This window comes from Mauremys reevesii, linkage group 4, assembly GCF_016161935.1.
Source record: "Mauremys reevesii isolate NIE-2019 linkage group 4, ASM1616193v1, whole genome shotgun sequence".
Classification (NCBI taxonomy): Eukaryota; Metazoa; Chordata; order Testudines; family Geoemydidae; genus Mauremys; species Mauremys reevesii.
In genome coordinates this window covers 56,615,788-57,656,103 of record NC_052626.1, presented here as the reverse complement: position 1 = coordinate 57,656,103, position 1,040,316 = coordinate 56,615,788, and the positions used below count along the sequence as shown (strand labels likewise).

Here is a 1,040,316-nt window from a genome sequence, read left to right as displayed (position 1 = left end):
GTGGATGGAGGTTCCACTGGGTACTCATTGGAGCAGGTGTGTTTGTGTGTATAGAAAAGACTAGCTGGGGGGCAGATTCAGAGGCATAGAAAGAAAGCCAAGCAGCAGCTTGGAAGCACAGCATGGCCCTGAGAGAAGCCTAGAGAGAGGTTCTGGGACAGGGTGCTGGCTGAACATAATCCTATATGCTAGAGAGTCCAAATCCCATTAGAAGTCTTTATAAAGGATTGTAAGTTCCCTAACTCATACTATATGAAATATAAATTTTTCATATTCAGGAGAGTTAATGGAGAAAAAAATCTCAATATCCTTCCCTCAGTAGATGGTTTATGACCAACCATCATAACAAGCAATAACATCTCTTCTTCACCTCAGGCCACCAACTAGTAAACCAACCATTAAGTGCAATACTTGAGAAATGCCTTGGATATAACTATTGTGCTAAAAAAGTGAACTTTCATCAGCCTATCAAAAAACTGAGCTTTTATCCAATAAACACATTATAAAACTAGTTCTAACTAAAAGCTGTTGAAAGAGCAGTGTGTTAATCCTTCACTTTGATTGTCTGCCAATGCATAACTTTTCTCTTAATTTAACATTAATCAATACTGTGGTCTTTCTTGGGACCAAACTCCAAAAATGTGCAGCTAATTGTGACAGCCTCTTTTTTTTAAAATTGCCTTTTTTAGTTTAATAGCAATAACAATGAAAGGCATACTATAAAAATACCTCAGCTTCAGATATTCATGGTCATAAATTCTAAAGCAGAGGTAAAGAGTTGCATTTACTGCTTCATAAGGCACAGCATTCCCATGTAGCAGTTATTTCTAAGATACAAAATATTTTCCCTGTTTGATGGCTTATGCATAAGTGTCAGACACAGATTTTTGTAAAGCTCTTCTATGAAGAGAAGAATTCCAAAGAAATGTAGAGGAAATGTTGTTAGAGCAGTGGACTGGGAGTCAGCCAAGGCATTTACCACCACTCTGTGCCTCAGTTTAACCATATAAAGAGCAAAGAAAATAGAGATGGAAAAGAGTAATTAATGGCCAAATCTGCTCTCCTTATTCCCATGAGTAATCACAATAAATTCATTACGACTACTCAGGTGTTCAAGATGAGCAGGATTTGGCTCTTGGTTATCTCATTCTATGTCTGCAAATGCAGGATTGTTCCCTAAATAATATTTGTTAGTGCTTTGTCCTCTCTAGTCCTATTTCAAGTCATGAGGCGTCCTCTACTTTCCTTGGGGGAAAATGGGTATTATAATAACACTTATCTAATTTTCAGGGTGTTATGAGGCCTAATATTTGGAAAGATCTCACTGAGATCTTTGGATAAAAGGTGCTATATTAGTAAATTACATTGTTATAGAATGAGCTCTACCTGTACAATTACATAAATTAATATCTGTATCATAATTAGAGTCTATGAAATTAAACATTTCCAGGCAAAAGTAGTTGCACCCACTGAAAGAAAAGCTAAAATATTTTCCTCACGGTGTGTCACTTTAAAAAGAAGTTAGGTACTTTTCACTGTAAATTGAATGATTCAATATTTATTTAACAAGCATAGAGGGAGGAGTTTGTGGAAAGGGGTGGGAAACGGACCAGCTACTATATATCCCTACAGCTACTTGGGAAGCATAGGATAAGGGGACAGATATCACCAATGACTAGGTCAAGAACATGCCATGAAAAACCTGAGAATTAAGTAGCAGTCAGCTGCTTCCTGAAGTAATTAGTCAATTGTCTGGATTATTTTGATGAGCAAGTATTCAAGTTGAAGTTTAGATTTATTGCTATATAGTCTGTTGTGAAAACTAAGCTTAAAATAAAAAATACAGAAACTAACATATTCACCACTACCCATAGCATCCTACAAATTATCCACATCTAACAGTCCCTACATTACTAATTCCCTATCTGATGGCCTGATCCTGCACCACTGAAGGCAATGGAAAGTTTGCTATAGACTTCAATGAGAGAAGGATTGAGCCCTGAATTTGAGGGAGGTCTTTATTACCTAACCTATAAACACAACAGCATGTTTATCATTAAAAAAAATCTAACATTGTGGCTCAAAACAAATGATGATTTAACTTTATTTCTTTTTTACAGCTGTGAGAATTTTTTCAGACAAAACTCTTTTCATGGTTGAAAAAAGTAAAAAAAATCAGCAGTATCAAAATGGTTCATAATGTATCATAATATAAGAACTAGGGACCACCAAATGAAATTAATGGGCAGCAGGTGTAAAACAAATAAAAGGAAGTTCTTTTTCATACAGTGCACAGTCAACTTGTGGAACTCCTTGCCTGAGGAGGTTGTGAAGGCTAGAACTATAACAGAGTTTAAAAGAGAACTGGATAAATTCATGGAGGTTAAGTCCATTATTGGCTGCTAGCCAGGATGGGTAAGGAATGGTGTCCCTAGCCTCTGTTTGTCAGAGGGTGGTGATGGACAGCAGGAGAGAGATCACTTGATCATTACCTGTTAGGTTCACTCCCTCTGGGGCACCTGGCATTGGCCACTGTCGGTAGACAGGATTTTGGGCTGGATGGACCTTTGGTCTGACCCAGTACGGCCGTTCTTATGTTCTTATGTTCATTTTGACATTTCCAAAATAAAATGTTTCAATTTTGGGGGCTACATTAACTAGAAGATTTAGGCACCATTCACTAGATGGGGTGGTTTCCCCTCTTAAACTAAATAGTCCAGTGGTTAAGGCACTCACCTGGAATGGGGGAGATACAGGTCACTCTAAAGCAGAGACTTGAACCAAGGTCTACTTCTCGCTAGCTACTGACTATTTAGGAGTGGATTTTAATCTCCCCTGTGGAAGCTGTTACACTTTGTATAAATCAATAATGAGCCAGAGAGAGAGAGAAAGGCGGGGAGGAGGGGGGGAGAGCACAAATGACATTGTAGTCTGGTGGTTACGGAATTCACCTGGGGGTGGGAGACACCTGGACTGCAGTCCTTGCCTAATGTTATTTAGCCACTGGACTTTTAGGTCTAAGGTGGGGCACCCATCTCCTCTTTGGTTTTGTGAATGTTGCCTAAATCCCTTTGTTAATTTAGCCCTTTGTTTCCAAATTTCCCATGCTTTTATTAGTAAAATAGTTAAAATTACTCCAAATCAAAACAAAACAATTTGTTCAACCCAAAACAAGTTTCTCCAACTTTTGAGTCACCAAAAATTTAGAAAAAAATTAGTTTCAGGTTGAGCCTATATGAACTTTTATCGATTTTTCTGAATTGCCAGCAAACCAAAAGATCAGTTATTTTCACAGGTCTAATTCTGTTATCATTCTTACTATAACTCTTCTTCGTCAGTAAGTGGCTAGGACAACAGTGACAGGGCCAAATTCTGCTTTCAGCAACACCAATGAAAATCCAGAGTAACTCCGTGAAGTCTGTGGCCCAGAACACTTCCTCCCATGAGTTGCATGGTGGAAGGAGGCTTTGGGGGAGAAATCTTCACAAGCATCCTCTCAAGGAGATCCTCCATTAATCCCACTGCCACTCCTGCTGAAAACACTGCAGGACCTACTCCCAAACCTGGCTGATCCAGGGCATCCCAGGATCTGAGTAGAGGATCTGTGCATCCACATCACCTCTGGCTCAGAGCCTGGCAGCAACCACTGGCTTCCTAAAAGGGCCACCTCCCAACCACAGCTGCTCTGGGGATCCGTAGGGTGAGGTTATCCAGAAAAGATTATACAAGATGGGGTTATATTGTACTATTGGGGATTCTCCACAGGAAAATGAGAATAATGTACACCCACCCTCAAGCTATCCTTGGCCCACCCACTATGGATATTGGACTATAGAGGCTTTGGTGGGATCCAAAGGGAAAGTGCCATGGACTGCCAAGCCTCTCTTTCACAAGGTAGGAGGGAAAATCCACATATAGATGGTCCTTTGCATGTGGGGGCAAAGATGGAGTTATTTAGGATTTAAACTGGAGATACTGAGAGAAGAATTTGGCACACAGAATGTTCAGTTAGGTAATAGGATGGATAAAATCTTTAGGCTCTTGATATTGTATGCAGAATTTCGATTAAGCATTTGGCACTAAAATTTATGTTTATTCAACATAGTTTATAGGTTATATATAGCCCAGCGTTAATTTTTTAAAAGATAAGGTGTGGAGGACATGCCTAGAATTTTCAGAAGAAAAATACTAATTAAAAGTACAATTAACTTAGGACTGATTTGGATTCTCAGGTGAAAAAAAATGTATGTTTGAGCATCTGGGCCAAATTTTGCCATCAGTTAAATCTATTGAACCCTATTGACATTACTGTCCTGAAATCTTTTTGAAACTCTTTATTAGTGACCACAGAAATCCTTGCAATTTGTGGGCCAATCCACAAACCTTTACTTATAGGAATTGCAGAATCAGACTCTAAATCTCAAATGGAATTCTTCACTACCTAGCTAAAAATGGACAGAAATAGGTGTAGTTGTATCACCTTTATACTTGTCTAGTTTTTCTATGAAGCCCCATGGTAGACTACTGTCAGATGCAGACCACTTGACAAGATGGATTAACTGTTCTAGTATGGCAATTCCTATCAAAGTAAAGTCATTACAAGCAGTTGTAGCTCCTATCCAGCTCGGAACACTACATATACACACACTGTATTTAGTCCAAATGTATACCTTTCCTTAAGTTTGATGTATTGATAACTCAGATAATCCAACAAATCTCAGCCTAAGATTTCTCCCCAAACTTTCCCTAGAATATTCCCTGCAGGTGTCCTCTATTCCAGACTCCTTCAGAGAGATATACTCCAACCCATCATATCTTGGTTGATGTTAACAAGATGCTCCTGCTACTGCAACTCAACAGTAGTAACTCGGCATTGTTAGACAGGGTTTTAGCATACATCTGCTTAGAGTTGCTCAGCAGAGGAGCCTTGCATTTCTATGCAGATGCTAGAAACTGCAAACTTGCTAGTCATTTAACTCTATTATTTACTTAGTCTAATCTAAACAAATAATTTTCCAAAGTTAGATTATAAAGTCTAGCCACAGCTTAATTTACATGTTCTAAAAGAAATCTTTGATAATCTTGTCTTAAATCAGCAATTACAGACTGAGGTACCGTGTGCCTCTTATGGTTATTCTTGATTTCTCTGAAGACAGACAGGCAGACGTGACCGGAACAAATTAGTTTAGAACAAAACAAATCCCAACATTTGAAATACAATTTCTTGTAAAATATTAATTTATTTTATGGACGTGTAAATTCATGGATAGGAAAACAATACAAAAAATAAAATGAGAGTCTAGCAATTGAGAAGACTTGATAGTTAACATTCTGTGGTTGCTCCACCCTGTCCTACATAAATGTTAAAATGAACAGTAGCAGGAAGGCTTATATGCTTTTAGAACAATTTCTTCTTGTTTACTATTGAAGTAGGCTAGAGTGACTCATGTCTCTGTGGAAAGTGAGAACCCTGTGCTCACAAAAGGATGTTTTGATACCATCTGAGGAGTTTTTAGTGAATAACAAAACGATACCTCTGCTATTAATTTAAATTAAAAATATTATCACCTATAAAAATGTCACTAAATATATAATTTCTTAGGATTCTCTGTTTCATGCTGATAAACTAGGAGATGAGGTCTGTTTTACTTCAGAACATTTCATGAGGCAGGTATTGTAAACCTAAACAGAGAACATAATAATATTTCTCTCTCAGAAATTTCCAAACTAGATCATTTTCCAAAGATATAAAAATGATATGTAGCCCTTTTGAAAATCCTGCCCTTATGATTTAAGTTTTATTATAAAAACCTCTCAAACTACTTTAATATATATATATGTATATATAAAAACAAACTCATGCTCAGAGTTCCTAACATTTTCCAAAGTACTCAGTGTTGACCTATTTCTGCTCTCACTGAAGTCCATGGGAGTTTTATGATTATCTTAAATGGAGCAGAGTTAAGACAATGCTGAGTGATTTGGAAATATTTCTAAAATTAAATGTTAAAATTTAATTACATCCAAATGTCTTTATGTAGGTATGGTATATTTTAATGTGTAATATAATAATTTTAATATATGGAGATATACCTATCTCATAGAACTGGAAGGGACCCTGAGAGGTCATTGAGTCCAGCCCCCTACCTTTACTAGCAGGACCAAGGAATGATTTTGCCCCAGATCTCTGAATAGCCCCCTCAAGGATTGAACTCACAGGCCTGGGTATAAGAGGCCAATGCTCAAATCACTGAGCAATCCCTCCTCTGGGGAATAAACAGTAAACATTTACTCTGTTTTAAACAAATGTTCTGTTTTGCTCGGCATGTATTTGTTTCAATAAATTATCAGTCAATTGATGAACAGTGCATAATGTAATGGGGGGAGGGATAGCTCAGTGGTTTGAGCATTGGCCTGCTAAACCCAGGGTTGTGAGTTCAATCCTTAAGGAGCCCACTTAGGGATCTGGGGCAAAAATTGGTCCTGCTAGTGAAGGCAGGGGGCTGGACTTGATGACCTTTCAAGGTCCCTTCCAGTTCTAGGAGATTGGTATATCTCCAATTATTACCTTTAACACAGATCCCAGTACATATTTCTCTATTTACACAATAGGATGCCTATTATCTACAAGTATATTAAATGACTGTATTTCATCAAAAGAGATTTATGCACACCATACAGGATTCTATTCCATCCTTTAGCCTTTATGTAGGGCCAAATACTGGTTTCCAAAATCCAGGTAACACCCTTACACAAGGAACAAATGGCCCCCGTGGCTGAATTAGAAGCAACAGTAGAAGAAAACTCTCCTTTCCTGTGAGAATCAAAGGGGAAGTAGAAATCCTCCTTCCTGTGAAAACTTCATAAAATAAACTATCAGGAGGGGGGAAAAAACACCTTTCCCCCACCCACCTAAGGGGAAAGCTGCCAGGAGAGAACACAGGTGCTGGAACTAGGGGTGCTGCCACACCCATTGCCTTAAAGTATTTCCATCATATACAGGGTTTACATTTGGTTCAATGGCAGTCAGCACCCCCACTATAAAAATTGTTCCCTGAGAGAATGAATTTGTCCCTGTGAGAGAGGAAAATAGCTTCACAAAAGAAGAAAAAGCCGTCTGACCTTTCATGAAGGTCATAAGGAAGTGGCAGAGCAAGTACCTATCACAATTTGTGGTGATTACTGGACAGGAGGAATGGCCACCAGAATGGACTGGGGATGTCTGCAGCCATGAGTCAAGGAAATCCTTGGGCTACCATTAGTTGGACTGGCCACTGGGGAGGTGTGACTACATGTAGCCACAAGTTAAGGACGTGGCAACTGCAGGAGGAGTAGCCAGCAGCAGGTGGGGAGTTTGTCACAACACAGTATTCCCACTAAGATTTTTAAATGAATGGAAATACTAATAGCCACATAAAATTATGTGAAATATCAATGTTAGACAAATTGAATGGGAACAGAATGTTGATTCTTTCCCAGAGTTTATTCTCTTTTCCTCTATGGGTTTGGCAGAGATGCTTGTTAAGTCATTAACAGCAGTGTTTGCTACTTCACAATACACCTCAATATGAAAAGGATTTATAGGACTACAGCTGATTATAGTATTATTGTGTTTACAACAAAAGGCAGTAGTTGGACAGTTATGTTTCCTAGAATTTCAGTAAGAGTCTAACTGAAGTTGAATTGTCCTCTTTGGTCATTTTGACCAGTCACTTCTTGTTTAGAAAATAATTTACATCATGGTGCATTTCAGATTCTTAGCTATAATTTTAGCCTTAAAGCCTGTATTTAACATTTCTGAGATGAATTATTGGATGTTTATTTGTAATACAAAACATCCTTTGGATTAGCCAACATTTAAATAGGCAAAACAAGCCTTCCATTGACTTGTATTATTATTAATACAAACTATTTAGACACATGAAATCCAAATGAAATCCTAAGTGAATCAAAATGTTACAAACTGGCCAAGTTTAACAGCTTTCATGACTTCTTTTCAAAACTGGTTGTAGTCATATTTAGCACTGTTTTGATTTCTGTCTTGCACAAATTTAACTTCCTTAGGGATTTTTGCAAATGTCAAAAAATGACAAAAGGAACAGCATTATAGATATGCTGTTCCATCAAGAATTAGCTCGTCAGATATCCCATGTTATGTTCATGTAGTGTTCATCTGATTCTGTCATATGTTTGCTTGTTGTTTTGCACAAGCAGTACACCTAGTTATAGAAGGAGTAGACAAAGTGTGGCCTCTTGGCCAGTGCAGCCATGGAGTTCCATAGTACAGCCTTGGCTAGCCCTCATTTTAAAAGAGGAACATGAAAAGAGAAGGGGGGACATAATTGAGAGAAGTAATAAAGAAGGAAGACTGAGGAGAAAGAAAAAGGAAAGAAAACTAGAAACACTCTGACAGTCAAGAGAAGTAAAAATCACTACCTGTCTTTCAGTAAAACCTTCACAAAACCCTGTAAAAATGATTCCCTGTACTTGTATATTATTCCTATTATTTCATATATTATTGGTGTACATGTTTGTTTCATAATAAAAGCTCATTTCAAAAATGCATTTTAGTATTGATTTTATTGTAATTCAGAACTACTACCTAGAGTGTTACTGTTCTAAACTTTTTATGCTATTGACATTTAGGGTATCTCAATTTATTGACAGTTATTTTTTAATTTGTGATCATCTGTAAATTGTTTAATGAAAATGAATAGACTAGTTGCTTGTGCTTTGAAAATTGAAATCTAATGCTTTGTGGTACCTAAATAATAAAAGCCATTTGTATCAAAATGAAATGCAGGTACAACTGTGAGTTTACTGACCCATTGCCAAAGTGGATATATTTTTAATGCCCTTGGATTGTAAAAAAAAACAAACAAAAAAAACTTCATTGCATTCAGCACATCAAGTTAGGTGGCTGAGTACATCTTTTCTGTACTATAATCAAAAGTATTGACTCTGTTCACAAAGGCAGGGAGAAAAAACACAGTGGTTAAGTGCTAATACAATAAACATCCTAGGTTACAAGATGCAGACAATTATAGTATAATGAAAAGTGGTTGACATAGGATAAAACAAAATAGAAAGCAAAGTAATGCTTTTTAATTATACATATAGAGAGGTAGTATGAAAGCTGCCCTATCTGATAAGGCAAGCAGAGCAGGCAATCCAGTATTGTGCCTCTGACAATAGTAGAGGCTTTAGAGGAAGATGCAAGAAATTAAGTAGTGGACAATTATGGAATCACCTAATCCAGGGGTCAGCAACCTTTCAGCAGTGGTGTGCCGAGTCTTCATTTATTTGCTCTAATTTAAGATTTCGCCTGCCGGTAATACATTTTAACGTTTTTAGAAGGTCTCTTTCTATATGTCTATAATATATAACTAAACTATTGTTGTATGTAAAGTAAATAAAGTTTTTTAAACGTTTAAGAAGCTTCATATAAAATTTAATTAAAATGCAGAACCCCCGGACTGGTGGCCAGGACCCAGGCAGTGTGAGTGCCACTGAAAATCAGCTTGCGTGTCACCTTGGGCGCCCGTGCCATAGGTTGCCTACCCCTGACCTAACCAAAAGAGAAAGGTAAGAGAGATGTAACCAGCCCTGGAACAATGACAACCCCTACCCCTTTTTGCCACTTGAAAAAAATACCACTAATACCTACTTTTTTCTTTCTCTCTCATAAGCCATTTCTGATCCATGACAGAACCTCTAACCCAATTATTTTAGTTGACTATATAATCTTTTGTGAGGGACTGCATCAAAGACTTTTTGGAATTCCAAATATATATCAACCAATCCTCTGTTATTGACTTGTTGACATGCTCAAAGAATTCTAGTAGAACAGTTTTACTTTATATGTGAGTAGTATATGGTTTATGATGACTTAAGCTGTTAAAACCTCCAACCTAGAGGAAAAGGAGTGGGAAAGCCGGGAGCAGCTTCTCCAGAGAGACACTGTTATCAGCAGAGCATTCAGCAAAGCAGTGGAACAAAGGCAGAAGCTCTGCAGGATGTGCCCAACAGAGCTGGGCTCCTCTTGAGAGAGGTGATGAACTGTTTAACCCTGCTTGCTGGGAGCCTTTGGCAAACAGACAAATCTTAGGAAGAAGCTATTTTGAGCCACTGGTTACAGAATGCAGAGCAGAGTGTCTGAGGTAACAATTGTACTAAACTTGTTATGTTAACACAGGTGGAAACAGGGGAGCTGCTACCCTAGAATCAACTCTAACCATGGCAGAACTGCAGACTTCCACCCAGAGAGAGGGGAAGTAATAAAACTTGGCACCTTAGGGGGGTGAACTCAAAAGGGACTGCACAGCGGGTCCAAGGCACTGCTTGCCTTGTAACCATGGCAAGATGATGGGGATAGGAGGCATTGTAGCCTGGTGATCCAGTGAACCACAGGGTTTGATGCTAGACAGAGTACAGGTTCAGGCTTGTCATTGGAAAGAGTGCCCACGGAGAAACTGGGGGAAGAGATCACAGGTACGGGTCACCCCTGAACTATCACAGCAGCTATTTCCTCATTCCACTTTTCAATATGCAGCTCATAAGTTAAGTGTCAATGAAGCCATAATGTGAAACCTAATGGGTCCATTTTTATAACAGAGTAAGGAAAATCTCTCTAAAAGTTTGGGATCCTTGTTGCCTTTCATCATAAAGGGGATTTAAAGTTCCACACACAATAACCAATGTTCTGATTTTCTCAACAGCTTAGTACTGCACATCCATAGACATATACATTTAGTATTCTGGTCTTTACTTCTTATCTATGAGTTCCCTTTCAAAAGATATCCTCCACATATTAACAGCCCAGTTCAAAGAAGCTAAGCCTGTAAAATGTATTTGTTTCCATTAAAGTACCATTAAAGCCAGTTACTGAAAGCAAACAAATAATTGTAAGTTTTTCAAGATTTAAACTATACTTCTACTAAGTTTAGTGACAAGCTTTTTTGAAACTTGAAAGAATACAAAAGCATGGTGCAAATAGATTCACCTTAAAAAGAAATACGTGAATTTGGTTCCCATGAGAGCAATGAACAAACAACACTAGGAGAAAAAAACTCCTTTCAGGAATTTGAGCAAATTATTTTTCTTATTGAAGGCTGAAATGTTGGTCTCTTTGATCAAATGAAAAGTTACCACACAGTTGTCCCTAATAAATTTTGTCTGCAAAAGGTTTGATCCCAAACCAGGTGTCCAAATCAATCATTCTGTTGGTGGTATTTTAATTTTGGCATCTTTTGACAAAAATAAAACACTAGTTAAAGCCTTATTCTGACGAAGGAGCTGTATGTGAAATTGTCTAGTGATATGGGCTCTACAATCTGGGGACTGAACTAGGACTCACAAACCCTTTCATTTACAACCTTGAACAGCTTTAAAACATCAAAGGTAAAAGTACATCAATTTATCTTGTAAGCCACATAATTCAGGCAGGGGGAAGGAGGAAGTGTTTAAATTTCAGTTCTTTACAAGTATTGTATATAAAGCACCATATACAGATTTTTTATTCTTTTCCAACATGAGGGTTAAATCCACATGGAAAAATCCTGTGTTTAGATTGTCTGTAAATCCATGCTGAAGCAAAGGTTAGTTTCCTTGCACCCTGGTATAAATTAGTATACTGTACCTTTATATTTTTATTAAGTGTTTATATTGTAAGAACTTCAAGTGATTTCCTGCAATATACATTACACAAATGTTTATTGTCATTCACAAGAGGGCACCTATCCTATTTGCTGGATAGGTGATCTAAAAACCAAAAACTAAAAGGAAATTCCAGACTGCCCACAAACATGTCAGGAGTCCTGGGAATTTTCCAGCGGACCAATGAAAAAGAAAAAGAAACTGAAGCTGACCAAAAACGGACTTCACAGTTGTTTCATATTGTTTTTGCCTGAACAATCTTTCATCACTTTAATAACCACCAAGCATTCCTTCTATAGGTCAAGAGAATGACGTTCCCCTCAAAAAACCATACAATAAAATGTGAAGCAGAAGACTAAACTAATTGTTTGGGGTTTTTTTAGTGTATACCTAATGATGAGCATCAAGTTTCTGCTGCTGTTGGCTGTGCCACTGACCACAAAGAATTCCACAGTTTCCTTTGGCCGTGGATTTATGCCAGTGCTCTAGGAAAACAGAAATGCTGTTCAGAGTAGAGTAAAGATGCAGCATTATTGGAAAAAAGAAATAATAGCAAATATTTAAGACTTGGAGCTAGTCTAAGATGTACAGAAGCAGGTTGTATGTAAAGGAATTGAATTAGTGAGACGTAATATAACATCCAGGTACAAAACTATCATTTAGAATCAGGGGGTAGCCATATTAGTCTGTATCCACAAAAACAACAGGGAGTCCAGTGGCACCTTAAAGACTAACAGATGTATTTAGGCATAAGCTTTTGGGGGTAAATCTGAAGAAGTGGGTTTTTTACCCATGAAAACTTATGCCCAAATAAATCTGTTAGTCTTTAAGGTGCCACCGGATTCCCTATCATTTAGAAGAAATACTTAATTCAGTAGCACCACAATTTTTAAAATGTATTTGAGAATGACTCTAGCACTCATGAAAATGAAAGATGGGCAGTAGCAGACCAAGGGTAGATCCATAATTCTGGACCTCCATGTTCCAAAGAGGTTTCCACAGTGCAACAGTTCCACCAAGAGTCATTAAACTAGGAAATTATTCAAAGACAACTGCATTAAAAAAACATTAAGGTTGCAAAGTCAAGTACTTAAAAGCTAGAAAATGCTAGAATTAAGGTTGTCTGTGCAACCCCATTATGTGGCATGCATTATGCATTTATTTATGGTACCATTTTAATGTAGGGTTTTTTTTTGTTTGTTTTTTTGTTTGTTGTTTGGGGGGGGGGGGGTTGGTGTGTTCCGTAGATATACATTTTGAACTATAATTTCATCCTAACAATTTTTGCTACCTAATTTCCACATGCACAAATCTCATCTCCCAAAGTTAAACTTAATAAGGCATGGGCAAAAACTTGTACATGCAAAATTGCAGATGCAATTTTACAGACAACTTGAAAAATTGGCCTTCTGTATTATTTTGTAGAGTATTGTAAGGTAATTGCTACTATATTTTAGTACATTTCACTGAAAAAAACATTTTGCAAAAATTCCCTTCAAAAATGGCAAACATTTACAACTTCTTAAGATTTAAATTGACCACTGTAATAATTATATTTGTATTCTTTTACTCTGTATTGTTAGGGTTTGGGGATTAGAGTGGGGAGGGTGTTTGTTTTAAGAATTGTTATATTTGCTATTTATAGTAGGTATTGTTAGAGGGCTTTTTAAAGACAAGACTGATTATAAAGATTGGGGTCATGGATTGGTTGCTGTTGTCAGTATCAAGTATCAGAGGGGTAGCCGTGTTAGTCTGGATCTGTAAAAGCAGCAAAGAATCCTGTGGCACCTTATAGACTAACAGACGTTTTGCAGCATGAGCTTTCGTGGGTGGATACCCACTTCGTCATTGCATCCGACGAAGTGGGTATTCACCCACGAAAGCTCATGCTGCAAAATGTCTGTTAGTCTATAAGGTGCCACAGGATTCTTTACTGTTGTCAGTATATGTATCTCCAGGTTTTAGTTTACACAGAATGTTTATGAACCAATTGCATGTAGTCTACTCATCATGGTCTGCTGCCTCTTATGCCTGCCAGATCCAGTTCAAGGGGCTTTCAGTCCTAATTAGTCTAAATGCTGATTCTGACAAAAACTGGGAAGACTCATGCTAATGATTTCTGGAATAAAACCTAGAACTCCCTAAACCTACATTCAGGCCCAGTGGGGCTAGAAAATTATTAATTAATAATTATTTATTTATTATTCTTATTTATTTTAGTCTGTGGCTTTTCTGAGGATTCCTAGCACTACTAAATTATTTACTGGAGAGAGAATGCTATATATATGTATAAATAATATCTTTGTCTAGTCAAAAATAAACAACTTTTCCTGCTGTTTCATTAGATCCTTCCCAATATAAGATTTAAAAAATAAACCCATGTTTACCCTTATTCATCTGTGTTTCCTGTGCTTATACAATAGCATTAAAATATTCTCCTTGTGGGAGTGTCAGACTGTTATAACAATTCTGAGGCTTCACAGATGTCAGAGAAAAGAAAAATTATTTGTAACTGGAATGTAAGTAGATTGCCAGTACAGAGCCATACTTGTGGGTGCACCTGCACACTCCACATTAGGCTATGGGCTATAGTCCCATTGTTATTTTTTCAACCTAATCACACTCCACTAGCATGAGAAAGAACTTCCTCCTGGGTTCAAATAGTATTTAATGCTCAAAAGGAGTTTCCTTAAAATGCCATATACACTCAAAAAAGAGGGACATAATGATAATATTCACTTCTTTGGAAACAGATACCAAGCAAACTATCTCCATATTTACTGTTATGAAGACAAGTTCAGTGAAACTTTTCCCTCTGCAACCAGGTTGGCCTCTTTGATTACTACCTTTACATCCTGGTCATCTAAAGGACTCCTATGATTCTCATATAGGTTTCCTACTTCTGATATACACAGATAATTTCTTATTACTGGTTATATTTTTGGCTATTTGTTCATTAAATTTCCTCTTTGCTTTCTTTATCTCCATCTTTAAAATTCTCCTTAAAGAATACAAACAAATTGCCAAAATAATATTTTGCTTAAGTTACAGCTGACCCAGGCCACTAGCCAGTTCTGATTTACAAAATTGACATTTTATACTTGATAATGCAAGTGGGAGAGATCCCTTGTTTTCATATGAATAGCAAATAGTCCATATTTAAAATAGTTATCCGCAATCATTTGTGCATTCCTATGCAAGAGTACTTTGCACATGAAGAGTGCTTTTCATCCACAGATTTACAAACACAAATTAACTAAGGGCTCAGTTGTGCTTTTAAAGTGCCAGCTTCCTTTAGGGTGGTACAGAGGTGCTGTACCCTATCCAGAGCTCTAATGGGTAGTAAACCCAAGGTTCCCTTAAGTAGGTGCAATGTGCATTCCCTTCCAAACCCAACCAACTTAAGTGACTGATGTGGAGATAGGAAACAGTATTATGGCCCTCATCTTCCTACCCCTTTTTGGGTGACTACCTGTACTAACCAGGAGCTATCCTTATGCCCAGGACAACCTAAGAGACTGCAATTGTGGCTGGACTCTGCATGACAGCTACTTGAGTGGAAAGGATCCTTAACCCTCTCCACCCACTTGCACAACCACATCAGGCCAGATAAAATCTGCCCTAAACCTCACAAAAACCCTGAAAGGTAATTTGAAAATTTATCAGGCTCATTCAACCAACCACTCAAATGCAGCCACCCATAGGATTGAGCGTGGTAGCTATTTAATGTCAACAGTAGCATTACAATAGTTTAGGGCATCCATTCACAGTTGTGTCTATTTTGGTATAAATAAGGAGCAATATGTAGAATTAATAACCTTTTTAATGTAAATATAATCTGAAAAATTCATCCGTCCTGATTTTTCTCCAGATGGTGAGTCAGTCACATAACATATTAAGGTTATGGCACCAGGCTGTGAGCCTTCTCTTGCTTTTTAAGCATCTACATTCTTGTTACTTATATTGTGGTGGCACCTAAAGAGTTGGGAACCCATTGTGTTAAGTGTTGTGCAAACACATAGGGAGAGAAGGTCCCGGCCCCATAGTTCTTACAATCTAAAATAGAATAAGGAGTTAACATCATAGGGTTAATTTCTCACACACTTTCTTCAATAAATATGTTCAGTAAGCTCACCTACAATAGCATAATGAATACCATATTGCCTGAATGTAAGTATATGCCTGGAAAGTAAATAAGGATCTTTTCTGAGCCTTTGATAGTAAAATCAGCATTACCCGCTTCTCTTAACAATTTTAACTTCCCATAAGCACTTTAAAGTATTCATTAAATATGTTGGCTTTCTTCACAAAATAAAAGCAAAAAAGACCCTAGCTTTCAAGTAAACAGCTTTAAATTCTGCAAAGTGCACATCTGAGTTAGACAGTCTTTCCATAAGTGGAAGGGTGTGAGAGGGGAATGTGAGAGACAGAAACAGGAGAGGAGGGGGCGGGGGGCGAAGATTATAAGAAAATGGGTTTCCTGGTTCTTTTCAATTGTTTTCTAGTCAATGAAGCCACCATGTGGAATGATGCAGAATAACATGCTTAGAACCAGCATAAGTAAACTAGCCTTGGAGTGAGGTTGCTTTGTGTCTTCACAGCAGCAGCACCTATTTTTAGAAGAATCATCTATAAACACTTAAAATGTGTTCAGATTTTTCTGATTTAAATCAATGGATGCCTGATCCCATACAGGACATTTGAGAAACCATAGTTAACAACAGCACTAAATTTGTTGAGGGACAAGAATAAGGCATAGAGGCAAAACCCTTACAAATGGTTTCTACACAGTTTACAATACTCTATGCCAAAGTTCATCAAATTAAACTAACTCTGTGTGAGCCAGTTGTAAACAGATTTAAGTGTGTTCACAAGGGGGTTTGCACTGGTTTAATTAAATCAATTTAAAACCCATCTTTAATTAAACCTGTGTGCTTTGTGTGTGTAGACAAATTAGCCATGAAATTTAGCTCTCTCCATCAATGAAAGGAAAATATAAACCAAAAATCTGTTGTAACCAACACATACTTTTGACGAAAGTAAAATTGTTCCATTAACTGCCAGATTACAAATGTAGAAGGGCAAATTGGACATGGCTGAATGGCATTAAGAGGAGATGGAAATAGAGATTAGCATTAAGTCTAAAAACCAATAACTTAATGTCATTATGAAACAAAACAGATATGTGTTCACCATTGTGGGAACTTGGCAGATAAGTATGTGAGAGCTGAAGTGTTTAGACTTCAAGGTTGAGGCTAGTTTTTATCTGCTGGTAGGCAGTAAATAGGATGATAAGTCAAACAGGTGTTAGGATGATAATTACCCTATGGGGTTACAGCTGCGGCTGTGTAAATTTTGTTAACCAATTAGCAACTGCTTGCTTGCCTGCTTCAAGAGTATAAAGATGTATGCTGGAGAGAAATAAATGACTTTGCTGCCAATCAAACTGACTGAAGAGCTTTGTTCATATACGCCTGCGATGCAACAAATGGTGACCCCGACGTGATTGAATGAGGACAGTGTTGGTGGCCTGAACTGAAAAGAAGAAAAGGAGGCGCACCTGAGTCTCAGTGTCCGCACCTGAGCTCAGCGCACCTGAGTTCAGTGTCGAGGGCATCCAAAAGAGGCGCACCTGAGCTCAGTGTCAGCCCAGAGGTGAGCAGCTAATATGGGAACCACTGCATCAGCGGAAGAAAGGACGGTGCATGAATGTTTGATGACTTTCTGTTCAACCAAGTACAATTTTTGATAAAACTGTTTGGGAAGTCGGTGGCTCAGGGCGATAAGGAGGCCTTCTCCTGAGTCCAGTATGGAATAAGGCGAAGGAGATAGTAGAAACTCTCACGGCCGAGGCAGGAGTGCAGAACGCCTGGAATGCCTTCTGTGTTGCCGGTTGGAGCCAGAGAGTTTTTCGGTGGTGAGGACACGGTGATACCTTTGGCTTTCCCCATGGATGATGTTGCCCCCACTACCCTCCAATGTGGCTATCGGCCCGACATGATTGATCCGCCCGAGCCTATGGAGACAGCGTGTCCACGGGGCCTGGGGTGCCGGGACAGAGGAGGCTCGGGTGGAACATGTGCCATCGAACCCATATCCCGATTTGACTACGTTTACTCAGTTTACTCAGTCTGATGCCTTCTATAAGGAGATGGAGCGCCAGGGTCGACAGCTGCAGCATATATGTGACAAGTTGGACCAATTGGAAGGTCTTCCACCTGGATCATCGCATCTTCACAAGTGCTTGCCTGGCCCCGGGACCCTCCAACTGGGGACCCTCACAGCGCTGGCATGGAGTTTTAAGAGAAGCCATCCTTGAAGGTCTAACACCTGAGGCCTTTCCGGTGATTACGCCAGACCCTCAACACCCTAATCATAGACGGTGGGCCCTTTGGACTGGAAGTTGATCCGTGAGGCACAGAAATCGATCATGGCTTATGGACTAGATAATCCGTATGTACAGTCTATCATTGAACAGGTATTTGCTGGCCAAGCAATGTGTCCGTATGATGCGATTAAGCTAGCTGACATGCTTCTTACACCTACTCAGAAATTGTTGTGGAAAGATGATTGGGCTAAGAGAGTTGACTTGGCTCTTGTCCGCAATTTGGATTTACCGGATGATGATCCTCGCACGTGGCCACTGCTGATATGTTTTGTTGACCCGCATTTGCAAGCCCGCCGATCCCGGATCCTGCAGCAGTCGCAGGAACTGGCTTTGGCTGCCTTTAAAGCGGTGCCCCAGATGGGAAAGCCGAGCCCTCCCTACGCTAAAATTATGCAAGGCCCATCGGAACCGTATTCCACCTTTTGGATCGCCTTCGAGAGGCTATTGATAGATCTCCTAATCTGACGCCAGAGGCCAGAACTGCAGTTGGACTTGATCTTGCAACCCAGAATGCAAATCCCACTTGCATATTAGCCACCTTGCCCAAGACTGCGACCCTGATGGAAATGATTGAGGCATGTGGTAGATGCTTGAGGAGACGGATAAGGCAGCAATTCATGCTAAGGCACAGGCCTCTGCACTGGCGACCGACCGCCAGCCGCCCCTGTTTTGCTGCGGAAAACCCGGCATTTCTGAGCAGCGGGCCTCTGATGTGTTACCTGAAGCTGCAACTGGCGCTTGCACACAATGTGATAAGTTTGGACATCGGATGGAACACCGCTGCCGGGAACGGATCACGGGCGCGATGACACAAGTGCCTCCACCCGCCAACCCGGCTGCCTGGAACACCTCACCGGAGCAACCCGTGGCAGTGCCGGAGTGGATTTGGCCACAGCGGCAGATGTAGTTTTACAGACTGACGAGGTTCAAGTTCTTCCTTCCAACACCGATGGCCCATTAGGATTTGGATTGAGTGCCCTTTTGATTGGCCAACATCGAAACAAGGTATATTTGTTTTGCCTGGCCTTATTGATGCCGACCATACGGGAATATTGGGATAATGGTTTGTCCCCTGTGACTATAACTGCTGGTACACGCCTTGCTCAGTTAATACCTTTCGAGGATGTGGATTGACCGCGGGTCTCGAGGGTTTGGATCCACTGGCCCTCCCCAACCTGCCTTTGCTATGGACATCACTTTGCGCAAGCCCACCCGAACTGCTCGGCTTCAGGGATCCGATGGGCGGCAGATCACTCAGGAAGCTTTTATTGGGGACGCAATGCAGAGTGGGGTAACTGAGGCACCTGGGACGACAGAGGTAGAAGATACTGTGTTTACCTTGGAATCAGCGCCCACTGAAGCGGTTGCAGCTGAGGCCCCCATGCAGAATGATGTAGGAGATGCGCCATCTAACCTAGTATCAGAATGCCCAGGGGCAGTTGTAAATGGGGCCCCTCTACAGAGCGACATGTGTCCTCAAGAACTGCCTGTGTGTGGAAAGGGAGATGAAGAGGAACAAGAGAATTTAGCTGTGCAGCTGGCAGATACTGGCTCACCCATTTTTAGTATTGAAAGCTCTGGGGCTCAAAAAACATTTGTGCCTGTTACAGCTGCAGCAATTGAAGGACAAATCATTGCAGAAATTGTAACATCTATGGAAACCTCAGCTGAAACTTTAAAGCCTTTAGAAGCAGTGCCTGAAAAACTATTTCCTGAACTAGTCCAAGATATTACCACTGCTCATTCGGGATTTGAGGCTGCAAACAGTAGGACTGAAGAAACTGCAACAGTGTCAGTATTAGAGATGACTGCTGCAATAGTGGATGGAATGACTGAGAAAGCAACAAGATGTACACACCCTGAGCCCCTGGAGAACAACTGCTTGTTAGCTGTGCCAGGATCCCGTTTGTTTGATCCTCCCTGAATGATTTAGTTGATTGAGATAATTTTTGCTTTGCCTGAATGTATAGGATGATGTCCTGATAATTTCCCCCGTAGAACTTGAACCACGATGGTGGTGGAACAGAAGAAAAAACACTCACGTTGTTGATATTGCCAAAGTCCAGAAATTCCTGACTGAAAGGGCATTGAGAACTGACCCTGGTTTATGGTGTTATTTAGGCATAAATCTAGGTAATTTGGGAGAATGGCTTTGAATTTATGTGACCCAAAATACCTTTATGTAAAGTGCTTTTGTTAGCCTTTAGTTGTTCACAGAAGATACCAGAAGGGTAGGGGCTAGTTAAGAAGTATACCCTCCTAGCTAAATTGATAGTGGGATAAGTTGGTGTCCATAAAAGGAACGGTTTAGCAAGAGGAAACATGGATCGGGCCCAGGCAGGCACGCAATAGATAGAGAACTTGGAAAGGAAAAAAGGATCGGGCCCAAGCGGGCAGGCAACAGACAACAAGCTTGGAAAACTGGTTGATAACCTTGAGGGTGTAGTTGATAGAGAAGGTAATTAATTACTAGCGAGTAATGTTAGGCAGAGTACAAAGTTAACTCTGTGGTTGCTGGAGGGAATAGCAGTTGAATTTTGTAAAGATGCTAAAGAGAAAAGTTTTTGGTGTTTTTGAAATGTTTGTAAATAAATTTAGGTAAAGAAATTAGTTTGCAATTGTTTGGTTATAAATAATTTTGTTGCATTAGTTGAAGCTTGTATATTGTGCTATGTAATTGTAATTGTATTAGGCTAAGGGTATATAAGTGGTGATTTTTTTTTGGGTTTAAAGGTAGAAGTTAATAGTAAGAACCCTTACGCTGTGAATAGCTTTGAATCTAGAAGTAAGTTAGGATGCAATTGTATTACTGTAAATGATTTAATTGATGATGTAATTTTTTTTTTTTTGCCTGATGGTACTAAGGGTATTTGTATATTGTATGTAATGATTGCTTGCCCAGTAGGGGTAGTTTTGTTTTGTTTTTTAGATATTAAGAAAATTGGTGTTAGCTGCATAGCATTTTATGTACCATGCATTTATTTATAGAGTTAAATTTATGTTGTGTGTTTTATGTTTGTTTGTTTGTTTGTTTGTTTCTGGCCAGAATTGTTTTTTGCGTTTTATGTGGTTTATGTTGTGTTTTTCTCAGTGTCAGTTTGATCGCCTGACATCTGAGGGATGATTTGGTAATAGAAGTTTGCCACAAGTTGGTGTGCTATAGAGAAGGGGGGAATCCTGTAGAATTTACACCATTTATTTGTTGTGCTTTGTTTTTGTTTGGTGTTGTTGGGGTTATGTTAAGAATTGCATGGTTATATAGGTTGGTTTTATAAAGTTTTAATTTTGGTTTGTGATAGATTGTAGTGTTATGATGTTATGAGTTGGGAATGTTTTGCTTATGCCTTTTTATTTATTTTTTTTTTTTTTATTTTTTTATTTTGAGAAAAGGCGGGAGATGTGGGAACTTGGCAGATAAGTATGTGAGAGCTGAAGTGTTTAGACTTCAAGGTTGAGGCTAGTTTTTATCTGCTGGTAGGCAGTAAATAGGATGATAAGTCAAACAGGTGTTAGGATGATAATTACCCTATGGGGTTACAGCTGCGGCTGTGTAAATTTTGTTAACCAATTAGCAACTGCTTGCTTGCCTGCTTCAAGAGTATAAAGATGTATGCTGGAGAGAAATAAATGACTTTGCTGCCAATCAAACTGACTGAAGAGCTTTGTTCATATACGCCTGCGATGCAACACACCATGACCAATATTTCATAACTTTGGAACCAAGAGTGAGCTAACAGTTGCCTCTGAAGAATACCTGAATAATAACAAAACTCATGTCACAGGGTCATTTATTAATAAGGGCAGCTCAAATCACAAAATAAAGTTCCATACAGTAACCCAAATGTTTAGGTTCTTAATCAGTCTCAAGTATCCTTCAGACTGGAGGGGTCTGAGGCTTATTGCCAGTCCTCTATGAGAGTTCAAAAGCTCACACAAAGCAATATCACAAACAATTTCCACACAACCTGGGCTTGATAAAAGGCCCACATCCCTTCCGGATTAGTTCCAGCTCCCTGCCCCTTGTGTAGCCATAGGAGCACTCCCTGAGCCTTCCTCTTTCTTCAGAGTCTCCTCCTCCCACTACCTAGGCCTCTTAGCTTCTGGTCAGTCTCCCTATTTCCAGGGAGGCTTACGGAGCTTTCTGATCTCTGCAGCCTCTCTCTCAGGCCCTTACCCCTTTTTCTTGAGGTTTTTATAGGGAACAAGTGTGGAAGTCCTGGGGGGCCTGTCAGGGGGCAGGGGTGTGGATAGAGGTCAGGGCAGTCAGGGAGTTGGGGGGGGTTGGATAGGCGTGGGAGTCCTGGGGGGCCTGTGGGCACTCAGGGGACAAAGAGAAAGGGGGTAGATGGAGGGCCCCGGGGGGGCAGTTAGGGGTGGGGGGGTCCCAAGATGCGGTGGTCAGGGGATAAGGAGCAGGGGGGGTTGGATGGGTCGGGAGTTCTGAGGGAGGCAGAGGGCAGAAAGTGGGAGGGGTCAGATAGGGGGTAGGGGCCAGGCTGTTTGGGGAGGCACAGCCTTCCCTACCCGGCCCTCCATATCGTTTTGCAACCCCGATGTGGCCCTCAGGCCAAAAAGTTTGCCCACCCCTGCCATAACCTCTAGTCACAGTTGTATTGGAGCTCATTAACTTTGCTGTGCATTGGACAAAGTCTTGCAGGATCAAAGTCATTACAATGACTGAGAATTGTTTTACATGATCTAGCAAATTGTTTAGTGTACTATCATTAGCAGTGGCCAAGGCCAGATACATCAGAGGAGAGTATAGAGCCTGTATATTACCTTTATATATTCAGTTAGTATTAAAATTGGAATTGGAAAATTAAAATTAGTATTGGAACTAATTAAAATTAGTATTGGAAATTTCTTCATGACCCCAGTTGGGGACCAACTTCTTTCCTGAAACATGAGGATTATTAGCCTTCGTAATTTTAGCTAGAGTAACTGTAAATGCTACTCTTATTTATATTATACTACATTTTTATAATCTTACTATTCTGTTAGCCTCAATAACATTCTGCAATAGTAAATTCCAAAGGTTAATTGTACATTTTGTTTAAAACAATTCTAATTATACATTTTAAATCTTGCTTTTTATTTCCTCAAGTACTCTATTGCTCTTGTATTACAGAAAATGTACAAAGGGGAACCTGTCTGTCCTTCTCGGTATCATTCATTATTTATGCTGTTTATCTTTTTCATTAGCCCAATTCTGCTTCTGTTGACTTCAGTGGGAGCAAGGTTGGGCCCCACATCTCATCTTACACTTCTCCTTTCCAAACTGTATAGTTCTAGTCTTTTTAACCTCTCCCGAGCCTCCTTCTCCAGCTCCATGCCACTAATCATTTTTGTTTCCCTTCTAAGAATCTTTTATTATGGCCTCTTTGAAATGAGATGGGAAAGGAAGCTCCACTCAGAGGCTCATGTGGGTATACTAGATATATAAAAAATGAGGAAGAAGGAATGGATGGTTTATAAATCTCTTATTTTCCCTGTTTTGTGCTTAATTATTCAAGCACAGGGAAAAAATTCTCTCAAATTTTTTCCTGGCATTATATTGTTTCTAGCTAGGCTCAGTGTACCATATAAGGATAACTCATTTTCTAGGATAAGGACTCTCTGCAGCACATGTTAGAAAAGGTCCAGTGTGATAAATATGCATCAGGTCCAGATTATGGAAGATTCTGGTGGCTAAAAGTCATCTCAGTTTAATTTTGTAAAGCTTCCTAATATGGTATGTTTGGGCAGTTTAAGTTAATGCATGTAATGTACAGCCAAATCCTGGAGATTACTTAACACACGCTCAGAAAATATTCTGCATATTCATGTACATAAGAGACACAGGGCAGAGGGATAGAATCATTAGCTCCAATATGTCTTAGATAACTGGTACTGAGGGTCACAGGAATGGTAGCAGGCATAGCTTGCTCTTCCTCCCGCCATTAGGGGCTTTGGCTTTGTATATTCATGCCCCGCAATGTGCATTCTCCTTCCATGATCCCCTATGAACAACCTCCGTAAAGATATGCCAGATTCAGCAGTGTGCCGCTGCCCCCTGCATTGACTCTCTACTGACTCCCATCACATGGAAGAAATCTGTCATTTCCACTGCATGCAGACATGCAGTGTTACCCAGGGGTCTTTCAACCCAAAGCTCTTGGTAACTTTTACTCTGTGCGAGGTGGTGTCAGGAAATAAATCAGGGGAGATGCGGCCATCTGACCGATAGATGGCTGGCACAAACAGGACAATACAAGAGTGCTTTCACTTAAAGCTAAACTTACACACATCCGCAACAGGTTAGTAAAACACCCCCAACCCTTGATAATTACCAAAGCTGAGTGTGGTTCTCGACTGACACAGCGGCAGGCTTCCAGTGGTCAAATCTTCTGTCTGCCGGTGGGGACCGCAAGATGTTTCCAGAGGGAGAGTCCAAACAAGTCCAAAAGAGCCCAACTACCTCAAACTTTTTTCTTTTATTTATACACTAGTAATAGAATGACATGTCCCTTAAAGAAAACTTGTTAAGAAAGCAGTTTCAATGGTCAAGCAAGAGGTTCCTTCTGATTATTGATTAACCAGGTGAGGGTTTTTCCAGAGTTTGCAGCCTTGAGGACCCAATAGACATTCCTGGGGCACATCCTGCTCTTCTAAAATGCTTGTATCAGCAACTGCTTTTAGCAATAAGCCATAGTGGTTTCAGGCACTTTACTTGCCAAAATCTCCCCGTACAGCAGAGCTGCTCAGAATTTGCACTTTAATACAGATGTTTATTTCCCTAATTATCGCTCAGTTTTGAAAACAATATATTTGGTTTGCATACGTGCAATTTAAAGAAACAAATTCAACACTACATTTTCAAAACAAAGCAATATTGTGAGAAGGAGGGGCAGAGGGGGGAGTATTTTCCTTATCTTTACAGGCCAGGTCCTCTCTATCTGGTCAGCTTTCCCTCTCACCTCCTCATCTACTCAGTCTTTCCCCTGCTTCTTTTTGTTAATTTAGTAATGCCCTTTTTCATGGTCTCTCTCTGACTTCAAATATCTTCTCAACTCCTATCCATTTCTACCTTGTGTTCTGTGTGCCTTTTCCAACTTGACATCTCCTAGCCCCTTAAGCAAATTACTTCCTCTCCTCTGTCTCTCCCAAAACTGGCTTCCTACATTATCAACAAATCATTTTCTTTCAGTACTTTCCATAAATCTCACCTATCACATTACTAACCTTCCTTTTCCCAGTATTCTTGCTGGCAAGTTAAAGAAGTATGGGCTGGATGAATGGACTATAAGGTGGATAGAAAGCTGGCTAGATCGTCGGGCTCAATGGGTAGTGATCAACGGCTCCATGTCTAGCTGGCAGCCGGTTTCAAGTGGAGTGCCCCAAGGGTCGGTCCTAGGGCCGGTTTTGTTCAATATCTTGATTAATGATCTGGAGGATGGCGTGGACTGCACTCTCAGCAAGTTTGCAGATGACACTAAACTGGGAAGAGTAGTAGATACACTGGAGGGTAGGGATAGGATACAGAGGGACCTAGACAAATTAGAGGACTGGACCAAAAGAAACCTGATGAGGTTCAACAAGGACAAGTTCAGAGCCTGCACTTAGGACGGAAGAATCCCATTCACTGTTACAGACTAGGGACCGAGTGGCTAGGCAGCAGTTCTGCAGAAAAGGACCTAGGGGTTACAGTGGACGAGAAGCTGGATATGAGTCAACAGTGTGCCCTTGTTGCCAAGAAGGCTAATGGCATTTTGGGATGTATAAGTAGGGGCATTGCCAGCAGATCGAGGGATGTGATCATTCCCCTCTATTTGACATTGGTGAGGCCTCATCCGGAGTACTGTGTCCAGTTTTGGGCCCCACACTACAAGAAGGATGTGGAAAAATTGGAAAGAGTCCAGCAGGGGGCAACAAAAATGATTAGGGGGCTGGAGCACATGACTTATGAGGAGAGGCTGAGGGAACTGGGATTGTTTAGTCTGCAGAAGAGAAGAATGAGATGGGATTTGATAACTGCTTTCAACTACCTGAAAGGGGGTTCCAAAGAGGATGGATCTAGACTGTTCTCAGTGGTACCCGATGACAGAACAAGGAGTAATGGTCTCAAGTTGCAGTGGGGGAGGTTTAGGTTGGATATTAGGAAAAACTTTTTCACTCAGAAAGTGGTGAAGCACTGGAATGGGTTACCTAGGGAGGTGGTGGAATCTCCTTCCTTAGAGATTTTTAAGGTCAGGCTTGACAAAGCCCTGGCTGGGATGATTTAGTTGGGAATTGGTCCTGCTTTGAGCAGGGGGTTGGACTAGATGACATCTTGAGGTCCCTTCCAACCCTGATATTCTATGATTCTATGATTCTATGATAATGCTAAAGAAAATAGACTTCCCCCGTCCCTCTAAATATCCTTCTTGTAAAAATATCTTTGATGAACATCAATCTGGGTTTTGCTCAGTACTAGTAACTCTATATTTACAAAACATATACCCTTATTATTTATAGGGCTGTTGATTCATTGCAGTTAACTCACACAATTAACTCAAAAAAATGAATTGTGATTAAAAACATTAATCGCAATTAATCACAGTTTTAATCACACTGTTAAACAATAGAATACCAATTGAAATTTATTAAATATTTGGATGTTTTTCTACATTTTCAAATATATTGATTTCAATCACAATACAGAATACAAAGCATACACTGCTCACTTTATATTAATTTTTATTACAAATATTTGCACTATAAAAATGATAAAAGAAACGGTATTTTTCAGTTCACCTCATAAAAGTACAGTGCAATTTCTTTATCATGAAAGCGCAATTTACAAATGTCGATTTTTTTTTGTTACATAACTGCACTCAGAAACAAAACAATGCAAAACTTTAGAGCCTAGAAGTCCACTCAGTCCTAATTCTCGCTAACATAAACAAGTTTGTTTACGTTTATGGGAGATAAAGCTGCCCACTTCTTATTTACAATGTCTCCAGAAAGTGAGAAAAGGTGTTCACATGGGACTTTTGTAGCCAGCATTGCAAGGTATTTACGTGCCAGATATGGTAAACACAGGGCCGGCTCCAGACACCAGCCTGCCAAGCGCATGCTTGGGGCGGCATGCCACGGGGGGTGCTCTGCCTGTCGCCGAGAGGGCAGCAGGCGGCTCCGGTGGACCTCCTGCAGGCGTGCCTGCGAAGGGTCCGCTGGTCCCGCGGCTCCGGTGGACCTCCTGCAGGCATGCCTGCAGATGCTCCACTGGAGCCGCGGGACCAGAGGACCCTCCGCAGACACATCTGCAGGAGGTCCACCGGAGCCGCGGGACCGGCAACCAGCAGAGCGCCCCCCATGGCATGCTGCCATGCTTGAGGCGGCGCAATTGCTAGAGCCACCCCTGTGTAAACATTCATACTTCATGCTTCAGCCACCATTCCAGAGGACATGCTTCCATGCTGATGACGCTTGTTAAAAAAATAATAAGTTAATTACATTTGTGACTGAACTCCTTGGGGGAGAACTGTGTGTCTCCAGCTCTGTTTTACCTGCATTCTGCCATATATTTCGTGTTAGAGCAGTCTCGGATAATGACCCGGCACATGTTGTTCGTTTTCAGAACACCTTCACCACAGATTTGAAAAAACACAAAGAAGGTACCAATGTGAGATTTCTAAAGATAGCTACAGCACTCGACCCAAGGTTTAAGAATCTGAAGTGCCTTCCAAAATCTGAGAGGGACGAGGTGTAGAGTATGCTTTCAGGAGTCTTAAAAGAGCAATAGATCGATGCGGAAACTACAGAATCCAAACCACCAAAAAAGAAAATCAACCTTCTGCTGGTGGCATCTGACTCCAATGATGAAAATGAACTTGTGTCGGTCTGCACTGCTTTGGATTGTTATCGAGCAGAACCATCATTAGCAGGGGCGTCTCTAACTTTTTTGCCGCCCCAAGCACGGCAGTCAGGCAGCCTTCAGTGGCGCGCCTGTGGGAGGTCCACCAGTCCCACGGCTTCAGTGTACCCTCCACCGAATTGCCGCTGAATCCGCAGGACCGGCGGACGTCCCGCAGGCAAGCCACCGAATCCGCGGGACCGGGGACCTCTCACAGGCAAGCCACCGAAGGCAGTCTGACTGCTGCCTTCGCAGGGACCAGTAGGGCGCCCTCCATGGCTTGCCGCCCCAGGCACGTCCTTGGAGCGCTGGTGCCTGGAGCTGTCACTGATCATTAGTATGGATGCAGGTCCTCTGGAATGGTGGTTGAAGTATCAAGGAACATATGAATCTTTAGCACATCTGTCATGTAAATATCTTGCTACACCAGCTACATCAGTTCCATGCGAACACCTGTTCTCACTTTCAGGTGATATTGTGAACAAGAAGAGGGCAGCATTATCTCCTGCAATGTAAACAAACTTGTTTATCTGAGCAATTGGCTGAACAAGAAATAGGACTGAGTGGACTTGTAGGCAGAGAGAGACCAAGAAAGTTTTACATTGTTTTATTTTTGAATGCAGTTTATTTTTTGTACATAATTCTACATTTGTAAGTTCAACTTTCATGAAGAGATTGCACTACAGTCCTTGTATTAGGCAAATTGAAAATTACTATTTCTTTTGTTTTTTACAGTGCGAATCTTTGTAATTAAGAGTAAATATAAAGTGATCACTGTACACTTTGTATTCTGTGTTATAATTGAAATCAATATATTTGAAAATGTAGACAACATCCAAAAACATTTAAATACATGGTATTCTGTTATTAACAACACGATTAATTGCAATTAATTTTAATCACTTGACAGCCCAAATTATTTATTATTTGTATTCTCCATGATTCCAATGTCCAGAAACAATTTCTAATACAGAAAGAATATATTGGACTGTACTAACTTCTAGATATAGGGACAGTAGAAATAGGGAAGTATTAATGACATTGTACAATGCACTGGTAAGATTTCATCCTGAATACTTTGTACAGTTCTGGTCACCCATGTTCAAGAAATATGAATTCAAAGTAGAACAGGTGTAGAGAAGTGCTACTAGGATGATCAGGGGAATGGACAGCTTACCTAATGAGAGGAGACTAAAATAATTTTGCTTGTTTGCCTAAAAAAGTGAAGGCTGAGAAGGATGTGATTGCTCATCAGAGAGTAAACACAAGGGGAAAGAGCTGTTTAAGCTAAAGAACATTGCTGTCACAAGAGCAAATGGATATAAACTGGCTATAAATAAATTTAGTCTGGAAATTAGAAGGTTTTCAACCATCAGAGAGGTGAGGTTCTGGAAAGGCCTTAAGTAGAAGTAGTGGGGGCAAAAACCTAACTAGTCTTAAACTGGAGCTTGATAAATTTATGAACAGGATTATATGAGGGGTTGTCTACAATACCAGGGGACTGGACTTGATGACCCAAAAGGTCTCTTCCAGCTCTATGTTCCCAGAAAATGCTTCTCATCTATAAAGGTCACTCCCTCACTAATACACCTTATGTGAAAAATAAAATAAACAATGTACAGTGTCGTCAGATTAGTTTACTTCATCCCCGGAGGCAACTTAATACAATGTGAGTGTGAAGAGTCATCTAAAACATTCGAACAAAATAACAAGCTAAATTGATTGTTTAAGCTCTTAGATATCTGAAATAAAAAGATACACATTAATTATGTAGTCTGTAAAAAAATTCACTAGAGTGAACAGTGGGAACACACAGGAATTGTAAAGGGTGTTTTGTCATAAGGAACCGGGTGTTGGCCTCCTATTATGTGAGATTACATCAGCTCCATCAATGTCATCCTTACACGATGACTGAATGAAAGAATTGTCCTAACAGTAAAAAGTAGCTGCTACAATCATTATAATGCTCATGGTAATAATGATGACACTGAGTCTATTAGAAATTGGACCTGAGTGGCATGAATCTTTCTATGAGTATCCTAAGAAAGAAAATGCAGCAATAATCACTGTTAATCAAGATAGACCTACACGTCATATGTAATAGGCAAGGGTCCAGAAAGGCCAAAAGGTTAAAATGCTTTGTTTGAATAATTATAGGATTTGAAGGATTAAGCTGAACTGAAAGATTTAAGGACATAGAAGGATTAACCAAGAAATAAAAAAGAAAGAAACAGAATGAAGCTATGGAAGGGAGGTCAGAAAAGAAATTAAATTCAACAAGACTGTATGTATAAGAAGAATTGATAAAAGCATTTAGAATCAAAGACTTAAGCTGCAGGAAATATTCTTTCCTTCTATTCTGCTGGTTATCCAATACCTGAACATTTTAAAGAAAAATTAGATTTAGGATGATTTCCTTTAAAAAAAAACATTATCAATATGTCACAGAGGCTGAAAGCTCTAAGTAAAAAGGGTAGACATGTCAGTTGACAATGCTTCCATCACCTCCTCAGCTTTCTCAGATCTGAAAGTCTACACTCACTGTGCATCACACTAGCTACCATTAGATATGAAACCCCAGCATGTAATACTGTATGCTGCTGAAATTTGCACCCACTGTTGACTATCACTGGAACCTGTGCATAGAAGTAAAGTGAATCCCAATCTTTACATTATTCTGCTATCCTGGACTTTTTTTAAAAAAATTAAGTTTTCAATAATTGTATTTTTAAGAGAAAATTACTGTAAAAATTAATAATAGTGGGACTTACCTTGTCCTGAAAGGACAATCTGAAGGTTTCAGTGCTGATATATTGCTACTGTAGCAACAGCAGCTTCCATACTTCATATAATATCATCCAAGGAGAATGATGTGATGATCCATATCTCATGAAGTAGGAGACCTGGCATGCTTGAATTTCAGAAGAACAAAAGAAGAACAAAAACAGAGGATATTAAGTTTGAATGACGTCAGGCTTTATTCCGCATCTGTCATTCACTTGAGCATTAATGTCAATAGAGCTATTTAAGAAAGTAATGTTTGAAGGATGAGAGCTGAAATCCCCATGGATGCTGAAAGGAGGTAATTGAAAACATACAAATAAAGTAGCTTTTTTATATTTTTTCTGATCACCTTTAAAAGAAAGAGGGGCTTGAAGGTTCATTGAGGTAATTTACAGAAGTGAGAGGCTAAGGAACAGGACCAAACAAGACAGGAAAGAGCTGACAGGAGGAATCAATTTTTGAAACAGAGAAAGGAAATAAAACAAACAGGAGGTGAGGAATGTAATAAATATGTAAATATATACAAAAACTAGATAAAGGCTTCAAAACATGATGCTAGGGCAGAAGAAGAGAAGAAGAGAATGAGAAAACAGAAAATTTAATTTTAAAGTTGTGGTCAGTGCTATTCTGTTCCTTTTTTCAAAGATTATTTGATATGTTTCACAATTTTAGTTTAACAGATTTATTACCTGTGTTAAACTCTGTTGCAGTTGTGCACATTTAATTTCCAAAATTCAGTGGATCTCTTATGCGAGAGCAGTGAAATTTTTACCACTTTCTGCCTTCTAATTTTTTCGTATCTGGACATATCATAGAAAAACGATTCCAAACCAACACAAGGCTATTGAAAACAGCTGTTCCTCTAATTAATACACTGAACTCTTATCTAATTTTCTTGTTTAAAGTGTCACAATGTCAAACTGATTCATTACAACACAGAAAAAGAAAATCTTTGATCTAGAAAATAAGATTAGATGTCTCAATCACTACTAAGGAGCAGCTGCCCTTATTATTTTAAAAATAATATTTCAACTGTGTCATAATATGACATCTCAGTAACAGCCATGCATAATATGATGTCATATCATGTCAAGTCATGTCATTATGACATAACATGTTATATTATGCATGACTATTGATGTGTCATGAAAGAAAGTAAAAATAATTAAAATTTAAAAAGTGAAAAGAACATAAATTCTTAAATGAAAATTTAATTTTGAAAGGTACATTTTGAAAAAATTCTGAAATAAAATTTCTGAAGTTAAAAAGTTTTGTCACAAAAATGTACAGGAAATTTCATCAAAATCTATATGTCTTTGCAGAAAATTACATTTCTGTCAAAAAATGCATTTTCTGACAGAACACTGCTTCAGCAAAAATGTTCCAGCCAGTTCCTGATGAGGATTGACAGATTCTTTTGAATTTGTCTGCTGTCTTTCATACTGTGGTCCATGACATGGTGCTAGTACATCTCTGGACTATCATCCATCCTGAGAAGAGCAACTAACACGACCAATATATTCTCTAAACCCAGAAAAACAAACTATATGGGGTTGAGGAGGCCTGAAAACACCAAATGCTGCAGAACCTATTCTGCCATAACCCTTCTCAATAATCTTACCAGAAAATAAAGATTCAAGACAGGATGATAATGGGAGACTGTCAATATCAATATTTTTTAATCAAGAATCCAACAATGACTTCTTTAAAAGAAGTTGGCATATTCATTTCCCAAATGGTCGCATTGACAATCAGTTCCAACAATGGTTTTTGGCATCTTCCCAAGAGATCATAGTTCATAATTAGCAACTGCCTGGCATCTCCATGAGCAGCACCAACTAAAACTACAGCAATAACTTTTCAAAAAATTCTAGACACTTGCCCACATTTGGGTCTAAAACTTTTTTTCTGTTTACCATGTTCTTTGTTCTGGCTATTTAGTCCTGAATGAGTTTCCTAGTCATTTTTAATTGATGGAGTATACATAGGTTTTCCATTAGAGTTAATGAGTATTTCTCATCATGGGTCTGATCCTGTGAGAGGCATTCAGCATTCTCAACTCTGACTTCAAATGAAATTGAGGGCTCTCAGCACTTCACAAAGTCAGACCCTATATTGTAAGTCATGCAGTAAAAAAAGGCAGCAAAACATACCTTTACCTTTCTTGAAAAGGAATCTATGTGCCCTGAAATGCTGCAACATTTTTCCTATATTTTGTATAACCTAAATTAAATGTTATAATTAAAGGATCTCTGTCTATTTTAGTTTCTCTTGAAATGGTTATTTAAAACTGCAATTTTATGAGTGGTTTCACTAGTAGCAGTACATGATTTCTTTTCCACATTAAAATAGAATTTTTTGGATACATTGAGGTTTCATCGGAGTAACTCCTTATGTAGAGAACATTAGATTTTTGAGAGCTATTTATATGGGTAATGGAATGGTATAATCTGTGCATTTATTTCAGATTGCAGATTCTCCAAAGACAGTCACACATCAACACAGTACACCTGAGTAATAAATTTTCTAGCTAAATCTCTGATTTGATTTCAAGAAATATAAAATTAAATATAGCCACAGTTTCCTATTGACTGCACATCAGAAGGTGCTATGCTGTGCAAAATCAGACCTTCCACATTCATCTGTAACTTGTTGCTCATTAAACTGGCTGCTTGAGTTAACCCGTTTCACATGATAATAATGGAATAACTTTAAAAGTTTAAGTAAAGTACCTTATACATGAATCATGTTCTCCTTCGAAGATCCACCATCATAACCCCACCATACAAGCCATTAAAATTGGGATATTTGCATTTTTTTAAGAATGGCAGTATACTGAGAGTGTAAGCACCTGCATTCCCACACAAACAACCCTGCACTCTCGTAGAATCAAAATAAAGTACTCTCTCCTGGGGTCTCATTTATTAACAAAAAGGTTCTTTCAAAATTATCCTACATTAAAACTTCAACCTAATTATTTTCCTTGGGATTAGTCACTCCTGCCTAACATATCTCCCTACTTGGAATGGTTTTCAGGCAAACCCTACCATCCTGTTACACTGTGGGAACTCAGGCTATGTCAAATATTTTGTTTGATTTGTATACATTTAATGCTGATATTGAAAGGTGCTTGACTGACAGCCCTAGCAGTTGCAAGGCAAGCTTTCTCCACTTTCTTATCAATGTACTTACATCCAACCTCTAAGGTTCAGAGGAGAGTGTAGTCCTCTTTCCCATTGAATCTTTGATCTTCACCTGCGTGCTAATTCTGATAGCATTTTTGTGATTTGGATACCTGGCCACTAGGAACAGGACTGAGCCTACTACTTTATTCTACATAGGTCACTGAACAGATGGTAACAACATTCTGTCCCTATTAATCTGGGCTAGATTTGACTTGGCAATTTAGAAGTGAAAAGCTTTATCCTATTACCAATCCCCTGAATCATCCTGTCTCCAACCAGGGAGCTAAAGATTAAGTATTTAAGTTCCAGCCCCTCAAATACCTAATTTACTACACATTTCATAGATCTACTACAGTGTATCTCTAAGATAAGGTATATTACATTATTGTCAAAACATGCTATTGCATCTGAACCCTACATCAGGAGAAATAGGAAAGGCAGTCAGGCTGGAAAAATAAGAACATGGGCTGGCATACTGCAGCCTTATACAAATAATTAACAAAGAAAATTTTGCAAAGGATAGAAGAATACCAGTGAAAATGGAAAATACAAGTAGGCTGTTGTGAAAAAAGCAATGTGGAAAAAAGAGGGACACACTAGGACAAGGAAATACAGCTTATTATGAATATAACTATAAGGCAGGAAATAGTAAGACACACACCATCCTAGATTTAAGACTCAAAACAATAATATATTATAACATTGTACATGCACTACATCTGGGTAGAATCTCAACTATAGAAAAATTTGCTTTCTCATTAAACTGAACTGCCACTTTCTCCCTTTTCCTTTTCCTAATATATGTCACACTTGCCTAACTACAGGCTTTTTGCCAGAGAATCAGGCTTTTTGGAGAGTGTTTCCCAGGACCCCAAAACTGTCTCCAAAATCACCACCAAAATCTTAAGCTGTAGCCATACGTACCGCAAGTTATTTGCTGCAGCTGTGAAAATGATGCTAAATATATATTTCAAGCTTGCTATGAAAGAGACATCCCTTGAGTTCTTGAGCTCCTCCATTTCCAGATTCACTTACTTTAATTAAATTCATTATTTTCAAAATAGAAATATACTTGATGTCAATTTTTTCAAGCAGCACAGAGAAACCTCCAGCAAATGCAAGATGGTAGGGAGAGGGATTAAATAAGACAAGGAAAAAAATTGGCTTTTTATTTTTCCCTTTGCTGGTAGGTATGTTTATAGTCCCTTAACTATACATATATTTATTGTATGTGTGTACACCAGTCAGTTATATACAAGGTCTCACTGACCTATGTGGCAAGGAGAAAACTACTATTTTGGGAGGGTGTTTTGCATTTATTAGTTTTTTTTTTTTATTCCTTCTGTGTTTTGTGCAGTTGAATTTATGGTAACTAAATCATAAATCATGACTACATTGTGACATATGCAAAATATTTGATGGTATGGTCTGCAGGTTTGACCAGCACTTTTTCAAAATTACCTGCATAACTCATTCATGGCTCTGCCACTCATAAGTAATGAAATAATCCCAACCACTTGTTGATAAAACTTTTATATCACACTATCACATCTTCTATATCTGCAGTTGTAGTAAATATTACTCTAAAGAAGATATTATAAACCATAGTTTCCACTTATAATACTTTTTTATTTGAAATTTTTTTAGAAATATATAAAGTGTCAATAAACTTTTTGAATTTAAAAAACCCTTTTTCTACATCAAAAATTGAATTTAAAATTGGGCTTTAGAATTTGTGAATTTTTATTAATTTTTTATCAAAAATGTCTCTTTTTCATTTGTCTTCCTTTTTAAAAATAGTAAATATTCAAAATTATATTTTAATTTTGATATACAATTTAAGGGGGGAAAATCCCATGACTGACAAACAATATTAAATGTTATTTTATTTAGACAATTAAAAAAGAAAAGGAAAATAATAAACCAAAAAATCCAATACAATTTCAGTAAATATTGATTACATGAAAAATCAAAACAAAAACATTAAAATGATTTGAAATGTTCTGTAATTCTCTTTCTTCAATCAATTCTCTATATAACCATATAAAATTCCAAATTCACAACGTTCAAAGAACCAAAACCAATTAACAAAAGTGGATTTTTAAAAGAATTTTTAATTGTCTTGTGCTGCTTTTGTCCTGCCTCCTGTACTTTGTATATTATATTTTGTATGTTTTCTATTTAGGTTGTAAGCTCTGTCTCCCTAGTTATCTGCAAAACACCTAGCACGCATTTGAGTACTTTGGTTCCAATTTCGAGCTGTGGTCATGCTGAGCTCAGTGCAGCTTTGGCTGGGATGGAGTGACATCATGGACATATACTACATTTGTGGCTAGTTGATTCCAGGACTGGTCAGGAACCAGTTCAGCCCTCAGCGTAAGCTAGAGCAGCTTTTGGGCAATCTAGAATAAACCGGAGAATACAGCCCATCTAGCCAAATTCCTCTCCCTAGGCCATATCCCAGATGCACCTCCTGTGGGAGGTTTCAGAGGAGTAGCTGTGTTAGTCTGTATCAGCAAAAACAAGGAGGAGTCTTTGTGGCACCTTAGAGACTAACAAATGTATTTGGGCATAAGCTTTCGTGGGCTATAACCCACTTCATCAGATGCGTGGAGTAAAAAATACAGTAGGCAGGTATAAATATACAGCACATGAAAAGATGATAGTTGCCTTACCAAGTGGGGGGTCAGTGCTAATGAGGCCAATTTCAATCAGGGGGCAGTCTCACCTAGTGGTCTGAGAAAGCATCAGTAGTCAGGAGCCAAAGCCAAGGGTCACACTGGACGCCAGGAACTGGGAACCAGAGCTAAGAGTTGAGCCAGATTCAGTACTCAGCTATGGGTTAAATCGGAGGGCAGGAACTTAGCAAGCAGGGTATCAGGCAAGGAGAGGTTCAAGGCAGGGGCAGGACTGTGGCAAGGCTAGGGGCAAAGCAGGAACAAGTTATTGACATGAACTGGGACCGTATAGATCATTGTTGCAACCAAAGTCCTGTAGTGGCACCAAATCTTGTATAAAGGGGTCAAATAGTGTGTCTAAGACCCCTTTATACAAGATTATGGTTTGCTGGTTATGGTTATGCTATCTGTTTATGTGTATCATTTTTGTAGTTGAAGTTATGAATATTGGCTCTATACTGTCCATATTTCAAACTTATGCTATGCTTCTAGGTGACACCCCAGACAAGTTGGTGTCAGCTCTGCCTAGCCTGCTTGATGGCCCATTAAGGACCACAACAAGGAACAGAAATGTGGGGGATGAGGGGGTGCAAGGTGGGATTTAAACAAAAGCTGAGAGGCTCCTGTAATCAGTTGCCTCTAGGAGATGGGTCTTGAAAAACACCCAATATCCCAAGACTCGAGACAAGATTGCAAGAGTTAGCAGTGTCTTTTGGGTGAGAGTGAAGGTTCTGTTTCCTGATTAGTGTAAACATATTAAAAATCAGTAAGGAGAAAACCAATGCAATGGGGACTGAAGATGCACATGAGCACCTGGAAGGAGAATGCAACAGCACTCTTCACCCCACTGCCTGTCTTTACACAGTGCAATAGGGTCCATGTTAAAAGTGTGATTTGCTTATTAATGATATTTACAATATCCTGAACACTGTAGCAGGTAACTGCAAGCTCGCTGTGATGTAACGGTACGTGTTCCTATTGCTGGGCTCATTCAAGAGGCCCTGTTAAGCCTTGGTTAACAGTGGACAATGCTAATTACAGTACGTACATCAAAATAAAATAAAATGAAATGGCCGAGGTGGTGTGCGGGGGAAGTAGGAACAACCGCCTTCTCACTCTGAAGGATGAGGTGACTGTGTTAAGAGTCATGATCAGATTTGTACATGTTACATGATAAGAAGTAGCTCAACTATTCTCCCCTCCCCCTCCCCCTCCCACACACGCACCCCACCTGCCCAAGTGAAAAGCTCCACTGTGATGACCTACCCAGATAGTTCCTGGGTCAGGACTCAGGGAGAACATCTCTTTGGATTTACCTGGAGTACTAACTTCCCATGTGTTCCCAATTTTTTTCAGGGCATTTCTCATTATCTCCCCTTTTTTATTTTACTCCTGAGACCCTCTTCTGCTGGAGTCACTAGAGAATTCTCATGACCTCAAGGTGAGTGAAGGCTAAAGCGGGGGTCACATTAGTAACAAGAGCAGATCAGACCTCCTAAACAATGTTGGACATGGGTCTAGGAGCTGAACTTGAGATGTCAGCTTATATCCCAAGCAATTGCAATTCAGTCTTGTCCAGTGATGCCCAGCAACAGGCCTTCTATACAGAGTGCCTATCCCCCTCCTACTCCCAGTCATTCATGTCCCTTCTAGTTCTACCTCTCCCAGTGCTGCCCACCTGCCATCATGTGGGGATGTTTCCCAAGCAGAAGTTGTTTCCCCTGCATGTCCCCACAGTGCCATTGCTGCATTTTCAGTTGAGAGAGAAGAATCCTCCTCAGCTAGTGTCCCTGGTTCCCCTTTCAGGTGGTGACAAAAGGAAGTCCACTGGCTGGGTTTCCATCTCTCCTCCAGGGGCTCAGACACGCAGTCTGATTTGATGGAATGAAGTTCTCTCTAAATCATGGACGTTTCAACTCCTCCTCGTGCCTTTCATCTGACTAACTCACCTTCTGTACGTTCACTCCACTGGCTACCACGTATCTTCCATCTTTACAACCAGGAGTCCGGCCTCTGCTCCCTGTCCGGGGCTCCAAGAAACCTCCGGATGCCCTAGCTCTGTGCTGTAGAGACTCTGATGTTCTTTCAGAGATTCCTCGTATCGGAAGCTTTTCTCACACATGCCACACTGATATGGCCGCTCCCTGACATGGACCTGCTGGTGTGTCTCTAGCTCAGGCTTCCTTGTGAAGCTTTCCCCAGACTCAGTGCGGTGCTGCAGCCCTTCTTCCAGGTCATTATCCTGATGGCCGAGAGACCCGCCATGGCTTTTAGCAGCAGGGCCACCCTGGTGGGGTCTCTCTTCCACGTGATTTCTTTAGTGCTTCATGAAGCTCAAGGCAGATACGCCTTGTAACTCAACAAAGTATGCAGGGATTTGCCCATGTGACTCCAGACTCCAATTTGCTGTAATTGTAAGGACAAAGAGATGTTCTTACACCTGGAAAAGTCTATAAAAGGCTGATGTCTCATCTCCCTCTTGTCTTCAATCCTGCTTCATAGCTCTGGAGAGACTTTGCTACAAACAGAAGCTCTACACAAAGGACTGATGACCCAACCCAGCTGTGGATGTACTCCAGAGACTTGATTTGAACCTGTAGTTTATTCCATCACTACTACAAGCCTGAACCAAGGACTTTGCCAGTACCGTATGTAATTGATTCCATTTAACCAGTTCTAGCTTTCATCTATATCTTTTTCCTTTTATGAATAAACCTTTAGATTTTAGATTATACAGAACTGGCAACAACATGATTTGTGGGTAAGATCTGATTTGTATATTGACCTGGGTCAGGGGCTTTGTTCTTTGGGATCAAGAGAACCATTTTTTCTTTTACTGGGGTATTGGTTTTCATAACCATTTGTCCCCATAACAAGTGGCACTGGTGGTAATACTGGGAAACAGGAGTGTCTAAGGGAACTGCTAATTCAAATAATGATAAATAATACTAATTTGTGGAGGGGATGCCACAGGACTAAATGCTGTCCCAAAAGGACTTACTGTCTACCCTACACTACAAACTTTTGCTGGCATAGCTATGTCACAAGTTGTGATCCCTGACCAAAATAGTTGTGCTGGCAAAAGCCCCTAGTGTCAATGAAGTTATCCTGGAAAAACTGCACTGTTGCTGGCATAGCTTATTTCACTTATTTGGAATAAGCTAAGCTAAGCTTTCAAAAAACAGCTTTGCCAGCATAAGCTATGATCACACTTTAACAGTATAGCCATTGATCTCCCGACCAGGGAGGCTAGACCCTGGCCCCTTCCCTGCTGTCCCCTCTCCTCCGCAGCCATGCCGCCATGCGGGCAGCACTCTGGGCGGCGGGGCTGCGTGCTCCTGCAGGGCAGCATGGCAGCCGGGCGGTGCAGCTGCCAGACATGCTGCTCTGAGCGGCATGGTAAGGGGGCCAAGAGGGCCAGGGGGTTGGATAAGGGGCGAGGGATCCTGGGGCGCAGTCAGGGGACAGGGAGCAGGGGGGTTGGATAGGGAGTGGGGGCCCGGGAAGGGCCGGTCAGGAGACAAGAAGCAGGGGGGTTGGATGGGTCAGGGGAAGAGGGAGGCAGCTATGGGGTGGGGGCAGGCTGTTTGGGGAGGCACAGCCTTCCCTACCCAGACCTCCATACAGTTTTGCAACCCCGATGTGGCCCTCCGACCGAAAAGTTTGTCCACCCTGCCCTAAGGAGAAGTTATAGTGCTATTACCTCTTTTGACCCCTAGGTGGTGCTGAAAAACAGCTTATCTTCACTAGAGGTATTTGATACTGTACCAGGGTTCAGGAGCAAAAACATTATTAAATTTGGCAGCCCTGACTAAACAAACCAGTTACACTACTATCCTAAAAGCTACATACACGGTCATGTGGCTTTTTTTATTAAATAAAATAATTTGCTACTGCAAAATCTTGATTTATCTGTACATCCAATATCCTGAGTGCTGCTAACCTTTTGTATAGTTATATTTTTTTTCATTTCTGCAACATACATACATTATAATGACAAGTTACTTACTCATCACAACTTATTTTCAGGAAGTTAGAATTGTTTCAAATAAAATTACACTTTGTATTTTGCAGTAATGTACTTAATTCTTCTTCATGTCAGTACAGTCTTTTTTATTTCCAGTTGATGATGGCATTGTTTTGAGATATATTCTAGTAATAATACAAGAGAATATGTTGGTAGTGGGATGAAGTACAAGGTGTATTCAGTATTCATCCACAATGACAATTATTTTTATTGGGGTAGAATTACTGTACAATTATTTCATTTCAACACATATTCCATCATGTTGCTTTTCTACAGTTTTCTTTGTTCTGGCATATGGATATGGAAGCTGTGGAGTTGTTCCCTCAGATTTTAATCTGAAAGAAAAATGTCAAGTACAGTATCTGCCCATAAAAACATGCTGTACTGTTTTCAAAACATGACAAATATAACATTTTTGATACGTGCTATTTAAAAGAAGTATAAAATGTGTAAGGCAGTGTTCTTTAGTAGTCAGAGCACAGCGCTCTGAGCCATGAGCTCTTGAGTCCTATCTGCCATTAGTTCTGCCACTGACCCACTTACCTGCCTCACAGTGGTGTTGTGAAAACTAATAAATTAATAGCTGTACAGTGCTTTGAAGATGTAATGCACTACATACCTGCTAAATCCACAATATTAAATAATCTTTACTGGAGAGATCCATACTTTCCTTTAACAGACATGATTTGAAAAACAGGTTGAACAGGAACAAAGTGAGGTTTTTTTAAAGGAGGAAAAGAGGCTGATGAAAAGCCCAGTAAACTACACGTAGAATTATTAAATAGCAGAGCCACAGCCTTTACCAAAATTATACTGAATAGCAGATCCACCTTATGATTTGTGATGTTCCAGCCAGAAGGAAGCATTAGATGATGAATTACCTTCCCATTCCAGTCTCATTGCACAAGGAGATATATCTGGTAGTTAGTTACACACACACACACACACACACACACACACACACACACACACACACACACACACACACACACACACACACACACACACACACACACACACACACACACACACACACACCCTTCATAATGTTGAGGAGGAGATTGGGCTGGCCTGTAACCTGCAAATTCAGTTCTGTTTCCTCTCAAACTCTTTGTCTTGTCCATTTAGATTGTAAGATCTTCAGGGTAGGGACTGTCTCTTACTATGTGTCAGGCACAAAGGGAATCAGATCTTGGTTGGAGCCTCTAGGTGCTACTGTAATACAAATTAAGAAAATAAAATAAAAATTAATAATCATAATTAATACAATACCACAAGGCCTGATAATTTTCCTGGAAGTCTCTGCAATTTCTCCACGTACTGACACTCCTTTTATATTTTGTTTTGTTTTAATTAGTCACTAGATGTTGATGGGAATCAATTACTGTGTTACAAAAAGAATCCCTCTAGACCAGTGGTTCCCAAAGTGGGGTTCACAGAATGTTACAGGGGGTTCGCCAGAAAAATTTCACTAATGGAGGCCAGAGGACCCTGAGCACTGGAGGCAGCAGGTGGGACCTGGTTGCAGGGCAGACGGCCTGAGCCCCAGGAAGAACGGGGCCAGGCAGTTGGGGCTGGCAGCCTGAACCCTGCCCGTCAGTGGGGGAGCCAGCATCCCGAACCCCAGCGCTCCACATGGGGCTGGCAGCTCAAGCCCCAGAGAGGGTGGGGCCGGGCAGTTTGGGCTGGCAGCCCGAGCCCTGCCCCCGTCAGCAGGGGAGCCAGCAGCCTGAGCCCCAGGAAGAGCAGGGCCAGGCAGTTGGGGTTGGCAGCCCCAGCCCTGCCACCATCAGCAGGGGAGCCGGCAGTAGTTCTGGACTTCCAAGAGCTATGCAGAGCGAAGCAAGCACATCCATCACACTGAGGAACTTAAACTTAAAACCCTGGAAATATTCATTTTTAGGAGGGGGTTCACAAGATTTCACAATTTAGTGAAAGGGGTTTGCGGGCTGTTAAAGTTTGGGAACCACTGCTCTAGACATCACACTGTTTTCTGAGATTCTCTCTACAGCTATTAAAAAAATATACAAGGAAGCATCCCTGCCACCATCATCACTACCAAACATCAAAACTTATTTAGTTGGCTTCTTTTAAAAATGTATTTTGCATCCATGATGTGTTATGGTCACAGTTCAGGACATGGATACCTGCTTGGGCAGATCAGCATCTCCAGATGTGTGTTGTGCAGTCAAATATTACCCAGATATTTTAGAAGGACTTATGGTAATATGATACTTTCCCTTCTTTTGGTACTGGTTTTGCCAATATGGCACCAAATTTCTCAACATAGTACAAAGTAAGTCATTAAAAAAGGACCTGTAATAGTTTTATATATCCACAACTGATGTGCTCTTAATTCGGTAAGAAAAAATTATGCATACATCAAGACAGTTTGCAGGAAGTTTACAGTTCCCCAAGTCACTTGTGAAATGTCATCAGCTTGTGACATTGGATTGCAACGTGAAAGATATTTTACACGTCATCTTGCTTTGCAACATGCCAACACAGTGTCACAAGGTTATTACCGACATTGAACACACTCAGGAAAATGATAAGCCTACCTTGTGTTTAAATGCAAATAGTCTTTGAGTTATTCAAGCATCAAAGGTTCTCAACGTTCTTAAAGCATGAAGATACATTTTTAATTTTCTCATTCAGATAAGGAACATCAAACCTTCTCTATCCAAAAATGGAGAGGGAGCAAGGGACTCGCCGCCGAATTGCCGCCGAAGACCCGGACGTGCCACCCCTCACCGTTGGCCGCCCCAAGCAGCTGCTTGCTGGGCTGGTGCCAGGAGCCGGCCCTGAGTGTAAGGTATGTTGTGGGGATGGTGAGATGTGGGGGGGAGTAGAGATGGGGCGGTGATGAGGCCGTGACTCTGAGGGGCAGAAGTGATTGGGGTCAGGGCCGGTGCAACCATTTAGGCGACCTAGGCGGTCACCAAGGGCGCTGGGATTTGGAGGGCGCCATTTTCTTCGGCAGCAACTGCGGCGGCAGGATCTTCGGCCGCCCCGGTTGCTGCCGGCATTTAAGCGGAGGGAGCTGGGGCAGGGGAGCACGGGAAGGGCCGCCTGCAGCAAGTAAGGCGGGGGGGCGGCATGCAGGGGAACTCCCCGCCCCACCTCACCCCTGCCCCGCCTCCTCCCCGAGCCTGCTGTGGCTGCTTCACTTCTCCCGCCTCCCAGGCTTGCGGTGCCAATCAGCTTAGGTGCCGCAAGCCTGGGAGGCGGGAGAAGTGAAGCAGTGACGGCGTGCTCAGGGTGCTCGTGATCGTAGCAGGGGTGAGCTGGGGCGGGGGAGTGCCTCAGGGTGGAGGGTGGGGAGCTGCCATGGGGGGGCGCCTCAGGGCGGGGATGCGGGGGTGGGGGAGCGCAAGGTGGAAGTTTCGCCTAGGGCGCGAAACATCCTTGTACCTGCCCTGGTTGGGGTGGCAGTGAGAGAAGGGAGAGTTGGGGCAGGGACACTGAAGGGGGAAGCTGGTGAACCTCGCAGGGCTGGGGAAGCAGGGATCGCTGTGGAGGGGTGGTGTGATGGGTTAGTTAGAGGCAGGGCCGGCTCCAGACCCCAGCGCGCCAAGCGCGTGCTTGGGGCGGCATGCCGCGGTGGGCGCTCTGCCTGTCGCTGGGAGGGCGGCAGGCGGCTCCGGTGGACCTCCCGCAGACGTGCCTGCAGAGGGTCTGCTGGTCCCGCGGCTTCGGTGGAGCATCTGCATTTATGCCTGTAGGAGGTCCACCGGAGCCACGGGACCGGCGACCGCCAGAGCTTGGGGCGGCGGAAATCCTAGAGCCGCCCCTGGTTAGAGGCTGGTGACAATGGGGAAGTGAAATCAGGGGACGGGGGAGACCAGTGGGGGCTGGAGCCAGGCAGGGCGAGGGAGGGATGCTGCTTTTCCTGAGGGCTGCCCCGGGCAGGGATGTGGGTTTACACGGGCGCGCTGGTGCGCAGGTAGAGGCTGAGGCTGCCGGGTGACGTGCGCGTGCAGTTCCCCCGGTCGCCAGCAGGGGAGGCGGTTTCGTTGCGCGGTGCCAAGGCCGCCGGGTGGGAAGGGGCAGGCCGCGGGGGCCCGCCCCGGCTCTCTCCGGCCCGGCATGCAGCGCGCCGCAGTTTGAATGGCGCAGGCTCTGCGGAGTGGGCCCCGGCGCTAGGACTGCCCCGGATCAGCGCCGCCTCCTCGGCTCGGCGTGGCCCGGGCAGCGCGGGACCATGAGCAGCGGGTGAGTGGGGACCGCTCCTGGTCACGGCCCTTCCCGCCTTGGGGCTGAGCCCGGGGCCGCTCCCTCTGCCGGGCAGCGCGGAGTCCCGGCCCGCGGCTCAGTCGGGGTCCCTGGCATGGATCGGCCGGGGGCGGGGGCGCCTTTGCGGCGGGGCGCGGCGCGGCGGGGTTGTCCATGGTCATGTGTTAGGCCCCGGCTGGTGCCAGGTGAGATCCCTGGGGGAGGGGCTGATAGGGACTGTCTCTCCAGCCGCATCTCTTCCGGGACAGGTGTTGCTGCTGGCGGGGCGGGGGGGTGCGCGCCTCTCGTGACACTCCTCGCAGCTCGGCCTTTCCCAGGGCGTGGGCTGCCCCCTGGCAGCAGCCCTGCGCCTCTCGTCTCCTACCCGCCCGGTGGGCGACCTGGCCACCTTCCTCTCCTCGCCCGTGCTGTGCCTTTCGTGCGCATTGGCTGCCCCTGGGAAGGAGACGTTACCCGTGCCATTAAGTACATGATCAGCCCCTTCATTTTACCTGGGAGAGTGTCTGTCTTCAAATAGTTGCACTCCCAAATAAGCAAGATCGGGCAGATCTGCGTTTCCTAACAGGATGATGATACAAGCTCCAATTTAAAAAGAGACATGAGAGGTACCAGGACGGCTGAAAAGCATATCCTGAGTTTTGCAGGTATTTACTTTGTTCAGTGGGTGGAATTGATTATTTATTCCTGGGGAAAAAGGAGAAAGTCTTTAGATATCTACAGACTGTTTGTGGCTGAACCGTGCATTGCTTTGCTAAAGGGAGTTTTGGTTTTCTGAGGAAAATACATGACTGTTGTGCTGGAGTCATTAAGTATATTTAGGTTTAATTACTGCTGTCCGAACAAGCTTAGATAAAATCCAAAGAAATGATTTAATTTGTAATATCTATTAACATTTTTAGGACTTCTGAAAAAAATATTTTCTAAAAATAACTTTTCTTCACTGTAATGTATGCTACACTTTTTAGGACTGGCACATTCTTGGTTATAGATGAATTTCCCCTTTCCCCACCCCTTCCCTCTTTCCATTCCTCCTAAACTTCTTGCCTTAAACAGAGAACATGATAGCTATGCTGGGTGTTCCATAGAAAATTAAATGTGATTTCAAAGGGAATTTGTAATTTGTTAGTCGTGTTTGTTAGAATAAATAAAAGCCATTATCAAAACTATTCCATTCAAGATAGTTCTATCCTAGGTCTAAAAAACATTGATATATAGTCTTAAATGTTGTGGATAGGTCTGTTGTACAAAGAATTTTATTGAATTAGTAAAATGAGCATTAGTTTGAATTCCTAAGCTTGTATTTGAGAATTGTAGTTATAATAATCATGCTTGCAGGAGGGCCAGACATGGTGCATCTATGTGTATTTTTTCTACCCAGTTGTCTTGTCTGTGTTACAGCTGAAATCTGACCAGAACAAACCCTGTTGTAACGGAGACAAGCTATCAACGTGGCATTTAATTAGTTTAAAAATAATTAAAAGTCTCTGTCTACCCTTTTGCTAGTAAGGCACTGAATGGTACCTTGCAGCCACCAAGACCTTGTCTTAGTTTAAAACCGCTTGTTGGGGGTGGAAGTTTTTTGGCGGCAGGAGAGCTTACAAAGAGTGGCTACGCTGAGCACCTTTTAGCAAAGCAGCTGTAGTGACAGGGCTATGTTGCTAAAAGCTGCGTAGTGTAGACATAGCCAAACTGTGGCAGGTAAAGTGTAAAAGTATACTAAGGTGAGCCAGAAAGAATTTGAGCAGCAACTTACTAAAGAAGCAAAAAGTAATGGTAAAAAAAATACTTTAAGTACATCAGAAACAGGAAGCATGCCTAACAGACAGTGGGGCCATTACATGACCAAGATGTTAAATGAGCACTTAAGGGAAAATAAGGTCATTGAAGACCAATGTTTAGGTTCTCTGCACTGCAGAGGATGTTGTGTAGATACCCACATCAGAGCTATTCTTGGGCAACAAATCCGAAGTACTCTCCCACACTGATGTGTCAGTAGAAGAGGTTTCAGAACAAATTGATAAAAAGTAATGTCACCAGGACTAGAGGGTATTCTCCCAGGAGTTCTGAAGGAACTCAAATATGAAATTGCGGAACTACTAACTGGTATGTAAAGTATCTCTGAAAGAAGCCTTAGTAGTAGATGACGGGATGGTAGCTAATGTAATGCTGATTTACTTCTTTAAGGACTTCAGAGGTAATCCTGGCAACTGTAGCTGGTGGACCTAACTTCTGTATTGGGCAAATTGGTAGAATCTGTAGTAAAGCACAATTATTAAACTCACAGATGAATATGGTATGTTGGGGAAGATTCAACATGGCTTTTGTAAAGGGAAGCCATGCCTCACCAATCTTTAAAAAAATTTTGAGCGTGTCAGCAGACATGTGGATAAGACTGTTGAACTTGAATTAATATACAAATTAGATACAATTAACTTAGGTTTAAACAGAGCCTGGGAATGGTTGGATCATTACACTAATTGAATCTATTTCCCTATGTTAAGTTCTCCTCACGCCTTCTATGGGTCATCTCGATTATCACTTCAGAGGTTTTTTTTCTCCTGATGATAGCTCATCTCAATTGATTGGACTCTTATAGTTGGTCTGCGTACTTCCACCTTTTCATGTTCTCTGTATGTATAAATATCTTCTGTCTGTGTGTTCCATTCTGTGCATCCAAAGAAGTGAGCTGTAGCCCACGAAAGCTTATGCTGAAATAAATAAGGATGATTCAATTGATACACCTCTACCCCGATATAATGCTGTCCTCGGGAGCCAAAAAATCTTACCACGTTATAGGTGAAACCACGTTATATCGAACTTGCTTTGATCCACCAGAGTGCACAGTCCCTCCGCTCTCCCCCCTCCCCCGGAGCACTGCTTTACCGCGTTATATCCAAATTCATGTCATATCAGGTCGTGTTATATTGGGATAGAGGTGTATAGGGTATTTGGATTTTCAAAAAGCCTTTGACAAGGCTCCTCACCAAAGCCTCTTAAGGAAACGTGGGATAACAGGGAGGGGCCCCTTGTGGATCAGTAACTGGTTTAAAATATAGGAAACAAAGGGTAGGGATAAGTGGTTCATTTCCACAATGGAGAGAGGTAGATAGTAGGATCCCCCAAGATTCTGTACTGGGTCCTGTGCTGTTCAACATACTTCTTTTCTCAGATCATTAATGAGTGAACAGTGAAGTGGCAAAGTTTGCAGATGACACAAAATTATTCAGGATAGTTAAATAAGCAGGTGAAATTTAAAGCTCACCTCATATTTTTGAGGTTAACAAGCACAGATCTGTTATTTTAAATGGATTAATTTAAGTGTATGTAAATCTTTGTGTAGACAGAGCAGTTTGTATTTTCACATATGAGCTGATAGATAGTAATCCAAGACTTGAATACAACATGTCGAAGACAAGGCCCATAAGAGTCTTCAGAAAGCCTAGAACAATAGCTTTGAGAGATCTCAGTGGGGTATTACCGATGCTTACTGGTGATTTTAAATGTTGGTATTATTTCATTATATAAGAAAGGAGAGAGAGGATCACAGATCTGTGCAGTTTACTGTGAGTTGATCTTATATTGGTGCCATGTGTGGGTTGCATATTGGAGAATAGTACCACTTATATTTTTCCTAACCAAGAAAGACCCCAAGAAGCCACTTATATACTCAATCCCCACCATGGAGGAGCTAAGATAAAGGAGCCCGCTAATGCTCAGAACACGTATAGTCACAATCTACTGAGAGTAATTTTTCATTTTGTTTAGTCATAGGGATGGAACTTGTTATGAGAGGGTGCTCACAAACACTGTCGGATTTAGATTGGGCTCCGCTGAAGAAGGATCAAACACAGAATGATCTTGTTTTTCCTGCAGCATCTGCCTTGGCATAGTGTAAGCAGCCACTAAATGAAACTGGCAGCTTACAAAATTGCTTATCAGTATTCTTTTAAGTAGACTGAATCAATCTTAGTTTTAATATTGCTCTTTCTTGTAAACATTGAGGGCCAAGGAGAAATGTGACATTCTTTCTGCTTCATATTTAAAATTAAACCTAAATTCCTGCCTTAATGCAAGTATTCACACTAATAATTTTTAATTAATGTGCATTGAACCCATAAATTATCATATCAAAATGTGCAGTCTTGCAGATAGGCTGATTGAACGTTCTCTCGTCACTGTACTTTCAATATCTCAAGCTTCTAATCTTCTAAACTGGAAGCCTTTAACTACAAATTCCTAAAACTGAGGGAGAAAAATCTCTTAAAATTCCATGTTTAAGGCCACTATTCTCTCTCTAATAAACCAATTAGATATATTGTTCTATATATTGTAAAACAAACCATAGGTTTCTTTCAGTTAGAATACTGGAGACAATCAACAATATGAAGCAATAACTAATATTTTCTCTTGGTTTTGTTAGGTGACCAGTTGCTTGCTATCTAAAATGCCTAAGGGTTTTTAATCTGGAAATATGTACTCATAGATATATTGAGTTGGCTTAAAAGTGTCTCATTTTTTAATACATGTTTGAAAAGATCTGTGTAGCTACTTGAAGCAATGACTGTCTTTCTGTGTGTTGGGAAGGTACCTACAATAGCATGAATTTCCAAACAAACTTTGTTAAATTAGGCCTTGTCTTTGCTAGGAAAAAAGATGTTTCCTAAAACACTGAAAACTACAGATTGCTAGTCTTCTAGAATTTTACCCCTTGTTGGTTACCATGTGGTGAAAAGACATCTTCCTCATCTTCCCCCAATGTGGAATCATCCGGTCACTCAAATATCTTTCCTTGCAATGCAAACACTAAAAAGCAAGGAATTACAGCTGCAGTGATATCTAATACAGTATCGGTCTACAGTACTCCGTTGTACTGAATGCCCTTTTTAAAATGCTGAATTTTAATTCAGGAATACTACTGCAGTCAGTGTATGCACATCAAACAATTTGAAAATAACATTACAGTGCACAGCCTTGGAACACACCATTTAAAGTAATACCAATTATACTGTTAAAATACAATATTGCACTAGGTAGGGGAAGAAGGCAAAGTGGATTACATATTCAATTTATTACCTTAGTAAAATCAGACTACTAAACAAATTTATGCTTAAATGTCTATGTACATTCATAATATCATAAGTGATGCGCTGTGGTGGGATTTTTTTTTTCCTTTTTCACTTTCTTGATGTGTGCGCTGAGGGTGATGATATTGCCAAAAAGACTTAGTGTGAACTTAGTGTCATTGTGGTAGCAGGGTAATGCTTGGAGATTGCTGGGTTGGATGGGACTGTTCCCTTAACTTATGATATTCTTGATTTTTTTTTTTTTTTTTTTTAGTGTTTGTGTTGTGAGGAAATAATCTCAAATAACCTTAACTCAAAGTTAACAAAGCTTTCTGTGACCATTTATACTTTTCTTAATGTTACATGTATATGTGGGGACAGAGGAGCTGTCTGTGGAGCTAGGAAAGTAATCAGATCTCTTCCATTTAAAACTGTGCACCAGACAGAGAAAGATTCAGCCTATGTGCCAGCTTTCTTTGGTGGCGCACAAAGCTTTTTATGTGAAGTTGGGTGAACATGGAAGCCTAAAAAGCCTTGAGTGCTGTCTGGAGAAAGCTTGTTTTTAGACTTTCTATGCCAGGAATGTAATGTTTCACACTGAATAGAATTGTCGTTTCCAAATTGTAGCAAAAAAAAATGTGGTACAGGCTACTTTCTAAGTTCGTTAATGTGGTTAATTTATTAACTCTGTGGCTCTGGTTCTCCACTATGCCAATGGTTCTCAACCTTTCCAGACTACTGTACCCCTTTCAAGAGTCTCATTTGTATTGTGTACCCCAAGTTTCACCTCACTTAAAAACTTACAAAATCAGACAGAAAAATACAAAAGTGTCACAACACATTATTACTGAAAAATTGCTTACTTTCTCATTTTTACCATATAATTATAAAATAAATCAATTGGAATATAAATATTGTGCTTACATTTCAGTGTATAGTATACAGAGCAGTATAAACAAATCATTGTCTATGAAATTTTAGTTTGTACTGACTTTGCCAGTGCTTTTTATGTAGCCTGTTGTAAAACTAGTTAAATATCTAGATGAGCTGATGTACTGCCTGGAAGACCTCTGTGTACCCCTGGCTAAGAAACACTACACTACTGCTGCTAGGGGTTTGGAACGGGTCCCATGTGAGGAGAGATTAAAGAAGCTAGGACTTTTCAGCTTGGAAAAGAGGAGACTAAGGGGGGATATGATAGAGGTATATAAAATCATGAGTGATGTGGAGAAAGTAAATAAGGAAAAGTTATTTACTTGTTCCTATAATACAAGAACTAGGGGCCACCAAATGAAATTAATGGGCATCAGGTTTAAAACAAATAAAAGGAAGTTCTTCTTTGCACAGTCAATTTGTGGAACTCCTTACCTGAGGAGGTTGTGAAGGGTAGGACTATAACAGCGTTTAAAAGAGAACTAAATAATTTCATGGAGGTTAAGTCCGTTAATGGCTATTAGCCAGAATGGGTAAGGAATGGTGTCCCTAGCCTTTGTTTGTCAGAGGGTGGAGATGGATGGAGAAGAGATCACTTGATCATTACCTGTTAGGTTCACTCCCTCTGGAGCACCTGGCATTGGCCACTGTCAGTAGACAGGATACTGGGCTAGATGGACCTTTGGTCTGAACCAGTATGGCTGTTCTTATGTTATGTTCTTAACCTCATCATTGAGGATTTGCAAAAAAGAGAACACTTGGGTGGTATAAAGATGGTTTATTGCAGTGGTTCTCAAACTTTTGTACTAGTGACCCCTTTCACATAGCAAGCCACTGCTTGTAAAAAAAAAAAAAACCCATTATAAATTAGAAACACTTTTTTAATATATATTTAACACTATTATAAATGCTGGAAACAAAGCGGGGTTTGGAGTGGAGGCTGACAGCTTGCGACCCCTCCCCCTATGTAATAACCTCACGACCCCCTCAGGGATCCCAACCCCCCAGTTTGCGAAACCGTGGTTTATTGGCTCTGAGCTGGCCCCTGTTGGAGGCACATCAAGGGAATGGGACATAAAGTACAGTTAACTTCCTGGCTGCTGGAATGTCCCTTGTGGCAGTGGGCAGCCAGATGCATTCAGAGGGGCCATTAGGCTCCTTAAGTTGCACTGGGGGAATGGCTCAGTGCCAAGGTGGGCCAGGATCACAGTGAGGGAATCAAGGCTACAACATGGCCAGCTAATGCTGCTTCAAATGTGTTGGCTTCTATTTAACAGAGCTTTTCAATTGTATTAAGCTAACACAATTGAAAAATACACACTTTGCCTGACAAGGCAGGGCTTTTACCAGTATACTTTCATATTGCGGGAGGCATCCATCACCCCAACCTCCAGCTAAACCTAACTAACTTATAAAAAGTGCACAGACTCTTAAATGGTTAAATGGCAATGCATTGACACTAAGTAAGATCTTGCTTAATTAGTGATACATACTTAGAGCTGGAATGTGTTTAATTGGGGTCAAACTGAAAGATGTAGAAATATGTAGCAGTTAAAATCAGTGACATGCAAAGTGTTGGTTTGGTATATTTCAATAGTTGGCTTAATGTGACTAAAAAGCTTTTAGGATATGTCTTCAGTGCAGTAGAAGACCTGCAGCTGGCCCTGGTCAACTGACTCAGGCTTACGGAACTCAGGCAGCGGGACTAAAAATATCAGTGTAGATATTTAGGCCTGGGCCTGAACATCTTCTATACCACTGTTTTTATCCCCGCAGATAAGACCAAGTTTCAGTGCTGTGGGGTTTTATTACTGTGTAACAGACCCTGAATGCTCCTTAAGACTCAGGCTAATGTATTTGAAGTTGTCTTGGTCTGTACAGTTTCTGTATCAGTATTACTGTCAGCTAGGCATGTGACTCTTTAACTGATATCGTTATATTTGTACATGTAGTGTGGGCATAATTGTGCTGGTATAAAGATGCTTTATATCAGAATAGCTTATTCTCCTTCCTGCATAGACTGTACGAGTATTATTACTACATCACCAATCAGGTGGTACCACTTTAACTACACCCAAGTAGTACAACTTTTGTGTGTAGACAAAGCATGTGTTGTCTGAAACCATACAGTATGGTCAGCTGTGTTAGCCTGCATCTTTAAAAGCGTTGAGGCCTTTTTAGTCATACTAAATAAACTCTGTTGCAAAACATCCCCGGTGTGCCATCAAGACAGAGCCTGAGCTCTCATAACAAGTGTGTAATTTTTTTGAATTCTGTGTTATACTGACCATCAGATCCACAGATGAATAAAAGTTTACACTGGTCTTTGGGCCTAGAAAGGAAAAAAGTAATAATGCCACAGGAGGAAACTAGAATGGCGGAGGCCCATGCAGATATCATTCCGGGTATGTTCAATTTCTCCTTCTTTCACGCTGTTTACTTTTAGACAGATTTTTATGTAATCTCATAAAGACAAAATTTTGCATGTGTTCATCACATAATTGCAGTGGCAAAATGCAGCGTTGTTGAAATGTGGATTGTGTTTCTGCATTGCTAGCTCTACTGGCTTAGAAGGAGGTATCTTTCTCAAGTTGAAGAAGCCAAAATCTATGTCAGTAGAGGCATCAAAGGGAAGGAATACTACCTCTGTAACAAGGCTCATCCTTCCTATAGGGCCCTCTGATAGTGTTCTGTGGGAATCTAGACCCAAGAATGACTGTTGGCTGTGCCATATCCCTGCCCTCTGGCCCATAAGACAGAACAGTGCAAATATCTGCAGAAACTTGTGTAGATTTCTTGTCTAAACTTTGGTGCTCACTCCTGGGGAGATGGCTGTGGTTTGGTGATTGGAGGAGCCCCTCAGAGAGAAACCATGATACTAAGATTTTGCAGGCAAATGGGCAGCAGTGTGCAAGCACTGAGCCTCTTTTTGTGGCCTTTGCCACTAGTAAATTATAAGCAATCTGTTGGTTTAAGGGACTGAACTCCCAGCTTCTTCCACGTTGGGATGTGCGTAAATCTTTGCCCCTAGTAAAAGAGTGAGGTAGGAACTGTGAATTAAAACCAGTGGGGAGTCTTCACTTCCTTATGTAAATAAACTTCTATTATTAGGGCCCTACCAAATTCATGGTCCATTTTGGTCAATTTCATGGTCATAGGAATTTAAAAATCATAAATTTTATGATTTCAACTATTTAAATCTGGAATTTAACGGTGCTGTAATTGTAGGGGTTGTGACCCAAAAGGGAGATGGGGGGGAGGGGCCTGCCTTCAGAGCTGGAGAGCGGGAGCCCAGCTCTGCAGGCAGATCCCGCCAGCAGCAGCACAGAAGTAAGGATGGCATGGTATAGTATTACCATACCATGCCACCCTTACTTCTGTGCTGCTGCCTGCAGAGCTGGGCCCTCAGTAAGCAGCCACCACTCTCCAGCAACCCAGCTCTGAAGGCAGCAGCGCAGGAGCAAGGGTGGCATTGTATATATGGTATTGCCACCCTTACTTCTGCACTGCTGCTGGTACGGTGGTTCCTTCAGAGCTGGGCACCCGGCCAACAGCCACCGCTCTCCGGCAACCCAGCTCTGAAAGCAGCGCAAAAGTGATACCTCTTCCCCCCCCCTCCCCCAACAAATAACCTTGCAGTCCTCCCTGCAACTTTTGGGTCAGGCCCCCCAATTTGAGAATTGCTGGATCCCCCATAAAATCTGTATAGTATAGGATAAAAGCACACGGGGGAGAGACCAGATTTCACAGTCCTTGATGCATTTTTCATGGCCGTGAATTTGGTAGGGCCCTATCTATTATGAAGCAGTTACTAAATTGGAATGTTAAACATAGATCATTAATAACAAAGGACAAATATTCACATTGATATTGTAATTAAATAATGGCATGGAGTGTACTGTTGTCTTTTTTTAAGGTACTTCAAACAACTAGAAAATAAAAGACATGGACTGGCAGGGAATTCTACTCACAGGCAGGCATCAAGTAACTTTAAAAAGGGGCAGCAGGGGGAGGAAAAGCAAGAAAGCATGTAAAAATATTGCACTAGTGTTACTTGCAGGCATAGTCTGTAGCAGACAGTGGTCCTAGGAGGAAGTTTGCCGTCAAATCGGGAAGCTGAAAGGTGTACTATCAACTTCACTTTTTTTTTGGAATTTAAAAAACAAAAAAAAAATACTTTTTGCTCCTCTATTTATAGTGGGATCTCCTCAGTTTTTCTGCCTTGTTAACTTATTATACAAAGTGCTGTCAATTGCACAAAGTAAACAAATAGTTTTTTTTCACTAACCTCTGTTTTAATAATCTTGTTTGTAACAGTAATAAGAGCAACACTTTCAGACAAATATAACTTCAAGTTGAGCATCCCTTTTTAAAAGCACTTAGCACATGCTGACTGAAGTAGGCAATTGACAGCCCATAACCCAAACTCATTTGCGTGAGGAGAAAAAGGATACAACCGTACCTGTTTCTGTGACATAATTACAGGTGAAAGTAATATTACAGAAAAGTGCTCCTTTTCATCCTGGTCAGAGATAAGTAATATCAAAATAACTGCAGTCTGATCTATGAGAGAGCCTGGATCTAGCAGTCAGAGTGCTGGCAAGTATTAACATAAACCCATTTCCCTTTAAAGGCAATTGGCTAGTGTGTGGATTGTCATTTGTCAGCCTTTGAGTCTTTGCCTCCCCTTTATAGCCTCAGCAAAGCTCTTTGCACATACTTAGTTCAGTCATCCACCTGGGTCACCTTCCGTATATGAGCATGTGGTGAGATTCATGACTTAATATATCGAGCTAGTCCCAGATTATAAACAGATCCAGAACATTGAGTAATTCTCTGACTCATAAGTGGCATAGCCACAAAAGGTTGGTAGAAGTCTTGGAAGAATTCTGTTTAGTTTTACACACAAAATAATCATTTGATAGATCACAAAAATAATTGCTGGCTTATAAATAGGCTTGACAGGATTTGATTTAAATGGTTGGTAAATGTCAATTTTACTTGACACGTTGAAATTAGCGAAAAAATAATCCATCAGTAACAGTTGGCAACCACAACCTTCTCTGCACCTTGCATTTGCAGGAATCCAATGTCACCAGCCCCACAGCTGCACAGGGAACTCTCTGCAGTCCTGCTATCACAGCTCTGCTCACCTGTTCTCTGGCAGGGAGTACTTTTTGCTCATGATTTGTGTCAGTGTAAGAGCAGGATTTTATAATGTCCCATGAGAATTAATGTATGATTTGAGTTCATCCTGTCAGCCACCCTTTTTAATAGCAGAAAGGAATGACAGACCAGAACAATCCTTATGACTGATTATGGTCACCCTTTTGTTTTAGGATGAGTTATAATGTCTACTATGGTTTCCTATATGTATTACAAATTAGGCACTCTAGTTAAATATACATTTCTTTGTTTTATGGTTTATTAAGTAAGAGACAGGATCTTGTATTGTATCTATGTTAAGGAGATTAGAGGAATGTTGAGGGCTTGAAACCCCAATGTGAATTGTTTTAGTTATAAGATTTAGCAAGGCTTGATTTACAGTGTATTCTGCTGAATATACAATACTGCTGTCTGCATACCTTTGAAGGTTTCTGTAAGAGATGTTTTTGGACTCTGAAGTGGTCTACACTGACAAAAAATGGGAACCCATAATTCACAATGGATACTTTTTTTTTTTTTTTTTACCAGAGATGCCTGAATCCTGGCTACACTGCATCTTCTACCAGTAGATAATTGTAAGTCCCATTTTTGTCAGGGTGACCAAGCCAGAGTCCTGTACCTTAAGTATGAAACTCTTTCCTCTAGGAATGTCATGCTCTGTATCAAGTGACTTGGACAAATGTTAAATAAGTAGTTAGTATAAAACTCAGCTGACTAGCCCACACGCTAACACCCGAACCAGAGCACTATTCCTGTTGTGAGCAGTCTGATAGAGGGTTTGTCTTTGCTGCGAAGTTAACTCAAGTTATAACTCATATAGCTCTGAGTCTGACTCCATCCACGCAAAAATCTGAAGCTCAAGTGTGGTGCTTTAAACAAGTTAGCTGGCCTGTCATGGGGTACGGATTGAAGCTCAAGTGCTACTACTACTGCCTGCTGTGTGGACAGAGCGGTGATTTTTTTTCAGATTTAGACACACACACACATTTATGATCTATCCTGTTAGAAATGAACATTAATTCAAAAGGCATTTTCTGCAACACCTTAAAAAATATTGTTAGCACTTAATAGGCCAATGGTGTCTCAAATACTCTTAAGACAGTAAAGGAAGCTGACTCATAAGTGTGAAGTAATTGAGCACAGCTGACACATTTTCATGGCCCAAGTCTTTGCAAAAGGCCTAAAAGCTGTAGGTGTGCATCCAAAGAACCAAGAAATCTCCAATAATCAATACCTGTCAAATCAAAATGCAGTTGGGCTCTAACATTATGAATTTTGTCAGTGAAAGATAAGTAACTTTTATTATTAAAGGAGTTTGTTGAGCATTAGTGCAACACACACAAATGATTCAGCAGTGCTAAATTAGGTTGCTGGACCAGTTACCCTTTTGGCAATAAATTAAAAATAGTCATTCTAAGCTTACTTAAAGCCTCCTTGTGCTTTTTTTTTTTGGTAAATCGGAAAGTGAATGATAAGACCAGATGCCCTCGACTGGAATTCTGATCTGTGACAATTTTCAGTTGCTTTTAAACCATGAACTGTGCTCTCCTTAGGGAGTGACAGTCAATGACACTTTTTCATCTAACTCTTATAAAGATTAATGTGGTCGTCAGAGGAGTCTGGCACTTGATTTAATATGGGGGAATCAACAAGAACATCTGTGTTTGCGAACAGATACTATGAATGTTATAGTGGAATGGAAGCTGAGAAATAGAAGAAATGTCTGATTTAAAATAAACTAGGGATGAAGGTTTAATATATTAAGTGCAATGACGCTAAACAATGTAAAATACAAAAAAGCCATGTAATGTGCTCTTAGAGGCTTGTGTTCTATAATAAATTACTAGTATGTCAATATCTGAAGTGATCAAGTCTCATATGGATTTTCAAGGTGACCTGCAGAGTAGTTAAGAGCACAGAGGTGCTAGAACAGGGGAGGCCAAGGGCCGTGGCCCTCCTACTTTTTGCCACGGGCTGGCCCCTTGCCCCTCCTCTCCCCCCTCACCCCCCCAAGATGTGCGTACACACACACACACACACACACACACACCCCTCTAGGCAGGCTGGAAGCCACTGCTGGGCCATGGTAAGAGATATGTGGTCAGCTGTCACGAGCCGCAGACCTCCACCTGCCCTCGGTGGGGGACACGGGCCAGCAGCTGCTCGAGGCCCCCCGGCCAGGTGGTGGGCCCAGGTTCCCTGGCCCGGCTTGGGCAGGGTCTTGGAGAGAAGATGGGAAGAGGCTGGGACCACAGAGGGGGTGGTGCCTCGTGCCCCCACCCCATTTTGAGGAAGAATCCGTTGCCCCTGAAAGAGGACGTGATGTATAAAGAAGGCCCAAAATGACTTATTGCCCACATCACACTAAAAAACTCTCCGGTTTTTAACCCTAGAAATATCTGACGTGTATTGGCTGGCAGTCTTGCATGCACATTAATTCGGCAGTGTGCGTCCGGTGTATATGGCAAGCATCGACTTCTGGAGCGGTGCACTGTGGTTCACCACAGTTCCTGCTGCCCATTGGAATTCTGGGTTGAGCTCCCAATGCCTGATGGGGCCAAAAAATTGTCACAGGTGGTTATGGGTAAATGTCAGTCAATCCTCCCTCCGTGAAAGCAACGGCAGACAATCCTTTCGCGCCCTTTTCCCTGGATTCCCCGAGCAGATGCCGTAGCATGGCAAGCATTCACCGTTCAGCTCACCGCAGCAGTTATGAGCATTGTAAACACCTCGCACATTATCATGCAATTTATGCAGAACCTGAAGCTGAAAAAACAGGCGAGGAGGCAATGGCAGCGCAACGACAGTGATGAGGACATGGACACAGACTTCTCTCAAAGCACGAGCCCCAGCAATGTGGACATCATGGTGTTAATGGGGCAGGTTCATGCAGTGGAACACCGATTCTGGGCCCAGGAAACAAGCACAGACTGGTGGGATCAAATAGTGTTGCAGGTCTGGGATGATTCCCAGTGGCTGTGAAACTTTCGCATGCGTAAGGGCACTTTCATGGAACGTTGTGACTTGCTTTCCCCTGCCCTGAAGCGTAAGAATACCAAGATGAGAGCAGCCCTCACTGTTCACAAGTGAGTGGCGATAGCCTTCTGGAAGCTTGCAACACCAGACAGCTACCGGTCAGTCAGGAATCAATTGGGAGTGGGCAAATCTACTGTGGGGGTTGGTGTCATGCAAGTAGCCAATGCAATCACTGAACTGCTGCTATCAAAGGTAGTGACTCTGGGAAATGTGCAGGTCATAGTGGATGGCTTTGCTGCAATGGGATTCCCTAACTGTGATGGGGCGATAGACGGAACCCATATCTATATCTTGGGACCGGACCACCAAGGCAGCCAGTACATAAACCACAAGGGGTACTTTTCAATGGTGCTGCAAGCACTGGTGGATCACAAGGGATGTTTCACCAACATCAACGTGGGATAGCCAGGAGAGGTTCATGATGCTCGCGTCTTCAGGAACTCTGGTCTGTTTAAATGGCTGCAGGAAGGGATTTACTTCCCAGACCAGAAAATAACTGGAGAGAAGTATTTAAAAAGATACATTTTACAGAACAATGGGTATACTGTTTCACGGTGAACACTATTCACATTACGTAGCACATGTGATTTCGGTACAAGGTGATTTTTTGCATCTTGTATTGAGTTGCTGCGGATTTGGTGTTAGACATCAAACACGCCGGGCAACAGAATTCGGCTTGCAGGCGGCCATGGGAAGCCATAGTCTTTTGGCTTCTGCAACCTTCATAACAGCAACGCCCTCCTTTCCCATACCAAGCAAAGCCCGTTGAATTGTCCATTTAGGGCTGCGGTTTTCGTGTTAACATGCAGTAGCAGAAACCAAACTACCCCCTCCCTTTTCATCTGGGATGACGCTTTAACCCTCCCCCCACCGCACCGCATGGCTGATATCAGGGAAGATCCCTGCTAGCCAAACGTGAACAGCTCAGTGCCGATGCCCCCCCGAACTGCTCGGCTAACTGCGTGGAGGATTTCTTTTCAGCCGCAGGCAAACAGCCCAGTAGGAACAGCCACCTATCAATGTCCCCTTAATTAAATTCAAGTATTTCAACCAGGTTACCATGAACGATATCACTCTCCGGAGGATATCACAGAACGGATGTTGCTTGAATGCCAGCAACCACCGGGACCATATGCTGCCAGGCTTTGTCATGCAGTGATACCAGATTACTTGCTACTAGCATGGCGTGGTAAAGTGTCCTACCATGGAGGATGGAATAAGGCTGCTCTCCCCAGAAACCTTCTGCAAAGGCTTTTAGAGTACCTCCAGGAGAACTTCATGGAGATGTCCCTGGAGGATTTCCGCTCATTCCCAGACACATTAACAGACTTTTCCAGTAGCTGTACTGGTCACAAATGCATCCCAAGTCCTCAGGGCAAATTAATCATTAAAAAACACTTGCTTTTAAACCATGTTTTATATTTACAAAGGTACACTCACCAGAGGTCCCTTCTACGGCTTCATGGTCCGGGATACCGCCTTGGGAGGGTTGGGAGGATATTTCAGTCAGGCTGAGAAAAAGATCCTGGCCGTTGGGAAGAACGATGTGCTGTGTGGCTCATCAACCTTGTTGTCATCCTCCTCCTCCCTCTCCTCATCTTCCCCGTCCGCAAAATCCTCAGGCATGGTGACTGAGAATACCCCATCATCAGTGTCCACGGACAGGGGTGGGGTAGTGGTGGCCTGCAGCTCAGCATAGAACCGGCATGTCTGCGACTCTGGCCCAGAGCGTCCGTTTGATTTTTTGGCTTTCTGATACGCTTGTCTCAGCTCCTTAAGTTTCACGCAACACTGTGTTGAGTCCCTGTTGTGGCCTCTGTCCATCATGGCCTTGGAGATTTTTTTTCAAATGTTTTGGCATTCCGTCTTTTGGAACGGAGTTCTGATAGCATGGATTTGTCTCCCCATACAGTGATCAGATCCAGTATCTCCCATATGGTCCATGCTGGAGCTCTTTTTCGATTCTGGGACTGCATGGTCACCTGTGCTGATCAGCTCTCCACGCTGGGCAAACAGAAAATGAAGTTCAAAAGATCCCGGGGCTTTTCCTGACTACCTGTCCAGTACATCCGAGTTCACATTGCTGTCCAGAGCGGTCACAATGGTGCACTGTGGGATAGCTCCCGGAGGCCAATACCATCAAATTGCATCCACACTAACCCTAATTCGAACTGGCAATGTGGATTTCAGCGCTACTCCCCTCGTCGGGGAGGAGCACAGAAATTGATTTTAAGAGCCCTTTATGTCGACAAAAATGGCTTTGTCGTGTGGATGGGTACAGGGTTAATTTGATTTAATGCTGCTAAATTCAACCTAAACTCATAATGTAGACCAGGCCAGAGAGAGGCAATGTTTGATAAATTCAACTATGTAGAACTTGGCAGTTTGCTTAGTTTAGTGGATACCATCTCTGTTTAAGATCACTTCCTTAGAGTTTTACTGAATAGACTAAGTATGTAAAACTCTGCCCAAGCTGCTTAATTTCTTATATGCTTCAGAACCAAAATCATGGCTGGGATCTGACTACCTCCTGCCCCCAAAATGTGGACTTCCAGTAACCTGCAAGGTAAAGCCACTCATTCTTCTTTCCACTCCTGTACCCTCCCTACCCCAAATTGAAAAGATTTTTCTAAGAATAGATTTCCTGCTGATGCCCCCATTTGACAGCAATGGGAGTGAAACCCTGCTGCGGGCTTCCAGTACCTTATTCTGAGTTCTTATGCCCCAGAATGCATTGCACCAAGAGAAAATCTGAGTACAGTGTAGTGTACAGCAATGAAACCAGCTGGTGGTTAAATGGCAGTTGGGGAGAGGGAAGATGTGGCAGATCCCTGAGCAACTATCTTCCAAAGACATCAAACATTAAAGTATGGCTTCAGGCTGCTGCCCATTACCCCTTCTCTCTGTTCATGATAGCAAAAAACTTAGGTCCCACATGAGGAAAGAGAGGTTGACACGTCATGCAACACTCAATAGGTTTGTGCACCTGGGTTTAGTTCTGCATTGTTAATAAAACTCAACAACTTTAGGTGGGTTTGCGCTTTTATTATGAAAGGTTTGAATAGATGAAATAAGATGAAGCTTTCAGATTTAAGTGTGCTCTCTCCCTGACACTTGCATGTAACTTTCATCAATTTTAATTGATGTTACTGTTTTGAACTAATAAGACTGGGCTGCTCTCTTGTCACAGAGAATATTTAAAAATAATCCAAGTGTCTAGATTCCAAAATGTTGTCTGTGACCCTTCTAAATGATGTATCAAAACATAAAACTAATAATTCTGTACAAGATAACTATAGTAGCAGTGACTTGAGCATCGAACTAGCTACCTCCTGAAGGGTAATGGAATAGTAAGCATTAACTAGAAGGGGTAAAAGTATGGTATTTGGTCACTTTAGATTTAAATTTTAAACATTCCAAAGATCCACACTGAAGGTGGGGAGGGAGGAGGGCAAAGCAGGGGTTATGTGGGTTTGTTTTGAGTTTGTTTGTTTTTTGTTTTTGTTTTTTTCTATTTAATGAATGAGTTGTTCATCATAGAATTAAGACATCATTTGGCTATTGGAACAATTGCACTGTCGAACTGCAATCCGGGTAAACATGTTCTTAGATTAAAGGTGAACTGAATTTCTTCTTTTAAAAGCATAGTTGCAAAAAATGGCTTACTATCTTAATCCAAACCATAATCTTAAAGTTACAATAAATATACTTTAATGGAGAAGCTTGCCATGGCCTGCATGTACAGTTGTGTGCCTTTCTTGTAAAAATTAATGGCAGCATAAACAGAAGAGAGCCTGCATTTCTTATGCTTGTTTTTGAGGCTGTCAGATTTTACAGGAGAACAGAACTTTGAACTTGGATTTTAGTGTGTAAGTAAAAGGGGAATGGATTCTTCAAATATTTTGTTCTAAAATGTATGTATTCATAATTTGTCTATTCATGTCTCTTAATAATTAGGGTCATTAACATTTTTAATGTATTATAAAAGTATTTCAGTTTATATTAACTTGTTTAGTTTTCTTATTATCCATTTGGTACTAATAGTTCTTAAAGAATGGCTGTAGTTATGTAAATACTTCTTAGTTTTGGAATAACTGAAATGTGAGTAGTCCACTTGGGTAATATAGCACCTGAGCAGGACCTGCAAGTAGATATGGTGAAAAGTTAGATGTTTGGAGCATCAACATACTTGTCTTTGTACAGCTATTATTGTAAAATCTTTAATTCTTATCAGATGAGTGTCCTGAAAATTGATTGGTGCTCGTAACAAACTATTATTAAAGCTAAAGTCCCTTAAAAATCCTGACTTAACTTTTGTTTCTAAATTGCATTTTTTTTAACATATAGCTTCAAAAAACATGATTCTCTGCACAGACGTTGTATTCCAAACTTCACATTGGAGCAGTTTTATAACTGTTAAAAGGTCCAGAAAGTGGATTTGATAGCAAGAGATCACTTATAAATATATGATCATCTCAAAAGGAAGATACAGAATTATAATTAAATAAAATTCCCAATAAATGCAATTCAAAAACAATGTCTAAAGTCTGGCAACTGAGAAATGTTCTGTTCATTCAAGATGTACTTATGGATTCTATTGTGGTAATTTATAAACAAAGTGTTAGTGAAGCTCATTCTCTATGTAACACTATTAAAAGTGACAGTTTTTATTGGATGAATGTTTTTTATTTTTGCTTACGTTTTTTCTTTTAAATATTAATCTTCAGCAAATCTTTCAGTATGGAAAGTTGATCCATTATTACTATGAGATGATCAGTTTTTTCTTTTTGACTTTTTCATGGAATGTGACTGCTGAACTGTATTCCCTAACCCAGAGATTTGGCATTGGTTATTACAGGGCTTGCCTACATGGGAACACCCAGGAAAGTGAAATAACTAGGGGTATGAAGTGAATAACAAAGTGAATGAAGCTAAATTGCATTAAAGCCACTTTAATTCTGAGAGTGTTCACATAGTGATTTAATGTGGTCTAACTGATCCACTTCAGATTCACACCCTTAGTTATTTCAGATTAGCTTTCCTGGATATCCCCAGATTATCTTCCTACTTCAATGGCACTGTGATGTCATTGACCAAACTGATATGCTATTGCATCAACAGCTTTCACAGAGCTTGTGTGTTGTTTGTTTTTGTGTTTATTTTTTTAGTGATCAGCATTTAATATAATTATGATTGATTTAAGACTACTTAATTAGGTTTATGCTGTAGGGCATTAATTTCTAACTGTGCCACTGGTTGCTTTCTTATATCTTTAATTTTTTCATATTACATATACATTTACATAACAGGTAATGTAAAAGGCACTACTATTAAACAATATATTTAAATGCAGTATCTAATTATTGCTCATTTTTTATTACACCATTTGTGTGAAAGAGTACTGTCAGGAATAGATTACATACGGAACAAAGATGCTTACGTTCACATCTAACAGTGAAACAAGCAAGTTTTTCCACAGTAAGCAGTAGTCACACCTTACCTCCTGCCCACATATTGTCAGCTGTCATGGGTTTGTAGGCCTCACAGTAGAGGCTAGCCTTAATTTAATGCTAGTGAAAGGTGCCAGACACAGATCTCAATTTATCTCTAGAATGAGTACAGTGCAAATAGTAGAAGTCCAAATTTCACCAGCCTACCTTGCCACAGCATTTCAAACTTCATCTACAGCAGGGGTGGGCAAACTTCTTGGCCCGAGCGCCACATCTGGGTATAGAAATTGTATGGCGGACCATGAATGCTCACGAAATTGGGGTTGGAGTGTGGGAGGGGATGAGGGCTCTGGCTGGGGGTGCAGGCTCTGGGGCGGGGCCAGAAATGAGGAGTTCAGGTTGCAGTGGGGGCTGCAGGCTCTGGGGTGGTGCTAGGGATAAGGGGTTTGGAGTGTAGGAGGGTGCTTTGGGCTGGGACAAGGGGTTCAGAGGGCAGCAGGGGGATCAGGGCCAGAGCATGGGGTTGGGGCGTGGTGGAGTTGTTCAGAGGTGAAGGCTTTAGGCAGCGCTTATCTCAAGCGGCTCCTGGAAGCAGCAGCATGCCACATCTCCCTCTGCCTCCTACATGGAGGCTAGGCCAGACATTTCTGCTGTGTGCTGACCCGTCTGCAGGTGCCTCCCCTGCAGCTCCCATTGGTCGCAGTTCCTGGGGTGGCACTTGGGGCAGGGGCAGCGTGCGGAGCAGAGCCCCCTGGCTGCCCCTAGGCGTAGGAGCCAGAGGGGGGGGGACATGCCGCTGCTTCCAGGAGCCACGCGGAGCGGTCCCTGACCTTGCTCCCCAGCAGGAGCTCAAGGGCCGGATTAAAACGGCTGGTGAGCCTGGTCCGTAGTTTGCCACCCCCTGATCTACAGACTGCCTTCTAAGGGTGAAGGGGGAGAGTAGCCTTCATGAGCTTTCTCTGTTGAAGCTGCTAACAAAGATATTGATTCTAATGTTTTATGAACAAATAACAAACTAATTTCCCATCATATTTTTAATACTTGTTTGTTTAATCATTAGGACTTCAGTTTGTTTAAACAGTAAAGTTCTCCTTATGGGCTGGTATCTAACATACTGTAAGATATTGTAACCTTATGAATGCATTCTTCTGCAGTGGATTTTACGTGTGTAGATAAATACCACATTCTCTGGTTCATGGATTTCTTTGATGTGGTGTCCTATTCATAATAAACTTGTCGTTTTTCAGTAACATTGTATGCAGCAAGTAAAAATGTAAACATCCCTGGTAAGCACTTTCTACAGAACTGTTTGGCTATTGTACTTATTACTGACAAATACTTGCATCTCTCTACAGTTGGCATGTTCTTCTAGGCAATGTATCGGGGGGCGGGGGGGAAGCTATAGGTTTTAAATGAAATGCATTACCCGGTGTCTATTTATAACTTAATGTTGCATGCTAAAAACTAGTAGTGAAAAGATTTTAAAGATCAGTTAACTTGAAACTGTCACCTACCTACCAAATGTGGGTAGGTCTTTGTTATGGGTGACTTACATTTTGACCCTACTTAATTTCCTCCTTCCCTTCCACTCACCCTTCCCACCCCACCCCACCCCCGCATTTTATCTTCCCTCTTGCATAGAGCTTAGATGTTCTTCCTTTCCTTCTGAATCTCGTGCATCCAATTGTTGTCTGTTTTTTCTTTCCTAGTAGAATTGTTTAGATTTTCTTCTAGATGATAGCCCTGTGAGCTAGTAGCAGAAATGATTAACTTGAAATGAAGTTTGAAATCAAATTAACACTTTTTTTTTCATAACATATTAGCCATGCAGTTTTGTTACTTATTGTTGCAAGGTATTTATCGAAAGTTTGTTGTTTTGTATGGCAGCACCAGTCTCCCAAGTGCCTTAGATAAGGTTCCTCCCACTAAATGCTTACAAATAAAGTAGACAAAGGGTGAAACTTCATATGTTCTCCATGACTGCCACCAGTGATAAGACCTCATTTTAATGTCTGCTAAATGATGGCACCCCTAAATTTTGTAACTTACCCAGAATGTTTTGTGGATTTGTGTAGTTATTTTTAATTGTCGTAACAATCTCTAAGATCTGTAGGTAAAAACTGAATTTTTAAAATTCATTGACATTTAAAAATTCAATTCCCTAATTTGTAAATTGTCTTGAAAACTAGGGATTTAGGAGATTATGGCATCTGAAGCCCACAATGTTAGAAAATGGAACCTGTTGCATACCAAGGGTCGTCACATTGATCTCAGAAAAAGGATCTCTCATTCCACTAATAAGAACATGAAGGAGGTAAGTTTTATTTACTTTGTTACTGTTTCCTCAGGTAAACTTATTTACCTAAAACTATAAATTTGATGGTGGTTAATTTAGCTGTAACTTTAAATCGATGCAGAGATTTTTTTTGTCCCAAGATTATAATACATAGTCATAACAAAAAAAGCAGCAAATACAAAACAGCTAGCCAACAAGACACCATTACAAAATCAAAATCTCCCTATGCTGAGAAAGTCAAAAGAAACCAAGCCCCAATGACCTCAGCCCTCTCCAGATGTCTGTATAAAAAGATGGGTTTTGCAACATTAAATTAAGGTCAACAAATTTGTGCTCTTCCCACCAAGATGGGGGAGTGAGTCCAAACCTGAGGGGTCTCGTGGAGATTCCTACCACTGGAGACTCTTATAAAACCAAGAAAGCTCCAGCTTAAACACATCCACTGATCAAGGTAGTATTGCGTGGAAAGAGAACCAGTCTCTTAGATAGGACTTTATAGGTCCAAAACACCTTAAATAAAACCTAGAAGCCAAAAGGTACCAGTGCAAACCATGGAGCTTAAACAAGTTTGCCACCACATTGTACAGTAGCCTCAGCTTCTGAATAGTTCTAAGATGCAGCACTATCTAGGGTTCTGCAGTAGTTCGATCTAGAGATGAGAGGCACTGACAGCAAAGTCAGCATCTGGACCTGCCTGGAAGAAAGCAGTCCTCTGATTACTGCTGCAATTTGATAATCTAAAAGCAGCTGGGAATCTGAACCGACCCCGTGTCAAAAACTTCTATAACAAATTACAACTAGGAGAGTGGGCATCACCTTAGACATCATCTGGCAGTTTTTTTTGCAAACCACCATAATCCTTTGTAGCCTCATCTGGATTGAGTCTCAACAAGTTTCCTGACATCATCTCACCCAAACACTGAGAGATGTTCCACCATGCTCTTCAGGCTGGACACAAAAGGGGAATATCAACTATACTGAAATGAAGAGACTATGAAGATGACTACATGGAAGTTGCAGGATGTACATTAATCTGGAGAGAGTACCTAAAGGTGCTTCATTCATATGAAGTGCCACCTGATAGACGCAATGGAAGAGAATATCTAAGGGTTGGAGATGCAGCTAGAAACTATGGTTGAGTTTTTAAGGGGATTTGAGCAAATGAAAAGGATTAGAGCAGATGATGAAGGGAAGGAGAGAAGAGGCTGAAGGGAAAACAAACACTTGCAGATGCATGCTGGACCATAGAGCTATGAGGGTAGACTGCTGGATGAGGAAAGTGGCCAGTGGAAGTATGTCACTATGAGAACAAGGCAGAGGATCGCCCCGGCCTGGCCTTGCCAGTACTGGTTCAGCGCACTCATGAACCTGACAGCAGCCCCTACCCAAGCGACCGGACCTGCTGTCACAGGACCACAGTCGGCTCTTGCACCCCAACCTCGTGTCGATCTGATCTTGGTACTCTCCAGGCTCACAGGCCCACCCTTTGAGCCACAGGGATCCTGCTCCCTTTCCCACCTGTCATGGAAGGTCACTTTCCTGGTGGCAGTGACATCGGCAAGACGAGTCTCTGAGATTAAAGCCTTGACCTCAGAACCGCCATACACAGTCTTCTACAAGGACAAGGTCCAGTTGAGGCCCCACATGGCCTTCCTGTGAAGGATGGTATCTACTTTCCATATGAACCAGGACATCTTCCTTGCGGTATTTTGTCCTAAGCCACACAAGACCAGTGAGGAGAGGTGGCTGCATGCCCTGAATGTCTGAAGGGCCCTGGCATTTTGCTTAGAGCGTACCAAGCCTTTACATAAATTGACTCAGCTCCTCATTGCCACAGCGGATAGGATGAAGGGCCTTCCGGTGTCCTCACAGAGGATTTCCAACTGGATCGCCTCTTGCATACGGACCTGTTACGATCTGGTGGGGGTCCCGCCACTGCTGATTATCAGAGCCCACTCGACTAGAGCTCAGCCGCCTTCCTGGCACACATCCCTATCCAGGACATTTGTAGAGCCGTGACATGGTCCTCTGTCCACATGCTCATGGCACATTATGCCATCACTCAGCAGGCCAGAGACGACGACGGGTTCAGCAGTGCTGTTTTGCAGTCTACACGTCCATAAAGTCCTACCTGCCTCCAGGGGTACTGCTTGGGATTCACCTAATATGGAATGGACATAAGCAAGCACTTGAAGAAAAGACAGTTACCTTTTCTGTAACTGATGTTCTTCAAGATGTGTTGCTTATGGCTATTCCACACCCTCTCATCCTTGAACCTCCTTCCCTGCTATCGGAGTTTCTGTCAAGAAGGAACTGAGGATGGGGGGAGCCAGCAGCACCCCTTATACCGTGCCATGAGGGTGCCACTGCAGAGGGCGCCAGAGCCAGTCACCTACATATACTGCTATGGGAAAAACTTGCGGCACCAGTGCATGTGGCAAGCACACACACCTAATATGGAATGGACATGAGCAACACATCTCGAAGACCACCAGTTATGGAAAGGGTAACTTTTTTTTTTTAACAAGTGTCATCAGCATGGAAGTATGTCCTCTGGAAGCATGAAGGGGCATACGAATGTTTAGCGTATTTGGCTCGTAAATACCGGCTACAAAACTGCAGAATACCTGTTCTCACTTTCAGGTGACATTGTAAATAAGAAGCGGGCAGCAGTATCTCCCATAAATGTAAACAAACTTGTTTGTCTTAGCAATTGGCTGAATAAGAAGTAGGACTGAGTGGACTTGTAGGCTCTGAAGTTTTACATTGTTTTGTTTTTAAGTGCAGTTATGTAACAAAAAAAATCTACATTTGTAAGTTACACTCTTGCGATAAAGATATTGCACTATAGTACTTGTATGAGGTGAATTGAAAAATACTGTTATTTTACAGTGCAAATATTTGTAATAAAAAATATAAAGTGAGTACTGTACACTTTGTATTCTGTGTTGTAATTTAAATCAATATATTTGAAAATGCTGAAAAACATCCAAAAATATTTAATACATTTCAATTTGTATTCTGTTGTTTAACAGTGCCATTAAAACTGATTAATTTTTTTAATTGCAACTAATTTTTTTGAGTTATTCGCACGAGTTAACTGCAATTAATCAACAGTCCTAGTTCAGAGCACACTCTTGAAACTGGTAATGCATGTCACCAGGATCTACAGGGACTGTTAGTCCATAGCAGGCTAGTGTATGGTATATTGACACCCCAGCTTGCTGCAAACTAATCGTTCATGTAGACAAACCCTAAGTGGATGTTAACATAAATTTTTTAAATTTAAATTGAATATATCCATAACATTCCTGAAGACTTAACATGAGCAATAGGTTTAAATAGAATATTAAAGCAATTGGACAATCTTTATATAGTTTGCAAGTCTTATGAACACAATACCTGTTCATATGAAAATATTAATCTTTATCACTATTGAACCTTTAGCCAGTAGAGATTTTTAAAGAGGATTGAGATTCCAAATACTAAAATAAAGTGGGAGGTCACAAGTTTAATTTTTAAATGAGGAAAATTATTGTCAAGAATGTGATTTTCATTTTAAAGGTTTTTGTAATTAAGATTAGTTATCTCTAAACATTTATATGCCTAATTTTTAAAATCTAAAAATTGTCTAATCTATACAGCAAAATCTTGATTTAGTGTTGAAGGATATTTGCAGTTCCTTTGATTATCTATATTTATTTAATGTATGAATGTTGGTACATGAAGCTGGAATAATCAAGATTATATTGTATACAACCAGCTATAAACTGGTATGTGTTGTCTTTATGCCTCCATCCTTACCCAATCCTGGCAACCAATATATAGAAAAGGTTTGTGGCTCGTAAATTAATTTGATATAGGTGACTCACTAGCAAATTTAGAGAATTTATATTGATCACAATCCACCACCACACTTGTAAAAAGGGAAATTATCTCTGATGTCACAATTCTACTACTCACCAAAGACATCACAATCCAATCTCTGAATAAGATGCTCATATGATAACTGTGGAGGGACAGCTACACCTTTTCAAACCTATGCATCTTTCACAGGTACAAGCCAGTGGAAAAAAGTTAACAAAGGCCACTGCTGTACTCAGTTGGGGGGTGAAAAAATTAGTAAAGCAATAAAACTGGGGGTATTCTGTTAAACCGTGGAATTGTTTTTTAAGCCTTCTTATAATACTGTTTTTTCCATAGGGTAAGAAATCTCCAAAACAGTTGGCTTCTTACACAAACAGGTAGGAGAGCTACTGTTTAGAATCTGGGGGATAGAATCTGAGGGGAAAAGGGGGCAAAACTATCACTTTTTAAAACTGTCTCTTGGATCTTTGTGTTTTAATGTTTTAAAAATACTAACAAAAACAAGAAATTATTTGGGATCCTTGTACATCTATATAAGGTCCTTCAAAAGCTAATAGGAATAGTAGTAGTCAACAACTCCATTGTTGGGGTGGATTTTAAGTTCTTTCCTGGGAGCTTTCTGCCACACCAAAGGGAAAGCCATCAGATTAGTTCCAAAATAGGAACTCTCCTTTGAGGGCATAAATCAACCCTTCAGTTTTGTTGCCTGAATTATTCTCATTCCTGGAATAGAGATGAGCCTTCAGATAAATACAGGGAGGGATATTAACAGAAGTTGTCACTATGCTAATGACCTAATTAAAGTCTTAAAGCTTCAGAAAGAGAGCAAATTACTGTTTTTGGAAAATAAAATCATTTGATTAAAATAATCTCTAGGTTTAAGGCTTAAATCCATTAAAATATCTTAGTGTTTAATGACTGAATTATACATAATATTTTACTTGATTTCTCATGAATATTTTCTCATTACAGAACAACAGTTGGACAAACTGTGACGAGCTCCCCTTTTCTTTTCAAAGTAGTATATTGTAAAAAAAAAGTTCACTGTTATACTTCAAAACCTTGTTACAGAAAAAAACAGTTCCCTAAAGTCAGGGGCCGTGACATGGCAAATAAGGAAAATGAACTGGCTTGTGCAGGTAATCTGCCGGCAAAACTACACGACAGTCATACGCTTTTATTAAATACCAGTGATTCTGGCTCCTCTCAAACACAAGGTCCCTCATCAAAATACAGTGGATTTTTTTCAGAGGTAAGTCAAGTTTTGCAAAAGTTTTTCTTTGAATACAGTTGATGCCAATCACCTCAGTCCATTATTTTCATTTTGGTTTTAAGTTAGCTGCAGATGTTTTTAAAGAGACTGTAATTATTCTTAACTCTTGGACCAATAAAAGAAGTGAATGTTAAAGACAGTGTTTTGGAACTAAATTTCTGCCAGGGAATGAGTGGGTGGGAAGCAGATGAAAACAGTATCCTTCACAGGAGTATTTGACCAAGCCCTGTGAAGACATGCAGTGTTACTTCTTGTAATTGGCTCAGAAGGCCAGATAACATGTATGCCATAATAAATTTTCATGAGTGACCTGAAAGAAAACCATAATTATAATCACTTGAATGCTGCCCTTTTATATTTGTATAGATTCTCTGCACTACTTCCTAGGTGACCATGTATTGAGAGATGTGGGTGATGTAATGCAGTAAATATCTTCCAAAGTCTTTTTCTCTTGTTAATGTCAAAGATGTATTGTAACTAGGTACATAAAATAATGTATACGCTTAAATTACAGTACAGGGACAAGATTTTCTGTAATGAGTTCTTAAATAGGTTCCTAAATCCTTGTTTAGACACCTAAATAAGTACAATGACTTTTTTCAAAATTGCTGGACATCAAGCAGCTCCCATGGAAGTCTGGGAGATTTGCAGGTGCTTGACACCTCTGAATGTCAGGTCACGTCACTTACTTAGATACCTAACTTTAGGCACCCATTTTTTAAAATTATGGAGCAGAGTAATAAATCTATTTGTGCTGCATATTTTTTATTAAAGGGACGCTTTTGAGCTGTTGTTGGTTTTAAAAAAATAATGCTTAGTGTTTTGGACCTCTGCATCTGAAGATTATTTAATTTACCTGTATTACAAAAATGTTAAATTCCTTATAAGATTTGTCACCATTTGTTTAGAAAAACTGTCAGTGTAACAGCTTTTATTGTATTGCAGGAATTCATTGTGCAATAACTAACCAATATTTAAGTTTGAAAACCTTTTTGTTTCTTAAATATAGGTTTCTCAGGACCATGATACTATGGCACAAGTTCTTTTTAGTAGAAACCTGAGACTGAATGTAGCTTTAACCTTCTGGAGAAGAAGAAGTATAAGTGAACTCATAGCCTATTTAGTGAGGTAAACTGAGTGTTCTGTTTTTTAAGTTTATTTTTTTAAATTCCTCTCCAATGCAGTAGCCATCCCAAGGCTGCTGCAGCACTGTAAACTTTCTTAACTTGAAACAACTTGTAATTTAGCTACAATTCCTGATGTTTTAAAGAAATTAATCCTGGTGGAATTACACAGTGTAACATAATCAACTAGTAATCTAACCTATTTTTCCTTAATATCTCTAGGATACAGGATCTTGGAGTAGTAGTAGATTGCCTTCCTGTACTTACCAGCAGGTAAAAAAAAAAAAAAACTTTCAGGAGGAGGTAGTTTGAACAGGGTTCAAATGAATTGATCCAAGTTCATTTTCTTTAACACTACTTTATTTTAGTTTACAGGAAGAAAAACCATATATGTCAGTTGGCTGCTGTGTAGATCTGTTTCCTTTAGTAAAATCACTGCTTAAAAGCAAATATGAAGAGTAAGTATCAAAATGAATCACCATCTTAATTCTTTATATCAGAACCCTCAGAATGGTTCAAAAGAATCATTCCCCACCAGGCTCTTGGTCATGAACTCCTACTCCAATCCAAAGTGAGTAAAGTAGTCTTCATGGGCACTGATAACACTTTTTTCTTCCCATCAGCTCCCCCACAGAAGTATCCCTGCATAGTAGTTGACCCTCCTTCTGTTCACTTCCCCACTGCTTCCATGCAGAAAGCTCTCTGCAGGGATTACTCTTCTGGTGTAAATCCCTATCCGCATTTCCTCCAGGCCCAGTCACCAAGTGGTGCAAAAAATGCAGTTTTTTATTTGTTTTTGTTTTAGCCAAGGGTTCTCCACAGTTGTAGAGGAGGAAGCTGTCTTTGTCCCTGTTTCAAAATTTATTCACAAACACTAAAATCTTGTAGACCCAGCACCAAAGTCTTGATTCCAAGGTATGAGACTCACTGACAGAACATCTTAACATCCTTTTATTATGTGAGCTTGCCTCATCATTTTAGAATAGAAAATACATCAGTGAATTAAAATGTGAAATTATTTTCCTTCATGATTTTCCAATTGTGTTGTGCCACCTTCGAGCATTATTCTATATAATCTTTTAGTTAACCCTCAAGTAAAAGGGAGTCTGTTTACCTCTCCTTTCAGTTGGTGGATATGGCATCCATCTGCACCAAAGGGGGGGTAGGTACATAATATCTAAATATGTTGTTACAGATATGTGATAGTTGGTCTAAACTGGCTCCTAGCTGTCATTAAGAGATGGTGGTCAGAACTGTCTGCACACATGGAAAAAGTAAAAGATGGGTGAGTATGATATCGTGTATTGTCATTCATTACTGTAGTTGTGTAGTTATTCATAAGCTGCGTTAAATTTATTTAGACTGTTTTGTCCCATGATCACAAGGGCTCAGATACATGTTAGTGTATGATAAAATGAAATAAGAGCAAATTGAAAAAGCTTCAGGCAATATATGATAACCTGAAAGTAAAAACTTCACCTCTTCAAGTGATGATCCCTATGTGTATTCCGTACATGGGTATGCGTGAACACCATGTGCCTGTGTCCGGAAACTTTCTCCAAGCAGTGTCCATTGACCCACACATGTGCGGCACATCTCCTCGTGCTCCTGATCAAAGGTATAAGGAGCAGTGCAAGTCAACATCACTCCAGTTCGCTTTTACTGCTGCATGACCTGAGTCGAAACCTGTATTCCTCCTTTTGCTCTTATCCAGATAAGAGAGTTGTCTTTCGCTGTTTTAAATAGTTTTTATACTTAGGATAGTTTAATATAGTTATTTATGGTTGTAATATAGCAAATAGTTTAATATAACCCCTCCCCAGTCGGGGGACTCAACCCCTTTTCACCCAGAGACTATGCCTAGGATCCCAGGCTTCAAGAACTACGTCTCCTGTCTTTGTTCTTTCTCCATCAGTGACGAGCATCAACAGTGCCTATACTGTCTGGAGAAGCACACATCTGTAAGTCCTTCCTGCACAGAACTTAAGAGGCCTTTGATCTCTGTCTCGGCAAGTTCCTGCTGGAAGAGGCAATGAGGCCACAGATGCACTCAGATCCTGGCCAAGGAGACCCTCCAGACCAGCAGCCTCCACAGCCCAGCAGTGCCCCGCTGAGCACAAGCCATGGTGCAGAACTACCAACACTGATGAGTAAGGACAAGTTCCACCACAAGGACAAGAAACACTCTTAAGGGCACAACAGCAGATCACCACAGCAGACAGCTCATAAGAAACTCATTCCCTCCTTGAGCTGTTACAGGTCAGGTGAGATGTCACAAGCAGACCCTGCAGAACCAAAGCCAAAGACCACCCCCGACCCGGCTGGAGGGTAAGACTAAGAAGAAGCAGGATCTCTCAGTACCACCAGTGGCCTCAATACCAGGACACTTAGCATGCCCATCTATTATTGCAGCTCTGGATACTCCATCAGTGCCACTTCGCCACCACACGCACAGAACAGGCCTGACTATGGAACCGGGTTCCCTCCGGAGTCTCCATGGGCACTCTGCAGACTCAGAGATGTTCTTATCTCCAAAGGCAGTGTTCCTGCCATACCTGCAGTCCCCACTCCTCTCAGGCCCATCCATTCTCCAGGACATCCCCACACCAGAGGACAAATGGCTGCTCCTGATGCAGGAAAGGCCCCTTCCATGTTCATCAGACTGGGACCTTCCAGTACCAACGATCTTGCCATTTCCAATGGAACTGTCATCCAACTCTGAGGAATTCCAGGACATAGCCCAGGTAGTTTTGCCTTTGCCTCAGAGGAGCCTGAACAGGCATCTGAGGCACTCCTACCTACCTGGCTAGGACCCCCGAGGGAAGCCTGGTATCACTTCCCCATGGGCCCACCCAGACCAATGGACCGCTTGTTCTGGCCCTACGGGATCCCCTGGGTCCTGTACTACATATTCCCAGCACATTTCAAGTTTCTGGTCATTCCTGTCACACACATCAGCTGGCTCTGTCAGTTTGAGGAGGAAGACGTGGAACCGGTATCGCTGGTTCCAACCAGAGCCGCCTCGTTCCTAGTTGAGGCAGTCATCCCTCTGTCACACTCTCTACCAGATGATCAGCAGTATTATGAACACCTGTAGCGGGTGGCTACCAACTTGCAGATTCTGCTGGAGGAAGTCCAGGACCCTCAACATCATCTCCTGGACATCCGCCAGCCACAGGAACTCTCCAGAGTGGTCCTCCCTATAAATGAGGCTATTCTGGAACCAGCCCGGACAGTGTGACACACTCCAGCGTTATGTGCCTCCACCACGAAAAGAACCGGGGGATGCTACTTTGTGCCAGCTAAAGCAGCTGACTTCCTCTTCACACACCCAGCCCCTAACTCACTAGTTCATACGGTTGCAGAATGAGCCCATCAGCACGCTCCACTGGACAAAGGGTCAAAAAGATTTATTCCTCCTGGGCAGGAAGGCCTTTTCATCGGCAGGTCTGCAATTCCGCATAGTGAACTACCAGGCTGTGCTAGCTAAGTACAACTTCAACACGTATGGCAGGCTGGCAGAGTTTAGGGAGAAGTTCCCTGTGTGGGACCAGGCCCAGTTCCAGGCCCTAGTGGATATGGGGAGACAGGTGGCAAAGGTGACCCTCCAGACAGCAGTGGATACCAGCCAACACTGCTTCCCATTTCTTGGCCACCGGACTAGTGCTGCGCAGAGATTCGTGGCTTCAGTCTCTGATGCTAACCACCTCATTGCCAGTCATCTTCAGGAGCCATCTTCCCTCCCACCCCCCACCCCCATCCATCACAGCTACTCCATAGAGTTTCTTTTGTTCCCACCCATCCCTTCAAGGGATCCCTCCCACTAATTGATTCTTCAGCAGGAAACAGGGTGTGATAGAGAGTTGTCCCACTTAATGCCAAGAAAGGTGATTCTATGCACTGTATTTCTTCATCCTGGAAAAAAAAAAAAAAAGCAGAGGGCAGAGATCAATCCTGGACCTTCATCAGCTAAATACATTAATCAGAAAATGTAATCATGCGGAATTTCAGCTGTCTTCAATAATCTTCTCCCTTCAGGAGGGAGCTTGGTTCAGAGCTCTCTACATGAGATGCACACTTTCATATAGACATCCTTCTGTCTGACATGAAATTCCTTCGTTTCATGTGGGACATCAACACAGTCAGTTCTGCATCCTTCCCTTCAGAATAGTGACAGCACCCATGGGTCTTTATGAAGGTATTTGCGGTCATAGCGGCTCAGATGAGATGCTAGTGTCACGTGCTGTTCCCTTCCCTGGATGATTAGCTCCTAGTGGGACATTTGTGACAACAATTTTTCTCCATGAGCCAATCTCTTCAAAGACTCTTGGCTTCCCTAGGGATCTGTGTGAATGAAGACAAGTCCGTTTTGTCACCCATGCAGACAATAAATTTTATTGGAGACTGGACTTAGTTGCTGCATGGGCCTTTGTCCTGGCAAATTGCTTTACAAGGATGAGCACCCTGATTGCCTACATTTGCAGCAAACCCCACACAATAGTCCGCTAATGCCTCTCTCTTGGGGCACATGGCAGCCTGCACCTACGTGAGGCCCCTCGCAAGACTCCACCTGTGGTGTCTACAGACCTGGCTCCACCTGACCTACAAGTGACCAGGGACCACATCGATTCCAGAGTCACTGTTCCGTTGGATGTTCTGACCTCTCTTGTTTGATGGTCCAATCCATCAAGGTCATGATCGGGATCCCCTTCAACCCTCCCACTCCGAAGGCCACCATCGTGACGGATGCCTCCCTTCCAGGATGGGGTGCCCAACTGGACCACCACATGGTGCAGGTCACGTGGACACTGAGGGAAGCCAGGCTACTAAGGGCAGTCTATCTCTCCTGCAAAGCCTTCCTTTCCCTCATATGCGATCTCCACATACAAATCCTTTCAGACAACATTGCCACCGTGGTCTGAATCAACAAGCAGGGGGCAGGAGGAGGCCAAGTCTCATTCCCTCTGCTCAGAATCGGTCAGACTGTGGAATTGGTGCATCAGAAACCAGGTGACCATACAGGCTGTGTATCTTCCAGGTACCCAGAATTCCCTGGCAGAAGCACTGAGCAGGACTCTCCACAATGGGAACTACACTGACCACCCTCTCCACCTAGGACCTCTGTGTCATATGTGAATCTGAAGCTCCCTAAGTATTGCTTCAGGGGCACCATGGGAAGAGACTCTATGGGAGAAAGAGAACATTGCCTTGAGACAGGCGACCTCCTATATGCTTTCCCTCCTTTTCCCCTGTTACCTCAAGTTCTCAGGAAGGTGTGTCGGGACAAAGCCACCATCATCCCCATAACACTCTACTGTCCCTTACAGTTCTGGTTCACAGACTTCCTGAAGATCTACCCAACCATCATTCACGCTCCGGTTGTTCCTGGATCTTCTCACACAAGACCGGGGCAGGCTCAAAGATCACCTCACAGTCTGGTGTTTGGATGAGCATCTGACATAGACTGTGCATATTCTGCCCGGATCCAGCAGATCCTTAGCCAGAGCAGAAAATTATCCACCGGAATGTGATATCAGGCGAAGTGGTGTCACTTTCTGGAGTTAGCCCACTGATAACCACCATTCCCCAGTAATGGTGACCATCCTGATCATTCTAGATTACCTCCTTGCCCTGGAAACATTGGGCTTAGCTCTCAGGTTGATCCATGTGCACCTGGAGGCACCTAGCACCTTCCTCTCCCTTTTCCCCGAGTGGACAGATACTCCGTCTTTACACACCCTATGATGGTTTGATTCATGAAAGGCCTGCTCAAAATTTCATTGGTCCCACTGAGGTGTGGCTTTGGCAACCTTAACCTCGTCCTCTCAGCTTTCACAAGACCACCTTTCAAACCTTGGGCAACCTGTACCATGACTCACCTTTCCATGAAAGTGGCATTCCTGGTTGGTTGCCATCACTTGAGCCAGAAAGGTCAATGAACTAGCAGCCATGATGGCAGATCCTCCCTAAATGGTCTTCCACAAAGACAAACTTTCATTCTGACTACACCCCAAGGTTGTGTCAGAATTCCATCTCAACCAGTTTATCCATTTCCCTGTATTCTGCCCAAAACCACATGGCTCCCCACAAACAAGAGATTACACTCCCTCAATGTCAGGCAGGCCCTGATGTTCTACCTACAAAGTACTAAACCCTTTCAAAAGTGACCCTCCGGAGATGTTACAGCTCATACTATATGGGCACAGGCCACTTCCTTGGCTTCGTTAGCTGTCGTTCCGTGGCAAAGCCACAACGTGGTGGTCTGTATACACGTCTACAACACACTATGCCCTAGATCACATGGTAGCTATGATCATTGCTCACAGGTCACCCACATGTGGAATACACATAGGGACCATCACTCAAAGAGGAGGAGGTTACTTCTTGTAAGTGGAAGTTCTTTGTGATGTGTGGTCCCTACCTGTATTCCACTACCTGCCTTCCTCCTTCCCCTCTGCTTCGGACTTGACTGCACTGTGGTGAAAGGAGGAACTGGAGTGGTGTCGGCCCGCGGTGCCCCTTATGCCCTTGGTCAGGAACACGAGGAGACATACCGCTTATGTGCGGGTCCATGGACACTGCTTGGAGAAAACTTTTGGACTCAGGCGCATGGCGCACATTCACATCCACATGTAGAATGCAGATAGGGGCCATACATCTTGAACATCCAGTTACAGTAAGTAACCTCCTCTTATGTGTGTTGTGAATCTTACTCCTGCACAATATTGCATGTTCTAATTTACTTTGACTTTTTTAAAAATAAGTTGATTTATTTTTGTGAAGCAAGCAGTGTTCTTCAAAACTTTCCTTTGTAAAGGTTCTCAGTGATTTTATATTGGAGTCAATAAATGCAAAACTCATACAAAAAGTGAAAGTAATACAAAAACTGGTGAACTTCACTTTAAACAATAAGTTCAGAAGTCTACATTCTGCCTTGATTATTGCCACTAATTTGATGTAGAATAACATTCTCTAATACCGAGGCTTCTAAGGGCACATCTACCGTAAAACACTTGTTACCAGAGTGATATTCAGATAAATACAAAGTGCACTTGTGACTGAGTGTCTATTTTTCTCTTCCAGAAATATTCAGATTTTAAAACAACAACTAAGTGGATTGTGGGAACAAGAAAATCATCTGACTCTGGTTCCAGGATATACTGGTAATATAGCTAAGGTAATTTGTTTCCAGTGGTATTCAGTAATCAGTGTAACACTGAATATCCATCTAACTTGACATCAAATTTGTATGCATCCCACAAGTGTTACTGGGTGTAGAATCTTGAAATATTTTTAATTTAACGTTCATATAAATCAGAAAAGTTTGTTTGGAGAAATCTCAAATGTCTGCTTTACAGTTTCATCTATTAGCAGTGACATGGGGATCTAGTTTGGCTTTCCCATAAACATTTTATTAACAAAGGGAAAAAAATGCCTCCCAATTGGGGAGAGAAAGATATGTTGGATTTTTTTTATCTGATACTAGTAAGGCACTTGGATATTATGAGTGCAGTAGAAAAACCTAGATAAGTAGGTAGACCAGGAAAGGAGAGAGATGCTTCTAAATATTGACATACCAATATATGTGTACTGCAAGGTAGAGAATCTTAAATACCTGCTGCATCTTTGGGTTTGGACAAAGAGAGAGGGTAACAAGCTTGATAGTTAAAATGTTTCAGGGCTGGGGAAAGCAGCCCACAGCTTTCTAAAGCAAGCTAAATATCTGCCTTCCCCTACTGCTTGTTCATTGCAACTCTTCACCCTAGTGCAGTGACAGGCCCACTGAGGGGACAAGTGCCTGCGCAGCCAATTCTGCGGGTGCTGCTCTTGGCAGTCAGAGCTGTAAGACCGTGTACTCCTCACACAAACCAATTTGGGACCCACAGGGCTGCACTTAGCCAAAGCCCTCTTCCCAGGAGAGCTCTGACATGGATCCAGTATGGGAAAGGAGGGAGGGTAGGCTCAGCTGCATGATTTGAGCAATGAAGTGAAGGAGAGGTTCCTGAGCCCAAGAAAGAGGGTAAGAGGACAAACGTGCGAGGGGAGTATGTTTGCACTGACTAATATTTAGAAATGCATAGCTGTGAGCTTTTCATATAGTACTTACCCCACCCACCAAACAACTTTTCACTAGCTGCCTGTTCATTGGAGTGGAAAAAATGGAGATGCAGTGACTTTTTACAAAAGAATATGCGTTTTTATTGTGAGGTAGCAGTGTTGGTGTTTGCTTGTAGTCAGGACCCTTTGTAGAATTCATCTGTCATAAAACTGTGTTCCAGAAGCTCATATTTTTTTAAACGTACTCAATGTTTTCAAAATTATCTTGGCAACCATAAAGAACCAGAGCATAAATCAGTTCAGTGTTGTCTTCATGAGTCTGCAGATACCCCTAAAGCTATTGTGTTAGGCTATGAGTTGGAGCCTTGTGAACTCTACAATTTCATGATTAGGGAATTTGCCGTTCTGCTGCATCCAGACTCCTGATATCTTATGTCTTCCTGCCCTGCTGGGACCTGCCTGTAGCTGCACTCCAGCTTTCCCCACAAGGAGTGCATGCTCCCTGCAGTGTTCCATGTAGCCAGGCAGTAGGGGGTCAAGGAAGCAGAACTGGAGTTCAGATTGCAGCCCTGGAGTGGTGGGAGGCAAAAATAAATTTAAGCTGGTCAGTTGAGCTACCTGAAGAGCAGCTCAGTAACCGAAGTCCAGAGATGAGCCATTGAAGCTGGCTACAAACACGCCCCCTTTCTGTGCCACGTGCGGAAAGAAGGAAGTTCTTAGCCCACCTGTACAACACTGGGGAGCAGACACCTAGGGAGTGGAGCCAAGATGCCTGGAGAACATATAGAAAAATATTGTTGAAAATAGTCTAGTAATTTTACATAATGAGTATTTTCAGCTATAGCAACAAAGAATCCTGTGGCACCTTATAGACTAACAGACGTTTTGCAGCATGAGCTTTCGTGGGTGAATACCCACTTCTTCAGATGCAAGTGGTGGAAATTTCCAGGGGCAGGTTTATATATGCAAGCAAGAAGCAAGCTAGAGATAACGAGGTTAGTTCAATCAGGGAGGATGAGGCCCTGTTCTAGCAGTTGAGGTGTGAAAACCAAGGGAGGAGACTACCAAAAGGAGGCCGCCAGACAACTCTCCAACACCAAATTCTACAGGCCACTTCCCTCAGATCCCACTGAGGAATACACTAAGGAACTGAACCATCTACTCAGGACACTCCCTACACTAACACCGGAACAAATCAACATACCCTTAGAGCCCCGACCAGGGCTATTCTATCTACTGCCCAAAATCCACAAACCTGGAAATCCTGGACGCCCCATCATCTCAGGCATTGGAACTCTCTGTTAGTCTATAAGGTGCCACAGGATTCTTTGTTGCTTTTACAGATCCAGACTAACACGGCTACCCCTCTGATTTTCAGCTATGTGCCATAGATGTGAGTGTGCATGGGGGAGAAGGGAAATAAACCACATTGATGTTCCTGTGGAATTTGGTCCAATGTGCTTTTCAGCAGACAGGGTCCTGCCTGTACTTTACTTTGATATACACTTCTACCCCGATATAACACGAATTCAGATATAACGCGGTAAAGCAGCGCTCAGGCAGATCAAAGCAAGTTTGATATAACGCGGTTTCACCTAAAACGTAAAATTTTTGGGCTCCAAAGGACAGCGTTCTATCGAGGTAGAGGTGTAGTCATAAACTGGGGCCTTACTTTTACTTGTTCTGTGTTTGTACAGCACCTTACACAAAGGGCTCCTGGTCCATGACTAGAGCTCTTAGGCACGACTGCAGTGCAAATTACAATATCTTTGTAGTATACTTTGAAATTATTACAATATGCATTGTAATTACCTTATGCATTCTTTATTCCAGCACTGAATTAATGTGACAAACTTTTTTCTTCTTTCTCCTTTTCAGGATGTAGGTGCTTATTTATTACAGCTACACTGAGATGCTTGGAGAACTGAGTGCATATTTGGCTAAATAATCCTTTTAAATATCTGTGGATTTATACACTATTTCCAAAATATCTCTCTTCTAAGAACTGTTGGCAGAAGAGGAATGGACTTTCAAAAACTGTTTAATGAAACCACTAACAAAATCCTAACAATCTACTTCACATTGAAGTGGAAAAATGCCTAATAGGAGCAGCTTTTACTTCAGTGAGGTGAAAGTGTACTATGAAAACTATATGCCTTTTGCTGTATTTGGGATTTGTTCAGTTACTTGGTAAAGTCATTTTAAGTGCTGCTGTGTTTCACTGCGATATTGCATAAAGGAATATAAATTCTACCATCGTGAAGACAAAACTGCAGAACCAGTTATAAGAAACCAACAAGGCCAGTCGCCGCCATAAGAGGGTTTTAAACTGTTTCACAAGGAAAGTTAAAATGTGCAGCTATTTTCCAGTTACGTTGAAAAAACTTTGAAATGTTTTAGTATCTTGTTTTAATCAAAATATTAAAGATGGTTTTTGTTTGCACTATTGAGAAACTGTATACAGCAAGATGCCTTAATTACTAATGTTTGAAAAGCCAATTTATTAAGATACAAAATATATCTATTAGAATCAACAAATCAAGACATGATGAAAAACTGCTATAAAAATCAGGGGTTCACATTGTGTAAAACTCATTTGTGAAGCATTTGCACATTTTTTTAAAAATCAAGTCAATATTTCCACTATATCTGTTTTTTGGAGAATCATCAGATGTATATGACATAACTAGCATATAAAAATAACTGAATTTGTTTGGATAAATGCGTATTGCAAATGTCAACGGACTGGTGAATTTATACAGCTAACACTTTTTTATTGTATGTGGATTTGTAATATATTAATCTTCAGTTCTATATCATTTAAACTACACAGATGAGTAAATGTACTAAATGTTTCTACTGTTTTTCTTTTTGAAGCTCAGATCATTTTACCTGTTTTTTTTCCCCCTAGAACAACTTCTTCCACACTACTTTTTTATTATGGATATTTATATCTACTGCTTTAGCAGTGTTTACAGCCAGAATAGACCTGTATTTTTTCAGATCTAACAACTTGTAGGCTACCTCCTCTAACAAAAGTTAACACATGGCTTTTATAAAATTAGTTGTTAAAAGTCTGTTTTTTCCTGATAAATTCAAGCTACCTTAAATCTAAATGGATCCACAGTGGAACAAATTCAGTAGCACAGTTTACAGCTATATTTTCTCTTACTGATTGTGATATTTTAGTTTAACTGCTCTAACTTAACACTATGGAAAATCTTGGGGTTTTTAGACTGGCAACTTTCTCTTGTATTTTGTGACTAGCGACCATGCTTGTCCAAATGAAATTCTATGAAGTGCCAACTGTGCACTTAAAAGAGAAGCTGAAATGTAGATCTGTAGCATGTACCCAGCCAATGACATTTGTTTTTGAATTAAAAATATTATCGAAGTTGTCTTCGTGTTTAAATCAGCAATTATAATTACTGTAGCTTCATAGGTATGTTTTTGCAACTTAGCACAGAAGGGTCTATTGCCAGACTTTTTTTTTTTCTTCCCCTACATGCGTAGAGGCTCCTCTGCTTTGCAAATGAAACAACTAGAGTATAAATTTTCATTGTGGGAAGCGTAAGGCTCTAGAGTATTACCTCATTTTGAGTTTAACTTGCATGATCATGGTCGCTAACTTCTGAGAGGAGAAAAGTGTCTTCTCAATCTGATGTTGTATCTTTTGTATAGGTAAATACCCTTTAACCCTCCAAAGGCTCTGAACATCTCAACAACACTATCATCCTAAGGAACAAGAGACTTAGAACAGCTCCCAAACTTGAAATTGCTCTAGGACAACTTCAGATATAATTGTGGAAAGTTAAATTTACCTGTTGACATCATCCAATGATCTTGTTCTTATGAGATGTTATTTCTGAAGTAGACCTTAATTGGATTTTCTTCACTAATGAGCTTTTGTAATTTATTCAGATTACTGTAACTAATAGAATTTAAAAAGTTAATTTGAACCAAAGTTCTCCTTTTACTGGAAGAACTGAGTGCCATCTATCTTTAGAGGTTTATCAAGAACTGTAATTCATGCTCATGTAATTTTGAAACCGAATTTCCTGCTAAAACTAGTCACTTTCCAGTGTGTTAACCGGGATTATAGAACGAATACTTAGAGAAGCTGTAAAGTAAAGATGTTCTCATGCACTTTACTGCTCCTCTATTATGCATAAAGATCTTTAAATTCCTTTCTTTTGATTTGTTTTTATGTGCAATTGCTAGAGTTTTGAATCACTCTGCAAGGGTAGTGAGCTCTAAAAGAGATGAAAACTGTCAGGTTTTCTCCTAGATTTGGTGGCAAGAAAGAAAATCATCCATAACCTCCATGAATAGAAGCCTTTCAGAGGCTGACTGGAATAACTATAAGTAAAATGCACATCTTTTAGTCAGTATCCAGCTTGACTATAGTAACAAAGGCATTGGTTCCAAGTGAATGTTGCAGGTGGTCATTGATCTCTCACCAGATTAATTAAGAGGACAGTGGTTGTCTCTTGTATCCCGTGCCAGCAGTAAAGATAAGAGTTGTCTAGAGAACCAACTTGGGCAAATGACTTGTAAACAACGTATACCTTTCCACCAAAAGTTCTGCTTCCGCAGCATTTATAAGGGAGTACAGTATTAAAAATGCAGTGTCTTTCACATCCGTGCCTTATCTGAATGAGTGCATCTCTTAATTTGTGACTGTTAGGGAGCTACTAGACTGTGAAATGAGCAAAATTCTTGGTCACTGGTATCAACATAATTCTAACCAAAGCTTCATTTATCAACCCAGCAATATATATTTTGACTGCTTCAGAACTAGTTAAATGTTCAAAAAAAAGGTGGGGGGGGAGGAGGGTGCAGCTTAGTTGCAAGTTATCAGGATTAGTCTGCTGCCTGCTATTTGCTTTTCACATCTGGCTGGGAATGAGTTGTGTTATGGAATGTATTGTGTGTAATGTCAAATCAAAAAAGTGATACAATGGGTAAAAATGTCAGCATTTGTATAAACTTATAAAATCCTTGTGTAGTGACTGTCTTAATTTATCTATTCAAGAGTCCTTACTGGACCAATGAATAATTCAGTGAGAAAATAAACTTCCCTTTACTCTGTTGCCCTCAGTTGATACTTATTGGTCAACTGCAAGCCTATCATTATTGTGCCATTTCTTTTCCCCCGCCATCTTTTTACTCATAGACTTAAGGTCAGAAGGGACCATTTATGATCATCTAGTCTGACCTCCTCATAGTAGTTACTCAAGGTGCGCTTCAGCTGGCAAAAAGAAATAGCTTTTTCCCTTTCACTTCTTTAATGTTTAAGGCCTTCATATACTTGCTTTAAATACCAGATTCACTGAGGAGAAAACGTGCAAGTGTTGGATTAATGTTTTAGAGCATGTGACAAAAGCATGTACCTACTTGAGGACTGAGGCTCTCACACAGATGTGTTCTTTATATTACATCCCTTGATATGAAATTAATGAGGTCTGAAAAACAAGACCTCACATTGGAGAATGTTCTTTCACTCCAATGTTCACAGAAAGGGCTTGAGGCTATCCTAGGAAGAGTTTTGACATGAATTGCAAAACAGCTTGCTCATTCCCTAAACTGACGATGGAGAAGCCCTTGGGCAAACTTAGAACTATGCAAAAGCAACCTCTCAAAGAACCAATTTAAACTTTGTGTATGAATTCATGTCTAAGTTCTACTAATACTTTGCTGAGGACTGAACATTTTGGCTTTTCCCAAGCTAACAAAGTGGGCACAAAAGAGAGCTTTACTGTATAACTCATTTTGAAGGAGCCAAGGGAACATATCTTTTCCTAAATAGCAATTAAAATAATAAACATCTAGAAGTGGAAAACCCTTACCTCAAAGAGTAGATTCTGTAGCTTACATCTTCCTAATATCATAGGTAAATATTTTTTCTGCAGTTTTGGTATCCCAAAACATAAGACTGATTTCTCCAGGAGTGTGTTTATGAAGTTGAGTGTTTTAACTAGACTGATGCCCCCTTCTGATAGCTCTTTTCCATTCTATAAGCTGTATTCCTATTGATTTGGTATTGCACTATTCAGAAAGAACAAAGGAGTAATGACCAGAAAAGAGTCAATTGCTCTGTTGTGTAGTCATTTACAGCCCAGGACTGCAGCTTTGCTTCACACCACATGTATCTAAAAGAGGCCTACATTTTATTCTGACAACATGAGAGGGTGTCCAAACTCTCAACTCTAATATCAAAGGTAGAAAGTTGGGAGTGTAGTAGCTATGGTACATTTGTTTCTGTATTTTTTATATCCAGTTATTAATAAATACACAGACTAAATATTCTTGTCAAAAATTGACAAGAGAATACAGAAACATACAAACTAGACCACCATTGTAAAACTGCTCCAACTTCTGTATAAGATTTCTTCAAATCTAGCTTAGGTTCTTTACCATGGTGGGGGGAAGCTTTAACAGATGTGAGATGTCTTGGTCAGCTTCCTAGTGAACAGCTATCCACATCATAAAAACTACTTCACAAATTGCACCTTTTTTGGCAGCTTTGGCAAAGAACAAGGACTGAATGGACATGGAGACTAAATTATCTCTCAAACTTAGAAGTTGTTCTAGAATAACAGCTGAGGGTACATTAGCAGAGTACCATAGGAATACTTGGACTGGCAAAGCTCATATGGTCCCTGCTTTTTGGATTAGAAAGATCCTTGTTCTATTCCGTTCTCTATATTACCATAATGCCTAGGAGACCTAGTCATGGCCTACAACTCTATTGTGCTAGGCATTATACAGACACAGAAAAAAGATGGTCCCTGCTCCACCAGAATTTCTCATTTTAAATTAACATGGATCTTTTAAATATACATTTGAGAAGTTTTTGCCATAGTACTTACCACTATTAAATCCCTCCCCAAAAAATCTACATATGATATTCTACAAGATGTTTATTTTAAACAATTAATTATACAAGAATAACTGCTGTTAATTTGAGTGTCTTGTCTCCTCCATCAGAAGCCTTAACCATAGGATGCAAGTTCTGTGACACCACACGATCCATACATGCAACATTCAGCACCCATTTAAAGAAGTTAGTTTGTGCAGTCTGTAAGGATATTGCATTTGTGTGATTTGAGTGGCTAAAAATTGAGGAAATGAAAATCTTACGGAGAAAAAAAAATACTAGAAACAGTAGTTAGAGACCAACTACATTCGTAATTTAGAAATTAATTCCTATAAACCCACAAATATATTTGTAAAATATTCAAATGTTAATTAACCTTGCAGTGGTTATTCAGATCTACTTCTGCACACAGGACTTGAACATTTGAAACAGGGAGGAGTGTTCCTGTGTTTTGGGAATACCTCTGCACACGAGAAATTCGGGAGTTCTAAACCAGTTTCTGACACTGACTTGCTTTGTAGCTTTGTGTACCGTCACTTTTAACCTCTGCCTCATTTTCCTCCCGTGTAAAACAGGACTGTTTGCTAATAGCATGGGGTGTTTGCAAAGATTTAAGTAGGTAATATTTGCAAAGCATTCTGAAGATGAAAATTTCTAATTATCCAGATGAAAAGGGGATTAGCATTTTATTCACAGTAATTCTAGTTTTAAATTGTATTTTTTAATGTGACAATTTTTTTTTGTTGCACTAGCAGCAGTGTTTTTGTAGCTTTTGTGTTTTTAGTAACACCTCTTTATGCAGATACAATGCAGATCACGCAACTGTTCTAATCTGTGCAATTTTGGGTTGTGTCTACTTGGAAGAAATATTTTAAAGATTTCTTACAGTGCACTGGCTCAGCTCAACTGCTAACACTTTAGGCAGCTGTAGGGCAGATGGACCACTGGCTGTTATTACCATTTTAAAACACTTTTTTTTTTTTCCTGCATAGTAAGCAGGGCTTTCATGTACTTTTTCTTTCCAGCAATTCTGTCTTAACTGGGGTTTTTTGTTTTTTTTTTTGGTTGGTTGTTATTTTGCAATAGGCCTGCTTTACATTTTCCTAGTACTTTGTTTCTTTAACACAGTCTTTTAATTGTCTATTTTGGGAAGTGGGAGGGCGAGTTGTTGATTTCTACATGTAAGTGTGATGCATTAGCAAAAAAAGAGTAACTTCAGTACAATCCAAACACCCTGTTCTTTAAAGCTGAGTAGTATAATTTAAGCAATGAGAGATAAGCTGCATGGGTATTGTGCAATAATTAAAGTGAGTCCAAAACTCAAGCTAATGCTATGTTTTAAGTCTTCCACTGTAGGTGTGTGACTATTAGACTAAGCGCACACCCTACTATCTTTTTTTTAATTGCTTACAAGTCATTTTAAAGTATCATGTAACTTAAAAATCTTGACATTTACTCTTTTTAAAAAGTTTAAATTGGTTGCTAGTACTAGATCTGCTCCTGAATACCCTGGCCAATTTTTGTGGGTTTTAAAATGTGTTGTTCTTTTGTATTGCTGTCTGAAAGACCCATATAACCAACTGAGGAATCCAACAAAGAGTTGTCAAATGTGCAAAGTAATCCACTTTCAAAAAAAATCGAACAGAGATTTGTAGGAATTGTAATAGGCTTTAACAACTGGCAGATGTGATTTTTAAGTTGATAATGCCCCTTTAAATGTGTATGTATAAAGTTTATTACAAAAACATAACCAGCAAAAGTGAAACATAGTTTTAGAAAGGGTTGCTGTAATCGCTTAAAGGGTCAGCAGCCTTTCCGAAGTCAATGGGATTTATATGCATGCTGTAGCAGGGCTGGATTTCCAATTAGGCACAGTAGGCACGTGCCTAGGGCCGCCGGTGTTCTAGGGGTTCCTAAAAGTGAGTTAAAAGTGAATACAGTAGAACCTCAGTTACGGACACCTTGGGAATGGAGGTTGTCCATAACTGAAACGTTCTGTAAAGCTGCAGAAGAGGTTACAGACTTCAGCCACATGGGAGGTTGGGGTTGCAGCCATGGGGGGAGGTTGGGGCTTCTGACTCTCTGGGTGCTAGGGCTGCAGGTGGAGGGCTTAGGTCTTCTGCCCTATGGGAGCCCTAGGGCTCAGCACTTTATACCAGGGGGAGCACTAGGGTCAGGGCTTGAGCCCCGCACCTCTGCTCTCTGCTTGGGGTTTTAACTACAGAGCAAGCACTGGGGCTGAAACTGGCATTCCCCTCATAGCTAAAGCCCCGAACCCTGATCCCCTACATGGGGCTGAAGGGAACAGAGCCGTGGGGCTGAAGCGCCAAGCCCCAGCGCTCCCCCACTGTCTAAAGCCCTGAGCCCCAGTGCTCCTGAGGGTCTGAAGGCCAGAGTCCTGACTCCCACCCCCACTCTGCATCTGCAGCCCCAGCCACCAATGGCTGAAGCCCAGTGCAGTAGTTGCCTTTTTTTTTTTTTAATGTTTGGTCTATGCTACTACCTGATTGAGGACTTCTGGTTCCACAGGGGGCCAACTGACCAGTAAGTCCATAACTCTGGTGTTTGCATCTTTGAGGTTCTACTGTATTTAAATTATCATTTATATTTCCTTTAGTTTCATTGTTTATAGAAAACACAAAGGTCAGCTGTAGGCAGAGGGGGCACTGAAGATGCTGTGCCTAGGGGGTGAAAAAGGTGTCAATCTGACTGCTGGAGGTGATGTGCTTGAATTCAAGTGGACTACTAGAGCAATAACGATTGCCTAGTACTACCTATCAGCCTACTAAACGAGCAACACTGATGCCTACTTCAGCAGATGTCACTGCCTCTGCTCATAAGAGAATGTTAGCTACAGTCTTAACTTCCTAGAAGGTAGATGGTATGGGTTAAAAAGGGAAATGATAAGGGACTCCATCACGAATGAGGTGGGAGAGGGCTAATGAAACCCTGTGAGCTGTTGGACTGCTCCAATGAATGAAAAAAAATGAGTGTTACTTTGTCAGATGTTCACTGCACTCTGAATATCTAAATGTGAAGAGGGTATGGAGACCAAGAAAAACCTTAATCAGTTCTTTGCATGTCTGCTGGTAATAAAATTCATGCCAAGGCATTAACAAGCTTAGTTACTGTTAACTCAGGTCTGAGCTACTCTTACACACATTTGTTAAAATATAAAGCTCTGACTTACCCTAAACAGAGAAGAAATTCAGGTTTCACATTTCTAGCTTGAGCCATTGTGAGTTAATAAGTACTGTAGATATGTTAGATTCACCCAGAAATGGAGAGGAGACTTCATATCAACACTGTTAGGAATGGCAAGCATCCATTATGGCTGTTAAAACACTCATTGAATTCTGTAGAATAAACAAAATGTAACTCAGGGAGTTACCAGGTGGGCTGCACTTTAGACCCCTTTTAGTCTCTCTTGAATACATTCTTCGGGTAATCGGCCTGGCTTCCTCCACCTCTCCGTAGGGGCACCCTGTAGTTCAATCTCTCTGGGATTGGATCTGTGGGCTGCAGCCCCCATATTTCTCCACCATCATGTAAACATAAAAGGCCCAACACTATTTGACACCTGCAAGAAAACTTCTCTTTGGGAATCGATACCCAGCAGCCAGATTAAAGAGACTCAAAACAGTTTTATCAAAACAAATGTATTGTTTGTTTACCCAACGGTATATAGCAAGCTGGGACAGGTTTTTTTTAAAAGGCCTATACATCTGTTTCTTACCTACACTTTTATCCTTTCATTGCACACGTTAGGTAAATTGTGCTCACCCCAAACATCCCTACTTTTAGGCTGGGAGTGAGACAACCCCCACAGCAGCCTCTGTGAATGGTCAGAGACTCATCTCCAGCTACTACTGCCTACTCAATTCCCCACTTTCTCCCTAGGCTAGAGAGTATCTCCTTTGAGCCTAGATTTGGGCCAGGTAGGTGCACATTCTCCACTTAATACCCTATTGTTTCATGAAGGAATCTTGGTATTCTTTCTGGTACCATATCTTTGCCATTGTTTTGTTTCCTATTTTATCTCCCCCAGTCACATCCTTTGATTTAACTCCTTGCAGTCAAACAAGATAATATCAAGCAGCTAAAATGATGTGCACATCATGTTCATAAAAAGTAATACAGAGCACTCCTTTATTCTCCACAGTGACTTTTCAGGATTCCATACAATTAACCAGGCCAGTATTTGGAATACTATACTTTTGATAATGTTGTTTTGTTCTTACAGTATCTTAACCTCTACCACAGCTATGTGAGTAAGTCATATGTATGAGCTGATTTTTTTTTTTAAAGAATTGCTAAGCACCCACAGCGTTTATTCACTTAAGTGTAGGGTTATCAGATAGCAACTGTGAAAAAACAGGACAGGGTGTGGGTGGTAATAGGCACCTATGTAAGAAAAAGTCCCCAAAAACGGGACTGTCCCATTAAAAATGGGACATCTGGTCACCTTACTTAAATAAGAATTGGGGATGTTCAGCCCTTTTGACAATCTGGCCTATACTTCTTCCATCACTTACATGTTTGTCTATTTCATATACACTATATATTGTCTATCAGACACACACACTACCTTCAGTAAGATAAAGTTAAGGTTGTAAATTGATACCTACTATTTTCCAAAAACATTATTAGACTGTTGTAGTTACTTTAAAACACAGACATATATGCAAATCAGGAAATATGGAGGTTAACTCAAAAACCTGGAACCCAAAAACTATATCAGTTATGATTCCATCACCAACTTTCATTCACTCTTACCCTTTGCTGCTGTCACCACCTCATCTCACTTTAGGATTTTTAGCTATGTGCCTCAGGTTCTCCGTTATCACAGCAAAAATTCTACATACTGCCTTACAATCCTTATATACTAACTCATGCAAGTAATCCAGTTACCCTCACAAGACAGGACTGGGATCTGATGTAAATGAGAAGGGTGGATGTAGTTCATGTGATATTTGGTAAGAATTGTGCAACATAAGACGCCAGTCTTCCTTTCCTCCAGGCTTACAAGGCAGCCCAAATTCCTCCCACTCCATATTCTTCCACCACTCTGAGCTGGAGCACACCTGCTCAGCTCAGTTCCAAACTTCCAACCAAACCTTGTCATTCACCCAAATAAGAAAAAAAATGCTTTCAGAAGAGGCATTCCTGGTGTCCAGAATGACGCCTTAATATCTCAGAATTCTCACCATATGGCTACAAATCAAAACTCTATCATGTTGATATCTTGTTCTAAAAATGTAAATAACACAAGGCAGTGGTGTGTGTTCATTAGTCATTTTACGTTCTCCTGACATGTATTCCTCATGCGTCAACACTAATCTAGAGGCATGAATACAGCATACTGACAGGATGAATGTTATTCCTGGATGTTTACTTAGGTTGTTTTGTTTTTTTATAAATTGGCTTAACTGAAGAAAAAGGGGTGTGTGTGATACTCTTCAACAATATAGTTGTTGCACAATATTTTTAATTATTAACTAAAAATAATGCCCAGAATTTTGAATACTACTTTCAACTATCTATTTTTCCCCTAGTTACTTAACTCGCTGTGCTGATAATGTCACATTTTGGGGTTCATTGGGTGTTTTTTGACTTACCCACTAATATAATATGGAGGATGTTTTCAGCCCAGACTTCCCTCACCTCATTCCTATCTTTTTACTCCCTGCATCTCCAATCATTCCTTTCACATGTTCTTGTCTTCTCTCAACCATCTGGTCAAGCAACCTAGTGCCAGTGTCCATCAGGAGACCATGCCTGAGACTCTAGCAATCATGAATTTCCACTGATGCAGTCACCATAGCTAGGCCTGGTACTTTGGTAACATATGGCTCTGAAACTATAGCAGTGAAGATAAGTTATCTGAGTACTTCAGATTGTTCTTTCCCATATGCATTACTTAGCATTTGTCTGTGATGAATGTCAGCTGTTGTATTGCCTGTCTACCTTTTTTAGATGCATCTGAAGATTATCAAAAGATTATCTTGATTTGACTAAATAAAGTAATTTTGTATCATTCACAAAATTTGCCAGTTCATTCACAAACACACACCACCACCATCTTCCAGGTAATAACACCAGTCCAATAAAGAGCCTTGAGGCAATCCACTAATAACCACCTTCTATTATGGAAACTGACCATTTATTTCTAGTCTTTGCTTTCCACTCTTTCTGTTTCTAAGCCAAGATAGAACTTTCCCTTTCACTCTGGGAATACTCAATGTCCTTTTAACTTCTTTTGAGGGTCTTTATAAAAGACTTTTTTGAAAGTCCATGTAAACTGTTTTTACCAGTTTTTCTTTATCTACAATTTTGCTGATACCTTCAAACAACTATAATAGGTTGCACACATGATTTTCCTTCACAGAAGCTGTGCTAATTTGTCCTTGTCATATTATATTCACCTAGATGAATTACAAATCTATCTTTAATTTTTTTTCAACTGCTTTATTTGATACTGAAGTAAAGTCTGGTCTGTATTTCCCAGTACAACCTATAGAAACCTTTCTTTAAAAAAGAGATACAGTATTGGTTACTCTCCAGCCCTCCAGTATAGTAGCTGGTTTTAATGATAGATTATATATTTTAATTAGCAGTACAGCCACTTTATTTTTATTTTTTTCAGAACTCTTGCATAAACACCTGATTACTGTAACTGAAATTATCAGTTTGTTCCAACATCTCTTCTTTTGATACCACAGTCTCTGACAGTGCCTCATCTTTTTTACTTGCAAAGAATATCTCTGAAGTAGTTATCTCCCCATCTTTCTGTGGTGAAGACTGATACAAAGTTATCTTTTAGCTTCTCTGCAATGTCCTTATCCTGTTTGAATAATAACTCTTAGCACTTTAGATTTTTTTAAACTACTGTACAAACTAAAAATTAATTCTGACAACACTCTTGAACAATAGATAAGTATTATTAGACTAATTAATTTAACAGCTGGGGAAACCGAAACAAAGAGAATTCAAATGAAGGTCTCATAGAAAGTCTGTGGCAGAACCAGAATTAAAACTCATGAATTCCTGTCCTATATGTAATTAGGCTGCACCATAAATTTACAAAGCAAGACTTTACAACAGACTGGTTTGTGACACTGGAAATTCATTAACAAAACTTAAATTCCAAAAAAGACACTGAAGCTGAGTGCAAATACAAAGTTAGTAGTAACTACCCAGAGTTAAAATTGAAAACTGCTCATTTTGTACAGTCGCCACAAAATGAGCCCTCAGGGGAAAGCTACATTGGTATGTCTGTATAAAGTCAGATACCACTTAATAAAGTTTGAAATAGTGAACAGGGAGGCTCTTGGGCTGAAGTCTCCAAATGCAGATGATCAAACAGATGTTACAGCTCTCAGGACTACCAACCATCTGGAAAATTATTATGAAATTGCAAAAGTTAAATGTGAAATACAGGAGTGAAATCCTGTCCCTATTGAAGTCAATGGTAAAACTCTCACTGACTTTAATGGAACCAGGATTTTACCAGAGGACCAGAAAGAATTTCTTATGGTGAACCAGCTTTCAAGTACATTTATATATAGTGGAAACAAGCAGCTGAAAAAAGAGGAGTTTGAACATGACTCAAGCACTACTCATTTCTAAAACAAAATTTGACAAGCTATTAAAAATATAGAGTGACCCAACTTTACAACAGCTTGAAAGAATAATTCTAGATGGATGGCCAATTGAAAAAGTCCAGGTATCTCCAAGCATAAAATGTTATTGGGGCTTTGGAAATGAAACTGGTGCATATGATGGGATCCTGGAACACTGTATCTTAATACCACCCAACATAAAATCAGAAATGCTAAGATTAATCCACAGTGCCCATCTGGATATTGAGAAATATAAGAACACATCACAAGATGAACAATTCTGGCCAGGTATGTACACGTCAACCACAGATAAAGTATTCAAGGGCAAAATCTGCAATAAATTAGAAGGAACAGAATGCAGAAGGAACCCTTGGTCCAAGTTTGTCACAGATGTCTATCTGAATTAAACAAGACAGATTACTTCTTATTAGAATCATAGATCATAGACTTTAAGGTCAGAAGGGACCATTATGATCATCTAGTCTGACCTCCTTCACAACGCAGGCCACAGAATCTCACCCACCCACTCCTGTATCAAACCTGTGTCTGAGCCATTGAAGTCCTCAAATCATGGTTTAAAGACTTCAGGGTACAGAGAATCTTCCAGCAAGTGACCTGTGCCTCACGCTGCAGAGGAAGGCGAAAACCCCCCAGGGCTTCTGCCAATCTCCCCTGGAGGAAAATTCCTTCCCAACCCCAAATATGGCGATCAGCTAAACCCTGAGCATGTGGGCAATACTCACCAGCCAGACACCCTGGAAAGAATTCTCTGTAGTAACTCAGATCCCACCCCATCTAACATCCCATCAAAAGCCATTGGGCATATTTACTGCTAGTAGTCAAAGACTAATTAATTGCCAAAATTAGGCTAGCCCATTATACCATCCTCTCCATAAACTTATCAAGCTTAGTCTTGAAGCAAGATATGTCTTTTGCCCCCACAACTCCCCTTGGAAGGCTGTTCCAGAACTTCACTCCTCTGATGGATAGAAACCTTCATCTTATTTAAAGTCTAAACTTCCTGATAGCCAGTTTATATCCATTTATTCTTGTGTTCACATTGGTACTGAGCTTAAATAATTCCTCTCCCTTCCTGGTATTTATTCCTCTGATATATTTACAGAGAGCAATCATATCTCCCCTCAGCCTTCTTTTGGTTAGGCTAAACAAGCCAAGCTCTTTGAGTCTCCTTTCATAAGACAGGTTTTCCATTCCTCGGATCATCCTACTAGCCCTTCTCTGAACCTGTTCCAGTTTGAATTCATCCTTCTTAAACATGGGAGACCAGAACTGCACACAGTATTCCAGATGAGGTCTCACCAGTGCCTTGTATAACGGTACTAACACCTCCTTATCTCTAGTGGAAATACCTCGCCTGATGCATCCCAAGACCGCATTAGCTTTTTTCATGGCCATATCACATTGGCGGCTCATAGTCATCCTGTTATCAACCAGTACTCTGAGGTCCTTCTCCTCCTCTGTTACTTCCAACTGATGCCTCCCCATCTTATAACAATAGTTCTTGTTATTAATCCCTAAATGCATGACCTTGCACTTTTCACTTTTAAATTTCATCCTATTACTATTACTCCAATTTACAAGGTCATCCGGATCTTCCTGTATGATATCCCAGTTCTTCTCTGTATTGGCAATACCTCCCAGTTTTGTGTCATCTGCAAACTTTATTAGCACACTCCCACTTTTTGTGCCAAGGTCAATAATAAAAAGATTGGTCCCAAAACCAATCCCTGAGGAACTCCACTAGTAACCTCCCTCCAGCCTGACAATTCACCTTTCAGTATGAGCCATTGTAGTCTCCCCTTTAACCAGTTCCTTATCCACCTTTCAATTTTCATATTGATCTCCATCTTTTCCAATTTAGCTAATAATTCCCCATGTGGAACGGTATCAAATGCCTAACTGAAATCGAGGTAAATTAGATCTACTGCATTTCCTTTGTCTAAAAAATCTGTTGCCTTCTCAAAGAAGGAGATCAGGCTGGTTTGGCACGATCTACCTTTTGTAAAACCATGTTGTATTTTGTCCCAATTACCATTGACCTCAATGTCCTTGACTACTTTTTCCTTCAAATTTTTTTCCAAGACATTGCATACTACATATGTCGAACTGACAGGCCTGGATCACCTTTTTCCCCTCTCTTAAAGATAGGAACTATGTTAGCAATTCTCCAGTCATACGGTACAACCCCTGAGTTTACAGATTCATTAAAAATTCTTGCTAATGGGCTTGCAATTTCATGGGCCAGTTAATAGGTTACTAGTCACACTTTAAATTAAGCTGTTGCCCACTACAACACATTGAGTAATGTAATAATAACACACAGTAAATTAGTTAATTTGCCATTGGATTCCAGATGTATTAATAATAGATAATGGCCCATAATACACAACAGTAGCTCATTTCAGCAATTGTCTTCAACCTACCAGTTCAGGCACACCAAATCAAGCCCTTACTATTCACAGACAAATTGGTTAGCAGAAAAGTCCACATGATAAATTGATTTTTACAAAACCCTGGCGATCCATACTTAGCATTGTTAGACTGTCACAACACACTTCACAATGCCACATTGAGATCAACGGTTCAAAGACTTTATGGCCAGAACGATTAACAAAACCTTAGGGCCAAAATCTAACAAGCTTCTTTAGCCAAAGATAATTCACTTCACAGTAGCTGCAAAAGAACTATACATCAGGAAACTGGGACACAAAATATAACACGGAGACTGTCAATTAGTCCTATTGCAAGGGTTAGATTCCAAGCAGAAAGTGGCTGACAAATTCTCACCACCAGAAGCTAGGTTGTATATCTCACATGTCTAAGAACCTGTCCTACAGGAGGAACAGAAGACATCTAAACAAAGCCAAGGAGAACAATGGGTCTATAGTTCTTGAGGACATCCAGAATGTTACTCACAATGCTTGTGCAGGGACAGAAGTAACTCATGCCCACCCAGTCATTGATACTGAAAAGCTCTAGAAGCAGCGAACATAGGCTCTAGGTGGTAGATTATTCAGTGGACAACCCGAATACTGAAAAAAGTACTGTTTTGCAAACAAGAAAGAGTAACGTGATCAGAGAGCTATTGAAGTGGCTTCATTTGCTCTGTTTTTGCCAGAGATTAAGTTTTCATCTGACAGCATGTGATAAAAGTGACACACTGGCATCCTGGTAAGAGCCTGAACTTTATTTCTTCTCCCCAGTCATATGACATGAGCCAGAATTACATAAGGTGACACGTCTTTCACATGGCAGAAATTAGTTTCCGACTCTGATGGTTACTGTAACAATGTAATTTAGTCCAATAAATAGCCCTTGCTGCTTCTCAGGAAAGTGACTGATCCATAATTCTATTATTGTATTTCTGACTAAACCAAAGTACTGACCGAGTAAAGAATTAAACAGTAGGAGTCACAGTCTAACTTGTAGATGGCACAATTCCACTGACTCCCATTGATTTTAATAGCTTTTGGATTGAGCCTTAATTTACCTTAGAAAACAGGATGAGATTTTGTGCTGCTAGAAGAGAGGTGCAGCACAAAATTTGCAATCCAGGGAGGGGTGGAGTTAATGTGGCTTTAAGCCACTTGTGTACTGCCCAGTTCTAAACTGCTCCTAGGATAGAAGCAGCCCTTGGCATAATTTAGCCTAGGGGTTCTCAACCTTTTTCTTTCTGAGTCCGTCCCTGTGTCTCTGCCCCTCTCCCATGCTATAAAAACTCCATGGCCTGCCAGTGCAACAACTGTTTTTCTGCATATAAAAGCCAGGACCAGCATTAGGGTGTAGCAAGCAGGGCAATTGCCCAGGGCCCCATACTACAGGGGTCCCTACAAAGCCAAGTTGCTCAGGCTTCAGCCCCAAGTAGGAGTGCTGGGAGCCCTGGGCTTTAGCCCCACATTGTGGGCTTCAGCTTTCTGCCCTGGATCCCAGCAAGTCTAACACTGGCCATGCTTGGTGGCCCCCCTGAAACCTGCTCACAGACCCCTAGGGGGCCCCAGGCCCCTGGTTGAGAACTGCTGATTTAGACAACCTTAAGGGGGCGCTCCAAATCACAGCAGCCTGTGACTGGGTGCCTACTTGATGCTGACCTGACTCTATGCAATGTATAGTACTACAGTCCCATATTCAAGATACCCCTGCCAGCCACAGCCCGGACATGCCTCCTAATCCAGGGCTTGCAAAAGGATTTTCAGAAGAGTGACTGGGCCTGTTTTCCTCAGTTCCTTTGCGGGAAAATTCTCCCCTGGCTGAAACTGAGGCTTTTAGAGCCTCTGTAGGCTGGTCTGTCCTATTATGTAGCATACAAGATCTGTAAATGGTTTGAGACCCTCACCCAGGGTTTATAATTGAAACACAGACAAATCTTTTACTAAGAGGTAGCACATGCAACACACCATAATAAAGCAGAAAGGATTGCATTTTAATCATCCTGTTAGGATGTAATATATAGTATTATGGTAAGGCCACCTTGTGGCTAAAGACACAAAAGATGTGTGTTATGTACTTTGAACTTGAATGGAACATAAAATTAACATATCATTTAACATACATATGATCAGATGAAAGTGTCAGATTTTTTATATTTTAGGAAATCCAAATTTTAATAGTGAATATATCAGTCTAGCATTATGTGAATCATCATATGCTGTGTCTGTATGAGCAACAACAGAGCAATGTGTTTACATGTGCAATGCACATGCACTTCCACACACTATGATTTTTTGCTTCATAACTGATGCATGATGCATGATGTATTTATTAAATTGCTGCATGTACAATCACTGTCTCTAACAGAGATAATTCTACAGTAGGTACAGGCACATGGGCTTCTCACTAAAGTAAAAAAAATGTTTAAATCCTTTTTTCAAACGTAGCAAGACACACAATACTATTTCCATGCCATGTTTCCAAATCTATCCATTTTGGCTATAGTGTGGTTAGTATGTGATATGGGGTTGGGTTTTTTTTAAACAGAAGGAATCTATTTTTCCTTTCCCTCACCCATACCTCAAAAACTGCTAAAGGTATTTTGAAGTTGAATATTTCAGAAAATTGTGACCACCTCAGAACAGTCTTAGAATAGAAAGCATTTTGCAATCTTATCTATAGCAATTGCTATTTGTTATGAAGAAAATATTAAAATATTCTCTTTTCTGGTTAAATATAGTTGTTTGTTTCCCAAGTGTGTCCAGTCAGAAGAGGGGAAACACTTCCCTTCCTCAAAAACAGAGATGAAGTTAGAGGAAAAAATGGGAGCTGCTGAGGGAAGGGTAAATGTAGAAGACAAGAATGAAGAATGATCCCACTTTGGGAAGTGGCATCAGACAAGGGAGGGATAAAGAATAGTCCTTTCAGAGAGAAATTACTCCACTCTGAAATTTTTTTATGTGGTGCCTGTGTACTATGGTGATTGATGCATTAGAAATGCAAAGATTTGTTTGACTGATACAGAATTTACAAAGAGTTTAGGACTCTAATGTACCTTTTAGGCATAGCAAAGCACTGGACGTAGGTGTATTTTCACATCCCCAGTGAAGAGCTCCAACAGGCTTTGTATAGTATCTGAAACTGGTACACCTACAGGAGCAAACAGGAGCACAGCCCTGTGCGGCCTTTGCAAAGATGAAGCATGCACTCACTCTGCACCTACATAGGTGCTGGAACTATGGATTCTGGAGGTGCTGCCACACTTGAAGTGCTTTCCATTATACACAGGGTCTAGGGTTTGGTTCAATGGCTCGCTCCTGTGCACCCTGGCAGAAATAAAACTAGCTGGAGGAATCTGGTGTTCAGAAGAGCCAAAAGACTATAACTGTGTCTAGACTCTGATATTAACTTGCTGATCTGCTCCTGTTCTTAATTTAAAAGAATGTTAGTGTTAAATGAACACACATATAGCTGCCAGTAGATGGCACAATGATTTTTCTTAATAATAAGTTTAGAGAAATACTGTTAGTAGGCAACTTTTATTATTTCTTTTCCACTATACCACTACCCCAATATAACGCGACCTGATATAACACGAATTCAGATATAACGCGGTAAAGCAGTGCTCCGGGGGGGGGGGGGCTCCGCACTCCAGCAGATCAAAGCAAATTTGATATAACGCAGTTTCACCTATAATACATTAAGATTTTTTGGCTCCTGAGGACAGCATTATATCGGGGTAGAGGTGTATCTGTGTAAAGACCAGATCTACTTCTAGTAAAGCTGTTTGGGTGTGAGAACTGATGTAAATGAACACCATACCTTTTGTACTTCAGTGTCTAATTCTGGACTCATACCTCTATTCTCCATTTCAGACTTTACATGTTCTTTTAAAATTGCCTGCTTGGAGCGGGGGAAAGAGAGTTGGTGATTTGATGTCTTCACACATCTGATTAGTTCCACAAAAGAAATTACGTATTTTCTGTAGTAAAAAATTGCCTGGTCCAAAACAATGTACAGTATAATGTACAGTGTACATTGCTATTATTACAATATTTGGGCTGTTATTGTAATATACTGTAATATATCTTTAATAAAAGACTTCTTTCCTTCTCCTACTCAACGATTTCCCGATTCCCTTCTTATTAAAGTAACCAACCATTGCTGAAAGTTTCCTTTTTGAAATAATCAATAATTGATGTTTACTGTGAGCTGTTTCCTTCACAATCTAGTCCTCTACCTTGGGAAATAGCTGTATGTGAGCTGCTCAAGAAATTAGATTTTCTACATGAGAGATTTGCCTGCATGCAAAAGTTTTTATCTCCTATATATAAAAAAATCTGTGACTCTTTCAGGGAAATCCAGCAGTAGAATAGGAGATAAGAACAACACTTCTCCAAGGTTAGTGGGGATGACTGCAACTTTAACAGTCAGTAGCTGTCTCATTGAGGATGGTAATTCAAAAGAAAAAACTGTATCAGGAAACGATAAGAGGTAGATACTATAAAACTCCTCTCACTGGTTGTATATACTGATTGTAAATAATTTTGCTGAGGAATCAGAATCAAGGAATCATAAACGATTAGGGTTGGAAGAGACCTCAGGAGGTCATCTAGTCCAACCCCCTGCTCAAAGCAGGACCAACCCCAACTAAATCATCCCAGACAGGGCTGTGTCAAGCTGGGCCTTAAAAACCTCTAAGGATGGAGATTCCACCACCTCCCTAGGTAATCCATTCCAGTGGTTCACCACCCTCCTAGTGAAATAGTTTTTCCTAATATCCAACCTAGACCTCCCCCACTGCAACTTGAGACCATTGCTCCTTGTCCTGTCATCTGTCACCACTGAGAACAGCAGAGCTCCATTGTCTTTGGAACTCCCCTTCAGGTAGCTGAAGGCTGCTATCAAATCGCCCCTCAATCTTTTCTTCTGCAGACTAAATAAGCCCAGTTCCTTCAGCCTCTCCTCGTAAGTCATGTGCCCCAGCCTCCTAATCATTTTCACTGTCCTCCACTGGACTTTCTCCAATTTGGCCAGATTCTTTCTGTAGTGGGGGGCCCAAAACTGGACACAATACTCCAGATGTGGCCTACCCAGTGTCGAATAGAGGGGAATAATCACTTCCCTCAATCTGCTGGCAATGCTCATACTAATGCAGCCCAATATGCTGTTAGGCTTTGTCATAACTATAAAGGGAAGGGAACAGCCCTCCTGTGTACAATACTATAAAATCCCTCCTGGCCAGAGAAACCAAAATCCTTTTACCTGTAAAGGGTTAAGAAGCTCAGGTAACCTGGCTGACACCTGATCCCAAAGGACCAATAAGGAGACAAGATACTTTCAAATCTTGGTGTGGGGAAGGCTTTTGTTTGTGTGCTCTTTGTTTTGGGGTTGTTCGCTCTTGGGACTAAGAGGGACCAGACATCAATCCATGCTCTCCAAATCTTTCTGAATCAGTCTCTCATATTTCAAACTTGTAAGTAACAGCCAGGCAAGGCATGTTAGTTTTATCTTTGTTTTCTCAACTTGTAAATGTTCCTTTTTGCTAAGAGGATTTACCTCTGTTTGCTGTAACTTTGAACTTAAGGCTAGAGGGGGTTCCATGAATCTGATTACCCCGTAAAGTTATTTTCCATCCTGATTTTACAGAGATGATTTTTACCTTTCTTTCTTTAATTAAAAGCCTTCTTTTTAAGAACCTGATTGATTTTTCCTTGTTTTAAGATCCAAGGGGGTTGGATCTGCACTCACCAGGAACTGGTGGGGGAAATAAGTGGGAATGGTTAATTTCTCCTTGTTTTAAGATCCAAGGATTTGGATCTGTGTTCACCAGGAACTTGCTGGAGAAGTCTCTTAAGGCTACTGGGAGGGAGATAGTCTGGGGGGAAGGTAGACAGAGTTTCCCAAATAACTCTTAAAGGATTTAGGTGGTGGCAGTAAAACCAGATCTAAGCTGGTAATTAAGCTTAGAGGTTCTCATGCAGGTCCCTACATCTGTACCGTAGAGTTCAGAGTGGGGAAGGAAACTTGACAGGCTTCTTGGCAACAAGGGCACACTGCTGACTCATATCCAGCTTCTCGTCCACTGTAATTCGCAGGTCCTTTTCTGTAGAACTGCCGCTTAGCCAGTTGGTCCCCAGTCTGTAACAGTGCATGAAATTCTTCTGTCCTAAGTGCAGGACTTTGCACTTGTCCTTGTTGAATCTCATCAGATTTCTTTTAGCCCAATCCTCCAATTTGTCTAGGTCACTCTGGACCCGATCCCTACCCTCCAGCATATCTACCTCTCCCATCAGCTTAGTGTCATCCGCAAACTTGCGGGGGTGCAATCCATCCCATCATTCAGATCATTAATGAAGATGTTGAACAAAACCAGCCCCAGGACAGATCCCTGGGACACTCCACTTGATATCAGCTGCCAACTAGACATTAAGCCATTGATTATTACCCATTGAGCCCGACGATCTAGCCAGCTTTCTATCCACCTTATAGTCCATTCATCGAATCCATACTTTTTTAACTTGCTGGCAAGAATACTGCTAAAAGAAAACCTGCTAAAAGAATACCTGCAAGACAGAATTCTTTGGCCAAATTGCCCTCTACAGTCTCTAGCTTCTTCAACAAATAACAAATGAGGAAGTAGATTTTCAGAGGAGAAACATCATCTGATGGTATCTTTCTCCATGGGCAAAAGATTATGTTATCTCATTACACATCAACAATCAATACTTGTGAAATGATGGAAACAAATTGTAGAGACCCAACAATATCCGTCTAACCTGGAATCTCTCTTGTTTCCAGTCAAGAGGCCTGGGGAGAGGGGATAGGATAGGTATACATATTTTTGTTTTCAGGTGAAAGTGTTTTTTTACCACAAGAAGTATGAGATGACATGGACTCAGAACTGTATTTTAATTATCAAAAAAATCACAGTAACTACCCTTTTCTTGTGGTAGGATTTGAGCATTTAATGGACTGCCACTTTTACTTTCAATTAAGAGCCGATAGTTAACGTTTTCGTTTTTCTTCATATTTCTAGAGTGACTGTACACAAATTTCTATGCAAAAGTATGTCTGATCTGGTTTATCAGTCCTGGGTCTTCATTTCTCATGAATATTCATGACCCAAAAGTGGTTACTTGGATTTCTGTGTCAAACAACTTAGATGCTGTTTCTCGGTATTTGGGAGTCAACTCAAGGAGGGTTAGGCTGTTGGCTGCTTACCCTTTCATAGAGAGGTATTTGGTATTATTGCACTTAAAAGTCTGGAAGTGAATTTAAAAAATAGCTGCTTTATTAAAGATGAATTGCAAGCGACAAATGAAAATTAAGTCCATATTTATGTGGCAAATGTTACTAATAACCAGGTTGCAAAGAACATTCAGCACAGAAATAAATTTTAACTAAGGTTTTTTCTATACTATTTTCCCCCCTGTGAAGGACTCTTCGGACTTCTTGGTTCATTAACAGTATCCCAAAATATATCATTCTATTATAAATAATATGGATTTCATGAACTATAAAGACTATTTTGATGTTGCATTCTGGGATGTCCAAGTGATTAGGGGTATGGAACAGCTTTCCTACAAGGAGAGTTTAAAAAGTCTGGGACTAATAATCTTAGAAAAGAGACAATTGAGGGGAGATATGATAGAGGTCTATAAAATCATGAGTGGTGTAGAGAAAATAAATAAGAAAGTGTTATTTACCCCTTCATATAATACAAGAACCAGGGATCATCCAATGAAATTAATAGGCAGGTTTAAAACAAACTTAAGGAACTATTTCTTTACACAACACACAATCAACCTGTGGAACTCGTTGCCAGGGGATGTTGTGAAGGCCAAAGGTATAATTAAAAAGGAATCAGATAAGTTCAGTGAAGAAAGGTCCACCAGTGACTATTAACCAAAATGGTCAGAGATGCAACCCCATTCTCCAGGTGTCCCTAAACCTGTACCTGCCAGAAGCTGAGACTGAGTGATTGGGTGGATCAATCAATAAAGGACCCTGTTCTGTTCATTCCTTCATAAGCATCTGGCACCGGCCACGGTCAGAAAACACGATACTGGGCTAGATGGACCATTGGTCTGACTCAGTATAGCCATTCTTACGTTTTTATATTTCATTAGTCTCCTCTGCTGTTCAATCTGTGCATTAGACTGCTAGAGGCAAAAATATGGAGATTCGGGTTGCAGTATTGTCAGAATGCTAATATTACATTATTCTAAGCCTCCTGATTATAAACTGTCAGATGATTATCAGACTGTTTAGCTGACAGTTTACTGAATGAGCAACAGCTGGTTGAAAAGACTCAGTCAGACAAGACTGAGGATATACTGGTGAGTTGGAGAAGCCTTTTGAGCAGCTTGTTGGCAGTTTGTGTGTCTGTTATCCAGAGAGCGCATCCCTCACTGATAAGACCAGGGTAGAATTTGGAGGTCGCTCTTGACTGCTTTCAACATAAAGGCCCAGAAAACAGTAATCAAGAGGAGTTACAAACATTTCCAGTTTAATCAGGAAAATTTCATAATTTTTCTCATATGGAAACTCCAACATGGTCATTAATGTCTTTGCAGTGGCCTAGGATGTAACAATGCACTCTTAAGTGGGTTTCTCTTTAAACTGATTCATGGGCTATGACTAATGAAAAATGCAGCTGCACACTTTCTCCTTTGGAGAGAAGGATGGGTGTAAATTTGTGCCAGTTCTCATCAAACTACACTGCCTCCCAATACACTAAAGGATACAAATTAAAGTTATCAGTAATACTTTATAAGGCCCTTCTTTATCTTGGCCTTTATTCCCTCAGCCCAGTGCTTGCTTGACAGTTATAACTGGCTAAAATGATCAGCCCTTATTTCCCAGGTTTGGTCAGCACTGAAGTGCTGGAGAGCTATCTTTTAAGAGTTTATCTGATGGAACAAAGTTGTCAGTCACTGGGATTACTAGTTCTTCCCACTTTTGTCTAAGTGTGCTAAGTTTCTAGAACCCACATCTCATAAACACTGCCTGTAGGACAATTCTGGGAGTCCCAAAATCAGTTGCATTGACCACACTGTGTCATCAGATTTCAAATGATGCTTTAATGAAACATGGTGTTTTCGTAATGTCAGATTTTGTCATTGACAGGTTAATCCTCTTTGAATGACATAATACTTGTATGCAGTGTTGTTGTAGCTGTGATGGTTACAAGATATTAGAGAGACAAGGTGAGTGAGGTAACATTTTATTGGACCAACTTCGATTGATGACAGAGACAAGCTTTTTAGCTTACACAGAGCTCTTCTTCAGGTTTGAAGAAAAAAAATATATCCCAAGAGATAATGCATGTCTAGCCAGAGGCACATGGTGTAATAAATGCTCAAAATATGGACATTTTGCAGTTGTTTACCTCATCAAAGTAGTCAGGTAGTTGATTCATATTACAGACAATCAGGAGCCATTCTTTCTGGGATCTATCATTTGTGATGACAGAGCTTACCTGGGGAGAGAGACTGAATATTCATGGCAAGACTATTTACTTTAAAACTGAGTCAGGAGCTGATGTCACAGTCATCTCAGAAGGGACTTACAACCATCTTCAACCCCTCCCAGAGCTGAAGTCACCTGATGCATCTCTGACTAGCCCTGGAGTTATTCTGATGTGCATTGGCCAGTTCACCACAGAAACAATGTAAAGACAAAAGCTATGCATTCAGAGTATATGTGATGAAAGGACCACAGACCAACATCTTTCTCTGATGCAGCATGACAGCCATGATAGGCCTAGTAAGAAAAGTAAAAGAACTCGATTGACTATTTGGTGATATTGAACTTTTGAAAGGAGATCCAGTACAAATACCGGTAACCTTAAGAGAGAATGCTAAACCATATAGTGTACATACACTTTGCAGGATTCCTATCCCATTACTTCATCAAGTGGAACCTTAGTTAAGGAGACTGGAGTGGATTCCCATAATCAAGAAAATCTCTGAGCCAACAACATGGTGTGCCCCAGTGGTACCACTTATAAAGAACAATGGAAAATATGAATCTGTGTGGATCTTAAAAGACATAATGAAGCAGTTGTGAGAGAGAAATATATCCTCCCAACACCTGAAAACTTCCTCCCCAAAACGAAAGAAGCTACAGTATGCTCCAGACTGGCCGCCTCAAGCAGATACTGGCAAATTCCATTAGCTAAAGAAAATGTTTAAGTGACTCCGTTATGAACACTCTTACAAGAGACGTCACTCAGTTAGACAACTGCCAGGTCTAGAAACGGGTCACTGTGTTCATGTCAAACTCAATGGAGACGAAGGATGGGCCACTTCTCCAGCCGAGAGAAAGAAAAGGAATTCAGTGCCCAGATCAGCCATGATGGAGAGTTCACCAGAAACCATCGACATCCGCGGCGTGTTCAGCCAGAAAGAGGGCAGATGCTGAAGGAGAGAAGTCCGGGGGTCCAGCCTGACCCCAGCCAGGCGACCAAGCGTGATGCAGTACCGCTGTGTAATCGCACAAGCAGCGCGATGCAGAGACCCTTCGCTGACCGCGTGTTACGTACCGAACTTCAGCGACAGCCTGACAGTGCAGACACTGTCAGCGGCTGCGACACAGCACAGACCTGGCGGGGGCGAGGTACTAGCTAGTGGGGTGTGAAAAGCGGGCGGCTATTGCGAGCTTCAGCCGCTAGGTGGCGCTGTCCGTGAAGGACCCTATTTGAGCCACCCTCAGCATGCCCGGCCGAGCTTTAAAAGGGCCTGATGACGACACACGAAGGGTCACATCCACGCTCTCTGACCATCCCTGTGGGGTACAGGAACCCCACCCACCACAAACCCACCTCGCGCCAGTAAATCAACGTCAACACGTCCCCCACGGTAACCGCCGTGGCCAATCGTTTCACCCCTCCAGAGACTATCCTCCGCCACGTGACTCGCAGGCTGGCTTCGTTCTCAACGGCGTTCCTCTGGCGCATGCGCCGTAAGTTTCAGTCTCGGGCAGCCGGTGAATCGGCTGCCCTTTTGTCTGCGCATGCTCTGCGCGGCCGCCCTCTTCCCTCTCCGCACTCTTTTGCGCATGCGTTGACCGCCCTCGCCCTGTTTGGTGCATGCGCTGAGGGAGGCGGCCGCTGCGCTCCCACTTGCTCTAGCTCCGCCCTCGTTACTACCGGGAGCGGCGGCTGCGATGGCGGCCGGGCCGGGCCCGCTCCACTCGGTGCTGCTGTTGCTGGTGGCGTCGGTGCTGCCCGGCGGCTCGTGGGGCTCAGAGGCGGCCGGGGCGGGGGAGTCTCCTGGCGGGCCGGGCCCCGGGGAGCGGTTTAAAATCGAGGGCCGGGCGGTGGTGCCCGGGGTGAAGCCGCAGGACTGGATCGCGGCGGCCCGGGTGCTGGTGGAGGGGGAGGAGCACGTCGGCTTCCTCAAGTGAGCGGCGGAGGGGCGCAGGGAGAGGCCGGGCCGGGGTCAGCAGGGCCGTTAGTCCCCGCCGGGCGGATCGCCCCTCCCGCGGTCTCTGCTGCCCTCTCCCTGGGCTGGCAGCGGGTGACTGACGGGAGCCCCCCGGTGCACACACCGGCGTCGCACCCCTTCGCGGGGAGGGGGCGATATGAGGAGCAGGGGCTGGGCTGACGCTCGCCCGGCTGCTGCCGCAAACACCCCCCCCCCCTCCGTCACGGGTCGCCTTACACCTCCGCACGTCTTACACTTGTCCGGCCTCCGCAGGCTGAGCGCGCCCTGCCGGGCCGCCCTCCCGTCACTCCCGGCTGGTCCTGTTGATGCTTTGGCGGCCTGGCCCGTGGCTGCGCCCCTCACTCAAGTCATACTCCCCCGCCCCCCCCCCCACCTGCCTCCGGTTGATGGTGTAGGGTTCGTCATGAGCGTTGGCTGGCCGGTATTCTTAATCTCCACCCCCACCCCCTGGGGCAGGAAAAACGTACAGAATTATGGGCAGAGCCAGAGCGCATTTCTCACTTGTCCAGCCTTCCCAGTGCCCCATGAGGTCAGATAGGCTGTGCAGGCAAGGGACAAGGGAGCTGCCTTCTGGTGTTCCACAGATGTTGTAATGTAGCTGTCAAAAACAGGGTAGTACAAGTAGTCGGTCACAGTTGCAAAGCTTCCACCAATTTATTTCTGGCAACCTGATTGTGATGTCATCAGTGATTGCATCATTACTTGGTTTTTCTAAAGTCTTATAGTATCTATTGAAATTTATAGTCTGCTCCTTAATGTCCCTGAATGACAACGATCAGGTGACATCACTTTTTTAAAAACAGTCAATTGTAATACTCTCTTGTATATTGAAACATGATGAATATTTTCTTTCCTCAGGACAGATGGAAGTTTTGTGGTTCATGATATACCTTCTGGATCTTATGTAGTAGAAGTTATATCCCCAGCTTATAGGTTTGAACCGGTTCGAGTGGACATAACTTCAAAAGGCAAAATGAGGTGAGCCCTTCAGATTATTTCTGCATCGGTCCATTTAAACAAATTTAATCTGGCTGATAGTGCGGTATTAGTGTTGTGTGAACTCACTGTAGTTAGGACAGGGTTGGTACTTCCATTTTAGATCTTAAGTTTCAGTTGTTTATATCTTTTTTTCAAAAGTTATTTGTAGATGGAAATTTAGCTTCAAAGGCTTAGCTTTATTTTGTTTTTGGTTTTTTTTTTCTCCCTATTCTCACAACTTTAACATGAGTGAACGGAAAAGATTTTGGAAGAGTTTTATTTCCTTTCACCACTTCAATAATTTATTGGGTTGATAGCAGGAAACGTGAAATAAAATCTGCCCCTAAAACCTCTACCTCCTTTCTTTTTTGAGAGGCTTCCAGAGGTCTCCTGAGATTCTTTTCTTTCCATTTTTAGTCTGTATCCCCTTTCTGTCTTGCTTGGTTACTTTCTGTCAGTCAGGAAGATGGTCTCCATCTCTCTGTCCCTGGAATCTCTCTGTGCTATTTTGTTCATTCTCCTTCAGTCAGCCTAAAGTAGTTATTTGAAGAATGCACATCCTTATTCCAGGAATGGAGCAGGTTGCTGTGTTAGTATGGAGAATGAAGGACCATACTTGTTCCTAAATTCTGAAGTGCTCTTACTAGACCATGGCACAGATCCCTGTACTGTTTGTCTGTGCTTGCCTCATCCACAGCAACTTTAGCTGTGTCCTTTGTGTGCATTACAGTAGGGCGGGGGTGGCCCGCCTGAGAAGGAGCCAGAATTTACCAATGTACATTGCTAAAGAGCCACAGTAATATGTCAGCAGCCTCTCATCAGCTTCCCCACTCCCAGCGATCAGCCCCTCCCCCTCCCTACCCATACCTCCCGATCAGCTGTTTCAAGGCATGCTGTGGGGGGGCTGGGGGGAGAGGGAGGAGTGAGGGCATAGCAGGCTCAGGGAATGGGGCAGGAAGGGGTGGAGTGGGGGTGGGGCCCATGGCAGAACCAGGTGTTGAGCAGTGAGCACCCCCCAGCACATTGAAAAGTTGGCACCTGTAGCTCCAGCCCCGGAGTCAGTGCCTATACAAGGAGCCATATATTAACTTCTGAAGAGCCGCTTGTGGTTTCAGAGCCACAGGTTGGCCACCCCTGCAGTAGGGCATCTTAGTACACACTGGCAAGTAAAAGACAAAACTTTTGTCATTCAGAGGTGTTGGAAAAAATAACCCCCCAAAAGACAAAAGTTTGGTGATGACAAGCCCTGGTGTGAACAGCTTGCTCCTGCCGACAAACAGCGGCTACACTGCACACCTTTTAGCAGCACGGCTGTAGCAGCGCGGCTGTGTCGCTAAACGCTGTGTAGTGTAGACATAGCCTAATACACAGCTGTACGTTATTGTACACTATTTGGCAAATCGTACAAAGAAATAGCTGGCCTGTCCAATAAGAGGGATTTATTTGAACTAGTAAGATGAAATAAACGTGTTTAAATTGCACTTTTTCTTTAATTTGTATGCATATGTAGCATCTTTAACTTCACGTGTTAAGTGATCATACGATGGAAAATTCTGTTATAAGTGATAAACACAAGAGGTGTAATAAAAGTGCCTGTGGGAACTGTAATGCTTATTTTTCTGGTTCTGAAAGATTAACATTTCAAATTGAATATTGCATTAACTGAGTTTTTACATTCAATTACTTATATCATAATGTTGTCTGTCTTACTGGAATAACGCCCCATAATAGTTCAAGATTTTGTTACCAAACTTTGAAAACTTAAACCTACAATCTCATTAGATGTCTCATCCTATTAACAACCATGACATATTTTACTTCTAAAAATTTAAAGTATTTTAAAAAAGGAATCCCGAGTTGAGGTGGGGCTATTTGTTTTAGAAGTAATTAGAATCTGTGGTACTCAGACAAAGGCTTAGGTGCAAGTGGCTCTTTTAATGTGTCTCCTGTAGCTCTTTGCATTACATGATACTAAAACACTGTGATTTAATCCAATCAGGATGCTTTTATTATGTTAGTAATCAATTGTAGTTAGTAAAATAATACTTGGTCAATCATTTTGCTGTGAGAATAAAATACATATGATATAATATAAATATTTCCCGTCATACTGTTTCATTTACTATAGTACTATACATTTATATTTAAACAATGAATTCACCCTACTGTGGCTCTTCTGGGTAATGTTGATTGCTAATTTGGCTCCTGAACCGCTGAGGTATGAGTATCACTGAATTAGATTGTTCCAATATTTGTTCCTGTCGAATGCCAGACTTGAAAATGAGCTTTGGTGAATGTAATGCACTTGTTTCCTGGCATGGGGGGGTTAAGCAAACATTTCAGAAATTGTTAACATTGTAATCCATATTTGACCTGATTATGATAATAAGTATAACTGGAAGAACACATTCTTCAGGGTACTCAACAAGCCAAGTTTACCAGTTAGCTGGTTACTGAGATCTCCATAACTGTATTGAAGAAGACCTTGGAGTCACAGCGGAATTTTTTCTGAAGCTTTAATCAAATTGTCTCATGGTAAAGTTAGCTGACTACTCTTTTCTGACCAGCACTAATAAGTTAATGCAAATAGTTCTTCATCAACCACTTCCCAACAAATGGTTATACTGTTTCTGATTCCCCCCCCCCCCTTCCTTCCTCTTACCTGTCTACTTTAAATTTTACATTCTACCATAGTTGATTAGAGGGGATATTATTAGTGGATGGGATGATGAGTATAGCTCAGAGAGTAACATCTGGACAAATGTCTTCTATGGTTCACACTTTCATGTAGCAGCTTGTTAAGTTTGTAGTCTTGTTATAAGCTTTGACTAGAGGGAATATTAAATAAGGATTTGTCAAGTTAGAGGGGAGGGTTTTAAAAATACTTATTTTTTCACTAGAGCAAGATATGTGAATTACATCAAAACTTCAGAAGTAGTCAGGCTGCCATACCCGCTTCAGATGAAATCTTCTGGACCCCCTTCTTACTTCATAAAGAGAGAGTCTTGGGGATGGACAGACTTTCTAATGAACCCTATGGTATGTATAGATGCAGCACACAAATCTATTTGCTGCTGATTTTACCTTAAAGCTTTTTAAGAGTGGATTTAGGGTAGGATCCATTATCATAATCAGTTGGAACGCCAAGCAAAGAAAAAATTAATTCTTGGTACTTGTGGAAATAGAGAAAATACACTATCAGTTTGCAAATCTCAGTAAAACAATCTTGTTTTCAGATATATTGTCGATAGGAAAAGAGGCATCTCTAGAGATGAATGATTACACCAGCCAAACAGCAATTGCAGGCTTATGGTTGTTGAAAAATGCTTATTACTGATAATTGGATGAAGCCAGTGGGGTGGTGATGCAATATTGACTTCAAGTGTCACCTTCTCAGCCAGCAGCAAGATTCTTTTGCGGCTCTTTTCATTAATAAGAGCAGGTATTGCAGCATTAAGCATAACTGTAATTGCAAATAACCAATACAGATGATGAGTTTTCTCAGTAAAATATTAATCTCCTGTTGGATCAAGCGGTCTGCTGTTTTCCCAGTTCAAATCATGAAAGCATTATTTCTTTTCTTTACACTTTTTAAATTAGAATATAAGAGAACATATTAAAATCTAACATGCAGAGAACAAAATCACAATCTAGGGGGAGATTATAGGCAAATATATGAAAATATGATGCATCCTGAACACTGAAGCATTCATTTTTGTATTAAAATAGGTTAAAGGAATGCTATGGCTCTCTAGGTACTAATCTTTTCTTGTCTTGGACAATGTTATAGTTGTAAATGTGATTTATTTTAATTTGATAGCCTTGTTTCTTAAAGAGTCTTCAAATCAGAAGAACCAAAATGCACACTATTCCTCTTAATTTCAGTCCCAAATATAAACAAAGCTGTGTATGTGCACTATGCTCAGGATGCTTAAGTTCTACGTAAATAGAGTTTTAAAAGAATTAAGACTTGGAACAGTCTAAGATGGGAAAATCCATAGCTTAAGTATCTGCATCCATTGCAAAGCACGTGTAACTGCAATATTAAATTTTGTACAACTAATTTGGTGACTAAATAGTGTCTTCAAGTTTCAGAACACACATACTATATACTGTCTTATGTATAAATAAATAAATCTTTAGGGTATTGTGTTATATCCTGGGTTAATCATTATTAGTCTCGCAGGAAAAAGGACAAATCCCAACCAAAATCCTTTTAGATATTTTTAATATCCCAGAGAGTTTCCATGCTTTAGCAGAATAGGAGGGTACTAAGGGAAATACAAGACACGCCCACCATCACACACATGTTGCTGCTTTTGCTCCTCAAGGGATGTTGACTGTAGATTTAAATTTAAGCTAATTAGTGCTGTCTGGATTACTTTTAGGCCTGCAGATCTTTTCATAGGCAAAGTTCTTTCTGAATTATGACAAACAGAACTCGGCAAAAGATGTGCTTCCAGTGTTTCAGGAATCCACTTCTATTTTAAATTCAGTCTGTAAAGAATCTGAGAGCTCAACCACTTTGATGTACTTGGCATGCACTCTAACCTTGCTCTCTAAAGTTTATTTAAATTCTTTGCAGTCCTGCTGAGAATCCTTAATTATGTACTTCCCTAGTGACCTATAATGTGGCAGTGTACATATCAGTACGTCCGATTCTGTGACTATCCTAAAACACTGAAATAACTTTTCAGGAAAATGAAGTCTTTTATTTGCTATAGAACTGCTGATGGGAATGAGCTGTGATTCCGTGAAACTCCATTTTGTTGGGTTTCTCTACCATAGAACAGGTCACGATCCTAATGACACTTTTTCTAGGAGGTGATGAGTTCTAAAAATCTTAAAAATTGTTTCTCTCTTACTTGTTTATTTCTTACCTTCTAACAGTCTCTCAACTACAGTCCGTTTATTAGCCAACTTTTCACTTATGTTAAAAACTTCACGCCAAATGTGAACACACCCCAAAAAAGGTGTAGGTAGGATCCAAGTTGACATCCATCCATCTCTTGGGCTTCCTGCTCAAGTGTACCCGAAAGATTAATCTGATAGAATTTTGGGAAAAAAAACTATAATTTCATTTCAGGTTTTGCCTTTTCAATAAATGACAGGTTTTTTTATAGCCTCCTTTTCCCCACACACCCATCCCTTCAGGTTTGTTTACCTGCCGCGTCCGCAGGTACTGCCTATCGCGGCTCCCACTGGGGGCTGTGGGAAGCAGTGCGGGACAAGGAGTGGGAGCCACAACTGGCCAAACTTGTGGATACGGCAGTAAACAAACCATCCCAGCCCGTCAGGGTGCTTACCTTGGCGAGCTGGGTGCCAAAGGTTGCCAATCCCTGGGCTATATCCACTGGAACTTCCCCATGGTCAGTTGCCTTTAAAATTCATGATGGTTTTTGTTGCCCTCCATGCTCCTAGAGTGCACTGCTTTAGTGTAGCAGTCAGGGTTGAAGGCTTTAACAATATTCCATTTGAAATATTCCATTCTCTGCCAATGAATCACCAAGTCCAGAATTTAAACTGAACTCTCCTACTTGGCCCCTTATAGAACTACTAGATTACTGAGCCAAATCTTCAGTAGTTTTGGAATATGGATTTCCAACTAAGACTGAATCTTCACTCTCAGGTGTTCAGTGTCAGATGCCTTCCTGCTTACTGAAGGCTTTCTTAAAATATTTTGAGCAATGACTCAAACTAAGGAAATGTTCTTTGAATTTCTCTCTAATTTTTAGGTTATGATGATGGTTCTTCCATTACTGATATTTGTATTGCTGCCTAAAGTTGTCAACACCAGTGATCCTGACATGAGACGGGTAAGTATGCTCAGTACGAGTGGATATCAAGATATTAAGTTACAAAAAAGAAACACAAACTGAAAGTTGCCTTATGGGGCGCACTAATAGACAGCTGTCTTCATTCAGTGAAAACTGAGGCCATGTGTACACTTACCGGAGATCAATGCAGCTGCGATGGACATTAGGAAGTTCATCTAATTTCAAGTCTAAAGGTTTCTAACCATTAGAGGAGTGAAGTTCTGGAACAGCCTTGCAAGGGGAGTAATGGGGGCAAAAGATGCATCTGGCTTCAAGACTAAGCTTGATAAGTTTATGGAGGGGATGGTATGATGGGATAGCCTTTTTTTGGCAATTAATTGATCTTTGATTATTAGCAGGTAAGTATGCCCAGTGGTCTGTGATGGGATGTTAGATGGGGTGGGATCTGAGTTACTACAGAGAATTCTTTCCTTGGTGCTGGCTGGTGAGTCTTGCCCACATGCTCAGAGTTTAACTGATTGCCATATTTGGGGTCGGGAAGGAATTTTCCTCCAGGGCAGATTGGCAGAGGTTTTTTGCCTTCCTCTGCAGTGCAGGGCACGGGTCACTTGCTGGAGGCTCCTCTGCACCTTGAGGTCTTTAAACCACGATTTGAGGACTTCAGTAACTCAGACATAGGTTAGGGGCTTGTTACAGGAGTGGGTGGGTGAGAATCTGTGGCCTGCATTGTGCAGGAGGTCAGACTAGATGTTCATAATGGTCCATTCTGACCTTAAAGTCTATGAGTCTATGAGGTCTAGTGAAGACCCGCAAAATCGACCACAGAGCACTCTCCGGTCAAGTAAGGTAAGCTGATGGGAGAGCATTTCCCATTGACGCAGCACGATGTAGACACCGCAGTAAGTCAGCCTAAGCTACGTTGACTCCAGCTACATTATTCATATAGTTGGAGTAGCGTAATGTAGCTCGACTTACCCCAGTAGTGTAGATGAGGCCTGAGTTGCAAATATCATTATTGGGTTCTAGTACAAGTTCTATAAGCCTGCACTTGGGTCAGAACACAGAGTTTAATTTAATTATGTACAGTTATGAATTGTATTATGGTCTGATATTTTCCAGACCTTCTGCAAAAAGCAATTAATGCCCTAATCTCTCTCCACCTAGTTCTCTTGAAAATCTCCTAATTTTTTACTCTTCACTGTTAAAATGAAGTATTAAAGACCCAACAGGGCTTGCTTTTGTATACTATTTATAGAATCCTCTAGGTGTGTTGTGAGGCATAAGACTTAGTGTTCTCTTACCCTCCTGTGCCACCACCAAAAATGTATGGTTTACTGGGCTATTAACTACTCCTAGTGTCACAGTGATGTTATGGTATGGAGCCTTAATGTAGCCACTTATTTTTAAATGATCCTAATTTATTGTCCTTTTACCATGCCAAATAGCGGAAAGCTAGAACAAAATGGAGATTCAAGGTGTTTACTAAATCTTTTCTACTATCTAGAAATGTTAATTGTCTGTCTTTGGGTGGCTGCTTCTTTTGAGATTCAGTTGGTTCCAACTTCTCTTTCTCAGAAACCACTGTCTTTAGTAGTATTTTGCAGGTGTCCAGACCTCTTTAAAGTGATACCTATTAACAGCAAAAATCAGAAGGTGTTTAATGCCTCTGGTTTAACTTTGATAGAAGCTAAAACTTGAAAGTAGACCAACTACCTATGAAATGCTGTTGAAGTAGGTTAAATCCTAGAGGCTGTTTTAGAAAAAAGCCAAAACAGCCAAAAAAAAATAAAAAATACCCCTTTTGTTCTTTATGAAGTGCATGCACTCATCCACTGCTGTGGACAGACAAGCTACTCTCATCTTTTAGTTTTTATTCACTTGGTAATTTGGCTTGTTAATAAAAAATTCAAAGTTGAAAGAATCTTGATTGGCATTGAGATGATCTTGGAGGAATGGGAAAGAGTTAAAATCTAAGAGCTAGAATAAAATGGAAAATGACATTTGCCTTAGGTGTCTATGTATTAAACCCTGCAGTATAAATATAAAACTCATTCACTTATGAAAAAGGAGCTTTTATTACACTCTTCGACAGCTTGTTTTGTTTTCTTTGGGTGAGACTTAATATGTAGCGCTGAGCTAATAGTTGTGCTCATGTATAAGTGTTAAAGATAGGTATAATATCAACAGGCTACCCAGCTAACTTTTGGCTAGCTCTTACATGGAATTATAAAACAATTCTGAATGTTTGCATTGTCTTCCTCTCCCTAATGTTAAGGGTATAATAAAAATATAACTAAAAAGTTATAGAACTTTGGAAAAGTAATTTAACTTATATTAATAAAATACTTCATTTCCTTTTGTAAAAGAAGATAACTATTTTGAAAGACAAACAAAAAGTTTAGCATAAATATCCTGTCTAATGCTATGGTAAGCATAGATGGGTAGATGTCCTCACATTAAGATCCTTTTCTGCACACAGAAAAGGAAGACATTAAGGCAGTGGATTAGAGCTGTAAACTAGCTGTTCAGTAATTGGTAGCTATGTAAGAAATTCTAAAATTTTTTCCTGATGTGCAGAAATACTAGTTTACGAAACATTTGGGCCAAATCGCAAAACTTAAAAATATGTAAAGTCAAAATAGTATTGTGCAGAGGATCAGTGTATCTTAGCTACAGTTAGCTTTGAAAAATTGATAGTTTTTATATAATAAGTATCTGCCCTGTAAGGCTACTTGAGACATGGTTCCCTTGGCTATACTGAGTGCTTTTAGTTTTGTTTTGTTTTTTTAAGTTTCTTTGTGTAGTTTGGGGTTTGGCTGTGGTTGCACAAATAAATTATCTTTATAGTGATGTGCTCACTAGAGAACTAGTGCATAGCAGCACAATCGAGGAAATTGCAAAGCTACTTAATGTGCCTGCTCAACTGATGTTCCAGCAACAGTCTTAAATAGTCAATAGTTTACACTTAGATTGTCTGATTTTTGTGTGCAGGAAATGGAGCAGTCAATGAATATGCTAAATTCCAACCATGAACTGCCCGATGTCTCTGAATTCATGACAAGACTTTTCTCTTCAAAATCTTCCAGCAAGTCTGGCAGTGGGAGCAGTAAAACAGGGAAAAGTGGTGCTGGAAAAAGGAGGTAGTTGTTTCTTCCTCCTGCGCCTGAGTTTGCACAACTGTTTTTGTGTGATATCATCTGTATGGGTCTTGGAAGTTCAAAACACCACTACTGTAAACTTGATCCAACATGAAAATTGATCTGCGACAACTGTTGTGTGTGATGTAGCTTTTTAGCCTATTTAAGCTGTTTTGTACTTGGCAGTAAGCAGAGGAGGACATGGCTTCAATCTTGTATGTGTATAAGGTCAATATTGATGATACTGAATTAACTATATTGCTCTGTAGAAAATGACATTAAAGTAATTAAATTATATGATGTGCTACACATTAATGAATACGTTTTAATCCCTAGACAAAATCTCACTATATGTAACAACAAATTTTGGTTTCAAAGAAAGAGTTCTATTTTTAAAAAATGAGCTTAACATTTTTCTATCCAGTTCTCAAGTGCATAAAGTTTCTCCCTTTTAATGAAATTGAGTCATTTGAGTTTACCGAGGAAAGAACTGGCTCTGCCAGCTAGAAATATTTGAAATGAATATACTATGTATTTTAGTTACTTTATTTTGTATGTACATTTAATAAGATTTGTTTGAGTGGAATAGTAGTTCATGGGTTTTTCCATTTCATTTTACTTATCTAGCAACTGCTACAAAACTTAAACACAAGAGCAGGCAAGCATCCTTTTCCAAAACTGCTCATGACCTCTGTCAAGTTACTTATGGATCTCACAATAGCCATACAGTAAGAAGAATGCAGCTCAGGTCCTTCCGCTTACACTGACCACACTGAATGCCTCATCTCTGAAACATACTTGATTCTTACCAGTTCTCTGACTGTATTTGCTACTAGTTTGTCTAGGAGGCAGACTTGAAGCCAAACACAGGACAAATAATTTTACAAGTACTGTAGCTAGGTTGACTCCCACTTATATCAACTTTTAAAATGGTTTATATCAAACTCCATAATAGAACATGATTGCATTACAAGGTAAATGGAACTGCATGTGGTCATTTATTGGCAACACTCTCCTTTTCTTCATCCTGACTTGCTAAGCTGTTCTAGAATCACTCATTCATTTGGTATGAATGAAATAAGAGAATCTTCTCAAGCTGCTTCGTGTTAAGCAAATTTTAAAAGTGATTTAAATTCAGATGCAGTAAACAGTTGACTATTCTCCACTCTACGAACATTTTGTAGAATTAAAATGATTAGAATACCTGCTTACTTCCATTAGTGGCTCTATCTGTAAATCATTTTTAAGCTTTAATGAAAGAGCTCAACAATTTCTTTCCTTAAAATATCAGTTTCAGTTGCTTATTTCAGTTGCTTTTATAATTCATTTGTTTCTCATTGCCTACTAATGTCATAAGCAGTAGGACCCATATACAATGGTTCTGGTTGTTTGATATCTAAAATGATTATTTAAAATTTGACTACTATACAACTGAAGTAAAATTAATCCTTTCAGGATTAATTTTACTTCAGTTGTATAGTAGTCAAATATCTCTTCTGAGCTTTAATCACCATTTTCCAAACTGCTAGGCCAATTAATGTTTTATAACATACTATATACCTTGACAGGTGCTTTAACATAGCCATACTGAGGCTTAAAGTACTGTGTAACTGAAAATCACTCTTTTCAACCATACTTGGAATAAGAGGAGTGATTAAACATTAAGTTCACTCTTTCCATCTGTCCACACATACATTAAAGTTAGATTTTAATAAATTTGAAACTTAAGCAGCTGCAAGGCAGCATAAAGCGAAAACATCAATTATCTTATTGTGGTAGACCTTTATAGTCTAGGAAACATAAAAGCAAGAAACTAATAAATACTTGTTCAATCTGTATATTTTGACCTGCATCAGAAATTGGCAACCTTTAGCACACAGCCCGTCAGGGAAATCCGCTGGTGGGCCGGGGCAGTTTGTCATCCGCAGGTTTGGCCGATCGCAGCTCCCACTGGTTGCCGTTTGCCGTTCCAGGCCAATGGGGGCTGCGGGAAGTGGCAGCCAGCATATCCCTTGGCCCATGCCACTTCCACCTTCTCAGAGACAAAGGCACCAGACTCCTGTTAGTTGCACTGTTTCAGGCTCAATATAAAAAAACAATAATGCTATTTGGCATGGTTTCCTCCTCATAAGTGAGGGCATCTGTCCCCAGTTCTGATGGTGATATGCAGAGCCATCTTTGGGTTGCTGCTGAGCTAGTCCCAAACACAGAAGTAGCAAATAATGCCTTTTTTTCTGTCTCCAGTTGATCTGGAGATAGCATTGTTTACTGTTTACCTCATGTTTTACTTGGAGCTGGCCATAAAGGTGATCTGACAGAAGCTCATTTCATAGCCAGGGACTGTTTCTCACTCCATACCCCAGAATAATAGCTGCCTTCAGTGAGGCTATTTGAACTAACAGAAAACAGGGTAACCACCTGGCAATAGCAGGACTGTTGGGGTGGAGAGTTAGTGGATATGGTACGTTTTTCTACTGGAGATTATTCTGACATTCTTCAGAACAATTCCACCATCTCATTTATGGATATTCTCAATGACCCTTTTGAAAAGTTGGATGGAAGGAGAGAAGGGAGAGCTGTTAGGGCTCATTCCATCTACTGGACATGCATGTAAGAAAATCTGGATATTACTGTGATGGGTGATTTAGGCACCGATAAAATAATTTTGCCAAAGATGTCACTGGTGATCTTTCTGTTATCTAGATGTGGGGGAGAAATTTTATTTTCAAAACTGAGTTTTACATTTGTGTGTTAAACAATTTGTAATTGTCTCCTACCTGATTTGTAAAATGTGGATGATAATGCATACCTACCTCCCAAGGGTGTTCCGAAGATTAATTACCAATTTTAGTAGAGGAAGGGCAGGCTGAGATTAAGACAGTGGTGAGAAGAGGACTGATATTCAGGAGATAGGGGTTCTTGACATTGCTACAGACTTTCTCTGTCTTTGGGCCAGCCTCTTAATATTTCTGTGTTTCAGATCCACACCTGCAAAATATAGATATTTTTTTCCTTGTCAGAAGTATTGTGAGGATAAATTCATTAATTAATATGAAGTTCTCAATGGAAAAAATATATATATATAATCAGACAACATTTATATTAAACATTTATGTAGCACTTTACACATATCAAGTACTGTACAAACATTAACTAAATCAGCCCTTTACATAGTCACAGGTTGAGATTTCTAAAGCAGTCTAGCCAATTTAAACACAGCCTCCATTAACTGAAGGAACAAAGAGTTCTGTGGCACCTTAGTCTATAAGGTGCCACAGAACTCTTTGCTGCTTTTACAGATTCAGACTAACATGGCCACCCCTCTGATATTTAACTGAAGGAAGATGCTTTGAAAATCTCAACCTCAATGGCTACTGGGCCTGTGATTGCATAAGGATTACATGTAGCAGACTGCTCTTAAAAGCTACAGTGAACTCAATATCCAATTATTTCATGTTGAGTAGGACCTTTTAAGAAGGAAAATGGGGGGTTTCTTAAATTTGTGTAAAAATTTAATGCGTAAATTGTTGCTGGAGCATGCTTAATTTAGAAGTGGTTTTCCAAGAGTGAAGAGAGAGATTAGTAAGTAGAAGCCAAAATATGTTTTTAATAGGGCTGCCGATTAATTGCCATTAACTCGCGTGATTAAAATAATTTAATCACAATTTAAAAATCATGATTAATCGCAGTTTTAATCACAGTTAAATGATAGAATACCAATTGAAATTTATTAAATATTTTGGATGTTTTTCTACATTTTCATATATTGTATTCTGTGTTGTAAGTGAAGTTAGAAGTCCTGCTTCTTATTCAGCCAATCCCTAAGACAAATTTGTTTACATCTACAGGATATAATGCTGCCCTCTTCTTTACAATGTCACCAGAAAGTGAGAATAGGTATTTGCATGGCATTTTGCAAGTTATTTACATGCCAGAGATGCTAAACATTCTTATGTCCCGTCATGCTTCAGCCACCATTCCAGAGGACATGCTTCCATGCTGATGACGCTCGTTTAAAAAAAAAAGTGTTAATTAAATTTGTGACTGAACTCCTTGGAGGAAAATTGTATGTCCCCTGTTCTGTTTTATCTGCATTTTGCCATGTATTTCATGTTATAGCAGTCTCGGATGATGACCCAGCAAATGTTGTTCATTTTAAGAACACTTTGCAGATTTGACAAAATGCAAAGAAGATACCAATGTGACATTTTGAAAGATAGCTACAGCACTCAACCTAAGGTTTAAGAATCTGAAGTGCCTTCCAAAATCTGAGAGGGATGAGGTGTGGAGCATGCTTTCAGAAGTCTTAGAAGAGCAACACTCAGATGCGGAAACTGCAGAACCCAAACCATCAAAAAAGAAAATCAACCTGCTGGTGGCATCTGACTCAGATAATGAAAATGAACATGTGTCAGTCCACACTGCTTTGGATTGTTCTTGAGCAGAACCTGTCGTCAGCATGGACACACGTCCCCTGGAATGGTGGTTGAAGCATGAAGGCACAAATGAATCTTTAATGCATCTGGCATGTAAATATCTTGCGATGCCGGCAAGGACAGTGCCATGAGAATGCCTGTTCTCACTTTCAGGTGACATTATAAACTAGAAGCAGGCAGCAATATCTCCTGCAAATAACAAATTTGTTTGTCTGAGCCAGGGGTACTCAAACTGTGGGTTGGGACCCCATTTTAATGGGGTCGCCAGGGCCAGTATTAGACTCACTGGGACTCGGGGCTTAAGCCAAAGCCCGAGTGCTTTAGCCTGGGGCAACAGGGTTTGGACTGGGCCCCCTCCCCTACTACCCCCGCCAAGGGTCACATAGTAATTTTTGTTGTCAGAACGGGGTCATGGTTCAAGGAAGTTTGAGAATCCCTGGTCTGAGTGATTGGCTGAACATGAAGTAGGACTGAGTGGACTTGTAGGCTTTAAAATTTTACAATGTTTTATTTTTTAATTCAGGTTTTTTTGTACATAAGTCTACATTTGTAAGTAAAAGTTTCATGATAAAGAAAAAGCACTACAGTATTTGTATTAGGTGAATTGAAAAATACTATTTCATTTGTGTTTTTACAGTGCAAATACTTGGGATCAAAAATAAAGTGTGCCCTGTACATTTTGTATTCTGTGCTGTAATTGAAATCAATATATTTGAAAATGTAGAAAACATCCACAAATGTTTAAATAAATGGTATTCTATTATTGTTTAACAGTGTGATTAATCTCAATCAATTTTTTTAATGGCTTGACAGCTCTAGTTTTTAAAGATTGAATCATTCGCAGCTGCCGCTTTCTGTGGTGTTTTTATGTGTGCTTGCATACTGGGACACTATCAACTTAAAAAAAAACAAGTTACGGTTTTGTCTGAAAATTATTTAACAATTTTTTATCAGAAGTAACACCTTCAGTTACTATAACTGAAATATTGAGAAAATTCTTCTGTTTATTCATGTCAGTGAAACCCAACTATAAAATGTCCTGATTCCCTTGTACAGTCAGTTTCCTCTTCTGTTTTTGTGGGATTTTTTAAACAAGAGATCAGAGAAAAGCGTATAAAAAAACAGCAAATGTGATTGTAAAACCACAAAAATAGACTGAGGATGTCTGGCCCATACATAATACCCAAGATTGCTTTTAATTCATTTTGTCTTAGTGGACTGGATTTCAAGTTGATTATGTCCTTTTAATTATCTTCTACAAATTATATATAATGTATGAATCATTTATAAAATATGTATCCTCCACTTTTCAGAATATGTATATATAACTTCGGTGTATTTTATAAGTCTCCGAGGTCCGATTTTTTTCAGAAGGTTAGTAAATAATGTCACTCTACACATACATACACACACACATACAATATATTTTTGGGTTAATTAATAGTCTCCGACGGGCCTCTGTGTGCAAGCCAGGAAAGTGTTTTTTGGAGTGTGTGTTTGTTATTAAATCTGGTGTGCAGTCAGGTGGGAGCCTTGAGTTAAAATGAACTAAATTGCATACAGGCTGCAGTAGTGCTAGAGTTGCTTGTGACTTGATGGAAAAGAACTGGAACTCAGTATATTCACTAGAAATTAAAGGCAGTATCAGCACTTTTAAGGTACTAAAAAGGAGATTTCAGCAAGCAAGTGAATGTCTTGCCTGACCTTGATCTTATTGCTGTGGACACTTTGAAGCCTAATGTGCAAAGGATTTTGAAATGATAAATGAGATTCCTTAACATGTGGTGTGATATTTATCATCCTCAGCAATGTCCCAAGTATTTTGTGATTCTAACAGGTAAAAAAACCCTGCCTGAAAGATAGATAGCAATAAAACATCAATGATGTTGCCTCTCTCCTTCCATTCTCATGTATCTAGGTGGTCCCAAAAGGACTTGTACTGTGACTAGCACTGTTAAGTATACTTGTCAATGAAGTGAAGGAGAGCATGGATCTGGAAATGATTAAATCCATAACTGACAGGTGTAGGGAGCATAGTAAATACAGAAAGAACAATGTGTTTTTGAGCTTCAGGCATACTAATGTGAGGACATTTAATTTTTTTTTAAGTTATTCAAAAATTATATTTTTAGGGGAAATTTTGATTCTTGAGGCTGCTCTTTACTCTAATAGACTATTGAAAGGCAAGAAAATTCAGACTGAGGACACCAAGATGATATAAGGATTTAAGGAAGACAAAGAATATAAAGGGTCACTGATAAATCAGATTTGGCTCAAATTTGGGGATTAAAAAACCTTAGAACAATAAAGTATTCTCATGATTAAAGAAACATTAATTCCTGCAGGAACTAGTTTTGTTTTAACAATATTCACTGACAGTTGGTTACACTGCGTCTGGCCATTGTGCAAGTATGTGTGGGCAAGTCCCATGCATGACCTTGTCACAGTTATAGTTCCTGCACCTGGGAAAGCACATGCACTGTTACCTCTTTGTGTGCCTGGTGGTGCAAAACACCCAAATGGGACAAGGGGGAGGCAGTGGCCATGCCTTCCCTTTTTGTATGGGGTGAGGGTAAGTGGACTGTGGGTAGGACATGAGTAGGACTCAGGAGATCTGGGTTCAATTTCCAGCGTGGCTATTGAGTGATCTTGGGCAAATTGCTTCCCTCCTGTTGCCTCAGTTTCTTCATCTGTAAAGGGGATAACACTACTCACCACCTTTTGGAAAGCATTTTAAGATCTGCTAGTGCAATGCACTGTATACGAGCTAGGTATTGTTATACCATCCTAAAAGGTTGAGACAGTCTCTGCACCTGTCACTCAGAAAAAGATTGTGCCTCAATGCAAGGCTCTGTCTACATGGCACAATTTAGCCCAGTGTTTTCAACCACCCCTGCATCGTCATGCTAGTGCATGCTAATCTGAATGTGACTGTTTAGAAATGCACTTAACCAATGAAAAACCCGCAAGCCTTTTTACATTGTCAAAGCCAAGAGAAATGCAGAATGTAAGTAAACAGCATAAATGGCGAAAAGTTAATTAGATTTTTAAATGTTTTGTTTTAATAATCTAAGATGTTTATAGGGATCTGGGTAAGGATATTTGATTTTAATAAATATTTTTGTAACCTGTCATATTTTAAATCTATTGAGCTTTAAAAAATGACACTTAAAGTGCAGTTCTACTCAGAAAAGTGATTGTAAAAATGGCATTGTAGTATTCCATGTTTATTCTGTCCTTGTGACTCCATCACAGGTATGCTGAGTTTCCAGGTAAAAAGAGGGAGGAGGCGGTTAACTTCCAATGCTGCAAAATTAATCTGGGACCAAAGTCCTATTTCATCATCAGTGTTACTGATTCTGCAGGCCAAATTCTGCCCACCTTTAAACTCTTGTAACACCTTTCTCTTCAAATTATGCCCCGAGTGACACTTGCACAATCCTTTGTTTTCAATATGGTTGTGAAGCTGCAATGACAGAATTTTTCCATGCAGTTGGAACATACTTAATTCTGTTATAGATGCACAAAATAGAATCCAACCCAGCTCATCCCTCTTAAATGTGTTGCCTGTGCACAGCTAACAGTAAAAATCAATAAAAACTTACTTTGCCACGCAGGTAGGCCCAGATAACACTGAAGGCTACACAAAAGGAATAGATTTCAAGTGTCATTTTTTCTTATCATAACTGCACTTTGAACTGAAACTTTAAAGATGAGTGTAGAGAAGATAGGTGACTACAGGTATCAGAAGAGCAACAATATAAAAGGTGGGTGAAATTGTTTATATTGAATGCTACTATGAAAACAAGTAACGGGAGAACATTTAAAGGCACACACTTCACCTAGATACAGACGCTCCCCGCCTTACGTGCCAAAAAAACCAACCCTATTTCTAGCTTATGGAACTTTTTCCATAAGTGCAGATTTGCATAAGTCGGGTTTGCATAATCCAGGGGATGTCTGTATTAGAATACATTTACCTCCTGCAGCCTGAGGGGGTGTCTGAGCTAGAAGGGAAAAGAGAGCTCTGTAGCTTTCAAGGTCTTCCCCACCACAAACACACCTTATGGGAGCTCTGATTCCTTGTGGGTGTGGGATGAGGGACAGTAGTTAGAGGCTGGGCATTCTAGTTGACTGGCTGGTTTGAGGGGTGCAGTGCAAGCTCATTGGCTCTACACACACAAAGAGAGCTCAAATAAGTCCTTTCCCCCAGGTCAGGCACTGTTACATGCCCAGATCAGGTTCCACCCATAGGATTAGAGTAGGACTGGATTTGGGGTCTGCTGTGGCTTTTGTGACAATCACCTTTTAGGTACTAGGAAGGAATTTTCCCCTCACTGCTAGATTGGCTGGCATGAGGTACGTTTTTTGTTTTTTTGGCTTCATAGCAGCCCAGGAAGCTGGTGCAGTAGATTAGGAAGAAAAGTTCAAGCAGTTGCAACCTGGGAGGCGTCCAGTGCAGGTACTCAATCAGTGGTGAGGCCAGTTCCCAGGTAAACCATAACTGGAGGTGGAATAAGGTGGCAGATAGCCCTTACAGAAGCTGGGGAACAGGGTTGGGACTCCTAATGCCTGGTACAGTGAGTAGACAAGCCCTTTTCCACAGCCCCTTAAGACTACAAGAAAGTAGAGGGTTGACAGCTGTGCTCCATCAGGTGGAACATTACGGAAAGAGGAATACTGCCTACTGAGCTGCATTGGTTACCATATTTACCAAAGGTGCTCAGAGAAAGGCTGGCCACACACACAGAGGAATCCAGGCTCCTTACTAGATGTAGTATATTGTGCTAACTGAGCCAAAAGATCCTTTCCTAAATGTAATATCCATGATTGAGATTTTTAAAGGGGCCCAGTGGAGTTAGGCACCCAAATCCCATTGAAAGTCAGTGGGAATTAGATGTGTAATTCCCTTAGGCCCCTTTGGAAACTTCATATGGTAGTTCTATGTTAGCACTGAGATTCTACTGCAGAAGCTACTACTCAATTGATATTTTTAATTTTTCTTACTGCTTGCATACTCATAATGTGTACATGGCTTTCTTTTCCACTTTGATTTGCCCTGCACTTTACACAGATTACAAGGGCCTCATTTGACTTACTCTGACAAACATATTGTTGAGATAGTGCTGGCAAAAAGTAAGTGTATGTATTACTAGCACTTTCAACTCTTTAATTGCATCAACCAACTATTTTTATCACCAGGCACCTCCCTACTGATCAGAGGTCATCTGGCCTGAATGGGACTGGCCAGATTTCTGTGCTTTCTTATTAGCCTTTGAAATTTATGTTATGATAGAAGTTACTTTCTCCAAAGCCCTATTGATCTAGGTACAATAAGAAAAATACAGCAGGATTTTATAGAATCAGCCAAATTTCACTGAAAATACACAGTATAAAAAAATTCAGTGTTTACATTTTCTACTTTTAAAAAATGGAATAAAATGTCTATAGAGCTTTTAAAGCTCTTTATGCAAAATTTTATCCTATGTACCAGTACATGATACCGAAGGTCATATTCTGTTCTCACCCCACCTCCAGCCCTGGATACATGAAACACCCTCTTTAGTAGCACACACAACAAAAGAGAAAAACAACGAGGAACTCTGTCTCTTTCTCCTTTGAACTCAATATTATTAGAAAAAAGGCTAATTGTGTAGAAAATGTACACTATCTTTCCTACTTAGTTTGTTATGAGTATTTTATGATAGGCCAAATATACCCGTTGGAACTCATTTGCTATATTACTATTGTCATGCAATAAATTGTTAATAGATGCATCATTCGTTTTTCCCAGATGATCTTTGTCTTTTCTCAGTTGCACTCTTGTTAGGAAACAATTATAGTTTCAAAGACTAATTGCTAGCATGATTTAAGCACTGTTTTTTTCTTTAAATAGAGTTCATATTACCTGCTTCTTCATGTATATTTAATACCTTGCCTATAGTTTGTGTCTGCATCCTTATACTGCCTAATATTTCTTTCATGTTCCAAGTCAGGAGTTCAAATAAGCTATATAAAGACAGGTATATTGCTACAATAATAGGGTGTTTTACTGAGAATATTAAAACAGTTTATCATCAGAAGTTTGCATATGAAATGATCTCTGTTTCTGCTATAACCTATGTTCCTGTAAGCTGTGAAAGTAACTACCTGCTTTCTTTATTCTTATGAGTACTTGTTTTTAACCAGAAACTTAAATTAATGCTAGATTGTGTGTGTGTGTGTGTGTGTGTGTGTGCGCACATTTCATTTAACTTCTTTACAGTTATACACTGTGGCCCCAAATGCCAGTGCAACAAAAGTACAGCTGTGTTGGATTGTGTCAAAAAATTCTTTGCCCTGATTTGGCAGAGAACAATCAATATTAATTTATTACTAGAAGTGTATTAATATTTCATATTTTTATAGTATCTTCTATCTGAGGAGATCAGTGTGATGCTGCTTCCCAAGCAGATATTTTTCTTCTGGCTTCAATGGTAATCATCATCTCAGCCATTGAACACAGGGTTATGTCATAGAATCATAGAAGATTAGGATTGGAAGAGACCCCAGGAGGTCATCTAGTCCAACCCCCTGCTCAAAGCAGGACCAACCCCCAACTAAATCATCCCAGCCAGGGCTTTGTCAAGCCTGACCTTAAAAACCTCTAAGGATGGTGATTCCACCACCTCCCTAGGTAACCCCATTCCAGTGCTTCACCACCCTCCTAGTGAAATAATGTTTCCTAATATCCAGTTTCCCAATGTCCAATCCAAATGAAGCTTGCAGAAATTGGATTGTGAAAAATTCATACCCTTTCGTTATAGAAAAGCACTATTCTCTCCATATCCTTATGTCCTGTCTTTCAGGTAGCTGCATTTGCAGCACTTTTTCTGCATTAAGAATGGTCAACTGGCAGTCTCCTCCAAGTGATCATCACCCAAGACCCCAAGTATGGCATGAACTCCAGTAGTGAGGTAGGATTACTACTGCCCAACTATTAGGCTGACCCAGCTGAAGTGATTCTGATAAATGAGAGCTGGAGCCACAACAGTCAGATCCAGATATGAACTTTCGTAAAGTTCCAAGTTGTTTGGGTACGCAGTTTTGGTTGATTCTGCTATAGTGACTGGCAACGAAGAGCATTTATTGATTTATGCATAATGCTTTTTTTCTGAGGGGCTCATCTCCATAAGATCTGAGCACCTCACAAACATTAATGCACCAGATTCTAAAACCTCCCTCATGTTTAGGGAACCTTACTCTTCCAACCTCCTTGGAAGACCTTCCTGTGACAGTGTGTCCTCTGTGAGGAAGGCTACACTGAGTTTCTTCCAGATGCTCTCCACACTGCTCCTTCTGATGTTAGCCAGATTGTGCAAGAGAGCTCCCAGCCACTGCTGGTATGGGATGAAAGACTCACACTTAGCCCTGTGTGGCTTTCCCGGAGCAGAACTTTTTAAATTGACCATCAGAGCTGATTAAATAGGATTCAATTAATGGACTGCTTTTCTACTAATAATATATTTAATAAATACTGTTTTGAGGTATTCAGCCAGAGCTACCTACATACTTACCTACCAAATAAAATATTCAATGAATAATGCAATGATTTATCAAATAATTTATTTGACTAATTGTTTTTGGTCTTTTTATCAGTTCTTCTGAACGTCCAGCGCAAAACTGCTGTTATGAAATGGAAGGAATATGTTTTTCATCTCGTTCAGTATATGGTGAAACGCACTCATACTGAGCTCAAACATAGTGAAACTCTGTTTGCAGTGGAAAAGAGACAGAACTCAGAGCTGGACACTCCCATTCCTTTGGGGTGTTCAAGTTATAACTCCAAATCTGGACCAAATCTTCCAAATAGGATTCCGATTTTATAAAGGCTCCAACAAAATATTAATATTTAACAACCTCAGACTTGGATATCTTTGAAATCCAGATACAAATTATCCAGCTGGAGTCCATCTCTAGTTCATAGGGGAACTAGAACAAGTGGAATGAAAGTCCCAAACTCTTTCAGTTTATTGAAAATGCTGATTGTACTTATGGTCATCATGAATCTCAGTAGGACTGTGCACATGAAAAAGCGTTAGAGGATGAGGCCCATTAGCTTATAAAATCTTCAGGTTCAGGGATTGTCTTAATTTGTGTGTGTTGTATGGTGCTGAACATTTGTCAGCACTAAACGTTATCAATAATAATAAAAATATACTTGATAATTAATAGTGAAGCATGCTGGCCCTCATTCAGCAAAGCATGTCACATGCTTAATTTTAAGCATGTGCTTAAGTTCCATTGACTTCATTGAGGCTTAAACATGTATTTAAGTGTTTCAGCTGAATAAGGATGGACTTAAGCACATACTTCATGTTAAATGCATGCTTAAATGCTTTTTGCTGAATTGAGGTCTTTACAACTATATGAGAGTTCCCACTGCATTAGAACTACTCTGGGGCTGAACTGCTGAAGAACCAAAGAAAATAATTGTAATATTTTAGGTTGGGAAACATGTTTTTAGTTCCCATTGCAAGTTTTGGAACATTTCAGAATTAAGATAGAAAAAAGTTGATTTCTTAACATTTGAAATTTCAAATGTTTCCAAGAGAGAAGGGTTTGAGTTTTCTAATTTAGTGTAAAAAATATGTAATTAGGGTTCATCTTACAAATCATTAATGCATGTAAAAGACACCTTTTTTTTCAATGAAACTAGATATATGGATAACATGCTCCAGTAGTTTAATAACCACTTCCTTATAGTGTCAACCAAAGCAAGTTCTTCACACACCACTGTCATCTCAGAAGTTCAAGGCTGAGTAATCACTGCTGTGAGTGGAACATTTTTTCTGTTCTTCTGTCTCATGCAAGCAGTCACAATGCCCCATACAAGTCCTAAAATATAGAAGGAATGAAAAGAAGGCAGCACATGCATTTTCTCTGAAACTCAAAAGATTAGTATAAGTGTGTGAGAGAAAGACAATGTATTTTAAATGGTTGGAATGTGTTTGAGTGAGTGTCCTGTGCCTAGTATTTCTCAAGAATGTGTGTGTTTTTGCAATACCAGCCCTGTTCTTGCCAGGTTCTGTGAGTTTGCACGCAGGCAGAGCCTGACTTCTGCTCACAGCCTGACTTTTGCTAACTTTGCTTTATATTAGCAGGATCTGACCAGGGCCAGCTCCAGGGTTTTTGCCGCCCCAAGCGGCAGGAAAAAAAAAAAAAGCCGTGATCGCGATCGGCAGCAGCTCCACCGCACCGCTTTCTTCTTCTGTGGCAATTTGGCAGCAGGTCCTTCCCTCTGAGAGGGACCAAGGGACTAGCCACCGAATTGCCGCCGAAAAACCGGATGTGCCGCCTCTTCCCCTTGGCCACCCCAAGCACTGCTTGCTGAGCTGGTGCCTAGAGCTGGCCCTGGATCTGACCCTACTTTAGTTCAGGCCTCAGGCCTCATACAGGGCCTCTTATACCAGGCCTCATGTCTCAGGCTTTCCCTTTCTACCACAGAAATGTGGTGTCTAGTCTGATTTTTGAGAAGTCTCCTGATGCTTTGGACCATTCAATTATTGGCTTTTTGTTTTCATGTTTTTATTTCAATGCAAATAAACCCGCATTGTTTTGTGCTGACGTGACATTCATCCCCTCAGCTGACAGATGTTTTGTCGATGCAGCAATAACTGACATGTTTGAGATGTACCTACTAACTTGGGAAAATGTGGTCACAACTAACATTGATTCTGCTTCCTACATGACTAAGTTTGCACGAGAGATTAAATTCAAATCAGAAACCAGAGCTGCTATATATTACCTGTCCTTCTCATGTGATTAACATTGTGCTGTCAGTAATACTGCTACAGAAGAAATTAAAGACATGAAATCTTGCATCGCTGGATTCAGAGCCATTTTTAAGCATTTGCATTTTTAAGGCAAAATGAGTGCAGAGCTGACTGCCAGTTACCATAATCTGCAGGGGAAACGTATGGCGAAAAAACCCAGCTGTTTCCAGAATCCTTCTGACCTCGGAACATGAGAAAACCCTCAAAAATATTCAAAACCTTCAGCACAATGCTCAGCAAGAAATGAGAGACAACCATGGCCAGTAATCTGAACCCTGAAGTGTTTTATGCCAAAGATTCTTTTTGGAATGTAATCCAAGTGTTGCACCCCTTCTTCCAGGTGAATTTGGCAGTAGATTACTAGTGTTATGCCAGTGTTTCAACTCTTTGCCACTAAAGATGAAATTTCAGATCTGAAAGGGGAATTTACTATTTACATGAACATGCCTACTCCTGACAATGTGAAACTGGATGAGCTGGTTTTTTGGAATAGTCAGCAAGACACATTTCCCAACTTCAGCAAAGTGGCACAGCGAGCTTTGACTGTACCTCCTGGATCTATTTCAAAGTTGGACTACCTCCAGGACTCCAAGAGGGTCAACATGAGTGAAGATACTTTGAAGAAAATTATGTGGGTGTATGCAAACCAGGATTTCTGGAAAAACTAACAGCTCTGCGAGAGACAAAAAATATCTTTGTACATAAAAAAAGTCTTAGTTATACTGTAGTAAAATGTTTATTATTAATTTTTTCCTCTGATTTTCCCATTTTTTTAACCTGATTTCATCCCGGTTTTAATGTTTGGAAAATAACCACTGAAAAATTCCCAGAATTTATTTATTTTTACAAATAAAAACTGAAAATGTGGAACATTACTGATACAGCAAAGTGTATGCTTAACTTTCAGTATACACTTTACTCATCATGGAAGTGAGTGAGACTTAAGCATCTGTTCAAAATAAAACAGGTGTTTAAGTGCTATGCTGAATAGGAATGAACTTAAGCGCTTTGTTGCATTGGGTCCTAAATGTACACTGTTCTCCAGCACTGTGTACACTCCCTAATCACAGAGGTTTCAGTTTTAATGGTGGCATTTTAAGCTTGATGGAACTTTGTAGGTTTTTAGTTCAGATGTGCTTGCTTGCAAATGCAATGTGTCAGAGTAAAGTCCACTAGTCCAAGAACACACAATGAAATCATGAAGATGCACTTTTGCTGGCTTTCTGATTTTGAGATAGGGCCAAGCTGTTCACCTGGACTTCAGCAGCAGGCAAAGTACAGTTCCAAAGAATTAGCTCACTGATTGGTGCTCAGCTATTTCTTTCTCAGGCTTCACTTGAAACGAGAGGTAAGCTGTCTGCCTGGTGCTCTTTTCTTTAGTTGTTTTCTGAATAGTTTATAATGCAGAGTTTTCTTTTAGATTTGACTAGGGTGAGTAACAGTTACTAATGTAGGAGTTAGATAACCCAGGGAGGAGGGGAAAATGTGACTATGAAAGTCTTTATTTAACGTATTGAATTCTGACTGCAAGAAACACCTTGTGGTTTTATTTAGGGAAAGCCTGGTTGAAGGGGAGCCCTTTTTGCTTTGTTTATTCAAACCCCAAATCCACAGGTTGCTTTTCTTCACCTGACCTCAGCCTACCTGACATGTCCCTTGAAGCCACAGGTGGGATTTTATACAAATTATAGTCCAAATGTGCTTAAGTGAGCTCTGGTGCCTGAAAATATTCTCAGCAGTTAGTACACCATGCTATCTAATACTGCTTCATGCATAGACAGCAAGTGGAGCTGGTGTATTGCATGTGCTAGCTCTTCCTTCTGTCCCCTAGTACCAGTACAGATCAGGTTCAGGGAATACCGAGCATCAGATCTGATAAATATGAGACGTGCTTTTTAAATTTAAACTTTGTCATTACATTATTTTCTATCTGTTTTTATCACATGCAAAATTGTGTTATGTCACATTGACTGATATGGTGTAAAAGAACAAGATGAGCTGTATTCTAAGTGATAGGATACAGTACTACACATCATAAAAATGATCTGCCAGAAATGCAATGGGACACATTGAGAAAGCAGGGAGTGTGAGAGGTGAAAAGCCTGTTTTGGCACAGACTGGCTCTGTTGAAAGCAGGTGTTTCTGTTTTGCCTTCAAGATATTTTTTCTGCAAGTAAAAAATCATTTAATTTTAAATGTCAGTCTGTGTTATGTTTTTAGTGTGTATCTCTGCAGAGGGATTGACTCAGAAGAAAGATGAATTTGAAAAGTTCAGTGGGATTTATTCTGCTGTTACTCTTTAAATGTGCGGTGTGGACAGGTGCTGAAGAAGCTGTGGTGCTTGCTAATGCCCACCTTCTTCCTCCAGGAGGCTACCAGAGATTGAGTAACAACAATGAGAAAGGTACTCATCAAGAGAGGGAATGGCGGGGGTGTATGCATTATTTTACTTTATAGCCTTTACTATCTTTTTTTTCTATGACACTCACTACCATAATCTTTGCGTACTTCACAAACATTAATAGGCATCTGAAGGTCAAAGGCTGTACTTAGTAATAAATGTTCATAATACTAGTTAGAACTTCTATAATGCCTCTTATTCACAAATCTCCAAATATATTAAAAGTCTAAAACCACTTTACTTACAAAGGGTTTTAATCCCTATCTTTTCCCAGAATGTGTTTTCTTCCAGACGCCTTCTTGGTGTTCAGTTCTTTAGTGTCCCTCTGGTCTGTTGATGGTCTCAACCCTGACAGGCTTCAGTATATTAATTGATCTTTCTCTGAGGAAAGGAAAGACCATAGATGTATGGCCAGTGCAAGGACTGTTAGGAACTTCTATGTGGACAGAAACATGGGGCCCAGATGCTGGGAATTATGTCATCCCCTCAGAACACTATGCAACAGCAGGTGGAGGACTCTGATAATCTGGAGCTAGAGTTTACTGGAAGCCAGATTCTCCTTGTGGGAAAAAGGAAATGCTTTCTGGGAAAAGCCATCTTTGTGAAGTACTCATATTTTGGGTGCCCAAAGCCATCCTTTTGTTTTGTTCTAGAGAGTTGGGCAAAAGGGGGTCTTTTCTGAACTCTCACTTTGAATATTTAGCTGTGGGCAGATTTCTCCTGTTTGGTGTTTGATAAGTCTTTGGAAAACATGGCTTGCCGGAACTATCTCAGCATCTCAGGAATACAGTTCTCCTTTACATAATAACCAATTAAGTTCTATACACCACACCCTATTTCCTATCAATTAGTCTGTCAAAACTCTACACTAAGCACCAACTAAGGACTGAAAAACCCAGTTCTGTAGTAGTCCATTACTGGTGCTCTGTAGGTATTTTTCACAAATATTGTCAACGTATCTCACTGAATATAATATAAATAGTATATAATGTAACTGAGTTCCTTTCAACTTTATTCATAGAATAATAGTATATCTGTGAAGTACTGTCTATTTTAGTTCATGTCTGAGTCACTGGTTAATGGAATAGATATAAAATAATATCCTTCCCTACAAAAAAGGAATTGCTGAGATGTATGTGCATGCTTTTTAGCTAAAAAAAAACAGACATTATGGCTTAGTTTCAGAACTGCTTGCAATCAGCCTGAGTGTAACCAAAGGTTCCTTTGTTGCCTTAACAGAGCCTTATCAGTGATTTACTTAAGACTTATTCACAAAGGATGAAATTCACCCCGCTGCAGCAGGCCAGCCCAAGATCTATGTGCCACTTTTATCCCACCTAAGCCCTTGGCAGCATACAAGTCCCGCTTCAGCTCATAAATTCACAGTGAAGTGAAAAGAAAGATTTTTTCATCTGTTTTCCTGTTATTGGTGTTAAATATTTTGTTAGCTCCCCTCTGATCTGTATCTATAAAATACTGGGAACAAATGGCCACACCTTGACGTAGTTCCATGAATACAACACCAACTAAAATCAATTAACCAAAATCAGTGTCAAGATCTAGCCATTTATAAATGAAAAAAATCTGTTTCTAAAGTGAATTTCTAGGTTTGCTACTTTGTTCTATACTTCTGCATTTGTGAAAGTTGTGCAAATACTCCCTTCATAAACCAACACTGGACATAATCATTAGAATTTAATATAAATGCTCTTTTTTGCCAATTCTACCTGTATTCTTGTCAGTAAAATAGGATTGCATTTCTGCTATAGAGTTTGGGTACTGATTATATTATACAAGAGAGATTTTCAGAGACACAAAGGGTAGCTAAGTACCATACAGTCATTGAAAGACGATGGGAGTTGAGCAAGTAATTTATTTTTTTGCCTTTGAAAATCTCCCTCACCATCTTACGGGCACATTCTGCCCTGACCATCTGCTGTGCGACTTCCATTGATTTTAGTGGGAGTCCCATGTATGGACTGAAGTCAGTATGTGACCATACTATGTCCTTGTCAAATACTGATAGGACAATAATTCATTCATTCTGAAGTTAAAAGGACATAATTTTGAGAGGTTTACAAGTTGAGCAGAGTAAAATGTTAAACATACTTTTCTTTTTCCCCCCATAGAACATGCAAGAGATTGTTTTGAGATTTTTCAGCACTCTAAAGGAAGCACCAAGGATGGTCTTTATGTCATTCAGCCAATGAAAGATCCTATTGTTGCTTACTGTAATATGCAGGATGGTGGGTGGACGGTAATTCAACATATTACAGCCAATAGCACTGTGGACTTCGATAGGATATGGCATGACTACAAGTATGGATTTGGGTCAGTTCATGACAACTACTGGTTAGGGAATGAATATGTGTATCAGTTAACTAACACCTCAAGGCCATATACACTTAGGGTCAAACTCGTAGACTTAAATGCCGAAATCAAATGGGGAGAGTATGAACCGTTCAAAATTGAAGATGAAGAGTCTCAATACAGGATCAGGCTTGGCCTATACAAAGGCAATGCTGCTGATGCCCTGACCCAGGACACAGAAGCTTATCTCCATGATAATCAGAAGTTCACTACAAAAGACAGAGATAATGATAACTATTTTCAGAATTGTGCCAAACTAGAGTACAATGGCATTCCAGGTGGAGGGTGGTGGTATGATTCTTGTGCCGGAGCAAATCTAAACCGCAGGAATGTTATATACTGGCAAAAAGACTGCAATAAGGAACATTTATGCAAGTTTGCCTGGATGATGATTAAGCCCACTGACCATGGCCAGTGTCCTAACAAGGCTTGTCATTGTGAAAAAGATGAATTGTAGATAATATTATTACATTATGAGGTGAGACAATAAAATCAGCTTCTAAAAATCTCTCTTCAAGTGTTTTCTTGATCTCCTGAGTGGATTCCATCAGTTCAATTTTTTCTAGTCTATAGCATAATTACTTTCTGTGATTATTTCTTCTAATTTCAAAGTAAAGATGAGCTCACACTACAAAATTCAGGGACAGACTTTGAACATTCCAAAGTTTTTTCCATGGTTTTGGTTCCACTTATAGCAGTGTTAAAGTCAGGTGAAAATTTCAGAGCTGGATTCAGATTCTGAATCTCTCCCAATGTTCAGGGACATTTAGAGCTGGGAGGGTTGGTACATTCCTCTCTAATTTAGACATCAGCTGATTAGATGTACTCATTTTGGACTCTTCTGGTACCAAATAATAAATGCACTAATAAGTATGAGCAACTATTTCAATTATCACCATTCAGGGCATAGACAGGGAAGAATAAATGATAGATCTGTGTGATATCCTGCCTGAAGACAAAGATTCAGGTTTATTTAGTGTCTTGTTCATTTTGTTAATGATCTTGAGGAGAAAAGTAAACCAGCAAATTCATTAATTCACAGATAGCCTATGTGAATCCTAGATTCATTATGACTAGGGCTGTCAATTAATCATAGTTAACTCATGCAATTAACTCAAAAAATTAATCACGGTTAAAAATTAATTGTGATTAATCGCACTTATAACAATAGAATACCAATTGAAATTTATTAAATATTTTTGGATGTTTTTCTACATTTTCAATATTGATTTCAATTATGACACAGAATACAAAGTGCACAGTGCTCACTTTATATTATTATTTTTATTACAAATATATGCACTGTAAAAATGATAAACAAAAGAACTAGTATCTTTCAGTTCACCTCATAGAAGTACTGAAGTGCAGTCTCTTTATTGTGAAAGCATAGCCTACAAGTCCACTCAGTCCTACTTCTTATTCTGCCAGTCACTCAGACAAACAAGGTTGGTTACAATTTACAGGAGATAATGCTGTCTGCTTCTTAGGCCTGGTCTACACTACGCGTTTAAACCAATTTTAGCAGCATTAAACTGATTTAATGCTGCACCTGTCCACACAATGAGGCCCTTTATATCGATATAAAGGGCTCTTTAAACCGGTTTCTGTACTCCTCCCCGACGAGAGGAGTAGCGCTGAAATCGGTATTACCATATCGGATTAGGGTTAGTGTGGCCGCAAATCGACGGTATTGGCCTCCGGGCGGTATCCCACAGTGCACGATTGTGACCGCTCTGGACAGCAATCTGAACTCAGATGCACTGGCCAGGTAGACAGGAAAAGCCCCGCGAACTTTTGAATTTCATTTCCTGTTTGCCCAGCGTGGAGCTCTGATCAGCACAGGTGGCGATGCAGTCCCAAATCCAAAAAGAGCTCCAGCATGGACTGTACGGGAGATACTGGATCTGATCGCTGTATGGGGAGGCAAATCTGTTCTATCACAGCTCTGTTACAGAAGATGAAATGACAAAGCATTTGAAAAAATCTCCAGGCTATGATAGACAGAGGTCACAGCAGGGACTCAGCACAGTGCTGCGTGAGAAGCATAATACGGAAAGCCAAAGAATCAAATGGACGCTCATGGAGGGAGGGAGGGGGTACTGAGGAATCCAGCTATCCCACAGTCCCTGCAGTCTCCGGAAAGCATTTGCATTCTTGGCTGGGCTCCAAGTGCCTGAAGGGTAAAAAACATTTTCCCGGGTGTTTCAGGGTGTATGTCGTCAATTTACACCCTTCACCTCCCGCCCCCTGAAAGAAAAGGGAAAAAATCGTTTCTCGCCTTTTTTCAATGTCACCCTATGTCTACTGCATGCTGCTGGTAGACGGGGTGCTGGAAAGCTAAACAGCAGCATCCTCTCCCTTCTCCCCGGTGGCAGACGGTACAGTAGGACTGGTATCCGTTCTCGTCATCAGCCCGTGAGTGGTCCTGGCTGGCCTCAGGTGAGGCTGGCCGGGGGCGCCTGGGTAAAAATAGGAATGATTCCCGGTCATTCCCAGTAGATGGTACAGAACGGCTGATAACCGTCCTCATCATAGCAACTGGGGGCTGAGCTTCAGGTCCTCTGGAATGGTGGTTGAAGCATGAAGGGACATATGAATCTTTAGTGCATCTGGCACGTAAATATCTTGCAATGCCAGCTACAACAGTGCCATGTGAACGCCTGTTCTCACTTTCACGTGACATTGTAAACAAGAAGCAGGCAGCATTATCTCCTGCAAATTGTAATCAACCTTATTTGTTTGAGTGATTGGCTGACCAAGAAATAGGACTGAGTGAACTCGTAGACTCTAAAGTTTTACATGGTTTGTTTCTGAATGCAGTTTTTTTGTACATAAATTCAATTTTCATGCTGAAGAGATTGCACTACAGTACTTATAGTAGGTGAATTGAAAAAAACATTTTTTATAGTGCAATTATTTGTAATCAAAAATAAAGTGAGCACTGTACACTTTGTATTCTGTGTTGTAATTGAAATTAATATATTTTAAAATGTAGTAAACATCCAAAAATATTTAAAATAAATGGTATTCTATTGTTGTTTAACAGCGCAATTAATCGCATGATTAATCGTGATTAATTTTTGTAATCACTTGACAGCCCTAATCATGACATGAATCTGCTATAGATCTTCCTAAATATTCAGAATTCAGTCCTGCCACTCTACAAGTTTCGTGCTCAAAAAGCTTGCAAGTTTGGGACTATAGTCATGACTCTCATCTACTGACCACATATAGTACATCCAGTAATGGGACTAGAACCAGGCAGAAATACAGGCCTCTACAAAGTTATTTAAAGAAACAGCTCAACTGCCTTGGCCATAAGAGAGGACTGATATGGAAATGTGCAGATCTGACATACTGTATCCAGTAGAGGGCGGCAGCGTACATATATGTGAGTCAGAATATTTTCTTCTTATGTGAGTATTCATATTTGCATTTGACATATACATGATTGCTCATTTTCATGTGTCTTACAAAGTCACCGTGTGTGTGTGTGTTAGGGCGACTAGACAGTAAGTGTGAAAAATCGGGACGGGGGTGGGGGGTAATAGGAGCCTATATGAGAAAAAGTCCCATAAATCGGGACTGTCCCTATAAAATCAGGACATCTGGTCACCCTAGGGGTGTGTGTGTGTGTATGCAGTTGCTGTGTTTAAAGGTTGCATATCGGTGATCACTGCATACCAGAGGGCAGCCTCAAGCCTTTGCTTTTCATCTGTAGAAAGAGATATTTCAATACTTAAAATTGTGTCTTCCTAAATCTTACCTCACATGGCTTCTCTCCCCTGTTAGTTCTCTCCCCATTCCCTTTTTTATGAGCCCAAATAGGACTAAATATCCAACAAAGGGTATTCTTTTATTTTTATTAAATTAGCCCGAGTTAATGATCTTATCAGCCTTTCCTTTAGAAAGTCCTATATTCTGGGTTTACAACACCTATAAAATTCTCTCCAGGATGAAACTTGGTGATCAGTTTTAAAAAATTGAAAACAAAATGGTAATTTTTGAGTTGTTGCAATACAATGCAAAAAAAAATCTTTACACTGTTACCTATATTTCTGTTTATTTCTGTGTTGTAGTCTTGCTTGATTTTTAAAATGAAATTTTGCAGGGTATTATTCCATTATAGAGACAATGTTAAGGGTGTTGCTTCTCCCCTAATTCATGATATATTTCTAGCCTTTTCTTCACATTACAGTAATGCTTCACTTAAAGTCATCCCAGTTAACGTTGTTTCGTTGTTACATTGCTGATCAATTAGAAAACATGCTTTGGCAGCAGCCTGCTTTGTCTACTGCTTGCAGGAAGAGCAGACTGTTGGAGCTAACTGGTGGGGGCTTGGAACCAGGGTGGACCGGCAGCCCCCCTATCAGCTCCCCACTCCCCTAAGTTCCCTGTGCGGCAGCCGCCCAGCAGGCTATCAATTGCCGGGCAGTTCAGCTGTCCCTCCCCCCACTGCTGTGTGCTGCTCCTGCCCTTTGCCTTGGAGCTGCTCCTGGGAGCCTCCTACTTGCTGTGCAGAGGTGGGGGAAAGAGAGGTGATAATGACAAGATGTCCCCCTTCCCCCCTGCTCCTGCCCCCCCACCCCGCTCCTTTACCTCATCTCCACAGAGCAGGGGGAGGACATGACAGGGCTCAGGACAGATGAAGCTTGCTGGCAGCAGCTGCTGTCTCAACTTGCTGATCTACTTAAAAAGGCAATGTACTTAGAGTGGAGTCAGCGTACTTAATGGGGTAATGCGCATTTCTCTCTCACACACATGGTGCGTGTCTCTGTCTCTCTCTGCCATGCTGTCTCCCCTCCCTCCATTCGTGCTGCCTTGTAGAGTGTGAGGCTACATTAACAACAATGTGTGAACCCTTGAGGCCTTAGCCAAGTGCTAGTTCATCATTTAGCAGTAAGGCATTCCCTGGGAAATATCCCACCCTCTTCCATCCTCTGACTTCACCACCTAAGCCAAGCTTCACAATCATCATTGCTGTGTACAGTATTAAATTGTTTGTTTAAAAAGTATATATATATAGTCTTTGGCGAAAAAAATTTCCTAGAACCTAACCCCCCTATTTACATTAATTCTTATGGGGAAATTGGATTGGCTTAACATCATTTCGCTTAAAGTAGCATTTTTCAGGAACATAACTACAACATTAAGATAATGTTATAATAATATATATCTGGATTTGATTTTTTTTGATGATCATGGATGGATGATGAATTTTTATATCTAAAGTCCTGAAAAAAATTGGTATCTATCTGCAGATTTTTTGCATCGCAGATGAGAGAGATTTTTTTTTTTTTTTTTTCGCAGAGCTCTAAATTATAGCCTATTTTCATTTTGCTAGCTTTGGATGTTTGTACTCTTTTATTTTTTTTTTTAACAGGCATTTCTTCTCTTGTTATGAATATGAAATATAATAGCAGCAAAGAATCCTGTGGCACCTTATAGACTAACAGATGTTTTGCAGCATGAGCTTTCGTGGGTGAATACCCACTTCGTCGGATGCAAGTCAGATCCAGACTAACACGGCTACCCCTCTGATACATGAAATATAATGTTACTGAATGAATATGAAATACGATGTTCTTATCTATAGACATTTGTTCTTTAACAGTTATTAAACTATTTTTAAATTAATCACTTTAAAAAGTATAAAGAAAAGGATTTATCTAACAACATTCTGGAAATTTCCTGTTTTCTTGTGCATATGAATAGATTTGTCTTCACTCAATCCTAGTCTGCATCACCAAAATATCTATATGGCATCTACAGCTTCCTTTGTTAATTTTTATTGTTATTTTATGCACAAAATCAGTGTAATAATTAAAAGATCTTTTGTATTACTTTGGAGTTTTCCATTAAAGATGCTTACTCATTAGAGGTTGGCAACCTTCTGCTTTTCAATTTAAAATGGAATCTTAAAATGGAATTTCTTTAAAATATTAGAAGTGTGATCATAATTTCCATGCATATTAACTTAAAGCAAAGAAATTACAGCACCTTTCGGGGGGGGATCCATAGGGTATAGTTAGAGAGATGAGAAATAGACTGTGAAATGAAGTAGCTAAGCAGTAAGAATTATTTTTCACCATGTACTGCAAAGGAGACCAGGAATTAAAAACACAGGTGGGGTCTGCAGGAGATAGGTTAATGTAATTCACATGCTTATATTGCAGTATCTGATGTTCAAATAAAGGAAGAGAAGTAAGGGGAGGAAAGATGGATTATAGTTGAGTCCTATGTGCATATACACATGCAGAATGGGCCAGGGCAATTTAGGAAGGACAGGAAGGGTGTGGTAGCAGGGGCGGCTCCAGGCACCAGCACGCCAAGCACGTGCCTGGGGCGGCAAGCCACGGGGGGCGCTCTGCCGGTCACCGCGAGGGCGGCAGGCAGTTTGCTTTCGGCGGCTTGCCTGCGGAGGGTCGGCTGGTCCCATGGCTTCAGTGGACCTCCCGCAGGCGTGCTGCCGAATCCGTGGGACCGGGGACCTCCCGCAGGCAAGCCGCCGAGGACAGCCTGCCTGCCGTGCTTGGGGCAGCAAAATACCTAGAGCCGCCCCTGGTGGTAGCTATTAGATATGCTCAGTGGCTGTTTCCAAAGCTGTACATACAGTTTCAATTAAGGGCAAGCATTCTCATAGGTTCCACACATTCACCATTTGTGAACTGGAGCTCAAACGAACACAAGGTTACAAGTATGGGCATTAGAGACAGCACTGTGAACTCAGTGGCTGATTGATGTAGGACCAAGAGATGTGTCTGCTATGAGGGCTGGCTCTCAGTACCTGTACTGCCTTGGAATAGGCTACAGATTCCCTAGCTTGCTAGAAACTGAGGAAACAGTCAGCTTTTCGCTCAGGGACTAGAATTCCTGCTGCCTGTAAGGATCTCTGTATTATTGTTTTGCTGAAAAGAGTCTGAAATGTTTGGTGGGGAACTGTGAGGTTGCCATTCTCCTCTGGCTCTAGAGAATCCAAGTGACACATACACACATGTTTTTGAGGCCAGATTATAGAGACTGAGAAATCATCTCTGAGAAGATTAGTGGGCACCTGTATTTGTGCACCAAAGTATAAAAGTGAATATGTTTTGTCAAAATCATACAATTAAGTGTATGTAACAGCAACAAAGTGGGGAAGTCTGCATAAGGAACAAGAGATTTACTGCCTAATAATTTTCATAGAAATCATAGAAAATAGAATCATAGAAATGTAGGTCTGGAAGGGATCTCCAGAGGTCATCAAGTCCAGCCCCATGTGCTTAATCAAGTATGTCTAGGTGTTTTGTCTAATGTCTTCTTACAAACCTCCATTGGAAGCCTATTTCAGAGTTGAACTACCCTTATATTTAGAAAGCTTTTTTCTAATATCTAACCTAAATCTCCCTTGCTGCAGATTAAGCCCACTATTGCTTGTCCTTCCTTCAGTGGACATGGAAAATAATTGATCACGGTCCTCATTATAAAAGCATTTAATATATTTAAAGATAAACTGAGGGGGAACCTGATAACTTCTTTTCACAAGACTAAACATGCCCAGTTTTTCTATCCTTTTCTCATAGGTCAGCTTTTCTAAACCTTTTATCATTTTTGTTGTTCTCCTCTGGACTCTCTCCACTCTGTCTACATCTTTTTTTTTTTAAAGTATGGTATCCAGAAGTGGACACAGTATTCCAGCTGAGGCCTCACCAATTCTTAGTAAAATGGGACAATTATTTCTCATCTCTTACATATAATACTCCTATTAATTCACTCCAGAATGATATTAGCCTTTTTAGGAACTGCATCATGTTAGCTGATATTCACTTAGTGATCCACTATACTCCCAGATCCTTTTAAGTGGTATTACTGCCTAGCCAGTTATTCCCCATTTTGCAGTTGTGCATTTGCTCTTTCCTTCCTATATGCAGTACTTTTCACATGTCTCTACTGAATTTCATCTTGTTGATTTCATACCAATTCTCCAATTTGTCAAGTTCATTTTGAATTCTAATCCTGTCCTCCAATGTGCTTGCAGCCCCTCTGATCTTGGTGTCATGCACAAATTTTATAAGCATACTCTCCACTCCATTATTCAAGTGATTAATGAAAATAACGAATAGTGCCAGACCCAGGATAGACCCCTGCATGACCACACTAGATACAGCAGCCCAGTTTCACCGTGAACATTCATAACTACTCTTTAAGGGTGGTCTTTCAACCAGTTTTGCGCCCACCTTATAGTAACTTCATCTAGACCACATTTCCCTTGTTTACTTATGAGAATGTCATGTGAAATGCCTCATCTACCTCTTCCTCCTGATTTGGTGGTCTATAGTGGACCTCTACCATGACATCACCCCTGTTATTTTGCCCTTTTATCTTCACCCAGAGAGTTTAATTTGATGTGGCTTTCACCTCCTTCTGGACAGCAGAACAAGTGTATATATTCTTGATGTATAATGCAATACCTGCCTTTTTTCCCCTGCAAACTATACCTCTCTATACCAATATTTCAATCATGAGATTTATCCCACTACATCTCATTGATGCCAAATGGTATGACCTCAAAGATGCTACCTTGTGTGAGCCCATTTGTCTTCCATTCAAAGTTCCCGGGTAATCTAATATTTACAATACTTGTTTGAGGTTGAAGCCTATGCCAGGGATAGCTTCTGTCCCTAATTCTCCACTATGTTCAATCTAGCAGTGGCCACAGATTGAATTTAGTGGATTAGAGAATCCAGCCTTTCTGAGTTTTTGATAACTTCCTGCTCATCTCTTTGTAGGTGGAAATGTGCAATATGAAGTCACCTAAGGACTAATAAGAGACACTAGACTTCAATTAAAATCTGAGAGTGACAATAATGTGAGATGTCACACCATGGCATTATAAAGAGGAATATGAGCAACCAGAATCCTGCCAAAGCAGCAGTGTTTATATGTAAGTAGGCCTTATGTAGACTTTAAGGCCAGAAGGGACCTTCATGATCATCTAGTCTAAACTCCTGCACAATGCAGGCCACAGAACCTCACCCACCCAGTCCAGTAATAGACCTGTTGCCTCTGGCTGAGTTACTGAATTCCTCAGATCATGATATAAAGACTTCAAGTTACAGAGAATCAACCATTTATACTAGTTTAAACCTGCAAGTGACCTGTTCCCTATGCTGCAAAGGAAGGCAACCCCAACTCCCATAAAGTCTTTGCCAATCTGACCTGGGGGGGAATTCCCTCCCAACCCCAAATATTTATATGCTAGTAAGTATTTAGTTAGTACAACCAGTTATCTGAATCCCATTGTATTGATGTGGTTCCTTCATATTACATTTATTGTATAAAGAATAAAAGACACAACACTTGGTAGTGAGGATGGGATTCTAATCCAGGAATACACTGAAGCAGAGAGTAATTGCAGAAACTCAGTAAAAGTACAAAGGAAACTGGAGCCTACAGCCCTTGGGATTCAGATTTAACTGCACATTTGCATAATATTTTAAAGGTTAAAAATGTCTGGTTGGGGAAAATAGACTTCTTTAATATCTTAGTAGAGAACTAGCCTAGTAATATTAAGAGACTGGAACAGTATATAATTACTAATAGTATAACTGATGAAAAAAGATGGTGGTTTTACTGAGTGTGATGAGTATTAAAATGTATAACCCGCTATGTAGCCTAACACAACCTATTAAATCCTCAGACAAAATATTTGCTGAGATTGTTGAAATTCTACAAAATCATCTCTCCTCAAAACTACTGGTGATTGAAGAGTGTTTCTGCTTTTATAAATGGAATAAAAAAGAAAATGTAACAATTTCTGAATACGTACCTGAAGTCTGGAAATTAAAAGAGTATTGCCAGTTTGGAGGGAGTTTAAATGATGAATTAAGGGATCGGTAGAGTGCAGTATGCAGAATGAAGCAATCCAAACCCAGTAATTTACTGAGACTGATTTAACTCTAAAATGTGCGCTAGAAACTGCAGTATCAATAGACACACAAACTGGCACAAATTGAACCATTGCCAGTGACAAATGCCACGGTAAAACACAAAACTGAAAGTGATCCAGTACTGGCTAAAATGTATAATATATAATGAATGGATGGCTTATGCACACAAACAACTTCCAGCTTTCTTTGCTTGAGAAGAACAGTTAAATACGTATATATTAAGGTTGCCTAATGTGTAGTACTAGAGTGGTTATTCCTACAAACCCCAGGCCATATGTATTCCAAGAATTTGATGAAGGCCATTTGGGAATTGTAAAAATGAAAGTCCTTACCAGGAATTTTGTGTGGTGTCCACAGATTGATACACATGTGAAGGAAATGGCAAAACAATGTCAAATTTGTCATCAAATGTATCACATGCTTAAATATGCTCCTTTGAATTCTTGGGAGTCACCGTGGTAATGAATCCACATAGATTATACTGGACCACTTATGGGACATACACTCTTTTTAATTGCAGTAGATGCTCATTCTAAATGGCCTGAAGTATTCTGTATGAATTCAACTAACTCACTGCACACAATGGAAGTGTTAAGATAATTGTTTTCATGGACAGAAGTTTCTGGATAGATTATCAGTATGAACAGAACTCAATTCACCTCAGAAGAATTTCAGCTGTTTAACAAAGAAATTGTATCAAACAGGTTACATCAACTCCATACTCTCCTGGAACAAATGGATTGGAAGATATTTTGGATTTAGAGTTTTGGCTGGCCCATAATATAGATAGGAGCCTTTTGCAAAGTTCAAATCAGAATCTGGGTTCAAACATCAAACTCTGCTGAAGTTTGAGGGTTTGGGGGTATGGGTTTTTGGTTCAGCTCTACTTTCCCACAATAAAAGCACCCAATTTTGTAGTGACTTTTCTCTAGGACAATAACAGCATTTTCCAGAATTATATGGGATTCTTTAATTGTTATCATGGGTTCTCATTTATCAGATTTAAACCACTTACCATGTCTCATTGATGTTTTTACTTTTTGCGTGTATTAGGTAGAAAGCTTCTTCAAGTGTGACTATCCTGAGGAACATTTGTTCTTAGACATATTAAATAAGTTTGACCTGTACAATTAATTTTAAATTGTTATGTACCAAATGTGCCAATTTTCTGGAAAGTGACCAGAATAAGTAATACTGAGATTAAATGTAATTAAAAGTAGCGATGAGGCCTTTTCATGATGCTGAGTTCTATTATACGATCAGAATCTGAATTTTCCCCCAAGTTGAGGATGGAGATGGAAGTGTTTGGAGTAGGAATCTTTTTTGAAGTATATATTCACATCTGGATCCAGAACCATGTGCCCCTTAAATTCACAGCATTCTGATCCAGGTCTCAGTTTGGACCTACCTCTGAATAAAAGAAATGAGAAACAAAAATGACCCCATGGAATAATCTTAAAAAATGTAAGAGAGATTGATCTTTCTTCTACAAAATGTTTAAACCAATCTGTGGATTCCTAAAGCACGGGTATGATTCTCTATTGAATCCTATAGGTTGATTTAAAAATTCTAACGAAAAGATAATTCTCTATCAAATTCTATAGGTTAGTTAGAATAATTTCTGTAGATCTCTTTTGGTTTCATCCTTCTTAAATTCAACAGGATTTTTCCACAAAAGAAGGATTTTTGAGCCCAATCTAGGCCCTGCTGCATCCTGAGTGCCTCCCACAAAAAGGTGAATATATGTCCATTTTAATTAGATACTCTATGCTAGAACTCTGAACATCTTTCAAGTCTGCGTCTTCAAACAGAATGAAATCTACAGAAGAGTCATGACTACTTTATTTGATACTTTTTAGCGGAAAGGGATTGAGAGTATATGGAAAGAGAGAAGAAATTATGACATTTATTTTGAGCAAGGATTAGATCCTCAAAAATATTCATGTGCGATTGGACTGGGGAACATTTACTTAGAGATATAGAAGTTTAACCAAAAAAGACCTCTTCACAAGATCCCTAGTTCATAACCAATTATTAAAATTAATGGTTGTGTAAAGCAGTGGTTCTCAAACTTTTGTACTGATGACCCCTTTCACACAGCAAGCCTCTGAATGTGACCCCACCTTATAAATTAAAAACACTTTTGTTATAGTTAGCACTATTATAAATGCTGGAGGTGAAGCGGGGTTTGGGGTGGAGGCTGACAGCTCACGATGCTCCATGTAATAACCTTGCGACCCCTTAAGGGGTCACGACCCCCCCAGTTTGAGAACCCCTGGTGTAAAAAATCATTAAAAGAACAGGAATCCAGATAATGTAACTTAGTCTATGTTAAGTTTAAAATGGAGCTTTACAGAACTTGAAAACAAGGTATACTTAGCTAATAAATTATGTTTTGTTGAGGTTCATGGTACCATACTACATAACAGGAAAGCATAAACATCCTAGATTTCTTTTATATAATTCCAGGTATTTACAACGTACCTCGCAGTTTGGTAGTGTAATGTCTCAGATGCTAGCAGCATAGTTTGAGCACATATTTCACAATTACATTGAACTGACATAGTTGCATCCATCGCTGTACAATCTACCTTATACATCTATTCAGCACAGAGTCCATAAACATTTACAAAACACTCTTGTTTAACAGAAGCCAAAAAGGGACAACAAAAATATCCCATTTAACTTCAGAAGTAGAAGCCAATGCTTTACTTTAGCAACAACATTGCAGCTAGCAAGAATTCGTACAGACTTATACATTTTGCCTTTACTATAGCTTTTGTCACAGATGTGCGCATTAATATTGTGTTGAATCAAACACACTACTTATGTGTTTGATCCAATGCAAAATAAGATGAACCCACTATAATAGCCACTCACTATACACAGAAAAAGCTCTGGATGGTGACAGAGGTAAATCAATAAAAGGGTCTTTATAAAAACCCATACTTCCCTTTAATAATCATATGCTAAAGTACCAGAAATAACTGGGACAATACAATGTACTTCAAAATCAATCATGTTGAATTCAAAATACATTTTTTCACACATTGCTAGCCTTTCATTGACATATATTTTCCCTCTGAAAATTAGGAATATTAAAAAAATTACTTACACAGTGGTCATTTACATGAATTAATTGGATAGTTATGGAAAAAAACATGTCTTTCATGATAATTACCATTAACTAAATTATATGCCAACTCCACTAAAAACAAACTTTACTGAAAACAATGACAAATTCAGGATAACTAGCACGAAATCTGCTGCATTCTCTCTGCACTGTGCAAGTATTTCATGTCACACTGTATTATAATATTAAGTATTTTGTGAGATGAAATATGGAGATAGGCCCAAATCAAAACTCTAGATCCAAATACCCCTGAAGTTTGATAAAGGCTAGATAGATCTGGATCTGAACCCTGTGACTTGGGCTCATCTCTAGTGCAGTATTTGTAATTCCTTACAGGACCTGTATTTTGTCATCTTTTTATAAACATTTGTTTATTCTCAGTCTTTTCTTATACCCTCTGATTTCTGTTGCCATTTCCTTTGTTTCTTCCTGATTTTTTTGATACTTGATTTTATTACACTGTAGTGAGCCAGATCATTACCCCATTTCAGCAGCTTTGTGCTGCAAGTGGCCTTCATGACAGTGACTCCATCTACATGAGGATTCCTGCCAAACAGAATCCTCCATGCAGCCCAGAACCACAATACCATCTTGAACACCCCACCCCTCCTTTCAGGAGAGGCATTACTGGGGGATCCTTAGGCCCCAGCAAACCTCAGTTTCTGGAACAGCCCCTTGGGGCCTGCACTAACTTGTTCTTGGGCTCAGGGCCTGCACATGCTGGCCCCGGAACCCAGGAGCCACCAATATGGTTAACAGCCACCTTTCCCCCAGCCCAGCAGTTTGACTGGCCCAGAAGATCTGGCCAAAGAGAACATATAAACAAATTAGTTAGGCAATATTTGTAAAGTTCTTTGAAGATCAAAAGTGCTGCATAAGTGCTAAATAATATCAAGATTAATATAGAAACAATCAGAGTTGAGTCACAAAAAATCCTGTTTTCATCTAACAGCAATACCAATTTTCTCAGTATTTTTAATAACTTTATGATATATTGATGACTGCATGATATCAGTTTATATTTTTCCTGTGTTCTGTATATCATTAAACTAAAGGTAGATTTTCTGGTGGGGAGTAGTGAAGTTAAAGAAGAGATTCTGTTTTGCACCATCACTTTGTACTGGTATAGTGACTTTAAAAAAAAACCAACCTTCTGGTATATGAAGAAATACAAATTCAGAAATTTCTGCTAAATAGTTTCCAGGTGATACTAACTTGTATGACAGCCTTGGTATGGGCATTGGGTTCTTAATATACGACATTGTGTTTTACACCAACTATGAGCCCTCCCTTCACTCAGAAAAGTTATCCTACAATAGAACATTTTCTTAGCATTACACTTGCCCTCAACAGATTTGCCCATTTGTGATCCAAAGGATCCCCCAATGCTTTATTTTGGGCACTGCTGTTTTCACCTTTAAAGGTCCTTGTGCCATTTCATCAGGCTATGGAATAGTGTCACAAGGGAAGTAGTGCAAGGTCCATTGTTAGGGATATATAAAACTAGAATAGACAAAACACTAGAAAATACACAGGAAAACAGTCTTGCAACTGCAGGGAGATGGACTGGATGACCTAACAGGTCTATCCATCTCTAATTTCCAGGGGTCTGTGATTCACTCTACTTATTCTCTGGCTGAAAGGGAACACCACAGGCCCCTAAGATGTTGACAGTAATGCAGCTCCATTGAGTGACTGCAGACACTCATAGACAATCATAGCAGCTGCTGCTTTCCTCTTGAACCCATGCACAAGACTGTCATTATGCAAAATGTGGCTTTTCTGTGCAGGAATTTTTGTCCCCAGACATGTAAAGCAACAACTTTGAAAAGAAAGAACTGCAGCCAATTTACGATGCGTGGACAATGTCACTACGTACTTTTTATGTTTTCCTCTCATCATCTACTACAATTATAGCAGTTTGGTATTACCCTGCCAGTACAACTTCTCTTCCATTTTTTTCTTTTTCCATTGACAGAAGAGTAGCATCTTAAAAGTTTTTCTGAAAGTTTTGTTACAGAGAGCATAACAGATAGGGTTAACAGTGCTGTTCACATAGCACAGCCAATATCCAAGGTGCCACAGTGTTAGGGGAATGCAGTCTGCGCAAAATGTGGAGACCAAAACCATTATATTGTAGGGAGTCCAAGTGATGATAAAAGCTAGAAGAATGGCACTTAAAGTCTGGGCAGCTTTGCGCTCCTTTATAAGGACCATTCTTTTCCTTTTAGTGATTTGGTTAGTTAAATTTGGATCCATGCCTTTGATGGAAGGGTCCTTTGATAAAGCAGCAGAGCAAGTAGTTATTTTTACTTTTCGGCAACCATTGTTGGTTTCCTGGGTGCCATCAGCCTTAACCACCAAGTGGAATTTGTAGGCCACACATTTTGGACTTTTTTGCACTTGGCTTTTGGCTGGAGATAGAAAGTATTTCTGGGTCTCAAAATCATTTTCCATAGGGTGGTCTTTGATAAAAACTTCCTTATTCTCCTCCTCATTAAACTCTTCTTTCTTATCTTTGGCTGGACTCTTGTAAGTTACTTGAAAAACTGAATCATTGGCAGGTTTGTCCTCTTCTTCTGAGGATGCGTAGCTGCTGCAGGTGGTTAGCTGGTCTGCCTTAGACCAATCATTACAAGTATTTGGTGTTTGGGGTACTTTTGCAGTGGCTGACGTGCTTCGACTGGATGAAGACCATGAAGCCTGACATCTCTCCCTTTTGGCTAAATTTTGTTGCTTGCAACTAAAACAGGACTTCAGAAGAGCTTTCTGGGGTTTTATCATCTCAAGCTCTGTCACAGACTCAGAGCCTTGAAGTTCAGCAAGGTCCTTGGTACGTTTCTCAGTCTCTTTATAAATACGGCAATATAAAATAGTCATCACTGACACTGGGATGTAGAAAGCAGCAATTGCAGTACCGAAGGTGATAATGGGTTCATACAAAAATTGTATCTGGCATTCTTCAGATGGGACAGTTCGTTCCCCCACAAAATACTGCCAGCATAAGATTGGTGGTGCCCACAAAATAAAGGAAATTAACCAAGCTAGACCAATCATAATGCCAGCCCTTTTGGGTGTGCGCTTAGCCCTGTAGGTTAGAGGTCTTGTGATGGAAAAGTATCGATCAAAACTGATAACTAGCAAGTTCATTACTGAGGCATTGCTAGCTACATAGTCCAATGCTAGCCACAGATCACATGCCAGACTTCCAAGAGACCAATGACCTATTAGTATATAAGATGTGTAAAGATTCATAGAAAATATTCCAATGATGAGGTCTGCACAAGCAAGGCTGAGCAAGTAATAATTGTTAACAGTTTTGAGTTGACTGTTGACTTTGAAAGATATCATTACAAGAATGTTTCCCACTATGGTTATTAGGCTTACAATCGCTGTGACACTGGCAATTGCGATTACTTCCAAAAGGCTATGCCCTTCTAACTGTTTATGGTTAACAGAACTACTGTTTACAATAGTTGAATTTACTTCCATTCTTGTTCGTAGTGTATTATCACCAGGATATTAAGGTCATTGCAGAATGTTTTCTGTACTTGATAATATTTTTTGAAGACACCTGTAAAGAATAAAGGGGAAAAAGAGAGTGCAGTTCATTAAACAGCACTGGACTTTCAACAGACTTATTTAGCACAAAATATCAACATTTTAAGACATTGTATATTTATATAGAATGTTAGAAACAATAAAAATGTTATTTTAATGTTTTAAATAACACAAATTGGTTCAAATGACTGTTTTTGCTGCAAATGGAACATTATAATCAGATTGTTTTCATGCTTTCTTTGCATTTTGATTGCTATTTCCATCATTCTACTAATAAATTACACACACATTTTAGGGAACTTTGCTTTGGTAGCATTCTGAAACAATGCTAAGTGCAGCCAAAATAACTACTGTTTCATAAAGTATTCAGTTTTGTCACCCCTTATCTGCTGAATATTTCAGTAGAGTACAGAACATGTTCTTCGATGCACAGACATTTAAAGATTCACAAAACAATGAGAATAGGGATTCACAGTGTTCCTTTTTGAATGTAGTGCACTATGCATTATAATTGCCAACATTTTAAAAACAAAGTAGGAAGATTCTGTGAAGAAGCCAGTGTTTGGGGAACCATCAGGAGAACTGAGAGTAGGAGTGGGGTTGGTGAGTTGAGGGTATCTGGAGGAGGCAGGAGGGGAAGATGTAGTTAGAGGAGCTTGGGGAGAACACAAGCGGAGTATTGGTGAAAAGAGGTTTGGGGGTGCCAGGGCTTAGATTAAAGAGCTAGATGGAAGGGAGGTTGTGTGGTTGAGAGATTTGGTGAGAGAGAGGAGAGCAGTCACTAGATTTTGGTAGAGATGGGAAGAGGGTTAGACTGCACATAGAAAGGAGATGGCTAGGTTGGAAGGGAGTCAGGAGGACAACTGGTTCTGGTCTGGGCAAGGGAAGACTAAAAGAGGAGTTGCTCTGTATAGCAACTTCTCTGCTCTAAGTAAACAATTAATGGTTCGAGATACTTCACTCCCTGCCTCCTCCTTCCCTCTATTTAAAAGACTAGCAACTCAAGCCAAATATGGGAGAAATAGTATAGAATACTATGGGCTGGCTGGAATAGTGGCTGCAGGGAAGGGCTACACAACTGCCTTGCACCATGGCACTGGCTTGTGGGTCCCCAGCCATTCTGCACTCTATCTGCATATAGTTCAAATACTCAGACTTTATACTGGTGGATTTAATCATAACACATAAATAACTTGTACTAGTAGGTTTGGGGCACGCTGCAAAAATACACAGCAAACTATTACACATTGCCATGTGTTTTATATTCAACAGCAGCAAAGAGTCCTGTGGCACCTTATAGATTTGCAGATGTATTGGAGCATGAGCTTTTGTGGGTGAATACCACATGCATCTGATGAAGTGGATATTCACCCACGAAAGCTCATGCTCCAATACATCTGTAAGTCTATAAGGTGCCACTGGACTCTTTGCTGCTTTTACAGATCCAGATTAACACGGCTACCCCTCTGATACTTGATATTCAACAGCATAATTCTCAGATGAAATACACATTTTCAAAGTGGGGCACAGGTGTTGCATACATATGTTCCATGAAATAACAGTCTGTTGTAACGTTGAAATGCCCTTAATATTTGCATTACTTTGAGCAATTTAGCACCAATACTGCCCATCAATAGCCTGGGGTGGTGTTAAAGTGTATTTTGAGGAGGGGATAAATAAAAATGTTTTTAAAATCTATTTTATACTTTTGAAATAAAACTCCATGGGTAATATTAATTCATGAAATAATGCTCATTGTAGTTAATGGTGTTATTCCAGGGATGAATTTGGTTGCTTGTATTTAGGACACTAGTAAAATTGTTCTGGTTTTGAACTACAAGGAACCTTCTCACCTTGCACAGTCTATACAATGGCCATTCATAATTGTAGTGTCTGTGCTCAACAAGCACTGGGGCTGCTCCTTTTGTGCATCCCTAAGGGCACATAATGCTGCAAAGTGTGGTGGTGGAGAGGGAAAAGGTGCATCCATAGCCCCAACCTCACTCCAGATGTATTGGAGCATGAGCTTTCGTGGGTGAATGCATGCATCAGAGGAAGTGGGTATTCACCCACGAAAGCTCATGCTCCAATACGTCTGTGATTATATTGTGTAGGGGTCACTGTGGTTGCGAGGGGCTTGGTATGGATGTGTTGTGCTGGAATCACTGTGGTTGTGAGGGGTTTGGGTGGTTGTGTTGTGCAGGGCTGCGCTCAGGGTGGTTATTTTTGGGGGGTGTCACTGGTTGCGAGTGGTGGTTGTGTGGTGGCGGGCTTGGCGTGATTGTGTGGTGCGGGGGTCACCATGGTTGTGAGGGCCGCTTGTGCTATGCGGTGTTGCGCACGTGTTGCTGTTGTTGGGAAGGATTTGAGGGGGCCGGAGCGTTGCCCCGTCCCGGTGGGAGCGGACCAGGCGCCTCTCTTTCGGGCCTGCCCGGTGGCTGTTTCCGGAGGCGGGGACCGGCGCGGCACTGGCCAGGCCGGCTCTCGGCCGCACACGCGGCGGGAGGAGAGCAGCTGCCGGGCCATGCAGGCGGAGCGCGGAGGAGGCGGCGGCCGGCCCCGGCGGGGAGGCTGCAGGCAGGGCAGGAGGAGGCCCGGCGGCGGGGACAGAGCAGCGGAAGGCGGCGGGGACGGACCCAGCCGAGGAGGCGGGGGCCGCGGAAGAGGCGGCGCTCATGGGCACGGAGGAGGCGGGGGCCGAGGCAGGCGAGACCCTCGGGGCAGGGGGGCAGCGTCTCCCCTCCCTGCTCGCTACCACAGGCGGGTAAGAGGGAGCAGATACCGCGGCCTAGTCCGCCCCGGGAACGGGCTGCTGCAGCTACCACAGCAGGCAAAGGCCCCGCTCGGCCCCTGCCTGCTGCTCCCTTCCCAGGACGCGCCCTCCTCGCTGACTAGGCGCCGCCGCGCCCCCAGCTGCAGGCTGGGCTGCGAGGGGCCCCTTGCAGAAGGGGAGGCGTAGCACCCCCCTCTCCCCAGCAGCGCTGGGTCTGCAAATTACCCCGGGGCTGGACTCCCCCGAGCGTGTTTTGTGACTGGGAGACTCCGGGGAGGGGACACACTGTGCACCGCCTGAAATGCAGATTTGGATTTCGTGGCGTGAATCCATCTGTAGTGTGACGCTGGAAAGTGCCGCTTTCAAGAACACGTTGGTTTGGCAGAGTGGGAGGAGGGAGGCACCAACTATGCTGGCACCAGTGATTAGCTGCAGAAGCTGCGAGGACGTTGAGCCCTCTCCGGCATATCACACGTCACCCACCCCTTTGACGTATATTCTGCTTATGACGTTGTGCTGTAATTTTGGGATCAATGGTTCAGTATTTCTGGTTCTTATCCTGTGGTTCTTCATCATGCTGTCTGGTTAATCTCCTAGTTAAATTGTGAGTGAGCCCCTGACTACACTAGTATTCTGGTACCATGGGGAGCCAGGTGTAGCTAGAGCATCTGCTTCTATCACGTTTCTGATTACACTCTGAGCCCTTAGATGATGTGATGATTTAAAATGTTGGTGTTAGCTGGCGTATCACCTGTGTTAGGGTCCCACCATTGCTTATGCTGGTATATGGCCTTAACCCCAGGCTTCAATGTACCACACAAATGGATCTTTGTGCAGAATGAGGGCCATAAAGTATAAAATGAAATTCTTGGTTGGTGCCATTACTTAAAATGTATTCACTAATAATTTCATTTGTATACAATATAAACTTCCATGGTGATACATACATAAGAATGACTGGACTTTCTATTTTGAATATTAAGTTTTGTTTTCAACCCTGGGGCATACAAATGTAGGTGGAATAAAAGCACTGTGCAGTACCTGCAATAATTGAGAAAACCAATAGCTTTGGCTTATTTTGTGCTGAATCTTGCAAGAGTACAGACAACATGAAATAGGAGGTAAAGTCCTAAAGCGTTTTGACGTCTACTGCAGAGAATATAACAAAGGTAACTGCCCCATGATAGGGCTTGTCTACAGGGGAAAGCACTTGCAAAATTTATTTAATTCAGTTAGTTGAAGCTATTTGTGTGTGGGAGGTGTGTGAGCGCATGCATGTGTGTGGCTTTTAAATAACAATTTCAACCTTTGTATTATTTCTTTTTGTATTTGTATATTTATATATATATATTCTAGTATTGTTGATTATTTACAGACAGTTTTTCTAACTTTAAAAGGGAACAGTCAACCTAAAATCACATTTCTGTATGAATTTTTTAACCTGATATTTTTGGAAGTAGCCCCTGAAAGTTTACTATAACTAAGAGAACAGAGAGAGTTTCTTAGTTCTCTATTTTCTCAGATTGTTTACTTAGTGTATTTGACAATATTTTCACTATTTTATTGATAGTTATACTTTGTATCAAGTGCACTAGCATGATGACATCACCCTTATCCATGGCTGAGAATATAATGAACAGTGTCTTTTAAGAGCCCAGTAGTCCTCGGTGTCTTCCCCAGGCTCTTTAAGAGAGTGTTTAATAATAAGGCATGGTCTGCACTTAAAAATTAGATTGACCTTGCTGTGTCACTCAGGGCTGTGAAAAATTTCACGCTTTGAGTGCCATAGTTAAGTTGACTGAACCCCAGGTGCAGACACAGCTTCCATCGACCTAACTACCACCTTTTGGAGAGGTGAACTAACTACATGGATGGAAAAAACCCTTCTGTCAATGGAGGAAGCGTCTCCACTACAGCACTGTAGCTGTGCCACTGTAGCGTAGCTGTGGCCTAAGGCTTTGTCTTCAGTAGAGAAATTCAATGTTAACCATGGTGCGTTCTCCTAACACACCTTATATTTGCTCACAGAAGTACTCCCAATGGTGTATGTGTGTGCCAACTGTAGTTTGGATTACACTTACTTCCAGCAAGACTAACCACTGTCAGTATCCTCTATGTTATTCTGTTACGTCAGTGCCAGTGGGACTGAGATGGATCGTGTGATAGCACCAACAGTGCAAACAGTGCTCCCAGAGCTATCCCATAATTTCCCTGTCTATGTGCTTGGAACTGGCAGTTCCCCTTTGGGTACTTTGAAGACCTCGAACCAGGCCTGATCCTTCAACCAGCTCCTGTAGCTCCCTGGGACTTGTGGGGAGGGAAGATCTTGTCCTGTTGGCTCTTAGTTTGCTAGAATCCACAGAAGTACTAGGAATATCTGCCTCCTCCAATCCCTTCTGCTCCTACCAGGTCACTCTAGATGCTCCTTGGGACCCATGGAGGAGCCCTGGGGAGAGAAGACTATACTCTCCATTCCAACCATCCTGGGCCTGGTCAGGCATTTTGGGAGAGCTTTCCTGTTAGGATTAGAACCATTTTAACACAGTAGATCTTGAACCTGAACTACCTGATGTTCCTTAAAAATAATTTCAGACCTGTATTCTTACACAGAGTTTAAAAATACATCACAAAGTCAGAACATAAATTCCTTGCTTAGAAAACTATTGAAGGTAAGCTATTTAATATTTGAATCCCTGAAGTCTCTGTTGTATTATGCCTGCAATTATGGTAAACCTAGGTGAGATCTATTAAGATTATGTCAAATTAAATTGAAGTCAGATTTTTTGGTCTGCTCAGCCTATTTCCATGCAGATGAGAGATGAAATGCAAATAAAATTACAGGCAAACAGAGACTAGCAATTCAGTAAACCTATAATAAAGCACACTTTTATGAACAAAATTGTTTTATATGCTGAGAAACATGTAAAATCTGCTTTTCTAGCAATTAGCATGCAGCATTTAATCACTTGCTATATTATCAGTAATGTCATTAGTCAGCTGGATTGACTTGAAAACTGTTATTTAGTCACAATGTTATGTGCTTTTAACATCTTAATTATTAGAAGATGGAGAACATTAAGCCGCTAGAGTCCGTGCCCTCACTTAATGTTTATATAACCAGCTGTGCCACTTTTGAATTGTGTAAAGGCCCACTAATTCTGTCAAGGTCCAAAATTCGGTTTCCCGTTCTGTGGATATTAGCATTGAAGGGGATAACAAACATTCACAGAGTGCTAATTGTTATGAATATTGGAGCCATTCATACAGTCTGATCTGCATGGCTGGAAAGCTGTACCTGCGAAGGCCTAATGACAACAAACATGAAATAGGAGGCAAAGTCTTAAAGCTTTTTGACATCTACTGCAGAGAATATAACAAAGGTAACTGCCCCACGATAGGGTTTTTCTACAGGGGAAAGCGCTTGCAAAATAAGGAGGGATGTGAATTTCAATGCAACAGCTATTCTGTACTAATCCCCCATGTGGACAGTCTTGTTCTACTTATTTATGAGGGGACACTCAGGAAACTTAAGGTGAATCAAGTAAAGGAGTGACGTCAATAAAGTTAAAGTGCAACTATGTAAAGCACTTCACTTCTGAATGAGAGCAGCCACATGGAGATTTAAGATGCTTTAACTTATGAGCACTGATGTCACACTATTAGTAGATTCATCTTAAGTTTCCTGAGTGTCCCTGTGTAGACATGGCTTTAAGGTTCTCTTTGTTCAGAAGGAGAGTCTACAAGGGGAACTTTTGTGGAATAGCTGATTCTGGGCTATTTCCCCATGTAAGCAGGTCCTTAAACTGTAATGTAAATCTCTAACACTGTTTTGTAATAATGTTTTCCTGTCTGAAATGCAAACAAAAACCATGTTAAAACACGGATGCCCCACACTGTGTCAGTCATTGATTAGGCATGGTTAGTCTCCGGGCTTGTCTACATGGGACATTCAGGAAATTTAAGTCCAGTTAACATATGGTGTGAAGTTAATGCACATAAAGCACATTAAACCTCTCTGTGGATGCTCTAATTGAGAAGTAAAATGGCCTAAGGGCTTGTCTACATTTAAAAGTTAGGGCTTGTCTATACTTACATTTTATAGCACTCTTAACTTGCTGGCTCAGGGTTGTGAAAAATCACCCCTCTGAGCACAGCAAGTCTGAGCGCTTTAAAGCGTTAGTGTAGACAGGCTGTGAGCACTAGGAGCCGCACTCCCAGCTCTTGGAGCTAATCCCTTCATGGAGGTGGATTACGAGGAGCTCTGAGAGAGCTCTCTCCCAGCACTCGCACATGACCACACTTGCATTTCAAAGCGCTGCTGTGGGAGCATTCCCGTGGCAGCGCTTTGAAGTTTCCAGTGTAGACATTGCCATTTTACAGCACTGCAACTTTCTCGCTCTGGGGAGTGAAAAAACACCCCCTTGAGCGCTGCAAGTTTCAGCGCTGTAAAGTGGCAGTGTAGACAGTGCACCAGTGCTGGTAGCCCTGCTCCCAGCGAGTGTAGCTACTCCCCTCAAGGGGGTGGGTTGTTTCTTTTGCAGCATGTTCTCTCCCAGTGCTGGTGCCACAACTACACAGCAACATTAAAGTGCTGTTGCGGTGTGAAAAAACACCCCTCTCAGTGATGCAAGTTTCAGCGCTGTAAAGTGGCAGTGTAGATAATGCTACAGTGCTGGAAGCTGTTCCCCTCGCAGAGGTGGTTTTATTACAGCGCTGGAAGACCTGGGTTTTATTACAGCGCTGGAGCTGTGACTACACAGCCACGTTAAAGCGCTGCCACATACCCTTATTCTGGAATAAGTATCTACACATGGAGTTATTCAGGATTGGGTTTTTTTTTTTTTTTAAAGACAAATCCTTAGTTTGCTGTAGTTTAATCCTCTGAATGAGAGCATCCATGCAGGATTTTAATGCACTTTAATTTATGTGTAATAAGATGAATTAACGAGTTGTAAAGTTAACTTTCCTGAATGGACCTGTGTAGAGAAGCCCTCAGCGTATGTCTGTGTCACAGAGCCTATACCAGCATTGCCAAATTGATATAGCCCCCTATTGTAGACACAACCTACATCAACAGAAGGAGTTTTTCTTTGGGTGTGGGAACACCACTTCCACAAATGATGAGACCTATATTGACAGATATCAGAGGGGTAGCCGTGTTAGTCTGGTTCTGTAAAAGCAGCAAAGAATCCTGTGGCACCTTATAGACTAACAGACGTTTTGCAGCATGAGCTTTCGTGGGTGAATACTCACTTCTTCGGATGCAAGTGGGTATTCACCCACGAAAGCTCATGCTGCAAAACGTCTGTTAGTCTATAAGGTGCCACAGGATTCTTTGCTGCTTTTATATTGACAGAAGCGGTCCTCTGTCAGTATAGCAGTGTTTATTCTGGGTTTTTTGTTGGCATACTATGTCAGTGAGTGGGATGTTTTTTCCACATCCCTGACAAACACAGCCATGCCACAACGTAACTTTTAAGTGTAGATCAAGTCTCAGTGTAGGTTGACCCGCAACAGATGTTTTGTGTTAGTTTCTAGTAAATCTCTGTACCAAAAGCAACTGAGGCTTCATCTAGACCAAAGGTTGTCAACCTTTCAGAAGTGGTGTGCCAGTAATACATTTTAACTCGAATTATTTATTAATTAATAAATTAATACATTTATTCACTCGAATTTAAGGTTTCACGTGCCAGTAATACATTTTAACAGTTTTAGAAGGTCTCTTTCTATAAGTTTATAATATTTAACTAAACAATTGTATGTAAAGTAAATAAGGTTTTTAAAATGTTTAAGAATCCTCATTTAAAATTAAATTAAAATACAGAGCCCCCCGGGGTGGTGGCCAGGACCCAGGCAGTGTGAGTGCCACTGAAAATCAGCTCACATGCCGCCTTCGGCATCGTGCCATAGGTTGCCTACCCCTGGTCTAGACGTAAAGTTTAAATCGATATAGCTACATTGCTCAGGAGTGTGAAAAATCCACAAGCCTGATCGATATAGCTGTGCCAACTTAACCCCAAGTGTAGATGCAGTTAAGTTGGTTGAAGTATGCTTCGATCACTCTAGCTACTGTTGTTAGGGGAGGTGGTGTTCCTACACTGATGGAAAACCCCCTTCCATTCGTGTAGGCTTCAGCCATACTAGAGGGTTATGCCAACACAGCGTGACACAGTCATGCTGGTATTGTCTCCTATGTGTAGACATGGTATTAGAATGGAAACATTTTAACTTTTGAGATCTGGAGTTCAGGATTCTGCTTTTCCCTTGGAAGCTTTGATGGTATCAGAGGCATCAGAGAAGCATGTTTTTTGTCCAGGCTTGCAAGAGAAACTTGCAACTTGAACTCTAGAATAGTAAAGGAGAAAATAACTTTAAAATATTTAGTTTTAAAATACAAATATATTTTGTTAATTTTATGTCTATATATATATATATATATATATATATATATATATATATATATTTGTGTTACCGATTTACATCTCAGCCATTTTTGTGTGTTTTTTTTAAAGTATTTTGATCAGTTTTTCTTTTCTTTTTTTAAAAATGTGATTTATGTATTATCAATGCACCTCTCTGAAGTATCTGGACACTTTATTAAGGAATTGACACAATTGCTGTGTCATTCTTTTAGAAAATAAGCCTAGAATCGCTCAAGTTAGAACACCGTGAGAAACAGTGTGACTAATGTCTGACATTCTTTCTTGGGGAGGGGGAAAAAACGGGGACTGACAACCAAATGGTTGAGACAGGCTCTGGGGCAGTTGGTTTGCCAAATGTCATATTTCATTGCAGGTGTGGGTCATATTGGATAATTCTATGTTGCTTGCTCTTTTAAACCATCTAATTTATGTTAAAAAATAAATGGAACACATTTGCAGTTACTTTTTCCTTTCTGTCTGTAAATTAGGAATTATAGTACATCAAGTACTAATTTTTCTATGAACTCAGCATAATGTTTGTCTCCATTTTTATCCTGTATAAGTCCTTTATCTTAATATTCTAGACAGTTTTGTATTTTATTCCGTGTTCTACCATGAAGTTTTTCTACTTTTATCTTTGTCATAGTCTGCCTATACAGAAAAAAGTAAATCCTTTCTGAAACTCTGAATAAATGATATATAGTTTTCTTTTGATAATTATCTTGACTGGATGCTCCTCAGGCAGCATCAAAAAGCTTTAGGGCTTGCCTTCTATATTTTTTGTCATTACATTTGTAACATAATGTAGTGTGCTTTCTAACTTACATATCTTTTTCTCACTGCTGAGTGACACATCAGACATGTTTTGTGAAGCCTGCTGCTTCAGTGTAGCTGGAAGTACCTGGTCTGTTGTGACTTTGCTTTTCTGGCAGCTAGGGAGAGGTCAGAGTGCATTTTTTATGTTCTGAATGGTGGAAGCTGAATGGATAGATGTGTTGCTTGCTTTCTTACTCCCTTTCCTGTGGTTAGCCTCTTGATGGCATCAAATTCACTTCAGTCTCAAACTGGAACTTCATTATCTCTGTGTATTTTATTTAAAGATATAACATTGGTCTAAATTAATATCTAATGTTATCAGCCTAAGGTAAATCCTGTCTAGTCAATAAAACTTGACTTGAACCTTTTGTAGCTTGATCAATACTTTTTGCTTCACTAACCTTGCAGTCATTGTGAACAGGAGGTGGAGGGTGGCATATGGTATATTTTGCTCTTAGAGTCTTTGTAATAGCCAGAAGGACTGCTCACACAAATAGGAATGCAGAATTGGGCCCATATTAAGTGATGCTTCTATTCAGCAAAAACTCTCAACAGGAATATAAAATATACATACATGAAGTCAGTGGAAGTTGTGCTTGAGTAAGAAATATTGAATAGTTCCCTTCAATATTAATTAAAGAATTTACAAATCATAAAATCGATTTTTATATTAATTTCTGTCTGCAGCATTGCAACTAAACAGATGACTACTCTGTCACAGTTACAGGGCTAACTGCACCTTTGTCCCCTTGCTAGGTGTCTCTGAGTGCACTCCATCAGGTGTCAGGCCTTGTGCCTTTACATTGGGCCATTGGCTACAGATGTTCTTAGTAAATGAGTCTACTAGCTTTGGCACCTATGGCTCTTTCTTTTGGGAGCCTATGACCAGTCATATTGTGACCAAACAGCCTTCTTAAAAGCAAAGTTTTGTTTAATGTTAACGGTTGGACAAAGCATTTAGAGATAAAGGATTTTTAAACAGCAGTCTACACACGTCTATCTTACCTATAGACTTATCTTCAGGGAACGCTAATCTAGGCAGGTGTAAGTTCTTACCTCTGTCAGTCTGAATGGCTCCCCCAAAACAACTTCCCTCCAGAAAGAGAATCTCTTTTTATCCAGCCAGAGATGTCTTGTCCTTGTCTGTTCCTGTTTTTTTCCCTGCTTGTCCACACCAATTTGGAAGGCTGCATAGGAAGTTGAGCCAGTCTCCTCAGAGTGAATGGCTCAGCCATTGTGCTGTAACAGCCCTCAAGCATTTACCATAGGTGGCTTATCTTAAGTCATTGTTTTCCCATTCTGCTTATTTTCCGAACAACCTTTAACCCAATATAGTCATACAGTGAAGATTCCAATAACACGTCAACATACAATATTAATAAATTATTACAGAACTGCTGTAAATCCATCACATAGTCTTTTTCTAATCCAAGTAAGAAAAGTTATTCTCCCCACCGCCCTTTACATCTTTGGTTCTGTCTTAGCACTTCTACTATCTTGTTTCTGCTGTTCTGAACCGTTTTGTCTCTGTATTTCTCCCCGGGTATCTCTGGTAGTTTCTTTTAATTTATAAGCAGATATGCTTAGAGGGCATCCTGAAATTCTGGGAACTTTTAAAGGTGTCCTCATTTAAGTTGCCTATATTTTTAACTCTAAAAGAGGGAAAATTATTTTGAAGGATTTTATATAAACCATTAACACTCTTCAGTTTATATTATAAAGGGGGGCATTATTTGGAAGAAACTGTATATTGATACTTGTTTTAAGTATTTAAGAGAACTTCATTCCAAGACTTCTTACAAGAACTTAACAGCACATTTCATTAGAAAAAATAAGTGTAAGTTGAGAGAATAGAATTAAAGGTCAGAGAATTTTCCATTATACCATTTTTCTGTACTACTCAGCTTAAAATACAGCATTCTGACTGCCAAGAAAACAGCATTAGTCATGAACAGCAGGTGGGGTAGGTACTCTAACCTTTCTGTTTTATGCTGATCATATCCTGTATTTGTGTGCATGACTGCCGTAGTTATTCAGAAATAGGTGATAGTTGACCATTTAAAATAAATAGTGTACAGGTAAGTGCTTCAAAATATAAAAACAATGTGGGAATATATTTCTCATCTCACTTTGTGGTATTTTCCATAGTGTGCAACAGACGAAAATTTGAATGTTCATCTTCAGCTGGATTCTTAGGGACTGTAGCTGCAATCCTTACCACAGGAAAAACTCAGTAGGAATATTACCTGTACAAGGACCAACTTGCTTGCCTTATTCACATGTAGTCATCCCCAGTGAAGTCCATGGAACTATTCAAGTAAGCCAAATGGGATTTTGTCAGTAGTCATGCTAAGGGAACAGAAAACTAACTTTGTAAAATGGTTATCAAAAGTTGTACGTTCTGGTGGTTCAGAAATCTTTATCCCAGAATATTCTAATTTGGCTAAAAATCAGTCTTATTTTTCATCCTGGGAATTTTAAGTGGGTTCATAGTTCTGTGTAAATGGACTGCTAATGTGAGAATGCTTCCATTTCCCATTTCCTCACAAAAGTAAATGAAAGATGGGAACAGTATTATTGCTTTTCAGCCCTACATAATCTAATCATGTTGTTCTTTAGTAGTCCTTAGTAGGACCCCATGAGAAATACTGGAATGAATATTTCTGACTGTTTTAAAAACAGCAAAGTAATTCATGCCTGTATAAATCTATCTTATGGAATGAGGGGCTCCCAGTTTTTCCCCTCCACTTTTATGTGGGGTATTCTTTTGCATTTGTATGTGTGTCTGTCTTCTTATTTATTGCTTTAAAAATGCCACCTGGTATAAGAATGAGGCTGCACTGTTTCTGTTGGGAGACCTCAATAACAGAACCTTGCCAGTGAAATCGGTACATTCAGTGGAGTGTGTGAGAACCTTGCCTCAAGGTTACTGCAGTTCTGCTTCTATTCCTGCCTTTCCCCAGAGGATAGCTATAGAAAGATTCTCTTTAACCCTGGGGTGGCCAGACTTTTTTGATTTGTAGGATTGCACAGGGATGAGAGATTGAGATTCTGGGTCACAACTGTCCCTGAGCTACTTCTCTTATGTTGCGAACATGTTGCATTGCTTTAAGCTTATTCTTACTGCCTGAACATTGTAGCTTTACCCATATTGTCTTTTGGGGATGTATCACTCAGTTACTGCTGCTTTGGGTTCTTCAACTTATTCCTGTCCCTATTAATTCATAGCAACAATGGGAACTCATGGAAGTAACTGAAACTGAAGTGATATTGTACTCCCTTTTTCTTTCTCCTTAACAGCAATCTTTAGCAAGAGTGCAAAAAATAAATGGCCCCTAAGAGGTGGATTAAAAATGAATACATAGAAGTACAATTGTTAGAACTGTGGTCCATAAAGAAAGTTACAGCTTGGGGCTCTGATCCTCAAATGGATCTATGTGGGCAGCATCTTACATGTGAGCGATGGCCTGTTGACTTCTTCGAATGATTACAAGAGGCTGTTCGTATAGAGTCAGTTGCAGGATCAGGGCCTAATTATGCAACAACTTTGATAGTATAGGATTGTGAGACTTTCTGTGGACAATGCAAAATGGTGTTTTGTCAAGGCATTTCTAGTACATTCATCACTAATTTATCACAGCACCAATAAGCTTACATAAAGAATGTATTCTCTACCTTTTCCCTCATTTTACCCCAAGTTCAGTGTGTGTGGATTGTAAAAGTATTTTAATTATATTTTTAGTTTTTTGACTTCAGGGAAATGGTGCTGAGTCACTCTTTAGGGTTCTTTTGGTGGAAAAAGCTTTGTGATGAAGTCAGTCTTGCAAAGAATGCAGTTTTGAACACTATGCTGAAATGAATTGGGAGCCAGATGAAACTGTGGTCTTAAAAAGCATATGTGAAGTAGCCACTCCTCAAAGATAAATGTATGTTGGTTTTTTTTTTTTTAAATTTTAACTAACTCAAGTTACCAAACTTCTTTTTAAAAGCAGAGGTACTTTTTGTTTGAGCACATAGAAAGGCATTTGAATACATCTTCTGTACTTTTTTGTCCTTGAATAGCTGAAAAACCGCTGAACTAAAATGCTGGTTTGCTGATTCCTGATATACCATATCTAGTTTAAGAACAATGGTATAGCTGTTTTATAAACACTGGAGATATTATGATGTATAGTGGAATTGTTCACACCACCCCATAACAATAGTATTGCAAATATTCCTGTAGAATACATTGAGCCAGAGATAGTGATGTGTGTTTTTACAAATGCCCAAGATAGATGGGAACCATCCAGATCATCCTCTAGAGATTTAAACCAGTGGTTCTCAAACTATTGTACTGGTGACCCTTTTCATGTAGCAAGTGAAATTTGTGCGATTCCCCCCTTATAAATTAAAAACACTTGTTTATATATTTAACCCCATTATAAATGCTGGAGGCAAAGCAGGGTTTAGGGTGGAGGTGACAGTTAGTGACTCCCAATGTAATAACCTTACAACCCCCTGAGGGGTCCTGACCCCCAGTTTGAGAACCCCTGATTTAAACAGATTTGGGAACTGGCCTAGCTTGCCAGTAACTTATTTTTCAGTCATTTTCAGGTCATATTTTCTGTAGCTGCAGTGATTCTTCTTGGGGGGGAAAGTATAATAGAACCTCAGAGTTAGGAACACCTCGGGAATGGAGGTCGTTCATAACTCTGAAATGTTCATAACTCTGAACAAAAAGTTATGTTGTTCTTTCAAAAGTTTACAGCTGAACATTGATTTAATTGAGCGTTGAAACTTTACTATGCAGAAGAAAAAATGCAGCTTTTCACTTAATTTAAATGAAACAAGCACAGAAATAGTTTCTTTACATTATCAAATCTTTTTTTAAACTTTCCCCCTTTTTAGTACTTTACATTTAACATAGTAGTGTATTGTGTTTGCCTTTTTTTTTTTAATGTCTCTGCTGCTGGCTGTTTGCATTCTTCTGGTTCCAAATAAGGTGTGTGGTTGATCAGTCAGTTTGTAATTCTGGTGTTCATAACTCTGAGCTTCCATTGCTCTAAAACCTATTCATTATAGTGGACCCCATCCTTCAGTTCGTATTCACATTACTAGTCCCATTTAAGTTCACCTGCTACAGGCATTTTTAAAATAGGGGAGGGGGAAAATAATCTCTCCCCCTTGAAGTCAGTGGGATGTCTCAAAGGAGTAAAAACTCTAGGGTCAGGCTGAGTGTGTGTGTGTGAATGTTGAAGACCATTAATGTTTTGATAGAGCAAAAGATTTCAGGAAGATGAACTTTTTGTTTTCTTCCAACAATCAAGTTGGGACTTGTTTCAAAGTATCTCTTTCTCTATCTTTATATAGAGAATCCCTTAGAACAGGGGTAGGCAACCTATGGCATGGGTGCCGAAGGCGGCACGCGGGCTGATTTTCAGTGGCACTCACCCTGCCCGGGTCCTGGCCACTGGTCCAGGAGGGCTCTGCATTTTAATTTAATTTTAAATGAAGCTTCTTAAACATTTTTAAAACCTTATTTACTTTACATACAACAGTAGCTTAGTTATATATTATAGACTTCTAGAAAGAGACCTTCTAAAAACGTTCAAATGTATTACCGGCGCGCGAAACCTTTACTTAGAGTGAATAACTGAAGATTCGGCACACCGTTTCTGAAAGGTTGCCGACCCCTGACTTAGAACATACTTATTTAGAGAAGATACCTTTTCTCCACTTCAGCACATTCTGGCTCTTGTGAGCCTAAAATGATCAGTCCTGATGTCCAAAATTCATGAGGCAGTCTCCTGGACTTCATACAGCTTTCAGAAATTCCCATACTGTATAACAAAGATTAAAAGCTTTCTGCCTGGTATCTGTCCTTTCAGCTGCCCTTTTTTCTAATTAAACTTCTTTTTTTGCTTTGGTAAATCTCTCTAAAGGTCACAGATGGAGCAAGCAAGTGGAGAGGATTACTCTTTGTTGCAGGGTGATATCTATATCTATATACCTTCATGAAAGAACCTCTCTCAAGGCATTTTTTACTTTCTATAAAACTCATTTGCTTTTTCTTATTTCCCTCATCTTGATAAAAGTCTGTAATGAGAAGAGAGATTGTGCTAGAAGAGAGAGATGTGGTGTTATGTGGGCTAGGTGGCCCATAAAAAGGGAAGTAAATTATTCCTGTTAATGAGAGGCAGTACTTAAAGGTCACTGAGGGAGCCTCACCCATGGATGTCTGAAACTGTACAAATGCCAATAAGAAATGAATGTCAAATAACTATGAACCCCCTCACCACCAATAATGCATTACTGCTCTTCCAAAAATATTTTCTTATCCACTTTTCAGTTTTATAATTGTGGCATGAAATCTCTGTAGATTTAGTTCTCAACAGTACTGTTTGTTGTTTTTATCTGCATCCTAGTGCTACTATGCAAATACAAATGAAAGGCAGTGCAAGGCACAGAGAAACAGCTTAAAGATAGAGAAAAGTCAGGATGTTTTGTCTACAGACCTAATAGACTTAGTCAGGCAAAGGCTGAGAAGAACAAAGCACAAATGCAAGAGGAGGTGCAAACGCCCACGTTAACTTGTCTGAGGTGTCTGATAAAAATTGCAGTTGAATGACTTTTACAAATGGTTAGTTTCTAATGAATAATTAATGATTAATTGGAAGGGAAATGAGCTTATCTACACAATGTGAAACCCTGAAAGGAGGACATATAATGGAGGGTGGTTTAATGTCAGTGAGACAGCAAACTAGATTGATGGTTTCTCCAGAAGTGATTGATTGATTTCTCGCCCTATTGTATCCTTTGTCGCTAAATGCAGACAACATAATTTATGATGCTGAACAATTTTATCAAACAAGATGCACTATTTCTGGTTTCTATATCTCAGAATATATAGTAGGACTATTGTTATGTCTGCCAGCCTACATTAGAAACAACACGTGGCTTACAGAATTGCTGCCACTTTGCTTTTCTTTTTACAAGCAATATCATTGGTGGTGGTGGGTGAGAACTGGGAGGCGGCTATTCCAGGCATAGGAACAGCATGATCCCACTCAGCTGCATGTTGTTGTAATAGGAGATGATGAAGAGCAGTAAGGCAAAAGGACTTGATAGTGCAGGGAAGGTGGGTTGAGTAGGGAAAAATGAGAGCAGAGAGCTAAGTTGTGTAAGATTGTGTTGGAATTAAGGGTACAAAACACTTGATTTTAAGTAGTACAAGGATTCTTGGAGTGGTAGTGAAGTGCTCAGAGCAGGAAGGTTATGTTTGCAGTACACTTTGGGTAGGTTGAAGATAGGAGATAAAGTTGCAGAATGAGAGTTTAGAGAGCTAAGAGAGACTGAGTACCGAACTCTGAGGGACACAGTATATAAGGGGAGTAGGCAACCTAACTACAGATGTTTCTGCCAAGCACTTTCTCTTGTGGCTGCATATCAGAATCCTTGAATATGCCACTACAGCAGCAGAGCATACCATACTATACCGGGAACCTATGGGAGGAGAGTGAGCTTAGCTACTTTTGCGGCAACTTTGGAGTGGGTTGGGAGACAGCAGTGTTTGGGCTTCCCCTCACCAACCAACCCTTAGACTGAGCATGTCACCCCAACAGCCAGTCCCTTTCTCCTCTGGGGCCACTGTATGATGTTGGAGCCTCTGACCTCTGTGGACTGGGATGAGAACCCCCAGAGCAAGGACAAATATAAATAATAATGTGGCCCTTTGGTCCAAGCAGTTAGCCAATATTCTGGGTCTTGCCAGGTTGTTTCCAGTAGGAGAAACTGAAGATATGATTTGGGTATTACTTCAGAGCAAGCCTGTTTATTTACAAAGAATGTATGTAAACTCCTCTTTTCCTGAGCCCAGTAGAAACGGACAATATGAGGCATTTGCCTTGTTCAGAAATCAAAGTCTGTCATTTCAGCAAGTGCTGTGCCCAAAGGAAGCTTTGTCTTTTAGCTTCCTCAGAGGACCACATGACACTGCTGCTTTCTCTGTCTGCTGGCTTTCTTCTTACTTTCTGGTTCTCTGTTTCACTCATACCCCTCCTCCAGCTGAAACCAATAAGTGCTCCAGCCCCAGTGTTTGCATCAATCTCCATGAACCCCTTTGTGCCACATGGCTTAGCTTCTGCTCATACCTTGCAATGTTGACCTGTGCTTCTATTGTTCCAGCTATCACTAAATAAAATGGTATTTAATTGCTCTCTCATTTAGTCTGAATGAAGAGTGACTAGTACTCCCCTCAACTTTTACTAGGTCTGTGGTTGATGGCTGCCATTAACATCTTCCAGCACAGCAATAATAACTGAGAACCAGGAGAGTGAGAGTTCTAGAGTCCCTTTTTCTACTAGCTGGTTTTAATCTTTGCTATTAACAACTCTTATTAAGCTGTGTCTCATCCTGAAGACATGGTATACAAGCTGGGAATAAAGCACAGCTCTCTAAAATGGCATATCCAAATCCATCCATCCCAGAAAGAATCAATTAGATCTGTGTCCTTGGTGACACTGTCTGTAAAATGGGGTTACTCATGACTGGGTAGCCCATTGTTTCCGTGTGTTATACATCCTCTTCTCCTGGCTTGTTTAAAAAGGATAAGGGTGCGTCTACGTTACTGAGTTTTGCCGATGCAAGTTATGTCAGCATATAGCCACCACAATTAGTATATTGCTTATGCATGTGCATACTTGGCTTCTTGTGTTGGTGCTGTGCGTACTTACCAGGAGTGCTTGTATCGATGCAGAGTGCATGATTTTGGCAATGCATGGTGTGGCAGAAATTAGTTACGCAGAGGTGACTGAGAGCAACGGGTCAACTTCTCATAATGCAATGTTCTCCATCCCATGATATTATATCTGTCTCATAATTTTTGCACCTGTATTCAATTTTCCACAAGCCTCTGCTGGACTTGTTACTGTCTGCTATCTCTGACAGGTGAATGGAGCCTGCACAGTTTTGTACTATTGTCATGAGTGTTGCAAGCACAGGATGCACAATCCTCTGGTATTTGCAGACCCTCCAGAAGACCCTGGAGGAACGTGATTTTTTGGAGGATAGATTGCTCTGGGACTTATAGTGTGAATGAATTCTCTGTTATTGGTGGCATTCATGGAGCAGCTGCAGATGGTGAAGCGCCACTTCTGGGCTAAAGAAACAAACACCGACTGGTGGGAGTGCATCATAATGAAGGCTTGGGATGATGAGCAGTGGCTGCAGAACTTTCAGATGCACAAGACCACATTCCTGGCTATGTGTGATGAGCTCGCCCCAGTCATCCAACACAGGGACACCAAACTGGGAACTCCACTGGCAGTGGAGAAGTGAATGGCAAATTGCACTGTGGAAACTTGCACCACTGGATTGCTACCAGTGAGTGGGAAATCATTTTGGAGAGGGAAAATCCACTTTGGGGGGGCTGTTGTCATGCAAGTGTGCAGAGCCATTAATTGTTGCCTGCTATTCAGGACTGTGATTCTTGGCAATGTGCTGGGCATAGTGGATGGCTTTTACAGCTATGGGTTTTCCAAATTCTGGTGTTGCAATAGATGGCACACACATCCATATTTTGGCCCCATTACCTTGACACAAAGTATATCAACAGAAAGGGCTATTTTCCCATGATTATGGAAGTGCTGATGGACCACCAGCGACACTTCACTGACATCGGTGTTGGCTAGTCAGGGAAGGTGCATGACGCTCCTATCTTTAAGAACACAGGACTGTTCAGAAAGCTATAAGCAGGGACCTTCTTTCCTCACTGATGGATTACCACTGGTGGTGATGTTGAAATGCCAATAATGATCCTGGGGGATCCAGCCTATCCTTTATTTCCTGGCTCATGAAGCTTTCAGGCCACCTCAAAAGCAGCAAGGAAAGATGAAACTACAGACTCAGCAGGTGCAGAATGACAGTTCAATGTGCTTTTGGTAGATTGAAAGGGCACTGGTGTTGTTTACTCACTAGATTGGCTCTCAATGTGAAAAATGTCCCAATGGTTATAGCTGCCTGTTGTGTCCTGCATGATATTTGTGAAGCAAAGGGGGAAAACTTGCTGCAGGGGTAGAGGATGGAGGTGGAGCAGCTGTCTAGCTATATGGCTCAGGGAGGTTTTGAAAGAGAACTTTAATAGTGAGCCACAGTAATGCATTGTGGTGTACTGTGCTGTACCTAGCCCTGCTGTTTTGGGGGCCTGTTAGGAATTGTGTGGTGCATGGTACACACATATGACTATAACACTGTCAATGCACTATTAATTTTTGTGGTGCTTGCTGTACGTTTATGATGGTTACACTGTGTTTGTCACTGACCCTGTGTGTTGTGAGTTTACAAGACCCCTACTTTCACTGCCCACAGGCATTACACACAATGTGTTGTAAACTAATGAAAAGAGTTTTATTCAGTAACGAAAATAGCACCTAACAAAATATCTAAAGAACATAATAGCAAATACTTCTTAACTTAAAAAAATGTGGGAACCCTTAATAAATAAACAAGGGAAAATAATGTTGATGTCCATTGTAGCTACACATACATCAGTTGTGGCTCTCAGAGGTCAGTGTAATCAGGGTGGATACAAATCAATGATTATATTTTTTAAATAAAAAAATGGATTTTTTTATTTAAATCATATTTTTTGATAAAATGCTTTTTGAGGGGAAAAAACCTATCTAAAGATAGTTTTGATTAAGATACATTATAGCTCAAATATGGAAAAGCTCATCATGGAATAGGGATTATAAATTCTAATTCTATAGTATGTGACAATATATTCATGTAATGTTTAAGAAAAAATTGTAAATGAGTTCCAGTAGTTCATGGATTAGGGACCTAATCTTATGGGATTCCAGGGGCTTCTGTATAGATTATTTAGGTTAATCTTTCTATCCACCCAATGGGACTCAGTGCTCAGTGTAGAAGATACCATTAGAGATGCTTAGTTTTGCAGTTCTTAAACTGTGGATTTGTGTCTCTAGAGATAACACGCTTGTTAACAGCAAAAATGTTTTAAAATAAATAAATGTCTAGAGGTGAGAAATAACAGACCTCAACCCTATTGTGTCTCTGCAAATTTGTGTACAGAGAGTCAATCCCTTACCTCTCTCTAAAAGTGCAAAGTTTTAAAAAGTTCAATGAATAGAAGACTGTTGTGGGTGGAACAGATCTGGACAAGAAGAAGAAATCTGGAGATAAATGCGAGAAGGGAGGGACAGGGAGTAGAAACAAAAGTGAAACTGTTGGAGCAGCATATTCCAGAAGTCTTGAGGTCTTTCGGAATGTAGCCTTCATTGATTTGAGATCTACCATACCATTCTCTCACTAGAAGTGAAAACATGTAAGGGCAGCAGGCCATAAAAGAGACCCAATTTGGGAATATTTTAATGAAGTTCCTCTACCTGTGGGTAAGACAGGCATGTGTGCAAAATGCAAACAGTGGAACGAAGAAAAGCAAGGCCTGGTTGCCCGAATGAAACAACATCATGAGAAGTGTTCCTTCTCAGGAGGAAGCTGCGTTGAAGATGATGAAAGGAACATGTCTGAACATGCAGGATCTTCAGGTTGGTAAACTTTTTTATTTCACATTTCTTTCTTAAGGACTGCCAGTCTTCCTTCTGGACTATTCTTGAATTCTGGTGTTTGAGCAAAAATATAGTTGTTACTCTATGGTACTATCAATTTAGAGGCAGTTGTGATTAAAAAAAATAAATAGCTGAAATAGGCAGATATTCCTTTTACAATTTCACCTTTAAAGTAGTACTGAGTGTCAGTGAGTGCAATAAGTAATACTAAATGAGCAGTATGGTAATAATGATTAAATAACTGCATTGACTTATTTTGTTTAGGAGAATCCATCCTCAACATACAGGATTCTGAAGACTATCCACCTTCAAGATCACTATCATTTTCTAGAGTCACATGCCAATGGTAGTGTTTCAGTCACATCATGTATGTCACATAGCCACAGTATATCACCTGTAGCAAAAAGAAAAAACCTCATCGTCTAGAAACAACCATAGATAAGTTTGTGATAAGAACCAGCAGATTACAAAAAGAGGTAATTGATGAAAAAATTGCCCGGTTTGTTTATGCAACAAACTCTCCTTTCTGTATGATTGAGAACCCACGTTTCATTAACATGGTACAGTCATTAAGACCAGAATACAGTCCACCCAACAGAGCAGATGTCACATGCAAATTGCTGGATATAGTGTATGAAAGAGAAATTGAACAGTGTGCAAAAGGTCTAGACTAGAGGGTAAAATCGTTAACCTGAGTCTTGATGGGTGGAGCAATGTCCACAATATTCCTGTTGTATGTGCTTATGTGACAACAGAAGAAGGAAATATCTTCCTTACAGAAACAATTGACACATCAGGAAATGCACACACAGCAGAAGACTTACAAGAAGTAGTAGTAAAAGTTCAAAAATTGTAAATGAGTTCCAATAGTTCATGGATTAGGGACCCAATTTTGTTCAGTAGTAGTAAAAGCTATAACAAACTGTGATAAAAAATTCAAATGACTAGTACGCAGTTTGGTCACAGACAATGCTACAAATGTATCCAAGATGAGAAGAAATTTAGAAGAGAGTCCTAAGCTAGTAACATACAGTTGCAGTGCTCATTTGATGCATTTCCTAGCCAAAAACTTCAGTGTTCCAGAAATAAAGGCTAATGTTGTTGAAATTGCAAATACTTCCGTAACAACCACTTTGCAGCAGCTGTTCTGAAAAAAGTGAGAGGAACCAACTAACTCTCCCACAAGACATGTGATGAAATGCAGTAGTGGCCTGTTTTGAACACTATATCAAGAACTGGCCTAATCTGATGACAGTTTGCGAACAAAATCGTAAAAAATAGATGGCACTGTCACAGCTAAAGTTCTCAACATTGGGCTTAAGAGAAATGTTGAACACATACTGAGTACCCTGAAGCCTATTTCTGTAGCCTTGAACAAAATGCAGGGAAGTAGCTGTTTTATTGCTGACGTTGTTGAAATTTGGAAGGAACTGAGTGAGATCTTAAAAAGAGAAATATGCAATGACAAAGTTAAATTACAAGCATTAAAAAAACAAATGGGACAAGCACTATCTGCAGCTCATTTTCTTGCAAATATTCTCAATACTTGGTACCGGGGTCAAACCTTAACTGCTGAAGAAGAGGAGTTGGCTATGACATGGACATCCAGCAATCATCCCTCCATAATGCCAACTATAATAAACTTCAGGGCTAAGGGTGAACCATTCCAGAAATATATGTTTGCTGATGATGTTTTAAAGAAAGTCACACCAGTGAACTGGGGGACATCACTTAAGCACTTGGATTCAGAGACTGTTGAAGTGATAATCTCACTTTTAACAGCAGTAGCTTCTTCTGCTGGTGTAGAAAGAATATTTTCTTCCTTTGGACTAATCCGTTCCAAATTGAGAAATCGTTTGGGATCTGAAAAAACAGGAAAGCTTGTTTTTCTTTTCCAGATTATGAACAACTAGGAAAATGAAGGTGAAGAAGACTGAGTTAGCTGCAGAAGCCAATATTTTAAGTTTCTTATGTTGACCTGGCTGACATAGTCAATTTAATTTTTTTTTAAATTCCAGTTAACTTTAGTTAAAAACAATTTTAACAAAAACAAACCTGATTTTAAAAAACGTGAATGTTTAACTAAACTCAGAAATTCATATACTTGTTTTGTTAAAATATTATATGTTTGCTTTTGAAGAAAAACATCCAGAATACATAACATTGTTGTTTTAGATAAATAAAACAATTTTAATATCTGTCTGGTGATGTTCTCCTCCTAATACAGCATGGCAAGAAAATCCTCCAAATATTCGTGATTAACCTGTTGAATTGGAGATAGTTCACCTCCCAATGACTTCATAAATATCTGCTTCAGTTACCTTTGGTAAATGAATAAAACAAACAATCATTCATTTTCTGATATAGCTGTAAAACTAATCTGAAAAGTTTTCAAAATAAATCACTTTAAAAATGTATAGTTTGTGCCTTCTAAAAATGAAACCTATATCTATCTCTGAGTGTGAAGAATGTGTATTAAGGTTATAACAACCAATAAGAATGCACTTTTATGTAGAAATCCATGATTAAATCGCGTCTTCCTGACTCGTGATTTAAATCAATTTGATTTAAATCAAATCCACCCTGGTGTATATTAAGCTGTGGTTGTCCATGCTTTTCCCCGGAGTGCAGTGGTAGGGGTACACGTGCTGGCATAGTTCTCCATCAACTGCAGTGGCAATCAAGCCCAGGATTGTTGAACCTGGAGGTCCACAAGAGTCTGCAGGATCTGAGTTTGTTGATGGAGAAGGTCCATTATGTCTTGATGCATCTTCTTCTTCTTTTCCTGGGCCTGTCTCCTCTACACTCTTTCCTTCCCCATACAGTCCACAGTGTTCATCCTCCAGGCTCCCTGTTCAGGATCTGATGCAGCACTAGCATGGCCTCTCTTTTCTCCATATCTGTGTCAGTCATTCCACTGGTGTGGAGGGGATACTCCTCAAGGCTGCAGCGGCTGCAGCTAGAGATAAAACACACAGAGGTACCATTTCAGAGTGGTAGCTGTGTTAGTCTGTATCAGCAAAAACAATGAGGAGTACTTGTGGCACCTTAGAGACTATCAAATTTATTTGGGCATAAGCTTTCATGGGCTAAAACCCACTTCATCAGATGCATGGAGTGGAAAATACAGTAGGCAGGTATAAATACACAGATGGGAGTTGCCTTACCAAGTGGGTGGTCAGTGCTAATGAGACAATTCAGTTAAAGTAGAATTAGGCTATTCTCAACAGTAGAATACCAAGGGAGGAAAAATCACTTTTGTAGTGGTAATGAGGCCAATGTAATCAGGGTGGCCCATTTCAAACAGTTGACAAGAAGGTGTGAGTAACACTAGGGGAAAATTAGTATGGGGAAATTAGTTTTTGTAGTGACCTATCCACTCCCATTCTTTATTCAGGCCTAATTTGATGGTGTCCAGTTTGCAAATTAATTCCTGTTCTGCAGTTTCTCGTTGGAGTATGTTTTTGAAGTTTTTTTGTTGAAGAATTGCCACTTTTATGTCTGTTATTGAGTGTCCAGGGAGACTGAAGTCTTCTCCTACTGATTTTTGAGGGTAGGTTGTAGATCCTTGATGATGTGCTGGAGAGGTTTTAGTTGGGGGCTGAAGGTGACGGCTAGTGGCATTCTGTTACTACAGGAAAGGCCCAACAAAGAAAGTAGGTGACTTCTGGGTACCCTTCTGGCTCTGTCAATCTGTTTCTTCACTTCACAAGGTGGGTATTGTAGTTTTTAAGAATGCTTGGTAGAGATCCTGTAGGTATTTGTTTCTGTCTGAGGGATTGGAGCAAATGCGGTTGTATCTTAAAACTTGGCTGTAGACAGTGGATCGTGTGATGTGGTCTGGATGAAAGCTGGAGGCGTGTAGGTAAGTATAGCGGTCAGTAGGTTTCTGGTTATGTGACCATTGCTTATTAGCACTGTAGTGTCCAGGAAGTGGATCTCTTGTGTGGACTGGTCCAGGCTGAGGTTGATGGTGGGGTGGAAATTGTTGAAATCCTGGTGGAATTCTTCAGGGGCCTCTTTCCCAGGGGTCCAGATGATGAAGATGTTATCAATGGTAGCGCAAGTAAAGTAGGGGCGTTAGGGGATGAGAGCTGAGGAAGTGTTGTTCTAACACAGGCATAAAAATGTTGGCATACTGTGAGGCCATGCGGGTACCCATAGCAGTGCCACTGACTTGAAGGTATAAATTGTCCCCAAATCTGAAATAGTTGTGGGGAAGGACAAAGTCCTTTCCCCAAGAGGAAAGATTAAAGAGGCTAGGACTCTTCAGTTTGGAAAAGAGAAGACTAAGGGGGGACATGATAGAGGTATATAAAATCATGAGTGACGTTGAGAAAGTGGATAAGGAAAAGTTATTTACTTATTCACATAATACAAGAACTAGGGGTCACCAAATGAAATTAATAGGCAGCAGGTTTAAAACAAATAAAAGGAAGTTCTTCTTCACAGTCAACTTGTGGAACTCCTTACCTGAGGAGGTTGTGAAGGCTAGGACTATAACAATGTTTAAAAGGGGACTGGATAAATTCATGGTGGCTAAGTCCATAAATGGCTATTAGCCAGGATGGGTAAGAATGGTGTCCCTAGCCTCTGTTCGTCAGAGGATGGAGATGGATGGCAGGAGAGAGATCATTTGATCATTGCCTGTTAGGTTCACTCCCTCAGGGGCACCTGGCATTGGCCACTGTCGGTAGACAGATACTGGGCTAGATGGACCTTTGGTCTGACCCGGTACGGCCTTTCTTATGTTCTTATGTAAGTCACAAAGTTCAGCCACCAGGTTTGCCTTGACATTATTGGGGATACTGTTCCTGACCATTGTCAGTATAGTATGTACAGAAAGTGAAACTTAAGATTCAGAAATCCTCCCCTTGTTCCCCAAAAGTGTTAAACAAGACATGCTTATTGCCATTTCTGTTTCGGATTGCTTGTTTATGGCACCACTAACAGCACCAGCTGTGATGAGTATGACTCACCGGGGTGAGGGAAATGAGGAGGGAATTGCTCAGTTGCATGAAACTAAGAGTAGAGGGCAATGGCACTGAATACTGGCACCATTTTCCACAGGGAATTGTACTTATTCCATGGGAATTTTATTTATATGCTTACCTGAGGTTCCTTCCCCTGCTTCACGCTTGCCTGTGTTCAACTTCAGGGACTCTGGACTGTGGTGGAGTCAAAAACAGGTCCTGGCTTGTGGCACAGTTGCACCTTCCAGTTGCGTGTCCCCCATATTCTTCCTCTTCCTCATGATCGTCGTCCTCCTTGCTGTTCATGGCAGGGGCCTCTGACTCAGGCTCCATGGAGGTATCCATGGTGGGTGTGCAGAATTGTGATGAAGTCTCTGCCAAGTGTGGAATGCAGCTTGGCATCTGATCAGTTTTTGGCCTTTCTGGCCTTCTGGTATGCCTGCCGCAGTTCCCTGGCTTTCAAACAGCGCTGCTGCTAGTCCTTGATGTAGCCCTTCTCCTGCATCTGCCGAGCAATCTGCTTGTAGATGTTGACATTTCTATGGCTGGTTCAGAGCTGTGCTTGCTCAGCCTCTTTTCCCCACAGGCCCAAGAGATCCAATATCTCCTGTCTACTACAGGCAGGAGTGTGTCTAGATCATGTAGCCAGCATGGTCTGCTGGGCAGTTGCACACAACAGTGGAGCGCTGCTAGGTGTGCTTGCTCAGCTGGGCAATCAGGAAAAGGCATTTAAAAAATCTGCAGGAGTTTTAAATGTGTGTGTTGGGGGGAGGCTGAGTGGGTGTTTCCAGTCTGTGTGACCCCCAGGCAGTGGAGTTAACAGTGTTAACTAGAGTGGTTATTGTCAGGTATTGAGAGACATCCGCTGGAGGGCTGTTAGGGTTGACATAGGTAATACAATGTCTACACTTGTGCTGCATTGACCTACGTACATTGACCGTAGCACAATGTAGCTTTGGAAGGTGGTGTTACTATGTCTGTTTAAAGGGGCACCTGCATCGGTAGGAGACAAATTTAAGTGTAGACGTGCACAACTAGGTCAGCTCAAGGTGGCGTACGTTGACCTAACTTGTAGCATAGATCAGGCCTGAGTCTTTTTGTGCTGCCAGGTAATGTAGATAGTCCTGTAGCTCAAGTGGTAGAAGGCTGTGTTGCATTGTTGAAGGTTTTGGTGGTGTTGCATGATAGGGAAGGGATGGTGTTTGTTACAGTTGAACATCATGGAATTTGTTTTTATTGTTTTTCTTTAACAAAAAACAAACAAAAAAATCCCCACCACCTCCTCAGGAAATTACATACAAAATATTGCATGGATAGAAATGTATTTAGGTTGCAAAGTTAAGCTCTCGAAAGTGAGAAAATGCCAGAAATAAGATAGCGTGTTCAATGACAATTCTGCCATTTTGTGGGTATGCATTAAAATATAGTCTTTAGTTTCATGATGACATTAAATCAGGCTACCAGGTTGGGTATAGTTAAGGTTTAGAGCTTGACTCTAAGTGCTCTAAAATCTGTATGATTATACATATTGTCAGTGCCCAGCTATTGACACAGCCTACACAATTCTGTATTGAAATGATATAGACTGGAACTTCAGGGTGCACATGCACCTCTTTCCTTTGATCACACACAGGTGACTCAGGTGCAAATCTCATATCACAAACACACCTCTATCAAACTGCCTCACATGCTGCCTCCACTACTCAGTACAGCTGCACCACCTAACACACTGATTGCAACTGGACTGCACGCAGATAAATCCCCATAGCTCATGCCAGCTCCAGAGGTGCAGAATTAAGATTGCATGGATGTTTAAATTAACTCTGTATTTTCTGGTTTTCAGAAGTTGGAGGTCTACTGAACTAGACATTCTGGAAGGACACGAGCTGTCATTGGGCAACCTTAACTCTAGATGTCTGAGCTTGCATCTAGCTGTATCAAAGTGCAGTTTGTTTAAATGAGTCCAGTTTATCAAGCAATCCGGTTCACTCTGACTCACCCTGTCCTCATTATTTATCAATCCATCAGTCTTTGTGTCATCTGTAGATTTTATGAGCCATTGTTTTATTCTCACTTCTAGATCACTGATAGAAATATTGCATGGTGTCTGGCCTAGAACTAATCTCTGTGTAACCTCACTAGAAACATCCCCTTTGATATTTGTAATTTAAGAACTATTATCTGTTACTTATGTCATGAAAAACCAAAATACAGGAAAACATCCATGCAACCATACATAACTCTGTCCTGTTTGAGCAATGCTGCAAAACACCCATAACACACATACTTGCACTTTTTGCTTCACATTTGTTATTTCTTCCTTTCTTCTCCTTCTCTCTGGGGACCTGCCCCCTAAGTACACCATACCTGAATAACAAAAGCTAGGAAATAAACACATACAGACTTCATTTAATGACAGTTAAGGTTCAGTGGCCTTGTGGTTAAGGTTGTGAACTGCAAATCGGGAGACTGTATTCAATTCCTGCTCTGCCATAGACATCCTTTGGGCTTGGCTACACTTGCAAGTTGCAGCGCTGGTAGAGGCTTTCCAGCGCTGCAATTACACCCTGTCCACACTTGCAGGGCACAACCAGCGCTGCAACTCCCTGGCTGCAGTGCTGGCCGTACACCCAGGTCTGCTTGGGGTATAAGGGTTGCAGCGCTGGTTCTGCAGCGCTGGTCATCAAGTGTGGACACTCACCAGCGCTGTTATTGGCCTCCAGGGTATAAGGAGTATTCCAGAATGCTTTTAACTAAATTATTCCCTTTATTTTGTTATGCAGCCTCTCTTTGTTTTGTTGTCAATTCGGAGCTCCGGGCTCCGTGCACCGCATCGGAGCTGCTTCAAACATAGCTCCTGTTTGCTGTCATTAATCTGTAACTACTGTCAACAATGAAATGAGATAACCCCTGCAGGGGTTGAGTGTTTGCTTTGCTTGAGAGAAACGGGGGGAGGGGGCAGAGGGGGGAAAGAGTATGTTGGATGCAGGCTGTTTGCAGTTAACAGTAAGGGGGTGGGAAAATTTTCTGATTTTGCACAGTGTCGGTTCCAAAAATCCACTCTCTCTCTCTCCCCCCCGCTCCCTGTCACACTGCCCCACACCCCCCTCTTTTGAAAAGCACGTTGCTGCCACTTGAATGCTGGGATAGCTGCCCATAATTCATCACTCCCAACAGCGCTGCAAATGCTACAAATGTGGCCACACTGCAGCGCTGGTAGCTGTGAGTGTGGCCACACACCAGCGCTGGCCCTGCACAGCTGGACGACCAGCGCTGCAACTACCAGCGCTGCAGATTTGTAAGTGTAGCCATACCCTTTGTTTTTTGGGCAAGTCACTGAGTCGCTGTCTTCCTCAGTTCCCTATCTGCAGAATAGGGATAATAGTACTTCCCTCACAGAAATGTTGTGAGGGGAAATACATTAATTATGTGGGTGATGAAGTGATAACTAGAGTGGAGAGGGCTGTAGGACTACCTAAGACAGACTGTATAGGTCAAGACACACCTCACCAACTCAAAATCTTGAAAGCATGGAAATAAAAAAAATCCTGCAATTTTTTTTGCCATTTTCACATTGCATACAATGTGCTTGATAACATATTCCAACCCTCCATGAGGCTTTCATTCCAGAAAATACCCAAAAGCAGTATGCACTCCCAACTACATCAATCTCACATTGTAGTGCCAAATGGCAACCTCAGGAATGTTAATGCAGAATAACTTCCCAAATGTGTAATATAGTCAGATGTGCCTGTCTGCTGATGATAAGAGCATCAGAGGTTACTGCTAAGGTTTTGTACTAGCGTATGATTTTTGTTGAAGGGGGGTGGAGGGTATATATTGCTTTTTGGTGTTTAATAGTGATGGAAGTGAAAGCCTTATAGTGGGGGAGGGATAGCTCAGTGGTTTGAGCATTGGCCTGCTAAACCCAGAGTTGTGAGTTCAATCCTTGAGGGGGCCATTTACTGATTTGGGGATTTAGTTGGGGATTGGTCCTGCTTTGAGCAGGGGATGTTAGACTAGATGACCTCCTGAGGTCCCTTCCAACCCTAATATTCTATGAATGTGTTGTGTTGTAGGCAGTGGGAAAGAATGCAAGACAATTTCCCTTAACTTTTCATACCCATGCTTTTAAGTGTTTGAGTTCATTGAGTGTGTCCTGATGCAACTTTAATTGTAACCAACAGAAGTTTTTGTGTGTTTATAATATACTGTGTGTGAATATCCGTATATATGATAGTTTAGACTTATAATTTCTTTTGACTGAAAAAGAGACAGTTGGATATTAGTTTAAATTGTAGGCAAAAGAATTTTCCTCTGTGAACTAAAACTTCTATTCTCAAGTATTAAAACTTTTGAAAACAGCTGTCAAAAAGGAAGTGACTGACATAAGATGATATATTTTAGAATTATCAATGACTAAGAAGTAAGTGAAAACAAGGACTGAAAAAGGCACAGTGACAAATGTTTTAAACTGAGACTGCATTGAAAGCTTTATTAAAAGAAGATATTAAGTATGGACTGGCCAATACAGGAGTCATTCCTGTCTGTCTGGCTAGCTAGCTAGCTTAGATTGTCAGCTGGTGTTAAAAGAGGTTCGGAGGCTCCACCTTCTCTGCAAGTATCATATGGCATGGGAGTAATAATACTAAGCCAGGAAACCTACAATCCTTTGTGAATGGAAGGCAGAAAACAAAACGGGCTTTCAAAGCTCATAAGCACTACAATGAATTAAGAAAGTCTAGTGTTTTCCTCTTCGTTAAGTGGAGTAAATACATTATTAATGTTTTTTGGAACATCAGGAATCAGAACCTGTTGTAAATAGTTGACTGGTTGAAGTATAGAGTGACAGCAGGCTATTTCATATCATGTGATCTGGTGTGAGTCGATTTTAGATTTTCAGTCACATTCAAAGTCCTTATTATATGTCAGTCTTATTTTTTAGAAAAAGAAGAAAACTTATCAAGCTGGATAAATTCAGGCTGTCACATTAAAGTACAAATAAAAATAAAAGCTTCATATCTTGAAATATGTAAATACAGTATGAGTGATGTTGTCACCAAACATTCTCATTAAGTTTTGGACCCTGGTTCAATCAGAGTGAAATAGGCACATAGGATGGCCTATTAAGAACATAAGGATGGCTATACTGGGTCAGACCAATGGTCCATCTAGTCCTGTATCCTGTCTTCTGACAGTGGCCAATGCCGGGTGCTTCAGAGGGAAAGGTGAGTCTGTGTCATAAGCAACCACTTAAGGGATCTCCAAGATTTACAGTGTAACTTCATTGTAGTTCCATGATGGGTGGTAGATTGAGACAGATTTTGCTGCAGTTGTTTATAGGCTGTGTCTACGGATGTAAGAAAAATGTACTATTTGAAATATTGTGGGTATTTTTTTTTTTACCTTTATAATAGTAAAAGGGAAGGCCAGGTTAGTAACTCTCTCTGATCTTTTTTCATTTTGAAACTGATATAGAAAACTAGTTTCTTAATTTTCATGTATTTATAAAAATATAAATTGTTTAAAAGATATACATGTTCTCTAAATTCAGAAGAAAACTCAGCAGTAGTTTCAAAAAGTAATGTTAAATACCATTTAAAAATAATTCGTAGGAAGCTGCCATATTGATAGATGGAATGTAGGTCTCAGAATTATGATCCCATTTTAAATCCATAACAAAACTGGAGATTTCCAGAGGGTTTTTTTTAAGGCAATGTGGCTGTTGGGCCAAGTAATCTTGCCATCTGTGAAGTCTTCCTTTTACAACCAATGAAATTGTTGTAAGGGCGTTGATTGGTTGTTACCTCTGATATCACAATGGTCTAGGGCTCTTGGAATGGCATAGATACATGCCTTCCTGTAACTATACACCGTATGGGTGTAATATGTAAAGTCAAAGGTCTGAGCACTTAAACATTGGATGGTAACAGACAGAGAATCCCAGTGATGACTGATGTGACTGGTGATAGATACCTTCAACACAAAAAAACTCTTAATCATGCTTGTAGCTGTTTCAGTTGCTTCACTCTGACTCAACAGATATTTTAGGCTTCAGAGTGACACACAGCGTGACAATTCTTGAATCTTCTTATATAGCTGAATATTTCCGAAGTATTTTTCATATACATTAAAGCCTCAAATCCTCTTCCAGATCTTTGACTTAACTGGGTTTTGTGAAGGGTTAGTTCAGTTTTGTGGCTAGGTAAACTTAGTGGGGTAGAGAGTTTTTGGTGGTTTTAAATCTAGACACACACATACCTTTTGGCTGAAATAAGAAGAGACCAGTCTGAAGTTTAGACCTACAACACACAAGCGTACAAAGTTTTACTCACTTTACACACTTACTTGTGTGGGTAAGGACTTGCATGCTGTCAGACATAAATGTATCTTGGATTCTATGTACTGAGGCATTTTTGATTGACAAGATTTCTAAATTTTATTACTTCCATTCCATCAATAAGATAGTTGCAAAAGGTATGGTGCTGTTTAATACATGATTTGGTTTATAAAACAAAAATGTCATTATTGCTTTTTACAGTATAATGACAATTGCAGGTTGCATCAAAGATTAGCCTCATATTCTTTGCACATATTTTCCTCTAAATATGAGTGTAAAGGAGAGATTTTTTTGGGGGGACAGTAACTTGCAGAGATGAGCAGAATCAAAAATAATAATAAAGAGAGGGAATCTCCTTAGAAAATGGTAAGTCTGGGTTATCTTACCTTTGATCTTAACTATACACACTAACAAAATTTATTTTGCTTCCTTGACATTTTGGCAGTCTCTCTATAAATATAAACTTTTTAGATTATTGTTGAAACTGTCAGTGTAGTTTTAAAAAAATATTAAAATAAAGGAACAAAATAAAATATAGACAATTAGACTATGAAACAAGATGACACAAAATCCTAATAGTGTATTTTCCAACATACCTCAGAATATATTTTTATTCCCATTTAAGAATTGCAGCTTTGACAACAGCAGACATTTGACAGGAGCTGGACATCTCTCCAGCATACTTTTGATAATTTATTTTTGAACATATAATACAACATTTGGTTATAACAAGTATTTTAAAATTGATCTTGCACGAATATGTTCAGTACATAGAAACAATCACTAATCTGACTGAAATGATAAAACCCTTGTTTCAATGCACTCATTTTGCAAGGATTTATTCAAACCTGTTGTTTCTAACAAGATTAGGGCTCTTTTTTATATTTACATTTGTTTCTGAATATTTGCAATAAAAGCATACTCTGCTTTCACAAATTACATTGTCAGTTTGGAAGTAACATAACAGCCAAGTCAGTTCGGTTCCATGTGACAATTTATACACTTTATTTAATGAGTGAGTTTACACATTTGCAAATGATTTTAACATAACCATAAACTTTGACTTAATATAAAATCATGTTTGGTTTAGTGTTGGTGAAAGCTATTGGACTGACAAGTCTGGAAAATTAAGTCCTCTTTATCTACAGGACAACATCCAGGCAAGCGTCCCACACTTGGTACCCTGCAGTGTGCTCAACCGTGACTGTGGAGAGAGATGATTTTCTTTAGGGGGATCAGGGATAGTTCATTTTCCACTGCCTATATAGTTCTTGACTTCTATGCTGAATTTTTCAATTAGTGCAAAGTGTGGTGGTGAATTTCTGATAGTTGACCTAGAAGTAAGGTCCAGCAAACTCCCGTCCTAATAGAGGGGCCACCAAACTTCCATAAACTGGGAACAGTTTTTAATCTCTGCTGAGCTGTGCTGGATTCAAACAGGTGAAAAACTCTCTATCCAGCGAGCAATGCCATGAAACATCTAGTGCCCCAATAAGTGCTTATTTAAGAAGGGTGTGTGTGTGTGAGACACACACAACAAAACTGTTAAAAGAACATTAAAGTTGCAAAGTTAAGTGCTCCAGTTAGAAAATACTAGATGTAAGATAATATATGAAATCTTAATTCTGCCCTTTTGCGTTTATGCATTGTAATAATCTTTCACTGCATGATCACATACTATTAATTCTTCACCTGGGTCATCAGCCAGTGCCCTTCAGAGCCACAGCACAGGCTTCTTAACATTTGAACTTCAGGAGTAATTAACTGGTAGCAGAAGTTGGCTGTTATCTTCTATGTGGACCAACCCCTTGATTCACCTTTTGCCAGTGGATTCCTGAACTGTGTGTGAGACAACAATGGAATGCTGAGCGCCAAAATTTGTGGATTCTCTTCCAGTCAGCATAGCCAAACATACAGATTTGGTTCATTTTCTTCTGAAAGGCAGTGAAGTTAATGGAAATTATCTGGATCTGTTACATTAGCGATTTAGGTTCTGTTCCCAGGTAGGAATATAAACCTTGCTCAGCAATATGGGTTGCTGAGAATTAATGAATTAATGGCTTGCTAACTACAAAACCAGTTTCTCCTCTCTTGGTGTTCACACCTCAGCTGCTAGAAGAGGGCCTCATCCTCCCTGATTGAACTAACCTCGTTATCTCTAGCCTGCTTCTTGCTTGCTTATATATACCTACCCCTGGAAATTTCCACTACATGCATCCGACGAAGTGGGTATTCACCCACGAAAGCTCATGCTCCCAAACGTCTGTTAGTCTATAAGGTGCCACAAGACTCTTTGCTGCTTTTACAGATCCAGACTAACACGGCTACCCCTCTGATACTTAACAATATGGGTTGGGAACTGCAAACATTTTAATGGTGGTTTGTGGAAAAAGTGAAACTAGGATTCATGACCTACAGGCATCTAGACCTGTACGATTTCCCCAAGGTCAGTAAGTACTTTATGGGGTAGGATCTCCTCACTTACACTCATTAAAAAAAAAGAATTGAAATTTTACTTGAGAAGCGAGACACTGCCATCAGTTCTGTGAGTAAACTGGTAAACTTGAAAGCAAAAAGTTCAATTTTAGATTTTATGTAACAATGTGAAAATTACTTCAGGCCTGCTGAGTATCTCTCAGTGAGATTACTTGTGTATAAGTGTTTCCAATATTAGAGTGTATATTAAGACAAGATTTATCTAGTGGATTTAATGAATAGAAGATGAGGTTGACAGTTATAGGAATGTGGCTACATAAACTAGCTGTATGTACAATTTTGCCCTAATCCTGCAGGTGCAGGGGTTGGCCTATATGATGTTCATTATAGGATCTAGGCCTTGACTCAGTGTTTTGTTTTTTGCTTAATTATGCATATATGAAAACAACCCTAAAATAGATATCCATAATCCCTGCTGCCCACCTGCCTAGCCATTATCAGTCGGCAATTTCCTGTACAAATCATGGTGGAGGTGATTAGAAATAGGTCAAAATACTTAATTTACTTGTCCATTTGTCACTAAATTACTAAACTATTTTCAACCACACATTGTAAATTGGACCTGTTTCTGGGTTTTCAGTTGTATGTCACATTTTAGTCCAAAGTAGATTTTACTTGACTTATATAAAATCAATCTCTATATTTGTGTGACAATGTCTTCTTGTAAAAATGGGGTTCTAAACATAGGCGCCAACTTTCCCCGGTGCTGGTGGGTGCTCGTGCCCCCTGCCCTGGCTCCGCCCCGACTCCACCCTTTCCCCACCCCTGCCCTGCACCACCTCATTCCAATCCCTTCCCTAAAGTCCCCGCTCCAACTCTGACCCCTCCCTACCCCTATTGGACCCTTTCCCCAAATCCCCGCCCCGGCCCCGCCTCCACCTCTTCCCTGAGCGCGCCGCGTTCTCCCTTTTCCCCGCTCCCTCTCTCCCTCCCTCCCAGCGTTTGCCGTATGAATCAGCTGTTTCGCGGTGCAAGCGCTGGGAGCCAGGGGGAAAAAGCGGGCACGCGGTATGCCCAGGGGAGGAGGCAGAAGCGGAGGTGATCTGGGGCGGGGGATGGGGTGGGAAGCTGTTGGTGGGTGCTAAGCACCCACCAATTTTTCCCCATGGGTGCTCCAGCCCCGGAGCACCCACAGAGTCAGCACCTATGGTTCTAAATAGGTAAGTTACCAGCCTGTTATATCGTCACAGAGGGGTTTTGCGGGGTACCATTATAAAATGTTTTTTCATCTGTGAAAAATGTCTAAAATATGACAACCATATTATGAAATATTTTAGTCATTTACATTTATTTTTTGAAAATCTGTACAAGAAGTGTGAAATGCAGATAACCACTTAATCGCTGTGGTTTTAGGGCTATTTTCTATCCTTGCTTATGCCCCATATTTGCCTTGTATTTATGTGGAGTCTAAATTAGGGATGTAAATAGCAGTTAAAAAAAGTAACCATGTAACCGATTAAAATGTTATCGGTTAAACACTTAACTGGGGAACTTGGGGTGCGGGCAGTGCTGCAGCACCCCCACGTTTTATGTGGGGCTCCGCTGCCCGGGAGCTGGGTATCCTGGTCGGGGACTCCACCGCCCGCCACCGGCCCCCACTGTGACCAGGGGTCCGGCTGCTGGCCCTGTGCCCGGGGGTTCCGCTGCTGGCCCTGTGCTCGTGGTCCCTCCCGGCTGCTGCACCCAGGGTGGGAGCAGAGGCCTGGGCTCTGGCCAGCAGCAGAGTTTAATTGGCTGGCATACCTGTGCAGTCCGTTGGCCACAGTTCCCCATTCCCGGTCAATTGGCACTGCTTGCAGGCAGGAGCAGCACATGGAGACCCCAACCCCCTTTTCCCCTCAGGGGCAGCAGAGGTGTGCTGGCCACTTCCAGGAGCGGCCCCTGAGGGGTCAGGGCAGGTACGGAGTCTGCCTTAGCCCTGCTGCACCGCAGGACATTTAGTGGCCAGAGATTGTGATCGATTGGAAGACCAGTGGATCTCCCAGTCAACTGCTTCTACTGGTTGGTGACCACTGATCTATACAGTGTAAAATTAATACAGGTCTGCTTGAACTACCATCATTCTGAGTGTGCATTCTGTTTTGGCTTCACATATTGTACAGTGCAGATTTGTCCATATTACACAAGTGCCCTTTGCCCTTGTTAGTTTAAAAGTTCATGAATTCTTAATCTGCTTGCAAGACAAAAGGGCAGAATGTATGTCCAGGAGATATAAGTAGGGTAGTTCAAAAGACTAGGATAAGACTTTTGTCTGATTTGTTATAGACAGTGTTATCGTTAAAGGTTACAAATCTACCTGACTTAATTTGTGATTGAGAAAATTAAGTTATTTGAGGGCTGTCTTGTACATTTCTGGATTTAAGGGGAAAATACCTTTTAATGAACACCCTCGTGAAAATGGATTTTTTTTGAGGCTGTGTTGTTACTCATTTTGGGGCAAATCATCCTGATGCAACCCTATTAATCTCAGTATCACTATGCCAGGAATGAATTTGGCGCACTAAATTAAAAGCTTATATGGCTTCCCAAGAGGAATTTAAGTTGCTGTGCTATTAATGTACCTTTTGTGTTTCTATTCATGCTTAGAACAGTTGCTCAATTAATACAAACCAACCTCCCTACTTACCTTCCTTCATAAAAGCTTGTGATTGCCCACTTTATTCCATGAAACATTACAAGTATTAAGATCATAAGCCACTTTCTGTGTTGTTAGTGTTTTAATATTGTTAGTATTATCATAGTGCCTAGGAGCCCTAGTCATAGACCCAGGACCCCAATGTGCTAGGCACTGTAGAAATACAGAAAAGAAATTCAGTCCCTGCCCAAAAGATATTATGGTTGAAGTATAAGATAAGAGACATCAGATGGATACAGATAGATGGGGAAGCACAAGGAAACAGTGAGACAACAATGTATTGTATTTGTATTGAATTTATTGAGACAGATGTTTTTATATTGTAAGTTCTATGGGGCAGCATGTTCTTCATGTAGCAAATTTCACCTATTTTGAATCACTTTCTATAAATAAATGTAAAATTTATAAGCATAGTGCTATATACATAATCAATAGGAATCCAGTTTGTAAACCTTTTGCCTGGGTAACTATATGGCTAACTACATCATGCAATCTAAGTGTGTTTGTGGATGGATAGAATTGTTACCACTGGAAAATCCAGACATACTAACAATGCCTTATAACTGGATGAAATAAAGGGAAAAGGGTTATGGAAACCTGAAACTTTCTGATGGGCATAATATTTAAAGTAGAGTACAGAGCAATTGCAGTGTCAAGGAGAAAAATAGCACATGATGAATGTGGTTGCAAGGAGTTTAAAAGAGGTAATAATTGCACAAAACAGGGAAAGATGATACAGGAGATTAGTATATATGGATAGTGCTGAGAGCAGATAGAGTGAAGTCAGAAGAGGAAAAGCATAAAATCAATTACAGTACTCATATTTTGCAAAAGTTGGAAAAGAAAATGAGGAAAAAGTACTATAGGGTATAAAAGAAGCAAGAGAAGGACAAAATAAAGTATATCAGCAATATAATAGGGAGGAAGAACAGAAATGCCCAGAGAAAGAGAAACTGGAAATATACTCAAGCTATAGTGGAAGAGCGGGGAACATATAAGTACCTAGAAAGACAGATAAAATGCTTCAGTCTTCTCTCAGTAGTATAATATAAAGAGGATTCTAAGAGGGACAGTGACAACTTCTATAGGTTATTGAATACAACTATTTAAAATAATGTATTCCCATTTGGAAGATCTCTTTTTAATTTTCAAAGTTGTATTAAAAAGTCTTGAGTTCACAGTGTTGTTTGAGTGTGAGTGTATGTGTGCACACCAAGTGTGCTATGGCTATGTGCCTGCCCCTTGGTGAGTGGTTGAGTACAGACAGGATGTTATGGATTGCTGTTACATTTTCTCCATTCCTTTTTGCTCATGGATTGAGCCAAAACTCAATACTTAGGCTCCAGTCAAGAGGAGAGTGCTGGTTCCAGGGAATCGTCTAGTTGGAAACCATATTCCATTTATTTTAGGGCCCTCATTCGTAAAGGATAGGTATCAGTATGAGCTTGTCTGTAAGAAAGTGGCTGAACCAAATGTCTGGCACTGTTTTTGCTTTCTTCTCAACCGCCATACCTTTCCCAACTCAGTGTGCAAAATCTGTGTGTGAAGGGGTGTCTGTACCATGGGGAATATGGGAAGAGTTATCCTGCTTTGCTACAAATTGTCCACCGCTGTCTGCCACTTTCACAGGGATTTGCAAAGGAGTAGGTTGGGATCAAAGGTGGGGAATCAGTGACACTAATCTCTTCCAAAAGGGAGCAGGATGATGGGGTCTGAGGGGAAGTGAAAGATGCTCTTGGGCAAGTGGGCTCTGAAATAGCACAAGCTCTTGTGCAGTTGATGAGCCTGAGGCAAGCCTGGCTCATTTTCATCCCCCATGTACGGACCTTTGGAGAGCTTTGTTGACATGGCTTAGTCCTTAAAGGGGCAGGATGTAGTTTTTTTTTGTTTTGTTCAGCTGCCATAACCACTGCCTGTTGAGCATAGCCTAATTTTCTGCTTTATTTCCTGGGATTGCGTGACTAGTGTTTTTTAATACCATTCCTCACCCAATCCCAGCTGCAAAAGTCGCAGAGGCTTCCTCAGGCTATGTCTACACTACACAGTTTTTAGCAGCATGGCTGTGTCACTACAGTGTGTAGTGAAGCCGCTGTTTGTCGGCTCTCCTGCCAACAAAAAACTTCCACCCCCAACTAGCGGCATTTGCTGACAATGTGCTGTTCACACTGGTGCTTGTTGCGGCAAAACGTTTGTCTTTCATGGGGAGGGGGAGGTTAACATCTCTGAAAGACAAAAGTTTTGTCATTCAATTGCCAATATAGACATAGCCCTAGAAAGACTCTTGCTTTGAAACAGGAGTGGCTTAAAGTGCATTTAGTGTCCTGCAGGCTAGTGTCAGGTAGATTTACATCCCAGCTTGCTACGAAGTGTTTGCATACACAACCCCTGTATCTATCTTGGGGATAAATAGTAACATTCTGGGTTGAAGACCAACATCATTGATAAGCTACATATTCATTATAATATTTTTTAACAATTTAAAGGAACACTGTAAACTAAAAAATCACTCTTCTGTCTGAATTTTTCTTCCTATTTTTGTTAAATTAACATGTAAACTTGTTTCTACTGAGATTAGAGAGAGAAATATTTTTTTGTTTTTTCTGTTTTTGTTACGTTGTACATTTGATAACTTTGTGTACATTCATTTAGTTTTCCTATTGTCTGTGTGTGTCTTTAACACAGTAAATGAGGGGGAAAAAAAAAGGGAAATATAACTAAAAAACAGCCCATAAAATTGACTGGGGACTTGGGGGCAAATGTGGTACTGAAACTACTTTAAATTCATTTTTCAAACTGACTAGATGCCAAGCTGATGGTGAGCCTTTAAAGTTGCAGCTATTTGGAGATATTGCTTTAAAAAAGTGTAAAGATAAATTTTTCTGTTTGCTTGCTTAAGGTCACATTATTTAAAAGTTGACCTTTTAAGGTAGTTCTTAGATTTTGTTTTAACTTGTATGATTATTGGATATTCTGTATATTTAGGGGACACATTTAATACTGATGTCTTCTTGCTACCAAGGTTAAAAATAATCTCTCATTTTAATATTATGATGCCAAAGGTAACAACAAAGTCACTCTGAATAGGTAGATGAGAACAAAGTGTGAAGTAGAAAGAAAGAGGTTTATATTTATGGATGTATATCTTAGGTATACTGTACTAATGGAGAAAGGTAGCCACCACATAGAAATAATAAGTAAATCTAGTTTCTAAAGCATCACTGAGCAGAAAAAGGAATATTTAAAAATATATGTATTTGATAAAATCAGCAGTAGTTTTGAAGATAAAAATACACGTTAAAGTAATGTGAATGTTGAATTTGTAAATGTAATTAGTGGCAGAACCTTTTTTAGACCATGCGAATGTATTATTTGTGTATTTTATTGTATGTATTATTACATCTGTGAAGCACTATATTGGAATTGTAAATAGTCTAAATTTATATTTTTTAAAGTTTATCCATTCAAAGGTAAATTTCAGCCTCGTACCTAGAGAATTAGGCTGCACCTCTCCCATTAACACTATGATAATTTTGTGGTTTATTTCTTAAAGCTCAAAATGAAATGTTAACTTCAGTGCGCTGCTTACTTGAGCACTTACTTAGGTATTTAAAGTAGCTGATGGAAAAAGACCCTGAAAAATAGAATCTCATTTGGAGTTATCTCTCTTTTTCAGCTGAAATTAAATCCATTCTAGTTTTCTGGAAACTGGCATGGCTGGAGTAAGAAGCATAGGGTCATCTTTTGATTATGGCTTGTCAGGAACAAATGGTACAGACAGCTCTGTGTATGGTAGCTAATTATGGTGCTAGAGTTGCCTGAGGTGGGTCTGCTTTGTCTGAATTTTGGAAGATTCTTTAATGAAGTGATAAGCAACAATAGTAAAGGCAATTTATATTGGGTGTATTTGGCCAAGGGCCATCAGCCAACCAAAAAATGCAATAATACCTTACTAAAGCATGCCCAGGCATGGTTTTCTATTGAAATATGTCTCCTCATCTTTAAATAGTGGGTATTAGATTGGATTATATATTGGGTATTTCAGCCCAAAACGTTTGCTTGCGCATAGCAAACCACTCAATCTAGAGGAATTGATCAGGTGGCTTCTCCTCAGTTAGCGTGGCAGGTGGACATTGGATCTTTATTTTATTGAAATCATAGCTGTGCACTAGCTCCTAGCAATGCAGATCTGGCACCACATCACCAGAAAAAGAGGTAGTTCCCTAAACTTGTTTTAGAGGTTTTTATTTGATGCTTTGGGATTAAGAGGAGGGAAAAGATAATTTACCAAACGCTCATACAAAATAGTGGAACATGTGTACATAAACATTTCCTGTTATTGGCACCATGGTATATCGCAGTGGCTCTTGACCGCTTCCATGTCATGATTCCATGACCCAAAATTAGAGCTGCCACTTCCTGTTTGTGTGTACAGGCTTTAATATTTTGGGTGGAGGATCCAGAAGATGTTTGTATAAAAGCTAAATGCTGGATGAATCTTACTTATTTATCTCATCATTTAAATGTCACAGGCTGATGATGATGATGATGATGATGATCCTGAATCACAAGAAGAAAAAAAGGATGAACTGAGAGGCTATTCAAAAAGAAAGATAGTTTCCAACTGGAACCGTTACGAAGGTGAAGGTGCTGAGAAAGAGACACAAAATGAAAGCGGAGAATCTCAGAGGGGAACGGACTTCAGTGTTCTGCTTAGCTCAGCAGGTAAGGATGAGAAAATCACATAAAGTATTGGTTATGTATGAGTTGCATTTTTCATCATAACTCTAGCTTTAGCTCTTAGATTTGGTTCTGGAACAGTGCTTGGATCGCTACTTGTATGCACTTGACTAAATCCAGTATTGGGTTTAGGATCACTTAAAATTATTCCAGAAAGAGTTTTCCATGCCTGTTTCATTTGGGGTAGTCAGCATTATGAATTTATTGATGAGCAACTGTGCTAGTGTAGAAGGGTCTGTAAAAGGTTACGCACTATCTGGACGGTTTGAAAAAGCTGTGAAAACTAACATGCAGATTCATTATGCCTAGTATTGCCAGCTATTGGCAGCAGGGACAACTTAGGAATGTTCTACAATAAATACATAAGGACCAAACCTTGTGGTCCTTACTTGCGCTGAAGTCCCATAGAAATCAATAGTTTTGCCTAACTGAGGATTGCAGGATCAGGCCTTGAATTACAAGTTTTATTCATTTTTTTTAACCAGTTACTTTAGTTTGATCACTCAACATTGCAGCAAACACTGTCTAGTTAAAATGAGATCTGTACATCTTATTCCAGAGCTTAATTTGTCTAATCTTCACTCTTCCTTTTGACAAGACCTTGTGGCTACTGTCCTGTTAGCAGGTATCTTAGAATAATAAATCTTATACTCTAGAATACCTGGGCATGATGGAGAGGCAGCTTACCTCTGAGGCTCTGTTCATAGTAGGCTGAAACCATGCTAATGGCCAATTGTGCTAGCCTGGCTTCCTTCACTGGTTTACCTAAAACATATTTCAATGTTGTTGGAACAGGTAGTACTGTTAAGTAACACTGTTATGACATGGTTTTCAGGAAAAAAAAATCTTTCTTTATACTGAGCAGGGAACCATGTTAGTAACAATTGTTGCTAGCATGATTTAGTCTGTGGTGTTGAATGCCTATGAGTTTAGGGTTTAAGTAAAAATTGTAATGTTATTTCATCATTTTTCTTATGTGATAGTATTAAAACTACAGTTAGAAATCTCTCTTTTGTGCTGTGTACTTTTAGAGCTAAACTACAAAGAACTAAGTTTCTAACAACTTGTATTGTTTAAAATTATATTAACATGTTTTTTGGTTTGTGAATTCTCTAAATGGCTGAAATTTAAAATCTGTGTAGTATTCTTTTTAATACTTACCAATTCCTTGTCCTTCATTTTGCATAGACACCAGTTTATTATATAGGGCACGTCACAACTGCTGTTCTGCTGGCGTTGTTGTTGTTTGTTGTTTGTAAAAAGAAACACCAATGAAGCAAATGAAATATTTGCTTTGGGGGAAAAAAAAACCCTTACAAAAGAATGATATGGAGTTCTCAAAGAGATACAAGGGAAAAAGTAGATTGTATTTTGGGCTCATAAGCTTTGATGATCTTTAACTGTAAACTGAATTGCTTATGAAAAATACTCTAGGATTGCTTAAACTGGTTTTTAAATTAAAGTAATGCATTGACATAATGAATATGATCATGTTCTTATAATGCCTTTTTGATTATTAAATTAATTGTATGTTATTGAAAATTATAATTTCAGTATTCCTTGTATGCATTATAAAACGTTCGGTTTTACAGCATGGTAGGAATTCACAAGTTGCCAGTTATATTTGTATTCATAAAGATTGAGAAACCAATGACTAGAAACTGAAGTTGCTTGTTTTGTACCTGTTTTAAAACAAAATAATCTAGTTTCTGACTGGTTTCAGAGTAGCAGCCGTGTTAGTCTGTATCTGCAAAAAGAACCGGAGTACTTTTGGCACCTTAGAGACTAACAAATTTTATGCTCAAATACATTTGTTAGTCTCCAAGGTGCCGCAAGTACTCATCTTCCGGTTTCTGACTGTTTATTGACCATTCACGTACCCCCGAGGGAACACCTTAGATTTTTTTTTAAATCTAATTTAGAGTTTATCATGTTTTATATCCTGTAACCTGTTTTCATTCTGAATTTCTTTATATTTGCTGTGGTATCAGCAAACATTTTTATATACAATTTATATGTAATATTTTTAGTATGTCAGAAGTATTTTTAGTCCCTATTTCTTCTGTTATACTAATTTAGAAAAAACAAACTGTTCCTTTGTAGTCTGGGATGATTATTCCTCTGACCCTCTTGTCAGCACTAGAAAAGTCAGGAAAAAGCTTATCAAGTCCTGTCATTATTTCTATTATTTAAAAAAATTGTTTTTCTACACAGTAGAATTATTATTTGATCCCTAAGTATTCTGCTCCTTGTGAGCTTTTGTTGCTTCTGAGTTATGTGATGAACAAAAAAGTAAATCTGCACCTATCTGCAGTACTGTTTCTATATTTTAATTTAGCAGAGCTAGAATCTTTGTAAAAGCAATAGAATTGTACACAATTGCATAAAGTCTTTGAAAGTATTTTGTTGGTCTAACCAAATTTTGAGGTGCTTGCTAAATGCTGAAGTTGTAAGATTTACTTATTTCTATTTTAATAATGTTAGTGGAAACCCAGATTATTGTAATTGAGAAGTCCTTTCAACTTCCAGGTTGCAATGAGATCTTGTTTGTTCTGGGCAATAGAATTTTTCCCACCTTATCATTTCTGCATTTCAATTATTTCTCTGAGGTAGTACCTACATATATGGGCAGAATGTGGAAAAGTTACCCAAGTGGGTGATAGTTTTGTTGCAGTATACAGGCAGCTATATTTACCTATCAGACATTGCTGTGTCCCTCTAACTTGCTTAACAGTCTCTACTATACAGAGATATGTTTCTCCCTATTCTTTACAGGTAGGTACTAATTTACATTCTCTCCCCATTCTCCCCTTATTTATTCTGACTGGCTCTTGAGCAATTTCTTTGCTCCACTGTGCTCACTTTTCACCGCCTGACAGTACAAACTGAGTGGAGACTGATTGGAAACACTCAGCTGGAGGATTCCATAACATGGTGGAGTCCCCGGTGAGCGTAAAGCTAGTAGAGCTGGCTCCTATATTACCTTCCCCCAGCCCTGAGTCTGTGAACTTTCATGGGTACAGAATAGCAATGCACAAAGCCAGTTGCTGCATATTAAAGCAGTCCTAAGCGTGCTTTATCCTGAGAGGGGCTGAGGTGAGGTGAGGCAGAGAATCAGGATACACTCACTGGGAGTTAGACACACCAGAGAATCGAGACTCCCATCTTTGTACTGAGGAAGTAGAAGAGAAGGCGAAGAAGATTACTTTTCATGGGAAAAGTGCCTTTTCCATTCTGCATGATGATTTACGTTTTTCACTGCCTCCTCATATTAACAAATCCTGTATTTTCTTTGAAAACTTCGGGGGTAATCAAAGTAATTGTTCTTCAAATATGTGTCCACATGGATCCCACTCAGATGTGCATGCACCCCAGTCATGGCAGCAAGACAGAACTTAGCAGTGCCCACCTGCTTGCTTCTGTCAGAGTTAGCTAGTTTAGTACTTAACTTTTTTTTTTTAATTTAGCCTGCTGGCAAAAAATAAAAATAAAATAGAAAACCCCTAGGATCATTGATACTGTGGCATTGATCTCATGGCTGAGGGAAAGTCACCATGCTTCAAGTCCCACCCTTCCGGTGAGCTGGCGGTGTCCTCAAGTGATGGGCCTTCTAAATGCTTTTTCTGCTATTTTTGCTCTGGGCTACACAACATGACCTTTAAGATATAGAGACATCTATCTATTCCTGTTGTTCTGGATTATCTATTATCTTTGAAACATTTAGGACTTTAATTTATCTTGGGTAGGGTTTGTGTAGCCAGGATATCTGGCTGTTGCCCTCCATTTCAACATTTATATATTCCCACATCCTATTATATTAAGTTCTTGAAAGGTCTGATCCATGTATTTTCCCCCCACTGAGGGACTTTTCCCCTCCTGGGAACCTAAATATTGTACTCCTGGCCCTAATAGGTCTCCTCCTTTTGAGCATTTACTATCATGCTCCTTTTACCACCTCTTTATCAAGGAAGCATTTTTGTTACCTCTGCTCAAAGGGTGAGTGTGATTCAGGTGTTAAGGGCAGGACCCTCCCTATACTATTTTCACCATCCTAAATTCTTACCCAAAGTGGTGTCATTTGAATCAATATATATGTTTTCCAGTGTTTTTCTCCAAACCCATTTGATCTCTTTAGAAACAAAACTTCACACGCTCAGTGTCTTGATGGCAGTCCTCTACTCTACTATTTGTTCCATAGAACAAAGCTTCTCCATAAGTCACCTAGACTATTAGTAGCATTTGGTGACAGGTCTAGAGGGCAGGCTAATCCAACTCAGAGACTCCTGAAATGAGTTTCAGATTGCATTAAGATCTCCTCTGAACTAAATAAATTAGCTTTACAGTCTCATATTAAAGCACACTCTACTAGGGCCCAACCACCCTCTTTGTCATGCTTGAGGAACATTTTATATCAGAAATTTGCAGGGCAGCCACTTGGATCTTAGTGAATACTTTTATTCAGCTCTATTTGAGGGTTGCAGCCACTAGATCTGGTGCCCAGTTTGGTAGGGAAGTTCTGCAATTTGTATTTAAATAGGACTCCTGGCACCCACCTCCTAGAGAGAGAACTGTTGGCCAGTAAATTAGAGAGGGGTCCATGTGGACAAATATACAAAGAATGGTAACTTACTTTACATTAACTGTGGTATTTTAAGATGGATCCCATGACCTGTCCTATTTCCTTGCTTACTGCAGAGTCTTTTAGCTTTGGGATACTGCAGCGGTTCTCAAACTGTGGGTCGGGACTGTGCTCTACACTTTAATGCCCTTGGGTGCAGGGGAGTAGGGGTGAGAGGATATGCAGATGTGGCCTCAGTGGATGCTGCTGGCCAAAGACTTTGATCTGGAATGCATGGGGCACATGTGCACCTAGAGTGGGATCCCTGTGGACAAAACATCTTGAATACCCACGTTTACTGTAAGTTAAATAACCATTCTATTTCTCTCACTGCCGTCAGCTTTACAGAGAGCCTTTGACAAGTGGGAGTTAGTGTACATTTTAGCGTAGGTTTGAGATTCTGTATAGTATGAAAATCTCAGAGTATAGTAAACTGTGTGTCAAATTTTGTGGCATGCTTCATAAGTTGAATCACTCAGTAATTTTTTGTGTGATTTGTTTGATTAAATTAGAACTGTATTTCCAAAAGTGAAAAACATCTTTTCTTCTTTGAGACTTGGTGAAGAAATACTTTCAAGTTAGGAATGTTATGTTTAACCATGCAGTCTTTGAGAAAAAAAAATCCTTTTGGACATATAGAAGTGCATTCACAGGTGGATTTTAATTTTGTGTTTTCATCATCAACATACATTGTTATTTCTTCACAAAGCACTTTACCCTCTTCTCTTGAGCTTTAAATGGAGCAATAAGTATGTGAGGGAAAAGCAGCAGAAATTGAGTTATAAAGGAAAAATGTGTTTGTGAATATTCCTTATACACACTTATAAATGGAACAAACAATAATTGAAAGAGTGACTTTTTCTACTTTTTTTATATCTGAATGAGAGAGATTAATTTTTTTAACTATTGTAGCACCTTATCTGAATGATTTTGGTCTGGTCTGAGGTTGGGGTATGGTCTTGGAGGTGAAAGTCTGTTGGTCTTCTGCATCATTATGCTAGCATGTAGCTAATATCTGGAAAAGGAGTGGATCATTAAATATGCTCAGTACAGTGACTGGAAAATTCATTTTAAAATATTGAACCTTTACTTAGAATTAGCAGTGAAATTCTGTTTGTGTTTGCTGTTAATATGAGCTCTTGACTTTGCAGTGAAGATAACATTGTTTGGGTATTGGTGGATGAGTAAAATTATCCATTGCTGGAATAGAAGAAAAATGTGTACTGTTTTATGAAATGAACACTCCTGAAATAGAACAGGAACTCATATAAATAGGTAGGGTTTTTTATGATTAACTCTACTGTCATTCTTAGCACGTCCCTGGATGGCAACATCTGTTTTCTATAATCAGTGTATTAATATATTACATTTATATTTATATAGCACCTTTCATACCAAATGATCCTAAAGTGCTTTATAAGCTATACACCAGGATAAGTACAGCAATTTCAGGGTGCACGGCAGCAGCTGTTTTAATAGCAATCAAGCAACACTAAATAACAGTTAAGGACAAGATGGGAAGAATAACGTAGCCAAATGAAACTGCAGGGGACTAGGATGTAGGGGCTAACACGCTGCATAAAGTACTACAGATTATTTAATGAGCACAAGTGGTGAGCAGGGTGTTGAATTATGTCTCCTGCAAAAGAATGCATCTCCAGCACACACTGTTGTTGCTATGCTGCGGATGTTGGTTTAGAGCTGACTCTGAGGAAAAGACATTGCAGACAGGGGTGCTGGAACAATTTTTATAGTGGGGGTGCCGATGATGGAAACCATGTATTAGGTGTTTGTTATTACTACTTCAAACCAGGGGTGTGGCAGCATCCCCAGTACCCCTAGTTCCAGCACCACTGCTTCCAGACAAAATATATGTATTTTAAATGCCCTGAGGTGCTACAGGGCAACTGAGGAACAAGGGAGATTTGCTTGTCAGTAACTAAACAATAAAAGTGGTAGAGGAAATGTCAACTTCTTTTCTCTTTTATTTCATGGGAAGTAAGAAAATGAAGTTAGGTAGAAGGAGGCATTATTCAGTTTAAGGATGAAAAACATGGCTAGTCTGGCTTTCTGTGTTAAACTTAGAGATGTAATAATTTCATTTAAAAGAATGTAATATGTAGAAAATACAACAAAAAAGGTTAAAGGAATATCTATAAAAGTATACTTTGACCTGCACATACCCACAGCATCAGAATTCTGAAATCAGTAACATTGTTAATTCAGCTATTTTCTTATTAATTCTGTAACATCAAACTTGTCTTTTCCAAGGCTAGGTCTACACTGGGCGGGGGAGTCGACCAAAGATATGCAACTTCAGCTATGCAAATAGCATAACTGAAGTTGGCGTATTTTAGGTTGATTTACCTGGCTGTGAGGACAGCGGCGAGTCGACCGCTGCCGCTCCCCCATTGACTCCGCTTCCGCCTCTCGCCGCGGTGGAGTTCCGGAGTCGACGGCAGAGCGATCGGGGATCAATTTTATCACGTCTACACTAGACGCGATTAAATCGATCCCCAACAGATCGATCACTTTCCGGCGGGTAGTGTAGACATACCCTAAAATGACAGAAGTGCTAGAATTTTTTTAGCATAGTCATGACTATAGCATAAACTTCAGCATGGAAGCTTTGCACATACATTTTCTATTCTTATTTTGCTGCATCTGTAGCCAGCCAATACTCACTCTATGGCAGGAAATGGTCCAGTAGTGGGTGATGTTCTCAGGGGACTTTCCAGTTTAGTGCTCTTCATATATACTAAATATTGCTATGTAAAAACATGTTATTTTGGTGTATCTTGGTTCTAATTTTAACAAGTCAATCTATTGTGATTGACTGCCTGTTATTTTTAGATACCAGTAAGACTGTTATCGGAGGATGGGTTATTAGAACATTCTGGCTAAATCAAAACACCTGGTCCCACATTGTGGAATAATTTGACAAATTGGTGAAAAAGATTGTTGATGAGATATATTTCAAACCTGAGTGTGTTGCTGTCATAAAAAATAGGATGGTGTCATAACTTAAATTGGAGCAGTTTGGTGTTCTAGACCTGATATAACTTAATGAAAAAGTTAAATGTCAACATTTATTAGTTAATTAAATGAGGATTTATGATGAACATTCCCTGTAGATTTGCAAAGGTGTTAATGTTTGTTAAATTCTCTGGTTAAATGATTACTTTTTATGACACATTGCAATTCTGTTCAGGAAATTGAAACAGGAGCCTTTCTCTTATTTATTTGTTTAGAACTCAGTGAAATGATTTTTATAAGGTATGCTATTCTCTGTGATGGACAGTATGTATATTAAGAAAGGCATTTATATCTTTATAAAATATACTGTATTAATTTAATTATTATTGGGCTGCCCTGAAAAACATGTTTTTTCATACAGGTGAAGGGGAACTCTTGGATTTAAATTTTTTAATATTCTTCCAGCCTTGAGTCAAAGCAGTACTTTTGTAATATATTCCTTGGATAGTTAGAAATGGTTTTAGTTTCTATGGTGTTGCTGCTAATATCCTTTTAGACTCCAACAATCTCTTGTCTTGTGCTAATTAAATCCAAACTGAGTGTAAAACTATATCGCTGTAAGGCAAGTTGGCATTACAGCATATAAAAGCCTTCTAATATAGTCAAGCTGTACATTCACTTGCACTGATAATTTGAGTGTTCCTTGTTAAATTTTGTGTGTTGTGTTCCTGTGCACATTCTCTTTAATGATTTATTGTGTGAAAGCTTTTAATATCTGAAGACTCAAAATAAGGTGATGCTATTTTTAGTGGTTTATGGAAAAGACTGATCTTTATTTCTATTGCTGATAATTTTGAATTGGCTTATCTCATTAAAATATTGCTGTTCAGCATTCCAGTATAGCATAATGGATTCAATTCAAAATGCCATAAAATGTTATAGCAGAACTGGAAGGGGCTGGGGAGATGAGAAGCAGAACTTTTTAATGTTGTTAATGCTAGAAGGATCTTGGAACTTATTTTACAATAAGTAACATTATTTATTCCTTTGGACAGCACATGTAAACATATATTGGTGTAATTCTTGTATCACTCTTCTGTTAGTTTCTAGGAATCCTTGGAGCTATTTAATAATATTGGCATTGCTGGGACTAAATGAGCCTACATTTATAAGTCAAAGCAGTACATCAGTTCATTGATTTTTTTTCTTTATCTCTGGATCAATAATCAGAGTTGTAAAACATTCAGATTTTTTTCCTTTTTAGCATTTTCTGATTACCATGTAAGATTCCATTTAGCTATTTTTATTTTCTACAGGTTATTTAAAACTAACTTTAAAATAGTAAGACAACAGTTTTTTCTACCTAGTACTGGCTCCTAGCTGAAATAAACTACAAATCCATTGTGGAGCCTTCAGGGAATATATCTTGAACCAATCTAGTAAAAACTCTGTTCAAGCAGAAGGAACAAAAGAAGTGGAAATGATAGAATAATCTTACTTTGTTAGAAGAATCTTGCCACGTTTTCAGTAACTGCCTTCATTCTAATCTGTCTTAAGTGACCAAATATAGATTTTGATCCTTCATTAGGTTCTTGATGGTGAATAAATGTTTTAGCTAGAGATAAGTGATCAAGTTGCTTATTACTGAGCCAATTAAAATGTTACTATTTGTCTCTTGGGAGCTGAGCCCTTTTCTTTCAAGACAATAGCTACTACTACCACCACAACAACTGAAAAATGCTCCACCGATTTGCCATGCTTTAGTAAGATTATGTCTCCACTGCTGAATGGTAGGTGCTGAGATAGAAAATAGAATTGTGACAATGCAGTGTTTGTGTGTTTTGTTCTGTTTTTAGAGTTGGCTGTGCATAATCCAGCCAAAAGAACTTTAAGAATAAGAAACTGTCAGGTTAAAGAGAAATTGTTTGGTTTTATAACCACCATAGGATTATGTCCAGTAAAATTACTGTTGGCTGCCTTCTCACCATCTGAAAAAACAGACCTTGATTTAAAATAAGATCACATCACTTTTACCAGGAGGCAGGAAGAGCAGCAGCTGCTGCTGGAGCCTAGAGGAGCACTCAGGAATGGCTCCGGCAGAGAGAGATACTGGTGACTCTACCGTCCTGCTCTGGGCGCAGCTCTCCTTTCCCCATCCTGCTCCAGTCACCCCTTCACTCCTAGAATCCTGCTCAGGGGGAGGGAGGTGGAGAGAGCAATGAGCGAGGGTGGAGCAGTGGGTGGCAGAACCTCGAGGGAAAGAAGCGGAGCAGGGGGCGGGGCTTCAGGGGAAGAGGTGCAGTAGGGGGCGGAGTGAGGTTCCTTTGCTCATTGTCCGGTTTTCACAAATTAGAAGGTTGGCCACCCTAATAGGAAAACTTATAACATGAACAGAGAATTGATTTTCTTTATATTTTTCATTAAAAAAATTGCTCAAGCAAAAAAGAATAGAAATGGTAAAGAGAGAAACTGTGTTCTCATGTTGCTCTGGAGTGTAGTTCAAAACCTGTTCATCCTTATGTACACATTATTTCTGCAGTGCTGCCTTATTCATTGTTGGCTTGGGTTATTGGCAATGTACTGTATACTAAGTGCCACAGATATTTATTGTTTTATATGCCTGCTCTTAAAAATTGTTTATGCCCTGAAGAATCAATATGATTTGCTATTTTCGTGCAAGATTTTCCCATTTCCTAATTTTATGCCTTAGTTTTTACTCATGCAGTTCTTCCTATAGATCAGAGAAGTCCTAGAGCAACAGAAGCATTAAACTGGAGAATTCTGATTTCTTACACAAATTAGACAAGCAAGTCTTGGTTAACAATTTTCTGGTAACTTGCCTGAGCATTAAGGCTTAGGCAAGGGAACAGGTGCCATCAGAAAAAGGCTATTTGCTTTAACTTCCTTTTAGTGATACATTTAATATGCTAGGACAATTTATCTTTAAGATGAGTCACAAGAAAACTAAAATTGTTCCATGTCAGTAAAGCAGACTGCGTTAGCTGTAAGACATAGCAACAAAGAGAATCTCACAGAGCACTCAGATATATGAAAAAGAGATTTTTAGCAAAAGGACAGTATTGCCCTGACTTAGAATGCGAATATGCTTCTCTCCCAGTGATCTAAACAGATTCTTTTCTGTATTTTTTTTAAATGCTGGCATAACTTAAATCTATATTGAATTGCATATATTTGATCTTATCTCTCTTCTCTTGAAGTGCCAATATGGTTAGGAAATGCTCTAGACCACTGAAGAACTATTGTTCATCAGCTCCAAGGTCCATATTTCCAACCACAAATGTTAAAAAGTAATGAATCCAAACCCACAACAATAATGAGATTTAAAAAAAAATCACTTTTTTTTGCCGTATTTTGATATTTTTCACCTTTGGGGAAGCCACTTGAGATTGTCTCGAGTTCAAAATTCAACCTTCAATATATGTACAAAACTGAAGACCTCCATGTTTGCCAGTTGGTCTGAACTCCACTTCCTTCCTCCATTTCCCGGGGCATGGGAGTCCAACATTCTATCCTTCTATATCCTCTTCCCTAGCTAGACAGGATAGGCAGCTGCTTCATTCAAATGCTGCCCAGCAGTCTCTTGTCCCACACATTTACTCCTCACCATATTTCCTTTCTTTTCCCTCAGTCTCATCTTCCTCCACACGTTTTCTTTCTCTGTCACTGCACCCCTTTCCCACATAGCCTACTGACTCCTCATTGTTTCCTGTCCTGTTCTCTAACACAGTCCCCCCTTCCTGCTGTTCTCTCTATTCAACTCCCAGCACCTCTAAATGTTGTTGTCCTTTCCCTGGCCATCACATGGTGACTAAGGAGCCACCATCTTCTCTCAGGGTAGCCTGGCTTCTGGGAGATGTTTTCCATCTTTGCTGAGGGCACCCTCGCCTGCAAAGGTCAAATAGTCATGGTGGCTATCTTGCTAAGGGCAGCCAATGGCTTCAGGTACACTGGCAGTCATGGGAGGTGGTGCCCATTTTATATAAAGACAGGACTTCACAAAATGAAAGCAGAAATCTGAAATTCATGAGAACATTTTTTTAAAACAAACCTTGAAAAAATTTCAAGACTTGGCATTACTGTAAGCTGGTTTTCTGCCTCCTCAGTATTGTCTCTCTAACTTCCTGATACCACATAAAAGTATCCTTTTTGTCCTATCAAATAAACTGTCCTTTTTATCACAGTCTAACAATAGGAAATGCCAGATTTTTAAACTACTAGTTGGATTTTCCTTAGAAATGTATTCTTTTTTCTTGCATACAGAAAAGAACACTGTGAATCCATGCACTCACCCTTATTAGAGCAAAAACACCATCACACTATAAGATGACTGTATTGGAATACAGTTATAAGAATTGACATGTGCCATAGACACACCATACTTCCTTTTTTTTTGCTTTAGGATTCCTAGATCCATTACCACTGCAACAACCAGAGTAGGTGAGATCACCTACAGGTCAGTACATTGTGCTGTTCATTTCACAGCAACATTGGTGTCTGAACTTTAAGGAACATAAACCATTAGTAAAAATTGTATATTTATTTATTAAGTAACTGCTGCAAAAGCGCTCAGGGTGCTCAACAACAGTCATAAAAACAATTTCTCATTCATTAATAAAATAACTCTATACCTCAACAAAATTATAGACATTGTGAGAAAACAAAAGCAAAAAGTACAAAACAATAAAACAACAGTGGTAGTAATTCAAAAACATCTCTGGAAAAAATAAGCTTTTAGGTGGGGAGAGGTGAAATGGGCCATATTTCAGAAGTGAGTGAGTTCCATACGATTAGGGCAGACGCGGGCAAACTACAGCCTGCCGGACCATCCTGCTTGGCCCCTGAGTTCCCGGCCAGGGAGCCTAGTCCCTGGCCCCTCCCCTGCTGTCTCCCCTGCCCCGCAGCCATGCCGCCACGGGGGAGGTACTCTGGCCCACTGCTCCCGTTGGGCAGCGTGGAGAGCGCAGCTGGCTCTGGACGGGTGTCCCGGCTGCGAGCTCCTGCTGCTAGTAAGGGGGACGGGGAGCAGGGGGGTTGCGTAAGGGAGCGGGAGGTTCTGGGGGGCAGTCAGGGAGGAGGGGGAGGTTGGATGAGGGGGCGGTCAGGGGATGGGGAACAGGGCGGGTTGGGAGTGGAGTCCCAGGGGCCTTTCGGGGGGATATGGATAGGGGTCTGGAGGGCAGTCAGGGGACAGGGAGCAGGAGGGGTTGGATAAGGGGGTGGGATCCCGGGGGGCAGTTAGGGGTGGGGGGGTCCCGGGAGGGGGTGGCCGAGATGAGGAGCAGAGGGTGGTTGGCAATGGGGTGGGAGTCCTGGGGGCTGTCAGGCGGCGGGGGTGTGGATAGGGGTCGGGGCAGTCAGAGGGCAGGAAGCAGGGGGGTTGAATGGGGGCGGTCAGGGGACAAGGACAGGGGGGGGTTGGATGAGTTGAGGGCTCTGAGGGGGGCAGTCGGGGTGGGAAGTGTGATGCGATGGATAGGGGACGGGGGCCAGGCTGTTTAGGGAGGCACAGCCTTCCCTACCCAGCCCTCCATACAGTTGTGCAACCCCGATGTGGCCCTTGGGCCAAAAAGTTTGCCCACCCCTGCATTGGGGTATAGCAGCAAAAGTTTGATTGCCTACCAATTTCAGATGTTATGGCGGAACCCCTCAGAACAAGCTGGCATCTGAGTGCAAAACCCTGTCAGGTCCCACTGCCTAATAATTGATGTTTAGCTTTGTATGTTTGTCAGGGCAGGGTCAGGGATGTGAATGAAGGGTATTTTCTGGGCAAAAGACAAATTAATGTTGCTACAGAATTTACTAAATTCACCAAATAACTAAGCACATTTGGGACTGTTTTTTGTAGAAGGCAGTCATTTACATAGTAGGCTCTCTTTTGTTCAATCATTTTACATAATCTTTTGTTAGTCACTATTAATTTATGCCTGTTTTTATGTCCTTAATTAGAGATAGGTGTGGAAATTGAGAGTAAGAAGGCAGACAGTAAAGTAGCTTTTTAAAATTAAATTCTGAATGCCAGTTTCCCTCTCCCCCAGCAGTTGTTATGAATGTACTTACCCTATGTTTGTACAATATCTAGCACAATTGGGCCCAGATCTGATTGGTCCTTAGATGCTACCATAACATAAATGATTAATAATAATAAAAGGAAATAATTGAAAGGTTTTGGCAATGCACAGTTATTTTCTGTATACACTAATGATCAGAATTGAGTAATGTGAGATTCATAGAGTAAAAGGATGAAATCCTGGCCCCATTGAAGTAAATTGTGGTAAGCTTTTTCCACTTTTAATCTCCATACCTTTATTATACTGGCTTTTATTCTAAAGCACTCAGTGGCAGATTAGCCATTGGGTCAGTGGGGCCTGTGTCCGGGCCCTCCTCGGAAAAATGGGCACCCCTGTTCCCCGTCCACTCGGTATTCCTGCAGGCAGGGCAGGCAGGACAAGCCCCCACACTCTGACCCAGCTCCTTGGCAGGAGCACTGGGGTGGAGGGTGGAGGAGGAAAAGGTGGAATGGGTGTGGAGGGGCCCCCACTTACTCTGGCCCTGGGCCCCAAACACCCCTAATCTGTCTCTGAAAGCACTTACACGTTACACTTTCTGAATTTTTTTTCCCTTTTGAAGATTCAGTCACCAATATGTTTTTCATTGAATATTGTGCCATGGTTTCAGGGTCTCAGTGGGCCTGATTCTGATCTCACGCTGAGGTAAATCGGGAGTAACTCCACTGAATTCAGTAGAATTACATTGGTGTAAACTGAGCTCCAATTCATTTGCAAATTTAACACCATCAGTTTAGGACTAAACAAAGACTGTGAATGGCTTGCCAATTACAGAACCAGTTTCTCCTCCCTTGGTTTTCACACCTCAGCTGCTGGAACAGGGCCCCATCCTCCCTGATTGATCTAACCTCGTTATCTCTAGCCTGCTTCTTGCTTGCTTATATATACACACCTGCCCCTGGAAATTTCCACTGCTTGCATCCGAAGAAGTGGGTATTCACCCACGAAAGCTCATGCTGCAAAACATCTGTTAGTCTATAAGGTGCCACAGGATTCTTTGCTGCTTCTACAGAACCAGACTAACACGGCTACCCCTCTGATACTTAATTCAAAGATATTAAAAGTAGAGCTATTTATCTTTCCTCCTAAAATCTCTCCTCCTCAGTCCCTTTTTACTCTTGACCACTACAGTTCCTTCATTCACCCTGACTTGACACCCTGATACAAGCTTTGACTTCTTTGTTCTCCACTTCTCTCATTAAGTTCTGTCTCTTCTTCCTTTTACAATATCTCAAAATCCAATCCTTTTCTCAGAGATTAAAATTGTGGTCCATGCCTTGGTCATCTCACATCTTGACTAGTGTTGCCTGCTCCTCCTGTCCTTTCTGCCTCTGACTGTTTACCCCACCCAACCCATCTTCATCTTCTGTTGCTCTGACTCTGTTTCATCTGTCAGCTTGTCTTTTATCCTTTTTCTGAAACAGGTTCAAAATTCTAGTATTCATTTTCAAAGCTCTTCACATGTCTGTCCCACCTACATCTTCGGTGTCATTTTCTCCTATATTCCCATTTCCTCCTTATTTTCTTCTTAGCTCCTGTCCTTAAATTCCCCCTTCTTTCTCTTTTATATTCTGAACTTCGTATTTTTTCATGTTGACCTTGGATCACACACCCTCTGTGTTTCAATTGATGTTCCTCCCTTTCAAATCTCTCCTTAAAACCTACTGCTTCTATTTAGTTAGCCTTCTGATACTGAGCCATTTTTCCACTTTCATCTTTTTTGTAATTATCTGAATTGGAATGCAAGCTTTTCAGGGCAGGGACCTTGTCTTTTATATGTCTAATGTGCTGATGCAGTTAGGGTACTTTATCTGTAATAACATAAATACACATTATCTCTGGTTTTGGCTCTCTGTTTTTAATGTTTTTCTTTGTAAGGTCTATCTTATAATACATGCTTTTCCTGTATCACATTGATTTTTTTCGTCAAGTTAGAAGCTGAGCCCACTGTGGTCCCATCTTGAACAGTATGTCTACACTGCAATTAGGCACCCCCAGCTGATCCATTCCAGCTGACTTGGGCTCGGGCTAAGGGGCTGTTTAAGTGCAATGTAGACATTTGGGCTCAGGCTGCAGCCCGAGCCCTGGGATACTTCCACCATGCAGGGTCCAAGCGCCCAGGCTTCAGCCTGAGCCCGAATGTCTACACCACAGATAAACATCCCCTTAGCCCGAGTCAGCTGGCATGGGCCACCTGCGGGTTTTTAATTGCAGTGTAGATATACTCTTACAGGCCCCAGTAAAAAACAACCTCCACCTCACCATTCTACTCCTAATATTTATGAATGATGGCTGAGTATCAGTAGTGGGAGGTTTGGTTGAAACCTGACTTCTTCCATGCATATAAAGGAGTAAAACTGTAAATAAATAGCTTTTTCCAAATGCCCTTTTCCTGTTAACCCCCCCCCCCCCAGATTCCTCCCCCCTTTATAACCCAAACTGGCTGCACGCCCTGCAGCTGGTTCACTTCCAAACCACGCCAAGGGAACAACTTTATATGCTCATGCTCCACATGTTTCACTTCCTCACCCACGTGTTGTTTCGTGATACCAAGTGATGGGGCTATCTATTACCTGTAGAGAGTGAGGAACCCCGATGGGCCAGCCTCTATTCCACTCTGGTCCCACGGGCCGCCGGGGCTATCAGTTGGCAGCTTCTTCATGGAGCCATGAGCGCGGTTGTGTACCTGGCGTGGTTCACCCCCATCCCTTACGCCTGCCTCTTTAGCAGCATGAGGAAGAACCTGGCACACGCCTATCTAGAATGCACCAGTTTGCAGCCCCTATTATGGCTCCTCCAGAATCTCCTGTTGAGGTTCTGTCTGCATTTTTCCCCACACTAAAGTATATTTGCACACCCTGTCCGTGGCCCCACGAAGTCGTGAGACCTCAGCCGCCTCCTGGCCCTGGCCAAAGTGGCCATCTAAAATACCAGGAGGAGGATGCTGGACAAGGGGGTGCTCTGTGACTATGGGGCCTATTTCTGTTGCTCTCTGATCTCACGCATCCGGGCAGAGTTCCTCTGGGCAGTGTCTGCTGGCTCCCTAAACAGCTTTGAGGAGCAGTGGGCGCTGTATGGGGTTCTCTGCTTGGTGTCCTCCTCTAGATCCCTAGTTCTGAACCTGTGACCTCCACTCCCATCCCTATCATTCCTTAGTTGTCCCCCAAATTCAGTTGGGTCCTGGGTCCAGTGGCTTCTCCTGCAAGGCTGGGGGAGGGGCTTTTAGATGCAGATGGGCACAAGTAGATGGGCCCGCCTGCCTCCCGGAAATTCAATAAGGCCTCAATACAGTAGACAATTGCATTACTTGCAATTAAATTGTGAGAGTTGGCGACACTAGACTAAAGAAACTTTTTAAAAGTAAGAGATTCTGTATAGAAGTGCTTGATTGATAACAAAAGGAAGTGGGAAGAAAATATGATTTGTTTGACTCTGACTCATTTTCATCCGTTACTGGCATATGAATCAGATGACCTTGCTTTGGCAGTGTACACTCACCATCTCAGTACATGAAAGTGTGATGTTTCTGAATTCACTGCTGCTAATGTGGATTGTGAAAACAATAATGTTGTCCTCCACCTCCCACTGCTTCTTTTGAAGACCTTGGTTGAAAGCTTACCGTGACATGCTGTCTTTTATTGCTGAATACCTGTACACTGCTACCCCGATATAATGCGACCCGATATAACATGGGTTCACATACAAGGCGGCAAAGGTCTGACACGCCGCTCTGAGCAGCGTGTTAAGGGTGCCGGGCCAGGCCGGGGCCGAGGGGTTCGATAAGGGGCAGAGGGTCTCGGGGGCGGTCAGGGGCTCCCCCCACCCAGGGTCTGGGGTGCAGGAGCTGTGGGAGGGCACTTTTGGGGGCCCCGCAGTCCCAGAGTGGCCCGGGGGATTAGCGGAAGATGCTTTAGCCAAACATAAGTGGACCACGTTGTATTGGGGTAGAGGTGTACTTGTACTTAACTGTGCTGCAGATTTGAGTTAGGGTTACCCTAAGATAAAGCAGTTATAAAGGCCTGGTCTACACTACGACTTTAGGTCGAATTTAGCAGCGTTACCTCGATTTAAGCCTGGACCTGTCCACAGGATGAAGCCCTTTTTTTTGACTTAAAGGGATCTTTAAATCGATTTCTTTACTCCACCTCCGACGAGGGGATTAGCACTGAAATCGGCCTTGCCGGGTCGAATTTGGCATAGTGTGGATGCAATTCGATGGTATTGGCCTCCGGGAGCTATCCCAGAGTGCTCCATTGTGACCGCTCTGGACAGCGCGCTCAACTCAGATTCACTGGCCAGGTAGACAGGAAAAGGTCCGCGAACTTTTGACTTTCATTTCCTGTTTGGCCAGCATGTTTGCAGAGCTCATCAGCATGATGTGCACATTGCCGGGGCACATTGCCCGGCCCGTACTTTGTGAGAAATCTATGACCATGTCCCTCTCGTCACCACACTGCCGTTGCCTCCTCGCCTGGTTTTGTGCGAAGCAATTGTCTGCCGTTGCTCTGACGGAGGGAGGGGCGACTGACGACATGGCTTACAGGGAATTAAAATCAACAAAAGGGGTGGCTTTTCATCAAGGAAAAACGCAAACAACTGTCACACAGAATGGCTCCCTCAAGGATTGAACTCAAAACCCTGGGTTTATCAGGCCGTTGATTTCACAAAACAAATCAGGTCAATTTCTTGTTTTGATCCTCTCCATCTATTTTTTACATCTTAGGCTGGCAGCAGATGGTGCAGTATGACTGCTAGCCATTGTCATCTCCTGGGTGCTCAGCAGAAGATGCTGCATTACGATTGCTAACCATCATCATCTCCTGGCTGCTCGCCAGAAGATGGTGTAGTATGAGTGCTAGCCATCGTCATCTCCTGGGTGCTCGGTAGAAGATGGGAATGACCTGGCTGAGGCACTCCCATGTCTGCCGAAGCGCCCCTGACCGACCTCACCGAGGTCGGCTAAAAGAACACCCAGGAATATGACGACGATGGCTACCAATCATAATGCACCGTCTGCTGCCAAAAGGCAATGAGCTGCTGCTGTGTAGCAATGCAGTCCCACGTCTGCCAGTGCCCAGGAGACGTACGGTGACGATGAGTTGAGCGGGCTCCATGCTTGCCGTGGTATGGCATCTGCTCAGGTAACCCAGGAAAAAAGGCACAAAATGATTGTCTGCCCTTGTTTTCACGGAGGGAGGGAGGGAGAGGGGGGCCTGACGATATGTACCCAGAACCACCTGCGACACTGTTTTAGAGCATTTTGTGTGGGGACACACACAATCGACTGTATAAAAACGATTTCTAAAAAACCGACTTCTATACATTCAACGTAATTTTGTAGTGTGGACATACCCAAAGTGTAGGCAATTAAGGGAAAAGAAATCCAATTCAAGATGAAGTTGTTTGACATAAAGACATCATTGTAACAACTGAGATTTTTACGTTGTGAAACCAGAGGTTATTATTGATGGTGCCAATAGTAAGGACATTTGGACCTGAGACACGTGGTTAGCTTTCCACTGAGGAAAATGCTGGTAAAATTGAGCTGCCAAAAAGCTAAGTATTATTGGAAGCTAATAGCCCAGTGGTAATAGAAGAGAAATTGATTTGATTTTTATTAGTAAATTTAATGGTAGGGAAATGTGCCAGACTGAGTCCTGAAAACAGAAGTCTTTAGTTTATCTCAAGGAAAGGTTTAGCATAGGCATTGTGTGAAGCCTTCCAGACATAGTCTCACAAGTTCCTGATTTTCCACCTGAGAAAAGTGGCAAAGGTTCAAGGAAGTGTATTGAAATGGATGGACTCTTTCTAGGAGAGGTCCCCAAGAGAGGTGGTGATGGGAAACAGCAGTTCTGCCACCACACTCCTCTCTCATGGAGTTCTATTAGAATCTGTCCCGTCGTGCACCCCCAGGTCGTGGCCACATTTATATGCATCCACCAGAAAATACAGGGAGATTTGATGGATTCTAATGTCAGCAATATGCAGATGCTACACATGTATCTGACCTCCACAATATTGAATAACACCACTGACACCGAACTAAACCAGTTGCTGGCTGAAATCATCACAGATTGAAGGTAATTTTGGCTGAAGCTCAATCTTAGCAAGATGGAAGTTATGCTTGGTAGTCAGAGGAAAAGAGTTCTAAGAGCTTGCAACCATATTGCAGATAGCAGTCTTTGATCAAAAAGGAGGCGCAACTTCACAAGTCAATCTGAAGTGTAGAGTTCTTTTCAATTTCTTACATAGCAGTATGTATGAACAATGCATTTACCCTTTCCAAGTGGCTGGGGCTCTCTGTCCCATCCTTGAAGATTATAGCGTGGCCTCACTAATGTGTGCCTTCATGCCTGGTCTATAGCAATGCAGTCTGTGTGGGCTTGAATTCAGTGCAGATAATGTGGATTGTGAAACCAATAATATCATCCCTGAAATGAATACAATAATGTAGTGCTGAGAAAACTACAGCAGGTACAGAATGCAGCCACTTGCTTCCAGAGAAGCATGGGTTAGCATAAGCACATTTCCTGCACTGACTTCCTGTAGAATATTGTGTTTAAATTTTGAGTAGGTCCTTATTTTCAAGTTCCTATGTGACCTGGGTTCAGGATAACTAAAAGAGAGCCTCTGGGTCCTCAACCCCTATGAATGATTCTAGTTTTCTTGTGAGACACTCTGCTACAACAGTAAATTTCATCTGTGCAAGAGACAGAATCTTTTTGGGAGCTGGCTCAAGGCTGTGAAACTGACTTTCACAGGAATTTACTCTGAGAAATACCTCAACCTCATTGCTTTCCCATTCAAATGCTAAGCATGCTTCTCTGAACTGGTCTTCTGGTGTAGTATAGCAGCACATAGCACATCTCTTTTGGGAGAAAATTCCTCTTGTCCCCAAATGCTCCATGCACACAGTAGTTCCCTTGGGTCAAAAGTTGGAGAGGAGCCACATGTGCAAGGTGCTAGTCATTTTGTTTAATCTGTTTGGAAGGTATTCAGGTACCATTGTGATGGGTATGGTATAAAAATAAGAACAGAATGTGCCTCAGTCCTTTCCTAGAGGAACAAACTTGATGTGGGAGGGGAGAGAGAACAGTTCAGTTTCCATGCCAATAAAGTCTTCTGTCTCTAGTCTGAAAAAGATGTCACGTAGTGCTGTTTTTGCTGGCTTTAGGGTGTGGACACTTAGCCCTGTGAACTGGACCAAGACAATCAGACTGTACCAGATGATGACTGTAGTCATTACTGAGCTGGACTTGATTTGAAGCACTAATCTAGAGGTGAAAAGCTCTTTATCCCATTATCATCGAGTCAGTCTCTACTAATTATGATTCTGGTGAAGGTGATTGTGGTTTGCTTTAGGACTTTTGTACAAGGCTTTAAGAACATAAGAATGGCCATACTGGTTCAGACCAAAGGTACATCTGACAGTGACCAGTGCCAAGTACTTCAGAGGGAATTAACAGAACAGGTAATCATCAAGTGATCCATCCCTGTTACCCATTCCCAGCTTCTGGCAAACAGAAGCTAGCAACATCATCCCTGCCCATCCTGGCTAATAGTCATCAATGGACCTATCCCCCATGAATTTACATAGTTCTTTTTTGAACCCTGTTATGTTGGCCTCCACAACATCCTCTGGCAAGAGTTCCACAGGTTAACTGTGCATTGTGTGAAGAAATAATTTCTTTTGTTTGTTCTAAATCTGCTGCCTATTAATTTCATTCGGTGACCCTTCAATCCTGTGTTATGAGAAGGAATAAATAACACTTCCTTATTTACTTTATCAACACCAGTCATGATTTTATAGACCTCTATCATATCTCCCATTTGTCGTCTCTTTCCCAAGCTGAAAAGTCCCAGTTTTATTAATCTCTCTTCATATGGAAGCTGTTCCATACTCCTAATCATTTTTATTGCCCTTTTCTGAACCTTTTTCAATTTCAGTATATCTTTTTTGAGATGGGGTGACTACATTGGCAGGTAATATTCAAGATGGGGGCATACCATGGATTTATATAGAGGCAACATGATATTTTCTTTCTTATTATCTATCCCTTTTTTAATGATTTCCAATATTCTGTTAACTTTTTTGACTGCCGCTGACATTGAGTGGATGTTTTCAGAGAACTATCCACAATGACTCTAAAATCTTTTTCTATTTCTTTAAAATAACCTCACAGATTTGACTGTGTGATTTCACACCCTTTCATGTCTTTGATTCTTTGTTCAGTTCAGTGAACATTTTTTACTAGATGTTTGTTTTTCTCTTTCTCTGGAAGTCTTTAATATGCAGAAGTAGCAGATGTTTTTGAGTTATTGTTTTTGAAAATAATGAATTTGAATTTGCATAACCCTTCTGCTCTGGATCATGAACTATCTTGATCCTTTCCGTTTTGATAATACAGGCTTTAAGAACTCTTCAGTGATACTACATTTTTAAAGTAACATACAATACATTCATTCTTTATAGATATTTTGTTGCCCTTGCCATGCACTTTTATCAAATTTACATATCTTATTAAAAGCAAACAGCATAGTAAAGTAACAAAGATCCTTTGATTTTCCTTAAATTTAAAAAATAGTTTGAAATAAAGCAGGCATGCAAAGGCATTGATGGATGTAAAAAGTAAGAATTTCAAGTATATATGTCTGATTATGTTTTGATTTTCATTCTCCACAAGTTAGTGTCAGCAAATCAGATTGTAGTTTTAGATGATCAATGTCCAAAGGCATATTATAAAATACATAATAAAAATGATCTTACAACCCTCTTTTATGCAAGTAACCCTTATTTACATCAGTAATCCCATTGAAGTCATTGGAACTATTCACATCACTGAGGTTTGCAGAGTCTGACCCGTTGTTTGAGCTACTAACATATGTTTTAATTATTTATGAAACATTTAGAAGACCTCACCAGTTATAGTCACAGGATTTGGAATAGCATTGTTTCCTGATAAGAACAATACGCCAAGTTAAATGCAAAGGATGTTTGATAGAATGAACCTTTGCAGTCACTTGTGTTGCAACTGTGCATTAAGACAACTTTGGCCTCCCAGCATTTTCCATCAATTGCTAAGAAATATCAGATAATATATTGTATTTCTCTGTCTGATCAGTAGTAAAATAATTTCTGAATTTTAAGCCCTTTAAAGTAAACTTCTCTAGTGCAATGAAAGTTACACCCAGAAGAGAAAATCCAGGCAAGTTTGATGATAAAACTCTGCAGTTTGTCTGATATGTCCTACATATAGGGCATTTTCTGCGATTTGTGATCATGCAGTGAAACGCCCTTGGCGAAAACTTTTGTGCTCACTGAGGTCTACTCCTGTTAACTTCAATGGGTCAGGATTTCACCTGTGGGTTTATTGTAATGTATGCAGAAGAAGAGTTAAAGGAAGCCCTTAAGCTTAAAATCGAATTTCCTGATGTTTGAGTGTAAGTCACAGTCATGGTATTATATCAAAGCAGTATTTGCGTGGAATATATCAAGTTAAAAATAATTTGTATGCTGATTTTTTTAAGCATATTAACTGTAGTAGAAATGGCCAGTACTGTTGAGACAGGGTCAACAAGTGAAATCCAGTAAGAAACAAACTTATCTCACTACTGGACTATTCTTTAGCTCTTCAAGATAGTTTGTAAGCTTCTTGGACAGGGACCATATTTTCTGTGTGCTTGTACAGTATCTCTCACAATGGTACTCTGATCAGTGTTCTCTTTTGTCTTAGCCCCTATGTATGGAACTAATGACTGTCAAAGCCCAGTTTAATAGCTATAGCCTTTTTTTTATGCTAGGAAAATGACCTGTTGCTCACTGCGGGTGTCAGAAATCATTGCTGAATACAGTTTGACTTCCTGTACACACTGGGAAAAAAACATGTTCAGCACTATTTCAGAAATGTTGGTAAAACCTATTTCTGAAATGGTGCTGAACACTATTTGTCCTAATCTCTATTTGCAGCTAAACTATGGGCTTGGCTACACTTGCAGATGTGCAGCGATGGGAGTTACAGCTGTCTTCGTACAGCTGTGTAGGGAAAGCGTTGGAGTGTGGCCACACTGATAGCTACCAGCGCTGCAGTGTGGCCGCATTTGCAGCATTTGCAGCGCTGTTGGGAGTGGTGCATTATGGGCAGCTATCCCAGCGTTCAAGTGGCTGCAACGAGCTTTTCAAAAGAGGGGGGTGGGGTGGAGTGTGACAGGGAGCGTGGGGGAGACAGAGAGAGTGGATTTTTGGAGCTGACACTGTGTGAGCTCCCTGCTTTGCAAGTTCTAAGGACTGGAAGATACACAGCACCAACCTTCAATCATTTTAAAAGTTTGGAACCCTTCCCCCACCCCTCTCTTTTATTCACTAAATGCAAATAGCCTTCAGACCAGATAAGCAGCTGCTCCAAAACGGACTCCCCCCTTCCCCCCCCCCCCCCCGCTGTGTTGCTTCTCTCCTCAAGCAAACACTAGCTGTGAACATTCCAAAAGAATTCCCCTGCCTGCCTCTGCTGGAGCAAACAGGAGCTGTGTTTGTTTTTTAGATAAGCAGCTCCGGGAGCCCGGAGTTCACAACAAAACAGCAGAGTGGCTGAACAGGCATTCTGGGATACCTCCGAATACCTCGGAGGCCAATTACAGCGCTTTTGGTGGCCACACTTGCGGAGCAGCACTGCATCACCAGCGCTGCAATCCTTATACCCCAAGCAGAGCAGGAGTACAGCCAGGGAGATGCAGCGCTGTATGTGCCTTGCAAGTGTGGACGGTGACTAAGTTGCAGCGCTGTAAACCCACCACCAGCGCTGCAACTCTCCAGTGTAGCCAAGCCCTATGTGAGGCTGAACTGGTTGCTGACAACAGGTATTAGCAACAACAAATTTTCCTACTGTAAACAAGATTTATGAATGCAGCCTCTCCGGCTTCCATTCCTTTCCTCTCTTCTGTTAACACCCTTAACTCCCTCTATCCCTTCATTCACACTGTCTTTCTCTTATCATTCATTCCATAGTCCCACATTAATTTTCACCTTCTCTCCTTCACTCATTTGCTTTCCCACCTCCTATTTTCTCCATCCCATACACACCATCCCTACTTTTGCTGAATTTGTGTATGTATGAGAGAATGTGAACAAGAAGGCAAGGGAGAGAAAGAGGAAGTAGCAAAAATCTACTGTTGGAGGAGGAGGAACAAGCTAGTCACTTAGAGGAAGATTATCCACAAATATGAGATAGCTAAATTAGCTTGTGAAAATATAACCTGAAAGCATTAGAATAAAACTTGACTAAAGGCAAAATATTTAACAATATCAAAAGGGCTTGATTGGATTGTGTTCTCTCTTTGTAAGAAAATGTGGCTGTTTATGTATAGTGTGTGCAGTATTCAATAACTTGCTTGTATTTGTTAATTTTATTTTTGATAGTTTTCTTTTTTGTTGTTCATGTTGTTAATAATAGAGAGTTCCTTAACAAATGTTGGGATTGCCTTTTCCCAAACCTTTCTACTTGTAAGTATTTTAATGTACTACTTCTTCCTTCTGCTGCAATGATTGTAAAAGCTGTATACAAGGGTGTATAAGAGCTATAAATCTCCTAGCAATGTTGACAAATTTGTTCAGTAATGGGAAACATGAGAATTTATATTCCATAATTTATCATAAACTAAAAATACGCAAATATCCATGAGGGACATTTTTAGTCTAAAAAATAGCCAGTGAATAACAGCTATGTAGATGCACAGTGATTTTCACCTCATAATTGTTGAATGCCTCAATATGGTGAAGGAGGCTCCAGAAAATAATTTGTTTCTAAATACTTAAAATCATTCCAAATTCTGTTTTCCTGAAGCCAGTTAATTCCATGCTACTGTCAATTTCCAAGATTATAATTCTAAATTGAAAATTAATGCATCCAGCAATAACTAATGAGATTAGTATTTGCTCTACCACAAATGCAACTGGTTGAACAAACTATAATATATGATAGAAAGCTGCTCTAATATGTTTTTTGGAAACTGCATTATTGTGGCATTGAACAGTTACTGCTGAAAATGTTGTTTGTACAGTGAAAAGGGTTCATTTAATTATGAAAGAAAATCATAATAAGTTAAACAGGGTGAATTTAACATGGAATATGTTTTGGTGGCAGTGGTAGAATACTTCCACACTGTCAGTCAGGAAAAGGTGATGTCCACAGAATGACAGCGAGGATGATTTATATAATTTACATGACCATGGGTAATGCAGTTGTTGAACCCCTTACTAAGGAGATTGGGTATAGGCATTTTAGAAACTGATTTTCCCCCTACAGTCTTACCATTTTTTATTTTAATCCTGATAACATGGCATGACTAAATCCATAAGCATTGTTGTACTCTTGCAACAGATGTTTTTAAAAAAATAACATTCATTTATGGTGTTTGTTAGATCTGGTGAAGTGTTCACAGCAAACAGGTTTTTTGGATGCAATGGCTGCACTGTAAATTGGCAAAACTTCTGTGAAATAGTGTCAATTTTGTGGAAAAAAAAATTATAGTATTTCCATCAGGAGGAGTAGGGCAAATTTGAGCAGGTACCAGTGTCACAAGCCTGAGAGCCCAGAACAACCTAGCTTCTATTCCTATCTCAAATCCTGACAGGTTTTAATAATACTTTGGACGTATTATAGTATTCCACAAACAGTTGGCCAGATTCTCCTCTCAGTTACATGGTGTACACCAAGAATAACTTTAATGAAGTCAATAAAATTAAAATGGTCCATAGATTATAAAGACAAAGGGAACCATTGTGACTACCTAGTTTGACTTCCTGACAACACAGGGCATAGGACTTCCCTGAATTAATTCCTGTTTGAACTAGAGCATATCTTTTAGAAAAACATCTACCACAAGCCCTAGCCAGTTGTTCTAATGGTTAATTACTCTCACTGTTAAAAATCTGTGTCTTATTTCTAGTCTAAATGTGTCTAGCTTAAACTCCCAGACATTGGATATTGCCATACCTTTGTCTGCTAGATTGAAGAGCCCTCTATTATCAAATTTCTGTTCCCTGTAAGTGTTTTATACACTGAAATCAAGTCACATCTTAACCTTCTCTATCATAATCAAGATAGATTGAGCTCTTTGACTTTTTCACTATAAGGCATGATTTCCAACCCTTCAATCCTCTTCTCTAAACCTCCTCCAGTTTTTTAACATCTTTCTTGAATTGTGGACACCAGAACTGGATTCACTACTCCAGTAGTGGTCATACCAGTGCCCAAAAGAGAGGTAAAATAATCTCCCTGTTCCTAATCAATATTCACTTGTTTATACATATGCAACTTGATCAGGAATGTCTTATCTTTTCTTGCAGGTCATTGATAAAACTATTATATCGCATAGGGTTCTGAATGGATCCCTGTGGGACTCCTCTAGAAACACAATGATGATTCTCCAGTTACAATTATATTTTGAGATCTATTCATTATCCAGGTTTTAATCCATTTAATATGTGCTGTGCGGATTTTGTAATCATTCTATTTTTTAAATCAAAATGTCATGTGGTACCCTGTGAGATGCCTTACAGAAGTCTGTTTATGACCTGCACTATTACCTTTATCAACCAAATTTATAATCTCATGAAAAAAAATCAAGTTAGTTTGACAAAATCTATTTTCCATAAACCCATGTTGATGGGCATTCATTATATTACCCTCATTTAATTCTTTATTAATTGAGTTTAATGTTAGCCATTCCACTCTTTTCCCTGTGATTGATGTCAGGCTGGAAGACCTGTAACTAACTGGGTCATCTCATTTACCCCTTTTAAATACTGAAACAACACTAGCTCCTTCCTGTCCTCTGGATGTTCCCCAGTGTTCCAAGATTTATTGAAAATAAACATTAAGGGTCCGGATTGCTCCTGAGCCAGTTCTTTTAAACATCTTGGGTGCAAGTTATTTCATCTGGACCTGCTGATTTAAAAATGTCTAACTTTAGTAACTGCTGTTTAACATCATTCAGAGTTACTGTTGGAATGGAAAGATCCTCCTGACATTCTGTTCCAGTTAGCGTTATATTGATGTAAAACTCTTGTGGAAGGAGAATAATTTTGACTAACGACCTCCCTGTGAAATAGGCAAGTAACATTGTTCCATATTTGACAGACTGGGAATTTGAGGCTCAGAGTGGGTAAGTGCCTTGCTCAAAGTGACAGTTTTGAAATCAGGATTATACAGGGCCGGTGCAAGGATGTTTCGCGCCCTAGGTGAAACTTCCACCTTGTGCCCTCCCCTCCCCCGCGTCCCCGCTCTGAGGCTCCCCCCTGCGCAGCTCCCCCCTCCGCCCTAAAGCCCCCCCTGCAGCAGCTCCCCCCCTCCTCCCTGAGGCACCCCCCTTGCTGCAGCTCCCCACCCCCACCCTGCCCTGAGGCACCCCCCCCACCCCAGCTCACCCATGCTCCGCGCACGGGCACGAGCACCCCAAGCAAGCTGTGGCTGCTTTACTTCTCCCGCTTCCCAGGCTTGTGGCACCAATCAGCTTAGGCACCACAAGCCTGGGAGGCGGGAGAAGTGAAGCAGCCACGGCGTGCTCGGGGAGGAGGCGGGGCAGGGGTGAGCTGTGGCGGGGAGTTCCCCTGCGTGCCGTGCCCCCCCCCCACTTGCTGCAGGCGGCCCTCCCTGCGCTCCCCTGCCCCAGCTCCCTCCGCCTATATGCCGGCGGCAACTGGGGCAGCCGAAGATCCGGCTGCCGCGTTCACTGCCGAAGAAAATGGAGCCCCCCAAATCCTAGTGCCCTAGGTGACCGCCCCTAGGTCACCTAAATGGTTGCACCTGCCCTGGGATTATAACCCAGGTTTTCTGATTTCCAGTTCATGCCTAATCCATGAGACTACAATGTGTCCTAGAGCAATGATTTAACATTTGTGACTCCTTTGTAAAATGGTGGTAATGATATTTGCCAGAGGCAAAAGGGAAATAAAAATGTTTTAAGAGTACACTGGCAAGTATGTGTAGCACCCTACCAAATTCACAGCCGTGAAAAACACGTCACAGACCGTGTAATCTGGTCTCTACTGTGAAATCTGGTCTTGTGTGTACTTTTATACATATTTCACAGGGGAAACCAGCATTTCTCAAACTGGGGGTCCCGACTCAAAAAGAGGTTGCAGGGGGGGTTTGCAAGGTTATTGTAGGGGGATCGTGTTATTGCCACCCTTACTTCTGCACTGTCTTCAGTGGTTGGAGAGTGGTGGCTGCTGGCTGAGGGCCCAGCTCTGAAGGCAGCAGCACAGAAGTAAGGGTAACAATACCATACTATGCCATCCTTACTTCTGTGCTGCTGCTGCCAGTCGTGCTGCCTTCCGAGCTGGGCTCCCGGCCAGCAGCTGCTGCTCTCTGGCTACCCAGCTCTGAAGATAGGGCCACTGCCAGCAGCAGCGCAGCAGTAAATGTGGCAATACCATGACCCCCCTACAAAAACCTTATGACCCCTGCCACTACCCCCTTTTGGGTCACAACCCCAACAGTTACACCACCATCACATTTCAGATTTAAATATATGAAATCATGACATTTATGATTTTTAAAATCAAATGCACGGTCAATTTGGTAGGGCCCTAAGTATGTGGATAGATATGTATTATTATCCCGTTTTGCATATGGGGAAATTGAAAGAGAGATTAAGTGATTTTCAGGGTGTCATTGTGACCTTCTTAATAACTGGAGTTCTAATCCTTATTATGCCTGTGATTTCCTGTTTGACCCTCTTATAGGGAAACTGAGGCTATCTGTTAGATTGGCAAAATATTTCCCTACCTCATAGTAATAGGTGTGAGGCCTGGTAAAAATAATGTTTACAGAGTGCAAAGTAAGTGCAGTTTCAGTCAATAAAAGAAATAGCAGAGGTAAGAATAGAATTCAGGATTTTAGGCTTCCATGTTTTTGTTCATTCATCTGTGCCATAAGGTCTCTAGGAAGATGACCCTGTCTCCTCTCAAGTCTTGCAACTTTATATGCAAGGGTTTTTTCCCCTCAGGTTTTGCATGATTCCCTACAAAAAATGTTCACATTTTGTGGGGGGGGAGGGGACCTTTTTTACAGATTTCAGTGAACTGTATTAGTGCTTTTTCTGACAATGTACATCTAGAGTGCAAATTGTTATCATAGTGCTTGAGCACCAGTTACCTCATTACAATAACTCTCTCTGTAGAAATAAATGTATTAAAGTGGCCAGGGGGGAAATGGATAATATATTATGGAAAATCTCTCTATATTGGACTATATAATTCAAGGTTAAATGCACATGTGTGTCTAGTAATTAGAACACAGGATTGGATGGCAATGCTGCTGGGTTCTGTTCCTGCCTCTGCCACAGGCTTACTAAGTGACCTTGGGGCAGCCACTTAGCTGCTCTCAGTCTAAAATGGATATCATACTTAATTACTACAAAAAGGAAATTTTGAGATCTACTCATCTGTAAAGTGTTTTGTGATTCTTGGATAAAGGGCATTCTAGAAGTGCAAAATATTATATTGTTAACGCATTGCTTTCAGTTTAGATACTCTATCATAATAACTCAGAAAACAAATTACAGTTCGTTTTTTTTTCAAGAGACGGTTGTGTTTGCTTCTCATGGCCTTACTCTTTTTATACTGGAACTTGATAGTGGATCGTTAACAATTCAAATGCATTAGTTGAATGACATGCAAGTTTATTTCTGGTGTCTCTGGAGATGAGAGAGAGGCTTCAGCAATTCAGTATCATAATTAAAATTTTAAAGAGGAATAATCCAATGAAATGAAACAGGAGTACTTGTGGCACCTTAGAGACTAACAAATTTATTTCAGCATGAGCTTTCGTGAGCTAAAGCTCACTTCTTCGGATGCATAGAATGGAACACACAGACAGGAGATGTTTGGTGATTTAAAATAAAAATTATTTTAGGTTGTGTGGATAAATAATTTCTGAAATGTCTGTCTGTTCTTTAAATAGGTTTATACATGTACATTACATCTGACTTTATAGTCTGCTTTTACACTTTTCATATTTTCTAAGTCAAAGAACATGAGAAGCTTAGATATGTAAGACTGCATTCAAAGGTCTCTAAAGGGGGACTTTTTGCATAGAATTTTGGAAGCTACATAGAAATCTAAAATTGGCTATTTTTAAGTGTTTTCAGAAGTAGGCTTCCTTTTCTACAAGGAGGGCTTGGTTGCTCATATACTATTTTTTTCTTTTTAAACATGGGTACTATATGCAGGGCTTAAAAATAATTACATGCCCACTCGCCCATGTTTAGTAGTAAACTTTCCAGGGCAAGAACCATCAGCTTCTGCAGAATCAGAGCTTTCATTTAAAACAACAAGGACAATAACATCTAAAATACAAAATGTTTCTAGCCCTTGTGACTGTAAAGATAACCTTTCAAATGTAAACAGTGCATCACTGTCTTCCAGAATCTGTGGACAAATAGCTGCATTGCATCTGCTGTTGCTCAGCGTTTTACCAAGTTGCAGCAGTCTTTGTCAGTGTTACTGCTGTCTCAGGATTCTGAATATGTGCTATGAAAACCAGCAATTAGGTCAATTTCACTTCTATTGCTCAAAGCTTTTCTAAGCAGCAGAAGTAGCATCTGGAGCTATTCATTAGGGAAGAGGGCAGAAATTGGGAGGGGGTAAAGTAGTGCCAATACCCCCAGCAGCAGCAAGAAGGCTGAGGGAGGAGTATAGTAGCAGTATGGTTCTGTTGAACCCCTCTATACCTGCCACAGCAGCTAGGACACCAGAAGAGGGATAGAGTAATACAAATCTCCACCTGCTGTAAGCAGCCAGGAGACTCTGGGATGCTGGGGGTAAAAGAACAAATAGACAGAGTGGGAGGAGCTTCAAATTTATAAGACACTTGCTAGCTAGAGGGTGACATGAAAGATGAATCCCCCAAGCAGGCTTCAGGCTCAGCTCCCTGGTAGGAATTCCAACGGGGTTGGCTTCTCACTTGGCAGTTTCCTCTGTATAGTGAGAACCCACATATTTTTGGCACTTCATTGTATCAGTCTTTGGCTAGTAGGTTTAGTCTTCTGGCAATTAGGTGTTTGGTAGAATTTCCAAGTCCTTTTATGTATGTGAGTGGAAGTTTCTATGATTGGGTGGATGGATGGTTGTTTTATGTTTGATTGGTAGAGGAACAGGTGAGAGAAGGGGAGAAATTATTTGAATAAGATAGAAAAGAAGTAAGGAAAGATGAGAGCAGGAAGAAGAAAGGAGAGCCAACATACTGAGGGGGTCGTGGAGGAAAGGAAGAGAGAAATACAAATGGGGAGAGAAGGAATGGAAGAAACATATATTAAAAGCAATGCAAGAAAAGAGACATTCTCTCTTCTAGGAAAGAAAAGTATGTTGAAACCAGTGAGGAACAGAGGGTAGGATAACAATAAGATATCTGTAGTTAGGTACATTTTAAAAGAAATATTACATAGAAAAATGACTAACAATGTTCCGGTAAAATATAGTGTATATACATAGCACACAACTGTTTTATTGTTTTTAAATTCCGGGGGTGTGACTTTGTTCATGTGGCAGCATTAGTATCCTTCATTATGGCTAGTAAGCTTAGTGTTTGGACTAGTAGATGTTGGGTATATTTTATTTTTCAAACCCTGTCAGATGATAGAATCTCTCAGTGTGATGTGATTCACAGGATATTTTTATGTTGGACCAATGACAATTTCGACTGTGTGCTCTGGCTACCCACGCCCTTTGGCTTATACAGTTGTGATCTGAGTTAAAGCAATTTAGATACAAGATGTTCGTTTTTGTTTTTTTTTTGGTTTTTTTTTGTAGCTCTGTTGAGCCCCTTGTGTTCAACCATTGTATTGTAAATATATACATTATACCTTTTTGCTATTAACACTGTGCTATTACCTCATTGTACTGTAGTTTGCCTTTTATAAAAGGCTGGAATTGACACTACCAGATTTAGCTGAGATACTATTTTTGTAAATGGGGATTTATTTTCCTGTAATAAAATGTCTTTTAAAATTTGATACCGCCATTGTGTAAAATGCTCTTTGCTTTAGTAGATTGACTTAGATAATGAAGTACAGAAAATCTGTTTTGCAAATAGTAACAGAAGCATGGCTTATGAATGTGTTCTTTGCATATATTTTCCTAACTCTTAAATAAAAAGCAATGTGAAGGATTTAAATCTTAGTAAACAATTCCAGGACAAACACAGAGAAGGACATTAATAAGATTATTTGGAAAAAAATAATTATGCAAAAGAGATCAGGTATTTGTACTGTGCAGGAAATTTAACAGGACAAAATATTTACCTGAGAAGGTTTGAACTTATCAGTGTAAAGGTTATACTTAACTGAAAATACTGATTTATTGTCTGTAAAATCATGGTAATAATATTGTGAAGCAAAGGTGCAAAGTAGTATATGAAATAAAAACTTACCTGGAGATATTTGATTGAATCTCATTGATTGAAGCTCATTTGTCTGTGGTCTGTCTGAATATATGGAAAGACACCGACCAGGTAGGAAGCTTTTCTATTTAAGTGCATTCTTCTCCCGTGTCTTGTGATTTCTTTTCCCACAGCATCTTTATTCGTTGCTGCTGCTTTGTTTTGTGGTAGTGGTTGTTTCTAATTTCTTCTCAGACATCCTGAATACTTGATTGGATTCTATATGCAGCATTTTAGGTGATTCTGTTCTTTCAAGTTGCCAGAAAGGGAGCTCCGAACTTCACATCTCTTCAAACAATAGAGGCAGATGAACATACCCCAGATAACTCAGGTGTTCAGTACTTATTAAAAATTGATTAAAAGCTTTAGCATCCAGTAAATCCCATCCGTTTTCTGTAGATGATTCCAACAGTGAAAAGTTCTTGTTTTCCTATAAATTCAGTAGCTTCCACATTGTATGTTGCTTTGAAAAACAATAATACAAGATCAGTGGACTTCAGGTTTTGTCTTAACTTTTCACCCATGCTTCAGCCTCACATTTGTAAGGGATGATGAAGGGTCTGCTCCTCTCTGCTTCTAATGCTTCTGTCAGACACAGATGTGAAACGCTGTTTTTGAACAGAAGAAAAAAAATCCCGAAGGGTGTAGTGTTTTGTCATATCTCGGGACAGTGAGCATGCATGGCATCAATGAGTAGCTGATATGAGCTATGCAAACCTGGCACTGAACTGACAGGATGACGCTTTCATACATAAGAAACCTATTAATTATTTCTTCTGATGGACAGCAGTGTATACTAGAAGGAAAAAAAGCAGCAGATTATAATATTAGGTTTGATAGGTGCTCTCTGTTTGAACAGCTTGTCATCAAGACATGAATCCAGGAAAAGACTGCTGCTTTTGGGTGTGATCAGGTAGAATGGACTGTGGTTGTTTGGACACAGTAAGTGACGTATGTGGGGTAGAGTGACCAGACAGCAAGTGTGAAAAATCGGGAAGGGTGTGGGGGGTAATAGGCGTCTATGTAAGACAAAGCTCCAAGTATCAGGACTGTCCTATAAAATTGGGACATCTGGTCACCCTAGTGTGGGGGTAAAAGCTCCCTTCAGATTAAGGCCTCTTTATTGCTATCTGGAATCAAAGATTAATAATCCAAAAAGAGACATTATAGAAAATTCTGGTTTTGTTTCAGTCTGCTTAATATTTGTGGATCTGGCTATAGTCTTGCGGTTTGTTTTATTTACAACTTTGTTGTGCAGATTCAGCCTACACACTTGCTCTGTGTTTTCTCCATTGAACAAATAATTTTAAAACATTGATTTTCGTATCTTAATTTTTTTTCATTCATTACTGAAGAAGTCACTTGCATGTGAAAAAGATACTGTTTCAGACTTATTACCCATTTTTGTCGGTTGAGACAATGGCTTTCTGACTCACAAATCCTTTTTTTAATTAGGTGTTAATTTCAAACAAATTGTTCTCCTTTTAATGTCAGTTGAATAATTGCTCTCTTAAGATTTAATATGCCTCTTCATACAAATTAAATAATGTATTTTTAAAAATATATTTAACATAGCATAAACCCTCCCATCAAAAAATCTGTCCTTAAAGATTACAGGGTAAAATCTTCATTCCTTGCACCCACGTATTTCCGTTAATGCTAATAGAAAACCTGTACGTGTATTGTGGGGAAAATCTTAATTTAAAGCTTGAAGGGAAGAGGAGTGGGGAAGAGAGATTGCAAAAACAAGCCTGTGTGTATTATCAGTCCATCATATGTATGGGGAACAACTTTCAGAACTTGCTCCAATCCTGCTTCAACTGTATGAGCAAGCTCATTTTCATCCTGCTTGTTAAATTATTAGCTTAACAAATGCATGAGAGCATCTGGCTGGGTCCCTTGGTTCATCCAGTCAGTTAATGATGAATGCAGTTAGTACAAACCCTATGTCCCATTATAAGGCCCTGTCAAGTTCACGTCCATGAAAAACGCGTCATGGACTGTGAAATATGATCTTGTGTGTACTTTTACCCTATACAATACAGATTTCACAGTGTCTCTCAAACTGGGGGTCCCGACTCAAAGAGGGGTTGCAAGGTTATTGTAGGGGGGTCGTATTATTGCCACCCATACTTCTGCGCTGCCTTCAGTGGTCAGAGAGTGGTGGCTGCTGGCCGAGGGCCCAGCTCTGAAGGCAGCAACACCGAAGTAAGGGTAGCAATGCCATCCTTACTTCTGTGCTGCTGCTGATGGTGGCGCTGCCTTCCGAGCTACAAAAATCTTGCAATCCCTGCCACTATCCCCTTTTGGGTCACAACCTCTACAGTTACAACACTGTGAAATTTCAGATTTAAATATCTGAAATAATGAAATTTATGATTTTAAAAATCCTCTGACTGTGAAATTGACCAAAATGCACTGTGAATTTGATAGGGACCTACTCAAGCAATTCATGAAGGCAAGAAAGTTCAAACTCTTAAGCACAAATTTTGTCTGAAATCACTGTAGTGACTGAATCCCTGTTATCTCACTATGAACCATCCAGTATACAGGGGGTGATTAATTCTTGGTCAGACCTGGCTGTCATGTCAACTTTGAGCAGAAGGAAAACCTGGTGAGGTGCTCTGTAATGGTAGGTGATGTCAATCTCCATGTAGCTGTTATTACACTTAAACCATTAATCTGGTCCATTGATCTGCTTTTGGCCATCCGCTGAATGTTGAGCATTGGCACCCTTAAAGAAAAAAAGAAAAACTTATTAAAACCCACTCAATGTGTTCTCCTCATGTTCCACCCTACCTAAAACCGTCATAGACCAAAGTAACAGGGAATTTTCATTGGGTATATTGGGGGCTAGACTCTCCTCGGGTAATAATATCTTGAGGCTGTCTACATGAAAATTAAGCAATGTATGAGCTATACAGTTATTCAGGTTAAGGGGATGACAAACTTTAAAATAAATGTTGCATGAGAAGTAGGGAAGCACTGAAGTTAAAATCACCCTTACGTAAAATTCATAGCTATTGATGGTAAATAATGTGTGCATAAGGCCTCTCATCTTTGGTCCTGTTCAGTTTAAAAATCCAGTTGTTACTCCCTCCCATGTGTTGCTGGAGGCCATGACTAGCTTGTGTGTGAGGGCCACATGTTTAATGCTCTGGAAAACAGGTTTTCCAGGAGTAACTTGTCACTAAAACAATTTTAAGATTAAATGTTATTGATAATTAGAGCTATAAGAGGTTGGGTGAACATTAGTTAATGTCAACAGGAAGGGTGAGAATCTGAAAGAAGAAAAAAACATTTAGATGTGCTCTGTAGGTCTATCCCTTCTTTCTTGTTTCTTTTTCTTTTTTTCCTTTCCCAAATCCTTAAACCTTTACTCACTTCCTCATCCCACTAAAAACAAACAAACAAAAAAATAAATAAATCCCACTCTTAACCTATGACTAAAAGTTGTCATTCTGTTTCTGCAGTTCTGTCTGATTTCATGTTTGGTGCAGCTTAATACTTCAGTGGTGACTTTTTTTGGGGGGGAAGGGATACATTCACCACAATTTAAATCTCTAAAGAACTCCCTGTCTTTCTGTAGCAAATGTTGTAATTGTTTCAGTTCCTTTGTCTTCCAAGAATATCCTCTGCTTGTGTGAACAAAACTATTTCTCTCATTCAATTCTCTATCCCTTCCTTTTGTAGTTTCTAGTTTTGTTGCTGCTATGCAGTAATTAATTATTCACTATTGCAACTGAAATACTTCTGCGCTGTGAATGGAATATGTGTTTATCTAAATTGAATCCAGCTGTAAAATTTTCAGTGATTGATTTAGAATTTTGTACATTGTATTGTTTGTCTATAAGAAACATCAATAAATGTCTTAAAAAATGAAGGAAGTCTTCAAAAATTAAAAGCTTTGTAATCAACCAGATATTAGATTAACGTTAGATCATTTTAGTTTAGTTGTTTTGTATGGGATTAAAGAGCATGAACACTTTATTCTTAGAGGACTTCCTAATGAAAATTTGAAAGGAAAAAGCTACATATGGCTAGTCTATACTACTACACTACATTGGTGCACCTGCATTGGTGTAGCTGTGCTGCTGTAGCGCATCTGGCGAAGCACTCTCCCATCAGCATAATTACTCCACCTGAATGAGAGGCAGAAGCTGTGACACCGCTATAAGTCGATGTGATTTACGTCGCTCAAAGGGTGGCTTTTACATGTACCTTAATGACGTAAGTTCCATCAACTTCAGCGGTAGTGTGGACAAGCCCTTACTCTCAGTGAGAGTGGAAACATCATTCTCCCATATAATAGAATAAGAAAGCACCCCATAAAATGAGTCTTCCCTGTTCTCTGAGAAACATGGATTAGAATAGCCAATAGCCTCTGAATAGAAGCAGATGTACACTTATTTTTAGGTGGAAGGAAGCTGTTGTTTGCAGAGGAAAAGTGTTGGTGTGCCAAGGGAGACTCTCTCTCACTTTGTCAAAATCTTGAGGACTGTCACCTTCTTGAGTTTCTTCTCTGGCTTTGCATATGGCAGTCCAGTTTAAAAATACAAGGAGCTTTCATTTCAAATCCTTTGAGAACTGAGGCAAAATAGTTTGTGATTTTTTCAAGTATATACCTGGTTAAAATTTTACTAATTTGGGAAAATGTTTTAAAATTATTTAATGTTAATTATGGCTTTATGTTATTTGAAGGATTCTGACCTTTGATGCTACAAATATTTGCTGAGAGTTTACCCAATGAGATGGCAAGTGGGGATTTGTGCAGTTAGGATTAAAAAATTCTTTAGAGGAAGTTGGAGAATTTTTATTGGATTAAACTATAAATTGATATAATGATGTTTTAGTAATCCAGTTTTGAATATTTTTATATTCAGTTTAATTGTACGTTAACTATGCATTTTCATTTATATGTTAAAACTGTGACCATCCCTTTTCAGTGACTGATGTGAAAGGTAAGTGGTGAACTTATTGAATGTTTAGGGGGAAAATAATGAATGTTTCACCAATATTTGAATTTCAGGTACATTTGGCTATTTTTAGTAATTTAGTGTTTGTGAGCCTTTGAAACTGGTCTCCATGATTTGGTTAAATACATAGTAGAATATACGTATTCTACTCAGCAATGTAATCCATTCAAGCTTGACTATCAATACAAAATACATTAAAATAATGCATAACTGTCATTTGTTCAATTGTGATATGTGTTGAATATTTTTGGATACCGGATAGAGGCAGTTTCACTAATGTTTTATGAAACCCAAACAAAATTCAAAATTTATAGAATTTTGTATTAACAGATATTGTTTAACCAACTCTGTTTTATATACTTTTTTAGCTGAGAAGATAACCTTGCGCTTATTATTGTCTTGTATTTTAGACAGGGAAAAACATCCAGTAAATCTGACTTGTTTCTTTTTTATTAGGAAAATATTGGACTTCAGTAGTTCATTATAGGGGTATGACAGTGGTGAGATTGCTGCTACAAATTTTTGTAAGATTTCTGGTGTGTGTGTGTGAGCTTCCATTTTAAGCCTGACAATTCTAGTTGCCATAACAACTTGATTATAGCAGAGCATTTGCTGCTGTAGTTAAGGTTGTGTCAGCACTTCCATTATAAGCTGCTGTTTTCAGGAATTTTTAATTCATTCACACTCCTCAGAAAATGGCAGGTAGCATCATGCCTGTCTAACAAATTTTATTTTATGCAAAGCCTTTTTGTTACTTCTTAAAAACATTGAGTAACTGTATGAAGTACAAGATAGGCTTATTGTTCTAAATGTTTTTTTCTTTGTTGCTGTAGAAAAACAACAAAAACTTTGGTTAAAATATTGGCCATTTCCAGTGTGCCTGGGGCCTGAGAGTGAGCAAGTTCGGTTGCTCTTCCACAACCTATACATACATAGATACGTGAGTTTAAGGCCATAAGGGACCATTAGATCAGGGGTTTTCATGACAAATTTTTTGGTGGCTTCAGATTGTGGCCATCAACTCTTGCTAGTGGCCGCTCTGACAAATTTTCCTAAAATACTTAATTAACTTTAGGAAAAAAATATGCACATACACCTTTCCAAAGCATTGCAATTTTTTTTGAAGACTCAATAATAAAAATAATGTACCATTATATTTTGGTGCCCGTCATCCCCCCACTGCCTCCTGGGTTCCCCATTGCCCCCTCCCTCCCACTCCCAGGCCTTGTTGCTTACCCCCCTTGCCCTGAGCTCCTTTCCATGGCCTTGCAGTTCAGGCTCATCCTGCTTCTTGCCTCTTGACCATGGCACCTGATAGGGCCCGCCCTACTGAAGCCCAGAGCTGGAGCCCCAAGGCTGGAGCTGGGGGTGGGGGAAAGGCCTGGAGCCTGGAGCCCATCACCGGAGCCTCACTACCCAAGGTGGCTGAAGCCTAGAGTCCTGCAGCTGAAGCTGGGTGGAGGGAGGCAGGGTTTTAAGCCTTCCCCTGGAGTCCCGTGGCTGAAGCCAGGAGGAAGAGAGGCTGAAGTCAGCCCCTGGACTTCTGCAGTTGAAGCCCTTCCTTGGAACCCCAGGCACTGCACAGAGGGGCTGCTGCTTTACACCCTCCTCTATCTCTAACCAGGAGGCTGTCGTAGACGCAGGAAAAGCCCCTGGTGACCTCATTTGAGAAACACTGCATTAGATCATATAGTCTGATCTTGTGTGCAGCACAGGTTACCCCTGTAATGAGCCAAATCACTTATGTTTGGCTAAAGCATCTTCCAGAAGGACATCCGGTCTGAATTTGGAGACATCAAAAATAGAGACTCCACCACTCCCCTTGGGACATTATTCATTCCACTGGTTAATCACTCTCACTGATAAATTTGTGCCTCATTTCTATTTGAATTTGTTTGGTTTTAACTTCCAGCCATTGGTTCTTGTTCTGACTTTCTCCTCTACATTAGAAAGCCCTCTAGCACTCGTCAGGTCTCCATGTGAAGGTACCTATACACTGTAACCAAATCACCCCTTGATATTTTTTGATTAACTCTCACTGTCAGGCATTTTCTCCAGCCCTCAAATAATTTGTGTCTCTCTCTTCTGCACCTTCTCACATTATTCAATGCCCTTTTTAAAATGTGGACACCAGAATTGGACATAGTATTCCAGTACTGGTCTCTCCAATCACAGAATCATAGAACTGTCCGGCTAAAGTGGACTGAGAGAGGTCATCAAGTCCATTCCCGTGCACCGAGGCAGGACTAAGTATTCTCTAGACCATCCCTCACAGGTATTTGTCCAACTTCTTATTTAAAACCTCCAGTGATAATGATTCCACAGCCTCCCTGGGCAACCTGTTTCAGTGCTTAATAATAACAATACCTGCTTTTTTTTATATCATGCATTTCATCAGTAGATCTCAAAGCTTTTAATATATTTGTCCTCCCGCACACCTGGAAGCCAGGGCAGTGCTATTATCCTTATTTTACAGATGGGGAACTAAGGCACAGAGAGGCCAAGTGACTTGTCAAAAGTCGCACAAAGAGTCTATGGCAGAGCAGGGAATTGAACCCAGGGTCTCCCAAGCTCAGACCAGAACCTTGAACATTGCACCATCCTCCTTCTTCTATTTATCTACCTGTATAGTTGTAAAGGGTTTCCTAATAGCTAACCTCAATCTTTCTTGCTGCAGATTAAGTCCATTACTTCTCATCCTGCTGTCAGTGGACATGGAGAACAATTGATCATTGTTCTTTTTATAACAGCCCTTCACACAATTGAAGCCTGTTTTCAGGTCCCACCTCAGTCTTCTTTTCTCAAGACAAAACATGCCCAGATTTTTAACCTTTCCTCATAGCTCAGTTCTTCTAAACCTTTTATCGTTTTAGTTGCTCTCCTCTGGATTCTTTCCCATTTGTCCATATCTTTCCTGAAGTATGGTACCCAGAACTGGTCACAGTGCTCCAGCTGAGTCGTCACCAGTGCCAAGTAGAAGGGAGAATTAACTCCCTTGTCTTACATTTGACATGCCTGTTAATACATCCCAGAATGATTGTCAAGGTTCCTCCCCCACTCTGAAATTTAGGGTACAGATGTGGGGACCTGCATGGACATTTCTAAGCTTAATTACTAGCTTAGATCTGGTAACACTGCCACCATCCAGAAATTTCAGTGTCTGGATCACTTTCTGTCCCCCCAAAACCTTCCCCTCCCTTGGCAGCCTTGAGAGGCTTTTTCACCAAGTTCCTGGTGAACACTGATCCAACCCCTTGGATCTTAACACAAGGAGAATTTAACCATCCCCCCTCCCTTCCCCCACCAATTCCTGGTGAGTCCAGATCCAATCCCCTTGGATCTTAACACAAGGAAAAAATCAATCAGGTTCTTAAAAATAAAGCTTTTAATTAAAGAAAGAAAGGTAAAAATTATCTCTGTAAAATCAGGATGGAAAATACTTTACAGGGTAATCAGATTCCTATAGCCCAGAGAAACCCCCTCTAGCCTTAGGTTCAAAGTTACAGCAAACAGAGGTAAAATCCTCTCAGCAAAAAAGGAACATTTACAAGTTGAGAAAACAAAATTAAGACTAACACGCCTTGCCTGGCTATTACTTACAAGTTTGAAACATGAGAGACTGATTCAGAAAGATTTGGAGAGCCTGGATTGATGTCTGGTCCCTCTTAGTCCCAAGAGCGAACAACCCCCAAAACAAAGAGCACAAACAAAGACTTCCCCACCCCCCGCCAAGATTTGAAAGTATCTTGTCCCCTTATTGGTCCTCTGGTCAGGTGTCAGCCAGGTTTACTGAGCTTCTTAACCCTTTACAGGTAAAAGGTATTAACCCGTAACTATCTGTTTATGACAATGATATTACACTTTTTTCACAGCCGCATCATGTTGGCACATATTACATTTGTGATCCACTGTACTCTCCAGATCTTTTTCTGCTGCACTCCCACCTAGCGAGGTATTCCTCATTTTGTAGCTGAGCTGTATGCATGGAAATAAGATCCTATATGTACAGATAAAATCACCTCCCTGCTCCTGCTCACTACTCCCCTGTTTATACATGCAACGATTGCATTAGCTCTTTTTGCCTCGGCATTATACTGGGAGCCCATGTTCAGTTGATAGTCTACTATGACCCCTAAATCCTTTTCAGTCACTGCTTTCCAGGTTACAGTCCCCCATTTGGTAGCCATGGGCTGCCTTCCTTGGTCCTAGAAATGTAACTTTTGCATTTATCTATGTTAAGTGACATCATTTTATTATGGGGTTTACACTAGTATTGTGTTTCCTAATGTAAGAAACTGTAAACCAGTTTCCAGCCAGTTTCCAGCCTAATATTATTCCAGTATAATAGAAAAAAACTGTTTCAGTAATTCAAAATTCAAAATTGTTTGTATGTTAGAATCTCTTTGATTAAACCATTATTAAAGCAGCTTAAAATTGTTTTATAGGTTCTTGCATTAGAGAGCCACACGTCTCGTCCCACAAATGTCATTACTTTTTATTTAGGTGACTGTCACCAGCTCTAGACTCAGAAATGATCGTTAATTTAAAACTTTATATATGCTTGGCTAAGGAAAATGTGTGGTGTTTCTTTAAGATTGTACTGTTCAAAACTAAAAAATCCTATTAGCTAGTAGCAACTAATTGACATTCCCAATCCCTTACTTCTCTTTGCTGGCTTCTTTTTGTGGAGTTCTCCTTGTTGAAATCTTTTTTTTTTAATATGTATTAACCTAATATTACATTTTTGTGCTCATAACATTTTACTAACTCCCAATAGTTACAAGTTTTCTATCTGAATCTTTGAAATTCAATACAATACAAAAACCTCCTGTACTCTTTCAAAAACATACTCTTTGAAAAAGCCACATTCAGAAAACGTTCACAAGCTGCATCTGTCTGTCCAGGCTTTTCACAAAGAGCCTGGTTTAGTTTTCCCTGTCATCTAATATTTTGTCAGTGTCTACTTTGTCTCTGACGTATAAACTTGTGGTGCTAAATTAGCTATAGCTCCACAAGATATGGATTTGTGTGGCGTCTCAATCTGAGTGGTTTCCACTACATCCAGAGTTCCATACAAAATTTTATAATAAATGCTTGCAAGATTACATTTGTGGGTTTTTTTAAACTTGGAAATGTAGATGACTATGTTAAGAATTTTAGTTAGATGGATCTTTGCGTTCTTGCTGTCTACAGTTACCAGAAACTGTAGGATTGGGTCTGTGGAAGTATCTTGAGTAGATTATAGAATAGTTTCGTGATTTGAAATTTCAGTGTCACTTAGTTAAGTGCATACGTTTATAGATTAGTTTGTATTTAGGAAGGGACATCTTTAAATTGCAGGGTATTGGGAGAACTATACTTAGAAATCTACACTGGCTCTGAATCTTTTGTTATATAACTGATATTGTTAGATTTTCATTAGTTAAATGAGATTGTTGTAAATTTACTGTCAAATGAGAAGTGGGGTGCAGGACAAAAAGTTTGTCACTTTCTTGTTGGAACAAGAATATAGAAATAATTAGAAGAACTGGATTGTTAGGCTTAGTCTGTTTTGAAAAGTCCAAATTTACAGGTGTGTTTAAGAAATTACCACATTGTAGGAAGTTGGAATAAATCCTGAAATTTTGCAACACAGAAATATTTCAAGGTGAAGTTAAGGTTGAAGGTGCATACATCAGTTATGTGAGTGCATATTATCTGTCAAAACATTTGAGTCAGATAACATTTTTAAAAAGTTTTAGAAAGTTGGGATATACGGTTAAGACTTCATTTCCACAATGACCCAGTCACACTGAAATAACCAAAACCCTTAATGTGCCCCAGAAGAAAAATAATTTAGCTGTAGGCATGAATATCAGTATCCTATTTCACAAAATGGCCATCAAGATGTATAAGAAGAGTGGTTGTAATGCTACAGTACAAGTTGAGATTCATAAACTTATTTTCTTATGCATTTCATTATACATTCAGTGTCCAATTAAAAATCTAAATGACTGGATTTCCTATTCTAACTTTTTGTGTATATAAGTGCAGTCATTTTAAAGAAGAGATATGCTCTATTGTTCTTAGAAGAGTTAAAAGTTAAATGGAATAATCTTGTATTTGTAATTAACATAATTGATACCCTTTTATGGGAGATTTTATTACAACTACACAAAATATCTTTTTTTTTTACATCTCTTTACATACTATTAGCACTCATAAATGCACAGCTACGTCCTACATCCGTGAGGCAATGTTATGATGCCATTTCTCCTTTCATTATTTTTTTTGCCAAAATTATGCAAAATATGTTGCCTCATTATGAGAATACTACATGGTTGCAACAGTACTGCTGCAGAGTTGACTTTGTGATCATCATTTGAGTATGACTGTTGCTTTTTTGTGGAAATGCAAACTTAATACTATATTTCCTAGGTTTCTGTTTTGTAACTCAAATATTCTTGTATAGTAATAGACACTCTCATCATTGAGATGTCCTTGAAAACTTAACTTCCTTGAAAGTTTTTAATGTAGGGATTTCCTGTGTGTGTGTGTGTGTGTTTGTTTTATGGGTTTAAAGTCTTCTGGACAGGAGTCCTGCTCCTTCAAACTTGCTTAGGCCTGATCCAACAGATTCTACCAGGTCCAGTGAGAGTGCCCCTTTGTTTATCTGGCTACATAGTCTCATGCTTGTTACAGTGCCCATCTGTCTTGTGGAAGAGGAGTTGTGATGTTGAAAACCAGGCAATCTTATTCTGCGAATCTCTGAATTTAGGTTCTGAATTTGTGTGTTTTGAAGAGATATTGGGAGGTGCTGCCAATTTCCTAAAGAATGGACTGGGAACCTCCTCCTAGGGCCTACAGGCCTATGCTTCCTGATGTTCTTTAGCCCTCGTCTAGAATGCTGCAGGGAGAGTTGAATTCCCTTCCCACTTTTCCTGCTTCTTTCTAGCCCCTGTGTAGGGGCTTCAAGGAGTGAAGATTCCTATCCCTGCTCCATCTGTTGTTCCCCAACAAACCTCAGTAGACTTTTTTCTGTTTTCTAAGAATCATTTCTGTGTGGGCAAATGAGCCCGATCTTGAGGACTCTGCTGATGAGTGTCACCAGCACAACCAAGCAGTGGTGGTGATCACATCATCATGGAAGTCTGGGGATGACGAGCAGTGGCTGCAGAACTTCGTATGAGAAAAGCACTTTCATGGGACTGTGTGCTGAGTACATTGGATGGCTTTGCACAAATGGGTTTCCTAACTGTGGAGGCGTAGATGGGGGACGATATTCCTATTCTGGCCCTCCCCACCTGGCATTCAGGGCTGGAAAAAGGTGCATGATGCGCGCATCTTCGGGAACAGTGCCTGTTCAGGAAGATGCACAGGCAGGACTTTTTCCCAGACAGGAAGATCACAGTCCATTTGTGGGTGGAAGGGTGAGAGTGAGCATGTGAGACATGGGGAGTCAAGTTCAAGTCTGGAGGCTGCAGCCAGAGAGCAGAGAGAGAGAGAGAGGCCCAGCCACAGGGCTTCAGGATTAGGGGAGCCTTGAGGGGGAGAATTTGAGGCTGAAAGCCAACAGTAATGTTTGCTGCCTGCATGGGAGTGAGTGCACACTTACACTGTTATTCTATTATCCATAATAATAATATCATTTGCAGTGCCTCTTATCTTTTCTATATGCTATAATAAAGACTGTTTTCAAAGCCAAGAATTGTTTTATTGAATTTGCATATGCCATGTCTGTCTTGTTTAATAAAAAATCACACTTTTCAGGTATATATACTGGTGATGGGTGGGGAATGAAGAGGGAGGGGGGGGGTGGTGGTATCATCAGGGGCTGGGGGGGGCGTACAGGTGTTGGAGGCAGCTGGTGGTGTAAGAGCCTGATGCTGGGGAAAGGTGTTGGCTGCTGCATTTCTTTCTTTCTCTCTCCTCTCTCTTTCTCTCTCTTTCTTTTCTTCTCTTCTCTCTTGTAGAAGAACAGAAGAAGTGTCCTCTTTGCTCTTTTCTTTTTTTTTTTTTTTTTTTTTTTTTTGATGATGTGTGATGATGTTGAACCAGCAGGCAGTCAGTCACTGTACACACACACAAACAACAAAACAACACGGGCATTGTATCCACTATATCTCCAGACAGACATGAATTTTTACAGGGAGTTTCTCACTTGCAAGTTCTCACTTGCATTCTTATCCCAAAAGGAAAATGAGATGCAGATGCAGGGTGATCTTTCTCCCCTATCTCTCACTAAAAGTCTCCCCACATTTTTTCACAGACTTAATCTGGAAGATGTTTCTAAGATTCTCCAGTCTTCCCCTTCTGCAAATCTTAGGCTTACCAGGATGCCCTGCTTTGTGAGTCTTAGGAGATTCATGGTGGTCCTCCCCAAGGCTAAGCACTGATGTTAGCAGGCTCCTTGGGGCTTTCCCCACATCCTTTGTAGGTACCTGAGCCCCAAATAAGCCAAAACAAGCCTACAAGGCTTATCGGGATTCATGGGTGGTCTCAAATGGAACTTCTAAGTCTGACAGGGGCACAGTGAGCCTAAAGATTGAGTTAGAGTCCCCCAGTCAGCCTCCTGATGCTTATGCAGAGATGGAAATGAGTATCCTAAGGTCTGAAGGGTTTCACCTCTCACAGACCTTGGTGGTCCATAGAAGAGGGAGAATTGGCTCCTCTTATCTCCTTTCCCTTAAGCCTGCTACTTTCCTCAGATTTTTCCTCTCTCCTTCCCCTCCACTCCAGCCTCACTTAAAGATTTACTATGATCTGCCAGAGGGCTTCCTTCCTGTGGATGTCAGTAGAAGTCTGGAGGCTTTGGGACAGGGGAAGAGATCTAGGAGGTATTTCCCCCTCTTCCTGTGGACCTTGTCAACTGAATGGGAGAACCCTCAGAAAGCCTTAATAGGCTCATTGAAGATCCACCCTTCTTGAGCCTTAGGAGATCTGACAGCTGTAGTAGGTTAGTCATCCCCCAAATGAGCCAAAATCATCAGGGTCATTGGCCTCAAATGAACCAAAATAAACTGAGGTGGGGAGCAGTAAGGGTGATTCATGATGCCTCTTTGAAATCTAAGAGGGGGTAGTTGGTTTCCCAATGAGCTTAAGACTCATGTGGTAGAGGGTAGAGAATCTTCTAACACTCATTGCAGTTTCCTTCTCTGCACACCACAGTGTCTCTGCTGATGACCACAGGATACCTGCAGGTAGTGTGGAAGTCTGAGTGAGAACATGGGTGTTGGGCATGAGATAATAGGAACCTTTCCCTGCCTCTCCTTTTCTGGGTCTTCTGAGGTCTGCAGGAGGGGTAAGTCCCAAGCAAACCTTGGCCAAGAGGCTTGTTACACCCTTCCATCAGATATTGTTGCTTGAAAAATCTCTGTTCTATTGACAAGTCTTTCTAGTGGGCAGGTTATATTTTACTCTCAGATTTTCCACGGAAAAGGGCTAGTAGAGATGTACCTTATTTAAAAAAAAAAAAAAAAAAAAAAAAAAAAGGGGGGGGGGCAGCTTAGGTCTCTAGCAGTCTTCTTGTCTTCTATCCTAAGCTTGCCAGAACTGATGTTCACTAATGAAATTACCAAAGAAAACATCAATAGCTTTGATAATTTGACTCTGATAACTAAAATTTGGACCTGGACATAGACACTCTAAAATGCACGTACACACAGTAAAGTAGGTTTAATCTGCTGTGTTTCTGGGGATCTTTTTGCTACAAACTGAGGGTGGAGGGGGAAGTAAAAGTAGAAGACTTTTGGAACTCTATTTAGCAGATAATATGTTGTAATTGTCATAATTAAGGAAGCCCCGTACTCTAATTGCTTCAAATTTCAAAGAAAAATTCTGTCTCAGCCGCAGATCTAACTTACTGATTTTAAGGCTGTTGTGCATTTTAGGGGGCGAGGGGAAAAATAGGAGGGTCATAATGGATACTCATTTGCACCCATGGCTGTGGAGTGACTGTCTTCGCTTCAAAATGTGAAGAAGCAAAATGACTAGATTATATGGATGTAAGACAGTGACCTAAATAAATGATATTGATTTACAGTTTTACAAGTCACAAGGTTTAATTATGTCAACCCTTTTATGATATGTTGCACTGTTCATTCGTATGTCAGTAAAGATTTCTAGGGCAACTATGAGCCTCCTGTTGAGTACTGAATAATGGGCAAACTAGAATATCTTAATAGAATACCAGTCTGAGTTACACAACATAGTATATTTGAACCTCCAGTAAGAAAGTGGTGTCTCTCTGCCTAACCTGAACTTATTTCTTGTTTAAAACACTCATTCTCTGCTTTTCTTTTTGTGGAAGGAAAATTCCAATGAAAGAGAAGAATCTTGAACCTATAATTCCTGATTAGCAGTTGATGCACCTCCCCAGGGATATATTGTGGATGGATGACCTGACAAATTACTAGATAATTAATTTAAATAAGTGTTAGCTAAGTGTAACTTTTGCTTCCTCTTTCCAGTGGAATAATTATGAAAATATTTGAATTTGTTTCTTAAATATTCTTTGATTTTTATAATTCAAGGAATGTGTTTGTCATTGGAATTTGTGAATTCGTGTTTTCTCTCAGCCTGCATGAGTATCTTTGAAAGGCCTCTTCACATTTTCTTTCTGTTGAGAGAGCCTCTCCTGCAGCATCTTTCTTTAAAATAAAACCAAATAGCATATTGCATACATACAAAACAATCCCCCACCCAATAATATGTCTCACCCTGTCTCTGAGGGGGATGGCCCACTCTTCTGAGGGAGTGGGGAATGCTCATGCTCAGACATGCTGCAGCCTAGCCCCTACTCATGCCTCAGAGCGCCTGTGGGGAGGGTGTCTCAGAGATGATGAGGATTGGGGGTTTTGGCTTCTCTCTTTTTTATTGAGACCCTTCTCTTAATTTAAAGCCCTCTCTAGGATCTAGGGCCTGTCTTGCCTGTATTGCTGCCCTGCATTCCCTCCCTATAGTTGAGATACTGTTGAGCTGCATTTCCAGGATGCTGTGAGTCTGACCGATTACACTTTTGGGATCAGGATGGAATATTTCCCATTGGGGCAACTTACTGGGTATCCAGAATGCTTTTAATCTTCCTTGCAGCATCAAGAGGCACAGTATAGTTTGAAAGGAGTAAGAATAGGAAATGTAATATTAGGATATAATATTGGAATGTTTATTAAACCGTGAATTGAGGACTTCAGTAGCTCAGACATAGGTTAGGGGTTTGATACAGGAATGGGTGGGTGAGATTCTGTGGCCTGCGTTGTGCAGGAGGTCAGACTAGACAATCATAATGGTCCCTTCTGACCTGAAAATCTATGATTCTATGATTTTGATGCAACTTATGACTAATGTCCAGTGCTGATTAAGGCTAAAAGGGCCAGCTCTCAGAGTAAATGAGACCAGGGATATGGCTGATGTATCTTCTTGCCTTTAAGGAAACAAAGAGAGACAAGACTTCACAGATTGAGGAATCCTTGGTACCCTCGTCCTCTTTCAGGGGAAGGGCAAGAGGATTCAAATATAGACTAAGTCCTCAGAGTTAAGCTGAAGGAGGGTCAAACCTGAATTATTGGTTAAATGTTGTGACGCCATTTAACCCTTCACTGAACCCAATTAAGTAGGGAAGTTGTCATCCCTCTCCATTATTACATTAATAAAGTTGAGGCCTGTCACTTAAAACCCATCCCTGTATTTGTGTTTTTTTCACCTGCATGTCCTGATTAAAATTACTTGTTACTTTTACTTGGAACTTTTAGTTTTGCATTGTAAAAAAGCAAATTAGATCTAAATGATTATAATTAGATACTATGAATATTTAGTGACTTAAGCACACTAATCAAGATATTTGACTGCTATTTTATAGAACCGTGTGTGTCAGTCTGCACCCCTATGTTCACCCCTTTTCCAAGATTATTATAAATTTTGTACAAAGTATGCCTTGTGAGGTATCATATGAAAACTCATGATTTGCTGATCTTTCTTGTCCTGAAAAAATATGTGTGGCAACATTGTGTGTAAAGTTAGAAGATTCTACTGTTTGACGTTACTAAGATGTATTCCAAATCTGGGGAAGGAGCAACAAACCAGTTCCTCAGTAACAAAAGGCAAACTGATGCGTAAGCCAGGTGTTAATGAAATCAAATGGACCATCACCTGGTTAAGTGGGCATTCTTTGGCAGGAGAAAGGGTGTGAGAGAGAAATGTACATCTTGGCAAAGAAACAGCTGGAGATTCCTGTCACCACAGACTTCCTGTCTCCTGAACCCCAGCTCGAGATGATTCTCAAAGAAAAGGAAAAGGTATAAGAATGGTGAAGAGACACCCCAAGATATTCCTCCCTTTCTCTCTACCCACAGCAGCCACAACACCTGAGGAACACAGAAACAGCTTTGGACTGGGGAGGGATCCTGGCAGAAAGGAATTCAGATAGTAAGGCTGCTAAAACATGGTGAGAGAGACCTTTGCTTTGAATTCACTCTAGCTTGTTAAGTTAGGTATTAGTTGCATTTACTCATTACTGGTAGTCACTTAAAATCTATTTTTCTGTAGTTAATAAACCTGTTTTATTATTTTATCTAGACCAGCGTGTTTGGATTGAAGTGTTTGGGGAAACTCCATTTCAGATAACAGGATTTGTGCATATCATTTTCTATTAATAAAATGATGGACTTTATATGAGCTTGTGTTGTCCAGGAGACGGCTGCGCAATACAAGATGCACATTTATAGGGGAAAGTCTGGGACTGGGAATTTTCTGGTGTTGCTCTGCAGTGTGATTCAAAAGTGGCTGGCCATAGCACTTATACTGTATAGCTGGGAGTATTTACATGCTGGAGGCTGTGTGAGTGCAGATCAGGAGTGGTTGCTTTCACAACAAAGCAATATAAAAGGCACCCTAGGCTGGAGAATTGAGGGCACACAGCTGTTCAACAGTCCAAATTGTACCATGGGGAATGTCACGGTGTGTAATATGCCCTGTGATATGACAATCATTTCCACTCCTCAGCACTGTCTCCCCAGTCTCCCACATCAAAAAAATTGTATTGTGGATGACAGATTCTTTTCTGTCCAGGAGAATAGGAGAGCTGTTTGTTGCACTAATTAAAGATCATATTTGTCTCCTACACCCTACAAGCTCCTGTTATCTGTAATAACACCTTGATGGATAATCTCAGTTTTGAAGCCAGTGCAAACAAGAAATGCTCAGTACTAATAAGATATATATATCTGTGGCAGGGTGGTCAACCGCTCCTGCCCTGAAGGGTTTAAAGACAGCCCTGGGAGAGGGCTGTGGCGGGGGGGAAAAAGCTGCTATGCTGATTGGGGAAGTAGCTGCAGCTGTGCCACGCCCCAATCAGGCCTCAGCTGGCCCTATATAAGGGGCTGGGAGCCAGGAGCTCAGAAGTTTCTCTGTGTGTGTAGAGGGAGATGAGCCTGGCTTCAGGGAGCTAGAGACAGGATACCTGAATGAAGCAGGGTTGGGGAAAAGCAGAGGAGCTGGGGAGCTCCAGCCAGGAAAGCCCCAGGCTGCGGTCTAGCAGAAGGCAACTAGGTACTGGAGAGGGCAGCCCAGGGGTAATGGCAAAGGCAGCAGATCCAAACCCAACCTTGCCAGTGATGAGTAGGCTGATACTGCAGTCTGCCCTAGGGCGCGGGGGCTAGACGATGACTGGCAGTGGCCTTAAACTGAGGCGAGGTGGGGATAGTGGGTGGGGGTTCTCTGGGAGGGGGAGACCCTGAGGCTGTGAGAGGTTACTGCCAGAGGGGCAGCACCCCAGGGGCACCGGCTCCTGGGAGGGACACGGGCCAGTGGTAAGGCGGATCACCGGCCTGCAGAGGGCGCTCCTGGCTGGAAAAAGAGCTAATTCCCAAGGACAACCAGCAGGAGGCGCTGCAGGGGTGAGTCTGCACCCTTACAATATCCTATTGTGAACCACAGTAACCTCTGATCTGGAGATCTGCTACGGAAAGTATAAAGATACATGAATACTTTGTCAGTTCTGCTGTATTATTGGGTTGAAAATAATGAAAAGCATCTGCTATACATGATTTAGCCACTTGGATTTCAAGTGTGTGCTCCAAATCACTGTAATCCTTTATATAGATTAAACTGATTAGATGTTCAGTATTTATCCATATTACTACTTGTAATTTTAAGACAGTCCATGGAACATATACTCCAAACTTGTATTAAGTAACCTTGAGCTCTTCTTTGAGTAGCTGTAGCTGTATAGTCTATGTGGGTGTGCACACTAGAGCAGGAGAACTTTGCCTGGCAGCATCCACAGAGGCAGTTGCTCAAGCCCTTTTGCCCTAGCCCCTCCCCAAACCGTATAAGGGCAGCACCTCCCTGATCCTCCTCAGTTCCTTCTCACTGCGTGTGGCTAGAGTTAAAGTCTTCAGTGTTTCTTCACCTCACACTTTTTTGTCTCACGTTCTGAGAACTTTTTCTTGTACATAATAGTAACTTAGGTTTAGTTTAGTATTAGCTAGGGTAGTTGGTTGCCCTGTGTGATGTCCTCACCAGGGTTCAAGCATTGTCTGTTGTGTAGGGGGCCATCCTCAAGAGCGACCCCCCACAGACAGTACTTGTTGTGTCTCAGCGAGGGACACATTAAAGAGAGATGCTCCATCTGCAAGTCATTCACAAAGCAGACCCACATGGCAAGGGACTGGTGGTTGAAGCAGCTACTTCTCATCTGATTGATGGTCACCTTCACACCTGGCAAGTGATGCCACTCAATGTTCAGGCTCTGGCGTTTCCCCCCAAGAAGAAAAGGGGCTGTTTGCCCTCCTCTGGTGCGGTGAGGGTAAGGTCCCATAAAACAAATCAGGACCATTTCAAGGCTTAGGGCGACTCTTTCTCCTCTTCTGAGAGGAGTGCTTACCGGCACTGTATTCCCTTCTTCTCATGGGATGGAGCAGGTCTGTCCAACTGCTCTCCAGTATCATACCAAGAGCAGCAAGGGGCTGCACCATCAGCAGTGTCCAGTGAGTCTGGTACTGATGCCAACTGTCTCCACTGCAATGGCATTCCAGGCAGCATCAGACTTGCCTTGCCTCTCAATCCCGGACTCTCCACAAGTTCAGGAATTCTTTGGTGCTTTGGTTTCTATTGGCTCATCCTGTAAGGATCCCAACAAGGGCAGTCAGGGCCAAGGGTCAAAGCAGGGGAAGACCTGAGGCTAGGAGTATGGCTAGGAGTAGTACCAGAGGAGTTTGTAGTCAGTTCCAGGTGAGAGTCCAAGTCAGGTTTCAGGGTCTAGGTCAGGAGGCAAAGTCCAAAACAAGCCCAGGTCAATCCAGGAGTTCAAGAGCATAGAACAGGAATGGTTGGGACAGCTAAGGAAGATCCATGCTGTTGCCTGGACACTTCCTAGAATGCCCCTTGGGTTTATATAAGACAGGGAGCCAATCAGGAGCCATGGACAATGTTGCCTCTCAAACCCTTGAGGTGTAACTTCCCATGGTCTGTGCCCACAGTGGGTCATGGGAAGAGGAGCGCCTCTGGGTAGCAGCCTGGAGATGCTAACTGCCTGGTAGTTCTCCAAGTTTGAATTCTAGACCAGTGGGGCCTTACACATCCTCCGTTGTGCCTTGGCACTTTCTGACCATGTCACAAAGCCACCAGATCTTTCAGGACAGTAGCTCACATCTCCTGGGCTGCAGACTGTGGAGTTGAGGCTGGACCAGGTACTGAAGCCCCGCTTAACTCAGGAGCATCCTTTGGCACCATCATTATCTTGGCGACAGATCCTATCATCACATTCAGTACCGGCCTTGGTGCTGACTCCTCTTCTGGCACCAGGGTGGATGTGTGTCTCATTCAGTTCCGTTGGTGCCAATTCCCCGCTCATCTTCGGCACTGATGCCACTACCTTATTGGGCTTCAGATGAGTCAGACTGGTGGTTTTCCCATCAGGGATGGCTCTCCCATTATCACTACAAAACCTCTGGGTTTCTTCAAGATCCAGGTCAGGGTCGTCCTCCCTCTCTTTTTTGGATTTGTGCCAGAGATTGCCCTCGGATCACTATCAGTGCTCAGATCGGCATTTGTCATGCAGATGGGACAGAGGTTCATGGTCTGGTGCCTACTGGCCACGAATCATAGAACTGGAAGGGACCTTGAGAGGTCATCTAGTCCAGTCCCCGGCACTCATGGCAGGACTAACTATTATCTAGACCACTCCTGACAGTGTTTGTTAAGAGCAGGTTAGACAATCTCCAATGATGGAGATTCCACGACCTCCCTAGGCAATTTATTCCAGTGCTTAACTGCCCTGACAGTTGGGAAGTTTTTAGTTTATGCCTTATCCATAAGCCCATTGCGCCTCCATCTCTGAGGCCCTGCTCTTCAACCTACTCCAGAGCAAGATTGCTGTCCTGACAGTGGCTCCCATGACCACTGTGTCTGTTTTTTTTGGTCCTATGGAGCTCTTCTGATTGGATTCTGTGGTACAAGAACAGGATCTGCTGTTGACCACCTCCTTGTCTGTCCCAGATGATTCTACTGTGACACTATTGACATGAACTGTGATATAGATCATTGTTCTAACCAGGTTCCTGTGGTTGCATCAGGTCTTGTATAGAGACGGTTAAGTGGTGTGTCTATGGAAAGGTGGTAGCTTGCTGGTTATCATGCTGTCTGTATGTGTGTATCATTTTTGTATTTGAAGTTATGAGTATTGGCTATGTACTTGTGTTTCAGTGTGTTTGATTCTAAGTAGCCTCAGTGAAGCATTTGGTCAGCTTCTTGAGAAAGGACTAGTCTCAATAAGTGTCCAATCAAGAAACACTTAACTGACAATGGACTGGGAGACGCCAGTCCACATCTGAGCTTTCCTGGGAACGTTCAAACTAACATGTAAACAATGGCGTTGGCCTGCAAAAAGATGAATCATTCATGGACATGTGACATGCCTGGTGGCTACAGATTCCATCTTGTTGCTGTGATTTGCACAGAAGAACAAAGGGGTTTCTACCCACAAGAGAGAGAATATAAAAGGCCCTGGAAGCCCCTCCATTTTGTCTTCAGCTGGCTCAAGAGATGGCCTCTCCACTCTCAAGAGATGCCTGAGGGAAACTGGAATAAAGGACAGTAACTACAGGGATGTGAGTGATTGCTGGACCCAGACTAGGAAGGAGTTTAGTCTGTGAAAGAAGCTTATTGGAATATCTCTGAAGGTGAGATTTACCTACATTCAGTTTCCTACTTTATTAGGCTCAGACTTGCGTGTTTTTGTTTTCTTTTGGTTGGTAACTTACTTTGTTCTGTCTGTTATTACTTGGAACCACTTAAATCCTACTTCTTATATTTAATAAAATCACTTTTGCTTATTATTGAACACAGAGTTAGTGACTCATACCTGTGGGAGCAAACAGCTGTGCATATCTCTCTATCAGTGTTATAGAAGGCAGACAATTTATGAGTTTACCCTCTATAAGCTTTATACAGAGTAAAATGGATTTATTTGGGGTTTGGATCCCATTGGGAGCTGGGTGTCTGGGTGCTAGAGACAGGAGCACTTGTTAACCTGTTTTCCATTAATTCTGCAGCTTTTGGGGGACGTGGTTCAGACCTGGGTCTGTGTTTGCAGCAGGCTAGCATGTCTGGCTCAACAAGACAGGGTACTGAAGTCCCAAGCTGGCAGGGAAAATGGACTCAGAGGTAGTCTCATCAATTCAGGTGGCAGTCCCAAGGGGGTTTCTGTGACCCAACCCGTCACATCTACTATGCTGGAATCTTCCTCTCCCTTGGCACCTAAGGACTTAAAGGCATATCTGGACCTCTTGAGGCATATGTGTGCTACTCTGTAATGTATAAAGTAAAAGCACACAAAAGACCAGATTTCACGGTCCATGATGTGTTTTTCATGGCCATGAATTTGGTAGGGCCCTACTTATGGTAGTGAAGAGTTCATGAAAACGTGTGCCAAGGCATTTCCATTGCTTGGTCTTTACCAACCAGAACTGTTGTCACCGATGCCTCCTTATAGGTTGGGGAGCATAACTGGAATCACTGAAGGTCCAAGGCCTGTGGTCAAAATGGGAAGCTTCTCTTCAGATCAATGTCCTGGGGCTTCATGCTATCTGCAGTGCTTGTCAGACCTTTCAAGATCACGTATGGGCTCAGCAGTTCTCATATTCTCTGACAATACCACCGCAATGTATTATGTTTACAGGCAGAGGAAAGTACATTCTAATGTGCTTTGTCAGGAATGAGGTTCTGGCAGTTTTGCATCGGGGAAGACATTACCCCCATGGCCTGTAATTTGTCTGGTATTCACAATCAGTTGGTGGATTACCTCAGCAGGAATTTCTTCTTGAGTCGCAAGTCATCTCAGACTGCAGGATGCTGGGCTTCTATCTTTGCAGTTTGGGGCATGCTGGCAATCAACCTGTTTGCCATGAGAGAAAGCAATAAAATCCAGCTGTTTTGCCTGTGAGGGATTCCTTGGCCAATGCTTTTCACCTGAGCTGGAAATTTGTACTATTGTATGCCTTTCCTCTAATTTTCATTATCCCACAGGTCATTGTCAAGCTGAAGCTGAACCCTGACAGGCTCATTCTCATTGTTCCAGTGTGGCAGAGACAGTGTTGATTCTCCAACCCCATGTTATTGATCAGGCCTCCCAAATCCCTTCCTCTTCACCCCATGCTCCTGACTCAGCATGACAGTCAGCTCTTGCATCCAGCACTCAGCTCCCTGTATCTCACAGCAGGGATGCTGCATGGTTAAATGAGGAAGAGAAATGTTGTTTGGAGGCATTCCAGCAGGTCTTGCTTAACGGAAGGAAGCCCTCCACTAGGGTGGCATACAGGTCTGTCTCATCTTACGTTGGGGTTACATTCCGCGGTTAGCGCGTAAAGCGAAAACCCCGTATAGTCAAAATTGCATTGAGTTGAATGGCGGGCGGAATCACCCACACTACAGGAACAGTATTTAAATTGTTGTTTTTCTCTTTTTTTTGTTTTTGTTTTTTTGCCAACTGTGTAAAGCTGAATTCGCTCATGTTAAATGCGCATAAGATGCAACAGACCTGTATTCAGCCAAGTGGAAGCGGTTCTTGTTGTTGTCGATAGCCCTGTCACACCTTCAGTCTTCTACTTAGTTCATTGAGACTCCACATGGCAAGGATTTTGGCGTTTCATCTGCCTATTCATGGGAAGTTGGTGTTTTCAAATCCCATGACAGTGAGGTTCCTGAAAGGCGTCACTTGTCTCCATCCACTGGTTAAAGAGAGAGTCCCTTTGTGAGACCTTAATACTGTTTTAGCAGTTCTTATGTTTGAGCCTTTGGCAAATTCTTCTTTCTCCCTTCTGCATCAGAAAACTGCCTGCTTTGTGGCAATAACATCTGCAATGAGTTACAGGCTTTGATGGCAGAACCTCCTTACATGCAATTTTTCCACAGACAAAGTGACTCTGTGGCTGCACCCTAAGTTTTTAACTAAGATGGTTTCCCAGTTTCATTTGGGCCAAGTTATATGTCTACTGCCATTCTTCCCTAAGCTGCATTCAAACCCCACAGCAGCGTCTCCACACTTTGGATGTCTAGGGTTTTTGCTGGATAAAATTAAAGCTTTCCATTCCTTACTATGTCTGTTTGTTTCATATGCGAACTAAATGAATGGTCAAGCAGTTTCTTCACAGGCAATCTCCAGGTGGATAACTTCCTGTATCATGACCGCGTATGAAGTCGCCCAGGCTACACCTCCTCAAGGGAGTACAAGCTCATTCTATGTGAGCTCAGGTGACGTTAATGGCATTTCTAAATGACATGCCTATATTGGACATTTGCAGGGTGGCCACATAGTCCTCGATATATACTTTTGCAAACCACTATGGCATTATGGCTGCATCCAGATCAGATGCAAACTTTGGGCAGGTAATCCTGCAGTCCTCCTTTAAATAGACTCTGAGCCCCACCTTCTGTAACTGCTGCTTGTGAGTCACCCGTGTAGAGTACTCACAGCTGCATCTATTCAAAGAAGAAAAAAGTTACCTGCCTGTAACTGTTGTTCGAGATGTGATACAGATGTGTATTCCACGACCCATCCTTTGTACCCTCTGCATAGGAGTATGCACTTTTGACATTCGTGGAGAAGGAACTGAGGGGTCAGAGTGACGTCACCCTTATAGAGCCAAGGGAGGGGCTGCGGATGCAGGGTGTGAGCACTTCCCCAATGGGTACTGCTAGGGAAAGTTCTTTGGCTCTGGTGTGTGGGGTGAGTACACCCTCATTGAATACACGTCTGCATCACATCTTGAAGAACAACAGTTTACAGGTAGGTAACCATTTTTAGTATTGCAAAAATCCATCAGTTTGAAGTTGATCTTTCCAAATTCTTCATGGAATATAAGGATGGTATCTTGGGGGAGAAAGATGTTCCAGAAAAAGGGACCTTTTAGCATCACATACACAGGGGTTTGGCTCTTAGCTTTAGCTTTATTTTTGCACTGATAAGTAGCTTTTAAATGACAATGTGTTTTCCAGCTTCTTAACTGAAAAATAGATTTCTTATAAAATATACATTCATGATGACATGTTCTTGGAAAACTTCTTGACCTGTAACTTTGTATAAGGAAGGAAGGGCTTTCTTTATAATCAGCATGAGCTATATATTCCTCAGTACTAAAGCCAAATGTTAGTATTGTTTCGAAGTACCACTAAACATTGTTTTGTTTCTGAAAGATTTTGTTTTTTTTTACTCTAACCAACTACATTTGGAGTTCCGTAAATCTTTTGAAGATCTAGTTTGATTTCATGGGAGTCTTGAGGAATGCATGGTTTTAGTTGTTCTGGCACTGCTAATTATCTAATTGCTTGTAGGCAAGGTGTTGGTGTTTTTACCACCATGTCATCCAACTATGTAAGGTTAAAATACTGGTGACCAGAATAGATTAATCCTAAAGTCATTAGTAGTACCTTTGTAGAAAAAGAGGTAATTTTTTTAAGTGTAAGTGCACTTTATGTGAGGCGTGTGTATGAGAAAAAGCAAACAGGAAGGTGTAGGAGTCAGCATTCCCTCTATATGCTTCATTGGCCAAATTCATCCCTGGTTCAAGTGTGCACAACTCCTGTTTACTTTATTTCAATGGCTATAAGACCTACCACATACACCAATTTGGTCCCATCCAGAATACCAGATTGGGTATAAGTTGCACTCATGTTGAACACATAGTGAATGCCAAATCAGTGTTAAACTGTTGTGCCACACTTAAATACATTTGGAGGCACACATGTAATGTGTAGTTTACACCATTTATATGACTGGTGAATTTGACATTAAGATTTCTAGTTAGACTTCCACAGTGTGGTCTCTATTGACTAAGTCTCAGACCAGTAATAACTGGGATAATAAATTTAGGGCTGGAAACTTTGGCAATTCTAAAACAAGATTATTCTGGAATGGGTTATTGAGTACTAAAGCCATTGTTTCAGAAGGATTAAGAGAATGAGAAGGATTAAATTAGAATTAGGTCTAGGATGAAAGTGAGATGACATAAAGGCTTGTGTGTTAATTGTCTTTACGCATCTTTCCAGTTGTGCATTATTGATATAATTCTTAAGGTACCTTTCTCTTCTGTCACATCTCCTGGAAGTTTTTGTAACAAAAGTTGTAAAAAAAATTCATAGTGATATTATGGGTTGAGTTGTTCAGCTATACATGTTGCTTACACACAACGCTATCTTCCTTTTTTTGGTTCAGCAGTACTACATCCCAGTTGCATACATATAAAACAGATGGCAGTAGTGTAACTTCTGTTCATAAGGGTGGGACACATATAAGTCATTTATCTTCCTATTATTCTCTCAACCCCTTCCGCTCCAAAATGAGCAGCTCTGTTCTAAACATCTGAAAACACCACAGTTATGGTTCCTTCCACAACATTTTGCCTCTTTTCCCCTTTTCATGATATCCTGTAGGAGATGAGAAAGACTAACGAGTCCATTATAAGACACTTATTGTAGTATTTAGTTTATTTTTAAAAAAAGCAAAATAATCAAAATGCGTATCATTTTAGCTTTTTCTTCTGATTATAGCTAATCAGTGAATGCAACAGTCTTTCCCAAATACTTAGAGATCAAAGATGCAAAACCATAGATACACAGACAATGTACTCCTTCCCTTACCCTACTCTCCAATTAATTGTCAGAAAATTATCCGAGCACATCAAAATGTTTTTCAGGAAGGATGTGAAGCTATGTCCCTTCAACCGTAAAACATTTTATATTTCTTATAGATGGAACAACTGCTTTGCGTATCTACAGAACATATCAATACTTGCAGTCTCTTTGATCATATCCAGATTTTCCACAATATCCATCTTCACCTTAATTGCTCATTTCCTTCCGACAGGATGCTTTTCTTTTACTAGTGTTTTAGTGGTTATTTTCAATTACAGCTGGAGGGATGTAAGTGACGGGAAAGTAGTATCCTTGCAGACCAGCTCAGGGGGATGTTCTATACATAGAGCTGAGCTAGGATCAAAGTGCAGAAACATGGGGCAAATGGTTTATTGTGGGGATGAGAGGGCAAGGTTGGCATTATTTGTGGAGTGGAATGAAGAGATCCACAAGAAGCAAGGGATGATGAGCAAGGGAGATCCATTAGGTTGACGTAATCAGGATAATCGGCAAGAAGGAATGTGTATGTTGGGGAGGCCACAGAAATTATAGTAATCAAGATAGAAAATAATGAGGCTGTGAAGAAATTGGCGCACACACATAGGTTTGGCTTGATTGAAACTAATTCAACAAAATTCTGGAAACTATGCACACGTTTGCTTGTACCTGTTTAATAAACAGAAGAAAAATGTTTGGAAACAGTTTGTTTAATGGTTACTTAATTGTTATTAAAATATAATAGAGCTCCCAGGACTACTGATGCAGTTATCCATCCCCTGTTGTCCACTTGCAGCTTCTGGCAGCCATAGGCTAGGGATACAAAGAGCATGGGGTTGCATCCCTGACCATTTTGGCTAATAGCCATTGATGGACCTAGCCTCCATGAACTTATCTAATTATTTTTTGAACTCACTTATCCCCTGGCAATTTTTTGAACTTCACAGCATCCCCTGGCAATGAGTTCCACAGATTGACTGTACATTTTGTGAAGAAGTACTTCCTTTTGTTTGTTTTAAACCTGCTGCCAGTTGATTTAATTGGGTGACCCTAGTTCCCGTGTTATGTGTAGGGCCCTACTGAATTCTCGGCCATGAAAAATGAGTCACGAACCATGAAATCTGATCTCCCGCTGTGAAATCGGGTGGTTTTGTGTTCTTTTACCCTATACTATACAGATTTCACAGGGGAGACTAGCTTTTCTGAAATTGGGGGTCCTGGACCCAAAAGGGAGTTGAAGGAGGGTTGCAAGGTTATTTTAGGAGGGTTGCGGTATTGCTACCCTTCTGCACTGCCTTCAGAACTGGGTGGGAAGACAGCAGCGGCTGTTGGCCAGGGCATCCATCTCTGAAGGCAGCTCCCTGCCAGCAGCAGCACAGATGTAAGGGTGGAAATACCATACCATGCCATCCTTGCTATTGCGTTGCTGCTGGCAGTGGCTCTGCCTTCGGAGCTGGGCTCCTGGCCAGCAGCCACTGCTCTCCAGCTGCCCAGCTCTGAACACAGTGCTGCCGCCAGTAGCAGCGCATAAGTAAGGGTAGCAGTACTGTAACCCCCTCCCCCCCACACAATAACTTTGCGACACCCTCACCACAATTCCTTTTTGGGTCAGGCCCCCTACAATTATAACACTGTGAAATTTCAGATTTAAATAGCTGAAATCATGAGATTTATGATTTCTAAAATCCTTGACTGTGAAATTAACCAAAATGGACTGTGAATTTGGTAGGCCCCTAGTTATGTGAAGGAGTAAGTGATACTTCTCATTCACTTTCTCCACACCATTCATGATTTTATAGACCTCTATCATCTCCCCCCTTAGTCATCTCTTTTCCAAGCTGAAAAGTCCTAGTCTTTTTTTTTTTATATATATAAATCTTGTCTCCTATGGAATCAGTTCCATACCCTTAATTATTTTGGTTGCCCTTCTCTGTACTTTTTTCCATTCCAATATATCTTTTTTGAGATGAGGCAACCAGAACTGTACACTTTTTTAATTAGTTGACTGCCATTACTTGTGTTATAAGCTTATAAATGAAAACTTTAATTAGCAGATCTGAGGGAATATTGCAAAAACATTATAACTATTTAAATGATTTACTTTGATCAATTTGCATTCATTTTCTTTGAACATATTTCTGAGATCAAATTTTATTGGCACAAATCACTGACTACAACTGAGGAACACAATTCTGAATTCTAATTTCTAGTTGGGAATACTTGCAACAAACTGTTTAGTAAAGAACATTCAAAATCATGATTGATTGCTAACATACAAATTTATCCATTTAGAACTTGAGTCCACTGTGACAGTTGCACTTAAAAATAGGAACATTTATTTCTGTTGTTGCATAAGCATAGTCTTTGCTCCCACACTAACAAATTCATTATTTCTAGCTAAATTTGTTGGGCTACATAGTCCACCAATCCATCAGTTCTATGCATTCTCTAATGTGTTCCTTTTACTAACCCAAGTCCATATAACGACAACTTATTTCTGAAAAATCTACATCTGTTTGCATGATTAATATAGGATTGATATAGTAAATTATTGGATGTAGTTTTAATTTTTTTGTTTATAGAAGTTGGTGTTATATTGGGCATCATGGATGAAATGTGTTTTTTGTTGTTGTAAAGATTCGGAAAATTTATATGCATGAGTAATCTGTGTTGGAGATTGTTCTAAAATTAGTGTTTTTATGTAAAAAATAGAGCCTTGAAATTTGCATTGGTTTATTATATTTATGGTCAGAGATCAGGCTGCAAGTTGATCGTTCATGATGAGGGTGGAGGTATGTGGGCATTGAGCTGTAGATGAGGCTGAAAAGTGGAACCGATGAGATGAGTGTATATAAGATGCTAACTGAGTTAACAATTTATTTTCTTGCATTTTGCGTTGGTGAATTGTGTGCAGTCTAGCCACTTTAACTTTTAAGGGCCTGATTATTTTAGAGATGCTGAGCATCCATAACTGGAGCTGAAGTCAGTACGATCTGTTGATGCTCATCCCTTTTGAAAAACTAGTTTGAGGTTTTGAAAATTATTTTCCAGGATTTGGATTCTTTATATCAAAGTTGATAGTCAAATGAATAGTTATCAGTGTTAACTACTGTACGTCTGTAGTGGAAGTCCATTGTCTCCCATACCTAAATAACTTTGTGCCAACTCCTAACTCTTGCAGAGCTGTACTTCTGCCTGAAGTCCCTCATACAGTGCCTCGTTTCCACTCCAACATGCACAACTGGTTTATGCCATACTCCATATACTTCACCCTGTATCTCCATTCCCTATGCTTCCTTATCATATTCCCTGGGCTGGAACCCGGAGTAGAGGATGGGCCTGGGTTCCCCCCTTCCTCCCCGCATGATCTACAGAGATCCCTTTGAGAGGGAAAACAGACTTTGGTCCAGGCAGGAGACCAAATAGTGCCTATGGAGCTCTAAGGAGCAACAGAGACTGTGGGTATTCCACCTTCCCACCTCCCATACCGGCCTGTGATGAAAATAGCTCAATAAGCTGTAACCTTTGGCACCATACTGGGAAAGGGAGGTCACATTGAGGGCCTTAGTGAGCTTCTGAGGCCACTGAATCTGCCAGGAAGTGCAGGACCCACCAATACAGACTTCGAGCTTTGTCACACCATATATAGCTAGATAAAATATTTTGTCCATTGAATTGTATATGAAATTTAATCATTCAAAGCAAATCTGAACACAATCTTAATTTATGCAGTCACTACTGATACCTTCATAATTTTTGTACTTCCAGGAAAATGAATGTTTTGGGTTTTTTATTTTTCTTAAATATAAATAATTTTATCACTTAATTTTGAATTTATAAAGTAGAAAATGCGTAGAGATTTTGAGAAAACAGTATTTATCTTACTACTCTGTGTAGAATTCCTTATAGAGTAAAGATGGGACTCTTCACAGCACATTTGTTCTATCTGACTGAACTACAGTGCTGCTTAACCAGTTTCTTTCCATTCCCCCCCTGCCTCATCCCACTCATGTAAGGACATGCTGCATGGTGTTGAAAGGTTTTTTAACCAATATATGTTTCTCTTAGGTTTTTTTATTGCATTTAATTTTTGTGTAGAAACTATACTATTATAATATATTATTTGTATAATATAGCGCCTGGGACCTAGGCAATGTATAAACACACTTAAGTAAATTTGAAAAAATAAGACATTGCTTGTTTAATTTTTATAACTTAAATTAAAAAAAATTGGTGGATGCAGAATTTCACTTGTCATGTCTATTGGGCCTGATCAGCAGTTCTTTTTCATTTATTCATAATTAGAATGTTGCTTGGCGTGTGCCATTGGTTGATATTCTCCCCTTATGTAATTTATATTGTTACCTAACATTATACTATGATACTGGTAGCTTGAACGAAGAAATGGCTGATGTCATGGCCATCATACAGTTTACCATTCATATTTTTTATTATGCTGTTTCTCTTCATCATTTGTCTTTTCAAGGTTTATATGAAGATTAGATTGTTCTGCTGCATTGTCTTCTTGTTATTAAATCTTTTTTCTGTTAATAAGCTATAATGTAGTGAGCATGATTTAAATTGTACACATAATTATAATAAAGAGTACAAGTATGATAAGTGATCAAATTAAATTAAACTATTTACTAGCCTTCTAGATGATGGTATTATTACTGAATGTTTTTTATTTTGATTATAAAGTGGTAAAGGATCTTTATTAGGAACAAACTGAGCATTTTTTTAATGATAGGCTTCAGAGTATTTGTAAAGTACACTAATTTGTCATGAAAACAGCTATTATGTATGGTACACATCACTGCTCTTGCCATGTTTGTAAGCACACAGATACCTTGGAATGAACATTTTAAAAAATCTATCTAAAGTAATTGCCTGAATGGAACTTTAAAAAAAAGTAGGAAAAAAGTCCAACAACTAATATTTAAATTAGAAAAACATACTTTTTTTTTTAGTTTGATGAATCCAATCTATTGATTCACTTGTATTTGTATTGCACCATAAAATATACATGGTTTCCTGAATGAACAAAGGATGAGGTTCCTCTCCCACAGGACTTACAATATAGGATTCTGAGTAACTTTGCGTATGTGAGTAGTCCTGTTGAATTTATGTTTAAACATTTTGATCTGTGTCATCACTTTTGCTTTTATGATATAGAAAACACATGGAAAATTGAATAATTCACACCAGGTGCACATACAGTATCTTATTACAAGCGCAAACCAGACAAGTGCATTTTGGGAATATTAAGTGCAGGAGTCCTTCTTCATCTATGCTGCTTCTGATTTAGAACTTTATGCTTTTCAGATAGCTGTCAGGATAAAATTCTGAATTACTGCAGATCTGCTGTGAGGAGAGTGATAGTCTGTTTTTCCTTTGAGCAGGGAAAAACAAGTGGCAAAAGATATAGTCCATATGAACTCTTTTTGAACTCTTGACCCCTTTTCTGCACCTTCCAACCAGTATCTACAATTTGTGTATAAGGGAAAGATTGTTAGAACTGTAAATATACTTCTCTTTTCTTTGTCAGGCATGTTTCCTATTGGTTGCCTAGCAACCATTATTTTGCCATACATTCATGTAAGACATTAATTCCTTTTACTACCCTTATGTTTTGTGCTTTTATAGTAATAAATATTCAAAAATCAGATGTTTTATATATCTACACTCATCTAACAAGGGTCAAATGGCTTATACAGTGTCTTCACGGATAGTTGTGAAGTTGTAATTATGTTTATTTTGTATGGCCAAAATAGGATTATCTGCTAACACATAATCCAATGTCTGGATTAGATTATAACAGATGTATAAAAAATGTAGAGATTTTTTTTCCATGTTAATGCTTTGACTTCTACCACTTCATTACTTTGCGAATAAGCTTCTTATTGGAATGATGATAGAATTAAGGTCAGAAGACGCTATTAAGAATAAAAATGTTTTTCCATCTCTGGGACAATTCTCCAATGAAAGTTAATAACTCTGGTCCTGCTGATTTTCAACTCAGATAGAATTATATCTGCATGTGGTTCCTGATAACTTTTTAGGGAAATTCCTGTGGCAAATGCATTTCTTTAACGAGATTCTACTGACTTTCTGGCAACAAATATGTCCTGTTTTGCTATTCATTAATGAAGCAGCCACTCTTCTCATCCTTTCACTGGCAATAATAGTACGTCTGTATGATAAGTGCTAACTAAAATGCTTTATTCATTTGGCAAAAATAACAAGTCTAAAATGCATTTCCCTTTTAAGAAATACATGGTTGTATATGTAGATTTGCATTTGTAAAAACAATGAGGAGTCCTTGTGGCACCTTAGAGACTAACAAATTTATTTGGGCATAAGTTTTCGTGGGATAAAACCCACTTCATCAGATGCATGGAGTGGAAAATACAGTAGGCAGATATAAATACACAGTACATGAAAAGATGGAAGTTGCCTTACCAAGTGGGGGGAGGTCAGTGCTAACGAGCTAATTTAAGGTGGAAGTGGCCTATTCTCAACAGTTGACAAGAAGGGGTGAATACCAAGGGAGGAAAAATCATGTTTGTAGTGCTAATGAGGCCAATGCAATCAAGGTGGCCCATTTCAAACATTTGACAAAAAGGTGTGAGTATCAGCAGAGGGAAATTACTTTTTGTAGTGGTCAGATACACACATTACTGTAGAACAGACAAGTAAGATACCTGTGTCTTTATTGTTTTGTTCTTTGTGTCTCTGTTGTCTTAGAATGGGTCAATAGTTACAGAAAAATAGTGTCATGCTATAAAATATAAACACTATATCTGTAACTACTACCGCTGGACTTACTAGGCTAGTGCATTCCTAGTCAAATCACATTCATATCAGGCATTGATGGTGAAACTCATGTATGCAGGAATGTTGCACTACTTTCCTCTGTAGCTACTTTTATCAGTTTCTGGTAGATGCTGGCTGAAAGGTGACCATCTGTATTGGACCAATCGTCTTATTGCTAGAGGTAGTCTTTAAGAGCCACATGTTGAGAATCTCTGGTTCAGGGCTCTCTAAGGTGCATAAAGGGTTAAGTACACTGCTTGTAATTATTGCCATCCATTCTTCATTTTACAAAAATGTAAAATGCACTCAGATTCTTTAGGAGTTATAATGAAAGAAATTGATTGATTCTAAAGAGTCCTCCTTCCCTTTCCCATCTTCAAAGGGCTTTGAATTATGTGAAAAATGCTACATAAATGCAAAGTATATAGTTGTTAAATTTAATGTAATTAAATTGTAATTCTGTAATAACACTATTTTAGGGATCTGTACGTTGCCCATTGCCATGGCACATAAGTACTTTCAAATAAACTAAATTTGCCTTATAGAGTGAGGGATTAAAAATGCTATTAAAAATATGAACCATCAATACATTTTATGTGTATTTTTTGTGCAAGGCCATATGTTTCATGGCAGTCTTGGAGTTAGGAAAATGTATGATAGTTCATAGATGGAATGGAATGGATAAGTAAGTACAGTTTAAAAAAAGGCCTCAAACTGTAGACACTCAAAATAAAGCTGGTTACATTTAGCATTGTAGGGCCTTTTGTATTCGAAGAACTGTCCAAACATGATTTAATTCTTAATACTTACATAACACAGGTAAGTAGTATTATCCCCATTTTATATATGAGAAAGCTGAGGCACAGGGAAATTAAATGAATTGTTTAACAGTCACATTGCTGGATCATAATTACAACTCAGGAGTTCCTGACTTTCACACTCTTCTTCAGAACAGCAGATCATGTCTTCCTCTTTTGTTAGTTTAAAATTTTCTATTGGTATATGTGTTGAACTATAACTTCTTGGAAGTTTGTTAACTGAATAGTCTGTCAGTGTTGCCATTTTATAGCAGTTTTATCTAGTGACTATGGTTTGTGGATGGATACCTTTTATGTGTCAGATAATGAAAGAGTGATGCTATACTGCGCTTTTTCCTAAAGTCATGTTCATTTATGATTATATGTTCAATCACCTTTTTTACCTGTTTAGAATTAATTTTTAAAAGGCAACAGTGGGTATAAAAACAGTGGATCTTAACATTTTGACCTACCTTATCGTTGCTTAAGAATTCAAATATTTGTTATATCTGTGGTTGTGTGTGTGGGCCCATAAGTGTGTCTACAAATTAAAAAAAACAAAACAAAAAACTGCTGGTGGGACTACTGTGGTTTGATTACTATACATGGTATGCATATATACATATGTGTATGCATAGTTATCAAACCACACTACTCCTGCCAAGAATTTTTAGATTTGTGAATTAACAGGATTTTTAAATGATAGACTGTAACTGCTTCATGATTTAATATTTATTACTTTCTTTTTCATTTTCTTTAAGGCAAAAGTGGTTATTGTGACATGGGTCAGATGTTTTCAAAATAAGGATTTTCTAGTATAGACTATATTGAGATTTTATGACTTTCCTTGTAATAGATATGCTTATTCTTCTGTTCTAGTTCTATTTTTGTAATTTTTTTTAATGTTAAGAGGCATACCAAATTGATGGTAATAGAAAAGAGCATGAGCAAAACCAATTCTGTTTCCAGATACAGTAAATTGTTCAACTTAACTAAGCATATTTTAGGACAGTACCTTATCTAAATGCGATAGAATTACAGAAGTTAGTTGATGATGCTTTCTTTATTTGTAGTTTGTTGTTGGGCCTTGTTCAAGCAGAAGACTTCTGCTTTAGTTACAGGGTCCTAAGAGCTGTGGAATCTGCACAGTACTGTTTGCTAGTTATTTGTGTTGCTTTCCGTTACTTGAGACATCTAAAACTAGATCTGGTAAGACATTCTAAGACAGGGGTCGGCAACCTTTCAGAAGTGGTGTGCCGAGACTTCATTTATTCACTCTAATTTAAGGCTTTGCGTGCCAGTAATACATCTTAACATTTTTAGGGTTTTTTTTATGTCTATAATATATAACTAAACTATTGTTGTATGTAAAGTAAATAAGGTTTTTAAAATGTTTAAGAAGCTTCATTTAAAATTAAATTAAAATGCAGAGCCCCCTGGACCGGTGGCCAGGACCGGGTAGTGCGAGTGCCACTGAAAATCACCTCGCGTGCTGCCTTTGGCACGCGTGCCATAGGTTGCCTACCCCTGTTCTAAGATATACTGCAGGGAGAAATTTTTCACTGGCAAGGTGCTTATATAGATGACCTCAAAGGTCTTTTAGCTCTTGTAATGAAAAAAAGAATTTAGCAAGCCTCCAGTTCCTTCAGGCAGATATTCTCTATTCTCTTTTCTTTGCTTCCTTCTCATGCTTCTTCAGGAACCAAGGGACTGTGTAATTTTGCTAGTGTAGACTATGTACTGCCACTTCCCTCTATTTCACTGATCAGGTAGATCAGTCTAGGTCAGGGGTCAGCAACCTTTCAGAAGTGGTATGCCAAGTCTTCATTTATTCATTCTAATTTAAGGTTTTGTGTGCCAGTAATACATTTTAACGTTTTTAGAAGGTCTCGTTCTATAAGTCAATAATATATAACTAAACTATTGTTGTATGTAAAGTAAATAAGGTTTTTAAAATGTTTAAGAAGCTTCATTTAAAATTAAATTAAAATGCAGAGCCCTCCCGGACCGGTGGCCAGGACCCAGGCAGTGTGAGTGCCACTGAAAATCAGCTCATGTGCCATCTTTGGCATGCGTGCCATAGGTTGCCTACCCCTGGTCTAGGTCAATAAAACCAAGCAACCCTAATTAGGGATTGTATGGTTATGGGAGATTTGTCATAAATAGAAAGGAGTGTCTCCACAGTGAGCAAACTGATTTTCTTGTCATCTTTGTTCTGATTCTTCAGTACAGCATGGCAAATGTGTTTAGAGCCAGTAACGTTTCAAGTTGGAAAAGTGGGTGTGTTTTTAAGCTGAATTTGGCAAGACAAACTTGATTACTACAAAGCTGTCTAAAGTTATGATGTTTCCCTATGATAGACTAGGATAGCTGTTAGACTGCCTTAAAAGAAGGAAAAAAAATCATGTCCAGGACCCTTATAGGCTCTGTCCTGGTTAAAACTATTGCCTCAGTAATACTGGACAACACTGGAAAAAGGGAAGCATGTCTTCTGCAGAGTGAGAGTCCTTTAATGTAAGAAGCTATGCAGTATGGCTGAATGAATATTGCCTACTTTCAATTTTCTACTGGAACCGATATTCAGATTTTAAACAAAAATACTCTGACAGCCATACATGAAGTAACACTGCAAGGTACTATGTTATTTCCTCAATATGTGTTTTCTGTTTTGAGATTGGATATTTTCAGAAAAAGAGAAGAGAGAGTGATAATAACAAGAAGGGTACCCTTAAACACTAGACCAAATACAGAGGTGATTCGGTGGGTCTCTACAAGGAGTCTAGTTGGTGTAACTTAACTTTTTTTTTCTTCTGTGCTCCTTTCAATGCATAACTTCTTAGAATTGCTGAGGAATTTCTTCAGCCTTCTCTTTACTAGGGAAATGTTGTTAGGAAAAAACAAAATAAAATGTCACCATGGTGATTCTAAAGCAGCTTGACTTGATGTTAGTGATACTGAGAGCTGTGTGCACAAGGCTACATACTTAAATTCACCTAAAATATATGTCTGTATATCTCTAACTTTCTCTTCCAAGATAACCTCTTTTTCCCTTTTGAAGTTTGTGTACAGTAGGTGAACTGTACCACCGGTTTAGTGCTCCAGATAATTTTAAAGTTAAGCTTAAAACCTCACTTGTCTAGTATGTATAAAGTATTTATAACTACTTGTGTTAAGAACAAAGGGATTAAGCATCCTTAGAGTAAATTATAGCGACATACATAGAAAAATCATCTTTTTTTTTTATCAGAAACTAGATTTTCTTGTCTCAGTAAGTCCAATTTAAAGCTCTTAAAAATAAAATTTTATACCTCAGGAATAATAAAATCTCCATAATGTAACTTTTTTACCTTTCATATTAGGTAAACTAGTTATTTGTCTGTTTTCTAATCCAAAACTGCTTCTGCATAGGTTCACTGCATAGGTCTGCCAGTGTACCTGAATCCTGACCTTTAACATCCTTGCCTTTCGACTACTAAGCCTCTCTTGAGTAGCAGCTGCCAGCTGTGACAGATAGTGTGGATTATTTTATGATGTTCACAGATGAGGGGTATAGTAAAAACTGAAGAAACCCTGTTGTATAATATGAAAACAAGGGGTTGTTTAATCCCAGTGGATGAAAATGTGGGTTTTTTTTTTAATTTAAATTAAATACAGGTTTATTAAAAACAAACAAACAAACCCAAAACGCTATTTTCTTCTTTGAGTGCTTGTTCATGTCCATTCCATGCTAGGTGTATGGGTGCCACATGCACAGTTGCCGAAGATTTTTCTGGTATAAGTGGAGCTGCCAGCCCCACACCTTCTTGTGCATCCTGTGACAGTTGCTAGAAGGACCCTTTCTTCCTCTGGACAGTGGTTCTGGACTCTTTCTTCATTCATAGTGTTAATAGTTCAGTGTATATAGTTTTTGTGAGTTATGGTAGTATATATAGTTCCTATTGTCAAAGAACTTTTCGCTCCAGTGGCCAGGCATGTGCTGGTCCCCAGGCTTCAAGCCTTGTGCCACCTCTGGCAAACCTGTGCCTGTGAGTGACCTGCACTCAAGTTGCTTAAAATGCTTGGAGGAAACTCACATAAAGGAAAATTGCAAAATCTACTGGGACTTCAGACCCTGCACTAGAAAGAATTGGGACATCAGGCTAAAGGCTATCCTCATGGAAGCTGCCCTCAGACCTGTCTCAGAGCTGAGCCGCTCCGATTTGGCGCCAAGTACTTTGGCATCGGTGCAAGGCACTTCCCTGGCACCGAGCTCTTCCTGGCACCATTCTCCAGCTCCAGTGTGGAGGAAAAAGGACAAAAACCAATGCATTGAGAAAGGGAACTCACTGATGCAGAAGAGAGACAAGCGGGGAGAGCAAGTGAAACCCACGCTGGGCCACTCTTCTACTCCTGGACCCGCGTTGGAACCGTTGACTGCCAAGGGTGTTGAGTCTGGTATGGGGCCCTCCACTGACATCAGGGATCCACCGCAATACCAGTGGATTGCTGGTGCCATTGACCTTGAAGACTTTGCAGGTGGTTAGTGACCTTCTCTCTCTCCTGGTCCCTCCAACCGTAATGGGGAAGCTATCAGCTCTGGTGTCTGGAAACAGGAGGGGACAGGGTGCATTGGGTGCCTTCTTGGCACTGGGTTCCCCTGGCACCATCTGAGGCAAGCCTCACCTGAGTGCAGCGTCCCAGTCTCCAGCATGCCACTGGTCCCTGGAATCCTGGTGCACCCCCTGAATTGCAGCAGACAATTCAGGATTTACCCTTTGAGGGCCAGGGCCTTTTCTCAGACAAAACCGACCCCAGGTTGCAGAGTCTGAAGGACAATCGGGTCATAATGCGCTCGCTGGGTATGCACACGCCGGTGACCCAGTGAAGGTCCTTCCGGCCTCAGCCACACCGCCCTTACAACCAGACTAGGCCACGTCAGGACGCTACCAGACGGCGCGGCAGGTGGAATCGTCGGAGACAGTCTGGCCCTCAGGGAACCCAAAGTCAAGTGCCCCCTAAGCCACCAACGGGGCCTAAACAAAACTTTTGATGGGACGTCCGAGGACAGCCCACCAGTTACCCTGCCGGATTCTTCTCCCTCCTTCTTCAACCGCCTCTCCCATTTCTTCCCTGCCTGGTCCCAGCTGACCTCGGATCGTTGGGTCCTCCGCACGGTGGAAGCGGGATACCACCTCCAGTTTGTTTCACCACCCCCCTCCCACCCTCCCTACCCGTCCCTCTTCATGGACCCCTCTCATGAGCAATTCCTCTTACAAGAGGTCCAGGCGCTCCTAAATCTGGGAGCCATAGAGGAGGTGCCAAAAGACATGAGGGGCAAGTGGTTCTATTCCCGCTACTTTTTAATCCCCAAGGCAAAGGGCGGGCGGTCTCCAGCCGATCCTAGACCTGCGAGAACTCAACAAATTAATGATAAAGCTGAAGTTCCGCATGGTATCCCTGGGGACCATCATCCCATCCCTGGATCCGGGAGACTGGTATGCCGCCCTCGATATGAAGGACGCGTATTTCCACATCGCCATTTATCCACTGCACAGACGGTACCTCCGTTTTGTGGTCAACCACCAACACTTCCAGTTCACGGTGCTTCCCTTTGGTCTTTCTACGGCCCCAAGAGTCTTCACCAAATGCATGGCTGTAGTAGCCGCCTCCCTCCGCCGTCGTCGAGTACACGTCTACCCGTATCTCGATGATTGGCTCATTCGAGGGACTTCCCAGTCACAAGTATCACAGCACCTGTGCATCGTCAAAGAACTCTTCGGGAGCCTAGGCCTCATGATCAACACAGAAAAGTCTACTCTGACACCAGTGCAGAGAATAGACTTCATTGGAGCTGTTCTGGACTCCAATCTGGCCAGGGCCTGCCTTCCTCAGTCACGTTTTCAAACAATGTCTTCAATCATTTGAAGTCATCAATCCTTTCCAACAACGTCGGTGCGCACCTGCCTCAGCATAGTAGGTCACATGGCCTCCTGCACCTTTGTGACCAAGTACGCGAGGCTACACCTCCGTCCCTTCCAAACATGGTTTGCTTCAATATACTGTCCACACAGAGACAGTCTGGATTCGGTACTCACTATCCCCAGGACGGTTCTCGACTCCCTCACTTGGTGGTTGGACCCCTCTCGAGTCTGCGCAGGGATGCCTTTCCACCCACCACAACCTTCGGTGGCCCTAACCACGGACGCATCATCTCTGGGTTGGGGTGCCCACCTCGGGAACCTTCACACTCAAGGCTTCTGGTTGCCCCAGGAGCTGGCCTTGCATATCAACATGAGGGAGCTGAGAGCAGTCCGTCTAGCATGCCAGGTGTTTCGGGGCCATCTCCAAGGCTGTTCTGTATCAGTGTTCACGGACAACACAACGGCCATGTTTTACATAAACAAGCAGGGTGGGGCACGCTCCTCCCTCCTTTGTCAAGAAGCCATCCACCTCTGGGACTTTTGCATAGCCCACTCTATCAATTTGGTAGCGTCTTTTCTCCCAAGAGTCCAGAACACTCTGGCAGATCGACTCAGCAGGTCCTTCCTGTCTCACGAGTGGTCGATCCGTCCGGACGTTATCCATTCCGTTTTCCGAAGGTGGGGCTTTCCCCACATAGACCTCTTTGCCTCCCGAGAGAACAGGAAATGCCAGGTGTTCTGCTCCTACCAAGGACGCTCCCCGGGCTCCCTCTCAGATGCATTCCTGATCCCGTGGAAGAGGCACCTATTTTATGCCTTCCCACCATTTCCGCTCGTTCAGAGAGTCCTACTCAAGCTCCGCAGGGACAGAGCCCACCTGATCCTCATTGCTCCAGCATGGCCAAGGCAGCATTGGTATACCCTGTTGTTTGACCTCGCAGTGGCAGACCCGATTCCCCTGCCACTCTGGCCGGACCTCATAACACAGGACTTCGGCAGGCTTCACCACCCAGACCTGCAATCCCTTCATCTCACAGCATGGCTGCTGCGTGGTTGAGCCAATCTGAGTTGCGTTGCTCTGCCTCGGTACAACAGGTACTCTTGGGAAGTAGGAAGCCTTCCACTAGGATGACATATCTCGCCAAGTGGAAGCGTTTCTCCCACTGGTGTGCTCAGAGTAACTTAGTCCCCGGACAGGTTTCTATCCCTACGGTCCTGGATTACCTCTGGTCCCTGAAAGAGCAGAGCCTGGCGGTCTCTTCTATAAAGGTACATCTGGCAGCTATTTCCGCCTTCCACCCAGGCGAAAGTGGCCGTTCAATTTTTTCTCACCCCATAGTTTCCAGGTTCCTTAAGGGATTGGAACGGTTGTACCCTCAAGTCAGATGCCCAACCCCTACCTGGGATCTAAACCTAGTGCTAGCCAAGCTTATGGGGGCCCCCTTTGAGCCTCTGGCCACCTGCTTGCTGCTGTACCTTTCCCGGAAGACGGCCTTCCTCGTCGCTATCACCTCGGCGAGACGAGTATCCGAGCTTCGGGCCTTGACAGCAGATCCCCTGTATACGGTATTCCACAAGGACAAGGTACAGCTGTGACCACACCCCTCTTTCCTCCCTAAGGTGGTGTCTGCCTTTCATGTCAATCAAGACATCTTCCTCCCAGTCTTTTTCCCGAAGCCGCACTCATCGCGTCGGGAACAACAACTACATACTTTGGATGTCCGTAGGGCTCTTGCTTTTTATATAGAGAGAACCAAATCCTTCCGACTTTCGCCTCAGCTCTTTGTAGCGGTGGCAGACCGCATGAAAGGCATGCCGGTCTCTTCCCAACGGATCTCATCTTGGGTGACGTCCTGCATCCGAACATGCAATTAATTGGCTCACATTCCCGCTAGCCATCTCACCGCCCATTCTACTCGGGCGTAAGTCTCTTCTGCCACTTTCCTGGCCCATGTCCCCATCCAGGAAATATGTCGGGCGGCTACCTGGTCATCGATTCACACCTTTGTCTCACATTATGCATTGGTTCAACAGTCCAGAGACGATGCAGCCTTTGGTTCAGCAGTTTTGCATTCTGCAACATCTCACTCCGACCCCACCGCCTAGGTAAGGCTTGGGAATCACCTAATTGGAATCGATATGAGCAAGCACTCGAAGAAGAAAAGATGGTTACTCACCTTTGTAACTGTTGTTCTTCGAGATGTGTTGCTCGTATCCATTCCAAACCCGCCCTCCTTCCCCACTGTTGGAGTAGCCGGCAAGAAGGAACTGAAGGGCCGTTGGGTCGGCAGGGGTATATATCCGGCGCTATAGCGGTGCCACACCAGGGGGCGACCCAGCCGACCCACCGAGTGTTGCTAGGGTAAAAATCTTCTGACGAGCATGCACGCGGCGTGCACACACCTAATTGGAATGGATATGAGCAACACATCTCGAAGAACAACAGTTACAAAGGTGAGTAACCGTCTTTTCTCTAACCCTCACTTCAAAGAGGGCAGAAAAAAAGTATTATGTGCCAGCAAGCAGGTTTGATCACCTGTACTCGTAACCACACCCCCGCCCTGGGTTCCCTGGTGGTGTCTGCAGCTAACAAAAGGGACAGGCAGGGCTAGTTGAGTGCAACCCTGAAATAGAGACACTAAGAAACTGGACCTTTTCAGAAGAAAGGTTTATTCCATGGGTAGCCTCCAACTTCATGTCGTCAATCAGCAAGCTTTGCTGGGGAGACATGATTTCAATCTATGGGACTCATTGAATTAATTCAAAGACTCCCTGTCTCAAGAGGCGAGACAGGAGTTCGCGGCCTTCTTAGAAGAGGGTAAGAACGTGACCAGGAACACTCTCAAGGCAGCTCTGGGTGCCGTTGGCTTGGCAGCCCAGGCAATGGCCTTCACGGTCATCCTGGCTCCAGTCCTCAGGTCTTTCCCATGATGGTCAACAGTCAATCCAAGACCTCTCATTGAGGGCACCTCCCTTTTCTCAGAGCAGACAGACATGAGACTTTATGGACTGAAGGACTCAAGGGCCATCCTTCGATTCTGTATGATCTGTCTGCCTCCAGAAAACAGAGAGCACTGTACCAGTCACCTTTTAGATTCACTCCCCCTTTCATTTTTGGACCTTCTGTTGCTCTTCAGCCTGACTTGGGCATCTGTAACATCGGACCAATGGATCCTGAGTACAGTATACCCATTAGTTTTTATTCACCCCATTCCTCCCATCCCTGTCCCTCTTCAGGGACCCCTCTCATGAGCAACTCCTTGTCCAGGAGGTGCAATCCCTCTTATGTAGGACAGCTGTGGAGGAAGTTTCTCAAGATTTTGAGAGGGAAAGGGTTTTACTCCTGATATTTCCTAATCCCAAAGGTCAAAGGGGGGCTCTGGCCCATCTTGGACCTGTGTTGCCTCAAAGCAATCTCAAGAAACTGAGTTTCCACATGGTCTCCCAACCTTCATCATTCCCTCCCTGGACCCAGGTGACTAGTATGCTGCCCTCGACTGAAAGGATGCATACTTTCACGTCTGTCTTCTGTGGCCGCAGAAGATTTCCCAGGTTTATTGTGGTTCATCACAACTACCAATTCACTGTCTTTCCCTTTGGCCTATAGGCAGCCCCACAGGTTTTTATGAAGAGTAGGGCAGTTGTAGCAACCTTCTTCAGTCTGTGAGGCATTCAGGTCTACCCATAACTGGACAACTCACTGATCAAAGGTCAGTCGCAGGCTCAAGTGCAAGACAGCATCAGCATGGTCCGAACCACCTTCAGGGCGCTGTGCCTGCTGATAAATGAGCAGAAGTAACTTCTTGTCATAGTTCAGAGAATAGAATTTATTGGGGCAGTGCTCAACTTGACCCAATCCAGGGTCACATCCAGATCATGGCAAACCTGATAGCTAAGGTCATAGCCCACCCAACAATGACAGCTCTAGTGTGCCTCAAGCTAGTGGATCACATGGTAGCTTGCACTTCCATGGTTCAAGACACAAGGCTGCACCCCAGACCCCTCCAGATGTGGCTAGAATCAGTATTCAGTAACTCCTCACTTAAAGTTGTCCCTGTTAATGTTGTTTCGTTGTTACGTTGCTGATCAATTAGGGAACATGCTTGTTTAAAGTTGTGCAATGCTCCCTTATAACATTGTTTGGCAGCCGCCTGCTTTGTTCACTGCTTGCAGGAAGAGCAGCCCATTGCAGCTAGCTGGTGGGAGCTTGGAATCAGGGTGGACTGGCAGCCCTTCATCAGCTCCCTGCTCCCTTGAGTTCCCTGTGTGGCAGCCGCCCAGCAGGCTATCAATTGCCGGCAGTTCAGTTGACCCTCCCCCCGCCATGTGCTGTTCCTGCCCTCTGCCTTGGAGCTGCTCCTGGGAGCCTCCTGCTTGTTGTGCGGGGGAGGGGGGAAAGTGGGACTAATGTCAGGGTGTCCCCCTCCCCTCCTACTCCTGCCCCCTGCTTACCTGTTCTCCATATAGAGCAGGGTGGGGACAGGACATGGCTCAGGATGGAGAGAGCTTGCTGCTGTCTCAACTTCCTGATTTTTTTTTTAAAGGCAATGTACTTAGAGTGGGGTCAGCATATTTAAAGGAGCAACACACACACACACACACACACTCTCTCTCTCTGACTCTGTCTGCCATGCTGTCAGCAGATCCTTCTCTCACCACAGGTGCTCTCTTCACCCAGAGGTATCAGTGTCATCTTCCAAAGGTGAGGGCCTCCCCAGGTGGAGTGGCTCACCACCAGGCAGAACAGAAAATATCATCAGTTCCGTTCGCTGCATGGGCACAGTACAGGCTCTCTTTTAGACACCTTCCTTGTCTCGTGGGCAAAACCGCATACTGTATGCCTTTCCCCCAATCCCCTTGGTTAACAAGATTCTTCTAAAAATCAAATGGGACAAGGCAAGAATTATCCTGATACCACTGACATGGCCACACCAGCATTGGTTCAGCATACTTCTAGATCTCTCAGTGGCAGCTCCACTCTCACTCCTACTCTGCCTTAACTTGACTTCACAAGACCGCGGCTGGTTGCTTCACCCAAACCTTGCCTCCTTGCACCTAACTGACTGGAAGATGCATGGCTGCACCCTGAAGAACAAGCCTGCTTGGAACAGGTTCGACAGGTCTTGTTAGGTAGTAGGTAGCCTTCCACCAGGGCTAGCTACTTGGCCAAGTGGAAACTTTCACTTGTTGGGCCTCTGAACAGGATTGCTCTCCATCTCTGTCTTCTCTTCAGTCTATCTTGGACTGTTTGCTTTACGTAAAGCAGCAGGGTCTCGCACTCTGTCTATTAAAGTTCATTTGGTGAGCATCTCAACATAATAAAAATGTCGTAATTAAGATTCAGAATAAATGTAAGTTAAAAATAATAGAATTGCTTAAATAAATGTTTATAGATGTGGTATATCCTCCTGGTTAGTAAAAAGAAGCAACATATTTAGTGCAAATCAACATTTTAATGGTTGCCAGCCAATGAGAATCAACCTTTCTTTAGAAAAATAACTTAAAAGTACAAATGCAAAACAAGATTAAATCAATGATTTAAATCATGGTCTCCTGCCTGTCCATAGTGTAAATATACTTTAGTAAAGAAAACTGTAAAGACTCAAAATGAATTGACTTAAACTTAATTTTGCAAGAACAATAAGAAGGTTTAGAAACTTCAACACTTCAGTACAGCTGAAATGTACAGCTGAAATTAATTAAAGCTTTGTTCAAAGCTGCTTACTGAGGTCTCAAAGTGCTGCCTCTAGTGGTTTTCACCAGTGCCTGACAGGAAGTGCTGCTTCTGGTAATGCAGGTTCAGCATACTGAAGAACAGGCAGCCTAAAGACAGGTAGGGCTTAAGTGAACATGAGACTGTTTTTTTGTTTGTTTGTTTGTTTTTGTTTTTTTCTTCCCAATTTTTAAGTCTAATTTCAGTCTTGGCAACTAATAACATCAATGGTTCAGTCAACTTTTTAATGAAGTTTTAGAAGCAGGCAGCTTTCATTTTAGTAGTAGTGTGAATTTCAATGTAAGAATTACCTTAATTTTTTAAATGTGATTTCACTGTCAGATAAAGGCCATTTCATCTGTATAGAAACAATAGCTGGTTAGGCTTATCATAGGTGACTATGCCTTAATGACAGCCCATAAAATGCACCTTCTCCTTGCTTCCCTATTATTTTTGAAAGATGTAATTCTGAATATGAGTTGGTATTATCTACAGTCAGCATTTGAGACATCTCTAACTGTCAGATCAATAAAGTTCCTCTGGAATAGATCTAGTTTTCCATTTGCAGGTTTACGGAGCTATCAAAGGCATATTTTAAATACTGAGGTAGAGTGGGTTTAACATTTAAAGCTGTTTTTTTTTCCTGTAATCATTTCATTTTAATAAACCTAATAGGGGAAATAATCAGCACAGCTTCCTACCGTCCCCTTCACAAGCTTAAGAAAAATATAGTTCACTAATTTGTTTACATAATACATTTTGTGAAATAATCTGCCAGACACACCAGTACGAATAGCCTTTTAAATAGTATTAAACATTAGGAGCCGGATTCTGCCCCCTTATTCATGTTGAGTGGTTCCTTACTTTGTGAGTAGTTGCATTGGTTTTAATGGAACTAGTATCGGAGTAGGGTACTACCAGTGTCAACAAAGATGTCCCTAAATTACAGATTGAAATATAAAACTGCCAAGTCACAAACTTTCTGAATTCAGTCTGCAGCTTTATGCACACTTGTGTAAGTTATCTGAACATTAAGCATGCTCTCCTTCGAGTGATTGTGCACATCTATATTTCACTGTAGGCGTATGTGTGCCCAATGTAATCGAATCAGAGAGTTTTATCAGCCATACCAGCAGGCAGCACAAGCACCCCTGCTACCCTTATGTGCTGAGCAAAGGCTACAAAGGGGCATGGTCAACATTGCCCTCCGAGGTCCTTCTTACCACCTGTGGGGGAGCAAGAGTTGGCGTTCCCCGTCACTGTTGAGCTTTCATTAGTCAGCTTTTGAAACAAAGAAATTCTTGTATATAGTTTTAATTAAGTTTAGTAAATTAGTTAATTTAACCTGGAATTTACTATGCAGAAATCCCAAGGTTTTAAACAATATGCCATGTGCAGGACTGTGATCCTTGTTAGAAACAGGCACAAAAGTTGCCTGACTTGCTTAGGTGAGGGACATTTGAGGTACAGATGTCCTATTTAAATTTCCTTTCTGACAAGAATGAAGAACAGATGTATTTCCATATTAAAGTGTATCTTCATGGGAAGGTGATGCATTCCTATTCAAAGCCTGATCTTGATCATGGGAGGATGGAGAGTTTGTCCATGAGGAGTGTCCCCCCTGGTTGCCTCAGCCTCTAAGCTGAAATCTGGTGAAAGGTATCACTCATCTTCCTCTCCTGCAGCCTGCTTGAAGCACTCAAACCATTTTTGTTGTCAGATACCAATAGACCTTCAAGGTCTCATCCTTCACCTCACTGAAAAGGCTCTGAAAAAGTCTAGGTCTGGTAACAAGCACTGACACCCATCTGCACCGTCTGAGGTGGCACTGTCAATTCAAGCTCCAGTGAGACCGTCAAGATGTGTGCCTTTATCCGTCCTGGGGAGATCTTTGACCCTGGAACCATCGGATCCAGCACCTCTGTTGTTAGCAGTCAAGCACTTCACCTTCACTGTTGGTGAATACTGCAGGCTTTCTTTGTGGCAAAAGATCTGTTGTGTGTCCCGATCTCAATAGCTTCCAGTACCTCAGCACCATTGGCACTGCCCACACTGCTTATTGACATAGCACCGATAGTTCCATCCTCATCATCTATGCAGCTTGCTTTAGCTTTGTTGGCACCGTAGATGATGGTGCACCCATCTGCACTCTGTCCGTCTTACCTGCTTCTACCAGCACTATTGGATACATCATCAGTATTGGTACTGTTGAGACAGCATCATGTGTTGCCGGAATTGAGACTTCCACCGATGCCTACTGGCACAGCCCTGTCATTCACTGAGAACAGTTATATATCTTCCTCTTCAGACTCTGACCATGATAGACTCATATCTCTGTCACCATGCAGATCATGCTCTAGAGATACCTGAACCCTAGAGCAAGAACAGAAGTATGAAGATGCCCTGATATGGTGCCCACTGCCAAGGGTAGTACAAAGACTGGACTGTCTTCCTTGGCCTTCTTGGGCCTCTTGGACTACTCCAACAGCATCTAGGCCCCTGCTGGTCACTCAATTCAGGAGAAAGTTGCCTTTCTGTATCTGTAGTAACTCGAGAAGATCCTCCTCCTAATCCACAGCCTCTTTCCTTTTTTGAAGCCCACAGAGGACGAGGTGACTAGAGGAGCCCTCGGATATTCCCGCTCCTCCCCATCCATATTTCTTTCTCTTTCCTGGATGAGCGCATAACTCCAGAGTTCTTGTCACTTCCTCCTAAAGGCTTTAAAATTTGTCAATATCTTATTAGGAGAGCAGCCACATCTCTGAGAATACAGGCAGAACCTGTGCAAGACTATTTGCACAAACTGTTGGATATCTTACAAACTCCTGCTCTGGGATGGGTTGCCCTTGCCATTAATGAAGGCTTTCTGGATCCCATGAAAACCGTTTGGCAGGCACTGGTCTCTATCCGACACACTGCCAAATAAGTGGTCAGACAGTATCAGGTTCCCAAGCAAGAATCTAAATATTTCTTTATCCATCCTATTCCAGACTCTTTCGTGGCCACGGTGGCAAATGTATGTTTGAGGCAGTTCCACCCAAAGACTATCCTGAGAGATATGGAATATAAGAAGTCAGGTCTATATTGCAAACTGTCCGAAGAGTACAGGGATCAGTTTTCAGATATAGTTCTGAAACCTTTCAGGGCTTCTCCCAGACTCTTTATCTTCTTTGCTGAAAGGATTAAGGGAGAACTGATTTCTTCTCAGAGGCTGTCAAAATGGGTTTCTTAGCACCTTAGCTTGTAATGAACCTCCTGGAGTGCATCCCCCACCTGGAGTGACTGCCCAATCCACCAAGGCTCAGTCTACATCTATACCCCTTCTTAAGGACATACTCACCATGGATATTTGCAGGGATGCCACCAGGCAGTCTATTCACATGTTCTCCAAGTATTACATTATCAGACCTGCTTCCAGGGCAGATATGGCCTCTGGCGATGCTGTTCTATGAGCTGTACTGAATCTGCCTCCTTAGCACCCACGTTAAAGTACTGCTTGGGAGTCTCCTAAGATGGAGCTCACATTGGGACTATGACCAAAGAAAACGGGAAGGATACTTACCTGTACAGTAGCTGGAGTTCTTTGAGATGTTTTTTCCCTGTTGGTGCTTTATCACCTAACCTCCTTCCACTCTGCTGCAGTGTCTGACTTCTGAGCTTTGTGGTTGAGAAGGAACTGGAATGGCAGTGGGTCCGCCCCTCCCTATATAACATCACACAGGAGCACAAGGGTGTGTATGGCACAGGTGCAGACCCTAGGACACTGCTAATTAAAAATCTCCGATTAAGAGTGCATGGGATGCACATATCCTGAGGTGGAGCATCCATAGGGACAAAACAGCTAGAAGAACTCCAGTTACTGTTCAGGTAAGTAAGTGTTTTGTTCTAGTACAGTTGCACCCTAAACACCCCAACCAAGATTGTGGCCCCATATTCTGAGGCATTGCACTTACACATAGTGCAAACATTGCTGATCTGAAGAGCTTTCAGTTAACAACTCTATCTTTCTCTGCAAAGATTTATGTTATGTCATTAATATGTAATGTAAACAAGACATTATATGTCATATTTTATTTTTACGGTCATATACTGTTCTTGATCATCTGTAGAGTTAGCAGTGACATCAAGAAATTTTCAGAAAAATATCTGTTCTTAGTAAGTTTTGTAAGGTACAAAAAATCTGACAGCTTCTTGCATCTTTTTTGACTACTCATGGTTCTAGAGATAATGAACTAAAAAGGATGCTGTATGGGGGAGGGGCAGGCAGAAAAAAGGGCAAGGGATCCCCTGCACCAAGGAGTCTGTATTCTAAATGGGTCTCCTATGTGGATCTGAAGTGCTACCTTCAATGATTTAATGGATTTTTTTCATACTGTGCAGGAGGATTTTATGTTCTTTTGTGTATGGAAGAGAATGGGAATACAGCTATGAGATAAGTCTTAATTATTTTCTCAACTGGTGCCAATATTAAGAGAACCATATAAACTTACCAGGTATTAAATAAATTGTCTGATAAGTGTTGGGTTTGTGGGAAATGGAAAACATTATTGTAGGAGGTTACATCCTAAATTATATTTGAAAGGAATAAATACAATGTACAGGCTATAATCCTATATTACTGTAAAATCTTAGGGAAATCAGTAATAAGGTTCATAATAATGGAATAATCAGCCTCAGACATCTAGAAACTTGGTTTGGAGTACTGCAGTGGTTAAGGAATGGGAAGGCATGCATTTCACAATTCAAAAGGCTCTGCTAGCAGTCAGTGTGCATTTCAGTTCTTGAGGTTACCAGAATTCTGTTAATCATAAACTGGGAATACAAAAGTGTAGACTTTAAGAGGGAAAATGAATACTAAAAGTTTACTTCTGTAAAGACACCTTTTAAAGGTGGGATGAGGGGGGAGGGATAGCTCAGCGGTTTCAGCATTGGCCTGCTAAACCCAGGGTTGTGAGTTCAATCCTTGAGGGGGCCACTTAGGGATCTGGGGCAAAAATTGGTCCTGCTAGTGAAGGCAGGGGGCTGGACTTGATGACCTTTCAAGGTCCCTTCCAGTTCTAGGAGATTGGTATATCTCCAATTATTACCTTTATTACCTTTTTAAAGAAAACTACAGCACCACAGGCGGAAAGGATAGGAAAACATTCCTGTGGGAAGCACAGACTATAGTATCACTCTTCCAGAAGGCATTGTAATTAGAGGAGGAGAGAGAGGTAAGGAAATCACAGAACAAACTCTTATTATTCCAGTTCAAGGAGCAGTGAGAGAGAGGTGTAGCATAAGATTTTGATAGAGAAGTAAACCTAAAAGACACAGAAGAGCCATGATTATGCAGCAATAAACATCAGTTCTTATAAACTGTTATGTGTACTTCCTGACCATTGGAGGAAATGAGCAATATATAATCTTCAGATATTTGGCAGACTATTATAATTATCCAATAATCAGGGCCGGCTCCAGACCCCAGCGCGGCAAGCACGCACGTGGGGCGGCCCTTTCCCGGGGGGGCGGCAGGCTGGGCCGGCGGACCTGCCGCAGTCATGCCTGCGGGAGGTCCACCGGAGCCCCGGGACGACCGGACCTGCCGCAGGCATGACTGCGGAGGGGGCGCTCGTCCCGCGGCTCCAGCGGACCTCCCGCAGGCATGACTGCGGACGGTTCGCTGGTCCCGCGGCTCGGCTCAACCTCCCGCAGGCATGCCTGCGGCAGCTCAAGCAGAGCCGCCGGACCTGCGAACCGTCCGCAGCTGCGGGAGGTCCAGCCGAGCTGCGCGACCAGCGGACCCTCTGCAGTCATGCCCGCGGGAGGTCCGCTGCTCCCGCGGCTCCGGGGCGCCTCCCGCGCATGACTGCTTGGGGCGGCCAAAAAGGTAGAGCCGCCCCTGCCAATAATAACCCCCTATTCTGAACTGTTGTGTTGCACTGACTGGAAGTTATAATGGACATATTGAGTATCATATGGCTGATTCTCTTCTTTTTACAGGAGTATAAGAGATACAGCATGTAGAGATTACACAATTTCTTATTTTGTATTCACATGGATTTATATTCAGATAACAGCGGAGTGTTTGAGAAGACCTGACTATCAAAAATCTGAAGCATTTAGACCATCAGGCAGGATGCAAATTGAAAAAGGAAGTGATCCCACACAGCTATCTTTATTAGGACTGTAGTTGTTTATATGTGCTGGCACCTCACATTATTCAGCAATGGAATTATGGAGTAATGATGCAAATTCTATTTATAGGGGAGATGAGAGCACACACTATCAGAAGCTGAAGATGGCAGCTTATTCTTAAGCAACATAGGTGACTGAGGAGTACCCCAAAAATAGGTGGACCATCTTTCATTGTAGAAGGGTACTGTATAGGGCAAGTGGTACTTTTTAAGGTATTGGAAAGCCTCGACATGGGGGAGGTTTAAAAACATTAGGGTCAGTCAGCTGATTGGCATCACAGTCACTATGGCCTTGTGAGCTAGAAATAAATAATTGTTTGCTCTTGTGTTATGTAGTTGTTGTATGAGAGAGCAATTACTGTACCAGTTAAAGAACATTTTCATTGTTACAAAGTTGTGGACTCTGTTCTTTTTTTTTCAGGTGTGGAATTTTGTATTTCATGAGAGTGGAAGTCTTCAGATAACCTGTTTTAGAATGTGTCTTCTTTTTAGAAAGAGTATCTCTGCCAGCCTGCGCACAGCTATGTAGAGCCATTTAGCGATAATTGCTTTCCTGAGTGATCCATGTACATTTTGAAATGGGAAGTTAGAACTGCTAACCCCCATTAAAACACAGATTAATTTCCCACTAAAATGAGATTTTTTTCATCATTCAGTATCATGCTATTTATAAAACTGTTCAGTTATAAAAAAAGGATGCTGTAATTTAATAGACTAGAAAGACTCATCACACTTCATTAAATTTCATAACATGCTCTGTTTTTCTTTGACACACAAATTATAGCACTAGTCACCTTATGTTGTTCTGTTCGAAGTATGTAGGCTTTTGCCTTGTTGCTAGATGCAGATCTGCATCTTAAATTTGATCCATAAAGGTCACACAGAGAATAAAAATGCTTCACTTTTGTATCTTTAAAAATACCCCCAGTACTCTGAAAATTGTGTTAAGCATTCCTTTTAGCCTTTCAGAAAAAAACAATATTGTGGTTTTATTTGTGCAGAATAAACACACGTCTCTTAATCTCTAGGCACCCTGATACAAGTTACATTAAAAAAAAATCATTTTAAGACACTGCTCACGGTAGGGGCGTGTGAAGGCATACCCACTGATGGTATTGTGTCTGAGGGTCTGTTTCATGGCAGAGTTAACTCAGGTGATTGGCACCTGGTTATGGGCACTCAGGTTAGCCTAACCTGGATGTAAGCAGTTTGCATGGCAAAACTACATTTGAGTTACTTGTGTCCTCATTAGTGCTGCTCTCACGTATGTATGCCACTAGGACTTCTGTGGTCATATCCCATGATTATTTATCTTGCAGTAAGCTAAGCTGCTCTGATTCTTTCCCAGTGAATTGTGGGAGAACTTGTCTGTCCTGGGCTTGCAGAGGGAATTGTGGGAGGTACTGGAGTAAGCTGTACTCAAATAGTGTAGTCTGCTTCCTCACAGGAAAGTGGGCAGATTACTAACCAGAGTGAAAGCAGTAGCCAGGCGTTAGTCTATAGTCCCAGATAACCCCAGAATGAAAGCACCACTAAACTCAAGTCAGAGTTTTTTGTGTGGGGATGAGAGAAAGGATTGAATGCAACATGTGAGTAAGAGCCTAGGTTAACTTTGCAGTGAAAACATACCCTTACAGCCTTTCTTCACTGTAGAGTTAATTTGAGTTATAACTCGAGTTGTGCCCACACAGAACCTCTTAACTTGAGTGTGGTGGTGCATTTAACTCCAGATGGTTGGGGGTTCAACTCGTCAGCTGTTTATAGAATCATTTTGTGTAGTTTGAGTGTTTTCTCAGTGTGGCTGCTCTCACTTAAGCTAGGCTACTTGAGAGTACTTAAGTATACATAACTTGAATTAACTCTGCAGTAGAGACATAGTGTTAACTTCGCTTCCGGGATTGTTGGAGTGGACACAGCAGAGACCACTGCTAATCCTTTCACAGGTTGAAATATGCACAACTACTGACTCCAGCTCAGCTTTCTAGTCTAACTTACTGGTGTTCCTAAAGCACCTCTCACCAGAGTATTAGGTGCTATACAAAGGTCATAGAGAGATCTGTCTAGAGGGAGTCCCTTCTTCAGCCTCCTCTTCAAATAAGACTTTGGGTACTGTCTGTTTTTGAGTATGCTGCTGGATTTTATTTTGTTTCTGTACTTGGGGATTACTTTGGAAAATAAATGTCTCCTGGGTTCTTTTAGAGTAAGTGAGTCACAAGATTGCAGGATTCCTGAGAGAGTTTGAGCCTGTTCCAGGATCCAGTAGTGAGTGGGTATAAATGGTACATCACAAAGAATTAACAGCTGATTAAAAATACCTTGGAGTATTTCTAATTACTTCAATTTTCAGTGTTTATCATTTTCACTAAATTGTTCTAGCACTTCTAAATATTATTTATTAATACTGTGATTATTATAGTAGTGCCTAGCAGCAAATGAAAAATGGGGCTGCATTGTGCTAGGCAAGGTACAAACGGAATAATAGACAGTAACATGATACAACTGCAACTTCTGCAAAAACCTAAAATACGAATTTCAAAACAAGTATCCATCTCAGAGTGTAATGTCCACTCACAGCTCTGGGTATATGCTACATAAAAAAAAAAAAAATTAGACCTTGTTTCCAGAGGTGCTGAACTCCCATAAATCCCATTGACTACAGTTGGAGTTGAGGGTGCTCAGCACCTCCAAAAATTGGGTCCCTCTTCTCTATGCATTTTAAATTTTGATCTTTACTAAAAAATTAACTGCTTCACCCTGTGGTCTGCACGTATGTCCATCCAACATGTTTGTTGTTAGTGTGCCAATTGTTATGGTACTGAAGCATCGTGGAGCCTGAACCATTGCCACTCCAATCACAGTCTGCCTTGTAACTACCATTTTGTTTAGGTACACCAGGGTAGTGGAGAGAGAAGAGAGTGAGTTCCACATTCACAGTCATTTGCGGGCAGTAGGATCACAAGGGGGAGATACCGTGTCCCAGTGTGGGTACAAGTGGGCAGAAGAGGGAGCTGATTTAGTCGTAAGTGTGGCATAAGGATGGTTGTTTGTGGGGAGGTGGGGGATCACATATTAAATACAAATTATATGGGGAAAATCAGAGCATTTTATGATTGAAGAGCACTTGAGACAGATGAAGTTTTTAAAAAATGTTTTGCATTGATCCTGCACATGTGAAGTTCTTGTTGAATTGTACTGCAGAATTAGGCCCATTTTAAATTTGCAGTACCTTGAATCTTGAAAATAACATTCTTTTCATTTATCAGTTTCATTTTCTTTCATTTTACAAACATTGATTTTTATCCCTGTTTCAGATGGAGCTTGAAATTAGTTTTTTTTTTCTTTTTTTAATTTTCTTAATCAGTTCTGCAAAATATGGTTTGTTAATTAACTGGTACTGCAGAACCTGTAATGGGAACTTAATTACCACACTTGGTTTATTTCAGGTGTCGAAGAAAAACTCAGTTCTCACTTTTTGTTTGGATGCAGCAAAATCAAATACTTTATTATTTCTCCAGTAATTACCATGGAGGGAGAGAGTGCCATAGGACACAGGGTCCTGGACAGGTCTCTCAACTGGTAAAACAATCACAGCAAGCCTTTATACCTTTTACAGACAATTTCTAGCAATAATACAGACAGTAAAAAACAACAAATACATTTTGTTTATACATAAGCTTTCTGCTATCTCACTAGAAAAACAAGACTGCAAGACTGCACATTGCAAGGTCGTAATAACTTTCACACAATTCACTCTGTCTTACATTATCTTGCTTCCTCACGTCACCAGGGTCACAGTTAACCTAACTCATGCTAACTAACATTCATTAAGATCTCTTTAAAACCTTGTTAATTATTTACTGGCTTCCACACTCCCCCCTTTTGTACTTCTAGTACAACAAACATTTCAAATCCCAATTTGCATCAAACCATGGATATCAGAGTCTACAGCAAATATGTCAATCTTAGGGTTTCCATGGGATGTAATGACAATGCATGATCAGCACGAACATGAAAGGTATTGCTATTCTTACGTTATTTACAACAACAATATATCCCTAAATTAACTAACAACATTACAAATAATAACAATCCTATAGGAATAATATAATGGGGCTGTTGTACAATCGTGAACACAAAGCACAAAACATCATACCTAGTACATAAAGTAAACACTCTATAAGCTGTATGAAAGGTATTCCTTCCAGCTTGATATACATTCTAAAACATGGGAATTTGCCCTTGCAATTCAGAGATTCTTTGAACCTTTGGTAACAATGAAAGCAAATTTTGAAACTGATCAGGCACCATTCTAGTCCAATCAAAATATACCTAAAATCTAAGAGCTACTTGTAACATTCTATCTGCAGGCCAGGAAATGATAGGATTGCCTGCAGCAGTGGTAAGATCAATATGTATATCTTGTAAAGTGGTGTCATTAACGCACACACAGCTATCATTAGCTTGAAAAAGTGGGTGTCCCGTCAGGGTAGTTCCTTGACCTCCACCCCCTCAACAAATATTGTCATAAACAGTGACAACTTCTCCTAGCTTCAGTTTATAGATACACTGAGCTGTGGTGGTTCTAACGGCCAAAATGTCCATTGACTCTCTATTCTTATCCAAAATGTCAGGTGTCATTCTAGGGGTACTGTCTAGAAATCAGTTGGAGATACCAGGTGGTCTAATTTCCCCAGATGTCTCGGTAAACAATTACAGTCCCACAGGCATCCTCCCCATGGACCCAGCAGGATTCGGTATGTGGGAGCCCACACCCACCCTAACTGGTCCATATGCTTGGAAGGAGCACTGTGAATGTCCACACTTCCATCCAGAAAGTGTCCAAGTATGTCTTCATGACCACAGATCAGATGGTACTCCTGACGTCTGTAAGGGCAGTGGGCCAAGTCTAGTCTAGATCCCACTGCAATGCCTTCCCAGCCTCAGTGATATTCAATACCAGCTCTGTCAATAACTTCTGGGTCATAGAACTAAGGGTGGAAATTACATGTAACTCAGCAACTCCAGCCTGTACTGAAGATAGCTGAGCTTCAAAAATAAGACTAGTGGCCTTTTCTAGTTGCCCCAATTTCTTATCATGTTCTTGGCCTGGAAGAATAGTCCAAATGGCTACTACACTATTGGCCAGATGAAATAACCCAGCCCACAGGGATCTGGTCAATTCCCTTTTCGTCCAGAGGAAATAACCCAGGCCTTTTTGTTGTGCTAATCTAATGGTAGCCCCTTGTGAGCAATCTGGGTATGTAGAAAACTGGATAAGGGCAATGTCAGGTAAAATCCAATTAGGGAGGGCAATACATACTGAAGGATTTATCCAGAACACAAGGCGCAGCCTGTAGAATAAACCCCAATTTCCAATTAATACCACAGTCCCAAGCATGGGTCCCACAAATTTCTTCCTGCCAGTATGTAATTCTTTGTTTCTTCACCAGGGTCAGTTCTCAGTGTCCTTTTCAGTCAGGAATTCCTGGACTTTGGCAATGTCAGTGGAGTGAGTGTGTCTTCTGCATTCCCAAAACAATCGAGGTTTAGCATCCTACAGGGGAGAGGTTTCCAGCACATATCACCCTGTAATAGCTGTGCTCTTTTCTAGAAAAGTCTAAAGGCACAGTTGGTCTGTCAGTGGTCAAGGGAGCTTTTTCCCTGCTGTCCAGAAGTACAGTAGAACTAGAAGAAAGAATAGGCTAATCATCAATAGGAAAATTCTTCTGATGTGGAGGGGTCTTTCTTGCAGTGAGAATCCTGGGTCCAAGCAGTCAGTTTGTGGCACTTCACAGCGGTGTCGGTAGTCAGCAGGACTGGGAAAGGGCCTTTCCAGCATGGAGCCAAGGCAGTCTTTCGCTGATGGATCTTTATGTAGACCCAGGCTCCTGGTTCCAACGAGTGGCAAGGTTGTACAGGATCCTTTGGTAGTGCTTCCATCACCTGTGTATAAAAAGACTTAACACATTTCATTAGTGCCTGACAATATTTAAGCATTATGTTATCCAGCAAATGAATGTCCATCTGAGCTGGGGTCAGTGGGGGTGCAGTTGGTAGTCAGCATTGGGTGTCCTGTCAAATTTCATGAGGGCTGAGTCCAGTCGTTCGATTGGGAATGGTTCTCATACACATTAGTGCCAAAGGAAGGGCATCTGGCCACCGTAAGTTCGTTTCAGCACAAATCTGGGCCAGTTTATTCTGTAAAATCCCGTTATGGCGTTCCACTGTCCCAACTGTGGGTGGTGAGGGCAGTGAGTTGCACATAACTCCTTCACAATCGGTCCAGTAAAAATGAATTCCACGATCACTGTTGATACCCACAGGGATGGCAAACGTGGCACAAAATCTTTAAGCATAATGTCACAACAGTCCTGACACCTGCTTTCCTGCAGGAAAAGCTTTAACCCAATTGGTAAATACATCAACTAAAACAAATACATATCCATAACCACAACATGAAGACATCGAAATAAAATCAATCTGAATATCTACAAAGGTCCCCAAGGAGGAGAGTGGGCTGGCCGCTGCACCAATCTCGTGTAATTGCAGCAACCATTTCCACCCCCTTCCCTTGGTAGGCAGCCAAGCGGTGTCCTTGACTGGGGCCAGCGCATGTTAGCCATTCTCTACTTGGCTTTTTTTTCTTCATTTAACCTACAAAGGAAACTTTTACTCTTCAATTATACACCTTTTTCATACCATGAACACATAAACAGTACTGTTATACAGTACAGAAGTATTATCATTCAATGTATGCCACATATACCCTTTCACTAAAATAACCTTATTACAGAACTTTGGAAGAACAAGCCAGGACAAGCACACCCACTTTGAGAAGTTCACTTAATATAACTTCTAGTCCAATAGCTATCCACCATCCCCAGCCCTCTGGCTAAAAGTCTGAGGTAGCCAGAAGGATCCCTCGTACAATATGGGGAGTGGGTTAACTTTTCATGTCCTTGCGTCCAAAGACTGTCAGTATGCAAATTTTAACAACAATTCTCAATTAAAAGATTTGGCCAATGTAGTTTCTTTCCCTTACTGAAGAAAATGTATTAGACTTTAGTATATCACATTTTTCTGATATAACTAAACACTTTGTACTCTAAGTTGAACAAAACAAGTATCTGCATTGCAATGCAACATTTTCGCTTGATGTCAAATCAGACCATCTCATGAAAATATTAAACACAACAATTCTTTGGCAAAACACCACAAAACAAAACATAGAACACACAACATAATTGTGACTGCCAGTAAATCATAGTATGTTGAATGCTGTGTAGCTGGCATTAATGTTCTTTGATTATCTGAAACACAAAACAGAGGTCCACCCCTTCGGGGCAGTTAAATACTTAAAATATACAAATACTCTTGTTGATTCTAGGCAAAACAGAGGAATTACCCCATATTTTCTCGTATGTGCTTCTTAGACAGCCCTGGTTCAGCTGGTTGTGGAAAATGGTTGTGGAAAAACCACAAACTGGTTGTGGAAAATGCCTCTACCTTATCAGTTAGTTAATTTGCATTAACACAGATGCTCTCCGGCTTGCTTTTTATTTCTTTTAACTCCTGCTTTTAAACACTGAAAGAAAACATCACCACTTATAGTGCCTGTAGGGCCTAATACAATGTCATTACATAGCACTGTATACATTCTTCAACTGATTTAACAAAATTGTTCATAGCCAAATGAGTGCAATCTAATAATTTCTTTGCCTGAATTCATTCACAAACATGTCAAAGACACCAAAAAACTGTTCTCTTCAGCTTTTTCACAAAGTTAAAGTGCTGTTCCCCCCAGCAAACACAGAGTCAATTTTTCATTTTCCCTTAAAAATCAATTGCTTTCTCCTTCCAACAGCCACTTTACCAATGCAAATCACCATTCCAAATATCTTTCTGAGTATTTGAAATCCTCATGCTTATATTCACTTACTCCTTCTTTCCACTACACCGTCAAAAGTTTCCAAATCTCTCTGTCTGTGGCCCGCCTGCCTGGGCCCGATCCTTTTTTCCTCACTGAATCGTCCCGTCCATGGACACTAGCTTGTTCCACAACCAGTTCTTAGCTAGGAGGGTGGGCTACGCAACTAGCCCCCACCCTTCTGGTCTTGTCCCCAAAACATTTCTACTCACAAGACTACCTGAGTCCTTCCTAGTAAGGCTTGCCACCTGGGCAAAAATACATGGCCATTCACTTAACACATAATCCAAACCCCTTTGGGGGTCTACCCAGAGACCCACCCATTTGTCTGCTGACACTTAAACAGAAAAGAAAATTACACAAAAAGCAAAGAAAATTACAGTCTAAGCCAAATTTTTCTACTTCTATTATATTGTCCGCTACGGGGGGGCGGGACTGTAAAATTTCAGGACAACCTCAGAGCTTCATCGCACACATGGCTTCCACCCTGAGGAATTACTGACGAGAAGTTCAGTTCCGCTCACACACCTAACGCCCAAATGAACAGAGCAGAAAAACATCAGTAACCGGTTAAACAAAACAGAGCCAAAGCTAAATAGTGCACCAAAACCAAATAGTGTTTCCTTATTCTATTAGAGCTCACCTATAATCATGCTATTCTTAACACAAAACACCAACAGTACCAAACAAAGCAAACATAAACTAACAAGGGTAAAACAGATAGATGGTGTAAATTCTGCAATTGCTCACCAAACTGTGACAAATTCCTATTACTAATTTATCCCTCATGTCAGGTGATCAAACTGACAGAGCATATAATCAAATTTTAAAGCTTCATTAAAATAATAAAACAACAATGGAGAGCGTTGGGAATGCTCCCACATCACTCGGGAAAAATATGAATGCCCCAAGCCTTAAGCCACTTTAATACTTACACATATCCAGACTGGCATGTCTGTGTATAATGTTCAGAGAAGGGAAATAGGTGGACGGGAGATTATCCTGTATACAGCTTGTCCAGCATTTCCAACATGCTGCCACTCTTGGGATGGCTGTTCTTTTACACCCTGGAATCTCCTGCGGCGTCTCTTTCAGAGATTCCAGTTCAGGTCAGCTGCCTGTCCGGCTTCAGGGTTGCAAAAACTGTTGGATCTCACTGAACCGTTAAGCTTTGCAAATGCAATCTCAGTTTCGTAACTTATACTGCTTTTTTGTTTGCCTTTTTTTTTTATTTTCCACAACCAGCTGGGGCTGAAGCAGTTTTACTTAGCACTTAGCATAGTCCACACTAATTCATGACCTTGAAGACAAAACAACTTCTCCCTTATCTCAGGGCTAAGCCGAATTTCAAATTAACCCGTTCCTAGACAAATTGCTCACACTGTAACAGAGGTTTTTCCTTATGATTAAAGCTCCACTGAGATATATGATCTTATCTAGATTGAAGGTACCTTCTAATGGGCATTGTTTAAATGAATTTTCACGCGTATACAAATTCCAATCATTTAAATACCTGCAGGTTTTAGGACCATAATGTACGTACATGTAATATGCTGGGGTACCCTTAGGGGGTAAGGTGGAATATTTAGACAGTCCCTTACCCATTTTCCACTCACACAGGAGAGACTCACAAGGAAAGGGGAGGGAAGATGGGTTCACACACTCCTAGACCCAGGCAGCTTCCTCGCCGGACTATGCCAGGCTGAGTCAGCCCACCGTGGGTCGGATCTCCTAAAGATCCACTAATTACTGGGCTAGCCCGGTAACAGCCACTCACACTGGTGTACACACACACACACCAAGGCCTCTTTTTCTTCCTTTTTCTTTTTCTTTCTTTTTTTTTTTTTAACCCTTTTTCAACCTTTTTATCTCTCTCTTTTTTTTTTTTTTTTTTTTTTAAACCATGATGCATCTTTACCTGGTCCGGACCAATACCATGAGGCGGTATGACAACCCCTCTTGAGGCGGTAAAAACCCCTCAGCACCGGTGCATTCTAATGCATTTACCTATGCATTACCTTATGCATTACCTTATGCATTTCCTTGGCCAACTCAGCAGTTCCCAGTACTGCAATAAACTAACCTTATTGGGGCCTCTCCCCAATACCACTTTGCATCTGATCCTGCTGCACAGTCAATAAGTTCAGATGGCGTGAGCCCAACAGAGAGACAGACGTCCTCACGGACAGTCCTCCTCCGATACCCCAATAGAGATTTCAAAAGGTCTCATACCTCTCATGTGGCGCCATGGGGTTCGAAGGGGAATGATCCGTAGTAGTTGTCTGTGGGTCCGTGGGCGTTGCCATCCCGGACGAGCCCCCAAATTGTCGAAGAAAAACTCAGTTCTCACTTTTTGTTTGGATGCAGCAAAATCAAATACTTTATTATTTCTCCAGTAATTACCATGGAGGGAGAGAGTGCCATAGGACACAGGGTCCTGGACAGGTCTCTCAACTGGTAAAACAATCACAGCAAGCCTTTATACCTTTTACAGACAATTTCTAGCAATAATACAGACAGTAAAAAACAACAAATACATTTTGTTTATACATAAGCTTTCTGCTATCTCACTAGAAAAACAAGACTGCAAGACTGCACATTGCAAGGTCGTAATAACTTTCACACAATTCACTCTGTCTTACATTATCTTGCTTCCTCACGTCACCAGGGTCACAGTTAACCTAACTCATGCTAACTAACATTCATTAAGATCTCTTCAAAACCTTGTTAATTATTTACTGGCTTCCACACAGGTATAAGATAAATAGGGGCTATTCTTAATTTTAAACTACAGTAATGTTTATTTAGAATTCTGAGGCTATATTTCTCATGACCTAAAAACAAAAATATTGAAATATTAAACCTAAAATATTAAACCAATTTTCATAGCTTACAGTATTTAACGTTAAAGAGATGTATCAATTTTAGTGTATCTACAATATTGTAGATAATTCTTTGGGCTATTAAGTAGTATTTGTTTCGCTATATAATTTACACATTTGTGTCAAAGTTCTGTGGCTTGATGCTAATAACTTGCATGTCTTGTGTTCATCTCTTCAACTTTAAATACTGTAAGCTATGAAAATTGGTTGAATAAAACCTTAATTTGTAAGATGATCTTGATACTAAGATTTTTTCCCATCCCATAATATTGTATCTTGATTCTATAGGTGGTTTTGTGCTAGGGATGTGACAAAGCTTAGATTTTAATGTGAATGCCATCATTCTCCTGGTATACCTGTAATAATTAAATGTAAAAATTATTTGCTTTATTTCCCATTCTAAGTAAAAGGAATATCTTATTGTAGTAAACAGCTTTCTTTGACAGTACAGTCATGACAGTATTCTCATGCTTGGCTTTCAAGCTATTAGTGCAAGAGTGGCAGAAACTCTTAAAGCTAAAGAGTCGTATCCTCCCCACACGAGAAGATGGAAAATGTTGACCATGTAGTTTGAGTGGTGCATTCTGTTTTGCCCTCAACTGTCAGTTCCCTTTTTGCTGGTGGTGATTGAGGATCTCTCTCTGGCTGCCACTGAGATTCAGCTGTTTAATAATTAATCCTGAGGTTAATTATTTCAATATTTTTGTTTTTCTTTGATCAGAGTATTTAAATGGACTGACTTTTGAGTCGATGTTTGGTGGCACATCTACTACTGTCAGTTTTGTACGTTTTCTGTTTTATTTTTAGGCAGGTTTCAGTTTCATGAGGTTGCATTGTGTCTACTACAAATATCTGGAGAGAGATCCCTGTGCTATCTTCTGGATGACATACTCTGAGATTTAAAGAGTGTTTTCTACCAGATGGTCTTGGACATATCCTCTATTTTAATTAGTGGGTTTTGGTGATTTTAGCCTCCGCAAATCTAATGTTTATACATACCATTGGATTTCAGAGGTTCTACCATAAATGTGTTTCTGGCTGTAATTATTTGGTCGTTAATTATATTGGCCCATCCAGAATTAGGTGGAAGATGGATCAGTTTTGCAATTTCTTTGGTCATTTGGGTCATACAGGTTATTTTTTTGATTTAATATCCCCTGTTAGTAAGTGCCCTGCACTCTGGGCTTTTAAGGCAAATTTGATGAGATACTTGAAAACTCTTATCTAGCCCAGTTCTAATGTGTTTAACTTTGTGCATGGGAAAGTCTTTTGGGTCATCCACTAACTACTGGCTGATAGATAGATACACCTTGTTCTGTAGACTTCGATGATTGCTTCCCTATGTTGGTGTCTCATAGTGAAGATCTTCTATCCAAGCTCGATATTAGGTATTGTGACAAAGTTCCTCCTCTATCTTGGTGAGTCCTGCGCTTATTGGCGGATTTGTTCGCCTCAGAGATTTACCATGTGGGTCAGGGAACAGTCCAGAGACCGTCCCCTCTGGTAGAACCCACAGTCCAGGTCAATTCCTCCTGTGTCTGATCAGGAGTTGGGAGGTTTGGGGGGAACCCGGGCCTGCCCTCTACTCTGGGTTCCAGCCCAGGGCCCTGTGGACTGCAGCTGTCTAGAGTGCCTCCTGGTACAGCTGCGTGACAGCTTCAACTCCCTGGGCTACTTCCCCATGGCCTCCTCCCAACACCTTCTTTATCCTCACCACAGGACCTTTCTCCTGGTGTCTGATAATGCTTGTACTCCTCAGTACTCCAGCAATATGCCTTCCCACTCTCAGCTCCTAGTGCCTCTTGCTCCCAGCTCCTAGCCTGCACACTACAAACTGAAGTGAGGTCCTTTTTAAACTCAGGTGCCCTGATTAGCCAGCCTGTCCTAATTGATTCAAGCAGTTTCTTCTTAATTGGCTCCAGGTGTCCTAATTAGCCTGCCTGCCTTAATTGGTTTCAGCAACTTCCTGCTTGTTCTGGAACTGCCCCTGTTACCTTACCCAGGGAAAAGGGATCTATTTAATCTGGGACTAATATATCTGCCTTCTAATGCTCTCCTGCATCCATCTGGCCTGACTCTGTCACAATATCCACCCAACTGTTTATTCTTTTGATGCTAGACATGGCAGTGTTGTTATCAAATAAATTATGTTAAAGGACTGTTTGGTTTAATTTCTTATTAATATAAACTAGATAACCTATTCTTAGGACACACTACTCAAGAAAGAGAAGTTTGTGTTGCACATCACAGTGATACTTCAGTTGTAGTCTGATGCATATAGCTATGTGTGCATATTCACAAAGCAGTGTTGCTGGCATTTGTACTTGGGAGGGGATCAAATCCCACTTCACTATCTCAGCTTGTTTTCTGAAGTACAGTAACTCCTTGCTCAACGTTGTAGTTATGTTCCTGAAAAATGCGCCTTTAAGTGAAATGATGTTAAGCTAATCCAATTTCCCCATAAGAATTAATGAAAATAGAGGGGGATTAGGTTCCAGGGAAATTTTTTTCATCAGACAAAAGACTGTGTGTGTGTGTGTGTGTGTGTGTGTGTGTGTGTGTGTGTGTGTGTGTGTGTGTGTTATATACACACACACACACACACACACACACACAGTATACGTTTTAAACAAACAATTTAATACTGTACACAGCGATGATGATTGTGAAGTTTGGTTGTGGTGGTGAAGTCAGAGGGTGGGATATTTCCCAGGGAATGCCTTACTGCTAAATGGTGAACTAGCTTTTGGCTGAGCCTTCAAGGATTAACATGTTGTTAATGTAGCCTCACACTCTACAAGGCAGTACGAATGGAGGGAGGGGAGACTGTCTGCCAGTCTGAGACACACACCCTGTGTGAGACAGAGATGCGCATTGCCCCTTTGAGCACGCTCACACCACTCTTAAGTAAACTGCCTTTTTAAGTAGATCAGCAAGTTGAGACAGCAGCTGCTCCCAGGAAGCTCCCTCCTTCCTGAGCCCTGTTGTGTTGTCCCCCCCCCTCCCTATGGAGATGGGGTAAGTGGGGTGCTGGAGAAAGGGTAAGGGTGATACCCTGACATTAGCCCCCCTTTCTATTCCGCCCCCCCGCACAGCAAGCAGGAGGCTCCCGGGAGCAGCTCCAAGGCAGAGTGCAGGATCAGCACATGGCAGTTTGGGGAGGGACAGCTGAACTGACAGCAATTGATAGCCTCCTGGGCGGCTGCAGCACAGGGAACTTAGGGGAGTGGGGGCTGCCTGTCCACCCTGGTTCCAAGCCTCCACCAGCTAGCTCCAACGGGCTGCTCTTCCTGCAAGAGTGAACAGTGCAGGCAGCTGCCAAACGACGTTATAAGGGAGCATTGTGCAACTTTAAACGAGCACGTTCCTTAATTGATCAGCAACGAAACAACGTTAACCGGGACGACTTTAAGTGAGGAGTTCCTGTAGAGGGATCCAACCTACCTCATCTGTTAAGATTTTGGTTTTATTGGGATGTGGCCTTTCTCAAACTCGGCCCAATTTGAAAGTCTCTTCTTATATAGAACGCTAGCCTCAGGTCTTCTAAAGAGTATTACAGCCTGCATTTTGCAGTTTAAATGTAAGCCTGCTGTTTTTCAGGGATGTGGCTTAGGAAAAGGGAGTCATAGTTGGCACCTGATAGTCTTGATAATGTCCCTTTTAAGAATCAAGTGATTTCCTTGAATATAATGAAACACCCATATACAGAGTTTTTGAAATTCAGAGTAGTGTAGCTTGGTGTGATTAACATTTTTGTTAGTGAGGAAGTTTAAGCTGGAAATCTTGTTTGCATATATGAGACAACTTTTTACTATACTATACTGTAGTATTGTACTATAAATATGCAAATATATTTACGTAACTTATAAAAGAACACGTTTTGACTAGCTGATTATATAAGACCATTCTTTCTTGCAGTGTAGCAGAACTTTTATGTAACTTCAGTTATTTTATTCATTTGAACAAAGACTTTTTTCCCTCATATTCTCTGAGCACTGATGTATTTACTGTTGACCTTGCTGACTTCCTCTGGGCATTGTGCAATTTGTTGTTTTAAAATCCGTCTTTTATTGAATATTCTCACATTCTTAATGTTCTTTGTAGTCAGAGGATATAAAGTACTGCAGTAACATCAGTTTTAATAGTATTGTTACTCTGTCCGGAGTGGCTAATGACTATGAGTGCCTACCTTAGGGCAGACACTCCAAACTGTTGGTAAGTTCTAGAATTAGATTGCACCAACCCAGTGACAAATGTGAACTCCTGGATCACTATAACAGTCACACCATGGAATCACAGATGGTTGCCTTTGACTCTCCAGTACATCTTGCCATCCAAGCAAGCTGGATAAATACATGTGATAAATGGCCACTTCCACCAAAAATCCCACAATATTCAGGTTGCTTTCAGTCCCAAAAGGTCGGTCACTTACCCTATATCAGAGGTTCTCAACCTTTTTGGGTTCAGTACCCATTTGTAAATGTTTTTGGCCTGTCGTAACCCAGTAAATAGTCTGGGGGTGGAGGCCCGGGAGCAGAGCCAGTACTAGGCATTTTACTGTCCTGGGTGAGCAAGAATATTTGCACCCTCCTACCAGAGTGTGTGTGTGTGTTTGTGAGAGAGAGAGAGACATGCCCCCCTGCCCTAATATTCTGGTTGTGCCCCCCAACCCAGACAGGCTGGGTGGCCTGCTGAGGTGAGTCAGGGGGCGGAGGTGGCGTTCTCTCCCCGAGCCCTGCTGCGGTCTGAATCACCCCCATGGCTTTGCACCCTGGGTGGCTGCCACGCTCGCCATGCCCTGATTATGGCCCTGAGCTGGGATGATTTTGGTTGGATCCTGCCCCCTGGGGGGATTGGATCCTGCCCGGCATTCACAGCACAGTGGCAGTTCCTGTGCTGCAGGGCTGGCTGGGCTTGGCTCTCTGCTCCAGGCATTGCATTTTCCAGGGTTGCAGTGCTGTTCAGGTTTGGTCCCACCCACCTGACTTAGCCAAATTTGTGAGAATGGAGTTGTGACCTGGCTCATGAGGTTGCAGTGCCACTTGCTTAACTTTGGCCTACCTGGACTCCCATTGTCATGATGACTGGGCTAAACCTGAGTGGTGCTGGGATCCCAGAGGTTGCTGTGTCTGGAGCAGGTAGGTGAGTCCAGCAACAGGAGCCACTGAAGCTGCCACACAACCCTTTGAAACATTCTGGCGACCCAATTTTGGGTCTCCACCCATGGGTTGAGAACCCCTGCCCTAAATGTTATACCAAAGACAATGCCTATAGCCAATCCTGTAATAAACTATCTAAAGGTTTATTAACTAGGAAAAATAAATGAGAGTTATTTAGAGGTTAAAGCAAGCAAACGTATACAAATGAGTCGCCATCTAAATCCTAGAAGTAACAGAGTTGTAGTGGTCTTTCAAAGTGTCTTTCAGGGCAGACCCAGGAGGTAAACCCTGGGGATCTCTGGCTTCAGGTTGATGTCTCTGACTCTGTGAGAGTTCAGACAGCAAAGAGATTGAAATTTTTCTGTGTCTTCATTTTATTTTCTTCATTCAGCCCCCATGTCCACAGGACAAGCTTCCTTGCACATAGCATTTCCAAGGTCCGATAGGGCCATTAACCAATCCTTTGTATTGCGATGTTCCTTGATAGCTCATCCGATTTTGATCGTTGTTCTGCAGCAACTTACATATATTTTATAAAGAATCTAAACACTAAATACAGTCTTATAAGACTATTACATATTTTGAGCAACACTAACACGTAAGTAAACTGGTCTGGTCTCCAGCTATTAGTTTGTTAATTTTTAGCTAGTGCCTGCCTTGGCAAGAGCTGGCTCCTGGCCTGCCAGCATAACAAAGATAAGAAAATTATTTTAAAATAAGTAAAATAATTTAAGTAAACCACTGCTGTTATAGAGGTGTATTCTCTCTCAAACATGAATTTGCTGTGTGTTTTGAGGTAGGTATGGTAAACCCAGTTATCTAACAACTAGAATTGAAAAGGGAAAAAAGGTTACTTTTAGTATGTAAAATTAGACAACAATCTATTTAAGAAGGATTCAGTGCATCAATCCCATTCTGGCACTAAATGTATATGCATTGAAAATGAAAGCTAAGTCTATTGACTTTATAATTTTAATTGCTACATAATGACACAGCGTATTTTCCCCTAAGCTTCTTTTATAGAATGAAGTTTTTCTTCGAACTAAAAATTAGTGTTAATATAGTGGAGGTACAACTTTACAATACAGGACATTAAAAATATTTTCACAGGATAAACTTTCCAGCAGCAGAATTCATGGTATCACAGGAGTGATTTATACTTTGCTGACCATAGAATCTTCCAGGGCAAAGAAACTAAATGGATATAACCCAGAGAAAACTTGCTAAAAGAGCTATTTTTAGAATCATCTCAAATTTGGGGACTAAAGTGTGTGTTTTTAAAATAAATGATCAATCATCAGAAAGCATTTGAAGGAGAAAGTGAGGTTATGTCCATATACATGTTCCACTGATGTTATGCATGCCCCTCAAGAGCTTGAGATCAGAGTCTTTTTGGCCAGAAGTATCTGTACAGCACCACGGGGTCCCTCCCAGCCCTCATGGTCTTCAGCAAGGGCATATAAAGGTGAAGCACGCTGGCCGCCATTTAGTTCCTTTTGCCACCTCAGGCCTTAGAGATGGAGCCCTGACTGTCTGTGAGACTGCCAACCTTTGTCTGCTAGTTATTTCTCAATAGTTTTATAGTTTAGTTTGGAGCTTAGTTAGTAGGTAGATAGCTGTTTGCCTATTGCAGTCATTAGTACTTTTAGAAATTAATTGCTGACATAATGGCATCATCAAGTTCTCTTGGATTTAAACACCACCCATCATGTGAAGGAACTATCCCAGCCTCGGATGGACACTCAGAGTGCCTCGGTTGTCCAGGAGAATCATACATTCCCAGCAAATGTGCAGTTTGTAAGTCTTTCAATTCTTGTGTCAGGAAAGACAGGGAGGTTCAACTTCAGGTCTTCCTGATGATTAAGTTCTGATTAGACCTGCTTGTGAACCCAGCTTATTAGACCCCAGTGGTGAAAACTGGTGCTACAAACTTACTGTAATTGTGAGCTCAACTGTAAACAGTGAGCGTAAATTCATAAGATGTTACAGTAACCTATAATAACAAACGTTGATGGAAAAAGGTACAAAAGTGAGACCGAAAGACTGAATTAGTCCAAACAAAAACGTCTACTGATATAACTCAAAGACTGTGTTAAGATCTTGGTAAACAAGAAAAGTGTGGAAGCAGAAATCAGTGAACCAAAATTGGTGTGTCAGAAACTAGGCCTAATAGGTGAACAAAATAATAAGACCCACTATTCTGCCCATCACTCCCTTTTTGAGATCCTCAAAAAGAGACTATTTTGGGAAAAGTTGGCTACTGCAATACTAGCTGACTGAAAGACAAGAGAATGGAGCCACCCCTACCATCTCCTGAGAGCCCGACCCTTCTTCATCCTCGGGGGTGGCTCTAAGCATTTTGCCGCCCCACGCACGGCAGGCAGGCTGCCTTCGGCGGCGTGCCTGCGGAGAGTCCGCTGGTCCCGCGGCTTCCTGCGGGAGGTCCTCCGAAGCCGCGGGACCAGCGGACCCTCTGCAGGCAAGCTGCTGAAGGCAGCCTGCCTGCCGCCCTCACGGCGTCGGGAGAGCACCCCCCACGGCTTGCCGCCCCAAGCACGCGCTTGGCGTGCTGGGGCCTGGAGCCGCCCCTGTTCATCCTAATCCCGAGAGATGTCCTGGCCAGACTAGGACAGAGAAAGTGGCTCAGATAACTTCACCAGTTTTACTGGCTTTGGCTGAATCCTGAACGTAACCTGGGATGTGAGACTTTGTCTGCCCCTGTCCTCTGTGTCCTTTTCCTTCCCCAACTTATTTCTTTGCTTTCTTATTTCTCTCCCTTTTCTTTGTGTCTAATAAAAGTCTGGCTTAGATGACCAAGACTGTGTATTTTGCAACACTGCTGTAAGCCTGTGACCAGAAAGAGGCAGCTAAGCAATACTCTAAACAGCCCAGTGCTGGTACAAGTTGACAGGTCATGGAGTGGCTGATAAGGCCATTTGCTGTGCTTGTTTTTTTTAGCGGTGAGGTTGAAAGCGAAAGTCAACACCAGAGACAGAAGCAGATTTTCTATCTTTGCTATTCTTTTCTTTTCCCCTTTTGTGTATGTTTGTCTTGTTTTGCCTTTTTTAGGAAATAGGATCAGACTTCAACAAAAACAGCTCCAACCCATCTCAACTAACTGTCTTAATTCTGGCATTTTCTAACTTTTGAATACTTGACTTTGCGACATTAATAAGGTTCCTTAACATAATTTTGGCGTGTGTCATATTCTAGATTTAAAAAAAAAAACCCAAAATGAAAAAATAAAAATTCCATTATATGCCATCAATGAAACATGGGTCATCAGCAGTGTAGGAACCTGGAGAGCCACTGTGCAGCCCTCTAGCACTTGAGCTAATTGAGTAAATGCTAGCAATAGTAGGTTGTCATCCTCTGTGTGGACCAGCACTAGACGACGATGAGGCACACATTTTGCCAGTGGGTTTCACGTATATTTGCTGACAGCCAAGGAATAGTGAGACTCAGGAATCTTAAATTACATTTCAGGGACTTGTATCTACATCTCCTTGCCTCCTGGCGCCTGATTGGTGTGCACCACACAGGGTTTGGCCAGGGTGTTTACTGTTCTGGTGTCATGTCACCGAAAAGATCATCCGATTGATTGGCAACTTCCGCTCCCACTGGGGATGTGGTAGGATTAAAGACATGAACAGAGGATTGGGCTGACATGAACAGAGGAGTGTGCACACAATATGCCCTCCTTGCTTTGAGGTTATCCTGAGTTTGCATGGAAGAAGGGCATGTTCTGGAACCAGTTGATGCCCCCTTACACTCTTTGGCAGACAGGGAATAGCCACTAGACGTGATTATTGTTCACACGGGTCAAAACGATGTAGGATTTTGTAAAGGGGTTGACTTGATCATCCGGGCAAAGAGGGATTGATGTGGATTCAAAACCTTTTTCCAGGTGTGATTAATTGATCTAAAGTGCTGTAGAGACTGATATAATGGGAAACCATCGAGCCTCTGGGTTGATAAGACCAGAAGGTGCCTGCATAGGGAGGTGGCTAAATTTGTATTCAAGCGGGGATGATCAGTAATTACCCATCAGAAAATATTGCATTGGACACTTGGGTTATTCAGGGACGATGGGGTACACCCCTGTCTAACCAGTGAGCAGATCTATTTTTGGCCATAATTAGGAAGGGAACTGTTAACTACCTGGAACCCAGGTGGGAGTGAGAGGGAGGCATCTATGTTGACTGCTGGTGCCTCCTTGTCACAGGTGTCCAGTGCAAGTACTGTACTAACTTGATTGGAAGAGGGGAAGGAGCAGGAAGAATTCTGGTTCCCAGAGAAATCAGAATTGTAAGTCGACTTGGGGGAAGGTTGGGGCTCCTAATGTCTGATACAGTGAGTAGATAGCCTCCTTCCCTGCGATTCCCCTTTAACCCATATGAGAGGAGAGCAACAGGCTGGGACTAGGTAGGAGGGAGGACAGCTGATGGCAGTCCTCCCCAAGAGATGGAAACAGTTACGGAAAGCATGGTCTTGTACTGTTCAAATTATTGCCTGGTATTTCCGAATTGAGGTTGTGGCCTAATTAAACCAAATCAGTTGCACCTTGTTTTTCTTCCTGTGTCACCAGGAGAGAAACAGCTGGTTCCTTATGCTCTTTTGCTAGTCATTTTCCTGTGAGACAAGGTGGTCCCTTAGAATATGTGTTAACTACTTGTGTTAAACAATCTGTTGCACCTTCTATTTATCTGTGACACCCTGAGTACATTTCCCAGACCTGAAGAAGAGCTCTGTGCAGCTTGAAAGCTTGTCTTTCACCAACAAAAGTTGTTCCAATAAAAGATATTACCTCTCTGATCTTCTTTCTGTAATATCCTCGGACCAACACAGCTACAACACTGTAAATAGTCATGTTCCTGTTTTTTATCCAGCTTCTCTTGTAGAGATGAAAAACCTTTTATATAAATAGGTCAAACACAGAAAGAAACTCATATTATTTGCTTTAGAAAGTTCTGGATTTCCCACAAACTTCAGTTAGTTTTTCAGCTATTGCTCAGTTTTTGTTATAAGAATGATATTAATTTGTAACCTGTGTTCCCCTAGAAGTCCCATTTATATTTTGTGGAACATATAAACAAGCATTTGTCAGTCACCATTCAGTTATTTGTCTTGTCTTGGAAAAGAATTGACCAGATTGCTTTTTGAACAGAAACACTAATTTCTGGGTCTCTTATCTCTCCAAACAACTCTCTATCTTCTAACAGCCGGTTGTCTTTATCACTTAATGAAGTTGGAGGATCAAAGCCAACCAGTACAGCTGGTAGCAGTGGCATTAGCCATAGCATTTTGTGCTAACTTTTCCCCCTATTCCAAGCTTCACTTCCTATGGTTGATGTCTAAATTCCTGCAGGACAATACCCACATTGGTTAATCTTACCCTCAGTCAATTGTAATTTAAAACATTGCAATCCTTTTAGCTGTATTTTGAGTTAGATTGACAGTGTAACTTCAGCTTACACATTGTTAGAAGTTGCTTTGGCAACAGAATTGAGGATGAAGTGATTGTCCTTACTTTCAATTTTCTGGATTCTGTCATCTTCTTTGACCCAACAGTATTTATATGAAATTTATAGTATGCTAAAGTACAATGCTGCACTTTGTCCATAGCGGGTCGTGGCTTAATGACAACAAAATATTTCAAAATAATATTTCCAGATTTTCTCATATTGTGTTCTCCATTTAGATACTAACTTGATCCACTTCATTTTGAAAAGTATATGCTATTCCATATTTTTGTGGGAGTCTTAAAATGTAATTTAGATACAAATAAGAATTTTTATTCATGCAGACCATGTTTTGGTTAATTTAAATAGCATGATTGAAATGTTTGTCAACGATAAGCTAGTTTGAGTCTTTTTTGGGTAAAAAGCTTTTGTTAGTGGAGAATTTGGTTCCTTTAAAAAAAGGGTGGGGGAGGGAGACTACAGTGACATAAAATTGCTTTAATTTTAAAATCAGTAATTTCTTGATTAGGTAAAAAAACAGGAAAAGTAATTGCATGAAATATATGAATGCATTTGTTACAGTACTGGTCCTTGCCCTGTGAAACTCGTACTTCCATTGCCCGAGTGCACATACACATAATGTCTTAATATATAAAAAAGAATACTCTTAATTAAGATATTAGATTAAAATTAATGATAATCAGGTAATATTACTGTATCTTCTCTGGTGAAAAATAATCTGTTAACTGTAGTCTCTTAAATAATGATTCTTAGTATTTATATCAGATAACGTCTATATAAGGTAACTCTTTATCAAATATAAGGATACCTAATCTCATCTCTTCTTTCCCCTTTACTTAGTTTTATTATATTAGAGTAGATGGTAACTGTTATCCTGATGGCAATGGTATTCAGCTGCTTGCTAAGGCTTAGGCCATCTGGTTTAATTCACTCATCCATGATCCTCACCAAAAGCTAACAGTTCTCGACTCTGAATATGAGATTTATCTAACTTGTGTCTTTTTGATTTTCACCCTACTTGATTCTAGGTCCTTATTTTTCCTATTTCTAGCTTGTCCACCCCACACCCCCAAAAATTATACTTACATAATTCACTGCTGAAAGCACTGGGAAGTGTTTGGGGAGAACTAAATCAGCCCTATATTATATAATCATCTATTATGCAACATTGCTAATTCCACTTAACACCTCATTGCTTCAGATATTCTACCCAAATGAGATTTAAAATTTCTAATCTCTGTTCCAGATTAATAGTATTCACCATGGTAATGACAGCTGTTCTGGTCGTGTTCTCTCTGTTTGAGCCCAAATAGGTTTTGGTTACTCTTGTAAACAATATCTCATTAGGATTTATGGTTCCTTTGGCCAACTCCACTGCCAACTCTAATTTCCTGCCTTATTCTTCAGCCACACTACTCTTATGTTCTCCTGCTGCATCTTAATAGCAATACAATATACTGGGCTAAGACACTTCTGTCCATGCCCTGCTGGTCTAGGTTCCAGAAATTCCTTACACTTCAGCACCTTTCTGAGAGTTTATGGATTTCTCTTTTCTTTTGTCAAGTCTGCACGAAATTACCCATACAACAGTGATCTTAACAAAATAAATTTTATTAAAAACAGAGAAAATAGAATTAAAACAGAAGAAACAGTTGGCTTAAGATATCTAGATTTACATTTCTCATTAGCTAAACTGGATAAGGCATTTTCAATTTAATTGCAGATTTAAAAAGAAACACCAATATCTTATCTTCTGAAAACAATCCCTTTCTCTGATGCTTCTGGTCAACTTGTTAAGTTTCTAAATCTGCTTGCATGCCCAGGTATATCTATCCTGGTTGACCTGGGGTAAGTGTCTGGTCCTTTGGTACTGGGAGTAACCTGAATATTCTTGTGATTTTTGGTGTAAGAAACCGTCTATCACAGTGTCAGGCTTGCGTGAGTGGCAAGATAGATCGGAGTACCCAAGGGGAAAGAATGTGTGTGTGTGTGTGTGTGTCTCCCCCTACTAAGTACCTGAAGAATTCACACTTATTACTTGGTTGGTGAAATTTAAGTATAGGACACGCAATCGGTTTTGGGTTCGTGCCCTGTTTCTTGACAGTCTGCCCTCAGGTTAGCACTTATGGCATGAGCTACTCCAGACAGCATGACAGTGACCTTTTTAAAATTTCATTTATTAATTTTTCTTACTGTAAAACAAACGTTATAGAGAAACCCTATGTCCTGTCAAAATTTCCATCAGCCCGTTGATAATTCCTGATACATTTCAGCTGCACATGTTGTTGACTTGATCATCTGTATCTATCCTTTCAAGATCAGTCTATTTTGTACCTCTTAACCCTAGCTCTTGAAGAAAAGAAAGCATACCTTCTTATTTGGGCTGTTTTTTATTTGTGTGATAATTTCATTAATATTCTGAGTACCTTAAGATAGAGAGATCCAATGGTTTTATGTAATCTGTAAATCACCATATATACAATGCAATAAAAATGTATTTTCAAAGCCAGAATGCAATAAAATTAGGGTAGTTAGAATCAGTCACTTATACATTGTTACAACACATACATAATTACAAATAAAAAAATCTTTTGGAGGGGGGAAAGATTATTATACTTACAATTTGATAACTATTTGATAATTTGACAGATCTTTCTCAAAAACTGAATATTTTTTCTCTGCCTTTCAGTTGAGAGACTGGAGTCCGAGAGTGAACTCCATCTAAATTCCCAAAATGCCTCTTTTCTTACATTTTCAGAGAGGTCACAAACTGATCTCCGTCTCAAAAGTTAAGAGTTTTGCATGTATGGAATCTGAAAAACCACTTCAGTGATTCTATTGAAAGTATTGGAAAGAGCTGTTTTGGATGAGCTTCCATTTATGTAATGGAAGCATGCTGGCAGCGAGCCTCCATTACTGTCCTTTTCTGCTAGATGGTGTGACACACATTCCTTGTTTATTTCCTTGGTATAATTTGACTAGAATAGTTGGGTCTGTCCATTCTGCCTAACTGGCTTCCTATACAAAAGTGACAGTATCAGTGTAAACAACGAGGAGTCTGGTGGCACCTTAAAGACTAACTGTTTTATTTGGGCATAAGCTTTCGTGGGTAAAAAACCCACTAAATCTGTTAGTCTTTAAGGTGACACCGGACTCCTTGTTGTTTTTGTGGATACAGACTAACACAGCTACCCCTTCTGATACTTAGTATCAGTGTAGCAACTTAAAGCTTTAAGGAGATTTTTCCAAATGCTGCATGTATTTGTTCAGGGCTCTAAATCAATTATGCGAGATAGAAATGTTGATTACCAAAACAAAAATAGACATCATAGAACCAGTTTATTCCCAAACAGTTGCTTGAATTTAGAAAAAATTTCCTTTTGTGTGAAGTTACCTTTACATTTCACAGTAGGTTTAGCACTGGTGAATCGAACCTGATAGATTATTTTTCTTTCCTGGAGTACAATAAATAGTTGTGGCACAATTTTGAAATAATGTATTGGCTCTGCTTTTAACATCTTCTCTCCGTTTTTCTTAAATTCTATTGTACGTGATTCTGAACATAGATAACCACAAGTGTACCATAAAGTCCCTATGAGAAGTATCTTAAAACATCAAAATGGATCACACTCTTCATTTGTTTGGTTTCTAATCTGTGCCCAGTGGATTTAGTTAAGAGCTACCATATTTTTAATAAATACACAGTGTACTTTAATGATTGTATCAAGTCATCATGTTAGTAATATCTTTTTGGTAATTAGTAGTGGCTAATTTTAAGTGTGTCCTTTTTTCCCTGTGATATTGATGAATTATTTACCTGAGATGCTGTGGTACCTAGTGTAGATGATTCAATATTTCCCTGACAAAAAAAATCCTAAAAGTACAAGAATGCATGTTTTTGTTTACTGAGTACAACAGTTTCTTGTACCTAGTTTCCACTAGCTCTTAGTGTAATCCTACTTTTTTCCCTCAAAAGTGATGGGCTGGTTACGGAGTAGTTTAAAACTTTTTTGTTTTATCAGGAAGGTCAGATCTTCTAAATTCCCATTGCTTTCTCTCTTCTCTTCTATGGATGTTTAACAGACAGTTCTGAGTCACACATCAGCGTTGTCCTTGCACTCGAAATCTAGTGACTAGATTTAGCTTCTGCAGTGAATCATCAGGGATCAGATATAGGTAAGGAAAGTGTAGCTGACTGGTTTGAAACTGTTGATAGCTTTAAAAAATGCACACGTATAAAGCCTAAGTGAGTTTAGATCGTTCAGGTATATTTTTTTTAATTTGTCTTTCAGAAACCCTTTACACCCCTGAAAATATCAAACATTGAATAACTGTATTTTTGTCTGTCTAGAGCATATATCAGCATTGTATAGAAATTAGGAATGGACAAAAACATGCTTGATTAAACTAAGAAGTGAACTAAACTTTTACCCATCTCTTTAACTGAATTATATCTGAACCTTTACATCCTACCCTCTGTTCCTTCACCTTTCGATAGCCGAATCTGGCCTCCTGTTGCATTCTGAGGATTTTCTGTTAGTGATGCTTTCAAATATTCCCAGGAAGCCTCAATTATCTCACTCTAAGGCAGGCCTGCACAACTCATAAAGCGGCAAGGGCCATATTACTCCAAAGAAAACAGCTGAGGCCCGAACCGCCCCGGCCCCGCCCAGCGCCTCCAAGCCCCCCCGAAACATAACACCCCGCCCAGCCCCCCGAAATACTCCTCCCCAGTGCTGCCCAGCCCCCCTGAAATACTTCCCCCCCCCAGCACCGCCCACCCCACGGAAACAAACCCTCCTTCCCCAGCGTTGCCCCACCGAAACAGCGGTATTGAACCTTGGTAATATGTTATAGCGGGCCCCTAAGGTAGTATAATTAAGGTAAAAGAAAAATGTCTTTTTGCTAGAAGTAGAATAAGATCTTCCCCCAACTTTGTAATCAATTGCCCTGTTGAATGAATGAGGTGTGAATGAGGAAGGCCTGGAAGGCAGCACCTCCAGACAGCTGCAACCCTTGGAGAGGGGATGGGAGCCAGACCAGATCAGTAGAACAAGTCAGCCACTGACTCCTCGCTTGCCTCCTCAGCCCCCCACCCTCCCGGCTCGCCTCCTCACCCCCCGCCACTGTCCACCCATCTCTTCAGCCCCCCTCCCTCACCTGCCGCTTGCCTACTCATCCCCCACAGGCCTATTTAAGTGTAATAGTGCTAAGAGGGCTTTTGTATTTCTAAAGAAGAGCTAAGTTTGAATTATGACTATTAGTGTAGAACAGTGGTTCTCAATTAGGGGTCCGGGGCACCCTGGGCAGCCGCGAGCTGATTTTAGGGGGTTCACCAAACATGGCTGGTGTTAGACTCGCTAGGGCTCAGGGCAGAAAGCTGAAGTCCCACCATACAGGACTGCAGCCTGGAGCCCTGAGCTCCAGCACCTGGGGCTGAAGCTGAACCCTGAGCACTTAAGCTATGTCTATACTATGCAGCTTTTAGTGACAGGGCTGTGTCACTACAGCCATGTCGCTAAAGGCATGCACTGTAGCTGCTGTTTGTCAGCTCTCCTGCCCACAAAAACTTCCACCCCCAACGAGCAGCGTTAGCATTGTCGGTGGGAGAGTGCTCCTGCCGACAAAGTGCTGTTCACACCGGCACTTGTTGGGAGCAAACCTTTTGTCTTCTGGGGTGTGGGGGTGTTTTTTTTAAAACCGCTGAAAGACAAAAGTTTTGTCGTTCAGTTGCCAGTGTAGACGTAGCCCTGGTTTCGCGGTGCCCCTTGTGGCATGGGCCCCCAAGCAGTTGTGCTGCTTCCTACCCTGTAATGCCAGCCGTAGCTTTTATACGGAGAAAAACAAGTGTTGTGGTACAGGTGGGCTGTGGGGTTTTTATAGAATGTTGGAGGGGGGATGTTGGGGGTGGAGGCTGAGAAAGAAAAAGGTTGAAAACCCCTGGTGTAGAAAATCTTCGTTAAAATAAAAGAAGAGATTGGCTTGCATTATACTTTATTTGTTTTGGCCAGTTACAAGTGAAAGTCCAAAATGGCTTAAATATCTTGTTGTATGGCTTAAAAATGTTATACAATGTGTGCTGCACGTCTCAGGCCTTCAGTAAATTTTTTACAGATAGTTACAGATAGCATTCATAGGTCTAAAAATAACAAGAAAAAAGTGAAAGCAGGATAATATTTGACAACTTTTTCAGGCTTGGAATTATTTCACAGTTCTGGAAAATTAAAAGGAATGCCTTTGTGATGCTGGTAAACCAGGTGCCAGCTCTTGCCAAAGCTGTAGGTGTCACCTGAGCACTGACAAATTCATAGCTGGAAACCAGACCAGCTCTCTTGTATATTAATACTGTTCAAGATAGGAGTTGTAGTAGTAAGAATGTGTTTAGTGTTTAGACTCTCTGAAATGCTCGTAAGTTGCTGCGTGCATTAATCTTACTTGTAATGTCTGTATCCTATGCTATAAGGTAATATGTAAGTTTTGCTTTATAATTGTAAAAATGTGCCTGCTCTGAACTTATGAAGTGTAGTTGTAGCTGTGTTGGTCTCAGAGAGACAAGCTTGATGAGGTAATACCTTTTATTGGACTAACTTCTGCTGGTGAGAGAGTCAAGGTGGTCCAATAAAAGATATTCCCTCACCCACTTCCTCTGAACTTGTAAACCTAGTTACGAAAAGTGGTTCTCCCATCCATCCGAAGAACTGTCAAGACTGATTGGGCCATTGTGGAACATCACAACACTAAGCCTGGTTTAATGGCCTTCTTACACCCATGAAGGTGCTATCTGTGAGAAAGCACATCCCATCAGCTTGAATTTTGGAAACGAGAAATAAAGATAGCTGACATGAAGATTTTTCATTTCTTTGTTGTTTCAGTGCTTACAAGGGGTGGAGCTAAGAAACAAAAAGCAGAGATCCCCAAGATCAACCTGTGTTAGCCCTAAAAGACATTCAGTGGTGACAGATTACTACATCTCCGTAGTAATACCATTTGTGTGTATATGTTGTCTGCTTTAACCTGTAAATAATTCTTGCATTTCTTTGTCCTAGAGTTAATAAATCCTTAATTAAGTTACTATAGGATTGGCTACCAGCATTGTCTTTGGTGCAAAGACGTCTAAGGTACAAATTGACCTGGGCTAAGTTACTGGTCTCTTGCGACTGGGAGCAACCTGAATTTTTTTGATTTTTTTTTTTTGGTGTAAGTGACCATTTATCACTAAATCCAGTTTGCCTGGGTGGCAAGATAGACTGGAGTGTCCAAGGGGACTGTCTGTGACTCCATGGCAAGACTGTTACAGTGATCCAGGATTTCACATTTGTTACTGGATCGGTGAAATCTAATTACAGAATATATCATCACTTTGAGATGTCTGCCTTGCTTTTTGATAGTCTGCCCTGAAATTGGCACTCTCGGTCGTGAGTCACTACAGACAGTGTGACAGCCATCAACTTGAAATTTAGTCAGCTTTAAATGGGAATTAAAAGTATTTTAATGAGCTACCCTTCTCTCTGAATACCTTTGCTAATTTTTGTAATTTTATAATCACCGTATTCTATTTAAAAAATTTTTATTCTGTTGTTCTGTCAAAGACTCACAGAAATAGAGAAACAAAAGACTCAATCCAATGTCCACTGAAGTCAAGGGATAGGCTCAAGACCTTTCTCACTGACTATCCAGAGGAACAATGAAATTGAATAAAACCAAATTACTGCCAGATATATATATATATAAAGTAAACAAACAGAGAAAAATAAAAATAGTGTTTTTTTCTTTTAATCTCTCAGTTACAGTAATCTTCGATAAGTGTAAAAATAATAGGCAAAAAGATGGGGAATGGTTGCTAAAGATGAATTTAGCAATGATTTATTTGTAAGAGGGCCGGGAAGAAGGAAGGAGAATTTCCCCCCCTCTAAAATATTCATTTCTTCATTCAAAATAAGCAATAACTTCCCAGCCCCTTCTCTCTGTATTTTTCTGCCATTCTGATTAGCATTTGCTAAATATATTATACCGCAGCCTGCAACTTGAGATCTTTATGGGACTCCCTACCACACAGAAATTTCAACTTATAAACCACTTGCTTTGAGGGAAATGCTACTAGATTTTGAAGTTGTTCACACATGAAAATTTTAAAAACATCCTGTCTAGGGGTCAAAATGGTATGAAAAATGAAGGCAGTCCAGACAGAAGTTTAAATCATTTTGAATCCCTAAGGTAATGATTAGCAAATGCACTACCATGAGGATCAGAAACTTTATGAAACCTTAAGTAGTTTGACTTAAAAAATCAGTAGTAGAGCAAATCTTGCTTTATCAACATTGTTGGGTGACTGATGTTGTTTCTGAGAATCCTGATACCTTTTTCTTCACTGTATCAAAGGGCATTTTACAGAAATACCTACAGGTACCATTTTAGCTATATAGGTTTTGTGACCAATGTAGTCTACTGAAAATTCCAGTTTATCCATTTTCACTTAGTATTAAGAGAGGAAATGTTACAAAGGGATAATGTCTGCACGTCCGGCCGATCGCGGTTCCCACTGGCCGCATCACTTCTGGAAGCTCATCCTGATAGAAGTCTTGAAGTATGGTTCTACTCTGGAAAAAATCTTTTGATATTCCTTAGATGTTATTAGGAAGACATTTTGTTATAGTGTACTCCTCTGTGCTATATTCTCCTCTGCTCTATTTACACTCCACTTTCCACTCAGAACTCCCTTCTGTGACTGAAACTCAAGGTCAAACTGCAGGAGCCAGTCCCACGGGATAGAAGTCTAGAGAGCAGCGCCATCGTCTTGCTGGACAGCTCACTTAACCTTGGGAATGTGCTGAATAATTTGGAAGAGTTAGTACCCATGGAATTCTTATTAAGGTCCTGTTCTCCTTTCATTACCTGAGGCATAATGGCAGAGAAACTGAAAAAGAAATTAAAAGTGTACATTTTTTCATACAGTGACAGATGCATGTTCAAGAAAAAGTGTAAAAAGAAACAGCATGTGCTTGAGGGAAAGCTTCTTCATGCCTAATATGTTAGGGAAAATGTTCAATAACAGTTAATACTTGTGAAAATATTATTTCTGTAATGCCGCCAATGTCATTATTTGCTTGTGTTATCTCTACATAAATTATAGATTTTTTTTCCTAAGGTCTATAACTGTTCATTCCAGCTAGGATCAACTCTAGGCACTTTAGGATTGTGCACTCATTCTACTGTCAACTTACTGTGTGAGTGACTTGTTGTCCACATGTCTATAATTACAGATTTCTGTCAGTTATATGGGCTAGATACATTGCAAGGTGTGCTACACAATTGAGAGGAGTTGCAGGCTAGCAGAGAGGTCAGATAATACAAAGGGATGAGAAAACTTGGTCAGAAAATCACGAGAGTTTCTACTTGAAAAACTGCAAGCTAATATCTCTAAGAGAAAAGATAATGGTCAACAGATTAGACCTGAGTTGGCATAGCAGGTAAAAGACCAGTGTAGTTTTGGGTTCATATGCAAAGGCATTGTGTCATGGAGCAGGGAGGGTAAAAGTTACTTTCTACACAGTTCAGGTGTGATCCCCATCTGGAATAGTGTGTCCAGTCCTAGGCAACACACAGCTATAATCTTTCAGGTAATCTGGAGGGAGGTCAATGACAACCGTAGTGATCAGAACTCTGGAAGAACTGACTTACAAGGAAACAGTAAAAAGGCTAAACATAGATCTCTATCTTAGCAAAGATATACCTCAAAAGGGGAGTAGAAGGTAAAACACAAATACAGACATAAACACCAAGTATAGAGAAAAAATATTGAGAATGGCACAAGTGGTATAATTAGGACAAACGGGATGAAATCCTGGATGGGAAATTTTAGGCTGAATATTAGAAAAAAAAATTGACACTACGATAAACTAAGCTGTGGAATAGTCTCTTAAGGAAAGGGGAGCAAGCCCCATCTTTTGGGACATCTAAAACTTGACTAGACAAAACACTAGAAAATATACTGCAGGAAACAATCCTCTGTTAGAAAGAAGATGGATTGGTTGACCTAATAAATCTTTTCTGACTCTAATTTCTATTATTCTATGACTAAATAACTGGACAAATAATTTTACAAAAATCTGGAAGAAAGACCACATATTATTAAGTTAATATATGCGTAAATATATTGAAAGTGCAATGTGCCATCTTTTCAAGTGGATCATAATATAAAAATAGCATAAAGTTAGCCATAAAACATACACACAAATGTTAAGATATGGATGCACTATAATTTTAGCCTTATGTCACTATCATCTAATATATCGTTGTTCTTTAGTCTTTTAAAAAGTGAATTTTGATATTTCTACTGGGATTAATAATATACCAACACAACAGGAGAAAACAAATTTGCTAATCCATATTCAAAAGTGAAGTGCTAGAATATGCATTTTTAATGCTAAATTACCTGAATATGCAAAATTATTAGGAATGTATTGTTCAAAAACTGAGGAGAATAGGTATACAACTATAGAAATAATGCAGAGCAGATGGTATTTCAGTATTCCACAAAATCAGAATCCTCCTCCCTTCTGCATCATCTCCTCACATAGATACATTACTTGTTTTTTTTCATATTGTATTTAGCCTCTCTTTTTCTATTACTAAGGAACAAGATAAACATGAATAAAGTGAGGGCAAGTCTACATTTAAAATGATGAAGTGATGCCGCTGTAGCACTTCATTGAAGATGCTACTATGCCGATGGAAGAACTTCTCTCATCGGCATAGTTAATCCACCCCAGTGAGAGGCAGTAGCTATGTCGACAGGAGAAGTCCTTGCGTTGACATAGTGCTGTCTGTGCCAGGGGTTGGTATAACTGCGGATGTGGATTTTTCACACCCCTGAGCGACGTAGTTTTATGGATGTAAGTTTGTAAAATAGAGTTGTCCTGAGAGAGCTACATGAAATGTGCTAAGAAGTTCTATAGGTTATAGCATTGGGGAGCCTTCTAGTGTCTTCACTGGAATGGAACAAAATCGATGGTCAACACCAGAGAGACAGATATTTTAGGCACTTAAATAAAAAAAAAAACTGCTTTTATTTTTGTGTGTCAGAGGACTCTCAAAGCACCCGAAATAAGCTTCTCCTCAGATGTCACCAGCAAACATGCACATCATGAAATTAGAGTGAAAACTTACCAGTATTTTCTTAGCGTTTGCTGTTGTTGCTATTCAAGAATCTTGTGATTAGTCATGAAATGGGAATGCATAGAGGAATCTTTGGAATGCTATGAGCAGCAGAAGTAAAAAAAAAAATAAAAAAAAAATTGGAGATATACCAATCTCCTAGAACTGGAAGGGACCTTGAAAGGTCATCGAGTCCAGCCCCCTGCCTTCACTAGCAGGACCAATTTTTGCCCCAGATCCCTAAGTGGCCCCCTCAAGGATTGAACTCACAACCCTGGGTTTAGCAGGCCAATGCTCAAACCACTGAGCTATCTGTTATGAAGTAGTAGACTCTGGAATCTATCAGTGAGGAGAGAGACCCTAAAATGGATACTGAGGGGAAGGGCAGAGTAGCAGAAACTTACCACAGCCTCCCTGAGTCTGGGAAGGGGCAGTCACTTTTTTTATTCTTAACCTAGACCAGTGTTTCTCAAACTGGGGTCGCCGCTTGTGTAGGGAAAGCCCCCGGCGAGCTGGGCCGGTTTGTTTACTTGCCCTGTCTGCACGTCCGACCGATCGCGGCTCCCACTGGTTGCATCACTTCTGGAAGCTCATCCTGATAGAAGTCTTGAAGTATGGTTCTACTCTGGAAAAAATGCCAGTGTTTTACTCAACGTATTGCATGTATTTTTTCTTTAGTGAAAAAAGTAAGATTTTACTAAGCTCCACAGAGCCAATACAACTGTGAGAGAGTGGATTCCATTCTGTTCTGGTTTGCGCATTATTAAGAAAATTGTTAGCTAAGTTCCCGTTGCAAGGCCCCTTGATGAACCCTGTTGTCTGCAGATTTTGCCCCTGTTAAGACCTGTGCAACCCCAAAGAGGAGAGTAGGTTGGTACAGCTGTAATTGAGGGCATAATTTGAGGGCTATGAGATTACTTAGGTGCAACTGAGGGCAAGATTTGGCCTGCAGAATCTTTATTACTGGTGATGACGTACAAGTCAGAAAATGCACAGATTGACTTTCTGATGCGTTTACTTGTAAAATGAGCAAATCTGTAAGATACATGATTGGGACACAATAAATATGGAACTCTATACTATAACTTTTTACAAAATAAAATCACTTTATAGAGTAGGACTACACTGTAAAGATATCTTAGCCTTACATAAAAAGATTGAAATTTGAATTTCATAATATGTTCTAAAAAGAACAGAAAACAGATGAGATGAATTGGGCACATCTGTCTTCTAAACGTAAATTTTGTTATGATGATAATACAGGTAAGGCTAAGTTGCTTTCATTTTCAGCTCAGTTTTCTAGAGGTGTATTTTAATTCAAAGTGTGCTAAAACTTGTCATAAAAACTTCTGTTCCTACTTACTCAACCCAATGAGTTTCCCTTTGCTGTTTGAACTTGATAGACAGAGGAACTTATTACCACCTTCCATTAGTTTTTCTTCCCATCCGACTCTACACTCTCTTCAGTCTGGTTTCCCTACTTTCTTCAGTTTTATTTTCTGCTTCAACTCTGTATTTGTGCTCTTAGTTCCTTATGGAGCAGTCGACTGGTGGGATAGGTAGAAAATACTATGGATATGCTCTGCTCAGTTTCCTCATTGACCAATTAGGACAACACTAATGTGTACCCATCCACCTCCTTCTCTTTCTCTACCTCAAGACTGATTGAAGTAGGTCCAGGCTAGGAATCTCCCTCTGGGCAGGCAGAAGGGTCTCATATAGCAAGGCAAGGCCAGTGGCAGCAGACTAGGATGCATAGAATAAAATGTGAAATTACACCTTTAAATTCTGTGTCTACAATTGCAAAATACAAGTGAAAGTGCTAGTCAGTGTATTTTAGCATAAAGCATAACATTAATAGATATATAATTATTAGTGACAGCAAGTGAAATAATCCAGCAATGGACTGCTGCTCTTTTTAGCTCATATAAATGCCCTATATGTAAGGATCAACATGATAGTCAGTTAAGTATTTATTTGTATTTAATGACACAAAATCAGAGGGAGCTTTGAAATCTGATGGCAAATAGCAAATAAAATTTAATGTTGATAAAGTTGATGTAATGCATATTGATTTGCATACAGTAATCACAAGGGCAGAAGGAATGGAACAGGACTTCAAAATGGACCTTGCAGATAAGCTTCCAAACTTTTCCATACTTATCCAAGTGGTAACTCTGAACGTTGCAAGAGTTGCCTTTTACTAATTTTAATCTCTCAGCCTGCTATACAAAAAATTCTTTATATTTTGTCTTTTACATTTATTGTATTATACCTCATCTATTATTTCACTACATTTTAAAACTGAAACTCCTAGCAGGTTGATGTTAACTAGAACAATGTGCTGCATGCTGCAGTGCACCTCATAAATACAGTGCAACGAAGCAGAAATGCAAAACGCCATATCCAGAATATCAAACTACTCTGATATTTTTAGGCCAAAACTTCATTTATTATTCATAAACACTTTGAGATGTCATTCTGTAGGCATTGCATATGGTATCATCTGCATGAAATAGTTAACAGCATTGTAAGAAAGAAAAGAAAACTCCAAAAGGTATTAGTACACATGTGATATTGAATGTTTAAAGTGTATGTGGAACAACAGTATAAACCTACCACCTATGGAGGACCAAGTTCAGGGGATTTTAACATTTACCTTTGGAAGGGACATTTTACTTTGCAGAGCCCCGAATATCCAGCTCCTTACAGATTTAATATGCTCTCCAGAAGCCACAATCTTTACTCTTACAGCCTGCATTACTAGCATGATAATTGCTAAATAATTAATAGATACAGTAGGTCTTGTAAGGAAAAGAGAAAAAAATTATGAACATAAATGTAAATTATGAAAATAACAGTTGTTTGAAGAAAATTAAGCACACAAACACATCTCTTATTACTATGTCCCTGCAGACAGTGCAGTCCAAAGCATGGCTTGGCATATACTCAGTTTTTTACTTTCCTCTTGACTTATTTCAGAATGTACTGATTGTCTTTCCAGAGCTGTTCAGTGTTAGTTGGCCACCATTTTTCCTTCTTACGTTTTACATTGTCCCAGAGTGAATATTTCTTGCTCTTGCCATTTTTGGTGCTATTTTGTGTTTCCAATTGAATGTATGTTGAATGGAATGCAGAAAAAACTAACTGAAATTCATTAGTATTTTATCAAACATTAAGATATTTTTTGACTGTCCGATTGTGTACCTCATGGTAAATGAACTAGCAAAGCCAGAGTAATGAAGAAAACCACACCAGCAAGAGAGATTCAGAACACTCTTGTTGACTGTGAAATTCTACTAATTCAATGACCATCAAAAATGTGTGCTATTAGCAAAAATTAAGATATATTTAAAATAGCTAAAATTGAATAATGAATACTGACTGTCAAACTGTTTTACATTCTCTTGACTTTGCCTATACATATTTGAGAGGGGAGAAGAAAGAGGGTCATCATTTACAAAAAAGTCCCAATGGTTGTTATGTTAGGGTAGCATTGCGGAGGCACAGAAAGCAATGTGGTTTTGCCTTTATTTTTATTAAAACGATGAGTGTTGTCAGAATAAAAGTATCAAACTACTTAAAATAAAGGATCTTTTAAGTTTGCAGAACTGTTTTGCTCTAGGAATACTTTTAAAATATTGGTTTGAAAGCTATAAAAACTTCAGTTTTTTTAAGAAAGGGGAGGATTTAGCTAACCCTTAAAATAATAAAGGATTAACTTACCTACTCACACTGCCAATATAAATATATTGAATGAAAGTCATTGCCATTATTCTTCAGTTTTAAATTACTTGAACTGCACATTTCTTTAGACCTAGATGAATATACTGTATTTTTATATTTGTATGGTAAAGGAAAAGGTTTCATGTGAAAGTTCTGATGTCATTGAGATCTACTGATAAGCACTATATAAAAACTAGGTTTTACTATTATTGTATTGCAAAAAGGTGGCAAGAAAGTTAGTTCAGCTATTTTGTATGAAGAATTCTGAATGTCCATTTAGCAGTCACTTCCGAGTCCAGTTCATGTTTTCAAAATCCAGCAACATACACCCTAAAAACTATCATGAGCAAGTTTAGGCAGTAATGGAGGTAAATGTAATGGTGGCCTATCTACATATCTTATTGCTATGATTGATGGAGCTGCACCTATGGTAGCAATGGTGGAAAACTTTCAGGAAAAAGTCAAGTGGAGACAAGACCATGATATTAATTTCAGTGCCAAGATGTGCAATTTAAATGCTAGCAGGTTTATTAATGATTATTTTGGGGAGGAAAAAAAAGTGTGTTTGCTGCAAAGAACATGGAAGAGGTAAGATACCTGTCCCAAGTACTTAGCGTTGTTAGAGAATAAACAGAAGAAACACAAAATGGACATACTTTTTTTTTATTTCCCAATAAGCATTAGTTATGCTAGATTGGAAGGTAGAGGATTAAATTTGATAGGCTGCAGCGTAAAAGTGTTTGTTTTAGTGGAAATCTGACGGAATGAATGTAAGCTTAATTTACCGGGATAGGAGGGTTAAGCACAATGTTTAAAATGGTGCTCAATATGGTTTATCTTTGGGCACATTTGCAATTTAGACCATGTCACCATTTGTTTGCCTGTACCCCTTTCTGACATCTTTTCTTGTGTAGATTGGCAAGAGAGATGTTAATTGCTGACATGTTCGTAATGCAGCCTCTAAAGCCCTTTCCACAGTAAGTTTGCATCAGAACAGTTTCTGAGAATGATTTAAATTAGTTAGTTTAAGCTCTGTGCAGACTATGTCTCAAACTATATTTGCTTCTGCCTGACATTGTTTAAACAGCACTGCACTAGCCAGTGTGGATGGGAAGGAACCATGTTTAAACAATTTTGAAAAAGAATTGTTAGATTGTGGCCTGGTCCACACTACAAAATTAGATCAATGAAAGTAATCTTGTGTTGACCTATTTGTACCTGTGTTTACACTAAAAGTGTGGAGCCAGGGTCAACACTAGGTAGTGTAGACACTGCAACAAACCCTGTTGCCAACTCTGTCCACACATCTATTCAAGGGACACAATCATAGGACCTAACCACATCAGCCACACCATCAGGGGCTCGTTCACCTGCACATCAACCAATGTGATATATGCCATCATGTGCCAGCAGTGCCCCTCTGCCATGTACATTGGCCAAACCGGACAGTCTCTATGCAAAAGAATAAATGGACACAAATCAGACATCAAGAATTATAACATTCAAAAACCAGTTGGAGAACACTTTAACCTCCCTGGACACTCAATAACAGACTTAAAAGTGGCAGTTCTTCAACAAAAAATGTTCAAAAACAGACTCCAGCGAGAAACTGCAGAACTGGAATTAATTTGCAAACTGGACACCATCAAATTAGGGCTGAATAAAGACTGGGAGTGGATGGGTCACTATAAAAACTAATTTCCCCATGCTAATTTCCCCCTACTGTTACTCGCACCTTCTTGACAACTGTTTGAAATGGGCCACCCTGATTACCACTACAAAAGTGATTTTTCCTCCTGTTGATAATAGCCCACTTTAATTGAATTGTCTCATTAGAACTGACCCCCCACTTGGAAAGGCAACACCCATCTTTTCATGTACGGTGTATATATATCTTCCTACTGTATTTTGCACGCTATGCATCTGATGAAGTGGGTTTTAGCCCATGAAAGCTTATGCCCAAATAAATTTGTTAGTCTTTAAGGTGCCACAAGGACTCCTTGTTTTTGCTGATACAGACTAACACGGCTAGCACTCTGAAACCTGCATGACCTATATCAACCCTCACAGTCCTCCAGCAGCTGTCCCACAATGTCCCAGTCCCTGCGACAGTGACCACTCTTATCACTATTTTAAACTTCACTGCCAGGGGGTCACAGAGACTTGAGGCCACTCATCTCTTCTCCCCTTTTAAAACAGCTGGGTGTTTTGAAATGCCTTTTCCTGATTGCCTACCTTGGCAAGCGCACCTAGTGGCTGTCCCTTGTTGTGTGCAACTGCCCAACGGACAATGCCTGCTCCACTCACTAGATACATTCCTGCCTGGAGTAGAAGAGGTATTGGGAGTCCTGGGCCAGTAGAGGGAAGAGGCTGTGCAAGCATAGGTATGGAACAGCCGTAGAAATGTGAACATCTGTGAACAGATTGCACGGGGGATGCAGGCAAAGGTTTACAACAGGGATCAGTATCAGTGCTGCATGGAAGCAAAGGAACTTCACCTGGCATACCACAAGACCAGGAGAGGCCATCAATAGAGCTGGTACTGAGCTGCAGAGCTGCTGCTTTTACAATGAGCTGCATGCCATACTTAGCATAGACCTCACCAGCACCCTGCAGACCACCGTGAACACCTTGGAGGAGCCTAAGACAGAGACCTTTATCATGAACAATGAGGAGGAGAAGCAAGAGGTGGGAGATATGGATGGAGGCTCCAGCCATGTTGTGATCTATGACCTGTTTGAGATTCGGTCACAGTCTAGCCAGTTTTGCCAGTTGAGCACAGATGAGCCCGATGAAGGGGAAGGGACTTGAGATAAGGGTGCACATGCATTTTTCCTTACAGTGTTTAAATTGTCCATCCCCACTTCAAGAAGACACAGGTACAAACTTTTCAATCCTCTCCCGAAGGTTTCTAGGGATGGCTGCCTCATTTCTTCCTCTGCGGTAAGACATTTTCCCACTGCCCTCTGTGATGACTCAGTTGGCACCATTGCAGTAAATAGGCTAGTGGCATATGGGCCCAGCCAGCATTAGGACTCCAGTAGCAGCTGTGCTTTCAGTGCCTTTGTTACCCTCTAGAGTGAAATATCCACTAAAACCTCCATCGCCTGTGGAAAACAGTGCCAATATTCAGTGTCGTTGGCCTATCCTGTACTCGTACTCATGGACTAGGGACTGAAATTTGTTGTTTCTTCATGCAACTGAAAATCCTGCCCCGCCCTTTCCCCCGGCAGGCCATACTCACCATGGCTGAGGAGTGGTGCTGTGCAGAGGTGCTGCAAAGCTGAAGTGCCAATAAGCATGTCTTACTAAAAGTGTTTATGTGAATAAGAGAAGGGAGATTTGAAACTTTTTTTCCCTTTCCCTTCCTTTTGTGATTGTAAATCCAGTGATACATCTGTCTGTTTTTACTGGCAGCTTCTGCCATTGCATCTTTGACGGATGCTCCCTCCACACCTGTAGAATGCCTGACCTGGATGAGGAAGAGAAAAAAGAGGATGTATTCAGTGAGATCCTGCAAGCCTTTGCTGCACTGGACCGTGAACTAAGGGCCTGGAGGGCCAATGTGTCTGACAGCGTGCAGACAGGAGAAAGGATCAGGAATTGCAGCAAGAAAAGGAGAGGGAGATGCACTAGTATGTAATTGGTCTTCTCAGGTAACAGACCCAAATACTTCAGGCCTTAGTTGACCTACAGGTCCAAAATCCCGGTCTCCTGACCCTTTGAAGTCCTTAGAGAACTCTATAGTAGCAGCTTCCTACACTCCCTAACATACCATGTGGCATCATGGTCTGCATCCTTATCTTTACCACTCTATGCTAGGGAACAGCAAGGAAGACCACAATTTCACATATGCTGACCTGTGAGAACCATGATTTGTGTATGTGCAGCCACAACTCACTACGTTTGTGTACTGAAATGTGCACTGCCTTTCCAGTTTTAAAGTTCCTTTTCCGTTAATTTATATTAAAAGTTTGTATTGCATTACCTGTTGTTTTTTGCACATTGTTATTTGCCTGGTTTTGCCACTCAAATTTCAATTTTTGGAGAATAAAATTATCTTTATTAGTTCACAACACTGATTGTAGAATGCACAGCATCACTCAAGGCATACAGCACTTGTACAGCAAGCACCACGTAATTCATAGGTTCAAGAAGACACATAGTCACATTTACAAATGTACAGCAAGACCTACGCAACTCCTAGCAGCACCCAAATTTCCAGGCCCAGAGAACCTCCAACACAGAACAGTGCTGTGGCTGACCATTGAAGTACTCTTTCAAAGCTTCCCACCATGTTGAGCCTTTGTGCCCTACTGTTCAAAGTGAGCTGACAGCCACTCTACCTCTGCCCTCCACCCTGGTGGCAGCTTTTCCCTTTTTGCTTTACAGATATTATGCACAGTACACAGCAGGCAGATATCACTGGAATATTTTTCTGAGTGAGATCTAATCTTGTGAGGTAAGACCACCAACATCCCTTTAACCTACTAAAAGTACATTCAGCTGTCATTCTGCACCTACTGAGCTGGAAGTTGAATCTTTCCTTGTCAAAGTGTCAAGAGTACCACTTCATAGCCAGGGGAGCAATAGGTAGACTGGGTCCCCCAGAATCATTGTTGGCATTTCAATATTGCCAGCGGTAATCTGCTGGTTGGGAAAGAATGTCCCTGCTTGCAGCTTTCTGAACAGTCCATTGTTCTTAAAGGTGGGAGTGTCATGCACCTTCCTTAACCAGCCTGCACTGATACCTTTGGAGTGTCTGCAGTAATCCTCCAACACTTCTATAATCATAGAAAAGTAGCCTCTTCCATTGATGTTCTCTGTGGCAAGGTTGGCTGGTGCCAAAATAGGGTTATGTATGCAGTCTATTACTCCACCACAGTTCCGGGATCCCCATTGCTGCAACTCCATCCACTATGTCTTGCACATTGCCCACAGTCACAGTTCTGCATAGCAGGAGACGATTAATGGACCTACTCACTTGCATGACAATGGCCCCAGCTTGGATTTTCCTACTCCAAAATGATTTTGCACTGATTGGTATCAGTCCGACATTGCAGACTTCTCGAGTGTGATCGCCACTTGCTTCTCCACTGTCAATGCAGCTCTCATTCTGGTGTCCCTGCGTTTGGAGAGCTGAATTGAGCTCAGCCCCCAAATCCAAAATGTGGACATTTGCATTTGAAAGTTCTGCAGCCACTGCTCTTCATGCCAAGCCTGCATTATGTTGTGATCCCACCAGTGCTCATTTCTTGGGCCCAGAAATAGCGCTGCATCCTCTGCATCTGCTCCATGAACTTCACCAACAACCTTGAATTGTTTCTCACTGTTTCCCTCAGCAAACTTGTCTTCCAATAAATCGTTATGTACCCCATTGTTCCAGTACTTCCTGTGGGTCTGCAAATATAGGAGAATCCTGCATTAGCAACGTTCATTAGAATAGTGCTGAGCTCGGGTTCAATGATTCTGTCAGAGATGGCAGACACCAAAAAGTGCTGTGTTGGTTTATGATATTTTTTTAAAAGGCACAGATTTATAGGATATGGATTGCATTATGGGACAGAGAAAGTTGCATGCTGGGAACTTGTCCCCTGGTTCCCAGAGATTATTGGACAAATCATTTCTGTCCCACAACATGTTGTGAAAAGTTCCCAGAAGTCATTGCAGCAGATGCAATGGTGCACTGCACTTTGTATCGACACAAGCACTCCTGGTGAGCATGCGCAGCACCAATGCAGTCTTTTTTATTATATTTTGGTTAACTTTACCAGCAAGCTGGTTATAAATAAAATAAATAAATAAAAAGTCAGAAACTAGTAACCTTGAAAAAATTCACAATGCTGAACAGTGCCATAAGGCTTTTCTTAAGGAAAAAAGCTAATGTTGAAGGTGACTAGCTTTAACTTAACCAAACATTTAAATGTAATTTACAGAGAAATCAATAACTTGACACTGAAATTCCATTTTATTATTTGTTCAGGAAAGAAGTGAATATTAGAGAAGAATTCAACTTCCTGTCCTTGGAAGGGTAGCTCCATATGAATAGCTATATGGTTTTGTGTGAAGTTTTGAATATATGTTTATTTTGTTCAATACAGATTGTTCCAATACTGTGTATTCATGTTGCAGCTAAGAGCTGTACTAAAGAAACATATAATCAAACTTAATCATGTAAATATTATGTTTCAGCTATACAATTATCCACCATGAAAAAAGGCAGTAACACATGGGGAAGACAGTCTGCTGGAGGTTGTTTATGCAACCTACCATAGCATAAACAGCAAAGAGACCTGTGGCACCTTATAGACTAACAGACGTATTGAAGCATGAACTTTTGTGGGTGAATACATGCATCCGACGAAGAGGGTATTCACCCACGAAAGCTCATGCTCCAATACGTCTGTTAGTCTATAAGGTGCCACAGGACTCTGCTGCTTTTACAGATCCAGACTAACACGGCTACCCCTCTGATACCATAGCATAGCTTAGTCTGATTTTGTTTTCCATTACAGGCATTTTCTTTTTTGCTATAAGCAATATATAAATGTGAAACTTGCCTTATTGACTTATAAGAGGGTTTAGGTACAGAGGAAATTATAGTTATGCAACATATGTCCTTCCTTTTTTCCTCCCCCCCCCTTCCCCACCTTGTCTGGGGTAAACTAATTGAAATAGAATATAGAGCTTATTTTATACAAAAAGGTTCCTTATTTATTAATTTTTGTTTATCAATAAAACTGGTGCATGCAGTACCTAAAAATGGCAGAGGGAGGAGGCATGTGGTATAGTACTTTCTTCCTCTTTTTCTCTCTCAATGGGCCAAGTAAACAATGAGGGCCCAGCTGTAGACGACAAAGCAAATTGTTAAAGATATTGTAGTCTTCCTCAACGTCCTTGATGGCTCTTATATACATACGACTGTACATAGCCAGCCAGAAATTTAAAAATACTGGTGGGCATGTTTTTAGCTTTCATTTTGTTAACCTGGGCAACTGATGTACAGCTTTGAGGGGGGAAACCTAGAAAGATCACTTACTACTGGAAGAAATGAGTTAGAAAATATGCCATGGAAATTTAATTGCACAGTATTTTGAAGCACTGTTAATGGTGCTAGATTTACTGTCTTGGCATGAAAATTTGAGATTTTTAAATGTCTGTTTGAATTATCATCATATATTTTTAAAGGCTTTTATTCTTATATTTTAGATTCTGAAGAAAATCTTCTAAAATTAACTAGGTTTCTATTTCTGATATTGAAAATTGATCAGATTTAAAGTGTGTGTGTGATTCTGGAGTGTGTGTGTGATACTTCTTGCTGTTGCTAGCACCATGCAATAATATCAGGGAATCTGCTTCCAGCACAGTTGTCCCATAATTTGGTTACAAATGTGCTTTCTAGTTTGTAGTGTAGACTGTAAGGATCATTGATAGAGTTACATTTGTAGTGTAGATGGGACCTAAGAACTATTTCAGGTTTGCCAGTATCAAAGTCTGTGATGCATTAAGACATTCCAGTTTCACTGATTGTAGGGAAATACATCCTCCACTTTGATGTGCATATAAACACTCAAAATATTTAATTAATTCCAGAAAAGTACCTGATATAATAGCCTTCTTATCCATGTACAATAACAAGCTTCATCTTGTCTTGTTTAAGATGCAGCTAAATGTATTCTAAACATTTAATTCCATAATGTAATTTTGCAATAAATTTTCTTTTAGTTTCTGTCTCTAAATAACTAATCAAACTAATTTTTCAAACTAATCAGCTAAAAGTGTTGTTCAGAGAGGCACATTGGCTGCTGGTAGTTTTTGAAATCTTATGTCAAGCCGTTGCATAAATATTCTGAAACAGATTTGTATTATATTATTTGCAAACCTGCTAGTGAATGACAAAGCCAGGGACAATATAGGTTGTTTAAAACATATTAGTTATGGTGGCATGTTATTTAGAAATAGCTGTCGGGTCCTTGATAACATATTGACTTTGTAGGATAATTGCAATGTACTGTTCTTAATAATATCTGATTAAAATTAATAGATTCAGATCTCTTAGGGTATGTCTAGACAGTGCAAAAAGAAAACAAAAAAAAACCTGTGGCAGTGAGTCTCTGAGCCAGGGTCAGCTGACTTGGGCTCATGGGGCTTCCTCTGCAGAGTTTAAAGTAGCAGCGTAGACATTTGGGCTCAAGCTACAGCCCAGGCTCTGAGACCCTCCCTCCCCACAGGGTTTTGGAGCCTGGGCTCAAGCCCAAGCACAAATTTTGACACTGTTAGTTTTAGCCCCGCAGAACGTGCTAGTTGACCCTGGCTCTGACACTTGTTGCCATGGGTCTTTTTTTATTGCTGTGTAGATACACCCGTAGAGACTCCTTGATTTTGCTGCATGTAGTTTCACTTGGTAAATATCTGTATTTACTCAATGTATTGCTATACTGGTGGCAAGTCACACAATCACACTGGTAGAAGAAATTTTCAGTCTTAATGAAAGACTTAGTCAAAGTGAAAGATTGCATTAGTGAGAGTGTAGGCTACATTGAAATTTAAACAAAATTTAAAAAGTAGACATTTAAAAAGTAGAAGTTGGTGATATTTGCTGACAGAGCTGCTAAGAAATTGTCCAAAATTATGGCGGGATTGACTCACTGCTTGTGGAAAAATATAAGGAAATGTTCTTCATTGACTGGTCAATTTACAAATATATAAATCATTTACATTGGGCTGCTCTGTAATTTTTGTTTTCTTGCTAATGCCTTTAAATAAGTTTGTGTTTATCTTTTGGATCCTGAGGGCCCATGGGCTCCTCCATTTCTTACTGATAGCAGAGGTAGTTGTTTGTAAGCAAGTTAGTGGGAAGGGAACTAAAGCTGTGCAACTTCATTAATAAATTGTTGTACATTACATTTCTGTACCCTGAGAAATTCACTGACCTCATGGAGGATTTTCTGAATGGCTGCTGTTGAAGTTAATTGAAACCACCATTGTGCGCACACTTTCATTAAGGAGGTGTTAAGAATGTCTGTGGAGATAACTGATTTCTTTTGTGAAACTGAAGGAATCGCTTTGTAACATTTATTCTATAATGATTTTTTTCACCAGTCAGCCTTCTCATGCATAGTATTTCATTCTTTCTAGTCTCCAGCTGACTTCCTTGGTTTTTCCTTTCTAGTATTACCAAACTATTTCCACTCCCCCTCCCCCTTTATTCTGTTCTGTTGTTATTTCTCTTACATTTTTTCCAGTCTTTAACTCTCCTTGGCTGCTTTCCCTATATGCTTCATGACTTTAAAAACTTGTTCATTCCATCATAGCCCCTTATTTTGGGTAAAGCTTTGCATTTGGACATTTAGTGTTCTATATTATCAGAGGTAAAATAAAAATCTTAGAACTTTTTTATTATTTGAAGTATCTCATGGATTTGCCATCATCACGTCTATTATCAATTTAGATGTACAAATAACTTTTTAGAAGAATAAAATATAAATTAAGGAAAATCTAAGACACTTTTTACAGTATTTTAATTATTGGCATGTTTGTATGTAAATGATAACTGTGGATACACTGGTTCATAAAGCACAATGTAGGAAAAATAAGAAGAAATAATAACACACATCTCAGGGTTTTGGTGACATCACAAAGCACTTGATTTTTGTTTTTGCAGTTACCATGATGTTTTCAGAATGTCTTTATATTTGTGACTAGCCATGGAACTTACAGGTACAGGTTCTTTCTCCCCCACCTCTGCTTTGCCCCTTTCCTTCTCCATGTGGGTAACTGCTGCTCCACCCATCACATATTGATGGGTTTACTGCTTTATACCTTATGGGCAATTCTTAATTCTACCCACCTCACAAGCCTTGATTTTCTACCTAAAACTAAAAGATTTTGAGGAGGACCTCTCCTCCATTTCCTCATGGAAAATATCATTGGGTCTTGAATCTTCATGGAAGACCCCAGACACTGCTCTCTCTCCTGCTGTCTGGATCCACACAAACTAGCTCAGATCTCATAGGTATCAGTGGTCTTGCATTCCCTTGAATTAAATCTTAAAAGTTTGTTTTCTTCTGGCTCTTCCCAGCCAAAATCTGACCTCCAAAAGGGAAAAACCTCTAGGAAAAAGAGACTTTAGTGATCTTCATTCTTGGGAGAGTTGGTCAGTTTCTCAAGTGGTCACTTAAGCCATTCATGGAAAATGAGCTCTCCTGATCAGCATCAGATAAATTCAGTGATTCGGGTTGCCAGTGCCTACAAGAAAAAGTTAAGAGGCTGCAAGACTTGATTTACCGGTATTCCACCTTAAAAGTAAGACCTTTTCATCCAGCTCCCTCCAACTTTAAGCCCCTGTTAAAGTGAAGTGGAATAAGAAGAGCAAATGGATTGTTCTGTTATCAGAATCTTAGGAAAAGGTTGTGGACTCTGAATAGTCCAGTCTATAGAGGAAGAGGTCTACTAGCAGTTAATTGGCTTAGATGTTACCCCAACAGCTGTTGAACCAATCAGTCAAATTCTCCTCAGTCTACAACAAAGGCAAATTTTGATCTCAGTGGATTGAGCAGAGGCACTCGGGGATTTTGTGAGCCAGAAGAGTAAGAACTCACTAAAAAGGGGCTTTGAATCTTCCTCCTTTGTCTTATGAGAAATGACCTGTGTAATCTCTGCTTACATCCTCAGTTACCAAAAGTCCAAAGAATTCAGAGGGGATTCTAAGAGGAAGTTCAGATGACCTGGTTCTTGGCCAGGTCTGTCCTCAGCAATACTCTAGCCTGACACAATAAATTACTCATTGTCAGCTTTGAACAGTATAGTATATAGGGGGCATTTTTCTAGTTCCACCAGTCAAGAGGGTCTTCAGCTCCTGCTGGAGATGCCTTAAATTTCAATATTAATTTTTCTAATATGGCTTAGCTCTCTGAGTCTCATGAGCTTTGGCAGTATGCCTGCGGTCTGAAAGTTACTGTATTTCCTCTAGAGTACCAGCAGGAGCTGCAGACAAGCAGCTTGATTTAAAAAAAAAAAAATCAAAGGGGGAACCTTGAATTCCATTCCCAATATATGAGTGATTAAAGAAGGAGAACCCAGTAAGGGACTGATGGAGCAGTGGGTACCCACTTTGGAGAAGATAAAATTATGGGCAAGGAAGTTCATTTTACCTTTTGCTTGTTACGCTTATAATACCTTTGGGCACAGTCATGTCATAGTTCTATAGGGATTACATTGTATTGTGGATTTTTCTGATAATATAAATGTATTCAGATACATGAAGTGCTAAAGATACATATTTACACATATACAAATATCTGTAACCTTTTCTCTCTCTTGTTTTTAATGAAGCAGTATATGAAATATTTCAGACAAAAGACAAATGCTATACAATACTGAGCATCAAATCATTGTTAAAAACATTTGTCAGTTCTTTCCTCCAGTTTAGAGATTCACCTTTTGAACTTTAGGCATTATGTATTATTATTTGACATTTTAAAAACATTTCAAAGGATATTGACAATTTTCTGTTAGACGTTGCAAATTAGTGTGTTATTCATATGAAAAAAATCAGCAGGCTAATACTGTGCAGTTTAATTTGGGTATAAAACATGCATTCTGTTTAAATCATCTCTTTAATTGGATAAATGGCATTTTTAGTGATAGAAAAATCTGCTCTGTTTTAGAGGTCCTGTCATTTCATTTTAAAATTGCAGTTTGTGCCATAATTACTATTAAAACTTATTGTAAAAGATGACAAAGTTAATGTTTCATATTCAATTAAATATGTTTAAGTATATTTGTAAACTGTTGTTTTGAAATATAAATAGTACTTTGTAAGGATTGTAATCTATCATAAATACGCTTTTGTATTTGAAAGGAGCTCAGAGTTATTGTATGATGTTTTATTAGTATTCATAGTGTAAAAGGAAGTTATTTTCAGGCTAAAGGAATTTTTGAAAAGATAATTGGGTAGACCAACATTCTCATTAACCTAATTTGCATTAAATGTGCTTCTGTGAATTGTAGTTATTGCTTTTCCATCTGAAAGGCATGCTTTGTCACTGTATTTAAAAAGCCCAGTTAAAGGGTATATTTCATCTATAGTTTAATTCAGCAATTCTCAGCCTCTGGGTCTCTGTGACCCCCAGAAACAATTGGCAACAGTTGTTTGGGAGTGGGGACTCGCAAGTCCGCTCCTGATCCCAGAGGAGTTTCCTGTTGTAGTGGATTTGTTCAGCTGCTTTGCAATCAACCATTCTCAGAAGTGTAAGGCACCCCATATATCCTGGTGCCACTGTTGTAACTTCTTTGAAGAGCTGTGGAAGCTCTTGCTTCCTTGTGATGAATCATGGGAAATGATGCAAAGGATCTTCGGTGTTTCTGAGGAGGACCAGTTATGAATGGTTATGGTGTCATAGAGATACAAGGTGGCCTTTATTGGACCAACTTCCTTTGATGAAAGAGACAAGCTGTTGAACTTACATAGGGCTCTTCAGGGCTGGGAAAGGTACTCAGGCTAAGTCTATGCTTAAAATGCTCGAGTAGTGCAGCTGCAGCTGTGCCACTGTAGCGCTTCAGTCTGGACACTTACTACAGTGACAAGAAAGGTTTTCTCATCACTGTAGATAATCCACCTCCCTGAGGAGGGGGTGACTAGGTTGACGGAAGAATTCTTCCATCATCCCAGCACTGTCTACACTGAGGGTTAGGTTCATAACCCAGTTAGGTTGGCTTAACTGGGTTATGAATTGTTGTAATGAGCCATAAATCCAGTGTCTTTGAGTCCATGATTTTTAGTGTCTAACAAAACTATGAATTTAAGTTCCCAGGCTCATCTTTTGAAGGTATTGTGCAAGTTTCCTTTGACAATGAGGACTGAAAGGTTTGATGTGGAATGATGCTTTTGTGAAAAGTGTTTGCCTATGGGTGATATGGCATTTTTGTCTTGTATCATTTTTCTGTGTGAGTTTCTTTAAAAGCATACTGATCATCTCTTTTCACCTATGTAGTTGTTATTGGGGCAATTAGTACACTAGATAAGGTACACCACATGTTGTGATAGGCATCCGTAGGACATATGGATCTTGAAATGTGTGCTGTGGGGAGCATTGATCATTGTAGTAGTGGCAATATGTCTGCAGGTTTTAGACCTGTTGCTATGGCAACGTCATCACATTGGTGGTGGTCTGTGGGAATCTTACTTCTGATGATGAGCGTGGTGAGGTTTGGGGGTTGTCTGAAGGTCAGAAGAGTGGGTTTGGGAAAGATTTCTTTCAGGATGTGGTCCCCATCAAATATAGGTTGTAGTTGTTTAACGGTACCCTCTATGGGTTCTATTGTGGAGTGGTTGGTGACAACTAGGAGTGTGCAGTCAGAGGGTTGTTTTTTCCCCCCTGATTTGAAGCAGGTTTTCTCCTGGTATTTGGGATGCTTGTTCCATGATGCGATCTACTTTTCTGGTGGAATGCCCTTGTTTGGTGAAGGTAGTTTTAAGTATGTTGAGGCATTTATCCCTGACTTTCTCCTCAGAGCATATTCTATAGTATCTGATTGCCTAGCTATAGATGATAGATTTATTGGTGTTTTTGGGGTAGTTACTGGATCTGTGAAGATAAGCGTGTTGATCCATGGGTTTCTTGAATATAGTTGCCTATAGGGTTCCATCATTGAAGCTGATCATGGTGTCCAGGAAATTGATACTGGAATGGGAGAATTCTAGAGGGAGTTTGTTGGAATGGTAGTGGTTGTTGACATTGTGGTAGAAGTCTATGAGGGAGTTTAGGTCATCTGTCCAGAGGATGAAAGTATCATTGATGTATCTCAGGTATGTCGTTGGTTTTGTGATACATTTGTCCAGAATTTCTTCCTTGAGGTGGCCTATAAAGAGGTTGGCATATTGGGGAGCCATCCTAGTACCCATGGTTGTTCCCATTGTTTGGACAAAGTATTTGTTGTTGAATGTAAAGTTATTATGGGTGAGGATAAAATGGATGAGTTTGGTGATGTGTTTGGGGTGGATATCTGAGTGTTGTCTATTGTCTTGTAGAAATATGAGGCAGGCAACAATACCATCATTGTGGGGGATTTTGGTATGTAGGGAAGTGACATTTATAGTGGCAAGGATGGTGTTCTAAGGGACGTTGTTAAAATTGTGGAATTTCTGGAGGAAGTCTGTTGTGTCATGGAGGAAACTGGCACTTAGTGTGGTGAGTAGTTTGAGGATGGTTTCTATGAGTCCAGACATTCAGTAAGAGTGCTGTGATCAGATATGATGGGTCTGCCAGGGTTCCCTTGTTTGTGTATCTTTGGAAGCATGTGGGAGGTTCTTGGGATGGGTTCCTTGGGGATGAGGTTGTGGAGTTTCTCTTGGTGTTGTTTGGGGAAGGATTTGATGCTAGCCTTAAATTTGTGGGTGAATTGTGGTAAAAAGTTCTTTGTAGTAGGTGGTGTCACAGAGTTGTTGGTTGGCCTCATTCACGTCATCCTCACAATTGTCAAAATATGAAAGAGAGAACTGCTTGGTTTAATTATTTCCTTTTTCAGCAGAAAATCAACTTTCACAAGTGGCTTAATTGAACATCGCCAATCACAAGCATTCAAAAAATCATGAGATTTGCTTTAAAATTGTGCAATTTTTAAAAAATAAGTTTGGGGTTCTTATTTGCTTTCTAAATTTTGAGCATTTAGGAGTTACTATTATATAGCGTTGTAACGGGGTGGGACTCACCACCTGGCCTCTCCTGCTGGTGACTCCGGGAATTAGCTCTGCCCAGTGGAACGCCCCCTTCTGGTGGTGTCCCATCCGTCATTCTGCCCTCTGTTGCTGTCTCTGGACCCACGTTGCTGCCTGCTCAGCGGTGTCCTCTTCAAGGCCACTGCCCTCCGGCAGGGCCCCTTAGTTCATCTGCACCCCCTTCCGGGGGTCGGTGATCAGCAGTCCTAGACCCCAGCCACCATGTTCAACCGCCCTCTGAGTCCAATCCCTCTTGTCAGGGATCTGGCGTCGTATAATGGCCGCTTCCTACAGCCAATGGCTGGGTGTACTGCAAGGGGTGAAGGGGGGGACCCAGGCCCGCCCTCTACTCTGGGTCCCGGCCCAGGGACCCTCTGGCGTCAGCCTCGCTGTCCTCCTTCTCTCCCCTCATCTGTCTGCTTCCCTGGGCCGCTTCCCCTATGGCCCCTTGCACCCGCTAGGCCCTTCCTTTCAGGGCCTGCAGCCTGGCAGGCTATGGGCTCAAGCTCTCTAGCCTCCTCAAGCCTGGCCAGCACTGCGCTGTCCGCGGTGCTAGTCTCCACCCTTGGAGACTGACCTTCCTCTCTCAAAGGCCTGGGACAGACTGACTGCTCCCTTCCTGAGCAGCCTTTATATATGTCTGAGACTGGCCCTGATTGGCTGTCTCCAAACTGGGCCCTAATTAGCTCTCAATAAGTCCGCCCCACTACAAGCATGAAGACTTGTTTTCTCTTTCCTACCGTACTCTGGCATTGAAAAATTTCTTTTAAAGCTCTATTTCATTGTTAAGCTAAAGGATGTCATCTACTGACTTATCTGTGTGTAGATTCAAATATTTATATCGGTCTTGTAATTCTTTTGCAGACCAGAGCAAATTTTAGCACATTGTGGGTCTTAGCTTAGATATGCTTTCTTAAAGAGGCCTAAATGAAAGTGATATAAAAAAATTAATGTGTATATATGTAGACATTGCAGGTTTTTATTCATCTGGACTTAATGAGTTTACTTTTATTGTGTGGGAGCTTTGGGGGATGCCTGTTGCTTTGTTTAAAATTAAAGTTGCATTTTACTTCCCTTCTACAGGAGATTCTTTTACACAGTTCCGATTTGCCGAAGAAAAAGAATGGGACACAGGAAGCGTAGGCCCTAAACAGGTAATACAGAAGAATTATTATTCAGAGGATTTTTGTAAATGTAAAATGTTTCTGTAATTCCAAACTGGATCCTAATGCTTTTACTTCATATCTTCTCATCAAAATAGACCCCACAAATACAGCTTTGTCTTTATTATGTATTTTGAGTAGTATGGTTAAAAACTTTGTTACAAGCTAAGTACAGTAGTAATGCACTTAGTCCCCCAGTGCAGGCAGCATATATTGTTGTTAGAGCAACACCAATTGTTGATGGATTGTTGTTGTTGATGGATTTTTATTCTGGCAGCAACACCGATTATTCTGTATTCCTTTTGATATGTTTTTCTCTCTTGCTGCACCCTGTTGTGTTTTTTCTCTGCTTCTACTGAGGGGCAGTCAAAGCAGCAGCATGATTTGGTTGTTTGGGTTATTTTGGTGATAAAGGTTGCAAAAAGAAAAAATGAACTGCAAGATTAAAATCCATCCACTTAGATTACTCTGGCCACATTCTAATGCTGTCTTTGCAGTCTCTTCAGACAATTATTAACGTTCCATTTCCATGTTTCAGGTTTACTCAAGAGAGGAGAGATTTAGCATGGTGATTTCAACTTCTTGTGTTGTTCAGTTTGTGTTGTAGTTTTACCCTGTTCATTCTACAACATCATCTGATTGTGACTTCAAACTCCAAATTGACCATATCAATTTATCAGGTTATCAATAAATGGAGTCCATGTGCTGTTGTGGAAAATAACTAGGGAACAGCTGTTCTGGATCTAGAGTACTCATGGATGGGAAACTGGTGGATTTGAATTCAAAATCTGTTCATTCTAAATTGTGGTACCGAGGATGCAGAAATGAGAATTCTTAAATGTTTGTTTGATTTCTGCAGCTCTGCACGTGACCTGCCCAAGCAGCAAGATGGGATTCTTAGACTCGGAGATTTTGTGTTTTCCTTAAGATAGTTGGGGAACTGTCCTTGAACCTTTTCGGAGTCACAAATATGGAGTTGAATTTTAAACATTTGCTAGTTATTTCTTAGGATATTTATAATAATTATGTGCACAGACACAAACGTGTTAAAGGAACACTAAGTTTGCAAAGTCAAGCATTCAAAAGTTAGGGAGATGCCAGAATTAAATTTATGTGTGCAACCTTAATTTGACCCTCTTGTATCATAATGCATATCTACAGTGTTTAATTACATGACCACAAGAACCCCTCCCTCATTCAGTGCACAGGATTCTGCTGCTGAATGAGCAGCTATGCAGTATAAGATGTACATTTCTAACATTGAGGGTAATTATTCATTGAAACATCTTATCAAGGATTGTGGTGGATTCTCCATCACTGGCAACTTTTAACTTAAGGTTGGATGTTATTCTAAATTATATGTACTACAAAATATTTTGGGGGAGTTCTGTGGTCTGTGTTATAGAAGAGGTCAGACTAGATGATCACTATGTTCCCTTCTGGCCTTGGAATGTATGAATATTTTGTTTCATACTCTTTATGCGACATATGATTTTACGCCTTATTTACTGTGTACTATTCGAACCATGTTCTGAATGCAAAATTACTAATTTTCTCATGGGCTTTTCCATTGCTGTAGTATTGAGATGCTTTACAAAGATAAATTGTATTTCTTCTTTGAGTGATTGCTCATGTGTATTCCACAATAGGGGTGCATGCTCACCATGAGCACCGGTGCTGGAAGTTTTCCCCCTAGCAGTACCCATAGGGGAGCGCCCTAGCGACCCCTGGAGTGGCGCCTCCCTGGCGTGATATAAGGGGCGTTGCGCCCTCCCACCACACTCAGTTCCTTCTTGCTGCCAGCGAAGGTGCTTCGGAACTGCTCTGCTCCAGCTTTGCTGTAGCTCGTCCCCAAAACTGCTTGTTCGTTCAGTGTATGGTAACTGTAGTTAGTTAGTTGTTTAGTTAGTTTAGTTTAGCTAGAGTGTCTGGGCCGGGGCATGCCCTGTGCCCTGGGTTTTAAGTCGTGCGACACTTGTAGGCGATCTATGCTAGTGAGTGATCCGCACGCGGACTGTTTGTGTTGTTTGGGGGAACCCATCTCAGCGATCGCTGCAAGATTTGCAAGTCGTTTAAGCCTCAGACCAAGAGAAAAAGATACATTAGGATCCGGGCTATTCTGATGGAGTCGGCGCTGACCCTGGCTCCAGCGTGCCGCTCTGAGTTGGTCGGTCCACAGTTGGTGCGGTCCGCGGCAAACCTTCAGCGCCATCGACTAGTCGGTACTGCTCCCTGTCCCTGGGGCACGCCAAGAAGGCTAGGAAGAGGCCTTCTTCACCGCGGCACCGGAGTAAACCCGGGACAGAGGCTAGACTCATGTTGGGCAGTCCTCGATCCCCACCAGCCTCTAGGCCTCTGACTTAAGTCGAGTGGAGTAGCCTGGCCCATTCGGAGCAGGCCTCCCCGATGTCCGGATGCCCTCCACACTGGAGGCCCTGCAGGTGGCCCAGGATGTTATGTCCATGCCGGTACCAGGAGAACCACTGATGTCAGCCCCGCGCTCCAGAGGCAAGCTGCTGCTGGGATCTCCGCAGTCACCCCTGGCTCAGTACCAGTCTCAGTCGAGGGACCGTTCAGGGAAAAGTCTACATGGATCACCCTTGACACCCACCAGACTGTCTGGTTGGGTTCCGTCTGACTGAGACTCTTGGCACCACTCCGCCTTGAGGAGCAAACACCAATGGGATCAAGGCAGACAACGCCAAAGGTCCTCGTCTCAGAGGGGCTATCGCAGCCTGTCATGGCACGAATGTCGACATGGTTCCTGTTCAGCCTCCCTCTCCAGACCTCCGAGGAAGGAGTTGGTGGGATGTACATCCTCTACACTGTGTCCAGAGACCGACCAGGTGGTGGACCCTCTGGTGCCAATGGACACACAAAGTACTGCGCCAGCCTCCTCACCCTCCCCAGATGAGGCGATTACAGCCCGCAGGAGGCCTTTGTGGCCCACCAAGAACCCTTAAAAAGGGTAGCATCAAGCCTCCACCTCCAAGCAGAGGAGATGGAGGAGCCCTCAGACTCCCTGTTTAATGTACTATCCTCCTCTGCACCGGGCAGGGTGGCCTTGCCTTTCCACGAAAGGGTGGCAAAAATTTCAAATGCCCTGTGGCAAACCCTGGCCTCATTGGCCCCCATCTCTAAGAGAGCGGAAGGCAAGTATTTTGTACCCACACGAATACTTATACACCCACTCTGCTCCTAACTCCCTGGTGGTCGAGTCGGTCAACCACAGGGAATGGCAGAGCCAACCAGCCCCTATTCTGAAAAATAAAGATTCAAGGAGGCTGGACTTATTTGGAAGAAGATTTTATTCATCTTCGAATTTCCAGTTACGGGTGGTGAACCACCAGGGTCTCCTGGGCTGGTATGAGTTCAATCTGTGGGGCTCCCTGCCCAAATTCGAGGACTCTCTCCAGGAGCGCAACAGGAAGGAGTTCAAAGCGCTGGTGGAGGAGAGCACAGTGGCTGACAGGGCAACCCTGCAGGCAGCTTCGGATGCAGCGGACATGGCCGCGTGGTCCATGGCTTCCATGGTGTCCATGAGAAGGGCATCAAGGCTTCTGCTCTCTGGGCTGTTCAGCGAGGCGCAGACCTCTCTGCAAGACCTCCTGTTTGGTGTCAAAGCTCTGTTTGTGGAATAAATGGATACAAAGCTGCATGGCCTGAAAGACTCCTGAACGACTCTCCAGACTCTGTCTCTATGTTCCAGCTCCGGCTAAACCTAAGTTCAAGCCACAGCAGACTCCCACTCAGGCCACCTATTCAAAATACGAGACCGCTTATAAGAAGTTGCAGGACTATAAGAGGCACCCACAGAGGCAGTATCGGCCTGCCCCCCGGCCTGGGTCCTCCAAGGGCAAGCAAGCAGGGAAAAGGCGGTTTTGATGGGACACGCAGGGGCATCCTGCCAGTTCTCATCAGGGATCCAATAATCCCTCAATAAAGCTTCCCTTCTCCAATCGGTTGTGTGTTTTCCTCCCAGAGTGGTTGTGGCCATTGGGTCCTCAACACCATCTCCTGGAGCTACACTCTCCAGTTTAGTTCCTCCCCGCCCAACAACCCCGCATCCCCGTCCCTCTTGGGGAACCCCTCACACAAGGCTCTGCTTGAGCAGGAGGTGGGGTGGCTCCTGGGCCTAGGAGTGGTGGAAGCAGTACCGGGGGAGTTCAGAGGCAAGGGGTACTACTCCCGCAGTTTCCTTATCCCGAAGGCCAAAGCCCATCTTGGACATTATTTTCTCCTTGGTTGTCCCAAATATTCAAGTGTAGCCTGGGCTTAGTGTTTCCTCTTCCTTAGTTGAGGGGGTGAACTTTTAGTTTTGGGCAGGCCTAGACTCACCTGTTCCAGTCGTACAAATAATATATACCTTCCAACTTCTACCACAAAGTAGGTAGGGATTCCACAGATGACAACTTCCTTCACTACACAATCCAGATTCATCCTCAAACACCATCCATCTGTGCACTGAATGAGGCAGGGGACCTGTGGGGAAAAATGGTTAAAAAATGATTAAAAACATACAAGAAGACCAAAATAAGGTTGCACAGGCAACCTTAATTCTGGCTTTTCTTAACTTTTGTGAGTGTTCAACTTTGCAACCTTAACGTTCTTTTAATGTGTTTTTGTGTGTAAAATACCCATACTTTCAGTTCTATCATGTGGTATCATGTTGCCACCCACATGGGTCATCATCAGGGTTGTTAAATCCACCACACAGGCCTCTACCATTAGATCTCTTGAGCTAATGGAGTAACTGATAGCAATAGTGGGTTGCCACTCTCTATGTAGACCAGTTCTAGAAGAGGGGGAGACACATACTTTGCCAGTGGGTTTCACAAATATTTGCTAATAGAAGAATGATGAGACTCAGGAATATTGGGTTCCGTTCTAGGCTCTGGACCAGGAGTTCTAATGGGCACCGACTCTTCTGTCTTGTTCCTACCAAGCCAGAACCCTTCTGCACTGTTCCTACCAAATCTGTCCTTGTCTCAGTTATTCCCTATTCCCGACTCCTCATTTCAATCTTATCTCTTCACCTAGGCAGTCCCAGACTCCACTCCTTGGGCTTCTTGCCCCAGTTCCGGTCTTCTCCCCCTTCCCCCACTCAAAGTCCCTGTCCCTTCCCTCCCATTTCCTCATCAGATCTGTTTATTCCCCCCACCCCCATCCCTTTTCTCCAGTCTTCTGCCCACCGATCTCTACCAGACAGGCCCTCGGTTCCAGTCTTCCTCCCTGGGCGTCTCATCCAATATCAGCCCTCAAACACTTTGCCCCCTTAGTTTCTTGTCCTGGACTGTTTGCTCAGCTTTTCCTAGTTCTCTACATGTATCCCAGCTAGGGTTGCCAGCTCTCTGATTGCAGAAGACCAAACACCCTGCCCCTCCCTCAAGGCCCCGCCCCAGCTCACGCCATCCCCTGTCCCTCCATTGCTTGCTCTCTCCCAACCTCGCTCACTCGCTCATTTTCACCAGGCTGGGACAGGGGGTTGGGGTGCAGGAAGGGTGAGGGCTCCAGCTGGGGGTGCGGGCTCTGGTGATGAGGGGTTTGGGGTGCAGGATGGGGCCAGACATGAGAGTTTCTGGGTGCGGGAGGGGGCTGGGATGAGGGGGGTGAGGGCTCCAGCTGGGGGTTCTGGCTCTGGGGTGGGGCCAGGGATGAGGAGTGTGGGGTACAGGAGGGGGCTCTGGGCTGGGGCAGGGGGTTGGGGTGCAGGCTCCAGGCAATGCTTACCTCAGGCAGCTGCTGGAAGCGGCTGGCATGTCTGGCCTCTAGGGGTCTGCGTGCATTGCCCCGTCCGCAGGCGTCACCCTTGCAGCTCCCATTGGCTGTGGTTCCCGGACAATGGGAGCTGTGGAACTGTCACTTGGGGCTGGGGCAGCTCGCAGAGGCCTTAGCCCCTCCCCTCCTCCGTGCCTAGGAGCCGGAGAGGGGACCTGCCACGGCTTCTGGGAGCAGTGCGGAGCCAGGGCAGTCAGGGAGCCTGCGTTAGCCCTGCTGCACCACCAACCTGACTTTTAACGGCCCAGTCAGTGGTGCTGACCAGAGCCACCAGGATCCCTTTTCGGCCGGGTGTTCCGGTCAAAAACCGGATGCCTGGCAACCCTAATCCCAGCTCCTCATCAGATCTGTCTGTCTGTACAGTATTTACAAGGAATGGCTATAGAATTCTAAATCGGAAAGAAACACTCACAAGAGGACAGAATAAGTGAGAAAAGGCACAAAAATTGCTATAAAATGGTTGGTGCTGTTGCCTGGTATTTGTAGAAAGGAAAAGCTACACATCAGGTCTGAAAATGGTCGAATGAAATGCAACAGTGAAATTAACATGTGTGACCTCTCATTTCATTGTAATTATCAATTGTAGAAAACTCAGTGGATTTTGTCCAAATGTGGACAAAATGGAGGTGATATATTTGATAGTTGCCATTTCTTTTAATGTGCCATTTTAAAATCATGGGTATGTGATAAAATAATTTGCATCTTTTTCATTCTTGCCACTGATAATGGTAAGTTCAGCAGCAAATGTCATTGCTGTTTCTTCCTTTCTTGACCAATTTTTTTTGCTGTTTCATGGCCTTAGCATTCTATGGTGAATTGCTCCTTTGATCCCTTTTTTGTCTCTTGATAGAGTGTCATCTATAGTAAAATATTCCTTTGAAAATTTTAAATTCTTCCTTTTATGCTATTTTGCTTCTCTGTACCACCACCACCATCTTTTCCTTTATCCTTCCTCCCTTCTCTCTTAATCCTTCTTCATTTCATTCACTCCAGTTCTTTGAAAAGCATTATTTACATTTAGCAGTTTTTTTAAAAAATGTTAATTTTTACTTTACAATTTATCAACTCCTGGAGTTATATAAATGTCAAAATTCCCCTTATTCTCCTCCTCCATGCTCTGTGTGGAGACTCCAGTCTCCCCTTAAGTATTTGACAAGAGTGCCAGGTTTTTTGAAGTGCTAGTTCATTGCTGTGTAATAGCGGTGTTGTCCAGTAGATTGCTTAATACTTTATTGAGATCAAAGATCTTTTGAGGCTTTGTGTGCTAAAGAATTTTCTTAGTGATGAGCACTAATGCATTTTGAACGATCACTTAATACTGAAGAATAATAATTATTGGCACCAATCAGGTATGATGCACAATAGGACTTTTCTTACTCCCAGTACTGGAAATCGGACATCAGGATTTAGATATTTGAGGAGCTGTTAATACTACTACATCGAGACACTCTTTTATTGCTTTAGTTATGATTGGTTAAAATCCATAAACAGAGATACAACTCAGGACCCTCTGTTGTCATTAGTTTTAAATAAAAGGAAGTGAGAAATAAGGCCTGCAATAAAATAAAATAAAATAAACGGTCACAAAAGCATTACAATTGACTATAATACCCACCATGTGCATTACAAAACAAAACATTTTGTAAGAGGAAGGTAATTTGGTGTGTTTTCAAATAACTTTCTACCTAAGCATTTGTTTCAACAAGCTTGTAGTGTCTTTTAATGTGTTTGCACATTAGGTTGAAATATAGATATTTTGGTTTTCAAAAATTGTTCTGCATAATATCTTGAAGTTTGTTTTTGTATGGCAGCAGCTTTTAGAAGAATGTCAGTCTTCTGGAAACATTTTTGCAACATTGGTTTTTAAAGTCCTTATGTCCTAGAGATGTGGAATACCAAGTAATCAACTCAGGGATAAACTTTATCCAGGTTTCAGTAAAATTTGACAATGCTTTTAATCATTTGAGATTGCATGTTCTACACATGAATATGTATCAAACACCTTTTGTTCTGGGGGGAGGGAAAGCTCAGTTTGAGCAGTGGCTTGCTAAACCCAGGGTTCTGAGTTCAATTCTTGAGGGGGCCATTTAGGGATCTGGGGCAAAAATCTGTCAGGGACAGTACTTGGTCCTGCTGTGAAGGCAGGGGACTGGATTCAATGACCTTTCCAGTTCTACAAGATAGGTATATCTCCATATTAAATTAAATTAAAATTAATTCGGTATTTTGAATATTCAATTCCTAAGCATATTTTCCCATTAAATAGAATTGTGGTGCTGGCAAGTGACCTTAGCTTAAATTTCTAGGGATCATTGTTAGTTTAATTTTCTTTATGCAAGTTTTCTGTTTGTTTAATTGTATTTCAGCTATCTGCGCTTTACGTGGATTGCCAGTCATTGGTCCAGGCCCTTCAGGAGCTTCCTCTGCATCTCAGGTTGAATGTGGCTGCTGAAATGGTGCAGGTAATGCTCTGGTTGCACATAAAATTACAGAAAGATTTAAATAGTCCAGTAAATATGACTTCAAAAAAAATGAGGTCCAGGATCCTTGAGGTTTGGCACAGGGTAACTACACAGTTGCAGTACTTGTTTCTGTTTTCACTATCCTTAACGTTTTTTAAAAAATGAAACTAATTTGATATATAATCTTTTTTTAAAAATTAACTTCCTGATCTGATATGGCATAATATAAGCGTTATCCAATTTTTATTAAACAAATTTGAGTCAGTTGTCAGAATGTGAACTGCCAATCAAACAGCTGAAGAAAAGGTTACTTATATTCAGGGTATAGAAAATTAGGAAACAGCATTTCAGCAAAATGCTTTCTTCAGGCTATGGAAAACAAAATATCATTCACATAGAGGGAAGAGAACTAATGAGAATCTTGAGTTAAAAACGGCTGTCATGAGGTTACATTTGGAGAGCAGTTTATCAGCAGCTGAAAAAAAAATGACAACAACAAAATCAATCTGCTCTAGAAAGGGAAAGATGTCTGACTTTAATAGGAAAGATTTTCTTTTCTGTGGGGTTGTTCAGACAATTACATAGCTAAATTCTTTTTTACTGTATCTGAAAGCTATATTTGCAGATGTAGAGTATATAAAGGAATCAAATTCTTTATCAAGTAAAGTTCTGTTCTAGCAACCAAAATGCCAAGCCTGGAATTCATTTCTTTTCCCAGTATTCATTATTCCAAGGGGATAAATGTATTAATTAAATAAACTTAATTTATTTTTTTTTCAAACAAAATAAGAGACAATCTGTGCTGTAAATGTCTTTGATTCCTCCTACAATGTGTATGTGCAGATATATAGGGTTATTCAGTGCATATTGTAATATTTAAATTAATTTTTATCTTTCTATTGCCATTGTGCTATCACAGCATAGCCCAATCTCCAAGAAGTTCCAAAGGAGCAAAGAAACTGCCTATAAGTGATTAGGTAAAGAGAGTGGGTATTTCTTGGTTCACGCTGCACTGTTTTGCAAATTTTCTATTTAATATTGTTGTGTTAATCTTTGAAAAATAAAATATAAACTTGTCAAAACCACGTCCACATGCTGGGGTGTGTTACAGATTTGCAGGGTGTGTTTGATGCCCCAGTCTGTACAGTCTCTCGTTAAGTACCCCTGTTATTGGTCAGCCCAAAGGTGAGCTCCACAGCTCTCCAACAAGACTGCGCTTTCTGGCTTCAGCAGTCCTGTTTTTCCCTGTGTGCTCTCCTCTGCAAGTCTTACTGAGTTCAGACTCCTGTTTAAAGATTCCTCACCATTTGGGAAGCAATGAACCCCAGTAAGTATTTGCAGTGACACAGCATAACCTTTTCAGAATGAAATAGCATTTCTTAGTTAACTGGAATATACAGCATCTGAGAACTCCTAGGTTAATCTGAAAAAGTCAAGTTTAAGTCAGAATCCATATTGGCAGAAGCAACTGCACCAATGTGCAATGCTTTCCTGGGACCCCTCTTGGCTTTCCGTCCCTCTGTCAGTCTCTGAGTCTGCCATTTCCTCAGCTCTGAGTGGGCATGTCTACGCTGCAGCTGGGAGCAAGCTTCCCAGCCTGGGTAGACAGACTAATGCTGGCAGGGTTCAAGCTAGCACACTGAAAATAGCAGTGTGGATGCTGAAGCTCTGGCAGAGATTCGGACTAGCCACCTGAGCTCATACCCAGCTCAGAGAGCCTCAGCTGCCACTGGAGCCGCAGCATCCACACTGCTATTTTTAGAGCACTAACTCAAGCCCTGGTAACACTAGTGTTTCTGTGTGAGCTGGGATGCTCACTTCCAGCTGCAGGGTAGACATTTCATGTGTCTCAGGCAGCACCCTTAAAACACAATCTCTCAGCCTTTGTTTTTGTTCCCATGCTGCTTCCACTGCATTCAGCCCATCCTGGGCTACCAATCATTAGAAGTTAATGTTCCAGTCTTTGGGTCTTTCATTCATATATCCATTCAGTGCTTGACTGGTGCATCTGGACAGACTAGCTCTAAGCCCCTGTTCTGGGCAAGCAGTTTCACCGCTATATACACAATGGGTAAACTGAATCACATATATTGGTCATGCACATATTACCAAAAATCCCTCATTCACCAGACAGTGTCACATCGGAGAATGATTCAGCATGTGGTACTTTGGAGGGAAAACCTAAATCAGAGACAGTTGGCTAATTACTGGGCCAAATTCTCCCCTCAGTGACATCCAAGCAATTCCACTAATTTCAGATTGATTCCAGTGGGATTGAATGAGTGTAACTACAGGCATTACTTCCCTCCCTGTATGTACTGAACGCCCCTGTTACTAGCTGCTATTTGGTGTATTCAGCGTTTAGCCTCATAGTTCATTTAAAAAAAAATTGCACAGTTACCGTTACATATAGATAGATATTATTGCACAAGTATTTTCAAATTTATTTTGGTACTAATTTACTTTCCTTGCCGTTTTAAAATCTGTTCCATTGAATTTAATTAAGTGATTTGTATGCGGCAGTCATGAATTATTGTGCTGTCTTTTTAAAATTTCAACTGTAACAATTGAGTTCACTATAATGAAGACTCAAGTTTTTTCTTGTACTCTTAGGCATCAACACCCACAGAACTCCCTCAGATAAAATCTAAAAGTATTGAAGACAGCAAGAAGAGAGTGACTCAGTTACAACCACCTTTGGGTCAAAGTGGAATAGCATCAATCTGTGATCCTGTTAGTGATTCTGTTGTCCATTTGATGCCTTTAAGTAAAGATGGACCTGAAACAAATTCTTCAGAATCCTTTCAGAGAGGCTGTTCTGTGTCACAGCAAGAGGCAGATAATTTGGATGAAGAACTAGATTTACTGCTAAATTTAGATGCTCCTGTTCATGTAGAAAACAACTTTCTGTCAGAAACCTACAACACGACAGCTGAGAGTGATTTGAAAATGAAAAATGGTGAGATTTATATTTTTAACCCCTTTTTAGTTTGTATTGTTCTTTCTATAATGATGCTTTTAGTTAAACTCCTGATTAGTAAACCAGCAATGCTCCGCTAATCATCCCTATATCCCTGACAGCGTATGTCATTGATTTGGAGTTGCGTACTAACACATCTGTTCATTCTCATGCTCCCTGTGAGGTGACCTTTAGAGAGGCACATTTCTTGTTTAGTACTTTGACATTCCAAAACTTACACACTATTGCTTGTGGTTGAAAATCATGATCTAAACTTTACTGGTAGAAATTAAAACTGAACTTTATATGAGTCTTTCATATATAGTATAAGAAGTACATTCCTCTGCCCCAACTTTTTGACTTCTTATAGCATAGTGGAATATGGTGCTTTCCAGTATTAGGCCTTTCAGTACTAGATCATATTCTGGCTCGTAACTTGGCTATGTGGAATAGACACCATTTTTAAATTGGATGAAATGTGATGGACTGAATTGTCTTGCCAGTAGCAACTGGTGATCTTATAACCACCTATAATAGAGCAGGAAGTTGTATTCCTTACTGTATGCTACATAGGAATGATTGCACCAACTATAGCAGAAAAAAATCTACAACGCTAAACTCGGGTCTAGGCAGATAAATAATTTTAGATCTTAAACTGTCTTTTTATTCAGTTCATCTGTAACTTTTTCAGGCTGCTTTAAAAAAATCCCCATAGTGTGTATAATCCTTTAGGACCCTAGGCAATGGATCACTTTGACTGCTTTCAGCCTTCTTTTCTTCAGCGTGTACCTCTCTCTCTTCCCCAAGCAGAATTGTTGGCCTCTGAACATAGACTTACTTCTGGGCTTTGTGCCAGCTTTCTTCTATCCACTTCCCCCAGCTCTGTTGTAGACATTATGTCCCCTGTGTGAATGAAAGGGCAGGACCTAGTATCCAAAAGATGCAGCTCTCTGTGAGATGGGGAGGGGTTTAGTTCCCCACATGAAGGAAAAGGAGCCGGTTAGGACTTGCATGCAGAAATCCTGACCTACTTGTGCCTGACAGTGAACACAGATGCCTCCCTTCTCACTGCTGTAGCACCCCCTCAGCAACCTCCCTAGGCCCCAAGGACCTCCACTCTAGATGAGTTAGTAACCTTAGAAATTGAGTAACATCAGTTGCAAGGGTAGAGCTAATAACGTGGCGGAACAAGATCCTATTACCTACAGGATACTTTTGCATCTCTATCTGAGCTAGAATTGAAAAAATGTCCTGTCAACAGCAAGATACTCAGCAGTAGTTACTATGCTGCTCTTAGATCTAGCAGACCACACAGTGATGTACCTGCCAAAACACATTATGTTTTATAGAAAAATCATTAGGCCGAAAACTGGTATACATAATTGATGAAATGTTTCCACCCTATAATACAGAAAGTGATGTTATGGTGAATAGTTTAATGGAATTTTCATTTTCAAGGACAATGAGTAACATCAGTGAAGAACTTTACTGTAGTCAGCATGCTCATTTTGAACATTTTAAGAGATCAACAGAGCTCTTCTGCAAAGTGGAACCTTAGGTTTCTTAGTTGGCAAAGTTTAAACACGTGATGGCTCACTGTTAGAGAGTTTTCTGTCAATGAAAGATTTCAATACACTTTTGAGTGGCAGTGCTATTACTTTGTTTTTCCCGCAGACTTATTAAAAGGTTATATTTGTGGCGTAACTAAGGGATTTGTTTCTGATTACAGGTTTTAAAATATTTTTTAAACTTTTCTTTCTACTTTTTTTTTTTTTTTTTTAGAAAAATATATTCTTGACTGCTATTATGTCTGATTCCTAAGAGTAATATTAACTAACATTTCCAAAGCGTTAGGACTCAAGAATGGATATAAGCATCCTCAGTAAATTTCACTAAGGCTAAGTACAGTAGAAACTTGCTAATCCACTCCAAAACAATTGGCCATCTCTCCCAAATTCTCAGCAGTAGCCAGGTGCCATATTACTATGATTCCATTATTTTTACAAAATATTTTTCACATAATTTACAAAGAAATATAATTAGGGAGATGAAACTCTCTAGGTAAAGACTGAAGCTAGATGCCTCTTATAAACCCAATTTTCATCATTCCATCTTCACCAAAACCAAACATGCTGTACCTGCATATCTTGACTCAGGATAGACTGTGGAAAGCATAGATGAAGAAAGGTTTTCATATTTTGAAAATTATCCTAATATCTATTGGGCTTATGTAGTCAAATTCCTAACTCCAGTATATTTTATTCTGTTGGTCCCTGTGAGGAGTGGCGGTGCCTGTGGCAACATCTGCACTATGGAGCCTCTGCTGGCATATTCCCCGTGTGGAAATACTACCACCCCGAATGACAAAAGCACTCTTCCATTGACATAGTTATGCTGACAAAACCCCAGCATCGATGCAGCTATGTCTGTTTGGGGTGTGGGTTTGTTTTTTTCCCCCACACTGCTGACCGGCATATATAAATTAAGATAAAGCTTGTCTAAGACTTGATCTACACTTAAAAGTTAAGTGTTGATTTAGTTATATATTAATTGCAGCTTTCCTGTACATACTGAAGTCTGCATGGTCGCTGAATGCTTTAGAAAAGGATGTAGCTGGCAGGATTTTTCTCAGCCTGCAACATTTCTCAAAGAGATGTTTAAATGTTAATTTTTATGCTTTCCACCAAACAATCCAAAAGATGTGAAACTGAACTTGTACTTTACAGCTTCTCTCACACTGGTGATTTTACTGTTTGTTAAACTGTATAGATACCCCTCTAATAATCACAAAAAGCTCCGCTGCCATTACCTCCTGCTGATCTCTCACATAAGAGAAAGTCTGCACTGGACAGGAGACGAGATAGATCTCAGTAGGGGGCGTGGAATCAGAATCAGTTAGAATCTTGTAGACTGGAAACCTAGCTCTGTTAGAAGCTATACGCTCTTCTTTTACGGTGGCCCTAAAACAATCCAGCAAATTAATCAGATGGCAGCCACCTAATGACTGGTCGCTTTACACACCTGCTTTTCTGTGATTTCTCCCAGTTAGCTGACATACACTCTATTTAAATGTCATCCTCTCTTTTTATTCAATCAGGCACTGAAAAGCAAAATGTTAACTTTGTAATATCTCAAAAGTTTCCATAGTGCAAAGGTAAACATCTGCCTTGAACTGTTTCCTGTTTATTTTCTTAGTTCCGCTAGAGTTGGACATAGCTGAAGAAACGAGTTCAGCAGCTGAAGAGCAGAAAACTACAGCTAAAAACGTTACTGAGGAAGAGCTTGAAGATTGGTTAGACAGTATGATCTCCTAAAGGAAAAGAAACCTTCCTGAAGCCCACATGTCGTTGTCATGCAAGTAATTGAAAAATAAATGAACATGGCAGAAGTTAAGTACAAAATATCAGTCTACAAGAACTAGGTGCTTTATCTCAGTGATTTAATATACTGCATGCCGCCTACTTTTATTTCAGCCAATATTTCAAACAACACATTTGGATAAATTCTAAATGAATGTTATTATCCAAGAGTTCTCTAAACAAAAAGGTCTAAAGTTACAGTTGAGTTCATTAAGAAGGATCTTGTAATGAAATTTGGATTTTTAAAAAAACCTGTGCTTATATTGTAAGGTGCAAAATAATACACACTGTCAGAGCATTTGTTTTGATTTGTAGTTGCTATCTATAGTTCCAAAAAATAAAAGTGTTAGTAAATATAGTCGTGTGTTTAACTGTGCATCCTGTGTTGTATCAGCTTTCTATTATGTAATCAGCAAAAAATAAGGCAAAGACAACTCTATTATTATTTATTTGGTTATTGCCGTGGGCATTTAATTTTATTTGAAGAAAAATGCATAAAGGTAGCAGCTTCACTACTTACAGATGACCATAAAGCATTATTTTATTTTGGCCTTTTAACAGCAGCATCTTACCAGCTGTTATTGAAAGAAGTATATGAATACTCTTCAAGTGCAATTTCATACAGTAAAACGGAAAAGCAACACAACTAATTAATAGAACTGTCAATCTAGAACACTAACATAAATAAAAACCTTGCATAGCTATGTCTACAGAGGTTTTAAGGCACTTAATCGATATTTCAAGGTCGATAAAGTGTTTGAAATTTTTTCTTTGACTGCTTAAAGCTTTTCAAGCTGTATCTTGATACATTCACTAGCAAATACCATGGGAAAAATTAGACTGCAGTTAAAATGTTTAATTTCACAATGTGAGTCATAGTCACCTGACATTCAAGTGCTTAAGATTCAGATATTGTGCATTTAAGAAATGATGTATCTTTTAGCCCTTTCAACTATACCACCAAACATTGGGTCAAAAACAGTTACAATTTCAGTCTATGTTTGAATTGGAAAGTTTAAGGTAACTAAGTCTTCAAGGTATAGATTTCCTTTTTTTTTCCAGAAAAAAAATTGAAAGCCAGACTATAAGGCCTGTGTCTTATCTGCTAGGCACAAAAATCCTAAGTGGATGGTTTTAAACAAGTTCACAGTAAAGAGATGGTAAACAAATGTGACCTTTGAATTACACTATAAAAGGTAAGTTTTTAATTTTTATTGGGTTTTACATTTCATTAACACAGTAGCTTCTTTCAGGATAAGTTTATCCAAGTTGATCTTCATATTGTTTACGGAAGCAATCTCCAGCTGGGAAGAAATCCCAGCATCTTTCTTGGTACATTTTCCATACAAATGATTCCTGAAACAGTAAGAGAAAAAAGGTGTTTTAGTTTTAGCATATGTTTATTTTCAGTTATTGCTTTACACAAAATAACCATACTTAGTACTGTCCTTACCATGTACACATATTACCACTGATGGCACATAAGACAACATTATACAACCTTTAGCGCAGGTTTCAACAATAAGTTTATAAAGTTTAACTGTGCAGCTTTCTGTACGTAAATACCCAGGGCATAGTAAAAGAAACTGGGTACTGTATTGTTATAGGGGGAGAGGTGCCTCTTAGGGCTAGTCTACACTACTGCGCTACATTGGCGCAGCTTCTCCGCTGTAACATGTCTGATGAAGATGTGCTATGCCTCTGGAATTTCTGCACCTCAATGGGAGGCAAAATCTGTGGACACTGCTTTCAGTCAATGTGGCTTACCCCGTGCGATGTAAGTTACATCGACTTAAGTGCTAGTGTAGACAAGCCTTCAGTCATGGTCTATGAAAAGTGACACCAATGTCATTAAATCAATTTAGTAATGCCAGTGCAAACCCCATACACGAACAAACTGTTTTTAGCTCATAGGGTAAGTTACATAATCAAGCTAAGCCAATTTAAATGTGTAGTACAACTAGATCAGTTTAGCTACCAGTGGACTTTTCTTTGTTCTGAAACTTCATCATTTTAAATGTACATAAATATTCTTTTAGAAAATCTTGGACACATACCATATAAAATATGCATTTTGCAACTACTTTTTAGTACTGAAAATCAGCCTTCCTAATTAAAAGTTTTGTTTTAAAGTGTACTTTTATTTGTTTAAACAACTTTCTCTTTAAGGATTTTTTTTAAATATCTGTGTCCCATTAATTTTGAACCTGTCAAACTTTGTTTGAATAAATATCCTATTAGTATCTTCAATTATACAAATTTTAAAAATCTGATGGTCTTTGTATTTTCTCCCAGCTCAGACAATTAAACATGAATCAGTTGCACATTAGAACCAATTTCAGATTCTTGGAACAATGCATTTTTTTGAAAAAAGGAAACAATTCTATGGGTCTAAGGCTTTGTAACAGCTTATTATTACAAATTAAATTAATGTACAAACACCACATTGTGAATCAGGGTTGTTACTTGCATATGACACAAAAACACAGATACAAAAAGTATATTTAATAGTATGTACCCCCCACCTTACCACAACCTTAACTCTGCATCCCCTACTGATGGCAGCCTCCCACTACCAGTAGTTTGGTGTGTTGGGAAGGGATAGCTTAGTAGTGTGGTAAAGTCAAGGTTGAAGTTTTATACACAGACCTTGAAGATGAAAATATGACTTTATGCTTCATTTTAGCGTGCTCTGAAAATTCTACTTCATACTCACCTGACCAGTGTGCTCAGTTTCATCCTTATTAATGAGATACATTAGAAAGAAGCTGAAACAAGCACAAGAAGTATTTGTTAATGTGCAAAATCTAACACGGCATTTTATCTCTATAGTTATGTTTCCTGACAAACAGAGATGAAGTGTAAGGGAAACTCCACACTAGGTAACAAAATAGGGTTGAAGTTAGTTGTGAACATGTTATAAAGTTCTTTCGGGGCCAGATTCTGTCGTCTGAGTTCCCTCCCCTCTGCAGTTTTTAGTTCCTGTGATAGTGTTGGTACAGACACTGGATGTGAAATCCCCGTTATCAGTATCAAAAGTAACCCTTGCATCCGAAGAAGTGGGTATTCACCCACGAAAGCTCATGCTGCAAAACGTCTGTTAGTCTATAAGGTGCCACAGGATTCTTTGTTGCTTTTACAGATCCAGACTAACACGGCTACCCCTCTGATAAAAGTAACCTACCTTATCCCAATTTATTATTAGCAAAGACAAAGTTACGGGGTGAAATGATTACAGACTATAAGTAGCTATGGGAAAGATATTTAATAATGGGTTCTTCAGTCTAGCAAAGAAAGGTACAACATACTCCAGTGGGTGGAAGTTGAAGCTAGACAAAATCAGACTGGAAATGCGTCACAGTGAGAGTACTTAACCATTGGAACAATTTACTAAAGGTCATGGAGGATTGTCCATCACTGATAATTGTTAAATCAAGATTGGATGATATGCTCTAGGAATTATTTGGGGGAATTTCTGTGGTCTGTGTTATACAAGAGGTCAGACTAGATGATCACAATGGTTTCTTCCGGCCTTGTAATCTTTGAATTTACTTTGGGCTTTTCTTCACAGTCGTTGTATAACTTGCACCTACCTGGACTTCTGTGCACACGTAAAAATATCTAGCTTGATTTAACTTGAGCTAGCTGGCCCATGAGTGGGCTGTCTGTTGAAGACTGAGGGCTGCTTACACTCAAGCTAGTAATGCAGTAGTGACTCAGCTACTTAGCGTTGCTAATCAAGTCACTCTATACAGTTTGAGTGTTTTGCAGTCTGACTGCTCTCACTTGAACTAAGCTCACTCAAAAGGAGTTAACTTGAGTGTAGGTGACTGGAACTAACACTGCACTGAAGACAAGCCCTATAACAACATTGGTTTTATAATTTGTATCTTAACATACAATCAAGCACTATTGAGGAAATTCTGTGTCTAGCTTGAGTAACTTGCTAGGTACTGAGGGTCACCATGAAAGGAATTAATGCAGAGTATGGGCTAGACACATTAGGGAAAAATTATGCAGATCTTGAGTTACTCTTTTCCCCCGACATCACCCAGCATAGCCTCACAGGGATATCCTGGCCCTGTTGGGCAGGAAGTTAGGCTTAGACACCCTACTCCCACTGAAAATCCCAGCCTTGTTTTCTCTAGGCTTTTTTGAATGAATGGAAATACCCTCCTGATACAGAAAGATCATCAGACTTAATAAAAAGTCAATCCATAGTAAGAAAGAATACAAGCATCCCCATAATTACTCTTGCATAATTAATAACTAGTAATAACAGCATGGGAATAGTGTTTCTTTTTTCAACTCATGACAGAACCTCCCCTCTGCTTCACCAAGAGATAAACAGTGTCTTCAAAGGAACCTTAGCTTTAGGCTAGTTATGTATTTATTATAGCACCAACCAGAGAACTGATGGTTTTGAACATCTTGGAACAACAATTAAGCCTCACTTGTGCATTTTAAACTCTACGGATTATTAGAAGGATACTGTACTATCACTCTGACTTACGTTAATGTCTGTTCCAACTCTGGTGTTATGATTTGAAACCCAATCGTTTTCAGAAATAGGTTGCTTTGGAGTACTGCCAACAAGTTTAATGTTAATGAAAATACCATGTCAAAGCTCTGGTATTTCTGATGCAGTCCTGGACAAGATTTTACACTAGCTATCATATCCCTATCAAGCTATACCTAACCCAGCAGTTTAGCCCCTCTCTACATCAAGAATATCTGAAAGCTGATCATAAGCCTTTCACTCTTCAGAATGATTTGGCTTTATATTCTCTAAGCTTTAACTATGAATTGGTCTCAAACAGTTCTCTGGGACTATGCCTTATCACAGCTAGCCAACACAGCTAGACTGTGTCAAATCACTATGTGATTTGGGCAGAAAAATACCCTGTGTTTGTTCTTTTTGTACATTATTTCAAAATCACTTGTGAAAATACAACACCCAAAGTTTATAAATCAGGTACTCCCAGATAACTTCCCTTCATCTTTCTACTGTAGCCTTGTGCTGTTCCAAAGCAGGCACTCCATGCTTTACTTTTATACTGTGAACAAATATATTGGCCATGTACATGAGACTCCCAGGCATATTGTAAATATGGCCAGAGTAAGATTTAAACTTGGTCATGAATCAGTTACAATGTGTGTATTAATATAATCATTGTTGTACTCCTTGAGAAAATATTTTTAGAGGCAAACAGATTTGACATTTTATATTTATAATGATACAAAGAAATAGTGCAAAAGTTGCATCTAATCTCTACGCTAATGGACATAGAAAAGAGGTGATATACAGTTCCCTCTGAAAGTGGGCAGAAAAATACTCTGTGATCTACCATAGCACCTCCAATGGCAGGGAAATTAAATAGAAGACAATTATTCTGTTCTGTTTGAGAACTGTGTCAAAGCCATGTTCTCCCACCTTAAGAGTTGCCGATGTTTCTTTACTCTGACAACAAAAAAAAACCCAACCAACCACCACCAAAACCCTAATTAGATGAGTTGATTTCAAGATCTGCTTTGCTCTATTTTCTCTGGGCCTGTAAAATCTGTTGTTTTTTGGTATTCACCCACGAAATCTGATGCTGCAAAACATCTGTTAGTCTATAAGGTGCCACAGCATTCTTTGCTGCTTCTACAGAACCAGACTAACACGGCTACCCCTCTGATACTTGTTTTTTGGGTGGTTGGGAAGGTGGTATATGGCCCATATTCTTATTGAGATTTAGGTCTTGTCTATACTTGAAATGCTACAGTGGCATAGCTGTAGCACTGCAATGTAAGCACGACCTCCCTGAGAGGTGGTAGCTAAGTAAATGGAAGAATTCTTACAGCAACCTAGTGCTGTGGGTTACACCATGGGTTAGATCAGTTTAACTACACTGCTGAGAGGTGTGGATTTTTCACACCCATGAGCAACATAGCTGGTTCGACCTCATTTTTAATGCAGACCAGGCCTTACTATCTGCATAAAACCAGAATACAAACAGGTCCTTGTTTATTTGTATGAAGGGAGATTCATTAGCCTCTTTATACAGTTAAGGAAATTGAAAAACTTAGTTGACTATAAACCAGAAATCATTAAGCAATGCTTATGTCAAATCCAGTGATCTAATGCAAGCAAGAGGGTCCAAGTCTGCAATCTGTACATGGGTAAAACTACTGAAGTCAGTGGGAGTTTGTCCAGCCAAAGAAATAAGGTTATTTATTCTTAAGGCAAGTTCTCCTAATATACACAGTCTGCTGCCATGTGAGTACCTAGAATATTCCAATGCACTTTAGGCTCTTGGGGGCATGTACACTCTACATTCGGGTGCCACATGTCAACGCCAGGACCAAGGACTGCCATCTCATGCCATTCAGTTCCTCTCTTGCTGTTGGCACATTTTTTTCCTTCCTACCTTCTCTTCTCTGTGAGCATTTGCTAATGTGGGTAGTAGGGACCAGTCACTTATAAGCCTCTCTTTGGACATTTGGGCCCTAGTAGCTTAAACTACATGCATTGGCTCAACTATTTTGGAAATTGCAGTTATTTGTGAGGCTATTTAGGCTACTCTACTTAATAATTAGCAAAGGCAATTTCAGTGCAGAACTACAGGATCAGACCGATAGTTAATCTATTTCTTAGGACAATCCATCACTCTCACAGATCTTGGGAGACAGGCCAGTCCTTGCTTACAGACAACCCCCAAACCTGAAGCAAATACTCACCAGCAACCAGACACCACACAACAAAAACACTAACCCAGGAACCTATCCTTGCAACAAAGCCTGTTGCCAACTCTGTCCACATATCTATTCAGGGGATACCATCATAGGACCTAATCACATCAGCCACACCATCAGTGTCTCATTCACCTGCAAATCTACCACTGTGATATATGCCATCATGTGCCAGCAGTGCCCCTCTGCCATGTACATTGGCCAACCCGGACAGTCTACGTAAAAGAATAAATGGACACAAATCAGACGTCAAGAATTATAACATTCAAAAACCAACTGGAGAACACTTCAATCTCCCTGGCCACTCGATTACAGACCTAAAAGTCGCAATATTACAACAAAAAAACTTCAAAAACAGACTCCAACGAGAGACTGCTGAATTGGAATTAATTTGCAAATTGGACACCATCAAACTAGGCTTCAATAAAGACTGGGAGTGGATGGGCCATTACACAAAGTAAAACTATTTCCCCATGCTTATCTCCCCAACAGTTCCTTACATCTCCTTGTCAATTGCTGGAAATCGGCCATTTTCATTACCACTACAAACAGCTCTTTTTCTCTCCTGCTGATAATAGCTCACCTTAACTGATCACTCCCCTTATAGTGTGTATGGTAACACCCATTGTTTCATGGTGTGGGTGGGTGTGTGTGTGTAAAATCTTCCTACCGTATTTTCCACTACATGCATCCGATGAAGTGGGCTGTAGCCCACGGAAAGCTTATGCTCAAATAAATTTGTTAGTCTCTAAGGTGCTACAAGTACTCCTGTTCTATTTCTTATAGATTCCTTTCCAATAAATAGCTACTGTTGCTTCTATATGACATTTTATAACCCTAAATTAAAAGATCTCCCTTTTGATGCTGTATCATATTCATCTGCTTCAGAATGGAACCAGCACTGCCTAACTTAACGGGCCAAAAATCATAGTAGCTCCATTCTTGCTAATGGGCTTCTACCTTTACTAACGCTCAGTGAGAAGAGTTATTTTAAGTGGGTCCCACTGTTTTGTTTTTGTTTAAAGGGGGGAGGGGAAGAGCCAGACAGTATCATATGTTTGTTCTTTGTTCTCTGAGATGTTCTTAAATTGTGTGGGCCACAACAGCAGGGCTGTTCAGATGCATGCATTTCAAGCATACTGTTCTTGAACTGAAAGCCTCCAGAGGGTGATCTTCAACTAACATAACATTGGGAATAAACCGTAACAAAAATATACTCACAGATAGTTTGCCAAGTTGTGCTCTTGTAAAGTATGCATTTCAAAACCATGTGGGGTCGTGTCAAAATAGTCATTACCAATCCCACAAATGAAACATTTGGTCTAGAAAGAAAATTAAGATTTTAGCACATTCTTAACACATTAATCTAGGTTCTTATCATTAGTTAAGATATAACATGAAGCAGTACAGAATGTAATATGGTTGCTCTACCTCCATATCTTCTCTCACTTGTTCTTGCTGATCTCTTAATTCACCAAAGGCATCAATAATCAGACCTGTTGTTTTAAATGGAAAGATGTAATGTGTCAAACCTATCAATCAGTATTAATTTTACAAGCTATGGAGTCAGAGAAGTAGCTGTTTTAGACTTCATCAAAAGGACAGCACACCAGATAGCATAGACTCCAGTTGCCTTGGCATGATGGTGCCTGTAGGTAGAACAATCCAAGTTGTGCAGATAGTACAGGATCTAACATTATTTGCATTGCACTTGCTGTAGGAATTCATAATTGAAATGTAAACCTTTATTGCGACAGTTTTGTGGTAATCTCACTTATCTCCGGGCAGGGACTTTATCTCCTCTCCTGACCAGGGGTTTGGGCTTCAGGCTCCCTGCAACGCACCAGTAGGGCTGACATAAAAGTCCAGCATCTGTGCTTTGCTTTCTCTCAAAGCTATGAACAGTGTAGGTCAGCAGTTACAAGTAATCAAACAGCTCTTTTAAAGCAGAGAATATTTATTTTAGGATAAAAGTCTTACAGAGAAAACAATAGAGGGACCTAAAGACATATTTAAGCTTACCAGCACACCTGCTCTGGCCCCCAAATCCCTGATTGATAGGTACCAAAGTCTTTCAAACCCTACTCTAAGAGTTTGCCTCTCTTGAGTGTCAGCTCGGGGCAATTTGTAGCCGAAGGACCCCCTCCATCAGTCAGTTCAAACTCAGCCTTTATACTCAAAAAAAATCTCCAGGCCTCCTGAAACAGGTAAAACCAGTTGCTGCCCCTTTCTTCTTTGAGTAAACTTTCAAAGGCTGGGCTTCTGCACAACCAATCTTGGGATTTTTTGCATTCCTCACCCCCTAGTAATTCCAGCTTCCACCCAATGAGCCAGGAACACACAAATGCATATAAAACGTAAAGGTCTGAGTATTCTATGGGACCATAGTGTCTGGCCCATCTCAGCATTTTGAAGGTTTCATGCTTTCAAGGACTGGCTCAAACATACAGATAACATTCATAATATTAATGACAATAGTCTCAAGGTAGGTCTGTGTTTGTCATAACAAGCACATCTCCCCCACAGCGAAGTCGGCATACCTAGGGTACTAGACCAGCATCCATCGTGCATGGAGGGTGATTATGCCATTGCCCCTAATAATTTCAAACTGCAGCTATTTATATAGTAAAGAGTCTCATAACAAGCCAGCATACACTAGTGATAGCCCTCGGGCATGAAAGCCAAGTGCAGAAGCTGGATTCTTAGCCAAACCTGCTGGGATTGACTCTGTGAAAGGAGGCGACAAGCCTACACCTCTTGTCAGGAGGGAGAGGGTGGTGGGTCTCTGTCCAGAGAGCAGTGGCAACTAGAGGCCTGAGACCAGAGAGGGCATTTCTTGAGCAGACCATGAGGGAGAGGGGGTGCATTAGCCCAGAACTGTGTTATACATAATGCACACATCCCTCAACCTCCCCTGGGGTGCAGCTGGAAGGCTTTGCAGGCCAATAGGTGAAAGAAAAGCCCTTGTTTCTTTAAGGATTTTTCTCCCTCCTCCCCCCCCCCCATCCACCTTTTTCTACCCCATCCTTGTCAGCTTGGAGAGCAGGGTTTCTTGGGTTCAGTGTAAGTCTATTAGTTCAATGGACGACTTATTAACTCCTCCCCCTACCTGAGGTAAATCTTCTTCCCTACTATTTTTTTTGGTGGTGGTGGGTGTTTACTGTGGACATAATGCCAGTCCCAATTTTGGGCACACAAGGAATTTTACCCTGTCAGATTGGTCTTTGGGCCTTTTTACCTTCCTTTCAGCAGCCCAGGGATCAGGTGGGTAGGTTAGGTTTTAAAATTCATGAGGTCACAATAGCAAGTGTCAAGTGCAGGTAATGGCTCAATAGGAGATCTGGTTCCCTGATAAACCAGAATTAAAAGCAGATTAGGAAAAGGCATCTCCTAAAAAGACAGGGAAGGGGGTTGGGATACTAATGTTTGGTACAGTGAGGAGACAGCCCCTTCTTTCTCACCCTCCTAACTCTTGTACAAAAGGGAGGACAGTGTGATCCCAGCAATAGTTCTGGGACCAGGTTAACAGTGTGAAAGTGCGGGGGGAGGGGGGAGTCTTGAGAGCAGCCCCCCACGGTAGCACAGGTTATGGAAGCAAGGATGACCTGCACTGGATAAGTTACTGCCATACTGTACCCAGATGTGTTACTTAAAGTTGCAGTCTAGTTAAACCACATTTCTGGTGTCTTGTCTGGTGCTTGGGACAAAGTATATATTTTATGGGTAAATTACACAATTACTACGTCCAGAATGAATTGCTTTATGAATTGCTATGGCGAATGTAGCAATACTGCTTAAACCAGCTTAGTCAATGCGTGGTTGACATGCACTGCAGAAGTAAAGAGGCTCACTAGACTCCAAGGCTTTTTATTATTGTAAGTGGAAATACCTTGAATGATAGCTAGTAGGATGACAATGACGAAGAAGAAAAACGTGATGTCAAAGACAATTCGATACATTTCATAAGGGTCCCCAGCAGGGTCTTCAATTTCATCCCCAATGCCACCACCAGCTCTCACACCCACATACATGTGGAACAGGTAACACTAGAAAGAAGGGAAAGTTACACTGGTCAAAAAACAGAAGTATTTAAAATGTCCGGTATTGAATAAAGAATGGTTATTTACCCTACGGTAACTGTGGTTCTTTGAAATGTTGTAGACAGCTGTACGTGCTCATATGTGTGAGCTCAGAATCTTTTGCATAGCAGTGTCCGTTGGGGGTCACTGTGCTTCCTCGTGCTCCCATGCCAGGGCATAAAGGGCAGAATGGTCTTGACCCTCCCTCAGTTCCCTGGCAAGTTGAGCCCATGTTAGTTGGGAACTCTGGGGATGGAGGGCAGGTTATGGCATCCACACAGACTACAACATCTTGAAGAACAACAATTACTGTATAGTGAGTAACTGTTCTGTCATCTTCGAGCATGTTTCACAATGGATCCCACTGTAGGGGACTGGTGAGCAATATCCTCTTCAGGATGGTGACGTGCGGTGTCCCAGTTGTATCAGTCAAACAGAGATTGGAGTACTGCTTTACCTAATCTAGCATTGAATGTATCAGCCAAGTCCATTGCATAGTGCTTCAGAAACATGAGCAGATTGCATCAAATAGCAGCCTTACAGATTCTGGCTGTTGGCACATTTTGGGAACAAGAAGGGGATGCTGTTTCAGCCTCATCAAATGAGCCTTGATAGTCAGCGGGAGTGGTATATTTGCCAGCACAGTGTGATATACTGAATTATCCACTTAGCCTCTGAAATAAAATAGCGTAGCCTGTAGAGTGGCCAGCTATCATCATGAAAAGGCATGGGGACAGTTTGAAAGATTTAGTCCTGTTGATGTAGTAATGCAGAGCACAGGATATGTACAGAGTGTGCAGTTTCTTTTCCCCCAGGCATGGAATGTGGCTTAGGGAAGAACACAAGTAAACTGATCATTTGGTTTAAGTTAAATTCAAAACACTACTTGGAGGATGAACTTCCTACAGGTTTCAGAATAACTTTTTGTCCTTGCAAATGAGGTATACAAGGGTTCCACCATGAGGGCATGAGCTTGCTCACTCTTCTGGCTGAGGTGATGGCCACGAGTAAAAGACATTTCAAGGATCAGGTGGTGAATGAATAGGGTGACCGGATGTTCCATTTTTAAAGGGATAGTCCCATTTTTCTGACTTTTTCTTATATAGGCACCTATTACCCCCCCTACCCCATCCCGTTTTTTCACAGTTGCTATCTGGTAACCCTATGAATGAAGCTCAAAGGGGAGCTCCATCAGCTTCAGGATGAAGACGTTGAGATTCCATTTTGGAGTGTGCTCCATTACCGGTGAGTAAGCATGCATCAATCCCTTAAGGAACTTCATTACCACTGGATGTGAGAAAATTAAAAGCCGTACTCTGACATCACTGCCAGATGCACTTTGATTGAGTTATGACTTTCAATTGCAACATGTATCTGGAATCCAAGGTACTGAGGCTTGCTCAGGCACGAGGCCATGTTGGGTCACCCATATGGAAAATCTCTTCCACTTGGAGGTGCAAGTCTGCCTCATGGACTGCTTCCTGGTTTGTGCCAGGATGTCCTGCACAAGTACAGAGTAATCCTTTTCCATGCTGACATCCAGGCTGTCAGTTGTAAAGAAGTTGGGGCTGGATGTAATATTTGTCCCTGGTTCTGTGACAACAAGTCTGGGAGCCTGATTAAGGGCTATGCTGACATGTGTAGCAAGTCTGTCAGCCATACCTGTCTTGGCCAGTAGGGTGCTGAGGATGTTTGGACTAGTTTCTTTGGTGATCATGTTGGGGGGTAGTGGGATTGGTGGAAAAGGTATAGTAATTCTTCATTCCACTGCAGTAGGGACCCCAGGCACAAAAGTTGAGGCACTTCACATTGTCTCTAGTGGCAAACAGGTCTATTACTGGATTTCCTCCTACTGGAGAAATGTCCATTTGGTGATGGACCCCAGCAGAGGCCACTCCTGGTTGATGACAGATTGCTTGCTCAGGAAATTTGCCTAGCTGTTTCTGGTTCCCAGCAGATGCAGGGCTATCAAGGTGCAGCACCAGTTCCACAATTTGATTGCCTCCCTACACAGGGGGAGGGGGAAGAACAAGCACCTCTTTTGTGTTGTCCAAAAACACCTGTACTATCATGTGCCATAGGACCAGGAGTAATGTCATATATGCCAGTCTGATGTCCCGAAGGTCTAAAACACTTATATGTAGCCTCATGGCTTCTGGGGACCATGTCCCTTGTATCTGTAGATGGTCAAAGTGGGCACCCCATCCTGTTCCAGAAGTGTCCATGACTAGCATTCCAGATGGCAACAGGGTCTTGAATGCTGCTCCTTTCTTGAGGTTGGGGTGTAGCCACCATAACAGTTCCCCAAGGAGGCAAGAGGGAATGACAACTGTTTTGCTCTCTTGATGCTATACTGGGGAATAGACTGACCTGAGCCAAAGCTGTAGAGGCCTTCGGTGAAGTCTATCAAATGGTGTCATATATGGATACAGGGCATATGGCCTAATAATGTAAGGCAGGTCCACGTCATCATGAAGAAACATTCAGTTGTCATGTATTAGGCATGATATGGAATTGCACAGAGGCTGAAATGCATGTATTCCTGCTGAAAAGAGAGTCATGTTTTTTCAGTTCCTTGTCCTCTGGCATTCCTTTGATGGAACCTGAGTGACTCTGGTGTAGCGTATGCATAGAACTGCTTGAACCCTTGGGTGGTACTTGGTACCTCTTCTTTACCTGCTTTGAGGTCAGAGTGAACAAGGTCGAGGTGTGCCAGAGACCCTTCACAGGGTCCCTAAAGCCCTTGTTGATAGGTAAGTCAATTCTTGTGGGTGCCATGGAACTTAAGATGTCAAATAGTTCATGGCTATTCTCTTGGATTATGGTTGTTTTGGTATCCAAGGTATCCACAATTCTAGACAAGAGTTCTTGGAGTGTCCAAAAGTCATCCACAGTTGGTGTCAGCACCAGGGTTATAGTCTTCTCAGGAGAGGATGATTACTTGGGTGGAGAGGGAAGTGGAAGTGACTCCCTGGGCTGCTCTGTTGGTTTTCCCTGATGCTCGTTTGTTTCTAGTGAGGGAGGGCCTTCACTATAAATGCTGATAGAAACCAATATATCCTTCTCCTTATGGAGAAGTGACAGGCTGGGACTAAAGGAAGATAGGATGATGGGTCCCAATATGGCCAATAGAGCCATGGTGGTATCTCATATGGATATTGTCCTGGCTGTGCAAGGCCTATCCACTGCCAATGTTTTAGGGAATGAGTGCTGTTAGGATATCCCCCAGGATGTCATTCCAGCTTCCCTGGGGAGGGCTCTCTGCCCAGAAAAGAGTCCTCCTTCTGGGGTGGACACAATGTCCGCTTGGAGCTGTGCTCACAGCAGCACTACATATTGGATGCAGAGTGTTCTGCGCCTCTGTCCCAGTGCTGATGCTGAAGAGGTCAGTACCAAGGAGGTACCCACTGGTGCCGGGATTCCTGATGCTGGTGTTGATTTGCCCGCTTTCTTTGATCTCTTCTTGTCTCTGTCACCAGAGGTATGCCTGGTTGCTGGAGCACTTGCAGAAGAGAGCCACCTTGATTCTGAATGGGACATTGTTTCTTCCCTTGGATCTGAAGCTACCTTTATGGATTGCTCCAAGAGGTGCAGTTTGAGCCTCGCATCCCTTCATTTCCAAGTGTGGGAGGAGAAGGAGCAACAGAAGGAGCATTTATTGGGGATGTGAGCTTCCACGAGGCAGAAGAGACACCCTTCTATGTCTATCAGGGACATCCCACAAAGCGCAGGGTTTAAATCCTCAAGGCTTAGAGTCTGCCATTTTAACAGCCAAGCTACTTTGCCTTGCTGTACAGGGCATTCTCCTGTTTCTCTTCTCTTCTTGTTGTTTTTTTAATCATACAGCTAAAAAGATAATATAGAAATAAAACTAGGAATGAAGAATATTTCTTCACCAAAGTTTGGAAACTTAGCCAAAAGGCTGAGCTGATCAGACACAGTCCAGGTTCTGTCTCACTGCCATGGGTGATAAGAGGAAACTGAGGGAGGGCAGAGGCCACTCTGCTCTCTCTGCCCTCGCATGGGACCATGAGGAGGCACATGACATGGCTATGCAGAAGATTCCAAGCTTGGTTGCACGTGCACCTACAGTGGGTATCCATACTGATGCACACTTGAAGAATATATTTTGTCTTCTGCATAAACACTTTGTTACAATGCTCTCTGCATATTACTTATGTTCTGTATTTCAATAAAGCCTGAGACCAAGTTGTACAAAGAATAAAACATGGAGAATGATGTTACAAAGAAAAAATACTCTGCATATAATGAACTACATCATGATATTCACATTCGAACTTAGTGTTTAGGGAAGTTCACACTAAAATAAAATGATTGGAATGGAATCAGAGTCAATTAGGCACATTCATTTTTTTTCCAACTCAGTGTTCCACAAACATGACTATTTTCAGTGCATTCTTCTTTAGATCCATTTGGTCTACAGCCCTTTTCCTCATGTTAGAAGATGATACGTATTGTATTCTATCAACTGTATGAATTATAATTCAAAATTCTTCAAAGTTTTCTGAGCAGTTAGGGTACACTGTTTTTATCTGTATGCTTTATCTTTTAATTGGATCTAGAAAATTTTAGCAAGAATCCCAATTAAAGTAAAGGAGGTGGACTGTGAGCAAAAAGCAGAGTATGAAATGTTTGCAAAAGACTGGTTAATCCCACAGTGTTCAGATGATCTCTGAGTCTTGGATATTTTCAATATCCAAAAACCAGTTTTAATCTATATATTTTTTAACAATCTGTATAACCTCTGGCCCTAATTCTGACTTCCATGGGAGATTTGTCTGAGTAAAGCTTGCAGGATTTGGTCCTAGATGCAGAAGTTCCCACTTTACCAAAATGTTCACTGTGGGCCCAATTATCAAATTACACATCTAGATGCTCAAACCATAATTTAGGCATATAAAAATAAGCACGTATATGGTCTAATTCCAGGGGACTTTCTGGGAACTCTCTCCTATAAAACAGTTATATTACCCTTTAGCTACCTTCAGCCACACAATATATGTCAAAAATATATTTGAAAAGCCCTAGCCATGTTCTTTAGTCCCAGCAGGCAGCAATATTAGTTCTAAATGAAACATGCATTAATGAAAGTAAATAATATGATAAATCTGATCCTGCAGAACAAACACAATATAGAACTATGCATGGATTTTTAATGCATTTTTATTACTGAGGGAAGATACTGCTATAACCATAGATAAAAATATTAACTTAGAATCATTTTAGTTCATTTAGCAGAGCTGTTTAATATGTAAAGTATGTTGCTAAATATTTTAATTATTCCAACCGTTCATGTATTTCTGAATTTTGTAAATGAGTTTTATTTCAGGTCAGACCTTTGTATTCAGTCCACAAAGGGACCAATTAAAACAATATTGGATGGGACAGAGTTCATTCTTTCCATTATTCACTTACCTGACTTGCATTAAATATTTTATACAGAGGTCAGGAAGAAGAAAAAATACATTCATGCAATATATACTGCACTTCAGGTTTTGGGTCTTTTGTGACCAGCGCTTCTCCTCTGATCCTGTGCCATTCACATTATAAAATTAAAATTTTATTGTGTTCTTTTGTGGTGGTTCTTTGTACAATAAGTAAACTAGAGTGCCCACAGCCACTTCACCCCAGAGTAAATATTTCTGGGATACTTTTGCATTTCCTATGAATAATTTTTACATGGGTGGGGGAAGGAGCCTTGGAGTATTAGCTGTGTCTCCCTCACAATGAAGTCTTCTCACTCTCATGCAATTGCTCTCTTTTTCTCCCCTTCTGGACTGGCTAGGGTCTAAGGAAACTGGAACTATATTTCATTGGACTGGAACTTTAAGTTTACTGCTACTTATTGAGTTGATTTTTCTTCATCGAATCTCTTCTCACTTCAGCACAAATAAAATCAGTTTCACAGATACTCTAACATATACCTGTTCACAGATGTTAATTTCAGCAGCAAGTTCCGTGGTGTGAGGATACCCCATTCATGCCCTCTATACTATGCATATATCTACTATTTTGACCTCACACCATCGGAGGATGCTGAGTGAATTTCCAGATTCTTTGCACTGTTAAGAGTGGCTCAAAGCAGCTTGAGCAGACCCAAAGTGCCAAGTTCTTAATGATAGAAAAACCCTCTTCCCCCCCCCCCCCCCGCCAATTTCATCTAGTGCTTTTGGGATATGTTGAGTATCAGGTTTAAAAACTAGGATGACATTTCTGTTTTAAAAGTGCTAGTGATATTTTACTTACTGTCATCATGTCATCACATTTCATGTCTGGCTCATCTTCATCTTCGCTTTTGTTGTAAAACTTGCGGAAGAAGTTGAACGCCACAACAGTGTAAAGGTAGACTACTACAGCCAACAATCCTACAGTCAGTACAAGCTACACGCCAACAAAATAAATGAAATGGAAGAAAGAAAGAGAGTTTCAGTCAAAGTGGAAGGGCATGATTGATTCCAATCTCTTTCGGGCACTACTGATGAACTAGTCAGTCAGGAGATCTTTTGTGTTCCCAAAAGTATTGAAACTCAACATGCTGTGCCTTTTCTTTTTCAAAAAGAATGAAAGATGATGGTTTTGTTATCCATGGAATCTCTCTCTGTTGCCTGGATCAACGTAGAGTTTCTGAGGCGCCAGATTCTATAATGGGGTGAAATACATCTTAAATTTATACTTTGATGCCTTATTTGGTGGATAAAAGAGCAGCAGGGTGGTTTTAGGAAACACATTATTATATGGTTATTTTTCTGAAATATATGCTTAACAGCAACTTCATATCAGTAATGGGTACATCCAGTATTTGGGATAGTGGTGAAATGCCAGCTGATTTGTGAAACTGGACATGCAGTGAACATATCAAATGGTGTAAAATGTACTTTATTGAATTAACTGATATGGGCTTATTTGAACTGCTTGCTATTTTAGTACTGATATTGTTGCCAATATTCTGTCTAATAAGCTGTGTTATTGATGCCATCTGCTCTAAAATTCCAATAAGACAAAGAGATACAATAGGTGAGTTTCTCTCTTTCATTACTGAACTGCCGAAAACAACAGCATTTCAGGTTTACTTACTCTTAAGCAAATAAAATCCTTTTTGAGCAAGAAAATTCAGCACATAAAGAGCCACTCATATATTAGCCATTGGTAGGGCCTACCAAATGCATGGCCATGAAAAAAAGTCACAGTGTGTGAAAACTGGTCTCTCCCTGTCAAATCTGGTCTTTTGTGTTCTTTTACCCTATACTATATAGATTTCACAGGGGAGACCAGCATTTCTCAAATTGGGGGTCCTGACCCGAAAGGGAGTTGCAGAGAGTTGCAAGGTTATTTTAGGGGAGTCACGGTATTGCTACCCTTACTTCTGCGCTGCCTTCAGAGCTGGGTGGCCAGAAAGCGGGGGCTGTTGGCCAAGCACCCAGCTCTGAAGGTGGTGCCCTGCCAGCAGCAGCGCAGAAGTAAGGGTAACAATACTTTACCATGCCATCCCTACTTCTGCGCTGCCTTTGCCTTCAGAGCTGGGCTCCTGGCCAGCAGCTGCCACTTTCCAGCTGCCCAGCTCTGAAGACAACACTACTGCCAGAAGCAGCACAGAAGTAAGGGTGGTAATACTGCAATCCCCTCCCCCCCCCCCAGTAATTTTGCGACCCGCCCCCCCCCCCCAACTCCTTTTTGGGACAGGACCCCTACAATTACAACACCATGAAATTTCAGATTTAAATAGCTGAAATTATGAAATTTACAATTTTTAAAATCCTATGATGGTGAAATTGACCAAAATGGACCATGAATTTGGTAGGGCCCTACTCGTTGGCTTTGGAGTTGTGGTTTTATAATAGTGTTATGGAAGATTTATATATATTTAAAAAGCACTGTAGAATTGATATTACTATTTAAAATTAGTAAAAAAATCAAGCATTTTAGTTGCTTTTTAAGCAGTTTATGCAGATCATTGGGCATATTTCTAAAAAGTATGTCTCTATTTAAAAATCTGTTCATGTCTGTGCTGAAAGCACCAGTGATGATATCAACAGGGCTAATACTTGCTTGTCAGGGAGGGTAGTCATGGTAGGTTTATTGAAAGTTGCAGCCTTGAATTGAAGCTGTTTCATCAGCACACACAGACTCTGAGTTTCTACACTGAGAAATATCATCTCAATAGAAATCTGGGAAAATATATCAGTCACTGAATTAAAATATTAATAGATAACACACTAGGTGTAGCCAGACTGTCAGAGCTATGGTGGAGTGTAGGGGGGGGGTCAGAGTTAAGGTCTGATTTTTTAGCCGGAAGCAGCAATGATAAGTTTCTTGTGGAGAGTACCGGGTGTCATGCTCTAGCAATTTCCTTTGTCTGATAAAGGAAGGGGCTGCATCTAGATGTCCTCTGCTGAAAGAACTGATCAGGCCAATGCACGGACTTCATGGGAGATAGAAAGATTAAAAGGAAGTTGGGAATCTCAGGGCACTGTTATTCCCCTAAAAAAGAAAGCTGATAGGTAAGGGGTTGTTGTTAGGTATATTAGACAGAAGGTAAACATTCAGTATGAAAGTTACCTCTTTTGAAGCCTTCCTTCCCTACTTAGAGAATCACTTTCTGTTTGACAGAGGCAACACTGCCCTCCCTACTGGAGGAGTATCCCTTGTCATGTGTGTTAGTATCTACTAGATATTGGAAGTAAATCCCAGACATGCAGGGGTGGGAACTGCCTGGGATACGTTCTACTGTGTTTGAGAAGGGATGGCAGGAGGCACTGGGGTGTGCATGTCTGGAGCTAGGGTGGAAGCCAGATAGTGGAAGGGTATATACAGGGAGGAATTTTCCAGGGGTTGCAGTGGGCACCTTAGTGGGTGGGAATATGTGAAGAACTCTCTTAGTCTGGGAAAAGACAGGAAGGAGGGAGATGGTGAGTTGATAAATTACCTGTGCTTATGTTGAGATGGTGGCTAGGAAGCAGGCCAGGTGTCAAAGGAGGAGCTGTGTTATTATAAGGTATCCAAATTGATTTTGGAATCAGATTTGTATGCATCTGAATCCAGCAGGCCACATTTGTGTATAGATTCCAAATTGCAGATTGGTCGCATTTCTAAATGCATTTAGGAATGGCTGTTTCTTTCCTCCCTCTTTTGCAATGTCCAGAGGGCTATGTATTGTATGCAGGAAATTTTTAGCATTTACTGTCCTGTGGGTATAGGATTATAATAAATTATATATTATAATTTTATAGTACTAATAGTGTGCAGGTATTTTGCAGAAGATACAGTAAGGCATATTCCTTGCCCCAAATATTTACCATCTAAATGAAAGCACATTCCAATAGCCACACAATCAACGTAAAGAAATTCTGAATAGAAACTACTGTGTGCAGGAGTTATTTTTTCAAAACTTAAAACTGCCTTCTTAAAACTTTTGGCATTTCTAAATAGCATAGATCATTAAAGTCCATATAAAAGGACTAATTCCCAACAAAATAAGATACCTTTTATTTACCAGCACTATCTTAAAAAATTAACTAAAACCATATCACATTAATAAGTCTCCAGGACCTGATGGTATTCACCCAAGAGTTCTGCAGGAACTCAAATGTGAAATTGCAGGACTACTAACTGTCATCTGTAACCTATCATTTAAATCAGTTTCTGTACCAAATGACTGGAGGATAGCTAATGTGACGCCAATTTTTAAAAAGGACTCCAGAGGTGACTCTGGCAACTACAAGCGAGTAAGCCTCACTTCAGTACTGGGCAAATTGTTTGAAACTATCGTAAAGAACAAAATTGTCAGACACATAGATGAACATAATTTGCTGGAAAATAGTCAACATGTTTTTTTGTAAAGGGATATCATGCCTCACCAATCTACTAGAATTCTTTGAGAGAGTCAACAAGCATGCAGACAAAGGAGATCCAGCAGATATAGTGTATTTAAATTTTCAGAAAGCCTTTGACAAGGTCCCTCACCAAAGGCTCTTAAGCAAAATAAGCAGTCCTGGTGTAAGAGGGAAGATTCTCTCTTGGATTGGTAACTGGTTAAAAGATAGGAAACAGAGGGTAGGAATAAATGGTCGTTTTTCAGAATGAAGAGAGGTAAATAGTGGTGTCCCCCAGGGGTCTGCACTGGGCCCAGTCCTATTTAACATATTCATAAACGATCTGGAAAAAGGGGTAAACAGTGAAGTGGCAAAATTTGCAGATGATACAAAACTACTCAAGATAGTTAAGTCCCAAGCAGACTGCGAAGAGCTACAAAGGGATCTCACAAAACTGGGTGACTGGGCAACAAATGGCAGATGAAATTTAATGTTGATAAATGCAAAGTAATGCACATTGGAAAACATAATCCTAACTATAAATATACAATGATGGGGTCTAAATTAGCTGTTACCACTCAAGAAAGAGATCTTGGAGCCATTGTGGATAGTTCTCTGAAATCATCCACTCAATGTGCAGCGGCAGTCAAAAAAGTGAACAGAATGTTGGGAATCATCAAGAAAGGGATAGCTAGTAAGAAAATAACATATTGCCTCTATATAAATCCATGGTACGCCCACACCTTGAATACTGTGTGCAGATGTGGTCACCCCATCTCAAAAAAGATATAAACCTCTACCCTGATATAACGCGGTCCTCGGGAGCTGAAAACTCTCACCGTGTTATAGGTGAGACCGTGTTACATTGGGGTAGGGAGAGGAACTGCTCCCCGCCCCAGCTCACCTCCGCTCTGCCTCCTCCCTGAGCGTGCTGCCGCCACTCCGCTTCTCCCTCCCTTCCAGGCTTGCCGCACCAATCAGCTGTTTGGCCCAGCAAGCCTGGAATGGGGGGGAGAAGCAGAGCGGCGGCAGCGCCCTCAGAGGAGGAGTCGGAGATAAGCTGGAGCAGGGGGGCAGTTCCTCTGCTCCCCCCCAATTACTTACTGCGGCCCTCCTCGGGCCCCCCCGCCCCAGCTCACCTCCGTTCTGCCTCCCTCCCACTAGCATGCCACAGCTCTGCTTCTCCCCCCTCCCTCCCAGCTGTTTGGTGCGGCAAGCCTGGGAGGGAGGGGGGAGAAGCGGAGCTGAGCAGTGTGCTCATGGGAGGAGGCAGCGGCGGAGTGGAGGTGAGCTGGGGTGGGGAGCAGTTCCTCTGCACCCCCCCTTACTTGCTGCAGCCCCCCTGCCCCAGCTCACCTCTGCTCTGCCTCCGCCTCCTCCCACGAGCACGCTGCTCAGCTCCGCTTCTCCCCCCTCCCTCCCAGGCTTGCTGCATCAAACAGCTGATAGGCGCGGCAAGCCTGGGAGGGAGGGGGGAGAAGCGGAGCTGCCACGCGCTCATGGTAACGCGGGCACAGAGAAACTGCTTGCGGTAACATGAATTCGGATATAACACGGTAAAGCAGCCCCCTCTCCCGGAGCGCTGCTTTACCATGTTATATCCAAATTCACGTTATATAGGACCACATTATTTTGGGGTAGAGGTGTATTGGAATTGGAAAAGGTTCAGAAAAGGGCAACAAAAATGATTCGGAGTATAGAATGGCTTCCGTATGAGGAGAGATTAATAAGACTGGGACTTTTCAGCTTGGAAAAGAGGCAACTAAGGGGGGATATGATAGAGGTCTATAAAATCATGAGTGGCATAGAGAAAGTAAATAAGGAAGTGTTATTTACTCCTCATAATACAAGAACAAGGGGCCACCAAATGAAATTGACAGCAGGTTTAAAACAAACACAAGAAAGTATTTTTTCACACAATGCACTGTCAACCTCTGGAACTCCTTGCCAGAGGGTGTTGTGAAAGCCAATACCGTAATGGGGTTCAAAAGGGAGCTAGATAGATTCATGGAAGATATGTCCATCAGTGCCTATTTGCCAGGATGGGCAGGAATGGTGTCCCTAGCCTCTGTTTGCTAGACGCTGTGATTGGGTGACAGGGCAATGGATCACTTGATGATAACCTGTCTGTTCATTCTCCTTGGGGAATCTGCCATTGGCCACTGTCAGAGGACAAGATACTGGTCTCGATGGACCTTTGGTCTGACCCAGTATGGACGTTCTTATTCTTATTCTGCATTGCAACATTAAAATGTTAAAAGATTTGCATCAAACAAAGAAATAGTGTGTCCAGCCTGACAAACATGTACACCATGTTTTTGAGAATGAGATTTTAAGAAGCAGCTGAATCATATCTCTTGAAACTAGAGGGCTGTGACACTTATATTATGAAAAATATCCGTTAAAGATATGTAACATAATATCTAATAGAAAAGAGTCTCATTGGCTCCACTTTTTGTTCAAAGCACTGGTTTCCAAGGTATATTATAGGACTATTGTTTTTGTTCAGTATAGTTATGAATGGTGTTCATTTTCAGAGTACATATACAGCACTCACCTGTTTGCCATTGTGCGTTACAGAAGACAGAATGGTTCGTAGTGTCTTGAAACCCATAGCAATATCCAGCAAGTGAGCAGCAAAGAAGAAGTTGTTGTAATGGCCAAGGATAGACATAGTTGTGTACCAAGCTAAGTACAAGAAGGACTACAGAAAATGTGAAATGTTAGAGAATATTAACAGTTACTAATATGTTTTACTGGATAGTGTACATCACACACACAAAATGAAACTCTGAACTGTAGGCACTGAGCTAATGGTTTGAGCTTTCCAATCATAAATTAATATGGATTTAGCATCTCCATATTTTTACGCAGAAGAACTGTGTCTTAGTTTCTCTCTCCAGAACAGCTTAATTACTAAAATCAGAATTCCCCCGGCTCTTAACACTATCTTGTTTTGGTTGAGAATATTATACAAAGCTGGAGAGCTCGCTATGCAGTCTGAATTTCTGAAGATCTGATGCTTCTGCAGGGACTGAGACAACTACAAACACAGCATACTCGCTTTGGGGAGAGAGAGTGCCTCATAAACCACTTCATCTGGCTGACTCAGGGAAAGTCTGCACCAGGATTAAAAACCCATGGCTGGCCCAGGTCAGCTGACTCAAGCTCACTGGGCTGGGGTTGCAGGGCTGAAAAATCACTATGTAGATGTTCAGGCTTAGGCTGGAGCCCAAGCTCTGGGACCTTGTGTGAGTGGAGGGTCTCAGAACTTGGGTTCTAGCAATTTTTAGCCACACAGCCCCAAGTCAGCTGACCTGGACTAGCCATGGCCGTGCTGAGGGTCTGTACCCTTTGAGCAGTATTGATCAGATCTGGAGGAGATATATACAGCCCTCATTTGCAAGAGGGAATTTTAAGGTGACTAGGGACCTTTCGAGATGGTTGTGAGAGTTAAGAAAGGATCCTAAATGATCCTACAGGTGGTCTCTGCAGGTCAGGATTAAGATAGAGCAAGTTTTTGCAGACACTGACTGTGCTGTACCTACTCTGAAGATAGAAGGCTTTGGTCTTAAGACTATCAGTCTGGCAACTTACACAACCCCCCAAAGTCAAAATTAATTTGTAAAAAGTTATACGGTAAAAAGCCTCTTAATATTATTCCTTTTAACCCCATCCAATCATTATTATTAATTTCCAAAAATCTTGTATTACAATTATAATGTCTCCTGAATATTGCCCTATGATGTCAAAAGCAAATATTCCCACAGATAATTTAACTTAAAGTTGTTGGGCTAAGGTTAAAGATAGAAAAAGAAAAAGAACAAACATTTTATACTGATTCCATAAGTAGGTAGCTATTAATTTATCAATGTATATGTTACTTTTTGCAGTTCCTTTGGTTACCCACATATGCTTATTTCACCATACCCACGATGACTGCCTTCTTATCTTACCAAATTGTATTTACTTTTTTATTTCTCTTTATTAAAAAAGTGCCCAACTATAGCTTTGAGTGCAAAATACATATTTGCACTTAGAATAAATGAAAGTCTTCTCTAGGATAACATACTTACATTGTCAGTGAAAACAACTCCAAGCTTCCAAATGTGGTACTTTGTATCAATAGAGCTTAACCTATGGAGTATAAATATTTTGAAACTCATAAATGTCAAGTAGTTAACTACAGTTAAACATAAGGAAAGGAGTGTAACACCACAAACACATCTTCACATAATGGCTACTTAAACATTTTTCTTCAGAAAATGTAACTAGGATCTTTCTGGCACTTTATTTGTATTTATTTTTTGTAAGCACTGATATATGCTGGACAATTATTTTAAGACTGATGTGCAGGTCTCTATTTTAGAGAGCATTCTCTACATTTTCAAAACTGTGTTGGGCGTTAGCCACGGAGTTCCAGTAGTCTCAAGAGTTCCAGAGTTTCAGTAAAAGTAATACAGTTCTACTTTGAACGTATAGGCTATATCTACACTGCAGAGTTAAACCGGCTAGTGGCACTCAGGTCTGGGCACCTGGGTAAGCCTACCCCAGGTGTAAGTGTCCCACATCCCCACTTCAAAGACATACCCACATTACTGTGTCCTTGCTCTTTCTGCGCTCACCCAGGTGTGTCTTGGGGCACATCCCATGGTTCTTTGTGCTGAGACATGCTCAGATTCCTTCCCAGTCAACTGTGGCATTTGTGAGATAACTTGTCTGTTCTTTGGGGGGAATTGTGGGAAGGGCACTGGAGGACTATCAACACTTGACTGATTTAGCTTGCATTCTCACTGCAAATTGGGTGGATTCCTGCCTGAGTTAAAGTGGAGCCCAGGTTCAAACCCACACCCCCTGAGCCAGGTCAGCTAGTGCGGGCTTAAAGCTCCTCCAAACCCAGGTCAGAAGTTTTTCTGTATAAATGGTAGTGGGAATTAAGGCTAAAACCTGGATTAGAGTAAGCCCCAGTAAAATGTGTAGTGAAGACATACACATTGAGATTAAAGTGCATGTCAATATGCTTAAATGTTGAAGGTTTGGAATTGTCTGCAGCAACAATAATAAATATGGCACTCGTTAATACACTCCAGAATATTAATCTTTTTCACAACTGCATCACACTGTTGACCCATGTTCAATTTATGATCCACTGTAGCCTCCAGATCCTTTTCAGCTGTACAACTATCTAGCCCAGAGGTGGGCAAACGTTTTGGCCCGAGGGCCACATCTGGGTGAGGAAATTGTATGCAGGGCCATGAATGTAGGGCTGGGGCAAGGGGTTGGGGTGTGGAAGGGAGTGGGGGTGCAGGGCAATGGATTGGGGTGCAGGAGGGGGCTCAGGGCAGGCGGTTGGGGTGCAGAGTGCGGGAGGGGACTCGGGATGGGGTGCAGGAGCTGTCTGGGTGACAGGCTCCGGCACGGCACCGCTTACTTTGAGTGGCTCCGGGGTGTCAGTGGCACGCAGCGGGGCTAAGGCAGGCTTCCTGCCTGTCCTGGGCCCACGCCGCAACCAGAACTGGCCAGCATGTCTACATGTCTGGCAGTGGCTCCTGGGGGGAGGGGTGGGGCAGGTGGCAGGGGTGGGGCAGCTGCCCTCGCCTGTGAGTACCAACCCCAAAGCTCCCATTGGCCATGGTTCCTCATTCCCAACCAATGGGAGCTGCGGGGGGCAGTGCTTGTAGGCGAGGGCAGCGCACGGAGCCCTCTGCCCCCCCACAGGGGTCACAGGGACATGGTGCCTGCCTTAGCCCCACGGGGCTGGCAATCCCGTGGGCTGGATTGAAAGCCCTGACGGGCCAGATCCAGCCCATGGGACATAGTTTGCCCTCCCCTGATCTAGCCAGTTATTCTCCATTTGGTAGCTGTACATTTGATTTTTTCCTTCCTAAGTGAAGGATTTGCACTTGTCTTTATTGAATCTCATCTTTTTTATTTCAGACCAATTCTCTAATTTATCAAGGTCATTTTGAAGTGTAATCTAGTCAATGCAGGAGCTGCAACGAGAACCCAGGATTCTTCCACCGTTCTTTTTACTTTGCTATTAGATCATCACCTATATTATTATAACACAGAGGTACTCAACTCTGAAGAATTTTAGACACCTGCATGTTGTAGAGAAGGCACTAGACTACTTCAGTTCTACATCCCAACATGTGACACTTTCACAGCAATTTCACAGGGGAGGGGAGGATGGCATGACAATTGTTTTGCAGTTCTCTGCACTTCCTTCTTTCTATGCCCCCTTTTTGTGGTTATCAGGATGGATAGGAAAGGATCACTGGCACGCCTATCCTTTTGCCCAGCACTTCCCCACTTGGCCTTGCTGAGGCAGTCTGACACAGAGCTGGTTGAAAGATGGAATTTCTGTTCAGCTGGAAATTCCAAAATTCTGGAAAACATTTGTTTCATTTCACAATGGAAAGCAGAATTTTGAAAGTTTTCTGCAGAAGGGAAATCTGAATAAATTTAGTTTTAAATAATCAAAACATGTCATTTTGGAAATTTCAGAACAGAATTGATTGTGGGAGACCAAACTTTGGGGCTTCTGGTTCACCTGTCTCTCTCAGGGCTTCTAGGCTCCCTGTGAGCCCAGCAGACTGATCAGAAGCCATAGCTGAGTTGGGAGCCTCAGAGCTAGGTCTTCTAGTTCTATAGCAGGGAGCCTAGACACCCTGAGAGCCCTCGGGTTTCCAGGTACCCAGCTCTGTGGCAGGAAGCATGGAAGCCAGGAGCCAAGCCCCAGATCGAGCCAGGATTCCCAGAGCTATCAGGCTCTCAGCTCTGTGGTAGGGCACCTGGCCGCCCTGAAGTGCCCATCCCCAGAGCACTTTCCATGGTAGAGCTGCCCTGGAGCAGTGAACCCTGGAAGCGGGAGTCCCCAACATTCCACCAGGCCAGCTGGCAGGAAACCAGGCAGGTTTTTGATAGGAAGTTGCCTGTAGTTTGTTGGAAGTGAAACCTGCATTACTGGAAAATCTCTGACCAGGTCTGTTCTGTGATTAGTGCTCCCTTCCTTTTGACTGAGACAGGGACCCATGGACTCTTAATAGCCACATGTGCAGTGGAGTGGGAAGGCTGTGCTGGGCCATTATTTTAAGTGGTATATGTAGGTTTTTTAAAAAGCTAGTTTATTTTACCTCATTACTACAAAGAAGCCTTTACCATGTGGATTTTTAGTACTGAGCAAAGTATTGAAAATACACACACTCAACGTATCAAATCTGTTCTTATCTTTAATAACACAGTGTTAGCAACCGATTAAAAGGTCGGCTGCTTTTTTTTTTTTTTTTTAAATCTCCAAATATCATACCATGATACAAGAGACGCCTCCTCTGGTTCAGTCTCTTCCACTGGACTGAAGTCAAGAGCATTTTTGTCCAACCCCAAGAGTTCAGCTATGCGCTCTGCTCCATACAAGTCACCATATTTGTTAATAACCTAAAAGGGGAAAAGATGAGCTGCTGGTCAGGACAAGACACTGGTGTCACATCCTCTTCACTTTACCCCCATTGGTCAAACATGTTAAAACCTCAGTTTTCCAGGATTGGCACTGCAAGAACAGTGAGAACTCAGAGAAAGAGAGAAAAAGCATTTTAAAAAAATGAAAAATAGAAGCATAAAAGGCTATTATCTGAAAGCTTTGGTATAATTTAAAGTAATTTGAGCTGGCATGTTTTTCTTTTTTTAGGGGGATGAGGGGGCTTTGTATCCTAATGATGACAATGGCTGTAAATTAGAACTGCATGGCTGATTGACAGCACAAAGTTATTTAGAATGTATGAGTCTAGGAGTTAAGCCAAAGCACTCTCTCTTCTTCCTCTTCCCCCACCCACATCACAACTGACTAGTCCCAGTAAGATTTACCATAACTATGAGTTCCATGAAATAAAATGCAATTCTCAAATGTTTGTATGCGTATACCACAAAAATAAAGATATTTGAATTAAATACACAGTATATTGTCTTACATTAGCCATAATAATCTAAAGAACCTACCTTCCGTTTTACAAACTTGTCCCAGTAATTGTTAGGAAAGGATCTGCATAGATAAAAAGTTCTCAGGTTATTTAACCCATTGATGGAGGCAAAAAACAAATAAAATTCATGCTCATGGTAGTGTTTTGTTACAATTTGCCTGAAGCACGCTCTGCTCTCAAGCTATGAGCAGAACTACTTTTCATGTCAGTGGGATTTGTGCAAGGACAGTAACTGGCCCTCACGAATTGTAATTCACTGTAACATCAATGTCTCGTCTAGCTTTTTCTCTTTATACCATCCATGTAAATACTTATCAGTAAAATATAAAGGACAGACTGCTGGTTGCTTTCATTTAATGCTCACCATTACCCAATATTGTGTAGACTGCCATAATAACATCTTTCAACACTAAACAAATCCATTTGAAAAATCCTTCCTAGTCCCCACCCGCAACCCAAGATACTTGAGCACAACCCAGCTTTGCATTCTTGGAGAAGATAAAGAAGTTTCTCAATGCAGATGACTCTTTTCAGCATGTTAACTACTGAAGTAGCCGTGATTTCATTTCTATCCAAGGCTGAAAACACAGAAATAGACATTTTTGCGGGGACACGTAGCACCAGAAGTCACAGTGCATTGACTCTATAAATATAAGGATGATGATTTAGGTTATGTTTACACTTAAAGTGGGGTGGGTGATTCCCTGCCCAAGCAGACATACTCACACTAGCCAGGGCTGGCTCCAGGCACCAGCGGAGGAAGCACGTGCCTGGGGTGGCACATGCTAAGGGGCGGCATTCCATCCATTCTTGGGGCGGCACAGTCTGGGCAGCTTTTTTTTTTTTTTTTTTTTTGCTTCAGCAGGCCAGGCACACTAAATAGTAGTGTAGCCACAGGCAGTGGCGAGGGGCCGTACTGCCTAGCCATCCTGAGTACAAACCCATGCGGTCCAGGCAGGTTTGTACTTGGGGCGGCTTGCTCGTGCCATGCCCATATTACCATTGCTACACTATTGTTTTTAATGTGCTGGCTTGATGAGAGCTAGTCCAAGTATGTCTGCTAGAGCCGGGAATCACACCCTCAGCTCCCAAGTGTAGCTGTAGCCTTAGTGGTGATTAGTTGTAATTGTATCCTCTGAAGGTACATCATCATAACTAAGGCCCTACTTAACTTGTGATATTGCGGACATGGAGGGTTCTGCAATATTAGGCTTCCACCACAATTTTGACAGTGGGAGCCCCAGCCACCCAAGGTCTGAGAGTGGGAGTCTGCGTTGTCAGCCCAAGGCGGGCACTGTCTGCCTCAGGCCCCTGCTCTCAGCCCTGGGTGCCTGATTGCGGGGGGGGGGGAGCCCGCTCTCAGCCCCATGCTCCGGCTGTCAGTTCCAGACCCCCACTCTCAGCCCTAGGCAGCCGACAGTGGGAGCCCCTGCTCTTAGCCTCGTGTTCCCAATGGCAGCCCCAGGCCCTGGTCTCAGCCCCAGACTGCTGACAGCAGAAGGCCCCGCTCTCAGGCCAAGGTGGCCGACAGAGGAAAATCACAGGAAAGTAATAATGGACCTCATTACTGCAAATGACAAGGTCCGTTGTTATTTTTCTGCAATTTTACATGGCTTGTCCACAACTCAGCTGCAATTTTTTGACAATCATCCCGTAATTCAAGTAGGGCCTTAATCATAGCACATACCACTGTTGGGTCCAAAATCCCAGCACAAAGGCCAGTTAGAACACTGACAGCTCTAATGTTATGAAACCTCACTCCAGCAGGTGGCTTGCCCTTCAGAACAGCCGTGTCCCTAGTGTCCCCAAAAGATAAGTAATAAGTGAAACTGAAGGTACTGTATATACAAGGGTACACAAATACGGAGTTAGAAAGGTTACAGAATCTTCAGTCACCAAAAGGTGGGTGAAGGATGAATAGTTCTCCTAAAATTGCTTCTCTAACAGATTCCCCACTCTTTGGACGTTATTGAACTCCCCGAGGTCTTTATGAAATAATTTTTTTAAAACAATAAGATACTGCAATAGCCAGTGGGAAATATGTGAATTTTCATCTGTAGCAGAGAAAGATACCTTTCAAAACAATGTCTTTCCTTCATCATCTCTAGTGTCAGGAGAGGCGGAAGTATGGATTGTTACTAGCACCTAATTGACCAAACCATTTATGACCTTTTTAGGGATGGCAGTGGCCAACAGCCCATCATCATCAGAGTCTTGTTCCATAGATCACATAGAATCAGGGATTTTTCTCTGCCTCCCAGTCTGGAATCCCTATATCTGGTAGTATGGTTCATGACAGAGTAGAGGCTGAGAGTTTTGTGTCTTTGTGCACCTGTGTTGTCTGTTACCTGTTTATGGATTCAAGTGTCGCTGCTTGATTTGAAAACTCTAAGACCTTAAAGTACAGGTTGCTTCAGATGCAGTGGGCTGGTTCCATATGACCTGTGTCTTGTCTAGGGATACCTTGAATTGAGCTGCATTTATCAGAGCACCTATTTACTTATTTTATTTCATATGATACATAAAAAGTACATTAAAACATACAGGAGGTGTTGGGTATACTGAGAGAATCATATCTTCAAGTACATTGAGATAACCAATGCTTGAGATCCACTTCACAGCAAGACCAGATTTTATTCAGCTGAAAGTGGTGTTCATCTTTGATTCAACTGGAGTGATGATGTAGCAGGAGGAGTACAGACTGTACAATATGGTCTTTGAGCCCAGCTGACAATGCCTAACTTTTTAGTGCTAATTCTGCTGAGATTGAGGCACTGAATGCCTTAACTGCTTGCTTTCAGGAGTCAAAGAAACAGGTTAGAAGTCAGTGGGTTCCTCGCTCTGCAGTTGGGAGGAGGTGAGGCCATGCTCTCAACATTGGTTTCCAGAGGCAATAGTGTAGTGGGTCAAAGCACTCAAATGCTCACCTTTAGACCCTGTGACGTGTATATAGATATAATTGGCAAATTTGTCATGCTCTGCTCAGAAGTAGTCAGTGTTGTGGTCACATTTATCAGAAGGTGAGATAACTACACTTGGGGCTTTTTTATGTTGCTTCCTCTCAGACACTTCAAATCTCTAGGATGAACTACTGGCAAAAATAAAATATGCACATGAACTGGAGATAGAGAAAAGTCTGAGAATAGGGAGAATAGGGAGGCAAGGAGCCCTGAGGCTTCTTTGCTCTCACAGAACAAAAAACCTGGAGGAGACAGAAGACATCATGATTTTGTGTTTTCTGAAGGTACTGTATATACAAGGGTACACAAATACTGAGTCAAAAGAAGCACCATGAAGAATACTTATGTTAGGAGAATAAGATATTTGCCTGAAAAAATATTGCTCAGCACCCATCCATCTAATAGAGCTGATAGTGCAGTACTGCTGAGATATTGTAGTGAGTTTCTTAATCAATAGAAGTCAAAAATGAACTCTGGTTAGGAACTCAAGGAATATTTCTACAGAGGGCATGTCTGCGTAGCTCCCCTGTTGGAGTAGTGATGGCTCAGAACTTTAGACTAATGAGAGTTCCTGTCTGGCAGTATGGACCCAAGAGTGAGGGATCTGTTGTGGTAGATGTCTTTTAAGAAATAATGTTACACTTTTATAATAATCATCACTTTAAAGAATTTCAGTGGGTTTTCAATCAAAGAAAGATGACAGTACTACTTAAAGAAAATGGGTTGGTTCTTAAACAACATATGACAGGGAAGTTGGTTGGTTTAGAGAACTGGCAATGGCTCACACAGCTCTAGATAACTCATCTGAAATTGGCTTAGTATGATAGTGTCCAAAATTAATAATCTGAAAGCTGTTCACTGATTATGTAAAAGGTTTTATACCAAATCCTACTTGATTAGTCTCCATCTCACACAAGTCACCATTACAATTAACACTAAGGTCCTGTCTGCACTGTTAGCAGTGTGTTGTGCGGCTCATGTAGTTACATGCCGCAGTGCAAAGCAGGTTGTGTCCACATTGCGGTGTGTAGCTATATGCAGCAGTGAAAGGCTCTGGCAGGCGGGAGGCAGTAAGGAAAAGTTCTGGTGATGGGGAGCTGCTGAAGTTTTTCCCCGCTGCCTCCCCCTGCCAGAGCCTGCCCCCACAGCCACAGTTTGTCACTGTGGTGGGGAAAGGCTCTGGCATCAGGGAGGCAGCAGGACATTACACTGCTAAAGGTAGCAGTGTGGATTTGTGAGGCACTGCTTGGGCTTGTAGAGAGCTGTGCAGAGTATATACCCAAAGGTTCTGGTGTGTCTTTACTCATCTAAGCAGTGCTTCACTGTCCATAGTGCTATTTAAACCCAGGCTAGGAGGTGTGCAGTGTATGTACTCTACACATCACTGAAAGTGTAGGCATAGTCTGACTGGCCTTCTTGTTGGCTGTTTCAGTGAAGCCAAGATGCTCCCTCCAGCACAGCATTGGGGTAATTTGGTAAGACAGTGTGGGCAAGCTTGCGTTGGCACTATCATTGCTGTACCGGTTCTGTGAATGCATAATGTATTTCAATCTCTTAATGTATTTTACAGAGATGAAAATCTGACATGTTTCAGGCACAACATTAAACTTTGAAATGAGTTTTCTTTGTAAAATGAGATAGTAAGTAACCAACATCAGTGGCGTCTGTTTGACAAGGGCAAATTATCTGTGGCTTGTCAGAGCCAGTTCTGACTCTAGGTTCCTCCTTCTCACTCACTTACTGGCATGATGACCAATCACTATCCAGAATTTCTCTCTCTGTTGGGTTTCCTCCTCTTGAATCTTCAGTTTCACGCCTTTCAATCTCACAAATCTGTTAGCCTGATCTACCTTCCTAAGGAGGAAAGACTTTTGTTGATGCCTGGTCTTGGAAAGCCCTCACAGGATTAGCCTGTAGATGGGAATATAATTTACCTTTCTGTGATTTGATGAGAGACAGTGCAGACAATGATTTCTGTTTAGTAGCACCATATGAAACACACCAGAGGGCATGAGAATAAGACTTGGAACTGAACTAGAAGGGGGAGGGGATTGCCTAACCTTTCAACTACTCCTTTCTAAAGAACAGTTGCTCATCTAAGCCCTGCTCTCAGCTCTCTGAAGTCAAAGGATGGGTCTGTAGACACCTGCACATTTGGCTTGCAGTGCCTAGTGAGAATGTAGAAAGCACCTTTGCAAAGCTTGTCCACTACCACTTCCTTTCTCTGCCCTAGGAGGTGGCACAGCTGAAGTGGAATCAGTTCTAAGTCTCACTGTACAGGAAATGAGGGCACCTGGACTTGAGGGCAATACTCCTGATGAAGGTCATGGCATATGGGCAGAAGGATTCTTATCCCTTCTGAGAGTATCATCAGTTCCATATGCTAAGATAGCCTTGGCCAGGACAATTAGGATTAAAGGAATCCCATGATGAGCAGTTTTCTTTAGGACTCTCCACAGAAGTTGGAGGGGAGGAAACATGTAACAATGAGAAGTTCAAATGAAATGACAAATGCATCCTGCACTAACATTGCTGGGTCCAGACAACCATTGCCAAAAAAGGAAGCACTTAGCATTGAATTTCGTTATGAACAGTTCTACAATGGACAGTCTCCAGCTCTTGTAGCTGCTGGAAAACTGCTATGGACAACTCTCCTGGGAGAATCTTGGATTAGTATAACTAGCATGCCATACAGTTAAGGAGACCTGGCTCAATAAGATAAGATGGTTACTCACCTTTGTAATTGTTGTTCTTCAAGATGTGTTGCTCATATCCATTCCAATTAGGTGTGCATGCGCTGCGTGCATGATCATTGGAAGATTATTTACCCTAGCAACACTCGGTGGGTCGGCAGAGGCGCCCCCTAGAGTGGCACCCTTATTGCACCGGATATATACCCCAGTTGACCCAGTGCCTCCTCAGTTCCTTCTTGCCGGCTACTCCAACAGAGGGGAAGGAGGGCGGGTTTGGAATGGATATGAGCAACACATCTCAAAGAACAACAGTTACAAAGGTGAGTAACTGTCTTTTCTTCTTCAAGTGCTCATATCGATTCCAATTAGGTGACTCCCAAACCTTACCTAGGCGGTGGGGTCAGACTGAGATGTCGCGGAATGAAGGACCGCTGAACCAAATGCATATTGGGAAGCAAAGGTATGTACTGATGACTAAGTTGCTGCCCTACAAATCTCCTGTATGGGCACATGAGCCAGGAAGGCAGAGGAGGAAGCTTGAGCCTGGGTGGAGTGGGCAGTAAGATGCGTAGTTGGCACGACAGCCAAGTCATAGCATGCACGGATGCAAGATATGATCCAGGACGAGATGCACTGGGTGGAGACTGGGAGGCCCTTCATCTGGTCTGCCACAGCTATGAACAGCTGGGTCGTCCTCCCAAAAGGTTTTGTTTGTTCGATGTAAAAGGCGAGGGCCCTGTGAAAGTCTAGGGAGTGCAGCTATTGTTCTTGTTGAGAAGCATGCAGCTTCGGATAGAAGACTGGAAGAAAGATGTCTTGGTTGACATGGAAGGCAGACACCACCTTAGGAAGGAAGGAAGGAAGGGTGTGGTCACAGCTGTACCTTGTCCTTATGAAACACCATATACAGTGGGTCCAACGTAAGGGTTCTAAGCTCCGACACATGTTTCGCCGAGGTGATAGCGACAAGGAAAGCTGTTTTCCAGGAAAGGTACAGGAGCGAGCAAGTGGCCATCGGCTCAAACGGGGCACCCATGAGTCTGGATAGGACCAGGTTGAGGGGCCGGATGCTGAATTTGCAGGTACAGACATTCCAATCCCTTGAGGAACCTGCTGACCATGGGATTGGAAAAGACCGAGCGCCCATTTTCGCCTGGGTGGAAGGCCGAAAACGCTGCTAGGTGTACTCTGATGGATGAAATTGCTAGGCCCTGCTGTTTCAAGGACAAGAGATAGTCTAAGATGGTAGGCACTGGCGCCTCCAGAGAGGCAGCATTGCTCAGAGCACACCACCAGGAGAAATGCTTCCACTTGGCAAAATACATGGACCTAGCAGAGGGCTTTCTGCTACCCAAAAGTGCCTGCTGCACCGAGCGGGAGCAATGTAGCTCAGATTGAGTTAGCCATGCAGCATCCATGCTGTGAGGTGGAGGGATTGCAGGTCCGGATGACACAGTCGGCCGTGCTCCTGGGTGATCAGGTCCAGCCACAATGGGAGTGGAATTGGTGTGGTCACCGACAGATCAAGGAGAGTGGTATACCAATGCTGCCTGGACCATGCCGGGGCAATCAAGATTAAGCAGCCCCTGTCTCTGCGTAACTTGAGAAGGACCTTGTGGACTAAAGGGAATTGAGGAAAGGCATAGTACAGGCAGTCTTTCCACGGTATCAGGAAGGTGTCCGATAGGGAACCCGGGGAGTGCCCCTGGAGAAAGCAGAACACCTGGCACTTCCGATTCTCGCGAGAGGCGAAAAGGTCCATCTGGGGAAACCCCACTTCCGGAAAACAGAATGAATAACGTCCGGGCGAATCGACCACTCGTGAGCCAGAAAGGATCTGCTGAGGCGATCTGCCAAGGTGTTTTGGACTCCTGGGAGAAACGATTCCACCAGGTCGATCGAGTGGGCTATGCAGAATTCCCACAGGCGAATGGCTTCTTGACAGAGGGGGAAGGATCGTGCTCCCCATTGTTTGTTGATATAAAACATGGCCGTTGTGTTGTCTGTGAAAACTGCAACACAACGGCCCTGAAGGTGCTTGTGGAACACCTGGCACGCCAGGCACACTGCTCTCAGTTCCTGTACGTTGATGTGCAGGGAATCTCTTGTGTGGACCAAAGTCCCTGTATGCGAAGGTCCGTGAGGTGAGCACCCCAACCCAAAGATGATGTGTCCGTGGTCAGGACCAGGGAGGGCTGTGGGGCATGGAATGGCACCCCTTCACATACCGAGCTGGGGTTCAGCCACCAGACCAGGGACATTAAGACTTCCATTGGTACCATGACCACTGTGTCCATATTGTCCTGGTCTGGGTGGTATATGGTTGAGAGCCAGGCCTGAAGTGGACGGAGGCGCAGTCTGGCATGTCTGGTCTTGAAAGTGCAAGATGCCATGTGTCCCAGGAGACGGAGGCACGTGCATGCTGTCGAGGTCGGGAAGCTTTGGAGGCCATGGATAATGCTCGCCATGGACTGGAAGCAGGCGTGCAGTAGGCACACACGGGCGAGTTTTGAATCCAGGACTGCTCCGATGAAGCCTATTCGTTGGGTCAGCTCCAAAGTGGACTTTTTGACATTGAGCAGCAGGCCCAGCTGTCTGAATAAGCTCATGGGGAACTGGACATGAGATTGCACTTGGTCCTTGGAGCGACCCCAAATGAGCCAGTCGTCGAGGTACGGAAACACTTGGAGCCGATGTCAATGGAGTGAGGCAGCTACAACGGCTATACACTTTGTAAAGACCCTTGGTGCCATGGATAGGCCGAAGGGAAGGACGGTAAATTGGAAGTGCTGTTGGTTGACCACAAAGCGAAAGAAACGCCTGTGCAGTGAGTAAATCGCTATGTGGAAGTACACGTCCGTCATGTCAAGGGCGGAGTACCAGTCTCCAGGATCCAGGGAAGGGATAATGATCCCCAGGGAAACCATGTGGAACTTCAACCTTACCATGAATTTGTTGAGTCCACGCAGGTCCAGGATGGACTGTAGCCCCCACTTTGCCTTGGGGATTAGGAAGTAATGGGAGTAAAACCCCCTGCCCCTCAGTTCCCTTGGAACCTCCAGTAAAGCTCCAATAGTTAGGAGCATTTGCACCTCCTGTAGAAGGAGTTGCTCGTGAGCAGGGCCGCCCAGCGGGGGGGGGGGAGTGGGGCAATTTGCCACAGGCTCCAGGCTCCGCAGGGGCCCCCACGAGAATGGCTGAGGCTCCCTCCCCGGCCCCGGCCCAACCCCGCCTCCGTCCCTCTCCCGGAGCCTCAGCACATCCAGCAGCGTCCCTTAACAGCTGCAGCATGGCTCTGGCAGGGCCTGAACCCTGCCCCGCTCAGAGCCACGTGGTAAGGGGCAGGGCTGCGAGCTCCAGCGGGGCCTGCAGCTGTTGAGGGACGGTCCTGGGTGAGGGGGGAGCCGGGGGTAAGGGGCTGTCGAGGGACAGTCCTGGGTGAGGGGGGAGCCGGGGGTAAGGGGCTGGGGCCAGGGGGGCTGGCTAAGGGGCAGGAAGTCCTGGGGACAGTCAGGGTACAGGGAGGGGGCAGTCAGCGGACAGGGAAGGGGGGGGTTGGATCGTGGGCGTTCTGGGGGTCTGTCAGGACTCAGCAGGGGGTGGATAGGGGTCGGGGCAGTCAGGGGACAGGGAATGGGGTTGGATCGTGGGCGTTCCGGTGGTCTGTCAGGACTCAGCGAGGGGTGGATAGGGGTCTGGGCAGTCAGGGGACAGGGAGCAGGGGTGGGGTCCCGGGGTGGTGGTTGGGGGGGTCTCTGGGGGATGGTGAGGGGACAAGGAACAGGATGGGTTGGGGATTCTGAGGGGAGCGGGCAGTCAGGGGGCAGGAAGTGGGTGGGGGTTGGATAGGGGGCAGGGCCAGGCTGTTTGGGAGGCACAGCCTTCCCTACCCTAAAGCTCATTCAGCAGTTTGAGGCTTGCAGAAGAGCCAAGCTGTTAGCTTTTCCATTAGGGCTACCATCCCTTTCACTTCTCAAATGCCAAATTATAGTCTATATTTAATTTCAGTGCCATAGGGAGATTCATGTCAGGGGAGGGTAGCTTCATTTAAAATTAGCCACTGGGGGAGGGATCACATGAGAAGAGCAATATCTACACCACCTACCTCCTTCCCAACCCTACCAAGGGAGACTCCCCTCCCCTGCATTCCCTGAGGCTTCAGAGGGGTTAATTCAGTGGTTCTCAAACTTTTATACTGGTGACCCCTTTCACATAGCAAACCTCTGAGTGCAACCCCCCCTTATAAATTAAAAACACTTTTTTATATATTTAACACTATTATAAATGCTGGAGGCAAAGTGGGGTTTGAGGTGGAGGCTGACAGCTTGCGACCCCCAGTAATAACCTCATGAGGGGTCCTGACCCCCAGTTTGAGAACCTCTGGGTTAATTTAATTTTAGCAGCCTGTGTCCATTCACATGCATGTGCTATTTTGAACATTTCAGTTTTCACAACATAGGCTCATCCCAGATTTTGGAACAAGCTCAAATGCTCATATAGTGGAGTATGTACATAAGCTATACTAAAGACAAACCCACAGTAACCGTCTCCAGTTTGTGAGGGACCCCATGGAGCCAGTCTCTAGGAAACATATAAATGCATGGAGGTTAAGTCCATTAATGGCTATTAGCCAGGATGGGTAAGGAATGGGGTCCCTAGCCTCTGTTTTTCAGAGGGTGGAGATGGATGGCAAGAGAGAGATCATTTGATCATTACCTGTTAGGTTTACTCCCTCTGGGGCACTTGGCATTGGCCATTGTCGGTAGACAGGATACTGGGCTGGATGGACCTTTGGTTTGACCCAGTATGGCTGTTCTTATGTTCTAACCTAAATGAACCCAAAGTTATGGAAACAGATATGAGTCAAGGAAGCCAGCAGAGTATCAGAAACCTGGAAAAATCTCTGACTGGATGGGCTCAGGCGTTTGGTCACAAGCTGAGGTGGTTCAAAAGTTTTGGATTTTTTTTAAGCAGAATTTTTTATTGTTTCTTTAAACAATCAAACACAGCAAGCAGCAAATATTTGGCCACACATTTCTGAAACCCCAAACCATATTCAGGTTTTGGCAGACTAATTTCAGCTTTTCAATTAAAAAAAACACAACAAATTTTGAAGGAAAGCAGACATTGTCCGTGATTTTTTTTCTGCTTTTTAAAAACCCCTAGTTTTCGATCCAGAAAAAGTTTTGACGGAAAATATTTATCCAACCCTTTTAATGAGCTTTAGTGCCTTTTAGCACTAGCTCATGCTGAGAACCAGTGATACCTTGTAAAGAAGTTTTCTCAAAACTGGGTTTGTGCCGAGATGCAGAGGTTTATTTTTCCCAGGGCCGCCTGTGGGTGTGGAGCAAGTGGGGCAACTTGCGCCGGGCCCCACAGGGGCCCCCATGAGAATATAGTATTGTATAGTATTGCGATTTTTTTATGGAAGGGACCCCCGAAATTGCTTTGCCCCAGGCCCCCTGAATCCTCTGGGCGGCCCTGCTCGTGAGAGGGGTCCCTGAAGAGGAACGGGGAAAGAGGGTGGTAGCGGTGGGGGGGACAAAACAAATTGAAGGCGGTATCCACTTTCCACCCTACGTAGGACCCATTGGTCTGACATTATGCAGGACAGGAGAGGCGGTTGGTGAAAGGTGGGGAAGGATCCTGGAAGGAGACTGGTGCTCTGCCCTTGGGCGCACCTTCAAAAGTTTTGCTTGGACCCCGCTGAAGGTTTGGGGGGGCCCTGGTTCTGGCCCGTCTGAGGACCAGACTGTCTCTTCCTACCACCCCGGCCGCATCTTCTAGAGAAGTCCTGTCTCGGCCAGGGATTAGGGTAGGTGCGCTGTGGTTGGGGTCAGAAGGGCCTACATTGCGTCACCGGGATATGCATGCCCAATGAACTCATGATGGCCCGGTTATCCTTCAGACTATGGAGTCAGTCTTGTCAGAAAACAGACCATGGCTATAAAAGGGCAGGTCCTGGATAGTTTGCTGGAGTTCCAGTGGGAGACTGGAGACCTGCAGCCACGAGATGTGGCGCATAGCTATGCCCGAGGCTAGAGTCCTAGCCGCCGAGTCTGCCGCATCTATTGAGGCCTGCAAAGATGTCCTGGCTACTTTCTTGCCCTCCTCCAGTAGGGCCCCGAACTCCTCCCTGGACTCCTGAGCTCTTTGAACTTTCCCATTGAGTTCCAGGTATTATAATTGTAGCGATGCAAGAGAGCCTGCTGGTTAGCCACCCTGAGTTGTAAGCCGCCAGTAGAATAAATCTTGTACCCGAATAAATCCAGGCATTTAGCATCCTTGGATTTAGGAGCGGAAGCTTGTTGGCCATGTCTTTCCCTCTCATTAACGGACTGTACAACAAAGGAGCACGGTTGGGAGTGAATATACAAGTATTCATAGTCTTTGGAGGGGAACAAGTACTTCCTCTCCACCCCCTGGGCAGTAGGAGGAATAGAGGCTGGAGATTGCCAGATTGTATTGGCATTAGCCTGGATGGTCCGAATTAATGGCAAGGCTATACATGTTGGGTTATCGGCAGATAGAATGTCCACTACTGGATCCTCGACCTCTACCACCTCCTCCACCTGGAGGCTCATGTTTTGTGGCACCCTGCAAAGCAACTCTTGGTGTGCACGGAGGTCTATAGGTGCGGGGCCAGAGGAGGACGTACCTGCCACCGCCTTGTCGGACGAAGACGAGGAGGATACTCCAGGGACTAATGGGTCCTGGGGCAAGTCTTGCTGGGGAGGGTCTGGTTGCCCTAGGTCCACCATGCTAGGGGCATGGGCCTCAGCTGAGGGCAGGGCCATTGCCTCCAAACCCCTTCGGGGGAGGGCGACTCACAGTGGCCTCCGGTACCCGGGATTCTGAGTGGGCAGAGCGAGAAGCCCCTGAGGGGACACCTTGGGCCTGATGGTATGCCCAAAGGGTCCAAAAGGACCATTGTGAAGGTTCCTGAACAGGATCCTGCCCCTCGTTGTGCCATTGGCTAGCACCATCCACATCCTGGTCCTGGACATGGTAGCCACTTTCTGCCTCGATGACCTCGAGTTGGGATGGGATGGCTAAGGTGGAGCCGATCGCGCATGCTGGGTCACCCTGTCTTGTGTTGTCACCCTGCACCGCGGAGATGGAGATCGGCGCCATGGTCTCGAGTGGTACTGTGACCTGGATCGGGACCGGCGGTCATATCGGTGCCGGGAGGCAGATCTGGACCTTGACGAAGATCTATGGGCGGAACGGTGCCGGGATCAACTCTGAGTAGACTGGCGCCGGGATTGGTGCTGGGAGCTGGACCGGTACCAACCATACCGGGAAGATGATCTTCGTGAGGCGGAGGGGCGCCATGAGTGCGACTGGCGCCAAGATGGTGATTGATGCCGGGACTGCGAGCGGTGCCGTAGACGAGACCAGTGTCTGGACTGGGACCATGACTGGGATTGGGACTAGGATCGGTGCCGTCCCGTCTCACTCTGCGACGGAGGCGCATCATGGAGGGCTTTCCTTTTGAGGGAACAGCCCATACCAGCGGTACTGAAGGTTGTGACAGTCTCGGCTTGGTGAGCGCAATCAGGTTGCGTGCCGTAGAGAAAGTCTCCGGGGTGGAAGGCAGACCGAGCTCAACCGCGGTACGCACCGGAATCAATGGTGCTGGAGTTGGAGCCTTCGCAGGGCGGGCCAGCACAGGACGCGGCTCCGAGGGAGGCACAGGTGGTGCTGACAACTGCAAAGGAGCAGCAGGTTGTTTGTGCTGATTCTTGGGTCCCGAAGACAGTGAGCTGTGCCGTGCTGGTAGAGGAGCCAGAGACATCTGGTGTTGGGAGTCTTTGCCGGTGCCGGGACATGAAGCTGTTGCTTCTGGTGCCGGAGGCACGCTTCGGACCGACAGGGTTGGTGCCGGGTCTCAACGCGGAGCTGAGGACATCGGGCTAAGTGCCACTTCCATAAGGAGCTGCATCAAGCGAAAGTCCCGCTCCTTTTTAGTCCGAGGCTTGAATGCCTTACAAATGCGGCACTTATCTGATTGATGGGATTCCCCCAGGCACTTCAAACAGGAGTTGTGGGGGTCTCCCATAGGCATTGGCTTAAGGCAGGCCGAGCACGGTTTGAAACCCGGAGACGTAGGCATTAGCCCGGGTACCAGGAGAGAGGGAAGGAGAGAAGCCTCTTACCCTCAATTACTATTTACACTAACAATTACAACTATTAACTACAACTAGAAACTAATAACAGCTACTCTATAAAAACTATCTACAACTATAAATGAGCTAAAAGCTAGGGAAGTGGAGATCAGCTAAGCCATGCTCCACAATTCCAAGGACCTTCACGGGCGGTAAGAAGGAACTGAGGGGTTGCTGGGTCAACTGGGGTATATATCCGGCGCCGTAAGGATGCCACTCCAGGGGGTGCCTCAGCTGACCCACCGAGTGTTGCTAGGGTAAAAATCTTCTGATGAGTGTGCACGGAGAGCGCTCACACCTAATTGAAATCAATATGAGCAAGCACTCGAAGAACCCTTACTTCATGGAAGTCTTAAAGTTCCTTTTCCTCAAGAGTTTGAGGCTGCCTCAGGGAGAGCCTCTTTTCCCTGTGCATGAACTGGTTCTGTCTGTCACAGCCCCAGAGACCAACCATCTCAGCCACTCCCTCTCTCCACAGCTGCTTGAGAGAGAGAGTCTCAGCCCCTGCAGGCTATCTTCCTTCCTCCCTACAGGAAGGCTGGGCAGGCTGGTTTTGTCTGATACAGGCCCAGAAATCTCTTCAGTTGCTGTCTCATTCTACTAGGTAGTGAACATTTTTCACAGTGAAATCAGAAAAACATTTATGCCATCCGTGGGAAAGCATTAATCCATGAGCCATAGTTGAGGTGTTTCGATCCTCTCTCTTTCCCTTTTATTATAGGCTTTTCTGCTCAAGACCTAAATGGCAGCCACATGTAGCTGTGGAGGTTGCCTACCTGCATGTTGCTCCGAGTGAGGCAGGAGTCAAGCTGGAGAAGCAGAAGAGGGAGCCCTAAAGAGCAGGAAAACACTAGATGGTCATCACCCTGCCTGCCAAATTGAGGGATGAAAAGAAACCTAGTGTTTGCGCTATTGTGGACTTAGCCTCAAAAGTGATGTTTTTAAATACTTTGCACTCATCTAGAACCGCACTTATGTTGTTGTTTCTCACAGCTCAGCAAATCTATTAATCCAGAGAAACAAATATCATAAAGCTTAAAATTTTAAAACAAATATTAATAGCAAGAATTAATAAATTTCACATAGTAGTATTTTTCCTGGAAGATCAAAACAACAGCACTACTGCCAATTCTGGGCTATAACACCCGTTACAGAAAATAATCAGAAAATAACACCACCACTTTGCTGTAGGGAACTGATGAATTCAACTCCTACACAAAACTGGTTTGTAACTGGAAAAAAAACACTAAGTTAATTATTTCCCAAGTAGAAGCTTAACCTGTAAACTGAATTCTATTGTTGCTAACATTTTCCTAGAATCATACATCAAAAATATGTTGCTTCTGTGTTTTAATAACTGTATATTAATCAAAGCTGTCATCACAGAGTATTATTCAGCTTGTTGACTCTCATTACATTTTCTAATGTGCAATTATCTACTGACAAAATGAAAGACCATTCTGGATGTAAGTAACAAATTGGCAGGATTCCAGAAGAATATTTTCAAGTAATTTTTTAATTCTAACTTTTTACCTCTCTGTGTCAACACAATATATGGACCAAACTGAAGTCAGTGGAAAACTCCTAGGATTTGGCCTTATGAAAATAAAGCATTAAAAGGCTGCTAATAATTCAGACATTATTCCTAAAATACTAAAATAATTTTGCATAAGAGATGAGCTTCAGGAAATCATGCTTCTTGATGCAAGAGAACAAAACTAGCATACTTAACTTTTAATGAAAAAGCTAGTCATGTTGTTCAATGCAAAAGAAAAGCAGCATTTTAAAGATAATTGAAGAAAATACATACTATGAAAAGACACCATACACTGGCAAACTTATACACAAATAGAAGAATTCAACTACTGTAATAAGGTAATTCTTTATTAGGTCAACACTAGCAGATGCCATGGCATGTTTGTTTAGCTACTACTATGGCACACTGACACTGAATGTATCTTTTGGATGGGATATGGAACTTATGAAGTTAGTCTGAGGCTAGAAAATACTTTGGCTAGAGGAGGTTGCTAATGTGTGTGTTAAGGGTAGAACAGCCTACAACTTCTATCTGGAAGCGTAAATTCCAGCTTGAGCACACATACCTGCTCTAGCTCTGATTGACCTAGTGTGCTAACTGTACAGTAGAGCTGTGGTGCAGGGCCGCCCAGAATGGGAGGCAGGTGGGGCAATTTGCCCCATGCCCCGCAGGGGCCCCCACAAGAGTTTTTTGGGGCCACTGGAGCGGGGTTCTTCACTCGCTCCGGGGCCCCCGGAAAACTCTTGCAGGGCCTGGGCCCTCAGAGCTTCTTCCGCTCCGGGTCTTTGGCAGCAATTCAGCGGCGGTGGGGGGGTCCTTCTGCTCCAGGACCTGCCACCGAAGTGCCCCAAAGACCGGCAGCGGGGGATCCTTCCACCCTGGGACCCGCCACCGAAGTGCCGGGTCTTCGGCAGAAATTCAGCGGCTGTTTTCATTGACAACAATGGCAAGGATGTTGTTGCCAAAGGTTCAAAGGGGGGACCCATTAAATGGGACAACACTCAATTCATGTCCCAGGAAGGTGAAGGATTGGACACAGGTGAGTATGAGTAAGTCCCTTTAAAAATCTGGATATGAAGGGACACAAAATGATAGAATACCCATCCACTGGTGGATGTATCACAGAAATGAATGCTAAATGGACACTTATTGAACTGGGGAAATGATCTGAAGATTTCAGATGCAGCAGGTAGTTTAGTATGTGTCTAATCTTGGTGTTAATTGGTGTTAACTGGCCAGGTTCAGTCCAGACTGAAAACCTTTTCCATTTTACTGCACAAATGGCTTTCGGGGAATCCTTTCTGCTGATCACCAAAATGGCCTGCACATCTCTTCTTATTGCTCAACAAGAGATTATTCACACCATGAGGCAGAGAGTTTGTAGGTTGGGGTGCAGTGACTTGCCTTGATTCTATGACAAGAGATCTTCAACCAGAGGTACAGCTATGAATGATCAAATGGAGAACTGATATAGGTCTGTGTACAAGTACTGCCTTGGTCAGGCTGGTGCACAGAGTACGGGTAGTGCATGTTGCCTACCATGAATCAAAGACACTTTCTGTGGCCAGGATATATTTCCATGTGAAAGTAAGTGTCCTGCAAATCAAGAGCAGCATACCAATCCAGAAGGGATAACAGACACAAGGGTGACCATCATGAACTTGGTTTTCTTGACAAATGTGTTCAGCTTTCTTAAGTCCAGAACACAATGAAATACACCTCTCTTTCTGGGCATCAGGAAGTAGTGGGAATAACAGCCTTTATTTGTCCTACATTGCCTTTTCAGGTAGATGTACCTTAAGGCAGAAGTCCCTTTGCTTTTTCATCATCATCAGAAAGGAGGTGCAAATGGGACATTCATCCCTCACATGTCCCTTTCCTAAACAGATTAGGTTATTTTGTGCCTATTGCTTACAGGGATCACGGCCCTGCATGTGGCACCTTGTTAAATTTTGGCAATTTCTGCATTCTGACCTCCAGCCTCAAAGAATCAGTTAACTATCTAACTATAACTATATGCAGATAAGAGAATTTCTCTTTTTTACCCGCTGGCTAAGAGAAGAGAACCAAATCCCAAGAGTGATAGGAAGTTCCAGCTATTGCCATGGGAGGTAAGAAGGAACTGAGAGGGATGTGGCAGCCGCATCCCTTTATGCTATCAACTCCATGCATGAGGATAGTGAGGGTGCATGTGCTGCTGACAAAAGTCATCGACTTGAGTGTATTGGGCCCACATACACCTACAGGGGAATGAGTATGGGATAATCACTCAAAGGAGAACCAACTTATTCAGTGAATCATTTCAATTATAAACACTGCAAACCACTCAATACTTAGTCTCTATTGTATTTTACAGGTCTATAGCCGTTTGTGCCTTTAAGTCCTTTGAGAGCAGGGACTATGTTAGGCACAGCTGTACTCCACTGGTACAGCAATGGCGTAACAGGGCATAAGTAATATGTAATTATAATGTACAATTTTCTACACATTTTATTTGATGAAAAATTAAAACACTGTGATGGTGTATCTATATATAGCTCTGATGTATCAGTTTGCCACAGAAAGTACATCTACATGAGATGGACCTCTGGAGAACACACATGTAAAAACTATTTGATTTGTGATGTACCCTAGGGGCACTGTCTATGAAAAGTGATTATCAGTAAGGGCTCTATATCATTCTCTTCAGATTAAGCATTATTCTGTTTTCAGTCTACTACACTGAAGAATAATCAGTTTGGCTGCATTAACATGCAAATGGTAATTTGAAATCTCAATATTTTTGAAGTGCCTCATATCTATCTCTTCTAACCAATTCAACACCTTGAACAACGGCGGGGAAAGAAAACCCAGGTGACCTTCTGAACTGAGTGCTGCTCAACGTTGTTACAATCCTTTGGTTTTTTTCCTCTCTCTTGCCTACATTTGTATAATTCATGCACAGAATAGCAAATGAGACTTCTATGGATCACTGTGTGAATCCTACACTCTTTGCTATTATTTATGAACTGGACAGAAAAGTCAGATCTACTTAGATAGTCTGATAATGTTTTTTTATTCCCGGTTTACTTCTCTTGTTATACACTAATTTTGTCTGATGAAGAGGGGAAAAATACCAAGTTATTACATGCATTAAAAAGGAAAGAAGAATAATATAACAAAAAGAGAGGCACAAAAGCCAAACTGTTTTCCCAAGTGATTCATTTGTAAAATTTCTTAGGGAAGAGGCTGAGAGGAGAGACTTACAAAAGCCTTGAAGTTATAAATTAAGCATTGCTATAAATTTAGCCATTAATGAATCAAACCACAGAAAAATACAAAGAGGAAAGGAAAAATACATACCCCTGATATGGTATTTGCTAGGTAAATGGATCTTTAGTAATATCAGACCCCAAAATAGTATCTGCTATTAAATCTTTGTTGAGATATGAGGGAAGATAACCAATTTTTGTGTGTGGACTAGGTGGTATGAGTGTTAGTGAAGTTCCACTGCAAAGTTTGGTGTGCTATACTATTTTTAGATTTTTTTAAACATCTTGTTTTACTTACGGAGTGTTTATGACCAGACGATCCCATTGTCCTTTAATGTCATCCTCTGAGGGCTGTTCTGTAATGTACAGACCATCAAATTCCAACTTCCTGGCAATTTCCTTTTCTCGCTTAAATACAACCAGAGGAACCTTTGGAAAAGGGATATTTAAAATGTTTGTAATGGTTTATACATTTCTTAGAAACAATTAGGTCTCTCTACAGTGTAAAACTAACCCTCAGAACACTACCTAATTTCAAGCCTTGGAACTGGTACATTCTAAGAACAGGGTATTCTGGGCAGTGGTGGGGTTTGGAGGGTAACTCAGCTCAGGGGAATAAAGAATGAGTTCTGATGTTGCTTTTGGGTGAGAATATTATATTTAGGAGTGACCATAAAGGTGTGTAAGGGCTCTTGCAGCAGCATCTTCAGCCACTGAAAGTTGTTTATATAAAAGATAAATGTATTTATACTAAAAGTTAAATGAAACTGAACTTCTGGCAGAAAACAGAAATCAAAGCAAAGTCTAGATGCTGTACTTCACTGTCCTGTCTACAAATCTTGGTGGAAAGCCCCTGGTGCCAGAAAGTCTACTATCGCGTGGTTGCATTGGTGCAGTGTGCTTCCAAACTCCCCTGGGGAGCAAGCCAGCATATCCCCAAAGTTGGTGGTGCTAAATGAGGTAGGTGTGTGGTTATGGTGGTCAAGAATGTATTGATTCAACACATGGCAGCCTCTGTTCAGACAACACTTGCCATCACGCACCAAAAACTCCAAGCAAGAGAAGAGGGGGAGGCACTAACACTTCTCTTCCCTCAGATTAATCCCTGCTAGAATAAAGGGAGAAGTTGACTGCTTTTAACGTGATTGATTAGGCTTTAAACTCTGAATATTTTAAACTAAATTACACTGTATTATGTTTTCCTCACAGCAGTAAGATGCCTACCAGTTCTGTGGAAGCCATTCAGATATGAAGGTGATGGATGCTTATAAGAATCTAGACAAAAATAATCATCTTGATCTCAGCTCTGATATTCATGTGTGTTATGAGGAGTGATTTGTCTACATTTAATTGAAACTGAAGAATTCAAAGTCTCAGAACAGTGACATGGAGTTAGATGTCTACCAAACATGAAATAGTAGCTGGGTTTCAAACATACACACAGCTCACCTTTAGACAGTAGTATCCAATCACACAGACAAAGGAGATGACAGTATGAATAACTGCCAGAGCCCTGAGTGTTGGTGCCATGTAACCTGTACTCTCTTGTAAAACAAAAAACACCACTCCCTCTTCCTCTTCCTCTTCTTCAAAGGAATTCCACAGATCAGAGTCTTCCTCTAACTCATCTAATGGTTCTTCTGTCACCTGGAATGGAGAAATAGACACACACACACACACAAAGCAACAGGAGTAACTTAAGCTTTTTTCTATTCTCTTATAGATCTCACAGATCTCTTTTTGTTCCCTATTTCTATTTTATTTTTTTATGAAGATCATTTTCACTTTACATGAGCACTGAGTCCTAAAGAGTGAAGTTCTTCATCCTTAGAACAAGAGAAGCACAGATACAAGAAGAGTGTAGGCTTCCTACACTACCTTGTCAATGTACCTCACACTTGACATAGAAGGAGCAATTCAGTGGTAGCTCAATTTACAAATCTCCCTATTAGGGCGTGCAATGGCAAAAATGAAAGCAAAAACAATGCAAAGGTAACACCAATGTTTTATTAAATAAATAATTAATGTACTGCTGAGATAGACTGGTATAACAAACTTCAGGGTTTGTTTTGGAATTTACACTATTTATGACTACTAGTCTCAGAGGAAGGGGGCAAAAGCTACGTTGTCGTCACCAATTCACTTGTTGTGCACACATTTTTATTTCACAATCTTCTTTAAAAAGTTTACAAGTCTTGCTACAGCACTTGATTAGCATTTCACACTAATCTCTGGCCAACAAGCTCCTTGTTGCTCTAAACTCTGCCAGGGCCATTGCAAAATTAGCCTCAGAATCAGGGAGCCATAACAGGCTCCCTGAAATCCAAAATTCTCTTTCCTCTCTTATGACCAGTGGAGGCTGGATGCAGCAGAGAAACTGCCCTTCATTTCTAGGTTATCAGTACAGGTCAGTAGTGGCCAAACTGTTACCATTTGATGGCATGTTTGATGACCTATGCAAAATTAACTGAGCAATGTCTTCCACACGCCCCCACCAAGGGTTGGTCAGACCAACAGGGATGAGCCAGTGGCCCAGGAGAGAGAACATAATTGGTGATACAGGGAGCTGGGTCCCTCTTCCTGAGATCTTCTGCTCCCAGTGGCTGGGCTGTGGGGAGTAGGTGGGCTGACTGGCTCTCTCCTCCCATAGCCTGTTTAAATTCTGCCCAGACATTTCTAGGTCCTTTAGTATAGGATCTGAGTTCTTCAGGGTGCTGCTGGTATCGGGTGCTGCTGGTATCAGGGGCAGCTCTGTGTTTTTTGCCGCCCCAAGCACGGCAGTCAGGGAGCCTTTGGCGGCGTTTCTGCGGGAGGTCCGCTGGTCACGTGGATTCGGCGGCGGTTCTGCGGGTGATCTGCCGGTCCCGCGCCTTCGGTGTACCCACCGCCGAATTGGCGCTGAAGCCGCGGGACTGGCGGATCTCCTGCAGAAACGCTGCCGAAGGCTCCCTGACTGCCGACCTCACAACGACTGGCAGGCTGCCCCCTGTGGCTTGCTTCCCCAAGCACGCGCTTGCTGCGCTGCTGCCTGGAGCCGCTCCTGGCTGGTATGACCAATTGCCTATTTTCTTATTAAAAAGGAATTTTTCACGTTTGGCCAAATGGCTGAGTCCTAGTAGGGTTTTTTTTTCCACTTCTGTGCAGTGTCATGGAGGCACAGTTGAGTTGTAAGCAATAGGTCTTCAATGTTCAATCTTAGAAAAGATAAGACCGATTAGTTAGTCACAACTTGAGGCTGGTGTCCAATGCGGATAAAGGCTAAAAGAACCAGCTTCAAGGGATAAATGAGAACCAGAATTTTGCTGGTGTGCCTATAGGACAGGGGTGGGCAAACTATGTGGCCCTTGGGACCGTCCTGCTTGGCCCCCGAACTGCTGACCCGGGAGGCTAGCTGTTGGCCCCTCCCTCGCTGTTCCCCCTCGCCTGCAGCCTCAGCTTGCTCGCTCTACCGGTGGCACAATGCTCTGGGTGGCAGGGCTGTGAGCTCCTGGGGCAGTGCAGCTACAGAGCCCGGCCTGACCCGGTGCTCTGTGCTGCATGGTGGAGGTGGCAGCGTGGCCCAGCTCCAGCCGGGCGGCGCGGCTGTAGCACCGCCAGCCACCGGTGTTCCAGGCAGCGTGGTAAGGGGGCTTGGAGCGGGGGGGGGGGTTGGATAGAGGGCAGGGGAGTTCGGGGTGGTGGTCAAGGGGTGAGGATGGTGGTCAGGAGGGAAACAGGGTTGAATGGAGGCAGGGATCCTGGGGGGGCAGTCAGGAAGGAGGGGGGGTTGCATGGGGCGGCAGGGGGCAGTTAGGGTCAGGGGTTCCGGGGCAGTCAGGGGACAGGGAGAAGGGGTAGTTGGATGGGGCAGGGTTCCTGGGGGGGGGCAGTCAGGAAGGAGAGGAGGAGTTGGATGGGACAATAGGGGTCCGGGGGCAGTCAGGGGACAGGGAGCGGGGTTGTGTGGATAGTGCAGGGGTCTTAGAGGGGCCGTCATGGAACAGTGGGGGTTGGATGGGGCAGGAGTCCCAGGGAGGACAGATAGGAGGTGGGGGCCGGGCCACGACCCCCTCTCCTAACCGGCCCACCATAAAATTTACAAAACCCAATGTGGCCCTCAGGCCAAAAAGTTTGCCCACCCTTGCTATAGGAGAAGAGGAAACCTGACACCTCCATGGACTAATGTCCCCCCTTGATACTCTTAGCTCCATGACTGGGGGAATGCAAGAGGATTCAGAAGTGAGCTGAGTCCTAGGGGTAGACTTAGATGGATCTACCCTGAGGAACCTTACACTGAACCGTTAAATGCCTGGCATATCATGCTGTATCTCAATGTTAAATTAATAAAGTTGCAGCCAGTTGTTTAAAATCCATCCTTTGCATCTGTTATTCATTTGTCTGTACGTCCTCATCAATATAAAACATGTTCCTAGTGGTCAGGTGTCTTCAACACAAAAAATATCTTCACAATAGGCACTAACAACCTTGTTCATTTCAGTGAGAAAACAGACTGGATGATGGGTATGAAGACTGAACTATCGTCTCACACCTAGAAATAGTTGAAGATTAAGACAATGCAGGGGAAACAATGCACTGAAGTCCCTCATTGCTACCCTCTACTTTTTTTTGGTTTTGTTTTATTTTAAAGAGATTTTTAAAATGAATTGTGAATATTTTAATAAAAAAAGAACTAAACACTTTTGAGAAAAAAGCAGCCAATTTTTACAAATAGACAAAACAGAACTATCACACACAAAAGCAAAAATGTTATCTAAGCCAGCTAGAGTACAAGAGACCTTGATATGATTCCTAAATGATTTAGTTACCATTTCCACACTGAAAATCAAGGTGACCAGTATTATGCAAAAAATAGTACTGTTAAAGAAACAGTTATGTGAGTTGAAGTTCCAATTTAGGATTAGATTTTAGAGAAACATTTAAGAAAATTGAAAGTGCTTCAAGAGATTGACAGGTTTTGTTTTGTTGGCTTGGATTTAGACATTCCTTTGTCAGGGTTTGCAATCCAAAACCAATCACATTGTGCCAGTGCACCAGAGCCAAAAGAAAAAAATGACTATAAATAAAAGTTTAACTGATTAGTCTGTTTTCATTGTCCTAAACTGAATAAAATACAGAAGTACCTATGTTAAGTTACTCCAGGTGTGATTAGTAACTCAGGTAAGAACATAATTTTAGATATATTATTTCTAGGCTGGCAGTGTTAATTTTAGTCATTGCATCTAGGGTTTACAATAATGGGTGTCCAGTTTAGATTAACTATGTTAAAACCAGCCTTCAGCCAGCTGCTCTGGAAAATAAGTAGAAAATACTACAAAGAATGAAACACAATAAATAATACTTTACCTTGTAGAATAGCAGTATAAAGTTGATGGCAAATGCAACAAACAGAGCAAGAAATCTTAAGTTGTAGAAATTTCTAGCCAAGTAATGCTGGAAATACAAGGAACATTTAAATAAACAAAATTAGAAGTATTATGGAATCAGAATTGGGGAAGCAGTTAGGAAGTTATTTAAGAGAGTCAAATCTCAACTACGTTCTGCAATGTTCAACAAAACAATTACAGCTATCACGATAGAATCACCAGCTTTGCTCTCTAGAATTTTTCTGATCTTTTCTTTTGTATCTATATATTCATGACAGGGTACCTGTGGCCTTGGGGGAAAACTACAGAGAGGAGCTAGCCAGACTCCAGTTGGTAGAAACCAGTGGTGCTGGAACAATTTGTAAGGTGGGGGTGCTGAGAGCAGGCCCGCTGACAGAGGAGGTGTAAAGGGAGCAACTGCCCAAGGGCTGCTCCCAGAAGCGGCTGGCACGTCCCTGCAGCCCCTGGGGAGGGGGTCTCCACGTGCTGCCCCTGCCCCAAGTGCCGACTCTGCAGCTCCCATTGGCTGAAACTGTGGTCAATGGCAGCTGTGGGCGGGTGCCTGTGGGCAGCAGTGTGCGGAGACCCTCTGGGACCCCTGCCTAGGAGCTGCTGCCAGTGGGGTGTGCCGGTCACTTTCGGGAGCTGCCCGAGGTAAGTGCCAAACCCTCCCTCCCCAAACCCCATCCCCCTGCCCCAGCCTAGAGCCCTCACCCCAACCCAAACTCCCTCCCAGAGCCTGCACGCCCTCCCGCATGCAAACTCCCTCCCACAGCCTGCACCCTGAATTCCCCCTTCACCCAAACTCCCTCCCAGAGCCTGCACTCCATGCCCTCTCCCATACCCCAACCCCCCAGCCTGGTGAAAGTGAGGGAGGGAGGGGGAGAACAAGCAACGGAAGGAGTGTGGGATGGAGTGAGTAGGGGATGGGGCCCCAGAGAAGGGACGGGGTCATGGGCATGGTCTCAAGGAAGGGGCGGGGCAAGGTTCTTTGGGTTTGTGCGATTAGAGAGTCGGCAACCCTACCGGGCGGGCATGTAGAAGCCCTGGCCATTCCAGAAGAGCACACCCAGCAGTGCAGCTGGCAGCTCACTGGGCACCAGCCAGCGCAGGCACAGCTCCGCCCAAATGTCAGGTGGACCGTGTCTGCAGCTTGTGTGTGCGTGGAGGCCCATTAACTATTTTGCCCTGGGCCCTGGAATTGCTGTCGGTGGGCTTGGCTGAGAGCACTGAACCAAACCGTAAACTCTGTATATGATGGAAACCACTTCAAGCCAGGGAGTGTGGCAGGACCCCCAGCACCCCTATTTCCAGCACCTATGGTAGAAACAGAAGCAGCCAAAGCAGGGACCTTTTTCACCTTTGGATATTCCAGTCAAAACTGTAGAATATTCTCTGATTTTCTCTATCCTGCGCTGATTGGCTGTTTGCTCCAAGCTTCCTCCTCCCTTTCTCTTCCAAGTCTCTTCATCTCAGCTTCACTCAACATCTTCCCCCACTTATCCTCTTCTCCCCTGTCATTTCCTGTCCTGCCCTCACTCCCTTTCTCTGCCTTTTTCTTTCCATTTATCAGATCCCCTCCTAAGTAAACTCGCCTCCCAAAAATTAAATAAATGAATAGTAAAACTAACTCGACGTTTTCTGCCATCACACTCTTCACACTGTTTGTGTGTTGTACCCCTTCCCCGACCCTGTGTCCGTCTTGTCTATTTAGATATGAAGTTCTTCAGGGCAGGGATTGTCTACTGTTCTGCATTTGTACAGTGCCTAGCACAATGGAGCTCCATTACTGGTTGGCCCTTAGGCACTACTGTAAAAACATGATCAATATTAATAAATAATTAATTTGTAAAAAACTGACAGTATCTCTTCCTTGTATCTCACGCTCAGCTGTTCTCTGTGTTATTTGACTTGTGATTAACTAAAAGAATGGGAACAAAACTTACCAGCATTTTCGTTTGATAAATTTCCACGACTTTAAAAAAATTAGCCATAACTGCTTCAGGTTTCTCTAGTTTTTGTCCATGCCTTCGTTTCTTTTTCTTGATTTCCTCCTTTCCCAAATGCTCAGATTGTATTTCTTCCTTTGCTTTGTCTTGTTTCTCACCATCTTCCATGCTTGAAGAAAGATTACAGAAATAAAACCAAATAAGTTCCCGCATTGTCTATGCTATGATTAAAACAGTGAGTCCCGATAAAGAGAGGCTGGTTTGAGTGTGAGTTAGTTGCAGAGAAGATGAATGGAAGTGAGTGACTATAAGAAGTGACAGTTAGAGAATACAACCAAGAGTCAAAAAAGTTACCTTACTACTAAGTGAGGTGGAAGAATAGTAATAATCCACTTAGTGAGTTTAGGGGAGATCAATGGAGAAAAGGCAAAAGCAGCTCAAAGTGGGGTTATTAGCACCAAATGCAAAATGTACAATTACTTGCTGCCTAAACAAGTGAAGTATGTATATAACCAGTGCAAGTAAAACTCAAAATTATCAGAGGTTATGTGCAGAATCTTGAGTTCAAAGTTGAACAGAAGATAGAAACATTTATGGATGTGCCACACAGATTCATAGCAGAGTGGTTTCATTTCAACCAAAAAAATCACCATAATAAAAGTAAGGCATCTGTGAGGAATGAAAGGAAAATTTCCTTCAGAAGGACCCACCTTCAGAAGGACATGTAGAAGACGACAATTATCCCTCCTGCACAAAAGAATTCATAAGAACATAAGAATGGCCATACTGGGTCAGACCAATGGTCCATCTAGCCCAGTATCCTGTCTTCTGACAGTGGCCAATACCAGGTGCTTCAGAGGGAGTAAACAGAATAAGTAATTCCCTTTACGGGAAGCAAGTATCAAGACTCACTGTTGTTTTAGAGGCTTCAGTTTTCAGGAACATAAATAGCTGACTGTGTGGTAACAGTGAGAATGGTAAGGAAAATTACCACCAAGGTGTGAGGGGGTTGAAACTTTGAGGCAAGTAGATGGTCAATTATAAAGAAATGGAGAGGAGTTTGTGGTTTGGTATATAGCAGTACCAGTGAAATAAAGAACCATATGAGAGAAGTCTGAGGAGCTACTTACATTATTACTAACAAAGCATCATTCCAGGGCTCCTGCATTAACTTTCTTTGGAATGCCCCAATGATATGCACAGGAGGGCCAGCCATGCAAAGAGGAGAGGTTTATGTTTATTAAGCACTGGGGAACCTTTTTGGAAAGTAGGATTCTATAAAGAAGGCAGGGTCTCCTCCTTAATCAACCAAAAAGGATTTAGACTGCTGGCAATGACAATGAAGATTTGGGGGAGTGAATTTTTAAAACTAGACTTATTAAGCTGCAGGCTTGCAAGTACTGCAAAGTACTTAAGTTGAAAATGAAATATGGTAGTAAATAGCAGAAGTACAAGGGAATCTGTGTATCCAATAGTGAGAGAGAAGCATTTATGTTTTAACTGGAAGGAAGTGCAGGAGAGGAATAAGGAAATAAACTGTAAGCAGAAAGAGGTTAGGTGAATTAAAAATAAAAGCTATAAATGCCTACATAATAATATGAAAAGTCTAAAACCAAGAATAGGTGAGGTGGACTATCTGGTATTGGGGGAATACCTAGATATTTTATCAATGGCATATGATAAGGTACATTACTAGCCTCTGGGTCAGGAGACTGAAATCAGTTAGCTGAAAGAGATTAGGGGGAAAAAAATCTAACAAAACCATTATAATGGGAGATTTGAACAACCTAAATCAGAGGTCGGCAACCTTTCAGAAGTGGTGTGCCGAGTCTTCATTTATTCACTCTAATTTAAGGTTTTGCGTGCCAGTAATACATTTTAACATTTTTAGAAGGTCTCTTTCTATAAGTTTACAATATATAACTGAACTATTGTTGTACATAAAGTAAATAAGATTTTTAAAATGTTTAAGAAGCTTAATTTAAAATTAAATTAAAATGCAGAGCCCCCCGGAGCAGTGGCCAGGACACAGGCAGTGTGCATGCCACTGAAAATCAACTTGTGTGCCACCTTTGGCACGCATGCCATAGGTTGCCTACCCCTGACCTAAATATAAAGCAGTTTAATGTCATAACACAAAATGGTGTAATAAACAAAAGATTCCAGAACTGCTTGTTTTGGAGCATACAAGGGGAGAGACTTTTCGTCTTAATATTGAGAAACATACAGAATTGATTCTTTGGATTCTTAGTACAGAGAAATGCAAAAGAGTTTAAGTGCAGTTGGCAATTACCGGAGAAGTACTGTAACATTGCAAGTAATGTTTATGCTTAAAATCCTTGCACAGGGTTGGAAGTAAGGGCAGACAAGAATACCAAAATAATTCTCTAACAGTGAAATCTAAGAAAGGGCTTTTTTTAAAATGAGGAAATTAGTTAGAAAAGTCTAAAAGGTAACAAGTTAAGAAATTGAAAATCACTGAACCATCATGGAAACTTTAGAGTCAACCCTGTTAAAGTCACTGAAGGTATGTATAGTGCTGAGAAAGAAAACAGCATAGTTAGGTGGCTAGCTATACTAATTTATTTAGGCCTCAAAATTATCCTTTTAAAAAATAAATCTCCAATTCAAATACAACAGGACAAAAACTTAGCAGGTTTGAAGAGGTGTTTGTAGGACTGAAATTAACGGGGCTAAAGTGAGAATTTGAATAATAGACCAAAATATAAAGAAAAATAATAGTACATTGTTTAAATATGCCAGGAACAAGAAAGCTGTGTAAGTGAGTCATCAGATTTGCTAGACCACCTGGTTATAAAAGGAGGCAATCAAAAAGAAGAAAGAAATTGGCAGGACTATCAACCTTAATACTTCAACACAAGCCGACCACACACTTCCTGACCTGCTGCTTGGAAACAAGTGAAGTAAATACCACACTAATGAAAGCTGCCATGTTAAAAATGTTTCTCGGGATTTTAGGAGAAGCAGCTGCAGAGGGTTTTATAAGACTGGGAATAGGCTTATATGGATTGCTGAGAGTGGCACCTGGGACAGGGTCCCTGCTCTGCTGCTCAGTGAAAGTGCTTGTTGTCTCTGAGGAGCTGTGCTGGCTGCCCAAGATACTGGTAAAATGAAGAGTCCAATCAATGCCTGCTCAGGGCTATTTCTGGCCAGCTCATCTAGGAACAGCAAGAAAATAAACAATAGTGTAAAAGTAACTTACTCAGCCTTCTCGGATTCTGCTTTTGTTTCTGTTTCATCTTCTTTTGTTATTTCAGACATCTAAAAACAAAAAGATATTAAAATTGCCATACATTTACTTTTAAATAAATCTTCTCAATTCTACTTAATGCTTTCTAAAAAACAAATAAAACAATCAATTACCACCGTGTTTCATTAACACTGGGTCACTTTCATGTTGTCATAATGCTAAATTTTTTTGCTTCTAAAACAAGTAGCAGACAACATTTCAATAGTGAAAACTTCTATCGTGATTCTTCCTCTAACAGGTTTTCAAGATATATTATTAATACAGTAATTGGTGCAGATGCCTGAATGACTCAAAGTAATAGTCAATGTAATGAGACTGGTGAAGTTACCAAAAAGGAATGGAGATGACTGAGCACAGATCATAGCCTAAAATTAGCTGGAGTACAGTGGTCACCATGAAGAATTTAACAGTTATGACTGGCATGTAAAATTAATGTAACTATGGCTTTGTATAATTTCTATACATAGAATGTGGAATAATGTGGATTATCACAAATATCAGCATGTCAATATCACAAATTCCACGTAATTGTTTAGTTTATAATAGTGGCAACATCTTCCTATTTTGTCAACATAGATTAAAGTAATTATATTCTATAAATGTAATCAAAATTAGCAGAATATATGTATATGTTTTATTTTTGCAATACTTCCCCCTTAAACTATCTATCTATTCCCCCATACCACAGTATCTAACTGCTTCACAATCATTCACGTATTTATCCTCAATCCCCTGTAAGATAAAGATGTGCTATTATCCCCATTTGACATTAATTTTTTAATGCCAAAACACTGTAGGGACTACTACTGTTTACTCAGATTTTTTCCCCCACAAATACTAAAGTATTTCAGTTTGAGGACTTTTCACATTAACTTTTCAATGCCAAAGCACTCAAGTTTTATTAGTGTGAATACTCATGAAAAGCAGTTTTAGATTAAATCAATCATAGAATATCAGGGTTGGAAGGTAGGCCATCTATTCTAACCCCCTGCTCAAAGCAGGACCAATCCCCAGACAGATTTTTGCCCCAGATCTCTAAATGGCTTCCTCAAGGGTTGAACTCACAACCCTGGGTCTAGCAGGCCAATGCTCAAACCACTGAGCTATCCCTCCTCCCTAAAATACTGAATAATTCATTGAAAGCCAATTCTGAACTGTGTATTAGATTGTAAAAATTTCACTTTGAGCTCCATTGATTGGTTATATGTCACATAATATTATTTCTGTTCCCTAACTGAATAACTTACATAATTCACATACATGAGAATTGTAAATTTCATAACTAATACAGAATTAGAAAGTCACAGTTTTGAATGATTGCAATAATTAACAAGTTAGAGCTATGGAGAGAAGAAATGGTTACTTACTGCAACTGTGGTTCTTCGACATGTGATGCAAATGTGTATTCCACTTAAGTGTGTGAGCACCCAGCGCACTGGAGCTGAAGAATTTTGCCTACCAAAATTAGAGGGGTGGTGTTCATGCTTCGTGGCCGAAGCTCCTCCCCGGCTATATGAGGCAGCACCACCCTGATCCCCCTCAGTTCCTGCATACCAAATGCACAGAGATGAGACGCTGAAGCAGTGGATGGAGGGTGAGTTGTGGAATATACTCTCTGCATCACATCTTGAAGAACCACAGTTAACTAAGGAGGACTTACTCAGTATTGATAGTTCTTCGATGTGCCCCGCCTCTAGGTGCTCCACTGTAGCTGTGTCAGTGTCCCTGTGCCTCTCTTCGGAGATTTTTGATAGCAGTGTCCTTTCAGCCTGCATATGCACCCTCCTTGCCTTGTGCTCTGCCTCAAGGCTATCTAGCACTGCACAGATGAACCACCTTCTCTACTACAGAGCCCATTCTTAAAGAACTCCAAAGCAGAGGGTAGGAGGGCAGGTCATGGAGCATCCAGAGTGGGACACCATCTCGAAGAACCATCGCTACCGCACAAGATGAGTAACTCTCTCTCTTTTGTGTGTCCCTATGGGTTCTCCACTGTAGGTGACTCCCTAGCAGGATTCCCTGGGGAGGGTTGTGCTTCTGCATTGAACTTAGTTCTGATGTCCGAACCGTGGAGCTGAAGATCGCATCAGAGGCTGTCGTGTGTAATGGCATAATGTTTTGCGACGGTATGAGCAGATGCCCAGGTTGCTGCCCTGCATATCTCTGTGATGGGGACATTCTTGATGAATGCAATAGAAGTGGAGATGGACCTTGTGCGGCATGTTCATATGCCAGAAGGAGAATAATAGCACTGGTTAGTGAAGTTGGAAACCCAGCTTGAATGTCTTTGAAATGATATTGCAGAGCCCTTGGACCTGTCTGCAATGGCTACGAACAGCTTAGTGGATTTCCTAAATTCTTTTGTCCTGTCCAAGTAGAACCTCAAGGTTCTCCTGACAGTCAGCATATGTAACACAGCCTCTCTGTTGCTGCAGTGAGGCTTTGGGAAGAAGGTCAGAAGGTGAATACGCTGGTGCATATGGAAGGAGGAGGTTACTTTGGGGAGGAGCTTCACATGTGGTCTCAGTGTGATGATGCCTACCAATTACTCTTCAGCCCCTTTCCTCACCCCCTCTCTCAGCTACTGAATATGCTATTCACCCAGAGATTGTCTGTGAAGAGGCTGCTTGCCCCTTAATATGATATGCATATGATACAAATAGGCGAGGTGAAGCACGAAATTATTTAGTCCTGTCCAGATAGAAGGCTAGACAACACCTGACGTCTAATGTATGGAAACACTACTCTTCTAGAGATGAATGTGGCTTAGGAAAGTATACCACCTGGTTCAAATGAAACTGAGAAACCACTTTAGAAAAAAATTTGGATGTGGTCGTAAAGTCACCTTTTCTTTGAAGATTTATGTATAAGGAGGCCTACCCATCAGAGCCTGCAACTCTCACACTTTCCTTGCGGATGTTACTGCTACCAGGAATGCAGTTCCTGGAGTGGAAAGGGACAAAATGCTAGGGGCTTGAACAGAGGTCCGATCACTACTACTAGGACTGAGGAATTGGTTCTTGGACCAGAGGATATAGATGAAAAAGCCCTTTTAAGAATCTTGCTACCATGGGATTGGATCTTCCCTAAATAGAGGGATGAAATGCCACTTTCACAATGAACTAAGTGCAAGTCTTGGTGACTGAAGGTTCAGTAGATACTCCAAGATGTCCTGGATGGAAGCCAGCATCGCTTGAATTCAACGAGCCAATGATCACATAGAAAACTTTTTCCATTTTGGCAAATAGGCCTGATAGAGGACTTTCTACTGTTGCGTAGAGCCTGCTGAACAGCTGCCAAACACTGCTCTTCCTCCTCCATCAGCCATGCAGCAGCCACACCATGAGATGCAGCCAAGTTTCTGAGTCAGTAGGTTGGGATGGAGAGGAAGCAGTATGGAAGGCTGAACTGACAGCGCAGAAGGTCAGGGAATCAGCACTGCCTCGGCCATGTTGGGGCAATAAGGATGATCTTGGCCCAATCCGCTTTCATCTTAAGGATGACCTGTGGGATGATCAGGACTATGAAATGCACAGAAGAGAGCTGACAGCTGAAATGGAAGGTGTCAGACAGGGAGCCCAGACTGAAGCCCCCATTGAGAGCATAACATATGACATTTCCTGTCGTCCCTTGTAACGAAGAGGCCAAGCACCAGAATGCCCCAAGTTGCGAAGATACTCTGGGGAATGCTTGTCTTCAGAGACCACTCAGGACTCAGCAAAAAATTCCTGCTAAGATGGTCCATGAGATGAACCCCAGACAAGTCGTCAGCCATTTGAGTGATACTCTCCTTGATGCAAAACTGTCACAACAGACCATTCTCTTGGCAGACCATCCTGGAGTGTGCTCCTCCTTGCTTGTTCACATAATACATTGCAATGGTATTGTTGGTAAATATGTGAATCGCTGAGCCCCTGTATGGATCTGAAAAGTGTGACATGCATTGTAACTGGCCCGAAGCTCCAGCACGCTGATATGCAGAGAAGACTCCTGCTCTGACCACACACACTGGACTTTCAGTGACCTCAGTCAGATGTACTTCTGACCCTATCAGGGAGGCATCAGTGACAACAGTCCTGGTTGGTAAGGGCTGGATGAAAGGAACACCCTAATAAACATTGTCGAGAAACATCCACCATTGTAAGAGGTCCAGGATCAGTGGAGGAAGACTAACTAATCTGTCTAAGGAGTGAAGAGTCGGACAGTAAAGAGTCTTGAGGCACATTTGGAGGGGTGAAGATGTAACCTTATGAACTGGACCACCAACATGCAAGTGGACATGTGCCTCAAGAGCCTCAGGCAGATTCAAACTGTCATGGAACACTGAGATTGCAGACTGAGGAAGAGGTGGCCAATAGCCTGAAAACAGTCAATTGGCAGAATTGCTCTTGAACTTAGAGTCTACTAGGGCCCCAATGAACTATTTTTTGTGTGGGAACCAAAGTTGACTTCCCGGTGTTTAGGACCCAGCTGTTGGTCGTGACTGAGCCCCAAGCATTGTGGCAATGGAAGGGAGCAATGACTGGAACACTGCTCTGGACCAAGCAGTCCTAATGGGTGCTTGGGGGCTGCTAGGGGAAGGTGTGTGGACTGTCAAAACCCAGAACCTGACTGCTTCCTCCTGTGGAATCTATGCCCCTTTCTGGACTATTTCCAAATCTCAGCAGAGGGAAAGTCTTCCCAAATGTGTGCTGTGAATGATACCACAGTTGTTGCTATTGACCCCGTAGTGATGCCTTCTCACCACCGGTGTATACACCCTTAAGGACTGAAGGGTAGCCCTAGAGTGTTTGAAGGAGTGCAGTCTCGTCTGTTTTATCTGAGAACAGCTCCTTGCCATCGAAAGGCAGATCCTCAGTGGCCTGCTGGACATTGGGAACAGTGCCTGAATTCTGCAGCCAGGAAGATCTCCTCATGGTCACCACAGAGGCCATCACTCTGGCTGAAGTATTTGCAACATACAGAGCAGACTGCAAAGAAGTCTTAGCCACCAAGCAGCCTTTGGTACAAAATACATGAAATTCCTCCACTGAGGCCTCGGGCAGTTGGTCTGTGAATTTAGACATAGCTGTCGAGCAGATAAAGTGGTACTTAAACAGAAGCGCCTGCTGATTAGCAATTCACATCTCCAAGGAAGACGAGGTGTAAATCTTCCTGCCCATCAGGTACATTTGCTTAGAGTCCTTCTCCTTTGGAGTGGACTTAAACCTGTCCTCTCAAGCTATATCATTCACCACAGTCACTACCAAGGAATTTAGGGGCTGGTGGGAATAAAACCCCTCAGATCCCTGTGTGGGAACAAAGTAGTGCTTTTCCAAGTGCTTAGCTGCTGGTGGTATCAAAGCTAGAAAGCTCCAGAGGACCTTAGCAGGTTCAAGGAGCACATCATTAATAAGGAGGGTGACACTCTCAGGGGCCAACAGCTGCAGGATATCCACTAAGTTGTGGGCATTCTCCTGCAGGAACTCCACCTGAACACCCAGGGAAGCAGCCATGCATCGCAATAGGTCCTGGTATGCCTTGAAATCCTCCAGTACTGAAGGGAAAGAAGAACCCAGCACTGCGGAATCGTCCATGGATGAGAATGAGGCAGTTAACTGTGTCAGAGCAGATCCTGCTCCAGGGCTGATGCGCCCCAGGCAGGATGACTCTGGAGACTCCTCAAGGGGAAGATACACCAGTACCTGGACCTGTAGCAGATTGATGGTCACTGCCACAGATCTGGCCAGAGATCCTGGCTTTGAGTGGGACAAAGAGTGGAACTTCTGTGACCAAGGAGCAGCATGAAGGCTACTGGTATGAAGAGGGCATTAGTGGCCAGTAGGCGCCCGGCCAGGGTCCCCTGTCCTGACCACAAGACGAGCGCCAATCCTGATACCTACAGTGATCCATGAATGGCCCTCACTCAGGCAATGGAGAGCAGGAGGAGTAAGATCCTGACTTTGATGCTGAGACGTCCCGGGCTTCAGGGAACAGCATCGGGACCAGCCCTGACGGTGCGAGCAACCAATCTGACTTGTCCTTAGCCCAGAATGATGAGGGGGCTGGCGCCGCCAGTGGAAACAGTACCATTGGTATCGCGTATGCCTCTGTTGCTTCTATTGATGGGAGCGGTGTCGACCCTGAAGTCAGCATCAGTACCAAAGTAACTAAGGCCTGGTCTACACTAGGCGTTTAAACCGGTTTTAGGAGCGTAAAACCGATTTAACGCCACAACCGTCCACACTAGGAGGCACCATATATCGATTTTAATGGCTCTTTAAACCGGTTTCTGTACTCCTCCCTAACGAGAGGAGTAACGCTAGTATCGGTATTAACATATCGGATTAGGGTAAGGGTGGACGCTGATCGACGGTATTGGCCTCCGGGAGCTATCCCACAGTGCAGCAGTGACCGCTCTGGACCGCAATCTGAACTCGGATGCAGTGGTCAGGTAGACAGGAAAAGCCCCGCGAACTTTTGAATATTTCCTGTTTGCCCAGCGTGGAGCTCCGATCAGCACGGGTGGCGATGCAGTCCGAAATCAAAATAAAGAAAGAGCTCCAGCACGGACCATGCGGATGTGATCGCTGTAAGGGCAGGCAAATCCGTTCTATCAGCGCTCCGTTACAGAAGATGAAATTCAGAATCCTTTTTTAAGAATCTCCAGACAGACGCCATAGCAGGGACTCAGCGCACTGCAGCGTGACAAGCGTAACGGAAAGCCAAAGAATCAAATGGACACTCATGGACTGGAGGACTGAAGCTATCCCACAGTTCCTGCAGCCTCCGAAAAGTATTTGCATTCTTGGCTGAGCTCCAAATGCTTCTAGGGTCAAACACAGTGTCCGCGGTGGGTCAGGGCATAGCTTGGCAATCTACTCACCCCCCCCACCCACCCCCAGAAGCGAAAGGGAAAACAATCCTCTGACTCTTTTACATGTCACCCTATCTTTACTGAATGCTGCAGATAGACACGATGCTGCAGCCGTCAACACCAACATCCTCACTCCCCCCCTGCCATGGGTGGCTGATGGTACAAAAGGACTGGTAGCCATGATCATCTTAGTTCCAATTTATGGAAGGGTTTGGATGGTGCAGTATGGCTGGTAACCATCTCTGCTGTCATGCAAAAGCAAAAGCATGCTTCTGTGTAGCGCTGCTGAATCGCCTCTGTGAGCGGCATCTAGTACACATACGGTGAGAGTCACAAAAGGCAAAACAAGCTCCATGATTGCCATACTATGGCATCTGCCAGGGCAATCCAGGGGAAAAAGGCGCGAAATGCTTGTCTGCCGTTGCTTTCCCAGAGGAAGGAGTGACTAACGACATTTACCCAGAACCACCCGCGACAATGATTTTTGCCCCATCAGGCACTGGGATCTCAACCCGGAAGTTCCAAGGGGCGGGGGAGGCTGCGGGAACTATGGGATAGCTAGGGAATAGTTACCCACAGTGCAACGCTCCAGAAGCCGACGCTAGCCTCGGACCGCGGACGCACACCACCGAATTAATGGGCTTAGTGTGGCCGCGCGCAATCGATTTTATAAAATCTGTTTTACAAAACCGGTTTATGCAAATTCGGAATAGTCCCGTAGTGTAGACATACCCTAATAATGCAGAAGCGGAGGGTGGTGACTGCTGCCACAGCAACATTGGCAGCACCGGCGACAGGGATACTGAAGAAGTTCCAGGTGCCAAGGAGGGGTCAAGTCCTGTACCGGCCCCATTTCCACTGAGTGTGGAATGGAAACATCAGGGTGCAGTGCTGACAGACCCATAGGTTTAGCGGCCTGCCCAGCCAATGGGGCTATAAAGGATGCAGCCCTGGCACAGTCCTGGACCAAGGGAAAGGTTGGGACAGACAGGCAGAGGAGGTCCACTGCTGTCTGACACCACTGGCATGGAAGCAGTCGTTAACAGCATCACCCTTGTTGGTACCGGACCTAACGGGCACCCTGGGGCCTAGAGTCAATGTACAGGGTCTCTGCCCTCCCTGTGTGATGCTCAGGAGTGGTTGACAGGACATGTTCCATCCCACGCACCAGCATTAATCCTGTGCTGATGCACACTCCTTCTGGAGGAAGGAGATGAGTCCCCATGGGACCTGGAGCAGCCTCAGTTATTCTTATGCAACCTTTTCCTCGGCACACATCTCTGTATCTTTGGAGAGGTGCCAGCTCCAGGACACGAAGCAGCAAAACCCAAGGGAAACCTGCCATCTGATGAAGGCCTTGGTGCCAAAGGAGGCTGCATGGCCAGTTCAAGCAGATGCTGCTTCAGAAGAAGATCCCTTGCCACGTGAATCTGTTTCATGAACAATCTTCAAATCAACCTCCGTTCCTTGCCATTGGCTTCACCCTAGACACAACAAGCACCACAGGTGGGGATCATTATTGGGGATCGTCCCCCCACATGACAGACAATGTTTAAACCCTGGTGAGGACATCATCAGGGAACACTTAAACTACAACCAATTATTAGTAAGTCTAACACTATACTATGAGTATTAATGAACTACATACAACTAGAAAAAAGTAACTGAAAAGAGGATTGAGAAGTTGAAAACCTCACAGAACTCCGACTCCAGTCATGGGTGCCAAGAAGGAACTGAGAGGGATTGAGGTGGCACTGCATCATGTAGGCAGGGGAGGGGCTACAACCATGAGGCACGAGCGCCCCCGTCCTTCCCACTCCCATGGGTACTGCTAGGCAAAATTCTTTGGCTCCCATGTATTGTGCGCACACACACCTAAGTGGAATATACAGCTGCAACTACTTGAAGAACCAAAAATTTATATTTGATTGGTCACAATTAATGATTCAAACGATCTGCATTAATTCCAAAAGAAATGTGAGAATAATAATTAACAACAAATACATGTAAGAACTTTGCAATCACTTTGGGAATAGAAAGAAAGGCAAAATTTGTTGGAAAAATATATATTACTTGTTCAGGCTTACTAGGGACCTTAATTTCAAAGCAGAGTCACTCTGTTCAATGACCATGTCCTTTAAATACCTCAGTACTAATGTAAATACAACAAACTATCCATATAAAATGACATGAAATTGCTACTATTTTATAAGGAATTTGTTCAAAATGAGATTTGACAATGGAATAGTCATAAGTAAAATTTTTATTTTAAAGAAAGTGTATATAAAACAGACATAAATAAATAAACTGGCCAGTAAATGGAAAATATAATTTGATATGCAGGAGAACATGGTAATACACATTTCATGGGGGCTAAAAGCTTGACAACAGAGTAAATAGTACATTATATAGTCATGTAGTGGCGGTTTATACTGAAAACTCCTAGAAATCATATCAATGCCTTAAAAGGGTTCGGCTAAAACCCATTATAGAAGAGAAATCTTTGAAATGGCCTAATACAAGTAGAGATGGATCTATACTGCAGAGTTTAAAGAACAGGAGTACTCATGGCACCTTAGAGACTAACAAATTTATTTGAGCATAAATTCGTTAGTCTCTAAGGTGCCACAAGTACTCCTGTTCTTTTTGCGGATACAGATGAACACGGCTGCTACTCTGAAAACTGCAGAGTTTAGATATCCTCACAATTTGAAAAGGTATTTGGATCCAGAGTTTTGGTTCAGGCCCATATTTAAATGGAATTACACTCAATTATGTAGGGATTTAGTGAAGTGGAACAAGATAAACTGTTCACATCGGGGAAGGACAATTAAAAATAAAGTAAATATTAAATTAACAGTAAATCAATAAATTCAGGCAAAGCTATTTCAGAGAGTAGGAAACAAAGGACAGTTTATTAAGTGTAATCAATTAAGCAAACAAAATAAATAAGTTAAGGGGATAATCAGGTATAATTATGGATGAAGAGTATTAAGGAGGAGGCTGAAAGGCAATTACAGAATAGGAAGTTAGCAACTAGGTCTGGAAAGAACCTAGGACACTTTGGGTGCTACTACTCTTTTTGTTCTGTGTTTGTAAAGTGCATGGCACAATGGGGTTCTGGTCCAGGACTGAGGTTCCTAGGTGCTAAAGTAATGCAAATAATAAATAGTAATAATACTGTAATCTAAATGAACAACAAAAATAATTATTATTAAGTTAAAACGAGGCAGACATATTGGCCTAAGCTCCTTTCCGGCAAATTATTCTTTGTTATAAGATTTAGATAATAAAATATAAGAAAATGACATTCCCAGAATATGTATCTCATAGGAACAGCAATTGAGTGAGCAAATAAGTTTAGTTATTACTGGAACTTTTAGTAATATAGAATACATTTTTGCTGTAAGGGGCAATAAATTTGTTCCACCTACCTGTGCTTTTCCTTTCCTACGAACAGCGCTTTCCAAAGAGGGAGGGGTATCTGTACCAACTATTTCTGCAACATCACCAAGTCCAGCATCATGACCATGTTTTGAGCCACCTTCTTTTTTTGCATGAATGCCAAAAATATCTGACATTATGTCCGTTTCTCCTTTTTCACCTTTCACAAACTGCACAAATTCAACTCTAATTCCATGCTCAATGCCTTCAACCTTCTCTGCTTCTATGACATCATCATGGATTCCAAACTGTGTTGGGTCAGGCATGTCCCCTAATATTTTGGTAACTTTGATGTTTTTGGCTCCTTCAACCAGGCCACCCCCAAACACAGTACTCCAGAGAATCTGGAAAATCCCCCATACGATGGTGAAGAACAACTGGAATAACCCTACAAATAGCATCCAGAAAAAGGAGAAAAACACTTTCACCAATTCTTTTATAGTCATCTTTCTAACTTTTCTGTACTGTTTCCTAAGGTTCCTTAAAGTGACCATTTTTAAAAAGTGGGCAGCATTCCTCTTCACTGCAACACAGGCCATTGCAAAAGCTGAAGCTGATTCCAGAGATTTTTCTTCTTCCTCATCATCTCCAACTTCCATTACATAATAAGGCTCATCTTCTTCCTCCTCTTCAGGTCGTTCAGCTGAATCTGATTCGGAGATCTGAGATGCTAACTGCATTTCAAAGATTGTGTCCTCACAGAAATTCACAAAGAGCTCCATTTTCTCTTGTTCTCCTCCTTCATTTACAACATCAAATATGAACTGCCTTTTGGATTCTTTCACCTGTGGCTTCTCCCACTGCATTCTACTGGATTCACTGATTTCAAAGTAAACTCTTTCAATTTTCTTGGCTCCACCCATTATTTCAATGCGGCCAAGGTAAGGTTCAAAGTAATTAAGTACACTTGCTGCTGGATCTAGTAAGCACCGAAGGCGTGAATCATTTGGCATGTGCTCTGAAAGGTTAGTTAACAAGACTGCCACATTAAATCCAATGTCTTTGGCTGGCTCATGGAATCTGTCCACAAAATCAACATAATTAAACATGTCATTTTCATCAGCTTCTGCACAGGACAGCAGGAATTCAAGTTCTGACTGTGTGTATTGTTTCTGACCTTCCATTGCTTTCTGGAATTCTTTCTTTGAGATGATGCCTTTACCATCTGGATCATATTCTTTGAAAGCATCTGAGCTGGTTAGGTCTTTCAATTTGAGGAACATGTCGAAGAACTTCAAGATCATTTCTACATTGCTAGATGATTCTACCAGTGTGTCCACCATCTGTTTTCCGATAGTCCCATTTACAACATTACCTACATTATATGTTAAAACAGTAAATTATTTGGATCTATAAAAACATGTAAAAATAAGTTAATTTCATATTTATGTTCAGAAACACTACCAAAAAACACTTTTCCAATTTTATTCTTAAATCTCCATAATTTTCTTGTAAATACGTTTTTCTGCATTGTCTTTGCTCTTTCAACATTACGTGCACCTTATATAATTCTCGTTTAAACATTTTTTAATAAACACTAAATAGCTTTTTGCACTGGCATAATAAAAATGCAATTAAAGAACAATTCTGAAAGATTAATTATTGCATTGTGACAGCTCAGCTTCATAACACTGAAAGTAATAACACATAATTATAAAAAATAGATCTGACCTTCAAGTAGTGACAACAGCATCACAACCATATCCTTCAGGAGATCCAACAATTCCTTAAGTAATTCAATCTGACTGGAATCCTGCAACATAAATGGTGTACACATTTTTTTCTTATAAAGAAAAGATACATTTAACAGGAAGAAACAGCACTTGGGATGGTTATCACATACAGTCCTAGTAAACACAGACGCATCAGGATGGTTCACAGTCATTTCTATTATGATATATTACAATAATCTCATACAATACAATGTGCCCAACTAGAGCAGATGTGTGAGCATTGGGGTATGTTGTAATAAAGTACTGAGGACTACTGAAGTGGAGACTATTAGTGAGGGAGAGTCTTATTAATTTGGCTAATCCATATATGAGAGAATACACATAAAAAATCCATCCCCCCAACATAGCACAATACATTAGGATTCATATTACTAAAACTTTAAAATGTTTACAGAATATACCAGAGTACATTAATTAATATAACAAGACCAATATGGATTTAGGTGCCTAACTTTAGGAAGATAGGCACCCAAGTTTGAAAATTCTGCCCAAGATTCATGGTGGTGAGAAGGATGTTTATATGCAGATCAAAGGGGAAGAGAGTACAAGAAAGGGAGGGGAATGCTGATTGGAAGTGTGAGAAGCATTGCTGCTCCTCTAAAGTGAAGGAAGTGGCTGCTGGCTGTCAGCAGTGGCTCTCTTTTCTCCTGTGTGGGGGATGTACATCTAGGCTGTTCCTGGAGCACCAGCTCCGTTTTTCTCCCAGTTCTCCCCATCCTGTAATTCCTTGTCATCATACCATATATACTTGTATACAAATCAATTTGGTTTATGAGACAATCAAAGCATTTTTATCAATGTTTACATCAAAACTGGGTGGTGGAGGAGCACGAGAGGAGTAGCTTATCCATGGGTGAGGTTACAGATGAGTAACTAAAACTAAATCACAGTTATCAAAATAAATGAACATTTTGTGATCAAGTAATCTTAATTTTTTTTTTATGTTTGCTCAATCACTAAGTGACAAAATTTGGTAATCTGCAGTGGTGAAGTTGCGAAGCTCATATTTTTATTACTAGAAAATGACATGATTATTGACATTATTCAAAAATATAAAAGCATTCGGGCTTTAGAAAACTGTAAAACTATAAAAGCGGCAAAGAGTTCTGTGGCACCTTATAGACTAACAAACATATTGGAGCACGAGCTTTCATGGGTGAATACCCACTTCGTCGGATGCATGTGCTCCAATACATTTGTTAGTCTATAAGGTGCCACAGAACTCTTTGCCGCTTTTACAGATCCAGACTAACACTGCTACCCCTCTGATACTGTAAAACTATGTGTTTTATACCTTTTGGGGTAGCTTGTGTTTGTCAGTGTTAAGTCAGTTTAATTCAACTCCAGGAAGATATAGATACAAAATACAATAAAAATACACTAGTTCATCTTGAAGGTTACACATTGGTAACACAGGGGCTGGTTCGTTAGCTATGTGATTTGTTCTGAACACTATGCAAGAGATCCACATTCAAATGCTGAGTCTCTGGCTCCCTAAAAGCAGGCAAACTCTTTATGTTGTTCTGCAGAAACAACTCAGGCCAATCTAAGAACAATAGTGATGGGTTTCAAAGAGTTCCATCCCACTTTCCTAAACTGGAAGGAAGGCTAATGTGACATGAGAAAGGCGGGAAGTAAACTGCAGAGTAAAACTTGCTGAAAACTGTCTGATGGAAAATTTTCCATTTGAAAATACCAATGTAATTAAACCAAAATGTTCTGCAGGAGCAAGTCAATGCCATTGAAACTTTTGATGAAAATCAGACAAACAAGCTGCCTGGTTCACCTTCCTGGGGTCCCAGATACTACTCCCCCCTGCTTCCCTTGTTACTGGGAAGCTTGGTTTCTCAGAACCCTTGACTCCTCAGCAGCCCACCAGGCAAGCATCTGGACAGACCAAGAAGCTGACAAGCCAAAAAAAAATTCATTTCCCTCCAAATGGTATTTTTCTTGTCTTTTCTTCCTGAGAAAAATTTTGAGTTTTCTTGCAATTCGGAATAATATTTTTTGTGGGGGGGGGGATTGGAAAATCCCATTCCCACACAGCTCTACTGGAGAGGGAGGAAGCTGGTAGGTCATTTTACTCCTGAGGGCATTCTGTGCCAAAAAAATAAAAATTCTGCACACAATATTTTAAAATTCTGAAAGTTTTATTTGTCAATAAATAAATGCAGAGGCTCCAACATGGCATTGAGGAGCTCAGGCCACTGGCTGCACGAAGGTGGGAGATCACCCTGCAGCCCCCCATCCCCACCCATAGGACACAGACTCAGTGGTGAGGCTGCACCCGACCCTGACACAGCATAAGGCCTGAGCCTGCCCCAGCCCCAGAAACACCCTTGGGCCCTGCCTCTCTGTGCACCAAGTGAGGGCAGGCAGGCTCAACAAGGCAGGATCTAAGTGTGAAGGGGATCAGTGTGGGGGGATCCAGGTGTGGGGTGAGAGGATTCTTTGTGGGACAATCTGGGTGCAGGCAGCTCAGTGGGGGGGGGGTCTAGGTGTGGGGGGATCTGGATGCACATAGGCTCATTGTGTGTGGGGGGGGTTCCAGGTGCAGGGGCAATGGGACTCTGCAGGGGAAGGTGGTTGGGGCTCAGTGGAGGGGTCTGCGTGTGGAGGTCTCAGCAAGAGAGTTTGGGTACTGGGGGAGTGGGGCTTGGTGGGGTGGGGGTCTGGGTGCAGCTAGTTGGGGGTCAGTGGCATGGGGGTCTGGATGTGGGGGCTCAGGGTGGTGCAGGGTGTATGGAGCTTGTCAGTGTAGGGGTTTGAGTGCAGGGAGCTTAGTGGGGGGTGGTCTTGGTGCAGGGGTGGGGGTTCTGAGTCAGGGGTCTGGATGCAGGGGAGCGCCAAATACAGGGGTTGAGGTCCAGTGGGGTGGGGTTCAGGTATGGAGGATTCTGGGTGTACGGAGTGAGGCTTGGTGGGGATGTCTGGGTATGGGAGGTCTGGATGCATAGGGATTGGGTGGATGGGGGACCAGCTCTCCATACAGTGACCCCCTCCCCCTGCAGCTGAGGAGCGATGGGGGCAGGAGAGGATACCGAGCTTCCTGCAGCTGGGAGAGGTTTCTGGGTCTGCGTCTGGCACAGTCCCAACCACGCCTTGGTAGGGGAAGAGGAAGTCCTGTCCCCTCCTGCCTCCAGCCCAGCCGGGACTAGCAGCTGTTCCAGGCTCAGGGTAGGAGTCACTGGGTGGGGTGTCCCCAGCCTTGTGGCAATTTACCTCTCTGCCGGCTGCCTGAAACGATGTACCTGCACTGCTCGGGAGTGGTGTATGACTGCTCTTGCAGCTTCCCTTTGTTACCCTGTCAGAAAGTCTTTTTTCTACAGGGAAGCAAAGAAATCAGCGGGGAACATAAATTCTGCTCATGCACAGTGGTACAGAATTCCCGCGTAAGAACCTTTAAAAATAACCTGCATCTATTATCACAATGCAAATTGTAAATATGCTAATCGGTTCTGTTCTTTTTTGACATAGATGCAAATATCTTATCAGTGAAATGAGGATATTACTATTTATTTCTTTAAAACATTTTACTGTATTTTTTTTAAATCTAAAGCAAATGTGATGGATGCCATATAGAAATTTCTATTATACTGAGAGATTTTCATGAGCTTTCTTGTTACATAGCTATTGCTGAAAATGGTAAACATCTTAGAAAACTGTAGAACTTAAATGCACCACTTTTATGTTCTCAACTAATGAAAAGCACCTAATTTCAGAGACAAATCTTTTGAAAAAAGCAAAAACCACCAAATGTTATTTAAAGTGGCTTTGAATAAGGAGCTTCAGACTCATTAACATGGTACTTGTAGGCTGGCCATTAAAAAAAAGTCCCTTAGCCATAAAAGGGCAATTAGGTAATGAATGATGTGTCTAAAGAGATAATTGAAGCACACTGTATGTGGACATATTTAAGAGGTTAGCTGACTCACTTAAGCACAGGAGGAGAATCATAATTCATAGAGCAGAAGGCCCAACAGTTTTTTCTAGGGCTATCATCTAAGTTTAGGGCTGTTACATAATGAAAATAAGAATGCTATACACAACTGAACAGAGATCATACTCTTAATTGACTTATAGCTTTCACTGCACATTTTATTGCATTTTATGCTTATATAGATGCACTATAGATAATTGTGGAACAACTGAAAATACCTTAGAGAGTTTCATTTGCATGTTAGCAAAGACATGAAGGAAGCCAACAACTGCATCCCACAGCCTACTGTGAGCCAGACTCTGCTGGTTACCTATGCAAGGACCCTAAAAATAAAGAAAAACACATATTTTCTTTACGCATCAATTGGGATAAGAAATACTTTTCCTATTTAAGGCTCCTAGTTGAGCAATCCAAGAAGTAAGTACAGTTTTCCATTAAGTTATTCTAAAATGTCTTCCAAAATATAATCACCACATATGTTGTGAATGTTATGCATATAGACAATCACAAAAATATCTATAGATTTTCACATTATGGACCAGATCCACAATTGATGTAATTGAGCATAGCTCAGTTCAAATCAATGAAGATGAAGCTATGTCAATTGCCGACTTACACTAGCTGAGGATCAGGCAGTGTATATGTAAATACATTTGCTGTAAATATTGAAATTTGAACATCCTGTGTCAGGTTTCCATTTACCTGGATATATTCTGTAAGTGAGTTGAAAATCTGTTTGGTAACAGCCAAAGCTTTAGAGAAGTTACGCTGTCCAGATTCATCAATCACGTTTTTTCCTGAATAGTACCAATAGAAGTCACTAATTGATTCCTAAGAACAAATGACAACATATTATATTTTTCCACTCTCATATTATATGTTCAGCAATTACCATACAGTATCACATCAACAGAAATTGAAATGGTAGATAGGATTTCACATTTTTATGTGCTTTTATTTCTAACCACAATAATGTTATACAACTTTGTCCAACTATGTATTCTGCAGTTATCAATACTGAAATGCATTATCACTCAGTTGTTTTACAAAGGCATATCTGACAGTTATGGGCTATTTAAAAATTAAGATAACAAGTGCGTACACTTTAATATTAAAGCTGTTAGTTACAGGTCAACTTCATATACAGGATTACCACACTAGTAATCACAAATGAAATTAAGTCCATCCAAAATATGTGCAGCCATGAGCATGTGCACCAGGTGAGGGAGCAGAGGGTGCAGGCAGCTTCCTGATTCACCCGCACAGGGGTGGGCACAAAGTGATGTTTGTGATACTCCCTGTGCAAAGACTACACAAAGCTAGTGCTGCTCCTCTTGTTAGCTTCACAAAAGTGCAAGGGGAGGGGAATAATTTATTCTTTGTTTTGTCTTTGTCTTTTTTTTTTTTTACCTGAAGACGTAAGAGATAGTCAACAGTACTGATAATAATATTCACTGTTGTAGTGTTGCCCATCTGAGTACGCAGGAAATTCTGAAAATCTGAAATCACAAATAATTTGTGTTTGATAAATATGTATGTATAAGAAACAAAAAAATAGGAGATTATTCCACTATATTAAAGAGGAAAGTTACTCTTATAGCTACTAATTGTGAAAGACCATCTCATATACACTACACTGAAAAGCACTGATGCTTATCAAAGATTCTGGACATTTTATTGAAATATATCATAATTTAAACATATAACAAGAACTTTTTTGTGACTATCTTGCCATCTATCTTTCTATTAATGGTGAGATGCACAAATTCTGGAATGTCATTATGACTGTTATTTAAAGAGTGAAAGTTGATTAGATTGCATGGTTTGTCACATTTTGAAAAACCACTTTAGCTTAGAGTATTGACTGGATTACCTTTAGCAAAAAACAGAAAGTCAATTTGAACAGCATCAATACTAAGGACATCTGTCCTTCCTTTTAAGAGCCTGAATACAATCACTTCCCTGAAAATTCATTCCAGTCTACTTACCATTGTTATGACCTTCACAAAGCAGCTGTAAAAATCTAAACAGATCTCGAGTAAACTCATCATTCTGTAGCACTTTCTCACCTTGAAAATATATAGTACAATGAATGTGATCATTGTTTATTATGAAACATGCAAAACATATATTCTTCAAACAGCATCCTTCAAAATAAGTGATTCTAATAAAAAGCAAATACTGTAAGCTGCTTTAAAGTAATTTTAAATAAATGTACTGAGAGTAATGATAATAAAACAAATTATGAAACAGAAAAAGCAAAAGCCAAAATATTTAGCACTCCAATGCATTCATGGTAAAAACTACTGGACTAAAGTTCTAATAAGTAAATGGTTAGTTGTCAATAAAACCATGCCTTAAATATGAAAGACACTTCTTTAATTAAGCATCAAACTCTTTGTCCAAGCTCAACACGCAACCTGCTGCAGACCATAAAACTAAACCTAAAGGATGTCTGGGAAGATGCAATTAAAGAAGATTTCTTTCTGTATTTGCAACACACAATAGCATCAAAAGCTGTAAACCCAAACGTACCACGCTCACGAACGATGACTGTGGATCAGAGAAAAATAATAAGAATACAGGATAAGCAAATTGTAAGTTACATGATAATTTCCGTTCAAATGTTTACTGCTAGAATTTTAATAAACATTAACCATGTTAAAAAGACTAATCTAATCCTAATTTTAATGGGGCTATCAATAAAGAGAGCAATGCGCTAAAACAGCTCTGAAATTCCAGTTTTAGAAGGAAGCGTAATAAACTCTTTAATTGTTACTTGAATTAAATGGGTTTTATTCATTATACTTACGAGTTCCTTCTTCAGTAACCATTCCAAGGCCTTCTGCTTTATTCTGTCTCTCAAATGCATTCAAGTCAAGAACACTTTTAACAAAGCACAGAAAATTGAGAAAGTTCTGCTGCTGTATGTAACGGCAAAATTAATTTCCTCTATGAACTCTTTGGAAGCCTTGACCCACATGTTTTACCCATTGTGATACACACAGACTTGTATATATAAAGTGAAACATGTTTTAAATAAAAGGGTTTGGAGGGGGATATGGGTCCAGTGTCTGTTTCTGAAAAGATACAGGTTTAAATCTCCTCTTGATATACACCTATTACTACCATTAATATCAAGAGGAGTTACACACCTATATGTAGAAGAGAAAAGGAACACAAAATATTGATTAAATCCTGTCCCAACCCCCCCCCCACCCCAAACGGTCATAATTTGAGTTCACTTTATTTCTCATTTGTATGGTTTCTACCAAACTGTTATCATTTAAAAGGAACCTGTTGAGAGTCTAATTGTCTTGCAAAGTCAAAATGTATTGAAAGATTGATTTCTACTCCTGAGGGCATTCTGCACCAAAAAATTAAAAATTCTGCACACAATATTTTAAAATTCTGCAAATTTTGTCAAAGAAATCAGGAGGCTCCAGCATGGAATTGGGGAGCACAGGCCACTGGCTGCACAGAGGTGGGAGATCACTGTGTAGCTCCCCGCCCCCTCCCCCGGGACAGGGACTCGGTGGTGAGGCTGCACTCAACCCTGACATAGCACAAGGACTGGGTCTGCTTCAGAAACACCACAGGGCCTCAGCAAGGCAGGATCTAAGTGTTCAGGGGCTTAGTGTGGGGGGATCCAGGTGTGGGTTGAGAGAGTTCTGTGTGGGGCAATCTTGGTGCGGGCTGCTCAGTGGTGGATCTGGGTGTGGGAGCTTGTTGGGGGGTTCTGGGTGCAATGGTATGGGACTCTGCAGGGGGGTCCAGATGAAGGTGGTTGGGGCTCAGCAGGGGGTCTGGGTGTGGGGGGGACAGAGCATGGCGGGGGATCTGACTGTGGGGGGCTCAGTGGGGGGTTCAGATACTGGGGGAGTGGGACTCAGTGGGGTGTGGATCCAGCTGCATCTGGTTGGGGCTTGGTGGGGAGGGGATCCAGGTGCGGGTGGCTTGTCGCAATGGTCCAGTTGCAGGGGGAGTGGGGCTCATCAGCGGGGTTCTGAGTGCAGGGTATGTGTGTGAGAGACTCGGCAGGAGAGTCTGGGTATGAGGGGGTCTGGATGCACAGGGTTTGGGTGGATGGGGGAGCAGCTCCCTGTACAGTGATACCTGCCCCTGCAGTGGAGGAATGATAGGTGCAGGAAGCGGGGTGGGGGATTTTCAGAGCTTCCTGCAGCTGGGGAGAAATCTGGGGGTGGTCTGATCTGGCTCTGACCTCCACATCCCAGCCGGGACTAGCAGCTGAGCCCGCCATAGGATAAGAGCCACCAGCCGGGTCTTCCCAAGTCCTGCTCCCTGCCCCACAGTAATTTACCTCTCTGGCGGCTGCCCTGGACACCCGAAACAAACTGCTAGAGAGGGTCGCATGACCACTCTTGTGGCTTCCCTTTGCTTCCCCATCAAAAAGTCATTTTTCTGTGGGGAAGCAAAGAAATCTGTGGGGGACATAAATTCTGTGCATGTGCAATGGCGCGGAATTCCCCCAGGAATAATTTTTATTGCTAATACAGCAAAACTCATTTCCCAGAACAGAAGATGGTAAGCTCTCTCTGTACACTGGTGAAATAATTGTATTTCTCTAATCTGAATACATTTTAAATTTTTTAGCTAGTGTAGTTCATTTAGTTTCACAGTGACACATGCACTTGTTTTTATTCACAGTGATATTATTAAAACCAAAAACTGAAACACTAGCATATTGTTTCCAGTGTCCTTTACATTTTATGGTCTGTCTTCAAATGAACTTTGTTTTTACTATTGCCCAGTAAGACACACATAAGCAACAGGCACTACTGTCATTGCAGATCACCACTGAGCTAAAACCTACTAAATGCTGTATTACTCTTACATGTGCTTGCTAAGAAACACAAGGTCAGCCTACGCTTTCTTTTCTCTTGGAAGAATATTCCACAGATGAACTTACTCTTCTTAAGTGCCTAAGATCCACAAATACAATTCCCTCTAGATCAATTCCCAGCTCAGTTGTCGACTGCTGTAATCCAACCTTCAAAATGCACCAACTCTGAGCAATTAGTCACCAACCTAGATGCTACTAAAGCTGTAACAACATGGTTTGTGCTTTTACCTGCAAGACTGCATTAAGCCAGAGAGACTCTGAAAAAATCCAGCATCCTTCTTCTCTTTAAGGTAATCTAACATTTTCTAGAGGAGAGAGAAATTTAGGAAAAACTATATAAAAATCATCATAATTTGACAATTTGCCAAATTATCATTGTCATATTGACAAAACTGGCCAGTAATATATTTGATCTTGCTCTTATTAAAATGTAGTTTGCTCTAGCTTAATCATATTAGTATGTATCTAACTGTTCAACCAGCAAGACTATTACTCCCCGCATTTTTTGCCATCTAATCTAAAATTAACCAAACTCCTCCTAGCATAAGAACAGTAGTAATAAACTACATTTCTCAAAATAATATGCTTCCTTTACAAAGAGAAGACTTGTAAAAGTTAAATATTGTTACCTGCTGAACTAAGGTATTACCAGCATTTAGAATGGCAATGCCAAGTTTTAATGTTTCAATAACCATGGGGCCCAGTTCACCTGTCAAAACAATCATATAATAATTAAAATCTGTGCTAACATAACTGATTAGATTGGAAAAACAGAACAGAGACTATACCTAATGTAGTTCATAATATGCATTTAATTTTGATTTATTATATACCATGCAATTAGTAAGCTGATATATTTATATAATTGCATATAGGTTTAACATAATTTAAATACTTTTCAGAACTTTACCTTTGCTTGCACTAATCATCTGAAGAACCATCTCAGCAGCTCCGCGATCGTGCAGACGAGCTTGCTGATAAAGAGTTTTCTGCTTTTCCATTTCTTTCTCCTGAGTTTGGAAACAAACACCACAATGAATGCACTATTTGCATGTACATACAGCATGACCAGTATGGCTACAGAGTCAGATTAGCGGCACCTAGGCAGAGCTTGGCTGGACCACAAAATCTGATCCATAAAGCACCAAGTGGCCAGAAGATAGGCTTCTCTCTCAAACTGCTCCATTGTTTAAAGGAGAGTTGGTTATACACAGTGTTTTTACTCTTTAAACCTTCTGTTCCTTAATTCATCTATTCTTCACCTGTACATCTCCTCTACAAGAGGGTGGAAAATATTCAGCAACAAGAAAATTTAAAATAGGCAACACTGTCTGAATCTGAAGGATGGATTTTGTTGACTATAGATCTGTGTGCTTGTGCCAAATGTGATCATCAAAATTAGAAGTGGGCTTTGAGCAGGAGGTTGGACTAGATGACTCCTGAGGTCTCTTCCAACTCTAATCTTCCATGATTCTAAAGTGAAATAAGAACTAACCTTTATGTTTTCTCAGCCCTTAAAATAATCTGAACTTTATTAAAGGTTGGGAAATATCTGATTAAAACCACCTCCCTCTTCCTGCAGAATCTTTACCATTCCTGGATGCCACTTCCTAAACCAGTTCTTCCCCTCATACTGCTGCTTCCTGCCTGTAGTCTGCATGTTCGAATCTCTTTAATGGAGCAGTTTTTACGATCCAAATTATTGTGTATTTTTGTGATTTATTTGTACTGAGTACTTCTATTTCAATTTACTTGTGTTTATTTGTTAGGTATATCCACTGTGTACATAACTAATATTCAAATCAGTTATAATGTTGGTTAAAGCAATAAAGCCTGACTGATTGGTATACTATTACATTTTGATTCAACAATTATATGAAAATTGCTATAAGTGAATTATATGATTTGAAGATGTGCAAAGACTGAGTAGCCCTGAGAAGTTGGATGGTATGCACTGATCATCGCCAAGTGGTCTTAAAAGGAGCTGATGGACAAACAATGTTTTCAAAGATAAGATGTAGTCCAAGATGAGAGAAATATTTGTAGTCTCTGGGAGAATGCCTCTTTAGAGTGCTCAAGAAGAGGAGTGCTTCCATTTAGCTAGGTAACATTTGGTGGTAGAGTTCTTTCTACTGTTACAGAGGATCTCTCATATGGCTGTGGAGCATGAATGTTCTAAGGATGATGCATATCCAAATACCAAGCCCTGAGGTGGAGTGTACACAGATCGGAGTGCTTGAGCTTGCCATTCTCACTGGGTCAGGAGTTCAGGGAACATTGATAGGATGATTGGTGGTCCAGATGACATCCATAGGATTTGGGAAACCAGAACCGGTGGGGCCAGAAGGGGGCGATGAGGATGCCCCATGCTCTGTCCTGCTGGATTGTGTGTAAAACTTGTGACGGGAGTGCTAGTGGATGGAAGGCACAATTGAACTGGTCCAACCAAGGAAGAAGCAGTGTCACTCTGGGAGTGGTGACCTAGTGCTCCTTTGAAGCAATATGTCATGCATTTCCGGTTCACTTGAGAGCTGAACAGATCCCTGGTTGGGGGCCATCACGGAGTGAAAATACTATGCAGTGCCGAGTCATGGAGCTCCCTCTCGTGGTCAATTGCAAAATGTGCTTGCAGATTCCCTCAGCAGACATGTTGCTTCCCTTGAAGGTAGGTTGCCAATAGGGTGATTTGATTGCTGATATGCCAGTTCCAGAGACTGACTGCTTCTGCATATAGGAAGGCAGATCTTGCTCCCCCCTGCTTGTTAATGTAGAAGACAGTCACAGTGTTGTCTGACATTATAAGGACATGGTGAGCGCAGATGAACAGAAGAAAGGACTCACATGGCTTCTGGACTGCTCAAAACTTCAGGATATTGACATGCATCCTGGATTCTCAAGCTGTCCAGGCACAGTGTGCTGTGTGGCTGTTCATGTGGGCTCCCCAATCTAATAGGGATGCATCTGTAATAATGGTCCTGGCCAGATAGGAAGGGGGAAAAGGGATGCCCACGCATACCCAATGAGGATTTGTCCACAATAGTAGCGAAGACAATACCTTGGCCGGAACTGTCACTATGAGGTTCACAGAATGACGGCTTGGAGACTATACTGACCACAGCCAAATTTGAAGGCAATGAAGGTGGAGTCCTGCGAATGGGATGATGTAGGTGCACAAACCCATATAACCTAAGAGGGACAGACATGTCTTGATGGGTAGTCAAAGGTTGCTTGTGACATGAGTTATGATATTGTTCATGGTCTGGAACCTGTCCTTGGGCAGGTACAGTCTTGCAGTGAAAGAATATAAAGTTGCCCTAATGAAATCCAGAGATTGTGTGGGGCTGAGAACAGATTTTTTTTTTTAACATTCATTCTGACTCCCAGTGAAAAGAGGAGGTGTAGCATCCTGGAAGGGGATGCATAGGCTTCCTGGCAGGACTTGGCAACAAGGAACCAGTTGTTGAGATCATGATCTCTGATGTGGGCTGCTACTACTGAGAATATCTTGGCAGGACCAGCCCACAACATTTTGACACCCGAGGTGGGGAGCTCAAATGATGCCCAAACTTTGAAAGGTCTCAATTCTGCCTTCTTCCTGTTCTACTCCTCTCATGGTACTGCTCAGCTACCTACCCCAATAAAGGAAAACTTAAAATGCCTTGTTCATAAATGTTAAGTAACAATTAACTTTCAAACGCCTGAACAGCAAATGTAACTTTTCTTGTCTGCATAGTAAACACTGGCATTTTCATCTGTTTGAATAATCAAAGTGGTGCTTTCCATGCCTTGTTGGTTGTAAAGATTTGAACTGCTTCCTGAAGGTTCACAGTCTGGGCCAGCTCATGCTCTATTGAGATGGTTGCAAGGCCGACCAGCCTCTCCTATGTCATTGTGGAGCAGAGATGTGTTTTTATTAACTTCAACTTGGAGAAGCTGCGTTCTCCACTGGCAACTGTTACAGGAAGTGTTAGAAGTATGTGCAGAGCAACAAAAGCATTTGGAAAGAGGGTGATCATCTTATTTGTGCACATATATTCCAGAACAGCCTTTGGAGTTGATCCTGCTGAAATGTATCTTGAAAAGGCTTTCAGTTCATCATCTAAATCACTCGCATCAATATCGCGCATGTCATCGTGTGTCAACACTATCTCTAGTGCGCTGCATTGCTGGTGTAGGTCTTCTTCAGGTACAGTGAGGAGTTTTGGAATATCATACAACAACCCAAATATACTGCTATGTTCCTTGAGCTGCATGAAACGTTCTTCAACTGCCTGACTGTATTGCACAATCTAGCACCTGGTTAAAGAATTCAACTTTGAATTGTTGTTCAAGGTCTCTTATGGGATTATCCCGTGCCTCGTAATCAAAATATGTCTTCTTCGGTGACTCTTGTATTCTTGAATAGGTGGGAAATTAGCTTCAGTGTGAAGTTCCTCTGCCAACTTCTGTGCACTCTTCAGAACGTTTTGAAATCCCTCATCTGACCAGTAAGACTGTAGGTATGACATTGCTTTGTACAGTTGTTCCATTGCTCCAGATAAATCAAGGTCAACACCTTGGAGTCTCTTACTTACAACATTTATTTCAAACAGTATGTCATGCCACAACGCTAAGCCACACAGAAATGTGAAGTTATGTATGTTTCTGGTGATTCCATTTCCCTCTGCCACTGTTCTCCATTTCCTGTCATAGCATTATCCTCCATAATAGCAACTATGGCATCATCTATCTTCCCAATTTGGTGTTTGATACAGGGCCGCCCAGAGGGAGAGGAAAGTGGGGCAATTTGCTCCAGGCCTTGAGCCCCGCAAGGGCCCTGCAAGCCACTCTGGGTTTTTGGCAGCACTTCGGCGGTGGGCCCTTCACTCACTCCTGGTCTTCGGCAGCAGGTCCTTCAGTGCAGCGGAAGACTCGGGGAGAGTGAAGGACCTGCCGCTGAAGTGCTGCCGAAGCCTTGGAGTGCTGGCCGGTGAGTACAAGCACTGCAAGCGGAGGGGGGAAAAAAAGCTGCAATTGGCGGCACTTAGGTTGCTCTGCCGCCGCCGCTTCATTCTTCGGCGGCGGGTCCTTCCCTCCGAGAGGGACCCACCGCTGAATTGCCGCCGAAGACCCTGAATCCTCTGGGCGCCCTGGTTTGATAGGCTTTATCGCCTCCACTCGACTTTCCCATCATGGTGCACTCAGTGGTTTCAGTGTCAGAGAGGATGTTCCCAGATGTTGCTTCAAAATTTGCCATCGATGAGTTGATGCAGAGAAAAATACACAGATGCTTTGAATTACATTAAAAAATTCAGCAGCCTCACTAGAAGCTGATGCTGCATCACTGACCACCAAGTTCAATGAATGAGAATGGCATGGGACAAAAAAAACCTCGAGGGTTTAATTCTCGGATCTGTGTCTGCACTCCTCTGTTCTTTCCTGTCATGTTGGCACCATTATCGTAGCCCCGACCTCTCATGTCAGCTATCGCAATCAGGGGTGGCTCTAGGAATTCTGCCGCCCCAAGCACGGCAGGGAGGCTGCCTTCTGTGGCTTGCCTGCGGACGGTCCACTGGTCCCGCGGCTTCGGCGGACCCTCCGCAGGCAAGCCGCCAAGGGCAGCCTGCCTGCTGCCCTCGCGGCGCCGCCAGAGCGCCCCCTGCGGCTTGCCGCCCCAAGCACGCGCTTGGTGTGCTGGGGCCTGGAGCCGCCCCTGATCGCAATTCCCGTATCTTCCAGCTTTTTGAGAAGCACATTTGTCATATCAGCTCCTGTAGTATCATCAATGTCAATAAATTCTAGAAAATGCTCTCAGAGTCATCATTGCAGGGACATTTTCACTAGGTTCTGTTGTTGTTACAAAATGCACCATTAAAGTCATTTGCTCCATATGGCTGATGTCAGGTGTGCAGTCCAGAATAACAGAGTAATATCTTGCTGACTTCAGATCTGTCACAATCTTGTTTGACTTTTGTTGCCTACCATGAAGCTAAGAAAGCATTTGTGGGCAGGATGAATGTCTACATGAAAGTACTTGTCTTTCGTATCGAGAGCCATGAACCACATGCCCTTTTCTAAAGATGGAATTATAGCTGTCAATTGGAGCATGTGAAATCTGAGTTTGTGAATGAAGTGGTTGAGATGGCAGAGGTCAAGGATTGGTCTCCAACCATTCTTCTTTTTTGGGTATCAGGAAGTAGCTGGAGTAAAACCTTTTCCTGGTATTGAGAAGGGATGTATTTTATTGCTTGTCGTGGCACTGCCACCTCTTGTTTGAGAATACTCTCATGAGAGTGGTCCCCAAAGGCAAGTGGGGACAGGTTTTTTGGAGTAAGTAGGGATGCAAACTCTACTGTTTAGCCAAAGTGGATGATGTTCAGCACCCACTTGTCCGTTGTTACTGTACTCCAGGTGTTTAAAAGGAGTGCTAAACGACCCCCAAATGGTGTGAGGGGTTGAGGTGTTGGGCTTAATGTTTTGCAGCTCTTAAGATCCTGTCAATAATAACATTGAGCTGGGGGCTGAGATTGAGGAGTTCAGCCTGTTACAGATGGTGTAGGAAAATGGGACTTTTGAACCCTCTGTCTCTTATGTGGTGGTTCATAGGGACTTTGGTGGAAAAACTGCTGAGCCACATATCTAGATTTGAGCGATGGTCGGTGAAACTTCCTCTTGGGGCAAGCATGTATATCCCCAGCGAATGGAGGGTAGCCCTGGAATCCTTCATGGAGGGATTTGTCCATTGAAAAGAGGTTGAACAGGTGTGATTCATCGAAGGGGAAGTCCTCAATGGTAATCTGGACCTCCCTTGGGAACCCTGATGCATGGAGCCATGACTTCATGTGCATGATAATAGCCGTGAATACTCCTTTCATTGCTAGATTAACTGATAAACTATGTAGAATAAATGTATTTGATAGAGAGATTAATGAAATAAGGATGGTTGCATAATGCTCCAAGAGATTAAACTGCTCCAGGTATTAGGGGCAGCATGGAAGACGGCAAAAAGATGACAGTGGGAGAAGGAAACTAAGGGAGTGTTGAGGTGTGAGGTACAGCAGAGTCAACAGAAGGGAAAGTAAGAAGAAATGAAAACAAAATATACCTCAGCTGGCAGAATTTTTTTTTTAAATAATTTTGTCTGATAATGTTTATTTTTTAGCATTTTTTCAATTTTTTTCTATTTACATTTTCACAGTTGCAGGAAACTCTGGGGGAAATCAGACAGACAGAAATCAGACAATAGACAATGAGTTTCAAAATATTAAAGATTTATAACCATTGAAACACAAATTGTCAAAACAGACAAAGTAAATATCTTAAAATCAAACTCTATTAAGTTCTCAAGCAGCATTTTTCATTCTTTACCTATCTGTAAATTTCTGTTATTGTTGATGAAAATATTTTTTCATCAGTTTGTGCATGTGACTTGATGTTTACTGACATTTACAGATAAAAATCTAATCTTTCCAAGCCTAAAAATAGGCAGGAGCAGATTCAGGCAAAGCCTTAAGGGTAACGGATTAGAAATTTGAGCTTGATGCAGATAGCTTGCCAGCCTATTCTATAGCTTTTCTGGTTGCAGAAATTTGTGTTGATACATTGATCTGCTATTATATAAATAATATAGCAAAACTTCTCCATATCCTCCACATGGCTATTGTCATTGCATCTCTCCTATCAGGCTCTTGTTAAAATGATGTTCTGTGCTTTCACTCAGTGTGGAAAGGTAGTTTAAACTCTCACCTCAAATGTCTTCTCTTTTTCTTCATCCTCTTCTTCCTCTTCTTCACTTGGACAGCTCTTTTTACATTAGAACAAGAAATTGCAAATTTATACTGAGTTTGAAACAAACAGTGGTTATTTCTATTACAATTTGTGCTGAGTGAACAAAAAGCAATTAACAGAAACTTTCTAAAACAATTACAGGCATAAGCAGTAAATTAAGCATATTAAAACCTACTCTATGTAAATACTGCAACTTTACTTACAATGCAGCTAGCAAAGAGACTTAGAGAGGGAAAAAACATTAGTAGTTAGAGCATTTTATATATATATATATATATATATATATATATATATATATATATATATATATATATATATATATATATAATGTTTAACACTTGTGCTCCTGAATGCTAAGAAATTGATATTCCTCAAGGCTGAGAGTGCCTTAAAGTATTAGCCCACATGTACAAAAACACAACAAATAAAATGAAGTTGCTATTCCAGGTTGTGGTTTTTTGGTCATAACTCAGTACATTTATCTATAGTATATGCCTTTGATCTCATGTTTTTTTCTCAGATGAAGGTGTAATTATATTTGACCCTGTTATGAATATTGATTTATATTGATTTGTGTCTGTCATGCTGTAAGTACTGATTGCCAAACATTAATGCCATCCAGGGATTAAAGCATGCTGATTTTCTATGACCTATTTCATAATAATAAACATAGTGTTAAAGAGCAAATATTAAGTCCTGTCTCCATCCATACTCTAGGTAAGTTTACACTGAAGTCAATAGCAGTTTTGCCTGAAGAGGGTCTCTAAAATTTTTTATTTTATTAAATCATTTTCTGTTTAAGACAGTGTAGCAGAAGTGGCAAAATTATAATTTTCTGTAGTAGGAAAAGTCCTTTGTTTGGGTCCTGACAACGGGCTAAATTCTGCCATCAATTACACTTGTGCTAATCCAATGAATTAAATTCAACCCCAAGGGCATGTGTAACTCAGGGAAGAACTTGATTCAACATTTCCATAAAAATATGGCTAGAGTACAAACCAGGAACCACTAATATCAAGAGACAAAAGGATAAAAGGATAAAGCATGCAGAAAATATACACAAATAAATTGGAGGTGCATATGCGGGATGGGGAATGGGGCTTGAAATTAAGTATTTACCTTGGCCATCATGGCGGAATAGGCAGTGTACAAAGGATCATCTTCTAGTTTGCTGTAGGGAGAAAAAATGTAATTCAAATAGCTTATTATGTGGGTTTAACATCAGAGATTATTATAATGCTGCCAGAACGCTGGTTTCATTTTCATTAAGGGGAAGGTAAACACTTCATTACCTGCAAACCATGTTGTAAACATATCTCCTAATCTCTCAGTCCATGTGAAATTCTTTGTTAAAACATATTTATTCATATGTATGTGCAGGTGAGTAAGATAGTTATGTATTTTACTGCTGATTAACAGGCAGTGCTGACATGTCTGGAAAAACAGGCTGCAGATAACAGTTATAGCTGTTTCCATTGTCTCATGATTATCTGTGATAAGATTATAGGTAGATTATGTATTCAAAAAACATAGGGAAGAATCTGCAAAACAGTGGAGGAATGCTTTGCTTGTCTGTAATTTTTCTTCTATTAGTAGTCTAATTGCAAATAAGGCAGCAACTGGCATTAACAGGAAATCACACTCTCCCACCAGTGGTATTTTGAACCATTTCCCACATATTGCATGAAGTGTGACAAAAACCTAATATGAACATTTATATATTAGTACCAAACAGCAGTGGGATCATCCTGGTGGCAGGAAAAAAGTATTAGTTTGGGCTCATACGCCTCTGAGAAATTGAGCCTCGCAATGCCTGCATTACATATTCACTAAATTTTATAAATGCCTCTTCTCCTTTAACCCCAAAAAAGTGTTAAAATTTGTGCTAATATAAAGTTTATATAGCGGTTAAACATAAAAAATAAATACATATGGGCAAGTAGAAAACGGAAAAGGAGAGGCAGAACTCTCTACAATACTGAATTGCATTGCTACTAAATCACTTTTGTAATGAAAATGTCTGTTACTGATTCAGTAATGTATGATTTTACTTCTGTTGTGACAATGAATTTACTTTTATGGGGTAATTCTATAATTAGTTAATTGAAAATTGGACTGTGTAGATTGGTCCTGTGTAATTTTGAATGTGGTTCTACTTACCTTCTTTCAGTGAGCGCATTGCGACTGAAATGGAGGATAATCTGATGAAGTGGATCCGGGTGTTTTTCAGTCTCTTCCACCTCCTCCTCATCTTTTTTTGGAGGTGTCTGTACAAAGATTTACATTTAAATATTTTATAAATAAAGCATCACAAACAACAAATTAATACAGAGACAATTGAACTCAGTCAAAAGCATCATAATTTTATTTTGTTTAATTTAAATTCTTTTGCCAATATTCATGATATTCAGCAGTTTACAACATCAGAAACATGTTATTTTGTATGACTATTAAGCATTTACTATCAAATAAAAGTAACATAATCAGGTATTGTAAAGTTAAAGTTTCTCATTTGCAATGTAGTGATTTAGACAGCTACAAACCTTATTCAGCAGAAATTAATATGTAGGTTTCTGTGCCACCAAAGATGAATGAAAGGCCCAGCTGAGTTATTGAGCAGGAAAATCAGCTAGGAAATGGAACCATTTTTACTAATATCCACAGATGCCTCCTGTAAAGAACTGCCAAGGGAGTGAAGACTTTACTGTGATATTTTTTTCTACATCACTATTCTTGAGTCACAAGATCAATGGGATATCTCCTTAACCTTACATGTGGACAAATCATATAGGCTGTTTTGACATTCCTGAGTAGGACTTTTAGAATGTCACCCACCCTGTCTCATTGGGTGAGAAACTTTATCAGGCCTGTGGTATGGTAGACAGCCCTGAAGGATGGGTGGGCATTACAAGTATGGATGCAGCCTTCCTTTTACCTCAGCATGTAGCTACATACATAGTGTCTGTACTTTACCAGCCACCATAAATGTAGACACAGACTGTAGACAGGTTCCTAAGGAGACACATCAAATTTTATTGCTTACTTTCACTAATTTTTTTCTCCACACATAAGTTAGCAATGCATATTTGTGCCGCATAGGCGTCTTTATTTACCTGCACACATTACATGCTTAATGTTAATGTTGTGCCAGATTTACTGCAAATAAGCAGTGAACACTCTGAACTTGATCAAATCAAAACTATTTTTCTCTGGAAGAATCAAAGTCACCCTCCTTAATGAAGGCTATAATGATCTCAAATACATTCCTTCTATCCCAAGCCATTTTAATATTATAGTTAGTAAAAAATCTCAGGCGATTTTTGTTGTTTTTTTCCCCAAATAAAGATATTTGCTTTCTATCTTTCCTCTGGCTCAAAAGCTGGCTGAACCACTTTAGCTCAAAGTTTTAATAAAATTTACCTTCAAGCAGAGACCAAGCATATGAAATATCAGCCCAAAAGGTGACAGTTTTTAGAAAGTTATGAGCAACTGAAAATGAAGTATTAGAATGAAAATATATGCATCCTTAACGGTAGGTATCTGTCTATTGCAGGGCTTCCATCATTGTAATATATGAGCATCCTCCAAGTAAAAAACAATAGCAATTGTGAAGTCTAATAGACTCCATGGAGTTTCTGGCAATTTTTGAGGTAAAAACTCTCAGTGGAGTAGGTTTGGGGGCTTTTTTTTTTTTTTTTTTTTTTGAGTGGGTGTGTTTTGGAGTTGGTAGCAGTTTAGGGTATAAGGAGATGTCAGTATTGTGAATTAAATTCCTATGGTGGAAAATCTTTTTCAGAGAGGAATGTTTTGCAGTGTTTGCAAGTTCCGCAGAGTGGACTTCTTGATCCTGATGCTGCTATGACATGGAAATATTCACCTCTTACCGGTTCCAATTTGCTCCCACTTAATTAGTTACATGATTAATTACGTGGTGATAGGTTTGTAAACAGTATGATCTTTTTAGTAATTTTTGTTTACTTACAACTGAAAATTTGCTATGAAGTAGAAAACATATGAAAGAAAAGGTACAATACTGAGTTTGCCTTACTTTTCTCAAGCAAATCTGTGACAATGAAAAGCCATGGCAGCAAGTGAGTTAATAGGAAGGAAATAAACTAGTACAACACAATGAAGACCAAAGACAGGGGAAATGTACTGCTATCACGTGGGTCTAATCTTGAATGGGAATCCTTGTCTAGTCAAAAGGGCTCCTGCCACTATTCTAAAAAAATGAACAAAGAATCTGACTATGGTTGTCATAGGTGTTGGGATTACCTCTGAGATCTCTTTTTACTTGGCTTTTCAAGAACTCAGTTTGACTCCAGATTTTGTCACTCTATTATTTTTAACACAAGTACACTAAGTTGATTAGACTCAAGAGTAGGAGCAGAACTGTAACTAGACATTGAGCAAACATACTTGTGTAATGCCAACAGACCTCGGCAGGACTGAACTGGGGACCTCTGGAGCTTAGTGCATGAGCCTCTACCACATGAGCTAAAAGCCAACTGGCTGTTAGCTAGGGCTGTAGAGCACACTCATTTAACTCTAAGTGGTCTCGGTGCCTCTAGAAGGGACAGAACACCACACCCAGAAGGTGTAGGGGTTACACTTGCACCCCTTGTCAGGTTTTTTGGGCATTTCTCCAACCCCTTTTTCCACCTCCGCAGCTTTGTGCCCTGGGTGGCTGCCCTGCTCACACTGCACTGGTTACAGCCTGCATAGGAGGTGGATAAAGAGCATAATACACATTCAAACTTACACAGAAAACCTCTTTCTTTATATACATTTATACATTACATTGCATTTACTATGCATTGCATCAGGCATTTTGGGTTTTGCTTGGTTACTTTGTAGGAACCATCCCTGTACAGCATGTTCTGCCCATGTATGACTTACTCTTTACCTCCTCTTATATTTCAGGCTTATCTAGTCCATTATAAATGGTTCCCTGGGTGTTTCCCTGTTATCTTAGCTAATACAAACATTGTCTCTTAGCTTACTGACCCATTTACCTATCTTAGCTGGCATAGACATTCTATTTCCAGCCTGCTGTTCCATTTACCTCCCTAATCCTGTCTCCCAAGAAATGTGGTCTTACCCATGTCTAATTACTCATGTGAAGCCAGACTTACATTCCACTGCCTTTGTTTTGCTTTTTTACATTAGCATTCATTTCATTTGTATTATGTTTCTATAATTTCTTTTTTAAGTTCACTACTGAGCAACACATTTCCAAGACCACAGTAGTTGTAATCATTTGAACCACCATTAATACTGGACTCAAAGTACAAACCAGGGGATGCAAGCTCACCTTGTCTGGTATAGTCCACCATGGTGTAATTCTATATTATAAGCTTGCTTGGCCATTAAAAGATCCTTCTGTAATGTTATTTCTGCTTTTATTTTAATTACATTATAAAAATCGGTACAAAATTTAAAAATCTTTCCATTTATTACCTCAGGAATTTTAGACGTGAAACAGAACATAGGCCGATTAAAATAACATTATCTGGGTCTATAGTGGTCCTCTTCAGCTACCACATAATATTTGCTATTACCAGCACAGGCATTTTTTACTTTACCAGGGTTCTAGCATATAATCTGTACTGTGTAACACTGGTCTACAATTTTTGAGAAGTCGTCTGCTTCAGAGATAAAATGTGCTATTTATTATGTATTTTGATGTGCTGAATTCAAATATGACAATTAAAACAACTGATTGGCTACTGTTTCTAAGACATTTACGTTTTTACATTTTATGTCTATGTATATTGTGTAGATAGTAGAGTTTTAATCATAAATTGTAAACCTAGGTCTTTGCATGTGTTTATGGTTGCTTTACATGATAATATTTCACCTGTCCTGTTTATGTAACACTTTAAAAATCAGAAAAAGGGTTATATAACTAAAATTTATTATGAAACAAAAGGCAAAAAACTATTATGTACATAGTTTAGTCCTATTCAGTGTCTACTCGGCGCTTCTTGGCTTGTCTCTTGTATTCATTAAATGGAGCATCTCTTGTCACTGTCCAGCAGTAGTCTGCAAGCATTGATGGGCTCCATTTGCCCTGATAGCGTTTCTCTATTGTTGCAATGTCCTGGTGAAATCGCTTGCTGTGCTCGTCGCTCACTGCTCCGCAGTTCGGTGGAAAAAAATCTAGATGAGAGTGCAAAAAATGTATCTTTAGTGACATGTTGCAACCAAGGCTTTTGTATGCCTTGAGGAGGTTTTCCACCAACAACCTGTAGTTGTCTGCCTTGTTGTTTCCGAGAAAATGTATTGCCACTAACTGGAAGGCTTTCCATGACGTCTTTTCCTTGCCACGCAATGCATGGTCAAATGCATCATCTCAAAGAAGTTCACGAATCTGAGGACCAACAAAGACACCTTCCTTTATCTTACCTTCACTTAACCTTGGAAATTTTCCACGGAGGTACTTGAAAGCTGCTTGTGTTTTGTCAATGGCCTTGACAAAGTTCTTCATTAGACCCAGCTTGATGTGTAAGGGTGGTAACAAAATCTTCCTTGATTCAACAAGTGGTGGATGCTGAACACTTTTCCTCCCAGGCTCCAATGACTGTCAGAGTGGCCAATCTTTCTTGATGTAGTGGGAATCTCTTGCACGACTATCCCCATTCGCAGAGAAAACCGCAGTACTTTGTATATCCAGTCTGCAGACCAAGCAAGAGAGCAACAACCTTCAAATCGCCACAAAGCTGCCACTGATGTTGGTCATAGTTTATGCACCTCAAAAGTTGTTTCATGTTGTCATAGGTTTCCTTCATATGGACTGCATGACCAACTGGAATTGATGGCAAAACATTGCCATTATGCAGTAAAACAGCTTTAAGACTCGTCTGCGATGAATCAATGAACAGTCTCCACTCATCTGGATCGTGAACCCATGCTGAGGGCTACCATCACACCATCGATGTTGTTGCAGGCTACAAGATCACCTTCCATGAAGAAGAATGGGACAAGATCCTTTTGACGGTCACGGAACATGGAAACCCTAACATCACCTGCCAGAAGATTCCACTGCTGTAGTCTGGAGCCCAACAGCTCTGCCTTACTCTTGGGTAGTTCCAAATCCCTGACAAGGTCATTCAGTTCACCTTGTGTTATGAGGTGTGGTTCAGAGGAGGAGGATGGGAGAAAATGTGGGTCCTGTGACATTGATGGGTCAGGACCAGAAGTTTCATCCTCTTCCTCATCTGACTCAAGTGAGAATGATTCTGGTGCATCAGGAACCGGCAATCCTTCTCCGTGGGGTACTGGGCGTATAGCTGATGGAATGTTTGGATAATGCACAGTCCACTTTTTCTTCTTTGACACACCTTTCCCAACTGGAGGCACCATGCAGAAGTAACAATTGCCTGTATGATCTGTTGGCTCCCTCCAAATCATTGGCACTGCAAAAGGCATAGATTTCCTTTTCCTGTTCAACCACTGGCGAAGATTTGTTGCACAAGTGTTGCAGCATATGTGTGGGGCCCACCTCTTGTCCTGATCTCCAATTTTGCAGCCAAAATAAAGGTGATAGGCTTTCTTAACCATAGTGGTTATACTGCGCTTTTGTGATGCAAAAGTCACTTCACCACAAACATAGCAGAAGTTATCTGCACTGTTCACACAAATACGAGGCATATCTGCTCACTTTCACTAAACAGAAATGTGTCCCTTTGCAAAATCAAACACTGACAAATAAGAGAGCACGACACTGTATGATTTCTAGAGCTGATATAGGGCAATTTGTTCAGCAGAGTGATGTAAGCTTTGTTATGATTGCATCATCCATGACTTCTAGGAATAACATGATGCAATTCATATCATGTATGACGCAATACCAGCTTCAGATTGCATCATTCATTGTTTTGCCTAAAAAGCAAGTACTGTCCAAACCCAGTCATAGATTTATTCATAGATCCAGTCAAAGATGTATTTTAGTCATTTCTGGTTTAAATTGAGATCCCTTCCCTTTATAACTCCCTTATCCTCCGCTATTCCCAAGTCAAGGGTCGTATATACTGACCCAACAGCATAACTTGAAAATTAGAGCCAATCAACAATTTTAAGCATCATTTTCCTTCTCAGTGACCCAGAATTAGTAAAGTTTGATTACATTTATTTCAGAAGCATTTTGCCTGTAGAGCAGTGTAATGTGGAGACTGTCCCCCGACAGTGAACCTAGATGCTGGCAACTCTGTCTGTAAAACATTACACCTGGACCTGTAAGTGTCCCTCAGGGACAAACAGCAGTACAAGTTTGGGGCTTTCCAGACTGTACATTATATTGCAACAATATGTGAGGAGGGAAAACAAATTTCTTCCACACCATATGGGTTTTAGTGGTTTCACATTTAACTTTGTGGTATTGGATCCTTGTTAATTTTCATAGCCTGCCCCAGCTGATGTTACCTCTCTTGTACCAATTTTTTTTACTTTTCTGTGGTGACAAAAGAAGGCAAGCTTTCTTGCGTCTTGTCTTATTTTAGGCCGCTTTTACTTGGTACAGCATGTATCCCCCACATACTACATATGAAATTATTAGAACACATTGACTTAATGCCATACTTTTAAAAAGCAGACTGCACAATTAATAGTTTACAGACACATTCATTGGGAAGGGCCCATTTCCTTCAGAATGGCTGTAAAGGCTTCCGGGGGGCAGGGAGAGAAAGCATATAGTGGGGGTAGCTGTCAACACCTGACTTCCTCTTTGCATTTTTTTTTATTACTAAGGGTTTCCACCAGATGTGACTGCAAGTTATATTGCTACCATCAGGTTTATTTATCAAACCAGGAATTCTCTTCTTTAACACTTTAATTTATTACACCTCCCTTTTCTTTAACATTTTTACTCTAACATTTCCACAACTCCTAACTATTTAGTTCCCTCCGATCCTTCAGCATTAATTTGTGCAAACCTCCTTTTAATGCCTCACTCTTTTCCCTTAAATCACTTACTTATCTTTTAAAGTGACACATATCTCAGCTGAATAATTTCTGTGTCTCTAAACTTACTGTACTTTTTATGTTTTCTGCACTTATTTCTTAAGTTAGGCCAGGTCTACACTAGCACTTACGTTGGCAAAACTTTTTTCTCTCACGGGTGTGAGAAAACACCCTCAAGTGACATAAGTTTTGCTGGCATAAATACTTGTGTGCAACAGCGCTGTGTCAGTGGGAAATGCTCTCCCACTGACCTAGCTACCGCAGCTTGTTGAGCTGGTTTTCTTATGTCGACGGGAGAGCTGTAAGCTAGTAAGTGTAGGCATGACCTTAGTACACTTTACCTGCAAAGCTGCACTCACTAAATACAGTCCTTGAAGGACAGCTGCTTTTAACCTATTTGCATAAATCCAGAGTAACAGACATTGTTTTCTCTCTGACTTTTTAGGGATTTTTTTCTGTTTAGTTTGTTTTCTGCTCTACAACTTTGATTTGCTCTTTATACTTTTGCATTCTTTCCTCAATGTGGCACATTTCATCAGTAAAGTTTTAGCCACCAGAAATAATCCTTGTGAAACTGCTGCCTTGTTTGTCTGTCTCCCTCTCCCCCTCTCTTTCAGATATCAAAAGTAGATACTATTTTTTCCAGGACTGCCAATGGGTCCTATTTTTTTGAAAACTGCAAGGGCATTGAAAAGACCTGTGGTATGCTCAACCATTTATTTATTTATTGCATTTAACAGACTTCTGCTTTTCTCTGCTAAGCATTTTTTTTCTTTTTCATTTAATACTACTCTCTGGAATTCCTTTTCCACTCAGTCCCAGTCTCCTCCTAATACTTCTCTGGTGAGTCCATGTCTAATTATTCATGTCAAGCTAAGCCTACAGTAGACAGGACAGTTACTTATGATTTTCCAAAAATTCAAATCCTTTCCCATTTGCCAGTCCCTTTTAAAAGGTATAATGAGGCTTCTTCTGTGTATGTCAGTGTTAGCTCATGTTGAATTAAGACTTAAACATATCCTCCTTGTGAGATACTGAAGTGGTATCTTCTTTTTCCATGGTCGTTAGACACCAACGAGATAGGCATTTTAGAAATATTAGACAACTGCCTGGCGTTAGGAATTCCATGGAAGAGGAAGACAGAAATGGAGATCTTTCTGAATCAGGATTAGGTGCCAAGATGCAGAAGTTTGCTAATCCTCCACATCCATGATACATGAATGCTGAATTTCTGCTGAATATGGTTACGCATATTTACATTTCATTACAGAATACCAACAATAAAATGGCAAATTTTAATTTGCGTTAAAGCTTAGAATGTTAAAATAAAGTATTATGTAACAACAAAAATTCAAAAAAGGGAAAGTATCAATCACGTTAAGTCTTCAAACAAATAATAATTGAAAACATAGGAACATAGGAATTGCCATACTGACAAAAACAGACCGATGGTCCATCTAGTCCTGTTCTATTTCTGAAAGTAATCAACACCATATACTTCAGTTGAGGGCAAAAACCACCTTTAATATACCTAAATGTGCAATACTATGCCCTGGTGCAAATTTCTTCCTGACCAAAACAGGTGATCAATTTATGCCCTGAAGCATAGGATTTGCTATTTTATAAATTTAAACATATAACTATGCTACACAAAAGTTAAATACATGTTATTATATATATAATATATATATATTGAAGTGGGCACTGATAACTAAGCCCAGTTATTTCAGTACTTACAGCCAAATCTTGAACTAGTTTCTCCTCAAATGAATATTCCTCTGTTTCTATCCAATAGTTCTGATAACCATGGAGGAAGAGGTTAATAGAACGGTGCCTGGGAGGGGGGGTGAAAGTGAGATCAAGAGGGGTAAACAGAAGATAGTATAATAGCTTAGGTGGTTAATGATTAGTAAGGATATGTATTTTGTACAATTTTGATCCTCTGATTGGTCAGTGAAATAATATGCAAACTAAATCAAACATTCAGTGAAAAAACATTTTTCTTCAGACTTTTGAGCATACATGAGGTACACTGAGGGAACATACCAAATACCTCTTAATGCCACCACATTTTCCTGCATATGGGTCTGTTTTCACTGGTATTATTGTGATAGACCCATACTAGGATTGGGATGCCATTGTTTTAGGTGCTATACAAACACATAGAAGACATAGTCCCTACCCCAAAGAAGTTTCAAACGGATACCAGAAAATACATATTATATACAATCTGACCAGCAAACATTGCTGTAGGAACCTTCACTTTGCAAAAAAGAAATTTTAAGTACGCAATATTTATGGTTGCTTTAAGTTCTTTAATTTCCTTGGGTGTTTTTGAAAAAAGGAGGGAGAAAAAAATATCCATGCTTAAAAATGTTAGCATTTAGATGTACAGTACTGGGCTCTGCATTTCTTATCTCAGTGAGGTATGAAGGGATGAGTTTTACATCTGATTGCTGCTATTGTCTGACTAGACAGAGTTTTTTGTAAGGCTGGGTTAAAGAAGTCTCTTCACCATACTTTACACTGTGACCATTGTATCTTGGCATCTGAAATAGGTGATTTCCAAATCAAAGTTTAGTTTGTTTATTTCAAACTAATACAAAATGCAGCATAAACTGTGGTCAGACCCCAATACAGAAAAATCTGTATTTTATTCAAACCCACTTTTTTTTCTTATTCCTCAAATTAAGACAGTGGGTTTTTATGGTGAATTTTCCTGTGTGTATTCATGCAATTTGTCTTTTAGAAGCCTTGGGGAAGTAATTGTTGTGCCTAATCAAGGCGGAAATTTATGTGGGGAGAACATACATGATAATGTCACAAAAAAGAATGGAGTAAAAAAAACTTACTAAGTGCCTACTGAGCATGCTCAGAAGTGATTTTTCAGTCAGTTATTTTTAGTACATTTTGTATTCAACCAAATATTTTCAAATTAGATTGTGGACACACACCATAAAAAGCACTTTTTACAGACCAAGTTTCAAATTTATCTCTTCCTGAATTATGTGCATGAAAAAAAGTGTGACAATACTTCCTTTTAAAGTGGGAAAGATGCATTTTTAAACTTGCATAACTTAATATGCTTGAATGGATTTTTGTCAAACTTTACAAAAAAGTCACTTTTCAGTTGAGAATATGGAAAATATTAGTCCAAAAAGAGGAGGGTTTTTTGTTTGTTGTCCCCCCCCATACATTTACTATCTGAACAAGTGGAAATACAGTCTAAATGAAATAGTACTATAACCTTAACTATAACTTTCACAACTGAATGACTGATATAATGCTGGTGTCTCGCACAGTTGACTAGACAAAGGAAATTTAGTTTTAACTGAAAAGCAACACTAAGTGCAGCTATTAAATCACTTATCTGAATGGTAGGTATGTATGAAATTAACCTAGGTAAAGATTTAGGCTCTGCTAACACTTGTGAATGTGTTTAACTTAATGCCTGTAAGCAATACCACTGAAGTATTTATATATGGTAAGTAATGTAAAAGTGTTGCAGGATTGGGGCCTTAATATAGCCATAGAAATAAGCATACATTTTTATACATTGAAGGAACATAATATATGGTCAAAAATTGATGCATAATTCTTGTTAAAATTGAAGCAATTGTCATGTTGGTCCACTAAGACAGCAAAACTCATCCAGCAACATTTAAGTAACTACTACATCAGGGACTCTGCAGCATAACACTCCTTGACTTTCACCAGTGCCTTTCTCCACAAACATAAATCTCTTCTCAGCTTGTGTTCTTTCAGCTCCAAATGAAATAAAAAATGTGTTGTCCAACACATTTGGTTTAAAAATCCACCGGAAAAATATTGAAAACTGCCTTTCACAAGAATCTAGTGTCTGATCCTAGAAGCACGTAGCACTGGCCACAGTGATTACTATACTAAAGACCCACTAATTTCTCTGGGACAACTCACAGAAGTAAATACTGTTCTTGGAAGTAAGCTTCTGCTGGATATGGCTTTACATTGCATGTTCCATGTTCTATTTAAGACGCAGAATTTTGTTTTTATAGGCACTCCATGTATCCTGTAAAGCAGGGGTTGTTTAATTCATGGAGTTTTTTGTTGGTTTTTCTTTTTATCATAGGTATAGTGCACTAAATGCACTGAGGCTAAAAATCATGTAAATACCATGTACATAAGTTAAGACCAGAGGACATATGTATACACACATAAAATGCTCACTGTTGGGGAATGTAGTATACAAATTATGCATTTCCTATTTCTTTTTGCAATAATGAAATGATTATTTGGATAACCTCCTGTGCTTTATTGCCAGCATTGTTACCATTTAATCATTAAACCTCAATGACTGACCAATCAGAATCCCTTAAAAAATTGTACAAATTCATGTTTTATGACAACATCATATCATGGCTGGGAAAGGAATAAGTGCACGCATAAAGAAGAGGCTCTCCACAGGTTACATTACCGTTAACATGAGTATAAGCCTGTCATACTGAGTTTTTTCATGTACTTTTTCCAGCCAAACACGTTGAAAGGTGCTCAGGAAGAAAGTGCTAATTTTGTGTCTGAAGAAAAGCATATAGGTTTTCATTTAAGAACTAACAATAAAGACACATGTTAAATTCAGTAAAGAATTCTGCATTCGCAAGTTATGTTTGAATAACTGCCATGTACATTCTACTCTGCTGTATCTCTATGCACGTGTATATAAAAAATAAAATAAAAAATGTAAATAAAGTGCATTTCCTTAAACCATCAACTCTAAATATTTAAATATATTCATATGTCACAGAAAATATACTTATTACTTAGAAGGCACTTTTCACCTTCGGCACACTGTACAAACTATAGCTAATTACCAAACAAAGAGCATAGAGAATTAGTATTTCTGAGTTTTGAAAATGTTCACTTTTTGAGAAACAAAAATACAAAAAAAATACAATTACTATTTACTTTGTATTTCAAGCCACTTCTAGGAACAGGAAGCACCTAGAAATCGTAGAGGGAAAATTAAATAATCTCTTTATGATTTCTAGATGTACTATTTTAACAAGTAGTTGCACATCAATAGATGTTTTAAGTTCTGAAACAACATACTGATAAACTTAAAGTAAGACAAATGTTCCATTGAAGAAAATCAGGTTCAAATGTGAGATTAACATGAAAGAATATGGACCCCTACCTAGATTTCCAGATGCTGATCAGAAGAAAGGGTCATAATACACTGGAATCTTTAGTATTTTCTAGGATGCTGGAAAGGCTGCTGCTTTTAACAACTTGCTGGCTTTATGTGTCTAAAACTAATGTCTTACTATTAAATTGGGAATTTACTCTCATCCCAATATAATACAGAAACTAAACTGGTGAAAAACATACTCAGATATGAAGAGCTGCATGCAAAATTGTGGTTCCAAAGGTCTTCGTTGCACAGCACTTGTTATTATTAATCATGTGCCACTTGACAAACTCGCTAGGGTTCAGAGATGTCTTAAAGCCACAATCAATTTAAATGATGGATAGATAGTTATGTATGTATTTATTACCATGACATGACAGCTTTATCTCACTGCCATAATGCTGTGAATTTTCTAGAACCTATATGCTTTATTCTGCACACAGCAATTGAGAAATAACCCTAAAGGCCCCACAATTTTTTTCCCTAGGATCTTGCCTTTTTGGGGTGGATGTCAAAATTCTGACTCACCAAAGCACAGTTTTATCAAAGGTCATCCCTAGAGACTGCAAATAGTAGTACTTGGTCAGATTCACTACTCACAACTAGTGAAAATCAGGAGTAACTTAATCATAAAAATGATGCAAGTCTGAAATGAATCAGGCCCAATATTTCTGGTACAGAGAGTACATTCAGTAAGTTATAGATAATAGATAATAAAAATGCAGAAGTTCACTTCATCCCCCATCTTCTGCATGAGCATTCACCAATATCTCAAAAACTATGCAGGTGTGATTTTTTTCAGGGAAAAATAATATATCCCATTCTTTTTTTACTTAGATATTTCTTCTTTAAGAGGTTATAAGCATATCCCGGGATAAATAAACTAATTTATTAGACCAGAATACGGTTGTCAAGATGTACCTCCAAGAAGTACATCTTCTGAAATGTGCTCTCCTTTTCTCTATCCTCAGAACTTTGGAAAGGATTAGCCACCACTCCCAAACTACTTACTTTGTTTTTACATTATATTTAAGTCTCTCCCATTCTCTTCCCTCTATGGACAACACGTTAGCTTTTTTCTAGCTAGAACTGTGTTAAAGGAAGATTCTCTAGTAAGATGCTACCATGGTTGTCTGGGAAGTGTAGGTAAGCTCTAAGAATACAAAACTCCATGTCATTTTTAGAGCTGGGATGTTTCCTCTTCACTGTGCAATAAACTGTTCATTGGTCTTAATGTGGTAAACCTAACTTCCTTTCCAAATTATAAGTGCAGTTACAAGGCTGCCAACACCAAACATGGAGATACATTTTAATGCATTTTTTAGAGGTAGATGAAATGCATTTTATTAACCATTCTGTGAACACTTTGTGAACAAAGCACATTGACTTTTAAAGATTTCTTTATTCTCGTAGGGAAGAAACAAACTCACTGGTGAAACTGCATTTTATTAGCAGTGCAATGTTTCCCAACTTTGAGGGTAGTATCTCTTTGGAGGCCCTAAACTAGCCTGGGTGGAGGGCACAGAGCGAAGGAAAACCACTGTAGGAATGAAGAAAATTGCATGGTGGTGGGTCTGTCCTTTCACCCCAACGCAAATGTGACCTTGAAGCTGTGGGAAAAGCAGTGGATAGGCCCTAGGAGGGCATGCACCTTTTGTCCCAGCCCCTACAGTGCTCTGAATGCAGCTGGACACAGGAGTAGCTCACATGTGCAGGGTCACAGGCTCAACCAGCAGTCCCTAAGCCTAAATTTCTCTGCTCTGTCACCACAGCTCTCATATAGGTTTTAAAAATATGCACAAACCACCCTCACATAGCTGAAATAACCCAACGCAAGCAGCATGAAGCCTTCATGTGGACGGAAACAGGGAAGGAAAGCCACAGAACAAGACAGTTAAAAATGAAAAACAACTAAAAAAATGTAAGAAATTAGAAGAAGATGAGAATTAATTAAAAAAAGGAGACCAAACAAAGTCAGAAAAGGAAGAAGATAGAAAACGGACAGAAATAGATCAACAGATTGTGGCAACTGTAACAGGGCATGATGTGAGGGACATAAGAGTGGGCTGCACCAGATAAGGACTGGGAAAAGCTGAAATATGGTGTTTGTGAAGTAGTGTACTTCCTGTGGTGTTTTTTCTAGTAGGTAATTCAGCATAAAGCCCCTGTTAGATCACCACGAGGAATGAATGACGTGGGAAAACCAGCTATTTAATGGATATTATCAACAGTCTCTCTATATAGAGATTGCTGGCACATGTACACATCCTTCTAAGCATGCCAAGGCACTAAGGGCTGATCTTTTAAAAAATAAGTTTAAATTCCTTTGGTTTTATTATTCTTATTAAAAATCAGAAAGCGACAGCATCTGCCAACTATAGAAGTTCTGCCAAAGCAACAAACTTTGCTAATGATTTCAAAGGCAGTGTGTGTGTTAAGAAATTCCTGCTCTTCCTTGAAGCGCTTGCTCAACAGTAATTATTCACAAATAAATAAACCTTTAAAGCACCTACCTTGGCAGATTGTACAATGGTGCCATCCTGAAACAAGCGACAACGGCCCTTTTGCGTTGTTTTGACAAGAGTTTGTGCCAAACAGCTTTTTTTGATCTTAATGGTTGCTCGACCTATGGGAAAACACTTCCATCAGTATTTGCAGTACAAATGCTTCAGATTCAGTTAAAATTCATTTGCATGACTGGCAAATAAACTGATTAGTGGATATTACAAAAGCTTCATTTCTTCTTAGAAATGTTGCTTTTCTAATAAAAATCACTTTTTTAATAATTACTTAGGGCCATATACAGTTCTCAATCTGCATATAAAACTCCCACTGATGTCAACAAATCTTACATGTAGTTGAAGGGTAAAATTTCCAAAATGTGACCACTGTGAATAAATAAATTTGCAGGTACAGTCATGCATGTAAACAATTTTTTGCACTATTCCTTTTTCATGAAAATGACAGTTTTTTTTATGGGCAGAATGGAAATCAGGTTCAAATGAATTTTTATATTTAAGTTATATAATTTGAATGAACATGCAAGAGTGTGCAGAAGTTGCTAATACAAGGTATTCCCATGTGTAGAAATGGAGAACAGGTGGAAGTCACTTTGAAAATATGTATATATTAAAAACTTACATGTATGCACACACATCTTTTTAAAATTAAAAAAAGCTGTGTGCTGAATTCCTGCCCTATTGCTTGGGGATTGCTTACAGAATTTTTCAAGGGCAAATAGAAATGTTATGATTGCCTTTCTAAGTAGAACTTTGAAACTTTAGCAGATGACACTTAAAATGTACAATATATAAAATTTAGTTTTAAGCAGAAACTATTCAATAGATACATTTGATGAAGCGATCTAAACATTATTTTACAGTATGTGCTCTCAGGAAAGAACCTCGTGTTCTAATTTAAAGTAAGTACTTTATAGATGTAGTTCTTATCACCTGCTCCAGATGATAGACAGCTGCTGAGATTCTCTGCACCCGTTCCACAGTTTTCTCAGAATTAGTTGGCTCCTCGCTTTTCAAAATGTCCTTGTACAGGTTCAACTGCCATTTCACAGCTGGGTCATCAGACTAAAATCAAGTTATTTCATACTGTATTATACATTTCTCAAATAATAAATGAGTCTTTTTATGTTCCTTAATCTAAAAAAAGCTAATTGAGAGTTTTTAAGCACAGTACATTAGTCCACATAAGAAGAAAGTAAATTCTAGTGTGCAATAGTGTGTCACACCCTAACTGGCCTGTATGGACCCGGCCAACACATAATACAACTTCCCTAATGCATGTTACTACAGTTACCTTTCAAACAGTTCTACATTAACATGCACCAGGGAACTTTTAGAGAGCACTAGCAGGGTCCAAATGGGCCATTTAGTGCATAGAATATTAGTGTGCACCAGAATTTATACCTTTCTGGTGAGGATTAATGCACTGTGTAGACAAGCACTACCTTAATATAATGAACACGACGACTACTACTGATTCACATGGATAAGAAATAGCTAGTCCCATTTCATTCTCGTCATTCAACTCATACTTCCCATTTTTCTTCATTATCTGTAAACATGGCACAAAGGTCCACAAACTACTAGGACAGCTGGACTTAAATTCTGTAAGAAGGCTCCATGCAAGCTACTATAGAATTATGTATGAAAAAGAACAATACCCATAGTAGTGTGAACTGTGTGCTGTCTATTTTGATATTGAAATAAATGTATTTTACATGGCACATATATTTTTTACTTTTCAGTTTTTCACAGATTTTTGTTTTGACAATGCAGAACTGCACTGCACAAGCTGCCATGGGAAAGCTGGGGTTTCAGCAGATCAGTAGGGCACAACTGGGGCTTTTGGGGCTTGGGGAGGTGTGGGAGGCATTTTGGTTTTGTGGAGTAAGCACATAAAATGGATGCTTTTGCTAGAATGACCAGTAGTAAAGTCGCTAAAGTTCAGCTTTAGGTTCTAAAATGAATACCCCCTGGAGAATAAGATGCTTCAAACCTCTTAGCTAGATCAGCTGGCTCTGAAGCCAGACCCAACTGGATGAATAATCAGCTAAATGAAGATACAGTAAGAGATAATGGAACACCACAAAGCAAGAGTATGGACAGCAAGGAGGACAAAAGTACAAATGTTGATTGAAGTAGTAGTCAGGTAGTTGCAGGGCCGCCCAGAGGGGGGGGCAAAGGGGGCAATTTGCCCCGGGCCCCGGGCTCCGCAGGGGCCCCCAAGAGAACAGCGGGGGCTCCCGCCTCCGCCCTTCTCCTGGAGCCTCAGCGTATCAAACGCCGAGTCTCCGCCGGGGCCCCTGAGCCCCGCCCCGCTCAGAGCCGCGTCATCAGGGGGTGGGGCTGGGAGCTCTGGGCTGAGCTCGGCTCCCTCCGCTGGGCCCGGAGCTCCCAGCCCCGCCCCCTCCCCACGCGGCTCTGAGCGGGACGGAGCTCAGGCCCCGCCGGCCACACGCTGCGGCTGTTCCGGCGAGGTGCTGAGACTCCGGGTGAGGAGGGAGCCGGGGGTAAGAGGTTGGGGGCGGGGCGGGAAGCGGGGGCCGCTGCCGAAGCGCAGCCCGGTCTTTGCCGGTAATTCGGCGGCAGGGGGCCCTTCCGTTCCGGGACCCGCGGGGACCCCCGCCGCCGAATTACCGCCGAGACCGGGCTGCACTTCAGCGGCGGGGGGCCCCCGCCGCGGGTCTTCGGGGCACTTCCGCGGCGGGTCCCGGAACGGAAGGGCCCCCCGCCGCCGAAGACCCCGGGCCCCCGGAATCCTCTGGGCGGCCCTGGGTAGTTGTTACAGGTAGTGAAAGGACTATATCTAATCCAGCTAGAAAACTGAATATGGTGCGAGGGAAACACTGAAATGCTTGTACATGAACACAAGGAGTCTGGGCAATAAAATGGAGGAACTGCAACTAGTGGTGCAGAAGGTTTAAGCTGGATAGTAGAAGGATTACAGAAACGGTGGAATAGCACTCATGAGTCATACAGGTATTGAAAGGGATGCGCTGGTTAGGAAAGGTAAGAATAAAGGTAAAGATGGTGGGATAGCACTGTACATCAATGAAGTGATTAACTGTAAAGGAGTAAGAAGTGATAGTATGAACAAAACAGAATCTGTTTGGGTCAAAATCACTTTGGGGCAGGATTGTAAAGTGTTCTATTGGAATTGCATAAGGGTCTGCTATAGATCTCCAGGATCAGACTCAGATATGGATAGTGATCTCTTTAATATTATTAGAGGGATAAACATTATAAGGAATTGTGTCATAATGGGAGACGCTAGCTTCCCAGATATAGTTTGGAGAATAACTACTACTAATACTGGTAGGGCCCAGTTATTCTTGGATAGATAGATGATAGCTTTTTTCATCACACTGTCATCGAACCAAGAAGAGGTAATGCAATTTTAGACTTAGTTTTAGTTAAGTAGAGAGGACATCAGAGCAAAACTGGTTGTAGAAAATAACCTCGGATTGAGTGATTATGAGATGATTCAGTTTAAATTAAATGGAAGTATAATCAAAACCAGATAGTCAACTATGATTTTTGATTTCAAAAGGCCTAGACTTTAGGAAATTAAGGGAATTAGTTAAAGGAGTCAATTGGACTGAAAAGCTCAAAGACTTAAATGTAAACGCTTGGAATTTCTTCATTTCAACTATACACAAACTATCTGAATTTTGCATCCCAAGCAAGGAAAAAAATTGTAGGGAAAAGCTCCAGTCCCAGCTGGATGAATGACCACTCCAAAAAAGTTATTAGGAGTAAGCGGAGAGCCTATAGGCAATGGAAAAAGGGGTTGATCAACAAAAAAAACCCAACCCTAAATCTTGGAAGTTGAAAAATGTAGGAATAAAGTGAGAATTGATAAAAATCAAGTTGAATTAGTTCTTATTAAGGAAATTAAAATAAATAATAAGAGGGTTTTTTTAGTTATATAAATAAAAAGAGACTAAGGAAGGATGAGGCTGGGCTGCTATGCAGTGTGTATGGGAAGGAAATTAAAGATAATGTAGATATGGCCCAAAAACTAAGTGAATACTTTATCCCAGTTTTCACAAAGGATAACAAGGAACATGTGCAAGAAGGCAGGATGGATGATGGAAACGTGTGTGGAAATGGAAATTACCACATCTGAGGTGGAAGAAAAACTTAATGCGCTCAAATCAGGGGGACTGGATAATTTCCATCCAGAATGCTGAAAGAATTGGCATGTATGATTACAAGTCTGTTAGCAAGGATTTTTAATACATCTATTTATTTGGGAATAGTGCAATATGACTGGAGAATAGCTAATGTCGTGCCTATATTTAAGAATGGGGGGAGTGATCCCAGCTCTTCCCAACCCTGCTCCGCCCCAGGCCCCACCCCTTCCTGCAAAACCCTCTTGCCCCCCCACCTCTTCCCACCAAGTTCTGCCCCCTCCCCCAAGCATGGCTTGTCCCCACTCTTCCCCCTCCCCGCTGTGGAACAGCTGATCCACAGCAGATGTGAGGAGAGAGGGAGGGGCTGATCAGTGGGGCTGCTGATGGGTGGGATGTGCTAGGGGGGAGGGAGTGGGGAGCTTGGCTTCTGGTGGGTGCTAAGCATCCACTAATTTTTTTCTGTGTGTCCACCAGCCCTGGAGCACCCACGGAGTCAATGCCTATGCCTAGCGCTCACTTCTGGCTTATGTCTCTAAAAACTCATACCTCAGAGTTTCAGCCAGCCACCTGCAGGGGTAAGAAAGGAATACCCCCCCCCCCCCGCCCAATGTATTATGTATTGTTTTTTTTTTTTTTTAAATCTCCTTCCTCTGAAGCATCAGAGATGGCCATGGCTGGAGATGGGACATTAGACAGGGAGGGCCAAGTCTCTGAGGTGGCCCCAAGCATTCTCTCTCTCAGGTGCCTGACGGTCTCATTCTTGCTTACATGCTCAGTGTCTGATTGCCAGACATGGGGTTGGGAAGGTATTTTCTCCCAGGTCAGATTGGCAGTGAGCTGGGTGTTTTTCGCCTTCCTCTGCATGTGGGTGCGGCATTACCTGGATATATTTTATTTAATTATTTCTCTGCCATTGCAGGCAGGGCCAGCTCTACTGTTTTTGCCATCCCAAGCAGCGCACCAAATTGCTGCCATGGACGGCGGGGGCAGTCCGTGTGCCGTCAGGGCGGCACGCACGTTTCCGTGGCGGCGGCAATTCGGTGGCAGCTTCTGTCTTCAGCCGGAAGACAGAAGCTGCGCTGCTGCAGACAGCTGAACATAACTGCTAATGTGCTAATGGCACACGGACTGCCCCCGCCGCCCACAGCGGCAATTCAGCACGCTGCTTGGGGGCAAAAACACATGGACTGCCGCCCCTTGCAGACTGCCGCCCCAAGCATCTGCTTGGAATGCTGGTGCCTGGAGCGGGCCCTGATTGCAGGGGTCGTGGGCCTGTTCAGCTCGGACAAGAGACAACTGATGGGGTATATGATAGAGGTCTATAAATCATGAATGGTGTGGAGAACGTGAATTTACTCCTTCACATAACACAAGAACCAGGGGTCACCCAATGAAATCACTAGGCAGCTGGTTTAAAAACATAAGGTAGTACTTCACACAACACACAGTCAATCTTTGGAACTCATTGCCAGTGGATGTTGTGAAGGCCAAAAGTATAACTGGGTTCAAAAAAAGAATTAGATAGATTCATGGAGAATAGGTCTATCAATGGCTATTAGCCAAGATGGGCAGGGATGCAACTCCATGCTCTGGGTGTCCCTAAACCTCTGACTGCCAGAAGCTGGGACTGGATGACAGGGCGTGGATCACTTGATAAACTGCCCTGTCCTGTTCACTCCCTCTGAAGCATCTGGCATCAGCCATTGTCAGAAGACAGGGCACTCGGCTAGATGGACCATTGGTCTGATCCAGTATGACCATTCTCATGTTCTTATGCCCACTTAGTTCCTCCTATTCTCTGCCTGTGACAAACAATAGTCTAATCTCTGGTAGGCTGTAATACTTCAGTCTAATTTTGGTTGTTGGGGTTAGTGGGTGGATGCTAAATGGTGTTGGTGGCCTGGGATACACAGGAGGTCAGACAAGATAATCTGATGGTACCTTCTGGCCTTAAACTTTATGACTCTCAAAGCTACTCTTTCAGGCTGTTTACAGACAAGCAAACATAAATGCATCAATTTACACTTTCATATAGAATGTTTTCTTTGAAACAATACAGCTAGAAATACTGGCCTACATTTTTAAAAGTGATTTTGGGTGCCCAATTTGAGATACCTTAAAGGGGGCTGATAATTCCCAAGTGCTGAGCACTTGTTCTTTTAAAGTTTCTTACTTTTAGTACATGAAATCGCGAGTCACTTTTGAAAATATAGGCTGCCACTGATTTAGAAAATGAAAATTTAGTTTTTAGAGCAAAATTTTGTGACACAACATGGGTTTTGTACCCAGGGCCTGATCCAGAGCCCAATGAAGTCAATTGAAAGAGTCTCATTAACTTCAACAGCTTTTAGCCGAGAACCTAATTATGAGGATTTATGTAATACTTGAGACCCTGGTTTTGGTACCATCCTTGCCCATGACCTCTTTCAGGGAGAGTGTTTAAACCAATTTAAGTATCAAGTTACTTAAGCAGTGTAAACTTTACTAAGCTTTTAAAAAGTCTAAACTAGTTAACTTCATCTAAGGCTTTAGATAAAAAAATGAATAATCTGGTTAAAATTAAGGACATAGTTCAATATAAAGTGGAAAAGTATTCAAAGAAAGATAATTTGGGGTGGGGCAGAGGAGAGTCAAGTTAAAAACTGAAATAATTTTGTTTTCATTAACACCAAAAATGAGATGATTTTAAACAATAATAGCTTTAAATCTAAGAAACTGATTTTCTTCAAACATGTTGTGTTTTATAGAACTTATTGAATCCTAAAAGCCAAGCAAAGCTGAAAAAAAGTGATTTGGTAGAAACAAAATTGGACAGAAATGATTTTTAAAATTTTCATTATGGAAATAGGAGTGCAAAACCCATATTTAAAAACGTTAGCCTACACCAATTACATCTCATTTTTAAAAGTTTTTTTTTATATTACCTTTTCCTGCAAATGCAAATTGTTACGTAAATGTTCTTTGACTTCTTCGTCCGTGTCCCTCTGTGGAAAAGACATAAATGTGTTTTATTTCTGTTTAAGATTTATCTTATAAAAACTTTTGTATGAGATAAATCCAGAATATAGAACAGATATTAATTCAGATACTGCAACATAACACATTGGTTTTTTAATTACACAAATTGTTGGGAAGAATATTTGGGGTCAATGTCCAAAGAAAGAACTATTTTAATTGTGGCCATAAACCATAGTCCTAAAAGTACACATATGCAAAAGGTTAGGAGAAACTGTGTGGGAAAATTGGAAATTGTTTATATGCCTCCACACATTTTATGCCCTGCAAATGTGTATTTTGCAGGTATAATTACTCTATCACACACTGACAGAATTAATTTGCAACAAATATTTAGGCATTTATGTTTCAAAGTTTGGTTTCTAAAGTTCAATTTTACTATTTTGAAAATTATTGTAAAATTTAGACTTACATGACTGTATCTAATCTTAGCCAAAGAAATCAGCTCTTGATCTCCAGGAGTGCACATATTCAAACCAATAGGAAGCATCTTTTTAAGTGCAGCTACAATCAAGGACGTCTGTATTGAATACAAATCCCCTCTACGCTTCAATTTCTTTCGCTCTTGGTCTTGTCCTCCAGACTAGAAGTAAAAGATCCGTAGGTAACTGATTACACACAGGTATACTCTCCTTACACACAAAATGATTCCTCACTGTTCACGGTCCAACCAGACTATAGTAACTGACGTAACTATATTTTGAATAGTTAGAAGTAGTAAAATAAAAGTGAACTGTATGGTTTATGTGGAAAATGTAAAAAAAAACCCAAAAAACAACTTCTTGCTATGCAATAATGTGATAGTAATGCTCATTATTTTCATAATACTAACCTAGTTTTGTATGTATGTGCATACATTTAACTATAACACCTGGGTCTTATACACATCTTGAATCAGACAGGCACATGTAACTAAAAACTGATTCATAATTATAATAGACTGCTTGTTTGCATTTTTAAAGAGACAATACAATTCCCATTGCTTAAGTTTTTATTAAGGATTATTCCAGACAAGATTTTCCAAGGTCTTAGTCCTACATACATGGATGGGGCTAATCTGCATTGCTGCTGCCTGAGAAAGATTAAAATCTAAAAGGCACAGAATTCAATTCAGCCAAACAATAAGGAAGTGGTGTAGCTGTAAAACCGGTTTGTGCTGGCTGGGTTGTAGTGTAAGCAATTCTGTAATGCCATCAAACTAAACCATCAGCAGCTTTGGTCACCAAAGGTACTAGAGAAAGGTTGTCCTAGGAAAGAGAAATGAACATAATAGAATAACATTTGATCTGTCTAACCATATTAAACAATGTGAAATTTTATTTAAAATAAAATATTAAAAAAGCATTTCTTCCTTGGATTTAAGATAACAAATCAAAGCTCTTAGCAATAGCATTGTTTATCATAAAACAGACCAATACGGTTAATGAACTTATGGTAAACAACGACAACCACCACCACAACATAAATGGCCCAATCCTGAGTTCCAAATCTAGACTAAACTCGCATTGAACTCAAGGGAAATTTTGCCGGAGATTAGAGCTCAAGATTGGACCTTCAGCATATGAAAAACTACAAAGAGCAGATGCTTGCATTTAACCCTCCACATCCTCTTCCCTCCGTAAATGAAATGCTAATGCCTATTGTGTTCATATTATACTGTACAGTTACATGTAAGGATACAGTACAGGCTATTAAAATACATCATTTGGCAGTCATTATCATGGTTACCATAGATATAATCTACTATAAGAATAGAGGAAAATGGTAGTAATCTATATTCCACTCTGTAGTAAATTTTGGCCAAATCCTGTCTTTCAAATGGAGACCACTGTATATGTATGCAGCGTTACTTAGGCAAAGTGTTTAGCAATTCAGAGGGTACACAAAGTGGATGTGGTTGCCTTTCTTAAGGAACTAGCAGCTGCAAGAGATTATTTTGCCTTAAAGCTTTGCTTTTGGAAGTGCCTTAGAAAAAGTTTTCTATAGTAGCGTTGATGTAATGGCACTACATTTACAATGACATTATTTATACTCTACTTTGACAGCAGACAAACAAATGCCACAATGTATCACTGGGACCCAGTGGCGTCACTATGCCTCTTAAATATGGGAGGCAGCTTAAGAAGAGGAAGCCATACTTTTTTTCTCACCTCTATTCTTGTGAGGGATATTTTTCCCATAAAAGTTTCTTTATTTTCAATTGTAATTGAGACTGCAAGGTGTGTGAGAGTAACAAATGCACTTAAAATCAATACATTTGAAAATGATGAAGAGGTGACCCATTCTGCCTTTGCCACCAGACTTCTGCCTTCCTAAAGTGGCACTGTAGGAAACATTAATTCCTCCTGGTAAATATGCAAGTAGAACTAGGTAGAGAAATTTCAACTATTGGTGACAACAAAACAATGCCTCCGTCTACAGTGATAGATATCTACATAAATAAAACAATGTCTTCACTAGATATGTGTGAGACATGACAAACTGGGTATAGTTTGTCCAAATTGTTTGCAATGTTAAAAGACATTTTTTTCTGTCACTTCTGGGGTGAAATACACCAGTTGTTTAGCAGCACAGGTGGACAATTAACTGTTAACTGCTTAAGGCCTACAGGCTGCTGATGCTAATGGAAACATGTCGATAGATGTCAATGGGAGAAGGACTGGCCAACAGAACTGGAAGAACTGCAAATATAACGATGATGCAAAGGGAATTCATGCAAGCAGAATATAACTGCCAAAGCTGGCCAGGACATTTGTGTAGACATTCATAATTCTTTCAAACTGGTCAGGCTTTTTTCCCCTGGAGGCCGCTCATACCAGTGCTGATAAAGCCCATGTCTATTTACTTGGCAAGGTCTGACAGTATTATTATTATTATGGTTATTGTTAAATATTTATTTATTATCTGTATTATTAGTACCTAGGAGCTCCAGCCTGAGGTCAGATAGTATAAACTACAACTTCACTTCAGAAATGTCATTTGAAAGATGGAAAGGAAGATGAACTAAGCATACATCACTGGGGAATAGGGAATCTCTGAATAGAATAGGTAGGGAAAAAGTGGGTATGGTCCAAGCACCCACCCAGCCACACAATAAGAAGGTGTATTTTTAAAAATTTTTTGGGAGGACTGAATTTACTACATTTCATGAAATCCCGCTAAGCATCATGGGTAGGGAGTACAATGGAGGTTACTCTGGTACAATATTTTACCCTTATATTTGACTTAGAAAGTCACAAACCAAACATGATATGTTTCCTTTGGGTATACTTTGGAAGTGCTCTCCTGATGAGTGATTCAACATATTAAACAAGGTAACTGAAGGCAGAAGGCAGCAGAAGTAGAATGTAATTAATAAGTAGTGTAATGGACTAAATTTTTACATCGAAGGAGCATCTGGGTCTGTTAAGAGGGGGAAATCTGGTGGGCTAATCAAATATGGCCAGTTCTGCAATAAGGAAATTTATCAGGAGTGGAGCCTGTGCCTTCCCTTTGTGACGCCACTGCTATGATCAATGGAAAGAATGCTTAGAGCCTGGCCATCTCTAAAACGAAAACATAAAGACACATCATGCATTTTGACCTGTACCTTTACTTGCATGGCCTGTGTGAAAGAAAAATACAAGGAAAAAAGTAAGTAAAACAGATGAAATGAAGAAAGTTTTACAAGTTAGTAATAAACAGTCTACAGCATCAGAAAAGTAACTAAAACAAGTTTGTAGCTAGAACAACATGAGTCTATGCGTGTATAGTTAAGGTGGTCTTAGTGAAGTAATGTTTTATTACTCATCTTAATTCCTACCAAATAATCTATCTTTTAAATTTATCAGTTGCTGTTTCTCAAACACATGGCATACTGAATAGTTCCAGTAACTGCTGTATCAGATGTGGATACATCCAATAAGTCACAGCATCCATATGCTAAATTCTAGGTTTCCCTAATTTAATATAGGAGGAGTGACTTTGGACTCTGGACACTCCAACAGTGAGGAATATTTCAATCATCAGCAGTATAATTTTCCTTTTATTATTATTATTAAATCAAAACTTGATTGTAACAAAATTATTTTTATGATAAAAGTGAAAAAAAAACCTCCCAGTAAATATGCAACCAGATATAGGATTTTATTTATTAAGGTAGTATTCTTATTTTATAACAAGAAATTCCAAATTTTTTATACAGTGTTACAGAGTGCAAAAGTCATGCCTCATATCTCTTAATTGTATCTCTTAATGAGACACCAGGATTTTATGTATAGAGGAAATTATTTGTTGCCCAAAGTCATATCAGGATGCCATGCAAAATTAACATGATAACATAAATATAAACTATTCATAATTAGCATTAAACACCCATTCCCACCCATCAACAAACTAATTTAATCAACAGTCAGCTGAGGAGTGTTCCTTAGCATGTGAAAACAATGTAATAGAAAACTTTGTCCAGGTTTAAGAAAAGTACTTCACATTAATTTAAGCATCCTCCCTCAATAATTTTTGGTTATCTATGTGTTCTTGTGACACTTTAAGAAGCACAGAGTCTCTCATTTTGGGCCCTGAAGGACTGAGGCTTAGCTGTGATTATATATGTCTTTTTTCCTTACATATGAAATAGTGGGAAACATATTATCATTTCTACAACTCTGAACAACTACAGTAAATTAACCCTTTCAGGTCTTGAACACCTTACTCTGGCAAATGGGAATATCTTCAATGGGAATTTTACCTGAATAAGGCCTTTATACGCTTTGCAGACATGGCATAGTAGACATACGATAAATGATAAGTAAACCAGTGAGGTTAATCCCATTTCATTCACTAGGGATGACTATTACAGTAATCTACTCATGATTTATTTCACACTGCCAAACAACGTAATAATTCATGGAAACATAGTCTCAGAAGCTGAGTAGATTCAAGGAGATGAAGCACTAAACAGCATGAAATTCAAGACTAAATATAAGATTTCTAAACAGCGTGTATAGTAGAAATAGACCTGAACAAAAAGTCTGGATCCAGCCACTCCTGAAGTTTAGGGGTGCATAATAATACAAACCTGGATTCCATGACTGCCTCAGACCTCTACAAAGGACCTATCAAAACACTTTTAAAAAATCAAGATGCAAGTTTTATAATGTGGGCCCATCAGATATGACTTCAGTAGGAGCTGCAGGTACTTAGCAACCTTGAAAATTAAGCTACTTACTAAGGTACCTATATATGGACTTAGACACAACTTTAGGCACCACAGCTTGCAAATTTGCTTCTATCCATATTATACACATATGTATATATTACATACATGCACAGGTGTTATATGTGGGAATTTATATAGATCATGTGTAAAACATGAGATGGAAAACTTATATCTTTATAAAATCTGCTACATTATCAACAAGTCTAAGAAGGATTGGAAAGATAAAACATTAGTGGACTGAAATAAGTTTAAATATTTAACACGTTCTCTACCACAAATCTGTTATTTCAATGCAGTCCAAGTAACCAGTCTCTCTCACACTTGAATATTCTCTAACTTACCATTCCCCTCCGAGCAATCTGCTGCCATTTTTTCAGAAAAGAAAAATTAAAAAACTTGCTCAGCTTTAAATAAATTTATCTTAATAAAGATTAACAAACAAGTATTGCATAGTCGAAATATACAGTGGATACTCAACTTTTGGGTTATAGTATAGCCATCTGTTAGAAATTGTAGATATTAAAACTTTATCCACTACATAGTCTTTCTTTCTTCAGACAGTAAAAAGATACATACATATATATGTATACATCTCCCCTCCCAATTTTTTTCTATTTTATATAAATATACATTACACATAAGTATTATCACATATATTATAGAAAATGAAGCCAGAGTTCTGGGCAGTTAAAGGAGTACAGAATAGAGTTCAGAAATGGGGGGAAGGAGAATTAAGCCACTTTTGTGTTCCCCTGCTTATTGACTGACTGTGCACCAGGCCAAGCCCTGGAATAATTTAGAGGAGCATGAGGGCTGCTCTATCTTGCACTGGTTAGTAATAGCTTAAGGTGCCAAAGCAGCAGGTAGAAGATCTCTGAGGCACAGAGAAACCCCAGCCACACCCATTCTTACCCCAACCCTGTCCTGTACATCAACAGTCAGGAAGTGAGCTGGTGTAGGAACATCTACACTAGCTCCATACCAACAGAGGACCAGCTGCACTGACATTAAGTCCAGCATCTGCCAATAGCATGGTATGAAACAGTCACATCACAGGAGACAATTTGGGCCAATATATCTAACATTTATATTCATAATATTTACTCTGTGTACACATACGTTTATTTATACATGACGATTAATAAATAGTAGATCTAAATTCCAGCACTAAACACAATATGATGAATGATGACACAATAAGGAAGTGGAAAGTTTTGAGCTCCTTGATATCAAAATACTGGTTACATTACGGTGAATGTTAAAATGAGCAGCATTATGAAAAGGAAGTCCTGTTATATAATTTACTCTACTGTTTAGTTATCAACAACAAGAAGAAAATGGCAAACCTTCTAACACAACCAACAAAATTTCAAAACTGATGGAATTTATAATTTTTCCACATTTAAAAAATTTACATCAGTTTCCTATTACAATGTTCACTTATTTTAGTAACAGTACTGAATACATATGAAGTGTGTTAAGAATCATTGTTCATTTCCACCTCTCCTGAATGATGTGTTAAAAACACTTAAAATGGTGCTGCACCTGTATCACATCATGATATTTTACTCATCACAAAACAAATGCCTACCTACATGAATGAATTGCTCTGCTATCACTCCTCCAAATATGGTACCATATAAATACAATTTTTAACCATGGACAGTATAAACCATTATTTATATTCAGACATTTGCAATAACCATTCACAACCCACAGAAACACTATACTCGCATAACTACTTATACTTTTTGATGGAAAGATTCACTGTCACACCTATATATACAAACATGCATACATCTGAGCTTGTGTACAAATGTACATATAAATTATATATATTTTATATAAAAATAAATGAGAGATGGGCAAAACTTTAATCCCAAATCCAAACCTCTACTCATTCTGTGTGGCTATTTATTTGGTTTTGAATTCCTATGACTTTGATCCCGGACTGGAGCCAGCAACAGGTAGTATATATTTTCTGTTTTGCAATTCAGATGTGGCTGAAATTCCCTGAGAAGAACAGTTCTTATGACATTTCCCCTATTCTAGATAGAAGACATTTCATATTATTTCAGTCTTTTGGGATAAAATATCACAGGAACAGTTTAAAGCACTTTGGCAACACCAAAACTAGAGCCTTAATTTGGCTTTAAAACAAAGCCCCAAATCCAATTCTAAACCTAATCTGGAGTGAATGCAGCCCCAATTTTTGACTCCTCAGCTTATTTCTAATATGTATTTTATATACAAACTTATACACGATATATAAATATAATGTATATAGTATGTGTGTGTATGTCTATCTATCTTTCCATCCACACACTTTCCCCTCACATATATGTGGTGATAGCCATGTGATAAACTGCTGAACAGTGTGATAAACTGCATTTACTATGCACTTCTTCCTACCTCACCTACACTGTGACCATTAATTCATCTTCCCATACAGGATTAGTAGCTGCTTTTTAATAAACAGACAAACACAAATCAGCTTCCTACAAAAATGTTTAATTCTTTCCTCCAAATGTAGAATTTCCTCTCTAAATGATACTGGTCTGAGGCCAAGGATTGGCACTTTTTAGTCAGGAACAAGTACAAAGTCTGATATCTTGACAGTCCAAACTTTTCATTGGAGGACACAATTTAGTTTTAGTCCTAGTAGGTCCCAAAATGCTGCATTTTAAATTTATGACATTTTTATGTTTAAGAAAGAAATTACATGGTAATTTACTTTCTGTCTCTTTGTGTCCTCTGACGTTAGACTATCTTAGTTATCATAAGTCCCTGTGGAAAGATATTAAAAATAGTCCCGTGACACTTTCTCAGAGCACTCAGAACTGTAAGTCACCCTGTGTTACCCCTCTGCCTCCACAAGCACTCTCTGCATCTATAAAAGGTGGATTCCCTAGCCATGTGGATTGAGGACAATGAGAACTGACTAAGTGAGAAATTGCCTGAGACCAGCATTGTAATCTGTTAAATTTTAGGTACTAGAAAGTGTGTTTTATTTTTGTTTTTATTTCTAACCACTTTCTGTTTCTATTACTCTTGCTTACCATCACTTAAATATCTTTTCTTTATTAATAAACTTATTTTTCCTTTGACCATACAATCACCTTAGTTCTGTGTATTAAAGTAAAGTGTGGATCCTCAGCTAAACTAACAGGCTGGTGTGTGCATGGAGACAGCAGCATTGGTAATTTCTGTGAGTGTCCAGTGATAGTGGCTAGATACTGCAAGGGAACACTCTTTCAGGGGATTTGGGAACTGGAATTCACTGAATGTTACCAGCAAGGCAAGGTTGAGACTGGCATAGTCTCAAGGAATTTGATGATGAGGCAGCTAGACTGGTGTGGCAGGGGCTGACACACAATCTAATCTCCACCAAAGCTGTCTCTTGCTGAGACAGAGGGGTAAACACAATGGCTTATGCTTCTGATCACCCTGAAAAAGCATCACAAGCCCACATATATTTTTAAAACCTCTCTAGAACATTTTAAAAGAGGTTTTCTGAAGATCTGTGACATATATAAAATACAGTGTGGTGTTTCGTGATTTGAAGGTTTCATCAACACTTGTCTGGAATTAACCTATGCAATTCACTTATGGGTTTGCTGTTGAGTACTGTGACCATCCTCAGCTCATGCCAATGAAACCTTTAAGCCACTCTACCATACATTTTCTCCATCACATATATATCAAAATATATTTTGCAGGCATCACCTTGGTATCTGGGCATGTTACAAAAATGAATAAAGCAGAGATGAATGCTGTCAGTAATAAGCAACAAAGTGATATATAACATATATACTGTATATATACAAAACAGATATATGCAGAGGATGAGCCCATCCTGCTCGGTTTACAGTAAATGGCAAAATACCTACTGATTTCAGGGGAGAGAAATCAGGCTATAAATGTTTCCTTGCATAATTTTCACATAATATTGAACTTGTAATACACTAAAAAGGCCACATTGCTCCTTTTAAGATAAACATTCTTTTGTACATTTAATCTTTCTAATGCTTTTTGCAAATGTATTTAATCGGTTTCCTTCCACGCTTATTCAGCAAACATTTAATCATAAAATGTGATAAGCATAACTAGTTTATGCACAGAAAGTTTCTTCATATTTATCATAAAAAGCAACTGCATTTTTGTGTGCTCTATCAGCAGAGAAGCAGTAATTTGGTTATATTTTCAGAGCTATTCTGACTAAATATAAAACAAAGTGAAAAATATGATTCTGGTTTAATTGATCTTAACATTTTTATTAACTTACTTTAGACATCTTGCTCTTGCTGTCTCCTGTTAAAAATGCCAAATTGTTGATTTCATTCTGAATCACAAAATTTTGTTCTTCTCTCTTGAAGTTCTAAAACAAAAATCACTCAGAAGTTGAAGTCATGAAGATTGTGTGCGCCACAGTTATATATACAAATACAAAACACTGGATGATAAGAAATGAGAAATAGCATCTTACATGTGATTTACACCATAAGATAAAAACCTCCGCTACCATTTGGAAGAGTTCATCAGAATCTGCATCTGGTTTCTTGAGCCAATTTGCTCTGAAAATAAAAACAAGGGACATTTACAATAAGAATTAACTCCACATAAATATTAGTAAGGTATTTGACTAAGTGGTTGTGTTTGTGTTGCTAACTTTGAAGTGAAGTGGCACTCAAACTTTCTAAGTGCTAATGCAGCTTCTCTTTATGTCTATCATGAATCACTGTTCCCTCAGAGTGTACGGGGTTCATTCAACTCTAGAAAGAACCTCTGACTGCACTGGAAGTTGGTTCATGGCCTAAATGATCATGTGCTTTACAAACTGCACGCAAATCACTCATTACAACTAAAGAGAAGTTGAGTATTTCTGATGTAAGCTTTAGGTGTTTTGTTTAAAATAGCTACATGGATTTTACATTCACATAACCTGCCCCGATCATCTTTGCAGCTGATTGGGTACACTGGCTCATGATATTTACTTGTTCACCATCAAAACATCATGCACTGGGTTAAAGATATTTCAAAATCTTTTTCTTCTGTGTACTTTCTTATTTAGACCATTCTCTATTTTTCACCAAAGGTTCTACAAGAAGATTCTGGATCTTCACATGCCAAAACTGGCACTGCAGAAGGAGATCATTTTCAGTGCTCTAAAGAACATTTTTAGTACAAAAGATCAATAAAGAATAGCAATTTCCTTAAGTGCTAGGGTTTTGAAAGTGTCTACATAATAAGACACTGTTTGGTTCATAGATTAATAGGGCTGGGTCTACATGTAAAATTTGGGTCAACCTAGCTACACTGCTTGGGACAGAAAAATCTGTTTGACGTAGTTAGGTTGTCCTAATCCCCTCTGTAGACGCAGCTAGATCGATGGAAAAATTCCACCTATCAGAGAGGTGGATTACTTACATAGACAGAAAACCCCTTCCATCAATGTGGGAAGCATTTACACTACAGCACTACAGTGGCACAGCTACAGTGCTGTAGCCAGAAGGGACCAAGGCCAGAAGGGACCATTTTGATAATCTAGTCCAGGGGTAGGCAACCTATGGCACGCGTGCCGAAGGTGGCACGTGAGCTGATTTTCAGTGGCACTCACACTGCCTGGGTCCTGGCCACTACTCCGGGGGGCTCTGTATTTTAATTTAATTTTAAATGAAGATTCTTAAACATTTTAAAAACCTTATTTACTTTACATACAATTGTTTAGTTATATATTATAAACTTATAGAAAGAGACCTTCTAAAAATGTTAAAATGTATTACTGGCACGCGAAACCTTAAATTAGAGGGAATAAATGAAGACTCGGCACACCACTTCTGAAAGGTTGCCAACCTCTGATCTAGTCTCACTGCCTATATAACACAGGCCATAGAACTGCTCCAGTTCAATCAATCTTTGTTTAAAAATTGCCAGAGATGGAGAATGGTTGGGAGCCTATATGTCTCTATTACCACTGTGGACTGCCCTAGGAGAAACCAGAGACAATAATAAACAAAAGAAAAGTTTATTCTCTGTACTAGAAATAAGTCAGCACAAAAATAATTCATGCCTGAGGTTTATGACTAATATTTTGGAAGTACTCTTTCGGAATATTTCATTCAGAGGATAACTCCCAGGCAGCCAAATTGTCCCTTGGTTTCAAGCATGCAACTCCTCCAAGGGCAGAATCTTACCTTCTGGGATTCCAAACTCAATTTTGTTTTGGGGTTTTAGTTTGCATAAGTGGTGACTGTGCAAATGCAACTGCTTTCCAGGAATTATTTTTTCAGTAGGTCCCTTTTCTAGGGACAACAGTAATATGGCCAGGGGTGGTAGCACTACCTATTAATAAGGTTGCCTAACCCTTTCCATCATTAGACCCTGTTTTCAGTTGCTTATAATAAGGTTGCCAAACTTTAACAGTTCAGGCTGCAATTTTCTATGCTGGGTGTCTGCCTCAGGCTGATTTTTTTTGCCAAGACAAAAATTTCAGACAAAACAGTTCCAGCCATTTCTGAGAATGAGGCTAAGGGAAAATATGTTATTTTGCCCATGTAAAAAAAATCTTTGCTTTGAATAAATCTAATCCCAAATTTTGGAACAGGGATTTGAAAATTGGTAGGGATGAAAATTCAACCAAATTTGGCCAAGTTATAAATCTCTGAAAAATCAGTTTGCACATGCTCAGTAAATACTTATTTCACATTAGCAGTTAAAATCACAGATTCATCTGCAATGGGTATGATCAAGCTTCTCACTGCCCTTAGTGCTGACCAGACTGTGCATGCACCCTCCCCACAAAACAATTCAGCATGCTCCATCTCCTCACAGCCCCGTGTGTTGACCAGACTGTGCACACATCACCTCAGAGAGTAGCCGAGCATTCTCCAGCCCAGGGATACAGGGGCAAAGCCAGACTTTCCTTGTAATGACTGCTTCCAGCTGCCCTGGGCTGGGCTGGGCTGGGGCTGAGCACTGGAACAGAGAGCAGGGAGCCGGTCTCTCTTGTGCTCTTGACCCACCTGCGGGCATCCAGGGAGTGATTTGAATGCAGAGGGGACAAAAGATGGACAAAGCAGGGAGGAAAAAGACTAGGATGAGACTAGGAATCTAGTGAGGCTGGGACTGGAGATGTGGGCAAGAGAAATTGTGATTGGAAATGGCTGGCAAGAACACTTGGACTCACTGGTGGAGAAGGGGTGGCTAGGACTGGGAGGGCAGGGAGTGGAGTCTGCAATAGGGAACTGTGAAGGGGCAAAGGAGGCTGGAACTGGTTGGACAAGCAGAATAGGATAGAGTCAGGGAGAGACTGAGACTGAACAACAGTGAAAGAAACTGGGGATGGGGGCAGACAGGGAGAAATGACTGGGAGCCAGTTGGCTGTGGGGGACAACACTGAGATCAGACAAGAACCATGGTGGAGGAGGAGAATGAGACCGGCTGGACAAGGACACTTGGACTAAGAACCAGTGTGGGGATGCGGGCAGAGATGGAGGAGAGGCAGATCTGACAAGGAGCTGGGGTGCAGGAGAAAACGGAGTCTAGCTCAGCAAAGACACTAGGAAAAAGAGTGGGAGAGGAGGTGCGCGGGGTGTAGATGGGATGAAAAGTCCAGAGAATAAGCATGTGACTGGGAGCCAGTGAGAGGGAGAGGGGGAGATAGGGAGAGGAGAACTGTGACTGGCTGGGCAACAAAACTCAGACTGGGATGAAAAGCCTGAGGAATAAAGACTGGGACTGGGTAAAGAAGAATGGGATTTGGATAAGGAGCCAGGGGAAGAGAAAGGACTGGAACAGGGATAGGTTAGAGGGGACAAAGCAGAAAGGGTAAAGCTTGAGGGTGGGGACAGGTAGAAGAGTCTGTGCCCAGTAGTTCACACTTCCCTCCAGAGTCTGGAATGTAACCCAAGATTCTGGAGTTTCAGCATTTCTCTGATGTCAGGAGAGACAATATCAGTAAAACCCATTGACAATGTTTGTTCCATCCCCCTCTAGTGCTAGTTGACACAGACAATGACAACCTACTACTGCTTTCAGTTCCCCATTGGGTCAAATTGCAGAGATGTGTGCCGTGGATCTTAAAGTTCTAGCCCATGGAGTGTGATGGGATGGAATTTCTGAGTTTTTTTCAGTTTACTTTTTTTAAAAATAGGAAACTATACACACAAAACTACACCAATAGAACACTATTAAGGCTGCAAAGTGAAGCACTCATAGTAAAAGTCAAGTCATACATTATGACAAAATCTTTGATTACATGACATCATATTATTTTTTCCACAGGAACCATGCCTCATTCAGGGCACAGGGTGGACCTGCTCTGGGGATACATTAGGGTTGTGTAGTAAAGAAGGCATTTCTCTGTAACACCCTTGCCTCATTTGTCAAAAAAGTTGGAAGGTGCATTGTGAATTTGGCAAGGGATTGCAAGAAGAGAAAGGACAATCTAATGGTTAATATAGTTGAATGTTGCCCTGGAGAACTGGAGTGCATCCCTGCCTTTGACACAAAGATTCCATGTCATGCTGGGTAAACCACTTAAACTAGATTTTTCACAAGTGGCCACTAACTGTGTGTTCTTCATTTTCTGGGTGTCCAAGTTGAGATCCAAGTTGAGGGTCTATTTTGTACAAGTGCTGAGCACTCACAACTGCAGCAGAAATTAATGGGAATTGTGCTTTGGAAGTGGCATATAATGCTAAATATTCTGAAAAATCCGGTAGCAGTTCTTTCAAGTTTGGAACCCAAAATAATTTAAATTTATAGTAATTTGTACCTCTGCTCCTCATCTGTAAAATGGGAATATAACTATCCCTCTGTGATGTTGCACTGTATATGTTTATGGAAATATACTTATAAATATAAATATAACATAACTGGAACATACTTTATGCTAGACATGCCATGTGGCATATCTTTGCAAAAGTTATGATCTACTGAATATATTAATCCTATTTGTATGCATGTATAATTTTTATATCTGAAGTTATGAGCATTGGCTCTATGCTTATATTTGAAGTGTTTGCTTTAGGAAACACATAAGGGAGGTTTGGCCAACATATTGTGAAGGGGCTATTCAAGTAAATGGGAGTACTTAGCTACAATGGATTTTGGGAGATGCCAATCCACATCTGAGCTTTCCTGGGAACGTTCAAACTAACATGTAAACAATGGCGTTGGCCTGCAAACAATGCTCAGGTGGCTACAAACTCCATCTTGTTGCTGTGATTTTGCACAGAAGAACAAAGGGTTTCCACCCACAAGAGAGAGAATGTAAAAGTCCCTGGAAGCCTCTCCACTTTGTCTTCAGTTGTCTCAAGAGATGGCCTCTCCACCCCAAAGAGATGCCTGAAAGAAACTGGAACAAAGGACTGTAACTAGGGGGTATGAGAGATTGCTGGACCCAGGCCATAAACTACATTTTTGGTCTGAAAAGGATTGTACCTGAGATAACATCTAGGGTGAGAAGTTAGTATTTGTAACTAGATTCTTAGTGTATCAAGTTAGCCTTGCGTATTTTGATTTATTTTACTTAGGGTACGTCTACACTACAAGACTATTTCGAACCAACTTAATTCGAATTTGTGGAATCGACCTTATGAAGTCGAATTTGTGTATCCACACTAAGGACACTAATTCGACTTTGTGAGTCCACACTAACGGGGCCAGCGTCGACTTTGGAAGCGTTGCACTGTGGGAAGCTATCCCACAGTTCCCGCAGTCCCCGCTGCCCATTGGAATGCTGGGAGGAGCCCCCAATGCCTGCTGGGGAAAAAAATGTGTCGAGGGTGGTTTTGGGTAACTGTCGTCATTGAACCGTCAATCACGCCCTCCCTCCCTGAAAGCGCCGGCGGGAAATCTGTTCACGCCATTCTCTGGTCGGTTACAGAGCGGACACCACAGCACTGCGAGCATGGAGCCCGCTGCGATCATCGCTGCACTTATGGCTGTTGTCAACTCCTCGCACCTTATCGTCCACCTCTTCCACAGTCAGCTGCTGAGAAATCGGGCGAGGAGGCTCCGTCAGCGCGGTGAGGAGAGTGGCGCAGACCTCTCAGAAAGCAGGGTACGCCGCGCAGTGGAGATCATGGTGGCAATGGGTCAAGTTCATGGTGTGGAACGGCGATTCTGGGCCCGGGAAACAAGCACGGAATGGTGGGACCACATAGTGCTGCAGATCTGGAATGAATCACAGTGGCTGCGAAACTTCAGGATGCGTAAGGGCACTTTCCTTGAACTCTGTGACTTGCTGGCCCCTGCCCTGAAGCGCCAGGACACCCGGATGTGAGCAGCCCTGACTGTGCAGAAGCGAGTGGCCATAGCCCTCTGGAAACTTGCAACGCCAGACAGCTACCGGTCAGTAGCGAACCACTTTGGCGTTGGCAAATCTACTGTAGGGCTTGCTGTGATTCAAGTAGCCCACGCAATCGTTGAGCAACTGCTCTCAAAGGTAGTGACTCTAGGAAACGTCGAGGTCGTCAGAGATGGCTTTGCCGCGATGGGATTCCCAAACTGCGGTGGGGCTATAGATGGGACTCACATCCCTATCCTGGGACCAGCCCACCTGGCCAGCCACTACATTAACCGAAAGGGCTACTTTTCTATGGTGCTGCAAGCACTGGTGGACCATAGGAGACGTTTTACCAACATCTACGTCGGGTGGCCGGGCAAGGTTCATGACGTGCGTGTGTTCAGGAACTCTGGTCTGTTTAGACGCCTCCAGGCAGGTAGTTTCTTCCCGGACCACAAAATAACGGTTGGGGATGTGCAGATGCCTACAGTGATCCTCGGGGACCCAGCCTACCCGCTAATGCCCTGGCTCATGAAGCCCTATACAGGCGCCTTGGACAGTGAGAAGGAACTCTTCAACTACCGGCTGAGCAAGTGCAGAATGGTGGTGGAGTGTGCTTTCGGACATCTCAAGGGGAGATGGAGGAGCTTACTGACTCGCTCGGATCTCAGCGAAAAAAATATCCCCGTTGTTATTGCAGCTTGCTGTGTGCTCCACAATCTCTGTGAGAGCAAGGGGGAGACCTTTATGGCGGGATGGGAGGTTGAGGCAAATCGCCTGGCTGCTGATTACGCTCAGCCAGACAGCCGTGCCGATAGAAGATCCCAGCGGGAAGCGCTGTGCATCCGGGAGGCTTTGAAAGCTAGGTTCCTCGGAGAGCAGGGTAACCTATGACTGTCCACTTGACTTACAGAGAAGCTGAACCTGAGCCTGTTTCAGTGACTGTTGACTTCGATCTGCGGTTACATACCCCGTTCTCCAGGTTTCCCCCCTTCTAACACACGTTTTAAAATAAAGTTAATTGAACACTGATTATTAACAAAGTGTTCTTTAATTATGAATTCCTGTTCTAGGGTTGAAACATGGACGCAGACTGTGGTGGGTACGGTGTGCACTGATGTACAGACCACTTCTACACTAGAGGAATGACAGGCTCCTGCTCCTACAGCGGTCTCTGGGGGGAGGACGGTTGCGGGTGGGTGTGCAGGAAGGGGTGGGTTTGCAGGAAGGGGTGAGGGGTGCCGTCTTTGGGACGGAGTTTGGATGCAGGCTCTGGGCTGGGGGTTGGGGCGTAGGAAGGGGTGAGGGGTGTGTGGAAAGGGTATGTGTCCGTGGATGAGGGCTCTTGCTGGGGCTCAGGGCATCGGAGAGGCTTGTGGCTAGGGTGGAAGGGCATGGTAAGGGCAGCCTGCCTTGCCATTTGTGGATGGCAGGCGCTAGGACCCTGGGGCAGCATACACCTCACAGACTGACCCGGGGCAGCATACACCTCCCAGACTGACCCTGGTGCCTAGTGACTGCAGTCTGTGTGTGTCCTGCTGTTGATCCTGCCCCCAAGTCTGTACCCTGGTAATGGAGGCTGTCCTATGCGATTAACCCCCCCCCTTCACACAAAGTCTTCTGACAAGAAAAACAGGACGGAAACAGTGAATAACAACAAACTACTTTTAATACTCAACTACACGGTGGGGGGATGAAACTTGGATTTGGGACTGGGTGATCCAGGAAGGGAAGCACTTCTCAAAGTTTATGGCATCAGAGCTGTGTGGTACATGAGCGCTCTGCTGGGGTGCAGTGACAGTTTTCATGGCCCCTAGCGCCCCTCCTTCTTGTTATTTTGGGTGAGGGGGGGACAGGACTTTGTGGCGGGGGATTGCGGTTGCAGATACAGTGCAGGGGGGCTCTCTCCTCCTGCCTGCGGTCCTGCAGAACATCTACAAGGCGCCGGAGCGTGTCCGTTTGCTCCCTCATTAGCCCAAGCAGCGTTTGAGTCGCCTGCTGGTCTTCCTGCCGCCACCTGTCCTCCCGTTCGATGTGTGAGCGCTGGTGCTGACATAGGGTCTCCCTCCACTGTCTCTGCTCGGCCGCCTCGGCTCTGGAGCAGGCCATCGGTTCCGAGAACATGTCATCCCTAGTCTTTTTCTTTCGCCGCCTAATCTGCGCCAGCCTCTGTAAGGGGGATGGCGGGGCAGTTCGTGAAAGAGCCGCAGCTGTGTGATGGGAAAAAGGAAGCGATTTCCTTGAAAAGATACATGTTTGCGAACAGTGAACACAGTCTACTCAGTTTCTGTGAACAAGACCATACAGGGAACCTAGTCTCATGAGCTCTCAGGACAAGTTCGAGATTTCGGAATATGCTTTCAGTGGCTGCGGTCTTGCACCGGAGATCGGACAAGCGGGGCGGTACAGCTGAATCCGTTTATCAGCCAGGCCTGGTAAGCCCTACACTATAGGCTGCTTAACAGTTAATGGGTAGCTGTGCCCTCCCGCAGAAGGCAATCTGGAAAGCATAAAGTCCGACCCTGTTCCAGCCCCTCGCGGCTGTGCCCGGGAAAGATCACTGTATGCTTTTCCTCTGCGGCCTCCAACACGTGCCTGTTGAACGAAGGTCTTTGCTATGCAAAGTAAAAGTCAAGCAGTCACAATAGTAACAGTACACTAATTGCCCTACTTAGATGCAGCAGTCGCCGAACAACATTACCCTGAGGCGGGTCACTCGGAGAGAGAGAGAGAGGATGCTGCGGGAATCCCTGCACAGACCAGGACCGTATGCAGCCATGCTGGTGGAGGCAATGATTCCGCTTTACGTGAGGATGGCCTGGCGCGGAAGAGTGTGCTTCCACAGAGCACCAAATAAGGCACCTCTCCCCAGGAACCTCCTGCGGAGGCTTTTCGAGCACCTCTACGAGACCTTCGTGGAAGTGTCCGAAGAGGATTTCTATTCCATCCCTATATGTGTGGACCTTCTTTTTATATAGTTTTATATGGACAACTTTTTAGCTTTTTTTATATAGTATATATTCCTGTTTTTTAAGAAATAAATGTTTCCATGTTTATAACACTTACCGACTGATCCTTCCCCTGATTCTGAGTCCGTGTTAACGGCCGGGGAGGGTTGGTAGGGGATCTCTGTGAGGGTGATGAAGAGATCCTGGCTGTCGGGGAAAGCGGTATTGTAAGCGCTGTCGCCTGCGTCGTCCTCCACAAACCCTTCCTCATCTTCCCCATCGGCGAACATCGCCGAGGAACTGCCCCTCGACACTATCCCATCCTCAGAGTCCACGGTCACTGGTGGGGCAGTGGTGGCAGACCCACCTAGAATAGCATGCAGTGCCTCGTAGAAGCGGCATGTCTGGGGCTGGGCTCCGGAGCGTCCGTTTGCCGCTCTGACTTTTTGGTAGCCTTGTCTCAGGTCCTTGATTTTCACGCGGCACTGCGTTGTATCCCGGCTGTATCCTCTGAGTGCCATGGCTTTGGAGACCTTCTCGTAGGTCTTTGCATTCCGTTTGTTGGAGCGCAGCTCCGAAAGCACAGACTCATCGCCCCACACAGCGATCAGATCCAGGACTTCCCGGTCTGTCCATGCTGGGGACCTCTTTCTATTCTGGGATTGCATGGACTTCTCTGCTGGAGAGCTCTGCATCGTTGCAGGTGCTGCTGAGCTCGCCCCGATGTCCAACCAGGAATTGAGATTCAAACTGGCCAGACAGGAAAAGGAATTCAAATTTTCCCAGGTCATTTCCTGTGTGGCTGGTCAGAGAATCCAAGCTTGGACTGCTGTCCAGACCGTCAACAGAGTGGTGCACTGTGGGATAGCTCCCGGAGCTACTAAGTTCGATTTGCATCCACACCTAGCCTAATTCGAGATAGCCATGTCGAATTTAGCGCTACTCCCCTCGTCGGGGTGGAGTACCGAATTCGAACTAAAGGGCCCTCTAGGTCGAATTAAACGGCTTCCTGGTGTAGACGGTTGAGCGGTTAATTCGAATTAACGCTGCTAAATTCGATTTAAAGTCCTAGTGTAGACCAGGCCTTAGTAACTTACTTTGTTCTGTCTGTTATTACTTCAAACCACTTAAATCCTACTTTTTATTCTTAATAAAATCACTTTTGTTTATTATTGAACCCAGAGTAAGTAATTAATACCTAGGGGAGCAAACAGCTATGCATCTCTCTCTATCAGTGTTATAGAGGGTGGACAATTTATGAGTTTACCCTGTATAAGTTTTATACAGATTAAAATGGATTTATTCGGGGTTTAAGCCCCCAGAAAGACTGAATCCTGGGTGCTGGGAAAGTCCTTGTTAACTGAGAAGCCCCTGGGCTAAGTGAATGTTTCTGTGAACTGCAGGGGGGGCGTGGCCCATCCTCTTGGTCTGTGCTGGAGCCGACTGGCATGTCTAGCTCAGCAAGACAGGAGTGGAGAGAAGCCTTTTCTGGCAGTGGGGTTTGTACTCAGTGGTATCCCAGCACATCTAGTGACAGTCTTGAGGGAGTTTCTGTGATCAAACCCGTCACCCCCTCACCTCCCAGGAGTGTTATGAACATAAATTATTTAATGTTAGTGAAGAAATCAGATACCATAGTGACAAGACACAGAAAATGTCATAAAGATATTACTAATTCTGTCTTCAGAGCAAGGTTTGAATAGTGTGCACTAAATAAGGCCTGGGGCTACACACTGAACAATGAGGATAAAACAAAATACTGAATAGCTGCTCATTCACGGTGCACCATCCATCCTGTACAATGAGCAAGGCAGGGATTCTGTGGGAAAAATAGTATCCCACCATGCACAAGGGGACCAAAATTAAAGTTGGACAGACAGCCTTAGTTCTTGCATTCCCTGACTTTTGAGTTCTTGACTTTGCAACCTTAATAGTGCCCAACATAATTTTTTATGTAATTTGAAAAAGGGACAGGATTCTCCAAAAGGATCTCTACTTCTATTTACATGTCTTCATCACCATCTTTAAAATTTACTGTGTCTTGTGCAAGTTAAAAACCTTTCAAACTGTCTGTGTGCTAGTGTTCTTAAGCATTTTGCAAGCTAAAGAAAATAGGCTCCTCTCTAGTAAAAGGGGAAAACTATATTCTGCCTTTCACCCCCAACCCAGCAAAGCACTTAAGCATGTGTTTTACTTTAAGCCTATGAGAAATCTCATTGACATCAAAGGGACTGTTCATGTGCTTAAAGTTAAGCAAAAGCTTACGTGTTCCTCTGGATCAGAGACTTACAAGATAAAGCTTCTTAGAACAGGGGACCTTTTATACTTTATAAATAAAGAACCTCTGTCTATATCTGGCCTAATGTAACCATATCCATTTCTGGGCTTCTATGAAGAGTTTCACATTGCACTGATCATACTGTCCCTGAGATTTAATCTTTTTAGCGGAAATCCTTATCAGTAAGGTTTTATTTATGGGGCTGAGATTCTGTACCCTTGAGCTAAATTACTCTTGGCTGTGTCTTTGCTCATTAGATTCTGAATTCTTCAGTTATATTAACCTCTGAATTTAAACTTCTGTTAAATCTACTACACACTTTTCCTGACCTAACTAAATTTAGTAGGACTTGAGGTCAGTAATGTTCTTTTGTTCTATTATTGATTTTTCAGGAGGGCTCTCCGTTCTTTGTGTCAGATGTCAGAGCTATCAGAATTACTATTTGTACACTTTTCAGAACATTAATTAAAACAATTTACAGATCCACGGAGTGCCCTTGACATGACTGGGCTGGAAGGTTCCTATTTATCCTACCTTTTGGTCTTGAAACAATTTGCTTCTCTTAACCTGTTGGAAGAATTAAAAATCTACTTTTAACACACTTCCTATACCTTCACTTTTAGAACTCCATTATGGTAAACCTCATGTGTTTGTACTTGAAGTCTGTGTATTAAGGAAATGGAAAATTTCTTACCAATAATTTCCTTTCTGCTAGCAGCATCTCCCACAATTCTACACTCTCTGGATGGCTCATGAGTCAAGGATCAAATATCAAGTGGAATCATTACCATATCACCATCTTTCTTGGTCTAATGTAGTTATTTTGTTATTTCAGGAATAACTGTTTATAATGTTATGCAAGATTTACAGTTTCGGAATACTCATCTGGTAGCAGGCAGGAGTGGCAGGATTTAGTTGGGTTTGGTCCTGCTTTGAGCAGGGGGTTGGACTAGATGACCTCCTGAGGTCCCTTCCAACCCTGAGATTCTATGATTCTATGACTGTGCCAAAACACTGATCTGCCTCCGTAAACTGCAAAGAGAGGATATATGCTGAGGTGTCCTGTATTGTGGGAGATGCTGCTAACATAAAGGAAATTATTGGTAAGAAATTTTCCAATTTCCATTCTCCAGGCCAGTATCTCCCACAATTCTGGACATCTGGGAAATAGTGAGCAGTTAAAAAGACATAGGAAGAGTTATGAAACAGAAGTTTAGCAGGAAAGAATTACCCCCCTCTTTGTGAGCTTGCTTTCACCTGTATTATTTCTGACCCACTGGCTGAAGTGTATTCCTGCCAAAGGAGGCCACCTCTGCAGGAGATAGAAGGTCCCCCTTGCAGTGCTTAATGAAGGTGTTAGCTATAGACCAAGTGACCATTTTGCAAATTTCCAAAGTGGACACAGGAGGTTGCTAAGAATCTCATGAAGTGCACCTTTATCTCTTCTGGGACACAAGCCTCTGACGATTTTGTAGGCTTCCATAGTACATAGTCTAATCCTCCTAGCAATGGAAGACTTGGAAGCCTTGAGTCCCTGGCATTTCAGGAGGAAGGACACAAATAGGGAACCTGATCTTTTAGCTGATTCTGTATGCTTGAGATAGATTTTCAGTGCTCTTCTGACATCTATGGTACACCACAACTTTTCAGTTGGATGTTGTTTGGTATAGAAAGAAAGAAGCATAACCTCTTAGGAAGCATAGAAGGAGGAATTTACCTTAGGGAAAAAAGAATTCTGGTATCCTGAACACCTCTTTGTCTTTGTGGAACAAGCAGTAAGGCTCCTATATAGATAAGGCTGCCAGCTTTTGCTTACTGGACATGACAGCTACTAAGAAACAAGTCTTAGTGGATAAATAAAAGGCTGACTCTAATGTCACAGGCTCAGTGGGCTGGCTTGTCAAGGCCCTCAAAACTAGTGGTAGGTCCCATTTTGGGAAGAGTGGCCTGAGAGCCAGTCTAGCTAACTGGACTGGTCAAACGTATCTGGCTACCTGTGGATTGTCTTCCAGGGAGCCCAAGGATCCTGCAAATAGCACACTACTAAGAGCCTGACGTGCAATGGCACTGATCTGAAGGCCTCACTCTATGTCTTCTTGGAGAAAGTCCAGAATGGCTGGAATTCCTGGATTTCTGGCATTTGCCCTATGCTCCTGTCACAATATGTTGAATATAGACCAGATAGAGGAGTGTGCTTTTACTGTTGATACACACATATAGGCAAAAAGCAATATCTTAATGACTCTGGAGGACAAACCGAAACTTTCTAGTGATTCCCTCTCAACAGCTAGGTTGTTAGCTGAAGCCATTTTGGGTCTGGATGAAGAAGAGGACCATGTGAGGGGATATCCTGTTTCCACAGAAGCTGGTATGTGGGCTCCAGTGTCAGCTCTATCTTATCTGAGAACCAAGGTCTCCTCAGCCAATGAGGAGTTATCAGCATTACTGTCACCTGTTTTATTTTCTGGACGAACTTCCCCTGTAGGGGAAAGAGAAAGTAGGCCCTGTGGCCAACTCTGCAATAAAGCATCTGTCTTGATGCGTTTGGGGTCTGCCTCCCTTGTGAAGTATTTTGGCCTCTTAGCATTAGTTCATGAACTCTTAGCAGTTCGTGAACAGGTTGGCTGAAGGAAGGTCAAACATCTGAACAATGAGACCAAAAATCTTGTGATTCAGGCACAACTCAGAGTTGTGGACTCTGTGCCTGCTGAACCTTTTGGTTCAGGTCTCCTTTGATGTGGATCGCTCTAAGGCAAAAGAGGAGCTGTCCTGCCCACCTCATTATTTCCATTGCTTACATGTGCAGTGCCAGATTCTTCATTTCCCCCTTAGTTGTTTAAATATGGAAATGACAGTTGTACTGTCTGATTGAACCAGGACATTGTTCTGCCTTAGGGTGGATTAGAACCTTTTCAGAACTAGCTTAACTGCTCTGAGAGGTTTATTCTGTGAGCCTCTTCCTCCTGGCTCCAGAGGCCCTGGGCTGTTTAGGTCTGCAAATGAATTCCCCAGCCCTCCAGGCTCGTGTTGGTTGTGAGGATTAAAGGATCTGGGAGGCAGATGGGCATGCCTTTATGGACACTGTCATGGGCTGACAACGACTGTAAGGAGTTGAACACCTGTGCTGGAAACCGTACTTGATCTTTCATGTTTTCTGGGAAGTGGTCCCAGACTTTTAGTATGAAGACTTGAAGATTTCTGATGCATGATGGTGCCAACAGAGTGATCCCTATGCACAACACCAGGAGTCCTATCAGTTGAATGCTATGGTAGGTCTCTTGCAGCTCTGGACCAAGAAAATAAATTCCTGGATGGAACCAGAGAACTTTTCTTGGTACTGATGATGAAGATGTCCACCTGGAAGAGATTCAACGTCTGAGAGGTGGCTCTGTACTGGACTGCAATGGAGCTCTGATCATGATGTCATCTAGGAAAGGGGACAGGTGAGTTTCCTGCAACCCGAGTCTGGCTATTATCACCAGTAACCTGTTTGTAAGAACGCTAGCCAAATGGAAGTGTTCACTAGTGATAATGTTTCCTGATGGAGATTAACCTCAGAAGTCTGAGGTGGCATGGTCTCATGAGGATATGGAGATATGCAGCTGCTAGAACTACTTAAGTCAAGAAGTCCCCCAAGGACAGGGATAACACCATAAAGGCAAGAGTCTCCATCTGAAACTTCATTTTCTTCATCCACTTGCTGATCCTTTTGAGGTTCTGATACCACCCATACACTTCTATACAATGAAGAATCAGAGAATTAAAAAATATAGAACTGTAGGACTGGAAGGGACTTTGAGAGGTGATCTAGTGCAGTCCCCTGCAGTTAAGTCAGGACTATGTAATAACTAAACCATTCCTGACAAATGTTTGTCTAACCTGTTCTTAAAATTTCCAATAACAGAGATTCCACAGACAATTTGTTCCAGCCCTTAAGTTAGGAAGTTTTTTTTCCTAATGTCCAATCTAAACCACACTTGCTGCAATTTAAGCGCATTGCTTCTTGTCCTATCCTCAGAGGTTATCAAGAACAATTTTCACCCTCCTTCTGTAATAACCCTTTTATGTACTTGAAAACTTATGTCCCCCTCAGTCTTCTCTTCTCCAGACTAAACAAACCCAATGTTTTCAATCTTTCCACACAGGTCATGTTTTCTAGACATTTAATCATTTTTGTTGGTCTTCTCTGGATTTTCTCCAATTTGTCCACATCTTTCTTGAGATGTGGTACCCAGAACTGGATTCAATACTCCAGCTGATTCCTTACCAGCACGGAGCAGAGCAGAAGAATTACTTCTCGTGTCTTGCTTACAACATTCCTGCAAATACATCTCAGAAGGATGTTCACTTCTTTTGCAACAGTTTTACACTGTTGACTCATACTTAGCTTGTGATCCACTACAACCTCCAGATCCCTTTCTGCATTACTCCTTCCTAGGCAGTCATTTCCTATTTTGTATGTGTGCAATTGATTGGTCCTTCCTAAATGGAGTACTTTGCATTTGTCCTTCTTGAATGTCATCCTATTTACTTCAGACCATTTTTCCAGTTTGTCCAGATCATTTTGAATTTTAACCCTATCCTCCAAAGCACCTCCTGCTCCTCCCAGCTTTATATCATTCACAAACTTTATAAGTTTACTCTCTATGCCATTATCTAAATAATTTATGAAGATTTAAGAAGATGGAGCAGAAGTGGAACCAAGAAAATCTTTTTTCTGTTGAAACACTCTGTGACTCCCATATCCAGAAGATGACATATTTCATTCTGGATCAGATTGTGTTTTATGGAGTTGTTGGAGATGGGTAACTGGATGAAGAATGGATGGGGTGCAGCCTGCAGCTTGATGGAGTATCCCTGGCTCATGATTTCCCCAACCCACTCGTCTATTGTCATTGAAAACCAGTCCTCTAGAAAATGGGAAACCCTGCTATTTCAGCTCTGGAGGGAAGCCTATGCAATCTTTGTCAAAGTGGATTTTGCAAGGGCTGAGGTCCCTCTGGACTTTCCCCCTGGACTTTGATTCCATTGTTTTCCATTGGGGAATCTGCCATCCCTTTTCTGGTATCTCTGTGAGGACGAGGAGAAAAAGGAATGCCTCTCTCCCTGAAGGCTGGTCTATATTCCCTTTTGAGGGCACTTGGAGGGGAAGAGAAAGACACTTTAGATTTGCTGCACTGTCAGCCACCACCATATCTAGCCCTTTTCTCCAAAAAGGAGGGAGCCTGTAAACTTGGCCAAGCATAGCACTTGATTAGAGTGAACATCTCACCTTCCAGGGCTGGAGCCATAAGTGGCACCTGGCTACTGAGATGGAGGCCCTGGCATAGGCTGAGAACTTCACTGCATCCCCTGAAGTATCGGCGACAAACACTGTTGCTAGGGAGACTGTCTTTAAAGTGGAGCCAAAATCAGCATGATCTCTGTCTTTAAGGGATTTGAGATCTTCCAGCCATGAAAGAGATGTTCTTGCAAAGCATGTGGCTGCCAGAGATACTGGGAGGGTGGCGGAGGAGGCTTCAAAGCCCTTTCTGAGAGCGGTCTCCATCTTTCTATCCCTGGGGTCATTAATGAAGAACTCCCTTTCTGAGAGAATAACCATATCCTTGGCGAGGGACGCTACAGCTAGATCTTGAGGTCACTGTTGTTAATGTGCTTGCCCTTATCAGGCTTGTTCCATTCAACACTAATCACCTCCACGAAGAAGGACTGAAGAGATATTTCAGCCTCAGGGAAGGATGTTGAGGGGAGAAATTTACTCTGAAACTTACTTGCAGGAGCCTGTCCAGAGCAAGACAGCTCACCTTCCTCAGTGGAGGAGGAGGTCAGAAGACTCATCTCCTAGATTTTTATTTTGCCTCTCCCACCACATTTTAGGATTTTGAACCTTTTCTGTGAACTTTGGGAGTGTAGAATCTCTGCTTCAGCTTTGGTGAGGCCTTTTTGTGGCTTGCTCTCCTTAGGGCCTGCTGAGGTCTGTCTTGGAATCCCCCCACTGGGTCCCATTCCACTGGGAGGTGGGGGGCACTCACTGTCAGAGCCCTTCTGGTCAGCTTGGGAGGGAAGGGAGCTGATTAGAAGCCCTGCTTCTTTCCCCAGAACACTAAGAACCCACTTTAGGGAGAGGGACTTGTGGCCTCACAAGTGTCCCCTCTTTCTGCTCTGGATTTAGCCTCTCAGTTGAATGGTCAGAGTTCTCCTCGCTTTTGGAGCCTCTTCTTGCTCTTCATTGGGGTTCCTGGCCCATTGTTCCCTCATTGCTGTGTCAGCGGGTAGGGCATCCCCCTTGCCCATCTGATTCATAATTGGAGTAGGGTCAGAAGGCTGGGTGTACAATGGGAACAACTTGTCATTGCCAAGCCTGGGAAGGCTGCCTCACACATGGAACACTACTTAGATTTTACCTAGTGCTTGCTTGGCTGCTCTGCTAAGCCTGCAAGGGGCAGAGCAGCCATCAGGGAGATCCTGCAGTGGAATCTCAGGGAGCATTAAACCACCAAAGGGTTAACTGACTCAGGGAGGAGGAGGGACGTTGAGGAAGGAAAACACTGATCCCCACTGCCCCCCAAAAATGGGGCAGAAAAGTTAACACAGAAAGAGTAAGGAAGGGAACAAAAGAAACTGCCACTGTCTGCTGCTGCAGAGGCAGAGTCTGGGAGCATGCAGGAGCAGTGGGGACATGGCCAGACTGTGTGGCGCCAAATGCTGATCAGCCTCCAGAAGGTGCAGGGAGAGGAGAGCAGCGTGGACATCCAGAACTGTAGGGATGCTGGGCTGCAGAAAAGAATGGCTACTTATCTCGGTTACTTACCTTATAGTACTGCAGTTCTCTGAGATATGTTGCACAAATAGATTCTACTCTCGGTACACCTTCACCCCATTTGTGTGAGACCAGATTCTTTTGGCCAACAGTGTTCATCGGGGCCACATCTGCCCCCTAGATGTTCCCATGCCCCTCCACTCAAGAGCATAAAGGGCAGAATGGGCCTAACCATCCCTCAGTGCCCTCACCTACACAGAACCCCGGAGAGGCAGGATTCCATAGTAGCAGGAAAGAAGGGCAGTTTGAGGAATCCATCTGGAAAACATATCTCACAGTACCACTTACTGTACAGTAAGTAAGTGACTGTTCTTTCTTCAAGTGATTGTCCACAGGAATTCTATGCTTGGTGATTGACAAGTGGTGGTCTGTTTGCTTGAAGGTGGGGAGTAGGAATCCTGCTTAAGCACTGATTCCAGATCAGCCATAGCAAAGTGAGCTTCTGATCTGGAAGTCTCTAACGATGTGTCTTGTAAAGGCATGGACTGAGATTTATGTAGCCACCACTACAGATTTTACTCCTTGGGGAATTCTGTGCCAAGAATTAAAAATTCTGTACACATGTTAAAATTCTGCATATTTTATTTGTCAAAATAATATAATCATACCAGTTTCAATTATTTTTGGTAATTTATTTCAAAATACCTGTCAGCAAGTATGTCTGTAACAAAAAAGATTCAGGAAATGTTTGTTTTTTTTGACAAATAGCTTCCTTAATAGGTATATTAATACAGAACTTTGAGTAATAATTCATTTAAACTACAATACAGAAACACATTTCCTGCACCCCTCAGAAGCAGTGCAAAGACTTGGGAAGTCAGGGATAATGGAGGAGCTGAGGCAAAGCGAAGTAATTGCCTGGGAGAGAAGTTGGAGGGTTGTTGGATGTGGGTGGGAGAAGTATGGGGGTTGGGGGGGCACAGGAGAGATTGTTAGGGAGCTGGGAAGCCTCCCATATGCAGACCCTGGCTGACCCCTAGTCTCTCCAATTCAGTCAGACACATCTGCCCCTGTTCCCTTGTGTTCGTGCACCTCCCTTCCCCCTGTCCCCAAGTGTCCCTCAATCCCCACTCAGCCACCTCCTCCCCCCATCCCCATGTGTCCCATCACCCCCACTCCTATTCAGCTCCTGGCTCAATGCTGTCACCCCATTAGGTCCTGTGACCCCACCCCAGTCTCCCCCCACTCCCGACTAGCCATTCTTAATCACAGTTTATGTGACCCCAACAGCCCTGAGTGCCCTGCTCTGTCTGTTCCCACCACATCCCATACTTCTCACTTGGCCCTGCAGGCAGGATGCTGTGAGGAACACAGCCACTGCCCCCTCCTTGAGCCAGCTGCCCTCTGTTCTGGGGCCAAAGCAGCCTCTGGTGGGCGAAAGTATACTTGCAGCCTCTCTCTGGCAGAATCTATTTTCTGTGGGGGACATGAATTTTGTGAGTGCCCAGTGGCACAGAATTCCTCCAGGGGTAAGATTTCAGAAACAAGGAAATTCTTCAAACAGGCAGCAGCAGAGGCTGCCTGAGCTCTAGTGGAATGAACTCTAAAGTGGCAAGGTGGATATAACTTGGCTAGCACTCAACATGTTCCTATGCAGTCGTAGACCCACTTAGATAATGTCTCTGAAGGCATAATGCTTGCCCTTTAACCCTCTCTGAAAAGGGTATAAATAGTCCAGAGTGTTCCTGAATAGTTTTGTCCTGTCAATGTAAAATGACAGTGCCCTAACAATATGTGAAGTTTAGGTTCCCCTGAGGAAGAGTGAGTCTTTGGGGAGAATACTGGGATATAAATTAGTTTACACGGAATTCTGAAAGAACCTTTGGATAAGGCCTGTGTGTGACCATGTCCTTATGAAACAGTATGTAAGGCAACCCGTTATGAAGGCCTGAATCTTCCTTATTCTTTGACCTGCTGTAATGGCCACTAAAAAGGCAGCCTTCATTGTCAGATGGTATAGGTTGCTAAGAGCTCTAATGGGGACACATCAATCCTGCTAGTACTATACGGAGGTGCCAAGGGAGAGAAGGGGATGGGAAACAAAAGGAGAAACACGAATGAGGCCCTTAATGAACTTTACCACTTTAGGGTGGGAAAATACAGTATGGTCTTAGATAAAAGTATAATATGCAGATACTGCTGTTAGATATGGAGCTGACAGAAAGTCTAGATTGTACCATGGCTAGCAGATAGTCCAATATTGCAGAAATGGGTGTTGTGAAGCAAGACAGATGGTGCTGAGATCCCCAAACAGAAGCGAACAGTCAGTCTAGTTGAGGCTTTCCAGCTTTGGAACAGAACATTCTGAACTTCAGCTGAACAGCCTCTTTTGGTGGATGTTATCCAACTAGCACCCAAGCTGTTATATGTAAGGAGGTTGAATCTGGGTGCAGGATCTAACCATTATTCTGCGAGAGTACGTCAGGAAGAGCTGGCAAGGTGTTCAGTGGCTGCACAGAAATGTTAATTAGGTCCAAATACCAGTACTACCCGGCCCGTGCTGAAGCTATCAATCATCAGACCTATGTGTTGCCTCTGAACCATTGTACCATGAGAATTAGTAGAAAGGCATACATAAGTCCCATTGGAAAAAAATGTTTGACACTTGTTGCTCTGTTGTGTGGCAAACAGGTCTATTTCTCGGAATTCCCACTTAAGAAACATGTTCTGGACTTAATATTTGACAGACCATGAGTTATTGTTGAGAAGTGTGTGCTGAGTTGATCTGCCAAAGTATTGTGAAGACTGGGAAGGTATCGAGCAACTGGTGTGATATAATTTGGAATGCACCAACCTCTTTACGCATGTTGTATTTATCATAGAATCATAGAAGATTAGAGTTGGAAGAGACCCCAGGAGATCATCTAGTCCAACCCCCTGCTCAAAGCAGGACCAACCCCAACTAAATCACCCCAGTCAGGGCTTTGTCAAGCCGGGTCTTAAAAACCTCTAAGGAAGGAGATTCCACCACCTCCCTAGGTAACCCATTCCAGTGCTTCACCACCCTCCTAGTAAAAAAGTTTATCCTAATATCCAAACTAGACGTCCCCCACTGCAATTTGAGACCATTGCTCCTTGTTCTGTCATCTGCCACCACTAGCTCCATACTCTCTGAAACCCCCCTTCAGGTAGTTGAAGGCTGCTATCAAATCCCCTCACTCTTCTCTTCTGCAGACTAAATAACTCCAGTTCCCTCAGCCTCTTCTCATACGTCATGTGCCCCAGCCCCCTAATCTCGTTGACCTCTGTTGGACTCTCTCCAATTTGTCTGCATCCTTTCTATAGTGGGCAGCCCAAAACTGGACGCAATACTCCAGATGTGGCCTCCCCAGTGTCGAATAGAGGGGAATAATCACTTACCTCGATCTGCTGGCAATGCTCCTACTAATACAGCCCAATATGCCATTAGCCTTCTTGGCCACAAGGGCACACTGTTGACACATATCCAGCTTCTTGTCCACTGTAATCGGCAGGTTTTTTTTGCAGAACAGCCGCTTATCCAGTTGGTCTCCAGCCTGTAGCAGTGTATGGGATTCTTCCATTCTAAGTGCAGGACTCTGCACTTGTCCTTGTTGACCCTCAGACTTCTTTTGGCCCAATCCTCCAATTTGCCTAGGTCACTCTGGACTCTATCCCTACCTTCCAGCATATTTACCTCTCTCCTCAGCTTAGCGTCATCCATGAACTTGCTGAGGGTGCAATCCATCCCATCATTCAGATCATTAATGAAGATGTTGAACAAACCCGGCCCCAGGACCGATCCCTGGAGTCTTCCGCTTGATACCGGCTGCCAACTAGACATCAAGCCATTGATCACAACCCATTGAACCCGTATCAACCAGCCTCCAAATAATATGTGGCTTATTATCAGGTCCTCCTTTCTAAGTATGACTACTTAAAATGAGATAAGGTGTTTCAATTTGTGCACAAGCTTCAAAAAGAACATCAAGAGGAGATGATGGTCTCATTTCTTCAGGTCCTTCTCTCTGGGTGTAGATTTGGGAGATTCCCTGCTCTTCTAATGTTTTCTGGACAGCAGTCACATTACAAGTAAACCCAGTACTGGGTGGGAATAAAAGTATTCAAATCTCATGGAAGGGATCTGATACCTCCTGTCAGCTCACTTCGATGTGGCAAGGATGGGCATTTGCATATGGCATGGATCTTTTGCAGGCTCCCAGTGTCCTTCATTTATGGCCATCATGAGCCTGCTGGGCATGGAAAAGTGTAAGATGTCCAGGAGTTTGTTTTTTTTTCTTTACCATTTCCATTGGTATATCCAGGGTCTCTGGGACAGCTTGAAGTCCTCCTCTGAGGCAGACATAGAAAGTTTCACTGCCTCATCCAGGGGAGATCACACTGGGGACCAGTAGTTCTTCCTCTTGCACTTGATGCTCTTCTTCGCTTCCATCTTCCTGCCTTTCCAGGACCGCAGGCTGTACTATCTGGCCTGGCTGGGATGACCTATTCTGCTTCTTTGAGGAGGGGGTCTAGCTCTTGAAACAGCAGATGATGCAAGCATTGTAGAATTTGACTGCATACCCTAGGTCAGGGGTTCCCAAACGTGGCCCACGGCTTGTTCAGGGTAAGCCCCTGGTGGGCTGCAAGATGCTTTGTTTACCTGAGCGTCCACAGGTATGGCCACTTGCAGCTCGCAGTGGCCGCAGTTCGCTGTTCCTGGCCAATGGGAGCTGCGGGAAGTGGTTGCTCAGCCAGCACTGCTTCCTGTAGCTCCCATTGGCTGGGAATGGTGAACCACAGCCACTGGGAGCTGCGAGCAGCCATACCTGTGGACGCTCAGGTAAACAAAGCGTCTCACTGCCCGCCAGGGGTTTACCTTGAACAAAGCCATGAACCAAGTTTGGGAACTCCTGCTGTAGGTCATCGCATAGGGCCATGGTTAGTAGGGTTATGAACACTGAGTTGGTATCAGAAGGGATGCTTCCTATGAGTTCCAGGTCTATTTCTGCTACCTCTCAGAATCCTCTCAAAAATCCCTTCCTGGCTTTCTTTGGGCTACCCAAGGGGGGAAATGACTCTCTCCTGTGACTAAATGAAGATGAGGAGAAGGATTTCATTTCCTCCAACGGAGGAGTGTTCTATTGGAAGTGCCTAGTCTCTGACAGGGAGAGGTCAGTACTGGGCAGACCTCTGATAACTCAGAAGCTGGGTGTCTTGGATATCACTATCTTCAATCTCTCAAGAAGAGATGAGTCTGGTAACATGCTCACAGATAAGTGAATTGATACCGAATATAGATTGGGTACCGAAATAGCTGGTACTAAGGTACTGGGTACTGAAGAACGTGGTTCCAAGGTGATCAGAATAGAGGTGCTTCTGATACCAAGACACTTGATGCCAGAGCTCTGGGTACTGACACATCTGGTGTCAAGGTTGGTGCCAAAGGGTCAGTACTGAGAGATATGAGATCCATAGACTGAGAGGTTTTATCATTTAAATAAACAAACAAAAATCACTCTAATATGCAACCTTAAAACAGGCATATCAAAACTTCTGAGTGCTTGACTTTGTAATTACAATAATCTTCTTTTAACACAGTTTTTGCAATATATAAGAACATGAGAACGGCCATACTGGGTCAGACCAAAGGTCCATCTAGCCCAGTATCCTGTCTTCTGACAGGGGCCAATGTCAGGTGCCCGAGGGGGAATGAACAGAACAGGTAATCATCAAGTGATCCATTCCCTGTCGCTCATTCCCAGCTTCTGGCAAAGAGGCTGCCATCCTGCCCATCCTGGTTAATAGCCATTTATGGACTTATCCTCCATCAATTTGTCTAGTTCTTTTTTGAACCCTGTTATAGTCTTGGCCTTCATAACATCCTCTGGTAAAGAGTTCCACAGATTGACTGTGTGTTGTGTGAAGAAATACTTCCTTTTGTTTTAAACCTGCTGCCTATTAATTTCATTTGGTGACCCCAAATACGTGTGTGTGTGTGTGTGTAAGTACAGCCATATTTATATTTGTTCCTGAAAAATAGACTGATTATATACTAATAATGTACAATAATGCAGTGTTCAGACTTTGTAATTTAAAATGGGGAAAGGGGTTAAAGTCTTTTGTGGAATGCTTGAAGAGTACCATCCCCAGTAAATTATTTAGAATACTTGTTGAAATCATGGCCATTTCAAAAATGTTAAAAATGCTTTCCAGAAGATTTCAGAGTCTCAGGTATAATTATCTCTGGTGGAGATGATGTGGCACTATCCATAGAGGGTGACTCCATCAGAGATAAAATAAATTATCTAAATCCTCCCTTTGATTTTAGAGTGGCACATCACTGTCTTTAGCTACTGAGGGATGCTGTATTCCATCTGACATGAACAGTCTGGAAATGCCACTACCATTGACTATTATTACTGTTACGGTCTTAGAAAACATTTTAAAATGCAAAGAAAAAAATAAAGCATATAGATTTTTACATGGGTGAAATTTTAAAATATGTCATTCTAACAATTAAAGACCCATATTATATTCAGAGCTTCAAATCACCATTCTATTAAGTTCATAGCACTCTGTCTTTTTTAACTCTAGATTCAAAATAAATTGATCTGTTGAATTATTAATACTATATTTTCTCACCTGTTGTTGTCTACATAACGTATCAGCATTGGATAGAAGGCATAGAGGTCTCGGCAAAGAACTGCAAACTCATCTAGAATGAGTAGCTCTGCTTCTTGGGTATCACTTTTACTGTCTGCTCTTAGCTGTTCCTCCTCCATTACTATCTTTATGGCTTTCTTCTTTAGTTTCTCCAGGGTTGGAATAAAGTGGGTTTTCAACAGATCAGGCCTGGCTTTGCTGATGATAGGCTGAGCATAAACTGCACATTTAAAAAAAAAAAGCAATTCCCAATTGTTTTAATCTTGTTAATGCTAACACTTTTTATTTCTATAGCACTTTTTCATCCAATGATCTTGGAGCATCTTATACCCACTAATAAAGCATCACAGCAACGTTGTGAGGTAGTTGTTATATAGAGAGGTGCAACCTAGTGATGATAGCATGTAACTGGGAATCTGGAATGCATTAATTATAAACTTAGATTGGTTACCTAATCCAATTATGGCCCTGGGTAAATCACACCTCTCTGAATCAGTCAAAATATCAATTTCTGTAAGATTGGACTGATAACACAAATACTTTCCTGTCAGAAATATTGTGAAGTTCAGTTTGATAGCATCTGTAAATTAATCTGAATATGAAAAAAAAGCTATTGAAGTGCTAAGCGGTATTGTTATTTCATTACTTTCATAGATGGAAACAAAGAGACAGAGAGGATAAACTTGCTCAAGGTCACAGAGCTAATTCATAGAAGAATTAGCAACATAATGCAGGTCTCTTGAGCTCCTAAAAATCATGCTGTAAACACTACTCCCTCCTTAAGTGAATATAGGGCCAGATCCCGTGAGCACTGGGCTTTGTGATCAGTTGGCCAACTAGGGCACCTTGATGTGGCATGGTCATCTGGAACTTAGACTTCTAATTGGATTCTTCAGACCATATTTATTTTATGGCCCCTTAAAAACACAGAAAGTGTGAGGTGCCTTGCTAAGCTATAAGCAATTTGATTCATGTACCTTATCTTCCTATATTCGTGTGTGTGGCACTAGACACATTTTTGATGGCACCACACATATGTAAATAAAACCTTCTGAAAATTCAAAATGCTTCCTCCTATTAATATTTATATTATTTGTAATTACATAATATTCTGAATTCCTTCTTGTTATTAGCTATTAAATACCACTATGTAACAGTAAAGTAAATGGTGGTAAACAAATTAAATACTACTACGCCTATGGTGATAGCAAATAGATGCAATTAGTCTTAAAAAAAATCATGTTTAGTATAGCTACCTGCAATTCTCTTCATCCAAGATGCTTCATCTATTCCCAGGTTGTTGTTGATGATTTTCAGAATGTTTCCCAGAATGATGCTGAGTGGCTCAGAGGTTACCATTGTACAGCAGGGTCCAGCACTTTTAGGCATATTCTCAGACCCTCTTTCCCACCAGTAGGATAAATAGTTGCACAGCATGGGTAAGATAACCTCAATCACGTGGGGCATTTCAGTGTATCTGGCCCCAGACTCTGCTAAATCATTAATTTCCTTCATTAATCCATCTAGCTGAGGGATATCTGGACACATCTCTTCAACTGTATCTGGCATACCTAAAACTGCATATTAGGGTAGAAAACAATAATGTTTAATTTAAGTACAGTATTTGTTGTGTTTTTTCAAGGTCTAAATGTTTTAAAAACAAAGAATTAGGAGTTAAATAAAATAAGTAATTAGGATTGAATCCTGCCCCTTCTGCTGTGCATGGCTGAGACAGGATTTGGGGGTTGGGAATGTGACCTTCCCAAATGCCACATTTTACCGAGGTAGTAATTAGTCATTATATAGTGGCTGTGGAGCTCTCTGCAAGCTAGATGGGATGATTCATACCCCCACAGAGCTAGCTGGTGTCCAGCCCAGCTACATGGGCGAGGTGCAGGACTGAGGATTTAGCCATACTGCTGATCTAGCATGTTATGTTTTCAAAGTGCTGGACAAATAATAATTACTCACAACTCTCCTGTGAGTTAGTATACTATTATCCCCATTTTACAGTTGGGGAAACAGGCAAAGAGAGGTTAAGTGATATGCCCAGTGATTTAGTGTCACAGCTGAGATCAGAAATAACTTGTTCCTAGCTACCAGACTCACTCAGTCTCCTTCACTAGATCATGCTGCCACTCTCCATGAAAAGACGAGATTAGTCAGTTACATTTCAGAGACAGAAACTTGAATTAAATAACAGCTGAATGTAACCAGTGAAAAAAATTAGTTTGTAGCTTAGAAACATGATCTGTATGTGTTTGTCACAGTGCAGTTACCCCTCTCCTGATACTACTATCTACCCAACCCTGATATGGACTCTAAAGAGAGGTTTGATGAGGGAACTTGGATTCCCTGTTCCACCCCATGCATTAATCAGAGATCTGCCCACTTTAACAGCTAATTCCCCAACTGATCATCCAGCCTACTCCACTGCCAGACATGTCAGAACAACTTTCCTGCCCCCACTGCTACTTTTTTTTTTTTATATAGCTCCTAGGTAGGGAAGCTACAGGCAATTGCTTTCATGATGGGTTTGTTTTTGTTTGTTTTGGAAGGGTGGTGGTCTGAAGAGGAGGAAAAGCAATAGGGAATTGATTAAGGTGACCAGACAGCAAATGTGAAAAATCGGGACGGGGGTGGGGGGGGGGGTAATAAGAGCCTATATCAGAAAAAGAGCCAAAAATTGGGACTGTCCCTATAAAATTGGGACATCTGGTCACCCTAGAATTGATGGATTTTTGTGAGAAATGGTCTGGAATTGATTGATTTTATTTTGGCAGACAGCAAATGTCATGTGTATCACTGACTGAGGTGAAGAGAGTCAGAGTGTGCCATGAGAGCCTGTCATGCTGCCAGGGATAATGAGGCCCTTCAAATCATGTGGAACTTATCCTGTTCTGTCAATCTGGCTAGGGATCCACATGGTTGGGGTCAGGGTCCACCACAGGTTCCCAACTACAATGGCACAAAAATACTGATGAAGGCCACAAGATGATTCCTTAATCCTGGATATTAAAAAAAAAAAAAACCTTTGTTTTCTGTTTATAAAGGCAAATCTTTGCCCCCCCTGCCTCCAAAACCTGTTATGCACCGAACAGTGTCAGGCATGTGTGTCTCTACTCAGATTTTGTAGTGCAGATGTGCCCTTAGACTAACCCCTAAGTATAATAGAACACAATTTTATAAAAAGAATCCAGACAAAATGTTCAGAAAAACAGGTAAGGGTAGCTGTGCCAGCCCAGCTTCAACCATCATGTAGCAAGGGCCAAAATAGCAAGCAATGGAAGAGCAAGAGAGTTATTTTCTCAACCACACTTATTTTTCTCATTGTTTAGATTTCTCCCAACTACCTGAAGTGCAGCACATTATATTCTGAAGTACAGTACTTACTGGCTCTCTCTCTGGCAGTTTTTGTGTTGAAGACAGAGAGTGGGTTGTAACTGTTCAGAGAAGGTTCAAGGAATGCTACTGGAATGGCTGCTGCAAGGGATGCTAAGCACTCACCAAGTGCTGGACGCTGCCTGTAAGTGATAGATAATTAATGTGATTTCAAGGGAAAAATCTTTCTTAAAGTTCAGCGCGCATTATACAGAGTTATCAGTTTTTATTCCTATTTTGTTTACCATTTTATCAAATTATGAATTTATTTGCCACTCTTGGGAAATTGGTTGTGTGTTTCTCACATACATATACCTACAGTATATGATAATACACTATAAGAAACAGGAAAATACAGCAGTATGAAAACCTAGTATAAATGGCACTTCACATTAAAAGTGAGAATAAACTGTTCTTCAAGGGTTTGTTGTCCTGAAGAAAAGGATATTTGATTATTATAATTTTCTCTCTTAATAAGTTAAGATTGCAAACCAAGGATTCTGAAATATTTCAGAATAGTATCGTGATACATAGGGTATTTGCTGAATAACACCATCTCCTGATACGTTTCTATAACAGTCTCGATGTACGTTAATGCATACAAGTCAGCTAAGCAGGAGTACAGCCGTTTGGAAGTAAAGTCTGCATTTACACTTGAAAGCAGCACTGGAGAAAGATGTTTTGTGGAGACAGCAAAATGACGCACTGTTGACAAAATGTGCAAATAATAAGTTTCCCTGTGAACAAGATGTTTGTTTGGCTCTTGAGTAGTAAGGGCCCTTATTATCCACCATAGACCATGAAAGGCTTGAGTTACATTACAAAATAAGCCTTACATGTTTGCAGCATAAAAATGGCAAAAAAGACCAGAGATATAGAACATTTTAGCTGTATCTGTAGATTTTTGCTGCCATTTCCTTTATTTAATTTGACTTCAACTCCCTAGTGTTCCTTCCTCAACATACAGATGTGCTCACAGCACAGTCTTGCAGCAGAGAAGATTTATTATTAGCTACTTCAGGTGTGCCATAAGATGACTCTTCTGAAAATATTTAGATACATATTTTTCTCTCGGTATATAAGAGAAAGAGATCAACTTCAAGAAACATTAAAGAATAAGCCAACATTAATGTGAATCACACTATCAAGAGTATTCTATACCCAGGAGTGTAACCACTCAGCCTCTCAGGGCCACAAAAGAGGAATCCTCAGGTTCTCCATCCACATGGTAGCACACTGGGCTAGCACCAAGGACGTCAGCAGACTGGCTAAAGAAATTTATTCCACCTTGTATTAAACTAAAAGTAGGATCATCCAGTACACAGAATTCTGGGACTCTGTCACATTAAGCAAGTGAAATGCTATCAACAAATACAAGTAAGCTGAAGAAACATTTTACAACAGATACTGAATGAAGAAAATTAGCCCATCATCAAACATACATTTGCTTAAATTATAGTGTTTAAGTAAAGAATTTATAAACAACATTTAATTAACAGTGTGCTGGTGATGCAAGGATGAGATTAATTAAAAGTAGCATGGCAGTTTGTTGAAATGACCAGGCATATGGCCCTTCTTGTATTGAGGCCAAGAAACTGGTTTCCAAGACAGACATGTGAAATCAAGCTTAAAGGTTGAAAAATTATCTTTTCTGGAAGCCATCCATAGTCAAAATGAAGCTGTAATAGGTCTGATTACAAAGCATGAAAAAAATCTCTGTCAAATATACCTACAGTATGCATTAGTGTTTAGTGTTCTCTTGTGTTCTCATGCTGGCTTTGCTCTTCTGATGCATGGAGAAAATGCCTACATAACTAACTACATGGACTTCTGACGCTATCACATTTTAAAGATTCAACCTCCAACTACAGATGGACCATGAACTGTGCACACAAATGGCAGCACTTACATAGGCAATGGAAACCACCTTTGTGTGCACAAATACAAGTGAGGTTGAAGCCCCTTTGTAAATCTGATCCTTAATGTTCAACTATCATCAGCAAATTCAGATAAAAACATGATTATCTAACACGAGCATGTACCTACTCCATGTACAAAATCCATATTTCTGTACACAAGTAGGGACTTCTGTGCACAAATCTGGTAATCACATGTGCAAATATTCCTTTGTACAGATTTTGTGGCTGCAATTTAGGTACCCAGAGCTAAGTTTACTTCAGGGTTTGTGACAACTTCTGCTGGAGGGTCCTTAGGCAAAGAAGGGAGCAGAAGTGGCACAATGCATCTGCCCCCTCTTGTATACCAATGACATCATAGGAAACCAAATCAGCCTTACAGTAAGTTTGTAAAATTCTCCATTATATATGGTCATATCTGACTCAGTCATTTCCAGTTTTCAACAGATTCTATATACTTGTTTATTTATTGCTCCTGCAGTATCTGTTTATCTTGAAGACATTTGTTCTCTGTCAGTTTTACTAGCAGCAAAGATCTGAAGATGTCTTTTATCATAATCTATGGGTGCAGAATGTTCAGATTAATGCTGAAATAAAATTTTAAAAACTTAGTGATTACACACTCTACAAATGGGAAGCACTATTTCAACACATGACATTAGGATAAATTGCCTTATAAAATCCCATAACTATAAATATTAAAATATACTGTCTGACTGGCATTTTGTGGACTTTGTGAAATGAAGAGATTACCTAGTCCATTTACTAGTAAATGAGTGTTCATTTCACAAAGCCCATCAGTATCACTACCAGGAATGTGTAAACTGCAAGAAAGCACCTAAGAGCCTTCCCTGAACCTTTACTCATTTTAAAGCCTAAAATGAACTACTTCTGAGATTCTCAAATATATGAATAATACATGTATGGCTACATATAAAATACAAATATACACAGATTTAATTTCTCATCAATTTATATTTAAAGGGCCAATGTAGGCGAGAAGCAGTGAGAAACAATGTTTTAATGCATTCTGTTACTGAAAGACATGGGGCAGGCCATCAACTTCCCAGATTTCTATTGGGTTTCAAGGAATCACGCCTCTCAGAGACTAATGAAGGCCAAGTGGGAAGTATATTTCCTGAATGATCTATATTCTGGCTGCATATTACAAGAGCAAAAAAGTTTTAGTACCCTGCACCTCCCATTTAGCCGCAAAAGAAAAGGAGGGTGGCCACAAACTGCTTGAAACTGTTTGTGACCTCCAGGTTGGGAACCAATGACCTAGAAAAAACAGGTTGTGTCAGCCAACTTATGGGGCTTCCCTCTCATCATCCCAAGATACCCCACAACCAAGCAGGGGGATGAGGAGGACTGGGGTGTATTGTAAGGATGACTCCTCAAACATTTCAAGTGATATTCTAATTAAACATCCCAAATTTTGAACTTAACCTGGACTGTGAACTTTTTAAGATTTGTCAATTACAGGTTAAGACCCTTTTAAAGTACGCATGCAGATACAGGAACTATCCTCTCAAACTCAGTAGTCAGAAGGCCAGAGATGACACTTTAATGGAATAGTGGTCTGAGGAACCTCTGAGGAATTAATGGCACCCAACAATATTTGTAAACATTTCTCTACACATAAAAGACCAAGTAAATAATATTAAAAACCCCACAAAAGGTTCTTCTACATTCACTATTACTTACCTTAATCCATCAACTAATGCTACATTGAATGCCCCCACATGAGAAAAGGTGTCTTGGGAATTGCTCATCTACTGAATGAGCCTTCAATTATCTGACCCCTTCTTACTGAAGCTGACACCCAACATAGACTCTTTAATTCAGGACAAGACAAGACTGGCTAAAGTAAGGTCAGAGCAAGGCTCTTTAAGCAGTTCCACTTGCACCCTTATGTCCATTACAGAGTTAGGTGGAAGATGACTATTGTAAGACCCAGGTTCCAGTCCCTCACTCCAATGAATAGTTATTTATTTAAAAAACTAAAACATCTTTAACAGGAGAAATCTTTCCTGAGAGAGATCCCCAGAAAGCCTCATAGCTCAGTATTCAGGGCACCTCTCCTGGGAGAAGGGAAACCGTCCCCTGCTCCACACTAAGCTGAGCAGGGTACTAAATCCAGGTGTCCTACATCCTGGGAGAGTGATCTAACTCCTGGGCTAAAAGTTATAAGTGTGAGAGTGTAGTGGGGGAGGCTCCCCTACCACCACCAATCCTCCTCCTCTAGCTTGTGAAAGAAAAGGTTTAAATGCTTAACTCCAGGAGAGGATTCACCACTGTGAATCCCAAGCTGCAACAGGTGCCTAAATCCATTGGAGACAGGGGTTTAGGCCACAGATCTTTCCTTAACATTTCCAACTAAGTGAGCTGGCATTTGTGAATCCCATCCTTAGAAGCCTAACTCTCCCCAGTGAACCTGGGTGCTTAATTCATGGCTGTGGATTCCACTGCGTGTCAAGGCACCTAAAATATAGGCACTGCCATGCTTAGCAAGTCCCTTTGTGGATCTAGCCCTTTGCTTACCCGCATTACCAGCCTACCAAATACACTTTCTTTCTTGGCACATAACTAAGAACTTCTGAAAGGTATTGTGACAAATAATAGTAATCAAATTCTGATGTGCCATCTGTAAGTGTTCTGTGTCCTCCTTGAACTGCTATAGAATCTATTGTGACCCTAGAGCTGGAAGCAGCTTCTCTTTTCAGTATCCAAACCACAGCAGAAACTGTGTTGACGTAGGTCAAGGTGTAAGAATGACATACCTCCTATTGCATACCTTGCAATATTAAAGAGAGAAGATTTTAAAAAAATCCCAAGACCACAAAACCAAGCCTCACACACAATGCTCATCAGCAGAACCTTATTCTGAGACTCTACAAAAACACCAAAGCCTATTGTAGCTAGGCAGTTTTATATACTGCAAACTGTATTTACCTTCCTGACCTAGAGAAGTGCTGAATTCTAAAAAGACAAAACCTGTCACCTACAACATAGTTTCTTATTGCTTTTGTAAATGGGAAGATTTGCTTTATCTTCATTACTTGTCTTATTAAATGAAAGATAATTGTGAAAATTACCAGTGGAAGCTTTTTGCTAAATGGAATCTGAGGAGAAATAGTGGAAGGTGGGTTATCTTTTCAAAAAAACATGCAACAATGGTAGAATCAATATATGCATTGTTTAATATTACTGAACAATAGCAGTACCATTAAAACTAAGTCAGGCGAGTCTAATACAGCCACAGCTTTGCTATATTTGTGACCTGACATCAGGGACTTTGACTTACCATCTGCTCTTCTACTGCCCACCAACAGATTGTAGTTTTTTCATTCAAGTTCCATCTAAGAATGTATGAAGTTATGCAAATCTATGTCCCTGATTTATTTGTTATATTTCTCAGTGCAAAAGAAGATGGTAACATTTTTAATGGTTATTATGTAAACAATTGGCAGTAAAAATGATCTCATGTAACTGGAAAACATGAAAAATATTTATGATGGTCTGAGTATTTTATAGAACACTATGTATGTGAGACTATTCTCCTTTGAAGCTTAATGGTGATTGACCTTTTCCAGAGAATTACTTTAGTAACTCTAACATAAGGGGTTATTATAGGATCAACCTACCTTTCTTCTTTTTAAAAAATGCTTGATATTTTTATATTGATTTATCACAGAGTACATACAAATATTCCTGTTTGCCAAGTGAATTCACTGCAATAATAATAACCTATTTCTCTGAGATTTCTGCATCTGTTCTTTTCATCAGTATTTTTTTTGGGGGGGAGGAAGCTTTTCCCTGATGAATGGATGTACAAAAATATATAGAGAAATACAAGAGAAAAAAAACGGTAGAAAAAATCCAGGACAATTTTAAGATAAGGTCACTTAATCACATAGTAAAAGCTTACAGTTGTTTTATTGCTAGGAAAGAAATGGAAAAGCCAGAAACAGAATATGTGTCAATAAAAAATACCCAGATATTCAAGATATATATTTCTGTTTATATCCTTTCCATTCAAATTCAGCTTCTTTGTGATAAAAAACATAATGCATTAATATCAGAAACAGCAACCACAGAACATTTCATAATAAAAAGATTTATGTAGGATTGAAAGTTAGAATCCCAATCATATTTCTCTGTGAAGAAATATTTTTTTAATTTAAACAGGAAAATTGAAATAAAACCAAATGTGAATGCTGAAAATGTAGGATGTTAAATTAACATTCTTAAACAGATGAAAACTTATGACACTTTGTTTCATCTTGCCTACAGAGGAAAAACTGAGTCCATTTACAATAATGAGAGTAATAATAATAATAATAAAATAAAATAAAATAATAGTAAAAAATATTTTAAAGGCAAAAGTAAGGAAAATAATATCCTTAGCATGGAAGCTACTGTGACAAAGCTCCTCCTCTACCTTGGTGGGTCCTGCGCTTATTGGCAGATTTGCTCGCCTCAGAGATCTTCCCTTCTGGTGGAACCCACAGTCTGGGTCAACTCCTCCTGTGTCTGATCAGGAGTTGGGAGGTTTGGGGGGAACCCGGGCCCACCCTCTACTCCGGGTTCCAGCCCAGGGCCCTGTGGATTGCAGCTGTCTATAGTGTCTCCTGTAACAGCTGCATGACAGCTACAACTCCCTGGGCTACTTCCCCATGGCCTGGGTGCTTACCACAGGACCTTCCTCCTGGTGTCTGATAATGCTTGTACTCCTTAGTCCTCCAGCAGCACACCCTCTCAGCTCCTCACACACGCACCACAAACTGAAGTGAGCTCCTTTTTAAACCCAGGTGCCCTGATTAGCCTGCCTTGATTGGCTGCAGGTGATCTAATCAGCCTGTCTGCCTTAATTGGTTCTAGCAGGTTCCTGATTACTCTAGTGCAGCCCCTGCTCTGGTCACTTAGGGAACATAAAACTACTAATTCAGTGACCAGTATATTTGCCCTCTATCAGACTCCTGTACCCCACTGCTCTGGCTCTGTCACACTACTTTAATTACATCATATGACTGTCAGAAAGCATGCATTAAAGCACAAGATTCAAAAGATTATTCAAGCCAAACAGCCATCACTCCCATAAATGAAAATCCGGTTCAAATGAAGCCAATGGAAGGGAGTACAAACTATGCAGATAAAACACAAAATAGAAATTAGAAGGACTAAGAAGGAATTTTAAGAGCAAATAGCCAAGGATAAAAAACTAATTATTTCCATATCTGAGAACCACTAAACCAGAGAATCTATGGGTCCATTGGACTATTAAGAAGTAAAAGGAGCAATTGTACAGAGCAAATTATTTCTCTGAACAAAGGATGATGGGGACATAGGCATCAACTCCATGGATGCTCTGAGGCTGGAACACCCATGGGAAAAAAATAGTGGGCGCTCAGCACCCACTGACAGCCCACGGATCAGCGCCTCCTCCTCCCCACAAGTGCCTCCCACCCGGTACGGATCAGCTGTTCCGCAGTGTGCAGAAGGCACTTGGGAAGAGGGGGAGAAGTGGGGTAGGAAGTGGATGGGGAAGGGGGTGAAATGGGGCAGAGCTGGACTGGGAAGAGGTGGGGTGGTGGTAGCTTGGAGAAAGGCGTAGAGTGGTGGCGGGGTCTGGGGTGGAGCAGGGATTAAGCACACACCAGGAGCTGAGTAAGTTGGGACCTATGGATGGGAAGATAATTAACCAGAAATATTAGAGCCAGAAAATAAAGATGCATAAAGATTAACTGTTAGAGACTGAGGTGTCAAATTTGGAGTTGGTGGAACAAACTTATAAAATAAAAATTAACAAGTCATCAGAACCAGAGGTTGTTTAGGAAGAATCAAAGTAAGGTATAACCCCTCCTCAGTTCTGTTAAGAAGAAATTTGCCATATTATATAATTACAACAGGGTTTCTTGCGAAGCATCTGGTTCTGGCTACAGTCATAAAGAGGATGCTGGACCAGATAGATTACTGATCTGATCAGGTACACCAATGTTTATGTTCTCATAGAAATAGTTCATTTTGTATTATTTCTGTATGTAACTATTATACTAACAAATGTGCCATTATTTTAATAAAAGTAATCTTACTTTTTCTATTTATCATTCCAAACATTTCATTACTTGTACTAAAATCACGTACACTTATTTCAGCGAACTAAGGTCCAGATTTTTAAAGGCATTTAGGTATTGCTCTGCATAGGTTTAGTCTACACTGGGGGGAAGGGGGGATCGATCTAAAATATGCAACTTCAGCTACGAGAATAGCGTAGCTGAAATCGACGTATCTTAGATCGACTTAGATTGACTTACTTCGTGTCCTCGCGGGGTGGGATCAATGGCCGCCCCTCTCTCGTCGACCTCGCTTCTGCCTCTCGCCCTGGTGGAGTTCCAGAGTTGATGGGGAGCGTGTTCGGGGATCGATGCATCGCGTCTAGATGAGACGCGATACATCGATCCCCGATAGAGCGATCACTACCCGCCGATCCGGCGGGTAGCGTAGACATACCCTTATAGTGTTGCAATGCCTAATTGATTTAGGAGTCTAAATATCATTTTCAAAAGGGAATTAGGAACTTAGGAGCCAAAATCCAAGTCTATGGTAGTTAGATTCAGTTAGGCATTTCAATGCTGAGCACAGTAATGCCTAAATATCTTTAAAAATCTGGGCCTAAATCTTCACATTGAAACATCCCTCTTTTGTTAGATGCACAGCAAGCAATATTATCTCTAGTTTCATAAAGGTATTAATCACTTTCATTCAATACCTTTCAACATAGATGTTCTTTCCAGTCCCAAGGGAATATAGGCTACAAAGAATTCTATAACATGAAACTTGCACATCACCCACTGAAAGGGAAAAAAAAAAAAGAGAGAAGAGTTGGCATATTGTCATTACAAATTCATTGAAAAACTACTCTTTAAAAATAGAAAACAATATATTTTTGCTATTTTATACAATCTAACCAAATGCTGATGGAATGCTTATTTATAAAGTATTTTTGGCCTGTCATTATTGTGCTTATATATTATTTATTTTCAGCTTCTCTGATAATTATCCAATGATTTATGCAACTCTCAAAACTTTGCAGACCATTATACACTCTTAAATTTATCAAATATATCTTAAAATTCTCAAATAATCAAATTTCCAAGGATTAATTTCCAATTAAACCAAAGCAGTCTACCTTTGTCATCTGCAGGGACCTGATCCAAAGCATCCTGGACTCACTGAGAATCTTTCCACTTTACTCTCTATCTCCTTTACTCTTTATTCAGATCTTTACTCTCTATATCCTTTATCTCTGAGCCACAATCTCCACGAATGCATAAAAGAAAAAATGGGGATTGCTGATGGACATATTGCAAAACCTCAAGGGAAATACTTAGAGTGAAAGGAACTGTTTACTTTTCCTTGCCACTGACTAGCATTTTTAAAATATACCTGAAAATCCCTATTTCTTATTCAAAATATTTTATTTTTTAATATTTCAAACTAATCAAGCATTCATTTAATAGGCTACTTTCTCTAGTGTAAGGTGAAAACAGTGCCATCTTCTTTTACTACAGAGCTTTGAGCATATCTTCAACTTCTTGCTTATTTTATTCCAACAAAATAAAAGTATCCAACAGAAGTTTCTGCAATACTATATTATCCACACACATTTTTAAAATTAATCTCCATGCTTGGAGAGGTATTGTGCATAAACAATTTTGCTTTTGGCACTTAAAATTTCTTATATTTACATAGGGAATAAAAATAAAAAAAAGCAAATAATCTCTTTAAACAAAACATCTATTTCCAGTAGCCTAACCTGCTCTCAGTTATTCTAGATTTACAGCAATGTAACTCTAATGAAGTCAAATTTTTTACAACAAAAATTCAAGAGTTAATTCCAGGCTTAACAGTGGTAATACGCCAAGGTAACTGAGCACAGACTTTGGTCCAATGAACTCATGCATTCACTATTAAAAGTCTTTTATGTTAGTACAACAGAGTAAATCTTAAAAAACAAATGACAAAAATTAGAATACTTACAAAGTAAATCAACACCAAACTGATGCTGCGCAATATGTTCAAAAATTGATGTCAATATAGGTAACAATGCCACTGTAGTATAGTTGATGTTTTGTGAGACACCTTTAATTTGTGTTCGTGAATGGGTAAATTTCCCAAGTTTAAGATTTTCTAAAGTCTTTTCCAGATCTTCAGCCGCATTTTCAAAGAATGCACGTAATCCAGCTTTAACCAACTCTGAGCCTGATTTCATGACGGTTCTACAAAATAATTTGGAAAAAATCTGAATTAGATTCCACACCTATTGTCAACATATTTTTATAAACAGTGATATATTTACTTGTTGGTTTAGTTTCTTTCTATCTCAAATCAGACTTTGAAGTTACACAGATATGTCTCAGTGGAGTTTTGAATTGTGACTGAAAAAGCTAGTTAAATGAGATATTGTTGTCCCAGGTGCTTTTTACAGATAAAAGACAACTAAGTGTATATCCCCCCAAAGAACTTGAACTTTAAAACCCAGACTTAAAAATTCCTCCAGGATGAGGGGGTGTATTTGTGGAAGCCGAATGGCATTTTACATTCAGTTCATGGAGGTGAAGAAATGGAATGAACATGATGTATATACAGTGGTAGAGACAACAATAAAGCACAAAGAATCACATGCAAATGTTTTCACCAACCCCTTCCTAAACTTTGTAATCCCACAATCCATGACCCTTACTTCAGATGTGACAGAATGGCCTTCTGAGCATGCCTCACCATGCCTTTAATCATCTGGTGTTGGAAAAATTCCTTCAGTGTACAACAGGTACAAGATGCAGGACACCTAATCCTGCTCCCACTTTTATTGGTGCCACAGTAATTTGGTAGCCACTCAGGGTGAGCTGAATGCCTATAACACAGCATCTCCAACTAAGAAGGGCAGGCCACTCATCAGCATTACAGTCCCATCTTCCTATCCCTTTGGGCATATCTTCAACTTCTTGCTCAAATGTCCTGAATGCTGATATCCAGAGTGAGGGCCAATCATAGCAGCCTCTTATTCTGGTCAACAGATGAAGTAACACAGCAGGTTAGTAGCTAAGCTGGGAGTGTTATCCTGACTCCCAATTCACCACCTCTTCCACTAGCTACACTGACTCTCATCAGTCCTAAATGTAACCACTTGCTACTAGAAAAATCACACAAGTTTTGCAAAGAATATGTTAAAACACATTTTTGTGTATTACTTTAAATCAAGCTTTGATAAAGTTTCTGAGAACCACCTTAAATATTCTATAAAAAGCGACAGAGTCCCATGGCACCTTATAGACTAACTGAAGTATTGGAGCATAAGCTTTTGTGGGTGAATACCCACTTCGTCAGACGCATATGGTGAAAATTTCCAGAGGCAGGTATAAATATGCAGGCATCTAGACTATCTAGACTGATTCTTGCCTGCATATTTATACCAGCCTCTGGAAATTTTCACCACATGCGTCTGACGAACTGGGTATTTACCCATGAAAGCTTATGCTCCAATACTTCAGTTAGTCTATAAGGTGCCACGGGACTCTTTGTCGCTTTTTACAGATCCAGACTAACACGGCTACCCCTCTGATACTTAAACATTCTAGATATATAAATGGTAGTTTTTGTTGTTTTTAATAATATCCTGAATTTCTATAATGCTTTTATTTCTTGATCCAGAGTACTTAATTAATTAAGCTTCACAATATGGTTGTGAGGTAAGGAAGAGATGTATGCACCATAAAGAGCAATCTCTTCTACCATACAAGAACACTACAACCAAAGTAGGGTAAGACACAAAAAAGAGTATTGTACCCAATAAACCCATTCAGTAAATGTAGACAGACAGAATGCAATCACGCGTGTTTAGATTTGATAAGGACAATGAGGCTACAGAAGAGTTACTTACCTTAAAGTAACTGGAGTTCTTCAAGATGTGTGCTCCCTAACTGTATTCCACTTGAGTTGTGCATGCACTCTACATACCACTGACAAGAGAATTTTTACTAGCAGTCCATTGGCCTGCGACCCTCTCTCCTCCTTGTGCTTCAATCTGAGGGCATAAGTGGTTGCCATCAGCTCATAACAAAGCAGGATGCTGCCCAAAATCCACTTGGATAGTCTTTGTGAGGTAGTAACTTCCCCTCTCATGTATCTCACAAAGGAAGGAAATAGCCTGGGAGATTTGCAGAAGAATGTCATCCTTCATAGGTAGAAGGCTAAAGTTTATGAATACCTAGAGAGGGGAGCTTCTTTTCCTCTCTGATGGGGTGAGGCTTCAAATAGAAGACAGACAAGTGGATCATCTGGTTCAGATGGAATTCTAAGTTTCCTTTTGTGGTGAATTTGAGGTGTAACCTCAAGAAAACCTTGTTCATATGGAAGACTGTGTAGGGAAGGACAGTCATAAGAGAACACAGCTCACCTCTTCTGGCTGAGGTGACTGTAACCAGAAATGCAACTTTCATAGAAAGATGCATGAATGAACATGAGGCTAAAGGTTCAAATGTGGGGTATTCATCAATGCTGATAGGACACGATTGAGGTCCCATATCAGGTTCAGTTTCAGCACTGGAGAAAAGGTTCAGGACAGACCCTTCAGAAGTCTTGCTCTCATAAGGCAGAATGTCTGCCTACTGGATAGTGGAAAGTGCTAATAGCTGCCAAGCATACTTGCAAGAAGCTGATGGATAACCTTAACTTCTTTAGAGAGAGGAAATAGTTCAGAATAGTAGGGATCTCTGAAGATTTCAGGGGCATCTGACAATGCTGGCACCAGATAGAGAATCTTTTCCATTCTGCTATGTAACATTTCCTTATGGATCTTTCCTACTATCGTCAAGCATGACTTTTCTAGATCCGTCATTCATCCAAATGCCATATTGTTAAATGGAGGGATGCAGGGTTGGAGTGTTAGATCCTGCCTCTATCCTGAGTCAATAGCTGTGTTAATAGCTGAATATGGAAGCACAGATGCAAGGACATCTGGAGAATGCTCAGGAGCCAGAATTGCCTGGTAAACCACGGTGCAATCAATAGCACTGATGTTCCATTTTGCCTGATTTTCCTTAGAACTCAAGGTAAAAGAGGGATGGGTGGAAATGAGTACCTCAGCTATTCTGATCATTGAGCTAGAAATGCATTCCCCCTTTAACTGTGGCCCCAAGCTGCCTAGGTCAGGCACTTCTTGTTCTCTTGAGAGGCAAAGAGATCCCATGATGGGAATTGCCACTGCTGAAAGCACCAATTTGTGTAGTTCCTAGTCATGGTCTCTGGTGACGTCTGCTGAGTCTGTCTACCAATGTATGGTGCAACCACTGCAGAGAAGGTGATCTGGTGACAAATGCACCAGTTCCAGAGGTTGACTATTTCTATGCAAAGGAGGTTGGCCCTTGCTCTCCCTGTTCTGCTGATATAATAAACTGTTGTCATGTTGTATGCCATGACTTGAATGTGCTAGGTTCAAATAATGGAATAATTTTCAGGCTTCATATATTGAATGCAGCTCCTGAAGGATTATGTGCAACTGGGATTCTTGGTGGTCCAGGTACCCTGTTCAATGTGTTTGTTGAGGTGGGCTTCCCATCTTGGTAGGCAGTTATCTGTAATCAGTATTTTTGTGGGTGAAAGAGGGACAAAGGGCACTCCCATGCATACTCTCTCCCTGTTTTCCCATAAGTCAGAACTCTGTGGGGGAGCGTGATGAGATGTTCACCCCATACTTGCCCTGAAACGGTTAATGAAGACAAAGAAAGGGGCTAATTAACCCAGCAGACTATAGCTGAGAGGAAATCAGGTGGGTAAATAATCCTGGGACTGAGTGAGGGAGCCCAGCTGGGGAAGGTTGAGCTAGGCTGGGGTTATGAAGACAGGAAATTGGCAACAGAAAAGGGGGCTGCTGGGAAAGTCTGCAGTCACTCCCTGGGAGAAGGGAGGTGCATTTGGGCTGGCAAACCCAGTGAAAAAGGAAGCCAGAGAGGGAAGACAGGGCTCAGGGAAAGGCAATAAGGTCTAGAAGGGAACAGGCCTTGACTGCTGACTAGAGGGTCCCTGAGCAAGAATCTGGAGTAAAGTGTGGGCCTGGGTTCCTCTGCCAGCCACTGACGGAGTGGCACTATGAATAAGAGAATGGGAAGACTGCCTAGGACTGCTGGTAAGGAAAGACTTTGATACCCCGGAAGGTGAACCCACTTAGTGACTTGGTCAGAGGGCTGAATCACGAAGAGGCTACAGCAACTCATGGAGTGAGAGAGGAGCCACAGACACAAAGAAAGAGGCAGAGGCAGTGGACAGCTCTGGGAAGGGGCATTGACCTCATGAGCTATTCCCCAGAATGACCAGGAGGAGGCACCAACCTAGTGGTGAGTGGAGCACCCTGTCACAGGGAGTGAGATCATTCTGTCCAGATTGTGCTTACTTGGCATGTAGACTTTCATAACCAAGCTGTAGACATCAAAGTCAAAGTTTCGCGATACGTACACAAGGCCATGTACTCTAGGAAGGTGAGACTAGTCTGAATTGCTGTCTGGGGGTACAGCAGGAGCTGAGTGATGAGGTCTTTCATACACTAGAATCTGTCCCGAGGTAGGTAACCTTTGGCTCTGATTGAATGTAGGGGTGCTCCAACAAAGTCTATAGTCTGAGTAGGAGCTAAAACTGATTTTGTTATGTTTACTTGGAACCCTAAGGAGTGTAGTAGTCTCTGCAGGGGCAGGTTTGTCATCCATACTTCTTGATACGATTTCCCTTGGAGCAGGCAGCTGTTGATGTAGGGGAACACTGATGAATCCTCATAATGGGGGGAGGGATAGCTCAGTGGTTTGAGCATTGGCCTGCTAAACCCAGGGTTGTGAGTTCAATCTTTGAGGAGGCCACTTAGGGATCTGGGGCAAAAATTGGTCCTGCTAGTGAAGGCAGGGGGCTGGACTCAATGACCTTTCAAGGTCCCTTCCAGTTCTAGGAGATTGGTATATCTCCAATTATTATTACCTTTTAATGCAGGTGAGCTGCCACTATTGACAACACCTTCACAAATACCCTCGGTGTCATCAAGAGGCTGAAGGGGAGCACTCTGTATTGGTGTATTACTAGGCCTAAGGTGAATCTCAGGAATCTCCTGTGTATGGAGTGGATCACTAGGTGGAAATAAGTGTCTTTTACATCAAGAGCTGTGAAGCAGTCACCGTTGTTTAGCAAGGGAATTATAGAGGCCAGGGTGATCATTCTGAAACTCAGGTGGTGGATGAAGATGTTCAGCTGTCTGAAATTTAGCATAGGCCTCCAGCCCCCTTTCTTCTTGGAAATGAGAAAATGACTTGAGTAAAATCCTTTCCCCCTATGTTGAAGAGGTTCTGGTTCTATGATTTCCAGATGGAACAGAAAGTCTACTTCTTGTCTGAACATCTTCTTGTGAGAGGGGTCTCTAAAGAGGGAGGAGGAAGGATTTTTTTGTGTGGGGAATCAGAAAGAAACTATTGTATAATGGTGGTGATTATCTCCAGAACTCATCTGTCTGATGTTGTATCGTACCATGCCTGGGAAAAATGAGTGAGGCAAATGGTGTGTAGGAGTCTTGAATAGATAAATGTGTCGGGGGACTGATTTGTAGCTGTTGAAAGTCCCATCAAAAGGATTTCTTGGTGGGAGGCTGGCACTAGAAGGAGAATGCAGGGGGTTGTTGTGTTTATTGCACTACATTCTCTGGTGTTTCCTAGGAAGCTTATAGGTCCTTTGATGGCAGAATGGTTGAGGGGCTGGTCATTGTCCATAAGACTGAGTCTTGCGGTATTTCTTCTGTGGTGCTGGAGTACAGCTATCTAGTGAGCAAAAAGTTGCTCTTGAGTCTTTGAGGGATTATAGTGATAAATCTGCATTCTCACTTAAGAGGTTATTTCCCTCAAAAGTCAGATCCTCCACAGTGGAAAGGACTTATTTGGGAAATCTGGAAAACTGGAGCCATGAAGCTCATCTTTTATGACTATGGAAGTTGCCATCAAGCACAAGGCTGTATCTTCTTCATCCACTGAAGACTGGAGGGCCAATCTAGCAACTTTTCTTCATCTATAATTATTTGGAAATAAAATCTATCTTCTTGAGGGAGTTTGTTGTTGAATTTAGAGAACTTATTGTAATTAATAAAATCATGTTTTGATATTAAAGCTTAGTAGTTTGCTATGTGGAACTGTAAGCTTACCAAAGTCAAATGTTCTCCCAAAGAGATCTAAACATTTGGCCTCCTTATCAAGGGGTGCAGATTTGGGATGGTGTTGCTTCTTTCTTTTGGTGATAGCTTGCAGCAGTAAAGAGTTTGGAGTGAGATGTGAGAGTAAGTATTCTGTCCCCTTCAAGGGAATGAAATGTTTCTCCTCCGTTCTCTTTGGAGTGGGAGCACAAATAGCAGACTATCTTGGCACATTCTAATATGGTCTCACTAATTCACAGTGCCATTTTACTGGGACCAGCTCTCTGAAAGATATCTAGGAGTTTATGAGAGTGTTCTGTACTTCCTCCAGGGGAATCTGCAGAATGTTTGCAATTCTCCTCAGGAGGTCCTGGAACTGCTTGTAGTCATCAGGTGGTGATGGTGAGGATGGCATGACCACTTCATCATGAGGACGATAACCTCTCAGGGGTGAGTGATTCTGCCTGATCGGGTTGTTCCTTCTCAGAGGGCTGAGGTTCTTTCCTGTGTGTGGAAGCCTATCTAGGTTCCCAAAGTGAGCTTATTGATTTGGATGTCTCATATACAGATCCCAGGGACCCCAGTAAAGCCAGTACAAAGGGTCATACGGGAAATGAAAGGGTGCCCATGGAGAAGGTACCAATAGTCCAGAGTTAGGTAGTTTGTCCTATGAGAGACGGAAGGGGCCCAAAAGATCTTAGAGACTCCACCAGGGCAGATCCCATGTCTTGAAATTCTCCCACTGATTCTAGACTCAGAGGAAAAAGAAGCTTCTAGATTGATGTGCAAGACTGTTGGTACTGAAGGTTTTATTATAGTTCAACTGGTCAATGGTAATGGTGAGTGGAGAAACTCACCTCCATGGTGAGTGCTGGATCAAACAATATCAGGATTCTAGGTCTGCATAGATAATACGGTTCTATGGTAGAGTTTGTCTAGATCCTGATGCTGGAGAGTGGACTGGGCTTCTTTCCTTTGGAAGTGCAGCTGGTGTCAACTTCAGACAGGAAACAGTCTCCTGTACTGACTCCTCCTCTCTCAGTGTCAGTATTGTCATTGTAGGAGGGTTCTGCTGCCTTCTTTCCCTTACTGGTACCCAGGATGGTCCAGCCACTTTCAGCTAAGGATGGGTTCAGGTCACTTGGTGCTGAGGAATCAGTGCTCCTTGTGAACTCCTGACATCTCTATGCTGGGATACAGTCTCATATGACTTAGAGGGTGACAGAGAGGAGGTCCTCTTTTTGTATGAGGACTTGTAGGGGGATTTTTCAGGTTTCCTGTGAGAGTGTTTGCCCTTACCTTCCTTGTCTCTCTGCTTGAAGAGTCTTTAGCCCTGATTATTCCCAGAGCCAGAGACCACCGTGGCCTCTGTCCAGTGTACTGAGGTGGGAGGGGGAATCTATCGGGCCAGGATCGGACCAAAGCTTCATTGTGCAGTCAATCAAGGATTCTAAGCCTGAACTTATGAGCATGATGGGTTCAACTAGGAAAGGCTCAGCAGATATTGAACTTCAAGGGGATATGAATTCACGGAAGCAACAGAGGCATGTCTCATAGAAGTCACTGACTGGAAAAACCTGGCAGCAGGCTATGCAGAGCTTGAATCCTGGGATCCTGGACAAACTAGGCACCCTGTGCAGGGCAGTGACTGGGTGCAGGGGAAGACCCCAAACTCCTAAAATCTGCTAAACTACTCTAATAAGAAACGATCTAAAACCAGATTTTAAAACTATCTACAACTATGTTTGAACAAGAATGTTAGCGAATACCGAGGACACTGAAGGTTCCATCTCAGACTACAGACGGTAGAAAAGAACTGAAGAGGTGGTTGGTCTGCACTGCTCCTTTTGTCCTCAAATCAGTGCACAAGGAAGGGAGGTGTGTAGGTGGAGATCAATGGACACTTCTAGCAGAAATATCCCAGGCTCAGGAGCATGGTAAGCATGCACACCTTGAGTGGAATACACATAGGGACTATCACTCAAAGAAGAAAAAGCAGACTCCTTGGTTTTATGCTTCATCCAAAAAGTGACATCTCCAGAATCTAACACTACGATAGGACACTGATTCACTACTTACTAAAATCCATAAAAGAAATAATAGATTCAAGCATTTTAACCAGTTGATTGTTTGGTTGGAATGGCAACACCTGAAGATACAGATAGCATGAAGATGAGGTTAGGGGTGACATATAATTAGGAGCAGTGGGTTTTTTTTTAAAAAAAGAATACAATAGCAATAATTGTGGGGACATCCTAATTTACACTAATACATTTATTTGTATATATCACTCAGTTGCTCATTAATATATCCTTGAGTAGATTTCTGTAGGTATTTTATTATAAACTATATATGTCATTAGAAGTAAAGTGATTTATGATCAGAGGATGTCAGACTAAGTTACACTTTAATGTCATTTACTATGCTAATTGCTAGCTTCAAATGTTATTCAATGCACTTCTAGCACCAATTTTTCAGCCTGGTGTAAACTTGCCTCCATTTTTGTGAGAGCAAATAACTGCAAGTGCAATTTCGTAGATGATGCCACTTATATTTCTAAGTGAAGTTCCTGACTGCATTTGCAAATAGGAACATTAGACATCGTAATCACCTAAGTTGAGGTGGATGCAACATATCATCTGAAAAAGTGGAGGACAGTGTCTGAAAAATCTGGACCCTAATATTTACTCTAGAGAGCTAATATCAGCAGGAAATAAAGAATAAATATGTGAAGAAATAACAATCTGCAGAACTGTTCTTTGAAGTGATTCTTGACAACCGTATGATTTGTAGCTGGTACTGTAATAAAGTAAGAACCTGGCCAATTTACCGTGTATCCAGTGTCTGAGCCAAGATGTGCAGACAGCTCACCATTGTAGTAGCATCACTCCCTGTTATAATAAATAAAGAACATATTATTCTGAACAATATATTTTGCTTTTAACAAATATTTCAGTATGTGCAAATGTACAAATTTCATGACTCTTAATTATATATCAAATTCACGTGCGATGGGAAGGCCTACAATGCCCCCTGCTTAAAAGATCTTTTAGAACTAATGGTTTTATTCCCTCCCCCCACTGCCTTCTCTCCTTATTTTCCCCCTTGAGATTGGGAAGAATGAACACAGGGGGAGGGATAGCTCAGTGGTTTGAGCATTGGCATGCTAAACCCAGGATTGTGAGCTCAATCCTTGAGGGGGCCACTTAGGGATCTGGGGCAAAAATTGGTCCTGCTAGTGAAGGCAGGAGCCTGGACTCAATGACCTTTCAAGGTCCCTTCCAGTTCTAGGAGATTGGTATATCTCCAATTATTATAACAGGGTGCATACTTTATTTCAGAAGGTGCCATTTCTGTCCCCTTCATATTGTTTTGTCTTTCCCTTTTGCTGTTCTTTTCCTTTTTGTTTAAAACTTCTTGGATGCCAAGAGCAGCCACTGAGAGGCAGGTGCTGAATGGTTAATGAAAAAATAAAATATGGAGGATAGTCCAATTGTGGGAAAAAATATCTCCATAGAAGGCATCATGTTAAATAAGAGGTGGTATAGGGGCCCTACACATATGCTATATGGCCCCCATCCTGCAAACTCTTATGCATGTGTTTAACTTTATGCACCCAAGTAGCACATTCCATGACCACCACTCCCAAGAGGAGGAGACGGGTGGTGGTGGTCGGGGACTCCCTCCGAAGAGAGATGGGAATCATCCATCTGCTGACCAGACCGGCAGACTCGAGAAGCATACTGCTTGCCTGGAGCTAGAATCCAGGATGTGACGGAGTGTTTGCCGAGACTGATCAAGACCTTGGACTGCTACCTCTTCCTACTTTTCCACATGGGCACCAATGATACTGCCAAGAATGACCTTGAGTAGATCACTGAGGACTATGTGGCTCTGGGAAGAAGGATAAAGGAGTTTGAGGTGCAAGTCGTGTTCTTGTTCATCCTCCCTGTTGAAGAAAAAGGGACTGTCGAATTGTGGAGGTGAATGCGTGGTTATGCAAGTGGTGTCGGAGAGAGGGCTCTGGATTCTTCAACCATGGGATGTTGTTCTGGGAGGAAGGATTGCTAGGAAGAGATGGGATCCACCTAATGAAGAGAGGGGAGAGCATCTTCGCAGGCAGGCTTGCTAACCTGGTGAGGAGGGCTTTAAACTAGGTTTGCCAGGGGATGGTGACCTAAGCCCAGAGGTAAGTGGTGAAGTGGGATACTGGGAGGAAATACAAGGAGGAGGGTACAAGACAGGAAGCCTCCTGATTCATACTGAGAAAGCAGAGCAATCGGCTAGTTATCTTAGGTGCATGTACATAAATGCAAGAAGCCTGGGAAACGAGCAGGAAGAATTGGAAGTCCTGGCACAATCAAGGAACTATGATGTGATTGGAATGACAGAAACTTGGTGGGGAAGTTCACATGACTGGAGCACTGTCATTGGATGGGTATAAACTGTTCAGGAAGGACAGATACGGGAGGAAAGGTGGAGGAGTTGCATTGGACATAAGAGAGCGGTATGATTGCTCAGAGCTCCCGTATGAAACTGGAGAAAAGCCTGTTGAGTGTCTTTGGGTTACGTTTAGGCGAGAGCAACAAGCATGATGTCGTGGTGGGCGTGTGCTATAGACCACCGGATCAGAAGGAGGAGGTAGAAGAGGTTTTCTTCGGACAACTAACTGACGTTTCCAGATCACAGGCCCTGGTTCTAATGTGGGACTTCAACCAGCCTGACATCTGCTGGGAGAGCAATGCACAGACAATCCAGGAAGTTTCTGGAGTGTGTTGGGGACAACTTCCTGGTACAAGTGCTGGAGCAACTGACTAGGGCCGTGCTTCTCTTGGCCTGCTGCTTACAAACAGGGAAGAATTGGTATGGGAAGTAGAAGTGGGTGGCAACCTAGGCAGCAGTGACCATGAAATGGTTGAGTTCAGGATCCTGACAAAAGGAAGAAAGGAGACTAGCAAAATACGGACTCTGGACTTCAGAAAAGCAGACTTTCACTCTTTTAGGGAACTGATGGGCAGGATCCCCTGGGAGGCTAATATGAGGGGGCAAAGAGTCCAGGAGAGCTGGCTGTATTTTAAAGAAGCTTTATTGAGGGCACAGGAACAAACCATCCTGATGTGCAGAAAGAAGAGCAAATATGGCAGGTGACAAGCTTGGCTTAACAGTGAAATCTTCGGTGAGCTTAAACTCAAAAAGGAAGCTTACAAGAAGTGGAAATTTGGAAAGATGACTAGGGAGGAGTATAAAAATATTGCTAGAGCATGCAAGGGTGTAATCAGGAAGGCCAAGGCACATCTGGAGTTGCAGCTAGCAACGGACGTGAAGGGTAACAAGAAAGGTTTCTACAGGTAGGTAAGCAACAAGAAGGTGGTGAGGGAACGTGTGGGACCCTTACTGAATGGAGGAGGCAACATAGTGACAGATGATGTGGAAAAAGCTGAAGTACCAAATGCTTTTTTTGCCTCGGTCTTCACAGACAAGGTCAGCTCCCAGACCGCTGCACTAGGCAACACAGTATGGGGAGGAGGTGAGCAGCCCTCAGTAGTGAAAGAATAGGTTAAGGACTACTTAGAAAAGTTGGACATGCAAAAGTCCATGGGTCCAAATCTAATGCATCCAAGGGTGGTGAGTTGGCTGATGTGATTGCAGAGTCATGGGCCATTATCTTTGAAAATTCATGGCAATCTTGGGAGGTCCTGGACAATTGGAAAAAGGCAAATATAGTGTCCATATTAAAAAAAGGAAAGAAAGAGAACCCAGGGAACTACAGAAAAGTCAGCTGCACTTCAGTCGCCAGCAAAATCATGGAGCAGGTCCTCAAGGAATCCATTTTGAAGCACTTGGAGGAGAGGAAGGTGATCACGAACAGTCAACATGGATTTACCATGGGCAAGTCATGCCTGACCAACCCGATTGCCTTCTATGATGAGATAAGTGGCTCTGTGGATATGGGGAAAGTGGTGAACGTGATATATCTTGATTTTAGCAAAGCTTTTGATACAGTCTCCCACAGTATTCTGCCAGCAAATTAAAGAAATATGGATTGGATGAATGGACTATAAGGTGGATAGAAAGCTGGCTAGATAGGTGGGATCAACGGGTCGCGATCAACGGCTTGATGGCTAGTTGGCATCCAGTATCAAACGGAGTGCCCCAGGTCGGTCCTGGGGCCAGTTTTGTTCAACATCTTTATTAATGATCTGGATGATGGGATTAATTGCACCCTCAGCAAGTACACAGATGACACTAAGCTATGGGGAGAGGTACGCTGGAGGGTAGGGATAAGGTCCAGAGTGACCAAGAAAAATTGGAGGATTGGATCAAAAGAAATCTGATGAAGTTCAACAAGGACAAGTGCAGAGTCCTGCACTTAGGAAGGAAGAATCCCATGCACCGCTACAGGATTGGGACCAACTGGGTAAGCAGCAGTTCTGCAGAAAAGGATTAGAATCTGGATGAGAGTCAGCAGTGTGCCCTTGTTGCCAAGAAGGCCAACGGCATATTGGGCTGTATCAGTAGGAGCATTGCCAGCAGATCGAGAGAAGTGATTATTCCCCTCTATTCGGCACTGGTGAGGCCACACCTGGAGTAGTGCATCCAGTTTTGGTCTCCCCACTACAGAACAGATGTGGACAAACTGGAGAGAGTCCAGCAGAGGGCAACGAAAATGATTAGGGGGCTGGGGCACATGACTTACAAGGAGAGGCTGAGGGAACTGGGGCTATTTAGCCTGCAGAAGAGAAGAGTGTGGGGGGATTTGATAGCAGCCTTCAACTACCTGAAAGGCAATTCCAAAGAGGATGGAACTAGACTGTTCTCAGAGGCGGCAGATGATAGAGTAAGAAGCAATGGTCTCAGGTTTCAGTGGGGCAGGTTTAGGTTGGATATTAGAAAAACTATTTCACTACGAGGGTGGTGAAGCACTGGAATGGGTTACCTAGGGAGGTGGTGGAATCTCCATCCTTAAAGGTTTTAAAGGCCCAGCTTGACAAAGCCTTGGCTGGAATAATTTAGTTGGTGTTAGTCATGCTTTGAGCAGGGGGTTGGACTAGATGGCCTCCTGAGGTCTCTTCCAACCCAAATATTCTATGATTCTATTATTTAATTCAATGGAACTACTCACTGGAGTACAGTTAAGTATGTGCATAAATATTTGCAGGTTTGGGGCCTAAATATACATATTAAACACTTCTGGCCAGGGTGTCAATCCTGCTTTCTTTATGCTGTTTGAAGACATTTTTCTTTGTCTCTTTAATACCTCTAAATTTCTTTTGATTCTATCCGGTAATTATCATACAATCGGGTTTGTTATTTTTATCCACTCTCATTTCCATGCTTTTTGCAATATGAAACAGAAGCACTGTGACACACTGAAATGAGGATAAGGGTTTTCATTAACCACTTTCCATGACACAAGGCACTGTGATAGCTTCTCTTAAAGGATCATGAATCAGTTACAAGATGGTAATTTATAATCTTCAGAACACAGTAAATATTTTTCAGGATAGCTATCTGGTTTCCTTTGCAACACATATACATGCAGAAATTATATCAGAGGTAATAGCCCAACAAATTCAGATACTGAAGATACTATAAATTATATTGAATGAAAAGACATTTAGAAAGATAAATTAGACATTTAGGTCACAATTTGGAAATGGGACCTGCTAGCACTGACTCCTCCACCTATGAGATTTCCACACAGGAACAGGTAGGTGTTCATCCTACTGGATTACATTGCAGGATTAGGACCTTATTAAGCATTTTTTGTGCTGCTTTTTGTAGCAGAAAGAAAGAGAAGAAATTTTGCTTAGTGTGAATACAATTATAATTGGGTCTAAATCCACTTTGAGTCTTGGGCCCATTTCAATACATGGGTCTGAACTTTGTAGCTAGTGATGAGCCTGAGCCACAATTTCCTTTTACTGATATGGAATCATATTCATTATTACATATATTTAGAGACATGTGTCTGTATTAATCACTTTACTCCACACTCCCTGTCCTTTCATTAAGTCTTGTCTCCTCAATTCTATGATAGTGCAAATAATTAATAATATATTTAAATTGTGAGTGGCATGGAACTGCGATCTTACATGCAAAGAACTCTAGAGCTATTTGGAAGTTTTCTGACAAAACTGCCTATTCGAGGAACTGAATAGTTTCACTGAATCTATTAGAGATTGGACAAAACTTTTGTCAAAACACAAGCATTGGAAACCTGCTGGTGGTCCAGAGGCCACATCTCTGCCAGTCCCTAGAGCTCCACCTGGAGCCTGGGCTCACAGGGCTGCTAGGTTTCCCTGCTCTGCCGCAGCAGCCCTGGAAGCCATGACTGGAGCTGGGGCTCTCATGTCTGTTGGACATCTGCAGCAGGGAGCCTGGCAGACCGCAGTCTCAGATTGAGCCAGGGCTCTCAGGGCAGCTAGGCTCCCTACTTCACAGTAGCTCTGCCTGGAAGTTTAGTGAAACTGACATTCTTGTGTTTCACTGCTGCAGTTCAATGCATAGCAGTCATGAAACTGACAAGAATATCAATTTCACACATTTCCTTCTGAGACCACCATGTTTCCAAAACAAAAATTTTGAGGGGTGATAGTGGATATAGTGATTCAGAAGAAATGTTGGTAAAATTTGCTTTTGCTCTAAATTGGAAGGAAATACCTAAATAAAATGCACACACCCTGCCCTGGAGTTTTGGCCACCTATAAATATCTGTGTGTTTCATAAATATTAACATTAATAACAACAATATTGAGGCTTTATATATCAATTTAAGCATCAGAAAACGTAATTTTATTTTTGAATCTTATCTAAATTTCTTTACCTAATTTCTTAGCAGACCATAAGAAAAAAGTGGGTTTATTTCACATAACTCTACAACAAATTAATCTTAATTTATCAAATTCAGCTGACACTAAATATTTTAATTATTAGCATAAAGTAATTTTTTGTGAAAGTTATGAGCAAATGAAAAAGGCAGAGATTCAAATGGAATCTCGATATTAACTCACACTTCACCTGAGGCTACTGACGCCTGTTACACTACTATACTTTATATATTCTAGCAAAGTCTATTTTCAGTTACACATTTGTTGCTCCCATTGACTATACTGGGATTGGAGCATGTGCACCAGAAAGCAGAACTGTATCCAGAAAATGTGAAAAGTTTGAGTTGTTACAGAAATAATGAAGTTAACAGCCATACACCACTTATTTCCCACCACAAATCATATTGCTCATAGGTTATAAGCCTTAGATATATTATAGGAAGCACAAAATGTTATAAATATAACTTCATCAATATCCCTTAATAACTTACCGAAAAGTGAAATCCTATGTCTAACAAGAGCAGCAAGTTTGCAGAATAGGCTAAAGCAGAAAAGAATGCAAAATAGTAGAAGACACAGAGATTAATGTTTTGTTTAGAACATGAGGTAAAGCAATAACGAGAGAATAGCGAGATTACAAGAAGTGAAAGAAAGGTACACAGTAGTTCCCTGAAGGTATATTTTCGATCACATAATGAGAATAAGCAACCAGATACTTTCATCTGGCAATAATATCTTCCAGAATAACTTTTAGTCTAAAAAGCACCTCAAAGATTAAATGTGTTTCCTTTAATTACAATAGTTAGCAGCAACTGTATTTTATATGGCTGAATCTCTCTCTAATGGTTGTAATTTTTCCCTCATGGTGAATAACATATAACAATAACAATAACATTGCATTGTTTTATTTGACATATGAGAACGATAAATGCATGTTAACAAACTTAAGATAATTTAAAATGTTTTCAGAAGATACTGTTTATAAACAGTTTATCTTTTTGTGTTTCCAACAGTCACGATAGGTAAAATTAATGCTGAAATATTAACAGAAAAAAAAAGAGTGGTTCTAGCAAACACTGTCTTACAAGTTTAGTTTCAATCCATAGTAAAGTAATGTAATAAATGAGAGAAAATTCACCTAACATCTAAAGCAGTGTTTTTCAAAGTTCGGGTTGCGACCCAGTACTGGGTTGTGGCCTGTAAGGCAATGGGTCACTCTGGTCAGCACTGCCGGCAGGCACGTTAAAAGTCCCATCACCAGTGTTGCCCAGGTAAGGCAGCCTAGTGCCTACCTGTTCAGATACCGCACTGCTCCCTGGAAGCGGCCAGTAGCAGGTCCAACTTCTAGGCAGGGGGGCCATGGGGCTCTGTGCGCTGCCCCTGCCCCGAGCACTGGCTCTGCACTCTCATTGGCCAGGAAACAGCCATTGGGAGCTGGGGGGCCGTGCCTGAGGGTGAGAGCTATGTGGAGCTGCTTGAGCGCCTCTACCTAGGAGCCTGACCTGCTGCTGGCTGTTTCTGGGGAGCCGCTGACCAGGAGCTGCCAGAGGTAAATCCGCACCCCAATCTTCTGCCCCAGGCCTGAGCCCCCTGAAACCTGGAACCCCTTCCTTCACCCAAAATCCCTCATCCTCAGCCTCACTCCAGAGCCTGCCCCCCAGCCCAGAGCCCTGACTCCTGCCTGCATCCCTGCCCCAACCCTGACCTCCAACCTCCTGCCCAGCCCTGCACCCCCCCCCAACTCAGAGCCCCTCCTGTACCCCAAACCCCTCATCCCTGGCCCCAGTCCAGAGCCCTGACCCCCCTCCCGCACCCCAGCTCCCTGCCCCAGCCCAGAGCCCCTCCCACACCGCAAACCCCTCATCCCCAGCTCCGTTGGCTCATGGGCATCAACAATTTTCTTCAACTGGGCCCCCAGAAAAAAGTTTGAAAACCACTGATCTAAAGGGTAATGGAAACCATAAGCAATAACTAGCATAGGTTTCTAAACAATAAATTTTCTATTTGTAATAGATTTAAAAACTGGAGATAGCTATAAGAAACTGTAATAAATCTATCTAAGGTACTTTTATTGCTCTCCCGTTGCTATAGTATTTAAGCATCTTCTTATCTTTAACATATTTATTCTCACAATACCCTGGTAAGGTAGGAAAGTTGTATTATCCCCATTTTACATATGGGGAATGGAGGTATATAAAAGTGCACAAGGAGGTTAGACAGCTAATTCCCGTTGAACTCACTTAGGTGAATTTGTGAATCCCGCTATGCATCTTTAGGCACCTGGTGTCTCATCCAAGGTCACACAGGAAGTCTGTGGCAGAGCAGGGAATTTAATTTCTGAGTTCTAATCTAGTTCCCTAACTACTGGACCATTCTAGAATGTATTCTTATGTAATATATTTGGAGCTCAGTAAAGCATTTTATATTGTGTCTTGTGAAATTGTATTTGAAAAATTAATTCAAACTGAGTTGGATAAGAACACTGTTGTGTGGGCTGAAAACTGGCTAAAAGACCATAAACAAATTTAATGATAAATGATAAATTAGAGGATTAGAGGTAAAGATAAATCAGTGGACAAATTGGAGAAATGAGATTAGTGGATTCAATGTTTAGGTCTAATCTTATTAAATATCTGAATTAATCATCTGGAAGAGAGAATATACAGCACATTAATGAAATTTATAGCTGACGCTAAACTGGGAACAGTTGTGAACATTAGTCAGGAAAGTGGAATAAAACAAATTAATATAGAGAAAGATTGGAAACTTAGGCAGAAAACAGGAAAATGAAATGCAGCTTGGCAAAAGACAATCTCATACATCCAGGGAAACATAATATGAAATACATACTCAATGACAGGAAAAAAACTGGGACACAGTAATGTGGACAGAGATTCAAGGCTCACAGTGGAGAGTGAATTAAACATTAATTTGCAATGTCAGCTGGTTGCAAACAAGTCTGATGTAGTTTTGTGCTGAGTATGTAAGGACAACATATTAAGAAATAGGGAGGTAACTATTCCTCTTTTTTAAGTTTCTCATGCAAAAAACGGTTACTCACCTTTTAGTAACTGTTGTTCTTCGAGATGTGTTGTTCATGTCCATTCAAAGTAGGTGTGTGCGCGCCGCATGCATGCCAGCCGGAAGATTTTCCCCTAGCAGCGTCCGTAGGGTCAGCCCTGGCGCCCCCTGGAGTGGCGCCACTACGGCACCCAATAAAGGGGCCCGCCGACCCTCCACCCCCCTCAGTTCCTTCTTGCCAGCACTCCGACAGAGGGGCAGGAGGGTGGGTGTTGGAATGGACATGAACAACACATCTCAAAGAACAACAGTTACTAAAAGGTGAGTAACCATTTTTCTTCTTCGAGTGGTTGTTCATGTCCATTCAAAGTAGGTGACTCACAAGCCTAACCTTAGGTGGTGGGGTTGGAGGTCAATGCTGACTGGAGTACTGCACGATCAAAGGCGGCATCAGCCCTAGCCTGGTGCGTGATGGCATAGTGCAACGTGAACGTGTGGATTGAGGACCACGTGGCAGCTCTACAAATCTCCTGAGTTGGGATCTGAGCCAGGGACGCCGCGGAGGAGGCCTGTGCCCTGGTAGAGTGGGCCGTAACCGGAGGAATAGGGGTTTTGGCTATACGATAGCATTCCCGTATGCAGGCCACGATCCACGAAGAGATCCTCTGACAGGAGACCGGGAGCCCCTTCATTCTATCTGCCACCGCAATGAAGAGCTGGGTCGACCATCTAAACGGCTTTTTCCGTTCAACATAAAAGGCTAGGGCCCTGCGGACATCCAGGGAATGCAGCCTCCACTCCTTACCGGAAGAGTATGGCTTTGGATAAAACATCGATAGGAAGATATCTTGTCCCATATGGAATTGGGAGATGACCTTGGGAAGGAAAGTCGGGTGAGATCTAAGTTGGATCTTGTCCTTATAGAAGACAGTGTACGAGGGTTCGGATGTCAGTGCCCTGAGCTCTGATGATACCCTCCTTGCTGAGGTGATCGCTACAAGAAAAGCGACTTTGTATGACAGGTACAGCAGAGAGCATGAAGCCACGGGCTCGAAGGGAGGACCCGTGAGGGCAGAGAGGTAGAGTGGTTCAGGTCCCAGGTTCAGGTCCCAGGTAGGAGCTGATTGACGGACATGCGGAAATAGCCTGTCCATGCCCTTAAGGAAACGACCAACCAGCGGGTTTGCGAACACCGAGGTGCCCCCTTCTCCTGGGTGGAAAGCCAAGATGGCCGCTAAGTGAACTCAAACCAAGGAGAGGGAAAGGCCCAACTGTCTCAGGTGGAGCAGATAGTCTAAGATAACAGGAACTGGGGCCTGCAATGCTTCCTGCCCTCGCCGACCGGACCAGATGGAGAAGTGTTTCCATTTGGCCAGGTAGGTGGCCCTGGTTGAGGGTTTTCTGCTACCGAGCAGCACTTGTCTGACCTGTTGGAAGCATTGCATCTCCACCAGGTTCAACCATGGAGCAACCAGGCTGTGAGGTGGAGAGATTGCAAGTTTGGGTGGCGAAGGCAGCCCTGGTCCTGTGTGATCAGGTCCGGCAGCAGGGGCAGCATTAGGGGCACTCTGGTGGACATGTGCAGGAGCGACGTGTCCCAATGTTGGCGCGGCCATGCCAGTGCTATCAGGATTACATGGGCGTGATCCCTGCGGATCTTGAGAATTACCCTGTGTATCAAGGGAAATGGAGGAAAGGCGTAGAACAGCCCTTCCTTTCACGACAGGAGGAAGGCATCTGACAGAGACCCCGGGCTGTGGCCCCTGAGAGAGCAAAACTGCTGACACTTCCTGTTGCCCTTTGAAGCAAACAGGTCTAACTGGGGACGACCCCAGAGCCGGAAGATTGAGCGTACTACGTCCCGACGAAGGGACCACTCGTGGCCCCAGAAAGAGTGGCTGAGAGCATCCCCCAGGCCGTTCTGTTCCCCTGGGAGGTAGAACGCCATCAGGTGGGTAGCATTCTGAACGCAAAAGTCCCACAGCGCGAGGGCTTCCCTGCACAGGGGAGAGGAGTGTGCACCCCCGTTTGTTGATATAGAAGACCGCTGTTGTGTTGTCCGTGAGGACTGAGACACATCTGCCGGCCAGGTGAGATTGGAAGGTAAGACAAGCCAGGCGAACAGCTCTCAGCTCCCTGACGTTGATATGTAACTTGAGGTCCTCCTGCGACCACAAGCCCTGTGTCCTGAGATCCCCCAAGTGCACTCCCCATCCCTGATCCGAGGCATCCGTCACCAGGGAGAGGGAGGGTTGAGGGGTGGTGAAGGGAACACCCAAGCACACCTTCTGTGGGTCGAGCCACCATTGGAGAGAGCTCAGCACCACCTGGGGAAGGGTCACCACTAAGTCCAGGGGATCCCTGGCCGGGTGGTATACCATTGCTAGCCAGGATTGTAGTGGGCAGAGCCGGAGTCTGGCATGGCTCACCACATAGGTGCACGCCGCCATGTGGCCCAACAGCTTGAGGCAGTTTCTTGCCGTGGTGGTCGGGGAGTGGTGCAGACTAAGAATGATTTCGGACATGGACCAAAACCTGGACTCCAGAAGATGCGCTCTGGTGTGTGTTGAGTCCAGGACCACCCCTATAAATTCTATCCAGGGTGGACTTGGCCTCGTTTAAGAGGAGGCTGAGCTCGAGGAAGGTCCGCCTGATGAAAAGCACCTGAGCTTCCACCTGCTGCTTGGAGCGGCCTTTTATAAGCCAATCATCCAAGTAGGGGAATACCTGGATACCCCACTTGCGTAGAAAGGCCGCCACGACTGCCATGCACTTCGTGAAGACCCTTGGTGCCACCGATAGGCCAAACGGGAGCACTGTGAACTGCAGATGGGCGTCGGCCACGACAAACCTGAGGTACCGACGGTGTCGGGGGATTATGGCAATATGGAAATATGCGTTCTTTAAGTCGAGGGCGGCATACCAATCTCCTGGATCCAAGGAGGGAATGATCGAAGACAGGGAGACCATGCGGAACCTGAGCTTTTTCACAAACTTGTTCAGCCGCTGAAAGTCCAAGATGGGTCTGAGGCCCCCTTTTGCCTTTGGTATTAGAAAATACCAGGAGTAGAAGCCTCTGCCCCTGAGCTCCTGAGGAACTTCCTCCACTGCCCCTGCTATGAGGAGGGACCGCACTTCCTGAATTGGAAGTTACTTGTGAGAGGGGTCCCTGAAGAGGGACGGTGAGGGGGCCTGGTGGGGCTAGGTTGGGGAGAGAGAACTGGACAGAATATCTCCTCTCTACCGTGCGAAGCACCCAACTGTCCGACGTGATTCAGGACCAGGCATGGTAGAAGGGGGACAGACGTGACCGAAAGGTAGGGAAAGAAGGATCCGTAGTCCTGATCGGTAGGCCGTCCTCAACCGTACCATCAAATAGGGGGCCTAGGCCCCGACGACGGCCTCGGTTGGCCGGATGCCTGGCTGGAGGGGTGGTGCTGGTGGCACCTCTGCCCATTCCTGCCCAGTTTGCGCCCAACCTCTGGACAATTCTGAGGCTGGTAAGGGCGCGGGGCCACTTGCGGCCTAAACTTCCTACGTTGGGTTGCCAGGGTATGCAGGCCTAGCGAGCAAAACGTAGCCCTCGAGTCCTTTAGACTATGCAGACGTTTATCTGTTTTGTCCGAAAACAGTGTCTGCCCTTTGAAGGGGAGGTCCTGGATAGTCTGCTGGACCTCATAGGGGAGGCCCAAGACCTGGAGCCAGGCTCCCCGCCTCATGACCAGACCTGTTGCCATGGAGCGTGAGGCCGAGTCTGCTGCATCTAGGGCAGCCTGAAGGGAGGCTTGGGAGATGAGCTTTCTCTCTTCCACCAAGGCCGAAAATTCTGCCCTCGAATCCTGGGGAAGGAGCTCGGTAAACTTCGACATGGCCGAACACATGTTATGGCCATATCGACAGCCTGTATTTTTGTGATTTAGGCCTGCCATGGAGTACACACCTACCAGTAACCACCTTCTGAGCCCTTGGTCTTCCCTTTTGGCTCTTTGTTCTTTGGCATTGCTCCTCCCTTTCCCCTGGCTGGCTGCCCCTACAGTAGTGGGGAAAGGGAAGGGTGTGTGGTGTATGTGCTCATTTGAGGCAACAAAATAAAAAATCTCTGTTTTCTTGGGCAGTAGGGGCCAATGAGGCTGGCGTTTGCCATAAGGTGCGGGACGTGTCCTCTATGGTCTTGATCAATGGTAGGGCCACCCTGGATGGTCCCGATGGAGCCAGGATGTCCACTACCAGATCTATGTCCACCTCAATTTCCTCAGCCTGGATTGCGAGGCTCTGAGCCGCTCGCCTGAAGAGTTGCTGAGGGACCCTAGTGTCTTCCAGGGCCGGTGCTGTGGCCGTGCCCGCGACCGTCTCATCCGGGGAAGAAGAGGAGGAAATCACTTGGATCGGCCCGTCCTCCGGTGCTCCCAGCCCTTCGGGGTCCAGCGGCACACGGTACCGAGGTTGGGGGGCCGGTGTCAGTTCCAAATGTGGCACCGCGGTCGCCAATGAACGGCTTGGCGTGTCTGGTGGCACTTGTTGAGTATGAACCGTGGTCGCCGCCGGTGCCGATGCCTGACTAAGGGTGCTGAAGTTTGATGCGGCACACCCCTGCCCGGCGACGGTGCCAGTGGAGGAGGCAACTGCGCTAGGGCCATCGATGCCGAGGAGACTGAGGCCGACCTGAAGCAAGGACCAAACGCATGGCCCACTGACTGGTGGTAGGCCCAGGGGGTCCAAAACAGCCACTGAGAGGGCGGTTGCCATTGCTGCTGCCACTGAGGTGGGTGCCGCTGGTGGCTCACCCCCGAAGTCCATCTCCTGCTCCGCTACCGGCTGGAGCGATAGGAGTCCGCCTCTGAGTCTGAGTTCTCTGAATAAAAGGACCTGCGGGGGAGCGGCACCCGTCGTCACCGGGGAGTGGCGCAGAGCTGTCTCTCTGGTCCGGTGCCATCCAAGTGGCACGGGACGGAGAGGGAGGTGACAGCATAGCCGGCTTGCCCCTAGACTGTATTGGGGGATGAGCTATGGTCGGCAACTCCCTGCCACAATGCGGGGAGGCCGGTACTGGGAGTCTCAGCAGGTCTGAGGCCGCCTCGAATGCCTCCGGCGTCGAGGGTGGACACACGTCTCCGCTAAGGCCCGCTAAGGATGATGGTTGCTCTGGACTCGACCGTCCTCTCTCCAGTGCGGGAGTCGACAGAGCAGCCGGGGGCTGTAGCCCAGCCTGTCCACTTGTACCAGCGGACGGCGTCGACCTGTGGAGGTCCTGGAGGGGCAATCGCTCCCTCACCGACCTCTTCTTCTTAGTGGGCACCGGGGAGGCCGAGCAGTGCCGCACTGAGGCCGACTTCTTATGACCTGACTCCCTCTGGTGCCGGGTTTTAGAGGATTTGGGCTGGGCCCTAAGTCCTGATGCCGGTTCTGGGGTGCTCCGCACTGACGATGATGTGCTGGGAACTGTGTCGGCCGGCTCCGGGTCCAAAGGTGGCCGCAAAGCAGCCTCCATCAGAAGAACTCTAAGTATTTGTGCTCTGTCTTTGAGAGTTCTGGGATGGAAGCCCCTGCAAATAGTGCACCGGTCCCTTTGGTGGCTCTCCCCGAGGCACCGCAGACAAGCAGAGTGCGGGTCACTCTTTGGCATGAACTTTCCGCAGTCCTTGCAGAGTTTAAACCCGGGAGACCCGGGCATGCCCCGGCGGGGCGACAAGTAGGTGGTTGGGGGGAACCCCCAACAGCAAGAACTATGTACAACTAATCTAGATAGACTAGCTATATACACGAACTATATACACGAGGTTTTTTGGACACTGCTAAACTTGCTATCAGCAAGCGAAGTTCCAGCTAGCCGTCACCGGCAGTAAGAAGGAACCGAGGGGGTGGAGGGTCGGCGGGCCCCTTTATAGGGCACCATAGTGGTGCCACTCCAGGAGGCGCCAGGGCCGACCCTACGGACGCTGCTAGTGGAAAATCTTCCGGCTGGCGTGCACACGGCGCGCACACCTACTTTGAATGTACATGAACAACCACTCGAAGAAGAATTACACTTACAATAGCTTGTTCAGCTTTGAGCACCACTTTGCCAGAAATATATTGATAAACTAGAGGGAGTTCAGAAAAGATCAACCAATATTCTCAATGAGGGGAAGGACTGACTCATTATGAAATTAAGAAAAGGAAAATGTAACTGAACACTAGGAAAAACTTCCTCACAATGAGATCTATAAACCTGCAGAATAGTCTCAGAAGAGAAATGGTGAAAGTACATCACATAGGACTTTCAAAATTGGACTGGACAATGCACAAAAATACAAACTCTTGAACCATGGCCCAGTGCTGGGGCTTTGACAGTGTCTTGGTGAGGGCCGAAACTCTAGTTTTTAATTTTTAGCTCTTGAAAATAAACAAATGAAACTTTACATGGGATTTTCCTTTACACTCCCTTTGTTCTTATTCGAGCTCCAACTACAACCACACATGCATCTAACAGAGCTATGTGGGTCAAACAGGTTTCTTTGTAGTGACTCCTCTCAGCTACGACGACATCAGCAGGAGGGCAGCGAGATGATGTCTCCTCTCAATGGTACCCAGCAAATGCAGAACCACTGGGGAGGGGAGAGCAGGAAGGAAGGGGAGGTGGCAGCATATGGCTGCTTCAGAGCCTTGTTGGCAGGGAGATGGGACAGGGACAGAATATGGAACAAGGGCTCAAAGGGGAATAGACCAGATGAATAGGAAGGAGAAACAGAGGACTTAAGGGGGTATAATGGGAAGGAGTAGAAGAATAGAGGAGGATGTTCCAGGACTCTCTCCAAACAGTTCCCAATGCCCCAGACTTCTACTACCTCCCAATAACATCCTACAAGGATGCCCCAGTCCTCTCTCTCAGTCCCGAATGACCCTCCAGGCTGCCCCAAAGCTCAGTCCATTGAAACGTGTCATGGTAAGTCTATTATAATGATAGGGATAGCTGGGAGCTGTCTCTGTGTTTAGGTTGTCTAACACTTCCCATTATAAAAAGATTCTTGTGACTTTTTTCTGAAAAATTATTGAACAGCTTCCTCATTCCCTGAGCACTGTCCATCCTGTGTACCTGCAACCTAAATTTTGGCAGTCTATCAATGAAACTTAAATAATGTTCTTTTAGTGTAGTTTTTATATCTAATATTTTTATATTTCATTAATGGCTGATAAAAATAAGATCATCATCTGTAGCTTCATTGAAAATGGGGCTGTGAGTTCAATTGCTGTGATAAAATTGGGGCATAATAGTAAAATGTTTGAGTATTACTGCTATAACAGTCTTGCACCTGGCAGAGAGACGGACTAGATGATCTTGCTGGACTTCCTATCGCTAAATTCTGATTCATGTAATGTCTGGCTGAGGAAATGTTCATATTAAACAATTTCACTTTAAGTTTCTTCTTATGTTCCACTTCTGCCTTACTCTGATTACGACAGCTGCTATCCCCCATGCTGCATCTTCTTTCACAAAAGTATTCCACATTGCAAGGCCTGGCTGTATCCTTTCAATGTGTGATACTTTAATCAATATTTTACTTTTGCAGCTGAAGCCCCATGCAAAGCGAAATAAAGAGTTACTTTCTTGCCATGGCTTTAAATCTAGGTATTATGGTATGTCAGGATTTGGACACAAACAATAGAAATATTTAATATGCATATGTAGAGCCTTCAGGCCCAAATCATCAGAGGGATACTGTTAAGTGAACAGGTTGATGTTTAGTGTTTTATAGAATTTTCACATATCACTTTCATCCTCATTTGCAATTTCTCTATTAAGAATAGAAATTATGAGATTAATTTGAAAACATTTTCACTGATATTTTCCAATTTTCGCTAATCATGGAGGTTTCACTGTTGGTTCTATTCTTAAGGCTGAGTTTTATGCTTAAAGCAAGAATTCAACCACTTTGGTACATATGACATATTCAGCTCCTCTCCAAAATTACAGTATTCACTCTGAACACAGAATGAATTTTCTGAGAAATGACAAGTGAATTGGTTAATTAGTTTATGAGTTAAAATAAATGGATCCTTTCAGAAATGAAGCACCCATTGTCTGACAGTTTCTTTATCCTGAATAATCTTAATAATGGAATAAAAGACACTTGAAACTGCTCTTGTAATTAAACTCACCAAAAAAAAACTTGTGAGCAAGCTACATTTGAAGACTTTTTTAGTATTAATGGTAACTTTTTCACATTATTCTTCACAATTAAAAGTTTCTCCTTCAGCAGGGACTAACAAATTATTACAGAGAATTCCACATAGAACTGTGCTCTTTCAAAGCTGCCATCTGTCACTGTTCTCAGTGGGGCTGTGATCATAGCTTGACCACAGTTAGGTAGCCATTTTGAGAAGAATGTCTATTTCCCATTTTTCTTAATGGACACACTGTATCCAAGCAATTTACCTGCTCCACAGCTGGGGCCCTTTGCATGGGTCTGTGCTGCCTTTCACTTCTACAAATCCTACAGTGACTCTAGCCCCTAGCTTTAGTGTTTTGAAAGGTATTTCAACGACATTTGGTTCCAATTACACTGATTTGCAATAGATGAAATTCATCTCAGACCCATACTGAGGCTTGGAGTTGCTGTTGGAAGAGGGGCAGGAAGTTAGACCATGGAAGGGTGGCTTCCAGACACCCTGTGTGAGGCGGAAAGCATCTCCACACCAACCCAGTAGGTATGTGCATAGGGGACATAATATCTATATGTGCATTCTGTGGCTTCAATGTTTCCCTCAAGTGGATGGAGTCAGTAGGCAACTGGGGCTAAGGGAACTGGTCTTGTTTAGTCTTCAGAACAGAACAGTGAGTGGGGATTTGATAGCAGCCTTCAACTACCGGAAGGGCAATTCCAAAGAAGATGGAGCTAGGCTGTTCTCAGTGGTGACAGATGACAGAACGAGGAGCACTGGTTTCAAATTGCAGTAGGGGAGGTCTAGATTGGATATGAGGAAACATTATGTCACTAGAAGGGTAGAGAAGCACTGGAATGGGTTACCTAGCGAGGTGGTGGAATCTCCATCCTTTAAGGTTTTTAAGGCCCGACTTGACAAAGCCCTGGCTGGGATGATTTAGTTGGTGTTGGTCCTGCTTTGAGCAGGGGGTTGGACTAGATGACCTCCTGAGGTCTCTTCCAACCCTAATCTTCTGTGATTATATGATTATATGGGAAGGAAGCAGTGTGCTGGAGACCTGAACTATGCCCTAGTTTGAGATGGATGGATTTTCCTACTCATTTCCCCTACACTTCACCCATATTAGAGCCAACTTTCTTGAGTTCATGTGGATGAAGTAAGTTTCAGCCAGTAAACTTCTAGCTTCTTAGAATTATTGCTACTGTTTAAGTCGGGTTTCTGATAGATAGGAATAAAGCCATGTTACTTTATTTTAAAAAAAAATATTGTGGGATTCATTTTGAAAGGTCCAAAATCCATAATTAAATGTCACCCATACATAGGAACATTTTACACAAGACCTTTCCCATTTTTTATCTTCTTAAGTTTTTTATCTCCTTTCTGATGTTGGCATCCAGAGGATCTTTTGAAAGGGCAAACAAAAGAGCAGGGGAAAGAGCACAAACCATTTTCACTACTAAGGCTATTCAATCATAGCCATTAACTGTAACTGAGGTTTTGGACTGTTTCCTAGATTTGTCCTCTTCACTTTCCACAACAGACACATTTTTAACTTCTTTTAAAATTTACAATTTTAGGGTAGGTCTTCACTAGCAACGTTAAAGTGATGATGCTGTAAAAAAAAAAACCCACCCCTGTTAGGGGAGTAGCTTTTCACACCCCTGAGCAAGAAAGTTTGTGCTGTAAAGTGGCAGTGTAGACAAGGCTTTAGAGCCTGAAGTTCCCTTTTCAGTAACCAAACTGATACAGTAAAAGCAGTAGCAGTGTAAACTTCTTATTTGCCTACACCCTTTTCCAGAGGGTAGAACTCAAAGAGTGAGAGGACAGTCAGTATACATGACTATTCTGAGAGGTGCTGGGGCCCTTAATTCTGACTGCCTTCAGTGGAATCAGAAGGCACTTAGCACCTGGCCTTTCTGCTGACATTTAAGAGTGGTTCCTAGAACCATTTAGTAGTGGTGGTTTTCATGCTGTTTATGAAAGAATGGAATAGGCATACGACCATCTAACAGTCATCCCATGGCACTGATTTTTGGGTCACCAACAAACTTGTCAAAATGCTTGATAATTTTGTAACACTGTTATTGTAAATATATATAATCTCTACCTGATTAATATTTCACATTTTAAAAATGATTAAAAGCAAATTAAGTTAAGTGAATGATTAAAATTAAAAGACAAGAAATAAAGATGAGGAATACTATTTATTTACTTCCAATCTAATAAAGGAAGAATCAGCCATTTATGATCTGTTTGAGGAACCTAACTTTTTGCACTGTTATTTTGCCTTTTTTTACATTAAATTTTTATAATCTGGATACAATCCCACAGAGTTTACCTCAGTCTATTTCAGGGGTCAGCAACCTTTCAGAAGTAGTGTGCTGAGTCTTCATTTATTCACTCTAATTTAAGGTTTCATGTGCCAGTAATACATTTTAATGTTTTTAGAAGGTCTCTTTCTATAAGTCTATAATATATAACTAAACTATTGTTGTATGTAAAGTAAATAAGGTTTTAAAAATGTTTACGAAGCTTCATTTAAAATTAAATTAAAATGCAGAGCCCCCCGGACCGGTGACCAGGACCCGGGCAGTGTGAGTGCCACTGAAAATCAGCTAGCGTGCCGCCTTCGGCACGCGTGCCATAGGTTGCCTTCCCCTGGTCTATTACTTACCTTGCCAACATTTCTTTTTCCTTATTGGAAGCATATCCACTGCTACTGAGTGACTTAATTGGAGAAGACAGGAAGTACAGCAAGTGATTGGTAAAGTACTGGTCAACTAATGGTAGGAGAACCTAGGGAATACAGACACAAAATATACTTTTATCATCTACATACATTGTTAAGTATACCAGACAGCATTCCAGTACAGCACAGTCCTTCACACAGACTTTTCATTTTAGGCTTTATATTACAATTGCATTTTTTAGTTTTAGTCATTAAGATTATAAATGAAAATCTCACATATGACAAATTTACACAAAAGTTAAGCCAAGCAACAAATAGCCTACTCTGAGATGTCAGAGGTATCTTAATGTAAATATATGGGAACCTCTGAAAATAGGGACAGCAGAATATTAACAATACAAGAGATATTGGGATATTATCTCATCAGTTATCTGCTGAGCAAAACCATTAGAATTGCCAGATTGGATCCATCTACTTTACTATGCAGCTCCCAACAATAGCCAGCATCAGTGAGGAAAGTGTACTCTCCATCTCTTTCTATAATATACTTTACTGTCCAATATGTGTTTGCAATGTTGGCTGTAGCCATGTTGGTCCCATGATATCAGGTCTGCTCAAACCTGAAGAAGAGCTCTGTGTAGCTTGAAAGCTTATCTCTTACACCAATGGAAGTTGGTCCAATAAAAGATATTACCTCACCCATCTTATCTGTCCAGTACTTGTCAAAGGCCATGGATCTCCAAGGCAGGTCCATGGGGTTGCAGAGTGAAAGCATTATCCTGCACCCTTATGCTACAAGGTCAGATAAGGGAACTGCATCTAGTTCCCCACAACTAGAGGCCACACCCACTAATTCAGCAGGATCAGATGACAAGCAGCAGACTGCTGATTGGACACCACATAATATAAAGCTTCCTGTTCTTGCCCCACCCTTTGTCTGAGCACCACGTCTTTTTTAGTCATATCGCTGCCCACCCTGAGACCAATCTCCTGCTCCCCAAGTCAGTCTCCTGATATGCCTGTACCCCATCCTGCTAAGCCTGTCCCTGAATTTGCCCAATATCAATACTGACCAGCCTGCCCCTGCGCTCTGCCTGTTCACTGATTGCCATTCTCCCATGGACTGATATCCCAGCAGCTGAACTTGCCTGCACCCTGGATTATGAAACCTTCGAATGACTAGACCATGCATATTGACAACACCTACCAACTATCTGGCTTCAGATATGGTCTCGAGCCCCATGGCCCTGCTTGCTCATAACAAGCATGAAAATATTATCCCAGAGCAAGACATCTCTTCCTTATCCTAAATGACGATGAGTTTATGTCTCAAAGTATGAGGACTGATAGCCCTTGTAACTGCAAATTCAAGTGGACATGCCATTCCTATGCATATAAATATTGAATCCTGTTATAAAATGCATACTAAGCTATTTGCTTGAATAATATCCTGAGGCAGCAAGTTCCAGAAATTACTTATAAGTTCCACAAAAGAATATTACATTTTATCTGTTATAAATATATTGTCTTTTAATTTCATACTATGTCCCTTATCACTTAGCAAAATAATTTCCAGAAAGAGTGCCTTAAAGCAATACCTCTGGAAAGGTCACTTGCACTCTCTGACTCATTACCTACCTATATAAATGGGAAACAGATATTCCATTACATGCATGCAGAGCTGGAACATTGGAGATTCTGTGCTGCTGCTGCTGCATTGCCACTGGAAGCTTAGATGAGGTTCCTACAGGACCACCATGTAAGGGTGGCTTGGAAGGAAGTACCGCATAGCAGGACCTCATAGCCACCAACTTTTCAAACTGCTTAGGGGTGCTCGAACCCCAGCTCTACCCTAGGCCTCGCCCCACTCCACCCTTTCCCCCAAGGTCCCACACCTGCCCCTTCCCACCCCTTCCCGCCCCCCCCTCCATCCCCTCCCGCCCAGTTCTGCCCCCTCCCGGAGTGTGCCATGTCCTCGCTCCTCCCCGCCTCCCTGCACGCCCAGAAACAGTAGTTCGCGGTGGGAGGCACCAGGAGGTGCTGATCCGCAGGGTCTGCTGGTGAACAGGAGGTGTGGGGAGAGCTGGTAGGGAGGCTGCCGATGGATGCTCTGCACCCACCATTTTTTCCCATGGATGCTCTAGGGCATGGAGTCAGCACCTATGAGCCCACTGATTGGCTGGCACCAGTATTTAAATCAGGAAGCCATGAAGGTGAGCTGTCTGAGCAACAACACAGACTGCCTGTCTGTTTCTGCTTCAGACACTGCTTGCAATAGACACTAGACTCTGGCTTCCAACCCTTGTTTGTCCTTTGCTCTTCGACTGCTGTCTGCAACCTGGTACCTAATCCTGCCTGCATACTGATGCCTGACTCGATTTGCCCTCTGGACTGTCTTGGACTCTGACCTCCCTATACCTGACTCAGACTGACTCCTGCTCTGACCATTAGGTCTAACCATCCTTGCCCCAATTGTTACACATACTAAATTCTGTATAATAGCAGGAGTTTGAGTGCATTCCTTGAAATATTAAGTCACTCACTTTGGCAAAGAATTTAATTTCTTGGTCATGTGGCGACTTCTCTGTTTTTCCACTGGTGACAATGGCTTCTGCAAGGATACAATCAACACAAATGTCAATAAGATTGAGCAAAAATCTAATTGTAAATAACTCTGCAGTCCTTTGAAATAGCCTTACACACTTAATTTTGAAGCAGTACAAGTAAAGCAGTATAGACACTCCAGCTGGCAGGTTCAGCAGATGCAACAAGTATTGCATTTGCATTTTTTTTTAGAATAAATAATAATCGGAATCTTGTGGTATATTTTCTCAAAAGCAACGGAAGTTGTCATATGTGCAACTCGGGATAATGGGTTTATTTTTTCATTGTAAAGTTTAAATATTAACCACTTTTATGATGTTCAAAATAAAAACACTTGAGAAACTTACCCAAATGTGCAATGAACTCTTGAGCAGAATCAACATATTTTAGAATCTTCTTCAAAAACTTAAATGCAAACCTCTTTTCCATTGATGATGCATCCAAATCCATATCTTTCAGACCCCTAGTTCAGAAAGGATATTACAAAAATGTTACAAATTATCAGATTACTATGAAGCTTTCCATGACCTTTTTATTGTATTACCTAATCAAGGTACATTTTCATAAATTAAAATCCAGCTTTCATAGCAACACTCTTTCCAAATAGCTATTTCTACAGCAGTAACGGTTTAAAATAAGCCTAAATTTCTCAGAGGGATTTTATCCTTTTCCATTAAAAAGTTTAAAAATCATGCACTTCAATATCATGACTTCAGAGAGCTATGATCATATTTTACAAATCATAGACTATCAGGGTTGGAAGGGACGTCAGGAGGTCATCTAGTCCAAACCCCTGCTCAAAGCAGGACCAATCCCCAGACAGGTTTTTGCCCCAAATTCCTAAGTGGCCCCCTCAAGGATTAAACTCACAAGCCTGGGTTTAGCAGGCCAACGCTCAAACCACTGAGCTCTCCATCCCTCAGAAAGTGTCTTCATTCTGAGCCTGATTCAGTCAGATGCTGGCTACTCAATTTCCACTGATTTCAGTGCATGGTGAAGATGCTGAATATTGCATAGGAAGCAGATAGGGGCCTAAAGTGGGAGTTAGGTGCCTATTATCTAAGTCTGAAATTTAGGTGGCACTGAGATCCTCAAAAACCCTGCTCAACTCTGAAGATGCCTCTAGTGCCTAAATTTGTACCGTAAGTTCCTGCTTCTGAGCATGTGCACAATAAATCATTCTAGACACACAGGTGCCTATGCCCCAGTGGGATCCTCAAACCAGGGGAAGATAGGTGTTCCCCCACCTTTCTCACCTGTGGGGCCTAAGCTGGTAGGTGTCTTCAGAGCAGGCCTAACTCTACACAAAATGGCTGGAGACAAGAAACCCTCCTTGAAACCTTTTGCCCATTGGATAGGATAGCACTAGGCTATGGGATATTCTTTGTGGGTCTCTCACAATCTCGCCTGTTGAAAGTATTTTCTGTGTATTAAAAATTAAACATACATGGGTCTAGAGAGTGAAAAAAGCTCATAGCCAAGTGATTAGGACATTCAGCTGAGTGGCAAGAAACCCCTGTTCAATTCCTTCTTCTCATCAGGCAGAGAGAGGAACTGAACTGAGGTCTAGGTGAATGTACTAACCAGTAGGCTAAAGGGACTCATCTTTCCCTCTGCCTAGCTGGCTTTTGTGGATCCCACTTTTAGGCACCTATCTCCCCATGCATTGTACAGGCAGCCCAAGCCCCTAAACTCAGAGTTCTGGATTCCACTGGGTGCCTAGAGATCTAAATTGTAGGTGCTACAAGACTCGGTGTTGCAAGGCCTAAGTCCTTTTGTGGATTTGAACCTTAAGGGTTTTTTTGCCTTGTGGTACATATTGTTTAAGCCATATCTTTGAGGCATCATTCAGGTTCTCTATTTAAATAAAGACTAATGGGGGAGAGGGGAAAATTTGTATTAAAAAAATAGACAGGAAACTATAACTGTCAAAAGGCCATGCATTGATTTAAGACAAAAACAAATTAGAATATTCTAGTTACAGAGTAAACTTTCCCTCCCTGAAATTTTCATGCATTGTTTGCCTAATTTATTTCCCTCACAGAAGTCATATAGCTCTATCAATTTATGCCTTTGATTTGTTTTTAAGACAGACTTGTATTTACTTTCTTTTATTCTGCTTTACCTCTTTGTTTTTTCTACATTTACTTTGCTTACTACTTTTTCATCATCACTGTATACTTGTTTATTCTCCCTCCACTGTTAAATGCATGACAGTTTATACATTTCCATGTTCTGCTATTTAATTATTTGATTTTGTACAACCAAATAACTCTCTATATATTTGTTCCATCATGTGGTGTATGATTACAGTAACAGTGAGTATCTGGCAGCTATTTATGCCTTATAGGCCTCTTCTGCTTCATGATCTCTCAGTGTACAATGCAAACAAATAAGTTTCCTTATTTTTCCTGAGGCATAGTGAATATACTCTTCTTGACTTTATATTATGTTATGATTGCTAACTGATTACATGTAATTTCCTGGAATATCAAGGACTTGATAGCTTCATTAAATGGCAAAGAATCTTTTATCATAAGAAAAAAGAGAGCAGCTGTCTTCCAAATTCATTTACATGGAATGAAAGCCACTTAACTTTAAAGGAACATAAATTGTTTCTAATACGTACCCTCATAAAGCCTAAGAAATTATTTCTATACATCCTATTTCATAAGAACATAAAAGTCCAGTTTTCTTCAAATGTGTTCATTTGAAGAAAAAGAAGTCAATTGTTAAAGCAAAGGCACATACGTTTATAGAGTACACATACTATGAAACCTAACCAATCCCAATTACAAAGAACGTAGCTCTTTTCACAGTTTAGCCCAACAGTTGTCTGATTGAACTGGAGTAACTGCAAGCAGGGATTTCAAAAGGTATTACCTTTATATATTATATTTTAAAGAAAATATTGGGAAAAGGTTATTATCTATTGGTGAAATTCACCCAGATACAGTATGCTGCCACAAGGCCTTCACACCACGTCAACCTCACATAGGGTTGTGCTGGACTAGCAGCTATCCTCTATGTGCCATCAAAAAGATTTCCATGCTGCCCCATAGGGGGCAGGTCAGGGGGATGACTGAAGATGAATATTTTAGCAAATCCATTGGTGGCACCAATACCCCATCCAATTAGTACAGAGGGGCTTCAATTTCTACTCCTGTACATAGGCTACAAAGTGACTACTCAAAGGAATGGGCGTGCTGTACCAAAGACTTGCAGTTTGGCTTTGGAATTTGATGAATTTAATTCTAGCTGCTCTGATCTCCACTCACAAAGAGCCTAAATATTTGAGTTAAGTGGATTTCATTCAGTAAAAATAAAGGACTACAATTTTTAAGGCCCTATGATATAAACACTTATGCACATGATTTACTTTAGTCATACAAAAATAGTATCATCGTAGCCAATAGGAGTACTCTTGGGAGTCAAGTCACATCAGCTGTGTGTTTATTAGTATTAATTTATTTGAAGCTGAGTCTGTGTTTTCCCTATAGGCATTCATTTTTTGAAGAACAAACTAAATCTATCTACCTCCTCCAAGTTCAGAAGAAAAATGGTTACATACCTGTATTGTAACTGTTGTGCTTTGAGACGTGTTGCACATGGTTATTCCACTTCAGGTATGTGTGCACCCAGCACACTGTAGCTGGAGAGTTTTCCCTAGTGGTACCTGTTGGGGTGGCACAAGTGATGTGCATCTCTTCATGCATTCAGGTGGGGGCATAAAAGACAGAGGTGCCCCAGTACCATCTCAGTTCCTTTGCACTGGAATTGTAATATAATGGACTCTGAAGCACAGTTCAGGAGAGCAGATCATGGAATAGATATGTGCAACACATCTAAAAGAAAAACAGTTACAGGTATAGAACTGTTTTTTCTTCATCATCTGATTGCACATACCTATTCCATTTCCATGACTCCCAAGCAGTTGTCTATGGAGCAGAGCTTGGAGTCTATTGAAAAACAACTGCAGAACTGCCTTCTGAGAATCTACATTGCTTCTGGAAGCCAATGAAATGGCACAGTGCTTGATAAAGATGTGAACTGGAGACCAAGTCACTGCTCTACACATATTTAGTATTGGTATGTTCTTTTAGAATGCTACTAAACTGTCTGTGCACTTGCGGAATGTGCCGTCAGCTTGGAAGGTGGTTTAGAATTTGCAACATCATAACATGTAGAAATTCAGATGATCCAATCAGAAATCTGTTGTGAGGTATCCACTTGCCATTTCATCCTCCCTGTACATGAAAAAATATTTGAGGCAAAGAACGACAGCCAGCGAATGAAGTTATTCCTCACCCTTGTGTGAATGTGGTTGGAAAAAACCCCGTAGGTAAATAGATGGTTAGTTGAAATGGAAATTAGTACCTACCTTAGAAAAAAACTTCAGAGGAGGTCTTAAAGCAACATTATCCTTACAAAAAATAGTATAAAGTTGGTCTGCCAATAATACTTGCAGTTTTCCAACCCTATAATCAGAAATAAATGCCACCAGAAAGGCTACCTTGGGTGATACTGTGGAAGAGGGCAAGAAGCTAAAGGCTGAAAAGGAAGACCCATTAGAGCTGACAATATTAAGTTTAAATCCCAGGGGAAAGTAGTTCTTTAACCTGAGGAAAAAGCCTGGTTATTCCCTTCAAAAAATCTGATTAGCAGAGAGCTGGAAAATATCAAATGACCTTGAAACAGAAGATGAAAAGCTGAAAGTGCAACCAGGTGCACCCTGAGGGAGCTTATCTCTCCGATGTCGCAAATACTCTAGAACATCCTGAACCCTTGCTTCACCAGGAAGAACATTCCACTTGCCTGTCCACAGCAAGAAAAGATTCCCTTTGTGTGGGTAACTCTCTCTGGTGGACAATTTCCTATTGTTCAGTAAAGTTCTGCACAACTAGTGACCATTCCTTCCTCCTCCCTCCCCCCCCCCGCCCCAGTCTAGCCACTCAGCAGCCATGTTGTGAGGCTCTGAAGATTGGATTTAACACAAGGCTGTGATTCTCGAAAAGCAGTCTATATCCTGAGGCAGAATCAAGGGCAGTCATACTGACAACTTCTGGAGGCCTGAAAACTGGTGCTGTTGTGTCCAACTAATATTAGAGCTTGAGCAATTAATATTAGAGAAGCATGATCTTACTTTGTTTTGAGAATTATCTAAGGTATATCAAGGGTATGAGAGGGAAGGCACAGAGATTCATCTTCCACGAACACAGGAACATGTCCCTGATTGAACCCAGGCTCTGACCCACCGTGGAGCAGAATCGATGGCACTACTTCTTTTGCTTTGTAGTGAAAAGATCCACAGTCTGCGTCTCCCAGGTCTGAAAAATCACTCGTACTATATTGATTTTTAGAGACCACTTGCGATCCCTGCTGAAAGACCCACTGAGATGATCCTCCAGAGAAATTTGAATCCCTTGTAGATGAGACACCGGGATTGATATCTTATTCTGAATGCAAAAATTCCGGAGCCTAAAAGCTTCCTAACAGATCTGATCTGGCTCCCCATGTCATAATGCTGTCATATTGTCTGTAAGGATTTGAACAGAGTTTCCCCTTATCTCAAAGATTTTAAGGCCGGAGAAGATCATGATCATCTAGTCTGACTTCCTGCACATCACAGGCCACAGAACCACACCCACCCACACTGGCTGAGTTACTGAAGTCCTCAAATCTTGATTTAAAAAGACTTCAAGTTACAGAGAATCCACCATTTACTCGACTTCAAGCCATCAAGTGACCCATGTCCCACACTGCTGAGGAAGGTGAAAAACCTCCAGGATCTCTGCCAATTTGACCTGGGAAAAAATTCCTTCTTGACCCCCATTATGGTAATCAGTTAGACCGTGAGCACATGGGAGGGAGACCCACCATCCAGACAGCTGGGAACAAATTCTCTATAGTAACTCAGAGCCCTCTCCATCTACTGTCCCATCTCTGGCTGTGGGAGATATTTGCTATAGGCCATATGCCATTGTAATTAACCTCATCATACCATAAACTTATCAAGCTCAATCTTGAAACAAGTTATGGTTTTTACCCCCACTACTCCCTTTGGAAGGCTTTTCCAGAATTTCACTCTTCAGATGGGGTGACGATGCGGTTCTGGCAGGACCCAACTGAGAGTGCCAAATCAGGACCAATTGCTTAAACAGGGCAGTCACAGCCCTAGGCTGGGGTTTTTCCACCTCTAAGGCAAACCAAACCAGCCAGACAAAAGGGATTTCGGTCTCACCCCACTGGCTAACCACAAGTCACACAAGCAATTTCCTTAGACACTCCAGTCTCCCAGTATCACCACCAGTGCACCCGTCCTGGAGATGAATGGTTATGAAAACCAACACCCCAATAAAAGAAAAAGGTTCTCTCGATCCCAAAGGACCAAGCCCCAGACCCAGGTCAATATACACATCAGATCTTACCCACAAATCACGCTGTTGCCAATCCTTTAGAATCTAAAATCTAAAGGTTTATTTACAAAGGGAAAAAGGTAGAAATGAGAGGTAGAATTGGTTAAATTGAATCAATTACATACAGTAATAGCAAAGTTCTTAGTTCAGGCTTGCAGCAGTGATGGAGTAAACTGCAGGTTCAAATCAAGTCTCTGGAGTACATCCCCCGCTGGGATGGGTCCTCAGTCCTTTGTGCAGAGCTTCAGCTTGTAGCAAAGTCCCTCCAGAGGTAAGAAGCAGGGTTGAAGACCAGATGGAGATGATGCATCAGCCTTATATAGGCTTTTCCAGGTGTAAGAACCTCTTTGTTCTTACTGTGGAAAATCACAGCAAAATGGAGTCCATGTGACTGCAGACAAGTCTCTGCATACCTTGCTGAGTCACAAGGCGTGTCTGCCTTCTCTCCATGGGTCAATTGTGTAGCTGATGGTCCTTAATGGGCCATCAAGCAGGCTAAGCAGAGCTAACACCAGCTTGTCTGGGATGCTTCCCCCAGAAGCACAGCACTAACTTGAAATACAGACAGCATAGAGCCAACATTCATAACTTCAACTAAAAATGATACAGACATACAGACAGCATAATTATAACCAGCAACCCATAATTTGGTCTTAGACACCTTAGATGACCCCCTTTATCTAAGATTTGGTGCCACTACAGGACCTTGGTTGCAACCCATGTTCTATATGGTCCCCATTTATATCAATAACGTCACAGATGGTTAGAAACCTTCATCTAATTTCAAGCCTAAACTTGTTGACCCGCCAGGTATATCCATTTGTTCTTGTGCCAACATTGGCTCTTAACTTGAATAACTTCTCTCCATCTCTGGTGTTTGTCCTTCTGTCAGGGACCCAGACTTGCATGCCAAACTAAAGAAGACCAGAGTCATAGGAGGAAGGGGAGGGAGAAGGGCACTCCTTTGCAGATGTTTCATTGGACTTTCCACCAGTTCAAGAAGGATATCAAGGATATCAAGAAGGATATTACTCTTGCAGGTACATGAATCAACCAATCCAGAGGATGTCATATGGACAACTGATGGATTTTTAACCAGTCTTGTAGACACCTTAGGTGTCACCTAGCATGCGGAGTTACATATGTGCAAGAAGCCATGTGTCCCAGAAGCCTTAAACACTTTCTCACTGTTGTTTGCAGGTGAGCCTGGAGCAAGTTGCATAACTCCAGAATTGCTCAGAACCTGGTCTGAGGGAGGCATGCCATGGCTGATGCAGAGTCTAGAAGCACCGAGAATCACTCAATTTTCTGTACAGGATAAAGGATTGACTTCTCTGTTTTTATAATCAGGTGCAGCTGGGCAAGCAGAGTCTGGATTTTCCTGAGGCCTGGAATGCCCCTGAATTAAACAATTGTTTAGGTAGGGGAATATCTGAATGCCAATTCTGTGGAGATAGACAGCTATGATGGCCATGCATTTGGTAAATAGTCTGGGAGCTCATGAGAGGGAGGATAGTATATTGGTAGCGATGGCCCGATACCAGCATGCTAGATGGAGGTGACCTTTTGTTCCCAATGCACTGAGTCAAGCTGTGCAGCCTTTCCTCCCACAGATGGCTCAGTACCGTTTTCTTTTTCACATAGACAAGGGGAAAAGTTCCTCCTCCTTCCTGGCTGTAGTTACCTATTGTCATCTCCCAAGCAGCTATCACACACTTTATCTGGACACTTCCCATCCTTGGATGGGTATCATAGATTTGGCAGTGTACTGCAGATGCCTCAGTGTCCCTGCTTTCAGCTGGAGGTGCCACTACCACCCTGCTCTGTAGTGCCTCTGGTTCCCTGATAATGATGGGCAGAAACCTTATTTCTGGCTCAGTTGCAGCCAGGCTGCTGACGGAGACAGACATGTCCTGCTTACTCCAGCCTGCTGACTCTGCTGCCAAGCCCGGTGATGCCCTGCTCGCTGCGGAACCTGTGTCTGCCGCAGACCTGCCAGGACTGATGCTGGCCACTTACGCGGAGGAGACGGAAGATGTCCCATGGTGCCATGTACACCCTGAGTGGAGGATAGAAAGTCGCCCAGGGACATCCTACTTCAATCTGGCTGTAGCGCTGCCTGAAGCACAGTCGGCGTGTTGCAGCTGGATTCTCCACTGATGCAGTGGCGGACCACTCTGCCAACTATTAGGGCCCTGGGTCAGGACCCAGTGGAGTAGGGTGGGCCAGCCCCCTCCCTGGCACCCTACACCTGCAGTGGCAGCCTCCCCTCACCAGGTCAAGAGGCCTGCATTTATCTGTTGTCTGCCAGAGCTAGGGTGCTTGGCTCCTGGGTTTTTGCTCTGTCCCTGCCTGAAGGGCTCAGATCTTAATTGACTAATGTGTTTGCTCTGCCCCTCTTTAAAGGGTCCAGAGCTCATAGACAGCTGGGTTCACTCTGGCCCCTGCCTAACAGGCCCAGAGCCGGCAGACCACCGTGTCTGCTCTGGCCCCTGCCAAAAGGGCCCAGAGACCACAGACTAAGGTGTTTGCCCGGCCCTGGCTTAAAGGGCTCAGGGACTATAGGTGGTTGGCTGCTCAGCCCCAGTCTACTGGTCCTGGGAGACCCTGCTTTTGCCTAAGGGCCGGAACCAACTGACTAACTGGGGGATCAGCCCTGTTAGACCGGTTGAGACACTAATGCATAACACTGATTCCCCTGATATTTGGCAGCAGTCCTGATGGTGCAGTGAGGCCGTGTGGCCTCCCTCCAACCCAGAGTGGGAGGGACGACTACCACACCACTACACCCTCTCATAGCTTGGAAATGCTATGTGCAAGGGAGCTGGACCGGAAGGCTAAAAGGTAAAAGATAAAACAGGGTCACAAGAAAATTGTTCATCTCTTTGCTGTTTGGATTCTTGCAAGGGCTGGAGCTAAGAAACAAGAAAGCAGAGAACTCTAAGGTCAACCTGAGTTAAGCCCCGAAAAGACCATCCAATGCTGACAGATTATTACATCTCTGTCACTTTTTAGAACCATAGATTGAACTCATTTGTCGCATAATGTTGCCTTCTTGTATCATTAAATAAGTCTTATTTATTTTTCTTAGTTAATAAACCTTTCATTAGTTTATTACAGGATTGGCTACAGGTATTGTCTTAGGTGTGAGATCTAAGGTACAAATTGATCTGGGATAAATGACTGGTATCTTGGGACTGGGAGCAACCTGAATATTATGTGATTTTTGGTGTAAGTGACCATTTATCACTAAGGCCTGGTCTACACTAGGACTTGAATTCGAATTTAGCAGTGTTAATTCAAATTAACCGCGCGCCCGTCCACACCAGGAAGCCATTTCATTCGACATAGAGGGCTCTTTAGTTTGAATTCTGTACTCCTCCCCGACGAGGGGAGTAGCACTAAATTCGACACGGCTATGTCGAATTAGGCTAGGTGTGGATGCAAATCGAACTTAGTAGCTCCGGGAGCTATCCCACACTGCACCACTCTGACGCTCTGGACAGCAGTCCGAGCTTGGATGCTCTGACCAGCCACACAGGAAAAGTCCCAGGAAAATTTGAATTCCTTTTCCTGTCTGGACAGTTAGAATCTCATTTCGTGGTTGGACATCGGGGCGAGCTCAGCAGCACCGGCAGCAATGCAGAGCTCTCCAGCAGAGGAGTTCATGTAATCTCTGAATAGAAAGAGGGACCCAGCATAGACTGACCGGGAAGTCTTGGATCTGATCGGTTTGTGGGGCGAGGAGTCTGTGCTTTCGGAGCTGCGCTCCAAAAAACAGAATGCAAAGACCTACGGGAATGTCTCCAAAGCCATGAGAGACAGAGGATACAGGCGGGATGCAACGCAGCGCCACGTGAAAATCAAGGACCCCAGACAAGGCTACCAAAAAATCAAAGCGGCAAACGGATGCTACGGAGCCTGCCACCACTGCCCCACCAGTGACCGTGGACTCTGACGATGGGACAGTGTCGACGGCCAGTTCCTCGGCGATGTTCGCGGACGGGGAAGATGAAGAAGGGTTTGTGGAGGACGAGGCAGGCGACAGCGCTTACAACGCTGGTTTCCCCGACAGCCAGAATCTCTTCAGCACCCTCACGGAGATCCCCCAATAACCCTCCCCGGCCGTTAACCCGGACCCTGAATCAGGGGAAGGAGTAGTCGGTAAGTGCTTTAAACATGTAAACTTTTATTATTAATGGAACAGGAATCTGAACTATGTGTAAAGGAGGTCTCTCTATATATGGAGATAGAACAGAAATCCTCCTGGGAGATCTCCACGAAGCTCTCCTGGAAGTAATCGAAAAGCCTCCGCAGGAGGTTCCTGGGGAGAGCTGCCTTATTGGGTGCTCCGTGGTAGCACACCTTTCTGCGCCAGGCTTTCATGAGGTACTCAGGGAGCATTGCCTCCCCGAGCACGGCTGCATAGGCCCCTGGTTTGTGCTGGCTTTCACGCAGCATGCGCTCTCTATCTCCTTCAGTGACCCTCCTTAGGGCGATCTCGCTCTGCGACTCCTGCATCTAATTAGGAAAATTACCGTAATGTTACGCCTGGTCCAAAGTATTTTAAAAAAATCTCCGGACAGACGGCGTAGCAGAGAGTCGGCACGCTGCTGCGTGACAAGCGTAACGGAAAGCCAAAGAATCAAATGGACGCTCATGGAGGGAGGGAGGGGGGAGAATGAGGATGCAAGCTATCCCACAGTTCCCGCTGTGTCCGAAAATCATTTGCATTCTTGGCTGAGCTCCAAATGCTTCTAGGGTCAAACACAGTGTCTGCGGTGGTTCAGGGCATAGCTCGTCAATGTACAGCCACCCCTCACCCCCAGAAGGAAAAGGGAAAGAAATAGTCTCTTGACTCTTGTAAATGTCACCCTATGTGTACTGAATGCTGCTGGTAGACGCGATGCTGCGGCACACTACGGTAGCATCCTCGCCCCCACCTCCCCCGCCTCATGGGTGACTGATGGTGCAAAATGACTGGTACCCGTCCTCATCATCAGCCTTGCAATAGATGGTGTAGTGCAATAGGACTGCTACCTGTCCTCGTCATCAGCCCATAAGTAGACGGCCTGCTAACCGTCTTCATCATAGCAACAGGGGGCTGAGCTCCATCAGCCCCTGCCCTTCATGTGTAAAGAAAAGATTCTGTACTGCCTGGACTATCATAGCAGCTGGAGGCTGCCTTACCCTCATTTCATTTCCCTAACAAGTCACTGTTTCTTATTCCTGCATTCCTTATTACTTCAGCATACAAATGGGGGGACATTACAACGGTAGCCCAGGAAGGCTGGAGGAGGAGGGAAGCAACAGGTAGGGTTGTTGCAGGGGAACCCCCTGTGAATGGCACGCAGTTCGTCATTCCTGCGGGATCTGACACAGAGCGGCTGTGCTCTGTAGTTCTCTGATACACTGCAACCCTAGTACAGTTGCCTCATATTCTAGGCGGGACTGTTTCTATTTTTAGATACCATAAAGGAGGGATTGACTCAGGGAGTCATTCCCAGTTTTGTCTTTTGCGCCCCCGGCTGATCTCGGCCAGGGGCACCTATGACAGCAGCAGAAGGTGTAGTGCAATAGGACAGCTACCCGTCATCACCTTGCCAATTTACATTGGCGTGGTTGATGGTGCAATATGGCTGATAACCATCTCTGCTGTCATGCAAAAGCAAATGAATGCTGCTGTGTAGCACTGCTGAATCGCCTCTGTCCGCGGCATCTAGTACACATATGGTGACAGTGACAAAAGGCAAAACAGGCTCCATGGTTGCCACGCTATGGCGTATGCCAGGGCAATCCAGGGAAAACGGGCTCAAAATGATTGTCTGGCGTTGCTTTCCCGGAGGAAAGAATGACTGACTACATTTACCCAGAACCACCCGCGACAATGAAATTTGCACTATCAGGCACTGGGATCTCAACCCAGAAGCGCAAGGGTCGGGGGACACTGCAATGGGGTGGAACAGAGGCAGAGTTTATGCTTTCAGGATTGCCTGCTGCAGGAGTGCGGACGAGATAGGTGCTGTGCATGGTGTTGTTCACAGACACAGACTAGACTGTGTTCATTGTTCGGAAAAATGTATCTTTGCAAGGAATTCACTACCTTTTTCCCCATCACACAGCTTCGACTGTCTCCAGACCTGCCACAGCATCCCCCTCACAGAGGCTGGCAAAGATTAGGCGGTGAAAGAGAAAGACAGTGGACGAGATGATCGCTGAAGTTATGGGGTGCTCCCGAGCCGAGGCGGACCAGGAGAGCCAGTGGAGGGAGACCCTCTCTCTGTACCAGCGCTCACACAGCAAATGGGAGGAGAGGTGGCGTGAGGAAGACAAGCAGGTGACTCAAACGCTGCTTGGACTAATGAGGGAGCAAACAGACACGCTCCGGCGCCTTGTGGATGTTCTGCAGGACCGCAGCCAGGAGGACAGAGCCCCCCCGCAGTGTATCTACAAGTGCCCTCCCCCGCCACAAAGTCCCATACCTCCCGTCACCCAAAGTAACCAGAAGGAGTGGCGCCAGGGGCCGTGAAAACTGTCACTGCACCCCAGCAGAGTGCTCAAGTACCCAAAAGCTCTCATACCCTAATTTTTGAGAATTCCTTCCCTTCCTGACTCACCCTAGCCCCAATCCCAGTTTAATCCCCTGACTGTCTGGTTAATTAACAGCAAAGTATTTTTAATAATTACTATAATAATTTAATAATAATTTCCATCATGCTTTTTTACACAATGCTGCGTTTGAAGGGGTGGGTGGGTGGTTGGGTGGGGAAGGGGGTAGGGTATTGCATAGGACAGTCACCTTTAGCAGGGTACAGAGACGGGGGCAGGATCAGCAGCAGGTCACACACACAGTGCAATCAGTAGGCACCCTGGTCGGTATGGGAGGTGGTTTGCAGGTTCTGTGTGGGTGGGGGGGTACGTGACTTTGTAGCGGGGGAGGGTGGTTACAGATCTCATGCAACGGTCCCTGTCCTGGACCACAGAGCCACGCAGCAGAGGAATCTGTATCCGTCCTCCCCCGCCACAAGGCCCCATAGCTCCCGCACACAGAGTCCCAAAAAGGAGAGATGGCAGGCTCCGTTGAAACAACCAGTCCGGCACTGCAGACCGCTCTGGGAGCAGGAGCCTGTCATTCCTCGAGTTTAGAGGTGGTCTTTACATCACCGCACACCCTACCCAGCACAGTCTGCGTCCCAGTTTCAACCCTTTAATGCAAAGTCATCAATAAAGAAACCTTTGTAAAGTTACAGTGGAACATGTATTTTATTTTTAAACGTGTGTTGGAAGTGGGGGAAGCGGGGTGGACGGGGTATGTAACTGCAGATGCTGGTCAACAGTAACTTGGTAAAGAAACAGGGGCAGGTTCAGCTTCTCTGTAAAGAAACTGAACAGTCACAGGTCACGCTGCTCGCTGGTACTTGAAGAGTTCCTTGTCGCTGTGCAAGGCGCCTGCATAGGGCTTCACGAGCCAGGGCATTAGAGGGTAGGCTGGGTCCCCGAGGATCACTGTAGGCATCTGCACATCCCCAACAGTTATTTTGTGGTCCGGGAAGAAACTAACTTCCTGCATCAGAGGGGTAGCCGTGTTAGTCTGGATCTGTAAAAGCAACAAAGAATCCTGTGGCACCTTATAGACTAACAGACGTTCTGCAGCATGAGCTTTCGTGGGTGAATACCCACTTCTTCAGATGCAAGTGGTGGAAATTTCCAGGGGCAGGTTTATATATGCAAGCAAGAAGCAAGCTAGAGATAACGAGGTTAGTTCAATCAGGGAGGATGAGGCCCTGTTCTAGCAGTTGAGGTGTGAGATGGCAGGCTCCGTTGAAACAACCAGTCCGGCACTGCAGACCGCTCTGGGAGCAGGAGCCTGTCATTCCTCGAGTTTAGAGGTGGTCTTTACATCACCGCACACCCTACCCAGCACAGTCTGCGTCCCAGTTTCAACCCTTTAATGCAAAGTCATCAATAAAGAAACCTTTGTAAAGTTACAGTGGAACATGTATTTTATTTTTAAACGTGTGTTGGAAGTGGGGGAAGCGGGGTGGACGGGGTACTGCTAGAACAGGGCCTCATCCTCCCTGATTGAACTAACAGTCGTCACGCTGCTCGCTGGTACTTGAAGAGTTCCTTGTCGCTGTGCAAGGCGCCTGCATAGGGCTTCACGAGCCAGGGCATTACAGGGTAGGCTGGGTCCCCGAGGATCACTGTAGGCATCTGCACATCCCCAACAGTTATTTTGTGGTCCGGGAAGAAACTAACTTCCTGCAGGCATCTAAAAAGAGCAGAGTTCCTACAAACACGCGCGTCATGAACTTTGCCTGGCCACCGACATTGGTGTTGGTAAAACGTCCCCCATTGTCCACCAGTGCTTGCAGCACCATTGAAAAGTAGCCCTATTTCTCAGCAGCTGACTGTGGAAGAGGTGGACGATAAGGTGCGAGGAGTTGACAACGGCCCTAACTGCAGCGGGCTCCGTTCTCGCAGTGCTGTGGCGCCCGTGCTGTCACTGAGCAGAAAAGTGCACGAACAGATTGCCCGCAGGCGCTTTCAGGGAGGGAGGGAGGGCGTGATTGACGGTTCAATGATGACAGTTACCCAAAACCACCCTCGACGCATTTTTTCCCCCAGCCTGAATTGAGGGAAATCCCAGAATTCCAATGGGCAGCGGGGAGTGCGGGAACTGTGAGATAGCTTCCCACAGTGCACCGCTTCCAAAGTCGACGCTGGCCCCGTTACTGTGGACTCACACAGTCGAATTAGTGTATTTAGTGTGGATACACAAATTTGACTTCATAAGGTCGATTCCACAAATTCGACTTAAGTTGATTCAAAATAGTCTTGTAGTGTAGACATACCCTAAGTCCAGCTTGCCTGGGTGGCAAAATAGACTTGAGAGCCTAAGGGGACTGTATGACTCCAAGGTAAAACTGTTATAGTGATCCAGAAGTTCACATTTGTTACTGGCTTAGTAAAATCTAATTATAGAACGGATCACCAGTTTAGGGTGTCTGCCCTGCTTTTTGACACACTGCCCTGAGGTAGGCACTCATGGTCATGAGCCCCTCCAGACAGCATGACAGTGGTGACTCCCCAACCCACTCCATTTTTCTTATAAACCCCTTAATTTGAATTGCAACTTCAGCATACTTCATATCTCCTTTTTTCTGAATTTCCTCAAACTTCTTTCAGGGATCACTTTAAATTTTTGCAGTAATTCTTTTTTAGGTAACTCTCAATCTTTGTAGTTCTCTCTGTTCATATGGATGAAAGTGACTAAGGCTTTCCCTAGCAGAAGTGGAGCCAGACACCGTACCATGTCTTCTTGCCCCACCTTATTCAATTCACATCCCATTTCAAAAGCATTTAGAAATACGTTAATGTCATCCCCTTCACTAAAGCAAGGAAACAATTTGGAGTCTATGTGGCTCCCCCAGACTAGGCATATGAGGTCTGGCTCCACCTACCAGATCAGTTTTGCTGGCACAATCTCTCCATCTCGAGCTGATGTTGACGCTCCTTCTCTCTCTCTCTCATATCTTGCTGCTTGACCGGGGGCAAGCACCTCTGAGTTGCTGTTTGTCCAGGGGCTACAACAGTGTACACCAGTTACCAAACAGCCTTCACAAAGCAAAGTACATTTATTCTTAGGGCAAAGCATCACACTGAAAACATATAAAAACTACACCAAGTCTTACACGCTTAGTAATAAACATACCAGAAATTGCCTTTCAGTCTTATGGGCCCTACTAGGCCAAAGTGATTCCATCCTTTTAGCAAGATTGGGGCCTCTCATTGGACAGAATGTCCTGTCCATTTTCTCACTAAAAAGGAATGCCCTGAGTCCTTTATATATACACCAAGTTCTTTGTTTGTCTCTTCATCTTTGGAAAATCCATTCTGAACCAGTATGTGCAAACCACCCGTAGTGGTGCTGCTTCTCCAGAGCTGGTTACAATCCTGGGGTAATCACCCCTTATTGTTTTTAGTTCTGTAAGAGCTGTGGTAACTCTTCCCCATAGCAGTAGCAGATTCACACAGCTATGAGGTAGCTGTGGTAGTGCACAGAATGGACTTCCATCTTGAATGGTCCCTGCAAGTTTTCTTCCTTTGCCAAGAGTCAATATGGGAGGGTTTAGGCTTCTTAAATCCCACAAAATTGAATCTTCCAACCTCTTTCATGGTTGGCCTCATGCCCTACTTCCTTCAACGGCAGCTCTATAAACCTTGTATAACGGTACCTTCTTGTGCACATTGGACATGACCCCATTTTTGCAGCTGTCTTGTTTTTAACTGGTGCAAGACTGCAGCTTGGCAGGATCAGCTAATTTGTTTGTGACAAAATCAACCAATGGATGTTAAGAATATGCCATAACTTTTGTTGAAAAAAAAAAAAGTTTGGTTTCCTCTGCTCAGCTGTTTTTAATAACCATTTTTCTGCTCCATATAACAGATATGCCATCACAACTGCATTGAACACTCATCTTACTTTTCGCACAGACATCCTGTCACCAAAACAGAGGCCACTGAAGACACTGAAATCCAGCATGTAACTTCGTTGGACACAGAACCTTCTGCTATCAACTACCAGTCTTCAGGGATCTTACTTCTCCACCATTCAGAAGGAGACTGTCCCTCTCCCAGGTGCTTGGAAAGTCATCACTACTGATAAATGGTGTCTAAGCACCATGGAACTGGGTTGCATGTTCCAGTTCTTTTCTATTCCTTTCCCCTTCCACACCCCTCTTCAGCGACCCCCTCATGTGTCACTTCTTCTTTAAGAAATCCAACCACTTCTTCATGTAGGAGTTGGTATCATTCCATAAAGTAGTTTCTTAATCTTATGTCCCTGGATTTTTGTGTTCTCTTTTTAAAAGATTAGCAACCACAGCACTTGGCTCTATTTTGCCTTGGTGAGGGCCATATTAAATAATGGGTATAAGGATCACTGTACAGGACAGACCCCTTGCAAGTTAGACAGTGCTTAAATCCAAGAGACTTGGACATAACCAAACTGCCCAGTGCCAAGTGAAACAATCACGGAGAAAATAAGAAATAAAATATTCCCAAGTGGGAAACAATAGGTAATTAAACACTAGCATTATAACAACTATTTACAAGAAGAAGAAAAAAGTTTCTTCAGAGGAAAAAAGGAGAACCAGAGCAACAGCTCCTGGAGAGCTCCAACAGTGCAGTGAGAAGGAGCTGAGGGGGTGCTGGGATGGCTTCGCCCATTATTCCTTGGCCTGGACGTACAAGGAAAGGCACAGTGCATGTGCCACAGCGATGGGTACCGCTAAGGAAAACTCTCTTGGCAAGTCCACACCTGAAGTGGAAGACACATGTAAAATCATCTGAAATGGAATAGACATGTGCAATCACTTGAAGAAGAATCCCACTTACCAGACCATTTTAGTTTACAAGAAATACTGAATGCCATGAAATATACAAGGCCTTAAAGGCTCTTTGTCAGGTAATGTCTTATTGAATTTTTACCAAAAGAATATTATTTAACTTATGAGGTTCTTCCCTTCTGGTATAATAATTCATTTTTCAATGGTTTGGCCTCATGCAGTATTGCAAAAATTAATTTATTTAACCGCAGAATAAGTAATTCCCTAGTGTTCATCCTCCCCTCAGATAAAATGATGCATATCATAGTGTCTTTCATAAGTTCTGCCACTTTGCATAAACAAGATATGCAGGGATGCACACCGAAGAGTCCATTTGTCTTACAGATTAAACATAACCCTACAGACAAGTTATAAAAATTCAACTCAAAGAGTTATTTTATGCATATACATTTCTATAGCATTAGGCCACAAAGCCTATTTCCCCATGATCCTTACTGACAACTGCTAGGTGTTAATTTATGAAGTTTTGAGCTGTCTGCATTGTTTGGTTTAGATCGTATTATATTTTGTATTTGTCACGAACTATAAATCTTACCTATTTGTGCTATCCCTAAAATAAAAAGAAAAATAATTTTCTATGTTAAGAAAGGACTGAAATTATAATTTTCTTTTAGTTACAAATAAAATACAAAATGGTAATTATGTTGTTCATAATTAACAGAAAGAGTAGTGAGAGAAAGGAATTAGCAAGAATGAAGGTATTGGTAAGGACATATTTTAAATAAATACACAGCTTACCTAGATACAACAATGCCATTCATTTGAAGGAATTTAAATAGCTCTTGTGCCTTCTCCCGGTCCCGAGATTTCTCCTTGGCTGTCAAGGTGTCATAAGGTACCAGTAAAGGATGACTACCTCCTCCTTTGGAAAATTGAGAGAACTGTAAATTTTTCTATTGTAATGTTATTTTTCAAATATAAAGGGACCTACATAATTTACATTGTTGTACGTTGTCTCCTGTTCTTTCAGACTCCCCCCCCCCATTTTATTTGTGGTTCACCAGATTTTATTCTTACCTTTGCTCTCCAATTCCATTTTCTTCTTTTTGGCCCAAATGTTATGATAGTTTTCTGCCACTACCTCAACCATTCCCTACATCACCACAAAGAAAAGGCAATCCAAAGTTAAAAGATGATAGAATAAAAATTTAGCTAACACTATTCCACATAAATACACTTTAAAAACTGAGTTGAAATACAGAAACCTTGTAGACAAGATATCAACTATTTTATCTCATTAATTAATTTTATGTATATACAAAGCATTAGCCTCAAAAGAGACATTATTTGGGTCTGACCCAGAATAACAATAATTGAAGGGCAAGTTCCGATCCAGAGATATTTTCCAGCATGAATCAATGAGTGCTTAAAATCATTATGTTTACAAACAAATAAATAATATTCATTATGTGTATTACCATAATACCAAGAAACCCTGGTCATTGACCAGCACCCCTTTGTTTTAGGTGCTGTGCAAACACAGAAAAAATACAATCTCTGTGCCAAAAAGCTTAAGTATAAGATAAAAGACAACAGGTGCAAATAGACAGATGGGGGAATACAAGGAAACAATAAAACAATATTGGTCAGCATGACTGACAATGGTTTCAGCACATCAGCAGCCTAAATGTTGTCAAGTTATTGTAAGCATCATGGCAAATGAGAGTTTTAAGGGGGAATCTGAAGGAGGATAATGAGGTAGCTTTGTGGGTGTTTATAGAGAGCTCATCCTAAGCATATGGGGCGGCATGGGAGAAAACACAAAATAACTGTTTGAAAATTTAACAAATGGATTATAGAGGTTGGCCTCACTGGCCAGTCAGAGGTGAGAGTCGACATCTTGATAGTGAATGAGAGGTGATAGGTAGGATGGGGATAGATTGTGAAGACAAGAAGTTACTCACCTTGTGCAGTAACAACGTTTTTTTGAGATGTGTGTCCCTGTGGGTATTCCACTCTAGGTGTCGGTGCATCCCTGTGCCAGAGATCGGGGATTTTTCACAGCAGTACTCGATCGGGGGAAGGGCGTGCACCAGAGCTGTCCCGTGCAGCTGTTGGCGCCTCCTGTAGTGCGTGCATCCCCGACTGTCTGCTCTGTTCCTTCTCTACCACAGAGCTTGGCTGTGTGAACTCTGCAGTAGAGGGGGGGAGGGGGGTAGTGGAGCACCCACAGGGAGCAGTTCACTTCTCCAGGTTAGAACCATACAGGAACCACACTTTGAGATGGAGCTTCGCTGGAGTTGTTAGGCCCTTGTTCTGGGACAGAAGGTCCATCTGTAAGGGCAGCAGTTGTGGAGCACAGACTGCTAGATGTGACAGGTATGGAAACCAAGTCTGTCTGGGCTGTGTGGGAACAATGAGAATGATGTATGCTCTGTCGAGACATATCTTGAAGATGACCCATGGGATCATTGGTATTGTCGGGAAGGTGTACGTGAGCGACGTGTTCCATGGGATGAGGAAGGCATCCCCTAATGATCCCGGTGCCAGGCCTGCCCTGGAGCAAGAGTGGATATTTGTAGTTTGTTGCTGAGGCAAACAAGTCAATTACTGAATGACCCCATTTTTGGAATACTGTGCTGAGAACACGGTCATGGATTTCCCACTTGTGTTCCTGTGAGAAGTGCCTGCTGAGATTATCGGCTGTAGTGTTTTGGCATCCCGGTAGGTATGACGCTGTGATGTTTATATTGTTGAGGATGCACAAATGCCATAAGTTCATGGCTTCTATGCATAGCGAGTGAAACCTGGCTCCCCCTTGACAATTGATGTAAAACATGCATGCCACATTGTTAGTGAGAACGGAGATTGAGGTCTGCCGTATGAGTGGGAGGAAGGGGCGGCATGCATTGTGTACCTCACAGAGTTCCAGGAGATTGATATGTAGTCGGGTTTCCGTCGCGGACCTCTTGCCTTGTACATTGTGGTGACCCAAGTGGGTGCCCCAAGCTATCAGGGAGGCGTCTGTTGTAATAGTCACTGACCGGGGTGTCTTGCTGAAAGGGAATCCCTGAACATACATTCCCTGGTTGTGTCCACCATTGTAGGGAGAGGATAACCCTTGATGGTAGTGTCACGCATCTGTTGAGAGAGTATTTGCTGGGTGCATAGACCGTGCTCAACCAGTGCTGCAGACAACGCATATGGAGTCTGGCATACTTTACGACAGAAGTCATAGCTGCCATATGTCCCAGAATCTGAAGGTATGTCCTCACTGAAGTTTGTGGGCCAATGGTCACTGTGGAAATAAGATTGGTCAATGTAGTGAATCTGTGGTTTGGTAATATTGCCTTGGCTTGTACGGAGTCTAGGTCGGCTCTGATAAACTCCAAGCGCTGAGGCGGTTCCAGGTTAGATTTCTTTTAGTTTATCTGTAGCCCTAGCTGGTGAAACAGGTCTATTGTGGTCTTCAGCATGCATGCCGTTTCTTGTCGATTGGCACCCTTGAGTAGGCAATCGTCTAAATAGGGGAAGGTTATGACTTCTTTGCATCGTAAACCAGCAGTAGGAGGTAGTCTATTTCCTGTTGCAGAAGGTGCTTGTGAGAGGGGCCCCTGAGGAGGGACAGGGAAGAGGGAAGGGTGGGGGGGGATGGTTGTGAAAGGGATGGCGTAGCCAGATTGTATGATCTCCAATACCCATTGATGTGTGGTTATCGCAACCCAGGCATGGTAAAATGGGCGTAGGCGGTGACCAAAGTTGTGGGATGGGGTATCTGTTGGCGCTAGAGGTGTGGGGAGGTTGTGTATACCCTCGACCAATACTTCAAAATTGTGGCTTAGATGTAGATGGATGGTTGAACGAGACCTGGTTCAGTAGAGCACGTCATCTCTGAGCCCGTTGTTTAGGTCTGTTCTGAGCAAAATATCATGGTTGTTGATGGTTAAACCAGGTGTCTCATGACCTCTGGTATGCTGTAAATTGGCAATTGGCATTTGTCAGGCAGTGCGTATATGCCGAGTGTACACAGCACCACTCAGGAGTCCTTCGTGGTACGGAGCATGTTGTCTGTTTGAGACGAGAATAGTTTATCCCTATTGAAGGGAAGGTTCTCCACTTTTAGCGGTAGTTCTTTCAGAATTCCCGAAGTTTGCAACCATGATGCTCTTCTCATAACCACAGCCTTTGCGGTTGTTTGGGCAGCTGTGTCTGCTACATCCATTGAGGCTTGCAATGCTGTGCCGGTATTATCTGACCCTCATTAATAATGGTGTTGAGTTGAGGATGTTTGTGCTCGGGGAGGTCTTCCATGAGCTCTTGTATTTTACTATAGTTAGAGTAGTCATAATTTGCTAGTAGAGCAGAATAGTTGGCAACTCTGAGCAGAAGGGTGGCTGATGAGTAAACTTTACACCCAAAGAGGTCCGGTCTCTGGTGTTCTTTATCTTGTGGTGTGGAGTGGAAATGAGGCTGTTTATTTCGCTGACTGGCAGCCTTTACTACCAGAAAGCAGGCTTGAGAGTGTGAAAACAAAAATTCCATGCCTTTGGCTGGAACGAAGTATTTCCTATCAGACCTTTTGTTGGTGGGTGGTGCCAATGCTGGTGTTTGCCATATGGCCTCCGCAGGCTCCCTTATAGCCTCATCCATGGGGAGGCGAGCTTGGCTGATGACACACTCTGTAAGATTTTTAACAACTTACGTTGTTTCTCCTGCACCTCATGTAAGGCAATTTCTTGGCTGTTTACTACTCTTTGGATGAGTTCTTGGAACTGTTTCAGGTCATCTGGTGCTGTCGTGGTAGACAGCGTCACCGCTTCCCCTGGTGCGGAAGATGAGCACGGGGCAGGTGGTGAATCATCCAGGTCTGCCTGTGATAGTATCTCTTCCTCTTCTATCTCTGTCTCAGGGGGGTCAGAGGTTTCTCTGAGTGTTAAGGATGGATGTACTCTGATTCCTCTTCTGGCTGGGGAAAGGGGGGGCAGGATGTGTGTTCTGGTATGTGGCCCAAGGACCCCATTGTGGCCATTGCATGGGGTAAGGTGATAATGGGTAAGGCCAGTGCTGTGCATTCCAGGGCTGTGAATGCTCAGATGAGGCTTAGGCTTCATAGCGTTCCATGTAGGTCTCATATGTGATGGGGATGAATGTTGAGAGGAGAAGCGGTTGTCAAGCATGTCTACTTCCTCGCCAATATGCATGGAGATTGCTGCAGGAGATGAAGGATAGTGCCGTACTATGTAGCTTGGGGAGCGTTCGGTGCTGAGCAGTGGTGACTGCGGTGCAGAAGAAACTGTTATGTCAGTACAATGTAGGAGTTGCGCTGGTCCCACCTTGGGGTTGCAGTCAACTGTTGGAGTGCTGACTGGTGCCGGATTCAGCTTGTTAGCTGGCATCAAGTCTGGAATTGGTGGCAGCAGCATTGATCATGGTGCCACTGCCTGTGTTGCGCTCTGCACCAGAGTAGTTGGTGCCGTGGAGGAGACTTGACGTCTTGACTCCGGTGCCACGCAATGAGGCTTGGCAGAGGTCTGCTGAGGAATGGTGCCAGAGGAGCCCAGTGCCTCATAAGTGCTCTCTCTGGATGAGTGGAGCACTGAGGGTAAAGACCTCGCTGGGGAAGCAATCTTTTTGTGAGAGTCCCTTGTTGGAGAGGTCGAAGCTCACTCCAAGATAGTTTTGGAAGTAGGAGCCTTATCATCGCTTAGGGATCTCGGTTTATGAGACTCCCCAGAGGACGTCTCTTGTGGAGGTTGGAGGGATTTCTCCATCAGAAGCATTTTCAAACGGAGATCCCTATCACATCTTGCTCTTGACTTTGCTGCAGTGTATACATTTCTGGGAGATATGAGTTTCTCCCAGACAACGGATGCAGGATGCATGGCCATCAGAGACCGGCATCAGTTCACGGCAGCAGTCACATTTTTTAAACCGTGTTGAGCCCGGCATGACTTCAGTTAAGCCTCTCCCCCGCTCTTGATAGATGAAGGTGCGAGTTATTTGAAGTGGTAAACCATAGAGCTATTCTTAAATGGAGAACTAAGTAAAGAGGTTTTTCTTCAACCAAAAAAATATTCTAAGAGGAACTAACAAAACTACGTAACTAAGTATAGACTAACAAGAAGTTCCTATGTAACTTGTAACTTTTTTTCCCAGAAAGAATCAAGGAGAGTACTGCCGTGGAGCTCCGTCTGCAGCTGAGGATGGTTGAGAAGGAACTGAGGGGACGGTCGGGGGTGCGTGCTACAGGAGGTGCCAACAGCTGCACGAGACAACTCCTGTGCGCACCATTCCCCCGACCGAGTACTGCTGCGAAAAATCTCCAATCTCCGGTGCAGGGACACACCGACACCTAGAGTGGAGCACCCACAGGGACACCACTTGAAGAAGAAGCTTATGTTTGATGCAAAAGAGAAGGGGGAGCCTGCAGATGGTGCAAATTGAGGAATGACATGATCAAAGCAATGAGCTAAGAAAATGATCTTTGTAGCAGCATGCTGAGTGGATAGAGTGGCACAACACTGCATTTGTCAAGGCCACAGAAAATTATGTTCCAGTATTCAAGACATGAGACGATGAGACCCCAGACAACAATTATAGCTGCGTGAATGGATAGGAAAGGCCATATCTTAGAGATGTCATGAAGAAAGAATCAGCAAGCTGTAGACACAGCCTGGATGTGGGGACCTCCAGAGACGTCAAATTTAAAGATAATACCCAGGTTAAAAGCCTGAGTGTTAGGCAGGATGGCGGTGCTGTCCACAGTGACTGAGAAAGAAGATGAAGGGAGGGTTTTGGGGGAAAGATTAAGAGATCTGTTTTAGCCATGTTGAGCTTGGGTTGATGGCTCAACAGCCACAAGATGTCAGAGTCTGAGATTTTAGCTTGGGCAGATGGAGACACTCCTAGAGTAAAGATGTAGCTCTGTGAGTATTCAGCACAGAAATGTTAATTAATTTGTGTTTGTGAATAAGATTACCCAGAGCTAAAGGGTAGAGAGAGAAGAGAAAGGGACAAAGGCCAGAGTCCTATAATATCCACTGAAAAGTTGGAGGAGGAATGAGGATTGCCAGAAGAACAAGCTGAAGGAGCGAGGCGGGAGTTAGGAGGAGAACCAGGAGAGGAAAGTCATGGAAGCTGTGATGAGTTGGGGAATTTGTCTCCACAACTTATGAATGTTGTTTGATATCATGAACTCTCTGCATGTATCTTCATCAGACTACAAACTCCACTCTGATTATGGGAGCTAATTGCCTTGTCTGTTATCTTTTTACCTCCATGTTGGGACTGAAATACAGGGCTGACAATAGAGGATTGTTAAATGGGATGATCTTCTATTCAAATATAAACACTTTAGAAAATAAGCTGGCTCCCACTCAGGAGAACTGGTTTGTCCGGGGAGAGGCAACTAGCAATGAGGTCCTGTGTGGATCTGTGATCACCTGAGGAGTCTGATTCCAGAAGTCACCTGACAAAGGTTTTAAAAAGGTTATAAAAGGCCATTTTCACCAGCTCAAGTGGAGGGAGGCTGCTACAGGAGCCTGAAGAGGCTGGGGCTAACTCTGCTTACCTGAACTCAGATGGTCCCCTGTGGACTTCCAAGGGAAGGGTGAGCCAGGATGAGGGGAATGGTATTCACAGTGTTTGTTGTTTTCTAAATGTTTTATGCATCTCTTCTGCTGTTAAGTAAAGAGAACCCTGTGTGTGTTGTGTGTTACATCTATCATGTGTCCTGGGAGAGTTAACCTGTGACTCCAGAGCACACACATAGGTGGAGTTCTGGGAGTTCGGGGGATGGGATTGAGGACATGGGATTCCATTAAGTTGGAAGAGCAGGGTTGTTTAGCTAGGAAGATGACAGAACCAAAGAAGAAAGAACAGATTTGTAATGGAGGGCATCAGCCAGGTCATAGGATTTCTGCCAGAGATGCTCCATTATGCCAACAGACCCTGGTTGGCGGCAGCCAGAATCGAACCTGGGAGCTCTGAAGCTAAATGCATCAGCCTTTACTGCATGAGCTAAAAGCCACATGGCTCTGAGCTAAAACTGTAGCTGACTTTTCAATCTCTACCTGTACTAGGTGCCACTAGAGGGGGACACCAAGCAGGCATGGTTACAGCTCCACAACATGAGAACAGGAGCACAGGAAGCAGATGTTGGGCGTGAATCAGGGTTGAGGGTTGGCAGACCTGGCAATGGGAAAGCTGGGCCAAAAAGTCAAGGGTGAAGGAGAGCAAATCATGGAGAGAATCAACAACCATATCAATGGAAGAAAGGGAAAAGAAAACAGGGATGAGAGAGGTGAGAGCAAATGAGAAGTCATCAATACTGATGGACTGGAGACATGGAGCAGGGAGAGGACTGATGGGTGATGCTGAAAGAGATCGGGTGATCGTCAGAGAGGATGAACTCATCACCAGAGAGATCAGAGATTGGTGAAGAGGAGACTTGAACCAGAGCTGCAGTTCAAAGAGGTGAGAGCAAGGGAATGTGCAACTAAGGGGTTAGATGGGTCATCAACATGGAAGATGAAGTCACCAAGGATGAGTGTCAGAGATTGTGAGAAGAGGAAGAGAGAGACCCAGGAGTCAAAAATCAGAATGAGGAGGATAGATGGGGAAGAATTGAGTGGTAGGTGTCAGCAACATGGAGGGGGAAAGGAGAAGAGTAAGAAGCAATACTGTTTAAAAGAGGAGAAAGAATGCGAAAGGGGAAGGAAAGAGAGTCAGAAGCAGCAGGACTGGGAGAGGAGAAGGCCAACACCCCACCATGATCTGATCCGGGTTGGGGAATGTAAGAGAAGGCACGGGATCTATAGGAGATAAAATATTTATTTGTTTTAAATATTTGTTTATTTTCATTCTGATTCAGAACTGCATTATTTATTTAGTTTTGTAAAAGTGACCCCTTCAATGATCTGGGTGCATGTAATTAAAAACATAACATATAGAAAAGCAGTGTCATTTATAGGCTGTTTTTCCCCCAGTAAACTTGTTTGGAGTAATAATGCAACCTTTATAAGGCATACCTCAATCATATCTCACTCTCTTATTAAATGCCTGGGAAGCTACGTGGGCTTTGGAACATGTCTGGAATATTAATTTTTTCAGGCTCTTTAGAACCAAGACAAGAGACAGGTTCTTAAGACAGGGGGCAGTTACTGAAAATGCTTTGCCTGCAGTCCCCTTAGGGGCTTTACATTATAATATTTTCTAGAAGGCCAGATGATACCACTTAGCATATGAAACACTGTCAGCAGGACAAACAGCAGATGTCTCATTTTGAAATCATGTTAACTGACCCTGCAAAACAGAGAACAAATGCAGTATCTACCTATTTGTATAGGAGGGCGCAACAAGTGCACTCACAGACATGTACATGTACCCATAAAACCCCACATATGTGCATAAAATGGGTAAGTATATACACAGATACACATTTGCAATCACACACGTGCAGGTTTTTGTAGAGACACCAATTACACATTCCTTTGAAGATGTGACCCTACATGTTGATAAGTCACTTCATATTTTTTTCTGCAGAATACACTGAGAATATTAATACATACCTGGAGCTCCCTAGAGAGTACAACATTAGAAAGATCAAGTGGTGTTGGGCTGTATCCATTTCCCTGGAAATATATGGAAGCATTATTGATGTTTTTAAACTATTTACTTCATTTCTACTGTCAACAAAATTAGAATTAAACTATTTAGATTTCTGAAGCCCTTTGGGTAGGAATCATGTTTGCCTTTATATTTTGTACAGAGATGAATGGATGTTTAATGAACAACAGAAGCTATAATACACTTATATTTATTCTTTACATGCTCATTTTGTTCATCAGGCCCCAATGCAGCAAACCGATTAAGAACATGATTATGGTTAAGAGTGAGCAGTCACACTGAAATCAATGGCACTACTCATATGCTTAAAGTTAAGCATGTGCTTAAATGATCTGCTGAATCATATCCATTTTTCTTTACATGATCAGACCCTTATTTACATGGCTGTTTGAAACATTTTTTCTATTTATGTGATTTTATCTAGTGCTGGTAATGTATATTGTGTATTTTCAAAAATGCAATTAAAGGTTATAATATGGATTTATGTAAAATGTAAACAGACTTTTTCAGAGAGAACTTGTTCTTCTTGTAATAGTTCTAACATGACGTACACAAATATATGCACATTACATGATAAGGCTATCAGAGGGTGATTAGCTGCAACAAACAGATAACCTGCCTATCTCCTTGGGCCTTGTCTTGTCCCACTGACCAGACAATGAAAACATTTTCACTGGCTTCAATGATACAGATGCAGGCTCCTTATGAATTTGCCTCCATAAGCTTCTGAGCATGTTCAATTGTATGTGTGATACTGCCACTCTGTGACACACACCACACAGTATGAGTATCTACCCAGGCAAAGGCGAAGAAAATGTAATCAAGGCTTCTCACTAATCTAGGTCATCAGTGAGCTAGAGCATCAGCAAGTGAAATAAACTTTTGGAGATTAATTTCTAAGGTTCTTTATCTGAGAAATGTACACGAAATTTGATGGCAGCCAATTCTACTGTATACAGACAGGCATCTATCAGTCCTATAAAGTAGTATATAAGAAAATACAATAAAAACCCTATTTAAGGAAAAATTGAGATGCAACCCCTAAAGCAAGGTAACACAAAGATCTACAAAATTAAGGGATTAGACTGCAATATTCATGTATTTAATATGGTCCTGGCCCATTTCCAGTTCCCTACCACAAAGTACTAGAAGCCCTTTTGCTTAAAGCAGAGAAAAAAACCTCTCAAAGAGATCACAATCATTAGGTTTCATTAACATTAAACAAAAGATTTTAAATACCCCACCTAGTGCCTCTAGGCTGAATATAAAAAAGGCTCGATTCCGAAGGAAATGGAGGGAGATTGTTTCTGAGGGCATTCGTTCTTTAGAGAGTGCCTTCTCTTTATAGGCTCATCTTTTATTTAGCAGTGCTGCCCACCTGCCTTTGTTATAGGGAATCAGCTTCCAAAGGGATTCAGGTGCTGTCTTTCAAGTTTTCTGAGCCATGCAAGGAACTTCCCTCAGTCCTACCTTCACCTAGAGCTCTGTTGTCCCAGTGATCAGATTGATGCCACCTCCGTTTATTAGGGAAGCTAGGATAGTATGCTTCAGAGCTATAAGGACCCTCCTTTGGGGTCTGAAAGAGTTTGTAATGCCTATCACACTTATTTTTTATTTTGGTCAGCCCTTTCAACACTTTTTAGTTATAATTGTTATTTGCAATTATAAGATATCTATCACTATGGTATGTGACTGTAGATAATATCTATAGTAGTTGTTTTAATGTGTAACTAATTAGGCTTCAGCAAATACAACCATACTAGCCACTTCTAATCACCTACTACAAGCACCCATATATGAAAGGTCCATTCCCTTGTAATAACAGTTTTAACTCAGCTTCCCCAATCTTTTAAAAATAACTATTTCCAAGAACACCCCACAAAGACATGATATAAAATTTATCAAGACACTGTTTCATGAGATACTATGTGTTTTTACAGCATCATGTCTCTGATCTCAGATGGGGCCTCTAGGAGCTGCTACAATACCAACAATGACGGTAATACTAATAAACTAAGTGTGGCAAGTTTCTTTTTAAATGATACAGCGTTATGGTCAATTTGCTGTAAACGAGTGAATTGATTAATTTCTGTGGTTTTAAGCAGTTTTGCCTTACTTGGCTAGACTGTGATATGCTGCGGAGCTTTTCATTTTCACGCTGCTGTACCATTGCTTCTCCTTCCTTGGTCCTTTCTAGACTCCATCCCATGGCTAACATGGTTTTAAGCGATTCTCTAGCAGGCCAACGATAAATTTCCTTTTCCTTTAAAGAAAAACAAATGAGTGGATAATCATATAGTGTTTCACAAGCAACTAGCAAAAGCCTATGGAGAAATATTCCGCCCTCAATTACACCTGGGCAAGCCCAATTAAAATCAACATATGTTGCATAGGTAGAACTGAGAACAGAATTTGGCTCTTTTTTTCCCAAGTAGTTTTAGAAATAGTCATATTGCTTACTTCTTTCCCTTGGGACACTTATTACTAGGACACAGCACAATGCATTAGAAACTAAGCACAGCATACAAGTGAACTTTGAAGCAACAGACAATGGTATTTATATTTTGCAGCTGCTTGCAAACTATTTACTGGTCTTTCTGACCAATCAGGAAAATGTATAGTACTGTACTTCTAACACAAAATATCTACCAATCCAGGGTGCTATTATTGCAATGAAATCTCTACATGGTACACATTTGAGTTTGTCAGCACCAGAGTCCCTTCTTCCACCAACTTTTGATTCACAGATAGTATTAATGTAAAACATAATGGTCTTTTCTCCCCTTGATACAAATAAAGACATCACTAAATTTTATTGGCAGGGAATGTATCTTGCTGTTTTTATGAGAAGTAAAGGTCTTTTGTACCTGAAACATTATGGCATAAAGAAAATTTGAATGTTTCATTATCCATCTCTTAGAAGTAGTTACCATATATCAATAAATACACGATATGGCATGTTTATAAAGTAAACACATTATGTAAGAAGTGATTAAAAATCCTCTACTCAAATGAGAAAGATAAATGATCTCAGAACAACAAATATTAAAATATTTTAATAATAATGCAAATAATAATAATACCTCAGAGTTCGATGGTGCATTTTGTCCAAGGATCTCAAAATGCTTTACAAACCTCAGCTAATTAAGTCTTCAGCACCCATGTGAGTGTAGCAGTCCCCATTTCTCAAATGGGAAAGGTGAGGTAAAGAGGAGGTAATGCTAAGTGACTTGTCCAAAGTCACACAGGCAGTCACTAGAAGAGCATGCAATAGAAACCAACAGTCCTGACTTAGTCCACTACCCTACCCACTAGAAGACTCTCATTCCTGGTCAAGAAACTCACAGAAACAATTCACCTACAAACAATGTTAGAAATGTTTTACCGCAGAGGAGTTTCCCTTTATACCCTCCACACCTTCAGCAGAGTAGTGATCTGCCTTGGCTGAGGAGAGATCTCTATTCAAAGATCTTCAGTCATACCTTTATCTCAGCCACAGGAGGGATAAAAAGGGTTCTCTCCTCCACAAAGGGCTGAGAGCAATACATCCACAATACTCCCAGCATCAGTTGCTCTACTGGATGAGAGAAAGACACTGGGAATCAAATCCAGACTTCTTGCATAGATTACAAAGCAAAAGGTTGATCTAACCTACAATTCTTGTCTTTAACTGAAATACAGTATGATTTGGCTCTCCCCACCTCTTCTCTCTATTTCATGTGCTTGTTAAAAAGGATTAACTAAAATTGTGCTAGAACCATGCTGGTTTATGCTAAAAAGAACTTTAAGCTTTCCTCCATTACCTTTTCAGTTAATGTTTTGAAAGGCCTTATTAATGGATGTGTCTTCATATTTTCATCCAGTGAAACACCATATTTCCATCCACTATTACTCTGAAAACATAAAATATATTTTATTTATACTTTTTTCTTATATGAATAATGTAAATGAGCAGTCGTAAATGAACTAGTCATTTTAATATATGGCATACAGTACTGCACATCTACCTAAACAGCAGTTGTGCATTACACCTGAAAAATGTCTCTATCCAGGGATTCCTAATACAATGTTCCTTCTATATTTTGCAGGCTTACTCCCTAAAACACAGACTTCAGATATTTTCCTTGTGTCATGGCTGGTTATTTTGACCATAAAAGACTCAGTTTTTCCAATTTCTTTCCTTGCCAGAATAAGGGGTTTGAAATTCATACTAGGAATCAAAGGGCTGAACTTGTTACTTATCTCCTATAATATTGACAAATTTAACATAAATTTCATGGAGAACCCAGGAACCTGATTAAGCTTTATTTTTGCCCAAACGAACATTAAAAAAGACAGTGGAATCTGAAATCCCAGATGACAGCTTCAGTAAAACCCTGAAAGGTATTTGTGTACATTTCATGCCACAATTGCAGCCCCCTGTAAATTCCACTCTTGCCAAGCACTGAAATAGACAACCAGCACAAAGATAGGGCACACATGGAGAACTGTGAGGGAATGAAAACACCTAAGAGACCTTTTTTTTTTTTTACACATATATCTAGAAAGGAAGAAGGGGCCTAACTATGCTTTTTAAAACTATAAAGGAGATTGGGCTTCCGAGGTCCACTCTTGGACTTCAAAGCTATTGCAATAGAATCTATTTGACTTTAAGGCTTCCAGCCAACATAAAATAAATCTCAACATCAAAGCTAACTGCAACTGTGTGAGACTGGCATTTCTGTTTAAAGAACAATGCTTCTTTCCTCCCCCTCCCACTCCAAAATAAAAAAAATCAGGACACTGTTTTAAAAGTGTAATTCTCAAATTAATGTAAAAAGTATCTTCCACCAACACTCCAGGAAAGTGCTGCTCTGGTATAATGCACACATAATGAATGGCACGCCTATCATTTTGATAAATTGGATAAATTTCCAGTATTCAACCCTCAGTGTTCTTTAATTTTCCTTCTCTGACAATTGTCAGTTTTATAATAATCCCTACCTTGTCACAGGCCCATTTGTCATGAGAATGTTCAGCATACTTGCTAACAATATACTCCAGTTTTTCAGGAAGAGTAAGGCTACAAACAAAGAGAGCATGGTCATTTAAACATATTTTACTCCAACCAGACATATGAATAAATGGCATAAGAGACACCAATAGTCAAAATGTTTCATCTCAAGAGGTAAACAAGTAATCATGCTTTTTAATTATATTTCCATTTACAAGGAATAACTCAAACCAAAACCAGTGTTATAGTGATATTACTGAGTTTCTTCAAATACTGAACACTGGAGTATTTAAGAACTGTAATAATAAGAAATACATCTGCTAAGCCATGTCTGAAAGATTTTTCTTTTATTCTGTGTGGTTCTTAGTACACCTCTACCTTGATATAATGCTGTCCTCGGGAGCCAAAAAATCTTACCATGTTATAGGTGAAACTGCGTTATATCGAACTTGCTTTGATCCACAGGAGTGAGCAGCCTCCCCCCGCACCCTCTGGAGCACTGCTTTACCACGTTATATCGGGTCGCGTTATATCGGGGTAGAGGTGTACATATACTACTAGGATAAATGTTTCAATGTGATCCACGAGGAGGAAAAAATGTTAACTTTAATGACGCAATAATGTTCAGTTGTTGCATAAAAATTACTAGAAATGTATTTTTGAGAGTGCAACAGTATTACTAGGAACACCATACTTCTCTATTAAATCATTATATATGTCAGCTTATTTACTTTGACATCTGAGACTTATAATTACACAGGACAAATTCACACACAGAGTGAAGATTTTGTCATAACCTGGCATAGACTAATAGCAATGTTGATCTGTGAGATTTTAGTAGCCTTGAGCCATCTCAAGCATAGTTCACCCCTCTAAATCATGAGAGAAGCAAAAGCGAATTATCCAAGTATATAACCAGAGTATTTGGATTTGGCTTTTGTACTCAATGTCTAGATTCATAAAGAGGACTTTGGCATTGCAACACCTCACTCCTAGGTGCCCTGCTGCCCAGTGGAATTCATAGCCCTGAGTTAGGTGCCCCAGCTCTCCATCACTGTCTGGGGAGAGTTAGGAACCTAAGAAGGAGATTTACAGAAGCCAGCAAGCTAAGTGGGGAGCTGCCTGAGCTAGCCAGGAGTAAAATGCAGAGGAAAGGGGAAGAGCCTAGCTCCATAAAGGTGTTTAGGCATTTAAACTCTCATTAATCTGAGGCAGGGCAGTGCTTTCTTTTGAAAAATAACCAAGAGACAGACACCCCCTCCTTGCAATCATAGCCAACAATCCAGCAGTTAAGACACTCAAGATTTGGACAACCTGTTTTTCAAAACCCCACTCTGTCTGATTTGGAGCAGGGACTTGAACCCAGATCTCCACTTCTAGGATGGAGCCCTAACCACCAGTTATTGGGTATCCTAAGAACATATGAATGGCCATACTGGGTCAGACCAAAGGTCCATCTTGCCCAGTTTCCTGTCTTCCAACAGTGACCAATTCCAGGTACTTCAGAGGGAATGAACAGAACAGGTAATCACCAAGTGATCCATGTCCTGTCGCCCATGCCCAGCTTCTGGCAAACAGAGGCTAGGGATACCATCCATACCCATCCTAGGGTAGGGCTCTCACAATCTCGCTTGTTGAAACTCTTCGTCTTTGTTAATTAACCAGTCCTTAGGTTTGAGAGCAAGAGAGAAAGAAAAAAGTGAGAGATTGACTCTACAGCATGCTGGTTAGCACCCTTAGCTGAGATGTGGGAGAGTGAGGTTCAAGTCTCTGCTCCAAGAAATATTTAACTCTTTACATAAAGTGGAACACTCTGAAATGAGCGATTAAGAGAGACCTGTTCCAGAATAGCCAATAGCCTGGGGGGTAGGGCTCTCCCCTGGAAGATGGGCAACCTCCACTCAAGTCCCTATTCCAAATCAGGCAGAGTGGGAATTCAAACATGGTTCTCCCATATCGGTGAGTGCCTTAACCACTGGGATATACAGTCAATCACACACACACACACTTTAACCTAGGGGTAGGCAACCTGTGGCACACGTGCTGAAAGGCAGCATGCAAGCTGAATTTCAATGGCACTCACACTGCCTAGGTCCTGGCCACCGGTCCGGGGGGCTCTGCATTTTAATTTAATTTTAAATGAAGCTTCTTAAATATTTAAAAAACCTTATTTACTTTACATACAACAATAGTTTAGTTATATATTATAGACTTATAGAAAGAGACCTTCTAAAAATGTTAACATGTATTACTGGCATGCAAAACCTTAAATTACAGTGAATAAATGAAAACTCAGCACACCACTTCTGAAAGGCTGCCAACCCCTGCTTTAACCCAATGAATATTTAATTATTTATACGAAGTGGAACACTTCAACAGGAGACACAGAGAGACGCAGCCCAGAGTAGGCTATAGATAGTGGTTAGGGGACTCTCTTGGGAGACCATCCAACCTCAAAATTCTCACCCCCCCTATCTTTTTTGAAGGTTAGGCATGGTCAGAGCACACCTACCAGATCCAGCCCCACAACTGAGATGGGGGAGGAACACCTAGGTTTAAGAATCCTGCCGAAGCTGAGGTGTGAGCTAGGGGTCCAAGCAGCTTAGTGCCAGGAGGTTTAGGCAGTTTTGCACATGCCCACTGGCAGAAACCTAGGTGCCTAGGGAATTTAGGCACCTATGGGACTATGCAGCAGCTGAGCAATGGCTTTGTGAATGTCAGTGGCATTTAAATGTTGGACTTTGGTACCTAAAGAGGCAATTAGGCAGCTACATCCCTTTGTGAATCTAGCCCAGGGGTGGGCAAACTACGGCCTGCGGGCCAATCTGGCCCCTCAGGGCTTTGGATCCAGCCCGCGGTGCCACTGGTACCACGTCCTTGTGGCCTCTGGGTGAGGGAGCCCAGGGCTCTGTGCGTTGCCCTTGCTTCCAGGCACCACTCCCACAGATCCCATTGGCCGGGAACGGGGAACCGCAGCCAATGGGAGCTTCGGGGGAGGTACCTGGAGGCGCGGCAAGGGCAGTGCACGCAGAGCCCTCCGCCCCCCTCCCCCAGGAGCCGCAGCGCTTTCTGGAGCGACGTGGGGCTGGGGACAGGGCAGGCATGTAGGGAGCCTGCCCTGGCTGTGGTGCCTGCTGCTGCCACTCCGGAGCCGCTTGAGGTAAGCAGGGCCGGAGTCCGAACCCCTCCTGTATCCCACCCCCCAACTCCCTGCCCTAAGCCCCGTACCTGCACCTCGCACCCCAACTCCCTGCCCTGAGCCCCGTCATACACTCCACACCCCTCCTCTGCCCCAATCCCTTGCCCTGAGCCCCTTCCTGCACACCGCCCTCCCACACCCCAACCCCCTGCCCTTCATACAATTTCCCCACCCAGATGTGGCCCTTGGCTCAAAAAGTTTGCCCACCCCTGATCTAGCTCCTACTTCACAGGCTTATTGTGAGACTTAGTGTTTACCGAGCAGTTTTGGGCATGTAAAGTGCTATATACATTTTAAATATAAGTTGCAGAGGAGGCATATTTGGTGCCTGACAGGAGGAAGCAAGGTTCCTCACATTAGTTATGGAGGACAGTGGTATCATTTAAGATGATAGTCAATTCTCTTCAACAAAAGGAAAAGAAAGGCATTGGCAGTAAGTGGCACAAGAGACATTTGAAAAACCTGTATGGTTACCATGACTCACTTGACTGTGTTGATAGGTTTCGGATCAAAGTTTCCCTCTGGATCCACTGAAGCCTGCTTTTTCAAAGTTACTCTAATTCTGGTGTCTAAATAATCTGGAGGTAAAGCCCCAGCTATAGCACTTAGACAAGGCAAGGCCATTCGGAAGAGCTCTGGATCATACTTCTGCAGGAGAGATAGGAACTGGTTGGAAAGTTCAATAGAAAAACATGCTAAATGTTAGTGAAAGCAAGACAGCCATATGGAGCAGAACTAGAAGATGCAGTCAAATAATGAAGAATATTTTAAAGTCAAGCGCATAGCAGAAACTCATGCCAGCATAAAGGTGTATACTCCTATGCAGAAACGGATGCATTGTTTAAGGCTTTCTTCAAACTAAATGTTGAATGTTACACAATCCTTTCACATGCACAAGCCTTAAATTGTCCATGGACCTGAAAGACCTACAAACAAACAACGTCATATATTTTCAGAATGTGTCAGCCTGTTCAGGTAAAACTTGACTATCCACAAAAAAATAGCTTTAACATTTATAGAACTTTCAAAACCTTTAGGAAATGAATAGTATTTTGTCATCTCTTCTCCTTCACTCTCCCTAAATACTGTTCTGCTTAAATCACATAGGTCAAAAGAAATTGACTTTTGCCATAGTAAAGGCACTTCATACATTTCCAAACTTGTACCAGCTGGAGCTGAATTAGTACATTCTCTCCTCTAATCCAAATTAGAGAGAACTAGCACTTCACAATTCCCATATAAGAAACCTACCCTCGGCAACCTGATATGATACACATGTAGTGTCTTTTAACTACCTATTCTAAGGCAGTGTGGCCTAGTACACAGAGCACTGGATTAGGGCCCAGGAAACCTTGGTTCTATTCCCAGCTCTGGCCTGCTAGGTGACCCTGAGCAAATCACTGTACATCTCTGTGCATCAGTTATACAAGGGTGATTATCATACTGACCTCATTTGTAAAGTGCTTTGAGATCTACTGATGAAAAGCACTATGTAAGAGCTAGGTATTGTTAATAGTAATCGTTTGTTAGGATAGCCTGGGCATGGCCCCTACTTATAAATTGGTCACTTTCCTGCCATTAGAGCATAGGCACTGTAAACGGGTCGGACTCACCCCCACGACGCCTCCTGCTGGTGACTCTGGGGAATTAGCTCTTTCCAGCCCTGGAGCGCCCTCTGCAGGCCGGTGATCCACCTGTTTAGTACTGGCCCCTGTGTCCCTCCCAGGACCCCCGTGCCCTTTCACATGGGGGGCTGCCCCTTGGCAGTAACCCCTTTTTCTCTGGGTCTCCCCTCCTCAGGGAACCCTCACCCTACTATCCCCACTTCACCTCAGTAGTGGCTACTGCCCAGTCTCTATCTAGCCCACGTTCACTGGGGCAGACTGCAGTATCCAGTACTCATCATTGGCAAAGGGGGTTTGGACCTGCTGCCTTGCCTACCCCTAGGTTGCCCCCTGCAACCCCCAGTACCTCTTAGCCTATAGCTAGGCTGCAGCCTGGGGCTTTCCTAGGCTGGAGCTTCCCCAGCTCCTCAGCCTTTTCCTAGCCCTGCTTCACCCTAGGTACCTTGTCAGCTCTATGCAGCCAGGCCCATCTCTCTCTATAGGCAGAGAGAGACTGTCTGTGCTTCTGGCTTCCCTGCCTTCTTATAAGGCCCTGTTGCTCTGTTTGGGGTGTGGCCCCCAGCTGCAGCCACTTCCCCAATCAACTCAGCCTTGAGAGCCACTGCTCTCAAGCCCTGCCAGGCCACTTTTTAAACCTCTTCATAGCAGGAGCAGGGTCCACCCTGCTACAGGCACCAAATGAGGATGGAATTTAGATAAAAAAAACTTACATTTAGGAAAATTTAGGAACGTATAGGTAAACCTTTTGCAGTGGAAGGGCTTTCATGGTGTCAGTAATGAAAAACAGTGGTGCTATATAATGTTATAAACTTGAATGATTACCCCTGTTGACATTTGGATTCCAAAAAAAAAAAAAAGGTTGAGGAAAAGCTCCTCTGAGGTTCACGGAGAATTCTGACTGTCAATATGACATGGTTGTATTGTAGATGGCACCTTGGGAAACCGAGGAATTGAGGTGCTAAAAGGAGATTTTCCCATGCTTGCTCTACCTGAAAGACTTGCCTAATTCTATGTCGTATACTGAAAAATAGATGGGAGCTAGGTCACAGTAAATATCATCATCAAAGTAGTTCGAGACCATCAACATTTAAAACCTACAGATTTCTGTTTACAGAGAAGAATGCAGGAAGACACTGTAACCTGGCAATTTTAGAGAAATTTCCCATACTTGCACTACTACTACTGACACTACTGGTGGGGTGGGGGCACTACCATAGATTGGACACCAATGTTTGTATCACCATGTCATCTAGACTTATTTGGAACAAGGTTAAGATGACATAATGATGAAGATGCTGGCAGCTGTCTACATTAGGCTTTCCTGCCCTTGCTACCATTGGTGGAGCTGCACTGGTGGTAGTGCAATGGTGGGAAATATCACTAAAATCAATAATGTAAACGCCACCTTAGAGCCTAATATACTGAGTCTATTGTTATCTGAGCACACTCATTTATACAGCATAATGGAGACCTGAGTGAATAATTGGCAGAGATTTTAATCCTAGAACACTGAGACACATCAGGATATCTCAACACTACCACAGAACAAGACTGTACTTCAGGAACTCATCTGCAGAGTACAGGTAGCCTGATTACTTTGACTTCCAATTTGTCAAACTTTGTGGTCAACAGCAAACCTGGATTACTATGAGTCCAACACAGCCCTAATATTATGCCCTCATTGTGATCCTCTTCATATCAGGGAGATACCATTTCTTATTCTACCCTAATCATAGATGGAAGAGCCAAAGTTTTGAGCCCATGCTTTGAAAATGCAATGCAGAAAAATGTTTGCCTTCTAGATTGGGGCTTTTTAGTAGCTGAGTCATGCAGGGTCCAGCAAAACTACAGAAACACATTTTTTTGTCTGGAAAGATAGAAATAACAATACAAGTTTACCATGGGTTTAGTTGTTTATGTCAGTGCTTTATGCAGATTCTGTTACCTCCTGTTAAATCATATACACATTATGACTTCTGCATCCTGATATGTAAACTTGTGAGCCCTCAAATATGCAATGGATTCTGTCCCCCCTTCACAATATGCCTTTCTATACTATATAAATGACAACACCGTGTATGCATCTTCCAGAGGTAGCTTTATTGTAAAATCGCAATAAAATATTTGTAAATGTTAATAATAATAATAGGATGAAGAGTTTGTGATGGAGAGAAATTTACTTAATACAAGGATATTGCTATACTGAACTAAAATGTCCCTAGGCCTATGTTTGTCTGAATAGAGCCCTTGGTGATTAAACATTCATTTTAGAGGGTGGGTGATCAAGCATTCAATCACATATTAATTTGATTAGAAGCATTCGTTGTCAATATCTACCGTATTAAGTGAAAGCAGAGTTAAAACAAGCACTTTTCGTAGTTTGCACCACCGTTATAATTATGCTATCATGGCTATTACAATCTTTAATGTGATTGATCATCATTACCTTATGAGAGAGTGAATCAAAAATTCCCCAGAAAAGTTTCTCAGTTAAATGTAACTCTTCTTCTACTGCAATTCCATAACTCCCCAATCCAGAAGGTAGACAGTAATATTTCCAGCATTGTTCATAATGATTTGTTAAAAGCTATATAGATAAAAAAAATACAATTATGTAAAATCTGTCAATATTTCTTATGAATACTAAAACAAATTGGTTAGTGAGGAGTTGAACCACTGCCATCTACTAGAAAGAATGAGAACTCCTTAAGTGTGTGGTACAGGCATTTTACTGCTAGAATCTAATGGCAATTCACCTTTTTTGCTAGAGCAGTTGGGGCCTGTTCTTTTGAAGCAGGAGTATTTGAGGTCTATTCTGGCAGTTGCTGTAAAGTTCTGAATATCTATGGTGAGCAGCAGGGTGACAAATAGTTCCTAGATTTGTTACAGTGCATACAAATTAGCTCAAATAATAAAATATAAAGGGGGTTAATTAATTAAAATTTCAGAGGGAAAATAAAGGAATTGTATGAGAGTGGATTTTGGCACAGGGGTCTTTTTTCATCTAAATACACATGGGTCTTACTTCTGGTTATTTAGATAAGTTCAACAACTGCAAGCAAAACACATTTGGTGGTCTCAATTTAATTCAAAGTAGACATCAGAAAACATTGCAAAACTGGCCACAATGTATAATTTTCCATTACTAGGCATTTCTGATCAGCGTTGGAAGAGTCCATGGAATAGCAATTGCACTGAAAGTCTGTAATACACTGTCTGGTAGGCGCTAGCATGCATGATTAGTACTGCCCTCTATGGGAAGGGCTATATCAGAACCTGATCTCAAGCACTTATTAGTAGGGCTGGTCAAAACCCAGAAAGTTCCATTGCATGGGAAATTCTGAAATTTAAAAAAAAAAATAATTAAAAATATTACATGTCTGAACAAAACCTTAAAAATTTCAAAGGTTTCTACAGAGTGCGAATTCTGAAATTTCATTTATGAAAAAAAATCAAAACAATGTTTCATTTTCATTTTTCTAAATAAACTGATGAAGCTCCCTGAGCTGCTTGGAAACTCCACCGCCTTGCTTCTAGGCTCCCTGGTTTCCAACAGAAGATTTGACAAAATTGACATGTTCCCTTGTTTCATTCTCTTGTAGGTAGCTCAAAAATGCTCCTTTAAGTCAAATATGTTTTTCTACAGCACTATATTGTGAGTCCTATTCTCTATATCACATGCACACACTTTAACCAAACACATTGTTGGTGTATGTATTCTATGCAGACTTATTAAAAATTATGTATGGGGAGGTAATCCCTAGATTTAAACTACTACTTTCAATATCACACTTATGTAAGCAATGGAAAAGGTGACTGTTTATTGAGCAAAGTCACACAACCAACATATACTATACTGTTCTCACAAGGGAAACATTTGACAATGTACTTGTTTGTTATATTTAATAAAATGTTATCACAATACAAATAATTTCACAGTGGTTAGGATTCTTTTAATGTTGTTACCACCCTGCCCAAAAAAACCCCAAAACCCTGGTGATGACAGGTTATTCTGGAGTATATTTTCTGTTGAATGCACATGTAATAATTAGAGCAATATTTACCTTTAGTGGCATTTTACAGTATTCATTAAGTAAGGGCACATCAAAAACTAGTCGTCGTAATAGCTGCTGTAGCATAGAAGGACGTAAATGGCTGTAATTTAAAAAGAAATTAACCATTTAATAATATACATATATTTCAATGAAATTACAATACCAATTGGAAAAGATGGTTACTCACCTTTGTAACTGTTGTTCTTCAAGATGTGTTGCTCATATCCATTCCAATTAGGTGTACACACGCCATATGCATGATTGTCGGAAGATTTTTACCTTAGCAACACTTGGTGGGTCAGCTGAGGCGCCCCCTGGAGTGGTGCCCTCATGGCGCCGGATATATGTCCCTGCCGACCCAGCGCCCCCTCAGTTCCTTCTTGCCGGCTACTCCAACAGAGGGGAAGGAGGACGCGTTTGGAATGGATATGAGCAACACATCTCGAAGAACAACAGTTACAAAGGTGAGTAATTGTCTTTTCTTCTTCGAGTGCTTGCTCATATCGATTCCAATTAGGTGACTCCCAAGCCTTACCTAGGCAGTGGGGTTGAAGTGAGATGTCGTGGAGTGAAGGACCGCTGAACCAAATGCAGCATCACCCCTGGACTGCTGCACTATTGCATAGTGGGAAGCGAAGGTATGTACTGATGACCAAGTTGCTGCCCAACAGATCTCAGGAGGGCGGAGGACGAAGCTTGAGCCCTAGTAGAGTGGGCAGTAAGGTGCGTAGTTGGCACATCAGCCAAGTCATAGCATGCACAGATGCATGATGTAATCCAGGACGAGATGCGCTGTATGGAGACTGGGAGGCCCTTCATCTGGTCTGCCACCACTACAAACAGCTGGGTTGTCCTCCTAATGGGCTTTGTTCGTTCGATGTAAAAGGGTCCTGCAAACGTCTAGGGAATGCAGCTGTTGCTCTCATCAAGAAGCGTGTGGCTTCAGGTAGAAGACTGGAAGAAAGATGTTTTGATTGACATGGAAGGCAGATACCACTTTAGGAAGGAAGGCAGGGTGTGGTTACAGCTATACCTTGTCCTTATGAAACACCGTATACGGTGGGTCCGACGTGAGGGCTTGAAGTTCCGACATGCGTCTCACCGAGGTGATAGCGACGAGGAAAGCTGTTTTCCAGGAAAGGTACAGAAGCGAGCAAGTGGCCAGTGGCTTGAACGGGGCACCCATGAGCCTGGATAGGACCAGGTTGAGGTCCCACATAGGGGCCGGATGCCGAATTTGTGGGTACAGATGTTCCAGTCCCTTGAGGAACCTTCTGACCATGGGATTGGAGAAAATCAAGTGCCCGTTTTTGCCCAGGTGGAAGGCTGAAATTGCTGCTAGGTGTACTCTGATAGATGAAACTGCTAGGTCTTGCTGTTTCAAGGACAGGAGATAATCTAGGATAGTAGGTACTGGCACCTCCAGAGGGGCAGTATTGCTAAGGGCACACTAGCAGGAGAAATGCTTCCATTTAGCCAGATACGTGGACCTAGTAGAGGGCTTTCTGCTACCCAAGAGAACGTGCTGCACCAAGAGGGAGCAATGCAGCTCAGATTGAGTTAGCCATGCAGCATGCATGCTGTGAAATGGAGGGATTGAGGGTCCGGATGACACAGTTGGCTGTGCTCCTGAGTGATCAAGTCTGGCCACAATGGGAGTGGAATTGGTGTGGTCACCGACAGATCGAGGAGAGTGGTGTACCAATGTTGCCTGGGCCACACCGGGGCTATCAAGATTAAGCAAGCCTTGTCTCTTCGCAATTTGAGAAGGACCTTGTGGACCAATGGGAATGGAGGAAAGGCGTAGAGCAGATGGTCTTTCCACGGCATCAGGAAGGCGTCCAATAGGGAGTGCCCCTGGAGAGAGCAGAACACCTGACACTTCCGATTCTCGCGAGAGGCGAAAAGGTCTATGGGGGGAAACCCCCACTTCCAGAAAACACAATGGATAATGTCCGGGCGAATCGACCACTTGTGAGCCAGGAAGGACCCGCTGAGGCGATCTGCCAAGGTGTTTTGGACTCCCGGGAGAAACGACGCCACCAGGTCGATCAAGTGGGCTATGCAAAATTCCCACAGGCAAATGGCTTCGTGACAGAGGGGGGACGATCACGCTCCCTCTTCCTTGTTGATGTAAAACATGGTTGTTGTGTCGCAGTCTTCACAGACAACACAATGGCCCTGAAGGTGTTTGCGGAACACCTGACACGCCAGGCATACTGCTCTCAGTTCCCGTACGTTGATGTGCAAGGTTCTCTCTTGTGTGGACCAAAGGCCCTGTGTGCAAAGGTCCACAAGGTGAGTGCCCCAGCCCAGAGATGATGCAGCCGTGGTTAGGACTAGGGAGGGCTGTGGGGCCTGGAATGGCATCCCCCCGCATACAAAGTTGGGGTTCAGCCACCAAGTCAGGGAGGTTAAGACTTCCGTTGGTACCGTGAGCACCGTGTCTAAATTGTCTCGGCCTGGATGGTAGACTGATGAGAGACAGGCCTGAAGTGGACAGAGGCGTAATCTGGCATGTCTGGTCACGAAGATGCAAGACGCCATGTGTCCCAAGAGACCGAGGCACATGCATGCAGTCGAGGTAGGGAAGCTTCAGAGGCCATGGATAATGCTCACCATGGACTGGAAGTGGGCATGCGGTAGGCACGCCTGGGCAAGATTTGAATCCAGGACTGCTCCAATGAAGTCTATTCTCTGGGTCAGCTGCAAAGTGGACTTTTCGACATTGAGCAGCAAGCCCAGCTGTCTGAACAAGTTCATGGTGAACTGAACATAGGATTGCACCTGGAGCTTGGATCAACCCCAAATGAGCCAGTTGTTGAGGTACGGAAACACTTGGATCCGATGTTGACGGAGCGAGGCAGCTACGACAGCCATACACTTTGTAAATACCCTTGGTGCGGTGGATAGGCCTGTCTCGGCCAGGGGTTAGGGTAGGTGCACTACGGTTGGGGTCAGAAGGGCCTACGTTGCGTCACCGGGGTATGCATGCCCAATGAGCGCATGATGGCCCAGTTATTCTTCAGACTCTGGAGTCTGGAGTCAGTTTTGTCTGAAAATAACCCCTGGCCATCAAAGGGCAGGTCCTGAATTGTTTGTTGCAGCTCCGGTGGAAGACCGGACACCTGCAGCCACAAGTTATGGTGCATAGCTAAGCCTGAGGCTACAGTCCTTGCCGCCGAGTCTGTCGCATCTATCGAAGCCTGCAAGGATGTCCTGGCTACTTTCTTGCCCTCCTTTAGCAAGGCCCCGAACTCCTCCCTGGACTCCTGAGGAACCAGCTCTTTGAACTTCCCCATCCAGTGCCAGGTATTATAATTATGATGACTCAAGAGGGCCTGCTGGTTAGCCACCCTAAGTTGTAGGCCACCAGTCGAATAGATCTTGTGCTCGAATAAATCCAGGCACCTAGCGTCCTTGAATTTAGGAGCGTGAGCTTGTTGACCATGTCTTTCTCTCTCATTAACGGACTGTACAACAAGGGAGCACGGTTGAGGGTGAATGTACAAGTACTCAGTCTTTGGAGGGGACCAAGTACTTCCTTCTCCACCCCCTTGCAGAGGGAGGAATAAACACCAGAGACTGCCAGATTGTATTGGCATTAGCCTGGATGGTCTGAATAAAGGGCAAGGCTATACGTGTGGGGGCATCAGCAGATAAAATGTCCACCACCGGATCCTCGACCTCCACCATCTCCTCCACCTGGAGGTTCATGTTCTGTGCCACCCTACGAAGGAAATCTTGGTGTGCATGGAGGTCTATAGGTGGTGGGCCAGAGGAGGACATGCCCACCACCTCCTCATCAGGGGAGGACGAGGAGGATACGCCCAGGACTAAAGGGTCCTGGGGCAAGTCTTGCTGGGGGGGAAGAGGTATGGCTGCCCTAGGTCCTCCATGCTAGGGGCATGGGCCTGAGCTGAGGGTAGGACCCTGGGGGGGGGGTGATTGACACTGGCCTCCAGGACCCGAGGTTCTGAGTGGGCAGAAAGAGAAGCTCCTGATGGGACACCTTGGGCCTGATGGTATACCCAAGGGGTCCAAAAGGACCATTGTGGGGGTCCCTGAGCAGGATCCTACCCATCATCATGCCATTGGCTAGCGCATTGTCATGCGTTGTTGGCCCGCGCCGTGGGGACAGAGATCGGCGCCGCGGTCTCAAGCGATACCGCGATCTAGACTGGGACCAACGGTCATATCGGTGCCGGGAGGTAGATCTGGACCTTGATGAGCTACGGGTGGAGCAGCGCCAGGAACGACTCGAGGAGACCAGTGCCAAGAGCTGGACTGGTACCGATCATATTGGGAAGGAAATCTTCTTGAGGTGGAGTGGTGCTGCGAGTATGACCAGCGCCAAGATGGTGATCGGTGCCGGGACTACGAGTGGTGCCGTGGAGGAGACCAGCGCCTCGATCGGGACGGTGACCTGGACTGGCACCGAGATCGGTGCCAATCCTTCTCGCTCTGCGATGGAGGACACATCATGGAGGGCTTCCCTATCGATGGAACAGTCCGCACTGGCGGTACTGAAGTTTGTGATGGTCCTGGCTCGGTGAGTGCAATCAGGTCGCAAGCAGTGGAGAAAGTCTCCGAGGTGGAAGGTAGGCCGAGCTCGACGACAGTGCGCACCGGGGAGCTTATGTGCACTGCACTCAATGGTGCTTGCAGCACCGGAATCGACGATGCCGGAGTTGGGGCCTTTGCGGGGCGGTCCCGGCATGGGACGCTGTTCCAAGGGGTGCACAGGCAGTGCCAGTAACTGTACAGGAGCAGCATGTTGCTTGTGCTGCTTCCTGGCTCCCAGAGACAGTGAGCGGTGCCACACTGGTAATGGTGCCGGAGACGTCCGGTGACGGTAGTCTTTGCCGGTGCTGGGTCAATCCGGTGCCAGAGGCGTGCTTCGGACCAATGGCACTGGGTCTCGGTGTGGGATAGAGGGTGTTGGGCTAAGTGCCGCTTCCATGAGGAGCTGCTTCAAAAGAAAGTCCCGCTCCTTTTTTGTCCGAGGCTTGAATGCCTTACAAATGCGGCACTTATCTGATTGATGAGATTCCCCCAGGCACTTCAGACAGGAGTCATGGGGGTATCCAGTAGGCATCGGCTTGAGGCAGGCCGAGCAGGGTTTGAAGCCCGGAAAGCTAGGCATTGGCCTGGTACCGGGAAGGAGGGATTACTATATACACTCCAATTACTATATACACTATCTACATTATTAACTATATTATTACTATATTAACTACAACTAGAAACTACTAACAACTACACTATAACAACTATCTACAGGTATAAATGAGCAAAGAGCTAGGGAAGTGGAGATCAGCTATGCCATGCTCCACAGTTCCAACGACCGTCACAAGCGGTAAGAAGGAATTGAGGGGGCACTGGTCGGTAGGGATATATATCCAGCGCCTCAACCGACCAACCGAGTGATGCTAGGGTAAAACTCTTCTGACAATTGTGCATGCGGAGCGCGCACACCTAATTGGAAGCGATATGAGCAAGCACTCGAAGATGAATTCAAGTTACTCAGTGAAGGTGATCAGTAAAACAAGGGATCTCACTGTGCCTGGTCCATGCATGGGAGGATATAATGTGGAAAGATACACTACTTCCATCCTCCCTCTCTTATGCACTGTGTAGGGTCTGGGCATAATCTTGCACGACGGACAGAGCTGCATTTTTCAGAGTACTTCAAGGGGGGTGCAACTGGCTACAGTGGAAAAGCTGCTAAACTAAATGAATAGAAGAGTGAGGTATGAGACTACAGGGATATGAAATAGTATTCCAGTGAAAGTGGTGGAAGCTATATAGATTGAAACTGCTCCGGGGAATGTGTTATAATTATCGGAAACAAACCTGAACTGGAAGTGAGATTGACTAAATGATCTAGCATATCTTTTTCATCTTTAATTTCAATGGACCAAATCCTAGAAATCAATTCACAACCTGAGGAAACAGGCTGTCAGCTCAGGAAAATGCACCTTAAAAATCACAGGGATGAGGAGTAAACTTCATAGTCCCTACATTTAAGTACATAGAGCACAGATAAGCTGCTACTGATGGTCCTGGGGAAAAGAAATGTGGCCTGCTGATTCTCACCCCTCCTCAGAGTTTTAGCTTTGTGGATCCATGTACAGTATGGACCAAGTGCTAATGCCAAACTATGCATATTTCATGTTCCAATATGGAGATCAGAGCTGGTTAAAAGAACAGGAAAACTGTTAATGGAAAAGATGGTATAATTTCCCCTCCCCTCATTTTTAGTGATATTTTGAAATATATCACAAATTTTCCCACTAGTTCTAGTGGTGAATGAGGATTAGGCTGTGTGTTGTACAGCGTTAGCAAAGTTCCTCATGTGGGATCCCAGTTTTCTGGCTCTCATCTCTTAATATGGAAATGTGACATTTCCACTGCATTTGAGGCCGTAAGTGGCAGTGATTCTGAAAATATACTGTTCTTGAGATCTCCACTGGCACTTATATTTTCCAAATATTAGAACCATTGACTTTAATTTTTGCTAGTAAGGTCAGATTCTGAGATTGGGAGATGTATGTTTGCTTTCATGTATTACAACCACCTTAAAATACAAGAGAAAAAGTGAGTGGATTTAATATTGACAAATGTACTTCCATTGATTCAAGGAGATTTTCATATTGTACTAGAAAAGCCTGAATATACACAATTCACGTTAGTTTGAGAAGCTTCATCCACAATCAAATGGGCAGGAAGCCCTAGCTGTGTCCAAAGACCAAGGTTTGGGGACATGGAGGAACAATGCAGAAAGACATATTACTTCTGAATCAAACTTAGATTTCATGATATTTGAGTCTAGAAAGCTCTAGGAATAAATGGGAATAACCAGGGCTACATAGCCAATATTTAAAAAAAACAGATGTCTGCTTAGAATTATGAAGGTATTTCTGCTAAATAATGATTTGGTTTAAAACAAAATAATAATAAAAATGGTTACGCTATTCTGTACAACCCTGTGGTTTGTAGCAAAGGCAAATCATGTTGACAGCATGATCCTATAGTATAAAACCAACTGCTTAATATTTTCTTTCTTAAAAATATTTTTATCTTGCTTTCAGATAATTTACTGCATTTCACAATAAACTACACTCCCATTTTATATGATACAAAGAGAAGAAAATTACTGTATTATAATGTACATGCTCAGTTCAATACCTTGTACAAAAGAAAGCAATTTACAAACGTGTATCATACTCACTGGCATATAGCAAGCAAGCATTCTTCAATAGTATCTCGTTGTGCTTTTGTAAGGGACCGTCCCTTGGATAGTCTATATATTGTGTGAAGTGTTGAATCAATCAGAGAGGCATAATGCTCCGTTCCGGAAAAGAGGGGAGCACATCTTGTTAGTAATGGAAGCACAGATGAGCAAATATATCTGTTTAGTGCAAGAGCTGCCTCTGTGGTGCTCAGGGATACCTGTATAAAAGTAGCATATAATTGTTAATCCCATCTGGAATTACATATAGTTAAGTAAGAATGCTCTAAAATAAACACCATGATACATTTCCGAAAGTGTCTAGATATCAATTGTATTTAAATTGTGAATTTATCAGTTTAGTATGTTGGGGAATTTTAATGCCTAAAATATTCTTTAATTGTATTATTGTCTGTCAGTTTGAGAAAACTCCATCTTAGAGTGCTTAGGAAATACTAAAAATCAGGGAAAAGAAATAAGGCTCATCACTCAGACAACCTCCGAACAGTCACACATTTATGCTGGAGAGCAGTTTTAATGTCTGCCTGTACTCTGACCAGCGGTGGCTCCCTGCACAGGTAACACCTGTCAGAAGCAAAGATAATCTGTGGTGATGTATAAGTAATGGCCGTTGCATGATCAGGAGGATTGTGTGCAGTTCACATCCACTAAGCCCTGGACCGAACCCAAGAACATTCCTCCATAATTCTTGTTATGGAGAGTTTGCAGGGTAGCTTTTAATGCCCTGATTTTGGGCCATTAAAATGTTACCTCTCACTCCCCATGGTGTTTTAGGGTTTTCTAAAGGTTGTCTGTGCTAGAATTTAGACCCAAAAGTATAGCTTTTAACTTTACCTAATATTACATTCAAGTAAAGCTAAGACTTGACACTAACAAAAATAAAATAAAGGCACTCCATACTTGACCTGCTGAGGTCATAAATGGCAGCCCAAAGTATGTAACATAATACATGTAGCCTCAGATCTAAGGCCAGGTCTACACTACCCTTTATGTTGGCCAAACTTATGTCACTCAGGGATGTGAAAAAACATCTCCAAGAAACATTAATTTTGCTGGCATAAGCACTTGTGTGCACAGAGCCATGTCGGCAGGAGATGCTCTCCTGCTGATGTAGCTACCACCGCTCGTTGGAGGTGGTTTAATTATGTCATCAGCACAGCATGGCTACACGTGTGATCTTACAACAGCACAGCTGCATTGCTACACCTGTGCCACTGTACGCTTGCTAGTATAGATATGGCCTTAGATACTACATTTATCCTAGACACCACAGAGACCTTTAGATTAGATTAGATTACATAGATCAACTACTTTGGTATAAATGAGAACATCAATGAAGACAGAAATTTAGGACTGGCGTTCAGTTTCTTTCCTCCTTATGTTTTAGCTCATAGTGCCATTTTAAGCATGAGTTAAAAAGTAGTTTACATGTATATAAAACTTTGATTATACATATATACACACCGTACTATAGATCAATGTAGTTTATTACAAAGAAATATGTATGCACTTATACTCTATATAAGCATGTATATATATTACTTTGAACTTCTTTAGAAAGGAAAGACTTGTCTATAAATATAGATTTTAATAAATTCCCTGAAAGTGAATTGTTAATTTGGGATATACTGTATGTATATATGGAATTACACAAAGGACTGTAATGGGGCCAAAAGTATTTGAATCTTTTATGCAATTGCAAAATATTTTTCCTACCCTGTGCTCACCAAAAGAATGCAATTCAGAGAAAAATATGAATAGCCATTTCTGCTGGTTAGCACACACACTGTGGCAAGCTACTGGGTTTCAGCTGCGGTATAACTTCCACTCCACTATTGATATGAGTCAGTGCATTGATGGAAAATTCTTATCAGCCTTCAAGGCTTTTTTAGTCTTAGGCTGGAAAGAAAATTTTTAAAACTAAAACCATATGGTATTAAGAAATGTGCCCCTAGTTACAAGAAGCTTCAACTTTTAAGACTATAATTATTTTTCTGAAAAGCTAAACGCAACATACGGTACAGGTGCATGTATGAAACAAAGCTTTCCTGTAAGCTGAATTATACTTTTCTAAATCCATCCACAAATGGAAAAATATGCATTTGAGTCCAACACAATAGCTACCATTATCTAAATATTAAAAACATTAAGATGAAGGGCCTTGAATATTTTTACTTTGTTTTTCTTATCTCTTTTTGATACTGGCTACATTTTGACTTACTGCTATGGAGCCTCAGTTACAGGGCAATCCTTCAGCCCTTACTTGATCCTTACTCAAATGAACAGTCCTGTTGAAGTCAAGAGGTCTACTCATGTAAGAATTATTCATATGAGTAAGACCTAGCAGAATCAGGCCCCTAATTATACAAGCAGGAAATTCTTTTAATTCTCATTAATTACCCAAAAAGAGTCAGCTATCCAGGCATTGTTATTAACATATGAAACAGAACTATGACCTACATCAGAAATTTAACATCAAGAGCGCTGCTATTTTAATTACTGTAATACTATCATTACTTGTAGTTTATACACTTGGATTTACTATCAAACTCTACACACAGTTTCAATTACACATATGTATTAACAGAAACTAGCAAGATTTTGAAGTTTTTCAGCTAGTCCTTGAACCCATACTTTTCCCTCTGTTCTCTAGTTAGCTCATTACTTTATCCAAGTATACATGTATCTAATTATACCAATATGTTAAATAAGAGGTTTTAATTTATAAAAGTTTTAAATTATTACCTAATATTTTTCTTTTATACCACACTCACATTTTTGGAGGTTTGAATTATTATTTAAAAAAATTGTCAAGTGTAAAATCCTGGCCCCAACTACTACTGAAGTTGGGAGTTTTGCCATTGACTTAAATAGGGCTAGGATTTCACCCAAGGTATATGTACTTGCATTGCAAGAAAAACATTGACTTATGCTTTTAATTTTGCTGGAAAGACTAATAATGGTAAGGAGAAAGCAGAGAAAATTTACACATTTATGTTTCAAGGGTGGGAGAATTCCTATATCAGTTTAACCCTCAGTATAGCCATAACAAAAACTATTTCATGCATTATAAACTAGTAGATATATAAATACAGATCTAGACACTCTCTCTCTCTCTCTCTCTCTCTCTCTCTCTGAGTAGGCCTTGTCCTGATATTCTTAATTAGTTTTTACTCAGCCTTTATTAGTCTAACTGGGTGAACCGTAAGAAAAAATTATCCATGAACATAATGGCAATTCTGGGCATCATACTATTCTCTTCCCTCCTCAGTTATAGTTGCTTATGGGGATACAGAAATAAATCTTTACATTATGGTCATTATGCATGTTAACAAATTAATGATCTACAGAGTGAGTACTGCATTATCTCATTCAGTTCCTCTGAGATTGTATCAACCCTAAAAGACAATCTCAGGGGAAGAACAGTAATGACACCACTGGAAATTAACTGTGTCAGTGACAGTGTTTCATATTCTCAACAACATATTATTCTTAAAAACAACTGAAAACAATGTTAAGGGTCCGATTTCAACATAGATATTTAGAAATAATGAGTTAAATCACTACATTCTAATCTTAAAAAAAAACCAGGAGTACTTGTGGCACCTTAAAGACTAACACATTTATTTAAGCATGAGCTTTCGTGAGCTACAGCTCACTTGAGCTGTAGCTCACAAAAGCTCACGCTTAAATAAATGTGTTAGTCTTTAAGGTGCCACAAGTACTCCTGTTTTTTTTTTGCGGATACAGACTAACACGGCTGCTACTCTGAAACCATTCTAATCTTAGAGTCTCTCCCTATGTTCTACTCCATATGTTGGGCCTGATTCTCAACTGCTTTGAAGTTGTGTACCACAAGTGTAATTTGCTACCAAATCATAACTCTCCACTCAACACCAGTTGTAATTTTTACATCTATTTTACACTTATTTTGTACTAATATTTGACCAAGTTAGGTATAAGACAGTGGAAAATGAGGCTCTTAATGTGTGGCAGTACCATAATGTGTCAGAAAGATGACTACTAGATATGGGTATTATGACTTCTGTGCACAAATAACTATATACAATAGTTTAAATTACTTCTATTTTAGATTAAGTATCACTTTTTGGCCTTTTGGCGAAGATCATGTGTATTTAGATTAAGCAAAATAACAAAAAACAAAGAATAAAAAAGCAGCATCTCCATGGGAAATATAGTGTCTCTTCTATAATAGTCCAAACTGAAAACAAATGGATGCCTGTTTCTGTAGAGAGGAGAGTTCTTATAAATGTAAAGGTTCAGAGACTGATCTTTTGAGAGAATCAAAGGAACTGGATTCATAGTATTTCTGGACTGAATGGTAACAGGAAGTACCAGAAAGCTCATAAGAATGTTTCTCATCATAATATTTCCAGGCCAAAATTGAAAACCTAAGAAATTTGGATAGTTTGCATAAGAAGATTAATGGTGATGGTGGTTGGTGACCAGATTATGAAACTGAAAAACTGAGGCATCTAATATGACTGACACACAAAGAATGCTTTGATTAAGTTGAATAAGATTTGCACAGGGGAATTTGGCAGCTGAGTAAAGAAAGGCTGACCAATCCTCTGTTTCATAATCTCAGGCGATCATCATTGCTCCTTCTTCTTCACCAGTGTAGACTTGACTTTCTTTGCAGTGAATTTGACTCTTATGCAGAGTACCTCCAGCACCTGCATAAGGAGTTAAAGTAATTCTGGGAACCTGAGAAAAAAACATGAGCCTTTCTCTAGTTATTCATAGAAAACAGATTTCTTACCCGTCCCCTGTCTCGAACTAACAGTGTCCTTAAAGGAAAAAGGATAAATTATGTTCTCAGATATGTGAGCAGAGTTCCCAAGCATCTGAAGGTGGTCCGGCCCAGTCTGTCACATTTTTCATATTCTTTACATTCCTAATCCCTTCAGATTCTATTATATGAATTTTCAGTATTGTGGGTGCTGTCTGAGAGCTTTCTAAATGAAACAATTCAGCATATTCATACTAACTGCAATTTATTTTTTAACACATTCTTGCGTTTAAATTTCTGGCTTTTTTGTTACCTTATGAGCTCTTTATACTGTATTTCTTTGGTGCTTTTTCCTCCCCTAATGCTAGGGGACATTTTTGATCAGACATATATACTGTATGTTTATATATCTGTAATTGCATTATTATTGTTTGCTGATATTAGTGAGCATTGTGAGAGGGCTTATTTATTAGTATTGCATAAAAAGAAAAAGTAACTAAAAAGTTATATTTTGTAACTCTGATGTAGCCAGTATCCTCAACCAATGTTCCTTGTTCTCACTAACAAAATACTTACTGTATCCAGAGAGGCAGATGCTCTTAAGTCTTGTAAAAATCCAACCTCCAGTAGGTGGAGGAGGAAGCTTTGGTCCTTAATACCATAGACACGGTCCAAAAACAGCACCATTGGTGCTTTATGGTCAGGACAGAAACTTGCAGACATGTCTGGCTCAGTGACTGTACCATCTAAAAAAAAATTAAATATTTAATTTCTATTTCACACAAAAAATGCAGCTCAGCTCAAAATCTCCTAACAACTTTCCATTTTCAAATCTTCTAAAAAATTCTAATGTATAATAGAAGACAATAAAATTATAGGATAAATTCATCAATGAACTAGGCAGCTGCAACTCCAGGAAGTTCAATGGCGTAGCATGCATACTTGTATCCACAATACAATTGCCTTGTCTCTTGTTCTAAGCAATCAACATGTATAAAGTAATTTTCTTAATATAACAATAAAGAACTATTATGGAGAAAGAGAGACAGACAGACACTGCAGAAAGATTGGTTAGAAATTGTAAAAGGGCAATCAGAATATATTTGTAGAGTCACAGCCCCAGTGCAAAACATATAAAGGCATGCTTGCCCAGTTTTTATAGCCCCCTTTTACCTCCTGTGATGGGAGGGCACGGCGGTCCTAGCCACTGTATAGATGGAATCTGATTGGAGATTATTTGGCATTGATTAAGGAAAGGATGATGACCTGCACTGTACAATTTGTTGTTAGGTACTCCCAGATATTTTCTGTGAATTAACTAAATAATTGCTTCTTGTCTTTCTTCTGGCATGGCCAGACAATGTAGCCAAGGGCTCCCCTAGTGCACGTGGGCACAACTCCATTGATTTAGGTGGAGATGCACTCACACTAGCATTTAATTTAGCCCGAAGTCAATAGAAATTATAGCAACAAAAAACTTCTGTATATCTATTTAAACACTTTTGAAAAGTCTGCACGATGGTAAACTGAAAAGTTACCTTTGTTAACTGTTGATAGCTTTAGTGGTATACTTATAATCCCAACCAAGTCTTCTGTTGGCACAAGAGAACGAAGAATTGACCTGATTCGAATAGCTTCTCCTTTCCCAGTTTGGATAAGCTGTTGAAACATGATCATACATATAAAATAAGATATTTAGTTAATTGAAAAACACTGACAAAACCTCATTGATTGAAATATTAATACTGAGGGTTTTGTTTGTTTTATAAATCACTGTTTACCCCTCCCCTTCCTGCGCGCGCGCGCGCACACACACACACACACACACACACAGAGTATATAAAAGGGAGGTTCCAGTTTTTAATCATTCCACCCTTCTTGCCTGTCCCAATTTAAATGGGATGCAACAGATTTCTGAAAACACACTTTGGCAATGACTACACTGAAATCACAGGGTTCAGGTAGACATACCAAAGCTAGCTTTTATCTCACTAGCTTGGGTACCAAAGCAACAAATCCAGACTTTTAATCATTTTTGTTGCTCTTCTCTGGACTTTCTCCAGTTTGTCCACATCCTTCATGAAATGTGGCACCCAGAACTGGACACAATACTCCAGTTGAAGCCTAATCAGTGCAGAGTAGACTGGAAGAATTACTTTTCATATCTTGCTTACAACACTCCTGCTTATATATCCAGGAATGATGTTTGGGTTTTTTGCAACTGTGTTACACTGTCGACTCATATTTTGCTTGTGATCAACTATGACCCTCCAGAACCCTTTCCACAGTACTCCTTCCTAGGCAGTCATTTCCCATTTTGTGTGTGTGCAACCGATTAGGAGCATAATTACTATAAACTTCCAATGGGAATTGGGTGCCCACTTGCCCTATGTGCCTGTGAAAATCTTCCCCAGAACATTTATTCATATGAACTTATTTTGTGTTTAGGTTAGATATTTAGACTATTCAAAAAACCCAAACTGATTTTCCTCAAACTTTTCAAAACAGTTATCTTTGCCTAAGATCACACAGGGGAAGTTATATGTTCTAAGAAATGGTTGAGAAAGTTATGAGCAAATGAAAAAGAAGGCTAAAATTAAAAAAATAAATCTGAATTTATTTATGGCATTTGCTATAGCAAAACGTACAATGTAATATACATTCATTTACAAATCACCATCTTTTTCCCACCATAGAGATGTTTCCTATCTAGCATCAATATCAGTACAGTTTTGCAAATTATTCATTGCTGTGTGATGAATTAAATGCAGACAAGCTAATCTTTATGTGAGTTGTCACATAATCATTGGTTTGCATTAGCAGCTCCTGCAAGGTATGTTACAGGACAATAAAACTAATGTGGTAAAACCAACTAGCAAGTGGGCAGTTCAGTTGTCAGTAGCTCACAAAGTTTGTTTTTATCGAAGAATAATTAACTCTATTCCTTAAGTGTAGAAATTACAAGTTTTTTAATTTCTCCTACATTCTACTTCTATCCTGAAAACTCACATTTTATTTTCAACTCTGTACAGTTACATTTAATCAAATCTTTAGAGATCAAGAAGAACGTTCAGAGCATCTGTGATTTCTTTTCTACCCTACTTATAAGGCATCAGCATCACCAACTAACTTACCATATTTGGAGAAGCAGTGCTGCCTAGTGGATAGGGCACTGCACTGTAAAACCTGTAAAGTGAAATCCTAATCTTCCTGAAGTCAATGGCAAAACTCCCATTGACTTCAATGGAACCTGGATTTTGGCCCTGGGTTCTATTTCACAACTCTCATACTGACATGCTGTCTGAACTCGGATGAATCACTTCATCTCTGTGTTTCTCTATGTCCCCTTCCACCATTTGTCTCTTATCTAATTAGATATTTCAGGGCAGAAATTACCTTTCAGCTCTGTGCCTCCCTTCCGGATCTCTACACACTATTGTCATACAGATATAATAATGAAGGTCCTTGGGTTCCAGACTACTTACTCAATACATGACCCTAGGCAAGTCATGTAATTTCATTGCATCATAACTAATCCAGCTATAAAACACTGTATAAAACCATGTCCTTCAAAAAACAAACCTCTTATACTTCATCTGAGTTAAGCCGCCTAGATGAGCAGTTTTACACTTATACTCATAATACAAGTCAAGGGAAATACCGTGATTCCTTTATTAGTCCAACACATATGATAATATCCAAAATCTGGGCTGAAGTACTAACAGTTTTAGCAATAAGTATAGTTTTTTATATAATGTGTATTCAGTATAATGTCACTTGAATGGATATAGATATTTGCAGCTCGTATATTTTACCCAACTCCTTTTACTTTTATTTCTGAGCAAGGGAGCAAAGCCACTTACATGCATTTCTGGTGCACAGCGTCCAAGCAAGTCTATCAGAGCTGAATAAAATGACATAATTGCATTGCCCATGTGCACAATCTCTTCTTCCTCCTCTTCTTCAACACTGCTGAAAAGGAACCAAAAACATGTGACTATTTTGGATGACAATGGATAGCCTAAAATAAGGTTGGATTCTTCGTTATAAGGTGACTGTGTAAAACTTTAGCCTAAAGCTCCTGCTGCCTGAAAGCAGTGTTTATTGACCTAATTCTTGTGTCTGGTCACATGTTAATTTCTTCTACACTAAGAAATACATTTATTATTCACTTTTTCTTCAAGTTTTACTGTAGTCTTATTTTATAAGTTAGCCCAGAATAGATAGGAAAAGTCTTTCATGTTTTCTGTTTAAAAATATTTTTCATTAACTCTGTAGCATGTTCCCTGTGTACATTTTATATGAAAAGTCCAATTATAAATTATGTACCCTGTTTCACATCTGAAAGTTCACACTAATACTTATGTATCTAAAATATGTATCAGGTTCTCAAGTTTGCTGGGGAAGGAGGACGGGTTGTGGAATGTATATGAGCAACGCATCTCGAAGAACAAGTTATGGAAAAGGTAATTGTCTTTTCTTCTTCGAGTGCTTGTTCATGTCCATTCCACATTAGGTGACTCCCAAGCAGTACCCCTGGAGGTGGGTAGGGGTCCACAGACATGTAGATTGCAACACAGCTTTGCCGAACTCAGCGTTGTCTCTGGCCTGCTGAGTGATGGCATAATGAGACATGAATGTGTGGACAGAGGACCACGTCGTGGGTCTACAGATGTCCTGGATAGGGATGTACGCCAGGAAGGCAGCTGAAGATGCCTGGGCTCTTGTTGAGTGGGCTCTGACAATCGGCAGTGGCAGAACCCCCACTAGGTCATAACAGATCCTTATGCACAAGGTGATCCAATTGGAAATGCTTTGCGAGGACACCAGAAGGCCCTTCATCCTATCCGCTGTAGTGATGAAGAGCTGAGTTGATTTATGGAAAGGCTTGGTACGTTCTAATTAAAAAGCCAAGGCCCTTCAGATGTCCAGGGAGTGAGGACACCTCTCTTCACTGGACTTGTGTGGTTTGGGACAGAACACTAGGAGGAAGTTGTCCTGGTTCATATGGAAGGTGGACCGCACCTTTGGCAGGAAGGCCGGTTGGGGGCACAGCTGAACCTTGTCTTTGTAGAAGACCATGTACAGTGGTTCTGAGGTCAGGGCTCTAATCTCAGAGACCCGTCTTGCTGATGTCACTGCCACCAGGAACGCAACCTTCCATGACACATGAGAAAGGGAGCAGGAGTCCAGCGGCTCAAAGGGGAGGCCTGTGAGCCTAGAGCGGAACAAGTTAAGATTCCACTGTGGGACAGGAGTCCGCACCTGCAGGAAGAGTCTCTCAAGACCTCTCAAGAATCTGACCGTCATGTCATGGGAGAACGCTACTGTCCTTGGATTGGCGGATGAAAAGTGGAGATGGCTGCGAGATGCACTCTAATGGAAGAGTGTGCCAGGCCCTGGTTCCTCAAATGAAGCAGATAATCTAAGACAGATTGTATGGAAGGAGACCCAGGAAGAAGAGATACCGTGCTCGGATGCCCAGCGGGAAAACCTTGTCCACTTGGTCACATAAGTGAGTCTGATTGAGGGCTTCCTATATCCCAGGTGGACCTGTTAGACCTCCTCAGAACAGGTCCACTCCTCCAGGTTCAGCCACGCAGTATCCACGCCGAGAGCTGGAGGGATGCGAGGTTGGGGTGTAAGAGCCGACCATGGTCCTGTGACAGCAGGTCCAATTGGTTGGGCAGGGGCCAGGGAGGGGTTGCTATCAGGTTCATGTGTGTGCCGAACCAGTGCTGGCACACAGATGCCTCAACCACAAGGGAACTGGGGTCTGGGTGGGAGTATAAGTACTCATGCCCTTTGGGTGGGACAAAGTAATTGCTTTCCATCCTCTTAGAGATAGGGGCCAGGGAAGAGGGAGTCTGCCACAGGGCATCAGTGATTTTGGAAGGGGTAGAACCATCCTGGCAGGAGCCAAGGACATCAAACAGAGAGTCTGAGGGCTCTTTCACTTCCTCTATCTGAAGTCCCAGGTTGGAAGCGACCTTCTTCAAAAGTTCCTGGTGCGCCATGGCATCATCCTGAGGAACTGGGTGCGAGGGCACCATGATAGCCTCATCTGGCGACAATGAGGACGATGCTGGTGCCATGGGAACCTCAACGTCCATTGGTGGTCCAGCCTAGGTCCTCCTGGACCTGTGGGGTATTACCCCCCCCAAAGCCTGGAGCACCGGAGGGGGACGGAATACTGAGGCTCCCAACACTGACCGGGCAGCCTGGGGAGGCTGGGTGAACCCCCAAGGGTTCCACGGGTACCGTGTCCCCGGCCCACTGCACTTGGGGCCATTGGACAGGTTTTGGTGCTGATGATGTGAGCGGCACTGTTGTTATCGGGGCTTGTCCCACAGTCAGGGAATCTTGCTCCATGCTGGAGCTATAAGCATAGCGGTTGGTAGCAGGCAACCAGGATTGGATGGAGTGGTGACTCTTGTCTGACTGGTGCTGGTCGCTGCGTCTTGAAGCCAACCTGTTCGAGCAAGACAGGCATCTTGGTTGGGATCTCTGGGTCGGATGGCATTCGGTGGATTTGCGTCGGACACCCGGCGATCCATGTCTTATGCTACTCGACCGGTACCAGGATGTCAAATGGGACTGGAAGCAACTATGGGTCAGTTACTGGGAAGATCCTCCTGAGTAGGGCGACCTCTTTGTTGGAGATGGGCAATGACAGCTCGGTGATCGGCGGACTCTGATCCCCGATCAGTCCCGTGATCGGTACTGGGCCCTTGGAGATGGTCGGGCTGGTCCTGGAGTTCTTGCCAGGTGGCATGTGCTCAGAGGATCTGCACCAATCTACCGGAAAGGTATGCCTTGAGTCCCTCGATGGGTGCCCCTGTTGTGGGGATTGAAGAGGGCTCCTCTGGGGCGTGATAGTCCTGAGGCGTGATAGCTTCGGGCAGGCGAACACTGGCAGGACATCCCTCTCGATGGGGACAGTACCGCTGAGGTGGGGACACATGCATTGAACCCAACGTGGGTTTTCCCCAAGACTGGGGTACTGCAGGTGGCACTGGGAGCGTCAGGATCTCCTGAGCTGCTTGAAGGGCTTCGGGCATTGACGGCACCTGAAGCTGGCCAGGGCCAGCACTGCTATCTGGAGTCTTAGGCGAAGTATGGGATGGGCTGCACCACTTGACTTGAGCTGGGGTCTGACTTCCTGAAAGGGGCATTGAGCTGCCCGGCACGGGTCTTGGCTCACCCACAGCCCTCTCCTTTCCTTTATGGGAGGTAAGAGATCTTCCCTTCACAGTCTTTTTCGTCTTCTTGACTGGAGCCATGGAGGGAGATCGGTACTGGCTTGTGGACGGCCCCAGCGGAGCACTGTGTATGGAGGCCACAGTGTTCGGTGCAGAGTTGGACTGCTGCTCTGGTGCTGAAATGAGTGCCGACTCCATTAAGTGCACCTTTAGATGGATATTGTGCTCCTTCATCCTAGGTTTGAAGGACTTGCAGATCCGATACTTGTCGCTTATGTATCCGATACTATGTCGCTAAGCACCTTCAGCAGCTGGTATGTGGATCACTGGTGGGCATAGGCCATCCCCTGGCTGAGTCCCATTCAGGACTATGAGAACTTCAAGAACTACTACTAAGGTTAACTAACTGTAACAACTATCTACTACCATACTACAAGTTCTACAGAGTTCGAACGAACAGAGAACGAGACAAGGCTAGCCAAAGAAGCAGATGTTCCAGCATCATCACTGGTGGCAAGAAGGAACTGAGGGTAGGGAGAGCCAGCAGCACCCCTTATACTGCGCCATGCAGGAGTCCCTCCAGAGGGCGCCAGAGCTGGTCCCCTGTGGATACTGCTGAGGCAAGTATGCATACCTAATGTGGAATGGACATGAGCAAGCACTCAAAGAATAATAATTGTTTACTCTTCAATTATGTTATTAGGATGCTGTCTACCATCAATCAAAGAGGAGTTAACTTCTAGTTGATTTGTAAAGTCAAAAACCTACTGCACTTCATGTAAATGTGAGTGGTCATAGACAGGGGTTTGCCGACAGGAGGATTCTGTGACTATGACCAATTCAAAAGTGTACTCTACAGTGTGGTTTAGAAAAATACGTCCATTGCTTTAGACAAAGGGAAAGAAACTTCAAGATGTTTCTTACATTGGGATTTTCAAAGCAGATTAGGGGATTTAGACAAGTATCTTTCAATTTGTTGAACTGCTTTAAAACCTCAGCCTTAATCTTTTCTTTCAGAATTCCAGAAGCAAAAATATTTCTTCTGTATAAAGTATTCAATAATGCATAGATTTTATTGAATCTCTGGGGCAAGGAGTAAAAAGGGGCCAGCTGGGGTCACCTCTCCCCTCCCCCCAAGAACTCTGCAGAGGAGACATCACCTGCACCACTCTTGGGCACTAAGACATAGGAGGTACCTTTCTTTCCTCCTGCCATGTGGCCTTAGGGGAAAAACCTTCTGAGCAGAGTGTGTGCGCTCCAACCTTCTTGTTCCCCACAACCCTCACAATCTCTTCAGCTCAATTTCACACCACATCTGCTCCTCTCCCCTACTCTTCCCTGCCCTGTCCCCTATAGCTCCTTTCCCTTCCATGTTCTCTCTCCCTTCACCTTTCCTTCCATTTGCTGATCTCCTCCTATCTAAACCCACGATAAAAAGCAATCATAGAACTAACATGAAGCTTGCTGTTATCACACTGTTCACTCTCCTTGTGTGTTATTCTACCCTGTCCCCTCTGTGTCTGGCTTATCAATTTACACTGTAAACTCTTTGAGGTAGGGACTGTCTGCCCCTCTGTGTCTATACAGTGCCTAGCACAATGGGGCAAACATGGTTAGTCATTAGGTACTACTGTAGTATACAAGATTAATAATTCAGCTAATGAAACATCAGCATTTGCCAAAAGAGCATATAAATTTACTTACACTTCTCTTATATAGCACTGAGATGGAAGGTCAAGAGTTGGGTTCTCTGAGATCTTAATAGCTCCTTGCATAGCTGCCAGCAAACCATTTCCTCCTTCTCCTCTAAGAGCTGGCCCAAAGCATTCTGGGCGTCGAATAAGGAGCTTGACAACAACACTAGCATTTTCCTCAACACTCTCACCTAAAGACCAACAGGACATGTTAGCCTCTTATATAAAAGCCAATACACTTCTTCTGAAAGGAAACCACTAATTTATGAACAGTTTGGATTTTTCCCTAAATTTTACAGAACATAAAATAATAGAGAGAGAGAGAAACAAACGTTTTTAAAAGGAAAAAATGCTAAATTTACAGCACCAGTGATAAATCTTCTACTTAATCAAAAATCAGTTATTATACACAGAATGACAGTGTAAACTCCCCCAAACTGTCTTGGCCAAAGTTCAACAACCCTAACCTAGAAGACTGACTTCTAGGGTTGCCAGGGGAATTCATTTCCAGAACTACTACTGTCTTTGCCCTCTCTTCTGAGACTGCGAACAAAGGCAGCAATTGTGGTAGCAGCTTCTGAAGTATCTATGCAGGAAAATGACTGAGAACTCATTTCACATAAATAATTAAACCATCACTAGAAGGTAACAAAAATGGTTACTAACCTTCTGTAACTGCTGTTCTTTGAGATGTGTTGCACATGTCCATTCCACTCTTGGCATGTGTGTGGCCTTTGCAGTCATTGGAAACTTTTCCTTCAGTGGTTCTGCCAGGATGGTCGAAACGCCCTCTGCCATTGTGTGTGTAAAAGCTATTCGGTAGCCCCTGCCCCTCCTTATTAATAGTTTTGCAAACAGCCAGTAGGTGGAGGCAGAAGCCTCCAAAAGGCCTCACGTACACAGTACCTTGAACTTTACAATTAATCTTCCTTTTGCTGCCAAAGGCAAAAAGAATCCTGCTCTAAGCCAGTTTGCACTAACCAGATAACAGAAGCACGGGGCTTAACACCCACCAATAAAGTGTTAACACGGCATGGTCTTTGTCTGAAAGTGTATAAAAAGCTTGTAAAACTTGTGTGCAGTAAAGTCTTCTGTATCCATTACAGAGCTCTCCTTTCTTCTGCAAAATAAAGCATTTTTCCTTATCCCTGTCAGGCTGTTATTGGCTCTCAGCTAGGCAGACCCAATATTTCGGTAACAGTTTCTGGCGACTCCAGACGGGACTCTCCTAGCTCGGACATTGGACTCCAGATGGCTGCGGCGAACTGGGAATGGCGCCAACGGGGTGTTTAGTATAATCTAGGCATGGTTCCACTTGATCTTTAGCAACTCTCTGTGTAGGAGTGGAATTGGAGGAAAAGCATAGCAGAGTTGTTCAGTCAGGATAGTAGGAAAGTGTCTGTGATGGAACCTGGACTGCAACCTTGTACGGAACAAAACTGATAGCATTTCCTGTTAGTTTTGTTTGTGAATAGATCTATCTGGGGATTCCCTCACTGCTGGAAAATGCACCTGACCTGATGGAAAATGCACCTGGCTACATCCAGGCAGAAAGATCACTTGTGGTGATTTGTAAACAATCTGCTTAGATGGTCAGGATGCTCACTCTGCACCCCTGAAAGGTAAGAGGGTTCAAGATTGATTTAGTTGGCAGAGCAAAAGTTCAAGAGATGAATGGCCTCTTGACAAAGTGGGGAAGAGCAGGCTCCTCCCTGCCTGTTGAGGTAAAACATTGTCGCTGTGTTGTCTGTGAGAACAAACAGGCTTTTTCCCTGGACATGAGATAGGAAAAACTGGCATCCTAGCGAATAACCCTTAGTTCCATGACATTGATTTGTAGAGACATGTCTTGTGAAGACCATAAACTCTGAGTTTGGAGGGGACCCTGATGAGCACAGATGCATCTGTCACCAATGTCAACGAAGGCTGAGGGTGGACACAGTGAACACCTTCACACACATTGAGCCAGTGAGCTCTATAATCCTCAGAAGGGGATGAGATGTCTCCTGAGGAAACTGCCTCATCGGGGAGGAGGACAATGAAGCCAGCACAGGTTTCTCTCCAGCAGACTTCTCCTGAACCACCACTTCCTGCTCACCACCAGGCCCAGAACCGGACTCAGGGACAGGCAGTGTCTGGTGAGTAGACTCTCTGTGCCTCTCTGAGGAGACAGAGCAGGAATGCCTCATGTATGACTTGGAAACTAGGGGGAATCTTCAGATTCCAAAAGAACCATTGGATGGGTGGTGGGCCCCAGTAACTCCTGGCCATTGCAGTTTGAGGAGCTCGAGGCAACCTCAGGTAATAACACCTGGATAGGGAGTAACATGACTGGCTCCGAGGCTGGGAAACATAGGAATGAATCTCCAATTCAGAGGACTAATCATTCTCTGCTGACCAAGGTGGGGGTGGGGGAAGGAGCTCCAATTATGCTGGAGAATGGTGCAGAGTCAGTAAAGAGTGTAAAGCAGCTAACATTGCAAGCTTCTCCTTTTATGGTACCAACAGGGGCATAAAATCTGAGGCCAAGGAGGTTGCTGCGGTACTGGCGCACCTCTGCCTGCCAGTAACAGGAGCATGGTTTCCAGCACCACCAGGGACACAGGTACTGATAGACTCAGAAGACCTCTAACCGCTGCAAATGCCTCCAGCATGGTCGGGCTCAAGTCATTGTGGTCACAAATGTAGAAGTCACCTCTTCAGGCCCCAGACTCAACAGTGCCTGCCTCAGTGTTGGAGCCAATGATGCTGCTTTCAACGCTATCTGAGATGAGGAGTTCTTGTATTTTGTCTGTATTCTACTCTTATCCCCATGCTTAGAGGATTTGGTTGCCAGCAGCTTTCCTTTCTCGGTGGTCTGTCTAGAGGTCTCATGCCTCTTCTTGGGCACTGGAGAGGGCAAGTGGTGCCAAATCTCAGGCAGCATAAGAGGCACACGCCTAACCAATCCCAAAGCACTTGATGCCAAGTCAAGACTGCTAGCTTCTGATGGAAATCTCAGGGCTGCTCCAGGAGCAAAAACTTCAGCCTCGCTTCTCTGTCTTTAGGCTTTGGCTTAAAGTTCTTGCAAATCTGGCAAGGATTCTGAATATGAGCTTCCCCCAAGCATTTCAAGCAATTTGAGTGTGGTTCACTGTCGGGCACTGGCCCAAAACAAAAGACACAGGGCTTGAAGCATGGTGACCAAGGCATCCCTCAGTACCAAGAAAAAGAAACCCCAGATCTGGGGACTGAAAAAGAACACTAAAAGTAAACTAACAGTTACTAAGTACTAAGCAACTATAAAACAAGATAACTATTCACAAGAGCACTTGCTAAGGCAAACCATGAAATTCCAACAACTATCACAGGTGGTAAGAAGGGACTGAGATGCTCTGGGGAAGTTGGGTCCTTTATATTGGAGTTTAGTGGTGTGCGACAGCAGAGGTGCTCAAGCCACCCTGATGGGTACCACTGAAATAAAAATTTCTGACTACTGTGCATGGGGTGCACGCACACCAAGAATGAAATGCATATGTGCAATCACTCAAAGAAGAATTTTCTGTTCATTGCTGACCAGGGCCAATATTCCAACTGGTGACCTGGATCAATCATAAAATTTAAATACCTGATTACCAGTCCCTGGAAGCATTCACTTAAAGCTTTAGAAAATATACTACAGGGGACAATGCTGCACTGATATAAGGATAAATACTAATTTAACAGGCTCCCTCACATTCAGATTGTATAAAACTCAGTGCAATCCCCGCCCCAATTAAAAGATTAATTGTTTTAAATGGCCAGTGTTTTTCATGAAATAAAGTGATATTATTTCAGTGGTCCAACAGAAATGGAGATTGTTGCTAAACACTGTATTGTCTATGTTCTGGCACAATGAATATCTCCTGTGATCTAGCAACTAAATCTTCTCAGAGTGACTAAGGAATGTCAAATCCACCAAGGATTGATACATCTACCCTCTAGACACGGTAATTTAACTGCAGTAAAAAAGTATCTCAGATTATTTTCAATATATGTTTAGGTAGAGATAAATATGTTTTGCTTGCTATATTAAGGCTTTAAATAGAATCCTTCTCAATTTCAATTTTTTGAAGATTTTTGCTGAAGAATTGCCACTTTGAGGTCTATTATTGAGTGATCAGAGAGAGTGAACCAAAAAAACTTCAAAAACAGATTCCAACATGAAGCTGCAGAATTGGAATTAATTTGCAAACTAGATACCATCAGATTAGGCCTGAATAAAGACTGGGAGTGGTTGGGTCATTACAAAACCTAAACTTAATTTCCCCAATACTAATTTCTCCCTACAGTTACTCACACCTTCTTGTCAACTGTCTATAATGGGCCTCTCTCTTACCATTTCAAAAGTTATTTTTCCTCCCTGGGTATCCTGCTGTTAATTGATTTATCTCGTTAGACTGACCTAACACTTGGTAAAGCACCACCATCTTTTCATGTATTTATACCCGTTCCTGTATTTTTTACTTCATACATCTGATGAAGTGGGTTCTAGCTCACGAAAGATTATGCCCAAATAAATTTGTTAGTCTCCAAGGTGTCACAAGGACACCTCGTTTTTTTTTTTGCTGATACAGACTAACACAGCTACCACTGAAACCGTGTACTTTTGAGACACTTATTGAAATTAGCCTTCAGTGTTTCCTTTTTTATCTTTATGATTTGTCATATCAAGTGATGAAATAAAAAAAATCACCATTGTTTTTAATATCTGAGGGTTAATCTTGAAATCCTTATTTGGACAAAGCTCCCAGTTATAACAATGGTTATTTTGCCTGAGGAAAGACAGAACAAAAACTTCAAGATTGGTCTCCAGGTTTGAATCTGATATCAGTGTGATCAGCAGACCTTTTAAGCTTTAGTAATGCTCCAAGCCCCAACTTGGTATGGCCACTAATAACAGATTTTGGACAATTGGCATGTTGAACTCTTACAGTGCTTACAACTGCACTGGTCCTTTTTGTTCATTTTAACCTCTTGTGTGTTGCATTAAACTTTTCACTAGTATGATTAGTGATCTAATATTATAATAAACAAGATCAACAAAATTATACCTTGTCAGATTTTCATCAATGAGTTTCTTCCCATTGTATAGTTAATGAACATTTAAAATGTGTTAGGAATACTTACATAACATTTAAAAGGCTGAGCCTTTCCCCTCTGCCTCCCCTTGTCAGAGCCTTTCTCCACTTCTGCAGTCTTTCCCTGCTGAGGAGAAGGGCTCCAGCAATGGGGAGCTAACAACGTCTTTTCCCACTGCCTGAGTCTTTCCCTCCGGTGAGGAAGGGCTCCATCAGTGAGGAAGTTGTGGGGCACTACACTGCTAAAAAATAGCAGTGTAGCTGAGAAGCACAGCTTGGGCAAGTAGAGAGCCACGTAGGGCAGAGGCGGCAAACTTTTTGGCCTGAGGGGCCGCATCGGGTTTCCAAAAATGTATGGAGGGCCAGTTAGCGGAGGTTGAGCCTTCCCAAACAGCCAAGTGTGGTCTGTCCCCCGTCCCCTATCCAATCCCTCCTGCTTCTTGCCTCCTGACAGCCCGCCCCAGGACTCCTGCCCCATCCAACCCGCCCCTGTTCCCTGATGCCCCCCTCCCCTCGGAACTCCTGCCTGATCCAACCCACCCTGTTCCCTGACAGCCCCCAGAACCCCTGCCCCTGACTGTCCCCGCCACTCCATCCAACCCCTCTTCTCATTCCTGACTGCCCCCCCGGGGACCCCTCCCCCATACAACCACCCCTTTTCCCTGTCCCCGACCGCCCCCGGAACCCCTGCCCCTGACTTCCCACGCTGCCTGGAGCACCAGTGGCTGGCGGTGCTACAGCCGCACTGCCCAGAGCGTCAGGACAGGCAGCCACACCACCTAGCTGGAGCCAGCCATGCACCACGCAGCACAGAGCACTGGGTCAGGATGGGCTCTGCAGCTGCGCTGCCCCAGGAGCTTACAGCCCCGCCGCCCAGAGCATTGTGGCAAGGCAAGTTGAGGCTGTGGGGTGGAGGGACAGCAGGGGAGGGGCTGGGGGCTAGCCTCCTGGGACAGGAGCTCAGGGGCGGGGCAGGAGGGTCCTGTGGGCTGGATGTGGCCCGTGGGCTGTAGTTTGCCCACCTCTGATGTAGGGTGTGTACTCGGGCATGTCTTTACTCACCTAAACCAGGTCTCCCCCAGTCAATGCTGCTATTCATACCTGTGCTGGGAGAGCTATGTTTATGTACACTACATGCCGCTTAAAGAAGCATGCAGTGTAGACATATTCTCAAGCGCCAACTGCAATCTGTGAACCTCATCAGCAGTCTCAGCCAAGGGTCCGAGAAATGAATGATCATTGAGAAGGAACTACTTTTTCTCTTCTAGAGTTTGTTTCTTCACTTCAAGATTAAGGTACATTGACAGGCAACAGGAAGAAGAGATGACTAAATTCTTCAATATTGTTTATCCAGCATCTTTCACAAACACTAAACTCACACAAAAATATTTAACTGATAGAGAAATGTGTAAAAAAATGAGGTTTTCTTAAAACATTTAAGAAAACATCTCTTGAGATAATCAAGATGCCAAAGATTTAAACTTACTGTTAACAAAGACAGCAAATCTTAAGAACGATAGGTAACGTTCACCCTCTATCGGATTCCATCCAATGTCAGGATATCCTTTAGCTACCAGCATAGGGCAGCTCTGAAGTCCACAAGCAGCCAAGTAGGTGACAACCTGTTAAATATAAGCATTTGTAGTATTGAACATTTGTAATGTTTTAGTTTTGAAATGCATTTCTAATAATGTTATCGATGTTTGAAACAAAATAGAACATCAGAAATAAATTACAAAATATTTTTATATAGCAAATGTTTTGACCTGCCTCTGAGAAACAATGTGGTTATGCTTAACATTGCATCAATTTATTTTTCTAGCTCTTAGTTTTCTATATCAAATAATGAAGAACCTAAAACCTTTTTTATTTTTAAGATGGCCTATTTACATGATCAGAACATCCAGAAAACAATTGACAGTGTTTTAATTTGGGAGGTGAAAAATCAAAGAATCAAGAACTGTGAAAGTCCGATTTTTCCCCCCTATATTAAACAAACTGTAGAGAGAAAGTTAGGAAACAAAAATGTAACAACTTAAGAACTTGTTTTGGATTCCTAGCTCATAGCAAGAGCAAAATTCCTGCCACATCCAAGGTTACCTAATGTGAAACAATGTTGTTAAGCTTTCTGGGTGAAACCCTGATCCTGCCTATGCAATGGAAATGTTAATATTCAAAAGTGCTGAGATTTCATAATCAGACTTTTTTTGGGGAATTATAATAATTAGGGTAAAACTAAATGGAAGTACAAATATTCAAACTCTTCAAAACATTGATCAATACACAATTGAAAAAGTCTAAAGATCCAGCAAGAATTAAATTGGAATTTCTGTAATCTATAGATACCAAATGTAATGTTACTTACCAAGAGAAATGTCAAAAACTACTAGATGAACCTTTGAGAAGAGGTTGGAAGTTAATTTATAGTAAGATGTAGTGAATAGTCTTACCTCCTTCAAAACATGGGCCACAGAATTTTACTATTAACTTCTAATGTGTACCATACTGCAGGATAACTTGAGATGGTAAGGAAGGGAGGGAGGAAAAGAAGGAAAGAGACGCAGTAGTTCTCTCTCCTAGGATTTTTCAAATAGCATATTTATGATAGAAAACCATTGCTTTGAGTATTTTATCCTACTGTAGGGCTCAACCATCAAGATGTGGGCTAATAATTTTCACTATAATCCTCAATTCTAATTAATATATATATTATATATACATACAAAAATATTAAAAGAATGTTAAGGTTGTAAGTCACATACTCAAAAGTTTGGAAAAGACCAAAATTAAGGTTGCCTGTAAAACCTTAATTTGCACTCCCAGTCCCACCCCCAGTTGTTTGCATTATACCATCTTTAATTACATGAACTCATTTTTTTCCCCACAGGACTTCTTCCTCAGTATACAGGATGGACAGTGCTCACCGAATATATAACCAATATTTCATTTTATCTTAATCATGTGTGGCCTTATTTACTGCACACCATTCAAACCATGCATTGAATACACAATTATTAATTTCCTCATGAGTTTTTCTATGGTGCTCATCACTCTAATATCTAAACACTTCACAAATATTAATGAATTTATCACCAGAACACTGCTGTAACAGAAAGCAGTGTTGTTATCCCCATTTTACACATGGGGAACTGAAGCACTGAGGGATTAAGACCAAAATTGTCAAAAATGTCACCTAATTTTGTGTGCCCAAATTGAGACACATAAACCCTAATTTTTCAGAGTACTTGCCAATTTTATAGCATTTTATATGTTCAAAACACAGCTCCAACCGACTTCAGTTACTATTGTGAGCACTCAGCACTTCTGTGCACGTGGACCCAAATGTCTCAAGTTGGGCTACCAGAAAACGAGACACACACAGCAGCCAGAAGAAATTTTGTCTTAAATGACTTGCTCAACATCACATAGGAACTCTATGGCAAAAGCAGGGATAGAATCCAATTCTGTAGGGCAGCATTTGACTGCCTTTATCACTAGACCATCCTTTCTCTTCTTGCAATCTCCTGCATTTTCACTTCACGCCTTCCAACTTTGCAACCAGTGAGACTGGGATCTCATAGACAATGTCATTTATTATACAATCTTGACTGATTCCCAGAAGACGGTCCATCCTCTTTAGCATTTCCTAACTTTTGAGTACTTGACTTTGCACCCTTAATGTTCTTTGCACATATTTTTGCATGTAATTTCCTAATTTTTTTAAAAAGCAAAATGAAGCAACAGAAATTACAGCATGTGGAATCACAGTGATCCCCACATGGGTCATCAGTAGGATTTGGACCTTTCAATCCACAGAACAGTCCTCTGCCACTTGAACTAATACAGTAACTTAATAGCAGTAGGCTATCATCTATGTCAGAGGTTCTCAAACTGTGGTCCGTGGACCACCAGTGGTTTGCGAGTTCCATTCAGGTGGTCCATGTACCCTGGGCGGCCGCACATGAGAGAATGAAGAGCCACCCACCTAATTAGTGGAGCCACGCAGGCATGGCTTCAATAATTAGGTGCCAGGCCCCTGAGAAGATGCACATGTAAGGTGAAGCGGTGGCCTGGGGGGAATAGGAGGTAGGTGGCAGTGGGATGAGAACAGGGGGTGGGGGGAATTTGGGATGTACAGGGCTTCAGTGGCCAGAGAAAGAGGCAATTTTCCCCAGCTCCAGGGCTGTGGCTGCCGGGAAGAAACCCTCCCTCTTTCCAGTCCCAGCTCGGGGGCTGCCACGATGGGGGAGAGAGGGCACATCCATCACATTAGAAAGGTATTAAAATATGAGTTGCATGCTTTTATTTGTAGAACAAAAAATCCCATTAATTATTATTAAGGTTTGTTTTAATATAGTGCTTTTATCCAAAGCGCTTTACAATGGTTGGCTAACAGTACAAACAACATTTGGAAAGATCATTAAGTGGTCCACCGAGACCCTCAGCAATTTTCAAGTGGTCCGCGAAAAAAGAAGTTTGAGAAACACTGATTTATGTGGACCAACCAGTAGAGGGAAATAAGACATTTTGGCAGGCAGTTTCACAGATATTTGCTGACAGCAAGGAATATAAAGACTTAGGAAACCTGGGTCCAATTCCAATTTCTAGAGAAGAATGTGTTCAAGTGGTTATAAACCCTTCTGCCCCTGTGCCCTCACATCACCTGGGATCCTGTCTCCATCCCCTTCTGATCCTATCTATCCCCACCACCTGCCCCACTCCCCCTTTGTTCTTATCCACCCCTCTGGCCTATTCACTCCTCCTCACTGCCATCTAGATCTGCCCCATCCTCTTCCATTCCTCATCCATGCCTACACCCTGACTCCTGTCAGCATTCAATTCCCCTTCTGCTCGTACCCAAAGGCTCAGACTACTGACCTCTTCTCCTCCTGATTCCTCACCAACTATCCACCTCCTGCATCCTTCCGTTCTGTGCCCATGCACCCTCCTTCCCCAGCTTATCTCCCACACCCTCTATCCAACTATCCACTGTTCCTATCCAACCCCCAACTGCCTACTTCCTTCTTCCTTCTCTGCTGTTACCAGCTGCCACATCCCTGCAGCTCTTGTCTCTGTTCTGCTCTGCTCCTATCCACCACCTTGCCACCGGATTCCAGCCCCACCCCTTCTGCTTCTCCACCCCACCTGGTTCCTGTTCCCCTTCCCCTCTGCACCTAGCACCTAACACCCTTCTCCCCACACACACTGCAGCCTTACCCAGGCCATTTGTCTGATTTTAAACTGGACAGTCCTCTTTTTGAGTAGTCCCCCATCCAATACTGAGACAAAACCAGATGCTTATATGTTGGCCAAATTCGGATGAATTTTCACAGGATCAACATATGATAAATCCCTGAGACCAAGGTGATCCCATCACAGCCTACTTTCAAGTCCCTGTTTCAAAGCAAGGAGGCACTAGAGCTTCTCACTTAAATAGCTGAAAGATTATTAATTATTATTATTTTTAACATGGACAAAGCAACATATTTTCCCTAAATCTCATTTGGGAAGCAGCTTGACCATTTCAGCTGAAATTTAAAAAAAAAAAATTAGCTTGAGACATATACCTGTCATGGAAAATTATAACCCAAATAGTTAGCTTTGCAAAGTTATAAGACCTGAAATTAGAGACTTACAATGGGAAGTGTCAAGCAGCCTTTGCTATAGACATAACTTCCTGCATTATCTATAATTTGTTTGTTCTATTGAGTTTCGTACTGAATACACAATGGAATGTAATCACATAATATTTGGGAATTTAATCAGGGGATACTGAAGAAATTAGAAATGTAATCCTAGCATGCTTTAATTTTACTTTAAAAAAGACATTTAGGGTAAGTAAGGATCCAGGCATCAACCAGGGGAAAAGTGTGTTGCTCCAATTTGGGGCAGATTACTGGTGCATGTTGAAGACTTCAAATTCCAAGACAGCTTTTTGGAGCACAAAAACCAATAATGTTTCAAATTTTTAGAATTCCAATATTCAAGTAGATTTCAAATCAGGCAAATCCAGTTCACGCATGCCAATTTAAAACAATACCTATTTTAAAGATCTTTTATTTTACCCTACCCTTAATAACTAATTACATGGCTTTGCTATAAAAAGAACATAGAATTGGAACAGTTAGCCTGCCCTTAATATCATGCTGTCCTTTAACAACTATAAATAAGAGGAGTCAGGAAGATTGCCCCTCTGCCCTACATTACTGCAAGATGAGAAAGGGATTGTTGCAGCGTGATCAAATAATTAATAAACATTTATTGCAAAACCTCAACCTTATTATGGCATGATCTGACTAGAAGGAGACAGAAAGAACATAGAGCAAAATAAATAAATAAAATAAGCTAATAGTAAGCACTTACTTTTTCCAGGTCTGGCTCTTCCAAAGCTAGTGCAAGCTCATTATTGTCCATTACAGAGGCAGCTGCAACATCTAGTGGAGTGGAACCCCTCATAGAAGGAGATGCTGGAGAAAAATATGGTAATATAAAGTAATTAAAATTATTTAGTTTGCACTAATGAAAGTTGTGCAGCAGAGGGCAGCAGTTACACTGTAATCTAGGTCATACTCAAATATATTCATATACAGTATATTTTACAGTCCCAACTCAACAAAGCAAAGCTTAAGTGCTTTACTGAGTAGGGATGGACTTAAGTACATGCTTAAGTTCTGTGCTGATTCAGGACCTATATACACTGCTTTTACTGTTTTAAAGACATGGACAAAGCAGCCTGGGATAACAACTCATAAAAACTGAACTTTAGAGAAATGTAATAGAAGTTATATGTCCTCAGCATAGGGAAAATTTTCATTCTATAACTTTAGAGGGCATGAAGTGCTATCAAAAGATCATCTCAAGTATTTAAAAATGTGTATACCTGGTTGGAACATTGTGTTACTATCACCTACTATTTCTTTATTTTACTCTTAGGTTGGTAATAAGAAAGTCATTTTTTCTTGGGCCACACTAAAATTAAGAACTATGCACTTCCAGGCTTTGGGGGTAGAATATGAAACTTCAAGTCATATGGTTGCACTTCAGGGAAGGATCTTTGCATTACTAACTTTCACACACACACACACACCTTCCTAACCATTCATTAGTTGGCAGACTAAAAGACACCAGCATTATTATAAGGGTTAAATTAAATCTTTAATTTCCAGAAATAACTGTATCAAAGGTAAGGGGCATCAAGTAATATGGTTTTCTTCCTAACTCTTTCATTATGTTTAAATAACCCAGCTTTAGATTCTTCTGTTTGTAATCCAATTCACAGAAGTCTAATGATAGAAAGATAGAAAACTATGTTTTTCATTAACATTAATCCAATAATTGAATTTAAACTTCAAAGAGGTCCTCACAATACCATGCCTCAGCTTGATAAACAAGTCAGACGGCAGTCCTGCGATATTGCAATATCCATGGGAGTTGCTTTCAGCAGTCAAAGTTACATGACATACCAAGCCCAACACTGCTGTTTTCCAGCAAGTAACTTAGATGCTCAAACATGGCCTTTTGGTTTTGGCGGCTGATTCGACAGAAGTAGCACAGGAACCGACAACAGCTTGCCACCATCTTAGGAAAAGCGATCTGCTAAAGAAGAAAATTGACAAAGCAACTAAATATGTTAATTACCAATGCTGCACAGATTCTTCTTCATGTATTCCTAATAAGAAACTTTTATGATAGGACCAATGTAGTCAGTGGCTCTTATATGCATGCCTTAACCCCAGTTAGTCTCGGAGGGCGGGGGGGAAGAAAAAGACTTCCTTGCACCTTTCTCTTAGGTTCATTTTAACAGCACGCCTAAAATGATGATATAAATCATTCTGCAGAGCTTCAGGAAATTGCAAAGGGCTATATAGGAGTGAAAGAAGGTGGTCTATGAACAACCATTTCTGCATCCCAAAGTACTTTACAGACTACAGGGTTTATACATTGTTACTCAGAAAAAAGTATGTTAAAAGTTAGGAAATTCCAGAATTAAGGTTGCCAGTGCAATCTTAGGCCCAGTCTACACCTAAAAATTAGATTGATCTAGTGACATCACTCAGGGCTGTGAAAAATGCAGTGCAATGTAGTTAGGTTGACCTAGCCCCCACTGTAGAAGCAGCTGGGAAAAACTTGCTTTTCTGTCCCCAATGAAATTTTTCCTATTGGCATCAAGACTGTGTTAAAGAATAAATAAATCATTCTGGATCAAAGCCACATGAAAATCTCAGGTGTATTATGCATATACTGTAATTACTGAGGTGAAAACTCTGAAGTACTAATACATCTGGGGTAGTAAAAGCATGAGAACAGTGAGACACAGCTACATCCAACTTACAGGGCAAGTCTGATCAGTACCAGAAACCATTAGCTTCTTTCCCTCTTTCAGCTTAACACATTGATCTTCTACAGCTGTTATACTAAGCAAACAGTTAGATTTTTCAGTGGGCAGGCAGAAAAATACCACACTGATCAGCTAGTCTCCTAAAGTTATGTCTACAACATATTCTGTGGTTCTGGCAGTTAAAACAAATTCTTTTAACATACTGGCAGTTCCACAGGGGCTGTATTGCCGCTGCTGTAAATGGTCATAGTTCCATTGACTTCATGGACCAATGACAATTTACACCAACTGAGGATCTGCCCCACCATCTTGACTACTGTATATTTTGCAATGCATGCACATTGGAATCCATTAACATGTCATCTTTTGAGCATTCTCGGACCTTGATTCTCCTCTCACTTTTGTAAAACCAGCATGAGATCAGAATCAGGTCCTATGTTTGTATGACATACACCTATAAAGCCATGAAATGTGCCCCTCCACAGGCTTGGTTTCCAAAATGGGTAGAATGAGTTTTGTCATAGAGATGGACTAGTAAAAAATAAAGGATGGTCATGTTTCTACTTCTTTGTTTCAGATGCCATAAGGGGTGGGGGGGCTTCCAAATGTCAAATATGGTTTCCAAAAGAGGTGGTGTAAACATATTTACATAATTAATGGGTAGATAACTGGGCAACTACTGTCAAAGCTGACTGGGTGTTATTCAAAATTGTATCTATCTCAGCCACTAGCACTGACATCCAAAAACTAGCTGCATTTTGGAAAACTCTGAGTCCAGCAAAGATCAGACAGAAGCCAACATACTGCACTATCTAACAAATTTCACGGCTTACCTCCCAAAGTCCTCCCACTGAACTTGTTAGCACTGACAAAATCAATGTTTTAACAGTAGTCTGAGACTTTTAGTTTATTAAGATGGCACGTTTTACTCATTGCCTCAAGCTAGTAGAGCATTACTCCCACAACACATGTATGAAGTGCAGTGGTAGCTGTGTTGGTCCTAGGATATTAGTGAGACAAGGTGGGTGAGGTAATATATTTTATTGGACCAACTTCAGTTGGTGAGAGAGACCAACAGAAGTTGGTCCAAAAAAAGATATTACCTCACCCACCTTGTCTCCCACAATACATGGAGGTCCTTATCTGTGACATATCCCCTCCCTCTAGGACTCCTGAATCGATGAATGATTTCTGCATTCTCCTTGCTTGTTTCAAAGATGTAGGGATTATATTTCTCACTATCTTTATTTTTAACACACTTAAAAACCACAGTTCTTACACTCCTGGGCCTTAGATTTTGACTTTTTTCCCTTTCTTTTTATAAAAGGTAAAATAAAAAAACAATTAGTTTGCTCAAAGTTCTCACTACATCCATTAACAATTGTGGTGGACATCAGTGTAAGTCAAGCCTTCAGCTGTGAAGTCTTTGATCACCTTCTAATAACAATTTTGTTTTCCCTCAATTTTCTTTATATCTTTTCATAATTTGTATTATGTATTCCATACAGTGACATACATCATTTTAGGTTTCTTACAATGACGGCCTACCTGCTAAGCAAAATATTGAAAATATTCTTGGGCTACCACTATACTTTTATTTGATTCAGAGCTACAATAAATCAGTGGTTCTCAACCAGGGGTACGCAGAGGTCTTCCAGGGAGTACTCAGTCTAAATCAGTGTTTCTCAATGTGGGGTTTGCAGCTCACAGCGGGATCACGGGACAGGTTTAGGGGGATCGCAAGTGCAGAGTCAGCATTAGGAGGTGGCAAGCAGGGCAACTGCCCTAGGCCCCATGCCACAGGGGGTCCCGCAAAGCTAAGTTACATGCTTCAGCCCTGACACCTGGGGCTTGGGCTTCAGACAAGGCTCACAAGTGAAAAACAGGCTCAAGCATCACAATATTTATATTCCAATTGATTTATTTTATAATTATATGGTAAAATGAGAAAATAAGCAATTTTTCAGTAATAGTGTGCTGTGACACTTTGGTCTTTTTATGTCCGATTTTGTAAGCAAGTAGTTTTTAAGTGAGGTGAAACTTGGGGTATGCAAGACAAATCAGACTCCTGAAAGGGGTACAGTAGTCTGGAAAGGTTGAGAACCACAGCAATAAATCACTGGATTGATGTTCTCTTTAACAAAGGTCTACGTGGGCCATACCTCTCTCTCTCTCTCTCTTTCTCTTTTTCCTCATTCCCAATCAAATTAATCAGTACCTCAATACTGTGGCTAGAGGACTTTGTGCTATTGGAGGTGCTGTCTTTCTAATAGGAAGCAAAGGTAAGGTCCTGACTAGTGTTAGGTGACTAAAACAAACACAAATAAAAATTTAGAAAGCAAATATCCTGAGAATAAAACCTGCAAATTTACTTCATTAGTACTCAAGACCACTTCTCTTTGCATATATTTAGGCAGAAAATTTTTATTTTCAAGAACGTTCACAGAAAAAAATGCCTAAAAAATCTTGGCAAGAATTTGAGTATTTACATTAGAAGTGCACTGTTTGCAGAACAGACTTGTCAATAGTTACAAATACTTGGAGATAATTTGTGAGCAGAAAAGGAGACCCTCTAATTTATAAATCTAATGTCTTTAATTTTATAGATGGGGAAATTGATGCACAGGGAGGGGAAGTGCCTTGCTCAAGGTCACCCAGCAGGCCAGCTGCAGAGCTGGGAATAGAATACAGGTCTTCTGAGTCCCCATCCAGTGCTCTATTCCCTCGGCCACATTGCTTATATGTTTATACATATACACCATAGGCTTGAGTGAAATATTTGCTACCACAAAATTGAAAAAACCAAGACAACACTGCATTACAATAATATTATGGCAGAGACACAATCCTACAAATAGATGGAATTTGGAAATTCAAAATTAAGACTGTTTTAATTAACCCCATCATGCAGCTGCTTTCAGTGTTGGCAATGCAGCCCTTTACCAGTTGTATATGTTTTATGCTTTATCCTGTGTGAGGCTACTTAGTCTACAAGGACATCCAGTTATATACATACATATAAAAATTAGCTTTACATAGTAACAAACCTCCTTAAAGCACTCAGAATGCATTATTCCTAAAGATGGAATTATATGAAAAGAAGATTGTACATTATGATATAGTTTCTCATATCAAATCTAACAGATCATCTTCTATGTTAGTCAGCTTTCTTATATTATCACAAGGAATTACTTTCAATTCTTAACATTAATTCATATCTGATGTCATCCCACTTAGATAAATAATACAGGTGTGCATAGCCCATAAGCAGCACCCTTCTTTCCCTGAAACTGCTTCCTATTACACATCTTAATAGGTTTTTGCTGACGTTCAAGAGATAAAACTAATGATAAAATACTTGGGAAATTACCTGAGATTTATCTCCTCCAAGCACATTTACCATCACTTCCATAACTGTCTCATGCATACCAAGGATTCTCATTAAGTTAGGATGCTGATAAAACACCTTGTTGTTCATTATATCCCTAAATCGGGGGGAAAGTCAATAATGCATTTTTTTTAAAATCATATTTTCATTTAAATTATCAAAACAGATATTTCAGAAATATAGAATGTGTTTTTTTAATGGAAAGCATTATTCATATTTCAAGAGTCATTACAAAATGATCGTTTTCAATTCTGAGTTTTTGTCACAATAGTGGAAATGCTTGACATTTAAACATTAATCATTTATTTGGCATCATTTTTCTTTAATTTGATATGAAATATTATGCATCTAATATGCTGATTCCAACTTGAAACACTGCTTTAAACAATTTTTACTTCTGGTCTCCTTGAAGAAAGGACACATTGTATAATGGTCAAAGCACATGATCGTGAGTAAAGAATTGTGGTTCTATTCTTGCTTCTGCCCCATTCCTCAGTTTCCCCATTTGTAAAATGGAAGTGACAGTTCTTACCTACCTCTGTTTCTGAAGTTTCTATCATTAATGTTTGTAACACTTTGAGGTACTTCAAGGGAAGATGCTACAGGAGTGCAGGACATTTGGAATGCATTTTGTACAGCCGCCTTAAGCGGGGATATTTTAACATTTTTACTTTGAGTCCTCTTCATACATATCCTAGCTCTCACGACCCTTTATAGGACACAGTAGTTTTCCTGGTGCTATAGGAGATGCAATGGCCCATTGGATATTGCTGGCATTTTAGAAAAAAATGGTAAAAAAACCCTGCTTTAGAGGAACATGGAAGATTGGGGAAAGGAGCAGGAAATGATCCACCTCGCCAAAAAAGGGCTACTGGTAACCTCAATTTCCAAAAGGCTTGATCCAGGATCTTTGAAATCAATGGCAAAGCTTCTATAGACTTTAATGGTGCAGGATCAGGGACAAATTGGGAACCACTGTCTTACAATAATCTGCTAGGTACTATATACTGAATTGCTAAATGCAACAACAGAAAGGGCAATTTATTTGCAGAATAAAATAATAAAAATAAATAAAGGAAAACTTTACATCTGTTATAAGGGAAAGAAACACCATGTTCAGCTTGTATCAATTCTTGCCTAATGAAGAGTCTTGGAAGATACTATTTAGAAACCTTAGGACAATCATCTTGCTTTCTTTCTCTCAATAAAATATTTTCATTCAATTGACTCTCTAATTTTTAAAATCTGTAATATTCTTATTTCATTCTTACTTAAAATGTATGTGACCTGTATGCACACACAGTAAGACACATGCATGTAGGACTAAAACAAAAGGCCCAGGCTACAATGAAATATGTCTAAAGTGGCCACTGCAGAGACCAACCAAAATCAGCTGCTTAAGAGAGGTGGTTTTATAATGGAGGTGGATTAGACATGTATTCATTTTGTTAGGAGATGCTCCAGGTCGGTCTCTCAAAAACAATCTTATAAAGGGTTCACTGTCAACACTACCTAGTCTTCCAATTCAAATATGGTCAGTCACTATTACTGAGATGGCTTTTTGGGTTTCAACCTAAAATCTAATGAAGGCTTGCATATTACAAAGATATCAGACAGTCTTTCTTGAGCAATGACTTTTCACTTAAACTTAATAAAATGAAAATAAAATAAAGTGAAGTCAATTTAGAGTTCATGAAAGGTACTGGACTGACACCAATAGAGATATGAATCCTTTACTTATCCACAAGGCTGGTAAAATGTGGGGGATCAGCAGCCAAAGCTTCAGCACAGCATCTGACTAATACTTTTATTAACTGCCACCCTGATCCAGAGGGGCTGTTTTTGATATGAAAACCAAGTTCCGTCTTTATAATATCCTTGGTAGTTTTGGCCTATACATTCAGATTGGCAGCCGAGGAGCCAACTGAAACCAGCAATGACATTCAGATACTACCTGGGTCAGACTAGAGCCAGTGACCTAGAAATGAAAGGCTCTGCATCCCATTACCAAACCCTTACTCATAACTTAAAAAGAAAATGATGTTAATTCCATACCCTAATCCATTAATCATAAGCAATTCCTCTTCTTTTCCCATTCTGACACTGAGAAGGGAGCGAATCTGGCCTAGTGCTGCTAGTAAATTGATTGTATCCTGCACAGAAGCAGCACTAATAGTGTAGGCCTTCCTCAGAGCCTGCAGTAGCTCACCGATGCTGTCATATTGCCTACGAAGTAGGTTGAACATAATCCGGACTAATTCTGGATCTTGGATCTGGTCTTCCTGAGCCCAGCGCACCATAGTCTGGGATATGAGTTCCTTCAAAGTAGCTGAAATAACAAACAAATTATGTAAAACATGAATAACTACTGCAACAATTGTAAAGAAACCCTGCCAAAGCATTAAAGTACTTATTAGTTTGAAACCTCAAATGACTAACAGTGGATGATGAAGCATTCACAACATAATGAGAGAGCATGGGTAGACTAATTTCTCAATATGTCATATAAAGATTTTTTTTAAAATCTAATTCTCTATTCAGAATTTAATTTTAGTACTTTTAAGAAAATTAGTGCTCATGAAAAGTGGCAGGTTGGTAGCAATGAAGAATGAAGCCCTCTACTTAGTCACCAAACTGATACAATGTGGGCAGCAGTGAAATTTCCACATGCTGCCTTATCACAATAACATGGATAACAATAACATCCTTACTGGCAACAAGGTACATTTAAGCGCCATGCCAATTCATCCTTCATTTCCCTGATGAGATTAAACAAATAATTAGGGCTGTCAAACGATTAGAAAAATTAATCACAATTAATCACACTGTTAAACAATAATAGAATGCCGTTGATTTAAATATTTTGGATGTTTTCTACATTTTCAAATATATTGATTTCAATTACAACTCAGAATACAAAGTATACAGTGCTCACTTTATATTTATTTTTATTACAAATATTTGCACTGTAAAGAACGAAAGAAATACCGGTAGTATTTTTCAATTCACCTAATACAAGTACTGTAGTGCAATCTCTATCATGAAAGTTGAACTTACAAATATAGAATTATGTACAAAAAATAACTGCATTCAAAAATAAAACAATGTAAAAGTTTAGAGTCTACAAGTCCACTCAGTCCTATTTCTTGTTCAACCAATCTCTCAGACAAACAAGTTTTTTTACATTTGCAGGAGATAATGCTGCCTGCTTCTTGTTCACAATATCACCTGAAAGTGAGAACAGGTGGTTCACATGGCACTGTTGCAGCCGGCATCGCAAGATATTTACATGCCAGACGTGCTAAAAGATTCATGTCTTTTCATGCTTCATCCACAATTCCAGAGGATATGCGTCCATGTTGATGACAGGTTCTGCTCGGTAACAATCCAACGCAGTGCAGACAGATGCATGTTCATTTTCATAATCTGAGTCAGATGCCACCAGCAGAAGGTTGATTTTCTTTTTTTGGGTGGTTTGGGTTCTGTAGTTTCCGCATCAGAGTGTTGCTCTTTTAAGACTTCTAAAAGCATGCTCCATACCTCATCCCTCTCAGATTTTGGATGGCACTTCAGATTCTTAAACCTTGGGTCGAGTGCTGCAGCTATCTTTAGAAATCTCACATTGATACCTTCTCTTTGTATTTTGTCAAATCTGCAGCGAAAGTGTTCTTAAAATGAACAACATATGCTGAGTCATCATCTGAGACTACTATAACATGAAATGTGGCAGAATGTGGGTAAAACAGAGCAGGAGACATACAATTCTCCCCCAAGGAGTTCAGTCATAAATTTAATTAATGCATTATTTTTTTAAACGAGCATCATCAGCATGGAAACATGTTCTTTAGAATGGCGGCTGAAGCATAACGGGGCATAAGAATGTTTAGCATATCTGGCACGTAAATACCTTGCAATGCTGGCTACAAAAGTGTCATGCAAATGCCTGTTCTCATGTACTGGTGACACTGTAAATAGGAAGCTTTGTAAATGTAAACAAACTTGTTTGTCTTAGCAATTGGCTGAACAAGAAGTAGGACTAAGTGGACTTGTAGGCACAAAAGTTTTATATTGTTTTGTTTTTGCAGTTATGTAATAAAAAAAACTACATTTGTAAGTTGAAGCAGCAAAGAATCCTGTGGCACCTTATAGACTAACAGACGTTTTGCAGCATGAGCTTTTGTGGGTGAATACGAAATTTGTAAGTTGCTTTTTCATGATAAAGAGGTTGCACTACAGTACTTGGATGAGATGAACTAAATATACTATTTTGTTTATCATTTTACAGTGCAAATATTTGTATTCAAAATAATAATATACAGTGAGCAGTGTACACTTTGTATTCTGTGTTGTAATTGAAATCAATATATTTGAAAATGTAGAAAAACATTAAAAAATATTTAATACATTTCAACTGGTATTCTATTGTTTAACAGTGTGATTCATTTTTTTGAGTTAATCACGTGAGTTAACTGCAATTAATTGACAGCCCTAAAAATAATACTAATTGCAATGGTGATTTTTCTAATGTGAACACCTGGTCATTATGGGCTAGATTAGAACTATCAAGTAATTGCACACATGCCACTGAAAGACTATCAGATAGCAGCAATAGTTTGTCAATATCAGCCTTAGCAATTATCATTAAAATTTCTTCTTTATACCTAAAAAGTATTATCCATATATTTCTGCCTTCTCAAAAAGGTTTGTGGCAGTGAACCTGTTATAAGGGGATAATATAGCCCCTTTCATTATTCGATAGCACAACATGATTTCTGTTTGAGGAATATGATCAGATTCTGATCTCACACCAGTGTAATTCCAACAGAATCACAAGGAGATGCTCTACTGTCTGGCATGTTCTAAGATGGAGAAGGAATTCATGAACCAGAAAAAAAAGATTTTTTAAAAGCAATCAACAAAAAGATGTGTTGACCCTGGCACATATGAGAATAGTTTAATTTAAGATCCCTTTTATATAACAGACATTATTTTATTCCTGCAGGGAGTTAATTCCCCACCCCCCATTTTGTTTTTTAAATTGTCTGTATATGTGACCAACTTCCATCTCATAAATTGCCACATGCTAGTTTTGCAAAGTTAGAGGTCTGAAAACAACTCCATGTAAACAATAAGGCAACTATTCTCTCTCACTATGCAGCGTGGTCTCTGCTTGTTTATAGTAAGTTTTTAGCTGAGCAGTGTGGAAAAAAATAAGTTATGGCTCTCCTTTTAATTTATCCTTTGAATGAATGCTAGAGTTTCCTGTGCTGCTTCAGAGATACCATGTACTTTCAACTCATACTGTTATGGGTAATTATGAACTTTTATTAAAATATAGTATGTTTTACAGAACAAGAGCCATGCCCCAGATTTTTAAAGGTATTTAGGCACCCAACTCCCTTTAAATATGTGGCCCACTGCCGGTCTAACACTATGAGCTCTAATCTCAATTCTTATACGGATTCTCTGTGTGGTTTTAGGCAACACAATTAATATCACTTCATTAGGTTACCCACCTGTACAATAAAATTAATATCACCTAACTCAGAGCACTGTTGTGCTGATTTGTTAGTAAGTCAATAAATTTATAGAGAGGTATGAAGATTAAAAGCATTAAGACTAGAGCTGAGCAAATACAGCAAAAATGTGTTCATGATCATTCATACAAATAAAAGCAAGTGCTTTGTTGGTATTTGGGGACTGCCTTTCTTTTATTATTTGCAAAGATTCCAGTAAGCAAGCATTTATTTGCAAGAATGTTCATGGATAGCAAAAGTGTTGCAAGTGCTAACGTGGATAAATATTCCCGAGAGTATTTACACCAAAAGTCCTCTCTCATGGCCATTTTGAAAATCTCTTCTTTATTGTTCACACAACAGATTAGAATTACAGTAGCTCAAAGATAATTCACTGAAAGATAAGGGAATCATCCTTTTTTCATAAAGTTTAGGTCATCCAATAAGGAAACAGACACACTACTATGTGACATAGGTAAGCAATTACACAGAATGAGTAGCTAAAAAAACAAAACAAAACAAGACAAAAAAAACAGTAAAGCATATGCTTGTGATTTTTTCCACACACAATCTACAGTGTACATTTTGTTGCTGAAACATTTCAGGGAATAATAAACAAATCTGTGAAACAAAACAAAAACCTGGTCATAGATAATTCACAAAGGGAAAAGGGGGACTATGTTTATCAAAAACTCTTTGATCCAAGCAATTTGCCCAGCTCTGCTGAGGAAGGAAAACATTTGAAATAAAAGATAGAGTAGCAGTACATGGTATAGTACATGTCAAAGACATTGATTTATTTTAAAATCACTAATAATCTTACAGAGCAAGTATATCCTTGGAAAATTATCTTTGGTATTCAAGTTGACTAATCTCCAGAAAGTCAGCTATGAGGCTTAAACGGCCTCTATGTACATTATAAATAATTGAGGTGGGAGGGAGAAATAATTTTTTTACATGAACTTAAAATTGGTTTATTTCTGAATTCACCAATTAATCTAGTATCCTGTAATAAGCAAATTCTTTATCATCAGGTAGAACAATCTGCAAACGAGCTGTTCTACCCAAAAAAAACCCCAACCAACCAAACAAAAACCCCACAACAACTTTGCACCACTGGTAATTTGTACGGGCTAGCCTTAGGGAACAAAAGAGAGACCTATGAAGCTGTTCAGCCATAGACAGATAGCAATCTTGCAAGCTAATATATCTGACAGACTGGCATACAAGGTCTGGAGTTGCTGAATATACACATACAAGTGTTATCCATAATACCTGAGAATATTAGATATTTGAATATCAAACTATGATTACATTTTATCTTCATTGTTCTTTAATAAGGTTTTAATGTCAATTATTAAAATACCTGTCTCTCCTGGTATACTTTTCAGGAGTCCAGCCAGAATATGACACAAGTATAATATTAATATTTGTGAAAAACTGAAAAAACTCATGGGATTTCTGATCTGGTTGAACTAACACGTTCTGGAGATTTTGAAAAGTCTGCTTCAGTGAGATTTCTAGTCTAATTACCAGTACACAGAGATTTATATGCAAAGAGCTTTGCTAATCACTGATCTATCTATTCCTTTCATCAAGCTTCCCAGTTTAAATGTAGTGTGCTTCATTAGCAATGGTTTATCTGCACTGAAGAAAACAGTAGTTAAGGAAATACAACTAACAGTAGCATTATTCCAGTAAGCATAGCACACAAACCTACATTTTGATAATGTTCTAGAATCAGAGATGCTACAACAAAGCAGTAAAAAGATCTCAAAGTCTATTATATAGACTTTTGGTTTTCCACCCACTATATGTTGGCTCTGTGTTCCCAAAGCTATTCAGTGAAATACACAGAATTTGAAAATAGTAAAGCTTTATAAAAAGGAATGAAAAAGAGACCAAAATTTGGCCTTTATTTACAATGAAAAAAAGTATTTTCTTCACCCATAGCCACATGACTATGAGGAAAGATTGAAAAATGGGCACTTTTTAGTGTTGAGAAAAGAAGACTGATGGAGGGCCCTGATAAGTCTTCAAATATGTTAAGGGCTGTTATAAAGAGGATGGTGATCAATTGTTCACCATATCCACAGAAGGTAGGACAAGTAGTAATGGACTTAATCCTCAGCAAGGGAGATGCAGGTTAGATATTAGGGGAAAAAATCTAGTTAAGTTCTGGAATAGACTTCCAAGGGAAACTGTGGAATTCCCATGATTGGGGGGTTTTAAGAAGAAGCTGGACAAATACCAGTTACAGATTGTCTAGGTATACTTGGTCCTGCCTCAGTGTAGGAGGATGAACCTAATGACCTTTTAAGGTCCCTACCAGCCCTACATTTCTATAATTTTATGAAAACATTTTACAGACTGAATATGAGGCTTATGTGATTGTTGTAACTATAAATGTTTATTTAAACAACGTATGTAATTGTTGTAATAATTATGAATTGTTATATTTACTCAATGTACAAAACATTTAAATAATAAATCATTATATCAATGAGTAAGGCGTTATCATATTTAGTTCTTTTAAACTAGTTTAGTGCCTCTAAGCTAGACCACAAAGGAGGATCTAAATTATGAGAGGCTTTCATTAAAATAGGAGGTGTAAGTTAGGTTATGTGCAAACTTGATGTACACCATGATAGTCATGGCTACATTTGCATCCAATGCCCCACTCAACACAGTGTCCTGAAGAGACACTGTGAAATGGTACTTGACCAAGAACAGAGAAAGCAGATATGAAGCAATGAAATGATATTATTTCTCTCTTGTGGGCAAATAGCTGGATAAACTGTAGCTTGGTTAGATGTCACTGGCAAGGTCAGACAGTGCTCCCTACCAGGTTGGTCTGACAAAAGCGGTATGTTGCATGCATCCCTGTGTGTCACTGCCAACAAAGGCAATTCTTTGTCGTCATAGACAAGGATGTATAGAACGCATTCTTCCCTCCCGCCTCTTGGCTGGGAGTAGAATCTAGGAGTCTGCTGACAGACCAGAGTCCATACCACAGAGCTGAGATTGGAGGGCTGAGGCTGAGTCTCCTCTGCATGCATTTGGTGAATATAAGCCAGAAGCAAGAGGGTCAACAGAAGAGCAACAAGTGTTTGTTGTTTCTCTACCTGTCATACTCATGCACACATTCCCCTTTACCTCCAAGCAAGAAAAGGCACAGAATATGTATTTGCTGCTTCTGAAATTAATGAAGCATTCTCTCCTGCAAACCAGCTCACTTTCTATAAGACCAGCAAACTGCAAGTTTTCTTTCATGAAAAAGGAGACTAACTGCCATGTGTGAGTGTGAGTGTGTGTGAGAGTGTGTGTGAGAGAGAATGAATGGAATTTATAGGTTTACAGAAAGTCAAAAATTATGATACCAACTCTTTAATTAGTGCAAAGCAGAATTTGCTGGTTTACGTAAACCAGTAACATTTTGAAGGATCAGATAAAAGTGGGCACCCCAATTGGCTTGCTTAAGAAATGTTTTAAAAAGGGATGAGAGTAAGTTTAATTTTTGCTGGTAACCCACAGATTTGGTTATATCAACACAGCATGAACAAAAAGGCAGGTACACAAGACCATGTTCCTGTCTGCATACTACATCCCATTTTTAGCATACAACACCTCTTAAATGCAACAGTAAAGAGGTTTAAAAGGACAGAGTTAGCTTGAAAAACATATTTTAAAAGTCTCATTTCCCCTGAATTAAGTTACTAGTGACATCTAAAAATCATTTACATAATACGTATGTAATTCTTCTGTTTTATCACTTATTCGGATATGCTAATTCTTTTGCAGAACAAGAGAGATTGGTATGTACACATCTTGGCACTTGTTGCTGCCTTCCCTCAGCATTCTGCCATCATCCTGCCCATGCACTGCTCTAAAAGTGCACTCTCATTCTATGGGATGGCATATAAGGAGAGCAACTGCTCCAGTTTGTGTGTTAGAGGTGTGACTGTAATAAACAAGCAGGTTATTTTATTATATCACTACTAAATAGCATTTTGCATGGAGGTGGAGCTCCCCTCCTCCCAAATAGCTCCCACATGAAAGTTTAGAAAGGCAACTCCCTGCAACAGAATTTCAGGACAGTAGCCCAGCCCCCGCACCCCTAATGTCATACAGTAATAGGAATGTAGGGTTGGAAGGGACCTCCAGAGGTCAGCTAGCCCAGCCACTTGAACTAAGGCAGGACCACGTACACCGAGACTATCCCTGACAGGTGTTTGTCCAACCTGTTTTTAAAAACTTCCAATGACGGGGATTCCACAACCTCCTTTGGAGGCCTAGTACAGAACTTTAAAGTTGGAAAGTATTTACTAATATTTAACCTAAATCTCCCTTGCTGCAGATTATGCCCATTAGTTCCTGCCCTGCCTTCTGTGGACATGGAGAACAACTATAGGTTGTCACTGTACTATTTATAACAGCTCTTAACACATCTGAAGATTCTTATCAGATCTCCCCATAGTCTTTTCTCAGGACTAAACATGAGCAGTTTTTTTTTAACCTTTCTTCATAGGTCAGGTTTTCTAAACCTTTTATAATTTGCGTTGCTCTCCTGTCGACTCTCTCCAATTTGTCCACATCGTTCCTATAGTGTGGTGACTAGAATATGACACAGCATTCCAGTTGAGGCCTCACCTGTGCTGAGAAGAGCTGGATACGTACCTCCCTATCCTATGTACAACACTCCTGTTAATACATCCCAGAATATTAGCCTTTTTCACAACTGTATCACATTGCTAACTCTTATTCAATCTGTGATCCACTACAATCCCCGTTATCCTCCATGGTTTCCCCACAAGCTGCTCTTACTGATTTTAATTATTTGCATTTATGGATTTTAAAATGATACAAAAGTAAAATCAGAGAAGCTACAAAACTCCCAAACATTTTGTAAAGTCCCAGACTGGTATACCACTGCTCCCCTACAACATGTCCTTATTGATTTCATGTTTTCATTTATGCAACAGAGAAATTCTTCCTGTATTACATGTATACCTCTACCCCGATATAACGCTGTCCTTGGGAGCCAAAAAATCTTATCGCGTTATAGGTGAAACCGCATTATATTGAACTTGCTTTGATCCGCCAGAGTGCGCAGCCCCACCCCCACGGAGCACTGCTTTACTGCGTTATATCCGAATTCGTGTTATATCAGGTCACATTATATTGGGGTAGAGGTGTAATTCTTCACTGTTGTCATTGATGACATAAATAAGAATTCATCTGAAGGAATTTTTGCCATGTCAACATAGTAATCTTTTACAAGTGTGACACAAGGGCTTTTCTATCTTCTAATGATCTCTACACAATATAAACTGCAGTTCAGTGACCAAAATATTCTAGTACTAATCACATAGTTTTATTCCAATATTTTATTCTAGTATATTCTAGTATTGTCACATAATTTTAACATTTGACTACACTGAAGAAATACATCTGCAACAAGACAATTAAAAATCCAATCTACTGACCACAAAAATAATCAGGCTACTTTTAGAAGACAACTTACATTAAACACAGGTTGTAAGAGAATATGAAAAAAATAATAATGTGTATCTTAATGATTAAACTGAATTTATAAATCCTGAATAATTATTTCATTACATGGCATCTTAACTATCTCTATAAATACTCCAGAGGCATTAACTGGTGGCAGCTTATGCTTCAGTGCTGTAAACAAGTATCTTTTCTTGCTTACAAAGTATCCTGGGTTGTTGTAATTTGACTCCTTCCACAAAGCTTTAAATGAGTGATAGACATGTATGAGTGAACACAGCTGCTAAGTCAGTCAGTATATGTGTGAAGCAATAACCCAGATAGCTTATCTGACATTTTGTTAGGGGTACCATTTTCTACGTTTACTGTAGGCTGTTAGCACAAATTCAGAAGGATTAACCTTTAGCATTATAGGGCTGAAGTCCTGAAGACACACATAAGATATTAGAGGCATGACCCAGTAATTTATTATTATTAACAAACACTGATAAGTACAGAGAAGTGTTTTTAATAGTCAACCATTAAAAGTAGAAGCAGCCTTAGGAAGTGATAACATGTTTCTAATTTACAAATATACAGCATCCTATCTGAAAAACTTTTGATAGCTTTAGTGTATTATATGATTTATGACAATACTTGTAGTATTCCCTAGCTGATCTTTAATTACTTTAGAAAGAATTTAAATAGATGTAGAGTATTTAAAGCAACATATTCCTTTAAAATATTTTTTAAAACTATGAGTATTAGTATAAAGATATAAAAAACGGTTACTCACCTTCTCATAACTGTTGTTCTTCGAGATGTGTTGCTCATATCCATTCCAATTAGGTGTGCGCACGCCGCATGCACAGCCGTCGGAAAGTTTATCCCCTAGCAGCACCTGGCGGGTCCGCTATGGAGACCGCTGGAGTGGCGCCTTCATGGCACTCAATACATGACTCTGCTGACCCGGCGCCTCCTCAGTTCCTTCTTGCCAGTTACTCTGACAGAGGGGAAAGTCAGTGTGTTTGGAATGGATATAAGTAACACATCTCGAAGAACAATGGTTATGAGATTCATATCGATTTCAATTAGGTGACTCCCAAGCCTTACCTAGGGAGTGGGGTCGGCGTTATGGAATCACTGATTGGAGCACCCCTCTGCTGAAAACTGCATCATCTCTGGCATGCTGGATGATGGCGTAATGAGAGGTGAAAGTTGCTGCCCTGCAGATTTCTGGTATCAGGACCTGGGCCAGGAGTGCCACTGATGAGGCCTGGGCCCTTGTGGAGTGTGCTCTAGGAGCCGGGACTGGTATTTTGGCCAGCTCATAGCACATGTGGATGCATGACGTGATGCAGGAAGATATTTTTTGAGATGAGACTGGGAATCCTTTCATCTGGTCTGCCACCGCTATGAACAACTGGTTCAATATCCTGAACGGCTTAGTGCGCTCAATGTAGAAAGCTAGTGCTTGCCGAACACCGAGGGAGTGCAGCCTCTGCTCACGGCTACTGGCATGAGGCTTAGGGTAAAAAACAGGCAGGAAAATAGGAAGAAAGGCCGGGTGAGGTCTGAGTTGCACCTTATCCCAGTGGAAAACCATCTGAGGGGGGTCTGAGGTAAGGGCCTTTAACTCAGACACCCTCCTTGCTGATGTAATGGTGACCAGAAAGACTACCTTCCCGCGGTTCAAATGGGGGCCCCATTAGCCTGGAGAGGACCAGGTTAAGGTCTCATGCGGGGCAGGCTGTCTGATCTGCAAACGTATGTGTTCCAGACCCTTGAGGAACCGACCAACCACAGGGTTGACGAAGATGGAGCAATGAGACGCTCCCAGGTGGAAGGTCGAGATAGCAGCGAGGTGTACCTTTACGGAGAACGCTGCCAGGCCTTGCCGTTTCAGGTGCAGAAGGTAATCTAAGATGAGACCTGGAGAGGAGGTATACGATGCTGGTCACACCAAGAAGTAAATCGCTTCCACTTTGCCAGATATGTGGCTCTAGTGGAGGGCTTCCTGCTGCCAAGTAGGACCTCCCTTACTTGTTCTCAGCACAGAACCTCCATGACGTTCAGCCATGATACTCCCAAGCCATGAGGTGGAGGGACTGCAGGTCGGGGTGATGAAGGCAACCATGGTCCTGAGTGATTAGGTCAGGGAGGCGAGGCAACGTGACCGGGGTGTCCACTGACAGTTCTAGGAGTATGGTGTACCAATGTTGTCGAGGCCACACTGGTGCTATTAGAATGATCTCTGCCCCATCCCTGCGGACCTTGAGTAGGACCTTGTGCATGAGAGGAAATGAGGGAAAAAGTGTAGAGCAGGTGGCCTCCCCAGGGTAGCAGGAATGAGTCCATGATTGATCCTGTCTCTGGAAGGAGCAGAACATTGGACACTTCCTGTTGTTCTGGGTGGCAAACAGGTTGACCTGTGGAAACACCCATCTTTGGAAGACAAGGTGTATGACATCCAGTCTGATGGACCACTCATGATTGTGGAAGGACCTGCTGAGATGGTCCGCCAGTGCGTTCTGAACTCCTGGCAGATAGGATGCTTCCAGGTGAATGGAGTGGGCTATGCAGAACTCCCACAGCCGAGGGCTTCCTGGCATAGGGGAGAGGACTGGGCTTCACCCTGTTTCTTGATGTAAAACATGGCAGTGGTGCCCTTCAGAACTGCTACACACCAACCTTGTAGTTGGACCTGAAAGGTCTGGCATGTTAGTCGCACTGCACTCAGTTCCTTGATGTTGACATGGAGGGAGAGCTCATCCTGCGACCAGAGGTCCTGCATTTGGAGGTCTAACAAATGTGCACCCCATCCCAGAGATGACGTGTCCATTGCTAGGCACAAGGAAGGCTGAGGTCTGCTGAAGGGGACTCCTTTGCACAGTCTCCAAGGATTGAGCCACCACTGAAGGGACTCGAGCACATGCCCTGGCACCGTGACCACTGAATTCAAGCTGTTGAATCTCAGGCAATAGGCTGAAGTGAGCCAGGCCTGTAGAGGCCTGAGCCTCAGTCTGGCATGCCAGGTCACGTAAGTGCAGGCTACCATGTGGCTGAGGAGACTTAGGCGACCCCTTGCTGTAGTAGCTGGGTATTGTCTGAGGCCCTGAATGATGTCTGTGATGGCTTGGAAACGGGGCTCTGGCAAAAGTGCTCTTGCCTGAACCGAGTTCAACACCACCCCGATGAATTCTATTCTTTGGGTCGGTTCCAAGGTTGACTTCCTCAAGTTCAGGAGGAGACCCAGTCTCTCAAATGTGGATCTGACCAATCTGATTTGAGACTCCACCTGCCCCCTGGTGCGGCCCCTGAGCAGCCAGTCTTTGAGGTAGGGGTATACTTGCACACGCCTCCAATGGAGGAAAGTGGCCATGATTGACATGCACTTGGTGAATACTCGAGGGGGTTGTTGAGAGGCCGAATGGACGGACCGTGAATTGATAATGCTTGTGGTCAAACACAAAGCTTAGGAATCACCTTTCTGCAGGCTGAATAGCTATACGGAGGTACGTGTCTTTCATGTTGAGGGTGACATGCCAGTCTCCAGGGAGGGACTAATGGTGCCCAGGGAGACAATGCGAAGTTCAACTTTAGTCCTCGCAGATCTAGAATGGGTCTGAGACATCCCTTAGCCTTGGGGATTAGAAGTATTGGGAGTAGAATCCCTTGCCCCTGAGCTCCTGAAGGACCTCCTCCACTGCTCCCAAGGCAAGGAGCACTTTCACCTCCTGGATAAGGAGTTGCTCGTGAGAAGGGTCCCTGAAGAGGGACGGGGAAGGGGGGTGGGAGGGAGGGCAGGAGCAGAAATGGAGAGAGTATCCCAGTTCCATTGTGCAGAGGACCCAGTGGTCCGAAGTTATTTGGGAGCAAGCACGGTAGACGTGATGGTTTATTTGGGCCCTCACCCTTCCCAGATGGGGGGCTGGAAGGCTTTTGTCTGCCAGTCCTGCCCCTTCTCCTATAAAAATCCTGCCTCGGCTGAGGAGGATAGAAGTGTCGCTGCTGCTGCTGAGGCTTGAAATGTTTATGTTGCGTTACCAGGGTGTGCATACCCGAGGATTTCGTGGTACCCCTTGAGTCCTTTAGGCTATGCAGCCTAGAGTCAGTCTGCTCTGCAAACAGACCTACCCCATCCTGCACGGTCTGTTGAACCTTGGGCGGGAGTCCTGAGGCTTGCAGCCATGAGCTAGGCCTCATGACGATACCGGAGGACAAGGTGCACGCCACTGAGTCCGCAACGTCCAATGAGACCTGTATAGAGGTCAGTGCCGCTGCCTTGCCCTTCTCCGCTATCACTCCAAACTCCTCCCTGGACTCAGTAGGCACCAGCTCCTTAAACTTGAGCATTGAGTTCCAGGAGTTGAAGCTGTATCTACTCAGAATTGCCTGCCAGTTGGCAAACCTGAGTTGCATCCCGCCCCATAAAATATACTTTGCGCCCAAATAAATCCAGGCGCTTGGCATCCTTGGACTTAGGTGCTGGGGCTTGTTGTCCCTGCCTCTCCTTCTCGTTTACTGCAGCCACCACCAACAAGCAATGCTGCGGATGTGTGAAGAGGTATTCGTACCTGTAAAGGTGTGCGACCGGGGCTCGACCCTCTGCGAGGGGCGGACGGGAGCCACACCAGCTCGCTACATGACGTCTGGTCCCCCGGCAGTCCTGGGCAACAAACACAAAGCCCGAAGGTGCGGGCACTCTGGCACGGGCCTGAGCAGCAAGGTAGAGTCTGGTCAGTGGGGCTCCTGACCGAAACACACTGACATAGATTCGGGTATGTCTGCAGCCTGACTGGGGTCGGCTACCCCCGGGCTACTTCCAGTCTCCCCCTCAGGGCCTACCTGGTCCGTGGCGTCGGTCCCCAGCCAGTCCACCAGCATGGGCTCCTCGCGGCCTGGGCTTGGTGGCAGGTCCGGCAGTTCCTCAGGGAAGTCCGGCCAGGTGTGCTCCGGCAGCTCCTCCGGGTAGCAGCAGGGGCGAGGAGGCTCCAGTGGCTCCTCCGGATAGAAGGCACGGGGAAGCTCCGGGGGCTCCTCCGGGTAGTGGGTGTGGGGAAGCTCCAGGAGCTCCTCCAGGTAACGGGCGTGGGGAAGCTCCGGCCAGTCTGGGCAGCTGCCCTGGGTCCCTGAGGTTTCCCAGTCGCGACCTCCCTGTGGCACGTCTGCTCCCTGCGGTGGCTGGCCCCCTACTGAGCTCTGCCAGCCGGCCTTTAAACTTCCGGGTCACCGCCTGATCCTTGGAGGGGTGGGCTCGACGCTCCTTGGCCCCGCCCCCTCAGGCTTCTAGCTAGGCGCTCCCTCCACTGGGCAGGAGGGGAGCCACACCGGCTCGCTACAGTACCCATTAGATAGGATGGAATACTTCCTCTCCACACCCTTTGTGGTGGGAGGGATGGAGGCTGGGGCCTGCCAAATGGTCTTAGCATTGGCCTGTATGGTCTTGATGAGGGGTAGAGCCACCCTCAATGGACCTTCTGGGGCCAGGATGTTGACCACTGGGTCCTCTGACTCCACCACCTCCATGCCCATATTTCGCGCCACCCGGCAAAGGAGGTCCTGGTGGGCGCAGCTGTTTATGGGGGGCGGTCCCGAGATGGAGGTGCCTGCAACCGCCTCGTCTGGGGAGGAAGACAAGGAGGCTAATGGTGGAACAGGGTCATCCTGACCTTCTTGGTTTCCAGGGGTCTCCTGTCCTGCCTCTCTGACTGGGCCAAACACACCTGGATCAGGCTCAGGAACTGGGCTTGCTTCCAGGGGAGGACAAGCAAACGGTACCTCCTCAGCACCCCTAGAGGTGGGGCGACTGGTGGAAGCCTCCGGCACTCGTGTTTCAGAGATCGCCAAATGGGAACCTTTAGACTGGGTGCCCTGGGCCTGGTGGTAGACCCACAGGGTCTAAAATGGCCACTGCGCTGGTCCCTGCCACTGTGCAGACTATGGCCCTGACCCCACCTCAGGCCTTCCATGGCCCAACCAATGCTGGCCCTGCTCCAAGTATCTAGACACTGTTTCTGAGTCTGAAGACGGGGTCCAGGATCGTGATGTCCAAGGCAGTGCTGAGCGGAGCTAGAGTGGTGGGTGGCACCACACTGGGAAGTGGTGTCGCAATGCTGGGGAGCGGTGCTGCAATCGGGAGCGGTGCCATGAGCGGGATCTGTGTGGGGTTGCTGATTGGTGCCAGAATGACCGGTGCTGGGAGTAGGACCTGCTGCACGACGGGGATCGACACGAGGATCAGCATCACAAGCAGGAGTGCTGGTGCAACCTGGAGCAGTGCCGCAAGTATGACCAATGCCACAATTGCGAGTGGTGCCAGGACTCCAATCAGTGACAGGACTCCAATTGGTGCCATGATTCCATCAGCAGTGCCGAGGGATGGAACATTGCCAGTTTGCCTCTAGATATTGCAGAACCAGAGGCTTGGCACGAAGGGCCAGGGACTGCGGCGCAGTCATGGCAATGAGGTTCCTCACGGCCTCAAAGGTGTCTGGGGTGGATGGCAATTCCACCTCCTCAATGACCTGGCCCCGGGAGTCCAATGGCACTGGTCTCTACGGTCCCTCCTGGGCTGAAGTCAATGGTGCTGGCTCCAAAGACTTCGGCACTGGGTGCTCCTCTCTAGGACGTGCCCCCATTGGCTGGCTCCAAAGGGATGGATCTCTGAGTCAGAAATCCACTTCTCCCCTGCTTCTGGTGCCACTTCTCCGCTGGGGAATGGGACCAGCGCCGGGTCAATCCTGCTGGTTTTAGCACCAGGGAGTGGCAGTGCTGCTGGTCTCTGCCAGAGTCTTTCTGCAGTGCTCCCTCTACCACCACCGCTGGGACACTGCGCACCAATGAGCTCGGTGCTGGGTCTTGCCGCGCCAATGTAGGTTGTGATCTGAGTGTTGCCTCCATAAGGAGCTGCTTGAGGTGAAAGTCTTGCTCCTTTTTTTGTTCTGGGGCGGAACCCTTTACAAATCTTGCACTTGTCTGCTTGGTGTGCTTCCCTTAGACACTTTAAACAAGTGTTGTGGGGGTCACCCATTGGCATGGGCTGGACTTGCAGGGCTTGTGTCCCTCAGAGAGAACACAGTTGGGATGGAAGGTAACCCCCCCAGCCCAACATCTAACTCACCACTAACTATAATAACTAAGAACTAACTAAAAAGTACAAAGTACAAACAATCCAAATAGCTAGGGAAACATGGAGAACTTGCAAAGCAAGACACCACAGTTCCAACAACCGTCACTCGCGGTAAGAAGGAACTGAGGAGGCGTTGGGTTGGCAGGGTCATATATTGAGTGCCATGAAGGCACCATTCCAGGGGGCTCCAACAGCCGTCTCGAAGGGTGCTGCTAGAGAAAAAAAAACTTTCCCATGACTATGCACGCGGTGCACACACACCTAATTGGAATCAATATGAGCAAGCACTCAAAGAATTTTTCATTCTCACGTACCGTATGCATGAATATGCAAAATTACATTGATCACCTTTAAAATTTCCAATTACTTAAAGCCTGTTCTTACAGAGTACATGTGCTTAACTGAGTAGAGAGTCCACATATCCAGCCAGTCCTTCAGTGAGAGTGCCAATGCCCGAGATGAAGGGGCGTCCAGGATTTCCGGGTTTGTGGATCTTGGGTAGTAGATAGAATAACCCTGGTCGGGGCTCTAAGGGTATGTAGATTTGTTCTGGTGTTAGTGTAGGGAGTATCCTGAGTAGATGGTGCAGTTTCTTAGTTCTCTACTCAGACCCTATGCCACCAGCACTCCCAGCTATCTCCATGACACCACTGATTTCCTGAGGAGACTACAATGCATTGGTGACCTTCCAGAAAACACCATCCTAGCCACCATGGATGTAGAGGCTCTCTACACAAACATCCCACACACAGATGGAATACAAGCTGTCAGGAACAGTATCCCTGATGATGCCACAGCACAACTGGTTGCTGAGCTCTGTGCCTTTATCCTCACACACAACTATTTCAAATTTGATGACAATATATACCTCCAGATCAGTGGCACCGCTATGGGCACCCGCATGGCCCCACAATATGCCAACATTTTTATGGCTGACCTGGGAGAAGGAGACTCTGGAAAAATTTCACCACAATTTCAACAGCTTCCACCTCACCATCAACCTCAGCCTGGACCAATCTACACGGGAGGTCCACTTCCTAGACACCATGGTGCAAATAAGTGATGGTCACATTAACACCACCCTATACTGAAAACCCACCGACCGCTATGCCTACCTTCATGCCTCCAGCTTCCATCCTGGGCACAACACACGATCCATTGTCTACAGCCAAGCACTGAGGTACAACTGAATCTTCTCTAACCCTTCAGACAGAGACCAACACCTACAAAATCTCCACCAAGCATTCTTAAAACTAAAATACCCATACGAGGAAATAAGGAAACAGATCAACAGAGCCAGACGTGTACCCAGAAGCCTCCTACTGCAAGACAAACCCAAGAAAGAAACCAACAGGACTCCACTGGCCATCACATACAGTCCCCAGCTAAAACCCCTCCAACGCATCATCAGGGATCTACAACCCATCCTGGACAATGATCCCACACTTTCACAGGCCTTGGGTGGCAGGCCAGTCCTCGCCCACAGACAACCTGCCAACCTGAAGCATATTCTCACCAGCAACTGCACACCGCACCATAGCAACTCTAGCTCAGGAACCAATCCATGCAACAAACCTCGATGCCAACTCTGCCCACATATCTACACCAGCGACACCATCACAGGACCTAACCAGATCAGCCACACCATCACCAGTTCATTCACCTGCACGTCCACCAATGTAATATATGCCATCATATGCCAGCAATGCCCCTCTGCTATGTACATCGGCCAACCTGGACAGTCTCTATGGAAAAGGATAAATGGACATAAATCAGATATTAGGAATGGCAATATACAAAAACCCATAGGAGAACACTTCAACCTCCCTGGCCATACAATAGCAGATCTTAAGGTGGCCATCCTGCAGCAAAAAAACTTTAGGACCAGACTTCAAAGAGAAACTGCTGAGCTTCAGTTCATCTGCAAATTTGACACCATCAGCTCAGGATTAAACAAAGACTGTGAATGGCTTGCCAACTACAAAACCAGTTTCTCCTCCCTTGGTTTTCACACCTCAGCTGCTAGAAGAGGGCCTCATCCTCCCTGATTGAACTAACCTCGTTATTTCTAGCCTGCTTCTTGCTTGCATATATATACCTGCCCCTGGAAATTTCCACTACATGCATCCGACGAAGTGGGTATTCACGCATGAAAGCTCATGCTCCAAAACATCTGTTAGTCTATAAGGTGCCACAGGACTCTATGCTGCTTTTCGAAATGTTAATAATAGCATTGCTTTTATTGTTATTAAATATTTTAAAAAGAATTGAAGTAAGCAATAGGGAGGAAGGGAAGTTCGTTTAAAACACCAACAGTCTCAAAAAGCTTCTTTGAGGAATAAGAAAAGGAAAAAAAAATATTGAATATAAGTTTGGCATGCACAGATGCAAAGAAAGATGTAAAGTTCTACTTTCCCTCTAGAGGTATAAGCTATGTATTGTATATGTAGCAGCTAAAAATGTTTATCTTTTTAATTATAGAGAGATGCTTTAGCATTGTTATTTTTGGTAACACAGTCATAAATAGCGGAGGAATAACCACCTCCTCCTTAGGCCACATAGGAAACTACCTGGAGCCTATCCTGAAAACAGCTGTTCCTGAAAGTACTCCCTATGACTACAGAATCAGGTCACTACTTCTCTAGTACCACTTTTTTGCAGGGAGTGGGGTGGAGAAAGAGAACAAATCAGCATTTTGTTATGTTTATGCTATAATGCATCGTGGCATTACATAGTAGCCTGAGAGAGTGTTTTCAAGTCAAGCTACCTCTACATAAATACCTCTATATAATGTTCTGATAATGGGGTTCTGGCCAGGGACTTGGGAGATGCAGGTTCAGTTTCCTGCTCTGCCACAGCTTTCTGGGCGTACCTGGGTGAGTCAGTCTGTTTGTGCCTCAGTTCCCCTTCTGTAAAATGGGGATCACAGCACTTGCCTACCTCACAGGGGTGCTGTGAGGATAAATACGTTAAAAGAAGCTAAGACACTACAATGATGGAGCCCACATATGGTGGTGGTGGTGGGGAGAAGAGAATGTCTAAAAAAGGGATACCGGTAAACCAAACAAAAATGCACAAACAAGAAGAATTTCCCCCAATATGTAGTCAAGTATCAGAGGCGTAGCCATGTTAGTAGCAGCAAAGAATCCTGTGGCACCTTATAGACTAACAGATGTTTTGGAGCATGAGCTTTCATGCGTGAATACCCACTTCTTCGGATGCATGTAGTGGAAATTTCCAGGGGCAGGTATATATATGCAAGCAAGAAGCAGGCTAGAAATAACGAGGTTAGTTCAATCAGGGAGGATGAGGCCCTCTTCTAGCAGTTGAGGTGTGAAAACCAAGGGAGGAGAAACTGGTTTTGTAGTTGGCAAGCCATTCACAGTCTTTGTTTAATCCTGAGCTGATGGTGTCAAATTTGCAGATGAACTGGAGCTCAGCAGTTTCTCTTTGAAGTCTGGTCCTAAAGTTTTTTTGCTGCAGGATGGCCACCTTAAGATCTGCTATTGTGTGGCCAGGGAAGTTGAAGTGTTCTCCTACAGGTTTTTGTATATTGCCATTCCTAATGTCTGATTTGTGTCCATTTATCCTTTTCCTTAGAGACTGCCCAGGTTGGCCGATGTACATAGCAGAGGGGCATTGCTGGCATATATTACATTGGTGGATGTGCAGGTGAATGAACCGGTGATGGTGTGGCTGATCTGGTTAGGTCCTGTGATGGTGTTGCTGGTGTAGATATGTGGGCAGAGTTGGCATCGAGGTTTGTTGCATGAATTGGTTCCTGAGCTAGAGTTACTATGGTGCGGTGTGCAGTTGCTGGTGAGAATATGCTTCAGGTTGGCAGGTTGTCTGTGGGCGAGGACTGGCCTGCCACCCAAGGCCTGTGAAAGTGTGGGATCATTGTCCAGGATGGGTTGTAGATCCCTGATGATGCGTTGGAGGGGTTTTAGCTGGGGACTGTATGTGATGGCCAGTGGAGTCCTGTTGGTTTCTTTCTTGGGTTTGTCTTGCAGTAGGAGGCTTCTGGGTACACGTCTGGCTCTGCTGATCTGTTTCCTTATTTCCTCATGTGGGTACTGTAGTCTTGAACACTTCAACCTCCCTGGCCACACAATAGCAGATCTTAAGGTGGCCATCCTGCAGCAAAAAAACTTCAGGACCAGACTTCAAAGAGAAACTGCTGAGCTCCAGTTCATCTGCAAATTTGACACCATCAGCTCAGGATTAAACAAAGACTGTGAATGGCTTGCCAATTACAGAACCAGTTTCTCCTCCCTTGGTTTTCACACCTCAACTGCTAGAACAGGGCCTCATCCTCCCTGATTGATCTAACCTCATTATCTCTAGCTTGCTTCTTGCTTGCTTATATATACCTGCCCCTGGAAATTTCCACTACTTGCATCCGAAGAAGTGGGTATTCACCCACGAAAGCTCATGCTGCAAAACGTCTGTTAGTCTATAAGGTGCCACAGGATTCTTTGCTGCTTCCCCAATATGTAGGAGGAGGAGAGAGGAATTTCACAGATGACATTTCTACTATGAATTTTTAGGAAGAGATTTACAAGGGGAGGGCTAGCTCAGTGGTTTGAGCATTGGTCTGATCAACCCAGGGTTGTGAGCTCAATCCTTGAGGGGGCCATTTAGGGACCTGGGGCAAAAATATATATTAAATGGCAAAAAAACTATGTTAATTGCACAGTGAAGGCTGTTTGGTGGTATGTCATCCCCTTTGAGAGCACTGAACTGAGCAAAACTAAAACTTCTGAAAACCATGAAATGCAGAATTAAGGTTGTCTCCCCTTTCTCACACACACACACCAATTGTGCCTTACCAGCTCTGCTTGAGCAAACTTCTCCAGCCATGTCCTGACCCATTCACTGTGTTCCCCTGTCCAGCTTGGCCCCTCCCCGCTACTGTACCCAGGGTCCCCACAGCAAGCAGGAAATGCATCTCCCTGAAGTCTTCACTCCATGGTAAATAAACATTTCTATTGCTGTTGCTTTCTTCCCTCTGTGGCAAACCCAGGCAAAATGGCTACAAAGGGAGGGGTAGGAATTAGTCCCAGGGGGGTTAAAAGGCTTCTCCCTATCCATTGAGGAGAGACAGCCATGAGAAATTAGGTTCAGCTGGAACAGGGGTTACTAGGGAACTAATTTGGTTCAGCTGGCCCCAATTGCTGGTGACCTTTTTAAACCCTCCCTGGCAGGGAAACAGGGGGGGAGTGAGAGAAGCAGAGAAGCTGCCAGCGAATAGGTGCAGCAAGGCTCTGCCCTCTTCCAGCAAGGGAGACTACACTCTGTCCCCAGAAGGGGAGAAAAACAGCAAAGGACTGACTGAGAGGAGGATCAGCCAGACCCTGCATGACTGGGAAGGCTTTTACTTTGCCCAAGCCTGTGTCTCCAAGGCAAAAAGGGACTGAGTCAGCTGAGGAGAAGCAGGTACTTTGCCACACGTGGTGTCAGAAGTGGGATGTGCTAGTGAGTGTGGCTCTGTGGCAAGCCATCTCAGGGCAAGGTAAATCACAAAAAAAAAAAAAAAAAAAATGGAGGACATAGTGAAGGCATTGTTACAGGCCACTGCGGCCCAGCAAGAGGCTACCAGAGTACAGGTGGCGGCCCAGCAAGAGTCAGTACGTGTCCAAGAGGAGACAAACCAACTGCTGATGAACCAGGTGGCCCAAGATCGAGCCACCCTGAATGAAGTAGTGAACCAGCTGAAAGCCCTGGCCACGCTGACGCACGGGGCCCAGGGGACCCAGCTGCTACGGGCAAGCAACTATTTGCAGAAGATGACTACAGATGACGATATAGAGGCATATCTCCTCGCATTCGAGAGGACGGCACTGCGGGAGGCATGGCCCCAAGACCAGTGGGCAGGCCTCCTGGCCCCATTCCTGTGTGGGGAGGCCCAGAAGGCCTACTTTGACTTGACCACAGAAGCAGCTATGGATTACCCCCAGTTGAAGGCGGAAATCCTGGCGAGGACACGCGTGACACCGGCCATAAGGGCCCAGCGCTTCCATGAGTGGAAATACCAGGTTGACAAAGCACCAAGGTCCCAGCTATTTGATTTGATACACCTCGCCCGGAAGTGGCTCCGCCCCGAGACCAATGGGCCGGAGAAGGTGGTGGAAATCCTGGTATTGGACAGGTACATGAGGGGGTTGCCGCCAGACATACGAGGGTGGGTCTGCCAAAATGATCCCTCCTCTTGTGATGAACTAGTTGCTCTCGTAGAGAGACACTTAACAGCCCAAGAACTTTCTCGGACCACCGAGGAAGGGAGGCACCAGAATCGGAGACCAGTCTCTGCGCCGAGGCCCCGGTTTGCCCTAGTGCCAGGCCGGACAATGGAGGGGAAGAAGGAGGCGGGAGAGCAGCCGGCAGTCCCGGAGAGGCTGGAGGACTGGGGGAGAAAGACTCAGGGGATAAATCCCAGCAGCCCGAAAAATAGGGGGCTGCCCCAAGCGGGATACAGATGCTATGTCTGTGGCGAATTGAGGCATATTGCTGCCCAATGCCCAAATCTAGGAGAGCCTATGCAATGTGAACTGGGAGATATAGGGGGACTATGTGATCTAATAAGTCTGGTTGGCGTTGCGATGGTCCCGCATAGATACACTAGGCCCGTTAAGATGAACGGTATAGAGACCACAGCATTAATTGACGCGGGAAGTGCAATCACATTAGTCTCGGGGAAGCTGGTCAGGCAGGACCAACTATCCCGGGCCAAACGCTCGGGAATATCCTGTGTGCATGGGGATGTCAACTATTATCCAACCATGCCCGTTAGCATAGAAGTTCTCGGAAACCCCACTAAGTTGACGGTGGGAGTAGTTCCGAAACTCCCTTACCCTGTCCTTATCGGACGAGATTTCCCGGGGTTTGATGGCCTACTCCCTGGAGACGAGATAGAAGAAAATAATGACCCTGGGACCCAAGGTGTGGTCCAGATAGATGACCCTTCCCCAGCCTTCCATGAGTTTAGCCAGGATTTGTTCTCCCCGCCGGGGAAGCCCAGGAAGACTCGGAGGGAATGGAGGGCGGATAAAAGGAGGGGGACGAGGATCCTGACCCAGTACCAGAAGTCTACGCTGGCAGGGGAAAGAAGGGGCTTGGCTGACAGCGGGACTGGGTCGGCCATTAACAACCCTATCGTCGGGCCTGGCTCCCCAAGGGCTCTCCCCGAGGGGGAGACAGAGGTAGACCCCCTCAGAATTTGGTCAAATGGGGACCGCACGTGGGGATTTTGGGCAGGATCAGGCCAATGATCCCATATACCACAATATTCATAAGGAAGTAGTCGAGGTAAATAGGGTCCCAGTGGAGGGGAGAGTTAAGGGCCCAGGGCCATATTACATGATTAAGAAAGATCTACTATATAGAGTAGTCCGGGTCCAAGAGCAAGTTATAGAACAACTCTTGGCCCCCCGGAAGCATCAGAGGGCGGTAATGGACCTGGCCCACAGTCATCTGTTCGGGGCCCATCTAGGAGTAGATAAGACCCTTGACCGGATCCTACAGAGGTTTTTTTGGCCTGGCATTTGTACCTCCTGTCCGGAATGCCAAATACATGGGCCCCTGGGACCATACTTAGGGGCCCCTCTGGTACCTCTGCCAATTATCGAGGTTCCATTTGAGCGAATAGCTATGGACATAGTAGGGCCATTAGAGAAATCAGCCCGGGGCCATCAATACATTTTGGTAGTGCTAGATTATGCCACTCGATACCCCGAGGCCATACCCCTACGGAATACCATGTCCAAGACCATAGCCAAAGAATTAGTCCAAATTTTTTCCAGAGTAGGAATACTTAAGGAGATCCTGACGGACCAAGGGACCCCCTTTGTGTCTAAACTGATGAAGGACCTATGTACCATGCTCCACACACGGACCCTTAGAACATCTGTCTACCATCCCCAGACCGACGGCCTTGTTGAACGTTTTAATAGGACATTGAAAAACATGTTGCAGAAAGTGATTAGTCGTGATGGGAAAGACTGGAACGCCCTGCTGCCTTATGTACTGTTTGCTGTGCGGGAGGTCCCTCAGGCTTCCACTGGATTCTCCCCCTTCGAGCTGTTATATGGTTGCCACCCCAGGGGCATACTGGACCTGGCTAAAGAAGACTGGGAAGAACAGCTGAACCTGGGGAGAAACGTTGTGGAACATGTACTTGGGCAGAATAGCCCGAGTCGCTCCCATTGTGCGCGAACACACGGAGAAGGCCCAAGGGGCACAACGGACGTACTACAATCGTCAAGCAAGGACCCGGAAGTTCCAGGTAGGGGACCGGGTGATGGTGCTCATACCCACAGCGGAGAGCAAGCTCCTGGCCAGGTGGCAGGGGCCATATGAGGTAATAGAAACTATAGGAGAAGTCGACTATAAGATCCGACAGCCAGGTCGCCGGAAGCTGGAGCAGATCTACCATATAAATCTGCTGAAACCTTGGAAGGATAGAGAAGCTCCGGTGGTTGCACTGGGGGCACCATCCCCTACAAGCAACCAGCCCGACCTGGTGGGAATATCCTCAGAGTTGACTCCGGAACAACAGTCAGAAGTGATCAGCCTGATCGAATGCAACCAGGATGTGTTCTCGGAAAAACCAGGCAGGACGACTGAGGTTCACCATCACATCTTCACAGAGCCCGGAGTGAAGGTGAACCAAGAGAGAAGAGATTAGGAGAGAGGTCAGGAAGATGCTGGCCTTAGGAGTCATCAAAGAATCTCATAGTCAATGGTCCAGTCCCGTGGTTTTAGTGCCTAAGCCGGACGGCAGTATGAGGTTGTGCAATGACTTCCGCAAGCTGAACGAGGTGTCCCGATTCGATGCATACCCTATACCCAGGATAGATGAGCTGATTGACCGATTGGGAAAGGCACGGTTTATGTCTACCCTTGACCTTACCAAGGGCTATTGGCAGATCCCCCTGGCCAAGGCCGACAAGGAGAAGACGGCCTTTGCAACTCCAGAAGGGCTATATCAGTACACTGTTCTCCCCTTTGGGTTGCATGGGGCTCCCGCTACCTTCCAACGGCTAATGGACAAACTGTTATGACCCCATGGAAAGTACGCGGCAGCCTATCTCGACGACGTCATTATCTATAGCCCCAACTGGGAGACACACCTGGAGAAGGTAGAAGCAGTCCTGGATACTCTGAGGAAGGCAGGACTGACTGCAAATCCCTCCAAATGTTCAATCGGGTTAGCTGAGGCCAAGTACCTTGGGTATATAGTGGGGAGGGGCATGGTGAAGCCCCAACTCAATAAGTTAGAAGCTATACAGAAGTGGCCCCGACCACTCCGGAAAAAACAGGTCAGAGCATTCCTGGGACTAGTGGGGTACTATAGACGGTTCATTCCCCACTTCGCCACCAGGGCATGCCCATTAACAGACCTAACCAAAGCTCGGGGCCCAGACATAGTAAAATGGTCTGCTGCAGCCGAAGCCGCTTTTGCCGATCTGAGGACGGCCCTTTGCACAGACCCCGTACTAGTAGCTCTGGACTGGGGGAAGGAGTTTCTTACAAACGGACGCCTCTGAAGTAGGGCTGGGGGCGGTGCTTTCACAAATGGTCAGAGATGACGAACACCCCATCCTCTTCCTCAGTAGGAAGCTCCTACCTAGGGAACGGAAATACGCCATAGTGGAGAAGGAATGCCTGGCAGTAAAATGGGCCATAGAAAGCCTCTGCTACTATCTACTTGGGCGGAGGTTTACCCTGGTCACGGACCATGCCCCTTTGCAGTGGATGCACCAAAACAAGGACAAAAATGCGAGGGTAACAAGATGGTTTCTGTTGCTTCAACCCTTCCACTTCAAAGTACGACATAGGTCCGGAACCCAACATGGCAATGCAGATGGCCTGTCGAGGGTGCACTGCCTTCCGACCCAAGTAGCCCAACCCCATAGTGTTGAGCAGGGGGGAGTGGGATATGTGGCAAACCCAGGCAAAATGGCTACAAAGGGTGGGGTAGGAATTAGTCCCAGGGGGGTTAAAAGGCTTCTCCCTATCCATTGAGGAGAGACAGCCATGAGAAATTAGGTTCAGCTGGAACAGGGGTTACTAGGGAACTAATTTGGTTCAGCTGGCCCCAATTGCTGGTGACCTTTTTAAACCCTCCCTGGCAGGGAAACAGGGGGGGGGAGTGAGAGAAGCAGAGAAGCTGCCAGCGAATAGGTGCAGCAAGGCTCTGCCCTCTTCCAGCAAGGGAGACTACACTCTGTCCCCAGAAGGGGAGAAAAACAGCAAGGGACTGACTGAGAGGAGGATCAGCCAGACCCTGCGTGACTGGGAAGGCTTTTACTTTGCCCAAGCCTGTGTCTCCAAGGCAAAAAGGGACTGAGTCAGCTGAGGAGAAGCAGGTACTTTGCCACACCTCCTATAACCCAATTCCTGCAGTCCCTGGAGGAAAGGACAACTATAAGTGTTCCTGGTTGCATTCCACAATAGTTGGAGGATGGAAATATGGCAGAGCCAGCAAGAGAAATTACAGACAGCGTTTCTGTTAAAAAAAAAAAACAACCCATAGAGTTTTACATTTGAGAAAAAGACCCTGCAACCGCTGTCAAACAGATGAACCCCATCATCAAAAAACAGTGAGGTGTCAAAGTTCTTTATGTTTCTATGCCATAAAGTTCATTTTCCAGTCTGCTGTAAAAAAGACTGCACGTTTCTCACAGCAGGAAAAAAGTCATAGATAGCATGATTTTCCTGTGTGTCTTGAATTTTTTTCTGCTTCTGTGACTCATACTGCAATGATGGCTACTGCAGCTTCTGTCCTGCAGGGCTGGGCCCAGCTCCTTGCTCTGGTTCCCTTCCCACCGGGGAAGAGATTAGGATTGTGGTGCTGGGATGGAGGATACTGATGCGGGTTGTCAGGCCATTTATAAAAAAATCACAGAGTAGCAACTAAGCCACGACTTTTGCTGAATTTATCTTGACTGCTCTGTGATTTTTGACAAAAAAAGGCCATGACAAATCTGCAGCCCTAGCCATGAACCCTCAGATTTCCCAATTAATGTTCTTCCAACACTTATTATGTATATCTCTCATGCAGTGTTGAGATGCACTGTCTGAGGGTGGATTGCAGAAAGGATGAGGAACAAGGTGGTTGGGGAGCACTGTCAGAGCTGTGGGAGGTAGGGGGTTGGGATACATTGTCAGAGCTGTGGGGCATAGGGGATTGAGGTACACTGGCAGAGCTGTGGGATGCAGGCAAGTTGGGGTGTAATGTCAGAGCTTGGACTTCAGGAAGATTGGGGTGCATTAGCAGAGCTGGAGTGCACTGGCAGGGTTGGGATGCAAGTAGGGTGAGGTACACTGGCAGAGCTGCATGATGCAGAGGGCTTGGGGTACATTGGCAAAACTGGGAGTGCAGGGGGAACTGTGGGGTGCAGGAAGGTTTGGGTGTGCTGCAGGTGCAGGGTAGTTGGGATCCACTGGACAAGCTTGAGGTGCAGGTGTGTTGGGAGTCCAAGGCCAGATCTGGGGTTTTGGGGGCAGGGGAGATCCAGGGGTTTGGGGTGCACTGGCAAAGCAGGGAGGGGTGCCATGCCTGCACCTGAGCCTCCAACCTCAGTCACCTTGCCCCACCATCCATCCCCAATTATCCCCTGCCCCTCATTGCAGCCCTAAGCCCCTCCCCATCCCTCTATCCCCATTCCTCTGCCTCCTAATATCTCTCCTTCCTGAGAAGCATTCACATTTCCTCTCCCCAAAGACTTTGATTACAGTCCCCCCCCCAAATGAAACTGCACCCAGGACTCACAAACTGCAGTAGCCTCTAGCTGCTCAGTTCAAAACTCCTTTTATCTTAGGTGGAAGCTAGTGACTAATGTATCCTTAGCTATGGCACTTACAAATACACAAGCAAGCAGCAGCAGTGTGAAAAACACACCTCTGCTGCGCTGCGCTCTGCTTCTAAGTCTCTAAGCGCCAGCAGCCCAGCCCTGCCGCGCGCAGCGCGCCAGCAGCTCATTATTCCCCAGGGGGAAGTCACACGGACAGGGGAGGGAGAGTTTTCTCCCAGCGCGCGCGGCTGATTACTTGGCTTCAGCGCGCTGCGCTGGCAGCGCTTTGAAATGCAAGTGTCGCCATACCCTATGTTAATTTAAGGGTGAGTGTGATTCATCCAGTCATTAGTACCTCTCAGGCCTTGGCTACACTTACAAATTTGCAGCGCTGCAGCAGGGTGTGAAAACACACCCTCTCCAGTGCTGCAAATTGTGGTGCTGCAAAGCGCCAGTGTGGTCAAAGCCCCAGCGCTGGGAGCGCGGCTCCCAGCGCTGTACGTTATTCCCCACAGGGAGGTGGAGTACCGACAGCGCTGGGAGAGCTTTCTCCCAGCGCTGGCGCTTTGACTACACTTAGAGCTTCAAAGCGCTGCCGTGGCAGCGCTTTGAACTGTAGTGTAGCCAAAGCCTCAGTGTAACAGTACAAGGCAGTAGAAGGAAACTTGGGAGGGGGGAGTTTGGGAGGAGGGGTTGTAACTTAGGAAACGTCTCAAATGACCCCAAATTTGGATCACTAACACTGGACCCCACACCCATGAAGACGAGGTGCTTACGATCTAACATAGCCACAGACAATATAGCTAAAAGTATGCTCTACTACACATTATTATTAGCTTAAGCTCAACAGTAGTGACTTTAATTTTACATGTTCATGTTGTATCACTGTGACATTAGTCAGGGTGCAATCTGGACTGTGAAACAGCTGTGTCCCCTCAATTCTTCAACCTGAGGTGCCTTTTACACTGCTTTACTGTGAGAGCAACCACTCCAGGTCTGACCACACACAGCCTACAGCACGTAAATCACCCCCAGCTATACTGTATGAGTGCCATAGCCAGCCAGCCATGAATCATATTACAGAGCAACACCAGCAAATTCCAAGTTCCAGACTTGTGCCCAGAAATATGCCTCCTGTACTGCCCAGTACCCTCCTGGACTATACAAGCTCATAGAAAGTCTGTCATTTCATTCATAGAAAATGATATGCACAAATCTAGTTATCCCAAATGAAGTTTCCAAAAACTTCAATCTAAACACACTGGTTTAGATAAAACAATAAAAGACGTTTATTAACTACAGAAAGAAAGATTCTAAGTGATTTGAAGTAATGAGGCGTAAAAGTCAGAATTGAATACAAAGAAATAAAACTAATACCTAACTTAATAAGCTAAGTGAATTTAAAGTGAAAAGTTTCAGAGTGGTAGCCGTGTTAGTCCGTATCAGCAAAAAGAATGAGGAGTCCTTGTGGCACCTTAGACACTAGCAAATGTATTTGAGCATAAGCTTTTGTGGGCTAAAACCTACTTCATCAGATGCATGCCATACCAACTGTAATGAGAGTAATTAATTAAGGTTAGCTATTATCAGCAAGAGAAGAACAAACTTTTGTAGTGATAATCACTGATTATTGGCATGGCAACACCCATTTTTTCATGTTCTCTGTGTATATATATCTTCCTACTGTATTTTTCACTGCATGCATCCGATGAAGTGTGTTTTAGCCCACGAAAGTTTATGCTCAAATAAATTTGTTAGTCTCTAAGGTGCCACAAGTACTCCTCGTTCTTAAAGCGAAAAGGTTTCTCTCACCACATGCTTATACCAGTCTGGCTTCATTTCTTACAGCAATGACCTCTCCACCCTAGTTCAATGATGCTTCTTTTGTCTTTCCAGTGTTGTTGATGCCGTGAATACAGATGAGGGGAGAGAAGTGATTTGGGGCCTCTGTTCCTCATTTTTATCTCTCTTCCTCGGCTTTGAGAATCATCTTCAAGCAGTAGCCAGTCTGTTTGCACAGGAACCTCCAGCTGTTCCATTTCCAAGAGGTAAATTTCTTGCTCACATCCTTCTTCAGGCCAAAGAATGGCTGATTAACTAGGTGAGAATCCATTTGATTATACTGACACCTGGCTGAAGTGCTGGTTAGCCTTTTGTCTCTGGGGAAACTGGTTTGAAGCTGTTTCCCAAGACTAAGAATATGCCTTATATAGTAGATATACAATGTTGCCACATATTTTATCAAGACAATAATGTTCAGCAGATTATGAGTTTTCAAATGGTAACTCATAAAGCATACTTTGTACAAAATTTATCATAGTCTTGTAAAAAGGATGAACATAAGGGTACAGACTGTCAATCACGTAACCTTTTGCTTTTAAAAGTTGAATGGACAAGCCCATCAGAACATCTTTTGCATGCTCGCTTCTGCAAGGCAATCTCAGGTATAGAGCAGCTGGCTCTCAATCATAAATAATGCAATGGAGATGGATTCAGAGTTTCAGGTATTAAATTCTACCAGTGTGATTTTTTTAAAGGAACTTCAACTGAATAATCATTCATGAATTAATGAGCAAATTGAGCTCAGTCTGTTCCTGTGGTAAACTCTACTGTTTCTGAAGTAAGATTTAGGAGATTCACAGAGTTTGAAATAAATGGAATAACAAGGAAGGAAAAGGTCAAATCAATGATTAGAAGACTGCACTGAAGCTGGGGTAGGCGTATAAAAAAAGCAAAGGTAGTGTGCACATGCTTGTGCATGTAAAGCACAGAGAACTACACCCACACACACAAACGCACAGGAAACCCAAAAAACCTTTGTAATGAAGAAATTTTGGAAAGTCTGCCAGTGTGATCCGTCTGCAGTTGTTACTTTTTCTTTGAAATCAATGGATAAAGGATGAAGCAAATCCAATAATCTCCCATCGCATCTGCGTCTGAACTGACCCAGTACTCCCCACAAGTAGACCCAGCAACCTCTACTCTAGGTTACCCATGTACCTAGTATAATGCATTTTAAAAAACTTATTTACTTTATATACAACAATAGTTTAGTTATATATTATCAATTTATAGAAAGAGACCTTCTAAAAACGTTAAAATGTATTACTGGCATGCGAAACCTTAAATTAGAGTGAATAAATGAAGACTTGGCACACCACTTCTGAAAGGTTGCCGACCCCTGCTCTAATATTTAGCATAAGTAGTTAAAACTCACTCTGTCTCTCTAATATCCTGGGACAAACAGGGCTACAACTACACTGAATACATATTCTAAGCTAAGGGACCATTCAAGGTGAAGTGGCAGAGGGGTTAATGGGCCACTTCACCTTGAATGATCCCACAGAATATGTTAACCAATTATGCTAAATAATCTGTTCCATTTTGCATTGATCTGTGATACTCTGAGTACCTTTCCCAGACCTGAAGAAAACCTCCATATTGCTCAAAATCTTCTCTCTCTCACCAATGGAAGTTGGTCCAATAAAAGATATTACCTCATCACCCTGTCTCTCAAGGAATGCCATGGTCAGACAGTATGATGAGCACACATGCACACCTGCCGTATCTATGCAAGTCTTAGAATAACTTTAAGTATCTGAGTGCATGAAGTGAGGAAGATGTTTCTGATTTAGCCTCTTCCCCTATTTTAACAATAATTATCTCAATACTCAAATGAAAACAAAAATAAAATGATTTATAGGGCTGTCAATTGCAGTTAATGCATGCAAATTAACTAGATTAAAAATAGTCATGATTAATCTCAGTTTTAATAGCACCATTAAATAATAGAATATCAATTTAATATAAATATTTTTGAATGTTTTTCTACATTCTCATCAGTGATTTAGATAATGGCATAGAGAGTACACTTATTGTTTGCAAACTTTATACCAAGCTAGGAGGGGTTGCAAGTGCTTTGGAGGATAGGATTAAATTCAAAATGATCTGGACAAACTGGAGAAATGGTCTGAAGTACATAGGATGAAATTCAATAAGGACAAATGCAAAGTACTCCATTTAGGAAGGTACAATCAGTTGCACACATACGAAATGGGAAATGACTATCTAGGAAGGAGTACTACGGAAAGGGATCTGGGCATCATAGTGGACCACAAGCTAAATAGGAGTCAACAGTGTAACGTTGTTGCAAAAAAAGCAAACATCCTTCTGTGATGTATTAGCAGGAGTTTTGTAAGCAAGACACGAGAAGTAGTTCTTCTGCTCTATTCTGTGCTGATTAGGCTTGAACCATAGGCACCAACTCCATGGGTGATCCGGGGCTGGAGCACCCACGAGGAAAAATTGGTGGGTGCTCTGCACCCACCGGCAGCTCCCGCCCCATCCCCCTACCCCAGCTCACCTTCACCTCCGCTCCGCCTCCTCTGAGCACGCCACGTCTCTGTTTCTCCCCCAAGCTCCCAGTGCTTGCTGCAGTGAAAGTGGGGGGGTCATCCAATGACATTAATGGACAGCAGGTTTAATACAAATATGAGGAAGCACTTTTGCAAACAATGCACAATTAACCTGTGGAACTTATTGTCATGCTGTGTTGTAATGGTCAAAAGTATAACTGGGCTAAAAAAAGAACAAGATAAGTTCATGGATGATAGGTCCATCAATGGTTATTAGCCAAGAAAGTTAGGGATGCAACGCTATGCCCAGGGTGACCCTAAACCATTGACTACCAGAAGATGGGTGGGGAAGACAGTGGTAGATTACTCCACATCCCCTCTTCTGTACATTCCCCTAAAGATCCAGTACTGGCCACTTTCAGAAACAGGATACTGGGCTAGATAGATCATTGGTTTGATCCAGCATGAAAGTTCTTATGCTCTTGGAACTTTCCTCAGAATACTCTGCATCAGGAAAATCTGGTTGAGCCACATGCCACTGTGGAGCAGAAAGAACTAGAGAGAACTTCAGAAAGTGGGACATTCCCCTGACAGGTCTGGTTCTGCCCTCAAGCTGCAATTAAGCTGAAATACCTAATATAACAGATCACTGAACCTTAGAACAAAGAATACTGTAATGACAATCAAATTTTCATTTTCAGTGCTTTCTTTTATTAAATGTCGGTTATCTTTGAAGTTACCAGTAATATATACAGTACTGTGTGTATGCAATGGCTGTCTCTCTTGGGCCATTATTGAAATATCTCCAGGCAGTCACCAATCACTTAGAGATAACAAGTATGTCATGCATTATTCCTTAAATCAGTTAACCAACTGAATAATAATGTTCCTCAGAAATATCCTTGCAATGAAATGACCAATTATAATATGTAGTAGGGTTTTGTTTGTGGTCAGGAACAGGCTTCATTTATCTAAGAAACCAATATTTTAGAGAACCTTAAAGTGATTCATATGTACGGAAGCATCTATTATGATATAACCATTGGCTGCATTTAGAAGTTATAATGATTGATTGCAGTCAAGAACAGCTGTTTATTTTATTACTTAATTTACAATTCAGGATTATGATTAATTTTCTCCACTTTTTCTCTATGAAAACATATATAATAAACATGTGGCCTGACACTCTGTGAGAAATTGCACTGAAATTAGGTGGGAGTGCTGAGCAGAGCAATTGTGAAATGAGACCATTATTTAGGGGCCTCTTCATTCACTTCATGGTACATGCCACTTTGACAGAAAAGAAAGAAATGGCAGACAGAAGATAAAAAGCATTTTAGCAGGAGCCACTGGGTATCAAATTGGTTTAAGGGTATGATTTTGGGGTATCTGCAGATAACTCCACTTGCTGTTATTGTGGATAAAAATGCTACCATGACGCAGTCCAATTAAGTGACAAAACAAATTAGGTCTACATGGTATTATTTCTCCCAGAATTAACTGTGCTCTATAGCAAAAATATTGCACATAAAATAAGGTCAAGTTTGAATCCCTTTAAAAACCAGAGCCTAAATATTATAAATGTATTCCTGGAAATGGTGGGCTTGCCCTCTACTGCCCCCCTGCTTTCCATGTGTGACTCTACAAAGGTCTGTCTCAGTTCCCCCTTATCTCAGGACCCTTTAATAAACTGCACACAGGCTTTCTCGTGGCTAACTCTATCCCTGCTCGAGGTTCGGTGAATAAAAAACAGTTCAAAACAATCCTCAAACCACAAAATAAAGTGTATCAACATAATACAAAAGCTCACACTCATCTCTGGCATCTTCTGCCAGTCGTGGAGCAATTCTTCTATCCCAATCTGCTCTTCAACAAGCAGCCACCCTAGCCAGGGCTCAGGCTTCCTCAACTTATTCCCTTTAGCTCAAAGAGGTCAGCAGGAAAGCAGCATTGCTGCTTTCCTGGCCCTCCCTTGGTTACTCAAGGTCTGTTACAGGAGCCTCCAGCTCTCTGCAGCCTCTCACATCTCTTCCTCTAGCAGCACCTTTACTTCCCTAGGTTGAGAGAGGTCAGTCTCACTACTGTCTCCCCCTTTGTAAGGCCGAGGTGCCTTCCCTTAAGCTCTATTGGGCAGCAGGTAAATAATCACAGGTTGACTGGCCCCTGCTTCCTCTTCCTGGGGTCAGTCACCCAGCCAACAGTTACATTAGTTAAATTCCTAATATTTACTGTAATATATTTTTTTTAATTTTTGAAAAGGCTCTCTTTTTGTTGACTTGGGAATGGATAACAATAGCAGATGTAATAATTTCAATTATTCTGCTATAGAAAAGAGACATTTTCCATCTCTTTTAGGTCCAACATTTAAACAACGTATTCCATTGCCAAGCTTATCCATTCATTCCTATGCACTGAAGATAATCATAAACAGTTCTATGATCATTTTTTGTTAAAGAATTAGAACTTCATGAAATTCACCTGTAGATTTAAAACTTCTGTAGATTAAAGGTGTCAAGCTTTGCACAGCTCTGTTCATAATACAATATACAAAATGGATACAAAATTTATGTTGCTTGAGCCAAGAGTCACAATCCTAAAGAAATATTGTTAAATGCAGTAATGGTGAGTCTCTTGTTTTTAAAGTTGACTTGCATATAGAATTAAAAACACTTTATTACCTTGAACAAAAGGACTTACTTCACTGTACAGATAAAATGGAGACATTCAAAAAGTTAACAAATGAAAATGTCACCCTCTTTTTTTGAATTAGGTCCTGGGGTAGCTATGCTTGTAATGGCCAACTGGCTCCCAACTCAGGTGAAATGCATGGTGCTGGAAGTTTCATATCAAAAACTGAATCCCGCAGGCTACCCAAATATTTGCAAGGACCCAAGTCTTTGTGGGGAACCAGACTATAAATTGTTTTCCCCCTTGAGTTTCCCTGCTAGAAGAAAGTTTATGAGGTGAATCCCCTCCCGACAAGCCTACTGCCACCAGGAAATATTGTAGGTCAGCTGGATGTTCCAACAGGTCTCTAAGGTAACTGTGATACTACGAGCATGCTGACTTGTCTCATCAAAGCAAGAGACAGACATCTACAAAAAGAATAGATGTTATGAGAGCTACAAGACAAAAAATATTGTCAGTAGCAGAATGTCTTCTCTTTAAAAAATTAAGTTCATTTACAGGTCACCTTTAAGGTAGTTTTCATCAAAGACCTATATTTTCAATTTTTATTTCTTTCTTTAACAATTTTTGATGGCAGTTAGTTTAATTCTAAATTTAGAACTGTAAAATGACTCTACAAAGATGGTAAGTGCTATACAAAATGTTGTATTCTTCAGAGGGATTTCAGGGGTCAGGGGTCTTCAGTCTTTGCCCAGGGGGGAGCCGGGCAGGCAGTGGAGTCCTTCCAGAGGGAGTTCCTTCCATTCCCCCCCCGCAACCCAAAGTGCCCCCAAAGTGCCCCCCCCACCCCCGCGGGGACCCCCACGCAGCCGGCCCCCCGCGCCCCCGGCGGGGCCACACTTTTGGGCGGCACCCCCTCTGGCTCCCCCCCCCACCCCACCCCCCCCCCACCCCCCGCGACCTGGCTGCCCTCTGGGGCGGTCCCGCGGGGTGTAATGGTAGCGGGGGGGGAGAGGGTCCGGAGAGAGGGGGGAGGACCCCCCGACCCCAGCGAAGAAGAGAAGCGTTTTTTCCCCCGCGAAATTTTTTGGGCCCTGGGGGAGTGAAGGACCCCCCCCCAGCCCCCCCCCCCGAAAAGGGGGGGGGGGGCAGGCCCGGGGCCAATTGCCCCACTTGCCCCCCCCTCTGGGCAGCCCTGGTATTCTTTGTCTTTTCTTTCCATGAAGTCATCTTCCCTCTCACATGTGCTGACTTTCTTCTCTATGCTCTCCTTTACTTTGATTAATTTTCCACTATACTACCTTTTCCAGTTCCTCCCTTTGATTCTCATTTTTATTGCCTCCTGTTTTATATCTTTTTTCCTGTCTCTCTAATCCTCGGCTCTGCTATATGATATAACATGCTAGTCTCCTGGTCTCTCAAGCAAAGGCACACAGCACTCCAGGGATCAGAATTCAATACAGTTCACTTTTCTGCCAGCCCCCGCCCCCCACAAAAGACAACAGAGAGAAGCAGAGGGGCAGAGACAACAAAAAAGGGGAAGGGAATAGAGGCAGCACTGGTTCACAATAAAGTTCTCCAAAATAACGGTGTCAAATTTTTTAATATACTTATCTACTGCCTTTCAGCTGCATTTTAACACCAAGGTCTCAAGGGGTAATGTAGTAGCTTCCGCTCAGGTTTATCTTGTTTTTGTGGATTTAGGTCTCAGTCATAACCTTATTTTATGAAGTATGTGAATGGTTTACAAATTCAGGTAAGATGTTTAAGTGGGGTAATGGTAAAAGATATGTTTAGTTTGTTTCTGCTTGCCCTCTTTCTTGATTGTTTCCAACACATACTGTATGCAACAATTGAATGATGAAGAGCATTATTTAATACCAACCTCAAATCCCGGGTATGTCAACTTAGCACCATGCTGGCACCTCAAATATGTCATTGCTGATTTTGCTGCACAATCCAAATATGTGAGACAGCAAGGAGCTGGTTAACCTTATTTTAATCTATAAAATGTCATCAGCACAGTGACACAGCATGAAAGGAGTCTTGATTGAGCAACTGCTTGTATTTGAGAGACTGTAATTCAATTTTGCTACTCAGATGAAGATTGACAGCTACCACAGTTAGCAGTAAAGCTTTCTTTTATCTTGTTTGAGCAGGTCACTCAGAAGTAAAAATAAGATGAAAAATGTGTCCATCCTGACTATGCTCTGAGACAAAGTTCCTCCTCTATCTTGGTGGTTCCTGCGCTTATTGGTGGATTTGTTCGCCTCAGAGATTCACTATGTGGGTCAGGGAACAGCCCAGAGACCTTCCCCTCTGGTAGGGCCCACAATCCAGGTCAATTCCTCCTTTGTCTGATCAGGAGTTGGGAGGTTTGGGGGGAATCCAGGTCCGCCCTCTACTCCGGGTTCCAGCCCAGGGCTCTGTGGACTGCAGCTGTTTAGAGTGCCTCCTGGAACAGCTGCGTGACAGCTACAACTCCCTGGGCTACTTCCCCATGGTCTCCTCCCAACACCTTCTTTATCCTCACCACAGGACCTTTCTCCTGGTGTCTGACAATGCTTGTACTCTTCAATCCTCCAGCAATATGCCTTCCCACTCTCAGCTCCTAGTGCCTCTTGCTCCCAGCTCCTCGCATGCATACTACAAACTGAAGTGAGGTCCTTTTTAAACTCAGCTGCCCTGATTAGCCAGTCTGTCCTAATTGATTCTAGCAGTTTCTTCTTAATTGACTCCAGGTGTCTTAATTAGGCTGCCTGCCTTAATTGGTTCCAGCAAGTTCCTGCTTGTTCTGGAACTGCACCTATTACCTTACCCAGGGAAAAGGGATCTACTTAATCTGGGACTAATATTTATGCCTTCTAACACTCTCCTCTATGCATCTGACCTGACCCTGCCATAGCTCATTAATGCTTAGTTTGATAGAAAGGTCATGAAGTATAACACTGCTGAGCAGAGTTACATGAAAATGTATTGCATAATTTCTACAGAAACAAAGTTGTTGTGTGTTGATAGCATTAGCACAATGGACCAAATTAATTTTTGTGGTAATTCAGAGGATTTCACTGAAGTACACAAGGGAAGAATTTGGCCCAGTTTGTGAACACTACACACAATTATTATGTCTAACTATCTTTAAGTCAAATACAAAAGTTCAGGTAATAGAAATTCTGAGTTATGCACTCATATTCATTTTTCCCTGTAAAGCCTGGAGGCCATAGCCAATGACTGCAAACCATGCTGCTCCCTCTGCTTACAAGAAGATTACCTCCACAAATTGTGTGAAAACTCAGCACAAGAACTTCAACTGAAAGTTACCACTATTAAAATGCTGGTTAGTATGTGCACTCTGAATGACATAACTCTTGAGATTAACTATTCTTAATTAACTCATAACAAGTTTTGATGGATTGGTAGAGACGTTAATCCAAGAAAGAAAAAAACAAACAAGCAAGCCAACAACAAACATGTTCCAATCTATATCACAGTATCACCACCACAAGCCCTGTGGGGAGAAATGAGGTGGAGACCCCCACTTTCTCCACCAACTTCCTGTGGTGAGAAAAATGTAAAAGCCCTCTGCCCAGACAGGACTAAACAAATATTAATAAATAAATAATAGGAGATATACCAATCTCCTAGAACTGGAAGGGACCTTGAAATGTCATTGAGTCCAGCCCCATGCCTTCACTAGCAGGACCAAGTACTGATTTTTGCCCCAGATCCCTAAGTGGCCCCCTCAAGGATTGAATTCACAACCCTGGGTTTAGCAGGCCATGCTCAAACCACTGAGCTATCCCTCCCCCCCAAATATTGAAACAAACACAAAAGGTACCTCTCTTATTTATTATAAACAGGTGGGATGAGCGCTAATTTCCTTTAAAAATTATAGCTATACCAGTGTTTTCTATCTGTTTCTCAGCCCTTGACACTTTTGGCTGGAAAAAATGGTTATTCAGCTTTCATAACTGTTGTTCTTCGAGATGTGTTGCTTATGTCCATTCCATTGTAGGTGTGTGCTTGCCACATGCACCAGTGCCAGAAGTTTTTACCCTTAGTGGTATCTGTAGGGGGCTGGCTCTGGCGCCCTCTGGAGTGGCGCGCATATGCGCCGGTAGAAGGGTGCTGCTGGCTCCCTCCTCCCTCAGTTCCTACTTGCCGGAACTACAACAGAAGGGAAGAAGGGTGGGTCATGGAATGGACATGAGCAACACAACTCAAAGAACAACAGTTACGAGAAGGTAACTGCTTTTTTCTTCTCTGATTCCTCATGTCCATTCCATTTTAGGTGACTCCCAAGCAGTACCTTCGAAGGCGGGTAGGAGTTCACAGATGTGTTGATTACAACACAGCTCTGCCAAATCCAGCATCATCTCTGGCCTGCGGATGATGGCATAATGCCTCATGAAGGTGTGTACCGATGACCATGTCACAGCTCTACAGATGCCCTGGATGGGGACCTGGGCCAGAAACATGCCTGAGCCCTCGTGGAGTGAGCAGTTATTAATGGTGGAGGCACCACCCATGTCAATTTGCGAGCAGTATAGATGCATATAGCAATCCAGGACAAAATCCTCTGAGCTGACCATGATAGGAGAAAGGCATTGGACAACAAGCTGCTGTTGAGGCCTTGCAGAGAGCAGAACTGATGGCATTTTCCCTTCTTCTTGGTAGTGAACAGGTCCACTTGGGGAGCTCTCCACCTGTGGAAGAGCATCCTGACAACCTCCGAATGGAGTGACCACTTGTGGTGAGAGAAGAAGGACCTGCTTAGGCAATCCGCCAGCATATTCCAAACTCCAGGGAGATGGGAGGCTTCCAAGTGGATTGCATGCTGGATACAGAAGTCCCACAGGCAAAGGTCATCCTGGCACAGGGTCGATGACTGGGCTCCCCCTAATCTATTGACATACAAGAATATGGTGGCTGTGTTGTCTCTCAGCAGCTATACCATGTGACCAGACAGATGGGGAAGAAATACCTAGCAAGCTAGGAGAATGGCCCTGAGCTCTGGGACATTTATGTGAAGCAACAACTCTAGCAACCATAGCCCTTAAGTCTTGAGGACACCAACGTACACTCCCCAACCAAGGTCAGATGTATCCGACACTGGGGATGCTGTGGGTCTTGGAGTCGCAAATGGAACACCTTCCATCACCGGGTGTGGGTTGGACTACAACTGTAGGGAGGTAAGTACCTGGGTCAGGATCATGAAGAGTCTGTCTAAGGGGTGTCTGACTGGGGAATAAACCAACAGCCACATTTTAAGGGGCCTTAGCCGCAGTCTCGCATGCTGCGGATCGATGCCTGGAGACCAGCATTCTGTGCCAGGAACTCACAGACTGTTTGCGGGTCTGTGATCCGGGGTGCAGCTCCGGAGGTTGCTGACATGGCCCTAGAGCATGAGAAGGTTGGGATACATTGCCGCAGGGGCGACTTATATAGGGGTGCCATTGAAGGCTTTCCCCTTGAAATGAGTGGAAGGGAGAGGCCCTGGGGCCTCTCCTCCCGGGGTGTGGACGGCATTGGGAGGGAGAGGATGCTGCTTGAAAGGCTTTCGGGGTAGATGTTACCACGTGCCTCTAGGAGGCAAGTCGTGGGGCGACTATGTTCAGCTGGTGAGGCTGCCACCTGACTGGGTTCTGGAGACGGCAAGATAGCCCAAGCCGATCTAGGCTCCAATTCTCCATTAGCCTTGCCCTTATGGATGCCTGGGGAGCAACCCCTTCCCACGTGTTTCTTACACCTTACTGGTGACAGGGATCAGTACAGAGAGGAATTCAGTGCCGCGGGAAGGGAGGCACTTCTTGTCAATGCTGAAGTACTTGGTACTGTGTCTGACTATGCTCGCTCCAAAGACAGTGCCAGCACTGACTCCATGAGGAGCGCACACAGTTTAATGTCTCTTTCCTTCTTGGTCTGGGGCTAGAATCCCTTGCAAATGCAATGCTTCTCGCGAATGTGGGATTCACCCAGACACTTTAAACAATTTAAATTGCTGATTGGCATGGGCTTTTTACAGCGATCACATGGCTTGAAGCCTGGGGAGCGGGGCATGCCCCATCCCTGGGCTAAGTTCCTTGGGGGACTATCAATCACTAAAGTACACTAAAAAATTAAGAACAGTAACTAAAACTATTTACAAAGAAAAAAGTTCAAAGAACCACTGAATGGGAACCACTTGCTAGAGCAAAGGGAGCATTCCAGCACTGACATTGGCAGTAAGAAGGAACTGAAGGAGGGGAGCCAGTGGTGCCCTTATGCTGGTGCATATGCATGCCACTACAGAAGGCACCAGAGCCGGTTCCCTATGGATACCACTGAGGGTAAAAACTTCCAGCACTGGTGCATGTGGCGAGCACACACACCTACAATGGAATGGACATGAGCAAGCACTTGAAGAACATAGGAACTTCCTCATACAAGAAGCTACAGAGTTTTACTTGTGTAAGTGAGCCCTTTCCTCCAAAACAGTTCAATTCAGCTTCTCCATGCACCTTGCCTACTCTGCCAATTCATTAATTCCCTTTAGAGCTGAAAAATCAGTCTCCTAGTGCTCCCTACTTTCTCTGTAGTGCTCCCTACTTTCTCTGATCCAGTCTGGTTGAAAAGTAACCATTATTTTCCGAGGGGGCAACTTCCCAGGCACTACCCCTTCCGCTAGTTTGATCTTCTCCTTAAATATTGCCCCTGTCCATTAAGACATAAAATATCAAGTTTGCAATAGAGAATAAAAGTGATAATAGTGGAGAACATGGCAGCACTGAAGATCTTTTTGATTGACACAGATGCTTTTTTGGTCCAAGATGCTATCGCAGAATGGGTGGAATTTGCCATTATACTGTTAGGAACTAACTTGCTGTATGCTACATAAATCTGACTGAGTCACAAATGAACCATCTGGCTAGGGAGGATTTTAAGGATATGTCAGAGGACACAGTGGATGGAAATGAGAAAATAATGCTGATGGCTTAGAACACTCACTACATGTGAGAAATATTTGTACCATGCTGCTTAGATACAATTTATGCTAGAACTACTCTCTCAAGCTTTGGGTCAGGCAGAAAAAGGGGAAAACTCTCTGATGTGCAGAAAGGAGAGATGACTTGTGTAAAGAAACGCTTCTGGGATCCAAAGAACAATTTTATCTTTGTGAGAGCTTCAACGAGATTTCTTGAAGGAGAGGGCTCTGATTTCTGTTGATCTTCTAATGGAGATTATGGCTAGTAAGAAAAAAGGGTTTTAAGGAAAATAAGATAAAAATATGCATAATGCATAGGTCCAGAAGTGGAAAAATTAGGGCCTGTAAGAGTATGGAGCAATGAACCAGTAAGATTATTTTAGCAACAACATTTTGAATGGACTTAATGGGAAGAAATGGTACAAGCACTGAGGATAGAGAGGAAGAGATTACAGTTGATGAGGTGTGGGGTGAGTAGGGCTTGGACAAGAACTTGGGCAGTGTGGGCAGAAAGGAGAAGTTGGCTCTTGGTAGCGTTGCACTGAAACAAGTGGCAAGAGTTAAACATGACCTGGGTGTGAGGCTCAAAAGAGATGGACGAGTCAAAAATATAGTCAAAATTATGGTGTCAGTGACAGAGATGATGGTGTTGTTCTTCTCTGCAATAGAAAAAGAAGGGGTAGAAGGAGGATTTGGGGGAAGATATCTGGGCCTCCATTTATAGCTGGATATCCTCAAGGAGATGATTACCTGTTTTGTTCATTCCCTCTGTGGCATCTGGCACTGGCCACTGTCGTTAGACAAGATACTGGGCTAGATGGACATTTGGTCTGACCCAGTATGGCCATTCTTATGTTCCACTATTCCTCTCTCAGTTCCTAACAACTAATTTAAAAAAAAAACAGTAACAAAATTGTAGAAGTGGTCTTCCTCAAAAAATTCTCTACCTTTCACCTGTAATTCCATAGCCCCTTGCTCCATTGTGCATGCTGCTGGGCACCAGGGATTGTTCTTTTTAAGGTGCAAGGTATTCCTCCAGCCTCTGGCTCTGCTGCTTTTTCAGTGGATTATATTGCCTTGTCTCTTGTTCTTTTAAATTCAGTCTCTGCACACCTTTCAAACACTTGTGTTAATACTTGCATACATCCTTATAAGAAGAGTATTTCATAGTTTAACTCAACACTGCAAAGTTACAGGAATACATTCCACATATTTTCCCTTGTGGTTGTACCTACAATACTCTGCTGTATGACATGAAAATTAAATAATTTTTCTGATAAATTACAGCAGTTCTTTCCCCCATGTATATTTTGAATAAGATGAAAGGTCAATGAAAAAAGGCAACAAGATTGATGAACTAAAGAGTAAAGTTTTCAGACAGACTGATCATAACAAGACAATATTTTACTCTGGTCTCTGTTTCTGAAGGCATGTGCTGAAGATTTATGGGAATATGGTGCAGGATGAACTATTATATTAAACATTGGAACATTCTTTCACCTCAGGCCAAAGATATATACAGTAAAAGCTTTTTTATCTGGCATGTTGGGACAATGGGGGCGGGGTGCCGGTAAGTGAAAAATTCCAGTTAACTAAGAGGGAAGGAGTTTGGGTGCAAGAGAGGATTCATGACTAGGGGTTGGGGCGCCAGATCCGGGCAGTGCTTACCTTGGGCGGCTCCCCACAAGCGGCGACACGTCCCTGCTGCTCCTAGGTGGAGGTGGAAGCTAGGAGGCTTTGCGTGCTGCCTCTGTGCCCAGGTGTCATCCCAGCAGCTCCCATTGGACGTGGTTCCTGGCCAATGGGACCTGCAGAGCCAGCACTGAGGGCGAGGCAGGGTGGGGGCAGTGCGCAGAGCTGCCTAGCCAAACATCCACCTACGAGCAGCAGGGATGTCGTCACTTGCAGGGAGCCACCTGAAGTGAGTGCCACCACCCGAAGTGAGCGCCGCCCGGATTCAGCACCCCAAATCCCCTCCAGAACCCCAACCTTCTGCTCCGAGCCCCCCTCCCCCAACTCCCTCCCAGAGCCCACACCCCCTCGCCCCAGCCCTGAGCCCCTCTCACACTCTGAGCCCCTGGTGACCATTCCTCCGCCTAGGAGCAACAGGGCCATGTTGCTGCTTCCAGGGAGCCACATGGAGCCAGTTAGGGAGCCTGCTGGCCCCACGCCAACCGGACTATAAACCAGACTTTCAAGGAAGATCAGAAATGTTTAAAGAGCTTTCTGGTTGGTAAAGTGCCAGATAGCACAGCTTTTACTATACACAGAATTTGTACTGAAGTGAAAAACTGATATAAAATGCCTAGATAATAGTGTTCCTATTTCAATAGTCCCAAATACCATGTAAAGGGCTTACAAGAAATTACTACCTGAATTTCAAACGAGGAAAAAAATATATAGACACTTATAATTGTATCTGATGAATATTTGGTGTTTCAGACAAAAAAAGCAGAAAATTTTCAAAAGACAGCAAAACATACCATCATGCATAGCACTCACATAAATAATTCATTGACTTCATTGGGATTACTCATTAGTAATTGTCACAGAAATGGGCCGTGAGTGGTGGAAACACTTATCTTATTCAGGATATTCCATCCCTGCTAAATCCATTCAAATAGTAAAACTCTCCTCATATTCATTTCTTCATGATTTTTTTCTTATCCCCCACTTTACTAGATCAAAAGAGCTGTTTTTACCTTTATACTAAAAAAAGTACTACATATTTTAGCACTAATAATTGTAGATGAAGTGAAATATAAGAACAATGGAAAGATGATTAAGTTTATGTGGTGCTGGTTGCTTTTTATAAAAGAAAATGAGAAAGTTATGGTCAAAAATAAAAAGAGTGACAATCTCAATAAAGTTGGAAAAGAAAAAGAAAAGCCATGGGACAATATTTGAATTATAAGAGAGTTTATTCTCCATTATAAAAGTTTATATACCTATCATTTAATAATTTTAAAACAATGGCTTACATAAAGGGCTAAAATGGCATAAAGGGGCCCTTAAAACCCTGGTTCAAATGATGGGAGGATTCTCCTGGTCCAGGCACTTAGGAAGATAGCCAAAGGCTTACTTCTGAGGACCCATTTGCAAGCTATGGCACATGGGGTGTGCCAGGGATGGGACTGGGGATTGGATAGGTGCCAGGGACAGGATTGCAACACACAATGATGTGAAAATTCCATGTAGCACCATAGCCCATAGGGCAGCCTGGGGAGATGGCTGTAAGTTGGACAGGTCTGAGTGCTGTCTAATCATGCTGTGGATGCTGGAACAACTTAGTGTAAGAATGGCACAAAGGAGTCTCAAAGCTGCCTTAGCCCCCTTTCCTCCTGGCCTGTGAGTTTTGGGCTGAAACACAGAATAGAATATGTAAAACTCTGTGGAAAAGTTTTGTTTTGTCTCCCCCCCTGTGAGTTTTGGGCTGAAACACAGAATAGAATATGTAAAACTCTGTGGAAAAGTTTTGTTTTGTGAAAGACAGGGGAAAGAGATACGTTTTTGTCACAGGAATCATGGCAATGGCAAGCATATTCTCCACCGAGCATGGGAGTAGGCACTGTGGAAAAGTTAAATGTAAGTAAGGTATAAAGTGGAAAATGGTAAGTTTCAGAAAAAATCTGAAGCAGACATGGGTCTAAGGTAAAAAGTTGCAAGTCTAGATCTGGATTTCCCACAATCTGAGTTTTTGTTTTGCTTTGACCCATTACGCAAGTATGAATCCACAAAGTTCAACTCTGGATCTGAATTCTTCCACAGATTCAGATCCATCTCTAATAAAAACTCATTTAATCATGGTTTGGAGCCCAGATGCTTTTTTTAAACTGTCTGAAAACTATTTAAACATACAACTCCCTTCTTCATTCTGCTATATAAAAAAATGTCTTTTATTCATACAAACTTTTATGAGAAAAAATGTTACAGCACTGAAACTTCTGCAGAGCAAGAGAAATACGCAGTACTAGAGGACACTTTCAAAAACTTACTGGGAGACTTCTCTTCCACCTCTGTAGGCTCTTTTTTTTCTGCTTTTGGTGGGCCTTTGATTTTGTATATTAGTGAACGAAGTTTGCCCATCCAGGAAGTGTCTTCATCCATCTCCTCTTCTTCTTCAAGTGGAATACCTAACACATAGTAAACTAATTAGAAACAAACCATATGCCTTCAAGATAAAATTGTTCAACACACATACTTAAAAAAAATCCACAACTTGTACTGCATACGGTTAAGAAATCTGTAGATTAGGAATATTGAAAATAGCTTTTAACCAGCAAATTTCATACAGAAAAAAATATGGTAATCAGCAAACTTCTAGAATGTTAGCTATAGTAGTACCCCTCAAAACAGCAAATGTACTTCAGTTATAGTGTAAATATTACAAATAATCAGATATATAATACTCCTTAGGAACATCAGTAGTTGTTTCCCCTTGCATAACACCACAGATATTGTTTTAGGAAGATTCTACTGCAATTAATGACGATACAAAAGTCCTGTAAGATTTGGCTAGGTTTTAGGGGGAGTTTAACAGTATATTCCTCTGGATGGGATGATTTAAAGGGGTTGGTTTGATGCTTTTATTTATTGGCTGGCTGAGTTTGTTTCTTGTTAAAGGACCCTGAGAGGATCCCAGAGCTTGGGCTCAAGCCCAATCCTGGAAGTCTAACACAGCAATGAAACAGCCCTGCAGCCTGAGCCCCGTGAGCCCGAGTTGGCTGGCACAGACCAGCCGTGGGTGTCTGGACATACTCTCACAGCACCTAGCACTGACCAGATTGTGTCTGAACCATGGTTACAGAGACGCTCCATTCCCTTATAGCTCCTATGTCTGACAGGACTGTGCGTGCATATTCTCCACTGAGCAACTGATATGTTCCCTCCAGAGCAGGGATGGAGGGGTAAAAGTGGTCTTTCCCTATAAGTGATGCTACCAGTTGTTTCATGCTGCGGTGGAGCCGGGCACTTGAACGGAGAGCAGGGAGCCTCTCTCTCCAGCTGGCAACCAGGCAGTGTGGAGGAGAAAGCAGTCTGATTCAAATGCAGAGGAGACGAAATCCAGACAGGGCGGGGAGGAATAGATTAGGACAAGGAATCTGGTAAGAGTGGGACTGGAAGTGAGGACAGAAACTGGGACTCGCTGGGCAAGGAAGCTGCAATCTGGAGGGAGGGAAAGCTGAGACTGGAATCCAGGGTGCAGGGAAGGGGAAAGGGACTGAGAGATCATGAGGGATACAGAGAAGGGGAATTAGGGGTCAGTTGGCTGGAGAGAGGAGCGAGACTCTGAGATCATATTAGGAGCTGAGGTGTCGGGGGAGAACTTGGACTGGCTGCGCAAAGAGACAAGGATCCAGAGAGGGGAGTAGACTGCAGCAAAGAGTAAGGAAGGGGATGGATAAGACTGGACTGGATGAGAAGCCTGAGGAGAGACACTAGGACTGGGAGTCAGTGTGGGGAGGGGAAGACAGACTGGATGAGGAGCTGGGAGAAAGTAACTAGGATTAGCTGGGCAAAGAGACTGGGATTGGATGTGGGGAGGGGGAAAGAGGGAGTAAGAGAACTTGGAGGTGGAGACTAGGCTTGCTTGGCAAGGAGACTGTGGTTAGTATAAAAAGCCTGAGCCTGAATATCCACACCGCAATTAAGCCCAAACCCAGTGAGCCTGAGTCAGCTGGCCAGCCATGGGTGTTTAATTGCAGTGCAGACATAGCCTTAGTGTGCAGGTGGTGGAGGTCCTGGCTTGCACCACCAGAATTGGAGTCCTCTTGGACTATGATTGGAGGGGCTGGGTGGATGCCCATGATGCTCAGCCAGCGCATGGGGTTATTTGAGCCTGAGCCCAGCCTGAGTCAGCTGGCCAGCCATGGGTTGGACTCTTGGACTATGATTGGAGGGGCTGGGTGGATGCCCATGATGCTCAGCCAGCGCATGGGGTTATTCATGTCATGTGGTCCAGAAGGTGACGGCAGCCTTGCCTCCTCCTCCTCCTCTTGTCTTCCTTGAGCAGGTCCTTTGGGAAACAGCTCCCCAGCCAACTCTCACTCCTGGCCCTCCAGAACTTGACTTCAGTCCCCTGCCCTGTGAGCCACCCTGGCCTCCCTGACACACAACCTACATCAGCTGAACAACATCCAGCCAGTCCTTCTCCGAACCATGCCAGGAAAACATCTGTATGCACTTGTGCTTCATACAATTCACTTCCTCGCCCTTGTGTCTTGCCCTGACACCAAGTGGCAGGACCTGGTGCCACCAATCACCTGTTGCCTCTTTCAACACTTGCAGAACCTCTCATTGAGGTTCTAGCTGCACTTCTCCCTGCACCTTCTGATTTTTGCACATCCCATCTGTGGACCCACAAGACCTCCTTCCACCACTGGCCAATACGGCCATCACACCAGGTGGAGGAAGCTAGAAGTAGGGTGCTCTGCAACTATGAGGCCTACATTCAATCCCTTGTATGATCATGCCTCCAAACAGAGTTCCTCTGGCTGGTGTCTACTGCCTCCTCATAGCCTTTGAGGAGCAGTGGGCGCTGTTGGAGTTCTCTGCTTAGTGCCCCCTTCAGATTCTTTGATTTTTGCCTTATGAACTTCACTCCCATCCTTGTTTTTAAATTTGTTGTCTCCACCATTCAGTTGTGGCCCAGGTCCACTGGTACCTCCCTCTGGGTTAAGTGGGAGGGACTTTAGATATGGGCGGGCTTAGGCCAATCACTTCCCGGTACCCACAATACAACTTATGCAACAAATGAAGCAGGTGTCCAACAAGTGAAGCAGAACCTTCACTACACAACCCTGATCCATCCTGAGAGCAGGTCCATTCTGTGAACTAAAGCAAGAGTCCTGTGGAAACAATAGTGTATGCTCATGTAACTAAAGAATATATCATAACACATGCACACAAGGAGGGCAAATTAAGATTGCACAGGCAACTTTAATTCTGACATTTCCTAACTTATGAAGCAAAACAAACAAAAAAGGTATGTCCCCCCCATCCCCCTGTAATATATAATTATGTCTAGCAGGTCAGTCTCCACTTACAGCTGTAAGTCTAATTAATTTTTAGGGTACCCAGAACTACTTCCCTGGTGATTTTTTTGTTATTTAAATTTAATTAATCACCATCATCTCCCTCCTCCTTTTTCTAACACCAGGGCTAGGTAAGGCTGAAAATTTAAATAATACATAATAAAAATGTTCAATTCAACTAAAACATTACAATAGAAATAAACCATGACGCACACTTTAGATACTTTTGGGACTTAGAAACTCCAGGAACAGTCATCCAATACATAACACAACTAAAATAAGTAATTTATCTCTTCAAGATCTTGCTTGCCATGGAAAAGAATCAGAACTAAAACGTATAATGTTCAATCAGTGAAAAAAATAATTAGCCTCTCACCACAGTGAATTAGAAGATCATCGTGAAACTCATATAGCTCATCCCGAATCTCCTCTGGACAGGGACAATCCTCTCTCAGTTGAAAATTTAGCAACATATTAATCTTTTAAGACAAAAATAAACCCAAATATTTAGGACTGCACAGGGGCCTACAGAGAATACAGTAATACAGGCCTACTTTACTGTTAGTTCTTTTGAGAAACAAGTGTAAATAAGTAACATAAAACATGCTTTTGGCAAAAGTAAATATGCCCTTATGGCAATATTTAAGCAATAGTGGCTTAATGATTTTAATTATGATTAGGGTTGTCAAGAGATTAATTAAATTAATCATGCTTGATTGCACTGTTAAACAATAATAGAATACCATTTATTTAAATGTTTTTGGATGTTTTCTACATTTTCAATTATATTGATTTCAATTACAACACAGATACAAAGTGTACAGTGCTCACTTTATATTTATTTTTATTACAAATATTTGCACTGTAAAAACAAAAGAAATTGTATTTATCAATTCACCTAATACAAATACTGTAGTGCAATCTCTATCATGAAAGTTGAATTTACAAATGTAGAATTATGTAAAAAAAACAACTGCATTCAAAAATAAAACAACGTAAAACTTTAAGGTCTACAGTCCATCAGTCCTACTTCTTGTTCAGCCAATTGCTCATGCAAACAATTTTTTTTACATTTGCAGGAGATAATGCTGCCCGCTTCTTGTTTACAACATCACCTGAAAGTGAGAACAGGCATTTGCATGGCATTGTTGTAGCCAGCATCACAAGATAGTTACATATCAGATGAGCTAAAGATTCACATGTCCCTTCATGCTTCAACCACCATTCCAGAAGACGTGTCCATGCTGATGACTGATTCTGCTCAATAACGATCCAAAGCAGTGCGAACCAACACATGTTCATTTTCATCATCTGAGTCATGCCACCAGCAGAAGGTTGATTTTCTTTTTTGGTGGTTTGAGTTCTGTAGTTTCTGCATCAGAGTGTTGTTCTTTTAAGACATCTGAAAGCATGCTCCACACCTCATCCCTCTCAGATTTTGGAAAGCACTTCAGATTCTTAAACCTTGGGTCGAGTGCTGTAGCTATCTTTAGAAATCTGATATTGGAACCTTCTTTGCGTTTTGTCAAATCTGCAGTGAAAGTGTTCTTAAATCAAACAACATATGCTGGGTCGTTATCCGAGATTACCATAACACAAAATACATGGCAGAATGCAAGTAAAACCATGGAGTAGGAGACATACAATTCTCGTCCAAATTTCATTAACACTTTTTTTTTTATTTTTTTTAAAAGAAGCATCATCAGCATGGAAGTTTATCCTCTGGAATGGTGGTCGAAGCATGAAGAGGCATATTAATATTTAGCATATCTGGCAAATAAATACCTTGCATTGCTGGCTACAAAAGTGCCATGCGAACACCTGTTTTCACTTTCAGGTGACATTGTAAATAAGAAGCGGGAGGCATTAGCTCCTATAAATGTAAACAAACTTGTTCCTCTTAGCAACTGGCTGCGCAAGTAGGACTGAGTGGACTTGTAGGCTCTAAAGTTTATATTGTTTTGTTATGAAGTGCAGTTATGTAACAAAGAAAATCTAAATTTGTAAGTTGCACTTTCACGATAAAGAGATTGCACTACAGTACTTGTATGAGGTGATTGAAAAATATTACTTTTGTTTGTCATTTTTACAGTGCAAATATTTGTAATAAAAATAGTATAAAGTGAGCACTATACACTTGGTATTCTGTGTTGTAACTGATATAAATATATTTTAAAATGTAAAAAAAATCAAAAAATATTTAATAAATGTCAGCTGGTATTCTATTGTTGAACAGCACGATTAATTGCAATTCATTTTTAAATTGTGATTAATTTTTTTAAGTTAATCACATGATTTAACTGCAATTAATCAACAGCCCACATTATGATTCATATAAAGAGATTCTCAACAGTAAAGAAAACTTTTAGAGGAGACATTAGCCAATTGTCTTGAAAAAGTAAACAAACATTCCCAAAGCCCCACATAAGTAAAACAGAAAAAACAAACTATCAAAAAAGTATCTCAATAACAAACCTGATGCCTGCTACTTTTTGCATACATCTCTAATGCAGTACACACAAAAATTATGAAGCAAGTTACAGGTAAATTAATTGACTCTGGTGTTTCACAGGTTTCCAACAAATCAGAATATTTTTCTCTCTCTCCTTGAATTCTCCATCCCCACCCAAAAACTGAAGAACTACTTTTAAAAATGGAAAAGTCAGTTGGTTATAAGATAAGTCCATTTTCATGCATACCAATTGTACTTGCAAAGCAACAACTGGCAGGTTCACACAGCTACATTCAGGGGTCTAAGGTCAATATTTTCAAATGTATGTGTGAAAGTTAAGTTCTTAGATACAAATTTAGTCACTTCTATAAAAGTGGCCTGATTTTCAAAAATGTTGACTGCCTGTAGTTCCTCTTAACTTCACCACCTTTAAAAAATTAGGCAGACTAAGTATGGATATAGGATCCTAAATTCGGGAACTCAGGTTTGAAAATTTTGTCTTGTAACATCTTGTGGCAACCTAATAAACTATTTAATATGATGTTCCACCTCTCCTACAGTCAAAATTCTAGTTTAGGAATTAGACAATTCTACCTCTTCCTTTCCACACTTAAAAAACCCTCCTGTCCTTTATTTTACCTGTTCTTGAGGGGGAGAGCGAAACTCCTTTGTCTTCTTGGCAGTCAAAGCAGCAGACATGTTTAACGCTTGCATGAGTTCATTGTACCTATATTTCTGATTATATTGCAGCTTTGACACATAATTATCTGCAAATGATACAATAGCTTCCACCCTGTGTCGCAGCTCACAGTCACAGAAATAATTGAGTAGCTCACACATCTAACATGAAAAAAATAGAGAGTTAAATATCTTAATTGAGAATCTAAACCATAAACTCTAAAATGAAAGAACAACAATGGACACTGCACACTAATCTGAACGGCTCTTCTATTTGCCAGGCAATAAAAATGAGAATAATAAATTTATTTATTTTTTCCACTAACTCTGATTTTTAACAAGTAATAATAAATAATAAATATATACAGATATTGTATTATTATGATCTATAACAATATTTTGCATTTATACACTGCCTTTCATTGGATGCTGTCAAAGTGCTTTATAAATGTTTCTTCTCTCCCATAATGTGCATGTTAAGTACCTTGCATGTGACCATTAGACCCATTTTGCCTACAGAGAAGCAGAGATACAAATAGATTAAGTGATTTGCTCAAGGTCACATAAGTCAATGATGGAGCCAGGGCTAGAACCTGGGAGTTCTGAATTCCAGGTTACTGGCTGCAAACATTAGGCAACATACCCTATCCTTGTTTCATCAATATTACATTAGATATACGTTTACTTTAAAATGGTCACCTGGAGTTTAACAGATTCAGGTAATCTTGTCTGCAGTAAGCCTTTCATTGGCAGTTTAGTTTCCTTTAATGCCTCTTCCCCAGCTTCCACAGCTTTTTCTTCAATCTGTGTAACTTCCTCCTTCTCTGTTTTCTCTTCTGTTTCTTCCTTGTGGTCTCCAAACACATTGGGATCAATAAGGAGTAAAATCTGCTTCACATCATCATCACCAAAAACCCCCATTACAAGTAAAGTTCCTATAAGTTTAAGAACAGGAACAAACTGGAATTCAACTTTCCCTCCAACAGGGTCTCTGATATGAACACCACTATAGTGTACTGCCTCTGTCAGCATGCTTATGGCCTTGGTTTTGAGTATCTCAAGTGGTATCTCTGGACTGGGCTTCTGATGTTCTTCACTGGCCGAAATGAAACAAGGAGTAGAAAAATTAAAACCTGGTTTCAAACAAGTGCTAAGCCCAACTCCTGGTAACCCATGTCTCTTTGATTCATCAGGATACAATTCAATTTTTCTAGTTTCATCTGTAATTGGAATGATAAATTCATTGTTCATCATAAGCTTGGCTTCTTTGGCACGTTCCAAATGAATACTGATAAGTAGATCATAGAATCCGGCGCGTAAGAGTCCAGGTAAATACTGATTATCTATTGTGTAAAATAACTGAGATAGGTCCACATGGCTACAAAGTGCATAAGCAACTCTATTATTACCCAGTGCACAAACTGAGCTATAGAGTTTTAAAGTGTGGTAGTGGAATTGCAGCAAATCCTCTTGTTCACATAGCTCCAATATATCAACACACCTGTTATGGAATACAAAGAAACATGACAGTAAACATCATACATGAGCTTTATTTTATTAAATACATCCACAAACAGACTTTGGGGGGGGGGCGGGAAATAGGGATAATGGTATAATGAGTTAAAGGATAAGGTTTTGATCAGTTCTGCTTTAGACCACACATATTCACTTTAGTACCTAATAATCGCTATGTCCACATCACCTAACCAGCAAGTGACAATTTACTGGTCATAGTAACAATTAGAAGTCCCTAGTAAGGAGAGGACAGATACTGAAATAAAAGGGATATGGCAGGTACATTCTCTAGTATATGGAGAAGCTTCCAGAGCACCTGAGTACCCATTCAATATTAATTTTCAAAAGACAATATTTTACTTAAAGGTCCAAAACACTTCAGTAACATCATTATAAGATACAGTGGTTTTGGAGCCTTCCTGAAGAATACTGTAGTATTTTTTGATAAAGTACACTACGTTTAGCTCTTTTTCTCGAACCAAATTTCACTAAAATTGACCTACCATTTTTGCACAGGCTTCCTTCCATATCTTTTCACTTTTGTTGTTTGATATCTTTATAATGGGCTCAAGTTATGCATATTAGAATATCAAATAAAACAGCCAAAACTACATTATTGTAACTCTGAAGATAAAATTGAACATCCAATACAATTTAGAGGGAGTTTAGCTTTCTAAAATATTATTTCAATCGAGAATATGTAGTTTAATGACTGTAAAACTGAAGTAGAATATTAAAAACTTTTAAAACAACACAAAGAAGCAGAATTACAGCATTTGCATGTAATTTATATTTGTGTTTTGAACTGGGTGAAGATTCAATCCAAAGTATTTTAAAAGGTCTATCTTTATCTTTTAATGAAACAAAATCAGATATTCTCTTAATGGCTGTAAAGGATTTTCTTACCTACAGTAAAGTGATCAAATGGCATCAAAATGATTCAGCTTTTAATATCTATTTGAATCACATATATAATGGATGTTAGTTACAGTAAATGAGATCAGAAATTCTAAATGACTGTCAACGTAATTCAGACTACAGCCTGACTGTACTCCTAGGCATAGAGGACACTCCTCTGAAAGAGGGACCTCAGTCAGCTACCCCTACATATTTCCTTCACAAGAAAACCACTGTAGTTCTCTCCAAATGTACCTGTTCTCCTCTGGAATATGAAGTGCCATCATTTGCAGTGGCTCCAGACACTGCACTACCCACCCATGGCGTTCACTGATACGCTCAGTCTCTACCTTCAGAAAGCTGTTAGGCATTCTGCTCCAGAGAACAGGTGTAATTGTTTGCACATCAAGGCGTGGGGGGCACTGAGGAATGGGATTTCTCTCTTCACTTTTAAAGACTGCTGCTGATAAAGGCATGGTGTTCTGCAATAAATACATTGGAAAATTAAAAAGAAAATATTTTAAATTGTTTACCAACCTCTTATGGCACAAATATTACCATGTGTAATAGTTTAACATACACAAACACACACTCTTAAATATGTGGCTTCTGTATAACAGTAGTTAGCCTTTTGGACCACTGCTGCGCATTATACAGAAGATTTTAGGGAACAATCTGCAGTGACTCAGAGATCTCTTTCTTGGGTGGCTGCAGCTAATTTAGAATCCATTGTTGTATCTGTATAGTTGGGATTATTTTTTTCCAATATGCATTACTTTGCACTTATTAATGTTGAATTTCATCTGCCATTTTGTTGCCCAGTCACCCGTTTTTTTTTTGTTTTTTTTTAAATAATTCTAACTCCTGGTTTGGACTTAACTAGCTTGAATAATTTTGTATCATCTACAAACTTTGCCACTTCACTGTTCACCCCATTTTCCAGATCATTAATGAATATACAGAACAGCACAGATCCCAGTATAGATCCCTGGGGGACCCTGCTGTTCACCTCTTTCCACTGTGAAAACTGACCGATTATTCCAACCCTTTGTTTCCTGTCTTTTAGCTACTGATCCATGAGAGGACCTTCCCTCATTAACCCATGGCTATTTAGTTTCCTTAAGAACCTTTGGTGAGGGACCTCATTAAAGGCTTTCTAAAATCCAAGTACACTATACTCACTGGATCACCCTTATGCACATCCTCAAAGAATTTTAAGAGATTGTTGAGGCATGAGTTTCCTTTACAGAAGTCATGTTGACTCTTCCCCAACCAACCGTGTTTATATGTGTGTCTGAGAATTCTGTTCTTTACTATAGTTTCTACCAATTTGTCCCATACTGAAATTAGGCTCACTGGACTATTTTGATTATTATAATTTGCCCTTGTATAATAGCAAATTTACGTGTTTTGTAAAAGTAATTAAGTTTTAACAATACAAGGATCTCACTACCAGGCTTTTCTGTGAGAGTTACCAGGTTTAAAATAGCAACATTTATTGATAGAAAACAATTAACAATACCTTTAATTTACCAAGTTCAAAATGAAACAAATTTGTGCTCGTAGGTTGTATAAAAACTGCTGGAAATAATTTTGTGGTTGGTTCAACCTGAAAAAATAGATTTATCACAATTAAAAAGGCATCAAGAATCACTTACCAGTTTATGTCACTATATACACTATACTGCAACTTCTACATGTTTATTAAATAATTGTGCACAAGGGATACCGTTGCCCATCAGAGACCAAATTATAGTTTGCCCTATACTGTACTGTACAGTGTACCCCAATCCTTCAAACACTTATGCACATATTTAATGTTAAGCATGTGAGTGTCCCTCATCAAAGTCAAGGGGACCGTTCATGAATTTAAAGGTAAGCATGTAGGTAAAATGCTTGCAGGATCAAGGTATATATGCATTGTGTGTACTATAAAGTCATATGTAATGTCTCAGCTATTCTATGATAAACTGCAGCTCGAGCAGAAGAGGTTATTACAAACAAAAGAAATATCTATTAATATTCTCAATCTGGGAAGGAGCTTTGAAATCAAAATTAGGTAAAATTATTTGAATTTAGGCTTTTTTGTTAGAAAAAAGAGGAATTGGGGGTGAAATTCTGTGCAGGAGAGCTGGCTAAAATGGCTTTAACTCACCTCTCTGACCTCTCAATTCTAGACAGCTTTGTGGGCCAGAGTCACCCCCAATGTATTTTAGACTGCCCTGGAGGCCTATCTAAGTTAAGACCAACACTATGGGCAACAGCATTATCCAGTATCTTTGCAGCACTGTGTGCTGAGGCCCTGACCCCAACATGCCTCTCCCACCCCAGCACTTGCCCTATACCAAGACTTGTGATAGAATCCTTTGAAAGCAGCTTCTTGTGCCAGAGGAATCTTCCCCTGGCAAGATACGGGGATTTTAGAGCGCCCTTATGCCTACTCTGGCCCCTTTATGCTAGGTAAACTCTAATTTGATATGAACTAAATTTCAATGCCATCATTTTGTAAGGGGGAAGAAATGAGGGGAAATGTATCATTTAGCCAGGGTAATGTAAAGTTCTGTTTCATATTAGGATTATCTATAGTGAGTTAGCAATTTCTCATACAAATACCAAAGGCATAAAAGCTATTATAATTTTTGGAGAACTTGGAATTAACTATTTCCAATTAGATATAGCATTTGTGCCTAGCCCTGACTGGTCACAACATATCACACCTTAAAACTGTGACATCGTAATTTACAGAGAAACTTGTGTAGAAATTTTTTTATTACTTAAAAATTTTCTTTTCTTCCATCTCTATATTTAGATTCCTAGTACTTTACACACAGGAAAAAGTACCAATTTATTTTTAAGACCCCTCTAAAAATTTTCTCAAGTATTTTTCTGTAAAGTAAGTGGAAAAACACATGACCATGTGGAATGGGATATAGTTTTATGGTATTTCATTTGGTATGTCCTTCTAATTAATTCACTAATGAGTAAAAAAAACATTTATACCACATCACTGAATATTTCATATAATATGCATGTATACTACACATGGCATGTATGTGCAGTTAGTGTACTAGATACGCTGTGTATCATTGTAAAGTGCCACAAGCTAAAAAGTGTGGCAAACTGCTGAAAGCTGCAGAATTGTGCATTGCAAGTTCTGTAGGTCACTCAGACAATCAATTTTATTCTCAAGAAAAACCACAAGATGCCTTAAATGATCATGCTATCACAACCATAGACTGTAGGTATCCAACACTTCCTAAGCTAATGTATTTTAAGGGAAATATACTCTCAGCATTGGGCTAGATACAACATATATGCATTTTTAGCCCTTGAAAAAAAGCACAATGTGCAATGGTTATACAGCCTGTGATTTATGCAGTCTTTCCCTAAGAAGCAGGAAAACAAGGCATCATAGATTGGAAAGCAACATTTTAATACAACAAAATTGGAAAAATACTGAACATATCCTAGACATTCTTTTGGAAATTGACTAAAGATGGTAAAATTCTTTGCTACTTGCTAGTAGATTGGTTGACCAGATAGATAGATAAATACTTTCTCTTTCTTTCTCTGTTATAATGATTTACTTTTTATTTTCTAATCTTGTATGAAGGTCAGGACATTGTTACTAGCCTCAAATAAAATAAACTACTTTCATAAATCTATATTAAAGATCCCTTTTCTCTTCTCTATGATTTGATATTGGTATGACAATTAATTATAAATGCTTCTATTAAATATATATTATTTTTCATTTCCTCCTTACTATATAAAATATAGAAAAAGGTTTCTGAACTTTATGACAGTATATAATAAATAGGTCTAGAGCCACTCATTATTTTGGTCACTGGGCCTTTGTAAATGAAGATCCAGCATACAAATATTGGTCCTCTGCTCAACTTGAGAAAATAGAAAAATGGAAATGGTTACAACATTAGAATAACAATTATCTCATAGTCTTGTTCATCTGGTTGAAATATCAGAAACTTGTTCAGATGAGGTGACTGAAAAAATTCTCATTTATATTTTATGATTTTCATCCAGAAGTGTTTAAGAAAGAATGACAAAGGCCAAATACAGTTATTTTCATTATTATTTTGAAAATTAGAGTAAAGAATTAAACAATTTGAAATGCACAGTTTAAAAGTTATTGAGACATGATTCATGTGCAGATTTTTAACTCTTTATTGTCTAAGTATTTTCACCGAAAATAAACCTCTATAGGAAGGGCCACACACTGTTTTTTAGTAGACCAGTTTTTGTCACATTCATTAACAAAACAAACAAAAAAAATCTGAAAACCACTCAATATGTTCAAAAGTGTTTTCTAGGAAAAGAAGACTTGAAAAAAAGAGAGAAGTCCTTTCATGATATTCTGTTTTAAATTTAGTACAAAGACCCTGAGTTTTAATGGCTTGCATATAACAGAAGCATCGTTCTGAAAGCTGCCACATCAGGAATAATAACCCTAATGTTATCACCAGGGGCGGCTACAGGCCCCAGCACGTCAAGCGCGTGCTTGGGGCGGCATGCCACGGGGGGCGCTCTGCCGGTTGCCGGCAGGGCGGCAGGCGGCTCCGGTGGACCTCCCGCAGGCGTGCCTGTGGAGGGTCCGGTGGACCGGAGCCGCGGGACCTCCCACAGGCATGCTGGGGGCGGCAAAATGTCTAGAGCCGCCCCTGATAAGTTATCACATTTCCCCGGGAGTTCTTTGCAAAATTAAGAAAACACCTAAATGAACTATCCTTGCATCTAACAAACAAGGAATGCTACAAAAAATAACAGAGCTAATTGTTCTTATGAGAACAATAAATTCCACTTCTTTATTCAGCAGCTGTTACATTGATCTAAAACTGGCCATAAAAATCAGGGATCACACTGCAATAGTTTTCAAAGAAAGTGGCACACAGCATTTAATTTAAATATAGTTTAAAGAGTTCAGGATAATTTTACTTAACACACACTTTTTTTTGGTCTACTCAAGGGTGTGGTTTTTTGGGTTTGTTTTTCTATTTAAAAAAAAAAAAAACAGGTTGCCAAAACTGCTTGAGCTCCATTGCAACAGAAACTCTAGTGCACATGGGTCTCTGGCTCTGGCAACTACTCTCAGTACCTAACCATACTACAAGCAATTCTTATTGACAGAGTGCTGAAAATAGCTGTGACAGGTAGAAAACCACCTCTACACTATGGCTTAAAAATTGGTAAATCTGGTGGAGCCACTCGGTGTTAGAAACATTGATAATTTTTTTGGCAAACAAATAGGCTAGGCTATGGTGTAATAAATTAATTATTTTAATTTAATTTAATTAATAAATATAATTTTAATAATAAAATAATTGTTGTTCATGCCCCGTGAAGCACCGCAGATGGAGGGACAGGCCTTGGGGCCAAGTGTAACCTTTTGGGAATTGCTGGGTGGAGGGTGTGGAAAGAGGCAGATGGGCTGCCTCTGCTCTGGGAGATTCCCAGTGCAGTATATGCTGCTGCTACAGCAGCAACCAGGCCTTGGACTATTCAGAGTTTTTGGCACACTGTCAAAATTAAGCAATAACAATGAAAGCCAGAAATGATTTATGGTGGTTTTCAACACCTTATAACTCATCCAAATTTGAAAAAAATAATAATGGGACAAGAAAATGGCAGGGTTTTTTTCCTGCAAATTTCAAAGGCCTGCTGCAAACAATGGAAGTGTAAGGTTCTCAAAAAGGGATTACAAGAATTGTTTATAATAGAAAATAAAATATAGAGGTCAATACTAGCTCCCCTTATAAAAAAAGTTGTCTGCATACAGCTTTTGTCTTATGTAGGCTATGTTCACTAGAGGGCAACATTGTCAAGCACCATCCAGCAAGCTTTAGTGTTACACATACAAAGTAGCCTGTTCTAATACAGGGACAAATACAATTTTTTCAACTGATCTCATTCCTATCTAAAAAGCATCAAATTCTATGTGGGTACTTTCTAAGTGGAACATCTTTAATGTTATCCACCTATATCTCTTGAAATGTAGATATTGTTTCATATGGACCTAGTATAGACCTGGCCGTGCAAACTCTCCTCACTAGTTTCCCCTACATGTTTAGAACCATCTCCATTTCACACACCCTCAGTGTTGTTTATAGTAAATCATATGAAATGTACATAATGGAAAACAATGTGGAACTGTTCTCCTTAAATCAACCAAAATATTGTGTTACAGTTCCCAATAGCTGGAAAGAACTTGTTCAGTGCCTAGTCCCTTGGCCGACCACAAAGCATCCACCTCCATTTATTCAGCTTGCCCGTTAGCTATTTTGCTACTGGCAGGTTTTACAACTTATTAAAACCTGGAATACAAATTGGTATTGCATCAGTGTGAACACTCCAAAATAATAAAAGGGGGTAACAAAATACCCACAAAATAGAGAAACAGTTAGAAATGATGCTTCAGTCAAGCTACACTCCTCAGTCTATTGCATTTAGTGGCCCAGAAAAGCCTCTTACTCAACTTGTGCCTCTGATTCCTTTAATAGTTTAGTTTTTATTGTTTAATTTATCTTAATTCTTTTTAAGTGAAGGGGGAGGGCGTGTCCAGAAAAATGATAGACAAATTGGCAACACTGGAAAAAGCAGTGTTCTAAGTTATACAGAGAGCAGGTAAACAAAATGGGCAAGAGCACTGCAAGCTTCCAAACAAGCCTACCCCCCTCTAGGGATTGAGAAATAAACATTCAAGCCGATTCATTCACTGCCTTCTCTTCTAAGGCTATCAAAAAGAGGTGTGAGTTAGAAGCAATTTTGATGATGGATTTTATTATATATAGATACTTGTCCAAGCTGGAAGCAGAGTGAGACCCACCAGCTCTTTTCATATACGCATTCAAACAGCTACCAAATAGCAACAATTTTTGTTCACTGCCAGCCAGAGATAGATTCATATTAGTAGTTTATATCCTTTTTTCAGAAGGTTCTGTATGCTATTATCTGTATTGCTAGTGACAGCTTTTTTAGTATATTATGAAAATGACTTACTAACAGGGCCGGCTCCAGACACCAGCGCTCCAAGCGTGTGCTTGGGGCAGCATGCCGCGGGGGGCGCTCTGCTGGTTGCCGGAAGGATGGCAGGCGGCTCCGGTGGACCTCCCGCAGGCACCGACGAACGGCAGGACCGACGAGCGGCAGAACACTCCCCGCGGTGTGCCGCCGTGCTTGGGGCGGCGAAATTGCTAGAGCCGGCCCTGCTTACTAAATAAGGAATTACTTTTTTTTCAAGCAACTAATATAATTTGTAATAGTTCAGTCTGTTAGGCTCCTTTTGCAGAAGAAAGTGAAGTGGACTGCTGGTGCAATATTTCACTGAACATTGTTTTTATTGAAATAAACATCTAGATCTGAAACATGGCCATTTCAGTGATAGACTAAATGTTGGATAGCTTGTTTGGAGATCACGGTGCTTTCTAAAAGTCACAGCAGCCTGATACTGCAAAAGATCCTTGCATAGAAATTCTACTGAAGTCAACCAAGTAGTCCCAAATACAGAGTGGCAAAACCAGGTTTAGAGGAGGGACAATTAATCACCCAGTAATTTCTTGTCTAAAAATTTAGAAGAAGTGATTTGAATGTAAGCAAAATTATACTTTTTAAAGTTTTCACTTCAGCATTTACACTCCATATATAGGTTTGGAAAATAATAAGTCTTCAAAATACTAAAAAGAAAATAAATATTGTCATTATTTTTAAAGTTTAATAACATGGTTCTTTTTAATTTAAATATTTCCTTGCCATTCTACAAACTCAGATGTGACAGTATTGCGTTAGCTACTGCATAAATAAAAGCAAAAAATAAAACTGACCAGTCTAGTTTTACCATCTAAGCTGAAAAAAGGAGCAAAATATTTATGAAGTGAAATTTAAGAGTATACTTAACTAGAGACTGAACTAAACCCAGTCACCAGATCCCCATAGTCCACAGTTCTGGGGGACATACAAAACCTGAACCAAGATGAAAAGTTGTATAGGTCCCTATTCAAATATAGAGTCAAACCAGATACAAACTTTGAGGTTCCTGAACTCTGGATTTGATTTCTGAAGCCAAAGCCTACCTCCACTCTAAATCATTCCTGCTCCTTCTCTTGATATGTTACATATTAAAGAATGATTTTTAAATAAAATTTAATGAAATAAAAAGTATCAAACAAAATATTGGCATATTGGAGAGATGAAAAGTCCAATCAATATTTTTCTAATGTTAGTATCAGTACTATTTCCTCTGTTTAAAAGAATTATTGGAAACAGGAGAAATGTGGCATTACATGAGCAGATTCTTCATTTTATCAACACATTTAGAAAGATCATGATATCAGAAATATGTACTGTTGTCACAGGAAAGTTAGACGTCTGGCGAAGAAAGAAACAATCTTTATAATCTTTGTTAAAGCAGCTAACTTGATAGCAGCTTTTCAGAAAACTAGCTAATACCTGATAACAAGTGCCAAGGTCTTTTCCATTGGCTGTGAATGACAACATTCCAGTACTCAGGTCAACAAGGCATCCAATTTCTAAATCAACATTACTGCGACTTGATCTCTGGGAATTAGCAAATGTGTCTCCACCCCAAACCATGTAGCAGTTACTGCGCTTCACACTGAAAGAAAAATATCAAGAACAATGAAAACTAATAATTTGCTGGATTGTGACTGATTAAATATACAGGGTAAGATGTATATTAAACAATTTTTTTAACCTAATAACTAGAAATTCTGAGGGAGACGTCAGATTTTTTACTGTTTTGTTGTGATAATGAAGAAAGAGCATCTTAAAATATAAAGGAACTTTGTTTTACTGATCAGTGTTTGTACTGACCATTTCTCAAATGAACACAAACTTATACTGCAAAGCCATTTCTCACTTGTCCTGGTGGCTTTACTCACACCCATACCAATGAATCAATATTCACTTGGACATGGTTCAGATTGAAAAGGCCCTCGCTAGTGTTCTTTACAGATTTCAAAAGCATGAATGAATTTCTTACTTTTCTGAATGCCACTCAACTGTGACATGACTGATTTGGAAAGCATGAGTTCACCTGTATAGGTATAACAATGAACAGAGGAGAGCTGGGCAAACTGTTAGTTGAAACAGAATGCCCCCCTCTCGGATTTTAACAGCACCACGTAAAATTTGTTAATTAACAAATATATGATTTAGTGACTAGTTCCACCTAATACTTAGAATTTAAATGAGCATTAGAACACAGTCCATTACTACTTTATTATCCACAAAGATGAATGAAACCAAAGTAAAATTCCATTCCAACAATAGGTAATTAAAAACATTTCTTTAATAAGTGGTATGCAAGTCCCCTACCTTTCATGAACCCTGCCTCTTTCATCACCTAAAGTAACTGTCACTGTGCTATTTTTGTTTAGGTCGAAATTTTCACGGTAGAAGTGGTAGTCAGGTGTTACCCAGCCAACCCAGACAGAAGATGGGTCTTGACCAGCAAATATTCGCACTGAGTAATAGTACTGAAAAGAGAAAAAGTAGTGTCTCAGTGACAGAAAACTGAATTGTATTATGAAGACAAGAATAAGAAATATTCTTAACAAATACAGGAAGAGACCATCACATATACATTGAGAATTTAAAAAAAAAAAAAAAAAAGCACAGCTACATTGCCTATGGTTTTTAAAAGTATGTTTCTGTAAAGCAGCTAAAATAAGCTCTGAAACATGAGAAAATGGTCTGCCCCATACAGAAATACTACAGTTAGTAAAACAGTAGTAGTACTACAATAAAGAAGAAATAATCCACAATAAAGACAGGGTTTAGATATATATTTAGAAACAGAAACATAAACATAGGCACCAAATTTTAAAAATTTGGCCAATGTGGATATACACAAATAAAATCACAGGGATTTTCAACAGACCCTTTTAAAATGAGCATATTACCAGGCACCAAATATTAAGTAATGAAAAGCATAACTGAGCATATTTACTCACTGTTGTAGTGTGAAGAGCAGTTTCTTGGTTCTGTTTTCTGAAGGAAAAAAGCAGCATTGTAGTAATTTGGTAGTTTAAAGCATTAAGTGACAATGTATTTTTTTTTGAATACTTGAAATAAATTGCTCATATGGATTAGTTTCTGTTTGTTGGACACAGACTACAATACTTTCAATGTCAATGGAATGCAACAAGCCTTTCTAGAAAAGATCAAGGAAGGAAGGTGATGCATATATGTTCATTCCCATTGACATGAGGAAGAACTGTAGAGAGAGATATTTACAACAGCCAACCAAAGATAAATGGTCTTTTTCCTTCCCTGAGCATATTTATTGCTGCATTTGCAGTACACATGAACTAAGAGGAGGAGTGGAAATATGAAATGGGATGGGGATTATATAATATAAATTCAAGATTAGAGGGTAAGTAAAAGATTCTGGCCTGGCTTTCAGAGGTGCTGAATCCCTGCAAATCCTGCTGATCTCACTGGGATTTTTGAGTGCTCAGCACGTCTCAAAATCAAGCCAATAAATAACTAGAGCCCTCTTGCTATGTTTCTTGGGTAGATTCTTGTTTAGATACCTAGTGCTCTGCAGCAAATTTTTGTTTTAAGGTTATTTAAACCTTCACATTTAAAATATGGTGCTTTTTTAATAAATAAAGAACATCAGAAACATAAATCCTATAAAATTTGTGTGTGTGGGAGAAAAATGAATGGGAAGTACTATATGTAAAAAACAGAATAATGGAGAATTGTTTTTTAAATTTTGACTTGAAATCTACCACAAGATGATTACATATAAATCTAACCTTTTTTGGAAAGCATCAGCGGATGCACTTGCCACACCAGTGCCATAGTTAAAGGATGAATGGAACTCAATGGGCATGCTCAAGCGGCAATATATCATGTCTGCATTGCTGTTCTGTGTGCCAAATGTCTTGTGGGTCACTTTTAAGCAAGGTGAGCTGTCAAGGGTTCCATCGATTCTTGTTATCTAAAAATCATAAAAAATAATATCAAATTCATTTATAAAACTGAGAAGCACATTATGGAAATTTTGTATTAATTAATGCTGAATTCAACTGACGAAGAATTAACTTATAATGAACAGGTTGCTGTTTAAACTGTTTCATCCTCACATGACAAAGTCAAGTCAAATGTCCAGTAGAGAAAAATCCAAGAAAGACAATTATTATTTGTATTGTTAATCTCTTACACTCATAATTCAAAAGGTTTTTTAGATTCTCCTTTAATTTTAATATAGCATCCCAATGACTTCTATCTTGGTGTATGGCCAGGGTGACAGAACAGGCCCTCAACATAAAAAGGCAGGTAAAAAAGGAAAAGTTAGAAAATATAAATTTGGATTCCAAAATAGTTCTAAATAATCCACAGCTGGCATGCTTTGAGTACCTAAATGACTGTAGTGCACCAGTATGAATGAGTAATGCATACATAAAGAACAATAATGAACATCCACATGGGGTGACAACACTACCATAAATGAAGTGGGAGACAGACAAGGAGATCATCTGGTATTAGCCAACATGGACTTGGTTAAGGCAATCCTAGGATGCATCAGGTGAGATATTTCCAATAGCAATAGAGAAGTGTTACCACCATTATACATGGCAGTAGTGCAATTCTCATCTCCCATGTTTAAGAAAGATGAGTTCAAACTGAAACAGGTGCAGAGAAGAGCTAGTAGGATTATCAGAGGACTGGAGATCCTCATAGACTTTAAGGTCAGAAGGGACCATTATGATCATCTAGTCTGACCTCCTGCACAATGTAGGCCACAGAATCTCACCCATCCACTTCTATAACAAACCCCTAGCCTATGTCTGAGTTATTGAAGTCCCCAAATTGAGGTTTGAAGACGTCAAGCTGCAGAGAATCCTCTCAAAAGTGTGACCCCCCCATGCTGCAGAGGAAGGAAAAAACCTCCAGGGCCTCTCCAATCTGCCTGGAGGAAAATTTTTTCTTCCCCCAAATATGGCGATCAGTTAAACCCTGAGCATGTGGGCAAGACTCACCAGCCAGCACCCAGGAAAGAATTCTCTGTAGTAACTCAGATCCCAACCCATCTAACATCCCATCACAGACCACTTATGAAAGGAGATTTAAGGATCTTAGTTTGCTCAGATTAACAAAACAAAGGATGAAGGGAGATATGATTGCTCTCTACAAATACATCAGAGAGATAAACACAGGGAGGAGGGGTATAATTTAAGTTAAGGGCCAATGTTGGCACAAGAACAAATGGACATAAATTAGCTATCAAGCTATCAATATCAAGTTTAGGCTTGAAATTAGATGAAGGTCTCTAACGATCGGAGAGCAAAATTCTGGAATTGCCTTCCAAGGAGAGTGGGGGTGGGGGGGGTGGCCAAAAAATGTAACTTGTTTTGAGCTTGATAATTCACGTAGGGGATGGTATGATGAGATTGCCTACAATAGTGATCAACGGCTTGATGTCTAGTTGGCAGCCGATATCAAGCAGAGTGCCCCAGGGGTCGGTTCTGGGGCCGGTTTTGTTCAACATCTTAATTAATTATCTGGATGATGGGATTAATTGCACCCTCAGCAAATTCGCAGATGACACTAAGCTGGGGGGAGAGGTAGATATACTGGAGGGTAGGGATAGGGTCCAGAGCGACCCAGACAAATTGAAGGATTGGGCCAAAAGAAATCTGATGAGGTTCAACAAGGATAAGTGCAGAGTCCTGCACTTAGGAAGGAAGAATCCCATACACTGCTACACGCTGGGGACCGACTGGCTAAGCAGCAGTTCTGCAGAAAAGGACCTGGAGATTACAGTGGACGAGAAGCTGGATACAAGTCAGCAGTGTGCCCTTGTTGTCAAGAAGACTAACGGCATATTGGGCTGCATTAGTAGGAGCATTGCTAGCAGATCAAGGGAAGTGATTATTCCCCTTTATTCGGCACTGGTGAGGCCACACCTGGAGTATTGCGTCCAGTTTTCATCCCCCCATTACAGAAGGGATGTGGACAAATTGGAGAGAGTCCAGCAGAGGACAACAAAAAATGATTAGGGGGCTGGGGCACATGATTTATGAGGAGAGGCTTGAGGGAACTGGGGTTGTTTAGTCTACAGAAGAGGAGAATGAGGTGGGATTTGATAGCTGCTTTCAACTACCTGCAAGGGGGTTTCCAAAGAGGATGGAGCTAGGCTGTTCTCAGTGGTGTCAGATGACAGAACAAGAAGTAATGGTCTTAAGTTGCAGCAGGGGAAGTCTAGGCTGGATATTAGGAAACATTATTTCACTAGGAGGGTGGTGAAGCACTGGAATGGGTTACCTAGGGAGGTGATGGAATCTCTATCCTTAGAGGTTTTTAAGGCCCGGCTTGACAAAGCCTTGGCTGCGATGATTTAGTTGGTGTTGATCCTGCTTTGAGCAGGAGGCTGGACTAGATGACCTCCTGAGGTCTCTTCCAACCCTAATATTCTATTATTCTAGTCTATGATAATAGCATATGACCCATCCGTGACTGCTATTAGCAAATATCTCCTATGGCCAGAGATGAGACCCTAAATGGGGAGGGATCTGAGTAACAACAGAGAATTCTTTCCCAGAAGTGTGGTTGGTAGGTCTTGCCCACATGCTCGGGGTCTGATCACCATATTTTGGTTTGTGAAGGAAGTATCCCCTAGGTAAGATTGGCAGAGACTCTGGGGCGTTTTTGCCTTCCTCTGCAGTGTGGGGCACGGGTCACTTGCTGGTTTGAACTAGAATAAATGGTGGCTTCTCTGTAACTTGAAGTATTTACATCAAGATTTGAGGACTTCAGTAACTCAGCCAGAGGTTAGGGGCCTATTATAGGAGTAAGTGGGTGAGGTTCTGAAGCCTGAGATCTATAGGAGATCAGACTACACCATGATGGTCCCTTTTGGCCTTAAAGTCTATGAGTAATAGCTTTATATATTACCTGATGACAGTAAGCATTAGTGAGGATTTAGAGTCTTGGCATGACTAAATCAACTGTTTAGAAACAGGTGTCTTCTTAACATGCAATGTTACCTCAATATGAGCATGATTTTTTGGCACGTTGACAAAAGTTGGTAAGCGTTTGCTAAACCACATAGCAACATCTCGGTTCATGTTGACAGCAAAAGGTTCAAAACCCTCTTGAAGGCCGCACATTGTATAATACTTGAAGGTGCTGGCATTCATTCCAAGGTTCATACGGCCAATCTGAGACAGACCCAGTGAGCAAATTGGGACTAAACCTAAATAAATGATATTACAGAAAACAAAACACAATTTATCTAGAGAACACAAGCATTTATTTTGGATTCTATCCAATGTAAGTTTAACCTCAGTTCATTTAAGAATTAAGAAAGGTTAACATTCAGATACATGAACATGGCTGAAATTCATCTCTGGCATGAGGGCCCATGCAAAGCCACATCATTTCACTTATCCTCCCTTTTAAGGACTTCAGTGGGGCACAATTGCTGCATAGGACTTTGTCTGAGACCTCTGCACCAGGATGAGTTTCATCCTTACTACCACATTTATGTAAACAAGCAGACAGTTATATCTGAAACAAACATGGAAACACATGAACTTCAGAGGCGGATTTACAGTAAAACACAGGGTGCTCTGGCACGGGCCCCTCCAATGACAGGGGGCCCCAGGGCCAGGCAGCTGCAGGGGTAGAAACTTGGTCCCGCCGGCTCCTGCTGCAGGCTCCGCACTCACTGGCAGCCAAGCTCCCCTCTTCCCCGCCTCCTCCCCTGAATGGGGCCACAACATGCTCAGAGTAGGAGGCAGAGAAGAGGCAGGGGCAGGGCCTTGGGGAAGGGGGTGGAATCAGGGCAGGGCGGAGCAAAGGTGGGGCTCCCACACTCTCCCTACACATATCCCCTCCAGCCCCCTGCCGTGAGCCACTCAGGGCAGGGGGCTGGGAGCACACCCACGACCCAACCGCCTGCTCTGACTCCTGCACCTCCTCACATCCCCATCCCCACCCTGAGCACCAAATGGGAGCTCCTCCACCCCCCATTCCCACCTGCACCCCTCACACCAAATGGGAGCTGCCCCAGGTAAGCGCTCCACACCCCAACCCTGAGCCCCCTCCCACACCCTAACTCCTGGCAGACCCTCAACCCCCAGCCCGCTCCAGCACCCTAACTTCCTCCCAGACCTTGCACCCCCTTCACATACACACAGCCACCTGCCCTCCCTGACTCCTGCACCCTCCTCACACACTCCAAGCCCTGATTCCTGCACCCCTCTCACAAACCCACAGCCCCCTGCCCTCCCTAACTCCTGCACCCCCCACGGCCCAAGCCCCCTGCCCACCCTTACTCCTACACCCTCTCCCACATCCCACCTGCACCCCTAGCACCAAACAGTAGCTGCCCCAGGTAAGCGCTCCACACCCCAACCCCAGCCCTGAGCCCCCTCCCACACCCTAACTCCTGGCCAGACCCTGCACCCCAACCCTCAGCCTGCTCCCGCACCCTAACTTCCTCCCAGACCCTGCACCCCCAGCCCTGATCTCCCTCCCACACTCTAAGTCTTGGCCAGACCCCGCACCCCAACATTTTTTAAGCATTCTTATCCAAAGCACTTTACAATAGTTAGTTAACTGTACAAACAATATTTAGAAAGATCATTAAGTGGTCCACCGAGACCCTCAGCAATTTTCAAGTGGTCTGTGGAAAAATAAGTTAGACTACAAAAACAAGGTACCTCACTTTATTTTCACTTACTTCCTATTACTTATAGGAGGAGGATGGAGAAAAAAGAATAAAAAATGGAGGTGGGGGAAGATAAGAGAGAATGTTCTTTTTCTTGGCTGGGTCCCAAGGAGGAGCCCCAAAAATGAAGCTGAGGACACTAACTCTAAATCCATCACTGCTGAACTTGAAGAGGTGGCTTAGGATATGTCTACAAAGGAAGACCCATGGGGGCTTAGGATTTGTCTACTGCAAAGGAAGACCCATGGTGCCAAATCTGAGAGTCAGGCTCACAGGGCTCAGGCTGCAGGGCTAAAAATAGCAGTGTAGATGTTCTTGCTTACGCTGGAGCCTGGACTCTGAAACCCAGGATGGAGGTTGGATCTCAGAGCCCAGGCTCCAGACTGAGTGGGAACATCTACACTGCTATTTTTAACCCCACAGCCCAAGCCCCGTGAGCAAAAGTCAATTGACCTGGGCTCTAAGACTCAGTTGCCACAGGATTTTTTTTTAAGCATAAACATAAATTTTGGGGTCTAATCATCAGGTTTGAAAAACCCAAGTTTGCTTGAACCAGTCATTCAAATACAGGAAGGATCAACTCAGCTTTTAATCATTCTGAAGCAAATAAAACATAGGTTCATACAGCTTACTGAATGGAGATATTTAAGATGCAATATTAGTACTCAAGGCCACATCTGCTCAGTCTGGACATTAAAAATCCCACATCATTTTCTGTAAGAAATTTAGGTCTCACTGGGTGTCCTTGGCCAAAATTTCCCTTCACCCCGATGTGTGGTAGTTGGTTGCCTAGCTCCCACATCTTTGCCCATGTGTGTTTTATTGTCTTGTAAAGTATTCTGAGTGCCCATTCTTCAGGATGGAAAACTTATATACATAAAATTACCACTCACACATCCAAACTTATTTTAGGGAAAAAATCAGCATGAATTTCTATGTGAACAAAAATACAAACTGAATTCAAATGCGTATCAAATATGCAAGAGAATACAATTATCTACACAGCCAAAAAGCAACACAAAGGGCTGGGCCACTAACTTTTTCAAAATCCAAAATAAGAATAGCTGGACTTGATATTTTTCTTAAGAATTTTTTTGTTAAAGGCCTTTCACCCTTTCTCCTTAGGGTCCCAACTTGCTTCTGGTGCACTCGGAGTCAGGCTGAAGACCACTGGGAACCCACCCAGGAACTCAACTCCCTATACATTAGCAGAGCTTTGTTGCCCTTCATGGTCCTAAGTCCTGCAGCACTTTTCTTGTGGACCTTAAAAACTCATAGGAGCATGTAAACTTTAAAAGAATCATGGTTCCCCAAATTAGCAACCTGCCATCTGCTGAGTTTATCAAGCCCATGAGATTCAGAGCCCATGGATCTGGGGAACATATAAATATGAGAAGATCTGTGTGCTCCTACAAAGCTTCTAATGTGCACAGGAGTGCTGTGGTGCTAATGCCGGTCTTAAAAAGGTCTCCATAATGCTTCATAATGCACTTGCTCATATTATTATCACAGCAGTGCCCAAAGGTCCCACGGCTTCCTTGTGCGAGGCACTATACAAGTACATAGGAAGACATGGCTCGTTCCCCCACAGAGTTTACTGAAAACAAGATATAAGAAGCAAGTGTAACAAACAATAGAAGTGAAATGGGGAGGGAAAATGAAGGTAACAATAATAAAAGGGATATACTTCCATAGGCTAATAAAATGCAATTTGATGGCTCTGGATTATATACATTTTTTAAATATAATTATCATTTAAAAAATACCCTATGAAACCATAACCACACGTTCCCTCTACAGAGAAAGTTACCCAGGTGTGGAGTACAAGAGGGCAGAATGTCCATTCACCAAAGCAGGTTCCACTGTATCCAAGTTCACTATTAGAAATTGCACTGTACAGTAAATACCTAAAATAGCCAGCTATGTTAGGTATCAATTTAGTTTTCAGTATATTTAGAATGTATATAAGAGAATATATGTGGTTTTATTTTCTCTCCAGAAACATTTTTAAAAACTAAGCTTGCCTTAAATCACCAATATTCTGATCTACATATAAACCTTATTATTCTTAACAGATCAAAGCCCCAATTAAATTTGTTTGCCTTTTAAAATATTGTATTCATAACTGTTGGTAGAATGGAACAAAATGAAAACTCAAGTTATCAGGAAATTTGGAAAAAGGAGATAAGAAACAAGTATAATACTAAGAGCCTTTTGTAACCTTTGGGTGGGCTAGAGTTCACTTCATTGCCCTTCTCTAGTGCCTAAAAAAACCCAACTCCCATAGAAAAATATCTGGAGACCCAGAATGCAATCTCTAAGGATTTTCAACAAGGATTGCATAGGGTCAACCTCCCCACATTCAAGTCCCAAAAAGAGCTAAAGAAATGAATTTAATTAAATAACTTTATAATATCTTATGATGTAAAATTATTTTTTTAACATAACATGGCTATTTCATACACCACAGACATTATCTTCACATTTATACATAAAACATAAATAAAGAAAACAAATTACAATCTGAACAGTTCAGTCCCCACAGAAACACAGTGAGAAGAAACTGAGTTCCCAAAAGCTTAGGTTGAGTTCACTTGAGTCTCAGTCACAGTCTTTGATCACCAAATCTACTCCCTCTGCTGAGTTAAAAAAGCCACCCAGACAAAAAAACTTCCCTCCACTTGCTTGTAGGAAGCTTCTGTTGGACTCCATGGAGACTCTTCCTCTTCCTCTGCTGAAATCACTGTTAGCCAGCCAAAAACTGATTAACCAACCACTCAGTTAAGTATGTAGATTAAAAAAAACCCTGCTGCAAAATGCTTCAGAGTTAGGGACAACAGCCTGTTTTCTGCTCCTGGCCTCAGCCTCTCCCAACTCATACAGAGCAGGTGGCCCTTTGTAAAACAGCTGCCCTGACTGCTTGCCCTCATGGAGTCTGACAACAGCAACAGAGAACCTACTGGAGCATACCCCAAGCTACCACACCCAATTCCAGAAGCTTCTGGATGTGGAATGCTTAATTTGCCTAGCAACAATGACCCAGAGACAACTCACGCCTACCTCCCCTGCCCATGAGTCTCTTAAAGAGATATCTCCCTATTATGCACATGCGTTACACTGTTGGCTGGCTTTGTAAATCCTTGAGAAAAATGGTTTATTATTGAAATATCAGGCTTACAAGTTCAGGCCTACAAGGCTTTATGCTACATTTTGTAGATACTCATACCCATATTTAGGTCTGATTTTTAAAATATACAATATGTCTTCTTGGTAAGTTATATATAGACACATATTGAGATCCTAAACCTGCAAACACTCAGACACTTGAGAAACTTTACTCACATGAGTAGTCCCATTAAAATCTACATAGACATTTTCCCAATATTGTCATTTCTGATGACCGAATGTTTTCTGTCTCAACATATCTGTATTTGTGTCATTTTAATAGCAATTTCTTTAGAAATAGGCTGCTGACTATTTCATCTCTTCAAGAACAGAGAACATTTGGGGAACCACAACTGAAAACTCTCTCTCCCATTCCAGCAGCAGAAATACTACAGCCATGGAGTCAGAATGAGAGCTAAGGCGAAGGCTGCTGGTGGCTCTCTCATATACTAGAGAGTTTCTTCTGGTGGGAAGAAAGGGGACAGGTGGTTTTGGTGGCTTTTACTCCAAACTCTGGCAGCACTGATCCTCAGTGGGAAGTTGCTGACACACACACTCCCCCCCACCCAGGGTCAATCTATGACTAATATTAGGTAGGTGTGAGGAAATTCAGATAACAGTTACCTCACTCTCACTGATCAATAACTAGCTAAAAAACAGGAAACAAAGGGTAAGAATAAATGGCCAATTTTCAGAATGGAGAGAGATAAATAGCATGTTCCCCAGGGACCTGTACTGGGCTCAGTGCTGTTCAACACATTCATAAATTATCTGGAAAAAGGGGTAAACAGTGAGGTGGCAACGTTTACAGGTGATTACTCAAGATAGTTAAGTCCAAAGCCAACTGCTAAAAGTTACAAATGTATCTCACAAAACTGGATGACTGGGCAACAAAATGGCAAATGAAATTCAGTGTTGATAAATGCAAAGGCCTAAATTAGCTATTACCATTCATGAAAGACATCTTGGAGTCATTGTGGATAATTTTCTGAAAACATCCACTCAATGTGCAGTGGCAGTCAAAAACGCTAACAGAATGTTAGGAACCATGAAGAAAGGGATAGATAAGAAGACACTACATAATAACTATATAAACAGAAAATGCACTCACACCTTGAGATCCTGTTGGATGTAAGATGTTAATAATGACTATCATAATTCATTATTACTTTTTAAATACAGTTTTGTAAATGAGCTCACCATGAGCAGTGTTTGTGGAAAACTACTCACATAATCTGCCTCTTCATGACCAGCTGCCTAACTAATGTGCATTGGTGGTTCAAAGAACGATAACAGATGTAGTCTGTACTAGTAGACAGCCATCTTACAACACATTTTATCAGGTTGATGTGTGGGACTGCCTGAAGGCTTGTTTCAGGGGTACTAGAAATTGTTAAAAGCATTGATGGGAATATTAGACAAGAACAGAGTGGCAGCCTGGGAAACTGAGAACTAAAGGGGACCAAAACTGGTTAAGTTTGTAGCAGTCAGTGATAAAATAACAGGAAGCTAAAAGTTCCCAAAGGGAATTCCAGCAACAGATGAGAAAGAAAGAGAGGGTTTGAAGAGGAGGCACTTTAATATATATACATACACACACACACTGCAGATGTCATGACTACTCTGAGACCAGACTAGTCTGGATTTAAAAATAAATAAATGGAGGATATTAAAGTCTGTAAATGTTACAGAATTAACTGCTGTATCTTTCAGTCAGGCTGTCTAGGGAAATAATCATACTCTTAACACTCCCACTACCCACAAAAATGAGTGATAAATTTTGTAAGTAAATGCAAACATCAAGTGCACTTCATCATCCCAAAAAACTCAGGCCAATTGTACTGAACGTTCCTATGTGAAGGGGCAGGAGGCCCCCAAAAGCCCAGGAAGAGGTTTACAATAATGGAGTGTAGGAACATAGAGCCGATCAGCTCCCTTCCCCCTGCAGTTGGCCAGAGGGAGGTGAAGAGACCCAGCTCTGCATTCTGAGGCATGCACTCTGCTTCTCTCCCTTTTTTCTGGGCTCTCTCTCCCACTGCTGGTCCAATCAATATCCCCATCTGGTGAGACCATGAGAGAAGGGGTGGGCACTTTAAGGATTTCAAAATAGTTTTCTGTGTTTTACTTATGATATCCCTTCTCAATAATCTTCTTCAGCCATAAGCAGCAAGATGCTCTCTCTGCTACCCCTGCCAGCTTTGTTCTCAGATGCCAGGATTGACATTTGGCTTTGGGATGTTAGGATTGGATCAGGCAGGAAACAGGGAAAGGAAACAAGTGGCTGGTGTCCAGCAGCGAGAAAGACTAAAGGGGTTGCAACACCCTTTGTTTGGGGTCCTTCCCAAATGGGGAGCCCGACCAACTGCCCATTCCTCCTGCTCCCCCGGGCAGCTGTGAATAGTTATATGGTGGAATCCCTGTAACTTCACACTGGATCCAGTGAAATGCCTGCTTTATGAGAGACAAGGTGAGTGAGGTAATATCTTTTATTGGGTCAACTTCTAAATAAATAAATAAGGAAGTACATACATACATACAAGATATTATCTCACCCATCTTGTCTCTCTAATATCCTGGGGCCAACACAGCTACAACTATGCTACACTGATTTATGAGAGACAGCCTGTGGGTACACAGCAGCCCTCCCCAGTGGTAAATTAATAAAGTGTGGCCTGCTGCTTAAATCCATCCCTTTGTCTGTCTTCATTCAGCTGCATGTCCTGATCAATTAGGATTGGCTTAATGTCTATTCAAAATCAAAGCTATTTATAGTAGTGATCACAAACTGCAAACCAAAGCAGGCAATTAGTTAACAGAACAGTGTAAAGGTATTTTTTATGATAGAATATACCACAATGTTCACATCCAACATATTATTGTACTAATGTTTGTATGAAGTACGCCTTGTGAGGTATTATTTAAAAACTCATAATTTGCTGATCAATATTATCATGGCAAAATGCACATAGCAGTGTTATATGTGAAATTATAAACATAAGCTGAGACTGTCACTAAAAGTATGTTTTTTAGATAAATCTGTGGAGTGGCCAAACCAGTTCCTCAGAGACAAAGAGAAGGCTGACAAGGCTGATGGACCATTACCTGCTAAGTGGCCATTCTTGGCAGGAAACGAGCAGGGACACAAATCTACATTTTCGCTTAAAAAACCCCACAAACCACCACAACCAGCAGAGAATATCCTTCCACATAGACTCTTGGTCTCCTGGGTCTCAGCTGGAAATGTTTGTCAAAAGGGAGACTGAAAGTATAAAAAAAAGAGGGACAAACACCCCAAGTCACCTCTCTCTTTCTCCCTGCCTGTCCATCACATTCTCTGCACCTGAAAAGACAAAGGAAGCAGCCGTTGCACTCTTGAGGAGGGGTCCTGACCTGACAGTTTGGTTAGAAATCTGCTGAAGCATGGGGTGAGAAAACTTTGCTTTGAATCTAATATAGTTTGTTAAGTTAGGCACTAGTAAGTGTTTTTTCTTTATTTTTCTTGTAACCATTTCTGACTTTTATGCCTCATTACTTGTACTCACTTAAAATCTCTCTCTTTGTAGTTAATAAACTTGTTTTATTGTTTTATCTAATCCAATGTGTTAAAGTTGAAGTGTCTGGGTAACTCCATTTGGGGTAACAAGTTGTATGCATATTATTCACTAAAAGGAATAACAGATTCAATATATTTGTACTGTCTAGGAGTAGGCTGTACAGCAAATACATGTCTGGGAGAAAAACTGGGGCTGGGATTGTGTTGGAGGCACACTGTGGCAATCTTTAAGGCTGGTAAGAGCAAAGGTATGGCTGGCTGGCTGCACCACACACGGATGTAGCTGGGAGTGACTTGCATGCTGGAGGCTGTTTGTGAGCAGTCCAGGTTGGAGGCTACATCAGCAAGGCATTGTAAAGTGCACCCCAGGTCGCAGGGCAGCAGTGACACAGCTACTCATTGGCATGGATTGTTCCTTGGTATGACACAATTTTAATTAGCTTAATATTATCTGTATTAGCTCTCAGAAGGGTGAAACTAAAATCTGTTTCCTTACTGATATTTTACTTTCCTACATCATGCATATGCGATTTGATCAATATGCACAGACCTTCAGTAATGCACTTCTTGACCCCTCCCCGAGCATACCTCTATATATGGAAGCTGATCCTGAAAATCCTTACCACTATGGGTAGTCCTTATTCATGAATAATGGACCTAAGAACCACCACATTATAAGGACTTTACAGATATTTTTAAGCGCTCAAAGTCCATTGAGAGTCTAGCAAGCTGGACTATACATTGATCAAACTTATTTCACTTTTCAGTGAAAAACTAGAATGAAAACGTTAACATTAGTAATGTAATTTGATTGACAATAATCTTCATTGCTTAACATGAAAGTCATAGAGTCATTTTGGAAAATGTTTATCGACCATAAATCTTTGTAAAGAATTTAAAAGAACAAATTGAACATACGGTTGTCCCCAAAATTGCTTTCATTGTACAAGCCCTCACTTGCTACTAAAATGTGTAAGTCTAGTTCTCACTGTCATATAATAAAATATCAAAGTGGTTTAAGTTTATTTTTTCATGTGATATGCCCACTAACCCCTGATATGGGAGTACATTGTTTTCTTTAACATTTTATCTAATTAAGTTTAGTTATTTATCATTGCTGATTTGTAGTTGTTTGTTTTTACCATTATTCCTGGTGAAAAGGATGGTTCAGTACTGCAAGTTGTTTGAAACCCATTTTTCTATTTGCAGATTAGGGCTTGCAGAATCCTTTAACCACAGTGCCCTCTAAAGAATTAATTATCTTTGAATTCAAGTTCAGGCTTTACATTGCAACATAAGACTACTAGCTGATAACTGCCCTTGATCCTCAGGAAACACCAAAAGGACTAGGATTGGGCCATTCAAGCACAAGGAGCCAACACATTCATTTGGCCAACAAAAGACTAGATGGGCAATGGCACTGGATGCAACAGCAAGTAAGTTTCCTCATTGTCTCTCACTCAGGTGAAAGCTCAGAGATGCTCTGTCAGAGCTGGGGGACAAGTATATGAGGAATCCCCAACCATGAAATAGGAAGAGGCAGATTCATCTGCAACAATACAATTTCAGACTTCTCAATTAATTTTAAATCTGTAGTACAACATAATTTTCTCCTAATTTTTCTTATACGCTTGCAGTGTAACTATAAAAACAATAGGATTCAGCTTACCCTTTTCTATTTCAAAGTCAGCAAAGGCAAGTTCTGAACCTTTATTGGTTATAAGCAATTCCCCATTCAGAGTAAAGATCATGGACTTGTCATCTAAGTTTATCATACAACCAACAACATCTCCTGGTTGCCAGTTTCGTCCAAAGAATCCACTGCCTAGATGCCAACGCTGGCCCTGAAAAAGAACAGAGACTCAGAAATAAAAGTACAACACACCCAATTTGCTGCAAGACAGATTCAAAGCAAAGGGGAAAAAAGGGAAGCCAGGACACATTGCCAATCAGTGGACCTATACTGCATATGATAATAAGTTCATAAAATTTTAAATAAGAAAATATATCTTAATAAATATGAATAATTTGTAAATCTAAGATATAGTATTAATGAAATAATTTCATCAGTGGTGGGACTCTACTCTTATTTCTTTGTTTTTATCTACTGCTTTTCATACAGAGATCTCAAAGACATTCACGAACATGAAAGAATTAAGCCCCACAACACGCCTTTGAGGTACTGTAGGCTAGTATCTTCCCTATTTTTATATGGGGACACTGAGGAACACAGACGTTAAATAATTTTCATATAGTGACACAGAACTCTTGTGAATATTAATGTGCTAAGCATCCTTTATGTTTGTTGTGAAGTGACATTTGCCTGAAAAGAACTGCCTTAGCTGAATAAATTGCATTTTATTCATTTTGACTTGAAACAGAGTCCTTTCCATGAATTACATGGAATCCAAGAAGATAAACATAACAGAAATCTGTCTCTGTAGAAGTAGCCACAGTGTGTAGAATCAGAACATATAGAACAGGCTACACAGTGACACTGGAATGTAGCTCAGAGAGTGTAAACATTTACATGAATCTCAGAATTTACAAAGGGTCTGCTCAAGACACTGTCATTACAATGTCACTGTGTAGCCCAGGGATCGGCAACCTATGGCATGTGTGCCAACGGTGGCACACAAACTGATTTTTGATGGCATGTGGCGGCGGGCTGAGCGGCTCAGCCCACTGCCGCTCTGGGGTTCCAGCTGCTGCCCTGTTGCCAGCTGAGGTCCCAGCTGCTGGCCCCACTCAGTGCCTGCTGCTGGCCTGGGGACCCCCAGGCCAGCAGCAGGCTGAGCAGGATGGCGGCTGAGAGGACCCGGCAGCTGGAATCCCAGAGTGGTGGCGGGCTGAGTGGAGCCGGCAGCAGGCTGAGTGGCTCAGTCTGCTGCCAGTCTGGGGTGCCGGCAGCACTCAGCCTGCTGCCGGTCTGGGGTTCTGGCTGCCAGCCCCGCTCAGCCTCCTGCCGGCCTGGGTGAGCAGAACCCCAGACCGGCAGCGGGATGAGCAGGGACAGCAGCCGGGATCCCAGCTGGCAGGAGCTGGCGGACGGAACCCCAGACCAGCAGCAGGCTGATCGTCTCAGCCCACTGCCGATCTGGAGTCCCAGCCACTGGCCCCGCTCAGCCCAGACCGGCAGCGGGCTGAGCAGGGCCTGGGATCCTTGTCTGGGGTTCCAGCCACCAGCCCCGCTCAGCCCGCTGCTGGTCTGGGGTCCAGCTGCTGGCCCTGCTCAGCCTGCTGCCAGTCTGGGGTTCTGCTCACCCAGGCTGGCAGGAGACTGAGCAGGGCCGGCAGCTGGGACCCTGACTGGCAAGGGGCCAGCAGCCGGAACCCCAGACCGAGTGCTGCTGGCACTCCAGACTGGCAGCGGACTGAGCCACTCAGCCCCCTGCCAGCCCCACTCAGCCCGCTGCTGGCTGAGTGAATGGAACCCCAGACCAACAGGGCTGATGGCTGGAACCCCAGACAAGGATCCCAAGCAAGGATCACATTAAATTGATAAGATCTGCATTTTAATTTTATTTTAAATGAAGCTTCTTAAACATTTTAAAAACCTTACTTACTTTAAATACAACAATAGTTTATTTTTATAATATAGACATAGAGAGAGAGAGACCGTCTACAAATGTTAAAATGTATTACTGGCACACGAAACCTTAAATTACAGTGAACTTGGCACACCACTTCTGAAAGGTTGCCGATCCCTGGTGTAGCCTATTCACAACTACAAACAAACTCATTTAAATTAATTTTTGCAAAGAAATTTACTAACTCTGCTGCCTTCAAACACAAATGCTTGGTCATCAGCTCCCAATTCTATGTCCGGCCGGCAGCCTGGCCTTGCCCAGCCAACACGCATATCTCCACCCGTCACAGCTTCAAACTCAAAGTACCACTTTCCAGAAGTCACTGCATAAGACTGTTCTACTCTGAAGAAACGTATCTTGTCAATGCTGACTTTTTCCACAGTTTGGTCAGCTGTGAAAAAGAGAACAAAAAAAAATTAGAATGAAATATTAGAATTGAAAATGCCAATGTTTAAACTTTCCAGCTGTCTCAGTTCTGAAAGAAATAATTATTTATTATGGACATGGCTGAGAATGGTACTAAATTTCTTCTTCATATTTATAATATGGATCTGGAGCACTCTCTTGTTTTGTTCTCTCTCATATGACATGATCTTTGTGTTTGTCGTACAGTTGTAGCTGTGTTGGTCCCAGGATATTAGAGAGACATAGTGGGTAAGGTAACATTTTATTGGACTAACCTCTGTTCGTGAAAGAGACAAGCTTTCACAGTTACACAGAGCTCTTCTTCAGGTCTGGGTGTTTGTATTTTATGTTAAAAATTATTCCTATAGATTTATTTACAAATACGTCTTTAAAACACAAAGACGTATACACACAAGCTTTATAAATTCTTCCTGTAAATATTAATAACAGAGAGACATCAAGCCACGATCAAGCTAAATGATCCACAATTTAGTACAGTATGAAAGCTATACTGGATTACAAATTCTAGTTCTACAACTGAATGATTGTGTAAGAAACTTTGGTGGGAAACATACATATTTCCCAAGGAACAGCCCCAAGCACAAAGCTGCATGGGAGTAGAGACTTCCTACATTTGAGCAAGACTGTTGTTGTAAATTGTACATAATTCTGTGGAGCACATTACTAAACGTTAGCTGATAGCTCCAGCTATGGGAATAATAGGCCTGCTCCTTCTCCCACTGAGTCAATAGAATTTTTTCAAAAGTTCCATTGACTTCAGCGCGCAGTATCAGGACCAATGATATATCTAGGAAACATAAAACTGATCCTGCAACCCTCATAAGTAGTAATTTAGTGTATTTAGAGGAGTTTTTTTGTAAATAAAAATATTTTAGATCAAGCAATAATAATATGATTAGTAAATGTAGATTAAAATAAATTAATCCATTCCACAATTTAAGGTAAAATCCTCCTTCCATTGAAGTAGACAGCAAAACTCCCACTGGACTTTAATGGAGACAGGATTGAGCCTTTAAAAAGCAGTCAGAGAGGTCTTTGAAAGGAAATAAAAATTGGGCTTGTTTATAAAGCATATAAGAAAAATTTTGATTTTTTAGTATGTTTTTTCCTGCTTTTGTTTTTACCCCATCACCCCACCCACATTAAACACATTGTGTTTTTATCCCCACCCATATTAAAATCCAGGCCCGGTCGAGGCTGGAAGACTCTGATTACTGCCAAGCCAGGAAACGGTGGCATCACCAGAGCAAAGAGTGAAAGCGGAACATTTGAGAGCGTAAGGGTACTTTACACAGAATGTTTAACATTCTGGTTTTGTTTGTTGATGTTAATATCTATTTAGTTTATGTGACTAACATTTTGGCTAAAGGAAACCTTTAAGATTCAACATCCTTCCCTTCAATTAAAGTTTTATGGCTTGCAATAAGTATCCCTTAGACCTCCTAGATATCCTATAGAGAAAATAGAGCCCAAATGTGACATTCCTTATAAGTCTAAAGTTTAAAAAAAAAAAAAAAAAAAAAAAGGGCAGGGGGCAGAAAAAAGTCTTTAAAAACAAAATATACACATCTATTTCCTTCTACATTACAAAGCAGCAAAAGAGCACACTTCCAGTGTTTTTGACTGCCTTAGCAGATCATGGAAGAATATAATTTTAAAACAATGACTTCTAAATGAAAAATCAGTAGTACTGCAGGTTTTACAAATCAAAAGCACATGGTGTAAGCCAAATAAGTCTAGGAAGTTCTGATTTTATATAATCAATCAATCATAAGGATTAAATATTTTCAATAAATTTGTTCCTTGTAATTATAGGTTAAAATAATTCACTTGAAAAAATATATTTACTGTGCCACAATACTGAAAAGTTATTATGCAAAACATTTTAGATATAAGCTACTTTCTCAAACAGTGATTTACATATTTTCCCTAACGTATTAAATAGTTCTGTGAAGGAGAGATTACTCACCTGGTGTAGTAACTGGATTTCTTCAAGATATGTCCCCCTATGGATGCTTCACTTCAGGTGTGAATGTGCCCCACTCATCTTTGTTCAAAGATGTTCAGTAGCAGTACCCATTTAGCCCATACAAACATTCCAGATATCCTTGTGCCCTGTACTGAAGCTATACATAACTGTGCAGGTGAACCTCCCTCAATTCCTTCTCTACTGCAAAGTCACACAAGATGAAACTCTGAAGCAGAGGGGAAGGAGGGTGGGTGGTGGAGTGGGATACACATCTCAAAAAACTCTAGTTACTGCAGAAAGTGAATAACCTCTCTTTCTTTGAGTAGTGATCCTCTGGGTGCTCCACTTCAGGTGACTCCCGAGATGTATCCATGAAAGGAGGAGGAAGTTTTAAAGTAGGATCTAACAATGAAGACAGAACTGCAGTGCCAACCACATTGTCTGATCTGGAAGCGTGAACCATGGCATAGTGTTTGGAGAAGGTATGCGCTGAGGTCCAAGTTGTAGCTTTACAAATCTGTTCAACTGGAATATCTTTCAATGGTGCCATAGAAGTAGCCTGGGATTCTGTAGAATGGGCTTGTATGCTAGAAGGAGGTTGAATACTGACAGTACAATAACAAGAGATAATATATCCAGAGATACACCCTGAGAGTCTTTGAGTGAGAACTGTGGGTCCTTTGGTCTTTCTGCAAATAGAACAGTCTGTGAGACTTTCTGAATGGTTTGGTTCTGTCCAGACAGAAAACTAGCACCCTTCTGACAGCCAAGATATGGAGGACCACTTCCTCCCTGGGCAGATGTGACTTTGGGAGGAAAAAAGGAAGGTGAATAACTTGACTAATCTATGGTGTCAAGTATCAGGAGGTAGCTGTGTTAGTCTGTATCCACAAAAACAACAAGGAGTCCGGTGCCACTGGACTCCTTGTTGTTTTTGATTAATATACAATTTGGAAGATACTGTAAGTAAAAATTTAGGAGGTGTCACAACAAAATTTTCCCTGAAGAATACTGTAAAGGGAAGATCTGCCATTAAAGCCCCTATTTCACTGACTCTGAGTGGAAGTGATGGTCACCAAGAAAGGAATCTTCATAGGCAGATGAAGTAGGGACAAGTTATTCAAAGGGAAGTTTCATAAGGCAATTAAGGTCAAGGTTTAAATCCCATATAGGGATTGGCTCTCTAATCTGCAGAATGATTCATCAGCCTCTGGATGAATCTTGCCATCATGGGGTTGGCAAACACTGAGAATCCCTCTAGAGAAGAGTGAAAGGCTGTGCATCTCAACAGAACTCATAGGATTAAAAAATGGTCAGGTCAGGTCAGGTCAGGTCACCGGTGATGAAATCTCTTAGAATCATAGAATCTCAGGGTTGGAAGGGACCTCAGGAGGTCATCTAGTCCAACCCCCTAGCTTTTTTAGGTAATTATTTTGCATAGATATCATCCTGCTGTTTAAGAATACCTGTTGTTCTTCTAATGCGCAGGAAGTCTCTATCCCTGAGAGCCATGAGGAGCCAGGCCTGGAGTCAAAGAATGTTCAGGCTGGGATGAAGAGTCCAACCAGAATTCCAGGATAGCAGATGAGGAATGGTCAGGTGGTGTAATGCTGGACAGGAAGCCTGACAAATCAGGAAAGGGCATCATATTTTTCAGCCAATTTGGTGCAATTAGAATCAGTCTGGCTCTGTTCAGCTGCTTCAAGAGGAGAGGTCTGGATAGATATATATAGAGAAGGCTGTGCCTCCCAAGAGTAAGAAATGCATCTTGTAGAGACTGATGATCCAGTCCTCCCCTCAAGCAGAATTTCTTGCATTTCTTTGTTAGCAGCCATTGCAGAGAAGTCCACCTCTGAGAACTTTCAGGTTAGAAATATGTGTCTAAGAGTGCAAGGGTAGAATTCCCATTCATTATCTTGTGAGAAGTGACTGCACAAATTGTCAGTCATGGTGTTCTGAAAGCCTGGAAGGTAAAGGCTGAGATGAGGATGTGATTGGCTCTACTCCAGTTCCATATGTTGCTTTGATAAAATGAGGGAGGATCTCACCCTCCCTAGCAATTTATGTAAAACATGCAGGCTATGTTGTCCATCAAGATTTTTATAGATTGGCCCCTGACGAATAGAAAAAAAGTGTAGATAGGCATTCCTGACTGCTCTTAATTCCAAGAGGTTGATGCAGAGATAAGCCTCTTGGGCAAATCATTTGACCTGTATGCTGTGTGTGTCTAGGTGCACTCCCCACTCCACAAGAGATGCATCCATAGTTATGGTGACACTTGCCTGTGGATTCAGAAAAGAGTTCAAGTCAATCAAAAGGGAGGTCTTCCATGGTATTTTGGATCTTCATAGAAAAGATGTACAGAGGCAGCTGAGATGCTTTATGTATGACGACAGTGGTGATTGATTGAGCTGAAGGGTACACCTAGGGAGGAGTACACCTAGGGAGGCTTTCAATGAGGTCTTCGCTAAGAGGTGACCTTAGTCTATGATGGCCTTGAACTGGTCTTGATGTCTGTCAGGAAGGTGTGTGGTTGTACTTTGCCATCAGAGCCTGGTAATTTGTGATCCTGAATTCTGCAGAGTTGCAGAAGAGTAGCTCTTGTGAAATCAAGTCACTTTTGTCCTGACTATACAATGTAGACTTTGCATGGTGCTGTCTGCCACACTCATTGAACACTTTCACAACTAAAGAAATTGGTTGTGGGTGGGAGAAAAAAACCTCTGAATTCTTAGGTAGAACATAGTACTTTTTGTCTGCCCATTTACACGTATGGGATGCCATAGCACGAATTTGCCAGATTGTCTTGGGGGGTTCTAGTACAGCCTCATTTAATGGTAACACTACTTCTGCGGAAGCTGTCAAATGTAAGATGTCCATAAGTTAAAGCTCCAACTTAGGCCTCCTCTAAAAGAATTTTGAGTGAATAAGTGATAAGCTTATTCTGTTCCTGAACGTGCTTGAAGTTGTCTGCCAAAATAGGTGATGCAAGCATTACAGCCTCATCTGGCCATGATGATTAGATATTTGTTTGTCCACTCTGGCCCTTTACTCCTCAAAGTTTCCTCCTGATGCTCAGGATACTGAGAAGGAAGGGATAGAACAGGTCATTATAATTTTTTATGCTCCCCATGGGAGTATCTCAGAGCTCTCAAGAATTATTGGCAATAAACAGCCATAGGTCCCAATATGCCCACTGAGGGGGACCACAGGGTGGAAGAGGGGGCATCCACTGCTGATCAAACCAGTGAGATGGGGCACAAGATTGTTTCTTCCTTGGAAATTTCCTTTCTGGGTAGGTGATGGGTAGGTCCATATATGATACTGATTTCTTTAGTGCAAAGCACTTAGAATCTGTGCTGGAGAGATCATGTTTGGTCAGCACCAAGGACACTTTTGGTACTGAAGTATGCTTGGTTCCATTGATCCTGGAAGAACTGGAAGTCTTTGATGAGCTTCCAGTACCAGAAATCTTGGAGCCTCAATGATACTCCCTCTGTGACCTGACATCTTCAGAATGGTCAGTCTCTGAAGTGACTTAGATTTCTTTGAAGAAGGCTCTCTGGTTGTAGAGCTGGAACTCTTCCTCAGAGCCTTTTTTGTTGCCCTTCTCTCACAAAGATCCTAGTGAGCTGGATACAGAGGTGGATAGGGCACTAAGTGCACTCAAAGGCCGTGCTATGGAGGGGGTCCTCTGAGCCCAGATCTAGGCTGGTCTGAGGGCTTGCCCCATCATCAGGAGTCTAAATTTGATTTCCCATTTTTTTTCTAGATCTGCTTTTAAAAGATGTGTAAATTTTATGGTTGTTAGGTACATGGGTGTCTCCCAAACACTGGAGGCACTGAGAATGTCCATTGCTAACTGGAATGGACTCCCAGTATGAGAGGCAGTCCTTGAAGCCTGGGTGTCTTGGTATACCACAGCAACGACAATCCCCAAGGAGAGTCCCTCTGGCATAAGCAAGGGAAGTGGGGAGGGGAGCAAAAATACCTCTTAGTCAAATAAAAAAATTATCAAATCATAAAATTAACTAAATTAAGTAACTACACCAACACTGAGGCTAAATTATAATCTGAAAGCAAACATGCTAGATGCTCAGTCTCTGGCCATAAGAGAGTTCTATATATTCTCGGTGTGGAGCACAAAGATATCATGAGAGTGTGCACAAGATGAACAGGCACTGCTACTGAAAATCTCCAGTCATAAGTGCATGCAACACCTGAAGTGGAGCACCCATAGGGACACTACATGAAGAAGAATTAGTATTTACTAGACATACCTAGTTCTTGGTCTGGTGGCTCAATATTATATCCATAACCAGCAAAAGTCCGAACAGCTTCACGAAGACTGTCTCTATTTGATTTCTTAGTACGTTCATCTAATAATGCATATGGCACCAGTCGGGGATTTCGTTTGTTCTTAAGGTCCTAAAAAGAAGTCATAAGAAAGTATTTAAAGGAAATTGTGTTTTAAACTTCACACAACATGTATGTAATGAGATACAGTCAATATTAACTTATGCTCTTTCTTTTCTGCATAAAATATAGGCTTATAGGCTTAGGAGTCTTCCCACCCCCAGCATAAAAGTCATAGTTACATCATAAATAAAAGGCATTTTTATAAATATAAAAGCTAGTAAATACAATACTTAAACACAAAAGTCAGGAACTGTTACTACACACAAAACAAGAATGAGGGGAATTAAGGAAATATGTCCCTGAGAAATGTTATAATTAACTGAGTAACTATAGTGTTACTAGTTTAAAAGAAAAACAAATCTCTCTCAAGCCCTGATCCTACAATCAGATCCAAGCAGGTGATCCATGGAATCTATGGACCAATTGTATGATCAAAGCCTATTACTGTTTTTCATATATTAGATGTAGTGCATGGTACAATCTATGTTTATATTTTCCTCATATCTAACATCCAACAATGATTCAGAAATAGTACTTTAACTATACTCAAACTAATCAGTTCTACAGCTTTCAAATGTCACTGACAAAGTGGTTCTTACCTGCTGAATGCCATAGGTCCATCCTTGTTTTATTCTGTCTTTTGCCCAGACATTATGTGCATTCTCTGCAAGTTTATCAACTAAAACTTCTTGAGAAGGTAACAATTTCACTTCAGAAAGATCTAGAGGGGCAGGTTTATACCCATTTGACATCATGTAACTATAACCCAATAAAAACAATAGTAAGAGTGAAAATTATTTTGGCAAACTTAAAAACAAACTTATAAAAATACTTTTTTTTCCCCACAGGGATGGAATTCTTAAATTTTCCATATGGCATTTAGTGTGATTTTCTCCTCTGTCTCCATCCCTCACTCCCCATTTATGTGTGGAATCCATTCTAAGTTATGACAAGACCCATGACATGGAAGCTCTGTGAGGCAGACACTAATTTACCACCAATTTGTACAGCACCTAGTTCAATGGGACCCAAATCCTTGCCTGGGTCCTTAAATAGCTGCTATAAAACAAATAACATATTATAAACTGTGCTTTTTAGCAGAAATTTAGATTTATATGTTTATATTTTAAACATTAGAAGATATATTTATAATTTGAACATTTCTGTAATGTTTGACTTGAAGATTAATGGTATTTTTTTAAAAAATCATGTAAGTTGTAGAACAGGGGTAGGCAACCTATGGCACGTGTGCTGAAGACGGCACATGAGAAGTCCTGGGCACCGGTCCGGGGGGCTCTGCATTTTAATTTAATTTTAAATTAAGCTTCTTAAACATTTTAAAAACCTTATTTACTTTACGTACAACAATAGTTTAGTTATATATTATCAACTTATAGAAAGAGACCTTCTAAAAACATTAAAATGTATTACTGGCATGTGAAATCTTAAATTAGAGTAAATAAATGAAGACTCGGCACACCACTTCTGAAAGGTTGCTGACCCCTGTTGTAGAATACAGATTGTATTTCCATTAATATGCTTTCTTTTCAAATACACTAGCATCTAATGATTATATATTTTAATGTCTTCATATATAACTGAGTAAAATAAATAAAACCAAGTATTTTAAGACATCTTCTGAGTTTTCTGTAGAGTATTATGTTTACAATATAGTTTAAATATATCAAAAGGTTTTGAAGACCTTATGTAACGCCGACAGACCCGGTCCTCGGCGGGCACGATCAAACCAGGGGCCTCTGTAGCTTAGTACATGAGCCTCTACAGCAGGGATCGGCAACCTTTGGCACGCAGCTCGCCAGGGTAAGCACTCTATCATACAATCATTTGGAAAAGACCTTTTCAAAGGCAAATGCCTTAAAGGAAACTTGTCCTTGCCTAGAACACTAAAGGCCTGATCTTGAACATATTTATCCCCATGAGTAATCCATATGTGTACATGTTTGCAGGATTGTGTCCCAACTTCCTAAAAGTTACCTCCAACTCTTTAATACTGAAGACGTGTTTATTACTATTTTTAATGCAAAGTACCATACAAAAGGTAAGTATGCTGAGAATACCTAATTAATGCATAATATTGAATTGTGTTTTCCCAGTGTTGCATAATAATCTGAGTATTATCTAGATGTCTTTCTTACACAACTTAATTTTTTCTGGTTATATACGTTGATTTAAATATCAATAGAGGTTAGATTAGTCTTGTCTTTGTACATTTTTGTATATAGTACAATACTTTTACCAAAATGAAAAAGTAAATGGAAAATGGAGACAGTTATATGGAAGAGGAGTATACCCTTTTAAGTACAGAACAGTATCATGTACTATATTTTGCTACATGATAAAATAAACTTTCTATTCTGCGGTTACACAAGGCTAACATCACAAGGTAAAAAGAGTATGCTAGTTCAATATAGTCACTAGTGCATGGCTATTTTCTCACAGCCACTCCACAGGGTGACATAATACAGCAAGATTGGCAGTCAGCAATCATCAGTGGCCAGGTGCTGGAACAAAAATTTGCTGTCGCAAGTCAGCATTCATGTGCCCAGGCAGTCTGTATGTGTGAAACTTTCATAGCACCTAGAGTCAGCATTATCAGCTGAAAATAAATTTCTTAAAATAATGTTTACCAAAACAATTGCAAAGACTATTGTATGTTTAAGTAACACACAAATAATTAATAATTATAATCAATGCATGATAATTATTGTTAAGATACATACTTTTTAGGAAGTTTTACTTTCTTAAGATCTTCCTCAGCTGCTAGATTAGCATGAACAATATGACATCCAAGGGCCAAAAGAGTTCTATAAAGATAAAAAGTTGGTTGTTGTAAAATATAATGAAGTTACAGCTTCTATCAGGTGCTAAAGAAAAATATAGCATTCTCTTAAATTATTTTGTGTTATTAGTAACTCTTCATATTTGAAACACTTCAAATGTACTTCTAATTTAATTCCAGATTTATAGACTTTGGAAAAATGAAGACTTTGATTTAGCAAAAGTCAACAGAAATAGGATTACAAAATGAAATGAAGGACATTAACATCAAAGATAAAAAAAAGAAGTACAAATGAATGTTTTAAAAAATATGGGTCAAATCTTGCTTGTCCTCCTGCAACAAGTAGTCCACTGCAAGTTAGACTCACATGGGACTTTTATCATGAGTAAAGTCAGCAGAATTTAACTCTGTTTTCTCCTCTATATCTCTGCAAATAAATGACCACATTCTGCCCTTTAAATATACACGCAGAACTCCCAGTGAAGTCAACAGGAATTGTATAAATGATTTTGAACAGAATTTGGACCCAATTGTCCATCTGACTTGCACATTTTGGAAACATACAACACATTTAGACAACTTAGACAAGCGTCACTCAAGGATGGTCTAGATAGTACTTAATCCCACCCTGAGTGCAGGGGACTGGACTAGATGACCTCCCAACATCCCTTCCGGTCCTACAATTCTATGATTTTAAAATGGCAGAATCAGTGGAAATATAAAACTTGATTTCTTTTTAATGTTATATTTAAAACTCACTTTAGGGTTTCTGTTGACATTTGTAGGTTATAATTCTTCTCTGTTTCAGGTAATTTTGAGAACTCCACGAGACAAGGGTGTTGTCTTTTATTATCATCCCGTATCTATAATAGAATACCAGAAAATGATATTGCACTGTTACCACACTCAGACTAATTTCAGTACAGCAAAAATAGACTTGTTCCTTGCACAGATAAAGCTTTTACAAACTCTACCATCCATCCTATGATGCCTTATAACAGCTATTCAGAATTATATAAATGAGTCTTTCCATGATCAGTTATGAAGTATGGAACAACACCCTTAACCTCTGAAACACAGTGAAAGATGTAAAATCATAGTTAGTGAATGAAAAGGTAAACAATAGAATAAATACTGCAGTCCTTACTCTATGAAAACTCCTACTGCATGTCTGAGCTAAGCTAATTTGCTATTCTAAATTGAAAAGTAGCTGAAGAATAACTCTTCCTCCTGAGTTAATCTAACCATTTCTGTTCATTATCCTGTGGTGTCAGAGAGATATTGCTTCGTTCTCTCAGCAATATTGACCACTAAAGAATTAGGAGCATGGTGTGAAGATAAAAAACTCTGAGTCCTTGAGAGGTGTATAATATTTCTTGTCAGCCTTTTGCATGTAGGTGGTATGGTGGCTGAGTGTCCCATTCAGCTTTAGCAGATTCCAATAATGCTTCATTAATGGAAGCGCTACATATCTTGAAATCTGAAGAGAGTTTAGTAACTTCAGATGAGATTCCTGGATCACTTCCAGATGGATCTGCAATGCATCAGCTCTTGAAACTGTTTCAAATAATCAGCATAAGAAGGAAGAGAACACAACAACCTCATCAGGGGAAGAAGATGAGATCTTCTCCCCCAGGTGTTGATCATATCTTCTTGCTGTGGCAATTGTTGCTGTGGTAATTCAGGTTTCATACTTTCCGTCTCCTTGCTAAGACATTTATGCATTCTCGTAAACTACTCCTATAAGGATCCCATGGATTCCAAGAATTCCATTGGGGGCCCCATATGTATCAGGAGGGGGACACCAAAGGAACCTCCCCAAGTCTTATAAAGATAATGATGAGAATCTCTCCCATCAACATGCTTAGAATATCACCAATCTGAATAAAATTCTGAAAGGGCAGCCACCAGGGGATATATGGGAGAGAACTGTGTATTTGCTGAGACTCTGAAGAAGATGTTTTTTCAACAGATTCCAATACAAGGGAATGATGCTCCTCTGATACTGAAAGGTCTCTGGGTAATAAAATTCTACCCACACCAGAGAAAGGAAGGGGAGGCATATGCTCTTCCATTCCTGTCTGTACCATGTTCTGATATGGTCAAAGACCGAAATCATACTGTATCATCTGTTTCCATAGATGGTACCGCATGACCCTGCACCAACTGCTTGGTACAAGTCTAATTCAGTATCCTGTGCTTCCTAAGCACCAAAGGGTCCTCAGGAGCAGACTTAGACTTCTACACTCTTTTAAGCAGCACTGAGTAGCCCCACAGTATGCCAAAATTTTGATGGCTGACTTAGAACAACGCTGCCTCAGCTCTTGTCCCCTAATGCCCCTACTTTGCTTGTGCTACACTGATGACATCTTCATCATCTGGATTCATGGAAAAGAGGCCCTTGAGGAATTCCACCAGGATTTCAACAATTTCCACCCCACCATCAACCTCAGCCTGGCACACAAGAGATCCACTTCCTAGACAATACAGTGTAAATAAGCGATGGTCACATAAACACCACCCTATACCGGAAACCTACTGACCGCTATACTTACCTACATGCCTCCATCTTTCATCCAGACCAAGCTCTAAGATACAACTGCATTTGCTCCAATCCCCCAGACAGAGACAAATACCTACAGGATCTCTATCAAACATTCTTAAAACTACAATACCCACCTGATGAAGTGAAAAAACAGATTGACAGAGCAAGAAGGGTACCCAGAAGTCACCTACTACAAGACAGGCACAACAAAGAAAGTTACAGAACGCCACTAGCCATCACCTCCAGTCCCCAAATAAAACCTCTCCAGAGCATCAAGGAACTACAACCTATCCTGAAGGACGATCCATCACTCTCACAGCCCTTGGGAGACAGGCCAGTCCTCGCTTACAGACAGCCCCCCAACCTGAAGCAAATACTCACCAGCAACTACACACCACACAACAAAAACACTAATCCAGGAACCAAACCCTGCAACAAACCCCGGTGCCAACTATGTCCGCATATCTATTCAAGGAACATCATCATAGGACATAACCACATCAGCCAGACCATCAGGGGCTCGTTCACCTGCACATCTACCAATGTGATATATGACATAATGTGCCAGCAATGCCCCTCTGCCATGTACATCAGCCAAACTGGACAGTCTCTACACAAAAGAATAAATGGACACAAACCTGACATCAGGAATTATAACATTCAAAAACCAGTAGGAGAACACTTCAATCTCCCTGGTCACTCAATAACAGACTTAAAAGTGGCAATTCTTCAACAAAAAAGCTTCAAAAACAGAATCAAATGAGAAACTGCAGAACTGGAATTAATTTGCAAACTGGAGACCATCAAATTAGGCCTTAATAAAGATTGGGAGTGGATGGGTCACTACAAAAACTAAATCAATTTGTTAGTCTCTCAGGTGCCACAAGTACTCCTTGTTGTTTTTACAAAAACTAATTTCCCCTTGCTAAATACTTACACCTGTCAACTGTTTGAAATGGGCCACCATTTCATTGGTTTACATTGTTTACATTGGCCTCATTAACACTACAAAAGTGATTTCCACTCCTTCTTGTCAACTGTTGAGAATAGCCTACTTCCAACTTAAATTGAATTGGCTCATTAGCACTGAACCCCCACTTGATAAGGCAACTCCCATCTTTTCATATGCTGAGTATTTATACCTCCCTACTGTATGTTCCACTCCATGCATCTGATGAAGTGGGTTTTAGCCCACGAAAGCTTATGCCCAAATAAATTTGTTAGTCTCTATAGTGCCACAAGGACTCCTCATTGTTTTTACTGAGTAGAACATAGCTCATAACCTATGAGCTCCACACCAATGGTCTGAACACCACAATTCGAGACTGCCACTTTTCCCAGTACCGATGTCTTGGTACCAACGGACTTTAGATCCTCAGATGGACCTTTTTCAGGATGTGAGATGATTTCAACCTCTTTCAAGAATCCAACTCCTCCTGATTTCTTGTCCTATAGGAGGCCTTAACCCTTCTACAGCCCAGTGTATCCCACAATTCTGGACATCAGGATTGTTCTCCTCTATCTGCAGCTCATGGAGGTAGATCGTCATTTTGGCATCACACGTTCTAGCCCTGCCCCCTCTGCTCTCATTTACTCCCAGACTCTCTGCCTCCACAGCAGCAAACAGAGGCAGTTTCTTTTGCTCCTGCCCTTCCCTATTTTATCTTTTCTTTGCTTTTTGGTACTGGGGAGCAGTGTTCTTCCTCCCTGGCATCCCTCCTTTTCCTCCCTGGGTCAGTTAACCCTTTGGAGGGTGAATCCACCCTGAGCCTTTGCTGCAGTGCCTTGATGCTGGTCCTCTGCCCTTCATGGGCAAGGGAGAGTGGCAAAAAAATTGGGATTGAGGGAAAGGGGAAGTACAGGAGAGCCAACTGCCAGCTGAAGTGGAAAGTGTTAGATAGGGAGCCTGGATTGAGGCCCCCGCAAGAGCAGAACAGATGACATTTCCTGTTGGCTTCTCTAGCAAATAGGTTGATCATTGGGATGCCCCAAGTTGTGAAGATGACCCAGAGGACACTTGTCTTCAGGGACCACTCATGACATAAGGAAAAATATCTACTAAGATGACCCCTGAGATGATTCTGAACCCCGGGCAAGTGAATAACATGACCTCAATGCAGAACTACTACATCTCAATTACATCTAGGCAGAGCAACCTGGGGTGTGCTCCTTCTTGTTTGTTCACATAGTACATTGCAGTGGTATTCTTTATAAGTATGTGAACCACTGAATCAATGATATGGTCCCAAAAAGCATAACATGCAGTGTAGATGGCCTGAAGCCTCTGCTCCAACCACAGTCCTGTGTACTTTCAGTGGCCCCCAAGTGCACCCCCCAAGCAATCAGGGAGGTGTTGGTAACAAACAATCTGGTTGGTGAGAGCTGGACAAAGGGAACACCTTGGCAAACATTCTCTGGATACATCCACCACTACAAGTAATCCAGGACCAGTGAAGGAATATGAATCAGTCTATCTAGAAGGTGAAGAGTGAGATGGTAAACCATCCTGAACCACACTGGAAGAGGGTGAAGGTGCAACCTTGCAAACTGGACCCCCTGTGCACAAGTGGCCCAAGAGCCTCAGACATGCCCAAACTGTCATGGAAGGCTGAGAGTGCAGACTGAGGCAAAGGTGGTGAATTGTCTGAAAACAATGGGTCAGCAGAAATGCTTTTGATGTAGTGGAATCTAACAGGGCCCCGCTGAACTCGTTTTTCTGAGTGGGAGCCAAGACTGACTTCCCAGAGTTTAGGATGCGACCAAGACAGTTGAGCAAGCATGGTGATAACATGAGCAAGAACTTCCCCTTTAGATCTGCCCCTCAGTAGCCAGTCATCCAGATACAGGAATATGTGAATTCCCTTCTTCCTGAGATATGCAGTCATAATGAGCATGCATTTCATAAAAATCAGGGGGAAGAACAGAGGCTAAATGGAAGCATAGTGTAGTAAAAGTGATGCTCTGCCATGATGAAAAGAAGGAATTTTCTGTGGCTCAGCAAAATCACCATATGGAAGAAGGTGTCCTGAAGGTCCAGAGCAGCAATCCAGTCATTCTGGGATAATACGGGGCGAATACTCAATAGAGTGACCATTCAGAACCTCATGTACCTGATACATTTGTTGAGGCCAGGAAAGTCAAGAATGGATCTTACTCCTTCCTTGGATTTCGGTATCAGAAAGTACTGGGAATAGAAGTTGTGACCCCAGTGTTCCAGTGTAAACTCCTCCTTCATGGCTCCCAAAGCCAGTAGAGAACAGACTGGCTCGAGGAGCAGTATTTCATGAGAGTGGTCCCGAAGAGGGACACGGAGGGAGGGTGGGGAGGTTTGGAGAGGAACTGGATGGCATAAGCCAATCTTATGGTGCTTAGGACCCAGCTGTTAGTAGTGATTGAGCCCAAAGCAATGACAGGAACAATGCTTTGGATCAATGGGCACATGGAGTATGGTGGGGAAAGCATATGGATTGGCCAAACCCTGAGCCAGACTGCTTCCTCCAATGGGATCTATATCCCTTTCTGGGTTAGTTCTGCTGTCTCGGAGAAGAGAATGGCTGGCAAAATGTATGCTGCAGATGATACTGTTGCTGCTGCTGTTGCTACTGCTGAATGCTGTGGTGGAGCCTCTGCACGGCCAGGGCGTACGCCCCCAAGGTCCACAGGACAACCCTGGAGTCCCTGAAGGAGTGTAGCATCTTGTCAGTCTTTTCCAAGAACAGTGTTTGGCCACTGAATGACAAATCCTCAATAACTTACTGGACATCAGGGGTAATGCCCAAATTTTGCAGCCAGGAAGCCTTCCTCATTTGATTGCAGAGGCCATCACCCTGGCCAAGATGCCTGCAATGTCTAGCGCAGACTACAAGGATATCTTAACCACCAAGCTTTCCTGAGTAACAAATGCCCAAAATTCCTCTTCCAAGACTTCATGCAGCTGGTCTGTGAACTCTGACATCTGACCAGTTAACAAAATTGTACTTGGACAGAAAGGCTTGTTGGTTAGCAATTCATATCTGTAAGGAAGAGGAGGTGTAAATCTTCCTGTCCATGAGGTGCATGGTTTAGAGCCCCTATCCTTGGGGGGTGGACTTAAACCTGTCCTGCTGGGCTCTACCATTCACTGCAGTTACAACTATGGAATTTGGGGCTGGGTGGGAGTAAAACCCTTCAAATTCCTGCATAGGAAAGAAATAGCCCTTTTCCATGCACTTAGCCACAGGCGGCAGTGCGGCACCGAAGCTAGCGTGCTTCAGAAGGCCTTAGGTGGTTCAAGGAGAGCATCGATAGGGAGGGTGACTCTCCCAGGGGAAGATAGTTGCAGGATATTCACTCATTTGTGGGTGTTCTCTTGCAAGAACTCTGCTTGGGTACTGAGGGAAGCAGCTGTATGCCACAAAAGGCCTTGGTATGCATTAAAATCCTCCAGTATTAAAGGGAGGGATGAACCAGGCAGCATGGAATCATCCAGAGATGAAGACAAGGGCGTTAACAGGGCTAAAGCCCAGGACTGATGGACTCAGATGAGATGAGTTTGGAGGCTCCACTGGGAGAATGAGTGCCAGTGCCTGGGTCTGTGGTGGATTCATGGTCACCACGACAGACCTGGTTGGCGATCTTGCCTTTTAGCGTGATGACTAGCAGGACCTCTGTGACTAAGGAGCATCCCACAGATTCCATGGAGGCCACTGGCATGGATAAAGCATTGGTGGCCAGTAGGCACCAGGCAGGGGCCTCTGTCCCAACCCTAAGATGTGCCAATCCCAATACCCATAACAGTCCATCGACAGCCCCTGATGCTGGTCAGGCAATGTAGAGAGGGAGGATGACAACCTTAACTCAGACACCAAGGAGCCTTGGGAACCTGGGGGTAAGGGCAGAGTGAGACCAGATGGACTGAGTCAACGGTCTGACTCATTCATTGCCCAGAACGAAGCAGGAAGTGGCGCTGCCAGTGGAAGCAGTACTGAGCATGTTGGTTCCGGAAGCCCCAAAGCCAGCAGCAGTACTCGAATGTCTTATGGTGCCAATATTGAGTGCGGTGAAAGCTGCCATGGTAATGTTTGCAGTATCGACTGCAGCAGTGCTGAGCTTCCCAATACCAATCCCGGTACTGGCCCTGCTTCCACAGCCTCTGGAAGGGGAACATTGGGGTGCAGTGCCAACAGACTCAAGGGTTCAGCAGCTCAGTCAGTCAACAGGGTTGTAACTGATGCAATCCTGGGCACAGTTCTGGACCAAAGGAGAGGTCAGGACTGAAAGGTGGAGGAGGTCTGTAGCTGCCTGGTATGCTACTGACACGGAAACAGTCAATACCAGCATTGTTGGTACTGGACTCAGCGGATGTCCAGAGGCTGAAATCAGAATCAATGGTGCAGGATTTCTAATCTCCCTACCTGATACCAGGGAAGGGTTAGAGGTACCTGCACCATCCCATGGGCTGGCACCAACTCCAAACCAGTCCGTGCTTTTCCTGGGGGAGACAGAAGAGTCCCTGTGGGACCTCAAGCAGTCTCAAATGATCTTATGCAACCTTTTCCTTGGCAAGGTCAACCAGGAACAGCACTTCTGTTTCTTTGGAACACAAAGCGGCAGCACACTTGGAACCCCAGAGGTGATCTCCGACCTGACAAAAGTCGTAGTGCTGAAGCAGGCTGCATGGCCTATTTGAGCAGCTGCTGCTTTAGACAAAAGGTCCTTGAGTCCGTTTAAATTAATGGAGATATACCTATCTCCTAGAACTGGAAGCAACCCCAAAGGGCCATCGAGTCCAGCCCCCTGCCTTCACTAGCAGGACCAAGTACTGATTTTGCCCCAGATCCCTAAGTGGCCCCCTCAAGGATTGAACTCACAATCCTGGGTTTAGTAGGCTAATGCTCAAACCACTGAGCTATCCCCATTTCTTGGGCAAGCTGCAGATCACACGATGCTCTTTAATGTGTGCCATGCCAAACAGAGCAAGCACTGCATGAGGTAATTGCTCCTGCAGATGAAGGACAATGTTCAAACCCCGGTAAGGGCATCACCAAGGAAAACTAAACCAATGCAACTAACCCTGAGGGTACTACTAACTATATACAACATGAGAAAAAAACTGAACTAGATGAAGTGTTCCGAGGTTAAGACCACACAGAGCTGCAACTCCAGCCATGGATGGTAAGAAGAGACCAGAGAGAGGGTCTGGAATGGAGAACTGGTTGGGGCAGCACTGCCTTATGTACCCAGGGGAGGGACTATGTCCACTTTAGACTTGAATCTGACTAACAGGGAATAATTGGCTGTGAATCTGAAGGATGAAGGCAATCTGGGTGAAAGTGATCATGTAATGATAGATTTCATGATTCTAAAGAAAGGAAGGAGGGAAAGCAGCAAAATAAGGACAAGAGAGCTCAGGAATGTTGGCAGTTTCTCAAGGAGATGATATTAAAGGCACAACTGCAAACTATACCAATGTAAAGAAAATATAGGAAGAATAGTAAGAGGCCAATATGGCTCCATCGGGAGCTCTTTAATTACTTGAAAATCAAAAAGGAATCCTACAAAATATGGAAACAAGACCAAATTGCTAAGGAGGAGTACTGAAGAATAGCACAAACAAAATCAGAAAGGCTGAGGTACAAAATGAGTTACACCTAGCAGGGGATATAAAAGACAGTAAGAAGCGGCTCTTTAAATATATAAGGAGCAACAGTAGATTCTCCACATAGTGGGGAAGGAGAGATAATAGCAAATAACATCAAGAAAACTGAGGTATTTAATGCCTATTCTGTTTCAGTCTTCACTAAAGAGATTAATGTGACCAAATTCTCAACACAACTAATATTAACAACAATAGGGAAAGAACAGGTTAACGAATATTTAGATACATTAGATGTATTCAAGTTGGCAGGGCCTGAAGAAATTCATCCTAGGTTACTTAATGAACTACCTGAAGCAATCTCAGACCCTTTAGTGATTATCTGTAATAACTCATGGAGCATGGTTGAGGTCCCAGAGAACTGGGGAGCATAAGAACAGCCATACTGGGTCAGACCAATAGTCCATCTAGCCCAGTATCCTATCTTCTGGAAGTGGCCAGTGCCAGAAGCTTCAGAGGAATGAATAGAACAAGGCAATTATTGAGTGACCCATATTGGGATTCCCTCCAACACCTTTTTCCAGTTGGCTTCCCAAGAACTCAGTTTGACTCTAAACTTCATCACTTAGGTATTTTTATTTGGCATACAGCAACGCTGAGTTGATCAGATTAAAATGCAAGCGGGGAGGGGGGTAGATGCAGGGTACAACACAGCTCCAAAGTTCCAGATAAACTCTCCCTTTACAACTTTACACATTTTATTGCCTTTACTATACATGCATCACAAATTCTTGGACTGGATTGGTTACTTTGCAGGAACCAACCCCTGTACAGCATGTTCTGTTCACACATTGTCCACATTCAACATTATTCTTTACCTCATCTTTACACTCCTGGTTTCTCTTGTCCATTGTTTTCTTGTTCATAGTAAATGGTTTCCTGGGCATTCCCCCTCTTATTTTAGCTAGCTCAGACATTATCTTTAAGCTTACTGACCCATTTACTTATCTGAGCAAAAACATTCTGTTTTCAGCCCTATTATTTATTTATCTCCTTAACCCTGTCTTCCAAAGAATGAGCCCCCCCACCCTGCCCATACCTTCAATTACTCACGTCAGGCCAGGCCTACCTACATTCCACTGCCTTCCCCCTGCACCCTTTTCTACATAATTCATCCCCTGTCAACCAGTCCCAGCTTCTAACAGTTGGATTTTTAGCGACAGCTGGAGCTGAGGTTGCATCCCTGATCATCTTGGCTAATTGCCATTGATGGACCTATTGTCCAGTTATACCAGGAGGAGGATAGGAGACTCTGGATGTGATTTAATTAATCCACAACTTTATTAACAACTGTCTGGGAGTACCTGGAAGATAAAAGTGTAAACTGCAGGTAACTCCATAATCATTTCAATATCTACCTGGGGGGGCTTTTGTCAGCTTCACCCCTCCCCCCTTTTCATCCTGGTCCCCAGCCAGCTCGCTGTTGGGACCTTACCATTCCCCCCCACCAAATGAGGGTTAAGGTCAGCTATAAAGGAGGAGAGGAGCTGCCTCCCTGCTGTGCCTGTCATAAGAGCCCCAAACACTAGCATTCCCACTCCTTTAGAAACACCTCTTTTAAATCCTTTATCAAACCATTTATTGGATCACTGTTGCCCTTCTCCATAGAGTACCTGCACTGGGCATCCACCCCATGCTTACATAATGAGTTGCAACATCATAGGCTAACTCCCATTCCATGCTAGACCCAACTATGCCCCCGCATTGGTCAATCTGATGGTGAGGGGAAAAATCCTTACTCCCCCACCTCCCTGAGAAAGCAGCAACTAGTGTAGTGCCCACAGCAGATCCTGACCAAACTTGGTATTTTGCCTCTTTCAAGGATGGGTGTTGGTCTGGGTGAAAAGGGGCTTCTTCTGCTTGGTTTGGCACCTGTATACACTCACCCCTCTCTTCCAGTCACCTAGGGGGAACGAGTCAGTGATGTCTGTGCCTCTCTGCCCTTAAAGAGGAATACCCCTTTCCCCCAGCAAGCCAGACAATAGCCCACTGTTTAAGGAGCAGTGTGGTCATCCTCCATCAACTTTATCTACTTCGTTTTTTAATGCAGTTATATTTGTGGCATTCACAACATGTCCTTGCAATGAGTTCCAGAGGGTGGCTGTGCACTCCGTGAAGAAGAAAATTGTCCTTTTGTTTGTTTTAAACAACTGCCTACTAATTTCATTGCGTAATCCCTAATTCTTGTGTTATGTGAAGGGGTAAACTATACTCCTCTATTCATTTTCTCCATACCATTCATGATTTTATAGACTTCTATCATATCCCCCCTCAGTCGTTTCTTTTCCAATCTGAAGAGTCCCTTGTAATCGCTCCTTGTATGGATGCTGTTCCATACCCCCAATCATTTTTGTTACCCTTTTCTGTACTTTTTCCAATTTTAATGTATATTTTTGAGATGGAAAAACCAGAACTGCACACAGTATTCAAGATGTGGGTGTACTAGGGATTTATGTAGTTGCATTATGATATTTTCTGTTTTATCATCTATCCTTTTCCTAATGGTTCCTAGCATGTTTTCCTATCCACAACGACTCCACAATCTCTTTCTTGAGTGGTAAGAGCTAATCTAGACCCCATCATTTTATATAGTTGGGATTATTTTTTCCAACATGCACTACTTTGCACTTAACATTGAATTTCCTCTGTCATTTTGTCACCCAGTCATCCAGTTTTGTGAGATCCATTTGTAACTCTGTGCGGTCACCTTTGGACTTAACTATCTTGAATAATTTTGTATCATCTTCAAACTTTGACACCTCACTGTGTACCCCTTTTTCCAGATCATCTATGGATATGTTGAACAATACAGACCCCAGTTACTGATTCTTGGAGGACTCCACTATTTACCTCTCTCCATTGTGAAAACTGACCATTTATTCCTACTTTTTGTTTCCGATCTTTTAATTGTTACTAATCCATGAAAGGACTTTCCCTCTTATCCCATGACTACTTAGTTTGCTTAATAGCCTTTTGTGAGGGACCTTGCCAAAGGTTTTCTGAAAGCCCATATACTTGTTGGCATCCTCAAAGAATTCTAAAAGATTAGTGAGACATGATTTCCACTTACAAAAGCCATGCTGACTCTTCACTGACATATCATGTTTATCTATGTGTCTGATAATTCTGTTTTTTATTATAGTTTCAATCAATTTTCCTGGTACTGAAGTTGGGTTTACTGGCTTGTAATTACCAGGATCCCCTCAGGAGCCTTTTTAAAATATCAGCATTATGTTAGCTACTTTACAGTCTTCTGGTACAGAGGCTGATTTAAGAAATAGGTTAATATATCACAGTTATTAGTTCTGCAATTACTATCTGGTATTGGTGATTTATTATTGCTTAATTTATCAATTCGTTCCAAAACCACCTCTACTGACACCTCAATCTGGGACAGTTTCTCAGATTCATCACCTAAAAAGAATGGATCAGGTGTGGGAATCTCCCCCATTTCTGCAGTGAAGACCAATGAAAAGAATTTAGATTCTCCACAACAGCCTTGTTTCCCTTGCGTCACCTGTAACACCTCAATTGTCCAGTAGCACCACTGACTATTTGGCAGGCTCCCTGCTTATGATGTACTTTACAAAACTGCTATTTGTTTTTGTCCTTTGCTAGTTCCTCTTTAAATTCTTTCTTGGACTGCTTTATTACACTTATACACTTGACTGGCCAGAGTTTATTTTCCTTCCTATTTTCCTCACTAGGATTTTATTTCCAACTTTTAAAAGATGCCCTTTTCCCCCCTAAATGCCTGGTTTACTCTGCTGTTTAGCCGTGGTGGCATTTTATTGGTCCTCTATGCTTTTTTGGGGGGGATACATTTAATTTGAGCCTCTATTACAGTGTTTTTAAAAAGTCTCCATGTAGTTTGCAAGCATTTCATCCTCAGGTCTGTTTCTTTTAATTTCCATTTAACTAGATCCTCATTTTTCACTAGCTCCCCTTTTTGAAGTTAAATGCTACTGTGGTGGGTTTCTTGGTCACTTCTCCCCCTACAAAGATTTTTCAATTTAATTAAATTATGGCTGCTATTACCAAGAGGTTAACCTATATTCCCCTCTTGCACCAATCCCTGATCAAAGTAGCAGTTATTTACGATGTCTAGTAATTTTATCTCTTCCAGTGGTCGCATGTACCCAGTCAGTATGAGGAAAATTGAAATCCCCCATTATTACTGTGCTTTCTGCTTTTGTAGCCTCTCTAATCTCCCTGATAAATCAGGTCTTTAAAGCTATCTTTGAAAATGGGAAGAGCATCCAAAAGTCAGCCTAACTTCAATAGCTGGAAATATACTGAAACAAATTATTAAACAATCAAGTGGTAAGCATATTGAAGATAATAGGGTTATAAGTAATAGCCAACATGGATGTGTCAAGAACAAATCATGCCAAACCAACCTAATTTCCTTAAAAAAAAAAAGGATTACTGGCCTAGTGGATTGGGGGGGGGGCGGAATTTGTAGACATATTACACCTTGATTTTAGAAAGGCTTTTGACATAGTTCCACATGACAGTCTCAAAAGAAAATTACCATAAAATGGATGCACAACTGATTGATAGACTGTACTCAAAGAATAGTTACCAATGATTCACTGTTAAACTGGGATGATATATCTAATGGGGCCTTATAGGGGTCTGTCCTGGATCTGGTACTATTCAATATCTTCATTTATGACTTGGAAAATAAAGTGGAGAATATGCTTATGAAATCTGTGGATGACACCAAACTGGGAGAGGGTGCTAGTACTTTGGAGAACAGGATTAGAATTCAAAATGGCCTTGACAAATTGGAGAATAGGTCTGATATAAAAAAGATGAAATTCAATAAAGATAAGTGAAAAGTACACCACCTAGGAAGGCAAAATCAAATGTACAACTACAAAATGGGAAATAACTGGCTAGGCAATAGTACTAATTAAAAGGATCTGGGGGTTATACTAGATCACAAATTGAATATGAATCAGCAATGTGATGCAGATGTAAAAAAGATCAATATAATTCTGGGGTGTATTAACAGGAATATTGTATGCAAGACATGGGAAGTAACTGTCCCCACTGCTGAGGTCTCAGGTGGAGCACTCTGTTTAGTTCTGGGTACAACACTTGAAGAAAGATGTGGACAAAGTGGAGAGAGTCCAGAGGAGAACAATAAAAATTATAAAATTTTTAGAAAGCCTAACCTCTGAGGAAAAATTGGGCATGTTTAATCTTAGAAAAGAAAACTGAAGAGAGAACTGAGAACAGTCTTCAAGTACATTAAGGGCTGTTATACAAAGGACAGTGATAAATTGTTCTCCATGTTCACTGAAAGTAAGACAAGAAGTAATGGGCTTAATCTGTAGCAAGGGAGATTTAGGTTAGATATTAGAAAAAACTTTTTAACTTTAAGGATATTTAAGTACTGAACTAGGCTTCCAAGGGAGGTTGTAGAATCCCAGTCAGTGAAAGGTTTCAAGAACAAACTTAACAAACACCTGTCAGCGATGAGCTAAGTATACTTGGTCCTGCTTCAGCACCGAGGACTGGTCCTCTCAAGGTCCCTTCCATCCTACATTTCTATCATTCTGTGATACAGTCTTAATAGTTGGTGGTATTATCAACTTCACATATAATAAGAAGTACTCTCACTTCTTACCTTGCCATAGGTCCAGCCAAGCTCTATTTTATTCATTCCCCATAGTTCATGGATATTTTCAGCTAACTTGTCCCTGATCTTTTCAAGGTGAAGAGGCAAAACAATCTAAGAAGAAAATATTTCAAGATTCAACAAGAGAGAAGAGACTCAGTAATGTCCAACTTTCCTAAAATACTTCAACTATAACAACTGACACCAAGATTATTTAACATATCATTAAATACTGTATTGCACAAACAGTATATTGCTAAGAGAGGATACATGCTGGCCTAAATTTTTTACTGCTCATTTTAAGATTCTGGGTAAGATGAATTTTACACTTCCATTATTGTAAAGTAGACATACCTGAGTGGTGTCTATCGGACAAGGGATGAAGGAAGCTTGGGAGAGGAATTGTGTTGTACCCAGCAAATCCCTAACTCCATCAGAATCTCTCTTATACTCTTTTACTGGTTCCAATTTCATCTTCTCTTTTGGAAGCAAAGCTTCATAGCACGGAGCATACCCAGTGGGAGGCAGGAACTTAAACTCTCCATGACGTCCACCCAGTAGGAAACGAACCCTATGCAATTTTGAATGAAAAAGTGCAACATTTAAATAAGAGCATATATTAACACAGCAAATGGGTCAATTGGAGACAAACTTCAATTTTGGTATCTTTTAAAAAATAGAAATCTATAAAGATTTTGATACACTACTTAAGTGTAAGAAATCCCTAAGAATTTATTAAGCACTATTGTTAGTTGATACTATATATAGTAAAAATATAAGTCTACAAACTAATTAAAATATTTATGCTTTGGTAAATGCAAAACTTGACTATTTAACTCAAATCTCTATTCCCAAATATATCTGTGTCATTCTTTAAATAAATATCTACATTTTGAGTGGGATTTTTAAAAGCAGGTAAGTGATTTAGAAGCACAATTCCAAGCTTCAATAGGACTTGTGCTCCAAAGTCACTTAAGGACTTTTGAAAATCCCACACTAAATTATCAACCTAAGCTTTCCTTTTATCTATGATGAACTGAGTAGTCACAATAACCTTGTGCAACAACTAAACCAACAAAATTACTTCACCGCAAATACCATCATTGTAGGTTTGAGTCATCATCCTCATTGAAGTCTCTATTAACATAAATTGTTCTCCAGTTCTCCTCAGCCATATATTTTTAACGTAAATTTAAGAGTATGGTAATAAATGAAATAAAGGTAGTAAAAGAAAAGCTACCAATGTACATGGTGTGAACTGACCCCACATCAATAAGGACTAAAAGCAATAGCCATCTACTGGCTGCTTGACTGAGTGTCCTGCATGAAATCAGTTAGTGTCTGCAGTTAATTTCATGGTGAACAGGTGTCCACACCATCAAAATACTATAAAAACTGATACTAATTGGCCCATTTGTTTGCAGTGCAAGAAAGAGGCTCGGGGCTGAACAATAGGTATGGAGAATGAACTACATATGCTGTATAACAACTGAAGATTAGTACCAGGGCAATGTGAGCAAGACTATAATAATGTTGCTGATTTGTCTATGCCTCTTTTCGAGATAGAACACTTTTATTTATCTATAGGACTATCAGCCCAGCACCTTTCATGGATATTAAAATTCCTTTAAAAAAAAAAACCAAAACAATGAAACACCTGATTCCCAACTAAGATGAAATATCAAAATAAACCTAAGAAACATTTTCTTAGCTGGAAGATGCATTTCAGCCAAATACATACATGCTCTGTTTCTGAAACCATATAATTCATTGAAATTAGATGTGCGAGTGTGTGTGGGGGGGTGGTGTAGCGAGGCGGTGGGATATCCCACAGCCCCACGGAGGAACAAGCCTCCCCTAGCACCAACGTGGGTGGAGCCAGGGTGTCCTACACCAGCCCCCCAGAGGCCATGGCACAGGACAGGAAGTAGAAAAGCCACGCTGCAAAGCTCAGTTGAAAGCCAGCCACCGGAGAGACCAGATGCCTGTGGCCTAGCTCTGGGTTGGGAAACACCGGCGGGCCGCGGCCGACCTGAGGACTGGCCAAGGCGGCCAACCTGAGGACTGGCTGGGCCAGCCGTGCCTACCCCTCGCCAGCTACCCCAAGGAGCAGCCGAGCCTACCCTTCGCTAGTTACCCAGAGGAACCGATGGTGCTGGAAACCGCCGAGGATGCCAGCCAAACCCAGATACCTTATGAGGGGGAGTCCGGAAGTAGCCCGGGGGCAGCTGACCCTGGTCTGGCCACAGCAGGGCCAGAACCAACGTCAGTGTGTTGCGGTCAGGATCCCCACTGACGCAGCAGCAAGTTTTCTGCCGCTGCTAGGGCACCAGGCTGGGATGCAGTGGAGCAGGTGGGCCTGCGTCCCCCCTGCCACCTCACTCACGGGTGGAAGTCTCCCCTCACACCAGACGCTCAAAAGTCTGAGCTCCTGACTGTGTGTTTGCTGCCCCGCCCTGACCTAGGGCCAGGTCTCATATTGAACTATTGGCTCAGCCCGTGCTTACGGGCCTGAGCTCCTGATTGTGTTTGCTGCCCAGCCCTGACCTAGGGACCAGGGGCTCACATTGAACTATTGGCTCAGCCCCTGCCTAAGGGCCTAAGCTCATGACTGTTTGTTTACTGGCCAGAGTGAACTAGTGCGAGGCGGTGGGGATACCCTACAACCCTGCAGAGGGATGAGCCTCGGCTGAGCCCTTCTACACGTGGACACAGACTTCTTTAGTCAGTTGCACCCTTTTCAATCTCAATTTATAAAGCACAAAAGCATTTTTGTTGTTAAAACATTTGTAACAGCATTATTAATATCACCCTCAATCTTGAGTGTTCAAAAACAATTCCATATACATTGTAATGCTATTGAGTCAAAATCCTTGAGATTAGCCAGTCATTTACTCGATCAGGGGAGGGAAAATTATGGCCCATGGGCCAGATCCAGTCTATCAGGGCTTTGGATCCTGCCAGTGGGATTGCCAGCCCCATGGTGCAGCAGGGCTAAGGCAGGCTCCCTGCCTGCCCTGGCCCCGCGCCACTCCTCGAAGCAACTGGCACCACATCCCTACAGCCCCAGGAAGGAGGGGGCCCTCGCCTGTGGATACAGCCCCCGAAGCTCCCATTGGCTGCGGTTCCCTGTTCCCGGCCAATGGGAGCTGCGGGGGGGCAGTGCCTGCAGGCGAGGGCAGCGCACAGAGCCCTCTGCTCACCCCCACCCCCAGGGGCTGCAGGGACATGGTGCCAGCCACTTCCAGGAGTGGCACAGGGCCAGGGCAGGCAGGCAGGGAGCCTGCCTTAGCCTTGCTATGTGCCGCTCAAAGTAAGTGGCACCGAGCTGTAGCCCGCACCCAGAACCCCTCCTGCACCCCAACCCCTGCCGCACCCCAACCTCCGGCCCTGAGCCCCCTCCCATACTCTGCACCCCCTCCTACACCCTAACCCCCTGTCCTGAGCCCCCCACCCCCTGCCCTGAGCCCCCTCCAGCACTCTGCACCCTCTCCTGCACCCAACCCCCTGCTCTGAGCCCCCTGCCACATCCCGCACCCCTTCTGCATCCCAACCCCCTGCCCTGAGCCATCTCCCGCACCCAACCCTGCCCTGAGCCCCTCCTGCTCTCCAACCCCCTGCCCTGATCCCCCTCCTGCACCCTGCACTCCTGCCCACATCCCAACCCCATGCCCCAGCCCTAAATTAATGGCCCTGCATGCAATTTCCTCACCCAGATGTGGCCCTCAGGCCAAAAAGTTTGCCCACCCCTGTACTAGATTAATAATAAATCCTTCCTAATTGTTTCATTCATGCTTATGTCTATGGACAATGAAAATTTGGATAACAAATCTTACTGTTAACATTACCTCTTAATTTTATACATACCATAAATTCAATGAAACCATCACCCTATTTAAAATGTAGCTGATTATTTTATCACTAATCAAAAACATTGCTGATATAGTAACTGAAGGCTACAAATATTAAGTATTTCTTTATGGGTGGAGCTCTCTACAAAACTCATGCTATTCAGTACAAGGCGATTACATTCTTCACAGATGAATATTTATCTCAGCAACAATCCCTGACAAATTGATCATTATAAAGCTGTAAATAATTAGGTTAATAAGTAACCAGAACCAAGGTTAGTTGACAATAAAAGAAAACAAACTGCAACACTACCACCAATTAATTTTGGAATATTGTGACTGTTATAGATATTTAAGTGTTAGTTTAAAAAAGTTTTGTAATATAGCTAAGATGGTACAGAATTTAACTGTAATTAGAACGAGATGTAATAGCATTAAAAGGCACTAGTTATAATACAAATCATAAGCACTACAAGAGTAATATATAAGAACTAGTCAATATTTTTCATAAATCAAAGCTATTATTCTAAACTCACAGTTTTACCATATAAAATACAATGCAGACTCATCAATCTAAGTTTAACACCTTATTTTCACTTTTATATAGGAATTTTCATATTGGTGAAAAGACAAAAGAGAATGAATAAGAAACGGCAATTTGTTGTACTCAGCTCATGAGGCTCAAACCAACTCCCAGTGAAGTCTGTGGGATTTGGAGCAGATCCTTATTGTAGACATACCTATTTATCTAAGAGCTTTCCTGCTTGTACTTCAGCTTCTCTTGCTTTATCATGCACTATTATCACATGTCTGCATTTAAAGCATCACAATCTTTTGTCACAGAACTATTATTTTGCAAATTCAGTATTATGACTTCACTGAAGGATCACACAAGAGGAAAAAATGGACAGTAAAATTTATTTTAATCTATAGAGATAACTGGTAATTAGGAAAAGAGGAAGGAAAAGTACTATCTATTATTTTAGGCAAATAATCCAATGACTAACAAATAAAGGCAGCTGCAGTGAGTAATTTGTATATTAGTATCAGTGCTACTGGATGACTATTCTAAGTATAAACACTGTCAAGATTCTCAGAGGTTTTATATGGGTCATCTTTTGTAATGGCGTGTGGGGCAGAGAGAAAGAAAGAATATTTTTAAGGAAGTAAATGTTGTCAATTCAGAAGGACTCCAAAAGGGAACAAAATGGATTGACTAAAAGTTCCAAAACTATGATATTGCTACTATTTGCACAATGGCAGGGATTTTACAGACACATAAAAGGATACAATACCTGCCCTAAAGATGTAATAACCTAGGAAGCTCACTGGTGATATGTGACAACAGATACACAGAAAGATTTTGTGGAAAATGTTGAAATTTTCTGATGAGAAAAAATATCCCCCTCTGCCCCCAAGTTTCTGGTTTTCAAAACTTAAGGTTTTTCAATCATGGGGTTCTTCCCCTTCTCTTTTTTTGCTCTTTCCCCCATTTATTCTTTTCTCTCCATGCTGTCACTGAAAAAAGGAAGTACAGAAAGTGAAAGGGTAGAAAAAACCTACTGAAAAACAAAAATATTTCAGATTTTCAGGTTTTTTTTAAATAGAAAAAGTCAGAAAACTTGAACAAGCAAAACATGTCTATAAAAAACTTGAGTTTCACAAAAGGATATTTTTTGTTATAGAAGGTTTGGATGAAAAATTTTTAACCAACTCTAATAAAGTGCTGGGAGCTGTAGAACCACAGGCATACTAACGCCCTCCAGTGTTAGCTAAAACTAGCACTTTCACTTTTCATAGATTCATAGTTTAAAACTAGTCAGGATCATTAGATTATCTAATCGGACCTATTAAGGTACTTTTTTTTTTTACTGATGTTGCATATGCTTTACTGATATCACATAGTCCTAATTTTTAAATCATAATGTTGTGTTGTAGTAAATCAAACATCTTAGACAAGTTTAAGTAAATTATACCTATGAAGTTACCTTTATCAACCAAACTTTTATCTCTCTTTTACTTTTATCCCATGCATATGTGTGAATGGCTTTGTAATGAACTATGGATTATATTATATTATTTTATACCCAACACACTCCTAACCCTTTTCCATGATAGGCCAATCTGGGCAAATTAGAAACAAAAGTGTGACAGGTGCCTGTTCCCATACAATTACAATGACAGAGAGTGAGGCAGATTCAGAAAGAAGAAAAAAACAACAAAGATGTATGAAAAAAGTAATAAGCTGCAGCTGGAGACAGAACAACAACAGTGGAATGAGAACAGAGACTATCCAAAACCTTTCCCCCCCTACAAACCTAAAAATCATTCAAGAATTCACATCTACCAGGTTCCATCCTTTTTTTCTATATAGTGTTTTCACTTCTATGACTTTCTTCTGATTTTGCTGTGCTTCTCTTTTCTTCTCTCTCTCTCTCTTTTTTGTTCCTATTCCTGCATTCCTATTCTCCTCTAGCTTTTTTACTGCTCTTTTCTTCTTTGTTTTTACTTTCACTCTGCTTCTGTTCATTTCAGCTTGCGTGCATCCCCTTTTCCTTCCTATCTGCTTTTATTGAACACATGAAGAATGAGTGCAAGCATCAGAAAATTAGTTATATCTGATGCTGGTATTCCTTCCTTCCAGGTTCATTTACTGCCCTACATTGTTAGCATTAAATCACCATCCTACCTGTATTTAGCAGCCCTTTTGTAATACTGAGGTTAAAGCCTGAAATTGTTTCTCACTCACAGAACTGATCTCTGTGAAGGGAAGGGGGTGAACATCTTTATGGGAAAATTTCCACTAGCACTTTGCTCTTGCTAAAGGGGAGACCACTGTCATCAACATGGCATGTTTCATAAGATCTTCCAACATATTTTCCTTAGTGTAGATATTCCCATTACATTTGCCTATCTCCATTCACTGTAAGTTAATGAAAAATAATTTATGAAGGTGTTTTTTTTTTATTTCTTGGTTTCTCAATTTCTGTTTTTAATTCATTGAGATAGCATAGATAAACAGTGAACAGGATTTCTGATTCTGGCATAATATTACCTACTAATAGTATATTAGAAACAGATAAGCTTCTTGATTTGCAGTTTATTCAAAAGATTAAGTAAATGATTTAGCCAACAGAGAACATAGAACATTGACAAAAATCTTAGAATTGGACAAGTTGGACATATTTTTCTAAAACATATTCCTCAATATCCCAGACAGCTGCGATTACAGCTCTATCCATTATACATGATTTTTCTAGGATGAATGATAAGAATATGTCAAATAGCTAATATTATTCTGTGTTACAGAACAGGTCTGAGAAACAGATTGCCCTGTGGTATCAGGGCATACCACCTGTTCAGCTACTAAACGCACAAGGCACTTATATCTAAACATGTTGACTCTTCATGTCAAAACATCTGGACCCTCTAGTTTCTCAGATCCTCTGAACAGCTGTGATATATATAAATGTGTTAGAAAGCTAATTTTAATTTAGCCTCAGACTTCACTTCGGTCTATCTTAAACAGAGATTAAATGAATCTGAATAAATTTAAAGAAACTGAGTTCTCAAGGCAGTGGTGCTGCTTAAATCCCTTCCTTGATTATCTGAATTCCAACTGTTTTATGTTATTATAGGAGGAGATAGTAGTGCTACCCATAGTTCATGTCGCTCCACACTTCCCATTATAAGACTTTATTTTCAACTGTGTATAACTTGGACACACTATAACCATTCAGGCTGAAATTTTACTTGTCAGGTATCGGCCTCAGGCTGAATTTTGTGTGCATTTCAGCCAAAATGGTTCGGCTGTTTCCACAAATGTTATCAGAGCAAAAGTAAATTTTCCTTTTTACCTGGGAATTTTCTTTAATACCCTCCATGTCCAACAGTCTGTACTGTGGGCATTCCCCATCTCCCTGCTAGTTGGAGGCAGAGAACAGATTGACAGCCAGCCTGGAGCCAGGATCACCCCTCTGTTAAGAGCCAAAAATGACAGCTTCCAAAACCAAAAAATACTAACTGAATATATTGCAATAAGGGCTTCTCCGCACCAACATTTAGCTGGGGAGTGAATCTACTGTGCACTAGTCTGCCGAGGCTAACTGTCCTGTAGACCCTCCGAATGTGAACAGTTCCTTAATGTGCTCTGATTACCCTGTTTGAAACAGGAATAGATCAAAGTACACTCAGGAACTGTTAGGTCACATCAGCAGGTCCACAGGGACAGTTAGATCTTAGCAGGCTAGCTTCAGATAGATTCATCCGCCAGCTTGCTGAGGACTAAATGGCCATGTAGACAAACCCTTAGTCACCTAAATTTAACATGTGAACCTTGTAACAGAGTCTTAGCAACAAACAAATATTCCTTTACACAAGCATGTATTTTCCATTTTAATCTGTGAAAACAGAGGGGGAAAAAAACTATAATTCTAAGAAAAATTAATTCTCCAGGTGGGCCAGACCATCTGAGGGGATTGGAAAGAAAATTCAAAGATAAGTAGTCTGTACTGCAGGATGTGCAAAGCAATACTCACCCCAGGGAAGGGGTGGGGTGGGGAGAGGATTCAGATAATGCACATGGGGACTGGCCCCGGATAAATGCTGTGGCAGAATATTCTGAAGTATGAATATAAACAAACGACACAGGTTTGTGGGGACAAAATAGAAAGGCCATGGCACAAAACGAGATCAAACTAGCTAGAGACATAAAGGGTAACAAGAAAACATTCTACAAATACATTAGAATCAAGAGGACAAACAAGGACAGGGTAGGCCCATTACTCAGTGAGGGGGTGGGGGGAAATAATAACAGAAAATGTGCAAATGGCAGAGGTGCTTAATGATGTCTGTTTTGGTTTTCACCAAGAAAGTTGGTGGTGATTGGACCTCTAACATAGTGAATGTCAGTGAAAATGAGGTAGATCAGAGGCTAAAATAGGAACAGAACAAGTTAAAAATGATTTAGAAGTGTTAGATGTCTTCAAGTCACCAGAGCCTGATGAAATTCATCCTAGAATACTCAAGGAGCTGACTGAGGAGATATCTGAGCCATTTGCAGTTATCTTTGAAAAGTCATGGAAGACGGGAGAGAAAAGGGCAAATATAGTGCCCATCTATAAAAAAGGGAAATAAGGACAACTCAGGGAATTACAGACCAGTCAGCTTAACTTCTGTGTCTGGAAAGATATTGGAGCAAATAATTTGCAAACATCTCTAATATAATAAGGTGATAAGTAACAGTCAGCATGGATTTGTCAAGAACAAATTGTGTCAAACCAACCTGAAAGCTTTCTTTGACAGGGTAACAAGCCTTGTGGATGGGCGGGAAGCAGTAGACGTGATATATCTTGACTTTAGTAAAGCTTTTGATACTGTCTCGCATGACCTTCTCATAAACAAACTAGGGAAATGCAACCTAGATGGAGCTACTATAAGGTGGGTACAAAACTTGTTGGAAAACCGTTCTCAGAGAGTAGTTATCGGTGGTTCACAGTCATGCCGGAAGGGCATAACTAATGGGGTCCTGCCATCATCAGTTCTGGTTCTGATTCTAGTTTGTGGATGATACCAGGCTGGGAGGGATTGCAAGTGCATGGGAGGATAGAATTAAAATTCAAAATGATCTGGACAAACTGGATAAATGGTCTGAAGTAAACAGGATCAAATTCAATAAGGACAAATGCAAAGTACTCCACTTAGGAAGAAACAATCAGCTGCACACATACAAAATGGGAAATGACTGCCTAGGAAGGAATACTGCGGAAAGAGATTTTGGGGTCATAGCGGACCACAAGCTAAATATGAGTCAACAATGTAACTCTGTTGCAAAAAAAAAATTGACATCATTCTGGGATGTATTAGCAGGAGTGTTGTAAGCAAGACACGAGAAGTAATTTTCCCACTCTACTCTGCGCTGATTAGGCCTCAACTGGAGTACTGTGTACAGATCTGGGCACCACATTTCAGGAAAGATGTGGACAAATTAGAGAAAGTCCAGAGAAGCACAACAAAAATGATTAAAGGTCTAGAAAACATGACCTCTGAGGGAAGATTGAAAAAAAATGGGTTTCTTCAGTCTGGAGAAGAGAAGACTGAGGGGACATGATACCAGTTTTCAAGTACATAAAAGGTTGTTACAAGGAGGAGGGAGAAAAATTGTTCTTCTTAACCTCTGAGGATAGGACAAGAAGCAATGGGCTTAAATTGCAGCAAGGGAGGTTTATGTAGGACATTAGGAAAAATTTCCTGACTGTCAGGGTGGTTAAGCACTGGAATAAATTTCCTAGGAAGGTTGTGGAATCTCCATCACTGGAGATTTTTAAGAGCAGGTTAGACAAACACTTGTCAGGGATGGTCTAAATAATACTTAGTCCTGCCATGAGTGCAGGGGACTGGACTAGATGACCTCTCGAGGTCCCTTCCAGTCTGATGATTCTATGATTCTCCCCAAAGCTGAATCTGAAGAAGAAAGGAAATCCACTTTGTAGTGCTTTGTGAGTGTGTTCACTGATGTCCACGTTGCTTCCTTACAGATTGATATGAAGCGCAAGACCTTTCTGCCCAAGAGGTTACTGAACCTCTCAGGGAGTAACATTATCTGGTGAATTCACTCCAAATGCTCTATAGGTTTCAGCAACCTCTGCCTTAATCTACCTTGTAGAGGATTTAGAGGCTTTCTTCCCTTTAACTGTAGAGTGATATAAAATGAAAAGAACTGTGTTCTTGAGATAGATTTAAGTACTTTTCTGACACCTAATTTATGACATTCAATCTCCTTGGGATGCTTAGATTAGGGGAAAAGAACTGTGGAAAATGTATTTATTTTTGGAATAAATGGCAGGTCCAGACAAAGAATTTGTCATTATGAAAAATACATAGATGAGGCTCCATAGAAAATGCTCCAACTTCCAATACCCTCCTATCCAAAGTGACTGTTACTAAGAAAGAAACTTTGAGAGAGAGTAATTAGGCTGAAAAAAATGTAGTTGTTCAAATGGTTGTTTTGTTAAGGTTCCTAGCACCCAATTCAAGCTCCAAGAAGGGAACCCGTATATCACAAGAGGACTGAGTGAGACTGCTCTAAGAATCTTTTGATGTGGTGATAATTACCTGTAATGTAACTGTTGTTCTTTGAGATGGGATGCAGACACGTATTCCATGTAGGTATGTGAGTGCCCAGTGCACCAAAACTGGAGAAGTTTGCCTAAGGTAGCATAAGGGTAGCACCTGCACCCTGTGGCCCTAGCCCCACCCCTGGCTATGTAAAAGTGGTGCTGCTCCAACCACCCTTAGTTCCTTTGCACCCAACATCCAGAGCACAGTCTCTGATGCATAGGGGATGGAGTGGGTTGTGGAATGCACATTGTCATCACATCTCAAAGAACAAGTTACAGTAAAAGTAAGTAACCATTCTTTCCTCTTTGAATAGATGCAGCCGTGTATTTCATGTAGGTGACTCAAACAATACTTGCAGGAGGTGGGCTATTTAACCAAGGACTGCAGGATTGCCTTCCCGAAGTTCACATCTGATCTCGATGCAACAGTGATTTGTAACGTATATAGAGGACCAAGTGGTAGCTCTGCAGATGCCAGTATAGGATCTTCACTTTAGAAATGCCACTGATGTTGCCTGGGCGCTCATGCAATGAGCTTGCAGCCTATGAGGAGGTACAGTCTGATATATGCTGTCATGATATAGGAAGGTATCCACCTGGAGATTGTCTGTGGTGAGACTACTTGCCCCTTCATTTGATCTGCATATGAAACAAACAGACAAGATGAAGAATGGAAAGATTTAGTTCTACCCAGGGAAAAAGCTAAACATTGCCTGATATCTAATGTGTGAAGACACTGCTCATCTTGCGTTGAATGTGACTTAGGGAAAAACTCTGGTAGACATAACTTGGTTCAAGAGAAACAACTTCATATAAAAAATTCAGGGTGCGGCTGCAGGGTTACAGTCTTTGGAAAATTGTGTGTAAGGAGGCTCTGCCATCGAAGCTTGCAACTCGCACACACTCCTTGCAGATGTAATCACAATAAGGAAAGCAGTTTTCTGACATGGAGGGAGAAAGAAGAAGTTGCCAGAGACTTGAACAAGGTCCCATAAGAACTGCTAAGACAGCACTAAGGTCCCACAGCACTAAGGTCCTTTACCAGTGGATGGTTACAAGTGACTCATTTCAAGAACCTCACAAGCATGGAGTTAAAAAAACACTGATTTTTCATGGATGGGTGGATGTAATGCAGAAATCACTGCCAGGTGACTCTCAATGAACCAAGTGCAATATCAGAAGACTGAAGGTGCAACAGATACTCCAAGATGTCCTGAATTCAAGGCATCTCTACTGAGTTGCCAGGAGGCCCGTACAGCCTACTGGTTAGGTGGTTCTCAGCCCCCTACTTGGTTGTGGGCCCTCAGTCTTTAAGGTAAGGGGGGAAGACAAGGGAACCTGGGCCCTCCCTCTTCACCAGGTCCAAGCCCTGGGCTACTTCCTACCAATCTGTTCTGTTAGGAGCATGGCCACTCTAGTCCACTTAATTGGGTGGCCTGCTTCCCACAGGGTCCTCTTGTGGGCCTTGAACAGAACCTCGTCACAATCCCAGGCTGCTTCAGGCAGTCGTCTGCACATTGGGGAGGCCAAACCCCATGAAGTCCCTAGACTTTGCCCCCAGTTTCCTTTGGTACTGGACTCCTCCAGAGTCTTCTGTGGCTGGGGAGACAATGCTTCTTGTCAGGTGGCGGTCTTGGCAGACAGGTTAGTGATCCTTCCCCTCAGTTACAGAGACGGATAGCTCCTGCCCCTTCGCCAGTCAGCCCCAAACTGAGCCAAGCTTTCTTTTTCTCCTCCCTCCAGAACTGGCATTAGCTGGAGGTATAACAGGTTGGGGCTAGCTCAGCCCAGAGGGTCTCTTTAATCCCTGGTGTGCTGGCCAGCTGTTGCTCTGCTTCATCACAGCATCTTTGACTTAACTCCCTGGGCTAGCAACCACATTGAAAACTGGCCAACTGGAAGTGAATAGGCCACTCTGGTGGAGTTTCTACTATTAAGCAAGATTTGCTGGACAGTCTCCGAACATCATTACTCCTCATCGAACCATGAAGCATCCATGCCATGAGACACAAGGAACTGAGCACTGGATGCAAAATCTCACCGGGATGCTGAGTCAGGAGGTTGGGATGAAGAGGAAGAGATCTAGGAGGCTGTCAGGGATTTTGGGGTCTCAACCTGGCAGCATGGAGCAGCCAATCCAAGGCCAGAAGCAGAGCAGAGAATTTCAATTGCTGCGTGGAGTTTGAGAGTGACGAGTGGGTGACTGGCTGGCTGGAAGAACAGCAGTACCACAGAGAGCTCACTGCAGATGGGACTGGCAGCCCAGGGAAGGCTGCTGAAGTCCGGGTGCCTGGCTGGCAAGAAGAGCAGCAGGACCAGTGGAAGGTCAGTGCAGGCAGGCTGAAGCCCAGGGGGACTGAACAGAGAACCTGGTCAGGCCAGCGAGGGTTCCAAGATGGGCCCCGCCGGTCTGGTTGAAGACTGAGCCCAGGGAGACCTGCTGAAACACCACCAGCTGCGGGTACCAAGATGGGCCCCGGCTAGGTGCTTGAAGAAGGCAGTGCCTCTGGCAGCAGCCTTAGAGCTATGGCCCCATACCAGGGCCAAGATAAGAACTTGTACTGTATACTCTGGAAGGGGGGGCAACGTATGTGGCTCGGATGGAGGACTGTGTTGCTGAAGACCCGCCAAGAGAACCATCAGCTGGGGAGGGGAAGTGCAAGTGAGAGGCAGTTGCCACCCCGATATAAGAACTAAAACCAAAATCAGACTCACACCTGTCACACGAACTGCTCCCCACAAAGCCAATCAGGACTTTGGGGAGCCTCCTCTCCCTTGGAGCAGACTGTCTTCAGTGCAAGAAGCTCACATGGCTTCACCTTCCTGGGTCTGACCTTGGAGCATTCAGCATCCACTGACCCTCCGTGAGCTTCCCACAGTGCGTCTGCCCAGGCGGGGTCCTGGGGAAGCCACAGGGTCCTGCACGCAGCCCCACTTCGCAGTCAGACGTGACTCTTAGCCAGCCAGTAAAACAGAGGTTTATTAGATGACAGGAACATGGTCTAAAACAGAGCTTGTAGGTTCAGAGAATGGGACCCCCTCAGCTGGGTCCATTCTGGGGCCCAGCGAGCCAGACAACCCCGTCTGCACTCACTTCCCGTCCCCAGCCAGCTCCCAACTGAAATCCCCTCCAGCCCCTCCTTTCCAGCCTTTCCCAGGCCAGGAGGTCACCTGATCTCTTTGTTCATCTTTAGCCATCCCCTTGCAGTGGGGAAGGGCCCTGGCCATTTGTTGCCAGGAGACAGAGTGTCGGCCATTTATGCACACTGGAGACTTAATAAATGCATAGGGGAAACTGAGGCACCCACACAGAATTCAGAGAAAACATTAAGAATAGTCGCACTTTGTCACAACACCCAATCAACCAACCAAAGAGGGGGCTGCCTGCGAGAGGTGGGTGCTGCCCCATGAAAGAGACTGATTGCAGGCATATTGGTGAGAGAAAAGGGAGCACCAATGAGAGGTGGGTGCCAACCCCGTTACATTATGGTACCAGAAGTGGGATCTTCAGACTATTCTTATCTAAAGGGGGCTAGGTTGGAATTAACTGTTTTACTGTGGCAAGCTTTTAACTGTTTTATTGTGTGAGGCCGGAGGCAGAGGCTGAGACAGAAAGCAGTAAAACAACAAAGCCAGAGGCAGAGGCTGAAAGGAGCCAGAGCCAGAGAAAGCTGTGAAAAACAGGCAAGATTTTAAAGTATTTATTGGGCAGAACCAGAGCCAGACCCTGAGGCCAAAGAGGGCCAGATCCAGAGGCAGAGGTAGCCCAAGAGCCAGAGGCTGAAGAGAGCCAGAGGCAGTCCAGAGTGCTCCTTGACTGTTGGGGGCAAGAACCACTGCTACAAGCCTGTCTGAAGGGGGAAGCATGTGACAGGGTGGACTTGGTCCAGAGGCCCACTGATGGAGGCCTCATAGCCCTGCATCACCCTTCCCCAGAGTAAAGGAGAGAGAAGTCCTCCAGACAGCTTAAAGTGGCTGCAGAGGAGCAGCCAATCAGAGGGGCTGATGGAGTGTGCTCCTCCTGACTGTTCCCACAGAATGGGTCAATTCCATTGAATCAGCATTTTCCAGTGGAAAACTGTTCCTTCTGAACATTTTCAGCCAGCTCTTGTCCATCTCCACTCTAAGCTGGGTATAGAGTAATGTTGGTTCCAGAGGGAGAGTAAAACCCACTCCCACTCCTCGTTTCTTTCCAGGCACTCTGATTATTCTGTTTGGAGAGGCCTGGCAGTTCTCCCATTGACTAAATTTTCATAACATTTGTGAAATCAGCTCCTTGAGAAAAGCCCACAAACAGCTGGTCCTCAGACTTCCTTTATCTCAGGAAAACCTAGCCACTTTTCCTAATTTCTAAATGGATGAATCATCTGTAGCCTGAGCTTTTCTTCCCTAATGTAAGCCCCACTGCTCTTCCTTTCTATTCTGGGTGGGATGTAGGTCACACAACTGTGGGACTCAATTCATTCCAGGCCTACAGAGAGATTCCCACTCTGCAAAGGTGGCCATGCCCTCTGCACCTTGTTCTTTTCCTTCGCTGCTGGTTCCTTTCCTGATTATTCCCTCTAGGCTTGATACTTCTTGCATGTGTTGCAGAACTGCAGGCCAAGCCATTAATCCCTTCTTATTTTAGCTCAGCATAGAGCTTTTACACACCATCACATCCTCTCAATGATTTCCTTACTTGCAGAATGATCCTGATCTCTGAAAGTCAGATTTCATTCTTTCCTACTTGCAAATCAAAACAGTAATAAAGCATAAATTAGGCCCCCAGAGCTTCCTGTGCCTAACGGGTCAGCACAGGTGTAACTGATTGGAAATTTTAGATAATAATTCTGATGATCATTGAAAAGCCAGAATAGAATCCACCTTACTGTCTACTATTCGGTCTTTGTAATGTTAACAATGCTAATCTTAGTAACCTATTTTAGTCACTGAAGTAAACAGACTTAACACTTTAATCAGCTCTCTTAAGAAAGAGAGTACTACTTTTACCCAGTGACTTTTGAGAGTATAATCACACTTGAAAAATATTTTTGGAACTGAGTTTAGGTGTGGTGAAAGATACCAGACAGTTCTGAAGTCAAATGTCTTCATTTTTCTATAAAACACGTGGAGAATGGGCAGTAGAGTATATAAGGTTTCCCATACTGCCTCACTATTGTTCTTCAAGTTCTCTAGTGTGAGAAGGGAGTTTAGTCTTCATGATAATTTATTTTTTACCTCTTTTTGAGATTGCCAACAAAGGTTTCAGTTAATGCCAGTTGTGGTGCTGTGTTTCTGAAGTGGATACTTGTCCACTGATAACTGGACTGAGACCAAACTAACTTCCACTAAGTCACCAAAAAGCCATCAAATGATAATGATTTCAGTCATTGTCAGCCCTGAGACAGATTCAAATCAATCTGGGTAAAGAATGGTGTCCCTAGCCTCTGTTCGGCAGAGGATGGAGATGGATGGCAGGAGAGAGATCACTTGATCATTGCCTGTTAGGTTCACTCCCTCTGGGGCACCTGGCATTGGCCACTGTCGGTAGACAGATACTGGGCTAGATGGACCTTTGGTCTGACCCGGTACGGCCATTCTTATGTTCTTATGTTAATCACCAAGAGATCAAAAGTTCCATGTGCCAATTCCAAACCAAGTAGTCTCTAAACAAATGGATGTATTTTTTCCCTGACTAAAAGTAGTAGAGTATCGAAGCAATAAAATAAAAGAAATCATGTATGTTAAACAATACTCAGCATGACAGCATGGCAAAAAGACCAAAATATTAACAGGAAGAGATCAAGCACTTACTTGACACCTGCAGAGAAGCTCACCACAGGAAAGAAAAGTCCATCGACATTGAAGTTCTCAAACATTCCCTGTACAGGTTGTCCATTAATGCGGAATGAAATACTGGGCACCCCTAAATCCAAGCAGCAGCTAACTACGTCATCAGATGCCAACAAATGCTGATTGACAGATGCTACAGCTCGGGGTACTCGACCTGATGAGAAAGGAGTTAGGGGAGAAAGGCTTTGAACAATTTCCTGTATTTAAGGTGTTAGCAACAGAATTGCAACTATACCGACACAAACATTTTGACAGCCACACAAGCTATTTCAAGTAATTTATTTTCTTTCAAACATGAAGACATAACCTTGTCTTAATCTGCTTTGTGACTGTTTTTGCTTTAAGAGACAGACAATGAGCTACATTCTCCAGACTGATAAGTGGCAGAACAGTGCATGAACTGAGCAAATCACTTGAGACCTTTGAAGCTGTTAGCAAAAAGAATATGATCAGCTCAGGCAATGTGTGCTCATACCATGACCTAACACAAGAGCCTTTGCCTGTATAAAGCTAACAGCGATTGGCAGATAATTTTAATATCTATAGTACTTATGTCTTATTTCAGTTATTCATGAAATATCAGAGTTCCCAATGCATTATAATTAACTTCATTCATGGAAGGGATTAGATATTCATAGGGATAATGAGAGCATCCACAGTTAGAGGATGAAATAAAATTAGAGGGGATATAAACTCTGATACTTCTGAGTAACCACAAAAAATGGTTACTTATCTTCACAATAACTGTTGTTCTTAAAGATGTGTTGCACACACATATACACCATTTCAGGTGTGTGCACATCCACTGTACTTGAGTCGGAGATGTTTAGCTGGCAGTAACTCTTGGGGCAGTGCATGTGCCTTGTGTATCTATGCCCTCAGTTAGAGGCACGAAAAGAGCAAAGTCACCTGACCCCCTCTCATTTCCTTTAAACTAGTATCTCAGTGATGTCAGACACCAAAGGTGGGTTCATGGAAAAATATATGTGCACAACACACCTTGAAAAATAAAAAAATTACTGTACAGGTAAGATACCATTTTTTTCCTCCTTCAATGGTTTGTGCACATACATATTCTACTTCAGGTGATCCCGAGCAGTAATTCTTTAGGTTGTGGGAATTTGAAGTTGTCATAAATAAACAGATCAGGGTTAAGGTCTCTTTTACCTGTAAAGGGTTAACATGCAGTACCTGATGACCACCTGACCAGAGGACCAATCAGAGACAAGATTTTTTCAAATCTCTGTGGAGGGAAGCCTTTGTCTGTGTTCTTTGTTAGAGCTCTTTTTGGATTTAAAAGAGACCAGTCATGTCTCCAAGTTCTCCTGGAGTAGTTTCTACTATGTAATAGTGAGTATTAATTAGAAAGGCGAATTAGTCTTTTGAGTTGCTTTCTATATTTGCAATTGTGTGTTTGCTAAAGGAAATTCTTTATTCCTGTTTGCTGATATTGCTTTTACTGAGAAAGGAAGGAGAGAGGATTCTCTCCAGAACTTAGCAAGGTTACACCCTATGAGTGTCCAGCTTGGACTCATAGAGATTCTGTATTTTCTTTTTATTCTTTAATAAATTCTTTTCTTTTATATTAAGGACTTGTTTGGTCTTTCCTTGGGTGGATTCTCAGGGAAAGAGAAGGGGGAGGTATCCCTCTGTAGTTAGATCCCGGTCTCTCTCCTAGGAAAAGGGAGGGGGGAGGAAGCAGGGGAAATGGTTTATTTCTCCTGGGTGTAAGAACTCCATGGATTTGGGGCTCTTGGAATCCCCTAGGATTTTGGGGAAGGACTGTGTCTCAATCCACATTTCCTGATTGAGTGGTGGCAGCTTACTAGATCTAAACTAGAATTTTAGTTTAGAGGGAAACCAAGTCAGGTCCCCACATTGGAGCCCAACAGTTCCAAGTGGGGGTGAGACCTTTGACATGGTGGCATGCGGGTCCTCACCTTGAAACCCCCCAGTTTCAAGTGAGGGTAGACTCTGACAGAAGTCTTCTTAAATAAAGACAGAAGGACAGATATTACAAAGTCGGCAACAGCTCTGGAAGCTGCGGTCATAGCATAATGTTTAGTAGCATAATGAATACCATGTGGCAGCTCTACAAGTTTCCATGATTGGGATGTTAATTAAAAATGCCACAAGGTGGCCAGATCATAACAAGTCATGGTGCAAAGAGATATCCATTTCTGGATCCTCTGTGCAGAAACTGCCTGACCTCTCATTCTGTTCTGTTTATGATATAAACAGTTTTGGAGATGATCACAGTCCTATCAACATAGAAAGAGTCACATATCTAGTGTGTGAAGTGTCTTCAACCTTATGGTTTTGAGGCTTTGGAAAGAATTTCTGTAGATTAATCAACTGATTCAAATGTAATCCCAATACCACTTTTGTTAGGAAGTTAGGGTGAGGTCTTAAAGGAAATTTATGTTTATAAAAGACCATATATGGAGGTCCCACTATCGAAGCCTTCAGCTCTCCCACTCTTCTAGCATATATTAGCACTAAAAAGAACATCGTCTTTGCAGACAGCTGAAAAAGAGAGCAGGAGGCCAGTATCTTAAACTGTGGTCCTATGAGCCTTATCAATATCAATATCAAGTTAAGATCCCGTGATGTGTTAACAAATAGGAGGATAAACCCCCAGGTAAACCTGTTAAAAATCTTCCAGCCATGGGATGCAAAAAGAGCAAACATCCTTTATGAGAAGGTGCAATGTAAAGATGGCTGCCAAATGAACCTTTATGGAGCTCACACAGAGGCCTGACTCCTTCAAATGCAATGTGTATTCCAAGATACTGTGAACCTGTGTTTTTGATGATGGAGCCAAGTGGCACAGACAGGAAATCTCTTCCATTTTGCAAGATAAGTTACCCTAGTGGAAAATTATCGGCTACTGATGAGAATATTTTGAACCTGTTGAGAGCAGCCCCTCTCCAATGGGTTTAGCCATTCAACATCCATGCTGTAAGGTGGAGACAGAGAGGGATAAGGTGGAGAACTTGGCAGCAATTCAGTGATAGTAGATTGTGTACAAGGGGTAATGTCACTGTAGGCTGGATCAAGAGCATCTGGAGGTCTGAGAACCAGAGCTGTCTTGGCCATACTGGGGCTATAAGAATCATCCTTGCTTATTCTCATTTCATCATTTTTTAAAATCCTCATTTTATTTTAAGATTTAACACAACAAAAAGGCAAACTGGCACATTTGAAGGACTAAAAATATTACATTTTTTCAGCGATACTAACTTGTGTCTCCTAAGTTACCAAGAAGCTTGGTTTAATATACATTTGGCATTAAGGCGGTTAACTAAGATCTTTAGTTAAATGCATTCAAAGCACTAACCACTCCGAAAAGCATCTCTCCCAGTTTATTCCAAGAGTCTTGTGTAAAATCTAAACCACTTTTGCAAGAGGCATATCTACTGCAGTTGTTGCCCTCTACAAATGGAAACACGTCTCATAATTTACATTAAGTATAACTCAGGACAGTTAAGTAGGGATAAAAGTCATTTAACAGTACTTACTAAATATGTTATTTGGTACTTTTTGCCATTTTTTCCATGGAATAATTGATTCAACATGTTTTTCTTGCAGTATTCTAAAGATGGGCAACCCCACCCCAAAATTCCTCACCATTATTTCCACCATCTGAGATAAGTGCATATGACAGAAGCATTAAAAGTAAAGTGGATATGGAAGCATGCGTGTATGTATTTTATATCATATAACACACAAAAACATACATTAATAAAACATTATTAAGCTTGCAAAGCCAAGCACACAAAAGGTCAGAAATGTCAGAATTAAGGTTGTACAGGCAACCCTATTTCAGCCCCCTTGTGAGTTTGCATTATGATACAATCTTTAATTATATGATCACATATTATTTTTCCCCACTTAGCATTCCAAGAGACCTTAGCATTATATAACACTTTTATCTGGAAAAAAGGGTAAACAGGGAGGTGGCAAAATTTACAGATGATACAAAACAACTCAAGATAGTTAGATCCAAAGCAGACTGCGAAGAACTACAAAGGGATCTCAGAAAACTGGATGACTGGGCAAAAAAATGGCACATGAATTTCAGTGTTGATAAATGCAAAGTAATGCATATTGGAAAACATAATCCCAACTACACATATAAAATGACAGAGTCTAAATTAGTTGGTACCACTAAAGAGAGAGATCTTGGCATCATTGTGGACAGTTCTCTGAAAACATCCACTCAATCTGCAGCGGCAGTCAAAAAAAGCCAACAGAATGTTGGGAATCATTAAGAAAAGGACAGACAATGAGACCGAAAATATCATATTGCGTCTATATAAATCCATGATACGGCCACATCTTGAATACTGTGTGCAGATGTGGTTGCCCCATATCAAAAAAAGATCTCTTGGAATTGGAAAAGGTTCTGAAAAGGGCAATACAAATTATTAGGGGTATGGAACAGCTTCCATAGGAGAGATTAATAAGATTGGGACTTTTCAGCTTGGAAAAGAGATGACTAAGGGGGATATGATAGAGATCTATAAAATCATGACTGGTGTGGAGAAAGTAAATAAGGCAGTGTTATTTACTCCGTCTCATAACACAAAAACTAGGGGTCACCAAATGAAATTAATAAACAGCAGATTTAAAACAAACAAAAGGAAGTATTTCTTCACAAAACGCACAGTCAACCTGTGGAGCTCCTTGCCAGAAGTTGTTGTGAAGGCCAAGACAATAACAGGGTTCAAAAAAGAACTAGATACATTCATGGAGGATAGGTCCATCAACAGATATTAGCCAGGATGGGCAGGGATAGTGACCCTAGCCTCTGTCTGCCAGATGCTGGGAATGGGTGACAGGATGGATCACTTGATGATGATAGAAAAACCCATGTGGAAATTAATAATCCTAACTTCTGAGCAGTGTTTGAATAGTGTGCAATAAATAAGGCATGACCCACACACTGAACAAGGAGAACACAAAAGATTTTATAGATGCTCATTAAGTGAGCAGGGTCCATCTTGTATACTGGATGAGGCAGGAGTCCTGTGAAAATGAAATGTGTGATCATGCCATTAAAGACTTTATCACAATGTGCACATACAAGTGGGCCAATTAAGCTTGTACAGGAAACCTTAACTATGGCATTTTCTAACTGTTGAGTGCTTGACTTTGCAAACTGAATATAGTTCTTTTAACATTGCTTTTTTATAACCTAGAAAATTGTGCTGAAAAACCCTAACTGAATAAAACAGAAATTCCACCTTGTGGCATCATAATGAAATACTGTATTACACAGTAAGGTAACATTCACTGATCTTGAATGTTATTAATTTGTGTTGTTTGTTATCCCACACATGATATAATTCAATAATCTGCTACTCTCAGGCACACTAAGGGCCCTATATTGCTGTAGATTTGCATGTCAATGGGAGTTCCATGCATGGATCCAGTGCACTACATGTCCCCATGCAGATAGAAAACTGACTAGGTTAGATAATGACAAGTTGATAAAAACAATGGCCTAGGAATTTGATTCCATTTATAGAGGTAGAATTCCAGAATGATCCAACCTGTGCATTGGAGAGTGGAATCTGGCTCATTGCGAAATAGCATGCAATGGAGTAATGATGACCTGGGAGTAATATTTAGGGATATATTAGTCCTGAATACTAATTTTTTGAAGGTTATTGGTAAGAATAATTGAAAAATATGCCTGAAGAGTACTTACCAGACCACAAATGTAGGCCATCAAAACCATAGGAGTAGAGGTCATCACCAACACCATTGCCACCCCATCCTTCTCCACCTCCAGGATAAGGAGCATAACCTGATGTAGAGGCCCAGCCAACCCGTAGATGAGTGGGTTCTGCCGTCAGAAATGCGTCTACCTGATCGATTATTAGTTCAAAGTACCACTTCTTATACTGTGCAGAGCCCTCAGCAACCCCCAAAAATATGTTTGGCCTCATGCTAGAATAGAAGAGATACATGAGATTGTACATTTTATACTATGTATTCCTGGCTTGTTGCAATACTGGAATATGACACTACACTACACTGTGCAATTATGACACCTGAGTTCAGATGTGGAGACCCATCATAGAATCAGTCTCGACAGACGTTTACATCTGCTTTATGACTTTCTATGTCTGCATAATAAATAACAAATACTACTACTAATAAATAAAAGATAGAGAAAAGTTGTGCCAAATTCTTAGCTGAACTGAATAACAAATAAATCCAGGGTGCTATGCATGGAGGAAAAACATATCCTATAAAAAGAAAAAAAATATTGTTTCTATTTTCCTGACACCAAAAGATGGGGGTTGAGACATGAAGAAATAAAATCCTTGATAAAACAGAAATTATTTTGCAATATGCTTACATACTGTATATTCTTAGGCTGATCCAGGAGTGCCCTGCTTTGGAACAGCCTAAAAGATGTTAGTTTCACTCTCTCTCATGAAAGAGTGATGTTCTCACTCATCATGCACATCGGTGTCCACTCCATAGATAACTGGAATGGGACTCCTCTGAATAATATTACTGAGGAGATGTCAGCTAGAAGTGCCAAAACAATGGAGAGACCTGGATATGAAACCCTCAAGTGCTGCTCCAAAAATCTCAGAAATTTAGGCCAGTTATCATAAGTATGCTCAGTTAATGTCTATCAACTTTTTAATACTAATTTCTTAATTTGAAAATAGTGTACCATTAGCTAGTGTGCATGGAGAATGAAAAGGAACATTGATTACTTTTATGTAATACACAATGTTTGTACTATATTATACTATAATTGTATTGGACTTATTTTTTGCCTTGATCCTTTCTCTCTAAGGGACCTGTTATTTATTTGCAAACTTCACCAATGTGCATACTTGTGACAGGGTGCTGAGCAGGAACTGCTGAGCCAGCCCTCGTCACTCCAGCTCCAATTAAGGGAGGCGAATTGGAGCTGGTTAGACCACCTGGCCCTAATTGGGGAAGCAGAGACAGCTGTGGCCTAATTAGGCTGGGGTTGTATAAAAGCCTCAGGGGAAGGAAGCCACTGGGGAGCAGGAAGAAAGGAAAAAGGAAGGGAGAGGAAGCAGGGTGGTAGCTCTCCCCTCACCCCACACGGTAAAGGGCTACTTGTATGGTGAAAAGGTAGTGGGAGCATGACCTGTAAATAAACTGCACCAGTGGTTACTGAACCCAGGGTCTCTGAGTGACTTTACAACCCAACAAGGGCAGGAGCCAAGAGGGCCCTGCAGCAACCTTGTTACAATACAGCATTGTATTTTGTGTACTTATGGTATTATATAAATAATCCATTTTTCATTCCTTTCAAGTGGGAATTCAACAAGCAATTTCTTTTCCAAGACAGTTTCCAGAACATTTCCTATATTGTTAGTAATGTGAAACTCTTAAAAAACAGTTAACATCTAAAAGTTTCCTAAAGAGTATGTCTTTCAGTGATTGCTAATAAAGACTGAAACAATTTTCCATCACCAGAACAAAACAGAGTATTTTCTTAATTAAAAGTCATACTAAATACTAAAAGCAGCAAAGAGTGCTGTGGCACCTTATAGACTAACAGACGTATTGGAGCATGAGCTTTCTGGGTGAATGCCCACTACGTCTGTTAGTCTATAAGGTGCCACAGGACTCTTTGCTGCTTTTACAGATCCAGACTAACACGGCTACCCCTCTGATACTAAATACTAATGCTTTGTTTATTTGCAAATATAGCAACAAAATAAACATTGCACTATACCTTGTAACATCATTAATCAAACGGGTTTGCAAGAGCAAATCTCTTCGGGGGAGTAGATTGTCGCATATATAGTTCTGATTGGCACGCACTGCAACTCCATTACAGAGACACAGAGAGCAAAGCACATCAAGAACCTAAAACAGATCAGGGTACAGTCAAGTAAATGTAACTGTTTACAATACAATCCTGATCTCAATTTAATTTCCTTTCAAAATATGCAGGAGACAGGAGAAATATAACATGAAAACTTTGGTGATTTTTCTAACATTTTTGGTTAAACAGGAACTGGACATAGCTTGTAATAGTGACAGTTGACATTAAATAAGTTAAAACAAGCACCCATACAATTTTATACCTATATAAAACACTTTAGGTCTGCAAAGATGGAATATGACATAAATCTCACAAGAATAGGTCTTTCTGATTCTACCTGGCCACTGATGTTTACATTCACTTTAAGTTCCCTTTATGCTGCCAGAGAAATGTAAAGGGCCCTTAATGTATGGGTACATCTATGCTGCAAAAAAGGCATATTCTTAACTTGGATTAAAATAGTAGTGAAGACACACCAACTCTCCTTTTAACTCTGCTACATGGCAGCCTAGGGTTGACTTGAGCTGTTAACCCAAGTTAAAAGCTGAGTTGTTGTGTCTTCACTGCTATTTTAATTCAGGTTATGTAATGAGGGTTAGCTAACAATTTACGAACACACATTTTTTGCAGGGTACACATACTCTAAATGAGAATGAGGTACTAAATATTTACAGGATGTGTATATTGCTTACATCCTGTTCATGCAATTGATGACCAAAGTTCCAGGGTGGATTTAAAAAACAATTTTTTCTTTTAAATCAATCATTTTTACAAAATTTACATCAGATTTTTTAATTAATACATTTTTATTTTAAAAAATAAACCTGTTTAAAAGTAAATTTAAAATTATGATAACCTATGTTAAGTTCTACATTTATTATAATCTATTAAAATCATTCAAAATAAAAGCAAAAATATGGTGCATCAAAAAGACCTACTCAAATTTTAATGAGTTAGGGGTGCTTCTCTTTTAATTGCATACAGAAGGGGGGGGAAGCTTCTGAGGTCAACTTAAGCTTTGTAAATAAGTCATGCATTATATTAAATAAGTATCTCTATTTATCCTCAGTCTTTACAATGGATAAATTTGTATATTTTACATTTTTCCAAATGTAAGTACTTTGTGTTTCTGTTGTGTAGTAAAGCTTTTGGCTTAATTACTTTGGTTTCAGTTTAGCTTGCAGGTACAGAGAAAACATTTTCTTAATTTGGGAAAGTTGAGAAATGGATTGGGAGTTGAAAAAACAGGAAAGCTTGTTTTCTTCTTCTAATCAGTGAAGAGGAAAACCAGGTGGGACAGGATGAAATCTACAATCTGAAAATCTCAAAGGACACAGGGCCAGATCTTCATAAGTGTTTAGGCACCTAAAGATACAGAGAGATGCTAGAGGGATTTTCAAAAGTTCATATACAAATTAGGAACCTAACACCCATTGATTTAAATCAATCCATGCTGCATAATTCTCTGACTGCTTGTCAGAACTCACCCCTGAATATCAATATTACTCCAGACAAACAAAGAATGTTTTAAATATATATGGAGATATACCTATCTCATAGAACTGGAAGGGACCCTGAAGGATCATTGAGTCCTACCCCCTGCTTTCACTAGCAGGACCAAGTACTGATTTTGCCCCAGATCCCTAAGTAGCCCCCTCAAGGACTGAACTTACAACCCTGGGTTTATCAGGCCAATGCTCAAACCACTGACTTATCCCCCATGTTTAGATCCAATTAGGTTAATGAGATTTCTTGTTTGATATTTCTTACTACAAGACAGAGTTTCAAATCTAGCAGGCAATTGAAACATTGTTCCCAGAACAACAAAAATTAATTAATTAATTAATTAATTAATAAAAATGTTTAATCGGCCTATGATGCAGAATCGTAGTCATTATAGATGGAAAGGCCATCTAGCCCCTTTTCCTGCCAATGCAGAATTGTTCCCTTTTGTATTTTTAATACTCATTATGATGTCTACATTTAAATGTTCTAACTGAAGGGATTTCTTAAGAGACCATTTCACATTACAGATCTTGCTGACAGGCAGTATTTCCTGATAATCAGCAAAATTTTTCCTTTTCTTAATTTTAAGTGCATACTTCTAGTTATGTCACCTTGTATTTCCTAAATGGAGTTTATAACCTCCTGATATTTTTAGACTATATACTATAATGTAGAAAGCTATACCATATTTAATTCTTATAATCTTTCTCTGTAAAAAGTTCCAGCCCACTAAACATTGTGGTTCCTCTTCTCTAATCATCCTCCAACTTGACAATATCATCCAGATATTAAAGTTCCCAGAACTACATGTAATATTCCAACTGCAGTCACACCAGAGAATTATTCTCTGTTGTGTAATGTGATGCCATTCTTGATACAGCTACAAATTGTGTTGGCCTTTTTTGCTGCCACAGTACATTTCATACCCTTATCTACTTTGCTTCCCACTATTTCTTCAATAATTTCTGGAGTATTATTGCTTTCCAGCTTTCTCTCGCCTACTTCATATAGGTGTTTTAAAATTTTCCCTTCAAATATAGATTTTCCAACTTGAATTTTGTTGTGTTCTGCTCCTATTACTAATATCTCTAGGTCATTTTGGATTATTTCTCTGTGTTCACTGGTGCTCAAAACTCTTCCCAATTTAGCATTATCTGTTAATTTCATTAACATGCTGTACACACTCTGTTGTAGATAATTAAGATATTAAATAAAACCTGATCTACCAAAGATCTCTGCGGTACTTCACTAGACACTTTGTTTACAATCCATGGGACAGTATTAATCTGCAAGACCGATTCAATACATTTTAAGAGTTAGATTTTAGGTGACAGTAAGAACCTTTTAAATGATGTGTATATTTTTTAAAAGGAGCTTTTATTAAATATTCATTTACTTTTTCAGGATAAATTAGTTATGTAGTTGGAAGAAATTTTTCTTAAAATATATTATCTTAATATTCTGATTTCTGCTTTTGTATATTTGAATGTATAAATCATAATATATCATTCCTCATTCTGGGTGGACTTTGCCCGTGTAAATCCAGAATAATTTATTGAATTCTATGGATTTACACTAGTGTAAATGAGATCAGATTATGGCCTTCTGTATCATGTGATCCCTGGTCATGGTAAAAAATTAATTACAAAAGTCTCAGAGCCCAATCCTTGCTCACATGAATAGTCACATGAAAAAGACAATGGAACTTTTTATCTGAATAAGGGCTTGTAGGATTGAGCTCTGCCTTGTTAGATGTATGAAAACAGTAGAGCAAGTCCTTCAGCCGTGAACTTGGACCCCAAGGCTGCAAGTTACTCCACGCAGGTGGACTCATGAACCCATATGGAGTAATTTACAGTCTCAAGATCCTAGATTACATTTACATGTAGCTTTTTACTTATCCTGACACATTATTTGGTTGCCTATCAATATTTATAACAGACACAAATGTGCTGCTCATGCATAGAAAGGATGTTTTGAAGACCCAGTCTCCTACACACACTGATTTATTTTACACAGAAAAGCAATTATAGATCTCACATATTTCATTTTGTTCTTTGCAAAGCAATTTAATATGTATTCTTCACTATGGGTTTTTAAAATATATTTAAGGACACTATGTATCACATAGGTAGCATTATAGAGACTCATTCACTTTTTTCTATAACTTATTCTTGATATTACAAATATGTCTTATATTTCTCAAATCATACCTTATGATTGCGTCCGTGCTTATCCAGCAATGAAATAATAGACTTGATATGTTCCTCTGCTATCAAATTTAAAGCCTCTGGACTTTCAATCAAGATGCAATGTAATACTTCCAAAATACCTATAGGAATGCCACAAAAATCATTTAGATATTAAACAATCTGCAGAACTGAATACAATTTAAGAACATGGGAAAGAAAAAAGAACATCCTAAGGGAAAAATAATCATATCTTCTCTTACTCAGTCTATTCAATATTTCCAGACTAAAAAGAATGAACTCAGCTGGTCCTTAAAGCCTGCTGAAGATATGATATGAATTAAAATGCATCTTGAAACTATAATTTATGATTTTCTTGACATAAATCTTGGTAAAAACACAGAGAAAAAGCAAAATTCGCTTCAGCTAGTCACTGAAGTAAATAGTCTTCCTAACAAACTGTATTTTATTGTAAACTTTTTTAAAACTGATTTTTATGTATACAGTTTTCTTGGTGTTATTTGCTGGGACTGAGCAACAAACAGCACCTCAGCTAATTGCAATTATTTTGGTAGCTGTGGAGTAGTACCACTGTGCAGTACTATGAATCATATGATATCATTAATTAATTTCAGGGTTCTTTGACTGTGATGCTACTAGGAAAATTAAGAAAAAGAAAATTCAAACGAAAAAGTGGAGGAGGGCTGGAACATAAGCCCGGCCATACCGGGTCAGACCAAAGATCCATTTAGCCATTGATGGACCTCTCCTCCATAAACTTATCCAGTTCTTTTTTGAACCCTGTTATAGTCTTGGCCTTCACAACATCCTCTGGCAAGGAGAATGAAAATGATAGGCTAAAAAGGAACAGACTGTTAATCTGAGAGATTTACTTAAAAAAAGAACAGTTTGTTAATTTGAGAGATAGGCTTTAATTTTATTTTCATGCAAGAAAGGCTGTTTTCTGATGCTTACTATTTTTTCAAGCAAAACTTTTCCTTTTTACGGAATGTAATAGAATTATCAATAGCAACACCTTATTTTTATAAAATGGGTCTTACCTGAGGAAGATTCTAGTCTATCCAATTTACTGATTAGCCAATCGAGGTTATTGGAAAACTGGGTGCAGTTATTTCTGTTACCACGAATGAGGGCAGCTGGAAAAAAAAAAGGTTTGATAATATAAGGGCTCAACTAGCATTAGTGTTAACAACCAGTGCTGAATACAAATATGTTAATATAATCTCTAGGATAAACCAAACAAAATGACAATTCTCCATCCTTTGTCCTATGAACCAAATATATTTTAATTTTTTTATTAGTAAGATAACCATCTAGATTTTGTTTGAACCACTTGGCTCAGGAAACTGGTAATGGAATCTAGTTTACTAATCTAAATTCCACCCTGGTCAGTAGGAAACATTGTTACCATTTGATAGCTGTTTAGTAGCCTATCTGAAACTAATTTGATGGTGTTAGTCTAGTTGATTAAGACATCACAGCTGACACTAAAGAACCTTTCCCTCCCATCCTGCTCCTATTTTGTGAGGGGATGTACATACCCAACTGAAATGTTTGAAACATGACATCTTTTAAATGATGAATACACTCTTAAAACAATTTATCTCAGACTCTTAATGTTGTGCATTAGTTGAGGTTTGTTAGTGGTCTATTTGATAAAGCAGAATTCTGATAATAGTGGTACTTAGAAAACAATATTTGCTATATCCGAACACACCATTAGTCCATCAACTGAAGTATCTTTATCTCAAACCCTATATAACCCTCTTCCGTAATCCCATTGTATAATGGGACCCAGGGGAGAGGTTCCATGGAAAAGAGATTATGCCTGGGCTGTACAATCTTCTCCAGAGAATCTATCTGGGGCCAGACATTAGACACTGTGCATACCCCTCCTTAAGCCCACACCCAGCCTACTCAATCCTCCCCACGACCCACCTGGTTTCCCTCTGCCCCCAGTACAGACCCCATACTTGTGGAGAAGCCCATGTAGGGTCCAGATGGGAGGGCATTTAAAATATCATGGAGGCATTTCACCTATCCTTCCACTTGGGGAGGTGGAAATCTGCACACCATGGTCTACTCCATTATTAGTTATACAAACTACCACCCTCCTTAAATTCAGCTATTAACTACAGCACATGACCAAGGGGCCTGTACACTTCTAAAGTTGTCCCCAAATATCTCCAGGAGGGAAAAGACCATGCAACTGCAGGACAGGATCAAGTCCAGGTGAAATAAGTGACTTTTAGCTCCACCTCCTGAGCTAAAGGTGCTATAGAATGGATAATTATTGTTCAGCAGCACAGAACATGCATTGTTTTCTGAATGTAACTGAAATTAACTAACCCTTAATGTTCCCCCTCACAGAACAGCTCACTAATCTGCAAACACACCATCAAGCAAAGATAAAAATAGCCATACTAATTATTGGCCCACTGAAGCAAGTATCAAAGATTTTTATTATAACGTGGATAATTGATATACATTTTTGTTACTTATTACAGTAGAATAGATGAAGACTGCAAGTATTCTTTTTTTAAGAAATACAATTTCATACTAGTTTTTTGGGGGAGAGGCAGATGTACAGCAGTCCCACAGGACTACAAAGAATAAAGAATTTGGGGTAGCTCTTTTCTTCTCTGATTTCTTCTTATTTTCTTTTCTAATTTGTAATATTATGGCTGAATGAAAAGTATGAAAATCCTTACCCTATTGAAGTCAATAGGAAGTTTGCCACTGACTTCATTGGGATCCATACACTTCCACTCCAGCATGAATTTTCTCTTCCTCCAAATTCCATCTGTTCTTTGTTTTCCTGTGCTCTAAATCTTTGGCACAAGCTTACTCATCATTCTGCACCAGAGCTAGCTTTGTTTGTAAAAATGAAATAAAAATGCATCTAAAAGTACACTATACGACAAGTCCTTCTTCTAAAATTCCTTTGTATTTCACTTTCATGTGTCTTAATAGCAAAGTTTAGGTCATCCTGTTATTCTTGTTCCCGCTGATAGCACCCTGTATAGTATGCCCTTGGGTATGCATCCGTCTTCCAACCTACTCAGATAGTCCAGTCAGTGCAGTCGTCTTTGCTTGAACAGACATTGTAAACAAGAAGTTGGCAGCATTATCTCCTGCAAATTGTAACTAAACTTGTTTGTCTGAGCGATTGGCTGAAGTAGTTCTAAGTGAACTTGTAGGCGCGAAAGTTTTACATTGTTTTAGTTTTGAATAGAGTTATTTTTTGTACATAATTCTACATAAGTTCAACTTTCATGACAGAGATTACACTACAATACCTGTATCAGGTGAATTGAAAAATACTATTTCTTTTGTTTTTACAGTGCAAATATTTGTAATAAAAATAAATATAAAGTGAGCACTGTACACTTTGTAGTCTGTGTTGTAATAGAAATCAATATATTGTTTAACAGTGTGATTACTCGTGCAATTAATCACAATTTTTTTATTCACTTGACAGCCCTAGAAAAAACTAAACACCACACCTAGAAAAGTAGAAAAACTTGTGATGCAACACTCAGTGCTTGTGTGGTCTATTTATAAAATGTGTTTATGGTGTCCATGTAGGAGTGAATTATTTTTTTTTCTTCAGGAAAATAAGAGAGAATATTCTCATATGTAAGATAAAGATGGGCCTATACCAATATCCAGGATCTAAAAACCATTGCACTTTGAGGAAGTGTGTTTCTGGTTCCAAACCTTATGGTTTAAAGCAACCTTTAGCAAACAGACCACAGCAACATGAGTCTGTCCATGCTTCCAGAACTAAACCACCCCTGTTTGCCAACAAGTCAGATCTCTCTCTCTCTCCAGAATATTAGCTTGCCCTCTAGTTAACAAACTCTTATAAAAGGGATTGTGCTGGCATCCTTTCATCTGTGCAAGATGGTGGGAATTTCAGCCAATAATGTAGATGATTTGCAATGTTCCATGTGACTGAATAGTCTGATCCAAGATTTGCATGATCTTTGGCAGTTGTTGCAAACGTATGTATCTTGGTTGGGAGCTGCTTGCTTCCTACGTACTCTTTTCTCTTCAGGCTAGCCGGCGTAGCAAGAAATTTACGTGACAGATGCTCTAACGATTCCTATGTCTCTTCATGCTTCAACCACCATTCTAGAGGACATGTGTCCATGCTGATGATAGTTTCTGCTTGATAACAATCAAAAGCAGTGTGGACCGACGCATGTTCATTTTCATTATCCGAGTCAGATGCCACCAGCAGAAGGTTGATTTTCTTTTTTGGTGGTTCGGGTTCTGTAGTTTCCACAACTGAGTGTTGCTCTTTTAAGACTTCTGAAAGCATGCTCCACATTTCGTCCCTCTCAGATTTTGGACAGCATTTCAGATTCTTAAACCTTGAGTTGAGTGCATTAGCTATTTTTAAAAATCTCACATTGGTACCTTCTTTGCGTTTTGTCAAATCTGCTGTGAAAGTGTTCTTAAAATGAACATGTGCTGGGTCATCATCCGAAACTGCTATAACATGAAATATATGGCAGAATGCAGGTAAAACAAATAATGTAGTTCACATGGCAGCATATATCCAACATAAAAGTCTTTTTTCAAGGGATGGGAAAAAAGTTCTTACAGTACAATGGACTGCTTGAGAACTCACCTAGCAATTTGTAAAGGAGATTCAGAATTTCTTTCCATGCTGTTCCACTTTCCTCCCTTGCAACTCCCGCAAAATGAGCTGCACTGTTGTAGACGTTTAAGCGATCGATGCAGTTCAAAACTAGTGCCAGCATTCCCTAAAAAAGGACATAATATAGAGGAAAATATTTGCATATGCCAAAAAATATTCCTTTACATTTTAACACATTTTCTGAGCTACAAGCTTAAAAGCCAATATTGTTTTAAACAAATAGGGAACTATTGTGCTTGAAATTAGAGTTTTTTGAACATGTATTTTTCTGTAAATATCTCTTTTGAGGATAATTCAGCTTTTTTTTTTGTTGGTTTGCCCATTAGAGTTTAATCTAAATGCACATTAAGGAATAAAGAGCACGACAATCTTACAAAGGCCTTCTTTACATTTTCTGTTAATAGAATCCGACTCCCAAATAAACTGCTCTAGAAGCAGAACTTTCCTTTTTTATAAATGAAATCAACTAATTCAAGTCAGTAGCATAGCTAGCGGGGTGCAGAGGAAGCAGCCGCTTCCCCTCAGTACATTTTCAAAAAGCGGCGCCTGCTGGGCCAGCACTGGCAGCAGCACGGCCGGAGAAGCCATGGGGGGTGGGCACGGCAGGCGTGGCTGGGGGCCAGCTCCTCGGCCATCGCACCCCATGCTCAGCGCGGCCCCAACATCGCCGCAGCCACCTCCTGTGGTGGCTCAGGGCTCGGCAGCCAAGCGCTCCCTGCCCCTTGCTAATGTGGCAGGTGGCAAAAGGGCCCCTGTGCCTTTAAGGCCGCCTGGCTGGTGAGCCCCACGTGGAGCGCACCGAGCGCCGGGAGCAGGCCGGGGACAGGCGGCGGTGCAGGACGGAAGGTGAGCGGTGGGGGTCTGGTGCCTTGCACTGGGGGGTCCGGGCGAGGGGCTCCCTGGGGCCGGGCCCGCAGGGCAAGGCTGCAGGCCGCGCTGTCTGGATGGGGGACCCTGGCGCGGCGCAGGAGCCCGGAGCCCGGGGTGGGGGGGACGGGACCCTGCGGGTGGGGCCGAGTGGCGCAGCCTGGCGGGGGACACCTGCAGAGCGCGCTGGGCAGGAGAGACTCTCCAGGGACCGCAGGAGGACGGGCCCCAGGGTTAATCTGGGGGGGAAATGGGAATGTGTCAAAAGCTTTACAGAAGTCAAAATACATCACATCTACTGCTTCCCCCTTTCCCACTAGACCGGTTACCTTGTCAAAGGAGGAAATTAGGTTGGTTTAGCATGATTTGTTCTTGACAAATCCATGTTGGCTATTACATACCAGCTTTTTATCCTTTAGCTTTGAATAAATTGATCGTTTAATAATTTATTCAAATATGTTTCTGAATATGTAAGTTAGGCTGACTGGTCTATAACACCCTAACATAGGTACTGGAACCAGGGGTGCTGAGGTTGCTGCCATACCCCCGGGCTTAAAGTAGTTATAACAACCCAAATACATGGTTTCTGCCTTCAACACCTCCACTATCAAAATTGTTCCAGCACCACTACACCCTACTTCCTCCTTTCCCCCTGTTTTGAAGATTGGTACTCTGTTTCCTCTTCTCCCGTCATTAGGGACCTCACCTGTCCTCCATGAGTTCTTGAAATTCATCACTGAAAGTTAAGATACTGCTTCAGCTAGTAACTTGGGTGAATTTCATCAGACTCCGTCTATATAAATATATCTAACTTATCCAAATATTGTTTAACCTGTCCATTCCTTATTCTGTCATGAGGTCCTTCCCTCTTGTTAATATTAACTGTGTTAAGCATCTGGTCACAATTAATGTTTTTAATGAAGACTGAAGCAATAAAAAGCATTAAACACATGAGCCTTCTCTGTCTCATCTGTTTTTTGCTCTCCTTCCCCATTAAGTACAGAACCTTTACTTTCTTTCATCTTTCTCTTGCTTATAAAGTATTATAGAACCTCTTTTTATTGCTTTTTATGTCCCTTGTAGTTGTAACTCATTTTCATTACTTTATAATAATCATAGACTATCAGGGTTGGAAGGAACCTCAGGAGGTCATTTAGTCCAACCTCCTGCTCAAAGCAGGACCAATCCCCAACTAAATCATCCCAGCCAGGGGCTTTGTCAAGCATGACCTTAAAAACCTCTAAGGAAGGAGAGTCCATTGCAACTTGAGACCATTACTCCTTGTTCTGTCATCTGGTACCACTGAGAACAGTCTAGATCAGGCTCCCACTGGCTGCGGTTCACCATCCTAGGCCAATGGGGGCTGCGGGAAGTGGCACGGGCTGAGGGATGTGCTGGCTGCCACTTCCCACCGCTACCATTAGCCTGGAGTGGCAAACCGCAGAAAGTGGGAGCCGCGATCGGCCGAACCTGCGGACATGGCAGGTAAACAGACTGGCCTGGCCTGCCAGGATGCTTACCCCGTCAAGCCACATGCCAAAGGTTGCCGATCCCTCTTCTAGATCCATCCTCTTTGGAACCCCTTTTCAGGTAGTTGAAATCCCCCCTCATTCTTCTCTTCTGCAGACTAAACAATCCCAGTTCCCTCAGCCTCTCCTCATAAGTCATGCTGACGGTGCAGTCCACACCATCCTCTAGATCATTAATGAAGATATTGAACAAAACCGGCCCCAGGACCGACCCTTGGGGCACTCCGCTTGATACCGGCTGCCAACTAGACATGGAGCCATTGATCACTACCCGTTGAGCCCGACGATCTAGCCAGCTTTCTATCCACCTTATAGTCCATTCATCCAGCCCATACTTCTTTAACTTGCTGGCAAGAATACTGTGGGAGACTAGTATCAGAGGGGTAGCCATGTTAGTCTGGATCTGTAAAAAGCAACAAAAGAGTCCTGTGGCACCTTATAGACTAACAGATGTATTGGTGCATAAGCTTTCGTGGGTGAATACAAAAGTGGGTATTCACCCACAAAAGCTTATGCTCCAATACATCTTTTGGTCTATAAGGTGCCACAGGACTTTTGTAGGAGACTGAATCAAAATCTTTGCTGAAGTCAAGGAATAACATGTTCACTGCTTTCCCCTCATCCACAGAGACAGTTATCTCGTCAGAGAATGCAATTAGGTTAGTCTGGCATGACTTGCCCTTGGTGAATCCATGCTGACTGTTCCTGATCACCTTCCTCTCCTCTTAGTGCTTCAGAATTGATTCCTTGAGGACTTGCTCCATGATTTTTCCAGGGACTGAGATGAGGCTGACTGGCCTGTAGTTCCCCGGATCCTCCTCCTTCCCTTTTTTAAAGATGGGCCTAACAAAGCTAGAATTAAGTAATGTATCCCCTTTCGTAAAACTGGGATTCCTCTGCAGTATAAAGCTCATGTTTCTAACCCTTGGGGGTTGGCAAGCTATCAGACCTTAAACTCATCATTGGTCCAAGACTTAACATACGCCATCTTGGGCCTCTAGTGTAATTGAGGGGGTCGGGGGGGAGAGAATAAGTCACTTTTTTGTGTCAGTATGATTTCGTTAATAATGACACTTGTTTGAAGATGCTCAGAAGAGTGAAATATTAGACTAAATACAAATGGACATGGATGAGTAGACAGTGACCAGGTGAGGCAGTCAAAGGTGCATGCTAACAGCAATGTAGCATATGATTTTACAATTTACTACATATACCCACAGCAAATATGTACATACAAATCCCAGTGTTCATGCCTCTGGAAACGAACATTTTGCTTTCCTATTAATGCTAGTTATAGGATATGCTGATGCAATCTAATAATCTCCCCTCACCTCTTCTTTGAACAAATTTTGTCTGTTTTTGAGTGAGCGAAGTTTGTTTTGCTTATCTTCATGTTCTAGTTCTTCTTCTGGAGGCTGAAAATAAGTAATCAGGTCTTGCAGGGTCTCAAGTACCTCCTCAATAGGCAGGGCAATGGGTGCTGCTGTTCTGTTGTTTCCACTAATAATTGAGAAAGAGAAATTGACAGTATTAATCTCTCTATACAATTTAAGTTACAATATTAATATAGCAACCTATTGGCCTTTTGATATCTAAAGCAGTTCCTTTTATACATATGACCAGAAATGGCTAGAAATAAAATACTTGCTACATGTGCCCCAAGTGTAACATTAGGCAGCAATTAACCTGACTTGTCAGTAACTCATACAACTGTTTATTCAGTGAACAAACAAGCCTGCCTGAAGCTGGATCATGATATTCAGGGAAGTCCGATGGCCTGTAGTATACAGGAGGTGAGAGTAAATGATCACAATGATCTTTTCTGGCCTTAAAATCTATGAATGTTAGTTCCTACATATGTGTAACACGAAGGAGAAGAAAAAAAATGAAAAAGAGAACAGACAAAGTGAGTAAATAAGATGATGTGGGAAAGCAACAAGATAAAGAAAACTGCTATTTATTAATTTTGTAATGGATTCTCTACTAGAGATTGCTCCCATTAAATTGGGATGTAACAAATAGATCAATAGTGGTACAAGGATAGCTGCATATTGCCATATTGTTTTGTATTTTTGCAAAAAAATTAAAGAGACATCTTTCGAAGAGTGTGGAGAAGGGATCAAGTTATATGCAATGTTATATGCGGGGGCTGGGGGCAAGAAGAAGGAAAGAGAAGTAGAAAACACTGCCACTCAGTCTCTCCTCACTCAAATTTGAGTCATCATCACATTTTCCAAGGAGATGATTGTTTCAATTACGATCAGGCAAATACAACAATAAAGCATAGTACTTCCACAGTAGAGCTGATTGGAAAGAAAATTCCCCTTCACAGAAAATTTTAATGAAAATGCAAACCATTTCTTTTTCATCAAAACTGACAGAAAAAACACACATACACTCTCCATGACAATGTTCAATTAAAAGGAAAAAATCCTCAATTTTCTATCAAACAGTTTTGATAGAAAATTGTTGACAAGACCTACTATACACATCGTAAAGCAACTGTGGCTATTTTTCCAACATCTCTTAGAAAAAGAGGAGCAGGAGAAAGAGACAGCAGTATTTTCAGTAATGTTGTTTAGGTCAGAGAGACTGATATTTTCCAGCTCTATTACTATGATTTTCCCCCTCCTTTTGCTGTACAGTTCCCTTGTAAAACTGAATATACTGAACCAGGAGCAAAGGAAATATGCTGTTCCAAATAAATGAAATATGTTCTTCCAAATGTGCTTTGGTTATTGTCAGAGATGGGCCTGAATAAAAATCCAATAACTTAACATGCCCCAAGCTGAGAGAAGTTCAGATCCGGATATAGATCCGGACGTAAAAGCTTTGAAACCATCTCTAGGAATGTTTGTGTTGTCAATTTCCATCTTTGCATTACTTCTCTATGCTAACTCCAGAGTTTTCAAAATAGCATACCAAGATTCTTAATTTCACTCTATTCTTACACATTTCCCCATAGTCATTAGAAATTAATGCACACAGAGTCTGAACTTCCCTTTCACCCTAGAAATCACCTCGACAGAACACAAGACACAGAAGTAGATCAGCAAAAGGAAGACTGTATTTTCACTTCCTTTAAGATACACATGTTACTGGTTATTAAAGCATATTATTCTGGAAGGCTAGTAATACAACAATCAATTTACTCAAGAGGGAAAAAGAACAAGAGAAAAAGCAGAAGTAGCATACTGATTTCACTATGCAACACACCAAAAATATGCCTCCTGATTTAAAAAATGTTTTCAGCTATGACATATATCTAAATATTATAGTAATTTCTATCTTCCAAAAGGGTAACTTCATCTATGCACATACTCTGCTTCTGTATCTGAACTCCAAACTATGATTGGAACAGACAGTTCAGAATGATTCCATTTAAAGTCTCAACCTTTATTGGGCAACTGAAGTCTGATAATACTAATCTAACTTGATACCTGACAGCAATGATTCTAAACAATACTGTAGACCATAATAAACCAGCTAGCTACACCATAGTTGATCAGATCTTTTTTGGCAATATATACTTTTTTTTAAAACCTGATCTAAGACAGCTGAAAAACTTAGGCTAAGTATTCATTTGCATGAATAATGTAAAAGTAAGTTAAAAGTTTTTCATTGAGAAAAGTATTTACTTTGTAGCTACAGTTGATTAAATGCCGGCTTAAATAGTTACCTCTGAGATAGCAACATTGGAGAATGTGACAAATCTGACATCTACTCTGGCTGAATTTGTCAGTTTTGTTCACCGAGGTCCAAGATTTTTATTTATTTATTTATTTATGGTAAGGTGGAGACCCTGTCTGCAACCTACAAATTTAGATGCTTGGTCTTCATGACTGGTAAAATCTAGCAGAAGGGAATTTTGTTCTAATGTTGGCTGAGATTAATATCTCTTTGGGAAAGGAAAATATTACCTTCTCTCACATGTGTGGTACAGCAGTCAGGCCAATTACTGCCCTTTTTTTAAACCACCCTTCATGAAGAAAGTTATGGAGAAGGTTGTGATAGGAACATTCTGGTGTTATGTGAAGATCTCCAATTTCCTTGAGTGCTTTCACATAGGTTTTCAATACAGTTACGGTGCCCAGACAACACAATCTCCTCAGTTGGTGTTCGCCTCCTATCAATGGACAGAAGTCAAATGTCCAAGCAGACTTTCTTAAAACTGTCATCAACCACTGAAGCCACAAGGTTTGTAGACTTTTCTAATGTCATGACAAGGTTAGATGGGGGCAACACTTTAGTGGTTTCGTTCTTTCTTTCTCTCAGAGAGAATCAAATGGTAGTGATGACTCATCTACCCAGAGGGCAGTTGTCTTGTCCTGGTGTCTAGACAAGATCAGAACACAGATGAGACTCAATCCTAAAATGGAGGGATGCTGGCTGGGTAGGAGAAGCATCTTGACACCATGTTAGAGATGGTGTTAACACTATTACTTTGTTAGCAATACATTAGGTTTTGTTAGTTAGTTGCACAGTTTTGAGATGAATGTGGATCCCTGTCCATTCCTCAATTCACAGCTAATATCAGGATCAGCCTGATGTGCTTACCCCCCCCCCCCCACACCACCACCACCAATTTCCCGTTGGTTAAATTGCTACACATGCTTCTCTCTGAAGGAGACATAAATAAAATTATCAACACATACTTGAGATATCCAGGCTGAAATGATCTGTACATAGGAGACACTTGAAGTACAACAGTTACAAAAATGTAGGTAACCATTTTTTCTTCAAGTGTTGCTCATGTTCATTCTATTCTAGGTGTGTGCATGCCCACATGCAGAGTCATCAGAGATTTTTGCCCTAGCGGTATCTGTAGGGTCAGCTGTGATGCCTTCTTGAGTGCTGTGCTCGTGTACTGGTATATTAGGTGCTGCTGGCCCTACACCCTTTTAGTTCTTTCTTGCCAGCAACTCCAACAGAGGAGCAGGAGGGTGGACATTGGAATGGACATGAGCAACACCTCTCGAAGAACAAGTTATGAAAAGGTAGGTAACCATTTTTTTCTCAGAGTGCTTGCTCACGTTGATTCCATTCTAGGTGATTCACAAACAGTATCCTTGGAGTGGGCTTGGAGTTCATGGTCTTGTGGCATGCAACACTGCTCTACCAAAGCCAGCATCATCCCATCCCAGTACATGCATAATGGGATATGAACGTGTGGATGGATGACCTGATGACTGTCCTGCAGATATGCTGGATCAGCACCTGGGCTAGGAAAGCTGCCAAAGAGGCTTTCACCCTGGTTGAATGGGCAGTTCCAATTGCTGGAGGGGGCAACTTTTGCCTGATCATAGCAGCAGCAAATACAGGCAGTGATCCAAGAAGAAATTCTTTGAGCAGACACTAGATAACCTTTCATTCTGTTGGACAACGTGATGAACAATTGTGTTGACTTGTGGAATGGCTTAGTCCTTTCAGTGTAGAAGACTAGAGCCCTCTTAACATCTAGAGAATACAACCTATGCTCCTCCTCCAATTTATGTGGCTTTGGGAAAAAGACAAGTAAGTATATGTCCTGGCCCATATGAAACTGTGTGACCACCTTGACCAACAACCCTGCATGCTGAGATCGAGATGCCACCACACTTGATCCCCGGACCGGACCTTTATTAGCTAGTCATTGAGGTACTGGTAAATTTGAAACCTTAATGCCGCAGGTAAGTGGCCACTGGCACTATGCACTTTGTGAACATCCTTGGGGCTGACAAGACACCAAAGGGCGGTGCCATGAATTGGAAATGGCACTGGCCCAACACAAAAGGAGGAATCGTTGTATCCTGGAAAAATGGAAATATGGAAATATGTATTCTTCAAGTTGAGGGTGGTCAGGGAAACCATGTGGAACTTCAACTTTCTGAGGTGTTTGTTGAGGCGTGTCAGATCCAAGACGGGTCTGAGGACCCCTTTCACTTTCAGGATTAGAAAAAAAAAACAGCAGTAGAATCCTTTCCCCCTCATCTCCAGAGGGACGTTCTCTATTGCCCCCATTCTGAGGAGGTTATCTACTTCCAGGATGAGGAGCTGCTTGTGAGAAGGGTCCCTGAAAAGGGACGGGGACGGGGTGGATGGAGAGTCGGCCAAGAACTGCAGGGTGTAGCCCGAAGATATTATGTCACACACCCAATGGTCTGAGGTCAGCCACAACCAGGCTGACCGGAAGGGGCGCAGGCAGTTGAGGAAAGAGCAGGAAGGTGGATCCTGGGATGTTATTGGAGGACCATCCTTGAGCATGCCCTCAAAATGCCTGTTTCTGCCTTCCTTGGTTCCTGGAAGGGCCAGGCTGAGCAGATGACTGGGAAGACGAAGGGTGTCATCATTTAAATCCCTTGTCTCTGTCCTTTTTCCTATAGGAGTCCCCTAGGACCTGGACGGAGGAGGCAGAACCTAAGAACTATATACAAAGGAGGAGGTAACAAAAACGGCTAACACTCTTGCAGTTCAAGATGAGGCACTCTAACTGTCGCAGGCAGTAAGAAGGAACTCGGAGGGCATAGGGTCGGCAGCACCTAATATACCAGCGCATGAGCATGGCACTCAAGAGGTGCCACAGCCAACTCTACAGATACCCCTAAGGCAAAAATCTCTGGTGACTGTGCATGTGGGCGTGCACACACCTAGAATGGAATCTACATGAGCAAGCACTCAAAGAACAGTCTGATGTTTTAGGATGCAGAATGTGGCCCCACCCACTTAATGGAGTTTGACCACTGGGAGCATAAAACACCTATTCTCCAAACTTTGTAAACGGATGCAGTTCACTTCTGAATAGAATTCAAAGGGTTGATTTTGAGCTACAAAGTCATAAATGGTCTGAGTCCTAGCTACTTAAGGGAATCGCTTCTTCCCCACGTGTAGCTGGGACGAACTCAGATCAGTAAGATGGTTCTGTTAACACTCTCTAAAATATGAGCATTTTGGGGACTGAGTTAAAGCATTTTTTGTGGAAAAGCCTTTACTCTGGAATTCAATTCTCATTGATCCAACAGAGCCTGAAACTTTCCAGACATAGTGCAAAGCTCATCCATTCTCTCAGGTCTCTGTTTCTTGGTGGGAAACAGTCTGCTACATCTGGAAACAACCTATTAAGGGCAGATGATGGTAAACATACCTTTTGAGAAAATTTACAAAATTAATAAAAAGTATATGATGGGGACATGCTATCAGTAAACATAGGGCCAAATGAAAATTGGAATTGGACCCAAATATGAACTTCTAGCACCGTATGGTGTTTGGGTTCATTGTTCAAGTTTGGCTGATTGTAGAGACAGGCCTTAATGGCAAAGATAGGTCCCAGATCTAATTATAAATCTAAAAATAATTAAATTCAAACATTTCAGTATATTTGAAAAGAAGTACATGAAACCCATTATAGATAACGCTGTGCCATATACCTTATGAACTGGCTAAATAAACTGGAAGTATTGCGAATGATTCGAGCAGCCTGGGATTCTTCGTGTTGACACCTTTGTAATGTTAGACCATCATCCATATGTCCTTCTTGGTGTAATATAACCTATGGAATGTAAAAATAAAATCATGTTTGGAGGAAAACGTGCAATTAAAAATACAAAGCCTGTAATTGGGCAAATAAATTGCATTTGGCAGAAACAATATTTCAAATGTAATTTTAATACTTTGCACCTCTTGCTTCAATATTGTGCTAAAATCTGCTACCTAATTTTGAATTATATATAGTACTTGTATAATAGCTGAAATCTACTTTGTCCAGGCAATTCTAATACTGATAATTTGCCTATAACAATAATGCATAATTAATTCCTCAGTCTTTTCTAGCAAGATCACTTAGAAAAGGGTAAGAGAGATTATTAGTAAACCTTTGAGATTCTTTAAACTTCTTTTTAAAGATAGCATAACAAAATTTCAATGTAAAAACAAAAATCTTTCCTTTCTAAGCTCTACCTTGCAGGAAAAGGAGGACTTAATTTACTATTTTAAGAATCATCAGTCTACAGGACTCCTGCATGGAAAAACTATTGACAGGAAAACCAGTTACAGTGATAAACATCTTTAAGACATACTACCCATCAAGGGGAATGATGTTTTGAAAGCATCAGCATGTACCAAAAACTTCTTATGATTCATCTAACCATTCTTACATTGACCTGAGTTCCTGATGGATCACCAAACTAATCACGGTCAGTCCAGGCCTTTCTAGATGGAAGACCTCAAAGAAACACTTAGGAGCTTCAAGAAGTGGTACTGATGTTTTAGTGGGTCTTATCTCTGCCTTTCAACTATTCGCGCACCGTAATAACACAAGATGAGAGAACGCCATGCTGACTTTTGAAGAAGATATAAAGCCCAGGTTCATTTGGAGTCATTCAATTCCATTGCACTTTTTGCCAGAGTAGTATGATTTATCGTCCCAGCTAAATTTTAGCCCCAGTAATTACATTCACACAATCTGAATACCCTTTTCATCTTAAGGGTGGCTGAAATGATTAATATCAGTTTGTTGAGTTTGTAAAGTGATATAGGATCCTTGAGGGTGTTAAATATATATTTAATGCCCCTGTAAACATAACCATTGATGGATGATCACAATGCATCAGTCACTACTAGCTGTAAATAATAATTTTACTCAACAATTGCTAGTATCCGCTGAAATAATTTTGCTTTCAGATATTGAATACCTTGCAAAAAGAATGACACATGGAGGTTACTTAATTCTTTTGGCACCAGTTCCATATCATTAGTCCTTAACACAACATTTTTATTTTCTCATTAGCACAATGTGTTCCAATTGTACAATCTACCATAACAGCTCTAACAATAACTTGGGAAAATGCTGTAGATAAACTATGTTAATTCTAACTCCATTATTCTTAGCAAAATGTACATGGACTTTGAAAAAGAAAAGGGGGGTCCATGTGCCTCAGACTAAAGAAATCACTTAAACGCATCTCTCCCTTATAATGGAACGTCAAGAGTGAGATCTACAATTTTGGGGAATTAAAGAGAATGCCTCAGTACAAGGATTGCCCTTTCTTTTCATCAGCTCAGATTTGAGTATTTCAGTCTGTATTTTAAGTGATATCAGTATTATCTGGATCCCTACCTCTTCACTACACACTTTCTAGTAAATGGAATCATAAAAGGGGAATAGTTTCTACAACCATTATAAGAAGTTTCTAGAACTGCTCCTTGAAATTAAAATGCCAACAGATTTCCTGATCTATGAACTAAGTAAATCTTGTCCTAATCTGCGCCTGTGTTTCTCCAGCAGTAGGTAGGATGCAACGCAAAAAGAAAGCACCATAGATAGATGCTGCATGTTCTATCTTTCATATTCATTTCTTTCCCCTTTTATGTGTGTTTTCTTCATTTTGTATTAAAGGAAACAGGATCAGACTTCAAACAACAAGAGCAAAAACAGCTGAACAGCTGGTGGAGGGGACTTGATCACAAATAAAGAGCATAGTGTTGCACCAGCCTGAAGTGTCCCCGAGTCTCTGAGAAGAGGGGGAGAAGGGCCGAACTGCAGGGGCATGGCATGCACCCCATTAGACTCCTACTATGTTCAATGTGGGTTTTTAAGGCACTCAACACCTCAACATTATCAGGATGAAAGGCAATATGACTCAATCAATCTCTTACATCTTTAATTTCTATGATTTTAGCTTATACTTTTATTTTTTTTAAAACACTTACCTTTCTTTTCAAGGGTCCTAAACGTGGTGCTTTAGCATCCTGTGCTTGATAAGTCAGCCACAATGCACTGGTTACGTGCTGGACAAAACAAATGGAATCACCATACTTTATTTCAGCGACTCCCATACCTTCTATGTCCCGTTTATGAACAGATTCCAGTTTTTCCTTTAGTTTAAAAAAACATAAAACAAAAAAAAAAAAGCAAAGGTATTAGTTTAATCTCAATAGTGCAAAGGCAAACGCCAAAGCCACTAATGTTGATTAAAGCCTATACTAGCCACTTTGCTAACAGATGTAGCTAAAAGTACATCTTTACATAATTTATGCCTTGATGTAACCAAATCAATGGGTTACATTCTATCCTCAGAAAAAATGTTTATTTTAACTCGTTTCATTATAATAATAATTTTTCAGCACAACAACCAAACAATTAAATAAATAAGCCTATAAGTTCAACTTTTATGAGGATTTCCATAAAGCTAGCATTACATGTATGTTAACACCCCCCCCCCAAAAATAGAAAACAATTCTAGTTCACTTTTTATTCAAAGTGAATAAAGCAATGCCCCATCTACTCTGCAGCAGACACTGGTTTCTGAAGTGTTCCTCTGATATTAAGTTCAATTAATTTTCAATGTGATTTTTTAATTTAAAATTGTATATGTAGAGAAAGTTGCTTGGCATTGTGGGATAAGCAAATTAGCTGGTTATTTCCTCTACAGTGATCAGCAATAAATTAGTTCATAATGACAAATTGAGAGTTAGCTCCCATGTGAGATTAATGGGAATTATTCACGTTTCCAACTATTGTATAGTGCTTTTTGGAAACTCAGGCTACCACTAGACCACTTTACATTCAGTTCACAACTGAAAGGTTTTCTTTCCAACCACCATAGTGGGAAACAAGGGGGGGGGGGGGCTGTGTTTGTTTTTTAAATGAAAGTTTGAATGCCAGTGTACAATTCTGGAGCAAGAAGTGGATTCTGTAGCAAATTCTATGACTGCAGATCTCATAGGACCCTGACAGTAAATTAAATAAGGAAACAGAATATTTGGAATGTATTATTTCAGTATGGGCTTTTTTATATGGCAATTTAAGGCACAGAAGCCAGGGTGTGAATGTAAAGAGCAGCAACATGCTGCACACTAACTGGCTGTGTGGATCCTCCTGTTGTACACTAAAAATTTGAAACATTAGTATGTCAAAAGTGCAATACAGAACTTTTAATGAGCAGTAGCAGGGTCCACACAGCAACTTAGTGCATGGGAAGTCAGGGTGTGAATGTTCAATGCACTAGCCTGCTGCATACTAAGTCCCTGAGTAGACAAGCCCTATGATTCCAAATATTTCAGAGCATTGTAAAAAATAGATATAGGTACTATGTATCTAAATAAGTGCTATAGTAGAAATCTATACTCTCTATATAATATTGTTTAACAGTATTACATTTATATGCATTTTGCTTGTTTTATTATTATTCAATAAATGTTTTAACATTTGTTATGGAGGAATATTAACAACTTTCCTCTAGTTACAGATAACATTTATAGTTCAGTTAAGTGGTTGATTCAATGTCATGTGGAAGCCCAATGTGGAAAGAGAGGTTCTGAAAGTTCAACCCCCCAAATGTACAAGGGAGTTCAATAATCAGTTGCTGCATTGACCCGATCCATATATATGGTACACACACTAAGGAAAGAGTTATGAAGAGACTGACAGCATTAATTAAGAAAATTGCTGTTGTGATCATAGATTGAGCTCATTCGTCAACATGATTTATGGTACAGTTCTTAAAATAGATTTTTTTTATACTTGGACTAAACAGATTTAAGATTAAAAGTCCAAATTGCTGATGTTATCTGCAAGATTGCCCCCCCCCATGCTTACTGCATTTCACTAAAAGCATTTCACTCTTTATCAAAAAAGTATTAATACTTCTGTGAATGTAATTGTAGCAAGCAGACAGTGTTGCTGTAGATAGAGTAAGCCAGCAATTCCATCATGCAGCATATTCAGATCTAGAGGCAGAGACCGTGTATTTCCAAAGTCACATTTAGACTCATTGGTACATTAATCACTAGGCTAATTATAAACAATTTTTCATCAATGTTTATTTATTTATGAGGACCCCGCCCCAATCACAAAATATAGATCTGATTTCTGGTGTCAGGCAAAATGGATCCTATGGATCTAACCCAGTAAGAGTGGGGGGCAATCTTGCAGATGACATCAGCAACTTGGATATTTAATTTTATGACATTTAAAAAAAATAATACATGGACTGAGCATTTCTGATATTTACAGTCTTTCTAATGTTACCAGGGTTAGGCCAGTCAATACTTCAGGTACAGACAGACCCACCAATGTTACTAAGATTATGTTTATTATTAATGTTCCAGTGATGCAAGGATGAAGCACAAGGTATTTGTCCTCTCTAAAATTCTGTGACAATACCAACTTAGGCCCCAGGAAATCAAGATGAGTCCTTTACCAAGGCCTAGCTCAGAGTTTCCACATGTTCCCCCTACGGTTAGGCAACAGGCAACCTTCATTCACTATCTCCCCTAATTCTTTCCACAAAGCAGGTCCTTAAACATGAGCTCTACCTAATATCTAGATAGGTATTTATATCTTTTGGGTACGTTGATAAGCCTGACTCATTCTTCTCTGTGCGCCAGAAGTCAGAGCAGAGAAGTTAAGGATGGTGGCAGGCTGGGAAGAGGACTTCACACTGAATTAGAGGTCTCAGAGCTGAGTAAATCAACTGAATGGTTTTGTAAGGGTCCCTGATTTGCTCAAACTCACAATGAGAAAGACAAAGTAAGAACTGCCACACTGGACAATATCAATAGACCATATAGTCTAGTATCACCTCGCTAATAATAGTCAATGTTGGAAACTTTGGGGGAAGACCTAGCCCTCTGTCTACCTCCAAATTCATGCAATTCACATTGCTTAATATATTGCAATGTGTTGTATCCACTGCATGATCACTTAGTCCAGGCCGGACATCAGCTAACCCTTTTCCTCAGTCTGGGAGCTAGAAAGTCAGGAAGAGCTATAGTAACTGTGTTTATCCAGCACCCTGGATTTAAAAAAAATCCCTTTGTGTTTACTGAAGTTAAATCCTGTCTCTTTCTCTTTGTAACATAAACCACATGTCTGTGGTTGGAAGGTTTATTCTGATCCCAGTGCCCAAACAGCCTATGTCCTTGAGTATAACAACAGCACTTGAATTTTTTTATCTTACCTCTTTGAAGTCAAATATTCAGATATTAAAAATAGCTATTAAACATGAAGTGCATTTAATGATGTTTGCCATAACTATGTTAATTCTCTTTTCACTTGCATGGAGCTGCCACATTTCAATGTCAATTTAAGCCTGAATAGATAGCATTGCAATGCCAAGATTAAATGAAATTACCATGTACTCCTTGGGGATGCCATTACAATGTCAAAACCATGGGAAAATGTCAGATCAAGTTTATGGAGATTGTACTATGATGTCCAAATGAGATGAAATTTCATCTCATTTCAGTGCATATTTATGGTGAGGACATTATGACGTTATGAACTTCTAAAGGGAGTATAATACAATGTCACAAATGAAATAAAATAATTTTGGTGCCAATTATTAATGTTAGCTGATAAATTGCTTAATGTTTGCACAGCACTTTGAACAGGCAAAGTACTATAGTACTAACTCTGTGAAGCTTATGCCAAAGGAAACAAAACTACTTCAGTACAAGCTTAAAGAGAGCATGTTATGATGTTGAAATCAAGCTATGTTAATACATTAGCTATCAAAATAAAATATTAAATTAAGTTATACTGAACCTCTAACTGTGCCCTCATTAATGATATTAAGCCACAAAACAAGGTTTTTCTACCTCAAATACACAACTTGAATTTTGGCTTTTTTAGGTCAGTTCTTATTTTAACAGTTGTGACACTATGAAACGCCCCCAGCTGTTTTGTTCCTTGGAGGCTGGCCAGTTTCCCTATGATTTCAGCTAAGCCACTTGGTTCCACTCTCAAGGGAAGAGGGATGTTTTCTAGAAGCTGAAAGGGTAGACAGGTCAGGATTCTTGGCAAAAGCCTGGTCTCTCTTTAAGTATTTATACAGACCCCATCACATGGTAGTGCCTAAGCACTTCCCCCTGCAAGGAACACCCTTCTCTTCCCTCCTCATAACCTGTGCTCAGGTTGCTTCCCTCAGGACAGGAACCAGTCAGGCTGAGTCCAACCAGGAGGTCTGGCTGGTGGCAAAGAAAAAAATCAGCAGTTAACCAAATGGAAGAGTAGGGAGGGAAGGCTGACAGAATGGAGGAGGGTAAGCTGTATGATGCAGTCAGTATACTGGGAGGAGGGGCAAATTCTGTCAAAAATCTGCGGAATAGACCAAGGGAAAGTTGGGTATTCTCTCTTCCCAGAGGGGAGCAGGACCATGAGTGGTGACAGAAGAGAGGCTTGTGTTATGAAGGGAGGGACAGGAATGTGATTGGAGCTATGTTGACTCATCTGTAGTCCTACTGTAAAGAGCAGTAAGGAAAGGTCCTTAGGGTTAAGTTCAACCATCCCTAAAAATGCTTAGGTAGATTAGAGAATAATTAAAATGGTATATTCACCTGTTCCATTTGTCCCTTTATTAACAGTACTTGGCAAAAGTTAAAGTGACTTGACAAAAGTAGAGGCCTGCAGTCCAAGATTATAAAAAGAATAGCCTGATCAAGCCAGCTCACTGAGCCTCTGGGCGCACCTTGTCAATGCCTATTTATTGCTGCTGCTGAATACTTCAATCCTATAGATCCATGTCCCTGAAGTCAGAAAATACAAAGCTTGAAATCTACTTTCTAATTTCTCTTCTACATTAATATAAAGGAAAAAAAGGAAGAGATTCCTTCCATTTTAATTCTGCACGTGAAACGCAGTCTTTAGTTGGTGACAAATATAAAATATATAGTTAATAATGAATATTTGAACATTTGGAAACTATCATATAAAAAGAAATCTAAAATACCTATTTCATTATCTTCTACCAAAAATTAATTAAGCTTTATGATAACTGTTAAACTATTACAGCATCCTAATGCCATTTTAATCCCCAAAGATAGCTACACCCTGGCAGATATGTAGAAATGAAGCCAAATTATATTGTATGAGTCATCTGTTACTTTTAAATGCATTAGAATGTTATTTACTTTGACTCTGATGTTAATAATTTACTTTTATCTTTATATACTTTTAAGAAAATAAAACCTGAAGTATAAAATATGAACTCTGAAATATAAAAAATAAAAATAAGAAACAAAAATATTATTTCCAAATTAATCCTAGTTATTCTATAGTTGTTCTCAGAAAGTCTTATAAATGGCAGCTGAGCTCAGCTTAGCAGAGTATGCCAAGTATTGTGCTAGAATGGGAACATCCCATCTCAAAACAGGATTCCACCCACCAGCTGTAGGGAAACTGTTGCCTCTCCAGTCACAATAGAATATTTCATAGAATCATAGAATCTCAGGGTTGGAAGGGACCTCAGGAGGTCATCTAGTCCAACCCCCTGCTCAAAGCAGGACCAAACCCAACTAAATCATCCCAGCCAGGGCTTTGTCAAGCCTGACCTTAAAAACCTCCAAGGAAGGAGATTCCACCACCTCCCTAGGTAACCCATTCCAGTTCTTCACCACCCTACTAGTGAAAAAGTTTTTCCTAATATCCAACCTAAACCTCCCCCTCTGCAACTTGAGACCATTACTCCTTGTTCTGTCATCTTCTACCACTGAGAACAGTCTAGATCCATCCTCTTTGGAACCCCCTTTCTGGTAGTTGAAAGCAGCTATCAAATCCCCCCTCATTCTTCTCTTCTGCAGGCTAAACAATCCCAGTTCCCTCAGCCTCTCCTCATAAGTCATGTGTTCCAGCCCCCTAATCATTTTTGTTGCCCTCCGCTGGACTCTCTCCAATTTATCCACATCCTTCTTGTAGTGTGGGGCCCAAAACTGGACACAGTACTCCAGATGAGGCCTCACCAGTGCTGAATAGAGGGGAATGATCACTTCCCTCGATCTGCTGGAAATGCCCCTACTTATACATCCCAAAATGCCATTAGCCTTCTTGGCAACAAGGGCACACTGTTGACTCATATTCAGCTTTTCGTCCACCGTAACCCCTAGGTCCTTTTCTGCAGAACTGCTGCCCAGCCATTCGGTCCCTAGTCTGTAGCAGTGCATGGGATTCTTCCGTCCTAAGTGCAGGACTCTGCACTTGTCCTTGTTGAACCTCATCATATTTCTTTTGGCCCAATCCTCTAATTTGTCTAGGTCCCTCTGTATCCTATCCCTACTCTCCAGCGTATCAACCACTCCTCCCAGTTTAGTGTCATCTGCAAACTCGCTAAGGGTGCAGTCCACACCATCCTCCAGATCGTTAATGAAGATACTGAATAAAACCGGCCCCAGCACCGACCCTTGGGGCACCCCACTTGATACCGGCTGCCAACTAGACATGGAACCATTGATCACTACCCGTTGAGCCCGACCATCTAGCCAGTTTTCTATCCACCTTACCGTCCATTCATCCAGCCCAGACTTCTTTAACTTGCTGGCAAGAATACTGTGGGAGACTGTATCAAAAGCTTTGCTAAAGTCCAGAAATAGCACATCCACTGCTTTCCCCTCATCCACAGAGCCGGTTATCTCATCATAGAAGGCAATTAGGTTAGTCAGGCATGACTTGCCCTTGGTGAATCCATGCTGACTGTTCCTGATCACTTTCCCCTCCTTTAAGTGGTTCAGAATTGATTCCTTGAGGACCTGTTCCATGATTTTTCCAGGGACTGAGGTGAGACTGACTGGCCTGTAGTTCCCTGGATCTTCCTTCCTATATTTACCTTAAAACATATAGGCTGACATTTTAAAACGTAGGTGCTCAAAAGTGGGCCCCTAAATCCATATTCAGAACTTAAATAATAGTCTGATTTTAAAACTGCTGGGCACCTGTCATGCCCATTAACTTCAGTGGGAGTTATGAGTGTTCAATACCTCAGAAAAAATTCAGGACAAAGTAGGGCTACAGAAAATGTTGTTAATAATGGCCACAGAAAACAGATAAACTTGGTGGTGTATCTGTCATTAACATCTTTTCAGTCACCTTCACTTAAAGCAGTACAGTTGCCTATGAAATTTGCTCCCAACATTTATATATTAATTTAATTTTTCTACAAGGCCCAGACTTCTTCATCTCTGCTCTATTTCTATATGGAGACATTAAGAAAGAATCTAATATGAATTCAAATTTTAAAAAATTATTCCTAGTATTAGAGATGCTTGTGTAAAAGCAACTGAGTTAGTGGCTCCTAGACCAGGAGGAACGCAGTTCAGAGGACAGAAGCCTAAATAATAACAGTGATGTGAGGCAAGGTTAAGAGAAAAGGATTTATTTATTCAGAAAAAAATAAACTTGAAGGGAAGACATGATACTTGTCTACAAAAAACACAAAGGGGTATTTATAAGGAGCTCAGAAATAATTATTCTTACTTGTCAATAAGTACAGAATAAGAACTAATAGGTAAGGTTACCTCAGTATCTGCAACATTCCCTTGAGCTTCCTCATACTTACTATAGGAAAGACTGTGGATATGGAGGCTAACTTCAAGTATTTACTTATCTAAGGTGATTGTCAAGTGTTCAAAATGCCTCAATCATAGTATTAAAGAATATATGTGGGAAAATACAGGCTAACAGATAGCAGAAACCTCAAGGAGTTATGCAGTGGGTGAAGCTGCCACAGTAAATTGCAGCATTGTCAGTACTGGAAATACGTGAGGCTAGACCACATATCCTGCTGCACTGTTCGACTATGCCGGGAGGAAGACAGGAGGCCCTGGATGTGGTTTTAATTATTGAAACTTATACTTAAATATCTGGGTATACCTAGGAGCTAAAATTATACAGTGCAGGTAATTCCATATACTTGGGGGGCTGCTGTCAGACCTTCCATTTTCCAATCCTGGTCCCACATATCCCAATGCTGGAACCTCCACCCTTCTCATATAAGCATAAGAGGGGATATAAAGAAGGGGGAGGGTTGACTCCCTGCCATACTAGTCATAGAAGCCCCAAACCCCCTTTCTTTGCTCTTTTAAAGGATTCCTCCTTTAAATCATTTACCACTAACATGGTCCCAGAACTGCTCTAGATATAAATATCTCCCACCTTCAGTCAGGTGGAGGAGCGTAGTGTCCCTCCCTTCCCCAACCTGGTCTGGCTGTAGTGCTTCCTGCCTCTTTACCTCCTTACTACCAGCCTGCCAGACAAGTCCTGCCCCTGCAATTAAAGGGGGCAACTCACCTTTGTTTTCCACTGGACAAAGTCCCCCACCACTTGATACGCAGTGCGGGAAATATCATACATGCAATCCACATTGCATAGAGACTACATACCAGAAGGGGCTGGAAAATTACTTAGCCAAATATCCAGTGATCGTAGTAGGACAGGCTAATTCCCTGCTAACCTGTTAGTCTGACTCCATTGGTCAAAAGCACTGTTCTCATGTTTTTTTTAAAAAACAGTATCTGCCTTAATATGACAGCAGCTTTCTGTCTATCAAGGATGGTTTAGGGACGGGGTTCTCAAACTACTATTTTTTTCATAGTTCAGATCACACCTAACAGAGAAATTCCCTCATGCATCTTCATGATCACATAGACCAGTTAGCCTCCCATTTCCAATCACATCATCATTGTGTCAACTACAACAATTGCTTATATTAAAAAGTAATATCAGGAAAGTATTTATGTATTTTTAGCTCTCCTGGGAATAATAAATGTTTGACTTTCTGGAAATCAGTTAATCACACTGCCTACTTCTGTTTTTCCATCTCCTCTCCCCCTCATAACTGTACTGTTTTTCTCAACTGGAAATGAGGAAAAATGCTAGCACCACATGATTAGTTAGCAGCTCACTACAGGTTACAGTTTGAGAACCTGTGGTTTAGAGATTGACCAACTAGGTACTTGGGTTGAAATGCTTCACTTGCGATGCCACTGCTATCTATATGACTACCTAAAGTGAGAACCAGGGCAGAATTTGTCCCAGTGAAATTCATCCTACCATGATATACAGTAAGAATGACTCTCTTAATGAGGTTCCTTCCAACTAAAATGGTTCTATGATCATATCATTACTAGAATAATTGTATCTAAAGATAGTCTGTCATCTTTTTTGCCTGTTAATAATTGTTTCCAGCATACAATAATCTCAATTTGTTCAACATAGTATCAAATTTTTAAGATGCAAAAAACACACTACCATCTTCAACCAGAGTTACTTATTCCTGTATTTGTATTAAAAATCACTGTCAATTGCTTCTTCCTTTAAATAATTCTCTAAGATGCTGGAACCTATTTTGATCTAGCATTTGAGAGTTTCATAATTATTTACCTTTGATGCTCTAAAACAAAAGGAAGTAGATTTTGTGTCTGATTTCCCTCTGTCTAAAAGTGAAAGACCTTGCTCTTCAGTAAGTGCCAAGTACTGTCCTGTTGTAATGTGTCGAAGGCGGAAAGGTTGTCCCCACTTTATGTAACTGCCACTCCAACTAAACAAACAGATAGCAAAGATTAATCTCCAAATTACATGAAAAGAACATTTCCACTTTGAGCTTTAAAAGACCTGCTGAAAATTCTAAAAAACCATCATATTCACAAACAATTCTGCCTAGATCTCATATGTTCAATATTTCTCTGCACCTTTGTATTATTACAGATTTCTTTTTATTAATATTAATGGATGGACTAAAATAAGTCAAGTAGCAGGGAAAAATATTTAAATCAAGCTATACATACCTCTGGATAATCCATAGCAGAAGATCCTATCAAACTCCTAGTAATTTAATGGGAGCTACAAACAACACTAGCCCAAAATTACAGTACCTTATACGAAGGGGTTCCACTCTCCACAAGGATCTTGCACGAACACCAGCTCCTCCTGTTTCATACAATACTCTCCTGGAGACAGATTGAGAAGATCATCTCCTTGCAGTTACTTATAATACAAGGATTTTATAACTTATTACGTTACTGAACACTGTTTTTCCAGCCACGTTAAGTGGAAGTGAATGGAGATCAGATTCCTACTCATCAACTGCACTGTCTATGTAAGAGTTTAAGTTGATCGATAACCATCTGATTTTTTTGTTATTAAATTTGTAGTGACTATAGAACAGTAGCTCTCTTTCCTCACTTACCTCCTTCTTAGGTAAATAATGTTCTAATTTCAAAAACACCAGATCAATTTTATGTCACTTGATTGTTCACAAATATCTCTAATTCATAGAGTTCCCCAATCACACGTATGAATTAATAAGGCTGTATGTACATAGAAGTACAATAGTAAACATAATTACCGATAACTGAACACATTCAGGAGCTGTAACTTACAGCCACCTGGGTAATCAGAATATCAATTTCAGTGTCTGAAATTCATTGCTAGACCAATATCTGAATTTCAAAGATGGTACATATATCTGTACATATTCCTAAATAAAAGTACTGTAATGTACTGTAATTCCAATTATATGTTGTGAGACAGTTATTACAATGCTATCTGTATGAATATTGCATTTTTATTGCTAGAAAGACTCAGCCCTTGCATTTACTAAAGGGAAACACTGCCTAAAAATATGAAAGAAAAATGTTGAATAAATAGCCCTCACAAAAACACTTAATTTAAGGAGTAAAGAAAAATACAATAATCTTAAAAAGACAGACTACCTCAAATGAAAGATAAATATAACACCAATAGCCCCTGTCCAACCATTCAGGAAAAGGTATGAAGTAAACAGTTTGGCTTCATACTATCCCTTGAAGGTCAACTGATTCAGGTTCTGCCAAATCAACAGGGGCAAATGAATTCCCGAGTTAAGTCCCTCCATTCCCTGTCACCAGCCTCTAAGCTCTCAAATATCAGGACTATTATCTTAAAGGCATCAGCTGTTCTCAAATGCGGTGTTGGTGCATGGGGTAAGAGGCAGTCCCTCAGGTAGGTAAAACTAGCCACCTAAGGCTGAAAAGGTAAGTATCAGCACTTCGATTTGCACCTGCGAGTAGAAAAATCAGTGCACTCTTTGGGGGCACTGGTATAAAATGCTTCTTTTCAGACAAGCTGCTGCATTATTCACCAGTTCCATTTTGATTTGCCTATAAGATAGCCCCATGTACAGTATATTGCAGAAATCCAAACTGGAGGTTACACAAACAGTGGGGGTGGTTTACCAATGGTATTATTTTTGGAATTTGATGGTGGTCATTGCTATATTTCCTTTTTTCCATCAATGACTGGGCTCTCAGGCAAGATTTATGCAATTATTACTGTGTGTATACTTATGGTTTATGGAGTAACAAAGCACTGTACTCAAATAGCATTCTGCTGTGCTGGAAGACGACTTATTTAAGGCTTATGCCTTAGTCTTTATCATCTTTATTTTAAGGTACATTTAATTGTTTTTAAAACATCAACAAAATAACGATCGATTAAATATGTTAATTATGAGAGTTCTGAAAGAGGGAGTATGAGAATTAAGGGACTACTCAACATTAATGCTTGATTCATATCAAGTCCTAAGTGTGTCTATCAAAATTTCCAGTTACTGATTCTTTTGTAGCTTTCACACACTTGTGGAAGGTAATCTGTGTGGTTTTCTTTCGTTCTCAATTGGGAGAAGACAACAGGAAAGCGTAAGAAATGCAAGAGTGTAGTCAGTAATTAGTATTTGTTCAAAGGAACACACCAAACTGCAGAAATGTTTCCTTTATTAATATGAATGATTGAAATTATTCCAAAAAAAATCACAGAGCGGTTAAAATTGACAGGCCTAGAATAGTGGAACAAAAAGACCTCATAACGGGTCCACTTGGTTAGAAGATCAAAAATATGAAAAGTTTGACAGTCAAATTCAAATTTGATCCATGTAACATGATTTGGTTTCCATTTTACAAAGTATTGTTTAACAGGGCAGTTCAGACTGGCTTGTTTTAGGAATGTTTATCTTTTAAGGTTACTGACTTCCAGGGTCAAGCCTGGCCTTTACGCTGCAATGGTAAATATTATAACACTTCTGGTGCTTGGATGAAATGACAGGAGTGATGACCAGACAATTGCTTACGCAAACCAAATCTCATTCCATTTACTTTTGCTGAAGACCTGCTCAGCCCTTAAGGGGGGCTGGACTTTTTCTTTATTTACATTTACTTTTCTGTTTTACAATAGAGCATGCAGCAAAGTAGTTTAACTATCCCTAAGTCTACAGAATTCCTGCTCTGACAAACCTGTTAAAATATATAGACTGTGTACAAGTTACATCCCACTGAATATATAATATCTTTTAAACTGAAGTTATATTCAGAAATGTGACTAAATTGGCATTGTGGGAACCACATAATTATTGTATCCTATGGTTTTCACATTGAATCTGTTTACTATTGTTTTTATTTGCCCAACTGTCAGGCCTGCACACTCAACTTGTGATCTTAGTGTGCATTTTCACTTGCAATAAAGATTCTCCAGATCCAATTCTGTCCACAGTCACAGCATTCAAACCAACTCAGATGAAATTTCCAAAAGTGCAACTGAGGACAGAACTTGACCATGCAACTGGAAACTGGTTTATACTACCACTGATTAGGTACAATCTAGAAATCAGTCAAGCTTGTTTTTTTTAGAACAGTGTAGGCTCTGTAGTTCTAAACAAGATAAAAGAGTAGCATAAACTTTTGGCCACTAATAAAAGCAGAAAGGATAGAGAACACCCACATGGATTAAACCTGCTGAGTAAGAAAGTGCCATTTTTACATAATCACTTTTCTGAACATAACTGTTCTTTAAACATAACCTTTCAATTAACAAAAAAAAATCAGAGATGGTAATTTCCCTGATGCTGTCTTCCCAAAGCATTCCTAATAAATCTGAGGCAAAAACCATGTGCTACCATATTAAAAATAATGTGAGCAGTGTGATGAATAGTGTGCTTCAACAGTATCTGTCCCAAGATGCACCTGTATTCTATCTAACCACACAAAGCCAAATCCCCAAAATATTACTTGACCCGTTTTGTGATTTTAACAGCAACATGCAGATATTATTTATGCACTTAATTTGCTTGCATCTTAGGGAAAAGAAAAAAATGAAATCTTCTTTGCTTAATAATGATAGCATTTAACTAGTTCTAATTAGGCTGTGAAGTTCACACATTGAGGTGAATGGGATCTGAGAGGGAACAAGGATCACATTGTGCTGTTGTTTTTTGTTGCTTACCGACGTTTTCTGCAAGATTGGATTATCAGAGAAGTAGCCCTTCTATTATTCTTGACAATGAAAAAAACATACAATTTTCTTTTTAACTGAAATTTTAGAATTTGCAGAATATTGTATAATGTAGTAAAAAAAAAATCTCAAGGATCAGTCATTTTTCCACTGATGCAATCTTTTCTCATCCCTGATGTTCAGTCAGGGGTTTGGTTGTTCCCCGTCACACCCTCACTGTTGTTTGTTTGGGGTTGCGGAGAGGGGGATTTGCTGTGTGTGTTTGAGCAAGGAACTATCAACATCACTGTTGCAGCAACACACAGAGATGCAGCGCTCCTGCATGACAGGCCCCTATGTTCTGATCAGGCAGGAAGAATGTGCACTGGGCTGTCACAAAGGATCAGGGCTTCCCTAGGCTCTACTAGCATACCTTAGCAAATGCCTAGTATCAGGCTCAGAATTTGTCTTCATTCATGCATTGTTTTAAGTCCTCCACCCCAGAATAAACAAAGCTCACACTCCTCAGCGAGGACTCAGTCTTTGCAAAATTTCAAGTTTAACACTTTGGTCACTTTTGCTTAAGACTTAGTAAAAATGGTGGTTAGACTATTTTTACAATTACTGTAACTCCAGAAAGAATGTTATTTAACCCTTCTTCCAAAAGGTTCACCTTCAGACAGAGACTAACCATGGAAAATTTTAGCCCCATAAGTAAATGTTTCAGAGAATTACCAAGCATGTGAAAGCAAGATATATAATAGCAATTGTGTTTGAACCTTTTCTATAGAAAACACAAATACCACCCTCACCTATTTAATGAATATGTAATACACAGAATTATTTTAAAACTGAAATTGCTTTTCTATATTGCAAGACTTTTTCTTCAATAAAACATATGTAAAAGCATGAACGTGTTGTTTGCATATTAGGAGTGAAAACAAGTATGTGTTGCATGAATAGGGAATTCAAATAATTTGGGGTGAAATTCTCAAAATATCCACAAAGCTCTTAGTAATCAGGTCTGTAAGGAGTTGGGGTAATAAACTCCCCTTCTGCCAACATGGGGCAAGCTACAGGACCCCAGTAAAAACGCCTCACAAGGCAGTGTTTCTGTTTTGCTGAAGTAGTGACTACTGCTCCTCCATGTTCCTCAGCAGGCATCTGCAGAAGCAGGATTTGCAGAGGAACTTCCTCCAGTTCTCCTCTTCATGCCATCCAACAAATTCTAAGCTGGTGCAGGGGCTCCTTTTTGGTACACAGTGATCCCAGGCCTTCTTGTCCCCTGCGGCTGCTGCTCTGCTTGTGGCAGGAGAACTGAGTCCTGCCGCGAATGGGCCTTCTGTCACCGTGTGAATTGCACCATTATGAACAGCTGTCTTTGTAGAAGTCTTTTAAAAATTAAATTTCTCTTCCACAAAAGAAAAGACTATCAGAGATGCACATCTTAGACAGCTCTATTAATAGTGACACAGGAATTTCAGGTTGTCTGGAACAGGTTGAGCAAGTGGACTATAATACACAAAACCCTTTTCTACAAGCAATGTACCATGAACCAAAGCGATTTTTTGTCTCTCGTGTAGTTCTTACTAATTAATTTTGCTCACTCTCTTTTTTCCTACATCTGTTCCTATTTTTCAAATGTATTTTGTTTTATAGAATCTATGTGTGACTGTTCTGAACATGCAGCAAAGAATCCTGTGGCACCTTATAGACTAACAGATGTTTTGCAGCATGAGGCAAGAAGCAGGCTAGAGATAACGAGGTTAGATCAATCAGGGAGGATGGGGCCCTGTTCCAGCAGCTGAGGTGTAGGAGAAACTGGTTCTGTAATTCACAAGCCATTCACAGAACCAGTTTCTCCTCCCTTGGTTTTCACACCTCAGCTGCTGGAACAGGGCCCCATCCTCCCTGATTGATCTAACCTCGTTATCTCTAGCCTGCTTCTGCTGCTTATATATACACACTGCCCCTGGAAATTGAACCAGACTAACACGGCTACCCCTCTGATACTGTTCTGAACATAAAGCAGTTTAAACTGGATACTAATGTTTAATTTTTTTCTGAAATCCTGATGATGACAATGCAACTCCAAACCAATCTCAGTACATTACATCACTGCTGTGGGTAAACTTCAAAAACTATTCCAGATGGCATTCCTAGTCAGATGGGAATTTCTCCTGTTCTTGAAATACCAATTTGTAATGAACTGGTCTTGCTTCATTAACATAAATAATAACTTTTCAACTGTAACACTGTATTTATACAGCGTTTTCAGAATGCATATAAAGCTGCCGGTTGAAGCAAGAGCACTGGGGAGTATTAGACACTTGCCAAACATATATTTAAAAATAAAGTGTGAGACAGACACATACACATAATATAAGAAGAAGCCTAATGACTGCACGATTCATTTTCATGTTTTTAGTTGCAACTGACTTCTAGTGAAATAGTAGCAAGTAAATTAGTCCTTGTGATTTCTCTACATACTGAACAAAATTGTGCCATTATTTACACCAGTGCAACCTCACTAACCTCAGTGAGATTGCAAGGGTAGTCAAAGTTTGCCCACTATCAGTACCAGGCATTCAGAAATTGTATAAAAGTTCTGTGCATTCATGAGCACACACACACTTTACAGTTTTATATTTACTCACACAAAGAAAAATACTGAGAAAAAATTTACTGATATATGAAGCTGCACTTCGATTTTCAGGGAAAAAAAGAAAGTGTATAAAAATCCATGCTCACTCACTTCTGCTGTGAATCACTCTGGTCTGTAGATGGGATTGTCAAACACTCATCATGGCCATGAAAAAAACGCACTACATGCCCACCAAGTAGATATCCTGGAGAAGAATCATATTACCTAATTAACTTGTGGAGACATTGATAAAAGCAATAATATTTTGAAGTCCACAGTTAAAATACTGACTAAATCCAGGTTTTACATCAGCAGTGAAATTAAATAAGTATATACAATAATTTGTATGACATCAAATGTATTCCTTTAGTATGATATTGTTTTCAACAAAAAAAGTCTGCATTGAAACTGAAGATGAAAAAAAGAAAATAAGTATCCCAGACATTTAAGAGCTAAATTAGGATTCAGAGATAGGCAACTGGAAATTAAAGCTTCCATAATTACTATTGTTTTGAGAGTGGCATTTTGAAGCAAAAGCATAGTCAAATGCATATTATTATAGTTTTGAGATAGAAGTGAGTTTTCGAAATTATTGAAATTTAATGTCTACTGTACAAAATGTCTTAAGTGAAGCTATCAGCCCATTTTGACATTTATAATGTGTGTCAAAATCAAAACTGCATAGCAATAGAAGGTGATTGAGGCAGAGAAAAACACTTAGCTATTCTGCAGATTTAGATTTTAATGGAGGCTATCTTTCCAACCCATTTAACACAAAGACTGCAGGTCAAATGTAGGCAGTTTGCTGCACAGCAGAAAAGAAGAAACGTGATTAATCAACATCTTACTGTGAACTGTTCTAACGTCACCAGTCAAATCTGTGCTTTTTAGTTTTTTAAAAAGAACACACCTCTAAAGTGGGGGAAAGGTTATAGCAGCAGTTCTCAAACTGTGGGTCGGGACCGCAAAGTGGGTTGTGACTCTGTTTTAATGAAGTCGTCATGGCTTATGTAAGACTTGCTGAGGCCCAGGCTCAGGACCGAAGCCAGAGCTCCACCATCCAGGGCTGAAGCCCTCACTGGTGGGGCTCAGATTACAGGTCCCCCGCCTGGGTCTGTTTGCCAGTGAATCATTGATATCTACTCTGAAAATTATCTTTTAACCAGTTTTGCACCCACCTTCCAGTAATTTCATCTTGTTTGCTTATGAGAGTTTCATTTGGGGCTGTGTCAAAAAAGCCTTACTATCAAGCTATATCACATCTACTGCTTCCCCCCCATCCACTAGGCCACTCGCCCTGTCAGAGAAGGAAATTAGGTTGATTTGGCATGTTCTTGACAAATCCAAGCTGGCTATTCCTTATAAATCTATTGCTTAATAATTTGTTTCAGTTTCTTTCCAGGTAACAAAGTTAGGTTGACTCATCTTTTTGTTCCCTTTTTAACCAGAGGTACAGTTTGCCCTTCTCCAGTCCTCTCAGGCCGCATGAGTTTTCAGATAATTGTTAATGGTTCCAAGATTGTTTCAGCTAGTTCCTTAATTACCCTAGGGTGAATTTCATTAGGCCCTGCTGACGTAAATACATTTTACTTATTTAAATATTCTTTAATCTGTTTTCCCCTATTTTGCCTATGTTCCTTCCTCCTTGTTAATACTGTGTTGAGTATCTGGTCAACATTCACATTTTTAGTGAACCCTGAAGCAAAATAGGCATTAAACACCTCAGCCTTCTTGATGTGATTATTAGCTCTCCTTCCCCGCTATGCAGAATATCTACACTTTCCTTCATCTTCCTCTTGCTCCTAACATATTAAAGAACCTCTACTTCTTGCCTTTTATGTCCTTTGCTAAGTATAACTTATTCTGTACCTTAGCTTTTCTGATTTTGTCCCTACATGATTGTGCTATTCTTCTGTACTCATCCTTAGCCATTCATCCTTGTTTCCACATTTTGTAGGATTCTTTTTTGATTTTCAGGTCATTAAAATGATCCTGATGGAGCCACACTGGCCCTCTTATTATTCTTCCTATGTTTTCTTTGCATCAGGCTAGTTTACAGTTTTGCCTTTAATACTGCCTCCTTAAGAAACTGCCAGCATTCCTGAACTCTTTTCATCCCTTAGATTTTCTTCCTATGGGACCTTACCTACTAGTTCTCTGAGTTTGTTAAAGTCTGCTTTTGTGAAATCCATTCTCCTTATTTTGCTGCTTTCACTCCTTCCTTTTTTTTTGGAATCATGAAATCTATCATTGCATGATCAAGTTTACCCAAATTGCCTTCAACCTTCCGATTTCCAACCAATTCCACCCTGCTGGTTAGATTCAAGTCTAAACAGGCTCGCTCACTGGTTTCTTCCTTCATTTTGCAAAACAAAAAGTTGTCCCCAATACACTCCAAGAACTTATTGGATATTTTGTGTTTTGCCATTTTGTAACTGATGTCTGGGTAGTTTAAGTCCCCCAATTACTACCAAGTCTTGTGTTTTCAATATTTCTATGTTCCAGAAATGCCTAATCCACCTCCTACTCCTTAGTTGGTGGTCTCTACAGTAGACCTCTTCCATGACACCACTTTTATTTTTCCCCCTCTTTTATCTGTATTCAGAAACTTTCAATTGGTCTGCCCCTCATCTCCTTCTGGAACTCAGAATAAGTGTATATATTCTTGATGTATAATGCAACACCTCTTCCCTTCTTCCTGCCTGTCCTTCTTGGACAAGCTATACTCCTTATAGCAGTCATGATATTTATCCCACCGAGTCTATGTCACACCAATTAAGTCACAATTTAGCTTATATACTAATAGTTCCAGTTCGTCCAGTTTATCCCTATACTCCTTATGGCACTCTCCACAGTGTCTGCACCAGGGGAGTTCTTCCTGGACAGATAAGAAGCTTTTAGAGTTCCTATAAGCAGCTCTAGCCTTTTTACCTAACATAAAGAAGCCAGAGAGACCCCATATTTTTGCATTTAAGATGAGGAGGCATTTGCAGATCCCTGTTGCATCAGGATTTGAAAAGATATCTTTGTAAGAAGAATCAATAAGAAAACTCTGGAACACCAGAAAGAAAGCCTTGAATAACTTGATAGTACTGACCCAAAGATAGATTGATGCTACATATGATATACTGATTTCCATATGTAAATGGCCAAGTTTTAAAAATGTGACCTCCGTTTAAGTAGGTGCACCTGCGTGCATGTATATTTTTCTAACACTACTGATAGACAGGTGCTATAGGCTTGCTGTGTATATGCACTCATATGCAAATGACGAATGCAAATTTTCAAACAGGTGAGTTTAAAAGTGCATAATTAAATAACTGGATACATCGGAGGTTTACACAAACATATGGATATTTGCATGTGTAATCCAGATATCCATATTACACTAAAGTATTAGCAAGCCTGATTTATGCTCATACAGAAATGTATGCACACTTTTGTGAACAAAAGATAAACCTAGGACCAGAATCACACTTAGAGATGCAGGTGATTATGCTTGAAAAACTAATGGGCAAAGATGCATACAGAAATAATTGAAGCCATTTTTGAAAATCTGGCCCACATATTCTGATATCAAGTATACTCTTTTCCAAAATACTGGAAAATAACCTTTTTGATAGAAAATTTTTTGCTATAAAAATTAACAGTAGTAATAATATAACAATACTAATAAAGCATTAACTGAGTCATTGAAAGTTAATGGCATATTTTATAATTAGTCCACAACATCCTGTGACAAGGCACCTTCTTGGGCTCACCAGCCTCGTCTGCTTTTTGCCTTGGTGAGACAGGCTTGGGTAAAATAGTCCCTCTTGGTGGCACAGGGGAAGTCTGTTCCTTCTCTCCACCAGTCTTTTTAGCTTGTTTTTCTCCCTTATCGGAGGGAATGCAGCTTCCCTTCCTGGTGAGGCTCGCTGTCTTGCTACTCCTGACCTACTGGTAGCAGGACTCTTTCTCTCTCTCCTCTTTTCCCTCCTCCCCACGGGAGGGTTTGAAAAGGTCTCAGGCAGCCCTTAGTTGGAATCAGCTGATCCTAATTGACCTCAGGAAACTCCCTCTCAGCTGTTCCTAATTGATTCTCTGGTAGCCCCTTCTCAGCTGAACCTGATTGACCTGTAGTTATCCCTCCTCAGTTGATAGGGAGGAGGGCCTTTTAACCCTCTGAGACTGTTTTCTACCCCCCTCCCTTGCACCTGCCTGTCCTGAGTTTATCACAATCCTTACACATAAAGCATAATTTTATGAGATTATTTCCATTCATCTTTTTTTTTAGTACATGCTCTGCCTGCAAAACAGACTCTCTCTAATAGGTGTTAAAACATTCACAAGTTACTCATAGTTCTTCTTGCATTATTACAAATAGACAAAACTCTATCAAAATATTTTTGATGTTTAAGAGTAATGCACAGTTCATCCTCTGGGACTATTAATTGCTTAATTTATTTTAAAAATTAGTATATTCAGTGTTCGTCATCTTAATGACAACAAAAGAAAGTTGCGTCCCATTGTGAGTCTCATCTCTAGTAATTAGATATCTTATATTAAATATATTCTGCATACACAGAACTTTGATAAGTGATTTGGTGTTACAATTTTTCTACATAATTATAGCAATATTCTGAAAATAAGGGTAGTCTTGCCAAAAAGCACTTGTGTTTGAGGGTTTTATCCTACTTAAAAAATTTGGCCTCAAAATGTGATACAGAATGTAACAACTTGAGGACATTTGGTACCCATGAAAGTGAAGACCTAATAGCACTGGCTTGAACAAAGCATAATACAGATAGGGACGCCGCTCAAAATTCTCCCGTCAAGCTAGCTACCACCTCTCAGGAAGGCAGAGTACCTATCTCAATGGGAGAATGCCTCCCATCAGTGTAGGTAGCATCTTCATGGAAGGGCTACTGTGGTACAGTTGCATTGCTGCAGCATTTTAAGTGTAAATATGCCCAATATCTTCTTACATGTCCTGTCACTTCTTTAAACTACAGAACATAAAAATGAAGTAATCTTTCCTGAAATTTCTATGCTGTCTATTTCCCACTTTTCTCCTTCACTTTTGTCTAAGTTTGTTGAAAAGTTCACTTTTCTCTGTGTTTATCTTTCATTCCCCCAATTCCTTTCCCTGTCATACCCAGGCTCTCCAAAACTTGCTGCTGCTTCTTATAATGTTTCTGTCATACCTCTTCTCTTCCCTTACTGCCAAAAACATAGTTCACTTGGTGCTTCTTTCTTACCTACACTATCCTAACATCTTTCCATCCAGTTTCCCGGATTCTTTTCTTTCCAATATGTTTTTCTGCATAATTAAGGTTAATTACCTGTAACCGGTGTGAAAGTAGAAAAAAAGAATAAAGGAAATTTCAATACAGTGTAGTTTGTAAGCAAAAGTCAGACTAGCTGTAACCCTAATAACGCAAAATTTGTAAAAGCAAAAATTGTGTAAGGCAAGTAAAAAAGAACTGTGTAAAAACTTGTGGTGACCTTGTGTTAAATAAGTAAAAAAATGTAGACTGTAGTCTAAATAATTAAAAAAAAAAATCAGAATAATATGTATAAACAAAATGCAGCTGTCGCCCATTATTGTATGTGTAGCAATAAATGAAGCCAAGTCCGTCAGTCTGTTCCAGTGGAGCGCCCCAAGCGGGGGTTTTCCACGTCCTTTTATTATAATGGGTTACATAAATCATCCTATTATGCGCATGTACTAACTCAATCCAACTCCTCGCCCCCTCCCCTGATTGGTGCTCTATGCATTGCGTGTTCCAGTGGTAAACACCTGGTCGGCGCTTAATCAGTGTGTCTCCTGACCGAGTGTGGGGGGGTGGGAACCACTTCAGCCGCTCTAAAGTCGGGGGCGGTCTTCCTACCCCCTTAGTGCTTAAGAAGTGTAAAGTTCCTACAGTATGAAACAAAGGGTATAAATGCTCGCTGTAAATGTTTACCTGTAGAGAGACCTGTTTTGCTCTCTCTCTCTCCATGCAATTGCTAAAAAATAAAGTGTATCTAACTTGCTGCACCCAAACCTAAAAGTAAAAACTCTGTTTTTCTCCAACACCGGCATTCTTTGAGATGAGCCTCTGCTCAGTCCCACTTGTTGGACCAAGGCAACTGCACCACAAGCTTTTGGAGAGCACCATCCATTTGGGGCACTTTCCCCTCCTGGAGGGTTCCAAAGGTATAAAAAAAGTGATTGGCCCCAACTGACCCTCAGTTCTTCCACTAATTCAGGAATTCCTAACCTGAGACTCCTAAAAAGTGGGGAACACAAATACCATGGTCTCATCTCAAAGAACTCCAGTTACTTAATTTCTTCTTTGTCATGAATAGTTAGTAAAGGGTTAAAGCATAGTACCTGGTGGGCACCTGACCTGAGGACCAATCAGGGAAAAGAATTTGAAATTTCTAGGAGGGAACTTTTTCCCTCTGATTCTGTGTCTTTTGTCTTTGGCCGTTTGGAGTTCAAGAGACCAGACGAGTTAATCAAGTCCCTACAAGTTCCACCTTTCTGAACTAATTTCTTCTAGTCAAGATAGTGAGTATTAGAAAGATACTTTGTGTCCTTATCTAATAATCCTATGTTTGCAATTCTGTGTGTTTGTTATTGATTATTCTTAATTCTGCTTGTACTGGTTGTACTGAGAAAGAGAGAGGATTCTCTCCAGAACTTAGCAAGGTTATACCCTATGAGTGTCCAGCTTGGACTCATAGAGATTCTGTATTTTCTTTTTGTTCTCTTAATAAATTCTTTTCTTTTCTTTGGACTTGGTTAATTCCTTCCCTTGGGGAAATTCAGGGGAAGGGGAGGGGGAAGTGGGCTGCTTCCCTGTGTGTAGAGATTCAAGGCGTTTGAATCCAGGTATCTCTCTTCAGAGCAGGCTGGAGAGAGGGAAGAGAGGGGAGGGGGAAGGTTCCTCCTCTGTGAATTGATCTGTGTTCCCAGGGAGTGTCTTTGAAGGGAGACAGGGGGGAAACAGGGGTGTCCCGGCCCACGAAATTGACCGGGTGGTGGCAGCCGAAGGGGAGACCTACCCTAGGATTTTGGGGTGGGGGAAGACATGCTGGTCCTCACTTTGAAACCCCCCAGTTTCAAGTGAGGGTTCAGACCAGGACATTCTTCAAATGGCTTCTGTATATTCCCACCCTTTTAGAAAGCAGTACAAAGCCTAGGAAGGCAGTCTGAGTTCTTCTAGATAAACAAGAACAGCAGGAATGCCAAGGAAGCATCAGCTCTGGCTGCCAGGTCAAGAGTGAATAGAGGTGAATGAACGTCTTGCTCTCTCAAAGCACGTTTTAATGTGGGGATTTTTTTTTGCTGAAAATACATGTACAGCTGCAGTTTCAGTCATGCAATATGGTGTGATGAAGACAGTGTGAGGGCTTGCCTTCAATGCTGCCTTTGTCCTGGATGAAGACTGACATTTCCAGGAGGCTGAAGCTGTCAGGTCATGATAATTGTGAAACATAGTGCATTTTACATGGACAACCTTTGGACCACAAAGGACGGACTCGTTGTGACATACTGGGGCACAATGCAGTCTAGTGGGGGTCTGTGTCACCCCTGCCCTGCAACCATGGGGGCCTTACAATGCTTTGCTGTAGTAGCTCCCAGCTGGGATGCTCACAACAGTCTTCCAGCATGTAAGCCGCACCCTGAGTGTCTGTGCATAACTGCAGCCTGCTAGCCACACCCTGGCTTTCACCAGCCTTGGTTATAACAGGGTGACCCCAATGCATACATTTCTGGGGAAGATCTGGGACTGGGTATGTCCTGTACGATCCAGACCTCTACTGGACAGTCAGAGGAAGGGGTAATCACTACCAGCCAACATGGATTTACCAAGAAACAAATCATGCCAAACCAGTTTGATTTTCTTCTTTGACAGGGTAACTGGTTTGGTGGATAGGGAGAATGCTGTGGACATAATATACCTAGACTTCAGCAAGGCTTTTGACACAGTCCTACATGACATTCTGATAAGTAAGCTGGAGAAATGCAGGCTTGGCAGAACTACCATTACGTTGATACATAATTGGTCAAACAACCGCAGACGAAGAGTAACTATTAATGGAATGATATCAGATCGGATATTACACAGGGATCCGTTCTGGGTCCAGTGTTGTTTAACATATTTATTCAAGATCTGGATGTAGGAATAGAGAGCTTACTAATCAAATTTGCAGATGACGCAAAGCTAAGGGGGTTGCAAACCCTTTGGAAGATGGAGCTAAAATTCAGACGGATCTTGATAAATTGGAGAACTGGGCTATAGACAACAAAATGAAATTCAACAAAGACATATATAAGTGCTACACTTAGGAAGAAAAACCAAATGCACAAATACAGAATGGGGGATAACTGGCTCGGCAGCAGCACTGTTGAGAAGGATCTGGGAGTTGTGGTGGATCACAACCTCAACATGAGTCAGCAATGTGATGCTGTTGTAAAAAACCCACAAAAAACGCAATTTTAAGTTGCATTAACAGAGTCATAACATGCAAATCACAGGAGGTGATAGTACCACTCTACTTAACGCTGGTTAGGCCTCAGCTGGAGTACTGTGTCCAATTTTGGTCACCAACATATAGAAAGGATGTGGAGAAATTGGAAAGGATCCAAAGGTGGGTGACAAAAATGATCAAAGGAATGGAATGCAAGCCATATGTGCAAAGGCTGAAGGAACTGGGTATATTTTCTTTGGAAAAGAGATTAAGGGGGGACATGATAGCTATCTTCAAATACTTGAAAGTCTGACATAAAAAGATGGAGAAAAGTTGTTCTCTCTTGCTACAGAGGGCAGGACATGAGACAATGGATTCAAACTATAGCACAGCAGATTTAGATTGAATCTCAAGAAAAACTTCCTAACTGTAAGAACAGTAGGACAATGGAACAGACTGCTTAAGGAGTTGTAGAAGATCCTTCACTGGAGGCTTCCAAAAGGAGGCTGGATAATCATCTGTCTTGGATGGTTTAGACCCAACAAATCCTGTATCTTGGCAGGGGGTTAGACTAGATGACCTTTGCAGTCCCTTCTATTCCTATGGTTCTAGAAGTCTATGATTTAATGAAATGCCAACAAACAATTCGAGTACACTGTGTGAGATACCAACACACTGTACCTTCTGTGGTTAGAAGGAACTGAGGAGAGTTGGGGCCACTCTTCCTTTTAAACCCTTGGAACCCTCCAGGAAAGCAGAGAGAGGGAGGGGTGAGAAGCCCCAACAGACACTGCTTTCCAGAAGGTTCCAGAAGTTTGGGGTGAACAAGCTTGATCCCACAGACAAGAATATACAGAGGCCACTGAAATAAGAAAATTAAATTACTGTCAAGGCTGAATCCTCACTCTGTCACTCCGAGTGCAGAAGTGGGAGCCCACAAGGATTTTAAAAATTAATACTTGCCACTCCAGGCTTGTATTACACTCCCAAGATTACAGCTTTTCTCTGGCCATGGCTTAGTAAACGCTGCATCCACCCAAATACAAAAACAAAACAACCTTTTGAACCCAGGAAGGAGCACTTGGAATTCCTCTCTGTGGGGTACCCTTAAGCCCTTTCATCCCCACCACTCTGGGGAAGAGCTGAGAAAGAACATAAGAACATAAGAAAGGCCGTACCGGGTCAGACCAAAGGTCCATCTAGCCCAGTATCTGTCTACCGACAGTGGCCAATGCCAGGTGCCCCTGAGGGAGTGAACCTAACAGGCAATGATCAAGTGATCTCTCTCCTGCTATCCATCTCCATCCTCTGACGAACAGAGGCTAGGGACACCATTCTTACCCATCCTGGCTAATAGCCATTTATGGACTTAGCCACCATGAATTTATCCAGTCCCCTTTTAAACATTGTTATAGTCCTAGCCTTCACAACCTCCTCAGGTAAGGAGTTCCACAAGTTGACTGTGTGCTGCGTGAAGAAGAACTTCCTTTTATTTGTTTTAAACCTGCTGCCTATTAATTTCATTTGGTGACCCCTAGTTCTTGTATTATGGGAATAAGTAAATAACTTTTCCTTATCCACTTTCTCAACATCACTCATGATTTTATATACCTCTATCATGTCCCCCCTTAGTCTTCTCTTTTCCAAACTGAAGAGTCCTAGCCTCTTTAATCTTTCCTCATATGGGACCCTCTCTAAACCCCTAATCATTTTAGTTGCTCTTTTCTGAACCTTTTCTAGTGCTAGAATATCTTTTTTGAGGTGAGGAGACCACATCTGTACACAGTATTTGAGATGTGGGCATACCATGGATTTATATAAGGGCAATAATATATTCTCAGTCTTATTCTCTATCCCCTTTTTAATGATTCCTAACATCCTGTTTGCTTTTTTGACCGCCTCTTCACACTGCGTGGACATCTTCAGAGAACTATCCACGATAACTCCAAGATCTTTTTCCTGACTCGTTGTAGCTAAATTAGCCCCCATCATGTTGTATGTATAGTTGGGGTTATTTTCTCCAATGTGCATTACTTTACATTTATCCACATTAAATTTCATTTGCCATTTTGTTGCCCAATCACTTAGTTTTGTGAGATCTTTTTGAAGTTCTTCACAATCTGCTTTGGTCTCAACTATCTTGAGCAGTTTACTATCGTCTGTGAACTTTGCCATGTCACTGTTTACCCCTTTCTCCAGATCATTTATGAATAAATTGAATAGGATTGGTCCCAGGACTGACCCTTGGGGAACACCACTAGTTACCCCTCTCCATTCTGAGAATTTACCATTAATTCCTACCCTTTGTTCCCTGTCCTTTAACCAGTTCTCAATCCATGAAAGGACCTTTCCTTTTATCCCATGACAGCTTAATTTACGTAAGAGCCTTTGGTGAGGGACCTTGTCAAAGGCTTTCTGGAAATCTAAGTACACTATGTCCACCGGATCCCCCTTGTCCACATGTTTGTTGACCCCTTCAAAGAACTCTAATAGATTAGTAAGACACGATTTCCCTTTACAGAAACCATGTTGACTATTGCTCAAGAGTTTATGTTTTTCTATGTGTCTGACAATTTTATTCTTTACTATTGTTTCAACTAATTTGAAAACAATTGTTTCAACTAATAAGAAAACAAAGGAAATTAGCTGTGGCTACCAGCTAATCAAACAACATGCACAAACCTCTTAGGACACCAAAAATCCAATTCTGTTCTTAAAAAAGGCAAATTTTATTAAAAACAAAAAGGGAAAATTACATCTGGAATTTAGGCTTTTGCTAGATTTTAGAAGAGCAATTCCAAAAATCAAGTACCCATAATAGCTTTCTTGGGGGTTCAGCTTAAAGTTTACAAGCAAACAAAAGCATCTGGGGTTAGCACAGAGGAGATCCACAAGCCAAAATACAAAATAAACCTGATTGCGTCTAACTAAACATTCCCTATCCAAATAATTTCCTCTAGGTATGGAAGATGATTTTTCATACCTGGTTCAAGCCTTACACAGCATTGCTGCTCCATCCCTGCAGCCCAGAGAACAACAGACAAAGGGAAAGTTTCTTTCCCAATTTTAAAAAATTATACCTTCCCACGGGCTCTTTTGGTCAGGTGCCCAGTCCTTTTTTTACCTGTAGGTTTGTTAACCCTTAATAGGTAAAGCAAGCAGAGAACAGACCAAGAGGGATTTTACAGCTAACTGGCTGGCTGGGTGTCCAAAGGGAGCTACTCCCATCCCCACTTCATGTATCACACTTACTTTTAAGGCTCTACACAACTCTGCCCCTGCCTAAATCCTTCTTCAGCTCTGCCATCTTCCTAGTTAAATAACTATTTCTCAAATTTAATTCAATCCAATGTCCTCAATCCCAACTACCTTTTTGCCACCTTTGACTCACTCTTCAAATCTTCCCCTTCCTTCTGCCTTCACTTCTGTCTTCTACTTGATCACCGTGGACAACAGTGCCATCCTGCCTGTCACTCAGGCCCATAACCCAGACATCATCTGCAATCTGAACCTCTCTCTCAGTCCTCCCATCTAGATAATGTCTAAATCTTGCCAATTCTTGCAACATATCATCTCTAAAATATGGCCTTCTCTATCCATCCACAAAACTAAACCTCTCACTCCAGATGCTCATCATCTTGCAACATCCTTTTCTCTGGCCTTGATATATGCAATCATGCCCCATTCAGATCCATCCATAATGCTGCTGGAAAGATAATTTTCCTAGCCTATGCTTTCACCACATCAGCCCTCCCTTTGCATCCTTCCTTCTCTGTTGCAAAAAACATAAGATTCTGGACTTTTTTTTTCAACATCTTTCATGGCCTATCATCTGTTATTCAGTATCAAGAAGTTGACTCCTGCCTCCAATCAGCTCATGATGCCACCCTTCATCACCTACCTGTTAAATTTTCCAAACAAGTCATCACCTTAATGCTTCCTTCCATGCTGCCGTTCATGCTTGGGAGGAGCTCCCCAGAAACATCTCAAATCTACCTCACTATCCTCCTTCAAAAACCCCTCCTTAAAACCCCCCTTTGCCATGACGCCTACAAAAAACCTTGACAATGGTTAGACCACTGGTGTACTGAGACCACAGCCTACCATGCTGACCAACATCTCATTGATTCCTTGTACTCCCCCATTGGCCTGCCTGTATCCATCTGTTGTCTCTTGTTGGTTTATACTTTGATAGTAAGCTTGATAGGGTGGGGAACATCTTTTTGTTCTAGGTTTACACAGTGCCTAGCACAATGTGGTCTTGGTTCATAACTAGGGCTCCTGGGCACTATGGTAATACAAATAAATAAATTAAATCAATCTATTAATAATAATAAATCTTTTCTCTCATTGACCCTATCACACCTCCTTTGCTCTGCATATTCATCACACCTTGTTACTCCATTTGTCTTCTCTCACTCAACCCTTCATGCTTTGTACACCTACAATTACATCAACCACTTTACTTCTTACCAATGAGTTTAACTGTTGTGCTACCCATACTTCCCCTCTTGCCCGTCAGTCATCCTTCCTTTCTCTTTTATACTTATTTTCTATGTTTGTGTAATTTAAACTATGAAGTTCATTGGGTCAGGAACTGTCTTTTTTATGTTTAGACTCTGTAAAGTGCCATGAAACGTGATATAATATTCACTTTTAACAATGTTTAACATGACAAACCTTCTTCAGTGCTACTTCCTGAGCATGTAGGATGGACGTTCCAGAGTGTTTGCATAAAGGAGGCATCCACCTGAACATTTCCATTTGACATGGAGAGATGCTGTAACAGAGAGAAAACCATACCCCAGAGGGAGAACCATTAAAAGGATTTGCTATTAAATCTATTTAAATAAAATATTCTTTTCTCAAACAGTGTTCAAAGATAAATATTTTATTGAAAACTTACAATTTCTCAGAAGTCTTTATACAATTTCTTGAAATCAGACACTTGTTTCACAACATACTATTATCAAATCTATTCAATGTTAATAGTAGTAGCAACAGCTTTTATTTCTGCTTAGAATAGGACAATCAAAAGAAGAGAATTTCTAAGATAAACGCCCTTACCAGGTATCTTTCAGAGGACACACTGACCAGGATAAGATCATCGCCAATTCGAACTTTTTCTCCTTCTGATCTCTGTTTAGAAGCAGGATGTATCGTCCACCAGCATGCCTCACCTACAATATACAGAGACGCTTATGCCAATTATTTAGTATATAATAAATATATAATTCTAAGATATGTAAATATCTCATAAAGCTACCTGTACACTAACATACAGTAAAGACTTACCATTTTTATAAGGATAATATTTGTCTTATAGACCCACTGTTTTTTCTCTTTTCTGACAATTCACACCTCCCATTTCCTCCAGTATTGTCAGTCCAGCCTCAATGAACCTGATACTGTAATTGAACATCCCCGCCCCCAACCTCTGAGGGTCATCAAACGTTCAGTTCAGAACCTGCCTCCTCTATGCTTGCTACAACCAGTGAGCTACTGGCTCATTTCCTACATCAGAGTTAACTACTATCAGCCTTTCATACCTTCCCTTGCCTGTTGTCCCACCTTCCACACACCCCTACCTCATTGTATCACTTCAACTGTGAGCTATATACCCACTATACAATTTAATTATACTCTATTTTAAAAGGATGTCTACTATCTGACAACATTGCTATGTTACAAAAGTAGAAATTATGGACCAATTCAATGGACTCTGCTGGTAGTGCTGACCCTACCTGCCCAGGAGAGACAAATTTTAAAATGACCACTCTAGAGCTCTTTCTCCACATACCTTGTGATATTCTGGTTTATTTTAACACAAATAAAACTCTCAGGGAAATTATGCAGCTTGTCCAATGGTTTCACACCCATTAATGCCTGCTTATGGAGAGGTTGTGAGCCAATGAAAAGTGGGAATTATACACAAGTGGAAGAGTCGGCCAAAAATTAAGAGGGCAAAGAGCTGTTTCATTATCTAAGGCAATATATTCTTGAGGGTTGTTTTGCTCCTAACATTTACTCCTAACCTTTAAATCATAATTTTGACATTGCAAAGTCATGAATGAATTCTACAGAAATAATTATGGAGATTATGACATTAGATAAGAGGAGAAGAACTACTCCAAGGAAACAAATATTCTGGGTTTTTCTGTGGTAATATTCTTAATAAGGCTGTCAATTAATCACAGTTAATTCACGTGATTAACTCAAAAAATTAACTGCAATTTAAAAAATTAATCGTGATTAATCGCATTGTTAAACAACAGAATACCAATTGAAATTTATTAAATATTTCTGTATGTTTTTCTACATTTTAATATATGTTGATTTCTATTACAACACAGAATACAAAGTGTGCAGCGCTCACTTTGTATTATTTTTTATTACAAATATTTGCACTGTAAACATGATAAAAGAAATAGTATTGTTCAATTCACCTCATAGAAGTACTGTAGTGCAATCTCTATCGTGAAAGTGTAACTTACAAATGTAGATTTTTTTTGTTACATAACTGCGCTCAAAAACAAAACAATGTAAAACTTTAGAGCCTACAAGTCCACTCAGTCCTACTTCTTGTTCAGCCAATTGCTAAGATAAACAAGTTTGTTTAGATTTACAGGAGATACTGCTGCCTGCTTCTTATTTACAATGTCACCTGAAAGTGAGAACAGGCGTTCACATGGCACTTCTGTAGCTGGCATTGCAAGGTACTTACATGCCAAATGTGCTAAACATTTGTATGCCCCTTACTGCTTCAGCCACCATTCCAGAGGACATGCTTCCTTGCTGATAATGTTTGTTTAAAAAAAATAGTGCATTAATTAAATTTGTGACTGAACTCCTTGAGGGAGAATTGTACATCCCCTGCTCTGTTTTACCCGCATGCTGCCATATATTTCATGTTATAGCAGTCTCGGATGATGACCCCAGCACATTTTCGATTTACGAACACTGTCACTGCAAAAATGCAAAGAAGGTACCAATGTGAGATTTCTACAAATAACTACAGCACTCAACCAAAGAATCTGAAGTGCCATCCAAAATCTGAGAGGGACGAGGTGTGCAGCATGCTTTCAGAAGTCTTAAAAGAGCAACAATCAGATGCAGAACCTACAAAACCCGAACCACCAAAAAAGAAAATCAACCTTCTGCTGGTGGCATCTGACTCAGATGATGAAAATGAACATGCATCCATCCACTCTGCTTTGGATCATTATCAAACAGAACTTGGTATCAGCATGCACACATGTCCTCTGGAATGGTGGTTGAAGCATGAAGGGAAATATGAATCTTTAGTGCATCTGGCAGGTAAATACCTTGCGACGCCAGTTACAACAGTGCCATGTGAACGCCTGTTCTCACTTTCAGGTGACATTGTAAACAAGAAGCAGGAAGCATTATCTCCTGCAAACGTGACCAAACTTGTTTGAGCAATTGGCTGAAATAGGACTGAGTGGACTTATAGGCTCTGAAGTTTTACATTGTTTTATTTTTGAATGCAGTTTTTTTGGTACTTAATTCGACATTTGTATGTTTAACTTTCATGATAAAGAGATTACACTATAGTACATATATTAGGTGAATTGAAAATATTATTTCTTTTGTTTTTTACAGTGCAAATATTTGTAATAATAAATAAATATAAAGTGAGCACTGTACACTTTGTATTCTGTGTTGCAACTGAAATCAATATATTTAAAAATGTAGAAAACATCAAAAAATATTTAAATATGTGGTATTCTATTATTGTTTAATTGTGCAATTATTTTTTTAATCACTTGACAGCCCTAATTCTTAATAAAGAACAAAGGGAAATAAACTCAATTTATAGGAGATATATAAGCAATGGATTCCAAATAGAACGTGTTTCTATAAAGTGTCAGTCATTTGTTTTTAAATATGCAGTGGTCAGGGGCGGCTCTAGGTATTTTGCCGCCCCAAGCATGGCAGGCAGGCTGCCTTCGGCGGCTTGCCTGCGGGAGGTCCCCGGTCCCGCGGATTCGGCGGCATGCCTGTGGGAGGTCCACCGAAGCCGCAGGACCAGCGGACCCTCCGTAGGCATGTTGCTGAAGGCAACCTGCCTGCCGCCCTCGCGGCGACCGGCAGAGTGCCCCCCCCACCCCCCGTGGTTTGCTGCCCCAGGCACGTGCTTGGCATGCTGGTGCCTGGAGCTGCCCCTGGCAGTGGTTTGAGATTTAGTACATGCAAAGTAAAAAGCCCTCTTTTCTGCTGAGATGATTCCACAGTCCAGTTCAATAGAAAAAAGGCATATTTACTCATGAAATGCAGATTTGGTGCAAAAGCACAAAGATGTTATCAAAATACTTAACACATAAAAGCTCCTGTAAAGACTTGTTTTACTTTTTTTTTAATGTGACGTGTGAAAAACCCTTTTTTGTACATTAACAATAAGACAAACACCAAGATAAAGTTGACCCTGCAGTTAGTAAGCAATACACATTACAAAGCCCAGGGGGCACATGAGACACCATTCAAAGTAACTCTGAAAGAGACCACAAAAATACGTGGATTGATTTTCACAGGAGCTTATTATCAAAGAGATAAAAATGCACATATTCTTTACGGCAGCATGCTAAAACAAATGGCAGCCAAACTTGTAAAGTCGCATCCATAATAGTAACTATGTAACAGACGGAAACCAACTACTAACTCCTTTCTGGAGTCTAAAAAGGAGTGAAGGAAAAACACTGTAAACTTCATAGGGTTCAGAGTAGAGGTCATGATGACAGCCAGCCCAGGAGGAAATGTCAAAGATCAGACAGACTCCATGTGAAATGGGGGTATAGTATATACATGACTGTGTCACTCCATCACTACTCCCAGACTTTACTTTTATTATTATTTTAAAGATCAAAAAATGCCATCCATCTGTATCAATGGCTGAGGGGAACGCAATGGGACTGACACTGAAATGGGGACAGTCTCAGAACAAAGGGAGGGACACAAGTGTGAAGGGACAAAAGGTAGGTCCCTCCCCCTGGGACAGGGGGCCTGGTCTTTGGTTTATGGCTGGCAGCTGTTGGTCTGCTTTTTTCTTCTTTTAAAATGGCAGTATCATATTTTAGTTTTCTTTGGTCTTTGAGTCCTGGGAAGTGACTTCAAAAAAGTGGAGGCTAGAAACAAAACAAACATTTAAACTATCACTGTTATTAGCACTACTCCCTCAACATTAGTAATTAGGTTGTCAGGTTTCCATGTTGATTCTCGTAAAGGTGAAAATAGAAAAAAATACAATACCAAAAATCTTCTAATTAACACAATTTAGACAAAAGGAAGATAATTTAAATGAAATGATGTAACTCTTGATGAGATTAGTTAGGATAGTTACTGTTACAATATTTGAAGACAAATAGGTTATTTGTATGTCTATTGCTTTTAATGTCCATGCTCAAAGTCCCAAACCTTTTGATCTTTATTTTTAAATCTAAGATTTGTTTCTCTTGCCTATTTTATCCTGGTTGTATTTTAATGGACTTGTATGGCAAGGGGATACTTACTATGCCCTCCTTTCCCCTCACTTTTCGAGTTTTTTTTTTAATTATGAGATTTTTACAACCTTTGCCTGTTTTTGTTTACTACAGTTACATTATTGTATTATCTGAAGGATGAACTAATAATTTAATGCTAAAATAAAAGTTTTTGTGAATATTAAATATGCTAAAATAGAATTAGAAAATAAGTTCATAAAACTTTATTAATAAAATAATATAGAAATGTGTACTTAGTCCATATTTGCCAGTGTTTTCCAACTTAAGATAAGTCAGTCTTATTTCTTAATGAATAAATAATGGCAGGTTCGCAAGTTTGTAATGCTAATAATGTCCATCACTATCCTAAATGCATTCTTAAGACTAGTACAACTGGCAATTTTTTCTCACAAAATAATACAGAATATTGGCATACCTGCTGCATTTTCTCGTAACCCCACATCAAATGCGAGTTTATCTGTCTGGGATCTTGATGTTGACAAACACGTCAAATACTGCAAAACATGTTGAAATGATTAAAAGCTCCCAAATCAGCAGAATCATTTGAGGCATACATCTCTAATCGAAGATGATCATTGATTCACAAAGCTCAACCTTACCATTAACCTGAATTTAAATATCCCATTGACTGCAATGAGAGTTCAAAATTAGCATCTTGCAGGAATTGCTACATGTAAGATAATGCTCCTCCTGCTAAGTGTAAAGGTACACACATGAACAGGGATTTTGAGACAAGCAGGCTTCCCATGATAGCACTGCTCCTGAGGAAGACATATCAAGCACACCCAAAAGCAACAATGTCTTCTCACTTTAGGCCCTGGCACATGCTCAGACTGTGAGTCCATTCAGAATTGGACCTTAGAGTGGGAAGTCTGAACAGACAGAGCTCAAAAGCTATTGTTGGGAATTCCACCACGGGAGGGGGGGGGGGGAAGGGAAGATACTTCAAACACATCCCTCCTTCCTTCTGCACACTATTGTCCACTATTTGATAAACGCTTGTGTGAGATTCTTTCTTCTCCAATGAAACAATGTGATCCAGAGAGGAAAAAACGCTGAAGCTTCCTAGTTGGTAAGATGCCTTAACAAATGACACAATCAACAAAATCCATAAAAGAGTGCCTCAAAATATTGTCAAAGCATATTTGTGGGTGTGCACTGTGGGAAGTTGGGGAGGGGGGAACCTACTATATAAAATACCCTAGAGAAACTATGTAACTCTGTGGCATAAACTTACTGCTATTCCTAGTGGCAGCAAGTTGCTATTGGCACCCATTGGCATGCAACATTTCAATTAACTGCTAAGCATAGAGAACCCATCGGCAAAAAATGGAGACTTGCAAATACATATCACACTGCAATATTCTCAAATAATGCATTATTACCTAGGACCACCTCCATACCTTCAATGCTGTCATCATGCATGTAGTAGTGCACTACTGCACAACTTTAATAAAGTACCCATCCCTTTTGCCTCTCTAATGGTTGTTCCTACCCATACCTACTGCTGACTTCTACAACCATTTTTGTGCTGTGACTGGATGGCATGCTGCACATCAACTTGCACTGTGCATTTCTATAGTGTGGTGTGTTTTGTGTTTTTTGGCAGATCTTTATCCTTTCCACACATTTTTACCACAAAGGGTGAACATATGTCCCTCACATTCTCTTCTAAGTGTTAACACCTTCATTCCTAAAATACTTTAAAACATATGCAAAACATGCCATTTTAGTAGCTCCTAGACATTGATTATACTAATTTTACAGTTTTTCCTTCCATATGAACTTCCATAATGCTGGAATGAATACATAATAATCCATTTCTTTTCACTCCTTTCTTTAGTTACATCATACTCAGTATATACTAGTGATTTTTGGGTGCCTTAAAGGGACACCTTAAAGGGCCCTGATTTTCACAGTGTGGGTGATTGACACTTTGAGTCACCCAAAATTAGTGGTCGCTTTTGAAGATATTGGCCTCAATGTTCTTGCGCAAAGAGGGAACACTAAATGATTATGTTGCTTCATATATTTGTTTGTTACTTGATCTAAAGTGTTTATTATAACTTGAGTTTATTATTATCAGTTATGGAGAACACGTTATTTTACTGTAGATGTAACATGCTTTTCCAATTGTAAGTGCACTCTGTTATGGAAGTTAATAAGTCACTTACCATTCCACTGAATGAATGCCGAAGTAGTATAGCATGGCCATACAGCAGGGTTCTGTGACCACCTCCTTGAGCTGCCTATAGAAATGACAGAAAGTGTTAACACTCAATAGCAATGCAGGAATTTTGACTGTTTTCATTCATCTGAAGTTACCAATAATTTAAGTATTATACATAGATACTCAAATTGGATTATCTACAAAAGTGCAGATATGCTACACAAGTTTGTACATTCACAATAATGAAGTAGTTACAGCAATAACTATTTTCATTGTAAAAAAATAATATATTTGACCAGACAATTGTGACCTAATTATCACTTTAGTGAGTAAAGTAAAAAAACAAAGTTTTCTACTAATACATTCTGAAATGAAATGAAAAAAGGCATTTCTTACCTTTCTTATAAACTTTTCAGAAGCATTCAGAATAAAAAAAGAATATGTAATTGAAGTCTTAAAAATGATTATCCATACAAATATTTTAGACATGTACATTTTCTTATGTTCCCACGTACTAAATAATCAATGTTCAATGAGACCACATGTTGCTAATAAGGATAAGCATTTGCTAAAATTAGCCTAAGTTAAATATTTATCAGAGGTGATATAGTTATGGTAAGGGTCATTTCATTTTAACTAAATACAATTTGAGAGTGGTCAAGACATACAGAATTGTCAACCCCAAACATTCAAAAATCATTAGTCAGACCCCCCCCAAATTATGAGATTACCTTAAAAATAATGAGATTTTAAAAATAATAGGTTTGGGGTTCTTTATATTTGCCTTTTGGAATTGTAGCATTTACAATTCTCATTTTCAAGCTTTTCTCCACAACCAGGATGGCTTAACACTTTTTTTTTAAATGAAAGCCAAGATTCCAGAATCGGGGGGTTTAAGAAAGGCATCAAACATCATAAGAGTTGACAACAATGGCTATAAAATACAACTAATGAACAACAACAAGCTCTACAGGACTTCCAATCATTTTTTCTCTCTCAGCTTTCTTTCATACACACGCACCCACATAGTTTTTATATTTTATTGAGTTAATCAAAATATGCTGAAAGGATCAAGGCTAATTCTTGATGAATTCTGGTGTTTTCAACTGAAGTATAAAAAGCAGAATATGTCCTGTGTATTTCTTACTGTTACATCCATCTAAAGAAGATGCATACATTTGGTAAAAGCTTATGCTGTGAGTTTGAACATTTCACCATGGCTTATTTTCCATTTAATACTTAGACATTGTTCAGGGACCATTCAAATAGCCTTTAATACACACAAACAAGGTGGCTCTTGAAAATATAATGGTAGAACAAGGCTCATATCTGGTTTACTTTATATTTTCAAAAGTTAATTCTCTTAAGGCCAAATTTCACCATTGGACATGTGTAGAGGAGAGTGGGGGACTAGAGGAGTGGGGTGTTTCTATGGGCTAAAATAGCATCCACTGGCAAAATTTGGCACTAAATAAATTAGCAAGTTTATCGATTAGTCCTTTAAGTTTACATTTCATATGTAACAAAACACTAGCTCTAAAAATGCAAAACTAAAGAAACTCCTTGGGACTTTGTAGCTGGGCACCCACGTTATCTAATGTTGATTCAAAAGACTAAAGGGGAAATCATGTTTATCCAACAGACACATACTAAAAAGCCAAAGGCAATAAAGTTGCGGATGATTCCTTTATTGTAATAACAATAAAATAAGGGTGAGAACAGTTCTGATTTTCTTGCTCTACTAACAAGTCTCAAGTAGAACTCTGCTACAAAACTAACAAAAATAATCTGCACAAAAGATAAACCTTCCCTGCTCGCTAATTAAAGGGGTTTTCTCTTTATTGTATGTACACCCTTTCTTTTATGTTTTGATTGACGTGGAAATGTTGTGGGTTTTTTTGTTTTACTATCAATGAACAAAAGCATCTCCAAATCACATCTGACTTTAAAAAAAAATTGTGCAGTTCTTTTTTCATCTCTGTACCTCAAAATTTAATTTTGAAATGTAAGAGTCAACATTCTGCAGTCAGTTTAAATTATATTGGTCCATGCTCCAGGAACTGTTACAGTATAGTGGTCACTCTCAAAAAGGTTGGCAGTTACCTTAGGCAATCACTTACCACTGCAGATTCATATCATAAACGCAACCTACAGTCTGCTGATGTCAGTGTAAAACAAGGAACCTTTCTTAAATAATGGAAAGGTAACTGCTTTAAAAAAAAAAGATGCCCAACAACCTTACAGTCTTGGAGAAGTCTACCAAAGTTTGTTTTTAAAACATGAATAATAATGATTGGATGGAGCAAGATACTACTGTGGGGAAAAAAAACCCACTCACAAAAAATTGTTATTGCTCTGTGTCTGCCAAAGCAATAATCCAGCTGGCCATCTTAGGCTGGAGTAACTGCCAGAGCTCATTGGCATGAGCTTTTCACAGGAGGTGCTTGATAATCTAAAGAAAAATGATACAGCAGCCCACAGAATTATTTTGCTGTTATTACTACTTATTAGTCCAGCTATGTGACCTGAGAGATCCCCAGGGTGGACCTGGGTTAAGCCCTGAAAAGACATTCAATACTAACAGATTACATCTGTCACCTTTTAGAATCAGAGACTGAACTCACTTGTGCATTTATGTTGCTTGTTTCAACCTGTAAATAACTCATTTATTTTTCCCAGTTAATAAACCTTTAGTTAGTTTATTACAGGATTGGCTACAGGCATTGTGAGATCTAAGGTACAAATTGATCTGGGGTAAATGACTGGCCTCTTGGGACTGGGAGCAACTTGAATATTGTGTGATTGTTGGTGCAAGTGACTATTCATCATTAAATCCAGCTTGCCTGGATGGCAAGATAGACTGGAGAGCCTAAGGGGACTGTCTGATGCCATTGTAAGACTGTTTCAGTGATCTAGGAGTTCACATTTGTTATTGGGTTGGTGAAATTTACTGATAGGACATATCACCAATTTTGGGGGTCTGCCCTGCAGTCTGGCTTTAGGTTGGCACACTCAGTCATGAGCCACTCCAGACAGCATGATAGTGGATTACATGTGGTGAGGGTGGGGTGCAATGCTCAGGAAGGAGACAATGTGCAAAAACACAAGGCACAATATATCACACTGTCACTCCTACTGAAGAAGAGAAGAATCAGAGGGGATATGATTACAGTTTTCAAGTACATAAAAAGTTGTTACAAGGAGGAGGGAGAAAAATTGTTCTCCTTAACCTCTGAGGATAGGACAAGGAGCAATGGACTTAAATTGCACATGGGTGGTTTAGGTTGAACATTGGGAAAAACTTACCTAGGGTGGTTGTGGAATCTCTGTCGGAGATTTTTAAGAGTAAGTTAGGCAAACATCTCCAGCGGTGTAGTGTGGGTGCTGCTAAGGCAGACTCCTTGCCTATCCCGGCTCCACGCCGCTCCTGGAAGTGGCCAGCGCAGTCGCATGGCCAGCGGAGCAGGGGAGTCTCACCGCGCGCTGCTTCTGCCTGCAAGCACCGCCCGTGCAGCTCCTATTGTCTGGGAGAGCTGCAGGACCAGTGCCCAGGCCGGGGGCCAAAGGAGCACATTGGCCCCTTCCGGCAGCAGTGTGGGGCCGGGTAGGCAGGGAGCCTGCATTAGCCTTGCTGTGCCCACTGCCAACCAGGAGCCACCAGAAGTAAGTGCTGCACGGCAAGAGGCGGCACCCCAACCCCCAGCCCTGAGCCCTCTCCTAGAGCCAGCACTCCATATCCCATCCTGCACCCCAACCCCCTGCCCAGTGAAAGTAAGTGAGGATGGGAGAGAGTGAGCAATGGAGAGGTGGGGATGGAGTGAAGGGAGGGGGGCTGTGGGGAAGAGGCGGGGCATCGGGGGAGGGGAAGGGGAAGGGGAAGGGTAGATCATGGGTTCTCCTTAGATTCAAAAAGTTATCTTGGGCATAAAAAGGTTGGAGATCACTGGTTTAGACAGTGGTGAGCTGGAGCCGGTTTGCGCTGGTTCACAAGAACTGGTGGTTAAATTTAGAAACCGGTGTAGAACTGGTTGCTAAAGGGGCAGGTGGATGGACAAACTCCGGCCCGCGGGCCACATCCGGCCCACGGGACCGTCCTGTCCGGCCTGCCTGAGCTCCCAGATGGGGAGGCTCCCCGAGCCCCTCCCCCCCTCGCAGAGCTGCAGCGTGTCGAGCTGCCGGCGCCAGCGCAGCTCTGCAGCTTCTGCTGCTTTGAGCATCATGGTAAGGGGGCCGGGCCGGTCCCTTACCATGCTGCTTACCCCCGCCTCCCTTCTGTCCTGGAGCCTCAGCGCGCTGCATCCAGGAGTGGCCCTTGACAGAGCTAAAGCAGCGTGGTCCAGCGGGACCAGAGCTCCTCCCGCTCAGAGCCGCGTGGTAAGGGGGCAGGGTTGCGAGCTCCAGGCCAACTGGCAGGACCTCAGGCTCCGCTGCAGCGCTGTCCAGGGCCGCTCCTGGACGCGGCATGCTGAGGCTCTGGGAGAGGGAGGTTGGATAAGGGGTAGGGAGTCCCAGGGACAGGGAGCGGGGTTGGATGGGGCAGAGGTTCTGGGGGGCGGTCAGGGGACCGGAAATGGGGGGGGGCTTGGGTCGGCGTGGGAGTTCCAGGGGTCTGTCGGGGTGGTGGTGGATGGGGTCGGGGCAGTCAGGGGACAGGGAACAGGGTGAGTTGGGTAGGGGTGGGGTTCTGGGGGGCAGTTAGGATGGGGGGGTCTCGGGAGGGGGTGGTCAGGGGACAAGGAGCGGGGGTTGATGGGTTGTGGGTTCTGAGGTGGGGCAGCCAGGGGAAGGATGTGGGTTGGGGTCGGATGGGGAGAGGAGAGACAGGCACGTGGGGCTTGTACTCACCGTGCAGTTCCCTACCGGGTCTTCAGTGGTGGGTCCTTCACTCGCTCTGGGTGAAGGACCTGCCACCGAAATGCCCCCAAAAACCCAGAGCAAGTGAAGACCCTGTCGCTGCCGCCAAACTGCTGCTGAGGACCCGGTAGGGAACCGGTTCTTAGGATTTGGGGAGCTCATCACTGGGTCTAGACAATACGTAGTCCTGCCTTGAATGCAGGGAACTGGTCTAGAAGAACTCTCAAGGTCCCTTCCCATCTTATGATTCTATGATGAGATGAGCTGAAGGGGGGACTTAACACATTGAGGGTAAAATTGGAGAAATCTCCAGAGAATGGGATAGGGAATGTGAACTGGTTATCTAGGTCAGGGGTTCTCAACCCTTTTCTTTCTGAGCCCCCCATCCCAACATGCTATAAAAACTCCATGGCCCACCTGTGCCATAGTAACTGGTTTTCTGTATATAAAAGCCAGGGCCAGCATTAAGGAGTAGCAAGTAGGGCAATTGCCCAGGGCCCCATGCCACTGGGTGCTCCACGAAGCTAAGTTGCTCAGGCTTCTACTTCAGACCCGGGTGGCGGGGCTCAGGGCCCCGGGCTTCAGTCCTGCACGGCAGGGCTTAGGCTTTCTGCCCTGAGCCCCAGTGAGTCTAACCCTGGTGCTGCTTGGCGGACTTCCTGAAACCTGCTCACGGCCCTCCAGGGAGGCCCACCCCTGGCTGAGAACCACTGATATAGGGCAACACAAGCTGACTACTGAAGCAGTTTGAGAGGAGTTTTACAGTAGGGCAATTTCTACTCCACTAACTAACCTGAACCTTGAGGCGCCCGCGGAAGTCTTAGCCAGAAAAAGAAAATCAGTTTGGAGACCCTAAGTAAGGAAATCTAGAAAGCTGGGTCCTGGAGCAATCTTTCTCCCCCTAGCAGCTGAAGGCAAGCCCAACATATTGCTTCTGAGAGTGTGGCTGGGATGTAGAGCATGTCTGGTTGGAAGCAGAGAGGCAGCCTTTTTTTCTTTTTAAAATCTCAGCTCAGACCAGCTGTCAGTATTGACTTCCTTCCGTTCCTCTGGTAACATATTCCCAACACCTCCACTTCCCATAAGACATTATCATTGCCAGGATCAGAATTATTGTACTTGCTTAATTGTAAACTGGAGAAGAGAGTATTGGGAGTATACAGCCAGCATCAGTTAGGTGAGGATTCCAGATGTGCAAAGGCTGGCACTGTAAGATGGGAAGAGAGGTAGAGCAGGGCCTGGCATAGCAAGAATGGCTGCAGTGCTTTTTATATGCCACTAGGCACTGGTGTTCCAATGTTGGAGTAACAAATAATAAGAAGAAAAGTGGCTCCAAAACAAGGAGAAAGAATCCACCAGTGGCTCAGGGAGCAGCAGGTTTCACGAGTCAGAATTCCAACTTTGGTAGAAATTATAGTATATTCATTACCATTAAAATGAAGACAAATTCAGCTTTTATTATGATTTTTACACCACCACGTACATGCACAGGCCCTTGCCTAAGCAGCATGTGGTCTAAATAAAACACAACAGCACAAATGACAAACAAAAGTGTATGAGGATGATAGGAAGAATAAATTTGCTACAGAAAGAGATGATGAGATGAACTATTGTATACAGACGTCTTGGTATTCCCTTTTCCCTTTTCAAGCTGTTCATGTAGTTTTGAGATGCGGTGATTCATATGCCACTGTAACAACTGTGTCACAGCATGGGCTATAATCTGTGTCAGATAGTTGGCTGGTTGCGTCATTTAGGCTGTGTGCTGTCTTCAAGTCTGATATGGCTTAAGGTGGTAGAATACTAACATTCATTCAAGTGCTTCTCAATACTTCAAGGTCAGGTGCAAAACAGTTTCTCTCTCCAGCTATTACTGACAAAGCTTTGTTTACTGTTATACTGTTATTTTTATCTTGAAATTGTTCAGATACCTGTGAAAGGTATTTAAAACACCCAGTCAATACCATAAAAATACTGGTTTGGTGCACAAGAAGGATCAATTTGAACATCTCATGTCTGTTCAGCTTCTGTTACTAAAGACTGTAGGTCACGTGTGTATATATAGCCAAAAGGTGCAAATATTTCCTTTGTCTAACCAGTGACTGACCATATGAAATATATTTTTAATCTATTAATTTACAAGGAGACTTTCAGAGTAGCTGCACTGCTGTGTTTATTAGCAAAGCCAACTATAATAGTGAAAATTTTGTAGCCATTTTTTCCAATCCATAAATTACAGTTCCTTTATTAAATATGGGCTTTCTAATTAATATTCTGGTATGGATTGTCCTCCAAGTCTGTATGGTTGGTGGTCCATGTACTGAAGTAAACAAACATATGATGAACTGCTTTATTTTAGACTAAAACATCCCTAACTCTCCTTTTATTTCCCTTCCCAATACTTAGCTTTTCAGATGTCTGTGGTTCTCAATCAACTAATGGCCTAATCTTCTGTGGAGCTGAGCACCTCTAATTTCCATTGTCTTCAATGGAAATTGTAGGTTTTCAGCATCTCCAGAGGTAAGGCCTTAAACTTATAGTTGGATTTTTTGATGTTTTTAAAAATCTAAAAACTTGTTTAAAAAAAAATTGCAATACAGTGGCCTCAGCAGCATCAATCTCAAAAACAGCATCAGAATCTATTTTTCTTCCATTGTGACTGCAGAAAATTAATCATTCTGGTACTATCAGGATAACCCAGAAGGCAGCAATAAACTTTATTATTTGCACAGAGCTGCAAGCCACAATGAATTAAAACAACTCAAACAATAAATTAAAATTGTAAATTTAAAATTGTCAACAGCAATCTACACAAAAAGTAAGTTGTGGAATAAACAAATTTATGAGCATTATTAAAGTGTTTAGATCCCACTTGTGCTGACATTTGCCTCCTTGGAAGGACAACACCACAATAAATAAAGTAATCAGTTATTTCCCAATGGACTAGGACTCTAAAATTAACACAATGTAATGTGTTAGTGCAGCACAGAAACCTTCATCATATCTCTCCATTGACCTGTGGGCAAAACTGCAGATTTTTCAAAATGTGCATGTGAATAATGGTCAAAAAAAGTCGAAGCTGATTTTTTTAAATAAGGTAATAGCCATATACTATCTATAATCTAAATGAGTTATGAAATGAGTAATCTAAATGAGTATTATGAAACAGAACAGATACATAATGCTTTAAAGGTACATGATGTTTGACGAGACAGAGAATAAGAAGATGCTTACCCTAAAGAGCTTACTAACCCAGACACATCCTTCCTTGTGACTCTAACATCCTTACGTTTACCTGAATGCAATCTGTATCAATGTAGCTCCACAACTGGTTAATCAGCTTGATAATAATTAAATTATTATGCAGTGGGTCCACACTGGTATTTTAGGGAAAAGATTATTTTATACAAATATGGTTGAGACATCACTCTTTCAATTTCTAATACTAAATCCAAAGAAAGACACAAATAGACAGGATTTATTTCTATAATTTAAAATATAATGTATAAATCAATTTTTAAATTATTACCTACCCAATATATATATTTTATTGAAAGTACTATGTTTTTAAAAGTGGCCAAAATTGAGCTGCTAAATATGCATGGTCAACTTTCTGGGCATGCAGTTTGAAGCAAGAAATATTGTGAGTCCTCCAGACTTGGATTTGCATAAATACTGTTAATAGTCATAAAAATAAGCTTCTAAACCCAAAACTCCAAGCCTGAAAATGTTTCCATGCAAATTCAGAGGCCATGTTTGAAAAATTTCCCTGACTGCTAAGTATCTAAGAGGAGTTAAATAAAGTAAAGCTAGGGAGGGATTAAATATTTACCCGAGTTACAACATTTGACTGGTTGGAATATATACTTCAAATTTTATTCCAAATAACTGGAAATCAGGGAAAAACACAATAGTTCAAAGTAATAATAGTTCAAAAGGTATTCAAACTTTTCAGTCAAAGGCCAAACATTATTTTAAGGAGGTCAGGAGACAACAATCAATATTTAGGGGCAAATTCTCTCTCCTATTTTGTTCACTTTATGCCACTCCAGTGTTGAAAAGAATGAAAAAATAATCTACTAATCCCCTGCTAGAAGTACCCCAAGCTGGGACACAGGAATCCCTATGCATGAGCTCCGCAGGCTCAGAGTGTTCCAGTTATTCTCAGTGGGTGTATGGCTCTCCGGGGAACTGTTGCTAGCTGGTGCAAGTCAGAACCACCTCTAAAATGTTCTAACTTGAGCTGGGGGAAAATCAGTGCCGCCTTTTGCTAGACACTCCCCTAGGGTCAAGCAAAGGCAGTTGAGCTCCTATCCTGCTCTCCCGGGGGCTCCCACAGAATGGCAGATAATCAGGCAATGGAGCAACTGGATCTGCTCTTCTCCTTTCCATAAGAAGCAACACATAGGGAGAGCAGGTACTCAGAGTGCTCCAGGATCACATCAGAGCTGCTCCTGAAGCTGCAAGCCACGACAGGCAGTTGAGATAGTGGTAGTGACCAACTTTGTTCATACACTTTCATTTGAAAGTGGCATGGTATGACTCAAGAAACACATTTGTAACCAAATACACATTTTCCTTAAGAGAGCCCATGAGGGTCATGGATTGGACACCACTCTACTACACAAAAGAACTAGCTTACATCTGCAATGCAGTATTGAAACCATTTTTTAAAATAATGGCTTTTAGGGGAACTTCAGTACATTAGGGGAAGTTCATTTCAGTAATGTTCGCTTGCTTCAGAAACAGCACATTGAAAATTCTGAGGCCAATGCTGATAATGAGAGAAACAAATTTCATGTGAACCTATCTTCAACACTGGTGGGAGGGATAGCTCAGTGGTTTGAGCATGGGCCTGCTAAACCCAGGGCTGTGAGTTCAATCCCTCAAGGGGGCCACTTAGGAATCTGGGGCAAAGTCAGTACTTGGTCCTGCTAGTAAAGGCAGGGGGCTGGACTCAATGACCTTTCAGGATCCCTTCCAGTTCTATGAGATAGGTATATTCCAAACATTAGGCCAGATCTGAATACCTTTACTCACATGAGCAGTCCCACTGTCTTCAATAGGACTATTCACTGTGGTGATTTCCTGAATTAGACCCACAATCATAGCATCTGTCATATTTTAATAAATCACCACTAATAATACAGAATATATTCCAACAAATCACAAATCGTATTTCTACATGAGATCTACTATCTTTACTATTCTACACAAAATTGTTGAAGTCATCGTTACAACATCAATTGTGTATTAAGTTTTGTTTGAAAATTAAGACACTATGAGCAGAAAAGTAATGGGGTTATATTAAAATCAAATATTAGACCTACAGATTTTATCTATTAGATGCTTAGGCACATACTACTATATTTCAAAAGGATAATGCATAGCCATGAGCACACCAAGTCTGGTTTGTTTTAAGCCAGCTCTGCCATCACAATACTATACACTTCACTATTTATATAGCAGAGAAGAAGCACAGTTTATGAAAAAATAAAAATATATAGATTTGTTACATTCAATAGAATCATCGGTGGGGGCGAGGGCGGATTTAGAACATGTTAGTGTTACTTGACTCCATCACTTCATCTGGATAAAAACTGCAAATGGAATAAATTCAGCTTTCTAATCCACCCTGTGAAACTGGTTTGAATCCTTCTCACTGTAACTGATGCAGTAAGTTTGGCCACATTCACCTCAAGTGACCATCACTCACAAGCATTGCACAAATGATCCATGTCTTCAATTCATAACCAAATAGAGCAAACAGGTTACATTTTCAAAGACTGGCTAAACTCTTCAAACAACCCTTTTCATGAATACTAAAATCATGAAAAAATAAAACTCAAATAAGACATGCTAAACGGAGGCAAAAATCTATATAAAATAGATTTTTGAATTTCAATATTTCTGGTGACAATGGATTTTGGTAGCTAATTGCAACCTCAAAATGCTTGAAAACAAAATGCTTTTTCTATTCAGACATTTAAAATCATAGGCCATAGGATACTGCAGGCTCTTGAATACAGTTATGTATGTTAATGCAGTATTTCAAAGTATATTTTACTCAATCACCTTACAGTTAATAAGTTACTTTTCTTGAAGGCAAAGGCTATCATTACAATCAACTACTGCTTCTGTATATCCACTAAAACACAAGAAAAATTCAAGTGTTTATAGAATATTAGGATGAAAAGCAGTGGTTATTCTTGTTGCAAAACAATACCCAGACTGCATAGCAAGCATATTTAGAATTTTAAAAAAGACTAAATAATTCATCCTTAAAAGACAATTCCACAGAAACAGAAGTTCTATTTTCAGAAAAGTAGGTGGTAGAGAACAAGAGAGAGAAATATTAGTAAGTAGATTAAATGTTATATGTTCTTTCACTTGAAAATGCCTTTACTCATGAGATCGCAAAATGTAAAAAGCTAGCTTGACTTTAAAGTTTTGGGATTTTTCTTAAACAGTGTGATGAATTAGCATTCTTCACTATCATATTTCCAAAGATGCAGTGCCATAGATTTGGCATGTAGGGCCTGATTCTGCCACTCTTGCTTATTTGAGGGACACCATGCTTCGAACATTATCCAATTGATTTAATGGGGCTATAGTGTACTATTTATTTTAAATAAGATGCAGAACTGAACCCGCAGAAAGTAGGTAATTTTTTCACTAGCTTTTTCATTCTTATTATGCACTCCACAGTTATATGTAACTGCAAAACTGTAACTGCATAATAGCATTTTAAGCTGTGTTAGGACTTCTAAGTAACTTGGGTTAAGAGATGCTGCATGCTTCCCTTAGATTTTAATACAATAGTTTGAAAGTTTGATGATTAATTTCTGAACCCTCAGATCAAAGATCTTCAGAAATTTCTAAGATTTCAGAGGTCCTCTATTTAAAATTTTAAAATTATTATTTTAAGAGACAAATAATTCAGCTTGGCTGAGCCCAATATTTTAACTGACTGATTGATCGTTAGCTTGGAGGTGTGTGGGCCCCATCTAAAACCACAAGAAACAATAGGCAGAAAGAATGAAACTGTTCTGATCACTTACAAGTGAAAGGTCTTATTTATTAAAAGTACAACTGAAGTCAGATACATGCAAACTATATGTATATTAAATGAAGAAAGGAAGAACATACCCATTCGGAGAGGTCACTAGGCTAGCAAAGTGAAAAACAAAATAATAAATGAAAATTTAGTTACGCATAGGATTTTGTTGTGGATGTGTTCAAATGTTTTGTTTATATTTTTAAATACGATATAAACATATTGCTGACCTAAAGGTTGGATCTACCATTGTCAGGCATTTTTAAATTGACCCAAATAAACAGTGATATAACATTCAACATCCATTCTCTACTGACACAGTACTGATACCATCAGCAAACTGGCGAGTAAGCTGCATGCTATAGTATAAAATGAGCTGCAAGAAGCTGTAAATCACTGCAATGGTATTGCAGTAGTGTTACATCATAACATTTATAAGGATGTATTCAGCCAAAGAAAATGGTCAGGAAAAAAATTAGCTACCCTTGCTTTTACTATTAAAAAAAAAAGAGAGAGAGAGAGAGAGACAGACAGACAATGGAACAGATTAGTAAACATATTTTACTACTTTTGTTTTATCAGCTTGAACAAAAACTGATTCTTTCCTGCTCTTATTGTGTCACACATACTTTCTCACAAAGACAGTAATTAATTTGATTGTGTTCATGAATGCTATAGCAAAACCGGTGTGATAATCAATTGGCCCAGGTCTTGCTTGTTCTGACACTAGTTTTAAATATAAACCTCTGAGTACTAATCAAAAACTGTATTTTAAATTTACATTATTTTTGTTGTTGCAAACATACCTGCCCACACACATGCACACAATAAATACTACATTGTATAAGAGCTATAGTTAGAGTACACACAATGTTCCTGATCCCAACCCTCAAAAGCAAGGAAAGGTTAAACCATCTAACAGTGCACACCTTCTACACCTCCATCCAGAGAGAGACATCTCACAGCTAGTTCAACCACCATAAATCATAGACAATGTACTACAACCTTACATCTGCCTAAGGAGAAATGTCAGCCTTCTTACAACTCCTCCATACTCATCACCACAAACAGACGAGTCTGCCCCATCCCTCCACCCATTCTGCAGAATTCCAGAATATCATACTTATTCAAGTCTTGGAGAGGGCCTTATGGAAGGCTGACATCCTTACTGCAACAGAGATAAGATGATGGTGCATTGTTTGTGTTGGTCATTGGTGATAAGGTGATGTTGGCTAGTGGTAAGGTGTCAGTCTATGGCTGGAAGAGTAAAGGATATGTACTGTTAGATGGCTTAACTTTTCATTTTCTTGCCTTTGAGGCTGCTGTCCTAATGTGATGTGTGCAGGAACCTTAACCAATATAAAATATGTATGAATTACCCAGGGTCTTCAGCTTGAGAAAGGATTTCCAACCAAGAGTTTCTTGCGCACAGAACAGCATATCCTTAAATGTGCCCAGTAGACATAGGGACTATACTCCTGAGTCAGCTGGTCACTTTCATGAAAACCCTTTGGCAAGAGCCACAGATAACAAATGAATACATAATTTTGCATTACTAGCCAGTGAATACAACATTTGGTTAATATTTTACAGATTTTCTCTATAACCATAAAGGCTAGAAACCTTTTTTTTAAAGCAATACTTAGCTTTTGGAGTATCCATTTGATGTTATAAAAATTGGCAGTAAACAATGTGACAGAAAAAGAAACAGTTATGATGAATATCAATAAATGAAAACTTAGTACAATAATAGTTTTTAAAAGTTGAACTACTCTGCAGATGCTGAAAAAAATTACTACAAGTGACTCAATTTTCCAATCTCTAAACTCAGTAATTAATTTTTAGTGGAGCCCAAAAAATCGTAAGGCTCAAAAAGTAAACGTTTGTAAAGGGCTGATTTCTAATTCATTGTAAGTGAAACTGCTTTAACATATTTACTTGAAAAATCAATCTTGACTCTCAAGGATAGTTTACACCAGCTAAGGGATCTATCATAGCTCCACTAATTTCAATGGACCTATGACAATTTGTTCTAGCTAACAATCTGCCCCACAGATTGTGTATTATCATTTAGGGAAGAATACACTATAGTCTTCATACAAAACACAGTGAATGAATCACTGCTTTAAGTAGAAAGCTGAACCCCAACTTAATTATGGGGCTCCGATGATTAGATAGAGAGACATGAATATACATACAAAATGTCTTGTACATATATACACACAAAATGTCTTGTACATATATACACAAATCCTAATTCAGATACATTTGCATAAAAATATCTCCAGACACATACATTTGGATCTCCTTTTTAACATAATAAAATCCTTCCCATTATAGGTTTGATGCATAAAGAGGTCTGTCCACTTTCCACAGCTTGATAACTCCACCAGTACATTGAAATGAAGCCTACAAAATCTCAGCAAATAAGTATATTTTCTCCTCAAATTTTTACAAAAATCAATCCAGTCAGCTGCCTTTATAGAATCTTTGTAAAAAAAACTTTTAGGCTATAACATTCATTTTATTTAAAAGATGTTTCTCTTTGCAGGTAAAAAAAAATAGGGATGGTCAGAAAACAATTCCATTTCAAATAACATTTCCAAGGTTGTTTTTGTTTTGGATTGGAAAGAAAATGAGATTTTTGAAACTAAGTGAGTGAGAGTGTGAGAGAGAGAGAGAGAGAGAGAGAGAGACACTGTCTGTAGTTTGGTAGTTAGGATCCTGGCTTGGGAGACCCAGGTTCAGATCCGTACCTGATTTGGAATATTCTGGGGTGAAAAACTCTGCTTTGAGTCTACACTACTGTAAATGATTAAACTAACTGAAAACAATTAAAGTTACTGTTTTTCTTCCTCTGAGCAATGCACAGTTGAATTTGTGGTACTAAAGCAGCTTGTTTTTACAGGTGGAGAGATATCGAAAATAGTCCCAATATAAAAAGTTAAAATCTCTAAAACCCTTCTAAAATAGTATTTCTGTCAAATATGTTACACAGGTACAATACATATTGGCTTATTGTGGTGCAAATACTTTATTGGCACTCCTTTTGGTTGACTTGAATAACATAGTCACATCTTCATGAGTAACGAATCCAGCCATCCCAGACTTATTCTGATGAGCCACAACACTTCATACCACATAATCATATATATTCTATATGTATGTGTATATATACATAATTTAGGTCTTCACACACACACACACACGTCCATCATATACACGTATGAACTGCAGTATTTTGCGCTAATAGAACAGTATGAAAAATAATGTGCTTACATATATTACTGATTCTGCAAGCCCTCTGTATATGTATGTCCCAGTAAAGTTACTGTGAGTTCCACACATAAAGGATGCAAGAATAGACTTGTAGAGTGGATACTGACTTTTTAAATTATTATTAATATGTCCTGACTGTTGACCAAGACATTGGGATTATGGATTGTATTTAAAAAAAAAAAATTTTTATTTTTTTTTTTTTATAAAAGAACAGGAATACTTTTAGCACCTGCAAAGAGAACCAATTGGTAAGAAAGTGAATTTGAGGGTCTAAAAGTTTGTTCAAATTACAGGAATGCAAAAATTTACCAGTTTTAAATTTTTGTTTGCGTCTTTGTGACCCCCAAATTACCCTTTATTCCCCCAAAATAAACCTTTGTTGAAAAGGACTTAATACTAAAAGCACTCTGGACATTACATCAAAATTCAACTGAAGTCAATTGGAGGTCAAAGTGAAACTCACCATCATGCTAAGGGCCAGCACTAAGTTAAGTACCTGTACGTTGCACCAAAGTGGTGGAACACAGGCCTTGTGCTGACCCTCTGCAAAGGAGCAAGTTTCAGAAGCATCTGCAGAAACTGAATAACTTTTTAAAACATGTTAATATTTTCTTTGAAACTATAAACTTTTTAAAACATGTTAATATTTTCTTTGAAACTATATAAAATTTTAAATATTTGGGGAATATTTTAACTGTACCCATTTGCTCTGGAATGAAAATCCCACGCAAGGTCTATACTCAAAAATAAATCTTTATAAATGAAATAATATTTTTGGCTATTTCTTCCATATCTCTGATGCTTCTGATCTATTTTGGGTGTCGGTGTTCTTTTTTTTTTCCCTTTGCATTGCTTGCAAATGAAAAAATGCTTGTTATCTAAAACAAAAACGTTTATTTTGTTAATGTGCAATGATGTTAACGTGGCATTTTTGGCAGCTGTTTTAAATTTCCAACCAACCCAATTATTAATTTTGAACCATGGCTATGGTACTTTAATGTGAACATTTTAATATATGCAAATCTGCTGAAACATTGCAGTGACTTCATAGATAGGAAACTTAATAAAATGACCTAAAAATGTATTTAAGGTCTGGTCCAACACACACACTGAAAGAAAGAGGAAGACTCCCATTGAGTTAGTGAGCACTGGGATGGGTCCTTATGCAACAGACTACAGTGGTTCTGTTACTCACACAGTGCTTGGAAACATTTATCCTATTTTAAAAGAGAATATGGCCTCTTGACTATAGATTGGAAACTTCAGTACACAATTACATTATAGCTAATCATAGCTAGAGTTACACATTCATTTTATTGGGAGAAATACGAATCATTGTAACGTAATCAATACTTACGTAGTACTTTGATGCATCCACTTTACAAGTGGATCAAATCTAAATCTGTTTTCAAATGGTCAGTTGTTGCAGGACAATGACTGCACCACAACTAAATGTGGGGCAGAATTTGTGTGGGCTTACCCAAAGGAGGACAGCTGTGCTTTGTGGTTGGGGAAAGGGGAAGGGGGAGGGGGAGAGGAAGAAGGTAAGAAACTGCTGCAAAAGGTGCTCAATGGTCAACTTTGCAGCAATGACTCACCCCCCAGTGCCCCCAGGAATGTACATAAAGGCAGAAAACCTGGGTGGGGCAAATCTCTATATGAAAGCAGCGAGGAAGCCAGCACCCACCCTCCCTCCCCTAGTAGCCAGCAAGTGGAGGTGAATGGCAGGCTGAGTTTGGACCTGCTGTGGGCATTACACTAGTTGACCCTTTTAAAAGGGGGCTGGGAAGGAATTTTTCTCCACACCACCATAATTGGCTTCGGTGGAGTGTGTTTTTTCCGCCTTCCTCGCAGCGGGGGTGAGGATGGACCTTTTCTGGTAAACAGAAAAGGTGGTAGGCCATATGTCGCAACTTATTTTGTAATATTGGGTGGATGTTCAATGCAGGTACTCCATAGGGAGGGCAGCCAGTGACCAGATAAATGGCTGGTACAGAACTTAAAAGGAGGTACTGGATAAAGAAACAGAACAGGGGAGGGGGTTCTGGGACTCCCATGACCGGTACAGCAGGGAGCCACCTCTCCCCCCATTCTCATAGCCCTCCTTAAGCCTCTTACGAGGCTGGTGGATGGTAAGGTTCAAGCCATGGGTTGGCTGGAGGACCTGGATGGAAACAAAGGGGGGCTGGTGAAAGCCCCGGAGAACTGATTTGAATAAGCATGGATTTGCCTGCACTGTACACTTTATCTGCCGGGTAGACATGTATATAATAAATTTGCGGCCTGATTAAAATCCATAACAAATTAACAAGTCTCCTGTCCTTCTTGCGGTATACCCAGACAATAAACAGACCACAGTATAAAAGCCAATTTATAATTCAAAAGAGAAAATTACATTTCTAATTTTTTATTCTTAGCTATTACCATCTTTAGTATAAAAATACACATTTTTTAAAAAGTGTACATTCAAATTTCCAAATAAACTGTGAAAACATTCAAAGGAACAATTATCCTCTATTGTGTCAAACACTCAATTGCTCTACCTCCCAAAGGAGCCATTACAGTCTACCCTCCCCCATCAACCTTCTTTATTTTCCAGGATTATCCCAAGAAAAAGAAGAAGCACTACAAGTACATTTAAACTGTATTAAGTCTATAAAAGCATGAAAAACTGAGTCAGAGGAGGTTTTCATTTTGAAGTAAATTTGGAATAATTCAGCATTTGTACAAACAGGATATTACCCCAAATTAATTTTTTAATTCCCATACACATATGCCCATATTGTGTTAATCTGAAAAACATATAGTTTTCTCCCTCACAGGTCCACTTTTCCTTCTGCCTGATTTGGCAGTGAAATCAAAATTATATGTGTAAGCCCCAGTGCTATGAGGCTTTCAGAAAATAGGAGTCTTCAGGTTCCCCCACAACAGAAAAGGGGAAAATTGAATGGTCATCTAGCTGCGCACAGGTTAATTTGATACATGTAGTTGCCATGTAGTTATGCAAAGTGTAACAGAGCGGTATCATTTTGAGTTTCTTGGTTGGCTTAGATGGGGCATTGAGCCCAAAGCAATTAAATTGAATGTAGAGATTCAGTCTTCCTTTGCTCTGTGCTCCCAGTCCAGTGAGAGAGGTTGAAAGCTAGATTGAGAAACTGATTCAAGCATCCCATCACAGCAGACATCAGCAGCCTGGTGATGATCTGGCTGGGCAGCAGGGCCTATAGTCTACATCAGCAAAGCAAAGCAGTCTATAGCCAGCCTCAGTGGCCCAAAGTAGTCCACAGCAAATAATGCTCAGTACAAGCCAAGAGGAGCCCATTTGCCTGTTTGACTACTACCAGGGCTGAACTGGAGTTGACAGTGAGGCTTAGATAAGAGTTTTGTGGCTCCCAGTATGGCAGCCCATCATACAGACTCTGCTGCAACACAGGCACATTTTAGAGTTTCTATTTAACTCCACAGTATTAATTAATTAAATATTTGTCCTTTCTCCCAATACATTCAGAAGAATGAATGTTACCAGGTAGCCACGATTCTATGTGATTGATGAAAGTAAGGGTGATCAGGAATTTTAGTTTTAAGTTCCTAGAACCCATAAGTGTGACTAAAAATTCTAGGTGGAGACTAGAGCCAAACATTTGTTTATTTTAAAAAGGACCCTAAGCTGTAACCTTAATATCATATTATATGGAACTTGACCCTTTAGGGTTTTTAATACCTTGACAATGATTATACGTGTTTAGTATTAGGAATGGTTCAGAGCTGTGAAGGTGGGATTTGGATCTGAACTTTCCCAACAGCAAGTTCAGACGCAGGGCTTAGGTTTGTTCCATGGTAAAGAAAGGAGCCAGCAGTAAAGTTCAGATCAGCATACACATCACCAAATTCAGAGTAATTGGGATATGGGCTTCAGTTTCACGCCAGTTTTTACTCACACTATCACTTCTATTGCCTAAGAAAGGATTATGATGCCACAAATTCAGTATTATCACTTCACTTCCATATCACAAAAGGAGATAAAGATAGACTGTGAAAGAGCAAACCACAGTTTTTAAACTCAAATAGCTTTTTCAGTAGTAAATAGAGCAAGAGAATACATTTCTAAAGTACATTTATTAGTCTGACATCTGGAAGTTCCTTCAGTATGAAAATCCTCTTTAGCTCATTCTTGTGCCCTGCTATTACAGTGGTCTAACGTTCCACCATGCAACATGTAAGCACAACAGAACTTGCAGCTTTTATTTTTCAAATCTCTTTCATATGTGCATTTACACCAGACTATCAACATTATTAAATATAATTTTGTGGTTTAATACATTTAGAGATGCAGAAACACATAAAAATAATCTGTAATGAAACATTTCCACAGGAGAATTCATGCTCTCTCACCATAACTACAACAAACTCACTGAGAAACAACTCTTTAGTTATAGACATAAAACTACAAAAAGTATATTAACGTTTGAAGTCTAGAATAAATTATGTCACTTTACTTGGTTGATAGATGAATTTAAGAAGCTAACAGTTAACTTTAAAGATTATACACTCTTATTCTGATTTGTGACTGCTGATAGGTTTACAGTGCTACCATGCTGATGACCTCAATTTCAAAGCAACCTTATGAAAACTCATACTCCTTTGGCTGGCAGAAGCTAGGCTCATCCCAATGGTGCACTTCTGCATTGTTCAGCAGCCAATTCTGAACTAGCAGTACAGAAACTGGCCTTTGTAGAGCATGGGTCTATTTTCTTTCATCTACTAAGTACATTAAATGCACCTAGCTTCTCAGTATGAAAACCTGTCTGCATCATAAGGGTGATGGATCAATGGCAACACTAAATAATAGGAATACTTAAGTCCCTGCTACTCCATTCTGAGGCACCCTCTGTTCTAAAGGTCCTTAATTGGGATTAAAAAAAATTAGAAACAGTTTAAAGTTGGATGCCTGGTATCCGTTTTGATGCCAAAATAAAAATAATTTACTTACCCCTTCACTGGCATTTTCCCCTGTGTTGGCCAGCATTTCCTGTAGGGCTCTGACAGAGAGAGACTGCTCCAGCACAAAATTACAGATGCAAAGATCTGGAGGCACATACTGCGAAAGCAAGAACAAGACAAAGGACAAGAATGACATAGCTGGTGAGTTCAAACAAATGTAAAGCACGTATGTGCATACATACACACAAAATAAAAACCATCCATTTTAAGGTGAAAGTATGTTTGTTTTCTAAGAACAGAAGTTTTTGTATAAAAAATTTTATTCCTTCCTTCAAAAGATTTTCTCGCTGAAATTAATTGTTCTTTTTTATTTAGAGCACTGTGCTACTGTTAAAATAAGGGGTCATCAGGCCCAAAAGCAGAAGAGTGTATCTGCAGGATACTTTTTTCTCAGTTATTAAAATATTTAGTCATGACAAATAAATAGAAAACTAAAAGGAAAAATCTGCAATCATAATTTGCTATTCCAGATCTTAAATGTACTTCACATTATAAGAAAAACCTTAACTGTAGCATCAAAAGGTCTGTAGTTATTGAATTATAATTCTTACATTCAATACAAAAGAGTGGAAATATTTTCAATCCACTAATTCTACAACAGGAAAGAGCAGTTATTTACTCTGCAGTAACAGTAGATCTTCAATATGCGTTTTCCACATGTGTACCAACAATGGAAAACATGTCCCATAAACTCATTATAGGAATGTTTTGGTCAGCAGTGTCCATGGGGGCCATACCTGTGCTCTGAATGTCTTCACACCTGCCCATCCAAGGGCATATAGAGTGGAGGCAGGTCATTAAATACATATGAACAACACATCTCAAAGAACCACAATTACTGTAAGGTAAGTAACTGTTATTTCTTCAAGTGATTGCCCAGATATATTACATTCTTGGTGACTCTCAAACAGTGACCTGATGTGTTGGAAGCAGGTAAGACAGTTCTGCCAAAATGGGTATAAGATCTAAATGCCTCCACCAGGGAATAGTGTCTATAAAAGATGTACAGATCCCCAGGTAGTGTCTCTACAAGTTGCAGAGTCAGCCACACCTCTCAAAGAAGCCACAGTTTTCCATTCATCCCAACACCACGTTCTGGGTCTCTGTAATTTCTGCATGATGTCTGAGTGGGACTGAATAAAGATCCAGTGGATAACACACCACCCCCATAAAAAAGGGGGGGGAGAAAGAGAACACACAAGCAAGTCTCTATCCAGAACAGCTTAAAAACTGCGCAGACTAGCAACAAAACAGGCAGAGGCGTGAAAACACAGACTGTCCAGAGAGAACTGCTATGGTGAGTCCAGGCTGCAACAGGGAATGTGGCTAGAAAAGTAAGGGACACTGAAACTTAAGCTAGGGCCCACAGCAATACCAAAATGATCTTAACCCTCACACTAGTGACAGCCAAGAACAAAGTATTCCAAAATCAATACATAAAGACACAACAGACTCTCCTCTGGACAATTTTTGAGTAGGCACCCACTGTAGAAGCCATACATATGGGGAGGAAAAATATTTAGAATGTCTAGAAACAATACCCAACCAGATAAGCACAAGTATAAAGGGATCCAGAGATGGCTATGCTAACATTGAGTAAAGAACAAGAATACAACAGAGGATGAAAGAATCCCACGGTGTGGCAAACCACCTCACTGTAAACAGCTTTATCCAGGAAAGTACAACACAATACATACTGGAAGTGTCTAAGAAGGTGACATTATGCTGCAGTCTGCCAGTCTACATGCACAGGGGCAGCTGTCTTTCAAATGAAGACCAAAAAGACTTTGGAACCACCATGAATCACCATAATCCCCTTGGGAAATTATAAAAAATACTTCAAAACAAACACAGGTATTGATGTAACAGGTCATTCCAGAATCATTTTATAGAAAGTTGAGGTGTTGGTGCTTTCATGACTCAAAAATGAATTGAAAGGCCCTGGAAAGTCCTCATTAGATGTGAAAGGAAAATGCTAGCCACTCTAAAACTCTGAGAAGACTACATCCCAAGATGTCTATGCTGTAGATAGCCTATGCACTGCTCTACTTGATTTTCCAGTAATCACAGCCATAAGCATGGTTATAAGGATAGAACCAGTCATCACGAAGCTAGAACCTGAGATTCCAAAGAGGTCCCAAAAAAGGACTGCGGAAATCAGAGGAAGAATACCACATTAAACTTACACCAAATGCTCCAATATCACCTAGGAGAATCTCCCTTCCTTTACCACGCAGAATGAAAGCAGAGGTCAACCTCATTGAGCAGAGGGGTGTCACTTCCAGAATAGACACTCCAACTGAATGTTATGCAGGCATGGTTGTGATCCCAAAACTAAATGACAAGATTTGGATGGGTGTAGACCTTACCAAGCTCAATGAGAATGTCTGTAGAGAGCAAAACGTACTCCCATATATTGGGCACACCATTTGACAATTACACAAGCAAAAGTTTCAAAATTGGATGCCCCATCTGGGTTTTGACAGATACAACTTGTTGCAGAAGCTGTACTACAATGACTTTCATTGCATTTTTTGGAAGGTTTTGTTTCAATAGAGTACTATGTGGCATATCTTCTGCTCTGGAACACTTCCAGATAAAATTGTCATAATTCCTGGAGGGTCTGGAAGAGGCTCTCTGCCAAATGAATGATATCCTTGTCTACAGATCATCTCAAACCCAACACAACCTACGTCTCTTGAAGGATGCGAGACAGCAGGCCTAACACTTAGGGCACGTATACACTACCTGCCGGATTGGCGGGTAGTGATCGATCCCCGATCACTCTGCCGTCGACTCCGGAACACCACCGCGGCGAGAGGCAGAAGCGGAGTCGACAGGGGAGCGGCAGCGGTTGACTCACAGCTGTCCTCATGGCCAGGTAAATCGACCTAAGATATGCCGACTTCAGCTACGCTATTCGCGTAGCTGAAGTTGCGTATCTTAGGTCGAACACCCTTCCCACTGTCCTCCCCCCCCCCTCCGCAGTGTAGACCTAGCCTTAATGACAGATGTAAATTCTCAAAAACAGAATCAACTGTTTGTCTAAGCTAGATCAAATGGAGCAGGGGTCAAACCAGATTCAGAGTAAGTACAAGTGATTACCCAGATGAAGGCGCCTCAGTGCATCAGTGAAATATGTCAATTTATGGACATAGTAACATACCTAGGAAAATTCCTACCTACCTGGCACAGTAGTCAAAGCCACTACAAGAGCTCATTAGTCCACAGAATTCCTGGAACTAAACAGAATCAGGTATTCAGAAAAATGTAGCAAGATATGAGCATTCCTCCACAGCTGATACGTGCCCAGTGCCCTAATCTCAGACAAACCACAGCAAGAGTGTGAACAGGAGGAGCAGTTTCTGGAAGATTTCACATATGAAGTACATATTGATTTCCTCACCACAGAAAAACATCTGCAAGAAGCAGATGAATTCCTTAGTCAAGGCATGAATCACTGCAAACACTACAAAGAAGGCTGCACAAAATAGACAGAAACTTCTAGGAAATCATACTGGGTGGTTTCCAGGGATCTTGTTATAAAGCAAGGTTTATTGTGAAGAGGTCCAGATTAGGTATCCCTAATGTAGCAGGAAATCCCAGACAGACTGCATGAGGGACACCAATGCATTACAAAATGCAGGAAGGGAGCTAAACAGACAGACAGCTTGGTGGCCTGGGCTGAGCAAACAACTACAGCAGAGAGTTGAGAAATGTGAAATTTGTGCTTGCGTGAAACAAATCCACTGGAACCATTACTATCATCTGCTGTACCAGACAGGCCGTGACAGAAAGTCAGGACTGATCTTTTTTATCTGGATAATACCACCTGTCTTTTGATGACTGATTATGTCTCAAGATTCACTGAAGTTGTCAGGCCACTCAACATCACATCAAGTGCAGCTGTGCAGAGGATAAAATCCATGTTTTGCCTGTTTTAGAATTCTGGAGCAAGACATCTCTAACAATGGTACTCAGTTTTCGTCTGAGACTTACAAGAGGTTTGCAGATACCTACAGTTTCATTTGTGTCAGATCCAGCCCAGTTCCATCAGAGTAATGGTAAAGCACAACATATAGTAAAGAAAATAAAACAGCTTCTTTTTAAATCCTCATATCCTTATCTTGCTCTGTTGCCTTCCCAGTCAACACCTCCAGCAAATGGATGCAGCCGGCAAAACTGTTGATGAGAAGGCAGTTGAAGTCCACTATCACAACCTTCCTTTCCCAACTCGACTCTTGTTGGCCAGACTTCCCAAGATTACAGAAGAAAGATCAATAGAAACCTCATCAGAAGGTGGTCTTTGACAAGTGCCACAGAGTCAAATCCTTGGGAGTACTGAATCTAGGAGATCACATTTGCATGAAAGACTTTCAAGAAAAGGAGATGGCAACAGGAATCCTCCATTGGAACCAATGTCACCTTGTGTCACCTGGGGGACCTCCAATCTACCTACATCACTCCCAAGAAATGGAACCTGCGAACAACACCCCGCCTACCCATATAGAAGCACATGTACCCTCTTGAGACTCTCCCTGCAAGGAGAGATGCAGCAATAAAAAGACAGCCTCCTGCATTTCCTGGAGGAGTACATAAGATCTTGAGAATACAAGGAAGTCAGAGGACTAGTAGTCGAACACCTTAAAAGGAACAGAGTAAGTCACAAAGTTCAGGCAGTCTACCCTGCTCTTCAGAGGGCTATTTGTTGTTTCATGTACAGTTACAGGATAAAGGTTACATTTCATGTACAGCTACAGTATAAAGGTTTTATCACACTTCCCTTTTAGAAAGGGGGATGTGGTGTTAGTTGTGAATGGTTAGCATGGCCACTAAAAGTCACAGAGCAAGAAAAAACAGGAAAGAAAAATCAGTCTTGCCTTCACTCCAGCCACAGCGTGCTGAGTCTCTAATCTATGCAACAAGTACCTTAATCCAGCCCTTTTTCAGCTTCTAAAACCTACTGCAAAACAGTCAAAATCTTCATCGGGAATCCAAAATTTTGGGGGGCATTGTACTGGTTCTTTGTGTTAAGTTCCTTATGCCCCCTCACACTTACATGGCATCCAGAGACAATCTCACCCCTCAAAATATAGTCTTACAAATATTTACCTTCATTAGTGTAAGGTGATGTACAATAACACGTGGTCATATAATTAAAGACTGTCTCATCATGCATATGCCAAAAGGGTGCTGAATTAAGATTACGCAGTCATTTTCTAAATTTTGAGTGCTTGACTTTGCAACCTTAATAATGTTCTTTTAACATTTTTTTGTGTAAAGTTGTAAATATAGATGTGATTACCACCAAATATACAAGCAAATTCGCAGAAGCAGTCTGATGCATTTCTTTCACAGTAACATCACAAAATGGATACTTTTATCCTGATAAAGTAACTGAAAATCAATCGAAAGTGGGATGATGAAAACAAATCTTAAACCCAAACTAATGCATGTGTACAGCATGATGATAGAGGGAAACCGCAATCCTATTTCATTTTCTATTGGACAAGGAAAGTATAAGAAAAAGTATATACAGTGCATCCTTGACAGCAAAAGAGCTTATACACTAGAACAGAAGAGTTCACACAACAGACCCTAGTGCTGTTGACCTTCAGGTCATGCCGTAAAGTTGAAGCATCAATCCTGCAAACATGCACATAAGTAAATTTTATGCAAACGAGTCATCACCATTTATCCTGCACCATCAGGTGCATAAAGCAGAAGTCAAACAGTGCCCATTATCCCTATTCAGGATTGATTTTCCAGATCTTTTATATGCAGATGTAATAATGAGACTTCAGCTATGGAGCATGCCTCTAAGTCAGCTTCTCCATCTCTTGCCCTACAGTCTCCAGCTAAATGTTTTTTTTATTATTATGCACATGATGAAATTCAGTTGGATTAATAATTTTTTTTGAATTTGTATATCTGTAAGTGTGCCAGAGCATATTTCAAACCAAAACGGAAAAAACACTGAAATAAAAATAAGTAATAGATTCAAAAGCTTTAGTAGTGAAATGCAGTATTTTCTATTCCTTTCTGCATATAAACTGTTCTGTTTATTATTATTGAATTAGTTTTTAAGCTCCTTGGGCAGAGAAGTTGTCAGTCACTGTGAAAACTTACAGCATTTATCAGTAGTAAAAAAAAAACAACAAAAAAACACCCAAATATGTCAACCTATTCATTTTTCACCAAGGCCAATATGAAGTCAATGCATGTTGTTTTAAACAGTGCATATTATGTTGCAACATAATTTAGTTTAAAAAGGAAAAACATGCATATAGCTGTGATCAATTTGAATAGTCAGCTAGCGGTTCTGTTGTCAAAAACTCTTGGCAGAGAGAAGCAGGGCAGATGTTTTTAAGTTCCGCAATGTAGAAAACCCTTCTGAGTGTAAACAATAAGTGATTAGCACAGGGGTCGGCAACCTTTCAGCAGTGGTGTGTCGAGTCTTCATTTATTAACTCTGATTTAAGGTTTCATGTGCCAGTAATACATTTGAACATTTTTAGAAGGTCTCTTTCTATAAGTCTGTAATATATAACTAAACTATTGTTGTATGTAAAGTAAATAAGATTTTTAAAATGTTTAAGAAGCTTCATTTAAAATTAAATTAAAATGCAGAGCCCCCCGGACCGGTGGCCAGGACCCAGGCAGTGTGAGTGCCGCTGAAAATCAGCTTGTGTGCCACCTTCAGCATCCGTGCCATAGGTTGCCTACCCCTGGACTACCACTTCTCTAATAGACATCAAACTTTCTCCCAACTGAGTTATCAAAGATCACAAAATCGCATGCCCATTCATCACTTCAAAATGCTTCATTGTAAACCAGAATAAACTAAACAACTCATCTCCTGTCAACATACTTTTTTGGCTGAATGACTCCTTATAGATAGCCGAACATTATGACAATTCCTCTATACCCAACTAAATTATCAGGAACCACAAGTTATATGTGCAACTTCATACATATCGGGTCTCAGAACAACAAAATTGAGATATACAGTATGTTAGACCATTACTATCACAGAGACCAGTATGTATTTTGATATTCGGGCTTAACATTTTCTTTATAAAATAAACATTTTAGCATGAAAATGATAAAAATTAACATTTAACACCTACAAAATTACCATAAATAGCTATAAAATTAAAGGAGAAACCTGGCTTATTGTAGATTGCTTTAAAAACAAAATACAAGACTTGTCAGAAGCCAGTAAGATAAATTAGCGATTTTCTCTCCAGTGACATTACCTCTTTTGTTTTCCATGAACAAGAACACACACAAGAGTTTGGCAACAGATTTTTCATTACTATACCTTAGATTTTAAACACAATAGATATAAATACTGAAATCCTGAAACTGGGATGCAATATCAAAGAAACCTTATCCTTATGAAAGGAAAAATCTGCTGTATAAGGGAGATCAACCACAGGGGCCCTAAAGCCTCAAATAGCAGTTTCATAAGGGCTGGCAGTGCCAGGTTCAGGTCCTAGGCAGGTGTAGGTCTTGATACCGGGGGGCATGTGTGTGTGAAGGTTCTAGCAGTACCCTTTAAGAACCTCACAGTCATAGGGTGAGTAAAGACTGAGCAGTTCTCCACTGGAGGGTGGAAGACATTAGTTGCTGCTAGATGTACATACCATGAGATAATGGATAGACTCTATGGCTTTAGAGACAGAAGATAGTCCAAAATTAGAGAGATATCTCAGCATTCTGTGGATGTATGAGTGATGCTGGCACCAAAGGGAGCGCCACTTTCATTTGTCAGCATAACATTTTCTTGTAAAGATTTTCCTGCTGTTGTGAAAGATGGATTGGACCTCTTCTGAACATGATCTCTTTACGTGTGTTGTCCATCCAAAAATCAGGCTGTGAGACAGAAGGAAGCTAGGTTGGGATAGTTGGTCCTGCCTCACATACTCAAGCAGTAAGTTCAGAATGTATACATGAGGCCATCTGCAGGATGGTGGTGAACCAAAATTGTATCAACCATCAGTGATAGCTGTGTGAACTCTCACTCTGGTTCCCGATAGCCTGGAGACCTGAAGTGAGGAATCTAGGAGCACCAATATGGTCAGTGGGTGGGAGGATATGGACATGGATGGGGTGTCCTTGGAGGGTACCGCTGACCCCAGGTGCAGTAATATGCTGTGCAGGATTGAGAGAGTGCCTAGGAGACTCTAGAGCTCCTATCAGGATTCATCTCATGCCTCTGAACTATAAGAGGCACTGCTGTCTAAGGGTATGTCTACACAGCAGTTAAAAACCCACAGCTGGCCTGTGCCAGCTGACTCAGGCTCATGGAGTCTGTTTAATGTAGTCCTTTGGGCTTGGGCTGCAGCCCAGGCTCTAGGACCTTGAGAGGTGGGAGGGTCCCAGAGCTCAGTCTGCAGCCTGACCCAGAATGTCTACATCACAATTAAACAGCCCCTTAGCCTGAATCAGCTGGCAAAGGCCAGCCACAGGCATCTAATTGCAGTGTAGACATACCCTCAGTCTCCATCTAGTCAGAGGAATATGAATCCTCTAATTCCACCTGCTAAGCCAACAGTACTGTTTGTCTTTTGATTCCAGGACTAGTGGAAGACCAGTGAATAATGCATTGATGGTGTAGGTGCTTCTATGCCACAACTTGTAGACAGAACCAGCATGTAACACCTCATCAGTACAGGAACCTCTATGGATACTATCGATTAGAATCAGTAAATGGTATTTCCCAGCCGAACGGATGGAGGAGAGGGCATCTGTCTCTGGGTGGAACTGACAATGCAGACTTGGGTTGGGCAGAGAGTATTAGTACAACTGAGTCATCTTTCTTGTGGTGTGGTACCATTGATGGAGGTGATCACTGTTTTCTCTTCCTAGGGCACCTCCTTGTGGCTCATCCGGGGATGAGCTCTTGACTGATCTGACAGCCTCTCCCTTCAGTGGCTTGCTCTGTGATCTTTTTGTGAATTCAGGTTACTCCCTCTTCATGACTTGGCCTTCTAGCCAGGTCACTATACCCCTCCCGTCCTGGAGTATCAAAGTCCCACTAGACAAACTGTCTCAGGCAGTTTTCCATTTCATTGACCAGACGATGCCACTTTCCCGGTGGCTGGTGGGGTGACACAGACCTGTCCACTACTCCAGGTTCCAGCATATGGATCTTATGCCCAGTACCCAAGGTCTGCTCAACTTCTGACCTTGTTGCTGTTTCCCTGAGCTCTTTCCCTTTCTTTCTTCCCTATCTTCTGGGACCAACCTGGATTATCACTGGAGCTTCCTCTGAACCTGGTGGCTACTTCATTCCCTCTGGGGTTCTTGCCAAGGATTCCAGAGCTTACTTCCCCCTAAGACAACTCCTCCTCCTTGTCTCTTGCCACGCCCCTCTTCTCTAGGGAGTGACTGCAGAGTTTTTCCACCAAGTGTGACTCTCCCCCAGGTGTGGCCTAAAAGGTTAATTGGCCTGTATCTGAGCAACCTGAACCCTTTCAGGGCTTGTGTAGGGTGAACACCTCATCACACTGTGGTTGATGTGTTGCGAGCCAGAAGGCCCAGGGTTGGACTAGGCCTCATGGAAAGCTCCATCAAGTGTCTACAGAGCCAGAACTCAGGAGACTGTTGAATTCAAGGAGGGAAATAACAACGGACCTTACACTTAGTGGGAATGTGTGATTTCCTGAGACAATACGGACAACTCTCATGGGAATCACTAACTGGGAAAACCCAGTGTTAGGCCAGGCAGGATTTAAAGTTTGGGATCTTGGGCACAGTAGGTGCCCCAAATGGTGGGGGTAACAAGGGAAAGAGAAATAACCCTATATTATACCAACTATTTTAAAACTACCTACCCAACAAAAATTGTTACCGTAAAAACTTAAATTACAGCAGGAATGCTAGCAAAGCTTGTGGACACTGAGGGGTTCCTCCTCCGATCATAAGCAGTAGAAAGGAACCATGCCAACCCTTATGCCTTCAGTTTGGCACAGGAGGAAGCGCAGGTGCAGACCAACGGACACTGCTAGTGAAAAATCTTCCAGTCTCATGCACATGGAGTGCCAGCACACCCACAGTAAAAATTCATAGGGTCCATCTCTCAAAGAAAGGCACAGGATCTCAGCCTCACACTGAACAGTGCAACCTGTAAGGGTCACCTCTTTCTCTGGAAGACTATATAAAGGACATAAATACTGGAGGAAGTAATGGCAGCTAGAGATACAGGTCTTAGTATGGTATAGCCAACAGTTGTTTTTATAGGATTACAAAAGCCAGGGGCGGCTCTAGCTTTTTGGCCGCCCCAAGCAGTCATGCGCGGGAGGCGCCCCGGAGCCGCGGGAGCAGCGGACCTCCCGCGGGCATGACTGCTGGTCCCGTGTGGCTCGGCTGGACCTCCCGCGGCTGCGGGCGGCTCGCGGGTCCGGCGGCTCCGCTTGAGCTGCCGCAGTCATGCCTGCAGGAGGTCCAGCCGAGCCGCGGGACGAGCGCCCCCTCCGCAGTCATGCCTGCGGCAGGTCCAGTCGTCCCGGGGCTCCGGTGGACCTCCCGCAGGCATGACTGCGGCAGGACCGCCAGCCCAGCCCGCTGCCCCCCGGGGCCGCAGGGGACGCCCCCTAGATGTTGCCGCCCTAGGCACCAGCTTGTTTTGCTGGTGCCTAGAGCCGCCCCTGACAAAAGCATACCATAAAAACTCCCTTACTTTCAATATAAACAATTAAAAGGGCCAATCTCCCTTCAAAGCACGTGCGACGGGGTATACTCCCCAAACTGACTCCGAGAAGTAAATTAGGCCCAATTAACTCTCCAGGCTGCACCTGGAGGGGGAGTCAGGGAGCAGGCATTGATTAATTAGACACAAGGCTCAGCTGGGCAGGGATAGACAGGGCCTATATAAGCCCGTAAGCTGGCAACAGAGGCACAGGAAAGCAGGCTGCAATCACTCCCAGGGAGGAGTGTTGGGACTATAGCAGGTAGTCCACAGTTGCTCCCTCGGAGGAGGGAGTTGGGAGCCTGGCAAACCCAAAGAGGGGAGAAGCCAGGAAGGTAGAAGAAGGCTCTGGGGAATAGCAGAATGGAATAACAGTGCAGACCTTGGTGCTAATCGTAGGGCCTCTGAGCTGAGACCCAGAGTAGAGGATGAGCCTAGGTTCCCCTACCAGCCACTGGAGAACATGGCACAGGCCAGGCAGAGGACAGCGGACTGTCTGGAATGGTGTGTCCTGGAAAGACTTTGTTACACGATCCTGGAAGGGAATATATATGGTGACCCGGCCAGAAGGCCAAGTCATGAAGAGAAGGCTTCAGTTCCTGAAGTGAGAAGGTTCTGCAGGATGAGACAACAATGGGGCAAAGAACAGAAGGAGGTGTGGCACTTAGCAGGTGTGGCACCCAGGATGGTCAGGAGGAGGTGGCACCCAGGATGGCCAGGAGGAGGTGCCATCTGTGGTGAGTGAAACTCGTAACAGCATACATGCAACTCCTATTAATATTAAAAGATGAATAAACACATCAAAGGGAGAACAGATGCCAAGATTTAAACCTTAGTGATGTATGCTTTTTTATCTCATCAGAATATAGAGGGAGTTTTGGATTAGGTGTTAAGTAAACAGATTCATATCGTGGGTGCAATTACAATTATGTACTTTTATGAACTTGTGATGTAGCTACCGGACAAATTATTTGCCCCCTGCTTTTGGCTTTTGGGGCCTGAAATGGGAATAAAGGACTGGAGAGACAACACCTATAAGCAGCAGCAATGTTGGGAAATTTCAGGTGGTACCTCTGAACTTGAAAATACATGCCATTTTATTTTAAAGAATATTTAAAAGAGGTGGTGGGAAAGCAATTTATAATAAGCATACTGTGGTAACAAACTGGATAGACTACACTGACCGAGTCTCAATATGTCAAAGAAAATTACAAAGTGGAGAGGAATCTCTCCCCCAAACCCATATGAATTGCTTGGGGTTCCATATACAAGTTCAGAAATATACCTTATATATATGAGGTCCTAGTTAGAGGCTAATCTAGCAAGAGAAAATTTCCATGCAAAACCAAGCTAGACCGTATGGCAGGTTTGATGCAGGAAACCTATACAGTAATAGATGTGCAAAGTAATTTAAAATACACAGGGAACAGAGCTACCTAGAGGGAGTTATATTTTCTCCGAGACTTGAATATTAAGTTTTAACAGTATTTTCAATCAGACCTTCCAAGCAATGCAAATAGTTATCATCTCCAACACTCTGCACACTGGATACACCTTGTTTTTCTGAATGAGGTGTTAAGATAACATTGAACTGGAACTGTTCAAAACAGCTTTGGAGACTGAAGTCTTAGAAGAATTTTATTTATTTTCTTACCCAAATCACTATATTTTAATTTGTGATCAGTGTTTTGAAGCCAATCTGCAACACATCATGGCAGGATGCAGTGAACCAGCGAGCCAGAGCTGATATGAGAGATAGTATGATTAACTTGATATGAGCCATTACAGTAGCTAGAGTAATTGGGGGTGGTGGGAGGAGAGTGGCAGTAGTTAGAGGAGGAAAGAAGATTAAATAAATAATAATAGCAAATGAACCAGATTTTGTTGCATTTAGAAGTACTTAACTTTTTTTTATTCTTAGAACTCAAAATACTTTACAAACATTGTACAGGTGAACACATTTGTAACCACCAAGTAATGGCCATCTCTAAAGAAGAATACAGATTCCACCAGTCCTGGGCCAGTCAAGCACACAACAGCTTTAATAGGACATAGGACAAAACCACCAGAACAACTTTCAAAGGAACCCATACTTGAGTCAGAGGTGCAAGACACATTTCTTCAGTCTCATCAACACTGTGGTAAGTTTTGCATGCTGCACCAAGAGTGACATTGATGGAAATAAAACCTCACAAGGGAGATTAATTTGAATAAGCTTTAGGAAAGTTTTCCCTTAATGAAAGTGTCCCAGCCAGCCAGTCAAGACTGCACTGATCACAAAGAAGGAGAGATGGGACTGAGACAAAGTTCACATCTGGATCTGAGTTTAACAAAGTTGAAACATGTTCATACCCAGGGCTTGTTTGTTTTAGGGTTGGCCTACTATGATTTTGTAGCCAATCATAAAGTTCAGAGCTGGATCTCAGCTTCCACCAGTTTAGGTGGCATTTGGATCTCCATTTGTAATAAGTGGTGTGGCAAGGCACCTCCTTGTCCTGCTGGATTTAGCACTTTCCCCTCTGGCAGCGGGGCAGGGGAGGTCAGCCCCACTCTGGACAGTGTTTGTCTTCCCGCTCTGTATTTTCTTATCAGTATTTTCAAAGTAGAACGGAGGGTAGGCCCAAGAAGTGCTGCTCCAGCAAACAAAAAGAAACCAATTTATAAACACAAAAAGGGGGGAATAAACTTTCCCTACCCCCTCGCTGTGGGGGAGGGGTGGAAGTGTTGTCCTGTTGTAGGCCTCAGGATGTCAGTCCTTCCCCTAAACAGACACTCAGCTTTGGTTGTTTCCCCTGTAGAGAAGAGAGCAGCCTCTCACCCTGGAGAAGCCTATCTCCCTGCTGCCACTAGCCTTACATCAGCTTGTGTCTCCTCCCAATCTCTCACCAGAGCAGGGGCGGCTCCAGACCCCAGCATGCCAAGCGCATGCTTGGGGCGGCATGCCGCGGGGGGTGCTCTGCCGGTCGCCGGGAGGGCGGCAGGTGGCTCTGGTGGACCTTCCGCAGGCGTCCCTGCGGAGGTTCCGCTGGTCCCGCGGCTCCGGTGGACCTCCCGCAGGCGTGCCTGCGGAGGGTCCGCTGGTCCTGCATGGCTTCAGTGGAGCCGCGGGACCAGCGGACCCTCCGCAGGCACGCCTGCGGGAGGTCCACCAGAGCCGCGGGACCAGCGACCGGCAGAGCGCCCCCCGCGGCATGACGCCCTGCTTGGGGCAGCGAAATGTCTAGAGCTGCCCCTGCACCAGAGGATGGATATTTAAAGGTCTCAGGCAACCGTTAATTGGAGTCAGGTATGTCTAACTGACCTGAGGTAACCCCTTTTCAGCCTATAGGAAAAAGGACCTTTATCATTCTAGGACTAACATACCTGTGTTCCACCACTCTATTGCAGTTCCCTTCCGGTTCCCTGCTTTTCACCCTTGGACCTGCACATCCGTCCCTGTTTTTAGCTTTGTTGTTCCTCGTATCTATTTGAGTCCCAGGCTCAGTAGCTCCTCCCCATAGGCTGGGGGAGGGGCCATTAGCTGTGGATGGGCTCACTCCTGCCCACTTCCCGGAACCAGACAGGACCACTCTATTGCAGCTGCCCAGCCTGCCTTTGTCAAGTGCCCATCTCTACATCTTCAACAAAGAAATAAACAGTTACTTGTGATGTATATAATAGTTTCATGAAAAAGTGGTCCAAGGGAAAACAAACTGCTAAGGATAACAAAAATAGCATCTATTACTGTTTTGCGAGCATGGAGCTAGACAGTGAGGGTTGCTGAGGTACAACAAATGCGTCGTGTCTGCTTCTAAATGCACTATGGGCCATTTTTCAGGCTAGGAACAAACTACTGGACAGCATGGAAATGGTAGAGTTTTGCATATAAAGTATATGCCATAGACAAATAATGAGCAGAAAGACTACAATTGCCTCTAAATAAAAAAATCATTATGTGTTACTGGTATTCCTAATATGAGTAGCAGCAGCATACTAGCAGAGATGCAAAAAGAATATTAATAGCTTGAGGAGAGGATAACTACAAAGATGCTGTAATATTTCATGGTCACGTTTCTATGTTATAAACATTTATGAACAACAGTTTCATTTATAAAATGTGGAAGTTTTAGTTTTGCATTTATCATCATAATTGTTTAATTTAATTTGTCTGAACAAATGTCTGCACCAAGGCCAGACTGAAGCTGGATGTGGCCTGGGACAATCAAAGTCATGAGGCTAGGAGGTACAGCTGGAAAAATAGCTAGGGACTGAGAGCGTGAGGGTGGTTTGCTCAATGAAAAGTACATTCAACTGTATCTCAGTTCACCTGCCTAGAAAATACTATGCCGGAAATAGACAGAAACCAGTCCAGAAAGGACAGGGTTTAAATTATTCTTACATTCTAAGACATCACATTCTCCAACCCTCAGAATCTTGCTGTGTGTCTACATACCAAAGTAATGGACTGTTGTTTTTTTGTTGTTGTTTTTTTAACAGGTGAGCATCCAATGATTACAGATTGAAGCTTTTGGCCACAGCTGTCCTGTAACTATTCTCCTCCTCAGCGGACACATTATACCACTTCATGCTCCTTTATTCTTTCATTTCTTCCTGTCTGTCTGGGTTCATATGTTAAACTTCCTTTTTTACATGAAACTGGCTTCCTGAGACTCCTTCATAAAATTATTTTCTCGTACCTCCTGTCTTAACTTGTGGCAGAAATGGGAATAAATGGAAGCTGTGAGCTATATAGTTTGGCCTATGCAGATGCAACTATTTCTAATGTATTGCAGCTAAATTCTGCAGTGGATCACATTAAGAGAAACATAGTTAACTAGCCTCCTCAACTGCTTCTAGATTATGATTTGAATGCAATGCAAGCAGTCTCCTGCATAATAAAATTTCAGACATTGTGCCTAAAGGAAGAATCTTGTAGAAGGTGCGCTATGCTTACCAGTCAAGCTGCTAACCCACAGTCAAAGCTGGTGCCCAGAAGATTATTGATTTAGTGGGTTTACCTTTAACAGATATGAAAATTATTATGTTTTGCCCTTGAGACTGAGGTTTAAATTTATTTGTTACTAGGAATTCAATCCATTTTTCTACAGGGAGAAAAGACATTGGTGCATTGCAAATGTAGGGTTTTTTTTATAATAGGTGTTATTTCTTAAATCAGTTGGCTTCACTGCACTGAAATATTATAGCTTTACATCAGTTTAGAAGCAAAGTACAGCTACAGTGAAATGATATAATATAGTTAGCTCATATTGTCTAATAGTTCTGCTGCTTTGGTTGTTTTCTATAAAAATTCCAGAAATTTTTCACTTCTGGTTAATTATTTTTTCTAAATTTTAAGTGTCAAAACATGTAAGGGATTATATTTATATGCATAACTTCCACCAGTTTGAAATGCAGATGTCCTAAAAATGTTTTGAGTGAGGCAAAGTAGTAATAGAGAAAATACCAGAAGCCCAGATACAGTTAATTCACAATTATTCACCAACACCTTCAGGAAGTACAACAGGTGCTGCACACACCTCCAGGTATTGCTAAGCTATCACAGCAGTGTGATAAGTTAAAATTAACTGCAATTATTATACACTCTTGGAGAATCAATACAGTGCAACAGGAAGAGTTTTGAATAACTTCTAAAGGAATATAGCATCTGATGTGCTTATTGAGTTCTAATGTCTCTTGAGCAGGAGGGCTATTCTATATTACAGTCTTTCTGTCTCAGCATTTTACAAGAAGGATTACTGTAGCAGCTGCTGCCCAGGAGATTAGAGAATTTTCTTTTCTCGTCATTAAGCTACTAAGAAAGTTTTGCTGTGACTCACTCTCTCCTTCCCTTATAGGCTATTTAGATATGTATTCCTCATGATGCATCCAAGGTAGATGTAAATTTAACCATGAAGCTGGTGCTCCTCATTCTGGGAATAAAGAATGAATGTACAATTTTATTTTATTTTTCTGTTCCAGTGGCACAGGAATGGAAAGACATCTGAGCTCATGGCTGGATACTATTTAGTGACACATACTGAAATGAGGGTTCTGCAGCAGAAGGTGTGGGGGGGAGCTTTCTGATTTACTAAAAAGAAAAAAATAATCTGACTTTGAGGACCCATGAAAATCCATGGTCAAGATGGGACCCGTGGGTGAAGAGAAAACTGCAATTTACGGCATACTGTAGTTAGTTCTCCACCCTTGACCATGGGCCATTACTTTTCAGTGGATCAGAAAACTTCCTCACTCATTCTGCTACTATCACATTAAGCATAGTGTCACTGGTTCTAGGATTTCTAAAATGTTTTCATCCTATGTTCTATATGCATCTAAAAACATTATACATATATTGATACACAAATCACTGAATTTTAATTCAATATGCATTTGTGGTGTAAATATTAAAACTGGTCCCAAAATTGATTGAACAGTTTTCCCATCAGAAAATATGGTTTCATCAAAATTGAAATGTTTAGCAGGAATAAGACAATTTCAATGAAATTTTTGCTGGAACCATTTAAAAACTATTCAAAATCAAAATGCAGTATTTTATTTTAACTTTCTTGTTTCATTTCATTCTGACTTTCCCACTGTGTTTCCTTTCACTTTGACTATTACATAATATTATATTTAATATTTTGTATTATAGTATGTTTTCACATTATCAGAATGAAAGTTTTACATTATGAAAACGTTCTGGTAAGGTCATTTTGAGATTGACTTTTCATCAGATTTTGAAATGTAGGAATTTTCTATAGCATGAAAATTCAGTTTTCCAAATCAACCCTAATATACACACATGCACACACACACAAAAGCTGAACTAAAAGCCTCCAGCACTAACAACTTTGCTTTCTCCTCAACTCACCCATTCATAAAAGTCTGGGAAAACAGCAAAGATATGGAGTGAAACTATAGACCTGTGGAATCAATAGGAGTTTTGATACTGATTTTGGGAGTGGACAGGAGGCAGAAAAGAAGGTTGGAAGGAAGAAGAAAATGCTTTCGGAAAAAAATCCTCTCCAGGAAGCTATCTGAGAATTCGTCAGCCCATAGCGCTAAACTGACTTTAACCAGTAAACAATTTCTCATTACATTTTCGCCCCTAAAATAGAATCTACAACTAACAATCAAAAGATAGATTTAAATATACCAGGTATATAAAAGAAACAAGTAGGTATTATTTTTAAAAAAGCTTCACAAAACAAGAAATGAAAAAAACAAACAAGCTTCTGTGCAGTCACTGTGGGGTAGGCTTTGAGTCTATAGGATGTAATAAAAAGCATATGATATAAATCGGTATTGAAAGTCAGACAGTTGAAGGTATGGTAAGTCCCAAGGCTGCAGATCCCTTTCATCTGCTGTATTGCGCAACACTAAAAGAAATTTATTTGCTCATTTAGATAGAAGATGGTGCTTGAAATCTGCTAGTATTCTTCATGACAGAAGAAACAGTCAGTGGATTTTTTTCAGCTATATAATTGGAGAGCAACCTATGTAAGGAGGCCATTATCCCCATTTTACAGATTGTATGACAAACAAAAAGGTAAATGGCCTGATTTCAGACTCCAGACATCCAGTCCTGAGTGTTCACTACAAAACTAGACTGCTTTGTAATCAGCAATTGTTCAAAGCAGGTCAGATATATGGGGATGGCATGAGACACTTTAGACGTTGATATATTATTTAGAAAATAAAAACTATAAAATGAAAATTTCGCTTTTTAAAAAATGCACATACTGTATAAAAAATGTTGACTAAGGCTGAGGATTTCAGTTTCCACTGAAAGTGATCTAGCATGTTTCATAAACAACAACCCATTTTCTTTTCTTAAAAAAAGAAAAGAAAATAAGAATGTGTTTAAAAATGTAATTGCTATTACTGGTCTGTTAAAGTATATACTGAACTTATTTTATTTCCCTCTCTCAATGAATCATCTTTAGGATCTCTTTGTAAAGATGGTGTCCCTGCAAAGCGTCAAGACCAACAGGAATTTTTCATCCTGTGTAATGGTGATGCCATTGTACAAATGTTCTTGGAGGAAAAACAAATAGAAAATAAGACCAACAACCACATAAAGATTTTAGACTACAGTCTTCTAGGGCCCTAAAGCTGCTGTAGTTTCTCTAGGTCCTGTGCAGTTACAGATTCTATTCTTCTTTTTCCTGAGTCCAGGGTGAGTGACTGACACATTGGTGTCCTCAAATCTTGACTGGTGTCCTCAAAGATTGAATGTGTCACCATTGTTAGACATATTATGCTGCATTTTGAATTGCCAATTAATAGATACAAAAATTGATGATGATGATTGATGATGATGATGATAAGAGAGAAAGCCTATGCAGAGTCAGGCACAACTTAAACTCCATAGTAGCATGGAATTCTGAGAGAAGTCTATTATTAAAGCAGGCTAGCAGTTTTAATTGACGCATTTGTGAAAACTATTACAGATCTGTAATACTACCCATGAGGAAAAACATTGTGATTCAACTGCTGGGATGCAAAGAAATGGAAATGAAACAACAGCGTGACTTTTCCCCTTGGGGTTAGAGACCAGGACCTTTCATATTGATCCACTGTGTGCTTAACATGTTCATAATCTCTGGGTTGACAAAGTTTCATTAGGGAAGATTCAGACAGATACAATTCTAAAAACAAAAAGATAAGAAAATAGGAAGAAGGAAGAGATGAGAATTGAGCGCAAATGTGCAACATACTGGAAGAGAAAAAGATGCAAAGGACAATAAGAGGTATTCCTCCACATCATCTTTTCTTTCCCTTAACTCCTTTCTGTTTAATCCATCTTTCCTATTTTCTATCACCATATCTTCTACCCCTACCCCAAACTCTTCTCACTAGCTCTCTCACGCGTCTATCTCTTTTGCCTTTCCTCATACTGTTTCCCTGTTGTCTGTTTTTCATCCACCAACTTTAAACACTTTCAGTTACTGTATCATTCTCTTCCAGGGGCCAGTCATTGTCTGCGGGGCTTCTGATCTGCTGAGCCAGCCTTACAGGAAGCGGCACTTAACAGCAATCACTAAGAGGAGATGGTGTTTCTGGCCGTGCCAGTCCAGTATATTAGGGCAGTAGAGACAGAAGCCGTAGTAGGAAGAAGTTCATTATTAAACTTTGATTAGTAAACAATTCTGGAAGGTGAATTTTCAAGCTACATCATAAATTTCAGTACAGTTACAGTAACAGATTTGAAAGTGGTGAATAACATCTAAAAAACTACAGCATGCCTTGTACTATCCTAAAATTTTGCCTCCTGACTATACAATGTTGTTTCAGCCATGCAACTCCCCTTACCATTAAAAAGGCAGTGGGCAGCAAAAGCTCTGACTTGCCAATATACAAATTTAGCAAATCTCAGTGAACTAGAAAATATTCCCTCAATAGTTTATACTTATATACTATATATTAAAGAGTATACAGTTAAATTTATTCATAGCCATTTGGTAGATTAATATTCATCAATTACCCCAGCTGAGAGCATTTACTGAAGTAATTCTTACTTTAGCTTCTGAAGTTGGTTCCAAAAAGCACAGGCGATTCCCAAGTCCCTCAGCTGCCAAGCAGAACTTTCGTTGTTCTTTCTGAATGTTGGCAACACACTGAAGTACTACTTCATCATCCTGTTAAGAAACACAAGAACTAGTGAGAAAATATAAAATACCTATAAGGTTTGGAGCAATGATATATGAGCTACATTATTACAAGTCTGGGATTTTGCATCTGTTTAAAGTTTGCAGTGGTATTGTATCTGTGAGAGTCCCAGGATATGAGAGAGACATGGTGGGTGAGATAATATCTTTAATTGGACCAACTTCTGTTGGTGAAAAAAGACAAGCTTTCAAGCTTTACAGAGTTCTTCTTTAGGTATTACCTCACCCACTTTGGCCATCTATTTAAAGACAGTCATGCATCCATATTTTCACATGCACAATTAGAACATGAGGGCTTTAATCATATAACAACTTTCTAATCAGGGACCAGGGTAGGCAAAAGTGCAATACATCATGATTGTATGGGGCTAAATTGTTTTGGAAGTTTATTTTTGTTTATTTTAATTTCCTCATCTATAAGTATTTTTATTTGGAATAGGACATAAAGAGTGCTTTGCTAACAGTTTAAAGTGAACTGAGCAAAAGAGAAGAGAAAGGAAAGCAGGTTTCTGTCTAGCAGTAGGTTAAATGAACAACTTTGAATTTGTCCTGATTGTAAGTTATGTAGACTGGGATAATTCTGTCCAAGCTAAAGCTTACTTCCCTGAGCTAACAAGAAAAGAATCCGAGTCCTTTGCCAACATGTCTTTGAGTCTGAGAGACAACTTTGGCCAAAGTTCACTAGAGGAGGAGGCAAGTCTGAGATAATACTTAAATTTCTCAGCTCCATCGACTGCCTGGGTGTGTTGAGGAGGAAGCCCCCTACACTAGGTTCAGGTGATTTTTCCAGACTAATTTTCAATATACTCCTGTGGAAATACCAACATTGCAGGGTAACAGTATTGGAGCAACAGCCAAGAGAGTGCCAAGATTTTTTTCTCCTGGATATTTTTGCAGTATGTTCTATGATAACAATTTTTAAAAAGCCAGCTTTTCCCAACAGTTTTCAATCGCTTAGATAACACACTTTCCCCTATACTTTGGATAGACAATATCTATTGCAATGGTTGGCTAAGGTTGACTTCAAAAACTTCTTCTCTAGCAGCTCAAGATGCATAGTGAGTAGAAAGGGAAAAAATGAAAATCACTTGTTCACAATCTTGGTAAATAAAAGGCACAGGAAGTTAGAACTTCCTAAAGCATTTCTTTGGTGTCAACAGGAAATACTGGATGTAACTGAGTTTGCCTTTACTAATGTACACTGTTGCGTTCTCTGCCACACACAAGTCATTAGCTACATTTGGGGCCCAATCTACAGTCCTTGCTTAAACCATTGACTGCAAGAGAAATGTCACCTGTGACTAAGACTGGTCCAAAGTAATCACAGTTGCAAAAATCACAATGGGCACTTTTAATCAAATGATATGGTTTCCTGGACTATTGCTGTTGATATGCTTCAATCAAAGCCAGGTGACAAGAAGGAACCCCTGCTCCCCCCGCCCATTTAATTTAACAACTGCATATTTAATAACTCCAAAAAGATAGTAAAATATCTGGTGGAAGTAGCAAACCTCACAGGCAGCCATGTACAACAGAGAATTAGAATGATTCTAACCTGGGACCTGAGACACCTGGGCTCAATTCTTGCTCTGTCAGAGACTGCCTGTGTTACCCTAGCCAAATCACAATGTCTCTGTGCCTCAGTTTCCTATATGTAACATGGGAGTAACAGCACTTTCCTTCCTCGCAGGGATGTTTTGAGTTTAACTACATTAAAGATACTGAGATATTATGGTAATGAGGGCCATAGAAGTAGCTAAGACACATAATCAATGTATATTACAAATGACATCTTTGTAAAGGAAAATAAAGTGGTAGCTTTAAGAAGGAGGGACTGGAGATATTCACCACTATACACTCAAACTATTTTTGGGATATCACTGTTGTTCCAAACTACAGCTATAAATGAACTTGGGAGGCAGTGAAAAGGGGCAACTGTTATCTAAACTGTGGATGATACACTAAACAAGGTACTTAGCCAATACCTGAGTTCTTCCACTGCATTAGAAGTTCCCTGGCTATGGTATCACGCATATTCTGGAGTGATTATTATTTGTATTTGTTTAAAAAAAACTAAACAGTTATTTTGCCTTGTTTACCAGTACACTATAGCTACCATCTAGCTGCACAATTTGAAGACACATTAATGCCTCACTTAATTTAAAAATCTTTGAGTGTTACCAATGATCAAAGAGACATTTTATATTTAAAAGGAAGCTTTTAAACCTTCAAAACCCAGGGCCCACAAAGACTCAGTCCTCACAGTACAAATCTCCAAGATAAACAATAGACCAGAAAAGGAGGAAAACCAGTTTTATTTTATTCAAATTTAGCTTTATGTGGACAATTTTACTACCTAATTATCCTATTATGTTTTAGTTTTTTAAATGTTTTAGGAATTATTGTACATCACATTTGGAAAAGAACACTTTATAAATAACCAGAGTTCTGCAAACCCTTACTCACTTCATAACTTAGATGAAAGGTGATATAAGCATGCCAAGATAGCTTAGTTGTGGTTTTCAACCCTTTTAGGATACACCTGCCTACTGGCAAATAATGTAACATATTTTAGCTACTAGGTATTTCACAGTCCATCAAAATATACCATGTAATAAATGCCTACAGGAGAAAAAAAAGGATAAAATAAGAGAAATAGGATGAGTCAGTGTCCCACCTAGCTACAGTGTTACACTGGTGTAAATTATTCTGGTCATGCATTCAGCATGTGGAGATGTTATGCAACAGGTCACTTGCACAGATATGATCAAAAGGCAACATTGCTGCTTCTTTTCAAGTACTGTATGCAGGTAAAATGCTGTATTACCTAAGTAGTAACACAGATAATGACACTACAAAAAAGAAAGAGCTTTTAATCTGGGAGGGACAAAAGGTTTTTGACCTTGGAAATAAAAGGAAGTCACCATTACATTGGGAATACAAAAGCAGAGCATGCTTTCATCTTTTTACCAGATGGCTACTCTCTGCCTTGTTACTATTCTTTTCAGATAATTTCTATGGACATCTCTAACTAAACTACATGGCTGGCTACTATATTTAAGACAGACCATTTGGCAGTTGATGACAGTCCTATAGTTAGTTTTGTATATCACCAGCCACACAGCTTGTTAAGTGATACAGAATGCATGTTCAGCAATTTTCATTTCCAAGTTTTTTTTTTCCATAGAACATATTGTATTGCCCACTGGGAGACAGGCAGCATATTTAAGGCCATATTAATCTTCCTTTTTGTCACAACCCTCTTCTATAATTTCCTCCTTAATGTATTCTTCCCTATATCCTCCAAATTCTTCAGTACAGAGATGGTTGCTGCTTTCTTCAGTTAAAAAAATAAAAAAGCAATCCAGTTTAATAGTCTACTATTCAATAGTCAAAGAGTGTCAGATCAATAACAGAGGTGGACATATATTTCTACCAAAAGTTTGAGAAAGAAAAAGAGAGAGATAAAATGAAAATACAAACATATTTTCAACATTTTTCTTCTGTATACTCCTGTATCAGTCCTCCAACATATGTGCCCTTGAGAGACTCAAAATCAAGCTAACAGAGACTAAAATGTCCCATATCCAGGGTTAGAATAAAATTGAAGTTTGACACAAACTATGTTTATTGCTGGACAATTTTAACTTATTGATAAAATAGAGCCAGAATTGTATTTATTTTATTGTTTTTAAACATTCAACCTGCTGTGTATATTTAGCTTGCATGTGGATTATATCAATATATTACATATACCATATTAGTAGAATACAATATACATATGAATAACAGAGGCATTAATTACAACAACTCCATAGTTAAGATTGTGTGATGCAGTTAAAGTATGGATTTATTCCCACTGATATTAGGAAAACTGAACTATTACCTTCCCAAACTCACACTCCTTGCTTTAAAAAAGCGGCAAAATTTAGTTTGGGAAAGTTATGTGATTCTGTTCAACAAGGTGAAAAAGTGAAAGTAATATTGACTTATTTTGGGACATTTTCACAGGTTTTATATTGTTTCGTTGGGTTCCTGTAGTTAACAATAGAAGTTTGAGGTTGCTAAATTACAAGTATAGATATTGATAATGTCACCAATATAGGTTATGTGCTGCATTAAATATTGACACCATGAATTATTTTTACATTTTTATCTTGCATCCGAAGAAGTGGGTATTCACCCACGAAAGCTCATGCTGCAAAACGTCTGTTAGTCTATAAGGTGCCACAGGATTCTTTGTTATTTTTACATTTTTCACCATATCCTTTTTCACTTATACCACAGCACTTGACAATGAATGGATTTTACTATGGATGACAGAATACTTTTTACTATGATGAAGCTGAGGTATATAGAGTTTTAAGAAGTAAAGCAACTGTGTGTGTGGTTACTGTACCTTTATGGTCTGGAACATTCTGGACTGACAGAATTCCAGAAGACATGTCAGTCAGGTACGGCTCAAATTACAGACTGAACAAAAGAATGAAATGTGCTGCACTGTAGCTTGTAAACAAGGACTCACTGTGCCAACTTGATTGTTCCTATTTTATTTTTTTGTGTGGTTATAGTTATCCAACTAAAATCGCCATAGATAAGGGCATGAATTGGTTATTTGGCCTGGAGACAACAGAAGTCAATATAAAACATAATTATCCAAGGCCTGAGCCAGGATTATTGGGCCCAAGACAAGATGTCAAAGTAGGTCCCAGCCACAGGTAATGACGACTCTCCCTCTCTTCCCTACTACTCCTCACACATCACATCTGGCTGTCCACCAATCTTTTACTTGCAGGGGCTCACCTCCTCTTTGTTTCTGCCCCTTAGTTTTTAATACATCTTCTTGTCCAGCCCAGCACACACACTTTTCATTCCACTTTAATTTGCTTCAGTATTTGACTGGCATGACAAGCTATACAAATGTTGCTAAACTGTAAGAGAGAGAATGTTACTTAGGTCTCTATCTGAGGTCAGTATGACTTGCCCAGGATGGGGTTATAGCCTAAGTTGCCTCTAAGCTGCGCGGCCACACAGCAGCTTATTAAGCGCTGCTCAGGGCTGCATCTGGGACAGATTCCTTTCCCCCAGCCCTGGACCCAACCCAGCCCAGCCACAGATGTGCCATGGCCGGGAGAGATGCACACCCTCCCCCAGCCCCAACCCAGCCCCAGCCCCTGCTGCGGCCATGGGAAAGGAGAGAGCGAGAGCTGGGGGGGAGTCCTCTCATCCCATCACAGCTCTGGGGCAGCCTGCACCCAAACCCCTCATCCCTGGCCCCACCCCAGAGCCCGCACACCAGCCAGAGCCCTCACACCCCCCGACACACACCAACCCTCTGCCCCAGCCCTGAACCGCCTCTCACACTCTGAACCCCTCACCCCTGCCACATGAATTTTTATATATGCACCAATATGGAGGTGATGTGTCACACATCACCTCCATACTGGTGTACATAACAAAATTCATTCAGCAGATGCGTGGGAGAAATTAGAAAGAACACTGGTTATAGCACCGGGAAACAAATTGCCATTGCAATTTCTCTCTTCTTCAGTAAAAGATCACATTCTCATAGAGCTAAATTTGAATGTACATTTCCCATCAGTACTGTCCACTTTATATATAGGTAAACTCCAACTGTGCACCATACTGTCCAGGTTATTTGTCATGCTAATAAAGATGATTTGGAGCAGTGGTTCTCAACCTTTTTAATAATGCAACTTCCTTAAAGCCATACTGGGACCCCATCATGACTATTTTCCACTTTAGGAATATGAGATGGGCATGGTGGTTGCACTCTTCAGCTTAAGATCCCCTGCTTTTGAAGGAAATATTGGTGCACTAGATCTAAAAAGTCTCCTTACAGGAAATTCTCTTATTCTCTTCTGTCACTATAAGAAGCAAAAATTCAGCTTAATTTCCTCATTAGATGGAAGAATTTTTTTTGTATTTAAATACTGAACTCTTTAATCTGTTCCCCGAGTAACAATTTAAACATTCCTATTTAACAATATCTACTTAATAAAAAAGAATCAAACTCATTTAGGTTCTGTTCATGTGCTCACTGGAGTAATAATGCTCTACTTACACTAAAACACACACAACAACAAAGAAAACACTGACACAAAAAACATTTTAACACGGAGTTAGGGTTGCTCTCAGCAAGGGCACCAGAACATTTGTAGAAGTGGGGGAGGGGTCCAATGCCAAAGTGTCCCCACTCTCTTTGCGGATCGCTGCTCTAGCGGTGAGCCCGCTGTCCTCTCATCTGGCACCACAGCAGCACCTGGTGGGTGAAAGTGTAATTGCAGCACCTCCCTAGCAGAATCTATTATTCTGGGGTGGAGGGGAAATCTGCGGGAGACATGATTTCTGTGCTTATGTTTCTTTTGTTAAAAAGTGGGAGGGTCATAGACCTCTGTCTCTCCCCCTCCAAGTTAACACCAAGATAACACCGGTGGCTGTTATCCATTCCTAAATAATATAAACACTAAAAATACAAGAAATCTTGCATTAATATCCTTTCAGAAATAATTTATCCTTTCATATATAGTTATCTTTCCACCACACCTTCCTTGAAGTGAGATTGCTGTGTGCAGTGGCAGGCAAAAATATCTACAAAAATCAATTTTAATGGAACAATGACTGAGTTGCTGAGCAGTGAGTCAGTGATCATACTGAATCAATACATGCATGTTCAGCAGCTACCATTGCTTCTGCTCAATACACCTGTTTTCCAGCACACTCAGGATCTAAATGAAACTGCTACATAATGCTCTTGATTTATGTTGCTGTGGATACTCCATCTGAGGGTTTTGCATTTTCTTGTGGTACAGTACATACAGCCCAGAATTGAGAACCACAGTCTAAAGGTATATAATACATTCGAATCTGTACAGAGGCTGTATTTAATAATGCAACCAGTTTTACATCTTTAGCTTGAAGTAGTGGAGAAAGATAGACACCACTACATTTACTTGGATACTTCAGGTTGCAACATGCAACATGCTCCAACCCGAATCCATGTCTTCAATACTTTTTCTCAAAAATAAGGATGAACAAACCCAAAAATCATTGAACTGCCATTGTAGGTACTTGCTGAGAAATAAAAGGATCGTAGCTACAAAATTATAATAAAAATAAGCTGTTTTTTCAAAGGACTATATAGAATTTTGTTAGCATACTCACACTAACTGTTATGGGAGTCATATCTAAAACTGCTATGCAACTCTTTGAAAATATTTCCTACAACAGCAAGGAGACTGGGCAAGGGACCTAGGAGGGAACCGGAATTGGGAGTGGAGGGCCTTGGAAGCTGGGGGAAAACTAGGATTTGAATGAAGAGCCCAGAAGGGTAGACTGAACCTGGTTGGGCAAGGAGTTAAAATTGGGATGAGGAGCTGGGCAGTGGGAGATGGGGAGGGGGTTAGGATAAGGAGATTGATGAGAAGAGGCAAGGGCAAAAAAGAGGTTGAACTTCTGGGGAACAGAGACAGAACGGTCTGCATCCACTAGAGAATACTCCCTCTAGGAGCCCAGAATGCAATCCAAGATTCCCAAGTCTCACCATTCCTCTGCTGTCAGCAAATATCTGTGAAAACAACTAGCAAAGTCTTTGTCTCACCCCCTCTAATGGCTGGTCCATGTAGAGGATGACAGCCTAGTACTGCTATCAGTCACTCTGTGAGCTAAAGCAGTCTGTGATCTTTGCTGCAGATCAAAAGGTTCCAACCTGTGCTAAATGAGTGCTCGTATCATCCCTCTTTTTATTCTTCCTTTTGTTATCAAGTTTAATTCACTCTTAACTACCTCGATCAATCTGTCCCTGAGGAGATTGTTTCCCCTTCTACTCATGTCGAAGCCATCCAAAGTATACAGCCTCCTCTCCTTACAGAAGGTGGACCAAAGTTCCACAAAACCAAAACCCTCCAGCCTATACCACTTACCTAGCCAGTGGTCCACTTCCAGAATCTTGTGCCTTGTCTTCCTTTACTTGCAGGACAGGAAGGCTCTCATGCTTCCAAGTTCCCTGAAATCATCTATTCTCTGCAAGACAACCCGCTATGCAGTATTATTCATTATTAGTAGAACTATCATCAATCGCTGCCCATTGACTTCAGAAGCCCATCCAATCTTAGAGTGACATCTCGTATCTTCAATCTGGCAAGACAGAACCCTGCCAAGTTGTCTGCTTGTCCTTGCAGAATGTTCTTTTGATTCTTCTGATTATTGAATCCCCAACAAGGATAGGTAAAAGCGGCAAAGAGTTCTGTGGCATCTTATAGACTAACAAACGTATTGGAGCATGAGCTCCACCCACGAAAGCTCATGATCCAATACGTTTGTTAGTCTATAAGGTGCCACAGAACTCTTTGCCACTTTTACAGATCCAGACTAACACAGCTACCCCTCTGATACCCAACAAGGATAGTTGGTCTTCCTTGGATTAATAGAGAACTCTTGGTGAGCAAGCTTGGTTCTCTTACAGGTTGGGCCTAGCTGCCATCCACAGGTATGTCCTGCACATCTCTTCATTCCCTTGAATCAGCTAAATCTTGAAAGGTATCTTCCACTGTTTCCAGGTTGAGCACCTGGTATCGAATGGAATCTTCTAGCTGTGTGAAATTCCTCCTGGTCCTCTTCTCTCTGGTGGCCACAGCCTACCCATCCTCATCTGTCTCCAGCCATGAAGAATGTTCATTGCATTAGAGTAGAAACCTTCTAATCTACATTCAGATAGCTGTGGTTTTCCAGGCATCTTTTTCACTTACAAGAAAAGCTGTCTCATGTCTGAAGAAATTTTACATCCCTCATTCAATTTACATAACTGGAATCCTACTGGATGTATTTAGTTATTTCAGCCAAAGATAAAAAAATCTAGTAATGAAATATTTGTGCCCACAGAAAGTTTAGACACCTTTCATTATTTTTTATACTTTTCCATTTGAAATAATTGAGTCAGCTCAGAATTAAGCACCAACATACAGTCTTTCTATATAAAGCACAACATTTAGAAAGTCCCTATTTTCTCATACAGCTGCAAGTAATTGTTGTTTCAATCTATTCACTAAAAGAGAAATAATGCTGCAATCTAAGTAACAATATATACCAGGAGACAAATCAGAACAGATGGTCCTAACAATGGAACACCTGAGATTGCTTTGCTTTCTTCACTCTACATTACTTTCTCATCATTAAATTCTTTCACAAAAATAAGAAAAGTGTTGACTTGTGTCATTTTTCTACAAGAATGTCAGACATTTCTCTCAGATATAGGAACATAGAAGAAAAATGTCAAGTTAGCAATAAAATGCAATATTTATTCGGGCAAAGTTCAGAAGAGATTATTGTCATATATTTCCCACATACATAGTTACACTTAGGTAACAACTGCATAACAAGCAACTAATTTCATTGCTTTTATGCCCCCAATGAAATTAAAAAATATCAGAATGCCCCCTTAAATAGACTGTTCTCAGTGGTACCAGATGACAGAACAAGGAGTAATGGTCTCAAGTTGCAGTGGGGGAGGTTTAGGTTGGATATTAGGAAAAACTTTTTTACTAGGAAGGTGGTGAAGCACTGCAATGGGTTTCCTAGGGAGGTGGTGGAATCTCCTTCCTTAGAGGTTTTTAAGGTCAGGCTTGACAAAGCCCTGGCTGGGATGATTTAGTTGGGAATTGGTCCTGCTTTGAGCAGGGGGTTGGACTAAATGATCTCCTGAGGTCCCTTCAGCCCTGATATTCTATGAACAGGCCTCAGAAATTAGAGGCAGAACACTGTGTCAGATGTATTTATTTTTATTAATTAAGTTTTTTAAGGCTATCTATAGGTGCCCATCCAGTGGTCCTGGGTACCTCTTCCGCCAGTTATAATTACAACATAAAACTGATAAAGAACTGTCCACATATATATCCACCTCGATCCACACCCACCTCAACTGCCTTCACAAAGAAGAAAAAAAGATGGACATTGTGAATTACTTGGAAGGTTAAATTGATGATCTGACAGACCAACATGGAGGGAGCAAGTTCCAAAATTCCTTGCAGAGAACACCTTGTTAGCAGTTCCCTCTTGTTTATATTGAGGAAGCTCTAGCTGAAGCACTGGGCCAGATTCTCTGCCCTTGCTCCTGCCTCTGTTGCCTGAGTGGCACAGAGGAGCCAGAGTTTCTCAGTAACTGCCAAGTTGATAATTTTGCCAGTTGAAAGGCATTCTGAGCTGGTGGAGCCAACTTTTATGCCAACTACCATTTCCAACCCAGCATTGGTGGTGAAATGGACCTTTGCTCTGCTATACCAAGTCACAGCTGGAGTAGTATCCCTTTAAGAGCCATAGCCAGCTGTTGTAAGTTAGAATGTCCCCTTAAATACAAGTTGGAGCAGCAATAACTAGCCCCCTTGTGTTGAGTAGGTCTTGATGCAAGATATACATAGAAGATATAGAGCGCCAGAGTGTACTAATACAATAACGTAATCTCTTTGACAGCAATGCTTCATGATCTGAAGAGTTAGGGCTGAGAAAGAGGGCATATTTTATATTTCTAATTATTATTTTATTGTGTATATTTTCTGTTTAATTTTAAACACCAAAGAGGCAAAAAACTACCTACATTTCAGTCCATTTCCTCATTAGTAATCCATTTGGGAGCTGGGGTTGAGTTCCCATCCCAGAGAGCAAGGGGGTTCAGAAGCTTACTAAGACAATAGATACACCAAACCCCAACTCCCCAGGTATCTTGCACAGGCCACTGATGATATTTAGCACTTGTATAACACTTTTTACTTCCTATTTGCCCTACATCTGCAGAGTAACCACTGTACAGAGGACCAAATGAGAGTTAAAAATGCCTGGAGGTTCAACTGTCACTAATACAAATAAAGGAAACATAATTTAAACTTTGAGCTCTTTGTGCAAGGTCACTTGCAGTATACTGTTAGACAACATATACGTATATATTAACTTCAGGGCAAAAGACAACAGCTCCAAAATGCAAAATAAATAAATACAAAAATGCTCAGCTAGTGTTTTTGTGTATTAATTTTTGGTATCTAAATACATATTGGCAAAATATATTTTAATGTCTTTTCATTTAGTATAAATGATCATAACAGCAGCCCTCACTAGTTACACTAAAATTTTTAGTACGGAATTTAACGAAAGGCCACATATCTAGTCTTGAAGTATACAACATGTTGACAAAATAAAAATAGGATTCTTAACCTAAATTAAACAACATAGTTTTGTGGATTTTTGCCCAGCAACAAACTATCTCCTAGTTTTTAATATCTGTGTTTTACTATTTGCTGTAGTAAACCTCTGTTTGTATAGTGTTTGCATTATTCCATCTTTAAATCTTCACTTTGGCTTATTTTAGAAAGAACCTAGAAAGCCAAATCTTTTTATGCAAAACTGTAATTACTTTTCAGTACTTTCAAATATGATTAAACACACACTTTGGTTCAATCCTGCCACCTTACAAGAAAGGTGTACAAGAGAGAAGTTTGGGAATATCTCTATGTAGTACCAGGGCAAAAGGATTTATATCACACTTAGGTTTGCTTTACTCTGACTATAAATGAGGACATGGGTGCTCGCTCTTGTTATGCTGTAGTCCAGCCAAGCCTTATACTGTCAGTTTCTACACTTCTTCCCCCTCACAGGGTATTTCCCTTTATGTATTTTGGATTTGTCTTCATAGTCAACCCGCTCAAAACATGCTTGTGAAGATCAACATCTGGAAACTATTATCTGGAGCACCATTATATTTCTATAGAATGAACAGCATTCCAAAGGACAATCAGATTTATTCTCAAAATACATAAAAAGTGTTCCCTGTCACAATAAATATCTATGGGCTCCTGTGGAAAAAAATAGTTTTTAATTACATCATCATGCGCTAACATAATAGAGATGGCTGAAACTCAGGATTCCTGGTTTGCAGGAAATTTTGACATTTAAAAGTTAGTTTTGTTCTGATTTGGACTGAAACTAAAATTTTACAAGATTTTTTTTCCCCTTAATCAGAAATTCAGTGAAATTTTCTTTCATTAAGAAAACACTGACACGTGGTATTTCCAAAATGAAATATGCTCCCCAGGACCCCAGCAACTGGTGACTGAAATTTGACATAATTCTTGTCTATTTTACCATGGCTAGGAACAAGTAGTGAAACAGACAAGAATCATGTCAGTTGCTGTCAGGGGCTACCCGTACTGGCCTACACATCTGGAGGCCCTGGAATACCTGGCCCTCGAATTGTCCGTATGGCAGTTGCTCCACAGCTGCAGACCTGTAAGCCTGCGGTCCCTAGCCCCAGAGCCATCAGTATGGGAGACTGTCCCAGTGCCATGTACCCTAGAAATCCTTGGGTCCCCAGCAATCCAACAGGAAACCATGCAAGTTTTGAACAGAAACCTGACTGTGATTTGACAAATGTTCAAACCCAAGATGTTTCCCTGACACATTTCAGGCTTAACAAATCAGCATTTTCCAGTCATCTCAAATTATATTTTTAATGCAATATTATATATACCGGTACTGTAATAAAGTGCTTTCTGTATTTTTGAGCCTCAGCCATGAATGGTGTTGAAAAAGATTAAATACATTTTTTAAAAAATCAAGAATATGCGAAGAAGATATGCACCTGTTGTGAATGGCTAGACTAATGAACCACCTGTACTCAGATCAGATGATAATTACTGTCGTTAGAAGTTTATGTTTTGTGGACGATATTCTCTGGGTGCTCACATTTGAGACTGACCACATTACAAACCAGTGAATGACAGTGAAAAGCCTACTATTGAATTTCACAATTAGTTTTACTCCAAAAATTTTAAATAACTCAAGATGCTTACAAAACTGCAATCAACGTCACTTCAGACTGATTAATTGTACAAAACAAACATCATGGGATTATCACTTCAGCATAATCTTCTTGGTAAAAGGTAACAAAATCAAATATTTCTCCTTTATGCAACTTTCATTTAAAAAAATATCTAAAAAATAAATAGAAAACTTATCAAAAAACTAAAACCCCAGAACACAATGCAAACAAACCTTTTTGTACTGTTTGCTTTAGATTCAAGTAAAATACCCATTATGAAGCATCGCAAAAGACAACTTTCACAGAGTTTAGTAAGAGTTTATCTACAAAGGGAGTTATTCTGGAATAGCTATTTCTGATTAACTCAGTGTGAGAATGCTCTGGAATAAGAGTGCCGTATTCTTGATTATTTCAGCAGCAAGGAGTCCTGTGGCACCTTATACACTAACAGACGTATTGGAGCATGAGCTTTCGTGGGTGAATACCCCCTTCAGATGCATCCGACGAAGTGGGTATTCACCCACGAAAGCTCATGCTCCAATACGTCTATTACTCTGTAAGGTGCCACAGGACTCCTTGCTGCTTTTACAGATCCAGACTAACACGGCTACCCCTCTGATACTTGATTATTTCAATCCATTTTGGAAGATAATTCAGAATAAAGTACAGTTATTCTGGAACCAGAGCATCCAGTTAATCAGGAATAGTCAATCTACTTTAAATTCACTATTCACCTTATTCCAGATTAACTTTCATATGCAAGCAAGCCCTAAAACCACTCCTCAGATAAATTTATAAACTGCTCAGTATACAGGGCAGAATCGTATCAAGAACACAGATGATAAATTTTGCACAGCCCAATTTATGTCATATTATACAAATTGTACCAATTTATATATTGCAACATTTTGCATATAAACATTAACATCATCTTTAAAAATTCTGTGTGGATTTAATGCTGAGGAAAGGCATCAGCTTGAGGGTACATCCACACAGTGCGCAGCTGTGTGCCTCCCAGCCCAGACTGACAGATCTGTGAGGCTTGTGCTAGCACTCTAAAAATAGCTGTGAAGACATTGCTTTGAAGTTGCGGCTCAGGCTGGAGCTCAGCTCTGAAACCCATTCTCCTTCCTAGGCTTCAGAGCCCAAACTCCAACCTGAACTGCAATAGCTACACAGCTATTTTTAGCCTGGTAGTGCAAGCCCCAGTCTCTCAACCCAGACTGGGAGGCTAGCTGCCGTGGGCTGTGTGGATGTACCTTGAGAGCCTTAGTGAATGAAGTCCTCTTATTTCAGGGAAACCTCTCAAGCTCAATTCTCCCAATATGATTCAACCCAGATCTGGGAAAGACTTTCTCTAAAGATAATAAGATAGTTGAGTCTCCATGGTGATTTACTGAATTGGTCCATTAGTGGGCATAAGGTTATATTACAGATGCAATGATAAAATTAATTATTTGATATTCAGTTATGGTCCCATGCACCTCTCATTTAAGCTCTAAAAACATCTGCACAGCTTTCTCTCTCTCATTTATCTGGCTATTTATTCTCCAATGATGGAAGGGAAAGAGCATATGCCAGAATGAAAGCCATCCTGTGAACCTCTTCCACTATCCCTAAGTCACTTTCACCCCTACACTTCTTTCCTCATGTTTGTATAAGTGCTTGGCAATTCTTAATAAATAAATACAATACCACCAAGTGACCAGTGTAGTGAATTCTCTCAAATGGCAGGAATTCCCCACTCAGCACAACATCCATGCGGGTGCCCATAGTGGTGCCACTGGTCTGCAGGTATATATTGTCATCAAATTTGAAATTGTTGTGTGTGAGGATAATGTCACAGAGCTCAGCAACTAGTTGTGCTGTGGCATCATCAGGGATAGTGTTCCTGACAGCTTGTTCCATCTGTGCGTGGGATGTTTGTGTAAAGAGCCTCTACATCCATGGTGCCTAGGATGGTGTTTTCTGGAAGGTCACCAATGCATTGTAGTTTTCTCAGGAAATCAGTGGTGTCACAGAGATAGCTGGGAGTGCTGGTGGCATAGGGTCTGAGTAGAGTCTCCACATACCCAGACAGTCCTTCAGTGAGAGTGCCAATGCCTGAGATGATGGGACGTCCAGGATTTCTGGGTTTGTGGATCTTGGGTAGTAGACAGAATAACCCCGGTCGGGGCTCTAAGGGTATGTTGATTTGTTCCTGTGTTAGTGTAGGGAGTGTCCTGAGTAGACGGTGCAGTTTCTTAGTGTATTCCTCAGTGGGATCTGAGGGAAGTGGCCTGTAGAATTTGGTATTAGAGAGTTGTCTGGCAGCCTCCTTTTGGTAGTCAGACCTGTTCATGATGACAACAGCACCTCCCTTATCAGCCTCTTTGATTATAATGCTGGGGTGGTTTCTGAGGCTGTGGATGGCATTGCGTTCTGCACGACTTAGGTTATGAGGCAAGCGATGTTGTTTTTCCACAATTTCTGCCTGTGCATGTGGGCGGACGCATTCTATGTATAGGTCCAGACTGTCATTTCGACCCTCAGGAGGATTCCAAGTGAAATACACCCATATAGGAATAACCTGTGCTAGTCCTCTGTAGGAATTTTGGGAAGGCAGAGTTTGTTGAGAATGTAATTCTGATGTAGTTAGATGCAACTAATCCTTCTGCAGTCTTCCCCAGACTTTATCGTTTCCATTCATAACTTTAGATTTCAAGATCTGCAGGGCACGCTTTTTGCTTTTTGTCTGGCACATTTGTCTTACAATAAAGGGCATATACACTCAGCACAATAATTATGGTTAATAAATAAGTTTGTCTCTAACCAATGCTATCAATCCTTAGCACTGAAGTATTGGGCAGGACTACACTTGCACTGCAGCAATGCTTCAGTGAAGATGTTACTATGCTAACAGGAGAGTTTCTCCCATCAGCATGGGCACTCCACCTCCCTAAGAGACGGTAGCTATGTCGAAAGGAGAAGCCCTCTTGTCAACACAGTGCTATTTACACTGGGGGTTAGGTTGGTATAACTGCATTGCCTGGGATGTGGATTTTTCACACCCCCTGAGTCTTGGACAATAAAGATTTGGGGTCTGATTCTTATCACATATATTGGTGCAAACTGGAGTGGTTCCACTGAAGCCAATGGATGAACAACTGGCATAAATCCTGTGTGTGGTCAGAATCAGGTATTTGATGTCTTTTTGAAAATTTCTTGTGGATATGTTAAAGACTATTAAGTAAATGTTAAATGACAATGAATAAGCATATGAAGCATATAAAAGCATATGGAGAGTGTTTTCTCAAAGAATGAGAAAGCTAACTAGTCTATGAATAAGGAAGATATAGTCGATTACACATAGCTAATATCCACCTTCTAATTAATATACCAGCTGTAATAAAACCTGTATGCAAAAGATGCAAGTGTTGATGTCCAAGAACAATGTTGTGTAGGCAGCAGCTCGGCATGGCCTTAAAATAATATAGAAAATAGTTTGATTCTGTCCCTCTCTCTAACTAGTCAGAGTATTTTTTCACTCAATGTGACATATCATTTCTCTCTCTCTGTAGGTGATAAATGACTTAGTTGTAGACCAATTTCACACCTTCTGGCATTAGGCTAATATCATATACAAAATTCGGTGACCCATACATCCTCGGATTTGCAACACTAAAGGAGGAAATAGGACAAGGATGACTCAAGACAGCCAATGTATATTCCAGTTCAATGAATGGGAATAGTCATAGTTTATTAATTTCAGCTTTAAAAATAATATAAAATTATAAAACTTAGCACTACTGTTGCAAGAAAAAAAAGTCTGTAATTTACTTCACTTCCATTACCATGCTGTCTCTCAACAGATATGGTTGATTTGTTCTTGTCATTCTAAAAACATAAGCCCCTCACAATAATTGTTTAAGGGGGGGGGGGACTGTGGTGGTCCCATTTGCCCTAAAAATAAGGTTTTGAAAAAGCAAAGTTTTAAGACACCTTTAGACCAAAAGAAATGTTACCAGGATTTTTTTTATTATTATTACTACATCTGTAGTGATTTAATTCTGTAGGCTGTCTTGTTAAATAACGTGGTATCATTTAATTGGACTTTGACCATATAAGAAAAATAGAGTTTAGAATTAGTTATCATATGTAAAATTTATATGCAGAAATGAAATTCTTTAGTAGTATTAACTTTTTAGTCGATAGTTCTTATTTTTGAGAGTTTGACAACCAGCTTGTATTTGTTTTATTGTATGCTACTCCTTTGAAAATTCATAGGCCATGTTCATCAATTTGTTCAATAATTTTATTGAGGTAAATCTTGAAATTAAAGCTATCTTTAAAAAAATCAATAAAAACACATTCCCATGCAACCTTTGCAATACTGTGCAAGTGCCTGAGAATCTGAAATGAAACTGAGCAATTTGCGAAGAACGTCTAAAAAAGTACATTTGATTTTTTGAATTGTCAGGGTTTTTTTATATATACAGTGGTATTAATCACTGCTCTACAGCCAAAATGCTTCTGAAATAAATGTAGTCAAACTTTACTAATTCTGGGTCAATGAGAACGAAAATGATGCTTAAAATTGTTGATTGGCTCTAGTTTTCAAGTTATGCTATTGGGTCAGTATATACGACCCTTGACTTGGGAATAGCGGAGGATAAGTGAGTTATAAAGGAAAGGGATCTCAATTTAAACCAGAAATGACTAAAATACATCTTTGACTGGATCTATGAATAAATCTATGACTGGGTTTGGACAGTACTTGCTTTTTAGGCAAAACAATGAATGATGCAATCTGAAGCTGGTATTGCGTCATACATGATATGAATTGCATCATGTTATTCCTAGAAGTCATGGATGATGCAATCATAACGAAGCTTACATCACTCTGCTGAACAAATTGCCCTCTATCAGCTCTAGAAATCATACAGTGTCGTGCTCTCTTATTTGTCAGTGTTTGATTTTGCAAAGGGACACATTTCTGTTTAGCCAAAGTGAGCAGAGATGCCTCGTACTTGTGTGAACAGTGCAGATAACTTCTGCTATGTTTGTGGTGAAGTGACTTTTGCATCACAAAAGCGCAGTATAACCACTATGGTTAAGAAAGCCTATCACTTTTATTTTGGCTGCAAAATTGGAGATCAGGACAAGAGGTGGGCCCCACGCATATGCTGCAACACTTGTGCAACAAATTTTCGTCAGTGATTGAACAGGAAAAGGAAATCTATGCCTTTTGCAGTGCCAATGATTTGGAGAGAGCCAACAGATCATACCAGCAATTGTTACTTCTGCATGGTGCCTCCAGTTGGGAAAGGTGTGTCAAAGAAGAAAAAGTGGACTGTGCATTATCCAAACATTCCATCAGCTATACGCCTAGTACCCCACGGAGAAGGACTGCCGGTTCCTGATGCACCAGAATCATTCTCACTTGAGTCAGACGAGGAAGAGGAAGAGGATGAAACTTCTGGTCCTGAACCATCAATGTCACAGGACCCACATTTTCTCCCATCCTCCTCCTCTGAACCACACCTCATAACACAAGGTGAACTGAATGACCTTGTCAAGGATTTGGAACTACCCAAGAGTAAGGCAGAACTGTTGGGCTCCAGACTACAGCAGTGGAATCTCCTGGCAGGTGATGTTAGGGTTTCCATGTTCCGTGACCGTCAAAAGGATCTTGTCCCATTCTTCTTCATGGAAGGTGATCTTGTAGCCTGCAACAACATCGATGGTGTGATGGCAGCCCTCAACATGGTTCACGATCCAGATGAGTGGAGACTGTTCATTGATTCATCGCAGACGAGTCTTAAAGCTGTTTTACTGCATAATGGCAATGTTTTGCCATCAATTCCAGTTGGTCATGCAGTCCATATGAAGGAAACCTATGACAACATGAAACAACTTTTGAGGTGCATAAACTATGACCAACATCAGTGGCAGCTTTGTGGTGATTTGAAGGTTGTTGCTCTCTTGCTTGGTCTGCAGACTGGATACACAAAGTACTGCAGTTTTCTCTGCGAATGGGATAGTCGTGCAAGAGATTCCCACTACATCAAGAAAGATTGGCCACTCCGACAGTCATTGGAGCCTGGGAGGAAAAGTGTTCAGCATCCACCACTTGTTGAATCAAGGAAGATTTTGTTACCACCCTTACACATCAAGCTGGGTCTAATGAAGAACTTTGTCAAGGCCATTGACAAAACACAAGCAGCTTTCGAGTACCTCCGTGGAAAATTTCCAAGGTAAAGTGAAGCTAAGATAAAGGAAGGTGTCTTTGTTGGTCCTCAGATTCGTGAACTTCTTTGAGATGATGCATTTGACCATGCACTGCGTGGCAAGGAAAAGACGGCATGGAAAGCCTTCCAGTTAGTGCAATAAATTTTCTCGGAAACAAGAAGGCAGACAACTACAGGTTGTTGGTGGAAAACCTCCTCAAGGCATACAAAAGCCTTGGTTGCAACATGTCACTAAAGATACATTTTTTGCACTCTCATCTAGATTTTTTTTCACCGAACCGCGGAGCAGTGAGCGACAAGCACGGCGAGCAATTTCACCAGGACATTGCAACAATGGAGAAACGCTATCAATGCTTGCAGACTATTGCTGGACAGTGACAAGAGATGCTCCATTTAATGAATACAAGAGACAAGCCAAGAAGCGCCGAGTAGACACTGAATAGGACTGAACTATGTACATAATAGTTTTTTGCCTTTTGTTTCATAATAAATTTTATTTATATAACCCTTTTGCTGATTTTTAAAGTGTTACATAAACAGGACAGGTGAAATATTATCATGTAACACAACCATAAACACATGAAAAGACCTAGGTTTACAATTTATGATTAAAACTCTACTATCTACACAATATACATAGACATAAAATGTAAAAACCTACATAACTTAAAAACAGTAGCCAATCAGTTGTTTTAATAGTCATATTTGAATTCAGCACATCAAAATACATACTAAAAAGGACATTTTATCACTGAAGCAGACAACTTCTCAAAAATTGTAGACCAGCGTTACTAATGTTGGACTAGATCACACTCCCTCATGATCCAGGTGTAGAAGAACCCTGTTCCACATGAAAGGGGGGATTCAACTGCCTCCACGGTATAGTCCCTCCACTACTACCTGACCTTGACAAGGCAGTACCCTCCACATATCTGGAGTGGCTGCTTAGGGAGGCAGGGACAGAAAGTAACTCTGAGCTGGGGTATAGCCAGGGTTGAGACTTCATCACCCTTTGCATTTGCAGATCTTACTTGCAAAGATCCCGAAGGTGCCATTGCTAATAGTGGGAATGGGTGGGGAGAAGAGGACCTACCATCTACCAGGAAGCTGGGGCCTGAAGCGCTGTGGGGGACATAATTCTTCCTGTGGTCCCTAGAAATCTGTCAGGTTTGGTGCCCAGTCATGCATTCTTTTCTGGAGACTATTCTGCCATCAGTACTCTAATAACACTAAGGGAAAACTCTGTGAGGGATTTCTGCTGGAGATTTCCATCCAGGATCCCCCTCCAGTGGGCTTTAATATGGCCTGCAAAATAGTTAAGAAAAATTGTTTTCAAAACCTATGATTGAAATAAGGCTTTGGGATATAAAAGTTACAAATCAGTATTAGATAAACAGATTAATTTCATGTTTTACCACAGACAATGTCTGGAGACATACAAGATTTCTACTCAATTTCTCATAAGGACTGCCTTAATCCTGTTTCTAATGTGACACTGTAGAAGCAAAATTAATGTGTGAAATTAATGTTGTGCTTTGCTAACTCTTGACTAATTAATAAATTTAATTTAGTACTAATTTTGTATATTAGTAGATTCTAGTGATATACACTTATGAAGAACATGGAGATATCTATAGTAATGTTATGACTGTTTACATACAGTCACAGGCCAGCTGGCCCTTTAAGACTAGCTGGGCTCAGCCTTCCTGTGACCTGGCAACCCAGTGATAATTAGTGACCCCAACTAAAGGTGTTAGGGAGGTTTAATTACAATAACTGACACCAGCTGGGGGAGGAATTCAAGGAGGACCATATAAACAGAGTTGAGCATGCAGAGAGCAAGAGTCAGGAATAGCAGCCAGGAAGTGCTGCTGCTGCTGGCAATAGCCAGGATGAGTAGTTGTGCAGGACTCCCAAGAGAAGCAGCCTGGTAAGCCTTTGAGAGGTGGCCTGAAAGTTTAGAGAGAGACTGCGGAAAAGGTTCCTGGGAAACCACACAATTCTAAAGGGAAAAGAGCTGGAGGAGTAACCAGAAAGGCTGAGGTTTTATATTTGGCTATGGACAAGTGAAGACAGAACCAGGAGGAGGAACTGTTTGTCCGTCCAGCAGGAGGTTAGAAAGAGAACAACAGAGATTGAATATGAATCAACAAAGCACTCAGACCCCAGTAAGTGGGAATTATAACTCACTGAGGGATGGGAAAGAGAGATATGTTTAAGTTATTATATGTTAATAAACTAGACCTCAAGATATGCCTCCAGTCTTCGTCAAGTATCGAAGAGCCCAGGGGAGAAGGGAAAGAGGATAGATGCCACTGAGCCACCTGAGACCAGTAGGGGGTGCTGCAGAACGGGCATATATATTTATATATAGAAATGTGTGGACATGATGGTTGTTGTAGTATGGCTGATTCTATGGAACCCAAAGGTTTAATCCAGCTAGAACTCTCCTCAGATATCCAGAAACCCAGGAGTGACTAACTGAATTACCAAGTGCTTAAATGAACAATACAGTGAATTCACTGTTGAAAGACTATCTCCAGTCCCTGTGATAAACATAAACCAGTATGGCCAGATTAGGAATGCCTGTTCAGAACCTCAGAAGATCTTCAGGTGGGAAGTCTTAAAATGGATAAAAGCCTGATAGCGGAAGGAAAAAATACAGACTGGGGGCCAGACTGTCAAAGAGTCAGAAGTTTCAGAGATAGAGGCTGTCTCACCCAGCCCCAATTCTGGCGCATGGTTGGGTCAAGTGGGACCTACTTTGAATGTCAAGGAAAGGCTAAGTGTAGGTAAAATGATATGCGCATAGGCTTTTTGTTATTTTAACCCTTTGGCTTGTCTGTTTGTTATATCCCTCTGGACCAAAAATAATACTTTTTGCTTTGAAGAAGCCATCCTGAATCACTGCAATTTCATATTGATCAAGCTCCCAGAGAGAAATCTATTTCAGGGACCAAACACTGGAGCAGCTGGAGGTAATGCCATTGGTATACTGGAGGTGCTGTAAACTGATGATCTAGTCTAAAGTGGGGTCAATTTCTGGATTCCACCTAGAAGTATGGGTAACTTGGAAAGGGTACCCACAGAAAGACAGAGGTCACAGGTATAGTTCATCCCTGAGCCATAACAATATTTCATACCTATAAATGATGTAGAACTCATGTACCACTCAATCCATTAGAAATGTAGATTCCCCCCTCAAACTCATTCTTTACTGTGTGTCTATTAAAGTTCCCGATGATATATATTTTTGTGGAAGCCAACATGAAGGGATAATACTTTTTCACAGAGAGATTTGTAACCTTTCAGTATACATACAATATATCAAGATGGCATGATTGAGGAATATATTCACATTCAAGTATCATATGACAATAAGATTAATTACAACTTAACCTAAAGCATATTTATTGATACCAGTTGGTTTACAGCTTCGTTATATATTCAAAACTCAAGCTAGGTTTCAACTTTTAATTAATTTTAGCCCATTTTTAAGCAAATCTGGCCTATTTTATTGTCATATCAAAACTATGTGAAGCTTGCAGTTTCCAGGATTATTTGACAAGGTCTATCCAAATCAGAAGTGCAATGTGAAAATAAAGGGAACAGGATCCACCAAACAAAATGTGAAAAAATGATTTCACATACCTTTGGAAAACAAAAATCACCACATTTCTCTCAACTGTAGTTAGAATAAATGTAATGTTTAGGGCAGCTACCATAAGCCTTGTCCATAATTCCCATTGATCAAAGATTAGCTGCTGGGGCCCCTGAGACTCACCCAAATGTTGATTACTCATCACTGATAGTAAGATATTCAGGGTTAGTACACTTTTTAAAAAATGCTGAAAAAGCCATTTTGTTTTCATTAGACAAATTAAAGAGGGTTAGAGCCTGAAAGTGGAGACATCTCTCCACAGTTCCTCTTTACCAAGCACACAGTGGGGGGAAAAAGTCTATGGTCCCAATCATAGTTTGGGTTCCTAGAACAAGAATTCCTGCACTGGTAGGAGGGAGGGGAACCATACCTCTTCTCTGGATCTGCTTGGGGTGGAGAGGAACACATAAATGGGCTATCTCCATGTCTCCCTGATACTCTTTTCTTAGCACACTGATGATGGAAAGGCAGCAAGTCACTAAAACCCTAGATGAATGGAAGAAACTGGTTCCTAGTCTCTTTTCAAAACAAGATTACAATGTCCCTTACAGGAGTAAGTAGAGGAGTGGGAAGTGTATCTTTAGCTTGAAACTCACTAAGTTTAACCCCTGAATGAGCTCCACCATCCCTTCAAGCCTGACTCCTGCTCCCTATCAGTGAGCCAGGAGCAATTGGTCCCACACTGGTAGTATACATCCCCTGTGCTTCTCCAGGTGTAGTGATCCACCACCCAATTCTCATATGCAGAACAGCAGTCTGGGAAGAGCCTCACATTTCGTGGCAAGGAAAGGAATTGAGTAGAGTGATGGGGAGTCTGCCCCACATTGGCCCATAAGGGGTTAATAGAGCCCTAGGGAGGCTGCACAGGAGGCAGCCAATTAGAGAGGGGCCGCAAGCAGCAGCCAATCAGAGACGGGTTGGCCCATTCAAGAAGGGCTGCAGAGCAGAGCAGTGTTAGTCACTCCCTGGAGCTTGAGGAGGGACGTGGACTGGCTGCCTTGCAGGCTGAAGGCAGCAAGCACCATGGACAGAGCAGTGCTGCAGGCAGAGACACTGGGAGCTAAAGGCAGCTCCTGGCAGGCGGCAGGGATTTGCAGGTTGAGACCCTGAGGCAAGGGCAAAGAGGGTGCTGGAACTATGGGGAAGTGGCCCAGGGAAATCTACTGAGGAGTCGGAGGGGGTGCCGCAAGCAGCAGCCATCTACAGGATCCCTGGGCCGGGACCCAGAGTAGTGGGCGAGCCTGGGTACGCCCCCCCCCCGCATTCCTACTCGCCACTGAGGAAGTGGCTGGACTAAGGGACTGCAACATTCTCCTGGAAGAGGGGAAGCACAGAGTAAGGCACCGCCAAAGGACTGTATCATGAAGAGAACACTGTGGTCTTGAGAGTGACCTGGGCCAAGGAGCAGAAGTAGTGACAGAGGTAAGACATCACTAGAAGAGGGGGCCGCTGGTGAACAGAGCTAATCCCCAGGACAGCCAGCAGGAGATGCCACAGTGGTGAGTCCCACCCCATCACAAGTAGCCATGACAGATGTATGGTGGTGCCTTGGAGGTTCTTCTGCCTTCAGAAGATAACTATGCTTTCATTGTGGTCCTGAAAGTGCCATAAGGTTTTCTATTGGTTTTAGTAATCCATCATAGGATCAGAGATATAAGGTATAAACATATGACTGAAGCCACTGTCTGATAAATGCACAAAGGTAGGGGGCACACACACACACACACACACACACACACACACACACACACACACACAGAGTAAGGTCAACTGAACTGCAGCTTCAGAAAAACAAGAGTTGCATGGCAAATAAATGACTTTGCCTTTATTCCACTGAGACTCTGCAAAGTGTTACAGAAATACAAGTTTCTTGTTTGTATCATATGATGTAATGAAAACATGCAAGGTGAAATGTCTGTCACACAGGGGTGACTACACATGAAAGAGGATCAACTAACAATGCTTAGAATTTAGAAAACAGCAATCAAAACAAAGCAAATGTCTTATCAAGAGTTTCTAACATCTTGCATACTTGCCAACATTGCTTCCAAAAGTAGTACAGATCCTGTGAGGTAGGCGCTAAGACACCACAGGGATGAGCATGGTGTAACTGCTCAGACAGATTAGATCCTGGGTTACTTGCTGATCTGTAATAAAGATCTTCTGATCTAGCATTTCACTCACCATCTAGTCTCTAATGGGAGTTAAGGATTAGCCTTAGTTTAAAATCAGCACCACTAGCACAAAACATACAAGCTCAAGTCACAACTGCTGTGCAAATGGAAAAAGAGGCTTTTATAGCTTCTCCCTAATTTGAGGTGGATCTGTATGTGGCCCAGAGATAAAGCAACCCTCATCTATGGAGTCTACTCCCAGACTACCTCAGGGAAGCCTGAGGGTAAACAGCAGCACAATCACAGTACAGAACAACTTCCATGTTGGAACCCAACAATAATCCTCTACTTCTCCCCAAGAAGCAAAGAAATCCCCAAACATGCTGCCAAAATGTTCTCTTATGCCCGCCACCATCTCCTCAACTCAGGGAAATCCAAGGATGCTTTATCACCAACCCTACAGTATCTTGTTAAAGAGACTTGAAGTGGCTACTCCGCTACAGAGTGGATTCTGTAACATTCAGTGTATCCAATTATACGGAAATCATGTTTGTTAGCTTGTACATTTGATTTTGGGGGGCTGGAGAGATGACAATACAGCAATCAAAGAAATAAAATTACAGCACAGCAACATACTACATTACCTGGATCAATTTCCTACTATTACTATTATAAGAAATGAGTGGTATACCTACATTACTTAACAGAAGACATATTTATGTTGTTACTGAATTGACACAAAAAGCTATCTAATCAACAACTGGAAGCAAGCCTAACTTCTATTCTAGCTTTGCATGCACATAATCCATTAGCTAAGCATGCCTTACACAATAAAAAGCAACTTTAGAAACTATACTGATCCTGAACAGGATTGGAGAACTCTACAAAGAATAAACAGCTCAAATGAAGCATTCCAAATTGAAAGCCATGAATGATTATCATTTTACCAGAGTCTTAAGTAGAGACGATACTGTATCTCCACAGCTCTGTCACAGAATGCCAATCTTTACTTGATATGCTTCTAAGGGAATTCCCCATTTTCAAAACAGGAAATTTCTGTGGACCTAGAGTGGCCACTGTTTACTGTTTACATATCCAGTATAAATACCAATCACATTAGATTCTGGAGATGGCAGGATGAACAGTCTGTGGCTTACTGCAAATGACAGCAGTAAGCCATAGAGCTGATCGTACAATAAGTTTTGTGAATAACTGTGACGAGTTCAGACCACTCTTATTTGTTGTTCGACTATTCTGCCAACTGCTGTTTTATTAGGGAACATGTTTGCAAATCTCAAAAGTTTTTAACATTTAGATCATTCTCACCCTAACTATGAGGCTATAGGGCTAAGGATAGGAGTTTTATACTCTTTCAAATGGAACCCAACACTCACTTTAATTCAAGCCACAGAAGGGCCACAGAGAACAGACTTTACAGTTGTGATATTTTTACATCTAGAGAAGTTCTCTCATGTCATTTTTGAGGTTTTTAAGACTTCCTATTACATCTCACCTGTTAGTAACTAGGCTCTTGACTTTACAGGCAGAGGAATAAAAAAAACCCTGAAATTTCTTAATCTAAATTCTTAAAGTATTCTTCTCTATCGTGCAAGTGCACACAAATTTAGAAGAACTTTCAAGATATGCCTGTACCTAACCTGAGTAACCATGTGATATTATTATCATTGTTTGTCCTGCCTAACCACTCTCCCCTTTTGCTTATTATCCTCATTTGTTACTTCCAATCTGAAAGCTCTTTTGGAGAGGAACTTTGTCTTTTTCTTGTTCTGTAAGAATGCCTTGCACATTTAAGGGAACTGTAAAAATATTAATCAAATATGATGTGATTTTATTTGGACTCACTGCACTTAAAAGTTTTTTGCCCCTTTTTTTTTAAATGGAAGCTCTAAACCCCCATCCAGTTTCAGTTCCAAAAGATTTTCCCTTGATAAGGGGTGACTGAGACTCAGTCTTTGTCTTCCTTACAAAAAAAGGTGCGTTGTTGAGTCAAGTTAACAACCTCGAGGTAAAATCCTAGGGAAAACAAGAAAGACTGTTTATAGTTTTCACATGTGTTTAGGGTTACCCTATGTCCATGTTTGCCTCTTTTTTTTTTTTTGAGGCTTCATCTGTCTGGGTGGATTTTTCAAACAACAGGAAATGTCCAGGATTTTTGCAGAGCAGACGTGGCAGCTAAGAAATAGCCCTGATTTGTGTGCTTCTGGATTGGTCCATTCCCCTGCCCTCCCACACCGGAGTGGAGTCCTACAGGGAGGCTCTGACTGATAGCTGTTACTGTGTCCTGGGCTTGCACTAGCCGCCTTGTCATCGTGACAGGAAGCACCCTCACCTCCAGTGAGTACCCCTGCCGCAGGTACTCTGACCAGCAGCCCCAGCTGTACCCCCTCCACCTACCTCTCCCCCCATCTCCTCCAGCAGTGTCCTCTTTTTGGGAACATTAAATATGGTAACCCTGACATGTGTTCGCAGGACAAGTTAAAAACTAGCCTTTAACTCGATCTGGTAGCGTGTGAAAACTACAGCCTTCCTTGTCTTCCCTAGGATTTCATTTCAAATTAATTAGCTTGAGGTGTTGGGTTTTTTTGTTTGTATTTTTAAGTGTTCTTAAGTGAAGACAAAGCCTCAGAAGGCACTGACTGGTCTGAAATTAGACAAGACAAAGCAATCAGAGTCTAATCAGTCTATTCAACCTGGAGAGCTAGCTTGATGCCTCTCTCTCCTTTGAGGAAAAAAGGAGAAGTGTTGTGAGTTTTTCTGTGAAGACATTTCTTTTGTTAGGGGATGAAGCATGAATAGTAGGGATGTCTGAGATAGTGAGAAAAGAAAGAATTGATGGGGAAGATGCAAGACCAAGAAGGCCATTGAAGGGAAGGTGAGAGAGAACACAAACTATAGAACAATAAGTTTGGGGAACATAAAAAGAGGAGGGAATTTTTTTTTAAAGATATGTAGTTGTCAAAGAAAAAATGAGAAGTGAAAGAGAAGGAAGACAAACACAAAGAAGGGAGGGTATACTTAAAAAACATCATTCAGAAAAAAATATTATTAAATTGTTTCATTAAATAATCCTATAGGAAAGTAAAACATGAAATGGGATAAAATACTTTGAGGAGGGGAAGAGGCATACAGACTGCAGTTTGCTTAGGGAACCAACATACCTAAGGCTGGCCCTTCTCTCTCCATATCAATCAGTTTTTGTGAGCTCCTAAAAGCAGGATTGTCATGAATGTTTCAATCCCACACTGGTTCACAAAAAATGAAAGCAACATATACAGTGAAAGAAAAATGCAACATGTGTGTACATGTTTATTATCCCAGTTAGAGCTAGTTGCAAAAACAATGTTCACAAATATTTGTTCAAATTCCAAACCATTGTTCAGTTTAAATCATATTTCGGGACCTTTAATATTCACTACTCTCAAATATTCCTGCAAAAAATAAGTTTGTTTGTAAAAATGTTTGGAGAATGGCTGTTCTTTATACATATAATCATACTTGTATGCAAACTAGGGTACTCTCAGTTTCTTATTCCTTATTTGTCATTAGTTTTACATTATTTGTCTGTTTAGTAGTTTGATTCATACTAGTAGGTGGCAGAAACAATGCCATATGAACAATTACTCACCACAAAATAACAAGTACAGTAGCTAATAGTCAATGTGAGAAAATGAAATAATTGTAAATTGTTTACCCAAAGTATCTGGTAAATACTAATTAATATCAAATTTGCATAAATCATAAATGGTTCATATATGATTTGCAAACAGAAAAGGCTAAATTCCTAGGATATTTATTCACAATGAATAATTTGACCAGCCTCTAACTCAGGGATCAGCAAACTTTCAGCAGTGGTGAACTGAGTCTTCATGTATACACTCTAATTTAATTCGTGTCCCAGTAATACATTTTAATGTTTTTTAGAAGGTCTCTCTATAAGTCTATAATATATAACCAAACTACTGTTATATGTAACGTAAACAAGGTTTTCAAAATGTTTCAGAAGCTTTATTTAAAATGAAATTAAAATGCAGATTTTATTAGTTTAGTGTGATCCTTGCCCTTGCTTTTCCTTGCTGAGTTTTCCAATGTCTGGTGGCACGTATTTGGATACTTTAAGTTGCACACAGGCTTCTGGGTTATCAGTTGATAACCGGCTGGCAGGAGGTCAGCAGCTGGAACCCCAGATCAGCAGCTGAGGTGAGTGGAGCTGGTAGCTGGTAGGGCTGAGCAGGGCCGGAAGCCTGGACCCTGTCTGGCAGGGGGCCTGCGCTGGAACTCCAACCGGAAGCAAGGCAAATGGGGCTGCGGGGGGGACCCCAGCTGGCAAGGGGCCAGCAGCTGGAACCCCAGAGTGGCAGTGGGCTGAGCAGGTCAGCCCGCCGCCACTCTGGGGATTTGGCAGCCGGCTCCTGCCAGCTGGGGTCTCTGCCCACTGCCAGCCTGGAGGAAGGAACCCCAGGCAGGCAGTGGATGCTGACTGGGACCGGCGGTGGGACCCCAGCTGGCAGGAGCTGGCGGTGGAAACCCCAGAGCAGCGGCGAGCTGAGCGGCTCAGCCCGCCGCCGCTCTGTGGTTTCGGCTGCCAGCTCCTGCCAGCTAGGGTCTCAGCCAGCTGCCAGCCTGGGGTTCCTTTTCCCAGGCCAGCAGTGGGTGCTGAGTGGGACCAGCGGCGGGACCCCAGCTGGCAAGGGGCCAGCAGCGGGAACCCCCAGAGTGGTGGCCGCCTGAGCAACTCAGCCCACCCACGTGCCATCAAAAATCGGCTCGCGTGCAACGTTTGGCACATGTGCCGTAGGTTGCCGACCCCTGCTCTAACTCTACTAAACCTAGCTCCATGGGTTTCCTCAGGAGACAATTTTGGAGAGTTCATTTCAAAATCCATATATCATAGAGATTTTGGAGGATAAAGTTGACATGTTCATGCTTAACACTGTCTGACATCAGGCACTGCATTCTGGGTTGCAGCGCCACTAAAACTTATTAAAAACATCCTATCTACTTCAGGTGCCTCATAAAAACACCCATATCTCTTGTTTTAATAGGTATGTTAACCCAATTCTGCAGTCATTCTCTGCACTGAACTTCCACTAAAGTCAATGAGAATTCTGCATGAAATATGGCAGTCTTGGTCTCAAAGTGGAAAATATTCAACATTGACTTAACAGTACATGTTTCAAGCAAATGAATGCATGTTTGTAGATAAGAACATAAGAATGGCCATAATGGATCCGACCAATGGTTTATCTAGCCCAGTCTCCTGTTTTCTGACAGTGGCCAATGCCAGGTGCTTCCAAGGGAATGAACAGACTAAGGCAACCAAGTAATCCATCCCGTTGTTCAGTCCCAGCATCCGGGACACAACTTATTTTATCAAAGCAACAATATTGATTCACTTCTAGACTCCCTTTATTTTGATTTAGAAAATTATTTTTCACATTGTTTGTTCAAATTGTTTGTTTAGTAAGGAAGAATGTATTTAATCAATCTAAAATGTGACCAACAAAATGGGGTTAATACCTCTCTTTCAAAAAGTGCCATCATTCTTTAATGACCACTGTCATAGGCTGTACCTCTAAGGCACCCTGTGGGGGTGAGGGAAGGCACCTCTCTCCTCCCAAATATCCTTCCCTGGATATAGATGTCACTGTAGAGCCGGTGTGGGGTGTGGTCCTCCACCAGTAAATCTTAGGGAAGATGCTCCCTTCTGTCTGGGTGTAACAGCAGTCCATATGTAAAAAGCAAACAAGTAATACTGCCGCCCACAAAACAGGCCTGGTTCACCCCTCTGTTTCCCACAAGGCAAAAGGTAAATAACTTATGTGAAGGGAATCTGGGTTCCTAACCTCCTGTGTGTCTGAGGGTATGCCTACACTGCAATGTAAGCCCAGGATTTGAACTCAGGCTCAAGTTTAACCCTGCCCCCTTCCATCCACACACACATGCAATAACCCAGAGCTTGGACCTTGGGTCCCAGAACACCACAAGGGTGGAGGGTCTGAGCCTGAGTCAAGCTAGGACCCAGGGTTCATGCCCTATTGCTTTGCAATGTAGACCACCCCAGGCTGAGTAACCTGGGCTCTAAAAAGAGAAACAAACTGAGGATGGTCCCTTTACCTCAGGGATGGGCAAACTTTTTGGCCCGAGGGCCAAATTGGGGTTCCAAAGCTGTATGGAGGGCTGAGTAGGGAAGGCTGTGCCTCCCCAAACAGCCTGGCCCCCGCCCCCTATCTGACCCCTCCCACTTCCCGCCCCCTGGCTGCCTTCCTCAGAACCCCTGACCCATCCAACTCCCCCTGCTCCTTGTCTCCTGACCGCCCCCTCCAGGGACCCCCACACCCTAACCACCCCCATCCAACCCCGTTCCCTGTCCCCTGACTGCCCTGACCCCTATCCACAGCCCCACCCCTGACAGGCCCCGGGACTCCCATGCCTATCCAACCCCCGTTCCCTGTCCCCTGACTGCCCCTGGAACCCCCTCCCCTTATCCAACCTCCCCCCTCCCCGCTTACCATGCCGGTCAGAGCACCAGGACTGGCAGCCACCCCGCCCGGCTGGAGCCAACCACGCTCCCGCGCACTCTAGAGCGCCGGGGCAGGCCAGTAGCTCTCGCAGCCGCACTGCCCAGCAGCTATCTACAGTTTCTGTAATCATATTTTAAGATCCCAACATAGAACTGAATTAAGCCCCTTTATATTATGCAAATATTTTGCTCCAGATATACTAACACAATCACATAATCCAATTAACAACAGGTCATGTAAACATACTTTATGTTTGACTTTCTTCTACTTTAAATGTATTACTAACAAATCTTTTGACAAACAATATGTGTTAACTTATAAAAGCATGTTCAGATAAGACTGCAATATTCTATATCAGAAAACAGCATAAGAGAACACGAACAGATTTTAAATATCCATTCGATTTGAAAAAAAAAATCACTAGCCTTATTTTTAGTACTTATTAAGCATTTTCAAGATTCTTCCTGCAAATTAAGAACTTTCTTGATTCAGTATTAAAATGTCAAAGCCGCCTTTCTCCCATAAGCATATGAATTTCTGCCAATAAACACTGCAAACTGATACTGACGATGACAGCAGAGTTATTTAATGGAAATCCACACACCACCACCTGATGACTCTCAAAAGATTCTATAAATAGAGCTGGGGTTTCCGTTGTCAGTTCACTCCCTTAGTGGTAGCTGGACCAAAGCCTAATCCAAGCTCTGGAACATACTTCCGTATCTTATAACAGGTCACTAGCATGTCAAGCAGTAGGCAAACCATTAGACCATCAGACAGGAAAATGTGAAACATTTTGCATATGACTGTACTTCTTGATGTAAAATTATTTTACACAATTGAACATGATATCCATGATCACCAGGAAAAAAAGGTACAAGAATGTTTTTTCAGAATACATTCATCATTTGATTAAACAAGTCCCTTCTATGCAAGCTTTGTGAATGACAGCAACAGGTGCAGCTGATGTGCAAGAAACATATCTGATGCATACATTTGCAGTAACCTGAGATTTCTTAATGTGTTTCTGTGCCAAATAATTTCCTGCTACTTACTTGACCCTAAAATTGGCCTCTAGAGCTCTGTTACTAATTGCACATATTTCTAGTTTTCCAGTACAGCAGCTTTAGAAAATTAAACATTGAAGACCTGACCACTAGGCTTCTTACTTTGGGAGGACCTCTACTGCAGGTTATAGGATTAGTCATTGATGGATACATACTGATTGTTGTCCGACTTTTTAATATACTCACTGTGAATTTACATTGTTGCTTCTTATTTTAATAGTGCCTTGTAGCCAAAGTGCTGGGTAATGGTAACAAAGGGACAAAACAACAAATGTAACAAACAATTAATACAAAAAGAAAATTGATGTCCCTAATAAAAGCAAAGTACTGGGCATACAAAATATTTAACAAATCATCAGAACTCATGTTAAGAAGATAAAGAAAGAATTTGAGACTATATTTAAAATGATGGAGAGTCAGAAAAACAAACAGAGATAGCAGGTATTCCATAGAGCTGGGGCATATTTGGAGAAAATAGAACAACTGAATTGTGGTAAGAAGAATAGGGAGAAAGTGAACTCATGGAGTGAACAGGATATTAGCAGAAAAGGGTAGGAAGCACTCCTTGGATTAATAGATGTTCATGCTAATGTAGATGGATGAAAAATCAGCAAGTGATGAAAAGAAAGAAGACACGTAAACTGCAAAGCAAAGGGAGAAAAAATAATCAGGCAAGCTACATGATTTGTATCCTACTGAAGTTTTGGAAAAGTGGATTACAGAAGACCAATATAAGCAGGGTGCCAAAACAGAAGCATGAGATCACAATTGCATTTATTATTAATAATAATATAAAAGGGCTCAGGTTTTATAGTGCATGTTCCTTTTTCACAACAACTATGAAAACTAGGACTCTGGGAAATTTTTGGATGGGCAGGTTAAAAACCTAAGATGTTCTGGATATGATCAGTTTTAAATCATATCAAACAGATGCTGTAGGGCCAGAGTAGTTTAATACATTAGTCTTTTGCCACTGGATACCAAGGTTGTAACATAGCTAAAATAGTAAGTGAAATGAGTTCACATTGCAAGAACATTCAAATTTGCATCATTGGCAGTCTGCTCAGGAAAGGCCAAAGACTAAATAGCAAAGGAGTCACAGATTAGGATTTTAGGTAAATTAACAATGTGGGGGTAGTTTAAAGCACCTTTCCACACAATGCCTATGTCTACATAAGCACTATTAGCTTCCCTTGCAGTATGCAATACTTTACCAAACTTTAAAATTGTTCTGATGAAAGTGTAAATATCCCTTACAGATGGATGTGAGAAGAAAATAAAATACAGTAACTCAGACATGATAGTATGCATCTCCCACAAGAAAGGATTTATTAATGGAGAATGGTTTTAAATGCAAGATCAGATATCCATAAAAGATTCATTATAGGAATAAAGCTGAGCTTTCATGATTAAAACTTTGTCTAAGTATAACAAATTACTTCCACTTAATTTCTAGTGAATTATTAAATTTCAGTGGCACAAGCTCTCTTAGTAGTTTTACACCACACATCACCATAGTTTCTGAGAGCTGTAGGTAATAGCTATTTTATGTACTTAAATTGTTCTAATTGCAGGTCCGAAAAATGGTATTAAAGAAAATTCAAATTGAGTCTTGTAGAAATGCACTGAAGTTATGTTTAAGCATTGACGTTATTTCATGCCTTTCAAATCAATCTATGTTTTATCTTTCTTGGGCAATAATCCTCCATGTTGATACTGCATGGTATATATGCCTGCTAGATTACTGTGAATTCTGTGAGGTTTCCTATAGTCAAGACTTTCTCCAGTCACAAGTCATGCTATTCTGAACTAAATTCCTATTATAGTAAAGAATTATTAACTGCATAAATTACTGTAATGGCCATTTACCCTTCACCATCTGTTAAAACTCTCACTTATGAATGACCGCTACGAGAACAGCAGGTGTATTTCAGAAAAGAGATTGCAGAGGGTTTTTTCCCCCAATATACTAAAAACAGTGTCCAATAATCTGTTGTTGAGTGTATTAGTGACATTAGTGCATTAGTGGCCAGTTTACTTTTTGAAAAAAATCTACCGCATACATGAAATAAATACCTTAAAATAACATAAGCACTAGAAATATGAATCCCAGCAACACTCAGAATAGTGAATGAATAAGTGTACTGGAACTCTGAAATTCCTTATGTCCTAAAGAGAATTTTGCACCCTGCAGAAAGAATATTTATATAAACCTTACATTATCTATCTCCATACTTTAGAAAATGTTGTTGAGTGGCTGTGTGCTTTTATAGAATGCATAGATGATGTACATAGGTGCTTTTTGCTTTTTTTGTTTTGTTTTTAACACTAGCGATGCTTTAAAACTTACAAACATACAGACTTTCAGTAACAAACTCAGAAACAGCCAAACAGATTCTAGTTGTCACATTATGAATAAAAAAGTAACATGGAAAATGAACTTTATCTGAAATAGCACGACCATAGCCACCATGAATTTTACTATGTGCCATGAACACCTCTACATAATAATTAGCCTAAGAAGCCACAGTACTTTCAATATGCCTATTTGCAATGGAATTGCCCCAGCTCCACTGAGATGATAGTAAGCTAGATCTTTTTTTTAAAATGCCAGGAAATATTTATTTAAATATTAAAGACTAAGTAAACCAATCCCAACCAAAGGAACAAACAAAAAATGCAATTAAAGCTACCACACCAGTTTGGCGGCATGAAGTAATTAATATTTTTGGGTACTAACTTTGCTAGCTCTGAAGTAAAAGGCAAATTTCTGACTGATTTTAATGGCACTGCTAATCAAACAATAAGAGGCCTGATATTTCACATGCTTATTACTGGGTAGCAATGTTCATCTTTACAACATCTGACTCACTGAAGATATGCACAATAAGCACTAGGAGACAAATTACTCGTTTATTGATCATAGTCATTAGGAGGACTAAAACTGTTATCTTCTGCAAAACTCTCTTTGTTATGTATATTTATACAAAATGTTTATGTATATTCACACATAAAACCCGCATTTGTACTATCTGCCATCAATATGTAAATGTCCTTATTCAAAATTTAAAGTGAAATGAAAACAAAAGTTGACATCAAATATTAAGACAAAAATGACCAATTCTTTTTGCATACAAATTGATGGTGCAAGGCATAATACTGATACAAAGTTTATGTGCATGTCTTTCATCTCCATAAATCACATCTTATCCCAACTCTAAAAGAATAAGGAAAAATGCATTGGTTTAGTTATCATAATTATTTTGTTCTGATTAAAAATACTGTAATAGCCTCTTGTTGTATTTGCCACTGATTCTATCATAAATACAAAGGTTAAAAAAATATTTTATCATTCACTTAGTTGCAAACCTCTTTATAGAGTCCTTGTTCATTTCTGAAGTCTGTACTATCCGTTATCTCGAAATCAACCATCACTTCCACTAATAAATTATGGAGCCAATTCTTAATGAAGTTGTCAATGAAAACAATACACTAAATGAAATGTTATTAAGCAACCATCAGTCTTACTCTAGTAATTTTATCAGTGGACATTTTCCCTCCTGGTTAGATCTCATCTAAGAGAGTCCAAACCCTGTAGCTACACCACACAGCATTTCACATCACTTTAGATGACACAGTGCGCTACCTAATTACGTCTAGCCTTATGAGGCATATGGTATCATGTCAACAAATACCATCATATGCTACTGGGACCTGACAAAACATAAATTTGATATTCCTTCAGCATGGATTATACAGTGTTTGAGTAATCTCAAAAATAATGTTTAGGTAATGGTTATAAGATGCAATTAGTTCATGTTGTACTTGGGGAAAAGCTTCTTTGGTTCTTCCACAAATAGCCACAAAGCTACATTGGCCAGACTGGCATGGCTGGTAAATACATAAACAGACGATGACTCTAATTTGAGATCCAGAAAAACTACCCCTCCTGCCCAAGGGATGTAGAAGCTATTTGATGGTAGGGCTGGATTACTTAAATCCTAAAAGTTGTGCCTGTCTTGAAAAGATACGGGTTCCTTGTTGACTGGGCAAGATCCCTTCTAATTAGGATTTGGGTACTTATCCCTGGCCTGAAGGTGTAAGAGTGTCCTCCAGGCTGGAGCTAAATCCCTGTACTTTAGGAAGGCAATAGTTCCAGTGAATAGGCATCTATTCCTTTAGACTTCAGCCTGCAGAGTTTTTTTTAATCTAGTCACTTTCATCTTTTTGTTCAATTTTTTTCTGGAAGTGAATGCTCCAGAGGGATGTGACAAATAATAACAGGGAATGAGGCAGGTTTGAAGGTCCTTATAGGAGGTTGGGGAAGGGAGAAATTCATAAGAAAGGAAAGATTTGTGTTCAGTATTTAGGGCAATTGGGAGATAAGAAACTGTGAGTGTCGTTGACGGATAGAAAGAGGATGAAATGGACTTTGGAAGGGTCTTATTCAGGCACCAAGCTATAGAAGCTGTGTTCCTTGATGGCCACTTCATAGTGGCTGAAAACTACCACAGACTGTGGATTATATAAGATCTTATCAAAGATGAGGCACCTGACTGGATGTGAAACAGACCTAGCTAGGTGATGCCACAGGAACACTACTGATACCGTTGACTCCTGGCAAGCATACACTGCAGCATGGTATGAAAACAGGTTTGTTAGAAAACTGTGTAATGTATTTTGTTAGTCAAGTTGTATATATGACTAACAAAATACATTACACAGTTTTATATACATATAAATAAATAAAATATATAAATAAAATAATGTTACAGAAATAGTTTAAGAAAATTTTAAAGTATTTTTTGCTTTTAGATGTGTATCAGCTGATGCAGCATTTCAGAAGTTAGCTGAAACAGCTTCACGGTTGTGTTAACCATGAAACCTGGCTTGTGTGTCTTAATTGTAAAAACTTGATCTGTGTAAATACCAGGGTGAACAGTGCGCTAAGCAGGAATTATTAGCTGAAGGCATGCTTCCCATATTCCCAACAAAAACTGACAAGCCAAAACCCAAGGCCACAAAAAACTGATCAGTAAGAAGGATAACAACTAAGATAGGAACTGGATGGAGAGAGGTGTTGACAACAGAGAATAGGGATGGCAGATGTATACAAATACATAAGAACTGCCATATCTGGTGAGACCAATGGTCCATCTAGCCTAGCATCCTGACTCCAGCAGTGGCCAGTACCAGAGCTTCAGGGGAAGTATATGGAACAGGCTTCTTCCAATTCTGGCTTCTTGCAATTAGAGCATGTAGTTGCAGCCCTGACAGTCTTGGCTAATAGCCATTAATGGATAAAAGTAAGTTTTAGCTGGACAAACAAAAATATATTACCTTAGGTAAATCATTGTGATTTATGCGTGTTTAGAATAGATAGGTACACAGACGAGGTAACTGGGTAAATGGAGTCTGCATAAAGCTACGGAACAAGGGACTGACAATAGGAGAGTGGAGAAGACACAGGGGAAAAACATAGCAAAGACCAAAGATGTGAAAAGAGTCGCCCTGTCCCCAGGAGAGGTAATTTGGCCATTTACTTTTATTGCCTTATTTGTTTTTGCAAGTATATATGCTATTCATAGGAGCTAATAGCATTGTCTTAAAAAGTACATAATGAAGGCTACAAGAAACTGTTTAAGCCTAAACTGGAGTCTATCTCCTTTTTCACCCAACAGACTGGACAGAATATACAGCTGTGATTTTCACATCCTATTTCAGGTGTAGAAGCTCTCCCATTCCTAATATAGATCAAGTTTCTCCCTGTGAAGTTTTCAAGTTACTTTGAAGGTAAAAACAAAAAAAATCACTAGGATTCGGAATGAACTGTCTGCACTCACAAAGACTGAGTGATAATCTGAGGAGACAAATAAAGGCTCTTCTGCCTTATTTTTCAAGCCATTATTGCTCACTGAGCGAGCTAACTTCAATTATGTGCGAGCTGGAATCACCTTCTTCTAGACTTGTATAAGCCAGAAAAGAAATACTGGATTCATTATTGTTGGAGGTTGTAATCCTGCAGAGGAGCTATGCTTAAGTAATCTACTGTGGGGTCCCTGCTTCAGAAAAAATGGCTTGATATTAATTATTTCCAGTTATCAGACTGTATCATACCTCCCATTTTTAGTGAAGGTCACTGAGAAGGCATCTCTAATCATTTCATGAATCTTCCGATTTTCTAGATTCTGATCATTTATGTTTTAGAACTATGTTTGGCTTGTAACTGCATTGTGCTGGCTGATTATTTTCTCCTAGCAAAGGATGAAGATAGAGTTCTCCTGCTAGTTTATTAGACCAGCCAGCTACAGTTTTATTAGAAAGCCTGTGATCATTGGCAGGAGTGGATGGAGTTATACCTCATCATCAACTCAAATGTTGGTTTTAGGTAACTGATCGTCCACCCCCAAAGAAATTAGGGTAGCATGAGGATCAATTTTGTCAATTCTCCTATTCAAAATAGGAGTCAGTTAGTAGAGGTAGTATGGAAACAGGGACTTGTAGTGTATTCAGAATGCTGATTTTACTCAGATCAAATCAGACTTGGTGCAGTGACATGAAGAGCCCAATACATTTGTGAAATCAGATAATGATAAGAGCAAGCTGCCTATGGCTGAGTTCAGACAGGACCAAAATGCAGTTAACAGGTTGGAAGAAGTAACTGAAAGAGTTGATGAGAGGAATCTCTGACTCCATGATTGAGGGAGTTATCTCCCATTTTTCATTTATGTTTGAAATCTTGGAATTTTATTAAATCTAGGATTGGCTTTGGAGAACCAAATACAAGCTGTAGCAAAAATTTGTTTCTAATACAGATGTAACTATCCTCATTCTTGCCATCATCATTTTAAGACTAGACTGTTGTAATGTATTTGATGGGGGAGCTGCACATTGGGACCACAACGGAAGCTCCAATTAGTGCAAAAAATAAAAACCAACCACTTGTTGAGTGGTATCATGTAGGGAGAATGTAACCTCAATACTCTGAACTGTGCATGTGCTAGCTCAGTGTGTGTTTCCAGGAGGAATTCAAGGTGTACAAAACTCTGAAGGCCAGTTACCTGATAGACAGTTTCTTTTCCATACTATCATAATGGAAATCAGCAGAGGTTCCCAGGCTGAAGCTCCTGGCTTCACATTCTCTGTGAGGGGTCCTAAACTCTGGAATATACTTCCCTCTTTGGTTTATCAAAGACTGGAATAGTTATCCTTTTGGGCACACTGCAAAGTCCATCTTTTCCTCATAAGTATTTAGATAGGTTAGGGATTTATAGATCTGGAGCTAGAGGCTGAAAATGACTGAAATTAGAGTTTCATGATATGGTTGGGAAAAGTGGCTTTATGTCCTGTCAGAGTGCCTATTAACAGGAAATACTGATTATCTGAAAATGTCATATTTCTAATTGTGTGTTTTAAAAATTTGGGAATTCTACATACGTAGAAAAAAAGGCAAGCTAATAAATGGAGAGCACAAAATCTAACTCTACAGGGTAAGTGTTCAAGACATGTCACATTCAAGGTCTGTAGGCATTTCTCTGTTCACAACACAGGACTGGGCAACTACTGGCCAGTCGCAAAAGAACACATCATACCCACTTTTAAAAATGCAGACCCTCATATCAACAGTTTTAACAGTGCTATAAATACATTTAAGGTAATTGCTTTTAATTATAATTTAAGCCAAATTTATGCCAAACCCAAGGTATTTGCTTCTTCATCATTTCCCACATCAGTGGAACTCTTTTTTTATTCCTCATTCATAATTGATCCCTTCTGCCTGTACTCTATAAAGTAAAAATATGTAACTCCAAATGTGGAACAGAGATAGACTGAAAAAAGCAGAGCTACTCGTATATGTAAATAGGCCTTTTTAACCCCCTGAGAAATGGGACTACTTTCACCACTGGAAAGAGCCTGCATTTTTGTGTTAAGTCAAAACTCAGAAAATGGCAACAATCTCAGCACAATAGGCACATCTGTGAGTTTATAATGATGTGTGAAAACCCCTCGTTTCAGTACTTTTGCCAATTGTTGCAACTATTTCACACAATCTCACGTGTGAACCCACAAGAACTTACTTCAGAATATGGGTGTTATGAACTTCTGTAAAACTAAAGCCAGGGTAAACTGAAATTGAAACCATTACATTTATACATCCTTATTTACCTAACTCCATCACAGCTCACCTGCTCCTTCTAAATTACCCTGCAATGAAGTCATAATGCTGAAGTTGTGAAATAAGTAATTTTCATAGCATCAGCCTGTGAGAGGTAACAGAGAGAAGGCCCTCGCAACCATCGTTAGAATAAAGACAGAGCAGTATGATGAAGTGGACTAGAGGGAAGGAGGCAGAAAAGGATCGGGGAGTTGTGATAGAAAAGAGTCTGTGCAGGAAAGATTAATATGAAATACCCATATTTCAATAATAGTATAAGGAATACAGATAAAATACCAGACAAGTTCATCTCTTTTGGTATACAATAAGTGTTTTTCTCAAAGCTTCTCCAAGCTTGCATCACTGTGTTAAAGCTTTATGGCATATACAAGTTTGTGAATGCACTAAGGGATGTAAACAATTATCAGACTATTCACCCAACAATGAAAGATAAGTTTTCAGAATGGTTTCATATTCTATTTCTTAGAAAATTTTGTTAGCCCTTGAAGCAGCCTTGTTATGAATGAGATGATGTTCTCAGAGATCTCAAAGGCTAGATGTTCAGAATCAATTTTCCTCTCTGACTTATCAGTTCAAGAGGTTTCTGTATTATTTGAAAATTAGCTGGTCTAGTGATTAACTGAATCTATTCACATTTGGCAGGTTAAACCCCTGAGAATCAAGAGGGAGCTTTTCTTGACATCATCATTTCAAAAACAAATTAGTTTGCAACTACAGCTGGCTTCTCTTTTAAAATGAGAGAAGAAATAACATCTCCCTCTGAAATTTCATTTTCCTCTATGTGCTACAACCTTCAGATGCTCCAATGAAAAGAAAAAAACCCAGACTCTATAGATCACAAAACCCAAATGTGACAACAGGCCAAAATTCCATTTTTGCTCCCATTCGTCAACTGGAAAAACAAAAAAAATCTGCTCTGGGGGGTTGGATTCTGATCTGTAACATGCAGCCCCAGGTTTTGTTATTTAAAAGCATGAGGACCTAAACATGTACCCTCTTTTTAGCAATATGGCAATGAGTATGGTGCCCACTGGGACTCCTTGGAATTTAGCCAGACCTCCTGGCTAAGTCTGTATGAATGGTCCACAAAGAACCCAGACAAAATCAGGATTAAGTTGTGCCTCTTTTGAGATCACAAACAGTAGCCCAGGTTCACAAGTATTCATTTCCCTGGTCCTGCATCAGTTAGTGAGTTGCTAGCGGATGTTTTCCATCTCACTTGATCCCAAAGATCATTTTAGGATAGAGGCTTCAGTAGATCTTACCAGAGAACATTTGCTGTGGAGGATCCAAGCACCATTCATTGCCACTTGAAGATCTAGGGAAGGGAGCCAGTTGGACTCAACAGAGAGAGTAGGCATGAAGTTCTGCCATCCAAGATAAGTCCCTCCTGATCTTAGGGCTTTAGAATTTAGGGTGAGGGAGAAGGGAAGAAAAAAGTGTGCCACTACTTTAAAAAAAATCAGATCTATTCAATCTGGAACCACTAACTCTACAATGTATTAATCATAATCAGATGGTTATTTCATGATATCACTGCATGACAGAGTTAAAGTTGTTTGTATACTCTATTGCATTCCCGTATCTTAACAATATTGGATTTCTTTAACCCTGAATTTCCTGGGTTTATAATAATTATTCTGGGAACGATTGCAACTTTCCTGTAATGTAGTCCACCCTTGATTACTGATATGTACTCTCTACCTTTAAATTCGTGTAGGTTTTATCCAGAAATTATATGAAGAAAAATGCCACAATCTGGAAGCCAAAATGCATGAAGAGAAAATCCCCACTTCTGACAGTGCTGGTCTTTTGAAAATTTCACACCTGCGCAAACAATTTTTTTTTTATTGGACAGCATTTGATTTGAAGGATTCAAAGAAAAAATCGGACATAGGTTTGAACACACCATACATGTGTTAACAAAAACTGCCTTCAAAACACAAACGTTAAGTGCAGAGATGGCTGTGCATAAGAACTCTAGATCCACAGTTCCCCACTCTGTACTTTGAGCAAGTACAGATTCTGATCTAAACGTCTAAGATTCTTATAATGGTCCAAATTGGGCTCTTGAATCTGAACATCTCTAAAGTTTGGGAAAGTTTGGATCTGAATCCAAATTTCACCACTCAGGCCCGTCTTTAGGTAAAATGAAACAAAAAGGAACTTTTCTACTACAAGAATATGAAAAAGCTTCTACCAGGCAGAAAACACTTGGAGTTTTTTTGTGGGATGTTCTTTTGTACTAGTACAGAATTTTAAAAATTGTACTAGCTAAACTATTTGGAATGTTTAATTTCAATATACTTTTAGCCTGGCTTCCACAGAAAGCTGAATTCACCTTGGAGCCCATTTAGAATTTGATGTTACATGGCAAATATTGGTATTTCAATCCACTGTGCATGTAAGACAGGGAAGGGAATTTTAGTGCAAGTTGCCTCCAGAAATGCAAAATATTTTTAAGAGACTTATTTTTCTTTTAAACTTCTAGTCAACTTCCTCACAGCAAGGAGTCTGACCTGTCACTGAGAGAGAGTGGGCAGTCCCTGAAGCAAACATCCTCTCTAGGGGTTGCTAACCTGCTCTACATCATAGCCCAGAGAAAAGAATTATAAACATCTGTTGTATCTAATTCTAAGCACTGCAGAGAACTAGTCTGTATAATGCTAAATAATAGTAAATTTTTGTTGATATCATGAACAGCAAACAGGAGAGTGATGTTGCTAAGTGTCAGTATAACATTCAGGAACAAATTGCTTATTCATATTGTATAGTATAATACTGACAGTACAGAGTACTCTGCAAAGGTATACAGTGACATAGCACTGAGCAGGACACTGCAAGCAAGGACAGCCACTGACCATTCATTGCTTTCAGCAAAAATTATAACCATGAGTTGTCAGAGGCAGGTGATTTTAAAATGTTAAAAAAAAATCAACTGACAACGGAGCATGTTCTGCCTGCACTTATGAAAGCAATTATGCTGGTATTAATAGGTACAAGTGGCCTGAAACAAAGCAGGGAAACTGCACAACCTCTTGCGTGCTTTTCCTTCTCAGTAGCCAGAACTGCCCTCTGCCTTTTAAAATTATTTCTGGAGCAGTACAGGGATGGGGAGGAAATATATTAAATCTGTCTGCAGGAAAACAGGATTTAACTTGATATAGTTTATGAAGAAAAGGGAGGGATAGCTCAGTGGTTTGAGCATTAGCCTGCTAAACCCAACGTTGTGAGTTCAATTCTTGAGGGGGCTACTTAGGGATCTCAGGCAAAATCAGTACTTGCTGAAAACAGGGGGCTGGACTCAATGACCTTTCAGGGTCCCTTCCAGCTCTATGAGATAGGTATATCTCCATATATAAGAGAATTAGAAGAAACAAAAACATGAAGTGCAAGTGTCCTCTACTTACTGGAATCAGAAATACTCATCTGTGTATCACAGACCTATACTGCTAATAGCTAGTGGAGATTCTCCTGTAACACAAGCAATGGGGGCCTCTGCTCTTGGAGCAGAAGAATCTGATTTCTCAAGTGGGACATTCTGCATGTCAGCTAAATCAGTCTCCCTGTTGCACTGTAGAGAAAGAGGTTCCATCAAAATGTCCTTACCCTAAGGGAAAGTACACAGGACTGGAAGGCAGTATATCATGAGTAGATATCTCTTGCACAATGATGACTATGAAGTATACAGAAATATAAACAAGGCCCAATACTTTCACCATAGGTGGCAAGCAAATATCAGCTCCCCACCATTTTGCAAATGAGATAACTGAAAAGTTGCAAGGTCATTCTATGCACACCTGGGTATAGAACCCTGGTCTCTAATATGGCAGACCCAAGGCTTATCCACTCCTGTCCCTTCCTAAAGCCCAAAACAGAACCCTAGAAATCCTGGATCCTCAGCATTCTACTGCTGTTTAGCATTTTAGCCGATATCATCTAGTTGTAGAAAGTTTTGTATTCATGCTAAAATGTATAACCATAAACAGGACTCCCAGAATGCTTTGTACTCATGCTAAGCTTTATAGTGGAAATTACTAGGAGGTAAACTGTATATAACCTCTCTTTGTGCACGCAGAACCTGTCAGAAACAATGCCAAATGTGAAAAATGTGCTCGGTATAGGGATTCTCTTTTAAGGACAATTGATACAGCTGGGTTTGTGACTTTCAAAATACATAAGGAAACTTGATAAGAAAAGGGATGAAAGGTTTGTGGTAATGCAGCAGAATCTGTAAATCTTCTATAATAACCCAGTAGGTGGCACCTAAGTGCAAGCAGCCACGTCCTGGAGGATCAATGGCCTAAAGAAACATGAAGCTGAAGGAATCCATGACAGTGGGAGAAACTAGAGGGTGGGCGCTGTCTTGGCTGTAGTGTGGGAGGGAGAGGGGGCTTGGAAGAAGAAAGAAGGACTGTGTTGCTCTAGGTGCAGATGTGTGAGTCGTGGGGACAGGACGTGTGATGGACACTGCTAGACTGGTGCCAGTGGTGAACACTTTGTACTGAGGCTCATGTGTGTCCTGAGGACAGGTGAAGGCCTAGTAAGCAGCAACCCCACCAGGCTGGAGGCACAGACTGAGCAGCCACCAGAGAAGCAGCAACCACACCAGGCTAGCACATCTCAGCTCTATTTGCAGCACCAGAGGGATTAGAGGCCGCAGGAGAGGGTAAAGGGTTTGAGCACCTTTAAAAGTGGGGAAAGAGATTGTGCTATTGTTTCACTGTTGCCGTTGAATTTCCTTAGTTTCTCATCCCTTTTGGCCTGTTTGGTCTATACCCATTCCCTTGCCTAATATTATTTTACATAAATGGTTAATAATTTTTTTTTAATAATTGGAGATATTCCCATCTCCTAGAACTGGAAGGGACCCTGACAGGTCATTGAGTCCAGCCCCCTGCCTTCACTAGCAGGACCAAGTACTGATTTTTGCCCCAGAACCCTGTTGCAACCCTAAAAATGCATGCTCAAACACGGCTTCTTTATAGCCAACTGTCGGTCTATAGCCATTTTTGTTTTAGTAAAAGAACAAGGCAGCCTCCATTTTGGGTCAGGTTCTTGTTCCTCAAAAGACGAAAGTTTAGCCTTGCTCAGTAACACCGTAGTGCCGTGTGCTATATTATAGTGCTAGGTGCAGCCCCTGTGAGCCATATACAGACATGCAAGCTTGTCTCGGACAAAGGAGAAACGTGCCGAGTGCAGCCTCTGCTGACGTAAGGGGCTCCAGCCCGGAACCCGGAAGGTGAAAGAGCTAGGGCCAATCCAGTGCTAATGCAAGTAAAAAGGGAACCAATCAGAAACTGGCACGAGTAAGGGTCCCCAGACAAAACTGTATCCTGTGCCAGAATCGGGAGGAGTCCCCGCGTGTTAGCTGAAAGGCCTGATCACCCTATCAGCCAGGAGCCTCCTCCGATTTTGCTGGCTTGTGTCGTATCGTGTCGTATCAAAATAAAATCACGTCCCACTAACCTGTCATGTACTTGGTGTTCGGGCTGCTGGTCAGCTGCATCTGAAGTGTGGTACGTATTTTGTAACTTCTGCAAATACTTTGCCTTTTGCTACACCCAACCCCCCGCCCTCCTTTTTTCTCTCCTCCTTTTTTCTTCTCTCTGCCTGCTGCTTCACTCCGTGCATGTGCAGAAGTGTTTGCTTTCATTGCCAACCCCCCCTCTTTTTTCGCTTCCCTTTTGTTTTAGTTAGATAACAGTTTTAGTTGATAATTTGTTCTTCCCTTGCCCAAGCTGTAACTCATCCCCGTTACTGATTAAAGAAAATAAACACAGCCACTGTGGCTTTAAATTTAATCCTATTGTGTCCTGTTATTCCTCCCCCATTAAATAGCTACTTGAACCTTATTTGTCCTGGTCAAACCCTAAGTGGCCCCCTCAAGGATTGAACTCATCACCCTGGGTTTAACAAGCTAATGCTCAAACCACTGAGCTATCCCTCTCCCCTTAAATGTGTTTTATCTTTCCAATAAACCAACTCAGTGCTGTGCTTGAGTGTGTATCTATCCCAGTAAAATTATTAATAGAATATCAGGGTTGGATGGGACCTCAGGAGGTCATCTAGTCCAACCCCCTGCTCAAAGCAGGACCAATCCCCAGACAGATTTTTGCCCCAGATCCCTAAATGACCCCCTCAAGGATTGAGCTCACAACCCTGGGGTTAGCAGGCCAATGCTCAAACCTCTGAGCTATCCCCCTTCTGTGAATAACTGGGTTTTGTGTGCCAAGTAAAGGGGGCAAATGCCTGATCTGGAAAGGAATAGGTGCAGGTTCACTACCTTATGACATCACCCAATACCTGTATTCAGCACAAGAGGGAAGAGACGATTTGGCATGCTTCTCTATTGTAACAAGGGGAATAGAAATTTAACCCAAATTCAGCTCATGATTTTGGAACAGAGCCAAGATGTAAGCTATAAGTCAGTTCTCCAGATTGGGGAAAGCATTAACCCTTTCTGTATTGTGCTGATTTATCTATAGTTAAGAAACTGATTGAGCCTGGTTATCTAATATTTTATCCAAGAAAGAATCAGACCCACTGGTTATCAATAAGCAAATACTTGGCTGGCAAAACGTGTGTCATGTCCTGCCACAGTGGCTGGCTGGCTGGCGCACCCACACACACACACACACTCTCACTCCCCCTCCGTCCCCCCCCAGTAGCTGAAGTGGTTGCTGTCTGGGTCAAGGAACTGAAGATCCAACTTTAAAATCCTACTGCTGACTCATGTGGGAGGTCACTGTGGCTGCACATAAGATCACTGTTTTCTTTACTTTTTAAAATTTAACTTGGTTTATTTAATTCATACAGTGGGAAAATATTAAAACAGATTTTAGAGTTAAGAACAGGCTGCAAGTCTATCATGGAAGTCACGGCTAATGGGAGCTGCGGAGCCGGCACTTGGAGTGGGAACAGCGTGCAGAGCTAGGAGCTGAGAGAGGGTCATATCACTGCTTCCAAGGAGCCGCAAGATGCTGGGTAGGGAGCCTGCCAGCTCTGCCCCCCGCCCCTCTCCCCATCACCAGCCAGGGTCCTGATTCGGGCCGTGTGCCCCTGGCACCCCCTACCCCCCCCGAGCACCCAGAGCACCCACCGGGCCACCCTCTCCCCCAAGATTTAATCAGGGGTATATAGTACAAGTCATGGACAGGTCACAGGCCATGAGTTTTTGTTTACTGCCCATGACTTGTCCATTACTTTTACTAAAAAATATCCGTGACTAAAACGTAGCCTTAATTATGGCACAGCACACAACAAAACAGTTGCTTCACATTTCAGTCATTTGTTCTACTTTTTGACTGCTCATGTCACACACTGGTAGGTGTAAGGATGAGAAGTATGTCTGAGTTCAATCCCAGTGTTGCTGTGAAGTTTCAGAATGACCACACTATGCAGTATAGTAACAACCATGCGTTTCCTAGAGTTCCACATGAATATACAATCAAAATGGTGAGGTTGAGAGTATGTTATCAATTAGAGTATTTAAGTACCTTCTCAGATATAAAATACAATGAACGATGATACAAAGTTGACACGTCTTATGAATTAAGCTGCTGTGTGGACACAGCTCACTATGTTGAAAATGGTCAAAAAAGCATGTCACAATGTGTTTTTACTTTTAGTACAGACAAGTTAAGCCTTAGACAAGCCTCTCATTCAAACAAGCTTATCAGTTTTCCTGCATTCAACTGCTAAATTACAGATACATACGCTGTGAAAGTAGCCGTAAATTGTAATATCACTGAGTTTGTTGACATGCTGAAAAATTAAGAAAGGTTTGTAGAGTTGCCAAAAAAAGTGTGCTGAGGCAGTACACACCAAGATAATAATAAACTAATGATAAAGTTTTCCCACCATAACTGGGTTTTCTAGGTTTGATTTTTTGTTGGTGTTTGGCATGGGTTTTTTGGGAAGTTGAGAGTCAAGGAGGAAATTTTTTTAGGAAAACAAAAACATACACAAGGAGAGTACTCCAGAACCTGGGAAAGGCAAAGAGCTTAAGACAACATGCAGTTTACTATGGATATTACTATACAGATCCAATTGATCTGTGAAGCATTTACATACTGCAGCAAGGGACATTATAGAAAACCCAAAAATAATTAGATAGAAAAGGTACAACATATCCTAGGTAATACATATTTACTTCTAGTTGCTTATACAGGTTTTATTACCCGTCCTCCCATATAATTATTTGTGGTTATGGGAACAATTCTGTGGCTTTTCAAAAAAATGGAACCTGCAGACATCCTAAGCACTGAAACTTTCTACCTTTTTGAAATTAAGAAAAACAAACACTTCGTTGAGGCTCAATAAGCTATTCTTAAGGGATTGTGACTTGAATTCCAAAAGCAACTACTTTTCAGCATGGAAAAACGCAATAGGCCTCATTCAAGGCAACAAACATAAAAGCCAGAGCTGAAGTTTTAGAACATAGCCATTTTTGAGTTACTCTAGAACAAAGCAAGCATTTCAAATTGTCTTAACTTTATGATCAGATCAGCCAAAAGTCATTAGAAGTCTCTATGCAACTTTTAAATATTTTCACTACTGATTTGAGACCCCACACATAAGAATTTAGCCGCAAAGGCAAATTATAGAAAGTTAGATGACTGAAAATAAAGGCCAGATTGGAAAAAAGTGCCATTTGAATTTTATTTACAGTGTACCTATCATTAGAAATAGGCAAAAAAAATTGGTCAAAACATTTTTTTGTTGAAAATGCACATTTGACTGGTGCAAAACATTTTGCACATTTTTGTCAATTTCAGTGAATTCTTTCTGTTGGAACAAACAAATTAAAAAATCAGAAATGTTGAAAGGGTTCGTTTAGATATTTTAAAAACTTCTTGTTTCAAATATTCAGGCTAGAATCACATAGCAAAACAGTAACAGCAGTTACCACCCTTATAATCATTAGCCAAGTGGTTAAGGCACCCACCTCTGGGATATAGGAGACCAAGGTTCAAATCCCCACTCTAGAGCAGGGACTGGACACCAGCTGTCTCCTCTTGCAAGTGAGTGTCCTGACCCCCAGGCTACTGGGTCTCTCAATCTTTCCAGTCAAAGCAGTTCCACCTTTGTATAGAAACTTAAATATTCAGTGGAACAAGAACTGGAATCTGGGTCACCCCACCCCACAGCTGAGTGCCCTAAGCACTAGGCTATAGAGGAATTCTGTCTACCTGGCTCAGTGACTACTTGAGTGAATTGTATGACAATCTTTGCTTTCATTTTTAATTTAAGTTTCTAGCCTCTTGGTTGAGATAATATCTTGAAATGTGAAGTGAGTGTACATTAATGCCTCAGAAACCAGAGGGCAAAATTCTTATTTATGATTTTTTTAAAGCTCACAAATCTTTTGGGCCTGACTCATGATTTTTGAATGACTCGGGTTAGCAATATTGGGTAAGAACAAAACAACAGACAAGCCTAACATCCTGTACATAATTATTTCTTTTCCTGAGAACACACATTGAAAACCAGCTCTGTTTTCTATAATTTTTTTCTCCCTTTCCTCTTTAATCAGAATCTAACTGGAATGGAAAGTGCAGATTTACTAACACTGAGGCAAATTCCTCTAGTGGTATAAAATCCATTCATCACTGACATAAAAACATTCTTTTTATAAGAATTACATATCTGAGGCATAAGAAGTTGAAAACAGATCAGTGTAGGCTAAATAATTTTAGCCTGTTTATTATAATAGTTTTATAGCAAAAATTACTTTGTTGGTTATGAGATACCCTGAACAAGTTATGACACTTGTCTAAGCATGATCTCTGTAGTTCCAAACAAACATATTGCTTTGTTACACATTTACATATTTTCTAAATATTATCACTGGAGTGAACATGGCTACTTGACTACAATATGTACAAACTACTCTCACCCCATCCCAAACAAATAGAAACTAGTAATGCGGCAGACAATTTTCATCAATCTCTGTCTTTCTGAATGAGCAGTTGCCCTATCCTGTCACAAAGCTCACAGATATGGAGACGGGGTCCAAACTCATCTCATACATAGGCTTTGTTTTACAGGTAACATAAACAGCATAATGCCCAGAGTCACTGCCACCTCCCTTATATTCTGGTGGTTAACAAAGCATACTTGCCACAACAAGTCAGACGAATTTCAGCAAGTTTTACAAAGAATTTCAACACCTGCTGACAAGATGGCCAACAGAAGAGCCCAAACGCCTTAATTACACCCCCATCCTTTTGTGTTAGTCATTCCACTGGACTGGGCCCGCTCTTTCTGTTTCTTCCTCTCCACTGTATTTTTGCAGGGCACCATCCCCAAATTTTCCTGTACTTTTAAAGTGCCACAACATCCCAGCAGTTGTTGTCAAAATTTGAGGACACCTGTTATTTTTATGACAAAGTTGTGTGCTTGTTTCCCTTTATTCTCCTCTCATTGTGTTTCCCTTTCTTCTCTCCATGTTTCAGTCTCTTCCTGCAACCCTTGCATCAGTTTTTCATTATTCTCCTCTGCCCTTCACCTCCTGTGTCTGTCATCTCACTGACCCCGCCTCTGTGTTTCATTCTCTCTCTGCCAGCTCTCTCCCCACACACCCTGTTGCCTAGGTTTCATTTAATACCAATAATTCAACTGGCTGCTTCCAAAGCATACTGGAATACCAACCATACGAAAGTGGATCCAAAGAACCTAATACAAATCCTATTTCATTGTCCCTAACTATGCATATATTTCTTGAATAAAGGTACAAGTTTAATAATTTCCAGGATTTCTTGGTTTGCCTCCATCTAAGTTTGGAGTAGCTTGTGTGTAATTTACTATGTGCTTGAGGAGTGGAAATGTTTAGAATGAGGAAAATCAAATGTGTGTGTTAAGTAGGCACACACATGAAAAAATTATAAAGAATGTTTGAAAAGAATAAATGATTAAATAAGTCACTGCCACCATAATTCAGCGATATTTTGCACTTTGATTGACAAATGCAGCTATTCAGTTTTCTAACCGGGATTTGTCTTAATATACATTACATAGTATGCCTCCCATAATGACCTTCAAAAGGATTTTCTTAACCATTTAGGCACCCTGAATATACTTAATACAGCAACATTTGTTCATTTCAAGGAAAAAGTCTGTACTTTTATATCTTGACACATTACTGAAAAATAATGGTCTTGTCAAAAAACTTCTCACACTTACAGGATGAAGGAGCATCCCAATATGTCATATTTTTCGTTTAAAATACATTTTTTATAATAATCTGACATTTTTCCACATGCTGACCATTTTTTAGCACCTGTGTTACACTAAACTTTGAGCAGGAACAACTAACAATCTTACACTGTACCATTCTGCAGTAGACAGTGGCCAAATTTCCAAAAACATCTTGTAAATATGCACCCGCAATTTTACATGTGCAAAGCAAATGCAATGTTATGCCCAAATATACACTGCTTGATACATGCACACCAATCAAGGTTGCATGTATTCGGTGTTACAAGTGGGTACTCATCCAGGATTTCAACTGGGACGTCTCTGAAGCTCAGGATGCGCTTCCTCAGCTAGGAAAAATATGTAACCCACACACTTCCTGGGTGTGGTGTTCTGTCCCCTCTTGTAACACCAGCAGACCCCGGTTTTTGGTGGTTGGGATCGAACCTATGATGAGACCAGCCTGGGATAAGGAGCTTGTCCCACCAACATTCCCAGACCCCTGGAAGAAAAACATGCCTATGACAACACACCTAGGACAGAGGGGATATACAAGTGGAAGGTGTCCCTGGTGCCCTGGACATTCCAGTACACTGGGCCGTCCCTAGGGGGGTGCAGGGCCAGATCAGCCCTGCTAGCTTGGGGGCTCCGCTCTGAATCAGCGGCTGGGCAGAGCCCCAGGTCCCAGGCACGCAGAGCTGGCATCCAGGAGCCTGGTGGTTCTGCAGCACCCCCATGCCCCTAGATCCCTTGCCTATGTCTTCTGGGACTGATAGTGCTGGCCAATCTCACCAGCCTGTGTGGCCCCCCAAAGCGCGGGGCCCGGAGTGGTCACCCCAATTCGCCCTACCCAAGGGACGGCTCTGCCAGTACCTGAGCAAGAGATACAGGGGCCTCTCCCAGTGGCGGGGGTGCCCTCAAGGAAACCCTCACCATTCCTAGCCCATGAAGAAGTCCCCTCTGCCCCTGCCATGCCCATTCTCAATAGGTGCGACAGGGTTATAAGGCCAGTAAACAGACTAACTTACAATGTACCTGGGGTGGTTAGTGAAGAAGTGATACACTTAGCTCACAGGCTTGTGGCAGCCATAGTGGGTTTTCTCAGACCCTCTGAGGAGAACACATGCAATTGGTATAATCTTTGCTGGGATGGCAAATTCTTGGCCTAGGGGAGGAGATGTAAGCAGGGTCTGAATGAACTCTCCCCTGACAGCTAGTTGGGGAGGGGGAGAGACTTCAGGAGCAAACTGTATTTATATGAACACACCTATTCTGCATAGGGATCTAGCAGACAGGAGCTGTGTAGCTCCAAGTGATCAGCTTTGGCTGGTGTTGGGTTACAAATCACTTTTTTTAAAATGTAATCCACACACTTCCTGGATGTGGTATTCTGTCCCCTCTAGTGGCACTGAGGCCACTTAGAGATTAATGAGTCTGCTACAGCCTTAGTTAAGAGCCACATAGCTTGAGGCTCATACAGTAGAGACTCATGCATTTAGTTCCAGAAGGCCCAGGTTCAATCCCGCCCACCAACAGCCGGGGTCTGTCATTGTTACATATGCATATAGGTACGCATGCATCTGGCCTTAGCTGGAACACATCAGGGATTTGCACATTTAAGTTCAAGGCATGCAAAAGTGTGCATGCACATCTTTTAAAACACATCTATGATTAGCTGCATAATTTCAGTGTCTGAGTTGATACTCCTTCGAAAATTTGACCTGATAGTTGAATGTAATCTATGAAAGTAAGGGATGGTGGGTGTGTCCATGCATCTGTAAAAAGTTGTTTCTGGTGAGAATGCGAGAGCAAAACTTGTAGCTATTTAACAGCTGCTGTAGTTAAGACTCCACATTCCAGTGACTAAATATGGGTCCCAGATCAGAACTGAAGATGCTTCTCCATCTACTGCCCCATCTCCCTTTCCTCTCAAAGCTCACTGAATACATTCTTTATAATTGCTGTCTAGAGTTCCTCTCCTCCAATTCCATCCTAGATCCTTTCCAATCCAGCTTCCAACCCTTGCATACCACTGAAACCACACTCAGAGACATGACTGACCTCTTCCTAACCAAAGTTCAGAACTAGTACTCACCCTCATCCTCTCTCTAAGCCTGCAAATCCAAGCCATGTCAAAATCTTGTAGATTCTTTCTGCATAACATGCCTAAGATATGGCCTTTCCCTTCCATCCATACAGCTACAATTTTCATCCAAGTTCTCACCTGGTGTCTCAACTACTGCAACATGCTTTTCCCTGGCCTTTATAAATGCAACCTTACCCTGCTCAGATGCATTCATGCTCATATGCTGTTCCCTCATTCAGAGGGCTCATATCCATTCAACACTCTGTCCCCTCATGTTTGGAAGACACTCCTTGTAAACATCCACAAAGCTATCTCATCGTCCTTCAAAACCCACAAACACTCCTTTGCCATGATGCTACAAAAACCTTGTCAACAGTTTTGCTGCTGCTGTGCTAAGAACACTGCATATAATTCTGACCAATATTGTCTAATTATGTCCTTGTACTCCCAAATCTATTGTCTCTTGTCTTATACGTCCGATTATAAGCTCTTTGGGGCAGGGACTTCCTTTTTTGTTCTGTATTTGTGCAATGCCTGACACAATGGGGTCCTGGTCCATGACTAGAACTCCTAGGTGCCATGATAAATAATAAAAGTGGAACCAGTACTCAATATGAAGCAATTATGTGGTATGCAAGTGCAGTGTATGCAGAAAAAAACCCCATGATCGATGCTCCATTCTTTGAATTCTAGCAGTTGTGAGGCAGTAGACAATACACAAATTACCACAGAAATGGTAAATTATACTAGTTTGTTGATGTAGGGGCACCTACAGAGAACAACCTTCAGTGAAGCTTGAATTCCTCTACCATTAATAACAAATAACTAATGTATACAGAGAATTCTAAATGTCATGTATTATTATGCATTGTGCTATTCAGAAGAATACAAAACTCCAAACACAGTGATTACATATTAATTTTAAAACTACATTTTATTCCTCCCAGAAGCTGGACTCAAGAAATTACAAGTTCTTGATTTATATCTCTCGATAGACTGTATTAAGAATGACTATGTATACCTGCTATAATTCAAGCTACTGTGCTGTATATTTTTACAAGACATGTTCCAGGAAGGTGCTGGGCACCCTCAACTCCAAATGACTTTAATGGGAGGTTAGGGTGTTCGGTGCACCCCAGCAAGTGCTCACAGCACTTTGCAAAACTGAGCTCCATATATGGTCCCAAACAATTTCTCTCTTCTAAGTCTGGAGCATAATGGAGATTCTGTCATATCATAGTCTGTTCTCTCATTTTTTCTTTGGTGAAAACTTCTCTCTCTGGACATTTATTATGTATAGGTTATTTCAAATCTATCCAAAAAATGTAAGACCACCAAGTGTGATTGTGTGTACCTGTTATAATTTGAGCTATCAGTGTTTTGTCTATTACTGCTAGCCATTATACTCTGTTGTGTACTAATTGTCCAAAATACTGTATGAGCTGCAGAGTTTTGGGCCATTACTATAGAATAGGCAATATTGGTTTATTAAGGAAGGTGACAGATTCCTTTTTCCTATTTGGTGCTAAGTAAATATTTATAAAGAGCTGGTGTGGAGCCATACCACCGCAGGAGTAACAAGATGCAGGCTACCTACCAGAGTTCCCAGGTGCACACGGGTTGTGCATACTTGGCTATACCCCTTTGTGGGTGGAAGCTTATTTCTCTCCTATAAGGAGTAGAGCTAGAGGAGCTCCTGAGGTTGAGACTCTGCCCAGTCCTTACATGGACTGGCCAAGGGGAAGGCCCCTTATACCTTTCTCCCCACACTGCGCAAGAGAGTGTATCAGAATTTGGACATTAATAACAAATATATTTGAGTCAACACTTGATAGGTGATTCTGCTGGATAAGGAAAACCAAGTAGGCTACTTCTTTTTAATAAAGTAAGAGTTTTCTAATCCTATGTCTACAAATGAGATTTGTACACTTGATTTTCACAACAAGGAAATGAAGTTATGGAGGCTGAGTGGCAGCAAAGCACTAGCTGACCAAGCAAAGATTCTTTAGTATGTATCACCTATAAAACTGTTACATAAAAATTATAAAAAGAAAAATGGTGATTGAGGGCACATGAATCTCATAAAGAAAAAGGTTTTAAAAACTGAATATACTTTGCTAGATTGCAATAGACTGACAATCCCTGCAGCTGAAGGTTGCTGGCTGCATCTTTGATTGGATTAATTGTCAACGCTAAAATATTTGGTTAGTCTGAACACAGACCTAATATTAGGCCCAACTAAATCAGAAGTAAGGTCTGATCTCAACCTCCATGAGGCTTGTCACAATAAGCAACCACAGGACTAGACAAGCATGCTTCCATAGCACACTAAAGTTTGCTACTGAATAATTCAATCAGATGTGGAACCCAGATTTCATACTTTAATTTTAAATGAAGAAATGCTTTACAAACATTAATTCTCACTCTTAAAACCCTTGCAATGTAGGCAAGTCTGATAGACAGAAACGTTATTTTTATAAAGTCACACAGCGAGTTAGTAGCAGAGATAGGAAAAACTGTTTTTTCCCCTGATTCCCAGTTGTACGGTCTAGTCATTATAAAGTGTTCCCTCTCATTCTATAGAAGGCCATTAACAGTAACTTGAACATTGGACAGACCTCTAAACAGAGAAAGAGTACTAGAAACAACATCAAAGTATTGTGCTGTAACCTGCAGGTCAACCCATTCAAAAATCCACATTTTTTTAAAAAGCAAGCATATTACTTTTGTTGCACCAGTTCACATAAAATTCCGCCATTTATAAATGGCATGACGTTCTTCTTAAAAGTTTAGGGGGTTTTAAGACCAAGTTATTGCATGTTAAAGAAAACTGCTGTATATAATAATATATCTATACTTTTGGAGCACTTGGAAACAGCTCTCTTTGAAATTTATAATAAACCCAGTTAGCTTCTAAAAAAATATTTGATATCTAGGATAAGAAGCAGCATGGATTACTTTTAAAAGGTCATTATACTAGAAAAAAATCTATTCTTTAATGAAACAATACATTTTATAGCTTGTCACTTAAGCTTATCATAAATTAAGCCTTTATGGAGCATCGTGGCATATCATGGTTTGATAGTGAAGAATAGTGTTATAGCCAAATTTAACATAAAAACAAATCATAGAAGGTTTGATCATTATCCTTTGCTGGACAGTTGTCAAATTTTCCAGCTCTCAGCTAGAGAGCCCACTCACTGTATGAATGCAAAACACTAATGGATTTTCATTCAGATTGCAAGTGTTGCCGGGATACACAGTAGCCAATGCACTGATACAGTGTCTCTCACTAGCAAATAATTCCAACAGTCCTTTATTAACTATTATTTTTATGAGACATCTAGAGCAGGAAACAGTCTCATCATTATATGTCTATGTAAAAATAAGTATTGCAGTGTCTATTACAGAGATAATAAGCAATCAAAAACACATTAACAGAGCATGGGGGGAAAAGTGTAGAAGCTGGAATGCACAAAGAAGTTGAAATATTTCAAATTCCAAAATCAAGTAAAAGCTACGAAAAACACTAGTGCTGTGCATGGTCCTTCAAAACAACGATAAATTACATTAGTCTGTAAGAAGGTATTAAAATTCTTTATCATAAAGAAAAAGACGTGCTGATATAAAACTGCTATTTGTTGAAAATGTTCAGCATGAACTACAGCTCTCAAAATATATACTGAAGAATATATTTGTATCTATAATGCAGAATATATTGTATGTATAATGTATAACTAGCTCCAGTTAGTACACAGTATAATTTGATAGATGAGAAAGGCTATGTGGTCACTTAGGCAACAGGAAGATGGAAGCAGCAAAGAATCCTGTGGCACCTTATAGACTAACAGATGTTTTGCAGCATGAGCTTTCGTGGGTGAATACCCACTTCTTCGGATGCAAGTGACTGCTTGCATCCGAAGAAGTGGGTATTCACCCACGAAAGCTCATGCTGCAAAACATCTGTTAGTCTATAAGGTGCCACAGGATTCTTTGCTGCTTCTACAGAACCAGACTAACACGGCTACCCCTCTGATAGGAAGATGGAGACACTGTCTAAATTGAAGCTTAATTTAACTACACAAACATTCAAAATCTGTCTAAACCAAATGTTGCTTTGTATGGAGTTCAGATTCTCTCTTTCAAGGTCAAAACAAGCCTCAGGGGAAGAGCCCTTACTGCAAAATAGAATTAGGAAGTTCAGTAAGTATCTACACTTGGGACTGCAGATATCCTTTCACAAGATTGGGATTTTACACATTTAACACTATATGTAGAAAAATGTGTGTAATAATTTTAGATTGAAGTCCATTTGCAGAAATAAAATCCAGGAGTTTTAACACCACAAAAAAAAAAAACAGGATATTAGACCTATTCATAGGTCTGTCACAACACATGACATACCTCAAAAAGTACACTAAATGCTCCAGTAACAACTATGTGCGTGAAATGAGAATCACTATAATCTTGAATGAATTCACACAGAAAAATTATAAAAGGCAAAAACACCACACCACCATATCACCCCTGGGTGAACACCGTTCACAAAACAATCAGTCAATCTATATCTGACCTCTCAAGCCTCATCCTCAAAGAAAACCCACACAACACTTTCAAAAGACGAGCCTGAGAGTTTAAATTCATAACTTTGCTAGACACTAAAAATCATGGATTTAATAAAGACACTGGATTTATGGTTTATTAAAACAATGTGCAACCCACCCTTTTTTCCTCCTGACTGCAGAGGTGTTAACGGGCCACTTCACCTTGAATGCTCTCTTACAACATGGGTTAACTACTTATGCTAAACTACCCATTCCACCTTGCATTTAGGTGTGATGCTCAGTACCTTTCCCAGACCTGAAGAAGAGATCTTTGTAGCTTAAAAGCTTTTCTTTCTTTCACCAACAGAAGCTGGTCCAGTAAGAGACACTACCTCATCCATCTTGTATCTCTAATATCCTGGGACCAAGACAGTTACCACAACACTGCAAAATATCAAAAACATCTTTAAAAGTATTTGCATAATGTCATGTAATCTCTTCCATTACTAGACATATCAAGACAATAATGAAAGGTCAGTACTTTAGCTGTGCTAGCTCCGAGGCTGTTTATGGTTCTGTGACATATATTATGATTTTTTTAATTTAACAGAAAAATCTTCCTTATAGTGAAGTCATGAGATATGCTCCAGGAGGATCACACTTCTATCCTGTAATTAACAGAAGTACTATGCAATGTTTAAGAACTGTGTGTGCATGTGTAGAGAAGACCTATGTGATCATTTAGACACATGTACTTAGCCAAGTCTGTTGACTGCAATAATTTGCAAACACTGCACCTGGGTTGTATATTAATTTGGAGCACAGCATTTGTGGTCCATAACCCCCAGAGTGTGGTACTGTGGTACTGTGTGTAAAGCTAGGAGGTAATTTAGACCTGCGGTAAGTGAGAGTAGTTGCATAAATGACATGCTTAGTTTGCAAGATTCCTTCAGAGAAGTAAAGGTGCACATGTTCGGCAGACCTACTCATGGGGGCCCCAGTATTGCTCCCTTACGGATAAGAGTTTGGGAAACTAGATAATTGGCCATATTATAAATGTGACTATTGTTTCATTATCACAGAAAAAGACCACAGGAATTAGAGATTGGAAACCCCCTATTAATTCACCTGTCCCACTCCTGCCACCATGGAGTGGATCCTTGCAATATATTCTCAAATACTTTGTTCAGTCTTGTTCAGTTTAAATAAATGACAAAAGGGCTTTTTTCCCCATTAGGAGAGTTTTAATAATATAACCTAAATAACCATTGCTGATTTCTAGGTCAGGGGACTATGTTTTTTTCCCCTTCCTTGTTCCCACAATCTGCCACTTTTCTTCATCCTCCTTTAAATCCACTGTCTGAATCTATCACATTGCTACTGACAGCACCTTTATTCCTGTTTGACTTCCTGGTTTCTCTAAAAGCAGCCAATAGTATGAGTAGCTCTTCTTTCTCCAACATTGAAATCAGTAATCCCCCCTGATTTTCATAGAGAAAGCACAACACTGCATGTCTTCCAACATGGACTAACCTGGTTCTTTCAGCAGCAATTCTGTATTCTAGTTAATACTTTTTTATTGATAGAGATGTCGTTTCTTCTAGTTGGAAATCGTTAGTGTCAGCACTCTACACTTCCAGACTGCACCCACTGAGAAAGCATGTGTTTGCACAGAGACCTCAGACCACTCAGGACCTTGAAGGACAACTGCAGCTAAAAGGAGACCAGAAGCAACTGGTGTTGTGTGAAATTAAAAATTCAAGAGAGTTAATTACAGAATAAAATGAAGTAGTAACTAAATTGATCTGAGTAATTAAGGTCAAATTTGACAAAATTGAGGAGTAAGTAAATAAAGGCATTTATAGCACACACAGAGATCTGAAAATGCTAAGCTCTTTGGCATAGGGACTGTCTTTTTGTTCTATGTTTCTAGAGCACCTAGTTAAATGAAATTCTGGTCCATGATTGGGGCTCCTGTGCACTACCATAATACAAATAAATAAATTGCTGTATAAGAAGAGGATGGCAAGCCACCAAAAGTTTCATCTGTGGCTGAAAAAGACTACTGCAGGAAGATTATTTGTATTACCACAACACCTAGGAGCCCTGTTCATGGACAAGGACCCCATTGTGGTAGGCACTGTACCAACACAAAACAGACTGCCTCCAGAAGATTACAATCTACAATAAGACAAGAGACATCAGATGAATAGAGAGAGATGGGGGAGTACAAGTAAACAATAAGACAATATTGGACAGCCCAACAGGGAGTTCTCTGCACACCAACAGCCTAACTGCTGTCAAGTTGCTTGTAGGTATCATGGCAAATTAGAGGTTTTTAGGAAGGATTTAAAATAGGATTTAAAATAGCTTATCTGGGCCAAAATTCCTACATCAGACTTCATCTATCCAGGAAGTAAGATAGTCCCAACATGATTATATTACTCCAGAAGATAATTATACTAGGATACAACGATGGCAACAGCCTAAACACCATTGTATTTGCTGGGCTTTTTGATTAGTGCCAGAAAGGGAAAGGAAAGGTGTTCCATGACAGCAGAATTTTTTAGTGAGAGATCAAGATTTCTGACTCAGAAGATTAAGGAGACTTTGACAAATTAAGTTTGAAGATTCTCCAGATTACGTTTTTTCCTCTTTTATGTGTGAAGTTTACTGAAAGAATGGACAGTTAAGTTGTGAACTAGTTTCAGTTGGGATTCTTAGTGTGGCAGAAGTGGGAGTTAGGGATACAGAGAAGTAGTAAAATAGCTAATATAGAGATGAAGTGTGAAGCCAAAGTCATGGCACACCAAGCCAAAGTCTCAGCTCAAGGAACAAGTGAACAAAAAAGTTTCCCCCCAAATGAAAAGCATTTCTCCCCCTGAAAGGAAGGAAGGAAGGAAGGAAGGAAGGAAAAGAGAGAGAGAGTGAGTGAGTGTTGCCTGCCTTCATATAATAGCTTATCTGGGCCATAACAACTTCACTTTTCTTTTACTAGCTTAGGAAAAATAACATTTTACCATATATATTAAATATTAAAATGGTATTCCTAGGCATCCAAAGTACTCCAAAAAACCCTTCCCACATGAAATAAAAATTAATATCCATCATGTAAGTTAAGTATTTATATATAACTACACAATGAATATTTAGTACAGAAGTATTAATATTTAATTACATAGTAGCCAGCAGAAAGTCCTGTCAGGATCAGTACCGATTGTGCTAAATGTTGTACAAACATGTAAGAAGAACTAAGAATCTCCAAGCTAAAAAGCATTGCTCAGGTTTTTGCTGTTAACCAGGATGTATTTGATTGACTAACGGAGTTGTGGTGGGTTTGGATACATAGGTCTTAAAAGAATATGGGTTGGGGAAGGTAGACAGAACTTTTTTCTCAGTGTGTGGGGCACAACTGGTTATACTCTAGTGCAGTGGTCCCCAACGCGGTGCCCGTGGGCGCCATGGCACCCGTGGGGGCATCTTAATGTGCCCACGCCCTGGACCCCGGGAGAGCACCCGCCGAAATGCTGCCGAATTTCAGCGGCATTTTGGTGGGGACGCCTCTCGATGACGCCGCTTGCCGTCGACAAGTGACGTCATCAAGAGGCGTCGCTGCCGAAATGCCACTGAAATTCGGCGGCATTTCGGCAGGTGTTCCACAGCCGCAGTGGTCCTTCATCTGGCGCCCGCCAGATGAAAAGGTTAGGGACCACTGCTCTAGTGTATGCCCCTGATTTATGGCAATGTAAATGAAAGGAGAATCAGACCATTTATGTCTATTGGGAAAAATGCAGCTAGGTTTCAGCATTAGTCATATGTATGTATATGGTAGTATATGGGCAGTGGGTAGTTAATTAATTTGCTGTTGGCTATATATGAGATGCGTCATTGTCTTACAGTTTATTCTCCTGATTTTCATTTGGATAGGAAACGAGTCTTCTCATAATAGTTTGCAAGCAACTTTGGACACAGACTTTAGCCAAAATTCAGTGGTTTCTTGTTTTGTTTTAAATTTAAACAGTTGAAAATCTATTGAGGTGCACCAGCTTGTAAAACACTGAAAGTGGAATTTTGTATTTAGTGCCATTAACACCTACAGTACTGTATAAATAATAAAAACAATTTATCTTGCAATATAGTATGAAAATTATGCATTTGTCTATAATCCACATTTCTCTGTAGTTTGAAAGAAACCTGGTAAACATTTAAAAAAGCAGATTACAAGTTCAGTGTATTGTTAGTGCTATCTGAATGAAGCATATAGGCTCATTTCAATGTACAGAGAAGATTTCAAGGACTCGGACAAGTTGTCAGTGTTTCAGTATGGCTTCATTATGATGAGTGAGCAATAGACGGGAATAATATAGAGGGACACACAGAAAGACTCCAACATCAGTTCAATCAGATGCCCTTTGCAGATTGCTGGCAGGATACCTGATCGTAAAATAACAGCTATTTAAAGTTACCAAGAATCTATCAGGCTCCAGAATCAAAAGGAGAAAAATTAGACAAATTTCTGCCCTTGGATATGCTCACACAACTCCCATTGAAGTCAATGGAACTTCGCACATGTCTAAAGGTAGAATTTGGGCCAAATGAACAAACATTTTCATACTGGATCAGACCAGTGGTCCATCTAGTCCATCGTTGCTGATGGTGAACAGTACCACCAGATGCTTCAGAACATCCCCTACCCCGCCACATACACACACCCTCCTTCAGTGGGCAATTATGAGATAGCTGTCCCTGAGGAAATTTCCTCCTAATGCCCAGTAATTAGAGAGTTTAGCTTAGATTCCTTCCAAAACTCTCTTCTATTTACTATAACAACTCTGGATATTCTTGTTAGTTAGATAAACATCTAATCCTTTTCTGAATCCTCCTAAGATCTTTACCTCCATAATATCCTGCAGTGGTGAATTTCAAAGACTAGTTTTGCATTATGTGAAAAAAAATGCAGGTCTGAATTTGCCACCTTTCTGTTTCACAAGATGACTCCTGTTCTTTTATTCTGAAATAGGGTGTACAGAAGATCTCACACTACCTTCTCTATATCACTCATTATGGTCCTTTTTATTTAATTATTCTCTAAGGTAAACAGTCCCCAGTTTTTCAGTGCCACTTCATATGAGATTATTTCCATGCCCTTAGTCATTCTTTAGTTGCCAATCTATGAACTCCCACTAAGTGTAATATTATTGTATTTATTTCTGTATGTGTAAGCAACAAAATTCCAAGAGCATACCCTCCCATTCACCATCTTAAGATTGATTTGCTCTTTACATGTTTTTCTGTGCTTGTTCAGGAAGATCATTTAATTAAGAAATGTTCAAAAGGAAGAAAATTCTAGGCTGTAAGACCAATTTTGTTTACATAAACAAGAGCTTCTGTAAAAAATGCTTTAGGGTAGGCTGAATCATTAACACCAGCTAAGAAAGAGCATCCTTCTACAGTGATGAAATTCCTTAAAATCAAGCTGATTTTGGCTACAATGGAGCCAAGACTCCCACAGAAAAATGTACAGTGTTTTAAAGTACTTGGAGGCACAGTCAAATAATTGACACTGCACCACTTGCTGGCTTTATTAGGTCACTTAATTTTTACCTGCAAAGTGGTAGCTCAAGGGAGGTTTTTTAGCAAATGCTTTGGCCAAAGACAAAAATCCTTGTTTTATCATTGACTTGAAGGATAAGCTCTCTGGCTGGGAAATCCTCTCCTGAGAATTTAATTCAGATTTCTTGTGTAATTCATACCTCAACTATTGTAGGAAAATAACCCACTGCTGACAATGGGTGCAACTGAACTGATGATAAACGTAGCTATCTGCAAGTGCAAAAACAACAAACAACATGCTTCACTGGTTCAGCTGCAGCCATTGTCAACAGCAGGTAATTTTCTTTGTATTACAGAAACTTCAGAGCTTATAGTGCAGGGGCGGCCAAAGAGTTTTCAACTGGAACATCCGGTCGAAAAGGGACCCCCACCACGCCCGGTGAAAGTGAGTGAGTGAGGGTGGGGGAAAGCGACAGCAGGAGTGGGGATGGAGTGAGTGGGGTGGGGTCTCGGAGAAAGGATGGGGCAAGGGTGTTTGGTTTTGTGCAATTGGAAAGTTGGCAACCCTAGGCCAAACTGTGGCTCACGAGTCACATGTGGCTCTTTTGCAGTTAAAGTGCGACTCGTGGAGCCCTCAGGCCCTCCCCACAATTTCCACCTACCATGCTGGGAGGTGGGAAAGCTCGGGACCTCTGCCTTGCAGAAGGGTGGTAGGGTAGGGGCTTCTGTCCAGTGGGGAAGAGGGTCTCAGGGCTTCAGCTCTGTGGGGCACACCTGCCGGGGTTTGGGGCTGAAGCCCCAAGCCCTGGCAGACACCTCCCACAGGGCTGAAGCCCTAAGCCCCAGCAGGTATGCCTTGGCTCTTGAACTTCTGAAGATTGTTGTATGCAGCTTGGAGGGTCAGTAAGTTTGGCTACCCAGTTATAGTGCATTTCTGACCAAGAAATTCAGTTGTTATCTTGTCTTCTGCCTTAGCTCTAGTTACAGCATGAAAAAAGTTGTCACCCACCTGCTTCTTCTGCACCCATAAGGCTGAGTTCTAACCAGAGTAGGTGCCAAGCCTTAGCCTTCCAAGGCACATTTCTCTGCCCAGACACTTAGCCTCTCTGAGCCTCTGCTCCCCTTCCGTAAAGCGAGGGCATACTAGCTGGGTTTAGGAAGCAATTTTCACCCATGATGCATTATTGAGCCATTGCTGTATTAGGGAGGTGTATAGCTTTCCCTGAAGCATTTAACATTGGCCATAGAATGTTGGACTAGGCCAGTGACACTCAGACTGAGGGTTGCGAGCTGCAAGTGGGTTTTTAATGTGTCTCCTCTTTGAAGCACATGATATTAAAAAACTGTATAATTTAATTATTAACCAATCAGGGTGCTTTTATGTTATTAACCAATTGTAATTGATAAAATAATTCTTGGTCAGTTATTTTGCTATGAGAAAAAAATATATATATTTCCCTATTATACTGTCTACATATGAATATGTAATACCATAGTAAATGAAACAATGAATTCACACTACTGGGGCTCTTTTGGGTAATGCTGATCGCTAATTTGACTCCTGAAGCATTGAGGTCTGAGTATCACTCGTCTGGACAGATTATTAGTTCTGCGTTCTAGTATATCAGGTGTAGACATTCCATCTAAGGTACTTAGATGGCCCCCATTACCTTTGAACTTTATACACAGACATTTAGAAAATTAATTTCTGGTTTGATACAATCATAGTTTTGGTTAGTAAGCAAATATTCTGAGTGTTCTTCCTTTTCAAAAGTTGTAAACTTTGTTTAGTGTGTTTGCCGTCAAACCAGTAATTAAGAAGCAACAATATATTTTCATCACCTAAATTGCCAGGGTTGATCCTAATAGCTGCCAAGTTTTGTTCAGCTGTGTTGATTTTATACAAAATGTTTAATAAACTTATTTGCATATTTGCAAATAAACTATAAACTTCAGCTTATGGTCAACACAGGTAGATGTGAGTTCTCCAACAGATGGGAACCTAGGATGCTGGGTCAAATGGGCAGGTATTGAGGTGGCTGTCTGGGGTGAGTAGGTGCTTAGGACAGCTGGGGTGTCTGGAATTTTTGAGACTGGCAGGATTGAGGTACTGCAGTGGCCAAGTGCTGTCTCATGAGTACTGGTAGGTGGTGGTGGGTAGCTGGCTGGGGCTTTCTGGGAATAGCCTGGGGCTACTGTAGAATATGCCTTCACCTTCTGTCCCCATCAGCTGCCACTACCACTTAGTGCTTTTGTTGCTATTACTACCACCACTGTCTGCTCTTTCCTTGGTCAGGTCCAACATGAAGAGCAGAGGTACAGATGATGTCTGGCTTTCTGCTGAGGAAGTTACACGGTAGACACCTGGTGGCTGGAGGAACAAATTATAGCTCCTACTCACAGCACAGCTGTAGGTGCACAAAAATCCAGATGTGTTGCCAGAATGCATGACAGGGCAGCCAGGTGCATTACACTTCACCGCCCCACCTTATAACACATGAAAAATCCCACTGAGATCACAAGCCAACCTACAGAATACCCCTATTATCTATCTGGCCATCTTCTGCCTTTGTGATTTCTTCACCAACAGCTGTGGGGATTCCACGTCACCATTTTGAAGCTTTGTGGTCCGTGATTACCATTGGGTCTAGCATCAGATGGAACCAGAAATAAGAAGTGGGGATGGTGCTAAATGGCAAGTTGGGAGTGTGTTACCAGGCCCTTATATAGGTGCAGAAGATGTATAAACTTAAGGCCAGTACTGAGAACAGCTGACTGACTCTTTTTGGGGGAAAACCCTGGTATACAAAAGAAGATTACATTGTATAAAGATCCAAAGACATTCTAATAAAAATAAACCCAATACCAGACTCAAATGCCCTTAAAACTGAATTCAGTGTTTCCTTACCAACAATCTCCATGAATTTCAAATGGCTCCTAGAAGGCCTATTCCTCCTGTGTTGAATCAGCACTTCTAGAAGCTGCAGCTTTTCTCGATAGCAAGGCACTGTTCCACTCAGTGCTTCTTCAGCAGATTAAGCTGTTGAGATCACTGCTTGTGTGAGTGGTATGAGAAGAAATGGGAATAAGGAACATTTGAGAGAGGAGAGGAAGGAAATGAAAGAAGAAAATGGAAATTTTACATTGCCTTCAGATTCTTGTTTTGAAGCATCTGAGTTTAATGGAAACTAAGCTACAAAATTATTCACTACTTGATTGGTTAAAAGAGTATGTATGAAGTTTTGCAGGTAAAACAAATAGTCCCATAAAGTACATTAGTGACATTACTCAGTTGCATTAATATAAGGACACTGTCTTATAGAAAAATGTGAAATCACTTTTGTCACATTAAAGCAAATTTAAAATGATCTTGGGGGTTGTCAATAGCTCAGTGATTTGTAACAGCATACACTGTATTTCAGGACACCAGTTCAAACCCACATTGCCCCAATTAGAAGTGACAAAACTATTAGCATACAAGAGCTCTTTGGTGGCCTCAGTGTAGTTTCTAGAAGACAAGGCCAGAAGTTCTAAACCTCCATGTCTATATTAAGACAACTAAGTCCACATTAGTATCTCAATAAACAGACCTATTTTCAGAGATGCTGAGCTGTTCACTTAGCTGGGAGCTTTGGGACAGATATTGTGGGTGCTCAGCACATCTGAAAATCAGGACATAAATTTAGGTGCATGACATGTCTAAATTTAGACACACTCAGTTTGAAAATTTTGGCCTACATGACTACATAAAAAACCACAACCATAAGTAGCACCCTCGTTGGCAGGCTACGCAGTGAGACTAAGGATTGAATGGGCATGGAGACAAATACCATTCAGATCAGGATCAAGGCACAATGATAGGAAGCTTGTAATGCTGTGTGTGCTATACATTCCATGGCTACACAAAGGGTTTCAGTCTCTAATAGATCTACATTGCAGCTGTACTTGCTCTCCTAACCACCAGGTGGTTGCTGTGGAACCTGCTATGCACTTCACTTGACCCTGATGGCTATTTACTGGCTTGTGCAGTCACCACTGTCCTCCCTTTATTTTTAGCAAGTTCCTTAGAGAACAGATAGGGCAGGTAGATCTACATAAAATGCCATTCACACCCCAGGCTTTGATGTGGACATACTGCGAGTTTGTCTATCTACCACATTTCACATGTATTAAATTCACGTTAACAGTGATGTGAAAAGGAGGAGATTTTTGAAGATGAACTGGTTCCCTTTTTTTCCCTTCTTTAGGATATTGAAGATGGCCTTTCACTCCTTAATGGAAGGAGTGAAGGTGAGAAACTAACAGATATTCTTTCAACTAAGGGTATGGCTACACTTGCAGCTGTACAGCGCTGGGAGTTAAATCTGTCTTCATACAGCTGAGTAGGGAATGTGCTGCAGTCTGGCCACACTGACAGCTGCCAGCGCACTGTCGTGGCCACATTTGCAGCATCTGCAGCGGCATTGGGAGCGGTGCATTATGGGCAGCTATCCCAGCGTTCAAGTGGCTGCAACATGCTTTTCAAAAGTGGGGGTGGGTGGAGTGTGACAGAGAGCGTGGAGGAGAGAGTGTTGATTTTTTGGAGCCGACACACTGTCAGCAGCTGCCTTGCAAGTTCCGACCCCCTCCCCCACCCCTCTCTCAGTCACTGAAAGCAAATAGCCCTCTTTGTTTTTTTCCCCTCACAGACCAGATAAGCAGCTGCTCCGAAACGGACGCCCCCACACACACACGCCCAATGCTCTGCTTCTCTTCTCAAGCCCCTTTCTTCCCCCTCTCTTCAAGCAAACACTAGCTGTGGGCATTCCAAAGGGAGCTCCCTGCCTCTGCTATGTCACAGCAAACAGGAGCTGTGTTTGTTTTTTTGATAAGCAGCTTCGGGAGCCCCAGTTCACAACAAAACAAACAGAGGCATCACAACAAAAGAAAGAGCATAATCTTTACTTAAAATGATTATGGGAAGCTTCCGGAGGTCAGTTACAGAGTACTAAGATTATTCCCTGTTTACACTGGCACCCCAGCGCTGCAGCAGCAGCGCTATTCTCTTTATTCCTCTCGTAGAGGTGGAGTACAGGCAGCGCTGTAGCCAGGGAGATACAGCGCTGTATGTGCCTTGCCAGTGTGGACGGGGAGTGAGTTACAGCGCTATAAAGCCATCACCAGCACTGCAACTCTCAAGTGTAGCCAAGGCCTAAGACTTCATTAGACACTGGCATTAGAGAGGTTTTGACAAAAAGCAAAGGTGTACAGTCTGACTAAAAATATCTTCCCTCTCAATTGCTCAGGCTCGTAATGTCATTTCACTGAGGCCTTGGCTACGCTGGCGCTTTACAGCGCTGCAACTTTCTCGCTCAGGGGTGTGAAAAAACACTCCCCTGAGCACAGCAAGTTACAGCGCTGTAAAGCGCCAGTGTAAACAGTGCCCCAGCACTGGGAGCGCGGCTCCCAGCGCTGCAAGCTAATCCCCATGGGGAGGTGGAGTACCTGCAGCGCACTCGCACTTCAAAGCGCTGCTGCGGGAGTGCTCCCGCGGCAGCGCTGTACAGCTGCAAGTGTAGCCATACCCTAACTCTCCAGTCATCAGAGACTTTCGCAAGGTAGAATACCAGTATCTTATTTTATTTTTTAATCAGGAAAAAAATTGGACAAAAATCCTTCAGGCTTTTCTTTTCTTTCTTTTCTTTTTTTTTTTTTAAAAAGTGCTATTTATTTTCTTTGAAGGACACTTAAAAATAAATTTCAGCAACAAGAAAAACAAGTATCTTGCTGGCATTCTAATCATATTTATATTACTTGTTAATTGATGCCATGTATTGCTGTACTCATGTAATAAATCTTTGTAAATTTACAGTTTATTCACAGGTAGTCATGATTGGTTATACACGGAAAAATTACAAGACTTTTTTATGCTAATAAGGCTCCTAAACCATGATTTTTATACATGCCATTAAGTACACAAATGTTAGTTATTTGCACTGAACTGCACTTTGCCTACATTTAGGATAACGGGCCATTCTATCTCTACATGCGTTTACTGCTGATGGATAAAACAAAGATACTTAATGAAGCTATGAAATCCATACAACAGAAAATGTATTGTTGTTTTCACATTAATGTAAAATGAAAGTGAGGACAACATCTTTCTGTTAATTTTCGTTTTCTGAAAATGTCTATCAATCTTTAGGTTTCATCCTTCCTTGCATTGGTGCTGGGGGTGCTGACACAGCCCCTGCTTGTAGTGATTTCCATTAAATACAGGGTTTACAGTTTGGCTCAATGGCTCTCAGCACCCCTACTATACAGATTGTTCCAGCACCCCTGCTTCCTTGGAGCAGGAACAGAGGCATTTGCAAACCTGTCTGCCAGAAACAGGTAATCAATGGGCTCTCTTCTCTGAAAAATTCCACAGATGTATACTTCAAAACTTTAATATGGTTATAATACATTTGCAGATATTAGGTAAAGTGCTACTCTGAGGCCAGGTCTACACTGCAGACCTATATCAACATAACTACGTTGCTCAAGTGTGTGAAAAATCCACACCCCTGAGCAACGTAGTTATACCAACCTAGACCTCACGTAGACAGCACTCTGTCATTGGGAGGGCTTCTCTCGCTGACATAGCTACCACCTCTCAGGGAGGCGGATCAACTACACCAATGGGATGTCTGCTGTCAGCACAGGAGCATCTTCACTCAAGCGCTGAAGCTGCACTGCTGTAGCACTGTATGTAAATGCAAACCCTGAGAAGTGCCTCTTAAAAATACCGGTCTGTTGTTCTATTATTATTTCAATGATTTCTGTGACTATATAAGCTCAGTATACATGGGGCTGGGTCTTTTTTGTTTTGTTTTTCCTAATTGCCAGAACTGCAAATTCACCTTCCAATTAGAAAGTCATGTTGGGTTCTGCCTCATGCATCGTAATATAGTTAACTATTCTGTTGATGATGCACAAGCCACAATAGAATTCAGATCCCTCTCCCAGAAAAACCTGGGCTAACAGAAGTAGTAAAAACATGTACAAGTCAGTAAAGCAAGCATAAATGGCAACAAACACTCAAAGGGGAGTATGTATATTAATAAGATGCCATTTTTACATAAATACTTTTTAGAGTAGAATTTCACTTTAAACATAGAAGAACATAACACTTTTACTTGAATTCCTAAAATGCTCTATATCAAGGAGAATATTAATCATGATAAATATTAATTTAAATAAAGCAAAGAGACATCGCCTCCCTCTCCCTGTTCCTCTGCCCAACCAGGAAAGATATACCAGGAGGCAGTGATTGGTGGACATACCCTTTTTAGATAAGAAACTAACAGATATGAAATCTTGCTATTCTTTTGAATGAGAGAGGAAAAAGTCAGAAACGGGAGAAAACACACACATATCCTGAAAACACTCCCCCCTTTAATGTTTCTCTATACCCTATTTACTTTGTTCCTTTCCACTTCCCTTTACCACACTTTCCTGGTAACCTCATGTAGTGAACAGAGATCCAACTATATATATATATATATATATATATATATATATATATATATATATATATATATATATATATATATATATATATATATATATATATATATATATATATATATATTGTTTTCTGCTTTCTCTTTTTATCAAAGCATATGCTCTCTTGGTCCATGAAGTTGCCATAATTACACTGAGTGGGGGTACTATTTCCCTATAATGCAGGCGCAACCGGTGATGTGTAGGACTGAGAGCACCTTACCCATCTCAAGTATTCAGAGGGGTAGCCGTGTTAGTCTGGATCTGTAAAAGCAGCAAAGAATCCTGTGGCACCTTATAGACTAACAGACGTTTTGGAGCATGAGCTTTTGTGGGTGAAAACCACTTCGTCATGCATCCGACGAAGTGGGATATAACACGAATCAAGAGCTTTCACCCACGAAAGCTCATGCTCCAAAACGTCTGTTAGTCTATAAGGTGCCACAGGATTCTTTGCTGCTTCTACCCATCTCACTACTTTTAACTGGGACCTATTACTCCACCACCTCTGGAAAGCTACTTATTCCTTTCTATGTATGCTCTGATTGTGCCATTTCTCTTCCAGTGAATTACAGTTCTGGACAGAAAAAATGGCACTGTGAAGTTATGAAACCTGTGAAAACCTTGTCATATCTCTAGTATATTATTTCCAGCAGCACTTTATACTTGTGGATTGCTCTTCTGATAATATTTTAAAAGCATGAAATGACACTTTTTGTTGAAGGTGACAATATTAGGAAGCCACTTCTTTTGCCACAAAATAATAATACAAATTAAATAGGCAGGAAAGGTGAGCTCTACTGGTGCCTGTAAAGCTATCATTTACACGCCACATGAAGCAATTTTCACCTTTGGTGACTTTGCTAATTTAACAGTCCTAAAAAAATTTATATATGGGTGGGGTATGAAGTATTTAGTGCCTTAATCTACAATGCTGCCCATTGTGGTTATTCAAACCTTCATTGTATTTGAACTTACTCTTATAATAAGACACCATGAAGGAAATCAAAAGCATTTATTTGGATTTTTGTCTACACCACTTAAAACACAGCCATAGCCTTAAATAAGCTTAGAGGACCACTTTGCCTTCATTGATGAAGTCATATCAATCACTGGTTTTGAGCACATCCTTTCACTATCTCCCTTTCAACGGCTCCCTTATCTAGCTAAAAGTTTCAGCATACAGCTACAGTATCGGATTTCACTAAAAGGGGTCCCCCTCTGGTTTCTTCTAGCACCACTTTTATTATGCTGGGCTATCACCTCCTCCTAAGCCTTACTAGTCTTATGAGATGGCATCGTCTTTTCCCTATGTCTTGATTAATGTCTGTCAATAAAGAAAATTCATATAGTAATAGCTTTGGATATTCCACAGAGAGCTTCTCAGTTGCCTAAACATCCCTTTTGTTTGATTCCTTGGAATAAGTTCTCTGTTTTGGCACTGTCTTGATCTACAGTAGGCAAGCCCCAATTTTGTATTATGCTTTTGAATCTCACCTGGGTCAAACACTATTTTCTTTCCCGTTTAACCCAGATTGCTCTTGATATAATGAGCCTTTGAAATAAGAGATAGGGCTCCTCCCACTAAGATTAATATTAGTCCCCTGAGTAACCTTTCATTCCTTGTGCTTTCTTTCTGGTTCATATACCCTACAGTTGCTTTATTGCCACTTCTTTGTAGAGATAATCCTAAATTCTGAAACATATATGGAGCCTTTTTTCCTATTTTGTGAATTCATTAAATTGACCTGTGCTCCACTGACCTAGGCCTAAAAGGCTATCATCCATTGTTAACACTTTTCTCTGTCGTAGCCGATGTAAGACCATCAAGCAAAGTGGACTTGTGGTCCAGGGGTTGGCCTGGAACTCAAGAGATCTTGGTTCAAAATCCCAGCTCTGCCACAGATTTTGTGTGAGAGACTTTAGGCAACTATCTTTTGTGCCCTCATCTACAAAATGTAAGCTCTTTGGGACAGGGACCAACCGTCTGTATTTGTTCATGTCTAAGCACACAGAGACCCTGATCTCAGCTGGGGACTGTAGGCATTACAGTAATACAAATAACTTATTTTGTTCTCTTTTATGTGACACCAAAGCTTGGATTGAAGACACCCCAGAAAATATTGTGATTTCTCCAGATTCCTTTGTTCAGACCAGTTATTTACTATGGCCCAGCATTACCCTAGAACATAAAGGCTGTCCATCTGACAACTAGCTTCATGTTAGTGACTTTGAGAGAGGGGAGATAGAAATGAAATCAGCTTAATTACTAGTATTCCTCCCCATCAGTATGAAAAATCTCCACAGTATTTCTGGTGGAGGTATTTCTATTTAAGGTATTCCTACTTTCTAAGATGGCCTCCAATGTTCTTGGTATTAATCCATCTAAATTAGAAATTTCAAATATACTTTCTGGGCCACAAACAGGCTTTTCAATAGATTTGCTTACTCCCACTTTGAAGGTGGAATCTGCCTCCTCGCCAGCCAACTCTGATCCACTGCTATGACAGAAAGACTTGAGGGGAAAAATCAATCTCACCCTGATGTTCCTTTTCACATCCTGACATTTAACATTTCCTTTTTCCATGTAGTTTGTACCAACATCATCTTCAGGGAGGCTGTCTTAATTGCCCAATGCTTTCAGGAAGGTTTGCTTTCACAGATAGAGAGCAAGCAATTATGCAACTTGTAACAAAAAGGCCAGGACTGTGCTCTATTATAATATTTATATTATTGTAGTACCTAGTGTGATGCTTCCTAAAGGTACCCAGGGCTCTGAGGCCTCTCACTACCCCCTGTTCTTAGTGTGGGGAAGCCTTGTCTGTGTTTGCTGAGAATCAGCTCCCCATCTCCACCGGCCACTGGCAAAACAAAGCATTCCCCTCTAGGCCCTGCTGTCTCTTCACAGGTAGTGACAGGCACACTCCAATCTCTGATTGTTTCCCTGGAGTGTCTAGCCCCTGCTCCCCTGGCCACTCACACTATTCACTGATTTGCTGCTCCAGAAGGAACAGTGCATACCCGCTTACCAGTTACACCTTAGATCACCACTTTGTTTAACTCACATCACATGTATATTTACAGTGGAAACAAGTCTACAATTATTTAACAAAGGATAGAGATTATAGCAGTGGTTCTCAACCCATGGACCGCTGGCCGCATGTGGCCCAATTAGTACACAGCTGTGGCCCAGCTCAGCTATGTGCTAAAGACCACGGGCTCCAGGCTGCCGGCTGCCGCCCAGCCCCACCTGGGGGTCCCACACAACAGACTCCAGGGTTGCAGCAGGGTCCGGGGTCAGGATCCTGGCTGCCCCCTGGCCCCGAATGGCATGGGTCAGTGGTCCCCATGCAGCAGGGTCCGGGGTCCCTGCCTTCCATCTGGCACCCAGCTCTCTGCTCCTGGCCCCACTCTGTGGATGGGTCTCTTGGCGGAGGGCTCTGGGCATGGGGTTGGGGGTGGTTAGATGGGGTCACTGTTGTTCTCAACCTGCAGCCCACAATGATAAATAGGTTGAGAACCACTGAATTATAGTAATAGCAAGAAGTAGTACTGGAAAGAAGTGGTTACATATCAAATCATAAGCAGCATTCTAGAACCTTATTTAACTAGATACTTTTATGTCTTACAATGCAACACTCACACAAAGTCTCAGAGCAATTTACAGCCAGGTTGGTTGTGACTCTCTGTTCATGAGGCAAACATACTCTCAGTTTGTGTCTTAGCTGAAGGATAAAATTTTGTCCTCTCTCCTCTTTTTTATACAGTTACAGATGACTGTCTCTCACCCAGGGGCGGCTCTAGAGCCCAGCGGGGCAAGCACCTGCCTGGGGCGGTCCTTTCCCAGGGGGGCGGCAGGCTGCGCCGGTGGACCTGCCGCAGTCATGCCTGCGGGAGGTCCACCGGAGCCCTGGGACGACCGGACCTGCCGCAGGCATGACTGCGGAGGGGGCGCTCGTCCCGCGGCTCGGCTGGACCTCCCGCAGGCATGACTGCGGCAGCTCAACCGGAGCCGCCGGAGCAGCGAACCGCCCGCAGCTGCGGGGAGGTCCAGCTGAGCCGCGCGACCAGCGGATCCTCCGCAGTCATGCCCGCGGCAGTTCCGCTGCTCCCGCGGCTCGGGGGCGCCTCCCGGGCATGATTGCTTGGGGCGGCCAAATTTGTAGAGCTGCCCCTGCTCTCACCCTAGGAAGTCCCCTCTTGAGAGTCTTATCTTGGGGTTTCTTTGTCTTTGTAAAATCTCAGGCCTGCATCTGGCCAGACAGTAAATGTAGCTTGTCTCCATGGATGTTCATTGCTCTATATTGTTCACTGAGTTAGCCCTGAGGCTCACCTCGACTCAGACAACAATCTTAATTCAACAATTTCTGACCCTAATATTTTACATTTCTCAAACTATTTTCTATACAAACAATTTGCAACACTTATGATGACCAGTAGGCTCTTGGCAGAGAACTTACATGCCACTCTTTGGTGAACTATTATACACATACCTGACCCAGGAGAGCCCTGTAAAACTCAATGCACCCCCTGTGCATTCTGCCTGATGGTACCCAAGAGGTCCCTGGGACACACCTAGGAGCCCCAAGTCATGGACCAGGACCCATTTTGCTAGGTGCAATACAAATATAGAACAAAAAGACAGTCCCTGGCGCCAAGAGATGGATACAGACAGACTGATGGGGGGAGTACAAGGAAACAGGGAGTCAGTACTGGTTGGCATAACCAATGGTCTCAGCACACCGGCAGCCTCACCATTGTCAAAGTTTTTTGCAGACATCACAGCAATTTAAGGAGAGTTTTGAAGGAAGATAATGAGGTAGCTTTACAGATGTTTATGGAGACATCCTCACAAGCACAAAGTGCAGCACAGAAAAAAGCACAAAGGTGCTTTTTTGAAAACTGAAAAAAAGTGGGCAATGGAGTCAGGCCTCATGTCAAATGGAGGCAAGAGTAGCTCTTTTGATACCAAGTAAGTCATGGTAGGTAGAGTGGGGATAGGTCATGAAGACAAGTAGCTTATGTTTGATGAGATAGAGGAGTGGAGCCCAGGGAGGGACACACAGAGAGGAGTGACCTGGTTAAAATGACAGGCTAGAAAAGTAATCTTTGCAGCAGCATTATGAATAGATATGAGTGGGGCAAGAGCTTGACCCACGCCAGTTCATCTTTTATATCACTCAGTCCAATTTGAAACTGATAATGCTACATGGCCTCATTCCACTCAGTGTCAGCGGAGAGAGAACAGAATTGAACAGCATGCTAGGCAGCCGACTAACATCCTTGCTGTAGAGTTTGCAACACGTCTTCAGTGGCCCAGTGGAAGCCACTGAAGACAACTGGCATGGCCTGAACAAACAGCTCCAACTGGCCCATAAGGGGGCCAAACTCTTCCAAGATGGGCAAGACCCAAACCAACTGCTCACAAAATAAACAAACAGGTCTGGTCTGTGGGGAACAATTGGGGACGTACCAAGAAGAGGAGCCAGCATTAGTTTAGGAAACCTCGGAACTGACTATGATCACCATTAAACTTGTTTGGGAGCGGGACCTTTGACTCCCAGGAAGCCAGAGCCAGGGCTGCTGAGGAAGCCACCAGGGCTGTAGGGTTGCATTCTGCACCTGCAAAGCGGATACCTGTGCATGCAAGCTCTCTGTAGCTCCCACCAGCTCTGCCAGGGAAAAATAGGACTGAGTGGGGTCCATACCAATAAAGTGGTTGCCTAGCCTTTGTATTCTGGCTGTTCAAACTGTAGACTACAGGGCCATGGGTGGTCATGCCTAGTGGTTGAAACCAAATGCCAGAGCCGGAGGGTAACCAGAGTTATAGGCTGAAGGCACAGCTGAGGACTGAAGTCAGAAGCCATAGGGGAAATGGGTCTGGAGCCAGAGCAGGTATGGAAACCAGGATGGGAACCAGGCAGGGGCAGGGATTGGAAGCAGGCTGGAGCAAGAGTCAAGAAACAGGAGCAAGACAAGTGCAGATACAGACATGGTATGTGTTTAGCAGCTGCTGATCTGCTGTAGGTGCCAGGCTTATAAACAGGACTGCTAAAAACAAGCAGCCAATCAGGTGCTGTGCCTACTTTGTCAGTTCCTAAGCAGTGCAGCCAGTCTTATTGGTTGCCTAGCAGGAAAGTTAGTCTGGAAGCAGGCCAGCAATTGAGTCCAGCCCCTAGTGTCACCATATTTTGTCAATTTTCTCTCGAAAATAAATCAGCAAGGTCCTGTGCAGAGAGATAAATGGAAGCAGGAGGAGGGACGGGTTTGGGGAATGAGTCAAAGGTGGGGAAAAGGTAGCTGGGATTACAGGCATGACATTCTCACATTGGGGAAAGTATAGTTGTTTAGTTAGGAAGATGGCACAACTGAAAGATGTCGTTCTTATATTTATAAATGCATCTTCCAAATAAAAATAAGATTCTTAGTAGGAAAATGTTGCAAGCAATTAGAACATCAGAGTTACAGTATACTGTATCTAGGTCACACAGCCCTAACACTTTGGGCCAAATCCAAACTTTATTATTTTTTTTATTTATTTTTTGCACAGAAAGGTATACTGTACATTGACACTGCAAAAACAGCATTAATATGGAAGATTACATTCTAACCTGTATGCTGCAAAGGGTCTACCATCCTTTGACTATTTCTGCAACGTACAGGAGTGATCTGGGTCAGAAGTGGGGAGGTCAGGTCAGAACACATATATATTCACATAATATTGACCACACCCTTCAATTCCAGGCCCTGCCCTGGATACCACACAATATAACTCTACCGGTTTTGATATCAGGGGCATACTTGCAAAGTAAGGTTCATATTTTAAAGGCTGTCATTGTTGGAGTCAGCACTATTAAGACTGACACTGCATTTTTAATGTGTGCTTTTCACATTATGTTTGTTTTGTCAAAATTAACAGCCTGTGTACATAGAAATCCTAAATGTTAAAAAAAAAAGTTGCTATCAAAGTTGTTAAATGACTTTTGAATTCTGTAAGTAATTGAGGCTGACTGTCACTAATGACATATGCCTGTCTCAAATATGCACTGTGTCTTTTAAGTTTTCCTTATGTTTTTGTATACATGCCATTGCATAGTACAGGGTGAGACACTCCAGGCAGTGCATTTCAGAGTGATTATTTACTTCTTGGGTAGTTGAAGTCATTTGGCCTTAGGCATCTTATATCACCACCTGAGGCATGCTACTATATATTCTAGGCATGTGGTATTTGCATTGCATTTTGCATCCAGTTATTGCTGAAGTTATTTCAAAGCATAGTGTCTACTTGAAATCTCAGGTTTTATATTAGCTCTGCCGCTGCTGCTGAAAAGCTGATTTAAGTCTCAGTGCTAAAGTTCTGATGCTCTTGCAAGTGATTTGTAAAGGAATTTATTTAAGACATTTCAGTTGCATTTCCTTAGGAGTCTCTATTAGAGTTACATAAGAGTCAGATTTATACATTCAGATTCCAAGGCCAGAGGGATCACTGTGATCACCTAGTCTAACCTCCTGTATAGCACAGGCCATAGAACTTCCCCAACATAATTCCTAGAGCAGATCTCTTAAAAAAAAATCCAGTCTTGAATTTACACCTTATTTCCAGTCTGGATTTGTCTACCTTCAAGTTCCAACCATTGGTTCACATTATGCCAGGCTCTTCAATCTATCAGAGATAATTATCAAGTATTTACAGATTGCAGTCAAGTCACCCCCTTACCCTCTTTGTTAAAAAGGAAAATTAAAGTCACACAACATTGCTAGTCAAAAACTGGAAGGACTTTTGTATATCATGAAGTCAAATATGTAAAAGTTTGTGATATTTTAATGATCATTGATAGAGAACAGTGGCTTTAACATGACATGAGTCACAATACTAACAACTAGCTCTTACCTGGCACTTTTCATCAGTATATCTCAAAGCACTTTTACAAACAAGAGCTCCATATCATCCCCATTTTAGAGATGGGAAAACTTAGGCACAGAGAGGTGAAGTGACTTATCCAAGGTTACTCAATATTCCTGTAACAGAACCAGGAATCCAACCCACATCTTCTGAATCCCAGTCCAGTGCTCCATCCTCTAGGCCACACAGCTAATATTTAACTAATAGTATTGTGAAATAAAATTCCCTTTTTATGATGTATGATAGAATGATGTCCTCATAACAGGACTAAATGCCTCATCACAGTAAATGTGTAAGCCCATGCATTTCTAATTTCAGCACTGAAGAACTTTCACCATCAAATAATGGATGGTACCATCAAAAAATAACTGTGGAGAACTCTGCCTCCTTAGTTTTCCTCTGTGGAGAAATTTGCCCTCTTGTTTAGTTAATGACAACAAACAAACAATGCGTGTGGTCACTGTAATTGCTGGTACCACTAAATATTGCATAGCATCCATTCGGAGCACTCTGATTAATATGTATAACCAATTGGTTTTGACAACATTTGTGGTTTGTTATAAAAAACGTTTAAGAGACCAAATAACCAAGCTCAGCCAATATACTGTCTATAGACAAAGCAGTATGGTACAGGAAAGAAAGAAAGAAAATATGTTACATCAATTTTCCGAGGGAACAGGTTTTGCAATACAGGTCTGTCGCATCTTACGCGCATTTAACATGCGCAAATTCAGCTTTACACAGTTGGCAAAAACAAACAAAACAAAACAAAAGAGAAAAATAACAATTTAAATACTGTTCCTGTAGTGCGGGCGATTCCGCCCGCCATTACACTCAATGTAATTTTGACTATACGCGGTTTTCGCTGTACGCGCTGACCGCAGAATGTAACCCCAGCGTAAGATGAGACAGACCGGTATGTTCTGTTCACCATACACTGAAGGTGTGCTCCCCAAATACACCCCCAAAACTTCTCATATTAATAGTATATGAGTTTAAAAGTAAAAAGTACCTTACATGTTACCCAAGACTAAAATTTACCAGTCAGCTTTCACCTTGTTTTCAAACAGCATTTTGAGCTATCTGGGCCATGAAGGCACTCCCTACCTGTACCAGGATAGAACAATTATGTATCTTGCCTTTGACAGTCTTCCTAGCTGCCTATGCCAAATGCTCAGTTGTACTTTTAACAAGGTATTGTGGGACACTTCGCATAAGTGAGCAAGAAGAAGCTTAATACAGTTTAACATAATTACTCAACATATACCATATTAATATCTATTAACATGTGTGTTGGGGGAAGGGGGTAACCTATAAGCATTAGTTAACAGGAGGGCAGGTCAACTGAAGAGTCACTGCCAAGAAAATAGTCCTATTTAAGTTAATCATGGGTGAATTTTTCATGAGGGGTAGCTGCACTCCGGGAAAAAATCTTGAACTCAGGTCCTGGCAGGCGAGTGAGGGGAATAATTTTCGAATAATGTATTTGTAGTTTTTGACTCTATACATGCACTATTAACAACCACAACCATTCCAGAGTCAACCTTCCTCTCTCCAACATAATAATAATAATCATCATCATGCAAGTATCAGAGGGGTAGCTGTGTTAGTCTGGATCTGTAAAAGCAGCAAAGAGTCCTGTGTCACCTTATAGACTAACAGATGTATTAGAGCATGAGCTTCCGTGGGTGAATACCCACTTTGTCGGCATGCATCCGACAAAGTGGGTATTCACCCACGAAAGCTCATGCTCCAAAATGTCTGTTAGTCTATAAGGTGCCACAGGATTCTTTGCATCATCATGCATTGGTTTAAGAACCATTAGACTGAAAAACAACAACAGTGTGGGGTACATTTTATTTGACCTCTTCCAGCCATTAGAGTTCATATTCTCAAGCCTTACTTTGAACCATGAGGGCTACAAATATATTTATTTTAAAAAATGAAAGCTGAGATTTGCATGTAAATTACCAGATTCCAAGAGCTGGTACTTTAAGAAAAACACCAAATATTGTGAATGTTGGCAATACTGACCTTCATTCTTTTAACGATTTGAAACAGTTTGAATCATACAGCTGATGAGTGTTGTGCATCTCCATGGCAAAATTACTTAGGCCTGGTCTTCGCTTAAAAGGTAGGTCAGCATAGCTATAGCACTCAGCAATATGAAAACGTCACACTCAAGAGCTGTAGCTACATTGACTTAACACTCAGCACAGAGATAGTAGGTCGCTGGAAGTATTCTTCCATCAGCATAGCTATTGCCACTCAGAGAGATGGATTAACTACATCAATGGAAAAAGCCATTCTGTTGCTGTCAGCAGTGTACAGCTGCAGTGCCGTATCTGGGCTGCTGTAGCACCATACTGTAGATGTGGCCTTAGTGAGCTAATCTGAATATGATGAAATTCGCTTTACAGTCATGTGATGAGGTCATGCCCGCCCCACACAGGACCTAAAGAGGCAAATTAGTCCAATAACCATAGGTTGCACTATGGGTGCACCTGGAGGAAAGCCAAGGGGTGCCAAGGCCTAATCTGCTGATAAAGTCTGGCTAGGGGAGGAGCTGACCTGGGTTTACAAAGACAGGAAGCTGCAGGGCCGCCCAGAGGATTCAGGGGGCCTGGGGCAAAGCGGGGGAGCTGCGGCGCTTGTACTCACCCAGCGGCAGTCCAGGTCTTCGGTGGCATTTCGGTGGCGTGGGGCCCTTCAGTCGCTCTGTGTCTTCGGCAGCACTGAAGGGCCCCCCCACCACCAAAATTCCGCTGAAGACCCGGAGGGACTGAAGGGCCCCTCGCCGCCAAAGACCCAGACCGCCACCGGGCCAGGGCTTGCGGGGCATTTTGGTGGCGGGGGGCCCTTCAGTCGCTCCACGTCTTTGGCCGCCAAAATGGTGCCGAAGACCCGGACCACCGCCGGGCCAGGGCCCGCGGGGCCACTGTCAGGTCCGGGGCAAATTGCCCCCTCCCCCCCAGGCAGCCCTGGGAAGCTGACAACAGAAAAGGGCTGCTGGGAAATAGTCAGCAACCCCTTCCTGGGAGTAAGAAAGTGTGTTTGAGGCTACAGGGTTGAGTAGCATCAAATTTACTGTCTAGTAGAAAAGCATTTTGGTTTGAGCATTGGCCTGCTAAACCCAGGGTTGTGAGTTCAATCCTTGAGGGGGCCATTTAGGGATCTGGGGCAAAAATCTGTCTGGGGATTGGTCCTGCTTTGAGCAGGGGGTTGGACTAGGTCCTGAGGTCCCTTCCAACCCTGATAGTCTATTATTCTCTTATGTGGACTAGAAGCTGCAGGAAGGGACAATAGGGTCTGAAGGCACAGTTGCCAGGTATAGGGTCTCTGGACTGGAACCTGGAGTGCAGTAGGGGCCTGGGTTCTCCCACTGGGGAAGTGAAACCATCAGGGCAGTGCATATGGATACTGCCTGAGACTGTTGGTGCGGAAGAACTTTGATACCCTGGAAGGGGAAGACTATAGTGACCTGACTAGAGGTCAAGCCAAAAAGACAGAGGGCCTTGACAAACAGGGAACGAGAGAAACACTGCAGCAGGTGCAGTATGCAGCAGAAGGGGACATCAGACCTGAGTGAAGCTTATGGCCAGATGCTGCCACAAGGAGCTGCCCTAGTGATGAGTAGAGAGCACTGTGTAGAGAGCACAGCCTGCCTCATGCATGGATAGCACAGGGAGCTGTTCAAAACTTGGCAGCTGTGACTGTTAGGGGAAATAAAGGGAAGCTAGGTGAGTGCTAGGGAAGTCTGTGTGGAAGGTGAAAGCAGTGGCATGTTTGCAATTGCTGTGGGGTGAATCTGTGCTGGGTGCCTGGGGCTGTCACTGGCACCTGCAGAGTGGCTGCTGTGGTTGCTCCTGGTAAGAGAGCAGGGGTTGTCTGGGGGCATTCAGTGCAGCTGATTGAGGGGAGTGAAACTGATGCCCTTATTGGGTCTTTTACATTGTGCCACTGCTGCCACCGCCGGGCCTTCCTCTGGCTGCAGCTGCCTCTGCCCAAGTGGGGCTAGTTTCAAGCAGCCAGGGGAGAAGCAAGAAAAAACATCCCAACCCCTTGGCTGGTAAGTGCCACAATGGCCTCTAGCAGCCAAAAGGCACAACCGCAGCTCTGCTTGCAGCGTGGCCAAATGTGAGAGACTGAGGCTGAGCTGAAGGGAGGTGTGATAGATCTGCCAAATAGTGTGTGGCAGTGTGTATCATGAGAGGAGAGGAGCGTGACACTTGGCAGCAGTGCAATCAGAGGTAACGGGAAAAAAAGAGAGTTTTCCATAACACCCAAACCTGTAATTTCCTATGGAAAATGCCAGTTCCCAAATCAAACTATTTCAATCCAGTGCTTGGAATTGCTCTTGTGAAATGTTGCTGCAAACTGATGGTTTCTCAAAACTACAGCAAAGCCACCTTGGCAAATAGTCTGGTGGACTATTTGCTCTGCAACTAAAAGTGTTACTATTCTTTTTTTTTTCCCAAATCAAAACTTGTTACAGAATTTTAGACCTTATCAAACAAGAATCTTAATGGGGTATACACCCAGACTTTCACAAGTCTGAATTTGAATCCAAATTTTGCCACTCATTACTTTCTGTGGGAAAAATTCATCTATTGCACATTGTGTGGCACAGATAATGTTTTGAATTTATAATACAAAACATTCCAAGTAAAGATAGGTCCATTCAAGTTAATAGTTATGGGTTACTGTTTGTCACCAACAGGGCGTTATGGTTAAAAAAAGCCACTGGAAACTTGACACGTGCTTGCAATTTCATAAAAAGCAATCACAGACAATGAGCTTTATTGCTATTTTTTGATTATTTTTTGATTAACTGGAAAAATGGATTTTGACAAACTTTTGAAACTCTGAAGTTTTGAAGTTGGCTGAGAGTAACAAGGACATATTTAATCAAACTGACAACTGAACAAAGTCTAGCTCATTCCAGATCATTTAGAACTTTCCTAAAACTAAGTGTTTACAGAAAGTTTATATTAAAGTCTTCAAGACAGTTTCACAAATTTGTGTTTTACGGGGGAAGAGTCCAGGGATAATGCATGCATTTCTTTCCATATTATCCTATGTTTAAAAGATTGTGCATTCAGACTTCTAATAGTATTCAGATTCACTCAAGAACAAGGTTTTTACAACCTGTGACAAAACAAATTATACCAATTATTTATTTATTTAAGATATAGGGGGCAAATTTTCACAAAGGTGACTGTCTTTTTGCTGGCCTAAATTACACTTGCAGTTTTGCATTCACAAAATGGATTCAAGTGTAAAGCTGAGTACATACTCCTGACTACCTCGTTAGCTGCCTGACTTGCATCCACAGAGGAACACACATTCTCAGATTTATTTTGTAGATACAAAAATGCAGGTAGATATTTTGCAGCAGAAATTCTGCACATAAAATGGGAGAGTAGATCTGAGGCTTTTAAAACTTTGCTCCACAAAATCTTGTTACTTATTCCCTAAATTATTAGTCTTGCTAAATCTCCTTAGTAGTTTATTTAGAGTGTTATGGATTACAGAAAGAACATTTTGTTCACTTGACAGTTTTCATGAAAGAACAGGTTAAAGTCATGCAGATAAAGTGAAAAAAGCTGATTAAGTTTAATGAGTAAATAAATTCCAAGTTGTTTTACAGAAGAGATTAAAAAAAAAACCCACACATTTTCAACCTTGTTGCAGACTTTTGTACAAGCATGAATTCTATCAATGTAAATTTATCTTCCCAATTTTGAAATTTAGAAACTGCCCATTTTAATATTTCAAATCTGGCATTTTTGTACTGGCATAAGGCTATGCTCTTACCTTTTCCTCATGTAGTTAAAATAAGCCTGACCAATCCCTTGTTGCAATGTAAAGGCTACAACTTGAACCACAAAAATACTTCCTGCTGCTAGTCCTCCATTCAATTTGCTGATTACTGCATTTCACTGATCTTGCAAACAGTGTATATCAGACTGCAGTTGGTACATAGAACAGCATTGCAGAATCTTCTGTTGGGTATCCAGGCAGAGTAACTCAGTAGTCCCCACTTGCCTCCCAAAAGGGCTTTTAAAAAAAAAAAAGCCCACAAACACAAACCTCCCATTCTTACATCTGACTTTACTAACAAAACCTAGTTCCAAAATAACACTACATGAACACAGCCTAAGGCTTGTCCACTGGTTTGGCTGCTTCCAGAGTACATTTGTTTCATACCAGCCCCATCTACCAGAGAGCTATTCTCTCATCCCTTATTCTGAGGATGAAGTCTAACGAGCCACACCTGTTTCAGTGAGTCAACTATAATTGGTGTGCAATTCCCTGCAGGGTTCCAACATCTGGTCAGCAAAAGTTTTGCAACTCTGTTTGCAGATTAATCTGTGTAGTCATTTTAAACAACACACACTTCATACTGAGAGGATGAACACAAATACTAAGCAGCTGGTCAAACATCAGAGAACCATGTCACTCCATTGGCAGGTACGAAAGACTCACTATCCACCTGCATAAAAACTGTCACACTCCTCTAACTTCTTTAACATGCCTAATATACAAACTCTACTTCACACATTCAAAAATTATTCCTTTTTATACCAACAATCTGTTTGGTCTATATACTAAACTATTACCAGAATCTCTAGAAGCAAATTGTAATATAAATTTTCCATGAAGGAGACTGCACTCAATACTCTGTGAAAACGTTCATTTTACATGGAGTTGTTCTTTGATAGTAATGCATTAAATACTAGTCATCACTCTCTACAATTATGGCAAAAACTAGTACTTTCAAGATGTTCTCTAAGATCTTTATTTCACTTTACAAGAAATTGGGTAAATGTGTTCTATAGGCAAAACCATGAATACTTCAAGAAGCTTCCTCCCTTTCCTTGCAACTTTTTTAAATTTCTCTGTGACAATTCAATCCCTTCCTATCATGAATGCAAGCATCAGCCAGTAATGTAAAAACCCAGCTGTATCAAAATTATTTTTTTTTAAAAAAAGGAATCAAGACTGCTACAAAAGTAAGTCAAAAAAACTAGAACCAAAATGTGAGTCATTTTCCAATGGTAGGATTTTCTGACAATGTGCAATTAAAAAAGAATTAAACGTAATAAGGGAATCAAATTTTAAAGCTACTTAAATTTGAGAGAGAAAAAGCCATTGTGACATTCAAAGTGACAATTTACACTATGTCCTTAACTGTCATTGTTTCCTTTTGTTTTTTAAATAGTCTTGGTTTACATTTTAATTTGGGCATTGCAACTTAGTATTTAATAGTTTCCTCTGACCAAGGTGTGTTTATATGTATTAGACAAAATAATTGCTTGTGCATGGTGTGTTAAAATGTAGTGCAATATCATCCAAGGAGAGTTCAATTACATCCCAAACATACAAAAGAGAAGACAAACTTTTAGATTGTGTTTACAGTTTTGCAACACATCTTGATGCCAATTTTGTTGGATTCAAGTTATGATATTTATAATATGCAAAAGTGGTTTACTTAATAAAAGACCTTTCATTGCTTGAAGTAGAGCAGTCAAAAAGAAAATTGCTGGTGATTTCAGCAAGACTTATGTTACAGTTGCATACTTGCTCAAACTTCTGCTACAGTTATTGGCACAGAGGAGTTAAAGAAATGTGTGACCGGATACTAATAAGAAACTATGTCAATGTAGCCTATGAAATCAATGTGAGTTGAGGATGCTCAGTACTTTATACAAAATGCTTAAATTCTTGCCGAACCCTTATGCTGTACTTCTTAATTTTCAAGGTTTTTCTAAGTAGGTTAAGCTGCTGTTTGGTTTAAATAAACCTGTATCTTCCAAATGTGTTTCAACAGAACTAGTTAATAAAAGCATAAGGAAATGGACATTTGCCTGGTGGCTTTTTTACATAGTCATCTAAGCAAATAAGAGTCTAACAAAGCTAGAGAGGGATAATATGACAGGGCTTAGCATTCTCTGTGCCAGATAAGACCAAATAGTGGTTAGGCTACAGTTCCCCTACTATCATGGTTTCCTGTGCTTATGCCTCTTTCAAAGGGCATTTGGCTTTGTAATTCTTTTTAAATTGGGCCACACTTTTAGTACCTATGGTAAGTCTTCACAAAAGACTTCCATCATTATCCAGTGCCATTTGGGAATATCCATGTTTTATATCAAGGTATAGAAATGAGAGTGGAGGGTAGTCCATAATCTTTAAATTGTGTCCTGTCCTTGATTTTAATGCATTTCTTTATAATCCATGTCAGGTTTTATTATTCCAAACCATAAGTCTTCCCTCACCACCCCCTCATTTTTTTTGAGTCTGTTCCCAATGCACTTGGCAGCATTTGGAGATATGGCCATAGCACTGTCATGGGAACTGAGCAGGAGGCAATATTCACAGCTGGGTTTCAATATGAATCATACCCAGTTAACATGGCAGGGGATTAGTGAGAAGCACTGAGATCCAGTTGATGCCTTCAATGAAATTGTAGGTATGTCATGGACAAGCTCTCATTGTTTGCTCAGGGTGAAAATCACCCCTGTGCAGAGGGTGGGACATAAGTAGTGCGTACACCTTGTATTGGCTCTCTGCACAGGGGGAGGGGAGGAAATTTCATTGTAAGAGTCCTAAGTCAGTATTTATTGCTCAAAACTTCTATTTCAGTCAATAGGACTAGTGACTAAGTTAGTAGCTAAAGGTGGCCCTAAAGAGGGGGAATGACCTGAGCTTGGTCTAGTTGAAACAATTACCATAAGTATCTTATTTATAAATGTATAGCTTTGCTCACGTGCTTGCGCTTTTTCTACAGTGGGTTTGCCAAGTTACCTGTCAAACTTGTTGCCCATTGATCAGGCTAGAAAATGTACACACTGGATGGTGAATAGTTGCTTCTTCCATTGGGAATCAAATCTTAAAGCATGGCTATAGACAATCCTCTTATTTCATCCTGAGGGAATATATTAGATTCATAATATTTTATATACAGATTTAAAATGTTAGATTATTGAAAGTCTAAAATGGGGGGAGGGGGAGAAAGGGGGACTAAAGCTTCACTTGAGGCTAGGCAGCCTTGTGGTTTTTTGACCTGATACAGACTGACCCAATTGGAGTAGACTTGCAAATCTGCATCACATCACTGATTCATCAAGTGCAGTGTCCTGCAGTGGTCAATACTGGAAGGTTAGAAGGAAAGCAAAAGTTGCCATTGAATACAAAGTTGTTTACTGGCAAAAAGAAAAATTCTTCCTGATACCAGGCAGGATATCAGGGGGAGGGGCGGGGTACAGGAGGGGAGAAAGAGTAAGGGTCTCTGGATTTTGGTTTTAGTGATCATTATGTAGATTTCAACACAATGAACTTCTGTGTGATGTTGCTCCATTTCTTTCTTTCATAGGAAGAACTGGAATTATGGTCTATTGTAAATCTGTATTCAAGCACCTTTAAAAGAAGTACAAATTATTTTTTGAAAAGCACTTCAGCGATGAATCAAAACCAAAATTCTACATTCAAACACCCCCTGAATTTTGAAACATTCAAAATCTGAATATGGATTTAGAACCCAATTGTGGCTAATGCTCGTATGTAATTAGTAGGGCTGTCGATTAATTGCAGTTAACTCACGCGATTAACTGAAAAAAATTAATCACTATTTTAATCGCACTGTTAAAACAATAGAATCCCAACTGAAATGTATTAAATATTTTGGATGTTTTTCTATATTTTCAAATATATTTACTTCAATTACAACACAGAATACAAAGTGTATAGTGCTCATTTTATATTATTTTTATTACAAATATTTGTACTGTAAAACTTACAAAAGAAATAGTATTTTTCAATTCACCTCATACAAGTACCATAGTGCAATCTCTTTATCATGAAAGTGCAATTTACAAGTGTAGTTTTTTTTGTTACATAATTGCACTCAAAACAATGTAAAACTTCAGAGCCTACAAGTCCACTCAGTCCTACTTCTTGGACAGCCAACCGTCAACATAAACAAATTTGTTTACATTTACGGGAGATAATGCTGCCCACTTCTTATTTACTTCACCTGAAAGTGAGAACAGGCGTTCATTCACATGGCACTTCTGTAGCTGGCATTGAAAGTTATTTACGTGCCAGATATGCTAAACGTTCATATGCACCTTCATGCGTTAGCTGCCATTCCAGAGGACATGCTTCCATGCTGACAATGATCATTAATAAAATAATGCATTAATTAAATTTGTGACTGAACTCCTTAGGGGAGAATTGTATGCCTCCTGATCTTTTTTACCCACATTCTGCCATATATATCATGTTATAGCAGTCTCGGATGATGACCCAGCACATGTTCATTTTAAGAACACTTTCATTGCAGATTTCACAAAATGCAAAGAAGGTACCAATGTGAGATTTCTAAGGATAGATACAGCACTCAACCCAAGGTTTAAGAATCTGAAGTGCCTTCCAAACTCCAAGAGGAATGAAGAGTGGAGCATGCTTTCAGAAGTCTTAAAAAAGTAATGCTCCAATGCAGAAACTACAGAACCCGAACCACCAAAAAAGGTAATCAACCTTCTGCTGGTGGCATCTGACTCAGATGATGAAAATGAACATGCATTGGTCTGCACTGTTTTGAATTGTTATTGAGTAGGACCCGTCATCAGCACAGACACATCATCTGGAATGGTGGTTGAAGCATGAAGGGACATATGAATCTTTAGTGCATCTGGCATGTAAATATCTTGCAACGCTGGCTATGATAGTACCATTCAAACACCTGTTCTCACTTTCAGGTGACATTGTTAACAAGAAGTGTGCAGCATTATCTCCTGCAAATGTAAACAAACTTGTTTGTCTGAGCAATTGGCTGACCAAGAAGTAGGAATGAGTGGACTTGTAGGCTCTAAAATTTTACATTGTTTTGGTTTTGAGGGCAGGTTTTTTTGTACATAATTCTACATTTGTAAATTAAACTTTCATGATAAAGAGATTGCTCTCCAGTACTTATAATGGGGGAATTAAAAATACTATTTCTTTTGTATTTTTACAGTGCAAATATTTATAATAAAAATAAATAGAGCACTGTACACTTTGTATTCTGTATTGTAATTGAAATCAATATATTTGAAAAATGTAGAAAACATCCAAAAATATTTAAATAGATGACATTCTATTATTGTTTAGCAGCATGAATAATCGCACAATCAATCAAGATTTTTTTTAAATCGCACAATTCTTAAATCCATTTTCAGCCCTAGTAATTAATTAATTTGAAAGTAATTCTTTTCCAAATTCAATACAGATGTTCTGATTTTTTTTCAAAATCCAAAAAAAACAAAAACAAAAAAAACAGAACAAATTTGAAAATTGGTGACATTTCATTTTCTTAACTGATAAATTATTAAATTGAGTAATAAGTTCATACAGTTCTATTTTTACTTTCCCCTGCTATTGGTATAGTATAATATCTAAGTGAGTGTTTGTTTAATTAAGTTATTTTTAGGATGATTCCTTACAACTTTGCTAAACATTGGGCAACTTGTCTATGAAATAGGACATGTTTTAACTACCTACTTGAAGTTCTATTACATGGCATTTATGTTTATTCTTTAATACAATGATTCCTAGGGTCCTTGGAAACCAATTATTCCACACTTAGGTGCTGTGCAAGATTTATTATTTCAGATCATCAATCCATCAATTCCAATATCAGATTCTCTGCCCATGAACCATATCAGATACCTCAGTAGAAGGTGGAACGTTGCAATTATATATTGACTGTACACTGGTGTGTGGATGAGTGGGAGGATGCTTCCTTTATTTTTGTTGTTTGTAGTACCATAGTGCCTGGGAGCCCGAGTCGTGAACCAGGGTCCCATTGTGCTAGATGCTGTACAAACACACAACAGAAAGACAGACTGGACCCAAAGAGTTTACGGTCTAAGTAAGACTGCCTCACTTGGTTTCTGCCCACTAATCTATCTTTCCTCAAGATGAATTATAACATTTCAAATACAGCTGAGAAAATAATTGATTTTTTTTGGTTCATAGGCCAAACTAAAAAATCCAATTAGTTTTGAAGTGAAACTTTTTTTTTTTTTAATTCTTGCTGAAATGAAAGAAAATAATTGTTTGGTCCAAACATCTCAAACGTTCCCCCCGCCCCCCAAAAAAACCAAAAATATTGCCCAGTTCTATTTCCAAGCCATTAACTAGCTTCAAACTGCTGCCCTCTTATTAAATCACATCAAACTGAAAGGTTTCCTCCTTTTCCCCCCCAACCCCGCTGTGAAATTTCCTCAAAGAATTAAACCTGCCTGAAGCCCAAGATTACCGCTGTCTGGATTGACACAATTCAACCCTGGAGCAGTGGCAATTTTCTGTATGTAAGAATTTAACAGCTCTGAAGGCTGATATTTCAGGGTTCTCCAAGGCTAGAAACAGGGGGCTTTACATAGTTTGAGAGGGATGATACTCAGGTTTCCAATGCCTTGAAATGAATTTTAACTAGAAGCAGAAGAGCTGACTGGATGTCTCAATTCCACAGGATTGATGCTATTGCTCCAGCTTTGGAATAGTGTCTAAGAGAAACCCCTGCAGTGTGCCAGCCCCCCCAGGGGTCTCACTCTTCCTCCAGTGTAAATCATGTGGCTTCACTGCCTCCTTAGACTGGATCTCTGAGCCTTCAGAAATCCTGATTCACACAGTGAGCTCTGTTCAGCAAGTCCAACTGAGACAGACTCCTGATGGAGATTTGTACACTCTTCAGGGATTAATGCATCTCACCAAGCATTTCCAGTGACACTCTCACAAAACTCTAGGGTTTATTCATTAATTGGAACACATCTTAGGATGTCCTTAGGATAGTATAGGGAACTGAAAGCTAAAGCATAGTGCATTCAGGTTAGCCCCAAGCCCAGTCAAGATGTAGCGAACCCTTTGGTTCAAGCGTTGTCTTGGTCTGACCTCCTTTGTCAGATTCCAGGGGAGATTCCCCAACTCCTTCCCCACCTCATGCCTCTCCAGTCCTTGGATCTTGAGCTGGGGGTTGTTGTTCAGCTTCTAAGGAGAAGCCCATATCCCTCTGGGTCATTGGTTGCTAGGTGTCAATTTCCTGGCAATTGAATTTGCCATTGTCTTCTCAGATGTTCCACTTATATGGAGACTAAGTCCGTGACACCTAGGCAACACCCACACCTATGTCTCTCACCCCGCCCTGAGAGCAACCAGTCCTTTCCCACCCCTCTAGGTAACAATGCACCATATAGGGGAAACTGAGGCACATACAGGATTCATAAAAATATTACAAAAAATTCCTACCTTGTCACTTCAGATTCCATCAGAAGCATCACTGACATTGCACTAGGGTACATGCTGTGCAATATCAGCACTGGTGAAGTTAGTCATTTGTCATAACCATCCTCCTGCCCACAAAAGGATGTAGTCCTGTTGCAAGGACATTTTCCCATATCAATGAATCAGTATGAGTCATCAATTTCTTGGCTGCTGACCAGCACAGCTGATGCAGTTGGAAACTTCCTTTTGATGACCAGATTAGAAGATTTTATTAGTAGGATTTTGGGTGAGGAATATGTTAAGGGACCTGGAGAGGTAACTCAATGGGTGGGCAGAAATAGGAGCAGCTGCAGCAATACTATTTGGAGGGAGGGATGGTGGGGGAGGGGGGAGATTGAGTAGCTTGGTGCCAAAAACAGATACAACTGGGTGTTGTTTGTGTGGTAGAAACCAAAGGGAAGGAAAAGAAGACTAGAAAGTGGCTGGGTTGGAGGTACAGTAGTGTATACTGATAAAGTCTAACTTTAAAGATACTCTATTTCTGGTGTTTTCTAACAGTTAATGGAAGACAGAAGAGTTGGACTTTATATTCTGTTATTTTATATATATATATATATATATATAAAACTCGACAGAGGAAAAGAGTAATTTGTACAATTGTTAAAAACTGTGGGAACAGGAAAAGCAAGGGGAAATTTAGAAGTGCAAAGTGGAGGAGAGATGGAAAAATACTGCATGTAAAATTTTGTCCATATAAGTTCTTTGGGCAATTTTGTCTTACATTTTTTAGTTAATTTTTCCCCTATGTTTCTTCTCGACTAAACTATCCACTTATGGTTGGTTAGTTTGATGCAAAACAATATAGTCAGGTGACAAGAGACATAATGCCCATGTTAATTCAGAGAGAATATGGGGGAGCCAATTCTATCCCTTTCTCTAGCAGCATAAAAGGGCTATACAGGAGCTAAAGGAGCTAAAGGAGAATTCCACTTAATTTGGTCCTACACTCCTCCCCACCGTCAAAAAGCCTGGCAGAGGGGTTTTGTTGGGGTGGATGCTGAGAGTTGGAGGGAGCACTCTCGTAGCCCTATGTCTGTAACTTCTGGGTCAGCTTGCTGAAATCTTCTGTTATGAGACAGACTGTTGTCAAAGACCTCTCCCTAGTAGTAGAGCACTTCTGAAATTCCTGGTTACATCCCTGCTCAGATATATCAAACTGGTTAGCAAAGTATGAGCAGCCACTCTGTCATATGGTGAATCAAGCCTCTCAGACCAGTGTTAAATATCTGAAAATGGAGACCAGCATGCAGGAGTGAACATAATAATTAGTATGGAATATAAGATATTAAGTGGCTCTGTGGCAGATGGATTGTTTTAATGTTTCATACTTACACTGCAGTATCACCAGGGACGCAGATCTGATAAGACTACATCTGCTAGGCTTATCCAGAAAGAACTCTCTTTACACAACATTAATCAGGAGCAAAGTGTAATGCTACAGTATACTCTTTAAAGCTATGGTTCATTTTTCTAATAATAAACCCTGGCTAGTACCAAGAGTTAGAGAAGATCTAAAGTACAGTACATTGATTCTAAATATTAATTTCTTACAACTAAATCGGATACTCATGCCCATCTCCCTTTCCACACCTGGACAATGGAAATCTAGCACTTGATATTCAAGAGTTTAGGTGGGTAAATGTGCAATGATCTTGACTGTGAGCTGTAATTGTACATCCAAATAATTAGTGAGATACATGAAAGATCACTATTGTGCACAATTACTTCAACTATGTGCAACTGGCTATGCAAATGTGTACAACACGTATCTGTGTAAACTAAAAAAAAAATCAGCCCCAAGTGTTCTGCCTAGGTCGCTGAGTGAAACCCTTAAAAAAAAATTCTCCTCCCATATCTTCTTTTTACAAATAGAAGACTGCTGCACTCACAGTACATTAGATGAAGAAATTTAATTCTCCTACCCATACATTCTTATGTAATGGTTGTATTCTGGTGCATTTTTTCTGCACACTTCTGCAATTATAGCAGTGAGAGAAGCCATAAGGGGAGATAGAGGACAACAGCAACTTGAAGTCAGGAGCAGAATACACAATTAAAAAAATATTGTTAGGGTCATTGTTCTCTGTCCATAGCTAGAATTTATAATAAGTTTGAGGGAAAAATGTGCGTATGCATATACACACACTGTAAGGATCCATGGAAAGCAAGTCAAAGTCACTACACTTGGGAAAGAAGAATCACTAATTTGTGTTGTGATCCACCTGTGATTCATTTGGATGGGGAATGGAAATTATGTCTAGTGGGATGAGGTCCAGAAAAATGCCAATGTATTGTACATTAATGTACCATACACTCACTTATCAATCTTACCCCCCAACATGATTGACTCCGACCTGGAAAATTAGTGTGGCCTATACTCACTAAATGTGAGTATAACTACTTTCATTTTGTTTCCTTCATTGGTCCCCCGTTACAAAATTATTATGCGAGTATTTTGAATGGAGCAACATAAATGCTGTCTGATTCAACACATTACCTCATAGTTGGTTGGTTTGGAAACAAGAAGAGTGAGAAAGAAGTTTAGAAAAAAAATAGAATGGATAAGAGTAACTGGCAATCTCAATCACAGCAGTAAAATCAGTGCTGAGGATAGACTTGACTGACAGTACCTCTCACTCACCAATCCACACTGGCCAACAGAGAGATCTTTCCAACCCATTCAACACATAATAATGATAAATTATTCTGTTTCACATTATTTATACACAGTTTCACAGAAGCACATGGTGCTTTACACACACAAGTGGTTATAATCTGTTACCCCTCCCTGTGGCATGTTACGAACAAAAGGGTATGGGCAGGGGTGGCCTTATGTATTTTGCCGCCCCCAAGCATGGCAGTCAGGCAGCTTTCAGCAGCACGCCTGCGGGAGGTCTGCTGGTAACGCGGATTCAGCAGCATGCCTGTGGGAGGTCCGCCGGTCCCGTGCCTTTGGCGTACCTGCCGCTGAATTGCGGCAAAATCTGCGGGACTGGTGGACCTCCTGCAGGCGTGCCGCCGAAGGCCGCCTGACTGCCGCCCTCACGGCGACCGGCAGGCTGCCCCTCATGGCTTGCCACTCCAGGCACACGCTTGGTGCACTGGTGCCTGGAGCCGCTCTTGGGTATGGGGGAAGGGCTTTGGAGAACAGTGGTAGATTGTGAGATACACTTGTTAGGTATCAGATGTTTGTTTTGCTTGCTCCTTTCACATACAGTAATTTTGTGTGTGTGAGAGACATATCTCCAGAATAAAGGTTGGGGCAAATGTCATTAGCTGAGGACTAATTTAAAGAAGCAATTCCAAATATTATCAAAGGCAACACTAAATAAAGCTCAAAAGATGAAGGTTGTAGCAACTATGTAACTGTACAGACCAAGAGGAAAATATATCTTCATCCTGAATGTATAGTCCATTTTCAAAATATTTAGATAATAGCGGAGGGTGGGGTTGGGGGGAATGAAGAGTTATTGTTAAATTAGTAAATCTAATTATTTATTTCTGTTATTCACATCACAGTAGCACTTAAAGGCCCCAATCAGCTAGGCACTGAACACATACACATAGAACAAAAAGACTGCAAGCTCTTTGGGGCAGGAATAATATATATGAAAAAAGTGGACAAATTTTAGAAATGAATACAGATATCACTTCACCCATTGTTGAAATGCAGCCACTTCTACGTGGGAAGGTTGTGGTCTTAAAATGATAACACAGCTAAACTACAGAATAGATTGTCTGGAAGTGAAGAACACCATATCAAATGAAAACATGGGAGATTCTGCTTTACGAAAGCAAAATGGAATTTTGCTAGACCAACAGGGTTAAAACAGCTGCTCTTTAAATGCCATACGATATTTAAGGCTCACACATGATCTGATCTTCTGTTTTATATGTCATCCTAAAGGAGACACTTCTAGTGCAGTGGCCCCAGCTCCTACGCACTCAGAAAAAAAGACTGTAGGTCCAAAAAATGATAGCCCATTTTCTGATTGAGATGTATGTGTTCAGTAGAAGATTCTATTCTGAAGAAAGTCTGTGGAACATTCAATAGATGATTCCAATCCTGGATGAAAGAGTTTTTGTCTGGGAAAGATTCCAATAGGCCATCCAATTCCACAGAGGAAAAAAAAAGTGCAATGAATAGTTTAATAAGAATTCCTATGCTGTGTACATGCATGAGTATAATGTTCAGGCAATAGAAGGTGTAAATAACGTAAGTTTTTATGGCCCTCATCACTAGTACCAGAGTACCTAATAAAATGATATCATTCCCTGTCAGTAGGCGAGAGCTGGAAAGGGTCTAATAGCAAGTCCCACTTTCTCAAATGGGAAGCAAATTATGTGGAGAGAAGACAGCAGCAGCTGCTGCATTTGTGCCCTGCAAGGAGAACCTGGGACTGCAAAAGGAGTGAGTAAGCACAGTCCTGGCAAATGAAGAGGAGCAGCTTTCTTCCCATATAATGTTTTCTAGCACCAAGGAGAAGAAACACTCCTCTACAGCCTCCCCTCTACCCCCATGTGCTTAGCACTTCATTCTGTCTCAGCTGCAAAGGATCACAAAGGATCACGGGGGGAGGGATAGCTCAGTGGTTTGAGCATTGGCCTGCTAAACCCAGGGTTGTGAGTTCAATCCTTGAGGGGGCCACTTAGGGATCTGGGGCAAAAATTGGTCCTGCTAGTGAAGGCAGGGGGCTGGACTCAATGACCTTTCAAGGTCCCTTCCAGTTCTAGGAGATTGGTATATCTCCAATTATCACAACAGAGTCCCCCTGAACAGTGAGAAAGGGTCACAGCAGCAGTCACTGCCATTTCACATGGCAGACAGCCCAACTCCACAGGGGCAAAGCTCTTCATGTTGTTATTGAGGAAAGGTGTTCTGTGAAGGAAACATCTTAAAGTGAAAAGATGAAGGACACTCAAAGATTTATTGTCAGAAGAGAGCACCTTCTCCCCAAGGCTGAGGTATCCATCAGACACATCTTGGGAAAGAGGCATCCTTCCAAATGGCAGTGGAGTGTGAGGGCAGTTGGGGGGGGCGGGAGACTAATCTTCAGTGAGATTATCTGCCTATGAGAAGTTCATGAAAAAACAATGAAGTGCCAATGACACTTCATCACACCTAACAGTTTACATAAGCAGCAGCAGCCACCACCACCCTCCCAGAAGTGATGTGTGGCAACCATCTATTTTGGGTGGTGAGCATGTCTAGTCTGGAATCTTAGCTTTTTAAAGTTGTATCACTGATGCTGGGGATTCTCTGTTCTTGAAACATTTTCAGCAATGAATGAGGAGTTATAAGGGTGTGGGAGGAGGGAACACACTTGAATCAACAGGATTTTTCTCCTGCCATTTATATTTTAACATATACTACGGTTTTGGTATTGGGTGAAAAAAGGAGTTAAGAAAAAGGACTCTCCCCCACCACCATTAGCAAACTTAATGTGTGAACAGTGCTTGCTTAAAAGCCCAAATTGGTTGCAGTAGGTTTGTATAAAGCCTTAAGGAAGAATGGTGTGAGGGCTGTTTATAGAAAATTACATTGGGTGCAGGCTATTTCACTGATTAACACCTCCTAGCCAAAGAAATCCTTCTTCCTTTTAAAATAAACCTCCTTTAAACTGAGAAAATATCCCAGGACAGTTCTGGAGCTGCCACCCCCACATCTGTTGGTGTCTCCCCTCACAAAAGTGTATTGCTGCCTGTGTTTGTGTTAGAAGAGGGTTACCAGGGGGCATTCTTGCCTGGTTTATTCATCATTTCAGGGCTCTCCCATCTGCAAAGCTTCTGTTAATGTCAGTGAAATCTAACCTATACAGAAGTTTCAGAGGTCAGATATTTGGCATGCAGCATTTAGAAACCCAAGTACAAAGTTGACGGGGACGCTTCAAACATAGACGGATTACAACGGAAATAGGTCTCCCTATACCAAACTGGTACCAGGCAAGCTATTGAGCCGATTTAAGGAAGAACCCTTTGAGGTTGCCCAATGCTATTACAGCTCATATTCTAGCATTATATTTTTACTGACTAAATCAAGCCTCCCACTTTGCAAAGCCAGCATAGAAATAACATTTAATTTTTAATGCAATATAGCAGGAACAGACACAAGAGACAGTAAAACAATCAACAGCACGACCCAGAAAAGCAGATACTTACAGTTCGCAGGAACTGTATTTCATCTTCCCCTCCTTCACCCCCTTCAGCCATGGCTCTTGAGGAGTCAGCTCTGCTAAGACTCTGATTGCCTCCACTGGCAGCTTGCTGTGCTCGTACAGCTCCTCTTCTCCTATCAGTATTAGCATATAGCTAATCCACAGCCATATAGGGAGCCCAGCTAACTCCACTGCACTGCAGACTGTCAGTCAACCCTCTCACTGCCAGAGCCAACTGCGCTGCTTCTCCAGTTCCACGGCAAGCAATTCCTTTTCTTTCTTTCTGTCTCTTTGCCCCCTAGAGAAAAGCCTATTGTTAAGGTATTGCAGAAAACATTCTATGCATCAGTAGTTCTCCCCCCCCCCACTCCTTATCAATGTCTGTCCAGAGTAGCGTTAATGGTGAAGTGTTAATAAAAGCAAAACTCACACTTCCATTTTCAGAGATTAGGGTCTACAGTTCTGCATGTGAACGTAACCAATTCAGCAACTCTGGACCTATTGATTATACATCAAAGGATGGGAATACAGATCACACAGGATGCGATGATTTTGACAATGGATTTTTCAGCCTGTTCACATTAACTTCTATTTAGTGCTTCTCCGCATAAGCAGCTGTGAATCTAATTGGCAAGACGATTTAATGGTCTAACGCCACTATGTGTAATTGTTAATGCTGTCTCTTTCAGTCGGAGTCATGCTATGGACTGCAAAGTTTTCATCTGAAAGTGAAAGTGCACTTGAAACATGTTATTAGTGGCTCATATATATATTTCCGTTAAAAAATGATAAGGTACAATTATGTTAAAAATAAAACTTAAAATAACTTTAAATCCAAGTTAAAGTGAAATGCAAATGAAAAATCTTTAGCATTTATATGTTACTACATCCATAGCAAATGCTGAAATGAGTGGGATAAAACTGGACCACCACTTTCTTGAAGTTTGGTGTGTTCAGGTGTACCAGGTCCAAACTGACCATAAGGCTTCTATGTCCTTAATTCAAAGAAATGTAGCAACCAGCCAGGGAAGAGGGTTCCTGGATAGCAATCTGTCTTTCCCCCACCTCAGGACTAGGTCCCTCAAGGGTTTGCTCTCACTCTCTCTTTACAACGTCCAGGGTATCCAGGAAGAGCAGGGTTTTTGTGGAGAAACAGTTGGTCTCCTGCGCCTATTGAGCAGGCACTTGCCTGAGTAGAGGCAACTCAAAAGCCATGTGCTGACTTGGCCAGGCAAGTGCCTCCGCAAGAGGAGGTACTCAGGTACAGCTGGAGCCCTGATCAGCCCTCCTAGTTCCTATCCAATTCTGACAGTATGAAAATGGTGACTTGGATCCCTTGCAGTCAAATATCTTCTTAAAATATTCAGATGCCAAATACAGCTGATATTTCTGTTGCGCTGGAAATTAGTTATTCAGTTTCAACCACACTTGAAAGAGGGTTGAGACCCACTCCTCCCATTGTTCCATCTCAATGCACAATGGGGAGATGAGAAGAGACACCTCTCCAGGACTCCCAAAAGGTTTCTTAAGGAATCAAAATGTCCATGGGAAAATTCAATGAAAGGAGTGGGCCTACCGTTCAGACCCAAATACATTAAAGCAGGCCACTCAGTGTTCCTCTGAGAAGACAGCAGCAGTGGGAGCCTTGTGTACTGTGTTCTCTCATCTGTCTTTTTACACTGACAGTGGGATTTGGCATACAGTAATGTGTACTTTTGCTATGCTAGGGCAAGTTTTCTGTGGGGTCTTATAGTAAAACATACATGCTACTGTATATGAAAAGAACCTAAACTAGAACAGAGTAATAAACTTTGCAAAATTTATATGATGCATGCTCTTAAACTGTACTAATACATCTTGTTCAGTCGTCACCTGAAAGTAGTGACAGTTGATAAATCTGTTAAAATAAAAATGGATTGCAGCTATTACATTTTAAAAGCATTGGGAATCTTGAGTTAAATCTGGCCCATTTGAAAACTATGGGCATTTTCAAAAAACAGAATATCAAAAACATTATATGCATACAGGGATGTTCAGTACCAAAGTTTGGTTCCAGATAATTACATTGAGAGATTCCACTAGGCACATGAAAGTAACTGACATCACCAGCATGCATATATCTCTGTTTTGTAAAAAAGAGTGGGTACAATTCTAGCCCCACTGAAGTAAATGGGAGTTTTGACACTGACTTCAATGGGCCAGAATTTCACTCTACTTCTAAAACCAACAGATACATTCACTTTAAATATCCTCTTACTTTGATCTGAAAACTCATAGCATTAAACCAGCACACAAAGAACTAACATTCTGCCTAATATCAATTCCCATCAGCAGTTTTGTTTGTTCCTTTTTTGTTAAGGCTCTCCATTTTTCTTTGCCTGGTATTCAGTTTTACAAAGTACTCAACACATTATTTTGAGAAACAATTTACTGCCTCAATTAACAAAAATATTTTGGTTAGATCCATGTTTTTAAAACTGACAAATTAACTGCAATACCACTGTACAGTACTTGTATTCTTTAGTTTTGTTCTGCTTAGTATTATGTCTACATGTTTAATGAGAAATATATTCAGTTGCTATGGTGTAATGAAATTTATAGTCTCCTTAAGAAGCCAAAGCTGTCAATTTTTTTCAGGTTTTCCTAGTTTATGGAGTTGCACTTAATCAGCTAAGTCTCACACAAAACACAATCCCTTTGATTTTTAATTTTGCATTATAATTTTTCTTGCAGTTCAGCTTTACAGATTTATTGAAGCTGTAATTGAAAACAATTTACTTCCAGTTCAGTGAAGTTTTAATAATTCAGTCTCAAATGGCCAGGTGTGCATTTCAGGGAAAGTAGTAAGTATAGGAAGTATAACTACTTTCATTAGGAATGCAAACACTTTGACCATATTGGGCCATATTTATAGTCAGTTGACACAAACTGGGTGAACATAATATACACAATGGTCCTGATTCTGAACAATTGACCTTAGGGGGTTTCTTCACTGGAGTCATTCCCCTTAGTGCATCTTCCAGCAGAATCCTTTCATAGCTGAGACTATGATATCTTAAACAATTGAAAATAAAAATCTTCAGTTCCACAAAAAAAATATAAACCAGCAAAAACAAATCTTCCAAATAAATCCTTCTTTCTGTCATCACCATGGACAGACATGCTGCTATCATGTAGCTCTGCTTATGCTCCAACATCTAGCTCTAGCCTTTTACTAAGAGATTCATGATGACTCTTCACATGAGTTCTTGCTTCTAGCTTGGCTTTTGGCAGGCTTTCTGCTGCTACTGCCAACCAATAAGTCAGAATTTTTATAGTGGCATCAGCCTGGCAATGAGAAACAGTAGTGTGGAGAGTTTGACAACAGGAACTAAATGTCCATGCTGTGGCCACTGGGAAATATCTGGAACCGAACAATTTTTAGTTGTTTGTGTTAGCTTTTTACAAGGCTGGTTTAGACTAATCAACGAGATCAGAAGACTTGTAAAATATATTCCCAAAGCTCATTGGTATGAGTGTGTGCACATGCATGCATATGTTGGCACTTTCAGAAGTGTGTCAGCTTTGGGTGGGTGGTGCCACACTGTTTGTCTCTATAATAACCGAAGCTCAAAAACTGAGTCACAACACACTTTGGATAATAGCTGGTTCCATTAGGCTCTTCCCAGGAAAGCTCTTGCGTACTATATAGGATTTTACTTGTGACCTTCTTTCTAAAACAGTGAGTAAGAGACTGGAAATACTTAACTGATTTTCTCATCCAAATTAAAAGCCTGTCTGCAATGCCTCGGGGTGCATGTTTTCCATTTAATTGTGCTCTTACAGTTGTAAGAGTGAAACACACACCAGTTCAGAAGGCCACAAAAAACCCACACGAAACACTTAAAGATCTCCCTAAAGCCTTTAAGGTGAGTTCTAAGTAGGGTTTAAATGATTTGCAGGCAGTCTGCACTGGGATGAATTTCATGAATAGGATTTCACTCTGCTGGTCACCAAGAGTCAATTGTTTCAATTTTTAAGTGAAAATACATTTATGGGAATCATAGGATGTTGATAATCATTACTGTGGCTCTTAAGTTTAAGAGACTATCACTATGAGGCATGTTTGCCAGACTCAAGGAGTTCAATCGGTTTAGTTTAAGAAAGGGAAGGTTAAGGAGTGACTTGATTACAGTGTGTACATATTTACATGGGCAACAAAAATTTGACAAGGAGTTCTTCAATCTGGCAGACCAAGGTTTAATGAGATCCAGTGACTGGAAGTTGAAGCCAGACAAATTCAACTTGAAATAAGGCGCACATTTTTAACAATGAGGGTAACTGGACACTGGTACAATTTACCTAGGGTTGTGGTGGATTCCCCATCACTGACCATTTTTAAATCAAGATGGGATGTTTTTTCTAAAAGATCTGCTCTATATTGGGAAAGTCAAGTGCTTAATTTGTGCCAGGCCTGAGCCCCAGCACTTCTATGCTTGTTGCATCTGTTACGAAAGTAAAAAATTGCTTGAGCCCCGGCACCTCTTTCATAATAAATTAAGCACTGGAGACTTCCTATGTCCTGTATTATGTAGGAGATCAGATGATCACAATGGTCCTTTCTGATTTTCAAATCTATAAACCAGAATTGCTCTGCAGTAGTTAATCTTTCTTTGGGATATAGTCCGCTGTATCCTGCTCCCATCTCCAACCTGTACAGTAGCATTATGAGAACCATCTACCATTTTTCTTCCCATTTCTAGCAAATGATTCATGTTCAACTCCTACTGAGAGTTATGATCTCCCATAGATGGCAGAAAAAATGCCTTGGACATCAGTAAGTGAAAAGCTTTGCAAATAATAATATCTGTTGCAATAGTAGGAGCATTAATCCATTTTATTTATAATTTCAACAGTCTATGTTCTTCTAAGTTTATACTTCTTACTTTTTTGGGGGGAATAATAGACTGCTGTGTAATTAGAATTATTACAACTTATTCCAGAATAATTATGGGTTTAAATGGACAAGACGAAGGAAACATTTGCCAGCAGGTTCTTAGTTTTCTAGTAATTTAAACAGAGGTATGATTTATCTATAGGCATTTCTAAATCTTAGCTAAAATTTTATGTCTGTTCTCTCCTGTGCTGTCAAAGATTCTATCCTTTTTATGGCTTCAAAACTATCCTGATTTTTCCATCAGGGCTGGTTTTGTTTTGAATACTCAAGACATCTTGTGTGATACAATTATTTTTAACATATTACGGAACTCACTACATACTCATCATCAGTACTACTTTAAGCCCAATCTAACAAGTTGCTAAGTACCCTCAAATGCTACTGCAGTCAATGGGAGGCAAGGCAATAACTCACAGGAGATGCTCAGACCCTAAAAAGGTCCTGGCCACTTTTGCAAGAGGCGGTTGCAGGGTTGGAGAGTTCCATAGGCACTGCATAGACCTTCAATGATATTTTCAAAGTGAGGCAGTTTTAAGGCGGAGAAGGTTTGAAAACAGAGATCACTTTGAGCTTTAGAAGATATGAAAAAATTGTACTGAGCCTAAAATGGGTATTCCATTCAGAATCAACTCCGAAGGGCAAACTAAAGTAGCTCTCTCATTCAAACTTTCAGCTATTTTACGTTTGCGGTTCTGTTTTGAAGTTAGCTTTATTTTCACCCAGTTGGAAATGTAATTATTGGAACTAAAGCTAAAAGTACTTCTAATATCAAAATGAAGTTCTTCAATATGTTTGCATCATCATATGTTCTAAAATAAATGACATGGTATTTAAAATAAAATGAGGTTTTATTCATGAGAATTTATTTTGTTAAATTAGAAATTGCTACAGTTCCATTTTCTTTGCCTGAAGTCCCAATGCTGAAGTCTGTAAGACCCACAGTTCAGTATTCAAGAACAGACTCAGGTTTTTCAGGCTCTCTGCCAGGAAAACATACTTCTTAACTCCCATATATTCACAGCGTGACACATGCTTTTGAAGTCTGTCATACAGTCACATAGCAGCCTAATATTATCTCATGGGAGAAATTGTCTCCATGAGATATTATTAGAGATGAGTTAGAGGTAAGTTTTACAAATTATGGTTGCCTTTCTTGTTTGTTTGTTTTTTTAAAACCTTAGAAAACTCTATGTATCAGAGTTTTCAAACTCAGACCTCTTCCAGTTCCTTTTTGGTGATGGTGTTTTTCTGCACGCTGCAATCCAGATTCTTTACAAAAACCACTTGCTTTCCTATAACTTCCTGATTACAGAGGCTGCAAGTACAAGATGCTATTGTGCAAAATGGAGCTGATCTGCTTTGTCTCTTGAAACAAAACTATCAAATGCTATTTTTCTGTAGTATCTCCCTTCTGGCAAAACGTAAAACGTTATTTATGCTGACCTGCATGGAGAGCTGATTGCCCTGTTAGTTAAAAGAAAAATGCTGCTGTCACTTACCAACACTAAGAAGGATCAGGAAAAGATCTCTGTTGAGCATGCAGGCTGCCTAAACAGCTAAGCTCTCCAGGTTCTGTTGATCAAGTGAAATACAGTTGCTCCAGCTCTGTGCATTTCTATTACTATGGTGGATGGAAACACAGTAAAGAACACTGCAAATGAAGAAAAACACTGAAGATTGTACAATGAAAATAATAAGTAATTATTTGCTATGCTTCCCTTCTTTTTTCCTCTATTTTGACTGATCTCCAAACTTTATGTTAGCTTGCCATCTGGTGGTATAAGAGAGAGAAAACCTTTGGTTGAGTATCAAGCTAGTAAGTACGACAAAAAATATTTTATGTAGGACAGCAGTAATCTGTTTTCCAACTATATTTCAGAATAAAATAGCATAAAATACACTTAAAACTATAGTCCATGGTGCTGTGAACTTGTACATTGCATTTTTGCTTGAGAACAAGCCTGGACTGCTCTCTAGTTCTTTGCTAAACCCAAACCATTTAAATCAGAGTATGAATCATTCATATTTTAATATATTTATTAACAGGTATGATGCTGAAACTTTCCAAGTGGTACTAGAAAAATTGTGTATAGCAAAATTTGTGAAGGTGTCCATTAATTATTTTCTGGTTGCCCAATCTGGGAAACAAAGAGTCAGATTTCCAGAAGTGTTGAGCAGAAGGAAACAATCCCATAGTTAGGACCCTCCTTCCAGATGATGATGTGATATCCTCTCGTTATTAGGAAGAGACAGGTAATAGTTATGGGCGATTTGATCATTAGAAACATAGATAGCTGGATTTGCAATGACTGGTAGAACTGCATGGTTACTTGCCTGCTTGGTGCGAAGGTTGCGGATCTCTCAACACATCTAGATAGACTTATGTGTAGTGCTAGGGAGGAGCCGGAGCTGGGTGGTTGTGGTACATGTAGGTACCAATGACATAGGAAAGGATAGGAGAGAAGTCCTGAAGGCCAAATTTAGGCTGCTAAGTAAGAGATTGAAGTCAAGGACCTCCATGGTAGCAGTCTCCATGGAAGCATGAAATGCTTCCAGTTCCACACACAGGGACAATTAGACAGGCAGAACTGCAGGGTCTCAATGCGTGGATGAGATGATGGTGTAGGGAGGAGGGGTTAAGATTTATAAGGAACTGGGGAAACTTTTGGGAAAGGGGGAGCCTATACAGGAAGGACGGGTTCCACCTAAACCAAAATGGAACCAGATTGCTGGCACTTAAAATTAAAAATGTCATTAAACAGTTTTAAACTAAGGGTTGGGGGAAAGCCAACAGGTGCAGAAGAGCATATAGTTCACACAGAGACATCCCTTAGGGGAGGATCTATTAATGGAGATTCTCTATGTCCTAGTAAGGAGGAGAGGATGGAAGATGATAAAATACAGGTAGGATCTGATGAGAAAGAGTCAAATGAAAAAACGTCCCATTCAATTACATCATGTAATGGCAGACAGGTAAAAAGTGACAAGTTTTTAAAGTGATTATATACCAATGCTAGAAGTCTAAATAATAAGATGGGTGAACTAGATTGTCTTCTATTAAATGCGGATAATGATATAATATGCATCACAGAAACTTGGTGGAATGAGGATAATCAATGGGACACAGTAATACAAGGGTACAAAATATATCGGAAGACAGAACGGGGCATGCTGGTGGGGGGGTGGCACTAAATGAGAAAAAGTGTAGAATCAAATGAAGTACAAATCTTAAATGAACCAAACTGTACAACAGATTTCTATGGATGGTAATTCTATGCTCTAATAAGAATATAGTAGTAGGGATATATTACTGACCACCTGACCAGGATGGTGATAGTGACTGTGAAATTCTCAGGGAGATTAGAGATGCTATTAAAATAAAAAACTCAATAATAATAATGGGGGATTTCAGCTATCCCCATATTGACTAGATACATGTCACCTCAGGATGGGATACAGAGATAAAGTTTCTTGACACATTAAATGACTGCTTCTTGGAGCAGCTAGTCCTGGAACCTACAAGAGGAGAGGCATTTCTTGATTTAGTCCTAAGTGGAGCAGAGGATCTGGTCCAACAGGTGAATATAGCTGGACCCCTTGGTAATAGTGACCATAATATAATTAAATTTAACATCCCTATGGCAAGGAAAACACCACAATGGCCCAACACTAGCATTTAATTTCAGAAAGGGAAAACTACATAAAAAATGAAAAAGTTAGTTAAACAGAAATTTAAAAGGTACAGTGCCAAAAGTGAAATCCCTGCAAGCTGCATGGAAACTTTTAAAAGACACCTTAATAGAGGCTCAACTTAAATGTATACCCCAAATTAAAAAAACGTAGTAAAAGAACCAAAAAAAAATGCCACCGTGGCTAAACAAAGTAAAAGAAGCAGTGAGAGGCAAAAAGGCATCCTTTAAAAAGTGGAAGTTAAATCCTAGTGAGGAAAATAGAAAGGAGCATAAACTCTGGCATATGAAGTGTAAAAATATAATTAGGAAGGCCAAAAAAGAATTTGAAGAATAGCTTGCCAGAGACTAAAAAAAGTAATAGCAAATTTTTGTAAGTACATCAGAAGCAGGAAGCCTGCTAAACCACCACTGGGGCCACTGGACGATCAAGATGCTAAAGGAGCACTCAAGGACAATAAGGCCATTGTGGAGAAACTAAATGAATTCTTTGCATTGGTCTTCCTGGCTGAGGATGTGAGGGAGATTCCCAAACGTGAGCCATTCTTTTTAGGTGACAAATCTGAGGAACTGTCCCAGATTGAGGTGTCATTAGAGGAGGTTTTGGAACAAATTGATAAACTAAACTGTAATAAGTCATCAGGACCAGATGGTATTCACCCAAGAGTTCTGAAGAAACTCAAATGTGAAATTGCAGAACTACTAACTATAGTCTGTAACCTATCATTTTAAATCAGCTTCTGTACCAGATGACTGGAGGATAGCTAATGTGATGCCAATTTTTAAAAAGGGCTCCAGAGGTGATCCTTGCAATTACAGGCCAGTAATCCTGAGTTCAGTACCGGGCAAACTGGTTGAAATTATAGTCAAGAACAAAATTGTCAGACACATATAGGAACATAACTTGTTGGAGAAGAGTCAACATGGTTTTTGTAAAGGGAAATCATGCCTCACCAATCTGCTAGAATTCTTTGAGGGAGTCAACAAGCATGTGGACAAGGGGCATCCAGTGGATATAGTGTACTTAGATTTTCAGAATGCCTTTGACAAGGTCCCTCAGCAAAGGCTCTTAAGCAAATTAAGCTGTCATGGGATAAGAGGGCAGGTCCTCTCATCGATTGGTAACTGGTTAAAAGATAGGAAACAAAGGATACGAATAAATGGTCAGTTTTCAGAATGGAGAGATGTAAACAGTGGTGTCCCCCAGGGGTCTGTACTGGGACCAGTCCTATTCAACATATTCATAAATGATCTGGAGAGAGGGGTAAACAGTGAGGTGGCAAGATTTGCAGATGATACAAAACTATTCAAAATAGTTAAATCCCAGGCAGATTGTGAAGAGCTACAAAAGGATCTCTCAAAACTGTGTGACTAGGCAACAAAATGGCAGATGAAATTCAATGTTGATAAATGCAAAGTAATGCACATTGGAAAACAGAATCCCAACTATACATATAAAATGACGGGGTCTAAATTAGTGGTTACCACTCAAGAAAGATCTTGGAGTCATTGTGGATAGTTCTCTGAAAACCTCCACTCAATGTGCACCGGCAGTCAAAAAAGCAAACAGAATGTTGGGAATCTATCCCTTTCTTAATGATAAGACAGAAACTATCATATTGCCTCTACACCTCTACCCCAATATAACACTGTCCTCGGGAGCCAAAAAATCTTACCGTGTTATAGGTGAAACCACATTATATTGAACTTGCTATGATACGCCAGAGCGCGCAGTCCCCCTCCCCCCGGGTAGCACTGCTTTACCACGTTATATCCAATTTGTGTTATATCGGGTCACGTTATATCGGGGTAGAGATATATATAAATCCCTGGTACACCCACATCTGCGTGCAGATGTGGTCGCTCCACAGATATCCACGTAAGTAAAGTGGATATCTGCATCCATGGATGTAAATTTTGTATCTGCGCAGGGCTCTATGGAGCAGTCACTTCAGAATAACGCTGGAGCTTACAGGGGTGGGGTTAGACACAGTGCAACATGATAGGAGTCAGAACTTTGAGATACTATGGATAAGAGAGAACAAACATTTAATTAATTCTGCTGAGCACCTGTGGGAACGCTGAATTTCCATGATTTATAACTGAACCAAATACTGATGGATATTCATAGGGACAGCAACTATTCCTCTACAAAATTTCAAGTTCCAAATCCAAGCACCTAAAGCACTAGAGCTATTCAAAGTAATTCTTTTATGTTAGTAAAACTAACGTTGACAAAACCGCCTGTTTTTTCACTAGCTTTATTGTTAAGTGTCTGAACTATTTTGACCAAGCTTTCCAAAAATCTCAACCTCTGGTAGATATCAAGTATGAAATTTCAGCCATAGGTAAGAGTTTTATAAAGTTATAAGCAACTGAAAAGATCGACTTAAAATGTAAAGTGATAAGTAACCTTAACAGGCATTCAGTGGGTTGAAATGAGCTCATTAAAACCAGTTAAATCATCATTTTAGAGTGGTACCTACAGCTGCACATTATGAACCACCCAGAGTTTAGGCAAAATATTATGCCACAAACCAGCCAATAGGGAATTGCACTAATTCACTTTTGTGGTAATAAAAGCATAGCTAATCACTTTAAAGTCTGACTGAGACAGAAACAAAATCCAAAGTAGGTTGATTTTCAGTAAAATTCAGTAGGCTGTTGTTAAGCACACAGAGTACTGAAATGAATTAAATGTACAATTATCAAAATATAGCGTGACAGTATTATAAGAGTTAACATGTAATTACAGTTATTTCTATTGGAATTGCCATATAGCTAAAGACAAAATGCCAAGCCCAAATTAACTGGAGCCATGAGAATAATTCACAATGAATAATTTATCTGACAAACTTAGCTTCTTTCTGCTTGCTAAATATCTACAATTTGATCAATCTACTCAAATTCATTTATTCAACTTTTTCCTACCTTACAGATTGACTGTGTTTATGATGTTTATTTCATACTTTATATTCAAGCCAGGATGCTTAATTGTGATTTGTCATTAATATAAAGGCAACACAAGGAGGGTGCAAACATGGCAAGCAAATTCATTACAAATGTGAACAAATATTCACAGAATACTTCAGCATTCACCTATCTTTATAAACAATCTCATGGGGTCATAACTTAGGCCCTGCCTTCACAGAGGACTTGCATTGTGATTGACCATTAAAAGCCCAAGGCACCTTTATTCACTATTTGTTTATCCCACTAACAGAGCAGTAGTTCATCCCAAACATCCCACTATCAGAAAAGCAGTTCAGCTGCACTCAGAAATACTGGCAGAGGGGCGGAGGAAGTTGTGTGTTGATACCAGACACAGAATTTTCTTTTCCTCTGTAGGTTTAATTATTCCTAGTGAAGTAATGTTAGTACCAGGAGAGCTCAGAAGGGAGGAATATGCTGATGTGAATTGAGGGACTAGAGATTGACAAGAACGTGAAGGGCAGGGATTCAGAGACCAATCAATGTGAGCTGTTATATTAATTTAGATGGAATATATAGGCCACAGGTGTTAACATAACCCAGTCACTGTCCAACATTAAAAAGTGTTAACAAGTTTCAGAGCTTAGTACCATGGCAAACACAATTAAAAATCATTTTAATATTTTATTAAAGATAAGAAAAAACAGTTAATGCATTTGAAATGTGAAGCATGAAATAAGGTTTTCATTTTATCAACTTACCTTGTTTCTTTTATCTTTAACTGGAGAGAATTCTTAGAAGGAAAAAATAAAAGTCCAATCCCATTTCATCCTAGATGATGTTTGGGATTCAGCTAGAGCTGGTAGAGGCAGCAATGGCATCTGGGTCCCTCTCTCTGGCCCTATCTGGTCAGGGCATCTCTCAGGATCAGGATGATGAAGGCCCAGGCTCCCAGGAGATGGTGGGGATGGTAGCTGTGAGGATGAAGCAGGGCCGGCTCCAGCTTTTCTGCCGCTACAAGCAGCAAAAAAAAAAAAAAAAAGCGCAGATCGGTGGCACTTTGGCAGCAGCTCAATCGCGCCGCTTAATTCTTCAGCAGCAATTCAGCGGTGGGTCCTTCATTCCCTCTCTTCCTCTTCGGTGGCACTTTGGCGGCAGCTCAAAGAGGAAGAGAGGGACTGAGGGACCTGCCGCCAAATTCCCACCGAAAACCCGGAGATGCCACCCAGATACCAGACGGAATGCTGCCCCTTTTTATTGGCCGCTCCAAGAACCTGCTTCCTTCGCTGGTGCCTGGAGACGGCCCTGGGATGAAGCTCACACCAGTACACAATTTTTTCTCCCTAAAGTCTCTTTCTTTTATGGACCCACAAAGGATGTGATGGGCATAATAGCCCATCCCCTCATTATGTTTTCCACCAATGAGGCCAAGTTTCTGATGCATCAGTTTTGGTTCCACACTTCTTATTTACCAAGCATGATCTTAACAGTCCCTGAATTATATCAGAAGGCCTTTTTGTTTGTACTAATTCAGGCTCTCTCCCTTTTGTAACTTTCCCGTCAACATTTGTTGTCATAGGTCACTGTGACATCTTATCAACTTTCACATACTTTTTACAGTTGAACTCACAATTTAGGTAAATTTGTAGGCCCAATTATCAAAATGGGGCGGGGGGGGGGGGAGGGAAGAGAGAGACACAATAAAGAGTAATGTAAGAAGACAGGCAACAGGGATTAGGAGGAAAACAGCAAATGAGAAGAGTGAAAACTTAACAGAACTACAGAGGAAAACAAAGACAAAAAATATATCCATCAGAAACACAGGCTCTCTTTAAAAAAAAATATATACAACAGATGTAAGTCTGAAGGTTCCCTTTTATGAAGAACATTGCATGAGGTAATGGATTTTGATGATAGTACACCACAGCATTAGTAAAAACTATCTGAAATGCTGCCCAAGAATGGGGGGGGGGGAAATCCTGTCAATTAAAATTGAATGGACTATTGTGCATGGTTGCACATGCGCTTGCTTAGAGTAATAGGATTCTGAACAAGTGTTGACAACCGTGACTCTAAACCAAGATTGTTGACACATAAGTTATAGATGGATAACCATGAAAGAATACAAGTAATAGATTATGTCAGTAGTAAAAAAATACTTATTAATTAGCAACTGAATGTCACAATGGTGCAGCTACAGCATTTTATTCAGTAAAACAGATCATTTAAACATGACAAGTTATATGAATGGAGAGAGTAAACAGCAAGTTCATAGTGACATGTTGAGCACCACTGATCCAAATTATTTTTTAATTGGCAATAACATTCTTAATCTTTTCTAGAATCTGATCCTGAATAGAGTATATGCAAGTAAACTGGAATCACTGGTATAGTAACCTGTCAGACAAAGTGAACTGTATTTAAATGCAGAATGTCTTCAAATGACATTAGGCATTGTTTATAGGCTTAATTTAATGGTTCCTTGGGAAAGACATTACAAAATATATAGTCAACAACTGTAAAGTTTACGTGGAATAAAAAGTTATTTTAAACATTTCTATTTATGATCAAAGGTTGACACCAATTATAAAACTAAAATTGGAAAATTTGGTTCTCAAGTACAATAAAATAAAAGCTATGGAATATGTTTCATATGTTTAGGATTAAATAAAGTGATATCAAATATCTCATATGATCTAAAATCTCATTTAGGGTCTAATTCTGCTAAGCCCCTGCAACTAAGTCTACAGTCATTAGTGTTTCTTGGCATCCAGACCTTTAACTTCATTCTTGGAACGTATACTGGTTAGGCTGTATGCCACACTAACGTAGAAATTATTTCTGAATTCATTAAATATAAAGGAGTAAATAAGGCCATAATAGACTTTACCTTTGCCTTGAATTAGGCATAACTCACACTGACTACCCCTGTAATTTCGAGATGTAGCCATGTACATAACAACCAGAGTACAGACTCAAATAAAACCCGGAATTACAATATACTGTAAATATCAGCCAGTATGATTGATCACACACAGATGTGAACACATTTAAAAATATTTTAACTGTGACACAGAAGTGGATAGTTAGAAGACGCTGGTGGAATACTAGAAAAAATATTCATATACACTAAAAATGTAGTTAAAAACAAAACAAAACACATGAACTCTTTTCTAAGACCATACTGAAGACCGGTGCTGGCTATTCTTCATAATCAAATGAATCAATGATGCTTTCACCTTGTTACATATAGGTAATTGTAGTGAGGCGGTGTGGCTCCCCGCCACCCCAGAGAGGGACAAGCCCTTCTGGACACCAGAGTGGGCGGAGCTAGGGAGGGTCAGGTGGTACCCTGGAAGTACAAACGTTTGACCTCAGAACTCACTGGCGGCACAGCCGCCGTGGAGGCCAGACGCCTCTGGCCTGGCCCACGACTGGCCCTAGGTGCACCCAAGGACTGGCCCGATCTGCCCTTTGCCCGCTACCCAGAGGAGTTGCCGGGCCTGGCCCACACCCACTACCCTGAGGAACCCATGGTGCTGGACCCCGCAGAGGACACCACCGTGACCCAGGTACCACCAGAGGGGGAGGTAGGAAGTAGCCCGGGAGCAGCCGACTCTAGTCTGGCTGCAGCACACCCAGAGCCAATGTCAGTGTGTTGCGGCCAGGATCCCCACTGACACAGCAGCAGGTCTTCTGCCACTGCTAGGGCCCCGGGCTGGGACGCAGAGGAGTGGGAGGGCCTGCGTCCCCCCTGCCACCCAACTCACGGGTGGCAGTCTCTTCCTCACACCAGGTCCTTTGGAGGCCTTGGCTCATTGCTACTGCTCTGCCCTGCCCGAGGGCCTGAGCACCTGACTCATTGTTGCCCCACCCTGACCCAGGGCCTGGGCTTACTGTCCTTATTTCAGTTGCCACAAGGGCTGCTGAGGGAGACTCCCGCAGCCTGACTAATTCCCCCAAGATATCAACAGTGTATAGTGAGGCGGTGTGGCTCCCCGCCACCCCGGAGAGGGACGAGGCCCGCCTAACCTCTTTACAGTAATGAATAAGACCTTTGGGGCTATATACTAAATATCTGAAAGCAAATATTACATCATCTCTTTGTGCCCATGAAAGCAATTATTGTAAAAATTCAACATTGAGGAAATGTATTTTTGCCCATCTACTTCTTTCTTCTAAATGTATTGTGCAATAATTTTTGTCTTACTATGATTTCTTTGGATTATAACTAAAAGTAGTTTAATCGTATCGGAATTTGAGAAATAAATTTATTATACTAATTATCAATGAAACACAGTGGGGGAAAAGTTATTATTCTGTTTGTGTAAAGTCCTGTGATGGATTATGTATTAAAATGTAACATATTCCCCTATTCAAAGGGTGTGATACCTAGTAGTTGACTATGCACACATCTTTTGCAGAGAGAAATGGGCCTTAAGCAAAACCATATCTACATCCAGGGCAAACCCAATTTGGGATTGCTATGGAGAGCTATATAGAAGTACAAAAATAGGGAGCTTCCCTGGAAAATCTGGAAATACCAGCAGCAATCCCTGCACATCAGAATTTTTTTTAAATAAAATATGAATGGCTCACTGGTTTTTAATCTGAAATCTGTATTAAGATACACCACACAAGAAAACCGGGCTTCTCTTAGAATATCAGTAAATGCTCACCGAAACTCAATAAATCCATAGTGTCTCCTAAACTTTATGCATTTCCCATTACATGCCTCTTCAGCCCTATGGTGTTCTTTCCCCTGGTTTTCCCATCTCTTTTTCCCTGCCCCATAACTAACTTTCTTCCCCACCCCCACCTGTCCAGGGTCTTCTCTCTCTGTCTCTCACCCTGTTTACAGCCCTTTAGATCTCCCTCCCACACCCTCCTACCCTATTTGCACAGAGTTGGCTTTTGCTCTGCTCCTTGGGACTCTCCCCTTTTGAGTCTTCATTACCACATCCTTCTCTTACCACACACCCCTCCCTCCCAGGTCATCTGCTCTTCAAACTGCACCTCTATAGCTCTGCAGGCTCCCCAGAAGGTCACAGGCCCTGCTACTCTACCAAGAATGCCCACCTCCTCTGCATCCCCAGCCAGAAGCATCATTCACACACCTCTAACTCTTCCAGCTTCCCACATCACATGCGTGTGCGTGCATGCTCCTCCCCCATCTCACATACCTTGCAGAGCCTCTTCTTAGCCTAGCTGCAGTAATCAGAACCAGATGAGGAGGCACCTAGACACACACAGTGGAATCTACTGCTGATGGCTCACTGAAGAGCTGTGGCTAATATCCCCCTGCTGATGGGTAGCAGGAAGTATACGGTTTAGAGCCTACACAGAGAGGTTGTAGGAATGAGTCAAGGAGGTGGCAGCCCTCTAGCACCTGCCCATGTGTCTCTTAAATGTATCTAAATTCAAGGGATAGTCCTCATTTTACTCTCAAAGTTACCTACATCCTACAGAAATTTAGTATCACCTCACTTCTGTTGCTGAAAACGATTTACATTAGAGACAATGAACTGAGGCTATAAAAAGTCATTTAAATCCACAGCATGAAATTTGACAAAAAAAAATCATTCATGATTCATTTTGGGTCTCTCTCCTATGTTGTGCTGGCCCCTCCATTTGGGCTTGTGGAAGTTGAAAAGCATGCCTCCTCCTAGGACCATAGATCCAAGCCATCTGAACTACAAGTTCAGTTCTAGACTTGAACTTTGTGATTCAGGCACCTCTCCAGCTGAAGCAAGCCTCCAGCTTTATAAGCAGTAGGATTTACCTGCACTAAATTAAAAAAAAAGTGCACTATAATTACAAACAGTCTTACTTTGAGTCTAAACCATAAAGGAATTTATATTCATGGATCATATATTAACTCCTGGAAGGCCTATCCTTGGAGCTATAGGAAGAGACTTTAGAAAAAGTAATTAAAAGATAAAATGAGGGTCTCCACACATCTTTACTTTGTATTTGTTTACAAACATTCCTTTAATACACAGCAGTCTAGCTTACTTATTTTTGCAAGACAGTGAACATTTTCAGTACAGAAATTATGCCTTTATGGCTCTTATTTTTCCTGACCAGAATAATGAGTGGCCCATAACAACTACCTCAAGTCTAGTCACAGACAAAGTGGATGTCTGTTTGTGATCATTACTTGTAGTGATCATTCAGCACTATCAATATAAAACTTTCTTCCACAGAGCTATGTGTTATTGGGGTGGGTGTACACTTGTGAGGCAGCAGCATAAAATTGGATGTGTGAATGGAAACTGTGACAACTATGTGTCCCTGCATACCTATGTGATATCACTGCCTGAATGCCTAGCTAAATCAAAGGAGACTGTACAATGGCTGTTACAAAACCTAGCAGGAAAGGTAAAATATGTACAGACCTTCCAAGGAACTAGAATAACCATGGCTGGGACAATAGTTGGGGTCTTAGCCTACCTAGCTGGCATCTCTTCCCGAGGCTAAGACTTCTTCTTTCATATGTATCACAAGTTAATAGACTATTCAGCCACCTAACCACTACATCAAGGGTAGCACGGTATTGCAGTCCACCCTCCAATCTTTGAATTGTGTACTCTTCTACCATGTTTGACCATCTACATTGCTGCCCTGAAGTCACACTATGAGCAGAGGCAAATTTCTGCATTGTGGCAGCCACTCTGGTCATTCCATTCAGCAAATCTGGTAAACCTAATCTGGTTACATGCCCTACAGTAACTGTAGGGTTTTTGTTTGTATACAGATCCCGCTGCAGCTGCTCACATGCATGGGCTTGCAATCTTTTAAATAGCAGCGCTTGTCAGGACTGCTCATGGGCTCCGTGCGTCCTAATGCTCCCATGGGAGGGTATATGGAGTTACCATGACCCTGCCTCAGTTCCCTCACAATTTAAAACCTGTGTTAGCTGGGCCCCAAAAACAAGGATGAAGGCAGTGTGGAGGACAACAGTGTAGATCGTGCAACAATTACTGTAGGGTAAGCAAGCGCTTCCTCCTCTTCTAGTATGTGACAGTGCAGAACTCACTGTAGGTGACTAGCAAGCAGTACCTCCTGGGAATTGTGGGATGAGGAGTATCAGCAGCATTAGCGGAACAGCAAGTGTAGTACCGCTCTCTCAAATCTGGCATCTGCCCTGATGGCTAAGTCCAATGTATAATGTCTAGGAAAGGTTGGTGAGAGTTATTCCATGTTGCCACTGCAGGGGATGGTTACCCCACTCCTGCCCTGAAGGGCTTAAAATAGCCCTGGGGGAGGGCTGTGGCTGGGAGAAAGCAGCTACTAGGCTGACTGGGGAAGCAGCTGAAGCTGGGCCACGTCCCAATCAGGCCACAGGCGGCCCTATAAGAGGGCTGGGTCCAGAAGCCCGAAACAGTCTCTCTCTAGCTGTAGAGGGAGACGGACCTGGCTGCAGGGACCTGAGTAGAGTACCTGAGTGTAGTAGGAAAGCCCCAGGCTGCAGCCTAGCATAAGGCCAATGGATACTGGGGGTTGCAGAAGGCAGCCCACAGGTAGGCAGAGGTAGCAGGTACAAACCCTCCTTGCCAGTTATGAGTGGCTTATACTGCAGTCTGCCCCAGGGAATGGGGACTAGTTGGTGATTGGCAGTAGCCCACAACTGAGGCAAGGTGGGGATAGAGGGTTAGGGGTTCCCTGGGGAGGGGAGACCCCGAGAATGAGGGGTTACTGCTAAGGGGCAGCACCCCAGATAACAGGGCTCCAGGTCTGAGAGGGACATGGGGCCAAGTGGTAGTGGGACACCGACCTGCAGAGGGCACTCTGGAGGCTGGATGAGCTAATTCCCAAAGACAACCAACAGGAGGCGCTGCAGGGGTGAGTCCTGCACTACTACAGCCACCTTGCAGATTTTGGATATTGGCACATTTCCAAAGCAGACAGAAGAATCTGCTTGAGCTCTGCTTGAGTGAGTCTTGCTAGTGGTGGTAGAAGTACACCAGCCAATTGGTAATCAAGATACTTTGTACTATCCAGTTAGGATTCCTTTGTGATGAAATGGCCTTACATTTAAAATGGACAGCTAAAGCCAGAAATAAATAGGAAGAGAATATAAATGCTACATTGTCAGAATGAAACCAAAATAAGGCTCTGGAAACATCCAACCCCTTTAGCTTCTTGTTTGCTGATATAGAGTGGGGATTCAGAAAGACAGGTCAAACTGATTGATTCAGATGAAACTCTAACACCACCTGTGGGATATTGTTTCACTGCCACCTTGTCCCTATGAAATATTGTGAAGGGAGGGTCAGATATAAGTGCATGGAACTCGCTCAGTCTTCTGGCCAAAGAGAAATTAGAAAGTAGTAGTAGCCTATTATCATGTATGTGAACTAGCCACTGGGGGAAGGGGGGAATGTAGGACATATTTGTGTAAGTCACTGACAAAGTATTTCCTAGACAATAGAATATGATACATGCACACTGCACAGCCAAGCACATAGATATGGCAGATTCATTCTGAAAGGCAACGTAGTTGTGGATGACACTTGGGTTTGTCTTTATTAGAAACAGAGCTATTCCCAGCTCTGTCTGTAATGGTCATGTGTAACCTCTCTGTTACCTCTCTGTTACCTCTGTAACCTCTCTGTAAAATGAGAGGAATGATACTTAAATGCTGCATAAACTAAAGTTATGAGGTCTTGTTGAATAATATATTAATATTTGTATTATCACAGCACTTAGCAGCCCTAATATTGGAGCATTGTGCTAAGCACTGTACAGTTACAGATTTTAAACAAACAAAAAAAACCCCAACAGTTCCTGCCCAAAGAGCTTATAATCTAAGTATAAGACAAGGGGCAACAGACGTATACAGATGAGGGTTTGGGGGAAGTACAAAGAAACAATTATACGATATTGGTCAGTATGATATGCTGTGAAGTACACATGATCATTAATACCTGTAAGATGATGAGTTCAGACTAGAACTCATTGTCTCCTTCTGGTTTACAGAACAGCACTGCACTCCTTCCCATAGGCCGAAGGAGTAACTGTCATTGCTGTGTCTCACCAGCGGCTCAAGATCCCGAGGAGAGAGACTCAATGCAGATGGAATATTCACAGATTTTTGCAGCAAACCTCTAAAAGGTTCTACTGAGCATGCACACCTGGCATTTTTCAGAGCCTTATGACTTGGTCACATCTAGGTGTATTTTTAAAAGACACAGCAAAAGACACCTCTCTGATCCTACAACTACCTCCTGTCCAATTTCAAGTCCCTGCTCCAAAACATTGAGGCAATGAAACTCTTCAAAGAAATAGTTGGGGGAAAATTTAACATGGGGGCGGGGGGAAAAAAACCTACTTACTTTTCCCTAACCTCATTCACAGAAAAACACCTGGGAGTTGTTTTTGCAGAAACTTTCAGAAACATTCAATCCGAAGCAGACAGCATGAATGGAAAATTTCAACCCTAGTAGTTAAAGTTTGGCAAAATTATAAGCAACTGAAAAGAAGAGCATATAAGTGTTCAGCAGCCTTAAAAATGTAGAGTTACTAACAACTCTGTCTGTAATGAACTAGGATAATTCGCTAGTTGTATCTGTGCCACCCTGAAAAGAAATGAAACCCTATCTAAGTCTAAAGCATAGTGATCACTCTGACATCATGAAAGGAGAGAACTGATGGGAAGCAGCAAGCAATAATAAAACAGCTTCCACTAAAAGAAAAAAAAATCTTTGATATTCACTTACAGTTGTGCTGTTTGTCATTAGAAGTCACTGCACCATTTGGGGAGTCCTGGAAAGAAAGCAGACATCTAGTCAAGGACAAAAGATGACAGCCACCTTGATTTGTCTGGAGCTTATTGCTGTTATCCCTAATAAGTGCCCATTGCTTAATGAGGACTGTGGCTCAATATATAATGATAGACCCAAACAGGGACCTACCTTTGTTTCCTTAGCACATTAGGAGCAAAAGCAGCCTAGAGGGTTCCATATTTTGAACATGTCATTACCAATGTTGTCCACTCTTGGAATCTTATCACAAGTCTTGCAATATTTGATGTTTTTTCTGATAGCTCCAGCTCCTGGAATCACGTGATCATCAACTTACTTGTAGGGTTTTTTTTGTTTTGTTTTGTTTTTTTTAGGGAAGGTTCAAGCCCTCCCTGTTGGGAAGAAAAGCTGGAAAACATGAACTCTAAAGATTCAAAACACCAAGACAAATAAAAAGACCCAATTTTTCCCTGAATGTCATGTTTTTTTGATATCTGAACAATGATGTCTGAATGCCTGACTTTGGCAATTCTGCATTACCTTCTCACTAACTTGTTCCTTAGGTCATGTGGCTGTGGTCGCCCTTATCCAGAAGCAGCAGGAGATAGCACTTGGCTTTATAGAAGTCAGTTTATTTTAAATTGCCCCATATCTCCTCAGATGTCTATTACATGTGCTGCTGTTGTGTGGGAGACAGGGTCGGCTCTACTGTTTTCGCCGCCCCAAGCAGTGCGCCACATTGCTGCTGCAGACCGCAGGGGCAGTCCATGTGCCGTTAGGGCAACACACATGTTTCCGTGGCAGCGGCAATTTGGCGGCAGCTTCTGTCTTCAGCCGGAAGACAGAAGCTGCGCTGCCGCGGACAGCTGAACATAGAAGCTGCTGCCGAATGGCCGCTGCCGCGGGAAAGCCTGTGTCGCCCTAACGGCACATGGACTGCCCCCGCCGTCTGAGGCAGCAATTCGGCGAGCTGCTTGGGGGCAAAAACACATGGACTGCCGCCCCTTGCGGATTGCCGCCTGAAGCACCTGCTTGGAATGCTGGTGCCTGGAGCGGCCCTGGTGGGAGAGGGGTTATATTCTCATTGAGCTGTAGTAGAGGCTGCTTTGCTGTACGCACTTTGACTTACTTCTACCAGTAGTAACTTCATAAAAGTATTAAGATTGGGGTATTCTCTAGATCCTCTCCTTACTAGAGCCACTTCTAGGCTGGAGGAAGAAGGCAAGAAAAGCATGAAAACTCTTGCAATGAATCACTGACCCACAGGAGACAGGCTCTCAACTGAGCTGTAGTTCCTGAAGTGTAAAACAGGAGGAGAGAGTGTTCAGCTTAAACAGGGGGAACAATGAGAAGGCTCTCCAAAGTGTGAAATGATAGTGTAAAGTGAACTTGTACTGGGCTAATGGAGCTGCAGGCGGACAGTGCTTTACTTAATTCGATGACAATAATTAACTCTGCAATATACACCACCTCTACAGAAGATCCACCATGAAAAAAATATCACTAAACAAAAACTAGCATTAGAGGTGAACTGGGACATCAAGGAAAAGGAAACTACACAAAAGTGTACTACTGCACGTTAGTTATGTTTGTATATTGCGTAGTATCTTAAAGTTATGTCAAGGTTGCCTAGAACATATGGCTAGGCCCTCCTTTTTTAGTATGTGTATAAATCTAAATACATGCAAGGAATTTTTTAGGAACAATCAGACAAAACATATTTTGCCTGATAAGTCATTCAATGTATACAATATACCCCAAACTAGAATCATATCTCACAAACACTTACCCTTAGGTTTGGTCCCACCCTTAATTTGAACATCATTAACAAGAGATTAATACCCATATCTCTAGAACTGTTTGTAAAGAAGCAAGTCCTTAGTTATGTCATGCTTGGGCAGCAAAGTAAAAAAAACTGATGAATTGTAGTTTAATATGAGACACAACACATACACTTGGAATAGTCTCTCCCTCTCTTGATTGCAAATAAAGGGAATGAATCTACAGTGACTGGCAAGGCCGCCCAGAGGGAGGGGGGGCAAGTGGGGCAACGTGCCCCAGGCTCCGGGCCCAGCAGGGGCCCCCACGAGAGTTTTTCAGGGCCCCTGGAGCAGGGTCCTTCACTCGCTCCCCGGGCCCCGGAAAACTCTCGCGGGGCCCGGGCCCCCAGAGCTTCTTCCGCTCCAGATCTTCAGTGGCGGGGGGTCCTTCTGCTCCGGGGCGGAAGGACCCCCCCGCTGCCGAATTACCGCTGAAGCAGGACCCACCGTCTAAATGCCGGGTCCCGCTTCGGCGATAATTCAATGGCCAGGGGGCCCCGCCGCAGGTCTTCGGGGCACTTTGGCGGCGGGTCCTGGAGCGGAAGAACCCCCGCCGCCAAATTACCGCTGAAGTGGGAGCCCCCCCACCGCCGAAGACCTCAGGCCCCCGGAATCATCTGGGCAGCCCTGGTGACTGGACACTTAGTATCCCACACAAATTACCCTCCTCAGATATAGTCATTCAGGACCAATTGGACCCATACTACCATTTGTATTACTGAGTGATCTCCACCTACACGAGCAGTCTCTGGGAAGCACCATCCCTGAACCTTCATGTGGTCAATAGGTATTAAAAGACTGCATGATGCTTTTGTATACTGTAGAGTTTAACCCAGGAATCCTGATCAAATCCCAAATTAGATACACCAGTTACACTCAACCTATGAAAATCCCCATTGCAATTTGATTAGATACAACACACTTCATATAAGAACATAAGAAAGGCCGTACCGGGTCAGACCAAAGGTCCATCTAGCCCAGTATCTGTCTACCGACAGTAGCCAATGCCAGGTGCCCCTGAGGGAGTGAACCTAACAGGCAATGATCAAGTGATCTCTCTCCTGCCATCCATCTCCATCCTCTGACGAACAGAGGCTAGGGACACCATTCTTACCCATCCTGGCTAATAGCCATTTATGGACTTAGCCACCATGAATTTATCCAGTTCCCTTTTAAACATTGTTATAGTCCTAGCCTTCACAACCTCCTCAGGTAAGGAGTTCCACAAGTTGACTGTGCGCTGCGTGAAGAAGAACTTCCTTTTATTTGTTTTAAACCTGCTGCCTATTAATTTCATTTGGTGACCCCTAGTTCTTGTATTATGGGAATAAGTAAATAACTTTTCCTTATCCACTTTCTCAACATCACTCATGATTTTATATACCTCTATCATGTCCCCCCTTAGTCTTCTCTTTTCCAAACTGAAGAGTCCTAGCCTCTTTAATCTTTCCTCATATGGGACCCTCTCTAAACCCCTAATCATTTTAGTTGCTCTTTTCTGAACCTTTTCTAGTGCTAGAATATCTTTTTTGAGGTGAGGAGACCACATCTGTACACAGTATTTGAGATGTGGGCGTACCATGGATTTATATAAGGGCAATAATATATTCTCAGTCTTATTCTCTATCCCCTTTGTAATGATTCCTAACATCCTGTTTGCTTTTTTGACCACCTCTGCACACTGCGTGGACATCTTCAGAGAACTATCCACGATAACTCCAAGATCTTTTTCCTGACTCGTTGTAGCTAAATTAGCCCCCATCATATTGTATGTATAGTTGGGGTTATTTTTTCCAATGTGCATTACTTTACATTTATCCACATTAAATTTCATTTGCCATTTTGTTGCCCAATCACTTAGTTTTGTGAGATCTTTTTGAAGTTCTTCACAATCTGCTTTGGTCTTAACTATCTTGAGTAGTTTAGTATCATCTGCAAACTTTGCCACCTCACTGTTTACCCCTTTCTCCAGATCATTTATGAATAAATTGAATAGGATTGGTCCTAGGACTGACCCTTGGGGAACACCACTAGTTACCCCTCTCCATTCTGAGAATTTACCATTAATTCCTACCCTTTGTTCCCTGTCCTTTAACCAGTTCTCAATCCATGAAAGGACCTTTCCTTTTATCCCATGACAGCTTAATTTACATAAGAGCCTTTGGTGAGGGACCTTGTCAAAGGCTTTCTGGAAATCTAAGTACACTATGTCCACAGGATCCCCCTTGTCCACATATCTTGTTCTTAACTATACTGTACTAACTGTACTTTTTCTATGCACCATCAAAAAGTAGAAGTTACACCCAAGAGTTGGCAGCTTTTTGGTGGTGGATGAAGTGACTCCTGTGTACGCTTTGAATATTATGATCAGTGTGTATATAATTTTGGTAAATTTGCAAAGCACTGGTTTTCCAACTTTTTGATTATGCAAATCACTTCATAAGAAAGAACTCATCATGGCCCAACTCCCTTCCAAATTCCCAAAAATCTAACACCACTTAGTTCTCAATGTTTTAAATATTTGTGGATCACCAGGAACAGGGGCAGCACCAGCCTCTTCCCAGTGGTGGCAGTCAGGTGGCTAGAAAGAAAAAATTGGTGGTGGCTGGGGGGTGAGGGGCGGCTGCATCCCCTCTTACCACAAGCCTCACCTCTCTCTGTGCCCCTGTCCCTCAGTTAAGAGCCAGCCCTGCCTCCTGCACACCCTCTGGCCCCACCTCTGGCCAGGTCAGAGGCCAGAAGCCAGAGCCAAGCAGCATGGGGCAACTGCTTAGCTGGCTAGTGCTATGGAGCAGACGAACATGGTGCTCCCATCTCCTCTTCCTGCCGCTGCTGTTCGGGCCCCCCCAGGGCTGGGGCTGCAGCTGCTCCTCAGCTCCCCACCACCCTTCGACTGCTCGCAGCCTGTATGACCTGCCTGGGCAGGGGACCTGACTTTGGGGACGGCAAAGCCCTCAGGGAGCAGCGACGGCAGGGGGGCAGGGCTCAGAAGCCCAGGCCAAAGTGGGTCAGTCTGGGCTGCTGTGGGGAGCCTCGGACTCTCCACCTGCCCCGAGCAGCGTGCCCCAGTGGGCAAGGACATGGGCCGGGGGCTGCTCTCAGGCACTTCAGCCCCCGCCCCCGCAAATCTGGGCTTACTTCTGCACTGCTGCTGGCAGGGCTCTGCCTTCAGAGCTGGGCAGCCAGAGAGCAGTGGCTACTGGCGGATTAATTGCTAAGTAATTAGTTGCTAGTAGCTTTAGCAATGACGTGTTTCTAGTATAGCGCTACCTATATTTTACTGTGATTTTTAATTTGGAATTCTAAATTTTTCTTTATTTTTATAGCACAAGCTCATTCTGTTGGATCATGTGACTTCCAGTCTGACTGATTTCCTGGCTTGGTGTCAAAACTTCTTCATTTAGCTAATCCCCATTGGTGGATTGCCTTTCTCAACTGTTATTTTGCCTCTCAATGCAGCCCTTAGTGTTTTTTTGCATGTTACTGCTTGTGTGTAGAACTTGGTTCCCAAATATTCACTAAGGGAGTATACTATCTCATATGAAATCCTCCGCAAAGGCAAAATCGACTAATTTTTACTGGACATAAGAATAGTCATCCTGGGTCAGACCAAAGGTCCATCTAGCCAGTATCCTGTCTTCCAGTGGTGGCCAGTTGATTCAGAGGGAATCAACAGAACAGGCAGTCATCAAATGATCCCATCTCCTGTCATCCACTCCCAGCTTCTGGCAGTCAGAAGCTAGGGACACTCAGAGCATGGGGCTGCATCTCTGATCATCTTGGCTAATACCATTGATGGGCCTATCTCCAAGAACTTCTCTAGTTCTTTTTTCAACCCAGTTATAATTTTGGCCTTCACAACATAATGAACACATGTGTACAACCCCAAGATTGCTTGACAACCAAAAGAATTCAAAACTCATGGGTTCACACTCCCAAGTCATGAAATTTAAAAAAAAAGAAATAAATGATACTGGGTTCTTTTTATGTGCCTTTTTGTTCCAGAGCCTTTAGGGTTCAAGAGGCTCAGATCCATAGGAGGAGCCTAAACACCTGAATGAATCTTGGCCTAGCCTCATACTTTTGATGTTACTATTCCCAAACAATTCATATACCGAAAGCCATATCTACAGTACAAACTTATGTTAACTCAAGTTACATCAGCATCCTGTCATTGCAGTTACTATGTCACTTGTGCACATGCCTACTGGGCTCCTTGTGTTGGTGGTGAGCGTACTCACCAGTAGCACTTGTACTGATTCAGAGTGCAGTCCACCATGGGTATGTATCTCACTATACAACTTGCCACCAGCCACTGTACTGTATTTTGAGAAGTTTGGGCAATATATTCTGGGGCCCAAACGGGTCGCATGGGGTGACTGGGAGCAAAGGATCAACTTCCCATAATGCAAATGTTCACCATCCCACAATGTTATACATATCCCATGATCTTTACACCTTTTTTCCTAAATCCTACAAATCCCACAAACCCCTTCCTCAAAGGGGCACCATTTCAGATTTTTATAGGAGGCGCAATTTTAATCATGATTTCAGGGGCTACTTAGGCACCTGAAAACTCAAGGAGGTTTCTGTGGGTTTGTTTTTTTTGGCACACACGCACACATATAATTTGGAAATTGATAGGAGCACTGTATCTAATTCCTATATAAAGAAAGAAAAAAATACACGCACACACGCCCCAATTACAGCCATATTTTAAAGTTTAAAAGAATCAGGAGATAATACAGCAAAATATTCCCAATCCCAAACCTTGAGATATCAGTTTTAGAGTCTTAATACAGACGTCACAAACACAAGTTTGATACTTTGTATGCTATCTTTAGTAGAGAAATAAAAATAAAACAAAATTGCTTTAAATCTGCGTATTTTCTCCAACACTCTATGATACTGCCATTATCTACTCTATTTTAGTCTATTGTTTTTCATGCCACTAAAAACTTACTTAATTTTAACATACGGGGCAAAAGTTTTTCTTCTCTTAATAACAAAAAATTTATTTTTCCAATTAGTTTGGCATTTATGTTTAGCGATCACAATCATGTACATGATTCACTAATATTTGGTTCCATCTTTACTATTAGTATCAGACTTGGAACCACATTTATTTTCATATGAATTAAGTTATTTTACAGCTATAATTAAAAATACAATTTGAAATAAATGACTTTCATCCGCAGTGTGTAAAGTTGTGTGTTTTTGTTTTTTTTAAACTGGCACTGCTAAGGTGAGAATAAGCTAACCTTACATTCTAGAAGCATGCTATTATTTATTGAATCACTTTAAATAATGAATGACAAAGCACAATATGGTAATAAAAGTAATAAATGATTACTTCCAACCAGGACAAATTATGCATTTTAGAACTCACTACTCAAAGAATTAAATTTAAGCATAAGATAAATAAAATTATGAAATGCACAGAATTTTTTGATTGGTAAGTACTGTAATCCTTAAAATTTTTTGAAAGAATAAAATGTCAGAGTATATGTGCATTGCACATTTTGACAGGAAGTACTAAGCAGTAGCAACACCACCACCACAAGTGTGTGTGAAAGAGACTGTGTGTGTTGGGGGAGGAGGGAGAGAGGAGTGTGGGAGGGAGACTGTGTGTGTAGGAGACTATGTGCACCTGAGTGTGTCAGTCAGTGTGTTGTCTCTTTAAGCCAAGCACTCAGGAGCCTGAAGCTTATTCAGTGCAGCAGCAGTCACAGCTCCCATTCCTGAGCCAGAGGCACCAGCACAGACAGGCTCTCTGTCTCCCCACCCCAGCTCAGCAGAGACCCACTCAGGCATGGCCACCTCTAGCATTGGGTGAGCTTCCCCAGCACCCCACCAGCCATGTATCAGCTTCCCAAAGAAAAGAGCTGGGCATCTGGAAAGTGGTGGCTGCTGGCCTGGTGCCCAGCTCTGGGAAGGGTGGCTATGAGAGGAGCGCTAAGGCAAATTTTGGAGTGGCTATAGCCCCCGCCAGCCCCTTCCCAGTGCCTCCCCTGACCTGGAGTTACTATGTACCACAGGTAGCCCACAGGTTGAAACCATCACTGAAAAGCACTTTTGTACCCTAATATGCTGCCAATATTTTAACAACGGGCTGCCACAAACTTTTCTACGTCTTTCCCTCCTTATAGGTTTGGTAATATGCGATACATCTTTTAGGTCAGTCCCCTATGAACCTTCTTTATCCACAGGTCATGTTCTCACCGGTAAAGTCCACTTAAATCAACTAGGAGCTCTTCTTCCTGACAGCCTTCTCTCACCCACTTAATCCATTCCTGATCATCCTCTTAGATCACTGCAAGCGGGTCAGCTGTTCTGCAGCCATCCAGAGGGCAGCTTCTTCCCTAAAGCTTCACCAGAAGGGAGAAAACCTGGATGATCTTACTTTCTCTCTTCCCATATTCTTTTTTAGGCCCTAACTAGCACAGGAGTGTATGGGGTGAGTTCAAAAGGTAATTCTTCTGCATAGCAGGCAGCCACACCCATATGGAATGGTTCGCTTGCAATTCGTCCTGGAGACTCATTGAACTCTCACTAGTGGCTCCAAAGTGGTGTGAGGGCAGCACCACAACCCAAGACCTAGCTGGCATGCTAATCCTAATGAGGGGGAGCTAGCAGAGACCGCTAGTGAAAGGAAACAGTTGGCCCTTCAAGTGCATGAAGTCTTCTATGGCAAAGCAACTTCCACAGTATAACAGCGGTGGAAATGATTCTGGAGCAAGCTAGCAGATAGCAGTGTTGCAGATGGATTACAATACACTGGTGAACCACAAAGCCAAGGAGACATTGTCAAAACACTTGGTGAATATAAGACCATAGAAACTGAATGAAAAATGGAAAGAAAAAAAAATACATTGACTCAGTTGTCATTCAGAAACCAAAAGGGGGCAAAATTACATGAGAGGAAGAAACCCAAAACACAAGCACAATATACTTGCTATGTAATGATCTCAAAGGATAAGACATTTATCAGAACATGGAATGTAAGAACATTACACCAGGCTGGAGCACTTCCGGTAATGATGCACAAACTGCAAAGATATGAGTGGGAAATCTGTTTATGCAAAATGAGATGAGAAGTCCAAGGAGAATTATAGTATGATGAACACAGGATACTGACACTGGGAGGAAAAGATGGTGGGCACCGGGATGGAGTCACATTTGTGCTAAAGCCAAAGGCAAGCCAGCATTTAACCTAATTATTATATCTCCTCATATGCTGAAGACGAGATTCAGAATCAAATCTGGTACAGTTACAACAGTACAAACATGTATGCCAACTTCAGCAGCACCCAAGGAAGAAACTGATGAATTTTATAATAATTTAAAGAAAGCAATACCAGATGTTTCAAAACAAGACATGTAACTGGTGAAGTGAAATTTTAATGTGAAAGTAGGATCAGGCTGTTTTTCCTGGATTGGAGCAATAGGCAGATTTGGAGTAGGAGAAGAAAATAAAAGAGGAGAAAGGCATAAAATGAGTAGCCTAAATTACACTGTGGTGATAACAAACACACTATTTGAACAAAGAAAGCTGTAGAGGAAGTGGACTTGGATATCACCTGATAGGCAAACAAAGAATATGACACACTTCATACTTGCAAATCAGCATTCGTGTCTTTTCAATTAAAATGTTAGAGATTACCATCTCTCAGAAGTCTTCTGGTAAAACCAGGGAAAATCTGAGTTGATGTTCCTTAAATTTCTTAGGTAAAATAAAAGCAAACTACCCCCTCCCCTTTCTCTCACTTAAAAAGCCCAATTTAAAATAACGTCTTTAGGTCATTTTAGGGGTACACTCTTGCACATCACTGCTAAGGAATGTTCCAATTTATATTTTTTGTTCAGACTCATCTTTAATAAAAGAGCTATAATTAAATGCCTCTAGTAGCCATAGTAAAGATTTTAAAATCAAATGGTAATTGCACATTTTCTCCTCAAATCTAAGATAGGCGTTTTAGGACTATTCGATTGTATTAGTCATTTTGCTGTAAATGAAAACACAACGGATATATATACCTTAATTAATTTCTTTAATAAGATTCTGCTGCTATTAGATTTGAACTCTAGGGAAAGGATAAACCACCAAATACAGATTGTGAATTGCAATTAAGTCTTCAAAATATTCCCAAAATGCAGGTGTGAAGTCTGAGAGAAAGATGATAATGAATGCTCAAATGATTGAAAGATTTTTTTTTCCCATTTAATATAGTGGGGCCCAGCAGTGCCATTACTTTTAAGAGCCTGTCAGCAATTCTAAGGAATTTACAATTTAGCCATTTCCATAAACATATTGTGAAGATTAATCTTGGCATACAATTTTAATTAATGAAAAGTTGTATCAAGGTAGTTCTGGATACACTGCAGTTGGAGAAAAAGAATGCTATTTTCTTGCCTGTAACAAAAGCTTTTTTGTGCCCCTGTAACTTCCCTAAACTTTGGAAATGTTCAGCATCAGGGTTCTGGTTCAGGCTTATTTCTACTAAGAAAAAAAAAAGTATATTCAGTGTCATAATATATATATATATGGAAGGTGTTGCTGATATCCACCAGTTTCTTTTTAAAAAAAATCAAAATTATGGTGGAAGTACTTAAATATCTACTATTTTACTAGTCCTACCACATTATGTCAGAGATCCTCAAAAATCAGTAAAAGCCTGTCAAAAAGGTTAAATATAGACAGTTACCATTTTAATCTCAAGATACAAAACATACCTTAAAAAGGTGGTCTTTTGTGGATGAAAGGTTGACTTTTTCCACATGTAATGAAGAGAGATTAATTAGGCAGTCAATTTCAGTTCACAAATTTCTGTGTGCCTTCTTTGTTTTATATAGTGTGGCTAAATTGTCACCATAAAAAGGAGCAATACTCTGTCAAGCCCTGTGGTTAAGGCACAGGACAGACCAGGAACTAAGAGTTCAATTCCTAGCTCTGGAGACTTCTTCTGTGACCTTGGGCAAGAAAGTTAGTTTCTCTGTGCATCAACTCCCCATATGTAAAATGGCAATGATGATTCCTTTCTCTCAACCTTTGTCTGTGACTAAGATCTTTGGAGGCAAGGACTGTCACTTACTATGAGCATGCACAGTGCCTAACACAACATAGCTTATTTCTTTAGGGCTTCTAGACACTATTTTAATTCAGATAAATATTTTTTTCTGGTCAGTGAATTGATAAAGTAATTAAACCAGGCTGCTACTATACTTTTATACAAAAAGCAATGATTTAGTTTAACATTTTCAAACATCTTTTTTTAAACTCTGTTTGTAGTGTTTTTAGAAACTTTACAACAAATCTGAAAGGAACATGGGTCTGTTTTGTTCACTTCCTTGTTTGTACACCGTATAATATTGGGAAAGTGACATTTCAAAGATAGCACCAGTTTATTATTCCAGATTCACAAAGACGACTCTGAAAGGAGCTAAGCTTTGGGACGCTTTCAGACAGGATAGTCCAGTAAGGATTCTTACACATTATGTAGATTCAATATTTATTAAAATTATGAAGAGGGGAAACAATAAAGTCCCAAGCAAAGTGTACTTACTTCATTTATGTACCACTTGATTTACATCAGCTGAGTCCACCAGGAAAAAAAGAAAGGCTGAAACAGTTTGGATCTCATTCTAGCATCCCCTCTGCCTCCCACCTCCCTTTTGTAGGATACTGGGGAATTCACCAGTTCCTCACAGCTGAATACACTCTGCTGTCCTTCACATTTCTGCAACAAGGGTAGGCATCTGTGGACTTCCCTATAGAAAGAAGTTAACCCTCGCCCTGACATCCTCAGAGGACCTACACAAGCTGTAACAAGATTAAAAAACAACTTTTTGAAAAAATATATTTTGATAATGCAGATTTAAAATATAGCTAACAATTACCCAAAAATGAAAATGACATTCTCTAAATCAACATTCTGCCAACCAGCTATATTTAAAGCAATCTAACCAAGCAATTTTTTGTTAAATTTGAGGGTGTCTTTATCCAACTCTTCCTCTTCAGCATGCAAAATAAAAGGTAGACAGAGGTCTACGTATATATTATCAGAGTAATTCCCCTAAGATTTGGAATTTTCCTCACAATGAAAGCACTTCTCATATTCTCATGGCTATTGTGAAATGAAGAACTTACAATAGTTCAATTTATATTAAATTGAAATCTATTGAACCAGATACTACATAAATAGAAACAGTTTTATTGCTCTCTATCTGGAGAAAAAAAAAAACTTAGAGCTGTGACTCTCTCTCTGTCTGACTCAGTTATGCTGAAATACTCTATAGAACATATGATTTTTTGAAAGTGTAATATATTGGGTCAGGTCAGGCTTTGTAGCCTGGTACTGTAATGGCAGTAGACAGTATCACCTGTGATTGGCCAACTCTGGGTGCTGAGCAGCAGCTAGGTAACTTGGCATACTCCAGGAAAGTGCCAACACCTTCAGACAGATGAGTATCTGAAGAAGGTAGTAGTAACCTTCAATGGAGGTGTAACCATGCCTCAGTGGGCCACAACTGAGAATGCCAAATTCAGGACAAACTGCTGAAAAATAGGGCAGATAGCCACCAGTCTTGGGGTGTAATCCCCCATAGGCTATACCAAACCAGCAACAAAAGTACACTTCTGCTTCACCACACTGGCTAACAAGAAGTCATAAAAGCAGTTTCCTTAGGCATTTCAGTCCTTGTATTACCACCGAAAACACTAGATTTAGAGATGAGTGGTTCTTTAAAACCAATCTCTTCAAATAAAAGGTTCTTCTGATTCCAAAGGACCAGCCACACACCCAGGTCAATATATAACTTAGATCACCCCAAAAAAATCACACTGATACTAATCCTTAAATATCTGAAATCTAAAGGTTTATTTATAAAAAGAAAAAGGTCAGAATTAAAACTAGTTAAAGGAATCAAATACATACAATAATTGCAAAGTTCTTAGTTCAGGCCTGTAGCAGTGATAGAATAAACCACTGGTTTACATCAAGTCTCTGGCTGCTTCCAAATCATTGGAAGGTCCTCAACATTCAACAGCTGCTGCTGATGAGATGATTGATGAGTTCTGTGAACAATTTGAAGAGATACTCACTAAAACACTGAGTAAAGTTATCACCCTTGTAACTGAGGACCTAAATCGGAAAACTGGAGCCAGAAGCTCTCAAAGAAGGAGTGGGAAACAATGGTCTGGGTTCACTAAATGAGAAAGGAGGGTGTATAGTTGAATTCTGTTACTCTAGTCACCTGGTCATTGCTAATGCCATCTTCAACCAACATTGTAAATATCTATATGCATGGAGGTCACCTGATGGTATGGCAAAGAACCAAATCAACTGTATAATGATACAGCAATGCTGGAGACTGAGTGTCCAATAGACAAAGACTTTCCCCAAGCACAGACTGTGGGTCAGACCATTTGATACCATCCAACATAACTGTTGTTGGAAGATACTGGCAAACATGAGGATTCCAAAGTATCTCACTGAACTCATTTCAAGTTTCCATCACCACCAACAGACCACGGTGTGAACAAGAATAGATGACAGTGAGTGGTTTTCCACTGGGCAGGGTGTGAGACAAAAGTATATTTTGTCCCCAAGCCTCTTTAACATATGTGCAAAATGGCACAAGCAATACGTGAGACAAGCCTTGGAAGGTTTTGACAAAGTGGAATGAGTTGGGATATTCATTGGTGGATACCATTTAACTGTCCTCAGATATGCTGCTGACACAATGCTTTTTGCTACAACCACCAATGCAATGCAACAAACGTTGGAGTCTGTATTAATAGTAAGGAATATGGACTATTCCTCAACATGATGAAAACAAAATGCACATATGTTGGCATGACTAACAAACAGGATGGAAGTGGACATCCCATTTAATGGGCAAGATGTAAAGGCAGTAGATTAATTTGATTATCTGGGATCATATATATCCAACGGAGGACACTGTTCCAAAGAAATCAGAAGATGACTAGGGATAGGTGGCTCAGCTATGGCCACCCTTAAGAAAGTGTGAGAAAACTATGGCATCTTGAAATGTATGAAGATGCAACTGGTGAAAAGCCTAATTTTTTTTCCATAGCGATGTATGAAGGTGAATCGTGGGAAGTTAATGCTGCCAACAAGGAAAAAAAATAGGCAAAGCTTTTGAAATGTGCTGCTGAAGAAAACTCTAGTATATTTCCGGGATGGAAAAAAAAAAGAGGAATGTCTATGTTAGAAATATTATTGGAAAGAAGCAGACCCTGATGTCAGAAATCAACAGACACAAACTCATGTAGTTTGGTTACATTAGGCATAGCAATGGAAATAACTGTGAAAAAAGTTATTATGGAAGGAATGGTGGCAGGTCATCGTAGTAGCAGATGACCACTGAGGAGATGGATGTCTGGTGTACAGCACCATACTAAAAGGTCAGCTGCTGAGTGCTCAAAGTTAGCAATGGACCATGAAGGCTTTAGAAATTTATTTTATTATGACACTGATATTCAGACATGAACAAATGGATTTACTTTCCTAGTATATTGGCAAACAGACTGAGTTGAACTGAAAATAGTGACAGTATCAATTCTGAATTTCTTGCTGTTTTCAGATATTCCAGAAAAAGAGAGCCCATATCTTTTGAGTGGATAGTAAATATTCCATGGCATTTTTGTTTCTCTGCCTTTGCCAAAGTTTCCCTCTTCCATGGGTATCCAATGTGCTGCACACCAACTGACTGCCACTCTCCACATCAGTGGTAGCTGAATTTCAGTAGTGCTGCATATGCGTGTGTGATATACTTTGGCATCTTTCAGGATGAAAAGCACTCTTTAAATGTAAGGTAGTATTTTTCACTGTTTTCATCTCTGACTATGTTTAATTATGATCATGAAGACTTTGAATTGCACATTTTAAAAGGAAGAATTTGTCTTTCAGAGATTTTAAGGCCAAAAGGACCATTATGATTATCTCATCCAGTCGATTTCACCCACGGATTATCTAGCTCATCTTGCTCTACTTTATTTCCCCCCCCTTACCTATTTTGCTTTCATTCTTTACAGATGATTGATGCTTTTTGTTAAAATTGCTTTATTCTAAAAACTGAGACCATATGAAAGAGTTTAGTTTATTGTGGTTATTGGGTCATCTTGGCTCTAAAAAGATGACATTCTCGCTGTCTCAGGCCCTACAGTATGTCTACATCATGTCTACAGTAAGAAAATGTAGACATGCTGCACCACCACAAGTGGGGCTGACACCGATGCAGCTTAATCCAGTAACATACCAAAATAAACTGCACCAATATAACTCTTGCTTTACAGCAGTGCAGCATGAGTACATGGGCCAGGGGGAGCACCATTGATTACTATGTCAGTTTGAATTTCCTTTTTACATTGAAGCCAATGGTAAGATTCCCATTGACTTTCACATTCCAAGGACTTCACCCCCAGAGCTCGGAGTGTTAAATTGTATCAGTCTAATCATGACAAATGAAATGTTTACGTGTATGGCCTTGTGAATAGAGCACTGGGCAGGATACAGAAAATCTGGTTCCATTCTTGGGTTCTACCATTGGCCTACTGAGTGACTGTGGGCAAGTCACTTCACTGCTTTGTGCCTCGGTTTCTCCATCTGTAAAATGGGGATGAGACAGTGACCTCTTTTGTAAAGTGCTTTGAGATCTACTAATAAAAGGCATATATGAGATAAATATTATTACCCTTCTCTCTCTCTTTTGCAGCTGCTTCAAAGGACTTATCTAATACAAACATGAATGTTTCAAGAATATTTATGAAATATGTTGGTGCCACCATGTCACCTGTCATGCAGCATGTGCAACTGCACATCCAATGCAAACATTATATAATACACAATTAAAAACAAAAGATACCAAACAAAAAAAATCTGATTTTTTTCCTGATATAGCAGAAGTGCTCATCTACAATGACAAATGTCTTCTGTTTGAGATTTAATGTATTGAAAAATGATATCATTTCTGTTCATATAAAGCTGAAATTAAGGGTCCAATTTCATTGACAGGAGGAAGGCAGACATCTTTTAGCTAGTAGTAGTAGTAGCAGCAGTACAGTAACATCCAGAGGCCCCAGTCAGGATCAGAGTCTCATTGTCCTGGAGGCTGAACAAAAGAGTATTGTAGTGATCATGCATGCAAGGTCAAGCACCCAAAAGTTAGGGGATGCCAGAATTAAGGTTGCCGATGCAGCTTCTCCCATACAGCTCACCATTTCTAGTTTCCATTCCCTAGCAGCTCTCTCAGTCCACTCTCTCCCCTATTCCCCAGGTTCCTTGTCCCAATCTACTCCCTTGCCATCACCACCAGATCTCACTCTTGTCCCTTCTCCATTCAAGTCAGGTCAAATGCTTCTCCATGCTGCCTAGGGATCAGCAAGGAGAGTACTAAGAGCACAGGAGACAGTTTCCCTGCTCTCAGCACTACAGCAGTTCAAAGGCAAGTAGAGTAATTGCAGAAAAAGTATTGATCAGTCCCCACAACCCCAGAATGAAGCATGCTCCATACAGATGGAATCTTCGGAACTTTTATCTCCCAAACAAATCTCTACTGAGCATGTGTGAACTGAGTTTTTCAAAGGCTCATAAATTGGGCAAATGTAAACAGTTTTACCACAGGTACAGCAAAGGTTACATCTGTGACACAAAGACAACCTGTCTGCCAAATCTCCAATGAGCCCTGCTCCAAAGCATGGAGGTGCTAGAGTTTATAAACAAAAATATTGTTTTCTCCACGTTCAAAAAAATTCTTATAATGTTTTTTTTCCTAGCACATGGATGAGCCATTTTTCTTGAAACTTTCTAAAATAACTCAGCCTGAGGCAGACACCAAGCAAGGAAAATATCAGCCCAAAAGGTTAAAGTTTCCCAAGGTTATAAGGAACTGAAAACAAGATTTTATAATCGGAAGTGTCAGGCAATCGTAAATATAGGTGGCATTACCAGAAGTCTATATTTATGGTTATTAATTTGAAATTATTTTTCTCCATTTCTCAGATTATTTCAGCGAGGGCTTCAGCTGACATTGCTACACATGAGTAAACATATTTCAGTTGTGATTCTGTAATGAATGTTGTTAATGAACTCTTACACAGCAATCTGTTTGTTGGCAGAATGTTTACTGGAACAGTGACAGAATGTTGAGGAATGTCAGTAGATAGATATTTTCCCCAGCCCTATCTTGGGCACCTAGCAGGATTTTTCCATCACATTTGTTTTTCTTGCCACTGTTAGTAAGAATTTTTACCCACAGTCATTGCCATCTAGAAATATTTTCTTGAATTTTTTTTCCTCGTTGACTCTCCAATCTCAACTGAAAATCCCTTTTCTCCATTGCCTACAACTTAATTACTCTCTCTGCTATTTAACTATGTAACCATATTAACACAATTAACATAAAATCATGTAATTTTGTATGACAGATCATGCAGCTATGTAGGGGGCAGGATAGAAATGGAAGCCAGCAGTCGCAAGTCATTGACATAAGGTTTTTAAAAAGGCCTGCATAGGAGAAATTAAAAATTAAGCAAATCAAAAAACACACTATAATCTCATTGTTTGGGGGGCGTTTGATTCATGATTTTTTAACTTTTGGGATTGGCAATACTGAGTCTTTGGTTGTGTGCTCCCTAGGCTGTGAGCTTCCCAGAGTCCTAACAAGAGATGGTCATCAGATAATATTGTTCCCAACTAACCCCCCTCCACACACACACACACACACACTCTCTCTCTCTCTCCCCCTACCCCCCCCTGGAGTAAACAGAGCCCTATTCCAGGGACTAGATTCAGAAAATGCTGATGATGCAGAAGAGATCCTGCCCTGAATCCCCAAGGACCAATACACCATGTCCAACTGGCCTTTCCCCCATCCTTTGTTCATCTTTATTTGGACTGAAAGCACCTCTTGGGAGGAGGAAGTTTGTCAGCTTATACTGGTAAGTCTATGAAGCAGCTAGCACAATTTATGACAATATACAAATAAAAAAGATCTGCAAGAGGAACACATCCCCTCATCTCACAATCCCCCTGCATTCTGTAGTGACTGGTAGGACCTTTGATTCCCAGACTACCCTCAACAAAGTATCCTAAAAGTTGTAATCTTGTGGAAAAGAACAAAAGATAAAACACACCAATTAAAAAAAAAAAAAACCAACAAGAAAAAAAAACGAAAAGAAACTTGCAACCACACCTAAACACTCCAAGAGTACTTCCTAGCAGTGCACTAGAAAAACAGATAATCCATACTAACTGTACAGTATAAAAACATAATCTGAACCATACAGATAGGAAGCTCTGTGACATAGACTGAGGAGCTCAAGCTAATTTGAAATAAATATTTATTCAGTTTCAGAGAAGAATGAGTAGCAGCATGGCTGCAGCCAGCTTTAAAGTTGTTGATTATGGAATCAAGCCATGCAATCAGGCAACTCAGCAAGTTTCCATGTCTCCAGCCAGTGGCAGTGAATACTGAAGAAAGGGTAGACGCCACTGGACAGAGTCACTTTGAAATCAGCCCCACAGGCACCTTCTCAACATGTCCTGTCTTCAGCTTTAGGGTCATCATGGTTCATTCTCATCCTCAAGATGCTCATGGGGTACATAATCTGATACACAGACACCAACAGAATAGATATTTACATGTACACCACAGTTTGGATATATGCATATGGGCACATGGATTGAAAAATCTCATGTCATCTTCTAAAAAGTGCACTCAATTTATAAATAGCACTCAATGCTTAAAACACTTCTCAAGTGACTCTTCCAACCAAAATCCCATCAGAATATCAGAATTCATTCACCAAAATCAGCAATAGTGCTTTAACAGATAAACTTCCTGGAAAAACAACTTAAAATGGCTTAGTATTTTATCAGTTTGTTATGACTAAGCTTTGTCTGTACAACAGACCAGATTTAAGTCGTGTTGTTCCTCAAATCAAAAGACAGATAACAGATTATTACTTACAGAGTAAATTATATTCCTAGACCTAAACAATATACAATCCAAAGCTCCAATCCTACCCATTTCTCCATGTGGATACAAGATCTGGGCCTAAAACAAGACACATACACAGAAATAACAAGAGAAAGTAACAGTACAGGTAATGGTGGGAAGGATTAATAGTATAAGTAGGCTTTAAGGAGAGATTTGGAAGAGTAGAGAGGGAGCACTTTGTGGAAAAGATTTACTGTAACTCTTTTACAGGGTAGTTGAATAAAGCTTCCATTCTGTGGGCATCAGTCTGCCATTTTATATTTTTACCACACCCTGCTGTTCAGTAACATTAGTAACTTAGGCCTCATTCCTGCAATGAGCTATGAGACAAGCCTTGTAAAGACTAATCAAAAGGATCTGCAAGTACTTTACAATAGGTAAAATAGCTAAATTTACCTTCCTGTAATTTGAAGTCAAAGCCCTTACTCAAATCTTCCAAGAGCTGCTAAGCACTGCAAAGTTGTGAAACAATGTTTCTCAAAACTTAAAACAGAGGTCAACATGAATTACATGAGCTATTTGATCCTTATTTAATATTTCACACAGAGCAACTAAACACTTTAAAAAACACTAGGGAATTAAAAATCTGAAATAAAATTAGTGTAAAAAAAGAGAGCTGTATTTTATGTTTTGAGGTTATCTAGTAGGAAAACAGCTGCCCATTAATTAATTTCCCCCTGAAGTTTATCAAGCAAGAAGTATTACATCATTTCCATTTCAGCTTGCTGTATTATCTTTAAGTGTTGTATTTGATTCAACTTGTGTAACCAGATACCTGTGTATTCAGACAACTGAGCACTCTCACAACAGTTATAGAGTCTCCAACATAGGCTGCAAGCAGATCTATGCATTTTCTCTTGCACATCCATAGAGTGCCCCTGACAAGAACAGGGGTCTATCTGCACAGAACTACTTGCAGGATGAGGGCCAGAGTCTTCAGATTATGCAGTAGGTAAACAAACATGGAGAACATACTGATATTAATAAAGATACAATAAGAATTAAATATATGGACAGGGCTGCCATTAAATATAAGCAAAGGAAACAGTCTCTTGCTGCTCTACAGTCCACACTAGCACTGACTCATGGGCTGGCCTGGTTTCCCCCTTGAGCAGCAACAGGAGATGACATCTCCTGGTCTGACTTTCCATACACAGATACTACTAGCTTAGAGCAATGTATTTACTTGGAATCATGGGACATCATGAGTTCAACATGGTATAGAGGCAGATTAAAACATACTAAGATTTAATTATACATGTGATAAGAAATTGTACTCTGGTCAGCCAAGAAAGTGTTCTAGGTCCTGCTCCTGCCATTGACTGTGGATGGATGCAGCCCTGTCCTCACATGGAGCCTGGCTAACTGCCGTGTGAATCCGTACAGGTATGGGTACATGCAGTCCATTGCAATTGGGGCCACAATTAATATTTTAATAGATGATTAAATATTATTGATTAATAGACTTGGCAATTTAAAAGAAAAGCCTCACCTCTAAGTACAGGAATTTGTTTGTTTGTATAGGAGTTGCTTTGTGTGGGTTTTTTTTTTAAACCCAGGTTGTAACTTTTGGTTTCTGCTAAAGCCAACATGGCTTAGAATTTATATGTAGTATCTTTCTTTTTCCATTTTATAAAACAATAAGAACATATTAAACTGTCAGGAAGAGCAAGAGGGGAAGAAAGTATGAAAAAAAATCCAACAATTCTCTTGTCCCAGGGAGCAATTAGTATTTTTTGTTAGCACCTAGGAGGCTCTGTCATGGATCAGGACCCTATTGCTTGCTGCTGTACAAACACAGAACAAAAAGAGAGTCTCTGCCCCCCTCCAAAAAAAAATATACATACAATCTTATTTAGATTGTAAATTTACAATTTAATTATCAAGGCAGGGCTTATTAATTCCCACTATGCTCACCCAAGGAGCTTTTTCTGGAAGATTCACAGGCATGTACAAAAAAAAACTTAAATCAAAATGAAGAGACAAACATACCAACCAGTATAACTCAGAACCCTAGCTTATTTAACACCAGTTCTCCAGAAAGACTGCAATACAGAACACATGGATTGTACTTACACCAAGGCCAACTCTTGCAGGCTGATCAGAGTAATGAGATTTCAGCCCAGCTGAGGGAAAACCATACCCCTCTCTGATTGACTGGCTTCCTCACTTTCTCAACTCCAAGGAAGAGCTGCCAATCAAGGTCACTGCAGGAAACAGCTGACCAATTTGCCCCCAGTCCAGGGAGTCTACAGCCCTTTCTAGGAAAGAAGAGAGAACAGCTAATTCCATATTCACAAGGGGGGGTGGAGATGAAAAAGCAAAAAGAGCCCAAAAGGTAATGGTAGCTCTGTTCCCTCCTACCCCCACCATGAAAAATGGTTCAGTCTGTTCTCTGCTCCTCTATCTTACAGAACTGCCCTCCTGCCCCTGCCTACAGTCCTGGGAAGGAAAAGTCAGGGGAGAGTAATCCCTGAAGTTATCACCCCAGACCTATGAAAAGGCCCCCACTGTTGCTGTTCTATTAGGCCTGGAAGATGAGAATGAAAAACCCCTGGAGCTGCAAGATGAGCAGAGAAGCAAGAGGGAGATAGGGGGATGGCACAATTGATGTGAGGTTTGGGGGAAAGTACAAAATTACGTAATTAGAATGTTTTGGGAGTTTAGAAGCTCCACCCCATGAGGCAGCAGTTTATACAAATCTTTGTAATTTGATCTCTGTTAGGGCCTCCAGAGAGCTAAAATCACTCTACTTTATAAGCCAGTAAAGTCACACAATGTTTGATGTTTTGTAAAGGTTTTCAGAAGGCCTATCTGAATGCTTACTTAACTGTTTTCCATTATCCTTTCTTCTAGTTATTTCAGTGCTAAAACTGTTATACAAGCCTTGAGTATCTCTTTAGATTAGCTCTGTTCCTTAGGGATATACTTAAAAAAAAAATCTTGGCAAGATATGGGGAATGGAACATTGGCTTGTTAGAAAAGGTGATTGGGAGCCTGGATTCTTGGCCAGATCTGAGGCTGACTTGTTGTGTGACTTAATGTATTTCAGATGTCTGCATCTCAGTTAACCCATCTTGTTTACCCTATAATATACCTCATGGGTTTGAGGCTTAACAATTGTAAAGCGCTTTGAGATCCTCTGATGAAAAGTGCTAAGAGAAATGTTTCTAAAACGTAGCAAAAGTAAATTTAAACTCTCCAGTTAACAATATTATGCAGGCTAACATAAGCTTCTAGCTGAAATTTGGTCTGAGTATTTTGCATAACATTATGAAGAAATGCCAAAAGTACTATAAATTCTCACAGTTGACCTAGAATGTTTTTTCATTGATTGGTAGTAGCAAGAAGTAATTTACTGTGAGCAAGTGCAAAATTGATTTATCTTTATAGCACAAGCACAGAATTGGACATCCTTGCTTAGTTTACTATTCAAGTATGCCCTTCATTACTGAAACCCCATGCTCTGGATCTGATAGGAATACTTCATCTGTAAAAATTCATATAAATAGTTCTCTCTCATACCCACGTGGCATTTAATAGAAATGTGCAGGTATTTTTTTAAACTTTAATTATGTGTTAGGCAATTTTTTGGTTATAAATCTATTGAAAGTCAGCTTTGCTTTTACTATATTAAATCAGAAAGGACTTCTAGTGATGATTTCCCAGTGTGATGTGGGGTGATGGAGCAAGTACAGCAAGGAGCAGGAGGCAGAGAGCAGGGCCAGTCAAATCTCTAGTACCAAAAGGAAAAAAAATAGCAGTTGCTCCAGGGCTAATCAAGGCACCTGGGGGGGCCACACTTTCTAAGAAGAAGGGAGAGAGAGCTACATTGATTGGAGGAGCACAGCCAATCAGGACAGGCAGGCTAAGCAAGGCACCTAAAGTAAAAAGGAGCACACACCAGGAGGGAGGAGGAGGGAGGAGGAGAGAGAGAGGAGTGAGGAGGAGGTGTGAAAGAAAGAGAACTATAAGAGAACTACTGGAAGATTTGATACAACAATCAAATCAGATCACACACCAGGAGGATCAGGTGGTGTGGTGAGGATAAAAAAGGTGTTTGAAGGAGGGCTGGGAAGCCAGCCAGGGAGCTGTCAGCAGCAAAGCAGTTACAAGTAGCACTATAGAGACTGCTGTGCAACACAGGCCCTGGGGGCTGGAACCTGAGAGAGAGGTGGGCCTGGGTTCCCCCCTAGCCCCACTACTCCTAATCAGACATAGGAGTAGTTGATCCAGACTATGGGTTTCATCCAAGGAGAAAACCACTGAGGGGAAGAAATCCACCAATAAGTGCAGGATCTACTAGAGGAACTTTGCCACACCAGTAAGAAACTTGTTTTCAAATGCCATAAACTGTAAAGCTGGTTTGGTGGGAGGTGGTTAAAAAAAGTGTTGGGAAAAGTTTTAAAATTTTCAAAACCGTTGCTTTCTACTGTTTTTCTACTGAGAAATATTTTTAAAATCTTCTGTCAAAAATTATTTGTCTCTTCTCTTCTACTCACATTATTTGAAAATAAGCTCCATGGGAGCCACTCTATAAGGGATTCTCCATCCCATTGCTGACTCTAGAAGACACTTTAAAGGGGACTTTTTTTCAGCAGAGACAGGGTGCAAGTTTAACGCAGCCATCTGCCAAAGCTTGCTCAAGGGAAATATAACGTACTTGTTGTCCCCCTGGCATTACAATCTGTGGGGACTTCTGAAACTATGGAAGACCCTCTATGGATGTGGGGATTAAGGCTTTTGCCACAAAGGCAACAGATGTCTCTCTGGCCCCCTTTATGGGTGGGAAGGGGTAGATCTGACTGTGAAGAAACCTCTCTGCATGTGGATCACAGGGATACTCTCTCTCCTTCCATCCCCCCGTTTATTACTCTGTGTGTACTTCATTCAAGTGTCCTTTTCATTTTTCTGCCAGGATTTACTAGAGAAGATTAGAGAGAGTCTATGATGGGATGGACTAGGCCCAGAGGCCCTCTGCTGGAGGTCAAGTATCAGAGGGGTAGCCATGTTAGTCTGAATCTATAAAAAGCAACAGAGTCCTGTGGCACCTTTAAGACTAACAGAAGTGTTGGAGCATAAGCTTTTGTGGGTGAATATCCATTTCATCAGATGCATGCTTATGCTCCAATACATCTGTTAGTCTTAAAGGTGGCACAGGACGCTCTGCTGGAGGTGTGCATTAGGTGTGAGATCCCAAGCTGCAGTGTCCACACTGCTATTTTTAGCATGCTAGTTCAACCCTACTAGTGTGAGTCTGTTTACCTGGACTGGGAGGCTTGTTCCCAGCTGCAGAATAGACATACCCATCGTTCCTGTAATCTCTAAATTTCTGGAGGAACAGGAGTGCACTTCAAGTTGCCTTTTGTTTCCAGTCCCACTGAGCAATGAGGATGCTAAGCAGTTTCAAACTGCTTCCAGGTTTTGTAAAAACACAGAGCACTAACTGATTGCTCATGTTGCTTGTGTTGAAGGCAGGCCCTACCGTCTTTTATTGTCCTGAGAAGTTAGTAATGTCTAGGGTTAGATCACTTTTGTCATCATACCCAAGTCTCATCTTAATTTACTTCCATTTAAAAGCATTGGCCAATTCACTCTTAATTATTTTCCTTTTCTTATTTTTGGTTTCAAGACTTGGGGTGTCTTGTCTGTATTTATTCCACTCAGAGCAGAGGCTAGGAGAAAAAATAAAGTGAAGAGCAGCTACAGCTGACTAAACTTTCAGGGATGCCATAGCTTAAAGCCAATGGAAGTGACAAACCAGACCTAATTTGGGCGAGTGGTTGGCTCATACACTGTCTTGAGCCTTGGGTTGCAAGAGGCTTTGACGTGCTTCTTGTTTTGCATGTAAAAACATAAAGGGAGCAAGGTTTCTTTTAAAAGGGGAGTTCTGGGATCAAAGTTTATACATAAGATCTCCCAAAATTACCCAGAATATCACTTGAGTTTGGAACCTCAAGAAGAACAATTTTATGTGGAAACCTAAGTTACTTCTGAACTTACCTGAGGGCAAAACTGTGTTGGAAACCCGTAAGCAACACTTTTCAGTGCTGCCTATTTTGCCATTTTAAGATTCTCATCAAAATCCTTTTTTCTGCTGTAAAATCTATTTGGTAAAAACCCCTTTTGATGCTTTAAAATCTCCTTCTGGAGTTGAACACTTGTTTCAGCCAATAAGGGGATACAAATCCCTTTTTCTTGTTTTCCCTTACCCTCAATACCTTCATTCCCCTTGTAATCCACCAAGGTACAAAATGATCAGTAATGCAGCAGGTGCAGTTAGAGCTAATGCACTGATAACAGGTCTGATGAGCAAAATTATTCTGCTGTTTGGAATAACAAATTCTACCCCCAGAAAACAAAGTTTTAATGGAATATTCTACTTAAATCTCTACATTAATTGCCTGTGTAGATATGCAAATAACTACCTTTTATTTCCAATTTATATCCTTCAAGGAAAGTGTTTACTAAATGAGAAAAGTTTGTGTAGCAAATTACAAATTTAAAATATTTAGTCCCATAAGGAATAAGAGAGACATCATCCATGTATGCTAGCTAAAACGTATTTGACATTGAGCTAAGAACTTCATTTATTCTTCACTTAGAAAGACTTGAATTTTCCCCACTGCTTTTTTTAGAGGAGAAGAATACCTTATCTCAGGGATCGGCAACCTTTCAGAAGTGCTGTGCCGAGTCTTCATTTATTCACTCTAATTTAAGGTTTCACGTGCCAGTCATATGTTTTAATGTTTTTAGAAGGCCTCTTTCTATAAGTGTATAATATATAACTAAACTATTGTTGTATGTAAGGTAAACAAGGTTTTAAAAATGTTTAAGAAGCTTCATTTAAATTAAATTAAAATGCAGAGCCTCCCGGACTGGTGGCCAGGACCCGGGCAGTGTGAGTGCCACTGAAAATCAGCTCACGTGCTGCCTTTGGCACTCGTGCCATAGGTTGCCTACCCCTGCCTTATATAGACCCTGATTCAAAATCTATTTAAGTCAGTGGAAAGACTCCCCATTGACTACAGTGAATTATGGATCAGGCCTACAATTATCAAGTATGCATTCTGATTGCTCTGGCAGAAATATCAACGTTTCCTGAGATGGAAAGCTTTCAAGCATTGATTAAAAATGCTACTTAGTGTTACATGTAACATCTAAGATTATCATAACTGAAAAGAGATTATAGAAAATGTTTTTTGTATTTTTTCAACTTGTTTACTTTGCACATATTACGAAATATGCTGGCAGGTCTGTTTCATTCTTTTGTCGAATGGCTTTGTGAAAGTATTTCACATGGAAACAGGGATGGGGTGGGGGACTTCAGGACATGCACAGTACTTGAAACTATTCAGAATTTTTGTATATGGAAATTAACTAGGTTTCATGCTCCCTATCTTCTTTCAACATGCTCTCCTGCTCCAAATGGCAGATAGTACCTGATACATAGACATAAATTGTATATATTGTAAATATTCATATACTTATTAATATGCTATGAGAGTGGCTGCAAACACAGGGGAAGCTGAAAAATATCTGACAAATAACTGCCTATAAGATGCTCTAAAATAGGAATTTAATGCATTCTTGTTGGTCTCTTGTTTGTCTACCCTCTTGCCACTCCACCACCAAGTTTACTAGAACAAGTAAAATTTTGCACCAGTTAACCTGAGGTTTTAGCATGTTATGATTTCAGGGACTGTGACTACAAATTTATCCTCTTGTTTATTGATCAGTTTTGTATATCTACAACAAAAATGCCATTTCTGCTAGTTTTACAGTAGATCTTCTATACCTTATGGGAGTAGTTGGTTAATTCAAGAGACTGGAAATCAGAACTCTTGGGTCCTATGCAGAGTCTGCCACTGCCTTATTGTCATCTCAACTTTTCTGACTCACCTGTAAGAATAGGTATTGTGCTTCCCTCACAAGGGACACAGTGAAACTTAAATTTGTCAAACAGCATGACCTAAAGCAAGCATATGTGTGTTTATATGCATTGCCTCTTGTGAAGGGGCATGCCCTCCCACTGGCATGGAGGAGTCTGAGCTCCTCTGGGCCTGTGCTGAGCTAATGAGGTACAGCTGCACAGCTTGTTCCTCCTGGAGGAGGCAGGGCTTAAACAGGGAAGGGATGGTGACTAGGAAGAAGGCTGTTCCATGCACAGTCAGCTGGTTACAGAGGCAGGCCAGTCAAGGAAGAGAGTGCCATGGAACGCATTGCTTCCAGAGCTGCCCTGGCTTACAGGAAGAGGGTTGGGAGGTAAACTCTATGAGGGGGCAATAGACTATCAGAGGCTCATCCCATGAAGCCCTATCCATGGGCTGTCTGAGAGGTTGACCCTTGTTCCACCAAAACTCTCCTCTCTTGCAACGGGAAGGGAGGAAGAAGAACCAGCCTTCTGCCAGGGAGAGAGTGCCCCAGAGAACTCCCCTCCCCCAAGTGTAGCCACTGGGGGAATAGAAGGTAAATTAAGGATAGTTGGACCTAGAGGAGATCTAGGGAGTCTTCCCCCTCATACACTCCTTTTAACTTTTTATGATAAAAGGACCATTATTAGGTATGATCATATTCTTTTGTTTTCTAAGAATTTAACTGCTCTGTCTCTTGTTTCTTTAAGATAAAGTTTAAAACATTCAAAAGGTGTCTTTTGAATTGACGCCATTTAGGTGCACAAATCCCCAATTCCTACGGTTAATTCAGGGTTGTGTTACACACACAGGTGTGTGCATGCACATTACGGGATTTGTATACCCACATTGTGTATGCAGGCACACACACTCTGAAAATATTCAGAGTACTCCTATGAAGTTAAAAAAAACTGTACATTAATTTTAACTCTTAATATTCATTCAAACAAACTGCTCTCCCTGCTAAAACTGCAATGAACTGTGATCATGGAGTCTGCAAAGCTCATGAACCAGCTACCTGGAGCTCAGAGATGTATAATCATTTTCCTGGTTGTCTCAGTCTCCATCACAAGCCTTAATATGCCCATTAGACTGTCACTGAAGAGTGAGTCTCCAAGAAATCACTGTCAAGCATGCTAGTAAGTTTGAAGGAAATTCCAACTTCAAGTGCAGAAGCCACAGAACTCTTACTAATTATATTGAGGAGGACTAGAATTGGCAGAGCTAGATGAGCAGTTAGGCCAATAGATCACTAACCTGGGATAGAAAAAAGTAGAGAGGCTTGGCTTGGCATTATCAGGGGAGCAGTAGCACCTCCTATATTAAAGTTTACTAAAAAGTTCAATTTTAAAGATTTTTAAAACTATTTAAAAAAGAACTTTAGCATCTCCAGGGTTTTCAGCAGTACTCTGAAATTTTGGCAGGAAGTAGTCCTGGGGTGAGATGCCTTATATTTTCCCCATGAAAATCCATTGTGATGTGGCTGAGTTCTACAGTGTCAAAAATCACCATTTGCTTTTGATTTGTTATGATTGTTACAAATCTCTCAAGATTCTGCCCTCACAGACTATGCTTTGACAGCAGAGGAATGATGAGATCTTTGGTTCCATTCCGGGCTCTGGTGGGTACTATGCTCTTGGGCATAGACTCTTGTCTGTTCCCCCTGGGCTTGACTGCTTTTACTTCATCTCCTCCAGCATGTCCCTGTCTCTTTCCGATCTGTGGTTCTTTGTCCCATTCTCCTCACTTACCCAGTCTACACCCCTCAGGCTTCCCATCCCAATCCCAAGCTTCTTTCCCAGTCAGTCTCAGTTCCCCTTTCCTGGCTCCTCATCTGATCTGTCTTCCCTTCCCTTATAAGCAACTGAACAGGGATTTAAAATGGGAGGTGTTGGGCAACCTTAATTATAGGTGGTGCTGCCAGCCCCGGCTAAAATAGTGGAGAAGTCACTTAAGAACATTCTGGTTTAGGTGTTCCCTAGCTGTATGTTCCTTATATTCTGGGTGTCCTGCTTGAGATTCCTTAGTCCTGCTTTTTCTGAAGCAGCTGGGCACACTCAGTGCCACCAGGGGAAATGAAAGCTGTGTATCCTCAGTCTTCTAGTAAGGCAATCTAGTCTTGTTGCTGAATTTGTAGGAAACAGTATTGGTCTATTGCAGGGGTGGGCAAACTTTTTGGGCCAAGGGCCACATCTGGGTGGGGAAATTGTATGCAGGGCAGGGGGTTGAGGTGTGTGAGGGGGTGTGGTGTGCAGGAAGGGGCTCAGGGCAAGGGATTGGGGCAGAGGAGGGGTGTGGGGTGTATGAGGGGGCTCAGGGCAGGGGTGCAGACTGCAGAAGGGGGCTCAGGGCAGGGGCTCAGGGTGTACAAGGGGGCTTAGGGCAGGGAGTTGAGGGGTGGGGTACAGGAGGGGTTCAGGCTCTGGCCCAGCACCACTTATGTAAAGTGGCTCCAGGGTGGCAGCGGCGCACACCAGGGCAGGCTCCCTGCATGCCTGCCCTGGCCCTGGCCCTGTGCTGCTCCAGGAAGTGCTTTGGCCTTGGGGGGGACTCTGTGTGCACTGCCCTTGCCATGCCTCCAGGTACCTCCCTTGAAGCTCCCATTGGCCATGGTTCCCCATTCCTGGCCAATGGGAGCTGCGGGGGGCAGTGCCTGGAGGCAAGGGCAATGCATAGAGCCCTCTGCTGCCCCCCCCCCCACCTCCGGGGGCTGCAGGGATGTAGTGCCGGCAGCGCCGCGGGCCAGATCCAAAGCCGCGGGCCGTAGTTTTCCCACCCCTGGTCTGTTATGGCAAAATGCCATAACTACTCACATTTGAATGTTTGTTTTTCTTTTCTCACAAAAACTGATTGTTGCAGTCTCATTATTTTCTGTGTCTGTTAACTCTTATGTTTATATTGGTTCCAGTGGAAGGGAAACTTGGAGAATTTTAGGAACATAACCCGCATCAAATAATTCAAAATGTATCTGGGAAAGGGCATGTCTTCATTGCAACAGTTAACTTGAGCTACTCCACTGCAGTTAGCCTAGCTTGAGTGAGAGTGGACATAGTATGTGACAACACTCATGCTACAGATGGTATATCTTCAGTGAACAGTTAACCCAAGTGTTTGGCAACCCAGTCTGCCTAGCTGCATGCGAGTGTCCCCACAGCAACTCTTACCCACGTACTGTGTTCCCACTGTTTCTGCACTTACCAGTGTGGATTTGGGCTTGTGCAGAAATTCAGTAGGATTCGTTCCCAATCAGTTGTGTCAACTGTGGGAGAACATCTGTCCTCTGGAAGGGGGAGGGAACTGTGGGAAGGACACTGCATTTTGCTTGCCTCCTCACTGCAAAAGGGCTCGGGTTCCAGTCTGAGTTAAACCAGAAGCTGGGTTCTAACCTATACACGCAGGTGGGTAAACAGGTTGATTTAAATTGCCTCCAAACCCTGATCAAAGGCTTTTTCTATGTAGAAAGTTCAGGGTTAGGTTAAAACTTGGGTAAAAGCCCAGGTTAACTGTACACCGAAGGCATATGCTGCACAGTGATTGGATTAGCCCGTGGCCCTGATTTGTGCTAATTTGGGCTGTAGCCTGTGTCTACATCCTCACCGCATTACTAACTTGAACTCAGCAGAACTCAAGAATCAACCCTGCTTAACTCAGGCTAGGAGACTTCTCTGACAGGAGTTGGGTTAGGGGCAACACTGTAGCTGTACCTCAAGCTAAAAGTGCAGTGAAGACAAGCACTTAGCTCCATCTGTAGTGAATTTGAAGATTATGGATGTGCATCAAAACACAAGATGTAATCATCTATCTCTTTTAGTTAAAAGGAAAGAAAATAAAGTAGTTCTGGAAAGGAAGCGGGTGGGATTCTTAATCAGCAAATTGAGGTTTTGTTGAATTAATAAATCAAAATTTAGAATGTCAGGATGTAGGTGAGTTTAATGAAAAGATTAATGGAGTCCTTTATAGATTGTTTTGATATTAAACCCCAGTAGCTGAGATAAATAAATTGAAAATGTGGCTTCCCTGTTGGAACAACAAGTGGGTAAGGCTGAATAAAGAAAGAAGGAAGGCTTCTCAAAGGTGGAAGGCTACAGTGAGGTTTATATGTACTGCACTATAAGGTGACATAGGTGATGTACTTCTGTTTAAAAATAGACTAATACAAATATATTTCCTTCAGAAACAATTGTTTTTGTGCAAACAAGCTTAAAGATGCAAATTTGATCTGCTAAAACCCAGTCTCTAGTAGTGGAGGAGAAGTCAATGTACAATGCCAATCCTTGGGTTATACTGAAAGGAAATAGCTCAGTTGTTTTAATCTCAATTTAGCTGAAAGGTTTGTATTTCAAAATATTTCTTTGGGAGCAAGAGGAGAAGGAAGACATCACTGACATTTCAGATCAGGAAGTCATTAAAAAAGTATATAATTGGAAATAGCTTTTGGTTATCATTTTTATATAATATATGCTTAAGAGACAGGTCTAAATTCGCAAAAATAAGCGTATGCTTTTGTTGCTGCCTGCCAGGAATGAGGGGTTGCAGCTGCACCAGCCCAGTTGTCAGGCAGCCAATCAGCACAGCTGGGCCACAATAGAACCCATCTGGTTGGCTAAGGCAGTCAGGTGGGTTGCTCTTAAGCCCAGCACATCAGCAGCTGCTCAGCACACATGCCTGTGGATTCTGTTTACCTGTGTGTCTCACTCCAAACCTTGCTCCTTCACTGCTCCAGCCAAGACACTGCCCTGCATGCAGTCTTGTTCCAGTTCTGTCCCAGCCTTGTTCCTGCCTTCTGTGATGCCAGGTAATGTGGTTTTTATCCTCAGCCCAGACTTGTGGCACCAGTCTCCATTCCTTGGTTCTCGGATTTAGACTCTGACTTTGGTTCTGACTTTTGGCTCTGATACCTCGCACCGACCACTAGGCCTGACTCCTGCTCTGACCACTAAGTCTGACACTGTCTGACTTCAATAGGTATAACTCATGAAGTATGTGAACAAGTGAGGAATTGAATACATTCTCATGTGTATATACAAATTATGCACGTTCTTCTGAGAACAATGAACATAAGATTTTTCTTATTTACATTTGTTATCTTTAGGAGGGAGTGCTAAATTTGATATAATTGACATATCAGTGTTTATTAATCTTTTCTTTAGATTTTAATCAACTTTAAAATGTTCACAGTTGTGGGAAATTTTGGGTGAGTCAGACAACAATGTAATGACAGTAGAGATTGCTAAAATTTAATTTGTAGCATGAAGTACAAGGATGGGGGAAGAAGAGAAGAGGGGAATTCCCCCCCCCCACACACACACTTTAAATGGTCCCCGTGTTTCAGCTCCAATAATGCTACCATTACAATGTGCATTATACACATTAAAGTAGAACTCTAAGTTCTCAAGCAGCATTTTTCTTACCTTGCTTATCTATACATTTTAATTATTATTGCTGGAAATATTTTTCATCTTTGTGTGTTCGGTGAAATTGACATTTGCTGACATGCTGATAATCTTATCTTTCCAAGATGAGTTATCCTCTTTTTATCTCTATTCTAGTTTTCATTTCTGGTGCTTTTTATTAGTATGTTGACTAGATTACTTACTCTTCCAATTTCATTTTAGGTTGCTAGGGTTACAGTGTTACCAACTCCTGCAACTTTCAAGTTATCACATTTATTCAGTGACTTTCTTAAAAGGAGTCCAGAAGCTGGGGAGTTATGTAAGAATCTCCACTTTTGTGCGGTGTGGTTGTGTTTTTTTGTTTGTTTGTTTTGTTTTTAATAAAGATTCTAACTCTCATGGTAGTGGAGAAAAGCCTGAAAACATGAAACATAAACCTCTGATACTAGCAGGCCAATAAAGGACATCTGGGTTTTGTTTTTGTTTTTAAGGGCTTTTTGGGGTGAGGGAAGCCTGTTTCATGACTTGTCAATCCAATGTATTCATTCTACAGGGTCCATCTATGCGTGCATGCAAATGTCACTGGTGGCATTCAAGCTTTTCTGTATTTTAGCCGAATCTCCTCCTCCTCCCATTGTCTGAGTAGATCTGCATAAATATTAGCGATGTATTGCTATCTGTGTAGGGGTAAAAAGCAGGACAAAGGCTAGGACTGAGGGAAGGGCAAGGTTGCAGTGCCCTTGTGAAATCGAAGAATTGCTATTAGGTTTTCTGGTGTGTCTAGATGGCCAAATCGCTATCTTCAAAGACTTTTGCTGTCTTCCCCTCTGAAAACCTCTTTCGCTAGTTATACTACAGTGTTCAGATTTTGCAGAACAATGAGGGAGTATGAAAAGTGGGAATTTTGGGTTGTGAAAATTAGTCTCCATTCTGAGGTTCGTTTGAGGAATTACACGGTATGACAACACCCTTGGAGGATTTCATTAGTCGTTAACTATCATATCCATATTTGTCATGGGAATAGATCTGTTGGTTCCCCTTCCCTTCCTGGACTCTGTCAGCTGTTGACCTCAAAATGCTATTTTGCCATGGTAATAGTCAAGATTTTACAGCAGAATTGCTTTCTCTGCCTCCCAGACAATGTAAGTAATATAGGCAGAGAAAGATGATTTGTAATTATTCTGCTCAGAGGATACTTGATGGCAACTCCCTAGCAAACTATTTCACAAAATAAATTTCCCATTCGTCCTTTTTCTTTCACTCCCAAGAAATCTTAGCCATTCCATAGTCATAGATGCATTAGAAACATCTAGATGAGTGAGATCCCCTGTTTTGTTTTGTTTTGTTTTTTTTACCTGCAACTCAAAACTTGGTAACTTAATGACTGCCCTTCTTGCCCCTAAATGGCAGATTAATGTTCTTTCCAAAGCCTTTCAACACATCACTTGACTGAGGCAGATGTTGCTATAGTATGTTCCATGGCTCCCCACACAAGGTTTATAGCAGCAGTAGTACATGTTCTGAACTGGTTTCCTGTTTTTCTGGGTAGAGCTCAAGGGGCCAGTTTTGCCTGGTGATACTGTCAACATAATCTCTTAAGCTAAGCAACCTCGAGCTCAAATGGAAGAGGGCTGCTGGAAGGATGATCTCCATGAGAGTTAGTCAGATGTGGAATAAGCTCCACCTTTTACATTTCTCCTAGGTTACCCTTCTGGACAACATGTGGAATGACTCTGGACAACTCTGGAAAAAGCTGCAGCCAGCCGTGTTTGACTGGAGGTTTTCTGGAATGCAGAGCTCTTTTTTAAAGAAGATGATGTGTGAATAATTAACAAACCATCCTAGTTACTATAAACATTGCTTCCTGATGAAACAGCTGGAAGCACATTATCTTAAAATAACATACGCGTTCAACTATTTTTGAATTATAGTCTTGATTTTTTTCAGTAGTGCTTTGCAAATTATGAATTTGACAGTCTCCATAGTTACTTACTTACTAATCAGCATTAACCAAAATCCTTGAAAGTATTCTTTGAAATTCAGAAAGTTGTACAGAACAATTAACTATGGCACTTAAGATTTTCTTCCTATTTAACTTATCCTGGACACATACAGAGACAGAAACTGGAAGAAGTGAGAGAGAGAAAAGGACAAGAAGAGAAAATTCAGATTCAGAGCCAATTTTTGGAAGGAAAGAGCCATAGTTAGGCAGAGAAGAAAAGCAGCAGACATGCACCTTCAGAACTGTAAGAGTGAGCAGATGGCCTGAGGCATCTCGGGAACCCAGGAGAGCAGATAAGGGCTTTTATTTTTCTGTAACATGGAGTGATGAGCTTAAATAATCAGATGGGGCTTGAAACTTTGAAATTGCTATATTTAGTCTATAGATGAAAGTATTAAATTGAATATCAGAGATGAAACAACTCCTAGTGTTAAGACTGACACAGAATGAAATTATACTTATAGTTTTGTGAATAACTATTAAACTAGACTGTATATAATTTAGTTTGCTTAATATAAGAGTTAATAAGCCAACATTATAAGAAATTGGCACTTCTAAATGTGTTGCATCACCCTAATTTGATTTCATTTTATTCTTCTTAGCTATATGTGTACTAGACAGGTCTTCACAATTTTTGACTGCATTTTTGTGCCATCAGAAAAATAATATAGCCACATCATTTTGATTTCTCATATCTTACCACCCTATTAGCTCTTCTGAAACATTGCTACATGGGGGGAAAAAAGTTAATGAAATTGAAATTATTCTTATAGTACATATCCAGGCAGTGTTTTACAGTGGGGGGAGAAAAACTAGTGGCAATCCCATTTAACATTAATTTTCTAAATAAAGTTGATTGTCAGATGGCTAGAAGACCATAAACAAGGGATTATGGTACACTATTTAGTGATACTGACAGTTTCCACATGGAAAACATGAATCTTCATATTAAGGTTGATCTTGTTTAACATTGACTACTTCTTCCAGATAACTGACAAACAGCATATTAATGGCATTAACAGCTGATTCTTTGTTAGAAACCTTAGGAACAATAGCTATGAAACAGGGACAATAACAAAGTCCCTAGAAATTAGAAACATTGGTAGAAAATAACAATGAGATTCAACTTTGAAAAGTGCAAACTAATAAGTGTCGGGAGAAATAATCTGAAACCCAAATGCTCAAGGAGAGGGAGAAATCTTGGAAATAGTAATACTGAAAGAGGGCTGACAGTGGACTGAAACCTAGATGTGAATTTCTAATCCTAGAAATGTAGGACTAGAAGGGACTTTGGTATGTCATCTAGTCCAGTCCCCTGCACTGTGTTAGGAGTAGGATTTTATAATTGTACTATGAGAATTAATGTGTGAGTTGAGTTCATCCTGTCAGCCACCCTTTTTGAATAGCAGAAAGGAATGACAGACCAGAACAATTCTTATGACTGATTGATTATGGTCCCCATTTTAGGATAAGTTATAATGTCTACTATGGTTTCCTATATGTATTACAAATTAGGCACTCTAGTTAAATATACATTTCTTTGTTTTTAAGGTTTTAGTAAATAAGAGAGAGGATCTTGTATCTTTGTTAAGGAATTAGAGGAATGTTGAGGGCCTGAAGTGCCAATGTGCATTGTGTTTAGTTATCAAGCCTTGCTAAATCTTATTTACAATGTATTCTGCTGAATAGACAATACTGCTGTCTGTATACCTTTGAAGGTTTCTGTAAGAGATTGTTTGTGTGAATGAGGAATGCATACATCAGGAAAAAATGTCCAGATGGTCAAGAAAAAGTGAGACTTGGAAAGACCAGGAGACAATCAGAAAATATCCATTGTATCCAATGCTAAACATGTTAGCAGCATTGACTACCTCAGAGGTAAGGCAGGCACCCCCGAAGGCGAGACGACAAATAGAAGATAACGATGGGAAGCTTGACAATAACCATCAAATGATAACACCACTTAAGGACTAATGATTACAGGATGACATTGCAAAATGCATGGACTCAAATGGGAATTTACAAGTATAAAGCTGGGGTGTTTTGCCATAGAACTCTGGGTTCAGTCCTGCAAAGCCTCGGAGCATCAGATCGCGACTGACGAGCCCAGCTCCTCACTTGTGCTCAATCTAACTGGCCATTAGATCAACTTGAGCTACAACAGACTGGTAACAAGGGGTGAGCTGGAGCCGGTTCGCACGAACCGGTTGTTAAATTTAGAAAAGGTTTTAGAACCGCTTGTTAACTGGCTTCCCTGCGAGGGAAGCTTTGATGGGCTTTGGCTGGGAAGCCTGTAATTCCTCTTCCCGGCCGCCGCCGGGCGCTGCGCTGCGAGAGCCATGTGGGCTGCCTCCTGGCCCTGTTGCTGCTGCTGCTGCTCCTTTGGACCTCTGGCCCTGGGGCTCCTGCTGCTGTCTGGTGGGTCCCCGGCTGCTCTGCTACTCCCAGCCACACTCCCCATGTGACCCTGTCACCAGTGATGAGCTGCCAAATTTTTAACAACCTGTTCCCTCCTCCCTCCAAAATTTTAACGGGTTCCCTCCTTCCCCCCCCCCCTCCGGGGGGGGGGGGTCGTGCCCTATCCAACCCCTCATGTTCCTTGACACACACCAAGACCCCTGACCCATCCCCCCCTTCCCTGTTCCCTGACTGCCCCTTGCTGCCACCCAACCCCTCCTCTCATTCTCAATGGCCCCCCAGAACCCCTACCCCATACAACTACCCCTTCTCTCTGTCCCTCATCCAACCCTGCTCTTTCCTGACTGCTTCCCCGGGACCCTTGCCCCCATTCAATCCCCCTGTTCCCTGCCCTCTGACTGCCCTGACCCCCACCCCCTCCCTGCCCCCTTACCACACTGCCTGGGGACCGGGTCTACTCTGGGCCCCGTGGCGCCAGTTGTGGTCCTGGCAACTCCCTGAGCCCGGCCGGACCAGAGCAGGCACCGCTCGGCAGCAGCCGCTCGGCCCGACTCCCCGGGCCGGCACCGCTCGGCAGCAGCCGCTCGGCCCGACTCCCCGGGCCGGCACCGCTCGGCAGCAGCCGCAGTCTGGGACCGGGAGCTGCTGAGCCAGCCGCACCTCCCTTCCCCCTCCGCGCCCCAGCTTACCTGTCTCCATGCTGCTTGTTCAGGCTTCCCGTGAACATCTGATTCGCGGGAAGCAGGGGAGGGGGAGGAGAAGGGGCGGAGCAGGAGAGGAGTGGGAAGTGAGTTTGGGCTGGAACTTTTGTTAAATTTAGCAGCCCTTAACAACCGGTTCTAAAATGGCTGCTAAATTTAACAGCGGGTTCGTGTGAACCGGCTGCAGCTCACCCCTGCCTGTCACCACCTGCCCCAGCCACCCTCCCTGCCCTCAGCCAGCCCCTGTTGCAGCCAGCCCCTGTCACACTCCCTGCCTCCAGCTAGCCCAGTCCCACGCCCCTGCCTCCAGCCAGCCCATGTCCACTGGTGCCCTGCAGTTCTCAGGGCAGTAACCCTGCACACCTGCTTCAATGAGGCAGGGCAGGGAGCAGCTGGGACCCACACATGTGCACACCCTAGGGTGACCAGACAGCAAGTGTGAAAAATCGGGACAGGGGTGAGGGGTAATAGGAGCCTATATAAGAAAAAGACTCAAATTGAGACTGTCCCTATAAAATTGGGACATCTGGTCACCCTAGCAAACCCCAAGGGAGTGGCGGGGACCCACACATGTGAAATGGAGCTCATTTCTAGTTCAGGCCCGTCTCTTTAAAAAAGAACTTTAGGTAGGGTTAACATACATCTGACATCTCTGGGAAAATACAGGCTTTTAGGTTCTTAAATCGCTGTCTGGGTGGTAAATTTTAAAAATTCTTCCCATGAAAATATGGACATATGGTAACCCTATTGGTACAAAAAATACATACTGTGACACATCCCTTAAATCAGAACTTTTTATAGGGAACCAGTTGTTAAGATTTTAGCAGCTCATCACTGTTGGTAACTATAAACATCAACTGGCAGGTGTGTGTGTGTGTGAGATATGCTAACTCAGGGGTCGGCAACCTTTCAGAAGTGGTATGCCAAGTCTTCATTTATTCACTCTAAGTTAATGTTTTGCGTGCCAGTAATACCTTTTTAATGTTTTTAGAAGGTCTCTTTCTAGAAGTCTATAATATTTACTTTACAGACAACAATAGTTTAGTTATTAAACATTTTTTAAAATTAAATTAAAATGCAGAGCCCCCCCGACCAGTGGCCAGGACCCGGGCAGTTGAGTGCCACTAAAAATCAGCTCACATGCCGCCTTCAGCACATGTGCCATAGGTTGCCTACTCCTGTGCTAACTGTTGTATTTTCAATAAATACTGTGTATGTGCCTTCTCCTGAAAAGATCCCATATGCTTCTTATAAGTATAACACTGTGGCAGAATAAGTATTCTCTAGACCATCCTGACAGGCATTTGTCTAACCTGTTCTTAGAAACCTCCAATGACTGAGATTTCACATCTTCCCTACACAGTTTGTTCAAATGCTTAACTACCTTTGCAGTTAGGAAGTATTTCCTAATGACTAAACTAAATTTCCCTTGCTGCAATTAAGCCAATTGCTTCTTGTCCTGTCCTCAAAGGTTAAGAACAATTTATAACAACTTATGTACTTGAAGACTTGGGTCCCCTCAATCTTCTCTTCTCCAGTCTGAAAACAAATGGGTTTGTTTAGTCTTTCCTCATAGGTCCTGGTTTTTTTAGACCTTTTAATCATTTTTGTTGTTCTCCTCTGGCCTTTCTCCAAGTTGTCCACACCTGTCCTGAAATGTGGTGGCCAGAACTGGGTACAGTACTCCTGCTGAGGCCTTATCAGTGCTGAGTAGAGTGGAACAATATTTTTCTTGTTTCTTCCTTACAAAACTCCTAATATATCCTAGAATGGTGTTCCTTTTTTTTTTATTTTGCAACAGTATTACATTGACCTATATTTCATTTGTGATCCTCTATAGCTACAGATCCTTTCCTGCAGTACTCCTTCCTAGGCAGTCATTTACAATTTTGTATTTGTGCAACTGATTATTCCTTTCTAAATGTAGTAATTTGTGTTCATCCTTATTTAATTCAGACCATTTCTCCATTTTGTTGAGATGGTTGTTTGAATTTGAATCCTGTCTTCCAGAGTGCTTTCAACCCCTCTCAGCTCAGTATTGTCCACACACTTTAAGTGTACTCTCTTTCATTATCCAAATTTATGAAGATATTGACTAGAATAAGACCCTGGATGGATCCCTGTGGGATCCTACTCAACATGCCCTTCCAGCTTAATTGTGTACCATTGATAACTGAGTACAGTTTTCTAGCCAGTTGTGCACCCACTTTATAGTAGGTTTGTCTAGGCTACCTTTCTCTAGTTTGTTTATGAGAAGATCATGTGAGACAGTGTCAAAGCCTTGCTAAAGTCAAGGTATGACATCTACTGCTTACGCATCCACAAGGCTTGTTCCCTATCAAAGAAGGATATTGGGTTGGTTTGACATGATTTGTTCTTCTAGGTGCATACAAATTGATTGTTTGCGCCTTTATCTTTCTGGATATTGAAGTAAAGCTGACTGGTCTATAATTCCTTGGGTTGTTCCCATAGTCATTATCTATAAAAAGGGGGAATATATTTGCCCTTCTCCAGTCCTCTGGTATCTCTCTCTCATCCTACACAAGTTCTCAAAGATCATCTCTAATGACTCAGATCTCTTTAGCCAGTTCCTTAAGTATTCTAGGATGGATTTCATCAGGCCCTGCAGATTTGAAGACCTCTAATTTGTCTAAGTAATTCTTAACTTTTCTTTCCCTATTTTTAGCCTCAGATCTTACCCCCATTTACACTGATGTTAGCTATGATAGTCGACCGATTTGGTGCTAACTTTTTTGATAACTGAAATGAAAGTAATTTAACACTTTGGCCATTACTATGTTTTCTGTTGTCTTTCCGTCCTCATCTAGTAATGGGCATACCCTGTCCCTAGTCTTCCTCTTGCTGCCCATGTATTTGTAAAATGCTTTCTTATTACTAGGGGAGTCAAGCAATTTAAATTTTTTTAAATCGCATGATTAATCACACTTAAACAATAATAGAATACCATTTATTTAAATATTTGGATGTGTTCTATATTTTCAAATACATTGATTTCAATTACAACACAGTGTACAGTGCTCACTTTACATTTATTTTTATTACAAATATTTGCATTGTAAAAAACAAAAGAAATACTATATTTCAATTAACCTAATACAAGTACTATAGTGCAATCTCTTTATCATGAAAGATGAACTTACAAATGTAGAATTATGTACGAAAATAATGCATTCAAAAATAAAACAATGTAAAACTTTAGCACCTACAAGTCCACTCAGTCCTACTTCAGACAAACGAGCTTGGTTACATTTGCAGGAGATAATGCTGCCTGCTTCTTGTTTACAATGTCACCTGAGAACAGGCGTTTGCATGGCACTGTTGTAACTGGCATCGCAAGATATATTTATGTATATATTTTAGGGCTGTATATGAAAGGCATTACAGCATGGGGAAGAGAGGTAATAGTCCTTGTTTGTTGTACTCATGGATCTACATTTATTTCTGGGCAGGATATTAATTGGGAGGACCTACGAATTCTGGTTACTGTTGAAGGGCGTAATCACCAAAGAGGAACGTATGTGATACACAGGGATATTACTAGGACTACCAGGATAATACTAACAATTAGAAAATATAGGCTGAATATCAGGAAGAACGTTGTGATAGATAGAAGCTTTTTAAACTAGGCTAGATAAAGCTTTAGGCTATAAGGAACAATAATTCAGTAGCAGAGAGAGAGAGATTCTTATACCATCCAGTCCATCATTAACACATTTTATCCCTTGACATATTCAATAGGAACAATATTCTGTTTCCTTGCTGAAAATAAGAGGATTTATTTACTTCTCAGGGCATTCTGTGCTATACAATTAAATTCTGCATGCAATATTTTAAAATTCTGCAAATTTCATTTTGTCAATAAATAAAATCCAGAGGCTCCAGCATGGCAGTGGGGAGCACAGGCCCCTGACTGCATGAAAGTGGGAGATCACCCTGCAGCCTCCCCATCCCCAGGACACGGACTCAGCAGTGAGGCTGCACATGACCCTGATATGGCACAAGGCTTGGGTCTGCCCGAGAAACATCCTGGGGCCCTGCCTCTCTGCACCAGGTGTGGGGAAGGCAGGCAGGCTCAACCAGGCAGGATCTGTTACCCGCACAAAATTCTCTGTTACTCACGCACTCTAGGGGCACCCACCTTTATCCAGTTCCTAGGGCTCAAGGCATAACTCTCTTAATTTAGGCATCCACCCTTACCCCATTCCTAGAGCTCAGGCATAATCTTCACTCTAGGGCACCCACCCTTGCCTTGTTCCTAGGGTTTAGGCATAACTCTGCAGGTTTGCAGGACCTCTTACCAGTGAAAGAGCCTTACACAGTAATATCCTTATCCTCTATTTATTAACAATCACCAAAAACAGAATGCACATGTTGCACATATAATGCTCACCACTCCCAATCAGACTGGGTGCAGGCAGTTAAGTGGGGGGGTCTGGATACACAGGGGCTCGTTGGTGGGGTTCCAGGAGCAGGGGCAATGGGACTCTGCAGGGGCTTCCAAGTGAAGGTGGTTGGGCTCAGCAGAGCAGTTGGGTGTGGGGGTCTGGATGCTGGGGAAGTGGGGCTTGGTGGGGTGGGGACATGGTTGCAGCTAGTTGGTGGTCATTGATGTGGGGGTTTGAGTGCAGGGAGCTCAGTGGGGGTGATCTGGGTGCAGGGCTGGGCATCCAGAGGCAGGGGTCTGGGTGCACAGGGGCTTCAGATGCAAGAGTTGAGGCTCATTGGGGTAGGGCTCAGGTATGGAGGACTAGGGGAGTTCTGGATGTACCGGGTGAGGCTTGGCAGGGGTGTCTAGATATGGGAGGTCTGGATGCATGGGGGTTGTGTGGATGGGGAAGCAGCTTCACTTACAGTGACCCCATCCCCGCACAACTGAGGAGTGATGGGGAGGATGTTGAGCTTCCTGCAGCTGGGGGAGGTTACTAGGGGTGGGTCTGATACTTTCCCAGCCAATCTTTGCTGGGGAAGTGGAAGTCCTGTCCTCTCCTGCCTCCAAGCTAGACAGGACTAGCAGCTGATCCTGGCTTAGGGTAGGAGTGTCCCCAGCCCTGCAGTGATTTACCTCTCCGCCAGCTGCTCCGGGTGCCTGAAATGATGTACCTGCACAGCTAGGGAGTGGTGTGTGACTGCTCTTGCAGCTTCCCTTTGCTTCCCTGTCAGAGAATCATTTTTCTGCCGGGAAGCAAAGAAATCTGCAGGGGACATGAACTCTGTGCACATGCAGTGGTGCAGAATTCCCCAAGGAGTAATTTTATTTCTGAATTCAAGAGTACTTCCTGAGCTTTATCATATAGCAGGTTACCAAACTGTCTAAGTCCAGATAGATTTTAAGATTCTCTATTTTCCATCTTGACTGTAACCTTCATGCAATAAGGAAAATGATTAGCTTAGATTGCTGTTCTGAATCCAGCTGGAAACCTCAGCTACTTTTGTACCTTTTAGGCTGTTCTCTAAGCAATGTGGTGTATATTCTTTTGCTGACAGCAGCTGTATGTAAATACTCTTAATGAAAGTCTAACTTTAGTGGGGTGAAGCTTTTTTTTCTCCTGTAGTTTATAACTTGCAGGTTGCTTATAGAATACACTTGTGATATGATACATGTGATGAAACAGCTTTCACCTGAAGTGCCCTTCTGTGGCAGTGTACTGCACAGCAGTTGTATCTTTCTCTGTCTCCTTCAAGAATCTCCAGGAATAGTCCAAACAGTTTTTCTGAGTACAAACAGCCCTTGCAGGGTTTACTTATTACCAAAGAAGCCCTGTGCATACAAACCAAGCCTTCAACAGTTCATCAGTGAACAGCCCTACTATCACCATGCTTGTAGTGCCAGCATCTCCTCATACCTCACTCCCAGCCTTCAACCCTCTCTGGCCCTCTGACTTCAGCTCTCTAACTCAGAGAGCTGGCTGGCATCTCCCTGTGCTGCTCTCAGCCTTCTCTGCCCATGGCAGACTCTGGCTCAGGAAGGTCAGCAGGCTAGCCCTGCACGGGCTTCCTGACCATTTCCCCCTCCTCTAGGCAGGCTCTCCCTAGAAAACTTTTGCAGCTTTCCCCAGAGACCTCCTCCAGTCTCAACTCCCAGACAATTTTCACATGACTCTTTTCTTTCCTTCTTTCTTTTTCTTTACTGAATCAGATAATTCTCACCTATGCTTTCCTGGCTGAACTACAGCACACCCAGTCTCCTCCCCTCTAGGGCCTAGATCCTCTCTTATAAACTCAATTGGAGTGAGCTGGTGAGTCACAGGTGCACTACCCTTGTTCCCTCTTAAAGCGTCAATGTTACCCCATGATAACACAGAGAGCGCAACACTGCTGAAGTCGATGCAGTGGGTGTCGATTTAGTGGGTCTAGTGATGATTCCCTAAATCGACAGAGGAGCATTCTCTGGTCGACTCCATTACTCCAGCTCCCCAAGAAGAGTAAGGCAAGTTGACTGGCGAGCATCTCCCGTTGAGGCAGCCTGGTGAACATAGTTGGAGTTGTCGTAGCTTAGGTCAACTTACCTGGTAGTGAAGATAAGCCCTAAGTATTCGCTGTTCCCATCTGAATGTATGTCAGGACTTTGTCAATGTGTTTAATTTGGAATTTTATCATGTATGTGTGTTCCAGAAGGGGAGGGGAAAAGTGCAGACTTTCTTCCATGTAAATATACTTCCAGTTTCACGAGTTTTTCGTTGCCAATGTGATTGACACTTGCATATTCTTTTTGTCAGTCTTACAATTAATCACTACAAATTCTTTTAAAGCAGCAAAGAATCCTGTGGCATCTTATAGACTAAGGCCTGGTCTACACTAAGGGGGGGGGGGTCGAACTAAGGTACGCAAGTTTAGCTACGCGAATAGCGTAGCTGAACTCGAAGTACCCTAGTTCGAACTACTCACCCGTCCAGACGCCGTGGGATCGAAGTCCATGGCTCCAAGGTCGACTCCGCCACCGCTGTTCACAGTGGTGGAGTTCCAGAGTCGACCGGAGCACGTGGGGAGTTCGAACTATCGCGTCTTGATTAGACGCGATAGTTCGAACTCCAAGAAGTCAAACTGTCTGCGTCGACCCGCGCGGTAAGTATAAACCTACCCTTACAGATGTTTTGCAGCATGAGCTTTCGTGGGTGAATACCCACTTCTTCGGATGCAAGTAGTGGAAATTTCCAGGGGCAGGTATATATATCTAGCATTAGAGATGTGAAAACCAAGGGAGGAGAAACTGGTTCTGTAGTTGGCTAGTCATTCACAGTCTTTGTTTAATCATGAGCTGATGGTGTCAAATTTGCAGATGAACTGAAGCTCAGCAGTTTCTCTTTGAAGTCTGGTCCTGAAGTTTTTTTGCTGTAGGAGAACACTTCAACCTCCCTGGCCACACAATAGCAGATCTCCTCCCTTGGTTTTCACACCTCTACTGCTAGAACAGGGCCTCATCCTCCCTGATTGAACTAACCTCGTTATCTGTAGCTTGCTTCTTGCTTGCATATCTATACCTGCCCCTGGAAATTTCCACTACTTGCATCCGAAGAAGTGGGTATTCTCCCACGAAAGCTCATGCTGCAAAACATCTGTTAATCTATAAGGTGCCACAGGATTCTTTGCTGCTTTTACAGATCCAGACTAACACAGCTACCCCTCTGATACTCTACAAATTCTTTATCAGTTAAAGTATGAATATCTGGAAAAATGATATTGGAAACCTTTTCAGTATTGACATGTAATATATTTAATTCATCCATAATTCAGGGACTTGTATATTCAAGAGTTACCAAGAAATCTGATTTAGTATCACTAGTCAGTAATCCATTTCCTTCCTGAATTTTCTAATTTTCCTGCTAGCTTGGTTCCTGCATTAGTTTTGCATAATGGCTTTAAAATTCACATGAATTAATTGTGTTAATGCAAGTGCTAAAGAGATCACAGGCTTGCTACATTTGCTTAATTTAAATTATGCCAACCTCCCTTAATTGTGTGTGTATATATAGAAATCTATCAAAACCCTTCATGAAAGTAACACTTCATTTCAAAGTGTGAATCTTCTTCTCTGCATAATTCCTCTATTAATCTAGACCAGGTTGTCACTTTGATATCTCATGTTTCTGCTTGCACTTTCTCGGAGTTCCTACTGTTATCTCCTAAGCTTCATGGTTTTCAACTGAGTTTATCTTTACTTGTTTAGTTTGTCTCAGTTGCTAAACTGGACAGGGAGTTGTTTATTTCCAGTATATGTTTGTATTCATCCCTAAAATACAATTCAACTTTAAAACCTTACAGGTCAATATTTGTACACCCAAGATAGAGGAGGTCTTCTGGCTTGAATATTGATGATAAACTGTGCAAGTACCTCATTTTGGAATTAGTTGGCAGAGCCAAGTAGGACTAAACATTTCACATCTTATTTTTATATTTAGCACCTCTGTTTCAATTGACAGTATAGCTAATTGTAAATCATGTAGTAATATGGCAAACTTGTGTCCACAGCAAGAACTTCATAATTTCTTCATTATTTTTTCAAAAAAATATTGGTAATGCTAAGAGATTCAGTCCTATTAATGGGAAAGCAAACGTACCACTTGTGCACACATAGCACTGGTACTATTAATAAACTGACTGAAAACTTTGAACTTAATCTGTCAGTTTTTTATACTGTTTTAATTACGTGTCTCAATTGTACCTTATGAGCGATCACTCATTTAGGGTCTAAATGTGCCTCACTGTCACTCAAACCAAATATTATCTCTGTTGCTTATTGAAATTGAGACTGTAGGAAATTTTAAGCATGTTAGAGCTACATATAACTTCAGTTTCCTACTTTTTGTTTGTTTACCTATGTCAGACCATCATATACATTCTCCCCCTCCCCCCCGCTTAATGTGTGGCATGATGATTGTAACATTTGAGGATTTTAAAGTAATGAATAACATAAAGATGAATATAGACCCAAGGACTGAATGCTTAGCAATGCAAAAAAGGTAACTAATTGACATAGGAACTAATGTTCAAAAGAGATAATTGGAAGATTGAATTCAGCAGGATAGAAAAAAGGCAAAAAAGTGAAGTTAAACTTTTTTAGCCTATTATGACTAGTATGTCTGGATTTCTGTGATGCAGCTGCTATATATAGCCCACTGGGTTTTAAATTGAGATCTCAAGTATAATAGGTTGGATGATATTTTCTAGATACTAGATGTAGGACCTCCTATATAGAGCATGAATATACACTTGAATTCCTATTAATTCACTTAATGCAGGGGTAATCGATTGTTGTTTTTTTTTTTGTCAAGGTCCAAATTTGTTGGTTATGGTATAGTCAAGGTCCAGACTCCAGAGAAAAGAATTTAGAAATAATAAGTAAATAAAAAGATTTTGCTGTCCGTTCAAAAACATCTGGCGGTCCAGATTTGGCCTGTGGTCCACCTATCGATTACCCCGGACTTAATGGCATTGGTTGGCTATAGAATGATGAACTAGAGGTAACAGCATTAATTATGATGAGGAAGGAGGGTAGGAACAGTGAACATTAGCCTTGGCATGCACACACTGCAGACAGTAATAGTTGTTGTTTTCAGATGGACTTCTTTACCTATGCACATTTGGATTTTTGTCATGTCAGAATTATCAGGGGATACAGATTTTTCCTCTTCCTGCACTGTTTGTGTGACTTTGCGATTCTGGAGGATAAAGCGATCTGAAGCTTAATCCCAGCTATATCACTTCCTGAAAGTGTCAATTATGGATTGTATTATGTATAGTGATTTTTTTCAAATGTACATAAAATCTGGGTAGTGTTAGGATTAATATGAAGTGGACTCCTGTTTGCCAGGAAACTGTAAGGTAGCGCAGAGAATGAGTCCAAGGGGACTTTCTGCTGAAATTTCAAATTGCACCTTTAATCTGTACTTCTAATAATGGAAATTGAGCTCTTAAGCACTTTGGAAACATTTTATTGTTCTAAAACAATAGTGATGGGACTTAAAACACTTTATATATATATATATATATATATATATAATGAGAGAGAGGGGGGGGTCTCACTAATTATGGTCAATAGAGGCCTGTGCAGAAATTTAATATTGTGAAGGGTTTTGAAATTTGGTTTCATCACAAATCAGAACAACTGAAAAAAATAAAATTCTACAAAGGAAAATTCTGAAGAAAAAAATTATTTGTGGGTTTTCAAAGACTTTGTTTCAACCCATTTTTTTAACTTTTTTTTTTCCTATTTTGGATTATAGTATTTGTAAGCAGGGTCTGAATGAATTATCACCTGACAGTTAGCTGGGTAGGGGAGAGACTTCAGGAGCAAACTGTATTTACGTGGACATAGGGGTAGTGCTTAGATATTCAGTAGATAGAGCAGTGTTGCTCAAAGTAATCAACTTTGGCTGGGTTACAAATCACTTTAGTATTGAATGCACAGCTGAAATCACTTGAGATGTGACAGTGTTTCTGCCCCACTTGCAAAGAGCCGAAAATTACTAAGAGATTGATGTTCAGAGGTCACCGCAGAGAGGCAGGTGGCAGCAGAAGGTGATTAACAGCTGGCAAGGCGGCAAGCAAAATGAGCGGCTGGCAAGGCGATGAGCAAAAGTAGGTTCTCAGATGGTGGAGCAAACAAGGTGCCTTCTTCCCTGGGTGGAAGGTTAACTCTCACAGATGCGCCTCTGAACCCTGGATCCTCTCTGACCAAGGACAACCACTGTGAGTAAGGTATGGTGAGGGAGCAGAGAGGGGCACAGAAAAGGAACTTTTGATTGTAGAACTCAAGATCATGAGGCAGAAGACTGCCCCATGCACTGTGGAGTGGATGTCCTGCTCACAGTTTTATGATTATGAATCCTGCTTGTGGCATTTTCCTTAATGTCAGGTGACATCCCTCCTTTCATTAAGTTTCTTGTCTACACCCTTCCCAGTTTGCTCTGTCAAAGTGTCTCAAACCTAAACTGGAGGACCCACCCTAGCCCTACAAGTGAAAGCAGAAACTAAATCTCTGGCACCCTTTCAGACCATGGCTTCCAGGTTGAGATGGTCAGTTTTTGTTTTTTAGTGGATAAGTGTTCACATCCCAAAAAACACCAGCCCAAACTGATGCTCTTTTCGCAGAGTCCACACACACATTGCTCATAAGCCATCAGAAGGTGGCAATTTTTATTCCCTTCACTACTGATGTAGGCTAAATATGAAGTGGTGAGGAAGACATGACCTTCTAAAATTTAGAAAGATTCTACTGTGTGGGTCAGAGTAGATGGCAAAATGAATTAAGCACCTAGATGTCAACTATGGTCCTTTATTACATATTTTTTACAACATTGATTAGTATTGCTATTTGGTAATGTCTCTGCCACATTCAAACTGAATTAGTGGAATAAAACGAAGTACACGTGCTGTTGCTCTGTTGGCCATAATATCATTTGCTAGATTTCAATACCCTTGATCCCTCCATGGGGAGGAATTTATTCAAATGTAATATCCCCCTCTTCATTAAATCAATCTTGTGTCAAGATTTTCATGTACTAAATCCTGCTGGACTGCAGCCTTCCCTTCTGAAATTGTTTTCAAGGCAGCTAATCAATCTGACAATGTTACTTTCTGCCCAGAAAAAGGCCAATATTTACACCACTCTAAGGCTAAGGTATACTTTTTGGATGTGATGAACGATTTGGATATGAAGCAGATCTGTCATATTTTTGTTGTAGGTGGCAGGCATGTGGGTTTTTTTTTTCTTATGCCTTGAACACAAATGCATTCACTGAAAGAAATTCTGCTGAGTGCAATACACAACCATAACTCTGAGCCTGCCATAGGCTCCTGTCCTCTTAAGGTTTCTTGCACTACTGCTCAGATGGGCCATACGATGCATCTTTATAATTAGGTCCTTTTGTACTGTAGAAAGCAACAAGTATTTTGAAAAATAGGACTTCTTATGTAATTAAACTATTGTGCTCCTGAATTCTCCTCCTGCCAGTTCCATTGTCACTATAATGTTCAATTCTTAATTACAGTAGAACCTCACAGTTACGAACACCTCAGGAATGAAGGTTGTTCAGTAACTGAAATGTTCATAACTGAACAAAATGTTATGGTTGCTCTTTCAAAAGTTTACAATTGAACATTGACTTAATACAACTTTGTCCTAATACAGCTTCTATGCAGAAGAAAAATGTTGCTTTTAACCATCTTAATTTAAATGAAACAAGAACAGAAGCAGTTTCCTTACCTTGTTAAATCTTTTTTTTAACTTTATTTTTTAGAAGTTTATATTTTAATACAGTACGGTACTTTATTTGCTTTTGTCTCTGCTGCTGCCTGATTGCGTACTTTTGATTCCAAATGAGGTGTGGGGTTGACTGGTCAGTTTGTAAATCTGGTGTTCTACTGTACCAAGTTAATGAAAAATCTGGATGGTAATAACTTTAATTATACTCTTGAACCCTAGAGGATGGTTCAAATATTTGGGTGTTTTGAGGGTCCCGTGAGATTTAATTCTCCTTTCCCAGATCTCCAGATTCCCAGATCTCCCACTCACAGTTTCCATGTTACCTTGGAATCCAACTGTGCAGCTTTGAGAATGGAATAAAAGTACCCACTTCAAAGCAATATGAGATACTCCCTAAAAATATTCCTCTGCAGCATGCTGACCTTGAGACAAGGTTAGGGGACAAACTCTGGTTCTCCTTATGTGGCAGCAATTTGTACTGTCATCACAGCTGGACTAGCTCAGCATGGAATTCTTGAACACATTGGTCTGTATTTTGTATTTTTTTTTAAATTATTATTCCTTCTCTGCCTGTTTTACATCCCTACCCCAAAGAAGGCAGGGTTGGGAAGGAGTTTACAATAGTATGAGTGGGTGGAAATTACTTGTTTATAATGTCTTTTCCAACTAATCTCACAAGCAAACATGTTCTTCTAGTGTTCAAGCCAATTTTCTATAGGAAGTTTGAATCCCTTCTGCGCTGATCACTCTGGGAATTCCAAGACTCTGTACAACCTCCAGGTTCTGTGTAATGCTTTCAGTCACTGGTTTTTTTTTTTAAAACCCTAACTAAAAATAAAGCAGGTTGAGTTCAAAACAATTAACTAGGCTAGGTATTAACGAGTTTAGATTTGTACATTATTGAATGTAATTAATGTGGTTTATATTTGAAGAGTTTCAGCAGTGCGAGACACTTTACAAACAAAATAAGCCCCAGATGGTGACCTAAGGCATTTTAACTCTCTTTCAGATAAAGAAAAAGAGATCTGACACACACAGTCCATGGTGTTCCATTCTGTGTTGGAGATGAAGGAGGAATCATCATTTTAGAAAGCTTTGTGGAATAATTGGGTTGTTTTTGTTGTTGGGTTTTTTAGGAATCCTAATATTGGTACTGTAACCCAGGGATTACTGAAAAATGAATTGCCAAGTAAATTGCTTTTTATATAAATGTTCTCCTTTTTTGAGATCTTTTAATATGTTTCTCCTTTAATATTCCAGAACATAGAGTATTACGGAAATCCCAGCTCTGTCTTTTAATGCAGTTTGACCTATTTAAATGCAGTCAGTTTTGTTTTCTGCTCTCCTTGGTTTCCATTTGTATGTGCCACTCACTCCCAGTCCATCCCTAGAATGAACTTACTAGATGGCTCTCTTTCATTCTGGGTTTGTCATCTTCTTCCCCACTCTAATATATGTAATCAGTGGACATCCCCAGACTCCCAATAATCGTTAAGATATTTTTAATATGACAGTCTTTGCTAGATAGTCACGCTGTTTTTTCTCCCCAGATAAAACACTTTCATTATAGTGTTTCCTGGTCTTTAAAAAAACAAAAACAAATTGTTGATACAAAACTTTTTCCTGTCAGTACGGAAAGTACTAAAACTACCATAGTTTTGTTTTGTGTAATGGTTCACAAGGAGTGTTTAAAGACTAAACTAAACTAGTAGAGATGTCCTCTGTAGAATCCAAAGCAGTGTGATATGCATCTCCTCTACATGCTCAGAGGCTGTCTCTTTCAGAACACTTCATGCCTTATTCTTTTTATAACACTGTATTCATCCGTGTTCTGTGAACATAAATAGCTTTATGTATTGTAGAACCCTATCATCATTTGGGTTGGAACTGAGTTATTGTATATACCACACTGCATTGTGGCTGTCATATGTTTTCAGATTCTATTTAGTGCCTTTTCTACACAGAGCTGTTTGACATCTGATCTTGTTCTATTTTGGGTGGGGGAGGGGTTGCACATGCATACAGGGATGAAGAGTACAGCACTGCTTCATCTGGTTGAGTACAATAACCATAGCTCACAAATGGCATCTATTAAAAACAGCTGTTACCCCAAACCCTTGCTATAGTTAGTCTTTAGTTACTGTCTTTAATTTACCCCACTGTAAACCTAAGGAATTGTCTACTGTTGCAAAGAAGAAAACATACTTCTAACCCAAGCCCCCAAAGCTGCGATTCTTGTGATTAAACTTTTGACAGCAGATTCCTAGTATACTTGAATCAAGAGTTGGAATAAACTGATGTCTCTCCAGAAGACTTGTTGCTTCTGAATTAACATACTATAAACCCGACAGACTTTTTCTTAAAAATTCTGTAATTGGTACGAATTATACACTTAAACGTTTTGAAGGAGGAAAACATTTTAACAAACAGTAATTCTCACTGTGATGGGGTGGGGGAGCCCTGTCCTTCGAGCTGCGCTGTCTCTAGGCTGTGACACCTAAGGGCTAAAGTCAATAGAGTTGCCCTGATCTGTAGGGCTGTAAGGCCCAATGGCCAGAGTCTATATAATCGCCTTGATCCTCAGGGTGGTAGGGTCTCGTGACCCACATCAATGGAGTAACATCTCCGCATGGCAGTGTTGTTCTCTGGGGCAGGGCTCTATGGGAGCTGGACATCTGCTTAGGTATGTGCGCCTCTGGCTTCCACCATCTGGGGTTCCAACTACTCTCAGCTGGCAGCCAGTAAAGAACATCCTTCCTCTGCATCACTCAACTCAGATTGAGCTGGGCTGCTCCTTCTTATACTGCCCTACACCTGGCACATGCCCAGTAGGGATGTGGAGGTGTGGCTTCTTCCACCCACAGTGAGAAGTTAATCTTCCCTGTCCAATGTGGAGTGAGTTCACCCCATCACACTCACATTGCCCTTGTCAGTCAGGAAAGTTTAATATTCCCAATTTATAGATTTGGGGGGCGGGAGGAGGTGGTAAGGCGGAGAGGTAAGGTAATGTGCCTAACACCAGGAAAAGAGTCAGTATAACAGCTGGAAGTTTGACTTTAGTTTTAAGATCAGACCCTTAGTTTCCATCGGTGTTATGTGGCCTAGTCGAAAGCAAATGCATGTATATTAGACATTACTCCATTTAAACAGGTTCTGAAAGTTTCTGTGCATTGCTGGAATGTGATCTATTTTACAATTGTTTCATTCCAAAAAGCGCTGTTAATGGATTAATACTTTAATAACTTTGTTACCAACAAATTAAAATGAATGAATAAGAAATTTTAGAAGCAGGAAGTGTTCCAATGAAATATATCTTAATTCTTAATCCCACTTTATTTTATTTCTAATAGCCTCTTTCAGGAACAAATCTAGATGTATCTTAAACTTATTTTTACTCCCCACCCCACTCCCCGGTCACCTTCTCTGCCAAACCGTTCTGTTTCCACTAAACGGGCAAAGATTCTTACAAAATACCAGAATGGCTGAGGAATGATATGCAACCTATTAATTGTGAGATCTGCTGCTGACCATGACACTTTGGAAATAGTAGTTGGCTAATACAGCGACTCTATGCAAAGTAGTAATATGTGAAGATTAGTGCTTTCAGCACAGCTCACTTTTTTTTCAAAATTTCCTCTCTAGAAATCCCTTAAGAAACCATAGTTAGGGCCCTACCAAATTCATAGTCCATTTTGGTCAATTTCATGGTCCTAGGATTTTAAAAATAGTAAATTTCATGATATCAGCTATTTAAATCTGAAATTTCATGGTGTTGTAATTGTAGGGGTCCTGACCCAAAAAGGAGTTGTCGGTGGGTTGTGGTACTGCTACCCTTACTTCTGCGCTGCTGCTGGTGGCAGCGCTGCCTTCAGAGTTGAGCAGTTGGAGAGCAGCAGCTGCTATCTATTTCTTCAGCAAGCTCAAGAGAATCTACGAGTGTTCTTTCGAACCCTTCATCACTTCTGAATTTCTCCAGAATATTTTTAGTTTTCTGCAGTTTTTGAATAGCAGAATGTATGTTCAAGTTCTTTTCCTGGAGCTGCTTACTAGTGAAGTTAATCTCGAAAAGGATATTCTACCACAAAATGAGTGAAGTCACAAATTTGAACTTGGAAAGGCCATTTGCAAGAGCTTCTGCATCTGAACGTGCTGTATTGCCAGATGATCCAGTAAAGGTAGTATCATCAGAAATTTCAATTAGAGCATCATAAATGTTTCCAGGTTCATAGCGAAGAGGCTTCAAAGCATCAGTGTGACTCTCCCATCTTGTCTGACTAAGTGGTTTCACAGTTAGAGAATTCACATGGTGAGTCAGAATCTCCCAATGGCGTTTTGAGCCTGAGAAAAACACAAAAACATACTTTGCACCAGGTCAAAGAAACTGCTTGCCTCCAAACAGCATCTAGCAGTGTCATTGACAACCAAATTCAGATAATGCACACTGCGAGGAATGAAAAATGCCCTAGGATTGATTTCCATCAGTCTCCTTTGCACACCGTTGTCTTTACTCTTCATATTACTCCCATTATCATAGTGTTGGCGACATAAGTTTTCAACAGATGACATTGTTTCAAGCTCTTGTAGAATAGTTTCAGCCATAAATGTTGTCTCCTTCAATGGTACAAAACCCAAAAAATGTTCCTTTATGAGTACTTCAACATTGTCTTCATCTGCAGACTTTTCCATATCCATAAAACGAATGATCATCGTCATTTGTTCAACATGACTCACATCTGGTGTACAGTCCAGTATTATTGAAAAGTATTGTGCAGAATGGGCAAATTCTACAATTTTCTTTTAATGGCATTTGCTAGGATTTGAATTAGTTCATTCTGCATATTTTTTCCTAAGTAATGAACCTGTGTTTCATGATCAGTTGTTTTATGTAGATGCTCCTTCATGACTGGATCAAACAAAGCTAGGTATTCAACAAATTTTAAAAGGTTTCCATTACCTGGAGTGTATAATTTTTCATTTCTACCACAGCTGCGGAATGCTAAATTGTGCCCACCAAGAACTCTCACTAAAACAATCAGACGCTCTAATATTTGTTGCCAATATTCTTTTTTCCTTGATCACACGTAAATTTTCTTGGATAGTTTTGCCTTTTTTCAATCGTAATTCAAGTTCTTTCCAATTTTGAAAACATTCCAAATGTTCTGTTCTTCTTTTCATGCGAAGAGAGAATTGAAGATATGTTTTTTTTTCCAGTCCTTTGAACCATTTTCAGTAAGGTGTACCAATTGCTTGATTTCTAAACAACTTGCAGCAAAAGCAAAACAGAGTCCTCTGACACTTAATATTGTATCCAGTTTCGATGAATTTCTTGTAATGCTGAGCAGAGAATTTTCTTTTACTTCCATCCTTAGGGAAGGGAAATTCATGAGCTTGTTCGTGTCCATGTTCCACAAGAATTTGCCGCACACTGTCATCACATCTGGTCCATGAAGCTGGGTCCCCATACTGTCACTTGTTTGTAACTTCCTCCTCCTTTCTTCATTTACTTCAATTTCTGCATGTGTCTCTGAAGGTGAATAAATTTTCTCCATTTCCATATCAGTCTGATGCTGTGAGCTGCCTTCATCTAGAAGTAAATTTCCATCATCTTGAGTTTCCAAACTGCTTCCATGCGGATGTGAGCTACCCTCCTCTCCAAGTAAAATGCCTTCATCTGGATGCTGTGAACTACTTCCATCTTTATTTGGATTAAAGAGAAGATATTTCAGGAAGGATCCCAGCAGTTTTGCTTGGTCCTTTTTCCTTCTCAGCCTTTCATTTATGATACTCAGCTCCCGAGGTTGTTTTTTTTTTTTTTTTTTTTGTCCCTTCTTTCTGCCATGGGGCATTTGAATATTATGTATTGTGCTCCCGACTGCAAGCATTATAGCATTAAGGATGGCTGACACACCCACCACATGGTTGGCGATTTAAACCACATTGCAGCCATCCCAACACATCTTTTCACTGCTTAAAGGTTCAATGATTAGTAACATACACTCACTCACATATTAAAACGGGTAGTTACAGTTTTTACAAGGAAACAAAATGACCTTTTTTGACGTTCTAACCTGACACCAGTTGTTTGGAAAATAATCCCCTTCCTCGTGGTTACCCGCTTGGAGTGTGATATCACTTAAGCATTAATACTGTTACTTTTATGGACCTTATTTATTACATGTGAACCAGTTATAACAAAGAAAAGTTCATAATTAGCCCGATAACACTTAAAAATACTCGTATTGGATTTATAATGCTGAAAGACGTTATTCTTTATTCTTTGGCACCAAGAAACACAATTTTCCACAGTATTCGCTCAATTCATAACCATCTACCTGCAACATGTGTTAAAATGACCGTTTGACATGTATCAACTCACGATATCTGTGCTCTACATGAGTTTCCAGCTGTGCGACTTTAATGTATATTCTAGTTAGGTGTCACTAGCATTGCAGCTCTTGCTGCTGGTGGATGTGTTTCATTGTGGCTGAGTTATTGCTTATCAAAATTGCAAATTGGAAAAAAAATCGCTAAAATATTTATTTTTGCAGTAAATTTTGACATTAATATAATTCTCTACATTTCTGAGAATTTAATTCATATTCCCTCTGTATGCGCACGAGAATTGAAATAATGACATCTTTATTTTATTTGTATTTTTTCATTTTTTTATTTGATTTTTTTCCTCAAATTTGGCGCCCCATTCAACTTGGCACCCTAGCTAACTGCCTAGTTCACCTATATGGACAGGCCGCCCCTGCAGAGAGATTCAGAGGAATAATTCAGAGAATAGACTGGGGGGGAGAAATTAAGGTAAACAAGAGAGGGCTTGAAAAATCCACTTTAATATTAATATTTTTCACTGGTAAATGGGGAACTTTCCCTAGGGAATGAAGGGGCTTAAGCTATCATCTTCTTCTGTAGAATTTCAGCTTGCATTATTTAAATACTATTAATAATAATCTAGCACTTAGAGTTGTGAAAACAATCCCCCAAACACTGCAGAAGCTCCTTTCTGAGTATGCAGATGAACATCTCTAGGAACTGTCCTATGCAGACTAAAAATTCAAGTTGAACTGGGTCTAATTTGGAAATCCTGTGAACATTTTGCCAAATGTTTTCTCCAGGTATTGTGGAAATTTTTGAAAAAATCAGTTTTTATTTAAAAGCAAAGTTCTCTCAAACACTAATATGTTGTTTAGTAAACTGTTTTGGGTAAGCTTAAATATAATTGACTTTGTTCAACTAGTTTTGTCAATTTCCTTTGGACATGGTATGCTTAGTGTCCAGTAGTTCTGCTGTACACTATTTCTACTGCTGACATGGTACTTAAATGAAATTGTTGCATTGTAGTGTTGGGGTGAATCGATTCTTGATACGTACAAAGATAAGATTGTACAATGTTTTCGGATTCTTCATGATGAAGGGATGCTCTACAAATATAAGATGTTGTTGCTGTGACTTGTCACAAGATAGCTGGCCCTTTAAAGGAAGATGGGTCACAGCCCCACCTGTGACAGAACACTCTCCTCCCCAGACAGGGAAAATTAAGATCATGTGACTATAGGTCTTGTGACCCAATCAGGCTGAGGTAGATACAGCAGAGACTATTGGAGAACCATGAGAAGCAGGAGAGGCCCATGAAGAAGGCAGCAAAAGGCCTTGGGTCCTCTCCAGGGCAAGAAGTCCTGGGAGTTACTGATGAAAGAGCATGAAGACCATGTGGTAGGATCCTTGGGATGCAGCCTGGGACCCTTGGACCACTGCATCCCCTTAACTCTCTCCAGCCTGGGCTGTCTCTCACAATGCCTTGCTGGTGACCAGCAGCAAACCTCTCCAGGTGCTGTTATCACTGGAGCCCCACACCCAGTTATATTTCATGAATGCTCCCAAAGCCACTCATGAATCACACAGGCAAAGGCACCAGCCCAATTCCCCTAGTTCCCAGCACTGTATCTCAGGAATATAGCATCTTGCACTGCTCAAGACGAGCAATACAGATTTATTAATTGGTTCACCACTTCATCAATGGAAAGTGGATATACACCAGCCTTTGCAAAACTTAAGCAGATTTACCACACAATTCAGGCAAACTCACTGGTAAAGATAAAGAATTAAAGAAGTTAGATTTTAAGTGATAGGCCAAAAAGTCAGAGTTAGTTACCAAAAGAAATAAAATATAAGCTCTGTCTAAACTTTCAACCCTGTTATACTGGGCAACATCTAGATTAAGCAGTTTTTCTCACCCTACTGGATATTGTAGTCCTTAATATACAGATTTGTTCCTTAAATCGGGGCCTACTCCTCTGTTGGAGTCTTCAGTCTTCTTGTCAGTGTTTTTGTTGCTTGCCGCATAGGTCAGGGCAGGAGAAAGGCCCTGCATGTGGCCACTGGTAGGGCATTTTTGAAGAAGTGGGCTCTGAGAGTTCTCAGGAGGTCATAGTCCTCTCAAGGGTCATCTAGGAGCTCATCTCTAACTCATCATCTCCATCCAGGCATCATCTCCCCAGCAGGGCTTCTTCCTCCCAATGGAGAGAGGTTTTGCTCCTGGAGGTTCCCCTCCCTTCCCTTCCACCACTCCTCCACCACCCACCTCCCTAAATAGTTTTTGTAGGTCACTTTCTGGACAATGGCTATTGACAATGGTTTGATGGGTTGTTTTTTAGTTGTTTCTTACACTTGCTGTTTTGTCTGTGTCCTCTGCTCTTTGGTGATGTTGGTCTGATTCATGTGTTTACAGTGTGTTTTAGTGACACCATATACAATGATTTATACATGTATTCATCATATTAATTAATGACATATATGGACAGAGAAATGATAATTTTCATGATTTCATACTTTTCATTCCATTTTATGATACATCTTTATATATAAACCTTTTCCACATGATCATAGGACTTTGGAGCAGTTAGGGACGTACCCCCAAGGTACAGAATGTCACAGACAGATCCTCATAAAAAGGAGGGAGCAGGGGCTTTAAGGAACTTAGAAGAATCAAGATGAATCAGAATGATGTGAAATGAAGAGGGGAGGAGGGGCTGTGGGGGCTGTGCCCAGCCTGAGAAGCCTTTTTTTTTGTTTTTTGTTTTTTTTTTTATCTTTATTTCATTTTGTTTTCATCACTTGGCTCTCAGAAGGGATCTTGGGCTGTGGTGTCTGGGGCTGTGGTGTGGAGTGTTTAAGGTGCTCTGAGGCAGAACTGAGGCAGACTGACTTCCTGAGCTGAGCCACTGGCATGAGGAGGTTCAGGGCATTATATGATTTAGAGGTTTCTAGTATCTATTGTTAGTTTCTTTTAGATAACAAAGATAGACTTGAGAAGAATAAAAAGTCATTAACTGCTGTGACATTGTTGTGAGTACACCTGCTGTGATGAGGTTGTGAGGTAACAAGAAAACCAGAGAAGATTGGATAATGCAAAAAGAAAGATGGAACACACAAATTTTTATTTTTGTGAGGCATTTTTTTTTTTCACTTTTGTGTTACTATTTTTGTACTTTCATAGGCAGCACATAATTAACAAATTAAACATAATGTGTAAAAATTGAAATCAAAACTCCCAAATGCTCCAATGCCCCAATCCCCAAAATTTGCAACCTCCCCCCTAAGATGCAAAATGAATTAATGAACTATTAAGAAGGCCTGAACAGGCTCCTGAATGTCATGGAAATCATGCTAAATGCCCTGAATTCTTTATAATTTCAGCTAATTACTCTGCAGCTAAGAAGCTGACCACTGTTGACAGACAAAGCTTGGGACTGTTGACTTGCATGTCTCAGCTTGACTATTAAGCTGCAAGAATAGATTGAAAGAGAACACAGAGAAAAACTTAAAACAGAAAAAACACTATAAAAACATTACAAAACAATTTATACTACATATTAGTACATTTATAACATTTATATACTGAATATAATATTTATTCTTTTTAAATTTTTGAAAATTTTTCTTTATCTGTTCTTTAGTCTTTTTAGAAGAGAGAAAAAAAAGAAGAAAGAGAAATGAATGTACTCAACTGAAATTTTAACAAATATCATTTAATAATGCCTATTTATAACTGTAGTAATAAATATAGAAATAAAAAAGTATAAGCAATTAGAGATTAGTAGTAGTATTATTTTATCCAGTATTATAATATCCAATATTAATCCAGTGGTCTGTTACTATGGTCAAATATCAAGATGTTTGAAAGTGACAATTAGAAAACATAAATCTTCTATAAGATATTTCCTTCCTGAAAAAAAAAATTTGAAATTTTCTTTGAATAAAATCTTGTTTTTAGTTTTTATTTTTTATACCTATATCTAATTATATCTAATAAAATTAATGAAAGAAATATAATGAAAAAATGGAAAAACAAAATGCATATTTGCAAAATATAAATTCATTTTTCTTTCTTTAGAAAATGATTTGATCTTTCTCAAGGATTGAATTATTTTATTTTTTTCTTTTCTTTATTTTTTCTTTTTTTTTTACAGCTAAATGAATAAAGAAGGCTAAGAAGGAAGAAAAGGAAAGAAGAAAAAATTCTTCTCTATCTTCCCAAAAAAAAAAGACATTTAGGTGTCTAGATAAATCATTCAGATTTTTTTTTTTTTTTTTGAGTGAAAATTAAACACATCACATTGACTTAATTGGGAGCTCTGAATACACAAAAACTGACGTTTGTGTGTGTGTGGTGATCCCATTTTTCCCACACTGCACAACTGTTCAGCACAAGCAATGTTTCACTATATTTCTGCTTAAAAAAAAAAATGAAAAAAAAAAACTTGAACTATGAAAATCTCTCTACAAATGTACAACTCAAAAGGTAAGCCAAGATGGATGGCAAGAAGCAAGAAGCAAGGACTCTGGACAGAGCAAGTATGGAGCTTTGAAAAAAAAAATTTAGTGGGGGAAGTTTGAAATAGAACCAGGATTATGCACAAGTTACACATCTGATGAATCTGAAGTGTTGGCAGCATACAGTGTTTCTTAACTTGGAGGAAGATATTCATCTCACACAATTTTTTCTTTCTTTTTTTTACTGTTTAATAATCACTTCTCTCTCTCCCTGTCACTTTTTTTTTTTTTTTTTTCTTAGCAGTGGTGTTGAACTTCTTGAGACTTCTCTTGTTTCACTTTCTTGTCTTCTCTCACTCTAAAAAGGATGAAAAACAAAACACCCCTGAGTTTTTTTTTTTGCTGGTTGTTGCACAGCAGTTTTTTTTATATTTACAATTTTTTTTTTTTTTTGTTTGTTTTTTTCTTTTTTTGTTTTAATTGTTGTTTAAAAGTTGTTCTCTGACAAGAGCTCCACTTTCTTCTTGGCTAGAAATGTAAATGTGCAAGTAAGTAAACAGCTTATATATGTTTGTTTTTCTTTGTAAGTTTTTTTTTTTTATTGTTTTTAAAAGCTTTCTAAATATCTACCCAGCTGGCAGTTGCTGTCTTTCATAGTCTTTTATTCTGACCCTCTTGATGGCTGTGCTATCCTAAACAATTAGTTGATCATTGTCTGAAACTTTAAATGGGCATGTGTGGGAAAGATTTTATAACTCTGAGATTTGACTTGCAGACATTTGAAGAATGTAGCAGTACTGGGCAACACTGGTCTTCCACTGTCTGTATTTGGAATCACTTGCTTATATAACAGTTCTTATTGTGTATGTAAACAAAGGCAAAGGTGATTACAAGTGCATATGTCAAGTGTGTTGTAAAAAGTAAATAGAAGAAGAAAAAAAAAAAAAAAAAACACCCACATCTTTATGTGTTGTTTTGGAGGAATGGATGGTTTAGTGCAGTGGTTCTCAACCAGGGGTACACGTACTTCCTGGAAAAGACCTGCATACTGCTAGGAATACCTCATGTTATCTAGATATTTGCCTAGTTTTACAACAGGCTACATAAAAAGCACTAGCAAAGTCAGTACAAACTAAAATTTCATACAGACAATAACTTGTTTATATTGCTCTATATACTATACACTGAAAGGTAAGTAACTATTTATATTCCAATTTTATTTATTTTATAATTGTATGGTAAAAATGAGAAAGCAAATATTCAGTAATAATGTGCTGTGACACTTGTATTTTCTGTCTGATATTGTAAGCAAGTAGCTTTTAAGTGAGGTGAAACTTGACCAATCAGACTCCTGAAAGGGTGTCCAAAAAAGCAACAACAACTGTCTGGGGGGTCGTTTGTCCCTGTTGGGCTTATGCCATCCAAACTTGTTAACTGTGCAGTAAAATCAAATGCAAAGCGGTACTAAAAAATTGTTGCCACCCTCAATAAGATTAGTTTTTAGTACCGCATAAAACTTAGTTTGACCGCCCCCAATAAGGTTAATGCACTGGTGCTAAGGGGTTGTTAATGCCATATAAAGAAAGTTGTATTAAGTCTGAACATAAGGTAAAAATCTATTTGTAGTACTGGGGCAAGGGATTGCAAGAAGAGAAAGTGGTCTCATGGTTAAGACAGCTTGCTGCCCTAGAGAACTGGATTCTATCCCTGTCTCTGCCATAGAGTTCTCCTGTTATGCTAGTCAAGTCACTTAAATTAAACTTTTCACAGGTGGTCACTAATTTTCTGAGTGCCCAACTTGAGACCCTGGTGTCTGACTTGCACAAATGCTGAGCACTTAAGTCTGCAACTAAAGTCAATGGGAGCTGTGCTTTGAACATATGAACTGCTATATAATGTTGAGTGCTTCTGAAAAATCAAAATTAGTGGATACGTTTTAACATTAATTTCTCGGTGCCTCAGATCCCCATCTATAGAACGGGGGTAATATTTGCCCCCTCACCTCACAGGGGTGTTGTGAAGATAAACTAATGTTTAGGAAGCACTCTGATGATAAGAGATGGTTGTTACAGGAAAAGTCCATCAGGAAATAAATAAATCTGTCTTCAGAGCAGAGTTTGAATAGTGTGCAGTAAATAAGGCCTTAGACCACATGTTGAACAGTGAGGATAGAACACAACATTAAGTAGCTGCTCATTAACGGAGCACCAGGGGTGGCTCTAGGAATTTGGCCGCCCCAAGCACGGCGGCATGCCGCCGGGGGCGTGCTGCTGATCCCGCAGCTTCAGGGGACCTCTTGCAGATGTGCCTGCGGAGGGTGCGCTGGGAGGGCAGCAGGCGGCTCCAGCGGACCCTCCGCAGTCATGCCTGCCCCGCGGCTCCGGTGGACCTCCCGCAGGCATGACTGCGGAAGGTCCGCCGGAGCCGCCTGCCGCCAAAATGCCGCCCCAAGCGCTTGCTGGGGTCTGGAGCCGGCCCTGCAGAGCACTCTCCATCCTGGGCGCTGAAGGTGGGAGAGGTCCTGTGGAAAAAATAGTATGTGATCATGTAACCAAAGACCATACCATAATGCATATGTACAAGAGGAATAACTTCAGGTTACACAGACAACCTTAATTCTAGCATTTCCTAACTTTTTGAGTGCTTAATCTTGCAATCTTAATGTTCTTTTCACATAGTTTTTATTTAATTTCCTAAGTGGTATTTTAAGCAAACTGAAAAAACAAATTCCATCATTTGGTGTCATGTCAGTGATGCCCCTACAGCTGCTCAGCTCCCCTATCAATTCTGACCTCTTTTTCCCAACTTCACCTCTGCTCCTCCTGGGGCTCTTAACTGTCCCCCCCCCATCCCAGCCTGGGTGTGTGGGGGTGGTAAAGGAGGCTGCACTGAGATCCCATTCTCGCCATTCCAGGCTTGGATAGGGGGCAGCCTTAAGGGTTCTTTACCTACCTCTTCCCCTTACCAGGCCTGGTGTTGCAGGAGGAGAGAGGAGAGAAGAGAGTAGCCCTCCCATTGCTCATAGAAGTGCCTCTACTCCTTCCTCCCCCCAGCTGCTGGGCTCTTTTTGCTCCCTCCTGGGAGAATGGTGTCTGCTTCTGCAGTTCAGTTCCCACTGACATGTCCATAGCCATCATATTACAATTGAATCATGGTTATTCAGCAATAACCAAATAGGGATTATACAAAGAGACATTTAGAACCAATCAGAGCTGCATAATTGGAAGAGGGGAGTACAGTTAGGGATCAGGTACCTCAACAGCCTTGCACGCTAGCTGAGGACAATTCCATTCCAGTAAAATATTTGTTGGACAATTCATTCTTGTTTAAAAAATTTATCATTAGAAGGTAATTCTATTTTTCATAAACTACATCTTATTTACCACTCCACTGGCAGGTGTAGCATTCAGACTAACATGCTTTATATATATCTTACAGTTATCATTCTGAGCTTAACAGGGTTCTTAACAATTTATTATAACTCCAGCATTTCCAGCCCCAAGAATTCAAAAATTACAAGGGAGACCCCACCCCCTTGAAATCATGAGACTTATTAAAAAGATTATATGGTGGTTTTGGTTTGTGTGCATGAACACAGGGCCACCCAGAGAATTCCGGGGGTCTGGGGTCTTCGGCGGCGGGGGGCTCTTCCATTCCGGGACCCGCCGCCGAAGTGTCCCGAAAACCCACGGAAGGGCCCCCCACCGCCGAATTACCGCCGAAGACCGGGCTGCAGTTTGGCGGCGGGCCCCACTTCCGCGGTAATTCGCCGGTGAGGGGTCCTTCCACCCCGGAGCGGAAGGAACCCCCGCAGGCGAAGACCAGGAGCGAAGAAGCTCCTGCGCCCGGCCCCGCAAGAGTTTTCCGGGCCCCCCGGAGCGAGTGAGGGACCCTGCTCCAGGGGCCCCGAAAAACTCTCGTGGGGGGCCCCTGCTGGGCCTGGGGCAAATTGCCCCTCTTGCCCCCCCCTCTGGGCGGCCCTGCATGAACATGTGACAACTAGTGTGGTCAACTGAGTGATTCTGGCCCCCACTGCAGGAGCGCTTGCAGCCTGCCAGGTAGAGCAGAGCATCCAGCTTCTCCCCCAAACCTCCGACTTCTAACAAATGAATTCAGTCTCTCCTGCCCCCATCTGTCCAATCTCCAGCTCAGCAATTCATTATGCACCTCCAGCCACCCCATTAATTCTGTCTCACTAGCCCCCAATTTGCCTGTTCCCCCAGCCTCACTTTGCTTCTCCTGCAGCTGTAGGGGTGATTCATCCTGCTTCCTCTATCTCGGAGTGTTGACGGAATGGAAAGGGGAGAGGAACTGAGAGCACATCAGTCCATTGTTGACAAGAGTGGGGGAGTTCTGAGCTTGGTTTTCCACTCTTCCTCCTCCCTCTGCACCTAAAAAGTTCTCTGGCTCCTGAAAGGAGAGGGAAGAGCTCTGTCTACCTCCTGCAACAGTCCTAGATGGCTGCTGTTCCCCAGGAGGTGGGGTGGTTCACCTGCCACCCCTGCAAGTTGGAAATTCAAGGTGGAGTTTCTCATTGTAAAACTGGCACCAGCTCCAGGTCACTTGTAGCGAGCGCTGGCAACTCTGTAAATTCTCTGTAATTTCTTGAGTGAGGCGTCGGTGCTGCATGCAATGATGGGGCTAGGATGGAAAATAGAGAGCCAAGGTCTGCTTTAAGTCCATTCTTGATTTGGGCAATAGTACCTTAGTTATGAACAATCCTACCTAGTTAGGCATAAATATGACAAACCTGTTCGTTCTTCTGCCTTCTTTTGCTACCCTATCTTCATGAATTAGGTGCAACACTATTTTGGTGAAGGTGCTTTCAGTGTGTGACTGAATTTTAAGGCCATAACTTCAGCCTTTCACTGCAATTACTAGAATCTAAAATCAGTAGATCCATAGTTCTTGTAACTGGGATAATGACGTTGTGTCTGTGCATGGCAGATAGGTTACCACTGTCAACTGTAAGAATTCCATGGGAGATGTTAATTTATTATTTGGTCAATAACTTATGAGCTAAAAGGAGGATTTACAAACAGAGCATAATGGCTCTGGCAGAGCCAAAAGCCTATTTAGACAAAAATTCCCTTTTTTTATAACATACTTAAATAGGTGTGTGCTCTTCAGATAAACAGTGCTATTAGCTTGTATTTGCCATTGTATGTTAAAGAAAGAGTATACCATGTTACCCTCCAAAACAGTAAAAGTTTTGATTTTATAATCCTGCCTTGCATCTTAGAATCGCACAGCACTTTACAGTTATCAAGCCTCTCACTGCTCCTCTGTGTTGGATAAGTCATTTCTCTGCTCATCTTACTTATGTGGTTAAAATGTTGACTGCCCAAATCTCCTTATCTCCCAGACAGAAAGACAAGAAATAAAAATGGGGGGGGGTGGGAATGGGGGGCACACAGAGCTCCTGGCCTGGTGGGGGGGCAGGGTGATGCAGGGAAATTCAGTCCCAGACATGGGGTGAATGGCTGGGGGAACCACTCTAATTCCTGCCATGGTGGGGAAGGGGAGAATGGGGGACAGTTTTTGGCATGGGAATAGGAGAACGGATGACAATGGTAGGGGAAGGAGGTCATGGGGGAGACCACAGAGGTACTGAGATGGTAGAAAGGGGTAAGGGAGACATGGGAGAAGGGGGCATCACAGAGCCCCTGCTGGTGGGTGTGGGGGAATGTACAGAGCCTGTGGCAAGAGGAAGGAGATAGGATCCTTGAAAGGAGTCCCTGAAACAGAAGGGAATGGGAGGGTGACACACAGAAAGCTTCTGGGGGAGAATGGAGGAAGACACGAGCTCCTGGTGTGTGCAGTGTTCTTGGCCCGCAGAAGCAACAAAGTTCATGTCTATAGTGTGGTATTAAAACCTTCCGTAGCAAGTCTCAGAGCCCAGCTGTACAGCCTCAGACTCATGCTCTGGGACTAAAATCAGCTGTCCAGATGTTCAGGCTTGGGGGCTGCAGCCTGGGGTTGAGGATGGGTTTCAGAGCTTGAGCCCAAAGGTCAACAGAGCTGTTTTTAGTGCTGTAGCACAGGCCCCACAAACCTGAGTCTATAGACTCTCCGCTCTGAGCCTCACTGCCATGGGGTTTAAAACACAGTGTACACATACCCAAAATGCATGACCTTCTTAATTGTATCCTATTTGTAGGTGACAGATGCAGATTATACAGAATCTAAGCTTTTTTTCCCCCTCCCCCTGGTGGTGGGGGAGAAGGAGGAGAAATTCTAGCTCCTCTGGTTGCAAAACTAACCTTCCAAATGTGAATCAAGTGTAAGCTGATAAAGTGGTGGCTTCCTGAGTTTGGAGACATCTTGAAGCAATGGCATGGGGACATTTGAACTCCTCTATTCCCTATTAATTACATGGGCGTGTCCACTCTACCCCATGATGAGACTTCATATAAGCATTAGCTATTTAACTGCTGATTACTTTAGAATGGGGAAAGGGCATGGTGTGGGGGGAGGATTGGGAGTTGCTGCAGGAAAGAAAGTGCAGAAAGCATGTGGGGGGAGACCACAAGGACAGAGAAAAGGGAATGAAGAAAACAGGAGGATGGAGAGGGAAGAGAAGGGAAGTGGCGGAAATAGCAGCAAGCCTACATTTTCATTTCTTGATGGGGAAAATGTGTTAATCAAAGTTCTGAAAAAATAAAAACACAGAATTTACTTAGTAGATAAGGGCCATATGATCTGTGTAACTCCCAGTGACATCAGTGGACATTCTTCTATGGGTTGAGGGAAGCATGGAACCCTAATTTTGTGTCTCCGTTCATGGACCATAATTAAAAATGGGACTTAGCCCTTTCCACTGAAAGTTTGACATGCCTGCTGTAGTGGCTTGTAAGGGAGATAGAAAACTCTCTCTGCTGGGAGGTCAGATGAGGTACAGTAACTCCTTACTTAAAGTCATCTCGGTTAATTTTGCTTCCTTGTTACGTTGCTGATCAATTAGGAAACATGCTTATTTAAAGTTGTGCAATGCTCCCTTCTAATGTTGTTTGGCAGCCGCCTGCTTTGTCTACTGCTTGCAGGAAGAGCAGCCCGTTGGAGCTAGCTGGTGGGTGATTGGAACCAGGGTGGACCTACAGCCCCACATCAGCTCTCCCTATCAGCTCTCCGCTCCCTTAAGTTCCCCGTGCAGCAGCTGCCCAGCAGGCTAGCAATTGCAGCTATCCCTTCCCCCCCATGCCATGTGCTGCTCCTGTCCTCTGCCTTGGAGCTGCTCCCTGAGACTCCTGCTTGCTGGGGGGGGGGGAATAGGGGGACTAATGTCAGGGTGTCCCCCTGCTCCTGCACCCTGCTTACCCCATCTTCCATAGAGCCGGGGGACACATGACAGAGGGAGCTTCCAGGCAGCAGCAGCTGCGGTCCGGTTTCAACTTGCTGATCTAATTAACAAGGTGGTGTACTTCTGACCCCACTCTTCATACTTAAAGGGGAAATGTGCATCTCTCTCTCTCTCTCTCTCTCTCACACACACACACACACACACACACACACACACACACACACACACACACACACGACAGTTTTTGGCATGGGAATAGGAGAACGGATGACAATGGTAGGGGAAGGAGGTCATGGGGGGACCTCCATGGGGGGATAGAGACAGACACACACACTCTGCCCTACCTCCTTTCCTGCGGCCTTGTACAGAAGAGTGTGAGAGTTAACCCTTGAGGGCTCAGCCAACTGCTAGTTCATCATTTAGCAGTAAGGCATTCCCTAGAAATATCCCACCCTCTGCCTCCTCCACCTCAACCAAGCTTCACAATCATCATCACTGTGTACCAGTATTAAATTTTGTTTAAAATTTATACACACACACATATATATGTAATTTCTTTTGTCTGGTGAAAAAAATTTCCCTGTAACCTAACCCACTCATTTACATTAATTCTTATGGGGGAATTGGATTTGCTTAACATCGTTTCACTTAAAGTCACATTTTTCAGGAACATAACTACAATGTTAAGTGAGGAGTTACTGTATTTTGCAGAGCACTGCCTTTCCACAGGGAGCTGTAAGAAGTGGTAGGACTCACACTTGGGTCAGTAGACAGAGCGGGTAACTAACAGCTCCACACTGCCACTTGGCAGCAGCTGTAAACAGGTTGCTCCCTGCAGCTTGCAGATTGCAGTGGATGTACGCTATGAGAGGTCCTGCCTGGCCGACCTGATTTGGCAGCTTCCTGGGAGGCTCCTGAATGGCCCTTTGGCTCCATGGAAGCCCACAGGCATACCAGGAAGTGCTCAGGTGGGCTGCCGTGACTGACTCTGCTCCTGGCATCAACTTTGGCTCTGACTTGAACTCTGCCCCTTGCCCTTAACCTGGCACCCTAACATCATCCTGACCTTGGCCCAGAAATCTGACTTAGAGCTGCTCAATCCCTGCCCCAGGACCCTGCAAGTAGGATGGAGAGAAACTCAATGGAAGAATAGTGGCTGTGAAATGAGTCTATGACAGAGGCATTCCCTTTTCTGTGATAACTGACTTTGAGTCCCTCCCTCTCACCCTTCTGGAACATCATGCTAGGACCCTTGGGGGAAGAGAAAAGAGTCCATGGTTGGACCACCCAGAATGGCTGGATTGGTGTGTATAATGTGTGTGTATATGAGCATCTTGCTGAAGTCAAGAGTAACTTTTTTAAGGGTAAGTTATACTGAAAAAAGTAAATCCCATAGTATGTAAGCAAAACAAATGTTCCCACTCTTAGAAAAATGTGTTGCTAGTCTTTATCTTTCCCATAAATAAAGAGTTCTTTCTTGTCCTCCCTATACAGTACTATACTCTGGTAGGTTTTGGTTAGAATGCTTCATCCAAGTTACTTTTCCTGTCCCCTAGCACTTTCACACTTTAAATGTTACTTCTTGCTTTGGAGAACTAGTGTCAATGCGAATACCCAGGTGAACTGAGCAATACAACCGTATAATCACCCTGATTATTTTCACTGAATGGAGCCTGAAGTTGTTCAGAAATTCATCTTTATGAATGCTGCTGAACTCTACTGTGAGCAATAAGTATCACTGATTTCCATCTACAATGTAACAAAATAAAATTATAGTTCAGCTAAAAGTGAGAATTGGGTCCTCGGACCGTAGCTCTGTCCTATTACATATATAATGAATGGTTTTCATATCTGAGCTGGGTAGGAACTTTGCTGATAGAAAATCTCAACCTTCAATGCGTCCTATGAATGGGATAGTTGCAGGAAATTTAAGTCAAGACTCTTTCTCCTAAACTCTGTACTTGTTTGTTTCATACAAATCTACAGTAGCTGTCTCTGTATGGTAAATGAAGCAGCAGGCAGGTTGCATTTATCCTATGTCAAGATGAAAAGCTGATTACACTGATGAATCGCAGATGAAGCGGAAACCTCTCAGAGATTAGATTTTGCTCTCCATGTGCCCTACATTGCAGGTTGACATAATTGTTTAATGTTGGTTGTTTTACATGTACAGTCTTTCCTCTGTCTCCTTATCAGAGCACAAATGCACCCAAAAAGTAAAATTTCTATCAGCAAAGTTTTTAATAATTCATCTCTCTTTTGAGAGAACATTTTAAAAAGAAAACTGTAACTTTTCAAAGTACTTGGAACGGGTATATCTGTTTTCTGTTCTGTTCACAGTATTTGTCTCTGACTATGATGTAAAATAGTGATGTTATAGGCAAGGTAGTGCAAACTTGTAGGTTACTAGATGGGAGATGTCAAGTAAATCATGAGCAAACTATCAAGTTTCTACAACTTTAAGGATTATCTGCAGCAATGGAAAAAAGTTTTAAATAATCAGAAACTATCTCCAGACTTTTAGGTAGAAGTAGCAAGTGAATGCCTTTAATAATAATCATTATTTGAAGATTTAATTTTGTTTATGAAAGATCTATCCCTCACCTGTTAAGAGCTGATTTTTATCAACACATATTCATTGCAGGAAACCTCCATCCTTCCTTAAGTTGTGGGCCTCTAATGTTGGAGTCTTGTTAAGGAATCTAAGCAGAACCACATGTGTAGCTAGACTAGCTGCTACATTTTTCCTAAGCATGAAATGTCATTGTAAGGTGGTAACATTTACAAAGGTCTTCAAGCATGGTGGGAATCAAAATGCCATTTTTTCCTCCCAAATTGTACAGTCACTATTGCTGTCTTCCAGCAGGCTATATTAATTGCAGCTTTTAAATATTGTCTTTATAAATCATGTGTGTAATAAAATAATAAGGGTCTTTTGCTTCTTCCCTGCTTTACTCCAGAACTGAATGTTTCAATGCACAGTATCAGAAAGAGTTTTAGGTAAGAAAATAGATTTTTAGCCTACACAAGCGCAGCTCCTCTCTGGCCAGTGTTTGAGTTGAAGTAAAATAACTGTAGGGATGGTTCTTATAGCTTTGAGTGTTAGGAAGTGCCTGTGTTGTACTTTTATAGAGGAAGCAACTCAGAGGGCTGGGAGATCATCTTTTTTTATCGATGCTGCAAATTCCAAAGTGGAGCTCATCTCCCTGAAAGCCCCTATTTCAATCATAACAAATAATCCTGCTCCAATTCGCCTTATTGCGGGACTCGGGGGAGGACGATGTGACGAACGCTCCAGGAGAGCAGCAAGCCAGAACTAGCCAGCTTGAGAAGCCCAGACTTTGCAGGGGCATCTGTTTTCTGCCATGGGGATCTAACAGCAAACCACATGAGCAGTGACTTTCACAGGACCAGAAAATACCCCAAAACATACACACGCGTTTGTTGGCAAGTGGGTGGAGCAGGGAGGGGAACGGGTGGCGATGGAGGGATAGTCCCTGGGGGGCAGGGGGAGAGAGCCACTGGAGTGGGGAGGGGGAACTGCTCTGCCCTGGGGCTTATCACTCCGCCGGCTCCCTTGTTTCGGGCATTTTGGCTGCTGTCGCCTGGGCCCCATCTACTGCTGCGCCGCTTGGCTCCCGCGTCAAGCCAGGCGCTTGAGGCAGCTGCCCTGGCACTGGCTGTTCCCCCCCTCTGTGGAGCTGCCCCGCGCGGGCTCCTTTGCTGCGAAGGAGCCCGGCCGGCGAGCCTGGGGCAGGCGTTCAATGCCAGGCGGCAGCGGTCACCCAGAGGAGGAGGCGAGGAGCGGGATTAGCGCGGGGGCAGCAGCCGCCGCAGCAGCGGGACTGGGCAGCGCCTCTGCACTTGCAGGAGCAGCCGCAGCCGAGCCGAGCCGAGGGCTGCGCGTCTTCCAAGGTAACAACCCTTCCCCTGTCCGTCTGTCTGCTCCGCTCTGTCCGTCAGCTTCCCGGCAGCGTCTCCTCCTGCCACAGCGCAGGGCTGCCCGCTCGCCCGAAAGAAACTTCGGGTTTATTCTCAGTCCCCCCCCACCCCTGAGTGCAGAACAAGGGGGAGAGAAAATCTCTATTGCCAGCGCTCTCCTGCTGCGGCTGCTTTAAAAATAGCTCCTGGGCAGAGGCAGAAGCGGGGATCTCTCTCTTGCCTTTATTAGTTTCCCTTGCAACCCTGTTAGCGTCTCCCCACCTCCTACCAGCTGTACTAAGGCAAGATGTCGCTGGGTTATTTTTGTTTGTTTCTGAAAACTGTCAGAATTGTATGAGGTCCCTTCCCTCTTCTCCTGCTGCAAGACGGATGCAGCAAGGCTTGGACTGGGGGGATGGTTACAAGTTCCCCCTGTAGCGGGCTTTGATGGATGCAAATCCCTTCGTGCACTGGGGAGGGTGGGTGACTAGAAGGCACATGATTAATGTTTACAGCATTCAAACAATCTGTTATCCTCAATGCGTAGGGTTTGGGAGGAACCACCGTAGAAAATAGGAGACTACTCAACTCTGTCCTGTGTAAGGCTATATGTAAAGTCCTGGTGTATATACTTACCCATAACTTTGTTTTCTATTATATATATTTTAAATTAAGAGGCCAAGAAAAAAAACTCCTAGAAGAACTCCTAGATCAACACTGTGTGTATCAACAGTTTATTGGCAAAACATTATCATTTCTCTACACTGGGGTCCTCCTAACACACATGACAAAGGCTATGTGTATGTAGGTAATTAAAATAGATTCTCCTTTCTAAGGCAGGCTATTATATCAGTTCAGACATTGTTCCAGTGGCCAGAGCATTGATTTGGGGACTAGAAATACCCAAGTTCTAAATCCTAGCTCAGCTACTGTGTTGTTATATGGCTTTGTGCAATTCACTTAGCCTGTCTCCTCATCTGTGAAGCCTGTGTGCGCCTTGGGGAGTAACAAAATGTTTCCCTGCTTTCTAGGACCTCTTTAAAGATGAACTAATGGAAAAACAACAATTTAGTCAACAAACAGTGGGAAAAAATGATCCAAATCCTGTATGATATTACTGAGCATCATAAAGCATCCATTATCTGATTGTGTATAGAACACTTTGAGAAGTGATATGCATGTGCTAAGTATTCATTGTAATTGTATAATAATACATGAACACATCTTATTTGTAGAACTATATCAGTAACACAAGCAAGTATTAAAATAAGTTAAACAGATGTAACTTTCTGAAATGTTTATCTTTCAGGCAGAAATAATCCAAGTTTGGTCTCAGCTTGGAGATGAATTGATTTGTTCTGGCAAGTTTCAGCAGCAACTATTCAGTCATTTTTGATTAGAGGGAAAATGGGAGGGAGGAAGAAGTATCAGTGTTTCATTTTTAGAAAATAAAAAAACCTACTACTTCTTTCTTTCTTTTTAATGGCTTTCCAACCAAAATGTCTGGGGCTAGGAAACTGATATTTGATATGAAATTGGCCTTTTTTGAGAAGTACCTAAGGTTCCAGTGAAAAATCATTTTGACTTGACTGAGATATGCCCCCTTGAAAATCAGGTTCTATGCATCTGGAATACATTTCCCTATATTTTTTCACAAAGTTTGTA

General features: G+C 41.4%; 6 protein-coding genes and 3 long non-coding RNA genes across 19 annotated transcripts; 6 read left to right on the top strand and 3 right to left on the bottom strand.

Annotated features, from left to right (window-relative positions):
• Window positions 1–40,806: 40,806 nt before the first annotated feature.
• Window positions 40,807–43,592, bottom strand: LOC120403754. 2 transcript variants are annotated; one of them, XR_005597712.1, is made up of 3 exons: window positions 43,153–43,592; window positions 41,630–41,806; window positions 40,807–40,926 (listed from the first exon to the last, which is right to left on the bottom strand). It is a non-coding gene; the product is annotated as an uncharacterized LOC120403754 (long non-coding RNA). The 2 variants fall into 2 exon arrangements; XR_005597713.1 differs by having other exon boundaries at window positions 43,266–43,592.
• A 996-nt stretch (window positions 43,593–44,588) lies between these two features.
• On the top strand, window positions 44,589–86,095 carry KATNBL1 (katanin regulatory subunit B1 like 1). 4 transcript variants are annotated; one of them, XM_039535332.1, is made up of 11 exons: window positions 44,589–44,806; window positions 61,524–61,591; window positions 66,665–66,789; window positions 70,975–71,015; window positions 71,611–71,890; window positions 72,921–73,039; window positions 73,258–73,308; window positions 73,404–73,493; window positions 74,231–74,320; window positions 80,119–80,212; window positions 82,972–86,095. In XM_039535332.1, the coding sequence occupies exons 3-11, from the start codon at window positions 66,679–66,681 to the stop codon at window positions 83,002–83,004; spliced, it is 909 nt and encodes a 302-aa protein (XP_039391266.1). In that variant the 5' UTR covers window positions 44,589–44,806; window positions 61,524–61,591; window positions 66,665–66,678; the 3' UTR covers window positions 83,005–86,095. The 4 variants fall into 4 exon arrangements, with proteins under 4 accessions (XP_039391266.1, XP_039391264.1, XP_039391265.1 ...); XM_039535330.1 differs by lacking the exon at window positions 61,524–61,591 and having other exon boundaries at window positions 44,591–44,806; XM_039535331.1 differs by lacking the exons at window positions 44,589–44,806; window positions 61,524–61,591 and adding an exon at window positions 45,059–45,471.
• Window positions 86,096–108,682: 22,587 nt separating this feature from the next.
• Window positions 108,683–119,697, top strand: EMC7 (ER membrane protein complex subunit 7). 2 transcript variants are annotated; one of them, XM_039535334.1, is made up of 5 exons: window positions 108,683–109,011; window positions 110,355–110,474; window positions 113,375–113,513; window positions 116,210–116,290; window positions 119,243–119,697. In XM_039535334.1, exons 1-5 carry the CDS (start codon window positions 108,764–108,766, stop codon window positions 119,393–119,395), a joined length of 741 nt encoding a protein of 246 aa, XP_039391268.1. In that variant the 5' UTR covers window positions 108,683–108,763; the 3' UTR covers window positions 119,396–119,697. The 2 variants fall into 2 exon arrangements, with proteins under 2 accessions (XP_039391268.1, XP_039391269.1); XM_039535335.1 differs by lacking the exon at window positions 108,683–109,011 and adding an exon at window positions 109,087–109,451.
• Window positions 119,698–127,074: 7,377 nt separating this feature from the next.
• On the top strand, window positions 127,075–138,885 carry LOC120402905 (fibrinogen-like protein 1). 3 transcript variants are annotated; one of them, XM_039533484.1, is made up of 4 exons: window positions 127,075–127,591; window positions 130,673–130,780; window positions 135,842–136,043; window positions 138,170–138,885. In XM_039533484.1, exons 3-4 carry the CDS (start codon window positions 135,896–135,898, stop codon window positions 138,865–138,867), a joined length of 846 nt encoding a protein of 281 aa, XP_039389418.1. In that variant the 5' UTR covers window positions 127,075–127,591; window positions 130,673–130,780; window positions 135,842–135,895; the 3' UTR covers window positions 138,868–138,885. The 3 variants fall into 3 exon arrangements, with proteins under 3 accessions (XP_039389418.1, XP_039389419.1, XP_039389417.1); XM_039533485.1 differs by lacking the exons at window positions 127,075–127,591; window positions 130,673–130,780 and adding an exon at window positions 133,193–134,987 and having other exon boundaries at window positions 135,860–136,043; XM_039533483.1 differs by lacking the exons at window positions 127,075–127,591; window positions 130,673–130,780 and having other exon boundaries at window positions 133,193–136,043.
• A 14,330-nt stretch (window positions 138,886–153,215) lies between these two features.
• On the bottom strand, window positions 153,216–157,013 carry CHRM5 (cholinergic receptor muscarinic 5). Its single transcript, XM_039537647.1, has 2 exons — window positions 156,887–157,013; window positions 153,216–155,046 (listed from the first exon to the last, which is right to left on the bottom strand). Exon 2 carries the CDS (start codon window positions 154,962–154,964, stop codon window positions 153,384–153,386), a length of 1,581 nt encoding a protein of 526 aa, XP_039393581.1. The 5' UTR covers window positions 154,965–155,046; window positions 156,887–157,013; the 3' UTR covers window positions 153,216–153,383.
• A 320-nt stretch (window positions 157,014–157,333) lies between these two features.
• On the top strand, window positions 157,334–350,728 carry AVEN (apoptosis and caspase activation inhibitor). Of its 2 annotated transcripts, XM_039536204.1 has the most exons (7): window positions 157,334–157,797; window positions 178,297–178,305; window positions 197,588–197,780; window positions 335,524–335,594; window positions 343,748–343,843; window positions 346,457–346,802; window positions 349,998–350,728. In XM_039536204.1, the coding sequence occupies exons 1-7, from the start codon at window positions 157,336–157,338 to the stop codon at window positions 350,114–350,116; spliced, it is 1,296 nt and encodes a 431-aa protein (XP_039392138.1). In that variant the 5' UTR covers window positions 157,334–157,335; the 3' UTR covers window positions 350,117–350,728. The 2 variants fall into 2 exon arrangements, with proteins under 2 accessions (XP_039392138.1, XP_039392139.1); XM_039536205.1 differs by lacking the exon at window positions 178,297–178,305.
• Window positions 350,729–351,220: 492 nt separating this feature from the next.
• On the bottom strand, window positions 351,221–988,221 carry RYR3 (ryanodine receptor 3). The gene is given in 111 exon segments (XM_039536203.1): window positions 351,221–351,517; window positions 352,878–352,929; window positions 358,118–358,218; window positions 358,328–358,392; window positions 360,786–360,942; window positions 367,243–367,377; window positions 373,363–373,509; window positions 374,882–374,942; window positions 378,115–378,242; window positions 378,801–378,843; window positions 397,689–397,819; window positions 398,840–399,037; window positions 402,734–402,820; window positions 404,700–404,871; window positions 407,926–407,984; window positions 418,264–419,588; window positions 419,945–420,026; window positions 424,165–424,269; window positions 424,649–424,777; window positions 425,357–425,445; window positions 425,935–426,015; window positions 426,482–426,499; window positions 426,759–426,832; window positions 429,039–429,115; window positions 429,440–429,519; window positions 429,721–429,820; window positions 436,536–436,592; window positions 437,697–437,748; window positions 438,738–438,844; window positions 449,992–450,091; window positions 453,216–453,328; window positions 454,155–454,286; window positions 460,282–460,341; window positions 460,785–460,955; window positions 463,962–463,976; window positions 465,911–465,931; window positions 469,855–469,947; window positions 470,056–470,143; window positions 494,510–494,750; window positions 495,787–496,107; window positions 497,924–498,054; window positions 506,600–506,681; window positions 507,871–508,109; window positions 516,873–516,933; window positions 523,365–523,414; window positions 536,711–536,832; window positions 539,269–539,336; window positions 539,677–539,792; window positions 557,895–558,018; window positions 558,174–558,249; window positions 566,666–566,728; window positions 568,840–568,986; window positions 570,527–570,616; window positions 571,707–571,785; window positions 575,400–575,563; window positions 578,987–579,127; window positions 580,605–580,695; window positions 587,830–588,050; window positions 593,180–593,349; window positions 594,142–594,262; window positions 596,467–596,575; window positions 601,510–601,690; window positions 608,085–608,220; window positions 612,962–613,065; window positions 614,062–614,194; window positions 618,307–618,421; window positions 620,380–620,653; window positions 666,203–666,340; window positions 669,618–669,720; window positions 672,333–672,533; window positions 673,071–673,872; window positions 675,039–675,265; window positions 676,306–676,392; window positions 683,244–683,409; window positions 684,132–684,292; window positions 684,770–684,806; window positions 685,580–685,764; window positions 688,814–689,022; window positions 698,889–699,063; window positions 700,995–701,200; window positions 707,485–707,632; window positions 708,223–708,382; window positions 710,365–710,448; window positions 711,183–711,286; window positions 725,241–725,345; window positions 725,586–725,802; window positions 741,997–742,189; window positions 747,752–747,993; window positions 749,780–749,913; window positions 753,592–753,710; window positions 754,629–754,724; window positions 758,228–758,363; window positions 761,985–762,153; window positions 768,057–768,178; window positions 770,338–770,502; window positions 779,780–779,936; window positions 780,271–780,345; window positions 786,393–786,486; window positions 799,407–799,506; window positions 799,794–799,906; window positions 804,660–804,738; window positions 806,419–806,493; window positions 806,811–806,822; window positions 826,595–826,702; window positions 846,802–846,921; window positions 945,859–945,971; window positions 945,974–946,152; window positions 952,290–952,441; window positions 958,172–958,424; window positions 967,133–967,178; window positions 988,075–988,221. Coding segments are annotated over 107 exon segments (14,739 nt in total). The 5' UTR covers window positions 946,005–946,152; window positions 952,290–952,441; window positions 958,172–958,424; window positions 967,133–967,178; window positions 988,075–988,221; the 3' UTR covers window positions 351,221–351,421.
• LOC120404170 lies at window positions 837,981–846,019 on the top strand. Of its 3 annotated transcripts, none has more exons than XR_005597838.1 (3): window positions 837,981–838,038; window positions 839,223–839,442; window positions 845,227–846,019. It is a non-coding gene; the product is annotated as an uncharacterized LOC120404170 (long non-coding RNA). The 3 variants fall into 3 exon arrangements; XR_005597839.1 differs by lacking the exon at window positions 845,227–846,019 and adding an exon at window positions 841,778–841,899; XR_005597840.1 differs by having other exon boundaries at window positions 837,990–838,038; window positions 839,253–839,442.
• On the top strand, window positions 892,927–908,963 carry LOC120404169. The gene is made up of 3 exons (XR_005597837.1): window positions 892,927–893,083; window positions 905,761–905,926; window positions 906,998–908,963. It is a non-coding gene; the product is annotated as an uncharacterized LOC120404169 (long non-coding RNA).
• Window positions 988,222–1,040,316: the final 52,095 nt, after the last annotated feature.

Excerpts from the sequence above, each read along its gene's own strand:
- KATNBL1 (XM_039535332.1), top strand. The coding sequence starts at position 66,679 with ATGGCATCTGAAGCCCACAATGTTAGAAAATGGAACCTGTTGCATACC. Across the intron at positions 73,040-73,257 it reads CTCATAGCCTATTTAGTGAG|GATACAGGATCTTGGAGTAG; the intron begins GTAAACTGAGTG and ends TAATATCTCTAG. Across the intron at positions 73,494-74,230 it reads CTTAAAAGCAAATATGAAGA|ATATGTGATAGTTGGTCTAA; the intron begins GTAAGTATCAAA and ends ATGTTGTTACAG.
- EMC7 (XM_039535334.1), top strand. The coding sequence starts at position 108,764 with ATGCCCGGCCGAGCTTTAAAAGGGCCTGATGACGACACACGAAGGGTC. Across the intron at positions 109,012-110,354 it reads GTTCCTCTGGCGCATGCGCC|GACAGATGGAAGTTTTGTGG; the intron begins GTAAGTTTCAGT and ends TTCTTTCCTCAG. Across the intron at positions 116,291-119,242 it reads GTGATCCTGACATGAGACGG|GAAATGGAGCAGTCAATGAA; the intron begins GTAAGTATGCTC and ends TTTTGTGTGCAG.
- LOC120402905 (XM_039533484.1), top strand. The coding sequence starts at position 135,896 with ATGAATTTGAAAAGTTCAGTGGGATTTATTCTGCTGTTACTCTTTAAA. Across the intron at positions 136,044-138,169 it reads GAGTAACAACAATGAGAAAG|AACATGCAAGAGATTGTTTT; the intron begins GTACTCATCAAG and ends TTCCCCCCATAG.
- CHRM5 (XM_039537647.1), bottom strand. The coding sequence starts at position 154,964 with ATGGAAGTAAATTCAACTATTGTAAACAGTAGTTCTGTTAACCATAAA.
- AVEN (XM_039536204.1), top strand. The coding sequence starts at position 157,336 with ATGGTTGTGAGGGCCGCTTGTGCTATGCGGTGTTGCGCACGTGTTGCT. Across the intron at positions 335,595-343,747 it reads GAAGCGTAGGCCCTAAACAG|CTATCTGCGCTTTACGTGGA; the intron begins GTAATACAGAAG and ends ATTGTATTTCAG. Across the intron at positions 346,803-349,997 it reads TGATTTGAAAATGAAAAATG|TTCCGCTAGAGTTGGACATA; the intron begins GTGAGATTTATA and ends TTATTTTCTTAG.